Here is a 1,153,433-nt window from a genome sequence, read left to right as displayed (position 1 = left end):
GCCAGGGCGGACAATCTCCGTTGTCAATGCCTAGTGGATCAGGAGTGGTGTCTCCTCCTGGAGGAGGGGCAAGGTCTCTGAGCAGTAGGGAGAACTTTGTTTGGATCTGTTTCCCTCTACTGAGAACATGCAAAGTCAGCAGTTTTTGCACGCAAGGCGACTCTTGCTCAGAGACACTTTTTGTCTTGAGTGGAGTTCAGGCCTTCTGTGCGCCTTTCCGCACATACCACTCCTGCTCAGAGTATTCACAAAGATCAGAAACAACCAAACCCAAGTCAACCTTGTGGCTCAGGTCAGGGATAGGGAGAGTCTGGTATCCCAACCTCTTGAACATGAGTGTTTGATCCTCCAATCAGGCTGCCCCTTCAGGAGGATCTTCTGTCTCAGCAGCAGTGTAGGGTCCTTCACCAGAACCTATCATCTCGCCACCTTTTTGCGTGGAGATTGAACGGCAGCAGTTGATAGCTTTCGACCTTCCTTCTGAAGTCTACAATATTATCTGCCATCCAGGCATCCCTTCACCAAGACGGTATATGTCTGCCTTTGGAAGCAGTTTGTATCATTTTGTACAGAAAAGTCAATTGTCTCACTTTCTGCCTCTCTTTCTGATATTTTGCTTTTTGTCCTGACCTTTGGCCTGCAGGGTCTGCTTTGGGCACTCTGAAGGATTATCGTTCTGCTCTGTCTGTCTGCCTTCCTGCGGCTTCCTGACCAGCCCTCTTTCTTTAAGTCCCCTATTGACATAGATTTCTGAAGTGCCTTGTACATATGTTTCCCCATTCTTTTATTATGCTTCAGTGGCACCTTAATTTGGTCCTCACATTCTTGATGCATGCTTTTTTAGAGCCTCTTCACAATTGTCCCCTTCGACTGCTTACAATTAAAACAGCCTTCCTCGCGGCCATTACATCTGCTCGGAGGGTGAGGGAGCTGCAGGCTTTATCTTCAAAGCCTCCATTCTTCTCAGTTTATCCGGCCAAACTGGTGCTTAGCTTTAGGGCCTCTTTTCTGAAGAAGAGCAATTCCAATGCCTAGACCCAAAAAGAGCGTTGTCGTTCTATCTTGACCTCACACGAACAGTGGGGTATGTTGAGGCAAAGAAAAGTCAGGCATTACAGAAACAGACCATCTCCCAAAGGGTCGTTCTCTATATCAAGATCTGCTACACACTGGTGAAAAAGCAGCCTCCTGATGGTTCATGGGCTCATTCCATCAGAGCTAAATCTGCAACCACTGTGTTAGCACATGAAATACCAGTCCTGGACTTCCGCCAGGCAGCATTGTGGGCCTCCCGGCACATATTTACCAAGCATTACTTCTGGGGCAGTCAGGTCTGTAGGGATGGGTATTTAGCCCTTTCTATCCTACAGGACTTCCTAGTTTAAATTTGTTCGCAGACCCACCTCTGTAGATGGTATTGCTGGGTATCTATTCAAAGGTAAGGAATCTGCAGCTAGAAGTCTCTATCAGAAGATCAAGTTACCTTCGGTAACGCCTTATCTGGTAGAGACAAAATCTAGCTGTAGATTCCTTACTGACCCACCCATCATCCCCGCTCTGCAGACAGATTTCTAGGGTCAGGGCTGATCCCTTTCATGGCCCTACTTTGGACGTGCCAGTGCACTTCATGGCTCCTCACTTTTGGCATGGAAAGTTGTGAAAAGTAACTGGCATCAGCATGCCAAGGTGGCATTATATAGGTGACGCAGATGACACTGCACAGAGCTGATCAACACCATCTACCAGCACGCAGGGGTACTGCTCACGAAAAATCTACCCAATCGAGTCTGATACCAGAGGAAATTCAAAGGTAAGGAATCTGCGGATAGGTATTGTCTCTACCAGATAAGGCTTTATGAAGGTAAGTAACTTGTCTATCAGCTATACACGTTTAAGTGAGGGTTCTTCACTACAATACAGCCACAGGCTTTGCAGAAACTCGTAGTAACCAACATAGATTAGGTGCCCATGTGGACAGCAGGTTTTGCAGCGTGAATCTTTTCTGGCTTCACATGCTGTGCATTATTCCGCCATCTAGTTGGTGGGACCAGAATTCTCCAAAGTAGTAGTAATTTTTGTCTACTTTTTTTTTTTTTTTTTGTGCTTCAAGGACCTTCACCATTTGGTGCCTGGATCCTCCTCCTGTGCCTTCCCTGAGTCTTACTCTTGGTCCCCATCTTCAGATTCTTTTTTTCTGCCATTGGGAATGGAAGCATCACCAAAGGCTCTACGACCTGCAAATTAAAGAAGTTGGAAAAGTCAATTTTCGATGAAAAAGAAGAAAGATAACTGCCAATAAGAAGTACTGGAGAAAGAATGTTGAACAGGTACATCGAAATCGTGTGGCGAATGTCCAGAAAAGGGGCTCCTTGTTCCGGTTCATATGGAGAAGACGCCATTTCAATTTTGCCCAAAGTGTCATCATAGGTTTGCAGAAAAGGATAAGCATCGGTAATGCAACCTGTGTTTACCGCTCGACCACACCATCGTTGGTCTGCGTGTACTTTAAACCTAAAACCTTAGGAACGAGAGACAAACAAAGACAGGCACACTATGCCATACAGGGGCAAAAGGCATCACCGTCCCTAAAAGACTTAGGACTATCAAGCAGCAAGGAAGACAATGTCGCTGATGGAGCTAAAGGAGGAGGATCAGACATTGAGCTACCTGTCGTCGACGTTAAAAAGGAAGTAAAAAAACAAAAGGTAACCCCCAAAAATTGGAGGGGAGTCAAAAACACCTGACTCAAAAAGCCAAAATGGGGCCTCTGTGTCGAAACAAAATAGACTGAGAGCAAGACAAAATTGAAAGTACCTTTCGGGTCCCAGGCATGGGATACCGCAGGTGGTCGAACTCCCGAGAAGATGTCGAATGATTATTGGAGTTGAGGAGAAAAGAAAAGAGATCAAAGCTGAGAAGCTTTTACGTCCAGAGAAGAAAAGAGGGGAAAAAACGCCCAAAAAGAAGTTGAAAGAAACTCCATCAAAAGAGGTTTAAACGTTGAAAAAAAAATCATCCTCGGTTCTCAACGTCGAGGAACAAGCTGCTGAAATAGAAAGTAGCGGCGATCGGAATCCTAAATGGCAGCTGTTTTACAGAAAAAAGGGATTTTGACAAATCCCTTCAGGAATTTCGATTTCCACACAAGCCACTAAAACAGGAATATAGTGGTATAGGGGAAACTGAAGAGCTAGAACCTCCAACAACACCATAGTCACAAGAAGAAGAACTAGAACAGGAGGGCTTCTTTTAAGATGACGATCCAGAAAAAGTAGCAATGGAAATATTACAGGAAGGGTCAGAATACACTGCATGCCAATGGCACGACACAGAGACAAATTCCCCTGAAGAGGGAATTGACACCTATCCATCAAGAGCTTCACCCCCTGTTGACATTGCTATATACAATCAGCGTATTAGAAAAGCAGCTGAAAAATATGGTGTTGAACTGCAGGAAGAGAATGACCAACCCTGCTTCGTACTAACACTAATGCCATTGCAAACAAAAAATCAGTTTCTGCCAATGCGCCCCAGCAGTCTAGATGAAGGCAAAGAGGCATTTAAAGTACCCACTAATTGCAGAGTTGTTATCCTAGTGCTGAATAGAAGTATAGACACTCCTCAAAAGACCCTCTATACATTAAAGGGTCAATTCAAGCTGATTCTGTCATTGCAACCACTGCAAGAAAAAGGGCCAGTATTTCCACAGCTTCTGGTGCACCCCCAGATAAGGAAAGCAGGAAAATTGATCTGGTGGGAGAAAAATTCGAGAGTGGGGCAGCAAATCAATGGAGGATTACAAGCTCCAGTACTTTATTATATTGGTACGCCTATCAGCAGTGGGACGAAATGGCAGAGCTCATGAGACCTCTACCAGAGTAATACAAGGGCTGTGGCATTGGCTGAAGTAGGCAAGAACATTGACAATACTTTTCTCCAAATCAGCTCTGGATGCGGCAGACACAGCTAGCCGTCAGATGATGCCTGGAACAACATTACAACACCATACATGCTTGGCTAATGGTGTCAGGATTGAAACCTGAAGTACATGCAAGTATCATCAGTGCCCCATTTGATGGACAGCATCTCTTTGGGCCTGTTGTTAGACAACACTTTTCAGCAACTAAAGAAAGACCGCGAGACCGCGAAGTCCATGGGTGCTCTACTGTTTAGAGGGAACCTAAGAAGAGGTACAACGTCTGTCAGAAAACCAATAGGAAGGGGGAGCTTTTCTAGTACATCCTCTCATCAGGAATTTCAAGGGACAGGTCCGTCACAGACAACACCTCAATCTTGGCAACTTCATTCACAAAGGCGACAATTCTTTCGGGGATGTGCAAGGGGAAGAGCACAGCCTCAAAAAGGAGGAACAACATCCTCCAATAATTTACTCTACCAGACAACAAAACCTCTCACATTCAACACCTGTGGGAGGAAGAATAAAAAAAACTTCCTCCAGGAGTTTAGGGAGATAACCTCAAACCGTTGGAACATAAACATAAAAAATATAGGTATTTCATAGAACTAATAAAAACACCACCAGCAAGGGGACCAAAGAAAAAGTTCCCCGCGAAAGAAGAGGCATTACGACTAAATAAGGAAGTAAACAAGTTGCTAGAGAAAAATTCAATAAAAATAGTACACAAAAAGAAATAAATCAGTGGAACTACTCAACATATTTTCTAATACCAAAACCAGATAGATAATTGCACCCAATTCTAGAATGAAGGTTCATAAGCAAGTACATAAAAAAACAAAAATTTGAAGTGATCACTACAGGAAGTCATCTCACAAATACAGAAAGGAGACTCTATGGCAACTACAGACCTCAAAGATGCTTACATACACATCCCTATGAATCAAAAAGACAAAAATATTTTAAATTTGTGGTCAACAAAAAACATTACCAATTCAAAGTGCTATATTTTGGAATAAAGTCAGTTCCAAGGATAGTTACAAGATGCTTTGCAGCAGCTCATCTAAGAAGACAAGACATTCTTGTATACTCTTACTTAAACAATTGGTTAATAAGAGCAAGTTCTTTAAACAAATGTAAAAAAGATATTTAAACAGTCATGTCAACACTGTTCAATCTAGGATTGTCAATAAATATCGAAAAATCATCAACAAGGACAGAGTGGGAAATAATCTTTCTAGGAGCAAGATGAAACACAATAGAGCAAACAGCTTATTCCTGCGAAAAAAGGATAAACTCAACACTTGAAACTCTCCTTTACCAGAAGGGTCAGCCTCTGACAGTGAGAACTGTGGGGAAAATCTTGTAGAAGATGCTTTCATGTATCTCCTCATCTCATATGCAAGGCTTCATATGAGACCCATTCAGAATGACTAGAAAACCAATAGTCACAAGTGACAGTGTGTTGGGAAGATCTAGTGGTTGTCACGCATACAATACAGGAAGAGATGGCATGGTGGAACAGAACGCAGTTAGCAGCAGGAAGACCTTTTACACACCAACTCCTACTGGGACCATTAGAAAGGTTGGGAGCTCATATGGGATCACTCAATGTAAGAGGTGTATGGACAGCAAAGGAAGCAGTTCAACATGTCAATATCCTGGAATTTTGAACAGTGTTCCTAGCCTTAAAGGCATTTCAGAAGGAGCTTTGACGAAAATCAATATTAATACAAACAGACAATACAACAACAATGTTTTATATCAACTAACAAGGGAGAACACAATCATTTGTCCTATCAAAAGTAGCACAGCAGATTTGGAAATGGGCAATTCAAAGGCAGATTTACCGTTCAGTAATCCATCTTCCTGAGAAGGACAATGTCCATACAACTGAGCAGAGACTCATCAACTACCCATGAGTTGGAGCTCAATCAATCGGTACTCAAACAGATATTCAGATGATGGGGCGGACCAAAATGAGATCTTTTTGCAATAAAAGAAAACACAAAATGCTAAAACTTCAGGTCCAGACATCCACATCACCGATCATTAGGCAACTCCCTGTAGATAAACTGGTTAGGGATATTTGCATACGCCTTTCCTCTCTGATACACAGGGTACTCAACAAATGCAAACAGGACAAAATTACTCTAATTCTCATTACACCACAGTGGGCAAGACAGACTTGGCATTCAGAACTAATAGAAATAGCCTAAGGAAAAATTCAGAAATTACCAAAATGACATGACTTACTGTCAACAAAGAAGGGCAGTTTTCTTCATCTAGAGACATTAAGTGTATCAGCATGGCCTCCGAAGAATTAGAATTCGCCAATAACAAGAAAATGTTATATGGCAAAAAGGTAAAAATACACTCATTGGTGTATAAGATGAGATCTTCTTAACCAGAACACAAAGGAGACTTCAATACTAAGGTATCTCACTCGTCTTTTAGATTGCAAACTTACATATGCTTCCTTAAAGGTACTTTTAGCAGCTATTGTGGCCAACTCAAGGGGACACTTAGAGAAAAGTCTCTTTACCTCTCCTGTAATTGAAAGATTCTTAGAAGGAGCAAAAAGAATAGTACCACCCAGAAGTGTACCTCCTCAAACATAGAACTTAAATATGGTTTTAACACAACTGATGGGGAAACCCGTTGAACCTCTTCACAACATATCTTTAAAAATTACTAATGCTAAAAGCAGCTTTTCTGGTAGCAATGACATTCTTGCTTAGAGTACGTGAGTCACAGTTCCAGAACCCTATTTGCAAATTCACAAGGACAGAGCGGTCATGAGAACAGACACTCAATTTCTGCTTACAATAATATCAAATGTTCACAATAATCAGTCAATTCAATTTTAAAGTTTTCTTTTTTTTTCAAGAATCATAAACACAACACTGCAAGAGCATTACACATGTTGGATGCTAGAAGGACAATTATCTAATATATAGAAAGACCAAAAACACTCAGAAAAACAAAACAATTGTTTGTATCCTTTGCAGAAAATAATAAAGGAAATCCAGTCTTGAAAGGAACTATTGCAAAATGGATTTCTCAAACTATAAAATTGTGTCATGCAAGCGCAGGAGCACCATTAAGTTTATCCCTAGAGCACATTCAACACATTGAAAAAGGAGCTACCATAGCATTTCTAGCAAACATTCCATTACAGGATATTTGTAGGCGGTTACATGGTCATCTGTTAATACTTTCACAAAACATTATTGCGTGGACATTCAAATGAATAAAGAAGCTAAAGTTGGACAAAAAGTACTGAAACACGTTGTAGGAAGCTGGCTCTGTACATACGGTATCAAAATGAGATATGGTGTGCACAGAGTCCAGGGTCCCCCAGGGATTTAACGGAGGCTAAAGAAGAAAAGTTAGTACAGTTTTTGAGTTAAGTACCAGATTTACAGTTCCAGTCCCAGGGGTTAGGATGTCCACAGGGTGGGGTGCAATTTAACCCCAAACACCCACCATCAGCAACACTGGGTTGGCCGGGTGCAAAAGTCAAAGTTGCTGTCTGATTTAAACTGGGATACTGTGGAGACTGGGGGCATTCGGAATCAGGACTGCTTACAGGTAAATCCCCCTGTCTTCAGAGGACAGACCTAGGTGGTTTAGAAGAGCGCCGGGGGGAGCCACAGGTTACCACCAAACACACACCCTCAGCGGCACAGGGGCAGTTGGGTGAAGGGTGCAAACACAGCGTCTGGTTCCCAATGCGTTTCAATAGGGGGGGCCCAGGAGTCACAGAGATGCTGCAGGCTAGGTTCTCAGGGGGTTGGTTCCGGAAAACCACAGGCTGGACAAGGAGGAGGGCTGCCTGCTGAATGTTGCTGGACCAGTGGTCAGATTACCCAAAGCCAGGGGGCTGTGGGTGCAGGGGTGCCGTTGGACGTCAGGAATCTTGTTCTGGTTTTTCGTGGACAGGGTTCCCAGCACACTCTCGATCAAGTTAGCTAACTTGACCGAGTGTGTGCTGGAATTCTGCTAACCAGGCCCCAGCACCTGTGTTCTTTCACAATTTATTTTACCATTGTTTCCACAATTGGCACAACCCTGGCACACAGATACGTCCCTTGTAAAAGGTACCAGTGGTACCAAGGGCCTTGTGACCAGGGAAGGTCTCTAAGAGCTGCCGCATGTGTTGTGCCACCCTAAGGGACCCCTCACCTAACACATGCACACTGCCATTGCAGATTGTGTGTGTTGGTGGGAAGAAAAAGGCAAAGTAGACATGGAATCCCCCCCCAGGATGCCATGCACACAAAATACTGCCTGTGGCATAGATAAGTCACCCCTCTAGCAGGCCTTTAAGCCCCAAGGCAGGGTGCACAGTACCACAGGTGAGGACATAGCTGCATGTGCAATACAATCCTACAGTGGTATCAAACTTCCCAGAATAATAAACCCACACTGATGCCAGTGCTGGATTTATTAAAACATGCACACATCTTAGAGATGCCCCCTGTATTTTACCCAATCCTTCAGTGCTGGACTGACTGGTCTGTGCCAGCCTGCCACTGAGAGACAAGTTTCTGACCCCCATGTGGTGAGAGCCGTTGTGCTCTCTGAGGCCAGAAACAAAGCCTGCACTGAGTGGAGGGGCTTCACACCTCCCTCTTGCAGGAACTGTAACACCTAGCAGTGAACCTCTAAGGCTCAGGCTTTGTGTTCCAAAGGCCTGCAGAGAAGACGGGGACGACAACAGACCTGGCCCCAGCCCTACCGGCCTATCTCCAGACTCAAAGAACCTGGAACAGCAACGCATCCAGCTGGACCAGTGACCTCTGCCGACTCAGAGGACTGCCCTGCAACCCAAAGGACCAAGGAACTCCTGTGGACAGCGGCTCTGTCCAAACAACAAAGAAGAAACCAACTTTAAACGGACTCCAGCCTCACTCCTGAAGCGTGAGTCCCAACACTCTGCACCCGACGCCCCCAGCTCGTGTCCAGAGGAACCAACACTGCAGTGAGGACCCCCAGACGACTCCCATGATGTGGCCACCCTGAGGCGACCTCTTTGCACCTCCACTATCAACCTCTAAGGGGAACCCTTGGACTCTGTGCTCACTATCTCTCACTTTGCGATAGTATACACAGAGCCAGCTTCCTACACTAGCCCTTCACCAGCAAAAATATTTAAACACAAGGAGAAGCCAAAGACAGTGCATCAGCCTTCTCCACCGCAGTCTCCGTTCCTTTTCACTTCTCCACCACCACCACCTTCACCCACACAGATTTAAGCACAATCTCCTGTCTCCTCACACGGGGATTATATGGGTGATAATCCTTATATTATGGACCCATGGGATATGTATGATTCTGATCAAATTCCATCTAACGGCCCTGATCTGTATCCCACAAGGCCATCTCCACCTGAAGACACCATGGCCTATAATCAGGTCGTTGCCAGAGCAGCCACATACCATGATGTGCAGATGCATTCTGCACCCATAGAGGATGATTTCCTATTCAACTCCCTTTCCTCTACTCATAAGCAGTACCAATGTTACCAGGCTTGTTAAACCACGCTGATGACATTTTTAAAGAGCCGGCAAAGGCTAGCGTACTAACACCTAGGGTGGATAAAAAATCTAAAGCTGCTCCATCAGATCCAAATTTTATATCACAACAATTATGTAAGGAAATGCCTCCTTGGCATGGTTACCCCCTGACTTTTTGCCTTTGCTGATGCCAAGTTATGATTTGAAAGTGTGCTGAGGCCTGCTAACGAGGCCCCAGCACCAGTGTTCTTTCCCTAAACTGTACCTTTGTCTCCATAATTGGCCACCCTGGCATCCAGATAAGTCCTTTGTAACTGGTACCCCTGGTACCAAGGGCCCTGATGCCAGGCAAGGTCTCTAAGGGCTGCAGCATGTCTTATGCACCATGGGGACCCCTCACTCAGCACATGCACACTGCTTGCCAGCTTGTGTGTGCTGGTGGGGAGAAAATGACTAAGTCGACATGGCACTCCCCCCAGAGTGCCATGCCAACCTCACACTGCCTATGGCATAGATAAGTCACCCCTCTAGCAGGCCTTACAGCCCCAAGGCAGGGTGCACTATACCACAGTGAGGGCATAGGTGCATGGGCACTATGCCCCTACAGTGTCTAACCAAAACCTTAGACACTGTAAGTGCAGGGTAGCCATAAGAGTTTATGGTCTGGGAGTCTGTCATACACGAACTCCACAGCACCATAATGGCTACACTGAAAACTGGGAAGTTTGGTACCAAACTTCTCAGCACAATAAATGCACACTGATGCCAGTGTACACTTTATTGTGAAATACACCCAGAGGGCATCTTAGAGATGCCCCCTGAAAACATACCCGACTTCCAGTGTGGGCTGACTAGTTTTTGCCTGCCTGCCACCCACCAGACATGTTGCTGGCCACATGAGGAGAGTGCCTTTGTCACTCTGAGGCCAGTAACAAAGCCTGTACTGGGTGGAGTTGCTTCACACCTCCCCCTGCAGGAACTGTAACACCTGGCGGTGAGCCTCAAATGCTCACCCCCTTTGTTACAGCGCCACAGGGCATCCCAGCTAGGGAGATGCCCACCCCTCCGGCCACTGCCCACACTTTTGGCGGCAAGGCTGGAGGAGATAATGAGAAAAACAAGGAGGAGTCACTGGCCAGTCAGGGCAACCCCTAAGGTGTTCTGAGCAGAGGTGGCTCTGCCTTTTAGAAATCCTCCATCTTTCAGATGGAGGATTCCCCCAATAGGATTAGGGATGTGACCCCCTCCACACCAGGAGGAGGCACAAAGAGGGTGTAGCCACCCTCAGGGCTAGTAGCCATTGGCTACAAACCTCCCAGACCTAAACACACCCCTAAATTGAGTATTTAGGGGCCCCCAGAACCTAGGAACATAGATTCCTGCAACCTGAAGACGAAGGACTGCTGACCTGAAGCCCTGCAGAGAAGACTGAGACACCAACTGCTTTGGCCCCAGCCCTAACGGCCTGTCTCCCCACTTCAAGAAAAACTGTAACAGCAACGCATCCCCCCAGGGTCCAGCGACCTCTGAAGCCTCAGAGGACTGCCCTGCATCTAAAAGGACCAAGAAACTCGCGAGGACAGCGGCCCTGTTCCACAAAACTGCAACTTTGCAACAAAGAAGCAACTTTTAAAGACCACACGTTTCCGGCTGCAAGCGTGAGACTTTGCACTCTGCATCCAACGCCCCCGGCTCGACCTGCGGAAAACTAACACTACAGGGAGGACTCCCCGGCGACTGCGAGCCCGTGAGTAGCCAGAGTTGACCCCCCTGAGCCCCCACAGCGCTGCCTGCAGAGGGAATCCAGAGGCTCCCCCTGACTGCGACTGCCTGCTTCTAAGAACCCAACGCCTGGTAAAGACACTGCACCCGCAGCCCCCAGGACCTGAAGGATTCGACCTCCAGTGCAGAAGCGACCCCCGGGTGGCCCTCTCCCTTGCCCAGGTGGTGGCTACCCCGAGGAGCCCCCCCCCCTTTACCTGCCTGCATCGCTGAAGAGACCCCTGGGTCTCCCCATTGAAACCTATTGCAAACCTGACGCCTGTTTGCACTCTGCAACGGGCCGCCCCTGTGCCGCTGAGGGTGTACTTTTTGTGCCTGCCTGTGTCCCCCCCGGTGCCCTACAAAGCCCCCCTGGTCTGCCCTCCAAAGTTGTGGGTACTTACCTGCTGGCAGACTGGAACCGGGGCGCCCCTATTTCCATTGAAGCCTATGTGTTTTGGGCACCACTTTGACCTCTACACCTGACCGGCCCTGAGCTGCTGGTGTGGTAACTTTGGGGTTGCCTTGAACCCCCAACGGTGGGCTACCTTGGACCCAACATTGAACCCTGTAAGTGCTTTACTTACCTGTGAACTTAATTACTTACCTCCCCCAGGAACTGTTGATTTTTGCACTATGTCCATTTTTAAAATAGCTTATTGCCATTTTTGCCAAAACTGTACATGCTATTGTGATGATTCAAAGTTCCTAAGATACCTGAGTGAAATACCTTTCATTTAAAGTATTTTGTAAATCTTGAACCTGTGGTTCTTAAAATAAACTAAGAAAATATATTTTTCTATATAAAAACCTATTGGCCTGGAATTGTCTTTGAGTGTGTGTTCCTCATTTATTGCCTGTATGTGTACAACATATGCTTAACACTACCCTCCGATAAGCCTACTGCTCGACCACACTACCACAAAATAAGAGCATTAGAATTATCTCTTTTTGCCACTATCTTACCTCTAAGGGGAACCCTTGGACTCTGTGCATGCTATTTCTTACTTTGAAATAGAACATACAGAGCCAACTTCCTACAAATTGCCACCTGATTCCATCGTGGTCAGTGCAGCTAGGAAAAGGGCCAACAGTCAGTCCACAGGGGATGCTCCTCCGCCTGATAAAAGAAAACCGCATATTCGATGCAGCAGACAAGAGTGGCAACTCAAGCTGCCAATCAGTGGAGGATTGCCAACTCCCAAGCTCTTTTAGCCAGGTATGACAAGCCTATTGGGACAAATTGCAAGAGTTCCTTCAATATCTCCCTACAGAACACCAAAAAAGGGCCCAGCAGGTAGTGGCAGAACCTCTCAATCAGTATATTCTCACAGAGCATTTCCACATGGTCACTCTTCAGGATGTCATCCATTTGTTACAAAAACAAGATTACATGGCAGCATTTGATCAAAAATATGCTTACTTCCATATTCCTATAAATCCAGCACACCGTAAGTACATAAGGTTTGTAATAGCAGGCAAGCACTACCAGTTTGAAGCGCAACCCTTTAAAGTAACAACAGCACCAAGAGTATTTACCAAATGCCTAGCAGTGGTTGCAGCATACCTCAGAAGACAGTGCATATATGTATTTCCCTATCTAGATGACTGCCTAATAAAAGTCAGTACCATTCAAACTTGTCAACGACACACACATTACAAGATCAAAACCCTACTCAGTCTAGGGTTCACAATCAATTACCAGAAGTCTCACCTTCAACCAGCGCAAATACAAGTGTATCTGGGAGCAATTCTGAACACTCAGTTAGCATTAGCTTATCCAAACCCACAAAGAATTCAAGCGTTCCACAGTCTCATATAGCAACTCCAATACAATCAAACTTACACAGCAAGATTTATCATGAAACTCTTGGGAATGATGGCATCCTGCATATCAATAGTACCCAATGCATGTCTAAACATGAGACCCCTGCATTAATATCTCTCACAGCAGTGGTCTCATGCACAGGGTCAACTTCACAATCTAGTGTTGTTGGACCGCAAGACGTACAATTCTCTGCAATGTTGGATTCACACCAACTTATCAAAGTGGCGCCCATTTCAAGACCCTGTGCCACAGACCATAATCACCACAGATACATCAATGTCAGTTTGTGGAGCCTATCTCGAGCCTGCCAGGGTGCCATGCCCTCAAACCAGTGCCTGTGGCATAGGTAAGTCACCACTTTAGCAGGCTTTACAGCCCTAAGGCAGGGTGCACTATACCACAGGTGAGGGCATAGCTGCATGAGCAATATGACCCTACAGTGCCTAAGTCCATTCTTGGACATTGTAAGTGCAGTTTGGCATATAAAGTGCATGGGCTGGGAGTTGGTCATTACAAGCTCCACAGATCCATGATGTCTTCACGGAAGGCTGGGAAGTTTAATATCAAACTTCTCAGCACAGTAAACCTAAACTGATGCCAGTGTTGGATTTATTGTAAAATGAACACAGAGGACATCTTAGAGAATGCCCCCTGTATTTTACCAAACCCTTTAGTGCAGGACTGACCAGTCTGTGCCAGCCTGCCACTAACAGACAACTTTCTGACATCATGGGGTAAGAGCCTCTGTGCTCTCTGGGGTCAGAAACAAAGCTTGCTCTGGATGGAGGTGCTTCACAACTCCCCCCTGCAGGAACTGCAACACTTTGGCAGTGAGCCTCAAAGGCTCAGGCCTCCTGTTAAAGTGCCTGAGGGCACCCTAGCTAGTGGAGATGCCCACTCCCCGAACCAAGCCCCACTTTCGGCGGCAGGTCTGACGGGAACATTTAATGAAACAGGGAGGAGTGACCACTGCAGCTAGGTCCACTCCTAAGGTTGTTAGAGCTGAAGTGCCCCCTCCTGGCAGAATCCTCCATCTTGCTTTGGAGGAGAGTAGCCAGTAGAGATGGGAATGTGCCCCCCTCCCCAAAGGGAGCGGGCGGAGAAAGGGTGTAGCCACCCTCAGGGACAGTAGCCATTGGCTACTGCCCTCTGACCTCTTTATTGACCCTAAATCTAGTATTTAGGGGCCCCCTGGATCTTGCTTTTCAGATTCCTGGTGACCTCAAGAAGTAGAAGGAAGGGCTGCAGAACCTACCCCAGCAGTGAAGACTCCAGACGAGAACTGACTCGGCCCAAGCCCTACCGGCCTGTCTGCAGCTTCAAGACTCCTGCTACAAAAAGGCGACCAATCCTGCAGGACCAATGACCTCTACAAACCCATAGAGGACAGCGGCCCTGTCCACAAAGAAAGCTCCAAGGAGGACTCCAGAACCGCCCCGGATCCGCGAGCCCTGCCCATTCTGCACCCGACGCCGACGGCCCAAGTCCAGGTTGCCCACCGGTCCAGACAAGGTCCATTGGGTCAACCCTGGATTGACCCCTCCTGGCCAACAAGACGAAGATAGCAGCCTAAATCCAGAGGACCCCCCTGACCACAACTGGATCCAACGAAGATTCCTGATTTCCAAAGGTACCCCTCCATCCTCTGCCCCCAGACCTTGGGGAATCCGACCGACAGTCCAGCAACATCTTGCGGGCTCATCTCCTACCAATCCAGCCTGCAGCATCTTTGTGACCCCCCGGGTTCTTCCTTTAAAAAGCATTGGGTGCCCGATGCTGTTTTTGCACCTGCAGCCCTTGTGCATAATTCCTTCCCTAAAACCCCCTGCCCCCCTCCTCCCCCCCACCCCTCAAGAAGTGGTCCTCTAAACCTGCAGGTCTGGCCCTGAAGTTGTGGGTACTTAACTGAATTCTTTCCAGGTCCCCCTAGTCTCCATAGGATTCCATTAAGAACCCAACACCAACTTTGACCTCTGCACCTGGCTGGCCCTGTGTTGCTGGTGGTGCACTTTTGGTGTCAACTTTAACCTTGACCTGGGGCATAATCACCCCGAAGACTGGGATCGTAAGTCAAGTACTTAACTGTAAATTGTGTTAACACTTTTCCTCCCCTTGAACTGCATTGGTTCCTAAGAGAAATTGCACTAAGTGCCTACTTTTGAAATTGAAAAGTGTTACTTGTAAACTGTTTTATCTGCAAAACGTAAAGTACGTTTGATATATAAGCTTGATACAAACTTACAACTGTACTTAACTGCAACAAAGATCCTTTTGGCTCTAGAAATAAAGTAACAAAGTATATTTTTGCTATATAAGAACATTGGCCTGGAGTTACTCATGGAGTGTGTGCCTCATTTCTTGACTGTGTGTGCATAACAAATGCTTTGCACTACCCTCTGATAAGCCTAACTGCTCGACCACACTACCAAAAACGAGAGCATTAGTTCTATCTACTTTAGCCTCAGTTAAGCCTCTGGTAATCCCCTGGACTCTGGGCACACTATATCTCATTTTGGTACAGTATATACGGACCCAGCTTACTACAGTTACTACTCCTACAAAGGTACAACTTTCTTTTGAAGATGCTCTGGAAAAATCTACACCTCCAGTCAAAGGAGAATGGAGAAAGACTTGGCAGAGATCCACCCACCTCTACTTACATCTCCACCTCCAACCACTAAACCACCACCACATACTCTTTCTTCTCCACCATCTCAAGGTGACCCCCTTGACATCTCCCCCAGGGCTCACCTCAGTCATTTCATGACACCCAGGAGACGGGGTGACAATATGCCCTACACTCAGACACAGACCTTTGGTCTCAATATGATGTGGACACACATATATGGACACTGACACAGAGGTGTACCCAGCTAGACCATCCTCACCGGACGATACAACTTCTTTTCAAGAACTCATTGGAAGGGCAGCCACATACCATCAGGTGCCTCTTCACAAAGAGCCCATTGAAGATGATTTTCTTTTTGAAACACAACTCCTCCTAAGTCCACTCAGTATCTACCCATGCTTAAAAGCATGTTGAGGCATGTAGACGTTATTTTCCAAGAACCTGCTAAAGCATGCATTATCACTCCACGGTTGGACAAAAAATATAAGGCCTGCCCATCTGACCCAGTTTTTGTTAAAGGTCACATACCTGCTGACTCTTTAGTGGTATCTAATGCCACAAAAAAAGAGCTAATTCACAAGCTGCTCATGATGCACTGCCTCCTGATAAGGAGAGCAAGCTCAGTAAGGCTTTTGACAAGCGTGTTGCTGCTCAGGTGACCAATCACTGACATATCGCCGAAACTCAAGGTCTACTTGCCAGATATGATCGTGCCCACTGGGACGAAATGGAGGAACCTCTCCAGTACCTCCCATGGGAGCACTGGAAAAGAGGTTAGGAAATTGTTACTGATGTGAAATTAATATCCAATAGTTCCAAGCTTTAGACTCAACAGCGAGAGGAATAAACACCAGTGTCCTTTTACGCTGACATGCGTGGCTCCGCATTTCAGGTTTTAAGCAGGAGGTACAACAGACAATTCTAAATGTACCATTTGATAAAGATCACCATTTCGGGCCACAAGTAGATCAGGCGCGATGAAGAGGGGCACTGAAGTGGCAGAATTCACGGGGCGCTCCAACTCCCTGCCTTGTGTTGTACTTTTTGCAAGCATCAGTTTAAAACAGCCTCCAAGCCTTCCACATCTGAAACCTCACTGTCATGAAGGAAAGGTCAACCCCACACATCCTCCCAAAGAGGAGTTTGCAAAGGCTCCTATGGGGGGAATAACTACAAAGGTTGGAGAAAAACACCGTCCCCTCGAACATCTTCCACTACCACCAAGCACTGACTCACTACAACTCCCCTCTGATTACCAAACACCTGTAGGAGGACACCTTCAGTATTTTTTTCAAAATTGGCAACAAATCTCTACAGATCAATGGGTGTTGGATATTATCCAACATGGTTATTGTCTGGAGGTCAAGTACACCCACCCCCAAACATTCCCACTCACAAGCTTTTACAGGACCATCTTGGTCTTCTCAAACAGCAGCAATAGAACCAGTTCCTTTGCAACATCAAGGGATATATTCTCTATCATTTCTCATACCCCAAAACAACGGCTCCTTAAGACGTATCCTAGATCTCAAAACTTTAAATCAGTACATCATGTCAGAACACTTTCACAAGGTCCACACTTCAGGATATGAGCCCATTGCTGCTACAGGGCGACTGTTTTTCTGCACTATGTTTAAAAGAAACCTACTTTCACATTACCATACATCTGGTACATCGCAAATATCTCAGATTTGTGATGGGACAACACTACCAATTCAAAGTGCTCCCTTCGCGGTCACAGAAGCTCCAAAGGTGTTTACAAAATACCTCACAGCCATAGCTGCTCACTTACACAGGCAGGAAATTCATGTATACCCATACCTAGACGGCTGGCTCATCAAAGCCAGCAATCTCAAACCTAGTTTGCACCATACTCAACCCACAATAAATCTTATCAATTAGGCTTCATCATCAATTTTCAAAAGTCACATCTAAATCCACTTCAGATACAGCTCTATCTAGGGGCCATTCTCCACACACAGGTTGGAATAGCCTACCCTAATGCAGCAAGGCTACAACATTTTCAAACACAGTTTTCTCACTTTGGTCCCAATCACAGTAAAATCAGTGATGAAACTCTTAAGAATGATGGCTTCTTGCATTGTAATTGTATCACATTCCCACCGTCACATGTGCCCCTTGGAAGAGTGTCTATCACACCAATGCTCTGAACCAAAGGGTCGCTTAGAGAATCTAGTGTTGGTAGACAGCCGCACCGTTCGCTCTTTGCAGTGGTGGAACAAAACCAGCCCTTTAAAGGGGTGGCCATTCCTGGGTCCTGTTCCCCAGATTATTTGGACAACTGACGCCTCTCAGACAGGGTGAAGTGCTCATCTCTAGGATCTCACAGTTCAGGGTCTTTGGGATACACACATCTAACTCTACATATCAACTATTTGGAGTTGCTATCTGTTCCCTTAGCATTCAGAGCCTTTGTAATTCATCTCACCAACAAGGTAGTTCTGATACGCACAGACAACATGACAACTATGTATTATATGCAAAAATGGAGGGGCAGGGGACAATTCTCTACAAGTGGCTGGCCTTGCACAGACAATTTGGCTTTGGGCCATCCATCACAGTTACCAGTTAGTGGAACACCTCCAAGAAACACAAAGCAATTTTGCAGACCCACTCAGTAGGATGCTGCAGCAAGACCATTAGTGGTAACTCCACCTCCAAGTCCTTTACTCTACTTTCAAAAGGGGGGCTTTCCAGTCATAGACCTTTAAGCAACAAAAGAAGGCACAAAATGCCAAAACTCTCGCTTCCAGGTACCCACACCCTCAGTCCAAGGGCAATGCTATATGGATTAATTGGTCATTAATTGGTCAGGGATATTTGCCTATGCTTTTCCACCTCCCTCTCTCCTTCCGCATCTGGTTCAGGAGCTCAGGCAAACTTCTCTCACTCATTCTAGTGGCACCCACATGTGCCAGACAACCATGGTTCACCACTCTGAGGCCTATCAGTAGTCCCACATGAGAAGCTTCCCCTCAGCCCGGACCTTATCACAGTCAAATCAGACACCCAAATCCCAAGAAGTTGAATCTTGCAATTTGGCTCCTGTGGTCCTAGAATTTGGTTAGCTAAACTTACCCCAAGAATGTATGGCTATTGTTAACAAAGTACGTAGACCGACTACTAGAGCATGCTATGCAGCAAAATGGAAATGTTTTGTGCACTATTGCGTTGCTTAAATTTGGGACCCCTTCCAATTAGTACAAAATATAATTATTTAACTTCTTTGCTTACAGAAGGCAAACCTAACATACAATTCATGTTATTTAAGCTTTTATGGAAGGGCTTCAAATAATACTTCCGCCAAGACGACTCCCAGTCCCTGCTTGGAATCTTATAGTGGTCCTCACTAGACTAGTGGCCCCACCATTTGAGCCACTACATTCATGTCCTATGCAGTTTCTCTTGTGGAAATTGGCATTCTTAGTGGCAATAACCTCCCTCATACGTGTCAGTGAGCTCCAGGCATTAACCGTGCAAGAAACCTTTTTCCAAATACATAAGGATAAACTAGTTCTTCATACTAATCCAAACATTTTACCAAAAGTGGAATCTCAATTTCATCTTAATCAAACAATTGAATTGCCAGTCTTTTTCCCCCAACCTGATTCTGTTGCTGAAAGAGCCCTACATACATTAGATGTTAAAAGAGCGCTTATGTTCTATATTTGTGGTACTAAAACCTTTGTATTGCCTTTTGTCCACCTCACAAAGGCAACCCTGTTACTAAATCCACTATAACAAGATGGATTGTCAAATGTATCCAAACTTGCTATGCAAAAGCAAAAAGGCCATTGGCTATTCCCCATAGAGTACATTCAGCTCGTAAAAAAGGTGCATCTATGGCCTTTTAAGGTAACATTCCCATAGCTGACATATGTTAAGCAGCTATCAAGGCTACACCACACACCTTCACCAAACATTACTATGTGGATGTTTTAGCACGCCAATAAGCCATTGTAAATCAGGCAGTGCTACGTACTCAGTTCCAAAATACTACAACACTCACAGGTTAACCACTGCTTTTTGGGAGGCACTGCTTTACAGTCCATGCAGAGCATGTGTATCTAAAGCTACACATGCCTACAAACCGAAAAAGTTACTTACCCAGTAAGCATCTATTAGTGGCATGTAGTGCTGAAGATTCACATATGCCACCAGCCTCCCTGGACATCTGTGGCTGTAGTCGTTCTATCCTAAACATGTATATGCATGGGCATTTCATTTACATTATCTTACACTACACCCATAAATCGCCTGCAGAAAAGCAATCTGATGATGCAATGATGGAGTTGATGCCCATGCGCGTTACCAGCAAGAGGAAGAGTCACTGTACCTTCTTGTACTTATAATCTTCCGGACCAAACACTAGGTGGCAGAAGTATGCAGAGCATGTGAATCTACAGCACTACATGCCACAAACAGATGCTTACTTTGTAGGTGACATTTTCATTTTCTCCTGTTTGCAGCACTCCCTGAGAGTGCATGTGTTTAGCTGGCTAGTGTGCTTCTCTCCCACCCTCCATGCTGGGTATCCCTCTCTTGCCCTTGTGCTTCTATCCAATACTGTCTGTGATGCAGAGTTCCTTGTGTGCTTCTACACCCAGTGTTGATTTCTCACCATTTGGGTCTCCCCCCCAGCTCTGCATTTCACGCTCTCTACTGTTTACCCCTGTGCATTGATCTCTCTTGTCCGTTTGCTTTTCCCCACCGGCTCCCCCTTATTGCTTCCCCCTCCTGCCCCCTTTGTGTTGCTTCCCTCCATCCCTGGACCATGTGTTGTAGTTTCCCACCTAGTTCCGTGATGCCTCCGCCCTGTTACTTCCACCCCACCTATTTTGCTTCCCTGCACACCTTGAGAGAGGAGGTTGGTAAAGAAGCAATGGGAAAGCCAATAGTTCTCGCCTTTTGAACTTACCGCCTTTGGCAGTGCTGTTTGCTGATGTTGTGTGGCATTGGAAAAAAGTAATTAATTAACATGCATAGCCCTCATAAAGGGTTTAAATAAAAAAGGACCTGGGAGGAGCCACGGCTATGGAGGAGAAAGTGAAATAAGCAACAAGAATTGCCTGGGGGGTAGGAGGGAAAAAGCAGCACATGAGCAAATAAGAGATCAACATGGGGACTGGTGGAGAATATACGAAGGAGAGAAGAACACAGAGTGCCTGGTGGCAGGGATATTTGGTGGTGCGAGAAGCATTTGAGAGAGGAACAGTGGATGGGCATAAGATGTGGAGAAAGGAGCACACGAGAGAGAGCTAAAAAGAATTAATGTCCTCTCATGGAGTGTTTACCCAAAAGAAGAAAAAGTTGTGCCTTAAAATTTGTACAAGTCAGCCAGGATGGTGAAGAGGCTATGCTCTAGGGGAGGATCTACACACAAAAAGAGGAAGGCAAATGAGTGATTGTAGGAAGTTGGCTCTGTATATACTATTTCAAAGTAAGAAATAGTGTGCACAGGGTCCAAGGGTTCCCCTTAGAGGTAAGATAGTGGCAAAAGTAGATAATTCTAATGCTCTATTTTGTGGCAGTGTGGTCAAGCAGTAGGCTTATCAGAGGGTAGTGTTAAGCATTTGTTGTACACACACAGGCAATAAATGCAGAACACACACTCAAAGACTTACTCCAGGCCAATAGGTTTTTATGTTGAAAAATATCTTTTCTTAGTTTATTTTAAGAACCACAGGTTCAAGATTTACAGTTAATACGTTAAATGTAAGGTACTTCACTTAGATACTTTAGGAACTTTGAATGAAAACAATATCATGGACAGTCTTTGTAAAAATGGAAATAAGCTATTTTCAAAGTGGACACTGTGCAAAAATCAACAGTTCCTGGGGGAGGTAAGTAAAGGTTAGTTTTGAAGGTAAGTAAAACACTTACAAGTCTCAAGTTTGGGGCATAGGCAACCCACCGTTGGGGAATCAAGGCAACCCCAAAGTTACCACACCAGCAGCTCAGGACCGGTCAGGTGCAGAGGTCAAAGAGGTGCCCAAAACAAAGGCGCCTATGGGGAACAGGGGTGCTCCGGTTCCAGTCTGCCAGCAGGTGAGTACTTGCGTCCTCGAGGGGTGGGGGGCAGACCAGGAGGGTTTTGTAGAGCACGGGGGGAGACACGAGAAGGCACAGAAAGTACACCCTCAGCGGCACAGGGGCAGCCGGGTGCAGTGATCAAAGCAGGTGTCGGGTTTTAGATTGAAAACAATGGAGGAGACCCGGGGGTCATTCTAGCATTGCAGGCAGGCACGGGGGGCATCTCGGGACAGACACCACCCAGGCGTCGGGTCCCTTGTTACAGGCAGTCGCGGTCAGGGGGAGCCTCTGGATTCTTTCTGCAGGCGTTGCTGTGGGGGCTCAGGGAGGTCGTCTCTGATAACTCACAGGCTCGCAGTCGCTGGGGAGTCCTCCCTGAGGTGGTGGTTTTTTGCAGGTCGAGCCGGGGGCATCGGGTGCAGAGTGTGAAGTCTCATGCTTCCGGCGGAAACCATGAAGTCTTTGGAAGTTGCTTCTTTGTTGCAAAGAAGTTGCAGGTTTTGAACAGGGCCGCTGTTCACGGGAGTTTCTTGGTCCTGTAGTCCAGGGCAGTCCTCAGGCTTCAGAGGACACTGGTCCCTGTCGGATGCGTCGCTGGAGCAGGTTTTCGAAGTTGGAGACAGGCCGGTAGGGCTGGGGCCAAAGCAGTTGTCGTCTTCCTCCTTCTCTGCAGGCTTGTAGGTCAGCAGTCCTTCGTTTCTTCAGGTTGCATGAATCAGATTTCCTGGGATCTGGGGAGTCCCTAATTACTGAATTTAGGGGTGTGTTTAGGTCTGGGAGGGCCACAGCCAATGGCTACTGTCCTTGAGGGTGGCTACACCCCCTTTGTGCCTCCTCCCTGTGGGGGGGGGGAGGGGGGCAAATCCCTAATCCTATTGGGGGAATCCTCCAAACTCATGATGGAGGATTTCTAAAGGCAGGGGTCACCTCAGCGCAGGACACCTCATTATCTCCTCCAGCCTTGCCGCCAAAAGTGGGGGCAGTGGCCGGAGGGGCGGGCATCTCCACTAGCTGGGATGCCCTGGGGCGCTGTAACAAAAGGGGTGAGCCTTTGAGGCTCACCGCCAGGTGTTAAAGTTCCTGCAGAGGGGGGTGAGAAGCACCTCCACCCAGTACAGGCTTTGTTCCTGGCCACAGAGTGACAAAGGCACTCGCCCCATGTGGCCAGCAACATGTCTGGTGTGTGGCAGGCTGACAGGAACTGGTCAGCCTACACTAGAAGTAGGGTATGTTTTCAGGGGGCATCTCTAAGATGCCCTCTGGGTATATTTTACAATAAATTGCACACTGGCATCAGTTGACAAACTCCCAGACCATATACTCTTATGGCTACCCTGCACTTACAATGTCTAAGGTTTTGCTTAGACAGTGTAGGGGCACAGTGCTCATGCACATATGCCCTCACCTGTGGTATAGTGCACCCTGCCTTAGGGCTGTAAGGCCTGCTAGAGGGATGACATACCTATGCCATAGGCAGTGTGAGGGTGACATGGCACTCTGAGGGGAGTGCCATGTCGACTTAGTCATTTTCCCACCAGCACACACAAGCTGTGAAGCAGTGTGCATGTGCTGAGTGAGGGGTTCCTAGGGTGGCATAAGACATGCTGCAGCCCTTACAGACCTTCCCTGGCATCAGGGCCCTTGGTACCAAGGATACCAGTTAAAAGGGACTTACCTGAGTGCCAGGGTTGTTGCAGTTGTGGAGACAAAGGTACAGTTTAGGGAAAATACACTGGTGCTGGGGCCTGGTTAGCAGGGTCCCAGCACACTTTCAAATCATAACTTAGCATCAGCAAAGGCAAACATGTAGGGGGTAACCATGCCAAGGAGGCATTTCCTTACACAAGCCACCCCCCCCTCCCAAACGAAAGAGGATGAGACTAACCTCTCCCAAGAGAGTCTTCATTTTTTAAGTGGAAGAACCTGGAAAGGCCATCTGCATTGGCATGGGCAGTCCCAGGTCTGTGTTCCACTATAAAGTCCATTCCCTGTAGGGATATGGACCACCTCAACAGTTTAGGGTTTTCTCCTTTCAGTTGCATGAGCCATCTGAGAGGTCTGTGGTCAGTTTGAACTATTAAATGAGTTACAAAAAGGTATGGTCTCAACATCTTCAGGGACCAGACCACAGCAAAGGCCTCCCTCTCAATGGCACTCCAACGCTGCTCCCTGGGGAGGAACCTCCTGCTAATAAAAGCAACAGGCTGGTCAAGGCCATCATCATTTGTTTGGGACAGGACTGCTCCTATCCCATGTTCAGAGGCATCTGTCTGCACTATGAACTGCTTAGAGTAATGTGGAGCTTTCAAAACTGGTGCTGTGCACATTGTTTGTTTCAGGGTGTCAAAGGCCTTTTGACAGTCCAAGGTCCAGTTAACTTTCTTGGGCATTTTCTTCGAGGTACGTTCTGTGAGGGGGGTCACTATAGAACCATAATCCTTCACAAACCTCCTATATTAACCAGTCAAGCCAAGGAATGCCCTGACCTGAGTCTGGGGTTTTGGAGCTACCCAGTCCAGAATAGTCTGGATCTTGGGTTGGAGTGGCTGAACTTGGCCTCTACCTACAAGGTGTCCCAAGTAAACCACAGTACCCTGCCATATCTGACATTTAGATGCCTTGATAGAGAGGCCTGCTGCTCGCAGGGCCTGCAAAACCTTCTTCAGGTGGACCAGGTGATCCTGCCAGCTGGAGCTAAAGACAGCAATATCATAAAGATAAGCTGCACTAAAGGACTCCAAGCCAGCAAGGACTTGATTCACCAACCTTTGGAAGGTGGCAGGGACATTCTTTAAGCCAAAGGGCGTCACAGTCAACTGGTAGTGCCCATCAGGTGTAGAGAATGCTGTTTTCTCTTTTTCTCCTGGTGCCATTATTTGCCAGTACCCTGCTAAGTCAAGTCAAAGGTACTCATGTATTTGGCAGCACCCAATTTATCAATCAGCTCGTCTGCCCTTGGAATGGGGTGAGCATCTGTCTTGGTGACGGAATTAAGCCCTCTGTAGTCAACACAGAACCTCATCTCTCTCTTGCCATCTTTTGTGTGAGGTTTGGGGACCAAGACCACTGGGCTAGCCCAGGGACTGTCGGAGTGCTCAATCACTCCCAACTCCAGCATCTTGTGGACTTCCACCTTGATGCTTTCCTTAACTTGGTCAGACTGTCTGAATACATTGTTTTTGACAGGCAGGCTGTCTCCTGTGTCCACATCATGGGTACACAGGTGTGTCTGACCAGGGGTTAGGGAAAAGAGCTCCGCAAACTGCTGGAGGACTTGCCTGCAGTCAGCTTGCTGTTGGCCAGAGAGGGTGTCTGAGTAGATCACACCATCTACTGTGCCATCTTTAGGGTCAGTGGAGAGGAGATCAGGGAGAGGATCACTCTCTGCTTCCTGGTCCTCATCTGTAACCATCAACATGTTTACATCTGCCCTGTCATGAAAGAGTTTTAGGCGGTTAACATGGATCACCCTCTTGGGGGTCCTGCTAGTGCCTAGGTCCACCAGGTAGGTGACCTCACTCTTTTTCTCTAGCACTGGGTAAGGGCCACTCCATTTGTCCTGAAGTGCCTTGGGAGCCACAGGCTCCAGAACCCAGACTTTCTGCCCTGGCTGAAACTCAACCATATCAGCCTTTTGATCATACCACATCTTCTGGAGTTGTTGGCTGGCCTCAAGGTTTTTACTTGACTTTTCCATGTACTCTGCCATCCTGGAACGTAGGCCTAGTACATAGTCCACTATATCTTGCTTAGGCTCATGGAGAGGTCTCTCCCAGCCTTCTTCCACAAGAGCTAGTGGTCCCCTAACCGGATGGCCAAACAGAAGTTCAAAGGGGGAAAACCCTACTCTCTTCTGAGGCACCTCTCTGTAGGCGAAAAGCAGGCATGGCAAGAGGACATCCCATCTCCTTTTGAGTTTTTCAGGGAGCCCCATGATCATGCCCTTCAATGTCTTGTTAAAGCTCTCAACAAGACCATTGGTTTGTGGATGGTATGGTGTGGTGAATTTGTAAGTCACCCCATACTCATTCCACATATGTTTCAGGTAAGCTGAGATGAAGTTGGTACCTCTATCAGAAACCACCTCCTTAGGAAATCCCGCTCTGGTAAAAATACCAATGAGTGCTTTGGCTACTGCAGGGGCAGTAGTGGACCTAAGGGGAATTGCTTCAGGGTACCTAGTAGCATGATCCACTACTACTAGGATATACTGATTCCCTGTGGCTGTGGGAGGTTCAAGTGGACCCACTATATCCAATCCCACTCTTTCAAAGGGGACCCCCACCACTGGAAGTGGAATGAGGGGGGCCTTTGGATGGCCACCTGTCTTACCACTGGCTTGACAGGAGGCTGGGGGTCGCTCTTGCACTGAAGTTCGGTTCCTTCAGGTCCTGGGGGCTGCGGGTGCAGTGTTGGTTCCAGGCGTCGGGTCCGTTGTTTACAGGCAGTCGCGGTCTCTGGTTACTCACGGGCTCGCAGTCGTAGGGGAGTCCTCCCTGAGGTGTTGGTTTTCTCCAGGTCGAGCCGGGGGAATCGAGTGCAGAGTGTAGAGTCTCATGCTTCCGGCGGGAAGAATGAAGTCCTTAGAAGTTGCAAGAAAGTTGCAATATTCTTGCTGTTCTTGAGCAGAGCTGCTGCTCACGGGAGTTTCTTGGTCCTTAGGTTCAGGGCAGTCCTCTGAGGCTTCAGAGGTCGCTGGTCCCTGTCTGAAGCGTCGCTGTTGCAGGTCTTCGAGTCAGGAGACAGGTCGGTAGGGCTAGGTCCAAAGCAGTTGTCTCCGTTGTCTATGCAGGGCTTTCAGTTCAGCAGGCCTTCTTCTTGTTAAGGTTGCAGGGATCTGATTCCCTGGTTTCTGGGGTGCCCCTAAATACTGAATTTAGGGGTGTGTTTGGGTCAGGAGGGCAGTAGCCAATGGCTGCTGTCCTGGAGGGTGGCTAACACCCTCTTTGAGCCTCCTCCCTGAGGGGAGGGGGGCACATCCCTAATCCTATTGGGGGAATCTTCCAAAACCAAGATGGAGGATTTCTAAAGGCATGGGTCACCTCAGCTCAGGGCACCTTAGGGCCTGTCCTGACTGGTGGGTGACTCCTCCTTGTTTTTCTCATTATCTCTTCTGAACTTGTCGCCAAAAGTGGGGGCTGTGTCCAGAGCGGCTGGCATCTCCACCAGCTGGGATGCCCTGGGGTGCTGTAACAAAAGGCATGAGCCTTTGAGGCTCACCGCCAGGTGTTACAGTTCCTGCTGGGGGAGGTGAGAAGCACCTTCACCCAGTGCAGGCTTTTGTTTCTGTCCTCAGAGAGCACAAAAGCTCTCACCCCGGGGGGGGGGGGGGGGGCGCATAAACATGTCTCAGTGGCAGGCTGGCACTGACCAGTCAGTCCTGCACTGAAGGATTGGGTAAATTACGGGGGGCATCTTCTAAGATGCCCTCTGTGTGCATTTTGTAATAGATCCAACAGTGGCATCAGTGTGGGTTTATTATTCTGAGAAGTTTGATACCAAACGTCCCAGTATTCAGTGTAGCCATTATGGAGCTGTGGAGTGCGTTTTGACAGACTCCCAGACCATATACTTAATATGGCCACAGTGTACTTACAATGTCTAAGAATAGACTTAAACACTGTAGGGGCATATTGCTCATGCAGCTATGCCCTCACCTGTGGTATAGTGCACCCTGCCACAGGCAGTATTTTGTGGGCATAGCATCCTGAGGGGGATGCCATGTCGACTTTGCCTTTTTCTCCCCACCAACACACACAATCTACAATGGCAGTGTGCATGTGTTAGGTGAGGGGTCCCTTTGGGTGGCACAACATATGCTGCAGCCCTTAGGGACCTTTCCTGGTCACAGGGCCCTTGGTACCACTGGTACTTTTTACAAGGGACTTATCTGTGTGCCGGGGTGTGCCAATTGTGGAAACAATGTTACATTTTAAGTGAAAGAACACTGGTGCTAGGGCCTGGTTAGCAGGGTCCCAGCATACTTCTCAGTCAAGTCAGCATCAATATCAGGCAAAAAGTGGGGGGTAACTGCAACAGGGAGCCATTTTCCTACACCCTCTTAGAAAAGGCTGCTAAAAAGTTTGATGTGTCACTATCTGTTCAAAAAACAGACTGCTTCCTATATGTTTTCAAAGAAACAACAAGGAAATCTGTAGGATATATGCCCTTAGTGGAGTATATTTAGGTAGAAGCAGTGCTTAATTTGTAAATTAAGAGGTGCTGGTGACCAAAGCCCTCCTCTTAAACACATGGCTGCTGCAATTAACTGTGCGAACACGGAATACTGAGGCAGCATAATCCTGAAGCCATCTCGGGCCTCTTCAATCCATATAACGTCACTACCTGCCCCTTCAGCTCACTCTTGCAGCTTTCTGCTTTCTTCCTTTGTGACGCTTTTTCGTTTTTCACTTCATTCGTCTTTCCCATATGTGTCTCTTGCTCGCAGCAAATCCTTGAGGCAGAAGACCAAGCCCCGGCTCTCAAAAATAAGTGCCGGTGCTCAGCACCGGAAACAACAAGCACAAATTAAGAACTGGGTAGAAGGCCTTAAGGTCATGAAAAATCCTGCTACAGTGACAGCCATAATACCTAGACTTGACAAGAAATGTTATGTTGATTTGTATTATTCACCCAAGACTGAATCCAGGTGATTGGGCAAGGTGTGTAGGTGTATGGTCCCAAGGTGCTTATATAAAGAGCCAGGTCATCAGCTTCTTGCGGAACTCAGTAAGCAAGGAAATTGTTCTATGTTGTCTTGGGTGTGATGTAGGAGAATGAGCGACCTCCAGTTTTGCTTTTGCGGATACAGGGCATGTGTGCGAGAGAGTGCGAGGCAGAACATGTGTCTGGTGGTTTGGTTAAAGTGTATGCAGCTATTCAGGTATTCTGGCCCTTTGTTGTGTAGGGCTTTGTATGTATGCATGAGAAGTTTGAATTGGCTGTGCTTGTGATTGGTGAGCCATTGAAGCTTCCTGAGGTGCAGTGTGATGTGAGTGTGGTGTGGGAGGTCGAGTGTGGGTCTTAAGGCTGCGTTCTGGTTGGTTTGGAATCTGTGTAGGAATTGTTTGGAGATTTCGGCATAGAGTGTTACTGTACTCCAGCCTGCTAGTGATGAATGTATGTGTGACAGTCTCTCTGATGTTCTGAGGCAACCATTTGAAGATCTTTTGCTGCAAGTGTAAGGTGTTGAAGCAGGAGGTCAATCTGCGTTGACTGAAGCCATTATTGTTGAGCTTGTCATCTAGGATAATCCCTAGATTGTTTTTGTGTGGTCTGTAGGTGTTGGTCCTCACTTTGGCCCCCACCAGGTGGAATCCCATGGGGAGGACTTCGTGCTGAAGACCGGTACCTAAGTTTTGTCAGAGTTGAGCTTCAGGCAATTGGTTTCATCCAGTCTGCTACTATGGGCATGCAATTGATGAAGTTGGTTCTGGTGGTGTTTGACTTGTCTGTCAGGGAGAGGATGAGTTGGATGTAATTGGCATAGGAGATCACGGTGATGTCCTGTGTCAGATGATGTTGGCGAGCAGGGTTATGTATATGTGGGAAAGAGTGGGGCTGGGGGACAATACCTGTCGGACACCACATATCTGTTTCTTGGTCTCTGATGAGAAGGGTTGACCCCCTGACCCTTTGGGTTCTTCTTGTGAGGAAGTACAGATCCATTTAAGAGACGGTTCCTTGTATGCTAATCTTATGGAGTTATCTGATGAGGGTGTTGTTGGAGACTGTTTTGAAGGCCACAGAGAGGTCAAGCAAGATGAGGGCCGCTGTTTCTCCTCGATCCAGGATGTTTGAAATGTCGTCGGTGGCCGCAATGAGTGCTGTTTTCATTCTGGGATCGTTTCTGATTCCTGAGTTTGTGTTGTCTAGAAGATCTTGAAGGTCAAAGGTGGGTTGTGAGTTGCTTGTTAATGGCCTTCTCAATCACTTAAGGAGCAGGGAGATAAGTCGGAACTTGGTTGGTTGATTCAGGTTGGCTGTGGGCTTTTTGAGAGGGGCTTTGATTTCTGCAAGTTTCCATTCATCCGGAAAAGTGATGGATGTGATGGGTGTGTTGATGTGGGTCAGGGTGGTGCTGATTGGTGATATTCCCAGATTGATGATGTGGTGGGGGCATTGGTGTATTGGGGCCCCTGAGTGGATAGTCCGCATTATTGCCACTGTGTCGCTTCTGGTGAGTGTTGTCCATTCAGTCAGGTGGTCGCCTTGATTGGTAGTGGGTAGGTTAATGAAGAGTTCTTTGAGGTTGTGTTGTTTTGTGAAGTTGCTGTAGTTGTTTGTAATTTTACTGTGGAAGAAATTGTATAGGTTTTTTGGAGACTTGTTGGGAGGCAGCAATGTTGTTAACAGTGGCTGAGGGCAAGGTGAAATCCTTGGTCGATACAGAAGATCTCCTTGAAGCTGTTGGAGCTTCCTTTAATGCTGTCCACCATTGCTTTTTTCCTGGTGTCTAATTTGCTGGTGGTAGCGTCTGAGTGCATCCGTGTAGCTAGTTCAGTCAGTGATATCGTGGCTGGCTTTCCATTTCCTTTCTGTCTGTTTACAGAGTTGTTTGGTGTCTCAGAGGTCTTCTGTGTACCAGCTGACCTGCTTGTTTGATCTGCTATACTTGTTGGGTCTGATGGGTGTGTGGAGGAGTCAGCGCAGTTCTTGATCCAGTTGTTGAAGCTGTTGATGTCCTTGTTGAGGTGGTCTGTGGGTCTAGGATGATCAGGGCTGAGGGTGTTTAGCCAGTCTGCTTTGTGATTTTGCTCCAGCTGTGACTTGGAATGCTCATCCTGGTATGGGTGTTAACGTGAGGAGTGTTGGATGATGGAGTAGATGGTCCATGTGAGCTGTGTGGTGGAGTTGTATTTGATTCTGTCACTTGTGGTGAAGATGGGGTACAATGTGTGTCTTGCGTTGTGTGTTGGTTCTGTGACAAGCTGGGCGAGTCCATTGTTGCTGCTCAGGTTTTCGAGGAGTGGTGGGGAGCAGGAAGTGTTTTGGTCTCCCAGGTGAAACTCTCCAACTTGTCTAACAGGTAATCTGAAGCCAGATTCTAGGCGACACGGTGGCAGTCAGAAAAGCCATGTTCTCTTCCTCCTGAAAAGGAAGGTAGGAGGTTGGATAACATCGGGAAGCGTTTTTCTGCTATGGCCATAAGGGCATCCAGTGCATTAGCCATACTAGGCAGGTATGATTGTCATGAGGTGGTCAGATCTACCACATTTTGACCATCTGTCGGAGGAGAAAAAACAAGAAGCAAAATCTATTCTTCAGGGAGAGAAAACATCCTCAAATTATTGATATGGCAATAAATATATTGATGACACTTCAGGCAAATGGCTGGAGCAGCAATCTTAAGACAGCAAGGCTGGCTGAAAGCAACATTGTTTAGACGTGAGGTGCAGTCAACATTTTTGGTTATGCCTTATAGTGGAGAAGTTCTTTTTGGATGCTATGTTGATGTGCTTCAATCAATAAATACTTACATGGAAACAACAGGATCACTAGGAGTACTCTGACAACACCAGTTTCAGTAATTTTGTTGTGCTAGGGATATAATTGATTACTCCTTCAGAGGAGGTTATCAGTCTAACAAATATCAGCCTTATCTTCACCGACCGGGATATCAGCAGCAATTTACTGAGCAATATCGACCTCAACCAACTGCGGCTTTCGCCAAACAGCTCCAAAAAAGGAAATCAGCTGGTAAAGGGAGGGGACAGGAGTCCTCCAGAAGAGAGTGACATAGTCATGACACTGATTGCCTCTCTTCAGGTAGCTCCCTTGAATGTAATAAACACTGTCTACTACATTTACGAAAACTGGAGCTCCATTTCTTTAGACTGCAGGGTGCATTATCCAGGTTGGTCACACCCTAGCATTTACTCAGAAACCTCCTCGAAAATCCACCTTGCAGGAAGTCACATCAACACCTTGGTCTGTTAAGAGGAAATACAGTTGCTTAAGCTCAAAGGAGCAATCGAAGAGGTCCCACAAGCACACAGAAGCACAGGTTTCTAAATCAACTAATTTCTACTGAAGAAGAAAAATGGAAAAAAAACATGTATTAGATCTGAGAAAGACAAACAACTACCTCAACAGCAATAATTCAGAATAGTTGCACTGCAGGATATCATTCAGCTGTTAAACCTATGGGATAATTTGGCTTTGTTAGATTTACAAGATGCCTACTCCCATATTACCATCCATGTCAAACACAGGAGTTATCGCAGATTCAAGGTGGCTAGATGTCACCACGAATTCAGTGTCCTCCCTTTTGGATTAAAGTCTGCCCTAGGAATTCTCACCAAGTGCATGGCACCAGTAGCAGCCTACTTGAGAACTGGACATCAGATATTCCCATACCTGGATGACTGGCTAATAAAATTGTCAATATTGGCCCATTGGTATTAGCAAGAAGAGATCTCACTCCCATCCCACCCACAGGACTTTTTGGAGACGAAAAGAGGTTTACTGTGACTCTTGCCTTGAACTGTCCTGGGCCCATGATTAATTGCTCTTTTTCTTACAGGGTGCCTGCTTGTGATAGGACTTTGATCATGGTGCCCTGTAATGTTTTTTATATTGCTCACTGTAGGACTGTAGTGGTATCTGGTGTGGTTGGTATCTGTAGGCTTGATAACCGCCTCCGTAGGAGTACTGACCCCTTGAGTTAGCCCTCCGAAAGGTTTTGAGCCGTCTCTGCTTAAGAACTCACAGCAAATGTGCAGTGTCTGTATCTGTCGCCATTGGCTGAAAAGCTTCATCCACATACTGTCCAAATTGGGATTGTTCATCACATGGCATATCCTAAATCCTACTTTGTACCTCCGGTCAAAAGGAGGTCGACCAGAGCTATCCTTACCTGCATCAAACAGTTGTCCCTGCAAGTTGCCTGAAAGCGATTGTTGCAGTGTCCATTGCAGTGGCAATTATTGCAGACTATGGGGCTGATTCAGACTTTGACGGAGTTCCCTCTCCATCAAAGCGGAGTTCTGCATTCCTCATTTAGACTCAGGCGGAACTTAAGTATAAAGATGACGGAGACTACTCAGTCTACGTACACTGTTGGTTGTTTCATTCTGTGTCCACTTGCTCTGGCAGTAATGGGCAGTGAAAACTGCAAAATGACCCCTACATCATGTGAGAAATTTCTCGTGCCGAAGGGGTTCATTGTTTTTATTAATTTTGTAAAGGAAATACCACTTTAGTGCTTTGATGGAGCCACTGTAAAACTTTCAATACATTTACAGGAATCACTGTGTTTCAGCCTCTATCCTGGTGAGACTGATTCTGAGGCTGCTGGCCGTCATGGCATCCTGCATACTGACACATGCCCGTAGGCATATATGGGCTCTGCAGTGGGACCTGAAGTTCCAGTGGGCGCAGCATTGTGGAATCTCACTCATCTAGTCCACATCTTGGAGGGAACTGCAAAATACCTATAGTGGTGGTTAACTAACTGTGATTGGGTCGGCGGTAGACCCATCTCCTTTCCGTAACCAGAGCTGACTGTAGTGACAGATGCGTCACTCCCTGGGGTGACACTCTTGGCATGTAAAGTGGGCTCTAGACAGCACCGGGAGTGAGCACTTAGCCTTGGCATGGCAGGTTTGAGTACAGTTAATCCACCTGTCAATGCCAGTCCCTGTGGCATAGTCCTTGTGTGGTTTGGTGAAGGCCACAAAATGTTGAGTAGACTAAAAGGCGTAGTTCTAGCAATGTAGCAAATAAGCACTCTCTTAACATCCAGAGTGTGAATGTCCAGTTTCCCCACAGATTGTTTGTGGAAAAAACAGGCAGCTCAATTGTTTGATTCATGTGCAAGGGTAAACCTTAGGCAGAAATTTGGGATTGGTCTGGTGAACAGCCATGTCTTTCTGGAAAAAAAGTTCTTGATCTGTGAGAGCTTGAAGCTCACTAATAAGTCTGAATGCGGACCAACCCTCCAAGGCCAGAACTGTAGTTATAGCATGAGTGTACAGGTTTGACTAGGGGGACCAATGAGTTGTGTAAAGAACTACATTAAGGTTCCAGGCTGATGTCATAGGCGTCTTTGAAGGTATTACCTGCTATAGGCCCTCCATGGAGGCTTTATTGAATGGTATTCCAAACAGGGAAAAGTGCTGTTTTTAGAGGCATGCTGTGACTGCTGTTAAGTGGAGACATATAGGAGTGTAATAAAGACATGCTTTCTACAACTGTAGAAGGTAGGATGCAATTTGTTGTACGAAAACTTTAGCAGGACCTAACTATTTCGAAATACAATAATGAATACACAGTATTAAATTTTCAGCACAGCAGGCATAAGTAGCAGGTTTGTGTGCTTTGTGCAGGATAGACTTCCATTTCTCTGAAGGCTTAGATAACCAAACTCTAACAGCGTAGGTGACAAACTGCAAGGTCCACATGTTTGAGGTCTGGGTATCTGAACTGACTCTGATCTTGAGTGGGAAGGTCTGGTCTGTGTGAGAGCTTCTTGTGAGGATTGACTAACATCTCCAGGAACATGTAATTCCAGGGTTGTCTAGCCCAGATAGGTGCCCACTAGAATAAGCTGCCTGATCTTTCGCACCATGTAGGGGATGAGGAAGATAGATGGAAAGTTGTAGGCAAATACCCCTGACCATTTCATCCATAGATCAACTGACCTGCACACTCTTGTCATCCATTGTTGGCCACGTGCGTTATAAGTTTTTTTCTTCGAAGAAAAGGTTTCGGAGTATCTCGTGATCCCTCTCCCAGCCACCCAGTTTGCAGCCTGTGCTGTTGTATATCACATGGGTTACATATGCTAAAATTTTAGTCCCTTTCTCACTTATGCAGTGGCTTGCAAGCAATAGTGGAAGATGACTGGTAGAAAGTTTTAAGGAGAGTTTGCCCAGCTGGTGCCTCTTGGCCGGCATAACTATTCATACAATAAAACCATGTCTAAGTGTGGATGTTAGGCCATTTTGCAGCTTTTAAAAAGTCTCCAAGTGGGATATTGTCAAGGGAATCTATAGTGGCTCCTTTGTTGTGGACTGAATGAACCCCAGGCACAGCATGCAGTGATTAATTGGCTTTCTGTAGTACATACATGGATGTGCTGACTATTCATCTTGCAAGGTCAGACTTGTAAAGATTATGCTACTTACTCTGTAGGAATCATTTCATCACATGTAGTTCTCTGTAGATGTACATGCTCTGCATGCTCCTGCCATCTATCTTAACGCACACTTGAGATAGGTTAAGGATTCCCAGATAGCTAGATTGAACTGCTTGGGGTTTGGATGTTTGACTCTGCCTCAGTTCTGCATCAGAATGTCCGGCATTTTGGGAAGCTTCTTGTTTTGGGAAATGAATATCTCAAAAAGGGTTGAGGCCCATGGTAGTCTGGCCCTTGTGGAAGCTGCGAGGATGAGAGATGTTTGACACAGTTTCTTCACTACTTACAGTAGAAGAGGAGAAGAAGCACGTGAAAAAGATCCCTGACCAGTTCATCAACAGAGTACTTGCAATTTTCTGGGGTTGTGGAAACCTGGAGGTGTAGTTTAGGCATTTTGAATTTTCACAACTGGCAAAGAGGTCTATGTCTGGGACCCACTCTGTGCCAGAAGTTTGGGAGCAAGACTTGAGGGTATTGTTTCCAGCCACTGACGTTTTAGTGCGTCCTGCTGAGCAGGTCTGCAAAGTCATTGTTCATTCCTGGGAGGTACTCTGCTAGATGATGCACTTGGTGGTGGATAGCCTAGTGCCATATCCCCTGTGACAGGTACGGGGTGCGTGTGCCCACTTGCTTGTGAAGACAAAACATGGTGGTCAAGCTGTCTGTTCGCACCTGGATTACTTTGCCCCCTTCAGAACACACACACTAACACAGAAACTAACACACACACCTGTACGTTGGGGTTGACATGTGTTTTGGAGAATGCACTACAATTTTTTTTTAATTGTTAGTAAAAGTTGTCATAAGCATGGATGCTTCTCAATGTCAGCCAATTATACTCTGCACTGTTATATTTGTTACTAAATTACTGTAGTGGTTGGTTAATACCATATTTTCTTGTAATTTACTTTGCTTCCTGATGCATCAATATATCTTAGTTGAAATCTTGTAGTACTACATTTTGATATATCTGCCTTTGATTTTTCACAGCTGAGCCGGCTCAGCCACATTCTGCTTGTAACAGTGGTAACTCTGATGATGCTATTCGATCAATCTTGAAGCAAGCAAGACGTGAAATGGAGGCTCAACAGGCTGCCTTTGAACCTGTCCTGAAATCAGAATCTCTGTCACCTGCAGATATTTCCATTCTATCTCCCAAACTAATCTCCACCTCTGCAGTATCTTCTGGGTCCAGTTATGCCCCATTGGTGTTGTCATTGAAAAAGCACTCAAGTGTCCTGGCATCCAACATCTCTTCACTGCAGAACTACACAGGGATCAAAAGAGAACCACGTGATAACCCTACTTTAGAAATGCATGGGATTGCGGAATCCCACCAAAACATAAGACATGTGAAAAGTGAATTGATCCGAGGAGGGGTATGGAAGGACAGTTGGTGGAGTACTGTTCAGCATGATAGAAGAAGCACAGCTCCTTTGGAAGATATTAAAACAGAGGAAGCAAACAGCATAAAAGAAAAGTTCACAAGTCACAACAGGGTAGATCACTGCCAGCAGCAAGGGACCACCTCTTCTGAATATTGGAAAGAATGGCCAAAAGCTGAATCTCCATACTCACAAAATTCTGAGTTGAGCATGACTGGGGCAAGTCGTAGTGAAACTCCGCAAAATAGCCCGCTTCCATCCTCCCCCATTTTATCTTTGTCTAAACCAACCAAACCTATTGTACCTCCATTGACTCCAGAACAGTACGAGGTCTACATGTATCAGGAAGTGGACACAATTGAGCTAACACGTCAAGTTAAAGAAAAGCTAGCAAAGAATGGAATTTGTCAAAGGATATTTGGAGAAAAGGTAATGGCTTGTACACTTTTATACTCATATACTAATAAATCATGTGAAATGGCATCATTACTAGTACATGTACAGTAAACTAGTGTCATATATTTGTGTGTTTTTGTGTTGTTTAAGCATTGCTTTTAACATAGATTACCTCTCTGGTTGAATACTGTGGTATTTCTAATCACATGTGTCATGAATAACGTCCATCTGTACACACTGGTCACGTAACATATGCCATACTTTTGAGTATCATCACACTCACAGCAGCACTGCCCACCAAGAAACTACACAAAATACATGTGCCATTAACTGTCCGTTACTGTACACACTATATTTGCTACTGTCTGCTTTCTTCCACATATATACTTCTCTCAGGTAATTGGCACCTTTTCTGACTGTGGATGTGCTTAAGCGATTTGGCATGGCCCTCTGGTTTCCCCTAAAACAGACCAATAACCTTGACACAAAACTCATCACAGGTGACAAGGTCACCTTATTCACTTTACTGATGGCAGAACTTGTTAAAAAACTCAAACCATTGGAAAGGGACTGCCGTACTACTGAATGGGCTGCAATGCCATGCACATGGCAGACTGTGCGATATACAAATGCCAGTAACATAAGAGTTCACAAAATTATGATTGTTTCTTTGAATATCCTCTTTTTAGGTTGTGAAAATCAGGTGCTTTCATTCCCTACAGGGCAGTCCTTTCAACATGACACTTATCCCAGAGCATTCTGTGTGTCCTAATTGGAAGATCGTAGAGTGTTAGCCTGACAGCAGATGGCATAGATTCAGTGAGGCTATTGTGCTGTTGTTATGGAGCTATAAAGAGAATTACTATTGTTATTGCTTAAATAACTTTCTTCTATCATATTCCTGTGACATGAAAAGTGAATTCAGGCTACCTCAATAGAATACTATGAAGCATAAAATGAAGGGAGGAATGCTTGTATCTTTGAGTCCTTACTGACACAGTCTGTGAATATGTGGTCACTTTTCAGTTCTTAGTGATCCGTAGCTTTGTTTCTGGTGGATACGTCTAACTGCAGATCCCTCACCTTAAAAATATCCCATACACTAGACTCTGGTATTAAGTAGCACCATGTGTCTCTGTGGTGACATTCTGACTTGAAAGTGATTGAGCAGAGCTGCATATAAGCACCACCGTTGTGCTGATTGAAGTCCATTCCTTTCTATTCTTCCCTTATCTGGAGCTCTGCTCACAACTTTATCAGTTTTAGAATGACTTTCAAAAACTTACAGGAAGTGTGCCAGGACCAACGCTTCCTCCAAAATGACGGGATTTAAGCAGTGCCATGACTACAGGAACCAGGTATGTGTGACGGACACGCATTACATGTTCCTTTGATGCTTGAACTCCGATCTTGACTCAGAGTTGTAGGGTAAGTGTCCCCTCATACACCTAAAGGTGATTCAGAAGAGGGAGGGGAAAGTCTCAGTCACTAAAAATAAGGAGGGACTGCAATAGATCCCTCTCCAAGTTGTGATCCTGTTCAAGGGGTCAGTCCTATGTGAACTCCAGTTCCCGATCAGTCTTCCAGTAATTTGAAAACATGCCATAAGCGCAAGGAGGCCAAGCTAAATTCAACACCATCCTGCCACTCACAGTTGCGCAAGAAAGCTGAAGGGCTTCTGTCTAAAGGTCATATCCCACAAGCACAGGGATGCTGTAGCCAGGAGTATCTGCTTTGTGGAGCACGTCCACCACTGATGGCAACATAAGAGGTCCAGGCCTCCAGTGTGGGAGGTAAGGGGGATGGTTATTTATTTCCCTAAACCATTTGTAAGTAATGCTTCAATAAAATGCATTTTCTATTGTATTTTTGATTATGGTTTTAGTCTTTCCTGAGGAGTATGTGAGACAGATGATCCATTTAAAGTGTGATGAGTGAAATTCAAATGGAATTTTATATATTTTTACAGGGTGCATTTGAGGTTTCCCCAAGGAATTGCTGTGAAAATAAATGTGAATCTAAAACCTATTTAAATGAAGTTCATGTGAGGTTTACCCCTATAAAGTTCAGATGACAGCGTATGACAAATAGTACATGCTAAAGACCATTAAACCCAAAACATTGCTAACAAGTTACAAAGGTTGAAAGACTATTGAGGGGATTCTCTCTCATAAGGAACTGATAGAAAGTTAGCGGTAAATTGTGTATATAAAAGAACATTAGCCTTTGTTTCACAGGTGAAAAATTAACACTATTTAAATATTTTTATGGGGGGATGCAGTTCTCCTGTAAATAATTAATGGAAATAATAGTGGCAAGCTTTACATCTTCAAATGTATTTGGTCTGTTATATTTGTGAAAACTGAACAGCATTCACATAAAAGTTTAGAGCATGGCTGCGGAATTTGTTAAATTTTGTAAAGAAAATTAAGTGAAGATAAATTGAGTTGAGAGAAAAGAATGGGCTTTCCTCTAAATTCTACTCAGCTGGTTGTTAGTCTCATTGATTCACACACCTTCCTACACTCCCTTGATGCTCATTTGCACTTTTTTGACACTCCCTAATGAAATAAGTAACAACTTGCATTTTCCATGTTGTTTGCCAGATTATTGCTTTTCCTTGTTCATGGCCAGGTAGATATTGTGGTCAGATAACTTAATGGTACCCGTGTTACTGACTTCAGAAGTAGGAAAATGTGAGGTAGCCATGAAGGGATTTAAAATCTGGACTGCCAGGTTCGATGGCATCTGTCGCTGTAGATACACATGTTGTGCATAGCCCGCCATCTGGTGTTGGGTCGGAGTGTTACAAGTTGTTTTTCTTCGAAGAAGTCTTTCGAGTCACGGGACCGAGTGACTCCTCCTTTTTGTCTCCATTGCGCATGGGCGTCGACTCCATCTTCGATTGTTTTCTTTCCGCCATCGGGTTCGGACGTGTTCCTGTCGCTCCGAGTTTCGGAACGGAAAGTTAGCTAGGTATCGGAAGATTTTGTCGGTATTGTTGCGTTCGGGATCGGCTTAGATAGTATCAACACCGCATCGAAGTTCGAAGCGCTCCGGTGCCCTTCGGGGTAGTTTTCGATCCCCCGTCGGGGGCTGGTCGGCCCGACCGCGTGTAGAACAACGCTGATGGAACAGACCCCGTTCCGTTTCTGTCCCAAATGCCACAACAAATACCCGTATACAGACCAACATTTGGTCTGTAACCTGTGCCTATCGCCTGAGCACAGTGAAGAGACTTGTGAGGCCTGTCGCGCGTTCCGGTCCCGAAAGACACTCCGTGACCGTCGAGCCAGGAGACTTCAGATGGCGTCCACGCCGACAGCTCACCGTGAGTTTGAGGAACAAGAGGAAAAAGAAACCTTCTCGATCCACGAATCGGACTCCGAGGAATTCGACGATCAAAGAACTGTGAGTAAGACGTCGAAAGAAACACATAAGAAAAGTGACAAGGCCCATCAGGCCATGGCTCGACCCATAAATTCGGTGACCGACCATCGGCACCGAAAAAGGCCCAAACAGTGCCGAAATCGTCCGACTCCGGTCGAGACACCGGCACGCAGCCTTCTCGGGATCGAGAAAGTGCTGCAGAAAAACATCGACACCGAGATAGTGGTGCCGAAACGGCTCGACGCCGAGACAGCGGCACCGACGAAGATAGACGCAGAGAGGTTTCGACTCCAAAGAAGAAAAAAGTCACCTCGGAGCCGAAAAAACATACAGACAGGGTTTCGGTGCCGAAAAGACCCGCAACCGACCCAGTTTCAGGATCCTATTCAGAGGAGCACTCACTGTCCTCTCAGATGCGAAAGCATAGATTTGAGGAGGAGCTGCAATCCACCGAAGTGGACCATACGCAAAAACGTATTTTCATACAGGAAGGAACGGGGAAAATAAGCACCCTTCCACCTATTAGGAGAAAGAGGAGACTGGAGTTTCAAACAGACCAAGCACCACTAACAAAAGTGGCAAAAAAGGTTACTCCGCCACCCTCTCCTCCACCTGTGGCTAACATTTCACCAGCACAAACTCCTCCACATTCCCCGGCTCACACCACCGTGAGCCAAGGTGACCAGGACCAAGACGCTTGGGACTTATACGACGCCCCAGTGTCGGACAACAGTCCGGAAGCGTATCCTACGAAGCCCTCACCACCAGAAGATAGCACAGCATATTCTCAAGTGGTGGCTAGAGCGGCAGAATACCACAACGTAAACCTCCACTCAGAACAAGTCGAGGATGACTTCTTATTCAACACCCTCTCCTCCACCCACAGCTCCTACCAAAGCCTGCCTATGCTCCCAGGAATGCTTCGTCACGCTAAAGACATCTTCAAGGAGCCGGTCAAGAGTAGGGCAATAACACCAAGGGTGGAAAAGAAATATAAGGCACCTCCCACAGACCCTGTTTTCATCACCACACAGCTGCCACCAGATTCCGTCGTAGTAGGAGCAGCTCGTAAGAGAGCCAACTCCCACACATCTGGGGATGCTCCGCCCCCAGATAAAGAGAGCCGCAAGTTCGATGCAGCCGGAAAGAGAGTCGCAGTACAAGCTGCAAACCAATGGCGCATCGCTAACTCTCAAGCACTGCTTGCGCGCTATGACAGAGCCCATTGGGATGAGATGCAACACCTCATTGAGCATCTACCCAAGGAACTACAAAAGAGGGCAAAGCAGGTAGTTGAAGAAGGACAGAACATATCGAACAATCAGATACGCTCCTCTATGGACGCAGCGGACACAGCTGCGAGGACAATTAACACAGCTGTAACTATAAGAAGGCACGCATGGCTACGAACGTCTGGGTTTAAACCAGAGATACAGCAGGCAGTGCTCAATATGCCATTCAACGAGAAACAATTGTTCGGACCAGAAGTGGACACGGCAATTGAGAAACTTAAAAAGGACACTGACACTGCTAAAGCCATGGGCGCACTCTACTCCCCGCAGAGCAGAGGCACTTACAGCACCTTTCGCAAGACAACCTTTAGAGGGGGGTTTCGGGGTCAGGCCACACAAGCCAGCACCTCACAAGCCACACCGTCCAGCTACCAGGGACAGTACAGGGGAGGCTTTCGGGGCCAATACAGAGGAGGGCAATTCCCTACGAATAGGGGAAAATTTCAAGGCCCCAAAACCCCTACAACCAAGCAGTGACTCACATGTCACTCATCCCCTCCACACAACACCAGTGGGGGGAAGAATAGGTCAGTATTACCAAGCATGGGAGGAAATAACTACAGACACTTGGGTCTTAGCAATTATCCAACATGGTTATTGCATAGAATTTCTACAACTCCCTCCAAACATTCCACCAAAAGCACAGAATTTATCAAAACAACATTCAGACCTTCTGGAAATAGAAGTTCAAGCATTATTGCAAAAGAACGCAATAGAACTAGTACCAAAGACACAAATAAACACAGGAGTTTATTCGCTGTACTTCCTAATACCAAAAAAGGACAAAACACTGAGACCAATCCTAGACCTCAGAACACTAAACACCTACATCAAATCAGAACACTTTCACATGGTCACACTACAAGAAGTGTTACCATTGCTGAAGCAACAGGACTACATGACAATCTTAGATCTAAAAGACGCGTATTTCCACATACCAATACATCCGTCACACAGGAAATACCTAAGGTTCGTATTCAAAGGAATACATTACCAATTCAAAGTATTGCCCTTCGGTTTAACAATTGCACCAAGAGTCTTCACAAAGTGCCTAGCAGTAGTGGCTGCACACATCAGAAGGCAGCAAATACACGTATTCCCGTATCTAGACGACTGGCTAATCAAGACCGACTCACTGACAAGGTGCTCGCACCACACAGATCAGGTCATGCAAACCCTCTACAAACTCGGTTTCACCATCAACTATGCAAAATCACACATTCTGCCGTGCAAGGTACAACAATACCTAGGAGCCACAATAGATGCAACAAAGGGAATAGCCACTCCAAGTCCACAAAGGGTTCAAAATTTCCAAAAGATTATACAACGCATGTATCCAACACAAAGAGTACAGGCGAAGATGATATTACAACTCCTAGGCATGATGTCCTCATGCATAGCCATTTCCCCACACGCAAGGTTGCACATGCGGCCCTTACAACAGTGCCTAGCATCACAATGGTCTCAAGCACAGGGTCAGCTTCTAGATCTGGTGTTGATAGACCGCCTAACATACCTCTCGCTTCTTTGGTGGAACAACATAAATTTAAACAAAGGGCGGCCTTTCCAAGACCCAGTGCCACAATACGTGATAACAACAGATGCTTCCATGACAGGGTGGGGAGCACACCTCAATCAACACAGCATACAAGGACAATGGGATGTACATCAAAGAAAGCTGCATATAAATCACCTCGAACTACTAGCAGTTTTCCAAGCATTAAAAGCATTTCAACCAATCATAACTCACAAATACATTCTTGTCAAAACGGACAACATGACAACAATGTATTATCTAAACAAACAGGGGGGGACACACTCAACACAGCTGTGCCTTCTGGCACAAAAAATATGGCAATGGGCAACTCACAACCACATTCGCCTAATAGCACAGTTTATTCCAGGGATCCAGAATCAACTTGCAGACAATCTCTCTCGAGATCACCAACAGGTCCACGAATGGGAAATTCACCCCCAAATTCTAAACACTTACTTCAACCGTTGGGGAACACCTCAAATAGACTTATTTGCAACAAAGGAGAACGCAAAATGCCAAAACTTCGCATCCAGATACCCACACAGGCAGTCTCAAGGCAATGCCCTATGGATGAACTGGTCAGGGATATTTGCGTACGCTTTTCCCCCTCTCCCTCTCCTTCCATTTCTAGTAAACAAATTGAGTCAAAACAAACTCACTCATACTGATAGCACCAACATGGGCAAGGCAACCATGGTACACAACACTGCTAGACCTATCAGTAGTACCCCACGTCAAGTTGCCCAACAGGCCAGATCTGTTAACACAACACAAACAACAGATCAGGCATCCAAACCCAGCATCGCTGAATCTAGCAATCTGGCTCCTGAAATCCTAGAATTCGGACACTTAAACCTCACACAAGAATGTATGGAAGTCATAAAGCAAGCTAGAAGACCATCCACTAGACACTGCTATGCAAGCAAATGGAAAAGGTTTGCTTGCTACTGCCATCATAATCAAATTCAACCATTACACGCATCTCCAAAGGATGTAGTGGGTTACTTACTACACTTACAAAAATCGAACCTGGCCTTCTCTTCCATTAAAATACACCTCGCAGCAATATCTGCATACCTGCAGATTACCCATTCAACTTCACTATTTAGGATACCTGTCATTAAAGCATTTATGGAAGGCCTCAAAAGAATTATACCACCAAGGACACCACCTGTTCCTTCATGGAACCTCAACATCGTCTTAACAAGACTCATGGGTCCACCTTTTGAACCTATGCATTCTTGCGAAATACAATTCCTAACCTGGAAAGTTGCATTTCTCATCGCCATCACATCTCTAAGAAGAGTTAGTGAAATTCAGGCGTTTACAATACCAGAACCTTTTATCCAACTACACAAAAATAAAGTAGTCCTAAGGACCAATCCTAAATTTTTGCCAAAGGTTATTTCACCGTTCCACCTAAATCAAACTGTAGAGCTACCAGTGTTCTTCCCACAGCCAGATTCCATAGCTGAAAGGGCACTACATACATTAGACGTCAAAATAGCACTAATGTACTACATCGACAGAACTAAAAACATCAGAAAAACTAAACAACTGTTTATTGCATTTTAAAAACCTCACGCAGGAAACCCAATATCCAAACAGGGTATAGCCAGATGGATAGTTAAGTGCATCCAAATCTGCTACCTTAAAGCAAAAAGACAACTGCCCATTACACCAAGGGCACACTCCACCAGAAAGAAAGGCGCTACCATGGCCTTCCTAGGGAATATTCCAATGCACGAAATATGTAAGGCAGCCACATGGTCTACGCCTCACACATTTACAAAGCACTACTGTGTAGACGTGCTATCCGCACAACAAGCCACAGTAGGTCAAGCCGTCCTAAGAACCTTATTTCAGACTACTTCCACTCCTACAGGCTGAGCCACCGCTTTTGGGGAGATAACTGCTTACTAGTCTATGCACAACATGTGTATCTACAGCGGCAGATGCCATCGAACTGAAAATGTCACTTACCCAGTGTACATCTGTTCGTGGCATCAGTCGCTGAAGATTCACATGTGCCCACCCGCCTCCCCGGGAGCCTGTAGCAGTTCGGAAGTTAGCTTCAGTCTTACACATCTGTATATATATTAGTAAACCTTAAATTGGTACATTCTTACTCACTCCATTGCATGGGCACTATTACTACAACACAACTTCTACCTCACCCTCTGCGGGGAAAACAATCGAAGATGGGGTCGACGCCCATGCGCAATGGAGACAAAAAGGAGGAGTCACTTGGTCCCGTGACTCGAAAGACTTCTTCGAAGAAAAACAACTTGTAACACTCCGACCCAACACCAGATGGCGGGCTATGCACAACATGTGAATCTTCAGTGACTGATGCCACGAACAGATGTACACTGGGTAAGTGACATTTTCATTACATATCGTCTGCTCCAGGCCCACCAATGACCTATCTTACTGGGTCACCAAGAATACTTTACCGTAAAACACATTGTGTATCAGTCATAGAAAAATATGATGTTTTCCAGTGTTTAAAGAACTGTATCATTTCGTTCTTGAAAAGTAATCCGAGGAGGTTCCTGTATTTAGTGTTCCCAGAATGTCAACACTTTGTGATGCTCAAAATCAGTCTTTTAAGGCATCCCTGGCTTTTTTCAAGGAGCCAGTCTGTATGTTTACTGATGCAGACTGTTTTCAGCTTGAAGGAACCACAGATTGAAGAATTTATGTATACGCAAGAAAGCAGATATATGAAACTATAATATTTCTCAAAACCAGTTTGTAATCCTCATTCTGATGGATACAACTACCTGTGGATTCCTCACCTCATGAATACTCCCATGGCGCCAGCATTCTACGGAAATCTTCTTACTAGTTTCTGCACGTCGACGAGGACGTCACTCTAGCCCACGCGACGCCGTCTGACGTCATACAGGCAATAAGAGGTCCTCGACGACGTGCGGACGTCAGTTCCCTTTTTTCCGTGCATTCGAAACGGTTATCTTCGAGGGAGCAACTGTTACTCTTAGCGGTTACAGTGTATATCTTGCTGCGTAGTCTTTCACTGTGGAAATAATGTCGCAGAGGAAGTCTGGATTTAAGCCTTGTCGTGAGTGTGGAGGCAAGATGTCGGTGACGGATCCTCATTCCGATTGCCTTTGGTGTTTGAGCTCCGACCACGACGTCTCGACTTGTGATTCATGTCAGCACATGAATCCAAAGGCCCTCAAGGAACGTGAGGCGAAGCTGTTTATGGCCAAGTCAAAGGGGAAACATCACAAGAAGTCTTCTTCCCCAAGACATCGGCGTCATCAAGACTCCCGGCGCCGTAGAGAATCTCGGCGTCATTCAAAGGAGACTCGCTCCAGGTCTCCGGATCGGCGCCGAAGGACATGGGAGGTCAGTCCCACGTTTACGCCGCATCCTTCGACGCCGTTGCCCTCTCCGGCGTCTCCAACTTCACCTGGACAGGCGTCGGTGATTGAGGTATTGGAGCCTCAAGTGTTTTCTCCGGCGCAGACGCCGAGGCCGGCGTCGGGGTCGCCTCCGAGACAGGCACCCCAGTATCCGGCTTTTCCCACCCCTGGAGCCGATAGTTCCGCATTCTTGAATGCGATGTATGCCATCTTCCAACAGATGGCTCCAGGGGGTGCTCCGGCTGGGCCTTTGGCCTTTTCTTTGGGTGATCCTGCGCCTCTTCGGCCGGCACCCTTTATGCCCTTTCTCCCGTTTGGGAACGTGGGCTCGGCGCCACTGTCGGCGCCGGTGGCCGCTCCGGTGGCTTCAGAAGGATTGGCCCCGGGGATTTCCATCCCGTCGACGTCGGGATTTCGGCCTGTGACTCCGGTGGGTCCATCTGCGGCAGTTGCTCTTCCGTCGGCGCCGAAGTTACCTGTGGCGCCGGATGCGGCGTCGGTGGCTTCTGAAGATCGGCGCCGATCTTCGACTTCGGCGGAGGCATTGTCGACTCCGCGTATTGAGCAACGACTTCATTCAAGGAGACGTGCTCTCCGTGTATTAGAAGAGCAGGAGTACCAACGAGCCCTAGAGGAAGGAGAGCTAGAGGACTCGGGTGATGGGCTGTGTGGACTGGAGTCGGCCAGTGGGCTGGACACTTCCCCTGAGTGGGACCTTTCGTCCCCGGGGGAATATACTGAGGAGGCTGCTTCCTTTCATGCAGTGGTACGGAAGGCAGCTAGTTTTTTGGACCTGCCTTTGCCGGTGGTGGAGGCAAAACAAAACCTTTTGACAGAGGTGTTACATCCGGCCTCAGCCGCGGCGGAGCCTCTGTTACCATTTAATGACGCTCTGCTGGATCCGGTGTTAGAGGTGTGGAAGAGGCCGGCATCTTCCCCAGCAGCTCACAGAGCCGTGGCCAGGAGGTATCGGGCGGCTCCAACTGACCCTGGTTTCCTATCTAGGCACCCTACGCCGGAGAGCTTGGTGGTGCAGGCCTCCTGTTCGTCCAAGTCAGCGCCTGGTTCTTTTCCGACGGTGCCTGGGGACAGAGATTCAAAGAAGCTAGAGGCGCAGTCGAAGAAGATTTTTTCATCCTGCAATCTGGCGTTAAAAGCCACCAATGCAACCTGTATCCTGGGGAGGTATATTCATGCTCTGATGGATGACATTTCCTCTTCGTTTACAGAGCTTCCCCAGGGTCTTTTGGATCTTGTCTCAAATGCCCAGGCTGCTGCGACCCAAATTATCCAGACGGGACTGGATACCACCGACTCGGTAGCCAGGGCAATGGGCACAACTGTGGTGGCAAGGAGACAGGCCTGGCTCCGTAACTCGGGCTTTTCGGCAGATGTACAGTCCACATTGTTGGATCTCCCGTTTGATGGGGACAAACTGTTTGGAGCTAAGGCTGATTCGGCCTTGGAACGTTTTAAAGAAAGCAGGGCCACGGCTAAGTCGTTAGGGCTCCAAGCTCCTTCTTCCACGGCCTCTTCCAGATTCTTCAGGAGGTTTCGTGGATTTGGGCGTGGCTCTTCCTCCTCTTCCTTTCGGGGGAGATATCAGCAACCTGCTTCTTCCCATCCCTATAGATCTTTCAGGGGGAGAGGTAGGGTCCGCACCAGGGGAGCCTCTCAGCAGCACTCTGCCTCTTCCTCATCCTCTGGCGGGGTGCAGCAGGGGAAGCAGCCTTAGGCTTCCACCATTTCCCACTCACTCCTCTCCTGTAGGGGGAAGATTACAGCATTTTCTCACCAAATGGAAGACTGTTACATCGGACACTTGGGTTCTCAGTGTTGTGGGAAAAGGCTACACCCTTCCCTTTCGGGAGTTCCCGCCCCTCATCCCGCCCCGCCCTTCGTATTGTTCAGAAGAACACCTCCTGTTGCTAGAACAGGAGGTGCAAGTCCTCCTTTCAAAGGGCGCGGTGGAGTTGGTCCCGGAGCAGGAAAGGGGTCGAGGAGTTTACTCAAGGTATTTCCTGATTCCCAAGAAGGATGGTCGTTTGAGACCAATTCTGGACCTGAGGATCTTGAATTGGTTCCTCAAGCAGGAAAAGTTCAAGATGCTGACCCTAGCACAGGTGCTTTTGGCGTTGAACATGGAAGACTGGATGGTGTCTGTCGACTTGCAGGATGCTTACTTTCATATCCCGATACTCAAGTCACACAGGAAGTATCTCCGGTTTGTGGTGGGATCGCAACACTATCAGTTTGCGGTCCTTCCGTTTGGTCTTACTTCAGCACCTCGAGTCTTCACGAAGGTGATGTCAGTGGTTGCGGCAGAACTCAGAAGGAAGGGGATAGCAGTATTCCCTTACTTGGACGACTGGTTGATCAAAGCCAAGTCCCCGGAGCTTGTGTCGCATCATCTGCAGTCAACAACCCAGTTGTTGTTCGACCTGGGTTTTTCGGTGAACGAGCCCAAATCTCACCTAGAGCCCTCTCAGCGCCTCCTGTTCATAGGGGCAGTACTGGATACAACATTGGGTCGGGCCTTTCCTCCGCCTCAGCGGATTCAAGATATTCAGGATTTGGTTCCAATGTTTCGAAATGGAGCGGTAGTTCCAGTCCTCAAGGTCCTTCGTCTGCTCGGTCTTTTTGCCTCCTGCATTCTGTTGGTCACGCATGCTCGCTGGCACATGAGGGCTCTTCAGTGGTGCCTCCGAAGGCAGTGGTCTCAACTCAGAGGGGATCTAGAGGGTACTGTCAAGATCTCCAGAGATGCTGCTGTGGATTTGAAGTGGTGGATTGCAAGCAACAATCTTTCACAAGGAAAGCCGTTCCAGCAGTCGCCACCAGTGACCACAGTCATAACGGATGCTTCCACTCTAGGGTGGGGAGCTCATCTGGGGGATCTGGAGATCAAAGGTCTTTGGTCTCCAGAGGAACAGATGTTTCACATCAATCTGTTAGAGTTACGGGCTGTACGTCTGGCTCTCAAGGCCTTCCTCCCTTCCCTTCGTGGTCAGTCGGTACAGGTCCTAACGGACAATACTGCCACGATGTGGTACATAAACAAGCAGGGAGGAGTGGGGTCGTACCTTCTCTGCAGAGAAGCTCTTCGACTATGGTCCTGGGCAAAGGACCATCGGATTTGCTTGATAGCCATCTGGCCGGAGTTTTGAACGTGCGTGCGGACAGTCTCAGTCGCCACTTCTCGGCAGACCACGAGTGGCGTCTCCATCCAGATCAAGTCCGTTTAATCTTCCAGAGGTGGGGGTTTCCTCGGGTAGATCTGTTCGCCACTCGAGAGAACGCGCATTGTCCGTTGTTCTGCAGCCTTCAGTATCCGATGCAGGGAGCGTTGGGGGACGCGTTTCAAATAACCTGGTGCGGCCAGTTGCTTTACGCGTTTCCTCCCATACCCTTGATTCCTCGAGTATTGAGGAAGATTCGCCAAGACCGGGCTCTAGTAATCTTAATAGCTCCGGATTGGCCAAGGAGGGTGTGGTACTCCGACCTTCTCCAACTCTCAATGTGCCCGCCGCTCCGTCTCCCTTTCAGGGCAGACCTCCTCTCGCAGTCGTAGGGGCAGGTTCTACACCCCAACCTCCAGAGTCTGCACCTACATGCCTGGAGATTGAACGGGGCAACCTGAGTTCCTTCTCTCTCCCGCCTGAGGTAGTGGATGTTATATTAGCGGCCAGGCGACACTCCACTAAATCTATCTACGCTAATAGGTGGTCTAAATTTGTTGCGTGGTGTGGAGAGAGGCAGATTGATCCTTTGCATGCTCATCTATCGGACGTTTTGTCTTTTGCTCTATCTCTGGCGCAGAAAGGTTGTGCAGTGGCTACCATTAAGGGTTATTTATCGGCCTTGTCAGCCTTCATATGTCTTCCAGACCAACCATCTTTATTTAAATCCCCTATTGTTATCAGATTCTTGAAAGGTCTTCTAAATCAATATCCTCCAAAGCCATTCATTATGCCGCAATGGGATTTGTCCTTGGTCCTGACTTTCCTTATGGGGTCCCCTTTTGAACCTATGCATTCTTGCCCCTTGAGGTATTTGGTTTTAAAAACAGTCTTCCTGATAGCTATAACATCAGCAAGGAGAGTGAGTGAGTTGCAGGCCTTATCAGTAAAGCCCCCTTATAAAACTTTTTATGGGGATAAGGTGGTGTTGAGGACCAAGGCTGCTTTCCTCCCGAAGGTTGTTTCACCCTTCCATTTGGCTCAGGCAATTACTTTGTCCACGTTCTATCCTCCGCCTCATCCTTCCAAAGAGGAAGAAAGACTGCACCGTCTGGATCCAAAGAGAGCGTTGAGCTTCTTTATTGATAGAACAAAGGATTTCAGGCTGGAGGATCAGCTGTTTATTGGATACGTGGGCAAGAGGAGAGGAAAGGCAGTCCACAAGAGAACACTATCCAGGTGGGTTGTTCTTTGCATTAAAATATGTTACTCTTTGGCAAAGAAGGATCCTCCTGAGGGCATTAGAGCTCATTCCACCAGAGCTAAGTCGGCCACTTCGGCCTTGGCCAGGGGTGTTCCTGTGGTCGACATCTGCAAGGCCGCAACTTGGTCGTCCCTTCACACTTTTGCAAAACATTACTGTTTGGATTCTGAGGTTAGAAGGGACGGCCATTTTGCACGGTCAGTGCTGCAGGATTTCTTGGTTTGACCATTTAGGCACCCACCGCCGGGCGTGGTACTGCTTTGGGACTCTATTCATGAGGTGAGGAATCCACAGGTAGTTGTATCCATCAGAAGAACGAGTTACTTACCTTCGGTAACGACTTTTCTGGTGGATACATTAGCTACCTGTGGATTCCTCACGGTCCCACCCGCCTCCCCGTTGCCTTTCTGGTCTTAACAAGTAATCCTTGAGTGCGCTCCTCTTGGTCTTTGAGGGTGCAATAGATGTGTATATAATATATTTATATATATGTATATATGTATATATCTTTGTGTATATACTTGGTGTGTGTATATATTTTAAAAGAGAAAGTTTTATATATATATATTTATATAAAAAGATTTACAGTTATTCATACAATGTTGTGTGTTTTTACAATATAATGGGATGTTGCCTTGCTCTTTCATTGCATTTCCTGGTTGTTCTCATGCACGTAAAAAAATGATTGGTACTGACGTCCGCACGTCGTCGAGGACCTCTTATTGCCTGTATGACGTCAGACGGCGTCGCGTGGGCTAGAGTGACGTCCTCGTCGACGTGCAGAGACTAGTAAGAAGATTTCCGTCGAATGCTGGCGCCATGGGAGTATTCATGAGGTGAGGAATCCACAGGTAGCTAATGTATCCACCAGAAAAGTCGTTACCGAAGGTAAGTAACTCGTTCTTCTCTCACAAATGACCACTGACACTTTTGTCAGTGAGTCTAAAAGAGATGCCAAGGGAAAGGCAGTCCTGATGTCTAATAAGACACAGGCCCATCAACATCAGTAACTTCATACACAAGACTTAGACTCAAAGACATACCCAGACCTCCAGAGGTGGAAGAGAACAGGCAAAGATGTTGTTTGACTGCAAGCGTATTGGCAGCCCTGCTTGTTCTGCATTGACAGATTTGAAAGTCAACCAGAAAAATGTCCCGAGCTCTGCAGTTCTGACATTAGCACAACCACCCATCATGTTGAGCTCCAGGATAGCTGACTCTAAACCAGATGGTACTAGATCTTGGAATCGTGACTGTTCAGTGCAGTTTTAAAAAGTTCCAAACACCACGGCGCAGGCAGAAAGATTAACTCATCCTTAGTTTCCCCACATGAAACAAGCACCTTCAGGTAGTGATCTCCCTTGAAAGACAAAAGCAATCTGAACTTGCATGCAGTGCTGGTGTCTATTCTTGCACAACCCGCAGTATGCTCGAGGTGGATCCAGAAATACCTCGTTGATGACATGTGTAGCTGTAGATACACGATTTGCATCAGTCCGCCATCTAATGTTGGGCTCGGAGTGTTACAAGTTGTTTTTCTTCTAAGAATATTTTTGACTCACAAGATCGAGTGACTCCTCACTCGGTGATAGTGCGCATGGGCATCGAGTCCTCTGTTAGGTTCTTTTCTTTCCGCAGTTGGGTTCGGATGTGTTTTCTCTCGCTCCGGTGAATCTCGATTCTTCTGAACTTTATTTCCACCTTTCTGTCAAAGTCGGTATAGTTTTCGATTGAGTATTCTATACTTTTAATAGTCAATATGAATTTTATTGTTTGGGTCGATTTAACGCCCTCAGGGGCCGCCTACTTTGACAACTGTAGTCAAGAATGATAGGCAGATGAAACGTACTCAGTTTCGGTTCTGTTTTAGGTGTAACTTCAAGTTTCCTTACATAGATCAACACTTGGTGTGTAATTTAGTCTGTCCCCGGAACACAAAGAGGAGACCGGTGACGCCTGTAGGTCTTTTCAATCAAAGAAGACCCTCCGGGACCGAAGAGCACATATGCTAGAAATGGTGTGGAAAGCATCAGACGACAATCCTGACATCTTTGGAGAAGACTATGTGCAAGAAGAAATTGGACACCCGACAGCCTTCTCCATTTCAGACTCCGAGTCAGATCAAGATTCAGCCATTGAAAGTCAGTCCATCCCTGCGCGCTGTACGTGATTACACCATCACTCCAAAGAAAGACTTATAAAAATACTTCTAAATTGGCTGTCGGTCCTCCACTGCCCTCGGACCATGGTAGGAGCCAAAAAATACATTTGGATGCCCCACCTTCCGGTTCGGCACCAAACTTAACAAAGACCAAAATGCCTTCGGCATCAACCAAACAGGGATCTTCATCCCTATCTGTTTTTGGATTGAGCCGAAAATCGGACACATTTACTTTGGAGCTGAAGAAAATACTATCCACTTTGGAGCCAACATTTTTGGTTTGAAGTCTCAAAGGGTCAGGAGCTGAAAACTGTAGTGAGCAAACATTCTACAGTTCCCTCAGTTCTATAGAGCCTATCCTTGAAGTAATGGACACTAAACAGCACAAAATTCATATACAAAAAGGAACAGAAAGAATTATATCTTCTCCTCCTACTCCAGATAAAAGACGTACGTTCCAAGAGACATCGGACACTGTGTCTCCTCATAAAAAAGTCTCCAAAGAAATGGACAAGGCTCCAGAACAACCTCCGCCTTCACCTCATTCTCCTTTACTTCCTTCTACTCCACAAAGACCATCATCACCTCTAGATTCTATTCACCCACAATTTTCTCCACAAGCATCATCATCACCTCATAGGGATGATTTAAGTGATGTTTCGCAAGATACAGACCCATCGTATCTATATGATCCAGATCCCATTCTACCCAGTGACCCTGACCTATATCCAGTAAGGCCTTTTCCCCCGAGGATACCACTGCATATAACCAAGTTATAGCTAGAGCAGCAGCGTATCATAAGTGCAACTGCATACTGACCCAATAGAAGAAGACTTTCTATTCATCACATTAATAAGTACACACACAGAGTCCCAATTTCTACCCATGCTTCCAGGCATGCTTAGACATGCTTAATGACCTATTTAAAGAACCTATTAAGGCAAGGATTATTACACCAGGGGTAGACAAGAAAAAATAAAGCTGCACCCTCAGTTCCAACTTTTATAAAGACACAACTACCACCAGACTATATAGTGGTAAGCGCGGCATGAAAGCCAATCCACAGGGGATGCTCCTCCCCCCAGATAAGGAGAGCAAAAAACTAGATGTAGCGGGCAAAAGAGTGGCTGCTCAAGCTGCTAATTATTGGAGAATTGCAAATTCTCAAGCACTCCTGGCAAGGTATTACAATGTTCAGTGGCATGTGTAGCTGCAGATACACATGCTATGCATATCGATTCCGACATCTAATGTTGGGCTCGGAGTGTTACAAGTTGTTTTTCTTCGACGAAGTCTTTTAGAGTCACGGCATCAAGTGACTCCTCCTCTTCGGTTCCATTGCGCATGGGCATCGACCCCTTTGTTATATTGTTTTCTATCCACCATAGGGTTCGGACGTGTTTTCTCTCGCTCCGAGATTTCAATTCGGAAAACTTTTTTTAAACCTTCCTTTTCGTCGGTATTGTATTGATTGTGTTCTTCATCTTCCATCGAAACAGCAGTACTGTTGGAAAACAACTTAGTTCGCCATTCGGGGCGCACATGCAGAACTCTGGCCTATTCGGGCCGACCGCGTGGAGAGCCTCATGGATCGGACTCCGTTCCGATTCTGCCCTCGGTGCCATGCTAAGTACCGATACACAGACCAACATCTGGTTTGCAACCTCTGCCTTTCTGCAGACCATCAGGAGGAAAACTGTGAGGCCTGTCGATCGTTCCGATCGAAAAAGTCTCTGAGGGACCGAAGAGCAAGAAGACTGGAAAGGGCGTCGAAGAGCAGAGAACATTTCGACGTTACAGAAGAGGAACAAATGCAGACAGCAGTCTCTATCCGAGACACAGAGACAGAGCAGGAATCCGAGGAAGACAGACCCGTCACAACCGTCCAGCATGTGAGTAGGTCTGCCCCTGCACCCCCACATAAGAAACAACAAAAGGCCTTGGGTACGCCACTGCCGGAAGGCCATGGCTCGGCCCGAAAAAAGACTATCCGTGACCGACCCTCGGGTTCGGCACCAAAAAAGGCCACGCCTCAGACGACTTCTTAGTCGACAAAGATTACTAAAAGCTCCATTTCAGACTTCAGTAGACAACAACCGTTTTCAGAGTCGAAAATCAGAAAAACTGTTTCGGAGCTGAGACCTTCCTCATCATTTTCAATCCTGAAAAAACATCACACTGAAAAAGTCAGGTTACACAGAGGAACAAGGACTTTCTAAAAGACTGAGAGAAAGCCATAAAACCTCTGAGGAAGAGACCGAGATTGAACCAATCCTTCAAATTATGGATGAGAGACAGTCCAGGATACACATCCATAAAGAAACGGGGAGAATCATCACAGCACCTCCTTTACAAACAGAGAAGGCTGGCATTTCAGGAGGAATTGGACACTGTGCAGCCCCCAGCTAAAGTGCCAAAACAAAAAGAGAAGCCAGCACCTCCTCAGTCTTCTCCTCCTCATTCTCCACTCCTACCTACCTCTCCTCAGATAAGTCCTACACCAATGCATTCTCCAACGCATTCTTTTGACTCACAAGACACTGTTGATCCATGGGACCTTTACGACCGTGATCCCATCCCAAGCAACGACCCAGACACCTACCCCTCTAAACCATCTCCACCTGAAGATACTACAGTATATAATCAGGTGATAGCCAGGGCTGCAGCCTATCATGGGGTTACAATGCACACAGAACCACTAGAGGAAGATTTTTTTGTTCAATACATTATCCTCAACCCATTCTAGGTACCAATGCCTACCAATGCTACCAGGCATGGTAAAGCACGCAGACCAAATTTTTAATGAGCCTTGAAAGCAAGAATAATAACACCTAGAATAGAAACAAAGTATAAACCCGCACCTTCTGACCCTGATTACATCACCCATCAGGTGCCAACTGATTCAGTAGTGGTTAGTGCTGCAAGAAAAAAGGCGAATAGTCAATCCTCAGGAGATGCACTCCCTCCTGGTAAGGAAAGCAGAAAACCTTATGCCGCAGGCCATAGAGTTGCGTTCCAAGCAGCAAACGAATAGAGGATAGCGAATTCCCAGGCACTGCTAGCTCGTTTTGATAGAGCCCATTGGTATGAGATGCACGATATCATACAGCATCTCCCAAAAGAGCACCAGAAAAGGGCGCAACAGGTAGTAGAGGAAGGGCAAGCTATTAGTAATAACCAAATAAGATCTGCCCTTGATGCAGCTGATACCTCTGCAAGGAGTGTGAACACAGCAGTCGCTATTCATACACATGCGTGGCTGCGCTCCTCTGGTTTTAAACAAGAAATACAACAGGCTGTGTTAAACATGACCTTTGATAAGAAACATCTTTTTGGGCCGGAGGTAGACACATCAATAGAAAAACTACAAAAAGACTCAGACACAGCCAAGGCAATGGGTGCACTCTATTCTACACCATAGTGAGGGTCATTTCGTAAGCCTCAGTTTTGAGGAGGTTTCAGACCACAACTTTCAGAGGCATCAACTTCCCAAACAAAACCAACTTACCAAACCCAGTACCAGCGAGGTGGAGTGAGGAAATGCCTCCTTGGCATGGTTACCCCCTGACTTTTTGCCTTTGATGATGCTAAGTTATGATTTGAAAGTGTGCTGGGACCCTGCTAACCAGACCCCAGCACCAGTGTTCTTTCCCCTAAACTGTACGTTTGTCTCCACAATTGGCAAAACCCTGGCACTCAGGTAAGTCCCTTGTAAATGGTACCCCTGGTACCAAGGGCCCTGATGCCGGGGAAGGTCTCTAAAGGGCTGCAGCATGTCTTATGCCACCCTAGGAACATCTCATGCAGCACATGCACACTGCCTCTCAGCTTGTGTGTGCTGGTGGGGAGAAAATGACCAAGTCGACATGGCACTCCCCTCAGAGTGCCATGCCAACCTCACATTGCCTGTGGCATAGGTAAGTCACCCCTCTAGCAGGCCTTACAGCCCTAAGGCAGGGTGCACTATACCACAGGTGAGGGCATATATGCATGAGCACTATGCCCCTACAGTGTCTCAGCAAAACCTTAGACATTGTAAGTGCATGGTAGCCATAAGAGTATATGGTCTGGGAGTTTGTCAAACACGAACTTCACAGTTCCATAATGGCTACACTGAAAACTGGGAAGTTTGGTATCAAACTTCTCAGCACAATAAATGCACACTGATGCCAGTGTGCAATTTATTGTAAAAATACACCCAGAGGGCATCTTAGAGATGCCCCCTGAAAACATACCCGACTTCCAGTGTAGGCTGACCAGTTCCTGCCACACAACAGACATGTTGCTGGCCACATGGGGAGGAGAGTGCCTTTGTCACTGTGGCCAGGAACAAAGCCTGTACTGGGTGGAGGTGCTTCTCACCTCCCCCTGCAAGAACTGTAACACCTGGCGGTGAGCCTCAAAGGCTCACCCCTTTACTGTCACGTCCCCTGTCATGGTAGTTCTGGCATCGTATAGGTCAGAGTAGAAGTTTACAAATGTGGACGTTGTGCTGACTGTATCAAAGTATTCATTCTGATGGCCTTTCTTAATATTCCAAATATAGGTGTGCGTTAACGGAGCCTTAAATATGGTCAGTAAGTCTCTGCCTGGTCTGTCGCCCCCCTCATATGCTCTTGCAGGAATCTTTCGGGTCATTACTTCCCTTTCTGCCTCGTCATTATAATCAGTACCTTTTCCTTTATGCACTCCAATACCTGTGATTCCTGTTGTACCTCGTAGTCTTGCTTCAGTCACTATATTTCCCTTTCAAGTGCTCCTGAATATTTGCAGGGTATTGTCAAAATTCTGTTTTTTTCTTTACATGTTCCTCTGACTACCACTTTGAATGCCTTCCAAACAGTGTGTATATTGTCCACCAATCCTATAGTGTTTTGGAAGTATTAATTGATAATAGTATTTTTGAGTTTGGCTTGAAATATGTCAGACAGTGCTGTGGGGGGGGGGGGGAGTTTCCTGATGAAAGGAGGACGGGAGCCAGATGGTAGTTGCAGCATCAATAACACAGGTGCATGGTCAGACAGTGTGCGTGGTAGATACAAAATATGTTTTGCCCTGACATGCATATACTTTGATCCTAGCCAATAGTCCATCTATGGCCAGCTGCAATGCACCATGTACACAAAAGTACCTTCCTGCTTAAGTGGTTCTCTCAATCTCCTGAGATCGATGAGGCCATGATCTAAGGCTGGGTCCAAGTATGTGTTACAGTCCCCACCCTTTAGGATAGATTGAGGGAATAGTGTTACCAGTGTGTTCAGCGCCTCTTGGTAGAAGTGCAGATCTTCCGTGTTAGGACCATAAGTATTGACCAATGTGATGTGTACCATACAGAACACCCTGCACTATAACAAAGCTGCTATTTGTGTCCTTATAGGTGCAAAGGTGTCGAAATTGCACACATTTCTTAATTAGGATTATGAATCCTCCTGAATATTTAGAGTATGAAGAAGCGTATTTCTTGGAAGCCCATTTGTCGGCAACACTGTCTTCCTGAGCGACATTCAGATGTATCTTCAGAAGATTTGCTGTTTCAATATTATGGTGGTCTAAGTACGATAGGCCCATTCGGGTCTTCCGCCGGCCATTAGGCCTCTATCAGTCCAAGAAACCATGGACCGTGTTGTGGCCCTATGTCGGTCCCTCGAGACAGTCTCCACATGCATATTATCTTCTTTTGTGTCAAGCTTTTTGCGTGTATGTTGCAGCCACACAGCACTTACAATGCCTAAGAATGGACTTAGACACTCTAGGGGCATAATGCCCATGCAGCTATGCCCTCACCTGTGGTATACTGCACCCTGCCTTAGGACCGTAAGGCCTGCTTGCGGGGTGACTTAACTATGCCACAGGCAGTGGTTTGTGGGCATGGCACCCTGGAAGGGGTGCTATGTCGACTTTGCCTTTTTCTCCCCACCAGCGCACACAATCTGCAACCACAGTGTGCATGTGCTTGGTGAGGGGTCCCTTAGTTCGGCACCATACATGCTGCAGCCCTTAGGGACCCTCCCTGGTCACAGATTTTAGTAACCTAATTATAAGTGCCTCCCATAGGGAGGGGGGTGCAGAAGCCCTCCTTGCCTCTTTGTACATCGCCAGGTAGTGCGTTGTTAGAATGGGATCACATCCCTACAGAATCAGTTTACTGAGCCGTCAGGACCAGGAGCTTTTTTATTAAGCAGGGTGCAGATAAAAGCACTTAATCCGTATTCATGTTGTTATGGAAAAGAAGATTGCATGTGATTCTATAAAATATATTAATGCTATGTAACTAAACTTACAAATAATTATTCTCCAGAACTGGATCATTTTAGACTTATATGTATGTTTCTAGTGTGAGTTGTGATCCATGAGGCCGCTAAAGAGGTTGCATACTAAATTGAAATAATAAGTTTTGCCCTTCAACACCCCAATTGCGATTCTGTCTTCACATACAGCAAAAGAAAAATTAACTTAAGTGCTTTTAGTCTCATGGAAATGCTGGAAACGGTGAGAGTTGAAGTGCCTACATACTAGGGGAGTGTTGGTAAAAAAGTTATTTTGACCATAGAAAAAGGCCCTGATGGAGTACGTAGGGAAATTAGCATGTCATTTTAATCTGTTTCACATAAGACTCCTCGTCTGACTACAGTCTTATTGTAAACAATTGGATGACTCTATAAAAGATACCGATGAAGGACAAAAACACTCACAGGTAAGTAATCTATTCTTGCTGAATGTGTTGAAAGACACCTAGAAAATAGAAAATGTTCATTGTTTTGAACCACAATATTGAGGTATTGTTTGTATCAATTTTTTTGTTAAAATTACTAGATATAAACAAGCCCATATATACGTACATAATAATACTGCATATGTATGTAGTAAAGTTTTGGTTCTGCATTCTTAAGGTGCTGGGTCTATCGCAGGGAAGTGTCAGTGATATGCTGTCAAGGCCTAAACCATGGAGCAAATTGACTCAAAAAGGGCGAGAACCCTTTATTCGAATGCAACTTTGGTTGAATGGTGATCTTGGACAGAGTGTCCTGCCTTTGCAAGGACAACAAGAGCAAGGTAATTACTTAGCCCGTGTTGTAATAAAAACAAAGTTGTATACTGTTATAACCACCAGTGCTGCCCATGCTGCAAATTCTTCTCCCATGTTTAATGATTTTGCACAGTCCATCCAATCTAATTATTTTGTTGCCTATTGCAATATGTAGAATCATCACTTCAACCAATTTAAACATTTCTTCTGCAACACAACCAGACCACACTACAGGCTGTTTTCCAGTCATCTACTTGTTATAATACATCCAAGTTTATTTGTGCACCACTAGATGGCGTTGTCTTTCTGTCTACTCCATCCTGCCCTGGAGTTGATGCCGGAGTCACATATAACCACCAAATCTTCGCGCTGACGTCAGTTCCTTTCTTTTTGTGCCTTCCAACATGGAATCGGAGCTCACTCCCTCATTTTTCTGTCTTTGACAGAACTTATTTTGCAAAAAATTTTGTGTGCAAGGGACATCTCTCTTCTTAAAAACTACAGGCTTTAAACCCTATAGGGACAGTCCTAAGTAGATGTCAGTGACAGACCCCATTAGGTAGGTCTCTGGTATCTGGGTCCTCATTCCACTCAGTCATGTGACGAATTTGCCAGGACGAACCCAAAGACTATCCAAGACCACGAGGCAAAGCTCTATGTTGCTGAACACTGTTGGAAGTATTTTAAACAAAAATGGGGCAGACCCTGTCACCCGTGGACCTGGGAATTTAAGTATATAATCCAAAAATAGTCTCTGCAAAGGCAGTGTAAGCCTCGACTTCCACTGCACTAGTACAGTAAACCCTCCCAGAAGGTAAGGTTTTGTTGATTAACTTTATTTAAATAATGTTTCTTTTTTTTATGAAATTCAAATTCCTTTGTAAATAATTTGCAAGATAGAGCATTCATATATCAATCAATATAAATCAAAAGTCACACAGTATCAAAAAATCTAAAATATCAATAAAAACATCAATAAAAAAGAGGTGTTCCTACTAAGTGATGGCACAGTGAAAGTGAATCAGTGAAGTTAAAGTGCACCAGTGTTATTTACAAGTATATACATCAACATGGAATTTGTGATTTTATGTGCGGCACCCATATCTTGAGTGCCACAAATCCTCAATTAAGAATTTGCAAACAGTCCATTTAATTCTGTCGACGTTTCGACCCCAACAGTAAATTAATTACCAACGAGTCATCATCAGGACCAAGAATATGTGTAGGAGGCACCTAAGAAAAGTCTGTATAGGCATTGAAAACAATCCAAAGGCCCTGTTGTACCTAGAGGCTTCAAATCACCCTATGTTGCTAAGCAGGTTAAACAAGCCACAAACCTTCTGGTAGGGTTTACTGTACTAGTGCGATAGAAGTCGAGGCTTATACTTCCCCTGCAGGGATCATCTTTTTTTAACACTGTTGAAAAGTGCCTGACGGCTGGTCTCACTTGAAGTAGAGGACGCAGATGTATTCTCTCTCACTCATCTGTTCTCCAGAGAGGTCCTCTTTCCACTCAAGATCATCAGGTAAATTAAAGTCTAAGACGATTAAATGTGACTCCCCTTCTTCCCAACACTCTTGTCGAGTGAAGTTGAGTGAATGTCTGGGCCCCTCCCAATATCAGTCCTGGTCCTATGCTGCAGAGCCAATTCCTCAGCTTCTCCCAATCCAACCCTGAATTCCCAGGTCCTTCGGAAACACTGTAGTACAAGCAGGCCATGTTGCGTATGTTCAGCACACTACTGGCCCTCCCTTGTGTGCTTAAGGGCCCCAACGATCTGAGGAGGCCTCTGGTCAAACTACCACCAGCAGACCTGTCCCCAACGGTAACTGTGCCTATTGACAATTCCTTTGGCACACTTCTGAGATAGATGCCATTTTGGCAGCTAGGCACCCATCTACCAAATCCATCTATGCTGTACACTGGGAACGATTTGTTATTTACTGTACTTCTCAGCACATCCAAACTTTACAAGGCTCATTATTTTATTTGTTGTTGTTTTTTACTGTCTCTCACTTGCTGTGACCATTGTCGGTCCTTTCAGCCTTTCTTTCTGTTACCTGTGCTCTTAGTTACCTGTTCAACCAACACTATTCAGATCACCTGTTGTGATGCAGTTTTTGAACGGTCTAACCCACGTATTTCCACTCAACATGTAATATTGGAGCCTAAATTTGGTCCTAACATTCTTGATGTGTACCCCTTTGAGCCAATGCATAGCTAATTCTCTGTGTCTCCTAACTTTGAAGATAGCTTTCCTCTTAGTATTAAGTTCGATTTATCTCCCTGTATTTCCACCAATGATATACCACTTATTCCTCATGCAAACTGGTGCACAAAACTAGGGCAACATTTCTACCAAAAGTCCTGATGGCGTGTTATGTCTGACAGTGTATCACCCTTCTAATGTTCTTTGCTTTACCTTATCCAGCCAAAGAGGAAGAGAATCTACTTCACATGGATCCCAAAAGAGCCTTAAGTTTCTGCGTTGATCGTACCAGAGAATAGTGAGTGAACAATCTGCTCTTTCTGCGGTTTGCAGGAGCTAAGAAGGACAAAGCATTGAAGATAAGAATAATCTCTAGATGGATAGAGCTCTGTATAAAGATATATAACACACTAGTATGCCAGAAGCAACCTCTGGGTGGTTTGAGAACCCATTGCATCTAGTCCAAGGTTGCCAACACTACATTGGTGCGTGGACTGGACAGCCTGTCTTGAACATTTGTCAGGCTGCTAAGTGGACATCAATGCACACATTCACAAACCACCACTTCCTTGATAGCCAGGTCTGTCGGAAGGGACATTTTGCTTGTTGAGTGTTGCAGGACTTTCTAGTTAAGCCATTCCACAGATCCCTCAACTTGAAGGGTACAGCTTTGGTATCTAGGCACAATGTTAGGAATCAGCAGTTAGAAGTATCCATCAGAAGAATAAGTTACTTACCTTTGGTAACACTCATTCTGGTGGAGATGTTATCTAACACCAAGTTCTTCTCAAACCCACCTATCTCCCTGTTCTGTGGAAGAACTCTTGGTCTACCTAATAAGTTTCCCCTTTAGAGAGATGCATACTGTTAACTCTGATCTCTGTTATCTGCTGCAAATCAGTAGAGAATTGCCAGCTCTCAAGCTCTTTTAGCCAGGTACAACAGGGCCCATTGGGATGAGATGCAAGAGTCCCTCGAATATCTCCCACCAGAACACCATAAAAAGGACACAGCTGGTAGTTGCAGAAGGACAGGCTATCTCCAACAACCAAATTAGATCCACCCTAGATGCAGCAGACACCGCAGCTAAGGGTATAAATACTAGTGTCATGATCAGAAGACATGTTTGGTTGCGGTCCTCAGGATTCAAACCTGAGATACAGCTAGCAGTCCTTAATATGCTGTTTAACAAACAGCAGCTATTTGGAGCTGAGTTGGATACCACCATCGAAAAATTAAAAAAGGACCAGACACAGCAAAGGCCATGTGTGCCCTTAACGCAACACCTGTTTGGGGTACTTTTTGCAGGCACCAATTCAGAGGTGGTTTTAAACCCCAAAGATCAAAGATCTCTACGTCCCAACAAAAGCAGGGACAACAGTATTACTCTGTTACCACTGCCACAAGAGGTGCCTCCACTTCATCAAAGCAGTGACTTTCTCTGCATCAGCACACATCTCCTGTGGGAGGAAGACTGCAACATTTCTACCATCAATGGCACACCATTACATCAGATCAATGGGTACTGTCAATTATCCACAATGGTTATTGCCTAGAACTCATCTCCACTCCACCAAATACTCCCCCTCGTTCACACAGGTTTACTCCAGAACACCTCGTTCTGCTAAAACAAGAGGTACAGTCACTTCTACTGCGAGGTGCAATAGAAGAAGTTCCTATAACTCAACAAGGGACCAGAATATATTCTCTATGCTTCCTCATACCAAAAAAGGATGGCGCTCTCAGGCCAGTCCTCAATCTCAGACCTCTCAATCAATTCATTATCTCTGAGCATTTCCAAATGGTCACTCTTCAGGATGTCATTCCTTTGCTACAAAAACAAGACTTCATGACAGCATTAGATCTAAAGGATGCTTACTTCCATATTCCCAAACATCCAGCACACCGCAAATACTTAAGGTTTGTGATAGCAGGCAAGCACTACCAATTCAAAGTGCTACCCTTTGGAGTAACAACAGCACCAAGGATATTAACCAAATACCTAGCAGTGGTTGCAGCATACCTCAGTAGACGGTATATACATGTCTTTCCCTATCCGGATGACTGGCTCATAAAAGCCAGCACAATTCCGACCTGTCAACAACACACACAATACACAATCGATATCCTATACAGGCTAGGGTTCACAATCAATTACCCGAAATCATGCCTTCAACCAGTGCAAATACAGCTATATCTTGGAGCAATTCTGAACATTCAGTCAGCATTGGCTACCCAAACCTACAAATAATTCAAGCGTTCCACAGTCTCATATCTCAGCTACATTACAATCAAACTTACACAGTAAGATTTGTAATGGAACTATTGGGAATGATGGCATCGTGCATATGAATAATGCCCAGTGCACGTCTAAACATGAAACCCCCTACAACAGTGTCTTTCACAACAACGGTCTCAGGCACAGGGTTAACTTCACAATCTAGTGTTATTGGACCACCAAACATACAACTCTCTGCAATGGTGAAATCACACCAACTTATCAAAAGGGCGGCAATTTTAGGACCCATTGCCACAGACTATTATCACCACAGATGCATCAATGACAGGTTGGGGAGCCCATCTCAACAATCTTACTATACAAGAAGAATGGGGCGCAATTCAGCAGACTTATCACATAAACCACTTGGAATTGCTAGCAGTGTTCTTAACAATCAAAGCATTCCAGCCACAGATCATATTCAAGACAGTGTTAATAAGGACAGACAACATGACAACAATGTATTATCTGCAAAAGCAGAGGGGTGGACACTCATCCCAATTGTCCCTTCTAGCACAAACAATTTGGAGCTGGCAATTCACAATCGCATTCACCTACTAGCAGAGAATATCACAGGAATACACAACCAATTAGCGGACCTTATAAGCAGGACGCAGCAACAAATACATGAATGGGGGATTCAACAGTATTTTCACATGTAGGGAACGCCAAACATAGACCTTTTTCCAACAAGCGAAAATGCAAAATGCCAAAACTTCGCATCCAGGTACCCACACCCTTGATCTAAGGGAAATGCTCTATGGATCAATTGGTCAGCAATATTTGCTTATGATTTTCTCCCTCTCCCACTACTTCCGTTTCTGGTCAGCAAGATCCATCACACATCCCTCACTATGATACTCATAGCTCCCATGTGGGCACGTCAACACTGGTACACAACACTTTTGGATCTATCTGTAGTACCACATCACAAACTCCCAAACAGATCACACCTATTGACTCAAAACAAGAGTCAGATCAGGCACCCAATCCCAACATGCTCAACCTGGAAACTTGGCTCCTGAGGTCATAGTGTGGATATCTACAGCTTCCATCTGAATGTATAGACATCCTAAAGGAAGCACATAAACCTTTAATCAGGCAGTGCTGTGCAGCTAAATGGAAACGTTTTGTATATTACTGCCAACCTAAAAACATTGACTCACTTACAGCGTCAGTACAGGATATTGTATGTTATTTGCTTTACTTACAAAAAACAAGTATTGCATATTAATCTATTAAAATTAATTTTACAGAAATATCACCCTGCCTCCAAAACAGACAGCATACTTCTCTATTTAGAATTCCTGTCATAAAAAGCTTTTATGACCGGCCTTAAAATTGGTATCTTCCCTAGAGCTCCACCAGCTCCTGCCTGGAATCTTAACATTGTGCTCACAAGGCTTATGGGTTCACCATTTGAACCCATGCATTCTTGTGCTCTCCAATTTCTCTCACGGAAAGTTCATTTCCTAGTAGCAATTACTTCCTTGAGAAGAGTTAGCAAAATTCAAGTGTTCACTTTAGAAGACCCTTTCTTCTAAATTCACAAACACAAAATAGTTCTTAGGACAAACACAAAATTCCTACCCAAAGTTGTTTCACCATTTCACATCAATCAGTCAGTGGAATTGCCAATCTTCTTGCTGAAAGAGCTCTCCACACTCTTGATCTTAAAAGAGCTCTCATGTACTATATAGACAGAACAAAAGATTTCAGAAAAACTAAACAACTTTTTGTGGCATTTCAACAGCCTCATAAGGGTAATCCTATTTCAAAACAAGGATTGGCGAGATGGATAGTAAAGTGTATTCAAACTTGCTATCTCAAAGCTAAAAGACAACTATTAGTAACTCCCACAGCACATTCTATTAGAAAGAAAGCAGCTTCAATGGTGTTCTTAGGAAATATGCCTATGGCAGACATATGTAAAGGAGCCACATGGTCTACACCACACACGTTTACTAAACACTACTGTGTGGATGTGCTCTTTCGCCAACAAGCAAATGTTGGTCAAGCAGTGCTTAGAACACTATTTCAAACTACTCCAACTCCTGCAGGCTAGCCACTGCGGATTTTAGGAGAGAACTGCTTTCAGTCTATGTAAAGCATGTGTATCTGCAGCTGCACATGCCATCGATCGGAAAATGTCTCTTACCCAGTATACATCTGTTCGTGGCATGTAGTGCTGCAGATTCACATGCAGAAAGGATTGAGGGATCGGCTGGATCTCCTAAAGTAGTATACCAGATATTAAAATAGATTATTCAAGTACCTGGTGAGGAGAATCCCATTAAAGCCTCAGTAGAACACAGTAACAAACTAGCAGGATTCTTCCATCAAAAGATCCTGGATATTTATTCCAACTTTCCAGAATCTCCCTCTAGGCTAGAAGATCAGGCCTCTCCTTGTATAAAGGACGGGGCCTCTCTCTTAGTTTACCCCTATTTCTCCAGAGGAAGTATCCTCATTCTTAACTAATCTCAAGTCCGGCTCCCCTGTAGATCCTGGCCCTCCGCAAATACTTGCACAAGGTGCCAGGGTGATCGTTCCTGAAATAACTAATATAATGAATAATTCCATATCTACTGGTGAAGTTCCCGGATTATGGAAACATGCCATAGTGAAGCCCCTACTTAAGAAACCTAATCTAGATCCTACAGAATTGAAGAACTACAGACCTATTTCCCTTCTACCTAGTCCTGCAAAAATTCTAGATAAACATATCAACAAGCAACTATCCTCCTTTCTGGAATCAAACAATTGTCTTCACCCCACTCAGACAGCTTTCAGGCCACAGCACAGCACGGAAACTGCGCTCATTGCTGTCCTGGAAGAAGCCAGGAAGAGCATGGATCAAGGAAAGTTTACAGCAATCATACTATTAGATCTGAGCGCAGCTTTCGACACTGTGGACCATGAGGTGATGAGGAATGAGAAATTTGGGTATAGAAGGATTGGCGCTGGCCTGGCTGAGATCTTTTTTGAAAGACAGAACCTTTCAGGTCTTAGATCCCACCTCTCAGCCAAATTCCATAACATCTGCGGGGTACCGCAAGGCTCATCACTCAGCCCCACGCTTTTTAAAATATACATGGTTCCCCTGGCTGAGTTGGTGGAATCATGGGGATTATCACTTGTCACATATGCTGATGACACGCAACCGGTGGTTTCGCTAAACTCCAACTCTAGGGAAAACATGGCCTCGCTATCCTCCTGCCTGCAAGCGGATGCAGGATGGATGACGAATAGCAGAATGCGCTTAAATAATGATAAAACTGAGTTGCTGATCCTGGGACATGTCTGGCCCTCCTCAGACTTTGGAGATTGATGGTTCCAGAGGAGTGATACCGGCCCCTAGTGAGAATATCAAAAGCCTAGGGATATGGCTTGACCCATCTCTCTCGATGGATCAACACGCCAAGTATATATCCGGTATCTGCTTTGGACTCTTAAGAATTCTTAGAAAGGTTTTGCATATTCTTCCGCCGGTAGCCAAAAGGCTTATTGTCCAAGCTCTTATTATTTCCAGATTAGACTATGGAAATATTCTCTTTGCCGGATCTCCTTTATATGTTAAGAGTAAACTACAAAGAGTTCAAAATGCGGCAGCACGTCTTTTGTTAGAAATACCCAGAAGGAATTCTGTAAAGGCAGGACTAAATCTACTTCACTGGCTCCCCGTAGACCATCGTATTAGGTTTAAGGTTTTATGCTATATACACAGATCCCATATTCTAAGAACTATCTCTTTGCCTTACAAACCTAAGAGAGAGTTGAGGTCAGCCTCAGGGTTCCTTGCTAACCTCCCCAGAATTAAGAAATCCACATGGGGAGGTGCAACTCTTGCTTACCAGGGGGCCAAACTTTGGAACTCTCTTGCCATTGGCCTTCGTATGACGACCAATGAACTTAAATTTCGGAAATCTTTAAAAACGTTACTATTCAAGGTTTAAGTTTCCTTCTTCCCCCCCCTGCACTGGTCCAGAGTCCTCTAACGCTGGTAAGCCGGTCGGTAGCCACGCGCTCTATAAATAATATAACATAGCACACCCTCCCTCCTCCCCGGAGGCCTGTAGCTGTTGTAGTATTTTCTGTATGTAAATATGCATATACACTGCATGGACATCTTTTCTTACTTCACCCTTCTGCGGGGCAACAATCTAATAAAGGATTCAATGCCTATGTGCACTTTCACCGAGAGGAGTCACTCGATCTCGTGACTCGAAAAAGCTTCTTCAAAGAAAAACAACTTGTAACACTCCGAGCCCAACCCTAGATGGTGGACTCATGCTAAGCATGTTAAACTGCAGCACTACATGGCACGAACAGACGTACACTGGGTAAATGACATTTTCCATATATATCAGCAATAATATATATATAGGAAATGCCTCCTTGGCATGGTTACCCCCTAACGTTTTGCCTTTGCTGATGCTAAGTTTTGATTGAAAGTGCGCTGGGACCCTGCTAACCAGGCCCCAGCACCAGTGTTCTTTCCCCAAACTGTACCTTTGCTTCCACAATTGGCACTCAGATAAGTCCCTTGTAACTGGTACCCCTTGTACCAAGGGCCCTGATGCCAGGGAAGGTCTCTAAGGGCTGCAGCATGTCTTATGCCACCCTAGGGACCCCCTCACTCAGCACATGCACACTGCCTCACAGCTTGTGTGTGCTGGTGGGGAGAAAATGACTAAGTCGACATAGCTCTCCCCTCAGAGTGCCATGCCATCCTCACACTGCCTGTGGCATAGGCAAGACACCCCTCTAGCAGGCTTTACAGCCCTAAGGCAGGGTGCACTATACCACAGGTGAGGGCATATGTGCATGAGCACTATGCCTCTACAGTGTCTAAGCAAAACCTTAGACATTGTAAGTGCAGGGTAGCCATAAGAGTATATGGTCTGGGAGTTTGTCAAACACAAACTCCACAGTTCCATAATGGCTACACTGAAATCTGAGAAGCTTGGTATCAAACTTCTCAGCACAATAAATGACCACTGATGCCAGTGCACAATTTATTGTAACATGCACCCGGAGGGCATCTTAGAGATGCCCCCTGAATACCAATCCGACTTCTAGTATAGGCTGACCAGTTCCTGCCAGCCTGCCACAAACCAGACAAGTTGCTGGCCACATGGGGAGAGTGCCTTTGTCACTCTGTGGCCAGGAACAAAGCCTATACTGGGTGGAGGTTCTTCACACCTCCCCCTGCAGGAACTGTAACACCTGGCGGGGAGCCTCAAAGGCTCACCCCTTGTGTTACAGCGCCCCAGGGCATCCCAGCTAGTGGAGATGCCTGCCCCTCCGGCCACTGCCCCCACTTTTGGCGCCAAGGCTGGAGGAGATAATGAGAAAAACAAGGAGTCGTCACCCACCAGTCAGAACAGCCCCTAAGGTGTCCTGAGCTGAGGTGACCCCTGCCTTTAGAAATCCTCCATCTTAGTTTTGGTGGATTCCCCCAATAGGATTAGGGATGTGCCCCCCTCCCCACATCTTCTCTGCAAGTCCTCTTCTACCCAGATTTGCTTTTGCCAAGGCTTGTTGGTTGTCCTCCTGACAACTGACCCGACTGCAACCCGGCGACCAACGTTGGACAGCTTCTGCATGACTTCAGGGAATCCTCTTCAGCTCCTAGTCTCTACAGTTGGCCTTCATTATCCACCGTTGACCCGGATTTCATCCACAGAAGGGTGGGTAGTGGCTCCTGCTCCACCTGCACACTCCTGCATGGACTGGACTCTGACCTCTTCTTGTTGCAGGTCTTCTACTGGAATCCACTGTTGGGTTCCACTGGACTGGGCCTGTTCTTGCAAAGTTCCCTTTCCAAGTCCCCTTGTTAGTCTTTGGGAAGACCAGGTAACTTACCTCTGCTCTCCTGGTCGCTGGGGGTCATCTAGGTACTCAACTCTTGGGGCCAACTCTTGGGGTCCTGAGTTCTCCCAGCTCCCTTTTAACTATTCCACATCCTTGAGTGGGGGACCTAGCTTAGCATTCTACTATTTTAATTTATGGTTCAAGCATGTCAACTCCAGAGCGACTTTGGAACCAGTGCTGCTGTCTGCACCGGAGCCGTGGTGCCCGCTGATTAAAACGACTACAACTGACTCCGCAGCCCCGCTGCTGCCACAGGGCCTCCGAAGTTCCGCCACAGCGCGAGTCCCCAGTGCCATGTCACGATGTCACTGACACCCGATTCTGCTGCAGCACCTGTGGCCCTGTGGTGTGATCACAGCACCAAAAAGTCAGCACTTATGTCTTGACCTGTTGGATTCATCAGCTCCTTTGGATCATAAGGAACTGACGCCGCATCATCTCCCCTGCAACCATACTGAACGAACACCTCACCTCCCCTGCCTCACAATAAGGAAACAATGCTTCAACTCCCCGGTTGTAGTAAGGAACCGAAGCTGCACTGGCTCCACAATGCCTTACCTCCCTGACTCTGTGCGACATTGTTTTCCAAGGTCCTGTACCTGGGGTCCGCTCAAGTCTGTGACCGGCCAGCACTCACTCGCGAGTGGCATTGGTCTGTTGGATCCATTGTGTTTCTAAGCACTATATTAAGATTAAATCTTTGAAAATGTGTATCTTTGCTTGTGTATGTATGATTTTTGTCATGTTGGTCTTGTTTTACTCAAATATTGGCTGTTTTCTAAACTGGTGTGGAGTACTTTTGTGGTGTGTTTACTATGTTACTGTGTGTGTGTGTGTACACAAATGCTTTACACATTTACTCTGAGATAAGCCTGACTGTTTGTGCCAAGCTACCAAGTGGGGGAGCAGGGGCTGTCTTAGCTTTGTGACTCCCTTACCCTGACTAGAGTGACGGTTCCCACTTGGACAGTGTGCAAACCACTGGCAACTAGAGACCCCATTTCTAAAAGTTGCCCAGTAACCATTTGTTTGTAGCATTTAGTGCTGTAGATTCACATGCACCTAGTTTGTTCCCCGGAAGCCACCGATGATCACAGATGTTTCTGTGTCCTTTTCACTCCCTTTACTATGCCCAGCACACTCTGTTTTCAACACTTCTCTCCACTTAAAATTACTCACCTGCTAAGCGGAAAACAGTCTGAAGTGGAGCCAGTGTGTTGGTGCTTAGTGGACCAAGAATGAAGTAAAAAAGAAAAACAAGTTGCTAATGTCCAGGCCCAACACTAGATAACAATGAGCATGCACAGCATGTGAGTCTACATCACTACAACCTAGGAGTATCCATGCCTCTTAAACTTTTCCTTAGGGCCTTTTCATCGTGGTATCTTTTTGTAGTCTCGTCCTATCCAAGTCTTTGCGTCATTCCATGAGATTGTTTGAATCTTCCTCTTTTTTTCCTATTTTAACTTAGTTGCTGTAACACAGAAGTATGATAATCATTGGTTTAAGGTGTTTAGAAGTACCAGTTGGTCTAGATTGAATTATGTGGGCCGTCTGTATATTAAAGTCTTTGCTAAAAGTTACTGATATACCAGTGGGTCCAAGTTTTCAGGAGGTAAGTGTAGGAAGATGGCTGTGTATACACTATACCAAAATGAGGTATATTGTGCACAGTCTCCAGGGGTTCCCCAGAGGCTTAACAGAGGCCAAATAAAGTAGATAATATTAATGCTTTCTTTTGTGGTAATGTAGTCAAGCGGTTAGGCCTGTTAGAGGGAAGTGCAAAGCATTTGTTGTGCACACAGTCAAGAAATGAGGCCCACACTCAATGACTAACTCTTGGCCAATTGTTGTATATAGCAGAAATATATTTTGTTACTTTATTACTAGAACTAGAAGGTCTTCGTTCCAGGTAAGTACAGATGTCAATAGAAATCAAGCAGCTGAATCAAATGCACTTTGTTTTTTGCAGGTAAAGCAGTTTATAAATAAATAACACTTTTCTATTTCAAAAATGTACAGTGTTATTTTTGATAGGAGTCATTAGAGTCCTTGGGGAGAAGGTGGGGGGAAGGAGTATTACCACAGTTAACAGGTAAGTAAATGACTTACGATTCCAGTCTTCAGGGGTTAGGATGCCCATAAGTCAAAGTTTAGGCTGACCCCAAAAGTGCACCACCAGCAACACAGGGCCTGCTGGGTGCAGAGGTCAAAGTTGGTGTCAGGTTTAAAATGCATTCCTTTGAGGACTGTGGGTGTTCCGTAAAAAGCAAATTGCAGGTAAGTGTCCACTGTTCCAGGACACAGGCCTGTGGAGTTTAGGTCAGCACCGGGGGTACCAGAGGTTCACACCACACACACACCCTCAGAGGCGGCGATGTGCAGGGTGCAAACACAGAGCTGGATGCCCAATGCTTTTCAATAGGTGAACCCCAGGGGTCACAAAAGATGCTGTAGGCTGTGTCCAGAGGATCGGTTCCGGGAAACCTAAAGCTGGACAGGTAAGGGAGGCGCCCGCTGGACGTTGCTGGACCGTCGGTCAGATTCCCCAAGGCCAGGGGGCTGCAGCTACAGGGTTCTCCTTGGGCGTCGGGTATCTTCGTTGGATCCATTCGTGGTCTGTATTCAGACTGCAGGCGTTGTTGGGGTGGCCAGGAGGGGTCAACCCAAGGTGGACTTGAGGTCAGAATCGTCTGTGGACCTTCTCTGAACTGGTGGGCCACCTGGGCTTGTGCCGTGGGCGTCTAGTGCAGGGTGGGCAGGGCTATTTTGGATGGTTTCTTCTGGATGGAAACAGACGGGTTTCTGACACCATGGGGTTGAAAGCCTTTGGGCTTTCTGGGGCCAGGAACGAAGCCTGCTCTGGTTAGAGGTGTTCCACACCTCTCCCCTGCAGGAACTGTAACACTTGGCGGTGCGCCTCAAAAGCTCGGGCCTCCTGTTACAGTGCCCTAGGGCACTCTAGCTAAAGGAGATGCCTGCCCCCCTGGACCAGGTCCCACTTTTTGCTGCAAGTCTGGCGAGAAAATTGGGGAAAAAAGGGAGGAGTGACCACTTCAGCTGGGATCCTCCCTACTGTGTCCAGAGCTGAAGTGGCCTCCCTCCTTATGGAATCCTCCATCTTGTTTTGAAGGATAGGGACCATTAGGGTTAGGAATGTGCCCCCCTCGCCAAAGGGAGTGGGCACAGGAAGGGTGTAGCCACCCTCATTGACAGTAGCCATTGACTACTGCCTTCTGACCTTAAAGGCTAAAGCGTAAAAGTGCTGCAGCATCAAAAATAATTGATTCACAGTGAAGGGGGAAAATCCTCAGCAGCTTCGGGAATAATAAGAAAATCCAGAAATTTCTTACAAAAGTCATGTCTCCCTTTCACACGAATCAGATAAGAGACTAACGCTGAAAGGGTTTTAAACCCACTTGATGTCTAGAGTTCTACTTATGAAAACTAAATCTATAAGCGGGCAAAGCATCTCTGCCACTTTTACAAAACCTTGTATAGACAATCCTATTTCTAAGGGTGGTTTCACTAAATGGATTGGTAGATGTGTACAAACATGCTGTGTTAAAGCTTAAACATACATGTATGTAATGCTTCACCCACATTCTATAGGCAGCTACTTTGGCGTTTTCTGTGAATATTTCCATGGCACACATATTGGAAGAGTGCTTCCTGGTCAGTCCAGTACACTGTTAGGCCCGCCAAGAGGCTTCAGTTTGCCAGTTTAAAAACTATTCCTCCAAAATTTGCGTTGTCCGCTCTCTAGCCACCCTTACAGGAGATATTTCTAGACAGCCTAATCAAAGCATGTGTATCTACAGTAACAAAGGTGATAAGTAGAAAATGTTACTAACTGTTTGTTCGTAACATGGAAATATTTCACGTGCCCCTATGAAATGAGTGTTTATACTTATGCATTTTGTGCCGTAAGGGCAACCAAGCATGTTTGTTTATAGATGTGTGTACACAACAAATTCCTTATCAATAGCATTGTTTGCCCTAACACATTTGGCAGATGTTAAATTCGAGAAGGGTGAGTTACTGTTAAGTCTATTCAACTGCAATTTGTCTGAGAAGACATTGAATGGATTACAAGAAGTGGGCAGTCTGTCCCATAACTCCACAATAGCTTCGGTTTGGCTGAATGTCTGCATTAAAGCCATGCAGGAACAATTGGCATCTGTGTACAATACTTGAAATGTTGCCAATTACTAATTGGACATGTTTTTAGTTATGTGTTTTTTAACATTAGAAAACATTTTAAAAAATAATGTTTCAGGATCCCACATTTGCGTGAATGTATTCTTCTTTTGTGAATGACCAGTAAGTAGATATGATTGAGAAATAGCATTACAAGTAGTGTTTTCATTTTGCTGAAACTGCCAACCAAGAACATCCTGTCAATTGACAGGCTTGTGTTCCCTGTTATACAACTGTCCCTTAGGTATTGCTCTTTAGTTGTCACTAAATGTTTAGGCAACCATAAAAACACTTCTACACCCATAGATTCCCCTAACCTGCTCAATCTATGAATTGTGTCAAATCGAAAAACAGGACAATTTTTAAAAAATGTTAAATTAGCTTTAAATTTCCTATTAATAAACCTATTTGAAAGACATCTGATGCTAGCCTCCATTTCTGTAAATAACTACTGGGTGATCAGCAACCTGTTTTGATGTCTAAAAATGTTGATTACCTAGCAAGTCATGACATATCAGTTACAATCCTAGTCCGTCATGGCTCTGACATAACTCTTATTAAATCTGTGTGTTTGAAATGTAATTTAGTGCTGTTTTGCGGCTGTCAGATCTTGAGTCGTGAAAAGTTAAGTGCAACTGAAGTATATCAAGGTATAGACCGCATACTCTGCCCCATGTCTGAAGAATCTACCTAACTACTATGCTACTCTTTAATCTTTCCCTACCTTTTACATTCTTGACAGAAACCCAGACATGTTTCCTTCAAGAAATTGTTTAAAGAACATTTGTTGACTTGATGTTTGTCACCTTCCCAGTTTATGAACACATCCGTAATGGATGCTGCACAAATGACCACAGTCGTTCTCTAAGCAAAGGTGGCACTTTTGGAATTACCCATAATTAAACAAGGTCATCCTTGGCGTTCAGTAAATCCAGTGACCAGGATGGGGATTGTTTCTGTATGGTTAAAGGAGATTATTCTAATAAAAGCAAGGCTTTCACTGCAGCTGTTCTCAACATATGTCTCTTGTATCTTTCATAGACTTCCAAAAGTACTTCTTGCCAATTGTAGGAAACTGGCCTGGTGTGTGGTAAGCACCTATGGTGTTATCACCTTATACCAGATCTGGGTATCCCCTATTAGGGAGGTGTAGACAGTGTCTAGGAAACCAGGGCTCTCTAGAGGTAGCTGAGGATGAGAATCCAAGGCTTAGCTTATGCAGTACCACTGATAGTCACACAGCACTCACACACATGAAAGGACCACACAATGTTACAAAAATAAAGGTACTTTAATATAGTAACACAATTGCTAAAATACTGTATAGGCAATACTCCACTCGCAGGTGAGTAAACACACTATTATATACCCATTAGAAGTCATGAATTGGCATAGAAAGCAATAGAAAACAGTGAAATAACAGAAAATAATGGAGACCCTAGGGGGAGACCAAAACATATACTAAGTAAGTGGAATGTGAAAGTCAGTCCCCCCCACCCAAGGAAGCGGAATCTGTAGAGGGGAGTTGGAGGAACTAGCAACCCCAAAAGGTAAGTACCAGGGTGCCCCCAGCGACCAGGAGAGACAGAGGTAAGTACCTGGTTTTTCCCTTAAACCCACAGGAAAACCTTGGAAAAGGACTGTGCAAGACCCAAGCAAAACTGGAAGAAACAAAAGGTGAAACCTGACAGAGGATGACCTGCAAATGAAGGATACCAAGTCCGTTTTGAGTTGGAGTGTCCAGTTGGGGCAGGAGCCACTACCCAACCTTCTGGAGATGCAGGACCAGATCGACTGTGAAGACCAGGAGTCGGCTATGTAGCACAGGAGCAGGAGAAGAGTCCCAGCAGGGATGCAGTCGATGTCCCACGTAGCAAGAAGAGTTGCAGTCCGTCAGTGGTGTGGAAAAACCACCAACAAGCCTTGGCAAAGACAGTAGTTGCAGAAGAAGATTTGCAGAGCTGCTGGGGACCAGGATAGTCTAGGAGGACTGAACCCATGGAGGGGAGTCCCAGGTGACCCTCAGCAGTGAGTAGAGCCAGAAGTCGAGGATGCAGCCCCCACAGGCGACTCGTAGGCACAGGAGTTGCAGTGAGGCCCACTCAGCATGCCTGGAGAGGAGTCGCTGGAGCAGCAGGCAGGAGACTGCTTTGCAGGGAAGAGTGCTAGAAGTCGCAGCTACATGGAGCCTGAAGATCCTTTGGAAGAAGAGTCAACAAGCCTTGGTAGCTGCAAGAGTTGCGGTGCACAGGGGCACTGTCCTGCAAGGAGAGGCAAGGGCTTACCGTCTCCCAAGTTGGACAGCCAGTAGAGCGGACCAAGGGGACCACTCCAGGTCACCACCTGTGAGGCAGGATCCATGCAGTTCCAGAGGAGAGAGGATCCACGCAGCAGGTCGTCGTTGCAGTTGGTGCCTATGGATGCCTTCACTCCAAGGGAGATTCCTTCTTGCTGCTTCTGCAGGCTGAAGACTCGTCTCCATCAGATGATGTACAGCCACGGAAATGTTGCAGTTGCTGGAAGGAGAAACACGGAGCCGGAGAAACAATGTTACAAGGCAGAGTCATCACTGGAGTTGCAGGTTGTCGGTTCCTGGAGGGTCCAGTTGCAGTCGCAGTGGCCAGATGTTGAAGTAAAAGATGCAGAGGAGTCCTGTCTGAATCTTGCACGTCGAATCTGATGACCTACCCAAGAGGGAGACCCTGAATAGCCCAGGACTAGCAGGGTGACCACCTTTCAGGAGGGGGCTTTGACGTCACCTGCCTGATCTAGCCACTCAGATGCTCCAAGGGGCTTCTGCCCACCTTGGATTCAAGATGGCAGAATCAAGTAGCCACCTGGAGGAGCTCTGGGCACCACCCCTGGGGTGATGATGGACAGGGTAGTGGTCACTCCCCTTTCCATTGTCCAGTTTTGTGCCAGAGCAGGGACCGGGGGACCCTGGACTGGTGCAAACCAGTTTATGCAAGTAGGGCACCAAATATGCCCTTCAAAGCATATCAGTGGCTTGCGGAGGCTACCCCTACCAAGCCATGTAACTCCTATTTCCCAAGGGAAGAGGCTGTTGCCTCCCACTCCCAAAGGAAATCCCTTGTTTGGCGTTCCTGGGCTTGAGCTGGTCAAGCAGCAGGAGGGCAGAAACCTGTCTGTAGGATGGCAGCATCGTGGGCTGCCTGGGAAACCCTGCAAACTGGTAGGAACAAAGTTGGGGTCCTCTAAGGAGCCCCCAGAGTGCATGTAATCATACAACCAATACTGGCAACAGTATTGCGGTATGATTCCGACATGCTTGATAGCAAGCATGCCCAGGTTAGAAGTTACCATTATGTAGCTGGACATAGGTAGTGACCTGAGTCCAGTACATGGGTAAAATGGCTTCCCTGCACTTACAAAGTCCAGAAAAATGGAGTTCGTAGGTGCACCTCTGCTCATGTAGGGGCATCTCTGCTGATGCAGGGGTGCAGTTACACACAGGCACTTGAACCTTCCCCTCTGGGCTAGGAGGGCCTGACATAGGGGTGACTTATAGTGACCTGTAGTGAAAGGGTGCATGCATCTTTTCACACAGGCTGCAATAGCGGGCCTGGAGACACATTTAGTTTTTGCTCCCATGGGTGGCAAAATACATGCTGCAGCCCATGGGAACCCCCAGTGCCCCAGTGCCTGGGTACATAGGTACCATATACCAGGGACTTAGATGGGGGCACCAGTATGCCAATTTGTGGGGTGTACTAAGTCGGGAACAACCAAATTTAGAGGGAGAGAGCACAGTCACTGGGCAGGCAAAAAGTGGGGATAACCATGCCAAAAAGAGGGTACTTTCCTACATCAAGCATGAACAGTCTTTATTGGGCCACTGCCAAGTGAAGACTCTGTTGAATTCCAATTATGAGTCCTGCAATTGCTGACATTTACAAAGACTTGAACATTATTTAAAAGATAAACAGTTCATGTAAAAGATAAACAGTTCATGCATATATCCAGACTCTGGCTTCAAGCATTTCTATTTTATGTAGTAAGTTAATACTTCTTCCATAATTACCACAACCCGATCAGTTTGAAGACACTTATGGTCATTAGAAGGATTCTGAATTCAGTGTCTGGTTCAAATTATGTAGCTGTTTACTCCACAAGAAAATCAATGGATTTAAGTTCAGGTCTCATGAGTACTCTCAAGATTGAATTCAAATTCCAAAGCACAATAATGTTGCTTGTGTGGTCCTTTGTTTTTGTGTCTATAATTGTTTCTCAATTTTTTTATCCACTATTTTTGTAGCATTGCAGTCTATGACGCCACCCCTGGATTCTTTGCAGGATGGATGTGAAAGTTCAGGTGATTACATTTGTTGCTTTGAAGATGCGTTATTTGTGGCTTGATGTGTTATAACAAAGTAACTCTATTATTAGAAGCAAGCATTGCCTTATTTACATATTTATCCAGGTACAAGGCTGTCTACACATCTTAAACATTAACTTCTCTGTTCCATTCACACTGTAAATGTCTGTTTGTGTTTGGTAGTGTTTGTTCAGGAAACATTTTGCCAAAGCTCTATTGTATTTTTCTACCGAATACTTTATCAGTAGCTCTTTCAATTCTGAAATCCCTCTACTACCAGGATGGAACAACCACCACACACGAGAGTCTGAGCCCTTAGTTACCGAGTCATTTTTTTTGTTTTATTATTTCTTTTAGTTGAACTGATAGCCACAGTGTAATATCCCAGAGTAGGTAAAGATAGAGAGTCTGGGGTGTGAAGAATCTGCAAAGGCATTAGTATCCATCAGCAGCCAAGTTACTTAAGGCAGGATTTACTTCTGATGAATAGCCTCTTTACAAAGTCTTTAATCTGGACCATCTGATTTAGCCCCTGAAGCCAGAGAGGGATCTGTTTGCCAGATACAAAGGGTGTGGACACATAGCAGAATGTAGCAGAAGTCTGACAGTAGTGACAGATGCATTACTCCTGGGATGGGGCGGCCACCTGGGAGAGGCGGAGATCAGAGGCATCTGGTCTCCACCAGAATCCGGACTCCACATCAACCTGTTGGAGCTCTAGGCGATCAGACTAGCATTGAAAGCATTTTTTCCCCTCTCTCAAAGGGAAGGTAGTGGAGGTGTTCACGGACAACACCACCGCCATGTGGTACTGAAACAAGCAGGGTGGGGTAGGATCGTGGACCCTTTGTCAAGAGGTTCTGCACCTCTGGACGTGACTGGAACATCAGGGCATTTTCCTGGTGGTTCAACATCTGGCAGGCTCTCTTAGCGTCAGAGCGGACCTACTCTGCTGACAATGTTGATCATGAATAGCGTCTCCATGGTGGCGAGAGCCTTGGTTCAATCTGTTCACTTCCGCAGAGAACGGACAATATCAGCAGTATTGTGCGTTGGAGTTTCCAAGGTGGGATTCGCTTTGCAGCGCTTTTCATCTTGAGTGGAACTCAAGCCTCCTATACCTCATTTCGCCCATACCACTTCTGCCCAGAGTTCTCAAGAAGATCAAGAACGACCTGGCCCAAGTAACCCTTGTGATGCCGGACTGGGCACAAAGAGTCTGGCATCCCGAACCATTGAGCGTGGCCATTAATCCTCCGATCAGACTGGCCCTTCGGGAGGATCTTCTGTCGCAGCAGCAGGGGAGGGCTCTCCACCTGAACCTGTCCAATCTCCGCTTTCTTGCGTGGGGATTGAGCAGGGCAATTGACAGTTTTTGACCTTCTGCCCAAAATCTGTAATGTAATCTTGGCAGCTAGGTGTCCCTCCACCAAAACGGTGTTCGTCTGTCGTTGGAAGAAATTTGTGGCCTGGTGTACAGGCAAGTCTGTTGACTTCCTTACTGGCCCTCTTTCTGAGGTTTTGTTGTCTACCCTTTCTCTGGCCCAACAGGGCTCTGCTATGGGCACTCTCAAAGTTATCTGGCTGCCGTTTCTGCTTTTTCGCAGTTGCCTGATCAACCTTCCTTGGTTAAGTCTCCAGTTGTAAATAGGTTACTTAAAGGCCTTACTCATATGTTTCCGCCATCCCCATTCATAATACCCCAATGGAATTTGAATTTAGTTTTGAAAATTTTGATCCTCTCAGGTTTCCTCTTTGAAAACAGCCTTCTTTGTATCCATTACATCTGCGTGCAGGGACAGTGAGCTGCAGGCATTGTCATCTAAGCTGTTCTACATTTCTATCTATCCTGACAGAGTGGAACGTTGCACAAGGACCTCCATTCTGCCAAAAGTGGTTATGGCCTTCCACCCCTGCAGAACTCCACCACCTGGATCCAAAAAGAGCGTTGCCGTTCTACCTTGATCGTACCAAAGAGTTCTGGGTGGATGATCAACTCTTTGTTGGTTATGTGGATGCAAAGAAAGGTTGGACAGTGCAGAAGAGAATCCTCTCCTGATGGGTCGTATTCTGCATTAAAATGTGCTATGCATTGGCTAGGAAGCATTCCACTGGGGGTTTGCATGCTCATTCTACCAGAGCTAAAGCTGCAATCACTGCATTAGCATGCAGAGTTTCAGTGCTTGACTTCTGTCAGGCGACGTGGTCATCTATGCACACATTTAACAAACACTACTGCTTGGACAATCATGTACGTAGGGACAGGCACTTTGCCCATTTGGTGCTGCAGCACTTTCAATACATTTATTGAAATGATTGCAATCTAGCATAAAGCGAATAGGCCGTGAAAATTAGGCAGATTAAACTAAGCACAGTAATCCGCATTATAAACATGGTAAAGAAGATAAAGAATCCAACCAATGTGAATGTGATTCTAGATGGTCTAGAGGGTCTAGAAGTCCCTACCTAACCCTAAGACCATGCTCGAGAGCATAACGGGCATACTTTTCTGCTTGGCCCAACCTAAAGGATTAGGCCCAGCCCCATGCCTGACCACCGTGTCAGGAGTCAGCCTGCGGTGTAAATGGCAATGCTTTCAGGGGCTGGTAGGTTAGCACCAACTGAACAGCATGTCAAACAGCATTTGTCCAAGGACAGTCATGGCTGAAATGCCCTCTGCCGCTCCCGGGTCAGTGCATCACTTAAATAATAAAACCATACTGTATTGGAAGCACAGTCCTAATGTAATGCTCTGTATAGATGTTAAAAGCTGTCGCCTGAGTGGGCAACACAAACTAACATAGCTTTTACAGTGTTCCTACTCTTGGACAGAAAGTACTGATTACATGTTGTGCAAAAACTAACTAGACAAGCAGTTCGTTCTCTATATTTCAAGAATAAAAGCCAGCTGATAAAATATGTAAAAAGTCTTTGCTAAAGGCAGCCTAACTAAAACGAATAAATATAAAATAGAACTTAAGGAGACTAAAACAGGGGTAACCAACACTGGTCCAAGAGGTCCTCAGAGCAGCTGTGGCCTGATAGCCACGACATCTGCCTCTGGTGCCTAAGCACCTTGCACGATACGAAGTCATACTTGTGCTTTGCTAAGATGAACCACAAAGCGATCTGAGACCGAAAAGCCAAGCTCGCCATCGCCAAACACCAAAGGAAGTCGCAGAAGCAGTCTTCATCCCTGTCAAAGTCAAATATTTAGTCGTGTTTTTGCTCCTGAGGTCGTTCTCGAAACCACTCCACGTCTAGATCCATGATTTCAGGTAAGTCACATACATCCCATAAACAAAATGCCTCTCAGGCGTCACGCTACTTGTACCATACAAAGTAGTGCAACGCCCCGGATACCCTTAGACCTCAGAGTCGCTCCATGGAATGGACTTTAGCAGTGGTTCCACTCTGTCTTTCTGTCAAATGGGCTGCTACAGCAGACAAATGCCACCAGCTGAGGAAAGCTGCAAAGAGAATTTTTTGTATTTTTAGTACCCAACCGGATCCCGGTGGAGCACCCTTGGACCCACAGGATCCAAAGTGGCAGTCTGTTAGACGCCCGTGTATGTATTCTTTCTCAATACCGACTGCAACATTTGTCCACTGCTGTCCAGTGCCACAGGCCAGAGCTTTGACGCCAGCACAAACACCACACCTGAATTCAATAGTTTTATCGAATTCAGAGGCTCAACTCTTCTCAGAACCACAAGTACAGCTTTTTTTTTAACATGACCTACAGTACTATGATGATAATAAGGATTTGTATGAGGAACCCAATATGTTTGAGGCTTACTGGATGCCAGTGAGTTGGACACCTCTTCTGACATTGGACTCAATTCTCCAAACACTGTTGTCACTTAGGAATGTGGACCTTTTGCCACTGTCATTCACAGGACAGCAGAAGTGCTTGATTTGACTCTGCCCTTGCAGGAAGTTTAAACCAACTTCTTAACCAAAGTCCCCAAGCCAGTAACCACTTCCTATTAACCTCTGCTACCTTTTAACGAGGCTGTTACAGAGATACTATGGGCACCTAAGCAAAGCCATAATCTTGTCCCCAGTTACAGGTTGACAAGTAGTAAGCCGGCAGAGGCCTCCTTCCGGAGACCCAGACTTCTCTGGGTAACATCTTACCCTAAAGAGCCTAGTAATTCAGGCATTGTCTAGTCACCTCAACCCCAACTTCTTCCCTACCTCCCCTCCTAATAGGGAATCCAAATGGATGGAGAACTTGGTACAACACGTTTTCTCCAGTGCTAGCTTTGGCTTACGATCTGTCAATGCTACCTGCTTCGTGGGACAGTATTCGCACATGTTTTGGAACAGAGTGGTGGACACCTTGCCAGCAGTCCCAGAGGTTGTCAGGCTTGCACTTCAGCATCTGATCCTCAATGGCCAATGTAGGAAGCTGGCTCTGTATGTACTATATCAAAGTGAGATATAGTGTTCACAGAGTCCAGGGGTTCAACAGAGGCTAAAGTAGATAATACTAATGATCTCTTTTGTGGTAGTGTGGTCGAGCAGTTTGGCTTTTCAGACGGTAGTGCAAAGCATTTGTTGTGCGCACACAGAAAATAGAAGAGGCACACACTAATGACTACTCCAGATCAATGGTTTTTATATATCAAACATTATATTTTCTTAATTTATTTTCAGAACCACAAGATTCAATTTGCAGGTAAGTACCTCAAAGTTCATATTTCACACAGGTATCAACAGTACTTTGTTTGAAATAGGTAAATAATACAGTGTTCGATGGCATCTGTCGCTGTAGATACACATGTTGTGCATAGCCCGCCATCTGGTGTTGGGTCGGAGTGTTACAAGTTGTTTTTCTTCGAAGAAGTCTTTCGAGTCACGGGACCTCCTTTTTGTCTCCATTGCGCATGGGCGTCGACTCCATCTTCGATTGTTTTCTTTCCGCCATCGGGTTCGGACGTGTTCCTGTCGCTCCGAGTTTCGGAACGGAAAGTTAGCTAGTTATCGGAAGATTTCATCGGTATTGTTGCGTTCGGGATCGGCTTAGATAGTATCAACACCGCATCGAAGTTCGAAGCGCTCCGGTGCCCTTCGGGGTAGTTTTCGATCCCCCGTCGGGGCCTGGTCGGCCCGACCGCGTGTAGAACAACGCTGATGGAACGGACCCCGTTCCGTTTCTGTCCCAAATGCCACAACAAATACCCGTATACAGACCAACATTTGGTCTGTAACCTGTGCCTATCGCCTGAGCACAGTGAAGAGACTTGTGAGGCCTGTCGCGCGTTCCGGTCCCGAAAGACACTCCGTGACCGTCGAGCCAGGAGACTTCAGATGGCGTCCACGCCGACAGCTCACCGTGAGTTTGAGGAACAAGAGGAAGAAGAAACCTTCTCGATCCACGAATCGGACTCCGAGGAATTCGACGATCAAAGAACTGTGAGTAAGACGTCGAAAGAAACACATAAGAAAAGTGACAAGGCCCAGGGGACGCCACTGCCATCAGGCCATGGCTCGACCCATAAATTCGGTGACCGACCATCGGCACCGAAAAAGGCCCAAACAGTGCCGAAATCGTCCGACTCCGGTCGAGACACCGGCACGCAGCCTTCTCGGGATCGAGAAAGTGCTGCAGAAAAACATCGACACCGAGATAGTGGTGCCGAAACGGCTCGACGCCGAGACAGCGGCACCGACGAAGATCGACGCCGAGAGGTTTCGACTCCAAAGAAGAAAAAAGTCACCTCGGAGCCGAAAAAACATACAGACAGGGTTTCGGTGCCGAAAAGACCCGCAATCGACCCAGTTTCAGGATCCTTTTCAGAGGAGCACTCACTGTCCTCTCAGATGCGAAAGCATAGATTTGAGGAGGAGCTGCAATCCACCGAAGTGGACCATACGCAAAAACGTATTTTCATACAGGAAGGAACGGGGAAAATAAGCACCCTTCCCCCTATTAGGAGAAAGAGGAGACTGGAGTTTCAAACAGACCAAGCACCACTAACAAAAGTGGCAAAAAAGGTTACTCCGCCACCCTCTCCTCCACCTGTGGCTAACATTTCACCAGCACAAACTCCTCCACATTCCCCGGCTCACACCACCGTGAGCCAAGGTGACCAGGACCAAGACGCTTGGGACTTATACGACGCCCCAGTGTCGGACAACAGTCCGGAAGCGTATCCTACGAAGCCCTCACCACCAGAAGATAGCACAGCATATTCTCAAGTGGTGGCTAGAGCGGCAGAATACCACAACGTAAACCTCCACTCAGAACAAGTCGAGGATGACTTCTTATTCAACACCCTCTCCTCCACCCACAGCTCCTACCAAAGCCTGCCTATGCTCCCAGGAATGCTTCGTCACGCTAAAGACATCTTCAAGGAGCCGGTCAAGAGTAGGGCAATAACACTAAGGGTGGAAAAGAAATATAAGGCACCTCCCACAGACCCTGTTTTTATCACCACACAGCTGCCACCAGATTCCGTCGTAGTAGGAGCAGCTCGTAAGAGAGCCAACTCCCACACATCTGGGGATGCTCCGCCCCCAGATAAAGAGAGCCGCAAGTTCGATGCAGCCGGAAAGAGAGTCGCAGTACAAGCTGCAAACCAATGGCGCATCGCTAACTCTCAAGCACTGCTTGCGCGCTATGACAGAGCCCATTGGGATGAGATGCAACACCTCATTGAGCATCTACCCAAGGAACTACAAAAGAGGGCAAAGCAGGTAGTTGAAGAAGGACAGAACATATCGAACAATCAGATACGCTCCTCTATGGACGCAGCGGACACAGCTGCGAGGACAATTAACACAGCTGTAACTATAAGAAGGCACGCATGGCTACGAACGTCTGGGTTTAAACCAGAGATACAGCCGGCAGTGCTCAATATGCCATTCAACGAGAAACAATTGTTCGGACCAGAAGTGGACACGGCAATTGAGAAACTTAAAAAGGACACTGACACTGCTAAAGCCATGGGCGCACTCTACTCCCCGCAGAGCAGAGGCACTTACAGCACCTTTCGCAAGACAACCTTTAGAGGGGGGTTTCGGGGTCAGGCCACACAAGCCAGCCCCTCACAAGCCACAGCGTCCAGCTACCAGGGACAATACAGGGGACGCTTTCGGGGCCAATACAGAGGAGGTCAATTCCCTAGGAATAGGGGAAAATTTCAAGGCCCCAAAACCCCTACAACCAAGCAGTGACTCACATGTCACTCATCCCCTCCACACAACACCAGTGGGGGGAAGAATAGGTCAGTATTACCAAGCATGGGAGGAAATAACTACAGACACTTGGGTCTTAGCAATTATCCAACATGGTTATTGCATAGAATTTCTACAACTCCCTCCAAACATACCACCAAAAGCACAAAATTTATCAAAACAACATTCAGACCTTCTGGAAATAGAAGTTCAAGCATTATTGCAAAATAACGCAATAGAACTAGTACCAAAGACACAAATAAACACAGGAGTTTATTCGCTGTACTTCCTAATACCAAAAAAGGACAAAACACTGAGACCAATCCTAGACCTCAGAACACTAAACACCTACATCAAATCAGAACACTTTCACATGGTCACGCTACAAGAAGTGTTACCATTGCTGAAGCAACAGGACTACATGACAACCTTAGATCTCAAAGACGCGTATTTCCACATACCAATACATCCGTCGCACAGGAAATACCTAAGGTTCGTATTCAAAGGAATACATTACCAATTCAAAGTATTGCCCTTCGGTTTAACAACTGCACCAAGAGTCTTCACAAAGTGCCTAGCAGTAGTGGCTGCACACATCAGAAGGCAGCAAATACACGTATTCCCGTATCTAGACGACTGGCTAATCAAGACCGACTCACTGACAAGGTGCTCGCACCACACAGATCAGGTCATGCAAACCCTCTACAAACTCGGTTTCACCATCAACTATGCAAAATCACACATTCTGCCGTGCAAGGTACAACAATACCTAGGAGCCACAATAGATACAACAAAGGGAATAGCCACTCCAAGTCCACAAAGGGTTAAAAAATTCCAAAAGATTATACAATGCATGTATCCAACACAAAGAGTACAGGCGAAGATGATGTTACAACTCCTAGGCATGATGTCCTCATGCATAGCCATTGTCCCACACGCAAGGTTGCACATGCGGCCCTTACAACAGTGCCTAGCATCACAATGGTCTCAAGCACAGGGTCAGCTTCTAGATCTGGTGTTGATAGACCGCCTAACATACCTCTCGCTTCTTTGGTGGAACAACATAAATTTAAACAAAGGGCGGCCTTTCCAAGACCCAGTGCCACAATACGTGATAACAACAGATGCTTCCATGACAGGGTGGGGAGCACACCTCAGTCAACACAGCATACAAGGACAATGGGATGTACATCAAGAAAGCTGCATATAAATCACCTCGAACTACTAGCAGTTTTCCAAGCATTAAAAGCATTTCAACCAATCATAACTCACAAATACATTCTTGTCAAAACGGACAACATGACAACAATGTATTATCTAAACAAACAGGGGGGGACACACTCAACACAGCCTTCTGGCACAAAAAATATGGCAATGGCAATTCACAACCACATTCGCCTAATAGCACTGTTTTTTCCAGGGATCCAGAATCAACTTGCAGACAATCTCTCTCGAGATCACCAACAGGTCCACGAATGGGAAATTCACCCCCAAATTCTAAACACTTACTTCAACCGTTGGGGAACACCTCAAATAGACTTATTTGCAACAAAGGAGAACGCAAAATGCCAAAACTGTTTGTGGCATCAGTCGCTGAAGATTCACATGTGCCCACCCGCCTCCCCGGGAGCCTGTAGCAGTTCGGAAGTTAGCTTCAGTCTTACACATCTGTATATATATTAGTAAACCTTAAATTGGTACATTCTTACTCACTCCATTGCATGGGCACTATTACTACAACACAACTCCTACCTCACCCTCTGCGGGGAAAACAATCGAAGATGGAGTCGACGCCCATGCGCAATGGAGACAAAAAGGAGTCACTCGGTCCCGTGACTCGAAAGACTTCTTCGAAGAAAAACAACTTGTAACACTCCGACCCAACACCAGATGGCGGGCTATGCACAACATGTGAATCTTCAGCGACTGATGCCACGAACAGATGTACACTGGGTAAGTGACATTTTCATTTTGAATTATTGGCAATAATCTGTTTTAAAAATGGACACCATACAATTTTCAGAAACTGTTCCTGGGGGAACAAATGTTAGGTCGTTGAACAGGTAAGTACAACACTTAAAGTTTCAGTCTCCGGGTTTTAGGAAATCCATCAGCTCTGGTTCAAGTTAACGCCAAACCCCCACCACCAGCAACATGGGGCCGGTTGGGTGCAGAGGTCAAAGTTGACCAAATTTAACGTGGGCTCCAATGGAGACAGGGGGTACTCGGAATCAGGACTGCCTGCAGGTAAGTACACGCAGCTCAGAGGGCAGACCGGGGGGATTAGAAGAGCACTGAAGGGCCCACAAGTAGACAGCAAACACACACCCTCAGCTGCACAGGGGCGGCCGGGTGCACACAAGACGCCGGGTTTTGAATGCTGGTCTATGAGTAGACACTGGGGGTCACTCAGAGGCCGCAGGAGAGGTCCAAGGGGGTGGCTCGGGCACACCACCAGTCAGACAGGGAAGAGGGCTGCCTGCTGAACATAGAGGCACCGGTGGTCGGTTTCTCCAAGGCCTGGGGGCTGCGGGTGCAGTGTGTCTTTAGGTGTCGGATATCTTCATCCGAAGTTTTGCGGTCAGGGGGGTCCTCTGGATTCCCTCTGCAGGCGTCATCGTGGAGGGGTGGAGAGGTCAACCCAGGGTGGGCACTTGCTCGCAATTGCCTAGGGAACCCTCTCTTGCTGGGTGGACCACCTCAGGTGCACAGGTGTCAAGACTCACGCATCCAGAGAGAGGTGGGAGTCCTTGGTTGTTGGTTTTCTTTAGACAGAGCCCCTGTCTTCAGGAGGATTTGGTCCTTTTCAGTGCGGGGCAGTCCTCTGGAGTTGGGTAGAGGTTGCTGGTCTGGCTGGGCGCGTTGCTGGTTCCGCTGGACGCGTCGCTGGTCTTTTGCAGGTTCTTGAAGCAGGAGACAGGCTGGTAAGGCTGGGGCCAAAGCAGTTGTCGTCTTTATTCTTCTCTGCTGGGGGTTTCAGCTTGGCAGTCCTCCTTCTTCTTGTTAGGTCGGCAGGAATCTGGTGAGCTGCGTTCAGGGAGGCCCTTAAATCCTAGATTTAGGGGCGCTTTAGGGGTCAGAGGGCAGTAGCCAATGGCTACTGTCCCTGAGGGTGGCTACACCCTCCTTGTGCCCACTCCCTTTGGGGAGGGGGCACAAACCTAATCCTATTGGTCCCTGTCCTCCAAACCAAGATGGAGGATTCTGCAGGGAGGGGGGTCACCTCAGCGCTGTACACCTTAGGGGTGGCCTTGGCTGGGGTGGTCACTCCTCCCTGTTTTCCTTAATTTTCCTGCCGGAGTTACCGCCAAAAGAGGGTCTCTGTCCGGGGGGGCCAGCATCTCCACTAGCTGGAGTGCCCTGGGGCAATGTAACCCGAGGCTGGAGCCTTTGTGGCTCACCGCCAGGTGTCACAGTTCCTGTAGGGAGGAGGTATGAAGCACCTCCACCCAAGACAGGCTTTGTTTCTGGCCACAGAGTGCACAAAGGCACTCACCCCATGTGGTCAGAAATGGGTCTGAAAGTGGCAGGCTGGCACAGACTGGTCAGTCCTACAGTGGCAGTTTGGCTAACATACAGGGGGGCACCTCTAAGATTCCCTCTGTGTGCATTTTTCAATAAATCCCACACTGGCATCAGTGTGGGTTTATTGTGCTGAGAAGTTTGATACCAAACTTCCTGTATTCAATGAAGCCATTATGGAGCTGTGGAGTTCGTAATGACAAACTCCCAGACCATATACTCAATATGGCTGCACTGCACTTACAATGTCTAAGAATGGACTTAGACACTGTAGGGGCATATTATTCATGCAGCTATGCCCTCGCCTGTGGTATAGTGCACCCTGCCTTAGGGCTGTAAGGCCTGCTAGAGGGGTGACTTACCTATGCCACTGGCAGTGGTTTGTGGGCATGGCACTCTGAGAAGAGGTGTCATATCCACTTTCTTTTCCTCCTCACCAGCACACACAAGCTGCAACGCAGTGTGCATGCGCTGAGTGAGGGATCCCCTAGGGTGGCATAATACATGCTGCACCCCTTAGAGACCTTCCCTGGCCACAGGGCCTTTGGTACCATGGGTACCTTTTACGAGGGACTTGACTGTGTGCAAGGGCTGTGCCAATTGTGGAAGCAAAGGTACAGTTTTAGGGAAAGAACACTGGTGCTGGGGCCTTGTTAGCAGGGTCCCAGCACACTTTCAATCAAAGTTTACATCAACACTAGGCAAAAAGTGGGGGGTAACCATGCCAACAGTGGCACTTTCCTACAGCCAAGATGCTGTGAAATATACCATCATGTATGGCCCAGACCCAAGTGACGTCTTTCGCAGGGCATTCGGGACCAGGGTGGCGCTTAGGTGCCATGCTTGGATTCGCCCAGTTGGCTTTTTGTCAAACATACAGCAATCTCTGATGGACATGCCGTTCAATGGCTCAAAACTTTTCAGAGCAAAAACTGACTTGGCACTTGAAAAATTAAAGGAGAGCAAGTCTACCCGTTTGGCAATTCCCCCACAGCAACATCATTTTCGAAACTACAGAAGGGGGCATCAGCAGAAACAACACCAATATTCCCCTTAGCAGCAACAGGCCTCTCTGCCCTTTCTAGGGTGAGGTCTGTAGGAAAGTCACTCATTTTGACGTGGTTACCCCTACTTTTTGCCTGTCATCAGTATGCTTAGAATCTGGTTGTCTAGGACTTTGCACTCCCCCACAATTGGCATACGCCTGCCCCCATATACGTTCCTAGTATATGGTACTTAGGTACCCAGGGCATTGGGGCAACAGGGGTTTCCCATGGGCTGCAGCATGTATTGTGCACCCATGGGAGACCATGCAAAATGTGTCTGCAGGCCTGCCATTACAGCCTGCGTAAAAATGTGTGTGCACCCTTTCACCACAGGTCACTGCACCAGGTCACTGTAAGTCCACCCCTATGGTAGGCCCTCCTAGCCCAGAGGGAAGGGTGCAGGTCCCTGTGTGTGAGGGCACCCCTGCATGATGATGGGTGCCCCTATGAACTCCGGTTCCATTGCACTGGACCTTGTGGGTGCAGGGAAGCCATTTTACTCCTTTTCTGGACACAGGTGACTACCTGTCTCCAGCTACATAATGGTAGCTCCGGACCTGGGCATGTTTGGTATAAAGGATGTCGGAATCATACCCCAATACTGTTGTCAGTATTGATTGTATTATTCTGTTCACTTTGGGGGCTCCTTAAAGGACCCCCAGTATTGCTCCTACCAGTCTTCTGGGGTTTTCCGGACAGCTGGGCTGCTGCCAAACCTCAGACAGGTTTCTGCTTTCCTTCTGCTTGACCAGCTCAGGCAGGGGAAGGTAGAACAAAGGATTTCCTGTGGGAGAGGGAGGTAACACCCTCTCCCTTGAAAATAGCCTCCCCAAGCCACCGGTATGCTTTGAAGGGCACACATGGTGCCCTCCTTGCATAAACCGGTTTGCACCAGCCCAGGGACTCCCGGTCCCTGCTGTGGCGTGAAACTGGACAAAGGAAAGGTGAATGACCAATCCCCTGTCCATCACCAACCCAGGGGTGGTGCCCAGAGCTCCTCAGGTGGCCACTTGATTCTGCCATCTTGAAACCAAGATGTGCAGAGGCCCCTGGGGATATCTGAGTGGCCTGGTCAGGCAGGCAACATCAAAAACCCCCTCCTGATATTTGGTCTCCTTAGTAGGTGACCAAACCCCCTTTTAGGGCTAGTTAGGGACTCCCTTAAGGGTGGGTCCCCATATTCGAAGTGCAAGACTCCACCAGGACTCCTCTGCGTAGTTTACTTCATCTTCTGGCCACTGGAACCGCAACTGGACTGTTCAGGAAATGACAATCTTCAACTTCAGCGATGACTCCGCTTTGCAACATTGTGTTCGATGGCATGTGTATCTGTAGATACCCATGCTTTGCATAAGTCCACCATCTAGTGTTGGGCTCGGAGTGTTACAAGTTGGTTTTCTTCTAAGAATATTTTCAAGTCACTAGATCGAGTGACTCCTCCTCTCAGTGATACTGCGCCTGGGTTTCGAGTCCTTTGTTAGATTGTTTTCTTTCTGCCGTTGGGTTCGGACATGTTTCCTCTCGCTCCAGTGAATTTCGGTTTGGTATCTTACTCCAGTATTGGAACTTTCATAGATTCACATACTTGAATCATTCCCCGTCGTCGAGATGGGAGCCCCTGGTACAAATTACACAAGTAGTGTTGAAATATATTAAGAAAAGGGCCCTACGCCTCTTCAATTTAACAGTCTATCAGAGTCATTTTAGGAAAAGGACCGAACTTGAGCATCCACCAATCAGACGACACCACCCTCTAGAATCCTCCTGAGAGAAGCTCCAGCACCTCAGATTTTCCAAGCACAAGTGCGTTAAAGAGAGGAAAAAGAGAGAGGAAGGTGAAAGTGAGCTTCTCTGGGGAGGTGGGTGGGTCGCATGTGAATCTATGAAAGATTCCAATACTGGAGAACTACAGTTACAGGTAAGTAACTAATTTTCTTACTCCATTATTGGAACTTTCATAGATTCACATGCTTGAATCAGAGTAGTGAGCAGTACTTATGCACATTGTACCATTGTAACCATGTATGTCACAAAATACCTGCATATATAAAACATATGTATATATATATATGTTCGGTGGCATGTGTAGCTGCAGATAAACATACTGTGCATTATCCTGCCATCTAGTGTTGGGCTCGGAGTGTTACAAGTTGTTTTTGTTCGAAGAAGTCTATTCGAGTCACGGGACCGAGTGACTCCTCCCTTTTGGCTCCATTGCGCATGGCCGTCGACTCCATCTTAGATTGTTTTCTTTCCACCATCGGGTTCGGACGTGTACCTCTTCGCTCCGTATTTCGAATCGGGAAAGTTAGCTAAAGTATCGAAAATTCGACGGTATTGTTATCGCTCGGGTTAGTGTTAGTGTATTGCCACCGACATCAAAACCGCTTCAACAGCTCTTTGGGGCTTCCACTCTTCACCGAGGCCTGGTCGGGCCGACCACACCCATCGTCCCAGACTAATGGACCGGACCCCCTTCCGTTTCTGTCCTAAGTGTCACGCAAAGTATCCTTATACAGACCAGCACCAGGTCTGTAATCTTTGTTTTTCACCTGAACACAGAGAGGATACTTGCGAAGCTTGCCGAGCGTTCCGATCGGAAAAGACCTTGAGGGATCGACGCGCAAGAATACTACAAATGGCGTCGAAAGCGAAAGAAAAGCTCGATGTCGGAGAGGAGGAAAGCATCTCCATCCAAGAAACGGACTCGGATGATTCCGAAGGTGAACGACCTTCGATGGTGCAACGAACTGTGAGTAAACCTGCCCCATCCAAAACTCAGGGTCACACCAAAACATTTAAGGCCATGGGGACGCCACCGCCAGCAGGCCATGGCTCAACCCACCAAAAGGAAGGTGACCAAACATCGGCACTGAAAAAGGCCAAAGAATTGCCGAAGACTTCCGACTCCAGTCGAGAATCCGGCACCGAACGGTCTCGACACCAAGAGTTCGAATCCACCAAACCACGGAAAATCTCCTCGGAATCGAAAAAGACTGTAACAGAAACCTCGGTACCGAAAAAAACTGCCTCTGAGCCGAAAAGAAGCTCTTATACAGAAGAGCAAGGACTTTCCAGTCAACTCAAGGAAAGACATCGATTCGAGCAAGAGTTAGGTATAGAAGAACCTGACCATACACAAAGGAGGTTACATATCCAAAAAGAGACTGGAAAAATACAAACTTTACCTCCACTCAGTTAAAAAAGGAAGCTTGCATTTCAGGAGACAGAAATGCAACCTAAGGCAAAAGTGGTTAGAGACAAATCTCCACCACCAATGTTCTCACCACAACCGTCCCCACCGTACTCACCACAACTGTCACCAGTGGGAACACCTATAATGCAGTCACCCACACATACTGGGATGACACAGGATGATGCTGATGCATGGGACTTATATGATGCGCCAGTATCGGATAACAGTCCAGAATGTTATCCAACAAAGCCGTCACCACCAGAAGACAGTACTGCATTTATGCAGGTACTATCCAGGGCAGCTACGTTCCACAATGTAGCAACGCACACAGAGCCAGTGGAGAATGATTTCCTTTTTAACACTCTGGCATCCACCCACGCTTCCTATCAGAGTCTGCCGATGCTCCCGGGTATGCTCAAGCATGCGTAACAGGTCTTCCAAGAGCCTGTAAAGGGAAGAGCTATCATGCCTAGAGTTGAGAAAAAGTACAAACCTCCCCCAACAGATCCTCTGTTCATAACACAACTCACACCGGACTCAGTGGTTGTGGGGGCGGCAAGAAAGAGAGCAAACTCGCAATCGTCAGGAGACGCTCCACCACCTGACAAAGAAAGTAGAAAATTTGACGCAGCGGGCAAACGAGTGGCAGCACAAGCAGCCAATCAATGGCGAATAGCAAATTCACAAGCCCTACTTGCATGCTACGACAGGGCACACTGGGACGAGATGCAAGACATCATACAGCACTTGCCCAAAGAACATCAAAAACGTGCCCAGCAAGTAGTGGAAGAGGGACAGGCCATATCTAATAACCAGGTAAGGTCCGCAATAAACTAGGCAGACACGGCAGCAGGGACTGTCAACACGGCTGTGACCATTCGCAGACCTGCATGGCTGAGAAGTTCTGGATTCAAGCCAGAGATTCAACAAGCGGTGTTAAATATGCCGTTTAATCAACAACAGTTGTTTGGGCCGGAAGTCGATACAGCCAATGAAAAAAGACACGGACACGGCCAAAGCCATGGGCGCACGCTATTCCCCACAAGTCAGAGGCACCTTTAGAAAACCACAATTCAGAGGAGGTTTTCGACAACAAACATCTGACGCTTCCACCTCTCAAACCAGACCCACCTATCAGGCACAATACCAAAGGGGAGGGTTTCGTGGGTCATATAGAGGACAATTCACAAGAGGAAGGGAAAAATTCCAAACAACCAAACCAAGCCCCAGACCAAGCAGTGACTTCAATGTCACAACACCCTAACACTTGTCACCAGTGGGGCGAAGGCCAACCACATACTACCAAAAATGGACACATTACCACAGACGCATGGGTTCTATCAATTATCCAACATGGTTATTGCATAGAATTCACAAGATTCCTGCCAGATATGCCACCCAAAACGCACAGACTGTCCCAACAACACTTAGACCTATTACAAATAGAGGTCCAAGCACACCTACAAAAACAAGCGATAGAGCTCGTACCCAAACATCAAAAAGGAACAGGCGTCTACTCACTATATTTCCTGATTCCAAAAAAGGACAAAACCTTAAGACCTATCTTAGATCTCAGAACACTGAATCTCTTCACCAAATCAGACCACTTCCACATGGTAACACTTCAAGACGTAGTTCCCTTATTAAAAAAGGAGGAATACATGACAACATTGGATCTCAAGGATGCGTATTTCCACATACCCATCCATCCTTCTCACAGAAAATACTTAAGGTTTGTAATGCATGGCATACACTATCAATTCAAAATGCTACCGTTTGGAATAACAACAGCCCCAAGGGTATTCACAAAATGCCTTGCAGTAGTAGCCGCTCACATAAGGAGACAGCACATGCACGTATTCCCATATTTAGACGACTGGTTAATAAAAACCAACACTTAACAACAGTGTCTTCTTCACATGCAATACATCATAGAAACTCTACACAAACTAGGGTTATCTATAAATTACCAGAAATCACATTGGCAACCATCCCAAATACAACAATACTTGGGAGTAACACTCAACACACAAAGGGCAATTGCCACTCCAAGTCCACAGAGTCCAATCGTTCCAAAATGTAAGATCAAGCATACAACCAAACCAACACTACACGGTAAGGTTTGTAATGAAACTACTAGGCATGATGTCCTCATGCATAGCCATTGTCCCAAATGCAAGATTACACATGCGGCCCTTACAACAGTGCCTACCAAAACTATGGACACAAGCACAGGGCCAAATTCAAGATCTAGGTTTGATAGACCGCCAAACACACACCTCGCTTCAATGGTGGAACCCTATAAATTTAAACAAAGGGCGGCCATTCCAAGACCCAGTGCCTCAAGCTGTTATCACAACAGACGCTTCATTGCTGGGTTGGGGAGCACACCTCAACAATCACAGCATACAGGGTCAATGGGACAATCAACAAAAACAACTTCACATAAATTATTTGGTACTGCTAGCGGTTTTTCTAGCATTAAAAGCGTTTCAACCACTAGTAGCCCACAAACACATTCTTGTCAAGACAGACAACATGACAACAATGTACTATCTCAACAAACAAGGGGGGACACACTCGTCTCAACTGTGTCTCTTAGCACAAAAGATTTGGCATTGGGCAATTCACAACCACATTTGCCTAATAGCACAATACATAGCAGGCGTTCAGAATCAGCCGACAATCTCAGTCGAGATCACCAGCAAACTCACGAATGGGAAATACATCCCCTGATCCTACAGGACCACTTCCACAGCTGGGGAACACCGAACAGAGACCTATTCGCAACAAAAGAAAACGCAAAATGCCAGAACTTCGCGTCCAGGTACCCACACCCTCAGTCTGAGGGCATTGCACTATGGAGCAGTTGGTCAGGGATATTTGCTTACGCTTTCCCCCCTCTCCCACTCATTCCTTATCTGGTCAACAGACTAAGTCAAAACAAACTCAAACTAATACTCATAACACCAACCTGGGCTCGCCAACCGTGGTACACAACACTGTTGGACTTATCAGTAGTACCCCACATCAAACTACCAAACAGACCAGATCTGTTAACACAACAGATCAGACACCCCAATCCAGCATCGCTCAATCTGGCAATCTGGCTCCTGAAGTCTTAGAATTCGGACATTTAAATCTTACACAAGAGTGTATGGAGGTCATTAAACAAGCCAGAAAACCTACAACAAGACATTGTTATGCAAACAAATGGAATAGATTTGTTTGCTACTGCCACACTAATCAAATGCAACCACTACATGCCTCCACAAAGGGCATTGTAAGCTATTTATTACACTTACAAAAGTCTAATCTAGCATTCTCTTCCATTAAGATCTATCTCACTGCAATATCTGCCTATCTGCAGATTACACATACAACATCACTTTTTCGAATCCCAGTCATTAAAGCATTTATGGAGGGACTAAAAAGAATTATACCCCCAAGGACACCACCAGTACCTTTGTGGAACCTTAATATTGTATTGGCACGACTCATGGCCCACCATTCGAACCCATGCATTCTTGTCAAATTCAATATCTGACTTGGAAAATAGCCTTTCTAATAGCTATCACATCACTTAGAAGAGTGAGTAAAATACAAGCATTTACTATTCAAGAACCCATTATACAAATACATAAACATAAAGTGGTTCTCCGTACAAATCCAAAATGTTTGCCAAAGGTCATATCACCATTCCATCTAAACCAAACTGTGGAACTCCCAGTCTTCTTTCCACAACCAGACTCAGTAGCTGAAAGGGCCTTGCATACATTAGACATAAAAAGAGCACTAATATATTACATCGACAGAACAAAACAATTTCGTAAAACAAAGCAATTGTTTGTAGCTTTCCAAAAACCTCATGCAGGTAAACCTATATCCAAACATGGCATTGCCAGATGGATAGTTAAATGTATTCAAACTTGCTACATTAAAGCAAAAAGAGAATTACCTATTACACCAAGGGCACATTCCACTAGAAAGAAAGGCGCCACAATGGCTTTTCTTGGGAATATACCAATGACAGAAATTTGTAAGGCAGCCACATGGTCTACCCCTCATACATTTACTAAGCATTACTGTGTAGACGTGTTAGCAACACAACAAGCCACAGTAGGACAGGCTGTATTAAGAACATTTTTTCAAACAACTTCAACTCCTACAGGCTAAACCACCGCTTTTTGGGGAGATAACTGCTTAGTAGTCTATGCACAGCATGTGTATCTGCAGCTACACATGCCACCGAACTGAAAATGTCACTTACCCAGTGTACATCTTTTCGTGGCATGAGACGCTGCAGATTCACATGCGCCCTCCCACCTCCCCGGTAGCCTGTAGCTGTTTTTAGTTGAATGAGAATTGTAAATATGTAAATAAATATTAGTTTAATACACATTAGATACATACATTACTACTCCATTGCATGGGCACCTCTAGTATACTCACAACTCCTACCTCACCCTCTGTGGGGAAAACAATCTAAGATGGAGTCGACGCCCATGCACAATGGAGCCGAAAGGGAGGAGTCACTCGGTCCTGTGACTCGAAAAGACTTCTTCGAACAAAAACAACTTGTAACACTCCGAGCCCAACACTAGATGGCAGGATAACGAACAGCATGTGAATCTGCAGCATCTCATGCCACAAATAGATGTACACTGGGTAAGTGAAATTTTTCATATATATATATATATATATATATATATATATATATGTTCGATGGCATGTGTAGCTGCAGATACACATGCTGTGCATTATCCTGCCATTTAGTGTTGGGCTCGGAGTGTTACAAGTTGTTTTTCTTCGAAGAAGTCTTTTAGAGTCACGAGACCGAGGGATTCCTCCCATTCGGCTCGATTGCGCATGGGCGTCGACTCCATCTTAGATTGTTTTCTTTCCGCCATCGGGTTCGGACGTGTTCCTCTTCGCTCCGTGTTTCGATTCGGAAAAGTTACTTAGTTATCGGAAAATTCAACGGTATTTTTCGCGCTCGGTACCGGGTTAATTTTATCACATCGACACCGAACAAAGAAGCGCTTCAGCGGTCCTCCGGGGCTTCCACTCTCCACTGGGGCCAGGTCGGGCTGACCGCATCCTTCTTCAAACCTCTTGGACCGGACCCCCTTCCGCTTCTGCCACGCAAAGTATCCTTATACAGACCAACACTTGGGGGGTCATTCCGACCCCGGCGGGCACCGCCCGCCGGGCGGAAACCGCCCAAACACCGCACCGCGGTCAAATGACCGCCGCGGTGATTCTAACTTTCCCGCTGGGCCGGCGGGTGATCTCAAGAAGATCGCCCGCCGGCCCAGCGGGAAAGCCCCTGCAAAGAGGAAGCCAGCTCCGAATGGAGCCGGCGGATTTGCAGGGGTGCGACGGGTGCAGTTGCACCCGTCGCGATTTTCAGTGTCTGCAAAGCAGACACTGAAAATCATTATGGGGCCCTGTTAGGGGGCCCCTGCACTGCCCATGCCAGTGGCATGGGCAGTGCAGGGGCCCCCAGGGGCCACACGACACCGTTCCCGCCAGCCTCTTCCTGGCGTAAACCGCCAGGAACAGGCTGGCGGGAAGGGGGTCGGAATCCCCATGGTGGCGCTGCTTTACCGCCGCGGTCAGAATTGCCCATGAAGCACCGCCAGCCTGTTGGCGGTGCTTCGCGGCCCTCTGCCCTGGCGTTTCAAACCGCCAGGGTCAGAATGAGGGCCTTGGTCTGTAATCTGTGTTTGTCTCCTGAACACAGGGAGGATACTTGCGAGGCCTGTTGGGCATTTCGATCCAAGAAAACACTACGAGATCGAAGAGCTCGAAGACTCCAAGTGGCGTCAACAACGGCCGAGCACATCGACGTCGAGGAAGAGGAGAGATTCTCCATTCGAGATTCGGACTCGGACGAGTCCGAAAGTGAGCAGCCGAAGACGCAGCAAACCGCGAATAAACCAGCCCCAGCAAAAACTCACTCAAAGATAATAAAGGCCAAGGGGATGCCATCGCCAACAGGCCATGGCTTAACCCGAAAACACGGTGACCAAACATCGGCACCGAAAAAGGCTTCCCAGCAGCCGAAGACATCAGACTCCAGTCGAGATACCGGCTCAGAACAAACTCGGCACCGAGAGTTCGGCACCCCGAAAGTCAAGAAGGTTTCCTCGGAGCCGAAAAAGACTGTACAAAAAGCTTTGGTGCCGAAACATGCAGCCTCAGAGCCGAAACCAGGCTCCTATACAGAAGAACAAGGCTTTTCAACTCAATTACAAGGGCATAGATTTGAACAAGAACTGGGCATGGGAGAGCCAGACCATACCCAGAGGAGGTTGCACATACAAAAGGACACAGGGAGAATCCAAACTCTTCCTCCAATAAAGATCAAGCGCAAGCTTGCATTCCAAGAAACGGAAATGCAGCCAAAAGCGAAAGTGGCTAAGGAGAAGACACCACCAAGGTTCTCGCCACAGCAATCTACAACACATTAGCCACATCTGTCCCCGGTAGCAGCACCCCCAATGATGCAGTCGCTGACGCACACGGGGATGACCCAAGATGACCCGGATGCATGGGATTTGTATGATGCACCGGTCTCAGACAATAGTCCTGATTGCTACCCGGCAAGGCCTTCACCACCTGAGGACAGCACTGCATACATGCAGGTGGTTTCAAGGGCAGCTACATTCCATAATGTAGAGATGCATGCAGAGCCCATAGAGGATGACTTTCTGTTTAACACCCTGTCATCTACTCACAGCTCATACCAAAGCTTGCCAATGCTGCCAGGCATGTTAAAACACGCCAAACAAGTGTCCCAGGACCCAGTAAAAGGCAGAGCCATCACGCCTAGGGTGGAGAAGAAATATAAACCTCCCCCAACTGACCCTGTGTTTATCACACAACAATTAACTCCTGATTTGGTGGTAGTGGGAGCGCCCGAAAAAGGGCAAACTCCCAATCCTCAGGAGACGCACCATCGCCCGACAAGGAAAGTCGGAAATTCGGTGCAGCAGGCAAGAGGGTGGCAGCACAGGCAGCCAATCAATGGCGGATTGCCAATTCTCAGGCTCTACTGGCTCGATACGACAGGGCACATTGGAATGAAATGCAACATCTCATTCAGCACCTTCCCAAAGAGTACCAGAAACGTGCCCAACAGGTTGTTGAGGAAGGTCAAACTATTTCTAACAACCAAATAAGGTCGGCTATGGACTCGGCGGCAAGGACAGTGAACACGGCAGTAACCATTTGTAGGCACGCATGGTTACGGAGCTCCGGATTTAAGCCAGAAATCCAGCAGGCTGTGCTGAATATGCCGTTCAACCAACAACAATTGTTTGGGCCGGAAGTGGATACAGCAATAGAAAAACTGAAAAAAGACACGGCCAAAGCCATGGGCGCGCTCTACTCCCCACAGAGCAGAGGCACTTTTAGGAAGCCGCACTTTAGAGTGGGGTTTCGTTCAGAAACCACAGAGCCTTCCACCTCACAAGTCAGACCCACATATTCGGGCCAGTATCAGAGAGGAGGTTTTCGAGGACAATATAGGGGTGGACAATTCCCTAAAGCAAGAGGGAAATTCCAGAGCCCAAAAACCCCACAAACCAAACAGTGACTTCAATGTCACAAACCCCCACCACGCAACACCAGTGGGGGGGGAGGCTTACCGCATAGTACCACAACTGGGAATACATAACTACGGACGCATGGATCCTAGCCATTATCCAATATGGTTATTGCATAGAATTCCTACAATTGCCACCAGATGTGCCTCCAAGAGCACACAATATGCCCAAACAACACTTAGACCTGTTACAACTAGAAGTCCAAGCATTGTTACAAAAACAAGCAATAGAACTAGTACCCAACCATCAAAAAGGAACAGGTGTCTACTCCCTGTATTTCATAATTCCAAAAAAGGACAAAACACTGAGACCCATATTAGACCTCAGAACACTGAATCTTTACATCAAATCAGATCACTTCCACATGGTAACACTTCAAGACGTGATTCCCTTGCTCAAACAACAGGATTACATGTCAACATTAGATCTCAAGGATGCTTATTTCCACATACCCATACATCCTTCCCACAGGAAATACTTAAGGTTTGTAAGCCAAGGCGTGCATTACCAATTCAAAGTGTTACCATTCGGGATAACAGCCCCGAGGGTATTCACAAAATGCCTTGCAGTAGTAGCCGCTCACATCAGGAGACGGCACATGCACTTATTCCCTTACTTGGACGATTGGTTAATAAAAACCAGCACTCCGCAACAGTGTCTTCTACACACACAATACGTCATAGAAACCCTACACAAACTAGGGTTCTCTCTAAACTACCAAAAATCACATCTACAACCGTGCCAAATACAACAATACTTAGGAGCAACAATCGACACACAAAAAGGGATTGCCACTCCAAGTCCACAAAGGGTACAAGCCTTCCAAAATATAATATTAAACATGTACCCAAACCAGCACTATCAAGTGAGGTTTGTAATGAAACTTCTAGGCATGATGTCTTCATGCATAGCCATTGTCCCAAACGCAAGACTACACATGCGGCCCTTACAACAGTGCCTAGCAACACAATGGACACAAGCACAGGGTCAACTTCAGGATCTAGTGTTGATAGACCGCCAGACACACTTCTTGCTTCAATGGTGGAATTCTTTAAATTTAAACCAAGGGCGGCCATTCCAAGACCCAGTGCCTCAATACGTGATCACAACACATGCTTCCATAATGGGGTGGGGAGCACACCTCAACCAGCACAGTATACAGGGACAATGGGACGTTCATCAAAAACAACTGCATATAAATCATTTATAACTGTTAGTGTTTCTAGCATTGAAAGCATTTCAACCACTAATAGCCCACAAACACATTCTTGTCAAAACAGACAACATGACAACAATGTATTACCTAAACAAACAAGGGGGGAAACACTCATCACAACTGTGTTTCTTAGCACAAAAGATTTGGCATTGGGCGATTCACATTCGCCTAATAGCACAGTACATCCCAGGGATTCAGAACCAGTTGGCCGACAATCTCAGTCGAGATCACCAACAAACACATGAATGGGAAATACATCCCCAGATACTACAAACTTACTTTCTACGCTGGGGAACACCAGAAGTAGACCTATTCGCAAAAAAAAAGGAAACGCAAAATGCCAAAACTTTGCGTCCAGGTATCCACACCCTCAGTCCAAGGGCAATGCGTTATGGATCAGTTGGTCAGGGATATTTGCTTACGCTTTTCCCCATCTCCCACTCCTTCCTTATCTGGTAAACAAATTGAGTCAAAACAAACTCAATCTAATACTAATAGCACCAACCTGGGCTCGCCAACCGTGGTATACAACACTACTGGACCTGTCAGTAGTACCTCATATCAAACTACCAAACAGACCAGATCTGTTAACCCAACACAAACAACAGATCAGACACCCAAATCCAGCATCGCTCAATCTAGCAATCTGACTCCTGAAGTCTTAGAATTTGGACATTTAGACCTTACACAAGAATGTATGGAGGTCATTAAACAAGCTAGAAAACCTACTACAAGACATTGTTATGCAAACAAATGGAAAAGATTTGTTTATTACTGCCATGATAATCACATTCCACCACTACATGCTTCCGCCAAAAACATTGTAAGCTACTTATTACACTTACAAAAATCTAAACTAGCATTTTCTTCTATTAAAATACATCTCACAGCAATATCTGCCTATCTGCAGATTACACATTCAACATCACTTTTTAGAATCCCAGTCATCAAAGCATTTATGGAGGGTTTGAAAAGAATCATACCCCCGAGAACGCCACCAGTCCCCTCGTGGAACCTCAATATCGTATTGACACGCCTCATGGGTCCACCATTTGAACCCATGCACTCCTGTGAGATGCAATACTTAACCTGGAAAGTAGCCTTCCTAATAGCTATCACATCCCTTAGAAGAGTAAGTGAAATACAAGCATTTACTATACAAGAACCCTTTATACAAATACCTAAACATAAAGTGGTTCTCTGTACAAATCCAAAATTCTTACCAAAAGTTATATCACCGTTCCACCTAAACCAAACAGTAGAACTCCCAGTCTTTTTTCCACAACCAGACTCAGTAGCCGAAAGAGCCTTACATACGTTAGACATTAAAAGAGCACTAATGTATTACATTGATAGAAAAAAACAGTTCCGCAAAACAAAACAATTGTTTGTAGCCTTCCAAAAACCTCATGCAGGGAATCCAATATCCAAACAAGGCATTGCCAGATGGATAGTGAAATGTATTCAGACCTGCTATATTAAAGCAAAAAGAGATCTACCTATTACGCCAAAGGCGCACTCCACTAAGAAAAAAGGCGCCACAATGGACTTTCTAGGAAATATACCTATGACAGAAATCTGTAAGGCAGCCACATGGTCTACGCCTCATACATTCACCCAACATTACTGTGTAGATGTGTTAACAACACAACAAGCCACAGTAGGACAGGCTGTATTACAAACATTATTTCAGACAACTTCAACTCCTACAGGCTAAGCCACCGCTTTTGGGGAGATAACTTCTTACTAGTCTATGCACAGCATGTGTATCTGCAGCTACACATGCCATCGAACTGAAAATGTCACTTACCCAGTGTACATCTGTTTGTGGCATGAGACGCTGCAGATTCACATGCGCCCTCCCGCCTCCCCGGGAGCCTGTAGCCGTTTAAGTTGATTAAAACCTATAAATTTGTAAATTTTGTAAATACTTACTTGTTTTATACAATTTATGTACATACATATTTACTCCATTGCATGGGCACCTTTACTATATACACAACTCCTACCTCACCCCCTGCGGGGAAAACAATCTAAGATGGAGTCGACGCCCATGCGCAATGGAGCCGAAAGGGAGGAGTCCCTCGGTTTCGTGACTCGAAAAGACTTCTTCGAAGAAAAACAACTTGTAACACTCCGAGCCCAACACTAGATGGCAGGATAATGCACAGCGTGTGAATCTGCAGCGTCTCACGCCACGAACAGATGTACACTGGGTAAGTGACATTTTCCATATATAAAGTAATACTTCAAACAAAATACCGTATGTGAATCCCATCTTTACTTCTCTTGACTTTTCTCTGTTTCCCTTTTTCTTTTTCTTTTTTTTATCATGAAAATCTTTGAATCTGTAGCCAAACATAAGGGACATAAACAATGTGCATACCTGATCTAGGATGGAGGGATGAAAGAGATGGCTCACCTTCACCTGAAGAGGTTCCTGAGGACTGCTTGGCCCACTGATACCTCTCCTTGAGATAGTGATTCCAAGCAGTAATGTCTTGTAGTGTATGACAGCTCTTCCATGTTGCTGCTCTGCAAATGCCTTGCAGGGAAACCCCCACAAACAGCGCTGCTGAGGAAGAAACTGCCCTCGTAGAATGAGCGCGTACTGATGAATGCAGAGGTTTACCCACTGCTTAATGGCAGAATCGAATGGCTGAGGCGATCCATCTGGATATACTTTGTTTGGAGAGTGGTTGGCCTTGTCTGGGTGCACTGTAGGCTGCGAACAATTGATTAGAGCGGCAAAAGGACTTAGTTCTGTCCAAGTAGAATTGAACACATCTAAGGAGTGTAATGCTCTTTCCGCAGGAGTAGAAGGATGTGGAAAAAAGGTTTTGAAAACTAAGGGCTCATTGATGTGAAAGTCCGAAGGGACCTTCGGGATGAAATGCGGGTTTGTGCACAGCAGTAGTCTGTCTTGTTTAATCTGTAAGAACGGCGCTTGTATGGAGAGGGCCTGTACCTCACTGACACGTCTGGCTGATGTGTGAGCCACCAGTAAAGCAACCTTCCAAGAAAGGAATTTCAGAGAGGCTCGATGAATCGGTTCAAACGGATGCTTCATCAACTGTGCTAAAACAATATTCAGGTTCCACAAGGGAGGAGGAGGTCTGAATGGAGGAGAGACTCTGAAAAGTCCTTTCATAAACCGTTTGCTTAAATGAGAGGAATACAGCGAGGGTGATGAGTCTGAGCACCTGTATGATGCTATTGCCGCCAGATGTACCTTTATGGAGGAATGTGCCAGGCCTGCTTGCACTAAGTGCAATAAATACAGCAGTATTTGTTCCGGCAGTGAGGATAGTGGATCAATTTGCCGCTGATGACACCAGAACCAAAATTGTTTCCATTTGCAAGAGTAAGCCTTATTAGTGCTATCCGCTCTAGCTCTGGACAAAATGTCCCTACATTCCTGTGGGATATTCAGATGTGCAAACTCCCTTTGCCCAGGAGCCATGCTGACAATCGCATCGACTGAGGATCCGGGTGCGATATTTGTCCTTTGTTCATCGTTAGTAAGTGTGGAGACGGTTTCAGTGGAATGTGAGGCTTCATTGATAGAAGAAGCTCTGCAAACCAGTGTTGGCGAGGCCAGTACGGAGCTATCAATATCAGGATGCACGGTTCTGCCTTCATCTTCGTGAGGACTCTTGGGATCAATGGAATTGGAGAAAAGGCGTAAGCAAAGATGTCTGACGAAACTATGGAAAACGCATTCCCCCAAGATCCCTTTTGGAGATGCCAGCTTGCGAAGTACTGGCATATGGCGTTCCACTTGTTGGCAAACAGGTCTATTGTTGGCGTTCCCCACTGGGAAAAGATGTAGTCCACTGTTGACTGGTCCAGCTCCCACTCGTGGCAGCTCGATCTTTGCCTGCTGAGCGAGTCTGCTATCTTGTTCTCTATCCCCGGCAAATGCACAGCTGTGAGTGTGATGCCTTGCTGCAAGGCCCGATTCCAAATTCTTTGGGCTTCCTTGGAGAGGGTGAGAGATCTCGTGCCTTCTTGTTTGTTGAGGTAATGCATCGTAGTGGTGTTGTGTGTTCTTATTACTATGTCTGATCCTGCTATTTTCGGAAGAAAAGCCTGCAAACTGAGATACACTGCTCTGAGCTCTAGCAGATTGATGTGCATCACTCTCAACTCTAGTGGCCACTTGCCACTTACTTGAAGATCCTTCAGCGCGGCTCCCCAGCCCTCCAGAGATGCGTCCGTAGTGATGGTCCATGGAGCTGGACGATGTAAAAAGGAAAGGCCGACGGACAGATGATGCTTTTGAGACCACCATGTCAGGGCTTTGGCTATTGCTGGGGTTATGTCTATTCGATCTTCGAAGCTTCCCGAAACCTGGAGCCATTGACGGTTGAGTTGCTCCTGTAGAGGTCGCATTTTTAGTCTGCAGAGAGGAACCAGAGGTTTGCATGATGACATCATGCCTAACAGGGATTTGAACAGGCGAACAGAAACGCAGCTTCTTCCCTGTATTGACTTTGCTAGTGTCAGTAACTTTTGTTGCCTCTCTACTGTGGGACACGCCATGGTGGATTGCGTGTCCAGGTTTGCCCCTAAAAAGGTGATACTGCGTGCTGGCAGAGGTTTGGACTTCTCCCAGTTGATGGTGAGGCCTAAACTGCTTAGGAAGGAAACGCACCTTCTTGTTGATCTGCGCATTCCTGCGTAGGTGCTTGCTTTTATCAGCCAATCGTCGAGATATGGAAATATTTGGTGTTTCCGCCTCCTGAAGAAGGCTGCGATTGGCGCTAGGCATTTGGTGAATATCCTGGGAGCTGATTTTAGGCCAAAAGGGAGGACACGAAATTGAAAATGCCTTCCGGCTACTATGAATCTCAGGTATTGTCTGTGGGTAGGGTGGATTGGAATGTGGAAATATGTGTCCTTTAGGTCTAGTGTAGACATGAAATCTCCCTGGTTCAGACGCAGGAGGACATCCTGCAGGCTTATCATGCGGAACAACTGCTTTTTTAAGTAGATGTTTAGTTCCCGTAGGTCGAGGATCGGCCTCCAATCTTTCCACTTCTTGCGAATGAGAAAGAACCTGGAATAAAACCCTCTTCCTCGCTGTGGCTGAGGTATAGCTCCTTTGAGGAGCATCTTGTTGATCTCCCTCTTGAGTTGTGCTGGGTACTTTAAAGGAGTCCTGCAAGGAGGATTGGAGGGAGGCAGTTGGATAAACTCCAGAGTGTGGCACTGTTTTACTAATTGGAGGACCCACTTGTCTGATGTGATGATTTGCCATTGCTTGAGGAACATTGAGGAACATTGAGGAACATTTTTTGACTACGTCGACACTTTTGTCGAATTCTTTTGACGAGTTTGTGGATGCGTCGAGGGATGTCCCACAAGACTGGGTTGAAGCCCTGCGACTCCTGTCACCGAACAATGTCGGTGATGGATCCGCACCTCGTGTGTCTTGGGTGTCTAAAGCGCGAACACAATCTGAAGTCGTGCTCTGAGTGTTGGGCCATGAACCCGAAAGCTTTGAGGGAGCGGTCCCTAAAGCTCATGGCAGCCTGACACTCGACTCCGTGGCACTCACGGTCTCATTCGAGAGGAAGGTCTTGAGTCCGGCCGCAGAGTCACCACCACTCTTTGTCCTCAGAGTAATTGGGACATTCGGGTCACAAAAAGAAGTCAAAGAAGGGCAAGCGTTCTTGAACTTTGCCCCGTCACTCAGACGATACAGCGCAGGAAGAGCGTTGACGCTGTAGGCCTCCGTCCTCAGAGCCTCCATCTGGGTCAGGTCCTTGCTTCCCCGACTTCCCAGGAGCCGGAGCCATCCGTGCCCAGCTCAAAGAATTTTATGAGGCAATGTGCCTCCTTTTTGGGAAGACAACCCACCTTTGGTGCCCTCGCTCGGGCACAGGTGAGTTTGTGGGGGCCCCTTCTGGTTCGAAGTCATCTGCTGAGGCCACGGCTCCAGAGGGCTCCTCCGGATCCAATGGCTGATCTGTCCCGACACTGGTCGTGCCACAGCGACCTTCCCTGGTGTTGGGTCAGACGTAGACGTTCCAGACGTTGGTGGGCCCACAATCGACTTCGATCCCATACTCATACCCGACGACCCAGAGCCTGAACGTCATTGCTCAACGCCAATTCCCTTCTCTATGTGCTCTCCTGGGCCCAGGGTTGATCCAGACCCTTAGGCTTATGGGTATGGATACGGGGAGAGTATGGAGGGAACTCTGGACCCTTTAGAATACCAGCTTAACCCCCAAATGGACTGGGTGCAGGATATGGGTGATGCCAGTGGTCTAGACACCTCCCCTAACACTAGTATGCTCTCTCTTCCTCTATGGGTGCTCCTGTTCCAGTCTGCTAGCAGGTAAGTATCTGCGTCCTCTGGAGCAGACCATGGGGGGGGGAGTTATGTAGAGCACTGTGGGGGGCCCAAATAGGTACACAAAATACACCCTCAGCGGCACAGGGACGGCCTGGTGCAGTGTGCAAACGAGGCATCAGGTTTTGTATTGAAATAAATGGAGGCACCCAGGGGTCACTCTGACGATGCAGACAGGGCACAGGGGGGCTTCTCAGGCCAGCCACCGACTGGGCAAGGGTGAGGGCCGCCTGCTGGTCACTGCTGCACCGGTAGTTGTTTCTTCACGGGCTTGGTGGCTGTGGGTGCAGTGCTTCTTCCAGGCATCGGGTTCTTTGTTACCAGGCAGTCGCGGTCAGGGGGGGTTCTCTGGATTCCCTCTGGAGGCGTCGTCGGGGGGTGCAGGGATTTCATCTCAGGGTGGACACGTCGTTGGAGTCACCTGGGGGTCCTCTCTGCAGTGTTGGTTTATCTGGACACGGGCTGGAACCGTCTAATGCAGAGTGGTGGGGACTTGTGCTTCAGTAGTGAGGTGGGAGTCCCTTTAAAGATGGTTTCTTCTTTTTGCTTTGGACAGAGCTGCTGTCCACAGGAGTTTCTTGGTCCTTTGGAGTTGAAGGGCAGTATTCTGAGTCGGCAGATGTCACTGGGCCCGCAGGATGCCTTGCTGTTGCAGGTTCTTTGAATCATGAGACAGGCAGGTAGGGCTGGGGCCAAAGCAGTTGTCGTCTTCCTTCTTTGCGGGGTTTTCAGGTCAGCAGTCCTTCTTCTTGTTAGGTCGTAGAGAATCTGATTTCCTGGGTACAGGGTCGCCCCTAAATACTAGATTTAGGGGTGTGTTTAGGGCTGGAGGGCAGTAGCCAATGGCTACTGTCCCTGAGGGTGGCTACACCCTCCTTGTGCCTTCTCCCTTTGGGAGGTGTGGAGGGCACATCCCTAATCCTATTGGGCTAAATCCTTCATGCCAAGATAGAGTATTTTCTAAGGAAGGGTCACCTCAGCTCTGGAGACCTTAGGGGCTGTCCTGGCTGGAGGGTGACTCCTCCTTGTTTTTCTCATTATCTCCTCCGGACTTGCCACGAAAAGCGTGGGGGGGGGGGGGGGGGGGACTGACGGGGGGTCAGTCATCTCCACTAGGTAGAGTGCCCTGGGGCATTGTAGCACCAGGCGTGAGCCTTTGAGGCTCACCGCCAAATGTTACTGTTCCTGCAGGGGGAGGTGTGAAGCACCTCCACCCAGGACAGGCTTTGTTCCTGGTCACAGAGTGCACAAAGGCACTCACCCCATGTGGCCAGAATCTAGTTTGGAAGTGGCAGGCCGACAGAGACCGGTCAGCCTAGCACTAGCAGTTGGACTGGCATGCAGGGGGCATCTCTAAGATGCCCTCTGTGTGCATTTCTCAATAAATCCCACACTGGCATCGGTGTGGATTTATTGTGCTGAGAAGTTTGATACCAAACTTCCCAGTATTCAGTGTAGCCATTATGGAACTGTGGAGTCCGTGTTTGACAATCTCCCAGACCATATACTCTTTATGGCTACCCTGTACTTCCAATGTCTAAGAATTTGCTTAGACGCTGTAGGGGCATAGTGCTCATGCAGCTATCCCCTCACCTGTGGTATCGTGCACCCTGCCTTAGGGCTGTAAGGCCTGCTAGAGGGGTGACTTACCTATGCCACAGACAGTGGGTTGTGGGCATGGCACTCTGAGGGGAGTGCCATGTCGACTTAGTCTTTTTCTCCCCACCAGCACAGACAAGCTGTGAGGCTTCCCTGGCCACAGGGCCCTTGGTACCAGGGTACCTTTTACCAGGGACTTATCTGTGTGCCAGGGCTGTGCCAATTGTGGAGACAAACTTACAGTTTTAGGGAAGGAACACTGGTGCTGAGGCCTGGTTTCAGTCATAACTAGCATCAACAAAAGGCAAAAAAGGTAGGGGGTAACCATGCCAACAGTGGCATTTTCCTACACCACCTGACTCTATAGTTGTCAGTGCAGCAAGGAAAAGGGCAAATGGCCAATCCACAGGGGATGCTCCTCCCCCAGACAAGGACAGTTGTAACTTTGATGCAGCGGGGAAAAGAATAGCAACTCAAGCTGCTAATCACTGGAGGATTTCAAATTCTCAAGGTCTGTTAGCCAGATACGATAGAGCTCATTGGAATGAAATGGAGGAGTTCTTACCATACCTTCCATCAGAATACCAGAAAAGGGCACAGCAGATAGTTACTGAGGGCCAGGCTATCTCTAATAACCAAATTAGATCCGTCTTAGATGCAGCGGAACACAGCAGCAGTGGGTATCAACACAAGTGTGATTATTAGAAGGCCCGCATGGTTAAGAACTTCAGGGTTCAAACCTGAAATATAACAGGCAGTACTCCATATGCCTTTTGATAAGCAACACTTATTTGGCCCAGAAGTAGATTCCACCATAGAAAAACTAAAGAAAGACTCTGACACAGCTAAGGCTATGGGTGCCCTTTACACTACCCTTAGAGAACCTTTCGTAGGCCCCAGTTCAGAGGTGGTTTTAAACCATCAGCCTCAGAGCCATCCACATCCCAACAGAAACGAGGACAACAGTTTTACCCCAAAGGTTCTTTCAGAGACTTTTAGAAAGGAAATAACTTTAGAGGTAGAGGTAAAACCACCACTACAAGAAGTTCCTCCACCTCATCCAAACAGTGACTTTCTGCACATCCCCACGCGGCATACATCTCCTGTGGGAGGAAGACTGGGAAATTTCTACCAACAATGGCACAACATTACAACAGATCAATGGGTGCATTACAACAGATCATTGGGTGCTGTCAATTATCCAGAATGGTTATTGCCTACAACTCATTTCTACTCCACCAAACATTCCTCCCCGCTCGCAGAGGCGTTCTCTGGAACACCTACATTTGTTAAAACAAGAGGTACAATAATTTCTACTCACGGGTGCAATGGTACCTATATCCCAAGAAGGGGCAGGAGTATATTCTCTAAACTTCCTAATAACAAAAGAAGGATGGTACTCTCAGACCAATTCTAGATCTCAGACCCCTTAATCAGTTCATCCTGTCAGAGCATTTCAACATGGTCACTCTTCAAAACGTCATTCCCCTGCTACAAAAACAAGACTGCATGTCAGCATTAGATCTAAAAGATGCTTACTTCCACATTCCCTTACATCCAGCGCATCGCAAATTTCTAAGGTTTGTGATAGCAGGAAAGCACTACCAGTTCTAAGTACTACCCTTTGGAGTAACCACTGCACCAAGGATATTCACCAAATGCCTCGCAGTGGTTGCAGCATACCTCCAAAGGTAACATATAGATGCCCTTCTTTATCTGGACGACTGGCTTATAAAAGCCAGCACCATTCAAACCCGTCAACAGCACACACAATACTTAGTGGATACTCTGCACAATCTAGGGTTCACAATCAATTACCAATCTCATCTGCAACCAAAGGAAATACAACCGTTTCTAAGAGCAATTCTGAACACTCAATCAGCATTACTGTACCTAAACCCACTGAGAATTCAAGCTTTCCACAATCTCATATCTCAACTACAATACAATCACACTTCTACAGTAAGGTTTATCATGAAACCTTTGGGAAAGATGGCATTGTGCATAGCAATAGTATCCAATGCACGTCTAAACATGAGAAACCTACAACAGTGTCTTTCGCAACAACTGTCTCAGGCACAGGGTCAACTTCACTATCTAGTGTTATTGGACCGCCAAAGTTACAACTCTCTGCAATGGTGGAATCATACCAACTTATCAAAAGGACGGCCATTTCAGGACCGTGTTCCACAGACTATAATCACAATGGATGCATCAATGATAGGTTGGGGGGGCCCATCTCAACAACCTTACCATACAAGGGGAATGGGACTTAATTTAACAAACGTATCACATAAACCATTTCGAATTGCTAGCAGTGTTGGTAGCACTCAATGCTTTCCAACCACAGATCACATACAAAACAGTGTTCATAAGGACAGACAACATGACCACAATGTATTATCTGCAAAAACAGGGGGACAAACACTCATCTCAATTTTCCCTTCTAGCACACGCAATTTGGAAATGGCCAATTCACGTTCCCATTCAGCTTCTAGCAGAGAATATTCCAGAGATACACAACCAACTGTCTGACCTCTTAAGCAGGACGCAGCAACAAATATACAAAGGGGAGATTCACCCACAAGTGATTCAACAATTCTTCCACATGTGGGGAACCCAAGACATAGACCTCCTCGCAACAAGCAAAAACACAAAATGCCCAAACTTCGCAACCATGTACCCACACCCGCGGTCCAAGGGCAATGCTCTATGGAGCAGTTGGAAAGGGATATTTGCTTAGGCTTTTCCTCCTCTCCCACTAATTCCATTCTGGTCTACCAGATCAGTCACACCTCCCTCACTATAATACTCAGAGCTCCCACGTGGGCACGTCAACACTGGTACACAACACTGTTGGGTCTGTCTGTAGTTCCAGATCACAAGCTTCCAAACAGACCAGACCTATTGACTCAAAGCAAAGGTCAAATCAGGCATCCCAATCCCAGTATGCTCATCCTGGCGATGTGGCTCCTGAGGTCATAGAATTTTGACATCTGCAGCTTCCAAAAGCATGTATGGACATTCCAAAAGAAGCAGCAAACCTACAACCAGACAGTGCAATGCAGCTAAATGGAAACATTTTGTATATTACTGTCAACTCAAAAACATTGATATATTTAAAGCATCAATACAGGATATTGTCTGTTATTTGCTACATTTACAAAAAGCAAATCTTGCATACTCATCTATTAAAATTCATTTAACTGCAATAGCTGCCTACCTCCAAAACAGACAGCATACTTTTCTATTTAGGATCCCTGTCATAAAAGGTTAATAGAAGGCCTTAACGGAATTATTCCATCTACAGCTCCACCAGCTCCTGCCTGGAATCCTAACATCATGTTCATAAGGCTTATGGTTGCACCATTTGAACCCATGCATTCTTGCACTCTTCAATTTCTCTCATGGAAGGTTGCTTTCCTAGTAGCAATTACTTCCTTAAGAAAAGTTAGCGAAATTCAGGCGTTCACTTTAGAAGGACCTTTCTTCCAGATTCACAAGAATAAAATAGTACTTAGGACAAACCCAAAATTCCTACCCAAAGTAATTTCACCATTTTACATCAACCAGTCAGTGGAATTGCCAGTCTTCTTCCCACAGCCAGATTCAGTTGCTGAAAGAAAGCTCTTCACACTCTTGATGTTAAGAGCTCTCATGTATTATGTAAATAGAACAAACGATTTCAGAAAATCTAAACAACTTTTTGTGGCTTTTCAACAACCACATAAGGGTAATTCCATTTCAAAACAAGAATTAGCCAGATGGATAGTAAATTGTATTCAGACTTGCTATCTTAAAGCTAACAGACAGCTTTTAGTAACTTCTAAAGCACATTCTTCTAGAAAGAAAGGAGCTTCAATGGCATTCTTAGAAAATATACCAGTGGCAGATTATGAAAGCAGCCATATGTTCCACACCACACACATTTTCTAAACACCATGGGGGATGTGTTATCTCGCCAAAAATCTTTGGTCAAGCAGCGCTTAAAACACTATTTCAAACTACTCCAACTCCTATAGGCTAGCCACCGCTTATTTTGGGAGGGGACTGCTTTTCAGTGTATGCAATGCATGCCATGTGTATCTGCAGCTACCCCATTAGGCATCTATTCGTGGCATGTAGTGCTGCAGATTCCCCTGCGCCTTCCCTCCTCCCTGGAAGCCTGTTGACATTGTAATACTTTCTTTATGTAAATATGTATATACACTGCATGGACATCTTCTTTTCTGCAGCTTACCATGGGGTAACAATGCACACTGAACCATTGGAGGAAGATTTTTTGTTTAACACGTTATCCTCAACACATTCTAGGTACCAATGCCTCCCAATGTTACCAGGCATGGTAAAACACGCAGACCAAATTTTTTATGAGCCTGTGATATCCAGAATATTCACACCTAGAATAGAAAAGAAATATAAGCCTGCACCCTATGACCCTGATTATATTACCCATCAGGTGCCTCCTGATTCAGTGGTGGTTAGTGCTGCACGAAAGAGGGCAAATAGCCAGTCTTCAGGAGATGCACCCCCTCCTGATACAGAGAGCAGGAAATTTGACGCTGCAGGGAAAAGAGTTGCGTTCCATGCAGCAAATCAATGGCGGATAGCTAATTCTCAGGGACTACTAGCACATGATGATAGAGCTCATTGGGATGAGATGCAGGATATCATACAGCATCTCCCAAAAGAACACCAAAAGCGGGCACACAAGTAGTAGAGGAAGGGCAAGCTATCAGTAACAACCAGATAAGGTCTGCCCTTGATGTGGCTGATACAGCTGCAAGGAGCGTGAACACAGCACTTACCATTAGAAGACATGCGTGCCTGCGCTCCTCTGGTTTTAAACCAGAAAGCCAACAGGCTGTGTTAAACATGCCTTTTGATAAGAAACACCTCTTTGTCCAGAAGTGGACACTATAATAGAAAAATTGCGAAGAGACCCCGATACAGCAAAGGCAATGGGCGCTCTGTATACTACACCATATAGGGGGTCATTTCCTAAGCCTCAGTTTCAAGGAGGTTTTAGACTACAATCCTCCGAGGCATCAACTTCACAAACATATCAAACCCAGTACCAGCGAGGTGGTTTTACAGGAACATACAGAGGACAATACTCTAGAAATAGAGGTAAATTCCAAACCTCTAAACAACCTGCAACACAATGAAAACAGTGACTTCCTTCACTCCCTTCCACTCTACACATCTCCTGTGGGGGGAAGACTACAGCAGTTCCACGCACATTGGCAAAATATCACTACAGAAAACTGGGTGTTATCAATTATCCGCAATGGCTATTGCCTAGAATTGATAAACACTCCTCCAAATATTCCACCAAGATATCACAAGTTATCCACAGAACAAAAGGTTCAATCTCTACTACTCAAACAAGCAATAGAATTAGTTCCACAGTCTCAACTGGAAACAGGAGTATACTCACTATACTTTTTAATTCCCCAAAAAGATGGCAACCTCAGGCCAATATCGGACCTCATGCACCTCAAATTTTACATCCTATCAGAACATTTTCACATGGTAACTCTGCAAGATGTTATCCCAGTGCTACAAACACAAGATTTTATGACAGCCCTAGACCTCAAAGATGGGTATTTCCACTTACCCATCCACCTGCCTCACAGAATATACCTCAGGTTTGTCATACAAGGAAAACGCTACCAGTTCAAAGTGTTACCTTTCGGCATAACAGCAGCTCCAAGTGTGTTCACAAAGTGCTTAGAAGTAGTAGCAGCATACCTAAGAAGACAACATATCCATGTCTTTCCATATCTGGATGATTGGCTAATCAAGCAGTCATACACAAAGCCATAACCATAAACTTTACGTGATAGAAACTCTGCACACACTAGGAATTTCTATAAACTACCAAAAGTCACATCTTCTACCAGCACAAGTACAACAGTATTTAGTTGCTCTGCTAAATACACAACTAGCTCTAGCTTATCCGAATACACAAAGGATACAAGCTTTTCAAAATCTAATTCCACTTAAACCTCAAAATCAACAATACACTGTAAGATTTGTCATGAAAATCTTAGGAATGATGGCATTTGCATAGCAATAGTCCCACATGCAAGATTAAACATGAGGCCCTTACAACAGTGCCTTGCACAACAATGGTTACAGGCACACGGTCAACTTCAAGATCTAGTGTTGATAGACCGCCAAACACATATGTCTCTTCAATGGTGGAATCGTAGCAATTTAATAAAGCAGCTGTCATTTCAAGACCCTGTGCCTCAGACCATAATCACAACAGATGCATCAATGATTGGTTGGGGAGCTCACCTAAATAATCACAATATTCAAGGGCAATGGGATGTCAAACAGAAACAGCTACACATAAACGATTTAGAATTATTAGCTGTGTTCCTTGCCCTAAAAGCATTTCAACCTCTTCTCAAACAGAAGAATGTTCTTTTAAAGACAGACAATATGACAACCATGTATTATCTCAACAAACAGGGGGGATATCTCAACTGTCCCTTCTAGCCCAAACAGTTTGGAAATGGGCAATTCACAATCAAATTCACCTATTAGCACAGTACATTCGAGGGATAGACAATCAGTTGGAAGATGTCCTCAGCAGAAATCACCAACAAACACACAAATGGAGAATCACCCCCAAGTACTTCAGAAGTACTTTTAAAAGTGGGGAACACCAGACATAGATCTATTCGCAACAAGCAAAAATACAAAATGCCAAAACTTCGCATCCAGACACCCACATCCCCTATCCAGGGGCAATGCTCTATGGATCAATTGGTCAGGGATATTTGCTTACGCTTTTCCCCCTCTCCTTCCATTTCTAGTCAACAAGTTGCGTCAAACTTCATTCAACATGATACTCATAGCACCAACGCGGGCAAGTCAGCCATAGTACACAACACTTCTAGATCTGTCTATAGAACCTCACTCCAAACTCCCATGCAGACCAGATTTGTTCAAACAAAACAAAGGTCAAATCAGGCATCCAGACCCGATGCTCTCAATCTAGCGATTTGGCTCCTGAAGTCATAGAATTTGGACTCCCATTAGAATGTATAAAAGTCATGGAACAAGCACGAAAACCCACTACTAGACAGTGCTACGCAAACAAATGGAAACGATTTGTCTATTTTGTCAATCTAAAAAGCTTTCTTGGAAAGGTCAAAACGCATCATTCCACCCAGAACACCACCAGTTCCATTTTGGAATTTAAATATAGTACTTACAAGACTACCTTTTGAACCCATGCACTCTTGCCAAATTCAGTTTCTAACATGGAAGGTTGCCTTCCTTGTGGCAATTACATCTTTAAGAAGAGTAAGTGAAATACAAGCTTTCACTCTTGAAGAACCTTTTTTCCAAGTACACAAACACAAGGTTGTACTAAGAACAAATCCAAAATTTCAACCAAAAGTAGTGTCACCTTTTCACATCAATCAAACAGTGGAATTGCCAGTCTTCTTTCCACAGCCAGATTCTGTGGCAGAAAGAGCTCTGCATACAGTAGATCTCAAAAGAGCTCTAATGTATTACATAGACAGAACTAAACAGTTTAGGAAAACAAAACAATTTTTTGTAGCTTTCCAACAACCACATACAGGCAATCCTTTATCAAAACAAGGTTTAGCAAGATGGATTGTTAGATGTATACAGACATGTTATATCAAAGCAAAAAGACAACTTTTAGTCACTCCTAAAGCACATTCTACAAGAAAGAAAGGTGCAGCAATGGCTTTTTTAGGAAACATACGAATGGCTGATAAATGTAAAGCAGCTACTTGGTCAACACCTCATACATTTACTAAACACTACTGTGTTGATGTTTTCTCACAGCAACAAGCCACTGTAGGACAAGCTGTCCTAACAACATTATTTCAAACAACTTCAACTCCTACAGGCAAGCCACCGCCCTTTTGGGAGGACTAACTGCTTTGTAGTCTATGCATAGCATGTGTATCTATGGCAGCTACACATACCATTGAACGGAAAATGTCACTTACCCAGTGTACATCTGTTCGTGGCATGTTCTGCTGCAGATTCACATGCACCCTCCCTCCTCCCCGGAAGCCTGTAGACATTTAAGTTAACACATTTGTACATATGTATATACATTTACATTTGCATGGACATCTCTTTTCTCTTATATACTTAATCACTCCTTTCTTCACCCTCTGCGGGAAAACAATCTAACAATGGAGTCGATGACCATGCGCAATGGAACCGAGAGGAGGAGTCACTCGATTCCGTGACTCTAAAAGACTTCTTTGAAGAAAAACAACTTGTGACACTCCGAGCCCAACACTAGATGCCGGAATCGATATGCATAGCTTGTGAATCTGCAGCACAATATGCCACAAACAGATGTACACTGTAAGTGACATTTTCCATATATATCTATATATATGTACATATACATTTCTTTACTCTTTACTTCACCCTCCTGCGGGGGGAAAAAATCTAACAAAGGACTCGATTCCCATGCGCACTATCACCAAGTGGAGGAGCCACTCGATTTTCGTGCTTCGAAAAAGCTTCTTCGAAGATAAATCAACTTGTAACACTCCGAGCACAACATTAGATGGCAGACTTATGCAAAGCATGTGAATCTGCAGCACTACATGCCACGCACAGATGTCTACTGGGTGAGTAACGTTTTCCATATATAACTCTGTTACCCACCATCCTCAATGGGTACTTGTATTACAAAATGTGTAACTACAGCAACTGCTTGCTATTCTGATTCAAGCGTGTGACTCTATGGAAGATCCTATGCTGGAGAAGAAAATTAGTTGGTATCTTCCATAGATTCACATGCGACCCACTCTCCTCCTCATAGAGAAGCTCTCCTTAGACTTTCTCTGTATATATCTCACTTGTGCTAGAAAATATGAGAGACTGGTGCTTCTGTGATGATGGTTCCAAAGGGTGCTTTTGCCCGATGGGCTGGACTTCAGGTCTTTTCTACTGATGTGAATAAGCTGTGAAAGCCCTTTGATATTGACAAACCTGCGATTTGATTGTACTGTGGGACTCCCGCTTCAGGGACTGGCAATGATTCAAGCATGTGAATCTATGAAAGATACCAATACTGGAGAACTGCACTTACAAGTAAGTAACTCATTTTCTTTTGCACCCTAACAAGTACAGACAGTACCTGGTTTAGTTGGACAGTAATTGATGACAGCCGACGACCGCTATGCACATCACCCTTTAAGTGCTAGAATAAAACTTTGTCTCCAATATATTTTTTCTGCCTCAGAAATTGTAAAACATTTCCTCTTTATTGCATTTCGCTGTTTTCCTGCTCGAAAGTCAGTGTCTGCATTGTGCTGAAAGTTCAGAATAATAAAGTGAGCTACGAATGCTTTTCAGTAAATACACTATTTCTTATTGTTGCATTTACTCTAGCTCTTAGCATATCAGTAAATCAAAGAAAATTATTTAGTTTTTTACTGAGTTTTTACATCGGAGAAATGTGGCAAAGCAGTTAATTATATGTCTTGCTTTCAGAATGCACTCCAAAGACATCTACTAGTTGCAGTCCTGCACCTGACTCTCCAATGAGCTCAAGTGAATCTGTAAAAAGTCTCACCGAACTGGTGCAACAACCCTGCCCTGCCATAGAGGCAAGCAAGGATTCAAAAGCACAGGAGTGCAGCGATCCACCTAGCTGTGATTCCCAGCCTACAACACCACTGCCACTCTCTGGACATTCTGCGCTCAGCATTCAAGAACTGGTTGCCATGTCACCCGAACTGGACACCTATGGCATTACAAAAAGAGTTAAGGAGGTGTTAACAGACAACAATCTGGGTAATGAAAATTGTGTTAACCAACAATGTTAATTCCACATAAAAGTGCACTTTTATATTTTTAGTCTAAATGCTTTACTGATTCTGATATAATTTCAACTGAACTATAGTGGAATTAGATATTATTACAAAACAGCGTTTAGGAAGGGTGTCATTAGATTACAACAAGCACACAAAGGAATTGAATGTAGAAGACCAGCCCTTCATGCAGTTTGCAAGTGTAAAGCAGGGAAAGACTGTGCAGAAAAGGACCATGTCCAGGTGGATCAACCTGTGCATAAAGACATGCATTGTCTGACCAAGAAGGAATCCCCTTTTAATTTGTTATGGTGTTTGCCAGTGCTCAGCACCAGTACTTATTTCTAAACACTAGCACGTGTAAGAGTCCATCACATTGTGGCACTATGTTAATGTTCTACGAGAGTAGCTCACTGGAGTATTTAACTATTTGAAAATAAATCATAAAACTACCACTTTCAGGCCATTTCTACAGTGAGCGAAGACCTGGATTAGTCCACAATGTCAACATCTGTTTGAATGGGTAATTAGTATGTAATGGTGGCACTGACATTTTGCAGCAGTGGCAGATGCTGTGGATGGTGCCACCAGCAGAGGACTCTGGTGGAAAATTGTGAGTGGTGTTGCTGTCCTAGACAGCTGCCAGTGAGCTACGTGGTCATCCATTCACCAAACGCTACTGCCTTGACATTCAAGTGCAGAAAGAGCCACTTTGTACATTCGGTCCTGCTGAGCTCTTTTGCTATGAGTACACTCCCCAGACAATCCACAAGTTAGGCGGTAATGACTGGATATGTGTTGTAAAGGTGATGAGTCTGTGGTTAGGAGTATCTACCAGAAAACCATTTTAACTACATTTAGTAACACTTTTTCTGGTAGTTACTATGCCTAATGGAGGTTCCTCACTACGGGTGGAATTGCTTTGAAAATCCGGATCTCGTCTAGCACCTTGGTTTATTCTAACAATGAGAACTGAGGAGTTAGATTCTCCACCAGAAAGAGCGTTATCAAAGGTAATTAACTTGTTCTTTTTAGAACATGGATACTTGCAAACATTTTCCCAGGGGCCAAAAAGTTTGGCCTGTGTTGTGAGGGCCACATTGATTCCAGCGTGGGTGGTGGACGATCGAGGGAGTTGCAGAAATTAGCGGTAAGGTAGGTGTAGGCGAAGGGATATATATCTAGTGGCTGAATTGAACAAGGTGAAACCAGGAAACCTGACAAATATCCCGGCTTCTGCACTTTTCCAAATTGTGTGATCCTAGGCAGTTGTTTAATTTCCCTTCCCTTCTTTTTCTTCATTATCACTTAAAAGAGGACCTCAAAATACATGATTTCAGGGTGTACGCTGTACAAAACCTGCTCCTGTGTTTGATTTATAAACTACAATAATATTGTTCATGTATAATAGGAACCAAGGCCACCCAAAAAGTGCTTGTAACACCTGACTTGCATCTTTAATTCACTATTGGCATTGTAGCCAGAGTAGGAGGAAGAATTACTATTTCTAAATTCATGTTTGAAAACTATCACTTTTACATTAATGCTTCTCAGTGCACTGATATAATACATTATACTTAGTTAATAAGCTCCTGCATGTTAACTAAATACACTTTGTAAATTTTGAAGCAACTGTCCTCTTATTACACTTTTGCCACAAGATCGTGTTTCTAACGTGAAGCGCAGAGCTCCTTAGCTACTTCCTTTCTTTAACGCCAATCAACCTTGAAATAAATGATTGCCTGTCTATTTAATATCTTTTCATTGTTAAAACAGAATTGAGTAAACATCAGCCCAGTGCCCCTGTTGCCTAGGGAGCCATATGTAAAGGTCAGGTAACCATGATTTAGAGTTTCCATTTTTTGTTGTCTGATATTTGTGATATTTGTTTATATATCATCTTAGAGGGCCCTCCATTTCATACACTGAAAAGAATCAAGCTTATTGTTTAGCCCTACAACCTGTGATTTTGTAGGTATACTGTGCACTCTGCGGTTTTTGTATTTAGAACATTAATATTTGTATTTCTTTGGAACTCTTATAGTTTCTTTTTTGGGAGTGCATCATGCGAGTTATGTTCAGGTTTGTTGGTTCCCACAATACCCAAGGACACAAACTCCCCTTTATATGAAATTTTTCCAACATCAAGTTTTCCCTGGAGCCATGGCGGAGGACTTGCAGGGCTTGTAAGGCTTTTCAGTGTAGGGGAAAAAAACGAGAGACATTATGTTGTTAGGACAACACTGACTCTGTGCACCCTCAAGGGCATTTGAAAGAAGATTTAACAAAGACTGTGAAAGGCACTGGAACGATTTGTATGGAAAACCAATATAATATGGACGAAGACAAGCTAGGAAACCCTGCATTATGGTATAGTGATTCTGAAGTCTACATGTTTAAAAAGGTTCCTTGAAAGCAGGTTGGTGCCTTGCACGGAGACTTCACTTAAAACACGCTCACCCACAAAGCAAAAGACAGTTTCAGAATCACCCATGTGGAGGTGTGCTTTACGTTCAGCACCTTTAATATCAATGCACATTTTTCAAAGTCTAAAGTAGGGACCTGAAAAGAGAATTAATCTTAGCAGAAAGGAGGTTTGAGTCTCAACAGAAGCCTGGACAAGAGAATCAACCCGCAAACCAGGATCAACCTTGAGAAGAGGTTCAATCCCAAGACTTTGATCATCCTTAATAAGCTGTTTAGCTAATGTCGGCCAGACCACATTAGAAAGATGACTGCTCAGCAATATGAATTCAAGCTTGGTAGACTAAAAAAGGCTACACAGTCGGCACAGAAGACCATGATACAGGAATATCGCACAGAGCAGACACTATGTCATGCAGAACACAGAACGCATGTGAGACCATTCATATTTTTCCAAGAACAAACCAGGGTTTAAGGCAATCAACCAAATATAATCCTTTAGAAATGTGCTCAGCAGACCAACCAACAAAGGAAAAAGGAAGCTCAATTTTAGGGAAGTGTTTACTTATGAACTGATTATTTTATCCATTCTTAAAAAAAAAATCAGAGTGCTTCTGTCAAGCTTACTGCAAGTGTTCCAAATCAGTTGAGTTCAAGGACAGACATAAGGGAGTAATAAATGGTGCTTAGGACAACTATCACCTGAATTATCCAGCATAATTTGCATGCTTGTCCTGCCAGTGCATCAGCCCTAAAAGGGACAACAATTCTACAGCAAGCAGCTTTCCACCGAGAGGTGACAGTGCAAATGGAATGGGGTGACAGGGACTTCCTCTTTCTACAAACATTTCTTGAAGCCTACTGCTCAAAAGTTCAATCAACATTAGGTCAGTGTCTCCACATCTAGAGAAGTTAAAAATCAAAATTACATGAGGTCATGAGCATCCGTATTTTATGGTGGAGCATATTTGGACACACATTCCCTGTCAATCAAGGTTCAAGAGATACAAAGAGAAACAGGGTTTGACGAAGCTGACTTAGGGTTGATTCCTGGGAGGTAATGAAATGGCATACAAGAGTGTTCTCCTTACTTTTCTGCATGTGAAAAGCATTTAAAAGTAGAGCATCCATTCTGCAAACAGAAATTTACCTGTAACCAGCATTATGATGAATACTTCCAGCTGCAGATTCCTCACCTTTTGACTATCCCCAGACTAGCACTGGCAAATAAAAAAGCAGTGCTTTTGCACACCAGTCAGTTGCGTTGTGTGACTGTGCGCCATCTTCATTCTGCTCCAAAAGTAACGAGTGGAGCTGCATATAAGCTCCACCAGTAGGCACTGTTGTCAGTACCTTTCTTTCAGCTTCGTCTGGCACTGATCCAGAGCTCTGCTGCTTTTCTTCAAACCTGAAGAAATGTTTTCTCAGTGATATTTATCTTAATTATTCAAGTGTGCAAATGACATATCCTCCCCTAAGACTACAGGTATTAAAGCTTATATGACTTATTGGTAAATGATGTCTGTGACAAATACCCACTAAATGTGCCCCAAGAGTATGAGTGTGCACACAGCTCCAAGGCCTCTGACTAAAAGCCACCGAGAACACAAAGAGAAGCTATACATGGCAAAACACTGCAAGACTCCACTCAGGGCCTGCTCTTGATTAAAGTCAAGAGTGCAGATCCATGCTTGCTTCCAAAGTCAGTTGATGTCTTCAAGTAAGTCCAAAAAGAACCATTCAAATCCAAGCCCCTTCCCACTGCTCTCTATCTTCGGAGAAGTGAAGTTGTCACTGTGCCTCTAGGTCTGCCTCCCATTTCACTAAGGATCTGATACCAACATTTGGTCTTGATGCACACCAAATTTCCAGGCTTGTCGGCGACATTCCAGCTCAGCTAATTGAAGTCTTTAAGGAGGCCGTGCTGCTCATCTTTGGCATGGTTCCGACTCCCTCTGGTGCGCATTTAGGTAACAAGAATCCACAGGGCTCTCCAGTTGGGTTACCACCAACATTCTCTGTGCCTTCTGTTCCCCTCCATTTGACTTTGGGTTTCACACCAGCATTGGTGCCAGCTTTGCTACCGGCGCCAAAGTCTGCAATGGCCCCTTTGATGCGGACGATAGAGGATGAGCCACAACCTATTCTGGTGTCTGGCAGAATCGAATTCATCTCCGCTCTGACCCTGCGTGGCTCAGCCAATACTCAACCCCTGCGCTTCAGACGCAATACCATTAAAACACATATGTGTAAGAGACACTTTTGTCTCAGACTCCAACGAGAGTCAACTATATAGAGGCAGTAACGGGGGTGAAGGAGACGAGTTTGCCCTACTCTATGATGAGAAAAGGTACACCCTTTGCCACAGTAATTCAGAGTGTTGCTGAAGTCCTTGACTTCCACTTATCCACTATAGAAGTATAAATGAATGTCCTCACTGTAAGCGCAGACCTAACCTTTCTGCCCTTAATGAGGCCCTCACTGATGTTCACTATGGTTAAAGCATGTTCTGGCCCGCTGGTCAATCTGCAAGTCATGTGTTGAGATAGGAAAGCCCCAGGCAACCCATCAGGGAGAACATAAGTCTCAGTCCTTTGCCCCTCCGGCAAAAACCTCAAACACCTTTGGCAGCCCTTAGGAGCACACAACAACCCTGTTTGAGGCAGGATCTGCCACTTCCTTCAGGGGTGGAAGAGCATCATGTCATCCAATGAGGTCACTCTGTGCTATTCCTTTCAGAACCACCACACCTCCTACCTGCATCAGAGCAGCTTTCAGTTGACCATCACATCAGGGGCTGTAGGCTGTTTTGGACTAAGGAGCTATATAGGGCGTACTGCCCCTGGAAATGGGGACTAGATGTTATTCTGGCTTCTCCCTTTTGCGGAAGGACGGAAGCATCTAATTCCTTGCGCCAAAGAAGGATTGAGGCCTTTGCCCTATTTTGGCTCTTCACTCTCTCAACACCTGCCGGTTGATCTCCTTTGATCTCCGTTCTGAAGTCATTGTGATCTTGGCTGCCAGGTGCCATGCCACAACGTCCGTGTTCTCTGTGCAATTGGATAAGTTTGTGGCTTGGCGCTGCACCTACCAGACTGTCTTGTTTTTAGTGTTGACCTAGCACTGTTAAAGGTCACTTGCCATCTTTTTGCTGAACCAGCTGTCGTTGGTCAAATCACCTGTTGTGATAAGATTTCTGGTAGGTTTGCAGCATATGTTTCTGACAAAGCCCTTTGTGATACTGTAGTGGGAGTTATTTTTTGTTCTCCCTTTTCTAATGTATACCCCTATCTGATAGAGACTTCTAGTTTCAGATTCCTTACCATAGAATTTCCCCCCCAGGCGTCAGACTGGATCCAGAGATTTTTTCTTCAAGCAATACCCTTGGCATCGGTTGACTTGGCTTGGCTGTCTCCTCCTACCGTGGCTAATGCGAAGGGAGCAACTTATCCCATGGTGGTCAGTAGGGATGCTGAGGTCCTTGGCCTTGAGCTGCCTACTGTTCAGGTCAGGTCTAATCTCCTGACGGAGGTACTTCAACCAGGGACTTCCACATCTGAGCCTCTTCTTCCATTCAATGAAGCCCTCACTGATATCCTTTTGGGAACTTGGTCCAGACCCAACACAGGGGCTCCTGTGAACAGGACTATTGCACGCCGCCATCAGCCTGCCCCTAACGACCCTAAATTCCTCTCCCAACACCCCACACCTGAGAGCCTTGTCATTCAGGCATCCTCATCCTCGGGTGCATTCCCTTCTGCACCCCCGGATAGGGAATCAAAAAGGCTGGAACAATTTGGGGAAAAGATGGTTCGATGGCATCTGTCGCTGTAGATACACATGGTCTGCATAGCTCGCCATCTGGTGTTGGGTCGGAGTGTTACAAGTTGTTTTTCTTCGAAGAAGTGTTTTCGAGTCACTGGACCGAGTGACTCCTCCTTCTGTGCTCATTGCGCATGGGCGTCGACTCCATCTTCGATTGTTTTCTTTCCGCCATCGGGTTCGGACGTGTTCCTGTCGCTCCGAGTTTCGGAACGGAAAGATAGCTGAAAACGGAAGATTTTCGACGGTATCGTTGCGATCCGGTTCGAGATAAACACATACGACAACGCATTGAACATCGAAGCGCTTCGGTGCCCTTCGGGGTAGATTTCGGCACACCGTCGGGGCCTAGTCGGCCCGACCGCGTGGAGAACAACGCCGATGGAACGGACCCCGTTTCGATTCTGCCCTGAATGCCACAACAAATATCCCTATACGGACCAACACTCGGTCTGTAACCTGTGCCTGTCACCCGAGCACAGCGAAGAATCCTGTGAGGCCTGTCGGGCGTTCCGGTCCCGAAAAACTCTGCGCGACCGTCGAGCGAGAAGACTGCAGATGGCGTCCACGCCAAAGGAGCATCGACAGTTCGAGACAGAAGAGGAACAGGAGGAATCCTTTTCCATCCAGTATTCAGACTCCGACGAACTCGATAATACAAAAACTGTGAGTAAGACGTCGAGATCAGAAATTAAAAAAGGAAAAAAGGCCCAGGGGACGCCACTGCCAACCGGCCATGGCTCAACCCAAATTCACGGTGACCAACAATCGGCACCGAAAAAGGCCCATTCAGTGTCGAGATCGTCCGACTCCGGTCGAGACACCGGCACGCAGCCTCCTCGGGACCGAGAGAGTGCTAAAGAGAAGCATCGACACCGAGAGTTCGGTGCCGAGACAGTGGCGCCGAAGACCATAGAGGCCAAGATTTTTCGGCACAAAAGAAGAGGAAGGTTACCTCGGAGCCGAAAAAACAAACAACAGGGTTTTCGGAGCCGAAAAAAGCACCAACAGACCCAGTTTCAGGCTCCTATACTGAAGAACTTTCTATGTCTTCACAAATGAAAAGATACAGATTCGAACAGGAACTGCAATCCACTGAAGTGGATCACACGCAAAAGCGTATCTTTATTCAGCAGGGGACAGGGAAGATCAGTACCCTTCCACCTGTCAAAAGAAAGAGAACACTTCAGTTTGTAGCACGAGAGGCTCCTCAGCAACAAACAGCAAAGACGGTAACACCTCCTCCCTCGCCTCCACCTGTAACTCCGGCTTCGCCAACTTACACCCCGTCACATTCGCCAGCTCACACCGCCATGAGCCACGACGACCAAGATCAAGACGCGTGGGACTTGTACGATGCACCAGTGTCTGATAACAGCCCAGACACGTACCCAACTAGGCCATCATTCACAAGTGGTGGCTAGAGCAGCTCAGTTCCATAATGTGGAACTACACTCTGAACAAGTAGAGGATGACTTTTTATTTAACACCCTCTCCTCCACCCACAGCTCCTACCAAAGCCTGCCTATGCTCCCAGGCATGCTACGCCATGCAAAGGAGATCTTCAAGGAGCCAGTTAAAAGTAGGGCAGTAACGCCTAGAGTGGACAAAAAGTATAAGGCGCCTCCTACGGACCCTGTATTCATCACCTCTCAGCTGCCACCAGATTCTGTGGTGGTAGGGGCTGCCAGAAAACGGGCAAATTCACACACTTCTGGGGATGCACCTCCCCCAGATAAAGAAAGCAGAAAGTTCGATGCAGCCGGGAAGAGGGTCGCTGTCCAGGCAGCAAACCAGTGGCGCATCGCAAACTCACAAGCGCTGCTAGCGCGATACGACAGAGCCCACTGGGATGAGATGCAGCATCTCATTGAACATCTCCCAAAAGATCTGCAAAAAAGAGCAAAACAGGTTGTTGAAGAGGGTCAAAACATTTCCAACAATCAAATACGCTCCTCTATGGATGCAGCAGACACAGCCGCAAGAACCATTAATACGTCGGTTACCATCCGTAGGCACGCATGGCTCAGAACGTCTGGATTCAAGCCAGAAATTCAGCAGGCAGTACTTAACATGCCAGTAAACGAAAAACTTCTGTTCGGTCCGGAGGTCGACACAGCCATAGAAAAGCTCAAAAAGGACACTGACACTGCCAAGGCCATGGGCGCACTCTACTCCCCGCAGAGCAGAGGATCTTTTACCACCTTCCGCAAAACACCTTTTAGAGGAGGGTTTCGGGGTCAGGCCACACAAGCCAGTACCTCACAGTCCGCACCGTCCACCTACCAGGGACAGTACAGGGGAGGCTTTCGGGGCCAGTATAGAGGAGGGCAATTCCCTAGGAATAGAGGAAGATTTCAAAGCCCCAAAACCACTACCAACAAGCAGTGACTCACACGTCACTCACCCCCCCCCCACACAACACCAGTGGGGGGAAGGATAGGTCAATATTACGAAGCATGGGAGGAAATAACTACAGACACATGGGTCCTAGCAATTATCCAACATGGTTATTGCATAGAATTCCTGCAATTCCCTCCAGACATACCACCAAAATCACAAAATTTATCAAAACACCATTCACAGCTTCTAGAGATAGAAGTCCAAGCACTACTGCAAAAAAATGCAATAGAATTAGTACCAAGCACACAAATAAACACAGGAGTTTATTCACTGTACTTCTTGATACCAAAAAAGGACAAAACACTGAGACCAATTCTAGACCTCAGGGTAGTAAACACATTCATCAAATCAGACCATTTTCACATGGTCACACTACAAGAAGTGTTACCATTGCTCAAAAAACACAACTACATGACAACCCTAGACCTCAAAGACGCATATTTCCATATACCAATACATCAATCACACAGAAAATATCTAAGGTTTGTATTCAAAGGAATACATTACCAATTCAAAGTATTGCCTTTCGGTTTAACAACCGCTCCAAGGGTATTCACAAAGTGCCTAGCAGTAGTCGCTGCACACATCAGAAGGCAGCAAATACATGTATTCCCGTATCTAGACGACTGGCTAATCAAAACCAGTTCGCTCACACGATGCTCAAACCACACAAATCAAGTCATACAAACCCTCTACAAACTAGGGTTTACCGTCAACTTTGCAAAATCCAACATTCAGCCAAGCAAAGTACAGCAATATCTAGGAGCCATAATAGACACGACAAAAGGAGTAGCAACGCCAACTCCACAAAGAATTCACAATTTCAACAGAGTCATTCAACACATGTCTCCAAATCAAACAATACAAGCAAGAACAATACTACAGCTCCTAGGCATGATGTCATCATGCATAGCCATTGTCCCAAACGCAAGACTGCACATGAGGCCCTTACAACAGTGCCTAGCCTCACAGTGGTCTCAAGCACAGGGTCACCTTCTAGATCTGGTGTTAATAGACCGCCAAACTTACCTCTCACTTCTATGGTGGAACAGTATAAATTTAAACAAAGGGCGGCCTTTCCAAGACCCAGTGCCACAGTACGTAATAACAACAGATGCTTCCATGACAGGGTGGGGAGCACATCTCAATCAACACAACATAAGAGGACAATGGAACATACATCAAACAAAACTGCATATAAATCATCTAGAATTATTAGCAGTTTTTCAAGCACTAAAAGCTTTCCAACCAATCATAACCCACAAATACATCCTTGTCAAAACAGACAACATGACAACGATGTATTATCTAAACAAACAAGGAGGAACACATTCAACGCAGTTAAGCTTATTAGCTCAAAACATATGGAAGTGGGCAATCCACCATCAAATTCGCCTCATAGCACAGTTTATTCCAGGGATCCAGAATCAACTGGCAGACAATCTCTCTCGAGATCACCAGCAAGTCCACGAATGGGAAATCCACCCACAAATTCTGAACACCTACTTCACACTCTGGGGAACACCTCAAATAGACTTATTTGCAACAAAAGAGAACGCAAAATGCCAAAACTTCGCGTCCAGATACCCACACAAGCAATCCCAAGGCAATGCCCTATGGATGAACTGGTCAGGAATATTTGCTTACGCTTTTCCTCCTCTCCCTCTCCTCCCTTATCTAGTAAACAAATTGAGTCAAAACAAACTCAAACTCATTTTAATAGCACCAACGTGGGCAAGACAACCCTGGTACACAACACTGCTAGATCTTTCTGTAGTACCCCACATCAAACTGCCGAACAAACCAGATCTGTTAACGCAACACAACCAACAGATCAGACACCCAGATCCAGCATCGCTGAATCTAGCAATCTGGCTCCTGAAATCCTAGAATTCGGACACTTACAACTTAGCCAAGAGTGTATGGAGGTCATAAAGCAGGCCAGAAGGCCATCCACTAGACACTGCTACGCAAGTAAGTGGAAAAGATTTGTTTGTTACTGCCATCATAATCAGATACAACCACTAGACGCAACTCCAAAACATATAGTAAATTACTTGCTCCATTTACAAAAAGCAAAGCTAGCCTTCTCTTCTATTAAAATACACCTTGCAGCAATATCTGCATACCTGCAGACTACCTATTCAACTTCCTTGTATAGGATACCAGTCATCAAAGCATTCATAGAAGGTCTTAAAAGAATTATACCGCCAAGAACACCACCTGTTCCTTCATGGAACCTAAACGTGGTCCTAACAAGACTCATGGGCCCACCTTTCGAACCCATGCACTCTTGCGGAATACAATTCCTAACCTGGAAAGTTGCCTTTCTCATCGCCATTACATCTCTGAGAAGAGTAAGTGAAATTCAAGCGTTCACAACACAGGAACCTTTTATACAAATACATAAAAATAAGGTCGTCCTACGACCTAATCCAAAATTTTTACCAAAAGTTATTTCACCGTTCCATCTAAATCAAACGGTAGAACTACCAGTTTTTTTCCCACAGCCAGATTCTGTGGCTGAAAGAGCACTACATACATTAGATGTCAAAAGAGCATTAATGTACTACATTGACAGAACAAAGAACATCAGAAAGACTAAACAGCTATTTATTGCATTCCAAAAACCTCATGCAGGTAACCCAATATCAAAACAAGGTATAGCCAGATGGATTGTTAAATGCATCCAAATCTGCTACCTTAAAGCAAAAAGACAACTGCCCATTACTCCCAGGGCACATTCAACAAGGAAAAAAGGTGCTTCAATGGCCTTTTTAGGAAACATCCCAATGCATGAAATATGTAAGGCAGCCACATGGTCTACGCCTCACACATTCACCAAACACTACTGTATAGATGTGCTATCCGCACAACAAGCTGCAGTAGGTCAAGCTGTATTAAGAACTCTATTTCAGACAACTTCTACTCCTACAGGCTAAACCACCGCTTATGGGGAAATAACTGCTTACTAGTCTATGCAGACCATGTGTATCTACAGCGACAGATGCCATCGAACTGAAAATGTCACTTACCCAGTGTACATCTGTTCGTGGCATCAGTCGCTGAGATTCACATGGGCCCACCCACCTCCCCGGAAGCCTGTAGCAGTTCAGAAGTTACCTTCAATTTTGTACATTTGTATATATATTATTTAAACCTTTAATAGGTACATACTTACACATTTCATTGCGCGGGCACTATTACTATAGTACAACTCCTACCTCACCCTCTGCGGGGAAAACAATCGAAGATGGAGTCGACGCCCATGCGCAATGAGCACAGAAGGAGGAGTCACTCGGTCCAGTGACTCGAAAACACTTCTTCGAAGAAAAACAACTTGTAACACTCCGACCCAACACCAGATGGCGAGCTATGCAGACCATGTGAATCTCAGCGACTGATGCCACGAACAGATGTACACTGGGTAAGTGACATTTTCATTTTCTTCCTCCAGTCTCTGGCTGCGGTCAGTGAACACTGCATGCCTTTTGGGCCGCTATAACCACTTTCTGTGGGATACGGTCCTGCAAGTTCTGCCACAGATACCAGAGGAGGCCCGTGCTATTGTCTCCCAAGCTGTCACAGATGGGAGAGACGCAGCAAAGTTCACTATCAGATGTAGGCTGGGTACGAACAACTCCATAGGTAGATCGGTTCCGACGACGGTGGGCTGGAGGCGCCACGTCTGGTTACATACATCTAGTTTCTCAGAGGATGTCCAACAGACTCTTATGGACATGCCCTTTGAGGGCTCCCGTCTCTTTAGAGACAAGGCAGACTCGGCTTTGGAGAGGTTCAAGGGCTCCTGGGCTACAGCTCGGTCCCTCGGCCTTTCCACTGCCCCGCGTCCCAAACAGCCTTCTTTTCGCCCCTTTCGTAGCCATAGAAGGGGCTCCCTTTGGCCTCCATTTCCCAGCCACTGTGATAGCCATGCTGTTCAGCCGCTGCATGGCCGGGGATGTGGAATCCCATGTGGTCGTGGGACAGGAAACCAAAGGTCTCCCCAGTCCACCTCTTCCCCTGCTGCAGCCTCCAAACCCTCCTAGTCAGTCCCCTCACTCTGGTCCAGTTGGTGGCTGGATTCGCCATCACCTACTTCACTGGGAATCCATCACTACGGACAGGTGGGTTTTGCAGATCGTTCGAAGGGGCTACTGCCTCCCCTTCGAATCTGCCCCACCGCCATGCCTCTATCAGTCAGCCGTATTCCGGAGGATAATTTGGCACTTCTCCACCAGGATGTTGCGGCTCTCTTGGCCAAGGCAGCCATAGAGAGGGTCCCTGCACCAGAAGTAGTTTGTGGTTGTTTTTCCCGCTACTTTCTGGTGCCCAAAAAAGACAAGAGCTTACGTCCTATCCTAGACCTTCGGGAGTTCAATCTCTTCCTCAAGAAGGAGAAATTTAAAAATGCTCTGCTCAATCCGGCTCAGGTCCTGTTTGCCATGGACCCAGAAGACTGGACTTGAAGGACGCTTATTTCCATATTCTCATCCTGCCTGCCCACAGACGTTACCTACGATTCGTGGTAGGTCCTGAGCACTTTCAATTTACTGTGCTCCTCTTCGGCCTTACCAGCGCCCCTTGGGTGTTCACAAAAGTGATGGCGGTGGTTACAGTTCATCTGCTCAGGTTGGGGGTTTCAGTCTTCCCCTACCTCGACGACTGGCTGTTGAAGGTGAACTCTTACCAGAAAGTCATCTCCCACCTTCAGAATACGGCGAACCTCCTGCACACTATAAACTTGCTGAAGTCACACCTGACTCCCTCTCAAACGCTTCCTTTCAATCGGAGCTGTTCTGGACACAGTGCAGTTTCGGGCCCATCCTCCAGAAAAGCAAGTTCAGGATATTCAGGCTATGAATCCGATCTTTTAGCATCTGTCTTGGGTTTCGGTGAGACTGACGCTGAGGCTGCTGGGCCTCATGCCCTCCTGCGTTCTTCTAGTGACACATGCTAGATGACATATGTGGGCTCTGCAGTGGGACTTGAAGTTCCAGTGGGCGCAGGATCAAGGGAATCTCTCCGACATGGTCCAGATCTCAGAGGGAACTGCGAAAGACCTGCAGTGGTGGTTCTTTAATCAGCATTGGGTCCACTGCAGATCCCTCTCCCTTCCTCAACCAGATCTATCCATAGTGATGGGCGCGTCACTTCTGGGATGGGGAGGTCACATGGGAGAGATCAGAAGCTTCTGGTCTTTGGTGTAGTCTGGGCTCCATATCAGTCTTCTGGAGCTCCAGGCTTGCATTGAAAGCATTTCTTCCCTCTCTCAAAGGGAAAGTAGTGCAAGTGTTCACGGACAACACTGCCGCCATGTGGTACTCCAACAAACAGGGCAGAGTAGGGTCCTGGACCCTTTGTCAGGAGGCACTGCACCTCTGGACATGGGTGGCACATCTGGACATTACCTTGGCGGTTCAACCTCTGGCAGGCTCTCTTGAATGCCAGACAAACTCAGCCGTCGATGCATAGCCGATCACGAATGGTGTCTCCATCTGGAGGTGGCACAAGGTCTCTCTCAGCAGTGGGGAGAGCCTTGGTTAGATCTGTTCGCCACCACAGAGAACGCGCAATGTCAGCTGTTTTGCACGTTTCCAAGGCAGCACTAGCTCGGAGACGCTTTTTGTTTCGAGTGGAACTCCAGCCTCCTTTACGCCCTTTCGCCTATACCACTTCTGCCCAGAGTTCTCAAGAAGATCAGAAATTACTGGGGTCAAGTCATCTTGGTGGCTCCTGACTGTGCACGGAGAGTATGGTATCCACAGCTATTGAGCATGGCCATCGATCCTCCACTCAGACTGCCTCTTCATGAGAATCTTCTGTCACAGCAGCAGGGGACGGTTCTCCACCCGAACCTGTCCAATCTCCGCCTTCATGCGTGGAGCTTGAGCGGCAGCAGTTGACGGCTTTTGACCTTCCACCCAAAGTCTGTGATGTTATCTTGGCAGCCAGGCGGCCCTCCACCAAAACGGTATATGCCTGTCAATGGCATAAATTTGTGGCATGGTGTACCAACAAATCTGTTTATCCTCTCTCTGCTCCTCTTTCTGAGGTTCTTTTGTTCATTCTTTCTTTGGCACAGCAGGGCTCTGCTTTGGGCACCCTTACAGGTTATTTATCGGCTATTTCAGCCTTTCTTAGGTTGCCTGATCAGCCTTCACTCTTTAAGCCTCCTATTGTTAGTCGATTCCTTAAGGGTCTCCCCCATTTGTTTCCAACCACTCCATTTATGATGCCTCAGTGGGACCACAATCTTGTGCTTACTTAATGTGTACTCCCTTTGAGCCGATGTACAATTGTTCCATTAGGGCTCCTTACTTTCAAGACTGTTTTTCTCATTGCCATTTCTCGCAGAGTGAGTGAGTTTCAGGCTGACAAAGTGGTGCTTCCTTACTTCCCAAAGTCTTTACACCTTTTCATGTAGGCAGGTCCATCACCTTGCCTACTTTTTACACACCTCCACATCCTTCTCATGAGGAGGAGAGACTCCACCATCTGGATTCAAAAACAGCGTTGGCGTTCTATCTCAATCGTACTAAAGTTTTCCGGGTGGATGATCAACTCTATGTTGGCTATGTGGGTGTGAAAAAAGGAAGGCGGTGCAAAAACATACCATCTCTCGATGGGTACTTCTTTGCATCAAGTTGTGCTACGCATTGGCTAAGAAGCAACCCCCTGAATGCTTGCGCGCTCATTCCACCAGAACAACTACTGCTTCCACTGCGTTAGCACGCGGAGTTCCTGTTCTGGATCTCTGCTTGGCAGCTACATGGGCATCCTTGAACATGTTCATTAAACTTGACAGTCAGGTCCGTCGGGACGGCTACTTTGGTTGTTAGGTCCTGCAGGACTTTCTAGTATGATCTTGGTTCGCAGCCCACCTACGAGGATGGCATTGCTTGGGTACCTATTCTAAGGTAAGGAATCTGAAACTAGAAGTCTCTATCAGATGTACAATTTACTTACCTTCGGTAACAATAGATCTGGCAGAGACACAGTATAGTTGCAGATCCCTTACCGACCCACCCATCCTCCCCGTCTGCAAACAGATTTCTAGGGACAGGGCTACCCCATTCAGGGCCTTAGCTCTGGCGCACCAACTTGTGGCTCTGCGCTTTGGCGTGGAAAGTCGTGAAAAGAAACTGACGTCACTGCGCTGAGGCAGCGTCTATGTATTACTCCTGACGTCATCAAGGTGACTACGATGCCTGCAGACTCGACAGATGCCACCTACTGATGCACAAGTGTATTGCTCGAAGAAAATATCTCTGGATCTTTTCCTGGATTAGGAAAATTCTAATGTAAGGAGTCTGCAACTAGAATATATCTCTACCAGATATATTGTTACTGAAGGTAAGTAACTTGTACTTCAAGCACTGCACAGTTGTCCATCACTCTTCATCTCGAAAATGGTATTTTTGTTTGCGATAACTTCAACATTTTGAGTAAGCTTCAGGCCCTCTCCGTCCAGCTGCCTTATGCCAATTTTTTTCTAGAAAAACTGGTGTTAGGAACTTAAGCTGCATCCCTGCCAAAGATAATCACGCCTTTTCATGTTGGACAAGCTATCACTCTTTGGACATTGTTTGCTCCACCTCATCGAAAGAAGGGAGACTCCATTGCTTGGACCCCAAAAAAGGGCTGAGCTTTTACATCCATCATGCCAGCGATCATCGGGCAGGCAATCTGCTCTTTGAGGTGCTTTGGAGCAAAGAAAGGCAAGGCAGTGCAGAAGTGAACCATAATTTGAGGGAAAGCCCTCTGTATTCAGATCTGCTACACACCAGCTAAGAAACAGCCTCCAGAAGGTCTAGGGGCTCATTCCACCTGAGCCAAACCAGTCCTGGATATACGTCAGGCTGCTACGTGGACATCAGTGCACACATTTATGAAGCACTATTGTATCAACAGTCCGTTTGCCAGGATGGGCATTTCGCCCATTTGGTCCTGCAGGACTTTTCAATCTGAAAAATTCCACACCCTGGAAGGTACCACTTAGGCATTTTGTCACAAGGTTAGAAATATCCTTGTTTAGACGTGTCTGTCAGAAGAACAAGTTACTTACCTTCTATAATTATTTTCCTGTAAGAATAACCGCAGATCCCTCCCCACCTCCCACCTGGGGAATGGTCTCCTTTTCCATCTAAAACAACTTCCAGGTTAGGACTCTGCTCATCAGTCTTTCGTGTTTGTGGATAGGCTTTGCGTCTAAGAAGCTTATGAAAGAAGCTGGCGTTAACAATCATGGATTGTGCTTACTTGCATCTCTGCATGCCTTTTCCAGAGCAGAACAAAGTTAGTGCAGAGTTGCATAATGTCACCTTTCAGCTGCAGGAACACTGATTTTCAGTTCAGTCTGGATCCTAAGCGATAGTGACTAGGTAAGAAATCTGCAGATACACAGATTATCCACCAAAAAGAGTGTTACTGAAGATACATAATTTATTTGCATTATGATGTAAGTTAACTTGTGACATTCGTTGTGATACATAAGTAGTAAAATAGCGAAACACATTACACTATTTAAATAGACACACTCACATGCAGCTTTGACATTTGGAAAAATTGTACATGCAATAAAAAGTCATTTGGCACGGTCTCGGTATGTGAATCTATAGTATAACATGGTGCAAACCAGTGTTCACCAGGGGTTTAGCTGTCAATGTCAGTCAGGTCACCACTCTGAGCTTTGTGCAAATTATCAATATAGAGCATTAATATAATAAATTCCTACTAAAGCATACAACCAAAATGGAAAATTATTCTAACTCTGAGTCCCCTTGCAAGGGGCCTCAGAAATTTTAAAGCCATCTTTGGCTTCTCAATAACTTTTAAGTAACATTTTCTGAGTGGCATTTACAGCAAAGTCTCCTGTAATTTGTATTGTTTTTCAGGAGTCCTGGTGAAATCCACAGGGAGGCAGAGGAAATCGTGAAACAACAAGTGTGAAATCCTTCAGGGAATAGGAATAAGGACTGAAGCAACAGGAGAAGTGTCAGAGACTAGGAGAAGTGGGAAGCAGCCACAGATGGCAAGTGGGATAGTCGAAAAGCAGGGACTAAGGGCTAGATGTACCAAAACTTGGGTTTGCAACTCGCAAATTGCGAGTCGCAAACCCATATGCAGGATAGTGTCCCAGACACCATCTGCAAATCGCAAGGGGGTCGCAAAGACCCACCTCATTAATATTAATAATGAGGCTGGTCGCAATTTGCGACCCCCTTGCGATTCGCTGCGCTCACAGGGATGGTGGCCTGCTAGAGACAGCAGACCACCATGTCTGTGACTGCTTTTTAATAAAGCAGTTTTTTAAATTTTTATTGCAGCCCCTTTTCCTCAAAGGAAAACGAGTTGCAATACACTCGAGAAAATGAAACTTTTTTGTTTCATTTTTTCAGAGCCATTCACAAAGGGGAAGGGGGTCCCATAGGGACCCCTTCCCTTTTGCGAATGGGTTAGCACCCATTTGTAATGGGTGCTAACGGTGAATTTCACAAAGCAGTTCTGCATCGCGATGCGAATCGCAAATAGGAAGGGGAACTCCCCTTCCTATTTGCAAGTCGCATTCCCATTTTGCGAGTCGGTAACCAGGTTAGCGACTCGCAAAATGGAAATGAGCATCGCGATGCGCGTTTTGCATGGTGCAAACCGCAAAATTCACTGTTTGCACCATGCAAAACGCTTTGTACATCTGGCTCTAAGTGCTTGAATGAGAGCGGGGGCATTTTAGTAGAAAGCAGGAGGAGTGATTACACAGTCATAGAACAAAAGGCAGACAGTCATAGAAAAAAAGACAGGCAGATCTGGTAGCCTCACAAGGAAGAAGAGCGAAAACTTGAAGATAGGCAGGGAATGTGAGGACAAAGCAAAAGCTAAAAATACTGGCAGGTAAATGGAAACCCTCCATAGCAGAGGATACCTTTAGATTTTGCAACATTAGTTAAACAGCAAGCAGTAGTTGGGAGTTAAATTGATCAGCCTTGAATAGAGAGAAGACCAAGTTGTTTGGTAAACAAGAGGGTATCAATAGGGAGAAGGAGAATCTTTTGGGAGTCGTTTAGGAAAGCCACAGGAAAGCAAGAGGAAAGGAGCTTCAAGAAGAAGAAGCTATACTCAACGGGAATGAAGGAGAAAATCCCAGTGATAGCTTTTCTACATCGCTGTGACCTATTGTCGCCTTTGTACTGTCAGTAGAATGCTGAAATACTCGCCTCTGGTTATACTCACAAGGAAAATACATTTTTGAGTTCTGACTTTGAGTGCTGGATACTAAAATCATTTTAGAGATAGTAAAGGAATAGGGACTTAAACTGTAGTGCACATCACATTTATAGCTTTGAGTGTGTGAAATAAGAAAGAAATTCATACATAACCCTGGCAATTCAGGCTGGATTGTCTTTTTGGGGATAGCACTAAAAATACTGCATCTGTTTAGTATCAGTTTCGAATGGCATCATGGGTGACAAATGACTGGAGTGCAGCAAGGATTAATTCCCAATGCCAGAGGTTAATTCATGCATGCCTTCCATCACTTTATAGTTAGTGCAGAGAAACATATAGGAGTACAAGCTTTTATGAAATGTTTAAAAACCCACGCGTATCTAAAAAATTGACAACATATTTTTGCTTTCTTGCAAAACACCAAGGAACATGTTCCTTTGAAATACGCAGAAGAAAAATGCAAACTGTCAAAAGCAATAATTGTGCAGTTCATGCAGCTGCCCTTTTGCCCAAAACTTCGTTTCATTCTGTTACTTATAGTTCTAATTTTACCATTACAGTTGTAACAACATTTATTGATGCATAGCTTGATTGGTATTGTATAAAATGTATTTCTTAAATATGAACCTCATACAAAGCACAATAATGTATACATTATTTACAGAGGGTAGCGGAAGAATCATACTTCACGCCAAATCCTCGAGCGGTCCTTCCCAGTGCTGTTGCTCTTAAAATAGGCTTTAACCATGTGAGTCAGACCGATACTTTAAAAAAAATATATCTTTATTGAACGCAATCTCAAGAGTAACTTGGTTCTTCGTGCTTCTTTGCACCAATCTATTTTGAAAATGTCGAGTTCAGAAGCATTTATTCCAAAAAATGGCAGAATTTTCATCAGCGGTATCCCAATGTCAGACAGATGTAGCTCAAATCCAAATTAATGTTTGTATTGAAAGAAATCCAATGCCTATATACACTCAGTGGTGAAACAAACAAGTCTTTCTGTGCTTTATTTATTCTTAACATATCCGGTTACCGCTCACTCCAGACTTTTCACATGGTACAACAGCCCATATTTCCCTTAAAGTGTACTGGAAAACAAATCTGCCTTTCTTTTGTCCCTTGACCTCAACCTAAACATAAGCTACTGATCTATCCTTGTTCCTCAGGTGGCATCACACTTAGTGCACCCTAAAACAGTATTGCAGGCCTTGATTTTGTATAGTCCAACACCTTTGCTGCACCTATTTCCAAAGAATGATATAGTTTAATGGCCTCCTTTACTTCCACATCCCACGTTTTGTACTAAAGGAAATTTTCCCCAGCCCCCCTCGCCCAATGGTGGCGATAATAGCATGCCTTATTGTACCATGTGCTGGACTCAAAACCAGAGTCAGTAAACCTATTCTTTCGATAGTGATAGGTTACCACTCTTGCCAATTTTGGCCAAGACATGGTAGATATCCAGGATCATTTCCTCTCTGCAGAGACCCTCACCTTTGCTTTTACTTTGACTTCAGATGTTTTATTCTAGAATAACCTTCCAAAGTCAACAACATCTTGAGAGTTCATAGCCCGGTTACAAGTACTACATTGCATGCATAGGGCATCAACCCCTACCATTCGCCTAATTTCTCAGGTAATCTCACACAATGGCACAACCAAATCATTTCGATGTAATTAAATAGCCGGAGTGCCAGCACACACCCCGGCCACTTGAAAAGTTACCATAAGCTGATTTTCCCTGCCCCCATTATTGCTATAAAGCCTCTCCTCACACAGAGGCTCTTTATTCATTTTTCAAGTGAATTTTTGCCTGATGTGTATAAGCCATAACTTCACTGAGCCTTTTTCAGCTAAAGTTTTTGCATCACTGTTTCATAGTCTTCCTTTTCTTCTTCCTCCACTAATTTCGGAGTTAAATGTTTTCATGCACCGCAACATTCTGCTGCTAGGCAGTGTTTTAGCATAGCTAATTTTCTTTGCACTGACACAACCAGTGGCTTGCACATACACTTCAAATTATTTCTTTCATTGTTCCCATTCCAAGCTGGTGTCAGCAAGCCTTGAAAAAAATGCTTTTGGTGCCACTGTTCCTTCATTAGCTAACATGCACAGCTTATAAGAGTCTTATTAATCAATCTTCTGAACACACTGGTAATTATCAGTGTCTAGTCTCTCATGAAAATCAGTGATACTCATTCAGGGAAATAGTCCTGTACGTCTGGCAAATTGTGATTACAATGTTGTGTCCAACCGTGTGTTCTATAGTTACGTTATATTAATTTTTTTATGCGCGTTCTTTGTTGAACATCTCCGTAAGCAATATATTATTCCTGTGGTGCTTTTTCTTCTGGGTTAGTTCTCATCACAAGATGCAGAATGGACATGTAAAACAGCAGGTGGCAGTGCTCGATGTCCTAATAGTATAGAGTGCACCAGAATTCCTGCATGAAAACTTGGTTTCCTTAAGTGCCAGGCAATTAGATAGGCACAGTAACTAGACAATGCTCCAAGTGCTCATGCTGACATCACTCTTCCCTTGTTGCTAGTGAAATGAGGCGGCACTAAACAGCATAAAGGCAAATAAACAGTTTATTTACTCACAGGAAAGTTACAGCTGGTAGAGGAGACAAATGGCTGGCAACTGCTACTCTTGGAATGTTTTTGCCTTTTCCCTTCACTCGAGTCTTACTACTATCTAAATTTTAGTCATCATAACACACGTATTGAGAACCCCTACATTTTTGCTTCTTAATTGACAAGATACTGGAGGTACTATTGCTCGTTGTTTTTTCATTACTAGAATACATGGATAATAGCAAGCCCTTTTTGTGAACTAAATGCTACCTTTTCTCCAGACAAACTATTTTTGTAAATTAGACCATCCTTGCATGTTTTGACAAATTCAGTCTTGAACAAAATAGATCCTTGTAATATTTCTATGGTACCTCACTTTTAAAGTAAAGGAAAATACAGGATTTAGAACACCCTGCTTAATGGTTACTTTGGTACTTTAAAAAACCTGTCAGGGATAAGTTAGCTATGTCTTGTTTGGCCATGCTTTATATTCAGATGCACTACAAAGCAGTTCACAAAGAGTCTTAAAAGATTCTAAGAGTTTCTTCTGTTCGGGGCTGGTCTCTGACTTCTGGGATTTTGTTTGAAGTGAATGTAATGGAAATTTGTCAAGCTACAATTTCGTCTTCTCTTCATAGTTTTCAAAACGCTACTGTATTGTGTCCAAAGCAAAGGGGTGAGGCTGAGTCTTATGGGGGAATTCTGAAAACATCGTCAGTGTGAGAAATTAATACAATAATCCGTATATGCCCCTTTTTTTTTTAGGTTGCGCCTACCATGGTTGCAAAAGACCTATTGTGAGCTTACCAAGAACTTACAGGGCTTTATAGCCTGCCCATTGCTTCCCATTAGTTGACTTCATCGTCACTCACACCTTTCTTCTCTTTGATGGCTTTCCGTGTCCATCTTGTTAAACCTTTTCATTTCTTCCCTTCCCTGGAGCATAGTCTTTACCATCCGCGACAAACTGACTGGTGCCCTTCCACTGCTCACTTTGGGGGACTTTTTTCCCATTGAGTTTTGCCACAGTCTTATGTGAATATGACTTATTTTCTTTGGGAACTCTTTTTGAGTGGATGATGATTTAGATGTCTGATCTTAAAAGTAACCGTTTTGATGGCCGATATTTGTTTTAACAGCCTAAATGTTTGTGTTATTTTGCCATGAAAATGGATGATGTGTTATTCGGTCTGTCTTCCAAAAAATACCACTATGCCCGCTAACTATTCATCAAAATAAACAGCATATCGTTTTCATGCATGGAGGTGAAATAGAAACATATTTAACAAATAGTAAATGCAAAAATAACTGAAATGACCCACTCCAATCATGCCTGACCCCTGTGTGAAGATTTTGGCCATCGGTTTAGACTGCTTTAAAACATTTTTTAATTCAGAACCATTATAAAGCAAGATTGAGAGCGCCATTCAATGTTTTTCAAAATGGTTTTACGTTTTCTTGTGTCTAACATGAGTATCTCTTTTCTTTGCTTTCTTGTGTGATATTAGCTAACATAGCTGGCATAGACAACTTGAGACGTCTGGCATTTCTGTGTACCACTTACTGCGCTTCAGACTATGATGTCTCTTGCACACTGGCTGAGCACCCCACTACTGATCTCTCTGTTCCTCCTGCACATCAACATTCCCTGCCGTCTATTGCAAACTGTTCATCTGCTTCTGTTGCTTGGGTTACTTTGATTCCCAAATCTAATGCTCCTTTGAAGTCCCATATAGGTAGACTTTTTTGGGCTCGAACAACATTGCATCAGATGGATTGCCAAGTCACTTTCTTTGTATAGTTGACTCTCAACGACTAGCCAGTTTGAGCAGTACTTTTTAAAGTAAGGGACACTAGATTTAAAACTTGAACACAACTTCACCCAGTAATCATACTCTAGAAACTCACTGTGCAATAAAAAGTTCTTACTTTTAAAAATGATAATTCTTTATTTTCAGGTAGGGTAAAAGGTGTAGATAAAATTAAGCACAACACAAAGCATTTGTAGTGCTGTACGTTGTCTTGGTTACAACCCTCACCAGCTGCATGGAGCTGTTCTAACCAAAATAAAATTGTAGCCTAAGGGCATTGTAAGCCTATGTACCAGAGACTGTGACTCTTCTGCCAGTACGGAAATCTTCGGGTCTCTGTTCTGTACTTTGGCTAATGTTCTTGAATGACTCTAAGTGTCAGACAGAATGTTACAGATATATCAAGGATGCTATGATATGTCTTTCATCTGAGTGTCTCAGCTGAAAAGATTTTCCACACTTTCCAAAAACTCACTAACCTGATCTGAACTGGAATAATGTTCCTCTCGCCAGCAGTTTCCACAGAAGAGGTTAACATAGAGGAGATGGTCCCTCCTGCCGTATGAAAAGGCAGGGATGGCGAGCCCGATTTGGTGGCTATGATAGTTGCCTTAGTTTTGGTCGTGGAAGCAGGCTTGAATTTAGAGACTTCCTTGTTAAATATGTGGAGTTTAATTTTCTTACGAATATTTTTTTTTCTTCATATTTTAACTTATCCAGACTGTATATTGTTGTTGCATAGCCCTAGTGTTTGGTAGATACTTTATAGAAGGAGTGTTTCTCTAAAAACCTGCTTTATTCTGTTGGGGACTAGTGTATTGTGAGTGCATAATGAAAAGGTTGGTTGTACGTGGTGCTGGAAACAAATGTACTTGAGGGAACCGTTTCCCAATATGCCAGTTCCTTGATAGTAAATGTCTTTCATGTTGAGAAAAAAATAATCCAGACCTTTTTTTCCCCAAGATTACATAGAACACGTTTCCCTTTGACAGGGAAAACCCACCTGCACCACCCTTTTGCTATACTTTTGTCTATCCTCTTGGTCTTGGTTATGATTGGTCCCTATTCTCTCTATCCGTTTTTCTGCACCAAGCCAGCCCTTTCCCCATGCATCATCAACTGGTTTCACTTTAAATCTTTGTATAAAAACCACTACTTTTACCCCACTACCTCATTCGCTTGTACCCCAGTAGTTGTATTCATACCAGTATCATAATACCTCTGCACAACCAACACTGAGTTTGTTTTTAGTTTATGATTGATAAAAACCAGCAATGTAAATTGTGGTAAGTGTCTAAAACTATTTAAGTACCAATTCAATTAAAAACATTCAATACAATTTAAAGTGTGTAAATACATACGAATCGGTGCCCTAGTTTGGCTAAGTTATATATCATACACTTATGTAGCCTCACATAAATGTGTATCCCTACCAATAATGTTGTACCTCTGCATGACCTATATGGTGTTATCTCTCCACTGCCTGTAGCCTAGTATTGATATCCCTACCTTGGAAACCTAACCTCTGCCTTTTCCCTACTACTGTACCACAATTAATGTATAGTTCTGCCTTCTTTCACTGCTATCTGTACCATAGTATTCCTACCCCAATCTCTTCCCTAGTGCCTCTTCTCCTATCTGTGTTCTAGTACTTCTGCTCCTTACCTATATCCTGGTACCTCATCACCCAGTCTCCATTTTCCTCCTGCCTCCTGCTCCATTTCCCCTCACTTGTTTTCCTATGTGTGTGTTTCTTTTCTTGTCCCTCTTGTAGGAAAGTGCTCCTTTTGGCCCCCACGCGCACACACACACACTTTTTGCCGGATCGCTGATGCTAACTTAAATACTGTGTGCTGGGATCCTGCAAACCAGGCCACAGCACCTGTGTTCTTTCCCTAAACTGTACCATTGCTTCCTCAATTGGCACACAGCTAGCTCCCTTGTAAAAGTTACCAGTTGTACCAAGGGCCCTGTGGCCAGAGAGGGTCTCCTAGGGCTGCAGCATGTATTATGCCACCTTAAGGGACCCTTCTCCAAACACATGCACACTGCCATTACAGATTGTGTGTGTTGGTGTACAGAAAAAGGGAAAGTTGACATGGCACCCCTCCCTGGGAGACATGCCTACAAAACACTGCCTGTGATGTAGGTAAGTCACCCCTCCAGCAACCCTTACAGTCCTAACACGGGGTGCACTATACCACAGGTGAGGGCCCAGCTGCATGAACAATGTGCCCCTACAGAGTCCAAGTCCATTCTTAGACATTGTAAGTGCAGTGAAGCCATATTGAGTACATGGGCTGGGAGTCTGTCACTACGAACTCCACAGCTCCATGATGGCTTTACTGAATGCTAAGAAGTTTGGTATCAAAAGTCTCAGCTCAATAAACCCACACTGATGCCAGTGTTGGATTTTTGAAAAATGCATGCAGAGGGCATCTTAAAGATGCCCCTGAAATTGAAACAACTCTCTGGCCTGTGGCTGACCAGTCTCTGCCAGCCTGCCACCACCAGACAAGTTTCTGAACCTATGAGGTGAGAGCCTTTGTGCTCTCAGGAGTCGGAGACAAAGCCTGCTCTGGGTGGAGGTGCTTCACACCTCCCTCCTGCAGGAACAGCAACACTGTGAGCTTCTGCCTTTTGTTATGGTGACCCGGGGCTCTCCAGCCAGTGGAGATGCCCACCCCTAGACCAAGCCCCACTTTATGGTGGCAGGTCTGGCGGGAACGTTAGTAAACACCATGGGAAGTGTCCACCCTAGCCGGGACCACCCCTAAGGTGACCACAGCTAAGGTGTGTAGGAGGCTGGCTCAGTTTATGGTGTACACCTATGGAATGGCACACTATACTGAGTCCTAGCAACCCTTAGTGATAGTGTTTAGGTGTCCAGATAGCAAAAGCTCTCTAGGGGTAGCAGAGGTTAGCAGCTGAAGCTTTTCCAGTAAGAATGTAAATCATTTGCTGTCAGAAGCTGGCCTGGTGTGTGGTCAGCAGCTATGGTGTTATCACCTTATACCTGGTCCAAGTATCCCCTATTCGTGAAGTGTAGGCAGTGTCTAGGAAGCCAGGGCTCCTTAGAGGTAGCTGTGGATGAGCAGCCAAGACTTATCTAGGAGATATGCAAAACCACTATAGTCACACAGCACTATCATACATGAAAGAACCAAACAGTGTTACAAAAATAAAGGTACTTTATTATGGTAACACAGACATTAAAATACCATTAGACAGTCCTTCCAACTGGAGGTAAGTAAACACACTAATTATATACACAGTAGTAATCAGTAAGAAGCATATAAACAACAAGCATTGGCAAAAGTATTAGAAAACAGTGTATGCCCTCTGGGAGGGCCAAACCGTTTACTAAATAAGTGGGATGTGAGACACAGTCCCCCACCCAAGGATGTGGAATCGTTAGAGGGGATGGAGGAACTAGGAACCCCAAGAGGTAAGTGCCTGGTTTTCCCCAAAACCCAACAGGAGGACTTAGGGAAAGGATTGTGCAAGTCCCAGACCAGATTGGAAGAACCCAAAGGTGGAGTCTGGCAAAAGAGGACCTGCAAAGGAAGGGGACCAAATCCAGTTTGTGATGGAGTGTCCGGTTGTGGCAGAAGCCACTACCCACAGTTCTGTGGATGCAGTATCAGGTCAACAGGGGAAGAAGATGTGGTCAAAAACAAAGCCTGTCCTGGTGGTGAGCCTCAAAGGCTCAAGCCTTGGATTACAGTGCACCAGGGCACTCCAGCTAGTGGAGTTGCCTGCCCCCCCCAAAGACAAAGCCCCACTTTTGGCAGCAAACCCTGCAGAATCCTCCATCTTGGTTTGAAGGACAGGGACCAATAGGATTAGGTTTGTGCCCCTCTCCCCAAAGGGAGTTGGCACAAGGAGGATGTAGCCACGCTCAGACAGTAGCCATTGACTACTGCCCTCTGACCCCTGTAATGCCCTTAAATCCAGGATTTAAGGGCCTCCCTGAACCCAGCTCACCAGATTGCTGGTGACCTTACAAGAAGAAGAAGGACTGCATAGCTGAAACCCCGAGCAGAGAAGAAGGAAGACAACTGATTTGGTCCCAGCCCTACCGGCCTGTCTCCTGCTTCAAATAACCTGTAAAAGAACAGCGATGCATCCTGCAGGACCAGCAACCTCTGGCAAGCTCCAGAGGACTGCCCTGCACTCGAAAGTACCAAGAACTCCTGTGGACAGCGGCCCTGTCCCAGAAGAAGCCAACAACTAAGGACTCCAGCCTCACTCAGAATGCGTGAGTCCTGACCACTCTGCACCCAACGGCCATGGCCTGTGTCCAGGTGACCCAACCAGCTAGAGAGGATTCCCAGGCAATTCCCAGCGAATGGCCACCCTGGGTTGATCTCTCCACCATGACGACGCCTGCAGAGGGAATCCCAAGTAGCCCACCCCGGGCCTCGCCTGCAGCCTCTGAGTGCTCCCTGGGGTCCCCTCTTAGAGAATCATTGGCGACTCGACATCTTGTTTGCACCCTGCACCTGGTCTGGCCAGCACCGCTGAGGGTGTATGTTTGGTGCCTACTAGTGCCGCCCCCCAGCGCTTCTCTAACCCCCAAGGTCTGCCCTGCGAAGACACAGGTACTTACCTGCTTGCAAATCTGAAACTGAGTGCCCCATTCTCCATAGGAGCCCATGTTAATTTTGCCTACACTTTGACCTCTTCACCCAGCCGCCCCGTGTTGCTGGTGGTTGGTGTTTGGGGTTAACCTGAACCCCAACCTGTGGACTTCCTAACCCCTGATGACTGGAACTGTAAGTGCTGTAGTTACGTGTAAAACGATCTAACTTTTCTTCCCCCCAGGAACTGTTTCTGAAAATTGCACTGTCAACTTTTAAAACCGATTATTGCCGATATTTCAAAAACTATATAACGCATTGATTTCAAACAAAGTACTGTTGATGGATGCGTGAAATACAAATCTATTGAAGTGCTTACCTGCAACTTGAATCTTGTGGTTCTAAAAATAAATTAAGACAAGATATTTTTGCTATATTAAAACTATTGGTCTGGAGTTAAGTCAGTGAGTGTGTGCTTCTTCTGTTGTCTGTGTGTGTGTACAACAAATGCTTTGCACTACCCTCTGATAAGCCTAACTACTCGACCACGCTACCACGAAAGAGAGCATTAGTATTATCTACTCTAGCCTCTGATTAGCCTCTAAGGAAACCCTGGACTCTTTGCACACTATACCTCACTTTGATATAGTTTATGGAGAGCCAGCTTCCTACACCTGTCCTTTGTGCAGTTTCGTTCCAGAGCAGGAACCAAGGGTACTTGAACTGGTATAAACTGGATTATGCAAGGAGTGCACCAAATGTGCCCTTTGAAGCTGTCTGATGGCACTTAGAGGCCGTCCTACCCCAGCCCTTAGACACCCAATACACAGGGGGAGGTAGTCACATCTCTCCCTTGCAGGAAATTCTTTTTTCTACCTCCTCCGCTTGAGCCAGGCTCACCATCAGGAGGGCAGAACAGTGTCTGGGGCCGGCAGCAGCGTGGGCTGGCAGCCTTGCCCTGTAAGGCTGCAAAGGCAGAACTGAGGGATCCTTTAAGGAACACCCAGAGTACAGGGGATCATGGGACTAGCACTGGAATTGGTGTAGTTGCATGATTCCAACATGTTTGATGCCAAACATGCCTAGCTTCGGAGAAGCTGTTATGTAGTTAAACCACTCATGTTAACCAGTGTCCACCTTTAAATGACTTCCCCGCACTTAAAAAAGCCCACTGAATGGTGTTGGGGTTTGTAGGGGTGCCCTGCTCATGTAGGGGTACCTCACACTTAGGGACATGCACCCTGCCCTTGTGCTGAAGGGACTAACAGAGGCGTGACTTAGTATCCGAGTGCAGTGACTGTGATGTAAGGCAAGCCTTATATCTAAGGTGGAAGGGGCATGCACCATTTCACGCAGGACGCAGTGGCAGGCCTGCAGACAGTTTGCATGGGCTCCCATAGGTGGCATAATACATGCTGCAGTCCATGGAAGTCCCCTGATACACCAATGCCCTGGGTACCAAAGTTCCACATTCTAGGGACTTATAGGTGTGCACTGGTACACCAATTGTGGGTGTAAATGTTTACCAGGAACCAAATTGAGAGGAGAGAGCACAGACACTGGGGTCCTAGTTGGCAGGATGCCAGTGTGCTACAGTCAAAACATACACACCAGGCAAAAAGTGGGTGTAACTGTGTCAGAAAGATGCTACCTTCCTACAAGGACTAACCAAGGGTGCCTCAACTTGGAGCTTCATCCTCTGAACCCCTGCTGCCCTTCAATAAAGCCCTTACAGATAAGCTACTTGGTACCTGGTCCAAACCCAGCACAGTGGCTCCTGTAAATAAGGCAATTGCCCACCGCCATCGCCCTACTCTGGGCGACCCAAGTTTCCTTACGCAGCACCACACCCCTGAGAGCTCCAAGCCTCTACCTCCCATGGATCGTTCCCTTCCGCACCCCCGGTTAGGGAATCAAAGAGGCTGGACACACTTGGGAACATGTTTTCTTCCACCATCCTGGCATTGGGGTCCGTGAACACCACATGTCTTTTGGGCCGTTATTCCCATACGCTGTGGGATACAGTTGCGCAAGTGCTGCCACAGGTCTCGGAGGACACTCAGGCTGTACTTTTCAAGCAGTTGCTGATGAGACAGACGCAGGAAAGTTCACAATCCAATGTGGACTGGACATAATCGACTCACTGGGCAGAGCGGTTGCATTGACAGTGGCTGTAAGGTGTCACGCCTGGTTGAGGATTTCTGGCTTTTGTCACTGAGTGTCAAAGCCAACCTTGTGGACATGATCTTTGATGGCAACCATCTCTTCGGAGACAAAGAAGGTTCAGCCCTGACCCACATCAAGGATTCTTGTACTATGGCCAGGTCCTTGGGCCTCGCAGCGACCTCTCGCCCCCTCAGTCTGCACCCCCACCCCCTTTTCGTTGCTTCGGAAGGGGCACCCAGCCACGTCCATTCCCGTCCAGCCACTGTGCTACGCATGCTGCCGAATCTGGCCAGTCTACTTACCCCACAACTGCCTACAAACCTTCCTTGTCTGACTCTTCCCTACCAGAGACCAGTAGGAAACAGGATCCGCCATCACCTGCTCTGATCGTAGTCCATCACGTCAGACTGGTGGGTTTTGCAGAATAGTCCTAAGGGGCTACTCCCTCCCCTTCAAGACTACTGTTCCATCCATGCCACCGTCCTAGGATCGGATGACCGAGGATCACGTGGCACTTCTTCAACAGAAAGTTATGGCTCTCTTAGCCATAGACAGACTGTTCCTGTGCCAGAAGTAGGTCGTGGTTGCTATTCCCGCTACTTTGTGGTACCCAAAAAGGACAAGGGCCTCCGCCCTATCCTAGATCTCCGGTCCCTAATCTCTTCCTCAGGAAGACATCTTCCACCTAGCCTACACTCTAAATACAGTTTGAGTGGATGACTTGCCATCATTTAAAGCTAAATCCATCCAAAAATAAATTCCTCCTCATTTCCACATCTCAAACACTACAAGTGATGTAGTCATGGTTGGCTCAATTAGCATCCTCAAGTACAAGCCCACCATTGTCAACAGTGCAAAATAACTTGGGTATGTTATATACAAGAAACCCAGTCTGCATCCAAAACACAGCATGGCTACAACTGCTCACTTTCAATTGTGTGTTCTCTGGAGAGTGAGCCACCTCAATCTGGGACCAAATCTCAACATGCTAACTCAAGCACTGGTATTGTGTGGAAGACTACTGCAAATCTCTCCTTCCTGAAATTCATCTCACTCCACTGAAAGCAGTTTTATATGCAGTAGCACGTTTTGTCTCTGGGGCCCAAAGAAACTACCATATCACACTGGCACTGTTATCACCTCACTTGCTTCTGATTGTGGCCAGAGGTATGCACAAAACACCTTGCATCACACACAAAGCCCTTCATACACCAAATCCACTGTACTGCTACCTCCTAACACTGCACAATCTTTCATTCTGACATGTAACTTAAAGCATAACCCTACAAGGGTACAATGAACATTTCCAGCATTCCTAAAACATCACAAAAAAAATACTATCTAGAACCTAGCACCTTATTTGCCTATACATTTGGGATATTCCCTGAGCGCATGAAAGGCAAAGAAACTTGCAATCTTGAGTTTCTTAGGTAGAAGAGACTCACTGCAAAAGCTGTCTTTACCAGTGGAGGCATGAAGACAATGTTCCCTGAGAAGGGCAACCACCCACTGTGGTAGCAGTCAGTCGGTGTTCCTCCAGAACTGGGCTCTTTTGGCTTTAGGCAAGATGTACCATCTGCGAATTGTGAAGTGTCCTGGCAGTAGGTGAGATCTTCTGTCAAACTCTTGGATGTTAATCTTGGCGAAGGACCTCTTTACTAAGTGGGCAAATGACAGTCCTTATATCCTAAATTGTATCAGTGATTGGAATGTCTGACCTAGATTATTGACATCAAAGAATACATTTCTGACTTTATCTAAATGGACATCTTGGGGAGAAAGACATACATTTAGACTACAATTCTTTGTTTAATTATCTATGTTGGCTGTTATTTATCCTTGACATAATAGGGAATCAACATTTGACACAAATGAATGTCTTCTTAGATGATGTGTGTACGTCTTTCATCAAAGAACTGGACAATATAAAATTTCTTAGAAAGAGAAGGTCTGCAAACAACGGTGTTAGCATACAGGCATAACAATGATTCTGCAAAAATATGGAACATTGCGATGTCAAGTGTACGAGACCGAGAAGATTGAGACATCCATGAACTAAGATGGAGTCAGGGCCTGGCTAAGAGGGAGACTGACCTTGGGGACTTTTACATCAGACACTCAATAATCCTGACTGTCCAGTGTTATGCTCAAGATGTAATACTCTATAACAGAAAGCGCTTGAACACCTGGGAAAGTCTGTAATTATCCTCCATGCCCTGGGACCTTCCTTTGTACCGCAGTATTATATGGTACCATCCCAGCCTTGCACATGTGCTCTCTCTGCTGCTCATTATTTACATCTATGTATTATATGTGCCTTAACTAATGTTAAAGTGCTATTATAAAGAGGTCTAACACCATTGCATAAGGCCACCTCTATAAAAAACTGCATTAATAAATAAAGACCTGGACAACTAGCTTCTAAAGGCCAACACGCTGCAGAAAGTAACACAACACTTCAAAGCAACTTGTATCCTGTTGCACAAACTAGGGCTTCAGATCAGTCTTAAGAATTCAATATTTTGTCCAGTACAGTGACTATCCTAACTAGAAGCAGCTAAAGACACCGTAAGAGGAAAAGTGAGTTCGATGGCATGTGTTGGTGTTGGGTTTGGAATGTTACAAGTTGTTTTTCTTCGAAGAAGCATTTCTGAGTCACAGGATCGAGTGACTCCTCCTTCTCAGTGATACTGCACACCTCAGATAGACCTTTTTGACACAGCACAAAATGAAAAATGCCCAAGCTTTGCATCCGGGTACCTACACACACTATCCAACGGCAATGCTCTATGGATGAACTGGTCAGGGATATTTGCTTATGCTTTTTCACCTCTACCTCTCATTCCATTCCAAGTTCAGAAGATGAGTTAAACATACCTCACGGTGATCCTTGTAGCCCCCACCTGGGCACGACAACCATTGTTCACTACACTTCTTGACCTCATGCTGGTCCCCCACGAGAAGCTCCCCAACAGGCCAGATCTTCTCACACAGGAAAAAGAACAGATCAGACATCCAGACCCCAAGTCACTCAACCTTGTGTTATGATGATGAGACTCCTACAAAAGTGCCCAGAGGAACAGTGGTGTCAAAAGATGAACAATTTGAAGGACCATCTGTTACCGACCACTGCAACTCAGTCTCGAGCATGACAGTGCATCAGTCAGAATCTTCTTCAAAGGATTGCTTTTTAGAAACAGTCTTGACCTACAAACAATAGTGATGTCTCTGTCAGGGTCGGATGCTCTTTTGAATCATTTATCTGTTCAAGGTCAGAGAAGGTGAAAACGTGTCACCTTAACCCCCTCGAGCTGAGGGCAGTTCATCTTTCCCTCAAAGTCTCTGTGCTTAATCAGACAGACACCACACATCTCTACCAGGCACTATATAAAAAAGCAGGGGGGCACCAGATCTTGAGCATTTTGCATAGAAGATTTCAATTTGGCATTGAACCCTAGCAAGCAATCTTTTCATAATAGGGATCCACATTCCAGGGATTAGGAGAATCATGAATTGGTCCTGGGGGATGGGGTTTTAGAAGACATCTTTGAAGTATGAAGAACACCCTCTTTAGATCTCTTCTCACTGCCAAAAAACAGAAAATGCAGAGACTGAACATTCAGGCAACCACAACAGGGATCAAGAGGCTGTATCATTTGGATGATCTGATCATTAGATTTTATGATTTTTCACCCAATAGCATTGATTCTTACTGTAATAGTGAAACTGAGAGTGTCTATAGGAAAGGTAATTTTTAATAGCTCTGCATTGGTGGAGTCAGTGGTGGTATCCAGACCTGCTGCAAATGCCTATCAAGCCACAGATGAGGCTACCAGCCAAACCCAATCTTCTAATTAGACATCAGGGGCAAGTTCAACATCCACAAATAGCTTTGTTAAATTTGCCAGAATGGCTCCTTTTCGTGTGACCTCATGGGAATCCAGACTTAAAATATTTCACTCCAACGGCTTGCAAGATGGATTTCATGAAAGGCTAAATGTCCCTCCACAAGATTTTGTTACTCCATGAAGTGAAACAGTTCTGTTTGTGGTGCCAGAACAATTGTCACAGCCCTATTGCCTGTCAAGGCGACATTACAATACCTTACCTATCACACCGTACTAGAGATTTAAGGTTCTAGTAATTATAGACTTTTTGGAGGAACTCAAAAGTATTATTGACCAGCCAAAGACCATCTCTGTGGGAACTAGTTCTTGTTCAATCCAAATTAATCAGCCCTCCTTTTGAGCCTTTTCATAAGTCTGCGTTGCAGCACCTTTTCAAGGAATGTAGTCTTTATAGTAACTGTCACTTCTGCTCTGAAAGAGATGCAGGCTCTTTTTCCATCGAGCCTTACACTGTATTCCATTCAAACAGGGTAATGATTAGGTCACATCCTTCATTCTTTCCAAAGGCTGTTTCTGAGTATCATTTCAATCAAACCATTACACTACCCATCATCTTCTGAAACCCAAGAGGTGTACTTCAATTCTAGTTTGACAGTTCTAAAGCATTGAGAAAATGCAGTCTGCGCTTCATAAATTATGCATCTTACACAGGGTTTAGCAGCTTCTAAACAGGCTATTGCTAGGTAGATACTTGCTTGCACTACTATGTGCTTCTATGCAGCGGGCAAACCTAAAGCGCAATCCACAAGAACTAAATTAACTACTACAGTATGACTCAGGAATGTTCCAGATGCTGACTTTTTTAAAACAGCAGTGTAGAAAGCAGTACAGACATTTACCACACATTTTTGCTTAGACTAAGACACACAGGCTGATGCTAGCTTGCGTCAGGAAACTCTTCAAACTCTATTCAAGAGATCCATAGACTTACATCTATGGACAGTGTTGAGGTTTCTATTGTCATAGTTTTTTCTGCTGCTAGTGGAAGCTACTGGAAACTTAAAGGGACAGGGTGCCTTTTTCAAAGCTTTCATTGTGGGCCTATCAGACTGCATCTGATAGAGACTTCTAGTTGCAGATTCCTTACCTTTGATTTTCCCAGGCATCAGACTGTATCCAGAAACTTGCTGAGTAATACCCCATTGGGTGGCTCCATTAGGCTCTGCGTCGCGTTGTTGGCGCCGGAACTGACATTGCGGCCACCTATTTAGGTGCCACCCAGGCACACGGGTTTCATTTATTTTCTTTATGTGCCAGTTAGCACAGATCCGGAGAGAGCTACCCCGCTGTTGCTTTTTGACAGGCCTTTTTTCTACATTTTGTTGAGAATGTTTGGTGTGTGTTGAGGATGTCTTTGAAGAAGGTTGGGTTCAAACCGTGTGGCGCCTGTCATCAAGCCATGTCTGTCACTGACCCCCATCTTGTTTGCCTGTGGTGCCATGAGCGCAACCACGACTCCAAGTCACGCTTGGACTGCCAGGCCATGGCGCCGAAAACTTGGAGGAAGTGATCATTAAAGCTGCTTGCGGTCCGGCAGTCAGCAACACTGGCGCACACGAGTCTGAGAAGGTCTGGGTTCCGGTCGAGTAGGAGGTTGCAGGACCAGCCTCAGAGCCCCAAATCCTCCTCTTCCCATTCAAGGTCCTCGGGAAAGAGGCACAAGAAGTAAAAGAAGTCCAAGAGGATTTCGATTTCACCTCGTCCTTGAGCCAACGAGATGAGTGGGTGGGCATTGGCGTTCCCGGCGAGGTTCTGCGGAGCGGTTAGCCAGTTCGACTCCAGGCCTCCCACTTTTCCTGGGCACTGTGTCGACACCCGCTCAAAAAAGGGAAATTTACAAGGCCGTGCGCCGCGTATGTGTGTGGGCCAATCCCTCTGGCGCGCCTTCGGGCCTTGCGGTGTTGGGTGAGACTCCGGTGGTTTCGGTCTCGGCACGGGTGGAGTTTTGTGGATCCGAGTCTGGATCCGCACCGGTCATACTTAAGCGACCTTCCCCAGTGCCGGTTCAGACGCTGATGCTCCTGGCGCCGCCAGCTCCATTCTGATCTAAAATGAGCCGAAACGGTGTCGTACAACGCCAATTACGTCGCCCACAGGTGCCTGGTCATTGCCTCACGTTTATTTTTCCTTTTCAGGCATGGGAGTAGAGTGGGAAGGTCGCTGGACTCTCTAAAACACCAGCTGGAACAATCCATGGACTGGTATGAGGAGCTAGGAGAGGCCAGTTGTCTGGACACCTCTCCAGACACTGGGTTACTCTCTCCCCCTACTGTGGCTACAGAGGAGGGAGCATCCTATGCAGTGGTGGTGCGTCGAGCAGTGGAGGTCCTCAACCTCAAATTGACCTCAGTGGCTGTCAAAACAAACATCTTGACGGAAGTGCTTCAGTCTGGGGCTTACACATCTGAACCCCTTTTGCCCTTCAATGAGGCACTTACAGATGTCCTGCTGAGAACTTGGTCCAAGCCCAGCGCGGGGCCTCCTGTTAATACAATGATTGCCCGCCACCATCGACCCACTCTAGGTGACCCTAGCTTTCTCAGCCAACACCTCACCCCTGAGAGCTTGGTTGTCCAAGCCTCCATGTCCCATGGCGCATTTCCTTCCACTCCCACAGGATAGAGAATCCAAGAGGCTAAACCTCCTTGGGAACGAGTTGTTTTCTTCCACCAGCCTGGCACTGAGGTCGGTGAACACCTCATGCTTATTGGGCAGTTTCTCCTATACCTTTTAGGACATTGTTGCGCAAGTGCTGCCTCAGGTCCTGGAGGAGGCCCGAGCCATACTCTCCATAGAGGTGCAAGACAGGAGAAAGTAAGCTAAGTTCACCATACGGTGTACACTACACACAACTGACTCGCTGGGCAGAGTGGTTGCATCGACAGTGGCCTTAAGACGCCACACCTGGCTGAGGACATCTGGCTTTTCGGGAGATGTCCAAGCAAATTTAATACACATGCCTTTTGATGGCACTCGCTTGTTTGGTGAGAAGGCAGACTCGGTGCTAGAGCACTTTAAGAACTCTCGTGCTACGGCCAAGTCCTTGGGCCTCTCGGCGACCCCTCGTCAACGACCTGCCTTTTGCCCCTTTCACCATGCCAGCCAGTGTCCCACGCAACTAACCCAGGATATGTGCGGACGTGGATGCAGTGTCTTCAGATCTAAAGGATCTGCAGGCCAGAAGTCGTCTACCGTATAGCCCCCGGCAGCTGCAGCCTGGAGGCCTTCCTAGTTTACATCTGCAGGGCCATGCTTGCCCAGTTGGAGGGAGGATATACCATTATCTTCTCCAATGGAAGTCAATAACAACAGACACATGGGTACTGCATATTTATCAGTGTGAGAAACTGGGGCTGATTGCAGAGGCCCCATAACTTTTTGCCCCCATTTTCCACTTTATGCTGGTGTTTTCCTGACTCTGATGGTGCCCTGGGTACTGCTAACCAGTCCCAGGGCCTGTGCTCTGTGTAAAATGGATATGCAAATTAGGCTAATTATAATTGGCTAAGTTAACCTACCTATAAGTCCCTAGTATATGGTAGGGCATGTAGGTTTAGAGACCACAGCATAGGTGGTGCACACCTAGGTGCATTGCTGAGGTGCCCAGTGTCATTTTGAAAGCAAGCCTGCCTTGCTGGCTGCTTTTAAATTAAAGTTATATGCAAATTCGACTTTGGAATGAAAGGTACTTCCAAAGTCTTAAACTACCTTATTTTTACATATAAGTCACCCCTAAGGTGTGCCCTATGTGCCCCTAGGGCTGGGTGCCATGTAACTATAAGCAGGGACTTTATAAAAATAGATTTATAAGCCCTGGTGAGGTAAAAACAGCCAAATTCGTTTTTCTCTCATTGAAGTAAATGGCCTTCATAGGCTAGAATGGGCAGACTTTATTTTAAATTTTAAAGTCTCCTTAAATGTTACATACCAAGAATTTGGTATCAAATTGATTGTTATAATAAATCCCACAACTTCCAGTTGTTGGATTTAATATAACTAGTTTAGGTAAAAAGTTTAGACTTTACCTAAAAAGTTGCCAATTTCAGCTCTGCATAGTTTTTGCTGCTGTGCTCTGATTGGCCAGCCTGCAGCAGCTTCTGCCAGGCTACTTTAATGAGGTGTGAAGTGGCCTGACTTCACACAAAGGAATGTGCTTGGGGGAGAGAATCTCCCCTCAGCAGATGGTGAGGCAGGAAGGGGGAGGGCTGCCAAACTGGTCTTCAAAGGCAGAGAAGGACATCTGGAGCACCCAGCAACACCCCCACATCCTGCAACCCCAGACAGCTAGGGGCCCCCTTGATTAGATTAGGAGAGGGCAGGAGAGGGGTGTGTTTATGATTTTTAGCCACACCAGTGGGTGGGCTCAGCCAGATGTAACCTCCAAAAATCAGATTCAGCCATGTTGGATTTTTAGAGACTGTTGCCTTTTGGGATGGATTTTTGCCACACTTCCCAGGAAGTGGTCATCACAGGGGGACGACCCTGTACCTGATTGGAGGACCAGGACCCCCCTGCTTTTCACCCAGGAGCAAGGATAAAACTGGCAGACCTGCCCCCACACCTCAGATCCCCTCCAGAATTCAACAAGAAAGGAACTAAAGAAGAAGAAGGACTGCCCTGCTGGACCCCTGGCCTGCACCTGGACCCTGCACTCAGAAGGACTGCACCAGCTGCACACTTGGGCTTCACCACAAGAAGGACTTTGCCTGGCTTCAACTGGTTCAAGGAGGGACTCCCTGTTTGCTACAGGTGAAAAATTGCTAAACCAGAGTCCCCTGCACCAACTCCTGAAGAAAGCGACCAGCTGACCACTGTCCAGTGGCCAAAAAGGAGTTTGCGCCAGGTGCATTCTGGGAGTTGAAGTCCGCACCCCCCAAGGACCATCACAGAACTTCTGGACCCTTGGGGTGAGCTGTGGACCCGAAAAGAACCTTAAAAGAACATCTGGGTGAAGCCCTAGAAGTTTGGAAAAGATTGGAGAATTTTTGAAAAAAAGCTCCATAAAGTGACCGAACCGATGCGGAAATTCTAGCCGGCTTGCCTCAACCGCGACCCGGCCTGACTTCGTGGTTTGTCCCGGTAAAGAAAAACATCCAAAAAAGAGACTAAGTCCGAACGTAAAAAGTTGACCGGGACCTCCCAGCCATCGTATCCGAGAAGGGCTCCATGGACGTCAGATCAAGATCCAGGTTTACCCCGGTCGAAGGATTTTCATCTCGAAAAAACGACTAAGTCCGAAGGTAAAAATCACCACCGAGGAAACCGACTTTGCGTATCCGGACAAGGGCTCCAGGAGGTCGGATTCAACTGGCAGGTTCGTCCCGGGGAAGAAAAACATCAAAAAAGAGACTAAGTCAGAAGGTAACTTTTTAACCGAGGCCTCCCGCGACCTGTAGCCGAGCAGGGCTCCATTGCGGTCGGCCTTAAAGTTTGACTTTGCCCCGGTCGAGGTGCAACCAGATGACCCGATTGGCGCTTTTTGTTTCTAAGCGCTAGAAAAGTAATAATTCTTTAAAAATTCATATCTCCGGTTCCCCTGAACCGATTTTAATCGTTTTTGTGTCATTTTAAAGATAAAAATATAAACTATTTTTATAAATTGGTTTTGGATTTTTAAACTGTTTCCAGTGTTTTATTTAATTACTGTTTTGTGATATTTGAATGCTTTACACTTTGTCTCCTAAGTTAAGCCTTGACGCTCGTTGCCAAGCTACCAAGGGTTGAGCTGGGATTAATTTACTGAGACCTAACTGTACCTATGTGGAGGTTAGTGGCTTGTTGCTAGGTGTAGGTACCTACCTGCCCTACCAATAACCCATTTTCCAACAATCAGGAAGGGCTATGCCATGCCTTTTAAGTCCTTTCTTCCTCCTATCCCCCTATAATGAATGGATGACGGGGGATCATTTAAATCTACTCTGAGAGGAAGTTTTGTCTCTCTTGATCAGGAGAGCCATAGAAAAGGTCCCGATGTCAGAAGTAGGCAGTGGTTGTTATTCCCTTTACTTTCTGATACCCCAAAAAAACAAGGGTCTTCGCCCTATTCTAGACCTACAGACCGTGAATCTCTTCTTCAAGGAGGAAAAATTCAAGATGCTCACATTGGCTCAGGTCTTGTCTTCCCTAGACCCAGAAGACTAGTTGGTAGCGTCAGACTTTCAGGATGCGTACTTCCATCCGGCCCACAGGCACTACCTGCAGTTCAAGGTAGGACACAAACACTTTCAGTTTCCGCACTGCCATTTGGCCTCACTATTGCCCCTCGGGTGTTCACCAAAGTGATGGTGGTGGCAGCTCATCTGTGCAGGTTAGGGGTTTCAGTCTTCCCCCAACCTTGACGACTGGCTGTTGAAGGCGGACTTGCCCCAGAAAGTCGTCTCCCACCTTCAGACTACAGCGAACCTCCTGGACATGCTGGGGTTCATTATAAACGTGCCGAAGTCACACCTGACTCCTTCTCAGACGCTTCCTTTCATCGGGGTGGTTCTGGACACAGTGCAGTTTCGGGCTTATCCTCCCAAAAAACGAGTCCAAGACATTCAGGCTATGATTCCGATATTTACGGCATCGGTCTTGGGTTTCAGTGAGATTGACTCTGAGGATGCTGGGCCTCATGGCCTCCTGCATCCTGCTAATAACACATGCCAGATGGCTTATGTGGGCTCTGAAGTGGGACCTGAAGTTCCAGTGGGCGCAGCATCAGGGGAATCTCTTCGACCTGGTCCGGATCTCGGAGGGGACTGTGAAAGACCTGCAGTGGTGGCTTTCGAATCCGCATTGGGTCCACAGCAGATCCCTCTCCCTTCCCCAACCAGATCTCTCTATAGTGACAGATGTGTTACTTCTCGGTTGGGGTGGCCACATGGGAGAGGCGGAGATCAGAACTCTGGTCTCCAGCAGAGTCGGGGCTCCATATCAATCTTCTGGAGCTCTGGGTGATCAGGCTTGTGTTGCAAGCATTCCTTCCCTCTCTCAAAGGGAAAGTGGTGCAGGTGTTCACGGACAATTCTACCGCCATGTGGTATTGCAACAAACAGGGCGGAGTAGGGTCCTGGACCCTTTGTCAGGAGGCACTACACCTCTGGACATGGCTGGAACATCAGGGCGTTACCCTGATGGTTCAACATCTGGCGGGTTCCCTCAACGCCAGAGCGGACGAACTCAGCCGTCTATGCACAGCCGATCACTAATGGTGTCTCCATCCAGAGTTGGCTCAAGGTCTCTTTCAGTAGTGGGGAGAGCCTTGGTTAGATTTGTTCGCATCCGCAGAGAACGCGCAATGTCCGCTGTTTTGCGCGTTGGATTTTCCAAGGCGGCACTCGCTCGGAGATGCTTTTCGTCTTGAGTGGAACACCGGCCTCCTTTACACCTTTCCGCCTATACCTCTTTTGGCCAGAGTTCTCAAGAAAATCAGGAACGACCGGGCCCAAGTCATCTTGGTGGCTCCGGACTGGACACGGAGAGTATGGTATCCAGAGCTATTGAGCATGTCCATTGATCATCCACTCAGACTGCCTCTTCGGGTGGATCTTCTGTCGCAGCAACAGGGGACGGTTCTTCACCCAAACCTGTCCAACCTCCGCCTTCATGCATAGAGATTGAGCGGCAACAGTTGACTGCTTTTGCCCTTTCACCCGAAGTCTGCAATGTTATCTTGGCTGCCAGGCGTCCATCAACTAAAACTGTATATTCCTGTCGTTGGAATAAATTTGTGGCATGGTGTACCAACAAATCTGTTGATCCCCCTTTCTGCCCCTCTAGCCGAGGTTCTTCAGTTCATTCTTTCTTTAGCCCAGCAGGGCTCTGCTTTAGGCACCCTTAAAGGGCCATTTCGGCCTTTCTTAGGCTACCTGATCAGCCCTCACTCTTTAATTCTCCTACTGTGGGTTGGTTCCTAAAAGGGCTCACCCATTTATTTCTTCCCACTCCATTTATCATGCCTCAGTGGGACCTTAATCTTGTACTTACTTATTTGATGTGTATCCCTTTGAGCCAATGCATAATTGTCCCTTGTGGCTCCTCACCTTCAAAGCTGTCTTTCTGGTCGCTATCACCTCTGCTCGCAGGGTGAGTGAGCTACAGGCCCTTTCCTCAAAGCCTCCATACTTGTCTGTGCACCCAGACAAAGTTGTGTTGCGCACTAGGGCTTCCTTCCTTCCTAAGGTGGTTACATCCTTTCATGTAGGCCAGTCCATCACTTTGCCTACTTTCTACGCACCCCCACACCCTTCCCATGAGGAGGAGAGACTCCGTCGTCTGGACCCAAAAAGAGCGTTGGCGTTCTACCTCAATCGTACTAAAGATTTCCGGGTGGACGATCAACTCTTCGTTGGGTATGTGGGTGCGAAAAAAGGGAAGGAGGTGCAAAAATGTACCATCTCTCGCTTGGTGCTTCTTTGCATCAAAATGTGCTACGCTTTGGCCAAAAAGCAACCTCCTGATGGCTTGTGTGCTCATTCCACCAGAGCAACTGCTGCTTCCACTGCGTTAGCACGCGAAGTTCCTGTCCTGGATATCTGCCAGGCGGCTACGTGGGTGTCCTTGCACACGTTTGCTAAGCACTACTGCCTGGACAGTCAAGTCCGTCGAGACGGCTATTTTGGTTGTTCTGTCCTACAGGACTTTCTAGTATGACCTTGGTTCGCAGCCCACCACCGAGGATGGCACTGCTTGGGTACCTATCCTAAGGTAAGGAATCTGCAACTAGAAGTCTCTATCAGATGTACAAGTTACTTACCATCGCAACAATATATCTGGTAGAGACATATTCTAGTTGCAGATTCCTTAACACCCACCCACCCTCCCCGCTTGCGAACTGATTTCTAGGGACAGGGATTCCCCCTCCCAGGTCCTTCGCTCTGGCGCACCAATCTCAGTGTTCTTAGCGGCTCTGCGCTTTGGCGTGCAATATCGTTAAAAGAAACTGACGTCATTGCGTGAGGTCGGTGTCTATATGCTACACCCGACGTCATCACGGCAACCACAACGCCTACAACGCCCGCAGAGTCGACCGACGCCACCTACCGACGCACAAGGGTATTGCTCGAAGAAAAATCTCCGGATCCAGTCTGACGCCTGGGGGAAATTTCTAAGGTAAGGAATCTGCAACTAGAATATGTCTCTACCAAATATATTGTTACCGAAGGTAAGTAACTTGTACTTCTACTCCAGTAGGAATAGTACAGACTGAGATGCCAGGCCAGGTCTCCGCTAGACAGGAACACAATCAACAACTGACCTGTGTCAGCCTATTTAGACCTCACAAGTGAGGTTTAGCTTAAACCATGACTAAGGCCACTATGGCAGCTGCTTGCAGGAATATTCGAATATTTGCCTTGGTAGTTATAACTGTTCCTCCCCTGAGAACCTATCAAAAACATATGACTTCAGGTTCTCAGACAGACTCAGAAGTTTCTGAAGAAGCCTATCACTAAGCCTGACATTCCAAAGTCACTGAGTACCAAGTATCTGACAAATAAGGAGTATGTTCTGTTTGTGGTGTTCCGACTTAATGCTGAAGGCCCTGGATAATGTCATGGATCGCCTCCTCCTCAGTCTGTCCCATCACATGCAAGTCTGCCCTGGTACAAGTCTAGCACTGTTATGTCGAAATCATCAGTGCCATCCAAGCTGTACTGAGCAGTCCTCCTCCTGTTAGCCATCTGGAGAAGAAATTTCAGTGTGGCAAGGCTAGAGCAACAGTCTCCCTTAAGCAAAGCTAGCAGGTCTTTTCTCCCAAGAGTGCATTTTGTCTGGGAGGCAAAAGGGATGGTTTTCCTCAAGCACAACAATCAGACTAAGACAACCAAAGCCTTGTGGGCCTCTAGTGGTGAAGAATGGCTATGACAACACGTGCCAGAGTCTGCAAAGCAATGACTTAATTGGCCTTTTGGCTTCCTCAAAACTTTTGTTTGAGGTGATGTGGCCACATTACCTCCTTGCTGGTATTCTCTTTAAGAGCAGTCAAAATGGTTGAGTATCCCATAAGGGGTCAGGGACTGTTATGTTGTTGTCAGGAAAAAATGAAGGAGAGCTCTGCTCCATGTTGAATCTTTAGGACTTAAACCAAACCCCCTCCCCCTTCCATAGCAGCCTCCTGCCACTCTAATCCCCTTCCTGCTTAGTGTTAACTTTGCCTACACAAAGTTATGACTAGATGTCCTCAGCTGGCCTTCAAGATGCCCTCTTTCATTTGTCTGTCTAGAATGTACTAAAGGAGTTCCTTAGGTACGCAATGGGAAGCCAACACAGTCATTACAGAACATGTGCAGTACTGCCTTTCTGGATTTTGCATAAATCTTTGTCTTGGTAGTGGCCTTCCTGAATTAGCTGGCAGTTACTCTTCCCATGCCTGTTTCTTTGAGCATTGTCAGGGCACTAGTAAACGTATACGAGCTTGGGTTCTAAGGGAATTATGTAAACATTCTCGTCCTGGTCAAAAGGATTCTGCATTGAAGAGCTACATTGCACTACAGCCTGGCACGTCTCTTCTCCAGAGGGTAAAAGCCATCAGCCAAGAAGAGGGTCATTTTTGACTGACCAGTCTGTGGCAAACTAGATTCTGCATAGTGATGAATCCCAGTGCTAAACTTCACAAGCTCTCAATTAGATCAGTCAGAGCTTTGGGATAAACTGCAAGAAGACCAGTTGGAATTTATGGCCGCTTAACGATCCTTATTTACTACCTTGAAACGGTTTGTCCATGCTCACATTCCTTTGGTGTTATCCCCCATCTGCCTTCCCTATGTGCTGTTTATAGCATCCACTGAATCCAGAGATTACTAGTCAGAAGGCCTATTGAGAGGATCTCTTCATCATTGTTTTGTGGGAGAAATGCAATCTGTATGGATACGTAAAGTTGTTGAAGCTATCTTCTAGAGGAAGGCTGTAAGGAAATGCCTCCTTGGCATGGTTGCCCCATAACTTTTTGCCTTTGCTGATGCTAAGCTTTGAGTGAAAGTATGCTGGGACCCTGCTAACCAGGCCCCAGCACCAGTGTTCTTTCCCTAAACTGTACCTTTGCTTCCACAATTGGCACAGCCCTGGCATTCAGATAAGTCCCTTGTAACTGGTACCCCTGGTACCAAGGGCCCTGATGCCAGGGAAGGTCTCTAAGGGCTGCAGCATGTCTTATGCCACCCTGGGGACCCCTCACTCAGCACAGGCACTCTGCCCCACAGCTTGTGTGTGCTGGGGGGGACAAAATGACTAAGTCGACATGGCACTCCCCTCAGAGTGCCTTGCCAACCTCACACTGCCTGTTGCAGGCCTTTCAGCCCTAAGGCAGGGTGCACTATACCACAGGTGAGGGCATATGTGCATGAGCACTATGCCTCTACAGTGTCTAAGCAAAACCTTAGACATTGTAAGTGCAGGGTAGCCATAAGAGTATATGGTCTGGGAGTTTGTCAAACACGAACTCCACAGTTCCATAATGGCTACACTGAAAACTGGGAAGTTTGGTATCAAACTTCTCAGCACAATAAATGCACACTGATGCCAGTGTACAATGTATTATAACATGCACCCAGAAGGCATCTTAGAGATGCCCCCTGAATACCAATCCGACTTCTAGTGTAGGCTAACCAGTTCCTGCCAGCCTGCCACAAACCAGACAAGTTGCTAGCCACATGGGGAGAGTGCCTTTGTCACTCTGTGGCCAGTAACAAAGCCTGTACTGGGTGGAGGTGCTAATCACACCTCCCCCTGCAGGAACTGTAACACCTGGTGGTGAGCCTCAAAGGCTCACCCCTTTTGTTACAGCGCCTCAGGGCATCCCAGCTAGTGGATATGCCCGCCCCTCCGGCCACTACCCCCACTTTTGGCGGCAAGGCTGGAGGAGATAATGAGAAAAACAAGGAGGAGTCTCCCACCAGTCAGGACAGCCCCTAAGGTGTCCTGAGCTGAGGTGAGCCCTGCCTTTAGAAATCCTCCATCTTAGTTTTGGAGGATTCCCCCAATAGGATTAGGGATGTCCCCCCCCCCCCCCTTCCCACAGGGAGGAGGCACAAAGAGGGTGTAGCCACCCTCCAGGACAGTAGCCATTGGCTACTGCCCTCCCAGACCTAAACACACACCTAAATTTAGTATTTTGGGGCACCCCAGAACCCAGGAAATCAGATTCCTACAACCTGAATAAACAAGGACTGCTGACCTACAAGCCCTGCAGAGAAGACTAAAAACAACTACTTTGGCCCTAGCCCTACCGGCCTGTCTCCTGACTCTAAAATCTGCAACCAGGGACGCATCCGACAGGGACCAGCCACCTCTGAAGCCTCAGAGGACTGCCCTAGACTAAAGGACCAAGAAACTCCCGTGAGCAGCGGCTCTGCTCAACAACAGCAACTTCTTTGCAACAAGGAAGCAACTTTTAAAGAACTCACTCTTCCCGCCGGAAGCGTGAGACTTCACACTCTGCACCCGACGCCTCCAGTTCGAGATTCAGAGAACAAACACCACAGGGAGGACTCCCCGGCGACTGCGACCTCGTGAGTAGCCAGAGACGACCCCCCTGGACTCCCACATTGACGCCTGCAGAGAGAATCCAGAGGCTCCCCCTGACCGTGACTGTCTGTAACAAGGGACCCGACGCCTAGAACCAGCACTGCACTCGCAGCCCCCAGGACCTGAAGGAACCGAACCTCAGTGCAGGACTTACCCCCAGCGACCCTCTGCCTAGCCCAGGTGGTGGCTGTCCCGAGAAGTCGTCCACAACCCCCCTCCCCCCCCTGTGCCTGCCCCCTGGGTCCCTCCATTGTTTCCTATCTGAAACCCGACGCCTGCTTTGCACACTGCACCCGGCCGCCCCTGTTCCGCTGAGGGTGTGTTTTGTGTGCCTACTTGTGCCCCCCCAGTGTGCTTCAATACCCCCCTGGTCTGCCCCCGAGGACACGGGTACTTACCTGCTGGCAGACTGGAACCAGAGCTCCCCTGTTCTCCATAGGCGCCTATGTGTTTTGGCAACCTCTTTGACCTCTGCACCTGATCAGCCCTGAGATGCTGGTGTGGTAACTTTGGGGTTGCCTTGAACCCCCAACGGTGGGCTGCCTATGCCCAGGAACTGAGACTTGTAAGTGTTTTACTTACCTCACAATCTAACCTTTACTTACCTCCCCCAGGAACTGTTGATTTTTGCAGTGTCCACTTTTAAAATAGCTTATTGCCATTTTAACAAAGACTGTATATGATATTGTTTTTATTCAAAGTTGCTTACTTACCTGTGTGGAGTACCTTGCATTTTATGTATTTACTTCAAATCTTGAACCTGTGGTTCTTAAAATAAACTAAGAAAATCTATTTTTCTATATAAAAACTGTGAGAAAGTAGCCTCTTTCTAGCCTTGTTACCCCCACTTTTGGCCTGTTTGTGAGTGTATGTCGGGTTTTTTCACTGTCTCACTGGGATCCTGCTAGCCAGGGCCCAGTGCTCATAGTGAAAACCCTATGTTTTCAGTATGTTTGTTATGTGTCACTGGGACCCTGCTAGCCAGGACCCCAGTGCTCATAAGTTTGTGACCTATATGTATGTGTTCCCTGTGTGATGCCTAACTGTCTCACTGAGGCTCTGCTAATCAGAACCTCAGTGGTTATGCTCTCTCATTTCTTTCCAAATTGTCACTAACAGGCTAGTGACCAATTTTACCAATTTACATTGACATACTGGAACACCCTTATAATTCCCTAGTATATGGTACTGAGGTACCCAGGGTATTGGGGTTCCAGGAGATCCCTATGGGCTGCAGCATTTCTTTTGCCACCCATAAGGAGCTCTGACAATTCTTACACAGGCCTGCCACTGCAGCCTGAGTGAAATAACGTCCACGTTATTTCACAGCCATTTTACACTGCACTTAAGTAACTTATAAGTCACCTATATGTCTAACCTTTACCTGGTAAAGGTTGGGTGCTAAGTTACTTAGTGTGTGGGCACCCTGGCACTAGCCAAGGTGCCCCCACATGGTTCAGGGCCAATTCCCTGGACTTTGTGAGTGCGGGGACACCATTACACGCGTGCACTATACATAGGTCACTACCTATGTATAGCTTCACAATGGTAACTCAGAATATGGCCATGTAACATGTCTAAGATCATGGAATTGCCCCACCAATGCCATCCTGGTATTGGGGAGACAATCCCATGATTCCCCGGGTCTCTAGCACAGACCCGGGTACTGCCAAACTGCCTTTCCCGGGGTTTCACTGCAGCTGCTGCTGCTGCCAATCCCTCAGACAGGTTTCTGCCCTACTGGGGTCCAGCCAGGCTTGGCCCAGGAAGGCAGAACAAAGGACTTCCTCAGAGAGAGGGTGTTACACCCTCTCCCTTTGGAATAAGGTGTCAGGGCTGGGGAGGAGTAGCCTCCCCCAGCCTCTGGAAATGCTTTGATGGGCACAGATGGTGCCCATCTCTGCATAAGCCAGTCTACACCGGTTCAGGTATCCCTCAGCCCTGCTATGGTGCGAAACTGGACAAAGGAAAGGGGAGTGACCACTCCCCTGACCTGCACCTCCCCTGGGAGGTGCCCAGACCTCCTCCAGTGTGCTCCAGACCTCTGCCATCTTGGAAACAGAGGTGCTGCTGGCACACTGGACTGCTCTGAGTAGCCAGGGCCAGCAGGTGACGTCCGAGACTCCTTCTGATAGGCTCCTTCAGGTGTTGCTAGCCTATCCTCTCTCCTAAGTATCCAAACCTCCTTTTCTGGCTATTTAGGGTCTCTGCTTTGGGGAATTCCTTAGATAACGAATGCAAGAGCTCATCAGAGTTCCTCTGCATCTCTCTCTTCACCTTCTGCCAAGGAATCGACTGCTGACTGCGCTGGAAGCCTGCAAAACTGCAACAAAGTAGCAAAGACGACTACTGCGACACTGTAACGCTGATCCTGCCGCCTTCTCGACTGTTTTCCTGGTGGTGCATGCTGTGGGGGTAGTCTGCCTCCTCTCTGCACTAGAAGCTCCGAAGAAATCTCCTGTGGGTCGACGGAATCTTCCCCCTGCAACCGCAGGCACCAAAGAACTACATCACCGGTCCTCTGGGTCTCCTCTCAGCACGACGATCGAGGTCCCTTGAACTCAGCAACTCTGTCCAAGTGACTCCCACAGTCCAGTGACTCTTCAGTCCAAGTTTGGTGGAGGTAAGTCCTTGCCTCCCCACGCCAGACTGCATTGCTGGGAACCGCGTGTTTTTGCAGCTACTCCGGCTCCTGTGCACTCACCGAGGATTTCCTTCGTGCACAGCCAAGCCTGGGTCCCCGGCACTCTAACCTGCATTGCACGACCTCCTGAGTTGTCCTCCGGCGGCGTGGGACTCTCTTATGCAACTTCGGGTGAGCACTGATTCACTCCACTTCGTAGTGCCTGTTCTGGCACTTCTGCAGGTGCTGCTTGCTTCTGATTGGGCTCCTTCTCTTGCTGGGTGCCCCCTCTGTCTCCTCACGCAATTGGCGACATCCTGGTCCCTCCTGGGCCACAGCAGCATCCAAAAACCCTAACCGCGACCCTTGCAGCTAGCAAAGCTTGTTTGCGGTCTTTCTGCGGGAAAACACTTCTGCACGACTCTTCATGACGTGGGACATCCATCCTCCAAAGGGGAAGTTTCTAGCCCTTGTCGTTCGTGCAGAATCCTCAGCTTCTACCATCCGGTGGCAGCTTCTTTGCATCCACAGCTGGCATTTCCTGGGCATCTGCCCACTCCCGACTTGATCGTGACTTTTGGACTTGGTCCCCTTGTTCCACAGGTACTCTCGTCTGGAAATCCATCGTTGTTGCATTGCTGGTGTTGGTCTTTCCTGCAGAATTCCCCTATCACGACTTCTGTGCTCTTTGGGGAACTTAGGTGCACTTGGCACCCACTTTTCAGGGTCTTGGGGTGGGCCATTTTTGTAACCCTCACTGTTTTCTTACAGTCCCAGCGACCCTCTACGAGGTCACATAGGTTTGGGGTCCATTCGTGGTTCGCATTCCACTTCTAGAGTATATGGTTTGTGTTGCCCCTATCCCTATGTGCCCCCATTGCATTCTATTGTGACTATACATTGTTTGCACTGTTTTCTATTGCTATTACTGCATATTTTGGTATTGTGTACATATATCTTGTGTATATTTGCTATCCTCATACTGAGGGTACTCACTGAGATACTTTGGCATATTGTCATAAAAATAAAGTACCTTTATTTTTAGTATATCTGTGTATTGTGTTTTCTTATGATATTGTGCATATGACACTAGTGGTACTGTAGGAGCTTCACTCGTCTCCTAGTTCAGCCTAAGCTGCTCTGCTAAGCTACCTTTTCTATCAGCCTAAGCTGCTAGACACCCCTCTACACTAATAAGGGATACCTGGGCCTGGTGCAAGGTGTAAGTACCCCTTGGTACTCACTACAAGCCAGTCCAGCCTCCTACAAAAACCTATTGACCTGGAGTAAGTCTTTGAGTGTGTGTTCCTCACTTATTGCCTGTGTGTGTACAACAGTTGCTCAACACTACCCTCTGATAAGCCTACTGCTCGACCACACTACCACAAAATAGACCATTGGAATTTTCTAATTTTGCCACTATCTTACCTCAAAGGGGAACCCTTGGACTCTGTGCACACTATTTCTTACTTTGAAATAGTATATACATAGCCAACTTCCTACAAAGGCTTTTCAATCAGTGCAGCGGTCTAAGGTGTTTATAGTCAACATAAACACCACTGTGGCCTTTTTTTTACATGCCGTTCCAAAGAGGACCTACTCCCATATATCTGCCTGCTGTTTGTAGCTCTTTGGGAGTACACACTGCAACAGGGTTTGTTCCTGCCTTTCCCCCACATTGCAGGGAGTGACAAGACCAGAGCCAGGCATATTTACTCATCACTGGGGCGAGGATCATCAAATAGTTCTTCATTCCTTCTTTGAGGCTTATGCTCAACCTTGTTCAAATGGATCTTTGACTAGGCCCAGGTGAAATTTAAATTTCACTGGCAATTTTTTTTAAATTTCTTGGTATGGTTATTACATAGGAATTATGCGTACGTCATTATGCCGCTGTTTGTGAAAAAATTATAAAGCATAAGCTCGGAAACATAGCGTCCGGAACGCAAGTTAACGGCACTTGTGTTTTTCATACTATTTTTTTTTTTATATAAAACATGTCCTTGTGTCATTCTCATTTTTGGCGGTAGTTGAGGAATCCCAATGATATTTTTAGTAAACGTATCAATCTACAAAATGAGCCTTGCAGTGGCAGTTTAGGTACATTACAAACTACCCAGTTTGCTTGCTGGCAGCCCACTAAAAACTGTCCTGGCATATTTCAGTTTGATGTTAATCAGATTTCTGACCACTCCAGGTTACTAAAGGGGAGTTTCAGTTGCCTAAACAGAAAAGTTTTGGGTGACTACTACAATGTGGGAATTGAAACTAAGTTTAGCTTCCCAGTTGAGTTTTGACACTCAGATATTTTTTCAGAATATGAGGATCTAAATTCACACTAATTAGGTTATGCTAGGATCACTTTTTTGATTAGTAACTGCTTTGGGGCTAGTATCATGTTAGTTTTAGATGTCTGACTCATACTGGCCACATCGTTCAAACAATGTGAAAAACCTATTCTGTAGAACACTGACACAATCATATGTCGTCTGTAGAAGGAGTTAAAGTGAAGTCTTGGTGTAATTAGTATAAATTAAGACTCAGAAAGATGGTTAACTGGGAGCCCTGAATTGTAAGTAAAAATGTAAATATCAGTTTGGCTCATTGACTCTTTTTTTTTTTTTTTTTCTAACACGAAAGGAGCAGAATCATTGTAGTGCTGACTCAGATTAGGTCCACAGTAGTAGTTTTTCAACAACGTATCATAGTCTGTGGTGTTAAATGTTGCTAACAGATGGAGGAAAATTAGGAAAAAGAAATGTTCTACATTGTGCCGCAGGCCCGACCAGTTTGTATTTGTTTGTTAAGTATCATATACAAGTTACATTGATTGTACGACCCGGCACAGTGGTCTTCTGTGAGGTTGTGGAACCCTTTTGTGGCTGGATAAAATCTAATAGCATACGTGTATTTTTTGTGTTTTTACATACATGTTTGCATACACAGTTAACGGTCATGCAGGATTGATCAGAGTTATCATTCTTCCATGTGTGTGTTGGCTTTAAGGTTATTTCACAAATACGTATCTATGCTCACACCTCAGAAAGGAGGGGTTGAGAAGATTTCATATGTTTGGGTTATTGAGTAATGTCAAAATGGACATGTGACCTGAAATATCTTGCTAGTTACGACCCTTTTATATCCCTGTTGTTAAGGGTTTGGTTCCCTATCCTTTTGAAGCAAAGGGCCCCAGATCGGCTTTCTTCAGGGTAGCATGTGCCATGGAGATTTTCAGCGCTTTGATCTGGTCTACTTCGTGGAATTGTTTTGGGTACGGTTTCCTTAACCTTTGATTTGAGCAGTGTTCAAGGCAGCTAGACTGCTCCACCCTTAATAATGTTTTGTTCATCAAGATCATGTTCGGATAGTTTTCGAAGCATGGCAAGATTACTAGGGGAGAAAATAGTTAATCTTGGATGTTTTATTGGTTAAGTCACATGGGTGTTGGTACCTTAATTCAGTCCTTTCTGGCAGTTGTTTAAAAGCATTGATTGACCAGAAATGGCGGTGTAAATCTATTGCTGTGGTTAGAGAAGACACTGGTTTGCACTCCTTGCTGTAGTTGTTTTCTATATTTATTTACAAACGATAAATTCCCCATAGTAATACTAGTTAAGAGAATGAACCAAAATGAGAATTAACATTACAGGCAAGTATAATGTTCTCACTCTTAAGTTGGGAAACTGGGTCACGCAAGAAATGCAGCTGGCCTCATTAGTGGGTTCAACAGGCACTGGGATGGTGAATTGGCAGTCTTTAAAATTCATATGGACTGTGAGGATAAATTATATTTTTTTTATGAACAAGCCTTCACATTTTTGTAATTTCTAGACTGTTAAGTAAAATTTAAGACACATCTTTTAAAGCCTCAAAGTTTCTCCCAAATCTTCCCTTAAAATAGTCTTACAAACTAGGTGGACTTTGTCTTTTGCCAACCATGTGTTTAACCTTAAATAGAATTCCCTTATCCCCTGTGCATTCTTTTGCCCACTTTCTTCTCACTAGCCGTATAATTTTTTCACAGGTCAGCGTTTGTTTGGGGAGACAATCCTGGGTCTAACACAAGGCTCCGTCTCAGACCTTCTAGCTCGCCCCAAGCCCTGGCACAAACTGAGCTTGAAAGGAAGGGAGCCCTTTGTCCGCATGCAGCTTTGGCTGAACGATCCAAATAATGTAGATAAGCTGATGGATATGAAACGAATGGAGAAAAAAGGTAACTGCTGTTAACCCACAAATACTACATTATTTTTTACGTTTATAAAGACTTCTTTTAATTACCTTTGAAGAATACATAGTCTGTAAAGCAAAGACCATGTTACATTTTTCTTGAGCTTTAGCATAAAAAAGTAAAAAAAAAAAACGGTGTATTCTTTTGGAGAGTTCATAAGCAGACTGAATGGAGGACATCTATCCACCGCACCAAAGAGAGGAAAAAACACATGGTACGCCCTCTTGTCTCACTGCGGCAGTATTTTGATGATCAGTGGGTTCTTGTGTGGCGGAGTGCTAGGTTCATCATCAAACTGCCTAACCTGCTTACCTTGATGCTGTCCTTGGTGCTCTGCGTAAAGTAATATCCATGCCAGAAATAGCTTTGTGTATGCATGAGCGTTCACTTTTAGTGTTTGCTCCAAGTCACCATATAAAGAGTCTTACGCACGTAAGATGCTGAATGCTTTGCCACATGACTCATAGTGGACGTATCGGACTATTACATCCTATTATTGCATAGTTTTTATTTAGAATACATTTCTCTCTCTTGCCCTGCTATTTTATGCACTTCTCCTTAAAGAGCTCTATGAAAAGGTTTAAAAAGAGGGAGATACCGTCCTAGTGGAGTGTGTGGGCCCTATCCATTCTGGTGTTCTTAAATGCACTTCAACATAGTACACTTTCAGAATGCATTGTCGTTCTCACTGATGTACAACGCATTTAAGAAGCACAACCCTTTTTCTTTATTTGACACCGGTAGGCCTTAATTTGAGAACAAACAAATCAAGTTAGGTGTATTGCTGGATAGACCTATATTTAAACAGCTAATTGTTAACAGCTCTAACTCCTCAGTCATGCAACTTGAACGAAGTCTTAATTTGAGAATAATCACAAAGTGAAATGTACGCCTGATAACTTCTAGTGGTTAAAAAATCTGGAGATTTAGAACAAACTGCAAGAGACTATGCAATATAGCTGCCACTCGTATTAGTGTAATAATCTCTATTATATAGTATGTAATATTTATTTGTAAGTAATTTCACTTTTTGAATTGTTTTTCAACACTTTTCTTGTCGGACGAATGGATACATTGTATTTGTACTCAGTTTCCTAAAAAAGTTAGAATTTCTGAGAACATTTGATCTGAGACTGAATGCTTTTGGATTTAGGGTATTCTGTTATTGTTAATCCCAAATTGCTTGTATTGATTTAAATGTAATGGTGTACATTGCAGGTGCTATAAATCCCTTTTATTTAGCTCTTACAATAGTCAGCTCAAACTATCTGGGTTCCTGGCCACGTGAGGCCCCATGCTTGCTAATATTACAGGAAGAATATATATGTAGCACAAACCGAGACATTTATAATAATTTGGCATTTATATGAAAAAGGTTTTTCAAAGCTTCACTAACACAAAAAAGTATCAGTTCAAGCTCTCCTAACACATGGGTGATATCACATAGAATACAAATAGCAGCAGCACACACCCAGGAAATACAGCATGTGCAGACTTCTCATGGAGGCGGCAGCAGTACAGATAAAGCTTCCTTTTTGTCTGATGCGAATTTCTTACTTCAGAGTTTAGAATGTACCCTTGTCTTGGGATGGTGAGAATGTTGATGCGGGATGGTTCTGACTTTGCTAGCTGGCTGGGGGTTCGCTCCCTGTACAATAATGTTCACGGTTTCTTTGCTACCTACTTTTTCGTCATCTTTTCATTAGTGATAGGGAACCATTTAGGTAGAGCACACGTAGCTGCGTGGGATCAACTAGTGCGAGGCCAGCAACCATCACTGAAGCGAGAGATGTACTTAGTCTTTGTCCATGTTAGTGGATAGTTTAAGGAAGTGTTTTGCTGCAGCCTGACCGGTAGCAGGCCTTGAGGTTTTTAGACCTGAAGCAGTGCGATATCCCTGCGTCTCTTCGGCCTGAAACGGAAGATGCTACCCGTCCTCTGTCAGTGTGTGACTGGTGCGCACATTACACACTGAGGGGTGGGGTGGGAACGTAGCTGCTGCGTTGCGTTGCCTTCCCTGAAGGAAACTCAAATGCCTGGAGTGACACTGCCGTCGGTAAGCTTTGAATGCGTCTACTTCCTCGGGCCGTCTGAGCTGACATGTGACCACTCGTGAGTGGCTGTGGGACAAGATGAGCGATGTCACCGCAAGAGACCAAATACTGGTGAGCACCTCATCGCACATTATAATAAGAGATTTGTTTTATTTCCTGTGTATTTCGTATTTAAATCCACTGTATTCCTTTGCCAAGTTTTATGGAAAGTTCCCTTGGTACCATTAGCAACAAACAAACTTGTGCATTAGTGGTGTTTTTGATCATCTTTTACCTCCTTTGTCCAAATTTAAAGGGGCGGTTGAACCTTAGCCAAGGACTCAAATTAGAAAATGTTATGAACATTTTCTGGTGAGTATTTGTCTAGTCCTTTCTTTCCAGTTGGCACATTCTTCATTGTTGGTTACAGCCTTCCTTCTTTTTTAAGATGTCTTCCTTGGAAGGAATAGCAGCTCCTGTTATGTTTTAAAATAGTCCAGTTGAGCCATCCAAAGCGTTAAAGCAATAGAGAAAAGGGTTCAATGCATTTCACAGATGAGAGAAAATAAGTAATGCTCAAACATTATTTGAGCAACTAATATTATCCTGTGTTAAAACATGTTCCCCTTTTAGGTGAAGCTGCTTTAAGGACATTTACAGTCACATTTAGTTTAAAACATTTAACGATGAAATGTTAAGTGCACTTAATACCAAGACCAAAAAAAACAGGGCAAATTGTATCTTTAAAACGGTAATGCTGCAAAAAGCTATAGAGAAATTACGATGCACGATTTGAGGGAAACTTCTCTTGATACACCAGTTGATGCATGCGAGTGGCTTTATGCCAGCATGTGCAAGAGAAACTAGTGTGGCTCAAGGAGATTTGAACATTGTAACTGAAGAGAAAGGTGAGGGTGTGGTACAATATATTCTTCAAATCAGTGAGGTGGGAAGAGAAAAGAAAGATATTCAAAATAGATGAGAGAGAGGTGCAGTTGCTTGCAGCTTCTTGGGCACGATGCCTTGATGACAATTTGTAAAGATTGTTTAAAGTTTTGATGTTAACGCAACCAGTTATAAAATTAGTGGCACATAGTAATTAAACTATTGAGGTAATATGGTACTTTAAAGCCGAGCTGGAGTTCAAATGCATACAGAGTACAAAGCTGTTTGTTGCCAAGGAAGGGTCTTGTTTGTTTGTGTGTTTGTTTAGCCTCAGCAGCGTTTACAAATAAAGCCCGACCATATCCAGCCAGATCCATTGTCGGAAAATCACGTGACAGAGTAAGTCAGTGGATAACCTATCAATTGAGAAGCAAAGTATCCTGATGTATTGAAGAGCTAGGAGCGTTGAAGGGCTTTGGTCAAAAGATTATGATGAGGAATTGGAAAGTCCATGTAATGAGGATGTAATATAGAGCACTGAAGCGTTAAGCATTAGCAAAAAATACTAATGGGGATTGGAGACAGTAGATTTACTTAATTTAAAAACTGTAATTTTGGTGGACAGGGACTCATTGCCCAATATAAATGAGATTTTGATTACACTTTAAGGAGCAGAAGTAACTTGGTCGAGTTTTATCATAAGCCAATCATCAGGTCATGTTGCCCAGGTCACATTGCACTCTGAATGAGCTTATTTAACACATGGCAGCTGCTCTATTCCAAAGGGAAATGCATCAGTTTGTAGGTCCATGCCAGCTCCCTTTGTAGAGCCTTTGGGTTCCATTGAGCTGCAGGGGACCCCAGTCAGATGTCCACTGGCAGGTCAGGTCCGACCCAGCGCTGACTGAGCACGTCAGCTCATGCCCCCACTCCTGCCCTGGAGGCCTAATCATTTCCATCCGTCCTGGTGCCAGCCCAGACTCCAGCGACACCCACACCCAGTTCAACTCCTGCCTGTTTTCAATTTGGAAAAAGCACAAGTGATGGACAGAATGCTGAACAATGTCAAACATTCACTCCAGTACAGAGATCTGGGCCTAAATCCATCGGTTTTATTTTGCTACCCTTGCTATTCCAGTTTGGACCCAATCATATGCAAATCAGTCTTGACCCTTCTCCCTGTGGTAACAGCCCAGCCTGAACTGCCATATCAGGTCCCTGGACTGGAAACAAGCATCCTGGGACCGGTTTCAGGGTATCAACCCTCATCAGCCAGGCTGACTTGACTCCAGTGGCATGGGAAGCCCGAGGCCCACGTTTGGGCATTCCTGTCTCACTTAATGCGACAAATGCAAAAAGAACAAATGATGGGTGGAATGCTGAACAATGTCAAACATTCATCCCAGTACAGAGATCTGGGCCTAAATCCATTGCTTTTTTTTGCTACCCATGCATGTTTGGGCCCAGCCATATCCAAATCAGTCTTGACCCTCCTCCCCATGGGAACAGTCCAGCCCGAACTGCTTCAGTTTTGAGCAGACATCGACACATGGCAGTTGTGTGTCTTCCTATGAGATTACTAAGGTGCTTGGAATTGACCCAATCCTCTCCCTCAACACCAGTGTTGCTGAATGTTTCAAGCAGGCACAGCTCCTCCGTTAGGGCGGAGGACCGTCGCTCCCACCAACAGCACTAGCTGCAAAACGTTTTACAAAAAAAACATAATAAACTGTTATTTTTTTTGTAAAGGGGGAGGTGCCACAGGCTTGATGAACACTGAGGGGGAGTGCACAGCACTCCCCCTCACTGCACATGTATGTTTGGCCGGCCATCTCGGACCGGCCACACACACATGTGCAGTAGGCTCTCTCCAGCCCAGCAACACAGTTGCCAGGCTAGAAAAAGCATGCATAGGCTCCCAGTCTGCCTGGGAGCATTTTGGCTGGGTGCTCCCAGACAATCCTAATGCTGCTCTGAGCAGCATCAGGATTGGCCGCAGAGCAGGCTGGGAGCCTGTGCCTGCAGCCTGCATTAGATGAGCGCCGTGGTGGTGACGGCGGTAACGATGAAGGTAGGTTTATTTATTTATTTTTTTCAATTAATTTCATCACAGAATGTCAGTAGCCAACCTACTGCCCCGAAGATGAGTTTAACTCCCTCCCTCGCGGCCCCCCAAACACCCCCCCAAGTAGATTGCGTCTTTTACTGTAGTTGCCCTCAGCGCTTTCTGCTATAGGGGCTATGGTAAACTTAGTGATAGAACTCTTGCAGCCAGAGCCTGCTTATTTAAACTAAGCCCTAGCAGAACCTTGTCAGCAGCTTGGCCTAAGTTGCAGTCAGCTCCCCCAATAAGTCACTCCACTCCTGAATCCTGAGAGCTTGGTAGCTCCAAGTTCTACCAACACAGTGAACCCCAGTGCCTCCCTTCAACACCGCTGGACAGAGAAACTTAATCTTTATGCATTTGAAAAGGTCCTCTCTCCTGCTAACAATCCTTTTCTTCCTCCTCTCCTGCTGCAGCTTAGCCTCTTTGATTTTTCTTCCTATGGTCATGCCTCTCCAGCTGGTATACTATGACTTCGAAGCAGTGGGTGCTGCAGACCACTCAACAAGATCTGATGGAAACTTCTAACCGTAGATTTTGTTACCTTAGAATAATCCCCAGGTGACAGACCCGCTCTGGAACATTTTGATGAGCAGTACCTCTGTGCCCCAATATATGGCGATGTCCAGCTCCGCGTGGCGTCTTTGACATCTGCACCAGATGTAGTGATGTGCGTGGTGCCTATATGGGCACCACTCCAGCATGCTGTGAGTTCTTTTCTTTCTGTGCCACTCAGCACAGTTCTAGAAAAGAGCTACCCCCAATTACTTTTTAACTGACTTTTTTTACTTCCTGTGACAGGGAAGTCCACAAGAGCGGGCGGCCTCAAGCCCTGTGGCTCCTGTCACCGACAAATGTCAGTGTCGGATCAACACCTCGTCTGCCTTTGGTGCCACGAGCATGACCATGACGCCAAGACCTGCGTCAAGTGTCGCGCCATGCACCCCAGGGCTTTGAGGGAGTGGTCCTTCAAGCCCCTTGCTGCTCGACGTGCGATACTGTGACGGTCTTGATCCCAGTCAAGAGGAAGGTCCTGTGATTGGTCACGGAGCCACTCTTAAGCACTCATCGTTGAAGTTGTCCTGGTGTTTGGGTAAGTACCACAAGTAAAAGAAGAGCAAGAAATTAAAGAGTTCCTCGAGTTCGCCCCTTCCGTCGAAGTCATCCAACCAGATAAGGGAGCGTCAGCATTTGAGGCCTGGCTTGGCAGTTGAACCCGCACCTGGGTTGTCTCTGCGCCTCCCCTAGTTTCCAATAGCCATAGAGACCCCCGCCCAATGTTGTAAATTTATGAAGCCATGCATCTCATATTTGGGCGGTCCATCCCAACCAGGTTGCCTTCGGGCCCTGCAGGCTTGGGAGGGATCCCTATTGGTCTTCCACTGGCGGATTCGCACACAGTGCCAGTTGGCCCTCTTGGAGCCATGAATCTGGACTGGTGCCGGTCAAGCCATCTTGATCTTCCCTAGCGCTGCTCCTCTGCCGACGTCCCAAGTGCCGCCGGCTGCTCAGTCCCCCATACTCATCCCCAGCTCTGATACCGAGCTAGACAGGCAATGTCTGATGCCAACTCCAGCGCTGACTTTGGGGCAGACCACCAAGGTCGGAGCATGTGGCTAATTCCTTTGGGCTAGGACCTGGACGATTGTGAGGGGCGACTGGACCCTGATGCATACCAGCCCCTAGATGTCACTTAGGACACCTGGTGTGAGGATCTGGTGGATGCCAGTGGACTGGATACTTTTCTAGATAACTGGCTTGGTTTGTACTGCTACTTTGGCTACAGAGGAAGGAGCCTTCTTTGCTATGGTGATGAGGGCAGCTGTGGTCCTAGACCGTCAGCTACCAACTGTGGCTGTCAATAGGAATGTCTTGACTATGGTGCCTCAGCCAAGAGTCACCACGTCCAAACCACTTCTCTTATTTAATAAAGCTCTCACCAATGGACTACTCGGGCTCTGGTCCACGCCCTCCACAGGAGCTCCTGTGAATAGGTCAATTGCCCTCTGCCATCAGCCCAAACCAGGTGACCCCCCAGTTTCCTCACAACACAACCCCGGAGAGCTTGGTGGTCCAGGCCTCCACTTCCAAGTTAAATCCTGACGCACTGCCTTCCCCTCCCCAAGACAGGTAACCCGAGAGGCTGGATACCTTGAGGAGCTGTTCAGGCCGCACTCATGGACATGCCCTTTGATGACTCTTGTCTCTTCGGAGATGAGGCCAGTTCAGTGCAGGAGCGCTTCAAGGACAGTGGAGCTACAGCCAGGTCCTTAGGCCTTTGCATAGCCCTTCGCCAACTACTGGCCAACTACGCTCCTTTTGTGGCCTTAGAATAGGTTTCTAGCTGTGTCCCCAATTGCCCAGCCACCACAGCCAGGAGACTTCTTAGTCCTTGCGTCACCGAGAACACAGCACCCATAGGCCTTGTGACTCAGGTAGCCAGAGGTTAGATCAGTCCATCCCCCCTCCTCCCACCCCCAACCCAGCAGCTGCAGCCACAAGCCCCTTTATTTTGCCCTCTGACCATCATGGGCACCTAGTGGCAGGCAGGATATACCATCACCTGCACCAGTGGTGGTCGATAACATCTGATCGCTGGGTTCTCCAAATTGTCCAAAGGGGCTAAACCCTTCCCTTTGTGACTACCCCTCCACCCATGCCACCTACTTGTTACAGGCTGATGGAGGACCAAATCTCTTTACTCCTCCAGAAAGTGCAAGCTCTCTTGGCCGAGGTATCCATAGAGAGGGTGCTGGCATCAGATGTCATTCATGGTTATTACCACTACTTTCTGGTTCCCAAAAAGGACTGAGGCCCTATCCTACACATGTGCCCTCTTAATTTCTTCCTAAAAAAGGAGAAATTCAAAATGTTCACACTTGCTCAAGTCCTATCTCCCCTGGACCTGGGAGACTGGAAGGTAGTGTTAGACTTGCAGGACGTATACTTCCACATTCCAGTCCTCTCTGCCCACAGATGTTACCTGTGGTTGACGGTCGGCCAGTAGCATTTTCAGTTTGCCATTATCCCTTTTGGCCTTACCAGCGCCTCTCTGGTGTTCACCAAGGTGATGGCAGTGGTTGCAGATTATCTGAGCAGATCAGAAGTTCCTATCTTCCCCTAGCTCGACAACCGGTTTTTAAAGGGGGGCCTAACCCCAGGTGGTCGACACCCACCTCCAGACTGTTAGCAGACCTCCTGCACTTGCTGGGGTTTTCTATCAATGTGTCAAAGTCACACCTGATCCCTTCTCAGATGCTCCCTTTCATTAGAGCTGCTCTGGACACTGCAGTTTCGGAGTTAACCTCCTGAGCGGTGAGTCTAGGATTTTCAGGCTATGATACCAATGTTTCAGCCTCAATCCTGGATTTTGGTGAGACTACCTCATGCACCGTTCTTGTGGCGCTGCCTGTTGGCATGTGAGGGCTCTGCAGTGGGATCTGAAGTTCCAGAGGGTGCAGTATCAGAGGAATCTCTCTGACATGGTCCAGATTTGGAGGGCACTGCAAAAGGTCTGCAGTCATGGCTGACAAACCGCGATTGGGAGAGCAGCAGACCCCTCTCCCTACACCAACCATATCAGTCGGTAGTGCAGATGCTTCACTCCTGGGCTGGGTTAGCCATGTGGGAGAGGTGGTGACCAGAGGGCTGTGGTCTCGGACAGAATCCGGACTCCACATCAGCCTGTTACAGCTCAGTGATCCGGCTGGCACTGAAAGCCTTTTTGCCCTCCATCAAATGAAGGCTATTTAATACAGGTGTTCACGGACAACACTGCCATGTGGTACTGCAACAAACATGGCGGGATTGGGCCGCAGACCCTCAGCCAATAGGCCCTGTGTCTCTGGACATGGCTGGAACATCAAAGCATCAGAGCTCTGGCCTCCTGTACACCTTTCAGTCAGTCCCACTCCTGGCCAGTGTTCTCAAGAAGATCAACGGCAGGGTCCAAGTCATCCTTAACTCTCTAAACTAGGATTGGAGAGTCTGGCATCCCGAGTTGTTGAGCCAGCCATTGGTCCCCCGATCAGGCTGCCCCTTCTGGAGGATCTCTTGTGGTAGCAGCAGGGGATGGTTCTCCACACAAACTTGTCACCACTCTGCTTTAATGCGTAGTGATTTAGCAGTGACAGTTGACAGCTTTTGACCTTCAGCCCGAAGTCTGCAATGTTATCTTGGCAGCTCGATGTCCCTTCACCAAGACCTATCTGCTGGCCTTTAGAGTACGTTTGTGGCATGATGTACAGACAAACAGGTTGACCCTTTCTCTGTGCTCCTTGCCCAAGTTCTTTTGCTTATCTTTACCCTGCAGTGATATGCATTGGGCAAGCTGACAGGTTATTGCTCAGCTTTTCTCCGTTTATATACGGCTGCTAGATCAGCCTTCCTGTTTCAAATCCCCTATTGTAAATAGGTTCCTTAAAGGTTTTCAACACATATTTCCTCCAGCTCCCTTCATTATGCTCAATGGGAACTCAGTTTGGTTCTTATTTTTCTGATGTGTTCTCCCTTTGAGCCACTTCATAACAGTCCTCTTTTGCTCCTCACCCTGAAGACCGCCTTTCTGGTGGCAATTAGATCTCACTATTGTGGGTCAGTGAACTGCAGGTGCTGTCATCTCCCCCTCCAGACAAACTGCTCCTTCAGACTTGAGCATCCTTCTTGCCAGTCCATCACCTTGCCTATTTTATACGCTCCGCCTCATCCCTCTAAGGAAGAGGAGGGACTCCACTGGCTGGACCCAAAAAGAGCATTTTGTTTCTATCTTGACCGCAGGCGGCCGTTCCAGGTGGACATGCGATATGTTGGAGCCAAGAAAGGGCAGACGGTGCAGAAATTAACTGTCACCCGATGGATTGTGCACTGCTTTAAGATCTGCTACACTTTGGCCTAGTAGCAACCCCCGGAGGGCTTGCGTGCTCATTCCACCAAAGCAAAGGCTGCGACCACTGCATTAGCATGTGGAGTCCCAGTCCTGTACATCTGTGAGGCTGCAATGTGGGCTTAGTTTCACATGTTCACAAACACTGCTGCCTGAACAGTCAGGTCCGTCGGGATGAGCACTTTGCCCTTTCGGTCCTGCAGGACTTTCTAGATTAAATTTGGTTCACTGACACACCTCTGGAGAGGTATTTGCTTGGGTATCTATTCTAAGGGAAGAAATCTGCGGCTAGAAGTCTCTGTCACATGAACAAGTTACTTACCTTTGGAACGCCTTATCAGGTCGAGACTCAATTGAGCTGCAGATTCCTTACCAACCCACCCATCCTCCTCTCTCTGCAAACAGATTTTTAGGTACAGGGCTTTTCCCTTTTCAGGGCACTAGTTTAAGACACACCAGTGATCAGTGTTCTTTGTGACTTTGTGCTTCTGACGTAGAAAGTCACAAAAAGAAACTGACATCTGTGCACTGGGGTGAGGCCTACATAGGCACCATGCACATCGCTTTCACTGCGAACAACACCCTGGATGCCATGAGAGCCAAACGACGCCACCTATCGGCACGCAGGGAGTACTAATGAACATTTTCCAGACCCAGTCTGATGCCTGGGGATTATTCTAAACTAAGGAATACACATTTATGAAATAATTGTAATGCCCAAGTTGAAAGGACCCACAGTTAATGCCCATTTTGTTAGGAATGTTGGCCTTGGTCAATTTGTGTCATTATTTAAAATGATGTCCTTATAGTTTCACCCTGGTTTCCGTTGTCAGTTTAATCACATGAATGTTCTTTTTGGATACTTTTTGCATTTACAAGATGCACTTTATTGTGTGTACCTTGAATATGAATGTATTAGTTCTGAAGTTGATTGTGATAGAAATCAGTTCACATGATCCATTATCCCAGTTCAAAATATTTCACATTTACAAGGGTCAATTACCGTTCTGGTAGAGCCATACACAAAAGTGAGATCTTCTCTCGGAACCCCTTTGGACACCCTTTGAAGTGTACTTAATGCTGTGGAGCACAAATAAAGCAATATCAGTATCTTTAAACTCGGAAGGGCAAGTATAACATTTTAAATCTGTTGTCCCTTCTACAACTGGGCCTACCTACTTCCTTCCCTGTGAATAGGGTTGCTTTGATATCCATTTAAAGTGACAGCATTGTGTACCAGTAAACCTTAACACGTTGATTGTCTCATTTCCTCATTAAGGGCTGCTGATTCCTTGTGCTATATATATATATATATATATATATATATATATATATATATATATCTATAACGTTTAGCACACAAGGGTATGGACATCAACAAAGGTGACTGGGGTGCAATGTGGCAGAAAGTGGCTAAGACCTCTGTGTTTATCCAATACAAAGATAGTGCCTTTAGATTGCTCTTGCGCTAGTATCTCACCATGGCTTCCCTGCCCCACATGATGGGGACGGGCAACAGCTGTTGGCGAGGTGTGGGACTCTGGGCACATATATCCGTATGTGGTGGGAATGCCCGGTGGTCGCTGATTTTTGAAAGCAGATGTTCAATCAAATTTCTGAGACCCTACATGTTACAATCAATCCCCACCCCCTTCAGACGCTCCTGGTGGTGCCAGATGAGGAGGGACTCTACCTGGTCAATCCCCCCTCCACCTCCAACCCCACCCCCCCTCCCCCGCCCTCCTCCTCCTACCCCACCCCCTTCCCCCGCCCTCCTCCTCCTACCCCACCCCCCTTCCCCTGCCCTCCTCCTCCTGGCCTCCTCCCCCTCGGGGTAAACTGATCACACACTGTTTTCTTGCTGCAAGACTGGTGACTGTCTTCAGGTGAAAGGGTCCAGACATCCCTACAATGACTTTGTGATGGTTCAGAATCTGGGATTTATATGCTCTGGGGAGTTTGACAGCCACGGTACGAGAGACGAAGCTGCGCTTTGACAAATATTGACCCCCCTCTTGACATGCGTAAGATAACTGCACGACAGGCGTTAACGCGCCCCCCAGGGTCTGCTAGCTACTGCATGCCTTGCAGGCCATGATAGGGTGGAATTGATTTGAGAGGGGGTGTTGCTGGAGTGATCATTCATGTTGGGAATATGCTTGTCCAGATTAATTTTTATACCTGTTTCCTTTGCGTGGTTTACTCTGGAATCATCAGCCGTACCCAACAAGTGTAATAATATTTTCGTGGCTACTTCTGTATCGCATTGCTCGCTTCTGGTGGAGAAACATATTATTCGTATGTGTGGTTTTGTTTACTTTTTACTCTTATTAAAGAGGGAAAAAAATTGTTACAAAAAAGTTTAGAACATAAAAATCCAGTATTACACATAATGCTGTTGATTGCAGATTTATAAACCACTGTGCGCAAGCCACGAAGTTCAATGTTCTTGAAAGAAATTCTCATCTTGTAAGCAGCTTTCAAGAAAACTGAGAATCTTTTGAAAATTAGTTTTTGTGTTCATTTTTCTCAGCACATTTTGTTTAACAGAAAAGTAAAATGAATATATGATATCCATAATATTGAGAATGTAGAGACAAGATTCACAAATAGTATAGAAATGGAAGCATCACAGTGACAAGTGGGACATCATCTACATACCATTCCCAAGCAGAGTAGCTTGTTACGATTTCTGGCAGTATGTGTATCTGAGTGTGTGTGTATGTATACCTATATATGTATGAGGCACATAGAAATATGTAGTAATAAGGATGAGGTTATGAACACCTGAACTGTTAGCAACATAGGAGGGGGGAGGGTACAGTTTCGTCTACCTGGGATCAGTGTTGCATCATTCAGGTTGGCATTTTGGAAAGGGAAGTGGGGCAGCTAATGAGGGGAGGTCTCATTCCACCAACATGTGTAGTCTAGATGCATTGTGAACATGTGTGAAGAGAGCCATCTCCAGATGGGTTGTACGCTGCATTAAAATGTGCTATGCACTGGCTAAGAAGAAACCCCCGAGGGTTTGCATGCTCATTCCTCCAGAGCTAAAGCTGCGACCACTGTGTTAGCACGTGGAGTTCCAGTCCTTGACATCTGTCAGGCGACAACGTGGGCATCCCTGCACACGTTTACCAAACACTACTGCCTGGATTGTCAGGTCCGTAGAGACGGGCACTTTGCTCATTCGGTCTTGCAGGACTTTCTAGTATGATCTTAGTTCGCCAGACCCACCTCCAGGGATGGTATTGCTCGGATATCCTAAGGTAAGGAATTTGCAACTAGATGTCTATCAGATGGACAAGTTACTTACCTTCGGTAACGCCTTATTTGGTAAAGACAGTATCTAGTTGCAGATTCCTTACCAACTCGCCCATACTCCCTGCTCTGCGAACTGATTTCTAGGGACAGGTACTGCTTTTCAGGGCCCTAGTTTTAACGCACCAGCGGTCAGTGTTCTTCATGGCTGTGCACTTCTGGCGTGGAAAGTCATGAAAAGAAACTGACGTCAGCGCAGCGCCTATATAAGCCCCATGACTTTGTATCCGGTGTGGCCGATGATTGACACAGAGCAGATCAACCCCGCCCAAAGGCGTGCAAGGGTGTACTGCTTGAGAAAAATCTCCGGATCCAGATTGACGTTTAGGAATCTGCAATTAGATATTGTCTGTACTAGATAAGGCGTTCTGGTCTCCGGGACTGGACTCGAAGTTTTGTGGGTAGTGTACCAAGATGAATAAAAAAGGCCATCTGTGAATGTGAGGCAAAGCTAACCATCGCAGAGCGATTGAAGTCCAAGCTCCGCTCTTGGTCAATTCCAGTTGAGTGTGTGGCAATCCCGGTTGACGGAATGGGCAGTCCAGGTCGAGGGCAAGGGCTTGTGCTCATTCTGGAGGTCGTTGGCATGATCGGACTTACTCCAATTCAAATAAATCGAAAAGGAGCCATAGGAAACATAAGAAGTCGGAACATGGCTCATCTGGTTCACACCATGTGCACCAATCAGTTGCGCAACATTCCTGCCACTTCAAAGACATGAAGCCGTTCTCCCTTTGCTGGGCCAGATCCAGGGCCATTCCCATTACAGGTTCCTTCGGATCAGCAGTCAATGCAGGATCGAGTCCAACACCTCAAGGTATCTATGAAAAAAATCTTTGGAGTCATTTTGAATCCATCTGGCGTATTTTTGAGCCCAATGTATCCGAAGGGGCCTCTAGAATCTTCAGGACTACCGTCAACAGATCCATCCTCGACTTCAGTTGTACCTCACAATTCTGTTTCAAGATAGATACCGATACTGGGTACCTAAGGTACGTAACCATATACCAGGGCCAGGTATCCCCCTACTAGTGTAGCGTAGGCAGTGTCTAGAAGCCAGGCTCTCTAGAGGCAGCTGTGGATGAGCAGCCAAGTCTCATCTAGGAGACATGTAAAGCTCATGGAATACCACTGTAGTCACACAGCACTTACATACATGAAAGAAAACACTCAGTGTTAGAAAAATAAAGGTACTTTATTTTAGTGACACAATTACCAAAAGTATTAGATAGGCAACCCTCCAAACGAGGTAAGAAAACACACTAAATATGTACACTAGTAACCAGAAATAGCAGTAGAAAACAGTGCAATAGCAATAGACAATAATGACCATAGCGGGAGCCCAAACCATACACTAAAAAAAATGGAATGCAAATGCAGGACCCCCACCCAGTTAAGTGGAATCTGTAGAGGGGAGCTGGGGGAACTAGGACACCCGAAAGGTAAGTACCACAGTGCCCCCCATCGACAAGTAGGAAAGGAGTTAGTTACTGGATTTTCCCCCAAACCACCAAAAGGACTGAAAATAAAGATAGTGCAACACCCAGACAAAACTGCAAGAAACCAGTGGTGGAGTCCTAAAGAGGAAGACATGAAAAGGAGACCAAGTCCAGACGTTGCAGAAGTGTCCGGTTGTGGCAGGAGCCACTGCCCACCTGTCTGTGGTTGCAGGAGTTGGTTCACAGTAGGACGAAGATGGTCCGCAATGCAGCACTGGAGTTGGTGAAGAGGTCCTGGAGGATGCCGTCGATGTCCCATGCCGGATGGAAGATTGCAGTCTGGTGTGGAGAAGCCACCAACAAGCTTTGGCAAAGGCAAGAGTAGCGGTAGAGGAAAAAAGGAGCTGCCGTGACCAGCAAGGTCAGGGAGGACTCAACCCACGGGGAGTCTCAGGGGACCCTCAGCAAGGTAGAGAGTCCACAGAAGAAAAGGCAGCCCCCACAGGAGACCCAGTGGAAGAGGACCCAGGAGTCGCAGAGGAGCCCTCGCAGCACAAAGGGTCCTACACCACAGGAGAAGCATGCAGAAGGCTGTGCATTGCATGTAAGAGTGCTGGGGGCTGGGTATACACAGATCCTGAAGATCCCTTGGGGGAGATGCCAACAAGCCTTGGTAGCTGCAAGAGACGCAGTGTGTACTGTCTTGCGTAGGAAGGCAAGGCTTACCTTCACCAAAGTTGGACAGCTGGAAGAGAGGACCAAGGGGACCACTCCAGACCACCACCTGTGATGGGGGATCCACGCAGCTCAGGATGAGAGGAGATGCACACAGTCGATTGTCGTTGCAGTTGGTGCCTGCAGATGCAGGGGAGTGACTCCTTCACTCCAAGGGAGATTCCTTCTTCCTACTCGTGCAGACTGAAGACTTGCTGCCCTCAGAGGATGTGCAACCAAGGAAATGTTGCAGAAGCTGGAAGGAGACGTGGAAACAATGTTGCAAGCATTATTCGTCGTAGTTGCAGATTGTCGGTTCCTGAAGGATCCAGTCACAGTTCCAGTGGCCAGAAGTCAAAGTAGAGGTTGCAGAGGAGTCCTGCTGTAATCTTGCAAACCTAATCTGAGGACCCACCTAAGAGTGAGACCCAAAATAGCTCTGGAAGGGGGATTGGTCACCTAGCTAGGTGACCACCTATCAGGAGGGGGCTCTGACGTCACCTGCTTGACCTGGCTACTCAGATGCTCCCAGAGGCCTCTGCCCACCTTGGATTCAAGATGGCAGAATCAAGGGACTCTCTGTAGGAGCTCTAGGCTCCACCCCAGGGGTGCTGATGGACAGCGGAGTGGTCACTTCCCTTTCCATTGTCCATTTCGCACCATAGCAGGGACTGGAGGTCCCTGAACTGTTGCAGATTGGTTTATGCAAGAAGGGCACTAAATGATCCCTTTAAAGGATATCACTGGCTTGGGGAGGCTACACCTCCCAAGCCATGTAACACGTATTTCCAAAGGGAGAGGGTGTTACTCCCTTTCTCAGAGAAAATCCTTTGTTCTGCCTTCCTGGGCTTGAGCTGATCAAGCAGCAGGAGGGCAGAAACATGCCTGGGGGATGGCAGCAGCTTGGGCTGCCAAGAAAACCACAGAAGGCTGGTAGGAGCAATGCTGGGGGCCCTCTAAGGAGCCCCCAGAGTGCATGGAATCATACTTCCAATGCTGGCAACAGTATTGGAGTATGATTCCGACATGTTTGATATCAAACATGCCTAGGTTCGGAGTCACCATTATGTAGATGTACATAGGTAGTGACCTATGTCCAGTACACCCATAAAATGGCATCCCCGCACTCGCAAAGTCCATGGAAATGGAGCTAGAGTTTGTAGGGGCACCTCTGCTCATTCAGGGGTGCCCTCACACACTGGTCCTGCACCCTGCCCTCTGGGCTAGGAGGGCCTACTATAGGGGTGACATACAGTGACCTGTAGTGAAAGGGGTGCATTGTCAGGCCTGCAGATACACTTTTCATGGGCTCCCCATGGGTGGCATAATACATGCTGCAGCCCAATTTGGACCCCTGGCACCTCAATAGTACCATATACTAGGGACTTATATGGGGGCACCAGTATGCCAAATGAGAGGCGTGTGTGGTCCAAGCAACCAAGTTTAAAGGGAGAGAGCATAGTTACTGGGGTCCTGGTTAGCAGGAACCCAGTGAACACAGTCAAAACATACTGACAACAGGCAAAAGGTGGGGGTAATAATGCCAGAAAGAGGGTACTTTCCTACACTTTCCCCAGCACTTCTCCTGATAGTGAGTAGAAGAGGATAGAGGCATATGAACAGAAAGGTGTTTTCTTAAGCCAGTTCGTGCCTTAGGTCTGTATATACATTGTGCTTTTTGGGGAAATACTCCCATGCTTTGTGGGACAATGTGGTTGGCATGTTACCTGTGTTCCATTTGAGACTTGCACGATCTTGCGCTTAGTTGCTGATGGTCATGTTATGGCTACATTTTCTATTAAATCGGATCTGGACACAACTGACTACTTGGGAAAGTCACTTGGCACCAGCATGGTGATTAGGCGCCATGCTTGGATATGCTCTACAGGCTTTTCTACAGATGTGCAGCAATCACTGATGGAAATGCCTGTTGATGGCTGTAGGCTGTTTAGGGAAGAGGTGGACTCTGCCCTTGAAAGATTCAAAGAGAGCAAGACTCTGTGGATCTGACTATATCAACTCGTCAGGATCCCCAGAAGCATCACCTTTTTGAGGTTTTGGAAGGGGCCATCTTCAAAGACAGAGACAGTGTTCGCCTCAGTTACAGCATACCATCCAGTTCTTTAGAGGCTGTGCTGAGACAGAAGAACCACAGTGTTCAGGTCCCCAAGGGCAGCATTCCGCCCCACCCCCTTCTGCATTAAAACTACTTTAATTTAACATTTTCATCCCACTGCGGGCACAACTGGGAACTGTAACCACAGAAGGGGCAAAAGGAGGAGTACTGGTGCAAAACGAGGGAAGAACCCAAAGATCTGGTGGTAGTCCAACTCTCTTTAAAGAGCTCAAGCCCTAAATTGGCTTTATCACAGGACAGACGAGATCCATCAAAGCGCATGTCCATCAAAGCCGACTGGACATCCTCTGAGAAGCCAGGCGATCGGAGCCAGGCATGGCAGTGTAGTGCTGCCGTGGAGGCAATAACCCTGCAGAGAGAATCAGTGGTGTCCAACCCACACAAGATGGATAACTTTGCTGCCTCCTTGTCAAAAATAATGACCTGGTTCCATATGGCTCAGTCCTCTTCCTAGATCACGGGTAGCACGTGCATGACGATGTACCACAAAGTGTGGTAGTATCGGCGGAAGAGGCATGAGGTATTCACTGACTGAAATGCTTGGCTGGTGGAAGTGAAGATTCTCTTTCTGAAGGTGCCCAGCCTCTTGGATTTCCTATCCAGAAGAGTGGTAGAGAATGTGCAGGGATGAAGTTTGGTAGTCGATGCCTGCACCACCAGGCTCTCTGGCGTTGGGTGCTGAGTGAGGAAGCCTAGGTCCCCAGGAGCAAGGTGGTGGCAACGGGCAATCATTCTGTGCATTCGAACACCTTAGCAGGGCTCGGCCAAGGCCCCCAGGAGAGGCTCCCAAAGGGCGTGGTTGAAGTGAAGCAGGGGCTTCAAAGGAGATAGCCCTGGCTGAATGACCTCTGTTAAGACGTTGGTCCTCACCCAGATGGAGGGAAGCTGCAGGTTAAGGACTCCTCACCACCATTGTGAAAGGATGTGCTTTTGTCCGTGGCAGGTCGTGGAGATGAGACCAGGCCAGCAAAAGGAGATGTGTCCAGTCTACTGCCATCTTCCAGCTCCTTGTACCAGTTGTCTTGGTAGGAATGGGCTATCTAGTCAGAGGGGTCAAAAAACTGGTAGGCATCAACGCTTCACCAAACTCTAGTCAGAAGGAATCACCATGCGTGGAGGTTGTTTAGGTTTGGGTGTAAGACTAACCTTGCCACAGGCAACAGGATATGTTCCTTAAGTGGCAGGTGGATTTGAAGATGTGTTCATGGCAAGATGTTTCGGGTACTACACTCTCTTTGTCCAGCCCAGAACCACTATGATGACTTCGTCCCGGTTTCTCTTGATTTACTGGAGAACTGCAGGAGAGGCAGCAGTCGAAAGGTACACAGGAGTCCCGAGCCCCAATGTAGGCAAAATTCATTTCCTAAAGAAGACTGTCTTAGGAACTCCAACATGCAAAAAGCTTTGGCACTGAGCATTCTCTGTGGTGGCAAATAGATCGATACATGGTTCTCCTCATTGTTGGGAGACGCCCCACATCACCTCCAAATATAAATGCAATTCAATATCCACATCATCTGGAGGTGGTTCACCCTGTTTGAGGAGAATCCACTTTCAGTAACCAGTCACTGAGATATGGAAAGACTGGTATTCCCAACAGCCATCACCTTAGTGAACATCTGAGGTGCACTGGTAAGGCAAAAGGGGAGCAGGGAAACTGAAATTACTTGTGACCCACCTAAAACCACAAGTAACATCTGTCAGATGCCTGGACAGCAATTTGGAATTGTCGCTTAAGTCAATACTAACATCTGCTCTCCTGGATCAAGGCCAGATAGAACTTCGCCTGGGTGAACATCTTGAACTTGTCTTTCCTTAGAAAGAAGATCGAGGGCGAAGCTCTGAGATAGCACAAAGGCCTCTGTCCATTCTCTGTATCAGAAAGTGACGAGAATATCAACCAGTCCTGATTTTTGAAACTGGCACCCTTTCTAGTGGTCCTTTGGCTAACAGAGCTAAAATGTCTCATTTAAGCACGAACAACTGATCCTCCCAGGAGATACTGTGTTGTGGGTGGTATGTCAGGAGAGAAGGGTAGTGAATAACCTTGTTCCACGAAATGGAACACCCACTGATCTGGGGTGATGCTTCTCTGAATCTCCAGCTGTGCCAGCAGTACCAGCCATACCCCCAAGGTCACCAGGCCTCCCAGCCTTTTTGTGGCTGTGGAAGCAGCTCCCACAGAGGATGTGGGAACTAAAGCTAGTGTGTTTAATCCCCGCTCCTCCAGCTGCTGCAGCCTCTAAGCCCATTTAGCACATTCTCCACACAGCACAACCATGCTGTTCGTGGCAGAATCAAGCACCATCTGCACCAAGGCCAAGCAATAACATGAGACAAGTAGGTGCTTTAAATTATCCAGCAGGGTTACAGCCTTCCCTTCGTGGAAATGCCTCTGCCACCATCTCCAGAATGGCTGTTGGAGAACCATCTCTTCTTGCCTTGTCAAGAAGTGCAGGCTCTGTTGGCTAAATGAGCCAGCACCAGTAGTTGCTGAAAGGAAATGCCCCTTTTGTATGGTCACCCCTAAGGTTTTTAACTGATGCGGCTGGCTTTTAAAGTCAGAGTGTACTGAGGGCTGCTAACCAGATTTCAGTGCCTGTACCAGGGAAAATTCTAGGGTAAGGAATCTTCAACTAGAATATGACTCTGAAAGCAGAAAATACCAGGGCACTCCAAATGATAAGTCCAGAATATGCAAGAATCCAAAAGGTTTTAATTCCTTGTGTTGAAAAAAAGGGTAAGCACATAAATTTTGAGAGACAGCCAAGTATGCACATCAATTTTGAGAGACAGCCAACACGTGTTTCGTCCAACCGGACTTTTTCAAGGCATATAGCTTGATGAGATACTGCGTCCAAAAGTAAATCTCCAATTGAGAGAAAGTCGTAGGTCCTGTATGCTGCAACAGCTGTGTAAGCCAAACGTCCGAAATAGTGAGAAATATTCGTAGCAGGGCCCTGATAAGCCCAAAAATGTTCTTTCCTCTCGACCGTCCCGAGAGGCAGGAAAAACGGAGAATATGACTCTACTAGATATTTCATTACCGAAGATAAGTAACTTGTACATCAAATTGGCTTTCACCCTAAAAGCGGTTTTAACTACTAGCCGACTTTGCCATTTAAAGTAATGGTAAAGGTAGACTTCCTCTTGGTAAATGTGCAAGGCAGCCATATGGCAGGCCTATCGAGTCCTTTGGCAGGGTGCCACATATTCCAATGGCAGAACATGTAGCTCTACTTGTTTTAATAGTAAAAACACAAAACTGTAATTTTTTTCTGTGGAAAAGCTTGGTTGCCCAATGGGCAAGTACAGAGTTTACACGCTGGTCCCTCCGCTGTGCTAACTCTGGAGTGGTGCAACCAAAGTGGGTCATCCAGGGTATTAAACAACTCTTCAGATTAAGCCCGACTTGATTCTCAGTTCAAAATTGATGTAACAAGCTACAGTGTGGAACTTTAGCAAAGTTTCAACTTTGTTGCCTTTAGTCCCCTACGCCCATACTGGTTCCACATGGGGTCCTGTCACCAAGACTGCTTTATGCCCTCCTGGAGAGATGTGCTAATGACTCCCAGAAAATTATACAATGTGGGCCTGCTCTAGAAGGGGGCGTCACCTCCCTCTTGGAGGAAGCCATACAGGTTTTGGCCCAAAACGTGAGCTTCAATGGACAACCCGCCTTTGAAGGACAAATAGGTAAGACTTGGGAGAGGGGCTGCTCCATTATTCAAGCAGACAGGGTGGCACATGGGACAGGGGAGGGAAAACCAGTTGCCAAACTGGTGTTCCGGGGGTAGGGGGGAGCCCTTTTGGTAACCACACCTGGAGCAGGCTAGAGAGATCCACATGCCGGGAGAGTGGTCCTGCCATATTGGAAATGGGCAGAATGGTGCATCCTGAGATGCTCAGATGCAATACTTTGCAAAAAATGGTCATCAGGTGGGAAGGAACCTGGTAGCCCATTCGCTACAAACCGCCTCCTGCCCTGAGGGCATTTTAGGAGCATAAGTAGGGCATTCCGAAATCAGATCCTGCCTGGACTGGAAGAGGGACCAAGGAGGACAGCCCTGCTGCACCGTGGAACCAGCAAAGAGAAGCGGCACCGGCGTGAACTGCATTTGCTTAACCTTGTGGCTATCAAAGGAGAGAATCTGTGCCTTTTGTGTTCTGCTTGATTAGACGTCGTCTCCAGAGCCTAGCCAAAGCAAAGAGACAGCAAGGGTCAGTGAGCTGGCCTCCTGTTCACAGCACAGCGACACAACAGCTGAGAAGGCTGTTGGGGCAAGTTGGTAGCCCAGAATCCTCAGCCCTCCGGCAGTCACGTCCGTGCAGCACCAGGGGCTAGTACCTGATGCACAAAGTTAGAGTTGCTGAATCTGGGAGTATTGTCGGAATGCACCTGGGTCCTCCAGAGAACGAGTTATCAACCCAGGAAGGATTGGCCCTTGACTGCGATACTGGGCGACTCGTAGACCAGTGGCAACTGGACTCCTGCCAACACGGAGGGGACGTCGACCCTGTGACCAGTACTGCCTCATCCCCTCCATGGACTGAGTAGTCGAAGGAAAACCTGCGTCGACCACATTGCATCCTTTGAGTATCTTCAGCATTCTTCATCCCTTGCATCAGGACCACTTCCATAGAAAAGCCTGGAAAAAGATAAAATTCCATGGAGCTGACTGAAGACTGCTTCACCTGTTGAGGTAACTCTTTCTGGGGGTCTTACTGGCTCCCTGCTGGAGTTGGTTACGTACAGTTATTCCAACCGATCACATTACAACTAGCCCAAACTTTTTAGTGAAAAACTTTCTATGTGTAAAATTTGCCTATTCTTGTTCGTGGTTGAGTGAAGATACCTTGATTTACTATACCTTCTAAATTCTATATCTCCATTACCCTCTGATAAATCTTTTTCGTTGTGGTGTCTAAAAAATACACACATATACAGTCCATTTTTATAAATTAGTGTTGGATTTGTTTGGTGTCATGTTGATTTCTTCAGTTATTTTGGTGCTGTGTAAATGCTTTAAACTTGTTCCTTTGTATGAGCCTTGCTGCTCAGAGCCGTCCAGGGTTGAGTTGAAGGTTTGACAAACGAAACCTAAGAGTCCTAAAAGGGTTGGTAAAAGTATTACAAGCGAGGTTGCGCAATCACACCATATAATATACCCCATTTCCTCACAGTTGCTATTTCTGCTACATTCTCCTGCTGAAAAAGAAAGGAGGCCTCTGACCCATAATAGATCTGCACCTGCTCAATGCCTTCCTTAAGTAATTGAAATTCATGATGCTTACCTTGGCTCAGGTCTTGACTGCCCTGAACCCTGGTGACTGGATGCTAGAATTGGACGTGCGGGACGCTTATTTTCACATCCCCGCCCTGCAGGCCCACTGGTACTTCCTGTAGCTCACAGTAGGCCACAAGCATTTCCAGTTTGCTGTGCTCCCCTTCAACTTCATCATTCCCCCAAAGGTGTTTACAAAAGTGATGGCACTGGTTTTAGTTCATTTTGATGTCGGGGTCCTAGTATTCCCTTCCCTTGACGTCTGACTGCTAAAGGTGGCCGCACTTCAGGCAGTGATCACCCATTTCCACACTATGGCAAAAACCTGCATTTGCTGAGGTTTACTGTCAGCATGCCGGTTTCACACCTCACTCCGTCTCAAAACGCTCCCTTTCAATGGAGCTATTCTGGACACATTGCAGTTCTGCCCCTAACCTTGTAGCTGAGAGTCGGATTTTGATGAGACTGACTTCACTCTGAGGCTACTGGGTTTGATGGCATTGTGCATCCTGCCAGTGAACCACGCCCGATGGCACATGTGGGCTCTGCAGTAGAACCTGAAGTCCCAGTGGGTGCAGTATCGAGAACCTGGTCCAGGTTTAGCAGTGGTAGCTAACGAACCACAATTGGCCAGCTGCAAACCCCTCTCCCTTCCCCACCCGGAGGTGAACGTCTGACTGATGCATCACATCTAGGTTGGGGCAGCCACTTGAGAGAGGTGAGATCAGAGGATTCTGGTCCACGGTGGAGTCCCAGCTCCACATCAGTCTTCTGGACCTGAGGGCAATTCACTTGGCATTGAAAGCCTTCCTCCATCCATCAAAGGAAGGCTGGGTAAGGTTTCCACAGACAACTCTACTGCTTTGTGGTACAGCAACAAACAGGACAGATTGTTGTGGACCCTGTGTCAAGAGGCCCTGCATCTCTGGACATGGCCTGAGTGACAGTACATCTTTCTGGTTGTGGAGCACTTGGTGGGATCTCGGAACGCAGGGCGGACAAACACTGACGCAAATGCCTTATGGATCACAAATGATGTCTGCACCCAGAGGTGGCTCAAGGTCTCTTCAGAGAATGCGGAGAACCTTGTCACAATCTATTCGCCACCACTAAGAACCTGGAAAGTCAGCACTTTTTGTTGAAGTTTTAGAAGTGAGTCATTCCATTTAGACTGGAACCTGGGAGTCCTGTATGCCAAGACTGCTCCTGCCCCAAGTTCTCAAGAAGATCAGGCCTGACCAAGCCCGTCATCCTTGTGGCTTCGGACTAAGCAAGGAGAGTTTAGTATCCTTAAATCCTGAGTATGAGCATTTGTCCTCTGATTAGGCTGCACCTTTGGGAGGACCTTCTGTCACTGCAGCATGGCAACGTTCTACACCAGAACCTCCGCACACGCCACCTTGTGTGGAGATTGAGCGCCAATGGTTGAATGCCTTTGATCTGCATTCTGAGATCTGTGATGTCATCTTTGCGGCCCTCAACAAAGACTGTATACGCCTACTGTTGTGACAAATTTGTTACTTGTTGCTCCTCTTGTCATGTTGATCCGCTTTCAGACCCATTATTGGAGATTTTACTGTTTGTTCTATCTTTAGCCTGGCAAGGCACTGTTAAAGGGTATACAGTATAGCAGCTGTTTTGTGGTTTTCCGTTCAGCCCTCACTGTTTAAGTCACCTGATTTGACTTGTTTTCATAAAGGCTTGTAGTATTTGTTCCCTTCTACCCATTCCACCATGGGATCACCATTAGAGCCGCTGCGTAAATTTGCCTGGTCAGGGTTCTAACTCTCAAGGTGACCACTTTGGTGGCTGTTACATCAGACAGGAAGGTCTTTGAGCTTCAAGATCTCTCTTAACCTTCTAAATAGCAGCTTTTACCCAGATAAACTGGTTCTTTTGACACATGCCTCCTATTTGCTGAAAACAGTCACTTCCGTTCATGTTGGCCAGAGCATCCCGCTGCCCACGGTTATCACCACACCTCATCCTTCTATGGAGAAGGAGAGACTTCACCTTCTGGACCCAAAAAGAGATCCCTCTTTCTACATCGATCACACCAGAGACCATCAGGTGTATGACCAACTCTTCATTGGGTTCACTGGGGTGAAAAAGGGTAAGGTGGTGCAGACACAGGCCATCTCTTGATAGATTGTACTCTTCATCAAGATCTGCTACAACTTCGCTAATAAGCAGCCTCCTGAGTGCTTGCAGACCCATTCCACCAGGCCACTACTACTGCAGTTCTTTCATGTTCATTGATTCCCCTTACATCCACAGTTCCTACTGTCACTTTCCAGGGCTGGATTGTAATAGTTTCTAACCAAGTGGCTAGATTGTCTGTGCTGTAGGCAAGGTGTGCAGCAACCACTTGGGAGGCCTCCCACAATCATGTGATTGGGATGCAACCAAGTGGTGAAATAGCCTTGCAAGTGTTATTGTTGTGTACACAACTTCTAAGATGAATTAGCTAATAGATTTGGTTTCATATATCTCCATGAAACTTGCATCTTCCTTTATTTCACAGTGCACCATTGAACTAATTGTTATACAGCAGTTAAGAAGTAAATTATACAGTGCATATTAATGTACAGAAAATCATGTTTTATAAAATTGATGCCTGTAATGAGATGGATGTCAAAACTGTATCTTAAAATAATTGTGTCCTCAAAACAACAGGTGAAATACATTGTTTTGAGGTAGTTGTTAGCTGTCAGTCAAACAAGGTACACATTATCACAGAATACTTTATAATCTTATAGGAAAACAATTTTTGTAACATTGAATTTATTGTCTCTCTGTGCTGCAATAAAGAACTAATCACTTGTTATGTCTCATCATTGTAAATGTTACAGAGAAGAACAGTGGGTACTGTAGAAAGCTAGCTCCATATATACTATATCAAAATGAGATAAAGTGTGCATAGAGTCCAGGGGTTCACCTAGAGTCTTAACAGAGGCTTAAGTAGATAATACTAATGCTCTCTTTTATGGTAGTGTGGTCGAGCAGTTAGGCTTATCAGAGGGTAGTGCAAAGCATTTGTTGTACACACACAGGCAATATAGGAAGCACACACTCAGTGGCTAACTCCAGGCCAATGGTTTTTATATAGCAAAAATATATTTTGTTACTTTATTTCTAGAACCACAAGATTCAGTTTCCAGGTATGTACATTTGCAAATACGTATCGACCATATGTATCAACACCACTTAGTTTCAATTTGTTTCAAACGGTTTTCAAGAAAATAGCAAATATCTGTTTTTAAAGTTAACGGTGCAATTTTCAGGGACAGTTCTGGGGGGAAACAAAAATGAGTACAGTTCTGAGGTAAGTACAAGACATACAGTTTCAGTCTCCAGGGGTTAGGATGTCCACAGTTGGGGGTTAAACTAACCCCAAATACCCCCCACCAGCAACAAAGGGCCGGCCGGGTGCAGAGGTCAAAGATGAGGCAAGATTTAAAATGGATTCCTATGGAGACTGGGGACACTCGGAATCAGACCTGCTGGCAGGTAAGTACACGCGTCTTCACAGGGCAGACTTGGGGGGTTTAGGAGAGCACTGGGTGGGGACCACAGGTCAGCACCAAACACACACCCTCAGTGGCACAGGGGCGGCCGGGTGCAGGGTGCAAACTTAGCGTCGGGCTTCCAGTGCTTTCCAGTAGTAGGACCCCGGTGTCACAAGTAGGCTGCAGGCTGGGTCCAGGGGATTGGCTCAAAGAAACCATAGGCTGGACAGTGAGGAGGGTCGCCTGCTGCACGTTGCTGCACCAGATGTCCGGTTCCCCAAGACCAGGGGGCTGCGGGTGCAAGGTACCTTTTGGCATCAGTTATCTTCGTCTGGATCCTTCACAGACAGGGGATCTTCTGGATTTAGGTGCAGGGTGGGCCTGGACTCGCGGATTTGGGGCGGTTCTGGAGTCCTTTGTTGGAGTTTCTTTCGGGACAGGGCCACTGTCAGTGGGAGATCTTGGTCCTCTGGTGTGCAGGCAGTCCTCTTGAGGCTTTTAAGAGGTCGCTGGTGCTGCAGGATGTCGCCTTTTTGTAGCAGGGGCTTCAGAAGCTGGAGACAGGCCGGTAGGGCTGGGGCCAAAGCAGTTGGTGTCTTTAGTCTTCTCTGCTGGGGGTCAGCTTAGCAGTCCATCTTCTTTCTTCTTGTTGTCTTCTTCAGGTCACCAGGAATCTGGTGAGCTAGGTTCAGGGGAGCCATTAAATCCTGAATTTAGGAGCGTTACACAGATGTAGTCAGAAACCTGTCTGGAAGTGGCAGGCTGGCACAGACCCGACAGTCCTACACTAGATGTTCGGCTAAAATATAGGGGGCATCTCTATAAATCCAGCACTGGCATCAGTGTGGGTTTATTGTGTTGAGAAGTTTGATAACGAACTTCCCAGTCTTCAGTGGAGCCATCATGGAGCTGTGGAGTTCATAATACAATGTCTAAGAATGGAATTAGACACTGTAGGGGCATATTGCTCATGCAGCTATGCCCTCACCTGTGGTATAGTGCACCCTGCCTTAGAGCTTAAAGGCCTGCTAGAGGGGTGACTTACCTATGCCACGGGCAGTGGTTTGTGGGCATGGCACCCTGAGAGGGGTGCCATGTCGACTTTGTCTTTTTTCCCCACCAACACACACAAGCTGCAGTGACAGTGTGCATGTGCTTGGTGAGGGATTCCCCAGGGTGGCATAATACATGCTGCAGCCATTGGGAACCTTCCCTGGCCACAGGGCCCTTGGTACCATGGGTACCTTGTACAAGGGACTTAACTGTGTTCCAGGGGTGTGCCAATTGTGTGAACAATGGTGCAGTTTTGGGGAAAGAACACTGGTGCTGGGGCCTTGTTAGCAGGATCCCAGCACACACTGTCAAGTCAGCATCAATATCAGGCAAAAAGTGTGTCGGGAGGAGGTATGGGGGTAACCATGCCAAAGTGGCACTTTTCTACAGGTACTTTGTATTCTGGAGAGTTTCTACAAGTTAATAATAATGGTTGTACTATAACTGTAACACTGTACTAGTGAAATTAATTATTTAAAATGTTTTCCAGCCTACATGAAACGACGGCACAGCTCTGTAAGTGAAAGCCAGCCTTGTGAACCTCCCTCAGTTGGAATTGAGTACAGCCAAAGCTGCAGCCCACAGCCACAACATCAACTAAAGAAACCAAGAGTTGTGTTGGCACCAGAAGAGAAAGAAGCTCTAAAAAGAGCCTACCAGCAGAAGCCATACCCATCACCAAAAACCATAGAAGAGCTGGCGGGCCAATTGAACTTGAAAACCAGTACTGTAATAAACTGGTTTCATAATTACAGGTACATTTTAAACATGTTGTGGAGCTGTCATAATTATTTTCAGTTCAGTACATTTATAGATTTTCTCACCTTAGCATACTCCTGTACTTATGAGTGACGACATTTCAAAGATGCAATATGTGTTATTTTCGTAGTTCTGTTTGATTTTCAAAATTATGTTTATCTCCCCCTGTAGTAAAGCAGCCTTTTTGGCATGGTTAGCCCCCACTTTCTGCCTTGTACCTGATGTAATTTCAAGTGAAAGTGCACTGGGTTCTTGCTAACTAGGTCCCCAGTGCCAGATCTCTTTGCCCAAAACTGCACAGTCGCATCCCCCAGTTGGAAAAACATTTAGTAAGTTCCTAGTAAATGGTACCCCTGGTACCTAGGGCCTGGGTGGGGTCCCTAAAGGCTGCAGCATGAATTGTGCAACCCTAAGTGACACCTCACCAAGCACATGACAGGCTGTTATTGCATGCTGCATGTCTTGGTGCAGACAAAAGTGAAAACACGACATGGCACACAGCCTGTGTGCCATGTCCCTTAACACTGCTTGTAATATGCGTACGTCACCCCTTTAGCAGGCCTTACAGCCCCAAGGCAGGGTGCATTATATTACATGTGAGAGCATATCTGCACACGCAGAAATGCCGCTGCTATGTCTGTCAATTCTCAGACATAGTAAGTGACCAGGGAAGCCATTTCAAATACATGTGCTGGGCACTGGCCACTATGAGTTTCCCAGCTACATGATGACTTCACTAAAGATAGGGATGTTTGGTATTGGTGATTTCACCCTGATGCCAGTGGAAAACCGACCACGTTGTAGTGACTGACTGGTCCTGACCAGTTCAGCCACCTAGCCACGTTTCAGACCCCCTAAGGCGAGAGCGAGCACTCTCAGGGTCCAGAGTCAAAAGCCTGCACTGGGCAGGGGTGTTGATCCCAGCTACAAGCAGGATGGACATTCCAGGACGGTTAGCTTCAGAGGCCTAGCCACCTTTGTAGTGTGACTCCGGTCTCTCCAAATGGCAGAGATGACTAACCCCTCTATCCTCTGTCCTGACCCCACTTTTGGCAGCAAGACAGGCGGGAAAATTTGTCCGATTAGGAGGTGTGCCCACTTCATGCTAGTCCCACCCCTAAGGTGGACAAGCTGAAGTGGACACCACTTTTTACATTCTTCTGTCTTGTTGTGGACGGAATTAGACCTCTAGGGTCAGGGTTATTCCCACTTCCCAATGGAAGTGGTCATAAAAAGAGTGTAGTCACCCTAAAGGTGGACGACCCATGGGCTGCCACCTGGCACTCCCTGCAACATCCCTAAACTGAGTATTTACGTGGCACCCCTGAACACTGATCCTGACGACCTAAGACGACAAAGGACATACAAGAGATGCATCCCCAGAGGAGGAGAATAAGTGGCAGCTGATCTGATACCAACTCCTCCGCCCTCTCTGCACTCCTCAAAGGACTCCGCACCAGAAGACGGCTCGTTCTGCTGCTGAGTCTCCAGAAACCCAGGAGGACTGCCTGCCTTCGGCAAGGACTCAAGACTCCCGTGAGCACCGGACCTGCTCCCCAACCATCTCTAAAGAAAGGACCTTGCCATCTCCGGAACTGCAGAGACCTGACACCTGAAGTTACCACTGCACCCGCTGACACTAACACGAGTGGGAGTGGACCTCCGGTGCAAACAAGGTTCCCCAGAGTCTGAGTCCATTGTGTTTTCAGGCCTCCTGGACTCCCTGAAGTCACATGCAGCCTCTGGACGCAGACCCCCTCTCCTGCGGCTTCTGTGGTGAGAGAAACCGGACTTCTCAACTGGACCCATCGCCGCTGGCCTTAGTTGAAGTGGTCCCCTGGTGTCAGCAACATCCCCCAGCTTTCCTGAGCTGGAGACCACTCTGGTTTCACCCATCCTGGGCTCCAGCATGCCACCTGCAGCCTCAGACCACAGGACCCGCCAACTGTGAGTGCTCCTGGACAAGGAAATGCTATGCCAAAGGACACCCCTGCATCCGTGGTCTTGGGTCCTGGTGAAGAGGACCAAAGGTGCACCTGCGTCCCTGAGCACCCCATGTTTGCAACCTAACTGTTGGTTGTATTTCAGATTTATTCTTTGAGTATGTATCTCAATCTGATAGAGACGTCTAGCTGCAGATTACTTACCTTTGATTTCCCCAGGTGTAGGAAGTTGGCTCTGTATATACTATCTCAAAGGGAGAGAGAGTGTGCACAGAGTCCAAGGCTTCCTCTTAGAGGTTGATAGTGGCAAAATTAGATAATACTAATGCTCTATTTTGTTGTAGTGTGGTCGAGCAGTAGGCTTATCAGAGGGTAGTGTTAAGCATTTGTTGTACACACACGGGCAATAAATGAGGAATACACACTCAAAGACAATTCCATGCCAATAGGTTTTTGTATAGAAAAATATAGTTTCTTAATTTATTTTAGAATCACAAGATTCAAGATTTGAGGTAAGTACAAAAAATGCAAGGTACTTCACACAGGTAAGTATAGAACTTTGATTTAAACCAGTAGTACACACAGTTTTGGTTAAAATGGTATTAAGCTATTTTACAAGTGGACACTGCAAAAATCAACAGTTCCTGGGTGAGGTAAGTTTGGCTAAGTTTCTCAGGTAAGTAAAGCACTTACACAGTCAGTCTCCTGGGCATAGGCGGACGACCGTTGGGGGTTCAAGGCAACCCGAAAGCCACTGCACTAGCAACACAGGGCCGGTCAGGTGCAGAGGTCAAAGAAGAGCCCAAAACACGCGCCTGTGAAGAACAGGGGTGCTCCGTTTCCAGTCTACTAGCAGGTAAGTACCTGCGTCCTCAGGGAGCAGACCAGGGGGGTTTTGTAGAGTACTGGGGGGGTACACACAAGCCCACAAAACACACCCTCAGCGGCACAGGGGCGGCTGGGTGCAGTAGGCAAAGTAGGCGTTGGGTTTGCTATTGAATGCAGTGGAGGGACCCGGGGATCACTTAGGCAATGTAGGCAGGGCACAGGGGGGCATCTCGGGCCAACCACAGAGTGGGCTAGGATAAGGGCCGCCTGCTTGTCACTCCTGCACTGGTAGGTGGTTCCTCTCGGTCCGGGGGGCTGCGGGTGCAGTGCTTGGTCCAGGCGTCGGTTCCTTTGTTACCAGGCAGTCGCGGTCAGGAGGAGCCTCTGGTTCCTCTCTGCAGGCTTCGGTGTGGAGGTGCAGGGGGGGTTGACTCCGGGTGCCCACGTCGTCATTGTCGCCTGGGAGTCCTCTCTGCGGTGTTGGTTCTCCTGAACTCGAGCCGAGGGTGTCAGGTGCAGAGTGTGAAGTCTCAACCTTCCGGCGGGAAGAGAGAGTTCTTTGAAAGTTGTTTCTTTGTTGCAAAGTTGTTGCAGGTTTTGAACAGTGCAGCTGTTTTTGGGAGTTTCTTGGTCCTTCGGTTTCAGGGCAGTCCTCTGAGTCCTCAGAGGTCGCTGGTCCCTGTCGGATGCGTCGCTGTGCAAGTTCTTTGAGTCTGGAGACAGGCCGGTAGGGCTGAGGCCAAGTCAGTTGTCGTCTCCGTCGTCTCTGCAGGGCTTTCAGGTCATCAGTCCTTCTTCTTCTTGTAGGTTTCAGGAATCTGATTTCCTGGGTTCGGGGTCACCACTAAATACTGAATTTACAGGTGTGTTTAGGTCTGGGGGGCAGTAGCCAATGGCTACTGTCCTTGACGGTGGCTACACCCTCTTTTTGCCTCCTCCCAGAGGGGAGGTGGGGCACATCCCTATTCCTATTGGGGGAATACTCCAAACTCAAGATGGGTGATTTCTAAAGGCAGGGGTCACCTCAGCTCAAGGCACCTTAGGGGCTGTCCTGACTGGTGACTCCTCCTTGTTTTTCTCATTATCTCCTCCAGCCTTGCCTCCAAAAGTGGGGGCAGTGGCCGGAGGGGCGGGCATCTCCACTAGCTGAGATGCCCTGGGATGTTGTAACAAAAAGCATGAGCCTTTGAGGCTCACCACCAGGTGTTACATTTCCTGCAGGGGGAGGTGAGAAGCACCTCCACCCAGTACAGGCTTTGTTCCTGGCCACAGAGTGACAAAGGCACTCATGTGGCCAGAAACTCGTCTGGTTGTGGCAGGCTGGCAGAAACTGGTCAGCCTAGCACTAGGAGTCGGACTGGTATTCAGGGGGCATCTCTAAGATGCCCTCTGGGTGTATTTTACAATAAATCCCACACTGGCATCAGTGTGCATTTATTGTGCTGAGAAGTTTGATACCAAACTTCCCAGATTTCAGTGTAGCCATTATGGAACTGTGGAGTTCGCGTTTGACAAACTCCCAGACCATATACTCTTTATGGCTACCCTGCACTTACAATGTCTAAGGTTTTGCTTAGACACTGTAGGGGCATAGTGCTCTTGCAACTATGCCCTCACCTGTGGTATAGTGCACCCTGCCTTAGTGCTGTAATGCCTGCTAGAGGGGTGACTTACCTATGCCACAGGCAGTGGTATGTGGGCATGGCACCCTGAGGGGAGTGCCATGTCGACTTAGTCATTTTGTCCCCATCACCACACAAGCTGTAAGGCAGTGTGCATGTGCTGAGTGAGGGGTCCCCAGGGTGGAATAATACATACTGCAGCCCTTAGGGACCTTCCCTGGCCACAGGGCCCTTGGTACCAGTGGCACCATTTACAAGGGACTTATCTGTGTGCCAGGGCTGTGCCAATTGTGGGAACAAAGGTACAGTTTAGGGAAAGAACACTGGTGCTTGGGCCTGGTTAGCAGGGTCCTAGCACACTTACAATCATAACTGGCATCAACAAAAGGCAAAACGTCCGGGGGTAACCATGCCAAGGAAGGCATTTCCTTACACCAGGTGTCATACTGGATCCGGAAACCTTTGCTTGAAAAATAACCCACCGCGCACTGTCGGGTGGCTCCATTTGGCTCCACCGTGGCGGCAGAAGTGACATTGCGGACACCTATATAGGGGCCACCCAGGCATGCATCAGTTTTCTTTCCATGCTAGTTAGCGCAGATCTGGCTAGAGCTACCCCTCTGTCGGTTTTGACAGGCCTTTTTTCGACGTTCTATTGAGTTGTCCTTCAAGTGTGTCGAGGAAGGCTGGCTTCAAACCATGTGGCGCCTGTCACCGTGCCATGTTGGTTACAGACCCCCCATCTTGTTTGCCTCTTGATCGGAATGCCTGCCAGTCAATGGCACCAGCACGTGTGATTCCTCTGAGGTCTTGGTCCCAGTCGAAAAGGAGGTTGCAGGACTGCTCCATGAGCCCCAAGTCCTCTTCGTCCTATTCGAGGTCCTTGAGACACTCATCAAAGAGGCACAGAAAGTATAAGTCCAAGACGACTTCGACTTCACCGATGAGCAGGGAACATCTGCGTTCCTAGCACAGTCCTGTGGAGCCATGCCCAGTTCCACTCTGCACCTCCCCCCATTTCCAGAAGCAGGATCGATAGTCGCTCAGATTAAGGAATTTTACAAGGCCATGCACCACATATTCGAGTGGGCCAACCCCTCTGGTACGCCTTGGGGCCCAGTGGGGTCGGAGTAGGCCCCATCTGGTTTCACGCTGGGAGTTTCCGCCTCAGCTCCGATGGTCTCATGAATCTGATTCTTGATCCGGACCAGTACCGGTCATACCCAGGTGACCTTTGCTGGGGTGTTTCTGATGTCTATGCTCTCGGCGCCAGCCCCATCTGATTCCCGATGATCTGGAATGCCAATTCCGGCGCTGATGGCGCCTAGAGGTGCCAGATCGTTGCCTGAGCCTTATTGCACACAGCCAGGCATGGGAGAATATTGGGAGGGATCACTGAACCCTTTAGAACACTAGCTGGAGAGTAGTTTGGACTGGTATGAGGAGCTAGAAGAGGCCAGTGGTCTGGACACCTCTCCAGAAGGAAGATTCCTATGCAATGGTGGTGCATAGGGTCCTCGACTTCGAATTGCCCTCATTGGCTATCAAGATGAACATCTTAACGGAAGTGCTTCAGCCTGGGGCTTCTACATCCAAACCCCCTCTCCCCAAAGCACACTACAGATGTCCTGCTGGAAACTTGGTCCAAGCGTAGGCACAGGGGCTCTTGTAAATAGGACGATCACCCACCACCACCCTGCACCGGGTGACCCTATCTTCCTCAGTCAACACCCCACCCCTCAGAGCTTGGTAGTCCAAGCCTCCAGGTCCTATGGCGCATTCCCTTCCGCTCACCCAGATAGGGAATGTAGCAAGCTGACTCTGCATATACTATACCAAAGTAAGGTATGGTGTACACAGAGTCCAGTGGATCCCCAGAGGCTTTACAGAGGCTAAAGTAGATAATACTTATGCTCTCTTTTGTTGTAGTATGTTCAAGCAGTTAGGCTTATCGGAGGGTAGTGCTAAGAATTTGTTGTACACACACAGTCCAGAAAAGAGGCACACATTCAGTGACTAACTCCAGGCCATTGTTTTTATGTATCAAAAATATACGTTGTTACTTTATAGCTAGAACCAAAACGATCTTTGTTGCAGGTAAGTACAGTTTCAAGAATGTATCACTTTCAGGTATCAAATTCACAGATACAACAGTTCACAAGTAAGTAATGCTTCTCAGTTTCTAAAGTGGACTCTTCTCATAGGACGCAATGCAATCCTACCAGAGCAAAAGTAACAATACAATTTGCAGGTAAGTACTCAACTTAAGATCCCAGTCTTCGCTAAGGTGTCCACAGGGCAAAGTTTGGCATAACACCAAGAGTGCACCAACATTAACACGGGGCCGGCGGGGTGCAGAGGTCAAAGTTAGTGTCAAGCACCCAATGAAATCCTATGGAGACAGGGGGCACTCCAAAAGAAACCGCTTGCAGGAAAGTACCCATGACTTCAGGGCACGGACCTAGGGGGTTTAGATCAGCAATGGGGGTGGGGGGCAATGACACGGGGAGACAGGTCGGCACCAAACACACACCCTCAGTGGCACAAGCACGGCACGGTGCAAGGTTGTAAACAGAGCGTCGTGAAATCTTCGCCGGTTGCGGTCAGGGGCGTCCTCTGGATTTAGGCTGCAGGCATCATCGTGTAGGTCAGGAGGGGTCAACCCAGGGTGGACTCGAGGTCAGAATCACCTGGGGACCTTCTCTGGACCGGTGGCCCACATGGACACAGGCCCTGGGTGTTGGGTGCAGAGGAGGCATGACTCGTGTATCCGGGGAGGTTTTGGAGCCCTTTTGGAGGTTTCTTTGTAAACAGGGCATCTGTCCTCTGAAGATCTTGGTCCTTGGGTAGGCAGGCACACTGAACTTACAATGTCTTAGAATGGAATTAGACACTGTAGGGGTGTATTGCTCATTCAGCTATGCCCTCACCTGTGGTATGGTGCACCCTGCCTTAGGGCTGTATGGCCTGCTACAGTGGTGACGTACCTATGCCACAGGCAGTGGTTTGTGGGCATGGCAGTCAGCGAGAGATGCCATGTTGACTTTACCTTTTTCTGCACACCAGCACACAAGCTGCGATGTCAGTGTGCATGTGTTTGGTGAGGGGTCGCTTAGGGTGGCATAATACGTGCCGCAGCCCTAGGAACCGTCCTTGGCCACAGCGCCCTTGGTACCGCTGGTACCTTTTACAAGAGACTTGGCTGTGTGCCAGGGGTATGCCAGTTGTGAAAGCAATGCTACAGTTTAGGGAAAGAACACTGGTGCTGGGGCCTGCTTAGCAGGATCTGAGCACACACTCACTCAAGTTAGCATCAGGCAAAAAGTGGGGAGTAACCATGCAAAAAGGGGCACTTTCCTACAGGGAATCCAAGAGGCTAGACCATCTTGGGAAGATGTTTTCTTCCACCAGCTTGGCACTGAGGTCGATGAACACCTCCTGCTTATTGAGCTGTTTCTCACACATAGTTTGGGATAGGGTTCCGCAAGTGCTGCCTCAGGCCCCAGAGGAGGTCCATGCCATACTCTCCCAAGCAGTGAAAGATGGGTGGGACGCGGCGAAGTTCACCATTCAGTGTGGCTTAGCTACAACTGACTCGCTAGGCAGATCGGTTGGGTCGAAAGTGGCCTTACGGCGTCACACCTGACTGAGGACATATGGTTTTTTGGGGGATGTCAAAGCAAACCACTTTAATGAATCTCAGACTAGTCCATGCCTCCCTGCTCTGCGGATATGTCTAGTACGGTTACGGTTTATTCCTTTCAGGGCCCTAGTTTTGCACAGACAAACTGTTAGTTCTATCAGCGCTTCTGGCATGGAAGTTTGTTGGTGAAAGAACTGACGTACGCACGCCAGGATGGTGCCTTTATAGGGGACGGCGCACGCAGGATATTGCTCCGCAAACAAATCTGGATTCGAAACGGACGCCAAGGAATTCAAAAGTAAGGAATCTGCAGCTAGATAGTCTCTACCAGATAATGTGTTACCAAAGGCAAATAACTTGTTCATTATTTTGCTATATTGGTCTCAAATTTGTTCTTTGAGTGTGTCTCATTTATTGCCTCTGTGAGTACAATAAATGCTTAGCACTACTCTCTGATAAGCCTAATTGCTCGCCCACACTACCACAAAATAGAGCGTTTGTCCTACATACTTTTGCCTCTGCAGCACAATTGGGGATCCATTGGAGACTCTGCATGGTGTATGTAGGAAGCTGGTTCTGTATATACTATCTCAAAATGAGAGATAGTGTGCACAGAGTCCAGTGGTTCCCCAAGAGGCTTGACAGAGGCAATAATAGATAATACTAATGCTCTATTTGTGGTAGTGTGGTCGAGCAGTTAGGCTTATCCGAGGGTAGTGTTAAGCATTAGTTGTACACACACAGGCAATAAATGAGAACACACACTCAATGACTTAACTCCAGGCCAATAAGTTTTTATATAGAAAAATATGATTTTCTTAATTTATTTTAGAACGACATGAGTTAAATTGCAGGTAAGTACATTAAATGTAAGGTACTTTGCATAGGTATAGATAGAACTTTGAATCAAAACAGTAATGTACACAGTTTGGCATAAAATGGCAATAAGCTATTTTAAAAGTGAACACTGCAAAATTCAACAGTTCCTGGGGGAGGTAAATACAGGTTAGTTTTTGAGGTAAGTAAAGCACAAGTTCAGTCTCAGGGGCATAGGCAGCCCACCGTTGGGGGTACAAGTCAACCCCAAACACCCAGCACCAGCAACACAGGGCCGGTCAGGTGCAGAGGTCAAAGAGAGGCCCAAATAACATAGGCGCCTATGGTGACTGGGGTGCTCCGGTTCCAGTCTGCTAGCAGGTAAGTACCTGGGTCCTCGGGAAGCAGACCAGGGGGGTTTTGTAGAACACAGGGGGTCCGAAGTAGACACACAAAGCACACCCTCAGCGGCACTGAAATGGCCGGGTGCAGTGGGCAAACTGGGCAAACAGGGCGTCGGGTTTGTAATAGATTTCAGTGGAGGGGCCCGGTGGTCACTCAGACGTTGCAGGCAGGGCACAAGGGGGCTTCTCGGGCCAGCCACTGACTGGGCAAGGGTGAGGACCGCCTGCTGGTCACTGCTGCACCTGTGGTTGGTTCCTCACGGGCCTGGGGGCTGCGGGTGCAGTGCTTCTTACAGGCATCGGGTTCTTTGCTTCAAGCTCCCTCTGGCGTGCCTTCAGGTCCCAGGGTTCTGCATGGGTTTCGAGTCTTGTTACTGCTGGCTGATCAGCACTTGGTACTGTCTGTACCCTTGAACTCTATTCTGGTTCTTCATCAGGAAGGATGGTGACTTTAGATTCAGCACCAACGTTGGTGCTGGTTCCATGGCCATTGCCAGAAGAGGAACACCAACTCTCATACTCAGACACTATTCCTGTACCCCACAGTTGCTCAAAGAAAACTTTTTTCCAACCATAGCCAGCCATATGGCGAAAACAATGAAGAGGATGTGGAAGAGTGTGCCCTCTTCCAACCTCTTTATGATGAAGGCAAGTAGTACGTGCACCTGCAGAGTGCCAGTGGGTTGTAGACATTACCTGACGCTGAGTTGGTGTCTCCTCACCAAACTTTGTCCTCTCCCCCACATAACCCCTCCCCTGACCAGCCACAGAAGCAAGTACATCTTTTGCCATTGTGATTCAGAGGGCTGCTGAAGCCTTTGACATTTTTACTGTAAGAGCGACTGGTAGCCCCATTGACGAGTACAGAGTTACATGCTGACAACTCAGCTGTGCTAAGTAGCCACTCTGTTGCCCAACTTTTCCAGTAGCAATTTGCTGAAACTGGGCACGAGACACCCTTCTGCCCTCTTGGGGAGACGTGTGAACAACAAGCAAGGTAACAATAGAGGCCTGCCACTAGATGAGGTGAAGTCACACAGGGTGTTGGCCCAAAACGTGAACCTTAAAGAGCAAGCTGTCTTTGAAGGGCTACATGTGAGAGGGCTGCTCTATTGAGTAAATAGACAGCCTGGCAGCGGGGACAGGAAGGGAAAACAGTTGCTAAACCGGTTTTCCCCTGGGACTGTATCCCACAGTTACCCACACCTCTAGGGTTGCCCATTGAGCTCCCCACACCGAGAGGGGTCCTGACTCCTTGGGAGTGGCATAATAGAACACTCTTGGATAGCTAGAAGCCTAGTTGCTCATTGGCTAGTGACCGCAACCTTCCCTGAGAGCACTTTCTGGGCATAGAAGGGGCACCAGGATCTTGGATCTCACTTGACTGGAGAAGAGTACAGAAGATGCACTGCTGTACTGACCCTGAAACCGGCAAAGTACAGGCTGCTCCAAAGTTGGGCTCCACCTACTGCTCCTTAGGATAGTGAAGGAAAGACTGTACGTACTGTGTCCTGCTCATGGGGAATTTATCATCTGATCCCAGCTAGAAACAGACTCCAAAAGTTAGTTGGCTGACTTCCTTGTCTGCAGCTCAGGGCCACAAAAGGTGAAGTAGATTGCCTGGCAAGTTGGAAGCCGAGATCACCACCTCACTACCATGAAGCCTAAGAGACTAGAAGTCAACATTCAAAAGTTGCACTGAGTGTGGTAGACCCTGGAGAGTCACCGGAGTACAGTTTAGTCACCTAAAAGAAGAGTTTTTGCCCAAAAGAAGAAAACGTCTAATTCTGCTATGCCAGGTGACTGGTAGCCCAGTGATGCCTGGACTAATTTTGACCCAAAGAGGACTTCAGGTGGCATTGACCCCTGTAGCCAGAATCACCTTCCCAGGACCATGGACAGAGGAGTAGCCACAGGAATCCTCCTCCCTCCCCCCCGGACTGCACAGCATCTTTGAGCATCTTAAGCATCCTGTATCCCTTGCATCAGGACCATTCCATAGAAATCAGTCGAAAGGAGTCACTGACACTGGAACTAGACATTCAGTTGTCATCTGTAAGGTCCTCCTCCAAAGATTCCCTCACGTCAGACCCCTAACTGTGAGGTCTCATAAATTCTGCAGTGGATCTCACATCCAAACTCACCACCTCTTCCTCTTGGTGACAGGCCTTCCTTGCTGTGCATTTAATGACTTCCCCTGCTGTGAATCTAATGATCTCTCTTGTGATCGTGACCCTGAAGGACTTCCAGAGTTTTTCGGGTGACTCAGCACTGAAGATTACCTCTCCACCTCCTTCACTGTGTATGTTCTTTAGTCAAGGACAGCTAGCCACCTCAAGTTTAGTCGCCACCTGGCTTGGGACCCAGCAACAAAGTCAACTTCACCAGAGAGTGATCAGACAGTCCTCTGGCCAGTATACTTGCACTGAACACTTTCCTCGTCTCTGCATTTGGTAGTGAAAAATAATCCAGTCTCGAAAAGGACCAGTTACTCCAGAGTGAAATGTGTAGCACCATTCCTCTGGGTGTAACATACACCACACGTCTCTCAATCCCAATCCATAAAGCGTTGGTGTCAGGTGAGTGGAGGGGGCCATAACAGACCAAACTAGGCTCCAGTCTGCCACTACAATAATTTGTGCATGCAGTTAGCCCAGGCTTTTCAGGAAAATCAATTGTAGTGGTAGGTGGGGAGCATTAACACCACCAAGTACAGAGGTTTCTCATACAGTGGCCTCCCTTTAATTAATATAGCTGGAGGAGGGCCCGAACCATGTCAGAGGCCACACCCTTGATCTAGTTTTTAGAAATGTTCATAATTTGGAGACTCAGTCCCCCCTATTTTAACTTGGTTGGATCACTTCCTTGTTCCTTACCATGCCCTCTTTACCTCTCCCACCTCCCTCGGCCAGAAGGATGGAATGACCTTGACCTAAAATTAATTTGGAAAACTGGCTAGTTACCCTGGAAGCATCAAAATGCGATCTCTCTGATCAAGTTGTCTAAGCCAATCACCAGTTCACTGAGTGGATAACCAAATCATTGTATTCAGTCCTCCCAGTAAGGTGAAAAAAAGACATTCGGCAGGCCAATAAATCTCCCTGGTTCAATGCCCACTTAATGTCTTTGAAGAAGGTGTTCAAACGCTTAGAGAGGGAATGGAGAAAGACCTAAAATGAGACCAGCTATTTGATTATAGGAAATCTATTAGGCTTTACCTTGCAGAAATAAAATTGTCACAAGCCACATTCTTCTCCCAAAAAAAACAGTTGACTCCTCCAACTTGCCTAAAGAGATCTTTAAGATTCTCAAGGGTTTAGTCGAGGCCTCTGGCGAGCATAGTGGCAAACTCGCATGTTTTTTTCTAGAACAAAATTATGGATATTTATTCCTTTTTTTCCTGACAAGTCTAATATAGAGGATTCATTTGGTAGCATCTCCCGTTGAGACCAGCAAGAGAGTCTTCCCACTGTAATTTCGAACCTTACAGTGTCTCAGGTAAAGGATCTTCTGAATACAGTTAAATCAGGCTCTCTCCTGGACCCTGCCCCTCTCCATATCTTTCGTCAAGGGTCCGCTTGTATTGCTACCGTATTGACAGAGCTGTTAAATCTCTTCCTGTGCTAAGGACAGGTCTCCCATCAATGGAAGCATGCTATAGTCAATCCACTCTTACAGAAGCCCAATTTAACCCCCTTTGCATGAGTAATTGCAGACCAATCTCCCTGTTATCTGGAGTTTCCAAACTATTAGTAAAACATGTTAATAAAGAGCTTTCCGCCTTCCTCAGATCTAAGCAACTTCTCCATCCCACCCAAATGGGTGTCCGACTGCAATACAGGACTGAAACATCCTTGCTGGCAGTGGTTGAGAAACTTAGGCGTCTGCTGAATCAAGGAGGTTCAGCAGCCATCATTCTTTTAGATTTCTGTACCGCTTTTGATACCGTAGACCATCCTACTCTTATTCAGAGAATCCCAAAGGTCAGTATCAATGATAGAGCACTAGAATGGCTCTCCTCCTTCTTGGAAAATTGTACCTTCCTGATTCTGGATCAGACTTGCTACTGCTAGCCTGTCCCTCAGTTTTGGGGTTCCTCAGGCCTCTTCCTTGAGCCCCACCCTTTTTTAACCTTTACATGCTTCCCCTCGCCGATATTGTGCGCTCGTTTGGGTTATCATTGGTGTCCTACATTGATGACACCCAGTTGGTTATGTCAATTTTCTCTGAACCCACCGATCGTTGACCCCCGGTCTTCAGGAAGTAGCAAAATGAATGGGGCCGGTTGTAAACTGAACAAAAACAAAACTGAAGTAATGCTGCTCAGCAACAATCCTTGCAGCAATGTCCCGAGCCTTCTACCAGACTGTTTGAGCAAGTTGTCCATCCCGAAAAAATCAATAAAGAGCCTTGGGATGTGGCTGGACTCCAGTCTTACAATGGATTGGCAAGCCAAAAAACTTGCTGCCAGCTTTTACGGCATTCTGAGATTACTGAGGAAGGTTCTCAACCTCCTCCCTTTTACAACCAGAAGAGTAATCATGCAGGCCCTTGTGCTTTCACATCTTGATTACGGGAATGCCCTGTATCTTGGCTTGCCTCGCTGTGTGGTCAGAAGGCTGCAGACTTTGCAGAATGCTGCTGCCCAACTCTTGATGAACAACCCTTAGCATCAATCCACCACCAGGGCTCTTAAGAGACCTCCACTGGCTTGTTGTGGAGCTCTGAGTACAGTGAAAGGCCCTATGCATCACGCACAGGGCACTAAACAATAAAGGCATTAAAACCAACTGTATAACAACCAAAGAAATTCCCGACCTCTAACCCCCCCACCCACCCCATTCCCATAATGCACTTGAATTTGAAGGGTCTGTTGTCATAACAAGGATGGCCAACATGGCACAAAGCCTCCTCCTTATCCTAACACCGCTCCCCATGAACCCTATCAATCAATCTGAATACAAAAAAGGAACACAAAGAAGAATAAGGAGGAATAAGAGACTCCATGCAAGCTACTCCTTGTCCATACCCACAATACCACCTCCTTTGTGGGGTAATTTGCTTAGACTATCAAAGGACATCTGCTGCAACCACCAATAGATTACAGTACCTGGCAGTGGAATCACCTCAAAACATGTTTTCTGCATGACCAGTTTAGCCTCATTTAAGGCTGAGAAGAGAGCACCAGCCATCCCTTGTCAACTGCATTTTACAAGATTTCAACATACAACACCTGCTGCATCTGGGGAGACCTACATGACCTGCTGCCTTGTCTGGTTGTGTCCAATGTCAGATCAGTAAGAGAGCCTCTCCTTTGTTTTCTTGTCTGTTCTCCTTTTGATCTCGATTGTTGGTGTCTATGGCCTCATTTTCAGTTTGTGAAAGTCAACTTCTTTGGTTATTCTGCTTGTCCATTGTTCTTGTTTTCATTTTTAATGTACATTCTCAGTGATTCGTTCTCAGTCACCCAGTTCACACCACCTCTGGGGACTGAATTGAAAGAGGACCTTGAGCTTAGCCAGGAGCATCAATCTGTATTCAGGATTCATGGGACCCAGTTTTTAGGTCTCAAATGTATTTTCGATGTTGCCTGAATAGCCTTATTTAATTTGAGAATATACCTCATGCCTTGTATGAGCTGAGCTGTACATGACATCATATCATGGTTTTTATGATTCAGAATGAGTGCTATAAAAGTTCTCGGTGGTGCCTGGGGGGAGTCCTTTGCAGCAGGACAAGATAAGCCCTGTCTCCAGTGAAACAGATCAATGGTTCTGGATCCAGGAACCATGAGCAAAACCAGTCCTAGAGAATTTTTCAGGATTGCTACATTCCACTTCTTCATAACCCATTAACCACATATTGTTACGTCACGCTCTCCTTTGAGCATCTGCCATCCTTGCAAGCAGGAGTCTGGTTTAACTTGACATTTGTTTCAGCTCATCCTTCATTTCGCGGACCATGTCTTCCTGTTTGCTGATTTCTCCCTGTGCTAAGGTGACAGGCACTACCACATTTCTAAGGCCCTGTCTACGAAGGATCACATCAGACCTCCCTCAATCCAGGTCTCTAGGGCTTTCCGGGTGCCCTCAATCACCTGTAGGATAGCTACTTTATCCAATGTGTGTGGGGCTGTAGCTCAAGGGCGCTGATCCCCTGTGCTCCCACGAGATTGATGTTGGTCTGATGATTGGGCTGGGTTAGCAAATTAATTGATTTTGGGTGGTGTGGCTTATTAGGGTAGCTTATCATTAACCATATTAATGGGTCATGGAGGCATTCACCAGGTGGTCACACAGCATTTAATAACTCAGCATCCAGTGTACAGAATGTTGTAGGAATCCCTTTTTTGAGGATAAAGGAAGAGAATCTATGTGTAGGACCAAAACACAGTCCTCTGCACTAGAGCATTAACGTAGTGTGGCAGAACGGCACCAGCACCACGGCGGTAGGAGAGAGACAGTCTTCTACTTCCCTGGTTAGTTCTTTCAGAGTTCTAGCAGCTGCTCTCCATCCCACCTGCATGGACCTTCTCCTTGGCCACCACAGCATGGATCAGCAGTATAGTTTGCAGCCGAGAAACAACCCACCTCACCCCACTAGTCACATCTGGCCCATCCCCTTCCATAATGTTCTTGTTTGTGAGCTGAGGAAGAGGGGATGGGCCAATGACAGGAAGGGCACAAGCAGTTTGCTTTTCTTCTAGGGATCCTCATCCAGTAGTCATAAGCAGCGAATGGTCCCATTCACGCACGGGGATCTAGGAGCAGTTTAAAAAAATTATCCATACATATATATCTAACTTTTTATAATGTACAATACATACATAGTTTCAGCCTATACAACAAGGCTAAAAACGGCCAAATTTCATTTTATTTTCATTTTAAAAGAGAAGCCAGCTACATTAAATGTTGACACTGATGGTGTGCTTGAAAGCTAGAATTCAGTTGTGAGCCGTGATAAAGAATAGGTTCATGGCAGACTTTGCTGTAAACTTTGAAGCCATTGCAGCAAGATGTTTAAAGTAGACTGAGATATAGCTCTGGATGTGGAGTGAGGTCTCGATTCTATAGTAGATGGTTTGTTTGTAGTGACGAGTTGAAATATGCTTAGACCTAGAGTACTTCAACAGAAAACATGGTGTCTTTTGACTTCAAGTGGTTTTAACAAGGGTCGATGGGCATTCAACGGTGACTTTGATGTTGAGTGGTTATTATAGCATTGACTGTGGTTTGACGTCAAGTGGTGTCTTGATGGCATTTTTGACTGTGTATCTGTCGACAAGAACACACCATCAGCTTTTTCATTCTCGATGTCCTGCTTCTCAATGTCGATCCGGAGAATCTCCTCTTCCTCTGGTAGTTTTTCTCTCTGGTTCTCCCCCTGTGGGAGCCTTTAAACAGGAGTAAGGTGCTAAGGAACGATGAACTTCCCCAATTCCTCTTAACCCTGTTGTATGTTTCTTGCTTTCTCCCTTGGAGACCGTGCAGCCTGGTCTTTTCTCTGCACTTTAGAACGCTTTCGAGAGTTTCTGACAGTGTGTACAGGTCTCTTGGCGATGGTCTTCTGGAAAGCAAACAATACAGAGTGTGGATCTGACTGGGCCTTCTTTTTCCACCAGAAGAGCACTTCATGAAAAGTGAAGGCATGTTGACAAGAAATTATTTTATTTTCTATCAAAACAAGGTGTAAGTACACTCTAGGTCTGAAAGACATGAAGCGAAGAAAGGTTTTTGGAAATAATTCTGAATAAATTTAAGCCAGAAAGGCACAGCTGAGGGCCCTAGGATCCTGTCTCCACGAGAAGGAAAAATTGAACCACCTGTCACCTGTGAGGACTGATGGAATGCAGGGTGCATTGTGAGGTTCTTAAAGGCATAGTTACAGTTTTTCTGTACTATGCTTTGCATTGCAGCTTATGGGCTGACAATATCACACATTCCCTTTTCTTTTTGTAAGAAAGCACCCTTTTTGACATGATTAGACCCCAATTTTTGCCTGGTTTCTGATGTGACTTTGACTGTTAGTGCACTGTGTCCCTGGTAATCAGGTCCCCAGTCCCAAATCTCTTTCTCCAAAACTGCACAGTTGTTTTTGTACAATTTGCAAACTCTTTAGCTACCACTGTAAGTCCCTAGTAAATGGCACGCCTGGTAGCTAGAGCCTGGGTACTAAGGAAGCTGTCTGAGGGCTGCAGCACCAGTTGTGCCACCCTCAGGGACCCCTCACAAAACTCACAACAGTGCTGCAATTGCAGGCTGCGTGTGTTGGTGCAGGCAAAATTGAAAACATGACCTGCCACACACTCCTGTGTGCCAGGCCCCATATCCCTGCATGTGCCAGGTGTAAGTCACCCCTAAAGATGGGTGTATATGAGGGCATATATGCATGAGCAGATATACCCCTGCTATGTCTGTCAATTATGAGATATAGTAAGTGCACAAGGAGGACATTTTAAAAGCATGTAATGGACAATGGTCATTACAAGTTCTGCAGCTACATGATGGCTTCTCTTAATTCTGGGATGTTTGGTGTCAAACATCTCAGAATAATAAACCCTCACCGAATCCAGTGATGGATTTATTAATACATGCAGACAGAGAGCACCTCAGAGGTGTCCCCTGAAAACCTACCAGCTTCTAGTGTGCTGACTGACTGGTCCTGACAAGTTCAGCCACCACAGACACAGTTTTGGCCCTCCAAGGTAAGAGCCAGTGCTTTAAAGGGCCTGACACAAGGGCCTGCTCTGGGCAGAGGTGTGTCCTTCTCTCCCAGGCAGGATGGACATTCCAGGGTGGGGAACTTCAAAGGCCTTGCCCCCTCCGCAATGCAACCCAGGTCTCTCCAGATGGAGATGACCAACCCCCCTGTCCTGATACCACTTTTGGCAGCAGCACAAGCAGGAAAATGAGTTAAATTAGAAGGATTACCCACTACATGCCAGTACCACATCTAAGGTGGACGAGCTGAAGTAGACACTACTTCTTGAATTCCTCCATCAAGTTTGGAAGATATTAGGCCACTTGGATTAGGGTTATGCCTACTTCTCAGTGGAAGTGGTCATAAGAACGGTGTAGTCACACCCTCAAGGTGGTCAGCCCATTTGGCTATCGCCTGGCGCTCCCTCATACTTCCCTAAATTGAGTATTTAGGTGGCACCCCTGTATCCTAGAACTCAGATTTTAACAACCTAAGAACACCCGGAAAAAGAAGAGTTGCGTCCACAGAAGAGGAAAAGAAGCAGCAGCTGACTAGATCCAGTCCCTCCAGCCTGCCTGCTGACCTTGAAGGATCCTGCACAAGAAGCCAACTCATCCAGCCTTCAATAAAGACTCAAGTCTCGCCTGGCCCCTGGACCTACCCTGCAGTAAGAAACTCCAAAGAAAAGACTCTCCAGCTGCTGGTCCCTGGAAACCCGACACCAGAAATTACCACTGCACCCGACGTCCACAACCCGAGGTGAAGCCAACCGATGGTGCCAATGTGGGTCCCCAGCTGCCCAGAGACCGAGTCCAGTGTGGTCCCACCCAACTTGGACTTTCCAGAGACTCCTGCAGCCTCTACACACAGACCCCCTCTCCCACAGGCTTATGGAGAGAGAAAATCTAACAGCTACAGCAACCACTGCACCCATAACCCCTTACCCTTGCTGAGGTGGGTCACCAATTCCATTGACATCCCGCAGCTCCTAAGAGCTCGAGTCTACCCTCGGCCTACCCCTGCCGGACTACCCCATGACACCTGCAGCCTCAACACAAAGAACCTCCTGACAGTGAGTGCTCCCAGACGTGAAAACCTGACACCTAAAGACGCACCTGCATCCGTTGCCCCTGGGCACAGGAGAAGAGGACCAAAGGTGCAACTACGTCCCCGAGAACCCTAAGTCTACTGTTCGTTGTCCCCGACTGGCTTCCCAGCTAGAGCCTGCAGCCAGTTTGTCATGGGGTCTATCTCCCCTAGGAAACCTCTGGGCACCCAATGCTTTACAGCACCTCTGCACCCAGCCACCCTAGTGCTGCCTGGTGTGACATGTTGGTGTGGTTTGATCAGTAGCCATTACTTACCTTAACTCCCTAAGATTGACTTTGTAAGTCGTCATTAACCCTGTGTTGCTGAACATTGTTTTTCCCCCATAGGATAACATTGAGAGAACTCTACAAATATTGTATTTTTGAAACTGCTAAGTATTTATGCTTAAAATCTACTTACCTGATTACGAAGTTCTTGGGTTTGGAGCATTTATAAAAATAATTATTTTTCTAAATTGGTATTGGATTTATTCCTTAAGTGTGTCTCATTTATTGCCTCTGTGAGTACAACAAATGCTTAGCATTACCCTTTGATAAGCCTAACTGCTCGCCCACACTACCACAAATAGAGCATTAGTCCTATCTACTTTTGCCTCTGCAAACAAATTGGAGTTTTTTCTTCCTTTTAAAAAAAAAAAAAAAAAAAAAACTTTTTTTAAAATGAAAATTAAATGAAATGTAGCCATTTTTAGCCTTGTTTTGTATGCTGCAAACGTATGTACAGTACTATTGTACAAAGTTAGATATACGTAATATTTTATAAAGTGTTCCGGTCCCCAAGCTTGGGCAGGACTGTTCAATGCTTTTGACTTTGATGAGAATGCTCCCAGAAGAGAACTAAGATTTTAGGTGAGTAACCTTTCCTTCCTCACTATTTGGCAGTCACTGCTTGAGACCTCATATGTCATGCTGTTGTTGCCACTCCATTATACTTCGTCATTGTCCAGTGCCTTTGTTTGTTTTTTGGTCTAAATTAGATTTTTGATTATTTTGCAGAGTGTACTTTAATGCTTTATGTTCTCCAGCATTTATTTGCGTTAAGTGTTTTGTGGTTTAAAAGTGTCCATTTGTGGTTCAACAATATAACATTCTAATGATTCACCTTTTGAACAGCTGTTTCATTGCACATGTTGCCCTTTTCTGTGAGCTGTGGACATCAGCATCTTGGGCTGTCTTCCTTCATTCCTTCACTTTGCACTGCGCTCCTCCTTTCTTGAGTGGGGGTGGCAGAGTAACATAGGATTTATTGTTTTACTTCTGCCCTCTGGGGGGATTGGCACTTTAGGACATCTTCTGGAGACAGTGCAGTTTTTAGCAGGTTGGAGTAGGCCTTTGCTAAAATGTCTGATCCATGAAAGTATAGTGCAAGTTTGGATGGCAGGTGCTATAGGTACTTATATATGGTCTGTGGTTATTCATAAGCCTAGCATTTTCTTTAGTCTCACTGTTGATTTGTGTGCCTTTCTTCCTTTTGGAACAGGACATTGACTTGTTTTGGCGAATTGTGCATGTCGCTCTTCATAGTCTCTCTCTCACCACAAGGTGGTATATAAAATTACTAGGTTGATCTTTAGGGCACCTAGAGGGAGGTATTTATCAAAAGTACGTAGTTAGGTAACTTCCTTGTGGCCCTGGCCCTTGCCTTCATGTTCCTGAGGAGTATTTTAATTTTGAAATTTATCTTATTAGACTTATCTTACTGAGGCCGGTTTCACCATACTATAGATTAGATGTATGATTCAGTGTGCAGTTGTCTTGTGGCTTTTCTGTTTTGTGTCATTTTGGTTATGTATTTGTCTGGTGTTTCTTTTGTGGACCCAGAGTGGCCACAGGGGAAGTTCATTAGGTGAAGAATCTACAGGTAGCTAGAGTATCCACGCAAAACATTATGACCGAAGGTAACTTATTCTTTAGTTAGGACACTGTACTTCAAACCTAACTAAATTCAAGTACATAGACCCCATATTATTTATTGCAAGACATCACTCGTGGCTGGGTGTTTTAGACCAAAGCTCAATTTGCTTGCACCATTAATAGCAATTCTGAATCCCATTTCTGAAATCTATCTCCCAGCTGGGCTGTGAACCATTTGGTATGTACAAAGTGTCTGAAAAGCAGTAGATTTAATAAGCATGTTTTTTAAATTTAATAATAGATATACAAGGGCATTATTAGCCAGATCAACATGCATTACAATTTAACCTGTCCACCCAGAAAAACAATTACAGTTCCATCAGCTAAAAAGAAATGTAAACCATTCTTGTACATTTTATATTCAGTTATACATCAGATAGATCTCGCACACGCTGATACTTCATATTCTTGAAACGTATCACTTTTTCACAATTTCATTAATAAATAAATTGCTGTGACCTCTGACCATAATTCAAATAAATATGTGCACTCTGATGTTATTGTCCAGAACCCTGATTTATTTAACAACGGTTTAAGAAACTTGTTCCACTCAGTCAACCCACTTGGACAGAGGAGCACAATGTGAACTAATTTGAAAGGTGTTTTTTATCAGTTAAACCTCAAGAAAGCTAGAGCGCTCTTTAGGGCATAATGCTGAAGTAACTGCCCCATCTAAGATTTATATTTAAGGCACTTGGCAATAAAGCTGCTGCACCAAATAATCCCTTAAACAAGGAATAAAAAGCTAAAAACTTCTTTGTATTTAAGCAATGAAAGTCATATTTTTTTTTTTTAAACTCCAATATGTTTTGTTTCGTAATAAAGGCTTTATTCCACTAAGTTGCTCTCCCTACCAAACAACAACTGAATTGAAACCCAAACCCTATTTTGTTCAACACAGTCGGTTTCTGCTTTTTTCTTATGGCAAAGTGTGACTTCCAGGCACAAACATCTTTCTGCCCTTTTGCCATCTATAGGTAATGTTTTCAGAACTTTTACATTTTACGCTTCTATCTGACACTTCAGTAATGAAAGGTATAATTCCATTCTTAAACCTTCTACGCCTATACATTGTGGCAGACAGAATATTTCTCATAATTCTTGTCTCCCAGTAATCAAGTTTGACAGTTTCTTCCATCAAAATTCGCAAAGTAGCATAAGGAACTACAAAGATAACCCTTTGCCAATAGAATTCCAGTAGCAGGGATACTATATGGCCACTATAGTGTCTATTAAATCTACAAATTCCTGATACTAATGCTAATTGCATAGCACAGGCAACTTGTACATGTAGTTTAAAAGTAAATTTGTCATCAAAGATCGCACTACGATACCAGAATGACACTATTCTCAGCAACCTTACACTTTATAATGACCAAACAAAGAAGTACTTCTCCTTGCCCAACTCCATTTCTCGGATTTTTCATCTATTGTTAACCTATTTATTATCCAGTGTTGATTTAGGGTAGCGGTTCTTGCCCACCCCCCACTTAATTACTACCGGAAGTTGGGGACCTCAGCCTAAGGAATTTCCACTTTGTCTATTTTGCACTTAATGCATGCTTTCTTTTTGTCACTCTATTACAGTGTTTAATTGAGGCCGCCAGTCTTCAATAGATTGTGTTTGCTGTAACTATGCCGCAAATCATGCTACAATATATATATGTTCGATGGCATGTGTAGCTGCAGATACACATGCTATGCACAGGTCCTGCCATCTATTGTTGGGCTCGGAGTGTTACAAGTTGTTTTTCTTCGAAGAAGTCTTTTTCGAGTCACGGGACCGAGTGACTCCTCCTTTTCGGCTCCATTGCGCATGGGCATTGACTCCATCTTAGATCGTTTTCTTTCCGCCATCGGGTTCGGACGTGTTCCTCTTCACTCCGCTTGTTCGAGTCGGAAAATCTTACAAACACTCAAAATTTGTCAGTATTGTTTTAGATCGCGTCTCATCCAGCATCAACACCTCGGTACCGGCGGATACACATCTTTGATTGCCCTTCGGGGCACCCGCGCCCAACTTGGGCCTGGTCGGCCCGACCAAAAGTATAGTCGAAGCCCCCTTGACCGGACCCCGTTTAGATTCTGCCCTCGGTGCCACGCCAAGTATCCCTACACAGATCAACATCTGGTTTCTAACCTGTGTTTATCTCCGGATCATCGAGAGGATACCTGTGAAGCCTGTAAATCCTTCCGTTCGAAAAAGACTTTAAGAGACCGAAGAGTGCGAAGGTTAGAGGTGGCGTCCAAAAGCACCGAATGCCTCGACGCAGAAGAGGAGGAGATGATTCACACTGCCGTCTCTGTTCGGGGATCCGATTCCGAACAAGAGTCCGACATCGACTGACCACTAACAGCGGGCCAGTATGTGAGTACGCTTGCCCCGACCCAAACCAAGCCCAAACACAAGGCCTCGGGGACACCACTGTCGGAAGGCCATGGCTCTACCCATAAAAAAGCTACCGGTGACCAAGTAACCTCTTTGGCAGCGAAAAAGGCCACGCCGGTAACAAAGCCTTCGGACTCGAGCCGAGGCACAGGCTCCGAAATCATACGACACCGACCCATCGAGTCGAAACCCAGAAAGTCACTTTCGGAACCGAGGCCAACAACTACTCCAGGCCCATCGGTGCCGAAAAAAACAGCTTCGGAGCCGAAAAAACATAGCTACACAGAGGAGCATGGACTTTCGAAACAACTAAAAGAAAGCCATAGATTTGATGAGGAATTGCAACAAATGGAGGATTTCGATGAAAAACAGGCCAGGATACAAATCCACAAGGATACTGGCAAGATCCTCACAGCACCTCCTCTGAGAACAAAAAGAAAACTGGCCTTCCATGGACATTTGGACACTGATCAGCCAATGGCTAAAGTGCCAAGAGAGAAATCTCTGCCTTCCCAGTTTTTTCCTCACCAGTCTCCTCCTCAACTAACTGTCTCCCCGCCTGCTACCCCCACTGCACAGTCTCCATCACACACTATGCAGTCACAACATGACACAGATCCATGGGATCTCTATGATGACCCAGTCTCAGACAACAGTCTAGAGTGCTACCCATCTAAGCCATCGCCACCTGAGGATAGCACCTCATATACACAGGTTCTAGCTAGGGCAGCGGCTTTTCACAACGTCACCATGCACACGGAACCTCTAGAGGAAGACTTCTTGTTCAATACATTGTCCTCAACTCATGCCACATACCAAAGCCTACCCATGCTCCCCGGTATGCTCAAACATGCGCAGCAAATATTCCAAGAACCGGTTAAAGGAAGGGCTATTACCCCAAGGGTAGAGAAAAAGTACAAGCCACAACCCTCGGACCCCATTTTTATCACACAACAGCTGCCCCCAGATTCAGTAGTGGTCAGCGCAGCAAGGCAAAAGGGCTAACTCACAGTCCTCTGGAGATGCACCCCCTCCCGATAAAGAAAGCAAGAAATTCGATGCTGTAGGGAAAAGGGTAGCGTCACAGGCAGCTAATCAGTGGCGCATAGCTAATTCGCAGGCCCTACTGACTGGGTACGATAGGGCTCACTGGGATGAGATGAAGGACATTATTCAGTATCTCCCCAAGGACCAACAGAAGAGAGCCTGGCAGGTAGTAGAAGAGGGACAGGCAATTACGAATAATCAAAAAAGATCGGCGCTAGACTCCGCAGATACAGCCGCAAGGAATATAAATACGGCTGTCACCATTAGGCGACATGCATGGCTCAGGTCATCAGGTTTTAAACCTGAAATCCAACAAGCCGCCCTCAACATGCCTTTTAATCAGCAACAATTATTTGGCACACAGGTTGACACAGCCATAGACAAGAGGAAAAAAAGACGCCGACACTGGCAAAGCGATGGGAGTGCTTTATTCATCCCAATACAGAGGCTCATTTCGAAAGCCTCAATATAGGGGAGCCTTCAGGCCACAACCTTCCAAGCCATCCACCTCACAAGCCAAGCCCTCCTACCAGACACAATATCAGAGAGGGGGATTTCGGGGATCCTACAGAGGACAATTCCCCAAATCTAGAGGAAAATACCAATCCTCAAAACAAGCCACTAATAACAAACAGTGACTTGACCACCACCTTCCCTCACCACACTTCCCCTGTGGGAGGAAGACTACAAAAGTTCCACGATCAATGGTTAAACATCACAACAGACACATGGGTACTATCCATTATCCAACATGGTTACTGCATAGAGTTCACACAAATTCCTCCAGACATTCCCCCAAAAGCGCACAAACTTTCATAGCAACATCTTGCAATGTTGCAAACAGAAGTTCAGGCACTATTACTCAAACAAGCTATAGAACTTGTGCCGCATCATCAAAAAGGAACAGGGGTTTACTCTCTGTACTTCCTTATTCCCAAAAAGGCCAAAACATTAAGACCAATATTAGATCTCAGGATTCTCAACCTCTACATCCGATCAGAACACTTTCACATGGTAACGCTACAAGATGTAGTCTCACTGCTACAACAGGAAGAATTTATGCAACACTGGATCTAAAAGATGCGTATTTTCATATACCCATCCATCCAGCTCACAGAAAATATCTCAGATTTGTTATACAAGGAAAACATTACCAGTTCAAAGCATTACCCTTCGGGATAACAACAGTTCCCAGAGTCTTTACAAAATGCCTTGCCGTAGTCGCAGCATACATAAGGAGACAACATGTGCATGTATTCCCATATCTCGACGATTGGCTAATAAAAGCCAACACTCAAAAACAGTGCCCACATCACACACGTTATGTAATAAACACCCTACACACACTAGGGTTCTCAATATATTACCAAACGTCACACCTGCAACCATCACAAATGCAGCAGTACTTAGGGGCTACATTAAACACCCAAAAAGCGCTTGCAAGCCGACAAAGAGTGCATTCGTTCCACACCATATTGCCAAAAATTCAACCAAACCAACACTACACTGTCCGCTTTGTCATGAAACTGTTGGGTATGATGGCATCATGCATCAACATTGTCCCAAACGCAAGGTTACACATGCGGCCCTTACAACGGTGCCTCGCAAAACAATGGTCGCAGGCACATGGTCATCTCCAAGATCTAGTGTTGATAGACCGCTAAACACACATTTCGCTTCAGTGGTGGAATCCCACAAATTTAAACAAAAGGCGCCCATTTCAAGACCCTGTGCCTCACGCCATTCTCACAACAGATGCATCAATGACTGGATGGGGGGCACACCTCCACAATCATAATATTCAGGGACAATGGGACAACAAACAGAAACAATTTCACATAAATCACTTAGAACTGCTAGCAGTGTCCCTAGCACCAAGAGCCTTTCAGCCTCTTCTTGCTCACAAACACATTCTTGTCAGAACAGACAATATGACAACAATGTACTACCTAAACAAACAGGGAGGAACCCACTCTTCACAACTTTACCTTCTAGCACAAAAGATTTGGCATTGGGCAATTCACAACAACATACACCTGGTAGCTCAATACATTCCAGGAATTCTCAATCAATTGGCAGATGACCTCAGTCGAGATCACCAACAAACCCATGAGTGGGAAATTCAACCCCAAGTACTTCACAAATACTTTCGTCAATGGGGGTCACCAGACATAGATCTGTTCGCCACCAATCACATTGCAAAATCCCGAAACTTCACGTCCAGGTACCCACACCCTCTATCCAAGTGCAATGCTCTATTGATCAACTGGTCAGGGATATTTGCTTACGCTTTTCCCCCTCTCCCGCTCATTCCATTTTTGGTCAACAAACTGTGTCAAAACAAACTCTAACTCATACATACAGCACCAACGTGGGCACGTCAACCATGGTACCCCACATTGCTAGACCTGTCAGTAGTACCACACATCAAACTCCCAAACAGACCAGACCTGTTGACACAAAACAAACAACAGATCAGACACCCCAATCCAGTGATGCTCAATCTGGCAATCTGGCTCCTGAAATCTTAGAGTTTGGATATTTAAATCTTCCACCAGAATGTATGGAAGTGATTAAACGGGCAAGAAAACCTACCACCAGGCAGTGTTATGCTAACAAATGGAAAAGATTTGTTTTCTACTGTCAAGCAAAACACATAACACCCTTAGACGCAACCATACAAGACATTGTAAGTTATTTACTCCACCTACAAAAAGCAAATTTAGCTTTTTCATCCATCAAGATACATCTCACAACAATTTCTGCTTATTTGCAAAATAAACAAACCAAATCTTTATTTAGGGTGCCAGTCATCAAAGCTTTCATGGAGGGCCTAAAACGAATCATACCTCCAAGAACGTCACCAGTACCCCTTAATGGAATCTTAACATTGTACTCACACGACTCATGGGTCCACCCTTTGAACCCATGCACTCATGTCAGATTCAATTCCTAACTTGGAAAGTAGCATTTCTAGTGGCAATCACTTCATTACGGAGAGTTAGTGAAATACAAGCATTCACTATTGAACAACCGTTTATACAAGTACACAAACATAAGGTTGTACTTTGCACAAACGCTAAATTTCTACCAAAAGTCATCTCACTGTTTCATTTAAATCAAACAGTGGAACTTCCAGTCTTCTTTCCACAGCCAGACGCAGTGGCAGAAAGAGCACTACATACATTAGATATTAGGAGAGCTTTGATGTATTACATTGACAGAACAAAATCATTTAGGAAAACTAAACAGTTGTTCGTCGCATTCCAAAAACCCCATACTGGTAATCCTATATCAAAACAAGGCGTAGCCAGATGGATAGTGAAATGTATCCAAACTTGCTACCTAAAGGCTAAAAGACAGCTGTTTATTACACCAAAAGCGCATTCCACTAGGAAAAAAGGAGCAACAATGGCATTTCTAGGAAATATACCAATGACAGAAATCTGCAAAGCAGCCACTTGGTCAACACCTCATACATTTACCAAGCATTACTGTGTAGATGTGTTAGCAACCCAACAGGCCACAGTAGGACAGGCTGTACTAAGAATACTGTTTCAAACAACTTCAACTCCTACAGGCTGACCACCGCTTAGGGGAGGAGAACTGCTTTGTAGTCTATGCATAGCATGTGTATCTGCAGCTACACATGCCATTGAACGGAAAATGTCACTTACCCAGTGTACATCTGTTCGTGGCATGTTCCGCTGCAGATTCACATGCGCCCTCCCTCCTCCCCGGGAGTCTGTAGCCGTTTAAGTTACATTTAAAATTTGTACATATGTATATACATCTTTATTCCATTGCATGGACTTCTCTTTCTTTATACTCTATCACTCCTACCTTACCCTCTGCGGGAAAACAATCTAAGATGGAGTCGATGCCCATGCGCAATGGAGCCGAAAAGGAGGAGTCACTCGGTCCCGTGACTCGAAAAAGACTTCTTCGAAGAAAAACAACTTGTAACACTCCGAGCCTAACACTGGATGGCAGGACCTGTGCATAGCATGTGAATCTGCAGCGGAACATGCCACGAACAGATGTACACTGGGTAAGTGACATTTTCCATATCTTCGGTTATTAATTTTGTAAGTAGTCGCAGACCGCCTGAGTAGGTGTCAGCGACCCCCCCAGGGGTTCGTGGACCACAGGTTAAGAAACACAGATTTAGCGCATTAACCCCTTCGCAGCCAAGGACGTAACCGTTACGTCCTTGGTCTGACTCATGGGGGAGCGCAAGCACTCCCCCCATTAGCCACGCCTGGGCGCCCCCACTGCAGGGATGGAAGAGGAATCACTTCCCCTTCTACACCTGCCCTCCGTGGTGTCTGATGATGTCAGTGCGTGATCGCGCGCTAACCTCATCAGAGGCCTGCTCCTCTGTGCTGGAAGCTCAGCTTCCAGCGCCGATCGGAAGAAAAATGCTTTTGCCTTTCTCCTCCAATCACGTGGAGGGGCTGAGAAAGGTATCAAAGGAAAGGAAAGGCCTTTCATTTGATGTCTTCCTCAGCGATCGGGCAGCAGAAATGCCCACTACACACCAAGGATTTTTTTTTTTTTGGTTATTGACATAAGGGGAGCGGCTCCTTGGGCAAGGGCCGCTCTCCAGGGGGCTAAAATATTTTTAGACCCCCTAGACACCAGGGATATATATTTTTATTTAATATGTGGGGAGCGACCTCTTAGGCAAGGGTCACTCCCAGTATGGGCCTGGTTATGCCCCACCCCAACTGAAGGGGGTAACAGTCTTTCAGCTCTCCCCGTACACTAAAACATCTTATCCCGTGGCAAGCAAGAGGACATTTGATTATTTGGGGTTTTTGTTTTACATTTGGGCCATGAGAGCTTGGCTAACACTCAAAATCGTCCAACTTGAAATGGTGAGGGCTGCACTTTTTGGATTTTGGGGCGCTGCCATGTAGAAAATGTCACAAGACCTAGATGCCCTGCAAACCTCCAGCTTTGCTGGAAATCACAAGTTTTTGTCACATTTTTGTGATGGAACCTTCTGGAATCTGCAGGAATCCCAAAAATTCCTAATACCCAGCATTGTCTCATCTATACCGATAAAAATTCTGCCCCACTTGTCAGCCTAAAATGTTTTTTTTCCAACTGCCCTTCTGGACCCACTTTGGTTCCGACATGTTTTTGACTCTTACAGGCATTTGGCCCACCTACACAAGTGAGGTATCGTTTTTACCAGGAGACTGAGGGGAACGTTGGGTGTTAGGAAATTTGTCCCGGTGCGGTGATCACACACAGAAATGTGGGGAAAATGTTTTCTTTTTTAGCTAAATTTGAGCTTTGCTGAGGATTCTGGGTAAGAAAACACTGGGGGATCCACGCAAGTCACACCTCCCTGGACTCCCTTGGGTGTTTAGTTTTCAGAAATGTCTGGGTTGGTTTGGTAGGTTTCCCTGTATGGCTGCTGAGCCAAGGACCAAAAACGCAGGTGCCCCACTCCCCTATTACCCCCCCTTTTTGTATTTGATCATTGTAATGTGTCCAGATAGTGTTTTCAGACATTTCCTTTCACGGGCACTAGGCCTACCCACACAAGTGAGGTACCATTTTTATCGGGAGACTTGGGGGAATGCTGGATGAAAGGGAATTTGTGGCTCCTCTCAGATTCCAGAACTTTCTGTCACCGTAATGTGAGGAAAAAGTGTTTTTTGGCCACATTTTGAGGTTTGCAAAGGATTCTGGGTAACAGAACCTGGTGAGAGTCCCTCAAGTCACCCCATCCTGGATTCCGCTAGATGTCTAGTTTTCAAAAATGCACAGGTTTGGTAGGTTTCCCTAGGTGCTGGCTGAGCTAGAGGCCAAAATCTAGAGCTCAGGACTTTGCAAAAAACACATCAGATTTCAATGTAATAATGTGATGTGTCAATGTTGCATTTCCTGTCACGAGCATTAGGCCTACTCATGCAAGTGAGGTACCATTTTTATCGGGAGACTTGGGGGGAACACAGAATAGCAAAACAAGTGTTATTGTACCTTGTCTTTCTCCACATTTTTCCTTCCAAATGTAAGACCATTTGTAAAAAAGACATCTATTTGAGAAATACCCTGTTATTCACATGCTAGTATAGGCACCTTGGAATTCAGAGATGTGCAAATGACCACTGCTTATCAACACCTTATCTTGTGCCCATTTTGGAACTACAAAGGTTTTCTTGATACCTATGTTTCAATCTTTATATTTCAGCAAATGAATTGCTGTATACCCGGTATAGAATGAAAACCCATTGCAAGGTGCAGCTCATTTATTGGCTCTGGGTACCTAGGGTTCTTGATGAACCTACAAGCCCTATATATACCCGCAACCAGAAGAGTCCAGCAGACATAACGGTATATTGCTTTAAAAAATCTGACATCGCAGGAAAAAGTTAGAGTAAAACGTGGAGAAACATAGCTGTTTTTTTACACCTTAATTTCAATATATTTTTATTTCAGCCGTTATTTTCTGTAGGAAACCCTTGTAGGATCTACACAAATTACCCCTTGCTGAATTCAGAATTTTGTCTACTTTTCAGAAATGTTTTGCTTTCTGGGATCCAGTATTGGTTTCACACCCATTTCTGTCACTAACTGGAAGGAGGCTGAAAGCACAAAAAATAGTAAAAATGGGGTATGTCCCAGTAAAATGCCAAAATTGTGTTGAAAAATTGGGTTTTCTGATTCAGGTCTGCCTTTTCCTGAAAGCTGGGAAGATGGTATTTTTAGCACCGCAAACCCTTTGTTGATGCCATTTTCAGGGGGAAAAAACCACAAGCCCTTTTTCCCATTTAAATTTTTTTTAATTAAAAATTCTTCGCTGTATTTTGGCTAATTTATTGGTGGTCTTCAGGGGAACCCACAAAGTCTGGGTTCCTCTAGAATCACTAGGATGTTGGAAAAAAAGGACGCAAATTTGGCATGGGTAGCTTATGTGGACAAAAAGTTATGAGGGCCTAAGGGCGAACTGCCCCAAACAGCCAAAAAAAGGCTTGGCACCTGAGGGGGAAAAGGCCTGACAGCGAAGGGGTTAAGGCGTCTCTGTTGCTCTGTTGTAAGACCACTAGGTCATTAGCATAAAGGAGTAAATTAACGTGTCTGCTTGTAACACTTGGAGGGTCACTCCTTGCTTTATTTAGCGTCTCTGAGAGATCACTATGAAAGCGGTAGAATGGTAGCTGCCTAAGTACAAAACGTTGCTTTAGCCAGTTCACTTTAGGAATCAATATTGAGCTCTTCCCCGCACACAGCAGAATTCCTCAGAATACGTAATTTCATAATTATTTCCACACTGGAGGTTCTGGGTCATTAGGTCAAATGATTTAAAGTCTACGAAACAGACACTTGAATTAGAGGTACTAGTTGTGCGCAGAGTATAATAAAAAACTAAGGCCTGATGAAGCGTCAGTTGCACTCCGCAGAACGACTCTAGTTCTGTCGGCAGTAGCTGGTTATCACCAGTCCACTCCTCAATCCCTCTTGACAGTAAGTGTGCAGATATTTGGGAAGACGCATGCAGCAATTGCTGTATGCAGGAGGATCTTCAACTTGTTCTATTTGAAAAATGGGTTTAATTATAAGCCCTTCCTGCACCTAAGAATTTCAGCAGAATTGCATATTAAAGTAAAATATGGAGGTAAAAGGGAGGCCCAGACCGCAGGATATCTTATATAGATATCATTAGGTAAGCTGTCTGGCTGTAATGTTCTGCTAGTTTTTCATTCTTTAAACACTCAACTGCAGTGGATGACCCATTGTCATCCACTGCAGTGCCTCAACAGTGCAGTGGACTTCAGCGAGTCACCCACCACAGCGCTTAAGAAATGTGGGAGCAAAGTCAGGACACAAGAAAAAAGCTTTGTTTGTGTCCCAAGTTTATTTTTATTTTTTTGTTTTGCGCATTGACGTCATAGTAAACAAAGTTGAAGGTCTGCTTTCAGTTTGATCAGTGCTCTAGGGGTATACTCTTTCCAGTATTACCCCCAAGTTGATCCCTGCTTGGGGTTTGCTCCAGGGCCATGATCCCAAAGAAGGGATCAACTTACTGGATACCAGGGAATATGTTATTTGGGAGCACGGTGGAGTGGACAAGTGCTGCATTGAGGGCACAACAGTTTTCCCACTCCAGGATGGCAAGGCAGAAAGACCACTAGACACCTGAGATTTCTTTGGTCCCCCAAAAAAAGGGGCAGATGGCCCACTCTTACCCACAAAGGGGTAACTGTTTGTAGCATGTGTGACTGTATATACACATACTTTGCATACTCCTGTCATCTTGTGTTGAGCTCAGACGTTGCAAGTTGTTTTTCTTTTATGAAGTCTTTTGAGTCACAAGGTCTTGATGACTCTTCCTCTGGTCGTAATAGCACATGGTCACCATTGCCATCAGGGCCAGACGTGATCCAGCATGCTCCCGGTCTTGACGAGTTCATTGGTTTCCATAATGCCTTGAGTCTCTTAGGATAACCAGATGCCACATGTCCTAGGAAATGGTCATCAGGAGGCATGGAACCTGGTAGCCCATTGGCTACCAACCTCATCCTACCCTGAGGGCAGTTTCTGAACATAAATAGGGCACCCCTGGCACCCAGAACTCAGACCTTGACAGGACTGGAAGAAGGACTGCACTGCTGCACCATGGAACTTGCAGAGAGATGCTGCCATGGTGTAAACTGCACCTGTTGAACCTGGTGGCTAGCAAAGGAGAAGAACTATGCCTTTGGTTGTTTGCTCATGGGATATTTGTCTCTGGAATCCAGCAAAAGCAAAGGGACTCCAAAGGTTAGTTGGCTGACCTCCTGTTCACAGCACAGGGCCACACCTGCTGAGGACTTCTGGGGCACTTTGGTAGCCTAGAATCTTAAGATTGCCACCAACAGCCACTGTGCAGCACCAGGACCAACACTCAAAGTTGCACCTGAGTTCGATGAGCCTGGGAGAGTCATCCGAGTTCAGCCTTGTCTCCCAGAAGCCATGCTATCGCCTAGCAAAGGATTTGGCAGTGACCTCAGCAGCGGGCGACTGGTACCCCCATGGTGACTAGACTTATAGCAGCACCAAGAGGACTTTGAGGAACGCCGACCCCGTGACCAGGACCTCCTCACCCCTTTTGTGGACTGTGTAGCCACAGGAAGACCACATCGCACCCACAGCCTCTTTGGGCATCTTCAGCATCCTTCATCCCTTGCATCTGGACCGCTTCCTTAAGACTCCGTAAAAGGGGATAAAGTGCCTGAAGCTCCCTGCAGACTACTTCAGCAGACTACTTCATCTGTGGAGGTAACTGATTGTGAGGACTTTGCTGGTACCCCTGACCTGCTTCCTACCTGGACTTGGTCAGGTAAAGTGACTCTAAGTGACCACAATACAACTGGCCAGATTTTTGGGTGAAAAGGTTTCTAAGTGTTACATTTGTTGAATTTGTCAGTGCTCATTTGTGGTTGAGTGAAATGCTTTGATTTACTATACCTTGTAAATTTTATATCTCCATAACCCTCTGGAGGATCTTTTTCATTATGGCATCTGAAAATATATACAAATACAGTCTATTTTTATAAATTGGTGTCGGATTTCTTGATTTTCTTGTAGATTTCTTCTTCAGTTGTCTTGGTGCTGTTTAAATGCTTTACACATGTTCCTTTGTGTTAGTCTGACTTCTCAGAGCTACAGCTACCCAGGGTTGAGCTAAGGTTTAACAAACGAATCCTGACTGGTCCTAAAAGGATTGGCAAGTATTTTACACAAGTGAGGTCACACAACCACACCATGTAATACACCCAATTTTCTCACAAGGAAGTTAAAACAACTGTGCATCAAAATGACAAGTTTTGAGTTTACATCATTTTCATAAATAGGAATAGTTAGTTCATGTTCCCCACCATCCAGGCCAGGTTTTCACAACACAGCATGGGAAAGCTCCGCAATTTTTGTGTTAACATCTCCCCCAATTACAATCATAGCCTCTAGGAAATTATTGTGCAGGAACTCAGCTTGATGTTTGGCAGTATTTAAAAATAAATTAATGCAATCATTTAGATACATATATACATTGATATATATCACTTAAGAAAAATGCTTTAATAATTAATGGATCCGCATTATTATATTTTGATGCATTGTTTCCAGTTTGATGCACATGTATTTGATGTGATAATATACAAATATCACCAAACCCTAGTGTCTCTCTTCACACAGAGGTAGCTGGTGTAAAAAAAAAAAAAAAGCTATAATAGTAAAGTTCACACACCAAGTCTTCTGGAGCAAATGTACATTATTATGTGCAATAGGAATACCATCTCTGAAAACCAAGAATTTTCCAAGACGTTACTTTATGGACGGTTCCATCTGACTCCATGTCTGGAAGAACAATAATGCATCTTTGACCATGTTTGGCCAAGATGAGCTGAAAGGTCTTTGTTTTTTGGACCGCTTTCGGAATTAGAAGCTACATAATATATATACCTTCAGTTTGTTCTTAGGAAACTTATCAGCTTTACTCTTAACACAATACCACTCAACATCCTTAGATTACTAATTGTATCTACTTGTTGCCCCAAATCAATATAATGTTCACTGCTCTGCATTTGTAGATTATTTGCCTAATTGATCCAGATGATCATACATCTTCAGTTAAACAAATATTACTGTTAGTTTTATCAATACAACGAACCTCATTATGAGATGCTATTTTCTCTATGGATTTCAATCTTGACCATATCAGAAAACAGTCTTAATTGAAACACAGTTCAATTTCATTTCAAAACCATTAGCATCCACAACAAACCTTACGTTGTTTATATCTTGTGAATGTACATCACGTAGAAGTGGAATACTATCCAACATAAACAGAGCTTTACCCTAGTGCAGTGGTTCCCATACTTTTTCGATCCCCGGCTCCTTTGACCTATTGGCCGTGTTGGCCACGGCTCCCCATTTTGTTACTTTTTTTTTGCGGGTGGGGGAACGTAATCCCAGCCTCGGGAGTACTGCCATTTTTAGCCTGGAAAATAATTGGGATGAAACTGATGAGGGCATTAGAGAGCTTTAGAAGAGCACCAAATGACACTACATAGGGTCAGGCTTTATTTTTAAATAGGCACTGATGAGATTAAGTAATTTGCACAGAATCAAAGGATGGTAGCTGACGCCAGGACTCCAGCCTGGTTCCCAAGTTCTAAAGTCAACAGCTCTAACTGCTAGGCTACATCTCCTCCTTTGACAAAACTGGTGAAAGGATGTAACCCATCTGGCGGCTGCTTCTGACATCTCCTTCCTGTGCTAGAATGGGTCAGTTATTATTTTTCAGTTTTTCTTGGATATTCTCTTTTCTTCTCAGACACCTTCATACATTATGTCTTTCTGGTATCTGTCTTGCTTTGTCAGAGAAATGAACTCTGGTTTCATTATTCCCACATTCAGATTTGTCACAGAGGCTGGGCGCTCTGGAGTCTCATGTCTGTCTCTATTTACCTGTACCTACACTATTTACAGTTTGTCTTCTTTATTCTCTCGTTCAGGTTGCTGAAAATCAATTATTGGAAACTATTTTTGTTCTTTTGTCATAGGGATATTATTAATGGTACTTTGGCGCCCTCCGCTGGTCAAAATAATTAATGCAAGGTGTTTTGTTTCCAATACCACGATGAAAAGCTACCGATTCAAAGCACCTCTGAGTGGTTTCCAGACTGTATGCGGCGCCCCTGGCTAGTTTTGAAGGCGCACCAGGGAGCCGCGGCGCACAGATTGGGAACCACTGCCCTAGTGCACAGGTCTCCCCCACCCATAGGACAGTTTACCTGGCACCCAAATTGTGATGGGATGACAAGAGGCTGAGTTGCTACCTCTGCGTAACTTTCAGGGTGCTGCTACGTCCTCCAGCCCTAGAACTCTCAAGAGGGTTAAATTAAAGAGGTTAGTCTTCAACTCCTTCATACATTGTAGTAGCGTTGGGACATTCCTGATGGCTGTGTCAGTGGTGTTCTAGATACTAGGTACATAGATGGAAAAGGCCTGCTGCCTTGTTTTTCTTTTTATACATTTTTTTGTCTGCTGTCTGGTGGTATCCTGACTATGCTTGTATATGGGACCAGTAGATCTGGTGAGCTTGTCTGCAAGATAGGCAGCAGTGTTGGTTGTGATGGCTTTGTAATTAATGCAGCTGTTTTTGAAGATATTGCCTAATGCAAGGGGAGCCAATGGAGTTCCCTCAGGATGTAGGTGATATGCTCTGATTTCTTCAGGCCCTTGATGAGATGTGCTGTGGCATGAAGAATGCCCTTAAGTGGTGCAGGTGTAGAGTTTGGGATGACTTGGAGCAGGACATTACCACCATCCAGTTGCAAGAGTATGAGGGCTGCAGTAGCAGTTTTGAAGTCACTTTCTGGAAGAAACTGTTTCACTTTCTTTTTATAAGGGAGAGCTGGTTCTAGGTCATCTTTGTTTTTTAAGAATGTGTTCATTGATGGTGAGTTTGGGGTCTAGGTCAGGTGACTTGGCACTCAGTAAAAGTTGGAGTCCAAAGCCATCAAAGTTCATGTCATTGAGCTAGGTTTGTTGTTCTCGACAAATAACATGAATTCTGTCTTTGTTGGGTTCAGCTTCAGGTAGGCACTGGACAACCAGGTCTGATTAATATGCAGGCAGTATTTGAGGAGCTGGATGTCTGAAGCAGAGGAGACTTTAAAGTATGTGTGTATCATCAGCATGTTGTTGAATCATGATGCTGTTATCTGTGAGTAGAGCACCAAGCTACTCCATGTGGAGGTTTAATATGACAGGAGACAGTATGGAACCCTGGGGAACTCTGCAGTTGATGGGAATGTTTTGGGACCTTGAGGTGCCTCTGTGAACAAATTGGTGACAGTTGGAAAGGGAGGAGGAAAACCTATCTGATAGATTTTTAAAACTACAGATTCCCCATCTTGTGAATTCCCCCCAGTCACCAGACTGGATCAGGAAACTTGAAAGCAGTGCTCCGGTGTGCGCTAAGTAGCGCATGTCAACACCATTTCGCTCCAGAAGTGACGGTGCCACATATAAGCATCCCTCGTGTTCGCTGATGGCAGTTTCCTTGAGGCTCTTCAGCATGCTCACATGCGAAGCTCATTGGCAAACTGAACGAGACAGTGTGAGAATGCCTAGATTTGGTTCTTTTTAAGTAGAAGAGGCAGTACCACAGAATGGTGCGGTAGGAGGGCAGGGAGGAATATGCGGTTAAGTGGAGTATCGACCAGAAAGAGCATTACCAAAGGTAAGTAACTTGTTATTCTGACAAATGCTTCTAAACGCTGATTCCTCACCTTTTAAATGTACACCAAACAGTAACTCCAAAGGGTGGTAGGTCTGTGGAATGGCTCATACCAATAAGTCTTGCAGGACAGAGGGGACACAATTTCCATCTTGACTGGTCGAGGCAGTGGTGCTTCATGAACTTGTCTACTGATGCCCATGTAGAAAGAGCGTTACCGGAGGTGAATAACTTGCTAAAGACATTGTCAATTAATCTTTCAGGGTGCATGTGGGCATTGGATCGTTGTCTGTTGAAGTTAGCAGAGAAATCCTGTCAATTTCAGGAGGTAGGGGTCAGTCATCTTCATCTCTAGTCAAGAGGGCATCATCTACTATGTTTAAGGTACCAGTCATCATACTGCAGCACGATCTGTTGCCAGACTGGTGAGTGACGAGCCAGTAGTTGGTGAGGGAGGCATTGAAAATGGGGGTAGAGACCAGGAAGATTTCCCAGAGAGAGCTTTGATAATGAAAAGGGTAAGAAGTGGCTTTAGGGAGTTGAGTATGTGTGCGAGAGCTGCAAGAGATAGGGCTTTTAAGGCTGACTATAGCAGGATTCTACTGGATGCTTCTCAAAGCCTCAAGTCTGCCTTCCCTGTTCCACTGCACTTGAAGTAAATCTCTACAAATGTTAGAACTGTTGTCTACATAAGTAGAAGCATTTCAATAACCTATTTACTACAAAACCTTTATGATCTGTCGGAAAATGGATGGAAGAACTTTCATCCGAGCTTTTTAGTACAGAGCTTTAATGAAGCAAGATTTCATAGTGTTTTTGAGCAAGAGAACTGGTTGCATGCACACTTCCTGCTTGAGGGTCCAACAAATTTAAAATTGTCTTTTAAAATTTCATTTGGATTTAAAGGATCTTCACCACAACTTAAAGGATAAGTAGATCATTTTTTTTCAATATGTGACCTTTTAGTTTTTGTTTTTCTAATATTATTCTCCCTTTCTTTGCTTAAGTGTAAGTTAAAAGGCACTGATTTGTACATAAGATTCCCAGTTTTCCTAAGAACATCAATATTGGAAGGGTATTTTTAAGTACCTTACTTTTAGAAGATTCATTGGAAATGAAATATCTGTGCTAGAATGCTTGGTTTAGAATACGACACTGGCAAAGTAATGAACAAACTATCTCGTATTGAAATGATCTTTGGCCAGGTGTTAATAGCTCTTGCTTGATTGGCTTGAGAAACATTGTAACTAAAAAAAATACTAGGAGTTAAATATGTTTTCCCGCAGATTAAATATATATGTAAAAATTCAATAATATTTTAACCATTTGTTTAACTTTATTAGAATATTGTGCTATTAAAGAAATTATGAAATAATGGCTCCGTGCAATCATTCTGAATGGGAATAAACTTCAGGACTAACGAGGTGTGATAATCTATGTATTTAGAAGAGAGAGGCAGGCTTGGATATAACTGTCATTCATATTTGTGAAGGGAAAAATGCAGTGCCTTTTGCTAAAACTATTCTTGGCAAGAGTATCACTAGAATATCCACAATACTCAATTGGAAAATGGAATGCAGATTTAAAGTAAAAAAAAATGTTTTTTAATAAAAGGGTGTAAACGCATATAACAACTTTGAGAAGATGTGTGGCACGAGTGGTTGTTCTGGAGCCCGTTTATTTCAGTCGGGAGGAAGTGGGCTGATGGGTTGGGATTCACTGTAAGCAGGTTCTGTCACATAATGTTGTGAGAATAGAAGAACTTTGCCATGCATCCTGTAGGAACGTGTACGTGCCATGAACTAACAAAATGTTGCTGACGTGTTACAGCAATCCATATGTTTATATTGCACAAACTTTTAAATAACAGGCATGCTGACTACGTGCTTTAATGTGTTTTATAGATCTCGCATCCGCCGAGAGTTGTTCATTGAAGAAATTCAAGCTGGTCAGTCTGGAGCAGGTGATTCGCCTTCAACCAGAAGTATCAGGGCAGTCAACAGCTCTGAAGGTGACAGTTGTGACGGGATAGACACAGAAGGCACTTCTGAAGGAAAACCAGGATGTTCGGAAACTGAGGAGTGCCTAGGTGCAAAAACTCGTCCTCAGGGGGGTGCAACTGATTCTGCTTTCGAAGATGGAGAACCATTTCCCGATGGCAGATCAGAGAAATCGGAGTCTTTACACCTGGCAAGGGAGTGCTTAGAAAAAGATGAAGATGGAAGGTTGAAATTACAATGTCGAAGTTCACTTTCAGGGTCCCAATCTTCAAGAGATCTTCCGGACACTATGCCTAGCTGTGCTAGAGAGGGGGATGCTTCTACCTCATCATCTGCTCTCCCTGGAGAGAGCGTGCATAAATCTAAAGAATATTCAGAGAAACTGTGCAGTGTGCCAAGTACCAGCTCCACATCTTCCCATATTTTGCAAAAAGGCAATTCTATTCAAAGTTTCTTCAGTTTTTCCGAAGCAACTAGTTTAAAAAACACACCGGACAACACCCTGAGGAAAAAGAAAGCAGCAAATTTGAACAACATAATACACCGCTTAGAAAAAGTTGCTAGTCGAGAGGAGCCTAATGAATGGGAGTTTTGAGATTAAACCAACCCAGCTTTTTGGAGCTGGGGAAAGTTAGACTGGACCCTTACTGGTTCTATTGTGTTGCGCACTTATCGCCCTGCAGGCCACAGGGCAAAATGCCATAGGCCATGGTGCATATAGAAAACAGAAGGAGCATTTATTAGCCCATTTTATGTTTGTGTTTTCGAGGAAGAAAACTGAAATGTGTAGTCAAGCTTTTTGTACCCAGAAGTGTTCTACTTATTGCCCTAAGTGATTTCCACAGTTTCTGGAATAACTCTTACAGCTTTGCCTTGTGCCCTCCTCTGCGTGTGGGCTAAAAAGAAAGCAAATCAAATGAAACCCACATGTTAAAAGGGGGCTTTTTATCTGCCATGTAATGGCAACAGAGCGATGATCCACTGTTGTCTTCTTCAGCCAGGAAAAGAGGGGAGAATTTTTCAGGAAAATTGAGTTTTGTAGCTGTTAAGTTGCCACTAAGAGATTGCACAGTCAACTGACTCTAAACACACTTGTTTGGAATCCTATTTTGAAGAAAAAAATCTTTGTTGTTGGAAACTTTGGATTTAAAGAAAAATACGCATTTACTCCACATATTTTGTAACAAAAAATTACATCAGGAAAATACCTTAAAGTGTGTTAGCTGATAGTGTTTTCATGAAAGTTAAATAGAATATCGAGGAGCGTTTGTTTCATAGCTTTAACTGATTCTGGTCTTTTTCAGACCAGAATTTGTTTAATACACTCCATTTTAGGCCACATCAGGACAAAACACAAAAAAACTGAAATGAGGAATTTTTATAATCTGCTTTTTAACCTCTAACCACAGAGCACGCTGATCAGACCTCATATCCAGGATGTGTAGGATACTAGTTGGAACAATAGCAAGTACTTGTTCAGTGTTTGAGTTGTACATGTACTATCATCTCAGTTTTCAAATATATATTTACTTATGTTGTGAAAGACTTTATTTGTAAGACACTCCACCAAAGCTTGCCACAGGAGAATCATTAAGCGATAGCTTTGTTACCTACCTTGATGACACTACAATCTTGGGACATACTATTTTTTTTAGTTAGCCAAATAATTTCTCTTTTGGCAATTTGTGGCAATTGTATGTGTCTTTACTGAATTGTAAATAGTCCAAACATGAAACCAAAATGTCTGTGCTGCATAATTGCACCTCACAGTTCCCTTTTTCCAACTTTCCAAATCTTTTAATGCACAATAACCATTGTACAAGTACAGATCAAATTCCAACTTTTATCTGACTATTCCTGTTGTCTTTGTGTGTGTGTGTGTGTGTGTGTGTGTGTGTGTGTGGCTGAGAGGATAGGAATGTTTGTCCTGCTTTACGTTTGTACATTTTCTTATGTACATGTGCACACAGTGCATTACTGCCACCTTTTCTTAATAGCTGTTCTTGTGCTTTGGCTTCTACAGATTTGCTTATTTAAGCACCTTCGTTGCATATCTGGCTGTAGAAAAGATTGTGTCTGTGTATGTAAATACATACATATACACACACCCACAGTTACACATAAATGTCTGTGTGTGTGTATATATATATACTATGTACACATATGTGTATCTCTGTGCACACAAACGTACATATAAATATATTTTTACTGCTTATTTATAGGTGCTTTATTTTATTTTCTGATTGATAGGGGGATAGACTGCCGGCAGTATTGGGTATAATTGTCAAGATGGTCATTCTTTATATTGGTTGAACACTTTATTTGCCCATGTTGTATATCAGTGAACTTTTGTCTTAGGTCAGCATTTTTGATGTTATTTGAATGATGCATTATTTTTTTCATAAGTTAAAATAATATGACTGTTTTTTTGAGGAGGAAGAGGCAAGTAGAAATTAACATATTTAAGGTATGCTCCTGGTTTTACACTTTGCTGTGCTTTAAATAACTTAACTGAGGACTTCTCACTGTAAGACTTTGGGGCCACATTTCTTGCATGCATTTAAGAAAGTACTTTTCAGCACCATCGTACATATGTGTAACTTTAGCAGCTTAATTCAAGTTTTTGATACACAAGTCCGGACACTATTGCAAATTTATGTCCTTAATAACCCATTGTCGAAAGGCTCTAGGAGACTGAAAAGCAGGAGTACGTTTGTTGTCCAATGTTACACAAAACTAGGGTCTCCATTTAAGTTATTTTCAATATGTAGCAAATGGACGGTCTTTTGCAGTCTAGATTGCTGTATATTTGTTTGTGTGATTGAATATTTTCTAACTTATATGACAATACATTAGTAACTAAAACATACTGAAGATCTAGCAATATTTTAATACTAAAAAGGTGTGATACTGTAATCTGGATGAAAGCTGTTTGAATCGAGCAGTCTTTCTGTATCAATTGCCCGATTCTGAATCCCCTAACTTCAAAGTACACTCTTTGCCGCCCCATCCAAAGAAAACATAGGAGATTTGGCCAGTTGCAAAGTAAGAACTTGGTCATTTTGAAATTGCTTACCAGCGAGTTACTTTTCCCAGCTTCAGGATTCAAACTTGTTTTCCAAAATGAGCGTTAGTGTTGCTTATAACATTGTGTGCCCATCAACTGTTAATTGCTAAATAACATCTCCAGTAGAAATGGATGATAAATTCCCAAATATTCCGAAAAACTGAATGAAATTGTATTTCTTATTTAAAGGCTATTGGCCTGATGTACGTGCAGACATATCGCAAATACTGGCTGCTTATTGTGCACTATTTGTGACCTGCCTGTCATTTTATGATGCACCCTATGTACTAATAGGTGTGTCTGTAAAATGCCCATTTGGGAAGGGGACCAAACGACCACATAATGAACATTCATTATATGGGATGCTTTTTGCAACCCCCAGTGATTGGCTACAAATACAATCATGGTGGCGTACAAGGGACCGCAGACCTTTATCCCTCCATTCACTACAGTCACATTCCCAAGTGGAAAACATTTTGTTTTCCTTTTAAAAGGAGCCCGTGCCCCTAAAAGGGACAGGTCCTGCTTTAAGAAATTCCCTTTTGGGATAGCTTGCGAGTTATTCCCTATTCTACTGTCTCATCCCCCTACGGCTGCCTGACATGATTCTTAGAGGGGAAGTTCTCCACTCGGATCAACTTCCCCTTTGCAACTTAGATACCACCCAGCTTGGGAGCTGGTATCTCATAAATAGATAGCGACTACAGTTTTGCCCACAAATTATTGCTACATGTCATTGCAATTCGCAGTTAGAAGGGAAGACCCCATTCTGCACCCCCTCGTAATTGTGATTTGTAATCCATCGCAGAGCCCCTTATGCAAAAGGAATTTAGAAAGAAGTGAAACAAGTTCTTTTGTGGTCGCAAATCGTGTCAATTTGCAAATTACAGCATTTCTTACCAAAAAAAAGGCATTGCACATCAGGCGTTATTTATGGCAGAAGTCCCCAACATGTACAATGCACAGAATTCAGAGAAAATACCATTTTCATTCGGTTCCCAATCCGGTAATCTTGGCAGGTAGCAATAAAGTTAATTTTTGCAACAGATTTGTGTGGGTTTTCAGTTTGAGTGATAAATACTCTCATCAATTTCGTTTACCAGACAAGAGATTAAATTTGTTAACATTTGAGTTTGGAAAGGAAAGATGTGTTTTTTTTGGGTTTTTTTTTCAGATTTCATGTCGAGGTATGTCTTCTGTTGAAGATCAGTCCTCCAGACAATCTCAAAACAGCATATTGCTAATTTTGTTAAAATAATATATTAGATTTTTATGTACGATTAGTACATGCATACTCTTTACCTATCGTGTTTCAAAGAGTTTTATTATGCTTAGCTGCATTTGTTGTAAGTGTTAAAAATCCGGGTAGACTATGCAAATTATTGGAATAAGTTAGAATTGTGGTAGAAGATCATTTTTTTGCTCGATGTTGTCAGTTGCCTACATTGACAGCCGTTTGCCCGTGTGTGCTTTTTTCAGTTCACTTAAATACACCTAATACGTTCACTCTGAAATCCAATTGAATTGAGATTTCTGCATTTAAAGATTTTGTCAGATCCAAACCAATATTCAATTTGTTGACTTTTATCTTGGTAGGCAGTCTTTCTACTTCTGTGCTCTGTACCCCTTCCCTAAATCAACTGGATTTGCCCAACCTCTTTCAAGCTGCTCTGAGTATCAAGGCAATGAAGGAATAGACCTTCCAGATGTGTGACATTCAGGCGGCTAGAAAGCAGGTTAGGGGGGCTGTGAAACATCTTTAAAAAAACTCTCCTTTATTTCCCTTTGAAAATATTTTTTTCTGTAAGATTCCCAACATCTGCTTGTCAGTCCTACATTTTTATAGGCCCTTTAACTCTTTTCAGAAATTAAATGACATGACTGAATAACTATTTTCTTTAGGGATCTGAGCGATATTACGAGAATCCCAGTGATGCTTCTCCTAAAAGACATTGCTGAGCGTTGTTCCAAATGGTATTTCCGGCACTGATCATATTTTCTCATAAATTGAGAGTAACGTCAGGCAGCCCAGATCGTGCCTGCAGATTCTTCCTACTCTGTGTTATACTAGTACACTTCCTTTGACATACTTATCCCAATGACAGCCTTTGACACTGCAAGTATTTTTTGTTTTCTCCTCCAGGACATGCTTAATGGGCACTTACTCCATAAGTTTACAGGACACAGTCTATTCACTTTGACAGCAGTTCGTCTTTTAGAAATAAGAATCTTTCTTCAGAAGTCTGTGGTTTTGCAATGGTGATTGTGTGTGCAAGACTCCTCTAGTGTTGAATATTAAGGAATCAACTTACCCAGGAACCCATATCTACTGACCTTCAGTCTACTCTTACATTTAAGACAGTAAAACCACTTTTATTTTCGTTTTTCTATGTGTTGAAATACACAAGTTACTAGTAACAAAATTAGAATTAGTTTATTAACCTTACGTTAAGGTGTCTCAGAATTCTAATATTTCATGCTTTTTACGCTCGACTGCTCCTTTTAGTTTTGACCGTTATGGTATTGAAAGGCCATTTGAGCCTGACCCTCGAGGGTAAATAACACTTTGGCTGCTTTGTTTAGGCCTAAGGCAGAAGCCACGTGCATTATGCAGCATGTTGTAAAATAAAATAAATTGTCTCCCAACATCATTCCAGCATTCATGACTCCATGGCCTAAATGCGTATAGAATAAATCTATAAATGGAATGGTACTCATTAATTTACATAGACATTGGGTATCATAGAAAATTAATATGGTATTTCTTTACGAAATTGCGATAAGCCAGAGGATGAGGTTATCAGCCACCAGTCTTTGCCTTGCTCCTTTCCCAGCACCACCTCTCCTGCGAAAACGCTTGCTGTAACGTACCTTAGGAGTTGAGTGCATAGTATTTTTTTCAATGCAATAAATACATTAGAACAAACTGCCAGTGAGTTATGGAAAAGGATATTGACATGAAAATGCTAAAAAAAGACAAAGCAATAGTATTCTTAAGGCCAAGGGTCCCTTTACATACTTTGCTCTGCCCAGATCAAATAGCAAAACATGAATAGCCATTGACTTCAGGCGGTGTTTTCTGTAATTTTATGTTATCTTCCACTCTTAGTAACTTACACTAACCAAAGAGGCATTTATTAGCCTTTCACTACGTAATTTTGCTGAGGAGGGTGAAAACGAGGTTTTCACACATAGTGGACCTTATGCCCTCATTGCACCCTACCTGGAACTCCCGCCCAAAAACTGATGTTCAGGTTAGTCCGACATCTGTAAAGAATGAATCCTCTACTTAGGTGTTTTCCAGCAGTGAAGGACATCCTTATCCTCTAGCGAGTGTGCAGAAACAACTGCACAGCTAGTTTTTTTTTTTTTTTGTGAACCCATTTTGTAGGTGAACCTGGTCTAATATTTCACGTGGAAAACGCTCAAAAAGTGGAAATTGCTCCTCGTTTTGCCTCATTCTGGACTGCTGGTCCCTGAATAGGTTGAGAATAGTGCACAGGTTGAAATACAATTCTTTGGGGGTATTAGTATTTACCGGGTGCAATAATTATCACCCCTTTTCTGTAATATTTGCAGTGAGCCTCCGAGTGATTTCTTCAGACCCCACCTCTTCCCTGTTGCTGTAAAGTTTGGCTCGTGTGTAATATAAGCTGAAAGGAAGCGGAGTGTAACTCTCTTGATTCGCAGGCCACAGAAAAAAGACGTTGCTGTGAAGTGACGGCCATTTCAGTTAAAGTTTTCATACAAAGAATCTACCTTCTAAAGGTTTCGAAATCTTCCTTCGGTCGAAAAGCATTAAAAAATGTAGAAAATCTTTGAGATTAAATATTCAGTGGAAACAGGTAGTGTAATACAGTTTCTGCTGAAGCATAAAATGCAACTTTTGTACCAGTGAAAATGCAGTTTCAATCTGAAACGTTTACATTGTTCATTTCCACCCAAAAAGTATATTGTATAACTTAATTATTGAGGTACCTATATTATATTTAGCTATTATAACTTCAGTGTTTCATGAGGACATCTGAGCGGAGCGGATGTTGCTGTTGTAAAATGTTGTCTCTATACCGGTTATAACAGAAAATGCAGGTGTCCTTATTTCCTTCACATTTATTTTCTTACGTAACTAATAGTATTCAATCTTCAGTTTTATTACCTCTCCCAAAGCATCATCATAACTATATGAGGTGCAAACTAATGTAGATTTTGGGACTTGCATCTCAGTTAAGTAAGTGGTTTCTGGCTAAATAATGCACACTGTGCATTAGCACAGTTACTGCTAGGGTCGGCTAACGACTGAGTCCAGATTTACTAAATCTTATCTACACTGAGTGAGTGAGCCGACATTGCTTTTGATGAAGTTGGTATTTCAGTCACAATTTATCTATTATTAACTGAAACCTACTATTAATTTGACTGTGTGCCCTGTCTGTATAAGCAAAATATCTGCTGGATGTTTTTCTGGGTGCTTGGGTGATACAGCTAATGTAAGAGTGCTTCTATAGTCGACACACAAAATGGACTGTGCAAGGCACAACGTCTGTAGCATCTCAAATGAGGATGGTTTGTATTAAAAAGTTAAAACCAAATTTGGCGAAGAATAAAGAAATAAAATATTTATAGATACTCCTGTTTCCAGTGCCTCCTAGAGCCTTTCGCCAAGCACTTAATTTTGTAATAGACATTGCATTCTTCTATTGAATTATTTGAGTAAATACTGTCTTTTATTTTTTGAAAGAAGCTTTTTACGGAACACCTACTCTGGTGGGTTGGAAGTATGAAGATTCTGAAGATTTTGAACATGAATTCATAGTTTGCAGTATTCTGAAATGATTGTTCTGTGAGCAAAGAAGAGATTCTGATAGCTTCAGAGAAACCAACATGTTTTAGCAAATTAGCTTAAGTAGAAATGCAAGCGCATAGTTTGGGGCTGGTTGGGAATGATCAGGTAGTAACTAAAGCCTGCACATTTCGTTAGCAGCAGGAGATCTGCAGACTATTCTAGGTTAGGATGCTTCCACAAAGGCAAGGTGTTTGCTTGCTGATCGCGTCTCTTTCAGTGGAATGCAATCTCACTTTCCCCCTTTGCAGGCTCGGAACTGGCGTCATGCTTGTAGTATTATATATTTATTTGTTGTACTCGTGGTTCATATAAGTACTAGATAACAAAATGATCGAAAGTCTGCAAGGCTCTTCTATTGGCTTCATACTATTGTTTGGTAAAACGGGCACTGTGTGCATTTGGGTTCTTAGAAAATCTCATGTACATGAATGCAAATATTTTTGGGGATGTATCCCCCAAGTAAATAGACTATCTTTTGTAGCAAGGTACATGGTTTTCTTCATGCCCCTTCGATTTATTAAAATAACTTAGTATTTGTGCAATAACTACTTGCCATGAAAATGGACAGCGCTTTTGGCTGCCCTGACTACTAATCACAGCACAAGGTGAACTCAAAACGAAAAGTGATGTACTATTTTGAACTTTTTTTTTAATAAGCTCAGTTTACCCCCAATGTACTGTGGTGTCTTACATTTTTAGCAGTATTTTATATTTTTGCTGTAACGCACTAAGTCTTAGACTTTTTAGGGCTTGTTTGTTATATTAAAATCACAGTTTTAAAAATCTTCACAACGACCCAATTGACCAAAAAGTGTCATTTTTGTACAAGTAGGTTTGAGAAGCCCATTGTTGTGTTGCTGTGACTCATCTTTTGTAACATTTATTTTTCTTGGTATTTGTTCAGCATAAAGTAAATGTTATATAGCTGGCAGTATTGGGAACGTGGTCCTTTGGTCAGCAAAATGGCATTGTTTATTATGTCCTTGTTTGGTTACCCATATAATGTTTGTTCTCAGCACTGTACATCAGTCCCTATATGATATGGAGAAGCAATATCACTGTATGAAACTCACACAATGTATTATTATTCACTAGCACCCTAGGTGTGATAATTGAAGTAAATATCTTTTATACAAACAATAAGGTGTGGAAAGTCATTGTTAAGATAAGCTTTCTTGAACCATTACAGCAAACATTTACAATTGATAATAACAAAGATTTGGAAATCATTATTTCTGATAGGATATTATTAACTATGAATTTTCTTCCCTGTAGGTTGGATTGTACAGCAATTTCATGATTTCTGGTTTGTTTTGTCATACTTGTTTCATTTGAATCACAAGCGCAAATTGTGAATTTCCTTCATGTTTTTCCTCACAGAGGATCATTTTCTTAAAATGTGTTTAAAGTGTGATGATTTTAAACTACTGGTCAAGCAAAAACAATTTGGAGTGTTCCTAATATAATCCCCACCTTGCAAACAGATCTCTGTTGTGAAGTCTGCCTAAATTCCGCAAATCATGGGAAATTTTGCATAGACTTTTGGGTGGTATTTTGCATCCCTTGTAAAATTCCCCCCTTGCCAATATTCAAGAGCATTTCAGCACTTACGTTTTGTAGTGTCTCCATCTTTAGAAACAGGTTTCCAGCCTCCTTTATGACATCATAAGACCACATCCTCTCTTGGACACGATTTGAGTTTACTGCCCATATTAGAGAATCCCGCAGAATATTGCCGTGATTTTTAGCATTATTTCTGGGGTTTATTGTTTGTAAAGCTGGTATTGTGAAAGCCAGCATCTGGCTTATAACCTTTTGATGTATTAACTTGATTGTTTTAAATGTGTATATGCACTTATGCTTCTGTGGTCAAAGATCACTTTTATTTGTGCAATTCTAGCTTTTAAAAGGATTGTGAGGCCAGGCTCTGTGCCCTTTCATTTTGACAGTAAGGTGTGATGTGCAGTGCAAAGAGCATATACACTTTTCAGCAGTATTTCAATCTCATTTTTGTACTCTGAATTGTCACTAGTGCTGCATTATGTTTCCTTATAAATCCAGATAAGAAGCTGAAACTCCGTGAAATGATAAGATTGTTTATTTTAACAAAAGAGGGAGTTCATTTTTCGTCCTTAATTAGATGTGAAACGTGATAATGTAGAGGAAGTCAATTCAGTTCAGTAATGCCGTTCTGAGCTCCCCATGTTTCTAGTAGAACCTCACTTAATCAGTTGCTTTTTTCATCATAATGTTACGTTTCACACCCGTTTTGGCTGCCTTAGTGATCTCCCCGCCAAAGGTGTTTTCTGTCTAATACGTTATGGGAAAAACGACGCCTTGGACAAGTCAGCACTGTAATACCCCGTCATTTGACTCCTACCCCGTTCTACAGCTGGAGCCAGTGCCCTCCACAAATTTCCCAGCCACCCTCGACTCTTCAGCAGACAGAGGCCTTCAGTGGGGCAGTGTTGCAGCTTTTCAACCGTCGGGCCTTATGGATCCTTTTTGGCCCCCGGTGGGATCCTGCTATTTGGTTTTGCCCCAGCAAAGACTAACCGAGTTAGACCTACACCCGGGACCGGGACACACCTCTGCTGCATTGCCATAGGTCGTGCCGGTTCTGTGTGTGAGGGCTGTCCTGCGGAACCCCTGCCTCAGCACCATTATCTTCTACACCTTCGAGCCCTTCTCCAACTCAGACTTGGATCCTTACAGCATTTGTAAAATATTCCACATGACTGTGATGATGAGTAGGTGGCCAATGTTTTGCCCCTTCGCTACACTGATGATAGATTGTTTTAGACCTCCAAAATGCTAGCAATCAGGACACTTCACCAGATATGAAATTGCACTCACCATGTGGGCCCCTTCCTGAGGAAAGTGGCTCCTTGCTGCGGTAGGTTGTAGAGCAGCAGAGGTATTGTCGTAGTACTGTTGTTCAGGGCTGCAAGTAAATCATCCCAGCACAAGGTGCCATCTGCGTGCTGGTCGTGACCCAGCATTTTTAACTTTGCACCCAACGTCAGCAAGTGCCTCAGAGTAGGCTTTAGTCAGCAAAGTCAACATGAATGCCTTGCTTTCTGCTCCTCTTGAGAGGGAATCGAAGCATACTGATGTGCTTGACAAGATGTGTTTCTCTTCTCCGAGTCTGGAATTTAGTTCTCTGAATTAGGTCTTGCTTCTGTGCAGATACAGTCATGCCCTTTGGGAAACGCATCAGTGACCCAGGTGAAATTGTTGAACAATTCCATTAGAATGTGCAATGTCAGCATAGAGCAAATTTACATTTTTTTTTCTTGGAGTTCTTTAAACTGCCCTTCAGACCATTGGTACTGCAAATTGTAAAAAAAAAAAAAAAAAAGGGTGGTACGAAGGAGTATTCAACTTCCATTCACAAAAAACACGTGGAGGCGGACTTAGATATGTTGCAATGGCAGACTCAAGAAGAGGCGTTGCTGAAAGAATGGAATACTTGGATTTACTCCACATTTGTTCTGATCACCAAAAAAGAATCAGAGAAGTTTATGGCCCTGGTTCCCATTGAGACCACAGCCAATGGCCAAATGGTCTTGCTACTTTTTGCAGGGAAATGGTTTTGCTGAATTTCTCCAGAACATTGCAGCTGACTTTGCACTTTGTGCTCTCCCCTCTGCCCAGCATTAGCAAAAGTTGATATGGAGTAGTAAGCAAACTGGGATCGTCTCTCTACTTTTGATCAAGAGGCTGTCTTTTCTCCAGACAGTCAGGAATTCTAACATCCCACTTATCTTCTGCTTTTCTCTGTTCTGTAAGCTCACTTTATATATTTTAGCCCAGTACTTATTGACAAATTTCTCTAAATTTGTCCTAGGGAAATTCCCATGCAGTTCTCTCCTATCTTTCTCATCGTTTCCTATCCTTTATTGCTAACTAAATCTCCAAAAGCTCCATGTCCCGATTTTCTGAGCTGGCCAAAGAGAAGCTAAATCCCTTTTTGTGTGCTACTCTAGCTTCGTTCCTCCCATGCCAGTTCTTCCTTTATGAAAAAAAAACACACACACACCTCTCTCCCAAAGGCCCGCTTGGCATGAAAAAAATTGGACTTCCATCTGTTGTACATGGTCCTTGGGCTTCCTGACGATAATCCTTCTGGAAAAGCAAACCTATCATGGTATCAGTCTAGGGGTGATGCTTGTTTGCTGCCTTAACCAGCCAGGATCCCTCTCTGCTACTTGATAATACCCCGTCTTCTGATGATCTTTATAAGTGAAGATTTGTCATCTTCATAATAATTTAGGCACCAGACTGGATCCAGATTTTTCATCAACAATTACTCCAGTTCTTCGGGAGATGTGCTGTCTGCCTCTGCCCTGTTAGTGACAGTTCAGGACAGTATACAAGCTCAACACTGATGCCAGCGCCATTCTTTCCACATCCTTCAAGGCAGATCTTGTGCTCTTCTGCCAACTTACTCAGCTGTATCAGTATCTACGGTCATAAATGGCAGTGTCTCAGGGAAAATATTTCCACCTAGTACACAGACTCATGCAACAAGTGCTTCCTGATGCATCCTTCAGGAGAGGCAAGCAAAACTCTGTCAAGGAACACAAAAGGAGGTCATGCTTGAAGCAAGGATTTCAGTCCTGTTCCAAATCATGGCACCGCTTCTGTGCCGAATCTTGATCAGTACAAGTTGCGGAACAAGGGCAAGCATCCCAAGCTTTATTTGTCCCCTTCTTGCTACTCTACATCAGCTAGAAGCTGCAGCCGACGGAGTAGGGACTCGAAGGTCCTGACTTCATCTGTATCTTTGGACTCCCAGCAAGCCCAAGTTTTCCAGGCCGTCATCAACCCTACAGCACATAGAGGTCTTTGAATTGTGCAGTAATAAAAATCCTCAAGGTGATACCCTAAGCATCTTCAGGCCCATTAAGCCGCAAGTCAAATTTCCGCAAATGATTTTTTCAGTGCCAATTGATCCTGCAGGACCTTCTTGCGGTTCTTCCACAGCCCATAGCTCTGTTCCACCCAAGCTCCAGCAGTGCCCATGCCAGATCCAGTCCGGACACCGATCTCCGGATTGGAGCCAACTTTGGCAAGCGCCAGACCTGTGCCGTGCTGTGAGATTACCAAAATACAGCCCCTGCTTTAGAAAGCTATGTTAATGGGTTGGACACTTCTCATTAGACCAAGTTAGAATCTCTACCAGGTCCACACACCGAATAAATGCCTCTTTTATAGTGGCTGCCCTCAGGGCAGCAGAGGTTCTTGAATTACTGTTGGCTACAACGGACCTGAAAGCTAATTTGTTAACAGAAATATTAAAGCCTGGGCCCTCCACGTCGGAGTCATTCGTGCAGTTCATTGAGGCTCTGACATCTTAATGACGACCTCGATGAAACCATGCTCAGCTCCTCTAGTCACTCAGTGGCTAGACAATATAGTCCAGCCTTCATCAGCGGGCATCCGATCACTGGATACAAGTGGTACAAGCGTCTACGAGCAAGGTCAATCCAAACGCATTCCCTTCTGCAGCGCCATATAGGGAGGTGAACTGCACTGATGCATTCGTCAACAGAGTATTTTCATCCACCAATTTGGCGCTGTGGGTCCTGAATGGTCAGCTATTAGGACTTTATGCACGCTCTTTGGAACGAAGCCAACAAGATCTTGCTAGCTGGTCCTGACAAACTCAGAGCCTCTTTTAAAGAAACTATTGAGGACAGACGACACTGCTAGATACATATTATGGGTCAACCTTGACACAACAGACTGTATGGCTGTGCCATGCGCCAGGGCCGACTCAGCTCTAGAAAGCTTTAAAGATAGGCACATTACATCCCATTTCCTAATCTTGCTTTCACCTGCTAGTCTGGCCTGTCAACAGCAACAGTTCTTACAACCAGTTCAGCAGTAGGCCCTTTTCACAGCTCCATAGGGCTCAGTGGTGGCCATGGCCATTGGCCCTCCTAAGGGCAGCAGTCTTTCATATTCTCCTCTTCTGTCTTACGAAATTCCAAACTACTTCGATTTCCTTTTGCATGCCCAAGCACAGCCCATGCTTGGCAGATAGGAACACAATTACATTTTTCCTATCTAACTGGGAATACATCACTTCAGATCAGTGTGTGTTGCAGATTGTTCAGAAAGGGGGTGACCTGCCATTCATGTAATCGCTGCCCATGTATGCCACCCATTCCTACACAAGTGTCGGCAGATTATGCCTCCGTTTTTCTGCAGGAATCCACATTGCTTTTGGCCAAACGGGGCCATGGAGAGGGTATCCTGGCTCAGAAACGACCTGGAATGTTACTCAGGCTGATTTGGGGTGTTTTCCCAATGAATGCCCTCTAACAGAAGTTCAAATCGAATATGCTCACTCTAGCCCAGGCTCTTACGAACATGAATCTGAGGGATTTGATAGTACCCTTGGACTTGCATGATGCATTCTTTCATGTGCCCATCGTGCGGTTTCTCGGATGCTAGGTTCATAGTGTGGTCAGAGCATTTTCAATTTGCTGTTCTACCATACTGTCTCACTTCTGCCCTCGGGTGCTTGCAAAGGTGATGGTAGTTGGTGCGGCGCATCTTCACGTCAGGGATACATGTATTCCCGTATCTCAAGGGAAACTGGCTCCATTCAGTTGTGGACAACCTCTAAACAACAATCACTCTTATTTCATCCCTGGGGTATTGCATCAGTGAATCGAAGTCTCATCTGACAGGGACAGAGAAGATTCCCTTCATAAGGGTCATCCTGGACATGGTGGCATTTGGGGCCTTCCCACCTTCACAGCTAGCCCAGGACATTCAGCCTTTGATCCCGATGTTTCGGGCTCAGTCTTGGGTATTTGCTATGTCAGTTCTGGTGGTTCCTGGAATGCTGGCCTCATACATCCTCTCGATCCCTTGTGCTTGTTGGATCATGCGGGGCTTGCAGTAAAACCTACCTTTCCAGTGGACACAACACCAAGGCTGTCTGTTGGATAATGCCTGCATCTCGGTGGCAGGCAAACGTTTTCTTCCAACGTGCACTGCCCGTGCACTGGTTACCAGACAATGTGCGAAGAGGTTGTACTCTCACCTCCAGTTTGTCATGATTGATCGGCGTCTCTAAGCACGGAAGAGTGAATGACAAAACTGATGCCCCTGTGCAGGGAGGGTGTCTATATTGGCTCTGCGCTATCACTTATGGAACAGGGCGAGGTCCTTACATTGTCCAACGGCGCCACCTACTGGTGGATAGGAGCAATTGGTTTTGGGATCTACCCCGGTACCTGGGACTGATCAAAGAAGTGAGAAATCAGCGTTTAGATAAAATGTTCACTAGAAAAAACATTACCAAAGGTCACACCCTGTGCACTCAGTGCTTTAGCCCTTCGCCAAACTGTTAGAGTGATTGCGAATTGATACACTTTGCTTCGTTTTTCCAACCTTCGCCCCTCAGTATGTAATACTAACACGCCTGATGTTTAGGGAGCCTGAAACAAGTCAAGTCCTGTATTGTATTATTGATTGGATTATTCTAATATTTTGTACATGGGCCTGCCTGCTCAAGAAGCTACAGATTGTACAGAATGACGCAGCTTGCCTAATATTCTAGATTCTGTTTAGGTCGTTGAACTCTCCCTGTTTTAAGGAGCTCCTCTGGCTGCCAGTTAAAGAGAGGGATGCTTTTTAAAACCCTAATTCTGGCACACACAGCTTTTATACCTCTCAAACCGACTAACCCATTATCGTTCTGTTAGGAGTCTTCGATCCTCTGACAGACGGCTGCTCTATCTTAAAAAAGCAAGAAGTGGAGCGGTTCTTCCTTTTATTTTTTAGGAACACACGCCCGGAATCGCCTCCCGTTACAGCTCCGTAGATTAGAACTGAATGCCAGTTTAGAAAGTCCCTTAAAACTTGGTTGCTTGGGATAGCTCATTGAAGATGGCTGCTCGGGCGGTATTTGGGTGATGTGGGAGCTGCTCTCGCGGCGCCGGGATAATCTTTGGATAGCTGTGCGCTTTAGAAATCAGTTGATTGATTGTGCCAACGTTTTGTGCCAACTTCCTCCCCTCCGGTTTCCAAATACTTGCTTCGAGACATGGCCTTTTCTGGCATCCACGGCCGGAAGCGACTTAGCACCATGGTCCTGGTGGTGACTGCGTTTAGATATGAGTAGGTGCCTGTCTTCCTAATCAGGACTGCTCTCCTTCTGTGTGCTTTCTTTGTCCCTATCCTCCTTGCGGATCTCTGCTCCGCTTCTCCCCTATGCTCTTCAGACCTGCTCGATGCCGTCTGCACCTCAGTACCACACTTTATACTAATTGTTTTCCTCTGCCCCACATTTCACACAGCCTCAAGGCCTCCTCTCCTCTGCGCCACACCTCTTCCTTCATTCATGTTTTCCACTCTGTCAACTCAAACTCTGCTTTCCTCTCTCACTCTCTCTAACCTCATAGGGATGAATGTTCCTATTGGACGAAACCTGATGTTCTAGTCTACCTCTTATACTTCTTGGTACTGGATAGACTGCTTCCTGTGTACCCACAAGTATTTTTATGCTTGAAATAAGTAAATGATCTCACCACCCTTTCTATGCTGCATGCTGTCTAAATCACCTGTTAACACTCCTTTGAACTGGAAACCGGGGGAATGTCTTTGAACTCTGGTTTGGGTGACGGTATCTGTGAGGATACTGGTGTATTATTATATAGTATGGTTGTGCGACCTTACCATGTAATACTCACAAAACTGTCTTGAGCCCAGTTCAGTCTCATTTGTAAAACCTTTAGCTCAACCTTGGGTAGCTGTGTCTTCGAGCACCAATGCTTAAACAAAGGAACTAGTGGAAAGCATTTAGAAGCACCAGAAAATGAAATAAAAGTCACACAACACAAAAGAAATTCGACACCAATCTATAAAAATAAACTATATTTTTATGAATTTTTAGACTTCAAGATGAGCAAGTCTACCAGGGGTTTCCGGAGATATAGATTTTAAGTAAAACTTAAATCTCAGCTTTTTAGTTCAAAGCGGAAACATGCATTGATAACCATAAAGTTTAGAAACTTTTGAAAAAATTGAGGAGCTGTATCTGATTGAGACTTCTACCTGCAGATTACCTTTGAATTTCCCCAGGCCTCAGAGTGGATCCGGAGATTTTTGCTTAAACAGTACCGCTTGCTCGCATCAGGTGGCTTTGTTCGGTTCCGCATGGCATCGTCGACGCCAGATGTGACTTCGTGGTCACCTACATAGGCTCCACCAAGGCCCGCTGACATCCAGTTTTTTTCTTTCCGAGCCAGTTAGCACTGATCCGGAGAAAGCTACCCCGCTGTCTTTTTTTGACAGGCTTTTTTCTGCATTTTTATTGAGTATTTTTGAAAATGTGCTGAGGATGCCTTCCAGAAAGGTAGGATTCCAGCCGTGTGGCGCCTGTCTCCGTGTCATGTCAGTTACGGACGCTCACCTTTTCTGCCTATGATTGAAGTTGTGCTCGGACTGCTGGGCCATGGGGCCAAAGGCTTTGAGGGAGCGGTCCCTAAAGCTCCTGGCGGCCCGATAGTCGACGCCATCAAGTGCGGCTCCTCTGAGGTCACGGTCCTGGTTGAGGAGAAGGTCGTGGGACCACTCCAGGAGCCGTTTCCGGGAGCCAGAATGATCCTTGCTCAGATAAGACTTCTACAAGGCCATGCACCATGTATTTGAGTGGGCTGACCCCTCCGAAGCTCCTTCAGATCGTGCGGGGTCAGAGAAGCTCCCATCAGGTTCTGCACCAGCAGCTTCAGCCTCGGCTCTGATGGAGTCTCATGTATTTGAGCCGGGATCGGTGCCAGTCTTACCAGCATGAACGTATATGGCACCGATCCTGGTGCCCACTGGTGACGCCAGCCCCATTGTGATTTCCAAAGATCTGAAACAGCACCGACTGTGCCCACGGGTGCCACATCAGTGTCTGAGCATTATTTTCAACAGCCAGGCATGGAAGAAGATTGGGAGGGGTCACTGGACCCTTTAGAACACCAGTTACAGCAGTCATTGGAATGGTATGAGGAACTGAGAGGCCAGTGAACTGGACACATCTCCAGATTCTGGCTCGCTCTCTCGGTAGGAAAGTGCCCCTTTTGGCATGGCTACCCCCACTTTCTGCCTGATGTAGAAGCTAACTTGACTGAGTGCATGCTGGGATCCTGCTAACCAGGCCCCAGCACCAATGTTCTTTCCCTAAATTGTACAGTTTCTTCCACAATTGGCACACTCCTGGCACACATCTAAGTCCCTTGTAAAGGGTACCAGTGGACGGCCCTGTGGCCAGGGAGGGTCTCTGAAGGCTGCAACATGTATTGTGCCACCCTAAGGGACCCCCCCCATCAAACACATGCACACTGCCATTGCAGATTGTGTGCGTTGGTGGGGAGAAAAAGATAGTCGACACGGCATCCCTCTCTGGGTGCCATGCCCACAAGCCACTGCCTGTGGCATAGGTAAGTCACCCCTCTAGCAGGCCTTACAGCCCTAAGGCAGAGTGCACTATACCACAGGTGAGGGCATAGCTGCATGGGCAATATGGCCCTACAGTCTCTAAGTCCATTCTTAGGAATTGTAAGTGCAGTATGGCTATATTAAGTACATGGGATGGGAGTTTTTCATCACAAACTCCACAGCTTCCTGAAGGCTTCACTGAAGACTGGGAAGTTTTGGTATCAAATGTCTCAGCACTATAAACCCACATTAATGCCAGTGTTGGATATATTGTGGAATATACACACAGAGGGCATCTTGGAAATGCCCCCTATATTTTACCCAACCCTCTAATGTAGAGCTGACAGGTATTTGCCAGCCTGCCACTAACAGACAAGTTTCTGACCCCATGGGGTGAGAGCCTTTGTGCTCTCCTAGGTCAGGAACAAAGCCTGCTCTGGTTGGAGGTGCTACACACCTCACCCCTGCAGGAACTGCAACATTTGTCCGTGAGCCTCAAAGGCTCAAGCCTTCTGTTACAGTGCCCCAGGGCACTAAGCTAGTGGAGATGCCTGCCCCCCTGACCACCTTTGGCTACAGGTCCAGGGGGATAATTAAGAAAAACAAGGAGTGACTATTTCAGCTGGGACCACCCCTAGGGTGTCCAGAGCTGAAGTGGCCCCCTCCTTGTAGAATCCTTGTTTTGGGGAGAAGGACCAATAGGGATAGGAATTTGCCCAACTCCCCAAAGGGAGTGGGCACAGGAAGGGTGTAGCCACCTTCAGGGACAGTAGCCATTGGCTACTGCTCTCTGACTCCTGTAAGTGCCCCTAAATCTAGTATTTAGGGGCCCCCTTGAACCTTGCTCTTCAGATTCCTGGCGACCTCAAGAAAAAGGAAGGATTGAAGAGCCGACCCCAGCAGTGAAGACTCCAGATGACTACTTGGCCCAGCCCTACCGGCCTTGTCTGCAGCTTCAAAACTCCTTCTACAAGAAGGCAATGCATCCTCCAAGACCAGCGACCTCTACAAACCCCCAGAGGACTGCCTGCCAAGCAGAGGACCAAGAACTCCAGAGGACAGCGGCCCTATCAACAAAGAAACATCCAAGAAGGACTCCAGAACTGTCCCTGATCCTCGAGCCATGCCCACTCTGCGCCAAAACGTCCACAGCCCGTGTCCAGGTGCCCCACTGGTCCAGAGAAGGTCCCCAGGTGATTCCAGCCTCAAGTCCACCCTGGGTTTGACCCCTTCTGGCCATCATGACAATACCTGCAGCCTGAATCCATAGGGAACCCTCTGACCGGATCCAACAAACATTCCTGACGCCCAAAGGTACCCCTGTACTGGCAGCCTTGAGGAATCCGACCGATGGTCCAGCAAAGTCCAGTGGGTGCCTCTCCTACTTGTTCAGCCATTGGTTTTCTGCGACCGACCACCTGGACCCAGCCTTGTGTCCCCCGGGGTTCCCCCCATTAAAAAGCATTGGGCACCCTATGGTGTGTTTGCACCCTGCACCTGACTGCCCTGTGCCGTTGAGGGTGTGTTTGGTGCTGACCTGTGCCTCCCCCCCCACTCCCTGGTGCTCACCAACGCACGCTCTTACCCACCCCCCACTCCCCACCCCCCCCCCCCCCCCCCCCCCTGAAGTCGCGGGTATTTTTCAGCAACCTGTTTCATTCTGAATGGTCCCCATTCCACATAGTATTCCATTAAAAACCCAACATCAACTTTCCAACTTTGACCTCTGCACCCGGCCGGCCCTGTGTTGCTAGTGGTGCACCTTTGGGTCAACTTAAACTTTCACCTGTGGACATCCTAACCCCGAGGACTCCGATTGTAAGTTGAGTACTTAACTGTTAACTGGGCTACCACTTTTCCTCCCCTAGGACTGCATTGGTTCGTATGAGAAATTGCACTGTCAACTTTTGCAATTGAAAAGTGGTGTTTATTTGTAAACTGTTTTATCTGCAAAACCTTAACAAAACGCTTTTGATATATAAGCTTGATAAAACTTACAACTGTACTTACCTGTAACAAAGATCCTTTTGATTCTAGAAATAAAGTAACAAAATATATTTTTACTATATAAAAACATTGGCCTGGATTTGGTCATTGAGTGTGTGCTGTGCCTCATTTCTTGACTGTGTGTGTGTGTACAACAAATGCTTTGCACTACCCTCTGATAAACCTAACTGCTCGACCACACTACCACAAAAAGAGAACATTAATATTATCTACTTTAGCCCCTAGTAAGTCTCTGGGGATCCACTGGACTCTATGCACACTGTACCTCATTTTGGTGTAGTATGTACAGAGCCAGCTTCCTACACTCTCCCCTCACTGTGGCTACGGAGGAAGGAGCTTCCTATGCAGTGGTGGTGTGTAGTACAGCGGAAGTTCCTGACCTCGAACTGCCCTCAGTGGCTGTCGACTGATCTCTTGACGGAAGTGCTCCAGCCTGGGGTTTCCACTTCTGAACCACTTTTGCCCCTTAGTGAGGCACTTACTGACGTCCTGCTGGGAACCTGGTCAAAGCCCAGCACAGGGGTTCCTGTAAACCAGACAACTGCCCTCCGCCATCGCCTTGCACCAGATGACCCTAGTTTCTTCAGCCAACACCCTCCCCCTGAGAGCTTGATAGTCCAAGCCTCAACTTCCCATGGCTCGTTCCCTTCCACTCCCCGGACAGAGAATCCAAGAGGCTAGCCCATTCTTGTCTTTTGCATCTCTGGGATGCCCTTATTCTTCAGGTCAGTAGGGATCTGAGTTCTGGGGTAAATACTCAATTTAGGGTTATCACAGGGAGTGTCAGGTGGCAGCCAATGGGTTGCCCACTTTTAGGGTGACTACACTCTATCTATGAACACTTCCATTAGGAAGTGGCCAAAACCCTGACCCAAGTGGCCTAATTCCTTTCAAACCAAGATGTAGGAATTTAAAAAGTGGTGTCCACTTCAGCTCGTCCTCCTTAGGGTGGGACTGGCATAAAGTGGGCAAACCTCCTAATCGGACTAGTATTCCTGCCTGTCTTGCCACCAAAGGTGGGGTCAGTACAGGGGGGTTGGTCATCTTTGCCTTTTGGAGAGACCTGGGTGGCATTGCAGAGGTGGCTAAGCCTTTGGAGCTTCCCACCCTAGAATGTCCATCCTGCCTGGGGGAGGCGTCAGCACCCCAGCCCAGTGCAGGCTTTTGCCTCAGGACCCCAAGAACTCTGGCTGTCACCTTAGCTGGTCAGAAACATGGCAATAATAGATAATACTAATGCTGTATTTGTGGTAGTGTGGTCGAGCAGTTAGGCTTATCGGAGGGTAGTGTTAAGCATTTGTTGTACACACACAAGCAATAAGTGAAAACACACACTCAATGACTTAACTCCAGACCAATATATATTCTTTTGTTGATGTATTTTTAGAACCATAAGATTCATTTAGCAGGTAATTACATTAAATTAAAGGTACTTTACACAGTAATACTTGGGACTTTGAATGGAATCAGTAATGTACACAGTTTTCTTTAAAATGGCAAAAAGCTATTTTAAAAGTGGACACTGCAATTTTCAACAGTTCCTGGGGAGGTAAATAAGGTACAGTTTTTGAGGTAAGTAACAAACCTACGAGCTCAATCTCTGGGGCACAGGTAGCCCACCATTGGGAGTGCAAGATAACCCTAAACACCCAGCACCAGCAACACAGGGCCGGTGTGGTGCAGAGGTCAAACAGGAGCCAAAATAACATAGGCCCCCTATGGAGACGGGGTGTTTGGAGGAGTACTGGAGGGGCCCCAAGTAGGCACAAAAACCACACCCTCAGCGGCACGGGGCGGCAGGGCGCAGTAGTGTGCAAACGGCTTCGGGTTCTCAATAGAACTCTATGGAGGGACCGGGGGGGGTCACTTAGGCGCTGCAGGCAGGGCACAGGGGGGCCTCTTGGTCAAAAAACAGACTGGGCAAGGGTGAGGGTCGCCTCCTGGTCGTTGATGCACCTGTGGTTGGTTTCTCTCAGGCATGGGGGCTGTGGGTGCAGTGCTTCTCCAGGCAACGTATAGCTTCGTCCCGGGCAGTCACGGTCAGGGGGGGTCCTCTGGATTCCCTCTGCAGGCGTCGTCATGGCGGTGTAGAGAGGTCAGCCCAGGGTGTACACGTCGTCGGGTCGCCATCGGGATCCTCTCTGGCTAGGTGGTTTCTCTGGACATGGGTCGGGTGCAGAGTAATTGAACTCCCGCTTCTGGAGTGAGGTGAGAGTCCCTTTAAAGATGGTTTCCTTGTCTTCTTTTTGGACAGGTCCGCTGCCCTCAGGAGTTTCTTGGTCCTCGGTAATGCAGGCAGTCCCCTGGAGGATTTTCAGGGGTTGCTGGTCCTGCAGAACTCGTTGCTTCTTTTCTTGCAGCCTTTTGAAGCAGGAGACGGGCATGTAGGGCTGGGGCCGAGTCAGTTGGTGCCTCTTTCTCTTCTCTGCAGGGTTTTCAGCTCAGCAGTCCTTCTTTCTTGAGGTTGTCGGAAATCTGAAGAGCTGGGTTCAGGGTCACCCCTAAATACTAAATTTAGGGGTGTGTTAGGGTCAAGGGGCAGAAGCCAATGGCTACTGACTCTGAGGGGGGCTCATTCCTATCCCTATTGGTCCTAATCCTCCAACGCAAGATGGAGGATTTCTCAAGGAGGTGGTCACTTCAGCTCTGGACACCTTAGTGGTGGTCCTGGCTGAGGGGTGACTCCTTTTTTTCCCCATTATCCCTCTGGACTTGCCGCCAGAAGTGGGGGCTCGTCCGGGGTGGCATGCTTCTCCACTGGCTGGAGGGCTCGAGGGCACTGTAACACCAGGCTTGAGCCTTTGAGGCTCACCGCCAGGTGTTACAGTTCCTGCAGGGGGAGGTGTGAAGCACCTCCACACAGGACATGATTTGTTTCTGACGAAAGAGTGCACAAAGGCATTCACCCCATTAGGTCAGAAACTCGTCTGGAAGTGACAGGCTGGCATAGACCGGCAGCCTTACACTAGCAGTTGGGCTAACATACAGGGGGCGTCTCTATGATGCCCTTTGTGTGCATTTTTCAATAAATCCCCCAATGGCATCAGTATGGGTTTATTGTGCTGAGAAGTTTGATACCAAACTTCCCAGTACTCAGTGTAGCCATTATGGTGCTGTGGAGTTCGTAATGACAAACTCCCAGACCATATACTCAGTATGGCTACCCTGCACTTACAATGTGTAAGAATTGACTTAGACACTGTAGGGACATAGTGCTCATGCAGCTCATAGTGCAACCTGCCTTAGGGTTGTAAGGCCTGCTAGATGGGAGACTTACCTATGCCACAGGCAGTGGTTGGTGAGCATGGCACTGTGCGGGGAATGCCATGTTGACTGTCTTTTCTCCCCACTAGTACACACAAGCTGCAAAGCAGTGTGCATGTACTGAGTGAGGGGTCCCTGAGGGTGGCATAATACACGCTGCAGCCCATAGGGACCTTCCCTGGCCACAGGGCCCTTGGTACCAGGAGTACCATTTACAAGGGACGTAACTGTGCCAGGGCTGTGCCAATTGTGGAAACAAAGGTACAGTTTTAAGGAAAGAACGCTGGTGCTGGGGCCTGATTAGCGGTGGCCAAATTCCCCAAGGCCAGGGGGCTGCGGGTGCAGGGGTACCTTTGGGCATCTGGAATCTTCGTCCGGTTCTCTTGCGGTCAGGTGGGTCCTCCAGATTTAGGCTGCAGGCGTTGTTGTGTTGGCCAGGAGGGCTCAACCCAGGGTGTAAACAAGATCCGAATCACCTTGGGACCTGCAGTGGACCAGTGGGGCACCTGGACACGGGCCGTGGGCATTGGGTACAGAGTAGGCAGGACTCGCCGATCCGGGGCCATTCTGGAGTTCCTTGGGGGCATGTTTTCCAAAGGCAGCTGTCCTTTGGAGTTTTTGGTCCTGGGGGGGACAGGCAGTCCTCTAGGGGTTTCAAGAGGTAGCTGGTCCTGCAGGATGTGTTGCCTTTTGGTAGCAGAGTCCTTGAAGCTGCACACAGGCTGGTTGTCGTCTGATATCTTCACTGCTGGGAGTTCAGCTTAGCAGTCCTTCTTTCTTCTTCTTGTTGAGGTCACCAGGAATCTGGTGAGCTAGGTTGAGGGGAGCCCTTAAATCCTATATTTAGGGGCATTGCAGGGGTCAGAGGGCAGTAGCCAATGGCTACTGTCCCTGACGGTGCATACACCCTTCCTGTGCCCCTCTCCCTTTGGGTAGGGGGACACACTTCTAAACCCTATTGGTCTCTGTAATCCAAACCAAGATGGAGGATTCTGTAGGGAGGGCATCACTTTAGCTGTGGCCACTTTAGGGGTGGTCCTAGCTGGAGTGGTCACTCCTCCCTGTTTTACCTAATTTTCCCCCTGACTTGCCGTCAAAAGTGGGGGTTGTCTGGGGGGGGGGAGCACATCCACTAGCTCGAGTGCCCTGGGGCACTATAACAGGAGCCCTGAGCCTTTGAGACTCACCACCAAGTGTTACAGTTCCTGCAGGGGGGAGATGTAAAACACCTCCACCCAGAGCTGGCTTTTTTTCTGGCCTCAGAGATCACAAAGCTCTAACCCCATGCAGTCAGAAACCTGTCTTTTAGTGGCAGGCTGGCACAGACTGGTCAACCTTACACTAAAGGGTTGGTTAAAATACAGTGGGAATATCTAAGATGTCCTCAGGGTGCATTGTACAATAAATCCAACATTGGCATCAGTGTGGGTTTATTGTGCTGAGAAGTTTGATACCAAACTTCCTAGCCTTCAGTGAAGCCATCATGGAGCTGTGGAGTTTGTGATGACAAACTCCCAACCCATGTACTTAACATGGCCCCACTGCACTTACAATGTTTAAGAATGGAGTTAGACACTGTGGGGGGATATTGCACATGCAGCTTTGCCCTCACCTGTGGTAGAGTGCACCCTGCCTTAGGGCTGTAAGGCCTGCTAGAAGGGTGGCTGGCAGATTTTGGTGGGCATGGCACCCTTAGAGGGATGCCATGTCGACTTTACTTTTTCTCCCCACCCGCACACAAGTTGCAGTGGCATTGTGCATGTGGTTGGTGAGGGGTCTCTAAGGGTGGCACGATACATGCTGCAGCCCTTAGGGACCTTCCCTTGTCACAGTACCCTTGGTACCACTGGTACCTTTTACTAGGGTCTTATCTGTGTGCCAGGGGTGTGCCAATTGTGGAAACAATGGTACAATTTTAAAGAAAGAACACTGGTGCTGGTGCCTGGTTAGCAGGATCCCAGCACACTCAGTCAAGTCAGCATCAGTGTCAGCAAAAAGTGTGAGGGGTAACCATGCCAAAAGAGGCACTTTCCTACTGTGTGTGTATTGGTAAATGCAACACTGTCATTAGTGTAAGTTCACCAATGTGAGATGTTTGATACCAAACATCCCTATCTTCAGTGAAGCCATCATGTAGCTGGGGATCTTGTAGTGGACAGTGTCCAGCACATGTTTAAAATGGCTTCTCTGGTCGCTTACTATGTCTGAGAATCAACAAAGGCATAGCAGGGGCATATCTGTTCGTGCAGATATGCCCTCACATGAAATATAATGCACCCTGCCTTAGGGCTGTAAGGCATGCTGAAGGATTGACTCACATATATTATATGCAATGTTATGGAACATGGTACACCCTGTGTGCAGTGTTGTGTTTTCACTTTTATCTGCACCAAGGCACGCAGCCTACAATGGCAAACTGTCATGTGCTTGGTGAGTTGTCCCTTAGGGTGGCACAATTTGTGCTGCAGCCCCTACGGGACCCTCTTTAACACCCCAGATCCTACGTACCAGGGGTACCATTTACTGTGGACTTACAGAGGGTGCTAAAAGTTTTGTCAATTAGGGAAACCACTGTGCAGGTTTAGGGGAAGGGGATCTAGCACTGGGGACTCGGTTAGCAGGAGCGAAGTGCACTTTTAGTCTAAATTACATCAGATACCAGGCAAAAATTGGGGGATAACCATGCCAAAAAGGATGCTTTCCTACATACCCAAAACAAACAAGGTCCTTTGCCCTATTCTAAACCTGCGGACCGTCAATCTCTTCCTCAAGAAGGAGAAATTCAAGATGCTCACTTTGGCTCAGGCCTGGTCTGCCCTAGACCAAGGAGACCTGCTGGTAGCATTGGACTTGAAAGATGTGTATTTCCACATTCCCACCTTGCCTGCCCCCAGGCGTTACCTGCGGTTCAAGGCAGACCACGAGCACTTTCAGTTCACTCTGTGCGATCCAACTAGCATTGAAAGCAGTTAGTGCAGGTGTTCACGGACCACACCACCGCCATGTGGTACTGTAATAGGCAGGGCGAGATGGTCTCGTTGATACTTTGTCAAGAGGCCCTCTGTCTCTGGACATGGCTTGAACAGCAGGGCATAACCTTGGTGGTTCAACACCTGGCAGGTTCTCTGAACGCCAAGGCAGACAAACTCAGCCATCAATGCCTAGCGGATCATAAGTGACTTCTCCATTCAGAGGTGACGCAAAGACTCTTTCAGCGGGAGGGAGCTTCGGATCTGTTAGACTCTGAAGAGAACGCGCAATGTCAGTATTGCGTGTTGAAGTTTCCAAAGCGGCAATTGCTTGGCAGCGCTTTTCATTGTAAGTGGGGTTCAGGCCTCCTTTAGGCCCTTCCTCCCATACCACTTCTCTTTAGAGTTCTCAAGAAGATCCAGAATGACCAGGCACAAGTAATCCTTGTGGCTGCGGACTGGACAAGGAAAGTCTGGTATCCTGAGCTTCTGAAAATGAACATCGATCCTCTGATCAGGCTGCCCCTTCAGCAGGATCTTCTGACGCGGCAGCAAGGGAGGGTTTTCCTCCCAGACCTGTCAACTCTACGCCTTCATGCGTGGAGATTGCTTGACAACAGTTGACAGCCTTTAACCTTCCTCCCGAAGTCTGTAATATTATTCTGGCAGCCAGGCGTTCCGCCACCAAAACAGTATACATCTGCCATTGGCAAAAAAAATGTATTGACAGAGAAGTCTATAAACCCTTTTTCTGCTTCTCATGCTCTTCTTATCATTCTGTACCTTGCCCAGCAGGTCTCTGCTACGGGCACTCTTAAGGGTTATCATTCTGCTCTGTCCGCTTTTCTGCGGCTGCCTGACCAACCCTCTTTATATAATTCCCCTATTGTGAATAGGTCTCTTAAATGGCCTATACATATGTTTACTCCTTCGCCCTTCATTATGCCTCAGTGGGGCCTGAACCTGGTTCTTACATTTCTAATGTGTGATCTCTTTGAGCTACTTCATAATTGACACCTCAGTCTGCTCACCATGAAAACGGCCTTTCTCGCGGCCATTACATCTGACCGGAGGGTGAGTGAGCTGTAGGCTTTGTCACTCAAGACTCCATACATCACAGTGTTTCTTGATAAAGTGGTGCTTCGCACCCGTGCCTCTTGCATCCCAAATGTGGTGACCCTATTTAATTTGGAACAGACTGTCACCCTGCCACCCTATTTGGTCCCCATTTTCCCTCTGAGGAAGAGGAGTGACTTCACTGATTGGACCCCAAAATAGCTTCATCGTGCTACTTTCATCACACAAAAGGGTTAAGGGTGAATGACCAACTCTTTGTGGGATATGTGGGAGCAAAGAAAGGTTGGGCAGTACAGAAACAAACCATTTAGCACTTGGTTATTCTCTAAATTAAAATCTGCTGCACACTGGCCAAAAAGCAGCCAACCGACGGGTTGAGGCCCCATTCTGCCAGGGGTAAAGCTGGGACCATGGCATTGGCATGTAGTGTTCCAGTCTTGAACATTTGTCAGGCAGCAACGTGGGCATCTCTGCACATGTTTGCAAGACATTACTGCCTAGATAGTCAAGTTCACTGAGACAAGCATTTAGCTTTTTTAGTCCTGCAGGACTTCCTAGTGCAGCACACCGCCAGGATGGTATGGCTTGGGTATCTAATCAAAGGTAAGGAATCTGCAGGTAGAAGTCTCTATCAGAAGAACAAGTTACGTACCTTTGGTAATGCACTATCTGGTAGAGACTTTATCTAGATGCAGATTCCTTACAACCCACCCATGCCTTCCCGCTCTGCAGAATCATTTACTAGGGTTAGGGTGATCCCTTTCAGGGCCCTAGTTTGGACATGCAATCGTCAGTTCATTTCATGGCTCTGCATTCCTGGCGTGGAAAGTTGTGAAAAAAGTAATTGAAGTCCGTGCGCCTGGGTGGCTCCTATTTAGGTGACCGTGACATCACATCCGCGCCAACGCCGACGACAAAGCCACCTGACTGCGCACACAGGGGTACTCCTCAAGCAAAAGTTTCTGGATCCAGCCCGCGTGTCAGTAGGGGGCGTTGGAAGAGTCCGTATCAATGTCATCCTTTGAATATGACTTAGAGTCCATATAGTCCCTCCCATAATGCGCTGATGTCAGTTTATTCTTTTCCGTGCAGCAGTGCGAATCCAGAGAAGCGGTTACCTCTGCCCATTTTGTTGGCCTTCCCTTTTGGTGGTTTTCATTGTTGGAACAGTGTTTATGCATTCTGGCTTTAAGCCTTGTGGGTCCTGTGCTAGACAAATCACGGTCACAGACACACACTCTGTATGTGGTGCTTCGGCACCCACCACGATACCGACGACTGACACCTGTCAACAGTTGAGGCCAAAGGTGTTGTGGGAACAGCGGAAGAAGCTCCTGGCGGTGCAAGTGTCGCAGTCTTTACAGGATTCTCATTGTAGTCTTTCTTCTACGATTCATCCTAGCGACAGTTTCAGGAATCGCTCGCATATGGCTCCTTAGAAATCTCCAGATCCTGCGACAACTCAAGGTAAGAATAATCCTAGGTTGAATTCACGTTTTCCTCCAGCTTCACTGCCCCCACGCAGCTCCTCCCTTTCGCCTGAGGACGAGCCTGTGCAGGAGTCCACCCCATGCCTCCCGCTTGATTCCGGCGCCAGGGCGACTTTGGCCCAGATGTGGGACTATTACTCGTCCTTGCATGCTGTTTTGGGGCCTACCCCTCCCTCTGGAGCGCCTTCTGGCCCTAAGGAGGTGGCATGTGCCCTGACGAAGTCCTCAAGGGGCTGCTTCTTCCTCGGTGCCTGTTTGGCCCCTCGACTCCGGAGTCAGATCGGTGCCGATGCACAGCCTCCCATGGTTTCCATCTTCTGCACCTGTCTCCTCTCTTCCAGCTCTGATATTGGCATCCTTTTCTACCTTACCGACTTAGGTGGTTGTGGCGCCTGTGGCTTTGCTCGATGCCTCGGTTTATTGTATCCCCGGAGTTGGGTTATGCCCCTTCCGATGTCGAGGTGTCTCCTTCCCGACAGGGATCAACTCCGACGCAAGGAGCAGCACAGTTAGAGTCTGTTATTCTTCTGTCTTCTGAGGCTCCCCCTCCAGTTTTTCCATCAGAGGGGCCCAGTTTCCATTCTCAGCCTCCCATTTCAAAGAACATTCCACTTCCTCAGTCAAATTGGTTATCTGGCTTAGCCAATGCTACCTGTCAGGATCCTCACCAGCTTCCAGCCTCCTATCATCCCCTTGGTTGGCTTCAGAGGCTGGTTCTGCTTTTACAGCCATGTTAAAACATGTGTCGGAAGTGTTACATTTACAGCTTCCTACTGTGCAATTGTCCATGGACCCTTCTGTGGAATGGGTCCTTCCTTATTGTGAGGTTCTTTATAATATCCTTTTGGGTGTTTGGACCCAGCCAATATCTGGTCCCCCTGTGAAGCGGTCTATCTTGCCTAGGCACAGGCCAGCCCCGGAGGATCCGTCATGCCTCCAGTGGCATCCAACTACTCAAAGTTTTGTGGTACAAACTGCTCTGGCTGCACACAGATTCCTCCTGTCCTGCCAGAGCGAGCAGCCAGACAGCTGGACACTTCTGGTAGGTGGATTTTTGCTTCATGTAGTTCTGCCTTGCGTTCAACCAATACGTCCTATATCCTTGCTTGCTTCTCCCACGTTTTGTGGGGCTCAGTGGATTGCATTTTGCCTTCTCTGTCTGACGAGGCTAGACAAGCTCTAATACCTTTTGTACAGAATGGTCAGCAGGCTGCCAAGCTTAGTGTTGAATGTGGTGTGGATACCACAGATTCTGTTGGAAGGATTATGACTTTTTCGGTAACGCTATAACGAAGGCCATGGTTACGTTCTTCCAGTTTCTCAGAAGCAGTGCAAGCATCTTTACTTGATATACCTTTTGATGGCAGCTCCCTTTTTGGCATGCATGCCGACTATGCCTTATATTGCTTTAGAGATGCTGATGGTGGGACTCAGTTTTAAGTCCTCTTTGTTTTCCAGAGTCATCTTCTGGTTTGGTCCCATGTTCAGAGGCAGTTGCATTTTTCTCCAGTTGCACTTTTTTTCCTACTGCCATTGCGGTGCTGTGCTTCTTGATTATAATGTGATACCCAGTGTGGTGATCCTGCCCTTCGCATGTGCTTTCTTCTTATTATGTTTTAGCTCTCAGGATGGTGCTTCTGCATTGCAGGTGATCTGTTTATTAACCCCACTATGGTGGACAGGTTTCATTATTATTTTCTGACCCTATCTGGGTCTTATACCTCTTAAAAGGGGGTTTTCTGTTGTACAGTCCCCTAAGAGATTGTGCTCTCTACGAGGTTCTGCCTTGCATCAGTCATTTCCAGTCCCTGGTCTTCGGAGCAATTGGGGTAGGCCTTATAATTATGTGTTTCCTACTGGGAATTTGCAGAGTGCTCATTCTGGGAGTGGTATGATAACCCTTGTATCACTCAGGGTTGTACTGCTGTTTTTTTTTACCAGTGTCCTTTTACATTCCTTTAGTGGGACGTGGTTTTCTGCCTCTATTCCATTGTCTGCATCTGTTGAGGATGTTGGTACCTCTTCATTTCCACCTACCCCCTCTTCGGGCTACTATGTGCTACAAATGGGAAGCATACTTTGTCACCCTTATGGGCCACTACTTGTTCGCCTTTGAGTTGTTTTTATTTCTTCTCTTGTCTGACCTTACACTACACTCAATCTTTTTCCTGGATGTTTTCGTCCTCCTTCTGACCTTTCAGTCCAGTCATGGAGGCGGCCCCCTTTGTGTGTGTGTGTGTGTGTGTGTGTGTGTGTGTATATATGTTCAGTGGCATGTGTAGCTGCAGATACACATGCTGTGCATTATACTTCTGCCATCTAGTGTTGGGCTCAGAGTGTTACAAGTTGTTTTTCTTCGAAGAAGCTTTTTCGAGTCACAGGATCGAGTGACTTCTCCTCTCCGGTTCCATTGCGCATGGGCATTGACTTCATGTTAGATTGTTTCCTTTCCGCTGTCAGGTTTGGACGTGTTTCTTTTCGCTCCGAAAGTTCAATTCGGAAAACTTAGAAAATGCCTTATTTTCATCGGTATTGGATTGATCAGATTTACTTCTTCCATCGACACATCAGTACCGTCGGAGAAGACAACTTTACTCACCCTTCAGGGCAAGCGTGCCCAACTCGGGCCTAGTCGGGCCAACCGCGTGAAAGCCTCATGGATCAGACTCCATTCCGATTCTGTCCTCGGTGCCACGCAAAATTCCCTTATACAGACCAACATCTCGTCTGTAATCTTTGCCTTTCACCAGATCATCGGGAAGAAAATTGTGAGGCCTGTCCATCCTTCCGGTCCAAAAAGACGCTTCGAGACAGGAGGGCATGAAGATTCGAGATGGCGTCCAAAAGCTCAGAACATCTTGACGTGGAGGAGGAAGAGATCATGCAGACAGCAGTCTCCGTCCGAGGTTCCGACTCCGACCAAGAAGCTGAGGAGGACAGACCGGTCACGGCAGGACAGCATGTGAGTACGCCTGCCCCTGTACCATCACAAAGACACAAGCATAAGGCCTTGGGTACACCACTGCTGGAAGGCCATGGCTTGGCCCGAAAAAAGACATCCAGTGACCAAACTGCCAGTTCGGCACCGAAAAAGGCCATTCCCCCGAAACCATCGGAGTCAATAAAAGGCTCTGTGTCAGACTCCAGTAAACATCATTTTTTGGAGTCAAAAATCCCTTTCGGAGCCGAGAACATCCACTACACCATCTTTTTCGATACAGAAAAAGCAGGCTTCGGAACCGAAAAGAGCAGGATACACAAAGGAACATGGACTTTCAAAAAGACTAAAAGAAAGCTACAAAACCTCTGAAGAGGAGGCTCAAGTACAGCCAATACTTCAAGTAATGGATGAGAGGCAAGCCAGGATTCATATCCACAAAGAAACCGGCAGAATACTAACAGCACCTCCTCTAAAACCTAAGAAGAAATTAGCTTTTCAGGAGGAATTGGACACTACGCAGCCTCCAGCTAAAGTGGCAAAGCCAAAGGAGAGACCACCACCTCCTCAATTTTTTCCTCCTTATTCTCCTCCTCACTCTCCACGCCTGTATACTTCTCCTCCTACCAGTCCTACACCAATGGAATCACCATCACGTTTGCTTGACTCACAACAGGACAATGTAGATTCATGGGATCTTTATGATCCTGATCCCAATCCCAACAACAACCCGGACTGCTATCCCTCTAAGCCTTCACCACCTGAGGATAGTACAGTGTCCGATCAGGTTTTAGCTGGGGCTGCAGCATACTATGGTGTCACCATGCACACTGAACCGTTGGAGGACGATTTTTTGTTTAATACACTCTCCTCCACACATTCAGAATACCAGTCGCTCCCCATGCTCCCCGGCATGCTAAAACACGCTGGTCAAATATTTAATGAGCCAGTTAAAGCAAGGATAATTACTCCCAGGATAGAGAAAAAATAGAAACTACCTCCCTCTCATTACATAACTCAACAAATCCCTCCAGATTCTGTAGTAAGCGCTGCCAGAAAAAGGGCAAACTCAGTCATCAGGTGATGCACCCTCACCAGACAAAGAAAGCAGGAAGTTTGATGCTGCAGGGAAGAGAGTTGCATCCCAGGCAGCGAATCAATGGAGGATAGCCAACTCTCAGGTGTTGTTGGCTAGATACAACAGGGCCCGTTGGGATGAGATGCAAGACATAATTCAGCATCTCCCCAAGGAACATCAAAAGTGGGCACAGCAAATAGTGGAGGAATGGCAAGCCATCACCAATAATCAGATTAAGTCTGCCCTAGACGTAGCAGACACAGCTGCCAGGAGTATCAACACTCCTGTGACAATAAGGAGGCATGCATGGCTCAGGTCCTCTGGTTTTAAACCCGAAATCCAGCAAGCGGTGTTAAATATGCCGTTCAATAAAAAACAACTTTTCGGGCCAGAAGTTGACACTGCAATTGAGAAATTGCGCAAAAATTCAGACACCGCAAAAGCTATTGGTGCACTATACACCACACCATACAGGGGATCCTTTTGGAAACCTCAGTTTAGAGGTGGATTTAGAGCTCAAACAGCAGAGGCATCCACATCGCAGGCAAAACCAACAACAATACCAACAGGGTGGTTTTAGTGGCACATATAGGGGGCAGTATCCCAAAAGTAGAGGGAAGTTTCAAACTTCTAAACAAACTCCACAGCACCCTAAGCAGTGACTTGGCTTATCCCCTTCCACTCCACACCTCTCCTGTGGGGGGAAGACTGCAACAGTTCCACACCAATTGGCAAAACATTACCACAGACAATTGGGTACTGTCAATTATCTGCAATGGTTATTGCCTAGAATTGATACAAACTCCCCCAAACATTCCACCAAAACAACACAAACTATCCACAGAACACATTCATCTGTTACAGGAAGAAGTCAAATCTCTATTACTCAAACAAGCAATAGAAGCCGTCCCACAAGATCAAGTAGGGACAGGAGTTTATTCTCTATACTTCCTAATTCCCAAAAAACATGGCACCCTCAGACCAATATTACATCTCAGGACCCTCAATCTTTACTTCCTGTCAGAACATTTTCACATGGTAACTCTTCAAGATGTTATCCCACTACTCCAAAAACACAATTTCATGGCAATATTAGACCTCAAGGATGCGTATTTTCATATACCCATCCATCCTGCGCACAGAAAATATATCAGGTTTGTCATTCAAGGAAAGCACTATCAGTTCAAAGTGTTGCCCTTCGGAATAACAACAGCACCAAGCGTATTCACAAAGTGCCTAGCGGTAGTCGCAGCCTACCTAAGAAAACAAAATATACATGTCTTTCCATATCTAGACGATTGGGTAATAAAATCAAACAGTCATACGTAGTGTCACAACCATACGCATTACGTTATAGAAACCATGCACACGCTAGGGTTCTCAATAAACTACCAAAAATTGCATCTACAACCTGCACAAATACAACAGTATCTGGGTGCAATACTAAACACTCACAAAGCGCAAGCATGTCCAAATACGCAAAGAATACAATCATTCCAAAACATAATCAAACACATACAGACAAATCAACAGAACACTGTCAGATTTGTCATGAAAATTTTAGGGATGATGGCATCATGTATTGCAATTGTTCCACACGCAAGACTAAACATGCGGCCCTTACAACAGTGCCTTGCACAACAATGGTCACAAGCACATGGTCAACTTCAAGATCTAGTATTGATAGACAGCCAAACATGCATGTCCCTTCAGTGGTGGAATTCCACAAATCTAAACAAAGGGCGGCCATTTCACGACCCTGTGCCTCAGACCATAATTACAACAGATGCATCGATGACTGGTTGGGGAGCTCACCTCAACAATCACAACATTCAAGGACAATGGAATGCAACACACAAACAGCTACACATAAATCCCTTGGAGTTGTTAGCTGTCTTCCTAGTACTCAAAGCTTTTCAGCCTCTTCCCACACAGAATAATGTCCTTATCAAAACAGACAACATGACAACCATGTATTACCTAAACAAACAAGGAGGGACACATTCGTCCCAACTGTCCTTTCTAGCCCAGAAAAGTTTGGAAATGGGCAATCCACAACCAAATTCACCTGGTAGCACAATACATTCCAGGGATACACAACCAATTGGCAGATGTTCTCAGCAGAAGTCATCTACAAAAACACAAGTGGGAAATTCACCCTCACGTACTTCAAAATACTTTCAACAATGGGGAACCCCAAACATAGATCTGTTCGCCACAAGGGAAAACGCAAAATGCCAAAACCTTGCATCCAGACACCCACATCCCCTATCCAAGGGCAATGCTCTGTGGATCAGTTGGTCAGGGATATTTGCTTACGCTTTTCCCCATCTCCCACTCATACCGTTTGTAGTCAACAAATTGATTTAAAACACACTCAATATGATACTCATAGCACCAACATGGGCCCGTCAACCGTGGTACACAACATTGTTAGACCTGTCAGTAGTACCACACTCCAAACAGACCAGACCTGTTGACACAAGACAAAGGACAAATCAGACACCCAAATCCCAACAAACTCAATCTAGCTATTTGGCTCCTGAGGTCATAGAGTTTGGATATTTACAACTACCATCAGAATGTATGGAAGTTATCAAGCAAGCAAGAAAACCCACTGCTAGACAGTGCTATGCTAACAAATTGAAAAGATTTGTATATTACTGTCAATCTAAACAGATTGACCCTCTTACAGCATCAATACAAAATATTGTATGCTATTTACTTCATTTACAAAAATCAAACTTCGCATTCTCATCCATAAAAATACATTTTACTGCAATTTCAGCATATTTACAAAATGTACAGCACAGTTCCTTATTTAGAATTCCTGTAATTAAAGCTTTCATGAAAGGCTTAAAATGCATTATTCCACCCAGGACACCGCCAGTTCCCTCTTGGAATTTGAACGTAGTGCTTAGGCAACTTATGGGTCCACCATTTGAACCTATGCACTCATGCCAAATGCAATTCTTAACATGGAAGGTTTCCTTCCCAGTTGCAATTATGTCATTACGAAGAGTCAGTGAAATTCAAGCATTCACTATTGAAGAACCGTTCATACAAGTACACAAGCATAAAGTTGTATTAAGAACAAACCCCAAATTTCTTCCAAAGGTAGTATCGCCTTTTCATATAAATCAAACAGTGGAACTACCAGTCTTCTTCCCACAGCCAGATTCTGTGGCAGAAAGAGCTCTACATACATTAGACATTAAAGGAGCACTAATGTACTATATAGACAGAACAAAACCATTCAGAAAAACCAAACAACTGTTTGTACCTTTTCAAAAGCCTCATACAGGTAACCCCATTTCAAAACAAGGATTAGCAAGATGAATTGTAAGATGCATCCAAACATGCTTCATTAAAGCCAAAAGACAACTTTTAGTTACTCCTAAAGCACACTCTTCAAGGAAAAAAGGTGCTACAATGGCTTTTTTAGGAAATATACCAATGGCTGAAATATGTAAAGCAGCTACTAGGTCAACACCACATGCACTCACTGAACACTACTGTGTAGATGTTTTAGCAACACAACAAGCCACAGTAGGCCAAGCTGTCCTCAGAACATTGTTTCAAACAACCTCAACTCCTACAGGCTAACCACCACTTTTATGGGAGGACAAACTGCTTTGTAGTCTATGCACAGCATGTGTATCTGCAGCCACACATGCCAATGGAACCGAATAGGAGGAGTCACTCGATCCCGTGACTCGAAAACGCTTCTTCGAAGAAAAACAACTTGTAACACTCCGAGCCTAACAGTAGATGGGAGAAGTATAATGCACAGCATGTAAATCTGCAGCGGAACATGCCACGAACAGATGTACACTGGGTAAGTGACATTTTCCATATATATATATATATAAATACCTCCATCTCTAGAAGTAGCTGTGAATAAGCCGCCAAGACATATCTAAGAGACATACCACTGTAGTCACTCAGCTCTATCACACATGAAAGAACCACACAGTGTTGCAAAAATAAAGGTCCTTTATTGTAGTAACACAAATACTAGAATACTGAATAGGAAATCCCCTGTCTGGAGGTAAGCAAACACAATATTTCATGCACATTAGCAATCAGTAAGGAGCATAAAAAGCAACAAGTATTGGCAAAAGTATGCGTAAACAGTGAGGGCCCTAGGGGAGGGCCAAACCATATACTAACAAAGTGAAATTGAAAAGCAGTCCCCTACCCAAGGATGTAAAATCAGTAGAGGAGAGCTGGAGGAACTAGGGACCCCAAGAGGTGAGTACCAGAATGGCCCACAGCTACCAGGAGAGTAGAGGAAAGTACCTAGTTTTCCCCAAACCCAACAGGAGGACTTTAGAAAAGGATTATGCAAGACCCAACCAAGACTGGAAGAACCCAAAGGTGGATCCTAACAGAAGAGTACCTGTAAAGGAAGGGTACCAAGTCCAGTTCGCGTTGAAGTGTCCGGTGGTGGCAGAAGCCACTACTCACTCTTCTGTGGATGCAGGACCAGGTTGACTGTTAACAAAGAAAGCCAGCAGTGCAGCACTAGAGATGAAGGGATGTCCCAGAAGTGATGCAAGTGGTGTCCCACATCAGCAGTCAAGATGCAGTTGGTTAGTGGTGCTGGAAAACCACCAACAAGCCTTGGCAAATGCAAGAGACAGAGAAGATTTTTGAGAGGCTGAAGAGGACCTGCAAGATCCAGGGGACTCAACCTAAGGAGGAGAGACCGAGGTGACCCTCAGCAGTCGGGGTAGTCGCAAGAAGAGAAGCAATGGCAGGCCTGCAGACACATTTTGCATGGGCTCCCGTGGGTGGCACAGTACATGCTGCAGCCCATGGGGAACCTCTGGTGCCCCAATGCCCTGGGAACCTAAGTACCATATACTAGGTACTTATATGGGGGCACCAGTATACCAATTGGGTGTGCAAAGTCCTAAGCAACCAAATGTAGAGGGAGAGAGCACCATCACTGGGGTCCTGGTTAGTAGGATCCCATTGAAATTAGTTAAAACATACTGATAGCAGGCAAAACGTAGGGGTAATAATGCTAAAAAGAGTGACTTTCCAATATTCTGTTCTCAAAGGACAAGTCCATTTTTGGATCCAATCCCAAATTTATTACAAAAAAATGAACTGTGCTTAATCTGAATGAACCATTCCTTCTAAAAACATGTTTTCTAGAATTCAACAACTCTGGCTGAAATTACTCTCCACTCGCTGAATGTCAAGAAGTGCCTAAAATGTTATCTGGGTAGAACTAAAGACATAAGAAAATCAAATGTCAGTTTATTTCTCAGCACCACGTAAAGATTGCCCTGTAACAAAACTTGGTATTTCAAGATAGATGGCTGCTACCAAAACTTTGTCATGCAAGAGCTGGAAGACCTTTGACACAGACATTAAAGAACAAGTTACTTAACTTAACCCTTAACCCTGGCGTCAGCGTCGAATCCAGAATTTTTCTGCTGAGCAGTCCCCAGCGTGTGCCGTCGGTTGGCGTTGTTTGGATCCACATGCGTTGTCCGGCTCTGCGTGGCATCGTCAGCGTCATTGGAGCCGTCTGTGAAATCACGGTTGTCTATATAGATGCCACCTCGGCGTGTGTACTTCAGTTCTTTTTCCACAACTTCCTACGCCAGAAGTGCAGAGTCATGTATCCGCAGAGCGGGGAGGCTTGGGTGGATGTAAGGAATCTGCAGCTAGATAGAGTCTCTACCAGATAATTCGTTACCGAAGGTAAGTAACTTGTTCATCTGATAGAGACTTCTAGCTGCAGATTCCTTATCTTAGAATAGTTACCCAAGCTATAACTCCTGGTGGTGGGTCCTGAGGATATATTTCACACCAGGAAGTCCTGCAGGACCGAGCTGGCAAAATGCCCCTCTCGTCTCGCCTGGCTATCCAGGCAGTAGTGTCTTGCAAACATGTAAAAGGAAGCCCACATTGCTGCTTGGCAGATGTCAAGTACTGGTACGCCACAAGCTAACACAGTGGTAGCAGCTTTTCCTCTGGTAAAGTGAACCCTCAAGCCCTCTGGAGGCTGCTTCTTGGCCAAAGCATAGCAAATCTTTACAGAGAATGACCCAGCACGAAATGGATCGTTTCTGTACTGCCCGACCCATCTTTGCCCCAACGTATCCCACAAAGAGTTGGTCGTCCACCCGGAACTTTTTTGTGCGGTCAAGGTAGAACGATAACGCTGTTTTTGGGTCCAGCCAATGGAGACGCTCCTCTTCCTTAGAGGGATGTAGTGGCGCAAAGAAGGTGGGCAGGGTGATATTTTGACCCAGATGGAAAGGGGTCACCTCCTTGGGGAGGAAAGAGACACGAGTTCTGAAGACTACTTTATCAGGATATATATCGTGAGATACGGCGGTTTCGATGATATAGCCTGCAGCTCATTCACTCTCCTGGCAGGTGTAATTGCCACCAAAAAGGCTGTTTTGATAGTGAGCAGCTGGAGAGGACAGTTATGTAAAGGCTCAAAAGGAGCACACATTAGAAAAGTACAAGATTAAGATCCCACTGGGGCATGACAAAAGGCACAGGTGGAAACATATGCACGAGCCCTTTAAAAAATCTTTTTACGATGGGAGGCTTGAACAAAGATGGGTGGTCAGGCAAGTGTAGAAAAGCCGATAAGGCAGCAAGATAGCCCTTGAGAGTCAATAAGGAGGAACCCTGTTGGGCGAGAGAATAAACAAAAGGACATTAGATAGAGAAGAAGAAAGAGGATCAATAGACCTCTCTGTACAATATGAAACAAAACGTTTCCACCGGCAGGCGTAAATCGACTTAGTAGTCACTCAACCGCCACACATGAAGCCGCAAGATTAACAGGTTCAGGTGCAGAACCTTCCCCTGCTGCTGCGACAGAAGATCCCCCCCCCCCCCGCCCCAAAGAGGCAACCTGATTGGAGGACTGATGCTCAATTTGAGAAGCTCTGGATACCAGACTCTCCATGCCCAATCCGGAGCCACTATGATTACTTGGACCCCGTCGTTCCTGATTTTCTTGAGAACTATGGGCAGACGCGGTATGGGCAGAAAGGCGTACAGGAGGCCTGAACTCCACTCGCGATGAAAAGCGTAGCCTAGTGATAGCCACCTTGGAAACTCCAACATGCCAAACTGCTGACATTGCGTGTTCTCTGCGGAAGCGAACAGATCTAACCAAGCCTCTCCCCACTGCTGAAAGAGTCCTTGCGCGACCTCCGAATGGAGATACCATTTGTGATCCACTAAGCATCGCCGGCTGAGTTTGTCCACTCGGGCCTTCAGAGAACCTGCCAGGTGTTGAACAACCAGCGATAAGCACTGCTGTTCCAGCCATGTCCAGAGACACAGAGCCTCGACAAAGGGTCCAAGGCCCCTCACTGCCCTGCTTGTTGCAGTACCACATTGCGGTAGTGTTGTCCATGAACACCTGCGCTACCTTCCCTTTCACAACAGGAAGAAATGCTTTCAATGCTGGCTGGATCACCCGAAGCTCCAACAAGTTGATAATGGAGCCCGGATTCTGCCACAGACCAGCGACCCCTGATCTCCACCTCTCCCAGATGGCCACCCCATCCCAGAAGTGATGCATCCGTCACTACTGTGAGATCTGGTTAAGGAAGGGAGAGGAGTCCTCCTCTGACCCATTCGCAGTTCACTAACCACCACTGCAGATCCTTTGCAGTTCCCTCTGAGATCTGAACCACGTCAATACGATTTCCCTGATTCTGTGCTCATTGGAACTTCAGGTCCCACTGCAGAGCCCTCATGTGTCATCTGGCATGCTTGACCTATAGGATGCAGGAAGCCATGAGTCCCAACAGCCTCAGAGTCGTTCTCACTGAAACCCAGGATCGAGGCCGAAACATCAGTATCATAACCTGAATATCCTGGACTCGCTGCTCGGGAGGATAAGCCTGCTCTGAGAGGGAGTCAGGTGTGACTTCAGCACATTTACAGTGAACCCCAGCGAATGGAGGAGGTCCGCCATCATCTGGAGATGAGTGACGAGAGCCTGAGGCGTCGGAACCTTCAACAGCCAATCGTCTAGGTAGGGGAAGACTGAAATCCCTAACCTGCGCAGATGAGCTGCCACCACTGCCATCACTTTGGTGAACACCCGTGGGGCACTGGCGAGACCGAATGGGAGTAAAGTAAACTGAAAGTGCTTGTGGCCCACCTTGAAACGCAAGTAACGCGTGTGGGCAGGCAGAATGGGGATGTGAAAATAAGCATCCTGCAAGTCCAACGCTACCATCCAGTCTCCTTGATCTAGGGTAGACAAGACCTGAGCAAGAGTGAGCCTCTTGAATTTCTTCTTCTTGAGGAAGAGATTGACGTCCCTTGAATCCAGGATAGGTCGAAGGCCCTTGTTCTTTTTGGGAATCAGAAAGTAGCAGGAATAACAACCACTGCCTACTTCTGACATTGGGACCCTTAGCCAAGAGGGCCATAACTTCCTTGTGGAGCAAAACCAAATGGTCCTCCATCAGCTGTTCTTTTGCTGGAGGGATAGAAGGAGGGAAAACCGGAAAGGGGAGGGAATAGCCCTTCCGTAGTATGATCTGCAAGACCCATTTTTCCGTTGTGATGGAATGCCAGTGAGGGAGATGAAACTGAATCCTCCCTCCAAGTAAATGGACATGGTCCTGCAGAACCACGCTAGGAGGGCTTGGGCGCAGTGGAGGGGGGCTTTGTGGTGGCCAACCGCTGGCCAGACCCTCTGGGTCTGATGGGACCACGTCCTCTCCTGTGATGGTGTGAAGCCTGAGGATGGTGGCTGAGTTGTGGCTGGCATGGTACCGCGCCCCTTCTGAAGCCTCGAAAGGGACGGAAGACAGACTACTGGCGAGTTGGTGCTGAGAGGCCCAAGGATCTGGCCGTAGCTCGAGAATCCTTGAACCTCAAGTGCGGAGTGTGTCTTCTCACCAAAAAGACAAGAGCCATGAAAGGGCATGTCCATCAAACTAGACTGGATATCCCCTGAAAAGCCAGTCAAACATAGCCAGGCATGGCAACGTAGGGCCACTGTCGAAGCAATCCCTTTACCCAGCGAGTCAGTCGTGTCCAATCCACACCTGATTGTCAACTTGGCTGCATGTCTCCCATCCTTGACAGCCTGGATGTGAGTGTCCCGTACGCCCTCCAGGACCTGGGGCAGCACCTGTGCCACCGTATCCCATAAAGTATGGGAGAAATGGCCCAACAGGCAAGAGGTGTTTACTGACCTCAATGCCAGGCTGGAGGAAGAAAACATTTTTTTTCCAAGCTGATCGAGCCTCTTGGATTCTCTATCCGGGGGAGCGGAAGGGAAGGCACCACGGGAAGTGGAGGCTTGGACCACCAAGCTCTCCAGGGTGGGGTGTTGGGTAAGGAAACTAGGGTCGTTTGGAGCAGGTCTATGGTGGTTGCCGACCGTCCTATTCACAAGAGCCCCTGGCTGGGTTTGGACCATGTTCCCAGAAGGACGTCCGTTAGTGCCTCATTGAAGGGCAACATCAGCTCTGATGTAGTCACCCCTGGCTGAAGCACCTGTCAGGAGATTCGTCCTGACTGGCACCGTAGGCAAGTCTAGGTCCAAGACCTCAGCTGCCCTACGCACCACCACAGCATAAGAAGCTCCCTCCTCCATAGCCACATTAGGAGGAGAGGGCATGCCAGTATCTGGAGACATGTCCAGTCCACTGGCTTCCCTTAGCTCCTCATACCAGTCCTGCTCATGCTCCAGTTCACACTCCAAAGGGTCCTCAGTCCCCTCCAACTCCTCTCCTGTGCCTGGCTGTTCAAAATAAGGCTCAGGCAGTGATCTGGGCCTAATCAGTGCAGTCGGAGTCTTACGATGTCGCTCCGGATCATCCGGAATGAGGATGGGGCTACCACCAGTGGGTGCCGGTGGTGGAGGAAGGGTCGAGGTCAGACCCGGCGCCGGAGAAGGTTGACTGTGTGGGTCTGGCGCCGCTCCAGATCCGCTATCGGATTCTGGGGTCCCCAATGGTGCTGAAGCCGCCGATGTCGAACCTGATGGGGCCCCTGCTGACCCCACAGGGCCCAAAGACCCGTCCAAGGGTGCAGCCCACTCAAAAACAAGGTGCATGGCCTCTTAAAATTCCTTTATTTGAGCGGGGTCGCTCCGGTCCCCGGAAAAGGGGGAAGACGCGAAGTCGGCCCTGGTGACGGCTCCGCGGAGCTGTGCTCGGAACGTCGACGTTCCCTAGACGCCTCGTCAGCCGACGGACGTGGCAAAGTCAAAGTCCGTTTGAACTTCTTCTTCTTCGTGTGCCTCTTATCTGAATGATCAGATGACCTTGAATGCGAGGAAGAGGACCTGGGGCTCCGGAAGCGGTGCCGTGACCACCTCCTACTGCAGGACCGTGACCTCCTCGGAGTCGTGCCGACTGAAGACGGCTGTGGGGCCGTAAGAAGTTTGAGGCCCGACAGTCAGAACACGAAGTCGAGTCGTGATCCTTTTCCAAACACCAGAGACACACTGTGTGTATATCCGTGACCGACATGGTGCGATGACATGCACCACACGGTTTGAATCCAGTCTTTCTTGAAGACATGTTCAAACAATGAAGCTGTGATTTTCCAACACTGGTATCTTTCATAGATGCACATGCAACCCACCCTCTTCCCCGAAAAGAGGGTTATCTCAGTCATTTCATTTATAGTTTGGAGTTCATAACTCCTCTGAAAGAGATGAGTCACTGAGCACTTCCACCTCATTGGCAGAATTGTAGGCCTTATAAAATGAAGTGGATGTGCTAATAAGGTAAGCACTGTCTGTGGCTGTAATAGCTGTCAGTGCTTTCTTTTGCTTTTTCAAAGTTAACCAGAGACTCCCACTTTGACGATGGGAAATTATTCAAACATGTGAATCCATGAAAGATGCCTGGCCTGGAGAACCACAGTTACAGGTAAGTGCCTTGATTTTTGACCTTATGGGATATTACACAAAAAAGGAGCAAAATAAGAAAGCAGCTGGAGCCACAAGATATTCTTACTAAAGGTGTTCCTCTTAAATCTGCTTCTGCTTCATAAAAGTAGCTCATCTCACTTGATGCAAGTGAAAAAATATAACAAAATTGGCTGTCAGATGTCCTGTCTAATTTCCTGCCTAAACCAGTACTGTAAGCAACACAGTGAACAGGGAAGAAGGGCAAGTCATCCGTTTCTTTGCCATGGTCAACCGGCTTTCTGACTATAGCTTCTCCATTTATGGTCATTTTGTCTTTGACAACCTCATTGAGGGTCACCTTGTCATTGGTGGTCCCCTCGTAGTCTATGGTACCCATCTCACTGAAAAAGGTCACTTTATGCTAGCTATCTGTAGGAAGTTGGCTCTGTATATACTATCTCAAAGTAAGAGATAGTGTGCACAGAGTCCAAGGGTTCCCCTTAGAGGTAAGATAGTGGCAAAATTAGATAACTCTAATGCTCTATTTTGGGGTAGTGTGGTCCAACAGTAGGCATATCAGAGGGTAGTGTTAAGCATTTTTTGTAGACACACAGGCAATAAATGAGGAACACACACTCAAAGACTTAACTCCAGGCCAATAGTTTTTATATAGAAAAATATATTTTCTTAATTTATTTTTAGAACCACAAGTTCACAATTTGAAGTAAATACATAAAATGCAAGGTACTCCACACAGGTAAGTTAGGAACTTTGAATTAGAGCAATAGCATACACAGTGTTAGTAAAAAATGGCAATAAGCTATTTTAAAAGTGGACACTGCAAAAATCAACAGTTCCTGGGGGAGTTTAGTAATGCTTAGTTTGTCAGGTAAGTAAGACACTTACAAATCTAAGTTCCTGGGCATAGGCAGCCCACCGTTGGGGGTTCAAGGCAACTCCAAAGTTACCACACCAGCAGCATAGGGCCGGTTAGGTGCAGAGGTCAAAGAGGTGCCCAAAACACATAGGCGCCTATGAAGTACAGGGGTGTTCCGGTTCCAGTCTGCCAGCAGGTAAGTACCCGCATCCTCGGAGATTAGACCAGGGGGGTTTTGTAGAGCACTGGGGGAGACACAAGTAGGCACACAAAACACACCCTCAGTGGCACAGGGGCGGCCGGGTGCAGTGTGCAAAGCAGGCGTCGGGTTTTGTAATAGAATCAATGGAGGGACCCGGGGGTCACTCTAGCGGTGCAGGCAGGGCACAGGGGGGCTTCTCGGGCCAGCCACCAACTGGGCTAGGGTCGCCTGATGGTCACTCCTGCACTGAGGTTCAGTTCCTTCTGGTCCTGGGGGCTGCAGGTGCAGTGCTTGGTCCAGGCGTCTGGTTTCTTGTTACAGGCATGGGGAGCCTCTGGATTCTCTCTGCATGCGTCTGTGGGATTCCAGGGGCGTCGTCTCGGGTTACTCACATCGTCGCAGTCACCTGGGAGTCCTCCCTGTAGTGGTGGTTCTCTGGAGCTGGAACCGGGGGTGTCGGGTGCAGAGGGTGAACTCTCACGCTTTCAGCGGGAAGAGTGAGGTCTTTGAAAGTTGCAAAGTTGTTGCTGTTGTTGAACAGATCCGCTGTTTACTGGAGTTTCCTGGTCCTTTGGTTCAGGGCAGTCCTCTGAGGCTTCAGAGATCGCTGGTCCCTGTCAGATGCGTCGCTTGCAGTTTTCTTCGAGTCAGGAGACAGGCCGGTAGGGCTGGGGCCAAAGCATTTGTCGTCTTTGTCGTCTCTGCAGGGCTTTCAGGTCAGCAGTTCTTCTTGTTTCAGGTTGCAGAATCTGATTTCCTGGGTTCTGGGGTGCCCCTAAATACTGAATATTTAGGTCAGGAGGGCTGTAGCCAATGGCTACTGTCCTGGAGGGTGGCTACACCCTCTTTGTGCCTCCTCCCTGAGGGCAGGGAGGCACATCCCTAATCCTATTGGGGGAATCCTCAAATCTCAAGATGGAGGATTTCTAAAGGCAGGGGTCACCTCAGCTCAGGACACCTTAGGGGCTGTCCTGGTTGGTGGGTGACCCCTCCTTGTTTTTCTCATTATCTCCTCTAGCCTTGCTGCCAAAAGTGTGGGCAGTGGCCGGAGGGGTGGGCATCTCTACTAGCTGGGATGCCCTGGGGTGCTGTAACAAAAGACATGAGCCTTTGAGGCTCACCACCAGGTGTTACAGTTCCTGCAGGGGGAGGTGAGAAGCACCTCCACCCAGTACAGGCTTTGTTCCTGGCCACAGAGTGACAAAGGCACTCTTCCCCATGTGGCCAGCAACTCGTCTGGTTGTGGCAGGCTGGCAGAAACTGGTCAGCCTAGCTCTAGGAGTCGGACTGGTATTCAGGTGGCATCTATAAGATGCCCTCTCAGTGCATTTTACCATTGATTCCACACTGGCATCAGTGTGCATTTATTGTGCTGAGACGTTTGATACCAAACTTACCAGATTTCAGTGTAGCCATTATGGAACTGTAGAGTTTGTGTTTGACAAACTCCCAGACCATATACTCTTTATGGCTACCCTGCACTTACAATGTCTAAGGCTTTGCTTAGACACTGTAGAAGCATAGTGCTCATGCCCATATGCCCTCACCTGTGGTATAGTGCACCCTGCCTTTGGGCTTTAAGGCCTGCTAGAGGGGTGACTTACCTATGCCACAGGCAGTTTGAGGTTGGCATGGCACTCTGAGGGGAGTGCCATGACGACTTAGTCATTTTCTCCTCACCAGCACACACAAGCTGTGAGACAGTGTGCATGTGCTGAGTGAGGGGTCCCCATGGTGGCATAAGACATGCTGCAGCCCTTAGAGACCTTCCCTGGCATCAGGGCCCTTGGTACCAGGGGTACCATTTACAAGGGACTTATCTGGGTGCCAGGGCTGAGCCAATTGTGGAAGCAAAGGTACAGTTTAGGGAAAGAACACGTGCTGGGGCCTGGTTAGCAGGGTTCCAGCACACATTCAATCATAACTGGCATCAGCAAAAGGCAAAAATCCGGGCGTAACCATGCCAAGGAGGCATTTCCTTACGCTATCCTTATCATGTTGGCAATCTTCCATGCTGGAAGCATGGGTTTTGGGGATATTTCTATTATGCCATCACTGGAAGTACCTGTGAACTTCATATGTCAGCCCTCCCCTGTGAAGATAGTAGACAGTCCACCAACCCACATTATGGAAACAGATGAGATAGATGAGTCATTAGATTGATTCGAATTAGGAGCAGACTCAGACCGTGTACAATCCACAAAAAGTGAAGTTCAGTATGTTCCAGAGTATGATCAGGCTGATGCGCATCGTCATTTTGAAGATCTCTGCGAAGACTGTGGGCATTCCAATAAATAGGAGCCTTTCCATCAAAGCGACTGTGCTTTACATTTACATTTGAACCGCAAACGGTACAGGTTCCACAATTTGTCAAGGCGTTTGAAACAGTGATAAAGAATATTTGTACAAGACTAAGAAATCCAGTTTAACCTCCGTGGCCATCATCTTACAATCATCCATCCCACTCCACCTATGCCACACCTGTTACCTCATCCACCTACACCCCAGCAGGTGTTAGGTCACCAATTCTAGATGATAGGGATGACCAAAGTGCAGTCTAGAATGTGGATGAAACCCAGAACGCGGGTGACGGTTCAGAAGACTGCTATGTGGTTCCCAGATGCTGATGATGGCACTGACATTTAGGTTTACAATGACCAAGACAATTTCCTCATACCAGACAATGGCCAAGAAAAGGCGTCTCGGTTGAATTTTACATCAGATGACGGTTCTAAGGTTCCTGCTCTTCTAGTAAGAGCAGTAAAGAAATTCAGCCTTCCCGTAACAATGACAGAGTAACGTTCCCTCTGATTTTTTTCTCCTCACATTGTTTTTATTATTTTAATGGGCTTACAAAAATCATGATGACAAGACATCTTAGAAACCACATTCAGTAACATTGTCAGAGTACAGAACAGTATTGCACATAATGGTTATTTCCTTAAACCATTTCGTAAGTGACATTCAATCCATGTTCTCTTATTGCTCGATACAAAGGGAAAATGAACACAGTACAACAGAACTTCTCACTTTTAACTTCCCTAAAACTGGGAGAAAAGTCAAAATTAAAAAGAAAGAAAGAAAGAATAGAACGTGCATATATAAAGCACCCATAATATATATAAGTAGGTTCTTGGTAGGATCAGAAGCAATAACTGTGCAAAGCTCAAACTATGGGGGAGGGAATGTAACTGAGGGGGGAAAGGGTTCAAATCTGAAACAAGTGGAGTGCCTGTGTGTGCGGGTGGCAGGAGAACAGAGGCAGACCCACGGAAAGAAACCTCACCAGTGGTCCCCATATATAGTCAAAGCCTTTTCAGGAGTCCATGCATTTGTCTGTCAGGTGTGCCATGGTGAGGCCTTGTCATAGGCATGCATGCCACTGGTACACGGATGGGGCTGTCTGCTTCTTCCAGGCGACTGGCAGTGCCATTTTGCCTGCTCCCAGACAAAGCCCCAGGATGGATCTATCCCCGAATGTTTGGTGTTTAAGAGTGTTCGCACAACCTCAGCAGAGTGCAACCAGGCGTTTTTGGCAAGGGATATCCCAATATTTCTTTCATCTGGGCTAAAAGCTCATCCCAGTAGGGTCTAATCAAGGACCATCCAACCATATGTCGCAGAAGTCACCCAATAAACCAAAGCCCCTCCAACATCTTTCTGAGGTGTCCAGATATATCTTATGGAGTTTACCAGGGTAGAGATACCAGTCGTAGAGGACCTTGTCATGTGCGTCTCTTACCAGCAATCGGTTGAGCCTTGGAATATCGCTACATAGTTTCTGTCCCTGCTCTGTGGTTACTGCTGTCCCTAACATCTGGTTCCCTAGACCCTTATGTCCTGGCACCTGAATACTAACCAATGAAGTCAGAAGGGAGTATAGAAAATAAATAGTCCCTCTGGAACTCCACAGAGTGAGTACAACTTTTTATGTGGGTAACAAGTCTCTCGTGGCAGCCTGTCTGATCTCGGGCTGTGTGACTCAGTGCTTGAGTTGAGTGTAATGGAATATCTCTCTACTAGGTAGATTAAAGTCCCTGCTGCAACTATCAAATGTGAATATGTCCCGTCTGTGAAACAAATCCAAGACGGTGAGGCAGCCCCCTTCTCTACATGTGTCAGAGAACATATGGACAGCTAGAGGGAAAGCCCTATTGAAATGAATGAGGGTATATGATGAAGGAAAGGTCTTTAGAGCATGCCGGCGTGTCACCTCATCCCATGCTTTCAAAGTCGTTCTGGTAGGTGTACTTCAATAAGAGTTGGGGGGGTGATATTCTTTAGGCTTCCGTAGAACATCCCAAATTGTTTTCCAACAATCGCCATGTCGAGCCAATGTTTGTCCAACTCGGTCATTGACCACTCGGTAATCACCCTGAGCTGTGCTGTATTGTAGTAGTGAAAGAAATTCGTAAGTGCCAAGCCTCCTTCAGTTTTAGGGAGAGTTAAGAGTTATTTGGAATGCAGGCTCTGCGATCCTCCCATATGAAGGTTGTAAGCATGAAGCATAGGGAGATGAAGAAGTTTCTAGCCTCTTCCACAGATAGGCCCAGAAAGATATATAGCACTTGTGGCAGAACCGTCACCTTAATGACCTTGATTCTCCCAAGCCAAGTCAGGTAGAGTGGGGTCCATTTCTTTAGGTCTTGTTGCAGTTGTCAGAGAAGTGAGAGAGATAGTTTGCTGTGTATAAATCCTCTACCCGAGGAGTAATTTGGATAAGTAGGTATGTAATCTCCATGTGTGATAACCTGAAGGGCGTAGTGGAGGCTAGATCCTCCATCTCTGTCAGTACTGTCAGCTTGAGACGAAAGGATTTGGCCAGGTTGACCTAAAATCCTGTCAGGGGCTCAAACTCCCAAAGTTTTTTTTGTTGAGCAGACAATGAAGCTTGCGGGGTGGCAAGTGTCGGGAGGACGTTGTCAGCAAATAAAGAAATATTGTGGTTGACTGGGCCTAAAGGAATCCCTTGTATATGTGGCAAGTCTCACATTCTAGCTGCCAGGGGTTCAGTGCTTACGGCAAACAGCAGGGGAGAAAGAGGACACCCCTGCCATGTACCTCGTTCTAACGCAAAGTAGTCACAAACCGTCCCATTGATCAGAACTCTCGAACGAGGGTGGGCATAGTTAGCTTGAATCCATGTAATGATTTTGTCCCCAAAACCTAATTGCCGCAAGGAGGAAAAGCACAAGGACCAGTTTACCCAGTCAAGCGCCTTTTCAGCGTCTAAGGCCAGTAATACTGCGGGTATTTTTTTGTTGGTGACTTTTTCTATTAGGTGGACTGTACGTTGCAGATTATCACAGGTTTGCCTCCCTTTAATAAATCCAGACCGATCAGGATATATCAGATCAGTCATGATGTCCTCCAGACAGTTTGCTAGTATTTTAGTGTATAGCTTTGCATCCAAATTCAGCAAAGTGATCAGCAGATATGAAGAACATTGCTGGGATCTTTCCCTGGCTTTGAGATTACTGTTATGAGTGCTTCTCCCATGGAGGGGGTGACTGTGCGCGTTTCTGCAAAGGAGTTAGAGAGTGGTCAGATGAGGAGTGAAGTCTGAACTAAATGTTTTGTAGAACTGGGCTGTGAGTCCATCGCGCCTGGGGATTTGTGCAGTTTTAGGGAATTGATTGCTCCTGGACCTCCTCTACTTGGATGGGCTCTTCTAGGAGCTGTTGTTGGGCTAGTGGAATTCTAGGGATTGTGGATTCTGATAGATAGTCCATTTGAGAACGAGTGTACTCCTTGTCTCTAGCATATAAAGCTTTATAAAAAACCCTTAAATGCCTCTGTTCCCTCCTCAGTATAGGTCAAACCCCCACCTGGTTCCCGAATCAGGCCAATGTAATCTTTTCCCTTTTTCGGCCTTCAGCTGCCTGGCCAAATGGGTGCCCACCTTGTTTCCCTGTTCGTACTTGGTTTGTTTGAGGTGTAAAAGCAGGAGTTCTGCTGTGCTGGAGTATACAGTTGTAAGTTTACCCCTCAGTGCTGTCATTTTCCGCTGAATAACAACAGTGGTTTATTCCTTGTGGGCAGGTGCGGCCCATCCTTTAGGGAGGAGGGGCCACGCCCCCCCACCTTTTGCACCTCATGAAGTGTGTCTGTCAGGCTGAGCAAAGGTCAGCCTGACAGACACTCTTCATGTTCAGGTCAGGCAGCCAGGAGCAGAAATGCACGATTTGCGCAGACTCCTGGCTGCCTGAGCTGAACTTTGCTGGACTGAGGAGGTCACAGCTCCTATGGGCGTGACCTCCTCAGTCCAGCAAAGGTGCCCGAGGCCCTCCCCTGGGTGAGGAGGTAAGCGTCACCCATTGACTTCGACCTGGGCACATCAGGTTTAAGCCCTGAAGCGCCCAGGGCGAGTGTCAATCAGTGACACTTTGTCACAGAGTGGGGTGGGGTCAGCAGTCTCACTGACCCCATTCCACTCTGTGATGAGGCTGGGACTGCTGCCTCCTAAGGTCAGCCAATGAGGGAAGGCCGCAATCCCAAACCTCCTGGGACCTCGAGGCTGAAGGTATGTGTGTGTGTGTGTGTGATATTTAAAAATGAATGTTTGGTGCGTGTGTGCATGTTTGAATGTTATGAGTGGTGTTAATGGATCTGCGTGTGTGTGTGTGTGTGTGTTTGATGTTTTAAAATGAATGTTTGGTGCGTGTGTGCATGTTTGAATGTTATGAGTGGTGTTAATGGATCTGCGTGTGTGTGTGATGTTTTAAAATGAATGTTTGGTGCGTGCATATTTGAATGTTATGAGTGTTAATGGATGTGTGTGTGTGTGTGTGTGTAAGAATGAGTCTGTGTGAACTTTTTAAATGAATGTTTGGTGCGTGTGTGCATGTTTGAATGTTATGAGTGGTGTTAATGGATCTGCGTGTGTGTGTGTGTGTGTTTGATGTTTTAAAATGAATGTTTGGTGCGTGTGTGCATGTTTGAATGTTATGAGTGGTGTTAATGGATCTGCGTGTGTGTGTGTGTGTGATGTTTTAAAATGAATGTTTGGTGCGTGCATATTTGAATGTTATGAGTGTTAATGGATGTGTGTGTGTGTGTGTGTGTAAGAATGAGTCTGTGTGAACTTTTTAAATGAATGTTTGGTGCGTGTGTGCATGTTTGAATGTTATGAGTGTTAATGGATGTGCGTGCATGTGTGAAAGAATGAGTGTGATGTTTTAAAATGTATGTTTGATGCGTGCATGTTTGAATGTTGAGTGTTGATAATGGATGTGCGTGTGTGAAAGAATGAGTGTGTGTGTGCGCTTCCCGCCCGCCCCCCTCCCTCCTAAAGCTGCCGGCCGCCACTGCCTGTGGGTCCTTTCCACTTGGAGCAATTCCTCCTTTAGAGCCAGGCATTCCTTGGTCTTCTGCCTCATGAGAATGATCATAAGCAATGTGCATTTTCCCCTTAGCACTACCTTAAAGGCGACCCAAATTGTAGCATACTCAGTGTCTTGAGGTTTGTTTGAAAACACTCTGATCATTGTCAGTAGCTCGTCACGAAAAAAGGTGATATTGTGTCAAGGGATTTGGGAAGAACCACCTATTGAAGGATGACTTCAGGTCCGGCCAATTCAGAGTGAGCTCTAGCATGGCATGGGTCAGAGATCGTTGTGGGGTGTAGCTTAGTGGACACAATGGCCGGTTGTAAAGTTTGGCTTACAAAGATATGGTCTATTCAGGAGTATGTTTTTTGTGTCTGGGAGAAAAAGGTGTAGTCCTTGGTAGTGGGGTTAAATGTTCTCTAGGCATCTAGCAACCCTAATGGTGTTATTTCTTGCTTCGTGGGTTAGGAGAAAGTGCCCACTTGTGCCCTCTGGGGGTGAGTACTATCTGTGCCCAGGTACCAGATGAGATTAAAATCTCCCATAACTACAATCTCCCCATTTACAAAGCCCCCTGTTGACTGAGGAAGGAGAGGAGGAAAGCCATGTGAATCAAATTCGGGGCATATATCGTAGCTATAGTTAATTTATGGCCATGTAGGAATCACTTGACTATCAGCATCCTGCGCTCTTTATGCAATTTTACATCCGTTGTTTGAAATTTGAGGGACGAGTGAAATAACAGGGCTTATGTTTGCAAGTTGTGGATGATCAGTGGGTAGGATTTGTGTTTTATAATCTATGTTCCTCAGTGCATTTCAAGTGAGTTTCTTGTAGGGCCACTATCCCAAGCCATCTATCCAGCATGTATTTCCATAATTTGCATAATTTGTATGGGGAATTGAAGCCTTTAAGATTCCAGGTACCTAGTGTGACCTCCATAGGTCTCTATAGACTGTGACCATTTGATAAGTTTAGGGTTCCCCAGTGCGAAAGAACCACTCTTCACGACATCCCCTGCCCATGTCATCCTGGCTCCCCTCTTCCCCCCCATTCCCACCCCTCTTCCCCCAGGCCGCATCTTCCAGCCCTGTGAAATGGTATGATTTGTTTGTCATTTTGAAGGCAATGACAAATGGTTATGTGCATCTGTATTTAACACGTTTCAACCTGAGGTAATTGGTAACTGGTTTCAGCTGAAGACATCTTGCCAGGGTAGCAGGAGTCACGTCCTGAAGCAGGGTGCAGGAGGTTCCCTGAAACGATATTGGCTCCTGTTTTAGGACCTACAGAAGGATCCTCTTCTTAACCTTAAAGGAATGCAGCTTGGCCAGAATTTCTCTAGCACAGGAATTTTCTCCCGATCTCTGCGGTCCCACGCTATGTACCCTCTCTAGTCGTACCTCTGGATGGTCATCGCCTAAGATGTTTGAGAACATGCCCACTATAAATGCCTTTAGGTTGAGGCCTTCCGCTCCTTCCTCTAGACCTTGTATTTGGATGTTATTACGTCTGACACCATTCTCAAAATCTTTGGATTTGAGGGTTGTGTTCCTCAGTTGGGAGTGTAGTTGTCAGTCTCTAGCAGGCCCATCCTCTGTTCCAGTTTGAGGCATTTCGTTTCAAGGTCTAAAGTTCTTGCCTCCACAGAGTCTACATCAGCCTGAAGGGCAGTCAGCAGGGTGCTGACACTAGCATTAGTGTCATGCTGATGACACTCAAAATTATCATGGCACCCCAACTACTAGCCGTACTTCCACCCAGCTCTATTCCTGCCACAGTGAGGTGACAGAATGGATGTCAAGGAGCTGTCTCAAACTTGGTGATAAAACTGAGGTCCTGGTGTTTGGGAATAACAAACCAAGATGGTGGCAACTATGATGGCCCAAACATCTGGGAGAACCTCCCAAGCCCGCCCCAGTAATTAGAATTTATGGGCTTTGGATTGATGAGAAATGAACCGTAGAAACTCAAGCCAAAAAACTTGCCGGCTCCTGTTTTGGGATCCTTAGATCCCTTAGCAAATTTCTTCACATGCTACCACTCCCTACAAGGATAATCGTGGTCCAAGGTGTCAAATGCTTTTTCTAAGTCAAACACCATGCAGGCGGTGTATGGCCACTGGGCGGGAGTGGTCTCCATCACTCTGTGTGGATGCTGGATATTAAGGGTGGTGGACCTGCTTGGGATGAAGCGGTTCTGGTTTGGGTGGACCAGCGTAGGCATATGTGTAAGGAGCTGGGCTGCTATAACTTTACTCAGTATCTTGTGAGCGGAACCCAGCATGGAAAGTGGACAATATGAAGTCATTTCCAAGGGGTCCTTCCCTGGTTTGAACAGTGACACCAAGAGAGATTCTCGGAGCAACAGGGAAGCCACCCCTCTTCTACACAGCTTGGAAAAGTGGCAACAGCTTAGGAGCCAGACAGTGTTCATAGGCTTTATAAAATTCTATAGGTTGACCGTCCAGCCGAGGAGTCTTGCTAGTACCCGCATCTCTAATCGCACCCTGAATTGTGTTAGGTGCGTTGAGTTCCTCCCTGGTCAGGGGCTCAATGATGGGCAGTGTAATGTCCCCAAGGAAAGCATGAATATGTTGTGTCCTATGAATGGAGGGGGCTCATATAAGGTTTGTTATTAGAAGGTAAATGCTTCATGTATGTCTACATGGTTAGGGAGTAGTAGCATCATAATCTGTCTAATCATAGTAATTGGTGTCCTGGGGAGGGCACTGCGTAGTATTCATACCAGTATTCGACCAGCATTCATTCGTGCTGAATATGCTCTGAATTCTAGGCAATGCAGCTGCTCCACCAATCGGGTGTGAGTCTCTGATGCCATGGCCAACGCACAACGTCGCTCTGGGTTGCTGAGAGCAGCAACCTCAAGCATCCTAAGTGTGGGTTCCACATTCATCAGCTCCCTATGCAGTTGCGCTCTCCCCAACCATTGTGCTGATACAGTGGCCCCATGGCACAGCCTTTAAAGCTTTCCATTCAGTGGCAAGGGAAGTTGCTGTGCCCCAGTTCTTAGCTAGGTAACATGTTAATGTTTCAAGCGTAGTTTCCCCAAACACTTGGTCCTCCAGCATGGAGGGCTGTAAACGCCATGTGGGGATGGGTGTCTGCACTCCACACCCCCTCGCCCCAATCAAATTGTATCACAAGTGGTTTGTAGTCAGAAAATGTTTTCCCTAAATATTTAGAAGTAATGACCCGCAGCTGTAAGGAAGGGTGACAGAGTGTATAGTCTTGCATGTAAGTCGTGTGGGGTTGAAAAAAGGAGTATTCTTGGGTATCTGGGTGGAGCATATGCCAGCTATCCTGCAATGACATATGTACTAACCAGTGCATGAAATGTGCTGCATTGGTTAATATAGGGGAGGTCGGCAGTTGGGGTTGTGAGTGGTGTAGTTGTGGGGTGAGTACACTCTTGAAGTCTCATCCAAACATCCACTGTGGCCACCTTGTCAGCATAGTCGGGAGATGTGTTAAAAAAAAAAAAAAAAAGCCAACTGTGCGACCTTGGGGCCATGTATACTTCCCAACAGAACATGCCTGCCGTCTAGCAGTCCCTCCGTCAGCACATAACTCCCTTCTGGGTCAACCTTCACTGCAGTGCTGCGAAAGAGAACTCCAGGATGGAACCAGATAAGGGCTTCCCGCACAAAGACAGAATATTGACCCCTCCAGCTTCACTGCATTTTATCATTCTCCCCTCCCGCTATATGCGTTTTCTGTAGTAACACCACCTAAAGCGCCCCGTGCCTACTGCTATATGCTTTTCCTGTAGTAACGTCACCTGAGCACCCCTATGCTGTCTTACAGAATGTCGTTTACGTGCTGAACCCAGCCCTGGGACATTCCATATCAAGACTTTAAAACGAGCCATTGGACCTTTGGAGAAGAATATGGGATACGAAAGGGGAGGTGCACCATGGGTGAGCATCTGGAATGCAGGGCATGCTTTACCGATCGAGAAGACAAAGTCTGATGTACGACGTCTGCAATCAAAAGAACAATAAACCACAACTCTATCCCAGGGCGGCCACTGGCCACCGGTAGAGTGGCTGCAAAACAGTAAACCAACAGTCCCAATTATGGGGTTCTCCTATGTTCTCTTCAGTAGAGATTTTGACTGCCCAGAAGTAAGGCGGGGGGCAGCTCGGAGGTGTACATTAGAGGAGCTGATCGGCCCATGTCTGCACTATCGTTGTGTTCTGTGTGCTAAATACATGACCAATGGCCACCAGCGGTCCGTGCCGGCCTCCGTAGGTACAGTGCGGGTTCCATCACCCAAACAAATCTGGAGGCAAGTTACAGTAAAGTGTCAGCTGTTTCGGGGGTCATGTCCGGGAGGTTCCCACTGGCAGCCTTGTCTTATTCAGACTCCGAGAGCATGTATTCAGGGGTTTGCGAGGGCAGTGAGCAACTGTCCGTCCACAACGAAGTGGCAGCTGAGAGCCCTTTCATCTGTTCCGCCTTAGACTGCGCCGGAGTAGGAGCTCCCTGCATTCTATTATTCTTCCCACATTGTTTTTTCTTTTCCTAATTTGGGGGGGGGGGGGGGGGGGGGAGAATGATGAGGCCCAGGTCTCATACTGGCCCTGTTCCACCCAGTCCCAGGCTTCAGTTGGTTCAGTGAAGAAATAGCTGGTTCTTTGAACATGACCTTAAGTTTGGCCAGGAATAGTACTGAATACTTTACACCGGCCTGTCGGAGGCACTTCACTCCTAAGAAGGATACCCTACGGCACTGTTCCGCTAGAGTGTAGAACGGGAATAAATATGTGCGGGTTTTTTCATACATGAGTGATTACGCACTACAGTTCGCATGCAGTATGCTCTCCTTATCGCTGAAATAGAGCCAGACCACCAGTGATCTGGGGGGCACTCCTTCTGGAGGCCTCCTTGCCAGTACTCGATGTCCTCATTCCACTAGGTACTGAGGGAGAGAGACTGTCTGAGCCTGCCACCTGCACCAGTCATGTTGAAAAAAGGCACCAAGCCTCACCCTACCTCTCTATCCTGCCAAAGTGGTACTTTGCAGTAGGGCCTCTTTTCTGCTAAAAGTGGTCACGTATTTTCATGTAAGCCAGTCTTCTCACATTGCCTACTGTAGGAAACCAGGCTGGTTGCAGGTTGTACCCCCTTTTTTGTCCCTATGTGGACTACTAGCTGCTGGTTTGTGACTCTGGTAATACACTGGATCCCTGCTAACCAGGCTGCCAGGGTCAGAGCTCTTTCCCTAAAACAAGGCAAAGCTCAATTGTAACCCAATCAGGAAGGACTTTAGCACCCCTGTAAGTCCCCGACAAATGGTAGCCAGGGCATGGGTACTAAAAAGAGTCCCTAAGGGCTGCAGCATGTATTATGCCACCCTAAGGGACCCATACACAAATTGCATGCACATTGCCATCACAGAATGCGTGAAAACACGACACTGCACAACCCTGTGTGCAATGCCCATAACCACTGCATGTAATATATGTAAGTCAACCCTGCAGCAGGCATTAGAGCCCTGAGGCAGGGTGCATTATATCACATGAAAGGGCACATCAGCATGATCAGATGTGCCTAGTACAATTGCTAGACATTGCATGTTCAGCAAGCCATGTTGGGGACATATACTTGGCACTGGTCAGTACGAGTTACCCTGCTACATGATGGCTGCACTGAAAATGCATTATAACACACACCCACAGGGTGCCTTAGAGGTGCCCCCTGAAAACATACTAGTCTCATCACTTAGGCTGACTGCTGTTGACTAGCCTGCCACAACAGACAACTTTCGGACCCCCTGTAGGTGAGAGCCCATTCTCTGAGGCCAGAAACGATGCCAGCTCCGGAGGCAAATGTTATCACCTCCTCAAGCAGCATGGCTAGCAAGTTAGCATATCTGGGCTGGAGGCTTTAAAGCCTCTGCCGCCCTTTAATATGCTACCCTGGCTTCCTCGAGACCTGGGTAATGCCACCCTCTGCCCTGGGGGCCATCAGGCACCAGAGCAGGTGGGAAATTAGTTATTTAGGAGGCATGTTTCATTTCTATGTAAGTCACAACTGTAGTGAACATTCGAGGAAGTGTTCTGCCATCTTGGTTTGAGTGGAACAAGGAATTATGGGTCAGTAAAATGCCCACTCCCCCAGGGAAGTGGTCATCTAGGGTGTGTAGTCGCCCCACGAGTAAGTAGCCCATTGGCTACTACCCCATACTCCCCTAAACACCCCTAAATTCAGTATTTAGGGGTCCCTCTGACACCAGGATGTCATATCCGACTACTGGGAACCGAAGATGGACATTTGGAGGAGCAGTCACTGCAAGAAATGAGGACTTCACCAACACTTGGTGCATTGCTGCTGGAACCTCAACACTTGTACCGACCCGACTTGTTCAAAAGCTGTGCGTCCTTCCAAAGCTATCCAGTGGTTCAACAACCAAGTGGCATTTCCCTTGGGGTGGAAGATCCATCCCCCACCCTGCATCTGCAGGCACTGAGCGCATCTGACCGGGACACCATGTTGTTGGCCATCAGGCCCACTGTGGGAGCAGCATGTCAGGAGGAGGTTTTAAGGCTCCAGGAGGTCAGCCCAGTCTCTCTGCCGAGTTTCGAGACTCCAGACCTTCCAGTAGGTCGCCTGCAACCATACCCTGACTATTGGAGCACTTGCGCTCACCATGGATTGTTTGTGTCTATTTCAGACACCACTGCCGTCAAGACCTACCTGCAAGTCGAGGGACTTCATGACAGGTGAGCTCCACATACAGAGTGGTCCTGCTGTGTTGTTTTCTGTCCTCTGGAGGTTGCCCGATAACTATGGGAGCCTCCAGCGCTAAGTGGCCAGCCAGCCATCACCTCTACACCCGAGCCCCTAGCCTGGGTACATGACTTCTGCCTGCATCTCCTTACTCAGGGAGCCTCCACGAGCTGAACCCCATGTTGAGTTTTGCTGTACTTGTCCCCAAGTGCCCTCTTGCAGACTCTTATTTGACAGGTCCCTTTAAACTTTCCCCGCTGTAGCTCTTGAGGCTACCAATGCGACCAGCGCCTCTGCACCTGGACCCACCAGGGCAGGTAAACTCGGACTGCTGGTGGTACTTGTAGGAAGCTGGCCTGGTGTGTTGTGGGTACCTATGGTACTTACACCTTACACCTTATACCAGGTCCAGGGCTCCCCTATTAGTGAAGTGTAGGCAGTATCTAAAAGCCAGACTCTCTAGAGGTAGCTGTGGATGAGCATCTAGGAGACATGCAAAGCTCATGCAATACCACTGTAGTCACACAGCACTTACACACATGTAAGAAATCACTCAGTGTTACAAAAATAAAGTTACTGTATTTTAGTGACACAATTACCAAAAATGCTAGATAGGCAATATCCCAACAGAAGGTATGTAAACACACTACATATGTGCACTAGTAATCAGAAATAGGCATAAAAAGCAATAGAAAACAGTGCAGTAGCAATAGACAATAGTGACCCTGGGGGGAGCCCTAACAATATAATTAAAAAATGGAATGCGAATGCAAGACCCCCACGCAGGTAAGTGGAATCTGTAGAGGGGAGCTGGAGGAACTAGGAAGCCCAAAAGGTAAGTACCACAGTGCCCTGCTGTAAGGAAATGCCTCCTTGGCATGGTTACCCCCTACCTTTTTGCCTTTGCTGATGCTGAGTTTTGATTGAAAGTGTGCTGGGACCCTGCTAACCAGGCCCCAGTTTTCTTTCCCTAAATTGTACCTTTGTCTCCACAATTGGCACAGCCCTGGCACTCGGACAAGTCCCTGGTACCAAGGGCCCTGATGCCAGGGAAGGTCTCTAAGGGCTGCAGCATGTCTTATGCCACCCTGGGGGACCTCTCACTCTGCACATGCACACTGCCTCACAGCTTGTGTATGCTGGTGGGGAGAAAAAGACTAAGTCGACATGGCACTCCCCTCAGAGCGCCATTCCAACCTCACACTGCCTGTGGCATAGGTAAGTCACCCCTCTTGCAGGCCTTAAAGCCCTAAGGCAGGGTGCACTATACCACAGGTGAGGGCATAGTTGCATGAGCACTATGCCCCCAGTGTCTAAGCTAAATCTTATACATTGTAAGTGCAGGGTAGCCATAAAGAGTATATGGTCTGGGAGTTTGTCAAACACAAACTTCACCGTTCCATAATGGCTAAACTGAATTCTGGGAAGTTTGGTATCAAACTTCTTAGCGCAATAAACCCACACTGATGTCATTGTGGGATTTATTGAAAAATACACAGAGGGCATCTTAGAGATGCCCCCTGTGTACCAGTCCAACTACTAGTGTTAGGCTGACCAGTTTCTGCCAGCCTGCCACATCCAGACAGGTTTCTGGCCACATGGGGTGAGTATGTTTGTCACTCTGTGGCCAGGAACAAAGCCTGTCCTGGGTGGAGGTGTTTCACACCTCGCCCTGCAGGATCTGTAACACCTGTCGGTGAGCCTCAAAGGCTCAAGACTGGTGTTACAGCACCCCAGAGCACTCCAGCTAGTGGAGATGCCCGACCCTCCGGACACAGACCCTACTTTTGGTGGCAAGTCCGGACGAGATAATGAAAAAAACAAGGAGTCGTCACCCACCAGTCAAGACAGCCCCTAAGGTGTCCTGAGTTGAGGTGACCCTGCCTTAGGAAATACTCCATGTTAGTTTTGGAGGATTCCCCAAAACAGGATTAGGGATGTGCCCCTCTCCCCACAGGGAGGAGGAAGAAAGAGGGTGTAGCCACCCTCAAGGACAGTAGCTATTGGCTACTGTCCCCCAGACCTAAACACACCCCTAAATTCAGTATTTAGGGGCACCCCAGATCCCAGGAATTCAGATTCCTGCAGCCTGAAGCAAGAAGAAGGACTTCTGACCTACAAGCCTGCAGAGAAGAAGGAAGACGACAACTGTTTGGGCCCCAGCCCTACCGGCCTGCCTCCAACTTCGAAGACCTGCAACCAGTGACGCATCCGACAGGGACCAGCGACCTCTGAAGCCTCAGAGGACTGCCCTGGACTAAAGGACCAAGAAACTCCAGAGGACAGCTGCTCTGTCCAAAACTACAACTAAGAAACCATCTTCAAAGAGATTCCAGCCTCACTCCGGAAGCGTGAGTCTTCACAATCTGCACCCAACGCCCCGGCTCGTGTCCAGAAGAACCAACACTGCAGAGAGGACCCCCAGGTGACTCCAACAACGTGGACTCCCTGAGTTGACCCACCTGCGCCCCCACAGTGACGCCTGCAGAGAGGATCCAGAGGCTCCTCCTGACCGCATCCGCCCGGTGACAAAGGACCCCGTCACCTAGAAGAAGCACTGCACCCGCAGCCCCCAGGACTGAGAGGAACCAACTACCGGTGCAGAAGTGACCAGCAGGGCGACCCTCATCCTCGCCCACTAAGTGGCTGGCCTGAGAAGCCCCCCTGTGCCCTGCCTGCATCGCCACAGGAGTCTCTCCATTGATTCCTATTTGAATCCCGACACCTACTTCCCACACTGCACCCGGCCACCCCTGTGCTGCTGAGGGTGTATTTTGTGTGCCTGTTGGTGGACCGCCCCCCCCCCCCCCAGTGCTCTACAAACCCCCCATGGTCTGCTCCCCGAGGACGCAGGTACGTACCTGCTTGCAGACCGGACCCGGAGCACCCCTGTTCTCCATACGCGCCTATGCTATTTGGGCCCACCTCTGCCCATGACCAGCCCTGTGTTGGGTGATGGGTGTTTGGGATTAACTTGAACCCCCAACGGTGGGCTGCCTATGCCCAGGAGACTGAACTTGTAAGTACTTTATTTACCTGAGAAACTAATTATTACTTACCTCCCACAGGAACTGTTGATTTTTGCACTGTGCCCATATTAAAATAGCTATTTGACATTCTTGCCAAAACTGTGTACATTACCCTTTTAATTCAAAGTTCCATACTTACCTGTGTCAAGTACCTTACAATTTATGCATTACCTAAATTCTGAATCTTGTGGTTCTAAAATAAATTAAGAAATAATATTTTTCTATATAAAAATCTATTGGCCTGGATTCAAGTCTTTGAGTTTGTGTTCTCATTTATTGCCTGTGTGTGTACAACAAATAATTAACATTACCCTCTGATAATCCTACTGCTTGACCACACTACCACAAAATAAAGCATTAGTATTATCTAATTTGCCACTATCAACCTCTAAGGGGAACTCTTGGACTCTGTGCACACTATCTCTCACTTTGAGATAGTATTTACAGAGCCAACTTCCTACAGTCGTGCCCTGCATCAAGAGCTGCTACGCATTGGCCAAAAAGTAACCCTCTGAGGGCTTGTACTCCGCTTGTAGCTAAAGCTGCTACCACTGCGTTAGTGCTCAGAGTTACAGTCCTGGACATCTGCCAGGCAGCAGCGTGAGCATCCATGCACATGTTTACCAAACACTACTGCCTTGACAGTCAGGTCTGTAGGGACAGGCACTTCGGCCATTCGGTCATGCAGGACCTTCTCATTTGAAATTGGTTCACAGACCTACCTCCGGGGATGAAACTGCTTGGGTATCTATTCACAGTTAAGGAATCTGTAGCTAGAAGCCTCTATCGGATGGACAAGTTACTTGCCTTTGGTAACACCTTATATGGTTGAGACTACAACTAGCTGCAGATTCCTTACTGACACACCCATCCTCCCCACTCTGCGAACAGATTTCAGGGACCTAGTTTTGATACACCAGTGATCAGTGCTCTTCATGGCTCTGAAAAGAAACATTTCTACACATGGGTGGAGCCTATATAGAACTGCAATGTTCTTTCTGGTGGGGATGATGCCAACGACCGGTGCAGAGCTGATCAACACCACCTACCGACGTGCAGGGGTACTGTTTACACAAAAAATTTCAGATCCAGTCTGATGCCTGGGGAGAATTCACAGGTAAGGAATCAGCAACTAGATATAGGTTCTCTTTACAACCCTGGCGGTCAAAGATCTTGCCTATTTCGCCGCCGGGACTGGTGGTTTTCCTCCACTGTGGTCCTGGCGGTTTTACTCCGCCAGGGCAGCGCTGCCCAGGGGATTACGAATCCCCTTCCCACCAGCCTTTCCATGGCGGTAGGAACCGCCATGGAAAGGCTGACGGGAAGGGTAGTCGCGGGGCCCCTGCACCGCCCATGCACTTGGCATGGGCAGTGCAGGGGCCCCCAGGCACAGCCCCACACAGCAGACAGTGAAAAGCGCGACAGGTGCAGCTGCACCCGTCGCACAGCTGCAACACCGCCGGCTCCCATGTTGCGGCCCACATCCCCGCTGGCCCAGCAGGGATGTCATAATGGGCACAGCAGTTACAACTTCCGCCCGCCAATGTTGTAATGAGGCCCATAGTGTCCACCAGATAAAGAGTAAACAAATATGAATTAGCGTGAAACAATATTCCTAGCCCCAGTATTCTGTAGCATAATCCTATCGCTGGAATCACAACAGGTCACTAAGGCCCTCATTCTGACCCTGGCGGTCTTTGACCGCCAGGGCGGAGGACCGCGGGAGCACCGCCGACAAGCCGGCGGTGCTTCAATGGGGATTCCGACCGCGGCGGTAAAGCCGCGGTCGGACCGGCACCACTGGCGGGGTCCCGCCAGTGTACCGCGGCCCCATTGAATCCTCCGCGGCGGCGCAGCTTGCTGCACCGCCGCGGGGATTCTGACCCCCCCTACCGCCATCCAGATCCCGGCGGTCGGACCGCCGAGATCCGGATGGCGGTAGGGGGGGTCGCGGGGCCCCTGGGGGCCCCTGCAGTGCCCATGCCACTGGCATGGGCATTGCAGGGGCCCCCGTAAGAGGGCCCCTAAATGTATTTCACTGTCTGCTGCGCAGACAGTGAAATACGCGACGGGTGCAACTGCACCCGTCGCACAGCTTCCACTCCGCCGGCTCGATTCCGAGCCGGCTTCATCGTGGAAGCCTCTTTCCCGCTGGGCTGGCTGGCGGTCTGAAGGAGACCGCCCGCCAGCCCAGCGGGAAAGTCAGAATTACCGCCGCGGTCTTTCGACCGCGGAACGGTAACCTGACGGCGGGACTTTGGCGGGCGGCCTCCGCCGCCCGCCAAGGTCAGAATGAGGGCCTAAGTCTATTGCCATTTCCTGGAAGAAGTCAGTTTTTGCCTGATCTCAGGTCTTTGTAGATTGGAGTCTTTTTGAACAACTAGGTTAATACTAGTCTTCATGTCAAGTTTTGCTTTCCTATGCTTAGAGCAAAGGCACTGATATTAACAGATGATAATTATGTAATAACACTGAAGACCTCAAAGGGCATACCAAGAGAAGGATAGTGAACAAACTGAATGGATCCATGAGTGGGTTAGGCTGCATCTACATTCAGTACTCCATAGAAATACATCGCTGGAGGGTAGAGTAATGCTGATGAAGCCAAAAGAACTCACAACAGGCCGAACCAAAGAGGTAGCATTTGAGGAGCTTTTGGAATTTGTGGTACTCTTGGTGTAAACTAATGATTAGAGCATTGAAGAATCGGGTCATTTTATTGCAAACCATTGGTTACTTTCATATTAAGGTGGGTGTGTTGTATTACCCAAAGACAAGATCTAACTGGCCCATTGTAAGGATATATATTCAGAAAGAAGTTACAATAGGGAGCCTCTCAAGTAGAAGACTTAAGCAGCTTCCAATACCAAGGCTACCTTCACGAGGTGCATGTCAGAAAACTCAGCCCCATGGTTTCCCCTCAACTGCTACTCTTTCCACTAAAAAGAAAAGAGAACAGTTTCACTTTATACAGCAGTAATATGTATTATTTAGTCAGGTGCCGGTTTAGGGGTTTTGTAAAACACTAAGGTGGTCATTATGCATTTGGCGGTCACCTGACTGCCATGGCGGCGGTCAGTCCACTGCCATGCTATGACTTCAGCGGTTTGGCTATGCCACCCATACCGCCAGGGCAGTCGGACCACCGAGCCGGAAGTAAGCACCTCTGGCTCGGCGGCAGCTGAGAGACCACCAGCGGTATAATGACCCGGCAAACAGTCAGGCTTTCCATGGTGGTCGCCCTGCCAAGAAAACCCTGGTGGTAATGCACCCGGTGACAGGAATCTCCTTTCCTGTCGCCGGCACCCTCCCCCTCAAGTCCACACACATGCACGCACCCTCTCACCCACTTCCACGCACATGCAAACACCATCCCCCCACTTCCATGCACGTATCCTTCCTACCCAACCACACACAACCATACACACACCCCGACTCACACATATGCACCCACCTCCGCAATCATGCACACCCCCACTGCATCCATTCACGCACTCCTCCCACCGCATCCATGCACGCACTCCTTCCACTGCATAAATTCACGCACTCCTCCCACCGCATCCATTCATGCACTCCCTCTCCACATTCATGCACTCGCACACCCCCCTCTGCATTGATGCACACTCCCAGACACCGCATCCATTCATGCACCCAAACACCCCCCATTCACACACATACACCTACAGCCCTCAACCACCCTCACCCCTTACAGACGATCAACTTACCTTTTCCGGCATGGTGGTCGTCCAGGAGGGGATGGGTCATGGCGTTTTCCACTGCCATCACCACACCGCAGACAAGACTCCGCCACGCCATATTATGTATCGTAATACATCAGGCGGAGTCTTGTTGGCATGGCGGTGCTGGTGGTGGAACTGCCTCGCTTCCTCCGTCAGCCAGGCAAACGAGGTCAGATTTCCACCCATAAAAGGGCAGAAATCCTACCTAAATCAAAATATGGCGGTCTTTGGACTGCCAGCACTAGCAGTCTGTTGGCAGCGGCAGCTTCGGCGGTCTTGGAAAAAGACCGCTGAAGTCATAATGACCACCTAAGTGTGGCCATTAACTCACTGCAGAGTGCTGAAAGTGAAAAACATTTTCAGCTGCAATAGTTAGTGAAAGTGCAAAGAAATGCCTCTTTTTGTATGGTCATCCCCAAGTTTTTCAACTGATACTTCTGGCTTTTCAACTCTGAGAATGCACTGAGCCGGCTAATCAGACCTCAGTGCCTGTGCGCTGACCCTAAAGTTTACGTTGAATTGGCTGTGCCCAATTGGAAATGGCTAACTTACCAGTAAGTCTCTTTTAAGTCAAGATGAAGTTAAAGGAGCACCCTAGCGCTTGCAGCACCGATTGTGCCAACCTGTAGGTCCTCCAAGTAAAACTAGCTCCCCCCAGTCTGTCACTGCAGACTGGTAGAGCAGTCCTGCGCTGCTAGACAGACTTTACCATTAAAGGCAATTGCAAAGCCACCGCTTCCCCTGTGCATGTGTGTAGGTGACCCATCTGGCAGGCTTACCAAGCCTTAAAGGCAGGGTGCAATATACCACGGGCAGAACATGTACTTTATAGGGGTGGGCAGAATGGTGCATTGTGAGATAGCCAGATACACTCTACCGGAAGTGGTCACTAGGCGGGAGGGAACCTGGTAGCCCATTGGCTACCAACCGCAATCTGCCCTGAGAGCATTTTCCAAGCATAAAAGGGGCACCTAGATCTCAGATTCGACTGACTTGAAAAAAGGACTGCCCTGCTGCACCAAGGGACCAGCAAAGACAGGCTGCACCGACGAGGACTGAACCTGCTGCTCCGATGATGACTGCACCTGATGGCTAGCGAAGAGAGGGGCTGTGCATGCCAAGTCCTGCTCAGGTAGAAGCTGTCTCCAGAGCTCACTTAAGCTAAGAGATCTCCAAGAGCCAGCTGACTGGCAGCACATGAACACAACAGCTCAAGAAGCCTGCTGGGGGCAAGCTGGTAGTCCAAAGTCTTGAAGCCACTACCACTGCAGCTGTAAAGCACAGAGAACCAGGACCCAACACACAGAGTTGCACCCGAGTTCGCTGAGTCCGGGAGTGCTGACGAAGAGTTGCCAGGACTCTTAGAAGGAAAGTTATTAACCCAGGATGGATTGGTCTTTGAAGGCGACAACGAGCGACCCGTAGACCAGTGGCGACTTGACTTCGGCCAGATGGGAAAGACTTTGTGAGACATTGACCCTGCAACCAGGACTCCCTCAGCATCTTCATGGACCAAGGGATCCCTGCAGGAAACCCCTGTCAACATAATTACATCCACAGCATCCTTAGAGCATCTTCAGCATCCTTCATGCCTTGCATCAGGACCACTCTGATGGAATCCATTGCAATGCGGATAAAGTGCCTGGAACTGTTAAAGGACTGCTTCTTCTGTGAAGGTAACTGATCTTGAGGACTTGCAGGTCCCCCTGACTAGGTCCCTGCCAAAGTTGGTCCCCCAAACGACTTCTAACTGACTGCAGTGACACCCAGGTTTTCTTTGGAAAAGTTTCCAGGTATCCAACTTGTTGACTGCAAAAGCTTGTTCATGGTTGAATAAAATTGCGTTGATATACTTTTGCTTGCACAATTTGTATCCCTGGAATCCTCCGGTGGATCTTTATAATTCTAGTGTCTAAATTCTTACAAAAACACAGTCTGTTTTCATAAACTGGTGTCGAAATTCTTGAGGGTCGTGTCAATTTTCTGTTTTGGTTCTGTTTAAATGCTTAACACTGTGTAAGGGTTGATGAGGTTGCACTACCACATCATATAATACACCCCATTTTCTCAGAGAAAGAAATAACAAAAACTGCATAACTAATAGGCACACTGTATGTCCAGAGCTTCAGACACCCACTCCAGGATCATTGACCCATTAATGAAGCCTCAGCTTCTACGTCCCCACCCGCCTCCTCCGCTCCTCTGGCCTCGCACTCGCTGCTGTCCCTCGCATCCGCCGCTCCACGGCGGGTGGGAGATCTTTCTCCTTCCTGGCGGCCAAGACCTGGAACTCCCTCCCCACCAGCCTCAGGACCACCCAGGACCACTCCGCTTTCCGGAGACTCCTAAAGACCTGGCTGTTCGAACAGCGATAACCCCCCCTTTTTCCCCTAGCGCCTTGAGACCCGCACGGGTGAGTAGCGCGCTTTATAAATGTTAATGATTTGATTTGATTTGATTTGATTTGATTAAGAAACCATGAAATTGGAACCTTTATTTGCAGAGAGTACACCAGACCACACTTGTGCATACACCTGCAGCCATTGCCCAAAGATCCTGCTCTTGCTCTGCTGTCAATGTCACTGTTAGAAATGGGGTCTTTGGTAGGCAGTCAGGTTACCCCCGTCCAAGCAAGGACCCTCCCTCTAGTCAAGGTAAGTCACACACAATCCAAATTATCCTGTGCCTACCCTCTGGTAGCTTGGCACTGAGCAGTCAGGCTTAACTTAGAAGGCAATGTGTAAAGTATTTGTGCAATAAATCATACAATAACACAATATAGCACCACAAAAATACACAATCAGTGTTTAGAAAAATATTTAATATTTATCTGGATATTTGCAGGTCAAAACGATCAAAGATGCAATAAGTAGATGTAGAGATATCACTGAAAAGCTCCTGGGCCAACTGTAGGAAGACGAAGAGAGTGCACTTGATCAAAACAACAATGGCATTACGACTTTTTGCCAAAAGGCTTGGGGGGATTACTCCACCAAACATGATAAAGATCTACAAAGCTAAGTGTATCCCGGCCGTCACGTATGGGGCAGGAATTTGGGGACATACAAATTGTGATTTAGTGCAGATAGTGGAAAATGATTTTTTAAGTCATCTGCTGAGGGTACCAAATGGCACTTCATCGTATGTCACTCATTCGGAACTCGGGGTTCCCTTCATTGCAGACTTGATAAAGATCCAGCCACTGTTATTATGGCATAAAGTCTGGACCTCGGAACATACCGGTTTTAATAAGGCCATCCTGACCGATTGTACGAAGTCATTATATACATCAAGGGTAGCATGGTTAAAGTACATTATGACCTTTTTCGAAAAAATGGGCAATAAAGACTACTATACAAACCCAGTTTCGCTGGGGAAGATATCTAGGGAAGGACCTGAGTATTTTGGCATTAAAGTATCTAGAAGACATACGTTGGGGGGCTGAATCCAAAAAAACCTCAGTCATTCATAACCAAATAATTTTGACGGGTGAGGGCATGCAGCCGTATTTGGCAAACGTGGTACACCCTCGCCATCGTTATGTTCTCACTAGATTCAGGCTAGATACCTTTCATCGCCTAGTTTCATTTCCAATTATGAACGACTGGTCCACCTCGTTAAACTCGTTAAAACCATGCCCCTGTGATGCAAAGACACCTCAATCCACAATTCATGTGGTTTTATTCTGCAATTTTTATGCCCACCAGAGGAAGTGCCTAGTAGTTCCACTTTTAAGGTCAATCAATCTCCCCCAGTGCCGCACAGCTTACGCCTGCCTCCAGTCACTATCTTCTTTAGAGATGTGCGGAACTTTAGCTAACGTTTTATGTTCTGTATTAAAGATAAGGAAATCTATGGGGGTGGTGATCTAATTATAATTTAATGTGATAGGGTTTTTTATCGATACACTAGACAGTTTATTGTTGTGTGTTTTTTACTCTTTTTACTATTTTATTTACTCAACTTTTTATTATATATTGAAATGTGTCATAATGGGAGATCTTTTTATGACTTTTATGACTTGTTGAAAGTCGAATAACATTTTTTTTTATTTGATTTGATTTGATATAAAGTGTCTTAAGTATTTATAGAGTAAACAAAGGCCATCATTATGAACACGGCGGTCGAAACCGCCGTGTTCATGCTGGCGGTCAAACTACTGACCACCAGAGCCCCGGGATCCCCGCCGGCCGTATTAGGAACATTCCTCTGTTTCCACCCGCCGCCCAGGGGAATGCCTAGCCGGGACATTGACAGTGGCTCCACATGGAGCCGCCGCCAATGCCTCTGTGCGGCGGGTGCAGCTGCACCCGTCCCGCAGATCACTGCCCGAAAATTGGGCTGTGACCTGCGCGATGGGGCACTGCACAAGGGCCCCTGCACTGCCCATGCAAACTGCATGGGCAGTGCAGGGGCACCCCCTCTGCCAGCCTTTCCCTGGCTGGTTTCCCCACCATGGAAAGGCTGGAGGATTAGGGATCATTATCCGAGGGACAGAACCGCTGCCCTGTCGGATAATGATTCTGACCACCGCCAAGCTGCCTGACGGAGACAGCCTGGCGGTGAGTGAGGGCTGCCGATGGCGGCCCTCATGGTGTTGTTTATGTGGCGGTGTGGCCCGCCATGCCGGCTGGCGGGTTTTCCCGCCACCGCCGGCATGGCGGCCACACCACCATATACATAATAACCACCAAAGTCTCTTTCAAGCACAAAGTACCTGGTTCACGTGAAAAATCTCTGCAAAGGGCCGCAGTGGAGGAGAAGCGTGGAAACAAGGGGGTGTGCGTCGATATCTCGGGCCGCACACAGTGATGCGTCGTTTTGTTTCCACGCAGGGACGGCTGTGCATCGATTTCCGGCGCTCGGTCGTAGAGCCTCTTCGGGTTGCAGGGTTTTCAGACACCCCGGGGTCTGCGTGGAATCCTGGGCTTGCGGAGCTAAGTCACAAGCGCTGCGTCGATCTTGTGGGTGTTGCGTGGAATTTTCTCCCACACAGTAGGCGCTGCATCAATTTCCCCTCTGGAAGTCAGGCTGTGTCATCCCAGGTCGGCTGTGCGTCGATCCGGTGGGCTGCGCGTCAAAGTTCCGGTCACAACGCAGGCGCCACGTCGATCTTCTCCTTATGAAGTCGTGCTGGTTCGACGTGCAGTGAATTTCTCACTGCGGGGCAGGCTGTGCGTCGGGTTTAGCAAGCTGTGCATCGGATTTTTGCCGCACAAGGAGTCCAGTTGCAAGTGAGCAGTCTTTTTGGTCCTGAGACTTCAGGGAGCAGGAGGAAAGCTCTATCCAAGCCCTTGGAGAGCACTTCTTCACCACAGCCAGAGAGCAGCAAGGCAGCAGGCCAATAGCAAGGCAGCAGTCCTTCACAAAGCAGTCAGGTGAGTCCTTTGGGCAGCCAGGCAGTTCTTCTTGGCAGGTTCTGGTTCCAGTTATCTTCTCCAACGAGTTTGAGTTGGAAGGGGCAGAGGCCCTGTTTATATACCCAAAAGTGCCTTTGAAGTGGGGGAGACTTCAAAGAGTGGCTTAGAAGTGCACCAGGTCCCCTTTCAGTTCAATCCTGTCTGCCAGGGTCCCTGTAGGGGGTGTGGCAGTCCTTTGTGTGAGAGCAGGCCCTCCACCCTCCCAGCCCAGGAAGACCTATTCAAAATGAGGATGTATGCACGTGAGGCTGAGTATCTTCTGCTTGGGGTATGTCTGAGTGAATGCACAAGGAGCTGTCAACTAACCCCAGCCAGACATGGATTGTAAGGCACAGAAAGATTTAAGTGCAGAGAAATGCTCACTTTCTAAAAGTGGCTTTTCTAAAATAGTAATATTAAATCCAACTTCACCAGTCAGCAGGATTTTATATTACATTCTGGCCTTACTAAATATGACCTTCCTATCCCTTTCAGATCAGCAGCCACCACTCAAACAATGCATGAGGGCAGCCCCAATGTTAGCCTGTGAAGGGAGCAGGCCTCACATCAGTGTAAAACAGAACTTGTGAGTTTTACACTACCAGGACATGTAAACTACATAGGTACATGTCCTGCCTTTTGCCTACATAGCACCCTGCCCTATGGGTTACCTAGGGCATACCTCAGGGGTGACTTATAGGTAGAAAAAGGGGAGATTTAGGCTTGGCAAGTACTTTTCAATTCCAAGTCGAATTGGCAGTGAAACTGTACACACAGGCCTTGCAATGGCAGGCCCGAGACAAGGTTAAGGGGCTACTGAAGTGGGTGGCACAATCAGTGCTGCAGGCCCACTAGTAGCATTTAATCTACAGGCCCTGGGCACATATAGTGCACTCTAATAGGGACTTATAAGTAAATTAAATAGTCCCTTTTGGTATAAGTAAATTAAATAGTCCCTTTTGGTATGATCCAATGTTACCATGTTTAAAGGGAGAGAGCATATACACTTTAGCACTGGTTAGCAGTGGTAAAGTGCGCAGAGTCTAAAAACCAGCAAAACCGTGTCCAAATAGTGGAGGGGGGCAGGCAAAAAGTTAGGGGTGACCATCCTAAGGCTGTCAGGTCTAACAGTCACACATACAGTGTGGCAGAAATTGTGCCTCCTTATAGCAAAATAAGAGTGAGCAACAATATGGTCATGTTGGTGGAAAGTGCCCTTTTTAGGCTGATGTCTTTTGCAAGGCACATTTTTAGCGGGCAGCGGGCTTAGAGTCCACCCATGGTGTACCATTGGTTTCCTTCATTATTACTCTCTTTTGCTTGCTTCTAATTTGTTAGTTTCCATAGCCTTTCCTTCCCTTTCTTGTGTTTGTCCTTCCCTTGAAACATGGATACATTACTTGGGTCCTTCCACTGCTTATTTTTCAGGTGTTACTTTTTTTCCTTTAGGTTTAAGCAAGATTACATGCGTTTTCCAGCTGTCTCCATAGTGTGCTTCTTTTCCCTCCTAGCGTTGTGCTCTCTGTTTCTCTTGTCTGTGTGCTTCTCCACTGCCAGCTCCTGTTGTTTTGTCATCAGTTTACCAAGTGAACCATCCAATTTATTAAAGCTGCAAAATAAAGATTATACACAGAACTATTCCAAAATTAGCATTATCCTCCTGAGTTATCTCACACCATAGGGCAGAAAGCTATTCATGCAGAAATTGAGAATCAGTCTGTGGACTTCATAAAAGAATTACTGTTAATATGCAGATTAAAAATGTACCTATCTCGGGCTCAATGCTGCCCCTAGTTTAAGTGTCCCTGGCACCCCACAAAAGCTCACCACACCGCCTGAATCACTCAATGCAGATGAAGTGCAGGAGAGCTCAAGAAAGGCAGTTACCATGCAAGGACTGTGTTCAGTACAAGCCAGTCACTAAAAATATGTGGCATATAAATCCGAAGTTGGAAAATGTAAATAGACTGGTGGCCTCAAAGAAGAATCAAGCATTTGCAATGCAATAGGTTTTGCATTTACTTGAGTTGGAGCTATTGGCATTGTAAATACATAACTGGGCTTTTTGCCACATTAATTGGTCAACCCTGCAGCATATTTTGGTCCTTTTTGCCACATAATTCCAGTGGCACTGCATGTAACTAGAAGGCTAGTAGGCCTACTGGAATCTTTTTTAAACAAGGGCTTTAGGATACAAGCTACTCCCAGGTGCAAAATATATTTACTTGGCAATTGGTACAGGCAACGTTGCCCGCGGGGCAATGATAAATAATTGTACTCCAAGAATGCATGCTTATTGGATCAATGTCCTATTACTGCAGTCTAGGAAGTCGAACAAAACATCCATGATTTTTCACACGCATGAGGCAAGCCACCTCACATGATATTAATGATCATCAGTCTTGAACTGAAATATTAGTTTTAAAATATTGACCATTGTACAACATAATCAACTGTAAGCTCGCCTCTAGGTTATTTTTATAAATACACGCACACAGCTCAAGTTTCACAGACTCAAATGTGTGTAGTTTATCTAGTCAGGTTTCTGCTTTGTATTCGCAGCTTTCATCATGTTATAAAAATAGAACGACAAGTCCCAGAATGCAAAGCTGAAACACAAATTAAATGAGCGAATCACGTATCGAACTAGGAAGCTGGACAACTATAGAAATACTACTCCAAGAGCTGGTTTATATCATGTCATAAAAATAAAACTACAAGTTCCAGAATGAATATGTTTGCTGCAAAGAACTTGTACTAAGCAGATCAGAGTGCATATAATGTAAAAATGTCAAAATGACTCTGTTAATGTTCTTTTTGGAGAGAGAACGTACTTTTGTGTAGTGGAAGTTGGACTCATTATAAGGTAGCGCAGAGGGTAAATGTTCTTTCTGGAGAGAGAACCTACTACTTTTGTGTAGTGGAAGTTTGGACTCATTATAAGGTAGCGCAGAGGGTTAATGTGTCTGCTGCAAAGAACGTGTGCTAGGCAAATCACAAAGTGCATATAATGTAAAAATAACTGGTGATTTATGTTCTTTGTGGAAAGAGAACGTACTTTTGTCTAGTGGAAGTTTGGGATCATCATAAGGTAGTGCACAGGGTTAATATGCCTGCTGCAAAGAACATGTACTAAGCAGATCAGAGTGCATATAATGTAAAAACCATACCGCCGATCGAGTTAGCGCTGTGAGTGCCATGGCAGCCTAGAGAACATATTTATTTCTGATGCATACAGCTACCTGTGGATTCCTCACCTAATGAATTCTCCCCATGCATAGCATTCGATGTAAACTTCTCTCTAGCTCTGCACGTCGGCGAGGACGTCACAATTGCCAGACTCCACACGGCTCCGCCTGACGTCATCGTGGCAATAAGAGGCCCTCGCCGGCGGGCCGACGTCAGTTCCCTTTTTTCCATGCCTTCGATAACGGTTACTTTTCTAGCTACCTGTATCGTTCGCTCTTCGGAAGGGATACTTTGTGTTTTTCTCGAGATGTCGGCTCCAAAGAAGTCCGGCTTTAAGCCCTGCAGAGAGTGCGGAGGTCGGATGTCGGTGACTGATCCCCACAACGGCTGCCTTTGGTGCCTCACAAATCACAAAGTGCATGCAGTGTGAAAATGTCAAAATAATTCGGGCGATTTATGTTCTTTCTGGAAAGAGAGTTTAGTTGTGTCTAGTGGAAGCTTGGAGTCATCATAAGGTAGCGCACAGGATTAAAATGTCTGTTGCAAAGAATGTCTACTAAGCAGATTAGAGTGCAAATAGTGTAAAAACCATACCTCTGATCGAGTTTGCGCTGTAAGCACCATGGCAGCCACGAAGAGCAGAAAAAAGTAGTTTGCCCACTCTGAAGTATATCGGCAGTCATGCAATTATCCCTGTTACAGGGTCGGTGTCCAAGGTGGTAACCAAACCGCCCCAAAGCATGACAAACATAGAACATTTACTAATAACATCAAGTGATTTTTAAAAGGCTAGCTCACGAACAATTGAAAGTGAGGGGCATGGTTAAAAGCTGACAATACTTACAACAGGTCAAAGCGCATGCACTCTTGACCGAAAAATGGCGCTGCTCCTGGGAATCCAAATCCGAATAAGTCCAGCTCTGAGGTCTTTTCTTGTGTGTGGGGCTACTGGGGTCACCCCTTCCTGCACTAACAACCAGATCTGACATTCAAGGATGTGTGACCTGACTGAACAATTACTAGGTAGCTGTTCCACCTGAAACACCCCCTTGAAGATATGCTCCTGCACTTAGAAATGGTTCGCAACTCCTTTTGAGGGAGCCGGCAAGGCCCAGCATGCCATTACAGCAGACAGCCAACACAGAAGGAAGCATGCTGGCAGGAACCAAGATAATGTTCAGCAGCTATGGAAGCGAGTAGCGCCCCCTACCAGGGGTAGCAACAGAGGGGCAGAGGTGGAATCACTGCCCCCCCAAAAATGGCAGATTATTGTTGATCGGCAGCTAGGCCAGGAGCTCAATTAAAATGAGGCCAACATGATGTGTGGTTAGTCAAGCCACTTCCCCATGACATCGTGTTTTGGTAGGTTTTGGGAGTTCTTTGGTTCAGGCTTGGATCCTATTAAAATGCTTTAGGTGGTCTATCACGATGGCAGTGACGTTAGTGAGGAGGAAATCCTCCCCCTTTTAATATTGTACTAATGAAGCCGCTGGTGCGCACTGAGTGGAACCTCATAATGTATGTTGGGGGTGTTTAGATATTACCCACAGCGCAGGTGTTTTGGTGTGGTCCTGCTATCACGTTGACTAGACCCAATAAATAACGGGCTGGACAGGCGGGTTTAGACGCTCACCTGCATCAGAACCTGAAACCAACACACATTTGTCTCTGCATCTTAATTGTATAGGCCCAGCAACGTGCAGACATAACCTACCCCCGTATACCATTGTCTGACTCCCATTGCCCGTGAATCAGCAACATTACATTGGCGACGAGGGTGTGTCGCTTGTCGCTGCTGGTGCCATCTGCGTGCCCCCAGTGCTGAGAGCCTCTGTGCAGCAGCCGCGCGCACCCTCAGTGAGAGCATGGTGGTCGTGTTGTATGTGCTGGAGTGCAATCGCATGCTTGCTACCACAGACCTCTAGTGAGCCTGTGCTCCTGCTGGCCATCACACTGCCACGTGGCCTTCCAAGGCGCCAATTGCCCCACTCTACTGCTGCAACCCTGATTCTGCCTCGCAGCCACTTGTGCAAGCTGTGCTCAGCGTCAGAGGTGTAGAGTCCGCCTAAACTCATACTAGTGTTTCTAAAATGATGTGTTTCCACCAGCCAACCCTTGAGGGCTGGCTTTCACATTCACCCTACACCCATCCATCACAGGTGTGACCAGTCAGGTGACCCTGCAAATAAAAGGGGCTGGCGCACATGCCTTGGGTCAGTTACCAGTAAGTAACCATGTGTCTGTGTGGTCATTTCAGTAGCATGAGGGCGTAGGGCCCCCAACACTACAAGAGTTGCACGGAGGTCTGAGTGCTCCCTCTTCAGCTTATCCAGGTGGGTGGCACATACGCTACTGTAAAAGCTGCACTTATGGGGGAAAGAAAGACAGAGCATCCCTCTGACCATTACATGTGCTGCACTGTGTACAACGTGACATCTTCTGTAACAACCTGCACATCCTTAGCTCTGCTTCAAAGAGTGCAATTGCCCACCCCCTTAGTGCAATAACAGTCACAACAGTGTGTACACACACTTTTCATACTTGCCCACTTCAAGGAGTGCGACTGTCCAACCACTCCAGTGCAACGTTGGTGACCACCACTTATACACACTTCTCTATACTTACCTGCTTGAGTGGCCACCTGGGTTACACTACCATTATGGCTAATATCCCGGCAATAGAACCCTTCATAATAAAAGGGGCACCCACCTCACAAGCACCCAGATGGAGGGATTTGGTGAAAGAGTGGAACTTTATCTTGAGGCCACCTAAGCTTCTGATGAATGAAAAAGGGTCATGATCCTTTATCTAGGGGGCAAGACTATCCACAAAATTTCAAAGACAATCACATCTTACAGGAATCAGGCAAATCACTGGCAGATATCCTAACCATGGGCAGGACAAAAGAGCTGTTGAAATTCTGCATTTCACATATGGAAGTAGCCCTACAAGGAGCAGTGAAGATGGAAAGTGCCAATGTGGTAGTGCCTCAACGAGCCCATTGAAGCCCAAAAAACCCACAGGAATGACTAGGCTAGTCGATACGCCAGATGGCTCTCTCCTACGAGGACATAGTCTTGTCATCTCCGCCAAATATCATCGATCAAGTTGTATAGCTTGCCCATGCAGGGCATCAAGGGATGGTGAAGACCAAGACTATCATCGCACAAAGGTGTGGTTCCCGGTCATGGATGAGCAAGTTGAGACAATGGTGCGGTTCTGCTTGTGGTGACAAGTTGCAGGGGTGCCAAACCTTCCAGCTCCTGTGTGAACAGAAAGAGGACACCAACAGCCGTGGGTGTGTGCTTGCCTAGACTTTGGAAGCCTTCCTGATGGGAGAAATTACATGGTCATCATTAGCAATAATTCCAAGTATCTCAAAGTGGAAACTATCACATCTCTAGGAGCGTACGAAGTGCTCCACAAGGTGGGAAAAATAATGGCCATGCGTGGACTGCTCAAAGAATTGAGAACCAACAATGGCCTGCCGTTTCGAGGGCAAGAGGTTGTGGCGTATCTATAATCCCTGAACATTACCCACAGGAAAGTCGCTCTTCATTGGCCACAAACCCATGGAGAGGTGGCACATTTCATGCGGACCTTAAATAGTCATCAGGGTTGCACATGCCAACCAGCAATCATTTGAGTGGGACATTTACTCATTTCTAAGTGAAATGAGCATTAAAGGCCTGAGCAGAAGGCCAGGCCTTTAACAAGGGAGTGGGGCTTTAATGGCCGGTATAGTCCAGCTACGGCAGGCTATAGGGCTATTAAACATTCTGCCATTAGAGGGCAGGCTGTTCTAATAAATAAAACAAAGGCCTCATGGGAAGGGATTAAAAGCTGTTGCTGTGAACAAAGAGAATATTGGAATGTTGGCTCCGGGCTTTTACTGGCTAGTAAAAGCCTTTGAGCACTCCATTGTCTGCAATGGAGATCCGAACATTCCAATGTTCTAATTGGATTTACAGAATACCAGTGACCTGAAAGCCTGTCTGTCGGTGAAACGGGAGTTCCCTTGGGGTCATGTACTGCTGAAATTACTTCTGTCATGGCGGTCCTCTCTAAAGTCGCAAACATCTACCATTAACTGTATAAGACAACAAGGCCAACTTGCTCACGGAGATTTGATAGCCTGCCTCTTCAATGGCTGAGCCACTGCACCGCTTGAATGAGGCATTGATTCACGCTAGCCTAGTAGCATGGGACAAGCCAGCTTTTGCCCCATCGGTAAACATTAGGTTGCCTGAAGTCATGGTCTAGCGCCTGGAGACCTGAAATAATCATCAAATCTTCTGTGACTCAAAACTATCAGTGGCAGGGAACGAATTCCCTGGCATTAATAGTGCATACCGCCATGGTTTTCGTGGCAGTAAAAAAGCCACGGAAACCATGGTGGTGGGTGGGGTCATATTACCGTGGGCGGCCTAGTGACGGCTGCCGAGACTGTAGTCTACAGCCTGGCGGTTGTTACCGCCGTGGTGGTCATGTGGTACATTGGCGGTTTGACTTTTGCCAGACCGCCAATGTCATACTATGGCAGTATGTACCGCCAGCCTGTTGGCAATACAATTGCCACTATAACACCGACCGCCGGGGTCATAATGACCCCCATAGTGTCTTTTCTTCTCAAATCTAAGCAGGGGGGCTGTATATTTGGCTCTGTAGAATAAAATAATGCAGGAATGCTTGTCTCATTTCATGTTCCAAGAATGACGGAGGCCTCTGGGTCCTTTATGCATTCCTTCACAAGGAGAAGTTCAAAATGTCATCTCTGGTCCAGGTTCCCTTTGATCGGGAGCTTGAAGACTGGTCGGCATCCCCCGAATGGCAGGACATATATTTTTACATTCTGATCTTGATTGATCTTGCAGTCGTAAAGGAGGTACCTGCACTTTGAGATGGGGTTCACCTTATCATTTTGCAATCCTACTATTTGGATTAACATTTGCATCTCGGGTCTTCATAAAAGTGATGTTGGTGGTTTTGACACATCTTCCCAAGGCAGGGATCTCTGTGTTTCTGTACATTAACGACTGCTTGCTGAAGATGGGCTTGCAGCAACTAGATTCAGACCATCTGCAGCCCGTGATCTCCCTGCTTTTGAACCTGGGGCTTTCCCTTAACCTTCCCATTTCACTTCTCTAGCCCTCCCAACGTATCTTCTTTGGAGCAGAGCTGAATACTGTCTCCCTTGGTTGGCACCATCATACCAACTACGAGTGGCATCTTTATCCTGTGGTGGTCCAATCCATCTTCATCCTTTGGGACACTTCTCTGGTAGACCTTTTTGCCACTGATGAGAACAAGTTCAGTGCCCTTCAGTTTCTGCTGCAAAAAGCCCTCAGAGAAGAATTATAGCAAAATTGTGGCTTTCATCTCCAATAAGCACTTCCTCCCATCCCTCTGATTCCTCCATCTCTGGGCAAACTGTGTCAGGGCCTGCACAGATGATCTTCATTACAGAGGACTGTCCACTGAATATGTGGTACTCTGATCTCTTCGACATGTCCGTGTGCTACCGCCTTCTGCTCAGGACAAACGTCCTCTTGTGTTAGTACGGGCAGGTTCTGCATCTGAACCTCCAGATCCTCCATCTTCATGCCTGGAGATTGAGAGGGGCAATCTGATTCATTCAGTCTGACTGCAGAGATGGAAGAAGTGATTTTGTCCACTCGTCATCTCTTTACCAATTTATTCTATACAGTGTTTCTGTTTTGTTTCTTGGTGTGTCAAGCTGGAAGTTAAGACCCTCAGGGACGGTTGTCTAATGTGCTGTGTTTTTCACTTTCCTTGGCCCGTCAATGCTTTGCTGTGGGCACTGTTAAGGACTATTTGTCAGTCCTTTTGACTTTGTTTTGGTCTATCAGATCAGCCACCATTGTTAGTATGCTATAGTTGTGTGTTTTCCAAAGGGGTTGATTCATTTGTTCCCCCTTTTTCCTTTGATAGGCCAAAGTGGGACATTAACTTGGGACTAACGTTCTTGATGAGGTCCCTCTTCCTGCCAGTTGTTCTTTACAGCTGCTCGCTTTAAAAACTGTTATTGACCTCCATCGCCCTTACCTTGGCTTGGCATTTTAACAAGCTGCAGACTTTTTCTCTTCATCCTTCTTTCACCACATTTTTTTCCAGACAAGCTTGTTCTTAGAACCAAGGCTCCTGTTTTTGCCAACTGTTTTGAACAGGGCAACATTCTGTATGCCATTCCACCAAAGAGGAGGAGAGCCTGCACTGCCTAGTCCCTCAAAGGCCCCTCATTTTTTTTATATGGGAGAATCCGTAAGTCCCAAAAAGATGGTTATCTCTTCCTGGGCTGCATTGGCTCTATTTAAAAAAGGCAATTCATAAACAAATGATTTCCCACTGGATCATACTGTACATTAAGATCTGCTATAGTCATCCCAAGAAGGACCCTCCTGAGTCCATCAGAGTCCATTCCACCAGGGCAAAGGCTGCTTATTGTGGCTTTGTCCAGGGGTGCCCAAGACTTGGACATTATCCAGAAGGTAATGTGAGCTTCAGCCCATATCTTCACTAGGCATTGTTCCTTGACTCTGGAAATCCATAAGGATGGCCATTTCGGCAAATCTGTGTTGCAAGACGTCTTAGTTTGTTCTTCTCCTCAGACCCCTCAAGCTTTGGGGTACTACTTCGGTATTGATTAAAGAGACTAGGAACTTACAGGTTAAAGTCTGTCAGAAGAACAAGTTCGCTTTGGTAGCAAGCTTGGTGGGCACAAGCAGATTCCTCACCATTACCACCTGCCTGCACGTTCTGGTGGAGGACATATGGATGTAATAATTAGATCCCGAGTTATTTATTTTTGCATTCTATTTATTGAATGTTCATCTTTACAGTACCAAAGGGCACAGTGGTGGTGGGTGCTTACATGCATGTCTGGTTTATTCTCAACCTTTTTGCTGGATACTTCTAACCTTAGAATTCTCACCTTGTGACTGGGAGATCATTTCACAACAATATGACATCCCTGATGACAATGACAGCCGACTATATGACAAAGAGAATGTATTCTTTGCCCTTCAGGACCCCAGTGGGCTAGACATATCCCCTGACACTGTCCTCCACTCACCGGCTACAGCTACTGAGGGAACTGCCTCCTTTACCACAGTCATAAGGAGGGCAGCAGAGGTTCTGGACCTTGTATTACAGACCACTGAGGTCACAAGAGCCTCTTCTTCCATTCATTAAGGCCCTTACTGACATACTGCTGGGCACCTGGGCCAAGCCAGGATCATGCCCCCAACTAATAGGTTTCAAAACAGCTTAGTCTTGCACCTGGGGACCCTGTCTTCCTCCTGCAACATCCTTTACCAGAGAGCCTGGTAGTACAGATCTCCTCAGGCAGTTTCAATCCATATCCGTTCCCGACCACCCCTTCAGATAGTCAAAAAGCATGAGGACATATGCTCGATGTAGGTTCTCCTCGGCCAGACTGCCCTTAGATCTGTGAAAGCCAGCTGCATCCTGGGGAGATTCTTGCATACGCTATGGTGCAGAGTAGCAGCCATCTTGCCAGCTGTCCTAGAAAACACTAGCTCTACCCTTGTATACCTCGTCCAGGATGGCCAGGATGCAGCAAAGTACTGCAGCAGCTTAGGCGCCACGCTTGGATCGGATCAACTGGATTTTTGAGCAACATCCATCAATACGTTATGGACAGGCCATTCAATGGCAAAAGTCTCTACGGAAACTGGCATACTCGGGCCTGGACCGCTTGCAAAAAAGCAAGGCAACAACCACGCTCCTTGGATTGCCACTGCCTGTGTGGCAGTTTCTCCAACAATTTTGCTTCTTTGGAGGCTTCGTTGGGCATTTACACAAGTGTTTGAAAGAATGCCTTTGTAAGTTGGATGGAAATGTTCACAAAACAGTGCAATAGCTTTGGGATTAGTACCATTTTCATAAGTGCAGTGCTTCCTGCCAGCAAGAGCGAAAGGGCAATCCCCAACACCTCATTCTCATTTCCAACCCAGAAACAGCTATATAGTTGTTTTCATGGATAACCAAGCCAAAGTCCCTCGAGGTTCATATTTTCAAGTATTTTACAGCGTCCTAGCATCACTCAAGGAGAAAGTTGGGCTGAAAAAACCTCCTGTGATCTGTTAATTGAAATATTTGTGACTTCCCCAGTTGACATTTACCCTTGATATGCCGGCGAATTTAATGAATGTCGGCACCATTAGTTTGAGCCTAACTCTGGGGGTCTCTAATTTACAATCCAATATCTTCCATATACAAAGATCAACAGTCGGTAACTAGTGTACTGGATCGCATGTTCTCAGTAATGTCGCAGGTTGGTTGTCAGGGATTCCACTGCCAACATAAAAAGTGTGGGTGAACGGAGGCACCCCTGCTTTCTTCTAAGGACAGTTGCAATTGGGAGGACATAGACAGTTATACAGAAGCTGGATCCAACTGATAGATCCTTTGGACATACCTATCCTCCAAAGTACAGTGAACAGGTACTGCCAGTCGAGAGAGTCAGATGCTTTGGTGGTATCAAGGAATACTGCTGCAGCTTCCAGATTCTGCTCTGCAGTGTGTGATACTGCAAACACCGTCTGTAAATTATGGCCAGTCAGTCTCCCAGGCATACACTCAACTTGATCTGGCAAAATTAGGTTAGTAAATGGGAGGAGACAGTATGAAAGCGGTTTGGACAATATGTTTGTGTCACAGTTTTAGGGACCGGGCGGTACGAGTCCCGCCTATTTACTGGTTTCCCTTTCTTCAGCAGCTTTGCCGCTATTGCCTCTCACAATGTTGAAGGCAGAGCTTGCTTTTCCTTGGCCTCCTTCTACAGAGCTAGCAGACCGGGGGCCAGTATTTCTTCGTACTCTTAATAGAAGTCAGACAACTCAGCTTATCTTGGGTCCCTGGCCGACAGCATCCCCATATCAACCCCTTGAGCTTCTCGACTGTTAGCGGCTGGCCAAGAATCCTCGAGGTGGATCCCAGTCAGTGCAAGCTTGAGTATTAGTCCCTGAAAACGGATTAAAAGCTAGTATCCTCATGCAGTTGGCTTCCATCTGGAGCTCTTCAATTACATTCGCTCAGATCAAAGCTGCTTTAATAAGTTGACCAAAGCCTTTCCTCCACTTACCCTCTCCGTATATTCTCAATGAGTTGCGTTTGCCTCTGTGCTTTCTTTATATGCCAAGGTTTTACCTCGAACAGTCTCTCAGCAGATCGGGCCATTTGTATCTAACAGGGTGGATTCTAAATTCAGCCTCAGCACATCCTAGGTGGGGGTGCAATATTTTAACACCACATCCTTTTGAGAAATGCAACATCCTCTTATAACACTCTTGAAGGTCTCCCATAGCATTCTCACTTTATCTGCTGGGCCCTCATTTAGCTCAAACTGTTCCTCAATTTCCGCTTGAGCTCACCGTGGAACATTCTGTCTAATTGTGACTGTACTTTCCACTGGCCTGCAGATGCGTCAGGCCCAATATTCTCAACCGGAGCAATACTGGGCCATGGTCAGAGAACGTTTTGGTTAAATGGCGTGTCTCAGTTGCCTAGGCCGAAGGTCCTGCATCACCAGCCAATAGTTCAGTATTGACCAGATTTTAATGCACGGTTGAAATAAGGGTCCCATCCCTCGTGGAGGGATGGCTATTGCGCCATATGTCGCTCGGGTCGTGTTTGGAAGTCACTTGTGTACGTCTGCACAGAGGGGAACGGTCCATCCATCCACACTGAATGAATGCAGGCAATCGCAGCAGTCTTTGAGCGGTCGAGCATTGCCCATTTTACTGAATCTCATGGAGTTTGGAAGAGGTCACGTTATCGTCCTTCGTGTCCTTGGGGCCTCGTGCTCTCCCAGTGCATTTTTTCCCCATAAAGTCTATTGCCTGTAATGGATTCTGGAAGGCCGCCTGCTTTTCCTTAGTGTGTGACTTTTAAGCGAGCCGGGTCCAAAATTCCACGCTGAATGCCGCCTTCTCTTTGGCTAGCTGCAATTTGCTCCTCACTTCTAGAATTGTTATAGTTCATATTGTGTTTTTCCGGCTTCAGTCTGATGGTTACATCGCTAGCTCAGCACCCTAGCGATGATTAGGCAAGCGGAACCCCTTGGGAGAGATCAGGGCGAGGGACCTTGAAAAAGGACTCACCCCCAAATAGAGCTATCGACATCCTTTCAGAGTAGTCCGAATCCCCTGTGTTCGTTGTTTCCGGTACCCCAAGAATCAGCAGATTATTCCGTCCGGACCATCCATCACTTCCTGCTCCTTCTTTATGGAGGCAGACGTGCCAGCCGTTTTCTATTTCGGGCATCTTTTCGCTGTCATCTCCCACCTCCGGGACTCAGTGTTCCGCTGTGGTTCGCCTCGGGCCGCGCTTTTCCAGTTCCACTGTAACACGGTGTGGATTCTGAGGCTCGGCATGCGCCTCTTTCAAGTGATTGAGGCGAGAGACTTCTGCATGGCTGTTGGCAGTGGTCGCACTGCCTCCTCCCCTGTGCCCTGCCCACCGGCCCTCGACGTAGCACCGCCCATTCACCTGCTACTTGACCCCAGCTCTACTTTAGTTTGGCTTGCTTGCTATCTCTCTTACCGACGGCCTGCTAGCGTTTTTTTATAGAAACTTTTTATTAACTTTTCTCCTTCAGCTACATCGGGGCTCCCTGGCCCTTCACAGCCAAAGCAAACAGCAATAGACATATCAGCACTGGCAGTCAACATCAGTGCATAGCGTGTCTCAGAACAGGCAATGATATGAGCAACACATGCAGGACTGGAGTATTCCCCCTCCCTCCCTCCTACTCAGTAAGCAGCACCTCTCGATTTTTTCAATATCCATTTGAACCCCTCCTTCATTGTTAGGTGTCCATGGTTTATCTGGAATTGGTTCCAGGTGTATCCCTCGTGCCCCGCCCAACCAGTCCATATTTTGTAATACTTTTTGGGGCACCCCCCTCGCTACATATATGGGCCTTTCCAATCCTATGCAGAAATCCATACCTTGAGCCCACCCCTCGATCGAGGGAGCATGTACCTCCTTCCATTCCTTTGCGATTTCCCTCTTAGGGAGCACCACACCCAGCCACAAGAGCATTTTGTGATCTTGTGTGCCTCCAAGCCCATTGTGATGTGTAGGAGGATCGATTTGGGATCCCTTGGAATTTTCCAGCCTAATACCTCCTCCAACTGTCCAAGGACACCCTCCCAGAAACAGGCGAGGGCCGAGCAGCACCATAAAGTATGTGTTAAGTTTTCTGGTGTGTCCCCACAACGCAAACAAGCATTGTTGGCCAGAAAGCCCATGCAATGGAGTCGTGCCCTGGTGTAATAAGTGTGATGAAGTAAGTTCAATTGAATGTGCTTGAATTGTCGGGCTATGGCTGTGGCTTTGGGTGCCTCCAATGCCTCCCTCCAGTCCTCATCGTCTAGGTCTCATAAGTCCCTCTCCCAGGCCCTATGCACCTTCTCCAAGAGATCCAGTATGTTCCTAAGGAGCATTTTATATGTCTGTGATAGGTAATGTTCCGTCATGTTAATAGAAGCTTAGCCTCCAGAGGCAAGAACTCTGGTATCTCCGGGAGCGCCCGAAGTGTGGATGTCAGTGCATGTCGAAATTGTAGGTATCTAAAAAAAACTGTGTGCGATGAAGTGCATATTCTCCCTGCAAGTCTTGGGAGGATTTCAATATTCCATTGCACAGTATAGTGTCGAGATCCCCACAAGGTCCCAAGTTGCAAAGACCTGCAGAGCCATGACCCGTGGGAGGTAGTTCTCTTGCCATGGTGGTGTTTCTAGGGTCAATCTTTTACTCTAGCCTATCTTTGCCTCCTCCCACGTCTCCAGCACCACCCGAGTTGCCGAAGGCAATTCCCCTCTTAGGGCTCCTCCATATAACATATGTGGGAGACCCCATATTCATATTACTGTTCCTTCGTGGGCATAAGCCTGGTCTGTGAACCCTCGAACCACCAATCGTTGATTATAAGAAGATGTGACGCCCACTAATATAGCCAAGTATCCGGCATCGCTATGTCTCCCTCAAACACCAGTTGACAACACTTATCTAAGGAGATGCGCAGAGACCCACTCTCCCAGAGCATTGTACGCAATTGGGTGCTCCCTCTCTGGAAAAAGGATAGGTATGGGAAACGGATGGTCCTGTAAATGATATAAAAGGCATGGTAGTGCCACCATTTTGAATATGGCCGAGCGCCCCTGTAGGGATAGTGGGAGAGCCTTCCAGAACAAAATGGCTTTAGACAGTCTCTCTAGCTGCAGTGCCAAGTTCTTCTCAAAGGAGCTATTTGCACTCTGATGTGAGTAGAATAAATGTCCTTCGCAGAACGAGATTCAAATGCAAGTTTATTCAATAAAGCGACCTAGCATCCAGCCACACTGGAGAGGAAACGGTAACTGTCTTCTCCAGAATGTCGAGACACCTAGGTTCTTAAGAACGTAACTAAGAACCAAAACACAACATATCCTCCTGTCTTCACATTAACTAGCTAATAAAGAATAGAAAACAAGAACATCAAGCAAAAGGAAAACTAGTTGCAAATAAGAATACAGGTTACTTATAACATAGTTCTCCAAATAATTAGAACGTTGAATAGAAAACAATAACATCAGGCAAAAGAAAAAGAAATAAATTGCAATTAAGGATACAGGTTACTTCATAACATAGTCCTTCAGATAATTAGGACATTTGTGTACCCTCATCGGTTGTTTACGTAAAGCTGTGTCTGCTTTAATTGCAGGCGCATTTTGTATCTCAACCTCCCCAGCTTCTTCATGAGTTTCACAATCCGCACCAAAGGTAGACGCTTCAGAAGCGACCTCCACCTTACTCTCATCACCCAAAAAAAAGGAACTAGAGCAACCTTCCACCTCTTGACTTCGGGCACACTCACCACTTCTCTGATACAGAGCCACATTTCTCACATTCCACTTCTCCCCTCCTTCAATCTCAGTTTGAAACTTTCCCACCTTCTTCACACGAAAATGTCCTCTAAATCTCGAAACGCCCCCTTGACTCTACCTGACTTAACCTTGACCCAATCTCCCACATTCAATTTATGAGTATGATGCGGGATCACAACCTTGTCACCACTTGAGACCTTGACACCACCTGAAACAACCCACTCTTGAAGCCACGGGGGAATCAATTTCGACACTATCAATCGCCCCCTCATCACTTGAAAAGGAGACTTTCCTGTGATACTGTGGGTTGTGGAACGATAGGCTCGCACCACATCAACCATCATTTTCCGCACACAACAATGATTGGCAAGAGCTAACTGTACTGTCCCTTTGATTAATCTGTTGATTCTTTCTACAATTCCATTACCCTGAGGATAATACAGAGACGTTCTGGAATGACGCACCTCACAATTCTTTAAAAACGAACACATCTCATTTGAAGTTAACTGAGTGCCATTGTCAGTAATCAGAACCATAGGAATACCCTCCTCCATAAAAATGTCCTCCAAAACCTTTATGGTCGTGGTTGTGGTCACAACACGCACAAATCTAACCACCAACCATCTTGAATATACATCCAGTACAACTACCGCAAAGCGCATCTGAAGTGGAAGTTCTAATAGTGGGCCAAAAAAAATAAACAAATAGTGTGCCAGGGCTTCCCAGGATCTTCAATGTGTCCTTCCACCTTGCCAACTCCAACTTTCAGCCTCTTCTCACTCCCCTTACACAGTCTACACTGTTCCACCCAACGCTGGACCTGACCATCTAAATAAGGCCACCAAAAAAACTCTTTCAACCTCCTGCTCATCATCCCTTGACCCACATGGCCCTCATGTGCCAGTGAAAATCATTTAAATCTTAACCCAACAGGTGGAACAAAACGCACCCCTCCCATCAATACACTGTCCCCACAACAAGACAATTTGTCCAACACACCAAGAAACTGTCTTACCGACAATGGAAGAGAACTCTCTCTTCTAGCCCCCAAAGATACTATTCTGAAGACATGCTTAAGACAATCATCTGCAGCCACCTCACTCTTCCATTCATCCTGCGTAAACGTACCCAAACCCCACACAACCACATCACAAATGGAGGCCACAGCATCATCCATATCGCTACTCTTTACCGATTGAGCATCAAGCTTCTCCCAGTCAAGAGACAATCTGGACAGGCAGTCCGCCTGGATATTTTTCCAACCTTTGACATACTCAACGCGATACAAGTACTCCTGTAACCTCGCAGAAAGTCTGGCCAACCTCACTGACCCCTTCCCCGCACCATCAGCAGACAATATCCTTAACAAAGGCTTGCAATCACTCCTCAAAGTAAACTCCAATCCCCACAAATACGTTCTGAAATATTCTGTACCCCAGACAGCAGCTGAGGCCTCGCGTTCTATAACTGAATAGTTGCGTTCCGTCTGGGTCGAAGTTCGAGACGCAAATGCAACCGCCTTCTCCTGACTCCCATGCATTTGTCATAACACCGCTCCTAAACCAGTCCTGCTGGCATCTACCTTCAAGATAGACCGCAGATTAATGTCAAAAGCTGATAGAATACCTGCACCACAAATTTCATTTTTGATTTTGTCAAAGCAACTCATTTGCTCACTGGCCCAACAAAACTTACTTCCTTTCCTCAACAATTTACGTAAATCTTCAGTCTTACTTGCAAATGTATTCACAAATTTGGAGTAGTATTCCACAAGTCCCAGAAAATACCTTAATTGTTATTTATCAGCTGGTGCCAGTGCCAACCTAATGGCCTCTAATAGACTTTTTTTTTTTGTTTGATACTCCCTTTAGAAATAGAGTACCCTAAGTAGTCGATTTCCTCCACCAGAAAAGGGCATTTCTCTCTATTTAGACTTAAGCCTGCCTCACCAATGATCTTAAGAATTTTCCTGAGTGTGATATTATGCTCATCAACCATTTCACCCGTAACAATTATATCATCCTGAAAGAATAACTTGATACCCACCCGGGGATATGTCCTTAGGCAACAATTTCTCATTCCTCCAATGGCATCTAAAAAGACTCTCAGGGATTCTGGTGTACAATGAACCCGAGTCCACCATGAGATTTACCTCAACTTCTCCAATAGAGAAAAGAGCCGATGGCCTAGAGCATCTACGGTCACTCTCATTCTCTCTCATGGTCACATAACTCAACTACAAGTATCCTGTCTTCACAAGAAGATTCACAGCATTCTTCCACTATGTTTATACTCGATTTAGGTTCTTTAGCAAATCAGCTACTTTCCCTGCACAAACGAGCTTAATGTCCCTTACGGCCACACTTGCAACACTCCTTATTAACAGCAAAACATTTCCTGGAGTCCCCAGAATGATAAGCACTCCCACACCGAGAGCACTCTTTCCCCTTGCTCCTGGTATACACCCCTTTCTTTGGTACACCTCCAGTTTCCTGTTGAGACCCTGTAGAATTGCTTGACAAAGCCATAACATTCACAGTTTTCTCTTTCCTTTCTAATTCTTTTATACAACGTCGTGATTCGTCCATCACTTTTGCCAAGTCAATTGCTTCTTGTAATGTGGGATCCTTTGCCGCCCATAGCCTCTCCTGAATTTTTTTTATTGCAGCACTGGACAATGAGTTGATCCCGTATTAGTTCATCTATCATGGTCCCAAACCGGCACTTGACAGACAACTCTCTCAACCGTGACACAAAATCATCACTAGATTCATGATGATCCTGGGGTTGGGTATAACATTTATACCTAGCTAGTACAAGATTAGTCTCCTTAGCGAACCTGTTCTCCAACCTCTTAATGGCTTCTTTAAATACGTCATCCATAGGCTGACCAATGGGTCCCATGGAAGGAGGAAGGTATTTAAAAATTTTGTTGGCCTTCACACCCCAAAGTACTCAAAAGAATAGCTTTTTTTCTTTGTGGCGAAAAGCATTGTCCATCCAAAGCAACAATATAATTATCAAGCATTTCTATCCAATCCTCCCAAGGAAGAGTTGGAGTACCTGAAAGTGGTAAAAATAATGGTGGTGGGGAAATATTGGTCTGAGTAGCCATTGCAACTATGCACTGTCAAACAATAAGTGTGCAACTTGAATACAACACAATAAGTACTAATACAACACAATAAGTACTAAAATAGAATTTTCAGATGAACAGAATAGTATAGTACTTCCTTCTCTCTTCGAGACTCTCACTGTGCACCGCTTTCTAGACACTCTCCTTGCACCACTTCCTCTTCAGCACTCCGAGGGTGCCAGCTCCTCCCCACAGTCTCGTGCCTCCAATAGGAGCGCTGTGTCTCGAAGAAACTCTTACTGTGCACCGCTTTCTAGACACTCTCCGTGCACCACTTCCTCTTCAACACTCTGAGGGTGCCACCCCCAAGGTCTCGTGCCTCCAATAGGAGCGCTGTGACATGAGCCACCTGCTCCTCCTCTCTTCTGAGCACCTCTAGTGCTTCCGGGGTCCTCCTCAGCGCGAGAAACGTTCGCCGGTCAATGCCGGCAATTGAAATACGAGCCTGGCGACCGCTCGTCAATGCCAGCAGCTCAGAACAGGGCCCCGGTCAACGCCAGCAGATGCTCGTCAATGCCGGATGAGTGCCGGTAGTTCAGAAGAGGTCGACGCAGGCAATTAAAATGCGAGCCAGCCATTCATCAACGCCGGACCAGCGCCGACAACCAAAACCGGCCGACGCTCGGTGCCACTCCTACCAGTCAAGAAGAGTCGAGGAGAGTACACCCGTGTTCCACTGCCAGGAGGGTGGACTCGGACCAGCAAGAAGGGGAAGAGACGAGCCGGCAACGGCCCGAACCCGGTTGTCAACGGGGTCCGCTCCGAACCAAACAATGCACTGGGCTGACCTAGGTCGCGTCTCCACGTTCCTGGATCCTCGTCGCCAAAATTGATGTGAGTAGAATAAATGTCCTTCGCAGAACGAGATTCAAATGCAAGTTTATACGATAAAGCGACCTAGCGTCCAGCCACACTGGAGAGGAAACGGTAACTGCCTTCTCTAGAATGTCGAGACACCTACGTTCTTAAGAACGTAACTAAGAACCAAAACACATAACAAACACCCCCAAGTACTTAAACCCTTCGGGCTGAATCAGTAGGCCAGTCGCCCATGTCATTTTAGTCGGACACGGTGTTATAGGATAAATTACAGACTTCTGCAGGTTGATACAGAGTCCTCAGTACTTGCCAAAAATCTAGGATGTGTAATGCCCTCAGTCCAGATACCTCAGCTTCTCCCAAGTACAGGAGTACATCATCGTCACATATCGATATTCAGTCACTTACCGCGTCCTCCCATTGGAAGCCCCTATTTACTGGATCCACTTTCACCCAGGCGGCCAGCAGCTCTATTACTACCACGAACAGCAAAGGAGACAGGATTCCCCTTTGTGAATGTCAGTAAAAAAAAAAAAAATTCAGAGCAGGTAGTGGCCCGAAAAAATGAAACAAAAACATTTCATTTTTTGTTTTTGAAATGCATCTAGTTTTCCTTTAAGGAAAACGGGCTGCATTTAAAAAAAAAAAAAACTGCTTTATTTAAAAGCAGTCACAGACATGGTGGTCTGCTGTCTCCAGCAGGCCACCATCCCTGTGAGGGCGGCCATTCCCAAGGGGGTCACAAATTGCGACCTACCTCTGAATATTCATGAGGTGGGTATTTGCGACCCGCTTGAGAATCGCAAATAGTGTGATTGACACTATGCAACATAAGGTTTTGCGACTCGCAAATTGCGAGTCACAAAACCAAACTTTGGTACATGTAGCCCTAGGTCTGGTATTAGCGAATTCCTTTTAATTTTAGTACCTATCGGGTTTTCTGGCAGGCCTTATCATCCGCCCACTACACCACACAGACTGGGGCAGTGGGTCAGGTCACATCAGCCATTGGCTAGGTTAACTTCACTGTGAGCGGTGGCATTCTGCTTTTTTTTTTTTTTTTTTTACACACAAAGTAGCTCCCTTCAGTGCCAGGGATGACTAAGGCAATGTGCTCTTTAAAAAACAAAAAAGCATTTTTGCCTTTTATTTTTTTGTAAAAAGAGATTGGCAAGAGTCTGGTAGTTCCCACAACAATGCTAAATTTAAAAAAAGAAAAAAAAAAACCTTGGCACAACAAAACGTGAAATGAGAAAGCCACAAAGCTGGCATCCAATTCCAACCGACTGACTTTGCCAATGCTTGCTTACAATTCTTGCAAATGCTTTGCCATATAAATCTCAGCAGGCTAGTCTTGTTCCCTAAGGATGTGCAGGGTAATAATTAAGGTTTCTGTGAAGTAGTTGATCAAAGTTGTTTTAGTTGCTGCATTTTAGTTATATCCATTATGCTCAGATGTAATGGATACTTTTTCCCCGTGAACATGTGATCTGTTGTTGGTTTTTTGCCAAGATATTACAGCTTTTATCTTAAAAATGCCCAAAGTCGCCAACATCTCTGGACGTGATAAAACCAAGGCAGACTCAGATCTCTAGCAAAGACAGATTCACTCGGATTACCTCGATCACGCAGATTTTACACAGAACATGATTCGCCTCAGATGTATTCAGTCTGAGCCCTGGTCTTTCAGATACCCACACTGATTCAGAGCACTGCTTGTTCATCCTAGCATCTCCCGGGGCTCTGCCATGACAGTGCCTGGACTCAATAGAAGCTCAGTAGTTATCAGTCAGACCCACTTTACCAAAACTGGTCATCTTAATAAAACCTAAGGTCACTCAGAGCTCTGCTCTTGTTAGCATCCAGAGTTGTTCATTTCATAATGAAGGCTCCATTAAACTTCTTTGCTAAAGCTAGAGTACTCAATGATTGTTTTTTGATAGTACACAGTCACCTGCTCGTCATTATTCCCAGAGACCCTGTGGGTAGAGAGACAGACCAGTGCCAGTTATGGAGAATGAGCGCCTCTTACATCTATACACGCCCAGATGTCTCCAGATCCTATGCCAGATGGAAGCTTCTTAGAGCACTCAGCAAGCAGCGCTCTTGCAAGCCTGAGCTCTTTCACGTAAGGGAACCTACCATTTTAAAAGTGAGTGGGGAGCACATGCCAGGCCTTCTGCCCTGGGAACAGATGAACACAACTTCTCGCTTACCAACCAAGGTGGTCTCCATTCTCTCCCACTCACTTAACAAAATGTAACACGGTCGATTATGCTACATTTATGCTAAGTGCAGTATGTTATCGTATCCTTTAACTTAGATTTGTCTATATGTGATGAGGGACAATTTGTAGGCACCTAATATGTGTTGCTTGACCTAGCTCCATCTGAAAGAGTATACTTTTCAAAAGGTTGTCTTAAACCTTCCTGCTCACGTTTTACATTACAGCTCCTAATGATGTTTGGTGACTGTTTTGGTCCTAACGACCCCTAACCAATATAAGGACCCTTTTTGGCAGTCTGCACTCAGCCTGCGTTGCCTGGATGAGAGAACCAGGAGCGGACTGAAACTGCAGTGGAGTGGCGTTTACTGGCATGGTAGTTCAGGGGGCTCGTGTGCTTGCTGCACAGGTATCGCACATAAGCAGGCTTGCGATTAGGAGCTGAGTGCCAAATTATGACAAGGGAGATTACAGGGTGGCTGTGCCTGCTGTGCAGGCTCGAGAGTGCCTCAGAGTAAAAGATTCAGTACACTTGAAAATCTGCTAACCCTGCATTACATACCAGTAGACACTACTGTGATGTAATAAAATGATCCGACTGCAAAGTCTGCAAATACGTCACTGAAAAGCACATATGTAAATAGAAAAACAATAATAAATGAGCACTGGCAAAGCCAGAAGGTCTAGACTTAGCAAGTGGATGCAATGATTATTTATTTCATTGCAAACATATGCCTAAAAAATGAAACCCGTAGTCATCTAATTGTGGCAGCCTTATGGTTGCCATAAAAATGTAAATTGAAAGAAAATGAACCATTACACATAATTTTAATAAAACATTATGGATTCTTCCTGGCAGGGAGGTGTAGTTAGAATAGGCATAGAATCACTAATTTAATGAACGTCACTGGAAAGAAAAGTTACTATTGGCTTTGAATGATTTTTAAGTGATGATAGTTTATGCACGCAAGGGTGACTTAAATAAAAGAAAAGGACAAATGTATAAAAGCACTGGGAAAGTATTGACCCACCAGCCCAGGCACTTGAAGTGCACTCCTTTAAAATAGTTCCTTGTAACAGGCTGTCATTTACGAACCATTATCATGCTCACTCTCTTCGGAAAATCTTTATTTTCGTTCAGTGAAGCTGCAGCACTTGTCCTACCTGAACCTGCTGTGCCCCTGCCTTCAGCCATCCAAGGAATGGACGGAGGAACAGCTGGCACTGGGTTTAGGGGCACCCCGGGAAGGCTTGAGCTTCAATAGAAATGTCCCTTTAATTCAGAAATTACCAAGGAAAGCCAAAGTACAGGTTAAAACAGCCTCCAAATGAATTACTCATCCAACCTCCACGTGCGGGAACAGCAGCTCCTTAAACAAGATATCGAGGGGAGGGGGGATATTGGGGCTACACAGAAAAGTGTTGGACAATGAAATACCTGCAAGTGGACCTGCTGTGGCCAGCTGTCAATGGTGATCTAGCACGTGACCAGGGCGGACTTTAGGGCGGTGCGGCTGCACGGGGCGCTGACCTCAGGGAGCGCCGTGTTTAACAATAACTTACTGAAGTTGCGATTTAAAAGCACCTGCTGAAAAGTTCCTTGTGTCTCCACCCTTCAAGAAGCAATTAAAATGTCAAGATACCTCTTGTGAGTAATGTTCCTGCTAGGGAGAGAGATGGTAGTTTCGTCTATTGGCAGCTTCGACTCGCCATAAAGTAGCGCTGAGGCTTAACATGCCTGCTGCAAAGATCAATACTATATTTTATGTGGATAGCTGAGTGGATTAGTAAAGCCAGCCTTTACAAGCGCTTTGAAACGAATGGATGTGAAAGGAGGGCTTTGGCAGTGGCATAACTAAACTGAAGTGGAGCCTCCCTGAAAAGCACCTGTGGGGGCCCCTCCTCCCTGGACCCAGTCAGTGGCCTGCTGCCCTTGCACTGTGTACTTTGCTGGGGTGGGGGGAGCTGGAGCTGGGGGTCCTCTGCACCGCAGAGGCTGCAGGGCCCTTTGTTACGCCAATGGGCTATGGAGAGATGAGGGGCACATTTGCCTGGTGGTAGTGAGTGAATCCGAGGAGCTGGTCATGGGGTAGGGGTGCCAAAAAAAATACTGTTGCACAGGGCGCCACCAGCGCTAAAGCCGGCCCTGCACGTGACCACTAGGGAATGGAGCAAGACCAGTGGTTCGTAACCTTTAAACTTCTATGGGCCCTCACTGAATTACCTTTGGAAGTCGGGGGCCACGTACACAATTTCTATGATTTGAACCTCAAAACAAGTCTCACAAGAGCATAAACTATGATCCACTTCAACCAACTGTGGATCTCCATCAGCTCTGGAGATAGGTAAGTGGTAACCAGTCTCACCAGCGGTGTCTCGCATAAGAGTACTGCCCTCTTCACCGGCTCATCTGCCAGTTTTAAATCACCAGTTTAGGACTGCCAGGACATTGTCTCATGAAAACTCCTGTCGGTTGCCCAGTGCATCACATCTTCCTCCACGAGATCTGAAAATACTTCCATGCAAATATGTGTTGGGATTAATGGGTGGAAGTTGGCTGCTGTCCATAGTTCTTGAGAGACCTGTGCCCCATTTCCATCACTCTTAGTCCTGAAGAGCAGCTTGTCATCAGAACGTTAAAGTGAGGGTTTCAGAGTTTCTTAGTCCAAGGTTCAAACTTCATGTGATGGTCACATCTGGATTACCCACGCAGGGCGAGGAGCAGCGGGATTTCTTATAATACTGTGAGCTTTCTTGTAACGTGGGCAGCACATAGAGGAGTAGCTCCCAGTGTGCGCGCTGTGTGACACGAGACGCTGTGACGTGTTCCTTCTCAGGAGCCCGTACTCCTGCTCTGGCGCTCTCCCACCTTCCAGCTCTGGTTCAGCTCTTGCCGTGAATTCCTTCTTAAAACACAGGCCGGGGTGCTGAAGTGAGGTGCGTGAGCTGAAAGGATCCCTCAGGACTCTGCTCTGCTGGTTTCCAGCTGAGGAGACTGACTGCCTGGCCCCATCAGCCGGCTGTGTTAGGCCGATAAGGTGTAAAGGAATACAAGTGCAGTTTGTTCACTTCAAATCTCAGTCACTGGCAAGTAATCCTTCCGGGCCCTGTGTTTGTTGTGTTTGCAGAGCGTGATTCGGGCGGACGCCCTTTCATTTCATAGGCCGCACGTTCACAGGGAAACCACTGCAAGGAAAAGACGCCACCCCAGAGGCAGCTAGACATTGCTTTCTCCCGGCAGCCGGCCGTCTCTTTCCTCGCTCGTGATGCCATCGGTACAGCACACAGCCTTCCTCTCTATGGGATCCCAGCGCTTTCCGCAGGAACCTTTTCCAAAGACTCTGAATGTTCAATCCTTCCTGGTACATTTGAATTAACTGGGACATAGGAGCCTAACAAAGGCCAAGAAGGGTTAATCCAGGGCACATTCACTGATATCCGCGTTAATCAAAACTGCAGACAATGCGGGCGAATTCAGTTCCTTAACACGGCCATTTCTTATCCTGATAATCTGGCCTGGCTCCCCCCTCCTGGTTTTTCAGTTTCTGCTAGGAAGGAAGGTTACTTGCACGTGTACTGTGTAATTGCCTGTGTGTGTTTTTTTGGTTCTGTGTTTCCCTTGTTTTTTCTGAACCACACTAAACCTCTTTTAACAGTAGACTTTGATTAGGGTCTGCTGTAAAGCAGTATACAGCAGAGCCACCACCCCAATTTTATATTCATGTCAAAATCATAGAAGTGTTGTCATGGACAAAAAAAAAGGCCAAAGTTCAACCTCGTTTTTAGGTTGAGCGCGCACGCGCTTCTGACCTGTTGTAAGTATTGTGGGCTTTTAACCACACCCATGTCACGCCCATCACTTTCACGCCTTTCAAAAATGCCTTGATGACATTGGCAAATGCTTCACATTTGTCCCGTTTTGTCACCGCCTTACAGACTGACCCTGTTACATGGATTACTGCACGAGTGTCGATATGTATTACTGCGAGCAAACTACCTTTCTTTTTTTGTGTCTCTCCTTCGCGCCCATGCTCATGGCGGCCATGGCGCTTAAGATGGCTAGCAGTGCAGTCACCCAGCACCTTTCCTGTTCATGTCTCCCCATCCCCACCACCCCTCCAAAGTTGTTGTTTGATATACTTCAAAAACTATTTACTGCTTATCGATAATTAACAAAATTATTTGTAAATGTCACTTTCTTCCAAGTTTATTTCAACAGTTTTGACAATATCATGCCCTAGAACAAAATGGCATTTTTCGTTTGGTGTCTCTTCCATGCATGTTGATTTGAAGTCCATTTTCTTTTTCCAAAGAACTCCTCCTCCATGGTGTGTCGTGTTAATTAGCAACTTATCAGAGTGGTTGTTCGTAACCATTTGTTGCCGGCTGTCAGAGCGAGGCTTGGTGCGCTTAGTTCATTGGTGTCCTTAATAGCAGCTATGGCGGTACTGGTGCGTGGGGGAGCTCAGGTGAGCCACTTTGGTGTAAGGAGCGTGCATTAATGATCCCCGCTGCTGGACCCAGACGACGTGAGCGACAACAAATGCATGTCCCCTCACACGCTCTCTGGCTATTCACAGGAGCTGCTTAAGGATTTAATTTGAAATTTGCCAGACATATCTTGGCACACGATAGTCTTTGGTAAACAATTATAATATATGTCAGCGATCTAAAACGTTTTAAGTTTTCCAAAGCATTCTCCACTCCAGTTCAAGATCTGGTGAAACTAAAATCCTTGTTTTTCTCACCAGATTTTAGAATGTATTTGTTATAGCAAAGGATAAAGGGACCCTTTATCTGGTTTCAGATTGCATCGAAATGTGGATCAAATAATTTGTATGTCTTTCGCCCACATACAGCCTATTGTGTATAGTAGAAACACTTGGAGTGGGCTTTGAGTCAGTCCTTTGCTTTGAAAATGGTGGGGTGGTGAAAGTGGTATTCTATTGGAATTAGCATGGCAGATTTAAATTAGGATTTTAAAAGGCAACCTTTTATTTTTTGGCTGCAGATAGAAGAAGAAGGTAAATGAAAGTACTTTAGTCATATGCAGGCGCACTGGAATAAAGTGGCAGGAAAAGACCAAATTATGAGGCAGGGTTGACTAATTTATGTGGCAAGAAAAGTCCAGTTATGAATTTACAACGCCAATAACTCTAACTCCAGCAAATGCGAGACCCATTGCATTGCAAATGCTTGTTGACCTTGCCTCTGTCCAAGACAATTTCTGCATTACTTATGAATAAGTGTTTATGAACAATACATTTATTAAAGAAAATAAAGCAGTCCCTCCTAAAGTCTTGTTGAATCCCTCTTAAAGACTTGTTGGATCTTGTTTTCGGTGTGTTTTTTGCGCTATTGATTTTGCACTTGACTAAGTCTAAAGCTAGCAATCAATGTTGGTAATTAAAAATTATCCAAGTACGTAACCACTGTTAAGAATTAAAAGGATGCTGGCTGGATCATCAGTGTCTTGTTTTTATTTCCTAGTTCGCTGTGCGGAGTTGCAGATCCAGTTTACTGAAACTTTCGCAAAAGTTAATAACCAAAAGGATTTGATAACCAAACTGGAACATGATCTTAGCACCATACAGTCCTTGTCTTCAGTCCAGCGCCCCGATGCTGAGGTAACAACTGCTAGTGGCTTCCGCCAAGACTTGTTTAGGCATTACTAAACCATATTGACAAGCATGATGTACTGATTGGTTGTCGGTTTAATGTATCATTGAGCTCTGCCTTCTCTGAGGTTTTCACTACATGAATAGCTACATGTTTCCAAAAAATATCATATTAACAAAATGCAAGCACACACACACATACAAGGATGTTCAGTCAGGCCTCTTCGGTCATTGCCTGGCCTCTTCATCCATTGTTATTTTCAATTGAAATTCACATTTTGCTTCTGCCCACCAGTGCATACAACATGGGACAGTGAGTCAGCCAACTTCTTCCGTTGGCTGACTTGCACTGTGAGTGACAGCATCTACCCTGATCATGTGCAGAGCTGCCTTGAAATGAGTGCACTTCAGTGCCTTAGATGATTTATCTTTATATTTTATTGTATTTTTTGAATGTTTGCAATTTCATACCTGTTGGCTTTGCCAATGCTTGTGTAGTATTCAAAGGGTTTTTGGGAGACGAGCTGATGGTGAGGACAGGGAATTATTATGCCCCTTTCAACTGCATTGTGTGCATTTATTCTATATTATTATTAGCAAATGCAAGTAATCTCTTACTTTGCCCTACCTAGTTTGCTTCAAGGACTGAGAAATGTAGTGGGCCTAACAATTGGGTGGCAAGACTTTGCATGACCAATTCCAGCATTATTGGCTTTGCAAGTGCCATGTGTCAATGTGCCAAATTGGTGAGGTGCTCTATTGTTATGATGGCCAAGAAACTGACAATTGAAAAGCTGTGGCACATATGCTGAGACCTGGGCTGCAGCCACTTTAATAGCTTTCCATATTTTCATTGGACAAGCATTGGTGGAGATCAGGATCAGACCAGTGTACCTGGAGGTCAAAGGTTTGTTACCTACTGGTATTACACGTTGAACCCGCTCTGTTGAGTTTTAATGCATCCCTTATCTGATAGAGATTTCTAGTTGCAGATTCTTTACCTTAGAATTTTCCCCAGGCGTCAGACTAGAGCCAGAGAATTTTTCTTCAAGCAGTACCCCTGCGCGCCGTTAGGTGGCGTTGGTCGACTCCGCAGGCGCCATGGTTGCCGTGATGATGTTGCAGTCGTATATAGGCGCCACCACAGCACACTGACGTCAGTTCTTTTCTTTCCGTGCCTGCCTGCGTGCAGATCCCGAGAAGAGCTACCCCAGTCATTTTTTGACTGACTACGACATTTTTGTCTAATTCGTTTTTGAGGAGTTTTGCTTTGCGTTGAGGGATGTCCTGTAAGACTGGATTTAAACCCTGAGACTCCTGTCACCGCATGATGTCAGTGACGGATCCGCACCTCGTGTGCCTCTGGTGTTTGGAGCACAACCATGACCCGAAGTCGTGCTTCGAGTGTCGGGCCATGAACCCGAAAGCTTTGAGGGAGCGGTCCCTGAGGCTCATGGCGGCCCTACACTCAATTCCGATCGTTCCTGGTCCTATTTGAGAGGAAGGTCAGGAGACCGGTCGCAGAGTCACCACCATTCATCTTTGTCCAAGTCATCTGGACATTGGGATAAGAAGAAGTAGTCTTGGACTTCGCCCCGTTGCTCACCCGACGCAACACAGGAAGAGCTTTGACGCTCTATGCGTCCGTCTATGAAGCCGCAGTCTGGGTCTGCTCTGCGCCTTCCCGAATTTCCAGGAGCCGGTGCTTCCCCAGCCCAACTTTGAGAGTTCTATGCGCCTCATATTTAGGCTGTCCGACCCACACTCTGCGTCTTTGGGCCCAGGGGAGTGGTGAGGGCCCCCTTAGGTTCCAAATCGGCTTTGGTCCCGACTCTGGAGGGCACCTCAGGATCCGCTTCCGGATCCGTCCCGACAACGGTTGTGCCAACGTGACCTTCCCCGGTGTTGGGTCAGACGTCAATGTTCCCGGCGCCGATTGGGCCCACAATTGACGTTGACCCTATACCTATTCCAGACGACTTGGAGCCAGAACCACGTCGCTCGACACCAATTCTGTTTTCCATGGGCTCTGCTGTGCCCAGGGTTGATCCTGAACCCTATTACTATTGGTATGGATACGGGGGTAGTGTAGAGGGGTCGCTGGACCCTTTAGAAGACCAGCTTCAGTCTGAACTGTACTGGGTACAGGATTTGGGTGATGCCAGTGGGTTGGACACCTCCTTTGACACTGGCATGTTTTCTCCCAGTACGGTGGCTACGGAGGAGGGAGCATCATATTCTATGATGTTGAGAAGGGCTGCTGAGGTTTTGAACCTCGAGCTTCCTTATGTGGAAGTCAGGCCTAACCTCCTGACTGAAGTGCTTCAGGCTGGGGCCTCCAACGAAGAACCCCTTCTTCCCTTCAACAAAGCACTTATGGATGTCCTACTGGGAACCTGGTCCAAATCCAGCACAGGGGCTCCTGTGAATAGGACGACTGCCCACCACCATTGGCCTTCGCCGAATGACCCAAATTTCCTTACCCAAGACCCTATCCCTGAGAGCCTTGTCATCCAGGCTTCATCATCCTCTGGTGCATTCCCTACTGCTCCCCTGGACAGGGAATCAAAAAGATTGGACAATTTAGGGAAGAAGTTGTTTTCTTCTGCCAGTCTAGCACTGCGGTCCGTGAACACCGCATGCCTTTTGGGCCGCTATTCCCATACTCTGGGATACGCAAGTGCTGCCCCAAGTTCCGGAAGTGGCCCGGAATGTTCTCTCCCAAGCCATAACAGATGGGCGAGACACAGCCAAGTTCATGATTCATTGTGGACTGAATACGACCAAATCACTGGGCAGATCGGTTGGATCGACGGTGGTATTGAGACGCCACGGCTGGTTGAGGACGTCTGGCTTTCCGGGGGATGTCCAGCAATCTTTGATGGACATGCCCTTTGATGGCACTCGTCTCTTCGGAGACAAGGCGGACTCGGCGCTCTAGTGCTTTAAGGATTCCCAGGCTACGGCTCGGTCCCTTGGCATCGCAGCCGCTCCTCGCCTCCCTCAGTCTGCCTCTCGCTCCTTTCGTGGCTACAGAAGGGGCACCCAACCGTGTTCATTTCCACTGGGCCACCAACCCACGCATGCTGTACAGCCCCTACGCGGATGCAGGATCCAACAACCTCGTGGATAAGGTAGTCAGGGGACCTCCCAGCCCACCCCGCCCCCTCCTATGTCTCTAAACCTTCATAGTCCGTTGGGGCATCCGGAACCAGTTGGTGCAGGATTCGCCATCACCTGCCCCACTGGGAAACCATTACCACGGACAGGTGGGTTGTACAGATCGTCCGAAGGGGCTACTCCCGCCACCTTTGAGACTTCTCCTCCAGCCATGTCACCATCATTTGATCATCTATCGGAGGATCATTTGGCACTTCTCCACGAGGAAGTCAAGGCTCTCCTGGCCAAGGGAGCCATAGAAAGAGGGTCCCTGTGCTAGAAGTAGGTTGTGGTTGCTATTCCCGCTACTTTCTAGTGCCCAAAAACGACAAGGGCCTTTGCCCTATCCTGGACCTCCGGTCCCTCAATCTCTTCCCAATGAAGGAGAAGTTCAAGATGTTAACCCTAGCTCAGGTCCTTTCTGCCCTGGAGACTGGATGGTAGCGTTGGACTTGCAGGATGCCTATTTCCATATTCCCATCCTGCTGGCCCTCAGACGTTACCTACGATTCGTGGTAGGTCACGAGCACTTTCAGTTCACTGTGTTCCCCTTTCGCCTTACCAGTGCCCCTCGGGTGTTCACGAAAGTGATGGTAGTAGTTGCAGCTCATCTGTGCAGGTTAGGGGTTCCAGTCTTCCCCTACCTTGACAACTGGCTATTGAAGGCGGACACGCCCCTGAAAGTCATCGCCCACCTCCAGACTACGGTGAACCTCCTTCATTCGCTGGGGTTCACTATAAACGTGCAGAAGTCACACCTGACTTCCTATCAGATGCTCCCTTTCATCTGAGCTGTTCTCGACACAGTGCAGTTTCGGGCTTATCCTCCGGAAAAGCAAGTCGAGGATATTCAGGCTATGATACTGATGTTTCAGCCTCTATCCTGGATATCGGTGAGAATGACTCTGAGGCTGCTGGGCCTCTTGGCCTCCTGCATCCTGCTGGTCCAACATGCCAGATGGCATAAGCGGGCCCGTGGGACTTGAATTTCCAGTGGGTGCAGCATCAGAGGAATCTCTCCAACGTGGTTCAGATCTCGGAGGGAACTGCGAAAGACCTGCAATGGTGGTTGTCGAATCCGGATTGGGTCAACAGCAGATCTCTCTCCCTTCCCCAACCAGATCTCACGGTAGTGACAGATGCATCACTCCTAGGATGGGGCGGCAACATGGGAGAGGCGGAGATCAGAGGCCTCTGGTCTCCGGTGGAGTCCGGACTCCACATCAACCTTTTGGAGCTCCGGGCGATACGACTTGCATTGAAAGCATTACTTCCCTCTCTCAAAGGGAAAGTGGTACTGGGGTTCACTGACAACACCACCACCATGTGGTATTGCAACAAGCAGGGCGGAGTGAGGTCGTGGACACTTTGTCAAGAGGCTCTTCCCCTCTGGACATGGCGGGAACACCAGGGCATTTCCCTGGTGGTTCAACATCTTGCAGGCTCTCTGGACGCCAGAGCAGACGAACTCAGCCGTCGATGCATAGTCGATCACAAATGGCGTCTCCATCCTGAGATAGCGCAATGTCTCGTTCAGCAGTGGGGAGAGCCTTGGTTAGATCTGTTCACCTCCGCAGAGAACGCGTAACGACAGCTGTTTTGCACTTTGGAGTTTCCAAGGCCGCACTCGCTTGGTGACGCTTTTCGGCACAAGTGGAACTCTGGCCTCCTGCACGCCTTTCTCCCAGTACCAGTTCTGCCCAGGGTTGTGAAGAAGATCAGGCAAGACCGGGTCCAAGTAATCTTGGTGGCTCCGGACTGGGCACGAAGAGTCTGGTATCACGAGCTACTGAGCATGACCATTGATCCTCCGATCAGACTGCCCCTTCGGGAGGACCTTCTGTTGCAGCAGCAGGGGACGGTTATCCACCCGAACCTGTCCAGTGTGCCTCCATGTGTGGAGATTGAGCGGCAACAGTTGATGGCTTTTGACCTTCCACCTAAAGTCTGTAATGTCATTTTGGCAGCCAGGCGTCCCTCCACCAAAACGATATAGGCCTGTTGTTGGAATAAATTTGTGGCATGGTGTATCAACAAATCTGTTGATCCCCTCTCTGCACCTCTCTCAGAAGTTCTCCTCTTTATTCTCTCTCTTGCCCAGTAATGCTCTGCTCTGGGCACCCTCAAGGGATATTTGTCTGCCATCTCTGCCTTCTTAAGGCTACCAGACCAACCTTATCTTTTCAAATCCCCCATTGTTAGGAGGTTTCTTAAACCTCTCGCGATGGGTAGTCCTCTGCATCAAGATGTGCTACCCTTTGGTGAAAAAGCAACCCCCTGAGGGTTTGCGCGCTCATTCAACCAGCGCAACAGCTGCTACCACAGCTTTAGCACGTGGAGTTCCTGTCCTGGATATCTGCCAGGCCACAACGTGGGCATCCTTACATACGTTCACCAAGCATTACTGCCTGGACAGTCAGGTCCGCAGCAATGGCTATTTTGGCTGTTCGGTCCTGCAGGACTTTTTGGTGTGATCTTAGTTTGCAGCCCACCACCGGGGATGGTATTGCTCAGGTATCTATTCTAAGGAAAGGAATCTGCAACTAGAAGTCTCTATCAGATGTACAAGGTACTTACCTTTGGAAACGATATATCTGGTAGAGACATATTCTAGTTGCAGATTCCTTACCGACCAGCCCATCCTCCCTGCACTGCAAACTGATTTCTAGGGACAGGTACTTCCCTCTAAGGGCCTTAGTTTTGGCACACCATTCTAGGTGTTCTTCATGGCTCCACGCTACTGGTGTGGAAAGTTGTGAAAAGAAATTGATGTCAGCGCACCGGGGTGGCGCCTATATACGACCGTGACGTTATCACAGCGAAGACGACGCCAACAACGTTGACCGATGCCACCTAATGGCACACAGGGGTACTGCTCGAAGAAAAATTCTCCAGATCCAGTCTGATGCCTGGAGGAAATTCTAAGGTAAGGAATCTGCAACTAGAATCTGTCTCTGCCAGATATATTGGTACCAAAGGGAAGTAACTTGTACTTTAATGTGGGTGTGTACTGTTACTTCATGTGTCTCCTCTTCTGGTTTCTGATTCAGGGTGCTGCTGAGAGCGGTCTGGAGAAGATTCCTGAGCCCATCAAAGAAGCCACTGCTCTCTTTTATGGTAAGTTTGGACAAGGTCGGAGGTATTGGTGGGGTAGCAGGTGCAGTTGCACCTGGGCTGAAGAATGTGTGAGACCAACTTTATCCCATTTATGGTTGCCCTTAATTTTTATCCAACCTGGGGTAAGGGGAACCATTTTGCTTCTACGGATTAGGACCCACTAGACCCTTGCTACAACACTGAGTTTGGAAGCTGAACACTTAAATCTCTTCCCCTTTGCTTAAGTGCTCATAGAATCTGCATAGGCTTTCAAGTCCAGGTATCGGCCTGGAATGTGAACAAACACAAGTCAAGGGCCATGGCTAGCAAAGCGTTCTACAAATTCTAACAAGGAGAAACAAGTTTGCCATCTGTTCCCAGATCCAGCCAAGAATATTTGGACTATTTATGTGTCTGCTTTAGACAATGAATTTCACTTCCAGTGCAAACCGTAGAGCTTGTTCCCATTGGCAAATCTCAGCGATGTGAGAGATAGCCTTGGTGCCCACACTTACTAGTTTCAGCATCCAAGATGCATTGTCCGCTGTGCTTGTCTCCTTTAGTGTTTTTGTCTCACTGGCTGCAAAGCCTCGCCTCTGCAGATTTGTCCTTCCTGTCACTCTGCTGCAAAGCCTGGCCCTATTGGGGCGTCTCCTTCTTAGGGTGACTGCAGAGACTGACTTCTGTATCACTCTCAAGGACTGGTTTTATTGTCGAAAGACTGGGCTGGTAAATGTTTCAATGTCAGCTACACATTGCCTTTCAAGGACATTTATTAATGAAAATGGCCTAAAGAAATTCATTTGCAGCAGTTGTCCAAATATATCTGCTGTATACCCGTAGGTTTTACAGGCAGATCTAAGGAGAATCTCATCAAATATGTCAATACTTTACGGTGTGGCGCCACATCTAGGAGCGTTCTATCTCAGCAGCAGAGCAGCCACTGATCTATATGCCTTTAGGAATGCTGTGTGCAGCAGTCTCAGTGCTGGATAGGCTAACATCGATGTACCCCATCTTGGCTTGTGGGCACTCCTCTTGTCCCAAGCTATCAATGGAGAAAGGTGGGCCTTTTGTCCTCCGTTGCCAAGGTAGCCATGACACTGGATAGCTGGACTTTCTAAGTTTTACTCATGCTGCTCTGCCTTCAGAACTGTGTTTGTTTAGGCATCTCTCATTTCACACTGTCTGTAGAGATTGGTTTGTTTGGGTCTCTGTGTTGAGAATGACTGGCTGGGATTATTGGCTGTTGTACTGACTCTTTAGGTCTTCCCCTTTTCACTTCGGCTAATGAGCCTTGCTCCCCTGGGTCTTTTGTCCAATTCACAGCAGATCGTGGCCTCTCTGGGTTAATCCAAATTCACTCAGACTGAATTGCATGATCTCTCTTTAGGTATCACTTTGCTCATACATTGATATATAGTTTGGATTGTGCCCATTATACAAAGGACAGCAATCTTTCTTCTTTGAGTCTTTTTCAGTCACACTGACGGCAGACAATTTAAATCTCTGTATCGCACACTGGCTGCAGAGCCTGGACACTCTTGGCCTCGCACACTGGCTGCAGAGCCTGGACACTCCTAGCCCACCCACTCACACTGGCTGGAGAGCCTGGACACTCTTGTCCTACCCTCTCAAACTGGCTGCAGAGCCTGGACACTCTTGGCCTCTCACATTGGCTGCAGAGCCTGGACACTCTTTCGGCCTCTCACACTGGCTGCAGAGCCTGGACACTCTTGTCCCACCCTCTTACACTGGCTGCAGAGCCTGGACACTCTTGTCCTACCCTCTCAAACTGGCTGCAGAGCCTGGACACCCTTAGCCTCTCACACTGGCTGCAGAGCCTGGACACTCTTGGCCTACCCTCTCACACTGGCTGCAGAGCCTGGACACTCTTGGCCCACCCTCTCACACTGGCTGCAGAGCCTGGACACTCTTGGCCCACCCTCGCACACTGGCTGCAGAGCCTGGACACTCTTGGCCTCTCACTCTGGCTGCAGAGCCTAGACACTCCTAGCCCACCCGCTCACACTGGCTGAAGAGCCTGGACACTTTTGTCCTACCCTCTCAAACTGGCTGCAGAGCCAAGGCACTCTTGGCCCACCCTCTCACACTGGCTGCAGAGCCTGGACACTCTTGTCCTACCCTCCAAAACTGGCTGCAGAGCCTGGACACTCTTTCGGCCTCTCACACTGGCTGCAGAGCCTGGACACTCTTGGCCCACCCTCTCACACTGGCTGCAGAGCCTAGACAGTCTTGACCTACCCTCTCACACTGGCTGCAGAGCCTGGACACTCTTGGCTCACCCTCTCACACTGGCTGCAGAGCCTGGACACTCCTAGCCCACCCGCTCACACTGGCTGGAGAGCCTGGACAGTCTTGTCCTACCCTCTCAAACTGGCTGCAGAGCCTGGACACTCTTGGCCTCTCACACTGGCTGCAGAGCCTGGACACTCTTGGCCCACCCTCTCACACTGGCTGCAGAGCCTGGACACTCTTGGCCCACCCTCTCACACTGTCTGCAGAGCCTAGACACTCTTGGCCTACCCTCTCACACTGGCTGCAGAGCCTGGACACTCTTGGCCCACCCTCTCACACTGGCTGCAGAGCCTGGACACTCTTGGCCTACCCTCTCACACTGGTTGCAAAGCCTGGACACTCTTGGCCTACCCTCTCACACTGGCTGCAGAGTCTGGACACTCTTGGCCTACCCTCTGACACTGGTTGCAAAGCCTGGACACTCTTGGCCCACCCTCTCACACTGGCTGCAGAGCCTGGACACTCTTGTCCTACCGCCCCAAACTGGCTGCAGAGCCTGGACACTCTTTCGGCCTCTCACACTGGCTGCAGAGCCTGGACACTCTTTCGGCCTCTCACACTGGCTGCAGAGCCTGGACACTCTTGGCCCACCCTCTCACACTGGCTGCAGAGCCTGGACACTCTTGGCCCACCCTCTCACACTGGCTGCAGAGCCTGGACACTCTTGGCCCACCCTCTCACACTGGCTGCAGAGCCTGGACACTCTTGGCCTCTCACACTGGCTGCAGAGCCTGGACACTCCTAGCCCACCCGCTCACACTGGCTGGAGAGCCTGGACACTCTTGTCCTACCCTCTCAAACTGGCTGCAGAGCCTGGACACTCTTGGCCTCTCACACTGGCTGCAGAGCCTGGACACTCTTGGCCCACCCTCTCACACTGGCTGCAGAGCCTGGACACTCTTGTCCAACCCTCCCAAACTGGCTGCAGAGCCTGGACACTCTTTCAGCCTCTCACACTGGCTGCAGAGCCTGGACACTCTTGGCCCACCCTCTCACGCTGGCTGCAGAGCCTAGACACTCTTGGCCTACCCTCTCACACTGGCTGCAGAGCCTGGACACTCTTGGCCCACCCTCTCACACTGGCTGCAGAGCCTGGACACTCTTGGCCTACCCTCTCACACTGGTTGCAGAGCCTGGACACTCTTGGCCCACCCTCTCACACTGGCTGCAGAGCCTGGACACTCTTGGCCTACCCTCGCACACTGGCTGCAGAGCCTGGACACTCTTGGCCTCTCACACTGGCTGCAGAGCCTGGACACTCCTAGCCCACCCGCTCACACTGGCTGGAGAGCCTGGACACTCTTGTCCTACCCTCTCAAACTGGCTGCAGAGCCTGGACACTCTTGGCCTCTCACACTGGCTGCAGAGCCTGGACACTCTTGGCCCACCCTCTCACACTGGCTGCAGAGCCTGGACACTCTTATCCTACCCTCCCAAACTGGCTGCAGAGCCTGGACACTCTTGTCCTACCCTCCCAAACTGGCTGCAGAGCCTGTACACTCTTGGCCCACCCTCTCACACTGTCTGCAGAGCCTAGACACTCTTGGCCTACCCTCTCACACTGGCTGCAGAGCCTGGACACTCTTGGCCCACCCTCTCACACTGGCTGCAGAGCCTGGACACTCTTGGCCCACCCTCTCACACTGGCTGCAGAGTCTGGACACTCTTGGCCTACCCTCTGACACTGGTTGCAAAGCCTGGACACTCTTGGCCCACCCTCTTACACTGTCACACTGGCTGCAGAGCCTGGACACTCTTGTCCTACCGCCCCAAACTGGCTGCAGAGCCTGGACACTCTTTCGGCCTCTCACACTGGCTGCAGAGCCTGGACACTCTTGGCCCACCCTCTCACACTGGCTGCAGAGCCTAGACACTCTTGGCCTACCCTCTCACACTGGCTGCAGAGCCTGGACACTCTTGGCCCACCCTCTCACACTGGCTGCAGAGCCTGGACACTCTTGGCCCACCCTCTCACACTGGCTGCAGAGCCTGGACACTCTTGGCCTCTCACACTGGCTGCAGAGCCTGGACACTCCTAGCCCACCTGCTCACACTGGCTGGAGAGCCTGGACACTTTTGTCCTACCCTCTCAAACTGGCTGCAGAGCCTGGACACTCTTGGCCTCTCACACTGGCTGCAGAGCCTGGACACTCTTGGCCCACCCTCTCACACTGGCTGCAGAGCCTGGACACTCTTGTCCAACCCTCCCAAACTGGCTGCAGAGCCTGGACACTCTTTCAGCCTCTCACACTGGCTGCAGAGCCTGGACACTCTTGGCCCACCCTCTCACGCTGGCTGCAGAGCCTAGACACTCTTGGCCTACCCTCTCACACTGGTTGCAGAGCCTGGACACTCTTGGCCCACCCTCTCACACTGGCTGCAGAGCCTGGACACTCTTGGCCTACCCTCTCACACTGGTTGCAGAGCCTGGACACTCTTGGCCCACCCTCTCACACTGGCTGCAGAGCCTGGACACTCTTGGCCTACCCTCGCACACTGGCTGCAGAGCCTGGACACTCTTGGCCTCTCACACTGGCTGCAGAGCCTGGACACTCCTAGCCCACCCGCTCACACTGGCTGGAGAGCCTGGACACTTTTGTCCTACCCTCTCAAACTGGCTGCAGAGCCTGGACACTCTTGGCCTCTCACACTGGCTGCAGAGCCTGGACACTCTTGGACCACCGTCTCACACTGGCTGCAGAGCCTGGACACTCTTATCCTACCCTCCCAAACTGGCTGCAGAGCCTGGACACTCTATCGGCCTCTCACACTGGCTGCAGAGCCTGGACACTCTTGGCCCATCCTCTCACACTGGCTGCAGAGCCTAGACACTCTTGGCCTACCCTCTCACACTGGCTGCAGAGCCTGGACACTCTTGGCCCACCCTCTCACACTGGCTGCAGAGCCTGGACACTCTTGGCCTACCCTCTCACACTGGTTGCAAAGCCCAGACACTCTTGGCCTACCCTCTCACACTGGTTGCAGAGCCTGGACACTCTTGGCCTACCCTCTCACACTGGCTGCAGAGCCTGGACACTCTTGGCCCACCCTCTCACTCTGGCAGCAGAGCCTGGACACTCTTGGCCTCTCATGCTGGCTGCAGAGCCTAGACACTCTTGGCCTGCGCTCTCACACTGGCTGCGGAATAAGACCTCTCTGGGTTCCTTACTTGCATTTGCTGCAGATCCCAACTATCCCTCTTGCACTGATTGCAAAGCTTGCACTCATTTTGCCTCAACACCATTGTTCAAACTAATTAAGAAAGTGGCCTCACTGGCATTCTTAACTGCTTTATCGTGTTGGGCCTCCCCCCTCACAGCTGGCTGCAAGCCAAGCATCTCTGGTTCCTTCCTCGCTGTTTGCAGAGCTCTAGCCTCTTTGAGCTAAGCGCTCATAGGTGCCGAGTAGCTGGGCCGCCTGGCCTCTCTGAGACTCTTCCCCTCACAGTGCCTGCCAAGGTGGGCCCCTCAAGACTACAGAGCCTGGCCTCTCTGGTTGTTATGTAGCGTTGCATGTTGCAGATCTCCCCAAGGTCTCTCGCAGACACTGACCTTTCTGGGCCAGTTGTTCTGTTCAAGAAGAGAAAAGATGTCAGGCTTGCTCTGGGGTGTGGCCATTCTGCTACATAAGCTGTTCCCACTCACCGTGGCAAAACAAGATCTGGCCCACTGCGCCACTACATTGTAGTAGGTCGAACTGGAGGGTCACCACTGGATGCTGCAGTGTACCTCTCCCTCTGGACTTCAATACCACCTTACATACTGTTACTGGCGCTCTTTTAATTGATCCTCCTGGTATGACGCAGGTGGGGGTGACTTTAACCAAGTGATGTACCCCCTTTTGAAGGTCCACAGTTCGTCCACCCTGGCCAGGCCGCTGGGGTGGTCCAGATGTGCCGCTGGCATGGTGACCATTAATGGACTGTACTCCAAAGGAGATCGCTCCCACTCACAAATTAACTTCCTCTTTGTCCCGGCAGCAGGATGGGCAGGGTGTCTGGGATGAATGTGCTGCCCGGGGGAATGTCAGAGCACTCCCCGGCAGAACTGTGCTTCCAGGGTACAGAGAACTGACCGCGGAGGCGGTTGGTGCTTAAACCCCTGGTGGCTCATAGACCAGCTCCTTTCGGACCTCCTAAAGGACGTAGTGACAGAATTCTTTGAACTTAATGTTGGCTCGGTCTCCAGGCCTTTAAGATAGTGACAGAGGCAGCGCCATGACATACTGTAGGGGGCTTGAACTTGACAAAGTGAGGGATATGGGTGTGCTGGGGAGGCAGATTATAATACAGGAGGGATTGCCGATGCAGGAGAGTGGGGGATTTATGATGTGGGCCTGGAGATCCAAGCAGGCCTTCAGGGACTAACTGTTAAACACAGCCAGATATGCTTGACTAAATACCAAAAATAATGTGTAGGGTGGGGCGGCAAAACTGGAAAACCTCTTACTGGTTCCCCAACCAGGACGCGGAAACCCGACTGATTACAACAATTTTGGATGAAGCCTGACAGTCGGTCCCCAGCTGCACAGAGGTCTCTGATGCCTGTGCCCGATACTATGTCACCCTCTATGCCGCGATGTGCCACCCGTGCTTAGAGGAGGGGCGCCCAATAGTCCCAAACCTGCCGGTGGCCAGAGTGCCCGCCGAGGACCCAGTCACTCTTGAGGCCTCCATCACATTCGAACTTTCACAAGTCATAACAGCAGTGCCTTGGGGGAAGGCGGCGGACCCAAGGGCAGCCCTCGTGAATTCCTCCTGGATTAAGCCACCCTCCTCGCCTGGTATGAGGAGGCTTTTGACAAGGATCTGCTTCCACCAGATGTGTGGGTGGCTCTGACTATGGCTATAGCTAAGGTGAGAAAATCAGACCTACCATGCTCCTCCTACCGCCCTGGCTATTTAAAGCAGTGCTTTAAATGGGCAGGTACTGTCCAGTACGGAGTACCTGCACTTTTTTGCAATTTTGCAATACCTTTAATAGGAGAGTACCGGCACTTCTCAGGAGCAAACAGGTACTCTGAATAGTGAGTACCTGCCCTCTTATATTTCCATTTAAAGCACTGCAAAAACGTGTTTGTGCCGGGGAGGGTGTAAGGCACTGTCCGTGACAATCACTGACTGCCCTAGTACGCTCCTAGGACCCAGCCTCCGATACAGCCCATTGCCCTTGCATGCGGAGGAGGGAATCTGGCCCACTTATTACGTTTTCTTGTCCTACGCTACTCTGAGCCCCTGGACGCAGGTCTGGGTTAATGGAGGTGAAATGATCCTCTGCACGCTGTGAGTAGTTGTAAAGAGTTTAATGGAAGTGCGACCGGGAGGGAGACTCTCTGCAACTGCTGAGGTCTGCCGTCCGAATCTCTCTCTGACATTCGACCGCGCGAGGCTGCCGTCAAATAACATATACATTCTGCAGCGCGCAGCTGTAGAATAAATAACAATATAACTACAGGCAACAACACACCCCCTCTTCTCATAATAATGTAAAATTTAAAGAAAAGGAAAAAGAACATGCTAATTGTACAACAAAGTCATCACATTTCTTGGACAATTTCAACATTGACTTGTCCCACACTCTTACTCTAGGATAATCCCTCTTATTGGACAAAGATTCGGTAACCCCTGATTTGGTGTCCACATCAGATACATTTTTCCATCTAACGCAAACCGGAACCTTCGCAATCTTCCCACAATTCCATACATTGCCATTACTCAACAACAAGGAATATTTATATACTTTCATCCTCTCCAGAGGCTCGGAAAACTTCGACTCACCCTTAGTGGTTTTTCCGCCCTTCACAACTTGGGACATATCACCAACCGTATAATCACCAAGCACCACTCCGCCTGCTACCTTCTTCCTCTCCACCCCTTTAGAAAACAACGCCCTAGGTTTCCTACCTCTCATAAACTCAAAAGGTGATTTCCCAGTCACACCATGGGGGGTTGTGCGGTAAGACCAAATCAAATCCTTTACTGCCTTCCGCCAATTTATGCCATTACTTATTGCCATTTGCAAACTGTAGGAAGTTGGCTCTGTATATACTATAGAAATAGTGAGCACAGAGTCCAAGGGTTCCCCTTAGAGGTAAGATAGTGGCAAAAGTAGATAATTCTAATGCTCTATTTTGTGGTAGTGTGGTCGAGCAGTAGGCTTATCAGAGGGTAGTGTTAAGCATTTGTTGTACACACACAGGCAATAAATGAGGAACACACACTCAAAGACTTACTCCAGGCCAATAGGTTTTTATATTGAAAAATATATTTTCTTAGTTTTTTTTAAGAACCACAGGTTCAAGGTTAACAGTAAACACTTTAAATGTAAGGTACTTCACTTAGATACTTTATGAACTTTGAATGGAAACAATATCATGTACAGTCTTTGTAAAAATGGCAATAAGCTATTTTCAAAGTGGACACAGTGCAAAAATCAACAGTCCCTGGGGGAGTTAAGTAAAGGTTAGATTGTGAGGTAAGTAAAACACTTACAAGTCTCAGTCCTGGGGCATGGGCAGCCCACCGTTGGGGGGTCAAGGCAACCCCAAAGTAACCATACCAGCAGCTCAGGGCCGGTCAGTTGCAGAGGTCAAAGAGGTGCCCAAAACACATAGGCGCCCTTTGGAGAACAGGGGTGCTCCTGTTCCAGCCTGCCAGCAGGTAAGTACCTGCCTCCTCGGGGGGCAGACCAGGGGGGTTTTGTAGAGCTTTGGGGGGGACACAAGTAGGCACACAAAACACACCCTGAGCGGCACAGGGGCGGCCGGGTGCAGTGTGCAAAGCAGGCATCGGGTTTCAGGTAGGAAACAATGGAGGGACCCGAGGGTCACTCTAGCGGTGTAGACAGGCACAGGGGAGGGCTTCTTGGGACAGCCACCACCTGGGCTAGGCACAGGGTCGCCTGGGGGTCACTCCTGCATCAAGGTTCGGTTCCTTCAGGTCCTGGGGGCTGCGGGTGCAGTGTTGGTTCCAGGCGTCGGGTCCCTTGTTACAGGCAGTCGTGGTCAGGGGGATCCTCTGGATTCTCTCTGCAGGCGTCGCTGTGGGGGCTCAGGGGGGGTCATCTCTGGTTACTCACAGGCTCGCAGTCGCCAGGGACTCCTCCCTGAGGTGTTGGTTCTCTGGACCTCGAGCCAGGGGCGTCGGGTGCAGAGTGGGAAGTCTCACGCTTCCGGCGGGAAACGTGAAGTCTTTGGAAGTTGCTTCTTTGTTGCAAAGAAGTAGCTGGTTTTGAACAGGGCCGCTGTTCACCGGAGTTTCTTGGTCCTTTAGTCCAGGGCAGTCCTCTGAGGCTTCAGAGGTCGCTGGTCCCTGTCGGATGCATCCCTGGAGCAGGTTTTCGAAGTTGGAGACAGGCCGGTATGGCTGGGGCCAAAGCAGTTGTCGTCTTCTTCCTTCTCTGCAGGCTTGTAGGTCAGCAGTCCTTCTTGTTTCTTCAGGTTGCAGGAATCTGATTTCCTGGAATCTGGGGAGCCCCTAAATACTGAATTTAGTGGTGTGTTTAGGTCTGGGAGGGCAGTAGCCAATGGCTACTGTCCTTGAGGGTGGCTACACCCTCTTTGAGCCTCCTCCCTGTGGGGAGGGAGGCACATCCCTAATCCTATTGGGGGAATCCTCTAAACTAAAGATGGAGGATTTCTCAAGGTAGGGGTCACCTCAGCTCAGGACACCTTAGGGGCTGTGTTGACTGGTGGGTGACTCCTCCTTGTTTTTCTCATTATCTCCTCCAGCCTTGCCGCTGCAGAATGTACATGTTATTTGAAGGCAGCCTCACGAGGTCGAATGTCAGAGACACATTCGGAAGGCAGACCTCGGCAGTTGCAGAGAGTCTACCTCCCGGTCTCACGTCCATTAAACTCTTTACAACTACTCACAGCGTGCAGAGGATAATTTCACTGGAAACGAGGATGGGATTCGAACCCACGCGCACATTGCAACTGATGTGTGTTGTCCTGCTATTGGCCAGGTTTGCAAGAAATGTAAATCCAAGGGACATTTTGCTAGAGTATGCAAGGGAAGACAAGTGGGTGTGAAGAAAAGTAAAGGGGTGATCAATTCAGTGGGGAGTGACAATGAGGATGGGGCTGGTCAACAATTTATATTGCAAGTGGTAGATGTTGGAAGTGTAAGTACTGGTGGTCCTCATTGTGTCATGTGGATTGATGGTGTGGATATGTTGGTGATGGCTGATTCAGGGGCGAGGTACACTCTGATTGGGAAGGAAAATATGTCAACATTTCCGAAGCATGAAATCAAACCGCCGGATGTGCGTTTAGTGGCTTATGGAAACAAGCCTATTGAGCTAGTGGGGTACATGGAGGCCTTACTGGAGTTTCAAAGAACAGCAGTAACTTCTAAGGTGTATTTTGTGAAGGAAGGTACCAATCTTTTGGGCTGGCCACAGCAGAAGGATCCTGGTCTCATTCTTGATCCAAATCATCCCGATCAAGTGTTGGGGACATGTTCTAATGTACACAATGTTCAAAATGCCAATTTTATGGAAGAATTTCCGCAAGTGTTTAGGAAGGGTTTAGGAAAACTGAAGGGATTTATGCATAGAATTGTGTTGAAACAGAACGCTGTTCCTAAAGCTCATTAACAACGCCCTGTTCCAATGGTGATAAGGGAACAGTTGTGGCAAGAGTTATCTAGGTTGTGTGAGCAGGATGTGAAGAAAGCTAATGGGGATATACGTTTGTGTGTAGACCTTCGTGATCTGAATGCTGTAATCTGGGTTGACAGACATCCATTACCTAATATTGGAGAAATGTTATCAACGGTTAGAGGGGCTAGTGTATTTTCCACGTTGGATTTGTCATCTGCTTATCACCATATAGAGCTACATCCAGAGTTGCGTGCGTTGACATGATTTATCACACCCGAGGGGGCTTACAGGTTCAAGCATATGCTTTTTGGTTTGGCATCAGCGTCAGCTGTGTTCCAAAGAGCAATGCATCACTTGTTGAAAGATGTTCCTCGTGTCACTTACTTTCAGGACGACATTTTGGTGTTTGGAGCAGATCAAGCAGAGCATGATAGTACGAAGAGAACGGTTCTGTTTTGAGGGAGAGTGGCTTGACAATCAAATTGGAAAAATGTAAGATGAGTGTGCCAGGAGTAGAGTACTTGGGTCATTGGATAAATAAAGATGGAATCTCTCCTAAATCTAATTTGGTGGCTGCCATAGAAAATGCTTCTTCTCCTGTCAACAAGGATCAACTTAGATCTTTTTTGGGTTTGGTGGAGTCTTACTCGAAGTTTATTCCCATGTTTGCAGACAAGACTAAACACATGAGGAAGTTGATGTGTTTGAAAGAACGGTTTGTGTGGAGCGATGTATGTGAATCAGAGTTTAGTTTGTTGAAAAAACAAATAGCCTCGGTGCCAGCTCTTAAACCTTTTGACACCAGGGATAGCATCATCATTAATACTGATGCCAGTTCTGTGGGACTGGGTGCGGTGTTGTTGCAGATTAGAGATGGTAGAGAAGGGACTGTTGTCTATGCTTCCAGACCTTTGAGTCTAGCAGAAAATAATTATTCTACTATTCAAAAGGAAGCTTTGGCTTGTTGGTGGGGTGTAAACCACTTTCACAGGTATGTGTGGGGAACGCATTTTGTAATCAGGACAGACCATCAACCAATGATTGGGGTAATTTTGACTAAAGGTGCAGGTAGGGCTACACCTAGGACTGCTCGATGGGTGGCAAGAATGTTGGAGTACAATTATGGACTGGAATATCTTCCATTAAAGAAGACTGTATTGGTGGATTGTTTATCTAGACTTTCTGTTCAGACAAATCAGAAAGAAAATGATGAACCTGATGAGCTCATAGCGATAGTTGAAATTGATGTGGGAAATGTAACAGAGGGTAGAATTTCTCATGATGAGTGGGTGAAGGAAATACAGAATTATGTGGTTTTACAGGAAGTGATGAATTATTGTCAACATGGTTGGCCATCAAAAGGTGGTGCTTCCTGTGATGCTGAGTGTTTTTCGAGATGTTAACGTGAGCGTAAATGAGTGTTGAAGTTGGCTCACGAGGGTCATTTGGGAATGAGTGCGATGAAAAAATGGATCAGATCAGAATATTGGTGGCCTGGTTCGGATAGAGATGTGGAGCATCACATTAGGGAATGCGTGTTGTGTGCGTAGAGTGACAAGTCTCAAAATGTGGTAAGGAACTCTCCTGTGGCATCTGATAAGTCTGACGGTCCTTGGAAAAAAAATAGCCATTAACATCAAGGGTCCATTATATGTGTTGGGGAAGATTCAAAAGTATGCTTTAGTTGTTGTGGATTATTTTTCTAGGTGGCCTGTTGTGATATTTTTGGAGAATGTCAACACCGCAAGTGTGGTTTTGATAGATTTGTTTGATTTGGAAGGGGTTCCCGAAACGATTGTTTCTGACAACGAAGTGCCGTTCGTGTCAAACAATATGATTGACTTTTTGAGAAGGTATGACATTGAGCTCATAATAGAATCTGTTTACCACCCACAAAGCAATGGTTTGGTGCAAAGGTGGAACAGAACTTTGAAGGATGGTTTGTGTAAGAAAATGCCTCCTTGGCATGGTTACCCCCTAACCTTTTGCCTTTGCTGATGCTAAGTTATGATTTGAAAGTGTGCTGGGACCCTGCTAACCAGGCCCCAGCACCAGTGTTCTTTCCCTAAACTGTACCTTTGTCTCCACAATTGGCACAACCCTGGCACTCAGGTAAGTCCCTTGTAACTGGTACCCCTGGTACCAAGGGCCCTGATGCCAGGGAAGGTCTCTAAGGGCTGCAGCATGTCTTATGCCACCCTGGGGACCCCTCACTCAGCACATGCACACTGCCTCACAGCTTGTGTGTGCTGGTGGGGAGAAAATGACTAAGTCGACATGACACTCCCCTCAGAGTGCCATGCCAACCTCACACTGCCTGTGGCATAGGTAAGTCACCCCTCTAGCAGGCCTTACAGCCCTAAGGCAGGGTGCACTATACCACAGGTGAGGGCATATGTGCACGAGCACTATGCCCCTACAGTGTCTAAGCAAAACCTTAGACATTGTAAGTGCAGGGTAGCCATAAGAGTATATGGTCTGGGAGTTTGTCAAACACAAACTCCACAGTTCCATAATGGCTACACTGAAAACTGGGAAGTTTGATATCAAACTTCTCAGCACAATAAATGCACACTGATGCCAGTGTGCAATTTATTGTAACATACACCCAGAGGGCATCTTAGAGATGCCCCCTGAATACCTACCCGACTTCTAGTATAGGCTGACCAGTTCCTGCCAGCCGGCCACACACCAGACATGTTGCTGGCCACATGGGGAGAGTGCCTTTGTCACTCTGTGGTCAGGAACAAAGCCTGTTCTGGGTGGAGGTGCTTCTCACCTCCCCCTGCAGGAACTGTAACACTGTAACTGGACACCTGGCGATGTGCGGCTGTAGAATAAATAACAACATAACTACAGGACACAACACAGGCGCTGTCTGATCCTTTCCTGGTGGCGCGAGAAACAAGACGGGGGTGCCCTGTCACTGGTCTGGTTTACTTTAGTGACCGAATGCCCTGCAAACTGGATCCGCTGTGATGCCCAACAGGCCGGCTTCCGATGGCCGGAGGCGCAGAGGATTGAGTCTCCCCATATCCTGATGATCTCCTGATATACGTGCAACGTCCTTTCCACTCACTGCCATGTTTGATGCACATGCTTGGGGTGGGGTCAGTGGGGGGGAAGGGTATACGGGGACACCTCCCGGCTTCGTACAAATTGGACCAAACAAATCCATCACCCGGTCCAGGGAAGGATCCCTGAGGTGGTGGCGACCACTGGACACCCCCGCTACCCTGGTGTGATAACCTCACAAAGATGTAGAGCTCGGATGTTAAGTTTGAGCCCTTCCTGTCAAGAGCACGGCGTGACGTGCTCGGTCGGGCAGCCTTGTCCCTGTCTATTATGGGCCGCAGAGCGTTGTTTAAAATCATTACGCCCCCCTGTAAGTCCTCCAGAATTACCCAACTCAATCCCACAAACCTTTTTTCCATACATTGCTAGCAATACTAACTTGATTTATTTGGGCAGGGGCTGTGCCCCGAGTTGGGTCTGACAAATGCACTCGAAACACACTTACGACTGCCTGGGTATACATGACATCAGGAAATACTACTGGGACCTCGCAACTGATTTCTATCAGTAACTGGGCCTTGTGTGAGGGCTCTGCTGCTGCGCTCAACAATGATTTAAAAAGCATTTAGTGGCACAAAAAACCTCTGCAGTGTGGTGCAAAGCTGACGCGGGTCACTGCCCTGTGCAGTTTCCGCACCTGGGAACTGATCAGCATCTCCATGCTTGGAGAGGTCGGGCTGCTGGGCACATTACGTCCTGTGATCCAATCTCCTAATTATACCTGTATATTGCTCGGACATGCTGTAGATCCCTACAAGGACCAGCTGAGGGCATGGCCTGATTTTAACCCCCAGGAAATCTGCATAATATGCATGTCATTTCTACTTAGTATCCCAGACCCCCTCCGAGCACTCTGGGCCCCCTAGAGGATGAGTAGTGGATGAAGGTTAAAATGGCCCCTCATACTTTGCCCACCTCTGCACAACTATGACTTATACGATTCAAATACCTACACGGACTATACTATAATCTTCAACTATTATGGCGCATGGGCAGGGTACCCGGAGGGTGCGTTCCTCCTCGTTATCTGGGACTACCCGGGTATAAAGACTTACTGGCAGTCGATTTAGAGAGGGCTGGCTACAGTAGTGGGCCATCAGGAGTTACTTGACCCCACAGTTGCGATTTTTGATCTAATGGATGAATAGAACTGAAACAATAGCACCAAGGCCATGGTTAGCATAGGTTTTATGTGAGCTATATTAGTTAAACGTGACATTGCCAGGCAGTAGAGGAGCAATGACCCCCTGGCCCCCTGCACTGGTGGAGAGGTTAGGGGTTTGAACATTTGTGCATCGGCAGAGCAGAAGATCTACCGGGCACGGGGTGCTGTAATGATGAAGCTGGGTCCAGGGCGTCGTTAAAACGTTGATTTATTTCTGGACTAAATACTTTGACGACGGGGATCTTCCACCACCCGTGAGCCTCTCCTGCAACTGAATAATATTGCCGAAAGCCGTGCAGATGACGTCCGCCCCACGAACATGAAACACCACTTAAATAACAACAATATACAGCATTGGCATGCACAGCCTCGAGAGACCGCACCACCGACCTTTATGTCTCGTGGCTACATAGACCAACCACTACAGGTGCCCACAGAACTCCTACAAAATACAGGATGCATGGTCCGGGCCGAAGGGTTTCCTCACAGGGTCGGGGCAAAGGCTAATCATTTTCATAATGGTGTGTTACTGCTGCGCCTCGACAGCTAGTGCGGGTGGGACCTCTTGTAATATGGAAATGAGGATAGTTCCATGTTTTCTGAGATGCTGTCTGTATTAATGTTGATGTTTCCTTTGCTTTTGAAAACATAATAAAAATATCTCTTTAAAAAAATGAAAAAAAGTGGAGAAAAGATATGTTAAGACATAGATAGCAATGTAATGATACTGTTGGTGTTCAGTGAGTGACTAGTAGTGTCAGGAATATACATAAGTACTAACTGTTGCTGTTCTTACTCTAGGTTACCCTGCACCTACAAACGCTCCGCTGCCTGATGGTCAGATGGATTCTCTGTTGTCCATCATCTCAAGTCAAAGAGAGCGCTTCAGAGCGAGAAATCAGGAGCTAGAAGCGGTATGTTATCAAATGCCAGGTAGTGTTCTTTGAACACCGCAGCCTAACTAACATCCGCCATCATTTGTGGCATTGGTTCTACCAGGAATTCCTATAGTAGGCTTTCTCCTCTAATCTCTTGCTCTCCCTCTACCCACACCTTTTAATCTCATTGACCATTTAAATGCTTCCAGTTGTTCACGGCTACAAGCTCAGCACCTTTCACCTTCATCCAACACCGCATTGCTTCACATGCTGCTGTAGTAACACAATGGACTATGTAGGCCAAACCTAGCACATTTGTTCTAAAAGAAATCAACTTTTGACTTCAGTAGCACTCAAAGAACCATCTTTAAGTATGGATGACCAGCTTAAGCCTGCTCCGGGTGGTGACCTTGTTTCTCATCACCCTCCTCACCCTTTCATAGTACTAAAAAGCATATATTATTTTGTCAATATACACACATGGATGGGGCCCTATTCACAAATGTAAATATACAGATGTATATTTACCCTTGTGCACGTTTACTTCTACACATAGTTGTAACCCTCCACTGATTTGCTATTGACCGTTTCCAAGTGGAGGGTTACATTGTGGTATAGAATTAAATAAGGGCGGGCGAGGAGTCTCCTTCAACATAATTTGCAGTTGTAAGGTTACTACTGTTAACTTTCCACTTGTTGATGGTGATTTCCCTATGAGGGATGTGTGTGGAAATATAATAAAGTTTATTTAAAGGAAGTATATATGTGATGTTTGTGTGTGTGTGTAGATATATATATATATATATATATATATATATATATATATATATATATACACATATCTGTGTGTGTGTGTAAAATATTTATTAACCTAGAAATAATAAAATACAGCTTTACAACATAGTAAGTCGACAAATGATGTGTGTTCCTAAAATGATGAAAATATATTTAATTTAGAAATATTGTTTTAAGCAGTTCATATAAAAATACTCACCCTCACTAGAATGTTCTTTTTGTAATGTCTAGTAAACCTGGTTAAACATTATATATATTTACTTAGTTTCATTTAAAAGTTTGTATAATTTTTTTTCTTTTAAACAATGTATCAATTACATAAAATGTTGTTATCACTTAAGTGTATATACAAGTATATGCTTTTAAAGGTCAAATTATTTTAATTGATTTAACATTAGTTCCTATGATGTGTTATTTTAGTTCCCTGCCTCAACTGTTTTTAATGGAAGTGTATTGCAGTGCCAGGGTGGTGCTTGCCTTACTCTAAGACTGTGCTGGGGTACATTTACACCTACTGTGACACACTTAGGGCTATAATAACTTTGGAAGTGTTTTTTGTGAATTGCAATTGTCTAACTTTTTGTGTTTTGTTTTTTTGTATTAGCATACCATTCCTTAAATTTCCCTAAATCCCTCCCATTTTCAAGTAAATATTCACTATTTTCCCACCACTCCCCCTGGTCCCTCCCACATTTGCTCTTACTTTGTATTCCTATGTGTGGGGAGATCTCCGCCCCTGTGCTGGTGATCTCTGCTCAGAAACGATAGAAGAGGTGGAGATGGACGTCTCCGGCCGTAAGATTGTGACGTGAATGTTGTGCTATGTAATATAGTACTTCTGAGGTACTACTGTATGTACTACAATATGCAGTTTGTCAATCCGCGCCATACTGTTCTAACTATTTGCCCTTTAACTTGTGGCGTCGAGCTTGAAGATCTTCGGTAGTCTGCATGTCTTTCCAAAAGAACTGAAAGCATCCCGTTTTTCACCAGCTGTTTCTGAAATACATTAATGTAGTTTTATTTTGTGCCCCTCAGTTTTGCTGTTCAGTTTCACTCACAACTGTACTTTAGTGAAAAAAGTTCTTTGAAAACCAATGTATTTGGTGTAGTCTCAAATGTAAACAATGCTATGTGGTTAGCCCTGATCTGCTGTATCTCTTGAACCACTACACTGCCTCACTCTCGAAACTAAATCCTGCCCTCCTGGTGCAAGACACTCTCCAAACATTCTTCATTACTTAGGGCGTCATGGTTTATGGCCCATCATATTAGGACCAACATCCAGATACTGTAGTGTAACAAGAAGGCGGTAGCATGTATGTGTGTGTCCGAGTTTTCTTAAAAGCTGTTTAGAAAACTGCGCTGACTCAGCATTGTTTCATTTGACGTTGCTGAATTGATTACTGTTGATTGAGTCTTGGCCTGGAAGAGGTGTTTGTTCAAACACAGTACTGCATAAGAATAAGCGGTAATGTAGATTTTCCTAGTCTATGAAGGAAAGTCTTAATTTTATTAAAGACACGGAGGCGAGTATTATGCGTTTCTTTTCTTGCTTTAATTAATGAGCAGCAGTCAAGAAACTACAAATCCCATAAGGCTTAACATCTGTAGCCAATGGGATTAAAAACGTAGTTCAAAACACACATAACCAATAGTAATTACGATATGCCATTATGACGTCACTTGACTGCAAGCAGCCCTCTTTTCTTGCAAATGAAGTCAGTTAACTGTGAACAAAGGGAGTAATAAACAAAGAATAAACAGAGCCATGAGGAAAGCAAAGACATCAGAGAAAAAGTCCAGGAGCTTGCAGAGGCAAGGGTAGTCCGGCCAAACCGACAGGGATGATCCAAATCCTGAAGGAAACGAATTGATTGGATGATCTGACGGGATCTGATTAGGACGTTGTCTGAGTGGTTGAAGCCGAAACTAGAGAAAGGGAGGGATAAACAAAGTTATACAAGAGGTGGGATAATACTCGCCTCCGTGTCTTTAATAAAATTAAGACTTTCCGTTATAGATTAGGAAAATCTACAATTTATGGCAAGACCGGAGGCTCCTATTATGCGAGTTTAAAGCATATTAATCACATTCAAAGAAGCATTATCAATCGGTTTGCAATAAAATACTCTAAAAGTATTGTCATTTGACCAATCCGCAGATTTTAGAATATCCTCCAAACGGGATCCCGCCCAGAAAGCTTTGGAAGCCATAGCCCCCCTAGAGGAATGAGCTCCAAACTTGGAAACATCAATACCAGCCAAGGACATAATCAGTCTTACCCAACGGGCTAATGTAGCAGAAGAAACAGGGTTATGGGGTTTCCTGAAAGATATGAGAAGTTGGGAGGAGGATGTTCTCAAATCTGCGGTCCTATGCTCATAAACTTTGAGACATTGTCCTACACACAATTTTGGTTGAAGCGGAAAATAGGGATAAAAGACTGACGACAAATTGGTCTTGGTACGTCTTACAACCGAAAACAGCACACCCGACGGGGTGAATTGACGGTTGGAGACATCCAAAGCCTTAACATCTGATAAACGTTTAATAGAAACTAAACATAATAACATTGTTAATTTAGCAGATAAAAGCTTTAATGATAAACTTGAATTATCTGGTAATGCAATCAAGTATTTCAAAACAATATTAACATCCCACAAATGATTGTATTTTGGTAACGGAGGTTTAGAAAATTTTACTCCCTTTAATAATTTACATACCAACGGGTGCTCGCCTACTGGTTTCCCGTGAACATGAATATGGTTGGAAGAGATAGCAGATCTGTAAAGATTGATAGTGCGAAAAGCTTTACCTTTGCTGGCTTCCGAGGCAAAAAAATTTACGACAAAAATTACATCTGCTGAAAAGGGATTAATTTGTCTTCCCACACACCAGCAATCCCATAGAGACCAGGCTGCCTTGTAGGCTTTTTTGGTGCCTGGGGCCCAGGAGTTTGAGATATAATGGGAAGCTTCTGCCGAAATGACAGGGAAAGATTGGGAATCCCTGAGATTTTCCAAGCGGATAGGGTTAGGATGTTGTTCAGAATAAGGGGATGAGAACGGTGAAGAGGGTCTAGTAGCAGATCCGGAAAGGATGGAATTAACAAGGGAAAATCTATTGACAGTTCTAAAAGAGTGGGGAACCAAATTTGGGATTGCCAAAACGGGACGATAAGAGAGAGAGAAGCGTGTTGACGTCTGGCCTGAGCCAGAACCCTGTTGATCATTATGAAAGGGGGAAAGGCATAGTTGTGGGAAAACGACCAATCTTGTGAGAAAGCATCTGATGCTAAGGCTAAGGGATCTGGGCGCCAGCTGTAAAATTGGGGAAGTTGAGTGTTGAGGCGAGAAGCAAAAAGGTCTATGGAGAAGGGGCCTCATAAGGATTGGATGTTGTGAAACACGGAAGGATGAAGTCTCCAATCGCTGGAATCTCGAAGGTGACGAGAATGCCAATCTGCCACTGTGTTGAGAGCCCCCGGAAGATACTCTGCATGTGCCGAAAGATGGTTTGAGAGGCAAAACTCCCAAAAGCTCTTGGCTAGATCTGCCAAAGGTTTGGATCGTGTACCCCCAAGATGGTTTATATATCTGACCGCAGATATATTGTCCATCCTGAGCAGGATTGCACAATGTACTTTGTTCTTTGCCAGACTTCTGATTGCAAAGGAGCCTGCAAGCATCTCTAAACAATTGATGTGCAATTTGGACTCCTCGCTTGACCATGTACCCCCAGTCGAGATGGGTGCACAACGGGCTCCCCAGCCTTGATGGCTTGCATCGGATTCTAACACAAGATCTGGGGCTGATGGAAAGATACTTTTCCCGTTCCAAGCATCTAAATGGTCTATCCACCATTGAAGCTCTGTGCGAGACTCTATGTCTAAAGGAACGAGATCGGAATACGAAAGCCCCTTTCTTAGGTGTTGAATCTTTAATCTTTGAAGAGCACGATAGTGAAGGGGACCCGGAAAGATTGCCTGGATGGAGGAGGAGAGAAGACCCACAACTCGGGCTAGACTTCGGAGGGAAATGAGGGAATTTCGGAGAATTTGCAAAATTTCAGATTTTATGGATTTTATTTTTGACGAAGGTAGAAGAAGGGTCGCTGAGAGGGAATTGATTTGAAATCCCAGAAATTGTACGATTTGGGAGGGTATAAGAAGGGATTTTTCCCTGTTTATTATGAAACCCAATTGTTCCAACAGAGAGCAAGTCGTTTGTAGGTGAAGTAGGAGAGTCTGAGACGATTGACTTAGGATGAGGATATCGTCTAGATAAATTAATAATCTTATCCCTTGAGCTCTTAGAAAAGCTACCACGGGTTTCATGAGTTTTGTAAAACACCATGGGGCTGACGAGAGACCGAAGGGCAGAGAGGTAAAGTGATACATTTTTTTTTTAACCACTGGAATTGAAGAAATTTTCTGCATTCTGGATGAACAGGAACGACTAAGTAAGGGTCCTGTAGATCCAATCTGACCATCCAGTCGTTCTGGAGGAGAATGTCTCTGAGATGGAGAATTGTTTCCATTTTGAAATGCCGGTATACAACAAATCGGTTGAAATGTTTTAGATTGATGACTGGACGCATCTTTTTGTTTTTCTTTTGAACAAGAAAAATTGGGCTGATAAAACCCGAAGAAAGGGGAAGAGTGGGCGCAATCGCTTGTTTGCGTAACAATGTGTCTACCTCTAGGGAAATTAGATGAACCATTTCTGTGGAAAAATGGGGAGGAGGTTGGAAAGAAGTTTGCACCGGAGTAGAATAAAGTTCTATTTTGTAGCCTAGAACTGTGTTTAACACCCAAGCATCTGTTGTTATTGCATGCCAATTTGACAGAAAATGGGAAATACGACCTCCTGTCGGGAAAGAATCGACAAGGAGGCTTACCTGTTGGGTTGGCGGCTCTGGAATGTCTGGCTGACCTGGCACGGTATCCTCTGCCGCGTTGGGGGTAGAACTGAGGCCTGAAGTCCTGCTGATAGGAAGAGTAATAGCCTCTGGAGCCTTGATTGCTGAATCCACGGCCGGTAAAGCGACCCCTACCTCTACCGGCCCTGGCAAAAACCCGCTGGTGGAACATTTTTCTCATGGACTGTTGGGCTTTGGTTAATGAGGTGAAAGTAGCAACATATTTGCCGAGGTCCTTTATAAAGGAATCTCCAAAAAGCTGTCCATCTGATTGGAGCTGAGGTTGAACGGTTGCCAAATTTACGAGTTTGGGATCAAGTTTGATCAGTAGGCCTTTACGCCTCTCGTGAATGAAGGAAGAATTTGCATTTCCCAACAGGCAGAAACAACGTTGAACCCATAAAGATAACTCTTCTGGGTCGAGGAAGGAACCGTCTAGTCTGGCTGATTCGACAAGATCAAAAATCATAGTAAGAGGCCCTGTAATGTCTAAGAGTTTGTCTTGACAGGAGGACCAAGCTTTATCCACGCCCTTGCGCGGGTCCTTTCCTTGTTTGGTGAAGAAAGTCAACATTTGTTCATCAATAGTAGGGGTAATAGTGGCTTTATTAGAGAGTACGGGACGAGGACATTCGGATTTTAATTTAGATCTCGTTTGTTTGTCTAGGGGTGAAAAAAGTTTTTGTGCCACAAAACGACCCACATGGTCAGCTGGAAACCACTCGGTAGAATTGGGATGATGAATTTGAGAGGGATCGAACATAGGAAACCCTTCTGAGTCGAAAAGAGAAGGGGTAGCAGAAGTTATTTTTGCTTTCTTTGGAGGAGGAATGGAAAAGGACTCATAATCGTCTTTGTCAGATAAATATTAATCTGAATCTACATCAGGCATATCTTCGTCTGTATCCTGAATAACTGGAGAGATAACAGGGAGAACATTGCGTTCTTTAGATTTTCGTTTTAACAATGATTTTGGAGCCATATTGTTATACTCCTTGGCAGGAGCCTTGTGAGGAACCGCGTCCTCTGGCGTACGTGAGATGGACTCACCTTCCATTTGCGTCCCCATACCTGGCTTCACTGGCGGACGCGTACTGCTTTCCCCCGCAGTCTGGGCCGATTTGGAAATTAAGTTAGAAAGGTTATTCTCCAGATTTTTTGATAATTTTTGTAATGAGGAAGATACTGCCTGATGAACAGAACTTCTAATGAAATCACAAAGTTCATGTCTCATCTCTTCCAATTCAGTGGAAACACCCTGTTCCATAGAGGAAGTGCCAGGTTCCATTATGTTTTAATTTCAATAAAATATATTTAAACTAGAAATAGGTTTGTATGTTTAATTTTGGAATTTAAGGAGACCGAAACTGAGAGGAAACGGAGTCTTTTGTAAAAACAGGGAATAGAAGGGGTTAATAATATGGCCCAGGTCTAAATAAAGCGACTAAAGTTGCTCTAGGAAAGAATAAATAATGCTGTGAGAAGCGCTCTGTCATACGACGTCTCTGCCTCAGGAGCAAACCGAATGACGGTTGCTGCCTGAGGCAAAGGAATGCCTGGAATTTGGAGCGCGCGCGACGCGCGTGTAAAATAAACAAGACCGACGTCAGAGCTGAAACGCTCAGCTCGGAACCTCTCAGAAGGGAGGTCGGAGCGAAATGAACACACGGCAGCTTGACGTCAACTATAAATTAGAAAGAATGCCTATAAACTCACGCGACGCGCGCTAACACACAAAAAATAAAGACAGAGCTGACGAACTCAGCAATAAATAACAGAAATGCAGTGGACGAGTTGCCGGAGACACAAATAAACATGCGGCAACTTGCCGTCTAACATAACAAAGGCAAAAAAGCGGAATATATGTAAAAACCAACAATATTGAACTTATTGAATAATGTAATTAACGTGGGTGTAAGAAAATGCGACTTATCTTGACTGCAGCAGCAAGAAAAGAGGGCTGCTTGCAGTCAAGTGACGTCATAATGGCATATCGTAATTACTATTGGTTATGTGTGTTTTGAACTACGTTTTTAATCCCATTGGCTACAGATGTTAAGCCTTATGGGATTTGTAGTTTCTTGACTGCTGCTCATTAATTAAAGCAAGAAAAGAAACGCATAATAGGAGCCTCCGGTCTTGCCATAAAATTTGCACACAGATAAAGAGGCTGTGCTAAAGTGAACCGAGTTGTAGAATAGAATATTGATGACTGTTGGATGCAGTATGTATGTATATCCAGTGCAGTGCTGTACCAGAGACACACTGATGCCATCTGCTTTGTAGCTGTACCTTACAGGACGTCCTCTGCATCCAGGACACTACAGAGATCATCCGCATGATAGGGGAATGGCTGGTGAATCTGAGGTTCTGGACCACACGGCTGGCAAGGGCCCCTGCTTCACAACCAGGATGTTTGTGGAAGTTTGCCTCTGGCACCGGAGTCCATTCTGCTGTGGGTCTGCAGAGGGGGCCATATATTCCCTTTGAAACCTTGACTCTCAGGGTAGCAAAGGGAAACAAATAAAATGCTTCTTGGAGAAGGAATTTGGAGGGCAAAGACTCAAAACGCAACAAAAAACAACACAATATTTCACTTTCAAGCCCAGTGCTACTATTTATAAATAAATAAGTACTTGAATGTGACTCTAAAACGTAATATTGCATACACTAATGGGGATTCGGTAGAGGGTTCGATGATCCCGTCTTTGGGTTCTAGCTAAGTATCTCAACTCTTCTTCCCATGGTGCCACCTGTACTACAAAATGCAATTTGTAAATCAGGGCCATACTGTTTTAACCTTTTACCTTTTAACTTAGAGTGTTCGAGCATGAAGATCTTAGGTAGTTTACATGTCTTTCCAAAATAATTGAAACCATCCAGTGTTTCACAGGCTGTTTCTAAAATGTATTAACATACAAACATATGTGTGGGCCATTGAATGCAGTTTTACTTTGTGATCCTCGGTTTCATTGCTCATTGGTTAGTTGCACTCATGAGTATAGTTAGTAAATGAAATTCTTTGAAGATCATCATATTTAGTGTATCCTGAAATTTAAACAATGCTATGTGGTTAGCCCTGATCTGCAGTACCTCTTGCATTCCAAAACTGATCCCTTATCTGGCGGGAATAACAGGGTCATAGGCAACAACAGTCACAGGTGCTATTACACTATGTGACCACCATGTTCAGCAGAGTTCATACTTGCAAACGCCACACCTCCAGTGGCGGGTTTACCTTTACAGTTCACCATGCAGTCTCTTGACTCCACACACACTCTTACTTGATCGCAGGGAACGCAGCTCAGTTCTGTGCTGGACATTGCCGGTATTGGATTGGTGCTCAGGACATCTCCAGAGAAGCACAAGACTGCTGGTGGCAGCCTCCCTCCTCACTCCGGCTGCTGGGATTAATCAGGGCTGCTGGCTGGGTTGGTCCACTTTTTCTTGGTGCCCCACACACGGGAAATGTTAGGTTTCTGTAGGACCAGGTTCTGTCCTAGCCTCTCTCAGCAGGCAGGAAGCAAGTTGTTAAGCAGAGCTACAGCCATTCTAACAGGTTGTGCAGACTTAAGGTGACATTCCCTCACCTCCGGTAGACTAGCTGTCATGCAGACACCAGCTTGTGGAGTACTCTGCAGAGCATCCCCATCCTTGGCTAATGAAGCAGCTGGGAACTGAAACAAAGTGGGACGCTTTGAATCCCACCTTTAACCTCATTTTCCAAACTGAGGGTGTGGATCTACTGTCTCAGGTCTTGGGACCAACTTGGGATGGTTCCCTTTCAAATTTCTGACTGTAGTGCAAACACAGCCTTTATGCTTTCACATCAGATACTGATAATGCTGGGACCAAGAGGTATTATCCAAAAGATAAGCACAATGAAGTGTGAAAGCTCTTCACCTGGCTGCCATCAAGAAGTAGCATTTGGGGAAGACAAAGGTGAAGGTCCTGCATAGAAACCACACCACCCCTGCCAATAAAATGCTAACTAAACTGAAGTGCTCAGAAAGATGCTAATCAGTAATTTCTTTCTAAAAGGTCCTTGTTGAATTTCTAAGGAACGTTCTGTCCCCATTCCCCCTTCTTTTCGAAGTCTGGTTCTCACCTTTCAGCACCTCAGTGTCTGCGTCTCAACGTCTAGCTTCAGGAATGCAGGCAATACACTTACAGCCCCTGGGGAACTTGTATCCCATCTTACATCTTGTGCATTGCTAAAGCAGGAGCCATCCAAATTGGATAACACTATCCCCAACACTCAGTCTCACCACAGACATTCTTTCGACCATACCCATACCCATACCCGTGTCACATATCCACCAGTCATACCCACACTCGACACATATAAAGAATATCAGCATAAAAGATTTAAGTGTTACATTCAGTACAACTTTTATATGAGTGAGAACGGTTGCCACATTTCCCGCTTAGGACAGAAAAAGTGCTGACTATAACTGTACAAAAATCTGTATTTTGCCACCACTGCCTTATGTCAAAAACTCAGGACGTGAACGGTAGCGCCCTGTCATTAAAGAGGGCACGTTTCCATAGATAGGCCTAGGTCTCAGCACGTGTGCTAGATTAGTCTACTAGGTATGTCACTAACAAGTCTGGATACCAGTTCCACATTCAGTTGGGTCACTCATGGCAGAGGTACATGGCCCTATACCAGGCAAGGCGCATTCCAGTCTTAACCAATGGCATGTTCCATGTTCCCGGGAGTCTTGATGTGCAGACATGCCTGGATATGCTCTGCTTGATGTGTTCTACAAAAGGGTGCCATAGGGGGATGATCAGGCTTCTCCTCTTACGTTATGGTCCCCCATAAAGATGGAGAGCTGTGACCAATTCCAGACTCTGAATCTTTTCATCATGCAGAAAAAATTCAAAATGTGGTCATAAGCCAACTCCTTCTGGCCCTCAACTGGCAGAATCAGATTGTGTTAATTTATTTACACATGCCAATTTATACATCTCAGTCCTGCAGGCTCATAGGTGGTTTTCTTGGCGCTACACAGTTGGCTCCCAACACTACCACCGCAGAGTTCTCTGGGAGATGTAAACCATCTGCATTGGAACCAAAACCTCCTTTATGCTTTCTTTCTGATTCCATTCCACATGTCTTCAAGAGAGTCTGTTGGGATGGGGCACAGGTGAACCTCTTTGCTGCAGCAATAAGGCTATCTTATGCCAATCTATTAGATCTCCATCACAGAGGAGATGGTCAGGCTCTGCGTTCTAATTCTCTGGTGTAGAGGCTCCAAGCATTGCGAATGAGTAGAGTCAACTGAACAAGTTTACCCTTCATTCAAGATCTGATGTTATCTTGGCTGCTAGGAAGCAGCCAATCCATTTCATTCGCATTGGTTGCTGAGCGACATTTCTCTCCTGTTGTTCTCCAAAGGGACGGCCACTTTAGGGCTCAGATGGCTTTTTTTTTGTTGCCACCAGTGATTGATGAGCTCAACTGTGAAAGGTTACCTGATCATATTATCTGCTTTTCTGTGCCTTTCTGACCGGCTTGCTGTATCCATGACACCTTTGGTGGCCAGTTCTATTAAGTTTAATGCAGGTTTTTTTCTATGTCATTTGTTGTCCACACAGGTCCCTGAATTTGGTTATGACATTCCAGATCACTTTAACATTTGAGCCACTTCATAGTTTCCCCATGAGAATAGTCAGGCTAAAGGCTGTGTTCCTGATGGTCATTACTTTGGGCTTAGGGTGAATGAGCTACAGGTTGTTTCAATTTATCCTCATTATGGGTGTTGTTACTCAGACAAATTGGTACCGCGTACCTGTCCTGCATTTGTGCCAGTAGTGGTGTAGCCTTCCACATGGGCCAGTCAGTCATGGTGCTGTCCTATGTCCCTCCTCCTCACCCTACTAATGAGAAGGCCAGGGTGCACCATGACAAAACTAGGGGAGATAAGGCTTGCTGGTGATTGCTTGTGGATTTTACCGGTGGCCAAGAAGACCAAGGTTATGACAAGGAAACCATTTCTCACTGGGTTGTTCTCTGCATTAAAAATCTTCTTTGCTCAGGTAAGAAAAAGCGACCCAAACGTTTATGGGCTAATTTCTACAGGACTATGGTTGTATGATTGTTTTTTTTTTTTTTACTTTTTTTTTCAAATCTTGAACAATTTGAACTCAAATAACAAACAAACTGGAAGATGTCTCTTATACTTGGCAATATTATCACAGACAGGCACATTTCTCTCTTAAAATTAAAGCAGAGGGAGGAAACAGTACACAGTATCAACATAGCAGTTTCTGGAACCTCAGCCTTGTCAGATTACGACGACAGATTAGTCCCCACCAACATTCCTACTGTGTTGTAACATTATGTGGTTCTAGTATGTATATGTCTGGGGGTGTAGGGCGCGGGCCAGAATCTTTACTAAAACACCCCGTATGTCATTTATCGTAAATGTTAGGGTGCGATCATTAGAGCTGCATTTGTTCTCTATACCCCTCCAGCTTCTGCATGCATATGTCCCATTCGTTAGCGATTGGTATTTTACGTCGCCCTCTGGCTTCCTCGTGTCTAAGCACAACTGCTTCAGCCTTACCCCACTTTAGCAATGCAGCGCGCACCATTGGGGGAGTGTCGGGAGCTGGGGTGATTTCCAGTTCATAGCTATGGCTCTTCTACCTATTATTAGTGCGAGGTCAATAAAGCGGCTCGCTGCAGTTGCCCGCTTGGAACGGCGAAACAGTCCCAAAAGGACACACTCTACTGTATATAGAGTTGTACGCTGGGTCAGTTCCGCAAGGGTCTCCGCTATTTGTTGCCATTTGCGACCCGGTTCCGGACAAGGCTTTTTCCAGACTTATTCAAGTAACTGTGATGTGCTGTTCTGCCACTTGGGCCCTGATTTAGATTTGGTGGACAGGCTACTCCATCACAACGGTGACGGATATCCCATCTGCAGAAATATTAATCGCATTATTTACTATGTGGTTTATATTTCGGCAGGTTGGATAGCTGTCACCGTTGTGATGACATAACATGTCCGCTGAAATCTAAATGAGGCCATTGGTCTTTACTTCACACTTTTGCAAATATTATTGTCTGTTTGCCCACGCTTGGCATGATGGCTACTTTTTCACTGCAATTCTGAGATTTTCAGGTTTGAACAGCACTATTCAGTCCTGCTGCCTGTGTGTGTATTCATTTGGGGTTCTTTCATAATAGAAGGAATCTGAAGGAAGAGGTATACATTAGAAGATCAAGTTGCTCACTTTTGGTAACGCCTTTTCTGGGTACTTTCGTAAAATCTTCATCACTCTTCCTCATCTCCATCTGTGGTAGTACTGATGTATTCTGTCGTGTGTTTTACCCTGTCATTACCCAGTTCTACCTCCGTGAGCCTTGGTGTGATGTGGGAAACCTGTAGAAACTGAATTGACACTGTAATAGAATAGTGTTATGTCCATAGCTGTCTAAGCTGTCACAGGAACTGCATTGTGCATCTGGAGAGCTACTGGGTTCAAGAATCTCCAGATCCAGTCTGGAATCTGGATTATTAATTATTCATAGCACGAGGAACATGTGGGCAGATAGGATATCCACCAGAAAATGCACTATCCTTTTCATAGAATGATCTGTACTGGCTTGTAAATCATTAATTCTTTTATGCACTTTTACATTCTTCAACAAAATTTCTGTCTTTGCAAATGCACTGTATTGATTCTGGTTTTACGTCCTTACTACATGCTTATTTGTCGAGTTCAATCAAATCAACAACCCTTATGATTTACTGTTGGACGCACAAAAGAATGGCCCTGAAGAATCTGACCCTACTTTATGCAGAGATCTGTCTTGCTAACAAGATTATCAGTGATGCAAATGATCCTGTAGCAAAATACCAAGCATCAAACTAACGCTGGGTGATTGAGAAGAGGCACAAACAACGATGATCACATCAACAACACAGAATAGAAATAAAATCTCTTTTTTTTCTCATGAATACCCAAGCTGGAAATGGTGGACAACGACATAGATTTACATATCTCTTTTAACAACATATTGTCTTGGAAACCTGGTGTCAATGTAAAGCTCTTTAGAGATTGAAATCTTTGGACCTTCTGGGAGAAGTTTCTCAGTTTCCCAGATTCTAGTTCTATTGCCACTTTAAAAGCAGATATGGGGTACACCTCAATTGTAGACAAAATGGAACTCCATAGCACCTTCAGTGCCTGGAGACAAAAGCTGTTGGTGTGCATATATAGTTGATATCAGTAAAACAATATTCATATTCATTCAACTTTAAACAGCCCTTTGTGCAAGCAAGCAACACATGAGTGTAGATAAAGATAACTTAATTGATATCTTCCATAGTGATTAGTTAGATGGTACTGTTCGTAACTAACGTAAAGTTGGGATGGACCTGCTAAACGTTTTCCAACCTTCTCACATGATGTCCACCTCAAGAACAAGCCTGTTCTACAAAGTTAAATTGATTAGGAAAATCAACAAAAGAGATAAAGGACAAAGAGCATTAGACAAGATAAATTCCACCTCATGGATCAAGACGTCTGCATTTCACTACCACTGACAATTTTACATCTAAATTCTTACCTCAGCAGACGATAGTTATGTATGCACGATAGCCAGGATCAACATACTTCTATTGGCCTAAGAAAAAAGTCATGAGCTATCCTTACAGATGAAGAGCCTCAAGTCAGTTGATGGCCACAGAAATGGTTGAACAGTTCTGCTTCTGTATTCTCTGTATGAAGAACAAAAGGACACATTGATTGTTCAGTGAGGCAAAGAAGGATAAGAAGAAGTAAAATGCTGCTGTTTCGGTACAGCAACAAACGTGAGGACATTTATAGATGGATGGCTAGGTTTCCAAAATCAGTTTGGCCACTGAGGATTTTGCACTGCTGCACAACCCCAATACTTGCACTTCCATTAGAGGGCTCACATAATAGTGTAAATTCCCATCTTCTCTTAGACTAACCAAAACAAAAAGGCACTTGGGAGTACCAAATAATAGAAGGCAACACTTAGTAAGCCCACAGAGAGAAACAGATCTGGGGAGAGCCTAAAAAGTGACAGTATCCTATTTGAAACACCAGTTTGCCACGATAACTGCAGCCAATGGTGGCTTTCTCAGTGAAGCATGGAGGGAGACAGTAAAGACAAAACCAGGCCTAGAAAGGCCAGTAGCGAAACAAAGACGGGCTCATCTGAACTAGTACAAAGACATCTACAAGAGCTGGGACATGTATTACTAGCAGGGAAGTTCTTCTCTATATGTTAATCCTACAGCTACTATTGGCTGAAATGTATGCCGCTAATCTGCACTGGAAATCAATTACATAAGGCACGGTTTGAAACAAGTGCCTCAGAGTATGATCCCTGCTTCATTAGGAGATCCATGGAAGTACAGTTGGACCCAAATAATGAACCATATAAGTCTGCATATTAATTGCTAATTACCTGAAAAAAGATAAAAAGTTCCTTCCTCCCTTTTATCAATAAAGCTTATTCTGATGAATACTTCTTCCCACAGATCATCACATTATGAATAACATTTAGGTGCTGGACTGTATCTGAAAACCTTTTCCCCTATAATAGCTTTCCAGCACCGCCGTATTTCAACTGCAGCATCTCCCACACAGCATGTGACTACAGTTTGACATACAAAGTGTCGACTGGTGAGCTGGTATCAGTTTCTGTTTTTCTGTGCCTCTTTGACGCTTATCCCTAGCTCTTTAGGTGCTTAACAGGCAAAAATCCTCCGCTTTCAACAGTGATTAGATTAGATGTCTCCTCCTAGGTTTTAGGGTTTAAAACATGTTGTAGATGTTGTAAACATATGGCTTTGTCAGATCTGCATGAAATCTGCGTGTCATAGTTTGGTTCTTTCAGTGATTTATTGACCTGAAACTCCTGTGCCTCAATTCATCCGAGAATGGAAAGGCAAGTTCTTTTTGACCATGGCCCATTTGGACACCTCAAACTAGACTTGTCTCCTTTCAGTTAAGTCTCCTGATAGTGAATGATCTCTCAAAAGGGCTTCCTATAAAAAACACAAAAGTCTCTATAAGAGAGGTTGCCTTCTTCCTCAGGAAATCATTGCACTCCCAAGACTGTTCCATGTCTCAAAGCTGTTCCACGATGCCACTCTCTTCCTAATCATCGAAGCCAGTTACAGTATTAAAGAATATGAAGCATCTGCCAGACAGCCCCACTACCGTCTTGGATACACCCCAAGAGTAGGCCAGTTCCTTTAGGTTTGGTGATTCTAATGGCCTGGCCAATGCAATAGGCACCAACGTCATCACCGATGGACCCAGATCCGTCAGAACCACCTCTTCTTATGAAATCAGAAATAATTATCCAAGTGCTGAGAAAAGATTCATTAATGTTTTGATGATTAAAGCTCAACAAGAAAGCAAGATGGCCATCCGGACGCATAATCAGAGTGTTCTGCTGTCCCCATTAACTAATCCCACAGCATCCTGCTCTCGCTTCTAGGCGTCACCACATTACTTACCAGAGCTTCACTCCCTCATCACCTGTGGTGCCCAATTGGGACATTTTGGAACCTGTGTAGGCTGACGAGGACCTGGGAGCAGCAATCTGGAAGGCAAAGCCTACCTTCCCTCAGGCCCATAGAGCTGTGACGTGGGAGCGGACCGGCTCAGCTGGGGAACGGCAGTGGCTGGTGCTGGTTGATGGTGGAGGGAGGCTCCTGGAGACCGCACTGGCTGTACTAGTGTTGCCAGATTCCCTTCTGGGGACCAGGATTGGACTCGCTGAGCCTGAGAGTCAGGCACTGACATTGGAGACCTGCCCTTGGTTGCAGCCTTCACACTTCCTGGTGAAGGCAAGGGAGGGCCTCCATTGAGGTGAGAAGTCATCTTGTGGTGCTACAATGGTGCAGCTGTGCTCCTGGGTCACTATTGCATTCCACCCAATGTACTACTTCGCAGAGCAGTGCCAGGACCTCGGAGGATCCATGGGACACGGCTGACGAACCCTTGAGAGTGGAATTACTAGCAGCCATACATGCCTTGTGGACTGCATTGGAAGGAAAAAATCAATTCTGTCTTGATTAAAGTCAGTCTCCTTCAGACAGACCTGTGTAACGTGGCTGTAAAGGTCCGGACTGCTGAGCATTCAGTTGGTGACCTCCAAGTGGAGATGAAAATGCTTAAGGACCAGCTGTCCAAGATAATAGTGGTGACTAGGACAGTGAAGACCAAGTAGAGGATACCAGAGGGCGATCACATCGTAGCAGTCTATGCCTGTTGGGCTTTCCCGGAATGGTGGAACGCTCATCTCCGACAAACTTTCTTGAGGACTGGATTTTCACTATCATCAAACTGCAGGGCTTGTCAAAAATGTAGAGGATACCAGAGGGCGATGACATCGTAGCAGTCTATGCCTGTTGGGCTTTCCCGGAATGGTGGAACGCTCATCTCCGGCAAACTTTCTTGAGGACTGGATTTTCACCATCATCAAACTGCAGGGCTTGTCAAAAATGTTCCCTGTAGAGCAGGCTCATAGGGCCTTTACTGCCACGCTGCCCCCCGGGGCCTCACCCGTGGCAGCCATAGTGAGGATTTTCAATTATAAAGATTGTGACATCATTCTTAAGGTGGCCAGGGAAGCTAATTTCTTTGAACAGTCAAAGGAAGTTTGGTAATGGCTGGAACTATGGGACAAGGTGCCTCAACCTGACCGAGGGAGGACCCTAATCACCTCAAACAGAAATAGGGGAAGGGAAGTCGGAGAGATACCCATAGTTCACCTGGATCACAGAGCCTGCAAGGTCGAGAACACCGAGGGTGCTGGTTCAGGAGGATGGTACCTTGATTGCTGAGGAGTGGGCCTATGTGCCTAGGGGATCTGATTTCTGGTCTCTCACCAGCGGCGCAGACGGTGATTCTGGAGACTAACACGTACACTCTAAACAATTGATAGGGTACTGGCCGCTGTAGAGTGGAGGAACGTGGAGTGAGAGCTGCATGCTATGCGACGGGGGTAGGGTGGATCATAATGTTTTTCGAGGAGCAAATGACTCACTTAGTGCAAGATGTGGTGGAGACCACCTCCTGACCTGAGACACAACAGGCACACGTTGTGGCCTTGTCATGTTTATCGATGACTACATACGGAGGGCACTTTCCATGCAGTGGAATAGGGCAGCTGGGAGAGTCCTCTTTGTGGTACCTTGATTTCAGAAGTGGTTTGGAAGCCTATGAGATCTCTCAGCACTCAGTATTGTTTGGTTTAACAGTGAAGGAAACTTTTTGTTCACACTTTTTTGGATGGGACTTTTGGGCATGCACGTCCTTATGCTCTTAACATGTATTTACCCTGGGTAGGGTCATGAGGGGTGGAGTTAGTTAGTTGTTTGTTTTGAATGGCTGTGTCCTGGTCCTCTTCTGTTCTCTGACAGGATGGTAGGTGAGTGACTGGGGTAATGACCCCGATCAGAGAAGTGGTTTTAAGGGGCCTCATGTCCCAATAAATATTTATATAGCACTCGCTATATACTCGCTATACCCCTATGGTATAATTTGATCACGTGGAATTATCGGTTGGTTGGGTCGTTATGTAAAATGGTATAGAGACCTAACTTACCTTAGGCACAGTAAGCTACATATTGCATGCCTGCAAGAATTCACTTGACAGACACAGAGGAAGCGAAACTAAAAAGGAAATGGCGAGGACAACTATACTCCTCCGAATACTCAGCATATGCCAGGGCGTGTCGGGCTGGGTGGCCCCTGAGGTGCCATTCATGCTTACATACTCTGACTTAGACTTCGGGGGAGGGTGCATCCTCCTATAAGGGATGGGTGGGATCTCACCCTTCTTTATCCTTATGCCCCTCACAGTGACAGTAAGGACTTCTTCTACAGAATACAGGGCCTGTTGATGCGATGCATAGATGTCCAATGGTGTAAGCAGAGATTTTAATTGTATACTGGATGGGAAACTGGACAGATGCTCACCAAAACATCATACGATGCCTAACGTGGTCTCTGTGCTCCGTGTGGTGATGCTTAATATGGGTAGCAGGGATGTCTGGCGAGAACTGCACTTCACTACACGGGAGTGCCATTACCACAGTCTGATGCATCCAGACTGGACCAAATGTTGGAAACTGAAGTGTTTCTCTCCCTGGTGGGGAAGAAGAAATAGCCTGTTAGGTTTTAGTTGCACCCCCCACCCCTTCCTCTTGTACAATTTGAGGGGGTGAGCAGATGGAGCGGGCATTCTTCCAGGAGCTGAGAGAGTAGGGAAGATTTGCTTGATTGGTTATCCACTTACTTAGACTTCAATTGGAATTGAGTGGGAGGCACTGAAATTTAGTGTCCCGAGTTGTATGCTTGGTCAAGGTATAAAGAGTTAGACAGTGTGCCCAGAGAGATCTAGTACTGCAGGAAGAAAAACTGTCTGACCTGCAGAGAGTGGAGAATGAGCGGTGGGTGTTTGGGACTGAATTGTTGGACCCCCGTAAGTCAGTGGGAGAGATGAGATGAGATAAGATTGACAAACAGACTTTGCAAGGCCGCTGCCAGCGCCTGCACAGGGTACGGGAATAAACCTGGTAAATTGTTTGCTTGGATCCTAAAAAGGGAGGTGGCGATCCTTTCGGTTAGACTTTTTTGTCATACCGATGGAACATTGACCACAACAATGGCTGAGATTAATTGTACGTTTCTTGAAAATCTGAGGGATATGTATGAAATTGAGGATAGGCTTCCCCTGATTTCATAACATCTTTCCGAGCAGGGATTTTGATCCCGCTGGTGCCCAAGATGCTCCACGAAGAACTAGATGAAGATATCACATTGGAGCAATTGCGAGCAGCTTTTGGGGAGTTGCCCACAAATAGGGTTTCCTCAGAGAGTGTGATTTACAAGGGTAGGGGATGCCCTAAAAAGTTGGAGAAGATATGGGGGTCGTGGATGGTACACAAAGGCTCTGATCAGTTAGGCCTATGAGTGGGGGGGAGAGATATAGAGAGAAGGGGAGTGTGGTGCGGGGACTTGCAAGAGTTTTTAATGATCAATGTTTTGGACATACAAGCGCCACGGTTGCTGATTGGTAAGATTATATATCTCCGTTTAAGGCTACTGTCTGGTGACATTGTAATGAATGCAGTGTACTGTGGTGCTATGACTTTGTAACACATTTGTTTAATAAAAAGAAGTTTAAAAAAACAAATAGGGTTTCCTGTAGAGTTTTTACCAAAAGTCACATCTTTATTGTCTGAAAAATTATTGGCGGTCTTTCGGGAGGCCCGAACCGTGGGTGTACTCCCTCCCACTATGTGAGAGGGTATCATTTACATGATGCAGAAGCCAGGGGTGCGATCCCTCGGAACCCTCCTCTTATAGACCATTGATCATGATTAACTCAGACACCAAGGTCCTATGTAAAATCTTGGTAACACGCTTGAGATTTGTGGTAGGATTTCTGTTGTATGAGGGACAGTTTTGCTTTATACCAGGCCACAGCACGGCCATGAGCAAACATACATTAGCCCACATATTTTTGTCTCTGCAGGGGTGGGATATAGAGATGTCGGTGGTTTCGGTTGATATTGCCAAGGCTTTCTACACCCTATGAGGGCTTAATGGAGGTTCTTGAACAGATGGACTTTGGACCGAACTTCTGTACTTGGATCAAACTGTTGTACACAGACCCCATGGCCAGGGTTAGGAGCAGAGGTATCATATTGGAGGATTGGGGGTGAAGCAGGGCACTAAGCAGAGATGCTCCCTCTCCTTACTTCTCTTTGCCATAGCCCTGGAACCCCTCGCATTGAATCTTCGGGGCGCTTAGGGGTTGAGGACCAAGATTGGAAGACGTGAATCATGTGCTCTCCCTCTATGCAGATAAAGTTCTGTTCTGTTTAACTGAGACTAGGCTACCTGTACCGGAGTAGCTGTTGTACCTAGCACAACACAAGGTTGGTGCTGTGGCGTGACTAAAGATCAACAAAGTGAAACCCATATTCTTCCCTCTGGGAACCTTGGTGGATGCACCTAAGATCGCTTGCCCGACCTCAGGCTGTTTTGGAGGTGGACAGGTTTAGGTACATAGCAATAAGGGTGGCAGGAATGGCTGAGAAGCAATACCACTATAACAGAGGGAAAGCGATAGAAAGGTTGAGATCGTATATTTAATTCTGGACCACATTGCCCTCATCCACGATCCGGAGGGTGGCTATTGCGAAGAAGGTGTCCCTCACCAGATTTCCCTGCACTGTGCTGAACTCGCTACGTCCTCTTCCACAGGACACTTTTAAAAAACAGTACTGTCTACTGGTTATGCTGGAATGGGCAGGCAAAAGAAGTTGTGTGGTGCTGGACACCCTTAAGCTGTATGGGAATGAATAGTCCATAGAGTCCTTTGATGCCCTTCCTTCTTTAGGGACCTAGGGTGGGTGTTACAGAAATTCTGAGACACTATATACAGACATTAGCAAGACTATGTTGATCGCAATTTGGCAGACGGGAGATGTCAACTACTGGGGGACCTGTACTTCAGGGAACAATTCATCTCCTTTCAAGAGGCACGGGAGACATTTTCTGTGGGGGAGGGCCAATACCTAAAATCTGAAAAACTTGCACGTACTGCCAGTGGCATCATGACTGAGTTTCCGGAGGCTCACCACCCCCGGACCGAGATGCTTCAGGTGGTTCTTAATACTTGGTGTCCTGGGTGTGCACCCGAGGCTGGTAAACCTAGGAAGGAGCTCATGCTAGCGCTGCATGGTGTAAAGATCTGCGTGAGCAGCTCACAGACGGCGACTGGAAGGGGACCTGCACCTTGACAAGGGGAGTTTCTGGCAATGCAAGATTTAAACTCATTAATTTCAATTATGTACAAGGTTATTATCTCATCCTGATAAAATTAAGTATAATATAAGTTGGTTGCTTGGCGTCTTGCCCGCGATGTGGACAGGAAGGTGCAACTGTTGTTCACCTGGCCGGGTATGGCGTTGTGGTGTTAGATTCTTGGAGTGAGGTGGTGATGCGAACCTGAAGAGTGCACAGGATTACCCTTGATCTTGCCCTGCAACAGTGTCTCCTGGGAACTGTGAGAAAACCAAAGCATAGGAAAATGCAGTTTAAATCTCTCCAATTAGTCTGGCTATGAGCAACAAGGCCCATAGTCATGGGGTGGCTGGGACCTAGGAGCCCAATAACGTTGTTGTGGGTGAGAGGACCCATTTAATTGGCATTGGCAGTGGAAACACATAGGAGAATGCACTGAAAAGAGGAAAAAGTGACTGATGATCTGGTATTATGGGGAGACACACTGACGGCCTTTGATGAGGTGGAAAGGGGAGAGGATATGGTTCCACCCCATCCAGGCACGAGGAAAAGGGCGATTAGGAATGCTTGGACTTTATCGATCGATTAGATAGGAGGGCAAGAAGATGTATATAAGACTACTGGTGGATCCATGGATAAAGGAAAGAATGTGTGCTATGTTGTATAACGGGGTAGGTTTTGGGATTGATATCCATGATAAAGAAGGGAGAGGACACATCACTTTATATGATATGTGATATGGAGGGAGGAGAATTCTTTTGCACAGTCATTTGTGTTGTATGTGCAGACTTGTAACCAATGCTGTTTGCAAATCTGAGAAAAAATAAAATAAAGAAATGTGTTAAAAAAGCCCTAATAGAGCAGCTTCCTAGACCCCAAGGATTCACTCAGGATTTAGAACTTTTCAGATTGGCCTTTCTGTATTGCACAAAGAATATGACTGCAGAGAGTATGATGCTATGGAGGCTGATAACCTCCTTGCCTTTTTCGTGTATTTACAAAGTTCTAATGGCCTCGATACTTTTCCAGAAGGGGCAATCGCGCCCCCTTCCAGCCTTCTTTCCAAGGAAGTCTGTTTGTTTACGTCAGTGGTACAAAAAGCAGCAGAGGATTTGGAATTATCCTTGCCCACCACTGACATCAAACCTAACATTTTGACCGAAAGCTCAGAACTGCTGCTACATTTCAATGAGTCTCCCTTGGGGCTATTGATGCATGATTGTGAGAAACCCTTCTCTGCCCACCAGTCCGCCCACGAATTACAAGACAACACACACTGTTGAGCTCGTGACATAGCTAATTCCAACATGCCTTCTTGGCTGCTGGGTCCATGCCCTATAGGAACTGGCAAAAATGTCTGTGAGCAGCCTTCCCAACATTGTGAAAAAATCATTGTTGGATCTGGTTAACGATGGAATAGATGCTTCCAAACAAATTTTGAAGAGTGGTTTGGACTATGTTGATATGAAGACTGGTCCATGTCATGGCTGTTAGCTGGCACCCCACTCTTGGATATGCTCAACAGGCATCTCAGATGTCCAAGCAAACTTAATGGACATGCCCTTTGATGGCAAATGGGTCTTTGAAGTGAAAGTTGATTTGTACCTGGAGTGATTCAAAACCAGGTGCACTATGTCATGCTTGCTGGGCTCGTTGCCCCAGCAAAGTAGTCCCACCAGACGTCTCCATAGCACAGCAGTCTTGTCAGTGACAGATGGTCCAAACACCCCAGTAGATGTAATGCTCCTGTCGGGGCAGGGATGTGTATAAGGGATACCACCAGCTGCCCCAGCTTAGTCTGCACCATCGTCCGCTGGCTCTGCTGCCTCAGTCCGTATTGATCCCCTTCTTTATGTTGCCTGCTTCTGGTGGGGGAATGGATTCGTCCATTTATTTACCTATTGGGAGACGACCATCACAACATTTCTCTTGATGATCCAGCTTATTTGTAAGAGCTACCCCTATGTTGTAAATGAAGATACCACTCTTGTAGGCAGGAAGTCAGGTAGCCAGTAATGTTGGTTAGGATGTATATTTATTAAGTTAAAGTCTCTTAGGTTACAAGTTATAGGGAATTAAGTAAATGGATAAATGTCCCACCAAGAGAAACATCCTACTGCTCAGCCCACTCTCACCAACTGACTGCTCTCTCCACTCAAGCACTCATCTACATTCCATTACATCAGCAAGCAACTCTATAACCATGGAAAGGATGCATCACAACATCAGATTACAACACCCTACTCTTCCTGTCTTCCCCTCAGGGCCACCCTTCTTACACCTGAGTTCACTGTGGTGTCTTGGCACTATAAATTTGCAGTTTTACCTTGTGGTCTGATGACTGCACCACAAGTGTTCTCTAAGGTGGAGGTGGTTTCTCTAAGGAGGTTAGGAGTCCACTTATTTCTACTGACTGGTGAAGGCAGTGTCCCTTGCACTTGTCACTGAAGGCCACGAAGCTTTTGCACACCACAGGCTTTACTCTCAATGCCCAGAAATCTCACATAATCCTCACACAGAGGTTGACTTTCATAGGTGCAATGCTTAACATGACCTGTAGGAAGTCAAATCAAATTTAGTTTATTTGATTATTTAATTACAAACATTACAATACAAATAGCCCTCAACACGGTAAAATACATCAATTACAATGTTAAAACATCTGCAATGTATCATTTTCCCATTGCTAAGCTATAAAACATTCATCAATAAGACTGTGGCCAAATCATTGGATAAAGGATTCTAAGTAAAACAAAATGCTTAGCCCAAATCTCTGCACTGAGTAAATACCGAGTAAAACTTTCAATTATTATAACATGGCTTCCTGACCATTCTACTACAAACCTGAGTGCAGAGACACAAGGGGGTACGTCATGTGTGGCTACTAAAATTAGAAAAATGGTGGGAAAAATTGCTAGCACTCTCGACCTAAAACGGAGCCATGCTGTGCGGAGGGGGGTTAGTTCGAAGTGCATTAGTCCCCATTCACAGAAGGACGTTTTTTTTTTTTTATTCTGTGCATTGTGCTCTAGCAGTCTTCTAGCTAAAGTTGAGCCATTAAGAGATCTCAAAATAAAAGTGCAAATGTGCCTAAGCATTATAGCGTCCCTGCATACCTCGCCTTAAGCTACGCCAGAAGGACCCCGTAGCTAGAACGAAGGTGGCTAGTTTAAAGTGCATTAGTGCCAATCTACAGAAGGGAGTTTCCATTTCTGTCAGTGTGCTCTACCAGTCTTCTAGCTGGTGTTGAACCATTTGGAGATCGCAAAATAAAAGATGCCCTTATGCCTGGGTATTGTGGCGCCCCTGCATGTCTCCACTTAAATTATGCCAGAAGGCCCCGTAGCTAAAATAGCCCCCTACTCGTTAGGCCTCATCTGCTTCTTTGTGTTGTATGGCCAATACCCTTTTCTCCACTATCCTGGGAAGGTTTACCAGCGTACAGTTCAGTCTTCTGTCCTAGGGTTGAAACACACAACAACTGCCTCTCTACATGATCTTATCCCTCCTTGAAGTCTTTGCGCAGGAGTTTCCGGTGAGATCCAGAGTGGCTTTGCAAAGACACAGCACATTAATGATATCCTCTGGTACTTGTCCACAAAGCCTACAAAGTTCCTCACCTTCCTTTCTTCTCCAGGGCGGGTAATGTTTTAATACAGGAAGTCTCCCCCGTATGTACTTTAAAAACGGTTCCTTATGTAATTACTGATACTGTAAGGTGTTGCCAAATAGCCTTGAGGTCATAACTTGTATAGTTTGAGTGTTAGGCACCCATCACTTCTCTTTGCCAGCGACTGCTTGCCTCCCAAAAGGGACAGTGCTTCATTTTGTTATTCTTTTCAGCTCGCTACGACTCGAGATTGAGGCCCAAGCAGATGAGAGCCCGAGCGTGACGAGTGATCTTTGTAGGAAAGCTCTCATGGGTGAACAATCCCTACCCTTTAGATGGTGCCCCAGAGAGCCCTTGTTTGCGTGTTTAAGATTTGGGTTGCAGTTCACTAAAGCTGCCTGCCTACCCAACATTTGTTTCACCAAGCCTAACTCCAGTCTAATTTATGCATGCGAGGTATGCGCCGGGAGGTGGAAAATGGACTTGAATATTTCTGAAACTGTGTTTTCCAGCACAGTGCTGTCTTGGCCCCTAAGAGCCTCTTTCCCATAAGCCTAAGTGGGGAGGACTTTGGTTTGTGCCACCTGCAAGACTGAACAAAGCGAAGAACCCTTAATCTTCTTGTTCAGCAAACCTAGACCAGCTGCAAGCGCTTTGCCTTTCCTTTTGGATACTTCAGTTTGGCCTGCAAACATTCCACAGGGATAAAATAGTACTCCAAGGTATTTAAACACATTGACTGATTCCACCTTTTCACTTTCCAGATGCCAATTATGGTTGTTCATTTTTTTTCCTTTGAATGTTAAGGTTTGAGTCTTTTTCATGTTTACGGTCAAACCATTTCTATTGGAATATTGCAAGTTTGCGCCCAAGAGTCGTTGCAGCCACCACTTTTGTTCTACTAGCCAGCACTAAATCATCTGCCTACAACAGGTTATATAGCAACAGTCCTCCCAATTGTTGAGCATGACTGCTGACTTTGTTTAATAGGGGAGAGAGATCAGAGAGGAACAGATGAAAAAGAGTTGGCGTCAGCACACAGCCCTGTTTTAAACCTTCAGTTGTTGGTGGTATAATCCTGAACAGTCGGGAGCCATCCTCCAGTTTGATCCTAATCCATGTGTTTGCATTCAGCATCTGTAATGACCTTAGAAGACCACCAAGCACATTGCAAACAGCGAGTTATGGACATAGTTTGCTATGGCTTACCCTATCAAATGCAGATTTCTAATTTATAAAACATAGGTGGACAGGCTGTTTATAAGACACTGGGAAGTCACCCAGCAAGGAAAGGGCCATGATGTTAGTTGTTGTCCCTGTTTGTTTGGTGAAGCCAGTCTGGGGCAGTGGGATTGTGGGATTTTCCTCAGCCCAAGTCTGTAGTTCCTCCAGAATGGTTCCAGTGAAGTATTTTGCTTTCTTGTCTATAAGTGCCACTAGGCAGTAATTCCCGGCTTGGCTTTGTCTCCCCCCTGAAAAATTGGTGGGATAACTGAGCCATTCCATGAGGCAGGGACTCTGCCGTTGTCTAAGACAGAATTAAAGAGTGGTTCCAGCTGACTTGGCCAGTAAGATGGCTATTCCTTGAAGACTTCCGTGCAATCCCATTTGGACCCTAGGCCCCTTCTTGGTGCCTTTTGGAAATTTACTTCTGAATGTTGTATGTACAAATTGATAATTTGAGTTTTAACTCTCTTTTTTTGAGCTATTAAACGGTTGAGTTTTCAAGGTGCCATTTGTTAACTTGTTGATATGGTTGTGCTTGGGCCTGCTATGTTGTTTACCCATATATGTTGTTCCTCATCCCCGTTTGGCCATTTGCATCCTTTGTCCCAATCAGTAGTATGTAAATGAGGTGCCAACTGGGACTATAGGTGACTATGAGTTTCTCTTTAAGTATGCTGTGCCCATCGGATTAAAATCTTCAGTTAGGAAGTGGACCCAGGTGGCTTCCGAGATGTTGGAACTTGCTACCCTGGGTAGAGAGTTGTTGAAGCTATTTACTGTCCACCAAAAACTGTCCACGGTATTTCTTTTTATATCGCATAGCAATTTTGCCCAGAAAGCATCACTTCTGGCTCTCAAGAGCTCCCAGTTCATCTTTTTTAGATCTTTTTCGCTTTCCTTAATTCATGCCATTGGTCCAGATCACTTGGAGCACTCCTCAGTGCCGTCCAAAGTGAGTTTACTTGCCTTGTTATCTGCCAGATGGCGTAAGTTCCTCCTCAAGGTGCTTAGTGCGGGATCCTCACGCCCCTGGCAATTCCGTTGAGCGGCTACTGATGTAGCAAAGAGACCAGCGAATTTAGTTGTAAAGCATTCCCAGTTTATCAGAGGGTCCTGCATTACATTTGCCATATGAAGTATTTCCTTGGTGCTATGGATAAGGTGTGTCAGAGAGGCAGGCCTGCATTTGATCCTCTTGTTGCTGATTGTACATGATATTGCCTTCTGCTCGACTAAGGGCTCATGTTCTCCTGGAGAAATTGCTAAGATTATTTCCTGAGGACGGTGGTCGCTGTCAATCTTCTCGCCAAGGCCTAAGAAGATTATGGCCCTCATTATGACTTTGGCGGTCTTGCAAAAAGACCGCCAAAGCCGCGGGCGCCACAATGCTGCCAGTGCTGGCGGTATTGGTGGCACCCTATTTTGACATTTCCTCTGGCCCCGCGGAAAAGTCACATCAATATTGAAGCCGGCGGCAATGTTGATGTGCAGCAGCACCCGTCGCACATTTCACTGCCCGAAATTCGGGCAGTGAAATGCGCAATGGGGCTGTCCCTGGGGGCCCCTGCACTGCCCATGCCAAGTGCATGGGCAGTGCAGGGGCCCCCAGGGGCACCACGAGTCCCCCTTACCGCCAGCCTTTCCATGGCAGTGTTTAGCATCATGGACAGGCTGGCGGTTGGGGATTATGACCGCCTGGCAGTATAGTGGAGGGGCCGGCGCTATGACCGTGGCTAATGCGCCACGGTCATAATACACTGGCGGAACACCGCCAGCCTGTTGGCAGTGTTACCGCCAGTGTTCCGCTGGCCGCCAGGGTCGTAATGACCCCCTATGTGTTGCGTTAGAGGTAAGCACAGCAAGGTATAGTCTATTAAGAATGCTCCTGCTTTGGAGTGATATGAGAGCCCTGGAGGTTTATCACCGGTAAAACGACTATTCAAGACCCGAAGTCTGAGGTGTTCCAGGTTCCCTAATAACAGCCGCCCTTTCTTGTCATTTTTGTGCCGTGTCAGTCTCTTTTGGTGCTGACCTGTATAAAGGCTTTTCCTCTTCAAACACACCAAAAAAGGTGACCGGAGGAATGCTTGCAAACCATCTAAACCAGTGGCAATCTCTTTGGATAGCATTCTAAACCCTCATTTCATTTTTCACTTACTGTGGATAAGCAATACAGAGACCTGCCTTATGCAAATCAGCACTCAGTCTCTTCCTCATGATAACAGTCTGTGTGCTTAATCTGACCCCCCAAGTGGCCAAAAGTATGCCCAGATGCAAATTCTTTCCACGCCGTGCCCCAGGTTCCAAGCCATACTTCATTGATGAAGCCTGTCAAGGCCAAACCTGGTCTCAAGTTACCTGTATTCCTTTCTAGAAGGGGCCTCACCTAGCAATTCAGGGTGAACTGCAGGCCTGATTGGTCCAGCTATCCTTCATCTTCTTCATCTGAAATAGATTGATACTTTGCACCTCCCCTTAATTCCTGTCAGTGTCTGTAGTGTCAGTCTTTCACACATGCCAGTCATCACACTTCCCTGCTCCTCGCCTCACCAAAGAGGAGGTGTGGTTACATAAGCTGGAGCCCAGGCTTGTTCAGTCTTTATATTTTGACCAAACATAAAAGGATCTTGGAACAGATTAGAAGGACATGATCCTGATGATGGGGGATTTTAATCACAGATTAAACCAGAGAAATACTGAAACCGGTTTAAAGAAATAAGGAGCGCATTTCATATCAGCTCTGCTACTTTTCCTACATATGTGACTACACCATGTGATGTAGCCCTTATAAATGACTTGCATTTGGAAATTGGGATAGGGGCTGTTACAGACAGAAGAATGGTCATTCCAGCAGAGGATCGAATAGTCCAGTCTCAGAGTGCCATCTGGAACTGGTGAAATTCCAACAAAACCAAGATATGGCACTAACATTGGCCAATAATATGGGCTGGTATGACAGAACTGTATCCTAAGTAGTACAATGTTTAAAGGTGGAGCTAAAGGTAAAAAAAAAAAAAGAGGGTAAGCAGAAAAAGGCCACCCAGGAAGTTGCATGGATAGGGGTGTCTGGTTTGATAAAGAATGCAGACACCTAAAAATATTAATTAGAGAAGCAAGGAGGAACTTCAGAGTAAAATGAGTACGATAGGAATACAAACCACTATAACCTAAATAGGAAAATAAAAAATTAGTAAATGATAAAAAGACAGCCTTCTGGCAACTCGTGCAACACGATTGCAGGAGGGAGAGAAGTTCATTAGGATGTGTAATGGGAGAAGAAGCCTGGATCGATTATATAAAGGAACTTTATGGAGCAGGTCATGAAGAAGAGAGTAGAATAGCTTGGCCTGGCAGAGTTGAGAAGATTAAAGGACAGTTTTCCCTACAAAATATCGAAGATACCACAGGGGCCTTGAATTTAACCAGAGCAGCTGGCTCAGACAACCTACACACTTTTATAATTAAAGCTAATATCGATTAGTGGGCAGAATTCTTCCACTTTGCCTTTCAGGGCTTTCTGTCTACAGGCAGGCTCCCAGGAACCTCTGGAAGGGCCCAATCATCTGATCCAAACATAAGAAACATGAGACAAAAAACCCTTAAAATGATAGCCTGATAAACCTACTTGATGTGGGTAAAAAAATGTATAATAAGATCATTCTAGGAAGCCTCAAGGATTGGGTGGAAGTTTATAAGATTGCTCCCCCAGAACAAGGAGTGGGGGGTGTTCAAGAAAGGCCATTCAAGCCATTCAACGACTGACCACTGTTTCAGCTTGTGGGCATGCGCAAGGAAGGCAGTGGAACAAGGGGCAATTTGTTCTGCTGTTTTGTCGACTTCTGCACTGCCTTTGACTCAGCCAATAAGGCATGTCTTTGGGAAACGCTAATTAAATTAAAAATCCCCTCATGCCTCCTAACTATCATATGGGGTTTGCATTCAACTGGTCCCAGGTCATTACAGACATAGATCGTAGATTGTCCCGTAAAATTCCAATAAGAATGGACTAAGCCAGGGTTGCGTCTTGACCCCTTGCTCTTATCACTGTTTATCGCTGAGTTACCAACTGTAGTAGCCGAAGCAATTAGTACAAAAATGAACGGTACCCATAATACATACCTCCTATATGCCGATGACCTGGTCATAATGGATATGATGGAAACAGGCTAACAAAATAAATTGGATACATTATTGGAGTACTGAAAAAGGAAAAAGCTTGTGGTAAATATGGATAAGACCAAGGTGCTGCCATTTGGGGAAAAATCTGCTAAAACTGCATGGAACTTGGAGTCTAACAAATTAGAAACAGTGAATAAGTATAAGTACCTAGGGATCTGGTTCAATAAGAATCTGACATGGAAAAAATATACAGAGATTCTCCAAGGGAGAGCGCTAGCATCAATAAGCAGCCGAAAAAGGTTTAACAAATATTATGGAGACATCTTTACGACTAGTGATAACCGCTTACCAGGCCATGGTTCCCTCTCAATTTCACTGTGGTGTTGAAGTATTATTCATCAGTGGCAAAATGAACTGGGAGTATGCAGAAGGTAAATGCCTGAAATGATTCAGGCGATTAGAGTTTAAACAAATAATTTCCTGGAGCTATCTAGCATATGACGGTGCAGTAAGATTCTGGCAACGACTGGAGGTAGAAGAAGGGCAAAAGAGCTGAAATGGCCACACGTGCCAAAAGAAACCTGGGCAAAATATGTAGGATCCTGGGTTTAGAGTCTCCCAATGAGAAACTCCAAATAGGGATCACAAAGGGCGCTCTGCACACCTTGGTAGAGATTAAAGCCAGAGAACAGGATATGCAGTGTCTCCAGGGGAAACCCTCTGTTCAATTTATGTTAACGTCTTGGTAAATTGAGGAGTAGTTTTCGTATATTGATGCCTTACCAATCTTAAAACTAAGAATTGGTATAAACCTGTGTCTCATTAGTAGCAAAGTGAAGGCAGTGACCTTGGATAAGCAGGGAAAACAGGACAGTGCAGAGGATATCTCTTTGTAGGCTTCTTTGGATCCTAGATGGTAAAAGCATTATACAAACACACATTCTCACTTTGGATTACCCTTTGCAGTAAGATGTACTATGTCTTGTTTAAAATCATATGGCTCTCATTTATGCCATTCCAGAAGGGGTTAGATGGCTTCTATTGTTCAATGCACTGAGGATCCCTGGTGGCTGATTTCTGCCCAGCAGCCACACAGTCTTCTTTACATACTTTTGCTAAGCATTATAGTCTCTCTTTTGAGGCTCACAATGGTGGAAATTTTGTCAGGGACTCTGTTGCATGGCTTCCTTCGTTATTCTTCACTATTCAATCCCACCTTCTGCAGAGTATTGCTTTGGTACTCACTCATGTGGTCAGGCATCTACCGGAAGAAGATTCCATAAAAAGAAAATGCTACTTACCTTTGGTGACAATATTTCTGATGGATACTATATCTTCTAACCAATTCCCTGCTGCTCTCTCTCCTTACTCGTAGGTTAGCACTACTATTAAATTTCAAGGTATGCATTATGTTGTCTATTACTGTCACTTATACTCTCTTGTCACATACTCTCTTGTTTCCTCTCTGCATGCTTCAATGGGATGTAGAAAAAGTACCAGGAATTGATGCTAGCACGCCATTCACTGGCTAATATGTCCCAGTGATGTCACATTCTGGTGGGAAAAGCTGAATAGTGCCACCTGTAGGTCCTGGAGAACTACTGTTGGGTGGGGAGAGGAGGAAAGATTCCTTAGCATGTCTGGTTTACTATGACGGCATTACATGCCAGATAGTCATACTTTACGCAAGTACAGTTCTCCCAATGCCGGGATTGGTTGCCCCAGACCAGGGATAGTTAACATCTGCCAGTTATGAGCCTTGTGTCAGGCAATGGTACTACATGCCAAAAATGTCCACCATGTCATGTATGGGCAATACATTTCAAGAATACACATGCGTCTATGTGCAGGATTGACGCTACACACCAGGAGTTCCCTCACATCAGAGATACTCTTAAAATATTAGGCATGGTTTTGATATGCTGATTTCTTATAAAACTGACTCTAGGCCTGCTGGACCATCACGTTGTAATGTGTTCTTTTAAAGTAAATGTCTTTCTTTTACAGATTAGTTGGCTTATGCCTCAACAGTCTGCTTTTAAATCTGATCTAATCCATTGTATGCAGCTTTCCTTTGCTGATCCGCATTGCCTCCATAGATGCTAAAACCCATTTTCTCAAAAAACGCTACTACTGGGGAGTGGAGCATCTAACATGCTCCTCTACTGCAAGATTGTTCAAACAAAAAACCTTGAATAAGAAACTATTATAGGTTACTATTTAAAATTGTTCTAAATATTTAAACTTGCTGAGAATTATCTGCTTGTATATCTGTCACTCTTACATCCGCCTCTCTGGCCTCTTCTGAAAGAGTCTGGAAAGAACATTTAAAGACTCTTCATTTTTTAAATCTAAATAAAATAAATGTGCCATAGACCAAAAGCTTTGGACACCCATCACAGCACATGCATACCTCTACATGTGTGTGCAAGTACTCCCAGTTCACTGCACAGGTGTACACCCACCACAATTACCTGATCTCCTTAAAGGGATCTAAATTGATAATCATACGCACTGAATGGTCCTACCCACATGTGGGATCCCAAAGCTCTTCTTTCCAATTTATCTTCCTTTCTTCAGGAAGGCCAATTCTTTCCATATAGCATTAAATATTTTTGCAGCCTATAAAATAGTCTACATTGGCTACTTCCTTTAATTTACTTTTAAAAAGGCCAACATAATATTAAAGAATAAGAACATGACCCCACTCCCCTTTTTAAATTGTCATTTCCCTTTCGAGATCAGTCTTGTGACAAGGTCTACTATGTTTCATTTCAGATACAAGCATTTCTTGTTGGTTAGGCATTCTGTTGAATCTGCTCTGCATGTTTCTTTTCACTTCCCTGTGCCACCAATTGTCATGTGCTATATTCAGATCATCTTCAGTAACCACTGCCTTTTACTGATCATTTTTCCATTGTCATGCATTCCTGCTTTTTGCCATCCTAAGGATTTGCTAATTTCCTACTTTTCTTCAATCAAATGACTTTGTTTTCTTATCTTGCCTCTTGTTCTCATGCACACCACACAGCTCCCCTTTGCAACTTTATTTAAAACTCTGATCTGTGTACAGTGTCTCTAATTATATTCTGCAAACTTGTCTGCATGCTGTGAGTTTATCATCCCTGAAGATTTATATAGGGATGACTAAAAACCAAATTGCCTCTTTGCCTTGTTCATCTATTAACTGGATGTTGCAACCATCAGTGTTGTCCGTCACATCACAATCGGCTTCTGGGGTGCCTGCAGTTGTGAGGAAGAGGCAGAATTAGAAGACTCAGTCTGAGTCAGTGAACTGACTGACCTCCCTGCTTTTATGTTCAATAGTTATCATTGAACATATGTGTATGTCTGTTGATTAAACTGCTGTTTGTCAAGGTGTGTGTAATGCCCTGTTTGAACAGTATGAATGCAGAATTATATATCCTCTTAATTTGTCAGTAGCTGCTCTTAGGTGGTTGATGCAAAGTTGCCAAGCCATTGTGTAAGTAGATTATAGCCAGCAATCTATCTATTGTATTCCTTAATTTTAGTACTGATAATCTGACGCAGCTCAAACTAACTTACCTTTGTGAATACATTCACTTGACGCATAACCTTTCAATTAGGGGCAAAGAGTGTGCTTAATATTTACTGAGCTGACTTCATAATGCATTTACTTCACAACGCCTTATAAGGGAAGGCAGTGGTACGTTTTTTAAACTTGGGGAGAAATTGGGAGAATTTAAAAGCTGGACCTCTGTTTTCCTTAGATTAACGTGAAGCAATCACATCCATGTCTAACGTTTTATGTTAAGGAAATAATACTTGCATTTGGCTAATGGGGTGAATGATCTAGTGATCCTGAGATGCGCCTGGGTTTCAACAGTATGCTGCACCCCTCTAACATAATCTACTAACGTACATCTTAATCTCATTAGCTCTGATTTATGTGCATTATTTAATTGTTTATATATTTCTGCTTTTCAAGTCAACAGCACAACATACGAATTCCTGTATGTCTTCTTTTAAAAATGTACAGGTTTATTTCAGGATCCCAGGTAAATTGTTTCTCTTTCAAGTGCTTTCCAAGCGAACTCTTTTTTTCTGTTGTAATTATTTGTATTTTCATATTGTCTTGAAATCTTTTTGAGTTTGGGAGAAAGGCATCCTGAACATGTTCAATTATACAGTCTAAGTCTATGTGTCTCTTTTTATGCAGGAAAACCGCATGACCCAGCACACGATGCAAGCGCTACAGAGCGAGCTGGATAACCTCCGGGCGGACAACATCAAGCTATACGAGAAGATCAAATTTCTCCAAAGCTACCCAGGCAAAGTGAGTTGGGGATAGTTATCCTCAATTGAAATTTAGGAAGGAAGATGTACGGTATCCAATCTTCTTTGTGAGATCCTATAGGAGACATAGAACATTTAGTTGATGGATAGCAAAGAGCGTCTAAAATCAGAGGCACTGCAGGCGTGTCAATGCTGGAATTCATCGTTGAAGCGAAGGTGCCTTTGTTTAGGATATTGACAGCATATTCATTCCTTATTCATGGAGCGACTACTTATAGCTTTGTCATAGGTCTATTGATTGAGTCTTTTATTAAAACACTCATGCTTTATGCTTTAGCAAAGAAAGCTTTAAATTTCATAAAAACAAATCCGTTTTTAGGTAATACAATTATAATACTGCATACTCATCATTTTGCACTTGTATTTCCCGACCTAACTTGCACAGTGATTGTAATTTATTACAAATGATTCGTGCATTTTAAAAATATTAGTGTAGGCTTCTGCGCCTCTATTCTTTATCCCTTAGTATACACACCTGTAGTAAAATTGGCAGGAAGGTTTTATGCTTGGTTATCTACACCCTGCAGACTGAGGATTCCATACAATTACTTGCTGCTGTAATGGCTGCATACTACTTGGGAGTAATGACTTTTTAGACTATCACTTTATTTGGTGAGGAATGTACTGTTCCTTTATACTGTGGTGATACCTTTGCAGTGTTCCCTCTTTGGAGTAATGGCTTCATAATGGTCATTTATTGGTGCAACGTCTGTGTACTGTTCACTCTCCTTTTTGTAATGAATACCTGGAGATCCTTCACTGAGCTAATGATTGATGATAGTTCCTCCTAGTTGGTGGTTATAACTTCACACTGTTCCCTCGCTGGAGTGAGTAGTGCATACTGTGCTATGACTGCATGCGTTCACCCTTATTATAGTAAATTGTGCGTAACGGAGTGTCATCTGGGTAATGGATGCATACTGTTCCTCATGAGACGACTGTCTGTGATTCACACACATTGGGGTAATGGCTGCATGCTGTTTGAACTTTAGGGTGATTATCTCTTACTGGGCTCTCACTGGGGTATATCACGTGTGCCCTCACTCGGGTAAGTAGGCAACACTGTTCCTAGTTTTACAGTTCTTCCTAAGTACTGTGGGGTAATTATTTCACACCGGTCTCTTATTACCACAGTGTTCTTTTAATAGGATTAACGACTGCAAACCCTTCGCTCATTGATATTATTAAATAATGTGAAATATTCCCCCATTAGGATATACTCTCGTTGAGTTAATGAGGGCGACCTGTTCCCTCGTTGATGATTGCATAAGGTTCTCGCTCAGTGTGGGAATTCCCTCTTAATGATAGTTGGGGAGGAGGATTCATGGCTCTGGATTCTTTGGACTTCTCATTCGCCTGGTCCTCTGATGCAAACATGGCTTTCCTGGAAGGCTCCACTATGAACACGCGCAGGGCGGTAGCACAGACTATTCCACAGTATCCCTTCTTTGGGGCAGGTAAACAGAGGGGAGGCTGTTATAAATGGAGCTGGTTATGTCCCAGGGCGCGAAATGCAGGAGAAGCTGAAAGTCCTCTGACTCGGAGTGCAGCCCGAATGGATGAAGCTGGAACGCTAAGTGTCCAGCTAGATCTTGAAAACTCTCCTAGCCCATAAAGCAGGCGGGCTGGTACTTTCTGAGGCTCCTTCTGCCGGACACCAAGCAGCTGGACGGATGGGGACAGACTGATCACCTTTTCAGGAATCCTAAGTGGAGTGTTTGATTCAAGGCTGTCCAGGAAAGCCATGTGACTTTTTAGCAGATATCATACAGGTATATTTTATATTTAATTGTTGTTCAGCCCATACAAAGGTTATCTAGCTTTTTTTAAAGCATACCACAACACCAAAGGAAAAGTTTCTTTGTCAAACATACTAAATCTCTCGTGTCCTCTTTACTCAATAAACGCAAAAGGCATTCAGTGCAAAGGTACACCGTGCTTCCTCTGCTTATTAGAAGTCCAGTTCAACGCAACACCCAATGCGCTAGACATCGCTATACCATCAAGGTTTACTTAGTCCCCTAAGGCTGGCCTTTGCCGCATTGTGCTCCCATAGTTGTACCCAAGACTTTTCTATCTGCACTGAATACTGCAAGGACCTTTATTCCCCTTCACGGATTCCATTCTGGCACAGTGATCAAACCTGTGGCTCAGCTATACTGTCCCAAAGCATTACTCCTTGCCCTCAAATCGTTTTGGTGCAGAAGGCATGAACAAGGAGGGTTTCCCCAAATCCCATAATAGTTAGAATTGAGGTACAATGGGAATGAGAAAGGCCGTCGTGAATTAGGAAGAACTGATTCTTCACACTTGCATCTGAATTTAGTCGATGTGGATTTAATGACAACCATAGGATAGCAGCCGGATTTCAGGTAAACGTGTAACTTCTGAATTAATGGTCCATGGCAAAACAGGGGCGGCAAAAGGGGAGGGAGGGAAGCCGCCACATTTCTTCTATAACCAAAGGAACTTCAAACCAAACAATGCCAAGCCATTAAGGGCCTTATTAAGACCTTGGCAGACGGGATACTCTGTCACAAACGTGACAGATATCCCGCCCGCCGTTTTACAAGTTCCATAGCATACAATGGAACATGTATTAGGGCGGGCGGGATATCCCATCCGCCAAGATCGTAATCAGGCCCCAAGTGCTGGAAAGGTCAGGTCCAGAGAGTAGATTTTGCCAAAAAAGGTATTTATTTGCCCTATTTATTTTATATAGATGGTCAGGATTAAAATTGACAGTCAAAAAAGCATTCTTGATGAAAGTTGTGGGAATAAAATACTTAAGAATTTAATTTATTGAACTTCACAATCAGAGCATCGACAGCATAACTCTTGCAGATTCCCGGGGGTTCGTACAGATACTGCTCACCTGAGAGCCTAGTACTCCAGGCATCCTCTACCTATCCTGCAGTGCAACCCTTTCTCCTCCCTATAGGGAGTCCAAGATCAGCACATCTGCCTTGAGCGACAAATGCCAACCGTCCATTGGCACAAAACTGGCTTTATTGCAGCTGGCCTGTTTGACTGTAATCAGTCTGCCAGAGTTCATGCGTGGTAATTTCGCCCCCTTTGCCAGTATGGCATTGATGCAGCAAAGAAGTGAACACTACAAATGTAGTGGGTCGCTACAGGTTCTATTATAAGGCGTTATGCTTGAATGAGGTCAACTGGATTTTCAGGGGATATCAAGGCACAGTTGCTGGACATGCGTTTAATGGGCAGCAACTTCTCACAAAAAGGTGCAAGGCTCTATAGACCGCTTTGAACATAGACTGACTAGGGCCTGGGCTCTGTGGCTTACTTACCAAGCCATAAACATGTATCTAAAGCTACCAGTAGTTTTAGGGCTTCAGTCACCAGTGCACATGGTGGGCCAGGCACCTTAATCAACCCAACATTCATTTTGTTACTAACACGGTGGCAAAGACTGTGGCAGAGGATTAAAGGCTCAGACTACCTAATTTTTGTCCTAAAATTCCAAACACTTGTAAACCGCTCTGAGCATTTGCCAGTACCTGAGTTCCAGTGTTGGGTACGGTCCGTGTGATGCACTTTTGATAGTAATGCAGAGAAATACCCAGTGAGTCTTTCAGCTCATATATTTTCTAGAGTCTGCCACTCATCCCCACAACATCTTCTCACCACACACACATCTTCTATGCAAGCAGGTATTGTGCCCATTGACTGACTGGAGAAGGGGGAGATACAAAAAGTGCATCCTCAACAAAGCTGTCATGGTTGCTATATAGGTACTTCATTGTTTCCAGGGAAGTGGGGCAGCTTATGGCCCATTCTGGATTTACAATTTCTAAACAAATAACTCACAAAAGACGAGTTCAAGATGGCATTCTGCCATCTCTGCAAGGGCAGGAATGGATGGTTTTTCTAGACCGCTAGGATGCAGATTTTCACACCACACTTGCGAGCACACTTTAGCAATTTCTGAAATTTGTGGTGAGGGAGGAACACCACGCGTCTGCTGCCTCGACTATCTGCCTATTGTTGGTTTCCAGAGTGTTGACAAAGGTCATGGCAGTGGTGGTGCCCCGTCAGCACTTCAAGGTGATTCATCTTTAGGCCTACGTAGATGACTGGATGCTGAAGACTTCTTACCTGGATTTGGCAAGTGTACACCTAGACCTTAGTGACTCATTTGCAAGTGTCAGAGTTATCAATCAATGAGGAAAGCATCTCAAAGATCTTTCATCGCAGCTGATCTGGACTTGTGAAGCATTTGGTACTGCCAGCGCGGGCTAGATCTCAAGACCTCAGTCAGATGGAGATATTCTGAACTCCCCCATTCAAAAAGCCAGATAACTACTGTCACTGTTGGTAATCATTTTTCTACTGATGGTCCCGCAGGGATAATTCAGGATGCAGAGGCTGCATTTACTGTTGAGAGCGCAGTGGAATCAGTTCTCTGGCAGCCTGAAAAAGGGCTTTCATCTACCTTTAGTTCTTATCCAGACCTTTCAGAGGCCGGGCTTTCCAAAGAACCTAAGAGGCGAACCCTCGGTTCTGCCAGGGCAACAAATGCCTTCCTTTTTCGCTCCCAATGGGAGCGGCTAATAAACATCCAAATGCTGGGATGGAGGGACATCCCTAGCCCAAATGTTTCGGGGTTCAGCAGTTAACAGGCAACCCTGCTGGAATGTTTTTACATGAAGAGGCAAAAAGCTGCAGGGCTGAAATCCTTTTGCAAAGACATGACCCTTCTTTGGACTTTTTGATTCAGTTACCAAATTGGGGTTTCAGGAGTTCATCTAGTGGGCTGTCCGAATCAAGAGGCAGATGTCCCCCAGAAGGCTGTCCTCTGTATCTCATAAACGGGATCCGCAGCAGAGTGTGATGTACTCATTTATCAGATGGGGCACAACACGTGTTCCTATTTGTGAATCAGCAACAAGAAATCACACCTGTATTGCTCCCTATAGGGAAATTCCCCCAGCTCTATGGGGGCACCTTAAGCCGGAATTGCTAATTTACTATTCGTTATGCTTTTTCTCTAACTCCAGTGCAGAGAAATCTAAATGTAAGAACTCTGCAAGGCTAGGTGGTACTCATTTCTCTCCTGACCAAGTATTGCTTTTTAGCTGCCGGTGGTGGCACAGTTCCCGAAGTGCTTATAAAACATTTGACCAATGATGCCCTTCAGAGTTCATCAGGGGAACCTTAATCTTGTCTGGGTATTTTGGGTCTCTTTCCAGCCTTTCCCTAGTTGTCCTTTGAAATTTCTCATACGAAAAGTAATTTTTCCGATTGTAGTCACTCATCTAGAAGAGTGGAACTGGAGATCCTCTCGGTCTCCCCTCTTTATATTTTATTTCTAAAGATGAATGAGCATATGCATTAAACCATCCTTTCTTCTCAAGATGGTAACAAAGTCTGATCTTTCACAATTTATTGTGAGAGCATTCCAGCATTCTTTCCAGCTTCTCACCCATATGGAGAGGAGGAAATACTTCAATGACTTGGTCCAACAAGGGCTCTGTCTCACTATATTCATAGGACTCCTGATTTAAGTATCAACAGTAACACCATGACAACAATCACCTTATGGGTAAACTGTGAAGCTTTCTCAACCTTTCTTGGAGGAGAAAATAATGACAATCGGAAAATCATTTGCACCCAACAGAGAAACAATATGGGATTTGAGACTCAACAAACACCTCTCCCAGCTGCAAATGTCAATCATTGAGAATACTCAAACTTTCAACCTTCTCAAAAGGACCAAGAATAAGGCAACTTGGAGTGACTTTGAAATATTCAGTAATGAGGAGAGCCTAAGTTCATAACGTCAATGAAACCAGCCTCAGATTCCAGTGATTCCCTTTGAAATCATAAAGAACGTCAGTCAAATTTTCCGCCCATCTAGGCAAAGATCATTAACTTTTCATTAACTCAAGGCACAGTCCCATACTGCTTGAAGATTGGGCAAGTGACACCTACCCTGAAAACCAGGCGCTGACCCAACAGATCTAAGCAATTTTTGGGCGGTCTTACACATCCCCTTTGTTGCTAAACGGTTGGAAAATGTGCACAAAACCAACTTTGTCAGCACATTGAACAGTTCAACTTGCTAGACAAGTTCCAATCTGGTTTAGACAAAGCCACATTACCGAAACATCATTACGCCAAACGGAGAGTAGGGGAGAACTTGGCTCAGGGAAAGAACCAGGCCCCCATACTGCCTCCCCAAAGTCAGAACCATATACACAAGAAGTATGGGGTGTGATTTGGGAACCAATGGCAAAGAAATCGTCCTGGACCCTTCAATCTCAGACTTTGAGACTTGTTAGTGTGCCAAATGTAGCTGTGCGGGGGGAAAGGAATTTTCCTTTACGTACTAGGTGGTCTCACACACTATATAGTGTTTTGCTTCATCATATGACCACCTAGCCCCATCCGGGTAGGATAATGCCACCTGGACGGACTCAACCTCACCGTTAAAAGAACTCAGAGGGAGTGCTGAGATTAAAGTTATCTGGATAAACAAGGGATCCAGTTGTGCTACAGAACAGACATTACTGAAAAGCCATCCTGCTCAGCATGGATGAGGCACTCAAAATCCTGGACCAAAAGAACTCCTTCCTATTCATCCTTCTAGACCTTTCTTCAGCATTCAACGCAGTCAATCAAAGCAGCCTGTTAGTGCTACTGGAGCACAGAATGGGATTGCCAGGTAACTCTCTAAAATAGTTCACCTCTTTTCTACAAATCGCTCCCAGCTAATTAAATTGGGTGGCTCTCTGTCCATTCCTCCTCCAGTCTTCGATTACAATTCAATCCATAATTGTTTCCAGACTAGACTATGGCAGTGCAACTCCAACAGGATTACCTAACTCACGAACAATACCACTCAAGGCGATCCTTGATGCCATAGCAAGACCTGATAACTGGATCGAAACATTTTGAATATATCACACAATCTCTCAAGTCGTTCCACAGGCTCCCCTGTGAACCCAGGACCCAAGTGAAAATAGCAGGCCTGAAGCAAAACAGGCCTGCACTTTGATAAACCTATGTACCTAACACAAAAGCTCACGATCTCAAGAGGCAGCCTCAACCCTTGATGCTAACTCCCTTCGTCTGGAATCGCCCAGATTCAGAAACAGGAAGACCTACTCTCACTCTGTTCGGAGAATCTGGAAATCTCTCCCACCGGGGATTCAAACTAACACATAAACCATTGCTTTCAAGCAACTTGTTGAAAGGTTTCTACTAATCAGATGTGTAATGTAACAATCTGGTCCAGGTGTGAGTCTGCGACCACCTGACACCCTCTCACCACGATGTAGCTTTCTCCTTAACTTCACTACCGCGCATCCAGAGAGGTACCATGGACAACAAACCTTTTTTGTTTTAGACCCTTTTGATGTTTAACATATGCTTTGTGACACATTATGGCAGTTCTCTGTACACTCTGATACACTTGTGTCATGTTTGCACTTTATAAACTCTCTAAATAAATAAACAAAATATTTCCTTTTATGGTCCCTCAATGGGGTAATATTTTGGTTAAACAAACATAGATTTGTTTCCTCATCAAGCTTTAGTTGGTAAAGAAAGAACCCTTAAAATGATTTCACAAACACACTGCAAGGATAGTTTATTTTCTTCCACTTTGTTACAAGGTGCTCCTAATAATGGAATTGTGACTGAAAAGAAAGGAAAGTAAGAGAGCATAAGTGGACACATCTAAAAGGATGAGAAACAGTGTTTAAATACTGTCTTCAAAAATGAGTTAAGAAAAGCAATTTGCAAAATATCAAACAGTTTATAAAAAGTCCCACAAAAAGATCTGAAGATGGACTTGAAGCTAGAAGTTTTGGAGTTTCTTCTTACTTCTTTCAAAATAGATGAGGGCACGGGCAGGAGCATAGACAGAGGCCGTTAGTTATAAATCAGTCCCTTTTGGCTGTTCAGGGCAAGCGGAAGGATACTTCAGAAACAGCCATAAGCTTTTGGTGTGAGATGGACACTCCCTGGCCTGAACCAAGGTGTGATTGACAACCAATGGCTGAAATAAGCTTGTGGAAGAAAACCAGTGGTTAAAGGGTGAGTACCTAAAGCCTACTCTTGCTATACAGCTAGCAACAGGTCTGTTTGACAGGTGTTAGGCTTCAAACATGACAACAATGCTCTATTAGCTGCTCGTCTCGCTTAGTATTAATATTACTGTAGCAATGGTGCTCAACATGCTACAACACACCTGTTGCCCAGATGTGTATGTTTTGAACAGAGAGAGCCATGTGAAGATCAATATATATAGAAAGTAGCAAAGCACTCCTAATTGTAATAAAGCATATTTCATATATAATGGTCCAGGAACATGTAGCAACATAATCAAAATCAAAAGCATATGAAGCGAATAGTCGAAAAATTAAGACAGAAGAGCATCTTTTACTTGAGTTCCCAATGCACAATCAGTAAAATTTGTATGGTACATAAAATCTTTAATGCATTGATGATCTTGGTCAAATGAAAAGTTCAGCTGACACTTGTTTCGTCCCTAGCCATGGACTTCTTCAAGGCTGGTAACAATAAGAAATTTAGAACTTATGTAAACTTATATTAAAATGGAATGTTAAGACCATAGAACCTATATGTTAGCATGCTTCATGAGAAACAGTGAAATAACCACCACCTGAACCCAAACGCAAAGTGTGCAAATTTATATAAAGAAAAAACTATCTAGAAACTCTAAAAAGTCACAGTCCAAGCAATGATAAAGAAAGTGCATGCCCTGTAATTACCTGCATGCCCCCTAATAGGACAGAATTAGAAATCCAGTGATCCATAGAAAAGATATAGATGTGCTCAGGAAAAATTTAATGTAAAGAAAGTCTGATGAATTACCACCGCACGAACCAAATGGTATTAAACATGAGTCACTATGCGAACCGGATATCAACCATGAGTGCATATAGAACATCAATCTAAGTTTCAAATCGGAACAGCTGGAAGGACAGTATATAGCGTATACCCTCAGTCCCGGAGATCAGAGAAAAGTGTGCCCCATATCAAATACCAAACCGGAATGAAGGACATTCATAACACTAACCTTCGAAGTCCAGTGCTTATTGTCCTAATAATGCCTTCCACGGGCGAGCCCCACATTACATTGGAAGATCCATGTAGGATCTGATACCAGTGTCCCTTATTCTAGCTGTGCAGGACAGCAGAGACCAAACTACCAATGTCCTGAAAATGGTAACATTCGCAATATGATCTGTAACAGGCATTAGACATTGATCAGTCTTCTGAGAAGTCAGTCTGTAAGCAGCAATATATTAAATAACGTGTCACCAGTCTGTCATGGAGATGGCATACTGTGTCAGTTTTGTGTTGCGTCCATTCGGGACCAACAGACATTACGTATTTGATGATAGCTTCTGCACTTGTAAAATTATTATTTTTTAAACTCACACTATGTGTATTTTGTCTCTCATATTGGTCATGGATGAATTATAAAACAATTACAACAACCCTTCCATAACTATCACCTTGTGCGTGCTCCTAACTGACGTCCCCTTACTGTCAGGCGCCAGCTATCCACATGGAAGGTGACCAACATCATCTAGTTATTTATATTGGTTAGTTTAGCCCATCTCACCACCTCAGTAAGCATTACACCTACATATGCGGACGCACAAACCTGAATTGTCCTTCAAAATATGGACCAGCGTAGAGCAAACCCTCAAAAAGCTGTAGTAATTTGGTGTGAATAATATTCTCTCCTCCTTTCAAGTCGGCGAACCTCCAGAAAAACGAAAATAATGCTTGTCTACTCTGCCCTTCAATATAATGCCCGACCTACTCGTAGGGTGACCACCTGGCATTGAGGCAAATTCTGGACAGGACTATAAAAAATTCAGGACAAAGGGTCAAAATTCGGGACAAAAATTCAGGACAAAGGGTCAAAATTCAGGACAAAAATTCAAGAACAAACGTCAGTTTTACAGACACACGCAAGAGAGGCCATGCCTCACTATGTTGTCAGTGCATTTATTTACTCTTTTTTAACATAGCACTATTTATTCACTGTGGTTTTTTTGTGATTGCTTCCTGGTATGCTACATTCAGGTGTCGCATTACGTCCTTGTTCAGTAGTAAATTAATGCCCTTCAGTACGGCGGCAAGGCCATCACCCCTACCCAAATCTACCCGATCTTTCCTGAAGAGAAAGTAACAGCAAAATTTTGATTATGTTTCTGAACATTTTAAAACCCCTGGCAAACAGTTTGGGAAACATTAAGGTAATTAACCTTATGCTAGTTTAAACAAATTGAACAAAAACATCTGGCTTACCCCAACCGCCCATGGACTTTCAACTTAACGAGGCAGGGCAGATGGTGTGGGCGACAGTCTCACAATCACAAAAAAGGGGAGTACGGGGTTGTTTATAAAGTAGGGGGGTCAGTAGTGTACTAATTGTGATGCTAGACCACTCGTAGTCCTCAACTAGAGGTGAAAATTGGGTGGGCTGTGTAGTGGTGTTCGGTCTGGGGGGAAGGAGAGGAGCTGGGGAAAAAACAAAGAAAGGAAAGTTTCCTTTACGGACTAGGTGGTCTCACACACTATATAGTGTCATGCTTCATCATATGACCACCTAGCCCCACCCAGGTAGGACAGTGCCACCTGGGCGGACTCGACATCACTGTTAAAAGAACAGGAGGGAGTGCGTAAATTACTCTTATTCCTGGAAATAGGGATCCAGCTATACTAGGGAAATAAAAACACCTACTCAGGTACCCGGGTAACTTTAATGGGGGTCCTGTGTGGTGTGGTTAAAAAGGATGGGGAACCAAGCGGTCCTGAACGAGAGGTCGGTATAGGCGCACAGAGAGCGCCCACCTTTGATGCAAGTCTGACTATAAGGGGACGCTCCCTCTCCAGGATACCAGAGGCTAGTAGCCTCAACTGTGAGGGTCCTCCCCAGATATTTTCTTGGTTAAGGTAGGCCCTCCCTTCCCTATGTGATTATTTTCGCAGTGTTTAAGTAGGAATCACTACAGGGATCCAATGCCCTGATGAATGCCCAGAGACTCTCCATAGCTCCACCATAAGGGCAGAAACATGTCGGCTACCCCATTTTAGACAGGTGACCTTGTGAGTCATTGCTCTCACACTGGTTCCCCATCCTTTTTAACCACACCACACAGGACCCCCATTAAAGTAACCCGGGTACCTGAGTAGGTGTTTTTATTTCCCTAGTATAGCTGGATCCCTATTTCCAGGAATAAGAGTAATTTACGCACTCCCTCCTGTTCTTTTAACAGTGAGGTCGAGTCCGCCCAGGTGGCACTGTCCTACCTGGGTGGGGCTAGGTGGTCATATGATGAAGCATGACACTATATAGTGTGTGAGACCACCTAGTCCGTAAAGGAAACTTTCCTTTCTTTGTTTTTTCCCCAGCTCCTCTCCTTCCCCCCAGACCGAACACCACTACACAGCCCACCCAATTTTCACCTCTAGTTGAGGACTACGAGTGGTCTAGCGTCACAATTAGTACACTACTGACCCCCCTACTTTATAAACAACCCCGTACTCCCCTTTTTTGTGATTGTGTTTATGTGGGAGTCGAGTACGGTTTGGTTTTTTCCCCTTGCTCCCATCCGCTCTCCCTTGTGTAATGTGAAAGGCGACAGTCTCACACCTAATGTCAGGATGTGATGTACCCATAACTTGTCTGTGGTCTCACAGCACTAGAGTCTATGTCTGGGACTCTATATTTATCTCAGAAATGGGAGCCCGGACTACCAATCAAAGATAATAAAAGAGGAGGATGAAATCGAGAGCAAATGGGAGATCCACAGCAAGTAATTCAAAGGGTTGTTGCCAAGAACTGGTTAAATAAGGAAGAGAAGTACAAGGTGGGACAATTCCTAAAATCAGACAAGATGTGTCCACCAGGACTATCGGAAGGTATTGGGAACCTGGGGAGTTGTCTCTGCACACAGGAGCGAAACAGAAGGGGCACTGTCAAGTGGTTGAACAAGCAACACCCATCCACCTTGGCAAACTCTTCTGGTGCAATGGTCCGCTGTTAGTGCTTTTGAAGGGTGAGCAGGGGCCAGACCCCTTGCAAGGTTGTGCAAGGCAATTGCCCGCTTTGTCCATGTCTTTATATGGTTTTGAAATTGAGCAAAAGGCAAACTAGAGATCTGGGTTATCCCTAAGTGTCAAGTACACATAGAATCTTCAAAATATTTGGGATGCAAATTGTACAAACACAATATACAAATGTTAAATTTTAATTAGTGTTTCTTTGACATATGGCACTGTTTTTGCCTTTATATACATTTAGATCTCAGATTGAACTGGGAACCAGTTACCTTTTGATACCTAATGATTAATATCTACCATTCTTACACTGATTTCCAGGAAGAAAATCTCGGCAGAGCGAACGGTCCCTCCAAGTCCAGTTTGCTTTTTGGTCTTCTCTTCTGCTTTTTGTAGAGGCCATGTGGCACTAGTGAAGATGGTGTGCTACCCCAATGATAGTATTATTTTGCAAACCTTCCTCTGCTCGTCCTTCATTCCTTCTTCAGACAGGCCACACATCTGATTTGGTCACTGCTGCACCATCAGGAGCTCTTTCCACTCTAAAGCTAACTGTGACTGCGGGTGGATTAGGTCTTCTGGACTTAGATGCTATTATTCAGCTGCACAGGTCCAATGGGTGGCTGGCTTTCTGCCCACCTCCCTGCATGAGATGGGGTTTACCAGTAAAGACTTTTAAGAAAGGCTTAATGCATTGCTCATTGTTTCCTACTGACCATTCAGGGTTATCATGCACAGCTTTCTCTTGCCTTGCCAGAACCTGTACACCACTGCACTGACACTCTACTCTGCACTCTACACCACTCTACTCTATGCCACTGCACTCTAGGCACTATACTCTACTCTACACCACTCTACAATACTCCAATCTGCACCACTCTACACCACTGCACTCTATGCCACATGAGTCTACTCTGCACTCTGACACTGCACCACTCTGCATTACTGCACTCTCTGCTACTCTATTGTATGCCACACTACTCCACTGCACTCTATGTAACTCTACCCCATGCCACTCTATGCCACTGCACTCTGCGCCAATGCACTCTAAACAACTGCACTGTACGCCACTGCCCTCTACTCTGTACCACTGTACTCTACACCACTGCTCTCTGTGCCACTCTACATCACTGCACTGACACTCTACTCTGCAGCGTTCCACTCTCCACCACTGTACTATACACCAATGTACTACTGCATTCTATGCCACTGGACTCTATGCCACTCTACATCACTCCACTCTACAGCACTTTGCTCTACTCTGCACCACTCTACACTACGCCACTGCACTCCCTGCAACACCAGTCTACTCTGCAATCTATGCCACTGCACCACTCTACACTACTGCTCTCTCTGCTACTCCATTGTATGCCACTTTACCCCATGCCACTCTATGCCACTGCACTCTGCGCCAATGCACTCTAAACAACTGCACTGTACGCCACTGCCCTCTACTCTGTACCACTGTACTCTACGCCACTGCTCTCTGTGCCACTCTACATCACTGCACTGACACTCTACTCTGCAGCGTTCCACTCTCCACCACTGTACTATACACCAATGTACTACTGCATTCTATGCCACTGGACTCTATGCCACTCTACATCACTCCACTCTACAGCACTTTGCTCTACTCTGCACCACTCTACACTACGCCACTGTACTCCCTGCAACGCCAGTCTACTCTGCAATCTATGCCACTGCACCACTCTACACTACTGCTCTCTCTGCTACTCCATTGTATGCCACTCTACTCCACTGCACTCTATGCCACTCTACTCTGTCCCACGCCACTCCATGCCACTGCAATCTAAACCACTGTACTCTATGCTAACACACTCTAAACAACTGCACTGTACCCCACTGCACTATACTTTGCACCACAGGGTTCTACACCACTGCTCCTATGCCACTCTACTCCACTCAACTATGCCACTAACTTTAAGCCATGCTGAACAGCAGCTACTCTGGTGTACAACATTGCTAATGGCTAAAACACATTAGCAGGGCCAATAACTCTTTCGTAGATGAGGCCTATTGGCTTTTCCAATGTTTGTTAGTACTACGAGGTACCGAGGTACCTGAAAGAACTGTGAAAAATACAATTACATCATAATAAAGGCTGCTACAAAATGCGCAAACACATTTCGGTTAAATTAAAAAAAAGTGCTTTTCAAATACAGATTTGAATAATATACAGTTTATACCTAGTACTAAAAAAATGTTATAACACTCCATTAAAACCACACACCCCACAGCTCACTTTGGAACACCATTACAATACCTCTCTAAAAGAAATATCTTTGCCACCAGAAAACTTCAATGACTCCTTTTAGTAAAGTCAATGGAGGTTTTCAAGCCCCTTTGTATTTGCAGATTAACCAGTTGGGCACATTTGCATGTCTTTAGGGAAGGAGACCCCCTGGCAAGAAGGTCTGATTCTTATCTGTCTGCCCCTCCCTCAGAACACAGGAGACTCCCTGCCTTCCAGCCCAGCTGGGGAGACTGATCTGCCCATAATTTCGCCCTGCCTCCGTTGTCCTTTAGGTGAATGGCTAAAATTACGGACAAATGCTGTCCGTGAAGACTTTCATCACGGACAACGGACGGCAGGGCGAAATTACGGACAGTCCGTGAAATTTACGGACGGGTGGTCACCCTACCTACTCGTCCCGGAGCAAGCTCCGCTGTCTAAACTCAGAAACACTAGGTGAGAGTTTTATAAAACTATTCCTTGATCGTCCAGCAGATGGCAGAAGATGCAAACGTGAATCTGTGAAAGGTTCCACGTCGGAAAAAAAGACAAAAAGTCAAAGGAGTTAGCGTGAAAGTGCGCAGGCGGCCAGAAGGAGGTCATCATTCAGAAACCAGCGACCATAATATTGTCTCGAGTGCAGCACATTTCAAAAAGCGTTGATTGTGAACTGAACGCTTTGTTGCCCACTGTTTACTTCCTGTTTAACTAGTTCCAAGTTCTGGCCTATGGCAGGGTGACCACCGAGCACCTGACGGTGATGTACACGGACCGTCCGTAATTTATACCGAAAGTCCGCATGAAACTTGCAGCGACACCATTTGCCGTGAGGCCTAATCAGCCATCCGCCGCCCGTGACTCGGCCAGATGTGTTTCTGTATTTCTAATTGTGTAACTTGTATTGTTTGCAGCTGGAGTTGCGGTTTAACCCCAGGAGCAGGCTCTCTCCCCGCTCCATAGCTCCTCCTAGCGCCTCTCTGCCTCTCTTTGGTTTGCGCCTTTTCACCTCTCATTGCGCATCTCTCTGTATTCTGCGCATTTCTCTTTTCTTATTGTGGACGTCTTTCTCTCGTGTGTTGTCTCTCTCGGTATTGAGCCTCCCTCTCTGTGAGCTTCCATACGCCTTCCCTACGCTGCAAATACTGAACTATTTCCCGCAGTGAGCCGTCTATATGAAGGCGCCCAACTGTTAGCAAATGCACAAATAAATCAAATGCATATCAAGTAAACATAGCTGCCAAGGTTTCATATTGCTTATGTGTGACATTTTCATATTTTCACTGTAATTATGAGTGACATTTCAACGACTATGAGTGACACTTTCTAACAAGCAAAATCAAGCGATGAAGACGAGGGAACCATATAAATATCGTAATATATAATGATCCTATACCTTCCGTTATACACCAGCTCCATCTTGTGGCCTTTGATAAACACTACTAGGAGCTTACTTAGCAAAGTGAGAAACTGGAACAAGGTTTTACCACACTTCAGGACTTGCGTGACAATCTCAGACATCGCAGCAATGCGGGAAAATTACCAGAAATGCGTTATTCTAAACCGAGATGTGTGACACTTGGCAGGGCTAGTAACACTCCTGCGAAGGCGCCTCTGCTTACTTCTTTTAATCTTCATTACCTGCAGATGGAGTTAAATGGTGTTTAGTCGGAGGCACACTGACCACAAGTAGTGTTATTATCCCTGGGTTTTAAAATGAGTGCTAACAAAGATATCTCACTGCTACATTCTGTGGTGGGAAACGAGAAAGAAAAGGGTATGTACATGCTTGAAGCAGGTTCACACTAAAATTAAGTATTTCATAACTTTCTAATAGTGCACACTTGGAGCTTCGACATTAGCGGCCTGTACAAAGTAAAAAGAGCGAAACATGACTGAAACAAACAAGCACTGGCAAAGCCAATAACCTTCACCTTTGGGACCTACTTGCTTTGCTAATGGTTTTTAGCTTTGCTATACAGCGGAAGCATGGCTAAAATAAAAGTAAAAATAAAAGGCACTATGACACATCAGTCACATAATTTTTAAAGAGCACACACCATGCATGCACGCCTACAAAATGACTCAAGCGTTTTTTTAAATTTACTGATTTGGATCAGCCAATTGAAAAAAAAATAAGTACCACAAATATATATATTTTTTTTTTTGTTAAATGTGAATGGGAGTCATATGGAGGGCCGTAGTGGGCAGAAAGGAGGGAACGGGTGGGGGAATGGGGGAAGCAACAGAGAATGAGTGAGGTGGAGAAGCAGTGGGTGAGAGAGAAGGAGAGCACTGGTGGTGAAAGCAAGACAGGGTAGGGAGGTGAAGTAACATGCAAGACAGCAACGTAGAGTGGGTGGGGAGAAGCACACAGGTGAGAAAGAAATGGGGTAAATACATGAGTGTGCGCACACCATTGAGGGTGCGAGGAGAAGCACCCATGTGACAGACAGCAACACTGAGTGCAGAGGGAGAGAAGTACATGCGGGAGAGCTGGAAAACACATGCACTCCCATGGAGTGCTTAATCCAAAAGAAAAAAGTAGTGCTTTAAAAGCAAACGGTGGAAGTATAGAAGCCAGCCAATCACAAGAGATGTTAGGGAGGCTATGCTCCATGGATTCATAAGCTAGGACACAAATAAGCAGGAAAATGAGTGACATGGCGTCTATTTACTTGTATAAAATTGTGTGTCCTCCTTAGATGTGTCCATAAAATTGACCTTTTGCCCTGAATTCTAACCCTTTGTCCTGAATTGTTATACTTAGTCCCCAGAATGTGCCTGCATTCCAGGTAGTCACTCTACATAGTGGTGAATTGGTGAATATTGCAGTGGTGTTACAAGAGTATGGGCTCTGACAGTAAGAAACACACATCTTCACATTTGCTGCCTTCTCTCAAAAATGTCATTAGGCTGGGTATGTGGCTTTAAGCCTTCCTGGAAGCATGTTGAATGGAGGAGTTTGAGTTATTTTATTTATATGTTTGTGTGTATACCATGCATTAAAACATGATCCATTTGTGTAAGAGAGGCACTGCCACATACATCCATGGCCCACAAATGGCACCTTTGTCAATTTCTGGTTGAAAAGTCCACAGATTTATTTTCTGACACCCTTTTCCGTGTTATTTGACAAGCACTACATCATGAATGAAGTATTGCACTGTTCTGGCACCAGCATCTGTATGTGATTATGTCTATTTAACTGCTAGAAAGTTCATCTTCAGCAGTGTACTAATCTGTTTAATGTACTGGAAACTCCTGCCTGCACCTTTTAACTTGATACAGCACAGTTACCATGACACCAGAATCCAAATCTTCCAAAATACATTGCCCTAATGTATGGTGGATAGCTATGTTCGGCTGGCCAGGGCTAGCATTTCTATTGGATTTAAGGCTTGGGATTTGAAAAGTTGATAGGACTAGGGTTCTGATTGGTTTCCCAGGCGAGGGTTTCATTAGATGATTTGGAGCTTGGGCTCTGATTGGTTGATAGGGATAGGTTTCTGATTGGCACCCATTAATATTATTATTACATTAATAATATTATTAATATATCTACCTATCCCTCTTACCAAATCTGATTAAATCATACAACATCACCTGTTAAAACTATGCAGATGCCACCCAAATCATTTTAAAGAAATGAACATCTCTACAGTTCTCTACTAGATCACTGCCTTTGTGCCATAAACACATGGATGATGAATAACTCTCTTATGCTAAATATCACAAAGACAGGGATTACGTCCTGCAGACAATGGCAAAAGTACCAGCCTAACTCTGTAGGGCCTAAGGAACTTGGAGCCTCTCCAGCAACATCAAGAGACGTTAGAAACCAGGAGTAACCATGGATTCACACCTATCCTTGATACGTCATGCTATCTAAGTCACAAAGAGTGTCTTCTACACATTGAAAATACTGTTGCCTCTTCCCATACCTTGCGCACCTACATAAACTGCAAGAAATCCTCACACTCATAATCTCCAAGCTTGACTATGCCAACAGCCTGCACAACATACACATTATACAACTCATCAAAATACTGCAGCAAGGCTTCCTCTTTGTCTTCACCCAAGAGGAAGCATGACTCCAGCCCTGCAATTACTCCACTTGCTACCTATAGCTAGAAGGGCAGTGTCCAAGGCAATCTGCATTGTCCACAGAGCCTATTAAATAAACCGCCTCAATTTACAAGTTAAATTGAAGCAATACAAACTAAATGAACACTGCACTCCAGGCATGCATCTTACCATAGGAAATCAGAGGACACACTTCTTTATTCAGTACAAGGCGCTAAACTCTGGAACTGTTTACCAGCCAGCATCAAAAGCACCAGGAGCTTATATACTTCAGAAGACAGTTGAAAACATGGCTATTTGCCAGATAACTCCACCTCCCACATCCTGGCGACAGGGCCCAGAAAACAGTCACACCCTCAAGCGCAGTCCTCAGCTTAAATCCATAAATTGCAAACTCAACCAGCAAACTGCTTTCGATATGCAGGTAAGCTAAGAAGGGCTGGCCTATTTTTTCCCATGCCGTTCTATAGTTAGGTACTTCCATATGTAACAGTTATGGCCCACAATAGTACTAAAACCATAATACACAGTGTTCAGCAACAGATTATAAGCTATACCTCTTAAAGTCAAATAAGACGTACCTGCTATGAGGGTTTACTATCATTGTACGGGTTAAAAAACAGCCATCACCAAATGAACAGACATGGAATGACTGAAGAGATCTAGCACACATTACTGTACAACTTGAAGGACTTTAATATAGTCCACCACTGTGGGTTCCAAATATCTATACAATCTGACCACTGCTTTACCTGGGGTAGTATGCGCTATATAAATGCGGCAATACAATTCAGTATATCCTTTGCCCTGTCATAGTTACAGAATGAATAGACTTTCAAAAAAAGGTCTGATTGTGCATCTTTTTATCATTCTGCTCTGCGTTTGTGAAAGCAACATTAGAAAACACAAATTTTGAGATGCAGCAGCATGACTATATCATTTTCTATTATGCAACCTGTGGCCCAGGCTTCTAAAGGATAATATCTCCCTCACTTCAAGAGTTTGCACACCCTTCTCCCTTGCACCTTCACAACACAGAGTTTGGAAATGTACATAATGGCCAAGTCTACTTTAGCTGCTGCATACTGATTTTCTGCCTATGGCACCTCCTCCCTCCCAGGTCCTACTTAATGGCGGCTGCAGTGGGGCATGCAAAAGGCAAGCCTGTCTGCACGTTCCTATGCCTGAACCACGCCTAGCACCAGGAACCCTGTTTCTTCCCCTATTCACCTTTAACGTACCATGTCACGCTCCTCTGTACCCGCAACTCTGGCTGCTGCTCACCACACTGCTACCAACACAGCATGAGTATTCACATGCGCTTCCTGCAAGCACGTATGCACTCTCCCACTCCCTACACCCACCACTCCCACACTAACAGCACCCAGCACCCCACTCGCTCACATGTATAGAAACCAGCCTACCATTCATACGGACTAAACATACTCTTCAACACCTGCTCTCTCATCAAACACACAATGGAGAACTTAGACCTACTGCATGACCACTCTCTGGAACTGCTCTTTCTCATGGATCATTGCTAACCCCAATCTCTCCACTGGACAAACCTACAGCCATTCCCACAAACAGGATCGCCAGGCAAGACCAACAGCACAATCCCGGAGGTGGAGTCCCTATCGTATTCAAAGGCACTATCAGCTTACATGGACACATCTACCAGCTCAATGAACACCTTCTGTTTAAGATTTACATCACAGCCAACTTCTCTCTGGATGGAATCCTCATATACAGACCACCAGGAGCCTGCATCAATTTCTCCAGTGACATCATATACTTTATTGCACCTCTCATCATCAATGACAGTACCTTCATCGTCTTTGGAGACCTTAACTTTCACCTAGAAGACCACACCAGCCCAAACTCTACGGCCCTTCTAAAAAAAACTCAGAAACCTTGACCTCATCTAGCACATTACCAAACTCACCCACCACACTGGACACCTCTTTGACCCAATGTTCTTCTCAATCAGCAATATCACAGTTGACAAACAAGCAACTATAATATGGACAGACTATGCCCTCATCAGTTTCAGCATACCTACTCTCTACCACCACCGGAACCACCCGACACAGCTGGAAAAGCATCACAGAAGAGGAGTGGGATCCACCCTCTGCGCACTGGATCGAGCACACCAGCAACTTGTTGAAAGCCCCCAGGAACCTCAGCAGGTGATTCACTACAAGCATCAATATCCTGGCTCCCCTTAAGGGCAACCCAATGGCATGAGCCCAACAACAGACCAGCTGGTACACAGAGGAACTCGGGCTGACAATTCCACTGCATGCAACTGGACACAAATGGAAAGCAAGTTGAGACACCACAGATGAAGACATCTCCAAATCAGCCCTAAGATACTACTACCAGCAGATACAAAACACCTAACGAACAGCTCTTGCAGATCTCATTGACGCAGGCACTAACAGTACCCAGGAAATCTTTGCCATCAAAGATTTCACTGCACCTCCTGACTCCTGCAGCAACATCACCCCATCACAGGGCCTTTACAACAAGCTCTTGGAAATTGTAACAAAATTACCTCCATATATGGCAAATGTGACCCTCAGCTGGACACAGTCATAGTCGCAACTCAACTTCCCATCACAGCCGAAGAGTGAACCACCTAGTGGCCTGCTGTCGCTACCATCAAAATTGCAGCTCCCATGAAGACCATCCACTGCGGGAGTGGGGGGGCATTTGAACTTCCGCCCACCACGCTTTTATTGAGGTAATTCTACTGATAAGTGAAGCACTAAACCCATCCTTAATGCCACTATCAATGCAGTCACATTCCTAGACACCTGGAAAAATTCCACCACCATGCCCCCGCACAACAAACCACCCACTGACCCTGCCACTTACAAGCCCATCTCCCTCCTACTATACCCAACAAAGGTCTTAGAGAAACTAATCAACCAATGCCTCACAGACTACCTCAGAAACCACCAGCTTCTCATCTCCACACAGTCCGGATTCAGGCCCAACCACAATACAGAAACAGCACTCATTGCTGCCAAAGATTACATCCGTACGATCCTTGACAGAGGAGGCATGGCAGCACTCATTCTCCTAGAATTCTCTCAAGCATTTGACAACATCCTGCACCCTATCCCCATCAGGCACCTACACAAGATTGGCACCCAAGTACCTAGTCTCCACTTTTCCTTCTTAACAGATAGAACACCCCTCAGTCTGGTACCGTACTCTTCGGAAGCACGCAAAGTCATCTTTGGAGTGCCTCAAGGTTCATTGTTCAGCCCCACCCTCTTCAGCAGTCCCTCTGGCCAAAATCATCCGCACACATGACATCACCATTCTCTGCTGTGCCAATGACACAGAAGTCATACTCTCCCTCTCAAACAAGAACCCCAACACAAGTTCATAGTCCACCTGACCGAAGTCGCTAACTGGACAAAAGCCAACCATCTCAAGCTCAACACTGACAAATCAGAAGTAGTGATCTTTAGCAGGAACATGTCACTGTGGGACTCCAACTGGTAGCCGGCCGAACTTGGTCCCATGCCACAAACCTCTTAATAGCAAACTAGATATAACCGCACAAGTCAACACTGTCACAGCATCCTGCTTTCACACCCTGAAGATGCCGAGGAAGATCTTCTAATGATGCCCAAGCAAAAATTGTCACTCATGCCCTAATCACCTGCAAGTTGTTGACAACTGAAACACCCACTACGCAGGGACCTCGTAGCATCTGACTAGAGGACTACAAACCATCCAGAACGTGATAGCCAGGCTCATCCTCAACCTCCCACACAGAACTCACATCACACCTCGGAGAGATCCACTGGCTCACGATACACAAATGCACTCTTTTAAAACTCCTCACACATACATTCAAGGCACCTCCGCTGTGCTGGACTCCACTTGCACTCTTACCACATACCAGCAGACCTAGATCAGGACAGGGATTCTCTTACATCGCTCCTAAAGCATGGGAATGTGTAAAAATACTGTTGATGAAAAAGTGTTGATACCATTATTAACAACAGGATTGGGAGTCTCATTGCTGATCACTACATTACCAAGGCTGCCTGCGTCTGTGAAGAAGGCGCTCCACAAAATGCTCCAGGACAGACCATCCTGGGTTTAAATCCTGTCAAATTGCGCAACGTGTGGGAATTGAAGGTCAACCAATGTGCAAGCAATAACAGCAGCTCCAATTCTAACTTTCTGGTTAACAAACGCCAAGGTAAGTACTGGCAAACCAGCATCCACAAAGTTTGTTAACATTGGCCTTTTTTTCGGGCCTGCTGCCCATGCTGGTCACCGCTTGTCGAGTCTCAGCTTCACTCGAGCCTGCTTGCCATCTCTAAACTTACAGTAGGTTGAAATTGGACAGTTTATCTGTTTCGTGAGAAAAGTATGTTAATTGTCACGAAGTAGAAAGCACATTAAATGGGGGTCTTGGTTTTTGAGGTGTGGAGAATTAACAGGATTAAAAAGATTTATTTGTTCGATGCAATCCAGCTGTGGTGATCCTTCATTTGTCATTTGGTAATATGAGGTCTATTGATGATGTTGTCTAAGCTCCTGGGATCGGATTGGTGATATCTGTGTGTGGCCAATTCACTTTTTATTCGGAGCTACGTATATGCTACATGTTTTTTCGGCTCAAGGAGAGCTATTTAATGAAAGGTGTTTTTGTGACTTGTAGTACTTTGGCCCTCATTATGAGTCTGGCAGTCCATGGACAGATTTACGGATGTCGGGTGGCCTGCCACGGTAGTGGTGGTCTGCCTGCCATATTATGACCCTTGCGGAGTCACCACGGTGAAAACACTGCCAGGCTGCCGCCACCATGCAGCCTGGCGGTCTTGGCATTTCAAATCCGACAGGGATTATGAGTCCCATTTCACCAAATGTTTCTTGGCAGTTTACATCGCCAGGGAAAGGCTGGAGGAATAAGTTACTCGGGGCTCCCCTGGGGGCCCCTGCACTGCCCTGTTGTGCATTTACTGCCCGAATTAAAGGCAGTGAAATATGCGACGGGTGCTGCTGCACCTGTCACACCGCCACATTGGCGCCGGCTCCATTAGGAGCCGGCATCAATGTAAAGGCCCTGTTTCCCGCTGGCCCAGCGGACGGAAACAGCGGGCCCAGTGGGAAAATCATAATAGAGCCGGTGGGGGCTTTACTGCACTGACAGTGAAGTGAGGAGAATGAGTTCCGCCGAACTCATAATGACCGCCTTAGTTCTTTGCATTTGTGGTTGAGTCTTAATTTCCAGATTCTCTCTTTTCACGTTTCACTCAAAAAGATTGTCTTGCTCTGTCCAACTTTCCTGTCTTTGTTAGTCTAATTTTTGGCTTAAAAAAACTTTTGCACTCCTTAAGTATTTTTTTGGCCTACCAAATAAAATTGCGTAGATGACCACTGCTCTGAAAGCAAAGCATTGTGAATATAGTACCTGTTGGACAACTGTCCTTGGTTTTTAACTAAGCACACCGGCCATGAGGGTATGGAGCAAAGCTTGTCGGTGTGATTAGGTGTGCATTGCTCTTTGTTTTACTTTATCTTAAGGGTTACTGTAGTCAAAAAGAAGCTGCCATGATTGCTCACTGGAGAGATGTTCTCACCCACTGATGTGTGCATCACTCTATGTATGTTGTTTCAACCTCCTTGGTGCTTGTTATCTGGTTTCTTGTGGCAAAAATGTATTACTGCCCTCGAAGTACCCTCCAGCTTTAGTATCTAGGGGCACTGGACACTCTATGTTAATATGTCTAAAGGTTGAGACAGAAGGTACCCATAATTGAGAAGAAACGCCCCCTGGGCGTTAGGGGTGCGCTTACTGCTTGGATCTCCGTACTCCAGTGGCTTTCATGGGTTGGAAATCTCTGCCTCTGTCCCTGACCCAAGGTGGACCTGTGGATAGCACTGTTGTGCCTCCTCAGTATTCCTGAGGGAACATCCCAGGAATGTAGTGAGTGTTTCCATGAGAGGGCGCTACAAGTTCAGTTGTTAAAGAAAATAGAAATCCTCAGATCTTCTGTCGTTTAAGAAAAAAATATGGAAGATGTCATTCTGTTTAAAATTAACCTGGACGTTAGCTCCATTGCCTGGTAAAAACCGAGATGGCATTCATGCAAAGCACATTTTATAAACATAAATAAAGCTTATTTTTAACATTATAGATGAAAAACATATAGAATAGAAGTAAGGGGTATATGGCAGAGTGTTTTTATTCACTGACAAATATATGTTTTTGAAAAACGATTAAATGAATAGCTTTTTATTTTACCGTGTAAAAGGATATTGTTGAGAGGAATGATTAATCCACTGGCAACGGTGTCATTTGAAAAATTCCTCCAGCTGTCTGCAGTGTTAAAACATATTTCCAGGTAACTCTAATGGGAGGCATCAAACCGTGTAGGTGGGATCCTAGAACTGTCTCCCAAGAAGCAGAAAGTAATAGAGCGATGAGTGTCAGAGGCCTAGTGATAGATACTTTGAGTTTCTTGATACTTTGAGTTTCTTGATATTTTGAGTTTCTTTGTTGACTTAGTGATTGTTTCCTTCTGTCTGCTTTGTAGGGCGGAAGCAGTGATGACACAGAGCTCCGGTACTCCTCACAGTACGAAGAACGTCTTGACCCGTTCACGTCCTTCAGCAGGAAGGTAAGACTATCTTTAGGGTACCTTGCTTGGATCCCCTTAACCTCTTACGCACAGACCAGAACTTTGCATGTCCTTTTAGGTGATCTGTGTTTGTCAATTTCGAGGTACTTCAGTGGAGGTCAGTCCTGAAATTCAGTGGTAATGCAGAATGCAAACATGCAAAGAGGGCATGGATTCATTGTCCAGTGTTTTGATGCATGCAGAGCTTGGATACACCTTGCTATAGTGTCACTGCCTCTGGGTGGCACAATATCTGTCAATGTGGGAGTCGAAATGCTGCTAGTTTGGGAATCTTCTTTCAAGTTATAGTGCCTTATAAGTATAGAAAAAAGTTCAATAATTCTGTAAATTAATGTAGGAAATCTATAGTATGATCACAGAGGCTCAACATAGGAAATTAGAAATCTGGAGAACGATAGATTAGCAATAGAATAATTTCTTGTGCATGGCTCCATTGATATCTTTTCATTGTCCTCACACACTGTCTTTGCCCCCTGCAAGGTTCCACCACAGAGCTGGCTGCAGGTTTTACAGCTGCCTCACTACCTAAGTATCTTGTAAAATGCCTGCCACTTCCGTTCTCGCTGTCCTTGCTCCCTGTAGGCTGTAGATCGCACTTTCGGAGTCTCAATGATGCTCTTGCTCAAGCCTCATAGCTGTATTTTAATGCTGCCTCAACAATCAACCACATGATAAAGATAATGAACATGGCAGTCACTAGAAATTGGCTCCCCTTCCACTCTTTCCACTGTCCTCTAGCACACACTGCGCGCGCTCCCTGCAGGCTTTAGGACTCAGGCTAACAATCTGAAGTACGCTGTTGTGCAAGCCTCGGGGCTGCCTGCGGCTTTTTAAACGGGTTCACCAGTCAACCACATGGTAAATCCAACACATGGCAGTCACTAGAAAGTGTCTTCACCCTTAACCGTTCAGATTGAGATTTTCCTGTGTGGTGGCGGCGAGAGAGTAATTCTGTAGTTGGGATGAACCCTCAAGGTCTGTGAAGAGTCTTGAGGGGAAGTACCGAGAAACCTCCTTATGTGCATTGCATCAGTTGAAAGCTCCAAGTGAACGGTTGTGGTTGTGGAGATGGCAGTGTGAGCCCGTGAAGGTGTATCACTAGGAGAGGGACTACCAGGCACAATCCAGTGCCATTTTCACTCCCTGTGGGTTGTATAACGCCATCAGTCCTCCAATCAGTTATTAAATATTTAGATATTTGAGATCAACTTTGGTGGTGGTTTAGATGGGAAGAACTGGAGAAGGATCAATTGCTTCAACCAATCAGGCAAAAAGTGAGCACGCAATTTTTCCTCTAAATCTTTATATTGGAAATATGAAAAATGGACCAACACGTTTTTGAGACAGTTCAGCCTTCTTCTGACATTTTAAGAAAAGGCATTTTCTGTTCCAAACTGTGGCAAATGGGCGTAATTACCCCATCCCTCTGCCTGCACCCCTCAACACACACAGGAGACTTCTTCCACGCGGTTGGACCTACACTGGCCTTACCCCATTTTGGTCGGGAGTCCTGGCCTGTCTGAGCAGAATCCTGGGGTGGCTGCTGCCCTACAACCCTAAACACACCTTGCTGCATCCCAGACATTGAGGGCAATAGGTACAAAAGGACCCTACTATGGATTGGGCCAACGGTGGCATTGCCAGATACTGGAAATCAGCAGATGTCCCTCCACCCTCAGAAGTGGCAGATCGGATTGGACAGGTGTATGGCACTTGAATATCCATATACACTGCCAGAGGCTGCCTCCAGAAGCATGGGAGGGTCTGGGGGATCATACTTAATCCCCACAATGACCACCCCCAAACCTTAGATGCAGAGGTGCGGGCATACGGAGTGTGGGGCAGGATAACCCAGGGAGACGTAGCAGGAGGGCAGGGGACACTGGAGGCACCTCGGCCCAAAGGGAGGGGAGCGGATAGCATTGTTGAGACACCATGTCTTGCAGCATCGCTCTGAGACACGCTGAGTGACCACTAGCTAGCTCGGTGGGGTTACTGAACTGTGCTATGTTTCATTTGCTGGTTATTGCAGTGGAAATGCCAACAAAATGTATTGGAAAAAAGAAAAGGCATTTTCGATCGTCCCACTTTCTGTATGCTTGCAGTGTGGCCAAAGTAATTCCTTCGGTGTTAGTGATGTGGCTGATTTTCTGTGGCCCTTTGAGGAGTCAGACCGTGACCCAGAGGCCTCTGCGTTGGGACCAGATGGCTGTTGTGGATGCTAGAGATCACGCTTCGCTGCTGTCTAAGTAGGAAAAGGTACAGACCTTGGGTAGTGCTGTGAAGTCTGGTTAATGGGGAGTTGCTGCCAGGCTACGTCCATATTCTTAGTAAAGTGGGTTTGAAGCAGAGGTTGCTCTTTATGACGAGGTGTAGAGATTTTACTTTGGGGTTGAGCTGAGGAGGGAAGTCTTCAATCCTGGGAGAGCCAGTTGTGGCTATGGGTTTCTTTCAAGCTGTTAGAAATTATACGTTTGGGTTTGGTACTGGACATATATGAATGTCTTAAGATGAAAAAAACGTCTTGCGTTGCAGATGACACGATTTTTAGATTGTTGTCGTTGGTGTATTGGCGGGCTTGATTCTAGGAGGACTAATGGATTCTTGTGGCTTTCTGCAGGTCGCCGCTCACATCTGGATCGTGCAAACTGAATGAATTCCTCAGAGAGAATTGAGAATAACTACTGCATTAGAGAATCAGTGAGTCCCATGTGGGTCGAGAGATGTGTACCAGGCTTCGATGGGTGACTTTGTCCAAGGCTGCAGGGAGTTAAAGCAGAACCAGAAGGCAGGGGTCGCTGTTGCGCGTCATGAGAAGGGCTTTGTCTACAACTTGGAGAGTTACTGTTGCAATGCTTTGGCTTAACTTGAAGCCCGCGTTAGCTGTGAAGCGGGAAGTGGTCAGCTGCTCTATCGACGACCATTCACAGAAAGGGAAGGTGAACGTTTAGCCTGTGGATGTTAGGGTGGCTAGGTCGAGGTTGGCTTCGGCCTCATTCCTCTATATGGTCCTGGCCACTCCTCCGTGACTTGCAGTAGCCTTATAATGTTCAGTGGAAGGTACTTTTTCGCATATATGTTTATACTTCTTCCTGATGGATATACAAGATGTCTTCCTGTGCTTATACAAGGACTTTAGCGTGATCAGTCAAACTTTCGTGTTCAGGCAATAAAAGATCAATTATTAGCCCCACTTCCCCATAACATAAATTATGTGAAGGATCATTATTTTGATGATAACAGTGCTCTAAGACCTCTTTGACGCCACCTGTTGGCGTGCAGGGGTACTGCTCATGAAAAATCTTCCGGATCCAGTTTGACGCTTGGGAAATTCAAAGGTAAGGAATCTGCGGCTAGTCTGCGTCTCTACCAGATAAAGCGTTACTGAAGGTAAGAAACTTGTTCATCGGGGGCCCTTATTGTGCATTCTCAGTGCGGTTCTGAACTATTGCCACTATGGGGGAGACTGCTGAGAGCCCTGGGCCCATCAGAAAGCAGTGGTTACCGGAGTACCTATTACACCACACAGCAGGAGGGAGTGGTGATCAAAGTGAGTTGATAAAACGTGCCAGGAGAGAATTAAGGAGAAAGTATGCATCAACTCTGGAAAACAAATGTCATAAACTAAGGCAACAAACTAGCTGCGGCATTACAGGCGTGTCAGTAGAGGATCACTGACAGTGTTCTACAAGAGAAGGGTCGAAGGCTTGCAAACAAATTAATTTTATGATTAGTCCGCATGACACTTCCAGGGGGTGGGCCGTTCAGATGAAGGGTTCGGTGTATGAAGACTGAGGGATGAGTGCATAGCGCCCCGCCGTTTACTGCGCTGAGACAGAAATGAGCCGCCTTTGCAACCTGTCTGTGAGACGCGATGGGGGTCTCTGATGTGACTATGGGGGGGGTGCAGTCCTCCTGTTCATCTTACGCACGTGTCCTCCTTCCGCTGGGGGGTCTCCCTCAGAGTCTTGTGCCATCCGGTTATGTGCTACCTTTCATTGGCTAAACACTGTGTTACTAATGAGACGGAAAGGCTGACCTGGCTGATCGCAGAGATCCAACCACCTGAGCAAGAGATGGAAGCAGGAGCATGAACGGGGAGTGGGGCCAGGGTTAACCAGATGCACAAACGCACTCATGGTGCTTCCAAAATAATCCTTGTGCTTTCACAGGATAACGATGCTCCCCCACTCCCCCATGGCCAAACTATAAAGTGCATCCTGAGCTTGTGTTTCCTGGTATGATGTCTGGACACGCACACAGCTTTCATTTTATTTTCCTGCGTTTCACTTTCTGTCGCCATAATTTATTTCTTAGTTGTGAATCAGAAAGTTCCGTTTGTCATTACAGTGAAGGGTGCATGTAAATTGTCTAATGCAGGCAACAGTTGTCATATTCTGTTTATTTCTCTGCCTACTTTTCAGTGTGCACTGTCCTGTTACCTAACCAGTTATGAGACGCCCTGGTTAAATAACTGTGCAATGTTGTGCAAGCGCCATTCATCACAGTCCATACAATGCTTGTGCGTCACGTGACTCAGGGCTGCATCACGTGTTCGTATGATATTTTTTCTTTCCCTGAGTTGCTAGACTCACTGCCGTTATTTTAAAGGCAATTTCCCTGCCTAATTGAAGATGGTGGTTGCCGGTGGGGGGCACAGGAAATCAGTCTGAGGACCGGCGCTTGATTTTCTGCATCAGACATTTCCCACGATCAGGAGACAGATGAACAGAGAGATCAGAAGATTGGAGAGAGAGAAAGATGGAAAAACCATCACAAAGGCAGACAACAGGCACTTGCAAAAGTGAGCTAAAGGGACAGGGGGTCTCTGATAGTGGATTCAAGTGGCACTGATATTCCGCGCCAATATTGAGTTGTTTCCCAGAAGAGCTTTGGCACCGGCACTCATTCGTTCACAAATAAAGCACTGGCCAATTACAAAAGTTAAAGAATATGCATGTTTTGTTTATTGCTTAGTATTTTAGTGGGAGTGGCACGTTTGTTGTTCTTTCTTCTAAAGTGACACCCTCAGCGCTTTATTTTATCAGTTCACTAAAAATGACTTTTTATGTTTCAGGAACGCCAGCGAAAGTACGTGAATCTCAGCCCTTGGGATAAAGTCACTCTCGGCATGGTAAGCACTCAGATGAGACATTACGTGTGCAGCAGCCGTGGCTGCGTGTTCCAAAGCGTCTCATCCCATTGGTTGTCAGCTTTTATTTTGATTCTTAACACTTGAGGTGAAGAGAGTTGTCGGGTCTCCTCCTGAATCTGGTGCTTGGGTCTTGACATCACCCCAGGCATCAACAACGTGGGTCCCACAGCTGTACCATACCCAGGGCAAAGGGAGGCTAGTCGACCACTCAGGGGATTTTCTCTGTGGCCGATTTCAAGCACTGAAAATAAGTGTTTTAATCCATGTCTGCTCTCTCAAGGCAGTGATCTCTTATTAGGATGTATGGCCCAATGATGGAGTTCTTTATAACTCAATATAATTCAACGAAGTGAATCTCACGTCCACACCGTGAAAAGGATTTAGTGACACCGTCAGTTGTCATTAGCACAATTTTGGAAGAATCTGCAGTGTATTCATGGAGTGAATTTCAGACAAGGAAATTGTGGCGCCTGGTTTCACATGACTTGTTGAATAGAAATAAGGCGGTGTCAGACTCCTTACGGCTTTGGTCACATTACCGAGATATAGATTGCAGTGCACCTTTATGGAAGGTTGCCAGCTGTGTGTTCTGATGTTTCCTGCCGGTAAGGTGACTTCTCCTTTATCACATACGAACGGCAGATTCAGTTCACAGTGACTCTCACACTTTCATTTCCTAAGCGAGTCCTGCAAAGCATTCCACACTGCCTGGTTATGAGTGTGTGAAACCTACCTTACGCCCTTAACTTTTGACAATTGCTTTCGAGAGGCAGACTAATTTCACAGTGACTTGCACACTTTAATTTCTTTTGCGAGTCCTGCAATCAGTGCTTAATTTGTGCTTGTTGTTTCCGGTGCTGAGCACCGGCTCTTATTTGTGAGGGCCGGGGCTTATTCTTATGCCTCAAGCATTTGCTGCGAGCAAAAGACACATATGGGAAAGACGGAAAAAGGAAAAAACTAAAAAGTGTCATAAAGGGAGAAAGTTGCAGGATGAGCTAAGGGGGCAGGGGTGGCCGTAAATGGATTGAAGAGGCCCGAGATGGCTTCATGATTATGCTGCCTCAGTATTCAGTGCTGGCAGATTTAATTACAGTAGCCTCGTGTTTAAGAGAAGGGCTTTGAGCACCGGCACCTCTTTATTTACAAATTAAGCACTGCCTGCAATTCAGTCGACATTACACTCTTGACTTTCATTACAGCCGCTCTCACTGGGCCGTTATTTGTCTTTCTTTACTCTGTGGAGGATATCCTTCGCAAGCAGCAATGCCGTGGCGACGCTCGCGTGCTTGATAGTTTATTTAGCCCGACTGGGAAACACCGCTACGCTGTTACACGTTAAATCGTCAGAACGGTGTTGCCATAGCAACAGTGACTCGCATGTTTGTTCTTGATTTAGCGAGTTGATTAGAGAAGGTTGGAGAAGCTTACAGTGACTCGCACACTTTAACATTTTCAGCAAGTTTATGGCATGGAGCTGGCACATTAACATTTGACTTTCTCCTTTCAAATAAAACAGTGGTCTATTATTAGCGAATTGATTCTACGGCGATTCGCACACCTTCAAGTCTCACTTTAAAGTGTTTAGGATTCGTAATAGTTCTTTTCAGCAATTCACATATTATCTCTATTGTATAATTAGATAATACTTTGTAATGCAAACTGCAAATTTACCAGTGGCGTTTCTGCCGGAACCATGTATCCCTACGGTCAAATGGCACCATTGGTACGAGCCATTTGAAAGCTATTTATTAGCTATTGATGGCTTGAATTTTTCAGCCATTAGAAAGAAAGCAATTCTGGATAATTGCCTTGGAACGGAAGGACAAAGGATCTTTGATCACCAACCTCAAGCACAACCGCTTTCAGCTGATCAATGTGATGTCTTTACAGAGGCGGTCAATAGAATAGAAAATCATTTCAAGGACGATCTTAGTATAATTGTTGAAAAGCACAAATGTTTCACTCGAAAATAATTTCAACATGAGTCAATTGACAACTTCATAGCGGAGCTCAGGGTTTTGGCTTCTACTTGTGAATTTTTAGAGCCATTGGACCAATATCTCAGGGATCAATTAGTAGTGAATTGTTATGACACAAGAATTCAAGAAAAAAATGTTATGTTGTAGAAACCGGACTTTGAATGAAACATTGGAGATAGCCAGAGGCATCGAACGGTCCTTAATAGCATCTAAAGAATTGAGCAAAACAAAAAATGTCTCAAGTTGTGAATGAGAACATGATATTGCCAAAAAGTAAAGCATCTATGTCTACACTGAATCATACAAGAAAAAATAATATAAAGAGTGTAGTCTATTTTAGGTGTGGCTCTAAGTCACGTGTTTTTAATGCAACAAATTGTCCTGCAATTGCAATGCACCTTTATGGAAGGTTGCTAGCTGTGTGTTCCGATGTTTCCTGCCGGTAAGGTGACTATCGATGAAGTTGACTTTATGAAAAGGTGTGTTTTGGTTGACACCTCTTCTATATCTTCAAAAGATCCGGTTTGTAAAATCAAAATTGGGGATGTCATGTTGGATGTTGCAGTGGATTCTGGTTTACCTATAACTATAATAATAATATCAGATGAGAATTATTATCTGAACTGGAAGATGTTTACCCTACTACCGCCTCACCGCCTCATATAAAAACAGTTGCTTTTGGTGGTCAGGAAATAGACATGATGGGTTATTTTCATGAGAAAATCAGATATCAACACAAAACCATCAATACAAAAATATATGTGGCTAAGAGAGGTTACAATATTTTGGGGTGGAGAGACCGAGGGCAATTTGGAATGGTACTTAGGCCAGGCACGGACCACCCAATTACTTTAGTTGAGAAGATTGAGATAACATTGGATTCTTTACAAAATGTTCTAGACAAGCACGAAACCATCTTCAGAGACTAATTGGGTTTGATAAAAGGGTATGAACACAGAATTGTACTCAAACCGGACGCTGTCCTGGTGGTGCATAAGGTACGTAATGTGCCGTTAAGCATTAGGGGGAAACTTAAAGAAAATCTATGTGAATTATGTTGTGATAGGGTCATTGAGCCAGTTGATTAATCTTAGTGGGTTTCACCAATTGTTGTGGCAATTAAGAAGCCTGGAGATTTGAGATTGTGTGGATTTGAGGTCCTTGATTGAGAACATTTTGGTGGACTCTTTCCTTTTGCCAAAAATTCAGGACATGCTGGCACAGTTGGGGGGAAATGAAAGTATTTTCTTCAATTGATCTCAAATCGGCCTATCATCAGGTTGAGCTGAGTAGAGAATCCCGTTATCTCACGACTTTTGTTATGCCATTTGGAGCTTTCCGTTTCTTACGAATGCCATTTGGGTTAGCTTCAGCGGCATACGTTTTCCAAAAGCTCATGTATCAACTTCTTGGGGATGAATGCAGGGTGTTGGCTTATCAAGACGATATTCTAATTGGTTCTGAGTCAGTTCAAGAGCATTTGCACAAGCTTGATAAGATGATAGGAAAAACTTTTCCCTAGCCAGAGAAAAAAGCAAATGAAAACTACAGTGGCTTGATAATAATCTCTGAAGTCGACCTGCAAACTAGGCATTTGCGAGGTCCCTCCTGTGTAGGACGGATTGTCATAGTGAAAATGACAGCCCTGCGTGGATTTCTATACATTGCGCATAATTCAGCCGACCCAGATTTAGTGAATAATAAACAATTTTGTGTGGGGAGGGAAGAAATCCAAGCTTGCCATGTGGACCGTTTGATGACATTGCAGGGAGGGGGTGTTTGGTATCTACCATAGATTAAATTATTATCACGCAATGCAGCTGCTTCACATGGTTGAATGGAGCGGGGGGCAAGAAATATTGGTGTTTCACAGACAAATTATTAGTAGGTGACCATATTTGAAAAACAGCCTTGCTGTTCAAAAAACAAGTCATGGAGATTGTAATCCTCACCTGTCACAAGTGCCACGTGGCCTTGTGATGCTTATGCCCATTATAAGTATTCCAGACTTTACCCCGTCCATGGATCTTAGATAGTACTTAATATGGCGAGAAGACCACTGAGCCAATACTCCTCTCAGGCTAACAGCAAACACATACTGTCTGAGGTTTAAAGGTTCCTTATGGTGGACACTCATGTTAATGAAACAGCAGACAAGAAGTGGTGGAAGTTGGGAGGCTGAGACACTTCACTGTCAAAGAATTGAGGATTATTTTCCAGACTAAGAATGAGTGTGTCCAACTCGGCAAACAGAGACACTAACAAATATAGCCACATACTGAGTAGGTCACAGAACTGAGTTACATCCAAGAGGGAGGATGGCTGGACCAGTATATGGTCATTCCATTTTACATTTTCTCTCTCATTGCCCAAAACTTAAAAGATGTTAGGGGGAAGACCTAGATGATATAGATTTGATGTAGTATTTAAACTGCATTCTCCCCGGAGTCGCATCATTACTCTGATTTGTGCATTGTTGAGTAGGTGCTACTGGGGCAAGGAAGATATACCGAGTCATAAGACTTGGCTCTATCAGGTTTTGGGAATGGGGAAGATAGCAATCGTTGTTTAGGAGAGGAACAAACAGTTCACAACACTGTAGAAACCATGCCTGTCCCAGTTAGCAATATAATGCAGGGAGATCTTCTGTCCCTTGCTCAGTGTGCCACTGGATTCAAGCTAGCCTGTCTGATGAGGGGTGATGCCCCTAAACTAGTCCCAGGATGCTTGTTTCTAGTCCAGGGAGGACCTGGCCTGGCAGCTCGGGCTGAACTGCTCCCTTGGGGAGCAGGGTCAAGACTGAATTACATATTGCTGGGTCCAAATGGGGTGGCATGATGAGCCAAAGAACAATGGATTTAACCAAGATCTGTGACTGGGGGGTGAGTGTTTGAAAGGTTTCAGCACTCCGTTCAGCATCCTTTTGTGTTGTCCTTTCGTAATAAACATTCCTTGTTGCAAAAATGTATATAGAAGGAAATGAGTGCCTCAAACAATCCCTGCTTGTACATTATGCATGCTTAGAAAGATGTATTTAGTTTCAAGGAAAGCAAAGATTATGCTTTCTTAATATGAAATTAAATATGAATGATGCATTTTGTAAAATAAAGAAATAAAAAGGTGTGCACATGGCCCTGTGCCATCCACAGAGCCTTAATTGTTCATTTACAGGTGTAAGGTGGTAGTCTGAATGCATGTTACCTTTGCCATCAATTTCATGCCCGATGCTGACCACGGTCCGCAACCTCATTGAGGTCTTGCTAAAGATGCCCACCATAACTACACTCATTGTACTAGAGACACTCAATTGGGCGCCTCCTGGGGAGGTCATGACCATGTCCTTAGGTGTCAATTCAATTATCTCTGTCTCATACACAGCTTACTGTTTGGAACTTTAAGGATGAACCCTTTAAAGAGGAGTGAATTGGTGTGCCAACATAATGCTGCTACATAAACAGCATACAATTGAAAGCTCCTCATGCTTTCAGGACTTGATTCTCTAGAGTCTACTTGTGTCTCTCATGCTTTATGGATATGAGTTTCTGGATACAAGCCCTAGAGCTGATGGGCACACCTTGCTAAACCATTTTTGTCAATCTGTTAGCTGCAAACCTGAGGCGTTCAAGTATTGCTGCCATCTCTAAATGTGAATTTCTCTGAAGCAGGGAATTAAAGAATAAGCTGTGTTCTTCACTAAAGTAGCAAATGTTTTCTTGGACACAGGATTCTCAATTGTGCTAACAATATCCTTTCCTCTGCTCCCAGTCTGGGTTTTTTTCAGTCATGTTCGTTGAAGAGACCCCCATTTCCTCTCATGAGAATTTACCCAGTAGTTAGCAATATAAAGGATCTTGTGAACGCTGTCTTCTGTCCACTATGGCTGCATCACAGAGGAGACAAGCATCTTCAGTGCCTATTCCCACAGACTCCCTGACTGAGGAGCTTGGATATGCCACTTGTTCCAATAGAGAGAAAGATGGAGAGCATAGATGTCCTATTCGCACATAAACCATCAAAAAAGGATATTGGAATCCCTTTCTCCTGCCTCCACAGACTCCACCACAGCAGAGACCAAAGCATGTATCACCTGCCCCCACCAGCTCCGTTAAAGAAGAAACTGGAGCAGGAATTTCCTCTTCCCACAGGCTATATCATTGCGTAGCTTGTATTTGCCCCACTGGTTTCATCAGAAAACAGAAAATATCCTGAATGTCCTATCCTTGCAGGCTTCATCACAGAGGGGACTCTAGCCTCTATCACCAGCTCCAACACAGAGGCAACTGAAACATAGACCTTCTGTTTTCAGAGGAGACTGGTGCCTGAATTCCCCATCTGTACGTTCTTTGTCATAGAGGAGTACAGCTATTCTGATAGAGACTTCTAATTACAGATTCCTCACCTTGTTTTATTTCCAAGGTGTGAGACTGTATAGGGAAAACCTTAAGCAGTACCTTTGCATACGGTTAGGTGGATCAGCTCCTCATAGGATGTGACGTGCACAATGCCTTTACAGGCTGACTAGTTCTTTTTTTTCATGCCAACAGTGCAGATTCGGAGAGCTACCTTGGTCACTTATTAACCATATTTCTCTAGTTTCTGTCTACTCTTTTTCAGCAATTTGTCCCCACTACTAAGGACATGTCCCCTAACAAACCTACAGGTCTTAAGCCTTGTGGGGAATGTCACAGACAGAGGTATGTCCCTGATCCCCATTTGGTCTGTCTCTGGTGCCTGAGGTCGGGCCACAACGCCAAAGCCTACGCTGAGTGCCAGTCGATGCACCTCAGCAGGATGGCCTTTGCAGGCGATGAAGCTCCTGGTGGCGCAACAGAAGAAAGCTCCATGTCATTCCTGGTCCTGCTCCCAAGGGAGATCTTGGGGCCACTCCCAAAGTCATTCCCACGGGCTGTAGTCTTCCCACTTCAAAACATCTTCCTCGAAGTTGGATAAGTCCAAGAAGTCAAAGCGTTCTTTGGCTGCCCTATCCAAACATCATGCTTTTAGGCCCGCTCCCGCACTCCATCTGTGGAGCCGGCAGCTGGCCCTACTCCGCGCTTCCCTGAGTTACCCGAAGCGACCCCCGCCCAATTGAAAGAATATTACAATGCCATGCATGTCATCTTTGGTCCACTGACTCCCTTTCGAGCACCTTTGGGCCCCACAGAGCCAAGTGATGCCCCTGCTGGATTACCACTGATAGATTCGCCCTCATCGCCCCCAGGCCGCCTGTATCCATCCGGTCAAATGCTGGCATGCATGCCTCCATCCACTGTCCTCCCGATGCAGTCCCTGCTGTTGGACGATGAGCGTATTGACATTTCTGACTCTGAGACAGCACCGCCCGACACCACTCAATGTTGCCTTTGGCCCCGTTCAGGCCTTACCTACCTCAAGACTTGCTGTCCTTAGATATTGAAGGGAGGATGATGAAGAGGGGTATGAACCCTTTAAGGAGGTCTCCAACCAAGCATACAACTGGTATGCGAAGCTGGGAGATGCCAGTAGTCTGGATACCTCCCCTGATATTGGCATGCTTTTCCCTCTGGGCCCTGTTTCTGAGGAAGGCCCATCCTTTGCAACAGTGATGCATAGGACAGCAAAGGTCCTTGACTTGCAACTGCCAGCCATCAAGGTCAAGATCATTGTCTTGACAGAGATGTTTCACCCAAGGGTGGGCTCTGTTGAGCCCTTTAGTGAGGCCCTTACATGCGTTCTTCTGAGAGCCAGGGTAAAACCGTGCACAGGGGATCCTGTGCACCGCATGATTGTCCGTCACAATCGTCCTACCCCAGAAGACCCAGCCTTCCTCTCCCAGTATCCCTCCCCTGAAAGCCTGATTGTGCAGGCCGCCACATTCAAGGTCAACCCAAACGCATTCCTTTCCACCCCACCGAACAGGGAATCCAAGAGACTGGAAACCTTTGGGAAGAGAATCTTCTTCACCAGCTTATCCTTGCGGTCGGTGAACATCGCATGCATCTTGGACCAATATTCCAATACTCCTTGAGACTCTGTGCACATCTGTTGCCCCATCCTCCTTGAAGGAGGGCTAGGCTACCCTGAAGCAAGCACTGGTGGACAGTCAGAACTCAGCTAAGTTCGCCATGAGGTGCAGACTGGACACCACAGAGTCTCTAGGCAGAGCCATCACCTGTATGACGTAACTTTGCTGTTATGCTTGGTTGCTGTCCTCTGGCTTTTCAGGTGATGTCCAAGCATCTTTGATCGACATGTCCTTTGTTGACTCCCGCCTGTTTGACGACAAGGCTGACACGGCGCTTGAGGGGTATCGTGAAAGCCGGGTCACCAGCAGATCCTTGGGCCTCTCTCTGGCGGTCAGACCACAGCAACTGTTTTTTCACCCTGTACGAGGTTGCAGCCTGGCCCCCTTTGAATGTCTGCAATACAAGCCCTACCCGCCTGCCCAGCAGGCTTTCGCAGCCCTTCTGTAGCTGGGGTCACAGATCCCACAGAGGGTGCATGTTCCAGACCCAATGTGCTGCCCAGTCCCCTACTCCTCCAGCTACCTCAGCCTCCAAGCCGCTTTAGTGAGCCCTTAAGCCAGCATGAACATCCAATTGGCAGGATTGGGCACCACCTGCCCCAGTGTACTTAAAACACTTCAGACAAGTGGGTGCTACAAATTGTGCAGATGGGTTATCCACCTCCCTTTGTGGAAAACCCTCCGCCTTTGCCACATCCCCAGAATGGCTGACGGAGGACCATCATTTCTTGCTCCATCAGGAGGAGCTGCGGGCTCTATTGGCCACAGGAGCTATCGAGAGGGTGCCAGTGGCAGATGTATGACGTGACTGCTATTCCCCCTACTTTCTGCCCCATTGTAGATCTACACCCCTCAATGCCTTCCTGAAGAAAGAGAAATTCAAGATGCTCATATTCGCTCAGGTCTTGCCTCCCCTGGAGACTCGATGGTAGCGTTGGACTTGCAGGACTCTTATTTACCCATCCCCATCCTACAAGCCCACAAGTGTTACTTGTGGTTCACAGTAGGCCACAAGCATTTCTAATTTGCTGTGCTCCCCTTCGGCCTCCTCAGTGCCCCCCGGGTATTCACAAAAGCGCAGCACACCTTGAGAGGTCAGGGTATCCAGTGTTTCCCAACCTCGGCGACTGGATGTTGAAGGCAGGCTCGGCCCAGGCAGTCTTCACCCATCTTCAGACTACGGCAGACCTCATGCATTCACTATCAACATGCTGAAGTCGCATCTGACTCCTTCTCAGATGCTCCTTTTCATTGGAACTATTCTGAACACGGGGCAGGGCTGTGCCTACCCTCCGAGGCAGAGAGTCCTGGACATTTGGGCTTTGATTGAGATGTTTCAACCCCTGTCCCAGATTTTGGTGAGACTGATTCTGAGGCTCTTGGGACTGATGGCCTCCTGCATCCTACTGTTGAAGCATAACCAGTGGCGTAACAAAGGCCCTGACCTCAAGGGGGCCCCCTCAGCACAGTACCCTGGCATGAGAGCTCCCAAGTGAGTTTGGAGGGGGGTCCCTCTATGTACTTTGTGGGGGGCCTCCCGTATCCTTACACCATTGAGCATGCCCGTTGGCACATGCAAGGTCTGCAGTGCAATGTAAACTGTTACTGGGTGCAGCATCAGGGCAATCTCTCCATCTTGGTCCAGATTTCAAAGGAGTCTGCAGTGGTGGCTAATGGACCACGATTGGACCAGTAGACCCCTCTCTCCTCCCCATCTGGAGCTGACAGTAGTGACCGATGCAATGCTTCTGGGTTGGGACAGCAACCTGGGAGATGTGGAGGACTCCAGTGGAGTCCCAGCTCCACATCAGTCTGGAGCTGAGGGCAATTTGCTTGGCCTTTGTCCCATCCTCCAGAGAAAGGCTAGTTCAGGGGTTCACAGACAACACTACTGCCATGTGGTAGTGCAACAAGCAGGCCACAGTGGGTTTGTGGACTTTGTGCCAGGAGACCCTCTGGCCCTGCCTGTGGCGACAGGACATCTTCCTGGTTGTGCAGCACTTGGCTAGCTCTCTGAACACCAGGGCAGGCAAACTCAGCCTCCGATGCCTTACGGAGCATGAACGACATCTACACTTGAAGGTGGCACAATGATACTTCCGAGAATGGGAAGAACCTTGGCTCAATCTTTCTACCACTGCCAAGACAACACAATTTCAGTTATTTTACATGCTGTTGTTTCCAGAGTGAGACTCATGACAAATAAACTGGAACCCTGGACTCCTGTACGCCTTTCTGACAATACCTCTCCTGCCCAGAGTTCTCAAGCAGGTCGGGCCCAACTGGGCCCCAAGTCATTCTAGTGGATCCGGATTGGGCATGGAGAGTATGGTATCCAGAACATGAGCATCTATCCTCCAATCAGGCTGTCTCTTTGGGAGGATCTTCTGTCGCAGCAGAGTCCTACACCCGAACCTATGGATGTTCTAGCTTCATGTATGGCGAGTGAGTGGCGATAGTTGAATACCTTTGATCTGCCTCGTGTGATCTGCAATGTTGTCTTGGCAGCCACAAGTCACTCAACAAATCGTGGTAGCCAGGCGCCCCTCCACAAAGACTGTATACGCTATATGGGCTTGCCAGATCAGCCTTCACTGTTCAAGTAACCCATTGTGACAATTTCTTAAGGGCTTGCAATATTTGTTTTCTCCTACCTCATTCATAGTGCCCCAGTGGCACCTTACTTTGGTCCTAAATTCACCATTCGAACCCCTGCTTGGTTGTACATTCAGACTCCTAACTCTCAAGACCGTCTTCTTGGTGGCCATTGCATCGGCCAGGTGGGTGAGCGAGCTTCAAGTTCTTTCAGTTAACCTTCTGTTCACCAGCTTTTACCCAGCCAAACTGTTTCTTCAGACACATGCCTCTTTTCTGCCGAAGGTAGTCACTCCCATTCATGTCGGCCACTACACGCTGTCAACATTCTTTGCTTCACATCAGCCTTAAAAGGAAGAGAAGAGATTCCACAGCCTGGGGCTTAAGAGCGCTCTCTTTCAATATCAATAGTACCATATAACATCGGGTGGACGATCAGCTCTTTATTGTGTTCACTGGAGAGAAAATGTGCAAGGCAGTGCAGAGACAGACCATTTCTCCATGGCATGTATTCTGCATCAAAATCAGCTACACTTTAGTTAAAAAGCAGCTTTCTGAGCACCTGCAGACCCATTCCATCAGGTCCAAGGCCACTACCACTGCCTTAGCATACAAGGGATCGGTCCTGGACATCTGCCATGCTGCTACATGGGCATCCCTCCACACATTCTTGAAGCACTACTACTTGGACAGTGAGATCCATCGGGAAGGGCACTCTGCCTGTTCGGTCCTCCAGAATTTCCTGGTTTGAGCTGTTCACATACCCACTTCCAGGCAGGTATTGCTTGGGTATCTATTCTGAAATGATAAATCTGCAGTTAGAAGTCTCTAACAGAAGAAAAGTTATTTACCTTTGGTAACACTTTTTCTGATAGAGATTCTATCTAACAGCAGATTCCTCTCTGACTCTCCCATCCTCCCTGTTGTGTGAATGGGTTTTTCACCCTAGCATCCTGATTAGATTCTGCACACTAGTCAAACACTCAGTCTCCTTGTTTTTGGCACAGATATAGTAACAAAAGAAACGGATGGCAGTATGCCTGGGTGGCACCTACAGACACTGCGCACATCACTTTCGAAGCAGAGGACATGGATGTGGAGCCAATCTACGCCGCCTACCGGTGAGTCAAGGTAATGCTCAAGACTTTCCAGATTCAATCTGATGCCTGGGGAATATTCTGAGGTGAAAAATCTACGGTTAGAGTCTACCAGAAAATGCATTACCAAAGGTAAGTAACTTGTTCTCCTATACCTTCCGGCTCCATTATAAAATACTGGAGTCTGGATATAATACTTCAATTTCTTCATTACAAGGTGACAAGTGCCTATACCCCCTGCCCCACTACAAATGAGACTGGAATCTGGATCTCCTTGTTCTCATGGGTTCAATCAGAGGTGAAACTGGAACCTAGATATCCTGTCCCCATTGGCTCAGTCAGTTATGTGAAGACTGGACCTCCTGTTCTCATCGTCTCCATCTCAGATGAGACTGGAGCCTTGATCTCCTGTCCCCATTGACTCTATCACAGATGAGATTGTGGCCTCCATCTCCTTACAGCAGAAACTGACGCCTGAATCTGTCATTCCTGTTGACTCAATGATACAGAAGAGAGGCGTGTGGATGCAAGATTTCTGGGCTCCCGTCTCAAAGAAGACTGGAACCAGAACCTCGACTATTGCCTAGTTCATCACAAGGGGAGCTGGAGTTGAGACCTGCTGCTTGGCCACACACGCCACTAGCAGTTCCAGACCCAGCACTGATTTTAAACGACTTTTCTTACAGTATTTTTGGACTTTAATTCATCTGACTGACCTATCACAATTCAGTTTAAGGTGCGTCATGAATTTTAATTTTGTTAACACTATTTTTCTTGTCAATTTCTCTTAGGGACGGCTCATTCTTTCAAGTAAAACAGCCAGAACAATCACGTTCTTCTATACAGTGTTTTTGCATTGTCTGATATTCCTGGTGAGTATGTGTGACTGTATCCTTTATCATGTATCTTTGAGTGTTATATATGTTAATGCAAATAATCAGTAAACAAAAGTTTGTGAGGGCTTAAATCAAGTAACTTAAATACTTCTTGACAACAACTAACATTAAGGTAAGCTTTCAATCACCATACTGCCTAATACTCCTGTCTGTAACTCACTATTTGTCTAGCAGCACCGAAACCTTTTGTTGGTACTAAGGAAACTCCTGGTCTGTTTTGAAATTCTTTTTTTCGTCTCCTCACCTACCCCCTTGCTTACAGCATCCTTTGGACCATGTGGTTTTGTGCCCTTACAGAGGAAACCTAATTGTATGCTTCTTCAGGGCAAAGCATTGAGGCCAGTAGATACTGAGATACGTAAGAAGGGGTAAATGATGGGAAAGTAAAATTTGATTTGTTTAGAAAGTATTAAATATAATATTCTTCAAGGTCAAAACGGGTTGCCTGAACCAAAGGTAATCTTGTGAATTAGCAAATGTTTGCTGATTTGAGACGCCCTTGTAACTTGTAAGATTTGCAGACATTCACTTTTAGATTGTGCCCCAAAACACATTTGTTGCGCGTGTGTGTGTGTACACCCGAAATATTTTCTTTTTCATCATATACCTAGTATGTTTACGTCAAAGTTATGGTGATGCCCCTACATTGTCAATCATTATCTGCCTATAACATTGCTAACTGTTCTAATCTTGACCTCCTATGAATGATTCTTCACCAAATATTTTGACCGAAATGGATTACATGCTTGGTGACTAATTATCATTGGGCTGTGGCCCTCTCTGGCAAAGAGCCCATCTGTGGAGCCCGTCTGGCATTGCAGCGCCAGCAGGCGAGAAGCACAGGCCAGTGATGAAGCATGCCATCAATTGGTGAGTGAGGGCTAATGCTTCGTTATAGAGTTGCCGCTGATGACCTCAGTTAGTCTAATCAACCATAGTAGATGAACTGAACAAGCACCATGAAACTGCACACACTTTAATGTAGTTATAGCCTTTCCCATGAGAAATTCTCTTACAGAATGTCATGGTTGCATTAACATGTTTCATGTTTTAATGGAATTCACCACGCAGGCCATTATTGTATCACTCTTCGTCATGAACATTACCAATTATGGTTGCATTGAAACATTGCCTATCATGGTTTGTACAGGAACATAATCAGAGTGCAAATCTCCTACCTTCACTGCACTGCCAGTAATGTCACACTACTCAAAGGTTCGGGGAAGGAACCAGAGATACTTCAATTGGTTTCACTGTTACCGACCTTCATCCAGTGGCTGTTGTCCCCAGTTCGATAGCAGGCCACTTATGCCTGATGATTTCTCTCCCCACTTCTGCATATCCAGGGCCTCTCGCTCTCACCATCCGAGCCCCTTGGAGGGATCACAGATGGACTCTCTTCTCACGTTTTCCTCTAGGCCTCTCTAAAGATGGAACCTGTAGCTCGATAGCCGCAGCAAGGCTGTAGACTATTACAACAGTATTACATGAGAAGAGCAGTGGTTAGGCACTGGTAAAACTGTTTGTCGTCAGTGATCTGCAGAAAAGTCCCTGTATTGAAGTGTATTGTGCTGTGGGCACGTCTGTGTAAGCATGGCGCTCTGATCCTGTTCTATGCACATTGATTCTTTACCATGATGGACTGGAGTTATTTGTTTCTCACAACAAAAGATAAAGAAACAGCCTAATTTTTGTCCCTTTTAATGTTGTTGACGCTCTAGTTCCATGCCGACCCCTGGCTTTCACTTAGACAGTGAGGGACTCTTAAGTTATCCAAATAACAGGCGAGCTGGAAGCAGAAGGCAAGCGATGAATCTTGCAGAAATCTGGCAGCCAGTGTCATCGTTCAGCTACAGAGTTCATCAGCAGTAGCCATGGGATGTTTTCGTCATCTGATGCAGCAAATAGACCCTTTGAACTGGTGGTTCAACAACTCGGACTTCTGTTGCAAATTCACTATATCGTTTTTTTTAACACAATTTTTTTAATTTTTCACATGTAGAGACATATACCTTACATTATAATAAGAATGATAAAATGTAAATTCACTCTGTCCTTAATCTCGTGCTTGCTGACTGTAGTGACACATTGCCGCTAAGGGATGCGCAGGAATGGCATGGCCCTGACAGCCATGGTGGACCACTGAAAGCCCTGGGCTTAAATACCTCTGCACTATACTTAGAAAGTGACTGACATTATAACAGAAGCCCTCTTAAAATACTTGAGTAGGGAATAGTCAAAGGCACAAGTTGAGGAACAGGATGGTGCAGCTGGCATCAGATCACACCATAAGGAAGACATTATGTTAGTGTGTTCGAGGGTGATGAAGCCATCCTCCTTTTTACACCTGTAAGATAAGTAAGAATCATAAGTCATTCAGATAAATCTTTTGTCTGCACTAGAGAGAACCAGGGCAAATGCCTCGCGATCACAAAATAAGCAAAGGATAACAAGCCCTCACTGATTTGCAATGTTATTTGTTTGGATGCAGTAACAGGAAATTCACAGAGAGACCCCCAAATACCGTTCAGCGGGCAAGCTGTGTGAAGCACAGGAGTTAAGTTTACGTTTGAAGACATGGCCTCATTATATTGGGCACGCCTTTTAAAAACGATTCCTGGTTACACTTCTTTAGCCATGTCTTTTCTAGAGATCCCCCACCCTTAAAGCCTGGCGTCAGCGACTGTATAAATGTATTCGCCCATTCCCCCCTTTTGTTGTGTGTCAGACAAGTGGGCAGTTTGCATAAAAAGGCCAAAGAAATCCCTGGGGCTCACTGGTCACCTTTTCACCAGCTCATGCAAAAGTATACCACTGGGCTCAGCAATGCCAACTATTGCAATAACTATTGTTATCATTTTGTAGTGCATGGGGAGAGGCCATTTGAATGATTTTCCTAGTAGAAAGTATATATTTGCTGACAATAATTGCATAAACATTCAGAAACCCTTTTATGTATAAATCCGCTTTTAACCATGTGCTTGGGAGTTTGAGTTTCAAATAATATACCACCAGAATACCCCGTTAACATTAGCCTTCCTTCGTTTACAGGTTCTGTACAAAACCGCTTGGAGCGAGAGTGTGGAGAGAGACTGCTCTGCTTACTGTGCCAAGAAGTAAGTAGAAATTTAACTACGGCACTATGAACATCTGTCTATGGCATATTTTGTCAACTGATTCTGTGATTATAATTTGTTTTAAAGAAATCCACAGAGCGGTTCTTCATGTATCCCATCGCAGTACGGGTGGTGCACACACAGGCGTGCCTCCAAATCGCCCTAGCGCTGGTTGTGTTACCAATAGCATGTGAAACAGTGGACTCCCTTCAGCCCTCATGAATAAGTGGTGATAAGTGAGACATGCTTCCGATAAAAGACATTGGCAAAATCCACCTCTTAAAAAAAACCAATCCCCTACATGGTTGACTGTAGACAAGCACTGGAAAGCCAGTAGGTCTGGCTTGTATTTTGAGTCCCGCCTAAATAATTTAAGAAACTGCTACTGTGTCAAATAAAAGAAGCTAGAGGTGGGCATCCCAACAAATTTACAGAGGGTAGAGGGTGAGCCAGAGGTCTGGCTTTGCTTTAGGAGCCAGTGCCCGACACAAGCTTTGAAAATATTTGGCATGAAAATCGTGCTTCATACATCAAGTGAAAATATATATAATATCTTCAAAAGTGTATTTCTTTAACACCTGGAAGTATTTTACTTTAGGACAAGTTTTAGTTTTTAAACGGGAACTTAGAAACATTCCTGCCCCACTCCTAAGGACGGCAATCACATTAGTGAACTAAGACAAATCAGTTGTCATACGAACCCTACCACGAGGCCTAGATTTTTATAGGACATGGAGCAATGTTTTAGTCTGTTAAGTCAAATACAGTTTTTTTGTACAACACATCTTAAACTTACATATTTGAAGGCAATCTCATATGTGATAATGAAGAAAAAGGAGTTTTGATAAAATATTTGCCTAGGTTTACACAATTTGATGAAGCCTGAAAGCCGGCATGATACCAAGTTTTCAGGTTTCACTTTGTGCAATTTAGCCACTAAAATGCATCTCTCTTTATCTCTCCTTTTCACATCAAATGTTAATGCTTTGTCATTAAGTCTAATATATAAGATACATAGCTGACCCCATAACTTTACAGCACCTGAGGTAATATAAACTGTGAATAGGAAGAATGGTTCTGATCCCAAATGTTTGGAGTAAGTTGTGCTCCACTGACTTAAGGTGTACATTTTAAATTCAAACCAGGCAAGTACAAAATCAAACAGAGGACCAAAATGTTCATCTTCAATGACATTGATGAAGTAAGTGGTATCTTTGACATATGTGGTAGTCGTGGGAACCATTCCTCATAAAAAGAAATCAATGTATCTGCCAAGCGGCTCTAAAATAGAGTCGGATCCGAAGAATATGGGCCTGAAAGGAGAGGAAACAAGGCTTCTGTGGATTCTTGGTAAAGCGTAGTGAATTGGAGTGCGTGGATTATGGTTATTCAAAAATAAGTATTCATTATGACTAATGAAGCCTTCTTCTTTTGCCTTCTCTGTGATGGTTTTTATTCTAGCGTGTATTTCAGAAAGAGAAGTTGGAGCTAGGAGTTTGTAATGATTGCCATTACTTAGTTGGCGGAGAATCTCAGTATCATCTATTTTGTCTTGGATAACAATGCCATGTCCTTTGTCACAAGGCTTGATTACAATGCCATCATTTGCTTTAAGTTCATTTAGGGTTTCTCCTGGAGACTGAAAACTCTAGTGTTCTTGAGAGTCTCAAAATCTGTCAAAACTATCTTCTTGAAGGTAGAGATTTCAGCTGGCATTAGATTAGAACGGGGATGGAAAGAGGATTTAGGGCATAAACCTGTAGTGTCATGTCTCCGGTATTTTCTTTGTTCAAGAAAAAGTATCTGAGCCTAATCTTCCTGAAAAACTGTAAGGTTTCAGTATAGATGGTAAACCATTCTGGTTTAGTTAGTAATGACAAATGAGAGACCTTTAGTCAGCAAAGAAATTTCTGTTGTAAACAGACGGGTATCTGAGAGTGTGAAAATAGGTATCTCAGTTGGGCAGTTTCCTCAATTGATTGGATATTTAATGGTGGGGATCCCACTAGTAAAACTTCCTTCGTAATTGTCGTTCTCCTGGAGGGAAGGTAATCTTGTTTCTGCCCCGCTTGCTGCCTCTCCCCCTGTACTCCTGCTGACCTGTTGCTAAAAAATGAGTTGCTTGTTGGACTGGTGCAGTCATACTCAGACTATCCTTATGGTCGAAATTGTCTGACTCTGCTGAGGAATGTAAAAAGATGATTCTTTGCTGGTTTCTGAATATGCCCCATGATCCTGTGTAGTTTCTCCGTGGTCCTTGTGGTACAGTGGTAAAATATTCATCAGCTAAGTAAGAATAGGTCTTCTCTTTACTGTATTTTTTAATATCTCAAGAGATTTTGGTTGACTTTTTCTGGTGGTCAAGTGTTTGGAAATCTGATATTGTTTACTCAAGCTTTCCAGAGCATTTTTGGCATCTACCACGGTATCTGATTCTAAAATAGCTGTTTCAGGCTCTAGAATTTCTGCCAGTTCTTTCCTTTTATGTTCTAGAACCCTGTCTATTTCTAGAACCATCCATCTCATTGTAGATGAACATTTTTATATTCTATTTGGTTTTGTATTTGCCTGGGTTGAATTTAAAATTTAAACATTTTGGGGATGATTAGAAGTTTGGCAGACAGCACACCCTTCCACCAAACTCCTGACGGGGTGGTTACCGCCATGCTGGGTTTCCTTGGAGTCCGCATGGTGGAAGCTTTTTGGTGGTGTACAGCAAGGCTTAGTCTGCGAAATAGTGAAAGACGGGCCTTGGTGGCTTGGGATGCTTTTTGCAGAAATGAGGCTTTCAGCAGCCAATCATCTAGGTAAGGAAATACCTGAGGACCTTGTTTGCAAAGTGTTGCTGCCACTGGAGTAAGACATTTTGTGAAAATTTGGGGGCTGACTTTAGCCCGAAAGGAAGAACTTTGAACTGATAATGGGTACCGTCTACAGTGAAGCAGAGGTATTTGCAATGCATGGGATGAATGGGAATGTGGAAGTAAGCATCTTGTAAATCCAATGATGTCATGTAATCTCCGCTGACCAGAAGATGAAGTATGTCAAACAAAGTAGTCATACGGAAAAATGTTTGTGCAGAAATTTGTTCAATTTTGTGAGGTCCAGTGTGGGCCTCCATTCCCCTGGATTCTTTTTCACCAGGAAAAAATGAGAGCAAAATCATAATCCTCATTATTGAGCGGGAACTGAGCTATTGCGCGCTTGGAAAGCATAAGAAATGCCTTCTTCCTCAGTAAGTGAAGACTGGGTGGTTCCCTCCTTTCAGAGGATGGTTTGGTGGTCTCTGCACAAAACTCCAGTGTATAACCGCAGTATACTAAGTCCAACAAACATTTGTCTGATGTCATCTCCTTTCATTGTTAGAGGTAGTGGAAGATGTTCGCACCCACCTGGGTTGAAGGAGTGGATGTAGCTGGTATCTGGTCCAGGTCATTGTTTGCAGCCTGTATCACAACCCTGCTTCCGGAGTGCACCTTTCTTGCTGTAGGCCACTGTGGGAGGCTGGCGATAGTCCTGATTAGTAGGAGGGCCTGTATTGGGATTTGGTTGGAAATTGTTAAGGGGGCTGGTAGCCATCTATGTAAGGGGAGACGCCTACCTTGAAGGGGCAACTTTTTGAATTGCAAAGTGCTGCGAGACCTGGCAGTGTCCGTGTCTGTTTTTATTGCCAATAAGGTGTAGTCATTGTGCTTCCCAAACAAGGTTTCACCATTGTAGGCCATGTCCAAGACTTTAGATTGGTCCCCTGGTCTAAAGGATGTGGTCTTTAGCCGTCCTAGGTGTAGTAACACTGCTGCTCCAGCTAATTGGTGGAAACCTGTGGAAGCAATGTCAAGGGCACAATCAATAATCTCCACAGAATTACGCTCACCATCTTGCAGTATCTTTTTCACCTCAGATCTTTTATCCTCTGCGATGAAATCGAGCAAACTGCTGACATCTCACCACATCTGGCAGGCATAGCGTCCTAGGATTGCTTGAGTCTGGGCTGCAGGACAGTATTGGCAGACATAAGGGAGAGCCTCTTCCCCACGTTGCGAAGATGTCTGCCTTCCTTATCTGGTGAAGCAGAAATGGGAATGGAAGAGTTTTTGGAACGCCTTTGAGCTGCTTGAGAGACAACAGAATCAGGCTTGGGAGGGCCAATAAGACAAGCAGGGGAATCCTCTGTGGCCTTATATTTCTTATCCAGGTGAGATCGGAGTGGAGGGACCACAGTCGGATTTTTTATAATTTTAAGTCCCTCATTCCAGATGTAATCTGTGATGAGAATGGCTCTCACTGACTTTCTACTCTGCTCTTTAAAGTCATGGAGAAAACAATCTGACTGTGTAACCGAGGTTGGTAGATGGCGTAGCTTGGTCCATTAGGTTATGGGAACCCCCCATGTCCTCAGGGGGGAGGGTCTGGGGGGTGAAGAGGCAAAGGAGATGGAGTGGGGACCAGGTAATTATCCCATTCGTCTTGCGGCTGTTGTGTGAGCAATGATTTTTCCATATTCTCTGTTTTCTTCTGAAGAAGTATCATCCTCCCTAGGAGGTGCTGCAGTGGTTGAGGCTGGTGTAAATCTAGGTGGCAGAGAAGGAGGGATGTTTTTCGGTGTAGAAGGTAAAATAGCCCGGGGTTGCTTTGACTGTTGTTCCTGATTACAGTCTGAAAACCTATAATCTTGAAACATGGCGTGCAAATCCTGAAACAGTGATGAGGGCATCTGTACACATCTTATCTATGTTGGGGATAGTTGTAATGTTCATAATGTTTCCTATGTGGGGTGAAATAAGACTCCTAGGCTTGTTGGTCATCTTCATTTTATTCCTTGTCTTAATATTTCAAATGAAGTTATGAGGGACTGTGAGCATCCCTAAAACATCCCTCATCATCAGACTCCTCACAGTCTAACAGATGGCTTGGAAGCAAAGCTGAAACTTTGCTGGAGAAGTCACCTCAGGACTCAAGGCAGTCTTTGATATTTTGGTGACCTTAATAGTAGTAGTGGTATCTGTCAACGACATGATAGAAGTAAAGTATGATGTTGCAGGCAAAATTCCTCCTGTCGCTGCTGTCGACAGTGGTGTCGATGATGGTGCTGGTGATGAAGCTGGGACCGTTGATTGGGGGGGGACTGCCAGCGGTGATGCAGACGTCGTCGATGGTGCTTTTTTTTAAAACCACCTTCATCTATGCTATCTTCTTCGATGGTGGTGATGTCAAATCCACCATCAACAGTGACCTAGAGGCCAATATCTTCATGAACGAGATGAGCCCAGTAATTTCTGTCATCAACAATGTTCCTGACAACAATGGCCTATCGATGAGACAATAGTGATGGTGGCTGTAGTGTGTGACATTTATGTCGATGGTGTCATCATTGACAGTTCTAAGAGGAGTTTCTGACATTGAGGGTCTTGATGAGAGAGCAGTGATGCTCCCTTTTCTTCAAGGATGAAGTGGATGGTTGTGAGTAGGCCAACCATGCAGAGACAAGAGGAATTTTCTCCTTTTTGTGAGGGCCCTCGTGGTGAGATTTTAAGGCCTTCCTGCTCTCCTCAGAAACCCCCTGGTCAGAGGATCTTGACCTTTTATTGGGCCTTATAGATGTGTTACTGTCCTCACCTGAAGAGCTGGATCTTTGGGATCTAGACTTCTGTAGCCATAGAAGTAATCGTCTGTCTCTGTCTGTCATTGTTTTTGAGGAGAAGATACAGCATATTTTACACTCCTTCACCTGATCTGTGGATAAAGGCAATATAGGCAGTCTCAATGTGGGTAATCCGGAGCTTTTTCTTCCCACAAGGCTTTGCAGGAATGAAGGAGATCTTTTTTGGAAGACTCAGACATTGTAGATGCTGAAGAACTGGGTTTTCAAGGAAAAAACTGAGCTGAGCTGAGCAGAGCTCAGGTAGACTCCCTTCACACGCTGTGCGGTAGAAAATCTGAGGGAAGCAGCCTCTCTTAGGAGAATTCTAGAGGGTGCTGGCACCTGATTTGTTGAGGGGGAAGGATTTAAGCATGTGAATCTAGGAAAGATACAATACTAGATGAGACTTAACACCTGAAGGGATTAGTGTTTAATGTGGCACTTACACAGCTTGTGACTAATACTAATCTACGAGCATAAACTTCTCGGTACCTCCCCCAAATATTCTAATTCACTCATAGCTAGCTCGATCACTCTAGTGGCAAGTTGTTGATGATGGGAATGGCGGTAGTAGCATGTGTCAGCAGGGGGTGATAGGGAAATGGGAAGAGAAGGAAGGGGGTTACTGGGGTGTAAAACGGCACCTGTACCATGTAAAAAGAATTTTAATCAGTTCATTCTCAATCACTGGAGTCAAGTAAGAGGGATGCTGCTGTTTGCAGGACTTTAATGCCCACAGTTCCATACGCCCCTCTGAAAATTGGCATCCTGGGCCTGTGCCCAGGTCGCCCACGGCAAAGCGGCAATACGCTCACAGGAGAAAGCCACAGGCCAACAGTCCCGATTCAGGTGGGAGATTTCCGATTTTTAAAGCAAAAAAAAAAAAAAGGTTTTATTTTAGTTGCCTCTCACCTAAAAGTGCCTCTGTTTCAGTGTTAGTCTATTAGAAAAATACATTTCTCCTGATCATTTTTCCCCCCACTATATTCCTTCTTTTAGGTCGAGCATAAGCAGTCAACCTTGTGTATACTTTTAGTATACTTCGTATGGCTTAAAGCGATTTCATTTGTTGGTTGCAATGTCCTTTAAAAATTCTTGCTCCCAAGTGGTCAGTTCAGCCTTTTTCTATTTCAGATCAGTGACCAACTACTGTATAATTCCACTTTGGTTTCTTTATCTGTTGCTGTGACAGACTTTATTTCTTATTTCTTTGTTCCTGCCTTTTCACTGTGGGTGTTTTAGGCTGGTAGCTGCCTGCGTTTTATTGCAGCATTCTGTTCCTCCCACCTCCTCCAATGTCACTGACACTTGTTTTGGCTTTATTGCAGTGCGGTCCTCCTTTACCTCTGGCTCCTAAAATAAGCTTACTTTTCAAAAGAAACACAGTCGTTTAGCTCACTGCTCAGGAAAGCCACAATATGCCTTTTCTAGTAGAATGTAGCTAAACCTAGAAGCAGTGATGTAGAGTCTCTCTCTCCAGGGCCCCTCCCTGCCAGCACGCAGGACATCCCACACAGGGCATTGCTTATTTCCTTTATTGGGGCCATAAATCTTCTCAGGCTGCTCTGCTATTGTTAACTTCATTAGAGCTTTGTTGAAATGGAAGGCAAAAACTCCTGCAAGACTTTACATTCTGTTAAAATTAAAATAAAATATTTTTCCAGCCGTATTTTCCAATTTCTGTTCAGACGTATCTGATGTCAGTAGCCGCCAGTGACCACGAAAACATGGCAGGAAAAGATGAAATTATGAGACAGGATTGACCAATTTATGTGGCAAGAAATGTCCAGTTCTGAATTTACAAAGCCAATAGCTCTAACACAAGAAAATGTGAGACCTATTCAATTGCAAATGCTTGTTTTTGTTTCGAAACATTGCCATGTATGACTGAATACAAAATCTTACCAATGCCAAGGCCATCTGTCTTTCCCATGCTGCCACCGAGAGAGCCATGTAGCTTTTCTAATGGACCGACCGGCTTAAAATTTAGTCTGGAATTACATGTCATAGACTTAGCCCTCTCATGACAATTCTGTTGATGATCAGTCCTTGAATGTGATATTTATTTATGCAGCATGGCGCATTCAGTTGGTCGTTTGTCTTGTGTTATTCTGCCACCCTGCAGTAGGAAGCAAAACAGCCACTTAAACATTTGAAGCAACTGTTCTGCATCCTGCAGCAAAGTAGGATTTTAAGACAGTCTGTAATGTTGATCATAGGCATGTACGTCATGTAGGGGTTGTTAGGGGTCGCAGGTGCGCCCCCTCGCTTGCTCCTTGTGACCCTTAAATCTGCCTTTGCAACCCCTGGCCTCAGAGTTGCCAGTCAGTGCCTGAAACACAGTGGCAGCTCATATTTAAAAAATGCATGTTGTGTGTGTGCTGGCACGTGGGTGTCTGTATTTACGTGAGAGGGTGTGTGTGTGAGAGGGAAATTTAAGGACAAAGGGCGTGTGATGACCGTGCGATGTCACTTCCGCTACCCCTGGCATTTTGGTGAATTGACGTTAATGATCATAGGGTGTCTGCGAATACACTGGCCTTAGTTCTGTCTTCAGATTCTTTAAGGCAGTGTTAACAAGCCAACAGCATTCCCAATGGGACTAGCACAGTGGTTGTTATAGAAGCCGTTCTAGGCTGACAGTCAAGTTCTCGTCCTCATGCAGTGTCGTAGATGATTTTTTAAAGCAGTTGCTTTCACTGCCTTGCACTTAATCGCTTTGTCAGTCTTAGGTGTCTGATCGACGGGCTATAGACCAAGTCGTATATACAGTCACAGGGAGGAAGTTATTACCCAAATGTCATCATGAAAATGTGGGTCTTTGAAGATTTTCTGAATTTAGAGTGTTCCAGTTCCAATTTAAGGTGGTTAGGCAAGGGGTTCCAAAGGCAGGTGGCATGGTGAAATTGTGAGGTGTCGAAAGGCATTTGTTGGCAGACCTGAGACTCCAGGTAGGTTGATAGGGACCAAAAAGACTTGGGTGCTCATTACGACTTTGGCAGTCTTTTTGAAAGACCGCCGAAGCCTCGGGTGCCAAAAGACCGTTAGTGTTGCGGCCCGAAGACCGCCATATTACAACATTGTGCCGATTTCCGCCTGACACCGTTGGCCTGGCCGACGTCATAATAGAGGCGCTTACCACCGCCGGCACCACCATGCCAACAGAACGCCACCCAACATATTAAGATGTGATTTCCTGCACAGCGGTGCAGTGCCAGTGGCAAAAAGCGCCGGAACCCATCCCCTCCCGGGCGGCCACCTCGCCGAAGCAGGTCAGTTAATCATCTGGAAAACAGGGGGGCGGGTGTTGTGTGAATATGTGTGGTGTCTGTGTGTGTGTGTGTGTGTAAGAATGAGGGGGGGTCTGTGTGTGCGTTTGTGAGTGCATGCATGCCGAGTGAGGATATGGGGTGTTGTGTGTGTGAGTGCATGTTTGTTTGTGTGAATGCAAAGGGGGGAAGAGGGTGTCAGTTTGAGTGCATGCATGCGAGTGTATGTGTCTGAGTGTGTGTGTGTGTGTGTGTGTGTGTGCGAATGAATGGATGTATCTGAGTGCGTGTTTGGGTGCGAGTGTGTGGGGGTGTATGTAAGGGAATCCGTGGGTGTGTGGGGGTGCGTGAATGTAGGTATATGGTTGTGTGGGGTGTCTCTCTGCCGGCGACAGGAATGGATATTCCTGTCGCCAGATGCATGAACGCCAGCATTTTCGTGTTGGTGTGACTGCCACGAAAATGCTGGTGGTCTGCTGAGTCGTAATACCGATGGAAGTATTACGGCTACCACCCCTCTCTTCCGGCCCTGCGGTCCGACCACCCTGGCGGTACGGGCGGCGTTTCCAAACCGCCAAAGTCGTAATATGGCAGTCTTTACTGCCACAGCGAGTCTGGCAGTCCAAGGACCGCCAGACACGTAAGGAGGGCCTTGGAGTGTACATTAGGGCCGTGTGGACACTTTATCTATCCTGCAAAGGGAGCCAATAGAGAGATTTAAAAGCAAGTGTTACGTGAGATACTGGCAAGGAGGAGGAGTTTTGAAAACAAAGGATATGTTTTGCTCGAACTAGTCTATCGCACTTGAGAATTATGTAACATTTTGCAGCACAGAATTTTATAAATTGAATGTAACACATTTTGCAAGTATGAGAAACAATTTGCCTAGGGCTGCCATCTATGGAATGCTGAAATTGCCTCCTTCGAGCAGAATGCTTCAGATGTTGGCAGAAGCGACTGTTGTTTGCATTCTGTGTTGCATCTCAGAGCCATGCAGGTTTCAGAGAGAGCTGGCATATTTATTTTCCCGGACTACATGAGAGTACATAGATGGGTCCAATATCCATTGGACAAGTTTTATAAACCACCGGTAATTACCGTTCACCTCGTTATCCGTCCTCACGTTTGGCACGAGCCCATAGCGACAAGTGAGCTATTTAACCTCGGTGAGCACCCTCCGCAGAGAGAATACACCACTGTGGGCGGGAATAAGGCACTCTGTTGTTTTAATTGGAGACCTGAACGGGCTACTTGTCTAGCTGTGGTAGCTTGAGAACAGACTCACACTCGAGTGGACCCCAAAAGGACAACCGCTCACCATCAAAGCAAAACAGCGAGCGAGAAGTCCCCTAGAGTGGTACAGAAACAGCAACGAAAAGAGACGAGGAACTAATCAATATATTGACCTCTTATCCTCCTACGAGTATGATCCCTCTTTTCCAAAATAAAAGACCCCTACTGCTGCTGAGAACATATTCCCCAGCAGCAATTTCAAAGAATATCCTCTGGGGTTTGAAATAGTAAAGCTGGAATAATTTTTAATAATGGTAATGGTTTTACGACATTGTGACTCCAGCAGTAGCAAATGCATTAATTCAGGACCAGGTAAATTGTAGGTCCCTCTGTGTCAACAAACCGCAAAGCCATGCTGTTTTGTTTCTTAATCTAATCAGAGTGGCACATGTTGGTTCCAGAGCACCAGCCTTTCTTCCCAGGTTGCCATCTGACTGTGATCTAGAATAAAAGGTGAAGCACAAATCTGTTGGCTAAGAAGCAACTTTCAAAGTATGGGCCTACCAGGAGAAACGCCTCTTCTCACGTGGATGATCATTGGGTTAGTTTCAGGCCTTGGCAGAGCTAGTAATTGATTTACCATCAATGAAAGTTCTGGCTGTCTAGTATGCTGCCTAGAAATACCCTAAGCAACAGCTTGGCAGCCTGACTTGTCAGGAATGTCTTCTACTTATTTTCTATTTGCTCATCTTGTCTAGATTTAGGGATTTAAATATACTATAATCCAGATGTATAATGAACGAGTTCACCACATCTGGGTCTTAAATCCATAAATCTAGTGTATTGCTAAGACAGGATATGCAACATCATAATCAGTGACCCCAGTAGGGGAAGTGTATTCTTCCTAAAATCCTAAAATGTTTAAAACAACCATATCGCTACTGCATCAAAAAGGTATCTGCATTCTTTACAGAGAACACAGGGCAGTGCCTTCAAAAGGGAATGTTGGATACATTTACAAGTAAATCAAACCAGCTGACATAAATCGGACACACATTTATTTCAAGACACACCAAAGAAAAGCATAAACATCAGATTCCGTTTTAATGACTGCCAAAAAGATAGGTATTGCTGCTCCTTTGAAAGACTCATTTCTAGCTTGCCAAGTATTAAATCTCGTTTTTAATTGGGGGAGAATCTCTTGCTTCTGAGGTCACGAAGGCCACCTGAACTGTTTAGCAACTAGGTTGACTAGCATCATCTCAAACCATGCCCATACTGTGCCCTTGGATGGCCATTTTGTCGGGAAACATAACCTTCTTCTTTGATAAACATGTTGGTTCACTACTTTCCTCCGCACCACTCATTTTTGGTGGCTGTGGCCTCAAAACAATCACCAGTGCCACCCGTGCTTGCCCACTGTGATCCCAGCCTAACCAGAATGAGATTCGTAAATCGAGGCCGAAGCGTTCCAGTCAAAAACGTCCTCTGGAAATTACTCCCAAAGGAAATTGTACACTGTAATTTCTGTGGTCTCTAAAACTAATGTTTCATTCTCTGTACGTTTGTTTTTCTCTTTCAGATATTCTGATCATCTGCACAAATTTCATGAGAATGGGGACAACGGAGCCATGTGGCAGTGAAGACCAAATACCACATCTACAGCGTGCAGTCTTGACATGATAGAAGAACGAACCTCCTTCATAGACTGTCTCTTTGCTCAGATCCTTTCCATGTGGAACCCCTTTTGTGTGGCTTTGCTACAATCTTGACATAAATGGTTCCATGTGTCTTTGAGGCAGTCAGTTACAATGTCTCGCTCCAGGCTCTTGGAGCTTTAATCGTTTGTTTCTTTCACGATGGAGTGAATCTTTAAGGGTGTTTGTTTGATTGGGGCTGATATGAAGGTATAAAGAGATGTTGATTTATCCACATAAATTTAGTCTTCAGAAAAGTTCAAACGTATTTTTCTTCTGTTCCATTGCTCCGTATAGTTTACTCGTGCTTATTCGTTTTACAGTTTTCAAATAGTAAGTGGATCTAGAATCAGGAAGTTGCTGCAAAAAGATTATTTCCAAAACATTAATAGTTGCTTTTCTCACATCTGGGGTACATCTGAAGAGCAGTCTGATCTGTACAGTCCACTGTGACCGGCATGTAAAACTGAGATGGTAACCTTTTAAAAGCAGGCTGTTTTGGTCAGAATGAGATGAACATTTATGCATTAAGGATTGTCAGAAGGAGGGAGAGCATGTCCTGAACTTGTTAAATGTGCGCAAGAGGCAAGCATGATTTCACACTGGTGAGCGCTCGCAGCAGTGCTCTGAACATTGCCGGATGTCTCTCGAGCACCAGCGGCCCCTTGCCCTTGTTAAGATATATTCGGACCAGATTTTGCAGTCCAACAAGTTGCATTCAGAAGCTTGCATGGTCTTTGGAGAAGACAGTTGCATGCTTACAGACTGGACATCTGGATTGATTTCCATATTGTAAGCAAACCTGTGATTGCTTCTAACTGCAATCATATAAAGATCCTGTTTTCTTAATGGCAGCCACATCTTGAAACCTACTACATTCCACATGGGCTTTTCTAACTCGGCCAGAAATGACCAAGGCCTTGTTTTTGAAAACTGCCTGTGTCTAGGGAGATGGTTCCATGTTAGTTAAATACCTGTATTCTCTACCCAGTAGACATGTCATCCCTAAGTCAGTTTCCTGTAGAATAGCGGAAGTGAATAGAATGCTTTTTCTCTTGAAGAACCTTATGAGATCAGCTTATTAGCATGAGGGCACGATCAGGCGCAGTAATTCCACACAGTCTGCTAGGGTTGAGTTTAATAGCGCTTGGGATTGCTTCACTGTGGGGCACTTCCCTCAGCTGCTTCAGCAGAGTTATAATTGGATGGTCCTCTTGCTCACTTCTCTATTTGTCATCCTATAGCACACTCAGAAGCACACTTACACTTAAAAGATATTGTTTCAAGCACACATTTGTTTCATCCTGAAACAATAACACTATGTGCCTCATATCTGGCTAGCAGAAAAAAACAGGCTCTTAGCATATGTCAAGATATAAAAATCTGTTCTTGCATGCTTGCCTTGAATTCCGGTTTACTATGTAGGATCTAGTTCTGGCATGTGTTGATGATTCCTGTAAAAAATCTACAGATGTGCAGCATGGGCATAACCTGCCTCGGGCTTTAGAATTCGAGCTTGCCACGTAGGTAGCAGATTCACACTGTGTGCTGCGTTTTCTGAATCCTACCCTTCCAACCCTGGGCCTAATAACAGAAAAAAGTCCAAGTTCACTGCCTTTATGCCAGCCAAGCCTTTTCAACCAGCTTTGTTTACAAATCTTGTAGTTTGTTTCCCTTTGGCTCGTACTGGATCCCTTCACTGAGACTGTCAGAGGCAGGTCCAGTGGACCTCAGGAACTTTAGCTAAACCAATGCTGTTACTGGACAGCAGAGGACCCTGCTATGCTAGTATGTGTCTACCGCTTCCCGTAATACTGAACCTTCTGCTGGTGGATCTCCAGTCTCACGTGTGATTGGACACTAAACGCATAAGTGGGCCATGGAGATGTGCACAACAGTGAGCTGTAGCGCTAGCCCATAGAGTCAGAGAAGGTGGAAACCCATCATATCAAGCATAAAGCCCTCGATATAGTGCCCTGGCATACATTTAATGACTGGACTTCATCCACAGTTGTTGAGTTTTTATTCCTTTATCACAATGAGAACATGAAAGAAGTCACACACTTTCCTCCTTTGTGGAGGAGGTATATTAGATTTCCATGGTGATCCTGTACTTGGGTTCTTTGACGTGCTTCCTTTTTTCTGGCTGTGCACAAAAGACAGAGCTTCACCCACCAACGAGTCCCACCTGACACAGCGCACCCATGAGCATGTTTTACCAGCATCCCACTGAAACTTCTTCAAATTCCCAAAAAGCAGCCACAGGAGCTTCTCCTCAAGCTGCAGCTTTGTATATTGCTTACAGGAAAATTTGGTAATTGAGTACCACTTACGAATGGCGGAAAGCCAGCACTAAGAGTGTCCTTTTTCAGCAGCCATCAACAAGAATAGCTAGTTATCAGCTAGACATTGGAGAGCAGCCTTTGGTATGTTTGACCAGCTGGTAGAGAGTGATGCTTTAAGACATTCTTCCAGCTGCCCACAAGGACAGTCTTTAGCACCTTTTGTCAACACAAACAACTGGAAAATCTTCTCATCAAGCTACAGGGATCTCCTACACTCACTGCTATTGGATGTTTTTTGCTCCTTCAACAAGAAGCCCATACAAGCAGCACTCGGTACCTCTAATAAGCTTCAGATACAAGCGGCATTGAGTGTTCCACTGTAACAGCCACTCTAACAAATTGTCGTGTCATCAGATGCTCTTGAAACCAAACTTGAGCACCTCCCACCAGCTGGCAATAAGCAACACTTTAAAACATTTTACCATGTTGCCACCTCAGTGCTCACGAGAACGTCCTGCCAGCTGTTAGTGAAATAAGCTTTACTTACCAAATTACCAGAAAAATGGTGTTGAGTTTGTAGTTATCCTAATCAGAAGGATGCCTTCAAATGACCAAGGCCTTGTTTTTGAAAACTCCCTTCTAGTTCCTCTTGACCACAATTTCCCCTACTAGCTACCCACAGCAGCAGCCTTAATGCCTTTTTGCCATTTGCCCACAACAGTAGCTTTCATGCCCTCTACCACTAGCAGTGACTTGAAGACATTGGGCCTGATTACAATCTTGGCGGATGGAATACTCCGCCACAAAGGTGACGGATAGTCCATCCACCATATTACAATTTCCATAGGAAATAATGGAATCATAATACAGCGGATGGAATATCCGTCAAGTTTGTGATGGAGTAACCTCGTCCGCTAAGATCGTAATCTAGCCCTAATTCCAAATCGCCATTGAAGTAGTAGCTCACGCTTCAACGATGGCCTCTCAGGTTTATCAGGCAAAACAGGTGGGCAGGCTCTGATAGAAATTATTTTTTTGAAATCTTATACATGTAAGTTGCTTTGGGTAAACCACCTTCGGAGACTCAAGAAATATTTGCATTTTCATCTATCTGCAAGCCAATTTTTTCCATACTTTTATGATTTTAAGCTTAAGAAATATATTGTTAAATGAAATAATAAATTTGTTTTATTTTAGATGAATCTTTAAATGGAAGAATTACAAAATTAGTGCGTTACATTGGAGATTATTTTGAAGTAAAGGTGTCTTATAAAATATTTGAGATGACAAATAATGAACAGTTTCGATGGTGGCAAAAAAAGATCTCCACCAACAGCGTGTTACCTTTACAGCTTGATTTGTGTAATGTGAACGTTTTGGTAAACAATATAAAATAAAGCGGGTGTGCAACAAAGGTGTTCTTTCGTTATAATGTATGAATTACTACCCAGTCACCTTATTTACTTAAGCTCTCTTTCACTGGTCCCAGACCTTATTTAGAACGTGATTTGAACAGTCACCTTCCAGACAAGTGTCCCCCTAATACTGCAAAAATAATATAAAATATTCTGTAACTTTAACTCCCAAGTCCCTTTTACTAGAAGGATCCACTAAGATGGAGCACGTCACTTCCATTTACTGGATATCTTTCCAGGTATTCAATCAAACCAGAATCTTGAGGTTGAGAAGACTGCTGGTATTGGCTCTATTGAGGAACAGAAATTTGGAGCAACAGAGATTATTGATAAGTAACCAGAGCATTGCATCCTCATTCACTTTCTCGTCCCTAGATCTTCCTTATTGAGGATAAACCAAAGCAGACCATGACTGGCTGATCTAATCCCACCCAGCATGATGCAAATGTTCGCATGCTTAGGAAATGAAACAATTATCTGAATAGTATAGCAAGGAGTTCAAGCTTTAAGAAAGAAGAGTACTGTTTTCCTAGGTCCAACATGATGTTGAGAGAGACTTACATCTCACAACACTGCAAACTAAATAAAGTCTGAGAGATTACTGAACGATGAGCTGTCTGGCGGTGTTGATCAAAAAATGAATCTTGAAGCAGTAAGCCCATTGTAAGTGCAGGAATTGCAGTCTCTCCTGATTATGGATTCTGCGCTACTATCCGAGTCCTCAACATGACCAGTAAGATGTCTGCCAGGCTCCTGAACCTGATCAATGAATGAGTGGCATTACTTCTTGTTTACCCACAATTAAAAATAGATTTTGTCTGCAACTGGGATCCTGTAAAGCAAAAGGAGCAAAAGCCATGCACCAATTGCCTTCTGGATCCACCCCAGGCCTTGAAACTCACCGTATTACTCCACTTTACTAAAAGTGTTTACAATGCATCTGTTCTAGTCTTTCATGCAAAATTAATTATACTAAATTATATATTTTTAGCAAAGTCTGCCATTCTCAGTTGTATGACGTCTCACCCTTCTCTCTCCTTCATGTATATAATATATTTTCCGAGGGATACTTATACCTGTGTATTCCTTACCTTTAGAATATCTCTAGGCATGAGCCTGGATCCAGAACATTTCTCAGCTTAGCTTCTACACACCAGTAGGTGGTGCTGTGTGACTCCCCTTTGAACCAGTTCTGCCTCAGAAGTGACGATTAGAGCCGCACATAAGCATCACCTAAGCACGTTGATGTCAGTTCCTTCTTTCCGTGCCTTTCTATGCAGATTTGGAGCTAGTGCCTAACCTTTTCTTATCAGTTTACTACAAGTTTTTTTCCTCAATATTTTTTTCCAGTGTGCAAGGGAACATATACCTTCTTAAAACCATGGGATTTAAACCTTGCAGGACATGTGGTAAGAGGTTGTCTGTAAAAGATCTGCAGAAGGTGTGTTTCTGGTGTTTGGGTTCGGGCCAAGAATCCAAGTCATGTGAGGAGTGCACTCTTATGCGTCTGAAGGTATCCTGGGATCTTGAAGCCCAGCCGTCCATCACCGAACACTTTGGGAGATCACGTAAGCCCCACTCCTGCTCAAAGTCGAGCGTGCAGACCAATTCTCACTCTTGGGGCTGCTCCTGTGACCGGCCTTCGTCACAGTCCAAATCTTTGACCAAGCCGAAGTCTAAGAAGATACGCATGAAGGACAAGTGGGACTCCTTCCAGTCTTGCTACTTTCTCTCTAAGAAGTCACAAGGCTGTCAATGTGCCCCTGAATCTTGTTCCTAGTGTCATACTAAGGTGCCAGTTCCACAGCTGATCCTGATGTACCCCGAATTTCAGGGACTGCCAGCAGAGCTGCTTTCAAGGAAGCCATGGTGCATGTTTTTGGCACCCTATTTGCACCCTCTGTATAGCGATATAAAAAAATAGAGTCACAGCGAACTCCTTTGGTTTCTCCCCACCCGCAAGGCAATGATTTTGCAGTTTTTGAGGAAGGGGTTTTGCATACAGTCAATGCCAAGGCCCACCACCTCAACAACAAGCATCCTTGTCCTTTTAGGATCATGGTAGGGGATCCAGCAGATGGTGTCCAGGCTCCCAGAGACAGTGAACCTCCCAAATTCCCACCCCCCCCCCAGCAGCAATCTCCAAGCCTCTTTAGTTTGTCACACAACTGCCCTGTGGGAGGCAGAATCGATCATTTTCTCCATGGAGACACTCTAGAACATCCCACAGGTGGGTGGGCCATGCCCTGCCATTCCCATTCTTTTCTGACCTCCTTTTTGACCTGCTGCATGACAGCGGCTTTCAGATGAGTCATAGAGAGAGTCTTGGCCTCAGAAATTGGAAATGGATGCTACTCCCAGTATTCCTAGTCCTGAAAAGGGCAGAGGCTTTTGTCCTATTTTAGATGTGTGGCCTAGCTATTTCTTTATGCGGAAGCACACATTCAAGATGCTCATGCTGGCCCAGGCTTTGGAACTGCAGGATGTAAGTCCATGTACCCATCCTACAGGCTCACATACACCACTTGCAGTTAAAGGTGGGCCACGAACATTTTCAGTTTGCAGTGCTCCCTTTCTGCCTTACCAGTTGCCTTTGAAGATGATGGTGGTGTGCGCAGCATACCTTCAAAGGTCAGGTGAAACAGCCTTCCCCTACCTCAACGACTGGCTGTTGAAACAGGCCCATCAAAATAGGTTGCTGACCACCTCCAGAGAGCAAACCTCCTGACATCGTTGGGGTTTACTATGAACATGCTGAGGTCGCACCACACCAGGCTCCTTCGCAGATGCTCCCTTCCAACTGTCCCATCCTGGATACGGTGCGTTATCAGGCCTCCCCTCTGGATCAGAGCATCTAGGACATTTGGGCTATGATCCCGTAGTTTCAGCCTCGGTCCTGGGTCTTGATGAGGGTGGTTCTGAGGCTTCTTGGACTACTAGCCTCCTGTAACCTGCTCACTGACCATGCCAGGTGGCATATGCGGGCTCTGCAGTGAGACCTGGAGTCTCAGTGGGCCCATCACTAAGGGAACCTGTCAGATTCCATCCAGGTTTTAGAAGAGACTGCAAAAGATCTGCAGTGGTGGCTGATTGACTGCAATTGGACCAGCAGCAGACAGCTGTTCTTACTACCCCCAGAGCTGACACTGGCGACAGACACATCACTGGTGGGTTGGGGAGTCATTCTGGGAGAGCTGGAGATCAGAGGACTCTGGTCTCCGGCAGAGACCCTTATCTACATTAGCCTGTTGGGGTTGCTAGCCATTAGCTTGGTTTTCAAAGCCTTGTTGCCCACCATCAAGGTGAGGCTGGCTTAGGCCCTCGTGGACAACACCACCTCCTTGTGGTATTCTACCAAGCAGGGCAGGGTGGTGTCCAAGGCCCTGTGCCAGGTGACCACCTTACATCTCTGGATATGGCTGCCTTCTCATCATACCATACCTGACAGGATCTTTAAATGCCAGGGCAGATGAACTCAGTCACTGCTATTTAATAGATCAGGAATGGCAGTTCCACCCAGAGGTGGCATAGGGTGTCTTCCAGCAATTGGTAGAACCCTGGCTTGATCTTTTCACCACCAGAAAAGAACGCACAATGTCAGCACTTTTGAATTTCCCAAGAAGGCTTTCTTGCATGGATGCTTACACTAGAGTATAAGACTCCTGTATGCCATCCTGCTGCTACCTCTCCTGCTGTGAATACTGTAGATGAGAATGACTGAGCCCAAGTCATCCTAGTAACTCGAGATTGGGTCGGGAGAGTGTGGTACCCAGAACGTCTGGGCATGAGCAAATATAGTCCAATCACGTTGCTGCACCAGAAGGATCTTCTGCCACAGCAGCAGTGCAGGCTCCTGCATACTCTGTACCTCCAATACGTGAGCCTGAGTGGTGGCAATTGACTTAATTCGATCTCATCCTGAAGTAGTGGATGTCATCCATGCAGCCTGGCATTCTTGAAAAAAGTCTGTTGATGCCTGACGCTGGAAAATGTTTATGGCTTGGTGTGGCACCTGTAATATGGACCCTTTGCAGGCCTAACCGTCGGATGTATTATTGTTTGTTCTGTCTTTGGCCCAGTGAGAAGTTGCAGTGGGTACTGTTAAAGGCTATTTATTTCATGTTCACAGGGACAACCATTCTTGTTCAAATCGCCTGTTGTGATGTGATTTCTCAAAGGATTAGTCCATGCTTCCTCCTAAATCCTTTGTGATGCCACTGTGGGACCATAATCTGGTCAACTTTTCTTATGTGCAACCCTTTTGAGCTGTTGCTGTCCTCTACATCTCCTGAACCCGAAGATAATCTTTCTTATTTCAATAACTTCATCTCTTCACATGAGTGAACTTTAAACTGTTTCAATCAAGACACCCTACGTCACCTTCTTTCAGGGCAAAATGTTGCTGAAGACTAGTACGGTCCTTCTACCAAAGGTTGTGACTCCCTTTCACGTTGGACATTCCATCACACTTTTGACGTTCTTTGCTGCACCTCACCCCTCAAAAGAGGAGGTGAGACTCCATTGTTTGGAACCTAAAAGACTGCTATGCTTTTATATCAATTGTAACAAAGACCACTGGGTGAACAATCAGCTCTTTGTGGGGTTCGGACACGGACAGGCAAGGCAGTGCAGAAAAGAACAGATGGGTAGTCCTCTACATTAGGATCTGGGATACAGTGGCCCAGAGAAGGATTCCAGAAGGATTCATAGCCCATTCAATGCTGCTACTGAGTGTCTGTCCTGGATATTCGTCAGGCTAAACCATTGGTACTAGTGCAAACGTTCATAAAGCATTACTGCCTTGACAGCCAGGTCTGATAGGAAAGGAATTTTGGCTGTTCGATCCTGCAGGACTTTTAGGTCTGAGTTATTCCACAGGCCCACCACTGGGGGAGGTATTGCTTTGGTATCTATTCTAAAGATCAGTGATCTGTGGTTAGAAGTATCCATCAAAAGAACAAATTACTTACCTTCGATAAAGCTATTTCTGGTGAATACTCTTTCCAACCACAGATTCCTCACCACCCTCGTGCCTCCCCCATCCAGTTCCAAAATTAGAGATCAGCACACTGGTGTAGACAATTGGTTTTTGGGCTTTGTGTTTTGAGGATGCAGACAGTGTCAAGAAAGTAACCGTACGGGCTGCAGCCATCACGTCTCCGGCAGAAAGCGGTCAGCACAAAGCTGCACCATGCCCCCTACTGCCGCACAGGGACATGATTAAAAATCTTCTGGACACAGTTTGCTGCCGGGGGATATTTCCAAGGTGAGGAATCTGAGGATAGATCTAGTATCCACCAGAAAGTGTGTTACTGAAGGTAAGTTACTTGTTCATTATCATTAAATGCTGCACCTAGAGACCCATTTTCGATGACTCAAGACCACAAGCTCATTTCAGTGGTCTTTGCACATTAATCACAAATATATTTGTTTTGAATGGGTCGATTTGGGTTGATTTATGTTATTAGTTTGCAATGCAGATTACCTTACTGTAAGGAAATTTCTCCTTGGCATGGTTACCCCCTGACTTTTTGCCTTTTGTTGATGCCAGTTATGATTGAAAGTGTGCTGGGACCCTGCTAACCAGGCCCCAGCACCAGTGTTCTTTCCCTAAACTGTACCTGTGTTCCCACATTTGGCACAGCCCTGGCACCCAGATAAGTTCCTTGTAAATGGCACCCCTGATACCAAGGGCCCCAATGCTAGGGAAGGTCTCTAAGGGCTGCAGGATGTCTTATGCCACCCTGGGGACCCTTCAATCATCACATGCACACTGCCTCATAGCTTGTGTGTGCTGGTGGGGAGAAAATGACTAAGTCGACATGGCACTCCCCTCAGAGTGCCATGCCCACCTCACACTGCCTGTGGCATAAGTAAGTCACTCCTCTAGCAGGCCTTACAGCCCTAAGGCAGGGTGCACTATACTACAGGTGAGGGCATATGTGCAGGGGCACTATGCCCCTACAGTGTCTAAGCAAACCCTTAGACATTGTAAGTGCAGGGTAGCCATAAAGAGTATATGGTCTGGGAGTTTGTCAAACATGAACGTCACAGTTCCATAATGGCTACACTGAAATCTGGGAAATTTGGTATCAAACTTCTCAGCACAATAAATGCACTCTGACGCCAGTGTGGGATTTATTGTAAAATGCACCCAGAGGGCATCTTAAAGATGCCCCCTGAATACCAGTCCGACTCCTAGTGCTAGGCTGACCAGTTTCTGCCAGCCTGCCACAACCATGCGAGACATGTCACTCTGTGGCCAGGCACAAAGCCTTTACTGGGTGGAGGTGCTCCTCCCCCTGCAGGAACTGTAACACCTGGAGGTGAGCCTCAAAGGCTCATGCCTTTTGTTACAGCACCCAGGGCATCCCAGCTAGTGGAGATGCCCGCCCCTCCGGCCACTGCCCCCACTTTTGGCGGCAAGGCAGGAGAGGATCATGAGAAAAACAAGGAGGAGTCACCCACCAGTCAGGACAGCCCCTAAGGTATCTTGAAGTGAGGTGACCCCTGCCTTCAGAAATCCTCCATCTTGAGATTGGGGGATTCCCCCAATAGGATTAGGGAAGTGCCCTCTTCCACTCAGGGAGTAGGCACAAAGAGGGTGTAGCCACCCTCCAGGACAGTAGCCATTGGCTACTGCCCCCCTGACCTAAACACACCCCTAAATTCAGTATTTAGGGGCAACCCAGAACCCAGGAAATCAGATTCCTGCAACCTACACAAAAAAGAAGGACTGCTTACCTGAAAGATCTGCAGAGGCGACAGAGACGACAACTGACTTGGCCCCCACCCTACCGGCCTGTCTCCAGGCTCAAAGAACCTGCACAGTGACGCATCCGACAGGGACCAGTGACCTCTTAAGCCTCAGAAGACTGCCCTGAACCCGAAGGACCAAGAAACTCCCAAGAGCAGCGGCACTGTTCAAAAACAGCAACAACTTTGCAACTTTTAAAGAACTCACTCTTCCCGCCGGAAGCGTGAGACTTCACACTCTGCACCCGACGCCCCGGCTCAAGCTCCAGAGAACCAACACTGCAGAGAGGACTCCTAGGCAACTGCGACCTCGTGAGTAACCTGAGACAACCCCTGTGGATCCCCACAGCGACGCATGCAGAGATGATCCAGAGGCTACCCCTGACCTCGACTGCCTGGAACAAAGAACCCAACACCAGGACCAAGCACTGCACCCGCAGCCCCCAGGATCAACAGGAACCGAACTCCAGTGCCGGAGTGACCATCAGGCGACCTTCTACCTAGCCCAGTTGGTGACCGGCCCGAGAAGCCCCCCTGTCCCCTGCCTGCACCGCTTGAGTGAACCCCGGGTCCCTCCATTGATTTCTGTTGAAAACCCAACACCTGCTAAGCACACTGCATCCGGCCGCCCCTGTGCCGCTGAGGGTATGTTTCGTGTGCTTACCTGTGTTCCCCCCAGTGCTCTACAAAACCCCCCTGGTCTGTCCTCCAAAGATGCAGTTACTTACCTGTTTGCAGACCGGAACCGGAGCACCCTTGTTCTCCATAGGCACCTATGTGTTTTGTGCCCTCCTTTGACCTCTGCTCCTGTCCGTCCCTCTGTTGCTGGTGCGGCGAATTTGGGGTCGCCTTGAACCCCCAACGGTGGGCTGCCTATGCCCAGGAAACTGAACTTGTAAGTGCCTTACTTACCTGAAAAACTAACCAATACTTACCTCTCCCAGGAACTGTTGATTTTTGCACAGTGTCCACTTTTAAAATAGCTTATTGCCATTTTAAGTAAAACTGTGTATGTTACTGCTCTAATTCAAAGTTCCTTACTTACGTATATGGAGTACCTTGCATTTTATGTATTTACTTCAAATCTTGAATCTAGTGGTTCTAAAATAAATTAAGAAAATACATTTTTCTATATAAAAGTTATTGGCCTGGAGTTAAGTCTTTGAGTGTGTGTTCTTCATTTATTGCCTGTGTGTACAACAAATGCTTAACACTACCTTCTGATAAGCCTACTGCTCGACCACACTACCAGAAAATAGTTCATTAGAATTATCTAATTTTGCCACTATCAACCTCTGAGGGGAACCCTTGGACTCTGTGCACACTATCTCTCACTTTGAGATAGTATATACAGAGCCAACTTCCTACACTTACAAATCCATACAGCTTAATCAAATCCGATACAGAATTTGAAAGTTCGTCAAACATAGACTCCAAGAAAAGAAACACTTGTTATTAGATTATAACCTTTCTGCATACAGTGTATAATTTATTTTAACTTACTAGTGGCACTATTCCCATCCTTTTGTAGTAATATTTTGGGAGATATGTAGTATTTGGCATGTAGCTGCTTTTATTTTTTTTTTAAAGGTGGACTCTTAGATGAGTCATAACTTGCTCAAAAAAGAACGGCTATAAACAGAAACTCTTCTTATTAACAACGTATATGTAGGACTTTACATGAAATCTTCAGACAATGCATCACAGTGTCTAATAAGTATACACCTTTGGCAAACGACGCCAAACAGCTCTGTGGTGGACTGACACTTAAAAATGTGTTTCATGAAGGTCATTTGTGCATTGTAAACTAGTATAACAAGACTACTTTTTGTGACAAACCTTGGTTGGAATATGGTCCCACGTTGTCACAATTTCAGGAACATACTGTTGAGTGCACCCAAAGCGTGAAGATTCCCTGACAACTCAGCACTGGGCGGCGAAACCACAGCTACGAGGCCAGGCAAGATCTTTAATGGCTTCTCTTAAAAGCTAAATTAAAATTTACATCCATGTGCATGTTCATCAGGTTAGCAGCCCTTCATTTTCAAAATAAGATAATTAGCCATCACTCAACTAGAACTGAACCATTTATTCACAAGGAAAAACACATGTTGACTCTGGTGAAGGTTAAGTCTGAATTCACTTTGGTCTCATATCAAGAACTCGCTCCATAGGCAACTAAAGATGGAGTCTTCTTCATCAGTCTTCCAATCTAGGCTCGAGACATATTTTAATCCATCCTTCCACCGTGGCAATTCTTAGTAAGAATATTATCTACCACTAACCTAGTCGTAAAGAATGGTATATCAATTCCCTTTTTTTGTTCCTCTCCCACTTTGCTCTTAGAAGGAGCGCATTACCGTGTTCACTGTGTATTATTTGAACCACTAAACAGCATTTAAATACAGGAGATAATCATCCAGGACATTCACTCCCCGGTTTTCAGAAGTGCTTGCCAGTGAATTCAGCCTTATTTAAATGTGCCTTAACCTACGTAAGCAGGACCACATCACACCAGCCTTAAATCAGCCACTGGCTCCTAGTCGAAGCCAGGGTCTCATGTGAAGTTCCTTGCACCATTTACAATGGGAAAGACAGAGAATCCTCGCAAAAAACATATTACAGGCCCAATAAAAACCTCTGGTCATCGCATGCTAACTATCAAGTTACAACTGGTCAGGTGGACTAGAATGTGGTAGGTCCCTACGAGTACGAGGCCCAAGACTGTGGAACACCCTCTGCAAAACCAATCACCTGTGCATCAGCACCTGAAACTATGCTATTCGGACTGGACTTTCTGGACTCCTAGGGGCCGCAACCACGGGACATCAGCTGGGGGCACATGCCTTACCCCACTGGACCTATTCTCGACCTACAACGCCTAATCTTCAGATTGGAAATTACTTCTGTTCCCTTTGCTTTCTGAAGTGACTGGAAGGTTACACACAGAGCACTATAAAACTCCCAAAATAAAAATATACAATAAAATGTAAGGAAACTAACTGGCTGACTCAGGATCTTGCAATGCTTCCTAAGTTTTACAACCAGAGGATTGCCAGTACTGGGGAAATATTTGTAGTCGGTGATAATGGAAACTAAAACATTAATATGTAATATATCGTCTGGGCTTAGACTATTATGACAAATATTTGTAAAGTATGATGCATGGAAAATGTAGGATGTGCTGTTGTTGTACAAACATTCTTGTAGCCCTGTCCTACAACCTGAGCAGGTATATACATCTAGTATGTTGATTTGTGCCCAAATCGCACAAGCTCACAACGCAGCCATTGAATGAGTAGTGCCCAAAGCATCCTGCGTGATGTATCTCCTCTGCCCTTTGTATATGTTTACTAAAGGGGCCCACAGCCCTTGTGATGTACCTACTCTGCCTATTCTGCTCGCTCACATGAGCAGTTGGTGTCCCCAGCTCCGTAAGTGATGTACCTACTCGATTATCCCTCTTATGTTTGATTGAAAAGTATCCCTAATACCCCACTGTGTCCTTTTGCTACTTTCTGATTGCATTCCTCAGCACCAGGGAAAGATGCAGAAAGACACCCATTCCATCTCTTCCGTCATGCTCCCCCACCACCACCAGGGAAAGACCCGAAAAGACACCCATTCAATCTCTTCCGTCATGCTCCCCCACCACCACCAGGGAAAGACCCGAAAAGACACCTATTCCGTTATGCTCCCCACTACAACTCTCCTCCACAGGTTTCTTGACTAACATCTTATTCTGGATTCTTTAGACCTTATTTGTTCGTCAGCCAACACCAGCACACTTCTTCCTCCTTTCACTCTTCACAGACACCCACAAAGGCTCCCACACTGTGATCTCCCCAACTAGACTCCCCATACAGCAATTAAATTTCAACACAACAGCAGCCCCTGCCTTGTTATTTGCATGTTGGGATTGGAACTCCAGATCCCCCACCACCTCCCGTTGACAGATATCTGGCTCTGGTTCTAAGCGTGGTACCAATTACCTTGATTCTGCCCCCATCCCTCCTCCCTGAACAGAGCAGAGGCTTACACAATTCTTGATAATTGTTGTTTCGCTAACAAGAATGTCAAATCTATGACCTTGCATTCAACCTTGGCTCTTTTGGTGCTAGGCATTTCGCCCGTAGGGAGGTAGAATCTGGTCTAACCTCAACCAGTGTTTTCATAACAGTGCAGCGCATGACCATACTATATCGTAGTAGGCCACTCCACGTCATTACAGCTGGAGCACCTACTAGATATTGCTTGGTTACCCCTCATGGGGGTAATATAAGTCTGGCGGAGGTAGATGAATTATATGTATTTAAGCGTTGCATTCCCAAACACCTTCTTCTAGAAGCGTTTGGTCCTATCCCACTCCTCATCAGTTAATGATCTACCTATCTCCTCCGATTTCAGCCTGGCACTCCCATTATGAGTTACTGCTTTCGGTCTTAACACCCCCCCCTCCCCTCAGTAGGTTCAACACTTATTATATTTGCAGTGCGTATCCATGGGAGGATCCTCATTCATTACCCCCAACAGCTGCCTCAGTGCATGGGTGATTCTTTTATATAAACTGAATTGCCCCTCAGTTAGTCCACAATGTACCTCATCAAGCTTCCTCAATAATCCAAGGGAAAACATATCTCCACTGCTGAGTATTGACATTGCATTCCAAGCTAATCTTTTGAGGACACTACCCATTCCTCCTAACTGCACATCACCCCAGAGGTGGATCTCTGGTGAGTAGGCCATTGTGCATTTCTGATTATGAGCGTGCGTCTGGAGTTTGGGCCACATTGTGTGCAGAAAGCACAGGGCATGGCACTGGGGGCATATACTTCCACTAATTGATCCATATATCAAAGTTTACCAGTTAATAAGGCACAGAGGGCAACACCACCCCTCACCCCCAGCATTTCTGCAGTTTCTCTCATCTGTTATAGTTTGATTTTTTTATTTTTTTTTATAGTGTGGCTTTGTGTACACCTCTGTGTTCCGAAATGCCATGCTCCTTCCAATGTTACTAACAGGTATTTCGTCTCTCGTCCCACGGTCCTTGACATATAAGCTGAAGTGTAGTCATTAACACATTTGTAGCAGACCATGCTTTTGTATGACTGGATGCATGTGTGATGTATGGTGTCACATTGTTTCCTCCCCTTCCCCTCCACCCCCCGAGCAGAGCACCACAAACCCTCGCCCAGTAAACCCCAACCTACTAATACATCAGCAACTTCACCAAAGTGCAGGTCAGCCGCAGAATCTAGGTTCACAGTCCCACCCAGTGCTCTCACTCCTGGGGGTTTATTACCCCCCTCCTTGTCCACGATCTCACTGTGAAGCTGTAGGAAGAGTGAGAGGGTATCAATTAATGCCTCGGCTTCCCCAAGCCCCAGTTAATGAGTCAAAAAGATCTATGTAGCTTCTACCAACTGGTCCTCTGACCTCCCAACAAAGGATAGGATGGACTACCAGGACACACCCACCAATCCCTCTCCCACCCACAACACCATGCCACTGTTCACCATAGCGCGAGCACGTAGCCAGACATCGCAACCCTCATTTTGCACTTTGGGCCAGAATATTGGCAGTCATGGGCATCACCATCAGCCCCTTTCATATACTGCTGTCCAAGGATTCTGTACCAGAGTTTGCTTCCCTCATTCTGTTGGGAGTGTTGCTCCCCTTATCCTCATCTCAGTCCTCAATGGTGATGCTGAAGGTCTCCAACCACTATTTTATCCACAGCCACCTGGGTTCCCGTGGTTTTCAGAATTCACATTTGAAGGATCATCTCTATGCTTTTTTCCCTCTCTCTGGTTCTCCTTGGGCTCTTCATTCACTCTGATATTGTTACAAGTACAGTTGCCAGCCATCATGGTGTCTAAAAAAAATGTGATTTGGTGTTAGCTTGTAATCAATCAATCAATGAATCAGTGAATTTATAAAGCGCGCTATGTACCCGTCAGGGTTTCGAGGCGCTGTGGGGGGTGGGGGGGGGGGTGCTGCTAGCGTTCGAAGAGCCATGTCTTGAGGAGTCTTCTGAAGGTGAGGAGGACCTGGGTCTGGCATAGTGAGGTGGGGAGAGAGTTCCAGGTCTTGGCGGCGAGGAAGGAGAAGGATCTGCCGCCAGAGGTCTTGCGCTGGATTCGGGGGACGATGGCGAGGGCGAGGTTGGCAGAGCGAAGTTGACGTGTGGGGACGTAGAAGTTGAGTCTGGTGTTCAGGTAGGTGGGTCCGGTGTTGTGTAGAGCCTTGTGTGCGTGGGTGAGGAGTTTGAAGGTGATCCTTTTTTCCACAGGGAGCCAGTGGAGGTCCTTCAGGTGGGGGGAGATGTGACATTGGCGGGGTATGTCTTTAAGGTACTTTAAGTTTTGCTGGGAAAGGCAGCATATTTCACCTCTGAGGCCCTCAGCCATCTGAGAAATCTTGATGCAGTTTTCACAAGGGTGCAGTCCAGAAATGTATGAATAGTAGAGTTGTAGTGTGTGATGGGGCCAACCTGCTGTGTTGTCCGTATCACCACATCGCATTCCCACAAAATTGACAACAGTGCTATGAGTGGGCACACCAGGGCAAAGAAAGGGCACTGGGTTTCTGTGCGCTTTCAACAACATATTGCTTCAAGCCTCTGTTGGGACAGGATGTCCCTTGGATTTTATATGGGTGTGTTTCCCTGCCTGAAGTGGCCAGCTTTCTTTATGTGGCATCCTGACTTTTATTTGGCCCCAGTATCACATTTCTCTAAGTGGGTGCACAGAGCCCTAGGCCTGCACCTGACTATGCAAGGCCCCAGACCTCTCTTGTGACAAGGAAGGGTGTACCAAGCGTGCATTAATAGTGCACAGAGAAGTATGGGCCAGGGTACAGTACATAAGCAGTGGTGGCAGCATACTGTGTTTTTAGAGGCTGACCTGATAGCGTTCCAATACCAGTTTATGTGGGTCACTAAGACTGGCCTACAGCCGTCTCTTGTGTAAAGGTCTGCTGTTATGTGCTATGCATGTTTTTACTCCACATGCCTCTTCCATGGGGATTTTACATGTGCATTTTCCACACAAATATATGTATTCCCATTGAAATTTAGTTCACCATATCAGTCTATATCTCACTTGTTTTTTCTCCACATTTTTAATTTCCATATTTTTTAACCTCTTTTTTTTAATAGTACTATTACATTGAATTTGTTTATAAAATAAGTGCTCAACACATTGAATAAAAACAATGGCCACTCCAAGATGGCACCCTAAATATATTCCTGAGGAAGGTTAATCCATTAAAAAAAAAAAATGTGACACAAAAATAAACCTTCAGGTCATGTAACATTTCCTTTTCAAATGTATTTTTCAGGGTTTGTAGTTTTTGAATTTAGTAAACTTAACTTTGTATATAAATGTCCACTGTTTTGCAGTTATGTGAGTGACTGTCTCGGGCAACATTTCACAAGGCACACGACATTCCATTTTCACAGAACCCTTATGTGACATGTAAACTAGGTAGGAATACCTTCATATCTTATATGAAAATTAGCCATATTGTATTAAAATTATGGATGGGACATTTAAAACTACACCCCATTCATTCACCCAAATTTACACTATTCGTTCTGTATCCATTACTGTTAGTTAAGAAATGTTCAATATACTGTGACTTTTTAACAATTTTTAAATGAGAAACAATAAATACAAAACCTGTGAAAATTATAATTGACTTCAAAATTGCAGTGATTTCCATAAATGAGCTATATTCGTGCATACAATTTCAAGGATTTTTTTCACTTAGCACAGGCTATATGGCATAAAATATAAAACAAACATTCTTAGCTAGAGATTACATGTCTTACACTAAACTACAATTCAAACTCAAAATATTAACATCCTTAGCCTGTTACCCCTACACATGTAGATGAGTTCTACACTATAATATTATAATCTGCATATGTCTGATTAAACTAAGAAAAATTGACATCCTTACTAAATTATTATTTTAAACACATTGCATTAGCTATCTAGACAGGTAAAGTCCAGAAAGGCTTCTACTTTGTAAAATTGAGCGGTGGAACTGGTACTCAACCTTTTTACAAAGCGAGGTGAAAACTAACACTGCCACTGAGTAATAGCAGAACTTTTTGTTTTCCATCATACAAGGAAAGCCCACCCCACATTTGACACTTTCCTGGAAATTTTGAAAAAGAGCAACGTTTCCTGGAAATGAGAGAAGCACTATATTTTTTAGGTTGCCTGCAGACCAGTTTAACAAAGAAAAATAAAGACTCCTTAATAAAATTTGACAATTTGGAATTTTGGGGGAACAGAATGCTTGGAAAATATTGCGTACATTTTAAATTACTAACTTCATAAGGAAGTTTATAAACTAAAAAGTCTTAACTAACTTGACAGTAACCTATAAATTAAATAATTAGCAACCCCTTTAAAAAATGTGATTCTCGTCAATCTACTTTCACACCTTCACAGCATTTAGAAACATCTTGGTTGTCATACTCGTCTAACGAGCAATCCATATAGAATCTGCAGTGTAATTTATGATCTACAAAGTAGCTATACAAAAAAAGCAGAACCTGAAAACATTTCTTTAAAAAAATCCTTTTTCCAAACAAACAAACTCTTTCATAGGAGTGTAAATACGTTCAGTAGTGAACCCAACCCTCCCTACATACTACCAATCCCTGCACCTCCCCACATGCAATAACACATGCATGTACTGGGCCCACGATAGTAATCCAAATACACAAAACCTGTTAAAAACCCAATTAAAAATAAAGATTGAAATACAAATCTTTATAAAACAAATATAAAAAACATCCATTAAAAAAAGAAAAATGGGCTGCTGACCATCTGTTTTTGGTAGCCTGCAGAATCTACAAAACACAACTTTTCTGGCCATAATTTTCCTTGCTAATCTCCCTTAATCTATACTTAGAATAAATTAACCTGTGATTCTACTTGTTAATTGAAAATAGTATGTACTTACCCATGTAATTCAGCCATGTGCGTCCATCCTTCAAAAGGCCCTTCCACTGACTAACAAAAAATGACGCTGAAATATGTTTTTTTTTTAAATTGTCCTATAAATAAAAAAAGGACTATATCGTCTGTATAACATAATGGAAAAGCGTAGGAATGTTATTTGTGTTATTTGTAAATTGTAAATAAATGATTAAAAAAATTATAAATGTGTATTATTAATTTGAAAATTGATATACAATTGTTTAATACTATGAGCCCGATTTTGAGTTTGGCGGACAGAAAACTCAGTCTGCCAAACACCGACAAGGCAGCGGCCGCCTATGTGGCGACCTCCACGTCGGAGTTATTAAGATTTTCCCACTAGCTGGTCTAGTGGCAAACAGTGTCTCCAGCACGTAATCGAGCCAGCAGCAATGCTGTATCTTGCAGGGTGCACCAAAGCAGACAGTGAACATTGCGATGGGCCTGGCAAGGGGACCCCTGCATTGCCATGCCAAGTGCATGGGCAGTAGAGGTCCCCCCTCCCCCAAAACCCCCTGCACCCATTCTCCACCAGCTTTTTCATGGCGGTGCTACAGCCATGAGAAGGCTGTCAGAGAACTAGATCTTACAGCGCTGCCCTGGTGGATTAGGACCGCCACCTACCTCCAGACCTCTGGGATCTTTGATCCTGGTGGAGCTGGCGGCCTGACCGACAGGGTTGCAATGTGGCAGTCTGACTGCTACTGCGAGAGTAGCGGTCTAGTTACCGTCAGACTCGTAATGAGGCCCTTGCTTAAGATTATTGTAATTGGAAACTGTATTTAAAATGTACAATACTACTATTCAATACTATAGTTTAAAGATTTTTGTATCATTAAAATGTGTTTATTTTTTTAAACTATTATGTATTCAGTTTGATTTGTATTTGTTACAGCATTTTAGTTTCCGAACATAATGAATTTAATACGAATGTTATTGTTAGGTTATTACAAGGACTGCTTAGTAATATTTAATCATTTTAAATATTATAACATCTAGTTTCAAACTACCACGTAAAAAAAAAAATGAATACCCCACTCTATGTGCAACATATACACACACACACACACACACACACATATATATATATATATATATATATATATATATATATAATATATCTGGAAACAGTAGAACAGAAGGAATGGCAACATAAATTGAGAACTGAACTCATGGGTAGGTGCCAGCTCCCAGTTGACAGTCTCACCCCTGGCCAACAACATTATTTGGTCATGAGCGAGTAGGTCACCTGCCACCTACTTTTTTTTTTTTTTACTGAGTAAGAATGTGCTAGGACAAGGTGACCCGGGGCATGAGGTATACTCTACCTCCACCCTTGGGAAAAGCAGGGAAAGGTAATTTGTGAAAGTCGCCAATGGGGGCAGTGGGTAAGGGGCACAGAGTATCCATGCCCTTGGTCAAGGCAAGAGTAGTAGTTAGTAAACAATCCTGGTATCCTAGGACAAGACTGACGAATAGAGGACTGTGATGACACACTTACCCTTCCTGGCAGCTTTTATGGATTTACCTCTCAGTACTATTTTTTTTTAATGTCTCCCGATGTTCACAAACATTAGAGAGATTTACAAATATTGACTCCTCAGATTGGGTGTTGCTCTAGCACAACCCCACCAATCCCTTGGATATTTTCTTTTTTAATGGCATTGGAAAAGCCAGTAGCGCGGCTTATGTTTTTAATTACAATTCAGACCTATTGACTTTGTTAATGTTATAGGATAGGGTACAGGGCTGCAAGAACAGGACAGAGTGGCATGGAGGGTCTACAAGTTGGAAAGGAGTTGGAGGGGGCATGGTGGCACATATAGGGTTCTGCAAGGGAAAGGTTAAGTAGTACAAAGAGGGCCTGCAGGTGTGAGGGTAGGGAAGTACACAGGGGTTGCATCTGGGTAGGAGCCCAAAAAGACCCTGCATGGCTCAAGGCTCACAGAGAGAGGAAGCAGGTGAGACATAGGGCACACTTAGGGACAGTATTGGCGAGGAAGAGTGATTCATAGCCTCTAGGGTTGTTTGGGGACACAGTGGCACTGCAGGGGATTTGAAAGGCACAGATGGTCACCGGGGGCAGGACAGGAAAGTACACAGACTGTCTTGTTGCATGGCACAATGAGTAGCTGCAGGTTGAAGGGCACAAGGAGGGAATGTAGTGAAGGTAGAGGGCAAACACAGGAGCTACAGGAGGTGTGGTGGGCACATATGGGGACTACAAGCATGTGGTAGGTTTCCACACAGGGGGACTGCTTGATGGCCGCGGGGAACACCCAGCATAGTAGGCCAAAATACCAGCTATCACACTGCCTCACAACCAACATCCTACAGTAAACAATATCAAATGTCCACACAACCAACATCATACACCAACACATCCATTGTCATACATCAACACAAGCATCATAGTACAACCACTCATCTACCTCATATATGCACGCAGCCACTATCGTACACAAGTACAAACACCATTGTACATCCACACAACTAATATCATACGTCACCCCACATACAAGTGCATCTCCACTCAACCTACATCATATACAAACACATCCATTGCCATGCACCAACAAACCTATTGATGCAAGCAAACACATGTATTTTTATTATACTTCCACACAACCAGCATTGTGCACCGATACATCCAAAATCAGACTTCAATGGAAGCAACATCAAAAATCCACACATTCCCATCATACGCTAACATCATATATCCAACAAATATCACTTGACAACACACACACACAAAACTAATAAAGGAAACTAAAGTTGAAATTACTATTGACTAATATGTTAACAGTGGGCTCACAATACAAACTAAAGAGTCATGAAATTCACAAGTTAAGGTGCTATATTCTATATTCAGCTTTCATCAAAACCCTGGCATACTAAATGAGCCTTAATTCCATCTATTGTTATTTGGTGACAAAGCTTAATATGAGATGTGTTTGAGAAAATCATTGATTATGTTTACATGTTTTCTAAACAGTGCATGGTGGTATGACTGAGTTCTAAGAATGACAATGTAGAGCTTTGGTAATAATGCTGATTGTGGGTGTATGTTGTTCATGTTGGCACATTATGGTGGCCAGCTGGGTGTATTATGGTGGCTATGTGTTTCAGGGTGTGAGCCAATGAACATGGCTTTGCGATTCTCTCATAAGGTGGTGTGGGCCTATATTGTTGGTTGTGTAGACATGTAATGATGTATGACCAGTGGTTGGTATGGACGTTTGATGGTGAATATATGGACATAGGTTCATGAGTGTGGGTTTATAAATGTGGAAATGTGATTGAGTGATTAGGGTGTCTTATATGTGCATATGTAGCCTCAAGTAACTATAACTTGTGCCCTAAGGTAACTATAACTTGCACCCCTGCCATGCACAGTTTTTTCGTCAGACTTTTACTACAAATATTATATTGATATTATCAATAATGTTATCAAAGATGTTGTGAGTGCCGTAATTTGTGGGGTAATTAGCAGTGCATGACGAGGGTGCTAGTTATAGCTACCTTAGGGCACAAGTTATAGTTACTTGAGGTTTTGTAAGTTTAAAATGTGAGCCTAACTATAACATCCCTGAAACCTTTGTTTTTTAAGTGAATTTCTAAGTTTTTTTATTCTAATTCCTAACTATAACGTCCCTGTAACCTTTATTTTTTCTCAGTGAATTTCTATGCTTTTTTTTTTTTTACATCAGTATTTGCATGTTCTATGACAACATTGATAATATCATTGCAACATTTGCAGTACAATTATTGATCTGAAAACTGTGCATGGTGGGGGAGCCAGCTATAGTTACCTTAGGGCACGGACTTTTAATAGACGGTAGAGCCCGCTACGGCGGGTTCTAAGGTAAAGCCCGCCTGACCAGGATATTATGTTTGACATCATATATTTGATTGCATTTATAAAACAGTGACAGAACTTAACTGCAATGTTTATAGAAGGTAAGCCATATTAAAACATTGGCAATTTAATATAAAAATTCTGTAAAAATTGGAGGGGTGCCCGATTATTATTTTTTTCACTGGGGGAATTGGGTGGGGGCGGGTTTACAACACTAACAAAATTGAAGACCACAGCGCTCTAGAATGTTCCACCACATCCTATAGCAGAAAATGGTAATGAGGAAGAGGGCAAGTCATTTTTTTTTTTTTTTTTTTTTACACAGACTACCTAGTTGGTCTAATCATCTGATTTCATGAAGAATTTTGCCCAACTGCGTGAGCTAAAAATGAGCTTTGTTGTGGGTATCAGTCTACTTTATATTTGTTATTGCAGATTTGAAACTTCCTGGTTCAAAACAGAAAGAGGAAGTACATGTTTTAGACCCTTATTGATTCATTGCCTAAAGATAATGAGATTTACTCTGCTGACCAACATCCCCTTTTCCTTTTGTGCTTCCTCAAAATAGCCATCTGTTCGATTGCCTCACACCTCCTGGATGTCACAAGCTTAAACAGGAACATTTTGGAAGAGAAAATAATGCCTGACATTTTAAGGCATTGAATCATACATTTATAGTAGTGACTCAAATAATTTCAGGATCAGTTGAGCAGCTGCTATTGTTCAATCTGTTGGGCAGAGCATCTCAACGTTGAACCGCAAAGCTTTCAGATAAACTCCAGGACTAATGGGTGCAAATGCTAAGATCAGGGGAATCTGTACTAAATCATTTCCATTGCCTTTAACACCCATTGGAACACAGACAAGAACATTATTAAGTGTTGGAAGGTGCACAGCACCCCCAAGAACCTATGTAGATCATGCTGTCCAACCAGTATGGATGAATGGTCAATAAGAGAACCTATTAGAGAGGCTACCAAATGGTGAATGCAGTAAATTTTCACTTCAGATCCAGAAATATATCCTCTGTAAAAAACAGAAACTAAGTTATGGTTCTGGATCAAAAGCGGCAAACCATTGAAATTCGCCCGCTTTGGTACACAACACAATTCATAACTCGTCGTAGCTCCTTGTGCTAGTCTGACATTGCACATGATACCATGAATGACATCAGTATGCTGTTCGTAATACTTGGTGGCAAAGATTGCAGGGTGTTTTGTGGGCATTGTATTTCTTTTTCTCTTTTTAGATGTATGGAAAATTGCCATGCCAATGAGTCCTTTTGTGGCTGCTCATTGTCTCAGAGTTGTGAACACTTCAATAACTTTGTTTCCTTCCTCAGGATGCTGGTCTAAAGCTCCCAGGCTTTGTGTAAAGTCTGTTGTTTCTTGGCTCTGCTGCCTCTGATGCTAGGACGTCCCTTTTTAGGGTCAAGCCTGCGAGTGCATGCACTAGTGCATGCATCTCACTTGCAAGCCTCTGTTGTGTACATTAAAGGGATTGGAACCTGCCTGCTGCTCACCATTTGTTGGCTGCTTGGCACTTTTCTTTACAGTCTTGTATGTGTCCATTTAAGGCCTGGCATCATTTCCGTTCCTCTCTGTGGTGTAGGGACAAGCACTGACCGATTCGACAATCAGTGCCAGTCTGCTGCTCCCGACGTGATAGAGGTACTATTTTGTTATTTTTAACTTCTAGTGCCCTGCAAACAGAAGGCTTGTGACTGGTAAACGTGTCCAGCAGGACAGTAAAAAAATTGCTAAGTTTTAATTTTTATAACTAACTTTCTTTTATTTTTCAAAGTCGTCTTCTTTCACTTTCCACTCATGTTTTATTTTGTTTTTGCTTGTGGGCACTCTTCTCAAAAGATGATGATTATCTTTTTTTGTATTTTGAAATGCATTTTATTGTACAGAAAAAGTTCGTACAGCAGGAATACAATAGCATAGGCTCATTAGACCTAACTAATCTAGTGGTTTGTTGTAATACAGAATGGAATGTCACCAGTGAAGTACAATCAGCGCTTTTATGGTCAGCATGCGATTTGAATGTTCTGTCATGGAATCCCAGTCATTTTATACATCCTCAAAACCCCTTTCCAAAACTAAGCCCCTGTATTCCCATGCTCCCCACACTTTCTTCAATTTACTAGGGCAACCCTCACCTGCATATACCACTCGATCAGCCCTCTGGCACCAGTCCAGGTCCGATCCCCAATCTGTTAATGTCAGAGCCACTGATTTGCTCCATGCTATGGTTTGTTTGCAACTCCCCCGGCCAATCATAGTCAAATCCCTATATATTTAGGCCATGTTGATTCCCCTGAAACACCCAAGATCATTCACTTGGCATCAAGAGGGTCCTCTAACTTAGAAACCAGGGATATCACCAGAAAGGAAAAAAGCATGGGGGTAGGTGGGGATCCCTGGCAGGTTCCCCTCCGTAGTTCAAAGTCGCCAGAGACTGACCCATTGACCTTCATCAGTGCCCTGGGGGAACTACAAAGCAGTCCAACCCAGGCACAGAACAGTGGCCCGAAACCAAGCTTCTCTAGGATAGTGAATATATAAGGCCATTCTATGCAGTCAAATGACAGCCTAGCGTGCAGGGGCATTAAGACAACCTGTTCCTCCAAGGAGCCGTCATCATATGAAGTACTCATAGAGGCATCTGAGGTTGAGTCTAGTGCGCCTGTTGGGCATAAAGCCCGATTGATCCAGATGTATGAGTGAGGTAATCAGCCTTCAGAGCCTAGTTGCTAGGATTTTTGCAAGCACCTTCACCTCCACATTTAGTAAGGAGATTGGCATATATGAACTGCAGTCCATCGGAGGTTTACCCTCCTCATGGAGGACCACTGTTGAGGCTGTTCTTTTGTCTACCAGCAGGCAGCCCTGCACACAGGCCTCCCAAAATATGGCCAGCATCGGTTTAGCCACTATGCTTGCCATCCCATGTCCATTTCCACTGGCAAACCATTGGGGCCTGGAGCCTTGCCCGATTGTAGGTCCCGTAGGGCTCGTACTAGTTCCTCCTCCGTTATGTCTGTTTCCAGTTTTTCTCAATCCTCCAGAGTGAGTCTCTGTAGGGGGATGTCCTTTAGGAAGTTGGCACAGTCTGCAGTAGTCATTTTCGTCCAGGAGGCATAGAGACCTTTATAGTAAATGGCAAAGGCCTCTGCTATGGCCTCACCGTGGCTGCGGCTCGCCTGCTTCATAGTCCACCTGAAGCACCCAAGAATGTTCTTTATCCCTCTTTTCCAACCAGGCCAAGTGCTTGCTGGCCTTCTCACCCACCTCATATAACCTGTGTTGAGTTGCTATGGCATACTCTCTAGACTGGTTTTCTACCTGGGCTCTCAAATCTTGCTGCCGCATTTGTAATTTGTGGCAGTCTTCCGCTGCATTTATGGCTTGGGCTGTCTCTGCCAACCGAGCTAAATCTTTTTCTGTGGTGTTGCATGCAAGCCTTGTTTCTTTTTTCTTATCAGGGTTTGGGCTTGACCTCATATCACTGCTTTGAATGCCTTCCAGATGGTGCCCGCCGAATAAACCAACCCCAAATTTTCTATAAAATAGAGATTGTTTCCATTTCTCAATTTGCCCTGTATTTCACTGTCCTGCAGGCTCAAGGGATCTAGCCTGGCTGGTAAAATGACATTTCTTGTAGGGCCCTTGAAGAGGACTTCTACTGGAGAGTGGTCGGCTATCCCCCTCGCCTGATGGATGGCCACCCCAAAACTGGCCACATGTGTGTGTGTAATGTAAAGATCTAATCTATACAGGAAAAGTGCTTGTGTGCCTCCGAGTAATAGGTGGAAATTTGTGTCTGTGGATTATGTGCTCTCCATAGGTTGACCAGACCAAGCACTGTCATAAACTGGGAAAGTAGTCCACCTCACTTGCATGCATCTATACTTCAAGCGCTATCTATTTCAGCGCTCATGGTTGAGTTCATGTCTTCTCCCCTTATCAGCGACCCGCATGGCAGCCTCAGTCGTAAATCACCTGCTTCTGGAAAGGTCATATTGTGAAAACACGGTCAGACATACAGTGAGCAGAGGTTTAATGTGCCCTCCTACGTTCCATTCGTTGCCATTTAGCACCCATTTGTTTCGTGCCACACCTGATGGGGGGGGAGGGCCATTGATTTTTTAATAAGGATCCCACTCCTCTAGAGTTGGTAGTATAGCCTGCATGCAACCTTTTTAATACATATCCAAAGTGATCCAGTGCTTCAGAATAGTTACTCTTGAAGTGTGTCTCCTGTAACAAAACAAGGTCTGGTGCCTGGCGTTTCAGGTGTTGCAAGACCAATGTACGCTTTATTTCACTACCTATGCAAATGGTCAGGTTCCTAGTTGTATCGTGTGTCAAGTTTGCCAGAGAATTCTAGTACACTATGTTGAGCCCTCATATTGCCCGTCCCCGTGTCTTTCTGTATCAGACCCCATACTGAACCCATACTTTGAGACCTCAGAGGGAACCCACCCTGTCAAGAAGCAAAACCAACAGAATATTGCCTACCAACTCCCCCCTCCCAGCAACCTGGCATTGTTAGTTCTGAACTACCCACCACCTCAACTTGCAGAGCACCTGTCACCCCAAATGTAACATCTAGTGATTAGGGTAGGCCACCGCCGCCTATATGGTGAGAATGCAGAAATGTATACATTCAATTACATGTCTAGTCCCCTATAATTGCGTGTGAAACACCTCTCCCATGCTCACCATTCATCTCACCATTTTCGAAGCCCCAAGCCGCACAGACACCCAGAGGCCTTCCCCCCGTATTTTACAAATTAAAGAGAAAAATCTCTAATAACAGTTCCCTTTAGAACCAAAGGACTATCTGATGGCGAACTCAAGGGACCAAGCTCACATGTCCAACGAGGAGTGCTGTGGCCGCTGTTTTCCGTGTGGTGCGTCAGTTCTTATGTCCACCTTTTCAGAAGGCCGTGCGCTTTTTGGTCTCTAGGCGATTTCTTACCTACTACTTCTCCAGGGGAGTCCTCTGTTCACTTTCCTCAAGTGGGGCCCGTCCACCTCCGCCTCATGTCTCACTGGTCCTCCCCAGGCAGGCCCAGTCAGTCAATGTGTGGCAGCATATGAACAGCTGGGAAGGTGCACGTACCACTCAAGAGGCTTACAACCAGTTTTATCGACCTTCTCAAGAGGCCTCATCAGCCTCTCCAAGGTACTCCTGTCCTTTCACAACCCCCAGCTCTGAGTTCTCTGAATCGGGTACAAATAGAGGCAAAGAGCAAGCCCCGCCCGCTCAGAGATGCCAACCTGAGAGGGAAACACGATCTCTCCGCCCTCTGGGCCTGTAGCACTTCCACAGATCGCACCTGTCCATCCCTCCAGGCGTGGCGCTCTTCCATTGCCTCCTGGCTAGGTTTGGGCACTGCTTCCACTGGGCCCAGAGGGCCACCTCAGCTTCGCCCTCCCTCCTCCTCACCTGGTGTCGTTGAAGCGGGTCTCTATCGCCGCTCCTGCCAGGTCTAACCAAGGCGAGAAGGAGTGGACAATTGGGCGCGCTCGGTGACTCAGTCTCAACTCACCATCTCCTGTGCACCGTCACTGCCTCTGGGCTCCGTCTGCATTTTCTGAGGAGTCTTACGAGAGAGCCGAAGTCTTTCCTCTTTGTAATCTGCTAATCCACTGAATTTTAAAGCCTGCCTTTGTGTCTTAGAGCCCCCAGCACTCAGTCTCTGTCCTGGACAGCGGGCTCGGGGAGGATGTTGGGCGGATTAAAGGGGATTATACATGGGCGATGGTGAAGGTCTCGTAGCCTGTGGCCATTTTTAATGGTGGCTAGTCACGCCCCCCAATGACGATTAACTTGTTCGAAATATTGCAATGCGATTTTGTTTCTCTATTATGTGTAATTTATTAAGTGATGCTTTAACACATAATCGTGCAGTACACTCTAAACCACCCCACATTACCACACACCAATCCACCCCACTCCAATCCAAACCACTCACCCCAATCCAGCCCAATCTACTCCACTCCAATCCTCTCAACCCACTCCAATCTAATCTGCTCCATTCCAGTTCGCCCCACTCTAATCCAAAACAATCTGCACCACTACAAAACAATCTGCCCCACTCCAATCTAAAACAACATGCCCCACTCCATTCCAAAACAATCTGCCCTAATCCAAAACAGTTTGCCCCACTGCAATCTGCTGCACTCCAATCCAAAACAATCTGCCTCACTCCCCACTACAATACTAAACAACCTGCCCCACTGTAATCAATCAATCAATCTTCTTAAGCAAACTACTCACCTGGTAGGGTCTCACGGTGCTGGGGGGGTGGTTACTGCTCAAAAAGCCATGTTTTGAGGTGCTTTCTGAAGGTTAGGAGGTCCTGGGTCTTGCATAGGTTGGTGGGGAGGGAGTTCCAGGTTTTGGCGGCAAGGTGGGAGAAGGATCTGCCGCCGGAGGTAGTGCGTTGGATGTGGGGGTCTGTAGCGAGGACGAGGTCGGCAGAGCGGAGCTGTCGAGTTGGTTTGTGTAAGTTGATTAGTTCGTTGAGGTAGGCTGGTCCGGTGTCGTGCAGGGCTTTGTGAGCGTGGACCAGGATTTTGAAGATGATCCTTTTGTTGATGGGCAGCCAGTGTAGGGATCTGAGGTAGGCGGAGATGTGTTCGTGGTGGGGGAGGTTGAGGATTAGACATGCGGCTGCGTTCTGGATTCGCTGGAGTTTTCTCTGAAGCTTGGCTGTGGTCCCTGCGTAGAGGGCATTGCCGTAGTCTAGTCAGCCGATTATGAGGGCATGAGTGACATTCTTCTTGTTTCTAAAGGAATCCATTTCAAAGTCTTGCGTAGCATGCAAAGGGTGTTGAAGCAGGAGGATGATATGGCGTTGATTTGCTGAGTCATGGAGAGAGATCAGTCCAGTATGATGCCCAGATTGCGTGCGTGGGTGATGGTTGTTGGGGGTGGTCCAAGGGTGGTTGGCCACCAAGAGTCATTCCATGCTGTCTTGTTGGGGCCGATGTTGATGATCTCGGTTTTATCCGAGTTCAATTTGAGGTGGCTTGCTGTCATCCAGTTGGCGATGGCGAGGAGTCCGGCAAGTAGGTTATTCTTGGCGGTAGATGGGTTACTCATGAGGGAGATGAGGAGCTGGGTGTCGTCAGCATATGAAGTGATGGTGAGGCCGTTGGGGCAGATGATGTTGGCGAGAGGAGCCATGTATATATTGAAAACCTGACTTGCACATTTTTTTGACACACAACCCCCATTCTTCCCTACGCCTGCGCTGCCTGGTTAGTCTTTTTTTTTTTTTTACTCGAACCAGCCTGCAGCCCCGGCTACCGTCAATCCATAAATAAGGCGCCTGCCTGGTGCGTTGGAATGGCGTTAGCCGGCTGTACATTTTTTGACGTAAATCAGCCCTGCGCTGGTTTGCGTCAAAAGGTATAAATATGGCCCTAGGTCTATAATTTTAAATATATTTGAGACACAGTTAATTGTCCACTTTGTGTTGTACCCTGTTGTGGTGGCTCAATCTCTGCCAGACTGAACACTATAGTTGGATATACTCCGCTATTCCCATGGGTTTCTCATATGCTACTCCTCGGTAAATTCATCAGACCATAAAGCACACAGCATTGTTGGTTGTACACTTCCCATTCCTATTGGTTGCTCTTTTGCCTATCCTGATTGGACTACTCAGACAGTACAGTCAGTAGCATGGCTGGCTGTATAATGCTCCTCTGCTGCTCCAAGTTGTACCATCAGAGCATATAGCGTGGCCTGATAGGTTTAGCCCATTCTTATGTGCTTCTGCTTTGCAGCTCCTGTGTGCAACATTTGTACCATAGAGTCTGGCTGCTTTTTTAATGTCCAGTCCCCCATGTTGCTCCTCTGCCACTGGCGTGAGGGCTCCAAGGAGAACATACTGTGCTGGGTTTGAAGTACCCAGAAATTAATCTTGCCCTAGCTTATCAATACCACTGTAGGATCCGCAAATGCAAGAACATTAAAGAACACATTCCTGGCTAATGGGCAAGCTGGATGGTCTTAGTCCTATGCTTAATGGGTTGGCCAACTGTAGCAAGTTGGTTGCAGAACCAAACATCTGGCGAGGCCCTGCAGCAAACCCCTAATGTAGTGCATTAAGATGCTTGTGTATCACAGCAAAAATCAGTCTCCTTTCCTGAAGAGCTCTCCTACGGCAAGGAGTAAAATGATTTGTGGAAGAAGATCATGAACTATTTGAACGTGGAGCAATACATTCCCAGGAACCGAGCAAACTTCTGCAATGGTCCGCCAGGATCCGCGGTTGTTAGAGAATAGTCATGCGTGGACACCAGGATGACTGGGCTTGTGGGTCTTGTTTGAAATGTTCCACTACAGTTGTTCCTTTTTTGTTGAACTTAGATAACACCCGGCCTCAAACAATAGATTTTGTTTTCGTTCCATTTGTTTCAGTCAACTTTTGAAAAATGTACGGGTGCAATGTACTTGTTTCTTAATTCACTAAAAGGATGTCCTGCCTCTGCGATTGTGCAAAAGGACCTGTATGAGGTGTTACGGTAGTGTAGTAATGTTTCTATTGGATCAACCACAGAGAGTCTGCAAATCCTTGAACACAAAAAAAAAAAAGGTAAGAAGCATCTGATTCGTTACAGACTCCACACATTAAAAAAACAAGTCCATAACCTCTAGAAGAAAAGGAGCCCGCCATTTGGATGACAGTTTTGCAGCTGACTTAGCAGAGATGAGATTCAGAGCAGTGAAGCTCTAGTTCTTTTAAACAAGCATTGGCAAAGCTAATAGGTCTCGCCTATACAAGCTATTGGCTTTCGCAATGTATTTTGCCATGTTATACATAAGTGTGACTGCTGTTCAGCATGGAGTGTCAGAGTGGAGTGGGGGAGTAGAGTGGATTTGTTGGAATGTTGTAAAGTGGAGTAGGAGGAGTTGAGTGTTGTAGAGTTGAGGGGAGTAGAATTCAGTGGTTCAGTGGCAGAGAGTGTTGTGGGGTGGAATAGGGTGGAGTGGATTGAGGTAGTGAGGTGGATTGGACTGGAGTAGAGTGGGGTGGATTGGTTTGGGGTTGAGTGGGGTGAGTTAATGTAGGGTTGATTGGATCAGAGTGGGATGGGGTGAATTGAAATGGGATAAGGTAGATGGGATTGGGTTGGATTCGAGGGAGGTGGATTAGACTGGATGAGGTGGGTGGTTTGGATTGTAGTGATATGGGTGGATTGGAGTGGGATGGATTCGATTCATTGGAGTGGGGTGGATAGGATTGAGTTAGGTGGATAGGATTGAGTTGGATGGGTTGGGGTAGATTGGAGTGGGGTGGATTGAAGTGGAAATGGGTGGATTGGTTTGGGTCAGAGTGGGTGGACTAGAGTAGAGTGTGGTGCATTGGAGTGAGTGGGGTAGATTGGAATGGGATGGGGTGGATTGGAGTGTAGTGGATTGAAGTAGGGTGAGGAAGATTGGATTTGAGTGTGTTGGATTGGATTGTGGTGGATTGGAGTGGGGTGGATTGCACTGAGGTGCGGTGGCATGGAGTGTGGTGGGGTAGATAAATTAGAGTGCGGTGGACTGAACTGGGATGAGGTGGGGTGCATTGTAGTGGAGGGGATTAGGGTGGAGTAGTCTGGCTGGATTGGCGTGTGGTGGACTGAACTGGGTTGTGGTGTGGTAGATTAGGGTACAGTGGGTGGACTAGATTAGAGTGGGTGGATTGGAGTGGGTGGATCAGACTGATATGGGGTGGGTCAGAGTGGACTGAATGGGTAGATTGCGGTGGGTTGGACTGGATTGGGTGGGGTGGAATGGACTGGGGTGAGATGGATTGGATTGGGGTGGACTGGATTGGGGTATATTTAATTTGGGTGGTGTAGAGTGGATTGTAGTGAGGTGAATTGATTGAGTTGGATGAATTAGAGTGGAGTGGATTAGGGTGGTGTGGATTAGATTGAGTGTAGTACAGTGGAATCGATTGGGGTGAGGGGAATTGGAGTGGAGTGGATTGTGGTGGATTGGACTGGAGTGGGATAGATTGGAGTGGGGTGGATTGGATTGGATTAGATTGGGGTGGATTGGATTGAACTGGTGTAGGGTGGATTGATTGGAAAGGGGTGGACTGGATCAAAGTGGGGTAGATTAAGTTGGTTTGGAGTGGGTGGATTGGACAGCAGTGGACTGGATAATATGGATTGTATTGGAATGGGATTGACTGGGTTGGAGCAGGGTGGGTTTGACTGGAGCGAGATGAGATGGACTAGAGTAGGGTGGGTTGGATTGGGGTGGTTTGGGTTGTGGTGGGATGGATTTGATAGGGTGGGATAGATTGTAGTAGGATGGGATGGATTGTAGTAGGGTGGGATGGTTTGGAGTGCGGTAGGATGGATTTGAGTGGGATGGACTGATGTGGGGTAGATTGGTTTGTAGTGGATTGGATTGGGGTGGATTGGACTATAGTGGGGTTGATCAGATTGGAGTAAATTTTGGGGGGATTTGGTTGTATTGGATTGAAGTGTGATGAACTGGACTGCAGTAGGGTGGATTGTTAAGGATTGGAGAAGGGTGAATTGGGATTGATCTGGGTGGACTGGATTGGGGTGAGGTGTGGTGGATTGGATTGGAGTGGGGCAGATTGTTTGATTGGAGTGGGTTGTTTGGGATTCGAGTTAGGGTAGAGTGGTGCAGGCTCTTTTGAATGAAAGAGGGGCAGATTGAATTGGATTGGAGTGAGGAAGGTTGTTTTGGAGTGAAGTAGGGCATATTGTTTTGGTTTGGAGTTGGGCGGATTGTTTTGAATTGTAGAGGGCAGATTTTTTTGAGTTAGAGTGGGCATATTGGTTTGGACTGGAATGTGGCAGATTGGAGTGGGACGGATTGGAGAGGAACAGACTGCTTTGAATTGAAGTAGGCAGACTGGAGTGGAGAAGATTGTTTTGGATTGGAGTGTGCAGATTGTAGTGGGCGAATTGGAGTGTGTCCGATTGTATTAGGGTGGACTGGATTGGAGTGCGGTGGATTGGATGGACGTGGGGTGGAGTGGGTTGGATTGGATTGGGGTGGGGTGGATTGGATTGGAGTGGGGACGTATTGCTTGGATTGGAGTGGGGCAGATTGAGAGGGGTGGATTGGAGTAGGACAAATTGTTTTAGATTGGAGTGGTGCAGATTGGTTTGAATTGGAGTGGGGCAGATGGAAGTGGATTGGAGTGGGGCAGATTGTTTTGTATTGCAATGGGGCAGAAGGGAGTGGGGGACACTGTTTTGGATTGGAGAGCAGCAGATTGCAGTGGGGCAGACTGTTTTAAATTGGAACAGACTGGACTGGGACAGATTGTTTTGGATTAAAATTGGGCAGATTGGAGTGAGATGTACTGGAGTGGGGCACATTGTTTAGGATTAACAACCGCCCTCAACCTCACAAGATTGCAGACTCCCTCGCCCCATTCAAAATAAAAAACAGCACTTGCATCATCAAGACTGCCCCCTGGTTCACCACAGAACTTCAGTCTTCCAAACAAGAATGCCAAAAAATTGACAAAGCCTGGCACCAAGAACCCTCGGTGAGCAACTTCTCCGGCCTCAAATCAGCCATGCGCAAACATCACCAACTCATCCGGACCTCCAAACGATCCTTCTCCTAGGTATGGCCATTGGGCACAGTGGCATGTAGGGGAGCCCAAGTTAGGCCCCCCTATGCCACATAAAACAAAAACATACCTCTACTTACCTGGGATGGGTCCCCCCATCCATGGGTGTTCTCCAGGGGTGGGCAAGGGTGGCAGGGGGTGTCACTGGGGGCAGGGAAGGGCACCTGTGGACTGCTTCCATGATCAGAGACCATGGAAATGAGCCCACAGGTCCCTTAACGCCTGCCTTCGAGGTGTTAAAAAATGGTGCAAATCAGGCTGGGTGCCATTTTTTTTAAGGGCTGCCCCCTCCTGTGCATCAAAATGACGCAGGAGTATAAATAAGGCGCACAGGCCTTAAATTCATTTTTTGGAAGGGAACGCCTACCTTGCATGTCATTAACGCAAGGCGGTTTCACATATCCAGAAAATGACGCACACTGCTGAATTGTGGCGTTCGTGGGGTCGGGCGTCAAAGTATAAATATGGTGTTAGGTTTGCGCAGAATTTGCGGCAAATATTTTGACACAAATTTGGCGCAAACAGTGTATAAATATGCCCCTCAGTTTTTTAAGGCAGCATTGTTTCTGACACAACTAGTCTCCTATTTAAAGTGCTAAAAGGCAATATAACAATCCTTCTCTCCTTGTACTTGATGTCCTGGGCTCAGGAATACACAGGTCTGAACTGTGGTGCACAGTTTTCTGTAAACTTTGAAAATTGATTTACCCAGGTTCGGGTTTGTGGAATTTCACACCATATCTACGTGTCCAATGGACATGATACTTCAGACTCCAACTGGTCCTAAAAAGAAAACCAGTTGTCCCTTTTGATGCCAAAAAGTGAGGTGACAAAATACGACAGCATTCTCATTTTATCAGATCTTCGATAATGGCCTCTCTGGTTATGCAAGTGCTTATATTATATTAGGGTTTGTATTCTAGCAAGGCTCTGAGTTTGCCACCTTTCCACAAATCAGAATATATGATTCTAAGCTGAAAGGAAATGGGAAGTGATAGTTCCAGAGTAGAAATGCCCTGTGAGTGTCTGCACACCTATATACTTACATGTTTAAGGGTATACATCAAACCTTCTCCAAATTCTTCCACATTGGAAAAAAGTTGGAAATGTACTCCTGACAAGGGCAGGAGAAAACCCTTTACCGGGTGAGAATAAAGGGAGCAGTGGGAAAGTAAATCTGCAATTGCTCAGCAAATGTTCACATGAGCAAATAAATATACGTGTTATATTTGCCTATGAGAAAGTGAAAATAACAGTTTCCTGGCCTTATTCTGCAAACTCTTGTGAATTCCTGATTGTTCCATCAATACAAGGACAAATATACATAAGTACACTTTTGCTACTTTATTTAAGAATTTGCCACCTGTTGTCTTTTAAAGTGGCCTATATTGTGCCTGTGATGTTTTGACCAGATTCTCCATTATTAATCATTTTTTTAACAAATATTGACGTTTTATTAAACGATGCATAGTGGAAAGGTATTTAAAGATGCACAGCAGTGTAGCAATGCTTTTTTTCAAGTTGTACCTTTTTTTGTACATTTTATTTTAAAAGCAAACCATCACCAATCTTGCTTTCATGCTTCTGCATGTATCTGCATGTAATTGGGGAGCGTTGTAAGTAGCCTCCAATTGCTAACTTTGCAAACATGTACGTTTTAATATTGCGGCTTCTTTCGAACTACTTAATCAAATATACAAGTTCAAACAACTTATACACATGGAGACAAGTTTTACTTTAGTTGCAGATAATCTTCTTTCACAGATCCATAGTGTGGGACTGTAACTTCAACAAGTAGTTTGTGAAACACACTTGAAACAGTTTTCTAACTCAGGTGTTTTCGGATGTTCAAGTTTATCAGTGAATTAATCTTTAGGTTTTCTTGTCCAAACTATGTTGTCCACCTCTAGACTTTTGAGTGTGATTCACTAATTGTGAAAACCTTTTGGGGTCAGTAGCAACCCTTTCACAAAAGTCAACCTTTTGGCAGCACCGACATGACAGAGGAGAGGCGGAGGGGGTTCAGGGAAATGTCTGCTGGGATGGAGAGCTGGAAAACAAGAGGGGACTTGTTTATTGTGTTAACAAGCTGTGGCAAAACTTCATAATTTACACCTGTTTGTACCTTTGTTAGTTCCAGCAACACTTGAAGGATTCACACAATTGAAGGGGGAAGGGGCTGGATAACAGACTGCAAAATGGAGACAACAGAATCAGACACAATCTTGTTGTCTACTATATTGTGTTCATTTTTTACACCAAACACTATTAGCTACAGGTGGAAATGTGTGATTCTTTGTCATTGGTACAATATGGGTTTGGAAAACAATAAACGTTGTGTTGAGAAAGTCCAGAGCAAAACATGTTGCACAATATTGATGACCCAATAAGAGCTTCCCACGCTTTACCTGTGCACATAACAATTTCTTGTAATAATTCAATAGATCCAGAAACCACAACAATCTTCAACTGTCCATAAACCACGATTGCTCATTTTGAACCATGAACAATTAAATCAGCAGCCGTACAGATGTTCCAAGGCCACATATAAGTGCAGGGATACCTGCTGCTCCTCTGAAAAATAGAGTAGTGACATCAGACAGCAGGAGGTGGTCTGTATGTCTGGACCTGTAGTGCTGTATACATTTTATTGGTATTTTGGCCAGCAAGCCCATTGCTTGTACACCTAAGCCACCCAAAGCGATAGGTCTTATGACAGCACCTCATGCAGTACCATCATGGGGTACCAGGCATTGGACAAGAGAAGCATCATGGTGAAAACAGTGCTGTGTCATTAGTGAAAAAACAGAGAGGCTCAGTACTGGGCCATTAATAACATCATTGGTCACTCAATGTTACTGGCTGGGAGTAGAAGCCAAAGGGGGTGAGGTCTCCAAATAACCCCCAAAGTAACTCCCTCCATTTGTGATAAAGAATCACTCTATGGATACTTTTACATGTCAAGGAGGCCAGGCTGCCCATAGCATGTTAGCAATCATGTATTTGATTTCATTTTTAAAAGGGATAATTCAGCATCAGCACAATGTTTGTATTGTTAAGTAGGTTTAGAGCTGCCGACTTTATGGAATAATTCTGAAAGAAATATATTTGTCCTTCTGAAACATTTTTATACGGAGGAGTGCGCAATTAAAAAGTTTGTAGACCACTACCTTAAGACAACACTTTGTTTCTAGCAAGCAATTTCTAAGCAGAATTCTTCATGGTGCATTGTCTCTTTATGAATCAAGGCTTGATTAGAAAAGTCAAGTAATTCTATATAGGGACATTTCATTTTCTAAAAGGAACAGATGGCCTTGTAGCACTACCAGGAATTTTCAACTTACGACAAGTCTTCAACAGATCTGTAGGGCAGCGTCATGGAAATCCATCTGACCATTCTCAGATCAGACAGGAAACATTTCATTACAACACATTTCAACATCCATCTTCTGCTTTTGAGTTTTGTTCTAAATTTGGATATATAGGGAAGAAAAAGTAGTTAATTCCAGTGATGTAGGCAATTTAGCAAATGTTCTGTCTCAGCATGGTTTGGATAGGAGACAACAAGGTTCTGCTTCCTTTTAAGTTTACCCTATTAAGTGTTTTCTCGTTTATGGCATACAGTGCCTTACAGGCTGTTAAATGAGTATGTTCTTGCAAGCTGGCATTGGTTATTCTTTTTTCCAGCAAAGCTGAGTGAATTTGTCAAGCATAGGGTTCTAGAGCAGAGTGTTTCTGTTGGATACTTCTAAATGCAGACTCCTCACCTTTAGAATATTGTAAGGTGCCAGTTGTGGAAGTTTAAAGAGCAGTGCTCTTGTGTGCCAGTAGTGGCATCTTGTGGTTCTGCATCAACCTCATTCTGCCCCATAAATGGCAAACAAAGCTGCATACAGGCACCACCTCTGCAGTCAACGTCAGGACCTTTCTTTCTGCACCATCATATGCGGATCTGGAGCTCTGATCTCACCTTCTTCTCGTCTATTGTTGAGTCTTTTTCTTCAAACTTTTTTCCTACTACGAGTGTCCAGGGAACTAGATCGCCTCCAAGGACTAAAGGGTTTGAAAGAAGTTAGGACTGTTGCAAACAAATGTCTGCGACAGAGTCACACAATGTATGTGTCTAGTGTATGGCATGAAGGCATGACTCCAAATCTTGTGGGTAGTGTGCTTGCATGAGCCCAAAGACAATCCAGGATCATGAAGCAAAGCTGTACATTACCGAACATCAGCGGAAAAAGCTGCGCAAGTTCTGCTCCCATTCGAAGTTGAGGATGCAGACGTATTCCCACTTTCATGGCTGTTCCTGAGATAGGTCCTTTTCACGTTGAAGTCTTTAGGAAAGTCCAAGTCAAAGTGGAAGCTCAAGAATTCATTCCAAGTGGGACTCCTCCCCATCCTGTGACTCTCCATCAGAGAAATCACAAGGATGTCCTTGGCAACATCTGTGCTTCCCAAATCTGTCTTTCCCTACCAGCTTCAGGGCCAACTTCCACTCCAGCTTTCAAAACTATACCAGTTCCTTTGATATAGACACTGATCACAAATGTACCGGCGCTTGGGGAGGACTTGTTATTGATTCCGCTTTGAGTTAAAATCATTCCAACTTCAACTGTGGTTGCATTCAGACTTCATTCCAAAGCACCCTGTCCTTGTACAATCAGATTCAGACAAGCCATTGCCTCTAACACGGGCAGCCCTCCAGTGCTCCACCACCTTTTTTGCTCTGACTCTGATAAGCCCTTTCCAATCAATCCACCCTACACCAGTTCAATCCAATCCACCCCAATCTAATCCAATATACCCCACTCCAATCCAATCTACCCCACTCCAATCTAATCCACCACAATCCACTCCACTCCAATTCACCTCACCCCAATCCAATCCACTCCACCACACTCAATCTAATCCACACCACCCTAATCCAATCCACTCTAATTCATCCAACTCAATCAATTCACCTCACTCCAATCCACTCCACACCACCCAAATTAGATATACCCCAATCCAGTCCACCCCAATCCAATCCATCTCACCCCAGTCCAATCCACCCCACCCAATCCAGTCCAACCCACCCCAATCCACCCATTTAGTCCACTCCACCCACCCCATATTAGTCTGATCCACCCACTCTAATCCAATCCACCCACTGTACCCTAATCTACCTCACCACAACCCAGTTCAGTCCACCACACGCTAATCCAGCCAGACTACTCCACTCCAATCCCCTCCACTACAATCCACCCCATCTCATCCCAGTTCAGTCCACCACACTCCAATCTAATCTGTCTACCCCACCACACTCCAAGCCACCGCACCTCAGTGCAATCCACCCCACTCCAATCCACCACAATCCAATCTAACATACTCAAATCCAATCTCCCCACCCTACTCCAATCCACTACACTCCAATCCACCCCATTCCAATCGACCCCACTCACTCCAATGTACCACACTCTACTCTAGCTCACCCACTCTGACCCAAACCAATCCACCCATTTCCACTTCAATCCACCCCACTCCAACCTACCCCAACCCATTCAACTCAATCCTATCCACCCACTCCAGTCCTATCCATCCCACTCCAATGAATCCAATCCATCCCACTCCACTCCAATCCACCCACTCCAGTCCAATCCACCCCACCCATATCACTCCAATCCAAACCATGCACCCCACCCCATCCAGTCTAATCCACCTCCCTCGAATCCAACCAAATCCCATCAACCTTATCCTATTTCAATTCACCCCATCCCACTCTAATCCAATCAACCCTACATTAACCCACCCCACTCAACCCCAATCCAATCCACCCCACTCTACTCCAGTCCAATCCACCTCATTACCTCAAACCACTCCACCCTATTCCACCCCACAACACTCTCTGCCACTGAACCACTGAATTCTACTCCCCTCTGCTCAACTCTACAACACCCAACTCCTCCTACTCCACTTTACAAAATTAAAACAAATCCACTCTACGACACTCTACTCCCCCACTCCACTCTGACACTCCATGCACTAACATTTAGCCATGCTGAACAGCAGTCACACTTATGTACAATAAGGCAAAATACATTGTGAAAGCCAATAGCTATTGTATAGGCGAGACCAATTAGCTTTCCGAATGCTTGTTTAAAAGAACTTGAGCTTCACTGCTCTGAATCTCATATCTGCTAAGTCAGCTGCAAAATTGTATCATCCAAATGGCGGGCTCCTTTTCTTCTAGAGGTTATGGACTTGTTTTTTAATGTGTGGAGTCTGTAACGAATCAGATGCCTCTTACTTTTTTGTTTGTTTGTGTTCAAGGATTTGCAGACTCTCTGTGGTTAATCCAATAGAAACATTAGTACATTGGCGTAAGACCTCAGCCAGGTACTTTTGCATGATCGCAGAGGCAGGACATCCTTTTAGTGAATTAAGAAACAAGTACATCGCACCCCGTACATTTTTCAAAAGTTGACCGAAACAAATGGAACGAAAACAAAATATATTGTTTGAGGCCAGGTGTTATCTAAGTTCAACAAAAAAGGAACAACTCTAGTGGAACATTTCAAACAAGACCCACAAGCCCAGGCATTCCGTATCCATGCATGACTATTCCCTAACAGCGGATCCTGGTGGACCAATACAGAAGTTTGCTCGGTTCCTGGGAATGTATTGCTCCACGTTCATATAGTTCATGATCTTCTTCCACAAATCATTTTACTCCTTGCCGTAGGAGAGCTCTTCAGGAAAGGAGACAGATTTTTGCTGTGATACACAAGCATCTTAATGCACTAAATTAGGGGTTTGCTGCAGGGCCTCGCCAGATGTTTGGTTCTGCAACCAACTTGCTACAGGTGGCCAACCCATTACGCATAGGACTTAGATCATCCAGCTTGCCCATTAGCCAGGAATGTGTTCATTAATGTTCTTGCACTTGCGGATCCTACATTGGTATTGATAATCCAGGGCAAGATTAATTACTGGGTACTTCAAACCCAGCACAGTATGTTCTCCTCGGAGCCCTCACGCAAGTGGCAAAGGAGCAACATGGGGGACTGGACATTAAAAAAGCAGCCAGACTCTATGGTACAAATGGTGCACAGAGGAGCTGCAAAAGAGAAACACATAAGAATGGGCTAAACCTATCAGGCCATGCTATATGATCTGATGGTACAACTTGGAGCAGCAGAGGAGCATTATACAGCCAGCCATGCTACTGAATGTACTGTCTGAGTAGTCCAATCAGGATAGGCAAAAGAGCAACCAATAGGAATGGGAAGTGTACAACCAACAATGCTGTGTGCTTTATGGTCTGATGAATCTACAGAGGAGTAGCATATGAGAAACCCATGGGAATAGCGGAGTATATCCAACTATAGTGTTCAGTCTGACAGAGGTTGAGCCACCAGAACAGGGTACAACACAAAGTGGACAATTAACTGTGTCTCAAATATATTTAAAATGATAGACCTATGGCCATATTTATACTTTTTGGTGCAAACCAGCGCCAGCACTGGTTTGCGTCAAAAAATGTACCACCGGCTAACGCCAGTCCAACGCACCAGGTGGGTGCCATATTTATGGATTGACGGTAGCCGGCGCTGCGGGATGGTTCGAGTAAAAAAAAAAAACGACTCTAACCGGGCAGCGCAGGCGTAGGGAAGAATGGGGGTTGTGCGTCAAAAAATGGTGCAAGTCAGGTTAGAGTCAAAATCATGGCTCTAACCGGACTTGCATCACTTTTTGACACACAACCCCCATTAAAATGACTCCTGTCTTAGCAAAGACAGGATTCAGGCCCCCCTGCCCAAGGGTCATGCCCAGGGGACTTCTGTTTCCTGGGCATGGCCACTGGGCACAGTGGCATGTAGGGGGGCCCAAGTTAGGCCCCCGTATGCCACATAAAAAAAACAAATACTTACTTTTACTTACCTGGGATGGGTCCCCCCCATACATGGGTGTCCTCCACGGGTGGGCGAGGGTGGCAGGGGGTGTCCCTGAGGGCAAGGAAGGGCCCCTGTGGACTGCTTCCATGGTCATAGACCACGGATATGAACTCACAGGTCCCTTAACGCCTGCCCTCACCCAGGCATTAAAAAATGGCACAAATCATGCTGGGTGCCATTTTTTAAGGCCCGCCCCCTCCTGTGCGTCAAAATGACGCAGGAGTATAAATAAGGCGCACAGGCCTTAGTCATTTTTTGGGCGGGAACGCCTACCTTGCATGTCATTAACGCAAGGCGGTTTCACGTATCCAGAAAACGACGCACACTGCTGATTTTTGACGTTCGCGGGGTCGGGCGTCAAAGTATAAACATGGTGTTAGGTTTGCGCCGAATTTGCATCAAAAATTTTGACACAAATTTGGCGCAAACAGAGTATAAATATGCCCCTCAGTTTTTTAAGGCAGCATTGTTTCTGACACAACTAGTCTCTTATTTAAAGTGCTAAAAGGCAATATAATAATCCTTCTCTCCTTGTACTTGATGTCCTGGGCTCAGGAGTACACAGGTCTGAACTGTGGTGCACGGTTTTCTGTAAACTTTGAGATTTGGTGTGGAATTTCACACCATATCTACTTGTCCAATGGACATGATACTTCAGACTCCTACTGGTCCTGAAAAGAAATCCAGTTGTCCCTTTTGATGCCAAAAAGTGAAGTAACAAAATACGACAGCATTCTCATTTTATCAGAGCTTCGATAATGGCCTCTCTGGTTATGCAAGTGCTTATATTATATCAGGGTTTGTATTCTAGCAAGGCTCTGAGTTTGCAACCTTTCCACAAATCAGAACATATGATTCTAAGCTGAAAGTAAATGGGAAGTGATAGTTCCAGAGTAGAAATGCCCTGTAAGTGTCTGCACACCTATATACTTACATGTTTAAGGGTATACATCAAACCTTCTCCAAATTCTTCCACATTGGAAAAAAGTTGGAAATGTACTCCTGACAATGGCAGGAGAAAACCCTTTACCGGGTGAGAATAAAGGGAGCAGTGGGAAAGTAAATCTGCAATTGCTCAACAAATGTTCACATGAGCAAATAAATATACGTGTTATATTTGCCTATGAGAAAGTGAAAATAACAAACGTTTGCTAGGAGCACAGTTTCCTGGCCTTATTCTGTAAACTCTTGTAAATGCCTGAATGTTCCATCAATACAAGGACAAGTATACATAAGTACACTTTTGCTACTTTCTTTAAGAATGTGCCACCTGTTTTCTTTTCAAGTGGCCTATACTGTGCCTGTGACGTTTTGACCAGATTCTCCATTATTAATCATTTTTTTTAACAAATATTCACGTTTTACTAAATGATGCCTAGTAGAATGGTATTTAAAGATGCACAAAAGTTTAGCAATACTTTTTTTTCAAGTTGTACAATCACCAATCTTGCTTTCATGCTTCTGCGTGTATTTGCATATAAGTGGGGAGCATTGTAAGTAGCCTCCAATTGCTGAACTTTGCAAACGTGTACGTTTTAATATTGCGGCTTCTTTCAAATTACTTAATCAAATATACAAGTTCAAACAACTTATACACATGGAGACAAGTTTTACTTTAGTTGCAGATAATCTTCTTTCACAGATCCATACAAGTTTATCAGTGAGTTAATCTTTGTGTTTCTTGTCCAAACTGTGTTGTCCACCTCTAGACTTTGGCGTGTGATCCACTAATTGTGAAAACCCAGCTGGGGACAATAGCAACCCTTTCACAAAAGTCAACCTTTTGGCAGCACCGACATGTCAGAGGAGATGGAGAGCTGGAAAACAGAAGGGGACTTGTTTATTGTGTTAACAACAAGCTGTGCAAAAATCCATAATTTACACCCGTTAGTACCTTTGTTAGTTCCAGCACCACTTGAAGGATTCACACAAATGGAGGGAGAGGGGGCTGGAGAACAGACTGCAAAATGGAGACAACAGAATCATACACAATCTTATTATCTATTACAATGTGTCCATTTTTGACACCAGACACTATGAGCTATACGTGGAAATGTGTGATTCTTTGTCATTGGTACAATATGGGTTTGGAAAACAATAAAAGTTGTGTTGCGAAAGTCCAGAGCACAACATTTTACACAATATTGATGACCCAATAAGAGCTTCCCACTCTTTACCTGTGCACATAACAATTTCTTGTAATAATTCAATAGATCCAGAAACCACAACAATCTTCAACTGTCCACAAACCACGATTGTTCAATTGTGCATGGTTCAAAATGAGCAAATCAGCAGCCGTACAGATGTTCCTAGGCCACATATAAGTGCAGGGATACCTGCTGCTGCTCTGAAAAATAGATTAGTGACATCAGACAGCCGGAGGTGGTCTGTATTTCTGGACCTGTAGTGCTGTATACATTTTCTTGGTATTTTGGCCAGCAAGCCCATTGCTGCGTTCAGGCTGATGCATGCCCTTTGCTGAATTGTACATCTAAGACACCCAAAGCGATTGGTCTTATGACAGCACCTCCTGCAGTCAGCTGTGGCAGAATCACAGCCTAGTAGATGGCTCGAGCCCTGACTCTAAGAATGTAATAGGATTAAATAAATTGTGGTCTTAAGGCAGGGGAACTGAATTGATTTCAGAGGGCTTTGGGGGTGGGGTACCAGGCATTGGACAAGAGAAGCATCATGGTGAAAACAGTGCTGTGTCATTAGTGAAAAAACAGTGAGGCTCAGTACTGGGCCATTAATAACATCATTGGTCACTCAATGTTACTGGCTGGGATTAGAAGCCAAAGGGGGTGAGGTCTCCAAATAACCCCAAAAGTACCTCCCTCCATTTGTGATAAAGGATCACTCTATGGATACTTTTACATGTCAAGGAGGCCAGGCTGCCCATAGCATGTTAGCAATCATGTATTTGATTTAATTTAAAAAAAGGATAATTCAGCATCAGCACAATGTTTGTATTGTTAAGTAGGTTTAGAGCTGCCGACTTTATGGAATAATTCTGAAAGAAATATATTTGTCCTTCTGAAACATTTTTATACGGGGGAGTGCGGCATTAAGAAGTTTGAAGACCAGTACCTTAAGCCAACACTTTTGTTTCTAGCAAGCAATTTCTAAGCAGAATTCTTCATGATGCATTGTCTCTTTATGAATCAAGGCTTGCTTCGAAAAGTCAAGTAATTCTAAGTAGGGACACTTTTTCTACATGGAACTGATGGGTGTGTAGCACTACCAGGAATTTTCAACTTACAGATCTGTAGGGCAGCGTCATGGAAATCCATCTGACCATTCTCAGATCAGACAGGAAACATTTCATTACAAAACATTTCAACATCTATCTTCTGCTTTTGCATTTTGTTCTAAATTTGGATATCTGTGGGAAGAAAAATTTGTTAATTTCAGTGATGCAGACAATTTAGCAAACGACCTGTCTCAGCATGGTTTGGATAGGGAACAGCAAGGTTCTGCTTCCTTTTAAGTTTACCCTATCAAGTGTTTTCTTGTTTATGGCATAAAGTGCCTTACAGACTGTTAAATGAATATGTTCTTGCAAGCTGGTGTTGGTTATTCTTTTTCCAGCAAAGCTGAGTGAAGTTGTCAAGCATAGGGTTCTAGAGCATAGTGTTTCTGTTGGATACTTCTAAATACAGACTCCTCACCCTTAGAATATTGCAAGGTGCCAGTTGTGGAAGTTTAAAGAGCAGTGCTCTTGTGTACCAGTAGTGGCATCTTGAGGGTATTGCATCAACCTCATTCTGCCCCATAAATGACAAACAAAGCTTCATACAAGCACCACCTCTGCAGTCCACGTCATGACATTTCTTTCTGCACCATCATATACGGATCTGGAGCCCTGCTCTCACCTTCTTCTCGTCTACAGATGAGTCTTTTTCTTCAAACCTTTTTCTTACTACCAGTGTGCAAGGGAACTACATCTTCTCCAAGGACTGCAGGGTTTAAAACAAGTCAGGAGTGTTGCAAACAAATGTCTGTGACAGAGTCACACAATGTATGTGTCTAGTGTATGGCGTGAAGGCATGACTCCCAATCTTATGGGTAGTGTGCTTACATGAGCCCAAAGACAATCCAGGATCATGAAGCAAAGCTGTACATTACCAAACATTAGCAGAAAAAGCTGCACAAGTTCTGCTCCCATTTGAAGTTGAGGGTGCAGACATATTCCCACTCTCAAGGCTGTTCCTGAGATAGGTCTTTTTCCCGTTGAAGTCTTTAGGAAAGTCCAAATCAAAGTGGAAGCTCAAGAATTCATTCCAAGTGGGACTCCTCCCCATCCTGTTACTCTCAATTGGAGAAATCACAAGGATGTCCCTGGCAACATCTGTGCTTCCCAAACCTGTCTTTCCATACCGGCTTCAGGGCCAACTTCCACTTCAGCTTTAAAAACTATACTGGTTCCTTTGATATTGACACTGGTCACAAGGCTACCAGCGCTGGGTGATCACTTGTTACTCATCTGGCTTTGAGTCAAAATAATTTCAACTTCAACCATGGTTGCATCCAGACTTCATTCCAAAGCACCCTGTCCTTGAACAATCAGATTCAGACAAGACATTGCCTCTACCACGGGGCAGCACTCTGGTGCTCCACCACCTCTTTTGCTCTGACTCTGATAAGAGTCAGCCAACCTTTGAAGATGACCAAGGATATGACGGGGATGCCTTACCCCAACATTATGATGATGAAAATCTTTACATGGATTTACAAGAGCTCAGTGGTTTGGACATTTACCTTATTATTGAGTTATTTCCCCCTTGGACCATGAACGGAAGACGCCTGCACTCTGGTGATATGACTGCAGCAGATGTACTGGACCTAAAACTTCCTTCTGTGGAAGTTAAGAAAAATGTGCTTACAGATGTTTTGCAGCCTTGACAAGCTTCTTTTAAATGTTTACTACAATTTGAGGCCCTAACAGACAGCTTAATAGACACCTAGTCTAAGCCTTGTTCTTGCCCACCATTGAACAGACAAGTAGTCAGATGCCACAGGCCAGCACCAGGTGACCCTGATTTTTAGACGCAAAAGCCTGCGTTAGAAAGTCTGGTGGTACAAGCTTCCACCAGCAAGGTGAATCTCCAATTCATTCCCTACGACCCCCCCAAATAGAGAGTCAAAGAAAATTAAGACATTTAGAAAACTGATGGCCCATATTTATGAAAAGATTGTGCCCCCTTTGCGTTATTCTTTGTGACGCAAAAGCGGCACTAACTTATATTTTGACGCCAGACCTGTCTAGCGTCAAAATATGAGTTAGCTTCATTTTTGGGAGCGCCAACCCACCTTGCGTCATATTGCGACAATGATACGCAAGGTAGGTGTTCCCTTCCAAAAAATGATGCTAGCCCTCCAGCGCCATATTTACATCCCAATGCAAAAATGTCGCACACTAAGGAAGTACACCCAAAAAATGACGCAAAGGTCGATTGGCGTCAAAATTTTACGCTTGGTCAGTCCAAGTGTTAAAAAGAGGCCCACACACTTCCACTTAAGTAAAACACACAGAAGGAGCATTTGCAACCCTCAGGACAACATAGAGGTGTTACTGCTCCAGCTTGCACAAGCCGCAGACATCAGCGATGACAACAGGTCACTCCACCACCACCGAAGCCACAGAGGCAGCGCAGAAGGCAGGAGAGGATCTTTCAACAGCGTACAACCATCCTTTGGCTCAGGGAACAAGATGTCATCAGGACTTACCGTCTGAACCAGGAGTCAATTGTACGCCTGCTGCACCACATTGCGCCAGACATCACTGCAAGGGTTGCAACTCCAACAAACATACCACCCATGACCAAACTCCTCACTGTCCTCCATATGCTGGTGTCAGGATCTTTTCAGACAATGGGAGCACAAGTGGCCGGTATCGCCCAGCCATCCTTCTCGGTCTTCCTTCCAAAGGTTCTGGACGCAATCATGCGCCTCACACCCCATCACATGTGCTTTCCAAACACCCAGCAACTGCAGCAGGAGACCAAGCAAGGTTTCTATCTAATTGCTGGGTTCCCGCATGTGCCGGGTGCAATGGACTGCACCAATGTCCAACTTGTGCCAACTGCAGCAACCGAACACCTATACAGGAACTGCAAGCACACCCATTCAATAAATGTACAGGCCATTGTGGACCACCGTAGGCTTTTCACAAACATCCTTGTAAAATACCCTGGCAGCATACATGATGCCTACTTATTCTGGCATTCCACCATCAACCAGCATTCCAGGATGCCAATATGGCAATGGCCTACTCGTAGGTAAGCCACCATACCAAACAGTACATAGACATCACACCTACCATGTAGGAAAAACAAGCCATACACCACATAGGCAGGGGAAAACAGATTTACAGAAAACACATATGCCACACTACACCACAATCATTGCACATCACATACGCATATACATCCACATGTACATAGTACAGCCACAACCTGACTGGCACACAACATGAGGACAGGTGGAGCTATGTCCCCATTGCATTCAGAAGCTGGGAACAAACCACAACAACTGTCCTCTGGTTGACAACTAAATACAGATCCCACACACATTACACCTAACAATGTTTAGCTAGCAATGTGAATTGCATAGGCCATGTCAATGTAAACTAAGTCACACATAGCCACAGCCCCACATCACTAAATATCACCTACACATACCTGACATACCTGTAGTGTGCACATTCACCTGTATGCTGCATTGTGATGCACACATAGGAATACAACATTACCTGCCATTAAAGACCATGGGGCAGAATGATGAGAAGTTGTGCAGCACCTAGTCCAGTGTCACCTCACTTGTGCCCCTTAGCACCCCGTAACGCCACTGTGTGTGTGCCGTATTCAAGAAACGGTCCACCACAAAAATGTCAAGATCATGGATGCTATTGTAGGACTATAGTGGACATTCCTGACCTTTCATGCACCGTGCACCCATGTAAAAGAATGGTGTGCCCCCTCCCAATGCCTGCACTATGCATGTTTTGAAAGTGTCTGTGATAAATTATGTATAGGAATTTTGGAGATTCCAAGGTACCAAATTTTGATCATCCTACGAATGTGTGATTCACACCCTAGTACACCTGATGGCTGGCACACCCATCACCTGCCTCAAAGTGTCACAATGTGTTGCACTCCATGCCTAGTGCTACAGTTTGGCTTCGTAGGGCTACCATGGTGTCTCTACATATGACATCACTGTGGTGCAAGGAGGTGGAAGGATCCACCAATAATAGGACACTGGCACAATTATGGACAACTCAACACATATTTGCAAGGGCAGACCCATCTGTTTGGATAGAATATTACAATCCCCAGGTCCCTGCGCCACAACCCAAGATTGTTGTCATGTCCTTCAAGACAGACCTATTAAACCATTTCACAAAACAGGAACATACACAATAACAGAAGCAAGTCTGACTCACCGCCCCACCTAAAATTAACAACTGCCATGGCATATACCAACCCACTATCAAGCTTTACAAACCCATCTTCTCTCATTCCTTTGCAGCCGACCAAGGTTACGGCATACAGCCTTGGGGCATGACTCCATTTCTCAATCCCACAACGGTGGAAGAACGTGCATATAATGAAGGGCACAGAAGAACATGCAATGTGGTGGGGAGGACATTTGGGCTTCTGAAGTCAAGGTTCAGGTGACTGGCCCTGACAGGAGGAGGCCTGTTGTATGCTCCACCACTGGTATGTAAGATCATACTGGTATGTGCAATCCTGCACAATATATGTATACGGACCAATGTTCCCTGGGATGAACAGGTAGATGGCCCCAACGAGGAGGAGGATGACAATGGTGCAGCACATTTGGCGGGGGACCTACACAACACTGCTGCAGGAATTCACAGGAGACTACAAATTTCACAGAACTTTTACACGTAGTCACTGTACAATTATTATCACTTTGTAAATATCACCAGTAAAACACTTGAATCTATTTGGTCTAATTGTTCTCCAATACATATACCATTGGAATGTAACTCTAACCTCAGAGAGCAGGTATGAAACACAACAGTATGGAAGTAACATGGTTTGTGATGTAAGAGGGTGTAGTGCCTCGATGTCACACATCAGTCTCACATAACTCACGGGCATATGACTCTTGAAGGTCTAGATCCATGCACCACAACATACAACGTGCCGTCAAGTGGGCAATGTGCTAATTCCTAGCCCTTTCAGCACATCATCACAACGCTTGTCAGGATGTATGCAAGGGGGGCATGCATAAGGTGTAGTGGCTGTTATCAAATGGTGTTTGAGTAATGTAGGAACAGAACAGTGACACATCTCAGGGGACTGCTGCTTCACCAGCACTGTGCATGTGTGACAAGTGGGGGACATCATTGGTAACTATGGACCTTCAGTAACTGTACAGGGTTTGTAACTAATGTTAGAGGCAAAGCCTGTACTGTGTATCCATGGGCTTATGTCCTGGCACTGCCATTGGGTACAGCCGGACACATGGTGCGCTGTACCTTTCTTATGGCACACCCAGGTTGGCCTTGGAGGGCGCTATGGGTTGCCAGACAAATGAAGCAGCAATGGGTGCTGAATCACTATCCAAACATATGATTCATTGTCTGGATCTAAGAATAAACTGGGACAATGCACCACCAAATTATTGTATGGGTGGATTGTAGGCAGAGGTTGTTCCACTCCCTATGTACATTATATACAGACTTGTCACCCAAATCTGCTGTCTTGACACATGCCTACAGCAATTCCAGATATAAATGTGAAGACTGATGTACAGGTTTATGCCTAGGTAGCAAAGGGTTTTGCAAGTACCACCCATGGTTGACATGTGTCAACATGGTAACTTAGTATGCTCTGTATAACAACATCACATAGCAATACACACCACTCATAGTTACTCATATGCCAGACCAAGAGCAAGGTATCAACAGTGACAAATTTCCCAAATATGTTTTTGTCCAGTAATGTCCAAACATGTTAGAGACCCATTCAGAAAATGAATAGGAGTAGAAGTAGACAGATATGTTGCATTTGGCTAATGAAAAAAGCAGCACTGAGATGATTTCACATATCAACATCATACAGGCATGGTAAGAGTTACATAGATTGTGGAATGTAGCAATAAATGCATACCCATGTTCAACGGAGGATGTGGATGCACAGCTAAGAGATACCCACAGATACTTGGAAATACAACATGGGAGGTCACATGGAGATGACACAAGTGCTGTGGCAGGTGTAATGTGTGTGTGGCACTCCTTAAATTAGCAAAGCCCGTCAATGGGATGGTAACTATCATGTAGCCAGTAGTAGAAGATGTGTTAATTTCCAATTTACACAAGTCACACATTGCATCCTGTCCATGTATGACCAGACAATGTTGCTGTAGAAGACGTGTACAAAGTGTAAGCAGCCTAATGAATGGCAGCAATGTAGGACACAAAATATTCCTTACAAGTCATGCAGTAAAACATGGAGAAGGAACACACATAGACAATACTGACTGTGCACCACATCAATGTCTACATGTGATCACCCAGAATATGTACAGAGAGGATGGCTAGGTCAACACATAACCAAGCCATGTTTGCCACTACTATAACCTGGTAGTTGCCCATAGCATGCCAACATGAAAAGAGGCAGTGACAGATAACATCATCTGTCACCTGGCACATTCCCAAAATAGAAGTCACAACAGAGATTCAACCCCCTAACCAAGCTGCCCATGGGAATTTCTAAGGACATCAAATGATGAGACATGTCCTACATGTGCAAGTAGCCAGTCCTCAATACATGATAGGGGAAGGCTGGCATCAAGTACCTCAGAGGAAAGATTTATATCCCAGTCCATTTGATCACAATTGTGCATGTGTGTTTCTGCAGAGGACTGTGCATTGCTCTGTTGATTAGCAATCATGAAGAGGCTATATCCCCGCCTAAAACACCCTAACACAACTGCTCTGGCTACATGGACTTTTGACATTGCCAGGGGCCTGATGCATGTGCACAGTGGACTGAGTAGTCTGGAGCTCCGTAAACCTGCGCCTTCACATTCAACCATGGGTTTGTGTTGGCATAGAAACTCCCACAGTAGTGATGAAGAGTAGGCTGCCATCTTTGCCAGACTGCAACACTGTTACACAGTGGTATGCCATTGTGTGTGATAGTCATAGCAAACATGATGTGGACGATTTTGAGTGCCTAGTTGGTGGCATGCACACATATACCAGATAACTCAGCTCACGTACTACATAAAATGGCACTGTCCTGGTAATGTTTATGGGAGTCTGAACAAAAGGCACCTTACCACAAGTGCATATGTATCACAAGATCACTGACAGAAATAAATGACCTTCACATGTGTTCCAACATACGGAAACATAAATGGCATTGATATGACTACGCAGGCATTTGTCAAAGTCCAACATGTGTCCACGCAGGAAGATAGATATAATAGATATGTGAGGTTTCATATCCCATGAACATACCACTGTGACCATATGTTACTGAAATGATACTACACATATCTTTACACACACTCTGCATATAACAATCTTCATTCACACGTGTACACCATCTCCTGCAACTAAGATGCATGGGGAACTATATGTCACACATGTAGCAGAGCATCATGAAGGCTAAAACAACACAGCACAGAGTGGATACACATGCACATGCAAATTGCCAGGGGTAACGTGATTTCATCCCAGCCGTAGTCCACTGCATCCTCTGAGTACAAACTGACATGGCTGTCACAAGCCTTACCATGTACTGACATACCCCATTATATCTATTGTGTTGTTGGTATGTGTGCATTTGTATATCCGACATAACAATTTGGTACACCCACAAATATGTGTTAGAACACATATGTACACTCATAGTACATATGTGCTAACATGTATGTGGACACATGCACAAGGTACATGTCATTGCATGCATCACACACACAAACAAACATATAGGTTGCACATACCAATGTCACCATCAAGATGTGAATTGATAGGCACACACATGTAGGCATTCCATAATGACAATATTATTGCATAGCCCCTGAGACATGGTATGTGAACCTGGGTGCACTCTAGGCCTACATAGCAAATTTCCACGCATTTGCGTCATATGTCAAACTTTTTTGACTCAAACAGCTCAATTCCATACTCTGCTACACCAGAGAAATGATGCCTGGCCCCTGAGCGGCTGCTGCAAGTCCACAGGCCTTTTCATGCATAATGGGACAAAATCGACACATGACTGTCATGTGTCAAAAATGTAGACGCGAACGCCTAAACTTCATACTTTCCTATGCAGCAAAAAGCCACCTGGCCCCTGAGCGTCTATCGCAAGCCCACAGGTCTTGTCACGCACAATGGGACAAAATTGACGCATGACCGTCATGTGTAAAAAAAAAACCTATGCATAACTGAAAATGTGACGCACAGCCCCAGGAAGTGATGAAACATCCTGCCTGCATACATGGTACAGTGAGTTCACTTTTAATTTCACCTCTAAGACTTATTGTCTGTGACTGTGTGAGGGTGTGCAGAGCTGGTGTTGGTGGATTGGAGTTTTTGGAGTGTTTTTGTGCTGTGTCCTGTAGCTGTTGTGGGTTTTTTGTCTTTTAATCAGCCTTTTGTCGTGTATTTGTACTGTATCTGTTAGAAATTGGGTCTTTGGTTGGCAGGCAGGTTGCTGGTAGCTTAGCACTAGCAGGCAGGCTTAACTTTAGAAGCAGTGTGTAAAGTAGTTGTACCAACACAAACAGTAATTCAGTGAAAACACTACAAAATGGCACAACACAGGTTAAGAAAAATTTAGAATATTTATCTAAACAAAACAAGACTAAAACGGCACAAACTCAACATACACAAGTCAAGTTATGAATTTTAAAATCAAGAGAGTCTTAAATCCTTTAGAAAACAGTGCGAACGTTGTTAGCATACAAAAGTACCTGGGTAGCGTCAAAATAACACCACACAGGCAAGTGTGCGTCAGAAAAGGCCAGCAATGCGTCTATTTCTTACACTCAAGCAAGACTGTGCGTCGTTCCTCCTTCGGTCGAGTCAGTGTGCATCGTTTCTTCTCTCCCGCAAAAGAGCAATGCATCAATCCGGATGGGCACCTCGGGTCCGGGCAGGCTTTACATTGTTTTTCCGCACCCAGCGATGTTGCGTTGAAAATCTAGTCGCACAGTATCACAAAACCGCGTTGCGTGGTGTGTGCGTCGTTATCAGCCTCCGTTAGCAGGTGTTGCACATTGTTTTTCAAGCCACGTTGCGTCGATCTTCCAGCCGCAATGCAGGTGGAGCATTGGTTCCAGCCGCAAACCCGGGGGCGCGTCGTTTATCAGCCGTGTCAAGGAAGGGGCGTCAAAAATTTCCCAGCACGCCGGTCTGAGCGTGGATTTTCAGTCTTGGTTTGCCAGCTTCACCTTTCAAGGGCCCAGGAACTGGATAGGGCACCACTGGCAGGGCAGGAGACTCAGCAGAGAGTCCAGGTGCTGGCAGGGGAAGTCTTTGATGGTCCTGAGATGTCAACAACAGGAGGCAAGCTCAGTTCAAGCCCTTGGAGATTCTTCACAAGCAGGAATGCACAACAAAGTCCAGTCTTTGTCCCCTTTCACAAGCAGAAACAGCAACTGCAGGATGGCTCCACAAAGCACAGTCACAGGCAGGGCAGCACTTCTCAGCTCTTTTCCTTGGCAGATGTCCCTCTTGATTCCAGAAGTAATCTAATTTTCAGGGGTTTGGGTGCTCTTCTTATACCCCTTTCTGCCTTTGAAGTAGGCCTACTTCAAATGAAAGTCTCTCTTGTTTGTGAGATCCTGCCTTGCCCAGGCCAGGCCCCAGACAACCCACCAGGGGGTTGAAGACTGCATTGTATGAGGGTAGGTAAAGCCCTTTCAGGTGTAAGTGACCACTTCTCCCCTCCCTCCTAGCACAGATGGCTCTTCAGGATATGCAGGCGACACCCCAGCTCCCATTGTGTCACTGTCTAGAGAGAGATGCAAACAGCCCAACTGTCAAACTAACCCAGACAGGGAATCCGCAGACAGGCAGAGTCACAGAATGGTTTAAGCAAGAAAATGCCTATTTTCTAAAAGTGTAATTTTCAAACACACAATCTCAAAACCAACTTCACTAAAAGATGTATTTTTAAATTGTGAGTTCAGAAACTCCAAACTCCATATGTCCATCTACTCCCAAAGGGAACCTGCACTTTAATAATATTTAAAGGCAGCCCCTATGTTAATCTATGAGAGAGATAAGCCTTGCACAGTGAAAAACGAATTTGGCAGTATTTCACTGTCAGGACATATAAAATACATTAGTATATGTCCTACCTTAAACATACACTGCACCCTACCCATGGTGCTACCTAGGTCCTACCCTAGGGGTGCCTTACATGTAAGAAAAGGGAAGGTTTAGGCTTGGCAAGTGGGTACACTTGCCAAGTCGAATTGGCAGGTTAGAACTGCACACACAGACACTGCAGTGGCAGGTCTGAGCTATGTTTACAGGGCAACTAATGTGGATGGCACAACCAGTGCTGCAGGCCCACTAGTAGCATTTGATTTACAGGCCCTGGGCACCTCTAGTGCACTGTACTAGAGACGTACCAGTAAATCAAATATGCCAATCATGGAAATCCCATTACACATACACTTTACATAGGAGCATTTGCACTTTAGCACTGGATAGCAGTGGTAAAGTGCCCAGAGTAACAAAAACAGTAAAAACAGAGTCCACCACACATCAACAACCTGGGAAACAGAGGCAAAATGTTACGGGAGACAACGCCAAAGATACCAAGTCTAACAGTATCTGTCACTGTATTGTGGGGTGTATGTCTAGGGGTAGGATAGTTTGTTGGGTAGCTGGGGTAGTTTCAAATTTTATTTTTTTTCCCTTCATTTGCACTTGCAGTATATATACACTGCATGATGTCAGGGAAAGGGAGGATGTGCAAGATGTTGGCAGATGAGCTGGGGGACTTTATTTGGCTTGTGCAGCATTACCCGCCATTGAAGTTTGTACTGGGTGGCCGCATTTTCCAGGGCTACCCCACAGAGGCCAGGAAGCTGCGGTGGGGAAGGTGCTCCACCACCTGACTCAAATATTTGCTACCGAACGCAATGACCACCAATCCAAACACCATTGTGGTGACCTGATCTCAAGGGAGCAAGATCTACTGGTTCACCTGGGCATTGAGATGGGAGGAGCAGTTTGTAAGTATCCCATTTCCATAGCAACACCATTATTTGCATGTGCATGACAGGTGCTGATAAGGCTGAGTTCAGCATGTTTTTTCAAAGGATCTGGACATGTAGTATTGTGCCTTATTAAGAGCCCCAGCGCCACCTTAGGACTGCCATTGTAATAAACAATTATGAAGCATTGACAGGGCAGAAGTGCCAACTTCCCTGTGCAATCATAACATAGGTGGTCATTACAACCTCGGCGGTCTTTTTACAAGACCGCCGAGGGACCGCCTTGCGGAAGACCGCCAGTAGTGGTGCTTTGCCGCTCGGCGTATTATGACTGTTGGCTGCTCTCCATCCTTTTTCTGACAGAGAGCCGCCAACAGCCATACTGGCATGCGGCGGGGAAGTGGAGGTTGCTCCACCTTCACCGCCACGCCAACAAAACACCGCCCACCGAATCACGTCCTGTGATTCGGCGTGGCGGTGTTCTGTTGGCGGTCTGGTGTCGGCAGAGCAGCCCCCATGGCTCCCGTCCCCTCCCGGAGGATCAACGGAACAGGTAAGTCGATCGTCCGTTAGGGGAGGGGGGTGGGCGGGAGGTGTTGTGTGGGTGCATGTGGGTGTGCGTCTGTGTATGTAGATGGGGGTGTGAGTGCGTTTATGCTTGCGGGGGTGTTGCGTGTTTTGGGAATGAGTACGTGTATGTCTGTGGGTATGTTGTATGGATGTGTGCGTGTATGTTTGAATGTGGGTGTGCGTGTCTGACTGTGTGTGTGGATGTAGGCATGTATGTCGGTGTGTGTGCGTGTGTGTGTTGGTGGTGCCTGCATGCGTGGTATGTGTGTGTGAGTTCTGTGATGTTAGGGGTCGGGGTGGGGACGGGGGCCCTGCCACCTTTAGGGGGTGGCAGGGTTGGTGGGGGGCGTAGGGGGGGAGGGAGTCGGGGTGGGGGGTGGTGGAGACCCCTATCAGTGCCAGGGAAGGAATTCCCTGGCACTGATAGTGCTTACCGCCAGGGATTTCATGGCGGTTCCAACCGCAGGAAATCCACGGCGGTAAGCCGGGTCAAAATACCGCTGGCGGTATAGTGACGGCCGCCGCGCTGGAGACCCAGGTCTCCAGCCCGGCGGTCGTCTCCGCCCTGGCAGGCAGAACGGAGAACCGGCGGATGACCATGGGGGTAACCGCCATGGTCATAATACAAAAAAAAAGACCGCCAGCCTGTTGGCGGTCTTACCGCCGATTCTCCGCCTTCCGCCAGGGTCATAATGACCCCCAAAGTGTTGTGATGCATGCATAGCCCCACTCCGTTTATACCATCACAATATGAGGCCTGCGCCAGGCATCATGTATGGGACAGGGGCCCATCACCTGTTTGGGGGGCTAAAGTACATGCCTTTGGGAAATATGAGAAATTGCCTAATGCAATATTTCCTGCACTTTGAATGGCTGCTCAGAGCAGGCGTTATAAAGGGGCATATAATTGTATATGATGGGCCCCTAGGTACTCAGCAGAAGTCGTGATAATCTGTTTTGTTGCCACTCCCGCTGAGTACATCATTTGCCTCCATATAAATAGATGCATTTGGACCCTACCTGCACCATGCTGTGCCTTATTCCTCATAAGGTGCATACATGGCAGGGGAAAGGGATGCATTAAGGGCCACAAGGACTGTAGTGATGCACTTGGTGCAGCACAACGTTCCTTCAATCTGCCCCTTTGTGTCATTGGCCAATGCCATTTAAGGAAGCTATGCACTGGGTCCAGACCACTAGCACTTTCCTCTTCCTGTACATTGTGTATCACATACAGCCTAAACTTTGTCTATTACCCTACACACATGTGCTGATTTTGTACCACAGGCCTGCCACATCTTACTGACAGTATGGGGCTGCCCTGCATCTGCATCTGCACTAGCATGGCACATTACTCAGAAACCTGCACCAACACATGCATCCTTGGACCACAGAGCAAGTGTGTCTGTGTTGAGGCAAATGTCTATGCGCATGTTCCTATCCCTTCCATGGAATACCATGCCAACAATGGTTAGCCACACAGTATTGGCAAGACATCCTTAATTTCAATCAGTTAACGTGCAGATAGGAACAACTAAATGAACTTAAGTAAACTGCCATGGCATTATAGCTCAGGTGTGTGTGTGTGTGTGTGTGTGCGCGCCTTGTAGTGGCACACACATATTAGTAACTACAAACAAGGATGTATCAAAGCATTCCTCAACACTTTGGAATACTCACACAACCCCTGGGCAGTTGTGCGTCAGTTCGCGGTGACAATGAGGTAGATGTCTTCAACATTTAGGGCAGGCTCAAAAGCTATAGGTGTCACAATGGGATGGCCACTGCAACAACCATTGCATGCCCTTCAGATGCAGAATACAGTGTCATGCAGTCCCATATGGTCATGGAAGTGTAAAGCTACAAGACACATGCATTACAATTCAATGTACCTATGGTGCAGTGAAAAGCACTACAGGAGTGTCGGGGAAACTGATGGTTTGTAGGTGCCAGGATCTCCATTATCTGAGACTATGTGTGATTGACTGATCATAGATGTTTGACAGTTGGTCTGATCTACCACTAGGTTGACTTGCTCACTCAGCCTAACAAGTTGATTTTTAACAGTGTCATCCATTCACAGAAATGTCCAAATATCACAAAGCTATGTTTTCCTTCCATTTATTGCAGGTGAACCTCCACCATACACAGTTGGAGAGGTGGCCATATTTGAAGACCCCAATGCTGCCAGTGCGTCGTGTGGCAATCCAGGGTTTGGTGTGAGACAGTCTGATATGTGCAATGCAATGAATAAATGTTTTGCATGACCGATGCTATGATATCATTAGAGTTAGGATGGTGACATCATGTCTGTTGCAATGTTGAGTATTGAGAATGGCTTGATTGTTGCACAAGTGGCAACGTGTGCTGGTATGGAATTGTGGGCATTGGGAAATGGAATGCATGGCCACATATACATTGATGTCCGTCATGATAGGTGTCAGAGCAGCTGTTCATGTAATTAGCATGCCTGTTGACAACACTTTGTCACAGCACTTTTGACAGCACTGTGTGTCACACATAGCTTACACTTACTCATGAAACTGTACAGATTAAGGAAATGTATAGAGGTCTCTAGGGGGCTTATGTAGGAGAAACTTGCACAACTGGTTCCTCAGTACCCTTCAGATATAAATTGAGGATGCAGTAGTGCCAGGGGCCATATTGTGATGGACAACAGTCAGTAGAGTACACAATTAGTATACAACGCAGCTCCACATGATTGTGGGAAATGTCTATGGATTGTCCCAAAATAGATCTCAGCAGAATTACCAACATGGTCCTGCCAGCATGATATTTGTGAGTGATCTTGGTCACATCACATGTGCATAAGATGTGAACGCTGAGTGCGTACCTGGTACTTTGATGATGTCTGACATGGATGTGCTCATAATGTTCAATATATAAGAATACTGTAGTAGCAGCCAGTAGAGTTCCAAACGTACTGTGGCCCTAAGGGCACCCATACGGCCACCATGTGTGTGTGTTGCATTACACATTTTGCACAACATATCACAGGGTAGAGGACATTAGTTATGTAATCTGTAGACAACTTCGATGTGCTGATCAGGCTTTGGCCAAACGTTATGAGGACATTGCAGTATATGTACATGTGGGCACGTCATGAGCAATGGTGTGCCCCCTTGTAATGTATGCTTAGACCTGGTCTTAAACCAGGACACATAATTGAAGCTTTATCAAACCTTAGAATAGCCGGTGGGAAGTTTCCATCCCCCCTATCAGACGACCCCCCACCTTGCATCCATGATGCCTGGGCAACCCTTGATGTAGCACAAAGGGTGTCAAAGCGGTGGATTACATACAAAGCCCCCCATATTGACAAGGACACAGGGAATCTAGACTTGTTGGGCCACGTGATCCTCACAAGTTTGTTAACACAAATGTTGAGGAAGGACACATTAGTCCACTCACCTCTGGGCCCCGATGGTCAACAATGGATATCCATCATCCCAGTGACGTGTACATGATACCATAGATGGCTGGTAGGAAATATTAATAGATTAGGAGTAAGTCATTGTTGAGGAATGTGTGGTGGGCTGCATGTGTCATCTGCGAATACAGTGTACATTATATGTCTGTTCTACCTCCACCCATTGCTGTATTTAATGCTTTATTCTCCTCATTTTTCGGCTGCCAGTATGACACCTGAAGAACAACATGCATTCCACAAAATGGCAGACAGATACCGTCACATTTTGGATGTGAATGACGGGTACCAGAGAATGGAAAGGAGGTTCCGGAAAGAAAATGCCACAATGGCATGGCGTGCTTTCCCACATGGGGGACCCCCACAGCAGCCAAAAAAAAAAGCAGTCAACATTAGGGAAAACATCAGGGGCCAAGGGGAGATCTGCGGGTCCAACCCCCTCCACATCTGCTTCACCTATTACAAGCCAGGCACCCGTGCAGCCACCTGCTGCAGTCTTCAGCCCAAACTTTGAAAATGACATGATATGGGACATGGCCGCCATGATGGCCAGATCGGACAGGTTGGAGCAGGAAAGTGCCAAAAATCGCAAATTACTTAAGTACTGAAAAAGAAAATTGAAGAAATTGTGATGTGTCAGTCCCGCGACCTCTTGCCTCCTTCCCTCTCCCTTTTACTGTTGTTAATTATTTTAGATTGGGTTTTAGATGGGTAGTGTTAGGTTAGTGAAATAGTGTAGGCATGGGTTAGAGTAAGTATAGTTGGGGTGGGTTTTAGTAAATAAAATTAATTGTGGTGGGTTGGTTGGGGGGTTATGTTGGGGTATATGTGCAAACAATATGAAAAAAAAAATACAAAATACAAACAATTTACATATTTGTTTAGGCCATAGGTTAAGTAAGTACATGTGTAGCCTTAGTTTATGTTGGCCTACTTGTATCTTGTCTCTTAAAGTGGGTGGGGGGAGACAATGTTTAGAGTGTGGGGTTACATGTGTAAGATTAGTTTAGAATAGGTTAGATAGGTGTAGCTGTAAGTTAAGTTAGTTTAGGTTAACTTAGTGTAGGGTAGTTTTTAGGATAGATTTAGGTATGTAGCTTTAATTATTTTAAAATAAATCCTGTTTGTTTAAGACTATTTTTTTGCCATGTTGATTGAGTGTCTGGGCGTTCTCATGTGTGCACTGGCCAAGTTGGAGGAATGGCTTAGGGAATGCTTACTGTCTTGATTTCCATGGATTACCATGTGCATCCCCAATGATCAAGGAGCTGTCAGACTGGCTGCTAAATAACATCACCTAGTCCATACATTTGCAATCAACTGTTCTATCCATTCATATTCTGAATGTATACGTTATTTTGGATAGGTAAGTATGGAACTTCAAATGTCATTGGTGAGGTCTTGCAGTATCATTGTTGGCAAGTGTGGCACATATGACAACAGGCAAATTTGAAACTGTATCCTGCAACACTGACTGTTGGCCATCACTGATAAGGTTAACTTCTTCTGTACCACACGTATTAATTGTACTGGTACTCCCATCTGGGTAAATTACCATTGACTTGGTTCTGAGCCATACATGCCGTATGTCAACTTCCAAGGATTTCTGCTCAATACATCTATAGAATACTTTGTAAGTTGGTTGTACCCCACAACACCATCATTCACCTTTCTCATGTTAGGATCCTCGTCTGTGGCTTTGTGTCTGACAGTAATGCACTCATGTAATTATGTTCTGTACACATTGACATGGATTCACACAATGCTATCATTTAGCTGAGTAGATGGATCACAGTAAATGTAGAAATGTTACATGTATACAAGGTGCTTTATTTACAGGTACAAGTGTAATTTCAAATGCTATACAATGTCCAGTTCACATACCCCATGAGAGAACCTTAGCCATTTGTAGTACAATCATAGTCCAGGGGTGAGGGACATGTCATGAGACATGGTTATGAAAAGTGTGCATTAGTGAGGTCGTTTTAAAATTGCCAATAGGTAAGAATGGAGACAATGACAGTATGTAGCAGACAAGTCAACAGTGGTTGAGTGAAGAGAGCACATTTCTTGCTGTCACAACACTGACATGATCTTAAGCCCACAACTAAGGAGATACTGTCCATGTGGCACAGACAGTTACTACTGAGTGTTTTTTTTTGTGAATGTTGTTCCTTCCACCTCTTCATCCTCTGATGTGTGTGCTACCTCCTGTGCCATAGGTGGTGCTGTTGTTGAGGTTGAGGGGGCCACACACACATCAGGGGATGGAGCTGTAGAGTCAAAGATCCCAGCAGCTGCCATTTGTGGGAACACATAAGGCATCACTGCAGCAAGGAGGAACTGCTGATTTCTGAACACTGCAGCAACATCACAATGGTAGGCAGCCATATTTTCTCTGAGGGAGGCCACTTCCCACTGTATGTACTCCAGGGTATTCTGTATAGCCCCCAGCCTGTTGTCTACCATGCTGCTCCCACTGTGGGAGGGCAATTGTTGAAGCCTCTGCCTCATGACAGCAGCTATGTCAGCCAAGGACTGCTGGAGTCCACGTAGCGGGGAGGTCGGGAGGAAGCAGGCAGGACTTACTGCATCAAAGGAAGCATCCTCCAAAAGAATCTAATTGGGTCCCTTCCCCAGCCGCTTTTGATTCACAACCAGAGCAGTGAGTATGCCGATATAGCACGTCACTGAGACGATTGACCAGTGCGTCAAGTGAAGCGACTAGCGCGTTCTGTGGGCACGTGCCAGACACGTCACCACGGTGCTGGAACAGACCGATACAATTGAACATCACGTCGAATGATGCAACTCACGCGCTCCATGGGCATGTGCAAAACACCTCACCACGGTGCTGAGACTCATGGGAGTTGAAGTCCCATGAGTCTCCCATCCAACGCCGGATCAGGATCGGGAGCTGGAGTAATAATTGTCCCATTATTAAACGGAACAACGGAGGGAAGGGAATATGGCTAAAGTGAATGGGGGTGACAGGGTGGGGGGAGAAAAAAAAGGGGGGGCGAGGCGTTGGGAGAGGTTATTGTGGTTCAACTCGACACAATGTTTAGTTGTATCGGTCTGTTCCAGCACCGTGGTGACGTGTCTGGCACACGACCACAGAACGCGCAAGTTCTTTTGCAGGATGTCTCCTTTGATGCAATAAGTCCTGCCTGCTTCCTCCCAAAGGGGGCCACATCAAGCTGACATTCCGGAACCTTTCACCACAGATAAGATGATTGTTCTATATGTTGTCCGTCATTTGGTTTACATTTACTTGGACCATATATTCTTGGTTTTCTTTGATGTTTGGTTATGTATCATGTATGGTGATTTTGGATATTAGCAAACCTTTAATACTCTTATGGGAGTGACACTAGTAGTCTGCCTCATTGTTTTACATGTTCCATTCCCTTATTAACCTTTTAAGCACTGTGTTCACCACGTACGGGCCCTATTTACACCCCTACAGGACACTTAGTAATTCTCCTTGTGCTATCATTATTTAAGTTGACTTTGATCCTTTGGACACTACGGTATATGCCTTATATTTACTACTCCTTGCATTCGGACACCCCCCCCCGATTCGGTCCTTTATCCTCTCACAGAGTGTGACTACAAGGGGCATCCTAACCTCCCCAGACCAGAGGCAACTTGCCTTTTTCCTGTAGGGTAAGAGAATGAGCCAAACGTTTTTTTTTTTTTGTTGAGGTGTCAAAACTAGTATTGTTTGAGATTTGCATGTTTGTGTGTTCACCTTCAGCATGTTTTCTTCAGACATAGAGTGCCATGGCTTGCAGTGCCTACTTACATGCACTGTGTGTCAGTTGTGTCTGTAATTTAAATTCAATCCACTTTCCGTTATAGGCTATCCCATACCGAGCTACCTCTCCGGTAGGCCCAGTTTGCATTTTAGCGGTGCCATTCACTCTTAGAGTAGGAAAGGCACTGCCCTGTATATAGGAGAGATCCCAGGCCCTGACGAATGCCCCAGACCAGTTCCGGTAGACAAGCGGGCAAAAACATGTTGGCCATTAGGACTATGGTGACACAATGAATCATTATACTCAATAGTGTCCTAATTGTGTTTTTAACCTTACCAGCAAACATCACTGTTAAAGGTGTACGATACACTGGTGATTTGTTAGGTAATTTTAACTTATATTTTCATTCAACTGGATCCCCACTTTATCCAGAAAGATATCATTTCAGTACTCCCTCAGAGTTCCTTTAACAACGAAGTTGAGTCCACCCAGGTGGTATCATCCTACCTGGGGGGGGGATAGGTGGTGAAATGATGAAGCTTGACACTATAATGTGTGTGAGACCACCTATTCCATAAGGTGAAATCCCCCTCCCACAAAACACAGCTACCACTACCACACCTCATACCTAAATTAGACCACTACGACGGTGATCTGATCACCAGATGAATAGGCCAGACCGGCCTGTCCACCAAATTCCCCATATTTTTGTGTTGTTACATGTTGCAGGGACGTAGTATGGAGAACTGACCCTCCCCTATCCCTCCATATGTGTTTGACGGCTGTTGACATGGCACATCATTTACTTGCTACTGGAGGCTCTGTGACATGTTACAGACCCAAGGTTGTAGTTGTATATTATCTGAAGCATTGTGCACCACAAATGGGTCAAGCTCTAAAGGTATTTTGGGGTATATTTAGGTGACCCTAGTGCCACCTGAGTGTTTCTTTTTGAGACGCGCAGGTGGTGCAATGCCCCTGTGATGGTTTTACAATGTGGCGCTAAGTGACTTATTGTTGCTTAGGACCATCTTGTAAGAAGGGCCCCTTCACATGCAGCACTTTGCGTGGTAGGTGCGTGCAATGGGTGTTGCTGTGGACGTGCCAAAGCAACACCTATTGCTTTTTGACAGTGCCTCCGATTGGACGACGTTCTGTAAACCGGAGTCCTTGCCAAAATATCACACCACCCCAGGGGTGGCATTGGCATGGTGCAATGATGTTAAATGCCATATTTGCTCCTCATTTTGAACATGTTCCATGGGTGCTGCATTTAGCTACACATATAGACAGAGCTAATGACCTTTTAAGAATGCTTTTGTGCAGAAAGGTGCTCCTTCCTGCACATAAAACAAACTTCCCCTCAACACAGCCATCCTTGCACTATGGTGCAAGGCTTGCTGCGTTGGCCCACGTCAGCTAATTTAGCCCCGGCACAGGGAGTGACACAGGATGCCCCATATTTTGGTGAATACTGGCCATCAGTGAGTTTTGAGAATGACTGTGCGCAACGCTCCGAAATTTGGGGTAACGTGGAACACCATTGTTACCTATTACATCTGGGCCTTTGTGATTTTAACCCACACCACCTACTTCCTTGCAGGCTCCTTGTCCCTGCCACTGACACAATGGTGGCATGTAATTAACCTTCTTATTAACCATGATTGACATTGCCACAGTAGTATAATGTGCGCTGTCACTCTTTTTGTGCAATGATGCATTCGCACCATGAATGATTAGTGCAGCATATCACAGGTAGGTCCATTGCATTCAATGCTTTTGTTACATTCTCATTTGCTTGGAGCAGGCCCCACACATGTGCTAATTGGAAGGGACAGTGCAAACATTATTGATTGTCTACCCATTAGATTGTCCCTTCCAAAATGTGAAACATTTCCTTGCACACAATACATCAGCAACATGCATGTGTTGGTGTAGGGATGTTAAATGTGGATCAATGCAAGCATTTTGTGACTTTGTAGATGTGGCACAAGGGGAATGTGCAGTTTGGTTCTTGGCATCATGTGCTATTATTTGAATGATGATACAGCAGCATTACAGGCTAGTGACATTGTGCCAGTAGTGCAACATTGATGACACTTGTGCCAATTCTCACGCATGTTGATCACACCAATAGGCAGTAGGCCAACCTTTCACACAAGACTCTCTATCTTGTCGGATGGTGAGATTGCAGCTACTTGTACAGCTACACACATGATGTTCACAGACATGTTGTATGTGCTGTATTTTATAGGCATTCCAATATGCTCATGGAGTTGTGTGTGAGTTCTGTGTTCACCCTGTGTGGTTTGCGTTCTACAGGTTGCATACTTTATGCCTGATTTTTTCTCAAGTGGCACAGCTCAGTGCAGCAGCAATATGTGTTTCACAACACGGCACCTGTTTAGAAACGCAGGGATGTGCTATGTTTATTGAAATATGGTACACACCTGCATTTCCCCCTGCAACTGCACAGATTTGTTCTCCCTGCACCAACACAGGCATTGTTGCAGCATGATGAAGGGGTGCGTGCCTTGAGGGGATAATTTGTTTGTGTGAAGGGAGGTATCCCTTCCTGCACATGTACTGGCTATTTTTGCTAAGGTGTCATTTCAATGTGTGCTGCAAGATGCAGCTCACATGAAAAGGACAATGAGACAAGGAGGAAGGGACGGTATTCTGGCCTGTTACACCACCCTGACACCACCCATGGGGTGGTATTGACTTCAGTCCTAGTCTCTGATGTACAGGTTGTGTAGGATCAGGGGCTTTGACAATATGTAATGGGTGCTGTTGTGGGATAGCCACACTATTTTCACATCCCTTTCACGCTATGTGCTGCACATTTACGTGGTGGAGTATAGCCACAGTGAGTGGCTTATGTCCACATTGTGTATATGTTGGAGTACATTGCACAACCAAAGCGTCAGTACATGTGTGGCTTGGCTGGAGATGGCGCGTCTTCATTCAGGGCTTGTGTACCAATGCAACCCTTTAGCATGCATTGAGTGTGTCCTATGAGCCTCCCCCTTCTGCCATTTGTGAGATTCCAGATATTCCACTGCAACTTACCCTGAATTTGTGGTAGTTCGCTGTCCTGTCCTGAGCTTTCAGTGACCGGCTCCTCCAGCTCATTCAGGTCCTCCTGTGGTGCGGGACTTCCACTTCCAGTCTGCAGTCCTGCCTTTTGGTTCCTGGCTAGTTTCTCTTTAGTCCTGCGCTTGCAATCATGCCAGCGCTTCTTGCAGTCGGTGATGGTCCTCTTCACCTCTGCCACGCTGTTGACTTTGTCTACTATTGCCTGCCATATTGCATCTCTCCTTCCTACTGGCAATTTTGGGGTGACGAAGAGCTGGTGTTGGTGCTCCGTCACCTCTCTGACCAGGATTTCATGCTCCTCCTCACTAAAGCGACAGTTGCGCTTCCTCTTCTCCTTCTCCTGGGACTTTGCCGGACCCTCCTGGCTGGTACTTGGGTGATTGGAGTCTCCCTGGGGGCTCTCCTGGCCTGCAATCTCCATCTTGTCTTTCAATTTGTATTTTTCTTGCTTGTGCGTTGTTTTATTACGCTAATGAGGTTAAAAATTGAGCTATCTTGTTTTGCGTGATAAATATGTGCTGCAAAACATTCTAGGGCCACTTTTGAAGCATTAGCGTAATTTTTCGTTACGGCATGTCACAATGGTTAGTGTCATTTTTTTTACGCTAAGCATTCCTTAGCGCCATCGTGCATCATTTTTTAAATATGCCTCGCAGATGGTGCTAGGGAATGATGTTAACCGCATTAAATATTTTGACGCACAACTGCGCTAGCACAGTTGTACGTCATTTTTCATAAATATGTGCCTGATGTTTTAATCAGTAAGACTAGCCCTGAGGTCGGTCAGTGCCAGCCTAGGAAATATTCACTTGCTCTTCAGGACATGGTCAGTTGGTATTCTATTAAGAATTTCGGGTCTTTCTGGCCCAAACCACCCAAGATGGTCAGGATGCAGCCAAATATGCAATTCGATCTGGCCTGGATACCACTGGTTGCTTGGGCCGAGCGGTTGGCACTAGTGTGGTGCTTCATCCCCATGCATGGATAAGATCCACAGGATTTTTAGGGAATGTTCAGGCATGCTTTAAGGTTATGTCTTTTTTTATGGTGCTCGCCTATTTGGCAAGAAGGCTGATTCTGTCCTGGAAAGCTTCAAAAAGAGCTTGGCCATGGTGCAATCCTTGGGCCTCTCACCCCCTGCTAGACAGTTTCGTCCCTTTTGGGGGTATTCCAAAGCCATGACATACACGCAATGCCAGGGCCCCTCCACCCCACAGCGGACATGTAAGTCATTTCAGTGTCAGTAACAAGGATCAAGCAGAGACTATATAGGCTATCAGGGGCAGTGACCTTCCCAATTCCCTACCCATGTGGCCTATGCCTCAAAACTGCTTTTTTGCCATTAGTTGTGCATGACCACCTTGTGGGAAGCAGGATCAGACATTCCATCCAATAGTGGCAAAGTATAAAATCCAATAGAAGTGTCCTTCAGATCATGCAAAGGAGGTATGGCCTGCCATTCTTTTCCAACCCACTGCATCTTCTGCCCATATCAGAATGGCCGTCCGGGGAGCACCTGTCCATTTTGTTGTAAGAAGTGTAAAGTCTCCTGTCCAAAGGGGCCTTAGAGAGGGTTTTGACATAGGAAGTGAAACGAATTGTTACTTACTCTATTTCCTGGTGCTGAAAAAGGACAGATGACTTTGTCCTATTTTAGATCTCTTCCCTCTGAACACCTTTCTGCAGAACAACAGTTTCAAGATGCTCATACTGGCCCAGATCGTGTATGCCCTGGATCCAGACCAGCAGCAAACCCCTATCCCTATTCCCAACCAAAGCTGACTTTGGTGACAGGTGCCTCATAGCTGAGTTGGGGATCTGGGAGAGGTGAAGATCAGGGGACTCTGGTTTCTGGTAAGGTAAAAAAAACCTGACTCCACATCAATCTGTTGGAGTTTTTGACTCTTTGCCTGGTGCTGAAGGCCTTACTACACTCCATCAAGGGGATGCTACTATAGGTTCTCATGGACATCACCACCACCATGTGGTACTCCAACAAGCAGGGCTGAGTAGAATCCTGTATCCTGGGCCATGAGTTCCCATGCCTCCGGATTTGGCTGGAGTGAGAGGGAATTTCCCTGATCGTGAACCACCTGACAGGATCTTTTAACAGCAGGGTGTACATGCTCAGTTGGCCCCACCTGCCTGATCATGAATGGTGGTTAGACCACGAGGTGGCATACGGCATCTTCCAACTGTGGGGGGGATGTATCTTTTCACCACTGTTGAGAATGCACAGTCAAAACATTTGCACACTGGAGTTTCCAAAGCAGCTCTCACTTCGAGATGCCTTCCGTCTAGAGTGGAGTTCAAGACGTTTGTATGCCTTTATGCCACTGCCTCTCCTGCCCAGAGTTCTGTAGAACATCAGGAATGACTTAGTCCAGTTATCCTAGTGGCAGCGTACTAGGCCAGGAGAGTGTGATGCCAGAAATTTCTGGGCATGAGTCTGTCTTTGGAATACGCTACCTCATCGGGAGGATCTTCTATTGCAGTAGCACAGCAGAGTTCTGCACTCAGGCCTGCACAAAGTACACCTCCATACATGGATATTGGTTGGGGGTAGTTAATCTACCACTCAAAGTTGCAGGTGTCATCCTTGCTGCCTAGCGTTGTTCTATAAAGTCTATCTACGCCAGGCATTGGGACAGATTTGTGGCCTGGACTGGAGTATGCAATATGGACCCTTTACAAGCCAAACAGTTGAATACCTTATTATTTATTTAGGTCTTCGGCCCAGCAAGACTTTGCACTGGGCATCACTAAAGGTTATTTGTGAGCACTTTCTGCTTCTTTACATTTTCCGAATCATCCGTCCTTGTTTAAATCACCTGTTGTAATGAGGTATTTAAAAGGTTTAACACAGGTTTCCCATAATCCCTTTATGGAGCCTCAGTGGGATCTCAATTTGGTCCTGACTTTCCTCATGCGTACTCCCTTTGAGCCAATGCACAGCTGCTCCTTTCATCTTCATACTCTGAAGACCCGTGTTCCTTATTGCAATCACTTCAGCTTGTCATGTGTGAGTGAGCTTCACACTTTCTTAGTGCTGCCGCCCATCATCACCTTTTTGGCAGACATACTGGAATTGAGAACCAGGGCAACCTTTTGCCAAAAGTTGTGACTGGTTTTCACGTTGGACAGTCCTTCACCATCCCAATGTTCCATGATCCACCTCACCCCTCGAAAGAGGAGGAGACACTCCATCAGATAGACCCCAAGAGACCCTTGAGCTTTTACAGCGATCGCGCCAAAGACCGTCAGGTGGATGATTAGCAATTTTTAGGGTTTCCTGGGGCAAGAAAACATAAGGCAGTGCAGAAAAGGAATTTGTCAGGGTGGCTAGTACTCTTCATTAAGATCAGCATTAGCAAAAAAGCAGCCCCTGGAAGGACTGACGGCTCTTTCCACCAGGGCCGAAGCTGCCACCACTGCGTTGGCACATTGAGTGGCTGTTCTAGACATTTGTCAGGCTCTGATGTGGGCATCAATGCACATGTTCACAAAGTACTATTGCCTTGACAGGAGGGGGTTGGAACAAATATGTGTTGCCTAGAGTGGAGTCTGCAATATGGACCTCTTACAAGTCAAACTGTTGAATACTTTATTATTTGTTTAGGTCTTTGGGCCAGCAAGACCTTGAAATGTGCACCATCAAAAGTAATTGATCAGCCCCTTTGGCCTTTTTTTTTGCATTTGCTGGCCGCACTTGTTGGTACGTAGAGTACCTATGCTGGACATTTGTCAGGCTGTGACATCGGTATCAGTGCACACGTTCATAAAGCACTACTGCCCTGATAGCCTGGGCGGAAGGAAAGGATGTTTTGCCTGTTGGTCATGCAGGACATTTTGGTCTGAGCCCATTCGCTGACCCTCCACCTTGGGAGGTACTGCTTTGGTATCTATTCTAAAGGTGAGGAATCTGCAGTTAGAAGTATCCAACAGAAGAAAATGTTACTTACCTTTGGTAAAGCTCTTTCTTGTGCATTTTCTATCTAACCACAGACAACGGCACAGATAGAGTCCAGAAAGAAACTGGCATCAACGTGCATGGGCGTCATTTTAGTGTGGCATGGCTCATCACCTCCGAGGTGGAACGAAGCTGATGAGGAGCCTACCTACTTGTGCACGGGAGCAATTCTATTTAAAGCTTCTGGGTCCATTCTGGTGCCTGGGGATAGTCTGAAGATGACAAATCTGTGGTTAGTGTGTCCACCAGAAAAAGTGATACAGAAGATAAGTAATTTGTTCATTAGGGTGGCATTGAGCATTCCATAACAGTCTGCATTTGTGATTTCATTAATGACTGTTATTTCATGGTCGCTCGTCTGTTCCTCTTGTTGTATCGAAGTCTTTGTTTCCTGCCAAATATATCTACTAACTTTATCAGGAATCTCTCCCTTCAACCAGGTTGGGAGGGACCTCCAAGTATGGCGAACAGCGTTGCGCCAGGTGGGAGGAAGTATCAGTCGCAACTGCAGATGCGTGGACCACCCACCATGCTCTAAATGACTGTTACATTGCAGGAGGGTGGACAGCTCAACCTGGGTGTTGCTGATAAAAGGAGAAACCCCTACCTCTTGCTCAAGAAATCTGAATATTATCTGTTATCTCTCACCTCTGCATTGGTCATATAGTCTTGGTAATTTAAATTATCCTAGTTAAATAACCTTTTCCTGCGTGCAACTGTCTACTACAATATAAATCTGCAAATATTTACTACAGAGCTACACAACTACCTCCTCTGCTTTTAAATATCCCTTGCCTTCATTGAATCATGCGAGGATTCTGTACGAAATGGGATAATTAATCTCATTAAGTCTTATGAGCACCTTCTTATTACGGTTTCACCTCTCTGCACAAAGGCCTCGTTCTGCAGGCTGAATGGAGATTACATTACCCTGAGTTCTGTGGGAGTCTGGTTTACCTCAAGATCTGCATCTTGAAGTCAGGGTGGGGGCTGGCACCGGTGGATTGGGATAATGGGGGCTGAAGGAAAGGTTAGGGATAATTGGATTTGTGGTCTTTTTGCATTTAGTTGATATGATTGTAGGCAGCCAATGTTGACTGTGTTTCAAGGCCTAATTGATGTTTGTCCTTTCAGTATGAAATGAAAATCTTAATTAAAAATGTATTACTCTTTTGAGGCACTATTCCAACACGATCATGTTTCACTCTAATGTCTCTTATCTCTTTCGGTTTTATCTTTCTGTGTTTCCCAGTTTTTGGGAGATTTGTTTCGTTGACGTTTCACCAGAAGCCTATTCGCAGCACTTGACGTTTGATAGCCTGGGCACATTTCTTCATTTTTATGCAAGGGTGAATATAAAGAGGATCTAATTACAAGTACGTAGGTGTTCAATAGCTTAATTAACTAATTTGTGGAAAGGCTTTTGCTTCGTTGAATTCAGCCTAACAGGTGCAGGCGTCGACTTTGTAATTCATTCACAGAACAGCGAATGATTTGTTTCGTGGCCTGAGCCTGGCTGGACTATAACTTGCACAGCAAGAATTGCAAGCGTTAATCAGCTGGGAGTGTGCAGGCCACGCGCCCCCGCCCCCGCCCCCAGCTGACTCGGAAACCCCGGGACTTTTATTTCACCTGACGCGATCGAATGTGGCTCCGGTGTGAAGGTCTCTAATAGATGTTTTGCCCGCTTGGGTGGAGTCCCTTGACTTCCCGATGTCTGGGCCTCTTGTTGTGAACGTTTGCCTGCGTGGGATCTTCGGGCAGAGCCGCAGCAGCCCCGGAAATAAGCTGGAGTACGAGACTGGCAGACTTATTTGCTGCTCTACCACTTGTGGGATTTGGTAATGAAAGCGCGCGCGCTCTCTCTCTCTCTCTCTCTGGATTTTGGTGGCAGGAGCAGGGTTTTGTTGATTAAAATTGTTGTATTGTAGTAGAATGTGGGAACTAGCTGTTGCCTAGTGATGTGATGAAGGAGTCAGAATGTTGGGAGCGGTTGGCAGGCAGTTGGTGGAAGAGCCTGCCAGGGTTGGATGTATTACTTGAACTTGGAAATAAAAGCATATCTTATGAAAATGAGCAATGACACTGGAGTGTCTTTTCAGTGGCAACGAGGATGGCTCAATTAACCAACCCTGGTGGTGCTGATAAGCTTGCTGCAGAAGCGTCATAGTGTATGTATGTGGACGACCAATTTGGATTTTGTTTGTGCAGTGACCCAACGTGAACCGACCGTGTTAAAGGACAATCTTTCATCTGTCCAAACACCTTCTTAAGGTGGTATATGCGATCCTTTGAAGGTACAGTGAAGAGAAGGGCTCGTTTATGAAGGAGGGCGGAGCGGTTTGGAATAACAGAGAAGTGCCAAATTGATGTTTACGGAATTCAGAGACGTGCAAGCAGAAAAAAAGGAAGGAAAGAGAGTACATTTTTCTACCTTTTGTTTGACCGTTGGCTGGGTTGCGCGGTCGTGCGGTTATGCTATCCCTGCGAGAGTGCGCGCGGTGACGTAGGCACATGAGCGCTCTCATCCAGCGTCTTCACAGCGTATCTCGTCTCCAGGGCAACAAGGATACAAGACAGAAAAAACACTTGCGTAGCAACACGCAAGCGGATTACGAGTCGTGGGAAAAGAAGGAAGTCAAGAAGGCACATCAAGTTTTACCCGTAAACTGTATATGGACAATCCGACGGGTTGGTAGAAATGTAAACCCATGTACTGTTGAGCTAAAGTAACCTGAAGTGAGTGACTTTTCTTTAAACGCAGCAGAAGAAGAAAGGATTGGTATATAACCATATACCGTGCTATATATATATAGTTATATGTTAGAGACACTGAACAGTATGTGTAAGGAAATGCCTCCTTGGCATGGTTACCCCCTGACTTTTTGCCTTTGCTGATGCTATGTTTTGAATTGAAAGTGTGCTGAGGCCTGCTAACCAGGCCCCAGCACCAGTGTTCTTTCCCTAACCTGTACTTTTGTTTTACACAATTGGCACCCTGGCATCCAGGTAAGTCCATTGTAACTGGTACCCCTGGTACCAAGGGCCCTGATGCCAGGGAAGGTCTCTAAGGGCTGCAGCCTATCTATGCCACCCTGGGGACCCCTCACTCAGCACAGACACACTGCTGGCCAGCTTGTGTGTGCTGGTGAGGACAAAACGAGTAAGTCGACATGGCACTCCCCTCAGGGTGCCATGCCAACCTCACACTGCCTATGCAGTATAGATAAGTCACCCCTCTAGCAGGCCTTACAGCCCTAAGGCAGGGTGCACTATACCATAGGTGAGGGCACCAGTGCATGAGCACTGTGCCCCTACAGTGTCTAAGCCAAACCTTAGACATTGTAAGTGCAGGGTAGCCATAAGAGTATATGGTCTGGGAGTCTGTCAAACACGAACTCCACAGCACCATAATGGCTACACTGAAAACTGGGAAGTTTGGTATCAAACTTCTCAGCACAATAAATGCACACTGATGCCAGTGTACATTTTATTGTGAAATACACCCCAGAGGGCACCTTAGAGGTGCCCCCTGAAACCTTAACCAACTACCCGTGTAGGCTGACTGGTTTTAGCAGCCTGCCACATTCGAGACATGTTGCTGGCCACATGGGGAGAGTGCCTTTGTCACTCTGTGGCCAGTAACAAAGCCTGCACTGGGTGGAGATGCTATCACCTCCCCCAGGCAGGAGCTGTAACACCTGGCGGTGAGCCTCAAAGGCTCACCCCCTTTGTTCCAGCACTGCAGGGCACTCCAGCTAGTGGAGTTGCCCGCCCCCTCCGGCCACGGCCCCACTTTTGGCGGCAAGGCCAGAGGAGATAATGAGAATAACAAGGAGGAGTCACTGGCCAGTCAGGACAGCCCCTAAGGTGTCCTGAGCTGAAGTGACTCTAACTTTTAGAAATCCTCCATCTTGCAGATGGAGGATTCCCCCAATAGGGATAGGAATGTGACCCCCTCCCCTTGGGAGGAGGCACAAAGAGGGTGTACCCACCCTCAGGGCTAGTAGCCATTGGCTACTAACCCCCCAGACCTAAACACGCCCTTAAATTTAGTATTTAAGGGCTTCCCTGAACCTAAGAATTTAGACTCCTGCAACTTACAGAAGAAGAGGACTGCTGAGCTGAAAACCCCTGCAGAAGAAGAAAGAAGACACCAACTGCTTTGGCCCCAGTCCTACCGGCCTGTCTCCTGCCTTCCAAAGAAACCTGCTCCAGCGACGCTTTCCCTGGGACCAGCGACCTCTGAATCCTCAGAGGACTGCCCTGCTTCCAAGAGACCAAGAAACTCCCGAGAACAGCGGCCCTGTTCAACAAAGACTGCAACTTTGTATCCAGAGGAGCAGATTTAAAGACCCCTGCAATCCCCGCAAGAAGCGTGAGACTTGCAACACTGCACCCGGCGACCCCGACTCGACTGGTGGAGAACCAACACCTCAGGGAGGACCCTCCGGCGACTCCGAGACTGTGAGTAACCAAAGTTGTCCCCCCTGAGCCCCCACAGCGACGCCTGCAGAGAGAATCCCGAGGCTCCCCCTGACCGCGACTGCCTGACTCTAAAATCCCGACGGCTGGAAAAGACCCTGCACCCGCAGCCCCCAGCAACTGAAGGATCGTAACTTCAGTGCAGGAGTGACCCCCAGGAGGCCCTCTCCCTTGCCCAGGTGGTGGCTACCCCGAGGAGCCCCCCCCTTGCCTGCCTGCACCGCTGAAGAGACCCCTTGGTCTCCCATTGAATCCTATTGAGAACCCGACGCTTGTTTGCACACTGCAACCGGCCGCCCCCGCGCTGCTGAGGGTGTACTTTCTGTGTGGACTTGTGTCCCCCCCGGTGCCCTACAAAACCCCCCTGGTCTGCCCTCCGAAGACGCGGGTACTTACCTGCTGGCAGACTGGAACCGGGGCACCCCCTTACCTCCATTGAAGCCTATGCGTTTTGGGCACCACTTTGAACTCTGCACCTGACCGGCCCTGAGCTGCTGGTGTGGTGACTTTGGGGTTGCTCTGAACCCCCAACGGTGGGCTACCTTGGACCCCAATTTGAACCCCGTAGGTGGTTTACTTACCTGCAAGAACTAACATTACTTTACCTCCCCCAGGAACTGTGAAAATTGCAGTGTCCACTTTTAAAACAGCTAAATGTGTTTTATGTAAAAAGTATATATGCTATTGTGATTATTCAAAGTTCCTAAAGTACTTACCTGCAATACCTTTCAAATGAGATATTACATGTAGAATTTGAACCTGTGGTTCTTAAAATAAACTAAGAAAATATATTTTTCTATAACAAAACCTATTGGCCTGGATTTGTCTCTGAGTGTGTGTTCCTCATTTATTGCCTGTGTGTATGTACAACAAATGCTTAACACTACTCCTTTGATAAGCCTACTGCTCGACCACACTACCACAAAAGAGAGCATTAGTATTATCTCTTTTTGCCACTATCTTACCTCTAAGGGGAACCCTTGGACTCTGTGCATACTATTCCTTACTTAACTTCCTACAGTATATAACTTTATTTCTTTATTATTTTTTTTCCATGGTAGACAAGGACTCAGTTTGAACGTGTTATAATAAGAAAAACTAAGCAGTGTGGAGAGAAACATGCAGTCAATAATGCCACCTCCAACATTTTTGAGTATGCCGGGTGAACCAAGTATGCCTTGGGAGGATTGACGTGAAGCATTCGAAACGTACTTGGAAGCGCTGGGTGGGGCCATTTTTACTGCTAAAAGAAAATTAGCTTTACTTAAACATAATTTAAGTATTGAGGGGAGGAAAGTATTGAAAGCACTACCCAGTAATGAGGTGTTGGAGGTAAATGGTGATGGGATGGCTCGGATGAAGAGGATGAGAATAATGACATATATGTAAGAACTATGACGGCATTAGAAGAGCATTATTGCAGAAAGTTGAGTATAGTTGTAGAACGGCATAGATTTTTCTCGAGAACTCAATCGCCAATTGAAACGATTGATCAGTATGTATGTGCACTGCGATCTCTGGCCAACACTTGTAGATTTAAGGATTTACACGAAGAGATAATACGTGATCAGTTAATAAGCCATACTAAGGATAGAAAAATACAGGAAAAGTTATTATCTCTAAGGGATCCATCATTAGATGAGGCTTTGTCTGCAGCAAGACGTATAGAAGCAACGTCTAAATACATCAGGGAATTGGAGAAAAGAAATAGTGTGGATGAAACCGGAAGGAGCTGTACCCAAGGTGCATAAAGTAAGAGCTGTTCCTGTAGTGTTAAAGGAAGCGTTGAGGAGTGAGTTAAAAAGATTGCTGGGAATGAGAGTAATAGAAGAAGTAGAGTCTTCAGAATGGCTGAGTCCAGTGGTTTTGGCGCGCAAACCGAATGGCAAAATTCGTATGTGTGTGGACTTAAGGGATCTTAATGAAAACATTTGGATAGACAGGCACCCAATACCAAACATTAATGAATTGCGGGCTAGTATCCAGGATTTTTTCCACCCTTGATCTATCAAATGCTTACCATCAGATCATGTTACATCCAGATTCAAGACATCTAACATCTTTCATAACTCCGGAAGGGGCGTTCAGATTCATACGCATGCCATTTGGATTGGCATCGGCTTCACCGGTGTTCCAGAGAATCATGCAAAATTTATTAGGAGATATTGGTAATGTAAAATTCTTCCAAGATGATGTATTGGTGTGGGCAGAAAACGTGGAGGAACATAATGTGGTAATGAGGAAGGTGTGTTCCGTGTTAGAGGAGGCAGGTTTAACAGTAGAAATGAAGAAGTGTAAATTTGAATGTAGAAGTGTTGAGTATTTAGGTCATATGGTATCGGGGATGGTATAAAACCAAAAACGAACTTACTGGAAGCGATCGAAAAAGCACCAAACCCATCGAACAAAGACCAGCTAAGATCCTTCTAGGTTTAGCGGAATATTATGCAAAATTTGTGAAAAACTTTGCAGATGTTGCTCAACCATTGCATCATATGATGAAAAAAAATGTAACATTTTAGTGGTCTAAGGGAGTGTCAACAAGCGTATTCTGCTTTAAAGCTGTGTATCATCAATGCAGTAGAACTGAAACCTTTTGTAGCAGGTGATCATACTATTGTATCTACTGATGCGAGTATGCGCGGTCTGGGAGCAGTGCTGATACAGTCACACAAAGGAAAAGAACGTGTAGTCGCATTTGCTTCAAGGACACTGAAGGGAGCCGAAGCGACATATTCTGCTATTGAAAAAGAAGCCCTTGCCTGTTGGTGGGGTGTTAGGTACTTAAGGAACTATGGGGGTGATTCTAAGTCTGGCGGGCGGCGGAGGCCGCCCGCCAGACTTCCCCCTCCAAAATACCCCTCCGCGGTCGGAAGACCGCTGAGGGTATTCTGGGTTTTGCACTGGGCTGGCGGGCGACCGCCAAAAGGCCGCCCGCCAGCCCAGTGCAAAACTACCTTCCCACGAGGACGCCGGCTCCGAATGGGAAGGTGCGACGGGTGCAGTGGTACCCGTCGCGAATTTCACTGTCTGCAATGCAGACAGTGAAATTCTTTGTGGGGCCCTCTTACGGGGGCCCCACGACAACCCATACCGCCATCCTGTTCCTGGCGGGCGAACTGCCAGGAACAGGATGGCGGTATGGGCTGTCAGAATCCCCATGGCGGCGCAGCGAGCTGCGCCGCCATGGAGGATTCAAATGGGCAGCGGAAAACCGGCGGGAGACCGCCGGTTTTCCACTTCTGACCGCGGTCAAACCGCCGCGGTCAGAATGCCCAGCGGGGCACCGCCAGCCTGTCGGCGGTGCCCCCGTCATTTTAGCCCTGGCGGTCTTGGACCGCCAGGGTTAGAATGACCCCCTATGTATGGGGAAGGAAATTTGAACTGAGAACAGACCATAAACCGTTGATCGACGTGTTTACAACGAAAGGTGCATGTCGAGCATCTTCCAGAATAGCGAGATGGGTATACAGTCTGCAGGAGTATGATTTTACGATGTTTTATGTGCCGGGGGGTGAAGAACGTGAACGCAGATTGCTTATCCAGATTACCAATTGAGAGTCATGTGGACGAAAATGAAGAAGAATGGTTGATTGCAAGCATCCACGTTGTAGGGACTGGTGCGATTAATGAGGAACTATGGCGAAAGTCAATTGATGAGGAAATGGAGTTGCAAGCGTTGAAGGAAAATTTGGGAGTGCATTGGTCCGAGTTGGAAGGTCATACTAATCAGATAGCGAACTTCAAGTGTGTGTGTGGTCAGAATTGTCTAACCTTGATGGTTTGTTGAGGTGTGGTAACAGATTGATTGTTCCGCACAAGTTGAGAGGAAGATTACTGGGAATTTTGAATGAGGGTCACGGTGGCATGTCGGGGATGAAGAGAAAGGTGAGGGAAGATTTTTGGTGGCCGGGGATGGACCGAGATGTAGAGAGATTTGTCAGGAACTGTGTGGAATGTGCATGCAGTGATAAATCCCATGTGGGGGAAAAGACACCAGTGGTTCCATTTCCATTCCCGGACAAACCGTGGCAGAAGGTGGGGATGGACATATGTGGTCCTTTTGTGTTAGGCATGGAAGGCAAGGTTTTTGTCGTAGTAATGGTAGATTATCATTCCAAGTGGCCTGAGGTAAGTGTGGTGAAGGACGTAAGGTCAAGTGTGATAATAGAGTTTTGCGTAGAGGTGTGGAGAAGAGAAGGTTATCCAGAGGTGGTTGTGACGGACAATGGTCCACAGTTTACATCTAGTGAGTTTGGTGATTATGTAGAAAGGTGTGGGGTAAGACACATTAGAACAGCTGTAGCACATCCCAGGGAGAATGGATTGGTTGAAAGATTCAATAGGGTGCTGAGCGAGAATATACAATTGTCTGTGCAAAATGGTCTGAACTGGAGGAAGGAAATAAAGAATCTTTTGTGGAATTATCGCACTACCCCGCATTCCCTCACATTGAAGACCCCATTTATTTTGTTAAAAGGTAGTAAGCCGTGTACCAAAGCTGTGCCTGGGTGGATGGGCAAAGCGGGAAGAGGTAAAGTGGATGAGGAAGAAGTGTTGAGGCGAGTGAGGGAAAAGCAGGAAGCGTATGATGAGAGGAACAAGGAAGGTTGGAGGAGAGGAAAGTTGGAGATCGGGGATTGGGTGAGGACGAGGGTGTGGGACAAAACAAAAAAGGGTTTGTCCAAATGGTCGACACCTAAGCGTGTGGTGAAGGTGATAGATTATAGTGTGGAGTTGGAGGACGGAAGGAAGATGGAATGCAAGTAAGATAACGAAGTGTAATGAAGCAGAGTTGCGGAAGTGGTGTGTGATGAGGAATGGTACTACGTGTGGAGAAGTGAATAAAGAGGAAGGTAGGAAAAGAAGATTAGTGAGAAGACCTATGCGTTTGAATGACTATGTAACATGAGTTGTCTTATAATAAATAAAGATAAAGGGGTGTATGAAATAGAGGATAAATGTAGAGGATGATACATAGTTATAATCTAGTAGGTTTAATTTATTTATTTGTAGGTTATCAGTCTGATAGTTTGTATTTTGTTTTATAGTGCATTGTACTGTAGTTCATTTAGGCTACATGTTATTTTGTTTATGGGAAAAGGGGGAGATGACTGAAAAGACACTCCGGTGTCGTTGCTCATTTTCATAAGATATGCTTTTATTTCCAAGTTCAAGTAATACATCCAACCCTGGCAGGCTCTTCCACCAACTGCCTGCCAACCGCTCCCAACATTCTGACTCCTTCATCACATCACTAGGCAACAGCTAGTTGCCACATTCTACTACAATACAACAAAAATGACAACGTTTTAATTGAGGGAGTGGTGCTGAAAGACAAAGTCCGTATTTTACATCAGAACGCTTGTATTTTAACAAAGTAACAAGTTTATATTAGGGGACAAAAAATGTGCATTTCAGAAATATATTTAACAAGCATTTGCAATGCAATGGGTCTCGCGTTCGCTCGAGTTAGAGCCATTAGCGTTGTAAATTCCTAACTGGACTTTTCTTGCCACATACATTCAAAATGAAAAGTAACACAGTTGACATAAGCAAGCCGATTCAAAGCCCCATGGCTGCCTTGAGAATGAGCGTGAAGGAGAGACAGAAAAAGAAAAAAAGTTTGCTCACAGTCAAACGGCAATCGTGCAATTATCCATGTAACGGTCGCCGTTCAAGGCGGTGACAAAACCGCCTGAAGGAGGGGCAAACGTAAAGTATTTACCAGTGATGACAAAGGATTAGTGAAAGGCAAGCCCATGAACGAGTGATAGTGATGGGTGTGAGGTGGGTGTGGTTAAAAGCCCACAGACAGATTACAACAGGCAGGAGCAGTTGCGCACGCAACCTAAAAATTATATTTAAGTAATAGTTCATGATTGGTTGAGACGGCTTATTGCTGATCTTGGTTCTTTGGTACAAGTAAGCACTTACTATCATAACTTATTTATTTAACCCCTTCACTGCCAGGCCTTTTCCCCCTCCTGTGCCAGGCCTTTTTTTGCCTATTTGGGGCAGTTCGTGCTTAGGCCCTCATAACATTTTGTCCACATAAGCTAGCCAAGCCACATTTGCGTCCTTTTTTTCCAACATCCTCGGGATTCTAGAGGTACCCAGACTTTGTGGGTTCCCCTGAAGGAGGCCAAGAAATTAGCCAAAATACAGTGAAAATTTCGTTTTTTTAAAAAAAAATTTGAAAAAGTGGCTGCAGAAGAAGGCTTGTGGTTTTTCCCCTGAAAATTGCATCAACAAAGGGTTTGCGGTGATAAACTCACCAGCTTCCCAGCTTTTAGGAACAGGCAGACTTGAATCAGAAAACCCAATTTTTCAACACAAATTTGGCATTTTACTGGGACATACCCCATTTTTACAATTGTTTGTGCTTTCAGCCTCCTTCCAGTCAGTGACAGAAATGGGCATGAAACCAATGCTGGATCCCAGAAACCTAAACATTTCTGAAAAGTAGACAAAATTCTGAATTCAGCAAGGGGTCATTTGTGTAGATCCTACAAGGGTTTCCTACAGAAAATAACAACTGAAAAAGAAAGATATTGAAATTGAGGTGAAAAAAACATCAATTTTTCTCTACGTTTTACTCTGTAACTTTCCCCTGAAATGTCAGATTTTCGAAAGCAATATACCGTTACGTCTGCTGGACTCCTCTGGTTGCAGGGATATATAGGGCTTGTAGGTTCATCAAGAACCCTAGGTACCCAGAGCCAATAAATGAGCTGCACCCTGCAGTGCGTTTTCATTCTATACCGGGTATACAGCAATTCATTTGCTGAAATATAAAGAGTAAAAAATAGCTATCAAGAAAACCTTTGTATTTCCAAAAAGGGCACAAGATAAGGTGTTGAGGAGCAGTGGTTATTTGCACATCTCTGAAATCCGGGGTGACCATACTAGCATGTGAATTACAGGGCATTTCTCAAATAGATTTCTTTTTTACACACTCTCCTATATTTGGAAGGAAAAAATGTAGAGAAAGACAGGGGGCAATAACACTTGTTTTGCTAATCTATGTTCCCCCAAGTCTCCCGATAAAAATGATACCTCACTTGTGTGGGTAGGCCTAGCGCCCGCGACAGGAAACGCCCCAAAACGCAACGTGGACACATCCCATTTTTTTTAAGGAAAACAGAGGTGTTTTTTGCAAAGTGCCTACCTGTAGATTTTGGCCTCTAGCTCAGCCGGCACCTAGGGAAACCTACCAAACCTGTGCATTTCTGAAAACTAGAGACCTAGGGGAATCCAAGATGGGGTGACTTGTGGGGCTCTGACAAGGTTCTGTTACCCAGAATCCTTTGCAAACCTCAAAATCTGGCTAAAGAAACACATTTTCCTCACATTTTGGTGACAGAAAGTTCTGGAATCAGAGAGGAGCCACAAATTTCCTTCCACCCAGTGTTCCCCCAAGTCTCCCGATACAAATGATACCTCACTTGTGTGGGTAGGCCTAGCGCCCGCGACAGGAAACGCCCCAAAACGCAACGTGGACACATCCCATTTTTTTGAAGGAAAACAGAGGTGTTTTTTGCAAAGTGCCTACCTGTCGATTATGGGCTCTAGCTCAGCCGGCACCTAGGGAAACCTACCAAACCTGTGCATTTTTGAAAACTAGAGATCTAGGGGAATCCAAGATGGGGTGACTTGTGGGGCTCTGACCAGGTTCTGTTACCCAGAATCCTTTGCAAACCTCAAAATCTGGCTAAAAAAACACATATTCCTCACATTTTGGTGACAGAAAGTTCTGGAATCTGAGAGGAGCCACAAATTTCCATCCACCCAGCGTTCCCCCAAGTCTCCCGATAAAAATGATACCTCACTTGTGTGGGTAGGCCTAGCACCCGCGACAGGAAATGCCCCAAAACGCAACGTGGACACATCACATTTTTTTAAAGAAAATAGAGGTGTTTTTTGCAAAGTGCCTACCTGTAGGTTTTGGCCTCTAGCTCAGCCGGCACCAAGGGAAACCTATCAAACCTATGCATTTATGAAAACTAGAGACCCAGGGGAATGCAAGATGGGGTGACTTGTGGGGCTCTGACCAGGTTTTGTTACCCAGAATCCTTTGCAAACCTCAAGATTTGGCTAAAAAAACACATTTTCCTCACATTTTGGTGACAGAAAGTTCTGGAATCAGAGAGGAGCCACAAATTTCCTTCCACCCAGCATTCCCCCAAGTCTCCCGGTAAAAATGATACCTCACTTGTGTGGGTAGGACTAGCGCCCACGAAAGGAAATGGCCCAAAACACAACGTGGACACATCACATTTTTTCATAGAAAACAGTGCCTACCTGTGGATTTTGGCCTGAAGCTCAGCCGGCACCTGGGGAAACCTAGCAAACCAGCGCATTTTTGAAAACTAGAAACACAGGGGAATCCAAGATGGGGTGACTTGTGGGGCTCTGACCAGGTTCTGTTACCCAGAATCCTTTGCAAACCTCAAAATCTGGCTAAAAAAACACATTTTCCTCACATTTTGGTGATAGAAAGTTCTGGAATCAGAGAGGAGCCACAAATTTCCTTCCACCCAGAATTCCCCCAAGTCTCCCGGTAAAAATGATACCTCACTTGTGTGGGTAGGACTAGCGCCCACGAAAGGAAATGGCCCAAAACACAACGTGGACACATCACATTTTTTCATAGAAAACAGTGCCTACCTGTGGATTTTGGCCTGAAGTTCAGCCGGCACCTGGGGAAACCTAGCAAACCAGCGCATTTTTGAAAACTAGAAACACAGGGGAATCCAAGATGGGGTGACTTGTGGGGCTCTGACCAGGTTCTGTTACCCAGAATCCTTTGCAAACCTCAAAATCTGGCTAAAGAAACACATTTTCCTCACATTTTGGTGACAGAAAGTTCTGGAATCAGAGAGGAGCCACGAACTTCCTTCCACCCAGCGTTCCCCCAAGTCTCCCGATACAAATGATACCTCACTTGTGTGGGTAGGCCTAGCGCCCGCGACAGGAAACGCCCCAAAACGCAACGTGGACACATCCCTTTTTTTTGAAGGAAAACAGAGGTGTTTTTTGCAAAGTGCCTACCTGTCGATTATGGGCTCTAGCTCAGCCGGCACCTAGGGAAACCTACCAAACCTGTGCATTTTTGAAAACTAGAGATCTAGGGGAATCCAAGATGGGGTGACTTGTGGGGCTCTGACCAGGTTCTGTTACCCAGAATCCTTTGCAAACCTCAAAATCTGGCTAAAAAAACACATATTCCTCACATTTTGGTGACAGAAAGTTCTGGAATCTGAGAGGAGCCACAAATTTCCTTCCACCCAGCGTTCCCCCAAGTCTCCCGATAAAAATGATACCTCACTTGTGTGGGTAGGCCTAGCACCCGCGACAGGAAATGCCCCAAAACGCAACGTGGACACATCACATTTTTTTAAAGAAAATAGAGGTGTTTTTTGCAAAGTGCCTACCTGTAGGTTTTGGCCTCTAGCTCAGCCGGCACCAAGGGAAACCTATCAAACCTATGCATTTATGAAAACTAGAGACCCAGGGGAATGCAAGATGGGGTGACTTGTGGGGCTCTGACCAGGTTTTGTTACCCAGAATCCTTTGCAAACCTCAAGATTTGGCTAAAAAAACACATTTTCCTCACATTTTGGTGACAGAAAGTTCTGGAATCAGAGAGGAGCCACAAATTTCCTTCCACCCAGCATTCCCCCAAGTCTCCCGGTAAAAATGATACCTCACTTGTGTGGGTAGGACTAGCGCCCACGAAAGGAAATGGCCCAAAACACAACGTGGACACATCACATTTTTTCATAGAAAACAGTGCCTACCTGTGGATTTTGGCCTGAAGCTCAGCCGGCACCTGGGGAAACCTAGCAAACCAGCGCATTTTTGAAAACTAGAAACACAGGGGAATCCAAGATGGGGTGACTTGTGGGGCTCTGACCAGGTTCTGTTACCTAGAATCCTTTGCAAACCTCAAAATCTGGCTAAAAAAACACATTTTCCTCACATTTTGGTGACAGAAAGTTCTGGAATCAGAGAGGAGCCACAAATTTCCTTCCACCCAGCGTTCCCCCAAGTCTCCCGATAAAAATGATACCTCACTTGTGTGGGTAGGCCTAGCGCCCGCGACAGGAAACGCCCGAAAAAAGCAACGTGGACACATCCCATTTTTTTGAAGGAAAACAGAGGTGTTTTTTGCAAAGTGCCTACCTGTAGATTTTGGCCTCTAGCTCAGCCGGCACCTAGGGAAACCTACCAAACCTGTGCATTTTTTAAAACTAGAGAACTAGGGGAATCCAGGATGGGGTGACTTGTGGGGCTCTGACCAGGTTCTGTTACCCAGAATCCTTTGCAAACCTCATAATTTGGCTAAAAAAACACGTCCCTCACATTTCTGTGACAGAAAGTTCTGGAATCAGAGAGGAGCCACAAATTTCCTTCCACCCAGCGTTCCCCCAAGTCTCCCGATAAAAATTATACCTCACTTGTGTGGGTAGGCCTAGCGCCCGCAACAGGAAATGCCCCAAAACGCAACGTGCACACATCACATTTTTTAAAGAAAACAGAGGTGTTTTTTGCAAAGTGCCTACCTGTAGATTTTGGCCTCTAGCTCAGCCGGCACCTAGGGAAACCTACCAAACCTGTGCATTTCTGAAAACTAGAGACCTAGGGGAATCCAAGATGGGGTGACTTGTGGGGCTCTGACCAGGTTCTGTTACCCAGAATCCTTTGCAAACCTCAAAATTTGGCTAAAAAAACACATTTTCCTCACATTTTGGTGACAGAAAGTTCTGGAATCAGAGAGGAGCCACAAATTTCCTTCCACCCAGCGTTCCCCCAAGTCTCCCGATAAAAATGATACCTCACTTGTGTGGGTAGGCCTAGCACCCGCGACAGGAAATGGCCCAAAACGCAACATGGACACATCACATTTTTTTAAAGAAAACAGAGGTGTTTTTTGCAAAGTGCCTACCTATAGATTTTGGCCTCTAGCTCATCCGGCACCTAGGGAAACCTACCAAACCTATGCATTTTTGAAAACTAGAGACCCAGGGGAATGCAAGATGGGGTGACTTGTGGGGCTCTGACCAGGTTTTGTTACCCAGAATCCTTTGCAAACCTCAAAATTTGGCTAAAAAAACACATTTTACTCACATTTTAGTGACAGAAAGTTCTGGAATCAGAGAGGAGCCACAAATTTCCTTCCACCCAGCGTTCCCCCAAGTCTCCCGGTAAAAATGATACCTCACTTGTGTGGGTAGGACTAGCGCCCACGAAAGGAAATGGCCCAAAACACAACGTGGACACATCACATTTTTTCATAGAAAACAGTGCCTACCTGTGGATTTTGGCCCGTAGCTCAGCCGGCACCTGGAGAAACCTAGCAATCCAGCGCATTTTTGAAAACTAGAAACCCAGGGGAATCCAAGATGGGGTGACTTGCGGGGCTCTGACCAGGTTCTGTTACCCAGAATCCTTTGCAAACCTCAAAATTTGGCTAAAAAAACACATTTTACTCACATTTTAGTGACAGAAAGTTCTGGAATCAGAGAGGAGCCACAAATTTCCTTCCACCCAGCGTTCCCCCAAGTCTCCCGGTAAAAATGATACCTCACTTGTGTGGGTAGGACTAGCGCCCACGAAAGGAAATGGCCCAAAACACAACGTGGACACATCACATTTTTTCATAGAAAACAGTGCCTACCTGTGGATTTTGGCCCGTAGCTCAGCCGGCACCTGGAGAAACCTAGCAATCCAGCGCATTTTTGAAAACTAGAAACCCAGGGGAATCCAAGATGGGGTGACTTGCGGGGCTCTGACCAGGTTCTGTTACCCAGAATCCTTTGCAAACCTCAAAATTTGGCTAAAAAAACACATTTTCCTCACATTTTGGTGACAGAAAGTTCTGGAATCAGAGAGGAGCCACAAATTTCCTTCCACCCAGCGTTCCCCCAAGTCTCCCGATAGAAATGATACCTCACTTGTGTGGGTAGGCCTAGCGCCCGTGACAGGAAATGCCCCAAAACGCAACGTGGACACATCACATTTTTTTAAAGAAAACAGAGGTGTTTTTTGCAAAGTGCCTACCTGTAGATTTTGGCCTCTAGCTCAGCCGGCACCAAGGGAAACCTATCAAACCTATGCATTTTTGAAAACTAGAGACCCAGGGGAATGCAAGATGGGGTGACTTGTGGGGCTCTGACCAGGTTTTGTTACCCAGAATCCTTTGCAAACCTCAAAATTTGGCTAGAAAAACACATTTTCCTCACATTTTGGTGACAGAAAGTTCTGGAATCAGAGAGGAGCCACAAATTTCCTTCCACCCAGAATTCCCCCAAGTCTCCCGGTAAAAATGATACCTCACTTGTGTGGGTAGGACTAGCGCCCACGAAAGGAAATGGCCCAAAACACAACGTGGACACATCACATTTTTTCATAGAAAACAGTGCCTACCTGTGGATTTTGGCCTGAAGCTCAGCCGGCACCTGGGGAAACCTAGCAAACCAGCGCATTTTTGAAAACTAGAAACACAGGGGAATCCAAGAGGGGGTGACTTGTGGGGCTCTGACAAGGTTCTGTTACCCAGAATCCTTTGCAAACCTCAAAATCTGGCTAAAGAAACACATTTTCCTCACATTTTGGTGACAGAAAGTTCTGGAATCAGAGAGGAGCCACAAATTTCCTTCCACCCAGCGTTCCCCCAAGTCTTCCGATACAAATGATACCTCACTTGTGTGGGTAGGCCTAGCGCCCGCGACAGGAAACGCCCCAAAACGCAACGTGGACACATCCCATTTTTTTGAAGGAAAACAGAGGTGTTTTTTGCAAAGTGCCTACCTGTCGATTATGGGCTCTAGCTCAGCCGGCACCTAGGGAAACCTACCAAACCTGTGCATTTTTGAAAACTAGAGATCTAGGGGAATCCAAGATGGGGTGACTTGTGGGGCTCTGACCAGGTTCTGTTACCCAGAATCCTTTGCAAACCTCAAAATCTGGCTAAAAAAACACATATTCCTCACATTTTGGTGACAGAAAGTTCTGGAATCTGAGAGGAGCCACAAATTTCCTTCCACCCAGCGTTCCCCCAAGTCTCCCGATAAAAATGATACCTCACTTGTGTGTGTAGGCCTAGCACCCGCGACAGGAAATGCCCCAAAACGCAACGTGGACACATCACATTTTTTTAAAGAAAACAGAGGTGTTTTTTGCAAAGTGCCTACCTGTAGATTTTGGCCTCTAGCTCAGCCGGCACCAAGGGAAACCTATCAAACCTATGCATTTTTGAAAACTAGAGACCCAGGGGAATGCAAGATGGGGTGACTTGTGGGGCTCTGACCAGGTTTTGTTACCCAGAATCCTTTGCAAACCTCAAAATTTGGCTAGAAAAACACATTTTCCTCACATTTTGGTGACAGAAAGTTCTGGAATCAGAGAGGAGCCACAAATTTCCTTCCACCCAGAATTCCCCCAAGTCTCCCGGTAAAAATGATACCTCACTTGTGTGGGTAGGACTATCGCCCACGAAAGGAAATGGCCCAAAACACAACGTGGACACATCACATTTTTTCATAGAAAACAGTGCCTACCTGTGGATTTTGGCCTGAAGCTCAGCCGGCACCTGGGGAAACCTAGCAAACCAGCGCATTTTTGAAAACTAGAAACACAGGGGAATCCAAGATGGGGTGACTTGTGGGGCTCTGACCAGGTTCTGTTACCCAGAATCCTTTGCAAACCTCAAAATCTGGCTAAAGAAACACATTTTCCTCACATTTTGGTGACAGAAAGTTCTGGAATCAGAGAGGAGCCACAAATTTCCTTCCACCCAGCGTTCCCCCAAGTCTCCCGATACAAATGATACCTCACTTGTGTGGGTAGGCCTAGCGCCCGCGACAGGAAACGCCCCAAAACGCAACGTGGACACATCCCATTTTTTTGAAGGAAAACAGAGGTTTTTTTTGCAAAGTGCCTACCTGTCGATTATGGGCTCTAGCTCAGCCGGCACCTAGGGAAACCTACCAAACCTGTGCATTTTTTAAAACTAGAGATCTAGGGGAATCCAAGATGGGGTGACTTGTGGGGCTCTGACCAGGTTCTGTTACCCAGAATCCTTTGCAAACCTCAAAATTTGGCTAAAAAAACACATTTTCCTCACATTTTGGTGACAGAAAGTTCTGGAATCAGAGAGGAGCCACAAATTTCCTTCCACCCAGCGTTCCCCCAAGTCTCCCGATAAAAATGATACCTCACTTGTGTGGGTAGGCCTAGCACCCGCGACAGGAAATGGCCCAAAACGCAACATGGACACATCACATTTTTTTAAAGAAAACAGAGGTGTTTTTTGCAAAGTGCCTACCTATAGATTTTGGCCTCTAGCTCATCCGGCACCTAGGGAAACCTACCAAACCTATGCATTTTTGAAAACTAGAGACCCAGGGGAATGCAAGATGGGGTGACTTGTGGGGCTCTGACCAGGTTTTGTTACCCAGAATCCTTTGCAAACCTCAAAATTTGGCTAAAAAAACACATTTTACTCACATTTTAGTGACAGAAAGTTCTGGAATCAGAGAGGAGCCACAAATTTCCTTCCACCCAGCGTTCCCCCAAGTCTCCCGGTAAAAATGATACCTCACTTGTGTGGGTAAGACTAGCGCCCACGAAAGGAAATGGCCCAAAACACAACGTGGACACATCACATTTTTTCATAGAAAACAGTGCCTACCTGTGGATTTTGGCCCGTAGCTCAGCCGGCACCTGGAGAAACCTAGCAATCCAGCGCATTTTTGAAAACTAGAAACCCAGGGGAATCCAAGATGGGGTGACTTGCGGGGCTCTGACCAGGTTCTGTTACCCAGAATCCTTTGCAAACCTCAAAATTTGGCTAAAAAAACACATTTTCCTCACATTTTGGTGACAGAAAGTTCTGGAATCAGAGAGGAGCCACAAATTTCCTTCCACCCAGCGTTCCCCCAAGTCTCCCGATAGAAATGATACCTCACTTGTGTGGGTAGGCCTAGCGCCCGTGACAGGAAATGCCCCAAAACGCAACGTGGACACATCACATTTTTTTAAAGAAAACAGAGGTGTTTTTTGCAAAGTGCCTACCTGTAGATTTTGGCCTCTAGCTCAGCCGGCACCAAGGGAAACCTATCAAACCTATGCATTTTTGAAAACTAGAGACCCAGGGGAATGCAAGATGGGGTGACTTGTGGGGCTCTGACCAGGTTTTGTTACCCAGAATCCTTTGCAAACCTCAAAATTTGGCTAGAAAAACACATTTTCCTCACATTTTGGTGACAGAAAGTTCTGGAATCAGAGAGGAGCCACAAATTTCCTTCCACCCAGAATTCCCCCAAGTCTCCCGGTAAAAATGATACCTCACTTGTGTGGGTAGGACTAGCGCCCACGAAAGGAAATGGCCCAAAACACAACGTGGACACATCACATTTTTTCATAGAAAACAGTGCCTACCTGTGGATTTTGGCCTGAAGCTCAGCCGGCACCTGGGGAAACCTAGCAAACCAGCGCATTTTTGAAAACTAGAAACACAGGGGAATCCAAGAGGGGGTGACTTGTGGGGCTCTGACAAGGTTCTGTTACCCAGAATCCTTTGCAAACCTCAAAATCTGGCTAAAGAAACACATTTTCCTCACATTTTGGTGACAGAAAGTTCTGGAATCAGAGAGGAGCCACAAATTTCCTTCCACCCAGCGTTCCCCCAAGTCTTCCGATACAAATGATACCTCACTTGTGTGGGTAGGCCTAGCGCCCGCGACAGGAAACGCCCCAAAACGCAACGTGGACACATCCCATTTTTTTGAAGGAAAACAGAGGTGTTTTTTGCAAAGTGCCTACCTGTCGATTATGGGCTCTAGCTCAGCCGGCACCTAGGGAAACCTACCAAACCTGTGCATTTTTGAAAACTAGAGATCTAGGGGAATCCAAGATGGGGTGACTTGTGGGGCTCTGACCAGGTTCTGTTACCCAGAATCCTTTGCAAACCTCAAAATCTGGCTAAAAAAACACATATTCCTCACATTTTGGTGACAGAAAGTTCTGGAATCTGAGAGGAGCCACAAATTTCCTTCCACCCAGCGTTCCCCCAAGTCTCCCGATAAAAATGATACCTCACTTGTGTGTGTAGGCCTAGCACCCGCGACAGGAAATGCCCCAAAACGCAACGTGGACACATCACATTTTTTTAAAGAAAACAGAGGTGTTTTTTGCAAAGTGCCTACCTGTAGATTTTGGCCTCTAGCTCAGCCGGCACCAAGGGAAACCTATCAAACCTATGCATTTTTGAAAACTAGAGACCCAGGGGAATGCAAGATGGGGTGACTTGTGGGGCTCTGACCAGGTTTTGTTACCCAGAATCCTTTGCAAACCTCAAAATTTGGCTAGAAAAACACATTTTCCTCACATTTTGGTGACAGAAAGTTCTGGAATCAGAGAGGAGCCACAAATTTCCTTCCACCCAGAATTCCCCCAAGTCTCCCGGTAAAAATGATACCTCACTTGTGTGGGTAGGACTATCGCCCACGAAAGGAAATGGCCCAAAACACAACGTGGACACATCACATTTTTTCATAGAAAACAGTGCCTACCTGTGGATTTTGGCCTGAAGCTCAGCCGGCACCTGGGGAAACCTAGCAAACCAGCGCATTTTTGAAAACTAGAAACACAGGGGAATCCAAGATGGGGTGACTTGTGGGGCTCTGACCAGGTTCTGTTACCTAGAATCCTTTGCAAACCTCAAAATCTGGCTAAAAAAACACATTTTCCTCACATTTTGGTGACAGAAAGTTCTGGAATCAGAGAGGAGCCACAAATTTCCTTCCACCCAGCGTTCCCCCAAGTCTCCCGATAAAAATGATACCTCACTTGTGTGGGTAGGCCTAGCGCCCGCGACAGGAAACGCCCGAAAAAAGCAACGTGGACACATCCCATTTTTTTGAAGGAAAACAGAGGTGTTTTTTGCAAAGTGCCTACCTGTAGATTTTGGCCTCTAGCTCAGCCGGCACCTAGGGAAACCTACCAAACCTGTGCATTTTTTAAAACTAGAGAACTAGGGGAATCCAGGATGGGGTGACTTGTGGGGCTCTGACCAGGTTCTGTTACCCAGAATCCTTTGCAAACCTCATAATTTGGCTAAAAAAACACGTCCCTCACATTTCTGTGACAGAAAGTTCTGGAATCAGAGAGGAGCCACAAATTTCCTTCCACCCAGCGTTCCCCCAAGTCTCCCGATAAAAATTATACCTCACTTGTGTGGGTAGGCCTAGCGCCCGCAACAGGAAATGCCCCAAAACGCAACGTGCACACATCACATTTTTTAAAGAAAACAGAGGTGTTTTTTGCAAAGTGCCTACCTGTAGATTTTGGCCTCTAGCTCAGCCGGCACCTAGGGAAACCTACCAAACCTGTGCATTTCTGAAAACTAGAGACCTAGGGGAATCCAAGATGGGGTGACTTGTGGGGCTCTGACCAGGTTCTGTTACCCAGAATCCTTTGCAAACCTCAAAATTTGGCTAAAAAAACACATTTTCCTCACATTTTGGTGACAGAAAGTTCTGGAATCAGAGAGGAGCCACAAATTTCCTTCCACCCAGCGTTCCCCCAAGTCTCCCGATAAAAATGATACCTCACTTGTGTGGGTAGGCCTAGCACCCGCGACAGGAAATGGCCCAAAACGCAACATGGACACATCACATTTTTTTAAAGAAAACAGAGGTGTTTTTTGCAAAGTGCCTACCTATAGATTTTGGCCTCTAGCTCATCCGGCACCTAGGGAAACCTACCAAACCTATGCATTTTTGAAAACTAGAGACCCAGGGGAATGCAAGATGGGGTGACTTGTGGGGCTCTGACCAGGTTTTGTTACCCAGAATCCTTTGCAAACCTCAAAATTTGGCTAAAAAAACACATTTTACTCACATTTTAGTGACAGAAAGTTCTGGAATCAGAGAGGAGCCACAAATTTCCTTCCACCCAGCGTTCCCCCAAGTCTCCCGGTAAAAATGATACCTCACTTGTGTGGGTAGGACTAGCGCCCACGAAAGGAAATGGCCCAAAACACAACGTGGACACATCACATTTTTTCATAGAAAACAGTGCCTACCTGTGGATTTTGGCCCGTAGCTCAGCCGGCACCTGGAGAAACCTAGCAATCCAGCGCATTTTTGAAAACTAGAAACCCAGGGGAATCCAAGATGGGGTGACTTGCGGGGCTCTGACCAGGTTCTGTTACCCAGAATCCTTTGCAAACCTCAAAATTTGGCTAAAAAAACACATTTTACTCACATTTTAGTGACAGAAAGTTCTGGAATCAGAGAGGAGCCACAAATTTCCTTCCACCCAGCGTTCCCCCAAGTCTCCCGGTAAAAATGATACCTCACTTGTGTGGGTAGGACTAGCGCCCACGAAAGGAAATGGCCCAAAACACAACGTGGACACATCACATTTTTTCATAGAAAACAGTGCCTACCTGTGGATTTTGGCCCGTAGCTCAGCCGGCACCTGGAGAAACCTAGCAATCCAGCGCATTTTTGAAAACTAGAAACCCAGGGGAATCCAAGATGGGGTGACTTGCGGGGCTCTGACCAGGTTCTGTTACCCAGAATCCTTTGCAAACCTCAAAATTTGGCTAAAAAAACACATTTTCCTCACATTTTGGTGACAGAAAGTTCTGGAATCAGAGAGGAGCCACAAATTTCCTTCCACCCAGCGTTCCCCCAAGTCTCCCGATAGAAATGATACCTCACTTGTGTGGGTAGGCCTAGCGCCCGTGACAGGAAATGCCCCAAAACGCAACGTGGACACATCACATTTTTTTAAAGAAAACAGAGGTGTTTTTTGCAAAGTGCCTACCTGTAGATTTTGGCCTCTAGCTCAGCCGGCACCAAGGGAAACCTATCAAACCTATGCATTTTTGAAAACTAGAGACCCAGGGGAATGCAAGATGGGGTGACTTGTGGGGCTCTGACCAGGTTTTGTTACCCAGAATCCTTTGCAAACCTCAAAATTTGGCTAGAAAAACACATTTTCCTCACATTTTGGTGACAGAAAGTTCTGGAATCAGAGAGGAGCCACAAATTTCCTTCCACCCAGAATTCCCCCAAGTCTCCCGGTAAAAATGATACCTCACTTGTGTGGGTAGGACTAGCGCCCACGAAAGGAAATGGCCCAAAACACAACGTGGACACATCACATTTTTTCATAGAAAACAGTGCCTACCTGTGGATTTTGGCCTGAAGCTCAGCCGGCACCTGGGGAAACCTAGCAAACCAGCGCATTTTTGAAAACTAGAAACACAGGGGAATCCAAGAGGGGGTGACTTGTGGGGCTCTGACAAGGTTCTGTTACCCAGAATCCTTTGCAAACCTCAAAATCTGGCTAAAGAAACACATTTTCCTCACATTTTGGTGACAGAAAGTTCTGGAATCAGAGAGGAGCCACAAATTTCCTTCCACCCAGCGTTCCCCCAAGTCTTCCGATACAAATGATACCTCACTTGTGTGGGTAGGCCTAGCGCCCGCGACAGGAAACGCCCCAAAACGCAACGTGGACACATCCCATTTTTTTGAAGGAAAACAGAGGTGTTTTTTGCAAAGTGCCTACCTGTCGATTATGGGCTCTAGCTCAGCCGGCACCTAGGGAAACCTACCAAACCTGTGCATTTTTGAAAACTAGAGATCTAGGGGAATCCAAGATGGGGTGACTTGTGGGGCTCTGACCAGGTTCTGTTACCCAGAATCCTTTGCAAACCTCAAAATCTGGCTAAAAAAACACATATTCCTCACATTTTGGTGACAGAAAGTTCTGGAATCTGAGAGGAGCCACAAATTTCCTTCCACCCAGCGTTCCCCCAAGTCTCCCGATAAAAATGATACCTCACTTGTGTGTGTAGGCCTAGCACCCGCGACAGGAAATGCCCCAAAACGCAACGTGGACACATCACATTTTTTTAAAGAAAACAGAGGTGTTTTTTGCAAAGTGCCTACCTGTAGATTTTGGCCTCTAGCTCAGCCGGCACCAAGGGAAACCTATCAAACCTATGCATTTTTGAAAACTAGAGACCCAGGGGAATGCAAGATGGGGTGACTTGTGGGGCTCTGACCAGGTTTTGTTACCCAGAATCCTTTGCAAACCTCAAAATTTGGCTAGAAAAACACATTTTCCTCACATTTTGGTGACAGAAAGTTCTGGAATCAGAGAGGAGCCACAAATTTCCTTCCACCCAGAATTCCCCCAAGTCTCCCGGTAAAAATGATACCTCACTTGTGTGGGTAGGACTATCGCCCACGAAAGGAAATGGCCCAAAACACAACGTGGACACATCACATTTTTTCATAGAAAACAGTGCCTACCTGTGGATTTTGGCCTGAAGCTCAGCCGGCACCTGGGGAAACCTAGCAAACCAGCGCATTTTTGAAAACTAGAAACACAGGGGAATCCAAGATGGGGTGACTTGTGGGGCTCTGACCAGGTTCTGTTACCCAGAATCCTTTGCAAACCTCAAAATCTGGCTAAAGAAACACATTTTCCTCACATTTTGGTGACAGAAAGTTCTGGAATCAGAGAGGAGCCACAAATTTCCTTCCACCCAGCGTTCCCCCAAGTCTCCCGATACAAATGATACCTCACTTGTGTGGGTAGGCCTAGCGCCCGCGACAGGAAACGCCCCAAAACGCAACGTGGACACATCCCATTTTTTTGAAGGAAAACAGAGGTTTTTTTTGCAAAGTGCCTACCTGTCGATTATGGGCTCTAGCTCAGCCGGCACCTAGGGAAACCTACCAAACCTGTGCATTTTTTAAAACTAGAGATCTAGGGGAATCCAAGATGGGGTGACTTGTGGGGCTCTGACCAGGTTCTGTTACCCAGAATCCTTTGCAAACCTCAAAATTTGGCTAAAAAAACACATTTTCCTCACATTTTGGTGACAGAAAGTTCTGGAATCAGAGAGGAGCCACAAATTTCCTTCCACCCAGCGTTCCCCCAAGTCTCCCGATAAAAATGATACCTCACTTGTGTGGGTAGGCCTAGCACCCGCGACAGGAAATGGCCCAAAACGCAACATGGACACATCACATTTTTTTAAAGAAAACAGAGGTGTTTTTTGCAAAGTGCCTACCTATAGATTTTGGCCTCTAGCTCATCCGGCACCTAGGGAAACCTACCAAACCTATGCATTTTTGAAAACTAGAGACCCAGGGGAATGCAAGATGGGGTGACTTGTGGGGCTCTGACCAGGTTTTGTTACCCAGAATCCTTTGCAAACCTCAAAATTTGGCTAAAAAAACACATTTTACTCACATTTTAGTGACAGAAAGTTCTGGAATCAGAGAGGAGCCACAAATTTCCTTCCACCCAGCGTTCCCCCAAGTCTCCCGGTAAAAATGATACCTCACTTGTGTGGGTAAGACTAGCGCCCACGAAAGGAAATGGCCCAAAACACAACGTGGACACATCACATTTTTTCATAGAAAACAGTGCCTACCTGTGGATTTTGGCCCGTAGCTCAGCCGGCACCTGGAGAAACCTAGCAAACCAGCGCATTTTTGAAAACTAGAAACCCAGGGGAATCCAAGATGGGGTGACTTGCGGGGCTCTGACCAGGTTATGTTACCCAGAATCCTTTGCAAACATCAAAATTTGGCCCAAAAAACACTTTTTCCTCTCATTTCAGTGACAGTAAGTTCTGGAATCTGAGAGGAGCCACAAATTTTCTTCCACCCAGCGTTCCCCTAAGTCTCTCGATAAAAATGGTACCTCACTTCTGTGGGTAGGCCTAGCGCCCACGAAAGGAAATGGCCCAAAACACAACGTGGGCACAACATATTTTCTCACAGAAAACAGAGGTGTTTTTTGCAAAGTGCCTACCTGTGGATTTTGGCCTCTAGCTCAGCCGGCCCGGGGGGGGCAGAAATGGCCTAAAATAAATTTGACCCAACACCCCCCCCCCCAAATTCCCCCAGCCCGGGAGCGACCCTTGCCTACGGGGTCGCTTCCCCTGCGTGACATTGGCGGCAACAAAAAAAATCCCCGGTGCCTAGTGGTTTCTGCCCCCTTGGGGGCAGATTGACCTAAAATCGGCCAATCTGCCCCCAAGGGGGGCAGAAATGGTCTAAATACAATTTGCCCCCCCAGAGGAGCGACCCTTGCCTAATGGGTCGCTCCCCATCTCTAAAAAAACAAACAAACAAAAAAAAAACACAAAAAAGTTAATTTACCCTGACGCCTAGAGGTTGGCAGAAATGACAGAAATGACCTAAAATAAATTTGCCCCCCCCCCCAACCACCACCACCCCCCCTCCCCCCCCCCCCCCGGAGCGACCCTTGCCTACGGGGTCGCTCCCCCTGCGTGACATTGGCGCCAAAAAACAAATCCCCGGTGCCTAGTGGTTTCTCCCCCCTTGGGGGCAGATTGACCTAAAATCGGCCAATCTGCCCCCAAGGGGGCAGAAATGGTCTAAATACAATTTGCCCCCCAGGGCAGCGACCCTTGCCTAATGGGTCGCTCCCCATCTCTAAAAAAACAAACAAACAAAAAAAAAAACACCCAAAAAAATTTGCCCTGGCGCCTAGAGGTTTCTGACCCTCCTGGGGGCAGATCGGCCTAAAATACATTTCCTTCCCTTTGAAGCCTCTCCGGGCCTCCCCCACGTGATTGAAAGAGAAATGCTGAGCATTTCTCTTTCAATCGCGCTGGAAGCAGAGCTTCCAGCGCGATGGGGGAGACTGACGTCACAGGGGGGGTGGGGGGAGTCGGGGTGGAAGGGGAAGGGCTTCCCCTTCCATCCCCGCCTTGGGGGGGCAGAGGGGTGCACAGGAGGTGTTCAGAAGAAATGCCAATTCAAGCTGATGACCCACGCACACAATGCTGTACACAACCAAGGACCTGCGCACATTAACCACCGCCTGAACTTCCACCAACCGTCGATAAGACTATGCTCTGCCTCCCTTTCACTTGCCCATACTCCCCGCATCTACCGAAGCAGAAGTGGAGGATGCTCCTTCTCTCACGCTGCAGCAAAAACCTGGAACACTCCCTACACACCTCCGGACATCACCTCACTTACGGAATTCCAAAGGGCCCTTAAGACCTGGCTGTCCTAATAAGCCTCCGGGACCTACAAGCGCCTGGAAACCCTATTGGGTGATTAGCCGCACTTTATAAATCCTGATTGATTCAATGAAAGTAACTTGCCTATAACATAAACTACTATGAAGTAAAGGCACTGAAACATGTCATGACCCCTGATGTAATTCCTACAGTATAATGGTTCCTGATTTATGTATGGTTGTGAAGTAATAGAAGTATGCTGAAGAATATGGGTCAAAAAAGGGCAAAGATAAGGCCATGATATGAGGAGTATTAGATATAGGCCGGTCACTGCCGTGGGTGGCTCCCACGAGGCCACTGGCTGAGAGTCATACCCACAGTGTATTACCTATTCTGTGAATGTTCCTATTCCCTTGCTCAGGCATCCCACTCAAGGATCGATGGGAATCAGGGCAAACCGGGAACTCAAGCAAGTAGCACAAGCTGGCCATTTTGATAGGTGATAATGTCATGGCAGCCTTAGAAATTCTGGTAAGCATGTTTAAAATACGTAGTAAAGTTATGCACTGTTTCCACAGGTAGGAAGGCAATCTACCCTTCATGAAAAAGAAAGAATAGGATGTGAAGTTAAAACAGTTAATACAGTAAACCCTTATCAGGATCCTCCAGGTTTCATTTTGGGCTTCCATCAGTTTCTGACCGGCTGACCCACCTTCGTTTCTGCCTCTCCAGTCTCCACAGGCTGGCTCTTCACTTTTTCCGTTCCCTCACTCCTGATTTTCTTCTTTTTTTTCTAACAAGTCTTTCTCTTAAGTTTTGCACACCAGGTAGCATCGAAAGGTAAAGAAAGAAGACAAGGCTTTAGAGTTTGGAGGAGAGAGAGGGTTACTCTCTTTCAAAATAAAAGGTTTGCGGCGCAAGTCTTACGACTCCAGAGCTGTTGTCTAAATGAAATTTGTAAAATGTTTCTGCCTGATATAAAAAGCAATCTTTTCACAACCACAATGTTGTTGGGATGTTCTTTACTTTCCTCCCCAATGTCACTGGGCCAGAATGACTTGCAGAGCCAGATACCCAAGATAGGAGGTGCTAGAGTATCAGTAGTATTTTTGCATATCGGTGTATGAGGTTCGGTACTGTAGAAGGAGTTGACACTGGGATGTTGTTATTGGTATAAACTCAACTAAATAAAGAGACTGTTTTTAGTGGTGTGGCAAAAATACAGTGGGCCTTAATGTAAGCAAGTAAAAGGGAACTCAATACTCGCAGGTAGGTATTAAAGGACAGTCCTAACGGGCGCAGTAGACCCCTCTCACCCTTGGTGCCACTCGGCCTGATCCACAAATGACAGCTGTGACTCTGCTGACAGGTCTCCCATTCCCTCGTTTTTGCTCCCTCCTCCCATGTCTGAATTCCTCATTATGCCCGTCTTTCCTCTCTCATCCCGTCTCCATAACCTCTTGTTTCATTGCCTTCGTTCCTTTCACTTATTTCCTCTCATCTCTTCCTTATACTCGCATCTCTGTTCCAGCTACATTCTATCTGCTGTCCTCTCTCTCCCCTTTCACATCTGTCTTTTATCTGCTTACCTCTCTCTTCTGAATCTAGTTCTGTCTGACATCCATATTTATGACCCCTTTCTTTCTACTCCATACCCTCTTTTGCTTGTTCTTGTTGCCTTTTTGGCTTTGTTCGTGCTCCTTTCTCCTCTCATTTTTCATCGCTTTTCTATATTTAATCTTCTTCTTTTTCTGCGCTCCATTTCTTCCTTATCCTCTCCTCACCTTTTCTTCCTCTTTCCTAGCACTTTTACTCACTTCCTCATTTTACCTCCTTTTTTTCTCTCTGATCTCACCATTTCTGCACTACCTTTGTTCATCTGGATTTCATCTCTCCTTTCCTTTTCTCTTTCTCCGCCATGCCTTGTTCCTATTAATCATATTGTTCCTATGTTTTTCATTTCATCACTCATATCTTTTCTATCTTTTCATTGTCTGTTCTGTCTATCTTAGTTTAATTATCTCTCCTGATCACTTTTTCTATTCGTCGTCATTCCTGACTTATTTTTTTCCTTTTTTAATGGTCTCTCCTACCTATGTCTTCTATCCATTTTCACTCCTGCTTACCATTTCCCTCTTACTTTTATATCTCCCCTTTTCTCTATTGCCGCTGTAGTTTCCATCCACTTTTTTTTTCTTGGCTCGTGACCTTTTCAGTTCTCCACTATACTTTTCCACCCCTGCCAATGATATATTTCTTCTCTCGACTGCCCGCCTATTTTTTCTCTCCCTTCTATTGTTTTTTTCCTTCCCTTTTGTTATCTTCCTACTTTGCTCCTCCTTCCCTTCTCTCTCGAGTTTCTCTTAACATTCTCTCTCCTCCTCCTCCTCCTCCTCCTACTCTGTAGGAAGCTGACTCTCTATATGGTGTACTAAGAAGAAGTACAACGCGCAGATCCCGGTGGATCCCCAATTGGTTTACAGAGTCAAAAGTAGATAATATTAACACTCTTTTTTGTAGTAGTGTGCCTGAGCAGTTGGGCTTAACAGAGGGCAGTGCTAAGCATTTGTTGAACTCACAGAGGCAATAAATCAGACACACAGTCAAAGAATAGATCTGAGACCAAATTGGAAAAAAAGCACTTCTTTTTAATTATCTTTTGAAGCCAAGAATTTCGTTCAGAAGTAAATACTGCTTTTGTTATGAATTTTCACAGGTAAATAAAACGTCAACTTGTGCACCTTTACACACAATGCAATCCTAGGAAGGAAAAGTCAGAAATGCATAAAGATACATACAGTTGGTTTCAGGGGTTCATCTTCAGGGTTAGGAGTTGTAGTGGGCCAAGGACCAGTACATTACCAGCAGTTCTTCAGGAGGCACCTGGGTTTCACCAGGATCTGATGAGATTGTAGCTTGGTGCTACGGTGAAGTGGGACCACCTGTAATCAGGCTGCAGAGGGGGACTTGGGGAAAATCCGAAAGCTCCCAAATGAGGAATTGGGTTGCAAGGGGTCTTGGAGGAAGGGGGCACAGCCAATTGTTCGGAACTCAGGCTAGGCGGCAAGGAAGCAGAGTGGTTAGGATGGCTGGGCTGGTGCACAAAGATGCTCCTCGCAGTTAGGGGTCAACAGATAGCAGGGGCAAAATCAAGACTGCTGGGCCACTCACAAAGTTAGTCTAATTGGTGCTGACATCCCTCAACGGCTGCTTGGTCCTGATGCAGTGGAAATCGAGGAATAGACTCTCACTGTTGGTGCTTGGTGCAGGGCATCCGGTACCACGGGGTTGGTGCTGCGTGGCTTTGGTTGGCCCTGGTGTCTTCACACTTGGTGGGGAGACATATTTTGTCCTACGGAGCACAAGTTCCTTCTTCTGGTCAATTGCGGCGTTGGTTGGGCTGGGAAGCTGCGAGGTTGTGGCCCAGCCTCTGCTTCTCGGTGGCTGCAGTCTGCAGGCAAGTAGCTCCTCTACTCCAAGGGAGACTGCCTGTGATTTTCGAAGTGTTGGCAGTCTACCTAAGGCTTTGGTAGTTCTCCAGCTTGCAGGACGAGTCACTCTGTTGCAATTGCAAGAGAGTTGCGAGCAGGTAGGGTTTCATGCCAAAAGTTCTCAGCTCTTATGTTGTTCTCACCAGGCAGTGACTATTCTTTGTCTTTCTTCTCTTGATCCGTTGAATGTGAGTTTTTGTGTTCAGGGGTGCCACTTAAATACTCAATTTAGGGGCAGTGCCAGGTAGCAGCCAATGGGTTGCCTACCTTTAGGGTGACTACACCCTCTATATGACCTCTTACAGTGGGACATGGGCATAACCCTGACCTTAGAATGCTAATTCTGTCCAAAACAAGACGGAGGAGCTTGAAAAGTGGTGTCCACATCAGCTGGTCCAGCTCAGGGGTGGGACTGGTATGATGTGGGCACACCTCCTAATCTTACTAATTTCCCCACCTGTCTTGCTGCCAAGAAGTGGGGTCAGGACAGGCGGGTGGTTATCTCCGCCATCTGGAGAGACCTGGGTCACCTGACAAAGGCGGCCTGGCCTTTGAAGCTTCCTCTTCCCGGAATGCACATCCTGCATGGAGAAGGTGTCAACACCTCCACCCAGAGCAGGCTTTGTTCCTGGTGTCCGAGAGGGTAGGCCTCACCCCAGGAGGTCAGAAACATGTCTGTGGTGGTTGGACTGGTTAAGATCAGTCAACACACTAGCAGTTGGCAGGTTTTTCAGGGGCAGCTCTAAAATGCCCTCAGGGAGCATGTATTAATAAATCCTTCTCTGGAATCAGTGACGGTTTATTAATATGAGATATTTGATACCAAACATTCATATGTTCAGAGAAGCCATCATGTAGCTGGGGAACTAGAATTGACCAGTGCCCAGCACATGTATTTAAAATGGCTTTCCTGTCCACTTACTATGTCTAAGAATCAACACAGACATAGCAGGGGCATATCTGCTCATCCACATATGTCCTCACATGTGCAATAAATCACCCTGCATTATGGCTGGAAGGCCTTTTCAAGGGGTGACTTACAAATATTGTATACAGTGGTAGGGGACTGTAATGGTATTTGTCTTTTGACCACTAACTCCACGTGCACTTAGCCTAGCAGCACACCATCACATTAGTGACCACCAACTTCATTTTTCTTATTGACTTTATTTTAGCATTAGCCACCGCCACATTAAAAGCTGCAAGTATTTTTCCACGTTATACAATGTGCTCATGTTTTTATTCTGCATTTTCTTTCTCACCAATGGCTTAGGCTGATAAGAATGTACTAAGACAGCAGGAAACGGTTTTGTTTTGATAGAGGACACCTTGGGATTTTGGCCAATTCCCGACGTGTTCTTTTCAAAGCTGACCTAAAGTAACCAGCATTTTTTGAATAATAAACTTATGTAGTGGGAGGGAGTTTCTAGAATTCTCCTCTCTTGTTTGTTCAAAGTATAAGAGACCAAGACCAGATAGACCGGGAAGTGGCTCAGATCTCGGACATGCTCAGGACGCTGAGGTGTGTCATCCTTCCCATGAGGATAATTGATCTCTCTCCACACGATCGATTCTGGGATATGACCATCTGATGCTGATTAGGAGGGAGAGGAAGCAGATTTACCCTTGCCTCATGGTGATGCATTTTTTTAATTCATTGTTTGCTTTGCCTTGTAATATAGATATATATTTGCTGTGTATATTGCAGTGGAGAATCATTTGTGCATGTTTTCATTTCATTGCTGTGGTCATTTTTAAACGTGTGCTTTCAGCATGCTAATCTCCTTCACGAACCTTGTGAAGTGAATTAATAAATGTCTTCTTTAGACTAAGAAGTGCATACCAGATATTTTTGTCACTGCATACCAGATATTTTTGTCAGTGCATGAGTGTTTCAGCTCGGTCATTAATGAAGCAAAACATTTTGGCGCAGTCAGACAGTCTAAAAGGAGGTTGAAAGTGTACGATTTAAAAGTGAAAATAAGTGTGGCAGAGTGTCAAAGGAAGCACTGCAAATCTTTTCTGAAAATGCATGTGAAATTTAAAATGCTTTATGATGTTTGGAAAATGTGTTTTCTTGTTTATCAGGACTTTCAAAATTTTGGGATGGGTGCTTGGATAAAACAGAATTAATAACTGTCCTTACATGTTTTAAAAAGGTGCTTTTTGAACAGAATTGTTGGACCTGGCTTTTTGACAGGGACATCCCCAAACTTTTTGCCTCCTTCCTCCTATTTTTTCTGACCTGTTGTTGTTGGCTTTTGACCTCTGAGCACTTTACCACTGCTAATCAGTGCTAAAGTGCATATGCTCTCTGTGTAAATTGTACTATTGATTGGTTTATCCATGATTGACTATTTAATTTACCTATAAGTCCCTATTAGAGTGCACTACATGTGCCTAGGGCATGTAGATTAAATGCTACTAGTGGGCCTGCAGCACTGGTTGTGCCACCCACCTCAGTAGCCCCTTAACCTTGTCTCAGGCCTGCCATTGCCAGGCCTGTGTGTGCAGTTTCACTGCCACTTCGACTTGGCATTTAAAAGTACTTGCCAAGCCTAGAAATCCCCTTTTTCTACATATAAGTCATCCCTAATGTGTGCCCTAGGTAACCCCTAGAGCAGGGTGCTGTGTAGGTAAAAGGCAGGACATGTACCTGTGTAGTTATATGTCCTGGTAGTGTAAAACTCCTAAATTCGTTTTTACACTACTGTGAGGCCTGCTCCCTTCATAGGCTAACATTGGGGCTGCCCTCATACACTGTTAAAGTGGCAGCTGCTGATCTGAAAGGAGCAGGAAGGTCATATTTAGTATGGCCAGAATGGTAATACAAAATCCTGCTGACTGGTGAAGTCGGATTTAATATTACTATTCTAGAAATGCCACTTTTAGAAAGTGAGCATTTCTTTGCCCTAAAATCTTGTTGTGCCCTTCAATCCACGTCTGGCTAGGTTTAGTTGACAGCTCCTTGTGCATTCACTCAGACACACCCCAAACACAGGGTACTCAGCCTCACTTGCATACATCTGCATTTTGAATGGGTCTTCCTGGGCTGGGAGGGTGGAGGGCCTGCCCTCACACAAAGGACTGCCACACCCCCTACTGGGACTCTGGCAGACAGGATTGAGCTGAAAGGGAACTTGGTGCATTTCTTAGAGACTCTTTGAAGTCACCCCCACTTCAAAGGCACAACTTAGTATAAAACAGGGCCTCTGCCCTACCTCATCAGACACTTGCTGGAGAAGAAACCTGAACCAGAAACTACATCCTGCCAAGAAGAACTGCCTGGCTGCTCAAAGGACTCACCTGTCTGCTTTCTCCAAAGGACTGCTGTCTTGCTGTTGCCCTACTGCCTTGCTGAACTCTTGTCTGGCTGTGAAAGTGCTCTCCAAGGGCTTGGATAGAGCTTGCCTCCTGTTCCTTGAAGTCTCAGGACCAAAAAGACTTCTTCCTTTCACGTGGACGCTCCGTGCGCTGAAAATTTCGACGCACAGCTTGTTTCGCGGCGAGAAAAACGCCGCACACCGACGCTGATCAACGCGACGCCCTCGGGACGATCGAGACTTCGACGCACAACCTCGCAAGGACAAAGCCGCCTGACTTCCAAGGAGAAATCGACGCGACGCCTACCGTGAGTGCGAATCTTTGACGCACGGCCTCGCAAGGACAACGCCGCCCGACTTCCAAGGAGAAATCGACGCGACGCCTGCCGTGAGACCAAAATTTCGACGCACGGCCTCGCAAGGTCAACGCCGCCCGACTTCCAAGGAGAAATCGACGCGACGCCTACCGTGAGATCGAAACTTCGACGCGCAGCCCCGCAGAACGACGCGCAGCCGGAAAATAAGCAGGAGAATCCACGCACAGACCCGGGACATCTGGTAATCCCCGCGATCCACAAAAAGAGACTGTCTGCGCGCCGGAAAACGACGCCCGACTTCCCCGCGTGGAAAAGAACGACGCAAGTCTGTGTGTGCTGAGGAGAAATCGACGCACACACCCCTTTTTCCACGCATCTCTTCTCCTGTGGCCCTCTGAGGAGATTTCCCACCAGAAACCAGGTACTCTGTGCTTGAAAGACACTTTATTGCTTTTTAAAAGACTTAAAGACACTTAATATCACTTTTCAGTGATATCTTTACAAATTCGTATTGCAACTTTGATCGTTTTGACCTACAAGTACCCAGATAAATATTCTATATTTTTCTAAACACTGTGTGGTGTATTTTTGTGGTGTTATACTATGGTGTTGTATGATTTATTGCACAAATGCTTTACACATTGCCTTCTAAGTTAAGCCTGACTGCTCGTGCCAAGCTACCGGAGGGTGAGCACAGGCTGATTTTGGATTGTGTGTGACTTACCCTGACTAGAGTGAGGGTTCTTGCTTGGACAGAGGGCAACCTAACTGCCAACCAAAAACCCCGTTTCTAACATTGGTGATCAGCGGTGAGGATAGGACTTGTGTTTGTGCAGTGACATACAGTAGCTAAGTATTTCACTACCTACCCACAGTTGAAGGTCAACTTGATTTTTTATCTCTTTTTTGACTTTTGGTCTCTGATGTCCTCCTGGATATACTATTGATATTTTGGACTTTGGATTTTGGTTTTTGCTGATAAGATCCTATCAGAATGGGATCGCTTACCTACTTATTCTTTTTGCCTACTGACCACCTCACTAAGGCTGACCTAAGGAAGCTTTGCAGAGAATGTGGCCTTCCTGTAGCAAAGAGATCTACTAAAGCAGAGATGCTACATGCCTACATAGTCTGGGAGGAAGACAGATGGGCAGAGAGAGAGGCAGCAAGAAACCAAATGACTAAGTACCCCTCAGAAGAGGAGGAGGACGACTCAGATGAGGAAAGAGACCCAGTGAAAAAAGAATGGCTCATGGCTCAAGCACGGTGGATGGAAGAGCTAGATGAGTTTATTGAAAGGGCTGAGGCAGCAAGTCTCTTAGCCCTGGAAGAAGAAAAGATTGCAGCTCAAGAGCTGAGCTGTAAAGAGCTGAAACTGGAGGCCGGAAGGGCTGAGTCCAGTTCAGATGGTGGCAGCAAAAATCTTGCATCTAGTACTGCTGAAGAAGGGCACAAGCCCAGAGATGTGGTACCCAACTTGAAGAAGAGAGTTGACACACCCCAGGCGGTTCAAGGGTATGAGGTAGTTCCCGTTATGCACAGGGTCCCTGAGAAGGATTGGGGAACTGGCACAGGGAGTCATATTCCTACTGGGGGGAGGGACACTTTACTGACTCTAGCAGAGAGTGACAGAGAAAAGGGTTCCCCCCTGGTGGACGTCCTGGATATAGAGTGTAGAGACATCCCAGAAGAGTTTGGGTTGAGTGTCAGGGACAGACAGAAACTGTCTCACCAGTCTCAAGAGGGTGATGTAGAGTGCTTTTCCAAGGCTGAGTTACTAGGTGGTTGGGTGAAGGGTACTGTGGTTAATACATGTGAAGGGCAGAGTGATGTAATTGCTGGAGAGCATATGTCTGGTCCTTATTTTCCAGAGCTACGCCAACACCAGGTGGAGTGTGAGTTCTCTGACCCCAGGGAACTTACAGTGGAGGCAGACTTTTGGGTGAGTACCAGAGAGTCTGAAGAGGCATTTGGGGGTGCTCCTGAAGGGAGTGGTCTAGGTGGTTCCCGACCAAGTGAGGTGGGAGAGGATTGTAGTGTCCCAGGTAGGTCTCAGAGCCTAACCTGTACCGTAGGGCCACCTTTTGAGGGAAGCCCCGCAGTGTCAGAAGAACTTGGGGGGATGACTGTAGACAGCATCCCAACAGTTCTGGTGTCTGGCAGTACCACTCCTAGTGAGGGGGTGCAGAAGTCCAGACATAGGGTTGAGAGGGGGTGGCAGACCCCAGTGGAGGATCTTGAAAGTCAGGGGTCAGCTCTGAGAGCAGAGCCCCCCAGGAATGACCCAGGTGAGACCGTTTCTGGTTGGGGGGAAACCCAGACTCTGCCGGATGGGCAGAGGTCGGGAGACCTGCGCCAACCAGACTCTTGTGTGGCCCTTGGGGACGGCGTGTCCCTTGTGGGGGGTGAGAGTGCCCCCCAGGAAGTCCTGGCATGCCAGGCAAAGATTCAACCTCAGGGTGGTGACTCTGGGTTGGATAACCGGGTTCAGAGGTTAAACTTTGACCTGGTGGGGGGTAGATGTGCCCCCCAGAAAGTCCTGGAATGCCAGGCAATGGCTCAACCTCAGGGTGGTGACTCTGGGTTGGCTTACCAGGTGAAGAGGTCAAACTCTGACCTGGTGGGGGGTAGGTGTGCCCCCCAGAAAGTCCTGGCGTGCCAGGCAGTTGTCCAACCTCAGGGTGTCGACTCTGGGTTGGATGGCCAGGTTCAGAGGTTAAACTCTGACCTGGTGGGAGGTAGGTGTGCCTCCCAGAAAGTCCTGGGGTGCCAGGCAATTGCCCAACCTCAGGGTGGTGACTCTGGGTTGGCTAACCCGGTTCAGAGGTCAAACTCTGACCTGGTGGGGGGTAGGTGTGCCCCCCAGAAAGTCCTGGTATACCAGGCAATGGTTCAACCTCAGGGTGGTGACCCTGGGTTGGAGAACCAGGCTCAGAGGTTAAACTCTGACCTGGTGGGAGGTAGGTGTGCCTCCCTGAAAGTCCTGGCCTGCCAGGCAATGGTTCAACCTCAGGGTGGTGACTCTGGGTTGGATATCCAGGTTCAGAGGTTAACCTCTGACCTGGTGGGGGGTAGGTGTGCCCCCCAGAAAGCCCTGGTGTACCAGGCAGTTGTCCAACCTCAGGATGGTGACCCTAGGTTGGAGAACCAGGTTCAGAGGTTAAACTCTGACCTGGTGGAGGGTCCGTGTGCCCTCCAGGAAGTCCTGGCGTGCCAGGCGATTGTTCTACTTCAGGGTGGTAACTCTGAGTTGAATGGCCCAGTTCAGAGGTTAAACTCTGACCTGGTGGAGGGTCAGTGTGCCCTCCAGGAAGTCCTGGCGTGCCAGGCAATTGTTCAACCTCAGAGTGCTGACTCTGGGTTGGATACCCAGGTTCAGAGGTTAAACTCTGACCTGGTGGGAGGTAGGTGTGCCTTCCAAGAAGCCCTGCTGTGCCAGGCAATTGTCCAACCTCAGGGTGTTGACTCTGGGTTGGATGACCAGGTTCAGAGGTTAAACTCTGACCTGGTGGGGGGTAGGTGTGCCCCCCAGAAAGTCCTGGCGTGCCAGGCAATTGCCCAACCTCAGGGTGGTGACCCTGGGTTGGGGAACCAGGCTCAGAGGTTAAACTCTGACCTGGTGGGAGGTAGGTGTGCCTCCCAGAAAGTCCTGGTGCGCCAGGCAACTGTTCAACTTCAGGGTGGTGACTCTGAGTTTAATGGTCAGGTGCAGAGGTTAAACTCTGACCTGGTGGAGGGTCAGTGTGCCCTCCAGGAAGTCCTGGTGTGCCAGGCAATTGTTCAACTTCAGGGTGGTGACTCTGAGTTGAATGGTCAGGTGCAGAGGTTAAACTCTGACCTGGTGGAGGGTCAGTGTGCCCTCCAGGAAGTCCTGGCGTGCCAGGCAATTGTTCAACTTCAGGGTGGTAACTCTGAGTTGAATGGGCAGGTGCAGAGGTTAAACTCTGACCTGGTGGGGGGTAGGTGTGCCTCCCAGGAAGTCCTGGTTTGCCAGGCGGTGATCCAGTCTGAGGGTACAGACCCTGGGCTGGAAGACCAGGTTCAGGGTGTCCCCCCGGCCCTGGAGGGAGGGGCTACTGATAACAGTGCCCCTACCATGTTGTCTTCTGAGGAGGCCACTCCTAGTTGGAGGGTGCTGGACCCCAGAAGGGAGGGCAGGGGGAGGGAAGCCTCACCCCGGGCCCTAGTCCAACCTGAAGGTACAGACCCCAGGTTGGAGGGCCAGTGGCAGGTTAACAGCCCTGCACTGGTGGAGGAATGGTACAGGGCGACTTCTGTAAGCCCCCTGGCCATGTTGGACTCTGGGGGTACCGCTCCGGGAGGGAGGGTACAAAGCCCCAGAGGGGAGGACCAGGTTCAGGCTGTCATCCCTGACCTGGTGGAAGGGAGAGTGGTTAAAGGGTGCCCAGCACCTGGGGCTACCGCCCCCCACTCTCCACAGCCACAGTGGTTGGAGAGCTTTGAGAGGCCTGGGGCCTGGCTCTCATCCCTGGCAGCTGTCAGTAATCACTGTGGCTTGCTGTCCGGGTGGACAGAGTTATCCCTGGGGAGGGGACAAGTGTCACACCCCAGGGGTAGAGTGGGCAACACCACTATGTTGGTCATGGGGGTACTATCCTGCTCCTGGGATACATCTGTGAGCAAAGTAAGGTTAGGTGCTGCACAGATGGGATCCGCAGGAAAGGAGAAAGGTTCCCCATGGATGGGCTTAATGGGCCCTGAGAGTATGGACAGAGGGATCCAATGGGAGTCAAGAAGGCGAAGAACTGGAGCATGCCCCTGCTGTTGTGGGCCTGGGTCCTTGTTCTGTCGCCTCAAACAGGGAAGTACATCAGGATAGTGATTGTTCTCCCCTGGCTTTAGGCTGGTGGGGGGTCATGTTGGACCTGGCTTTTTGACAGGGACATCCCCAAACTTTTTGCCTCCTTCCTCCTATTTTTTCTGACCTGTTGTTGTTGGCTTTTGACCTCTGAGCACTTTACCACTGCTAACCAGTGCTAAAGTGCATATGCTCTCTGTGTAAATTGTACTATTGATTGGTTTATCCATGATTGACTATTTAATTTACCTATAAGTCCCTATTAGAGTGCACTACATGTGCCTAGGGCATGTAGATTAAATGCTACTAGTGGGCCTGCAGCACTGGTTGTGCCACCCACCTCAGTAGCCCCTTAACCTTGTCTCAGGCCTGCCATTGCCAGGCCTGTGTGTGCAGTTTCACTGCCACTTCGACTTGGCATTTAAAAGTACTTGCCAAGCCTAGAAATCCCCTTTTTCTACATATAAGTCATCCCTAATGTGTGCCCTAGGTAACCCCTAGAGCAGGGTGCTGTGTAGGTAAAAGGCAGGACATGTACCTGTGTAGTTATATGTCCTGGTAGTGTAAAACTCCTAAATTCGTTTTTACACTACTGTGAGGCCTGCTCCCTTCATAGGCTAACATTGGGGCTGCCCTCATACACTGTTAAAGTGGCAGCTGCTGATCTGAAAGGAGCAGGAAGGTCATATTTAGTATGGCCAGAATGGTAATACAAAATCCTGCTGACTGGTGAAGTCGGATTTAATATTACTATTCTAGAAATGCCACTTTTAGAAAGTGAGCATTTCTTTGCCCTAAAATCTTGTTGTGCCCTTCAATCCACGTCTGGCTAGGTTTAGTTGACAGCTCCTTGTGCATTCACTCAGACACACCCCAAACACAGGGTACTCAGCCTCACTTGCATACATCTGCATTTTGAATGGGTCTTCCTGGGCTGGGAGGGTGGAGGGCCTGCCCTCACACAAAGGACTGCCACACCCCCTACTGGGACTCTGGCAGACAGGATTGAGCTGAAAGGGAACTTGGTGCATTTCTTAGAGACTCTTTGAAGTCACCCCCACTTCAAAGGCACAACTTAGTATAAAACAGGGCCTCTGCCCTACCTCATCAGACACTTGCTGGAGAAGAAACCTGAACCAGAAACTACATCCTGCCAAGAAGAACTGCCTGGCTGCTCAAAGGACTCACCTGTCTGCTTTCTCCAAAGGACTGCTGTCTTGCTGTTGCCCTACTGCCTTGCTGAACTCTTGTCTGGCTGTGAAAGTGCTCTCCAAGGGCTTGGATAGAGCTTGCCTCCAGTTCCTTGAAGTCTCAGGACCAAAAAGACTTCTTCCTTTCACGTGGACGCTCCGTGCGCCGAAAATTTCGACGCACAGCTTGTTTCGCGGCGAGAAAAACGCCGCACACCGACGCTGATCAACGCGACGCCCTCGGGACGATCGAGACTTCGACGCACAACCTCGCAAGGACAAAGCCGCCCGACTTCCAAGGAGAAATCGACGCGACGCCTACCGTGAGTGCGAATCTTTGACGCACGGCCTCGCAAGGACAACGCCGCCCGACTTCCAAGGAGAAATCGACGCGACGCCTGCCGTGAGACCAAAATTTCGACGCACGGCCTCGCAAGGTCAACGCCGCCCGACTTCCAAGGAGAAATCGACGCGACGCCTACCGTGAGATCGAAACTTCGACGCGCAGCCCCGCAGAACGACGCGCAGCCGGAAAATAAGCAGGAGAATCCACGCACAGACCCGGGACATCTGGTAATCCCCGCGATCCACAAAAAGAGACTGTCTGCGCGCCGGAAAACGACGCCCGACTTCCCCGCGTGGAAAAGAACGACGCAAGTCTGTGTGTGCTGAGGAGAAATCGACGCACACACCCCTTTTTCCACGCATCTCTTCTCCTGTGGCCCTCTGAGGAGATTTCCCACCAGAAACCAGGTACTCTGTGCTTGAAAGACACTTTATTGCTTTTTAAAAGACTTAAAGACACTTAATATCACTTTTCAGTGATATCTTTACAAATTCGTATTGCAACTTTGATCGTTTTGACCTACAAGTACCCAGATAAATATTCTATATTTTTCTAAACACTGTGTGGTGTATTTTTGTGGTGTTATACTATGGTGTTGTATGATTTATTGCACAAATGCTTTACACATTGCCTTCTAAGTTAAGCCTGACTGCTCGTGCCAAGCTACCGGAGGGTGAGCACAGGCTGATTTTGGATTGTGTGTGACTTACCCTGACTAGAGTGAGGGTTCTTGCTTGGACAGAGGGCAACCTAACTGCCAACCAAAAACCCCGTTTCTAACAAGAATGATGTCCCTTTTGTCCTTGACAGGAGGGTTTGGATACTTTTGTCTGCTTACAGTAAAATGCATGAGAGATGTAAGCAGTTAGAATATGAAAATAAGAAATTATAGAAACAACTTGATGACAACAAATACTGCAACTATGCTGTCTTGTCAGAATGAGGCATTACACGATAAGGCTGATATCTGCCAAGCCGTTGCAGGGAAGGCTGATTTTTCACATTACAGTAATGATGAAGTTGAAAAAGGTGGTGGCCAGTGTGAGCCATATGAGCAGAACGTAGTTCGTGCTCAGCCAATATTTAGACAGAGTAGCCCACAGAAATTGGCAAGAGTTGAAATGCATTCTTTAAAGGATTACACCCAGCAAGAAGTTAAGGATGTTAACAATATATTCACTGAGCTTTTGCAGAGTAAAATATGGCCAGGACATAGAGAGATGTTGCTACAGGTAAAACAAAAGATTTTGGAGTTTGCTACTCCTCGCACTAAGCAAGAGACACAGCGATTCATGGGATTGTTTGATTTTTGGAGACAGCATGACACTCATCTGATTAAAATCTTAACCCTTTGGTAGTACAAAGTGACAAGAACAAAAACATGAGTTTGAATGGTGTGAAGAGCAGCAGTGTGCTTTTGATTTGGCAAAATAAATAACTCAACAGGCTTTATACTTGTGGACAGTGCAGGAAGGAGACATTGTGTTGCATGTAACTATCCAGGGACACTATGTAGATTGGAGCAGGTGGCAAAAGCAGAGAAGAACAGGAGTGTCCCTGGGGTTCTGGACTAAACAATTATCTGATGGGACTCTGAAAAACTGGAGAGAGCATTTAAATGAAGCCCTCCAGATGCTGAATAACGGACAATTACAAAATGTTGAAACTCTCCTGATACAACCATATGTGGCCACCAACACCACTGTGTACTGGGAAATAAAACCTAGAGCTTCAGCTCCTTACAGAGCCACACCAGAATCTGCAGGTCTTGACCTACATGCTTACAAAATCGCCCAACTTGTCATAAGTCCAGTGTATGGAGGATTGGTGAGGAAGGGAACTGCCCCAGCCCTTCTGACAGTACAAGAGTACAAGAAAAGGGAGGTTTTAGTTCAACTGACAAAAACCCTGATGCTAAGGGGTGGATGGAATCCCCAAATGGCCCTCCAGAGCCTGCAGGAATTATAGCCAAGGGCCCTAATAATGTCCTGCTGATCATAAAACTAGGAAAGGAAAATGGGAACACATATCAGCTGACAAATGTTATTTGCAAGAAAGATCATACTTGTTTCTTTTGCAGATCATACTACGACTTTCCTCTGACCATGAGTGTGCTGTGTGGTTTCCCTTCGGACGTGTGCGTGTGGGGTCGGCAGAGACAGCACCCCTAACCTAAACCTGATTGATCGATTACATTGCTCAGCACCCCTGCTGCTTTTGAAGGGCAATACCTATGGATCCATTTGTCGCAAGTTGTGCTTCACAGATCAAAGTTCTGCATGGGAATAGTGCAGAGTACCATGGATATCCTATCAACCTGTTTGATTGCAATTCTAATGGAACCAACCACATGCCTTGTTATCACCTGGTGATGGCTGCCAGTCACATTAAGCATTTTTGAAGTTGCCAGTTGGCAGACTATTCTCATAGGGGAACCCCACTTTTACCTACATTCCAGCAAACATTACAGCTGGACTGTTTACCTTTACATGAGTAGGACTCATGATGTTTCCATCTAACTCTATACATACTTGTTATCCTAGAGGCACTATTCAATTAAGTGAAGACTGTGATTCAATTACTATCCCAGTCGGAATATGTACACTTAAGTCTTTCTACTGTAGGTGTGCCTGATTTAGACATTCATAACATCTGAACGATCAATAAGTTATCATGTCTAATGGTTAAAAAATATTATTTACACTTCTATTGCTTTAGAGTGATTTCTCTTATAAATTCATTACCTTGCTCTGTACAATACATACTTAATTTGCTTGTTTCGATTTTTTTTTTTTAAAGAAGTTGATTTTAGGACTATAGGGTATATGAGTCATTGGTCAAAAGGGTGGAGTGTAATGATATTTGTGTTTTGACCACTGACTCCACGTTGCACACCATCACATTAGTGACCACCAACTTCATTTTTCCTATTGACTTTAGTTTAACATTAGCCACTGCCATGTTAAAAGCTGCAAGTATTTTCCATGTTATACAATGTGCTCATGTTTTTATTCTGCATGTTCTTTCTCACCAAGGGCTTAGGCTGATAAGAATGTACTAGGACGGCAGGAAACGGTTTTGTTTTGATAGAGGGCACCTTGGGATTTTGGCTAATTCCCAAAGTGTTCTTTTCAAAGCTGACCTGAAGTAACCAGCATTTTTTTAATAATAAATCTATGTAGTAGGAGGGAGTTTCTAGCATTCTCCTATCTTGTTTGTTCAAAGTACAAGAGGCTGAGACCAGATAGACTGGGGAGTAACTCAGATCTAAGACATGCTCAGGACACTGAGGTGTGTCATCCTTCCCGTGGGGATAATTGATCTCTCTCTCCACGATCGATTCTGGGATCTGGCGATCTGATGCTGATTAGGAGGGAGATGAAGCAGATTCGCTCTTGCCTCATGGTGATGCATTTTTAATTCATTATTTGCTTTGCATTGTAATATAGATACATATATTTGCTGTGTATATTGCAGTGGAGAATCATTTGTACACATTTGTACATGAACCCTGCCCTCACCATCTATTCAACAAAGCCAGCCAAATCATCGCCCCTCCAACTGCATACTATCATCAACAGCTCCTTCAAGACCACCACCTGCCCGGAGAGCTGGAAACACGCCGAAGTCAACGCCCTGCTCAAAAAACCTAAGGCAGACCCGAAGACCTCAGTAATTACCGGCCCATCTCCCTTCTCCCCTTCCCAGCGAAGGTCATCGAGAAGATAGTCAACAGCCAACTATCACGCTTCCTGGAGGACAACAGCTTGCTCGACAGCTCCCAATCCGGCTTCCGCAAGAACCAAAGCACCGAGACCGCTCTCATCGCCGCTACCGACGACATCAGGATCATGCTCGACAAAGGTGAAACCGTTGCCCTCATCCTCCTTGACCTCTCAGCAGCCTTCGATACAGTCTGTCACCACACACATTGCACACGCCTCCACGACACCGGAATCCGTCATCAGCCCCTGGACTGGATCACATCCTTCCTCTCCGGCAGAACTCAGAGTCCACCTCCCTCCGTTCCTGCCGAAAGACACCAAGACCATCTGCAGAGACCCCCAAGGATCCTCTCTCAGCCCCACCCTTTTTAACGTCTACATGGCCCGCTCGCCAACATCGTCCGATCCCACGGCCTCAACATCGTCTCCTACGCAGGCAACACCAACTGATCCTCTCACTCACGAAAGACCCCGCCACTGCCAATACCAATCTCCAAAATGGACTTCATGCCATCGCCAACTGGATGGAGATAAGCCGCCTCAAACTGAACTCGAATAAGACTGAGATCCTCATCATCGGCTCCAACCGATCAGCATGGGACGACTCCTGGTGGCCTGCCACACTAGGAGCCGCTCCAATTCCCACCACCCACGCACACAACCTTGGCTTCATACTAGATTCATCGCTCACCATGACCCAGCAAGTCAACCCCATCTCATCCTCATGTTTCAACACCCTCCGCATGCTTCGCAAGACCTTCAGATGGATCCCCATCGAAACCATAAGAACGGTCACCCTCACCCTCGTCAGCTGCAGACTGGACTATGGCAACGCACTCTACGCGGGAACAACGCCAAGCTCCAGAGGAAACTGTAGCGCATTCAGAATGCCTCTGCACGACTCATCCTTAACCTCCCATACCCCGAACACATTTCAGCCCACCTCAGAGACCTTCACTGGCTACCCGTCAGCAAGAGGATCATCTTTAAACTCCTGATCCACGCTCACAAGGCTCTCCACGACGCAGGCCCTGCCTACCTCAACGAGCGTCTCAGCTTCCACGTTCCCACCCGCCAGCTACACTCCGCCAACCTCGCCCTCGCCACCGTCCCCTGCATCCACCGTACCACAACTGTGGCAGATCCTTCTCCCACCTCGCCGCCAAAACCTGGAACTCCCTTCCCGTCAACCTACATCTGACCCAGGACGCCCTGACCTTCAGGAAATGTCTGAAGACCTAGCTATTCGAGCAGTAGCAACCCCCAAGCGCCTTGAGACCCTATCCGGTTAGTAGCGCGGTTAACAAGTGATTGATTGATTTCTGTGATCATTTTCAAATGTATGGTTTCAGCATGCTAATCTGCTTTACAAACCTTATAAAGTGAATTAATAAATGTATTCTTTAGACTAAGAAGCGCATTTCAGAGATTTTTGTCAGTGCATGAGTCTTTCAGCTTGGTCATTAGTGAAGCAAAACCGGGACCTGGCACACAGGGATGTGTAACAGGTCATGTTTTCACTTTTGTCTACACCAAGACACGCAGCCTGCGATGACCAGGCCCTAGGTACCAGGGGTAACACTTACTAGGGGCTTACTGAGGGTGCTAAAGTTTGTGCCAATTGTGGGGAACAACAATACAATTTTGGGAAGGACATCAGGCACTGTGGACCTGGTTAGCAGGAACCCAGTGCACTTTCAGTCGAAATCACATAATGTATCAGGCTAAAAGTGGGGGTAACCATGCCAAAAAGAGGTGCTTTCCTACACCCTCCATTGCTGCAACCATTTTCCAATCTCTCCTAGTCCCCACCCAAGGCACTTCTCTGTCTCTCTTTCTCTCCAGCTAGTATCTGCTTTTTAGGTCAAAACCTGCTGGACAGCACAGCTGTCTGATTTTCCAACCACATCTTGGGGACATTTGGAAAGCTCCCCTGGGAATGCATTGCTTATCACTGGCTTTATGGTTTGTAACTCACATTTTCTTGTTCTTTATTTGCTGGCTCTTTTTGTTTTAAGCTGTCCACCTTGAGCCTATTTACTGTATTCTTCCACCAGTGCTTGATTTCTGTAAACAGGCCTTTAAAACTTGTTCTTGTCCCATTTGCTGTAAATTCAAAAGACAGAGGTCAAATGACAGGATCTGTGTTCCAAGTAGATTGGTGTTTACTTTTCCTACTCTGACTTCAAAGTAAGAGGATTTATGTGATAATCATGCTGGTTACTGGGGGTGTGCTTGAGGAAGGTGTATTCCCAGTACAGAACCTCAGCATGGCTTCTATTCACACATTCATGGCTGTTTAACAGTAGGTGGCCACATTCTGTAGTTTCATCTCTGAAGCTGAATTTACTCAAAGCTACATTGTGCAGGAGGGGGGCGTCGTTTGGAGGGCACGGTGAATATCGTGCAAACTGCCGCAACCAAGGTCTGCAGACCGCCCTATGTGCCACAAAAGAAGGAGCAGATATGGGAAACATCAGGGCTTCCAGAAAACCTGCCCATTGCTGGGATTAAACGAGCTAACTAGTGAAATATGCGCCTTAACACCATACTCTCCAATGCGACCATGCGTCGATAACAAAATGGCAGACAGACCGAATTGGTCACGAATGAGCCCTAAACAACAAGTAAGGCTTTTTCCTGTGGCAGTCCTCCCCCAACTGTTGACAACCTGAAGTTTTCCTTACAACAATGCATGCTGACGTTTTTGGGGCATTACACTGCGTTGAAATCTTCATTGTACTGCTTTACGTTTTGCCTGACTTTAAGATGGCGCCTCACCTTTGTGTTTCTCTGGGTGATCTACCTGATAACATTTACACATGTGCACAATGATCACCCACGCTAATCTTTGAATCCCTGCATCTGATTTGTGCTCGTGTCTGTGCTGCTACTAAGTAAGATCTGTGCTTCAAACTCATTATTAATTCCTGCTTGTGTGGGTTCCCGGATCTATAATATAGTGCCACACACAGAAACCCCAGTCTTCTCTCTGGACTTCAATGCCAAATTTTCTTCGCTCTTCTGATCCTACTATTACCAAACAATTAGGGTACTGTACTCAACTCCTCAATTCCTCAGCTCAGCACTGGTGTTTCCTCACTCTACAAACAGACAAGTGCGGTTCCTGAATCACACACATTAACATCTTGCACAGAACTGGGGATTGATGCCTCGTTCTGAACCCATACCTTGCGGCAGTCTGGTGTGTACTTCAAACCGTCTCCCCTCTGACAAAACCATGGCTGTAAAAGAAACTAAAACAAGTCTTTAATGCACCAAAGCAGAACTGCCGCTATCCAACACCCCGGTAATGGGAAATCAGACATAATCAAAGCCATGGATATGATCCTTAAAAAACTTGCTGAAGTACGTGATCAAGCTAAGTCCACCAAGGCCAACACAGATGTGATGGAACAAGAACTATATACAATCAGATCTGACATTAACACTATTATCGCCAAATTGACTGATGTTGAGACACGAATCATCTTCTTGGAGGATAATCCACGCTTTTAAATAAGGATGTCCAGCAACGGTAAAACACTACTAAGACCCTGCAAAGAGATATGGTGGGGATCAGCATTTCTTTAGAGTGCCTGAAGGCTCGGATGACTCAACAAATCTTTGCATAACCTTCTTAGGCTATCAGCCCGCTGTTGTCTCCCTCACATTCAGTATTATGGGTGGAATACATAGGCAGGTGGGATGGGTAGGGGTTCAGGATGTGGGTTTCTTTTTCATGTTGTTTGTATTCAGTTGTATGTTTTTATTTCCTGTTCTCTGACAAGTACTTTGATTCACCATTCCGCTTCCTTTCCTTAATGATGTCTACCCTTTAGCATCGGTTCGTCACCACCGAAGCCCTTATTGAGACAAAATTAACTAGACTACACTCCAGTAAACTTCTCTTACAGACACTGGGATTGCCCTTTAGGAACTTCATCCAATACACTCATACACAGTGTCACTCTGACTTGCTTCCTGGGCTCATGCATTCTATAATCATAGAAATACTCTTGCATTATGGCTAACAACCCTCTTGATGTAAACTTAAAAAATAATCTCCTTAAGTGTTAAAGGGCTCACCCATCCAGTTAAGCGTAAATAAATTGAGAGCTATATAAACTCAAAGCGGATATAATCCTTTTACAAGAATCCAGGATTACCTGTAAAGAGTTATCAATATTTGGATGGAGCTGGATTAGCAATGCCACGTGCTCCCCAGCCGTCAACACTAATCACCCAAAATTCAGGCCTATCCTTAGATTCTCACATAACAGACGATGATGGAAGATGGATCTTGACTAAACTATCCAAAAATTCAAACTCCTTCCATGTCCTAAAAGTGTACGGTCCAAACACCAATGAGTCGGACTTCTGGGACTCCCTCACTACTCCCCTGGGCCAAGTTCCTACAGATGGACTAATTGTCATTGGCGGTGATCTTAATCTCTGCATGGACCTCACCCTTGATAGGCAGTCCAAATCCTTATTGCAACCCTCTAAATCCCACAAATTTCCGCAAAAACTGTGCTCTAGATTAAATATTTATGATTCTTGAAGACTACATCATACTGACACCAGGGACTACACCTTTTTCTCCAACCCAAACAAGTCATATTCCAGAATAAATTACCTCTTAATATCTAAGACAGTGGTTCCCAACCTGTGGTCCAGGGACCCCTGTGGGTCCGTGACTGCTTAGAAATTAAATAATATTAACAGATTAGGTCCCCAGCTTTCAGTAATGACTCAGTAGTGGGGTCCCCGGATTGCAATTATGATTCAGTGGGGGGTCCCCGGGTTCCAGTAATGATAAAGTGGGGGTGCAAAGAAGTCAAAAGGTTGGGAACCACTGATCTAAGACACACTCACACACCTGATCGACCAAACAGACATACTCATGAGGCTAGTATCTGATCACTCAACCGTTACTTTATGGCTTTTAGGCACTAATGTGAGACCATCATGTCAAATCTGGAGATTCAATGATGGATCAATCAGAGATGCGTCATCCAGAGCTATGATTGAAAAAAACATATTAAACTACATTCAAGACAATTCGCCCTGTCATACCACACCCACTACCTTTTGGAATGCACTTAGGGCTACTGTCAGAGGCTCTTTAATTTAACTACAATCTAAACTGAGTAAGGCCAACAACAAGTCTCCAGGAACTTGAAAAAGAGATCAAGGCTCTAGAGGAGTCCCACGTTTCCTATTCGAACACCCAAACACTTCTTACCCTTGACAAAAAAAAATACGAGTAGAATAGAATTCTAAGGTTTTGATTAACAAATACAAAACTCTAAAACTCTGCGAGGCAAACAAGGCCGAATTTGTAACTCAATGGTCCCTCACAAAAAACTCCTTCTGTATCCCAAACAAAACACTGGCCCCTACATGGGACATTCTGGACTTCGTCCCGCCTCCATGAGATGTCCCCTAGATCTCTGCAATAAAACCACCAGCAACCTCCCACACCTACTCTTTTACCGTGCTCTGTCTCCCACTTTTGGGACTTTCTACGAACCCTGTTTGGGTTCCAACTCAAACGAGATTTTCTCTCACTCATTCAAGGTATCCTTGATCTACGACTCAAGACACATGATGATAATCTCCTGTTACACATTCTATTATCTGCAGCCTGTAAGTCCGTCCTCAACAAATGGAAAAACTCTGCTGTTACATCTTCCAAATCCTGGTTGATGTGGATTTCTTACTTTGGGGTGCCGACTACGTATCCCTTCAGAGATCACAATCTAGATCTGTATAGAAGACACTAGAAAACTTTTTGCTACTACTAAACCTCACCATGAGTTCTCAAGCCCACAGCCACAAAGTCTTATAACTATTACTCCCTTGACATTAGTCAGGTGACTGCCTTCCACAAACAAATTTGTTACCCCTTTCACCTAAAGGACTGCAATGCCTGTTGCTGTATTTGTTGAATTGGCTTCTTACTCTTATGTTTTTATTGCACATACAAGATTTGGTTTACTTTAAGCTACATTTTTCCTGTTTGCTTTTGTTTAGTGTGCTAATGCATTTCTGTACAAGATATACAATATCTTAATATCTTTACCTGTACTTTCCAACATGTGACTGACATTGATGTATCATGGCATCTTTTCCTTTTTTGTTCTATTCTCTTAAAAACAAAACAAAAAATAATTTGAAATTAAAATAAAAGCTACATTATGCAGCTCTTCCCTCTGAGCCAGACATTCATCTCTTTTACAACTAAAACAGAGCTGAAGGTGTGAGGGTTGGACACCCTTCCATGCCACTCAACACTGTGGGGCACCGAGGATGTGCCACTGGCCCTAAAGCAAGCAAGGACAATGGACCTCACTGCCCCAGTTAGGTAGCGAAGCACAAATGTAATTCGGAAGCCCTTGGGCTCAGGTGCTCCGGCACCAACTGCATCATTGATAGCTAGGCTTCCGGCGCTCAAGATATGCCACCTAGAGGTTACAATCATTCTCTCTTGCTTGTCCTGTGAGTGGCAGAAAGCAAAATGTTTGGTGTCCCACAGCAGCTCATTATGGGCTGTGGCACAGATGACTCAGAAGCAGGACTATGGAACAGTTGTTCTACCTCCAGGTATTTTCTCGAGCCCCTCAGTCACTGAGGTATCGCCGCATTCCTCAGCTTGCAGCACTGTGCAGTAGTCTGTCCACGGTTCTGTGTGCACACCTGCCCCTAACTAACCTCATGCAATCAATGTCCTACCCCTTGAGAGTGAGCTTACAGGAGAGTGCGGGGTGGGCGATTGCAGGGTCAATGTGATTAAGCTGGGCCGAGGCAAAAGGCATATTTTCTACCACAGAGGTATGACGATACCAGAAAAACACAGGCCCTATTTATACGTTTTTTAGTGCCACAATTGCGCCGCTTTTTGACGCAGAAGCGGCGCAAACTTACAAAAAACAACTGCATTTTGGAGGTATGCGCCGCTTTTGCGTCAAAAAGCGGCGCAAATGTGGCGCTAAAAAAGTATAATTATGGGCCCCAGTTCCAGGGAGGGGGAAACACAGATTGAGGACCCTGGCAGTCACTTAAAAAAAAAAAATGAACAGGTGGCCTCTTAATTAAATTGCATCCAACGGAAGGCACCCTGGAGAGGCACCCTTGAGCTCCTCAGACTTTAGGTCTCAGTGCCACATCACTGACTGTACCACTGATAGCTGCAACCCTTCTTAGGTCTCGTCTGTAGATGGCACGCATGCGCTGTCTCAAAGCGAGACATGCAGTATCCACATCGTGGGTTTCAGTCCGCCCATATCCTTCCATCCCCTATTTCTGGCACCATCGTCGCTCCATTTTGCAGTATCCCCATTCATCAAGGGCATGCATACTTCATGCTGTTTCCGGTGTTTAGTTCTCCCTGACACCACCAGCCAATTACTGTTAATGTATGCAGCTGCCATTTTTTGCTATTGTTTCGGACTACTTTCTTATTTGTTTTTCAATGGGTGACTGGTCCTGCATGCACATTAGGAGAGCTATTGTTCCTGTTGCTTGGTTTGTTTCATATGGTTGCTTTCTTTTCCGTGCCTCTCTGTCCATTTTCTGCTTGTTTCTTGCCCTCTGTTTGTGCCTTTCTGCTCATTTCCTGCCCTGTGTTTGGGCCTTTCTACTCGTTTCTTGCCCTCTGTGCCTTTCTGCTCATTTTCTTGCCCTGTTTCTGCCTTTCTGCTCATTGCTTGCCCTCTACTTCTGCCTTTCTGCCCGTTTCTTGCCCTCTGTTTGTGCCTTTCTGCTTGTTTCATGTTATGTTGTGAGCCATATACCTGTCCTCTGCCGCATCCATGCTCCGCCCTCAGCACTGCAGCAGTGAAGGACGTGGTCTGCCAGTTTATCACACCCCCACACGCCCTCCCATTCACCACCCCACCGCTTTGTCAAAAGCAATAGGTCTCCCATTGCTGAGACTTATTGGATTTGCCAATGCTTGTTTTCACAGCTAAGGCTGTGTCAGATGCAGTGTAGCAGGTCAGGGCCAAAAACACAGCAAGTGCCTGTTAATGCAGAGTTTATTTTTATGACATGAAAATGTACATTTATATTGTTGTTTTATCAGATAGTTATGGTTCGCTCTGAGATTTCCTGTTTTAGCCTGGAGAAAAGCATTGCTCAGTACGTTTACACGTCCTCTCTTCAGAACCTAAAGCAGCCCTGGCAAAAATGCTCAAACCCAACTCACTCTTTTTCATTTCTAGCTGTCTGTCTCTTTTCATCCATCCATTCTCTCTCCTTCTCTTCTACCTCTTTGATCACTTGTTCTCTCTCCATCCATCCCTCCCTGTCTTGAAGCCTCCTGTGCCTGCTGCTATGAGTCAAAGGCAGATGTGGAACGTCCACCAGCAGCAGCCTCCAGGACTCCCAGCCCACTGGAGAAATGCCCGGTGGAATATAGGGCCAGTCCGGCCCTGCCTCCCCTTAGGGCAGAGGTCTTCAAACTGGGGGGGCCTCACGTGATCCCGGGGGGGCGCCAAACTCTGGCCAAAATAAATATTATACAGATAATATGCCTTTGTTTTAAGCAGAGTCATGTTATTGCAGTTTTAAAAAGGTAACAGTACTTAACTGCAATGTTTAAATAGGTTTAGACATATTTAAACATTGCCATCTTCCTAAAATAATTGTGAAAAATTCTGGGGGGCCCAAAGATTTTTATTTTTCAACTGGGGGGGGCGTGTCATTAAAAACTTTGAAGACCACTGCCTTAGGGGTACAATACCAGACATCTGATCATGGGGGGGGGATGCTGAATCACAGCAGAGCTGAGCGCCTGGTGTACATGATTGCGCTGTCTGAAATGGATGCAGCAAATTTCCGAGTTAGAACGTGAGCTACGACAACACCGCTCGGAAACGGCGAGCAGTGGTTTCCTGTTGGTTGCAGCCCACGCACTATCTCGGAGAAATGCTGAGGTACATGCATCCCGGATTTCACCCCTCGCGACTCCTTGTAAGATTGACTGCCCAGCACTTCTTGCATGACTGAAGTTCTTTGAACAGGCCACACCCGCTTTCAGAAAGAGATGCAAGAGCCCTGACGTGTCCACCCCTCTGGGCTAAATGTGGACTGATAAACTCTGGGCAAAGCAAGGTGCCGAAGAAGCAACAAGGCGGAGACACCAGATGTGAAGCGTCTCTCCCTCTCCCCTGTATATTCCAATATTGACAGCTGCTTTCAGGGTCCTGGAAGACGGCACCATCAGTGATCAATGTTTTTAGGGTGTGGATTTCGATAAGTGCCTTTTGTTTGACTAGGTTCGGTATGACCCTTTTAAATGGCAGTATGCATGGATGACACCCGGCACGCCTCGATAAGCGGCTCGATACATGATGTTATATAACGGAAGCTACATTAAAAATTGAAAAATATATTTCTTGTGCCCGGGTGCAGAAAATCTTTAGACTTTGGTGTGTGAGATCCAGTAAAACCGTGCACCGCTGAAACCCTCAGTGCTGGGATGGACATCTGTTCGCAGTTCGCTCAAGACACGCGAAGAGATATATATACTGACACCTGGAGGCAGCCTGCCCTGGGCAAAGGCACGAACGACGTGCACTTAGCAAGGGCGGAGACAGACAAGAACTGCCCTGTGAGACAGATTATACCGTCCTGAGCAAGGACAGATTCTGGCATCGGCTGTCTGCAGCAACATTTAGGCATGAGCTTCCTAGGACAATAAATAACTGTCCGGGGCAGTGGTGGATTTAGTCATGCACATCCCGGGCAGGGGCGAATTTAGCTATGAACTGCCCCAGGCACGTACACACTACGATATGCCCCCAGGCAAGAGGGCATTGGAGCTTGCCCCCCTCTCGGCATAGGAAACTTAGACATGATCTGCACAAGTGAAGAATGATTTGAGTTTGGTCTGTCACAGGAAGGGCTTGTCTTGGACACGGACTGTGCCGAGCAAGGAGCCTTTTAGATTGGTTTTAATCTAAATGACTGCTCACTCCGGTTATCAGGAAGTGACGTATTCTGAATGCGCAGAACAGAGACACGGACTTGTAATATTCTGAACTCCAGAAGCACATTTGCATAGTTTAGAATCCCAGAGACATGGAGGTGTCCTGTCTTAAAGGTGCTCGTGCGCAGTTCTTTACTTATGTCAAAATACCAAAAGTATGCATGAAAATGGCTACGTACCACTTGAGGAGGCAGGTAGGGGCCTACTTACCAGGAGATGGTGCAGGGCAGCGCTGCAAGCCTTTCTGCTGAGATGCCACATGCCAATTAGAAAGGGCAGACTGCAATGTATTTACAAGATATGGTGCTTTTCTGTCCTTTCCCCCTGCACTGGAGCACAAATTGCTGCCTAGCGCCAACGCAGGCACCCCTGCAGCAAGGTGCAAGGGTGTCTGCATTGTTGGCTGGTTTGTTTTTGTGCAGGAAGGGACGACTTTCTGCACAGAAACAATCCAGAGAGGCATTTTTGTCTTTTTATGTGTGCTGCACAATGCAGCACACATAGAAAGAGAAAACAACTACGAGAAATAAAAATATTTCTCCTCGTGCCTGCCCTGGGGAGGCGCACAGTTTTGATGCATTCACAGGTTTACAGATGCTTGTAAATCTGGGAATGCGTCAAAACCCATGGGTGTTGCCTGGGTAACACTCACGGTAGGCCTCACTGACTCAGTGTAAGGCAACGCAGCGATTTGCACTTGGTTGCCTTACACCATATCTATGAGTCCATGAAAAGCCACGCAAAATGTCTTTGCGTGGCCTTGTAGATATGGGTCTGCACGATGTGGCGCCGGTGCGTCACAAAAAGTGACGCACCAGCAGCTCATGGAGCTTGTAAATATGCCTCTTAGTCTTTCATCTTGTTAATTGGGCCTGGACACCGTTTTTATATCGGGTGGTATCAAAATGGCCACCCAAGTCTAATGAGATTATTGAATCTCATTTGTGATCCTGCCAGAGCAGTAAATGTAAACTTCACAAAGTCATGCACTTTTCTTAAGAAGAAAGCATCATAATCAGATGACATACATTTGGGTAAAGATTGTGTAATAATTTCAAGACGTATTTTGCTATGCTTGGCCTTAAGTCTTTATTTCTGCTTTTTATGCTTCAAGAGGTTTCCTTTCCCACAATGATTCACAAATAAAATGTTAGCTATTTGAATAAATATTAACTTCATTTGAGATGGAGATATGAACAAGATTATTGTGAAGACAAAACTGGTGTATAAATGTTATTATATCACAGACCAAAAAAGCTTGTGGATGGATTTTTACAGACCATATTCCCAAATAAGCTAATTGAAAAACATGATTTTTCATGCTTTTAACAATGTGTTGTATTTGAGAGTATTGCTGAAATATTGTAAATATTGTTTTACTGTTAAAGAGATGGAAACAGTAGAAAGACTGTGAGAACATAAGATAGCATATTTGTTTTAGTTTCTTGCAATAGTCTAATCATGTTCTCTAAAAACATCCTTGTTACAAATGGGTGGGTATTCTGTTACGATTTACTGAGATAGACAGGCTCCGACTCAAAATATCTCTGCTCACCCAACTTGCTCTCTGGTGAAATAGAGAACGTTTTCATTCATGGTATTCCCTCTCCTTCTGGTGGTCTGCCGTATAATACCTTGAAGACAAATGTATGTACATGGCCAAGTGAGTAAAAAACGTTGTCATCAAATTGGAGAAAAATTGTGATTGCTGATCGGGTACTCTTAAAGTAGGAAGATGTTTACTTATGTTTTGAGAAGAAACATCTTGGTGTTTCTCCTGAATACAGTCTCTTGGGGCATCCATGGGTCTCAATGGGTGGACTGAAATTCCTGAGCCAATTTAAATAATCAGAGTCCAAATTAATTAAACTATTTTATGGGTGCAAAGAATATGATTTGCAAAATACCAGGCTTGGTAAACACAAAACGCCAAGTTGCAATGTAATGTACCAAAGGTCGTAAATGACATTCCCACTCACAATGTACACTTTGCCACCCATTATAAATAGATAGTAGAGAGATGTCAAAGAGGCATCCACAAAGGGGAGTGGTATCCTTTGCACAGTGGAGGCTCACTAGATGGACAATTTACACAATATAAATAAGGATGCTCTGTATTGAGGGGGAGCAGGCAGTAGTCCAGGGGACTTTAGTGCTACTCACAGAATGACACATTTTTATTTTTGAATTTTGTCCTTGTCCTATTCAAAAATGAAAAATTGGCAGCCTGTGAAGGCTAGTGTCATTCTGGAGATCTGTGCCTCTCAATTCGCTGTCTATACATATGGGGCCCATTCATTGAAGTTTTCAAAATAATCGTACCTCGTTTATGTTAAAGGAGCAGGATTTTAGCACTGTGACAGTCTTACATTTGTTGCAGTGTAAAAGTAAGGTTGTGTCGCAAAGCAGTCAAAAATACAGACTGCTTTTCAGCACATCCTTTAGCACAAGGGTACTCGCAAACATTTTCACAAGGGCCACAAAGTCTGATCCGTGATGTGACGAGGTCTGCATTGATGGCAGCAGGGTGGCGGACAGTAGTTGGTTGCAAGGTGGACATAGGGGAAGGGAAGCATATACATTTTGTGTCTGTGAAACCAGAAAAGGGGGATTAATTCCATCTTCTCCACTTAACCAAATTGTGTGATCCTAGACAATTGTTTTATTTCACTTTGCTTCCTTTTTCTTCATTATCACATGTGAGGGTTTCGAAATACATGACTTCAGGTTGTGTGTGTGACAAAACCTTCTCCGTTGTTTGATTTAAGAAAATGTATTGTGGTGGCACACAGCTTAATTATCTCTTCATTTAGGAGTGGCAGTGCTATCAGGGTGGAGCGCACAATGAATGTTTCTAAATTCATGTTTGAAAACTATCACCTTAAAAAATTACTTTGCAATACACTGATATAATCTGATGTTCTAGGGTGAATTGGTTCTGCATGTTAATAAACCAAACTTTTAGAATTTTGAATAGACTTTGTCATACTTTTATCCTTGGGCTGCAAGATGGCTTTGAAAATGAAGATAGTTCTAAGGTTAAGCGGCCAGGACACCCTAGTTACGTACGTTCTTTAACTTCAATAACCATTTAAATAAATGCTTCCTGTTTATTTAACATATTTTAATGTTAATGGTGAGTTTAGTAAACAGCAGGCCAGTGTCGCTGTTGACGAGGGAACCACATACAAAGAGCGGGAGGGCCCCATGCGGCTTCAGGGCCATACTTTGAGCATCACTACTTTAGTACATCAGGTTCAAGATCCGTTACCTGAGCATGTTTTTATACTGGTGGTCTAAGAAAGTCCACATTCAAAGCTATGGACTTTTCTGAAGAAGCAACACAATTCAATGGTTGGTGCTTACAAGGGTACATGTTTAAGAACTTATCGGACTGTGGGACAAACATATTAAGTTTAGACACACCAGCCTGTCCCATGAATATATGTCTATTTAAAACTGGGGATGTTGCGGTTGAAGTGTCTAAGATTGTGTTTTTCTAGGGTCCTCTCATTGAATGAGGACAATTGCTAGTTTGATATTTTCGTTAGAGGTTTCTCATTTGTTTGTGATAACCTTCTCTTAGTTCTGTCTTTCACTTCTCTTTCTGGGTGTGGAACTTCCTCAAAAACAGACACTCTTGGTGCCTGGTTGCATTTGTTCATTTCCCTCTAATGTGTTTCTGTGGGCATATATGTTTTCATTACAACTGCAGTTTGGACACTTAACCTACTGAGATATTGTGTCATTAATCTGATGGTATAACAGAGATTTAACATGAACTGAACGTTTTTTCTATTTATTCTGATTTACAAGTGATTATACAAATCAAAAATCTAAAGATTTTCTCCTACAAATATGAAAATTAGGCAGGCAATGCATTGATAAATGCATGTTTTCCTTCACTGGTTTAAGATATTCCAGAATGTTTTCGTAAGAACACAGTTTTTATTTTGAATCTCCGTTAGCCTACAAATGCATCTGGATCCCACAGACGTGTGCATGACACACACGCAGAGTTAGTGAAAATGCACGGTGACAGTTCACATTGTTACAGCTCTGAGGCCAGTGCAGCAATGTCCTAGCACAAGGGGCAGGTGTGAACCTCAAATGTCCCAATTAAAAAAGCAGTGGGACGCAGGGTGGAGGAGCGAAATGACGGAGGTTCAGGATGGACAGTTTTCATGAGGTGCAGACCCGTACTAATAGACAGCTACTAGAGATTTAACAGTTATTGAAGCTTTAGTAAAAGACAAGCTACACAAAATGAATAATTAAGGGGCAGATTAATGCACCTAGTGGACACCAGAGACTGGTGCAGCTTTCTAAGCCTAATACTGCCAATGTTTGCGAATTCCAAAAAGCAATACATTTTCACACATTCAAGGAGTCCTTCTATGGGTGCAGATTTACTATTGTTTGGTAAACCACACCGTATAAATATTTAAGTATCCACTCCAAAAAAATGTACAAGTCAAAAGCTCTTAGTGAAATGGAAATGACAAGAAAAACCATTGCAGATATAGCAGACCCGACCTATGACCACTATACTCAACTACCAAGCCAAGAATACATATGGGGGGTGTCGCACCCCAAACACCCCTCAGAAACTATTCCCTGGCTCATGCTATCTGGGCCTGGTAGTTCTACCTAGGAACTCATGACTGTGGTCACGTACAACACAACAGCTTGGAGTCCCTGCCCGGAGATTACTTAAATGTCTTTCCACAGCACACATTCTTCTTTGTCTGTACTACAAACAGACTTGGTGGTAGAGTTGTCAAATCTGTGCTGGTAGGCAGGGCCCCATGTTTCCATCCTCGCTTCTTAGAAATCATTTTATCACATGACTCATAGCCCAAGGTGCAAATAGAGAGGGAAATTAACAGGGCGCGCCGAGCCATCCATCTGGCTTGGTTATAAGAGTCCATACATAAGCCAAGCCATGAAAACGTTCCAGACTAATGGCGCGGATCAATTTTGCATCCAATTTTTGTTTAAAGGCGACAACTCCAGGAAATTACAGAATGATCGCTTGCTAGATGTTGAAGCCGAATTGTATGCCAGCGCAATACTTCAGGCCCTGGAAAGCTGGGTCTGGGATGAAGGCACTCTGCCATTTTTCCAGTCTGGTTTCAGGAAAGAAGCATCAATCACCAAAAATATTCTCGCACTGGCTTAATTGGTGGATCAGGCCCCCCAACCCAGGAGCTCCCCGCTCCTTGCTTGCTTTGTCAACTACGCTGCAGCATTTAACGGGGTCGACAGGCAAATATTCTAGAAATAAACTAACCAACTGGGGAATCTCAAATAAATTGCAGCAGGCAATAATTTCTCTCTATTCAAAAACATGGCTACAAGTCAAGCTGATACACAACACAGTAACACCTAATGTCCACACCTTTAGGTCTAAATGTCTAAAGCAAGGATGCATCCTGGGGCACATGCTCTTTAACTTGTACACAGCAGACTTTGGGCTAAGATTGAAATCTGCAAACCTGTCTGTACCAAAAAACGCCAAGAAACGCCTATTCTTCATGCAATATTCAGATGATATGGTCATCATGGACCACACCAAGAGGGGGATGTAAAAATCACTGGACACCCTTAATATCTATAACACTGAAAATAAATCGGTTGCAAATTGCACTAAAACAAAGGTTGTCACTTTTGGATGACACCCAAACAAGAACAAATTACAATGGGCTCTAGGCAAATTAAAAAATAACAAGTGATACAAAATATAACTATTCCGGCATCTAGTTCAGCGCTAATGCAGGGTCAAGGCTGCACGCCACCGAATGGGTGAAATAGGAAAAACAGTGACCTACGCTCTATTTTAGCTCAATTAAAATCTGCACAGTCCTACAACAGAAGCCACCCGGATTGTAAAACGAGCCAAATTTCTTCCAACTATTAGTTATGGCCATTTAGCCTTCCTTGGGGCTTTAACACTAGCTATGGAAGGGGCGCAGTGAGGAGCCTATAAATGCATTTTTGGTATTGCATTCCATGTTATAAAATTCCTTAATCTAGAGTTCGACCTCTGTAAATAATCTCTATAGAACATGGCAGCCTTTGTACGATACAATCATAAAGTCCATATCTCATCTGCACCTACAGTGAAAGAGGCCCTGAATAGAAATATTTGTTTCCGGGAAGAACCCATGGATGGAGTTTTTGATAGCTTCATGTGACAAGCTGACTCTGGCCTGGGAAAGATGGGGAGAAATCCCAATCTCACCAGCACTATTACAAATTAAATTGATTTAAAACACAGGTAGTGCTCCTCTCTAGGTAGGAAGACACCAATAGTATTCAAGAGTCTGAATACAATTTAAGATCATCATAAGTTCTTACAGAAAGTGCTCAAACCAGCCCTATTTGAACAGTGCACTGAAGAAGGCAATGCTAAAGCACATTCTTTATGAAAGACTAAAGGGCCTACCTATTAAAGAGCTTCATGGAAGCTGGAAACCACACACGGGATCAGGGCCAAGCACACTTTGCCAACTAGGATAAAACCCCGGAACATCCTATATGCATCTGCCCAGCTCTTTTGAATGCACATCACACTTTAACAAGTTTGACTGGCACATGAGGTATCTACCTGTATTAAAACTAAAGAGCTGCTCTACCGACTTGAGACCATAGTAGATCTGGCACAATTTAGAAAATTCATGTCAGTAGCTAAGTCACTGTTGAAAGGTCTCTTGCAATAGCAGTAGTGGCATTGTGTTAAATAAACATTTCTGTTTTAGAACATTGGAATGTTGGGAACTCCATTGAAAACAACAGAATGCTCCGGGCTTCTAGAAACCCGGAGCTCCAACATTCCAAAGTTCACAGCTGTTGCTGTGAATAAATGTCTCACAGAGCCGAAGGAATTTCAATCCCCTCGGGCTCCGTGAGACCTTTGTGTTATTTATTAGAACATTCTGCACTCTAGTGGTGGAATGTTCTAATAGCCTTATAGCCCTCCCCAGCTGGGCTATACCGGCATAAAATCCCGCTCCCTTGTTACACTAGAGTGGGCCTTTAATGGTCGTATAGCCTGCTATAGCAGGCTATAAGGCTATAGCAGTATCACCCCCTCTTAAGTATTGCGTAGTCTGACTGTGCTCTTGCAACTTTGGAATCCAGAATAGAGTTCTGCTAATTAGCATTAATAGCACTTTCTATCCGGGAGGCGCTATTGCAGGCAGCTAAGGGGCAAGAAGGGCAAACAATGGATTAAAAAAGGACAGTGGATGTATAGGCGATACGAAGTCCAGCATATGAATGGCCACCGCACACTAATGAATCGTTTGAGCTTGAGGGAAGGTTCTTGTGCATGGTGGCTTCTGGTGATAGGTCCGCCCGTACGTGCGCTGGTCATGCGGTTCTTCGGGCTGGGGCCCAGGTGCACTTAGAATGACTCAATTGCACTATATGACATTGCTGCTAGTACTTAACAGTTCATCTTTTTCAATTACTGTTTGTTAGACCTGACAGCCTTAGAATGGTCATCCCCCAACTTTTTGCCTGCCTCCCTCCATTTTTCTGACCCTGTTTTTGCTGGTTTTAGGACTCTGCGCACTAGCACTGCTGACCATTGGTAAAGTGCATGTGCTCTCTACCCTAAACATGGTAACATTGGTTCCTACCCAATTTGCATATTTAATTTACCTGTGCCCAGGGCCTGTAAATTAAATGCTATCAGTGGGCCTGCAGCACTGATTGTGCCACCCACATAAGTAGCCCTTTAACCATGTCTCAGGCCTGCCATCGTAATTTCTGTGGGTGCAGTTTCACTGCCACTTCGACTTGGCATTTAAAACTACTTGCCAAGCCTTAAAACTTCCCTTTTTCTACATATGCGTCACCACTAAGGTAGGCCCTAGGTAACCCATAGGGTAGGGTGCTACGTAGGTATAAGGCAGGACATTTACCTATGTGTTTGAACAGTCCTGGTAATGAAAAACTCATAAATTAATTTTCCCCTACTGTGAGGTCTGCTTCTCTCACAGAGTAGCATTGTAACTGCCCTCATAAGCTATTAAGTGCCAGATTCTGATATGGAAGGAGTACCCCTGTCATGTTTAGTATTGCCAGAATGGTAATGGAAAATCCTGCTTACTGGTGAAGTTAGATTTAATATTACTATTTTAGAAATGCCACTTTTAGAAAGTGGGCATTTCTCTGCACTTACTAGCACCTGGGCCTTACAGCCTGTCTCCATTCAACGTCTGGTCTGTGCTGGTTAACAACCCCCCTTGTGCATTCAATCCAGAAGGCCATAAACACAGGACACTCAGTCACATCTGCATTCATCTGCATACTGAATGGGTTTCCCTTGGCAGGAAGGGTGGAGGGGCTCTCTCTTACATTTCAAAGGCCAGTGGCCTTCCCTCACACAAAGGACTGATAACCTCCCATAGGGATCCTGGCAGACAGGACTGAGCTGAAAGGGGAACTTCAAAACCACTCTTTGAAGTTTCCCTCACTTCAAAAGCATTTTTGGGTATATAAACTGGGTCTCTGACCTCACAAAATCAGACACTTCTGGACCCAAACCTGGACTCTGGCAGAGAGACTACCTGGCTGCACAAAGGACTCATCTGGACTGCTTTGCTGAAGGACTGCTTCCCTGCTTGTTGCCCTGCTGCCTGGTACTCCTAACGCTACTGGAAGGACTCTGCCTTACTCCTAAAGTGCTCTTCAAGAGCTTGGATTGACCTTGCCGACTGTTTCTGAAGTCTCAGGGCCAACAAAGACTTCACCTTTTCATGAAATCCTTGTGTGTTGGAAAATCGACGCAACGTCTGCAGAAATTGATGCAACACCTGCATCGAGGCTGGAAAATCAGCACACTGCCAACCAGAATGACTCAGTGCCGGCTTCACAACATGAAATCCGACGCAGTGCCTGCCTTGCAGCTGAAACTTCACCGCATCGCTGACCGGATAGACGCAGCGTCTGCTCCTTCTCCCAGCACATCAAGGCTTTTCAACACATCGTTCCTGGGCGTCAAAATATCCCCACAATTGACGCATCACCTTGCAGTATGGAAAGAAACAATGCATCGTCTGTCATGACAGAAAATCCGACGCAACACCTTATTTTTCCATGCGTCTCCTCTGCGGTCCTCGTGCATCATTATTTTTAATGCATCCCAGGTACTGTGTGTTACAAAGAAACAACAACGAATTCCTAAGGATTGAGGCTCTTTTAAACCTTTAAAAAGTGATATTTCAACTTGTACTTACTGGATTTTTGTCGTTTTGACCTTATTTTATTCAGATAAATATTATATATTATTCTAAACCTGTGGGGTGTATTTGTGTGGTGTTTTCACTATGTTACTGTATGAGTTATTGCACAAATACTTTACACATTGCTTTCTAAGTTAAGCTTGCCTGCTCTGTGCGAAGCTAGTAGAGGGTGAGCACAGAATAATGTAGGTTGTGTTGTGACTTACCCTGACTAAGATTGTGGTTCCTACTTGGACAAGGGTGTATACCTCTGCCAACTAGAGACCACAATTTCTAACACTGTTTTAGTGCTTTTACTGTCTAAATGTTGGATAAGTGGATCATTAGGGGGGAAATGTATCAAAGGCTTTTACCCATTTTGTGTCTATGGGAAGTTGTGTTCGTACATATGGACCTAGATGTCTGCATTTTAAATGGGGATCAGTCATGTACAGCTGACTGTGCTCATATATGCAGTATCATTCATAGTTTGTGTAAGAATAATTTTTTGTAACAGTTTTAGTTAATTGAACAAATACATTTATTACTTACTTACTATGGAAACTTTTGGGATGTATATTCTGTAATAAATATAATATAAAAACTAACAGCCTCTGTAAAAAAAATTTATTTTTTATTTATGCAAAAGTGTTTCCCTTTTTTTAAAAACACATTTTATTGATGTATATGTAAAGGTTACAAAACGGCCAAGGTGGTCCATAGTATGAATAAGCAAGTACATCCAGTATATTATATGCATAAAAACAACTCCCCTGGCGTTCTCCTCCACCCCCAACCCTATCTATTGATACATTTAGAGAGAAAGAATCAAAAAGAAACTCCTTCTCAAATTCCTAATCCATGACATTACTCAGTTCAATGCGGGCTGTCTCTTTTCAGCCGTGGAATGTCTTAATTTCTTCATCTCCCGCGCAGTACATAAGGCTCAGAATGTATCTGGTTGGTTAGGTATAAAGGTCTGGTAAATCCTGGCAATTTTATGATCGCCCAAGTCCCTCATGAGAAGTCTGGAAGGTCTAAAAATGCCCTTAACTGAGGGATCAGTGCATGATGGAGCTGCAGGAACTTGTGAAACTGGCTGCAGTGTAGCTGGAACTCGGCTTGGAGTGCCTGATACGACTTGCATGACATCTCCCAACATGGAGATCCTTATAAGATCCCATTCCCGGAATCCCTCCAACACGGTCACTGGTGGGAGCATGGCTCCACACCACAATGGCGTCTGTTTTGTCAGTCTGCCCCACCATTTCATCCAAGGGTCGACCGCCACAAACTCAGGACCAACCTTGTTGCTGGTGGGAGTGTAGCATTCCTTCCTCCCTATAAATAGGCTTGCAGTGGAATTGTGCACATCACCATTTTATCAAGTGTGTATGCGGAGTCCCCCCGTGTATCGTACCACCAATCATTTATGATCTGGAGGTGGGCTAGTAGGTAAAATGGCTCAATATCTGCTGCTGCAATGCACCCATAGTATGTTGACTGAAAGCATTTACTGAGTGCTACGGGGATTACCCCTGTCCCAAAGAAAGACAGTTCGAGTGGAATTAAGAAAATGGAACCACTGTTGCGGAATATCAAACAGGAACCTTTGCAGTTGGTAAAGGAACTGACAGTCCAGTGAGGGACAGCAGGAGACTCAAAGTGTTTCACTTTAGTACATCAGATTATATCACTGCATAAACAGACTGTTATTAAAAGCAAAAGTTTTGAAACATGAACTTGAAAACATTGATGGCTTACCCCCACTGACAATGACATTAGTGAACCACAAAGCAAGTCAGTAGTAATGTAACCTTAAATGTGGTCTAGATTCTTATTATAGACTGAGCAATATTATAGTCTATTAAATCAAACATGAAATATGTTTGTACAGCGCACAACTAGAACTCAAGTATTTAAAAGTGCATATAATTTCAACAAGCAAGGAAGACATCTGGTTCACATTGATGAAATTCAGCTACCTGATGGGTATCTCTGTCTCTATTACATAAAAGTTCAATGTTTTGTTTTTTATTCTTGGCAAAAATACAAGTAAAACCTGTAGCAGACCTGATTCTGGGCGACCAGACCCAACTACTAAGCCATGAATGCATTTATTTGGGGGGTGTAACAACCCCAAACAACCTCCCATCCCCCCGAAGCTATGCCACTGCCTAGAACCAATAAAGATCATAAAAGGTGGTTGAGCTTCAGTGTGGCTTTATCTTCTAGGGCCCCTCCCCCAACCGATGACCATGAACACTGGACGGATTTCTGTCCCTGAGGTTAACCTGGAAAACTGGACTTCTGAGCTTGAGGTCATAGGAAGAAAAGAGAAGCACCTACCCCTACCTTGAAATGTCACATCTAAAGATAGTGACTATTCAATCCTTGGAACGCGAGGGAGGTAAGAGCTCTGGGTTGGAACGGACACTAAGAAGAGGACCTCTATGTTTGAGTAGCGTAGAAACAGAGACCAGGGAAAAGTTCTGCCTGTAGAGCATTGACTTCCCCACTCGGGGTTAACGGAGCAATTGATGTAAACCAAATGATGTAGCCAAATTATACCTATGATGCTGCAGGCTGTAAGGGCTACTGGTGTCCGATGTCCTGGGGCAAGATGCTCCAAAAAGAGGATTAAGGGAAAAACAAGAAGGGCAAGCAATCTTAGGTTCTCACCACCTTCGATCCAGCGAGTGAACCTCCAAGGAAACCTAGAGCCATAGAGGCAAGCAAAAAGCTGATCTTAGCTGCTCTGCAGGACTCGCAACAAACATCCTTGTAAAAAGGAGTCCACCACAGAGAAGATACTGGAGGCAATGGACGAATGCCTAGCTGCAAACGAACGTGAAGTGGAGAGGGTGAAAATGATGATGAGACCTCTGAATGACCAATATGAAAGATGAAAATAATTCATTGATGTACAATAGCTACAAATGTGCACATAAGAACCCATGTTAGAAGCCAGATGACACAGCTTGAGCAGCAGACAATCATTATTAGTGATCCCTAGGTTCCCAGTCAATATGTGTCTCATAAACAAATAACTGAAAAGTGTTTTGAAGGGGAGATACTCTTTGTGGATTCCCCTTCCTGGATGATGGCAGAGAGAGACTAAGCAAACAAAGTGAACATGAGTAGAGAGGAATTGTGATCCCTGAGGAAGATAGTGCCATGGAAAGGAACCAAATCCTAGAAGAAGTGAACCAGTGGTGCAAGATAGAGCTAGGCAGGAACAACACCCTGGTTATTCCATATTACAGTAAATCCATTATTCAGGAAAGACATCAACTGCAGCAGATTAAAACGAACCTTCCGATGGATACTTCTAGCCACAGATTCCTCACCTTGTGAATAATCCTCAGGAGCCAGACTACATCTGAAAACAAACCTCAATCTCTGTCTTAGCCTCTGCCGAGGAGGACGGATCCTTGTCAGACTTTCTAATTACTTTCAATTTCTGATGCTTGGAGCCCAGATCTTTATGTAACCCATTCATGCCCGAGGGAAAAAGTGAGTCTGAACATGTATGCACGTTTCTGTTCAGGAAAGAGTCAGGACCTCTGCAGGGATGCAAAGGGCAGAACTTCTTTTTTATGTGAATTTTGTGTGCCCCTGCCCGCTGACTATTGACCTTCAAACTACATCCTGTCCAAAGCTCTTCCTGTTCACCTTTCCTTTCTTCACCCCTCGTGCATACCTGTTATTGGGATGGAAAAGTCTCCTGCATGGTAAGAGATGTGTACCCTGCCCTGAGTGCCCAACTGTACTGTTGTCTGGATCCCTAAATCTGTAATTTTTGTCATAGGTGAACACAGATCATGTGTGTGCACTATGACATAGGCCTGTTGTTGTATCCAAAAGAAAGGAAAAACGGAGAAGGAATATTCCTGAACACAAAGTTTATTTCCACATCAACACCAACGTCCTCACAGCTCCGAGTACAGCAACTGATTACGGGAGCCGATGAAATCATCAGAACTCCACGCACCCAGCCTTCCATAAAGGTACACTGCCCACACCAAACAACTAATCACAATAGCATATTTTAAAACACAACACATCTTCCCCCTTAACAAATAGAACAAATACAAACACACATGCTACACATTCCCTACTATGCTACAATAAAATATACAAAAGATACATTGGAAATGAAAAATCCCAATAAACATTCCATTCATAGACTAAGAAATTAAAAACAAGTTATACATAGGCAATAAAGGCAAGTTGTACATAAGCAATAAAGGCAATATCCCACTGCCTCCCTAAATACCTAATACGTCACAAACTGATTTAAATATTTGGGTCTAATAGCATTTCTTTTGGGCCTACCCATCACAACCTCCAGATTAACACCTTCCTCCAACCTTTCAACTTCACCTTCACCCATCACCCCAGCAGTATTTCCTATGCCAAAATTTCCACGACCGTCATGCATGTTATTGTCCTGTATGTCTTCTCCTGACCGTCTTCCTAGATCACTGAATTGCCCAGAAAACACACTTCCTCTTTCATGTGGAGAACTACCACACCCCACATTCTCACCTGATCCACTACCTAAGGCACCGCCATCATGACCACTATCTTTCAGCTCAACTTCAGCCCAAACACCTGAATGTTTTACCCCAGGGGCTACATCTGTCACTTTTGCCACATTCCTCTTATTCCACCATTTGCCACCCTCAACCATAACAGAATGTTTGGATACTCTGACCACCTTGGTAGTGGGAAAAAAACTCGACAATCCCTTTCCCTTCCCCTGAGTTTTTTTTTACTCTAACTACATCACCCATACCAAATTGAACCTCCTTAACTCTTTTCAGATCGTCATATCTCAATTTGCTCTTGACTTGTTGTTTAATCACCTTGTCTTTCACCTGATTGATATCAGAAGCAACAACACCCCCTAAAGTTTCCTGTACAACCCACTCTGGAGACAGTTCATTGCAAGAATGTCTACCCTTCAAAAGTACAAAAGGAGCAACACCAGTAGAAGAATGTGGCGTGTTGTGATAACACCATATCCTTTCTGCCACCATCTCCTGTATACTCTTCCCTGACCTGATGGCCAATTGAATAGTTTCCTTGAGTAATCTATTTACTCTCTCAACAAGCCCATTACCCTGCGGACTATACAATGCAGTAGTAAGATGCTTAATATTAAGTCTTTTCAGAAATTCAACCATCTGGTGCGATACAAATTGCACCCCGTTATCTGTGACCAAAAACCTGGGAATACCCTCCCAATGAAAGATCTCTTTTAAAAATCCAATCACATTGGTGGTATTAGGTTCTCTTAAAAACTTGTACGAAACCCATTTGGAATGATAATCTACTGCAACCAACACATATTTCTTTCCGTCATTGTAACCCCCAACTGGACCAATGAAATCCAATCCCAATTTCTGCCAAGGTTTAACAGGAAACGGTACAGGACACAAACGCACTTATCTAGTATGCAAACCTTTATCTGCCCCCCTGCAAATGCTACAATTCTTAACTGCAAATTCCACCTCTGTGTCCATACCCGGCCACCAATAATATAAACGCAACCTCTTCCTTGTGCCAGTGATTCCAACATGCCCTTCATGAGCCAGCTGTATCAATTTGTGTCTTAATTTATTAGGAGGTACCAAACGTTCCCCCCTCATGACAAGGTCGTCCTCCACGTTCAATTCCTCTCTAACCTTACAAAAAAGTTTTATTACTTCTAAAACACCATTCCCTGCCGGCCAACCCTCACAAATATATTTTTTAAGAAGCAATAGAGAATTGTCCTCGTTCATAGCTTCCGCCCAAACCTGCCTGGAAATGACCTCCCCAGAAACAAACACTCCGTCTGTCATTCCCACCATGACATCCTCATCCTCCGTTTGCTTCCCCTCAATTGGATTGTGAACCGGACACCTGGAAAGAAAATCTTCTCTACCATTGTTCTACCCAGGAATATGTTTGATTTTCATATTAAACTCGTACAGTTTAGCCAACAACCTGGTCAATCTAGGACTAGTCTTATTGAAAATGTTGTCATTCCACAGATAAAACAAAGGCTTGTGATCTGTTACCAAAGTAAATTCTCTCCCCCAAACATACATTGAAAAATGGTTGACACCCCAAACACAAGCTAGTGCCTCCCTCTCAATTGTGGTATAATTCACCTCGGCCTCAGAAAGTCGTCTGGACGCAAAAGCAATGGTAAATTCCTTGCCTCCTATCATTTGACTTAAAACAGCTCCTAGGCCAATCCCACTCGCATCCACAGTAATGACAGAAGGTACGTCTTCATTGAAAGGATGAAGAGCAGGAGCCTCAATTATGAGAGTCTTAAGAGTTAAGAAGGCTTGAGTCTGCTCATCCTGCCACTGAAATTTCTCACCCTTCCTCAACAACTTCCTAAATGGCTCTGTCAGATAAGCAAAATTGTGAACAAATCGCGAGTAGTACTCACAAAGACCCAAAAAGGATCTCAACTGGTCTTTGTCATTAGGAGATGGAGCATTTCCAATAGCCCCTAATAAGTCCTTCTTGGGTAGGATTCCCCGTGCACAAGTTGTGTGACCTAAATAATCAACCGTCTCAACCATGAATTTACATTTCTCTTATCTCACTGTAATCCTGTGATCTTCCAGAATTTCTAGGACTTTATCAAGTTTGTGTATATGTTCCTGAATAGACTCTGAGCCTATCAGAATATCGTCCTGATATGCCAACACTCCGTGTACTTCACCAAACATTTGATACATTAGCTTCTGAAACACAGATGCTGCGGAAGCTAAACCAAAAGGCATCCGCAAAAATCTGTAAGCCCCAAATGGAGTGACAAATGTTGTAAGAGAACGAGACTCCCTACTCAACTCAACTTGATGATAGGCGGACCTGAGGTCAATCGTGGAGAACACTTTCATACCCCCCAATCGTGCCAATAACTCATGTATTTGGGGCAACGGGAAACAATCAACTAGAATATTTTTGTTCAAAGACCTCAAGTCCACACATAATCTCAAATCCCCCGTTTTCTTAACTGCAACCACAATTGGAGAAACCCATTGGGACGAATTAGTCGATTCAATGACTCCATCAGCACATAGCTCACGTAGGTGCTCCTTTAACTTCCCTCTGATGCTCAAAGGCACATTACTCACCTTGTGTACCACAGGTATCGCATCAGGTTTGAGAATTATTTTATGCTCATAACCTTTTACAGAACCTAACATATCTCTGAAAATCACAGTATGCTTGTCTAGGACATCTTTAAGAGTATCAAGTTTTATGTCCACTTTCTCAATCAAGGTGATAGGTCGTTCAGTACCCGGTCTTAGAACCATCCCAAATTGTCCTTGATCTTTCCACCCCAGAATACTGTACCCTCTCTTGGCTACATATATTTTTGTACTAACAGTCTTCTGCTGATAACAAATCCTTTCAAAGAAATACCCCATCATATCAATTTCTTGACCATCAAAAGCTACTTTTTTTATGTCAGGAGCTGACAAGGGAAGGTTACGCCAATGTGAATGATAATTTGTATTAGATACAGTTGATATAGGTGAGCCTGAATCCACAGTAACACTTAGCTTGACTTCCCCAATTTTAACTTCACATACTGGATCCTTAGAAAATTTGCAATCCGAATTAATATCATCAACAATCAAAACACATCTTTTTGAAAAGTCCACCTCCCCTCCATCTGTCACCTTGTCAAAGGCTTGCTGATGCTCAACTAACATTACTTTTTGCGATTGCTTGCAAACAGGAGCAAAATGACCAGACTTCCTGCATTTCGTGCACACTTTCTCCAGTGCAGGACAATTTGAGGAATTGGCAACATGTGACTTAGAACCACATCTGAAGCATAGTGAACTTTTATTATTATTTTTTTTTAAATCTGGAGTGCCCGACATAACTGCCTTAGACTTCTGTAAAACTATGTTCACATTTTCTGCCTGACTTACTTTAATTTTGCTTAACTCTTTGGAAGCTGTTACTGAACGCTCAATGCCTCTAGCAATTTCTAGTGTTTCACACAAAGTTGGATTTCTACAACATAAATGTTTTGCTTGGATTCTAAAATCATAACAGTTCACCACTAACTGATCTGTTAGGTACTGATCCAGGGGTCCTAAAAATTCACAAGTGGCTGCTAATACCCTAAGCTCAGCTACAAAATTATCAATTGATTTGTGATGGAATTGTTTTCGAGTAAAACATTTGTGTCTTTCAACTATTATACTAAGGTCATCCTTAAAGTGATTTTCTAACCTCTTTACAGCTTCAGTAAAAACATCCCAACCATCACTGGATGAAGGTTACATTTGGGGTTGATGATCAAAAATTCTCTGACATTCTGTACCAAGGCAATTATACAAAATCGCCTTCTTTCGAACCGCAGAAAAATGTACCCCATCTATCGCCACTAAGTAACTTTCAAAAGACTTGAACCAGTGTTGCCATTTTATCGTGGGAATACCGGGTTCAGGCAAAAATGCCAGCGGTAAATTTGCTGTTTGCATAACGAGGAAAAGACACTATATGAACGTGTATATAACCAATAAGACACCACTAAAGATAAAAATGGAATAAGTCTGCGAATCACTGTACAAATCCGCAACCGCCTTCAATGTTGAGTAGTCGTGATACGTGCGTGAAATATTGCAAACAGATTCACAGGTCTGCAGATCCAGAAATGCAGTTGAGTGTGCGAATCACTGTGCGCATAACATTTTAGGTTCACATGTCCATACAATTTGTACTTTCACTGTAAATTCACAGTCAGAATAGAAGTGTGCGAATCACTGAAAAGATCCGCAATTGCGTAGAAATATCCTCCATTCAATAGCAACAGTGAGATAAATACCAGAATATGTACGAATCCGCAAAGTGCACTTAAAATGAAGAGTGTGCGAATTACTGTGCACCTGTCCGCGTGATAGTGGATTATTATTTTCTGGTGCAGAAAGTCCTGCACATGTTCTCTTTGTTTATGTGAATAGACACAGTAGAGGCACACAGAATTCCTCCGTCGATTTGCGGATTTATATATCACTGTTTGTAAACCAAAACTTAGAACATGCCCAGAACATAAACTACAGGAACCAGAATTTGCTCCACGTTGTTTAAAAATATGTAGATTTCAATCTCTGTAAAGAAAATATTCTTGCATGTCTTAACCCAATGTCGCATTAACCACAGCAATAAGGAAGAGTTAAACCAGGAACTGAAACCAGAGGACTGTGCCGGGCGAGCGCAGCCAAAGGCCCTTAACGAAATACCGGAACGAAAAAGGATGAGGAACACAAACAGATTGTAATCTGCTTCAAAATAGATTTAAAAACACCGGCAAACTCTGTCAGCTGAAAGATTTCCGCTTAGTATAACAAAGAAGTAAACCAGTGTGAGGACATGAAATTAATATCAGAACAGTTACGTGGGTCCGGATGGTGTTGATAGAAGCTCGTCGCCAATTTATGTTGTATCCAAAAGAAAGGAAAAAGGGAGAAGGAATATTCCTGAACACGAAGTTTATTTCCACATCAACACCAACGTCCTCACAGCTCCGAGTACAGCAACTGACTACGGGAGCTGATGAAGTAATCAGAACTCCACGCACCCAGCCTTCCATAAAGGTACACTACCCACACCAAACAACTAATCACAATAGCATATTTTAAAACACAACACCTGTGTCACAGATTGCCGTCTTGTTGGACCGAGAAGGGCGCCTGAAGCACTGCCCTCACCAGGAGTAAAGCAGCTCAAGCATAGTGGTGGCAGCATACTATGTAGTGATTAGCAGTGAACAGCTCCTTTTTTACCGTGTGTCAGGAGAGTGAGGCCTACAGGCTCACTCCCCTTTTGAAAAATGCCGCTGCTGTGTACTTCACTCACCACTGGCCTACAACAGGTAGATGTGCAGGGGCATGCGTGATGGAACCATGTGCTGAGTGCAAATGTGCTCAGAAGTAGTACACTACACAGGGGGTGAAGTGTGGTAAAGTGTTCACACAGTAAATGTGTGTATGCTGGCAGTGTGTGTTTTTAAAATAAAACACTATGGTACAATACAGAAATGCTGACGTACTAAACTGTGTGCACAGTGTGTTTGCTTCATATAGTTATGCTAGTGGTGAAATCATACATGAGGATAACAGGGTTGTGCAGTAAGTGTGCTGTGGATGTACACTGAGTGCATGTATGCCTGCACCAGTACATTACAGGGAGGACCTTGGGTTCCATTTTGGGAAGCCCAGGCCTGCCTGCTGAAAACTTGAGGAGCAGAGAAATAACCCCTGACAGATTTGTGCATTGCTCTAAGTTGGGAGAGACATGCACTAGAGGACAGGAGAGCCTGGCTCTCTCTGTGCATTTCAAAGGGCTCTTTGATTCAATGATAGATCTCAAGAAAGGGGCCTGGAAGATGTGGCTAATAAGGGAATCATAAATAGTAGGGCTCGGAGCCAACGATTAACATTTTGAGGCACGTTTCACAGTGGCTGACATCCAGGTGTGAACTTTAGTCACTCCATTGAATCTTGTGGGTTAATCAGCTTCAAAGTCCCGTCTGCTGTGACAAACATCCTACAGGAGGAACACAAAAGGGGAAAGATGTCCATTTCAAAGACGCAGAATCCCAACATAAAACTTCAAAGACTCAGAAACTAAAATACATTTTGTGTCAGGAAAAGGACTATAAGTAGGGGAGTTTGAGGTCCCAGACTTTGTTATCTGCCAAGCAGCAAGACGGGCTGTGTGAGGAAAGGAAGTTCTGCAAGCCTTCTGCCTGTGACTATGACTGGGGGCCCAGATCTGCTAGTCTTCCTTCTGGATGAAGAGCCATCACCCAGGGAAACCAAGACCACCTGCCCTGGAGCCTGTAGCACCAGTGCCTGCCTGCTCGCCAAGACCAGTGTGCCCGGTAAAGAAGTGGAAAGGAGCAAGGTCCGGAGGAGCTCTATTGTGAAGACTCTCTGTACAAGGTGTGAGGAATCCGTTCTTGCACTGACTGGGCTGTAGCCTGTGTGCTGGATTGATTCAGCGACCCCTGTGTGCTGGGTAGGGCCATCATGGACTACGCTGATGAGCGAGGTGTGAGGAATCTGCTCTTGCACTGATCAGGCCATAGCTCGTATGCTCGATTGTTTTGGCGACCCCCTTGTGTCAAAAGGGGACAGCAAGGTTTGTGTGAAGGGCGTTGAGCCTGCACGACCTTGTGGTGGTTGGCCCCACCTGCCAAAGAGGGAGTCACCATAAACATCAATGCCAGGTCCTTGTGACCAGAATTGTGAGTGCTGTGGCAGCAACCCCGTATGCCAGGAGTGGCCATCAGAGATGCTGAAGCCAAGGGTTCGGGCCATTGTCTTGAACAGGATATCGCTGGAGCTTTGTGTGACTTAGCATGCAATCACCGGAGCGGAAACAACACTGATCGCTAGAACCTGCCAGTAGCATAGCTTAGAGGAGAGAGCCTGCAGCTTGTGACTGCGTACAGCCCAGCTTTGCCAATCCAGAGCAGGACTTTGCTGAGCCACTGTGGGGTTCCATACCGCCAGAGTGGTTAAGCCATTCACGGGGCCCTGAGGGCCCCGGGGGACATACTGTGATCGGTACTGCAACCCCATAGACTCCTGTGACTGAACGTCTGAAAGGAGTCAGAGGAAAGAACGCTAGAGAACGGCCTAATAGTTTACATTCCCTGAATGTGACCATCAGTGAAAGGGAAATAACATTGAACTTGTTGCACGAATATCAACACCTCCATCACGTCCAACACTTTTCTGGATAAATGGAAACGTGCAGAAATCAAAGCCCTCCTCAAGAAGACCACAGCTAACCTAAATCAACTGAGCAACTTCTGACCCATTTCCCTGCTCCCCTATCCAGCCAAAGTGATTCAGAGGGCCATCAACAAGCAACTCCCAACCCACTTCAAACTTCACCATCTTCTAGACAACACACAATCAGGATTCCAAAAGAACCACAGCACCAACACAGCACTTATCGCTGCCAACAACGACATGTGAAACATCCTGGACCAAGAAAAAAAACAGCCCCCCTCATCCTGCTTGACCTTTCTGCTGCTTTCAATACAGTTTTTCACAACACCCCCATCAGAGGGCTCCACGAGATGGGCACACAAGCATCCGCTCTCAAATGGATCTGTTCATTTCTTACAGAAAGAACCCCAGGGTCAGGCTGCCACCCTTAACATCAGTGGAGCAGAGGGGCAAAGAGTGAAGGGGGTAGAGTGGAGGAGTGTAGAGTGGACTAAAGTGTTGTGGAATGGAGTGGCGTAGAGTGGAGTGTCATAGAGTGGACTATTGTAGAGTAGAGCAGAGGGTCACAGACTGTCATGGAGTAGAATGGAGCATGGTAGGGTGGCATAGAGTGGAGTAGAGTGGCACAGAGTGGAGTATTGTAGAGCAGAGTATCGTAAAGTGGAATGTCATACAGTGTGATAAAGAAGTGTAGGGTGGAGGGGCTTAGAATGGAGGGTCATAAAGTGGAGTAGAGGGTTGTAGAATGGAGTGGCATAGAGTGCAGTGTTGTAGAATAGAGTGGAGTGTTGTAGAGTGGAGTGTTGTGGCATAGAGAGGAGTGTAGTAGAGTGGACTGCCGTAGTGTAGAGTGGAGGGTTGTAGAGTGTCATGGAGTAGAGTGGTGTAGAGTGGCATAGAGTGGAGTATCGTAGAATGAAGTGTCATAGAGTGGAATGTCAGAGTGGAGGGATGTAGAGTAGAGGGGCACAGAGTGGAGGGGCGTAGAGTGTCATAGAGTGTCCTGGAGTAGCGTGTCATAGAGTGAAGTGGCGTGAAGTAACATGAAGTAGCATAGAGAGGAGTGGAGTAGAGTGGTGTATAGTAGAGTAGAGTGGTGTAGAAAAGAGTAATTATAGTGGCGTAGAGTGGAGCATAGTAGAAGCACAGTGGTGCAGCGTGCAGTAAAGTGGAGTAGAGTGGTTTTGAGTGCCATAGGGTGTAATAAAGTGGCACAGAGTTGAGTGGCTTAGAATGTAGCAAAGTGGCATGGAGTGGAGTGGTGTAGAGTACCGTGGAGTGTTGTGGAGAGATGTGGAGTGGCATAGAGTGGAGGAGCATGGAGGAGAGTGGAGTAAAGTGTTGTAGAGTGGAGAGGGTAGAGCGGAGGGGGCATAGAGTGGCGGATCGAAGAGAGGAGGGTTGAAGACTAGAAGGGTGTAGATGGTGTAGAGCAGAGGGGCACAGACTTGAGGGGCATAAAGTGGAGGAGTGTAGAGTTCAGTGACATGTCGTAGAGTGGAGTGACATAGTGTAGAGTGGAGTAAAGTTTTGTAGAGTGGCATGGATTGTCGTAGAGTGGCAGAGTGTCATAGAGTGGAATGCATTGAGTGGAGTGTCGCACAGTATTATAGAGTGGAGTGGCATAGAGTGGACTACAGTTAAGTAGTGTAGAGTGCTATAAAGTGTCACAGAGTGGAGTGACGTAGAACGAGGGGCATAAAGTTGAGTAATATAGAGTGGCAAGGCGTAGAGTGGGGTGGAGTAAAGTGACTTAGAGTGGAGAAAAAGTGTAATAGAGCAAAGTGGCGTAGAGTGAAGTGTTGTAGAGAGGCATACACTGTGGCGGAATGAAGCGTTGAAGAGAGGAGGAGAGTGGCCTGAGTGAACTTGTGTAGAGTGTTGTAAAGTAGTCTAGTGGTATGGAGTACAGTGGCATAGCGTGTCATAGAGCGAAGTGGGATAGAGTGGAGTGTCATATACCAGAGTAGAGTGGCCAACAGTGGTACATAGTGGAGTGGCACAGAATGTAGTAGAGTGTCATAGAGTGAAGTGGAGTAGAGTAGAATGGTGTAGAGTAGAGTGGAGTAGAAGGTGGGGCAGAGTGGAGTAGAGTGGTACAGAGTGGAGAGGTGTAGAGTGGAGTATGCATGGTGTGGTAGAGCACTGCTATTTCAGACAAACATTTTCAACTGATAAAACTATACAGCGTCCAAACAATAATGTGTGGAAATGGCATCACCTAGTGTATTGATTTGTTTTGAATGTATTCAAATATTTGTTTCCTGCACACTTACAAAATTTTAAAAAATGTGCTTCATTTGTGCTTTCCTAATTCTGATATATTCTGAAATACCTGTACAGTTCATTTACGGACATTTCAAATTTGTTGTGTACTAGGAAAAAGCATTTAATGAATACAATTAATTTGAAGAGAGCACCGTACCCAAAGGTGTCATTGTGCCAGCAAAGCCCAAAAGTTGCTACTGAGTTAAAGAGAGCAAATGAAAAAGATGAGAAATCCCTACACAGAATCAAAAAAGAAAAAAAGCCACCCCTCTTCCCACCCCCAGATTGTCAGATAAAGTAAACACCACGATCCCATATAAGACAGAGCCTGACATTTGACCTCTGTCTTTGAATGCACAGCAAATATGACAAGATAACAACAACATTTAAAGGCTTTTTTACAGAAAGCAAGCACAGTGGAAGAATACGGTAAAGAGGGTATGCTCTACAGGATGGAATAACTCAAGATAGACACCTAAAACAAATAAAGCCCACCAAATAGAAAGCAAGCAAATGTGAGTTACAAACCACAAAGCCACTGATAAGCTATGGGTGTAATACATTCTTAGGTCAGCTTTCTGAATGTCCCCAAGATGGCTTTAGCATACCAGGCAGCTGCGCTGTCCGGTAGGTTTTGACCTAAAGAGAGATGTAAAACAAAACAAAAAACGAATATGTCGTAGTTTGTCTCTCTGGATTTGTGTATGTGTTCTCAAGTAACTATAACTTGTGCTCTAAATTACCCGTAACCCATGCCCTTGTCATGCACTGCTAGTTACCTCACTTATTACATCTGAAATTACATAATTGATAACAACGCTGTGCACAGTGGGGGTGCGATTTATAGTTACTTCAGGGCCCGAGTGAGTTATAGTTACTTGGGATTACTATAACTGATGAATTTCAGTGGTTTTGTTAGTTTAAAATGGTATGTTTTGAATGACATTTCACCTAACTGTAATGTCCTTTTAACCTTTAGTGTTTTCAGTAAATTTCCAAGCTTCTTTTAGCGCGAATGCGTTAAAGTAACATTCCCTTTGCTGTGTGCTGCGTGAGGTAGGCACACAACCCATGTCGCACATGGCTTTGATAGTGTGTGGGGGTTGGGCCCAACCCTTGCTGCCGCACACAGCTGAGTGTCTTGTAACAATATAAAGGGTGTCCCTTTAAGTAAGGCAGATCTACTGACTTTGTCAAAGGGACAGAACACCAAAATATAAAAAGCGGTCCATTGGCTTTATCAAGGGATCAGCACATCAACATAAATAAAGCAGACCTGTTGTGTTTGTCAAAAAAGTCACCAATAATTATAATTTAATATCTATTTTATAAATTGTAATGCTTTATATTAGTGATTGTCACAAAATATTTTCAATAAAGCATTTAATAAACTTCACATGTCTGAGTATTTTTTTAACTTTTTTAAGGCCTCAAAATGCAGCCTTAGAACCAACCACAAGAGGTCTCTGTACTCCAGCTGAAGAGGAAACAGTTTCAGCTCGCAGTGCTTTAAAAAAAATGGTAAGCTCTTTTAGGGTCATGGATCCAATGACCCGGAGACTTAGGGGCTCATTATGAACCCGGCGGTTCAGATCGCCATGCCGGCAGCGGCAGAAAAGACCGCCACTGGCATGGCGGTCTGAATCGCCATATTACAAACACAGGGCCACCGCCAGGCTACCGTCAACAGGTAGCCTGACGATGGCGGATTGCATTATCCGACAGGGCAGCGCTGTAAGCAGCGCCACCCTCCGGATAATGAACTCTGTTTCCCCCAGCCTTTCCCTAGTGGGCTGGTGAAAAGGGTGCTCCGGGGCCCCTCTGGGGGCCCCTACATTGCCCATGCACTTGGCAGGTCACTGCCCGATTTACGGACAATGATCTGCACGACAGGTGCTACACCCGCCGCACTGAGGCATTGACGACGGCTCCATGTGGAACCATCTGCAATGTACTGGCCCTGCATTCTGCTGGCCCGGCGGGTGGAAACACTGAATGTTCGTAATGCGGCCGGCGGGGTCTCAAGGTCTATGGAAAGACCGCCAGCAATGACCCCCTAACTAGTTGCTAGGGACAGAACTATCTCCCTGCAGACCCCCCATAAACTTTTTAAAAACTGATGGTGCACCTAACCCCTTCTTTTAAAAAAAAACATTGCTGGCATCATGGGGTGCTCCCTAGCTAGAGCAGTGAATGTGAAATCAGTGGCTATTCAGCTCATTGCACACTGAGTGTTATTTTTTATTTTATTTTTAATTTGGGGAGGGTGGTGTGCAGCGCTCCAATCTGAGCCTTTTCAATGCCCAGTAACCCTATAGAGTACGGTACGGGTATAGTACACTCTGGGTAGTAAGTTCAGTTGGATCAGTGGGAAGCTGGCTTTAATGGCTACTCCAGCCGGTTGCGCCAGTGCCTCCTGCTATTCCTCCTCCTCCAGCTCTCCTAGGTCCCAACTCTATTTTGCTTTTAAAGACAAAAGAGGTTTTTGCGTGTTTCTCATGAGGGTGCCGTATGTCAGCGAAATAACGGCCTGATTTATGAAAAATACAATTATATTTTGTAAATTTGCGCCGCTTTTATGTCAAAAAATGATGTGTAGGCATCGCAAACTTTTCATAAATCAGGCCCTAAGTTTCCTGTTGATTTCCCCATTAAAGGGTCTGGTTTCTAGAGGGGATTCTTCCTGGGTTTCAGTGTCCAGTGATATGCATGCCTTGAGTGTGTGACAGAGTGCTGCGTACTGTAACACTGTTACCGTCCGCTGGCCCAGCAGAAAAGTCATAATAGGGAGCCAGAAATACCGCCAGCACTGGCTGTATTCTGGCTCCCGCAGCATCGGCAGTCTTTTCAAAAGACCGCCAAGGTTGTAATGAGGGGCAAAGTCTCCTGCAGCCGGCCTCACCTCCCTAATCATCATGTGTTCTCTTTCCTTACTGGCCAGCCACGCTAATAGTTTCCCAGTTATGTTGCCCCTTCAAAAATATGTTTTTGTTTTGCTAGGTATGCCATCTTCACCTCATCTCTGGCTACTGTCTGGTATTCTGCTGTCTTATATTCCATGGCATCTTTCCGCAAGAGTAATAAGCTGTGCATGTATTCTCTTTCTAGGCTTTTTAGTTCCTCTTCTAAGCTAGTCAGCCATTCTCGTCCTCTCCGTCTGTCCCCTATTTCCCTGCTAATAATAACCCCTTGTATCGTTGCTTTATAGGCCTCCCATGTTGTCATTGGACATTATACAGAGAACTGGTTTTCTGCAAAAAAATGTTTGGTTTCTGTGTCGAGGTGCTGGACCTCCTTACTATTAGCGAGGTGCCACGTTTCCATTCGCCATTGCCCTCTCGGTTTTGGGGTCTTGTTGTCAATTGTCACCACCATCGGAGAATGGTCACTAATACCTCTTGCCCAATATTCCAGTGACCGGCACCTAGAAGACGTATCCCCCATGGTGAAAATGTAGTCTATCCTAGAATGCATGTTATGTGCCCCTGAATAATAGGAGTAAACTCTCTCACGGGGATGTAAAGATCTCCATGTGTCGCATAGGCCCAATGCGTGGGTAAAACCAGCTAGTTTCCCTCTCGTGGAGTCCCCCTCCTTTTTCTCGCTTCCCTGGTCCAAGGTAGTGTCCATTACCAAATTGAAGTCTCTCCCCAACAGAACTAAATCTGGGCCGGCTTCGATCAGCACTCCGCCCACCTTTCTTAGTGTCTCTAGTTGTAACCCCAGAGGGGCATATACATTAACCAGCAGGATTTATTCCCCCTCCATCTCACCTAGGAGTGCACTGTAGCAGCCAGTTGTATCTTTCCACGTGTGTGTTAGGTGGAATGGGAGTTTTTTTTCAACAGGATCATAACCCTGCATGAGCCCAATGTGTATTGAGCAAAATCAGCCACTTTGAATCTACCATGTCCCATGCTTAAGCAAATACACATTTAAATGTCCTTTGCGGGCTGCTCTTCAGACACAGCCTTTGTGCAGTGATGCCTGTCACAGTAGGGTATTCTCCAGTCTGTAGCACCCACAACAGAGGTGCAAAGAGGTGTGAGGTTTCTGCACTATAAGTGCGATGAAGAAAGACAAAAGGCTTTACTCACCTAAAAGATGCCTTTCTACCTACAAAACAGAATCTGCAGTCTGGTCCCTAATCTCTACCAAAAGGAAATGCTTTAGGAAGTCTAAAAAGCAGCCCTTTACTAATAAAAGTATTCACTATAATTGAAAAGGAAGTCCTGTCACTGTCCTCCACAAACCTCTGTCTGCATTCCACCCTCTAGCTACTGAAATGCAAGCAAAATACTTCCACTGTCTGCGTAGCTGTCCTTGCCTTCCATCTTGAGCAAATACACACAAATAGCATCAAAATGGATCCCACTCTGCTTTCTGATTAGTACTGTGAGACAAACTGGAGACTGAACTTCAGAAGACATTCACTCCTGCATCTGCAGAATCGCGTACATTACTTACCCCTGTATTTTCGCACACAGCTATAATATTTAGGTTACTGCTTCCTTGAGTGCTGCCTAATGCTCAGTATCTTCCTGAATATGCATCCTGCCATTGCTTTTCATTTCCAACCCTTGAGCTGATCAACTAATCTGCCTGAAGCGGTGGTCTGGAGTAGGAGCGGACATATTGTTAGCTTGATTTAGTGCTAGCACTACCTTCATTTGCAAATGATGTTATTTCTTTCTACAGTCTTGCATCCTCAAATTACATGCTATCTCAAAAATATCCTAAAATCTGGCATTAAAAGACTAAACTTAAAGTGTTTAATTTTCACTTTTTTCTTTCAAATGGACCTCTCCTTCCCTTTCATCCTCTGAATGCCTCCTCTATCTGAGCACAATCTACTCTGTCACATGCATATTTGCTATTATAAAATTTCTGCAAATTGCCCACAACTCATTTACAAGATCACAAACATTGTCCTTCCTCTGAAAATCAGACCCCTCAATCTAACAATAAGAAATGTCCTTGCACCGATCTATTAATACCCACGAACCATGTTTCACATATCACCTCCCCCAACTAGTGATCACAAATATCTCCTAATGGTTTAATCCCTACAAAGAAACTGGAGTGATTGCATGGAATGGTTTGCTTAGGCACACAAGATTAATCCCAATAGCCAACAATAACCAAATATACTGGACTAACCACTAATCTTGTATTCTGGAGCACCATGGCTCAAAGTGCTTTAACATTATGTCAGGTGTAGTAAGCTCTCTATAAATGCAATTACAATTACAATTTTAGAGAAGTTCTCCTGTGTGCCGCCATATTAGCACCACCCATGCATGGTGACGTCAGTTCCTTTCTTTCCATGGTTCCAAGTGTGGATTCAGAGCTTCACCGTGGCATTTGATTACACTTTTTGGGAGAAATGTATAGAGTGTGCAAGGGAAATGTTAGCTCCTAAAGTTGCAGGGTTCAAACCCTGCAAGAACTGTCGCAAACAGATATCTGGGATGGACCCTGGTCTGCTTGTGGTATCTGGGGCTGTACAACGATTCCCAGGCCCATGGAGACTATTCTCAGATTAGTCCAAAGGCCAAGCTGGAACTAAACACCAACTCTTTGTCGTAAAGCACAAGAATGTTCCATGCTGGATCAGTCAAGTCAAAAGGAAGGTTCAGTTTCTGTTCCTGAAGTTGTCCTGAGTCAAGTTGCCTCTGAGTATGATACCTTGCCCTTATCACATGAGAACCCAGAGTTTACATAATCTTTTAGGCACAGATTTTGAAAACAATAACTATGATGATGGGGACGATTATGTTTCCCATTATGATGAAAAAAACAGGTATGAAGAGCTTCAGGATTCTAATGGGCTTACCACTTCCCCCAATAGTGGTATTTGCCTCCCCAGGGTCCTTCTAAGGAGGAAACTCCATTTTACACTGTTATGATGTGAAGAGCAGCCAAGTTGTTAGATTTGCACTTGCACACCATGGAAGTGAAAACTGATGCCTTCCCTAACACTCTTCCTAATCATGAATCAAAGAATAGGAGCCTTTGGCAATTCAATGTTCTCCTCCACAAGCCTCGCTCTGAGATCAGTCAGTGCCAGTTGTCTCCTCGGCTGTTACTACCATTCCCTTTGGGATACAGTGGCTCATGTTTTGACGGCTGTTCCGGAAGACCTTCAGACATCAATGTGGCAAAATTTGTGATACTGAGGACTGGATACAACAGATTGTCCAGGATGTGCCGTGGATTCCAGTGTGGGCCTGCTGTACCATTACTGGATGAGGTCCACTGACTTCTTCAGGGATGTCCAAGTATCTTTAAGGGACAAGCATTTTGACTGATCCCTTTTTTTGGTGATAAAGCAGGCTCGGCCATGGAGTATTTTAAGGAGAGCAGAGCCACAGCATGTTCCTAGGGCCTTTCTGCTTCCACAAGTCAATTCCACCAACAATTTTGATCTCCATCAATGCCAGACTCCTCCTTCAGGACAACAGGCTTTTCAACCCTTTCCTGGTTGGGTCCATGGCTCCTAAAGACAATGAGTACAGCAGGGATTATGTGCAGCCCAGCCTCTTGCCCCTCTAGCAGCTGCAACCGCAAAACTGATTTAGTGTGTCCTTCCCAGCAGACAGCCACCCTGTTAGAGGAAGGATCTGATATTTCCTCCAAGAGTCACAAGCCATAATGACAGACAAGTTGGGCCTCCAAGTTGTCGATCAGGGCTATGCCTTTCCATTCCTTTCTACCCCACCACACCTTCCACCGACTTCTGGGTGGCTGTGCAGGACCATCTAATCGTTTTACAGCTGGAAATGCAGGGCCTTTTGACCAAAGGAGCCATAGAAATAGTTCATGCCTTGGAAGTGAGAAGTGGGTCTTACTCCTGCTACTTCCTTGTGGTGAAGAAGGACGGGGGCCTAACGAATCACGAATAGCAACTGCACACAGAAGTAGCACAGGCTGTCTTCAAGCAATTGGGAGAGTCTAGATTGGCGTTCTGGACTTCTATATACCTTTCCGTCACTGCCTCTCCTGCCCCAAGTCCTAAAGAAGATAACAAACCATTGAGCCCAAGTCATCCTAGTGGCACCACACTGGGTCTGGAGATTGTGATATCCAGAACTCATGGGCATGAGTATCTGTCCTCAGATTGAGCTACTACTTCAGGAGGATCTTTTGGCCTTTTGGTTGTTTCTGGATCAGCCTTCATTATTAGAACTATCTGTTAGGGTGAGGTTTTATTTGTTGCCACCAAAACCAGTTGTGATGCCCCAGTGGGACTTGAATTTAATCCTCACTTTCTTGATGTGTATCCCTATTGAACTGCTGCATAGTTGTCTTTTTTGACTTCTGTCCTTAAAGATAGCCTTTTTAATTGCCATAACATCAGCTAGACCTATGAGTGAACTTCAGGCTCTCTGTGTAAATCTACCTGACAAGCTGGTTCTCAAGACCTGGGCTTTATTTCTGCCCAAAGTAGTCACTCCTTTTTATGTTGGATCTGCTATCACCCTTCATCCCATCCCTCTTTTTTTTTAATTTCTTTTTATTGAATTTCAAACCAAAAAAGGAAAAAGTACAAAAATAACGGGCTGTGCACCTAGCAGGGACAAACACACGTACCTTCTGTTGTGCTCTACAATTGCAGTTTGGGACATATACACATATTGAGCTCCTACAAGAAGTGTAGCAAATAAAGGGCAGTAGCATATAGGTTATAGGAGGATGACCTATATTTTGCACTATTTTCACTGAGAGGTCAAAGAGTCAATCATGTGCGATGTGTCAGTTCCAGACATCTGCACACCATGGGCTGCAGGGTGCTCAGGGGCAGGATCGCTGTGCATCCCGGAGTCATCCGGGGTTGAAAATTAGTCCCTCAAAGGCTGCCAGATGTCTTTTGGGCATGAAGTCAGGGGTTGTAAAGAGGCATATATCTTGCTGGTTGTGTCAAAGTATATGAGGCTCCGGAGTCACGCCTGCACCATGGGCAGGGCCCCGGACCCCCAATGTAAAGCTATCTCCCGCCTTGGCAGGAGGAGAGTTATGGCTGTGAAGCGTCAGAGCGGTTTAGCAATGTTCTCAACATATCCCATCAATGTTGTCAGGGGATCTGGGGCAACAACGGTACCCATCACAGACGACAGAATAGAAAAAAAAATCTCCAATATTCCTCCACCCGCCACATGTCCATGTTAGATTAGCAAAGTCTGCATTTTCTGTTTAAATCTTCAGGCATACCGAGGATCGGGAGGGGTCTAGTTTTGCCAAGGCACTGGGGGTCACAAAGATTCTACGAAGAAATGTATAATGTACTAGTTTATGCCTATGATTTAAAGACACCATGCGTGTCTGAGAACAACAATCATATGGGGGTGATTCTCACCCTGGCGGGCGGCGGAGGCCGCCCGCCAGAGTTCCCCCCTCCAAAATACCGCTCCGCGGTCGCAAGACCGCTGAGAGTATTTTGGATTTTGCACTGGGCTGGCGGGCGACCGCCAAAAGGCCGCCCGCCAGCCCAGTGCAAAACGGCCTTCCCACTAGGACGCCGGCTCAGAATTGAGCTGGCGGAGTGTGAAGGTGCGACGGGTGCAGTGGCACCCGTCGCGTATTTCAGTGTCTGCATAGCAGACACTGAAATACAAAGTGGGGCCCTCTTACGGGGGCCCCTGCAGTGCCCATGCCATTGGCATGGGCACTGCAGGGGCCCCCAGGGGCCCCGCGGCACCCCCTACCGCCATCCTGTTCCTGGCGGGAGACCCGCCAGGAACAGGATGGCGGTAGGGGGTGTCAGAATCCCCATGGCGGCGGAGCGCGCTCCGCCGCCATGGAGGATTCACAAGGGCAGCGGAAAACCGGCGGGAGACCGCCGGTTTTCCGCATCTGACCGCGGCCGAACCGCCGCGGTCAGAATGCCCTGCGGGGCACCACCGGTCTGTCTGCGGTGCACCCGCCGACCCTGGCCCCGGCGGTCTCTGACCGCCGGGGTCAGAATGACCCCCATAATTTCTTATCGGACAGCTGATGTCCCAGGTCCGCCTCCCAGGTCTGCCGCACCCTCTCGTCCTGAAAAGGGAGAAGCTCAAGGGATGCACGGTACAGTTTGGAAACCAAGCCAGCGCTGGAGTATGCTGTTATGATTAATATGAGAAGTGAGAAATCCGGGGGTGCTACTGTGTAAGTAGGTAAAAGCGTCTGCAGTGTACTCTGCAAATGTCAGAGAACAAAGGGGGTCATTCTGACCTCGGCGGTAAAAGGCGCTTACCGCCGGTCAGAAGACTGCCATAACACCGCCGCGGCCGCGGTAAACCACCACGGTCATTCTGACCTGCAACTGCCAAACCGCCGAAAACCCGACATCCTCAATAATCCGCCACACCAAAGGTCAGCGAAAAAATGGCGCTGACCAAACCTCCACCGTCACGCCAACAGAAATACGCCCATACCATTCCGACCCACAAATCCACGCGGCGGTCTTTCAAACGCGGTATTCCATTGGCGGTACACAACGCCGCGGTCAAAATACACACACCCATAGAAAACTCAGCCACATTGGTCACTTCGAAATACACACACCTGATACACATACTAACACCACTCCCACACACCCAACACAATATAAAACACACACCCACATCACCCACAAGCCCCTACCACCCGAAATCATTGACGAAGGCTAGAGACAGAGCACAGAATAGAGAATCCCACAACACAGAGGCACACAACACCATCACCCACACAGAATCCACGCACCAAACACCACACACCACCACACGCACCACACTCATCACCACAAACGCCACCCCACACCTCAACCACACCACCCCATGGCACCCCAAAGACACCCCAGGTTCAGTGACGCCGAACTCAGGGTCATGGTGGAGGAAATAGTCTGTGTAGAGCCCCAGCTCTTCGGGCACAGGTGCAGCACACCACAATTGCCAGGAAGATGGAGCTATGGCAAAGGATAGTGGACAGGGTCAACGCGGTGGGACAGCATCCACGCAATCGGGAGGACATCAGGAAGAGATGGAACGACCTACGGGGGAAGGTGCGTTCCATGGTATCAAGGCACAACATAGCGGTGCAGAAGACTGGCGGCGGACCCCCACCTACTCCCCCAGAATTTACCGCGTGGAAGGAGGAAGTCTTGCACATCCTGCATCCTGAGGGCCTCGCTGGAGTAGGCGGAGGGATGGACTCTGGTAAGGCAAATCTTCACTACTGCTTCCCACCCCCACCCCACCTGAATGCCAAATCATACCCCCACCCTCACCCCCTCCCCCATCACACCAACCCCTAGCAAAAGCCTCACCATCACAACCCACCCATCCCAACACCAAGCCCTGCATGCGACCCCAAAGCATGGACACCCATCACCAAAGCATGCCCACTGCACACACACATCACCCCCACAAGCCACCCTCACAAAAGCCCCCACAAGGAAATGCCTGCACATGGGTACACGGACACCCACCCATCACACGAAATCCCACACACAGAAGCAATAACCATACCTTTATACCCCTGCAGGACCCGAACGCCACCACACCGCCACGGAGGGTCCAGAGATGTCCATCCCACCCCCAGAAGAGGCCCCCAGCGATGACAGCAGCTCTGTCTCCCTGGAGCCAGACGACCAGCCCGGCCCATCGGGGACCTCTGGACAGTCGGTTCCCCACAGACAGCCACAGGCTACACCAGACCCAACCCCCTCTGGGAACACCAGCACAGCTCCCACCCAGCGGGCCCATGCCTCTGTCTCCAGGGCACGTCAATCAGCGGTGTGTCCACCACTACAGGGCACCCAGGTTGACCCACCACCCCAACAACAACAGGGACCTGGGGGCAGTGGTAGTGGGCACACCGGCCAGGGGACAGAGGCCCAGGGACACAGGGGAACTGGGAGGGCTGCTGTGCGACAGGGGGGGGACAGGCCCGGGGAACCGACTCTCCAAGAGGCCCTCTCCACCATTATGGGAGCATACCACCGCTCCCAGGAGACGATGGCGACGGTACTGGCCCGGTTCCAGGAGATCCAGGAACTGCAGGAGGAACGGTACATGGGGTTCAGGGAGGAACTGAGGAACATCGGTTCCGCAATGGGGACCATCGTCCTGGCCCTTACCCAGATCGTCACCACATTGCGGGACCATGTGGCACCCCAAAGGGCCTCTGTCACTACCCCAGGCCAGGAACAGCCTACCACCTCCGCCGGCGCCAGTGGACAGGAGGCCCCCACACAACGACAGGCCACCAGAACCCCACCTCCTGCAGAAGAAGAACCACCCCGCAAGCGGAACCTGAGATCTCACAAGAAGACAGAGTAGGATTGCAAGACCCCCGCCAGCCTAAGATACCCCCTGATGTCATCCCACTGTCCCACATTGTCACCCTGTCCAACCTCGAACTGCCCCTGCTCCATCCTTCCACAGGCATATGGACAATGCACCTGTGCGACTGAGAACTGGACTCTGCCATGGACATTACTCCACCCCCACCCATCCCCGCTTCCCAATCATTTACCTATATCTAGCACTTTAAATAAATCACTTATTCCACTTAAATAAACAGGAGTCTGCTTGTATTCTTAACAAATGTATTACACATAACGGTTCAATAATGTCCAGTTACTTTGTGATGACAACATACCAATTTCAATAAGCTTTAGTCCATGGGCAAACAAAGCTGAAGTCAGGCAGTGGGTCATACAGCTCTGAAAAGGGAAGGGAAAATCACAAATCAGTTAACAGGAACTGGGGGAACACAGACAGTGGAGACGCATGAGGCCTCAAGTAAATGTAAATTGGGGTGGCTGTTTCTTACCTGTGTGCTACTGAAAGTATTGTTGTATGACTGTATCCCTGTTGTCCGTGTCGTCCCCGTCGTCTTCCTCTTCTTCACTCTCCACAGGCTCCACAGCTGCAACAACACCACCATCTGGACCATCCTCCTGCAGAAAAGGCACCTGGCGTCGCAATGCAAGATTGTGAAGCATACAGCAGGCCACGATGATCTGGCACACCTTCTTTGGTGAGTACATGAGGGATCCCCCTGTCATATGCAGGCACCTAAACCTGGCCTTCAGGACCCCGAAGGTCCTTTCTATGATCCTTCTAGTTCGCCCATGGGCCTCATTGTAGCGTTCCTCTGCCCTTGTCCTGGGATTCCTCACTGGGGTCAGTAGCCACGACAGGTTGGGGTAACCAGAGTCACCAATTAGCCACACACGGTGTCTCTGTAGCTGTTCCATCACATAAGGGATGCTGCTATTTCGCATGACATACGCGTCATGCACTGACCCAGGGAACTTGGCATTTACATGGGAGATGTACTGGTCAGCCAAACAGACCACCTGTTTCATCTGTATCATCGAATGATAACTTTTTCTGTTTCGGTACACCTGCTCACTGTCTTTGGGGGGAACCAAAGCCACATGGGTCCTATCAATGGCCCCAATGATGTTGGGGATATGTCCAAGGGCATAGAAATCACCCTTCACTGTAGCCAATTCACCCACCTCAGGGAAAATAATGTATCTCCGCATGTATTTCATCAGGGCAGACAACACTCTGGACAAAACCTTTGAAAACATAGGCTGAGACATCCCAGATGATATGGCCACTGTTGTCTAAAACGACCCACTTGCCAAAAAATGGAGAACCTGCACCAGAGGGGGAATCCCTGTGGGTTGGCGAATGGGGGACATCAGGTCTGGCTCCAGCTGGGCACATAGTTCATGTATAGTTGCTCTGTCAAGCCGGTATGTAAGTATGATATGTCGTTCTTCCATTGTCGACAGGTCCACCAGCGGTCGGTACACAGGAGGATTCATCCTTCTCCCCCCAAGTCCCAGCGGACAGTGCCTAGGAAGGACAACATGGAGCACAGAGTCAAGCAACCCACAGGTTTGTTCACACAGCTTGCACAGTACACGAATCGCTATGCATGGAACGGCTTGTATGAGTGGCAATGCAAGGCCTAGGCCTGTGTGACGCAGTAGAAATCATGTCATGTGGGCCCTTGAAATGGCGGCTACCTGACCTGTGAAGTGTGACAGTGGGATGTGAGGTCACTGCGTTGGCGTGGCACACCGTGGCGGTAGGCGGTCGAAGACCGCGGCGCAAAGCAGCATTGGTTAACATTGAACCCTATGGGTCTCAGGAGCCAATGACGATGTGCGCCGGCGGTCGCGGTACGCACCGCCGCGGTACGCACCGCCGCGGGCGTGACCGCCATTTTCTATCTGATTAATCACTCGAGACCTGATCATCCACAGGAGAGGACCTATACTGCAAGTGCTGCTGTGACCTCGGTCTGGGAGATACAATGGCTGCTGCGACTGGGGAAAGGGCCCCTGCCTTCACTTCCGAAGAATTGGAGAAACTTGTTGATGGGGTCCTCCCCCAGTATGCGCTACTCTACGGTCCTCCAGACCAACAGGTTAGTACACAGGGTGCACGCTGAATGGGCTATGCCTGTGTTGAGTGGGGTGTATGTAAGATGGTGGGGAGGGGAGCGAATGAGGAGTGCAACGCACGACAGATGGGAACATGTGCCACATGGCAAGGTTGGGGAGGGGGGGCCACTCACATCTACCATGCTGAAAAGTGATGATATTTCCTTTCCCACCCTGTACATGTCAAATAGGTCAGCGCCCACCAGAAGGTCGACATTTGGCGTCCGGGCCCTGGGGGTCCACAACAGACGGAGCACCCACTGCCGAAAGAGGTGGGAGGACATCCGCCGCGGGACCAGAAAGACCGCCGAGTCTCTGCTGGGGATGGCCTCCCAACGTAGGAGGGGTGCCAGCCGCCAATTGACCCCCCTGATGTCCCGGATCCTGGCGGTGGCCTACCCCAATTTGGATGGGCGCGTGAGGACATCACAGCAGACACAAGCGGGTGATTATCAGCACATTCTGCTATCTTTGCGCGCAGTGGAGGTGTCTGGGTGGGGGAGGAGGGCTGTGGGTAACTCAAGGCCAGGGCGCTTTCTGTAGGCTAGTCCCCTCCGTTAGCCATGGCCCTGTACCCCCGCCCCCCACCTCTGTAGGATGCCAAGTACAGCTATCCATGGTCCTGCATCACCCATGTGTGCATTTGTCGTCCATAGACCTGTAGGCCTAGTCACAAGAACGGAGTAGTGTACCCCGATTGCGCAGCGTAGTTCAGGGGGCTTCTGTGTCTGTCCTCTCCGCCAACGGTGTTGCCAATGCATGCACTCAACCTGTCTTCATTTTTCCCCCCCACCCATTTTCTTTTTCTTCCTGTGCATGTGTGCATTACCATCATCAGGCGGAGGAGAAGTGGCATCGGCGCACGAGGGAGCAGCATCTCACATGGCCCCGGAGGGCCATGCAACGGACTCCGAGTTCAGCAGTGAGGGGAGCTCCACAACGGGGACCCGTGGAGACGTCAGCGACACCGACACGTCCTCGGAAGGGAGCTCCCTTGCGGTGGCGGCAACATCCGTGCCCACCGCAACTACAGGTACAGCCGCCACCCAGCGCACCAGCTCCGCCCTCCAAGCAGCCCCTCAGCGTTCGCCCCGTGCCCGCTCGCACACCAAGGCGGGCATCTCCTTCGCCCCAGGCACCTCAGGCCCTGCCCCAGTTACCCCTGCTGCCCTCAGTGAGGAGGTCATTGACCTCCTCCGGACGCTCATTGTTGGGCAGTCTTCCCTTTTGAATGCCATCCAGGGGGTGGAAAGGGAGGTGCATCTGAGCAATGCATACCTGGAGGGCATTCATTCGGGTCAGGCTGCCCATCAGCGATCGTTCAACGCTCCGGCCTCAGCACTGACGGCAGCCATTGTCCCTGTCTCCAGCCACCCTCTTCTAACTCCCTCCACCCAGTCCCAGTCTCCTGTTCCTCAGCCTATCCCATCCACACCATCAGACCAGCCTGCACACACCTCAACACCCAAGGGCAACTCATCTAGACATAAGCACCACAGATCCCACAAGCATTCACACAAACAACATCCAGATGCAGACATGCCAACAGTCACTACCACCTCTGTGTCCCCCTCCTCCTCGTCTCCCTCCTCCCTCCCTGTGACGTCTCCACTCACACCTGCATGCACACCACCATCAGCCAGTACTTCCATCACCAGCACACCCTCCATTACAGTCAGCACACGTGCAGTCACCACCCCCACTGACATTTACACGTCCCCTGTGTCCTCTCCCACTGTGTCTGTCACCCCCTCTTCCAAACCACACTAACGCAGGCAGACACCCACCCAACACCCATCCACCTCACGACAGCCTCCAGCCCAAGCACCTGCACCCAAAGACAGCACACTTGACTCTCCTACAACCACATCCTCTTCCTCCACTCCCATACCCACTGCACCTACCGTTCCCATTGCTCCTAAAAAACTTTTCCTCTCCAAAATTAACCTCTTTGCATCACCTGACCCACCCCCTCCATCTGGTAAGAGTCCAAAGAGCACCTCAGCCACCACCAGCCCTGCATCTAGTATCACCATAGTGCAGGGCTACTGGAGTCCACCAGCTCCTAGGGAAGGAACATCGGCCAGCAGCAAGGGGACAGCCAGCCCACCCCCTGGGAAGAGGACAAGAAAACTTAAGGGCCGGCGCGAAAAGCCTGAGACGGCTGCCACCACGGAGAGTGGCCTTGCCATGTCACCTGCCACATCATCTAAGGGAGGCAAGGGCCTGAGAGCTGCAGTGAAGGAGGGCAAGGGCAGCAGGGCGGAGAAGACATGCAGCAGCCGAGCGCACCAGGAGGGCCCCACCAGCCCCATACCGGGTGTGACGGACGACACCCACGGTCACAAGACTCCATCACAGGAGGGCCCCGCTACCACAAGGTCGGAGGGCGACTAAGCGGGGAGTCTTGGCCAGGTCTGGCTCCCTTGAAAGACAGGACAAGCACCGCTGAAGAGGGCCCCGCCAAGACAGGCACCGCTGAACAGGGCCCCGCCGTGAGAAGCACCGCTGAAGAGGGCCCCGCCAAGACAGGCACCGCTGAACAGGGCCCCGCCGTGAAGAGCACCGCTGAACAGGGCCCCGCCGTGAGGAGCACCGCTGAACAGGGCCCCGCCGTGAGGAGCACCGCTGAACAGGGCCCCGCCAAGACAGGCACCGCTGAACAGGGCCCCGCCGTGAAGAGCACCGCTGAACAGGGCCCCGCCGTCTCAAGAACCGCTCCGCTGGGCCCTTCCTGTTAAGCACCGCTCCGCTGGGCCCTTCCTGTCAAGCACCGCTCCGCTGGGCCCTTCATCTCAAGCACCGCTCCGCTGGGCCCTTCCTGTGAAGCACCGCTCCGCTGGGCCCTTCATCTCAAGCACCGCTCCGCTGGGCCCTTCATCTCAAGCACCGCTCCGCTGGGCCCTTCATCTCAAGCACCGCTCCGCTGGGCCCTTCCTGTCAAGCACCGCTCTGCTGGGCCCTTCATCTCAAGCACCGCTCCGCTGGGCCCTTCATCTCAAGCACCGCTCCGCTGGGCCCTTCATCTCAAGCACCGCTCCGCTGGGCCCTTCATCTCAAGCACCGCTCCGCTGGGCCCTTCATCTCAAGCACCGCTCCGCTGGGCCCTTCCTGTCAAGCACCGCTCCGCTGGGCCCTTCATCTCAAGCACCGCTCCGCTGGGCCCTTCATCTCAAGCACCGCTCCGCTGGGCCCTTCCTGTCAAGCACCGCTCCGCTGGGCCCTTCATCTCAAGCACCGCTCCGCTGGGCCCTTCATCTCAAGCACCGCTCCGCTGGGCACCGCCGTCTCAAGCACCGCTGGTCCATTGACAGTGCTGGTTCTGTGTCGAGCAGGTGTTCACAAAGCACTCTGGGCACCATGCCTCCTCCAATACCAGTGGAGTCGGTTATCCATCTGATGGACTGTGGCTTTGCACTCCCCAGGATGGTACAGTGGGCATGGAGGCCCCTCGTGGATCTGGCGTCGTGGACTCATGTGGCTGAGGTGCCCCCCTTTCCCTTCCCCCTGAGGTGCCTGTTGTTTTCTCATCTGATGCCCCAGCAGTGTTATCTCCAATGGTTTCCGGTCTCCTGTGTGGGCTTTGCCCATGTGTTTGTACACATTGGCCCACGGACTATGGATATTGAACGGACTGTGCAGGACTTATTGACTATGTTTATACTTTGCACTATGTTCATTATTTCTTTTGTATATTTCATATGGCATATTTACCATGACTTAAATGAACCTATTTTATACATACATTTTAAACTTCATTTGAATTATGTCTTTGCATTCTGCCGGGGGGTTTGGGGGGTGTCACTCTGACTTGTTGCTCTGCATTGGTGTGTAGGTATTGGGGGGGTGGGTTGGGGGGGTGGGTGTATTGCGTATGTGTGTGCCCGTAAGTTTTCCTCCTCCCCCCTCCCCTGTGTCGTAGGTGCAGTACTCACCGTTGTCGTCTGCGCCGGCGTTCGTACTCCTGGTAGATGAGCAGGTAGACAATAGCCGGTAGGATGTGTAATTCGGGCTCCATGCTGTCCTCCTTCCTCGTGGAGTGTGTATAGGTAAGCGTTTTCCCGTTCGTAGTCTGTTTCCGCCGTGTTTTTATCGGCGTGGCTCCCGCCCCGGAAAAGGTGGCGGATTGGTGAGTTGTGATAGGGTGGGCGGTACATTGTCTGCCGCCTGCCTGTTGGCGGTGACCGCCGCGCTGTTTGTCGGTCCCGCCGTGGAGGTCGGAGTGTTAATGTGGCGGGCTGTGTTGGCGGTTCCCGCCAGGGTCAGAATTCCATTTTTTGGACCGCCTACCTGTTGGCGGGTTGGCCGCCGCTTTATCACCAACCGCCAGGGTTAGAATGACCCCCAAAATGATCCATGTATGTGGCAGATTCAAAACGACTGTCCTCCAATGCGCGTGAATATATGATCTTGAGGGAAGACGTCATTCATAGTAGTAAGCTGAAGAGAGCAAAGCGTTTGCTGCACCAGCTTCTCCGTCGTAAAGGGGAGCCATGGATTATTGCCTAGGGGGAGCGCAGCTGAATATAGCAAGTTACAGCACAGAAGGCGAGCCATTGGACGCCATGCCCAGCACGTTGTGGACAGCGGCTGGATGTCCGTGTGGTTGAATGGATGGCCAAGCGATAACAGTGACTGTGGTTGAATAGGGATTACAGAGTCCTATTCTGGTATTGTATATGGTAGCCGGGCATCCGGGTGGTACCAACAGTATGTGTAGTGGCATTGGGCGGCTAGACAGTATAACTGAAAATGGGGGATCCCAAAACCCCCCACTCATAAGGAAGTGTCAGTACCTCCAAACGCACATGGGGGTGCCTCCCAGCCCAGATCAACCATGTCAATGAGGCCTATAGTGTAGTAAAGAATGTGTTGGTTAGGGGGATTGGTATGTTAATAAAGAGATATAAAAACAGCAGGGGTACCACCATTTTAATTAATGCAATGTGACTGGCCATTGACAAGGGGAGGCGGATCCAGCGGTCCATGTGCATGTTTAGTCTTTCCACTGCTGGTCCATAATTTAATCTAAATATATGCTCCTTCTCCTGATGTATATGGATGCCCAGATACTTAAGCTGGTCCTCACGCCAGGAGAGGCGGAACTCGCAGCGCACTGAGGTAGTCACCTTCATGAGGGGAAACAGCTCGAACATATGCCAATTAATTCGCAAGCCGGAGAAATCACCAAATTGAGCTATCTCGCCATCACCGGGCTCAAACTGGTGACGTAGAAACAAGAGGATATCATCCTCATATAAGGAGAATAACAAAGGTCCAGTCTTGAATTGCAATGGGTGACGTACCAAAGGGTCTATCGCAATTGTGAAAAGAAGGGGCGAGAGAAAGCACCCCTGCCGAGTTCCCCTGGGGAAGGCCTGTCACAGTGTACCGTTTACCCAGATCTGCACATTAGGAGAGGAATACAGCACCATTATCAAGCCGCGGGACATACCGAGCTTTCGGAGAGTGTCCTCTATAAAGGGCAACATTGAAGAATCAAGGCCCGTATTTATACTTTTTTTAGCGCCGCATTTGCGCCGCTTTTTTACGCAAAACGGCGCAAACCCTCAAAATACAATGGCAATTTGCAAGTTTGCGCCGTTTTTGCGTAAAAAAACGACGCAAATGCGGCGCAAAAAAAGTATAAATACGGGTCCAAAAGTCTTCTCTGCATCTAATAAGGCAACCGCAGCAAGTATCTTGAGGGAGCCTCTATGAAGGGATGTAAACACTGTATGCAAGTTCAGTGATGTGGGCCTATGGGACACGAATCCACATTGAGCTGGTGAGAATATCTCTCCAGCAATAGGGACAGTCGGATAGCCACCATCTTCGCCAGAAATGTTGTTGTCAAAATTCGGGAGGGACAACAGGCAGTATGAACCACAGAGGGTAGGGTCCTTGTCCGGTTTTAACAGCAACGTGGCCACAGCCTCCCGTAACGTAGGTGGGAGTACTCCCACGTCTATGGCCTTCTGGTACATATCCATAAGATGGGGGGCCAGGAGGTACTCATATGCTTTATAAAAGATACCCTTAAATCCGTCCGTGCCTGGCGCCTTAGAACCATTCAATGAGTCAATGGCCAGCATAATCTCCTCGGACGTGAAAGGCTTGCTTAGATACTGCTGTTGTGGCGTGCTCAGCCACACCAAGGCCACCTCCTCCAGATACTGCTGCATCTCAGGGGAGTGTTTCTGTACGCGAGTGGTGTAAAGTTGCTTATAGTAATCAAATAGTATTGTCTGTACTCCAGATGGAACGGAGGTCTTCGTGCCACATGGCCCCTGTAACTCAGTGATACAAGAGGGTGATCTACGGGGGTGCAAGAGGTATGCCAGTGTGCGGCCATGCCTCTCACCCTCGCTGTATCGACACGCCCTAGCATATTTACCCAAGAAGTTGGCCTCATGTTCCGCCAATTCCCGAAATGTGCCCAGAAATTTAGCTTGGGCAAGCAGATCCGCCCCGTGTGCTGTGAGGCCGTCCTACTGTCCGCCTCTGCCAGTGCAGCTTCGGTACGGCTAAGTTCCCAGTAGATAGTTTGCAAAACACCTGAGTGCTTATCGAGGATGATCGCCCTTATGTAGGCCTTAAACGCCTCCCATAGCGTAGCTTTAGATGTGACAGAGGCCGCGTTATGGTAAAATATTCTATAATAGTAGTGCGGAGGTCCGAACAAAACACTTTATCCAGTAGGGCCATAGCGGGGCACCGCCATGGGCGCCCAAAACAGTCCGTCAAGGAATGCATAGACCAAGTCGAACTGGGGAGTTGTCAGAAAGAGTATGAGCAAGATGGGTGACAGAATGAAGCCAGGACATGGTCTGTGGTGACAAAAGCCAGAAATCTTTGCAGGACCAGGTGTCATGAGGTGCAGAGTAGAATGTATAGGTTAATGTGGCACAGGGCGAAATCTGCTAAGGGTCCCGCAAGGAGTGTGTATGGCATATACCGCATAGCACTTCCAAAGATTGGGATTTATTCGCTGGATGTAAGGAGGTGGTGTCCAAGCCTCTATCCTGAAGTAGTTTAAAGTTGCCTCCCAGTATCAGGTGGCCTGTAGGCTCCCAGCCCATGTGCGTCAGGAGTGAAGAGAAAAACTCTGGGTTGTCTACATTGGGAGCATATGTATTGAGTAGGGTGATCCTGCAACCGGCCAACATGCCACACACCAAAATATATCTGGCCTGCGGGTCAGTAATAGTGTGTTGGTGATGGGATGGTAAAGTTTTATGGATTAATATGCAGACCCCTCAGGAGTAGGAACTGTAATTAGAGGAACATCTGTGAGGGCCCCATTGTTTAGCAAATGTAGCGCTAGAAGTGAGTGTTAAATGAGTTTCTTGCAGAATGACTATCTGTGTGCCATGTCTGGTTAAATATTATAAGACTTGCTTCCCTTTGCATGGATTATTTAAACCTCTAATATTCCAGGACAGAAATGTTATATTTAAAATCGGTCGCCCTATAGACTGTGTAGCAGTCATTGATTTGAGGTAATTGGGTGCGCATCTCTCCCCGGGCGCACACAGTAAAACAAACTAACAGTGGCAACATTACTTACATCCCAACCGACCCTCGACCTCCCCCCCTGCCCTCACCTGGCAGACGTTGCCAAGCAACCCCCTTAGTGAAATATAAACAAAACAACCCCATTACCACAAACAATGTGGTATCAACCATGGAGGGGGTGACAACGCTTCCGAGGGTGGACCCCCTATTGCAAAGGTATGTCAAGCACTGCAAGCATTATTAAGGAGTCCAAGGCTCCGGCCGGTCTTCACGGTGCCCCCAAAGACTGGGGAGGATGCGGGAGAGAGACCGGCAAGCACAGGCTCATAACACACACTGTACCAGCGGGCCCCACCACCGTCCAAGCAGCAGCCCCACCAAGAGCAGACAGCATTCAAGTCTCTAAGAACAGATCCTGACTGGACGCCCCCAGGGTACGGTTCAGGGACTGCTGAGACGATGAGTGAGCCGATCACAGGCTCTTCTTGGAGTATGTTTACAGAATTCAAGAACCTCCGCTGGCTTATCAAAGAAACGCGTCTTGCCCTGGACATCGACATGGAGTCTGGCCGGATATAGCATCCTGTATCAGAGACCCAGGTCACAAAGAGACGTCTTAGCATCTTGAAACTTCTGCCTGGCCTCCTGTACCGCTATTGTAAAGTCTGGATAGAGATTGTGGCTCCTTGATATTGCAGGGGAGACTTTTCGTGAGCTAAGCGGAGTGCTGTGTCACGATCTCTGTAGTTTAGAAGGTGTGCCACAAATCGCACGCGCAGGGACTCCAGGCAGATTATTGCGTCTGCCCTGCACGTCCAAATCCTAATTTTTTATGGCGACTGAGTGTGGTCGGGTCTTCAGTACTTCCAACCTCTTGGTCATTTTGGCGGTGGAGTCCTCCGTCTTGGAGATTCGTTCCTCTGTCAAGACGCTCCCCCAACTGATTAAAGCAGCTGGCTATGGTGTCAAACCTAGCGCTGATGGCCCTGAAGACGGCGCGCAACTCCATCAGTATTGCATTAGTGCTGGGTGTCTCCGTCAGAGCAAGCCCCCATCTCAGACATGGTGGGCACAGTAAGTTGAGGCGTCTGTTTCTGCTTGTCCGCTTGTCAAACGCAAGCTTCCGCTGCTTGGGATCTCCTTTGCTCATTATCTATATAGGGTGTAAGGAGGCTTCACCAGCCAACACTCTAGCACCGGGCCCGTTGCTCAAGAGCCAAGTATCTCATTCCCACCTTGCCAGTCACAGCCACAAAGTTGCAGAGTGTCCACAGGGTCTCCTCCTCGTAGAGCCGCCTCCTCAGTCTGCCCCCAGGTATCCAGTGTCAAAGGACAGCGGACAGGGGAGGGGGAGGCAGCCAGCAGTAGGTATTGGGCCACGCCCCATGTCTGCCCACAGCCCCTACCACTGCGAGGCCTCAGGAGCGCGAGGCTGTTGTACAGGGCACTGCAGGTCCTGAGCCAGCGCAGGCCCCTGTTCTCACCTTAATGTCGTCTGCGTCCCACAGCAGGATCTGCAGGCCAACAGTGGAGCCCGGCCAGCCCCCAGTAGGTCATCACCACAGAAGAATAGGGGCGGGCGGCTGGCAAGCTTTGTTATTCGAGCCGCATCGCGTGGCTCGGCCTGCCTGTGCCTTAGACCCACCCGCAGCACCTGTCGCTGCTGGGTCTCCAAGGCACGAAGCTGGGGTGCGTCATGGGTTCAAAGCTCCACGGGCCCCAGCATCCACTCCAATGGTGCCGCCACCCCTCCAGACTTTGCCGCTACCACACCAGTCACACTGCTGGCATACAGCGGCCGTGATTCTCCGACTCCGGGCTTGTGGGATCCTATCCATCGGAGCTCTAATGCCACGCGGCCATCTTGGTCGCCAGCTTAGCCACGCCTCCCCATCCCTTTCAGAAGGAAGAGAGGAATGGAGACTACCTCAATTAGACCTTAAAAGAGCACTGAATTAATACATCGATCATACCATGAATCATCGAGTGGATGATCAGCTCCTTGTAGAGTTTTCCAGATCAAAGAAGGGAAAAGCAGTGCAAAAGTGGAACGATTGTTCTTGGCATAAAAAGTCTGCTATACACTGGCAAAAAAGCAACTCTCAGAAAGCTTGCAGGCTCATTCCACCAGGGCCAAAGCTGCTACCACTTTATTAGCACGTGTAGTGCCTGTCCTGGATATCTGTTTCGCGGCTACATGGACTTCGCTGCTCAGCTTCAATACTGCCTCCTCTGTCAGGTCTGTCGAAAGGGGCATTTTGCTCGCTCTTTCCTGCAGAACTGTTTTTTACTATAAGACAGTTCTCAACCCATCACTTGAGAACTGGATACACTATAAGGATATTGCAAGTCACCTAGGAGTTCTATGACCATATATAGGAGTGAGGCCAAAGGCCAAGTTCCTTTAGTGTGCAGCAGAGGATATTTTACTCCTTGTGATACATGGTCACACCACCACTGTTCCCCTAAACTACTTAAACTTCTTGATGTCTTACTTATTCATATGGAAGAGATATTTTGGTTGCATCCATGAAGAATAAAAGGGAAATATGCGGAGAAACAAATAAAGACACCAAAAACAGTTAGAAAATTGTTTAAAAAAAATAATAGAATCAGTTTAATGTAATGAGATTGAAAACTGCAGAGATGCTATCTTTGCTCAAATTACTTCTCATGTGCAAAAAATAAACATGTTGCAACAAATAGCTCCTTTCTGCTGATCACTGTTCATTTTAGAAAAATAGATAATTCCATATACAAATTGATAAGTTATTGTGGGTTTGCATGACCGGTTTGTTTGAAACTGTTTGATGTTTTGGGAGGAATATAATGCCCCAATGGTCTGATTCTCGTGACGTCATGTCCTCTGTGTTACATCATGAGGAATAGACCACTGGTGCCAGAGGGGCAACAACTTTTCTACAGAGGAGCACCGAAGGGAATAGGGGATTGGGACAATATAACAAATAACAGCCAATTGAGGTTCAAATGGTAGTTGAGTTGCGGCTCAACCTCACTGTGCCTTCTCTTTACTGCGGAAGTGGGTGGTCTTGTGAATCTGCATAAAAAGGGACAGCTTAAAACATGTACAAAGGACCTCAGAAGGTTATTCAACAGTACAGTGCTTGCTTAGTTACCCCGTCTCATAACTTGCATTTACTCCTGGTAAATGAACGCCTTGTCCAAGAGCTCATTGCTCACCAAGTCTCATGCAGTCTTTATGGATACACCTAGGGGCTTCTTATTTACAAGCCCCCTGCGCCGCTGGTGCATCAAATAAGCAGTCTAGTTCCTTGGAGAGTGACAGGTTGGCACAAGTGTGTGATTCACCTGTGCTGGTTTTCTGTGGGGCCTTTCTGGTGATTACCTCAGTTCAGAGCCTTAAAGGCAATCAACAGTTTTAAGTAAATCGTCTTCCTTGGTCCGCTGTGCGTTAGAGCCCCAACGCGATGTTGGGTTACTTGTGGTTAGTTTGCCATTACCTTAACTAAATGCAATTGCAGACTTGAGGTACTATGAAATATTGAAACTTAGCGTAACATCAAATGTGCCTTTGGTTTTAAGTCTAATTTTGTTATTTTAGTCATGCACGCATGCTAGGAATTGTGGTAAGTATAAATAGCACTTAACTCCTTTCTTCTCTCCTTCAGGTTGTTTTATCCAGTCGGAAGAGAAGCTCTGAAGTGGTTGTCGAACCGTGAAGAGCCGCTGGGGAGTTGTCGCTGGCTTTACTTAATCCAGGTAAGCTGAGGCATTTTCAGTGTTTGAGCATTCGATTGCCTAGCAAAGTGTGGTACAGTTTTCTCTTCTCTGGCTGTCAGATTCCTTCTGACAGCTGTGTGTTTTGGATATCTAGGCAGTAGCCTCATTACTCCATACACATTCTGGACTTGTTAAATCGCTGTGCTTATTGATCGGTGACTCTTTGTCACAGTTGAAGTTGGCTCACATGGTCAGTGCTGTGATGGGCCACGGACAGCGGTAAAAAAGGGTTTGCAGAAATGTCAGCAAGTTTCTTGATCAGCAAAGCGTGGTGCTCTAGTGAATGGTATTTATACCATCCTTCGTTAAGATGGCCGCCGAGATTTCTAAATCTCGTGTGACCATTTCTAGAACATTCCACGTGGGTGTGACAGGGCTGTTAAATGTCTTAACAAATGTAGTTCATCACTGGGAGTTTTTGAAGTAAACACACTGTTTATACAATTATGGAGCAGCCCTTTGGATATCGGCAACAGAGAACATTTGATAATATGGGAACAACCCATTGGGAGCTGGGAACACTGCTTTTGCACCTCCATGAGTTCACTTAGAGGACCACCCTCCCAACTTGGTGTTTCTCCAAGTGATATTTGTGGGTTGATGGGCAATCTTTGGCCCGTACTTTAGGTAACCATGATACCAGGTGAATTCTGGGTCTTTTATAGCAAACAGCGGTGCCTGGAGTGTGTGGGACTTCTCCAGGATGAGCACGACTCCTCGGTCCCCTGCACCACACCGTGAGATATTGAATTGTGATAAAATTTTGTATACCTGTGCTAGCCAGCCATTACGAAAGGGGAGATCAGATACCATAATCAGTTTCCTACTTTATTTTTAATCCCTGCAAAATAGCTTCCCAGTAGGAGTACCTGAAGGCCCCCCAGGGCCCTATTCAACATTTGTCCAGTAGTTCTGAATGTCCACAATTGATACAGGTTCTTTTTTTAATTTACCTAATGACAACGCATGGCACACTGGGTTGCAGAAAAACACGTGTCCTAAAATAGAAGCAACAATGTGTTTTTCTAATTCCCTGCAATGCCTAGATTAGACGGCAGGCTGGAAACCAACGTGTACTCAGGGGGTGGAGAGACACTCAAGGTATAGCACCCTGCAGCGATCACTCTGATATGTAGAGAACATGCGTGAACACAGCACTTATAAATCATAGACATTACTCTACATTACTTAAACAACTTTGCTATCGTTTTTGGAGAGAAGAGATCCAGGGTGGATATTGGATAGGTGAGAGCTTATGGTGAATCTCAAAAAGGTGCTGCACTTCTCAAGTAGTTGTTGACAGCCAGGAGACACCAAGCATGATTACTATCCTATACTTCTTCTGCAGGAAGCAAGGGGAGAACATCATAAAAGGCTAAAGCTAATTGGCAGACCGGCCTGAATATAGAAAGCACAAACAAGCACAGCCTTGCAATGTATAAACACACAATGTAGTCCAAAATACATAATAAAGTAAAGTGACCAAATGGCACCTGCACCGATGGGGAATGTATACACTTAGGCCCTCATTCTGACCTTGGCGGGCGGCGGAGGCCGCCCGCCAAAGTCCCGCCGTCAGGTTACCGTTCCGCGGTCGAAAGACCGCGGCGGTAATTCTGACTTTCCCGCTGGGCTGGCGGGCGGTCTCGTTCAGACCGCCAGCCAGCCCAGCGGGAAAGAGGCTTCCACGATGAAGCCGGCTCGGAATCGAGCCGGCGGAGTGGAAGCTGTGCGACGGGTGCAGTTGCACCCGTCGCGTATTTCACTGTCTGCGCAGCAGACAGTGAAATACATGTAGGGGCCCTCTTACGGGGGCCCCTGCAATGCCCATGCCAGTGGCATGGGCACTGCAGGGGCCCCCAGGGGCCCCGCGACCCCCCCTACCGCCATCCGGATCTCGGCGGTCCGACCGCCGGGATCTGGATGGCGGTAGGGGTGGTCAGAATCCCCGCGGCGGTGCAGCAAGCTGCGCCGCCGCGGAGGATTCAATGGGGCCGCGGTACACTGGCGGGACCCCGCCAGTGGTGCCGGTCCGACCGCGGCTTTACCGCCGCGGTCGGAATCCCCATTGAAGCACCGCCGGCTTGTCGGCGGTGCTCCCGCGGTCCTCCGCCCTGGCGGTCAAAGACCGCCAGGGTCAGAATGAGGGCCTTAATGATGAGAGTCCCACTTGTAGCATTATTTTGGAATAAAGTAGTGCAGAAGACTTTGGGCGAATGTAGGTCAAGCAGCATCCGTTGATAATTTGAAGATGTGTCCAGCATTCACCGAGATTTTAATCCTACTTAAACAGTGAATGAAACATAGAATAGTGATGAGCTAGGTTAGGAAGGTGATCCCACATGTGGCATCACAGATCAAAGATTTTGCCCAATATAATATTTACAAAGAGAGCTACCAGACACTGCCACATCCCAAGCAGCATAAAGATATTTGGGTTGATTACATTAAATAAATGCCAAGAAACAACATGCTGGATGCAATGAGGAGGTATACCATAACAAAGTAAATGTACAGTCTGTGATGGTAGTAAAGAGGTGATACAAAATATACAGAGTCTTTTTAAATAGTTACACAGCAATTAATGAGAATCTCAGAAATGGCACTTGTGATGCATTTGTGGATTAGGGTGTTTCATTTATATTACCTGGATGGAATCTGAATGTCAGTGATAAATAAAACATGTAAACAAGATACTAGTGTAACCTATTACAATAAAGGCTAGACACTGAGGAATAATAGTTGACAGTGGAGACTGGACCAAATGAGGTTACTCAGCAAACGTCTACATGGATTGATGAAGTGGGCTGTCACAAGAATAGCAGGACATACCTTTGTGTTGGTGGACTACGAGAAAAAAGGGTTTATACATTTCAGAAATTGGTTATTTATTTGAGTTGGTGGTGACCCCTACCAATGTAATAAAAATCTGGTTAGGTCAGAGCATAGTTCTGTGAAAATCTGTGTAACACTTGGTAGATATAGCACAAGTAACAGGCAATACTCAATTTAAATTTAATTGAATTTCAAGCAGTGGCAACCGTATTGAAGTAAAAAACTAGCTGTAACCGGACGTCTCCGGACGCCGGTTTCCAGGACATTGTGCGGGACGGACGCGAGCCTGTGACGTCAGACGCCTTCGGCGTCTGGACGACAACCGAAAGAAAAGACGGACCAAAAGAGGATGAAGAGAAGGAGGAGACGGAAGTGGGAGCTCGACGTGCGCGGCCGGAGGAGAAGGAGACCGGGACGCCGAGGACAGAGAGACAGGAACCCGTCGAAGGAACCGAGACCCCGAGAGAGAGAGGAGAGCCCCGGGGCTCTCCCGCCCCCATCGGAGAGAAGCCGGGAGGCTGCCAAAGTGCCGGCCACGTCCCAGGAGGGGCGTGGCCACCTCAGGTACGTTCGTACCGCAGCTGGGGGTTTGCGAGAGGGTGGTTGTTAGGAAAAAGGGGAGACCAGGGGAAGGAAGGGAGGTCCTGCCGGGAAGGGGAGGCCATATAACAAAGACCCCTAAAGTAAACCTAACCTCAGAAGGGAACCAACCGCCAGAGGATTTCTACAAAGAGGAGAAGGTCTGAGAACACCCATAGGGGGGAACCACAAACCAAAGGACAGTTAAACCCTCACTTCCCTTCACTTATACCTATTCCCCCCACCGCCCTACTAACCCTATATACTTACCTTATATATATATATCTCACTTACCTGTTTTGTTATCCTCCTTTCTATTTCTTTGGAGAGCCTGGCCCACTGACGAAGAGGAGGACCGGAGACCTTCCCAAAGCTGGACCGGGTTACTTATGGACTACCACCAAAACCCTGAAAGAGAAGAAAAGGGAACTTTTGTTAATTATTTCTGGATTGCAAGTGCGTTATCCTTGTGAACAAAAACAAGGGATAAAAAGCCATCCTTAAAACCAAAACACGAATAAACTAACTAAACCCTACCTTCTGCGCCTGTTATCTTATTCCAATATCCCTTTTATTTGCTTCAGGGATAAAGAACCCATTACAGTGGTGTCAGAAGTGGGATATTGGAATAACTACAGGTAACCAAAGACGATGGAGGGCACACCCACCCTATCAGAGATGATGCAGCAGCTAGCCGCAGGGCAGAGGCATCTGCAAGTAGTGTGGGAAGAGCAACAGAAGGAGGCTAAAGTGGAAAGGGAGGCCCTACAAAGCGCTCTGAAAAGTCAGGCCACTATCATGGCCAACAATCAGTTGGTCCATGAGACTGCAATCAAAAACCTCACGGACACTATTGCCGCTACCCGGGTACATCCGAACGTACCCAGTTCGGTCCTGCAGCGATATCAGGAAGGCGAAGACCCGGATGCCTTTTTCACGAATTTCGAGCGGGTTGCTACTTCCGCCACCTGGCCCCAGGATAGGTGGGGCCAATACATCGCCCCGTTATTGACAGGAACTCTCCAAGCGGCTTATCAAGCGGTAAACCCAGGCGGAACGACACCCTATCAGGATATTAAGAAGAGTATCCTGGAGCGGGTGGGGTTTGATACAGAACATTATAGGGTCCGGTTTAGGAAAGCCAAATGGGGACCCTCCGAGAATCCCCGGGCCCTTTATTTTCGAATTAAGGACTTAGGACTCAAATGGCTAGGTCCCATTGGGACCAATAGGGAGGATATCATTGAGGTTGTTCTCCTAGAACAATATCTAGATGCCCTACCTACCAATACCCGTAATTGGATCAAGCAACACCCAAGTCCAGATACTAACACCACTATTGAATTAGCCTGTGCCTTTCACCGCTCCCTCGAGTTCAAAATCCCTCCCGTACGGCCAACACTTAACCCCATCCGACAGAACCTCGGACCCTCCCCATCCCTAGGGCGAAAACCAACCGAGGATCCGGGAAAATTACGAGGTCCAGAAAGACCCTATATGCAACAACCACAGTGTTTTAGCTGTGGAGAGTGGGGACATATCGCCCGGGTTTGCCCACTGAAATCAGAAAAGTCAGAGCCGATGGAAATAGGAGTCACCAGGGGGAGAGTCTTCTATACAGGGGGAAAGGAAACCCGATACAAGAAGAGACTTGTTATCAATGGAAGAACCACAGTAGCACTCATCGACTCAGGGTGCAGCCAATCTGTAATTCGTGCTGATTTATTGGAAAACCCCCTTTTTGCTTCAGGGCTTACAGTATCCATATGTTGTATTCATGGAGATACAAGAGAATACCCCCTAATCTGGACAACCTTGTCCTGGGATGGAAAAGAAGTCCCCATAAGGATGGGGGTGGTGGAACGATTAGTCGAAGAAGCTATCATAGGAACCGACTTCCCTGACTTTTCGGAACTTCTTGACAGTACAAAAGACTCTGAAAACATGAGCACATGGTGGAAAAGAGCTCCTTTTTCTAGTACGCCAATAACACCACCGGTGGTTAGATACCGACCCTCCCGAAAAGAAAAGAGAGAAACCCGAAGAGTCTTTGCCCAAGGAAACATGAGTCCAGATAGGGTAATTACAAAGGTCCTTACTCTTACTGACCTTCCCCCATTCCGTAGTTGTCAAAGGGAAGATCCGAGTTTGATCCATGCCTGGAAAAATGCCCGACCCCGGGAACCCCAAGACAAAAGCCCCTCTTTTACCATAATCAGAAATCTGTTGTACCGTGTCACTGGTAATAACCGAGAAGAAAAGAAGCAGCTATTAGTCCCCGAACCTTATAGACCACAAGTCCTACACCTAGCCCATAGCCAGCCGGGGGGGGGTCACTATGGCAGGGAGAAAACGGAAGAATATCTGTTGAGGAAGTTTTACTGGCCGGGGGTCTTTTCACAGATTAGGAGGTTTTGTCAGCAATGTCCCAAATGCCAAATGATTGATCCTGGTCCCAAAAGAAGAGCTCCCTTACAACCGTTGCCCATTATAGACATCCCTTTTTCAAGAATAGGAATGGACATTGTAGGTCCTCTCCTACCTTCTTCTAGAGGATACCGTTATATACTGGTATTGGTGGATTATGCCACCAGATACCCAGAAGCCATCCCACTCAGCAGTATTAACTCCAAGAGCGTAGCTCATGCAATGATAGGGTTCTTCTCCCGAATAGCCTTTCCCAGAGACATTTTAACAGACCAAGGTACCCAGTTCATGTCCAACTTGATGTCACAAATATGTCAACTTCTAGGGATCAAACAGTTACGGACAGCGGTTTATCATCCTCAAACGGATGGTTTGGTAGAAAGGTATAACCGCACTCTGAAAACTCTACTAAAGAAATCTATTTCAGAGACAGGCAAGGACTGGGATAGAAAACTCCCCTTAGTGTTATACGCTATCAGGACCCATGAACAAGCATCCACGGGCCATAGTCCATTTGAATTATTGTTCGGATGACAGCCCAGGACCTTGTTAGATATGGCTGCCGAGTTATGGGAGGAGGAGGACGGAGAAAAATCCCTCTTAGAATATACCCAGGAGTTAAAAACCAACATCCAAAATGTGTGGGAAAATGTAAGGGAACATATGGAGAAGGCTCAAGAAAAGCAGAAAAGATATTACGACAGGAATACCCAATTAAGGACCTTTACCATAGGTGATAAGGTGTTAGTGCTTCTCCCCAGCTCAGACAACAAGTTGCTAGCAAAGTGGCAGGGACCTTATAAAGTGATAGGGGTAATAACCCCCGTGACCTATAAGGTCCAGCTCACAGATAGTTCCAACCGGTCACAGATCTTTCATGTCAATCTATTGAAAAAGTGGGAAGAGCCACAGGGAGAACCAACCAGGGGATGCCTAGTTAACACCGTTAAGGGGTTGGAGATAGGGTGGTGTCCCACTGAGCATCCTAGCGGAAACGAGGTGCCTCCCATAAATAGCTAAATCTCGATCCAACAGAGTGAGCAATTAAATCAGCTCCTCCATGATCATGCCCATGTGTTCTCCTCAATACCAGGCAAGACCAAGCTGGTGCATCATCAAATCATAACCCCACCTGGCAAGGTCATACGCTTACGGCCATATCGTATCCCAGAAGCTAGAAAGATCCTGGTAGAAAACGAAATAGAAAAGATGTTAGACCTAGGCGTTATAGAGCCTTCCCAGAGTCCCTGGTGTTCACCGGTGGTATTAGTGCCAAAGCCAGATGGGTCCATACGTTTCTGTATTGACTTTAGACAAGTCAATTCTATATCCCAGTTTGACACATATCCCCTTCCAAGGGTAGACGAACTCTTAGAGAAGTTGGGAAAAGCTAAGTACATGTCTACACTCGACTTGACCAAAGGCTATTGGCAGATTCCTTTGACGCCAGAAGATAAAGAGAAAACGGCCTTCTCTACCCCCTCTGGGTTATACCATTTTAAGGTTCTCCCTTTCGGGTTACATGGGGCACCCGCCACCTTCCAGCGTCTCATCGACACCATTCTACGACCTCATACCAGATACGCTGCTGCGTATCTGGATGATATCGTTATCCACAGCGAGACTTGGGAGGACCACTTGACACATTTAACCAAAATCTTTACAGCGTTACGAGGGGCTGGATTAACAGCCAATGCCTCCAAAAGCCGGTTGGCGTTCAATGAGATCTCTTATCTAGGATATCATATAGGGAAAGGTATACTTAGACCACAAATGAGTAAAGTTGAAGCCATCCTACGGATAGAGACACCCACAACGAAAAAGGAGGTCCGCTCATTCTTAGGCTTGGTAGGCTACTACCGAAGATTTATACCCCATTATTCCACCGTGGCCGCTCCCCTAACCGATCTCCTGAGGAAAGGACAGCAAAAAAATATCACGAATTTAAACCCCGTACAGTCCCATAGTTACCATACCCTACAAAGATACCTCACTACCCAACCGATTTTAAAATGTCCTGACTTCACTGTCCCCTTTCACCTCCAAACGGATGCCTCAGACGTGGGTCTGGGGGCCGTGCTTTTTCAGAAAGATGAAAAAGGTATTAGTCACCCCGTGGTCTTTATTAGCCGTAAACTGTTTCCCAGGGAGCGAAACTATCCCATTATTGAGCGAGAATGTCTCGCCATCAAGTGGGCACTTGAGAGCCTCCAATATTACCTCCTAGGAAGATCCTTTCTATTATATACGGACCACGCTCCCCTCACCTGGCTATCGAGGTATAAAGATACTAACAGTCGCATATTGAGATGGTTTATGGAGCTTCAACCTTTCTCCTTCCAGGTTTGCCATCTCCCTGGTGATCTTATGGGACAGGCTGGCTATTTATCCCGGTTCCCGGGACCTTTGGGTCTCGAACAGCCCCATTCAAGGGAGGGGATGTGTAACCGGACGTCTCCGGACGCCGGTTTCCAGGACATTGTGCGGGACGGACGCGAGCCTGGGACGTCAGACGCCTTCGGCGTCTGGACGACAACCGAAAGAAAAGACGGACCAAAAGAGGATGAAGAGAAGGAGGAGACGGAAGTGGGAGCTCGACGTGCGCGGCCGGAGGAGAAGGAGACCGGGACGCCGAGGACAGAGAGACAGGAACCCGTCGAAGGAACCGAGACCCCAAGAGAGAGAGGAGAGCCCCGGGGCTCTCCCGCCCCCGTCGGAGAGAAGCCGGGAGGCTGCCAAAGTGCCGGCCACGTCCCAGGAGGGGCGTGGCCACCTCAGGTACGTTCGTACCGCAGCTGGGGGTTTGCGAGAGGGTGGTTGTTAGGAAAAAGGGGAGACCAGGGGAAGGAAGGGAGGTCCTGCCGGGAAGGGGAGGCCATATAACAAAGATCCCTAAAGTAAACCTAACCTCACAAGGGAACCAACCGCCAGAGGATTTCTACAAAGAGGAGAAGGTCTGAGAACACCCATAGGGGGGAACCACAAACCAAAGGACAGTTAAACCCTCACTTCCCTTCACTTATACCTATTCCCCCCACCGCCCTACTAACCCTATATACTTACCTTATATATATATATCCCACTTACCTGTTTTGTTATCCTCCTTTCTATTTCTTTGGAGAGCCTGGCCCACTGACGAAGAGGAGGACCGGAGACCTTCCCAAAGCTGGACCGGGTTACTTATGGACTACCACCAAAACCCTGAAAGAGAAGAAAAGGGAACTTTTGTTAATTATTTCTGGATTGCAAGTGCGTTATCCTTGTGAACAAAAACAAGGGATAAAAAGCCATCCTTAAAACCAAAACACGAATAAACTAACTAAACCCTACCTTCTGCGCCTGTTATCTTATTCCAATATCCCTTTTATTTGCTTCAGGGATAAAGAACCAATTACACTAGCATAATAGAATTCACAAACCAGTTTAGAAAAGACAGAAAAGGGTAATGAACAAAACAACAGAAAGATTATTAAAATAAAGGGGAACCAGACCCGTTTTTGTTTACGTTTGAAGGCAAAAAAAGCACCTAGAATAAGTAAATTGCCATTGAAAACCAACAATTTACAGAGGCCTGGGACCTAAGAACAATGTCAAACCCATGGCGATGAGGAGGACGTCAGATACACCACTTGGTTGTCCCAGTCAAAGATTTTACCTTCAGGATTAGTCTCCAGCTGCTTCCATCTGCTCAGTCCTGCAGCCCCTAGCACCACAGACCACGCTTCTGGGCAGCAGGCCTCTCTCTCTGTCTCTCTCTCTCCAGCCAGGTATCCTACAGGGTCCTGTCCTCTATGGACAGCTAGGTCACCTTGGAGTAGGAGGCGTTTATGTCTCTGAAGTAGGTAAGCAGGAGGCAAAGCAATTGACCTTTAGAGAGCAGTTCAAGAACCTGGGTGCCATCAAGATCCAACAGTCCTTGAGTGAGTCTTCTTCTTCCAGAAGGAACCAGGAGTCTTCTTTCAGCAGGGGGGGGGGGTCTTCTTCAGATGGAGTCTGGTCCAGGAACATTCAGAGGAGGTAGTGCTTGAGCTACCAGATTTGTCCTGTGCACTACCCAGCGATTGGAGAAAATCTTTCACCCAATCCTAACTATCAAGTCCATTCAGCCAGGCGCGGCCCATCCTTTACGGCGGAGGGGCCACCCCCCCCCCACCTTTTGCCCCCCATGAAGAGTGGCTGTCAGGCTGAACAAAGGTCAGCCTGACAGACACTCTTCGTGTTCAGGTCAGGCAGCCAGGAGCAGACATGCGTGATTTGCGCAGACTCCTGGCTGCCTGAGCTGAACTTTGCTGGGCTGAAGTGGTCACAGCTCCTGTGGGCGTGACCTCCTCAGCTCAGCAAAGGTGCCTCACGGCCCTCCCCCGGGTGACGAGGGAAGCGTCACCCATTGACTTTGACCTGGGCGCTTCAGGTTTAAGCCCTGAAGCGCCCAGGGCGAGTGTCAATCAGTGACACCTCGTCACAGAGTAGGATGGGGTCAGCAGTCTCACTGACCCCATCCCACTCTGTGACGAAGTTGGGACTGCTGCCTTCCCTCACTAAGGCAGCAGTCCCAACCCTCCTGGGACCTCCGAGGCTAAAGGTAAGTGTGTGTGATCTTTTTAAATGAATGTTTGGTGTGTGCGTGCATGTTTGAATGTTGATGAGTGTTGTTAATGGATGTGCGTGCGTGTGTGTGTGAAAGTGTGAGTGTGCTTCCCGCCCGCCCTCCTCCCTCCTAAAACTGCCAGCCGCCACTGCCTTCAGCTCTATTTGCAGCACTTCATGTTTGCATTCTTGTAAAACTGTCCAGGAGCCCCTGTTTCAAAATGGAAGTGCCCAGCTGCCACCGGCATGGCTGTCCTATTGAGATGAACTCTCCTCCTATCTGATAATCCCTGCTAATTGATCAGCATGGAACACCCATTCCCTATTTCTGGGCTCAGAAGCAGGCTATTGTCCTCTGAGCCAGGGGCATAACTCTCCGAGCCATGGATGTGTGATCCATCGCTGGAGGTATGATGAATGGCAGAACTAGTTTTAGATTAGTTCAGGAAGCCTACAGTTTTCTAGCATTTTTACCAAAGGAGATAGAAAATAAAGATTTAGGGGCATATTTATACTCTGTTTGCGCCGAATGTGCGTCAAAAATTTTGACGCACAATCGGCGCAAACCCTGCCCCATATGTGCGTCATTTTTTGGAAGGGGGAACCAGCCTTGCGTTAATTATATGCAAGGTAGGCGTTCCCTTCCAAAAAATGACTTTAAGGCCTGTGCCCCTTATTTATACTCTGGCGTCATTTTGACGCACAGGAGGGGGTGGGCCTTAAAAAACGGCGCACAGCCTGATGTGCGCCGTTTTTTAACGCCTGGGTCAGGGCAGGCGTTAAGGGACCTGTGGGCTCGGAAGGAGCCCAGAGGTGCCCTCCCCTGCCCCCAGGGACACCCCCTGCCACCCTTGCCCACCCCAGGAGGACATCCAAGGATGGAGGGACCCATCCCAGGGAAGTAAAGGTAAGTTCGGGTAAGTATTTTTTTCAGATTTTTTTTGCGGCATAGGGGGGCCTGATTTGGGCCCCCCTACATGCCACTATGCCCAATGACCATGGCCAGGGGACATAAGTCCCCAGGGCATGGCTATTGGGCAAGGGGGCATGACTCCTGTCTTTGCTAAGACAGGAGTCATGTCAATGGACGTTGGGCGTAAAAAAAAATGGGGCAAATCCGGTTTGAGGCCTGAATTTTGCCTCAGACCTGACTTGCACCATTTTTTGACGCACAACCCCCATTTTCCCATACGCCGGCGCTGCCTGGTGTGAGTCATTTTTTTTTACGCACACCAGTCCGCAGCGCCGGCTAACGTCATTCCATTAATAAAGCGCCCGCATGGCGCGTTAGAATGGCGTTAGCCGGCGGTAAAATGTTTGACGAACAGCTGCATTGGCGCAGTTGTGCGTCAAAAAGTATAAATATGGGCCTTAATCCCATCTAGTCCTCTTCAGGAAAGTTAAGCAAGGCTTTTGCAGTGAAATAGCTATTGCTTTTTTTTTTTTTACTGTAGGGGCACATTAATCAAATATGTAATCTGCACTATATATATATATATATGTATATACGCATCTTTCTCTGTGTGCTTACATGGCACACATTTGGTGTAGACGCATGATTATTTAAAAAAGATTTTTCTTACATGGAAAATGGACATTTCCATTCCATGTGTCACTGCAGTGCTTTTTAACTGCAGCCCAGCCAGAGTAGTAATACTCCATGCAGACATAGTTTGCCATATATATGGGTAGTGTTAATACATACTGGAGGCCAAATATGATATTTAACTTCCACGGCACAGGTGCATGTTCTGCGCCAACTACAATGGTCTTACAGGACCGTTAACTAGAACAATTGGGGAAAACCAATTCTACAGATACTATTTCAGGGCCATAGCACCCACAAAGGGCTCTTTTTACCCATTAGTTTGTTTTTTAATTAACAAACAAATCTGATTACAGTTGCAGCTTGCACTCTCAATACAATTTTAAAAGATTTATACAATATCATACTAGGAATAGTAATTAGATTAATTTCCTTCATCACACTGAATACATTAATTACTATCTAACCATTCCCACATCAATTCACATCTCTTGTCGAAGTTCCTCTGCAATCCAACTATTTTGTAATATATTTCTTCTAATGAAATAGTCTTTTTCGATTTTCTTGACCATTCTTTAAGTGTGGGACACAATGAGCTTTGCATTTCTTTTTTGCTAGTATTGATCTAGCTATTAATGAATAAATGATATAAAGACATTCCCAGTCTGCTTCTGTTTTTTGCCTTGGCATTCCGCCATCCACCAGGCACTGGTCTGGGTCAGGCAGGGTTAGGGTCAGGTCAGGCATGGTTAGAGGTCAGGCATGGTTAGGGGTCAGCCAGGGTTAGGGTCAGGTTTGAGAACACATCCCTAGGCACTAATCTTGCTGCAGGCCTAGTTCATATGCTTCCAATTTCTGATTTCAGATTCACATTTAGTGCATTTTGCAGAGAAATATTTTACTAAACTTATGTATTTGTTTTGGAGTAAAGTATAATTGATGTACACAAAAATGGTGGTTTAGGCTTATAGTAGTACTTAAACGTGCATTAATCTTTTTGATAATATTCTCTGATTCTCTCCTGTATTTGAAAACTCAAACCCATCTCCCAAGCAGCCTTTAATTTGTTCTCATTTGTGGGATCCTGCAGGAGTAGTTTTATGTAAACCTTAGTGATGCAGCCCTTGCTAAGCAAGTGATTGAATGTTTCTTTAAATATTACAGTACCTATATAACTCTGCCTCTGTAAGGCATAGCTTCGTAGATGAAATATTTATAGTAGCTGCCTCTAAATTGGACCTTAAGGCCCTCATTACAGCCCTGGCGGTCATGAGACAGCCAGGGTCGCGGTGGAGGTCAGTCTCACCGCCATGCAAATGGTGGCGGGTACAAGGTGCCGGGGCCTCCATGGGATCCCTGCACTGCCCATATACTTGGCATGGGCAGTGCAGGGGCCCCTTGGGCAGCCCCTTTGCGCTTTTCACTGCCCGAATTATGGGCAGTGAAAAGCGCTACGGGTGCTGCTGCACCTGACACACCGCAACATTGCCGCCAGCTCGATTACAAACCAACTTCAATGTTGTGGTGAGTATTGGGCCAGCGGCCGGAAACGCTGTTTTTGCCAGCACTTTTATTTTTTATGAGGTTTTAATTTTTATTTTAAAAGATTACAACAGCATATAGACAGCATGTCCAGGTAAAGACATCTTTTGAATAACCAGTGAGGACACTGATGTTCTGTCGCCCTAGAAAGAGTGTAGGTACACTCTCAGGTGGCACCAGCACAACAAAGTATATGTACATGCAGCTCAAATACAGCAGTTTTCATAACTTTGTATCTCAGTCTTTGTATGTGTGAGTGGCCATGTACAGTCTGCATTGGAACATGGGATAGGTAGTTTTGTAAGGGTCCCCAAATATCTTTGGTCACAATTGTGGTACTTACTGGCCAGCTTAGTCCCTAGTTGTCTCACCACTAAAGGTGGAATCTTTGCCAGTACTTCTGTGTAAAGAAATGGCTCCCTGTTGCAGTTACCCCCCACTTTTTGCCTGATACTGATGCTGACTTGACTGAGAAGTGTGCTGGGACCCTGCTAACCAGGCCCCAGCACCAGTGTTCTTTCACCTAAAATGTACCATTGTTTCCACAATTGGCACAACCCTGGCACCTAGGTAAGTCCCTTGTAACTGGTACCCCTGGTACCAAGGGCCCTGATGCCAGGGAAGGTCTCTAAGGGCTGCAGCATGTCTTATGCCACCCTAGGGACCCCTCACTCAGCACAGACACACTGCTTGCCAGCTTGTGTGTGCTGATGGGGAGAAAATGACTAAGTCGACATGGCACTCCCCTCAGGGTGCCATGCCAACCTCCCACTGCCTGTGGCATAGGTAAGTCACCCCTCTAGTAGGCCTTACAGCCCTAAGGCAGGGTGCACTATACCACAGGTGAGGGCATATGTGCATGAGCACTATGCCCCTACAGTGTCTAAGCAAAACCTTAGACATTGTAAGTGCAGGGTAGCCATAAGAGTATATGGGCTGGGAGTCTGTCAAAAACGAACTCCACAGCTCCATAATGGCTACACTGAATACTGGGAAGTTTAGTATCAAACTTCTCAGAATAATAAACCCACACTGATGCCAGTGTTGGATTTATTAAAAAATGCACACAGAGGGCATCTTAGAGATACCCCCTGTATTTTACCCAATTGTTCAGTGCAGGACTGACTGGTCTGTGCCAGCCTGCTGCTGAGAGACGAGTGTCTGACCTCATGCGGTGAGAGCCTTTGTGCTCTCTGAGGACAGAAACAAAGCCTGCTCTGGGTGGAGGTGCTTCACACCTCCCCCCTGCAGGAACTGTAACACCTAGCAGTGAGCTTCAAAGGCTCAAGCTTCGTGTTACAATGCCCCAGGGCACTCCAGCTAGTGGAGATGCCCGCCTCCTGGACCCAGCCCCCACTTTTGGCGGCAAGTCCAGGAGAGATAATGAGAAAAACAAGGAGGAGTCACTGGCCAGTCAGGACAGCCCCTAAGGTGTCCTGAGCTGAGGTGACTCTGACTTTTAGAAATCCTCCATCTTGTAGAAGGAGGATTCCCCCAATAGGGATAGGAATGTGACCCCCTCCCCTTGGGAGGAGGCACAAAGAGGGTGTACCCACCCTCAGGGCTAGTAGCCATTGGCTACTAACCCCCCAGACCTAAACACGCCCTTAAATTTAGTATTTAAGGGCTTCCCTGAACCTAAGAATGTAGATTCCTGCAACAACAAGAAGAAGGACTGCCTAGCTGAAAACCCCTGCAGAGGAAGACCAGAAGACAACAACTGCCTTGGCTCCAGAAACTCACCGGCCTGTCTCCTGCCTTCCAAAGAACTCTGCTCCAGCGACGCCTTCCAAAGGGACCAGCGACCTCTGAATCCTCTGAGGACTGCCCTGCTTCGACGACGACAAGAAACTCCCGAGGACAGCGGACCTGCTCCAAAAAGACTGCAACTTTATCCAAAGGAGCAGCTTTAAAGAACCCTGCAATCTCCCCGCAAGAAGCGTGAGACTTGTAACACTGCACCCGGCGACCCCGACTCGGCTGGTGGAGAACCAACACCTCAGGGAGGACCCCCGGACTACTCTACGACTGTGAGTACCCAAACCTGTCCCCCCTGAGCCCCCACAGCGCCGCCTGCAGAGGGAATCCCGAGGCTTCCCCTGACCGCAACTCTCTGAAACCTAAGTCCCGACGCCTGGAAAAGACCCTGCACCCGCAGCCCCCAGGACCTGAAGGACCGGACTTTCACTGCAGAAGTGACCCCCAGGAGTCCCTCTCCCTTGCCCAAGTGGAGGTTTCCCCGAGGAAGCCCCCCCTTGCCTGCCTGCAGCGCTGAAGAGATCCCTTGATCTCTCATTGACTTCCATTGCGAACCCGACGCTTGTTCTAACACTGCACCCGGCCGCCCCCGCGCCGCTGAGGGTGAAATTTCTGTGTGGGCTTGTGTCCCCCCCGGTGCCCTACAAAACCCCCCTGGTCTGCCCCCCGAAGACGCGGGTACTTACCTGCTGGCAGACTGGAACCGGGGCACCCCCTTCTCTCCATTGAAGCCTATGCGTTTTGGGCACCACTTTGAACTCTGCACCTGACCGGCCCTGAGCTGCTGGTGTGGTAACTTTGGGGTTGCCCTGAACCCCCAACGGTGGGCTACCTTGGACCAAGAACTGAACCCTGTAAGTGTCTTACTTACGTGGTAAAACTAACAAAAACTTACCTCCCCCAGGAACTGTGAAAATTGCACTGTGTCCACTTTTAAAATAGCTATTTGTGAATAACTTGAAAAGTATACATGCAATTGAAATGATTCAAAGTTCCTAATGTACTTACCTGCAATACCTTTCAAACAAGATATTACATGTTAAATTTGAACCTGTGGTTCTTAAAATAAACTAAGAAAATATATTTTTCTATACAAAACCTATTGGCTGGATTTGTCTCTGAGTGTGTGTACCTCATTTATTGTCTATGTGTATGTACAACAAATGCTTAACACTACTCCTTGGATAAGCCTACTGCTCGACCACACTACCACATAATAGAGCATTAGTATTATCTATTTTTACCACTATTTTACCTCTAAGGGGAACCCTTGGACTCTGTGCATGCTATTCCTTACTTTGAAATAGCACATACAGAGCCAACTTCCTACATTGGTGGCAGCGGTGGGATACAAGACTTTGCATTTGCTGGACTACTCAGCCAATACCTGATCACACGACAAATTCCAAAATTGTCATTAGAAATTGATTTTTGCAATTTGAAAAGTTTTCTAAATTCTTTAAAGTCCTGCTAGGGCCTTGTGTTAGTCCCTGTTAGCATTCCTTTTAGAGTTTAAAAGTTTGTAAAAGTTTGAATTAGATTCTAGAACTAGTTTTAGTTTCTTAAAAAGTATTCCAACTTTTAGAAGCATAATGTCTAATACAGATGTGAATGTGGTGGAACTCGACACCACACCTTACCTCCATCTACAGATGAGAGAGCTAAGGTCACTCTGTAAACTAAAGAAAATAGCAATGGGCTCCAAACCTACCAAACTACAGCTCCAGGAGCTGTTGGCAGAGTATGACAGAGCCAACCCCTCTGTGGATGGCAACACAGATGAAGATGATAGTGACTTGGAGGGTGATTCCCCCCCACCAGTCCTATCTAGGGAGAACAGGGCTTCTCAAGCCCTGACTCCAAAAATAATAGTCAGAGATGCTGGTTCCCTCACAGGAGAGACCAACACCTCTGAAATCACTGAGGATAACTCCAGTGAAGAGGACATCCAGTTAGCCAGGATGGCCAAAAGATTGGCTTTGGAAAGACAGATCCTAGCCATAGAAAGGGAAAGACAAGAGATGGGCCTAGGACCCATCAATGGTGGCAGCAACATAACTAGGTTCAGAGATTCTCCTGACATGTTGAAAATCCCCAAAGGGATTGTAACTAAATATGAAGATGGTGATGACATCACCAAATGGTTCACAGCTTTTGAGAGGGCTTGTGAAACCAGAAAAGTGAACAAATCTCACTGGGGTGCTCTCCTTTGGGAAATGTTCACAGGAAAGTGTAGGGATAGACTCCTCACACTCTCTAAAAAAGATGCAGAATCTTATGACCTCATGAAGGGTACCCTGATTGAGGGCTTTAGATTCTCCACTGAGGAGTATAGGATTAGATTCAGGGGGGCTCAAAAATCCTCGAGCCAGACCTGGGTTGACTTTGTAGACTACACATTAAAAACACTGGATGGTTGGGTAACTGGAAATGAAGTGCATGACTATGTTGGGCTTTATAATTTGTTTATGAAAGAACACATTTTAAGTAACTGCTTCAATGAAAAGTTGCATCAGTATCTGGTAGACCTAGGTCCAATTTCTCCCCAAGAATTGGGAAAGAAGGCAGACCACTGGGTCAAGACTAGGGTAACCAAAACTTCCACTGGGGGGTGACCAAAAGAAAGGGGTTACAAAGCCTCCCCAGGAGAAAGTGGGTGACACTAGAAACAAAGAAAAAGAGTCCTCTGTAGGCCCCCAAAAACCAGAACAGGTGGGTGGGTCCCGAGACACAACCCAAAACAAAGGTGGGTACCAGGGTAAGACCTGGGATGCCACTAAGGCATGGTGCCATAACTGTAAACAGACAGGGCACCACACCGAGGACACTTCTTGTCCCAACAACAAACCCCCTAGCAAAATCCCAGGGGTGACCAGTGTAGCCATTGGGGATGACTCCTCAGATGAGGAGGTCTTCATAGCCTTCAACTGGAAAAAGGGCCCAACAGGTGAGTTGGAGATTCCAGAGGTAAGTAGACACTTCCACCACCTACTGGTGAATGGAATCCCAGCCACTGCCCTGAGAGACACTTGTGCCAGTCACACTATTGTGCATGACAGGCTGGTGTTCTCAAACCAGTACATCCCAGGTGAGATGGCCAGAGTAAGAGTTAGCCCAGACAGGGTCACTGATAGGCCTGTGGCTTTTGTGCCCATAGAAGTGGGTGGGACTTTTAGCTGGAGAAGGGTGGTAGTCAGTACAGACCTCCCCCTTGATTGTCTCCTTGGAAATGACTACCCAGAGGTTAGTCAGAGCCCAAGAGAGGAACTGGTCCAGTGCCAGTCCTCTCCCAAGGATTCTGGAGTGCCTGCCTCTGCAGTAAATGCAAGTAGGCCCCAGAAGAAAAAGAAAAGGAAACAGAGTAGGAAAGGTGGACAACCTTTAGCCAAGGTTCCAGCAAGCCAAGGAGATTCTGCTCCTGTAGGGGAGAACTCCAAAAGTGGCTCTGATAAAGTCCAACCTGACCCACAAGAAGTCCTGGCTAGTCAGGCAACTGTTAAGCCTGAGTGGGTGGCTCCTCAGCTAACAGAAGAAAGAGTGGAAGAAGGGTGTTTACTACAAGATGTGGTAACCCCCCACTCTAATACAGCAGACAGGTACCCTGAACCCAAAGAAGCCTGTAACTTAGCCCCTTCCCTTGTAGGTGAAGAGCTAAAGGTGTGGTTCTGGGCACTGACAGCTGTCAGTGGCCTCTGCTGGGTGTTAGCCTTTATGGCTGCACTATCCTTGGCATGGTGGTCTGACCCCATGCCAAATAGCAAGTTAGGCCCCCTGACCCTGTTGGTCATGGTGGGGTTACTCCAGCTCTGGGTAACCTCTTTGGGTAAGCTAGGGGTGACCCTGGCTAAGATAAGATTAGCAGAGGTGGATACCTCTAACCCCAAAATAGAGAGAATGGGTGAAGACATAAAAAGCACAGACAAGAGGCAGTTCAGACTAGGTCCTATCACTGTGGAAGTGGGTCAGTTCCCCAGAGGGAATGACCTGAACAGGAGGATGTAAGGCAGAGTAGGCCCTGCAACAAACCAGCCTATTTCCTCTACTCTTCCTCGCCTGACAGACTAGGAAGACTCTCCCAGCTTTGGCTGAGTCTCCTGGCCTGTGGGCTGGGGGGGGCTTGTGTAAAGAAATGGCTCCCTGTTGCAGTTACCCCCCAATTTTTGCCTGATACTGATGCTGACTTGACTGAGAAGTGTGCTGGGACCCTGCTAACCAGGCCCCAGCACCAGTGTTCTTTCACCTAAAATGTACCATTGTTTCCACAATTGGCACAACCCTGGCACCTAGGTAAGTCCCTTGTAACTGGTACCCCTGGTACCAAGGGCCCTGATGCCAGGGAAGGTCTCTAAGGGCTGCAGCATGTCTTATGCCACCCTAGGGACCCCTCACTCAGCACAGACACACTGCTTGCCAGCTTGTGTGTGCTGATGGGGAGAAAATGACTAAGTCGACATGGCACTCCCCTCAGGGTGCCATGCCAACCTCCCACTGCCTGTGGCATAGGTAAGTCACCCCTCTAGTAGGCCTTACAGCCCTAAGGCAGGGTGCACTATACCACAGGTGAGGGCATATGTGCATGAGCACTATGCCCCTACAGTGTCTAAGCAAAACCTTAGACATTGTAAGTGCAGGGTAGCCATAAGAGTATATGGGCTGGGAGTCTGTCAAAAACGAACTCCACAGCTCCATAATGGCTACACTGAATACTGGGAAGTTTAGTATCAAACTTCTCAGAATAATAAACCCACACTGATGCCAGTGTTGGATTTATTAAAAAATGCACACAGAGGGCATCTTAGAGATACCCCCTGTATTTTACCCAATTGTTCAGTGCAGGACTGACTGGTCTGTGCCAGCCTGCTGCTGAGAGACGAGTGTCTGACCTCATGCGGTGAGAGCCTTTGTGCTCTCTGAGGACAGAAACAAAGCCTGCTCTGGGTGGAGGTGCTTCACACCTCCCCCTGCAGGAACTGTAACACCTAGCAGTGAGCTTCAAATGCTCAAGCTTCGTGTTACAATGCCCCAGGGCACTCCAGCTAGTGGAGATGCCCGCCTCCTGGACCCAGCCCCCACTTTTGGCGGCAAGTCCAGGAGAGATAATGAGAAAAACAAGGAGGAGTCACTGGCCAGTCAGGACAGCCCCTAAGGTGTCCTGAGCTGAGGTGACTCTGACTTTTAGAAATCCTCCATCTTGTAGAAGGAGGATTCCCCCAATAGGGATAGGAATGTGACCCCCTCCCCTTGGGAGGAGGCACAAAGAGGGTGTACCCACCCTCAGGGCTAGTAGCCATTGGCTACTAACCCCCCAGACCTAAACACGCCCTTAAATTTAGTATTTAAGGGCTTCCCTGAACCTAAGAATGTAGATTCCTGCAACAACAAGAAGAAGGACTGCCTAGCTGAAAACCCCTGCAGAGGAAGACCAGAAGACAACAACTGCCTTGGCTCCAGAAACACACCGGCCTGTCTCCTGCCTTCCAAAGAACTCTGCTCCAGCGACGCCTTCCAAAGGGACCAGCGACCTCTGAATCCTCTGAGGACTGCCCTGCTTCGACGACGACAAGAAACTCCCGAGGACAGCGGACCTGCTCCAAAAAGACTGCAACTTTATCCAAAGGAGCAGCTTTAAAGAACCCTGCAATCTCCCCGCAAGAAGCGTGAGACTTGTAACACTGCACCCGGCGACCCCGACTCGGCTGGTGGAGAACCAACACCTCAGGGAGGACCCCCGGACTACTCTACGACTGTGAGTACCCAAACCTGTCCCCCCTGAGCCCCCACAGCGCCGCCTGCAGAGGGAATCCCGAGGCTTCCCCTGACCGCGACTCTCTGAAACCTAAGTCCCGACGCCTGGAAAAGACCCTGCACCCGCAGCCCCCAGGACCTGAAGGACCGGACTTTCACTGCAGAAGTGACCCCCAGGAGTCCCTCTCCCTTGCCCAAGTGGAGGTTTCCCCGAGGAAGCCCCCCCTTGCCTGCCTGCAGCGCTGAAGAGATCCCTTGATCTCTCATTGACTTCCATTGCGAACCCGACGCTTGTTCTAACACTGCACCCGGCCGCCCCCGCGCCGCTGAGGGTGAAATTTCTGTGTGGGCTTGTGTCCCCCCCGGTGCCCTACAAAACCCCCCTGGTCTGCCCCCCGAAGACGCGGGTACTTACCTGCTGGCAGACTGGAACCGGGGCACCCCCTTCTCTCCATTGAAGCCTATGCGTTTTGGGCACCACTTTGAACTCTGCACCTGACCGGCCCTGAGCTGCTGGTGTGGTAACTTTGGGGTTGCCCTGAACCCCCAACGGTGGGCTACCTTGGACCAAGAACTGAACCCTGTAAGTGTCTTACTTACCTGGTAAAACTAACAAAAACTTACCTCCCCCAGGAACTGTGAAAATTGCACTAAGTGTCCACTTTTAAAATAGCTATTTGTGAATAACTTGAAAAGTATACATGCAATTGAAATGATTCAAAGTTCCTAATGTACTTACCTGCAATACCTTTCAAACAAGATATTACATGTTAAATTTGAACCTGTGGTTCTTAAAATAAACTAAGAAAATATATTTTTCTATACAAAACCTATTGGCTGGATTTGTCTCTGAGTGTGTGTACCTCATTTATTGTCTATGTGTATGTACAACAAATGCTTAACACTACTCCTTGGATAAGCCTACTGCTCGACCACACTACCACAAAATAGAGCATTAGTATTATCTATTTTTACCACTATTTTACCTCTGGACTCTGTGCATGCTATTCCTTACTTTGAAATAGCACATACAGAGCCAACTTCCTACATTCTGTAAATTTGATAAACTTGCAAGAGTATCCATCATACACTGCTGTGTGGTACTGACAACCATAACTAGAGCCCACACTAAGCTGTCCTTTTTCTTTGCACAGAGGTTTGAGACAATGGGGAGGCCCAAGACACTACAGGATGTAAACATTTATCCTTTTGTTTTTTTAGAGTACTACGTGATACAATAACAGGAAGCTTGAAGCACAATATAAAAGTATCTGGTTCTTGTTTTGACATATTCTTTAGTACTCATTTCCTAGGTTCGGTCAACCCAGGATAAATCGTTAAAATGATGACCAATGATTGGTATTTAGTACCAGGCACTTCAAGTCTGAAGCCTGAAGCGCCCAAGCTAACTTTGCTAATGGAAAACAGAGGCTATAGGGAACAAATCCCATAAATTAAATTTATGTTTTTTCAGTATTCCAAAACGAAAGAAAATAGCACTACTGTGGAAAAGGTCGTGACAAAACTAGTTACAGAGGCATCGCTGGTAGGTCCTGAAAATGCTCAAGATAGTTTGTCAAATGCACCAGCACGTAGGGTGCCCTTCCAGAGAAACAACAGAACAGACCACCCAGGACCATCTTGGCATACTTTCAAAGCTTAAGAATAAAAGAAACAAAAATGCAAAAACAACTTAGAAATTGAAGGTATGGATTGAGTACATTTTTAAGATATTTCCGGACTTGTCCTTTGAATGAGCACAACATAGTAAAAAATGCACAGTTTGATATAATCAAAGAGGTTGTTATTCACGCTCCAGTTGGGCAGCAAAGCATGCTCAGGATCCTCTGGAATAAGAAATTATGGTTGTAGAGGAGGCAAATGACGCAGAAGAATCTCTGAAGAAAATACAAGCTGATGGGAAAAGATTATACTTAACGTGATTTTTTTTTGTTACAAGAATAATTTGAGGTAAAAAAAATCTTAAAGGTTTTCAAACCAGGGTAAGATATTTGACCAATAGATGTCAAAGATGGTGGGAAAGACATATGAACATTACCAATATCAGTACTAGGGATACAATTGTAGCTGAACATTGGAGCAATATCTCCATTGAGGTTCCTTTGCTCCCCCCATCTTCCGGGAATGCTAGCTAGCATTCAAGACAGTGAGAGAGACATTGGTTCCTCACATCTGAGAGAGGCACTCAGAGTCAGTCATTAGAAGAGATGTTGAAAAGGGGAGATAGGAGGGAACTGGGTAGGTAATGGGAGAAAAAATAGTAAAGAACATGGAATACAAAAGGTAGAGGAAAATAAATACACACCATCAATTAGAAGGTTTAAAATACTAAATTAAAAAATGCTATTAGGGAGTTCCAGATCAATCTAGAGCTGATATATTTTTATTACAAGAGACTCATGCAATGAGAAGTAACTGCAAAACACTAAATACATTTTGTTGAGTATGAACAAGTAGACAGTTGGCTAGCAGTGTAATAGTGCACAGAGTCCTAAATACTAGAAAAAAGGAGTTCAAGAAAAGGTAAAAACACTCAGGGGTGACCATGAAGAAGATACAAATTTGCTACAATAAGTAATGGAAGGAACATCTGACAGAGGACATGTACAGACTCTGGTGGCTAGAGGTAGTGTAGCTCTTGTTGGTTTTATGGTCTATTAATTTGTTCGCAGACTGATTTGGCAATTATTGAAGTGTTTCTAGCAGTAGGAGTCAGGTGACTTCAGAGAAGAGTGCGTGCGCACAATGTAATAATGTACAGTGGGTGCAAGGAATCTCAGGCATAGTAAAGTGAATGGACTACTCATATTTTTGGAGGACCTTCCGATAAAAAAGTTTATGGTTCTACATAGTCTATTCATGAGGAGTCCATGTTCGCAGTGTGATGTACTTTGTCTGAAGTATTTGTTGTTTCTGTTTTTTCTACTTCTTGTTTTGATGGAAAAGAGAATTTATATGTGAAAGGTATTACATGGTGTACAGGTGAGGACTGTATGCTAGAGTGTAATGATCTGCTACTAAAGTGATATGGAAATATGGAATGCATAAGTACTGTCCAGGTATTTTAAGGCCTGACCTCACTACAGACTGAAGCCCGTTCAAACCACACTGTACTTGCAGCATATTATTGGAAGTACATATTTTTTTTCAATTGCTCCTCAAAGCAGTCTAAAATATCATTTCAAATGAACCCCTCCTTCTATTTAGGATGGACTGATTAGTGTGCTTTTGAAATTAATCATTTTTAATTGAAGTCCCAAATGTTTCAGGGTGACCACCAAATTCTCTTTGAAAGAACATTCTTTAATTCCTATTACTTTTGAGAAATGTTACTGGCCATCGTACACAAATCTACCCTGCACCTGACAACCAACGCAGAAGAACACTCCCCCCTCATGGAGCACCTCCATTTCCAGATCCACGTCACCCCTAAGTCCACCTTCCGTGGCACCGTCATCTACCGGCCACCCGGCCCCCCCACCGTCGACATCATATCACCCCATGCACTTGCCTCCACTAACTACTTTCTCCTCTGCGACCTCAACTACCACATCGACAACTGCAACAACCACAACACTGCTTTCCTGCTCAAGAACCTCACCACAATGGACTTCAAGCAACGGGTCACCTCGCCAACATACATCGTTGGACACACAGTCAACCCCATTTTTTCTGCCAGCAACAACGTCACCATCGACAACACCTATACGCTACACTGGACGACCACCACTGCATTATTTTCTCTACCATCACACCTACCGTCCACCTCTGCACCCTTCGCTCCCCACGTAGGAAATGGAACCAGATCACTGAGGAACAGCTCATCAAAACCCTCAGCAAGTCACCTCCTCCCCTCGCCACAGATGGAAACTCTCAGCATGGAACTTCCACATGAGTCTCCGAATGTGCCAACACCCTAGGTGTCGCTCCGAACAACCAGAGCCAGGCACAACCTCAAGAAAACCAGCTGGTTCTCTCCCGCACTCCAGGCGCACCTGCAGACGGCTAGAAAAAAGATGGAGAAATAGCAAGTCTCCGTAAAACCTCGAGCCTTCAAATCCGCCATCAAATCCCACCACCACCTCATCAGATGCACTAGGAAAGCAGCTCTGCAGGACCTTATCAGCGCCACCGCACACAACACCAAAGAGCTGTTTGCCGAGGTGAAAGAGTTCGCCAAACCCCAATCAGAAACTGCTAACATCCCTTCATCTCAGGACCTCTGAAACACACTAGCCACCTTCTTTCATTGAAAAATCAAGGACATTTTTGATAGCTTCTGACCCTAAGACCCTCCGAGCCCACCTATAACCCTCCAGCTGGGATGCTCCGAACCTTCAAAGATCCTGCACTGCTGGACCACCCTCACCATGGATGAGACCTGTTCCATTATGAGCAGCATCCACTCCGGAGCCCCTAGTGATGCCTGTCCTCACCACATTTTCAACAAAGCCAACACCTCCATCACACTCTAGCTCTGTCCCACTCTTAACTGCTCCATGGAGACGGCTACCGTCCCCGAGGACTGGAAGCTCGCCGAGATCCGCCCACTCCTGAAGAAACCCACAGCCGACCCCCTGGACCTCAAGAACAACTACCCCATCTCTCTGCTGCCTTTCCTGGCCAAGGTCATCGAAAAAGCCATCATTGCACAGCTCCACAAACACATTGAGGATAACAACATCCTGGACATCTCCCAATCAGGCTTCAGGAGCAACCACAGCACAGAGACCACCCTCCTCACCGCTACAGATGACATCCGCTCGCTCCTCGACTGCAGCCAAAGAGCAGCCCTCATCAAACTGGACCTATCCCATCACACCCTCTGCTCCAGACTCCACACAGATGGCATCCACGGAAAGGCCCTACAGTGGTTACACTCCTTTCTGATCAGCAGAACACAGAGAGTCAGACTCCTGTCTTACCTGTTAGAACCTACGGAGTACCCCAGGGCTCTGCCCTGAGCCATACACTCTTCAAGATTTACATGGCCCCCACGTGTCCATTGTCAGGAACGACAGACTGAACATCGTCTCCTATGCCGACGACACCCAGCTGCTCATCTCACTGACTGAAAACCCTACAACTGCCAAGAAGAATTTCCACAACCGGATGGGAGCCGTTGCTGTCTGGATGAAGGAGAACTGTCTCAAGCTCAACCCTGACAAGACCGAGATCCCCATCCTGCGACCCTCTACATGAGCCTGGGATGACTCCTGGTGGCCCGCTACTCTCAACAACACCCCACCCCAACAAACCATGCACGCAACCTCCACCTCATCCTGGATTCATCGCTCACCATGTCCCGCCAAGTCAACTCTGTCGCATCCTCCTGTTTTCACACACTCTGACTTCTCAGGAAGATCTTCAAATGGATCCCAAACGACTGCCGCAAGATGGTAACGCAGGCCGTGGTCACCAGCAGACTCAACTATGGCAACTCCCTCTACGCTGGCACCACTCAGAAGAACCTGAAGAAACTACAGCACATCCAAAATGCCTCTGCCAGAATCATCCTGGATGTCCCCCGCCGCGAACACATCACCAGACACCTAAGAGACCTCCACTGGCTCCCCGTCAAGATAAGGACCAACTGCGAACTCCTCGTCCATGCATACAAGGCTCTCCACGACCTAGGACCCACCTCCCTCAACCACAGCATCACCTTCCACTCCCCCCCCCAGACCTCTCCACTAGGCTCAATAGGCACTAGCCACCGTACCCTGCATACGGAAGACCTCCGCTGGGGTAAAGTCCTTCACCTACCTCGCGGCAAAGAGCTGGAACACATTGCCTCTTCACCTCAGTCAGTCATCATCGTTACTTCAATTCAGGGAGGGCGTTAAGACCTGGCTCTTCGACTGAAGCTCAGAGGACCAAACCCCCCTCCCCCCCAGAGTCCTGAGACACTTACAGGTAGAGTAATGTGCTCAACAAATTCTGATTGATTGGTTGACCAGGTAATCCCCATAAGGCACATACTGGCAGTTTTTAGTGCTTGGTTGTTAGTAAATGTTACTGCAGGCTAAATTCTATAATGAGATTGGAGCCACATTTGGAGTATAATTACCTCCAGGACATTTCACAACTCACCAATTTCATCTGTACTATTCTTTATGAATATAGCTAATTATTTTACTTTCTTGTTGCAAATGGATAATGTTGTCATTAGATAAGCACTCTATTTCTCTTTTCAAACTTCCACAAAGCTGAACTTTTCTAAGTAAGATACAAAAGTAGGAACACCTGAATCCCCGTTATCCATTGCCTTGATGTTGTTATCCAAAGGTACCACATGTCATTGTGTTTACTTCTTACAACATATTGATACCACCACTAAACAGGCCAAATGTTAAGATGGCCAAAACAAGCCTGTACACGATTACTCTGTAACATGGAATCATGTTGCATAGAATTCTATACTTAAAATGTAATTAAATATTATATAGCATGAAAATATTAATACACACAGTAGGTATTTGTCTATGAATCATGTACATATGCCTATCTGTTTGACTACAAGGCAATGAATGTTTAATGAACATGTGCCTATGTTTAAAGGTAATATTTCCATTCCTAAAGCAGCATTAATCAGACCAACCTACAATAATGATCAGGAGCACATTTTCTGTGCAACAGAAATTAAGGAATGCAGAGACTTTTTAAGAAGGTAAGAACTAGGTTTTATTTCCAAAGTGGCATGCACATTGAAAATAGTGTTCATTACTAAATACTCATTGTTTATCATTATTTCTATAATCATTACAAATAGGTTGAAATAGATGGACGTGTATTTTTTTTGTTTACACAACATCAGAATGAAGATACAAAAGAGTAACTGCTTGTTCTTTCTAGCTGTTGTTAACATTTACAGGTTTTACTCCCGAAGTTTATTTCCCGAATGGCACATGAAATCCAAAACAATTATTTGTATAACTATTAAAAAAAGCCTGATACCAGACACAACTATTGTTGGAGGTGGGTAGCAGATTTCTGATCATGGTATACCAAGATCACATGTAAAAATATGCAGAGCACAGAATTACAAAAAATACGACAAGTGCTACACTCCACATTGTTATCAATATTGCCTGATAATTAACCTTAATAATGATAGAACATCATGAAATAAAAAAGATTGGTAAGCTTACTTAGCACATTTTTAACTTCAGATGTTATCCACAACACAGGACCAAATCATTACAAACTTAGCAATATTATTTGTAAATAGGTGATATAGAAGGAAAGGTAGCTGAAGTGTCTAGTCTCACAACAATATGAACAATAAATTGTTTCCTGAAAGGCTTAATATTGCAATGTTTCACTTTCTTCATTCTCCCCTAATATTTCTGTCTTTTGTGGCTGATGCAACTTCAGAATGAGGTCACAAAGAAGTAACTGTGCTTCCTCTTCTAGCTTTTTCAGATCAGATGATATTTTGTCAATGTTTTTAATTATGACATCAAGACGTTGCTGGTGGCTATCAGGAGAATTTTTATACATATCTGATACTGCTTCCAATATGTTCTTCTCACTCATTTTACACAGGATAGATCTGTAGTTGCCTTTTATCACTTTTTATACCTGAAACAGTTGCAATATTATTGACATACGATGACATAGAATGTGATACATGAACAACCTCACAATACAGTGTTGATTTAAAAATAAAAATTGTAAATCAACATTGCACATAATTTATGATTGCACTAATATATTGATAAACGCTCAATGAAAATAAAAGGTGTTGTCTAAAAATATACATATATTAATCTATATGTGTGTGTGTATGTGTAGCCCTTAAAACACACACACAAACATGTGTATATATATATATATATATATATATATATATATATATATATATATATATATATATATATGCATATATATATATATATATATAAAATTTGGTCCGTACAACACTCCAGCACTCTCCAAGTGCCGGTGTTCTCATAAGGTCAGACCTCTTCCATCAATTTTGCAAACAAAAACAACAGAGTAGCACTTCTAAGCAGATTAATGACTGTTTATTGTTCCTTCACAATACAACCAAAATGTTTCGACCAACAAGGTCTTCATCATGGCTTTTAGTCCCTTTTTAGTCTTTACCTTTTATAGTTCCTTTACCACACCAATGCATTCTGTTACCTACAGTTTTAACTGATCAAATTACAGATTAGTGCCTCCCTGGCCTTTCCCAATGTTTGCGGTAAATCAGATGACATGCACACAAAAACTTACGTTTGACATGGTACACATATTCCCAATTTCATATCAATATTCATGTAGCATATTCATTGTTTCAAGTATACAGCTCTATTTCCCTCTAAGTGAGGTAATGGAACCCTATTTCATGTTGAATTCACATGTTCCTTCAGTGGTTATAAGGCCTACATTGTCCCCAAATTCCATAATACAAACGTGTGCCAATGTCAAAAAAAGTGTATCAACCTGGTTGAACACAATAATCTTAAATCCTTATTTTATATATATATATATATATATATATATATATATATACACACACATATATATATATATACATATATATATATACGTATATATATATATTCACACACCAAAAGTTCTTCATCATAATTAATGCCATTCTGGCTTTCAGTTTTGAGTCTAATGATATATTTGGATTCTTTCTGTCTCAGTAATCGTGTTCTATCTCCTCCTCTAAGTAATTTAGGCACTGCATCTATACCATAGTATGACAAAACTTTACAGGTGGCCAGCGAGTACCTTGTTTATGCGCTTAGCCACTGCGTATTAGGTGTTCATGTTCTCTACTGCTCTGATGTGTTCCAAAATCCTTTTTCTCAAAGGACATATTGAGCTGCCAACGTATATATATATATTTAAGCCAAATTTGCATTCTAAAATATAGACAGCATACATAGTTCACCACTGAACCTTTAGTTGATAATTATTTCTATTCCATTTCAGTCTTTTATTGATCTAGTGTTCTTACCAATGGTGCAGGATTTACAATGGAAGCATTTTGTAAAACCTTTATTGGTAGCATGTAACCAGGTGTCTTCTTGCCTGCCAGTTTGTCTCTGATTGAAGGGGCCTTCCTGAATGCAATTGATACTGAGGATTTCAGAATATTTTTCATATGTCAGAATCCTCCCTAATTAAGTTCCAATACTTCTGAAGAATCTTTCTAATAAGCAAACTCTCTTTAATGTATGTCAAGATTACTCTTAATTCCTGTTCTCCAGTCTCATTTTGCTAGACATTCTTCTGTTCATTTGTAACTAACATGTTAAGTACATTATTTAATTTAAAAGTTGTTTCAGTAATGAAGCACCCTTGAATTAGTTTTCTTCTTGGCCCTTCCTTCTTAAAACCTTTTCTGAATTCTTCACACATTTTTTCCCAACATTGGACCAAGCAATAAGCAAACTTGCATTATATGGGATGGGTGACTCGATAAGTCTGTTTTTTTTACATTTCTTTGCACATGTACCATTATCACTGAAGAACAACAAATTATGTTTTGGGAGCACTGCTGAAATTAAAAACAAATATTTAAGGGTTGAATGGGTGGCATACTTACTGAGTGACGCAGAATCAGAAGTATAACAGGATATTTCCATTTCAGACTGAGGCAGCTTTGAGAACTAATACTGTAGAAGGGAGGGGAGTGTTTTATGTATAGGAATGATACAGTACTAAATAACTGGTTCAAAATCACAGGGGTTTTTCATCCCAAGTGCCCAGCCGTACTGGCATAAATTCAATTCAATTGTAAGAGATGTGAACACTTCCGGAGTTACCAGAGAGTGCAACAGGCAATGCTTTTTATACAAAATAAGCTTATGTACCTATTCAGTACTCTAGGGTCAATTAAAGTACCTCCGAGTATTATTGTTCCCTGCTGCAAATAGAATGATGTACCCAACAGGAAACCGTGTCCCTGTTAAAAAACATGTATGTGCAGAAGACAAATAGTGGATACATGTAGTATAGTGAGTGGCCTGGTGTACTAAATCTCACAATTACTCCTGTGCGAAGAGAGACACCACCAGACATTATTCACAGGGAAGACACAACCTCATCAATTAGCACTTTTCAAATAGTTCTGCTCAAATTTGCAGAGCTTCTTTGGGAATAACTTTGGATCATTTGCATAACTTGTGTCTAAATCTAGTACATTTAACTAGTTATTCGGAAAGAAGTGCTCAAAATGCACTATTGTCTTCTAACATTTGGAGAGATACTTTGAACTATCAGTCCTGTAAGTGTTTACGGTCTCTTTATGAATCCAATTATGTTTTATCAGTGAATCAGTGTCAACATTATTTACATTTGCATCACCTAACTCTGTTTTTAAAAAGTATTCGGAGGACATTGTCCAAACTTTTGAATTCAATGTGGTCTCAAAAATCTAATCTGACTTACCAACCAGTAAGGTCAGAAATACTTTAAAATGCCACCGTTTAGTTCCTTCTCTACAAAAATGATTAAAGAAAAAAAATGCAGTAACAGGGCAAAGATCTAAGAGAGTAAATGAATCACACTGGTAGTGTCAGATAGTAAAGAACAGAGCCTTCTGAGTATGGTCAAAGATCGTATCCACATATTAGGAAAGTGTACATGCATGGAAGGACTGGGAAGCCTTGAGCGACCAGTGTTTGCTCCAGGAGCAAACCTGCACACTGTGAACATGGGCTCTGCAGATGTACTTCTAATTGCCCGCTGCTTGTTTATCAGGTGTCTGGGAGAAAGAAGCAACAGCACACAAGGTTTCCTGCTAATCACAACGTTCGGAATTCATTTTAAACTTAAAGAAACAAACAAAACCACTATGAACATAAGCAGGGAAGTGGTTGTTAACCAGCAGAGGAATGACACTAAAATCTTTAATGCAGCTGGTCCACTCATTGATTGCCCTTTTGAGTTAATGGTAAATCTGGCCCCAAATAATATATTCCAGGTGGTCACCGCCTTGACTGGTTGATACTCCATCTTTGCGCTTTACACCCACAATAAAGGATGTGTACAAACCTGGTTTAATCTAATTATTTGGTGTACCATATTCTAATTTTATTTATATGACACTTTCTATCCATGACAAGGCATTAAAGCACTTTTATCACAGTCACAGGTTTTCTAAGCCCAAGTATGAGCTTACTGAACTATCAATTACCAGGCAAAAAAAGTGATGCAGCTGAATCTAAGTAATCAGTACCTCTTGTCTCATTTGCAATTACACAAAAAATGCTTTCTGCAAGGGCACACTTTCACTCCCAATTCTTTGCAAATGAGTACAATTTGATACCTTAGCTAGTGTTAATATGGCATTTGTTTTATGGTTTGAAGACAAAGCATGCCTACTGTACACCGAGACGAAGCTAACAGCCAGCCAATGAGAAATATAAAAAGTCAGAGCATTAAATCTGCCAGAAACCAGAGGAAAGCATTGGACTATCTTGTGAGTCATCCGATCAGACGATCACTGCACGGGCAGGCCACTCACACAAAATGGACACAACGCTGTCATGAAGATATGTACATAGTCTGCGTGTTGATGCATGGACGAGGGAACTGAAAGCAGCCTGCCAAAAATGTTCAAACAAACCCTTTATTTAATTTTGTTTACAGGTGTGAACTGTATTGTGATTGGCTGATTGGATGTGATGCTGTTACATACTTAGTGAGAGATAGGTTAATTGAAAATGGATTTTACTTTGAAAAAGTCTACAATCCCTCTTTGTGAAAGACACAAGATTCCACCTGAAGGTTCCCATGCACACAAGAGGTTGCTAAACTCAGGACTTCATACTTGTTTGAGACTCAAAGACTGGAATAGGATTACATCTGATCACAAACATAAAATGTCCTTTAAATAATGTGAAAAAGTTCAAATATTTGAGGCATGCTATTTATGAGGCAAAGCAACAGTCTAGACCTGCGCAGTTCGAAGCTTTGGATGAGTGGGATCATATAGCAAATGAAAATGATCTTGAGAAAATGATGAAAGGTCATATTAGAATGCAGTAAACCATTGGTTATAAGTGAGATGATGTATGTAAAAGAAAGTGTGAAGAGAAGACATGATAGAGGAAAGAAAAAGAAAATAAATAATGACAAAGATGAAATCAAAAGTGAGAATAAGAAAAGATAGAAATGATTCTGATAAGGAGGATAGATTTTAGGATGGTTTGTTAAATTTGGGACCACCTCTGTCTAATGATGATGCAAGACTAGAAGAAAGGTGGTAGACAGCAAAGTCTGCTGGAAAGTAAAGCAGGACCTACTGTGCCTGCTAATGAGCCAGCACAGAGTGAGCCAATAACAAAAGAAATTGACATTTGTAGACTCAAATTTGAATATGGAGATATTGTTAACCCCTTCTGTGCTCAGGACGTAATGGTTACGTCCTGCGGCACAGTGCTCGTGTGCCCAGGACGCCTGGGCACAGAGCCCAGAGGAAGCGCTAGCGTTCCCTCTTTGGGGTTTCCCCCCACCCCTCCAAGGCAGGGATGGAAGAAGAAGCCCTTCCTCTTCCACCTCCGACCCCCCCCAGCACTCCCTGTGACGTCAGCATCACAGAGGCCTCCTCCCATCACGCTGGAAGCTCAGCTTCCAGTGCGATCGGAAGAGAAATGCTCAGCATTTCTCTTCCGATGACGTGGAGGAGGCATGAGAGGCTTCACAGGGAAGGAAAGGAATTTCCTTCCCTTTGAAGTCTCTCAGAACATTTCAAAAGCCGGATTGAAGCCGGATTGTAAAGCAATCCGGCTTTTGAAATGCCCACTAGACACCAGGGATTTATTTATTACAGAAAATTGGCATAAGGGGAGCGACCCCTTGGGCAAGGGTCGCTCCCCAGGGGGGCATTTTTTTTAAAGGCCTTTTCTGCCCCCAGCGGGGGAGAAACCTCTAGGCACCAGGGATCATTTTTTATTTTTTTATTTAGAGGTGGGGAGCGACCCCTTAGGCAAGGGTCGCTCCCCTAGGGGGCAAATTGTATTTAGGCCATTTCTGCCCCCTTTGGGGGCAGATCGGCCAAGTTTAGGTCAATCTGCCACCAAGGGGGCCTGAAACCACTAGGCACCGGGGATCTTTTTTTTTTTGCGCCAATGTCACGCAAGGGGAGCGACCCCCTAGGCGCAAGGGTCTCTCCCCAGGGTGCGGGTGTGGGGGGGGGCAGGGGGCAAATTTATTTTAGGCCATTTCTGCCCCCCTGGGGGCAGATCAGCCTATTGTTATTAGGCCGATCTGCCCCCAGGGGGCAGAGACCTCTAGGCCTCAGGGCTAATTTTTTTTGTGTGTTTTTTTTTGTTTGTTTGTTTTTTTTTAGAGATGGGGAGCGACCCATTAGGCAAGGGTCGCTCCCCTGGGTGGCAAATTGTATTTAGACCATTTTTGACCCTTAGGCAAGGGTCGCTCCCCTAGGGGGCAAATTATATTTAGGCAATTTCTGCCCCCCCTTCGGGGCAGATTAGCCTATTTTTATGAGGCCAATCTGCCCCAAAGGGGGACAGAAACTACTAGACACCAGGGAGTTTTTTTTTCTTTGTGAATTTCACGCAAGGGGAGCGATCCCTTAGGCAAGGGTCGTTCCCCTGGGGGGCACATTTATTTTAGGCCAATTCTGCCCCCCTGGGGGGCAGGTCAGCCTATTTTAATTAGGCCGATCTGCCCCCAAGGGGGGCAGAAACCACTAGGCACTGGGGATTTTTTTTTTGTAGTTGTTTTACAGATGGGGAGCGACCCCTTCGGCAAGGGTCGCTCCCCTCGGGGGGCAAATTGTATTTAGGCCATTTCTGCCCCCTTTGGGGGCAGATCGGCCAAGTTTAGGTCAATCTGCCTCCAAGGGGGGCAGAAACCACTAGGCACCGGGGATCTTTTTTTTTTTGCGCCAATGTCTGTCACGCAAGGGGAGCGACCCCCTAGTCAAGGGTCTCTCCCCAGGGTGGGGGTGTGGGGGGGGGGGGGCAGGGGGCAAATTTATTTTAGGCCATTTCTGCCCCCCTGGGGGCAGATCAGACTATTGTTATTAGGCCGATCTGCCCCCGGGGGGGGCAGAAACCTCTAGGCGCCAGGGCTAATTTTTTTGTGTTTTTTTTTGTTTGTTTGTTTTTTTAGAGATGGGGAGCGACCCATTAGGCAAGGGTCGCTCCCCTGGGGGGCAAATTGTATTTGGACCATTTCTGCCCCTTAGGCAAGGGTCGCTCCCCTAGGGGGCAAATTATATTTAGGCAATTTCTGCCCCCCTTCGGGGCAGATTAGCCTATTTTTATGAGGCCAATCTGCCCCAAAGGGGGACAGAAACTACTAGACACCAGGGAGTTTTTTTTTCTTTTGAATTTCACGCAAGGGGAGCAATCCCTTAGGCAAGGGTCGTTTCCCGGGGGGGGCAAATTTATTTTAGGCCATTTCTGCCCCCCTGGGGGGCAGGTCAGCCTATTTTAATTAGGCCGATCTGCCCCCAAGGGGGGCAGAAACCACTAGGCACTGGGGATTTTTTTTTTGTCGTTGTTTTACAGATGGGGAGCGACCCCTTCGGCAAGGGTCGCTCCCCTTGGTGGGCAAATTGTATTTAGGCCATTTCTGCCCCCTTCGGGGGCAGATCGGCCAAGTTTCGGTCAATCTGTCCCCAAGGGGGGCAGAAACCACTAGGCACCGGGGATCTTTTTTTTTTTGCACCAATGTCTGTCACGCAAGGGGAGCGACCCCCTAGGCAAGGGTCTCTCCCCAGGGTGGGGGTGTGGGGGGGGGCAGGGGGCAAATTTATTTTAGGCCATTTCTGCCCCCCTAGGGGCAGATCAGACTATTGTTATTAGGCCGATCTGCCCCCGGGGGGGCAGAAACCTCTAGGCGCCAGGGCTAATTTTTTTTGTGTTTTTTTTTTTTTTTTTTTTTTTTTTTTAGAGATGGGGAGCGACCCATTAGGCAAGGGTCGCTCCCCTGGGGGGCAAATTGTATTTGGACCATTTCTGCCCCTTAGGCAAGGTTCGCTCCCCTAGGGGGCAAATTATATTTAGGCAATTTCTGCCCCCCTTCGGGGCAGATTAGCCTATTTTTATGAGGCCAATCTGCCCCAAAGGGGGACAGAAACTACTAGACACCAGGGAGTTTTTTTTTCTTTTGAATTTCACGCAAGGGGAGCAATCCCTTAGGCAAGGGTCGTTTCCCGGGGGGGCAAATTTATTTTAGGCCATGTCTGCCCCCCTGGGGGGCAGGTCAGCCTATTTTAATTAGGCCGATCTGCCCCCAAGGGGGGCAGAAACCACTACACACTGGGGATTTTTTTTTTGTCGTTGTTTTACAGATGGGGAGCGACCCCTTCGGCAAGGGTCGCTCCCCTGGGGGGGGGCAAATTGTATTTAGGCCATTTCTGCCCTCTTTGGGGGCAGATCGGCCAAGTTTAGGTCAATCTGCCCCCAAGGGGGGCTGTAACCACTAGGCACCAGGGATTTTTTTTTTGCGCCAATGTCACGAAAGGGGAGCGACCCCCTAGGCAAGGGTCTCTCCCCAAGGAGTGGTGTGGGGGGGCAGGGGGCAAATTTATTTTAGGCCATTTCTGCCCCGCTGGGGGCAGATCAGCCTATTGTTAATAGGCTGATCTGCCCCCAGGGGGGGCAGAAACCTCTAGGCGCCAGGGCTAATTTTTTTTGTGTGTTTTTTTTTGTTTGTTTGTTTTTTTAGAGATGGGGAGCGACCCATTAGGCAAGGGTCGCTCCCCTGGGGGACAAATTGTATTTAGATCATTTCTGCCCCCCTCGGGAGCATATCGGCCGATTTTAGGTCAATCTGCCCCCAAGGGGGACAGAAACCACTAGACACCAGGGAGTTTTTTTTTAGTGAATTTCATGCAAGGGGAGCGACCACTTAGGCAAGGGTCTTTCCCCTGGGGGGCAAATTTATTTTAGGCCATTTCAGCCTATTTTAATTAGGCCGATCTGCCCCCAAGGGGGGCAGAAACCACTAGGCACCGGGGATTTTTTTGTTGTTGTTTTACAGATGGGGAGCGACCCCTTAGGCAAGGGTCGCTCCCCTGGGGGGGTGGGGGGGGGGGGGTGGAAATTGTATTTAGGCCATTTCTGCCCCCTTTGGGGGCAGATCGGCCAAGTTTAGGTCAATCTTCCCCCAAGGGGGGCAGAAACCACTAGGCACCGGGGATCTTTTTTTTGCGCCAATGTCACGCAAGGGGAGCGACCCCGTAGGCAAGGGTCTCTCCCTGGGGGGGGTGGGGTGTGGGGGGGGCAGGGGGCAAATTTATTTTAGGCCATTTCTGCCCCCCTGGGGGCAGATCGGCCTATTGTTATTAGGCCGATCTGCCCCAGGGGGGGCAGAAACCTCTAGGCGCCAGGGCAAATTGTTTTTTTGTGTTTTTTTTTTTTGTTTGTTTGTTTTTTTTTAGAGATGGGGAGCGACCCATTAGGCAAGGGTCGCTCCCCTGGGGGGCAAATTGTATATAGACCATTTCTGCCCCCCTCAAGGGCAGATCGGCCAATTTTAGGTCAAGAAACCACTAGGCACCGGGGATCTTTTTTTTTTTGCGCCAATGTCACGCAAGGGGAGCAACCCCGTAGGCAAGGGTCGCTCCCCGGTGGGTGGGGAGGGGGGAAAATTTATTTTAGGCCATTTCTGCCCCCCCGGGGGCAGATCGGCCTATTGTTATTAGGCCGATCTGCCCCCGGGGGGGCAGAAACCTCTAGGCGCCAGGGCTAATTTCTTTTTGTGTTTTTTTTTTTTTTTTTTTTTTTTAGAGATGGGGAGCGACCCATTAGGCAAGGGTCACTCCCCTGGGGGTCAAATAGTATTTAGACCATTTCTGCCCACCTCAGGGAAGTTTTTTTTTTCAAAAATAAGAGGGTGGGGGTATGTACCCCCACCCCAAATAAATGGGACCAAAGTTGTCCTGCCCACCAGTGGGCAGATGGGGCAATTACACCTGATGCACATCCTGGGGGGGGCAGAAAGTCTACTAGATGCCAGGGAATTTTAAAAAGACAAAAAATATTGGGGTGGTGGCTACCAACCAGTATGGGCCTGGTTACGCCCCCACCTCAACTGAAGGGGGTAACAGTCTTTCAGCTCTCCCCCGCACTCTAAAACATCTTATCTCACAGCAAGCAAGAAGACATTGGATTATTTTGGGTTTTAGTTTTACATTTGGGCCATGAGGGCTTGGCTTACTCTCAAAATCGTCCCACTTGGAATGGTGAGGGCTGCACTTTATGGACTTTGGGACGCTGCCATGTAGAAAAATCCACAAGACCTAGACACATCTGAAAACTAAACATCTGGTTGATTCCAGGGTGGTGTGTTTCACATGCACCTGCACCATTTTTGTACCCACAATCCCCTGCAAACCTCCAACTTTGCTGGAAATCACACATTTTTCCCACGTTTTTGTGATGGAACCTTCCGGAATCTGCAGGAATCCACAAAATTCCTACCACCCAGCATTGTCTCATCTATACCGATAAAGATTCTGCTGCACTTGTCAGCCTAAAAATGTTTTTTTGCAAACTTTCCTTTTGGACCCCCTTTGTTCCCCCTCAATATCGACATGTTTTTGGCTCTTCTCTTTCACAAGCACTTGGCCCACCTACACAAATGAGGTATCATGTTTACCGCGAGACTGAGGGGAACATTGGGTCATATGAAATGTGTCCCAGTGCGGAGATCCCAAACAGAAATGTGGGAACATTTTGATTTTTTTGCTAAATTTGAGGTTTGCTGAGGATTCTGGGTAAGAAAACTTGGGGGAATCCACGCAAGTCACACCTCACTGGACTCCCTTGGGTGTCTAGTTTTCAGAAATGTCTGGGTTTGGTAGGTTTCCCTAAAAGGCTGCTGAGCCCAGGACCAAAAACGCAGGTGCCCCCCTGCAAAAACAGGTCGTTTTGTATTTGATAATTTTGATGTGTCCAGATAGTGTTTTGGGGCATTTTCTTTGGCGGGCAGTAGGCCCACCCACAAAAGTGAGGTACCATTTTTATCGGGAGACTTGGGGGAACGCTGGGTGGAATTTGTGTCTCCTCTCAGATTCCAGAACTTTCTGTCACCGGAATGAGAGGAAAAAGTGTTTTTTTGCCCAAATTTTGAGGTTTGCAAAGGATTCTGGGTAACAGAACCTGGTCAGAGCCCCACAAGTCACCCCATCTTGGATTCCCCTAGGTGTCTAGTATTAAAAACTGCGCAGGTTTGCTAGGTTTCCCTAGGTGCCGGCTGAGCTAGAGGCCAAAATCCACAGCTAGGCACTTAGCAAAAAACACCTCTGTTTTCTTTGTGAAAATGTCATGTGTCCACGTTGTGTTTTGGGGCACTTCATGTCACGGGTGCTAGGCCTATCTACGCAAGTGAGGTACCATTTTTATCGGGAGACGTGGGGGAACACAGAATAGCAAAACAAGTGTTATTGCCCCTTGTCTTTCTCTACATTTTTTCCTTCCAAATGTAAGACAGTGTGTAAAAAAGACGTCTATTTGAGAAATGCCCTGTAATTCACTTGCTAGTATGGGCACCCCGGAATTCAGAGATATGCAAATAACCACTGCTTCTCAACACCTTATCTTCTGGCCATTTTGGAAATATAAAGGTTTTCTTGATTCCTATTTTCCACTTTTTATATTTCAGCAAATGAATTGCTGTATACCCGGTATAGAATAAAAACCCATTGCAAGGTGCAGCTCATTTATTGGCTCTGGGTACCTAGGGTTCTTGATGAACCTACAAGCCCTATATATCCCCGCAACCAGAAGAGTCCAGCGGACGTAACGGTATATTGCTATCAAAAATCTGACATCGCAGGATAAAGTTAGAGTAAAACGTGGAGAAAAATGGCTGTTTTTTTCACCTCAATTTCAATATTTTCAATTTGTTTTATTTCAGCTGTTATTTTCTGTAGGAAACACTTGTAGGATCTACACAAATGACCCCTTGCTGAATTCAGATGTTTGTCTACTTTTCAGAAATGTTTAACTTTCTGGGATCCAGCATTGGTTTCTCACCCATTTCGGTCACTAACAGGAAGGAGGCTGAAAGCATAAAAAATGGGGTATGTCCCAGTAAAATGTCAAAATTGTATTGAAAAATTGGGTTTTCTAATTCAAGTCTGCATGTTCCTGAAAGCTGGGAAGATGGTGATCCTGCCACCGCAAACCCTTTGTTGATGCCATTTTCAGGGAAAAAACCACGAGCCGCCTTCTGAAGCCCTTTTTTCCCATTAAAAAAGAAAAAAAAAGAAAATCACTATATTTTGGCTAATTTCTTGGTCTCCTTCAGGGGAACCCACAAAGTCTGGGTACCTCTAGAATCCCTAGGATGTTGGAAAAAAAGGATGCAAATTTGGTGTGGGTAGCTTATGTGAACAAAAAGTTATGAGGGCCTAAGCACGAACTGCCCCAAATAGCCAAAAAAAAGGCTCGGCACAGGAGGGGAAAAGGCCTGGCAGCGAAGGAGTTAATAGTACTAGTTTTGAAGAATAACATTGTATAATGAGAAAGAACTGAAACATGTAAAAAAGCAAGCAAAAGGCATGCATGTGATTCATACCCCAAGCTTTAAAATTTGGAGAATTACTTTAAAGTGGATTTGTATAAAAAGAGATTACGCAAAAATTATAGAATGGACGTGAGGGAAGATGAAATACAATAAATGGGACTTGTGAGCATGTTAAAAAATATTTTAAAAAGCATAAATGAGAAGAAGATGTTCAAGGGATTCTGAGATAACTGGTTGAAGGAAGGGGGAAAGATACACAAGCAAAAGAAACACGCGTGAGTGATTCTGAATGTAAAGTTATTGTGGTATTATCCGTTGAGAGAGTGCATGGAGGAGCATATGAGCATGGATAAAAGCAGATATTCTTACATTTATAAAAAATGTCCAAAGCTCGTAGAATGAATGAATGATAAGTTTTAGAAAGCGAATTGTCACTCCCCAAGGAGCATCCTAGCACTGTGGGTGACAGACGTAAGGCTCAAGACGGCACGAGGATCCCTAGTTTACATAATCAGTGAATAGCATACTGCTCCCGGAATTCCAAAAATCCAGGTTTTCAATTGCTTTCGAAAGATATTTCCAGAATTAAGAGATCGTAGGGCGATAGGAAGATTATTCCATGCCTTTGCCCCCTAGACTGCAAAAGACTTTCCTCCCTTTGATTTAAGTCTAAAAACCAGAATCTTAATAAGATTAGTCGATGAGGACCTCAGCCGGCTGGAGGTAGTGTAATTAGTGACTCTTGTAGTTAGATATTTTGATGCCAAATTTCGGTATGCTCTGAACATTATTAGAAGGATTTTAAACAGAATCCTTTTATGGATCGGAAGCCAGTGCAAGGCTCTCAGGGCTGTAGATGCTGATAAGCAGCGAGGCAGGTTCAAAACCAATCTAGATGCCTCATGTTGACCAGCCTGTAGTTTTTGAATGGTTTGTTTTGGTGAACCTGCATACAGACTGTTGCAATAATCTAATCTCCAAGTTATTAGCGCCAATGTAACCTTTTTCCTAAGCTCAAGAGAAAGAAGATCAGAAATGTTGTTCAGGGATTTGATGAGGCTTAAATATGTGCCTGCTACTGCAGATGCTTGAGGGTGGACTGCGCTACTGCAGATGCTTGTGGGTAGAATTTGACTCCGAGGCTCCTGGCAACCTGAACTGCAGGTGGGAGTGGAGATAGGCCACCATACCAAGTGATCAAAAGTAGGTGAATTCCCAAACAGCATAACATCTGTTTTATCGGTGTTGCACTTGAGGTGATTAGCTTTCATCCACTGAATAGTTTAAAATAGACAAGAGCCAAGAGAGTCTTTACCAGGGATCAGAAAAACCAGATAAATAGCTTACTGATCTAGACAAGATTGTCACAATTTTGAAAGTAATTTGGATATATTTAAATACATTATTTCAGATAATTATTTCTAAAACCCTATTGAGTGTAAAGAAATTGTTGATTGGCCAAATGCATGCAGAGCTTACGAGAGTGGCTCCCCATAATAGTACATTTTCTGTTGTAATGGATAAATATAAATTGGTGATTGGAAATCTGAAGACTAAGGTTTCAGAAAAAGAAATAAAGTGGTCTAAATTATGAGGGTAACAAAGGATCCTAAAGTGTTAGTGCATGCATACTATAAAAAATTGATGCAGACTTACAAACAGTATAGCGGAGTTGAAGACCCCAAAAAGGAGGGTATCAGTGGATCCTTTCAGGTTTGGTGTTGTGTTTGCGTCTGGAAATGAGTTTCCATATTTAGCAAACCGTGATCTGTTGGCGATCAAAGTTTTTGGACAAAATTCTTAAGTAGGCACGGTATTGTAGTGATTGATTTGATGCTAAACTGAGAAAAATAAAGAACAATATGATGGTAGTTCAGACAAAGTTTCCATAAGGTTGGTAAGAAAGGTTCTCACATGCCAGATCCTGGCTTTGATTCTAGTTCTGCTGCAAGTATAAATTAGGGCATGCAAGCAATTAGTGTGCACAGTAATGATTTTCAATTTATGCAAACTAGAAATGTTGTTTTACAGGGTAGAGGAAGAGGATTTACCAATAAATCGAACATGGGCAATGCTAAATTGAAAATGCTAACATTTACATGCAAAATAAAAATCTACCTTGCCATTATCTGTGGAAATCTTGCACACTGGAAACAAAAGTGTACATATATTCCAGAAATAGCACAAAATTAGTCACAAATGATTCCTCAAATGCAATGGAACATCAATCAGATGGCACAGAATGGGATGACACAGTCAATAGCCCCAGACCAACTTGCCCCTGTGCAGAACGTGCAGAATCAGAGGCAGTTCAATGGAAACATGCCTTTAGCCCTGAAGAATCATCTTAATATGCAGAATAAAATGCTGAATTTTCAACAAAATATTTGGTTCTTAATAAAATTCTTCTGTTATGAGTACCAATTTTCTTCAAATCGCTGTGACTTTCATAGTTCCTACTGAACTGAGTCAGGAACAATGATGGTGCCTGAGTGTGGGAGGAGAGCTGCATTATTGGTGCAGTCCTAGAGGTAGAACAAAGTGCCCCATATGTAGATGGTGATGTGAATGGTCACCCAGTATAATGGAGCTATTGCGAAGGAAAGTTTCAATTCTATTAATTCTATTTACTTTCTTCATTTCATTAGCTCAACAGCCTTATTAACAATACCAAATAACGTTCAGTCAAAGGACTACAACTCCCATGAATCCAAGCTAAGTAGATCAACATACACCAAGTTGATGCACCGGTCACTGCGTAAGAATATCCTCAGGGAACAGCACTTCCTCTTTCTCCACGTGACCATCCCACTGCCAACAATTCATCACTGATATTCTTGTTTCTGGTCAGAGCCTACAAAACCAAAAATGTAATTATCATTCTATGGTCAAACCATGCTCTATTCTAAATAGACAATTTATTAAATGTAAACTTACATTCAACACTAGTCATTACATACATTCAGAAGTAAATAGTACTAAAACTAATTAGAATTGGTATTCAAAAGATATTAGAAAAGGTATACTCATCCTAGTCATACAGATCACTGTAGGGATGCTCCTGGGGGCGGAAGACAACAGTGTCGGGATAACAGTGGCGGGATAATCCTCACCTCTGTGTCCTTAATTGAATGGAAACTTTCCTTTACAATAGCTAGGAAACTTTCATTCTATGTCAGCACCAAAGGGTCATGACTGGAGAAGGTTTTGAAAGTGGAATCTAATGACAAGTCTGTCATCCTCACGATGTCCTCCAAACAACTTCCAACTGCAAAAGCTCTAGAGGCCCTGCCCCTCTTGGGGAATGAGCTCCAAACACTGAAGTGTCTGTACCTGCTACTGTCAACACCCAACAAACCCATCTGGCAATCGTAGAAGGGGACAATGCCTTGAAAGTTTCTTGAAGGAAAGCATTAGTTGTTTGGCGCCAGCAGGTCTGAACTCCTCTGTTAATGCCTCATAGGCTTTTATGCATCGCACCACACTCAGTTTCGGATGGTTGGAAAGGTTGGGTAAAGAACCGTCTTAATATTAGTCTTGGTACTCCGAAACACCACAGATGTCACACCCGCCGGGGTGAAAATCCTGAAAGAGGTATCAAAGGCTCTCACATCAGAAAGGTGTTTGAAAGAAATCAAGCACAGAAGCATTGCCAGCTTACCTTTTAATTCCTTCTTTGACAAGAACCTATTATCGTGCCAGGATTCTAGCAGAGGAACCAACCACGACTGAAGCTCCAACCTAGCCTCCTTTGCAAGATGAACCTTTGTTGTGTAGGAGCAAACCTTGTGTAATTGAGCAGTTTTCAGTCACTGAAGGGCCCGCTAGTATAGGAGCTAGGGAAAAAAGCCTGCATTGATGAAGCCAGGAGCTCCACTATCCTGGCCAGATACCTGAGTGACATGGACTCCTTTGTCAGAGAGTGTCTCAGTTCCTTCCTGATTATTGTCAAATTCCTGTGGGGAAGTTTGAACGCCTGCTCCATTGAGTTCATAAGAAATCCCAGGAAACGAGTTGACTGTGATGGATTGACCTCAGACTTCTGTTTGTTGCTAAGAAACCTGAGGTTCTCCAGCAGGGGCAAGCCATTTCCTGGCATTTCTGCAGACAGGATGCCTCCTTGTGAGGGAATAGAAGATCGTCCAGGTACACTATGAATCTGATTACTCTGGGCCACAGCAGCTCCATCACTAGCTTTAACACCTTGTTGATGCACCAAGGAGCAGAAGAGAGGCCAAAGAGAAGTTCAGCGAATATGTAAACCTGGCCTGCCCACTGAAACTGCAGGAATCTTTAGATGGGTGGAAAAACTGATACTGTAAGATAGGCGTCCTTCAAGTCTAACCTGGCAATCCAGTCGCCGGTAGTAGTAGGTAGAGGCCCTCCGTGTTGAAATGCTGATAAACCATCCACTTGAACTCTGTCTGGTTTATAACTGGACAAAAACCTTTGTCTCTCTTTACAACTAGAAAAACGTTGCTTAGGAATCTGTGATAGTGCAGATGTGCCAGAACAACGGCCCTCTGAGCAGAAGGGATTCTATCTCCTGGGTGATCAAGATGCTGTCCACCTCTGATAAGACAATTGGTGTTGGCCTTTTTTTGTATCAGCATTCTATAAAACTTTATCCGAAACCCAGAGACGGTTTGTAAAACCCAGGCGTCGCTTGACCACCCCTCCACTTGTGAAGGAACTGCCCCCAAACGCCCCCTTCCTTTTGGTTGGGAAGAATGTGCAGTCCTTACCTGAGCTGCCACTCGGGGCGTTCGTGGCACCACAGAAACTTCCCCTGCCTCCTTCTCCTCGACCTCTGATTGGGAAGCAACCTCCAAAAGTTTTTCAGGTCTTGGTACTGGTACTGTCTGTTACTCTGGTATCTCTGGGAGGCTGAAGCTTCAGGGTGGCTGAAAGAGTGCCCTGTCTCTAGCGGCAGGCTAACAACTTGTTTCCAAAAACCCTCTTCATGGATTGCCGGGCTTTGTCCAGCAAGGAGAAGGTAGTGAGAGCTTCAATAATTCCTTTTAAAGAGACCTACGTCTGCCATAGCACCCCCTCAGATGTGGCTAGTTTGCCCAGTTTAGGGTCTATCTTTATTAACAAGGAACACCTTCTCTCTGTTGAGAGGGTGAAATTAGCATTGCCCAAGAAAAAGACGGCCCTTTTGGTCCATCCTGAGGGGTGAAATGAGCTTTACAGATTCTGTTGCCTCCTTGGCCGTATCGCAATGTTTTGCAGGTGGTCTTAGGATGTCTGAAAGTATGTTTGCCAAACTTTCCAAGATTGATCAATCCCCTTCTTGGGGTCTTTGATAACCTTGGCCTTGAAAGTGACCATGTTGCCATTGATTTTTGGACCAATGCCACTTTGGACTCTAACAATGGCTTGGGGTACTCTGCCAGTAGGCGGCCTCTGAACTCTTCGTCCATGAGTTTGTTAATGATGCTACCCAAGTATTGCGCCACTTTGGCTGCAGGAACCCAGATTGCTGATCTAGGGTACTAGATATTTTCTGGGTCTAGCATGCTTCTGGATTCTACTATCCCTGTATCTTCAGAGGTGGGAGAAGAGTCCAGTCTGGGATGTCTGGGTCCACCCTTCTGCCTCCATGGTCTACTGGGCCCTGGCTCAGCCGAGTCATGATCAGGGCCACTAAAATACTCCTCTTCGTCTATATTGTTTGAGGGGCGTGAGTTGCCTCCTTGGGGTCGGCCCAGGCACATTGGGGGTTTGATGAATGAGCAGTGCAGCGTTTTAAGAACGCCTGCTGCACTCGTTCAAAGGTGTTGGAAGCAGACAGTGATGCTTTCTAGCCTTCTAAGTGACCTCCTGAGATTCTAGTGACCCCTATGGGCCCAGATCTTTCCCTATCGGAAGGCTGCAGCTTTGTTAAGATGCCAGGAACAGTATTTGCCTGCTCAGGGGTTCCGAGGCTGCAGACATGGCCTGTTGCAAGGATGCATCTGCAAATAGCTCATCCAGTGGGAAGGGTATAGCCTCCTCCTCCGCTTTGTTGTTAAAATATTCCCTCCTTGCTCCTGGCATGATTCGCTCAGGAGCAATATTATTTATATACTGGCAAATGGGGCTGGACAGGTTGTACTTGCAAAGTAACCGGCACAGTGAGATCTCTAATGCCACTCAAAAGGTAGACCTGTACGGTGGTAAATCACCCTTGGATACACAGGGTGGCAGATACCTGTATGAGCCTCAGGCCAAGCGCTACTAATATGTTCAATGCAGTGTTTACCTAGAAAAATAACAGGCCTAGTGCGTAGCCCGAAATGCTGCAATTAACTTGAGCGCTAACAGCTCAAAAATATCTCCCCAAAGTCTCTATGAGATACCAGCACCACAGTGAAACACTCTGGAGACGTTCTCAAAATCACCCCACTCGCCCTCTGTCCCCATTGGGATGTTTAGAGGTGAGTGATATGTGAGGAGTGAGTGTCTCGCAGCGCTGCCGTAGAACCACGCACTTTGGTTTCACTGAGAGAAAGCCCACCCGCGTGGTAACTGTTCTCTTTTCATTTGTTAGCGTGGCGGGCAGTCAAAGTACAGGAAAACAGGTTTTAATTGGGAAAAAATAAGGTAACGAAAAATGTCCTGGTGGGAAAACCTAGTCAACAGATTGTGGGCCTCGCTCCCACCAGCATAGGAAAAAACACTCTAAAGGTAATCCTCAATGTTACATAGAAACCAAATACAAATATATAGCAATCAAATGTCACAGGACACATGAGCATAAAAGTATTCATAAGGAAAGGCACTTATCTGGCTGCTGAGATGCAAAGAAAGAGGAAGAGTTGTTCCATAAGGATACTCTTATGCAGTGATCTGTGCATATGACTGACAGATGTTGATCTTAGCTTGGACTAATGGGAGTTGCAATCCTTCGCTTGAATGTTTTTTGTTATTGTGTTAAGGCTGCTCAGCTAATTACATTAAGAAAGTAAAGCATAATCTGAGCCTTCGGTCCTGACACAGAATTTTTGATTGATGCAGGTGCCACCCACTCCACAGTTAGACCAATGGAGATCCTCAATCTACCCTTCTCAGGAAAAGAAGTCCAGGTTACAGGTATATAAAACAAATTGCTAATCCGCTGTCAGCAAAAGTCCCTGTAAAATATATTTTTTTTTTAAATGATCATCAATACATAATATGTGACACAGGTCCTGTTAATTTGTTGGATTGTGACATACTTTGTAGAATGAACTGTGTAAGCTATTTACACAGGTATAGCAACTGAAACACAGGATGAGGAATTGGAATTCAAATTAAAATAACAAGAGTTAAGAGTGAATTTGTTCCCGGTTCTCACAAAAGGGGACTTATCTCCTGATTTAAAGCACACAGTGAATGGTTTGGGATTTTACAGGAAAAGAAACTGTAATACAAATTGCAGAACCAGTGCTGATCAAAGTGAAACCAAAGGTGGTGTATCCTCATGCTCCTCAGTACAAGCTTACTGATAAAGCACAGGAAGGGTTGACACCTGTCATTGCGAAAATGATTAAGCACGGCATCTTAAATGAAGTGCTGCAGAGCCTGCGTAACGTAAGGGACTAATGGAAAATGTTGCATCGTACACAACCTGCACAAAATTAATACTATTGTAGTTCCAGGTTGTCCCATGATACCAAATCCTGCTGTTATTTTGTCCCAAATTGCTGTAGTGCAGAGTTGTTTACCATTATTAATTTGTATCAAGCATTTTTTCCAGTACTTTGTGTTCATTTGCATTTGCATTTACACAGAATAATGGTCTGGTGTATGATCCCACACGGATACAGAGAGTTCAGCAATTTTATACCATATTCTGCTGAAAGATTTCAAGAGTTTTCAACTGCCCTGTAATAAGGCGCTGATGCAATATATAGGTGACCTGGTGGTTGCAGCCGAGAAGAAAGAAGCTTGTAAGCTAGATAGAATTGCTAAAACATTTAGCAAGAAATGGCTATAAAATGTCCCCGACAAAGCTGCAGTATTGCCAAAGAGAGGTGTTAGAGCTGGAATCCTTAGGGTGGTCTTCCGCAGACTTTTTGCCTTTTACCTCCTGTCACGTTGCAGTATCTTTTTGTTGTCCTTAGGGCTCTGAGCACGTTACCACTGCTACCCGGTGCTAAAGTGCATGTACATCTCCCTTAAACATGGTAACATTGGTGTATCCCCAATTGGCATATTCAATTTACCTGTAAGCCCCTTGTAAAATGGCATACTATATACCTAGGGCCTGGAAAATAAATGCTACTATTAGGCCTGAAGCACTGATTGTGCCACCTTCCTAAGTAGCCCTGTAAACATATCTCAAGCCTGCCACTGCAGAACGTGTTTGTGCAATTTCACTGCCACTCAAACTTGGCACTTAAAACCTCTTGCCAAGCCTTAAACTCTTCTTTTCTTACATATACTTCACCCCTAAGGTAGGATCTTGTGGGCCTGAAGCACTGATTGTGCCACCTTCCTAAGTAGCCCTGTAAACATATCTTAAGCCTGCCACTGCAGAACCTGTTTGTGCAATTTCACTGCCACTCAAACTTGGCACTTAAAACAGCTTGCCAAGCCTTAAACTCTACTTTTCTTACATATACTTCACCCCTAAGGTAGGCTCTTGCCAACTCATAGAGCAGGATGCCATGCAAGTAAAAGGCAGACAGAATTTTCATTTTCATGTATTTTTAAGCCTTAGATGGCCTAGTAATGAAAAACTCCCAAAGTCATTTTTTATTATTGTGAGGTCAGCCCCTCACATAGGCCAACATTGGGAATTCTTTAAAATACTTTAAAGCTGTAATTCTTGATCAGAGAGGAGTAGCTGCATCATGTTTAGTATTATTGGAATGGTAGTGATAAATCCTCTTTACTGGTAAAGTCAAATTTTTTATTACTATTCTAGAAATGCCACTTTTAGAATTGGTAATTTCTCTACCCTAACTGCCTTGCATGCCTACAGTCTGTCCCAATATACGTCTGGCCTGGGCTAGGTGACAGCTACACTTGAGCATTCCGTTCAGACATTCACAACACAGGATACTCAACTGCATCTGAATTCACCTGCATACTGATGGGTCTTCCTGGGGAGGAGGTTTAGAAGGCCTCACACTTACACTTCAGAGCCCACACACAGAGGGTAATTACCTCCCACAGATAGTCTGGAGTTGGGGCTGGGCAGAAAGGGGAATCTGTGCACTCCAGAGAAACCTTTTGAAGTCATCCCCCACATCAAAGGCACTTTTTGGTATAAGTAGTGGGTCTCTGCCCCCCTAAAATTAGTACACTTCTGGATCTAAGACAGAACCCTGCTGGAGTGAAGGCTTTTGTGCTGGAGGATCGCCACTTTGCTGTGCCTGACAGTTTCAAGGAACTGCTGTCCTACTTTGCTGAGCTGCCCTTCTGCTTCCTGACCTCTGCCCTGCAATAACTGCTTCCGGAGTGACTCTAGGGGCTTGATGACTTGCCCCCGGTTCTACTAAAGGTCTCCAGGATATCAAAGACCTCACAGCAGCTTCATTGCAGCCTGCCGCCCGCTCTGCAAGTACTTCAAACCGGTTTAATTTCAGCCTACTGCCCCTTTTGCCAAGACTTCAATTCAACCTACTCCCTGTTTTTCCAAGATTTTGGAGCGTCTTCATTGCAGCCTACCGCCGCTTTGCCAAGACGTCGGAGCAGCTTTGTTGCAGCTCACCGCCCGGTTTGCAAGGACTTCGGTGCGGTTTCCTTTTTAGCCGGCTGCCGGTGTTGCCAGAAAAGGGAGACGAGCTGCACTTGTTTGCACTTCACTGGCTGGCAAGCCGCACTCAAGTGCAACCCTGCTCCTTGCCACAGTGCCGCCCCGCAGCGATACTGCCTCACCTTTAACCTGCAGCTGCAGTGGTGTATTCACTGGCAATGGAAGCCCGACCGGCCTTAAAGCTTTTGCTGCACTCTCTGCAGCAAAAAGACAAACACCTCTTGGGATTTGAATTCCATACTCAGGCCGGTCCTGCACAGCCCTGACAAGTCTTTGCTGCTCTCTTCGCAGAAGGACAGTTTTTGCTGTGCTCTTTGCAGAAGGACGCCGTACAAAGTACACTTATTCTTGAAAATTTTTTAAAGTGAATGTTCATTGGATTTTTGTTGTTTTGGTCTTGATCTACTCAGATTTTAAAAAAATCATACGCTTGTGTGGAGTCTTTTTGTGGTGTTTTTTTATTGTGATTGTTGTATGTGGGTTGCACAAATACTTTATTGCCTTCTAATTTAAGCCTTCCTGCTCTGTGCCAAGCTACAAGAGGGTGAGCACAGATTAAATTGGATTGTGTATTTGACTTACCCTGACTAGGATTGTGGTCCCTACTTGGCCATGGTGCATACCATTACCACCAACTAGAGACCCAATTTCTAATAAGAGGTTATTTATTTGGGTTAGAAAACCGAAAAAGGAGTGAGGAAGGCATCCAACGAATGCATTCCTGAGATTCTGAAAATGAATCCACTAACTCAAAAAGAAGTGAGGATGTTTTTGGGAATGGTAGGCTACTGTCATCAGTGGATTCCAGAATTTTCCCTTATTGCAAAGCTGTTACTGCCTTTACAGATACTTACTCACGGTGATATAGGTGATCCGTTGCCATGGAACAATGAATGCATGAATGCTTTCCAAGAGCACAGACATAGGTCCTCATTATGAGTGCGGCGATCCGAGGACCAATATTGGATGGTCAGGCTGGACCACAAAGATGCGTACCTAGTAATTTCTATCTTTCCCATGCACAGATGCTTTCTACAGTTCAAATGGAGGGGTTGGATTTTTGAGTTTACCTCCCTGCCTTTCGGTCTGTCCTCCACTCTGTGGTGGTTTACCAAGGTGATGAGGCCTGTGGTGGAACACTTCACGGGCATTAGGTGTAAGATTAATCATCTATCTGAATGACATCTTGATTCTGAACCAGTGTCCAATTCGCCTGTCCTTTCATTTGCAGATGACCATTGAGTTGTTAGAATCTTTGGGATTTGTGGTCAACGAATTGAAGTCGGAGCTGTTCCCGTCTCAAACTATTCAGTTTCTGGATTTGATGGTGGATTCATCCAGAGCCACCTTGAGCCTCCCCTTGCGCAAGCTTTCCAGGATCAAACATGAGCTCAGATGCGTGTTGGCCAAATCCATGATCTACTTGCGCCAGCTCACCAGAATAGTAGTCCTCCTGTCTTCTTCAATACAGGCCATCTTCCCGAGCCCGTTGCACTACTGGGCTGTGCAGCAACTCAAGACGTCTCATCTACACAAGGGACTTTTGTACTCTCAATTTGTCCATTTTTCAGAGGTAGCAAAAGTGGAGATTTAATGTTGGATATCCCACATCGAGCGTGGAATAGTTGAGCCATTTTCGGCTCCTAACCCGACCTCGTGATAGAGTCAGACACCAACGGTTTGGGTTGGCGAGCTCGCTGCCGGGGCATTCTCCACAGGAGGAAAATGGTCTTCCGCAGAACAAGCTCTGCGCATTTGTCTGGTGCTGATGGCAGGGTCCTTTGCAGTAAAGTGCTGGACCAAAGGCAAGGTTCAATGCTGCGTTTTACTCAAAATGGACAATGTGGTAGGGGTACTTTATGTCAACCATCTGGGTGGAACAAAATTAAAAGCTTTATCAGACCTGGCTCGAGACCTTCGGGAATACTGCCTGGCCAACAAAATTTAGCTGACGGCCGTTGTTCATGTCTTGAATTTTTTGGCTTCCTTGGCTTCTGAGGCTCTAGCTTATTGAACAAGCAACACCTTTAGGTCCGCAATTTCAGCTGGTCACTCTCCAGTAGGTGGTCCTCCAATAGGTGAACATCCTTTGGTATGCAAACTCCTTAGGGGCATTCGTTTGTCTACACCGCCAGAGTCTTGTTACTCTTCTCTATGGGAATAAGGTCTTGAATCTCTTTAAGTCCAAGCCATCCAGTAAATGCCTTTCTAGCAAACAAATCTCCCCCACTTTGGCCACTCTATTATGCATGATATCTTGCCGTATCGGATGTGAGATCGCTAGATTTTACAGGTAGAGTACTTACTCCGGAAGGAGTCACCTTTCATATCTATAGAAGGACAAAAACAAACTCAAGGTCAGTATCATATCCGTTGTTTAAAGACGTGCCTAAATTGTGTGTGATTAGGGCTCTAAAGGCCTATTAGGCGATGATGGAGGATATCCATCTTCACGGGGAAAGACAACTTTTCATCGCTCTCACAAAACCACACAATGTGGTTTCTTCACCTCCTATTGCTTGATGGGTTTGCTGGGCCGTGCAGGAAGCAGGGATTGATACTTCCTGTTTCGGAGCCCATTCGGTGCATTGGGCTATTGTATCTAAAGCTTTTTCTCTACAGCATTTTCGTTCAAATCTGGCTACTTTGGTAGTGGACAAGCTTTGAGCCAGCCTAATCCTGGCATTCGGTCCTGACTGAATGAAAAATATCCTAGGAATAGTAATGGGAAGTTTCAATTCTATTAAGGTCACGGAGGCAAGAATTAGCCCACCCTGAGATGTAGGTGTTTTCCCCTCCTGATGTTTCTACGTTTCTTATGTAAGTAATCTATTTTAGATTTGATGGTCACAATAACTTGGGGATATTTGATTTGTTTGAAATACTGTAAATGCTAATTGTATTTGAAAGAATATCTTTCTTTAAAGTCGTTCTTAGAGAGTTTTATTGAAATGACTCTGCTTACTTTATAGGATCAGATCTGAATAAACAATAAGGAATTTGAACTTTACTGGCTGTGTTAGCAGGAAGAAAGATAAGAATAGAGCTTCCTCTGGAGCAGTTGAAGGGATGGACGCAACCCGGTTGGACATGTTGATGTTTCTGTTTTCCCTGGTGATTTTGGGACATGTAGTTTGTGTTTTCAATCTTTCAATGGCTGCTGGACATAATAAAGTGGATAAAGTGAAGGCCTAATCCTCACCTTTGTGTTCTTAATAGAATTGAAGCTTTCTGTTACAATAGCTAGGACATTTTCCAGAATGAAAAAAAGAAGAATAAGCACAACAACAAATCCAAACTCAAGAATGTAAAAAGTTTGAATTTCAAAAGACTCCAGAGCAAATCAAGCTAGTGAAAAACTGCACAGATCAAGTGGCAAGTGAAGGTGAAAATGCAGGAGTTGTCATAAGTGGATGTGAAAATGAAAACTGGATCCAAGATGGATGGCATGAGACTATCAGTTTGTTTGTGAAGAACCTCCAAGAACTTGATGTGAAGGAAACTGGAGAAAATCAATGTTGAATAATTTTTGATAGAATGCTAAAATTGAATTCAAATTTTTTTTTTAAAGTGTCCACATTACTATCCTTAGCATCTGATTCCTTACATCGAAAGAAGATTAGTTTTTTACTGTAGGTATCCAGTCGAAGATAGTAGGTTTATCACAAAGCTTCCTTTCAAACTCAAATTATTATTGGTGACATATTAACTCGGAGATTTTGAAGTTTTCGATTTTTGTACCATGATTTGTAGTACAGATTTTTGTTTTTCACAAGATTTTTTAGAAAGAGTATTGACAAAATTAAGCAGGTCTGTTATTTAGCATTATGAATAATATTAATCATTTTAATTTTTATAATCATCATAATCAGTTTATTTTATATAAAAATCCATGAATCCACAATAACACAGCCAATATATTCCCAGCATATGCTGGCACAGCAAATAAAGAGGGAATAAACTAAAGAAAAGTGGATAACATTAAAATACAATACATAAGATATGTGCACAAGATAAAAGTAAACAGTCATCACATTACATGTCAAAACTGGAGCTATATAGTGAGAATGATAAACAAATACCAGTTACAGATCATAAGAATTTTCATTTTACTAATTTTGATTTTGGTTTTGTGGTAAACCTTCACACTTCAGTTGGAAATGTTTCACTTAAATCTGAAACTGAATTGCTTAATAACAATGTTTTTTGGGATAAAAGATCGGAACGTAGAAATACTTATAAGAGTAATTTCAGTATGAATACATACCCTACCTTGTTAAATTAATATTTTAGTATAATGCATGTGACTAATTATGTATGTTCATACTTGCCATCTTCTGTCTCAGAGAGGATGACCTACAATCAACTTCAACTGTCTTATGGTGTGTAGTACAGTGTCTTCATATCTATTCTTTGTGGTCAAGATTTCTTGCAGATAAGTTATGTAAATGTTGTTCTTCCATTGGAGAATAATATTTGAATTTGGTGAGTTAGATTCCATTGCTAAGGATGGTGGACAAATTTGACGTAATAATATAAAAACTAAGATCAAAAACGAGAAGTGTGTGTCTGTAGACTGACTGATGTAGAACAAACTTTATTAAATAATTTAATCAAAGAAGAGTGAAAATTAGTAGGACTATAGATAAATGAGAAGAGGCTGATATGCAAGAAGAAGCAGGAAAGAGATTCAGAAATTCAAAGATACATGCTAGAGTTAGAGTTGAACAGGGGAAGAAAGGAGTTGTGTGTCTGATGAGTGAGAAATCTAAACATCTAGAAATGTTTGAAATGAGTAGTGAGAATAAATGTAGTTAGAACTTTGCGGTTGATAATGAACAGATGAAAGATGAATAGCTTAAATACTGTGAAATTTGTAATGTTTGTGGAAAGATACCTTATTTTATTCTCCCACACAATTGGGTGAGCAACTGGTATTTGGCTTTAGTTTTCCTTAGAGTGTATCACGTCAAATTAAATGAGTGAAACTGGTCTTAGAAGAGTGAGATGTGGATTTGGGCAAGTGCTTATCGATATTTTTGCTGTGTTGATTCCTCATATTGGTGTGCTTTGAATGATGAGAAGATTAAGACGTTTACCACTTTGGAGGATCATTTAGAAACTAATTTTTCTCGTGCACTAACAATATGAATGAAGAGGTGATTTCCATACGTGCTATGGTTTTACATAACAAGCTTGCTTTGGATAGTCTTTTCACAAAAGTGTTGTGTGCTATGTTTTAAAAGTACAGCAGTGTTATACTTTAATGTCATTTAATAGAAAACTAATTAGTCAATATATTAGTAATATTACTAATATTTTGTGGAAGGTAAAGGCTCTTGAAGAGATAGCTGTGTCGGAGACTGTAGGCTCATGGTTTAATGCAATTGGAAATCAAATTACAAAGGCTGATAAATATTATGACACTGTGGGTGGAGGAATGATGCATAAAATACTAACACCTACAATTATTATTTTATTGTGCATTATTGGTCTAATGTTTATATTTAAGTTCTAAGCAATAATGTTTCAGAAATTGGTTAAATTGTGGGTGTCAGAAAGAAGAGATGACCACAAGCATAAAAAAGAAGAGATTGAAATGGAAAGCTTTAAAGCTAAGGTTTTTGATGAGATAAGAGTATTAGATAATTCAAATCTAAAGAAACAGAAAATGAATAATACATTGTTTTAAGTAGTGTGGTTTGATGATTTATATCATCAGAGGAAGGGTCAAAGGGTACATTCAGAATTAATAAATAGTGTGTATTTAACATGAATGTGTCACAAATATTGTAATTGAGGTGTATTTCACATAACAATACTTTTAAAGGGGACATAACTAGGCCTCAGATTCATTTGCCGTTTTTGCACATTGAACAATTTCTCATTTTCCTCTAAGTGCAGCCCGAATTAAAGATGTGTCATTGGGCATTTTGTAAAATACTCTTAATTCACACAGCTTTACAGTTGTGTTTTTCACTGTACGTTAAAATGTATTCTTCTTTGTGTTTCTAATATTCCTGGAGGAAGGAGCAGAGCTCAAATATATATTTATAAGGTATTTGATCTGGCTAGCAGGAGGCTGTGCATGGAATTTTGAATGTGCTTTTGTTTTCTTTTGTTTAGTATAAAAAAGTATTAGTCATTAGTATTAGAGCAAAAGTAATTTTTTCATTTGATGTGTTTTCTGTTTTACCGTGGATATTGTGGTGTATTATTTATTTCACACCATGGTGACAGTGTGATTCCTGTGCTCGAAAAGCTATGTAGCAAGCAGGTTTTGGAATGTTTCTCTTTTATTTACAGAGCAGACTTCCCACTAGTCTGTTCAATGACTCAATACTTGGAGATTTTACAGATTTTCCCTTGCCTTTGAAAAATTAGCAGTCCATATGACAATTTGCTCTTTGACTCATTACATGCCTTGTTCTTGACTATATTTGGTTCTAGCTATTAACTTCAATAGGGCTCAGTCTCTATCACCCTATGCTAATTCCCATTAATTTGTATTTTGAAAATTATTTGCAGTTTGATTTGAACAGACTATTTTTGCCTTCTGTAATGATTCTTGAACTTTAAATAAATCTTTATGGTTTTGACTTTGAACTTTGTCTAGTGTAAGTGATTTGACTTGGTTTATCTCTATTACGTGGTCATTGTCTTTTAAGGCTCACAAAAGGCCTGATTTTAAAAAATGAGCACTTGAAAAATAATAATGTAGTGTCATTAGAATTAGAGAGAACAGAAATAGCACTCACAATTATCAGACCACATACACACCAAAACATCACTACTCCAAAAATTGTTTAAAAGATTTGCTTTACTCATTGCAATGAGATCTTTTATAGCTATAGTGGCAGATCCCTTTTGAAAGACCTCATCACATCAGTGCTTCAGAAAATAACAGGAAATAATACACAGACGTATGCTGCTCTTTGCTACTATTACCAGTCTCTTGTGATGCTGCTGTCGGGGGGGGTACTCATAAAATATGCTAGGACGTTTATTAAGTTTGCACACCCAAAGGCTATTGTGCTGCTACTGGCAGGTCACGGGTCACATTTACCATGTCCAGCAGTTCTTGTGATGTTGCAGCATCTCATGCAGCTTTTGTGATCTTGCCTTTGGACTGCCGATCACAGTCAACTTGCTAACTGCCAGCCCAATAACACTACTTACAGTGTTGCTAATGTATATCTGTTCTTTACGTGTGGATCAAATTTCTATTAGTGCTGCACGTGCTGTGTCTATTTGAGGGTAAGCAGGAGGAATGCTTGTGCTTTTGGTGTCTGATTAGAAATGTCAGTGTGTGCTAGGCCAGAGACAGTCCTGTTGCCCATACTCAAAATGTAGGGTGTATCCATGAGAGAAGCCTGCCCTGTTACCCTCTGCAAGAAAAAGCAGAGGATGGTGTGATAATGAGCACTAAGTGAGCAGAGCAGAACTAGTTTTGATCAAAGGCTCTGCACCTTCTCCTTTTCCATAGACATGTTCATGGCTTTTCTGGTACTACCTGTGGAGCACCCCAATTTACAACCTGTGCACCTGCTTACTTCTCTACCAGTGGACAGGTGCGTCTTTTATCCCTGGTCAGACAGAACCAGGGCTTTAAGTGTGACTGAAAAAGTGAAGCAGGGTCTCTAAAAGTGGTGAGGCCTAAGATACGTAATGAGGAATGCATGCCAAGGGCAGTGTCTCATATAATAAAGGGCGAGGCTTAACAAATGCACTTAAAATCCTATATTTACCTTAGTACCACCTAACCAGTATTTTGGTGCCTCTATGTGATCATTTATCAAAGACATCACACAGTAATGGACATAAACTTAAAACAAGTCAAATCTATTGGCTTTGCCTAAGCTTGTTACTAGTATCAGATAAATGAGTAACAACATTGATTTATGAGCGAATTAAAGATTAGAAGGACTGTGGAAGGGGCAGGTTATAATCTGCTATGCTTGTAATGAACTCTGTGCACTCCGCCGTTTTTCTCTGCTCTGCTCTGCTCAGCCAGTGTGTGATGTCATGGAATGCTGGTGAGTGACTGGAGGAGTGGGACAGTGGTGGGGTTTCCTTCTTAAGTAACTTGTAATTTATCCTGTAACCTTTTAAATACATCTAGAACCTCTATCCTACGGTAACTGGCTACCTGATTCCTACTTCCCAAGAAGAAATAATTGATTACAACAGAGTTCTAGACTTTGAAGTGTCTTAACCGCTTCAGTGCGGGCGTTGACCACTGGCCGATGCCCACACTACCTCCCTGGTGCGGGTCACGACCAGTGGCCAACACCAGGGAGTGAGGGGGATTAAAAAATCCTCGGGTGCAATTCTTTTTATTTAAATAAAACCCCGGGAGACACGGAAGACCTTCCATGTCTCCCCCCGCCCCTTTGTGTGTCAGCACGCCGAGAGGTGAGCTGACGTCACTGTCTGTTTTCCCCACCAGAGCAGGTTGCGTCCGCTTCCTGCTCCAGTGGGGAATATGGGCCCAAACAAGTTCTTCCAGAACTGTTTTCCTGGCCCTTGATCACAGCACAGCTGTGATTGAGGGCCAGGAAACACCACTAGACACCAGGGATTTCACTTGGGGGGGTTGGCCACCTCTGAAAACTGGCCACTCCTGCATTAATAATAGTTGGAAGGGTTCCCTGGGGGCCACTATGGCCCCCAAGGACACCATACAGCTATTAAAAATATCTAGCTATAGATAGATGCACATATCTTTGTAGATATATCTATCTATATAGATTTGATGCCATAAAGTAGCACAGAAGGTTTATATGGCTACTGCAAAGATCAAATCTGTACTTTAAGTAAATAGTTGAGTAGATTAGTAATGTCAGCCATTACCTGCGCTATAATACAAATGAAATGTATGTGTGGGGGGGCTATGGAGAGATGAAGGACACTTTTGCTGGGTGGTAGTGGGGGAATCTGAGGAGGAAGTCATGGGAGTGGGAGCACCAATAATGATTGTTGGACTGGGCGCTAAAGACTGTGATGATTGGTATGTGACAAGGTGAAGTAATAGTGTGTCTTTTTTTAGTGTCTTGAAAGAACGTGCTGATTGAAGGAAGAAGCAAAGGTAAGGTGACCTCTACTGTTGCACATATCACACACACACACCCACCAGCAATTTTGTGACTGTCTACGTAGGCTAGTGATTTAGAGCAACCGTTTAGCCAGTAGCAAAGATGGCATCTCGTTGGATGACTGCTGCTCAAGCCCTCACTTGGGTTATAGAGGGCAGCTCTGACGTGGGATCAGAGACTTAGACAGCATCTGAGGGATAGGAAAATGGCGCAGACTCTGCTAGGGATTTTTCAGTCGGAAGAGTCCCATTCAATAACTCCTCTTCCATTGATTATGAGGGAGGTGATGAGGACAGTCCTGCTGTCCCTTCGCAAGCACAGTCTGTGCTGCGGGACAATTGCGGGTTAGCTCAACCCAGAGAGCAGGTGCGAGCTCTCTTGGGAGCTCCCCAATTTAGTTCAGCCCCAAATTCCACTGCCCAAATCGTATTGTGGAGACATCAAAATTATCTATCACAAAACAACCTGGCTTTGTAAGGCAGCCACCTGCGTTTTTGGTCCTGGGCTCAGCGGCCATATAGGGAACCCTACCAAACCCAGACATTTCTGGAAACTAGATATCCGGGGGAGTCCACAGAGGTGTGGCTTGTGTGGATTCCCCAAAGTTTTCTTACCCAGAATACCCTGCAAAGGTGAAATGTTGAATAAAAACTCAATTTGTTTCTTGCATTTCTGTCACACAAACTACAGGAATATGCTGGGATCCCCAAAAATCCTACCACCCAGTATTTCCCCCTGTCCTGATAAAAAAGCTACCCCCCTTGAGTGCCTGTACCTAGTGCCTGCGTCAGGAATGGATCACCCCAGGGTCAACAGCTGCCCTCATGTAAGGACCAATATTGACCGTTGTGTGATCTATTCCTGTCGCGGGCACTAGGCCTACCCTCACAAGTGAGGTACCATTTTTATTGGGAGTCCTAGGGGAGTGCTGGGTGGAAGGACATTTGTGGCTCCTTTCAGATTCCAGAACTTTCTATCACCGAAATGTGAGGAAAAGGTGTTTTTTTGCCAAATATTGAGGTTTGCAGAGGATTCTGGGTAACAGAACCTGGTGAGAGAACCACAAGTTACCCCATCCTGGGTTCCCCTAGGTGTCTATTTTGCAAAACTATACATGTTTGGTAGGTTTTCCTAGGTACCGGCTGAGCTAAAGACCAAAATCCACAGCTGGACATTTCCCAAAAAACACGTCAGTTTTCAATGTAAAGGTTTGATGTGTCCATGTTGCGTTTTGAGGCATTTCCTGTCGTAGGCACTAGGCCTACCCACACAAGTGAGGTACCATTGTTATCTGGAGACTTGGGGAAATGATGGGTGGAAGGAAGTTTGTGGCTCCTCTCAGAGTACAGAGCTTTCCATCACCGAAATGTGAAGAAAAAGTTTTTATTTTGCCACATTGTGAGGTTTGCAAAGGATTCTGGGTAACAGAACCTGGTGAGAGCCCCACAAGTCACCCCAGTCTGAATTCCCCTAGATGTCTAGTTTTTAAAAATGTATAGGTTTGCTAGGCTTCCCTAGGTGCCGGCTGAGGTAGAGGCCAAAGACCACAGCTAGGCACTTTGCAAAAAACAGGTTAGTTTTCTTTGGTAAAATGTGATGTGTCCACGTTGTGTTTTGGGGCATTTCCTATGGCTGGCACTAGGCCTACCCACACAAGTGAGGTACCATTTTTATCTGGAGACTTGGGGGAATGCTGGGTGGAAGGAAGTTTGTGGCTCCTCTCAGATTCCAGAACTTTGCAGCACCAAAATCTGAGGGAAAAGTGTTTTTTTGCCAAATCTTGAGGTTTGCAAAAGATTCTGGGTAACAGAACCTGGTGAGAGCTCCACAAGTCACCCCATCCTGGATTCCCTGAGGTGTCTAGTTTTCAAACAAGCACAGGTTTGGTAGGTTTCCCTGGGTGCTGGCTGAGCTAAAGGCCAAAATCCCAAGCTAGGCACTTGCCAAAAAACAAGTCGGATTTCAATGTAAAAATGTGATGTGTCCATGTTGTGTTTCCTGCCGCGGGCATTAGGCCTACCCACGCAAGTGAGGTACCATTTGTATCGGGAGACTTGGGGGAACACACAATAGCAGAACAAGTGTTATTGCCCTTGTCTTTCTCTACATTTGTTCCTTCCAAATATAAGACAGTGTGTAAAAAAGACGTCTATTTGAAAAATGGCCAGTAATTCACATGCTATTATGGGCACCCCAGAATTCAGAGATGTGCAAATAACCACTGCTTCTCAACAACTTACCTTGTGCCCATTTTGGAAATACAAAGGTTTCCTTGATATCTATTTTTCACTCTTTATATTTCATCAAATGAATTGCTTTACACACGGTATACAATGAAAACACATTGCAAGGTTCAGCTCCTTTATCGGCTCTGGCTACCTATGGTTCTTTATGAACCTACAAGCCCTATATATTCCCACAACCAGATGAGTCCAGCAGACATAACGGTATATTACTTTTGAAAATATGACATTGCAGGAAAATGTTACAGAATAAAACAGCTGGTTTTTTCACCTCAATTTCAATATTTCCTTATTTCAGCTGTTATTTTCTGTAGGAATACCTTGTAGGATCTACACAAATGAACCATTGCTGAATTTAGAATTTTATCTACTTTTCAGAAATGTTTAGCTGTCCAGAATCCAGCATTGGTTTCACACCCATTTCTGTCACTAACTGGAAGGAGGCTAAAAGCACAAAAAATAGTAAAAATGGGGCATGTCCCAGTAAAATGCCAAAATTGTGTTGAAAAATGTGACCTTCCGATTCAAGTCTGCCTGTTCCTGAAAGCTGGGAAGATGGTGATTTTCGCACCACAAACTCTTTGTTGATGCCGTTTTCAGGAGAAAAAAAACACAAGTCTTCTTCTGCAGCCCTCTTTTCCCATTTTTTTTAAAAAAAACGAACTTTTTGCTGTATTTTGGGTAATTTCTTGATGTCCTCCACGGGAAACCCACAAACTCTGGGTACCTCTAGAATCCCTAGGGTGTTGGACAAAAGGACGCAAATGTGGCGTTGATAGCTTATGTGGACAAAAAGTTATGAAAGCCTAATCAGCTAAGGGGTTAAGCACTCTGTTTGTCCTATCACACCACTTTCGTCTGTAGTATAGAAATATACTACATACTATATACCTATGTTCCTCTTCTTCCCACATATTTCAGAGATCCTCCATTGCACATCTCACAGTTCATCTCTCTTTCCTCTTCAGTACCCTCTTTTCAATCTCTCCTGTATTTACTCTTCTGCATGCATCTCCTTCACTTCACTTACACACACAATTCACCCTCTCACCTGTAAGCACTGCATTTTCTTTTACTTTCACACTGTCAATATTTCAACAACTGTGTACCTCCTTCACATGATTTTGCATAGAATCACAATTCCAAATGCTACACATGACCCCTGCCACGTGCGATCTCCAGATAAGCCAAGGATTGGATGGACATGTATTCATAACCCTTTTATGAGCAACCAACAGGCTGTGAGAAGCTCACACTGCTTTTAGCCTCTAAGTACATCTTGGTTCACATTAAGCACTATACAACAATAATAGCTGCACAACAAAAACTATATGGGTGAAACAACAAACACTCTTAGAGAATGCAAGAGTAAGTAAAAAGTGTGAAATGTAAACACGAACTACAATGTTGATTTTTACATTGTTCACCTAATCAGTGTTTTTGCCTATAAAGTGAAGGATATCATTGTAGGGCCTCATAACTACCTGTTTCAATATCCGTTTTTAATTACTGCCAGGTCTAGACCCGGATGGCCCAGCCCACTTAAAGTCCTGGAACACATCATGTATAAATGTGAAAGTTAACTGTACTGGGTGTGTTACCTCAACTGTGGCAGAGCATCTCTCAGACACTCCTTGCTGCAAGATTATTGCATCTCAAGCTATGCTTCTGCCCCTCCTTCATAGACAGTATCTTTTTAGACTCCCTTGCTGATCCACATGGGGTCCAGTGCAAATCTCAACCAAATGGCTCAAGGCAAAGCCAACAGGGCCGTCATATATGAAAATACGAGTCAGAACTATTGACTTTCTCAATTAGTGTACCAACCTGCCTTTCCTCTCCATTATTTTGAAACGTAGTCACTATGGACTTGATTAGAGGTACCTGAATAAACTCCAGCTCTTCACGGTCCTTCTGGAATTGAGTGCTACACTCATTACTCAATACTAAATCCCCACATTTTTCCCCAGCCTTTCTAAACCTGCCTAAATGTATCTGGGGATAACTGTCAGTAAATTCATATACATGCAAACTTTGGTGCAAAAAGCCCAAACTCTCTGTGTAATTCCTGATTTTCCTTGCAGAATCTCTGAACAGGAGGTGCGTTCCCTACCCAGTAAATACTTCATCCAGTGGTGCCACTATTTAATGTGTTCAGCGAATACGTCGGCACATGGGTACTTTGTTTTGTTTTCAAATTTTTGTGTGATGATATCTAGTTTTTTAGTTGATTTGCAGAGCACTCAGAGAATGCAGGAGGCAGCTCAGCGCACTAATAAAAACAGCACATGATCACTAACTTCTGAGATCCTTAGAAGGAAAAGTCCACTCTTATTTCTACACATTCATGCAGTGATACAACATCACTGATATTCATTTGATGAGATCTATAGATATAAATAGGATAGAAACAAAAGAGTGCATAGCTTGTTAAAGCAACCCTTCAATTCCTTAATGTCAGTTTTACTGCACTGCATGAATGATTGAATACTCTTAAAAACATGCATTTTTAAATGGAGACAATGGAGTACGTTAAATATTCATGCCGGCTTTTCAGTGACAGACAAGCAAACAGACATGAATGAGTTATGGATGATTTATGTTCTATACTCCACATAGGTTTACATTCACATATATCAAAGCTTGCACTACAGATTCCACTGCAGAATTACCAGTTGCCATTAAAGTGAGGCACACAATAAAGGTGTGAGATCTCTTTCTTTGACTTATATCGATGCACACTGTCTGTGTTAAGTAGTCCCCTAACTATATTTTCTGGGGCTGTTCCCTGCTGAGCTCAAGAGAGGGCAGCTTGTGTGTCAACGCTGGTTGGTCAGTGATATACAATGTTAATACATAAAGGGGTAACGGATGGTCCAGGAGTCTGCAAGAAGTGTGGTAATTTCCCATCTGTGGGTCGTACAAGACACCAGGCCCCAACAGATTTGAAGCAAGTGCAAAGTGGGCAGTTGCCCATGGCCTTTCTACTTTTCAAGGGGGGCTCTTGTAAAGAGATTGTGACTGTCACTCCCAATAAATGTGTGCATAAAAAGCAGTTTTTTTAAACATTTAACAGCTGGGCATGTGCTTCACAAAAGATGAGTATGCATATCCGATCTGTCCAACCTGAACACTCTCGCTCTCATGTAGTTCATGGCAAATAAAATAAAAAATATTCTGTTTTATATTTCTCTCCTTACTTCATAACTTGACTTTTAACTCACTTCTCGTTTCCTCTTTCTCCATGTTTCTCTACATCTGTGTACTCTGATCATCTTCCTTTCTCCACATTGCGTTCTTCTTGTCTCTAGTTCTCTTTAGCTTTTTTACCTCACTCTAAAGCTTTACCTATCTCTTTCACTACCTAGTTCTTTGTTTTGTTCTTTTTTTCTGGCTACCTCACCTTTATTTAATTGTACATGTTCTACAGTTTTCAAGCTACACCATTCTCATGAACTATCTTTCTTTCTCCTGTACCCCACACCTCCCACTCCTCTTACTCAATGGGGATGGAGGTCACTGACTAGCAATACGAGTGTACACACAGAAATGAAGAGTCGAGATAAGGCAGAGAAGGAAAATTAAGGGGCTGGTTAGAAAGTGAATACCAAGTAAAACACTGATATGAAAAGGTAAAAAAAATCTAGATTGATGTGCAAAAAGAAGTGGCGTTGTCAATACTTGTGGGTGCTATCTTCTGGTACTATAGACTATAGACAGTGCGAGCTTTTAGCTGTTCTTATGTGGTATGGTTCTGAAAGTTTAATGTATAAATACATTTTGTTTGGAATCCCTTGGGCTTGAATTGGCTGAAAAATATGTTTTGACCTCAGGCACCTCAGGAAAATATGTTTTGATCTCAGGCACCTAAGGCAACTCCACTGGCTCCCTGCACAGAAGAAACGCCAATTCAAGCTGCTGACCCACGCAAACAAGGTTGTACACAACCAAGGACCCACATACATTAACTACTGCCTGAACTTCCACCAACTGCCAAGAAGAATATTTTCTGCCTCTCTTTCACTTGCCCATACTCCCCGCATCTACTGAAGCAGAAGTGGAGGACGCTCCTTCTCTCACATCGCAGCAAAATTCTGGAACAGCCACCCCTCTCACCTCTGGACCATCACCTCACTTCCGGAATTCCGAAAGGCCCTCAAGACCTGGCTGTTCGAATAAGTCTCCAGGACCTGCAAGCCCCTGGATACCCAATCGGGTGTTTAGTTGCGCTTTATAAATCCTGATTGATCCCAAAATATGTCTTGTCTGGAGCACCTGCTCCGGAAACTAGGTAGGGACCCGGCACACAATCTGTTGAACTGTTCTTTCATGTATGGAACAGAGCAGAATTAATTCCATCTTTTTGTCTTGAGAGCTGAGATTAAAATAGAAATTACTCATATTGGTGCCATTTTTAGACAAATGAGAACTTAAAATGCCATTAGTATAACTGTTGAACAATGTTAAAGTTAAACGTGCTGGTGAGAAAATAAATAGGGCAGAAAATGACTATTTTCATGTGAAGAAAATATTATTATAGGAACCACAAAGATAAGTTGGAGAAATAATATGAAAGATGGACCTATGCAGGCAAACTTCTTCTCAACACCAGCAACATCTAGCCCCACAGGTGTGTAGTGGGAGCAATTTTAAGGAACAGTCACTGTGGGCAATCGCCGAGTGCCTTTCTGCTAAAGTGACTAAGACAGTCAGAAGATTCTCTGTTTTGTTTGGTGCCTCTGATTCTCTCTGCCTACTGTTATCTCTCTGTTCCTAGCCCCAAATGTCTTTATTTCTCCACCTCACTAGTCCCTCGCTCTACCATATCTCTGTGTACCTTTCTTGCCAATCTTTACCTCTTGATATACTTCTATCTACCACCCTCTAGCTTACCTCTTTGTAACATGCCGTCTCTTTACTTATCCCTCTTTTTTACCTCACATTCCTCTACTTCATCTGTCTTGTACTCATCACTACCAATGAATACTTTCCCACACTTATTTACCTTCCTACTGTATCTCCTTTCTCTACCTGTCACATCCCTATACCACCCTATACCTCTCTGCCTTTGCCACACCTATCTTTCCTTCTCATGCCTCTCATTACTTAACCTCATCATTACCTCCTTACTTCTCTTCAGATAGCCTAGCTTTACATCAAAATGTACCTATCCCATATCTCCATTTTCTCTCTATACTCCACCTCTCCTTACCATTCCCCCAAGATTTCATTATTGTCTCTACGGCTCTCTGGGCCTGCCTCTAAATCTCTATCACTCAAGCGTAATTTCTATTTCAACTTGCTTTATCTCACCCTTCTCAACACCTCGCTACTATTTCCAACTGATCTCAGTATTATCCTCCATGTACTGGACCTCATCTCTCTTTATCTCGCCTATCTCACCATCTTACTATATCTCACCTCTCATTTGTCTACCTCACCACTCTCAATCTTTCTCTACCCTACTTCTCTCTTTACTGCACCTCTCCCACCATTTCATCCTCTCATGTTTCCTAACCTCCAAATTTACCTCATCATTCATTTACTACCTCACCTGTTCCTCACTTTCTAAATCTATTCTCTTTACCCTGCCTCTATCACCACCTCAGTTCCTTCTTGCTGCCTCTTTCTCCAAGTCAACCTCTGTTTTTCTGGCATTACCTTCTTACAGTTTCCTATATCGCTCTCAAGTTCAACTCACCCTTATGTCTCTGTCTTTATAAATATCTCAACATCCCCACTCTCTCACTACCACTAGATCAACCTATCATCTGTCACTACCTCATCCGTCTTTCCATTTCACCTGTTTTCTCTCCACACTGCCTTTCTCTTTCTAGCCTTCACAAGTAGAGACCAGTCTCATTGGCTTACTAATCGCTTTACTTGAACTGTATTTCTATACCTCATTTCTTATTGTGTACCCCTCTACCTCATGAATCTCTCTCTTGTTACCTTGCATCTCTCTACACTTCTCTCACTCCCTCCCTTATCTAGCCGTCGACCTCAGCCTCTAAAGAAAGGCTACTGCCTCTCAACTTTTCCTACCCTACCTCAGCTTATCTTAATCTCTACCTCCCTTCTCTCTGTACGGTACCTCTCTCGCTGTACTGAGCTCTTTACCGCTCATTGTCTTGCCCTCTGAAATCACAGCAGAGCAAGAAGTTGCTGGTTAGCTAAGTGTGCAAATGTAAAGAGGAGAGGAAAAACAAGGCAGAGGAAGAAAATTAAGGAAACAAATTACATTTCACCAGATGGAATGGTGAAAACTTTTGGAGCTTTACTTTGATTTTCCCTGTAGCAATGAAAAGGCCAGCTGTGAATAGGGATTTATTTAAGATTGGGACAATCTTGCAATTAAAGCGGAAATTTTAAATGCATGTGCTTCAATTTAATATTGCATGAAAGTGATGGGCGAAGCTCCTGCATTAATCTCTGCCACTGGCAATCATCTGGGGCTGCTTTTCGGTCCAGGGGCATACAGGGCCAAAAAATGACAGACCCGAAGGCAGCCTGAGTAATTACCAGTGGAGCAGATATATTCAAGCATTCCTCCCATCCCTTTATGTCTAAGTAGGATGCTCTACGTTTGATGGTTATGACAGGACATGGGTCAAATCACTGATGATGCTGACATTCCAAAAACGGTCTATAGGTAGTTAAGTTCCAGTCTGGAGGAGACCTGGCCTAGCGATTTGGGCTAGACTCAACTTATTGGTGCAGGACCATAACTGATTTGTATATAGTGACCTCTGAGTACAGTGGAATACCAGCCAAAAGGAGATGGACTGAAATATGGCCATGAGTAATTACTAGTGGCTGAGATCAATTCAAGAATTCTACCCTGAACCCCCCACATTTTTTGCCTTTGTATTCTGTAAAGTGTGCTGGGTGCACTCAGAAGTGGGTTCCTTGTTCACTGTATCATTTGACTCACCCTGCATTGCACCTATGAGGCCCAAAAGGCAAAAAAATGTTTAAGGTTACTTATATTTCCATCTGGAGGAAACTTAAGAAGGCAGTTAGAGCTGGACTGTTCCAATTGCTCCAGGACCCAGACAAATTTGCATATGGTTAGTCCTTTAGAGTGGTCCAGGGTGGGTTTAAAAAATGGACAGGTATGTAGAGCCCATTAATTACCATTTGCTGGGATTCATTCAAGCATTAGATCAATCATGCCATACAGCAAAAGTTTTATCTAAGTGCCAAAACAAATGGCTTTAATGAGGCTTGTTCAAGCTTTTCTTTAGTACTGTTTGGGTGGCGGGAGGTGACAGCATGAGCTTTCAGCTGTTTTCATGTGTCCCATTTCTGAATGGTTAAGGTATATATCAACATGTTTGCCATTTTGAGAGCTTGAATTCGCTGAAAATATACACAGCCTTCTGGTGGCTCAATTGCATAATGAGAAATCAGAAAGTCTGGAATCAAATTCTGGTTTCCACGCTTGACCAAAGTCTATGATCCTAGGCAAATATTTTATTTCACTAAGCCTTCTTTTCCTTCGTTATCACATATGAGAGCACCTTAAAATACCTGAATTCAGGAAGTTTGCTGTAAAAATAACCTCTTGTGTTTTAATTAATAGACTATGTTTGTTGGGCTGCTAGAGAGTCCACAGCAAGATGGCCACACCCTGCTAAAGCTCTGCCAGCTGGGACTCACAATCCTCCTGTTATCCTGGCAACTGGCATGCACCTGCATCTGGAAAGGGAGAAATAAGGGGCAAAGGGGGTCCTGTAGTGCAATACCACCCAAAAACCCGCATTGCAGAGCGTTTAGCAACATATACAACAGGCAACTGGGTGGCAGGCGAACACTGAACAAGATGGTGGAACAGTGTTTCAGAGCAGCTTTCAGCCATAACGGGACTAAAACATGGCCTGCGGGCTGGTGAATGATGTGAGGTGAGGCGCTGGGGGCCTGTGCTGGTGCGGCTGGTGCTGAAGGGAGCCTCTGCGAGTTCCCGGGCAGAGGCAGTGAGGCAGGGCCGCGTACTGCAGCGGCAGTCTCCTGATGCAGTTTCAAGTGCAGAAGCCGTGGTGGAGGACAGTTGGCTGTATCGCCTGCCTCCGTTGTGGAGGAAACTGGAGGTGCTGTGGGGAACTTGTTAGCTCACGCTACGCGTAGGGTGACCGCCTGGCACTGAGGCAAATTCTGGACAGGACTGTAAAAAATTCAGGACAAAGGGTCAAAATTCAGGACAAAAATTCAGGACAAAGGGTCAAAATTCAGGACAAAATTTCAAGAACAAACGTCAGTTTTACAGAGACATGCAAGAGAGGCCATGCCTCACTATGTTGTCAGTGCATTTATTTACTCTTTTTTAACATAGCACTAGTTATTCACTGTGGACCTTTTGTGATTGCCTCCTGGTGTGCTACATTCAGGTGTCACATTACGTCCTTGTTCAGTAGTAAATGAATGCCCTTCACGGCAAGGCCATCACCCCTAACCAAATCTACCCGATCTTTCCTGAAGAGAAAGTAACAGCAAAATTTTGATTATGTTTCTGAACATTTCAAAACCCCTGCCAAACAGTTTCGGAAACATTAAGGTAATTAACATTATGCTAGTTTAAACAAATTGAACAAAAACATCTGGCTTACCCCAACCGCCCATGGACTTTCAACCTAATTTTTTTTAAAGAGGCAGGGCAGATGGTGTGGGCGACACTCACACCTAATTTCAGGAGGTGATGTACCCATAACTTGTCTGTAGTCTCACTGCACTAGAGTGTATGTTTGGGACTCTACATTTATCTCAGAGCTGGGAGCCCGGACTACCAATCAAAGATAATAAAAGAGTAGGATGAAATCGAGATCAAATGGGAGATCCACGGCAAGTAATTCAAAGGATTGTTGCTAACAACTGGATAAATAAAGAAGAGAAGAACAAGGTGGGACAATTCCTAAAATCAGACAAGATGGGGCCACCAACACTATTTGAAGGTATTGGGTACCTGGGGAGTTGTCTGCGCACAGGAGCGAAACAGAAGGGGCACTGTCAAGTGGTTGAACAATCAACACCCATCCACCTTGGCAAACTCTTCTGGTGCAATGGTTCGCATGTTAGTGCTTGTGAAGGGTGAGCAGGGGCCAGACCCCTTGCAAGGTTGTGCAAGGAAATTGCCCGCTTAGTCCATGTCTTTATATGGTTTTGAAATTGAGCAAAAGCCAAACTAGAGATCTGGGTTATCCCTAAGTGTCAAGTACACATAGAATCTTCAAAATATTTGGGATGTAAATTGCACAAACAAAATTTAAAAATTTTAAAATGTAATTAGTGTTTCTTTAACATGTGGCACTGTTTTCGCCTTCATACACAATTAGATCTCAGATTGAACTGGGAAACCAGTTACCTTTCGATACCTAATGATTAATATCTACCATTCTTACACTGATTTCCAGGATGAAAATCTTGGCAGAGCGAACGGTCCCTCCAAGCCCAGTTTGCGTTTGGTCTTCTCTTCTGCTTTCTGTAGAGGCCATGTGGCACTAGTGAAGATGGTGTGCTACCCCAATGATAGTATTATTTTGCAAACCTTCCCCTGCTCGTCCTTCATTCCTTCTTCAGACAGGCCACACATCTGGTTTGGTCACTGCGGCGCCATCGGGAGCTCTTTCCACTCTAAAGCTATCTGTGACTGCGGGTAGATTAGATCTTCTGGACTTAGAATGCTTTTATTCAGCTGCAGATGTCCAATGGGTGGCTCACTGGCTTTCTGCCCACCTCCCTGCATGAGATGGGGTTTACCAGTAAAGACTTTTAAGGAAGGCTTAATGCACTGCTCATCGTTTCCTACTGACCATTCTATGGATCACCATCCGGGGTTATCATGCATGGCTTTCTCTTGCCTTGCCAGAACCTGTAAACTCACTGACACAAAGAAACCCTATGCTCCTGCACTACCTTTGCTAAGCCTTCCCACGCGCACAGGATGGCTGTGCTCAGAGCAACTCCATCAGTGGCATGTTGCAGGTGTCTTAAAATTGGGGACTTTGTTTCTGAACAGTGAGCTACTAAATTTCCAAACCCTTGTGGCAGACTACCATCTTCACCCCGGTCAACTTCTTACTTACAACCACCTTAAATAATCATTAAATGCCCTATTTCATGTCTGCTACCTAGCACTAACCCTACAAGAGGTGTGCCAGAAGCTCTCTACCATAGGAAATGGTGGCAAACTGATGGAATGGGTGTACAGACCTATCCTGCAACATGGAAACCACTCCAGGTCTTCTTGTCATACTGCCTGGGTGATTGATGTACCAAACCTCTGCAAGATATGGACTAAAATACTGGACTTTCCCCACAAAGTATCCCACAGCTGTCACTTTAAGTAAATTCATAGTGCTTCCTTGTGAATGCATTCTGCCCGTTGCTTGCCATTGGCCTTGTGGTTTGTAACTCACAATTTGTTGCTTTCAATTTGCTGGCTTTATTTGTTTTAGGCTATGCAGCTTGAATTCCTCCCTTCCCTTGCCAAAACCTTATTTACAGTATCCTGCCGAGTGCTCTCTTTCTGTAAACAGGCCTGTAAATCTTGTTCTTATCTTATCATGTTTGCTGTGCATTCAAAGAACAAAGTCAAATGTCAGGCTCTGTCTTCGGTGGGAACTTAGGGCCGTATTGATACTTTTTGGTGCACAACTGCGCCAACGCAGTTGTGTGTCAAAAAATTTAACGCCGGCTAACGCCATTCCAAAGTGCCATGCGGGCGCCTTATTTATGGAATGACGTTAGCCGGCGGAGCTGACTGGTGTGCGTCAAAAAAAATGACCCACACCAGGCAGCGCCGGCGTAGGGGAAAATGGAGCTTGGGCGTCAAAAAATGGGGCAAGTCGGTCTGAGGCAAAAAATCTGCCTCAACCCGATTTGCGCAATTTTTTTTTACTCCCACCCTCCATTGACATGACTCCTGTCTTAGCAAAGACAGGAGTCATGCCCCCTTGCCCAATGGCCATGCCCAGGGGACTTCTGTCCCCTGGGCATGGTCATTGGGCATAGTGGCATGTAGGGGGGCACAAATCAGGCCCACCTATGCCACAAAATAAATTAAAAAAAATACTTACCTGAACTTACCTTAAGTTCCCTGGGATGGGTCCCTCCATCCTTGGGCGTCCTCCTGGGGTGGGCAAGGATGGCAGGGGGTGTCCCTGGGGGCATGGGAGGGCACCTCTGGGCTCCTTCCGAGCCCACAGGTCCCTTAACGCCTGCCCTGACCAGGCGCTAAAAAATGACGCTAAAGCGGCTGAACGTCATTTTTTTTGACCCGCCCACTCCCGGGCGTCATTTTTGCCCGGGAGTATAAATACGGCGCACATGCCTCGGAGTCATTTTTTAGACGGGAACGCCTACCTTGCATATCATTAACGCAAGGAAGGTGTCCACGCTAAAAAATGACGCAAACTCCAAAATCTTTGGCGCTAGACGGGTCTAACGCCAAAGTATAAATATGGCGTTAGTTTTGCGTTGGATTTGCGTAAAAAAAAACGACGCAAATCCGGCGCAAACAGAGTATAAATATGCCCCTTAGTGTTTGCTTTCCTTTCTCTGACTTCAAAGTGAGAGGATTTATGCGACAATCTTGCTGGATACTGGGGATAGGAAAGAGTTTTTTCTATCACATGACAACATTTAAATAGACTTCAGAATATATCAGAATTCGAAGTACAAATCAAGCACATTTTTGTTAATTCTGAACTGTGCTGGAAACAAATACCTTTACATGATTAAAACAAATCATTGCATTAGGTGATGCAATTTCCACACATCATCGTCTCTGCACAATATAGTTTGATTTGAAAAACTGTATATCTGTGCAAATGTAATGGTCATTTCAATCAAAAATGTGTTGTCTGTAATGGCAATGTGTTGCCACACCATGCATGCTCCACTCCACTCTGCTCTACACCACTTCACACCACTGCACCCTACTCTGTATCACTCCACTTTACGCCACTCCATGCCACTGCACTCTTCTCCATTCGGAACCACTCCACATTATGCCACTGATCTCTATGCTACTTCACACTATGCCTCTCTACTCTACTCTGTACTACTCTACTCTAAGCCACTGCGCTCTGCTCGTCTGCACGCCATACCACTCCAGTCTAGGCAACACCAATCTAATCCACACAACTCCACTCTCTGCCACTCTGCAACGCTGCACTGTACGCCACTGCACTCTAAGCTAATACACTCTATGCTAATGCACTTTACTCTGTAACACTCAACTCTATGCCCCTGCACTCTACATCAATACACTGTACATCATTCTAATCTACTCTGCACCTCTGCACTCTATGCCACGGAACTCTACACTACTTTACTCTATGCCATCACACTCTATGCCACTTTATGCACCTCCACTCTAACCTGCACTTCTCCACTCTAAGCCACCTCACTCTACTGTGAAATAATCTACTTTATGCCACTGCACTCTGTGCCACTGCATTCTATGCCACTGCACTCTACCCTGCACCTCTCCACTCTATGCAACTGCACTCTACTCTGAAACAATCTATTCTACGCCACTGTACTCTATACCACTCTGACCACTGCACTCTAGTTCAATGCACTCTACATACACCACTGCAAGCTGACACTCTGCAACACTGCTCTGGCCGCCACTATACTCTACACCACTCTGCTCTGTACTACTGCATTTTGCACCAATATACTCTATTCCACTGCATTCTATGCCACTCTACTCTGCCCAATGCCACTCTATGCAACTGCACTCTACACCAGTGTACTCTAAACAACTGCCCTTTACTCTGCACCACTGTACTCTATGCCACTGTTCTCTGTACCACTGTACACCACTGCACTGACACTCTACTCTGCAACTCTGCACTCTACACCACTCTACTCTATGCCACTGCATTCTAGGCACTATACTCTACTTTACACCACTCTACAATACTCCACTCTGCACCACTCTACACCACTGCACTCTATGCCACATGAGTCTACTCTGCACTCTGACACTGCACCACTCTGCATTACTGCACTCTCTGCTACTCTATTGTATGCCACTCTACTCCACTGCACTCTATGTAACTCTACCCCATGCCACTGCACTCTGCGCCAATGCACTCTAAACAACTGCACGCCACTGCCCTCTACTCTGTACCACTGTACTCTACGCCACTGCTCTGTGCCAATCTACTCCACAAAACATCACTGCACTGACACTCTACTCTGCAGTGTTGCATTCTCCACCACCGTACTATAACCAATGTACTATGTACTACTGCATTCTATGCCACTGCACTCTATGCCACTCTACTCTGCATCACTCCACTCTACAGCACTTTGCCCTACTCTGCACCACTCTACACTACGCCACTGCACTCCCTGCAACGTGAGTCTACTCTGCAATCTATGAGGTGGGCTTCCTTCCCTTGTGAGTGGCCGCCCTGTAAGCATTTTGGCCAGGCACACGCAACGTCTACAGACCCTGTACATGGAACCCCTGCTGCTTACAGTTTACGCAATACATTAACTAAAGTAGGAGGGACAAGCATAGAGCCTACGGTCAATATGTTCTTTACTGTGTGCAGCTTCTGGCCCCGGCGGAACGGGCAAATATGACACTGGTAATACATGGTCCGACCCAGCCACCTCCGCTCACTGGGAGGTTGAGTGGTGTTCCTAGATACTCCCCTTGAATGGTGCACCCCACATGACTCTTTATACCAGTGTAGCACTGTCTGTTGCGCAGTATTGTGTAATGTTTGTATATGTAGGTTGTTTACTGTTGTTGAACCAGGGTGATGTATTTGGCATGACTGGGATGCTGAAGTGGTTGAGGGGGGTTGTTTGTTCTTACTGTTGACACATCACATTTGCACTGCTATACACGGTCTGTGTTATCATAATTGAGGAACACATGGGGAGAGGCAAACAGCTTTTAGATATGGATGATTTATGGTGACTCACAATGGAGAGAAAATAACACTGGCAACCTGGAATATCCATGTGCTCAACAACCCCAGGAAAACGCACCAGTTGCTGGCATACCTGGACAGACACCGGGTTCAAGTTGCTATCCTACAGGAGACGCACCTCACCAAAACCACTGAAGGTGCCATAGGGGCCCATTGGGTGCAAGTCCCAGTGGCATCATCTTATTCCCCCCACTCTCGTGGAGTCTTACTGCTGATTAAAAAATGGCTCCCCTTCAAGCTAGGTCATTGTGAAACGACGACCAGGGGCACTTTGTAAATGTGAAGGGCAGTCTTTGTGGTACCTGGATCAATATAGTGGCCTCCTATGGGCCGAACATAGGTGACCCAGAGTTTTATGTCTGTATATGGCGGCGTCCGCATGCACTGCAGTCAACAGCCATCGTACTGAGGGGGGAACCTCAATACATACCTTGACCCGCTGCAAGATCCGTCTGCTGCTGGGGAATGGCAAGGCAAGCACTCAGCTCGAGCTCTTTGGGAGGGGATGACAGAGAGCGGGTTGGTAGATATTTGGAGATTGCGCAACCCCAATGGCGGGGAGAGCACCTTCACCTCATCTGTACATGGTACGTGGTCTAGGCTAGATTGGTTGTTGACCCGTGACGTTAGCACCTGGTTGATAGAGGTACAACACTCGCCACGTACACAGTCAGCTCACATGCTCATGAAGCTTGTATTGGAACTGCCCACACATACACCTATGCTATTTAATTGGTGGTTTCAGCCTACGGACTTGCTAGACCCAGTGTTCAGAGAAAACCTATGTGCAGCCATCATTGAATATTTTGCCAATAATCTAGACTCCGTAGAAGGGAAAGACAATCTTTGGGAGGCGTTTAAGGTTACAATCAGGGACATCTGTATAGGCTCCCAGGTGGGGGTGCTGAAGCCCCTGAGCACACAATTACAGGATATCAAACAGAATATTCAGGCCTTGGAAGCAGATTACACTTCTGCACAAAGGCCCCCAGCTACTGGCCGCCATTAGGGAGCAGAACACTGAATATAAAGAGGTGGAGGAACAGGAAGTACGCTATCTCTTGAAACATCAGGTGGCGAGGTCCTACGGAAAGGGAGACAGGCTGGGCCGTAGATTGGAGGCTAAGTTATAGCATCCCTGGGCCCACACACATATCACCTCCTTGACCGCCGAAACTGGTGACACACATGATGATAATCAAGCTATCCTGCATGCTTTTAAGGACTTCTACACGCATCTATATGAATCGAGTACCTCTGCCTCCGCGACAGACGTTGCAGCATATCTAGATGATGTGGAATTTACTTCGTAGTCCCGGGTGGGGGGGCACAGCCTGAATACCTCACTCAACCTATCACGGTAAAGGAGGTGAAGGAGGCTATTCGCACCCTGCCTGACGGTGATTCCTCTGGAATGGATGGGCTCTTGGGCGAGTTTTGTAGTGAGTTTGCAGACGTATTAGCCAAACACCTGCATGCAATATGTGAGGAGGCATAAGGGAAACAGACACTACCCCCTTGAGAAGCCATCATAATTACTCTACTCATGCCTGATAAACCGCCAGATAACTGCTAGTCCTACCCAGATTGTCTCAAATTACACAGATGACAACACACTGGCAAAAATCCCAACTACCAGGATTCAGCCTCAACTAACCAACATGGTATTACTGGTCCAGTCGTGCTTTATTCCCATCCGATCCATGGTGCACAATTTAAGCACTGTCTTCGCACTGCTCCATCACTTAGAACCTGCTGTCCAGGAAGCCGCAGTGCTCCTTGATGCGGCCAAAGCACTTGATTCTCTAGAGTGGACTGCGCTTTTGGAAACAGCCCCTCCCTATTTCGTTATATGCGGATGATATGGTGCTCTATGTTCGAGACCCACATGTTCACCTGGCACAGGTGGTTTGGGAGTGCATCCGGTACTAACGCTATTCTGGCCTAAGAATTAACTGGGCGAAATCCGCAGTGTTCCCCCTAACGTCATTTACTCTACCATTTCAACTGGCTTTCCCACTGGAATGGAGCACAAACCCAGCTAAGTACCTTGGGATCTGGGTGCATAGGGCCCCTGATTTGGTAGTCCACTACAGTTATGACAGGGCGATTAGGAAGCTTGAGGAACAGGTAGTACGCTGGTTGCATCTCCCCTTGTCCCTAGCACATCCTATAGTCATAACGAAAATGATAGTCCTACCTAGATTTCTGGATCTCCTCATTAATATACCTATTGCCCTGACACAGCACGTTGTTAAAACACTCCGTACCCATAGGATAACATTAGCCTGGGCCAAAAAACAATCCAGGGTTAACTGGGACAATGTAAAGTTCACTCCACAGAACTCCTCTTCGTTTCACAGTTTTTTCTTTATTATAGTTGAAAGATCATAACACCTTCAGCAATCATAGGCACATCCTTTTCTCTCTCCTCTTAAGATCCTTCTCCCCCCATCATTCCATTCCTGACCTCAGCTTGCTACCTCATCGCATTCTAAAGTTCTTAAAGGAGATACTACATTGAATACTAAGATCTCCACACACCTCCCCCCTTTCATTGAAACACAACCAATCAATATGAACACAATGTAATTAACTATATACAATAATGAGAATACCATACAAAAATATTTCAACGATTAAGTTTGCAAACATTCCCCATGTCCCATGTGGATCCATTTTCTAAAACCACCACATTTTTTTTTACATTCGACACACGTTGAGGAGGAAAATATTTGCTTTCTCCCTTAAGAACTATACCCTTCTTCCTTACCGCCACCCAATCTCCTTTTTGTATTGTACAAGATTTCACACCCATCCTCCTATTGTAATGCGTGGCACATTTTTCCTGCATCTTTTCAACTCTTGCCCTTATTGACTCTCTATCAACCATCACTCTGTTTTTATTGGTCTTCAACCACACCGGGCACTCCAACACACCAGGTTCCCTTCCCTTTAATGATACAAAAGGTGATACTCCCGTTGTAGAATGGGGAGATGTTCGATAAGTCCATATCATTTTACTCAACTCTTTTCTCCATGGAAGTCGATGCGCCAGAGATAACTGTATATTTTCCATTATTAATCTGTTTACCCTCTCCACCAGACCATTGGCTTGCGGATGGAAAAGAGCTACCCTCTCATGTTTGATTCCAACTCTTCGTATATAATCAGTCATTTCTGATGATATAAATTGCACCCCATTATCGGATACAATACATTTTGGAAAACCTTCCTCCATGAATACCTCCTCAAAGAATTCTATCACTACTGAAGTTTTCACGTGCCCAACTACCTTGGTAGTGAACCATTTAGAATGATAATCTACTAACACCAATATATATTTACACCCCACTCCCAAACTAGACATAGGACCAATGAAATCAATAGCCAATTTTTCCCACGGACCATTAGGAAATTTCACAGGAGCCAGGGGTACATGCCTCAACACCTTGGTCTTATCGCTATTGGCACACGCCACACAGTTTTTTACTGCTTCTTCCACCTGCTTGTCCATCTCAGGCCACCAAAATATCTGTCTCACCTTCCTTTTCATTGTTCCCCTGCCCAGATGTCCTCAATGGGTAATTTCAATAATATGTTTACGTATATTAACAGGTGGAACAAGTTGATCTCTTCTTAATAATCTTCCATTAACTATACTTAGTTGATCCTTGATTCTAAAGTACCTTACCAAATCACAATCCTGTTCATCACCATTCTTCCAACCATTAATTACTCTTTCCTTCACGACTTGCAAAGTTACATCACTAACTTCTGCCTGTTCCCACTCTTGTGCTGTTATAGCCATTTCTCCTAAAATAGTGCTCACTACATCTTTCGACTCCATTTCCTGAAACTCACCATCATCCACTGGCGCTCTAGACAAGTAGTCCGCCACAACATTCTTATTACCCTTCACAAATTCCACCGTAAAGTTGTAACCCAATACCGACAATAACCACTTGGAAATTCGCGGAGTAATACCACCTTCTAAACCCCGCCCCCCTTTAAAAATATAGGTAAGTGGCTTGTGGTCAGTCTTCAACTTAAAGGGTAGACCCCACAAATAAAATTTAAAATGGTTTATTCCCCAACAACAAGCCAGGGCCTCCCTCTCTATCACAGAATATGAAACTTCGGCGCCCTGCAACCTCCTAGATGCAAAACCAATGATGCGTTCTTCACCATCCTTAACTTGAGTTAACACAGCTCCAATACCTACATTACTAGCATCAGTTGTTAAAAAGGTTTTTGCACGTGAATCAAATATTCCTAAAGTTGGAACCTTCGAAATCTGATCTTTTAGTTCTTGAAAAGAACATTCGCAACTATCACTCCATACATACGCTACTCCCTTCTTCATAAGTTTCCTTAATGGTTCAACTATTTCTGTAAAGTTCTTAACAAATTTGGAACAATATTCTGCAAGACCCAGAAATGACCTCAACTCTTCTTTTGACGCTGGTTCTGGAGCATGCTCGATTGCCGAGACAATGCTCTTCTTTGGCCTAATTCCATCTTTATTTATTGTGTGTCCCAAATATGTCACTTCCCTTTTACGAATTTGACACTTCTCCCTCTTAATTGTTAGGCCATTTCTCTTTAACCTTTGCATTACTTCATGAAATAAAAGATCGTGATCAGATTCATTCTCCCCTACGATTAGTATATCATCTTGAAAACATAATACACGAGTCATGTCACCAAAAATTCGTTCCATTATCCTTTGGAACACCGCAGACGCAGAGGCAAGCCCAAAGGGCATTCTCTTATATCTAAAAGCTCCTAGCGGTGTTACAAAAGATGTTAAATGTCGCGAATCAACATGCAGGTTTATTTGATGGTACGCCGAAGACATGTCCAAAACACTGAATATGTTACCCTTCGCTTTCACTGATAACATTTCTGTAATATTTGGAAGAGGTTGACGATCGACCCATATACATTTGTTGAGGTCTCTAAGGTCAATGCATAGGCGAATTTTTCCATCTTCCTTTGGTGCAACGACCACCGGAGCCAACCATTCTGAGGATTCTATCGGTTCGATGATGTCTTCTCTCAACAATTTTTCCAATTCTTGTTTTAATGGCTCCCTCATTAAATTTGGGACATTTCTTACCTTGTGTACAATAGGTGCAGTGTTCATTTTCACTATAATCTTATGCGCAAATCCTTTCAAAAGACCCAATTTAGAAGAGAAAACTTCAGGATATCTTGCAACCAGATCATGTTCTACTGGTTCCCTCACAACATCAATACTTATCTCCTCAGTAAGTGACACAGGTTCCTTTGCATTCGGATTTAAAATTATTCCAAGGTCCTTCTGATGGCGCCAACCAAGGAGATTTGTACCAAAGTCTGTAATGTACACTTTCCCTTGAATGATTCTTCCCTTAAAGGAAATAGTCATGCAGCACATTCCTATAATCTCTATTTTTCTCCCTGCATATCCCACAGCTCTTATATCAGGAATTATTAGATTTTTACGTGAGGATTCTGCCCATCCAGAATCAAATACTTCCTTTGAGATGAGGGTGAATAGGCTTCCCGAATCCACCAACAACTTCACCAGAAAACCATCTAACATGGCCTGGATATGTGGCTTGTCTAGTGCTTCGGTGCTCTCCTTCTTGACCCCTTGAAGTGAAATTACCTCACAGTTGTGAGAGACCAATTGTCCATGAACCGTTAGGATTATATCTTCCATGGTCTCACACACGTCTTCTACCTCCTGAATCATCTTGTTATCCATGCCACATTTAAATCTGCAAACTTTGGCAAAGTGCCCCCTTTTCCCACAGTTGCGACAAATAGCATTCCTGGCAGCACATGTTTTACTGGAAGCTATATGCCCTGGGGCGCCACATCGATAACATTTTATAACTCTCCATTCCTGTGTTTTACGCCTTTCCTCTTTACTGATTTTTACGTCATCACCATTCTTATCACCTCTATTCCATCGTGTTGCACCGCGAGGTTCCTCTTTTTTATTAACTTCTGCCATAACTCCTTGTTCAACCTGTATAGATTTTACATCCATTTCTTGCAGCCATACAGCTGCATGCTCCATTCTCTTAGCAATCAGTATTGCTTCTTCCAAGTTTGGATCCTTCATCAATAATTTTTCACGTATTCTTTTGTCACTTGCACACCTCACAAGCTGGTCCCTTATTAGGGAATCCAGTAAATGATCGAATTCGCAAGACAGCCCCAGACCTCTTAGACTCGCTACATAGGATGCAATATCTTCATCTCTTTGTTGTACTCTGGAAAAAAACTTATGACGTTGTAACACAAGATTCGTCTTCGGAATGAACTGTATGTCTAACATCTGTATAGACATCTCAAAGACGTTAGAAGGCTGACCGTCTCCCATTCCTAGTGATACCTCTGGTAAATTCTCATATATTCTTCTGCCCTCAATTCCAAGATGATGTAACAATATGGCTTGGCGCCTCGGAGGGGCATATCGATCACTCCCAATAGCTAACATATAAGTGTTAAATATCTTCTTCCATTGTTTCCAGGGTATGGATGGATCACCTGGAGTTGCTAGGAACGGTGGTGGCGCTGATATACCTTGATCACCCATTATTTATACATATCACTTTTTCCAGTTGGATATGTATGTTATTTTCACTTGTGTAAATTATGTATTCATTTTCCAGATTTTCATATATTTAGTTTACAAATAAAATAAATAATAGAAATAGTGTCACTTCAGTTTTTCCTTTATTATTCTCTCTTCATCATTCCAGTAATGAAATAGTCTTTTTTCTATTTCTCTTTCATTTATTTCACTTCCTCTTTCCTTAGGTCCTACTTCCTTTTTCTCCTCCTCGATAGAAGACGCAGGTAAGATTTCCTTTATTTTATTTGTGTTCCCCTTTTCCTTAAATTAGCGCGCTAGAGAAATGCGAGTTAGACACGCTTCCCTGTACGCGTGTTGAAAGTCATTGAAGTTATTGTTGAAGCTCGCGTTGTAATAGCGCGTGTTGAAAGCTGCTTCAGTCGCGCTAGACAAATGCGAGTTAGACACGCTTCTCTGTGCGCGTGTTGAAAATCATTGAAGTTATTGTTGAGGCTCGCGCTAACGCGTTGTAATAGCGCGTGTTGAAAGCTGCTTCAGTCGCGTCTTTTAAACGGTGCGCGCGAGCAGTCTTAACGGCACAGTTTCAGAAAAGGATTTCTATAAAGTAAAAGTATCGCGTATTAACGCGATTCCAGTATAAGAATTGCTGATTTAAAAGCAATTTTAGGGCAGGAAATAATATTACAAATTTTGTAGTTTTAAGTACCTTTTTCCTTGTACACGTTTCCTCGAAGGCCAAAATGAATAGCTGTTCATTATAATCCAGGAGTGAAGGTGTTGTTTAGCCTGTCTCCTGCACAGGTCCTCGTCGCCAATGTAAAGTTCACTCCACAGAACTCCTCTTCGTTTCACAGTTTTTTCTTTATTATAGTTGAAAGATCATAACACCTTCAGCAATCATAGGCACATCCTTTTCTCTCTCCTCTTAAGATCCTTCTCCCCCCATCATTCCATTCCTGACCTCAGCTTGCTACCTCATCGCATTCTAAAGTTCTTAAAGGAGATACTACATTGAATACTAAGATCTCCACAGACACACTTACACTACCCTATGAATAGGGAGGGTTTGGTGCGCCAGACTTCCAACTTTACTATCTCTGTGCTCAAGCACATTTCACCCATTATTGGTACCACCTGCCTCCCTTAATGCCACATCTGGTGATAAAAAGTGATGATCCGCACCTGTCTCCCTTACGGTCATTTCCCCCCAAAGCAGAACATGAACACATGATGACACTAATACTGTTAGCTGCACGTGGGGGCGTGGAGGATATTGGGTGCACGAGCGGCCCAGCTCCCACTGAGATATCACCCTCTCAGTCACCCAGGAGAGGCTGACACTTAACCCTCTGGAAGGGAGCAAGCTGAAGACGATGGGGGACGTATACCCCGGAGAGACGTTTAATGAGCTATTCGACCTTCTGCAGGCTCAGTGCGCGACGTCCCTCTTGACATTTGAATCCTGCAGACTACGAGCTGCAGTGCAGGAACTGTACCCCCAAATATTTTCTGCGTCCCCGGCCCTTTGAGCGCTCCAAACCTTACTCGCCAGCAGTACACCTAGGCAATTAGTCACCAAGCTTTATAGTGCCCCACAGAGGGATGGGAGGGCAACACCACATGTTGCTACGGAGAAGTGGAATTCAGTACTAGACACAACTTTGAGCTCGGCGGACTGGGGCTTCCGTTGTGCACTAAAGGCAATGCCCACTTCCAACTCAATTTTAAAATCATTCATTTAAATGTTTTGCAACAAATGCATTACACCCCCCCCCCCACCATGATCGTTCAAATATGGGCTGCATCAGGATTCTAAATGTGTATGGTTAGAGTTGAGGAGGCAGACTTTTTGCACCTAGCCTGGCAATGTCCCTTGATTCGACAATATTGGGGAAGGGTGGTGGCTGCTTTATCAGACATGGTACTGGAGGAGGTGACGGAGTCCCAGCAACTATGCTTATTGAGCTTGATAAAACCTCTACAACCAGCTAACCACAAGCTGATGCCGGGCGCGTTCCTGTTTGCTAAGCGAAGAGTTGCGATACACTGGGGGGAAGAAATCAGTGCCCACTGTGATAGACTGACTCAAAGACATGACATACTGCTAAACTCAACTCTAGCTTTAAGCGGAGGAGCTTCCAAAAGGCCCAAAGATATCCGAGGACCGTTCACAGCCTACTTGGTATACAGGTCAGATATGGACTAAGAGGCAATTCAGAGTTGTTGCTGTTCTATGTAACTGTGATGCTATACATGGTAACCACATGGGTGTTCTATTACGTTCTTGTTATATGTTTACCGTACACCGTATGTATTGGCATCTTCTTCATGCAGTGTGATGTGGTTGTTAAAACTCAGTAAAAATAAATTTTACAAAATTAGACCATGTTTGTCTGTTATATTGAGTGCACATGACATCTGACTTGCCTCTTAGTTGAATAATGGCACTCAGGTGGGGGTCTCTAAGTTCATTTTTAAAACGGTCGCTTTTAATAATTGCTTTCAATGCAGGTATATAATCTGATGTACTACAGTGAAAATCGTCCACAAATAGTAAAGAAATACACTTTTTTTAAATTTCGAAGAGTCTGTGTCATATTTTACATGATTTGTGTTGGAGGATTTACATGCCAACTTTTCCCTGGGCTCGGATCATGCATGGGCTCTTAAAGCCAGGCCCCTAGCTTGGCTCTCCCAGTAAATCTGTCGGCTCGCCGACTCTACCGGCGGCCCTTAACAATTGGAAAATTTGTTTTCAATAGATGTTAACCACTTGCGTGCGTCAGACGTTCGGGAGCAGTCCGACACCGCTGTGCATGTCATGTGAGTCGAACGGCTCCCGCCCATCCACACACACAGCACAGGAAATCGCTCTGGTGCAGGAACCAGAGGGATTTTCTTCTGCCAAAAAACTGCCTCAGGAGCTGGGGAATAGTTTCCCCGGCTCCCGAGGCTGTTTTTAGTTTTCAGTGAAATGACCATCTGCGTGCTGACGTAATTTCACTGAAAACAAAATTGAAATGAGCCAAACAGCTGATTTCACTTTCACTGCCTAGGCGCTTGGGGCCTATGTCAGCCCCCTGAGCACCTAGGGAGATGGCAGGAGTATCATTGGAAAGTGGAAAATCTCTCCTTTCCAATGGTACCCTTCCCTAGTGGATCGCTGTATGGGGATCACCGCAGGAGGACGATCCCCAAGCAGGGATCCAATCCACTAGGCACCAGGGAGGTGGGAGTGGCCCCTTGGGCAAGGGCTTTTGCCATCCCCCCATATTATTTGGGCCAGTTTAGTCTTTCTGCACCCCTGGGGGGCAAGTGGGGGCAATAGCCCCTGATACCAGGGATTTTTTTTTTTTCCTTCCGACCTAGGGGTGGGGGCTTCCCAAAATGGGCATGCCGATGTCCCACCCACCCCAAACACATACAACAGTCTTACTGTCTCCCCTGGGGGCAGATGGGGGCAATAGCCCCCTGATCTGCCCCTGGGGAGGCAGAAAGCACGCTAGCACCAGGGATGATTTTTGTTCATACCTAGGGGTGGTGGACTGCCCAAAATGGGCATGCCAATGCCCCACCTGCCTCAAACACAAATGTAAATAGTATTTCTGCCCCCCGAAGGGGGGGGGGGTGAAGCGAGCCCACTAGGTCGCAACAAATTTTTTTTTTTCATACCTAGGGTGGAGGCTGCCAAAAATGGGCATGCCAATGCCCCCCCCTGCCCCAAAACACAAATATAACCAGTCTTTCTACCTCTCTGGGGGGCAGATCTGGGTTATTACCAGTGATCTGCCCCCTGGGGAGGGCACTAGACACCAGGGAAGATTAGGCCCAGCCACACAAGTGGTGCAGCGGGTTTATGGGCAGAGGTGGAGCAATGCTGGGTGGTAGGAACTTTGTGGATTCCTGAATTCTCCATCACAGAAGTGTAAGGAAATGCATAATTTCAGGCAAAGTTTGCAAGGCATTGTGGGTAAAACAAAAACCTAATTGTATCCACGCATGTCACGCCATCCTGGGTTTCCCTAAGTGTCTAGTTTACAAAAATTTACAGGTTGGCTAGGTTTCTCTAGGTGCTGGCTGTGTTAGGGTCCAAAATCCAGAACTACCCACATCAGAAAAAGAGGGTCAGTTTTCGCTGGAAAAATGTGCTGAGTCCATGTTGCGTTTTGGGCCGCTTCCTGTCGCGGGCACTAGGTCTACCCAAAGAAGTGAAGTACCATTTTTATCAGAAGACTTGGGGGAATACCGGGTGGAAAGAAGTGTGTGGCTCCTGGCAGATTCCAGAACTTTCTGTCACAGAAATGAGAGGAAAAAGTGTTTGTTAGTCAAAGTTTGAGGTTTGCGAGGGATTCTGGGTAAATAAATGTGGTGAGAGACACGCAAGTCAGCCCACCCTGGATTCTCCTAGGTGTCTAGTTTTCTAAAATGTATAGGTAGGCTAAGTTTCTCAAGGTGCTAGCTGAGCTAGGGTCCAAAATTTAGAGCTACCCATAGCAGCAAAAACAGGGTTCGTTGTTCTTGGAAAAATGTGCTACATCCATGTTGCATTTTGGGCTGTTTCCTGTTGTGGACACTAGGTCTACCCACACAAGTGAGGTACCATTTTTATCGTGAGACTTTTGGGAGCATAGACTACAGGGATGTGGAATTCCTATCGCCCGACGCCCGGGACATCTTGTTTGGGGTCAAGGGCAACAAGTTATTATGTTTACTTTGTCCTTGGGACAAGTAGGCCCAACCCTCTGCAGCACAAACCCTTTGGCTGCCTGTTTACAGAGAGTGGAACTCTCTACAGTTGAGGTAATGTGTTTCCAAAAGATAATGCTGTTTGAACTTGTATTTATGGTTCATTATTTGAAAACCTTCATTATTAGGGTGAGTGCTGTAAATAAATGTTTTAAGGTCACACTTCACTACTGACGTTGGTTCCAGTACAAATAAAAAAAACGTGTATACACATGTTTGAACAGTTTAGGCTATGAGGCTAAGTATAATGCTCCCAGAATGCTCTCTGATTAGATGCAAATGAGGTGTCATTTAGTAAAATGTTTTGATGCATGCTAGTATTTCCCAAAAATATTTCTAATGGAAAATCAGTGTAACCATTTTCAACACGATTATGGGAAGCATGAAAATAAACAAACACTGACAAAGCCAACTGATCTGACATATTTTTATAAGTCTTTTAGTTTCATCAATGCGTGTCTTGTTTTGACATGGCTTTTGTAACACTTTATTGTTGTGGGAGCTACCAGGCCCTCAACATTGTAACAAACACTGGCAAAAAAAAAAAAAAACATTTTTGAACTCTAAAAGCACACGTTGCCACCAGTGGCATAACAAAGGCCCCGCAGCCGCCCTCCAGGGGGTCCCTTCAGCACAGCACCTGCCCTGAGTGAGTCTGGAGAGGGGGCTCCTCCATGTTCTTTGCAAAGGGGCACCCTCCAGTTTCGTTACGTCCCTGATTGCCACTGTAGTTCCTGACACTGAACACAACTACTTTGTGTGCCAATATGCTCCTTGTGGAAGAGAAGAATGCGATCACTCACAGTAAAGCCAGCCGAAAGAGAGAGAAATAGAAGTTTAATAAAAACAAAATGTCTTTAACACCAGACCTAATTAGGGACCAAGACCCACATGTAGGTAGCTTTTTGCATGTCGCAAACAGCGACTTTCGCTGTTTGCGACGTGCAAAAAGCAAATTGCGATGCACAAACCCAGTTTTGCGATTCGGTAACCTGGTTACCGAATCGCAAAACGGGTTTGCGACTCGCAATTAGGAAGGGGTGTTCCCTTCCTAATTGCGACTCGCAGTGCAATGTAGGATTGTTTTGCAAACGCGGGCGCAAACCAATGGCAGTTTGCACCCATTTCAAATGGGTGCTAACACTTTCACAAAAGGGAAGGGGTCCCCATGGGACCCCTTCCCCATTGTGAATGTCACTGTAAACATTTTTTCAGAGCAGGCAGTGGTCCACAGGACCACTGCCTGCTCTGAAAAAATGAAACGAAAACGTTTAATTTTTCGTTTTTGTAATGCATCTCGTTTTCCTTTAAGGAAAACGGGCTGCATTACAAAAAAAAAAAATGCTTTATTGAAAAGCAGTCACAGACATGGTGGTCTGCTGTCTCCAGCAGGCCACCATCCCTGTGAGGCCGCCATTCGCAAGGGGGTCGCAAATTGCGACCCACCTCATGATTATTCATGAGGTGTGCATTTGCAAAGCCCTTGCGAATCACAGATTGTGTCAGGGACACCATCCTACATTCGGATTTGCGACTCGCAATTTGCGGGTCGCAAATATGAACCTACCTACATGTGGCCCCAAATTCTTAAAGAAAGTCACAAAAGTGCACCCATGGTATATGTCGTACCCCTATAAAATATTTGTGAACTGTATTTTAGCATGGGTAAATACGCATGTGTAGATTTGCTCATGTGAAAATCTATTGAGCATTTGCAAGTTCATTTTCCCTCCAGCCACTTTCTTCCCAAGCCTGGAAGAAGTTCTAATTCTGCCATTGTCAGGAGTAAATGTCCAACCTTTCTTATTATGGGAAAATATTATAGAGAAGCTGGTGAAGATCTTTAAAACATGCAGGTTAGTAGGTATGCAGACTCAAAGGCATTCCAGCCCTGGAACTATTGCTTACTGCTTCCTCCAGCCCCAGTATACAGATCTGTACAAAGGTGGAAAAATAAGGAAATTGCTACAGTAGGGATTGAAATTGCAAGTATTCAAGCCCTACTATGGTAGTAGCCCTGGCATAATCAGAGAGGCTATTATCAGAGCTCTTACATAATGATATTGCTGCCATAATTTGGCGCCACACTACATGGCACCAAAGGGACAAGTAGATCTTTTTACAGGACAAGTAGATTTGAGAAGCAACCTGTCCCGTGGACAAGTAGATATTTTAATAAATTCCACACCCCTGGACTAGTAGAACATTTGTTATTTCCAATTGGATTTCACTGCATTTGCACCTTTCAAATGTAAGCCAGTGCATAAAATGCCATTTTGAATAATACCCTCCAAATCATAGGCTGGTATGGGTACTCAGAATTTCAGAGATGTAGAAATAATCACTCCTCGTAAACTCCATATCTTGTGCCAATTTCAGAAATACATGTTTCCTTGATACCCATTTTTCACTCTACCTATTTAGCTATGAAAATGGCTCTATACTTGGTACTAATTGAATAACCATTGTACGGTACAGCTTGGTTGTTTGCTCAGGGTACCTTGGGTTTTTGTAGGACGTACAAACCCTATATATCCCCGTAACAAGAAGGGTCTAACGGATGTAATGGTGTATTGCTTTTGTCACTCTGTCATTGTGACAAAAAGTTACAGTTGAAAAAGTTGTCACAAATGCACGTTTATTTACCTACTCATTTTCAATATTTCTTTTTTCCAACAGTTATTTTCCTTGGGAAAACCTTGAGGGATATATACATATGACCCCTTGCTGAATTCAGAATTGTGTCTATGTTTCAGAATCAGCCATGGGTTTCCCACTGGTTTCCACCTCAAACTGAAAGTACGTTGAGAGTACAGAAAATAAAGGAAATAGATTACTTCCTAGAAAAATGCTAAAACTGTGGTACAAAATTAGTTTTTGGGATTCAGCTCTCTGCATGTTTCTGAAAGTTGGGAAGATGGTGACTTTAGTACAGCAAACCTTTCACAGATGTCATTTTGGGGGGGAAAACAGACGCTTATTTCTGGAGCACTTTTCCCCTATTTTTCTCAAAAAAATCAACATTTTGTTATATCTTGCTTATGGTTCTTGGTGCCCCACAGGGGAAGACATAAACCCTGGACACATTTAGAATCCCCAGGATGTTGGAAAAAGAATTAAATACCGCTCAGTGTCGCCGGCCTCGGCTGTGTCAGGTAACTGACCTGGTCTGGGTGAGGGCCATAAATGTGTTCAGCACAAAAACAGCCGCCAAGGCGTGTCCTGGTACCCGGGTCAGGGTCAGCCACTCTCCACATCTAGCATCGTCCTGTTAGCCTCAACTCTCCCTCCCGATAGCCGCAGTCTGAGGCATCAGCAGGGATTGCCCGGGCCGAGACAAGCTAACACCGGTCGGCTCACATTCAGTGACAGGTGCCTGAGCGACTTACCGTAAGTCATTCGCCAGCCACAGACTGACCGTCGGATCCAAACCGCAAGGCGCCCGCCAGCTGGTGAATGACAGATCAGACCGTGTTTACACACTGAAGAGGCACGTGCGGACCCCACAGCGAATGAGCACTTTGGAATTATGTGCAGTGTGCAAGGATTGGCTGAGTTGCCCCCCTACACTGCAATCCTGGGTCACCTTACACATCACGAGTCCCTCCCTCTACCAGGCGACCCCCATAATATGTTCAGCCGTGGGATTGGCTCCCGTGCGAACCGGAAGTACTGAAATTACGGGCTAATGTCATCCGTACAAAGATGAATAACGGACCCCGAAAGGAGTGAATTCTCGGACGATCCGCGTGAGTAGTGGACAGGTGCTTATTTTAACATTCTGCAGACTTGAGCAGGGGTGTTTTGCATAGACTAGCGGAAAGGCTTGTGGGGAGATTAGTGGTGTGTCAGTTTAGTGACCGAGAGCGCATTTGTGTAGACTTGGGGGAGGGGCGCTTCATATCAAGACCGGTGAATATATATCATCGGGAAGCGAAAAGGGCGCTGCTGCAACCAGGGTCTATTTTTTTTATAAAGGCATGTTAATTGCAAGTTTATGAGGCATGCAGAGCTGTTGAATGATTATTCAGTACTGCAAATTCAGCAGGAAGAGTTAAATCAGTGCAGCGATATAAATTCTGACTATTCAAAATATGCACGGGTTATTTAAAATAGGCTCAGTGTCTAACTACAGAGCCAGTTAGGTCTTTTGAAATGTGTGATGAAGTGTGGGTGAAGAGAAAACTGTTAGTGTGTGCGCGTGGGGCGCATAAAGTATGGGTGTGGATAAATGTAGCCTTGGAGAATGGAGCCGGTGTGGGTAACAGATGCTATGGAAAGTGGGACTAGAGCGCGTGCACTGCACAACGTGTGGATGTAGGCAGTGCTGGAGTGCCCAGTATCGGATGCTCAAGGAAAATGGTTTGTAGGATTCATTGTGAAGCAGTACCTATCTGGTGGACGTTAGAAGAAGCTGCAAGTGTGAACGCGGAGTCTGCAGGAATAGTTTTTGGGGCGTGTGGCCCTAAGAACTGCCTGCATTTTGGGGGTGGATGGTTTTATGGTGTGGAGTAGAGCTGAGCGATCCACTGAAAGTGTCTCGGTGCTGGCTCAACATGCAGTGATTCTTGGCAAATCATTTAATGTTCCCATCACTATAAACAATGATTTAAAGATATTGTGTAATGTAACCAGTACCTTCGGATCCAGTTCGCTTTATATAAAAATTGTAGAAAAATGCACAAAGAGGTATGAACTAGGCTTTAACATAAGGAACGGCAAATAGATACCAATTTACTGGCTGGTTTGTACAAAGAGAAACCAGAAAACCTGGTTGAATTGTGGCTTCGCTTCTTCAGTTGTGTGACATTAGTCAAATTATTTATTTCACCATAGAGTATGAAAGCACTTTCGATCGTGAGATCAGAATACTATTTGTACAAAAAACTATTGTGCTTGATTTATTAGACTATAATTTTGCTAAATAGTATTGGAGCCACTTACAGGGTTTACATAGCAACTGTCTTGCCTCTTAGTTCATTAATGGCTCATCTAAAAACTATCAGTTTTAATAAGTACTTCTCAGTGAAGTGCCTTAGTGTGACGTATTAATGTCAAAGCTTCCATGTTAAAGAAATACCTTTTTTTTTTTTTTTTTTTTTTTTTTTTAATTTTGAAGAGACTTTTATCATATTTTACGTGTTGTTTCTTGTTTGATTTTCATAAAAAAACATTTTCAGAGCTTGGCTCGTGCACAGGCTCTATGGTCTGATCCAGACCCTTGACTTGGCTTTCTCTGTTAATTTGTTGGCTTGCTTACATCTAGGACAGGTTTTTGTACAGTAAGTGGGGCTGGCCTGGCCAAGGGGCGTGGGGCTCGGAATAATGGGAATGAGCACTGCTAAGACTGGGTGCAGAAGATGGTGTTTGTGAGGGTTCTGTTCAGAGTAATTAAATAGCAAATGTAATATGTGTGGACACAGAGGATACAGGAGTCTAGTTGCAAAGCAGGCTGGAAGAGTGAGCATAACTAATTCTGGGAATATGGACACTGATAGATAATGCCTAAAGTATAGGCTCATAGGAATGACTGGAGTGTGGATGTATGATTTGTAGACCGTGTTTGAGATGGGAATTCTGGAAGTGTGTGTGATACTCGAGTTTCCATACACCCAGAAGAATAAATACACAGGCTTCTGGACCTAAAGGATATATACAGTGTAAATGTAGAGGATTCGAGAAATGTGGGTCCTGCAAATGCTTTGGAGTGGTGGACACAAGATGTTGGAGTTTTGAGTGTAGCTGGAAGTATGGTCACAGAGACAGCCGGAAGTATGGTTGATGCTTGACATAGAATATTGGAAGTGAGCGTGGGCATGGTGATTGCTGGGAATGCTTTGAATTTGGGGGAAGCTACGCTGGAAGTTAGGGTGCACAGGGCAATGAAAATGGCATTTGGGTGCTGTTCGGGTGATCTTTAGGGTGCTGTTAAAAATACATTGGAGACTCATGATGTGCAGAGTCTGAGACTTTGGTAGATAGTCTCAATAAAGAGTTCCCCGTTATGTTCGAGTGCTATTTTTAGCATGGTATCATTTGAAGCAAACTGAGCGTCAACCATGCTGCACACTGCTAGACATATATTTTCCCGCATATTTCTGTTTGTGTTACGATATATCTGTATGAAACGACACCGTTTCTAATCACTATTTTCTGTGTCGGGCTCCGAATTCTGTTCTGCAGGACATTTATCCAGTTGTCCAAGTTTATCTGGCTATAAAAAGAAGAACCCACCCAAGAATGATCGGCAATAATTATTTTATGCATGGAGCACAGCTCTGTGTGTACATTGGATTAACTTTAAATGAAGTTCGATAGTTCTTTGGAAGGCGGTACTTTTTTTTTTTTTTTTTTTTTTGGTGGCTTAATGAGCTTTTCCCACCTTTCGCTCTATACTTTGTCTTCTCACACTTTTCACAAATGGGTGGCTTACCAAAGATTGCCAGCATGCAGGAGAAAGGCAAATCGTGCTTTAGCATTTTAGACACTACGTCTGTAGTTTTCCTGGTGTTAGCCACACTTACTCACTGAATGCACTGATCTTTACGGTTCTAGTGGCCTTTAATAGTTCAGAATGACTGATCCTTTGTTGTCTCCTTGTATTTTGGTTTATGTTTTTTTTTTTTTTCTCTTGTCAAGTAAATGTTGCTATATGTTCAACTTACATAGACACAATTTTGTTTAACTTAAGAAACTTATTCACTGTATGGAAACGCTTTTGATAACATTATTTCCCACATAATTCTAATTGGATCATATTATATGCATATGTTCCTGCAGTGGTGAAAAAATCAGACATAGTATTTTTACTAGTTTTCTCTCAAATGTAAAGCATCGTTATTTTATAAAGTCATCTGTCTAAATCAGGATTCCATTTTGAGTTTTTCACCTTTTGTGAAGTTGTTTAAAATTATGATGTTCCTTGATATTCACTCTTTAATTTTGTGACTCAAAAAATCACATAGTTTGTAAATTGTCTCAAAATTGCCTTTTGTACATATTTTCTCTATCTTTTATATATACATAATCAGGAAAGGGAATCTTATGTGTGTTTACTTTTTATATTTTCACTCTATGAAATATGGATTGCTTTTGATGCTTGGACAATTCCTTGCTAAGAATTTTTAAAAAAGAACAAAGAGTCAGCATTCAGGTTTCCCCCCTCTACATTTAATTTTTCTGATATTTGTCGATTTTATGTGATTTGGACATCTTCTTAAAAGGCTTCCCAAATTCCAACCTTTTCATAATGTTCGTCTGCTGCTGCTAAATGAATTATTCAGTACCTTTTGGCTTCAGAAATCAGAATGACTAATGTGATATATATTTTTTTTTCTTCGTTTTGGTTTTCCGGGATGTTCACTGTATAGTGTTCTACATGTGGCAGTTGCTATTCCAACAGCAAGGAACTTTCATAAATGGGACTTCGTCAATTGCTGATTACTTTCCAAATTTGAAAGCGTGTACTGTATTTGTCGTATGGCATCTGTGCTTTTTATTTTAATTTTAATTTTAAATTGGTTGGTAGCTTTTTTGCTTGACTCCCCTTGATATGTTCCCATGTTTATTTGTTCTGTTTCCTTACTCTTTCACTTGGGTGTTTTACAGTTCATTAATTTTTCCATTTTAAGTATATGCTACTTGCGCAGTGGCAGTTTAAATTGTTTCCTACCCTTCTTATCCAGTTTGCTACTTATTTTACCTTTTGAATTATTTTTTTCTTAATAGTATGTGATAAAAGGTTGTTTGCATCTTTGTCACAATAATTTGGTTTGAATTAAGGTATAATGACCTAACTGTCTGTAGCGTATTATAGAGACAAAAAGAGGATAAGGAGGAATTAGACGGTTCTGTGTACACCCTCCTCGGAACTATAACAAATAACTACTCAAAGTACACAGTTCCGAGAAGAAAGACATCACTCTACTAATTAGGAGGGATGTCCACAGGTCAACAAACATATCAGAGAGTCAGAAGCAAGTGCCCTCCCTCACACGTTGGTGACATGCTTCGTCATAGGGCAATGCTGCTCGTCAGGCTGGCACTGCAATGTCTGAAGTGCCCCTAAAAAGGGGTGCTTTGCCGAAGATCTTTTGGTCAAAATTGCCGGAGTGGGTGCAGATTGAAGAGGACTAGAAGGAGTGCAAATAAAATTGACTATAGGCTTCAAAGTAAACCATTCTAATGAGGACATACAGCTGGGGCCCTATGTCAAGATTAAAAACCAAGCACACATTAGGGTAGCGGTCGATTAGACGGGGTCTAATCAATGCATAATTCAACTGAAGGGGAGTAGCAGCATCCATGTATTCCTAAGGTGCCCGTTCCTGAAGCTGGGAGAGTCAAGCGCCATCACGGGGGGTAACTCCTTTTTCAATCCATGAGTGTAGGAAAGTACCATCTTGCCTGGCATGTTACCCCCATTTTCACTGTATGTATGTTTGTTTTTGCCCATGTGTCACTGGGATCCTGCCAGGCAGGACCCCAGTGCTCATAATGTATGTCCTGTATGTGTTCCCTGTGTGGTGCCTAATTGTATCACTGAGGCTCTGCTAACCAGAACCTCAGTGTTTATGCTCTCTCTGCTTTTCACAATTGTCACTGCAGGCTAGTGACTATCTTCACCAATTCTCATTGGCACACTGGAACACCCTTATAATTCCCTTGTATATGGTACCCAGGGTATTGGGGTTCCAGGAGATACCTATGGGCTGCAGCATTTCTTTGGCCACCCATAAGGAGCTCAGACAATTCTTACACAGGACTGCCGCTGCAGCCTGAGTGAAATAACATCCACGTAATTACACAGCCATTTTTCATTGCACATCAGTAACTTATAAGTCACCTATATGTCTAACCCTCACTTGGTGAAGGTTAGGTGCCAAGTTACTTAGTGTGTGGGCACCCTGGCACTAGCCAAGATGCCCCCACATTGTTCAGGGCAAATTCCCCAGACTTTGTGAGTGTGGGGACACCATTACACGCGTGCACTACACATGTCACTACCTATGTGTAGCGTCACAATGGTAACTCCGAACATGGCCATGTTACGTGTCTAGGATCATGGATTTGTCATTGTCATGTCATTGACAATTCCATGCATCCCCGGGTCTCTAGCACAGAACCCAGGTACTGCCAAGCTGCCATTCCGGGCTCTCCGCTTCTGCTGCTGCCGCCAACCCCTCAGACAGGTTTCTGCCCCCCTGGGGTCTGGGCAGCCCAGTCCCAGGAAGGCAGAACAAAGGATTTCCTCTGAGAGAGGGTGTTAGACCCTCTCCCTTTGGAAATAGATGTGAGGGCTGGGGAGGAGTAGCCTCCCCCAGCCTCTGGAAATGCTTTGATGGGCACAGATGGTGCCCATCTCTGCAGAAGCCAGTCTACACTGGTTCAGGGATCCCCCAACCCTGCTCTGGCGCGAAACTGGACAAAGGAATGGGGAGTGACCACTCCCCTGACCTGCACCTGGGCAGGGGAGGTGCCCAGAGCTCCCCCAGTGTGTCCCAGACCTCTGCCATCTTGGATTAAGAGGTGCTGGGGCCCAATGGACTGCTCTGAGTGGCCAGTGCTAGTAGGTGACGTCAGAGACCCCTCCTGATAGGTGCTTACCTCTTTCAGTAGCCAAGCCTCCTTTCTTAGTAGCCAAACCTCCTTTTCTGGCTATTAGGGGTCTCTCCTCTGGGGAATTCCTCAGATAACAAATGCAAGAGCTCACCAGAGTTCCTCTGCACTTCCCTCTTCGACTTCTGCCAAGGATTGACTGCTAACTGCTCCAGGACGCCTGCAAAACCGCAACAAAGTAGCAAGACGACTACTAGCAACATTGTAGTGCCTCATCCTGCCGGCTTTCTCTACTGTTTCCTGGTGGTGCATGCTCTGAGGGCTGTCTGCCTTCATCCTGCACTGGAAGCCAAGAAGAAATATCCTGTGGGTCGACGGAATCTTCCACCTGCCAACTCAGGCACCAAACTTCTGCATCACCGCTCCTCTGGATCCCCTCTCATCCTGACGAGCGTGGTCCCTGGAACACAGGAGCTGGGTCCAAGTGTCTCCCACAGTCCAGTGGCCCTTCTGTCCAAAGTTGGTGGATGTAAGTCCTTGCCTCCCCACGCCAGACAGCAAACCTGTGTACTGCGTGATTTGCAGCTGCTCCGGCTTCTGTGCACTTCTCTAAGGATTCCTTTGTGCACAGCCTAGCCTGGGTCCCCAGCACTCCGTCCTGCATTGCCCAACTCGCTGAGTTGGACTCCGACGTCGTGGGACCCTCCTTTGTGACTGAGTTGACTGCTGTCCTCAGATCTTCTAAGTGCCTGTTCTGGTACTTCTGCGGGTGCTGCCTGCTTCTGTGGGGGCTCTCTGAGTTGCAGAGCGCCCCCTCTGTCTCCTCCTCCAAGGGGCGACATCCTGGTCCTTCCTGGTCCCCAGCAGCACCCAAAATCCTCAACCGCGACTCTTGCAGCTAGCAAGGCTTGTTTGCAGTATTTCTGCCTGGAAACACTTCTGCAACATCCAGTACGCCATGGGACATCGTCCCTCCAAAGGAGAAGTTCCTAGCCCTTTTCGTTGTTGCAGAATCTTTGGCGGCTTCCACCCGGAGGCAGCCCTTTTGCACCTTCATCCGCGGTTTAGTGGGCTCCTGCCCCCCCTGGACACTTTTGTGACTCTTGGACTTGGTCCCCTTCCTTTACAGGTCCTCAGGTCCAGGAATCCATCTTCAGTGCTTTGCTGGTGCTTGTGGTTCTTGCAGAATCCCCTATCACGACTATTCTCTCTTTCTGGGGTAGTAGGGTAACTTTACTCCTACTTTTCAGGGTCTTGGGCTGGGGTATTTTGGACACCCTTACTGTTTTTTCACAGTCCCAGCGACCCTCTTCAGTCTCCCATATGTCTGGGGTCCATTCGTGATTCGCATTCCACTTAGTGTATATGGTTTGTGTTGCCCCTAGACCTATGTCTACCTATTGCATCCTATTGGGATTCTACATTGTTTGCACTACTTTTCTTACTGTTACTTACCCGTTTAGGGTTTGTGTACATATAGTTTGTGTATATTACTTACCTCTTAAGTGAGGGTATCCTCTGAGATATTTTTTGCATATTGTCCCTAAAATAAAGTACCTTTATTTCTAGTAACTCTGAGTATTGTGTTTTCTTATGATATTGTGCTATATGATATGTGGTATAGTAGGAGCTTTGCATGTTTCCTAGTTCAGCCTAAGATGCTTTGCCATAGCTACCTTCTATCATCCTAAGCTGCTAGAAACACCTCTATTCTACTAATAAGGGATAACTGGACCTGGCACAAGGTGTAAGTACCACACGGTACCCACTATAAGCCAGGCCAGCCTCCTACAATGCGTAGAACTATTTTCCTGAGGACTCTCACCTTCTTCGTGACTACTAGTATTCTTAGGTCATGAAGAATCGCCACATCCATAGGGACTAATAGGGCGTGAAACATGTTGACCATGATCCCTGTAGTGTTGATTCTGAGTGTCGCACAGGTTTGGGTTTCCACTTCCTAAGACCTATTAGTTGGGGTACCCTGAGTATTCCTTTTTTTTCCACTTCACCGAGGAAAATTTGGACATTATACTATATACTTTTCCCTCATAGTTTTTAATCTTAACATAGCTGTTAGTCCTAGGTAAAATTGTTCTTTTAGGAGATTAGTCAATTTTAATTGCACTCCTTCTAGTCCTCTTCACTCTGCACTCACTCCGGCAATCCTGACCAAAAGATATAGGCAAGAAGCCCCTTTTTAGGGGCCCAGAAGGCATTGCAGTGCCATCCTGACGAGGAACGTCCTTGTGAGTCGCCAAGCAAGCTCACCCATTACATAATGTAATGCACTGCAAATCGTCGTCCATCAGATTTGTAGTGATTGTCTACAGAAATGCATTAATAAGTAATAGGAGAGCGTGTTCAAAGTACTTAATGCACACAAGGATTGCAGGTTTTGGAATGTGTTTTAGCAGAAGTCTTTCTGTGGGTGCATTTACCCTTCCTTTTTGAAATATGTAGACTCATTCTTGGTGTGAACCCGTATGTGTGTGTGTATGTATGTATGTGTGTGTGTGTGTGTGTGTGTATATATATATATATATATATCCACCGCTCCACTTAAAAAGGAGAAACACCAAAAAATCCTCACAGGTGTTTTTCAAGTCCTTTACTTTTCCTTAAGATGGTAACATGGACGCCCACTGGAGATAGTGGGTGGCGGAGGGTAGCAGATGCTACCCCTGACTCTCTGTTCCTGTGCCTGCCACTGCCCATGTTACTCCTGAGTCAAGGTGATTCAAGATCCCGGAGTACTTTGCCTATTTAAGATTTTTACCCTTCCCTCTCACGAGGAAATAGAACGGTGTTGCTGAACTTGTGATGTAATTGGAGGAAAGGGCTGCATAATGTAACTCTGCTACCTGTAGCATTTTACTGAATTGATGTCCATGCACAGTTCATCAGTTTTATCCATAAATGGGATTTTATGGGGATCATTATATTTCAGGGGTGTTTGGGCTGCTGACTTTTGTCCTGACAACTGCAAGTGGTAGGACGCTCCTAGTTTGATTGAGGGTGTGACCCTGATTTTCTTTAAAAAAAAAAAAAAAAACACGTGAAGTATGAAAACCTGTTGCCTCAAATGAGAGGCAAGGGATATGTTGCAATTGTGTAATATGTCTGTTGTTCTAGACTTTATTAAAAGGAAAGTACCCAGAGTGCCAAGGGTCCAGATGAGAAATTGTCATAATAAATTCTAGGTAGTTTGTCTTCTTCAAAGCACTTCTCTCATATTCACACTCGTTGAATATGTGGGGGAAAATATATTCTATGGGGAACATGTTTAATGTTGACTCTTTGAGCAGTACTAAAAGTCCAGTCTCTTTCAGCGGAGATCTGTGTTTGCTAACACCGTCTCTCATGAGAGTAGAACAGAAGACTTCAAAGGTTTGGTCTTTTTTCCTTACATTTGATTGGTGTGCGATACTGCTTTGTTCTTAGCGAGTCCTCCCATTAGCTCGGCATCACAATAACTGATATTGGTCCTGACTGCACTGGCAAGTTGCATTAAAATAAAGCTATTGATTTATCTAGTAAACTAAGCAAGCTCGCTTGGCGCACCTCGGACTGAACCACTTGATGCTCCGCAGAGTGACTGAGCTGGTGCTCAGAGTTCTTCCACCACATCCATCCGCAGTCCGAGCGCCAGTATGCATGTCTTTGATATTTGGCAAGCTGTGTGACGTAGAACAATTGTGTTGTGTACCTTTTTGGTATAGCACAGCGGTTACTACAGAGATGGCCTCTTGGTGCTGCTGAGGAGTCTGACACCAGCACAACAGGAGTCGACTCTCTTAGGCTGGAGGAAACATATGTTTTTAAAACGGAAATGACGGGCAGCACTTGTTCTTAACTTCCTCATTCGTAGTGGCATAGTGCGCCACAGAAATGTTGTGAGCGCAGTAAAAGCAGTCTCCACGTCAATTTTCCCAAACTCTGGTGTCAGTAGGGTCCTGCGTGTTTGCTTTCCCGCTGAACTCTCAGGCCTCCTATTTTTCAGTTGCTGCGCAACCTAGTTTTCATGTTGGATGGGAGAGGGCATCTAGGCCATGGCAGTGCTCTGCCCACGCCCTGTGTGTAATCGCAAGGTACATCAGTTTACTTTTGTGGTCTTCAGGAAGAATAGCTCTGTATGATGTAAAATCCTTGACGCACAAAGTAAAACTGGCTCGACGTTAGTTTCTTCGTCGTGCTGAGAAACATTTTCATTTCACGTTACCTTTCTGTTCTCGCGTGATTCTTTGGTTTACTTCCCTATTCTTATTAGCTTTTTTCTTATAAAATGCAGCGGTGTCCATACGGGTAACTCCTGTATTTTAATTTTAAACTTATTTATTAAAATTATAAACAGTACTACTAAATTCGGTCTATCAAATGTGTGTTCACAAACATTGAAGTATTGGCCCACATTTTCCCCATTATTCTCTTTTTATTAGTGATCGCTACAGTCGGGAAATGTTTAAACCTAGTTCACCCCTCGCCTGTCTGTTCGAGTGTCATCTACATTCTGCTTCCCGCCAGCCTACTGCCATTACTTGTATTTCCATGTAAATAACTGCATTTTGTCCGATCACGTGCACACCTGCCCAAAATGAGTCTGCTTCTGACCTCTGACCTTCTTGCTTGTTTACTCTGACTTTGCTCCTTGGATTTCGTTTTTACTGTGGAGTTTTCTTCAGGGCTCTTAGGCCTTCTTGTCCGCTTTGCTGAATTTGCTTGCTGGACTCTGTTTTTTTGCTTTGTTGTCTTGGAGTGTTTTCCCCGTTTCCCTTTACCTGCATAGACCTACTCTGAATCCTCCAAGTGTGGGGCTTATCTGCTTGGCTTAGGCTGACTGTGGCTGTCGTTTCGAAGCTGGTGATTATACACGCTTATTACATGTTTATTCTGAATATAATTTATCTTTGATTAATCCTAAAATGCTGTATGCACCTTTTTGTGATTAGTGAGTCACTATCTCCTGACAATCTCAATGCATACCCTTACTGTGACCAGAAAGCAACACCAAAGAGTGTACATACACATGTGTATTTATTTATATATATATATATATATATATATATATATATATTTTTTTTTTTTTTAAGGTTCTTCAGTGGACTTAGTTTCATCCATTATCAGGTCTGCTTGGAGCAGTTATGCTCATTCCAACCCTATCTTTCTCAGAAAGAACAGATCATGTGCTGGTGATACTGCCACAGCTGTCCACATAACACTGCTTAGCTACTCTGTTTTCATCTAGCTAGAGAAACGCACTTAGTGTTAGGGCAATTTTGCATTGATCTAACATTTCGTTTTCACCATACTCTCATATCTTTGACATATTGAAATTTAATAATATATGTATTCACTGATAAAACAAAGGTTAAAATAATTTTATAGTTAGGTTAACATTTCAGTGACATTGAAATGTTTTATACAAAAAACATTGAAATTGACCACTTACAGATATCCCAAGTAACTTCAACTCGTGACACAAGGTAACTGTAACTCCCACCCACACCAATCACACTTTTCTCACCAACTGTTTCATTGCAAATGTTGCAGTAATATTATTAGTGATGTAATAAATGATGCAGTTTGTGGTAGTTAGCAGTGCATGGGGAAGACACAAGTGATAGTTACCTTGGGGCACAAGTTAGTTACTTCAGATAACTATAACTGATAAATTTCATTTTTTTTCCCTTAGTTAAAAATGTTACGTTGTCACTGAAATTTTCACCTAACCTTTACGTTACTGTAAACTTTTTTTTAAAGTTAATTTCTAGGGCTTCTTTTTATTTATTTATTACTTAAAGTAATATTTTATTACCATATGTAAAGACAACCCCTCTGGCTACATAACAACCTTGCGTCCAACTTGCCGCAGGCAGTCAACTTCACGCCAAAGCCTATACGTGGCCTGGGGTACAGCGAAGGCCCTGTGCCCAAGCCGCATGGGCAGCCAACCCATCCATTGGAGCAGCCTCCCTCCTCAAGTCACTTCTGGCCCTGGCGACTTAAACAAAAAAAACAAAAAAGAAAACATGTGGGGTGCGGGTGCTCATGGACCTCCCCCACCCCCGTTCACTGAGCCAGTAGTTATCCTAGGGACCCCATCCCTTGGGGCTGAATTCCATTAATAAGGGAAGGAGTTGCATGGCCCCCTACCTCGAGCCTTAATAGATGCTGGGGCAGAATTCCATCAGGAAGGGGGCAGCGCAGACCAGTTTCTAGAGACTTAATAGTCCCTGAAGATACCATTCCCCAGAGCTGATATACTTTTACTAAGTAGAGGTGTGATTGCAGCCCCCCTCGCTTAGCCTTCATGGGCCCCAGGGACACCATCCATCAAGGGATCTGCACATTCTGGGTGGGCGGTCCGGTGCCCACTCGAGGCACCCACCAAACAATATGTTGGAGGCAGTAGAAGGAGCCCCAGGACCCCTGTGGCTTACCCCCATGCTACGGGAGCCAGCATTGCTGTGTATGCTTGCTCCTGCCGGGTGGGAGCAATGTGTGTTTCTCTGCCTGTAGGAGCACGAATAGGGAAACAGAAGGCCGCTCACACTCCTTCAGTCAGGGAAAGAATGTCTGCTCATACCCAACAGTAGCAGAAATATGTTTTCCTGCCTGTGCTTATGCGGCAAGGAAACTACTTTGTCCCTTGAGTGAGCTCCCGGGACACAATATGTGAGCTAATCCCGAGGAATGCGGTCCCAGAGGCCTTTATATACCCAGGCAGAGTGCACCTACCCTGCCCATTTATTTAATATATCTATATATATATCTCTCTTTATTTATTTATTTATTTATTTATTTATTTATTTATTTATATATACATATATATATATATATATAGAGAGAAATAGATATAGGTTTTTTATTTTATTTTATTTTTTTAGGGCTCAGGATTCGTTGATGTGGTGGCAGAAAATCAGATCTCACCATGAGATATGTCAGCTGTGAGATATGAAAGATACAAAGGCTTTTTGGTCTGCTTCAAAACTACTGAACAGATTTACACCAAATACATTTTTTTTTTTTTTTAAAAGCACACTTTCTGAACCAAGATCTAGGTTTCTCCCAAATTTGGTGTCAATCTGTTCAGCCATTTGGGCTGTAGCTGTGACTAAATTTCTTATGAAAAATGAATGGAGACAACATCTTTTGGTGACCAACCCCCCCTCCTCTTTTCTTTAACTGAGCACCCTCATGGTGGATCACACAAAACCTTCCATGAAGCAGTTTCTTTTTTTCTCATGAAGATTCGGCAAACATTGACAAAGATATAAGCAAATCAAAAATGCACTTCCTATGGAAATACCATTCTAACTATAACTAAGGGAGGGAGAGAGAGAAAGAGGGGAAAAAAAACCACCCACAACACACTGCACTCCCGGAGGATTCAGTACATAATCTTCGTTTATTTATCATGAAAGCTTTCCACCAGACACCATGACGCGTTTCTTGTAGTCTTTCAGGTTGTTTTGTCTGCTGTTCCCCATTCTTTTCTGCCGTCACAGTTTATATACAGCATTCTGGGATTGATAGTTTTCAACTTTTCACACTTGAGCAGTATTTCTCATTAATTATGTACTTTCAGCACGATTCTTTCACCTCAAATTTAGATTGTAGTGTGCAGTTTGAATTGATCATTTCATAAACCATAACGCTTTTAGCAGTTTGTGCCTTCTGAAATGCAAACCACAAAGTCTCTTCATTCACATACATGATTTTTGTTTATATCCTTCCCAATCCATTTTCTGTGCTTGACGTGATTTCATCCAAATAAACAAAAAATTAATAAACACAGCATCCAGACCATTCGTATTTCAGTAACTGGGCCGCATCAGCATCACAGCATACTTGGGGGCCATATGCTCACCATATCTTAACTCGCGCCTTAAGATAACTAACTTGTGCCTTCGCCTTGCATAGCTAGATACTCCACATATGTCATTGATGAGATCTTGTATGGGATCTTTGACATCACTGCAACTTTTGCAATAACAAGATTGATAAGAAAACAGTTCATGGCAAAGGCGCAAGTTATAGTTACTTGAAAGAACTCTAACTTTAAGTGTTGAATTTCTATATACACACGCACAAATTTATTTATATATTTATATATATATATATATATATATATATATATATATACATTGAAATTGAGTTTCACATGTGTTGTTTAAATCGGAGACCTAATTATTAGACTTAACTTTTTTCATAGAAGTTTCTTTTGCTGAAATTGGATTAAAATATCACTGTGCCACTAAGTAGTCACATGTCCAAGGAGTTAAAACATTCACTCATTATGTCGGACCATGTTTTTATGTTGAAACATTTAAAAAAGGTATTTCAAATTGTGAGTGCTTTTCCGCATGACCTTTACAGAAGCAAAGTACATGAGGCAGAGATTCTTGTATGAACAAAAACTGCATCTTTGGTGGGCCGGGCAACGTCGTGGCAGTAAAATGTCAATGGTCCAACATATCCTAGAAGGGCCAGAAGTAAACGGGATCAAAGGTCTGTTCTGTCGTAGGAGAAATCAAGGCACATATAGCCTCCCAATATACATGAATAACAGTGCAATTCCAAATTAAGTGTCTAAAGTCAGCATTATCAGCTGCACATTTGCGGTAGTGATGTGAGTGTGGAGTCAAAACGCTCTAGAGCCCTGGGAGTGGTGTATGTTCGAAGAAGGTACATATAGTGAAGCAGTTTGTGCCTGAGTTTGGTGGATACTAATTTGGTCTGTGTGGAGCAGTAATGCCAGGTTTTGTCGAGGATAGGGTCTCCCAAATCACACTCCCACGCCGCCTGTGTTGTGAGTGCATATGTTGGTTTGTGATCTAAGTAGGAGTGATCAGTTTGGTATTTTCGGTGGTCGATATCCCTAAAGTTAGGGGAGGAAATTCAGGCAGTTTTTCGGGGTAGGAAGACAGATTTGTTCATGTAAGTCCCCAGTGGTCTCGAATGTCGTTTTTGTGGCCACTTTGCCATTTGTGGATTGGTCTCAAACTAGGCAGAGCTGGTTTTTCTCGAGAGTGCGCATTGTATCAGTGTCTCCTGGGTCATTGGTAACTATTGATTGTTAATGAGAAGAATGCCTGTGGAGTATAGGAGGTCATTGTCCCGGTACCTACCAAGTTTGGACCACACCCAGCATGTCGTATAGAGTGTAGATATACCTGAGGGTTTGCGAGGCAGTCCCTCGGAAGAAAGAAGGATAGATAGCGGAAGCTGCTCCGCCTGGTCCTGCATTAGTTCCAAGAAGGAAATCTGGTGTCTCAGTAATGCCAGTAACAGGAAAAGTGGCATTGTGCTGCCAAATAATACAATCGAAAATCTGCTTCACCAAAACCACCCTTGGAATACGGGAGTGCCAGCATCTCTGATTTTATTCTAGGATGTCATCCCGCCCATAGGAGACAGATCAGAAGGCAACACAGTGTAATAAAGGAGTTGGTCAATGCAATCTGGATGTTTAAAAATAGATAGAAGCACGGGAGCTCTATCATCTTAATGATGTCAATACACCCCGCAATGGATAGTGGTAACCGGATCCATCTGTCAGTCGGAGTAGTGATTCTGTCAACTGTATGGCCATAGTTTTGGCATATTACCTCGCCCTTCTGACTGCGTATTTTAATACTGAGTTATGCGGGGGGAGGTGATTGACACACCAGTGTATAGGTTACTTCAGTTGCCTTAGTAATTTACTCACGTGTGATGGGGGATGCCAGAAATTGTTGCTGTCCATCCATTACCCATACCAATGCTATCTCAGCTACGTACTGCCAATGGCCTCGGTGTTTTCCGACAACATTGTGGTATATAATTGCTGGTAGTAAAATTAGGAACGTCTGGGCTATACTGGTTCTGTCTGCAACAGTCATGCCTCCCTCAGTAAGGAGACTCACTATATAGGTGCTTTGGTAGTTGGTGCGTAGGAGCTGTGTAAGGATGCAGCCTGGTTGTTCACCCTCTCCATAGTGGCGTGCACGGGCATATTCACCCAGATATGCCTGTTCCCGGTACACCAGGTCTTGAAAGTCCTGTAGTAGAATCAAGCGCCTATGCAATAGGGAGGCCTGAGCACTCTGTTGTGGTGGACTCAGTGGCTCATAGTCCCTCTTCCCTTGGGACAGGTCACCACAGATACTCTTCAGAACTCCTGCATGTTTAGATCTGTAGGCACCTTTTATATAGGGCTTGAGGGCCTCCCATAATGTAGCATTCTTGGAGAACGTGCCCAAATGTAATTTATTTTATTCAATTATAGCATCTGAGAGTTCAGATTTTAATAAGGCGTCATGCAGTGCCTTTTCTGGGAAGCTCCACTGCTGGGGCGCACAATCTGGAGATGGGATGTTCAGTGTTGACCATACAGCGGTGTGGTTGGATAGGATGCCGTGCACATGTGCCACATCCGCGAACCAGAGTAGGGTGCTCCGAGGCACGAACCAGTTATCTATACGGGTCCAAGTATTATGTGAAGTCAAATAGAACATATACCCATTACCTTGCGGATGTTGGTTGTGCCAGGCATCAGAGTTGGTACGTATTGATAATGTTTTGAAGTGCGCGCATTGAGGAAGGTTTTGTGATAGTGGAAGGGCCGGTGGAGTCCATGGATGGATGACGAGCTACATTGAAATCGCACCCCATCAAAACCAGGTTTGCCTGTATTTGTCCCAGCAGGGTGGAAATGGTGTGGTAGGTTTGGGGGAGTCCATGTTAGACGCATATACGTTTAGGAGCAACACTGCCTTGCCAGCCAGGGTAGCAGAGATGAGTATATATCTACAAGCACTGTCGGCTACATTTTCGTGGTATGTGAATGGGAGAGTTTTATGGATAAGGATACACACCCCTTAAAAGTAGGAGATATAATAAGAAAATTTTTTATTAGTACCCCAGGTGAATGCAAATCTGCTATCGTCTTGAGGAGAGGTGGGTTTACCTCAGTTCAGTGGGTCGTGAAGGGATGCAGAGGTGGATGCAGTAGGCGAGTGATCTGGAAGCCGTTCCAGTTAGTTTGGAGGTGGGGGACACAGTCTATTGCTGTAGAGACTGGGGTCCATATCAGCTACATAGAGATTGTGGAGCGAGAATGTAACCCTGTTTTAGACCTCTTATTGTATAGATATTGCTTGTTACGGAAGAGCTATCACCCATTTTAACACAGAACCATTTATCTTTATTAACACTTCAGTGGCTCTGATTAGGGCTGTTTTGATGCCCCTGCCTGCCAGCTGAAGCTATAGTTTATTACGGTTTATTGTACTGAACGCAGCTCTAGCTTTTCTGATGCCAGTGGCCTTAGTTTTCATCGTACACCATGAGGGGGGCACCAGATGCTCCTGCTGGACTATTTTTAGAACGGCATGCGTTTAACCACTCAAGTGTATAGCTTCTATTTTCTGGTCTTGTCTATATAGCTCTGCAACGTGTTCCCCAGCAGTTTCTTGGATACTGTTAACTTCTTTTGGCTAGTAGCCGTCTTCTTCTGGGTTTATAAATCCCAAAACTGCCTTGGGTCATTCAGCTAACATCTTGTGAAGTGCAAGCCATTCTTTCTCCCATTGTTGATGCTTGGCCACCCATACTTGCTTCTTATAAAGTCTGTTGCTGTTTTTAAACAATTCTTTGGCTTGGTTGTGTTCATTGGTATTAGAGCCAATTTGTCGTAGCTGGTTAAATCCCTTTTTTGACATCTCATCTCTGATATTCTGATTCACTGGGGCCCTACTTTGCTAGAGCAAGAGCCCCGTTTTATAGGTTATTAGATATGAAGTAACCACCCTCCAAGTGGTGGTGTGGATGTTGCTCCCTTCTATGGCCATGGGTGCACATGGGGATGCTACCTTACAAGGCTATGACTAGGAGTGCCATTGCTACACTATTGGCTCCTGGCACCCATGTGCAAATGTCTCTAGTCCTCCCATGTTCCATTTTAAATTCTTAAGTCTTTGTGTAACAGAGTATTCGCTGTGGTTGGTGATCATGGCATTGCAGTCAGTCATTTTCATTGACTGTGCTTTGTGCCAAGCGATTACTCTTATTCGTCCCAATGATTTTGAAATTTTTGCCTGAATAGGGTGCAGTCTCTAAATGTGTAACCTATCTGAGGAAAATTGTCCGTTTAGGCCAAGTAATCCTAATGAAGAACAAGTTAAGAATGTTATGCCCAATGTGATAGTGGCCTTTTATTTTTATTTTTTTTATTTTTTTTTGTTCCGTGGGACTCATTCTCATAGTGAGTTTTGAATGGCTTATGTCACTTTTAGCTGATAGCTTTAGGCCAAGTTCATGTTCTCTAGTGTTTGTTTGTCTGGTTGCCATGCCTTTAAGCTTTCAGTTTAGTTGATTCCTTATAATTATTGTTGTAGTTACTTGATTTTTGTCTCTGGATTGATGTAGATATTTAGTATAATTAGGTTAGCGGGATTAGGATTACAGTGCCTCTGCGAATAGCCTGGAATGCAGTGGTGACTGATTGCAATTTCAGCTCTGGATATATCAAAGAAAGCATATATATAATGTTAGCTAGTGGTGTTCGCCAGTAGGTAGTTTTTGTTAGGACCTAGTTTTCATAGGAAGAACATTTTTTGCTGATAACTTTGGTGCCGCTTGAAAAGTTTTCAAAATGTATACTTTGCTCAGGTCAGCTTCTATCTTGAAAGTTCTGGGGTGATCCATCAAGCGGGGGCTGAGAAAAAGGGGGCGGGCCCAAAACTCATTTCACCATAGGGTCTTTAGACACGCCTACAGCCCGATTCGCTGAACGGAATTACATCAAATATGGCAGGAAGCTAGATCTTGGTACATAGATTGTGTTTTTTGTGATTTGTTGTATACCCGTTCAGTAGTTTCTGAGATATTAGTTTAAAAAGCATAGATATCAAAGGCTGCAGAGCCAGATTTAAAAAAAAAAAAAATTGGGGGGATTTGGATCTGCGGATCCAGAGGAAAAGCAAGGCCCTGATTGGCTGGGCACAACCAGGACAGAAAAGTTGTGGCTGCCATTTTTCCTTTTCATCGGTTGGGAGGTGGGAACGTAAGAGTGCAAAACACATCATTTGGGGGGTGGGGGGAAGGGGTCAGGATACAGGAATTCTGACCCCATAGGACACACAGAGGGATAGGGACTCGTAGGCAAAAAGTGCCCCCTTTTTTTTTTTTTTTGTTTTTTCTTTGCTTGATTTGCACATGCAGAGAAACTGCGGGGGGGGGGAAACCCCACCTACTGCATCCAACCTCATGCAACCGTGCGCAGCTTGGTTTGTGGGCATGCAGGAAGGTTGGCTGCTGGGCCCGGTTATTGCCCAGACTATATGCAGTGCTGGTTATATTTACGTATTTGTGTGCTAAAAAAAAAGCCCATAGAAACTCACTGAAAAAACCACAGGTCGCATGGATGTTAGTTAGATTCTGAATTTACTCCCACAAAACCATTGAAATTCAATTATAGGTATGGTTATCTCAAGTAACTATAACTCGTGCCTTCGCCATGCACATCTAAATATTCCACATAGTATATCATAGATAACACCATCTATGGCATCTTGATATTATCATTGCAACTTCTGCAATAACATTATTGATGAGAACTGTGCATGGCAGGGGCGCAAGTTATAGTTACCTTTGGGAGCGCGTTAACCATAACTGTAACTGCCAAGTTTCAAATATTTTGTGCGAGTAAACTCAGAACCTACCTATAACTTCCCTGAAACATTGTTTTTTTTCAGTAAAAATATAAATATATATACATATATCTGTGTGTGTGTGTATATATATTCTGGAAATTCCCAAACCCTACCCTGGAGCACCCTTCTGCTGGCTGGCCCCATTTATTTTTGGCTTAGATTGTGGTAAACTAGTTACAGAAACATGCTCCTCCTGGCAGCTTAAAATTTCATGACTTTTAATTTGATTGAGAGCAGTTTTGCAGTGGACTAGTTGTGGTAGGGCTGCAACATTCCATGTTCCTATTCTAATAGTTGCCTCTCCGTTTTGTGGCTATAAAGTGAAGTTTTAGGGAGACTGCACTAAGAGTGAAAAGGAAATGGAGGTAATGCTCTGGTCATTTGTTTAGGGCAGTGGTTCCCAACCTTTTGACTTCTGTGGACCCCCACTTTATCATTAAAGAGAGACCCTCACTGAATCATCTTTGGAATCCGGGGACCCCCACTGAGTCATTTCTGGAAGCATGGGCCCTACTTTTTCAATATTTGTTAATATTTTTTAATTTTCTAAGCCGTCGCGGACCCACTGAGAAGGCTTCGCGGACCCCTGGGGTCCCCGGACCACAGGTTGGGAACCACTGGTTTAGGGGGTTTGTTCTGCTGAAGGGAAGCATGATCGAAGTCCTCTAATGTTCCTTGCTTTCAAATGCCTACAAACATATATCCCCAAAACTCCTCCACTGTAGTAATGTGAAGACGTTTTACTGTCAATTTGTGCTTCTTTTGACTTTAGAATTTTGTGCCTTAAATAAAAGCAGGTTGATTATTTAACCCCTTAGCTGCTGGGCCTTTCCCCCCCACAGTGGTGAGCCCTTTTTTGGCTATTTGGGGTAGTTCGCGCTTAGGCCTTCATAACTTTTTGTCCACATAAGCTAACCACGCCAAATTTGCGTCCTTTTTTTCCAACATCCTATGGATTCTAATGGTACCCAGCGTTTGTGGTTTCCCCTAGAGGAGACCAAGAAAATAGCCAAAATACAGTGAAAATTTCGTTTTTTCCAAAATAAATTGGAAAAAAGGGCTGCAGAAGAAGGCTTGTGGTTTTTTTCCCTGAAAATGCCATTAACAAAGGGTTTCTGGTGCTGAAATCACTATCTTCCCACCTTTCAGGAACGGGCAGACTTGAATCAGAAAACCAAATTTTTCAACACAAATTTGGCATTTTACTGGGACATACCCAATTTTACTATTTTTGGTGCTTTCAGCCTCCTTCCAGTTAGTGACAGGAATGGGTGTGAAACCAATTCTGGATCCAGGAATGCTAAACATTTCTGAAAACTAGACAAAATTCTGAATTCAGCAAGGGGTCATTTGTGTAGATCCTACAAGGTTTTCCTACAGAAAATAACAGCTGAAATAAAAAAATATTGAAATTGAGCTGAAAACAGCCATTTTTCTTTTTGTTTTACTCTGTAACTTTTTCCTGCGATGTCAGATTTCCGAAAGCAATATACCGTTTTGTCTGCTGGACTCTTCTGGTTGCGGGGATATAAAGGGCTTGTAGGTTCATCAAGAACCCTAGGTACCCAGAGCCAATAAATGAGCTGCACCCTGCAGTTGGTTTTCATTCTATACTGGGTATACAGCAATTCATTTGCTGAAATATGAAGAGTGAAAAAGAGGTATCAAGAAAACCTTTGCATTTCCAAAATGGGCTCAAGATAAGGTTTTGAGGAGCAGTGGTTATTTGCACATCTCTGAAATCCGGGGTGCCCATACTAGCATGTGAATTGCAGGGCATTTCTCAAATAGACGTCTTTTTTACACACTCTCTTATATTTGGAAGGTAAAAATGTAGAGAAAGATAAGGGGCAATAACACTTGTTTTGCTATTCTATGTTCCCCCAAGTCTCCCGATACAAATGGTACCTCACTTGTGTGGGTAGGCCTAGCGCCCATGACAGGAAATGCCCCAAAACACAACGTGGACACATCACATTTTTTGACAGAATACAGAGCTGTTTTTTGCAAAGTGCCTACCTGTAGATTTTGGCATCTAGCTGAGCCGGCACATAGGGAAACCTACCAAACCTGTGCATTTTTTAAAACTAGAGACCAAGGGGAATCCAAGATGAGGTGACTTGTGGGGCTCTGACCAGGTTCTGTTACCCAGAATCCTTTGCAAACCTCAAAATGTGGCTAAAATAACACATTTTCCTCACATTTCGGTGACCGAAAGTTCTGGAATCTGAGAGGAGCCACAAATTTCCTTCCACCCAGCGTTCCCCCAAGTCTCCTGATAAATATGATACCTCACTTGTGTGGGTATGCCTGGTGCCCGCGACAGGAATAGATCACACAACGGTCAATGTTGGTCCTTTTGTGAGGCAGCTGTTGACCCTGGGGTGATCCATTCCTGACGCAGGCACTAGGTGTAGGCACTAGTGTTTTTATCAGGACAGGTGAGGAGTCACTGGGTGGTAGGAATTTTGTGGATCCCAGCATATTCCTGTAGTTTGTGTGACAGAAATGCGAGAAAAATAGAGTTTTTATTCAACATTTCAGCTTTGCAGGGTATTCTGGGTAAGAAAACTTTGGGGAATCCACACATGTCACACCTCTGTAGACTCCCCCGAATGTCTAGTTTCCAGAAATGTTTGGGTTTAGTGTGTTTCTCTATATGGCCGCCGAATCCAGGACCAAAAAGACAGGTGCCTGCCTTCCAAAACCAGTTTGTTTTGCCATAGATAATTTTGATGTCTCCACAATACGATTTGGGTGGTGGAATTTGGGGCTGAACTAAATTGGGGAGCTCCCAAGAGAGCACTCTCTCTCTCTCTCTCTCTCTCTCTCTCTCTCTCTGCTTGCCGCCGCATTCACCTGCTCTCTGGGTTGGGCTAACCCACTATTACCCAGTTGCACAAACAGCTTGCGAAGGGAAAGCAGGACTGTCCTCATCACCTCCTTCATAATGTACTGGAAGAGGAGTTATCGAATGGGACTCCTCTGACTGAAAAATCACTCCCAGAGTCTGCGCCATTGTCCTATCCCTCAGATGCTGTCTCAGTATCTGATGTCTCAGTCTCTGATCCTATGTCAGAGCGGTCCTCTATAACCCAAGTGCAGGCAGCAGTCATCCATCAAGATGCCATCTCTGCTATTGGCTAAACTGTTGCTCTAAAACACTAGCCTACGTAGACAGTCACAAAATCAATGGTGTGTGTGAGATACGTGCAACAGTAGAGGCCACCTTACCTGCGCTTCTTCCCTCAATCAGCACGTTCTTTCAAGACACTCAAAAAACACCTTGTCACATACCATTCGTCACAGTCTTTAGCACCTCCTGCGCCCAGTCCAACAATCATTATTGGTGCTCCCACTCCTTCCTCCTCGGATTCCCTCATTACCACCCAGCAAAAGTGCCCTTCATCTCTCCATAGCCGCCCTCCACCCCGCACATACATTTCATTGGTATTCTAGCGCTGGTAATGGCTGACTTTACTAATGTACTCAGCTATTTACATAAAATACAGATTTGCTCTTTGCAGTAGGCATATAAACCTTCTGCGCTTCTTTATGGCACTAAAACTGCCACTAGACAAGTCTGACCCTTTTCCCCCCAGGGAAACCACACACATATTGACAAAAGTGATATATATATGACAGCCAACCACCTGAAACTCAACTCAAGCAAAACCGAAATAATCCTCTTTGTCCCACACAAAAACACCTGGGGCCCCTCATGGTGGCCCACCACGCTAGGCCCTGCACCCAACCACGCACGCAACCTCGGCATCATCCTAGACTCCTCCCTCTCGATGACCCAACAAATCACGCTCTCACCTCCTCATGCTTCAACACACTCCGTGTACTGAAAAAAAAACATTCAAATGGATCCCCACAGAGACCAGAAAAACTGTCACTCACACTCGTCAGCAGCAGACTTGATTACGGAAACGCCCTCTACGCCGGCACCACTCTAAAACTCAAGCGCAAACTACACTGCATCCAGAACTCAGCAGCACGACTCATCCTCGACCTCCCCGGACACGAACACATCTCTCCACACCTCAAATCCCTCCACTGGCTCCCCATTGACAAAAGGATCACCTTCAAGATCCTCATCCTCGCACACAAATCACTCCACAACACAGGCCCTGCCTACCTCAACGAGAGTCACCTTCCACACTGGCCGACGCCCGCAGTAAAAAGGTTACTTAACATAATGATTTTTGCATTCAAAGTCCTTATACTTCCCTTGTCCCCTTTTATGATCTAAACATCTACCCCATGCATTGGTGAAGGTCATTGTTCCTGGGTGAAAATGTTATAGGCCAGTGATTTTTAACCTGTGGTCTGGGTATCCCTTGGGGGGCTGCAAAGCCTACTGGGGGGTGGGTCCGTGGCTGCATAGGAAATGATAATAACAGATGAATAATGTGTGTATATATACATAAAGAAGCAAAATGTAAAATTGAATTTTTTTTTATGTTCTGTAAATGTAAAGGTATTTGAAGGCTAAGGCTAAAAATGAAGTGCCTTATTATAAGTTTGGTGGTCCGACCACCGGGCTGCCAATAAGCCGGCCTCCCCACGTCATATTACAAACTCCCCACCGGGCCGGCCTGCGACATGGTGCGGCAGCATTGGCTTCGGATCTCCGGGAGAGCTGAGGGCAATGCCGCCATATTGTGTGCGGCAGCAGCATACTCTGAATGAGAACTGTCTGCCAAGGCAGACAGTACTCATTTTGAGTTTGCTGACCGGGGATCCCCTCTGCTGCCCCTACAATCGTCATGGGCAGTGCAGATGCCCTCCTGTGGCCTGTCCCTGCTTTTTTGCCAGCTTTTCCATGGCGGGGTCCCCATGGTTGACCACGACTTGCACCGCCTCCAACCTGTCGGGATCCATGATCGTGGCAGTGTGGCGGTCGGACTGCCAAGGTTGCTGTGGTCTAACCGCCACTGAAGGTACGACGGTCCGCGTACTCCTAATTAGGCCCTAAGTTATTATCTTCAGATTGATTTGTGGGAGCAGTGCAAATGTATCAGATAGAATATAGTATAGATGGTGGATGCCGGCAATTGAATATAGAAAAGTTCAAACCTTCCCATTAAAGTTTTTTAAAAAAATATATATATAACCACAAAGCTGCATCGTCGTGGCCGCCGCGCGGTAACGTTACCTGTGAAAAAGGAAATTCTTAATTTCCAAAATGCGTTGGGTTTTTCACCAATAAAATACCTGCATTACGAATCTCTCTAGTGATGGAGACTTGTCTTTGACGTACGGAGCATTGCTACATTTCGGCTCCAGGCGCTGTGGACTTTTTTGTTTGAAATATAATTAAATATTTTTTTTGGGGGGGGGGAATTTGTGAATTGAATAAATATTTAATCATTTGTATAACTGTTTGATGAATGCTTGTTTCCATATTTTTTGGCCATTGTTTAGCGGTTCAAATAATTGAAAATGCTTAGGTTGAAGGCCTTAGCTTCCAGTAATGACTCAGAAGAGTTCCCTTGATTCAGTAATGATTCAGTGGGGGTCACTGGGTTCCAGTAATGATTAAGTATTGGCCCACACAAGTCCAAAGGTTAAGAACCACTTTTCTAGGCGGTAGTTGAACTATAGAAATTTGGTAACATACTTGTGGGCAGTATGGAGGTAGGATGGAGTATAAGATCTAATTTTTGGACCAAGAGGTAAGCGTATGTGCAAGCAAAGGCATAAATGTAGTCTGTGCTCAAGCCCTAGTTTGTTAATGTTAGAGATAGTGCAAATTGCATTTGTACCTTTTACTGCTAGAGCTCAAGTTTAAATCTGTCTGAAAATGGTAATTCATGTTTTCTATAATCAGATATCAAGTATTGCATGAGTAATTAGTTGCACGGATATGATCTAAACAATTGGCCCATTAGAGCAAAATCATGTTTTTTTAAGTGGGCAACATAGAAGAATCTATCCTTTGTACCAAAACATTGAAGCCAAAAGATGTTTTTCTTTTTTTAAAGAAAAGTTAAGATGTTGCCACTAACACTGGATGTGGGTAAAGATAATAAAAATGGTAATGGTGTGAAGAAGGAAGCCACACACAGAGAGAGGAAGGAGGCAGGAAAACATATGCACTTTCATGGAGAACAAAAAGAAAAACGTTGTTTTCAGCATGAAATAAGTGGATGGATGCATAGACAAAAAAAGCTCCAGCACTATGATATAAAGACAAGTGTGAATATTGGTCATACACACCTATATATCTTGAAGATGCAGTAGCCCCAGTGTGGTGATGCATTTGCCTTTAGCACTATTTTTTCCTTCAGCATTCCCTTATGCTAGTAGGGAAGGTCTTCATTTTAGATTTGTTTTGTAAGGTGGTTTCTTAATTTTCACATAATACTTCCAGGAGTCTGTCCTTCTAGGAATAGTAAGGAGCCAACAGAATTGATTGGGAAGGCATGATATTAAGTTGCTTTAAGAGCTGACCTTGAGTGGTGGCCTGGAGAATGAATTTTAGAGGCTTGCTGTATTCTAATGAGAAGTTCTTTGGTATAATGAGGATTCTATCAATAAGGTGCCAAAGGTATTCTAAAAGGTGCTGCTGGGATATCTGTTATAGTCTGGTGTATATCTGTGATTGAACTGGTATTCTTGACTTCACTTTACCTACTCTCAACTACTGGAAAATATGCTTTTGTGCAAATTTTCTGCACTTATGCTGTTTACATCCCTTTTTGAGATGTCCAATCCTTTTTAACGGTGGTGAAAGTCACATAATACCAGAGACCTAGCAGATCATGCATAATCTGTTTCTCATAATTGTTCTCTTGAAATGCCTCAATTTACTGCCAGATGACCAACGGGTAGCCTTGAGGGCTCTTTGTTTTTTGCTGCTAACCCATACAGAAGTGTGTTGCAGCATGAGCCCTAGGTTAGAATGTTGGAACTGTTCACAAGGTCACGGCAAGGCTGTTAGCCTTGCCCTGCTGGTGGCCATTAGAATCTTGAGATGCTCAGCCATTTCTCTGGTAAGGATGACTGTTAGGGGCTTGTTATGTATATTTGTAAAGTGCACTAACCCCTAACCCTGACGGTATTGTGGCATTGAGTATGTGTTTGTATGAGTGCACGCGCGTAGCCCTGCTTCTTGCGGTATTCAAGAAGAGAGGAGGCTCTGATGTGGAATGGGAGGCCGTTCCACACATTAGAATCGAAGTAAGGGGACGCCCGTCCTCCTTATCTGGTTCTGTGTTTTCATGGGATATGTGCAAGTAGGTTTCAAGCGGATGTGACTGGGCAGTTGGTGGAACGATTTGTAACTCTTCAGGTAAGCGGGCCCCAGTTGTGCAGTGCCTTTAGAGTGTGTGTGTGTGTGTGTGTCTAATTCTGGCTGCTCTGTTCTGGATCGATTTGTTGCCTTCTAGTGGTTGCTTGGTGATCCTGGCGTAGAGCGTGTTATCGCAGACCATCTTCCTCTTGACTAGGGCATGAGTGTTACTTTTTTTTTTATTGTTACTTTGGAGCCATTTGAAGATCTTACTTGGCATCTTCAGGTTGTGGACACAGGATGGAGTGACAGTGTTGACTTTGGCAGTCATGTCTAGTTTTCTGTTGATGATGATTCTGAGGTTCTTGTCGTGGGTGCTGGATGTAGGTTTGGGCATTAGTTTGGCTGGCCAGCATTGGTCGGGTTGAGTTTGACACAGTTGACGACAACTTTGGTCATGCAGCTATGAACTTGTTTCTTGTTTTGGGGGTCTTGTCCAAGAGTATATGTTGCTTGCTGCGTAGGAGATGATGTTGTCTTGTGCACGGGTGGCATTGGCCAGAGGGATCATGTATGAGTTAAAGAGGCTGAGTGAAGAACCTTGAGGTTATCTGTAAATGAATTTGCATGTTTCATAGGGGGTGAACTTTTGTCCTATTTGTTAAGAAGGAGTAGAACCCGCTTAGAGCGGGTCCTTGGATGCCAATCTCATGAAGGCACCAGGGTAGTATTGGGTGTGAGACTGTGTTGAATGCTGCAGAAAGGTCCAGGAAAATGAGGGCTGCCGTGTCTCCTCTGTCTGTGATCATGCAGACATCATCTCTGGCAGTGCAAGTGTTGTTTCTGTGTTGTGTTTAGGTATGAATCTGGACTGTGGACCTTCAAGGAGCTGGTGGCTGCTGAGGTGGCCGATGAGGCATTGGTTGATGTGGTTTCCCTGAGACCATTACTGGGAATGGTAGGAGGGAGATGGGTCTGTAGTTGGAAAGCGTGAGTGGGTCAGCGGGTGATTTCTTGAGCAGGTGCATGACAGTGGCATGTTTCTAGGTGTCTGAGAACGTGAGTTGATCGAGGCATTGATGATTGGTGTTAGTGCTTCGCTGATAGTTATGAGTCTTTTTGAAGGTATGGAGGGCACAAGGGTTAGATGGGGCCCTCCGAGTAAATTGTTTTCTTGGAAGCAGCAGTTTCAACAGTAGTGATAATGGGCCATAAGCCCAGGGTTCGTTCTTCAGCCCTGATGGGAAGTTGAGTTGCGGTTGTGACTGGGTCTACTAAAAGGTCAAATTTGACATATATGAGATGTTTTTGTTACAAAAGGATTATTACAAAGGTCTTATGAGGGGGTGATGTTGCTAGAGGCGAAGTAAAATCTTTGGCAAATATTTCCTTGTTGCCTGTAGTGCCGGTCTGTAAGAGTTTTGCACTCTGTGTTCCATATCTGCTGGTGGTAGTGTCTTAGAGCGGATGAAGATGTCTTTATCTGTGGGGTCTTGACTTGATCTCCATTTGTACTCCAGTTGCTTGCAGTGAGGCTTTGTCCGAGTTCCTCTGTGTACCATCTGCCCTGTGGTTGGGCTCTAGCCATGGGGTTGTTCTTGAGGAGAGCTTGGGTATATGTGCATCGGGTGATCCTGCTTTTGAGGTTCTTGATTGCTTTCTGCAGATTGCTGGTGTGCTGAGGCCAGTGGACAGATGAGGTGGAAGTCCACTCATCTTCACTGATGCTTTTCCAGCTGTGGCAGATGGGTCCGATGGTGGTTGTTCTGTAACAGTGCAGGATGAGTATGCTGAAACTGACAAGGACCTGGTCATGGTCCGTCCAGGTCCTAGTAGTTAGTTTGCAGTCTGTGATATTGTGATTGAGGAGAACATTGTGCCCAAAAGGTGTTGGTGGGTTGGTAATGTTCTTGGTGATGCCAAGGGTTTCTAGAAGGGCCATGGAATTGTGGGCTGTTGTCTTTTAGGTGAAAGATAAGGTCACCGGGAAGGATAAAGGTGCTGGCGTTGAGGATGAGGGGTGCAAAAAATGTCTGTGATGTCGCTGGCGAAATTTATGGGGGATCCTGGTGGTCTGTATGCATGAGCTAGACCCAGGGGGATATGTATCTTGAACGTGAGGTGTTCTAAGCACGTGGGGGGGGGGGTGTCCTTGTAGATGGTGCAGCTGATGGTATCTTTGAATATGATGGCAACTCCACCTCCGTGCCTGTGCTGATGATCTTGCCTGGCGATCTTCTAGACAGCGGGGATGCCTGTAGTGATGTCTGCTGCAGAGGTGGTCTTTAACCATGCTTTACCATGCTTTAGTGAGGCAGAGCGTGTCCAGAGCATGGAGAGAATGTATGCGAGTGCAGCGTGCTGTGTGGGTAGTGGTGGGTCTTTGTGAGCATCAGCGGGTGGCTGGTTTGTGTGAGCAATTGTGGGGTGTAAGTGCATGAGAACTTGCAGGAGGTGCATTTGAACACTTTTTCTGTGTTGTGTGGCATCAGTGTGGTAAGCAGCACTCTGAGTTAAGAGCGTGCAAGAGCGAGGTAGGTTAGCTGTGAGTAGGGGAGGGCCAGGGTTCCTGGCTCTGGGCACAGTCCTGCCGCAGGTCTACTTGCTTTCAGAGGTCCAGCTGCCAGTATGTAGATCCTGGAAGAAGGAAGGAGTGCAGGGGGCAGTATGTGGTAAAAACGTATTTTCCTGTTCGGATGGATGATTAAGTCCTTGCTTCGATTCTTCAGTTAAAAACGATTTTGGTGGGATTCCCGCACTTCTCACAATAAACTAAGTTCTAATCAGAATCGTGTTTTATTTTCACCTGTAATCTTTATTCTGGCAATGAGTGCTCAGTTCCATGCACTTTAAACCTGCTTTCCTATTCTGATCTAGTCCAGGTGAAATTTGAAAAGTGTTGAGCATGCGAGTTTACTGAGGAGTTGACGCAGCTGTCGACATTCCATATTACCTGTGATTGATGAATCCTGTCCAAAGTGTGACTTTCACTCAAGTAAAGCCTCTCTTGGTGTCTCAAATATCCTGTCTTCCTGCTATGGATGTTACCGCGCTTGTGCCCTTTTTTTCCTACTGGGGGCATTGCAGAGCTGAACTTGTGGTGAGCGTTGTGTACGCCTTAGGAGTTGCAAGCCCAGTTCTACATCTTCATTCCTGCCTATGTGCTCCTCTCACACTTTTATGAAAGACAACTGTGGGTGTTTCAGAGGTGGGCCTTGAAGTTTGACACCTGTAACTTTTCTTCGCTCACTCCCCATGCACCATTTTATTCTCCGATTGCCTAGCTGCACTTTTTTAACAGCAGTGTTCGATCAAACTTTTGAAGTACAGCCATTGCACTGACGTTGTGGTGAGTCCTAAATCTGTAAAACTTTACATTTCTCTTTAAACTTTTCATTAAAAAAAAAAAAGTCTACCTTTACATCCGTATGTATACTCCTGTTCTTATAAGATTCTTATTCTCCACTACATTATATTATAGATTAAAATATAGCTATACTGTTGGGAAGTATTTCCCTTTTACTCTGCCACGCTTGTTAGTTGGTGGAAAGGCAGCCTTCCATTTGTTTTACCTTTTTTTTTTTTTTACCTACATATACCTTTCCCCAAAGAAGAAACGCTACATAGAATTCTTAATCCTCATCTTTCCTTTTTAGCAGAATTTGGAGACTCTATACAGTAAAATAGAACATGCTTACAAGCTTTTCGTAACTATTTGGATGAAGTTGAATGTCTAAAAGGTCAATAGGAAAGAAAAAGGGTTTTGCATTATTTGGGCTTTAAATGGCAAGCCACTTTGAACGCATGTTTCAGTGGCTTCAGAAGGAGGAGGTTGAGTGATGAGGCTCTTGAAGAATTTTAGGATGCTATCAAATACCTCAAGATCCACTATAAGATGTAATCCAGTCCTGTAGTCCATGGATGCACGTTCTTTTATAGAGAACTGCAACACAATGAGCCTATTGATACTTACATTGCTGCCCTTCTTCTACTGCAGCACCGTGTGAGTTTCAAACAATTTCAGATTAGCTCATTAGAGAGCATCTCACAACAAGAGTGTAGAAATCTGTCTCTGCATATACTATATCAAAATGAGATATAGTGTGCACAGAGTCCAGGGGTTCCCCAGAGGCTTAACTGAGACTAAAGTAGATAATACTAATGCTCTTTTTTGTGGTAGTGTGGTCGAGCAGTTAGGCTTGTCAGATGGTAGTGCAAAGCATTTGTTGTACACACACAGACAATAAAAGAAGCACACACTCAATGACTTAACTCCTGAGCAATGGTTTTTGTATATCAAAAATATATGTTCTTAATTTATTTTTAGAACCACAAGATTCAAGTTGCAGGTAAGTACTTCAATAGATTCGTATTTCACACATGCATCAACAGTACTTTGTTAGAAATCGATAAGTTATACAGTTTTTGACATATTGGCAATTATCGTTTTTAAAAATGGACAGAGTACAATTTTCAGAACAGTTCCTGAGGGGAAGAAATGTTAACTCGATTTGTAGATAAGAACAACACTTACAGTTTCAGTTTCCGTCTCTGGGTTTTAGGAAGTCCACCAGTTGGGGTTCAAGTTAACCCTGAACACCAACCACCAGCAACACTGGGCCGGCCTGGTGCAGAGGTCAAAGATGAGCAATTTTAACGTGGGCTCCTATGGAGACTGTGGGGGACTCTGCCTGCAGATAAGTTCCCGCGGCTCAGAGGGCAGACCAGGGGGGGATTAGAGGAGCACTGAAGGGGTCACAAGTAGGCACCAAACACACACCCTCAGCAGCACTGGGGTGGCCGGGTGCAGGGTGCAAACAGGACGTCTGGCTTCCAATGCTGGTCTATGAGGGGTGCCCGGGGGTCTCTTTGAGGCTGCAGGTGAGGTCCAGGGGAGCGTCTTGGGCACACAACCGGTGGGCCACCTGCTGAACGCAGCTGCACTGGGTGTTGGTTTCTCCAAGGCCTGGGGGCTGCGGGTGCAGTGGGTCCTTTGGCGTTGGATATCTTCATCCAGAGCTTTCGCAGTCTGGGGGGGTCCTCTGGATTCCCTCTGTAGGAGTCATCGGGGAGGGGTGGAGAGGTCAACCCAGGGTGGGCACTTGCTCAGAATTGCCTGAGGATCCTCTCTAGCAGGATGGACCACCTGGACACAGGCCGTTGGCGTAGGGTGCAGAGAGGTTAGGACTCACGCATTGAGAGTGAGATGGGAGTCCTTAGTTGTTTGGCTTCTTGGACAGGGCCGCTGTCCACAGGACTTCTTGGTCCTTTTAGGTGCAGGACCGTCCTCTGGAGCTTGGCAGAGGTCGCTGGTCCCGCTGGATGCGTCACTGTTCTTTTGCAGGTTCATTGAAGCCGGAGACAGGCCGGTAGGGCTGGGGCCAAATCATCTGTCTTCCTTCTCTGCTGGGGGTTTCAGCTTAGCAGTCTTTCTTCTTCTTGTTAGGTCGTCAGGAATCTGACGACTTGGGTTCAGGGAGGCCCTTAAATCCAAGATTTAGGGGCGTTTTAGGGGTCAGAGGACAGTAGCCAATGGCTACTGTCCCTGAGGGTGGCTACACCCTCCTTGTGCCCACTCTCTTAGGGGAGGTGGGCACAGACCTAATCCTCTAAACCAAGGTGGAGGATTTTGCAGGGAGGGGGTGGGGGGTCACCTCAGCTCTGGACACGTTAGGGGTGGTCCTGGCTGGGGTGGTCACTCCTCCCTGTTTTTCCCTAATTTCCCCCCCGGACTGGCTGCCAAAAATGGGGCATTGTCAGGGGGCAGGCAACTCCACTAGCTGGAGTGCCCTGGGGCACTGTAATTAGAGGCTTGAGCCTTTGAGGCTCACCGCCAGGTGTTAAAGTTCCTGTAGGGGGAAGGTGTGAAGCACCTCCACCCAGGACAGGCTTGGTTTCTGACCACCGAGAGCACAAAGGCTCTCAACCCATGTGGTCAGAAACTTGTCTGAAAGTGGCAGGCTGGCACAGACCGGTCAGTCGTACACTAGCAGTTTGGCTAACATACAGGGGCCATCTCTAAGATGCCCTCTATATGCATTTTTCAGTAAATCCCACACTGGCATCAATGTGGGTTTATTGTGCTGAGAAGTTTGATACCAACCTTCCTAGTATTCAGAGAAGCCATTATGAAGCGGTGGAGTTCGTTATGACAAACTGCCAGACCATATACTCAGTATGGCTACACTGCACCTACAATGTCTTGAATGGACTTAGACACTGTTGGGGCATATTGCTCATGCAGCTACACCCTGCCTTAGGGCGTTAAGGCCTGCTAGAGGGGTGACTTACCTATGCCACGGGCATTGGTTTGTGGGCATGGCACCCTGAGAGGGGTGCCATGTCGAAGTTACCTTTTTCTCCCCAACCAGCACACACAAGCTGCAAGGCATTGTACATGTGCTTGGTGAGGGGTCCCATAGGGTGGCATAATACATGCTGTAGCCCTTGGGGACCTTCCGTTGCCAGAGGGCCCTTGGTACCATGGGTTCCTTTTACAAGGAACTTAACTGTGTGCCAGGGGTGTGGCAATTGTGGAAACAAAGGTACAGTTTTTGGGAAGAACACTGGTGCTGGGGTATGGTTAGCAGGATCTCAGGACACTTCCAATCAAAGTTGGCATCAACACTAGGCAAAACGTGGGGGGGGGGGTAACCATGCCAACATTGGCACTTTCCTACAAAGAGATTTTGATTTAAAAAAACAATTAAAAAAACACAGATTCGACATCAAACTATCAAATGTTTTTATAATCTAACGACGTTCCTGAAGATCCATACTACGGTCTTTAAGTTTGTTTGGCAGCAGTCTTGGGTGAAGTTGTGGTCTGGCGTGTTCTGAACATTCAACCTCTACTCTGTACGTTTTGTGCATCTTTTGAGTACTACAAGCCTTCGCCCTGTGGTGTTTCATCATTCGGACTGCATACCTAGATGCTTTGCAATGATGTTGACTTTCACTATAATTGGTCTTTACTACTCTCTTGTAATAGAAAGTAATGTTTATAGCAGAAGTATTTTAATTGTGTGTAAGATGCACCTACTTCTAAAGTGAACCCTACATGTCATCTAAGTATTGGCACTGTTTAACATCTATAAGTTCTTGCTTGGTTGGATAATGCTTCTGCTATGTGATACTCTGCTAAATGACTTCATAGGTTATGTGCATACTTTAACTCGGAAGTGAACTTGCCTACTACTGACTATTCTGCAGCGCTAAGGCAAGTGCCTTATGTTGGTTGCTTTATTAGGAATATTAAAGTTCTCGATTTTGCATATTTATTTTTATGGAAAAACATAACTAATGTTTGGGAGTAACATCTAGTTTTTAGATCTCCTAAGAGTGTTACTTTGTATCAATATATGTTTGAGTATGAAAAAACTTGGTATACTTTGTTAGTTTTGTTATAGTACTGCTGTTTTATTTTTATATCGAATGCTCTTGTTTGGTTGCTGTGTTCTGAGAAGATAGGACTTCATTATAAAAGTAAGTCATTTGGGGAAGTTGACATGTTCCTACTTGTGGGTGTTGCTTAATGGTACCTAGTATTCGGATATACCAAGAAGTGAAACGTGTTGGCCAGAGAGGTGATTCACTTAAGCCAGATCTGGTGGCTTAGTGGGCTAATGAGTCAATTCCAGGAATCTATGTTTTATCATGACAACTAGTTTGAATGCTGTGGGTCCTCTCAACGCTTAAGCTGTTCATCTTTCCACGGTTGATTACAATGAATCCATTAACCGTCAAGTGGCGAGAAGCCCCACATGATGAACTTGTGCTTTACACTGATACTTCAGACGACAGAGATACAACTTTTTGATCAAAATAGAAAATGACCAGGAAAAATACAGTAAAAATCAACTGCTGTGCAACTTTGTTGAAAATGGAAGATGCACCAAAAATATTTTTCCTAAAAGAAAATCTCATTGTCAAACCAATAGCATTAAAACATACCTTTTTAGCTTGCCGTGACTGTACTCCGCGGTTTCCAGAGTTGCAGAGCCTGTCCACTTGTTTCTAATGGAGTTAGAAGGATGCCTCTACCATGTGCCCAAGGATTGAAGGAGATGCCTAGAGGGCAAACAAAGTATTATGAGAGGCTGGGCACAGAGTCAGAACCTGCATTTACCAGTGCTTACTTTAGAAATGCTGCTCTGTTCTCATCAGTTCCTTGAATTAGATGTGCTGTCGTGCTGGATACAGTCATAAATATTTAAGGTACTTGGGCAGACTGGACAGTGTAGATGGCCTTGGCCAGACAAGCTCAAATGTGACACTGGCGTCTGCAGTGATAACCTTTATCGACTACCGCACTAATACCTACGGCTCTAAAGGATAATGCTTTTTTTCTGACCAGGCCATACGATGCGTTCTTGAGATGTATGTAAATGTTGCAGGGTGCTTTGGACAGGACATTGAGACTCATACAGTGAAAGTCTGCACGTGTCACCTGATTTAGTTGCTCACCTAAAGCAACAGGTTATAACAGCCTCTTCTACAAGGAGACTTGAAACACTTATCCATCCCCCTCATCCTTCACCCCCAAGTTCCCGGCACCCATATCTTTTTCCAAAAACACACTGGAATGCCTACTATGAACCTGCATTATTATAGCTTGGACTATTCCTTGTGGCCAGAAGAGCTTTTCTGTCTTCTTGTACCTAGAGTACACATTCTTTGTTTATTTAAATGTCCACAGACTGAGACATATGTTTCTTTTATTACTTTTTAACCTTATCCAGGTAGGGTGCACACCCTGGATTTTAGTGTAATGCTTTCAGGGTGTACATTGAGATACTGCTATCAGAATATCATTTGTGGCTGTTTCTCAATTTGAACTCGGACTATCGGACCTTTTCACTTTAACCCCTTCGCTTCCAGGCCTTTTCCCCTCTCCTGGACCAAGCCCTTTTTTTGGCTATTTGGGGTAATTTATGCTTAGGCACCCACAGTTTTCTTTTTTTCTCCACATAAGCTATCCTTCCCAAATTTGGATCTTTTTTAGGTCTAGCATAGCAGGGCAGAAGTGCTATTTTTTCCGAGGTGTTGGTATGTATCTGGGCTTTTAACCATGCCCACCGTACGCCCATCACTATCATTCGTTTGTGGACTTGCCTTTCAAAAATCCTTTGTTTTAGTTGGTAACTGCTTTGTTTGTCCCTCCTTGGGGCAGTTTTGTTACCGCCCTGGGGACCAACCCTGTTACACGGATAATTGCACTTTTGCCTATAAGTTTGACTGCGAGCGAACTTCATTTTCCTTTTGTCTCTTTGCGCTCAAGGCAGCACTTTGAATCGGCTCGCTTATGCCAACGGTTTTACTTTTTCAGTTTGTGTGGCAAGAAAAGTTCAGTTTGGAATTTACAACGCTAATAGCTCTACCTTGAGCAAATGCTTTTTTTCTTTGTTTTTTTTTCTCCCGTATTGTGAACCTTGGTTTTGTTTACATAGTAGGTGGGTTGGTTCTTTTATAGTATGCTGTCTGGAAACGTTATTTCCGCTAGGCAGCACTTTTATTGACGGCAATAAATATGGCTTGTTGGCTTTTTCCTAGTTATGCGCTCCTGCCTGGGCTGAATTTTATTTTTTATTTTTTTGGTCCCGCCTCATTTATCAAATTCAGACAACATCAGGAACGAGCTGACTCTTGTGCTTTTTAAATTTTGAGCCAAGGCTTAATAGAGGAACTGGCATATTGATAAGTTTAAGTTTTTCACTTGTGGGCGCAGTTGAACGTTTGTAGATAATGAACCTTTCCATGAGAGTGTTTGATTTGGTGCAGCCAGGAAACCGTTCCAGTTTTAGTTGGAATGGCCGACAGGAGCAGCGAGCTGAACAGCCATTAGCTCCCTGTTCCTCAGTTGTGTAACTGTCACATGTGTACATTCATTTTTCTCCCTACTGACATTTGTATACGTTTGCACTTGCTTATAGGTGAGCACAACCACGTTAGTAAAACTAATTGCTGAAAGGAATATCTTTTTCTAGACGCGAAACTGTGAACGGAAGTAAAATGCATTGAGTTACTGATCCAATTTACTGTTCTGTCTAAAAATGTTGATCACAAATTTATGTAAAGAGACTGAACTCTGCCTAAAATAAAGATGCAATAAGGCCTCGATTGGTCACGCATACCAAATTTACTCACAATTAATCTCACATTGTAATAGATGCACATTTTCTTGTCATTTTAGAGTTGGGTGCTCACTTTTGCGAGGTATCTGAGCTTTTCTGTCGCTCCATCTAAAATTAAAAGCTGAGACTGCAACAAATTGGCAGCATTTGAAAACGAGCATTTGCAATGCAACGGGTGTCGCGTTTGCTCATGTTAAGTGCAATTAACTATGTAAAGTGCTCGACTTCTGCCAAGTGGAATCGCACTAGTAAATTAGAGAAAAAGTAGTCCACGAGCCGGACAGAAAACAGCGAGCCACGCATGTTTTCTGTACTTGGTCGATGCGCTCGAGGAGGGCTCGCCACCGGAAAAGGCATGAAGTATGCATGCCTTCGACTAATGAAAACAAGCAGATTTTATTAGGCAGGCCCACGAACCAATGAAAAACACTGACGTGACGTCGAAAGGGCTCCGAGCCCTTTTCTAAACACTAAAGCATCTCGCTGCGATACGCATGCGCGAGCGCATGCAACGCAGGCTCAACCCTAAAAAGGTCCTCTGTGAGTATGCAGTTCCACCAAACTAACCATGTCTACTCATCTTGCTCTCACTTACTGCATATGATCTTTTATGAAGGATGAGAAGCCCCTTTCTCACAATCTTTCATGCTTGTCATTTCGTTTCATAAGCTTGCAAGATGCCTTAACTCATTGTATGTCAAGTTATCACTGAGGGACAAAGTTTCTGTGTATTCAGTTTTGCCTTCAAAGTGTCATGGGTGCCCTCTTTCAGGCTGTCATAGCAGTGCATGTCCTTAGCCCTAAGAAACACATGCATAAACCACTGCAGAAGAAATGAAACCAGAAAGGTTCTTTCCATGCAGTTGCCTTTTGCTTTTCTCATAGAGATGTAAGAGGAGGGGTTTGAAATAGACAGTCTTACCAGAGAAATGTTTCACACTATGCAAATTACTAACCGTATCCGTAACCCATCAAATCAGCACATGCATACTTGTGTATTTCAGTGTCTATTATGAACTAATGTGGAATATATTTTTGTATTCGTATTGGCACCATAATATTGGACAACTCCACACCATTATTAGAATGAATAAAATTTTTAAAATTATGAACGTTGTATGTCATACATCACTCATCAGTTAATTTTAGAGCTCTATATGCCTTCCAGCATATTACGGTTTTGCTGTCGACTAATGTAATTCCCCTTCTTACCAGCTGTAGACTCGATAGTCTTAGGCTTAGAGACCTGGGAAGCATCATGCCCTACAGCATTTGGTCTTTCTTGCCCTTGCCTTATTCAAAGGGAGCTTATCTAACCTTTTTCTCATGGCAGCTCCATAGTATTGGTGAGGACACCCGTCATTTGGAAACCTGTGTTTGGCAAGTAGCAACACTTAACTAACTCCAATGCTTTTGTTTGAATCATGAATATGGGTTAGATGCAAAACTTTTAAGTGCAGCGACAAAGCTAAAATTATTATATTTCTTCATAAAACATGCAAAAGTGGGAGGAGTGCTTCCATAAGTCTAACCACTGGCTATCGCTGGTGATGACATTCCAACCCATCACTCATTTGCTTCGGTTCAGGGAGAACCTGGCAAGAAAGTTCATGCTGGACTGTTCCCATGAGGACCAGAGTCAAGACTGGTTTGTATATGTCTGGGTCCAAACAGTTGTCACAGTGGGGAAAAAACAATGGATTAGGATGCGCCCCCCAGCAATCGCCTGTGGCTGAGATTAATTCAAGCCACAACCTTGTCGTTTTAGGTCAAGCGCACAGTCGCTTTGACCTGTTGTAAGTATTGTGGGCTTTAAACCACACTCATCACTTTCACTCATTTGTGGGCTTGCCTTTTAAAAACCACTTGGTCTCATTGGTAAATGCTTTACGTTTGTCTCGCCTTGAGGCTGTTTTTGACACGTCTTGCAGACTACCCCTGTTACATGGATTATTGCACGATTTCCAATAGACTTCAGCGTGGGCAAACTATTTATTTTGTCTCTCCCCTTCGTGCTGCACGGTGGCCATGGCGCTCAGTGTGAACAAGCACAACACTGTGAACTCGATCAGCGGCATTGGAGCGCTACAGTTACCTAATCAGAGTCATTTCTTGTGGTTCTCCCCTTAAAACACTTGACATTGAGGATTTTTGTTGTACGGAAAGAGTTTACCAATCAAAAGCGTCTCTCTCTGCACAGCGTGAGAGCTGATACTACACTATTCACTGCACTTGGGAAAATCGACCCATAATGCTTTGCATGGCGATTTTTAGAAATAATTTTTGCTCATAACTCAACCTGTGGTGGTCTTAGGGCAATGGGACCACCACCCAAACGTTCAAAATAATGCGCTCTTTCCGTCTACATCATCTTTGGGTCCCGACATTAGGTTAGTGGGGACCTCAAAATTATAACCTCACCCACCATTCAATGTCTTTTTTTTTTTTTTTTTTTTTTTTTTTTTTTAAGGTCTCTCATGACTGGAACTTTTGTTTTACAGCTGGCAATAGCTTGAGTTTTAAGAAATATCATTGTTTTAGGCCTGCTACCCCTGGATATATGTATTGCATTTTGCCCTTTAAGGGCTAAACACATGGTTATGTTGTATTATTTATTGCCATTTTCTTTTTGTATGGTTATGCTTTCTAGGGGCTAACTATATAGTTACAAGACAATGTTTCTTACAAATGCTATTTTCATTGTGGTGCCTTTTAGGGGCTGTTCTGAGCATTGCAGTCAACATACTATATTATTTACAGGCACGAAAACTCGCCCCATGATGCTTTGCTGGGCATTACATTTATAAAACATGTTTGCTGTAGTGGTCCTAGGGCAATGGGACCACCTTCAAATGCTCTTTCTGTCTACATCACCTCTGGGTCCCACACTAGATTAGTGGGGGCCCCAAAATAATAATCCCTCCCATCATTCAGTGTCTTAAGCTTTCTCTTTGGTACAACTTTTGTTTCACAGCAGGGAGAAGTTTTATTTTAATGGCCTTGTTTGTAATACCCTTGCTGTAGGCCTGCTAGCCCTAAAAACTCCCTCTAGGTGGTAAGTATGTGGTTACGCTGCATTACTATTTCCTGTTTTTTTCATGGGGTTAACAATATGATTACATGACCATGTTTCTTACAAATGATATTTTTGTTATCGTGCCCTCTATGGGCTGTTTTGAGTGTTATGGTCTAATGCCAAAAGTTTATTTCTCATAAAGGTTTATATGATGATTGCATATGTTTTAATAATCTCTCATTCTTAGTTATGACCATAATTCAGGCCATCTTAACACTATGACTGTTTGAACACTCTGGATATGTTTGGGTGACCTTTCTAGTTTATTCGTCCTCTGCGGCTGTCTTTTTTTTTTTTTTTTTGTTAGAAATCGTGTTAGCAAGCCAGCAACTCTGATAGTGGGGTGGCGAAAGTGTTATTCTATTAGAGTTAGCATGGCAGATTTAAATTAGGATGCTAAATGGCAACATTATAGTTTTTTGCTGCAGATAGAGGAAGAAGGTAAACGGAAGTACTTCATTTATATGCAGGGCCCCTGTGATTATATGGCAGGAAAAGACGAAAATGAGGCAGGGTTGACCAATTAATGTGGCAAGAAAAGTAGAGTTATGCATTTACAATGCCAATAGCTCGAAGTCAAGCAAATACGAGACCTATTGCATTGCAAAAGCTTGTTTCTAACATCCTGGGGATTCTAGAGGTACCCAGAGTTTGTGGGTTCCCCTGGAGGAGACTGAGAAATCAGCCAAAATACAGCTACAATTTGTTTTTTGGGGGAAAAATGGTAAGAAAATGCTGCAGAAGAAAGCATCCGTTTTTTCCCACTGCAAATTGCATCAACAAAGGGTTTGTGGTGCTAAAATCACCATCTTCCCAGCTTCCAGGAACAGACCGACTTGAATCGGAAAACCAAATTTTTCAACACAGTTTTGGCATTTACTGGGACTTTTACTATTTTGTGTGCTTTCAGACTCCTTCCAGTTAGTGACAGAAATGGATGTGAAACCAGCAATGGATCCCGGACAGCTAAACATTTCTGAAAAGTAGACAAAATTCTGAATTTAGCAAGCGGTCATTTGTGTAGATCATTGAAGGTTTCCTATAGAAAGTAACAATTGAAATTAAAAAAATATTGACATTGAGTTGAAAAAAGCAGCCATTTCTGTCTACGTTTTCTTCTGTAACTTTTTCTAGCTATGGCAGATTTTTTAAAGCAACATACCATTACGTCTGCTGCACGTGGGATGTATAGAGCTTTTAGGTTCATCAAGAACCAAAGGTACCCAGAGACAATAAATAAGCTGCACCTTGCAATGGGTTTTCATTGAGTACCGGGTATACAGCAGTTCATTTGGTAAAATATAAAGAATGAAGAAATGGGTATCAAGGAAACTTAGGTATTTCCAAAATGGGCACAAGGTATGTTTAAAAGTCGTGGTTATTTGTACATCTCTAAATTTGGGGGTACCCACACTAGCATATGAATTACAGGGCATTTCTCAATCACTTCTTTCTTACACATTGTCTTACATTTAGAAGACGCAAATGTAGTGAAAGACAATAGGCACTAACACTTGTTCTGCTATTCATTGTTCCCCCAAGTCTCCCAATGAAAATAGGACTTAATTTGTGTGGATAGGCCTAGTGCCCGAGTCAGGAAACACCCCAAAACGCAACGTGAACACATCACAGTTTTACACTGAAAACTTGCATGTTTTTTGCAAAGTGCCTAGCTGTGAAATTTGGCCTCTAGCTCAGCCGGCACCTAGGGAATCGTAGCAAACCTATACATTTTTTAAAAATAGACACATAGGAGAATCCAGAATGATGACTTGTGGGGTTCTATCCCCTAGAATCCTTTGCAAACCTCAAAATCTGGCTACAAAACACTGTCACATCACATTTCAGTGATGCAAAGTTCTGGAATCTGAGGGGAGCCACAAACTTCCTTCCACCCAGCATTCCCCCAAGTCTCTCAATAAAAATGGTACCACACTTGTGTGGGTGGGCCAAGTGACCGCGACAGGTAAGGGCCCAAAACACAACATAGACACATCAAAATTTTCTATTACAAAACGACCTGTTTTTGCAAGGGGGTGGGGGTGGGTGGGGCGGGGGGTACGCCTGCATTTTTGGTTCCAGATTCAGCAGTCACCTAGGGAAACCTACCAAACCCAGACATTTTTGAAAATTAGACACCCAGGGGAGTCCAATGAGGGATGGCTTGCGTAGATCCTCCAATGTTTTCTTCTAGCTACAAATGGTGACCTTTGTTAAATAGTTGTCTACCAAGTTCCCTCACACTTTCCTCACTAACTCCAAAACTGGACGGACCACCGGGGGGGGGAGGGATGAATACTGGACTCCCTACCAGTGTAGACCTGGAAATTATAGACATATCCTGTACTACTGTGTTGCAAGGAAAGTAGTGCCTAAAAAACAAACGGCCTTTGAACAGGACCAAAGACTCGTCCACAGCTATTTTTTTTCTTGGAACATAGATCTTTGAAAACCTATCTACAAAGTGATCAAGGTCAAGCTGAATCTTAAAGACTGTGATCTTGTGGCAGCGATAAAGCATCATAAACAAAATGCAGCATCTGAAGAAGAAGCAAATACTGATTAGGACTCATGGTTGCAGTAAATATAGCTGTTGCCATCAAGGGACTAGTAGACCAATATGAAGACAGTGATGGCTTCCTTATCGGCCCCATCAAAAACGTTAAACCCAAGAACTTCAACTCTTCTAGATTTGTGGGAGTCCACCGGGTAGCTCTAGGGTGGGGCCCACGTCTGGCACTGTTGTCCTCAAATACTGTTTAGCATACAAATTAGCCTGCTTAACAATCTCACCCAAAAATATATCGTCCATAAACAATTCAAAAAAATGTATAGACAAAAAGTTTTCTGTATTCTCTACACCGTGGGAGAGCAGTAAAGGCAACCAGTGCCTGCTACATTGTTTGGGGGCAACCCAGTGTTCAGGTCTTCCAATGGGAGGCCTTTCAGCACCAGGCTGCTGCACTATTGGCACATCAGTGTCCTTCACTAAAACAGGCACTTTATCCGCACTGACAGTGTGTAGGAGGCTGGCCTGGCTTATAGTTGGTAAATTGTGGCACTTACACCTTGTGCCAGGTCCAGTTATCCCTTATTAGTAGATTAGAGGTGTTCTAGCAACTTAGGCTGATAGAGGTAGCTTTAGCAGAGCAGCTTAGGCTGAACTAGGAGACATGCAAAGCTCCTACTATACCACTTATATCACTCAGCACTATAATCATAAGAAAACACAATACTCAGTTACCAAAAATAAAGATAGTTTATTTTAGTGACAATATGCCAGAAGTATCTCAGAGGATATACTCCCTTAGGAGGTAAGTAATATACACAAAATATATACACACAAACCATAATCGGGTAAGTAATAGTTAGAAAAGTAGTGCAAACAATGTAGAACACAATAGAATGCAACAGGGAGAAATGGGCCTAGGGGCATCACAAACCATATACTCCAAAAGTGGAATGCAAACCACGAATGGACCCCAGGCCTAGTGTAGTGTGTAGAGGGTCGCTGGGAGTGTAAGAAAACACTAAGGGTGTCCAAGATACTCCACCCCAAGACCCTGAAAAGTAGGAGTAAAGTTACCCTACTACCCCAGAAAGACAGAATAGTTGTGATAGGAGATTCTGCAAGAAGCACAAGCACCAGAAAAACACTGAAGACAGATTCTTGGACCTGAGGACCTGTAAAGGAAGGGGACCAAGTCTAAGAGTCACGCAAGTGTCCGGGCGGGGGGGGGGGTACTAAACTCCGGATGAAGGTGCAAAAGGGCTGCCTCCGGGTGGAAGAAGCCGAAGATTCTGCAACTACTGAAGGTACCAGGAACTTCTCCTTTGGTCAGAAGATGTCCAACGGTGTGCTGGAGGAGGCAGAGTTGTTTCCACGCAGAAAGACCGCAAACAAGCCGTGCTAGCTGCAAGAGTCACGTTTGAGGATTTTGGGTGCTGCCAGGGCCCAGTAAGGACCAGGAGGTCGCCCCTTGGAGGAGGAGACAGAGGGGGCGCTCAGCAACATAGAGAGCCCACGTAGAAGCAGGCAGCACCCGCCGAAGCACCTGAACAGGCACTTAAAAGATCTGATGACGACTGTCGACTCAGAGCAACAAAAGAGGGTCCTACGACGTCGGAGTCCAACTCAGCGAGTTGGGCAATGCAGGACGGAGTACTGGGGACCTGGGCTAAGCTGTGCACAAAGGAAGTCTTGCAAAAGTGCACAGAAGCCCGAGCAGCTGCAGTTCATGCAGTACACAGGATTACTGGTGTGGGAGGCAAGGACTTACCGCCACCAAATTTGGACTGAAGGGCCACTGGACTGTCGAAGACACTTGGACCCAGCTCCTGTGTTCCAGGGACCACGCTCGTCAGGATGAGAGGGTACCCAGAGGACCAGTGATGCTGAAGTTTGGTGCCTGCGTTAGCAGGGGAAGATTCCGTCGACCCACAGGAGATTTCTTCTTGGCTTCCAGTGCAGGGTGAAGGCAGACAGCTCTCAGAGCATACACCACCAGGAAACAGTCGAGAAAGCCGGCAGGATGAGGCGCTACAATGTTGCTGGTAGTCTTCTTGCTACTTTGTTGCGGTTATGCAGGCGTCCTGGAGCAGTCAGTGGTCGATCCTTGGCAGAAGTCGAAGAGGGAAGTGCAGAGGAACTCTGGTGAGCTCTTGCATTCGTTATCTGATGAGATACCCACAGGAGAGACCCTAAATAGCCTGCAGAGGAGGATTGGCTACAGAGAAAGGTAAGCACCTATCAGGAGGGGTCTCTGTTACCTGCTGACACTGGCCACTCAGAGCTGTCCATTGTGCCCTCACACCTCTGCATCCAAGATGGCAGAGGTCTGGTACACACTGGAGGAGCTCTGGGCACCTACCCTTGGAGGTGCTGGTCAGGGGAGTGGTCACTCCCCTTTCCTTTGTCCAGTTTCGCGCCAGAGCAGGGCTGAGGGGGGAATCCCTGAACCGGAATAGACTGGCTTATGCAAGGAGGGCACCATCTGTGCCCTTCAAACATTTCCAGAGGCCAGGAGAGGCTACTCCTCCCAGGCCCTTCACACCTATTTCCAAAGGGAGAGGGTGTAACACCCTCTCTCAGAGGAAATCCTTTGTTCTGCCTTCCTGGGACTGGGGTGCCCAGGCCCCAGGGGGGGCCGAAACCTGTCTGAGGGGTTGGCAGCAGCAGTAGCTGCAGAGGAGACCCCGGAAAGTTAGTTTGGCAGTACCCGGGCTCTATGCTGGAGACCCGGGGATGCATGTAATTGTCCCCCCAATATCAGAAAGGTATTGGGGTGACAATTCCATGATCCTAGACATGTTACATGGCCATGTTCGGAGTTACCATTGTGACGCTACATATAGGTATTGACCTATATGTAATGCACGCGTGTAATGGTGTCCCCGCACTCACAAAGTCCGGGGAATTTGCCCTGAACAATGTGGGGGCACCTCTGCTAGTGCCAGGGTGCCCACACACTAAGTAACTTTGCACCTAACCTTCACCAAGTGAGGGTTGGCCATATAGGTGATGTATAGTTTACTTAAGTGCAGTGTGAAATGGCTGTGAAATAACATGGACGTTATTTCACTCAGGCTGCAGTGGCAGTCCTGTGAAAGTATTGTCTGAGCTCCCTATGGGTGGCAAAAGAAATGCTGCAGCTCATCGGGATCTCCTGGAACCCCAATACCCTGGGTACCTAGGTACCATATACAAGGGAATTATAAGGGTATTCCAGTGTGCCAATGAGAATTGGTGAAGATAGTCACTAGCCTGCAGTGACAATTGTGAAAAGCAGAGAGCATAAACACTGAGGTTCTGGTTAGCAGAGCCTCAGTGATACAGTTAGGCACCACACAGGGAACGCATACAGGGCATACTTTATGAGCACTGGGGCCTTGGCTAGCAGGATCCTAGTGACACATAGGCAAAAACAAACATACATACAGTGAAAATTGGGGTAACATGCCAGGCAAGATGGTACTTTCCTACACAGTGGCTTTATTGTCAGATGATTCCACTCAGATGAAAAATTCACTGCTACAATCTTGGACTTCCTTCTCTGCCTCAGATGCAGTGTCATGGTCAGAAAAAAGACTCCAAGCATACCAACAACCTGCTGAACGGTCACCCTGCGGCTAGCCATGATCTTTCTTAATAAAACTAACTTGACAAATACGTCAACAACAACCAACACTACTTAAAATAAGTAATAAAGTGTGGCTTTATCACAAAGATCTATATACTCAAAAACCATAGCACTCACTTACCTGGGACAGCTAGACTCACCAGCACCTACTCTGCACAGACACAGCAAGCTCCAATGATATCCCACTAAAGGGGAAAAGCTAAATAAAATTACACATAAGACAACCCAATTCTCATCATGCACAAATCTAAGGAGAATTTCACATACAATAAAACTATATATACTGCTATATTTCCACCATTTACAAAAAAGTCATTCATGCATGGCAACAATACTCATTCGGAGTGAATAGTGCAAAAACTTTTCTTACCAAACACATAGAACTATACAAACTGCAGGTCTACCAGTGCCAAAACTGCAAGAGTTAACGGCAAAGGAATCAAAAGCTTTGAACTAGAACAAAAAGGAGAAATAAAACATTATTTTCACAGATGCACATACTTCGCCAGTCAACCCTGCCACTAAACATTTATAAATTTTCCCTGATGTCTTGTGGTATCTGCCCCCATGGGTGGCAGAAACAACTAATATAATTGCCCCCTAAAGGGGAGTGATCCTTGCCCAAGTGGCTGCTCACCAGCATCGCAAAAAAAATCAACCCCGTGACCTAGTGGTTTCAGCCCATGGACCAAAGAAAAAGGCTGATCTGCCCCTAAGGGGGGCAGAAATGTCCAAAACAAATAACCCCAAATGGGAGTGACCCTTGCCCAAGGGGCCACGCCCCAAGCAAACAAATACCATGGCCAAAAAACAAAAACCCTGGTGGCCTATTGGTTTCTGCCCCCCACCCCCCTTTTGGGGGCAGCTGGGCTTAATAAAGGGGTGATCTGTCCCTAAGGGGGGCAGTAATAACCTACTAAAATTGCACCCAAAGGGGAGCAACCCTTGCCCAAGGGTCCGCTCCCCAAATACAAATTAGCCTTACTATACAAATCCCTATTGTCTAGTGATTTCGGGGAGGTTGGCATAATAAAATAGTTGATCTGCCCCCAAGGGGAGGCAGAAACGTCCACCATAATGCTCCCCAAAGGGAAGCGACCCTTTCCCAAGGGGTTGCTCCTCAAATTATGGCTCAAATCAAAATAAAAAACATGCCTGGTGTCTAGTGGGCATTCTTCCTGCACGGTTGCGGTGCTATTGTGTAGCAGGAATGCTCAGACTCATCTGAGGAAAGAAAAGCTCTTTCCTTTCCTCTGACTCTTTTTTTGAAGAATTTCCCCCACCCCAATCAGGGGAGAAACCTACCTTCTATTCTGCTGCACTGGAAACCAAGGGCTTCCAACGTGGTGCGGGCAAATTATAATGTCAGCGCGTGGTGTACGCTAATGTCATTAGATGATGCGGGGGCAGAGGTGGCAGTGGAAGTGCTTCCACAGCCATCCCTCCCGGGGGGAGGGGAGGAGGGGAAAGGCCCACTGGGATCGCTAGCGCTTCCCCTATGGGTCAGTCATGGGATGTAATGGTTACGCCCTCGGCACAGTAGCGCTATAGCAGAGGACATAACAAGCACGCCTTCGCCACCCTAGGGGTAAAGGACACCATTTGACTACAACCAATCAAATAAAAAAATGTTACCTAATGTTTTTTTGTCTTTCTATAAAGACTTTTGACTGGAACTGCAAGTGCCCTTGGATCTGGCGAGTACCCTCATGTAGTGGTTCATTGACTACCCCTAGAAGTGAAAAGCAGTGTTTTAGAAATGTTACGTTTTTGGAATAAAAAGCCGGGATTTAGGAAGATTTTGCAAAAATCATACCCCCAGTTCCCTCAGTCTGATTTTGTCTTTTTGTTGTCTATTTAAATATAAAAATACATACTATTTTTCTAAATTGTAGTAGGATTTTCATATTGTCGTCTCTTACTGACTGGTTTGATACTAATACATGCCTTACATTTGTTTTCCTTTGTATTAAGCCTAACTGCTCGCTGCCAAAGCTGCCCAGGTCTGAGCTAACATTTGCTGTAAAGAAACCTGACTGGACCTGATGCAAAATAGTGTCATTAATACTTGGTGAGGCCTCACATCGACCCCAGCCAATAATCCACTTTAGCATATTGGTGTTTCAGTGGTGCGAACCGGAACTAGTGTTTAGTAGCGCCACACAACTAAGAAATGAAAAATCCCTTGCATTGTCACCCGGCAATTTTTCTTTTTGTTTTTTCATTTGGTCCAAGTCTTTGTAGTCATTTTAGATTTTTTTTTTTTTTTTTTTTTGTCAAGAAATGTTTCCATTCCAGTTTTAGCCCCTTTTTTAAATGTTAAAGGAACAATGGAGCTATAGTTGGCTAAACTGCACATCCTATCCCTGTGGGACCTGGAAACCCTGTGCAAGGAGAGGAATCTCAGGATAGGTAACGGATACTGAAGCCCATTTCCTAACACCCTATATGGGGTTTGAAGAAGCCAGGTTAGTCAAAACCACTGCAAACAGAAGAAGCCCCAGAGGAGGAAGATAACATCCCTCCATTGCATGAGGTTTATAAAGAGAACAATCCCTTCTCTTATCCAGCATAGATAGTTATAATATGGTTCAGGTACATATCCTGATATCCCAAAAAAAACGGACCACCACCTTGGAACAGTGGAAAGGTTTACAAATAAACGCCAGCAGAGATGAGCAGATGTTTGCTATGCATGCCAATCTGCTAAACACCTAAGAACAGCCATTGTCTTCTCTACCAGCTAGTCTTGTGTTGGCTTTCCCATTGCTTTAACATCTCTACTTCATACTCATGAATGTATGTTTTTCCCAGATGTTCCTCTCCCTGTGTAGGGCTAAGAGGCCAGCTCTTCTATCAATAGGACTACAATGCTTTTCTTTATTAATATACCCTGGCCCCAAGTCTTGCCGAGGCTACTAAATGGTGACATGCAGCACCTTACAAACCACTCGGATAAATAAATTGAGCTAACTGAACTTGTGCCATTTGAGATCTATCTTCTAAAATTGTTTGTTGTCCAAAGCATATTGGGTGAAATAGATCAAGGAAAACATAGATTTGTTTCCCCTACTACCTGGGAGAAATCACAGATTATCTTCTATGCAAATGGTAAAAACTTTATGCAAACCTGATAAGGCAAGCAGGAGAAAATGTACCAAATGCTGACAATCATTTTTTATTCAACATGATAGCTAACTGAACTTAATTAATGCATGCAAAATGGTTTAAGGCCTGTACATTGTAAAGTCATAGGCACTTTATTGACCCTCCATACTGTCTTACCCAGCCTGTCTACCTGACCCTTTGAAGCTTTACATTTTTTGTAGATTATACTTAGTGTTAGTAATATTCCATTTCAACTCTGGAATCCTTTCATCATTCCTAATGACTTGAGTAGCTGATAAAAGTAGAGTGTTATTACACATAGACTAATGTTTAAGTGTTTGATCACAAAACACAGTACCTGCAATGAGATAATTTCATGTAAATGCACACCCATATGATCGAAATCCATTTACAACTAGCTAACCGCTGACCAACCTAGAGAACCATCACTGCATAGTTAGACGTTGGGATGGAGAAAGATCACCTTCAGGACTCTGCAGAGCATTTGTCTCTGCCTTGAGTCACCCAAAGAACTCTGTAGAGTTTTCTTTTCTCTTCTTTACAGCCTCGTAATTCGTCAAGGCACGCCTGGCATCACTTCCGTTTCTCTGTGTCACGCAGGGACTAAGCACTAATTAGTACAGCTTATTTAGTGCCCGTCGGTTGCTCCGGAAGGAATGGAGGTGCTATGTGCTGTTTTTAACTTTGAGTGCCCTGCAAACAGAAGGCTTGTGACTGGCAAAAACGTGCCCAGCAGGCACAAAATTGCAAGGTTACTCTATTTTATTTTGCCAAGTCGTCTTTTCTCAGTTTCTTCTCATGTTTTCTTTTTGTTTTTGCTTGTTGGTGCTGTTGTCAAAAGGTGATAATTGTTCGAAATATGCAAGGCCTATTACATTACAAATGCTTGTTAATTCTTTGTTCCCTGGAAGGCCCACTACAGGTTCCGAGGTAGCTCAGTAGGATGCCTACGTATCTTCTGTTCCCTTCTTTTGGGTGTCCTCTGACACAAGACTCACAACTCCACCACACCTTGTGCTTCACACTAGACAAAGGCCATTGCTGGACCAGTCTACCTGTTAATAACAACAGTGCGGAATTGCTGAGAACTGGTCACAGAACTGAACTGCTCGAATACAGAAAGGCTTTCTTCAATTAAAGCAGAAGTATGGGTAGAACCTTCCAGCCACTGTGCCTCCCTTTCTTTTCTGCAATCAAAGTCCCCACACCACCGGAATCAAGAAATTCTTTGAGCTCTACGGTTGTGGTACCCATCGCCGCCTTTCCTTACCAGGTTTGGGAACAGAGCCTGGGGAACTCCACTTTGAACTTTCAGAAGAGTAGGAGAGCCGATCAACTGCTTAACAGAGACACAGGCGGTGTTCTTGTATGAGGGAGATGCTGCTTCAGGAAAGTGAGTCTGTGAAGGAGCTGAGATGGTAGAAGCCAGAGAAGTCAGCTGATTGCCAAGGTGAGATTTGTGCCACTCCATGAAGGTAAAATCTGGGAATCCCTGAGGTGCCTCTATGCCACCAATGTTGAAGAGTACCCGGAAACATGTCTCTGTGCAACTTCCCCATTAACTCCGTACTGCTAAGAAAGCAGGTGCTACAAGAAAGCACCTGAGTGCCACGAGTCTGTGACACCCTATAATGGTTCGGAGTGCCGTCTTCGTTCGATATCCCAAAGAAACAAACTTTCTGTGACACTGTCATTAGCACTAAAAGCGCAAGGGCTCGTCTGTGTTGATTTAGCGGTTTGTGTCTCATGAAGAACATCCAAAGCTCCAGAACTATCACAACAGTAGGACTCCATTGTATCCCCCCCCCCCCTTCCTTGGATGATGCCACAATGTCTCACCTTTTTGATTTGCGTGGTAAAGCAGATCCTAGTGTACCCTACCCGATTGAGCTGAGGAAAGGACCATTGCTCTAGCCTCATCGGAGGCTGTGCAACCCTCTCCTCACTAGCAGTGCAGATCACAGCACGTGGCCCAAGCATGGCCCATATCTGGATTATAGATAACATTGAAGGGACTGTGAACTACAAGGCAACCTGCAGGTGAGGTAATAGTGTAAGACTCGACCCGCTTGATAACGTGGGCAAGATTCCAAGCATACCTGAACAATTCCATGAGTGCACTTGCTTGACAAAGAGTCCCGGAGACTGTGCTGGGGTACAAAAGCACCCAGCAAAGCTGTCCCCTACAATGGTAGTGCATACCACTCCCATAATGAAATCTCTTTTCTAGGGTAGCCTTTAGTAATTTGTTGCTCTTTTATGTAGAATTGTGCATTCTGGTTGATTTAGTACCTCTTTAAAAAAAACCTAAAAAAAACACTGACTGGTAAATAAGTTATTGATCTGTATGTTTAGCGTGTTATGTTGAGAAATTACAGCCTCCCATCACTTCGCTGAGTACATCTTGGACTGCATAACTCTGCTACTCAAAGTCAGTGCTGAAAGGGTGTACTTGATTCGTTTTGGGTCCAGTAGTAGTGTTACACCCTTGGACACGAAGTGTAAATGGCTCTAGTTGGCGCAGTCTGAGCCCAGTCACCTCTAGGTCCCCGGAGGCTGTTGGAAAAACTTCCCACAGACCACATTTTCATTGCGTGATAAAGAACTCCCTCTGTTTGAGTAGAATCAAGACTGAGATTGTGGTCCACATGTGTTATATGCTTATAACCTCGAACCCCCGTTGCAGCGTTTGCACACTGAAACACCTTGCCTTTCTCCTTGACAGGAAGGGTGGCCCTCTTCAAAATGCTAGCCCTACCATGATTCCTGTATGCACTTCAAAACACACCCTACTCTGTGAGACAGTCCCACTTCTGGGCCATAGCTAATGAGGCATGTACACTTCTTTGGGACCCCCCTCGCATAGCGCGCCAGAAATTGAAAAGGGGTTGGCATGATGGGGGAATAGCCTTCCCTGACATACGGAAATACTACTGGGCGTGCCAGCTAATTATTGTCAACCACTGGATGCACCTTCGTTTAGGGCACAACGCTGTGCCTACTTTACCAACTTTCAGTAGCATTATAGCTGCACATTAACTTCTGTGAAGGATCTTAAGATGTATAAAACAGAAGAGTGTGTGTATGGCCACCTCACACGTGGAAGCCAGGGCTTCAGGCCACTCGTCCTCCTCCATACCACCCAGGTCCCTCTCTCAGGCCTCCCTCAATCAAGTCAGTGTCAGGGGAGTTACTTAACCATTTTTGGTATGTGAGGGAGTTTGACATTTTGGATACGTAGTCATCAAGCATTTTTTTGAGGTTCTCTCTCCTAGAGATCACGGTGTATAAAGCGTGATGGACCTGCAAGTAACCTTACACCTCTGTTGGCACCAACTGCTAATCAGTTTGCAGCTATGGGAATGGTAGCACATTGCCTTTCTTCCACAGATGACTCACTTTGAGACAGGCCTGTTATGTCCCACTTTTCAAATCCCTGTTGGAGAGCCAGATTGCCCAAACGTGCTGTGTCCCACAGGGGAGTAGGCTGCGTCATTTTTCTCTCCGAGTCCATGGCTGCCATGGCTTACAAGGTAATAGTGACAGCTGTAGGGTCAAAAAGAGGTGGACTGTTATTCCTGCCGTCCACCTGTACCAAAGTAATCTTTGCCTAGTGGTGTTGCTTACGTCTGTGAAAAACACACTGTGGCCCCTGGGGTTGTCTGCACTAGGTAAATGGCCCTTCAAAAATGTAACAACAATCAAAATTAGCTGTGTTTTTCTCTAAACGACTTTATCTGTGAACTCTCCAAATACTGGTTTTATGTAGCCAGGGCAAGTAGGCCATGGCAGGTACCTTCCCACCCTTTGAATCCGTACCAAAAATGCAGCTCCCCAAGATACTGTGCTCAGTATTAAAATACATATTTTGGGACCTGACAATAGGATGAGATTTGGTCATGGTTATGCATCATTGCATAAATGTGATTGCCTCCTTATTTATTGCCAACGTGCTGAATTATTTGAGCCACTTTGCTGCTTAATGCTTTTATGTTTAGCCGTATTTATTTAATATTTATGTGGCATAGACTTAGCAATGAAGGAAGTGCAGCACTTTGCATGCCTGGCCAAGATGTAACAATTTACCCACCGCAACATTAAACCAATAAACACACAATAAAATGTGCAAAATATAGTCCAAAGATATACGCCAGTGCATTAATGGGAAGCCAGCCCATGATCCAGAGGTATGCTGAGTAGCAGGGTTCTCAGAAGGGATAGGACAGAAAGGAGTAAACCAGTTATGAGAATTAACAGCAGTGAGCAAATGTTGGCTCGTCTACACCGGAACTGACGTACTGAAGGAGCTCCAGTGAATTTAAAGCATGGCGGATGTGCTTGTGTGATAACTGAGGTCTAAAATCCATCCAGCAGTGCAAGTATTGTTAGATCAGGACCATGCATGGCAATTTTTTTTTTTTTTAGCTAGGTGAAAGTAGGTGTACAGCGGGTGGAGATTTGTATTTTAACAGTTGAATTCCACAAAGTGCCTCTTACCTTGTTCCAAGCAGGGTTTCGCATGTAATGAGTCTCGCTCTAAATGAGCCTAAGCATCCCCATAAACCAGGATTTAGATCTAGGAAAAGTACAGACCTGCAACACCGATGTTAATAACCCTGTATGCACGCCACAAGGCCATGCTTTCTGCCTTGAATTCTGGAGGCATAGCTGTAGGTCATGCCCTGCTCCTAGATGTGGTGCACAGCTGAAGACTTAATTGTTTATCAGATTAAAATAATGACATTTATGTAATCAAAGCTGCAAGTCAACAGCCTGATAAAAACGCATGGACATAGCCTCAAAAGAAAACACACAGTGTAAACCCGTCAATAATAGTAATTCCTGCTAAAATCAAGTTTAAATTCCGAAGGTAGCTTGCAGCTCTCAAGCATGTCAGGCTGCCCATAAGTAGGAAGCGATAGAACTAAAAACGTATTCATCATCTGTTTGAGGCAAAACGCCAACACTAGTTTAACACATTTAATCTGATATAATATAAAGGGGGCAGAAACCATCTCCTCCGTTGTATTTTGTGCAAAAGAACTAAAAGTGCAATAGGTTATCCTTCCCTCCCGAACTTACAATCGCAATATTCATCACCCTTTTATTCTGTACTTGTACAAAATCACACATAGTCGCTCTGCTTGATCAATAGTACCGACTCATGCTCTGAAGCCAGCTTGGGCTTCTGGTAAAATAGTCTAGCTAACCATCCAGCCTTGTAACCTATTTACAAAGGCTTTCCCAAGAATCAAACCTGATACGTCATGGAGGGAAATTGGGTGGTAGCTGGAGGGGTGCCTCAGTCGCTCTTCTTAACAAGCATTGCCAAGGCCAAAAGGTCTCACCTATACAAGAGCTATTGGCTTTGACAATGTTTTGTTATGTTGTACACAAGTGTGGCTGCTGTTCAGCATGGCTAAAAGTTAGTTGCGTCGAGTGGGGGAGTAGTGTGGTAGAGTGGATTTGTGGGAATGTTGGAGAGAAGGAGGAGTAGTCCTAGTGTTCAGTGGTTTAGTGGCAGACAATGTTGTAGAGTGGAATGTGGTGGAATAAGGTGGAGTGGACCGAGGTAGTGGGGTGGATTGGATTGAGCTAGAGTGGGGTGGATAGGATTGGTGTGGGATTGATTGTGGGGTGGATTGAAATGGGGTTAGGTGGATGGGAGTGGGGTGGATTGGGTGAATTTAATTGGAGTGGGGCAGGCTGGATAGATTGGAGTGGGTTAGACAACTGGGATGGGGTGGATTGAAATGTGGGGTGGATTGGAATGGGGAGGGTTGGAGTGTGGTGTGTTGGATTGGGGTGGGTGGATTGGGGTGGGGTGGATTGGATTGGATTAGAGTGGGGTGGATTGGCATAGGCTGGATGGATTGGAATGCTGTAAACTGCACTGGGATGGGGTGGATTGGAGTTGAGTTGATTGGAGTGGGGTGGATTGAAATAGGGTGGGGTGGATTGGGTGGCGTGGACTGGAGGGGTAGATTGGATTGGTGTGGGGTAGATTGGATTGGTTTGGATTGGTTTGGGGTGGGGTGAGTTGGGGTGGATTGGACGGGAGTGGATTGCATTGAGGTGAGGTGGATTGGATTGGCTTGGCTTGGGCTGGATTGGGGTGAGTGGATTGGATTGTGGTGGAGTGGAGTGGATTGGACTGGGTGGGGTGGGGTGGATTGGATTGGCCTGAGTGGGGTGGATTGGCCTGTGTAGGGTTAAAGTGGATTGGGATGGATTAGAGTGGGGCGGATTGGATTGGATTGCAGTGGGTTGGGTTGGATTGGATTGGATTGGTGTTGGGTGTACTGGATTGCAGTGGGGTAGATTAGGGTGGTTTGGACTGGAGTAGGGTGGATTAATTTGGAGTGGGGTGGATTAATGTGAACTGGGTTGGACTGGAGTGGGGTTGAGTGGGGTGGGCTGGACTAGAGAATGGGTGGATTGGACAAGTGGGGTGATTAAAATAAAGTTTGTTTTAAAAAATAAAGCTTTGCAATTTTGTTTGTCCTGCTGTGCAGGTTTTTGCCAGTAACAAGCCCTCTATTTGCAGGGCATAAGTAGTTAAAAAAACAAAATAGTACCTCAATCACGTCAGGAGCAGTGGACGGGCACTTGACTTAATCAGTGTTTGGTCCCTGCTCCACACAGAGGAACAGAAATTATGCCAGGCCTGCCTTGACGAATTACAAGGCTGTAAAGAACAGTGCCATGCAAACCAACAAATGGTGAGCGACAGTTGGCTCCAAGCCCTGTACTGTACACCACAGAGTCTTGCAACTGAGATGCATACACTCAACAGGCTTGACCCTAAAAACAGGTAACAGAATAGCTGAATACCAACAGGGTGGAACATTATTAGTGGCTAGGGATAAGTTGAATACTTTCGCGAGAACTCTGGCCCACATATAGGGATCCTTCTTTTAGATATCAGTAGGTGCTAGGTGGAGATCTGGTGCTTTGTGTTTCTTCATGCTTCTCAATACTCGTCCCACTTTAGGTAGCAGAATACTAATTACAGGATGCTCGTTATAAAGGTCCACTCTAGCTGGCTGGGGGTCAGAAGCTCCATTGGGCTTGGCTATGTACAAAGCACTGAAGTGCTTTAGCCAAGCCTCTGGGGTAATATGGCACAATAGAATGTTTGCTGGCCCTTTCCCCACCTGAGTGACAACCCAAGTACCTCAGGTTTTGGGACATAAGGGCTGGGAAAAATGTGGTCGGATGTGCCCATTCAGAAATGCTGCTCGTGTCCAAAGGCCGTGCACAACACTGAATTGCTTTAGCCAGGTGCAAAGTATGAAATTACAAAATTTAAAAAATAATAAAACCAGAGCTTATGGTAAAAATAATACAGTGACACTTTGAGCCCCATTAATCAAGAAGCTTCAGCTAAGATGGCAGCTTAAGACAGCAGGGCAATGCTGGGTCCTTATAGTACAGCACTAGTTGGTGAACCCACATACAGCTGTTTGGATGCAACACCCTTACTCTGAAGTAGTGTTTGGAAGGCAAAGCCAGAAGTGAGTGGGGCTGCCATTTTTGATGCAACACATTACTCAGTAATCCTAAAACTTTAAAATATTTGAATTGTGTGAAAATACAAATATTTGGATTGTGTAAAATTGTAAAAATATGAGACTTGAGTACATTATAGACTTACAGTGGTTAGGCACACCTGTGTAGTTCCTAGCATATTTCAGTCATTTGCGCTTCACTCTACATTTGTGATGTATTTCTGGTTGTAGGAAACTAGGTTCTTTCCCACTCGAGTTGGAAACCTCCTAGATTAGACCACTCCTCAAAAATAAATACTTCAAGCCAACAAGCACGGTAAAATATTTGAAATAGCAGTTTGTCTTCCACTTTATGCAGCTTTCTAAGTTTGTCCGCCATCTTGGATTAAGAGGTAGTAGAAGTTTCCAAGATGGCACCCGCCAACTCAGAATGCAGAGGAAACCTGCAGGAAGGAGGCAGGACACATGCTGGATCTTGTCGCGGACCCCTTCCACTCCCACTGCAGCCACCAGCCCACAAGAACCTCTGTAGAGCCTCATATCCTGACCTGGGTAGGTGCTGTGCCCAGCTGTGCATCCCATGCGTAGCTAGAAATTGGGAAGCGGCACACATGGAGCTCCTGTCACCATATGGCCCAGGACTTTAAGGCTCCGCTAAAGACATCAAGTGAGGTAAACTCCATAGGAAGCACCACTTTTACAGTACAGACTGACAACCTTTGGAAGTCACTGCCAGTCAAAATTGAAGCATTCAGGAGCATGTACACTTCAGAAGTGAAAACACGGTTATCTCCAAGACAATATCAACATCCAGTAACGGTGGGATAGAACCCCAAATCGCTTCTTTCAGTATAACAGTCCAACCAGTGCTCAACTTTTTTTTATTTTTTTTATGTCCAAGTATGTTATGAAGGGCTGACCTCTGCCTATAATGGGTATTATATAATAACATCTGTTTATGTATAAACCTCCTGGCCCTCACTAATACCAATACTAGAACACTCAGTGGTCAGGCACCTGATTGTGGTTTAAACAGACTGCTTATCGCTCTTACACTCATGTAGGACAGGCCCCCTATAGGTCATGTCTATCACCCAGTACCGCACCATTCCACAACAGTAAGCCACCCATCCCCACCTGGACAGGCAAACGTGTCTGATCTCCTCATTTGAGTTAAACCAACATGTCCAAGAACCCACTCATCAGGAGGGACGTCTACCTGATCCTATTTGTGCAAAGCTCGATCAGGTAAAAATTAATTCCATAATGGCGCTCCCTTGGACAGACCATGAGATTATCTTCTTCCAACTGTCTGTGGAAGAGCAGAACCCCACTAATACACCAGTGACTTTAAAACCCACCTAAAGGGCATGGTCAAAACTAGACATTGATAAAATACTCAGTTGGATGTACAGTGGAGTGTGGTATCAATTTCTCTATAGACCACTTTAACAACTGGATTACTAGGGCTCTGGATGAGGTTCTACCTCTTTATTTCTGGTTTCTGGCAACTTCTTCTGCTCCATGGTGCTCACCTGACCTAGCACTAGCCAGAAAGTACAAAACATTAAAACAATCTTGATGGCTCACCTATATCCAAGTAGAAAAGAGGCCTACAGAACCGAATTGAAGGTCTTATAAAACACTGATTTTAGACCATTCGGTCAAAATATGATTTTATCGGTTAACAACCCAAAAAAGAACTTTTTCGGTCTACAAATTCTTAGCAATTGGTGTTTCTTATGACTTCAAAATTCCCTTCAAAATGTATGTTTAGACCTAACTAACTTTTTTCGGAATAAAATTTCTCTTCTGTTCGCTTCATTGACCCTCCTCTCCATGGCCTCCCCCGGATCCAGACACCAAACCTACATCATCCTGCTGTAACATCCCTCATTTCACAGGATATCAACTTAGCTAAAGTGAAGACCATTAACTCCGGATCCTTGTCCAGCACAATTCTACAAATAGGGGGTAGCGTCAAGGGGGTGATTGGGCCGTTACACTCCCCAAATAAATATATTTTCTACTAAATAGTTGGGTAAATGTGCTTTATGTGTCTGGTATGGTGATGTCTGTGGGATTTCACCAGGAATTTTTGACATGTACACAGTCAAAAACGTGCACACACACACTGTTTTGAAAGTGTTACAAAATGTTGGTTAGTTTACAAAATATATATTTTTTTTCCCCTACTGTCCTGCCAGTGTGCATCCCTCTTCCTTTCCATTGCTACTTGAGCCCCTCTCATGCACCCTGCTTGTCATACAATGTATTTTACACTATATGCCTGTGTGATTGTTGAAAACCTGAAGCTCACACCTACCCCAGTCTTACTGACTACGCCCCTGCAAATGAATTGCTTCAACGTAGCTTCACTTTTGGCTTTCAGTTCTACGCATATGCAGGTGATTCTGATCATTCTGCGCGTGGAGGGAACCACAGTTCTCTGCAGGAGTGCTTTAATTGTTGTCTAGTAGAGGGGGCTAGTTGGATTAATGCCAACTCACTCCAACATAATTCAGACAAAACTGAGATTCTCTTTTTCAGGGACCCCTTCTCTCACCGGCCTCCATCTTGGTGGCCTGAATCATTATGCACTTGTTTCATCCCAGCGACCAGTTGCCATCAATCTGGGTGTCCTAAGATGTCCTTTGAGCCCCACATCACAAAACTTATGACAGATTTTTTTTTTCTTCTGTGGGGGTGCTAGGCAAAATACTTCCTTTCATGCTACAAATATTGAGGTAACTGTTATATAATCGGTGATTGTTATGGGCTAGATTACTGTATGCAGACCTCCCGGCTTACTCAATGCACAGATTACAGTTAATTCAGAACGCTCCAGCAAGGCTTATAGGGTATCCATAAATACAACCATGTTGCTGTCTGTCTTAAAAGCCTTCACTGGATTCCTGTGTAGAAAAGAAGCCTCTTCAAGGCCCTCTGTCCTTCCCCGCACAACATCCTAACTATATATCTACAGTGTTTAAAGTTAAACAACTACCAGATTGCTGTGCTCGTCGTCTTCCAACCTGGTGGATGTGCTCCGATTCTGCAAGGCCAGAATTGGTGGACATGCTTTTTCAGTGATCACCAACAACAGGTGATGGATGGAATGCTTGAATTAATCTCAGTCACTGACAATCACTTGGGCCACATTATAGTCCATTGTTTTTGCACACAATAATCCTCTAGGCAAAGTCTTGACTTGAACAAAACAGTACCAGCCTGCTGCTCATGGGTGTACAGTCTGCCTTAACATGCTAGCTCAGGCCCCCTCCACAAGAGACCTCAAGCAACCCCATACCTACTTAGAATGGTAAGATATAACTTGAGTTCTGTGGCACAGCATGGAATTCACATCTTAGGATGTCAACTGCAACAACAAGAAGGTGATGGATGGAATACGTGAATTAATCTCAGCCACTGACAGTCACTCAGGATGCATTCCAGTCCCTCTTAGCGGTCATTCCTCCCATTATTTTTGTACCCTTGGTATACCTCTAAGTGGCAAGGGAATGCCCATATGTGAGCCCTGTGCAATGCGTGCCTCTAGAACCAAACTATACCCAGCTGACTAGCGCCAATTGCGGCAAAACTTTTCTTGGGTTGCTTGTGTTTCGGTTCAGGGAGTGCCTGGCAGTTTGAGCTGGACTGGCTCTGTTCGAGCAGGGTCAAAACTAAGTTGCATTTGGTTGGGCCCAAACTGAGGTGGCATGTTGGGCAAAAGAAGGATGTGTTAGAATGCTACCCTGAGCGATTGCCAGTGGTTAGACTTATTTTAAGCATTCTTCCCATCACCAGTTATGTTTGATTTTCAGTGATCACGGCACATGCTTGGGACAATCTTCTTCCTGTGATTCATGCCAAACCCAATCTCCTAAATTTTGCAAGTCTTTACACACTTTTATATTTCCATATGGTTAAAGTCTGCCCCAAGTTCCTTGATATTGATGAGCATTCTATCAGCCCTTCGTGTATTAGTTTTAACTTCAGCAAAAGACACCTAAAGGTAACCACGTGCTTTACAAATTAAATTAAATAAAGAAATACATTGAATACCTGAAGAGATCTGCCAATACCACTGGAGGTCTCTAATTTAGTCCACCACTGTACGTCCATACTAGCTATATGCTGTGACCCCTTCTTGACATCCCACAATGACAGTGACACATCTTGTTCTGACCTATGCCTACCCAGGATTGTTAACTTTAAACATGCCTTTTCTGAAAGGGCAACTCAGTTTGGTTACCAGTTTACTGGATTATGGCTTTCCTGTTTTCAGTTTCTGTTTGTTGTGATTCTGAAAGGGCTTTCCAGTGTTGTTTTTTTTTTTTTTTCTAATGTTTTCAAATACTTGTAAAAATCTGTGTTTCATCTTTTTTTGCGCTGCAAAAAATGGGCATTGTGTTTTTCCAGGGCTTATAAAGAATTTGACTTTTATTTCTTCCTTTCCGACCTGCATTCCTATTAATTCTTAATTCCTTCTTTCCCATTGCTAATTCTATTCTCTGTTCCCTTTTCCTTGTATTTGCTCTCCCAAGTAACTTTTCAATCTTTCGCTCACCTCCCTGCCTCTTTCGTTTGCCAGCACTTAAATTCCACTTTCCTACATTTCAGTCCCACCCCATTTCCAAGATGCACACAGATAGGGATATGTCTACACCCATTAAGATAAAAGGATAATGGTGAGCATTTAAAATAATTTATTGGTACTCTGCTCTCCAGACAACGATCGGCTGAATGAAGCATTCTACTTGCGACATGAGATATAAACTGTGGGGTACTCCGTGCTCTGTTGCTGACTGCTGTCAGTGTCCCTTCCTTTGTTTTGAGATAGCCAGGAAAGACTGGGTAAATAAATGTGGTAGTACTATCTGATAATAGCACATTACTGCTCTACGTGGCCATAGCAGAGAAATCTGCTAAGGAGTTAGTATGCGGACTGTTAGCTATATGGTCTTTGGTGGTAGCAAACTCTGCTGCTGTGCAGCTTAGGTAGTAAAGAAACTTCATGACCTGTGGGAAGCCTTGGGTTGTTTACCTGTGCAGTTCTCACCATGAATCCATTTTGTTTTACATTGTTGACTGCTAGGAATTGATTTTTACCTAGCATGGGGGTGTTTGTTTATTTGAAAGCAGCGTGAGTACTGTGGTGTTCCAAGTAAGGTGTTCTATGCATCATTCCCAATTCTAGTACATTTTTTGTCTTTGGGTGGGGGGAAAGGACTAGCACAGCTCAATATAATTCCATTAAATACATCACTGCCATTTGTACTGGTGATTTCGTCAAGCATTCAGTATTCATTCTGCACCATAGGTCCACATTTCATTTTGACACGGTAAGAGAAGGAATGAAAATTGGACTTGGGTATCCTGGGGCTGTATTATGAACATGTTCTACTTCAGTATGTGTGCTTGGAACTGGTGCATGCACCTATGTTTGCTGAAATTGTGCTGTCTGCAGCATATACTTGGAAACAGAAAGCTGTTCCTGCCTGTTCAGTTTCTAAGCTGCACTGTGTGCAATTTATCCACTAACTCGTAGGTTTTCTGATTTGATGAATGCACTATTGGAATCCGTTTCAGCAAAACTGGCACATGCGTGGAACAACCTTCCTCCTTTGATTCAATGTGAACCCAGCCCACTAGGTTTCTGTAAGTCTTTTCAAACTTCTATTTTCATAAGTTTTAAATCCTTCACCACGTTCTTAAATATTGATTTACATTCCATCAGCCCTTCGTGTATTAGTTCTCACTCCAGCACCAGACACCTTAGGGGTAACGGTGTAGTTTAGAAATTAAATAAAAAAATTAAATAACCGGAATAACTGAAGAGATCTGCCAATACCACTGGGCTATGGAGGGCTGTAATGTAGACTACCACTGTGGGTTCCTACTAGCTACACACTATGACCCCTTCTTGACATCTCACAATGACAGTCATAAATGGGAAGGTAGCAACAAAGTCCATCTCAGTAGATCTCCCTGCAATCTCTTGTTCTGACTTCTCTGTCCAGGACCCTAAACGTTGAAGATATTAATTAAATGATCCTTGTTCTTTATGGGAGATGCAGATTCTGTAAGATTTGTTCAGGCCATCACCATGTAAATTTAACAGCAGGAGCGTTTGGTACAGTCTTTAATGGTAGGATGTTGATTCTAGATGCTTTGTATACACAGCGATCTGTGTTGCCACAATCTTGATACCATGCTCATAGCTGTGAACCTGCTTGCCTACATAGCAAAGTTCAATGAGGTTAAGCCATATGAAGCATGCTGTACTCTAAAAGTGGGTCTGTAAATGGGTCCAGGGAATCGAGGGACCTTGTAGATGGTCAATGGGCATATTCTTTAGCTAACCATGGCCCAAAATGGTCATTATGGGAGAATCCATCGCAGAAAAAGTGTTTTGCGATAGAGCCTGCACATCTACTGCTTAGATATGAGAGGGCAGCAAAGCATTAAAAATCCAGTGTTTTCTGGCTTCTACTCAAAAAAAAATATTCCTTTTGGTGGTGGTTTATAGGTTTAAATTGGTTTTAACTGGAAACCCGATCAGTGATTATAAGGAATATTAAAAAAGGACCTGCACTGCTGTTCATGCTATCAGCTTACTGAAAACATCTTTCACTTACATTGATCAACCTACTAAGCATTGCTTCCCATAACATGGTAACCGCACCTCGGTGGTCATCATGCACTGCATGGAAACAGCCCCCACATAGGATCTAAGCAAAGATGACTCTCTTCCAACAGGCCCTACATAGTGTAGCATACTACTCATGCGGACAGGTGCTCCACATAGGGGTAGTAAAGCGCCATACAAACATTACGATGCAATGTGACTTTGCCATGCTAGACTCCCTTCCAAGTTGGCCACCAAACACCACACTCGACGGGCTCGGTTGAGGGCTGCATTTGAGCCGGGCAGCGAGGAGAGCGAAACACTGCTTCGTGTGACCCCCCCCCCCCCCCCCCCCCCCCCCCCCCCTCAGGGAGGTCCTCGTTATACACCGATGCCATCCGAAAGCACAAGCGGGAAAATGTCGGTCTGCTGCGCTAACAAAAGCTCATCGCAATGTCAGTCATCTGCTCTGGCGGGAAGGCCGGCTGTAACCGACGCCGGCCTGGCGTGTGAGCACGGAAATGCCCGTCACTTAGAAAAGTTTGTTTAAAATGTTAATGACTCGCTGTAGGCTGCGCCGGACTGCCCAGGATTGCAAGGGTCGTGTCCCGGTGGGCTGGAGCCTTGAGAGGGCAGAGGGCTCCGGGCACCTCTGCTGAGCACGTGCTTGAGACCCGCGTGGGGGGTGCAGGCAGTGAGCGGGGCTGCTTTGAACACTTCTGCTAGGGCTAGCTGTGGTTCCCTGCCTGGCCTGACTTAGTGCTCGGGGGAGGCAGCTGGGGCGCACTCTGGAGCTCCCACAGTCGTTTCAAACGGACTGAAACCGCCGGATTTCAGCCTTTGCGCCTCTGTTAAGGGCTCTTTCCTGCGAATATAAGTCGGTAATTACCTTTTAAAGCCCGAATCTCTGTGTCAAGTATTCTTGTCAAGTCACGCGTTGTTTTTACCATAGAAAGTCTGTCTCATTTATTGAGCTGCAAGGAGCATCGGTCTTGAATGAGCACTTGTTGAGTATTACCACCCCTTAGAAGGCTGCTGTGTATTTTTTAAATAAATGGATGTTTTAGTAAGTATATTCTTTTGATAGCTAACCAGTGTTTAGTTTATCATGTTGATTTAATACTGAGCGCTATTGCCAGCCATGCATTTTCCTGCGGAAGTTGTGTGACTATTCAACAGGATAAAGAACACGTGGTTTGCAACTCTTGCCCCACTGGCGAAAGTTAAATGCCTAATAAAACGCAGTGTAAAGGACCACAACTTCCTTATGAAATGGCCAGCATTGTTTTGTTTCTCATTTGTTCCACATTTTCTTGCATCTGAGCGGATCCATTATGTATTTTCCAGTTTAGCATGACTCACCCAAAGGTGACTTGTGAATGCTTGATTTGCCGGGCTCTGCAGGAGTGCCTAGAAGCCGACAGCCCATTTCCACTCTGGTGCATTGAGAGTAGAGCAGCAAACACGGAGTATGCTGAATACATAAGAGAGGGGTTAGAAGGGAAGAGAACCACACCGAAGTGGAGCTGTGCTCACTAGGGAACGATAATGAAATGCTGATGGAAATGTCGGACTAGATTACAGCAGTGTTAGAGTGCGAGAAGGCATGGCTGAGGGCACCCCCTTCATTTAATTTATCACAGTACTTGGCCGTCTTCAACTTTGGAGAAAGGAATGCAGTGAACGAGAGGGCACTCTAAAATGCGCCTGCTTACATAGACTCACGCGCCCCTGCACAGACACCATCAGTGCCACATTGGTGCAACCACAGAGCATCACTACCACACATATCCCATCACTGCCTCACATACTTGGGGGGCGGGAGGAGGCTGTAGCACAGAGCCCCATGTACACTCATTACAACAAAGGCCACATACATCTAAATAGCTAGATCTGTTGCCTTTTCCAGTGCTTGTTGTGGTTTGTGATTTATTGTAAGTGGTACTTGAGATATTTGTGTTACTAAGAAGTGTTATGCAGACTTCAAAGTATCGATCTTGTATATAGTTTTCAAATTAAGGTTGGACCCAAATTTGAATTGTAAAACAAATTTGATAGGCTAAAGCAATTGAGTTTTTTTTTTTTTTTTTTTTAAATCCTTTGGTAACAGCCACATTGATTTACCACCACCAGTGAAAAATCTTGCTCAAGTCACAATAATACCATGTGAGCAGTTTGAAAACTGTGCCTAGAACTAGCTGTGCACAGCCAGAAGACCTAACCCAGTGGGCTCTGGGGGAGAATGGTGGTTGGGCCAAGGTTGTGGCCAGACGGCAAACTGTGGTAAGATCCACATAGGTATGGCTTTTACATTTCACAGCGAGTCCTGACTTTGGCCAGTTGTCAGATTTACAGGAAAAACGTAAAGGGATAGTCTGGCTCTTTATTCAGAAGAGAATAAATAATTTGTTTTGGAAGAACCCAGAAATCATATACAACTTCAGTTGAAAGGATGTTAATATTTCAATGCGAATCCTAAAATCAATAAAATTCATAATTGACGTGCAACACAACCATAATGCCACCCTCCCACTGCTCATGACCACACACGTCACAGATGATATCAAAATTTACATCATGGATCATGATCGTGTAGGGTCTGGCTGAAAGAAACTGCAAGAGCATCATTTATTGCTCATAGCCAAAGGACAACAATCATTTGCAATGCAATAGGTCTTGCATTTATAAGAGTTAGAGCTATTGGTGTTGTCAATGTGTAATTGGACTTTATTTTGCCACATAAATCGGTCAACTCTGCCTCATAATTTTGCCTTTTCCTGCCACATAATTCCACTAAGCAAACAACTCTGCAGGACCATGTGTGACAAAAGGGAACTTTTAATGAGAAACCGTGAAACAAGAATTGTCAAGGATAGGAATTTCACAGCACTATACAATGATAAAGAAAATGAGTGCTTAACTATAATTAAACAAGCTTTGTGCTGCCATTTTGTAAGCTATGCACAAACGGGATGCACTGTCCTCTCCATAACTGTGACATGAGGTTACTAAGAAACAATACAAAGTTACTGGTAGTCATGCAAAGCGCTCCAGTAATGCCCATTGCGCAGAGGTAGTGCTGCGTTGGGTGATGGGAACTGTGTTGGTGCATCACTTGTCCAGGTTGCCATATCTGAAACCAGGGCCGTGCAAGAAGGTGCACTTGGCGAGCGTGGTATGGAGATCCCCAGTCAGTGTGTGGGAGGCAATGCACCTTCTGCCAAGAAGCATTGGTTCTACAGCCTTGCTGTGTGACTTTAAAGGAGTGTAATCCTAGGTCTATGAAGTGTGAAAGCAGTGCGAGTAGATGTGATGAGTGGAGTATGGTTCTAGTTTTTGGCGCATGATGACCAATCTACATGTTAGTATTGGAGTACAGAGAAAAGACACAGGCAGGTGTGCCAGAATAGGAGTCCAGGATGCCTGTGCCAGTGTCTCACTTTTGCCTGAGAAGACAGAGTGTCACTTCAAAAGTTGGAGAAGCAGTGCACAGGAGAAAGCAGGTTATAATAAAGCATATCTAGAGATGTCCTCTTGTCTGGCAGAGATCTCAGTGCTTTGGGAGGAGCCAGCACTGCCACAACAGTGCAAACGTTTTGCTTATAATGAATTTGTAAATTCATCGTTTGACATTTACATAGTTTTTGTTATGGGTGAATTTCATGGGTGCAGCATTCCATGTGTTCAGCTGTCAGTGGTGCCTTGCAGGTTGTGTGGAGCAATGGCTTTTGGGTTAATGTTTTAGACCTTGTAACAGACTGAGTGTGCCATAGGGAACGGTGCTGTGGTTTCATTGTTGTTGCATGCATTAAGCATGTACATAGTTGGTGAAAGACAGTTTGGGAAGCATCCTTTTCTCACAATAAAGTGCTGTGGTGTCAAAATCTTGAATGGAAAATATTTTGTCAGGCATATTTGTCATACTTCTGGGGGTTGAGGGTGTTAGCATTAGGGTGTGAATGCCAATGCGTTCAAGCTTTTTTTTTTTTTAAACAAATAATTGAAACTAGAATGTGTGGTAGCTTATGTAGTTGTTTTTTGTTTTTTAGATATTGGGTTACATTCAAATTTTCTGGTGACTTGTCTGTTCTACTCTACGTTTTTAGGATGCTGTGTGTGGGGGATCAGCTACAGAAATCCAGTTCGAACAGCTTGAATGTTTTTTCCTTCGAACTCTCTGGTTTGGAAGTTAAAAATTCCAAGCTGGGCATGGCTGCCGGCTATCAGAGGTGGGTCCACATTGTCGGCGATGGGGTCTCAGCGAAATAGCTGACCTTTGGCAGGAAAAGTTTCAAGCTGGTGAAATTTGAATTTAGTGCCCGGATAATGTCCCTCATTTGCTGGATATTTGCCTGGGGAAGACTTTTAGTCACTTTTATGGAGCTCATATTCCTCCAAAGGGACAAGGCTGTAGCTGAAGAGGCATTCACAAGGCTGGATATCTTCTCTGCGAGGTCCCACTGGATCAGATTTGCTGCTGCGGAGCAGCACTGAGCAGGGCAAACCTGCATCTTCACTCCAGTGACAACACTTCTTCGTCGGATTTGCGTGGGATTTTTGTGCTACTCTTCTGAGGACTTTGGAGGCAAAATGTTTCTAAGTTCCAGCTTTCTCAGAATGCTAGGAGGAGTACACGTTGACCCAGTCCTCCAACCTTAAGTCCAAGGTTTCAGGACCTCCGGAACAGTACTTTTTCAAGACTCACTCAAGCTTGGCAGTTGAAGGAAAAGGCCTCTTATAGTTTGTTCTGACCTTGTAGCTTAACCAGGAGGTTACCCATTTGATCGTTAGACTCCACTTCTCAGGTCTAAGACAGAAGTTTTAATCATCTTGTGATCTTCCACAGGTCTAGTAGTGGTCTGAGGAGGGTACTGTGGATGTCATATTTATGCCTGACACCACCCCCTGTGTGTGGGTGAATCCTGGCCCCTCCTAAACCAATAGATACGTTTTCCGTAATAACCCTATCCACTTTTACAGTACTTCCTTTGGCCGTACAGTAAGCAATCCCACAGTGCCCCTCTCTGCCCAAAACCAATATGGTAGCACCATTCTTCCTCCTGTGCAGTATCTGTGTGTTTACAACAACGGGATGGTCAGGGAAATGAGCAACTCCTCTCTGTGGTCATTCTAACTGTGATAGGAGCCTGCCTTGGACGGTAGCACAAGGAAGGACCCTGTTCAGGTGTCAGATAATATTTGCCTGTGACAGGCTAGGCCTTCTTTGAAATTAATCATGTTCCTGGGTTCAGCCTAGATTGTCACTCAGCCAGAGGAACAAACACCTTCCCACACCCAAGCCCATGTCTTCTGGTCTGGAAGCAGTTTTCACACCTCATTTAGGGTTAAGCACTCAGAGGGTCACAACTGAAGACTAAATGCAAATTAGCCTGTAGCAGTTTTATGCGAGGAAAAGATACCTTTCTAAAAGTATCTTTCCCATAAAATTCATACTTCACAATTGAATTGGGCTTTTTCATAAATATTGCCGAGAGTCCAAGGATAAAATTTGCAGCTATTTCTAGGCGGAGTTAACATTACATTTAATATTTCAGCCCAGTACTTTCCTATGAAACAGCAACCCCTACTACAGCTTCAGAAGCTATGTTCACTGTAAGGACATGTGTAACATTAAATTTCGACATGTCCTACTTTTTAAATACCATGTGCTATGCATTGTGGATAGTAAGGCCTACTGAGGGGTGACTTATTAATATTTAAAAGTACATTTTTGACCTGCAAAAGGGATTATTTTGATGATATCAGTTGCAGTTTATAAGCAGCTTTAGTCAGGTTACAGTTTTACGTAAATTTCTACTGCTGGCAAATATAGTCAATGCAAAAATCAGGGGGTACAGCATGCAAAGGATTGTCCTTTACTACATAGGGGAAAATGTCATCAACTGCAGTCCTCCTCCTGGTCAAACTCTGCTGCCACTAAGCTAATTTAGTTTCCCCTCATCAGTCAGTTGGAGCCAGTAGTGGCCTGAATCCAGCGCGGTCTGTCTTCACCGTTGGTGCTTTATTACGTCAGAATAAAGGGGCCTTTAATGTGTCCAGCAAGATTATGACCTTCCCTTTTTGTATGCCCCTCCTCTTGTTCCTTCGTTTTTTGCTCAGACTTCAGCAGATCATGTTGCTGTTTTCTCCCAAGAGTGATGTTGCTTGCCAGCAGAGCGATCAAAATCATGTCTTGGGCAGAGTGATGCCTGGGTTGCTATTCCAGTTACTTTGTGGCCTGCAAGAAGAACCCTGGGCTGAGAGATTTGGGGCATCCAGTCTTGATCTTGCTCCTCAAGAAGGAGAAATTCAGAATGACACTCACTGAGGTCCAGTGGCCCTGGGTCCTGAGAGATGGATGTAATCCCAAGACCTGCAGGACACATACCTTTTGTGCACCAATCCTGCAGACCCACCAGCAGTAGTTCTGATTTGTAGTGAGGTTAGAGTGCTTCCAATTTACTGTCCTATCCTTTGGCCGGACATTGGCCCGCTTGTTTTTTTTACAAAGGCCATACCGGTGGATCCAGTTTGGCAGATCTTCTATCTCTGTGACTAACAGTTGAAAATGAGTTTGGAAAAGCTAGTTTCTGATGCCCTCCAGTCACCAGTGTTGTTACTATCCACTCTAGAATTTTCTGTCATCAAACCCATGTTCTACCAATTACCTCATCATACGATGCCCTTTATCAGGACCATTCTAGAAACCGTTGTCATGAGGGCTTTCGCACAGACTCAGAGTTCAGGACATTCATGCTATGAACCTAATGTTTCAGGTAAGAGCTTCTGTCTCGGCTGTGATGGTTCTAAGACTGCTTGGCCTCCCAGTGTCTTGGATCCTCCTGGTGCCCCCATGCAAAGCAGTGTGTTGGGGCAGGGGTGGGGAGGGGACTCGTGCCCTCTGTTTGGACTTTCACCAAGTTTCTCCGACAGCGAGTCACCTGTTATGATACCTCAACATCAGGAAAGATGAGTTTAAAAGGTGTATTGTAGCATATCGGTGTAGCATCTGTGTCCACAGGTGGCACAGGGTATCTCCTTCTGTTTGGCGTGCCCTCAAATCTGTTTGCTATCACATAACTGTATCGTAACTTTTGTTGTCATAGGGACACGTTATGCATTTGATAGGATACCGACCTCCCACATGCATTTTAATTTCTGCTGCTGATCACGCCAGTTCTGAAAAAAATCGGACATGCTAGAGTCCAGCTGATTCTGGAGGTCTGGATTGGGCCAAGAGGATCTGGTACTCGGAGCAGATGAATTTCAGCATTTGCCAGCCTTTGTAGGATGATATGCTGTCCCATTAACAGAGCAGGATGTTAAACCCAAAGAAGTGCACTCTACACCCTTGCAGATGAAGATTGAGCAGAGCCACCTGAGACGTTTACTCTTAGAGATGTTGGATGTCATTTTTGCTGTATTAACACTCCCCCTCCCCCACCCTTACCCCCCCTCCCCAAATTAATGTACTCAGACCATTGATCCACATTTGCCTCCTGCTGCAAGAAGAAGCAGAATGATCCTCTACAGTCTATGTTTTATGATGTATGCATTAAACTTAGTGTGAAGTTCTGTGCATAAAGTGGTTCCACAAAGCAAGATTCTACCAACTAGGCTGCTAGGGGTATCCTTTTCAGGATGCACTGACCCTCGACCACCAAAGTGGTATGCTTCATCATCGGATCATGCTCCAAGTTAGGTGGGCGGTGCAATACCCCAAGGGCCTTGCTAACTAGACGGTGATTATTTTACCAGAGAATTGTCAAACGACGTATGCCCAAAATGGGACATTTGTACTCTCCATGGTGGCCACTGACCCGGTGACTTGCAATTGGGTAAAATTCCAAGTCTCTTTCTGGTACTCAGTTTACCCACGTGGACGGATAGGAAGCTGAGTTCCTCTTGCTGGCATTTGGTCTCCTGCCCGTCACGTTACTGGGTTGTTAGTGGAGAGCTGTCCGGTGATTATTTAAGTGTGGAGGGACGCCTAGGTGGATGCCTGTAAAATGAGGTTTGCGGAGGTAGTAATTGAAGATGTATACAATCAATCGGAGCACCAGAAAGGTGGTGTGGGACCTTTAAATATATAGATCTTACTATTAACTTGAGGTATTAAATGTGGGAATAACACATATTTAAAAGCATGATCATTTATAGTGAACGGAATTCTGGTTAGTCAGAATGGTGCCGATGAGGAACTGATATTAGTAGCAGGGCCATCGGTCAGGAGGTTGTCCCCCCACCTGATCTCGTCCTTGATACTTCATATATCATTGCTCTCCGTAAATAGCCTTCTGCAAGCTGTGCTTTGCAAAGCTCTCCGGGCTGGGTCCCTGCCAGTGCCGCTGTCCAGCAGTATTGCTTCCTGTGCAGGCGAGGGCTCCTGCTGACTTCCTTCCCTGCCTGCCATTCATTCATCTGAAGGCCCCGCTCGCGCCCTCGCCTCGGCCTCTTCTGTCAGCACCGGGCACAAAAGGTCACCAACTGCTTCCGACGGCAGCCGTGGGCCTGGGAGGGGCGTCCGTCTCCCGCAGGCTGGGCCTTCGCCAATATGTCACCGAGGCCAGGAGATTTATAGCTCCGTGTGCGCACGCGGACAGCGTGGACATCCGCAGGCAGGCGCGCGCCCCCTTCACCACGACTGAACCTCCTATTGTAATGTTCCTTCTATAATGTGTCACTTGTGGCGTCATGTGTGCCATTCCCAGGTGATGCAGATGATACGTCTCTCTGGAGCAAGAAGGCTGCATGACTAGAAGGTGCAGCAGGGTGAATTTTATGACGCCTGTTGGAGCTGTGTGTCCTTTTCCTCTGGCACGGCGTGTGTGTGTCTAAAATGTCCTAGCATACCAGACACAACTTGCAGGTAGCACTGGGCAGAGCTGCGATGAAAGACTAGGAAAAGATTGTCAAACACTGATGTATCTAGTATAAAGGTAAGAATTTTGCAAGCGATTGTATTTCCCGTGCCACTGTACGAATGTAAAAGTGGGACTGTAAAAACAGGACAGAAAAAGCATAGATTCATTCATACTGTCATGTTGGACGGTACTTCGAAGACTACAAGGCACAGCCAGAAAAAAACAAACAGCAACTGGAACCAGAACGCTAACTCCGAGCTTAGATGGCGAGCTCCAAGCTCTCATACTTTGGACACATAATGTGGAAACCCAGCACTCTGGGTAAAAAAACGTTAGTGCTTTGAAAAGTCAAATGAAAAAGTGGGAGTGAACGACCATCAGCAAGGTGAATTGATTCAATCACAGTAGCAATCAAAGTGCAAGTGGGAAGTCGGAAAACTCAAACAGAAGACGGGGCAGTCCGGAAACAGCGCGTCTACGTGATTTTATGGCGTCATCATGGAATTGATGGTATATTTTCAATAATATTGTAAGTTTGTTCCTCCCTATCAAAGTGTGAAATTGGGCTTAAACAATTATTTCTTTAGCAATATTGTACAGTACTGCAAATATAGTTTGCACATGTGAGCAATCTAAATTTCTGATGGATACAACTACCTGTGGATTCCTCACCTCATGAATACTCCCATGGCGCCAGCATTCTACGGAAATCTTCTTACTAGTCTCTGCACGTCGACGAGGACGTCACTGTCTCGCACGCGACGCCGTCTGACGTCATACAGGCAATAAGAGGTCCTCGACGACGTGCGGACGTCAGTTCCCTTTTTTCCGTGCATTCGAAACGGTTATCTTCGAGGGAGCAACTGTTACTCTTGCGGTTACAGTGTATATCTTGCTGCGTACTCTTTCTCTGTGGAAATAATGTCGCAGAGAAAGTCTGGATTTAAGCCTTGTCTTGAGTGTGGAGGCAAGATGTCGGTGACGGATCCTCATTCCGATTGCCTTTGGTGTTTGAGCTCCGACCACGACGTCTCGACTTGTGATTCGTGTCAGCACATGAATCCGAAGGCCATTAAAGAACGCGAGGCGAAGCTGTTTATGGCCAAGTCAAAGGAGAAGCATCACAAGAAAAAGTCTTCTCCAAGACATCGGCGTCATCGAGACTCCCGGCGCCGTAGAGAATCTCGGCGTCATTCAAGGGAGGCTCGTTCCAGGTCTCCGGATCGGCGCCGGAGGACATGGGAGGTCAGCCCCACGGTGACGCCGCATCCTTCGACGCCGTTGCTCTCTCCGACGTCTCCAACTTCGCCTGGACAGGCGTCGGTGATTGAGGTATTGGAGCCTCAGGTGTTTTCTCCGGCGCAGACGCCGAGGCCGGCGTCGGGGTCGCCTCCGAGTCAGGCACCCCAGTATCCGGCTTTTCCCACCCCTGGAGCCGATAGTTCCGCATTCTTGAATGCGATGTATGCCATCTTCCAACAGATGGCTCCAGGGGGTGCTCCGGCTGGGCCTTTGGCCTTTTCTTTGGGTGATCCTGCGCCTCTTCGGCCGGCACCCTTTATGCCCTTTCTCCCGTTTGGGAACGTGGGCTCGGCGCCAGTGTCGGCGCCGGTGGCCGCTCCGATGGCTTCGGAGGGATTGGCCCCAGGGATTTCCATCCCGTCGAAGTCGAGATTTCGGCCTGTGACTCCGGTGGGTCCATCCGTTTCATCTGCTCTTCAGTCGGCGCCGAAGTTACCTGTGGCGCCGGATGCGGCGTCGGTGGCTTCGGAAGATCGGCGCCGATCTCCGACTTCGGCGGAGGTGTTGTCGACTCCGCGGATTGAGCAACGACTGCATTCAAGGAGGCGTGCTCTCCGGGTACTAGAGGAGCAGGAGTACCAACGAGCCCTAGAGGAAGGAGAGCTAGAGGACTCGGGTGATGGGCTGCGTGGACTGGAGTCGGCCAGTGGGCTGGACACTTCCCCTGAGTGGGACCTTTCGTCCCCGGGGGAATATACCGAGGAAGCTGCTTCCTTTCATACAGTGGTACGGAAGGCAGCTAGTTTTTTGGACCTGCCTTTGCCGGTGGTGGAGGCGAAACAAAACCTTTTGACAGAGGTGTTGCATCCGGCCTCAGCCGCGGCGGAGCCTCTATTACCTTTTAATGACGCTCTGCTGGATCCGGTTTTAGAAGTGTGGAAGAAGCCGGCATCTTCCCCAGCAGTTCACAGAGCCGTGGCCAGGAGGTATCGGACGGCTCCAACTGATCCTGGTTTCCTATCTAGGCACCCTACGCCGGAGAGCTTGGTTGTGCAGGCCTCCTGTTCGTCCAAATCAGCGCCTGGTTCTTTCCCGACGGTGCCTGGGGACAGAGACTCAAAAAAGCTAGAGGCGCAGTCGAAGAAGATTTTTTCGTCCTGCAGTCTGGCGTTAAAAGCCACTAATGCGACCTGTATCCTGGGGAGGTATATTCATGCTCTGATGGATGACATCTCCTCTTCGTTTACAGAGCTTCCCCAGGGTCTTTTGGATCTTGTCTCTGATGCCCAGGCTGCTGCGACCCAAATTATCCAGACGGGACTGGATACCACCGACTCGGTAGCCAGAGCAATGGGCACAACTGTGGTGGAAAGGAGACAGGCCTGGCTACGTAACTCGGGCTTTTCGGCAGATGTACAGTCCACATTGTTGGATCTCCCGTTTGATGGGGACAAACTGTTTGGGGCTAAGGCTGATTCGGCCTTGGAACGTTTTAAGGAGAGCAGGGCCACGGCTAAGTCGTTGGGACTCCAAGCTCCTTCTTCCACGGCCTCTTCCAGATTCTTCAGGAGGTTTCGTGGATTTGGGCGTGGCTCTTCCTCCTCTTCCTTTCGGGGAAGATATCAGCAACCTGCCTCTTCCCATCCCTATAGATCTTTTAGGGGGAGGGGTAGGGTCCGCACCAGGGGAGCCTCTCAGCAGCACTCTGCCTCTTCCTCATCCTCTGGCGGGGTGCAGCAGGGGAAGCAGCCTTAGGCTTCCACCATTTCCCACTCACTCCTCTCCTGTAGGGGGAAGATTACAGCATTTTCTCACCAAATGGGAGACTGTTACGTCGGACACTTGGGTTCTCAGTGTTGTGGGAAAAGGCTACACCCTTCCCTTTCGGGAGTTTCCGCCCCTCATCCGCCCCGCCCTTCGTATTGTTCACAAGAACACCTCCTGTTGCTAGAACAGGAGGTAGAAGTCCTCCTTTTAAAGGGCGCGGTGGAGTTGGTCCCGGAGCAGGAAAGGGGTCAAGGAGTTTACTCAAGGTATTTCCTGATTCCCAAGAAGGATGGTCGTTTGAGACCAATTCTGGACCTGAGGATCTTGAATTGGTTCCTCAAGCAGGAAAAGTTCAAGATGCTGACCCTAGCACAGGTGCTTTTGGCGTTGAACATGGAAGACTGGATGGTGTCTGTCGACTTGCAGGATGCTTACTTTCATATCCCGATACTCAAGTCACACAGGAAGTATCTCCGGTTTGTGGTGGGATCGCAACACTACCAGTTTGCGGTCCTTCCGTTTGGTCTTACTTCAGCACCTCGAGTCTTCACGAAGGTGATGTCGGTGGTTGCGGCAGAGCTCAGAAGGAAGGGGATAGCAGTATTCCCTTACTTGGACGATTGGTTGATCAAAGCCAAGTCCCCGGAGCTTGTGTTGCGTCATCTGCAGTCAACAACCCAGTTGTTGTTCGACCTGGGCTTTTCGGTGAACGAGCCCAAATCTCACCTGGAGCCCTCTCAGCGCCTCCTGTTCATAGGGGCAGTACTGGATACGACATTGGGTCGGGCCTTTCCTCCGCCTCAGCGGATTCAAGATATTCAGGATTTGGTTCCAATGTTTCGAAATGGAGCGGTAGTTCCAGTCCTCAAGGTCCTTCGTCTGCTCGGTCTTTTTGCCTCCTGCATTCTGTTGGTCACGCATGCTCGCTGGCACATGAGGGCTCTTCAGTGGTGCCTCCGAAGGCAGTGGTCTCAACACAGAGGGGATCTAGAGGGTACTGTCAAGATCTCCAGAGATGCTGCTGTGGATTTGAAGTGGTGGATTGCAAGCAACAATCTTTCACAAGGAAAACCGTTCCAGCAGTCGCCACCAGTGGCCACAGTCATAACGGATGCTTCCACTCTAGGGTGGGGAGCTCATCTGGGGGATCTGGAGATCAAAGGTCTTTGGTCTCCAGAGGAACAGATTTTTCACATCAATCTGTTAGAGTTACGGGCTGTACGTCTGGCTCTCAAGGCCTTCCTCCCTTCCCTTCGTGGTCAGTCGGTACAGGTCCTAACGGACAATACTACCACGATGTGGTACATAAACAAGCAGGGAGGAGTGGGGTCGTACCTTCTCTGCAGAGAAGCTCTTCGACTATGGTCCTGGGCAAAGGACCATCGGATTTGCTTGATAGCAAACCATCTGGCCGGAGTCTTGAACGTGCGTGCGGACAGTCTCAGTCGCCACTTCTCGGCAGACCACGAGTGGCGTCTCCATCCAGATCAAGTCCGTTTAATCTTCCAGAAGTGGGGGTTTCCTCGGGTAGATCTGTTCGCCACTCGAGAGAACGCGCATTGTCCGTTGTTCTGCAGCCTTCAGTATCCGATGCAGGAAGCATTGGGGGACGCGTTTCAAATGACCTGGTGCGGCCAGTTGCTTTACGCGTTTCCTCCCATACCCTTGATTCCTCGAGTATTGAGGAAGATTCGCCAAGACCGGGCTCTAGTAATCGTAATAGCTCCGGATTGGCCAAGGAGGGTGTGGTACTCCGACCTTCTCCAACTCTCAACGTGCCCGCCGCTCCGTCTCCCTTTCAGGGCAGACCTCCTCTCGCAGTCGCAGGGGCAGGTTCTACACCCCAACCTCCAGAGTCTGCACCTACATGCCTGGAGATTGAACGGGGCAACCTGAGTTCCTTCTCTCTCCCGCCTGAGGTAGTGGATGTTATATTAGCGGCCAGGCGACACTCCACTAAATCTATCTACGCTAATAGGTGGTCTAAATTTGTTGCGTGGTGTGGAGAGAGGCAGATTGATCCTTTACAAGCTCATCTATCGGACGTTTTGTCTTTTGCTCTATCTCTGGCGCAGAAAGGTTGTGCAGTGGCTACCATTAAAGGTTATTTATCGGCCTTGTCAGCCTTCATATGTCTTCCAGACCAACCATCTTTATTTAAATCCCCTATTGTTATCAGATTCTTGAAAGGTCTTCTAAATCAATATCCTCCAAAGCCATTCGTTATGCCGCAATGGGATTTGTCCTTAGTCCTGACTTTCCTTATGGGGTCCCCTTTTGAACCTATGCATTCTTGCCCCTTGAGGTATTTGTTTTTAAAAACAGTCTTCCTGATAGCTATAACATCAGCAAGGAGAGTGAGTGAGTTGCAGGCCTTATCAGTAAAACCCCCTTATACAACTTTTTATGGGGATAAGGTGGTGTTGAGGACCAAGGCTGCTTTCCTCCCGAAGGTTGTTTCACCCTTCCATTTGGCTCAGGCAATTACTTTGTCCACGTTCTATCCTCCGCCTCATCCTTCCAAAGAGGAAGAAAGACTGCACCGTCTGGATCCAAAGAGAGCGTTGAGCTTCTTTATCGATAGAACAAAGGATTTCAGGCTGGAGGATCAGCTGTTTATTGGATACGTGGGCAAGAGGAGAGGAAAGGCAGTCCACAAGAGAACACTATCCAGGTGGGTTGTTCTTTGCATTAAAATATGTTACTCTTTGGCAAAGAAGGATCCTCCTGAGGGCATTAGAGCTCATTCCACCAGAGCTAAGTCGGCCACTTCGGCCTTAGCCAGAGGTGTTCCTGTGGTCGACATCTGCAAGGCCGCAACTTGGTCGTCCCTTCACACTTTTGCAAAACATTACTGTTTAGATTCTGAGGTTAGAAGGGACGGCCATTTTGCACGGTCAGTGCTGCAGGATTTCTTGGTTTGACCATTTAGGCACCCACCGCCGGGCGTGGTACTGCTTTGGGACTCTATTCATGAGGTGAGGAATCCACAGGTAGTTGTATCCATCAGAAGAACGAGTTACTTACCTTCGGTAACGACTTTTCTGGTGGATACATTAGCTACCTGTGGATTCCTCACGGTCCCACCCGCCTCCCCGTTGCCTTTATGGTCTTGCCAAGTAATCCTTGAGTGCGCTCCTCTTGATCTTTGAGGGTGCAATAGATGTATATATATAATATATTTATATATATATATAGGTATATGTGTATATATCTTTATGTATATACTTGGTGTGTGTATATATTTTTAAAAGAAAGAGTTTTATATATATATATATATATGTACATAAAAAAGATTTACAGTTATTCATACAATGTGGTGTATTTTTACAATATAATGGATGTTGCTTTGTTCTTTCATTGCATTGCCTGGTTGTTCTCATGCACGTAAAAAATGATTGGTACTGACGTCCGCACGTCGTCGAGGACCTCTTATTGCCTGTATGACGTCAGACGGCGTCGCGTGCGAGACAGTGACGTCCTCGTCGACGTGCAGAGACTAGTAAGAAGATTTCCGTAGAATGCTGGCGCCATGGGAGTATTCATGAGGTGAGGAATCCACAGGTAGCTAATGTATCCACCAGAAAAGTCGTTACCGAAGGTAAGTAACTCGTTCATCTGGTACATATCCAACAAAAACAACCAGTAAATACATTTCTTGATGTAAAAAGATGCTTCTAAGACAAGCACACAAGTCTTTCGTGCCTTAAGGTGAGACCCTGGTAAGCCTTTTTCTTTTTTAATGGCACTCTGCCCGTCTCCCTTTGCCATTTCATAGCATCAGAATGCTCGGCACCCTCCCTTATCCTTCTGTATTCCAAATCTGTGCACTGTAACATCTGCCTCTTTTCCTCTCGCAATCTCCATTGCTCCATATTAGCAAAATAAGCATTGGCAATGCAAATAGATCAGTTTACTTTTATGCATACCTATTTATAAAGTAAATCAGCCCCATGGTTTCAGCACACTGTACATTAAAAGTTATGTAAGTATGCTTTAATATTACCTGCAACCAGAAACCTTTGAAAAGCTACTATAAACAGTGATGTACAAGAGATTCAAAAGACTGCAAGTGGAATTGGATAGTGTTAGACCTGACAGCCTTAGGGTGGTCACCCCTAACTTTTTGCCTGCCTCCCTCCACTTTTTGCACACTGTTTTTGCTGGCTTTTAGACTCTGCGCACTTTACCACTGCTAACCAGTGTTAAAGGGCATATGCTCTCTCCCTTTAAACATGGTTATCTTGGATCATACCTGATTGGACTATTTAATTTACTTATAAGTCCCTAGTAATGTGCACTATATGTGCCTAGGGCCGGTAGACTAAATGCTACTAGTGGGCCTGCAGCACTGGTTGTGCCACCCACTTAAGTAGCCCCTTTTCCTTGTCTCAGGCCTGCCATTGCATGGCCTGTGTGTGCAGTTTCACTGACACCTCGACTTGGCATTTAAAAGTACTTGCCAAGCCTAAACCTCCCCTATCTCCACATATGTCACCTCTAATGTGTGCCCTAGGTAACCCCTAGAGCAGGGTGCTGTGTGGGGGAAAGGTAGGACATGTACCTGTGTAGTTTACATGTCCTGGTAGTGTAAAACCCCTAAATTCGTTTTGCACTACTGTGAGGCCTGCTCCCTTCATAGGCTAACATTGGGGCTGCCCTCATACAGTATTGAAGTGGTAGCTGCTGATCTGAAAGGAGTAGGAAGGTCATATTTAGTACGGCCAGAATAGTGATACCAAATCCTGCTGACTGGTGAAGTTGGATTTAATATTACTATTCTAGAAATGCCACTTTTAGAAAGTGAGTATTTCTTTGCACTTAAATCTTTCTGTGCCTTACAATCTACGTCTGGCTGGGCTTGGTTGACAGCTCCTTCTGCATTCACTCAGACACACCCCAAACACAGGGTACTCCGCCTCACTTGCATACATCTGCATTTTGAATGGGTCTTCCTGTGCTGGGAGGGTGGAGGGCCTGCTCTCACACAAAGGACTGCCACACCCCCTACTGGGACCCTGGCAGACAGGATTGGACTGAAAGGGGACCTGGTGCACTTCTTAGCCACTCTTTGAAGTCTCCCCCACTTCAAAGGCACATTTGGGAATAAAACAGGGCCTCTGCCCTACCTCATCAGACACTTGCTGGAGAAGAAACCTGAACCAGAACCTGCATCCTGCCAAGAAGAACTGCCTGGCTGCCTAAAGGACTCACCTGACTGCTTTCTACAAAGGACTGCTTTCTTGCTGTTGCCCTGCTGCCTTGCTGAACTCTTGTCTGGCTGTGAAAGTGTTCTCCAAGGGCTTGGATAGAGCTTGCCTCCTGTTCCCTGAAGTCTCAGGACCAAAAAGACTTCTCTTTTTCACTTGGATGCTTCGTGCGCCGAAATTTTTGACGCACAGCTTGTTCCGCGGCGAGAATAACAACGCACACAGACGCTGATCGACGCAACGCCTTCTGGACGACCGGAACTTCGACGCACGGCCTCGCAAGGACAACGGCGCCCGACTTCCAGAGGAGAAATCGACGCAACGCCTGCCGTGAGAGCAAAACTTCGACGCGCAGCCCCGCAGAATGACGCGCAGCCGGAAAACAAGCAGGAGAATCCACGCACAGACCCGGGACATCTGGTAATCCCCACGATCCACAGAAAGAGACTGTCCGCGCGCCGGAAAACGACGCACGACTTCCCCGCGTGAAAAATAACGACGCAAGTCCGTGTGTGTTGGGAAGAAATCGATGCACACACCATTTTTCCACGTATCTCTTCTTCTGTGGCCCTCTGAGAAGATTTTCCACTCTAAACCAGGTACTTTGTGCTTGAAAGAGACTTTGTTTACTTTCTAAAGACTTCAGACACTTCATATCACTTTTCAGTGATGTCTCTACAAATTCACATTGCAACTTTATTTGTTTTGACCTACAATTATCCTGATAAATATTATATATTTTTCTAAACACTGTGTGGTGTATTTTTGTGGTGCTATATGGTGGTATTGTATGCTTTATTGCACAGATACTTTACACATTGCCTTCTAAGTTAAGCCTGACTGCTGGTGCCAAGCTACCAGAGGGTGGGCACAGGATAATCTTGGATTGTGTGTGACTTACCCTGACTAGAGTGAGGGTTTTTGCTTGGATAGAGGGTAACCTGACTGCCAACCAAAAAACCCATTTCTAACAGATAGGCAAATTATTTACTGGGTAAATTAGGGAATAAATGACCAGAAAAAGGGATTAGGCAGAAAAGAGGTGTAATTGGGGTGTAGAGGCTAATTGTACATGATTTCAAGGACATTTCCCTATTATGATTGAACTACTTCAAGAAAAAAATTTATCCTGAACCAGAGCCTGGCGTGATTGCCTTTCACACAGAGGATTTATTACATCACCATACTCTTAAAACTTTACTCTTGTGAGTGCTCTGACAGCTGTTTGTTGTTACTGTCAGTTTCCTTTGAAACATTGGAGGAGTTAGGAAGATCCTCCTGTCATGAGCACCATGACATAAATAATCTGTGAACTCGACTGCATGGACTTACTGTGAGCGCCCGTTACCTATGTCCTTCTTCCTAGCGGCTTTTTTCTAATTTTGTGTAATTGGGGTGTAGCTTAGACAGTAGGTGGTCTTGTAAATGGGGACAGTAGCCAACTAAAACACAGTATGCAGAAAGTTGCGAGAAGGAGACTAAATACGCTCAAGGAAAAAGATAGAGTTAGAAACAGTTAGGTAGGTGAGGTAGGAGGAGGCATCAAGCAGAAAGAAGCTAGATTGGTCAAAGGCTCTGAAGATCCAGTAATTAATTATTGGAGCATATCAGTGACAGTTGTTTAGGTGGCAGCTGCAAAGGAAGCTTTTTTTTTTTTACGTTTAAAAAAAAAAAAAAAAAAAAAAAGGTAATCAGGATTGTAGTCGTATGATTCCCACTGAAAGTGAGCTCCAAATCTAGGCGCAGTGCACCCAGGAAAGGGTTATGTAGCCCCATATAGATCTGGCTCTAAGGTGGCAATGCAATATTTTACAATTATATCCCATCATGGGGCAAATAGTAACGCAGTTTGGGAACTGCAGCTCATCCTGTAGAGGATCATCAGCCGCATTTTGATGTCCAAGGGTGGAATGGTCGTGCTCTACTATAAAATACAAGAGGCCGAAATCGGCCTGGGGTTCCTTGTTTCCCCTTTAGAGGGGGCCTAACCTGGCAGTTCAGGCTGGACAGTTCTTATTGGATCAGTACCAAGCCTGATTTAGGTATGACTGGTCTCCGTCTAGAGTGGCATAGAGCGAAAAAACAATGGACTGGAATGCAGCCCGAGTAATTCTCAGTAGCTTAGATTAATTCAGCCATTCCACCCACCACCTTTCTTTTCCTTATCCACATCTACCTGAGGGGAGTTAGATTGAAAATGCAGTAAATTTAAGCTGTCATCAGCATTCCATATTTAAGAGTAATGTGTACAAAGATTTGGAACTTGCTAACGCAGCCTTTCCATTTCGTAGCACTACACCAGGAGTTAATGCTGCTTAATTTGATGCTAGTGAATCGGTCGACTTTTAAAGGGTGACTGACTGGGCTATGTAAAGGTTCGAAAAGTTCATCTGCAATTTACAAATGACGTTTGCAACAATGATCAGTTCACACAGCTATCTAAGTCTGTGTAATAGGGAAATACTGAAGACCAAGAGTGTGTTTTGCTGAGTGATATTTTACCGTGTTTCAACGTCACCTACAGAAGCAGGGAGAGGACACCTAGTCCTATACTAAAGCAACAGAAGACTGTGTGGAGTAGCATAAGCTTTAGTCTTCAGGGAGGACTGAGTGTAGGAAAGTACCATCTTGCCTGGCATGTTACCCCCATATTTCACTGTATATATGTTGTTTTAGTTGTATGTGTCACTGGGACCCTGCCAGCCAGGGCCGCATAAGTGTGCCCTGTATGTGTTCCCTGTGTGATGACTAACTGTCTCACTGAGGCTCTGCTAACCAGAACCTCAGTGGTTATGCTCTCTCTTTGCTTTCCAAATTGTCACCAACAGGCTAGTGACCAATTTCACCAATTTACATTGGCATACTGGAACACCCTTATAATGCCCTAGTATATGGTACTGAGGTACCCAGGGTATTGGGGTTCCAGGAGATCCCTATGGGCTGCAGCATTTCTTTTGCCACCCATAGGAGCTCTGACAATTCTTACTCAGGCCTGCCATTGCAGCCTGAGTGAAATAACATCCACGTTATTTCACAGCCATTTACCACTGCACTTAAGTAACTTATAAGTCACCTATATGTCTAACCTTTACCTGGTAAAGGTTGGGTGCTAAGTTACTTAGTGTGTGGGCACCCTGGCACTAGCCAAGGTGCTCCCACATTGTTCAGGGCAAATTCCCTGGACTTTGTGAGTGCGGGGACACCATTACACGCGTGCACTAGACATATGTCACTACATATGTATAGCGTCACAATGGTAACTCCGAACATGGCCATGTAACATGTCTAAGATCATGGAATTGTCACCCCAATGCCATTCTGGCATTGGGGAGACAATTTCATGATCCCCCGAGTCTCTAGCACAGACCTGGGTACTGCCAAACTACCTTTCCCGGGGTGTCACTGCAGCTGCTGCTGCTGCCAACCCCTCAGACAGGTTTCTGCCCTCCTGGGGTCCAGCCAGGCTTGGCCCAGGAAGGCAGAACAAAGGACTTCCTCACAGAGAGAGGGTGTTACACCCTCTCCCTTTGGAAAAAGGTGTCAGGGCTGGGGAGGAGTAGCCTCCCCCAGCATCTGGAAATGCTTTGATGGGCACAGATGGTGCCCATCTCTGCATAAGCCAGTCTACACCGGTTCAGGGATCCCCCAGCCCTGCTCTGGTGCGAAACTGGACAAAGGAAAGGGGAGTGACCACTCCCCTGACCTGCACCTCCCCTGGGAGGTGCCCAGAGCTCCTCCAGTGTGCTCCGGACCTCTGCCATCTTGGAAACAGAGGTGCTGCTGGCACACTGGACTGCTCTGAGTGGCCAGGGCCAGCAGGTGATGTCAGAGACTCCTTCTGATAGGCTCTTACCTGTGTTGCTAGCCTATCCTCCTTCCTAAGTAGCCAAACCTCCTTCTCTGGCTATTTAGGGTCTCTGCTTTGGGGAATTCTTTAGATAACGAATGCAAGAGCTCATCAGAGTTCCTCTGCATCTCTCTCTTCACCTTCTGCCAAGGAATCTACCGCTGACTTCTCTGGACGCCTGCAAAACCGCAACAAAGTAGCAAAGACGACTACTGCAACCTTGTATCGCTGATCCAGCCGCCTTCTCGACTGTTTTCCTGGTGGTGCATGCTGTGGGGGTAGTCTGCCTCCTCTCTGCACTAGAAGCTCCGAAGAAATCTCCTGTGGGTCGACGGAATCTTCCCCCTGCAACGGCAGGCAACAAAAGACTGCATCACCGGTCCTCTGGGTCCCCTCTCAGCACGACGAGCGTGGTCCCTGGAACTCAGCAACTCTGTCCGAGTGACTCCCACAGTCCAGTGACTCTTCAGTCCAAGTTTGGTGGAGGTAAGTCCTTGCCTCCCCACGCTAGACTGCATTGCTGGGTACCATGTGATTTGCAGCTGCTCCGGCTCCTGTGCACTCTTCCAGGATTTCCTTTGTGCACAGCCAAGCCTGGGTCCCCGACACTCTAACCTTCAGTGCACAACCTCCTGAGTTGTCCTCCGGCGTCGTGGGATCTTCTTTTGTGACTTCGGGTGAGCTCCGGTTCACTCTTCTTCGTAGTGCCTGTTCCGGCACTTCTGCGGGTGCTGCTTGCTCCTGAGTGGGCTCCTTGTCTTGCTGGATGCCCCCTCTGTCTCCTCACGCAATTGGTGACATCCTGGTCCCTCCTGGGCCACAGCAGCATCAAAAACCCTAACCGCAACCCTTACAGCTAGCAAGGCTTGTTTGCGGTCTTTCTGCACGGAAACACCTCTGCAAGCTTCTTCACGACATGGGACATCCATCCACCAAAGGGGAAGTTCCTAGTCCTCTTCGTTCTTGCAGAATCCACAGCTTCTACCATCCGGTGGCAGCTTCTTTGCACCCTCAGCTGGCATTTCTTGGGCATCTGCCCACTCACTCTTGGACTTGGTCCCCTTGTTCCACAGGTACTCTCGTCTGGAAATCCATCGTTGTTGCATTGCTGGGGTTGGTCTTCCTTGCAGAATTCCCTTATCACGACTTCTGTGCTCTCTGGGGAACTTAGGTGCACTTTGCACCCACTTTTCAGGGTCTTGGGGTGGGCTATTTTTCTAACCCTCACTGTTTTCTTACAGTCCCAACGACCCTCTACAAGCTCACATAGGTTTGGGGTCCATTCGTGGTTCGCATTCCACTTCTAGAGTATATGGTTTGTGTTGCCCCTATACCTATGTGCTCTCATTGCAATCTATTGTGACTGTACATTGCTTGCACTGTTTTCTATTGCTATTATTGCATAATTTCGGTATTGTGTACATATATCTTGTGTATATTTGCTATCCTCATACTGAGGGTACTCACTGAGATACTTTTGGCATATTGTCATAAAAATAAAGTACCTTTATTTTTAGTTTATCTGTGTATTGTGTTTTCTTATGATATTGTGCATATGACACCAGTGGTATAGTGGGAGCTTTGCATGTCTCCTAGTTCAGCCTAAGCTGCTCTGCTAAGCTACCTTTTCTATCAGCCTAAGCTGCTAGACACCTCTTCTACACTAATAAGGGATAACTGGACCTGGTACAGAGTGTAAGTACCCCTTGGTACCCACTACAAGCCAGTCCAGCCTCCTACACTGAGGCAATTGGATTTAGAGCCAAGACTGGGTAAGTCCTGCTTGAGGGGAGGAGTCTTGCAGCCTGAACACCCTGGTGTTTCCTCTGCCCCAGGATCGGGGATCCTTTTGTTCCGTGGAAAATCATGCCACTTGCATTTCCCAAGCCCGATAGTTCTTCCAATCCAGTATTTACATTACATTCTGGTACTTTAAGTCTCGAATGCATGTTGGGATTACAAAAGTAGCCGATTTAGAATGTAAATTTAAATATACATTTAGAACTTCAAACCCTTGGTTGGAGGATTTACTCCTGTATGGACCTGATAAACTGAAGAGCTGTAAAGTAACTATTTGTATTGAGTTTAGGTATTTTGTCATTCCTCTAGGTCTGGGGCATTGGGTCTCCCTCGAGTTGTTGGCCACAGTTGTAGCTACAAATAGAAATGCTTTGTTCCTGGCATCTATGTTATTATCCTAAATATTGCTGGTGGGATATCTGGGGCACCATTGTGCGCATCTCAGAGTTTAAAGGCGGTAAGTGCTAGTCTACTAGTTGTCTTTTAAAAAAATGTAGGTAGCTTTGCATTTTCACTCTGGGTCACTTTATCCTTCTCTTTAAAACATAGGTACTCGCAAATATTTTCCCAGGGGCCAAAACGTTTGGTCTGTGATGTGCTCAAGAGCTGCACTGATGCCAGTAGGGCTGCAGTCGGGGGTATTGAGAGGCAGGGTGACGATAAGGTGGGTATATAGGGGAAGTGAAGCATATACGTCTAGTGGCTGAATTGCACAGTGTGAAATTAATAAACCTGTGATTAATCCCGGATTTCCCACTTATCCAGATTGATTGATCTTAAGCAATTGCTTTAGTTCACGTTCCATCATTTTTCTTCACTATCTCATATAAGAGGACTTTGCCAAACATGACTTCAGGATATGTACTATACAAAACATTCTCCTGTGTTTGATTTAATAAACTGCAATGCTGTTCCTGTATAAGAAAAATCCTGGCCACCCAAAGAGTGCACATAGCAGCTGACATACCTCTTAGTTCACTATTGGCATTGTGGTCAGGGTTGAGGGAAGAGTGAATATTTCTACTTTCATGTTTAAAACTATCACTAAAAAAATACTTCTCAGTGTATAATCTGATGTATTAAAGTGAAACGGTTCTGCATGCTAATGAAAAACACTTTTTGAATTCTGAAAAGACTTTCATATTTTTATGTGCTTCAAGATATCTTTAAAAATGATGGTGTTCCTAAAGTTAAGCAGTGCAGGACACCCTAGTTACTTCCTTCTTTAACTTCAATTAACTTTTTTAAATAAATAATTGGCTGTTTATTTAACATCTTTTTGATGTTAGTGCTGCTCTTGACCAGGGAGCTGCATGTGAAGGTCAGAAGGGCCGTACTTTGAGTATAACTGCTTTTAAATCATTTATATCTCCCATCTTCTGCTGGAAACGGCTACAAAAGTATTGTTCTAGTTAAAGTTGTTTGGAATCCTATGTTATCAAATGTTTGATATCAAAGAAACACTCCTGGTTTATCTGGTAGTGTGTCTAGACTTTTGTGGTATATGCAAGTGTTTTTGCTCTATGGCGATGCGCTGTTCTGTCTGTTCACTCCAGTACTTATGTATTTTTTGGTATGTTCTTTTACATGTACTCTCCCACGCTGTCAAGGCAGTCCATTTCATCCAAGAACCTTGTTTTCTTGCACACGATATCACATATCTACACTATGTTTTACTCGTCAAAAGTAACCCAAGCATCTGTTGAATAATTTGTGCACCGGGCTTCCAGCTGCCAGGCACAAAGGCTGTAGGGGATTGTGTGCTGGTAACATACACAATCTTCTACCTCACTGAAAGGCCTTTGGAGCAAGTGAGTAGGGCAGGACCAGCTAGTAGCAAGAGTGAATCTAAAGATCCTGTTTCGAGCACTAATTAAGCGGTTAGTTCACACGTGTCCGTGCCTGTAGCCAAAGCATGAGGGACTCAAGGGGTCTTATGATGGGTTAGCATCCCTCATTATTACTCGCTTCAGATCCCGACATCAGCACGGCTGGCGCCTACTGGGCTGGAGACCCACAAGATTGTAACCAGTAATCACCCAGTGTTGTCTATGGCCACCCATCTACTGCTATAGTAATGGAGTACAATCAGCTGGAATATGGCCCTCCCTAGCAGCTGAGGAGACTACAATGTTGTGCGCATGCTTGCAGGTGAGCAAGTGTTTATGCAAGAGAGAGTGTGGAGTCAAAGGACGCGTGATGTCACTTCCGCCACCCATGCCGTTTTGGTGAATTGACATGGGCGTACAAAAGGAGTCAATACAGTTACCTAGATGCGTAGTTAAAGAGGGCATTAATCGATATGTGGAAGACTTTAAATTTGGAATTTGGCAGGTGGTTTGGATCAGCAGGCTTATTTGGTGGACTATTTTCTGTATTTTGTTGCTATCAGGAATTTACCCTAACGGCACAGGCGCACGGGCCAGTCTGTTAACAGCAATTTTCAAGGGAAAACGTAGAGAATACTGTGCCCACTCCCTCTGCTTGCAACCTGAACCTGCGCTGTGCAAGACCTTGCAAGCTTCAAAGACATCTGTGTGCGCGCTGCAGGGAACCTGGATGGCGCTTCTTGGCACATGATGAGCGGCACTTAAGAAAGGACCATAAGGCACGGCAAGCCAGCAAAGGATCGGCTCCATACAGCGCTGTCATAAAAAAACAAAATAGACCGGTGTCGACAGCAATATAACGTTTGAATCCACACAATATTGTGTTTCTCGGATCTGTGACACGCACATCAACACACCATCGGGAAATTACAGGAAGAGGTAACCCATACTGTGTACATTTGAGCACTGATGCGCACACCACTGCAATAAACTCCTTACAGAAAATGTTAACACTTGTTAAATTGCACATCTTAATCGTTACAAACACCGGAGATCAGAAAGATTCTACTCCAGGAACACCACGGAAGGTGTGGCAGCTCCGCTTGTTGTTCTGCAAACACCTGGACAGTCAATCCAGGAACTGGGGATTGGACGGAAGGCTCTGAGCACTATTTCGAGGGAGACCTAATTATGGACAAAAGGAAACTGTCTTTAATTAAGCATTGTGTTGGTGCTGAAGGAAGAGAGCCATTGAAATATAATCTGCCTCCTGTTGTGGGTGAGGAGGAAGAGGAATTACTGGAGTATGAAATGGCCATAAAGAAATTGGATAACAAATATTGTATGAAAGCGAGCATGAGTGCCCTCCTCCCATCTGTGACGCTGCCAGGGAACAAAAAATCAATTATCTAGGTAGCTAAGACACTGTGCCCCTGAAAGGTCAAGCTCAGGCAGCTGGACCAATAAACACAATGCTGACAAGTGCGGGGAGGGCAAGTGCTTTTTTTGTGGAAGCACACAGCTTCTGCCCAGTCAGAACATGTACTCCTGGCTCCCAACATGTGGGCACAGCCACAGCCCCTCTCCTGGTGAATCTTGCACAATCTTCTGGCAGTAGCTGTGCCATCAAGCCAGATAGCAATCCTTAAATTCAACGCTGGCATCATAGCATCCTGCCAACTCTATTCACTCCCATCAGAAGCCATTAACATCTGAAGGTACAGGTGTGTTATGCTTACAAACCTGCACAATACCCACACTATCAAAGTACAGCATGCCCCTGAATCCACCATGACTCTTAACAGCTTTTCCACTAGTCCTCACTTCACGAAAAACACTTTCTGGTCGAGGGCAGTTAACAGGGGAATTTGTGGATGACCTTGTGGTTTAACTGAGGGGCGTTTATCTGCAAAGTTTAACTATAGGCAGGGCCACTGGAATAATGCAACCTTGCAGTTGCGGTGTTCTCGACAAAATGATTGACTTGCCACAAAATCAATTATCTAATGCATATTCAGCAAATGTTAACAAAAAAAATAATTTCTAGCTCAAACGGTTCAAAGGTTACGAACATGTGTTGGCGTGCAGTGGAAGGCCCTTTGCCCTTGACTGGCCACCTTTTTGGAGCTTGAGGGTAGTAGTGGTGTAGAGTACCTCACCTCCTGGAGGTAGCTAAATTAGTAAATACAGAGTTCCCAAATTTGTGTAAGGTGCAGGTGGTGAGATGCCTTACTACCCGTAGGCACAGAGAATGTGTATGGATATACACAAATAGCAATGAACAGATATGACCACAGCATGCAAAACAGTAATACAAAAAAAGCAGTGAATCCAAAGTATGAAGAATCCACCGACAAGTAAAGCGCATCAATATTTCACATTTCTCAAAGGAAACATCTTTTATTTTGAACAGCAGTTTAGTATGTAGAAAGATACGTCCATCAGGCACAGCCAACACGTGTTTCGTCACACAAGTGACTTTTTCAAGGCTGCAAGAAATATATATACACAATATTGTTTCATGTATTAAGAACTGGTCATAAGTAAATAAAAAGTGACTGGGTACATAAAAACGGGTAAGTTATCCCAGAAAGTAGTCCAAAGAGAATGGTTAGACATGGCACCGGAAGTGGTAGAGATAATAGAGTAGACATCCAAGTGAGAAAACTAAGTAGTCAAAATGTTGAGAGAGATCCAGAATTGCTGCCAAACAAAACCATATATAACTTGGGAAAGAGACACCTAAAAAGTATATTAAAAAAAGTGTGCATGTGGTATGCCGACGTGAAGTGGATGCGCAGTTGCCCAAAGTTAAAATTGAAACCGTAGCAAGTGAAGGAAAAGAAAAAAAAGGATGGGTGTATGTGCAAAGGAAGAAGGAGAAAAAGGACTCCAACATACCTAGAGGAAGGGCAGCTTGGAAAAATTTGGAGTAGGGAAATAGTACTAAAAGTACTGCTGGAAAGGAGAAGCGAGAAGACAAAGTCGTCAAAATAGTGTTTGGCAAAAGGCTGTATGAAGGGTAAGTAATGAAGATAGAAAAGGGGTTGCCAAATGAGTGGTCACAAAAATAGAGGAAGGTCGCGGATGACGGTTGTAGGAAGCAGTCAGCCACACTATTGGAAACTCAGAAAGAATTAGAGGAAAGAGACGGCGGCCATGTTGGAAGAGGAAGGGGAAAGTGAAGAGTAATAAAAAATCTATGAAAACAAATGGAAATAAGTAAATATAAAGAAAAAAAGGGGGGTAAAAGTCATGCATGCAAAGGGGATAATAAGTAACGGGGGTAAGGTGAATCATGCCCCAAGTAAGTGTGAAACAAAATGGTAGGAAAATTAATAAGTCAAATAACAGGTAGCACCAGTATGACATGTATGCCAATGTAGAAACATTGGAAACCTTACTAGTCAGGCAAGATACGCAATTATTTGGCGCGGTATGAAAATAATAATGTGAGAAAGGGATGATTGCACATGCATTGCATATCCTCGCATTAACGGCAAGTACGTGCATAGGATAATGTAACTATATACCAGTCAAAAAGAGTTTATATATATATATGGTCCATGAGTAAGGCTGTTGCCGAAACGCGTTGGATTTTGTGCTGAAATAAACTGAATTTTCATATTGGAGGTGTCCTGGTTCTCCTGATATTGGAAGGAGTGTTTTAGGTTATATTAGGGTCTCTCGGAACCCATCCAGGACCGCTGTGTGGAGCACCTGCATTCCGGGACTTGGTTACGAAATATATATATATATATATATATATATATATATATATGTATATATAGTTAAACCAATTAACATTGTTTAGGTCGAAACACAAGGGCGGCCATATTGTCAAGTAAATGTTTCAAATACATATTTGGATGTGATATGAAAGTAAAAAACATGTATAAAGTAGGTACAAAGGCGGGTATTAATGCTTGGATGGTATACACGAATGATCAGTAAACATGTAGGTGTTTCAACCATTAACTAGTGCATGACGGTACCACGTACGGTATTAAAGTATATATAAGAGAAAATGAAAAGGTGTGTGAGCAATTAGAGATCCCTGTAAGAGGGGTGGTCAAAGATCAGTAAACAGAGAAACTCATTAGGTTTGAAACACACGCAATTCCCTGGCAACATTCAGACCTTTTTATACGGCTTATAATTTGAGTATCCATTTGGCCTCACACTTGCGTAGTTCCTTAGTTCTATCACCCAGTCTGGGTGATGTGGATACATGGGTGATGCCATGGAATCTAATGTTGAGAATGTTGGTTTCTTCATGTTGTGAGTTAAAGTGTGTTGCAAGGGGATAGATGGCTTTGTAGTTTCTGATTGCTCTAATGTGTTCTTGTATGCGTTCTTTGAGAGGGCGAATTGTGCTACCCACATACATGAGTCCGCATACACAGATAATACAGTAAACCGTGAATCTAGTGTTAGTTGATAAACTGTCTAACATGGTAGATAACCCCTGTGTTATAAGTGAATGTCAAAGTTTTGTTGAGAGCCAATTGACATGAGACACAGCAACCACATTTGTGGAAACCAACAGGTTTGTTGGGTAGCCTTGTTGTAGGGTGGGTCTGTGTGAGAGGTGAGAGAAAACTAGGGCAGAGGATGTTCCTCAACGTCCGACCCCTGCTGTGTGTAATTGAAGGTGTTTTGTCAATAACAGTAACAGTACCTAGCCCGGGATCTAGAAGTAGCAGATGCCAAAGTTTTTGGTGCTTATTGCTGTATTTGTGTTTCAAACTGATACTAATGATGTGAAACGTTTGCCTAGATAGTGCTAACCTGTAAAAGCAACAAAGTAATGAGACAATACCATCACAAAATATGGAGTCTTATGCCGCATAATTTGCCTTTCTTGCATAATTTAGTCAACCCTGATGCTTAATGTGGTCCTTCCTGCTGCATAGTTTGTTGTACTGACTATAGGCCCTTCCACAGTGAGATGTTATGAGATCATATTGTGCAGACTAATGCCAGTAAAGGAACCCAGGAGACGCTGTTATTTTGTTACAGGACAAGGGGATTTATTAAGCAACCTGTCCCATGAACAAGTAGATGTTTATTAAATTCCACACATTTGTCCTGTAACAAAATCCACTTGCCCCTTCTGTGCCATGTAGTGCAGCCACAAACCATGGCAGCAATCTCATTATAAAAGGGTTCCGATAATAGCCTCTCTGATAGTGCCAGGGCTCATACTCTAGTAGGGCTTGAATACAAGCAAATCCCTTATTTTGCCACCTTTCCACAGATGAACATCCTGAGGCCGCAGGTAGCAGTAAGCAATAGTTCCAAGTTTGGAATGCCCTTTTGATTCTGTGCAAGCCTACGGACGTGCATGTTTTAGGGTTTTTTGACCAGCCGTTCTTTAATTGCTTTCCATGCTGAAAAAGATTGGACATTTTTTCCTGACAGTTGGAGAAAAACGTAATTGGAGGGAAAGTGAAATTGTAAATGCTCAACAGATTCTCATGAGCAATTCAAGGCCTACATATTTACTTGAGCTAAAATGTAGTTCATAAATATTTTCTAGGAATACCATTTCCTGGCCTACTTCTGTAAATTCTTGGTAATCCAGGAGTTGTAATTCTGCATCAATGCAAAGATATATTCCATGGGTGCACTTTTATGGCTTCCTTTAAGAATTGGGCCCCAAATTTAGTCTGGTATTAACCCAGACCTTTTGTTTTTATTGCGATACTGTCTCTTTCTCTATTTGCTGGCTTCAGTATGAGTGACAGCATTGTGCTGTATCAGCACATGACGTAGCTTTGTTCATTACCAGGAAATACTGTGGCATTGTGTGCTTTTTGAGAACAAAACATGTTTTTTCTTTTGTTGATGTTTGTTGTAATAGTGAGCTACCGGCAGCAATAACGTTTTACGAAAACCATTTCAAGACACGCATTGACCAAACTAAAAGACTGACTACCAATGTCAAACCTACTGACTTTGACAATGCTTGTTTATTTTCATGTTTTCCATAATCTTGTTGAAACTGGATACACCGAAATGTTTTTTTCCCCCCATTACTGATATATATATATATATTTATATATATATATATATTTTTTTTTTTTAGAAATACTAGCGTGCATTAACACTTTATACTAAATGATGCTTCAAAGAAATGGTGCCTAAAAGTTCACAGAAGTTTACCAAAACATTTTGTTCCTCATTGCATTTTTTTTAATGAAGGTTTTGATTTTGAAATCAAAGGATCCTCTTTATTGGTTTCAAGCTTCTGCAAATATTTGCATCTAATCGGAGTGCATTCTTGGAGCATTATACATAGCCTCATATTGTTCAACTTTGCAAACGTGTACACATTTTTATACTGGAACTACTATCAGTAGTGTTGTCTGAGCTTACTACATTTCCTTAGTGCGCACCCACCCTAGTAATAAAGGTTTTGCATTAATAAACCATAAATACAAGTTCAAACAGCATTAATATATGGACACAAATGTTACCTTTACTGCAGACTATTGCCCTTTCCTGATCCATAATGTGCTACAGTAAACTCACAGCCAAAAGATTTGTGCTGCAGGTGGTTGGGCCTATTTGTCCCAAGGACAAAATAAATATGAAAACTTGTTGCCCTTGACCCCAAACAATATGTCCTGTGCGTAGGGCTATAGGAATTCCTCAACGCTGGACTTAAAAATCAAACATTGGCGCAACTGGTGGTTTTGGCCAGTCTGGCTATGAGGTAAGTGACATTAGTTGTTTGAGGTTCTGTGGTCTGGGTGATTCTCAGCAGGAGCATGCCTGATGGTGCAGGGAAGCCCCTCCTGGTGTTTTGTGCCCCGTGTGGCTCCGCAGCAAGCTGGCACCTCCTGGGCATTACAGGTAGTCACTGGACCTGCAGTGAGTCCCTCTGTTGCACACTGGAAACTAGAGGTCACCAGCCTCTCATCTCTGGCGCCCATCCTGGGTGGGAGGTTGTGGTGTGCAACGTGTTGTTAATGAGTCGTTCATTACCACAGGGGCTGTCGCTAGGGACCCAGAATTCAAAGTAGAGTGGAGGCCCATGTTGCAATGCCAGTTTCCTCCTTCTGGGTGCCTACACCCAGCAAGTTACAGTAGTTGTGTATGGACAGATGGAACGGGGGGCCGCAGGGACTTCTGATTAAATCCTGCATGGCTTGGCACAGTCTCTGGCTGTCAGAAAAGTGATCAGTGCTTCATGGGCCTATGGCTGAAGCCCTAGACATCAATGATGTAAATAACACCAAATGTAATCTAACTAGAGTTCCATCCACTTCTGTCCACAGCTACAGTTCTTCCCTGTGTCTCTCTCTAAACCTCACTCTCACCTGAATCATGCCATTCACTCATGCCCTTATGACATACTACCATTCCTTGTTGACCGAGTGGACACATTAATCATTAAAGCTAGATAAGTATAACACACCTTCCATCACATAAGACCGTTCTGGTCTTACTAGACTAAGCCTCTGTCATGAGAAGTAAAGCCCTTTGGTTCCTGTCACAAATCTAATTTATTTTAAGTTCCAAGGAAGTAATTGAGAAATGAATATTCTGCCTTGGAGCTGTCCATAAATATATAGATAGTTGTAAGTATTGAACTTCTCTCATGGGTGTTGCAGTGACATGGAGCAGAAAACTACATTCTAAAAATCTTCCTAAAAGAAAGACACCGCTCCGATTGCGCTTGCTGGGAATCCCTGTCTTGGTTGTCTTTGCATGTGTACATGTTTCTTGTGGTTTTGATTTCTGTTGTGGGTCCTTCCTTCCAGTGCAGTGGAAGCAGCTGCTGTCTTCTGTCCTTCCTCACATTGCAGTTTGCCCGGATGACGGAAACATGAGAACATTCTTAACCCTCAGTCCTGCCAATGCACCTGTAAGTTCCACTGCCTAGCTAACCGACCCAGCACTGAAATGTGTTCAACTCAAACTAAAGAGCTGAGACCAAATTCCCATTGCTGTTAGCCTTTTTTTGCTAGTCATTGAACGCTCATTAATTCAGACAATCAAACAAAACTGTAATAAGTTTCAAGTACCATGTGGGCAGATTGTTGGCCCCTTAAGTAATTCCTTTTAAGATTGAATCCCACCAGACCGTGCAGCTGCCTGGTTTGCTAACAATTTCTTAGGGACCTGCCGTAAGCTTCCCTAGTAATGCATTCCACCTATTGCTTACCACTGGCTTTGCGGTTTGTAATGCTATTTGTTGACTTTATTTGTTTTAAGCTGTCCAGGTAGAGTTTGTCTCTCCCAAAGAGCAAAGCCATTTCACTCTAATCTCTTCTTGTATTCTTCCCCAAGTGCTCCTTTCTGTAAATAGGCCTGTAAATTTTGAAGTGTGCTGGAAACAAATATTGTAATACGTTCAAAACAAAATCAATACACTAGGTAATGCCATTTACACACATTGTGTGCTGTATACTGTTGTCAATAAAACTGTAAATCTGTGCACATGTAATGGACGTTTCAGTTGAAAATGTGTTCTCTGTAATGGCAGTGCGCTACCCCACCATGCATATGCTATAGAACTCCACTCTTTTATTGCCCATTCTGAACCCCAAGGGAAAAATTAGTCCCCTTTGAACCACAACACCTGTGGTGCATCACATTGGCTGAGTCTAGAGATTACAAACTCCTAACCGTTAGGTACATCATCTTAACCAATGAAGAGTCTGGTTTTGTCAGGATTCCATGACCCAGGAGAAGCTTCCACTAAGCATTGATCCTTGCAAGTTTTCATTAATTTTCAGAGTGCCCTGTTTAAATTTTCCACATGCAGTCTTGGAGTATGCATGTGCCTACAGTCCTTTTCCTTTACCCCACGCCCTCTGCTGTTTTTAACCAACCCCACCCTCCTCTTGCTCTGTTGTTTTTAACACTCTTTCCTGCTTTCCATTGTTTCTGAACCCCCCTACCTCTCACTCTCCATTACGTTTTCTGTCCTCCCCTCTTGTGTCCTTGTTTTGCCTCAAGGTGCAATGTTTTTTATAGTTTTTTTACATGTTGCACAGCAGCGCTGGCTGCTGTGCAGCATGACTTAAAGTTGAAAAAAAAGCCCCATGACGCTTGTCAATGCTAGCCTTATCATAGTGGTTTTATTTATTTTTTAAGCCATGTTGCTCGCTGCATGTAAAAATAAAATAAAATAAAATGTAAAAATAAAAAAAGACAAAGCCAATAGATTTTGCCAATGCTTGCATTTTGTTCTAGCGACATACCTCTTTGACTTTCTGGCAGATCTTTAGTGGTGACTTTTCTTGAACTATAGGGAGGCTTTGGGACCGCCCCCTGGAGTATTGGTCTCTCACATTCATATAATTGACTATTAGGTATACTCTTCTGCCTCCCACAGGGTGCTCCCATTGCAGTGAGGATATGCATTGTTCTCAGTAGTAGTAGCAGCAGCTAGCAGAGACTCTTTGTGGAATGAAGACTTCATATTGAAAAGAATACTGTCCCCTGAAAACGCAGCTGCTGTCACTAACAAACACTTAGTTGAAGTATGATGTTAATAAAATGAAAACGCATTAGAACGTTTCTCTGCATTTCTTTCAAATAAAACCTAGTATGCAAAAACAAAACAAAAGAAATTAAGCCTTTTCCGTTCCAAAAACAACAGACAACAGACAACGATAATGGTATCTTGTTTGTAATGTGGAATACATACGTCAAATATAGATTCTCTGACCCAAGAATGCTTCTGGGAGCATGTAGTCATTTGAAGATAACCTTGGAAAGCAAGGGGCTCGGTCATCTTTAAATGACAACTAGCAGTGCACATGGTTTTTGATCATTTTATCTTCAACCTCTTAAAAGTGGTGGATGAGCTGTTGACATCCATCACAGTGTCTCTGCAGTGTGGTGGACGCCAAACATTCAAGAAAAAAAAAATACAAGTGCAGTGCTCTGACATCACCGTGAACTAAAGTGAAAGCAAACGGCGCCATTAGATGCTGTCTCCTTTCACTTTGATTGGTGTTCGGGCAGAAGTATGCCCTCTGAGCACCGATCGGTGTAGGAGAGGTACTGCCAGGGGTTTAAGCTGTGGCAGAAACCCCACTTAACACCAGGGTAAATCCAAGTTTCCTCTCGCTTGGCATGGTGAATGCCATACTATTTGGGCTAAATGTCAGCTGGCAACCAGAGAAACCTACAAACCCTGGGCATTTCCAACACCTAGAGACACAGACAAAATCCAAGGTGATGTGGCCTACATAAACCTTAGAACTTTTTATTACGCAGAAAGTACTTCCACACTTCTCCCAATACAAACGGTACCCCCCTTGTTTGACTGGGACTGTCGCTCACAACAGGAACTTACCAAGTCCACATTGACTTCACATGGTTACAGTTTGCATCCATTCTTGTCACAGGTGCTAGGTCAGCCACACAAGTGTTGTAGTTTTTATTGAGAGAAGTGTGGAAATGCTTGGTGGTAGAAGTTTGTAGATTCCCTAACTTTCTGTCACAGAAATGTGAAACAATATGCGATTGTAGCCAAAGTTAAACATTTGCATGGCATTGTGGGTTAGGAAACATAGCGTGATCCATGCAGGTCACTCCATCCCGGACATCCTTCAGTGTCTAGGTTTCAGAAATGTCTGGATGTACTTGGTTTCTCTTTGTGGCAGGGGAACTGTGGCCCAAAAAAGTGCTGTGACCTATACACCCAAATGGATCGATTGTGAAAATGTGACATGTGTTTTGGGGCCTCTGGTATCGTGGGTGCTATACAAAGCCAAACAAGTGGGATGTCATTTTTATCAGGATAAGTATGTGAACATTGGGTCATAAGGTTTTTGTGACTGCCCACAGATTCTGGATCTTCCCTCACAGACTTTTGAGAAAAATGCTTGATTTTAGCTGGAGTTTGACATTTGCAGGACATTCTGGGTAAGAAAATCTATTTGGATCTATGCATGTCACACCACCCTGGACTCGGCTGGCTGCCTGTCTTTGGAAATACAGCGATTTAGGAGGTTTTCTTGCATGGTGGCCAAGAGCAGACTCTCTATGTTGCGTTTTCATGGCCTTTCATGTTATAGGGAACGAGGCAAAGCCACATAAGTGGAGAGAAGTGTTAGACTACAGAGTAGTAGAACATTTGTTATTATCAGTTGAATTTTGGTGCGTCATTGGCTTACAAATGTAAGTCAGTGGGAAAGAAAGAACACCCAAATACCCTCTGAATCACGTGATAGTATGTATTACCCCAAATTCAGAGTTGCACAAATAACTATTCCTAAACTCAGTATCTTGGGCGCATATCACAAAAATCAAACATTTCCTTCATACTGATTTTTCATTCATTAGACTTTACCATATAAACTGAAGCTGTCAGCACACAATAAAAAAAAACATTAAAAACTTCAGCTCCAGTGTTGGCTCAGGGTGTCATGAGTTTTTGGATAATCACCAAATTACTGCAAATGATTTACACCAAGGACTGAGGCTCCTATCTGTTGCACCTGTCACTGTAGTGTCTTGTTTTCACCTCTCTGGTGCCCAGAGCTCAGGGGTCAGCCCTTCTCACCCACCCTTTGGGCAACAAGGTCCAAATACCAATTTAAAAATATTGTGTCCCAGCACCCATTTATACCCCTCAATTGAGATGCTCTTGTTTCTCAATTCCACTCAATAACTGTAACATAGGACTAATGTCCATATAAAAAAAATCATCAACATATAAATGGAATCCAAGTTCAGCCACATGAAGCAAAAGACTTCTTCTAATGTCCATTTAAAATGTGTCCTTTTATTTATATTCAAGTTTTCAAAATAATTCATCCCTCCAAGTAGCCAACGTGTTTTGTCCCCCTCAGGACTACAAGAAACACTATTACTACTCTAATTTTATCCAGCATAAAACCAAACACGTACATGTTAAAAACATTTACATATTTATATTGAATACTATGTAAAGTACATGATTAAAAGTAACCCATTCCTCAGCATTGTAATCTTCTGAACGAAGAAACAACTTTAGAGAGGGTGCTACTTAGTATGATGAAGAACTAGTATTATTAATAACTAACTACTACAAATTGGATTTCTTTAAGTGATCACCACTGCTCACTTAGTTATTGTTTACCTCACTAGGTTATGGGGTGAGATGCTAATGTATAGGAGTGACAGATGCTTCTGGGGGGAAGCATGGGGAGGGGCGGGAGTTGGGGGGGATGGGGAGTTCAAGTCCTTTATTAAGGTATTCATTATTGTTCAATATCAAGTTGACATGTTTGTTTGTGTTAGTCGGCGTACGTGACAGAGGGTACAGAGAACTAATTGACAGAGCAAAGTTTTTCTCCTGCACATAAGGGGCAGAACAGGGGGAACCTCCGACCCAAAAATGGCTACACCCAGGGGGTAGTGCTGTGACATCTTCCAACAACTATTTCGATGAGTCTGATACAGGCTATCTTGTGGCATGTTAATGGTCTTTATCTAAAAGACAAACGTACTGCAATATTTACCTTCATACATAGATATCGACCCGATGTGCTTCTGCTGCAGGAAACGCACCTCTCTGGGGAGTGCTGCCCCTTCCTAGCATGAAGGGGCTTTGATAGGGTGTACCAAGCAGGGTTCACGGGGAGTTGCAATTCTATTACACTGCTCCTTTCCTCTGATGGTGGTCCAAGTTTGGAATGACAGTCATGGCTGTTTTGTGGCCATTACTGGGAGGGTCGAGGGGGTAACGGGTAATGTAGTCAGTGTGTACGTCCCTCCAGCGCTGGTGCGCGGGACTCTCAAAGACCTAACCCAGTTTCTCATAGACCTGCCCTCGGGGCTCACTATTCTGGGAGGAGATTTCAATGCGGCTGCAGATCCCACCTTGGATGTGGTCGATCCATTATCAGCCCACAGGTGCGCTATGGTCGGCGAGTCTCACGGATTGGCTCTCGGCTGTGGGGCTCTGCGCCGCGTGGCGAATGTGGCACCCGAGACAGAGGCAATTCACTCATACCTCGGCAGCCCATGGCTCACAGTCCCTAATTGACCTAATATTGCTGCCCAGCACGGACTGTGGTACACTCTCCCATACTGAGATTTTAGCGCGGGGTATCTCCGACCATACACCCCTTCGCTTTGTGATGGGCCAAGCCCGATCGCTGAACCGGCCTATGTGGAGACTGAATGCTTGGTATCTGCAGGATGAATCGTTTGTGGGGCAGCTGTGACAGGCACAGAGTGAATACTTTGCCCTTAATGATGGTTCTGTGTCCTCTCCTGGTACCCTGTGGGCTGCTGGTGAGGCTGTGCCGCAGGGTTCGGCCAGAGGCTTGATACAAGAGCTAGAACGCTCAAGAACCCAATGTACTGAGCTATTGGAATTGCGGGCGTCACGTCTCGAAAGTTCACAAGGAGTAGAGCCCAACGAAGTGGTGTCGGGACAGCTTTCATTAATACATGAGGAAATTTGAGATTTAGCTCTAGGGCAGCGAAGGCTTTATGGCAAGCGAGCACCGCGAGAATCTATGGTTGGGAGGACAAGACTGGAAAGTTGCTGTATTGGTTGGTTTCCCACCATCGGTCTTCTAGTATTATTCCTGAAATTTGGGACAGGGAGGCAGGCAGAGTTGCAGGGCACCAAGAAATAGCTGAGATCTTCGCCCGCTACTATAGGGTGCTATATAGGGTTTTGGCCTCTGTAGACTTGACCCATGCCTGCCGGCTACTAGACGACGTTTCTTTGCCGCTGTTGCCCCCGAATGAAGTGCAAATCCTAGATGAACCTCTCAGTGTAGAAAAGGTCAGAGAAGCCATCTCTGAGTTGAGAACAGGGAAAACTCCTGGTCCTGACGGTTTCCCGTCAGAATACTACAAGACGTATAAGGATGATTTGGTACCCCGTTTGGTGTCTCTTTGTGGCGGCGGAACGACCGTGGTCCTTTCCGGAGGGACTGGGCGCTGCCACTATTGTAGTGCTCCCTAAAACCCAAACCCCATCGCTACACTGTGCGGACTATAGGCCGATATCCCTGATTAACTGTGAGGTTAAAATCTACTCTACTGTCCTTGCAACGCGCCTCAAAAGAGTCTTGCCGCAATTAATGAATCCTGATCAATGTGGGTTTATGGCAACTCTGAGTACTCGCCATTGTATCCGCCGGCTACAAGAGGCCCTTGCTGAGCGTCACCGACTGCCCCGAGACCTAGCTTTTTTATTAATCGACTTTGAGAAGGCTTTTGATTCAGTGGACTGGGGATTTCTCTTTTTGGTGCTCCAGCGGGCAGGTATCGGACCGAGGTTTTGTCGCCTGGTCCGGGCGCTATACGCTGATCCCTCTGGCCGTGTGCAGGTCAACGGGACCCTGTCATCGATCTTTAAAGTCCAACAGGGTACGAGGCAGGGTTGCCCGCTGCCCCCCTTCTCTTTACCCTAGTTGTTGAACCACTGGCTCAGATGTTCAGGACGGATCCAATATACTGTGGCTGGAAGTGGGGGCGCGCTCAGGAGGACAGAATAGCCCTATACGCTGATGATGTCCTGCTGTACATGGGCACTCCAAGTGAGTCGGGTCCGCGCAGCCTTCGTCTTTTAAGATGCTATGAACTGGCGTCCGGTTTAAAAATAAACCCTACAAAGTCAGTGCTGGTCCCCTTGGTGAACACCCGTGATTGTTTCGACTGGCAAGATACGATACCCCTCCGTAGACTTAGCTTTTAAATATCTCTGTATTTGGGTGACTCTCCTACCAGAGCTAACTTGGGCGACGAATCTAGATCCGCTCCTGGCACGTGTTAGGACGGACTTGCAGTGATGGCAGGCACTGCCGTTGAATGTAATGGGCCGTGTTGCCATATACAAGATGATGGTCTTGCCTATGCTTCTGTATGTTTTCCAGAACCTTCCCCTCCCGATCCCACGTTCATGGTTCTGGGCTTTGGAGGTAGCCACAGTGCTGTTCCTCTGGAAGGGGGCCAGACATCGAGTGGCGGCGCAGTGCTGCCGAAGAAGAATATATGAAGGCGGCCTAGGTGCCTTTGACCCATATCTATACTACCTGGCGACCTAGTTGCTGGTGATTCATGATTGGTTCACTGGAGGATGGTCAGATCCGGCATATCAGGTAGAATTGTAAATCCTGGGCTTCCCACGTATCCTCAATATGTTGTATGGCACACCCCTCCCCCAAAGCATGGAAGCGATTACCAGGGTGGTTTTCTTGGCATGGCGGGCTGTTCTGCGACACACCCATTGGAATGCTGCTGTTACTCTTCAGACGCCGCTATCGAGGGGAAAATGGATGAGCGCAACTGCAGCACTAGAGGTGTTTGCGGAATGGGACCTGCTGGGCATCTCATTGGTAGGAGATGTATGGAGAGGTGAGACATTTAAAGACATTTCAGCAACTGCAGATAGACTTTCAGTTATCCCGAACACAATTCTTTACATAGCTCCAGATTAGACATGCCCTGGAAATGCACCTCCCGAGAGCACGCCCTCTACCGGAATTCAGCCCACTCGAAGCCAAATTACTCATGGGGAATATAGGCGGGAAAGGGATTTCACAGGTCTATAAAATGTTAATCAATAATACACCGGACGGCCTGGCCTTGACTAGAGCAAAATGGGAGGCGTTTGGTGGGGACCCTTGACGACTTGGAATGGTCGGAGGCACTAAGGGCTCCCAGGACCCTGGCTGTGTCGGCGAGACTGCGCACAGTGCAATTGTATTATCTACATAGAGCATATCTAACACCTGTCGGGCTCTGCCGGGTTGCGTCCCAGTGTCCAAGATGTGCGGGGGATTCTGCTGATTTTTTTTTTTTTCATATGATATGGTCCTGTCCAATACTGCAGATATACTGGGGTAAGGTGTTAAATGACTTAAATATGATACTGGAGATGGAGCTACAGCTCTCTGCTAGATTAGTTTTACTAGGGGGTGATGGAGGATGTGATCAGATCCCAAGCGAGCTGCACTCTTGTGGCACGGCCCTGCTGATCGCAAAGAGAGACATCGCCGCCGCCTGGAGCTTGCCCTCCTGTCCATCCTTACAAAAATGGAGAAGAGGAATGAACTGGTGCGCAAACCAGGAGAAGTTGGTGTATGAGTCGAGGGGATGTCCCCGGAAACACGAGAAAATATGGGGTGGATGGTTGGGGTCGTTGTCATAGGTTAAAGTGGGTGACAATTCCCTCATTGTTGAATTTAGCTAAGGAAATGCGCATGCCTCCTGAAATGCCATATGGTTAAAGGCCAATGATACTTGGAGTTGAAACCTGTCGTGCTGTCTGTACCAAATGTTTGATTTTCATTTTGGAAACAATAAAATGTGTTTATTTAAAAAAAAAAAAAGTAACACATTCATGTGACTCCCTTTTATATAATCCATATTCCCCAAATCACAGTACATTCTCCATATTGTATTGATTACACCTATTTAACCACACTACTTAACTTCAGTGTGTGATTGCTCCCCAAGGTGTCTCACATTTTCAAGTATGACACCTTCATCTCACTTCCCATGTCTCATATGCCATTCAACCATGATTGGAGGAAAATGAAAAATGCAGAGGACTAAGCATTTATAACCAATTGTATTCCCCCAATATTTACCAGAGCTCATTAGAAACTGTATAATCCAGATTGCTTGTTAGCATTCACCTGCATGATTGCATAATCCGAAATCATCCCAATCTTATTAAATTTCAGGTGTCCCATGCTACTATTACAACACCTATTTGAGTATTAATGTATTTCTAAATCATCACAGATTAACAATTAATAACATTTCTGATGTCCCAACTGAGATTAAATACTCTACCATTGTGCCTAACCATTCCAACGAATATCTTGGTATTTGTATGTGTCTTGTGCCACTAGTCATGAACACATGACCCACCAACTGCCCAAGGAATAAAAGTATTTTCTTTTCTGCCTTTTATATGGTAATATGTACCTTCATTATGTTGAAGTGAATCCCCACTCATCAAATATGGAATAAATGTCAGTACTTATTCCCCATCCCTTTTTCTCCTTTACAACATACCATCACTACAAGTCCAGAACACTCCAGTTTCTGTCAACATTGTATCCTTAAACACTCATGTTTATACAGAGTTCCTCTCTTAAAGTTAAGACACTGACTCACTTCCAACGTTACAATGTTGTCAATGGGAAGTCCTCCTCATTTTAAATAGTCTATCATCCCCTGTATCGTTGTATCATCAGTCAAACCCAGCTGTTATTCTAGTTCCAAAAGCCCTCTTCAGGCCGAAGAGGGTTTTTGGACCTAGAATAACGGCTGGGTTTGATTGATGGTATTTTCTTTTTTTTTTTTTTTTTTTTTTTTTTTTCCTCATCTCACTGACCCATGCCAATAACGAGAGGCTCCATTTCTGTTTACCCCAGGTATTAAGCCCCCTAATATCAACCGGCCATTCCACCTGGCGCTCTTTTCTATGGATCCCCTTATAACCTTGGCAAATCCTTCCCACCTCCGCCCAAAATCCTGAATGGGCAGTAGGGCTAGATGTACCGAGGGGGGGATCAGATATAATCATCGGACTTCGTGACCTAACTAACAAATCAAGTAAGATTTTGACAAATATTTTCCCATCCCACCCACAAAACATCTCTTTTACTAATCGGTCCGGCTCTGTCCAGTTTATATAATCTATCTATCGAGTTCAGCCACTCCTGCACTGTAGGAGGTTGTGAACCTATCCAGTTATGGCAAATTTGCCGCCGGGCAATAAGCATCAAAACAAACAAAAGTCGTTGCTGTGATTGGTCTCTCAACTCACAAACCCCAAATAACACTAAAGCAGAATTCAATGTTATTTCTTCCCCAAATATCCTATTTAAGACATTCTGCACATCTACCCAATAATTAGCTAAGCCAGGACAATCCCAGAACATATGAATATCGTCCGCATCAGTACCTTCACATCGTGGACATTTCTTCTGGATTCTACTTATACGGGATAACCTTGCTGGAGTCCAATACACTCTGTGCAGTGTAAACAAATGGTTCCTCCTCATTGCCGCTGATTTAACTGTGTTCCAAAGAATAGAGCATGATTTTTGCCACATCGATGTTATGTCCATATTTGGGAACACCTCTCCCAATTTCTGGAGCGGGAGGGGGGGATCCTCCTCAACTGCCTCCAACAAGGCTTGATACCAGACCACAATTTCCTTAGGTAGAGGTCTCTGAATTAATTTCTCTTCCCAACAAGATCTACCAATTTCTCCTTCTTGTAAGGATTTAATCCAGCTGGCCAACTGATAGTACTTAAATTTAGAGATGGACCCTCCCACTCTCTCCAGAAATGTGGCCCATGGTATCAAGTTTGCTTCCTCTATGATCTGTCCCCATCGTAGTACCCCACTCGCTTTCAGTGGATTTGATAGTTGATCATGAAGACATACCGGGGTACCAGGTGAGTCCCATATTGGAGCTAAACCAGAATAATAAGATATCCTCAATAGGTTGCGAATCTGTAGCCAGATTTTACAGGCCTGCCGTAAAATCTTAAGTCTAACTTTTTTGAAAAACCTTGGGTGGCCAAATTTATACAAAAAAAACTCAGCCCCTTCCTCCGCATATGCAGTCAACGCTGCCCACATTGGGGTATATTCTGACTTTTGATTTAAAATAATTCTACTATTCTTAAATTTAAAAGCCAAATAATACTTATAAAAATCAGGTGTTGCTAGCCCCCCCGTTCCTTTCTCTTCCATAACTTTTTCAAAGATATCCTTATTCCTTTTTGTGCCCAGACAAACAAGGACATGTCTCCCTGCAATTTTGTAAACCACTTGTTCTTAAATTCCAACGGGATAGTATTAATTAAAAATTTAATTTTGGCAGAATTATCATTCTCAAAATGTTGTATCTGCCTATTAAAGACAGTGGGAGAGCCGCCCATGTCCTAAGGAGTTTCTTGGCCTCAAAATGTATTTTCTCAAAATTTATCCTTGCCAAATCCCCCAAATCTTTTGTGATCTGGACTCCTAAATATCTAATTTCCTGTTTAACTAGCAGGGATTCATATGACATGTTCCAACACATAATCTCTGTCTTCTCAGCAGTGACATTATAACCTGTCATTCTACCAAAACCTTCTATTGCCAATTTTATTGAGGGAAGTGAAAAAGAAGAACGAGTTACTTACCTTCGGTAACGACTTTTCTGGTGGATACATTAGCTACCTGTGGATTCCTCACCTCATGAATACTCCCATGGCGCCAGCATTCGACGGAAATCTTCTTACTAGTCTCTGCACGTCGACGAGGACGTCACTGTCGCCCACGCGACGCCGTCTGACGTCATACAGGCAATAAGAGGTCCTCGACGACGTGCGGACGTCAGTACCAATCATTTTTTTACGTGCATGAGAACAACCAGGCAATGCAATGAAAGAGCAAGGCAACATCCATTATATTGTAAAAATACACCACATTGTATGAATAACTGTAAATCTTTTTATGTACATATATATATATATATAAAACTCTCTCTTTTAAAATATATACACACACCAAGTATATACATAAAGATATATACATATATACATATATATATATTATATATACATCTATTGCACCCTCAAAGACCAAGAGGAGCGCACTCAAGGATTACTTGGTAAGACCAGAAAGGCAACGGGGAGGCGGGTGGGACCGTGAGGAATCCACAGGTAGCTAATGTATCCACCAGAAAAGTCGTTACCGAAGGTAAGTAACTCGTTCTTCTGATGGATACAACTACCTGTGGATTCCTCACCTCATGAATAGAGTCCCAAAGCAGTACCACGCCCGGCGGTGGGTGCCTAAATGGTCAAACCAAGAAATCCTGCAGCACTGACCGTGCAAAATGGCCGTCCCTTCTAACCTCAGAATCCAAACAGTAATGTTTTGCAAAAGTGTGAAGGGACGACCAAGTTGCGGCCTTGCAGATGTCGACCACAGGAACACCTCTGGCCAAGGCCGAAGTGGCCGACTTAGCTCTGGTGGAATGAGCTCTAATGCCCTCAGGAGGATCCTTCTTTGCCAAAGAGTAACATATTTTAATGCAAAGAACAACCCACCTGGATAGTGTTCTCTTGTGGACTGCCTTTCCTCTCCTCTTGCCCACGTATCCAATAAACAGCTGATCCTCCAGCCTGAAATCCTTTGTTCTATCGATAAAGAAGCTCAACGCTCTCTTTGGGTCCAGACGGTGCAGTCTTTCTTCCTCTTTGGAAGGATGAGGCGGAGGATAGAACGTGGACAAAGTAATTGCCTGAGCCAAATGGAAGGGTGAAACAACCTTCGGGAGGAAAGCAGCCTTGGTCCTCAACACCACCTTATCCCCATAAAAAGTTGTATAAGGGGGTTTTACTGATAAGGCCTGCAACTCACTCACTCTCCTTGCTGATGTTATAGCTATCAGGAAGACTGTTTTTAAAACCAAATACCTCAAGGGGCAAGAATGCATAGGTTCAAAAGGGGACCCCATAAGGAAAGTCAGGACTAAGGACAAATCCCATTGCGGCATAACGAATGGCTTTGGAGGATATTGATTTAGAAGACCTTTCAAGAATCTGATAACAATAGGGGATTTAAATAAAGATGGTTGGTCTGGAAGACATAAGAAGGCTGACAAGGCCGATAAATAACCTTTAATGGTAGCCACTGCACAACCTTTCTGCGCCAGAGATAGAGCAAAAGACAAAACGTCCGATAGATGAGCATGCAAAGGATCAATCTGCCTCTCTCCACACCACGCAACAAATTTAGACCACCTATTAGCGTAGATAGATTTAGTGGAGTGTCGCCTGGCCGCTAATATAACATCCACTACCTCAGGCGGGAGAGAGAAGGAACTCAGGTTGCCCCGTTCAATCTCCAGGCATGTAGGTGCAGACTCTGGAGGTTGGGGTGTAGAACCTGCCCCTGCGACTGCGAGAGGAGGTCTGCCCTGAAAGGGAGACGGAGCGGCGGGCACATTGAGAGTTGGAGAAGGTCGGAGTACCACACCCTCCTTGGCCAATCCGGAGCTATTAAGATTACTAGAGCCCGGTCTTGGCGAATCTTCCTCAATACTCGAGGAATCAAGGGTATGGGAGGAAACGCGTAAAGCAACTGGCCGCACCAGGTCATTTGAAACGCGTCCTCCAACGCTTCCTGCATCGGATAGTGAAGGCTGCAGAACAACGGACAATGCGCGTTCTCTCGAGTGGCGAACAGATCTACCCGAGGAAACCCCCACCTCTGGAAGATTAAACGGACTTGATCTGGATGGAGACGCCACTCGTGGTCTGCCGAGAAGCGGCGACTGAGACTGTCCGCACGCACGTTCAAAACTCCGGCCAGATGGTTTGCTATCAAGCAAATCCGATGGTCCTTTGCCCAGGACCATAGTCGAAGAGCTTCTCTGCAGAGAAGGTACGACCCCACTCCTCCCTGCTTGTTTATGTACCACATCGTGGTAGTATTGTCCGTTAGGACCTGTACCGACTGACCACGAAGGGAAGGGAGGAAGGCCTTGAGAGCCAGACGTACAGCCCGTAATTCTAACAGATTGATGTGAAAAATCTGTTCCTCTGGAGACCAAAGACCTTTGATCTCCAGATCCCCCAGATGAGCTCCCCACCCTAGAGTGGAAGCATCCGTTATGACTGTGGCCACTGGTGGCGACTGCTGGAACGGCTTTCCTTGCGAAAGATTGTTGCTTACAATCCACCACTTCAAATCCACAGCAGCATCTCTGGAGATCTTGACAGTACCCTCTAGATCCCCTCTGTGTTGAGACCACTGCCTTCGGAGGCACCACTGAAGAGCCCTCATGTGCCAGCGAGCATGCGTGACCAACAGAATGCAGGAGGCAAAAAGACCGAGCAGACGAAGGACCTTGAGGACTGGAACTACCGCTCCATTTCGAAACATTGGAACCAAATCCTGAATATCTTGAATCCGCTGAGGCGGAGGAAAGGCCCGACCCAATGTTGTATCCAGTACTGCCCCTATGAACAGGAGGCGCTGAGAGGGCTCTAGGTGAGATTTGGGCTCGTTCACCGAAAAACCCAGGTCGAACAACAACTGGGTTGTTGACTGCAGATGACGCAACACAAGCTCCGGGGACTTGGCTTTGATCAACCAGTCGTCCAAGTAAGGGAATACTGCTATCCCCTTCCTTCTGAGCTCTGCCGCAACCACCGACATCACCTTCGTGAAGACTCGAGGTGCTGAAGTAAGACCAAACGGAAGGACCGCAAACTGATAGTGTTGCGATCCCACCACAAACCGGAGATACTTCCTGTGTGACTTGAGTATCGGGATATGAAAGTAAGCATCCTGCAAGTCGACAGACACCATCCAGTCTTCCATGTTCAACGCCAAAAGCACCTGTGCTAGGGTCAGCATCTTGAACTTTTCCTGCTTGAGGAACCAATTCAAGATCCTCAGGTCCAGAATTGGTCTCAAACGACCATCCTTCTTGGGAATCAGGAAATACCTTGAGTAAACTCCTTGACCCCTTTCCTGCTCCGGGACCAACTCCACCGCGCCCTTTAAAAGGAGGACTTCTACCTCCTGTTCTAGCAACAGGAGGTGTTCTTGTGAACAATACGAAGGGCGGGGCGGGATGAGGGGCGGAAACTCCCGAAAAGGAAGGGTGTAGCCTTTTCCCACAACACTGAGAACCCAATTGTCCGACGTAACAGTCTCCCATTTGGTGAGAAAATGCTGTAATCTTCCCCCTACAGGAGAGGCGTGAGTTGGAAATGGTGGAAGCCTAAGGCTGCTTCCCCTGCTGCACCCCGCCAGAGGATGAGGAAGAGGCAGAGTGCTGCTGAGAGGCTCCTCTGGTGCGGACCCTACCTCTCCCCCTAAAAGATCTATAGGGATGGGAAGAGGCAGGTTGCTGATATCTTCCCCGAAAGGAAGAGGAGGAAGAGCCACGCCCAAATCCACGAAACCTCCTGAAAAATCTGGAAGAGGCCGTGGAAGAAGGAGCTTGGAGCCCTAACGACTTAGCCGTGGCCCTGCTTTCCTTAAAACGTTCCAAGGCCGAATCAGCCTTAGCCCCAAACAGTTTGTCCCCATCAAACGGGAGATCCAACAATGTGGACTGTACATCAGCCGAAAAGCCCGAGTTACGGAGCCAGGCCTGTCTCCTTGCCACCACAGTTGTGCCCATTGCTCTGGCTACCGAGTCGGTGGTATCCAGTCCCGTCTGGATAATTTGGGTCGCAGCAGCCTGGGCATTTGAGACAAGATCCAAAAGACCCTGGGGAAGCTCTGTAAACGAAGAGGAGATGTCATCCATCAGAGCATGAATATACCTCCCCAGGATACAGGTTGCATTGGTGGCTTTTAACGCCAGACTGCAGGACGAAAAAATCTTCTTCGACTGCGCCTCTAGCTTCTTTGAATCTCTGTCCCCAGGCACCGTCGGAAAAGAACCAGGCGCTGACTTGGACGAACAGGAGGCCTGCACCACCAAGCTCTCCGGCGTAGGGTGCCTGGACAGAAAACTAGGGTCAGTTGGAGCCGCCCGATACCTCCTGGCCGCGGCTCTGTGAACTGCTGGGGAAGATGCCGGCCTCTTCCACACCTCTAAAACCGGATCCAGCAGAGCGTCATCAAAAGGTAACAGAGGCTCCGCCGCGGCTGAGGCCGGATGTAACACCTCTGTCAAAAGGTTTTGTTTCGCCTCCACCACCGGCAAAGGCAGGTCCAAAAAACTAGCTGCCTTCTGTACCACTGCATGAAAGGAAGCAGCCTCCTCAGTATATTCCCCCGGGGACGAAAGGTCCCACTCAGGGGAAGTGTCCAGCCCACTGGCCGACTCCAGTCCACGCAGCCCATCACCCGAGTCCTCTAGCTCTCCTTCCTCTAGGGCTCGTTGGTACTCCTGCTCTTCTAGTACCCGGAGAGCACGTCTCCTTGAATGCAGTCGTTGCTCAATCCGCGGAGTCGACAATGCCTCCGCCGAAGTCGGAGATCGGCGCCGATCTTCCGAAGCCACCGACGCCGCATCCGGCGCCACAGGTAACTTCGGCGCCGACTGAAGAGCAGTTGAAACGGATGGACCCACCGGAGTCACAGGCCGAAATCTCGACGTCGACGGGATGGAAATCCCTGGGGCCAATCCTTCCGAAGCCACCGGAGCGGCCACCGGCGCCGACACTGGCGCCAAGCCCACGTTCCCAAACGGGAGAAAGGGCATAAAGGGTGCCGGCCGAAGAGGCGCAGGATCACCCAAAGAAAAGGCCAAAGGCCCAGCCGGAGCACCCCCTGGAGCCATCTGTTGGAAGATGGCATACATCGCATTCAAGAATGCGGAACTATCGGCTCCAGGGGTGGGAAAAGCCGGATACTGGGGTGCCTGTCTCGGAGGCGACCCCGACGCCGGCCTCGGCGTCTGCGCCGGAGAAAACGAGGCTCCAATACCTCAATCACCGACGCCTGTCCAGGTGAAGTTGGAGACGCCGGAGAAGGCAACGGCGTCGAAGGATGCGGCGTAACCGTGGGGCTGACCTCCCATGTTCTTCGGCGCCGATCCGGAGACCTGGAACGAGCCTCCCTTGAATGACGCCGAGATTCTCTACGGCGCCGGGAGTCTCGATGACGCCGATGTCTTGGAGAAGACTTCTTGTGATGCTTCTCCTTTGACTTGGCCATAAACAGCTTCGCCTCACGTTCTTTAAGAGCCTTTGGATTCATGTGCTGACATGAATCACAAGTCGAGACGTCGTGGTCGGAGCTCAAACACCAAAGGCAATCGGAATGAGGATCCGTCACCGACATCTTGCCTCCACACTCACGACAAGGCTTAAATCCAGACTTTCTCTGCGACATTATTTCCACAGCGAAAGACTACGCAGCAAGATATACACTGTAACCGCAAGAGTAACAGTTGCTCCCTCGAAGATAACCGTTTCGAATGCACGGAAAAAAGGGAACTGACGTCCGCACGTCGTCGAGGACCTCTTATTGCCTGTATGACGTCAGACGGCGTCGCGTGGGCGACAGTGACGTCCTCGTCGACGTGCAGAGACTAGTAAGAAGATTTCCGTCGAATGCTGGCGCCATGGGAGTATTCATGAGGTGAGGAATCCACAGGTAGTTGTATCCATCAGAAAGATCCCTAGTGTAAATCATAAGATCGTCCGCGTATAATGCAACCTTCTTCTCCCAGCTCCTACTCTGAAAGGGAAGAATTTCCCTGTTGTTTCTAAGCAGTGTTGCTAGCGGCTCAATATATAAATCAAATAACAAAGGGGACAAGGTACAGCCCTGACGCGTCCCTCTGAGAATGGCTACTTCTTGTGAGCACATCATTAATCAGAATTCTCGCTGTTGCTGACCTATATAGTTCATTAACTGCTCTGATAAAAGTAGTCCCTAATCCAAACCTTTCCATAACCACCTGCAAAAATAGCCAGTTTACCTGATCAAATGCCGTGGCTGCGTCAAAAGTTATTATTGCTAGAGGAAGCCTCTCTGCTAAAGCCGAGTCCATTGCCGCCAATAAATCGTGAACTAATTCCTGTAGCTGTCTACCTTTAATGAACCCTTTCTGATCTGGATGGACTAGTCCCGGCATAACCTTCCCCAGCCTTTTGGATAACAAACTTGTATACATTTTATAGTCTGAATTCAGTAGTGAAATAGGCAGATAAGAAGAGCACTGTGTTGGGTCCTTATGGGGCTTCAGAATCAAACAGATTACCGCCTCCGTCCAAGAGCTCGGTGCATGCCCCCCTTCCAAGAGCATATGATTAAACAATTTCAATAAAACCGGAATTAATTCTTCCCTCAGTACCAAATATAACTCATTCGGGAGCTCGTCTGGGCCCGAAGCTTTTCCTCTCTTCAAACCCTTCAAAATGTCAATTAATTCAGACCCGGTTACCTCTCCTTCTAAAAAATGTAGCGCTGAGCTCTCCAGACATGGCAGCCTAACCGTAGCCAAGAAATCCCTAACCTGCTCCTCAGAGTTCCGCAACTCATCTGAATACAGGTCTTGAAAAAAAGAAACAAAAGCGGCTTCTATTTCTGATCTTTCTACACAAATCTGCCCGGTAGCCTTAGACCTAATTGAAGAAATATGTTTCTTTGAATGGTCAGATTTTACCTTCCAAGCTAGTAATTTACTGCACCCTTCCCCATATTCATAATGCGCGTACTGACTAGCTTCCCATTTCTTTCTTTCTCGAGCTTCTAATAGACACTCTAATTTCAAGTAGGCTTCCTCATGTTGTCGTTCAAGTAACATTAATTGATCCCTATTCCCCGTTTCCTGTGCGGCTTGTATAGAATCCTGCAAAATCGCTATTCTGGTCTCGAGATTACATAGTTTCTCTCTCTCCTCCCTGCGCCTAAATACAGCCAAATTAATCAACCTCCCCTTATATAGGCTTTATATCCATCCCAAACTATTTGCAAACTAGCAGACCCCTGATTCACTTAAAAAAACTCTATTGTATCTTTTCTTAATGTCTCAATCAGGTCATCAAATAATAATGAACGACTTATTGTACATCGGAGCCTATGAACTTGCGCCGTGAAGGAGAGATACAACTTAACGGCCGCATGATCTGATAGATGTGCCGGGGCATGTACTATTGAGGAAACATTTCCTATCAAGCTATTCTGCAATAGAAAAAAATCTATTCTGGACTTATGCCCATATTTCTTGTTATGAAAAGTAAATCTGGGTCCTTCACCCCCCCTTAACCTGCCACACATCCACCAACCCCAGGTCGGTTATCGCCTGTTTAACCAATAACCTACATCTAGGGGAATTAGCTGTCCCCCGGGTAGTGGATTTGTCCAAGACCAAATTCAACAGTATATTAAAATCCCCGCCTAACACAACCGGGTGTTTAGTTTTCAGAAGAAGGTTTTACAGTTCTACAAATGAAGTAGAATCATCCGTATTGGGACCATAATAACCTGCGATCGTAAGCCATAAACCAAAAAAACAAACCTCAGCCACCACCCATCTACCCTTTAAGTCAACATGCACCACCCCTAGGCATAATCCCTTTGCTATTTTTTCTTTAAAAAGAATAGCAACGCCTTTAATCGGGCACGACTGATTGGTCATTATCCCTCGCGATTTCCACTGTGTATTTTTAAACACATTTTCCCATTCTTCTCGTGAGAGATACGTCTCTTGTAATATAATCACATCCTCCTCCGCCTGCCTAAGAAATTCCAAAATCTTCCTTCTACGCTTAACCCTGAGCCCATTGATATTCCATGAGCTTATTTTTAATAATAAGCCCTCCTTCTTACCCATCCTCTAAAAAGGAAAATAAAAATAAAAATCTTGGATCCTCCCCTTCTAAATTCATGAAAAACCCATTTTGAGGACATTTATATTTTTTAACTTTTTTCCCCTTATGCTCCCACACCCAAAACAACACATTCCCCAAACCCCCTTATACCCCTACCCCAACCACCCATGGGAACCCTCCCTACTTTTAATAGGACAACCATTGTTCTCCCATAGAGCCCTCCGCACACCGGGCAATCTTCAATCATACCAATACAATTACATTATTGCGACGACTTTATCTGTTCTATAAAGGCCCTAACCTCCTCTGGCTCTCTTATATTAGGAGTTTTATTCTGCCACATAATCCGCAGGGCCGCCGGAAACCTTAACTGCACCGTTGATCCCAAAGAGCGAAGCTCTTGCATTAATTTCCCCAGCTCCCACTGTCTGTCCAAAGTCGCTCTGGAGACATCTGACCGAATTCTGAAGGGCCAATCATCCTTAACAAAGTTTCCCACCTTCAAAGCCTCAGACAAAATCTTCTCTTTTATTGAGTAGGTGGAAAAGTTCACTAGGATTCTTCTAGGGGATTTCCTTCCCGCGTTCTTTTTGAACAGGTCTCGGTGTATCCTTTGAATGTCGTCCTCCAGTTTCAGGTGCGCTAAACCCGGCATTGTATCTTTTTTATCAATGAAACCAAATAACCCTTGAGGTCTGCTCCTTCCGCCCCCTCCGGTACTCCAAGAACTCTAATATTGTTTCTTCTCATGTTGTTCTCCAAAAACTCTAGTTTATCCTGTAGAGCCTTCTCCCCATGCTTAAGATACAAAATATCTTGAGAGTTGGCCAGCACCTGGCTTTTCTGCTGCTCCATGGCCTCCTCCACCTTGCCAACCCGATCTGTTAACTGATTGATCTTCGTCTCCAAAATCATGCACGCTTCTTGTATCTTAGCCTGATTGTTTTCAGAGATCTCAAACTTCTCCCGAATCTCCTTTGTAAGGGAAAGTAAAAGCTCATATACTCCCCCATCACTGGACTCCAGGAGGGCTGAGGCGTTAGACTCCGCGAGGGGGCCCTGTACGGACAAGGAATCTTCCTTGCCCCTTAGAGCTACCCCCTATTGTAGTTAACTGGGCCATCTGTGCCTCCCACTGCACCAGGGAATCCCGCTCCAATACCGCTGAGCCCTCGAGGCCGGTTGTGATTCCATAGGGGCCGGAGAAATCTCACTTATTTCCTCCACGCCTGACTGGAAGTATTTAGTTATTGACCCTGGGGTAACACTTTTTCCCCCTGAGCCTCCTCCTGTATTGTTCTCCAACTCCCCCAGACTCCCCTTTGCTCTAGATTGACCTCTCCTTTTGGTTGAACATATATTGTCCGTAGTTATATTGCACTCCGGCCCTCGAGATCCCGGCTTCCCTTTCCGTATTGTGCCCAGCTTACCAGTACCAACCTGAGGACCTTTCAAATAATGCTTAACCAGTGACATTAATGCTGGAGCAGTTGTCTCTCCTCCTTGCTTCTTTACTTCTGTTAAGTCCGCTCTCGAAAGTGTTCTTGGACCTCGAAGACTGCACCTAGCGGTGTAGCGTCTCCCCTGACGCACGCCCCTTATCGCCTCACTCCACACATCTGAAGTTGAGCAAAACCTCCTACGCCTCTCTCCGCATAAGCCATCATTTGCGCCTTTTCCTGCCCCGTCCGCGGCCCGAACAAAGATATGTGCCAGATTTAAATATGGTGAGTACACCCTCTCACTGTCTATCTAGCAAGCAGGGAGGGAAGGAGAAAAGGCTTTCCAGAACCACCCCCCCTGCAGAAGCCAGGCTCACCTTGGGTCTTCCACTTGCTTAGAGAGACGATAATTTCCCAGTCTGTCTCCTGAGAAGAAGTCTTACCTCCAGGATGTCAGGTACTGCCCAGAGAAATAAACCGTCTGTGAAGCTCCAAACTCAGTAGAAAAAACAACCCCTCTGATGGGCTTAAAAAGAAGAATATCCAGAGGCTGGGATTTAACAGAAAAATACCCGTAAAGCAGAAAAGCGCGTTTACAGCGCTCACAAACGATTTTCTCTGTGCTCCGGAGCCGCCGGCACTAGCGCTGCCTCAGCGTGTCCGGCGAGCCCCTCCTCTTCCTCCTGCGTCGTGTCAGCTCTCCCGGTGTGGAGGACTTGCGGCTCAGCTACCTAGCTGGCCGCCATGTTCCCCGTGCTCCACCTTCGATGGTATTTTCTTTTTTACTGCTTGCCCAGTGGCACCAGCTGAGTGAGAAGGACGTGGGTGCAGAAGGGCAGCATTGATTATTTATTTTTATATATATATATATATATATACACACACACCATTTTTATGATCGTTATTCATTTCTATTGCACTCAATTACAAATTTCTATGTATATTTGAATCAGGTGGTTTCAAAATAGGTGTTTGTGACAGAACACATTCAGACATTGTAGGAAGCTGGCTCTGTGTATAGTATGTCAAAATGAGATAGTGTGCACAGAGTCCAGGGGTCCCAAGAGGCTTAACAGAGGCTAAAGTAGATAATACTAATGCTCTCTCTTGTGGCAGTGTGGTCGAGCAGGCTTATCAGAGGGTAGTGCAAAGCATTTGTTGTACACACACTGACCATAAATCAAGCACACACTCCATGACTAACTCCAGGCCAATTGTTTTTATATGGCAAAAATATATTGTGTTACTTTATTTTTAGAACCATGAGATTCAGTTTGCAGGTAAGTACATTTGCAAGTAAGTATCAAGCAAATGTATCATCACCACTTTGTTTCAAATTGGCAAGTTGAATGGTTTTTAGGAAAATAGGAAATATCTGTTATCAAACTTGATAATGCAATTTTCAGAAACCGTTCTGGGGGGAGGGGGGAGGGGGGGGGAGAAGAGTTAGAACAGTTTTGAGGTAAGTACAAGACTTAAAGTTCCAGTCTCTGGTGGGTTAGGATATCCACAGGTTAGGGTTCAAGTTAACCCCAAACACCTACCACTAGCAAGATGGGGCCGGCTGGGTGCAGAGGTCAATGATGATGCAGTTTTTAAAATTGAGTCCTATGAAGACTGGGGGCACTCTGAATCAGGCCTGCTTGCCGGTAAGTACCCACGTCTTCGGCGGGCAGACCTGAGGGGTTTAGGTGAGCACTGAGGGAGCCCCAGGTCAGCACCAAACACACCCCTTCAGTGGCACAGGGGTGGCCAGGTGCAGGGTGCAAACAGAGCATCTGGCTCCCAATGCTTTTCAATAGTGAAACCGTGGAGGTCACAAAGATGCTGCAGGCTAGGTCCAGGGGCTGGGTTCTGGAAAACCACAGGCTGGACAAGGAGGGCCGCCTGCTGGACCTCGCTGGACCGGTGGTCGGATTCCCCAAGGCCAGGGGGCTGCGGGTGCAGGGGTACCTTTTGGGTGTTGGGAATCTTCACCCGGTTTTCTCACGGTCAGGGGTACTCCGGATATAGGCTGCAGGCGTTGTCGTGTTGGACAGGAGGGGTCAACCCAGGATGGACACTAGGTCAGAATCACCTGGGGACCAGCTCTAGTTGGGTGGGCCACCTGGACATGGGCCATGGGTGTCGGATGGGCAGATCCGGAGCAGTTATGGAGTCCTTTGCTTGTGTTTCCTTCTGGACAGGGCCGCTGTCCAAGGGAGATCTTGGTCCTCTGGGTGCAGACAGTCCTCTTGAGGCTTTTATGAGATCGCTGGTCCTGCAGGATACGTCGCCTTTTTGTAGCAAGGCTTCAGAAGCTGGAGACAGGCCTCTAGGGCTGGGGCCAAGTCAGTTGATCTTCTTGATGTCGGTCACTTCAGCTCCGGACACATTAGCGGGGGTCCCAGCTGAAGTGGTCACTCCTTGTTTTTTCTAAGTTTCCCACCGAACATGCTGCCAAAAGTGGGGCTTTGTCCAGGGGGGGTGGTCATCTCCACTAGCTGGAGTGCCCTGGGGCACTTTAACAGGAGGCCAGAGTCTTTGCTCACTGGCAAGTGTTAGTTTCTGCAGGGAGGGGAGGTGTGAAGCACTGCAACCCATGCAGGCTTTGTTTCTGGCCTCAGAGCACAAAGGCTCTCACCCCAGGAGGTCTGAAACCTGCATCTTCATGGCAGACCGGCATAGACTGGTCAGTCCTGCACTAAAGGATTGGGTAAAATACAGTGGGCATCTCCAAGATGCCCTGTGTGCATTTTACAGTAATTCCAACGCTGGCATCAGTGTGGGTTTATTGTGCTGAGAAGTTGGATACCAAACTTCCCAGACTTCAGTGTAGCCAACATGGAGCTATGGAGTTTATGACAAAAAAAAAAAACAGCCCATGCACTTAATATGGTCACACTCCACTTAGAAAGTCTAAGAATTGATTTAGACACTGTAGGGGCATATTGCTCATGCAGCTATGCCCTCACCTGTGGTATAGTGCTCCCTGCCTTAGGGCTTTAAGGCCTGCTAGAGGGGTGACTTAACTGCCACAGGCAGTATTTTGTGTGCATGGCATCCTGAGGGGGGATGCCATGTCCACTTTGCCTTTTTCTCCCCATCAACACACAAAAGCTGCATTGGCAGTGTGCATGTGTTCGGTGAGGGGTCCCTTAGGGTTGCACAATATATGCTGCAACCCTTAGGGACCCTCCCTGGTCACAGGGCCCTTGGTACCACTGGTAGCTTTTACAAGGGACTTCGCTGTGGGCCAGGGGTGTGCCAGTTGTGGAACAATGGTACAGTTTTAGGGAAATAACACAGGTGATGGGGCCTGGTTAACAGTCAGATTAGCATCAGATATCAGGCACAAAATGTAGGGGGGGTGGGGACTGCAAACAAGGGGCCAGTTTCCTACAGACATAGACTACGGACTCTCGCCTCCTTAATTTCTGCTTCATTTAAAATGTTCTTGCTGACAGCCATTTGGTCTGAACTTTTTCTTCTGAGTTGTGATCTTGGTTCTCATGTGAGGAAGACTGTGGGTTGTTTGACTATCTAAACTACATTGGATAAGGGGTATTTCCAGATTAGCTGTCACCTACCGCTAGATGCTTGCAGGATCTGAAAAACATGGTCACTTGGGTAGGAGTCCATCTTTGCTCTATGACACTCCCATAGTATTGCAAGTTGGACATATAATGATGGCCATGTTTTTGAGTGCTATTCTATTATTTATTTAACTATGGGTGCTGTTCAGCATGAGCACCTCGCTCACTTCAGCGAGCGCTCTGCATTGTCCGAACCCATTCAGGGAGTTTGGGGAGGTTTTGAAAGTAGACAGGGGCAAATGAGCCCCAGCCGTAGTGCTTGATGTTGTTTGGCATAGGTGACCTGAGGTCTGTCCTACTGTGACTCTGGAATCTGGACCAAGTATACCCTTGTTGCACGTGACTCTCAGGGCAATGTGAGGATGAGCAGTCAAAAACTTTTTCATGAAGATTGTGTAGAGGCCATGACCTCAGAACTAAAATGTCAACCAGCAGACAAATAATAGGATTGTCCAGCCAAGTGCATATATTTTGTTAAAAGAAATTACTTAAATCCCACAGCAAAACAAAATATTATATAGCCCAATAATCCTGTTGTAATCCTGTTTGCAATCTTTATGAAGGCTGTTCATACCCTAAATACCTCCTCCTGCTTCTGAAGTTACCTAGTATGTGCTACCCGATATGTGTAGCATGAGTCTAGGTATTGAGTGGACTCAGGTGCAGTGCACTAAAAAGTGCTGCAGAGTTTAGTTGTGCACAACAGTTCAGTTTGCTTTTACCAGTTCACTTCAATTCAAGTTCACCAGATAAACGTCTGCTTTCTCACTCTCGTTTCACTCAATTAGACCCTGTGGTTAGCTGAGTTAAAGTCCACTCTAATGGTACATGTAGTGCCCATCCTGGTTAAAGGACAGACTGTGGACTTTGCATTGTCATGGATAGGGCAGAGATACCTGCTGACATACCAGACATGAGACGTTCCCTTTCCCACAGAAATTCATTTTTATCATGTGACACCTTGTTAGTCTTATTCTAGTGCTCATCAAAATAATTAATATAGCTTAATCTCACGTGTAAATAATGCTTTTTTTGTTTTTTTTTTACCATTTTTTTTTTCTACCGTTTTACATTCTCAGACTGCATGCTATCTCAGAAAGGCTCCTCCCACTATATTTGAAATCCCTGCTTGAAAACCTGACCTTAAAACTATAAATTTTCCCTCTTGTTTATTTTTATTTTCTATTGGGCCCCCCTTCCTTACATTAATCTACTGCATGCCTCCTCTCTGAGCATAGCCTACTCTATATAGCATGTTGGTTTACCTTAATCATTATTGTATTTCTTGCAAATTGCCTACACTACATCTCATTTCATAGACCACAACTTCCCCTTCTTTAAAACCACATCTAAGCACACTTAACATTTCTTAACCGCCTCCAGCTAGCTATTTATCCCGTCAACTATGTGCAAGAACCCACATTGTCCTTACTAATAGTCACACCTAACCCTTAACAATCTAATCCACCACAGAGAGGCTGTAGCAAATGCATGGAATTATTTCCTTGGGCCCACAAGATTGATTCCAATAAGTAAGAGTAATCAATAACCATTAGATTAACCACCAACCTTGCGATCTGGAGTAGCATGTCACTCACCTTAAAGTGGTTCAGACTGTCACCATGGATAGTAAGCACTATATAACACACTTACAATACAGTATAACCTGCAGTACGATGCATCTAGTGAAGCCACTGTTTCAAAACCAAGCATTCATCTTGAATGGTATTGTTCATATTGTTTGATAGTTTTACCATTCTAGGTGAGATGCCTGCCATCTTAGATAGGTACAGTCATGAACCATTTTATGCAGTACTATTCGAAGATGGGTTCCCGGTGCGATTTACTGAAGGGTCATCTTGGAATTGTATTGTGCATAATGTATGGTTGTTCTACTGTTCCAAGATGAAGGACAAGTTGCTTTTAAATGTGACAACCAGTTGGAACTTTAAATTAATGATGCAGTATTTGTAATAGAATTCCACGATGGCCACCCACAGCTATGTTTAACCTTTTCCTTTCTTTATTACAAGTGAATGCTCACCATGTTTAGGCTATATCATATTTACTGTTTTCTCCTTTTATTCATTTAATCTATCTTGCATTTTCTTAATGAGTTTGTACTTTTTATGGTTTGGCTTGACAGCACAGCTGTCGCCAGACAACAATGTGAGAATCGCCAGGAGAGAGGCTTTTTCTCCGCCCACATGCTTGGGAGCCACAGTAATACATGATTTGTTTGGGCAGATGCTGTGTGCTTCCAAAGAGAAGGGCTTGACCGCCACACAGCTGTGATCATTTAGTTTATCCAGCTGCCTGAGCTTGAACTTTCAGGAGTACACACAGGACATGGTGATGCTAATAGCATGTCTGACATAACTAGATCATATATTGTGTTTTCTCTGGCAGCATTACAGATCAGATAAAGAGGTCAGTCATTAATCTACTTGGATTTTTAGGTGTGGCTTGACAATGCAACTTTTACCCTGTTCCAATATCATTCTACAATTCCTTGCTTCTACATAAATACATATCCGTTCTCATGATATCTACTTGTAATGCTTCACATGACCATAAAACATTCCTTTAAATAGGTGGATGAATCGGCCGGTGGGTGGGTGGATGGATGGATGGATGGATGGATGGATGGACGGACGGATGGACGGATGTAGAAGTCTAAGGAGAAGAGCGTGTAGGAGTCATCGAGTGTCTAAATTCACCAATGGCAGAGGAGGCACGATCAGTTCTATGCTGGACCTGTTGGTATTGTTAGTGCTAGTTAACAGTGAGGATATGCTTCTTCAGCACGGTGACAGCCTGGAGTGGTCAGCTTTGACGCCCAACACAAGGTGGTGCTTTGACAGAGCCTTAGACTATCCCAGCTGGAGAAGCGCACTAACCTCTTTGCAGTCAGGGTGCTTCAGGCACATGTCCTGTGGGTGCTCCTCTCGCGGTTATGGTTGCAGCAGCAGCCTGACCTAGCCTGAGCTCGCAGTTGTTTCCACTGTAAAATTGGCTCCAATTTAGCCTGGTAGCAGAGGAGAGTGTTTTTGTCGAATCAAATCTCAAGGATACATTTTTGCAGCTCAGTTGCGATCATTACTCGGAGTGGTGTGGAACTGCACATAACCAACTCGCCTCAGCCTTTTATTGTATCTATGATCCTTATAATCCTGGTTTCTTTGTCAGTGACGTCTGACTCTTTACTAATTGTGTTTCCACTGGAATATTCGTTCACCATCTGATGCTGGTGATGAGCCTCATGTTTCTACAGAATTATTTATGCAGATGTCAATATCTGTGCAATTGGTAAATATTATGGGATTTGACGTTATGTGAACCTGCGTCTAAAAGATGTTCTAGATGTGTCTGCTTTAAAACTGGTGTTTTCCATTTCTCGTCACGGTGGTGACTCAAGCGAAGGAGGCGGTGTTATTGCTGGTTGCACATGTGGATAAAAACCGAACCTTCCTCCGCCCAGGCCCCGCCAGTTGTCTTCACCAGGCAGTGTCTCTTTTTTTGTTTTATTTACCACTGAACATTCACCTGCGAACAGCTCCCCCTTGAGGCAGCGGGGTCCATGGAAGGCAGTGCGAAGGAGAGAGTCACTGCCACAGGCACCGCGTCTGCACCTGTAAGCTTTTTTCCGAGTATTAAGGCCTAGGTTGAGTCTATCCCTGATCATAATTTGAAGTGGATCAAGTAGAAGGTCATAACTGCCAGTCCCAGGCCTCATTGGATCTTGCATTATCTGCTGCTGCGACGGTAGACTGATTATAAACAAAAGCAAACCTATGTATATCCTTTTATGGAGAGCAATTGTTTGCATTCATTTTTTTTTTTAACAGCAAAGTACTGTAATCAATAAATGTATAATCGAAACTTATAGGTTCTAGTCGCGAGTTAGGACTTATTACAACATGAATCAAAAGTTTGTGAGAACTTCTGTGCTCATGTAAGTGGAAAAAGTGACCCCACCAGCAGGAAAAGCGCTAGAGGAACTGGTGACTAAAAGTAAGTGAGAAACAATTGTGTGTTAAAGTCGAAACAACTTGAAACTTTTGTTTCATCCATTGCAACAGGCTCACTTTACCTGCATTCCGGCTCAATCCTCAATGGAAGAAATGTATGTACACCAAAACCAGACACACACTTCCATTCTGGATTTGAATGAATACAGGTTAAAGTGGGCCTGTTGCACTGGATGAAATAAAGGTTTTACGTTGTTTGTACCTTAACACACACTTGTTCTCTTTATCTCAAGTCACTTTTTCTATACCTTTTAATTATACATATATTGATAACAGTAATTTTGCTGTTAAAAAAATGGAAAACGACTGAATGAGGTCCATGCGACCTCTTATCCATTATATGGGAAAGGCAGGCTGGTCCTTTCACCAATCTTTCTAACAAAAGTTATTGTTCGAACAATGGAGTGAAGCATAAAGGGTTTATAATAATCAGAAGATGACCCTCGCGCGTAAACTTTCCCTAGACTCTGCTTTGTAAAGCTAGGCTACATTTTCAATGCCCAGGGTCAAGTTTCATGTACAGAGTTGCTCCATCAAAGGTCGAACCAATCCATGGTCAGCCACCCTCGGCGCAGACTCGCTCCTTTGTCACCATCTAAGACGGGACATAGCTCTTCTACCTCCTTAATGCTATAGAGTAACAGGGTATAAGCCACAGCATGTCTTCTACTGCAGCACAATAAGATACAGCCATAGACTAAATCTATCTAATAGGGAAACCGCACAAGCACCTAAAAATAAAACAATCGAGTGTACCTCCTAACACCCAATGGTGCCGGAACCATTTTTAGAGCGTGCGTGCTGCTGTCAGTGTTACGTCATTGAAGTTCTAGGGAAAGTGGAAACTCTAACAAGTGAGCCGTGCCCGTCCAGCAGGAGAGCGGTGGGAGCAGTGCGTGTTCTGCGGTGCAGTGCTGTAGGGCAGTACCATTCTCAATAAGCATCTTTACCCTTGAAATAGCCACTTAACCTGCAATAGCCAGTTTTACTGCTAAACATTTATGGCACACTAGCTGTTGAAATCGAGTTTCTGCACATATTTGTCATCCTCGCATTGACTAAAGTGTATTGCTTTGTTTTTATCATATTAAAATATTTGTTTCCATTACACATCAGAACTACAAAAAAATGCCCAAATTGTTCTTTCCTTGCTGCTAATATATTTTGAAATATTTGCATAGTTCATTTACAACAATTTAAATATTGTATTCTAGAAAACATTTGACATCCTGTAGCCTTTCTTTTTACGCTGCTAATACCCAAGTAAGATTGTCACTTGGTTCCTGTTTTAAAATTCCTTCACATAGCAGTTACAGAAAGGAAAAGTAAGTTTCCAACTCAATGTTAAAAGAATGGACAGACATTTGTCCAGATATTTTGCTTGACATTTGACTTCTCTTTCAACACACAGCAAATGCAATAACCTAGCAAACCTTGTCAATGCCAATGGCTCTTGCCCATGCAAGCTTGGCTGCTCTTCTACATGGCTAAATGTTAGTGGGGCAGAGGAAAGTGATGTAGATGGTTGTAGACTGCAATTGAGAAGAATGGAGTATAGTGTTGTGGAGTGGCAGAGAGTGTTGTGTATTCGAGTGGCATCATTTGGAGTCATATAGAGTGGGATACACGGAGTTGAGTGGACTAGTGTATAGTGCATTGGCGTAGAGGGTTGCCAAGTATATTGGCGTAGAGTGCAGTGGCATTGAATTCAGTGACAGAGTGGTGCATAGTAGAGTGGAGTGGCACGGAGTGAAGTAGCGTAGAGTAATGGTGAGTAGAGCGGTGTAGAGTTTTTAGTGATGGAGAGTGCAGTGTTGCAGAGTAGAGTCAGAGTGCAGACGTGTAAAGTGAGGTAGAGACCAGTGGCATAGAATACAGGTACATAGAGTGCAGTTGTTTAGAGTGCAGTGGCGTAGTGTGGATTGTTTCAGAGTACAGTGAAGTGGTGTAGAATGGAGTGGTGCAGGGTAGAGTGTCATAGGGTATAATGGTGTCGAGTGCAGTGGCATAGAGTACAGTTGTGCAGAGTAGATGGGTGTTTCCTAAGCTGGAGTGGTGTAAAGTGCAGTGGTGAAGAGTGCATTGGCATAGAGTACAGTGGTACAGGGTAGAGTAGAGTGCAGTAGCATAGAGTAGAGTGGTGCAGAGTGTAGTGGCGTGAAGTGATTTAAAGTGGAGTGGTGCAGAGTAGAATGCAGTGGTGTAGAGTGGCATAGTGTGGAGTATTCATAGTGTGGTAGCACACTTCCATTACTGACACAACATATTTTCAATTGAAAGACCATAATATTTGCACAGACATACATTTTTACTAATACAAACTATACAGTGCACAGATGAAAATGTGTGGAAATTGCATGATCTTGTGTAATGATTTTTTTTTATCATATTGAAGTATTTGTTTCCAATACTCCAGAAATAACACAAAAAAAGGTGCTTCATTTGTGTTCTTAAATCTGATATATTCTGAAATACTTACCCAGTTCATTGAAATGTTGTGTGCTAGAAAAAAACTATTTCCTACACCCAGTATCAAGCAAGACTGTCACATAAATCCTCCTACTTTTTAGTCAGAGAAAGAAAAGTAAAGAAGTGCCCTTGGAAGACCGTGCCTGATATTTGACCTCAGTCTTTGAATGCACAGCAAATGTGACGAGATACAAACAAGATTTACAGGCCTGTTTACAGAAATGGAGCACTCGGAAGGATATTTTAAATAAGGTTTGGGCAAGGGAAGGTATGAACTCAAGCTTAACAGCCTAAACAGAGCAGGAAAATGTGAGTTACATAACCCACTGGTCTAACTTGGTAACAAAATGATGAGAGATCTTACTACTTGTTCTAATAATTTCCAAAGAATATTTGGAACCCAAAAAAATGACATGATTTTTAATACAAACAAGAAATGCTTCAACAAGGAAAGAAAAAGTCTTCCGTTTCTCTGTTAGGTTTAAGCATGGTTTAGAACTGAATAGGCTTTTCATCATTCCTTTACAAAGTGGTAACAGAAATACTGAGGCGATAAAAAAACACCAACTGAAATTGAGCTTCATATTCAGATAAATTATGAATAGTGTCATTATTAGTAAACTTATGTTAAGAAATTCATCATCAACCTGAAAACTCTCGAACAACACAAGTTACCTTTTTTATCTCATTGAATGCTGTTGAAAATAGAAAAAGCACGGAGTTCTGCCAAAACCCCGCCAACTGCCGCGTGGTGGAGTTTTCTCTCTCTCTGGTGTGGCTTGACAACGCTAAGTTGGCAAGCGAGAATTTGCATCCCTTAGAGTGATTTTCAGGTGCTAGAATGCCTCTCAGCAAGATTTCTCAATGCAGGCAGTCACAACAGGTTGCGACCATTCACATTGAGAAAGCTGCAGTTCGAGTAGAAAGTCTACATGAGTGCTAGAAAGAAGCAGCACCCTTTGATGTACCGTGTGGTGCCATTCACACTGATTTTACAGCGCAGAAGAAGCTCTCAGTGCTAAAAATCGGTGCGATGTGCCTTATTCCATCCGTTCGCAGAACTCCATTGAATCTTGCTGGGTGTTTTTTGTAACTCTGCAGAATTCCGCAGACAAACTCTGCGAGTTCCGCCCAGGCCTACTGCAAATGATGGTTCGATTCTCATGGTTGTGGCGTGTGAAAGGATTAAAGTATGCTGGGAGGTAATAGCTTACAGCTTTTTTGGAAAAAGTAGTAGAAACGCTTATTCATACAGGCAATTTTATGTAATCACTCATCTTGCCATTCAGTTTCACTCTCGCGTGAAACTGATTTGAAGAGCACAAAAAAGATTGTTTTCAGGAAGTAGAAGTGCGCCTCCTAGTTTGCAATAGAGAAAAGCCGGAAAGAATAGTTTAGCCTTTTGTGAATTAGTGTGCAATCTTGAACATGGTGTGGAGCTCATTCTAGCCTTTATTGTCTCTTTGCAGATCTTTTGTTGACTGTGTTATACCATCTCTTCTTATCCATCATCTTCTATAGGTCTGATTATGTTTTTGGAATCCTTCTTGGTCAAAACTTTTAAACTATTAGAAAGTTCTTATGTTCTACTTGTATATCTGTTACTTGATTGTTTTAGGTATTGTAAAATGACGTACTCCTGTGATAGTAAATATAAATGTGAACTCATGCAATAAATATATTTTAAGCAATAAAACGCTTTCTACATGAATGTATGTGCGTGCACAGTCCTAGATGTAGGCATTATACAAACGCAGTCGGGGTAGCTAGAATTATGACAACAAACTTCCTTGAAAGAGTCCTAATTTGAGATAATAGTGGTAATCGTGATAATGTTTTTATTACAGAGCTTCATCCTACCCTTATGAGGCTTCTGCACTCTATAAATAGCATGTTACTTTCACCCACTTATTGACACTGGGTTTTGTGACCGCAAAAGGATGGAATGACGAGTCTGCTTGTTAATTCAAACTCATAACCTTGAGAAAACTACATTTGTCAGGGGACCTGTGCTAAGCTCCCTGAGCCATTCAGCCAGCTAATGTACAAATTCAGTCACTTGCCTGGGCAAACTAACTAAAGAACTCTTGGGCCGATCACTTCTGGTCCCACTCTACAGTTACACAAAGACACATCTTCAAGAGAGGCCAATAGCGTGCGAGCTATCCCTTCCCTTGTCCATTAGTGGCAGTAGAAGCAGACATAACAGCATTGTAACACTCTTGTTTACGGGGCCCCACAAAAGTTACAAGCATTTTCAATGTCTCGCATTTGTTCGAGTTAGAGCTATTAGCGTTGTAAAGCAAAAAAAAAAACACAGTGCGATCGTGCTATGTAAAATGCTGCGCGATTGCGCTGTGTGGAAAATAAACAGATAAAGTAGTCCATACTCCAGGCTGAAAACATCGAGCCTCGTATGTTTTTGGTACTTTACCGGTGCTGTGTAGGTGGGCTAAACACCGGAAAAGGCATGACGTATGCATGCCTTTCACAAATAAAAGCAAGCGGATCTTAAAAGGCAAGCCCATAAACCAATGTAAGTGAGTGATGTGGCATGGGTGTGGTTTCAAGCCCAAAGAGATTACAGAATGGACGGGGCACTTTGTGCTCACCCATAACAAACACGTAAGGACCAACTGCAGGGTGCATCTGGATCGCTCGCTGGTAAAAGCTCTTCAGCAGTTCTCCTCTTGCCACAGGCAAGCTGAAGCATTGCGCCAGCATGGCTCTCGTTTTCTCCAGCAATCCTCCTGCCAGTAGGGTGACCACCCGCCTGTAATTTTCAGGGACTGCCCGTAATTTCGCCCTGCCGTCCGTTGTCCCTGTTGAAAGAGTTATTGGACAGCATTTGTCAGTAATTTCAGGCTTTCACCTAAAGTACAGAATGTAATTAGGACTGATCAGTTTTCCCAGCTGGATTGAAAGGCATGGAGTCTCCTGTGCTCTGAGAAGAGGGAGGGGCAGAGAGATTAGAAACAGGCCTTCTTGCCAGGGTGTCTCCTTCCCTAAAGAAATGCAAATGTATGCAACTGGTAAATCTGCAAATGTAAAGGGGCTTGGACACCTGCATTGACTTTTTATTGTAAGGAGTCAATTGAAGCTTTATGATGACAAAGATAGTTTCTTTTAGAGAGGTACTGTAAGGGTGTTCCAAAGTGAGCTGTGGAGTGTGTGGCTTTATTGGACTGTTACAAAAAAAATGTTAGTACTAGGTATAAACTGTATATTATTCAAACCTGTATTTTAGAAGGACATATATATATATTTTTTTTTTATTTAACCGAAATGTATTTGTGCATTTTGTAGCAGCCTATATTATGATGTATGTAATGCATGTTAAAAATAAGGACTTACACATTTGCAGTTCTTTCAGGGACCTCTTACCTCATAGTACTAACAAGCATGGCAAAGCCAATAGGTCTTGTCTACACAAGTTATTGGCTTTGCCAATGTGTTTTAGCCATAGTAATCACCAGAGTGGCTACTGTTCTGCATGACTAAAAGTTGGTGGCATAGTGGTGTAGAGTGGCGTAGAGCACAGTGGTGCAGAGTAGAGTGCAGTGGGGTACAGTGAGTGCAGTTGTTTAGAGTGCATTGGCGTAGAGTGCAGTGGCATGGAGGGGCGTGGGGCAGAGTAGTGGCATAGAGTGCAGTGGAGGAGAGTGGCATACAATAGAGTGGCAGAGAGTGCAGTGGAGTAGAGTGGTGTAGAGTAGAATGGTGCAGTGCAGAATAGAGTATGGTGCTGTAGAGTGCAGTGGAATAGAGTGCAGTGGTACAAGGTAGAGTGGTGTAGAGTACAGTGGCAGAGTGTGCAATGTTGCAGAGTGTCAGTGCAGTGGTGTAGAGTGGCACAGAGAGCAGTGGCATAGAGTACAGTGATGCAGAGTGGAATAGAGTGGCATACAATAGTGTGGCAGAGTGCAGTAGTGCAGAGTGGTGCAGTGGCATAGCGTGCAGAGTAGACTTGCGTGGCATAGTGCAGTGGCATAAAGTGGTGCAGAGTGGAGTAGTGTAGAGTGGTGCAGAGTAGTAGTACAGAGAGTAGTGGCGTAGAGTACAGTGGGGAAGAGTAAAGGGTAGTGGCATAGAGTGCAGTGGCATGGAGCAGAGCAGAGTAGAGTGGCATGGAGCAGAGTAGAGTGGCATGGAGCAGAGTAGAGTGTCATACATTAAAGTGGCAGAGTGCAGTAGTGTAGAGTGGTGCGGTGGCGCAGAGTAGACTCAAGTGGCATAGAGTGCAGTGGCGTGGAGTGGTGCAGATTGAAGTAGTGTAGCGTGGTGCAGAGTATAATGCTGTAAAGTGCAGTGACGTTGAGTAGAGTGGTATAGAGTGCAGTGGAATAGACTGTATTGCTGCAGAATGAAGTAGTACAGAGTAAAGTGGTTTAGAGTGTAGTGGCCGCTAGTGCAGTGTTGCAGAGTAGAGTGTCAGAGTGCAGTGGCATGTAGTGCAGTTGTTTAGAGTGCATTGAAGTTGAGTGCAGTGGGGCAGAGTGATGTAGAGTGCAATGGCGTAGAATAGATTGTTCCAGAATAAAGTGCAGTGGCATAGAGTGGAGAGGTGTAGGGTAGAGTACAGTGACACAGAATGCAGTGGTGTAAAGTAGATTGTTTCATAGTAGAGTGGAGAGGTGCAGGGTAGAGTAGAGTTGCATAGAGTGTGATGGCACAGAGTAAAGTGGTGTAGAGTGCCATGGAATAGAGTGCAGTTGTGCAGAGTAGAGTAACGCACAGTGTATTGATGTAAAGTTCAGGGGCATAGAGTTGAGTGTTTCAGAGTAAAGTGCACTAGCATAGAGTGTATTAGCATAGAGTGCAGTGATGTACAGTGCAGAGTGGCATAGAGTTGAGCTGTGTGGACTAGATTGGTGTTGCCTAAACTGGAGTGGTATAGCGCGCAGAAGGCGTAAAGTGCATTGGCATAGAGTAGAGTGGTACAGAGTAGAGTAGAGAGGCGTAGTGTGAAGTAGCATAGAGTTAAGTGGTTCAGAGTGGAAAAGAGTGCAATGTCCCACAGTGCAGTGGCATGCAGTGGTGTAAAGTGGAGTGATGCAGCGTAGGGTGCAGTGGTGTGGAATGGTGCAGAGTGGAGTATGCATGGTGTGGTAACACACTGCCATTACTGACAACACGTTTTTGATTGAAATAACCATTACATTGCAGAGAAATTCATTTTTTCAAATAAAACTATACATTGCACAGATGATGGTGTGGAATTTGCATCACCTAATGCAATGATTTGTTTTAATCACATAAAAGTATTTGTTTCCAGCCCAGTTCAGAATTAACAAAAACCTGCTTAATTTGCACTCCTAATCCTGATATGTTCTGAAGCTTATTTAAATGTTGTCATGTGATAGAAAAAACTCTTTCCTAACCCCAATATCCAGCAAGATTGTCGCATAAATCCTCTCACTCTGAAGTCCGAGAATGAAAGGTAAACACTAAGGGCCTCATTATGAGTTTGGCAGAGGGGATTACTCCGTTCCAAAAGTGACGGATATCCCGTCTGCCGTTTTACAAGTTCCATAGGATATAACGGAACCTGCAATATGGCGGGCGGGATATCTGTCACTTTTTGGACTGAGTAATCCCCTCCGCCAAACTGTTAATGAAGCCATAAGTTCCCATCGAAGACAGAGCCTGACATTTGACCTTGTTCTTTGAATGCACTGCAAATGTGATGAGAGAAGGGCAAGATTTACAGGCCTGTTTACAGAAAGGGAGCACTCTGAAGGGTACTGCAAGTAAGGTTTGGGCAAGGCAAGGGGTGAACGCAAGCTGCATAGCTTAAAACAAATAAAGCCAGCAAATTGAAAGCAACGAAATGTGAGTTACAAACCACAAAGCCAATGGCAAGCAACGGGCAGAATGCATTCCCAAGGAAGCTCTATGAATGTACTTAAAAAAACTGCCGTGGGATACTTTGTGGGGAAAGTCCAGTATTTTAGTTCAGTCCATATCTTGCAGTGGTTTGGACACATCAGTCCCCCAGGTAGTATGACGAGAAGACCTGGAGTGGTCTCAGTGTTGCAGGAAAGGTCTGTATACCCTTTCTATCAGTTTGCCACCAGTCCCAGTGGTGTAGAGATTTTGGCACACATCATGTATGGTTACTACTAGGTGGCAGACATGAAATAGGACATTTAATGATTGTTTACAGTGGTTATAAGTAAGGAGTTGACCGGGGTGAAGATGGTAATCTGCCACAAGGTTGGAAATTTATTAGCTCGCTGTCCAGAAACAAATCCCCCTATTTTAAGACACCTACAGCATGCCACTGATGGAGTTGCTCTGAGCACAGCTGTCCTGTGTGAGTGGGAAGGCTTAGCAAAGGAAGTGCAGGAGCACAGAGTTTCTTCATGTCAGTGAGTTTACAGGTTCCAGCAAGACCAGAGAAAGCTGTGCATGATAACCCCAGATGGTAATCTGTATAATGGTCAGTAGGAAACAATGAGCAGTGCAGTAAGCCCTCCTTAAACTTCTTTACAGATAAACCCAACTTCATGCAGAGGGGTGGGCAGAAAGCCAGCGACCCACGCATTGGACCTGTGCAGCTGAATAATAGCGTTCTAAGTCCAGAAGGCCTAATCCACCCACAGTCACTGGTAGCATTAGAGTGGAAAGAGCTACCCAACAGCTCCCCAGCGACCAAATCAGATGTGTGGCATGTCTGAGGAAGGGATGAAGGACCAGCAGGGAAAGGTTTGCAAAATAATACTATCATCAGGGTAACACACCATCTTCACTAGTGCCACGTGGCCCACTTCAGAAAGCAGAAGAGAAGACCAAAAAGCAAACTAGGCTCGGAGGGACTGTGGCACTCTGCAAAGATTTCCATCCTGCAAATGCACACAGGTTTGCGCACTTCAGCAACCTGGCCCCAAACAGTCACGGGGGAAGGACTCTCATCATGGATGGTGCATAGCATGTAGACATCCCTCTTTTCTGAATTTCAAAGCTAGCAGCTCATCATTCCGCAAGGCACTGCACTGTCCCCTCAAGTTTTTTACAGACAAGCTCCCTTGGCTAGCCTTTACGGTTACAAAAATTGTGCCACAAGTAACAGTGTCCACGCTAAACAATTCCTTGAACAACTGCACTCCAGTGTAGAAGTTATCTACATACAAATGGTGACCTTTGTTGAACAGTTGTCTACCAAGTTCCCACACAATTTTCTCAGTAACTCCAAAAGTGGGAAGACAACCAGGGGGGGTCAATATTGGAATCCTTACCAGTGTAGACACAGAAACTATACACACATCCTGTACTACTTTCGGACAGCATATACAATTTCATTCCTTATCGTGCCTTCTTGCTAGGAATGTACTGCCTAAAAACCAAACAACCCTTGAAGAGGACCAAAGACTCGTCCACAGCTATTTCTTTGCCTGGAACATAGACCTCTGAAAACCGATCTACAAAATGATCAAGTACAGGCCTAATCTTAAAAAGACTGTCAGAATCAGGGTGATCTCATGGCAAGGCTAATGCATTGTCAACAAAATGTAGCATTCTAAGAAGAAGCAAATACCGATTACCACTCATGGTTGCAGGAAATACAGCTGTTGCCATCAAGGGACTAGTAGACCAATAAGAAGCCAGTGACGGCTTCCTTATCAACCCCATCAAAAGAGTCCAACCCAAAAACCTTTTCATCTCCTCCAAATTTGTGGGAATCCGCTGGGTAGCTCTAGAGTGTGGCCTAAGTCTAGTAGCATTGTCCCTCAAATTCTGCTCCGCATACAAATTAGTCTGCTCAACCATCTCTTCCAAAAACACATCATCCACAAATAAATCAAAGAAATTGACAGGCAAAAAGTTCTCTGTATTGACTCTACACCCCGGGAGACCAGTAAAGGTAGGCAACACTGGCTGCTCCATGTTTAGGGCAACGCAGAGTTCAGGTCTTCTAACGGGAAACTTTTCAGCCCCAGGTTGCTGCACTAATGGCACATCAGTGTCCTCCTCTAAAACAGGTCCTTCATCTGCACTGAGAGTGGCTTCCTCATCAGAAGATTCCCCTCCGACAGAAACTTCACTGCCAGAATCTCTCACTTCCTCCTCTGCCTCAGATGCAGAGTCCGTCTCATAATCATGATCAGACAATGACTCAAAAAGCATACCAACCACCTGCTGAGCGGTCATCCTGCGGCTAGCCATGATCTTTCCTACAAAAAGTAACTGGACAAATGCACCACCAACAACCAGCACTGTGTAAGATAAGTAATAAAGTGTAGCTTTATCAGTAAGAGTTATAAACTCAAACTATACCACTCACTTGCCTGAAAAAGCTTGACTCACCAGCAACTATTCTGTACAGACACAGCAATCACCAAATGATATCCCACTAAAAAGAAAGAAAAGCAAATTGGAAACAAGACAACACAAATATTTCACACACAATCCTGCATTTTGTACACCACTTACAAACATGTAATTCATTCATGGCAACAATACTCCTTTGGAGTCAATTGTTTTTACTTACCTAAAACATGCAACTATGAAACCGCAGGTCAACCACCGCCAAAATCGCAAGGATCCACAGCAAAGAAAGCAAAAGCTTTGAACTAGAACAAAAAGGAAAACACATACACACTATCCCTGGTGCCTAAGTGGCTTCTGCCCCCCCCCCCCCCTCTTGGGGGCAATGGGTCTAAAAGAAATAGGCCCATCTGCCTCCAAGGGGGGCAGAAATGGTCAACAGTTCAGTGCCCCCCTTGGGGGGTGCCCCTTGCCCAAGGGGATGCTCCCCCACATATAAAAAAAAAATCCCTGGTTTTCTAATAGGCCAATCTAACCCCAAGGGGGGCAGAAATGGCTACAACAAACATGCCCCCAAAGGGGAGCGACCCTTGCCCAAGGGGCCGCTCCCTGACACAAAAAAACATTACAAATAAACAAAAAAAAATCCCTGGTGTCCAGTGGGCATTCCTGCTGTGGAATGCTCAAAGAGACATTGGGGGGGAAAAGGAAAACCCTTTCCTTCCCCCCCCCCCCCCCCACCCCCCCGGTGCCTCTTTATTTGCAACCCCCCCACCCACCGGAGGGGAAACTCAGCTTTTTCTCCTCGATTGCACTGGAAGCAAATGGCTTCCAGTGCGACCGGCACCCTGTAATGATGTCAGCGCGCGATCGTGCGCTGACGTCATTAGGGGACGTAGAGGGGTGGGGGAAGGGCTTCCCCTTCCATCCCTGCCTTGGGGAGGTAGGAGGGAAGCCTACAACTCTGAGCTCAGTGCGGAGGACGTAATGGTTACGTCAGCACATAAGCACTGTGCTGTTGGATGTAACCATTACGTTCACAGCACAGAAGGAGTTAAACTGTCATAAGGTTAATTACCTTAGTGTTTCCGAAACTGTTTGCCAGGAGTTTTAAAATGTTCAGAAACATAATCAAAATGTTGTTGTTACTTTCTTGAAAGATTGGGTAGGGGCGGTGGCCTTGACACAGTGCTGAAGGGCATTAATTTACTACTGAGCAACGACACAATGTGACACCTGAATATAGTAAATAAATAGTGCTATGTTAAATAGTAAATAAATACACTAACAGTGAGGCATGGCCACTCTGGTGTGTCTGTAAAACTGATGTTTGTTCTCGAATTTTTGTCCTGAATTATGACCCTTTGTCCTGAATGTTTTTTTTTTTTTTGTTTTTTTTTACAGTCCTGTCCAGAACTTGCCTCAATGCCAGGTGGCCTTCCTACCTGCCTGGTTACTTGCTGTCAGTACGCTGCTTCTTCCAAAGAGGCACTGCCTCGCACCCTGGGGTTTTTTGCCTCTCACTGCAGCTCACAGCAGGCTTCTCCGGGCTCTAAACACCATGCTTCTGAATGTTCCCCTAACGGGACCACGTTCTGCCCAGCAGGCAGCTGCCTGTTTTCAGAAGGTCCCACTCCACTTGGACATGGCCTGCAGCTGTGCCACTCCCCGAGATCAAAGCACTGTAAACGCAGACCAGGTCTCCCTGGCTGGCTAATCCTGGTATTCTGCAGCCGCCCTATAACGAAGACACTGGTGGGGCATCCCAGTAACCAGTGTAATAACCAGGAGAGCCTCTGTGGGTGAGGCACATATCTGAGGTAGCCTGGGCCAGGACCAGACGAGCTGCTGGCTGTGCCACCCTCCACAACACCCCTGTCTATCACACTCGCACAACGTGCCACGTGTGTCTCATGCCCGAGCAGAGAAACCTGGACAGGAGGAGACCGGATGTCACACTAAGATTGCCTTTGTTGACCCTGTCACCCTAGTTCCGGGTGAGGTTAATGCTGGTAGCGGTACAATATTTCGCTACCGGTAATACTCGAGGATTTACGAAAATTACTTTTGTTTATCCTGCGGGGTTGAAAACCGCCGTTTTCAAAGTGCTAATAGTAAATGTCATATTGATCTGCGTGAATCTTTTATGAGCGGCCCAGCCCACTCTTTTGCATGGTAGTACTTCCCCATTTTAAGACTAAAAATCAAATGATGTATTTTTCCCTGAAAGGGTCAAAATGTTGTCAGTGGACCCTTTTAAAAACTGCAGTAATGCAGCCCCCTGTTCCGATCATGGTCTCTCCCTGCCTTTCTGCATGCCCGTGCTCCTCTCGGTAAAAGCAGTTTAATGCCTAGTTTTGCTGCAGCTTTTGTGCAGTGGGGATGCTTTATCTCCGAACTAGCTCAGTTTTATTTCTCTCAGTTCCAGAAATCTTAAAAAATGCTCCAGAAAGTTGTTTACGTCATGTCTAATCCTTGATAATGATACATATACATTAAAAGTGATCTCTTGGGGTTGACCCACCACATACACTTCAGGCTTGTAATGCCCCTGGTCACCTGGCAGTTGGTGCTACAAAAACGCCTTCCAATATAATACTGTTTGGTGTGCTCATATTACAATGCTCCTCTTCATATGTTGTGGGGGTGTATCTTTTAAGTCTCACACATCTGTGTAAAAAGCATTGGCAAAGCTAAAAGGTCTGGTCTTGGGGAGGGGGGCCTTTTGGGTGGGGGTGCGGCATGGAGTGGTGTACAGATATAGTGTTAGCCAATATTATATACCGCTTGACGAATCTTCAAGAAAGGTTCCCAAAAAAATGTGCAAATGATTCTTGTTGTGGACTGAAAGTTTCGGGGTGATCCGTCAAGCAGGGGCCAGGATTAAGGGGGGGGGGGGGAGGGGGGGACGGTAAAAAAAAAAGTGTTTCCCATGACAGGACCTTTGAACATGACTACTGCCTGAACCACTGGACGTAATTCTACCAAATTTGGCAGAAAGCTAGTTTTCGGTATGCAGATTGTGCTTTCTCTTATTTGGTGTAAATCTGTTCATTAGGTTTTGAGGTATTAAAGAGGAACTAAATTTGTATATCTAGAGCCGTAGCTCCGTCATGACGTTTTCACAATTATCGCAGCTAATTCGCGACAGCAGGAATGTTGTGATTGGCTGCCCCCAATATGACCAGAAAGTTATGACCTTCATTTTGCGTAACGGAACACGGTCCCTGGGGGCTGAAAAATAAAATTAAAAGTGACATAAGGGATCAGGGTGGTCTGACCTCAGGGATGTGATATAGGGGTGTTTCAGGGTCAAGTTATGGGTTTAAAATGTTTTTGTTTCACCACATGCGATATCTGCGAAGATTAGATAGTATTCGCAAACCTGCTCAAATAGTAGAATATCCTTGAATATTCGAGGGTTTTCAAGAACATGCAAAAAAAAAAAAAAAAAAATCAGACTCATTCATACACTAATTAATTCACTAATACATGCACTCCGACTCATGCTCACACAGCCACTAAGACCCTTGTTCCCCCACTCAGAGACACACACACACACACAGACACACACACACTCTCACCCTTTCAGACCACTCAGACACTCACACACCCACTAACAGAGACCGGCCCTGTGGCTAACCCCTGCTGCGTACGGGCAAAGGCTGGGAGTGGCGCGGGGTTGGGTGGGAATAAGGGCTTGGCTGCAGGCCCTGCGACCAACCCCTGCCGGGCATGGCCTTTGGCGGTGGTTGGGTTAACGTATAGTAATTAAAATTACTTTGTTGGAAAACCATAGAAATTCACTGAAAAAACAAAGGTTACAGGGAAGTTATAGTTAGGTTCTGAATTTACTCGTGCAAAACCATAGAAATTCATCAGTTATAGTTAGTTATTTCAAGTAACTATAAATTGCACCCCAAAGTAACTATAACTTGCACCTTATACATATCTCAAACCACTAGCTCCCAGAGTCCCTCGATCCTCTTGTGACGGTAGTACGTTTGCGGAAGAAAAGCCAGTTTAAATCCAATGCAAACTTTCCTTCTGTTTGAAGAAAAACTCGTACACACCGAAGTCTGGTGAACATTGATGTAATTTATTGGCAGCACAGCACACAACGTGTTTCAGCAAAACACTTGCCTTGATCACGAGTACACACACACATGTATGAGTTGAACTATACAAGAGCAGCATGGCCAAAATTCTATAATATCATGGTGTGAAAAAAGTAGGTGGTAGAGCTGCCTCCAAAACAGTAGCCGAACTACAACCTAAATCATAGGGTTGGCAAGTATGCTCCTTAATAACTGGGAGTGGAAGGGTTATTCATATAGAAGCCTGCCTGTACAAAATTAAGGCACACCTTTTGGAAATGAAAGACAACTTTGTTTAAAGAAATACAAAATGGTGGTGGACACAAAGAATGAGCCATGAGATTGCAAAATCTGATTTCCTAAAAGTATACTTTGAGTACTTTCTAGTGGAATTTCAGAGCTCACCATGAGCCAACATCAAATGCAGGACCTTGTAAAGGGGAAGTTTAATGTCGCGTTTATTGTGAAATATTTAACCAATGCACTTCATGGTTTAACCTGTAGGAAATTGTGTTCCAAAATGACCATGTAGCTATTCTACTCACATGCTTGTTGCTGCTCCTACACATACGGTTCCAGATCCGATTGTCTCCTCTTTCCAGAGTGCCCTACAAGGTACAGCGTGCCTACACTGCTTAGTGTCTTAAACACATAAGAGCAGAGGTGCTAAGTTTTTCTTAGAAGTTCAAGGGGCTGTTGAATGCCTGAATCACTAAATATCAAGGCCACCTTTTTTTGATTCCACCTCATGCCCCTTTCTTCCTCGACCATGCACCTCCTGCTGCTTCATCTTACTCTTGCAGACTTTAGTTCATCCTTCCTTTCTCTCTGCTACTGTTTTCCTATCCTACCATTTATTTTTATTTATCCTTATTCTGACATTCTCTCAGTTGCTGAACGTCTGATATCAAAACAAAACTTAAGCCCTGGTCCCACAAAAACGACTTCTGGTGTCCTAGACTTGCAAACACAACCACAAATAAAGTACATAGCTCCCAGTTCAAAAATCTTATTTTACATATGTAGTTGAGATTCCTCGATCTCCAGATTCTAGAGCTGCAGATTTTTGGCTCCGAGATATCATTGATCTCTTCCTGGCTACATTCTGCCACCCTTGCTGATTGTTGATATGCTTTCTAACCACAGGGTGAGAAGTGAGGGGGGTAAAGGGAAAGGTATTACTGTGCAGTTGCACAGAAAAATGTCGTGAACCCTCTCAAACCTGTGTGCTTTTGGTTATTCACATTTTGTATGTCATTTCTTACCCTGGAAAGTTACTTCTGTGTTGAGCATGTGGCCCTTGATGAAATTCTGCTTATGACTTTCCTACTGGATGGGCTTTTGCTGTAGCCACCCGAAAAGAGACATTGTTATTTGTATTGTTTCTGCTGTAATATTTGCAGTTTTATTAGTGCTAAATGTTTTCTGATTCAGTCTAGTTTGGTGGGCACTTAGGTCTTAGCTGTTGTTTGTACAGCAGGTGTAGTCTGCAGTCCTGCCGGGCATTATTACGCATCCAGTATCATCAGTTTCACCTGACCTCTTTTTCCAATAAACACAGTGTCATCAGAATCATCATCATCAACACAGGTTGGTGGAAAGAGTTTCAGGCTGGACATCCTGGCACCGCCCTCCGCTTCCCCATCCTCGTCGCCCAGGCTTCTGCGTATGGCACTCTCCCTTTACAATTGCCTCTGTTTCTCACAGGCTTACCTGGAGTTAAGGGGCGATATTCCAGGATCCTTCTCGGATTCCTGCTCAAGTTCTTGTTTAATACATAAATGTTTTTTTTGTGTGCTAGTGCTCCCTTGTCCCTCTTTGATTTCCCCCCTGTTCCATACATGTTGAAAGATCGTGAAGTTTTTGAGGGTTCTTTGCGTCCATTGGAAAAAGAGGTCAGGGTGAAATTGATGATACTGGATGCGTAATAATGCCCAGGAGAAAATCAGAGGGAAGCAATAAGTCCGGGCTACCTCACAAATGTATCAAACCGACAACAACAGGATATAAAGGTGCGTCTGGAGCTGGAAGGAAGGAAGGAGACGAGAAAAATGAATCAAGCACTGCATAATCAGCGGTTAAAGACTTATCTGCCCCCTACAGACAAACACACTTTCCGGGCAAACACCATAACAAACTATTATACCTATCTTTACTTGAGTATTGATCGGTTGCAGGTGCAGCATAGCATGGCTTGCATAGCCCCCAAGCAGTTGCAGGGGAAAAATGGGGACGTTAAGTCGGACGGGGTCGAACTAGAGCAATTAGAGGCCGTCAGCTAGAAATATCCTCACCGCAATCATTTCAATCAATGCATAACTTCCCAATTAAGGATCGCATCCCAGAAGTAAAATCAGCAACCCCACAGGAAGTGGGAGCCTTAGGGGATCTATTACTAGGAGAACAATTTAAGAGCCAGGAACAACACAGGAGCCATCCCTGGGCTCAACCAGGACTACAAGAACTCGAGGAAACTTTCCAAACTACTCAATCAGAAATTACACAAATTAAGAAAGTAGCAATTTCAAATATAAATGCGAAGGGGCTTGAACTAGATTAATCAATAATCATGCAGTCTTCAAAACCTCCAAAGTCACAGTCCTCTCCCACAGTCCGAGTAGGAAAAGATAATCCCGCATTGGGTAGACAGGACTTTGGATCATGCAGTTTGGAGCTCTCCTCATTTGACAACTTTGCCATTGATAATGTTGATCTCCAACTGGATAGTATTACATCAAATGAATTAAACTTCTTGGATTGTAACACTTTAAAGGACACCAGGGATGAGGAGTAGAAGCAATCAGAAGGCTACATAAACAACGATCAGAATGGGCAAAGTGAAACGAAGAAGACCTTCCCCCTAAACCAACCTATACTCAGTATCATGAAGATCATGTGCGTAACATTGAACTCAATTGCAAGCGCGCTCGTGGCCCAAACTTGATAGCCAACTCGAGCTGACTAGGCAATTCACGGCATCCATAATGACCATAAATCAGAGAATGAAATTGGTGGAGGGTGCCGTAAGGGAAAACTTAATTCTACAGTCCATCGCCGAACCTGAAGATAGGCAAACATGCGCCCCACTGTTGGAAAAATTATTGGCAGTCCCGAATGATAATTCATGATATAATGATATAATCAAGGACTGTAGACTTAGGGCATCATTATGAACATGGTGGTCCAGACGGCCATGCTGCCGGCGGCGGCAATTACCGCCACCGGAATGGCACTCTGGACCGCCATATAATGAACAAGTGAAGACCGCCACAGGCGGCCCTCAGCCACCGACCGGCTTCTGACGACAGGCAGCCTAACGATGGCATATTTCTCTATCCGACAGGGCGGCGCTGCAAGCAGCGTCACCCTCTGGATAAAGAACCCTTTTTTCTCCAGCCTTTCCCTGGCGGTTTCCCTCGCCAGGGAAGGGCTTGCGGAAGGGGTGCTCCAGGGCCCCCGTGCACAGCCCTGTCGCGCAGGTGATCTGCGCGATGGGTGCTGCTGCACCTGCGGCACTGCTACATTGCCGACGGATCCATGTGGAGCCGTTGGCAATATACAGGCCCTGCATTCCACTGGGCCGGCCGGTGGAAACACTGTTTCCGCCCGCCAGCCCAGTGGAATGTATATTATAGGGCCGGTGGTCTATGTTTAAACCGCCAGCATGAACACGGCGGGGATTCCCGACAATGTTCATAATGAGCCCCTTAGTCTTAAAAATCTGCCCATGCCTCGCACTGAGTTCCAAGAAAAAGTGCAGAGAAAGCTAATGAACAGCCCAGCTCCACCATCTCTGGGACGTGCAGACTGCCCAGAAATCGTCAGTTGTACTGAGGACACAATAGAGAAGCTGAGTGGGATTTTTACACTAGCAACTGAAGTTCCAGGTGTTGATGGAAAGAAGGCCCAGAGAAAAAGGTTCAATTAAAGGGGAAAGCCAAAATCAAGGGGGGAAAAAAAGCTAAGGGGAGTTAAAAGGCTTAGCAAAAAGAATAAAAAAAAAAACTTGACATGGCAGTCAAGAGCAGCAGGGCAACGTAAAAAAACTGAACAGTCTCGAAAGGAATATGTCGCTTGTCAACAGAATGCAGGTCAAAATACCTTGGCAGATAGTCCAGGAAAAATAGTTGAAAAAGATAGTGACTTTCTGAATAAACATCCAGGTTTGCTGTGCGATAAAAGCTGCCCCCTTCACTCTCATATAAATCATGTACCCACTGGATACAGGGGAAGCCTAGCATCCAATTTAGAAATTACAAACAAGAGGATAGAAACCGATCTGGCTACGAACCTGGTAATAACCTAGGCAAGTGAGGAGCCACCAAATGGAAAGACTGAACAGGGTTCAGATATAATAAAACCAACACAACATCATAACAAAGATAAACATTCTGAAGGTGGGACTGTCACTACAATACCCAGCGCAAGTACATTATTTGAGTGTAGCGGGAAATTGCAATGAAATCCAGCAACAAAAACCTTATATCACTATTGAGCGAACACCACAAACAAATGATAACATAAAAACTAGGATATCTAGTGTATTGAACTTGAGAACATGGAGCAAAGCATAAAAACGGCCATCCACGGGGAAATTGATGATGATCTTATTTCCCCGGCTCCCGCTCTTTCCACAAAATATCATCACCAGGTCTGGCCAGATGAACACTGCACCCAGACGAGACCTCTCCAGCAACTGAATGATTATGCTCGGCATGCACTGCTACGGCCAGCACTTGATATTAAAAGTAAAATACCAGATGAACCCCAGCTCCAAAGATTCCAGATACAAGAAGGCTGTAAGTATACTGAGATGCACCCCGGAAGGAACAAAGACCAAGAAGTCGTGATGATGTACACCCCTGAGTACTGTTCTAGAGGGAGTCAAGATATATTAAATAGGAGTAACATCTTATGCCTTGGTAAGATTTATACAAAGGGAAGAGTTGAACAACGGAGAATCTTCCGAAACAGTGTGGGCCTCCCCACGGATAGCTAACAAGATCATAAACCAGTCTAATTTGATGAAGACTTGGGGCATAACAATCAACACCCTTAAAAAGGAATTGTATACATCTATATTTCTTGAAAAAACACAAATACAAAATCTGCAAAGTAAGCACGAGGCTAATGATAACTTTGGCTCTGTATTGCAGGGAGTAATTAGTTCCAATCGACAACTTCCTAGACAGTCAAATTTGAGTAATATGAGGTACTACCTATCAGTCAATATCCCAAGGAACAATTCCTGTTCGGTACCTAAGCCGCTGTAACTGGCAGAACAGAATAGAAGTTTATAGCACAAAGACTGCCACTAAAAATCTTAAATTGGAATATTGCAGGCCTAAAGTCCAAGACTGAGGATAAGGAATGGATAGAATTTATTAAACAACAAAGATGTTAGTTGCTTCCAGGAAACATGGTCTGTTAATACCATCGACTTACATGGGTATTCTACCTTTTCCCCTACCAGCAATCAAACAACACAAAGGGAGACCAGTAGGGGGTTTGACCATTTGGGCACACTGTACTAAGTAATGACATTCACACAATAGCAGTGAAACATGATGCGTGGTCACTTGAAATAGTGAATGTGTATTTTCCACCTATTAGCTGGGTTCAAGTTAAGTCAAGAGTCCGGACACTCAAAGAGCATATTTTAAAAAGAACTTAAGATCATTGGAAATCATCGACTGGATCCATGGGTGGGCACCCTTCTCAGTTTTGTAACAAATTCCTATTAATATGTGGCGATTTCAACGCCAATCTGCATCCTATATTAGGGGATGAGTTATTACTGGAAGAAGATAGCATCTTTAATATTCCCCCTTAAAAAAACTATTGAGCGATGCAGAGATTCAAAGAAGTGAGAACTAATCTTTGAAACCTTAATTGAAGGCGGAATTCGCACTTTAAATTGAAGAACTAAATCAGATAAAGTATCGAAATGTAACTTCCAAACTGGAAATAGGCAAAGTATTATTGATTACATGGCGATAAACATTGAAGCTTGGCATTATATCATAGACATGAAAGTTGTAGATAGGATCGAAAGGGATCATGATCCACTCTTAATGGAGATGGTCCATCCTGATACAGGCACCTGGGAACCTGCTCCTTCGCATAAAGGAAATTGCCCAACAATCACCTTGAGACCAAATAGAAAAACATCATAATGTCAGTTGAGTGCAAACCTTACAACTACACCCCTAGCGAAACCTGGATGGCATCATTTTCCACAATTTTAGATCTATCAGGCTATGAGGTTTCCCTTTTGTTGCAAACAATTAACAATCTTAGTACAAACATCAATGGAAAGAGCTAATCATGTCAAAAACATTCCACCGGACCATGAAGGGTGGTTTGATGACGAATGCTTAAAACTAAAAAAGGCATTATCACAAGCTTTTAAAAATTGGCACTCGAACAATATCAACAAGCAAACATTCTTAGACTGTAGGGAACAAAACAAGGAATTATTAAAATATAAAAAGAAGATATTCCCACATAAACTTTGGGGAGACCTCCTTGATGCAATCTCTGCGGGAAATTCGAAGAAATTTTGGGAAATAATCAGGTGGGGAGGTCCCCCAAAAAATGTGGAATTGAACATTAATCCACAACTCTGGGTAGATCGTTTCAGTACTCTGTGTATCAAGGAGAAGCCAAGATCACATCAGAAAGTATTACTGACCTAATATGTTACAAGCAAGTTTTGGAAGGAAGTAATCACAACCCAAGCAAGACAATGTCGCTACTAAAGAACTGTGCGATAATGACTCAGTGGTCCAAGGCACCTGAACATGAAGCAACTGATCAGACATTTTCTAATAACATACTCCAGATTAAGTCTGGATATGCGGCTCATGTTACGCCCCGAGTTATGGTATTAGTGCACAAATATAGCGAGAAAGAAGTTGCACAAGCCATTCTTTGACAACAAACTGCATAAGGCAGCAAGCCCAGTTAGAATCCCATCAGACGTCTATCACAACCACTTAGCTTTATGGCTACCAGTTTTAACTCGCCTATACAACTGTTTGTTGCTTTGAAGAAATTCCACCATCATGGATAAAATCACAAATTGTTCCAATACATAAAAAGGACCACAGGACATGGTGTATAATAACGGGCCAATATCACTGCTTGACAGTGCCGGAAAAATATTTGCCAAATTGATCCAATCTCGTCTAGACCAGTGGATAGAAGGAGATTTACTATCGTCATACCAAGCTGGTTTTAGAATGGGCCAAAGCACAATAGATCAATTCTTCAAGATGAACTTGATATGTTCCAAACATGTCTCCTTAAAAAAATTCCTCGCTGTATCTGGTATTTGTTGATTTTCAAACGGCATTCGACAGTGTGGATGGCCCAATACTATGGCAACTTCTGATGGAAATGGGTATCCCAGGAAAGATCCTAAGGCTGCTAATTTTATTACACACAGGAAACATCACAAGGGTCAGATACAGTACGAGAAATGAATACACAGCAGAAATTCCAATCCAGCGAGGTGTTAAACAAGGGTGTTTCATTGCTCCAATTCTGTTCAACTGCTACATAAATGAAGTGGGTCAAAAACTGAGGAATTTAAACCTCAACGTGCCGATACCAACTAATGAATGTATACTTATATTGCTTTTCGCAGATGATGCTGTGTGATTGGCAAGAACAGAGATATCGATGCATTGTTTGTTAAAGGGTTTCGAGTCCTTTTGTGCATTAAGGAACTTGACGATAAATGCAAGCAAAACAAAGTTCATGATTCTTAACCAAAAACAGAAGCTGCAAGCAACCTTCATGGCTACTAATAGGCTGCTGAACCGAGTAAAGACTTATGATTACTTAGGGTGTCGAGTGGATGACAAATTGGCCTAGAACCCCTAGATATCCAAAAGCAATATCTCTTTGTCCCAACAAGCTGGTGCTGTATTAAGATTTGCAAAATCCACGGGGAACCATTCTGTGAGATCTGCACTGTTGGTGTATAAAATGAAAGCAAGGGCTGCTACTATGTATGGTGCAGAGATCTGGGGATTTAAAAAGATCCCAGCAATACAAATAACCGAAAATACATTTAGAAGATGCTTGCTCCTTCTGGGACATGGTATACCTATTGATGCAATAAGAACAGACTTGCAATGGGACAAAAATCAAAGATTATACAGCATTGGCTCCAATAAGATACTGGTTTTGCATTTGGTCCAAGGAGGAATTGAAACCATACAAAGCTGCAATGACTGACATCATGAACCTACAAAATCATCAAAAGCTGCCTTGGTTCAATCATGTTTCAACTACTTTGGCTTAGAAGAACTTTGGTCGCACCTGGAAAAAAATCATGAAACTCAGTCTTGCTGCAGTCATAAAGGCATATTGCTATTACAAGACTTTGAGGACTTATAACTAATCTGGCCCATTGTTAAAGCGCTACCCTTTATTTAACCGAGAACTTAAACCAGTTACTACTATTGACCGTATTTACCCTGAGGAAAAAAGATCTCTTTACTTATGATTTTGTGTGGGTACCTTACCGGTGATCTCAGTGACCAAAAAGTGGCACCCTGCTCTGACTGGGAGGTTTGACTGTTGTCCCTGCCCCTTTGGTGGCCAAGAAACACTAGCTCATTTTCTTTTATTATGTCACTTTACGATTCAACTTCGTAAACTTTGCTTACGGCCACTTTTTAAAAAGCATGGTGTTAGGAATTGCAATGAAGCCGAAACCTTGTGCATGTGCCCTGGTGATAAAGACATTGTGATGACTGTTTCAGCATGTATTTTTGAGGCATGAAAATTAAGATCATTAATTAATCTACAGCTCTCGGCATCTTAATAACTGTAATGCTAACACATTGTTAGTATTATTGTACGAATATATTTTTTGAATATCTGTGCCTCATAGGTGCTTATCTTTTCAGGCAAGTGGTGCAGGATGAGGCATATTTTAGTAGTACTATTCCGAGCTTGACCTAACAGGTGATTTTGTGGTCTTTTCATCTATGAAGTAATTTCTGTAGGCAAGGTTGAAGTAGATCGGATAGGGAAATTATTGCAGGACGCTAGAACTTTTGGGGCTTAATCACATGGTCTTACCTGATCAATTTTAGGACAATTACATCCAATTGAGGTTTTATTAAATTTGTATTGAGCTGATCAGTGCACTTTGTGATAAAGTAATGGTGTAATTAGTATTAGCCATAATTTGCAAAGTATATACATTACTATTTTAGGTGTTCTTAGCTTTGTGACATGGTGCGCGAATGAACTGATTGTTAACTATAGTTTTATTGATAAGACCATATCTTCTGTGACTTTTAGTGTATTATGAAGTGATGTTTTTTTGTAATTATGAATTTGTTATGGACGGATAGGCTGACAACAATAAAGAAAAAAAGAAGGCAGGTGTAGCCAGTGCTTTGAGGTGGGGCCCACCAGCACTCATTTTTGGGGACCGGCACTTAATTTTCTTCATCAGACTTTGACCTTCAACAAGAGACTGAAAAAAACAGAAGGGGTAAAGAAGTTGGAAGAGAAAGTCAGGAAAACCTCGACAAATGGAGAAAGCAGGGTGAGATAAAGGAGTAGGGAGTATTTGCTGATAGATTAAAAGAGGCTTGAGGTGGAATCAAGACTACCCAACATTGTATTGGGCATTCCAACATTCAGTAGTGCCGGCCGGGGGTTTCTGAGTAAAACTTTGTGCCCAGCACTTATTCTTCTAAAAATTAAGCACTGCGTGTAGTAGCGCCTGTGTCCATTGCTGTAAGGGGCCCACTGCATTCCAATTATAGCTGACTTTTCCTACCCAACTGAGGGCAGGAGGACTAATGTTCCATGCTTATATTAGGGCCCAAGTCACCCTTAATGCACCACTGCTTACTTACCTACACAATGATGTATTATTTGCCAGTGCTTCCAGTTCCTCCATGATAATCGGCATTTGGTTCCCTACACTGTCTGTGAACTGCAGAGCTGACAAACATAGGAGCCCTCCAACCTGGCCATGCTTGTCTTTCACGGTAAACTGGTACGAGCTCGAAGGATGTATTTCCCTGCTACTGTACCTTAGAAATTGATAGCATTGGAGGGTTTAGCAAGTATCAAAGGACCCAAGATCGAAAGTTGCAGAAAATCAAAAGTCAGGACCAGCAGAAATCATGGGGCACAAGAGGGATCTGTGGGCACTATTGCCACTGAGGGGCAGTGCTGCAAGAACAGGCATCAACCACAACTTGGCCTGGTGTTCAAAGCTTCCTCAGGAGCAGAAGTCGGAGGAGCACAATGTGTAGTTACTTTTTAAATTCTGTGAAAAGACAACCGTCCCTGTACTGTTAACTCTGGGAGTTGAAATGCTTCAGCTGAAGTGTAAGTCAGGGAGACTTATGTGCTGTGAAACCAAGAGACGCAGGGGAGGTGATGCGGCATCAGTATAGTAGGCACAGTTCCTTACGATCCTGAAAGAAATGTAAATGTGCACAACAGGTAGAGAGTGCTTGGAAGCAGGTATTAATTTTAATTAATTGAATCACTTGAAGCTTCCTGATGAATAGATTTATTCCTTTTGGGTGGTATTGCAAGGTAGTTACCAGCTGAGCTGTGAAGTGTGTGATTTTAAAGGTCAGTTATATAAAAACAATTGCACTACGTACCGTCTGGGTATTACTAAAATCTCTATTTTGAAAGTACCATTTTATCTTAAACATGTTTGCACATTTTGTAGCAGCCTATCTTATACTGTGTATAATGCAAGTTTAAAATAATGACTTACATATACATAGTTTCTTGTAGCACTACAAATACACAAGTCACTCTTCTCCACTGCACCAACTAAGATTCAGTTATGTGGCTCTCTAGTTGTACATACAGACCTATGCAGTGCATTTACTAATACAGGTTTCATAATGTACTGTTAGACCTGTGAGCTCTTGGCGTGGTTTCCCCTGTCTTTTTGGCTTCTGTCCTGTTTTGATCCTGTGCTGAATTTCGTTTTTCCTGGCTTTTAGGACTCCAGGCACTTTACCACTGCTGACCGGTACTAAAGTGCAAGTGCAAGTGCTCTCTGTCTAAATTGTATGGGTGATTGGTTTCTCCATGATTGGTTTATCTGATTTACTAGTAAGTCCCTAGTAAACTGCAACAGAGGTGCCCAGGGCCTGTAAATCAAATGCTACTACTGGGCCTGCTGCACTGATGTGCCACCCACATAAATAGCCCTGTAATCTTATCTCAGACCTGCCATTGCAGTGTCTGTGTTGCTAGTTTGGAACTGTCAGTTCGACCTGACAAGAGTACCCACTTGCCAGGCCCAAACCTTCCCTTTTACTACATATAAGTCACCCATAAGGTATGCACAAGGCAGCTCCATGAGCAGGGTGCAGTGTATTTAAAAGTTACGACATGTACTGGTGCATTTTACATGTCCTGAGAGTGAAATACTGCTAAATTCGTTTTTCACTATTGCAAGGCCTATCTCTCCTATAGGGAGATCACCTTAAAATATCTTAAGTGTAACTTCCCATTGGGAGCAGATCGAGATATGGAGTTTGCGGTCTTTGAACTCTCAATTTAAAAGTACATCTTTTGGTGAAGTTGGTTTTTAGGTTGTAAGTTTGAAAATGGCACTTTTAGAAAGTAGACATTTTCTTGCTTAACCATTTTGTGCCTCTGCCTGACTGTGGAATACACGTCTGGGTCAGGATGGCAGTTGGGCTGTTTGTGAATTCACTCTAGACAATCGCACAAGGGGAGCTGAAGTGTGCCCTGCATATCCTGATGGGTCTTCCTGGGCTAGGGTGGTGGGAGAAGTTTACACCTGAATAGGGCTGTGCCTGTCCTTACACAAAGCAGTCTCCGACCCCCTGGAGTGCGTCTGGGGCCAGGGCAGGAAAGGCAGGGTCCTGTGCACTACAAAGCCTTCCCTTTGAAGTATGCCTACTTCAAAGGCAGAAATGAGCATAAGTATTGGGCCTCTGAGACCACAGCTTCAGAACACTTCTGGACTGAGGACATTCTGCCAGGAAGAAGAGCTGGATACTGTAGGAGGGACTGCCACTCTGCCTGTTGCTTAGCTGTGCTGGCCCGCTGCTTGCTGCTTCTGTCCTTGGAGTGAAAGAACTGGACCTTGCTTTCTACTTCCTGCTTTCCAAGGTTCTCCAAGGGCTTGAACTGAGCTTTCCTCCTGTTAGAAGTCCCAGGGACATCAAATACTTCATCTGCCAGCACCTGGACTTTCTTGCTTAGAGTCCTGCTTGCCAAGTGGTGCCAAATCCAGTTGATGGGCTCTTGGAGGTGAGTTCTGGTGAAACCAAGAAGACACCAAGTGCATTGACTCCAGAGCGACTTCAGGACCGGCGCCGCTGTCTGACTCCGTGCCGCTTCCTGCACCAGGAGTCGTGGTGCCCGCTGAGTGCAACGACTGTGACCGATGTTGCTGCAGCCCCTCCAAACTCCTGCCACAGCATGAGTCCTGATTGCCATCTCCCTGATGCCTAGGACACCTGACTCCGACCCTGCCACAGCACCCGTGGTCCCGTGGTGTGATTGTGACACTACGAAGTCGACACTGCACGTCTTGACCTGCTGGATTTATCAACCCCCGCCGGATCGTAAGGAACCGACATCTCACCACTGACTCCGCATCACCTCCACTGCAACTGTAAGGAACCGACGCCTCACTGCTCCACCTACCCCCCTCGCAGTAAGGAACCAACCCCTCACCTCACCTATAGTAAGGAACAGACATTGCACTGGCTCCTCACCTCCTTGACTCCGTGCAACGTCTTTCCTTCCTCATCGCTTTCCAAGGTACTGTACCTGGGGGTCCGTGCGACTCCGTGACCGGTCTGTACTCCCTTGCGAGTGGCGTCGGACTGTTGAGAAGGTCATCCTGATAGCCCCAGTTGGAGCTATTGTGTTTCTAAGCGCTTTACTGAGATTGAATCTTTAAAAATTTGTATCTTTGCTTGTGTACCTTGGATTTTTGCTTTTTGGTCTTTTTTTATTTAGATAAATATTTGCTATTTTTCTAAATTGGTGTGGAGTACTTTTGTGGTGTTTACACTGTGTGTGTATACAAATAATTCACACATTGCCTCTGAGATAAGCCTGAGTGCTCGTGCCAAGCTACCAAGGGAGTGAGCAAAGAGTTATCTTAGATGTGTGACTCCCTTACCCTGACTAGAGTGAGGGTCCCTACTTGGAGAGGGTGCAAACCTCTGCCAACTAGATACCCCATTTCTAGCGTGTTCGATTGGACATCTTCCACTGATTAACTTAACTTATATTTTTTTTTCATTGAAGCTGCACGTTACTTCATATTTAGTTACCTGAAGGTGACAGACTGGAAAAAAAACGTGCAGAATATTATTCTTTTTTTAGCCACAACTTTGACCTTGCCCCCACGCTACCTGACCCCACCACACACCATGTAGCATCACAGTTCCCATACCTTTTTTTTAATGCACTTCGACCCTGTTCTTAAGGATGTGCGCTCCAACCCCACGGGCAAGCACTTCTTTCTTTCTGGGTTATAAAAAGTGTGGTGGCCTCAGAATGGCCGGGGAATTACACCAACAAATCCCAAGCCAAAGGCCACCACGATTCTCCGATCATTACTAGACAAGGTTTCAAGAAAAGTCTCTAGTACCACAGTTTTATTATAAAATCCTGAAGTTACGGACAAATGGTGCCTGTCAGAAAAGCAGTTGACAAAAATGTTTTCAGGGTGTATTGTGAACTGAGGTGAAGATCCGGGCACGTCGTCACTCTGTCCTGTAGTCTCTTACGAATCGGCAAGATGCCTAAAACTATGAAACTCCTAAGCATAACCCCCCCCCCCCCCCCCCCTGTGTAGCTTTACACATCACAGACATGTGCTTACTGGAAATAAAACCTATAAGGACCCCTCATACCTAATACCCAGCCCGTGAATTCATTGCCTGTAAACATTTGTCAGTTGTGCAAGTATGTCCTGCGCTCTTATCCACCATACTTTATTTTATTTATGATTCCAACATTTTTTCCGGGCAGTGGAATTAATTCCTTAACAATGTCCAGAGCAAAGCTTATCGCTTTGTATTTAAACTGCCTCAACATACTTCACCTGCCCAAATCCGGTTAGAATTCGGACTTCTCGATCAAAAAGTAACACAACAAGGGGCACTCCTGAAATATCGGGCATCCACCCGAGCGAGCCCATCCAATACCCTGAAATCTCTCAACGTGAAAGAGATCTGGGATCACAGCCACTGAAATCACTGGGCCAAGGCGAGCGAAGAAGCCCGGAAAACACCGTCTGCGCAGCACGTGCGGGACCTGCCAATATTCCAGGCTTTCAGATCAGCAATGAACAAACCAGTAAAGCTCTTGTCCTGGAAGCAAGATAAGGAACGCTTCCATACACGCAGTCATGCATGGCTGTAGATTAACGCTTACAAAAACCTAAATCCTCCGAGCTATTTGTTTGAAACTATTAGCGGGCATCTTAAGTCTAAATGGGTGGCATTACGATTTGGCCTGTTTCCAACAAAGGACGCAAGGTCCCTCCATGGGACCCAAAGCCTGCCATCCTGTCATGCAGGGTATGCCTCGGACCACATGAATCCTTTATGCACTTAATATGCATCTGCCCTACACTGCTAGCAGCACGCAGGAAGGTTCTGCGGAACCTGTTTATCGTAAATTGAATTGGAACATGTCGCCAAGCCATGTTATTCTGTTTGCAGGGACAAAAACCCTAAGCGATGGCATTCCTGCTTATCATCTTTGCTTAACAATAGTACAAGGCAACTGCACTCCCAAAAAAAGGAAAAAAAGACTGCATATCACGTATGCTTGCACAGCACTTAAAACTCAAACTGTCTCAGGGAACGCACCATCTGCACTATTTCGTATCCTCTTGTTTTAATATCTTAATTGCTTAAACGCAGAGGTATAAGCACTTTAGATATTTTAAATATTTGTATTTTTAGTATTGACATATTGTGTATATATATATTTCTTTTGTTTTTCTTTTTTCTTTACTTTTACCACATCATGAACGGTTTTAAGTAACTAAATTATGATTAGGAAAATTCAAATTTATTTATTTACATAATTTTACATAGCACGGGCCAGGACTTGTAGTCGACGAGCGAAGTACAATAGGTTGGTACAACCTTCCTTTGGTATGATATTCATCCAGAAACATTTTAAGGCGGGGCTCTGGCCCAGGACCCCAACCTTTCAGAGGGCCTTCTGATAGAGCCAGCTCTGTTCTGAAGAAAGTCTTGCTCTGATGACCTTGGATAATTCTTAAGTAGATATGTGTGTAACGCGTCTGAGACTATTACAAACATTTTGCAGAGAAATGTTGTGTTTCATGCAACATCCATAAAATGTTCTTTTAAATCAAAACAGGACCTCACATATGAGAAATAGGAGGGCATCACAGAGATTATTGCACTAATATTGAGTTGTTGCTGTGTTACAATATTGAAAACACACATCACTGCTCCTCAGTATTAGATATAAACACATTTAGAATTTGGACAAGTGCGCGTGTATGTTGTCAGTGACCTGTCAAAGAGGGCATGAAAGAGCTGAAACTGTATCATAAATTCAAAGCTGTTCGAACACAAGCCCTTAAACACGTTTGGCCCAGGCCCCAAAATCCTTAAGATGGTCCTTTATTCACCTAGGCATCCCGTTTTTATCTCCCCTTCCTCTGACAAGCAATGCTGTTTGTTGCCACGCAGCGCAGGAAGTGAAAATACTCTTATTGTGGTAGATCTCAAGAGAAAGACGGAGAAGTGTGGTAAAGGTGAAACAGCACACTATAGTCTAAAGTAGTGGACTAATAGAGTCAAAAACATGCTAGACCCTTTATAAGGAAAGTTAAGAGCATGTGCAGTGTAGTGGGGTGAACTGCCGGTGGCTTGATTCGTGGACTCCTGTGCCAAGATATTGGGAAAGAGGGGTCTGCAGTGTGCCTCCCCTCGTGGCCCAAGGCGGCAGCTGCTGTGGCACATTCACTGAAGGTCCCGACTGTAAGGCCTCTTTTGCCTTGAATGCTTTCAGTGATTAGCAAATGTCTGGTTGTGTTTTGCCGTTTTATTCAATTAAAATCGACCCTGAGCCCAAGTCAGTGGACGTGCACACTTGACCAGCTGTCTCCCATGGAAATCAATAGAGTTAAAAGCAGTGAACGGAAGAGGGCTTTTCGACAGCTGCTTCCCATAAAAGGCCATACAAGTCGATCGATAAGGAATGTGAAGAAGTGCTTCCTCTTCAGCATGTAGACCTCCCCTTTGTACAGTGTACGGTGTCTGACGCCCATCGTCTGTGCTGGACCTCAGTAGCTGGCGTGGGCCAGTGCTAGAGGATGTTGTATTTTGGTACCTGCAGCAAGAACAAGAGGACAGTGTGTGTAAGGGACAAGGCAGGTAGGGCTCGAAGCAGCAGGCATTGGTGTAACCTGTCTCTGTGACCAGGCGGAAGAAGAATCCAGTCTATCTAAAGCTAGATGACTTGCTAGAGAGCAGTAGGTGGAGATGCTGGGGGGGGGGGGGGGGGGGAAGAGGGGGGGGGGGGAGGGAGAGAGTCTGGAAAGAACTGGTCAGAAAGAGCCCAGAAGGCTTTCTGGAGATGAGAGGCGCGAAATTGTAATCGTCAGTGAGGGCAGAACAAAGGATGGCGGTCAGTGGGGATATGAGGGACGTGGAGAGGGCAGAACAATATTGGGGGGAAAAGTGCAGAGTGAAGAACAACTCGACTAAAGACTGGAGAGCAAAACGAAAGGGAGAAAGACAGAAAACAGGACGGATGAGAAGTACATAAGTGAAGAAAACCTGTTGCCATATTTTATTTTGTTTTGTGTGTGGGGGGGGGGGGGGTGGAGGAACCTAGAAACATTGAATGAAGAAGAGCAGTTATTTACATTATAGCATCTCTAGTTGGAGCAGCATCTCCACCTGATGCAGGGAGGTAAAAGCCACTGCTTATTACTCGTAAAATAGGAGTATACTTGGCAGCAAGCAATACTGCTGTACGGCCTTATTTGCCTGGCACCCTAGCCCATATTCACGGCAGTCATCCTTTTCAAAGGTGGAATGATAGTGAGATAGTCATTTAATCTGTTTTTTTTAATGTAATTGTGAATAAATATAAAAATAAAGGAGATGCCAAGCAGCTTAGGCGCACAAGCCTGCCTCTGAAGAGCACTATTTTCTGCTTTGTACATGCTGTAAAGGAAAAAGTGTGTGCTTATAGCGCAACAGAGCGATTCGATGCAGTATGTTCTGTTGTGGGGCTAACATTATTTCTCAGATTGCACCACCGCGTCAGAAAAGCCATGTCATTATTTATAATTTGCAGTTTGTTTTGCACTTTAATCTTGTGACAGGAGTACATTTTACCTGATGGGTTTTGTACAACTTCATTTACAGCAGAGTTCTTATCCCTAAAAACAGTCTATCTTATATTGTGCTAAGGTGACTAAAAACAGGAAGAAACTGAAGCATTCGAGTTGTAAATGGTGTTATGTATTCATTTTCTTTTATAGAACGCACTGATAGGCTCAAAGGGCATCCTCGCGCTTTTAACCACTTGGCTGCTAAGCCTTGTACTCCTAGATTGCTGAGCCCTGTTTTTTGACATGCAGCGCACTTTGCTCTTAAGCCTTAGTAAGGTTTTTTCACATAAGGTAAATAGGTTTTTTTTCTGCGCATCTCGGGGATTCTAAAATTACTCGAGGTTTATGGATTCCTTTAGAGGGAACCAAGAAAATAGCCTATATATATATATAGGCCCTTTGAGCCTATCAGTGCGTTCTATAAAAGAAAATAAATACATAACAACACAATTTACAACTCGAAAGTTTCAGTTTCTTCCTGTTTTTAGTCACCTTAGCACAATATAAGATAGACTGATATATATATATATAGGCTATTTTCTTGGTTCCCTCTAAAGGAATCCATAAACCTCGAGTAATTTTAGAATTATATATATATACTCAGGGGTGTACAATAAAGCATGACTTTTTTTTTTTCTCCCTAAAAAGACATGAACAAAAAGTTTGCTGTGCTGGCATCACCATCTTCCCAGCTTTCAGGAACAAGCAGAGTGGTATAAAAGGAACAAGAAACAATTTTGTTACCGCAGATTTTCCATTTTTATAAGAGGTAGTCAATTTTTCCTAATATTTGTGGCATCAGCGTGCATACAGCTTGTGCTGGAAACAGGTGTGCATACAGCTTGTGCTGGAAACAGGTGTGAAAAGTAGACAACATTCTGAATTCATCAATTACTTTGTGAAGATTTCTCAAGGGTTACCCAAAAAAAACTGGTGATTGAAATCAAAAATATTGAAAATAAGTAGGGAAAAATAGCCACTTTGGTCAACATTTTGATCTCTAATTGTTTGTCACAATGCTACCTTTACAAAAGCAATACACGGTTACGTCAGATAGATCCTACTGGTAATGGGGATATGTAGGATTTTAGATTCTCCCAAAAAACATGCAATACCCAGAGCCAACAACTGCAGAGCTGTAGCTTTTGATTTTCCATTGTGTGCCGACCATACAGCAATTCATATGGCAAAATATAATGAATGAAAAACAGGTCTGATGGAAAGCTAGGTATTTCTGAAATGTAGCCAAGAAACTGAGTTTAGGAACAGTGGTTATTTGTACACCTCTGAATTTTGGGTAACCCATACATGTGATTTAGAGGGCATTTTGGAAAATGCATTTTTTTTACACACAGGCTTGCATTTGAAAGCCAGAAATACTGGCTTTCAAATGTTGTACTATTATGTGTTCCCACAAGTCTCCCAATTAAAAATAGTACCCCATTTTTATGGTTCGGCTTAGCAGTTGAGATTCAAAACACCCTAAGCGCAACCTGGAGACATCACATTTCTCCCAGCAAAATCAATGTGTTTTTTTAGATTATTTTTTTTAATTTATTTTTACAATGTTGGTGGTATCTGCGAAAGTTGGTCCCTACCTCAGATGTGATTCCTATGAAGTTTGTTTACCAGAAGGTCTTGCAAACCTCAAACTTTGCCTAAAAACACCCATTTTCCCCACATTTCTGTGAGAGAAAGTTCCGGAAGCTGGGGGATCTATAGAACTCGTACATCTGTGTTCCCACACTTTGATAAAATTGGTACCTCACTGTGTCACTAGGCCTTCACCTATGACCTAAAACGCTCCAAAACATGTAGTGATATCAAATAATCTGAGAGGAAAATTGTCCTGTTTGGTGATGTTCGTAATTGCCATTTTGGGGCCCAGGGTCACTAGCTACCCAGAAAAACCTACCCAGGGGTGTGGAATTGTTTTAAAAGATCTACTTGTCTAAGGGACAACATTATACAGAAATCTACTTGTCCTGTAAAGAAATCTACTTGCCTTACCTCTTCACTAAATCAATTAGATGGATAGATGAAAGTGTAGATTAGGTTTTAGACGGTGCATTTTAGATATTCAAATGCTTGATACATTGAAGCTTCCATTTGGGAGAACAATGACAACAAAGAGGTTGCATATAGGAATCAGCAAATACTCATTAACACGGTAACACAAGAGTTGAGAACCCACTTAGATCATGTTTGAGATTATAATGGAATAACAAATTGCAAGCAGGCAATAATCCATCAGATTCTCATACTAGATTCAAATGTATTTATTGATTCCAAGCATTGGAATTGTTCTGCAGATAGCAAGAAGAAACAGCCGACACGTGTTTTGCCTCATGTGGTGTGTTCGCCTAGGGCTTTTTCAAGGCTGCATATGATAAAAGATAATCAATTTTGGTTTTGATCTTTCGATCTCATTTTTGAATGAAACTTTTCTATTTTCAACACTTCTTATATTTGATACGTATATTTTGTAACTTATTGCTATATTTTCTTATCTTTCACAACTTATGGAACAGGTTATGAGACTATCACTTATTCGAGCTCACTACCCATCACCTCTCTCCCTCTTTTTTTTTTTTCTCCCTTACCATACTTATAACGTTGCATCAATGGGTTGCACCTCTGCATGGTTCTTATCTCTATTTTAGCTTACGAATCCCGACAACCCTTTTTTTTCCTGATCTACCATCTTTTATCATCTGCAGCATTAAAAAAGCCCTAGGCGAACACAACACATGAGGCGAAACATGTGTCGGCTGTTTCTTCTTGCTATCTGCAGAACAATTCCTATGCTTGGAATCAATAAATAAATTTGAATTTAATATGAGAATCTGATGGATTATTGTCTGCTTGCAACTTGTTATTCCATTACAACCTCAAACATGATCTAAGTGGGTTCTCAACTCTTGTGTTTCCTGAGGATTATTCTTTTGGGGAAAACTGGTCCAAGCCCCCATTTGATTACCCACTGTTTAAATCTACAAATCTGGGCAATAGTAATGGAAGGGAGAATTGGACCTTGATTACCTGTACTTGGACTCATTACATTGTACTGGCAAATTAATACTACATGTTTACAAGATAAAAATTTTGCATAAGGTATTCACAAAGAATCGAAAAGGCAGTCACATATCTGCTTGAACCAAGGTGGTATCCACAAAGCATTTGAGCCCCTGGCAATAGTCGGGGATGGGTATCAATGTGATCTGTTATTATGTCTAGATTAGAATGTCCTGCTCAGGAAAGCATGACTTTTTGAGCTGTCCTGGCATGAGACCGTATTTTTCCATAAGGGATAGGTCTGCAGAATTAAGCTCCAATTTGATCAAAGTATCATCTCAGAGTGTGTAAGGTTTTTATTTAGTTGAATCAAATCTGTGACATTCAGATACCTGACAGCAGGATTGAAAACCCCTGCAGCCCGTCTGAGGGGGCGGGCATACTTCGTCCAATGGCAGTTCTAGAAACATTATTGGGTAATGAAGAGCCCTTTGGAGCATGTGAAAAAATCGCTAAGCTTGAATCCTTGCTACACCAGAGACATCTATCTAAGCACCTCAGAGAAACAGTTTGCAGCAGCTTGAAAGGAAGACCTATCATTATGAGTCAACTGCGATACTGGTTGGCTGGTCAATAATATCTTCAACAAGCCCAAGACTCAATTTATGTTATATAGGCTCATACAACAGTGTCAAGCACTCTTGAAGGGGACCACAAACTGACCGTCCAGCAGGCAAATCGAGGTCAGGAGTGAATTACCCTGCCTCTGCTTGCCATGTGGAACTGATAAAAGGACAGGCCATGTAGTGAATTGCTCAAGATCTAAAATAACATGTCAATGGATGATACTGAGGCCAGGGAAGTACCATTGCTTTTCTTGTGGATATTATTATTCGTATCAACAGGCTCCCGACACATCAAGGTGCAAACTGCAGGAATTCGTGTCTGAAAGTGAATTAGCATGCTGTGCCAGTGGTTGACCTCAATAATTGAAACTTGAATGTTACCATTGGATGGTGGCAGGCTTTTGCCGCCAATTTAAGACAGAAATGTCACCTCTGGGAGACCAGTGGTGTTACACATTTCATGTACAACTCGGGGCTGCTTTTGGTAGGCTAGTTATGGAAGTGGTCAACACCTGCTGCAACAGCTATTCTCCCGTCAGGCAGTCTATCTTGAAAGAAATAGTTGTATATCCGAGTATCGGTAACAAAAATACTGTGTTCTAAATATTGTTTACGCAAATATTGCTCCATTGGATCTACAGTATTTTGGTATAACTAAAACATATAGATCATTCTATCTGGGGCTAGAGAGTAGAAGTTTGTTTCACTTTGGCTTTTGTATGGCGAAGTCCTGGAACTCCCACGTCAGAAATGTTTGTCTACCAATAAAGTTGATTCGGGCTTGAGCTACTTCTAAGAATCATGTATACAGTGTGATCTGGTTCCAAACACTATGATTTAACCTGGGACGGTTGGCTTTTAATATGTTGGACCCCAAACACTTTGTGTGTGTGTGTGTGTATATATATATATATATATATATATATATATATATATATATTTTATAATAATGAACTACACTGTGGTGTAAGAGGAAACCTGGGAAAAAACATGAGAAATGGAGGGCACTTTTAGGACAAATCTCCTAGCAAAAAGACCCAGAGGCTTGTTGAAAAAAACCAGAAGTAAAGACCTATCTCCTCAGCTGGAAATTAGAGACTCCTCTAGCAATTTGTGGAGTCATTTGTGAGGGCCTGGGTGCAGACATGGGGGACGTTGACAATCCACAACAGCTTGTAAATAGTTTTTGCTTTACGGTCTGCAGATGTGTTCCTGCCTCATTTTGTCCCAGAAAAACATCTCACAAATCCACAGGTAGAGAGACTTGGAGAAGGGCGAGGTTATGGGATAGGCTAAAGAAAAAGTGACAACACTGAGGGTTTGGAAGACAACAGAGAGAGAGAGAGATGGGAAGAGAAGAAATGTTTACAAGAGAAGACAAGCATTTGCAATGCAACGGGTCTCGCGTTTGCTCATGTTAGAGCTGATCGCGTTGTAAACTCCTAACCCGTCTTTTCACTTATCGGGCAAAAGTGCATTTATGTACATAACCCGAAAAAGTGAAAATAATTATGTAAAGCGCTCTACTTCTGCCAAGCGAGATCGCGCTCGTAAATGAGAGAAAAAGAAGTCCACGAGCCCGATGGAAAACAGCGAGCCTCGCATGTTTTCTGTACTTGGTCGCTGCGCTGGAGGAGGGCTAGCCACCGGAAAAGGTATGACGTGTGCGTGCCTTTGACTAATGAAAGCAAGCAGATTTTTTTTAGGCAAGCCCACGAACCAATAAAAAACACTGACGTGACGTTGACAGGGCTCCGAGCCCTTTTCTAAACACTAAAGCGTCTCGCTGCGATACGCATGCGCGAGCTCATGCAACGCAGGCTCGACCCTAAAAAAGGGATGGAAAAGCTGATAGGATGAAAAAAGAGACGTTACAGTAAACCCTATAGTGATTGGTGATTCACAAACCCTGGTATGTGTCTCCTTCAGGACAGCAGCCAGAGCACAAATCCAGGAGACTACTGTGGCAAGTGTACCTGTTCGCCAAACACAGTAAGTTTAAATGGAAGCATCAGTGTTAGAAATGGGGTTTTTGGTTGGCAGTCCGGTTACCCTCTGTCCAAGCAAGAACCCTCACTCTAGTCAGGGTAAGTCGCACACAATCCAAAATCAGCCTGTGCCCACCCTCTGGTAGCTTGGCATGAGCAGTCAGGCTTAACTTAGAAGGCAATGTGTAAAGTATTTGTGCAATAAATCATACAATAACACAATATAGCACCACAAAAATACACCACACGGTGTTTAGAAAAATATATAATATTTATCAGGATGATTGTAGGTCAAAACGAATGAAGATGCAATGTGAAATTGTAGAGATATCACTGGAAAGTGATATAAAGTGTCTTAAGTCTTTAAAAAGCAAACTGTCTCTTTCAAGCACAAAGCACCTGGTTTGGAGTGGAAAATCTCTGCAAAGGGCCGCAGAAGAAGAGATATGTGGAAAAATGGTGTGTGCGTCGATTTCTCCCCAGCACACACGGACTTGCGTCGGTATTTTTCACGCGGGGAAGTCGGGCGTCGTTTTCCGGCGCGCGGACAGTCTCTTTCTGTGGGTCGCGGGATAACCAGATGTCCCGGGGTCTGTGCATGGATTCTTCTGCTTGTTTTCCGGCTGCGCGTCGTTCCGCGGGGCTGTGCGTCGAAGTTTTGCTCTCACGGCAGGCTTCGCATCGATTTCCCCTCTGGGAGTCGGGCGGCGTTGTCCTTGCGAGGCCGTGCGTCGAAGTTCCGATCGCGTCGATCAGTGTCAGTGTGTGGCGTTTTTCTCGCCGCGGGGCAAGCTGTGCGTTGACATGTTCGGCGCACAAAGAGTCCAAATGAAAAAGAGAAGTCTTTTTGGTCCTTAGACTTCAGGGAACAGGAGGCAAGCTCTATCCAAGCCCTTGGAGAGCACTTTTGCTGCCAGACGAGTTCAGCAAGGCAGCAGTCCTTTGTAGAAAGCAGTCAGGTGAGTCCTTTGAGCAGCCAGGCAGTTCTTCTTGGCAGGCCCTGTTTTATACCCAAATGTGCCTTTGAAGTGGGGGAGACTTCAAAGAGTGCCTAAGAAGTGCACCAGGTCCCCTTTCAGTTCAATTCTGTCTGCCAGGGTCCCAGTAGGGGGTGTGGCAGTCCTTTGTGTGAGAGCAGGCCCTCCACCCTTCCAGCCCAGGAAGACCCATTCAAAATGCAGATTTAAGCAAGTGAGGCTGAGTACCCTGTGTTTGGGGTGTGTCTGAGTGAATGCACAAGGAGCTGTCAACCAAGCCCAGCCAGACGTGGATTGTAAGGCACAGAAAGATTTAAGTGCAAAGAAATGCTCCCTTTCTAAAAGTGGTATTTCTAGAATACTAATATCAAATCCAACCTCACCAGTCAGCAGGACTTGGTATTACCATTCTGGCCATACTAAATATGACCTTCCTACTCCTTTCAGATCAGCAGCTACCACTTCAGTACTGTATGAGGGCAGCCCCAATGTTAGCCTATGAAGGGAGAAGGCCTCACAGTAGTGCAAAAACGAATTTAGGAGTTTTACACTACCAGGACATGTAAACTACACAGGTACATGTGCTGCCTTTTACCCACACAGCACCCTGCTCTAGGGGTTACCTAGGGCACACATTAGAGGTGACTTACATGTGGAGAAAGGGGAGGTTTAGGCTTGGCAAGTACTTTTAAATGCCAAGTTGAGGTGACAGTGAACCTGCACATACAGGCCTTGCAATGGCAGGCCTGGGACAAGGTAAAGGGGCTACTTAAGTGGGTGGCACAACCAGTGCTGCAGGCCCACTAGTAGCATTTAATCTACAGGCCCTAGGCACATATAGTGCACATTACTAGGGACTTATAAGTAAATGAAATAGTCCAAGGTTACCATGTTTAAAAGGGAGAGAGCATATGCACTTTGCGCACTTTACCACTGCTAACCAGTGCTAGAGTCTAAAAGCCAGCAAAACAGAGTCCAAAAAGTGGAGGGAGGCAGGCAAAAATAAGGGGTGACCACCCTAAGGCATGTCAGGTCTAACAAACAGTCAGTGTCTTCCAGTGTGTAACATAATCCCAACATGCCCTGACACACGAACATAGAACACCCCTGACACCACTTGCATGACAGAGATGAACACTCTTTGAGACCTTCACAGTAGCCTTACCATGGAAAAGTTGTTACAAAGGAAGCCAGTGAAGACCAAGAGGCTACAGTTGGAGACAGTGATTTTGGGGGGGCAGGATGGGGGGGGGGGGGTGGCAGTCGGGGTGGTGCTTAGGTAGGGAGAGTTACAGAGGAAGGCAGTATTGTCCTGAGGGAGACTTACATAGTTTACTGCTAGAGCTGGGAGAGGTGTTGAAGTAAACGCTGATGGCTTGAGGGGAGGGAATGGAATAGAGCTAGAGATAGGCTGATTTATTTCAGAAGTATGGGAGATGGGGGGGAAGGGGCACTGGAAAGAGAAGGCCAACCCAAATAAAAGGACAAACTTACAGGCCCAGAGAGGCATTTACGGCCTGAAAGTTATAGTCTTGCTGTTGTAAAGCAATAGGGGAGCTCACCGACCTATCTACTCTATGCAGGATTTCTCTGGACACATTACATTACATATTCGCTTTCCTATGTCCACTTTTAAGAAGCCCATTTATGTGCATTGCATAAACACACTAACCAGTCATACCTGCTCCTCTTACTCCTCCCAGTACATTTGAAGTAACCATTCCTCATAGCTGCCTTATCTCGGCATACGGTGCACCAGGCTGTTGTGAGAATGTGGCTTATCAGCTGCCAAATACGAGCGCCGAGCTTCTAACCTTGATTTACCACCACTTAACCACGTTCGGTGATCCTGGACAAGTGTTTTAATTTTCTGGCCCACAATTTCTCAGTCTTACAAAATTGGTAGTGCTTAGATAAAGATTAACTCCTTTTAATTTGTAAGTGCTACCTTAAACAGTAGGTTGCTAAAAAGGGACGGGAGCACTGTGTTTATTTAACCAGAGCTGTGATAGTGTTTGCAGGGGGAACGAAAAGAGCTTTGAGAGACTTGCTTGTTATTACTTTAAATTTGATAAAATGTGGATTATTGGGTCGCCTGTGGGAACGCCTCTTTTTAGTAAGACCAGAGCTGTAAGCCCTGTGATGGCCTGAGGTTGCATCACGTAGCTGATGTTAATGGATGCCTTTTTTCTTGGCGATTGAAGAAATCGCCTTCAGTCTAGCACCCCAGTGCTGCTTCAAAGTCATGCTTGGCTCTGCACAGGACAACATATAAAGCCCGTCAGGGTTTCAAGTGCAAGGTTCTGGTGACATCGTATCACAATAAAGGCTTGGGCTTTTAGTCTGTGGTAAATATATCACTGCAAACCTGTCTGCAAACTCTGCCTTTCCCCTTCTGTTTTCTTTTTCTGGCCTTACGTTTGTGGGTGCTAGTGAAAGGGACAAGTGCAGAGCACCGAGTGCTCTGGATAGAAGGCACTAGTAAACAGCACCACCCAGTGAGCCACAGGCGGAAGAAAAAAAGCATAGTGCGGACATTAGGGGCTCATGGAAAGAAAAGCACGGGGTGGGCCCGTAGGCTGCATGAGATCCCCACAGGGAAAGTAAGGCGGTCCAGTGTAGACTTGAATGAGACAAAAGAGGCCGAGGGGAGCGGTACAGAGGCAGCATGAGAGGCCCAGAAGGGTGAATGAGATATTAAGTACAGGGGAAAAGCAAAGTGCGGCTAGTGGCCCAAGATGTGAATGACACAAGAAATCAAAATCATTTCACTGTAAGCCTTGGATGCGAGAGGGCGGGAGCAACCTGGGTTCACAGAGGCCCAAGGGTGGAGCAAAGAACAAAGGGCAGGAATCTGAAGGGTAATCAAGAGATCTGGGTGGACGCAGGATTCACCAAGTGGCAGAGAAGCCAGCCTCTTTCCTGCCAGTGTGTAATATGTGGAAGAGAATTTCTTATGTAAGTAGGGGCATAAGTGTTATTTAATGTTTGTTGCTTTAAGGAATGTAGAGTATAGAATTCTGACTAGGTCATGAGGGAATGTTTGGGTTTGATTTGACAACAGACTGGTGCGCTGGAAGAAGAAGGTCGTGGGTCTTCTCATGAATAAACTACAACTTTCTTCAAAGAGATAATTCTCCTTATTTATTTGGATGCGCGATTACTACAATTTATGGCGACGATCTTAAACTTAGACCCACCGACAGTGAAGATTTAAACCTCGTCAAGAGTGCTGATCGCCGTTCGTGCATGTGTTTTGGGACCTGTGTGTCGGATTGAAGACACTGAGCACTGCGTGGTGTGATTTTTTTCAGCTGGGGGGCAGCATACGTGTTGGACTCGTGCTGGAACTACATAGGGAAGAATCGGAATAATATACTAGTCAAGGTGACGAATTCAGTTTGGAAGCGTGCAAGGCTTCCAACGGTTGCACCATCAACGAAGGGAGCGGCATTGTTCGAAGTGGGCGCAGAGTTCCAGGCAGCAACACGCTCTGTGTGAGGATCACAGCGCGCTGAATGACACATGCAATCTCGCTCTGGTGCATAGCGTGGTACGCCATCACGGTGGTTGACGTTGCGTGTCTCCATTTTGGATGTGTTGGTGCAGGTTGCCTAGCAACAAGTTAAAGTGAGTGAGACACGGAGATCGTACACGGAAAGTGACTGTGTTTTCATTATTTTGCATCGCGCATGCATCCAAGACGATAGAAAGCACACAAGTGAGGAGGAGATTTAAAACATTTCATATTATTTGTTCAAGAAATATTAAAGGATGGCCAATAATAGTATTTCAAATGCCATGCAACCACCTCCTTTTTTGGAACTTCCTGGAAAACCTAGTAAACCGTGGCATAAATGGCTAAGAATTTTTGAGAATTATCTGGAAGCCATTGATGGTTTAAAATATTCACCAGCTCGCAAAAAAGCCATTCTATTTAATCTTTTGGGCAATGCTGGACAAGATGTATACGATAATTTACCTGTGGTTTCTGCACCTACGCGAGATGACTCTTGGGATGTTTATAAGGAAGCACTGGCACGTATGGGAAGGCAATACGTGGATGAACCTTCAGTAATGGTGGAAAGACACACATTTTTTAAACGCAAACAATCTGCGGATGAATCTATTGAAGATTATTTGGCTGTTTTGCGTGTATTAGCATCTAAATGTGTTTTTGGGAATTATCTTGACACTGCCTTACGCGATCAATTAGTTTTTAACTGCTTTAACAAAAAGATTCAAGAACGCATCTTAACGTGTAAGAATCCATCGTTAGATGAGGTTATGGATATAGCAAGAAGTATAGAACGTTCTGTGGTTTCATCAAATTTTATCGGAGTCTAGTATCAGTGTGTCCTCTGACATTGCTAAAGTTTCCGCTGTCGAGGTCACACCTGTTAGTAATGAGGCTAATATACATTTGGTTACACATAAGGGTAGTGTGAGAAGGAATGTTGACAAGAGGGTGAGTGGAGCATGCTACAGATGTGGGTCGAGATTCCATTTAGGGAATTTTCAAAATTGTCCAGCTCAAGGCAAGAGATGCAATAATTGCAAGAAAATTGGACATTTCTATAATGTATGTCATGCTAGTAAAACAAGAGTCAAGGTTAGTCAACTTGATGTTGAGAATGACATATTGGCTGAAGCGATTAACAATGTATCGGTGTCATCACTAGAAATTAGTGCATTAGGTGAATGTGGAAAAAGATGTAAAGCTCCTTTATGTGACGTTAAATTTGGAGCAATTGACTTAAATGTGATGGCGGATTCTGGATCTCCAATTACAATTTTAGCGGAGAACACATTTCACAAATTCTGGTCTGAAAAATTACTGAAATCTACAACTATTAATCCCAAGGCTTTTGGGGAGTATGACATAATCATGAGGGGATACTTTGAGGATAGTGTTTTGTTTAAGGGGAGGAACATTTTTACTAAAATTTATGTAGCTGTTAACGGACGGGATATTCTAGGTTGGCAGGACCAAGCTAAGTTGGGCATTATATTACGACCAGGTCATGAGGAGCCAGTCACTTTAGGTGACATGCCCATTTTAATGATTCAAGAAAAAAACATATGTGACAATTTCACTAAGATGCTACACGATAAATTTCCTCAAGTATTTTCTAGCGAGATAGGAGTTATTAAAAATTTTGAACATGAGATTGTACTCAAGAGTAATGCGGTTCCAGTGATACAAAAAGTAAGACCTGTTCCTTTGTCAGCCAGAGATGATCTTAAGAAATTACTTAATGATATGTGTAATCAAGGCATTATTAAACGTGTGGAATCATCAGAATGGGTTTCTGCGGCAGTGGTCGCACGAAAATGTAACGGGGATATACGCCTGTGTGCTGATCTAAGAGGTCTTAATAGAAATATCCTTGTTGATTGTCATTCCCTCCCACGTATTCATGAAATGCTTGCCAGATTAGGTGGTAGTAAATATTTTTCTACAATTGATTTACGCTCAGCGTACCATCAGATTCCATTGGCTAAAAATTCACAACATTTGACTACGTTTGTGACACCTTTTGGTGTATATATGTACAGGCGCATGCCATTTGGCTTGGCGTCTGCTGCCAGCGTTTTTCAACGATTGATGGATCAAATGTTTGGAGATCTTGGGGGTGTACAAACTTTCCAAGATTATATTTTAGTTCACACTGTAAGCCTAGATGAACACATTGTACTTTTAGAAGAGGTCTTAGGTAGATTGGGTGCGTGGGGTATGACAGTAAATTTTGAAAAATTAAAATTTTTAGCACAACAGGTTAATTATTTAGGACACAACATTTCCGGTGATGGTATCAGACCCAAAGAATCATTGTTAAAAGGTATACATGAAGCGGCAGTTCCGGGTGACAAAGATTCCCTTAGAGCGTTTTTAGGCTTGAGTGAGTACTACGCACGTTTTGTGCAAGGTTATGCAGTAGTTGTGCAGCCGTTAAGGAATCTCTTGAAAAAAAATGAGAAATTCATATGGTCCAAGGATTGTCAGGAGGCGTTTGTGGCTGTAAAAAAATTAATCCCGTCTGCTTCTGCAATTAAGCCATTCATATATGGGGCGAAGTGCATAATTACAGTTGATGCCAGTGGAAGAGGTTTAGGGGCAGTCCTCAGTCAAATGGTTAATGGTCAGGAATGTATCATTGCATTTGCCTCACGTACCTTGAATGTGGCTGAGAAAAACTATAGTACGATTGAAAGGGAAGCACTAGCGTGCTCTTGGGCCGCTGAAAAGTTTAAAATGTATATTTGGGGGAACAGATTTGAATTGCATACGGATCATAAACCCTTAATATACATGTTGGGAGATAGTTGTTCGAATAAAGCTTCATCTAGACTGATTAGATTGTTGGCTAGGTTACAGGAATTCAACTTTGACATAAAATACATTCCCGGTGGGAAAAATGTTAGAGTGGACTGTTTATCACGCCTACCTGTTGAATGTGATGAGGTGGTGGATGTCAAGAATAAAAAATGGGAAGGATTGGAGTACGTGTTTACTATTGGTGATGTAAATGAACAATTTCGGATTTCTGAGAAAGAATGGGTTGAGAATTGTGACAAAGATGAGTGTATGACTCAAGTGAAGAAATTTTTAATTGATGGTTGGCCCAATGAAAGATCTATGTCAATGGAGTTGAGATGTTTTCATCTGGTGGCTTCAGAAATGTCGATTGTTAATGATATCTTGGTTCGACAAGATTTGTTTGTCCCTCCCAGTGTTTTACGTCCAAAAATTATTGCTTTGGCACATGAGGGACATTTAGGTATTTCGGCAACGTCAAAGAAAATAAAACAAATCTATTGGTGGCCAGGTATTGATGGGCAAGTTAGAAGATTTGTTGATTCTTGCACGGAATGCTTGTGTTCAGACAAGCATTGGAAGACTTCTACGGTTCCTTTATGTCCGGTTACTTGGCCCAACAATGCTTGGGAAAAAATTGGGTTCGATTTTTCGGGCCCTATTAACATGCTGGGTTGTGATAAAAAGTTTTTGATTGTGGCTATTGATTATTTTTCAAAATGGTTGTACTTTTCTTTTGTTAAGTCTGCTGATTCTGCGTCTGTCATAACATTTTTGAAACATCTGTTTTATATAGAGGGGAGAGTTAAGGAGATTGTGACGGATAATGGCTCCCATTTTATTTCTGAGTTGTTCACCAGTTTTCTGGTTAAAAATGATGTAAAACACATAAGGGTACCTTTATATAGTCCCTCTTCCAATGGTTTAGTTGAAAGGGCAAATAGATTAATTAAGGATGGTGTTCAAATGGCAATTGCTAATAACCTTGATGTCAGAGATTACTTACAGTTCAAGGTGTGGAATTATAATATTACACCACAGAGTACAACAGATGTTGCTCCTTTCATTTTTTTGAGAGGAAGGAAACCTATTACGGCCATTAGTCCAAATTGGTTATTGGATAAAGTGGAACGTTATCAAAAAGTAGACTTACAAAGTCTCAGAGAACATGTCCGTGAAAAACAAGATGGTTATAAAAAAAAAAACTATGATTACAGGATGCATGTTAAGGAGGGAACGTTGTGTGTGGGAGATTGGGTCCTTAGCAAAAAAAACCATAGGGTTAGTAAGGGGCAGTCAAAATTCTCTGAACCTGTAAAAGTTGTAAGGGTGAACAGGACAGCAGTTCTATTGCAAGATAGGGGGTGGTGGAATTGTAATGTTTTAGTAAAAATTACTCCTAAGCAAGCTGGCATCATTTTTGAAAGGGTGAAGGCACATGGTAGCAAGGAAAGACAGGATTGGTTTGATTTAGATGCTCATACATGTGCTGGCCGCAGTGGGGAGTTGCATGATAATTTGAATCAAGGAGATGGTATGGGGAGCAGTGACAATACAGTTGTTCATTTTCCGCCATCTAGTTTCCAGTGTACAGGTGGTGGAGATGCTTCAATCAGGAGTAGTTCTAGAATGAGATCTGCTCCTACTCATTCAAGGGACTTTGTATATCAGGGGTGTGGAATTTATTAAAATATCTACTTGTCCAGGGGACAGGTTGCTTCTCAAATCTACTTGTCCTGTAAAAAGATCTACGTGTCCCTTTGGTGCCATGTAGTTTGGCGACAAATGATGGCAGCAATCTCATTATGTCGCTGATTATGCCAGGGCTACTACCATAGTAGGGCTTGAATACTTGCAGCTTCAATCCCTACTGTAGCAATTTCCTTATTTTGCCAACTTTCTGCAGATCTGCATACTGGGGCTGGAGGAAGCAGTAAGAAATAGTTCCAGGGCTGGAATGCCTTTGAGTCTGCAAACCTACTAACATGCATGTTTTAAAGATTTTTACCAGCTTCTCCCTAATATTTTCCCATAATAAGAAAGGTTGGACATTTACTCCTGACAATGGCAGAATTAGAACTTCTTCCAGGGTTGGGAAGAAAGTGGCTGGAGGGAAGATGAACTTGCAAATGCTCAATAGATTTTCACATGAGCAAATCTACACATCGTATTTACCCATGCTAAAATACAGTTCACAAATATTTTATAGGGGTACGACATATACCATGGGTGCACTTTTGTGACTTTCTTTAAGAATTTGGGGCCACATGTAGGTAGGTTCAGATTTGTGACCTGCAAATTGCGAGTCGCAAATCCGAATGTAGGACACGGACACCATCTGTGATTCGCAAGGGCTTCGCAAATGCCCACCTCATGAATAATCATGAGGTGGGTCGCAATTTGCGCCCCCCTCGCGAATGGCGGCCCTCACAGGGATGGTGGCCTGCTGGAGACAGCAGACCACCATGTCTGTGACTGCTTTTCAATAAAGCAGTTTTTTTTTTTTGTAATGCAGCCCGTTTTCTTTAAAGGAAAACAAGATGCATAACAAAAACGAAAAATGAAACGTTTTTGTTTCATTTTTTCAGAGCAGGCCGTGGTCCGCAGTGACATTCACAATGGGGAAGGGGTCCCATGGGGATCCCTTCCCTTTTGCGAACGTGTTGGCACCCATTTGAAATGGGTGCAAACTGCGATTGGTTTGCGCCTGCGTTCGCGGTCACAAAACAACCCTACATTGCACTGCGAGTCGCAATTAGGAAGGGAATACCCCTTACTAATTGCGAGTCGCAAACCCGTTTTGCGATTCGGTAACCAGGTTACCGAATCACAAAACTGGGTTTGTGCATCGCAATGTGCTTTTTGCACGTCGCAAACAGCGAAAGTCGCTGTTTGCGACATGCAAAAAGCTACCTACATGTGGGTCTTGGTCCCTAATTAGGTCTGGTGTTAACAAAGACATTTTGTTTTTATTAAACTTCTATTTCTCTCTCTTTCGGCTGGCTTTACTGTGAGTGATCGCATTCTGCTCTTCCACAAGGAGCATATTGGCACACAAAGTAGTTTTGTTCAGTGTCAGGAACTACAGTGGCAATCAGTGACGTAACGAAACTGGAGGGTGCCCCTTTGCAAAGAACATGGAGGAGCCCCCTCTCCAGACTCACTCAGGGAAGGTGCTGTGCTGAAGGGGCCCCTTGGAGGGCGGCTGCAGGGCCTTTGTTATGCCGCTGGTGGCAACGTGTGCTTTTAGAGTTCAAAAACGTTTTGGTTTTTTTTTGCCAGTGTCTGTTACAATGTTGAGGGCCTGGTAGCTCCCACAACAATAAAGTGTTACAAAAGCCATGTCAAAACAAGACACGGATTGATGAAACTAAAAGACTTATAAAAATATGTCAGATCAGTTGGCTTTGTCAGTGTTTGTTTATTTTCATGCTTCCCATAATCGTGTTGAAAATGGTTACACTGATTTTCCATTAGAAATATTTTTGCGAAAAAAATAACATGCATCAACACATTTTACTAAATGACACTTCATTTGCATCTAATCAGAGAGCATTCTGGGAGCATTATACTTAGCCTCATAGCCTAAACTTTTCAAACATGTGTATACACGTTTTTTTTTTTTGTACTGGAACCAACGTCAGTAGTGAAGTGTGACCTTAAAACATTTATTTACAGCACTCACCCTAATAATGAAGGCTTTCAAATAATGAACCATAAATACAAGTTCGAACAGCATTATCTTTTGGAAACACATTACCTCAACTGCAGAGAGTTCCACTCTCTGTAAACAGGCAGCCAAAGTGTTTGTGCTGCAGAGGGTTGGGCCTACTTGTCCCAAGGACAAAGTAAACATAAAAACTTGTTGCCCTTGACCCCAAACAAGATGTCCCGGGCGTTGGGCGATAGGAATTCCACATCTCTGTATATTATTAATGATTTGTAAATATGTATATTACCTCTGTTTGATTTTCCTTTATCAATTTTAGAGTCGATGTATTTTGTGTGCATTTTTATTGTATATTTGTATATATATTTTATGTTATTGCTTCAATTTCTTATTTGATTTATGGAAAGGGGGATGTGTAATATGTGGAAGAGAATTTCTTATGTAAGTAGGGGCATAAGTGTTATTTAATGTTTGTTGCTTTAAGGAGTGTAGAGTATAGAATTCTGACTAGGTCATGAGGGAATGTTTGGGTTTGATTTGACAACAGACTGGTGCGCTGGAAGAAGAAGGTCGTGGGTCTTCTCATGAATAAACTACAACTTTGTTCAAAGAGATAATTCTCCTTATTTATTTGGATGCGCGATTACTACACAGTGCTGTGGGTGTTCTGGAAATAACAGAAGCACCATGTTCGCCTCATGCCTTCAGAAAATGAAACGGTCAAAACAAGAACCCGGTAGCCACAATGAGACCCCCATGGAGGCAAGCAAAAACCTTTTACCTGACAGTGCTGTGGTGTTCTGTAGGAAACACCAAATTCAAGATCATTCTCATATTCAGTTCTGGGGCAATGAAAGAGCAGACCCCTTCTTCCATCAGGCCAACAAATGCCCAGATCCCACCTCTGAGCTGGGTTCAACAAAAGGAAGAAAAGATGCAAAAGGGGGCGGCTAAAGATTCCCCCCCCCCCCCATCCAATCCCAGTCATGTCTGCATTGATGGCCATCAGACCAACCACAGGCCACTATACATTTTAAATTTGTGGTGGTATCTCCTTCATACTTGCTGATTGGCGGTGGGCAACAGATTTGGATTGTTTGGTCTTGTTTACCGTAATTTACTGTCTACTTGTCCTTCAGACAAAACAAACATGAAAACTTCTTGCCCTTGCAAGAAATCTTGATGTCTAGTGTGTCGGGCGATATGAATTACCCATCCCTGCCTACCAAACCCCGACATTTCTGAACACCAGGCATCCACTGGAATTGAGGATGGTATGGCTTGCGTTGATCCTATGACATTTTGTTACCCAGAAGGCCTTGCAAATGTTAATCTCTGGCTGAAAACACACATTGTCCTCTCATTTCTGTAATGTAAAGTTATAGGAACTCTGGTTATCCCCAGAACTCCTACCATCCAGCGTTCCCACACCTTTGGAGGAAAAAAGGGTGCCCCATTTGTGTGGCTGGGCCTAGCGCCTGCAATATGAAACACCCCAAAATGAAACGTGGCGACATTCCACTTCACCAACAGAAGACTACAATTGTTTTGCAATGTGGACACCTGTGGAACCTGAACCCTGGATCTGCCGCCACCAGGGAGGCCTACAAAACCAAGACATTTCTGTAAACTAGCCTCAACTGAAGTCCATGGTGGTGTGATTTGCATGGATCTCATGACGTTTTGTTACCGAGAAGCTCTTTCAAACTTAGGCAAAAATATGCATTTCTTCATATCTCTGTGAGGAATTTCCAAAATTTCATGAACCCACAAATATCCTGCCACCTACCGTTTGCACACTTCTCCCGCTAAAAACTGTACCCCATTTGTGTTGGTGCAGTCATTGCCCATGACAGGAAAGACTCCAAAGTGCAACATGGACAGACTAAATTTTTCCATTCATAACCAACCCTTTTTGGGGGAAGTTGTGGATTTTGGACCTGGTTTCAGCCGCCACAAAGGGAATCTACCAAACCCAGACATTTCTGAAAACTAGATACCCATGGGAATTCAAGGTTGTCTGCCTTACATGGATCCCGCTACATGTTCTTACCTACCGTGCCATACAAAACTCAAACTGTGACAAAACACACATTTTCTTCAAATTTCTCTGAAAGGTCCAGAATTTACAGGGATCCACACATTTATCAACCAGCTTTCCTACACTTGTCCCGATAAAAATGCTAATCCACTTGTGTAGATGGGCTCAACACCCGCCACAAAAAAGGCTCCAAATGCAACATAGACAGATCTTTTTTTTTTCTGTTGAAAACCACTTTATTTTTTATTTTTTTGCATTTGGTAGGTTTCCGGATATGGTAGTTGAGCCCAGACCCAAAATTCACAGTTACACATATAGCAGACCTTTATGAAAACTAGACACCCAGAGGAACTGGTGGTGTGGCTTGTGTGTATCTCTTCTTACCCACAATGCCCTTCAGATCTTAAAGTTGGGCAAAAAACATGCATTTTCTTCACAATTCTGTGAATGCCAAAATCTGCGGGGATCCACAAATTTCCTGCCACCTAGCGCTTCCACGATTGTTCCAATAAAAACAGTTCTCAGCACCTGTGACTGGAAAGACCCCAAAGCATGGACAGATCATCTTTTCCACTCAAAACCAAACTTTTTTTTTTGGCAATGTGGGTAGCTGTGGTATTAGGGCCTGGGCTCGACCATCACCCAAGAATGCCTCAGACTCAGATTTTTCCAAAGACTACACCCAGTGGAGTTGAGGGTGGTCCTGCTTGCTTGGATACCTCTGCCTTTTCTTTTCCACAATGCCCTTAAAACCTTTACATTTTGGCAAAAGACTTGCATTTCCTTCACATTCCTATGAGAGTGAGGGCCCCATGTATGATTGCAACATTTTGCAAGTTCTTAATTGCGGCTTTTTGCGACTCGCATTTAAGAACTTACTGAATGCAATGTACAACAGTGTCTCAGACACTGTTTGCGATTCCCAAATGAGTTTTTTGTAAAGGACCTGCCTCAGTATTAATGAGGCTGGTCGCAATTTGCCACCCATTGGGAATGGCCTGCACTCACAAAGATGGAGGCCTGCTGGGCTCAGCAGACCACTGTCTCGGATTGTTTTTTTAAATAAAGCAGTTTTTAAAATGTGAAATGCATCCCATTTTTCTTAAAGGAAAACGGGATACTTTTCAAAATTAAAAATAAAAAGTGTTCTTTAATTTTTTTAAGATGGCCCTAAATAAAAGTTGGCACCCACACTTCCATAAACCAAGGGGTCCCTTCCTGTTTGAGAATGGGTTACTACCTCCTTCACAGAGTCGGTTAAGTATGAATATTTTGCGGCCACATTCCAGTTTTAAAACATTCCTACATGCCCCTCCGACTTGCTATTAGGAAGGGACGCCCTTTACACACCCTTTCCCGGTACTGAATCGCAAACCCTATTTTGCTAGTGGGTAGTATGTTACTGAGTCGCAAAATAGGGTTAGTACATGTAAAAAGGCTTTTTAGCAGTTACAAATAGCCCAATTCGCCGTTTGCATCTGCTAAAACCTTTCGTGCATGTAGCCCTTCATTGTGAAATCTGCGGAAACTAACAAATTTCCTGCCATCCAGAGTTCCCACACTTCCCGATTTAAAAACACGAACCAGGAAAGGCCCCATTGTAGACCCAGGGATGTTTATTTTGGCACCTAAAAAGGGGTGGCATCGACTCTGTGGTGATTCCTGAGTAGGAATCTACTAGGGAGAGATACCATCGGAAAGGGTGGAATTTTCCCCTTTTCAATGTTACCTCCCCCATCTAAATCAGTGCTTGGGGGGGCTGATATATGCTGTCAGGCATCACACTGTGACTACCCTTGGGATGCTAGGGAAGTGCTTGCCCAGCAGCCTGACCTCAAAGATAATAAAGGAATCCCTCTGGTGCAAGCATAGGGATTTCCTTCCTTTAGTTCAATGATATGCTGGACACGTTCATAGCACCGGAAAGGTGGCACCCTGCAGTCTGTTTTGCTTTCTTGCTTGTGTGCTTCTCCCCTTTTCCCTGTAGTGCTTTACCTTGTATGCTAATTTGCACCTCCTTGTTATTCCTCCTTCTGCTCCTCCTGGTTTCCTTTCTATTTTCTCCTCTGTTGCCCACTTTATTTATTTATTTTAAATATGTAATATATTTATATGTATAATATTTTTTATTTGTAATTGTTGGAAGGACTAGGCTCCAAACTGCTTTCGGACCTCCAACAAACACACAATGAGCGCCATAGTAGGATCTGTTGTTTTCAAACGCAGTATCAGCATGCAGGGATGGAAGTGCAACGAGAATAGGGTCTGGAAGTGCAGAGTGAAGGTGGCGTTGAAGTTCAGTGTGAGGTGTGATATGGATATGCAGTGTGTGGAGGAGGTAGCCGTGCAGTGTCAGCATGAAATGAATGTGCAGTGTGAGTGGGAGAAGGTGATAAAAGGTGTGCCAAGAACATTGGCGTGTAGGCGATATAAGGGCAGCATACGGGAAGATTGACAGGGGAGTACAGGTGTGTATCTTGGAAGGTCACCGAAGGTCACACTGTGCAGCCAAGGCAGAGTTCCTTTTTTTCTGATGTTTTTCTTGCTGTCTCTGCTTGCCTTGCAGTTTGCTGCTGTTGAAATGGCCCAGTCATGAATGGTGATGCGGACAGTCAGGAGACTTCCTCCCAGCTCCCTGACTGGAAGGAGTTCTGCGAGCTTCACGCCCAGTCTGCCGCCGTGGACTTCGCGCAGAAGTTCTGCCAGTTCCTGAAGGAGAACCCGCACTACGACACCCCTGGGGCCGAGACCTCCTTCTCGCACCACTTCGCTGCCAACTTCTTGGATTTCTTCAGCTTCGAGGTCTGCCGGGTCTATGTGTCGGACTCCCCAACCAAGTACAACATTGTCCCTTTCGTCGGCCTGCAGAACTGCCAGGTGCCCTTCGGGAGGGACATCGTGCAGAGGCGCGAGGAGACCTCCAGCGAGTCCCTGGACAGCATGGAGCAGGCGGGCGGCTCGCGCCGCTACTGCAGCCAGACGCAGGCGCGCGCGCACCGGGTCTCCTCCTACGGCCACTCGCGCAGCTCCGAGGACGTCTCCGTGCACGAGGCCTCCAAGTCCAAGTTCAAGAAGGGCTTCTCCCTGCGCAACATGAGCCTGTGCGTGGTGGACGGCATGAAGGAGATGTGGCACCGCCGCTCCTCCCCGGAGCCCGGCCTCGAGCCCGCCGGCGCCAGGGAGCCCCCGGAGCCGCGCGAGAAGTGGTCCCGAAAGCTGCGGCTGACCAGAACCCCGTCGGCGAAGGTGGAGCTGCTGGACATCCAGCGGGAGGGCACGGTGCGCTACATGGTGGCGGACGACACCAACTGCGTGGGCAGCTCGCAGTGGCAGAAGTGCCGCCTCCTGCTGCGGAAGGCCGCGCGCGTGGAGGGCGAGCGCTTCCTGCTGGAGTTCTACGCACCCCCGAAGGTAAGCGCGCCGGCCCTGTGCCACCTCGTTCAGAATTGTGCTAAAGAATTACTAACATGCAAATCCAAGTCTCTGTTAATTATATGTGATGTGAACAGTATTAGCTGTTATTTTTTCAATTCGTATTGCTTTCGTCATACTGTGGCCCCTACAATCTAAACATGTAACTTGCTTCCAACTACAGTCCAGTTTGCTGTTAAAGATAAAAGGAGAACATATTTTAGTTTGCTGTAACTACTTTAACTTGTGCAAACATGATGTAGAAAGCATCTTCTCCATTCATGCTGGTTCCAAACCTTTCAACCCAGGAAACTTACTTTGGACTTCTTTTTTCTGTTTTGCAAACGTCTTTGGCAGAATAAGCCTATGCCATCTCGAAGAATAAAGCTGACTTTGTGGTGTCTTCCAGAGCAATGCTGGCCACCTTTTTGATATCGATGAACAAAGAGCAAATGAGGAACACATATTCAGAGCCCTTAGTAACCACAACATATCACAATTACAAAAGCCATGCTCCCTGAAGAATCTTTAGCCAAGCATTTCCCACTAATTTGGTTGGAAGTGGGCCAAATTTGAACTTCATTGTCCTTAAATCGCATTTGTGCTTTTTTTTTCTTCTCATGGCTGGATAATGGTTCCAGACAGGTTCAGTTTTATGCTGTAAATAATCCAACACCTACAGTTTCTTCGGTTCTGCATCTGTGAACTATTCTTTCCTAATTTACTCACGGTACAATGCTTTTGTCAGTTGTTTCAGTTATTTACTGTTACCTTGACATACTCCTAGAATGAACTCCACCCGCCCAGGGAATTTGCTGTTCTGTGTACTATCATTATTTGTATTGATCCAACTAGAAATGCAACATCAAAAAGAAGGCATTCTAAATCACCATCTTAATACAAATTACTGCCATTAGCCACTATCAAAAAATACTCCTTTTCAGGTTTTTTTACAGGACTCAAAAGGGGAAACCTTTTTATATCAGTCAACGTGAAAAAATAATTTGAACGATACCTCATACCTTGGAGATTCGAATCAAATTGCTGTGATCTTAAGGAGTTTACCAAATGATTGTCCCCATAATTGTATGTGCTGGTCATTTTCTAACCTTGCTTGCTTAGGTTCACTTTATAGGTTTCGAAAATGGGTAATCTTTTGAGGCATAATCTGTTTTAGTTTGTAATGTTAATTGGCTTCATCACGAATTTGTTGGAGAAGCCCTGCTGTGTTCCCCTTTAATGTTGTTGGTTTCCACTAATGTTCTATAATGTGAGGTAGTGGCTAAGACGGTGACCTTGGAATCTGTAGATCCGGTTTCCAGTCGAGTGTGGCATTTACCACACATTGCGTGATCATATAAAGCCCCCTTTGTCTCCCTGTACGTGAAACTGCAATATATGTAATAAAAAAAGTGTCAAACATATGCAACGTAATTTACATGTAAAATGTCAATCTGATGTTCTGTTGAGTCCCAGTTACTTTTGCAGCTGATTTATATAACATTTGCAGTAACTACGGGCCAGTGATACTATGCAGAGTGTTTCTGGTAGCAACGTTTCCTTTATAAACAGACATTTTTAAATGGCCTGTCCGATGGGTGCGAGGGGGCCTTTAAAGCAGGCTGTTGCTGCTAGCTCCACCTCTACGCGTGCCTGCAGTCACCGCTCATTCCAAAATCTGCTTCAGAGCAGACCTGCGAGGAGTGACCTACTTTCCTATTTTACATGATTACGAGTTACTTGTAATCTTATTGTGTTGAACGATCTGTTGGACCTGACAAAATTCTACTGTTCAGAGTTACCAGACTACTTACTACATGTCACCTAGTCCCGGGCATTGCTTTTACAAATCATTCCTTTCATGTGTAATAAATCAGTTGATGTGAACGAGGACTCAAAATCCCGGAATGCTTTAGATTTATAATATGGAGTAATCTAGTAAATGTATGTTTGAGACACTTGACTAACATTTTGATTACAAAGGCTTACGTTTGGCATGCACAAGCATTTCCTGAAGGGGGATCTACTGTAAATAAGGGAATGGCAGGGCAGTGCAGTGGATCTGACTTCTAAGTAGATCACACATTCGCTGGCTCTTGAGTTACATTTGGGGTGACTTTCTGTAATGTATTCCAAAGAAGCGAGTTACTTTGTTATTTTTAAAATTATTAGTCTGGTCTGAAAGAAAGAAAGAAGGGTCACCCACATGAGCTCATTCACTGTTACATTCAGGCTAAACGTGGTGGCAATGTTGTTACGTATTTGCAGTGTTGCATTTGTATCCTTTTATTTTTGTAGCATTGTGCTGTTGTATTAGTGTTGCAGAGTTGGAGTGATCGTAGTGGTACTATTTCAGTGTTGATGTTTTGCAGATAGTATTATGGGTATCGTTATAATATTGTTTTGTAGCTGTAGTGGTGCAGCAGTAGTATTGGTTTAGTTGCAATCTTGTTAGTATTGTAGTTTTGTAGTTGCCGTGTTTAGGTGCTGTGGAGTAATTCTGCTGTAATTTAGTGTTGTCGTTTTTTGGTGGTGGTATTCGTGTAGGGCTCTTGTTGCAATGTTGTTTATGAGTTGTGTTCTAGCTTTAAAGTTGTAGTTGCAGTGGTGTTGTAATCTAGTCATTGAACCACTTTATGATCGGGTCTATTTGTTGTTTTTTAAATTTCAGAAACCAGGCAGTAGCAATACACGAGCTGCAAAGTATCAGGAATCATGTTCATTAAGGTTACAGAACGTTCCCCCGGGAACATTTCTCCAAAGGTACCCATTAACATGCCCTGTGCAGGTGAAGCAGAAAGTAGGAACAGTAGGGTCTGATGGACAGCGAGTGTCCCCAATAGTCAGGCACACTTAACAAGCACATTTCAAGGATACTTGACCTACTCAACAGCTGGTGAACTACTCTCTCCACATATATTTACCAATTGCAACACATTTGACCCTGGTGGCACTAACGTACACTTAGTTCTGAAACTAAAACTGCCTGTAAGTAGGCAACCTGTATCCGGAGGCCCTACCAGAAAAACTGTTAATTTCATTCAGACTGTAATGAACTCACTTTAATGCCTAGGTACTATTAATGTTTGCATATTATAATTACAAATCACAGTTTACTTTTCAGGAGTGATGCTGCAAAGGTCAGAAATATACTCTGCAGTGCCCCAGTAACGTCTCCCAACATCTGCGCCCTTTTTGCCTTGACTGATTGCGCAGACCAGTGTCTTTTCCTTATTACAAATATAGTAATACTGAATTGTTTTTATATAGTGCTGCAGACCACACATCTACCGTTTCTGAGCACTGTAAATAACTGGTGTTAATTTTACCCAATTTAATGGTGCTCACCTTGCCGACCTCGTAAGGGTGGAACCTAAGTCTAACGATGATCCAACTTGTGATTTACAGATCACAAAGCATCTGAGAAGCAGTCGTTCAACTCACTGCCAGGTTATGGTAAATGCAGGTCTGAATAGTACCTGAGTGGAGTGTGGTGTGAGCGTTACCTGTCCTGACTGCCTGTGGTGCGCTGTTCAGGGTCAAAGGCAAGCATAGATTCATCGAGTAATAATAGTTGCAGGGTTCTGGGGAGCATAAGTGTACTGTGACTGCATTTTGAGGTTGTATTCCTTAAAGATGTGTGTCATCAACTCTTTCCTAAATTGGAGCAGTGGTAAGGTGCTCCTGATGGATACAGGGATGTGGTGTGTGTGTGTGTGTGTGTGTGTGTGTGTGTGTGTGTGTGTGTGTGTATATATATGTATGTATATATATATATATATATATATATATATATATAATAGGGTACCTCGATTTTTTTTTTTTTTCCTTCAACACTTTTTAGTTGCCAGTCTGATGTTGTCTTCTATATGGCCATGCCGAGAGCCTCCAGAGATGGTGAGCATGCCTGCAAGATGAGCAGGGATGCTGGTTGTGATGACTTTATAGATGATGCATCTGGTTTTGAAGATGGTGTCAGCTGGCAGGGAACGCCAATGGAGTTCTATCAGGATGCAAGTGATCTGATAATATTTCTTCATGTCCTGGATGAGATGTGCTGCAGCGTCTAGGATGCCCTTTAGGTGGAGGCCAGTGTGAAGTCTGGGAGCCTCTGGAGTGGAGCATTACCATCCTAAAGATGCAAGAGTACAAGGCCTTTAAGCCTTTAACAGCAGTTCCGAAGTCAATTTCTTAAAAAACAATTTCACTTTCTTCATAAACTTTTTTTATTCTGCAATCTGTTCCTTAAGGATGAGGTTAGGTCCAAGGAGAATCCAATTGAGTTGGCATTCTGAGAAAGTTGGGGTTCAAAACCATCAAAGTTCATGTCTTTGAGAGAGGCATTTACGATTTTCTATTTTTTTTTTTTGCTTGTTGGCAAATTACAGGAATTGTAGCACCCCATTAGAGGTGAGCCACAGATACTTGCTGGACATCCATCTCTGGAGTGGAGGAGACTTTCATGTAGAGTAGCTTAATTGGCGTATTAATTAATTTTTATACTGTGATCTGTGCGTAGAACCTCAAAGGGCCAGGAACAATGTGGAACCCTGGACGATTCCACCATTGATAGCGATCGTTAGGAACTTGAAGGTGTCCAGATGAACAAACTGGTGTTCTAAATAAAGGAGGAGAGCCAGTGAAGGACATTGTCCTGGAAGTCCATTCTAGACATCTAGGTTTGGATGAGGGTGTGGTGTTCAGCACTGTAGATGGAAGCAAAGAGATCCAGTGAAATCAGGAGCAGGGATCTTCTTCATTTGTGGTCAGAATGGCATCATTTACAATGTGTTATGGTACCCAAGCTGCAGTTTGATCCGTAGATTGGTTGTTCTGCAGGATATGGTTGGATGCGATCTTGGAGCTGAACATAGACTGCTTTTTCCATGATCTTGAGGATGAATGGTTGGTGAGTGATGGTCTTCTGAGGTCACCTTGGTTTGTTGGTAGAACACTCAGCAAGGTGACTGGGGTGGCAAGGTAGTAAATTCAGGGGCAGTGAAGAAATAGCACAAAAGAGACTAACTTTTTAGGGTCGCGCATGCGTATTGTTGGTGAGATGCTTTAGTAGTTAGAAAAGGGCTCGGGGGGCCCCGTCCATGTCACGTCAGTGTCTTTCGGTTCGTGGGCTTGCCTTTTAAAATCTGCTTGCTTTTATTAGTGGAAGGCATGCATACGTCCTGCCTTTTCCGGTGGTTAGCCCTCCTCGAGCGCAGCGACGAAGTACTGAAAACATACTTGGCTTGCTGTTTTCCGTCCGGTTTGTGGACTACTTTTTATCTTTTTTCGCAGCGTGATCGCGCTTGGCAGAAGTCAAGCGCTTTGCATGACATCGACCCTGTTACATAGTTGATTGCACTTTTGCCGGTTATGTAGATAATTGCACTTTTGCCGATAGGTTTCACTACGAGTGAACTGTAGCAGAGCGATTGCGCTTTTTTTTTTTCTCCATTTAATGTGGCAAGAAAAATCCTGTTGGGAGTTTACAACTGCTAATAGCTCTAACTTGGAGAAATGCGAGACCCGTTGCATTGCAAATGCTTGCTTGTTCCGACTGCCATCTGAATGACCATAGTGAAGCTGTACCCCTAAACTCATAATGTCATGGTTATCAAATGACATTTCACATACCCTCTGCCCCATGCCACCGCCTTGCAATGACTTGAGTTGCATTAGGCTGAGTTCCATAATAGTGACTCAGTGAAGAGGTAGCTTTTTAACTGGTCCATACCTCCTGCTTAAGGACTTCCATCTTCACTCTCAGCGTGGTATCCCTTGGACCGTTGGTCCACTGCTTGCATAATTTATTCTCACTTTGTTACCTTCTTAAGTTGATTGGCCTTTCAGAAAATTCATTGTTAAATGTTGTCTCGTTCTGCTTTAATTGTAATGAATTGCTATTTACCTCCATTTAAACAGATTTAGAAACAAAAGACCTATGTTTGTAAATATTTCATTTGACGCAAGTCTGTAGTGATTGAGCTTAATCATTTTTTTCACTCCATCACATGTAGTGGAGATAAGCCTTTGATCACGGATAATAATGTTGGTGAGTGGTGTGAGCACTCAATCCTGGTGAAATTAAATAATTTATTGGTCCAGCAGTAAGATCGCAGATAACTAGTGGGCGAGATACTTGTCAGACATCAGCAATGGAACTTGGCACTACAAGGTAGCACATCCCTGCCTTAATATACAAAATCACCTAATTACATTCTACTTGGGTATGACTACAACACCTTCCCCATAGTCAGCAATACTACTCGTAAAACAAACATTTTCAGATTTACTAAAAGGTAAATGAAATATGAAAGTCATATTAAACAAACATTTGCAACGCAATGGGTCTCGCGTTTGCTCGAGTTAGAGCAATTGGTGTTGTAAATTCCTAACTAGACAATTCTTGCCACATAAATTGAAAATGAAAAGTAAAATATTAGTTGACATAAGCAAGCTGATTCAAAGCGCCATGGCCGCCATGAGCATGAGTGCAAAGGAGAGACACAAACGAAAAAGAACTTTGCTTGCAGTCAAACATATCGGCAATCGTGCAATAATCCATGTAACTGGGTCGATGGCCAAGGCAGTCACAAAACTGCCACAAGGAGAGACCAACGTAAAGTATTTACTAATGATAACAAAAGATTTTGAAAAGCAAGCCTATGAACGAGTCAGTATTATGTGCATGCAGTGGGCATGGTTAAAAGCCCACACTACTTACAACAGGTCAGAGTGCTTACGTGCTCAATCTAAAAATTGCACACAAAGATTACAGACAATCTAGGTCCCTTATATACACACAGGCTACAGCAGTATAGGTCTGTACATACTAATTGGTGTAATGAGCCTTCATTTAGGCTCTGATGTACACACACAGGCTGCAACAATACACAAATGTACATGCCCTTAAGAGTAAAAACCCACTACCCTCATAATTGTTTCCGAGTAAATCCTGAACCTGAAGTTCCATTATATGTTGCATCAGTTTTCCCCAGTTCTACTTGCACTTTTTTGCACAAGTCATCTTCTGACACACCCATGGGAAAATAGACTAAGGGGGTGATTCTAACCAGGGTCGGCGGGAGCACCGCCGACAGACCGGCGGTGCCCCGCAGGGCATTCTGACCGCGGCGCTTTGGCCGCGGTCAGTGCAGGAAAACCGGCGGTCTCCCGCCGGTTTTCCGCTGCCCGTTGGAATCCTCCAAGGCTGCGCCGCCGAGGATATTCTGACCCCCCCCTACCGCCATCCAGTTCCCGGCAGTCCGCCCGCCGGGAACCGGATGGCGGTAGGGGGGGTCGCGGGGCCCCTGGGGCCCCTGCAGGGGCCCCCGTAAGAGGGCCCCTAAATGTATTTCACTGTCTGCTGCGCAGACAGTGAAATACGCGACGGGTGCAACTGCACCCGTCGCACAGCTTCCACTCCACCGGCTCGATTCCGAGCCGGCTTCATCGTGGAAGCCTCTTTCCCGCTGGGCTGGCGGGCCGCCTGAAGGCGGCCGCCCGCCAGCCCAGCGGGAATGTCAGAATTACCGCCGCGGTCTTTCGACCGCGGAACGGTAACCTGACGGCGGGACTTTGGCGGGCGGCCTCCGCCGCCCGCCAAGGTCAGGATGAGGGCCTAAGTTACTTGTTCCCTACATCCCTACCATTCAACTCAACAACACTGTGTCCAACACGCTCAACACACAAAGTGTACCAATTGGTTAGAACCTCATTTTCACCCACTCTCCCTTCTTGAATCATCATCCAATCTACAATATTTCTTCATCTTTCTTTTATTCATCATCCACTCTTTTTTAAGTACCACATAAGGTTTCCCCTCACCTTGTTTTGAATGGTATTATTATTTGTCACCCTGTTGAGGCGATAAGCCATTGCCAAACTCCACACAGCATCTTTCAAGCTAAATCCTTCACACACAGCTAACTGTAAACCCTCCTTTAGACTTTTCTTCTAGTGCTCCACGACTCTGATTTTGGGGGAAAATTATCATAAGTGGATATAAGATATGAAATTATTTTTTCATATCTTCTGACTGCAGTTGAACACCATTATCTGCTAAAAAGTCTTTTGAACATTCTTGACTTCAAACTAGTGTAAACTGTGTTTTTTACGTTCAAGTTCAACCTCCGTATAAACTTGAAAGATAGTTAAAACTGTTGTCAGTTAAAAGCTTCTGTTAGACCTAGAGTTAATACTGGGCAAATTAAGGCCCCTAGAAAGTTAGTTGATATTTTAAGTTCCACTAAGTGTCACTAGCCTACAGATTGATACTAGATTTACGATACCCACAAGGTATATGATTGTCCGATCCATTTCAGAAGGCCATAAGGCAAGCAAGGGTTACAGGGCCAAACTGTGGGGATTGAGGCCTTTTACTTCTGATGTCCCAGGGCCCAACTTACTATGGATTCTGAGTAACTGGGCCAAGTGCCTCTTTCGCACTTGACTCTGTGTAAATGTGGTTGTAGCCGCCCAAGGCTCCCTTGGGAGAGGTGCTGAATACAGTATAGTGAACACAGGATTCTTACTCAAAATGCACATAGCAGGAGTAATGCATCATTGTCTAGGCAAATGCTCACTTTTATGAAGCAAAAAAGTATTTTATTTATAATGCTAAACAACACAAAGGAAAAATACGACATTCACAAACAATAATACAATTACCCCTGAAGTCAGGGCTCTAGTGTTTCTTTGACAGTTCCCTGTCACATGCTCTCATTGTATTAGTGATAGTGGTTACTCCGCATTTACTATTGATAACATCCAGGGTATGCCCCACTAGCAATCAATCTCAAAAGTAAATTTTGACTAAGTTAAAGTCAACAGTGCTCCAGCACTACTAGCAGCAAGTTCCCTTTGGGCCGACGGGCGTTAATGTCTGAAGTTCCCGAGTGCTCCCCCTTCATGGGCGATCACTTTGGCTGCAGCTGAATTTCAGATGAGTTGGGTGCACGCGTCCCAGGCGGCCACAATCCGCAGATACAGAGTATCTCACTCGCGATTACCCTTCTTAAGCAACCATAGGTGTTCTGTGGCCCTTCCTGTGGGGTAAGTGACTGGTTGCTCTCCCGGCAGGGCTGGTTGTGACAGTACTGTTTTGGGTCCCTCGCCTGGTTGATGATGCCCAGGTGTTCCCGTGGCATCTTCACTTCTCTGGCGGGAGATGGCAGATCAGGTTGCAGTACTTAAAACTCCCAGTGATCCTCACATACTGGATCATCATATCTCACAGCACACAGGCTCCTGTCCGATCGGCACAGTGAAATCCTTCACGGCAGCCACTCCTGGCATATAAAGTCACCACCCACTAGATGAAAAGGTTACAGCTCTTATTGCATGGCAGTCCTCTTTCACTGTAGCCCCTCCTGACATCCAGGGTCACCAGCTCAGCACTACACACGGGCTCTGGCCTGATCAGCACAGCATAACACACAGCCCAATTCATGGGGGCCCTCTCCTGGCATATGGGGTTCAGCGACATTGTCCTGCACATGTACAATGACCCAATCAATGCAGCACCGTTTCCTCACACCCTGCACAGGAAATCCACTTGACGGGGCACCCCACTGGACCAGGCAACACCCCCCCCAACATGCATCTAGCACATGCCATTACTCCCAACCTTTCTCTCTTAATGTAGGAGTAGTGCATAATATACAGTGGCTGTTGACTGAGCAGTTATGATTCAGGTTTACTTTCCATTGAAAATATGTTGATTGGTTTGCCTATAACTTTTGACCCTGTGGACAGATAGCAGGACATTTGGCAGTCCACTACCTTAGTCAGCCATGCTTCGGCATACCAAGTTGTCTGATGATATACACTGGGGGTAAAAAGTTAAGAAGAGAAAGGATGAAAAAATGTTTCCCAAGTTGGCTCCCATGAAAGTAGAAATTAACTCACAAAGTATGCTTTTTTTTAATTGCTTTTTATTGGTTTGCAAAGACAACGTGCAATGATACAAGCAATTGATGTTACATATTAATTACCATTAGCAGCATTATTTTTGATTTGAGTATAATCAGATGTGGACTGGCAAGTCATGCCTTTCACTGACCTATCACAGTTTATTTCAGATATTGTATGCAGCCACCCCAGAGCAATCCACCAATTTGCATCCATGCTACTAAGCAACCTGAAGCTGTTCACATCAATATCTCGTAGTGCACCAGTTTGAAAATCAGCTATACTACTGAGAGACTGTCTAGTTCTTTTACAGATCTTCCTAGCTTTACAGTATGAGGTCTCCTCCCACCCATCGTACCTTTCACAGCAGCAGTTTTGTACTTTCTATGGGGGCTGAACGCTGGTCATCAGTAGGATTGAGGAGTCATCTGAGTGTGCTGTCAGATATTGGTGTAATGGCCTCCAAATATATTGCGGCCTGGAACTCGCAGGCAGGGTTTCTGCATACGTCGATAACTGTTCATCACAACAAATGAGATCTGCCAGCCACTTCTTGAATTTTGGGGCACGCCCCCTCCACTAGCTACAAGCAGGTCTACGCTTAGCCAGCAATAGCGCCAGGGCTGTAAATCTCCTGTACTGTGGCTTAATTTGCTGTGTGTACCCTAGAAGGGCTGTCAATGGTATAAACTGAAACAATGGTTCTAGCATTTCTTTTAACGCCTGTTCTACATCATGCCAGTATTCGCCTATGCAGCCACATTCCCAAGCTAAATGCAGAAAGTCCGCTCCGGCCATGTTGCACCTCACAGATCTATCGTCCTTCCCTCAACCCATATCTGTACACTCTACGCGGCGTGTAATAGACTCTTTGTAGAAATTTGTAATGGACGATGCGAAGGTGACTGCGGAACGAAACCAGTCCAGTAAGATCACAACACTCCCTCCACATGCCATCCGTCGGGTCCATCCCCAGCTCGCCCTGCCATCGCTGACGAACCTCAAGGTTTCCAACAGATATTTCCCTTTGTACAGTGTAGTATTGTGTGGAGATCAGTCGCCGCCGTGCCTGCATTTGCATCAGTGTATGTAAAGCATTCAGCTTAGGGGGCTCGTCAGGGAACCCCGAGTTAGCTGCCTTCATTTTGAGTCGAAGTCTGGTATAGAGGAATACATCTAGGGCAGAGGGAGTGGATTCTGCGAAAAACCTCCCTAGTTCTGAATGTGCCATTTAGATGAAGATCACCCCATGTGTTGTAGTTTAACCTATCTAATTATCGTCTACATGCTATTTCTCACATGACTGGAAGTAGAGGAGTATGCGAGAGTGAGCACAGGGAAGAATACAGCACAGACTTGTCTGCATACCGCTTCAGGGCTTTCCATGCAGCTGTGGTGCATGCCAATGTGGAACCCCTAGAACTTACAAATTGAAGCAGCGCCCCCAGATATGATGTTGTAGGGAGCAGCAGGGCCATATATCCGTCCATTACCGCTAAGTGTGGCAGATATGGGTCAGGCTTAAACCAATATATTGCGTAGTGAGCTTGAGCACTATATATATATAAATATAATCTAGTATAACTCAGTTCAGCGCTTCAAAGCCTACCTTTGAAAAGGGTAAAGTGAGAGTTTCCCAGCTTATACAGGGCTGCTTTCCCGCCCACGCCAACCTAATCATCTGTGTGCGTAGTGCGCTGAAAAAATCCCGCCTAGGTCTATATGGTATGTTAAGGAATAAATACAACAATTTATGGTGTGTAATCCTCATTATTAGTCGTATGCGGCCAGTCAGAGACTGAGGCAGAGATATCCATCTTGTTACCTTGTCTGTTATTTCTGTTATAATCTTACTATAATTTTCTCTGAGTGTTTCATTTTTCTCCGTTGTTACCTTAATTCCTAGGTATTTAACCTCCGCAGGACACCGCTGTGGTGGATAGGTCAGCTAATAGGGCATCGCCTGCAATGTCAATGGAAATATAAATTACTTCCCCCAATTAATCTGCACACCCGATAACCCTCCATAATAGACAAGCTCCCATAGTATGGGATTCAGACTATGCTTTGGTTCCTTCAGGTATAATGTAATGCCATCCACGTACATGGGTATTAACAAATGGCACGAAGGGTATCGGAGAGCATATTCCCGATGCCGTGTCTTAGCTTAGCCACCAACGGTTCAACAGCCAGAGCAAATAGAAGTGGCTACAGCAGCCACCCTGTCTTGTGCCCCTAGATATGGTGATTGGGTCTGTGCGCAGTCCATGATGCGCACCCCAGCCACGAGCTGGGAGCATAAAAGGCTACCCAACTTAAGAATCCTTTCAGGAGCACTGCTGTCAAGTAGTCCCATTCAAGATAATCAAATGCCTTAGTGGCGTTAAGGAATATGGCAACAGCATCTAGTGTTGGATCAATATAGTTTCTCACTGCAAAAAACGTACGCAAATTGTGCAAGGTTCATCTCTCTGGAATGAACCCAGATTGGTCCGGTTGAACCAGGAAGGGGCAAAGTAGGGAGAGGCGATTTGCCAGTACTTTGGCAAAACGTTTAACATTGCAGTTTATAAGTGATAAAGGCCTATAAGAGTCACATTCTTGTGGTTTTCCCGGCTTCAGCAAGGCAAGTATCTGCGCTTTCCTCATGGTCGGCAGGAGTACTCCTGCTTCCCTGTATTCATCATACACCTTAACCAGCCCTAGGATCAGCAAGTCAACATAAGCCTTATGAAATTCTGCTGGGAGGCCATCGGGCCCAGGGGCCTTTCCAAACTGTAACTACATGATCGCCTCTCTAATTTCATCTTCACTCAGATCCGCAGCCAGGAATTCTGCTGGGCATTACTTATCCAGTCTAGCCTAGCAATACCCCATCCAGCCATTTGCCAAATTCTGCACATTGCTGCCTGTGCGTGCCATAAAGGTCTTCATAGTAACATGCAAAAGTGCACTGTATGTGCGTGGTGTTGCAGTAAATATGCCCCTCTAGTGACTTTATCTCTATAATAGTGTGTGACATAGATGATTGGTGCGTCATTGTAGCTAGCGTTCTCCCTGGTCTCTCCCCTTCACCATATGCACAAGCCTTTGCATGTTTACCTCTACGTAGCTGCTCCCTCTCCGCCACCTCTTTGTATTCAGACAATTTGTCTCACATGTCGGCTAGTACATCAGTATGGGCTGTGGTCGCCAGTTGTGCCTCAAGCTGAGTCAGCTCAGACTCCATTTTCTGAAGATCTGCGCCGAGCGTTCGCAGTACTCTGCCACCTTTTGAGATAAACACTCCTCTTATTGTGACGTTGAAGGCCTCCCATACCACACCAACAAAGGAAACTCAGCCAGGCTAAAGAAGTCTTCAATTTCCCTCTTCAGTTCCCCACGGAACAGTGCATGTAGAAAAACCTCTGGATTCAGCCGCCAAGAGATCCTACAGCCAGCGTCTGTAGGCCGTTTCAAGACCAACAGCACTAGAGCAGAATGTTCTTGCAAGATGATGTGCCTGTTTCACCCATGGCCCCATCGTCTTGGATATAAGCTGGTAATCTATGCGGGACCAGCTATTGTGTATCCCTCCTGAGTAGAACGTAACCGCTCAAGCTTTGTGGTTGAGCATCTTCCACGGGTCAATTAGGGAGTGTTCCGTTATTGTATCTATGAGGTGTTTGGCAGCGGTACTGTGAGTGGTGGGGGAAGAACCTGATCTGTCTTGCGCAGCATTTAATGCCTCTTTAAAATCTCCACCCCAGATCACTAAGCACGGTCCAGTGTCCGCTATGAGACCCTAAACTTTGTCAAAAAGACATGATCATCTGTATTCGGCCCATAACAATTGGCTGTAATTACAGGGTGGGATCTAAGATTGCCCCAAATTATAGAAAGGGAACCCCCCTGCACGTAACTGTGATGGTGCCCCGAGCGTAGGACGAGTAGGCGGAATTTTGCCTTCATGCAGCCCACTTCATTGCAAATGTTGGCGTCTGAGATGGCAGGAAATGCGTCTCTTGCAATAGTGTTGTGTATATTATGGCACTCATTACAACATTAGTGGTAACTACCGCCTACCGCCATGGCGACGGCCACCAACATACCGCCGCTGTGGCTACCAGCCGTCTACGCGTATCATGACCGCCGACGGTATACCGCCAGAATGCTGGCCGAACACCGCCAACGGTCTTGGTGGCGGACGGCAGTAAGGCGGCGCTGCTGACAGCAGCACAACCACGCCAGCAAAACACTGCTGACCGTATCATGACCAATGATACCGCCTGGCGGTGTTTTGCTGGCAGACGCTGCTGCTGACAGCAGTGCTGCGGACTGTCTCCAGCTGGAGGACCCCCTGCAAGCAGGTAAGTAACAGGAGAGGGGGGATGTTGTGTGTATGCGGGGTGTGTATGGTTTGGAATGCGTGCATGCAGCTGTGAGTCGCATTGAATGCATGCGTGAATGAGTGATTGTGAGTGTTGTGAATGCATGTGTGTGACAAGGTATGTTGGTGTGTGTTGCGGTGTGCGGGTATGTATGTTTTTATGCGTGGGTGGTGGTGGGTTTGCGTGTGTGCATGTGTGGGTATATGGGTGCGCGGGTGTGTATATGTGCGGGGGCAGGAGTGGGAGGGCGAGGCTCTGGGGAAGGGGTAGGGGAGACCCCTATCAGTGCCAGGGAAGGGATTCCCTGGCACTGATAGTGCCTACCGCCATGGTGTTCGAGGCAGTAAGTTTGGCAAGAAAACCATGGATGTAGGCTGGGTCGTAATCCCTCGGGTGGGATTGTGATGGCCGCCGGGCTGGAGACCGAAGTCTCCAGCCCAGCGGCCGTTACCACCCTGGCAGTCGGTGTGTTAAAGTGGCGGTCTTTGATGGCGGTTACCGCCAGGGACAAAATCCCTTTTTTTTTTTACCGCCGGCCTGTTGGTATTAACGCCACTTTACTACCTACCGCCAGCGTTGTAATCTGGGCCTATGTCTTTCAATAGCGATCTGTGTGCCCTCTCTACCACAGATACTTTAGAGAAGGATCCAGAGTCAAAGAGGGCAAACAGGAGCCTCTCCACCTAGTCCTCTACTGTTCTTGTATTTGTTGACTTGGGTACTCCTATGATGTGCAGGGTATTGCGCCCTGAGCGCGCTTCCAGATCTTCATTTTTTGCGGCAGTGAACTTCAGTATTTTGTCTATATTTAAGAGCTGTGCTTTGTGTGAGTTTCCAGTGTCTTCAACCTGCAATATCCACTGTTCTTCTTGCAGCCGCCCATCATGTTTCTCAAGTTTTTGCGCCAGTGCATTCAACCTAGATCACATACTGTCCATTGTGGAGTCAATCGAAGCAAGGCTACCCTTCATCGCAGCCTGCAACGTTTTCATGTCTAGCTCTTCCTGAGGGCTGTCTGAGGCCCGGTCTTCACTGTCCGGCATGTTTTTAGATGCGTCTCTTACTGTCCTTCGCTGCTCAAATTGCAACTTGGCTTGCCTCCCCTCAGCTTTTCCCATGTTTGCGATGTTCAGTTTTTGCACCCTCAGTAACACCTTTTTTTTTCTCCCCCCGTCGCCCGCGCCTTGTGAAGGTTCGCCTGCACTTGGGTATAATGGGGCCTCGGCTGGTGAGTGTAGGTGGGCTTATTCTTCTATAACACAGTTCATTTAGGTAGCTCAATTTCTGGGTCGCACCTTTGTCATCAGTAGTGATGACGCCGTTGCCTGCCCCTTTCTTCTTGCAGGCAGTTTAGATCAGGCACAATGCTGGTACTATTTTGCGGGGTCCATGCTGCTCAACAGCTACTCACCAGTCATGCTTGCGCCAGGCTTCTATTTTTGTTCAGATTATAGTCTTGTGCTCTTACAATCACGCAAAGGGGACATCTCCCATTCTTCTACTCCAAGTCATTCAAGGCTGTGTTATGTTTAGGTCGCCTTAGGTTAGGTTACTCTCTCACATACACTCATGCGCTTTGCTTGCTGCTGTTTTGTCTTCACCTTTCATTGGGACAGCTTTAGAGGGAGCCCAACGCGGTCCGACAGTGCAAGACTCAGCCTGCGCTGCGTCACTTCAGCTACAGAGGTATTTCCACGTTATTTAGTTGTTTTCCATGACTCTTGTTTTTTTCCCCCTCAGATGCTCCCCACCTCTCCGACTCATCCATGCACTACCAACGTGATCTGGGAGGTAGCCGCGACTCCGTATTCAGTCTGATCGCTCCGTGTCAGCAAGTGCTCACCGGCTTCGGCCCAAACTACTTGTGTCTGCCATTTTAGGGGCCTGGCGATTTCGCCCTTTTCCTGGCCGTTGCAGCCACACAATGTCGTTCTGCTTGTCACATCTGACTGCAGGGTCTCAGCAGGACATGTTGTGCCGTTCTGCAATTGAATTAAGTGCAGACTTTTGCGGATTATATCATATTTCGCTCCCAGATCGTAAGAGCCTCACAAGTGTGCAGCCATCTTGCATGGGCACACTGGTGCCCCCACAAAGTATGCTTTAGTAGGTTTGATGTAAATCTGTTCAGTAATTTTTTAGTTAGTAGCACTAAAAAAAAGAATCCTGAACAGGGTTTTAAAAGGTTAACAATTTGGTGTACTTCTACAGTTTTAGCTCAGGAGTAAATGACTTGCGACTCCTGTCAATCACATTTTGAGGTTTTTTTTCCATGAATGTGATTGGCTGGAGAAATCCACAGCCAAAGGAGGGTGATCACCCTTAAAGATGCTAAACTCCAGGGAGGTGTTGAGAAGATCCTAGAGATGTGAAAAAGTTTAAAATAATGAAACGGCAAAAAAACTACATAGCTCGCAAGTGAAAAGGAGATTGCGTTCACATAATCTGCCACTTTAGATAGTGGATTCAATTGCCATTTTGTGAAAACTGTGATCTGCATGTGACTTGCAAGCATCAGAGAGGGTGAAAAAACATGCAAGGCAGAGAGATAGGGATGTGTGCAGCAGGGTATAGCCTCCAAGAGCAGGTGGGGTGTAAACAGCCTTTTGCAGTAGTGGTTGAACTTCTGTCGGGGTTCAGCAGGGGCCTGGCCTCTTTGCACCTAGACCCCACTGCACACGAGCAGAGGGAGATGCTCATCCGCAGTGCGTTGGGCGCAGGGCCTGACCACAGCCCAGGCCCTGCCTCCAACCCCTGCTGCTCACACCTCTTAAAAATTCAGTACATTATTTCAACAACAACAACAAAAAAAAAAAAGCAATGGAATTCACTGAAACGCCATAGCTCACACTGTCTGCCATAGTAAAATCACCAGTTTGCCTGCAACACAGGAAAAAATAGCTGTCAAGGAACAACATAGTGAGTGTTGCAGGTTGTGTTGTATATTGGTAACCATCATAGGGTAATTTCACTGGTTCTCATGTTTGAGCCAGAACCATAATTCAGTTTTTAAACTGTATTTAAAAAAAAAAAAAAATGTTGTCCACTGAATTAGAATCTATAACTACATGTGTGTTTGTATGTACAACTCGATGTGCATATTTGCTAGTTTACTTAATTTGGGTAGCAGTGAGTTTACTGTATCGTACTGAGACAACATATAGCTATTGTGTGTTTTCTGGATTCCAATGCTGTGCAATATCTTGCCATCTAGTGGTTGGGCTTGGAATTGTCTTTTTTTTCCCCTGTTGTGGGCATCGTTTCCCCCAATTTGGTGGTTTGTCTGTCTCCTGTGTGACATCGGACAACACCCCGGATTTTCCTGTGCGTAGTGGCCATCTTCAGATTCTTTTTTCTGCCGTTCGGTCTGGAAGCAACGGAGGAGCTCCAGAAAAATGTTTGAAAAATTCTGATAAGTACTGAGAAGAAATGAGTCATTAAACCAGGAGAAGACAAAAGAGTAGAGGACTCTTCACTCCCCCATCCTCCTCCCCTCCCCTTCCCCCCCCCACCCTCTCCAACAGGGGACCCTGTGAGTCAACACGTGGACAAGAACTTAGGCAGGGTAGGTGGTCATGTAAAAACACCCTTTAAGTTCTGCCCAAACTGCCATCACAAATTTGCGCAGCAAACCCCCCTACAAAATTGCAACCTCTCTCCAAAAGACAACTAAAGGCCAAAATCCCCGAATTTACATCAAAAACAAAGACTAGAACACTACACCAGTGGCCAGAGGTCACAAATGTTGCTAAGAAATCTAGGATTGTCCAGCGATGATGAGAATGTCAAAGAGGCAGAGAGAGCACACGGAGATTCGGATGCTGAAATTCTCAAAGCCGGCGTTGAGAAGAGACAAGCAGAGAGGATGGCAGCGACGGATGAAAGAAAGTCTCAAAAGGTAACCAAAATGCCAAAAGACTAAGGCTAAGATCTCTGAGAAGAAAGCACACAAAGCAGCCTCGACATAAAAAAAAATCAACAATCGAAAGTAAGCCACAAACAAAAGAAGGCCACGGATCCCAGCCATGGGATACGGATAATGGCAAAGCGGTAAAAACGCTGAAAGGACCCCCTGGTTAAGAGACCTCGAAGAGAAAGCTAAAACATTCGGAGACCAAACCGTCGATGACAAAGAAAAGACCATCCCTGACATCGAAAAAGTGCAAGAGGCCAAAAGGAAGAAGCGAAGCCAGAAATGGTGGCCCTTCTCTAATGCAAGGAGGAGTTCAAGGCAGTTTAGGATCCCAAGTAAGACTTTGACAACCCTTGATGCCGAAGAAGAGGAATTGGCCTTAGACGCTCCAGCAACTCTGGAACCTCAGGAAGAGGAGGCGGAAGAGGAGTTCTGTGATGCCGAAGGGGAAGAAGGAGCAGGAGGATTTGATGAGGAGTCATGGAATAACCTTAAAACGGAATCCACAGAAGAAGAGGTAGGCACCTACCCATCTACTCCATCTCCACCTGTCGACCTCACGATGTAAAATAGTCTGGTAATAAAGGCTTCAGACACATATATGGAGTTCCATAGGAGGAGGAGGAGACAGGAGATTCCGGTTTTTACCTGGACACATTTATACCTGCCAATAAGGGAAACCTGTACCTCCCAATGCATCTTAGGATCTTGGACCAAGGCAAAGTGGTATTTAAAAAAACCTGCTACAGCCAAAACAGTCACCCCTCTGGTGGAAAAGATCCCAAATACATTCTGGGGAATGCCCCAGCAGACTCCATTTCTACCGCCAGAAGGAAGAGCAACACACACACACAAGTCAACAGGCACCCCACCTGAAAGGAAAAGCAAGAGGATAGTCATGGTGGGCAGAAAGATGGAGAGCGAGGCGGCAACACAATGGTGAATTGCCAATTCCACTGTGCTGCTAAACAGATAAAGTCACCAACAATGGGACAAAATTGAAGCTCTCATGCAGAAACTTCCTGAAGAGGACAGAAAGAGAGCCAGGGCAATAGTCCAAGAAGGCAAGAACATTGCTAACCCTTACCTAATATCGTCCCTAGATGCAGCAGACACTGCCAGCAGGCAGATGTGCACATGCACAACATTAAGAATGCATGCTTGGCTCAGAATATCAGGTTTCAAGCAGGAAATACAAGCTTCCATCAACAAACCCTTCACAGGGGATGAGCTATTTGGGCAGATGGGTGATGAGCCCTTGCAACAAATACAAAAGGACAACAAGACAGCTAAGGCAATGGGGGCCATACAATACAGAGGCGCATTCAGGAGAGGTCAGAAGCACACTCAGCAGACCCACAGGCAGGGGATTCTTCCCATCGGATCAACATCTGCACCAAGCCCAAAGCACCGCACAACACACCACATACCAACAGTGGTAACATCCTGCAAGGCAGCTCCTTTTGTGCAAGAGGAAGGGGAAGAGGACAAATCTCCCAATGTGGAGGAGCTACCAGTAAGTGACAACCACCAAAACAAGCCTCCACAAAACACCGGTGGGAGGCAGAATATGAAACTACCCACATCAGTGGGCAGAAATCACCAAAATCACCACGGACAATTGGATTTTAAACGTAATATGGCATGGATATTGCATAGAACTAATCAGAAACTCACCATACTTCATAGTCCAAAGCAAGACCTCACTCCAAGACCAACAGTGGACCTTAGGTTCAAAAACAAGTTCACCCACACACAATATTTTAAGATGACAACACTTCAAGGAGCAATCTCACTCCTACAAAAAGGGGACTATATGGCAACATTAGATCTAAAAGACACCTATCTGCACGTACCCAAGAACCAAGCACACACAAAGTGCCTGTGACTCGTACTTGAGAAGGTACACAAACAATTCAAAGTTTTGCCCTTTGGCATAAAATCAGCACTAAGGGTTTTTCTCTTAGCAGTGGGTATTTCTAGGAAGGAAAAGAATAGATGTATACCCCTCCATAGATGACTGACTGGTAAAGGCAAACAAAGACATAGATGCCAAAGGGATATTCACAAAATAATCGCCACCTTTGAATGTCTAGGGTTTTCCATAAACCACAAAAAGTCATCCCCACAGCCAAAACAACAAAAGGGTTTACTAGTGGAAACATTGAACTACCAAACAGCATGAGCATACCCAACTCAAAAGAGCAGGGATGTGGAATTCCTATCGCCCACACGCCCGGGACATCTTGTTTGGGGTCAAGGGCAACAAGTTTTTATGTTTACTTTGTCCTTGGGACAAGTAGGCCCAACCCCCTGCAGCACAAACCCTTTGGCTGCCTGTTTACAGAGCGTTGAACTCTCTGCAGTTGAGGTAATGTGTTTCAGAAAGATAATGCTGTTCGAACTTGTATTTATGGTTAATTATTTGAAAGCCTTCATTATTAGGGTGCGTGCTGTAAATAAATGTTTTAAGGTCACACTTCACTACTGACGTTGGTTCCAGTACAAAAAAAAAAAACGTGTACACACATGTTTGAAAAGTTTAGGCTAAGAGGCTAAGTATAATGCTCCCAGAATGCTCTCTGATTATATGCAAATGAAGTGTCATTTAGTAAAATGTGTTGATGCATGCTAGTATTTCCCAAAAATATTTCTAATGGAAAATCAGTGTAACCATTTTCAACGCGATTATGGGAAGCATGAAAATAAAAAAACACTGACAAAGCCAACTAATCTGACATATTGTTATAAGTTAGTTTCATCAATGCGTGTCTTGTTTTGACATGGCTTTTGTAACACTTTATTGTTGTGGGAGCTACCAGGCCCTCAACATTGTAACAAACATTGGCAAAACCCCCCCAAAAAGTTTTTGAACTCTTAAAGCACACGTTGCCACCAGCGGCATAACAAAGGCCCCGCAGCCGCCCTCCAGGGGGCCCCGTCAGCACAGCACCTGCCCTGAGTGAGTCAGGAGAGTGGGCTCCTCCATGTTCTTTGCAAAGGGGCACCCTCCAGTTTCGTTATGTCACTGATTGCCACTGTAGTTCCTGACACTGAACAAAACTACTTTGTGTGGCAATATGCTCCTTGTGGAAGAGCAGAATGCGATCACTCACAGCAAAGCCAGCCGAAAGAGAGAGAAATAGAAGTTTAATAAAAACAAAATGTCTTTGTTAACACCAGACCTAATTAGGGACCAAGACCCACATGTAGGTAGCTTTTTGCATGTCGCAAACAGCGACTTTCGCTGTTTGCGACGTGCAAAAAGCACACTGCGATGCACAAACCCAGTTTTGCGATTCAGTAACCTGGTTACCGAATCACAAAACGTGTTTGCGACTCGCAATTAGTAAGGGGTGTTCCCTTCCTAATTGCAACTCGCAGTGCCATGTAGGATTGTTTTGTGACCGCGAACGCGGGCGCAAACCAATCGCAGTTTGCACCCATTTCAAATGGGTGCTAACACTTTCGCAAAAGGGAAGGGATCCCCATGGGACCCCTTTCCCATTGTGAATGTCACTGTAAACATTTTTTCAGAGCAAGCAGTGGTCCCGTGGACCACTGCCTGCTCTGAAAAAATGAAACGAAAACGTTTCATTTTTCGTTCTTGTTATGCATCTCGTTTTCCGTTAAGGAAAACTGGCTGCATTACAAAAAAAACTGCTTTATTGAAAAGCAGTCACAGACATGGTGGTCTGCTGTCTCCAGCAGGCCACCATTCGTGAGGGGGTCGCAAATTGCGACCCACCTCATGATTATTCATGATGTGGGCATTTGCGAAGCCCTTGCGAATCACAGATGGTGTCAAGGACACCATCCTACATTCGGATTTGCGACTCGCAATTTGCAGGTCACAAATCTGAACCTACCTACTTGTGGCCCCAAATTCTTAAAGAAAGTCACAAAAGTGCACCCATGGTATATGTCGTACCCCTATAAAATATTTGTGAACTGTATTTTAGCGTGGGTAAATACGATGTGTAGATTTGCTCATGTGAAAATCTATTGAGCATTTGCAAGTTCATTTTCCCTCCAGCCACTTTCTTCCCAACCCTGGAAGAAGTTCTAATTCTGCCATTGTCAGGAGTAAATGTCCAACCTTTCTTATTATGGGAAAATATTAGAGAGAAGCTGGTAAAAATCTTTAAAACATGCAGGTTAGTAGGTTTGCAGACTCAAAGGCATTCCAGCCCTGGAACTATTGCTTACTGCTTCCTCCAGCCCCAGTATGCAGATCTGCAGAAAGGTGGCAAAATAAGGAAATTATAACAGTAGGGATTGAAACTCCAAGTATTCAAGCCCTACTATGGTAGTAGCCCTGGCATAATCAGAGAGGCTATTAATTGCTGCCATAATTTGTCGCCACACTACATGGTACCAAAGGGACAAGTAGATCTTTTTACAGGACAAGTAGATTTGAGAAGCAACCTGTCCCCTGGATAAGTAGATATTTTAATAAATTCCACACCCCTGAAGAGGGTGAAAGCTATAATAGAGCAAGCTCACAGATACCAGAAGGGTCAGTCTCTGACAGTGAGAACAGTCATAAACGTAATGGTCACGGTGGCATCATTCATCCCATTTATAACCCATTCAAGACTGCATATGCACCCATTCCAGGAATCGTTATGCAACAACTGGTCACAAGCCACAGGGATTTGGGATGATGGGTTGTTAAAGCAAAATATAAAAGGAGATACAATGGTGGACATCAAAGAACACAACCCTAGGGAGACCATTCAAAACCCCAACTGTGATCATCACAGCAGATGTATTCCATAAGGAGTGAGGAGCACATACGGACAACCTGAAAATACGAGGGCAATGGAACAAGACAGATGCAATAAAACACTTCAACTTCTTGGAAGTTCGTGTTCCTAGCTCTGAATTCCTTTCAGGCGCAGTTAACAGGGACGACTGTTGATACTAACTGACAACACAACATTTTTATTTTTTTTACAAGAAACGAATAGGAAAGCACAAAATCATTCACCTTGAGCAAGCTAGCCCAGGAAAATGGAACTGGGCGATTCCCAAGGAGGATCAGTTTACCAGGAAAGGAGAGCACAAAGGCGGACAGATTAAGGAGACATCAAAGCACCTCACATGAGTGGTAATTAAAACAGGAAAGGGTTTTCAGGGACTGGGGCAAACCAGCAATCAACTTGTTTGCAGCACCAGAGAACAAACGAGCACTGGCATAGCCGTTAGGTCTTGCCTTTGGGACCTTATCAGTGTTTAGCCATGCAGCACATTATTCCGATTGCTGTAATGCCAGGGATTGAAGAGCTATACAATTACTACACACTGGGTCATGCAGTCTGATTCAGGAATACATGCTTGCCTTAGGAAACATTTATAGACACATTCTAAGGAATTTTAACACACAGACAAAGACAAGTGCCTCAATGCAAGTGAGCAGCACCGTAACATTCTGTATACAACTTCACAGTACTGTCAAGTAACATTATAGAAACCATGTACCTTCCCCCTTCTGCATCTCTTTGGATCGTTGAAGCAACAGAAAGGCAGTAAAAGTGCTGCCCAAGCTCCAACACTATGCCCACAGGAGAATTACTATGTTGTCAGCTTATCATGGACCAAGATGCAGTTTTATGGCATCTACCGTTTATGGCTAAATTGGTAACAAATCCAGCTTTGAAGATGGGGTTTGTTCGCCAAACTGCATATTACACGCATTGTTGCAATTCTCGTGTCAAAGCTGAAAACCGTGCTTCCCCTTGAGTAAAATGTGCATATGATGTAACCAAAGTAGGCAGAAAGATAAGTGAATTTGAAAAGCAGTAAACATTTATCCACCCCCCCACCCCAAAAATTTTTTGGAAAACAAGCAGAGTTTTACCACTTTGCGAAGCCGCAGTTGCATAGCGGCAGCCATGTGTTGGAAAAATTGTAACAGAGACTAAAATCAGTTTTGAAAATGTTGCGGTGTGGATTGAGCATTTTAAGAGGGGATCAAAAATGTGTGTGAAATCATGTTAGGTGAACAAAGCTAAATAAAACAAAAAACGATGCAGTGCCCTAAATAAATCGTGCATGTATTGGAAGGAAGCAGATGTTAGTTATTCCTAAATATCAATCTGATAAACCCCATCTGCAGCTAGTTTATTGCTTGTTCCTGGCGGGTAGGGAATGCGGTCACCAGTAATGAAAATGTACCCAAAGATCAAAACCGTCTTTTAACACCATCCACGTCTTCCTGAAAATGTGCACACATGTTGAATTTACTGCTAAGCATTTAAGTGGCTGGGCGTTTTAAAAAATAGTAAAGACCATACAAGGTTGACAAATGTTAAAGCAAATGTATTCAAACACATATATTTTGAAATGCACACAATCATAGCATTAATAAGTAAAACATGCCACATAACATTGTCGACTGGAGACCTGGATACAAGTTCTATTTATCGTAGAGGTGTGGGGAAGTGCAAAAATAGTTTCAGGGTACTCTCCCAATAAAAAACAGAACAAAATAAAAGTCTGCGACATACGCTGACTAAAATATACTGCTTTCTAAATAAAAAGCACACAAACGCAATATTTGGAAAACACAAGAAGAGACACCAACAGATAGCCCGACATTAAGTTACGGTGTGTCTTCCCAGTGAAAACAAAACAGTAGTACAGCACAGAGACATGATGTGCCTAAAACATGCAATAAATATCATATGTGCTTTAGCAACGAGACTGGGTCAACCACCTGCTGCTTCCTGAGGCGCAGCGGCAAAAGAAAAAAATAGTGTTCAAATTTAAGACAAATGGGCAGAAGTGAAACGGTACAAGTATAAGGGCCAGTTTTCACGGGCGTGTGCAACACACCAAAAGGAGGGACAAATGTAAGTGATTGCCCACAGAAAAGCAAGGAGTTTCAAAGGGCACAAAAAGGAACGAATTACAAGACATGGGCTTGCTCTGAGCCCACAGATGAGATACAACATGCCTCGAAGAGGCATTGCATGCGCTGCCTAAGCAAGACTTAAAAAAGCCAACACTTCACATCCAGGTTTCAACACCACCAGTCAGAAGGGAATGCCCAGTCACTAAATTGGTCAGGGAGATTTGCTCATGCCTTTCTGCTTATTCCCCCAATTCCCAAGGTCATGGAAAAGGCCAGACAACCAACGACAAGTCTCTTCCTAGTAGCCCCACAATGGGCCAGACAGACCTGGTCCTCAGATCTACTATAATTGTCCATGGGACAAATGTACAAGATCAGGACAGAACAGGACTGCCTTACAATGCAGGAGGGGGAAGGTGTATCACCGGGAACCAGCAGCATTCAGACTAGCAGCCTAGCACCTGAATATATATAATTCAGACACTAACACCTACCAACTAGAACTATGGAAATACTGAAGGAAGCAAGAAAGCCTACCACAAGACAATGCAATGCAGCAAAATGGAGAAGATATCTCAACTGGTGCACAGAAAACAATACAATGAAAACAAGTCAGGAAACTGTACTAACATACCTCACTCACCTGCTGGACAACAGGATAAACTATTCAGCACTTAAAGTACATCTGGCAGCCATAGTAGCATACATGTACACCAGGTAACAATCTCTCCACCTTACCAGTGATCAAAAAATTCCTCTAGGGTTCAAAGAGAATTGCACCACTGAGAACAGCACAGGCACCTATATTGAGCCTAAAGATGGTCCTGTCACTATTGAGGGCAAAAGCTTTCGAACCTATGCACCTATGCTTTGTGCATACGCAGAGTAGGTGAATTTGAAGAGTTAAAAATACATGCAAATACACAAAGACTAAGTGGTTCTCAGAACAAACCCATAGTTTTTAATGAAGGTAGTGAGCAACTTTCACATCAAACAAAGCATTTAGCTACCAGAATTTGTCAAAAAAACACAAACATAGATATAGCCCTGTACACCCTGGATGTAGGAAAGGCTTTAATATACTATTTGCAAGAAACTAAACAGTTTCACAAAGGAAATCAGTTGTTTGTCCCATACGCAGAATCAACCAAAAGTTCTCCAGTAACAAAGGGAACAATTACACAATGGATAGTAGAAACAATACAAATCTGCTACAGGAAAGACACCTATGTCATGCCCGAAAGCGCACTCCACAAGAAAGAAGGGCGCAGGCATAACATTCCTAGCAATTGTGCCCATAGACACAATCTGCGCTGCAGCAACATGGGCCTCTTCTCATACATTTGCAAAGCATTACTGTGTAGACATACAAATGAATAAGGATCCGCAAGTGGGACAAAAAGTACTGTAACACCTAATTTCCTCCTAACCATCCCAAAAGAGGGGATACCACTACATAATCTAATGCACAGCATATGAATCCGGAAAAGGATTCATGCTGCAAAACAAAATCGTTACTTCCCAGTAGGAGTAATTCTTGCAGCCTGAAGACTTTTCTGGACTCACATGCAACCATAAATGGGGAAACAATTGCAATTAGGTGGGGAAGGAAAAATACAGACTAAGAGCAAAGAACTAGAAACTCTACACCAGAAAAAATAATCTGAAGTTTGCAACTACGCACAGGAACATCCGAGGCACCTTCTAACATCACATAGGGGCTGGACGTACCACCAAATGGCAGAGCAGAGCAGCAAAAAAAAAAAAGACAATTCCAGACACTAGATAGCAGAATAATGCACAGCATGTCAAAATAGAAAACTCTTCAGGCTGCAAATCTACTCCTACTGGTAAGTAACCATTTCATTTTTCACTTAAGATCATGGAATAAAGAAGTGCTTTATGGTTCATGGGTTCTAGGGTTTGTATGGTGCAGAAAAGAAGTGATAAGTATTGACAGCATTGTGCTCATATCTCCTAAAGAAGATACCCACCTATGTCCACCCTATCCTTGCCCCACTGCAATTCTAACTCTGAGGCGAGGCACACTGTCCGTACTCTCTCACAATGCACACATCCACAATTACCTGTTAGGTTTTCTTCTCACAACACAAATACCAAATATGCACACATATCAATTACCATGGTGGGCCACGCTGGACTTATCTCCTCTGGTACTTTTTGTGATTTTTTTTTTTTTCCCTACTCCCTGGCTAGTGACCCCAAACTCTAATGGGTCAATCATGTCTCGCAGTTAAAAGGTCAAGAGTTCTAAAGTTTTCCAGAAGGTGATTTTATATTATTTTGTGGAGGTGAGAACAGTATCAACTTTTTATCCATTAGCTTGATTGAGAATGCAGTATCAGCATGCTGGGTATTCTTCATTTCCCCTTTTTATCTCTTGTTCTAGAACTACAGTTATTTTGTCGCTTTTGTGATGAACCTACTTCAAATCCATTTCCCATTGTTTAGGATCACAGCAGTGTGACACTGTCACTGTGCTGTGTGTATTTGGTGTACCAAGTGAAATAACAGGAGACACTGTGGTAGGAAAACGAGAAAGAAACATAAAAACAAATGCTTGCAGAATCAGACCTAAAAAAATCCATTTGTAGATGGGACTTCAAAGTTCTGGTTTGACTTTTGTTTCATATAAAGTTTGGTTCAGACCTTAACTTGTACTTTAGGCATTTCGCAGCCTAGACCCTTGGATCCCAGTGGTTTTCACTCCATGTTTCATCTACAAAACACTCTTGGAATGATCAGGCACGCAACTATCAATCTTAGTGTTCTGTGTGGTTCATAGTGGGGAGCGAAATCCTGTAAATGCTCTGGGGCAAAGCCCCAGGTGGTCATTAGGAGCATTATTCTTTATTATAAAGTGCTCCCATACCTTGAGATAAGCAGCACTTTAAAACAGAAGTTACACCCCTCAAAATTATGAATTGGATACATTGCTTTTTACAAAGAGAACAATGTGTGCATAATGTCTTAAATATGCCATTCAACATATACATAAGATCGTAAACAAAACTGTGTTAACTTTGTCCTGATACCTTTGTAGCAGTTTCACGTATCCCATGGCTTTCTTCACATAACTGGTTACTAGCTGACATTCCGCATGGCGATGATTATTTTCCAGCACCTCATAGACTACATGCCTACTTTTCCTCGACTAATAAGCTCATAGTAGTTCAAGATGAAATGAATGAGGACAGTTCTATGTCTTGACAAGGCACAAAAAATGTGACAATATCGTAGGTTGGCTTCACTGCCTCCAATGAAGATAATGGAGCCGTCTCCACTGGCCAAACCAAGCCAGAACACAGTGCTCTTAAGCCATTAAGAATTCCTAGGAGAAAACATATGTACGCCTGGTTGAAGTTCTCTGCTCCATTTTATGATACGGCTGGATCTCTATAAAATGTCCTTGAACTGGAAAGTGTTTTGGGCTCTTTATAGAGAAAAAGATCTACAGACATCTCTGAATCTGAAGTAATTTATCTTGGTTCCACTCAAGACCGATAGCTGGTTAGGCAATTCAGCACAGACAGTTGACATCTCTTGTATAGACTGGAAGGGCACAGGTCTCTTTCAGGCAGGCCCCAAACAGAACTCTTTTCAAGTTGCAGAGAGCAGCAGGGAAGACCTCAGCATGGCAGTCAGGTTCAAAGGCCGACTGTCACTGCTGGTAAGATCTTGGAGGTGGGTCATGCTTACTGTACCCTGGAATGCTGCCACTGCTTTGCTGGATCGTTATGGGCGAGTGGGGTGCTGTGAGCTCTTTCACTCAAATACTTTGCCTGGTTGCATCATGAAAAATCTCCAGATGAAGTAGCCCCGACATGTTGTGTTCCAGCTTAACGTATAATTTGTATGGGGCTGTTTATGGTCCAGACAGGGTGATAACAATGATGTGTGTTCTTGCAGGATTACTGCCCTCTCATTAATACTACGAATATATGGTTCCTAATTTTCTTTCAGATTGCTGTCTCTTATACCAATCTTCAAGACTGACAGAAATAGAGCTGCTTTCTACATTAACAAATGCATTCACCTTAATAACCCCATAGAAATCTGATCAGCTGTTCCAGGCAATACATATTCAGACTTCCTTCAATGTTTGGCCGCAGTACATAGATTCGAGATTGTTGACCTGATTTTCTTAAGAAATTTCACTCTTATTCCTTACTGAAACATGACTGGATAAATCGACCCAGCCAGTGCTGGACTTCTTTGTAGCTCCAGCTTTGTATCATCCAACTCAGTAGCACAGTGATGCTCAATGGTGGGGTAGCTAGTATTCACACAGAATCCATTATTGTAAGAACCTAAAGAATGACCATTTGAAATCCTTCCATTGTCTCTCGGTAGACGTCCGAACAATTAACCCATTCCTGACTAATCTGCATCTCTTTTACCACTGGCCAACATTGTGTATGAAGCAGTTCAGGGAATTAATAACATAGAGATCGTCTCAAAGTAATATCATCCTTGAAGACTTCAACATGCATTGGGGAGATCAAAAGCAGTCACTATGTCACAACTATCTGCAGTGCCGGACTGGGACAAAAAAGGGCTGAGCTTCAAGATAAATGTGTCCCCCATTAGTGAACCAGTTAGCTTAAAATGTGGCCCACCTTTGCAAATCAGTCCAGTTCTGACCTTGTAAAGACACCATATGGGTATTTTGCAAGGTATGGGAGATTGCATGCATTTGTGTTTGCTGAATACAATCCTTTTGGTAATATCAGGGAAATCAGCAGTAACAAAACGGCCCACCTGGTCATACAACAGGCCCATAAACTGCAAAAAAAAAAAAGCTGGTTCAAACACTGAACTGTCAGATCAGCCCATTGGACACTGCCCGATTGCACTATAGACCAGCCCAACACGAACTATCTGTATTCTTATTAAAAAAATAATAATAATAACTCCACTTAAGTCTGTTGTACTCCTACCAGCTCCAAAGACCAACCTTCTAATTGCTAAAACACAAGACATACATGGGTATTCATGGAGACTGATTGGACCTTTCCCTTATCCCTTTCAAATGCATCTCCTCCCAAGTTGTCACTTCAGATCAGCCAGAAAGACCAAGAAAATTGGTCCTTTAGTGTAGCCTCTTCTGTAAAGGCTTTTCAGTGGAATCAAGAAATCAACAGGCTGACACAACTATATTCTATAGTCCTTTAGTAGAATATTAGGTAAAGCAGTTTCAAGTAGAGGTAAAAGAATCACCCATAAAAATAAATCTACACGTCTTTCGATGTTGTGGATGGATCACTTGTATGTCATAGCTGATGTAATCCACAAGATTTCAGTGACCCTTTGTTACCGTTTGGAGTTGGTCTGCTTGGATTTTGCCTCTGTACAGCTGTGCCACATTAAATACTACTACAGATCAGTTACGTGATAGCATGTTCACTTCATAAAATCAGGCCGTTGACACTGCTAATATCAGCTACCCTATGAAGGTAGTCTTTAGCGGTTCTCGGGGCCAGCTCATTTCCTCATGGAGGTCTGAAGGCTAGTTGGGCCTCATCTAAGATGGTATTTTTTGTGCTAGACATGAAGTGTGATAGGAACTTGTAGCTCATGTACTTTGCAAACAGCAGGTAGCAGTATGTTGGGCTAGTATTTAGTTGGAGAGGTAGGATCCAAGCCAGAATTATTTAACAATGTTCTCAGCGTGCCTTCCTTAAAGGAGGAGAGAGTAAGAGAAAAAAAGTGTATTGACTACAACTTTATACATTACTTCATACATTTTAATAGGCATGGGAACAAGAAGGGAACCTCATTTAGAATATATTAGAGCATCCTGCTCTTGGTGGGAGAATTCAAAACAACCCCAAATAGTGTTTGATGTAACCTACTCTGGTTCAGAGAGCGTAGGAAAGGTACATTATTTAGCTGTTTTGTGCAAAACAGGTCTAGCAACAATGATTTTAAGATAATGTTGATGTATTTATATAAAATGGTGGTCGATGTGTTGAGTTTTAGTCAGAATATAATCAAGAGCCTTTGATGCCCTGATTTCCAAATGTAGCATATAGAAATTTGAAATGTTTTGGTTTGTGCTTGGTTTCTTATTCAGTTTCATTGCACTCTTCAGTGAGGTTGTTGCAGAGTTCCAGGTAGAAATTTCTTTGCTTTTATATTCCTCTGTGTCTATGACTACGAGGGCATCTCCATGTTGGATATTTTTATTATGCTTACCTTTATTGTTTGCAGCACTTTTATTGCCCTTCCCTCGCTGTAAGTAATGTCTGGTTTGGAAATGAGCAGCATAGCCAGGCTTAATCAGAAACAGTCACTGTAGGTTTACACATTCGGTTTCCAACCATAGGAAATATTAATTGATGCTCACACACTTCTTATATAATTTTCTTTTTACCTATATAGATTAATTTTATTTAGTTACCTGACTGAATGTATCTCCTGATTTGAGATTGAACATTGGTTTAGCAATGTTGGTTCATAAACCTTTTGGATCACAAGGGACACTTTTGAATTTTAAAAAGGTAATTATTTGGACGGTTCTAATAAAGGTGCTCTTTAAGGTTAAGCAGCCCTTTGAACTAAAACACCAGAGATATACAAAACTGTTTTTCTGCTGAGAGCTGAAGAGTAATGGTGAAACAATCCCAGGGATGCCCCATACCTTGCCACCAAGATGATGTATCTGCAACACATGACCAAATTGACTTTGCTATGCAGCCTGGAGTGAGACGCACAGTATTCTTGGCACCCTCCAAATGTGTTGCTGGTTGCCATTATCCTTAAATGAGAACATGGTTTCTTTGTAGGCAGACCCAACTGTAAGCTCAGCTACAGTCTTTGCAGTAACTCCTTGAAAGTTGGAAAATTGCTAAAAAGATATGATTAACACTTTGTTTATTCCAGGCGTCCTGTCATGTCCACTAATATGGTATCTAAAGCAGCAGAGTTGTCAGTGTGTGTTGTTGGGATGTGGAATGGCCAGGACCTCATAAGGCATGGCTTTACAAGGCTCCTGATAGAGCTCTGCTCCATGGCCAATCTCTTCAGCTGTGAAGTACATAGAGTTTGTGGTAACTGAGAACTTTGGAGCAAGAGGACTGCAAAGCCCATGACATGGAAGGAAAGCTGGGAAAATGGCCCCTAGGAATGAACTGAATACGTTCCTGATCTGCGCATTGTAAAGTGCAGTCACACCATTTTCCTGGTTAAAAATAAGATTAACGTTCTCACAGGGAGCTTTTTTACAGGCACAAGTTGCCAGAGCTTTCTTAGAAGACTCATGGACAGAGGAGGTTTAAAACTTTGATTGCAATGGCTGAGTGTATTCTGAGGGGGTGTTCTTTGGAGATGAAAGGTAAAGTACAGGCTTTTATTGACTGGACCTACGTGTGGAACTCCTCTGGAGGAAGAGACAGTACAAGTTGATTTGGCGAGACGTGGAATGTTGCAATGTGGCATGGCTTTATTCATCACTTTGTATGTCTGTTTTCCCAGTTTGTTCCCTCTTGTGGCCTCTTCTGAGTAGTGTTCTGACTGTTATTTAAGACTGAAAGGAATTCAGGTTGGAAAATAAATTTGTGTTTTAAATACAAGTTGGTGGTTAAAAACACCAAGGGCCATTCAGAAATAAATGAAACTTTATGTAATCAAGAGAATGTTACATTTATTTGTCAAGGGCCCTTTCCGAGTAGCCAAATTGGTTTAAAAGATTGCTGTTGTGGGGTAGAGGTGCATGGACTGTGTTGCACAAAATGTAAAGGGCGGCCCCAGACATAATCCAGGATCAGAACATTCTTGAAATACTACTATACACCATTTTGGATAACGTCACATGGCCACTCATGGATCTTCTGGAATAAAAGTTGGTAATTTGAGGGTGAGATCTAATAAAGGGTTACTATCTCCATGGCCCAAAATAGAGGAAGAGGATTGGTGCTCCTCCACAAATTGCTTGCAGTGTTCAAAACTCAGGAGGAATGCCACAATAACATGCTTATAGTTCCTGAAATCAACAGTGGAACTGTTTTTGTGCTGTTTACTTTTTACAAAACCAAAGTGATAGATTATAAAATTAATTTCACAACAAAATAGCCTGTGTAGGGTAGGCGGTATATATTCAGTAAATAAATTAGAAATGTCACTTAAGTCATTTTTGACTGTTTGCCAAATTATTGCTGATAATGAGATATAAGCATATAAAGTGCAGGAGAAAGGCAATAGAAATGGTCCCTTAAGTGCACACTTTCGGTGGAAATGTTGCCAAAGGGCCTGACTTAGAGTTTTGCAGGCAGGTGTTAATTCACTTAAAATAAGATGGGTGGTATATCCATCAGGTTTGCAAAGGAGTACCCATCTGCCAAACTTTAAATCAGGCTCTTACATTAACAACAGCGTTTCTGTTTTTTAGTTACCACAAAAATGTGTAATATCAGTTTCCCTTGCTACTGATTGTGGTTATATCCATATTAATGAAATATAGTTTGTCACTCAGAAGCATTTGGTAATAATGAATTAAATTTCCCTGTTATTTAGTTAGGGACTGTTTCATTTGTCAGGATGAGAAAGGAAGGTAAGGGGTTCCAAGTGGCTGATGGACATTGTGTAAAGCTGAACCTGGTAGAACCTGTGGCTCTTTCTCAAAGGCATCTACTCAAAACCAGTTTTTGTGGGGGAGCTGTGTACAATCTGATCCTTGAGGAGAACAAGCCTTCTACAAGGATCTTGAGTTCACCAGTACAAAGACAGAAAATCACTCAGTTAAAAGTTCTGAATTTGGAAATAGTCCCAACCTCCTGAGAATTGTTGGCATGCAACGTATTGAGCCCAGATGAAAACCTCTTAGATAAGATCAATAGAGACAGTTCTTGCACTTGTAATGAGCAACAAAATTTGTTTTAATGCTTTTACACACAACGTGCTGTGCTGGTTAGTTCTAGTGTGCCTGATAGTGAATGTATCCTCTAATAATTGTAGTTATTGCAAATACCTCTGAACCCAAGAGTTTGCATAGCAAATATAGGTATGGTTGTATGTAGATAAAGTGATAGTGTAGACTGATGGGTATTGGTATGCATATACACTGCAGTACATGGACAAAATACAGCTAGAATTTACGGTGCATTGACATGTAAATATTTTAAGTGTCCATAGCTGTGCTTTGAGTATCTGCAACAAGCCTAACGACTTCGAGTTGCCCAACCTGAAGTAGACTACCTATTGCCTCAACCTCACAATCAAATGCAAACTCCAACATCCATTGACAGTGGTGTTTAGTCCCAGAATGCTCCGGGATGTGGAATATAATAAAGTATCTTCTTGTTCATGGGACTGGTTACTTTATAAATCTGCGTGTCCTGTAAAAAAAAAAAAAAAAAAAATCTACCTGTCCATTTGGTGCCATGTAGTGCAGCAACCAGTGATGCCAGCAATCTCATTATGTAAGAACTCTCACAATAGCGCCTCTGATTATGCCAGAACTAATATAGTAGGGCTTGAGGACTAGCAATTTAAGCCCTAGTATATAATTTTCCTTATTTTGCCACCCTTCTGCAGATCTACACACCGGGGCTTGTAGGAAGTAGCAGGCAATAGTTCCAGGGTTGGAATGCCTTTGAATCTGTGCAAACCTATAAAATGCATGTTTTAAGGATTTTCACCAGCTCTTCTTTAATCTTTTCCTATTCTGACAAAGGTGGGAAATGTATTCCTTCTTTAATATTTTCCTATTCTCACAAAGGTGGGAAATTTACTCCTGACAAGAGCAGAAGTGGAAGTTTGGCGGACCCATCAGAACTAAAGAATTTCCGGCCCATCTCGCTGCTACTCTACCCCGCCAAAGTATTGGAGAAAGCAATCAACGCACAACTATGGAATTTCATCGAGGCCAACAACTCCTTGGACAGCTCCCAGTCTGGCTTCCGCAGCAACCACAGGACGGAAGCAGCCCTCCTGGCAGCCACCGATGCCATCCGATTACTCCTGAACCGCTGCCACACCGCAGCACTCATACTCCGCGACCTCTCAGCAGCATTCGACACGGTCTCCCACAGCACTCTGCGCACCAGTCTCCACGACATAGGAATCTGCGGAAGAGCCCTGGAATGGATCCACTCCTTCCTCTCCTGGAGGACGCAGAGGGTCAGATTCCCGCCCTACACTTCCAGACCCACAGGAGTCAACTCCGGAGTCCCCCAAGGATCCTCACTGAATCCCACACTGTTCAACGTATACATGTCCCCTCATGCCATCGTCAGAAGCCACATTATGAACATCGTGTCATATGCCGATGACACACAACAAATCATTTCACTCACGGAGACCCAGACGCGGCCAAAAGGAACTTCCACTTACATCGCTACCTGGATGAGAGAAAGCTGCCTCAAGCTAAACTCTGACAAGAAAACACTACCTCAGCTTGGGATGACTCCTGGTGGCCCACATCCCTCAGCCTCCACCCCCCCACTCCCCCTCCCCCCACCATTACCAACTGAGAATGCCCACTACTTGGGAATCATCCTCGACTCCTCCCTATCTGTGTCCCACCAGATAAACTCTGTCACCTCCTCTTATTGGTACACATTCCGCAAACTTCAGAAGATCTTCAGATGCATCCCAGCAGATTGTAGCAAGACAGTCACCAACGCCCTAGCAAGCTCGACTACTGCAACGCCTGCTATGTCGGCACCTCAACTAGGAACATAAAAAAATTCAACTCATCCAGACTGCCGTCGCCACACTCATTCTGGGTCACCCTCGCAGAGAACACATCTCCCTACACCTGAGGACCCTCTACTGGCTACCGGTCGAGAAGAGAATCACCTTCAAGCTTCTCACCCACACGTCCAAGGCCATACACAACACAGGACCAGCCTACCTGAACCACTGCGTCTCCTTCCACACCCCTTCCACCTCCCCCCCCCCCCGCTCTGCTCAGATGGCCCTGGCCACCGTCCCTCGCATCTGCAAAACCACCGCCAGAAGACTATCTTCACCTACACTCCAGCAAAGAGCTGGAACAACCTCCCCCTGCACCTCAGACAAAGCCTGTCGCTCACCATCGTCAGGAAGAACCTCAAGACGTGGCTCTTCTGATTAGGTACCTTCCTCCTCCCAGCGCCTTGAGACCGTCAGGGGTGAGTAGCCGTGCTTTACAAATACTGATTTGAATGATTGATTGAAGTTTTTCCAGGGTTGGGGGAAAAATGGTTGGAGTGAACGTAAACTTGTAAATGCACAATAGATTTTCACACGAGCAAGTCTACACATGCATATTTGCTTGTGCTCCAATATAGGTCACAAACATTTTCTAGGAATATGATTTCCTGGTCTACTTCTGTAAATTCTTGTGAATTCATGAAATACACTAATGCAAGAACATATACCATCGGTGCTCTTTTGTGACTTTCTTTAAGAACTGGGACCTAATTAGGTCTGGCGTTAACAAAGGCATTTTTTTTTTCTTAAAATTCTGTTTCTCTCTAGCCATCTATCTACTGGCTTTACTGTGAGTGATAGCATTCTGCTCTTTGGCAAGGAGCATACAAAGTAGTTTTGTTCAGTGCCAAGTACTACTGTGAAAATATGTGCTTTTTTGAGACCAACACTTTTTTTTTTTTTTTTTTGTTGCTTTTTGACAATGCTTCTTACAATGGTGAGGCCCTGGCAGCTCCCACAACAATAAAGTGTTACAAAAGCCATGTCAAAACAAGACACACATTGACACAACCAAAAGACTGACCACCAACGTCAGATCGGTTAGCTTTGCCAGTGCTTGTTTATTTTCTTGTTTCCCATGATCTTATTGAAAACGGTTACACTGATTTTTCGTTACGAATTTTTTTTGAGGAAATACTAGCGTGCATCAACACAGTTTACTAAGTGATGCTTCAAAGAAATAGTACCTAACATTTTCCAGTAATTTAGCAAAACATTTTTTCCCAAATTGCATTTTTTTCTGAACATTTTATTTTGAAAGCAAAGTATCCTCAGTCTTTCTCACAAGCTTCTGCAAACATTTGCATCTAATCAGAGCATTTGGGGAGCATTAAACATATCATTGTATTGTTAAACCTTTCAAACCTGCGTACAGGCAATTTTTTAACTGAATCCGAATAGCATTTACATATGGTCACAAATATTACCTCAACTGCAGACAGTTCCCTTCCCTGTAAGATGGAAGCCAAAGGTTTTGTGCTGCAGGGAGTTGGGCCTACTTGTTTGAACGACAAAATAAACATGAAAACTTGTCCTTGACCCTAGGCAACATGTCCTGGGAGTCGGGCTATAGAAATTCCACGCCCCGTCCCAGAATGCTGGTGCATCACCCATTCAAAGACTTGGCAGAAGAATGCACAAACAGTGTAACCTAGCCTAAACTCATACACACACACACACGTAGATGGTGCCTGGCCATTGAAAATAAGGACGTTTTTGTTTACTATTGTAGCTACAAGTTTACCTTAATATTGGGAAGGTTATACAGTGAACAAAAGTAAATATATCTGTATTGTTTCGTTTTCTGAAACACTCAGAAGTTCCTAAACACACTGTGACCGATCCTCCGAATTGCCACGGTCTTCATCACTGATGCTGTTTGTCTGACTTTTATGAGCACAGTGAGGACTAATCTGGTACCCACTTTGTGGGGTAAAACACACCCTCGTGCTGTCACTGTATGACACTCCTTTCTTCTTGGAATGATTCCAGTGCACAACTACAGAAAATGTAATTTCAAAGTACTATGCTTCAAGAAACGGACAAAAGCGAATGACGAACCAGAATTCGACCCAGCACTAGTTATCTGGTTATTTGTATCCACAGAGAGGGATACATTGAATTAGGGGCCGGGAAGTCTCCAGTTAATCTGATTCCCATGACTTGGCCATGGTACTGACTGATACTGGCATCAATAATATTAGTGCTGGGGACCAGAAGGATCTGCAATTTCCTCAAGCTTCTCCTCCAAGAGGCATTGGCACTGCTGCTGGAGAATGAGGGCACCTTTGTACTGGGGTCAACCACAGCTCCTACATAGAGTCCGCTTTAGATATTGAGCCCCTAATTTTCAAGCAGGCCAACAAGTCTTAGTTAAGTTGCACTCCCAGATTGAGCCATCTCTCTCCCATTCTTTGGATATTAAATATGACACTTAATCACAGTCTGGTGTTTGTGCCTGGTTTAGATTTTTTAAGCAGAGGGGAATATTCGGTCACAAACGTGACTGATATCCTGTCCACCATATTATGATCCCATTATATCTTCTGGAGATCGTAATACAGCGGATGGGATATCTGTCATGTTTGTGACAGAGTATTCCATTCTCCAAGATCTAAATCAGGCCCTTTGTCTCTAAGAACTCTCGAGATGGATGTGTAATTGTGACATTAACATCCCTAAAAGGCAAAGTTTTATCTTCTAATGTGGACAAGGAGAGAACATGTTTGGAGTCCTACAGGCTAGGGGTCTCTTCAGCCAGGCTAACGTTAATGCCATCTTTTTGAGCTCTGGGCAGCACATACTTTTAAAAGCGTACCTCCTTGTTTCCAGATTATGCTTATGAGAAATCCTAAATTTATGCTGAACCTAGGCAAACAAGCATTAGCAAAACCCACAGGTGTTGCTTATTTGAGATTCATTGGCATTCTTGAAGTGGAGTGGCATGGCGCGGGGAGTGTCTTTGTGCTGCATGTGGATTGGCAATTGGTGGTGTGGAGTTGAGGGACACTGAAACGCAATCAGTTGAGGAGTATACACTAGATCACAGGTTTTTTAACTGGGTGTCTCGTCGATTGGTAACGGGGGGTGGGGCAGGCTCTGACTTCAAAAAGCTCATAACATGCCCCTTGTGAGCTCCGACAAACATGCTGAAACACAGCACAGTAATTTTATTGAACGAGAATAGTAGCGATTAACTACTTTGTAATGGTAATCAGTAACTCATGCCAGCCATCTCCAGGCTGGGAGTAGATGTCAACATGAGGTCCTCAAATAACCCGATCACATAATTTCTGGTAAAGGTTCACAGTATAAACACTGTGTGACAACTGCCAAAAGCTTGTAAAAGGGATAGTTGAAAAAAATAAGTAATCTTGAATTGCTTAATGGGTCCGAGCTGGCTAGTGGCCCCTAAAACATCTTCGGCCAGTCCTCATAGTTTAGTCAACTGCACATTGTTGACATGTAGTTTCTTAATTAGCGTTTAAGGATGAGCTCATGCATTTCAGATTACACAGTGCTTTTCACTGAAAAGCCGGAACCAGATAGATGTGTCACCAATTCAGTGGGACCAATTGACAGCGTGGTATTGTGGTATTGTGCAGCGCCTTGAGACCCTCACGAGTGAGTAGCCCGCTCTATACATTTTTTTGATTGATTGATTGCCCTAATGAAAAGCAAAAATAAAAATCAATTTCTTTGACGCCATTTAAGTCACTTTTAACTTGCTTGCAGTATTTCACATTTTATAAATTGATTGTTCAAACGTAATGGTCATTCTGGGGGACGTCAGTGAAATTAAAGCAAAATGTTTCCAGTTCTCTGTCTTAGACACACATAGCCATTTAATTCAATAAATATACAGAAAGCTCTCAAGTTTCCCGGGTACGTGCCCAAGTATTTTATTTGTATTTTGGGATGTTTTCGACCTTTTTTTTAACCCAATTATGTAATCAAAGTTCCAGAATACAAACTAGGAATGGGTGGGCAACTTGTGAAAGGACCTGGAAACTTTCGAGCTTTCCCTAGATCATTTGAAATAACATTGCACACACTGTAGTGGATCCCTCTGCCACCAGCCCACCCTAGCCAGATCGTAACTGAGCATTCTCGTAGATCACTTAGCCAGGTCAAATTAACGATCCCCGAACAATCCCTCCTTCCTGGATCAAATATGGTGCAATATCAAGTGTAAGTCTACTTGCAGTTATGTCAGCACTCCTGGATTTAGTTAGAAGTGGTTGGTGTTAGTTTAGAAAGTGATTGCTTAAAACTCATCCCATTTGAATCTAAATTAACTGAGAAATGTAAACCCCTCCTCTTTTAGCAAATCTCCTTATTACAATTAGTCATCCCCACTTATGTTGTCATCTCATCATTGTCATATACAAGCAGTGGGGTGTTGAGACTGATCAACTTGGCTCGGCCCCGCAACTCCTTGTGAAGCGTCCCCACTTGCTCCAGAAGGTGCACTCGTTCTGTTGATACCCATGCAAGCAGAGCATGCAAAGCAAAGCCATGTCTGCAGCTGCTTTGCATACCGGTTATGACTGCAACCCAAAAGTATACAGAGAAGGGCAAAATGATGCAGCATGCTTCCTGAAGTAGGTGAAAAATCGTCCACATCGATGCTTCTTCAACTAGATGAAACATCGTCCACATTGAGGCTTGGTATGCAAAAGAACACTAGAAATGTGTTTGCATAGAAAACAGATTAAACAAGAATCAAAACCCATCTTCTTTCAGGTGTCACTACTCACAACCTTATTACGAAGCTCAGAACATCCCTTAGAAAACCAAAGGCAAGAAACTAAATACAGAGCCAATGAAAGACATAGTACCTCAATCAGATCAGGAACAGTGGACGAGCACTAGATGAGTTGAATCCATCTGTGTTTGGTCCAAGCTCGACAGAAAGGAATAGAAGCAACGCTTGGCCTCCACTGAATGACAATGAAGCCAATAAATGGTAAGCAATAGAGGTGAGTCTCAAACCCATTAGTGAACACAAAGGTCTTGCAAGCGAGAGAGAATTCGCTAGTGCATGCTCACGCAGGCTCCTCCTAAAAAAAGGAGGCTGTTTATGTAATATAGGACAATGACCACCATTGTTTCCAATCACATGCATCAATGGGTGGATCTTTGTGCACTGTCTTCATTCGTTAGGACTTGATACAGCAAGCATTGGCCAAGCCTTTTGGTGTGGCTTTCATATGCTAAGACATGAAAACATAGGTGTGTCAATGCTAGATGTCCTTAGAGTGAGCACAGGCTGCAGCATCAGAAGCTGTTATAAGGTGTCCCTAGAATGAGTAACACAAGCTTACTGTGCCGCAGGCTGTTACCAATTTCCAGAGATTAAGAAATAATAGCAAAGCCAATAGGTCGAGCTTTCACGTACCAACTAATGTAAACACAGACATTAAAAAATGATTTTTGCATGCATTAAATGCACAAATGTATTTTATCTCATACTGGCCCTGACTTTACCAGTGCTGTAAAAAGTTGCAAATATATTGCTTTCTGTGTAGAATGCATATTGGAGAAAAAAATGGAATGTTGCAAACAGCATAGTTGAGTTTATATTTCAGACTTAGAACTGTTCCTTATACATTCTAATATATGCACATCCTGGAAGGCGGAATGTTATATCTCCTATTGAGAGCATGACATGAAAAAGTAATACTCCTCTGCTTGGAGCCTACCTAAAGCCTATTCTGTGCATATTTTACATAATTAGTAAAATGTCATTTATAAAGCTGTGCTGTCTAGCCATACCTAAAAAAGAGTAGTTTCCCTTACAGTTATAAGCCATTGTTGCAAAAAATGTAAAATATGAATGCACTGATGTGTAATTGGGTTGTTTGGTGACTAGGGTGTGAAACCTGGTCAACCAACAGCCACAATCCCTTGCAGTATGAACAACAAAAAGTCACTTAATTATTCTGTGGTTAACACTGGGTAACTTGGCACAAAAAGCAGTCAGGCTTAACTTCGAGGCAATGTGTAAAGTATTTATGCAGCATAAAACAGTAATAAGGTGAAAACACAACACAAGAAAAATCCCAAACCAATTTACAAAAATAGAGTACGTTTTAATAAATTGTCACCAAAACAACAAAAATACAGTCAGTAGAAATGGAGTTATGAATTTTCAAAGTTTATAGTGAAAACTAAAGGCTCAAAGCACCAACCACAGCCATCTAGCTGCGCACGACCGTGTCAAAGTTGAAAAATATGGCTCACTGCGTTAGAGCGCTGTTCAGATACAAGAAGTGGATTGGGATTGAGAATTTTTCTGAGAAGGTAGGGCTGCAGAAAGTGTCCGAGAAGGGAGCATTGTTGTCCGATAGCTGTGGTTTGAAGCCACAGTGAAGATTTCTACATTCATCCTGTAGCCGATGACAGTTCCACAAGGCCAGATACCCCTTTGGCGAAAGATGGCTGAAAAGGATCCGCTGCTGTGGAGAAGAACATAGCGGGAGAAGCCACAAAGTCAGTCCAACTGGCAATGCACCTTGGGCGGTTAGGCAAGCAGGTTGGTCCTACTCTCCTGGTTCTCAGGGCAGTCAGTATTAGCCAATATTTTTTTGTGTCCTTACTTTTGAATTTTGGCTATCTAGGTACGTTTAGCACCACTTCCAAAGGTCCAGGACTAAAGAGGTACCACTTGGAGGGCCAGTACTCACTCAGGTTGGGTCTAGGTGCGGGTTCAAGATGGAGTAAGCCGTTTGTGTCCCGGTGACTCTGAACAGGAGGCTATCAAACTAGCTTGTGAGTCACTCTGGAGGTCCTGGGACAGTTGAAGATCCAGTTCTTGTCCCCAGGGGGAAGGTAGCAGAGCAGCAATCCAGCAGGGCAGCAGTCCTTCGGAGCAGCAGTCCAGCTAGGTGGCAGACCTTCCAGCAGCACAGCAGTCCTTCCTGGCAGATCCAGAAGTTAAAAGTAGGACCTCCAAGACCAACTCTTCAGTTATCTCCTGGTACCCTGGTTCTGGAAGATGGAAGAAGCTTCTAGAGAGTGGCTTTGAAGTGCATGGAAGTTCTTGTTTCCCTTGCCAACTCCAAGCTGGCTGCAGTGACAATGTAAGGTTGTTAGGTCCTTTTGTGTTAAGGCAGAGGACAGGCTATGCAGTTGCAAATAGGGCTGTGCTCAGCTCTGCCCCCACCAGCATCCTTACCATCAGATTGCTCATTTAGGAACACCTAATCCCTCTATTGTGTGACTGTCTGGGAGAAATTCACAATCTGTCAGTTACACCTAGTCCAGAGTGCAGGCACAAAAGGGCTAAAGGCAGACAAATGCCAACTTTGTACAAGTGCCATTTTTAAGTCGAATGCGCAAGTGCTTTGACCTGTTGAAAGACTTGTGGGGTTTTAATCACACCCCCCTCACGCCCAGCACTTTCACTTGTTCATGGGCTTGCCTATAAAAAATCACTTGCAGACTGACTCTGTTACATGGATAATTGCACAATAGCCGATACGTTTGACTGTGAGCAAACTTCTTTTTCCTTTTGTGTCTCTCCGTGCGCTCATGCTTATAACGACTGTGGCACTTTGAATCAGCTCGCTAATGTCAACTAATATTTTACACTTCATTTTCAGTTTGTGGCAAGAAAAGTCCAGTTAGAAATTTACAACGCCAATAGCTCTAACTAGAGCAAATGCGAGACCCATTGCATTGCACATGCTTGTTCAAAATTCTGATGAAAACAAAAGACAGCCATTAACCCCTTCGCTGCCAGGCCTTTTCCCCCTCCTGTGCCGAGCCTTTTTTTGGCTATTTGGAGCAGTTCGCGCTTAGGCCCTCATAACTTTTTGTTCACGTAAGCTACCCACGCCAAATTTGCGTCCTTTTTTTCCAACATCCTAGGGATTCTAGAGGTACCCAGACTTTGTGGGTTCCCCAGAAGGAGGCCAAGAAATTTGCCAAAAAACAGTGAAAATTTCATTTTTTTAAAAAAAATTGGAAAAATGGGCTGCAGAAGAAGGCTTGTGGTTTTTCCCCTGAAAAGGGCATCAACAAAGGGTTTGCGGTGATAAAATCACCAGCTTCCCAGCTTTCAGGAACAGGCAGACTTGAATCAGAAAACCCAATTTTTCAACCCAATTTTGGCATTTTACTGGGACATACCCCATTTTTACGATTTTTTGTGCTTTCAGCCTCCTTCCAGTCAGTGACAGAAATGGGCATGAAACCAACGCTGGATCCCATAAACCGCAACATTTCTGAAAAGTAGACAAAATTCTGAATTCAGCAAGGGGTAATTTGTGTAGATCCTACAAGGGTTTCCTACAGAAAATAACAACTGAAAAATAAAAATATTGAAATTGAGGTGAAAAAAACATCAATTTTTCTCTAAGTTTTACTCTGTAACTTTTTCCTGCAATGTCAGATTTTCGAAAGCAATATACCGTTGTGTCTGCTGGACTCTTCTGGTTGCGGGGATATATAGGGCTTGTAGGTTCATCAAGAACTCTAGGTACCCAGAGCCAATAAATGACCTGCACCCTGCAGTGGGTTTTCATTCTATGCCGGGTATACAGCAATTCATTTGCTGAAATATAAAGAGTAAAAAATAGCTATCAAGAAAACCTTTGTATTTCCAAAATGGGCACAAGATAAGGTGTTGAGAAGCAGTGGTTATTTGCACATCTCTGAATTCCGGGGTGCCCATACTAGCATGTGAATTACAGGGCATTTCTCAAATAGACGTCTCTTTTACACACTGTCTTACATTTGGAAGGGAAAAATGTAGAGAAAGACAAGGGGCAATAACACTTGTTTAGCTATTCTATGTTCCCCCAAGTCTCCCGATAAAAATGATACCTCACTTGTGTGGGTAGGCCTAGCGCCCGCGACAGGAAACGCCCCAAAGCGCAATGTGGACACATCACAGAAAACAGACCTGTTTTTAGCAAAGTGCCTACCTGTAGATTTTGGCCTCTAACTCAGCCGCCACCTAGGGAAACCTACCAAAGCTGTGCATTTCTGAAAACTAAAGACCTAGGGGAATCCAAGATGGGGTGATTTGTGTTGCTCGGACCAGGTTCTGTTACCCAGAATCCTTTGCAAACCTCAAAATTTGGCTAAAAAAACACATGTTCCTCACATTTCTGTGGCAGAAAGTTCTGGAATCTGAGAGGAGCCACAAATTTCCTTCCACCCAGTGTTCCCCCACGTCTCCCGATAAAAATGATACCTCACTTGTGTGGGTAGGCCTAGCGCCCGCGACAGGAAACGCCCCAAAGCGCAACGTGGACACATCACAGAAAACAGACCTGTTTTTAGCAAAGTGCCTACCTGTAGATTTTGGCCTCTAGCTCAGCCGCCACCTAGGGAAACCTACCAAACCTGTGCATTTCTGTAAACTAGAGACCTAGGGGAATCCAAGATGGGGTGATTTGTGTGGCTCGGACCAGGTTCTGTTACCCAGAATCCTTTGCAAACCTCAAAATTTGGCTAAAAATCACATGTTCCTCACATTTCTGTGGCAGAAAGTTCTGGAATCTGAGAGGAGCCACAAATTTCCTTCCACCCAGTGTTCCCCCACGTCTCCCGATAAAAATGATACCTCACTTGTGTGGGTAGGCCTAGCGCCCGCGACAGGAAACGCCCCAAAGCGCAACGTGGACACCACCAAAATTTTGGAAGAAAACAGAGGTGTTTTTTGCGAAGTGACTACCTGTAGATTTTGGCCTCTAGCTCAGCCGGCACCTAGGGAAACCTACCAAACCTGTACATTTCTGAAAACTAGAGACCTAGGGGAATCCAAGGAGGGGTGACTGGCGGGGCTCGGACCAGGTTCTGTTACCCAGAATCCTTTGCAAAGCTCAAAAATTGGCTAAAAAAAACACATGTTCCTCACATTTCTGTGGCAGAAAGTTCTGGAATCTGGGAGGAGCCACAAATTTCCTTGCACCCAGCGTTCCCCCAAGTCTCCCGATAAAAATGATACCTCACTTGCGTGGGTAGGCCTAGCGCCCGCGACAGGAAACGCCCCAAAGCGCAACGTGGACACCACCAAAATTTTGGAAGAAAACAGAGGTGTTTTTTGCGAAGTGACTACCTGTAGATTTTGGCCTCTAGCTCAGCCGGCACCTAGGGAAACCTACCAAACCTGTACATTTCTGAAAACTAGAGACCTAGGGGAATCCAAGGAGGGGTGACTGGCGGGGCTCGGACCAGGTTCTGTTACCCAGAATCCTTTGCAAAGCTCAAAAATTGGCTAAACAAAACACATGTTCCTCACATTTCTGTGGCAGAAAGTTCTGGAATCTGGGAGGAGCCACGAATTTCCTTCCACCCAGCGTTCCCCCAAGTCTCCCGATAAAAATGATACCTCACTTGCGTGGGTAGGACTAGCGCCCGCGACAGGAAACGCCCCAAAGCGCAACGTGGAGACCACCAAAATTTTGGAAGAAAACAGAGGTGTTTTTTGCGAAGTGACTACCTGTAGATTTTGGCCTCTAGCTCAGCCGGCACCTAGGGAAACCTACCAAACCTGTACATTTCTGAAAACTAGAGACCTAGGGGAATCCAAGGAGGGGTGACTGGCGGGGCTCGGACCAGGTTCTGTTACCCAGAATCCTTTGCAAAGCTCAAAATTTGGCTAAAAAAACACATGTTCCTCACATTTCTGTGGCAGAAAGTTCTGGAATCTGAGAGGAGCCACAAATTTCCTTCCACCCAGCGTTCCCCCACGTCTCCCGATAAAAATGCTACCTCACTTGTGTGGGTAGGCCTAGCGCCCGCGACAGGAAACGCCCCAAAGCGCAACGTGGACACATCACAGAAAATAGACCTGTTTTTAGCAAAGTGCCTACCTGTAGATTTTGGCCTCTAGCTCAGCCGCCACCTAGGGAAACCTACCAAACCTGTGCATTTCTGAAAACTAGAGACCTAGGGGAGTCCAAGATGGGGTGATTTGTGTGGCTCGGACCAGGTTCTGTTACCCAGAATCCTTTGCAAACCTCAAAATTTGGCTAAAAAAACACATGTTCCTCACATTTCTGTGGCAGAAAGTTCTGGAATCTGAGAGGGGCCACAAATTTCCTTCCACCCAGCGTTCCCCCACGTCTCCCGATAAAAATGATACCTCACTTGTGTGGGTAGGCCTAGAGCCCGCGACAGGAAACGCCCCAAAGCGCAGCGTGGACACATCACAGAAAATAGACCTGTTTTTAGCAAAGTGCCTACCTGTAGATTTTGGCCTCTAGCTCAGCCGCCACCTAGGGAAACCTACCAAACCTGTGCATTTCTGAAAACTAGAGACCTAGGGGAATCCAAGATGGGGTGATTTGTGTGGCTCGGACCAGGTTCTGTTACCCAGAATCCTTTGCAAACCTCAAAATTTGGCTAAAAAAACACATGTTCCTCACATTTCTGTGGCAGAAAGTTCTGGAATCTGAGTGGAGCCACAAATTTCCTTCCACCCAGCGTTCCCCCAAGTCTCCCGATAAAAATGATACCTCACTTGTGTGGGTGGGCCAGGTGCCTCCAACAGAATAAGGCCCAAAACTTGTAGAGATACAGGGGATAGTACTGCGAGTTTATAAGGACATATTCTTTTATACATCTTTAGACTGACTCTGCTTTGGGGACCCACATACGTGAGGTGTCATTTTATTTGGGAGACTGAGGGGAACACTGGGGAGTAGGAATTTTGTGCTGGAGTGGTGATCGTACGAAGAAAAGTCAGGAAAATATGCTTTTTTTTAAGCACATTTTGAGGTTTACAGAGGAGTCTGGGTAAGAAAATGTTGGGGGATCCACGCAAGCCACTCCTCCCTGGACTCCTTGGGGTGTCTAGTTTAAAAAAAATGTCTGGGTTTGGGAGGTTTCCCTAGATGAAGGCCGCACACAGGACCAAAAACATAGGTGCCCTCTCCCCCCCCAAACACAGGTAGTTTTGTAATATATCGTTTTGATGTGCCCACATACGTCCGTGATGTGCCAAACACTAACATTTTGAAAAGAAACACACTTAGGTTATGTGAAAAAGACCCCTCACCCACCAACCAAGTTGGTGGCATGCTTCATCATCGGGGTCCCACCTGAGGCACCTAGCGTGTCATAGGTGTGCTGCGACGCCTGATTACAGCGGAGCAGGTTTGGTCATTTTTACCACACATACTGGTTGGATTTGTCACGAGGGTGAGTGATGGTTCAGTGGATCAAATTTTACTAACAAGAGCTTTCACAAAAATGAAAAGCACTGTTAGTAACTGAAAGGCAAAAAACTGAACCAATGACTCACAGCTCGTGAGCTGTAAAGCCGCGACAAGGCACCAACCGCTTTACAGTCCATTCACACAACTTTCATACATGACACACACAAGGCCATTCACACCGCCAGCCACGGGCCCAGCACATTACAACACTCACATCGACAGACAGCGCCACTCAAGGGCCCATCACTTACATACGCCCACATGCCTGATACAACAATCACACCAGCTGATGGGAGTGTGTGGACTGGTGTTTGGCTGGCAGTGTGTTGCAGTAGCCAACATCAAGTCAATATGTACAGTCTCAGCCAAGCCCCACTCCACACACAATGGCATCATATATTTTTTTTTTTTTAAACAGAGGAACCCCTAACTAAGTAGAAAGAATTACAAAACAACAAACACAAAAGCTCTAACTAAGAACATGACAGAAATGCTAACCATGAAACTAAACACATGAAAATACAAAACAGACATGAGTTTACACTCATGGTTGTTCCCAGAAATTCTTCTGGGTGTGGTAATTCTTAAAACAAGCACCGACACACAGCCCAGGCTTTGAAGGACAATCTGGGCAGTACATTCGAGACTCCCTCCGGATACCTCTTCGAAAACACACTCTACATTTCTTAGCCGGAAAGTCTTTTTTGGGTGTGGGAGGAATGTGCTCAGCAAAGTGGCGATCTTTCAATCTAGCCACATCCTCCACCACTGCTTCTCTAGGAACTCTGGCCTGTTCCACCACAATAAGGCTCTCTATCACTGACTCCTGAAATTTCACAAATGTCATCTTTGAGTCTGGAGACCTATCCCTAAACACAATAAAAGCATTGAAGGTTGCTAAGTGGAAGAGGTGAAGTGCTAACTTCTTATACCAAACATAAGACTTACGAATAGCAGTATAAGGTTCCAACCTCTGGTCAACTCTATCTACACCTCCCATGTGCTTATTATAATCTAAAATGCACACAGGTTTGCGCACTTCAGCAACCTGGCCCCAAACAGTCACAGGGGAAGTACTCTCATCATGCATGGTACTTAGCATGTAGACATCCCTCTTGTCTGAAAATTTCAAAGCTAGCAGCTCCTCGTTCCGCAAGGCACAGCACTGTCCCCTCTCAAGTTTTTTACAGAGAAGCTCCCTTGGATAGCCTTTCCGGTTAGAACGGATTGTGCCACAAGCAACTGTGTCCACTCTAAACAATTCCTTGAACAACTGCACACCAGTGTAGAAGTTATCTACATACAAATGGTGACCTTTGTTGAACAGTCGTCTACCAAGATCCCACACAATTTTCTCAGTAACTCCAAAAGTGGGAGGACAACCAGGGGGGTCAATATTGGAATCCCTACCAGTGTACACACGGAAACTATACACATATCCTGTCCTACTTTCAGACAGCATATACAATTTAATTCCATATCGTGCCCTTTTGCTAGGAATGTACTGCCTAAAAACCAAACGACCCTTGAAGAGGACCAAAGACTCGTCCACACTTATCTCTTTGCCTGGAACATAGACCTCCGAAAACCGATCTACAAAATGATCAAGGACAGGCCTAATCTTAAAAAGACGGTCAGAATCTGGGTGATCTCGTGGCAAGGCTAATGCATTGTCAACAAAATGCAGCATCCTAAGAAGAAGCAAATACCGATTACGACTCATGGTAGCTGGAAATATAGCTGTTGCCATCAAGGGACTAGTAGACCAATAAGAAGCCAGTGACGGCTTCCTTATCAACCCCATCAAAAAAGTCAAACCCAAAAACTTTTTTATCTCCTCCAAATTTGTGGGAATCCACTGGGCAGCTCTAGAGTGTGGCCTAAGTCTAGCAGCGTTGTCCCTCAAATGCTGCTCCGCATACAAATTAGTCTGCTCAACAATCTCTTCCAAAAACACATCATCCATGAATAACTCAAAGAAATTGATAGGCATAAAGTTCTCTGTATTGGCGTTACACCCCGGGAGACCAGTAAAGGCAGGCAACTCTGCCTGCTCCATGTTTGGGGCAACCCAGACATCAGGTCTTCTAACGGGAAACCTTTCAGCCCCAGGTTGCTGCACTATTGTCACATCAATGTCCTCCTCTAAAACAGAACCTTCATCTGCACTGAGTGTGGCTTCATCATCAGAAGATTCCCCTCCAACAGAAACATCACTGCCAGAATCTCTGACTTCCTCCTCTGCCTCAGATGCAGAGTCCGTCTCATAGTCATGATCAGACTGTGACTCAAAAAGCATACCAACCACCTGCTGAGCGGTCATCCTGCGGCTAGCCATGATCTCTCCTGCTAAAATTAACTGGACAAATTCACCACCAACAACCAGCACTGTGTAAGACAAGTAACAAAGTGTAGCTTTGTTAGTAAGAGTTACAAACTCAAAAACTATACCGCTCACTTGCCTGAAAAAGCTTGATTCACCAGCAACTACACAGCAATCACCAATGATATCCCACTAAAAAGAAAGAAAGAAAGGCAAATTAGAAATAAGACAAAACAAATATCATTGTGCACAAACCTAAGGACAATTTCACACACAATCCTGCATTTAGTACACCCCCTACAAACATGTCATTCATGCATGGCAACAATACTCCTTTGGAGTAAATTGTTTTTACTTACCTAAAACATGCAACTGTGCAAACTGCAGGTCAACCACCGCCAAAACCGCAAGGAGCCACAGCAAATAAAGCAAAAGCTTTGAACTAGAACAAAAAGGAGGAAAACATTTTTTATCACAAATGCAAAGACTTCTTCAGTTGACAAACACCCCACCATCAAACATTTTAGAAATTGGTGCCTAAGTGGATTCTGCCATAGGGGCAGATGGGCCTACTAAAAAAATAGGCCTGTCTGCCCCAAGGAAGCCAAAAAATACCTTTAGTACTGTGTCCCCATGGAGAGCGACCCTTGCCAAAGGGGACAGCCCTCAAACAAAAAAAAACAAAAAAAACACACACAACACTATCCCTGGTGCCTAAGTGGCTTCTGCCCCCTTGGGGGCAGGTGGGCCTAAGAAAATAGGCCCATCTGCCCCCAGGGGGTGTAGAAATGGCCAACAGGTCAATGCCCCCCTTGGGGGGGCGCCCCGTGACCAAGGGGACGCCCCCCCACAAAAATAAACAAATAAAAAAAAATCCCTGGCGTTCTAGTGGTTTCTGCCCCCCTTGGGGGCAGATCAGCCTAAAAATAATAGGCTGATCTGTCTCCAAGGGGTGCAGAAATGGCCTGGGTACATGTGCCCCCAAAGTTGGGGGCGACCCTTGCCCAAGCCCCCCCCCATCCACTAACACACACACACACACACACACTATCCCTGGTGTCTACGTGGCTTCTGCCCCCCTTGGGGGCAGGTGGGTCTAGAAAAATAGGCCCATCTGCCCCCAGGGGGGGCAGAAATGGCCAACAGGTCAATGCCCCCCTTGGGGGGGGCGCCCCGTGCCCAAGGGGACGCCCCCCCACAAAAATAAACACATTAAAAAAAATCCCTGGCGTTCTAGTGGTTTCTGCCCCCCTTGGGAGCAGATCAGCCTAAAAATAATAGGCTGATCTGCCCTCAAGGGGGGCAGAAATGCCCCTAAAAGACATGCCCCCCAAAGGGGAGCGACCCTTGCCCAAGGGGGCGCCCCCCCATCCACTACACACACAATCCCTGGTGCCTAAGTGGCTTCTGCCCCCCTTGGGGGCAGATGGACCTAAAAAAAATAGGCCGATTTGCCCCCAAGGGGGGCAGAAAAGGCCAACAGTTCTCTGCCCTCTTGGGGGGGGGGGGGGGGGGGCGCCCCTTGCGCAAGGGGGCACCCCCCCCCACATAAATACACATAAAAATAAAAAACCCTGGTGATCTAGTGTTTTCTGCCCCCCTTGGGGGCAGATCTGGCTAAAAAGTAGCCAATCTGCCCTCAAGGGGGGCAGAAATGGCCCTAAAGGACATGCCCCCCACAGGGGAGCGACCCTTGCCCAAGGGGGCGCCCCCCCCATTCACTACACACACAATCCCTGGTGCCTAAGTGGCTTCTGCCCCCCTTGGGGGCAGATGGACCTAAAAAAAATAGGCCGATCTGCCCCCAAGGGGGGCAGAAAAGGCCAACAGTTCTCTGCCCCCTTGGGGGGGGCCCCCTTGCCCAAGGGGGCACCCCCCCCCAACATAAATGCACAGAAAATATAAATCCCTGGTGATCCAGTGGTTTCTGCCCCCCTTGGGGGCAGATCCGCCTAAAAAGTAGGCCAATCTGCCCCCAAGGGGGGCAGAAATGGCCGTAACTAATTGCCCCCACAAGGGGAGCGACCCTTGCCCAAGGGGCCGCTCCCCGCAAACAAGAAACAGTGAAGAAAAACAAAAACAAAAAAATCCCTGGTGTCTAGTGGGCATTCCTGCTGCCCGATCGCAATGCGATCGGGCAGCAGGAATGCTCAAAGAGACACCGGGGGAAAGGAAAAGCCTTTCCTTTCCCCCGGTGCCTCTTTAGCCCAAACCCCCCACCCACCGGGAAGAGGAACTCACCTCTTCTCCGTTCGCCGCACAGGAAGCAAATGGCTTCCTGTGCGGCGAAATCCCCATAATGAAGTCAGTGCGCGATCCCTTCCATCCCTGACTTTGGGGGGGTGGGGGGAAGCACACAGAGGGAGCGAGAGCGCTCCCTCTGGGCTGTGTGCCGAGGACGTAGTGGTTACGTCCTCGGCACAGCAGCACTGTGCCGCAGGACGTAACCACTACGTCTGCGGCACAGAAGGGGTTAAGTTGCCCCCACTTGGAAATTACATCTTATTAAATATAGTAAGGAACCCCCCAGTGTTATCCAATTGAAGGGGTTAGCCTTGCAGTAGTGAAAAATGAATTTGTGAGTTTTGCACCACCAGGATATGTAAAACGTAAAAATATTTGTCCAACCGTCTAATTAGCACAGCAGCTTCTCTTTTGGGCTACCTAGGGCCTACCTTAGGAATGACTCATATGTTATACAAGTGAAGTTTAACGCTTGGCAAGGGGGTTCAATTGCCAAGTCAACATGGCAGTTTAACACTGCTTTCAGGCTGCAACAGCAGGCCTGGGACATATTAAAAAATTTTACTTAAGTGGATGGCGCAATAAGTGCTGCAGGCCAACTAGTAGAATTTATTTTACATGCCATAGGTATAGACTGTACCACTCTACAAGGGACTTTTATTTATATACATATAAAAATATATGTGTGTGTGTACACATTACAAATGCCAATTGGGTTTAAGCCATTTTAACCACATTTTGGGGAGATAGCACAAGCACTTTAGCACTGGATAAGCGCACAAAGTCCTAAGGCCAACATAAGAGTTCAGCAAAAGGTGAAGGGTAAAAGGCAAAAAGGTTGGGGGTGACCTTGGAGAGAGGGCCAGATCCATCAACTAATATTTGGTGTATTATTGCCATTTGAAGACCTACTACTTTTAGGGTAATTTAGAGTCTGTGTGAAACTGTAAGGAGTATGGTAGTTTGTAAAATGTAGCTTTAAGTGTTTTTTTTTTTTTTTTTTTTTATAAACCGCTTCTATTACATTTTCAGTAAAAAAGGACAGTAATGGCACACAAAACACTTGGAATCACCTTTACAACTAGTTAAATCAATCATTTCACAATTATAACCATATAACCAGCGTGAAATGCTCATTACTCACCATTCTTGAATCGAAAGATTTTGGATTCTAGTGATGTCCTAGGGGAGCTGTCGTAGGCATTTCCCCCACACACAGTCGTGTTTACGAGGACAGCCCCTGGTCTCATAGACCGGTCGCTCCTGGCACGCACACCAGTTCACTCCTCAACGCCAGCCAGAGAGGGTGAGAGGCACAGGTGCTTTCCAGTGCATTGCGATGTCGCATTTGGCCACCATCAAGGCAGTTTCTAGACAAGGTGCGATCTGCTCTTGTGCCCCCACTGGGTCCAGGAACCGAAGCAGAATCACCAAAGGGGACAATGGGATTTCCCAACCCAATACCTCAGAGATTTTGCCCACGGAATCTGAGGGGATAGCCAAATCATATGGCAGAAATCGGTTAGGGAGCCCTCGCAGCAAGGACAGGTTGGGTCCGGGTGTAGCCCTGCATGGCATAACCTTGCTGGGTAGAGGGAGGTTCCATATCAATAGTATGTTTGTATCATACGCAGTTGAGAGGATATGGTTATAGTTATGGGCGCCATCAAGGCATCTCTCCAGCCCTCGTCTTTGATAGGGCACACCCAGTGCTCCCAGCAACTTCTAAGATGGTTCAAGCTTCCGGGAGCATTGATGGTCAGTGTTTTTTACATCTGAGAGATGCCCCCATTCCCAATGCCCCCATAAGGAATTTTGTCTCTCGCAGGCTGAACTCTGGGAGTGGATCTGTGTTAGAGGTGTATGGGTGAAGGGCGTGTCAACTGGAGTTACTTGTAAAATTTGGTATGTGTCCGCTTGGAGGTGGTTTGGAGTTCTTGAAAAGAGTGCATATGCGTCCCTGTCTAGACATCCCCCAGTTGGGATATACAGATTAAGTCCCGTCTGTAAAATCCCTTCAGCATCACCACCTCACGTAGCCAGGTGCCAAGCCAAAGGGGTGTTTGTTGGGTGAGGTTGTTGGCCCATCTGGTGTGGCGCAAGGCTGCCTCCAAGCAAGAAAGACCGTCTTAGTCTCACAGGAGGTGCGGTAGGAATTGGAAGCCATAAAGTAGGCCTAGTATTGGAGGAAAGGTAAGTTGGACGAGTTCAAGGTGACAGACAGGGTCTGACCATCCCCCGTTGAACCAGCCATGTGCTATAAGAAGGCAGGAGGCCAGGTAATGAAGATAAAGATTGGTCATTGAAACATAAAAAGAGAGTATTGGGAGTATTTCAACCCCACACTAACTCCCGAACCCAACGAATTAGCACACAAGGTGTGTGGGGGATGGCAAGGACAGGCCTCCTATAGCCTATTTAGGCTACGATTACGCCAATTAGGCGATCGCCTTCACAGACAGAGTGGCAGTTAGGTGTGTAAGGGAGTTCCCTTTACGGACTAGGTGGTCTCACACACAATATAGTGTCATGCTTCATCATATGACCACCTAGCCCCACCCCAATAAGATAGTATTACCCGAGCGGACTCAACCTCGTTGTTAAATGAACTCTGAGGGAGTGCTGAAATTTTATCTTCCTGGATAAAACCAGGGATCCAGTTGAAAGGTGGAAAATATAATATAAAATTACCTTACAAATCACCAATGAGGTATAGTATTTTAATGGAGGTGTTTGTGGGTAAGATTAAAAAAACAGTAGGGACACATTTGAATATGATGATTCAAAGTGTCTGAAAGAAATGGGGACCAGCATGTTTCTGCCCTCTCTAAGACCCTAAACAGTCTGGGGCATTCTTCAGGGTCACGGATCCCTAATATATGAGGGGCTAGATAAATATACTAGCCAGTGAGCAGATTAATATAAAATGCTCACTGGGCCTACCTGAATACATATTAAAGGTATGGCCCTATGAAGACAGGTGGTGGTTTGCCTCAAGTCTGGGAACATGCAGAGGGAAGTTGCCCCTTATAGTCACACTTACTCCAAAGGCGGCATCTCGTCTTTAAACCTAAGCGTTCCGCATCCCATGGCTATAAGAGGCCTGTCATTGCCATCCCCCACACACCTTGTGTGATAGATAAAGATAGTTCATTCATAGTCCTCCATCATGTGGGCCACGCTGGCAGTGTTGGAGTGCAGTGCGCTGTAGAGGTCCGTGCCATAGGAATGAGGATGGTGTTTTGTCCATGGTTTGCAACCAGGTATGCGGGAGGAGAATTGCTGTGTTATGAAAAACATATTAAAACCACTGTAGGATCATCATTTTATATAGAGTGATACGGCCCATGACGTTCGGTTGGGGAGTTTGACACCTGACCAGGTCAGCATTGGCTTTCCATGTCAGTGGTGTGATATTTAATGACCAAGCAAGGTCATGGAGGAGTGCCACCCAGATGCCTATGTATTTAAAATTCTGTCGGCGAATGGGCACAACTTCTTGCCAGTCAAAGCAGTCCCGGTATTGTGCAAGAGGAACCAAGACCAACTTGGAGAGGTTCATCGGAGGCCAGCGACTTCCTCAAAATATCAGAGAAGTTGAAAACAGCGGGGGCATTTGTGGCAGGGTCTGTTAAGTAGCGGAGGACATCATCCACATATAAAGCTATGCAGTCCTCACAGCCCCATCTCCTCCCACACATTAGAGAAACGCTTCTGATCAATTGTGCTAATGGCTCAATTGCCAAAGCAAAAAATGGGGGAGAGGAGACAGCCCTGACTGGGTCCCCTCCGAATGGGAAACATGGGAGAGCGAGCTCCGTTAACCTGGACTCGTGCTGTGGGGTTGGTGTACAGGGCCTGAACCATCCTACAGAAATGGGGACCAGCTCCCACCCAGCACAACACCAGTTGTAGATACCCCCAATCCACTGTGTCAAACACTTTCTCAAAGTTGGTTAAAAAACAGCCAGGTCGAAAGGCAGTCGATGACGGTGGGCCAGGGCCACATGAAGGCGACATATGCCACCTGCATCAGAGATAGTCTTCCGGGTTTCGCGCTAAGGTGTCCTCCAACCAGAGTGCATGAGCCTCGAGCTGAGTGATATGAGGTGAGCGAGCTCGTACTTTTGAGACCTTAGGTATCCTTTAGCAAAACCACAAATTGTTGCATTAATGGCCTCCCAAAGAGTGCCCACAGAGGGAACCAAGCCATCATTACTATCAAAGTAAGCCTGTAGCTCCGTTAGTAAGAAGAGAGTACAGGATTTATCTTGCAGATACCACATGTTTAGGTGCTGCATGGGTCATTCGCCCATTCCATGGGGGCAAAGGCGAAAGAGAATGGGAGCACGGTCCGATAATCCTTGTGGCAGGATCTCAACATGGGTAATCGCTCAACAGTCTGGAGGTGGGCATGAAGACAAGGTCAGTATGGATATGCGTGTGATGCGCTACCGATGTGAGTGTATTGCCTTTGTCATGGGCACCAGGTAATCCATATATCACATAAACCCAGGGAAGCAAGCCAGTCAGGTGATGCGACCTAGTGTGTTGGGAGGCGGATCGGGGCCAGATATGTAAATGCAGGTGTGGGGACCCCATTGAAGTCCCTGTCTATTAGGGTTGTACCTTGCGGGTTGTCTACCAAGATTTTGGATATATTACCAAGTAAGGTGTGCAGGGCTTCTGGGGGAGCGTAATGGTCAGCAAGTTAATCGTGCGCCCTTCAAGCATTCCAGTTAGTGCCGGAAAGCGGGCATGTGGATTTTTCATCATTCAAGAGACCTCTATAGGCAAGGAGCATCGGAAGAGTATAGCAACCCCTGTAGATCCTCAGGGAAATGTTGCGTGGAAAACTGTCATACCCCTTGCACGCTAGAAAGGGGCAGCAGTCACCTAGAAGATGAGTCTCCTGGAGCAGCAGGACCTCTGGAAGGTGTCGTTGAGCAAAGGTGAGCACTGCAGTGCATCAACACCCTGTCCAAGAGACCATTAACGTTCCAGGACAAGGCACATATAGTTGCCATCATAGGGTTCGATAGGAACACCCAGGTGCTGTAAGGTGAAACTTTCCTCCCGCCCCATCCAGCACCTGTTTGGTGACAATTGCCAGTGGTGCGGGTAAAGGCCAAAGAGTTACATCCCCTGTGAAGGTATGTGTCTACATTTGGAAAAGGTTCAGCTAGAAGAGTAAATGCATAAATCCATGTCAACAACAGCATATACATAACTAAAACCCCATAACTTCCCATCCCCCCCCCCCCCAACTCACCCCACCCCATACTTCCTCCCAAAAAGCATCTGTTGCCCTGCAAAGAAAGTGCAAACAATAAAGCATAATCCAAAATCGATGGGCAGTGGTGGCCCCCCTCCATTATGTAGGATGTTGTATAGCCCTTGAGACAAAGTAATAATGTTCAGGTGTGATCATCTCCAGACCCCATAGACCGATCACCAGTGCAATATCCAGTGTGGGGCTCTGGGAGAGGTCCGTATCGCGGTGGACCTCATCCCAAAGGGGTGAGGTTTGATCTGGGGGTATCGCCCTAACTGAGGTGGAAATGTCAATGACCGCAACCCCTTCAGCAGATGTGGCGTTGGTGAATTCCACTAAGGCCTTCCTGGGGGCATTGATAACTGTAGGGAGATAAGTGGTGATAAAAATAACAGTGATCATAAGTGGGAACCAAAGGGTCCACTTAGAAATTACCAATTCCTGTGGGTATCAGCATTAAGGGGTAGTAAGGCATGTGTAGGTTTCAGAAAAGGGTGACATTAATGGTAGTAGAGGGGTTTTAGGGTTTAGGGACATACAACATTAAATGGCAATAAGGAGGTTTTAGGTTTCAGGGAAGGGGCAAGTTTAGAGGGTAGTAACAGTTTTCTTGTTCAGAGACAAGTTGTGTTAAGGTGAGTAAGCAGTTTTTAGGGATTAAGGAAGGGTAGTATTATGGGGTAAAGTAAGTGGTTTTTAGGGTTCAGAGAAAGGTAGCATTAATGGGTAGTGAGGATTTTTCTGTTCAGGGAAGAGTAGCCTTAACGGTTACTAAGGTTTTTGGGTCTTCCCTCATTCAGTGGGTTAGCAAGGGTACCATTGGTCCTAATGCAAGCAAGGAAAATGGGCCTTTTCAACAGAACTGGTTGGGTAGTAAAATGTAGGTACAATGTGTTTGAAGTGGGCCTTCCACACCTCATCAACCTCCATGCCACTGCACCCACTACAATAAAGCTAGTAATGCATCTCTTTCCATACACTGCTGGGGTGTTTGTTTGCACCTTTCCTTTTCTGGTACCAATCTTACTGTTCACCTTGTCATTGTCTTTGATTACTTTCTTCCACTTCCTCCCAGCACCGAGTATTTCATTCCAGAGCTACATATGTTTTATGCTCAAATTGGTGACCAGATTAGTTAGATCCCGAGTGCACTTGGTTTCCCTCTTGCTGCAATTTGTAGAGGATAATCTACCTATGAGAGAGGTCTACCACCAAGCTCTGTGTGAACAAAACTGTAACAAGCTGTTTTATTTCTCTTTTGGCCTGAGACAGCATTTCACCAGCTCAAAGCATGCTTTACTGTCCCATTATAGCAGAGTCATTAAATTATTTCCTTGATAGCACAAAAAAGCTTAGGAAAGGCCCTTAGATTTTGAGAGTGATCATTCCTCCCTCCACTGCTGGAGGGTGTTTTATACCCCAGAGCACCATACAGTTCAGTTTCACAATGTGAAATGGCAATGAGCATTAACAGGTAAATTAAGAGATACATGAATATAACCAAGCACGATAGAGCTATAGATGGTACTAAAAGTGAGAAGGTACTAGGCCTAGGCGACTTGCTTGAAGCAGTGGAATGGTTGTGGAAGATTCTGTCAGTGGCCAAATTGGCTTGCCTCCATAAAATATCATCTGGGTTCCTGAGTGTAAGGATCCTACTTAAAGAACTATCATTTATGTGATTTTCAGTGGTTTCAGACATTCGTGCTCTTCAGGAGATAGTGTCTTAAAGGGGTTGGAGAGAGGAGCTTCAAGGCAGGCATTTTTCTTCTGGTCTCTCCCTTCATGGGTCAGGTGCTCAGCCTTGTGCCCCTGGAGATCTCCTAAACTTAAAAAGCACCTGTAGCTCCAGTTGCCTCAAGATAATTTGTTTCTTCAAGTAGCTCACATGTACGTGTGTCTCCCTCAGTATATCGATCCACAACTTAGCCCTGCATCACTGTATGTCATCAGTGGGTTTTTCCTCAGCAGCCTGACGAAATGGGGTGTATATCCCTCGGTTACTTCTCTTCTGCTGCAGGGGCCAGTTGTTTGTGGGGTAGGTTAGCTAATCATGATCTGAAGCTGCTTGTCTTAGGTGCAGTGACAGTCTCATACCAACCAGTGCCTCTTCTACTTTCCTTTCCCATCTGAAGACCTTCACCTCCCTACTGCTAATCAAGACCCTCCAGTAGTTGGCTCTGAATAGTGAAATGTTAACTTTTGGTGGCTAGCATGGAGGTTTCTGTCTCGATCTTACATAGCAAATGCCAGAAGGGATCCTTTTTATGCGTTCTGCTTTATGTGCAGTATTACCTCTGCTGTGCTCATGTCACTCACTTCTCTTTTTTGAAGTTCCTGCAAAGCTCTTAGATATTGGTTAAGAACTTCAGGACTCGTCGCACCTCTTTAGCTCCATAACTCCTCTGCACCGGCCCCTTTCAATGTTGTCCTGTGGCTCACTGTTTCAATCCTCTGATTACTCTTTCCAGTCCCACCCATCTCTTTCTTCCAGCTTTTGTGTCACTCTTGTTTAATGCAAGAGAAAGGCTGTAGCCTGGTTCCTTCTACTGGACCTTTGAGTCCCTGATTGCTCCTGCAGCCAGAAAGTAGTCTGAGCACCTCTGTTATGCTGTCTGCCCTACAGTTGTGGGTCTACCATTTTAAGCATGCTGCAAAGTGTGAAGGCAGGAGGGAGTCCGCTCCATTTGGAATTTTCAACGCTCTCCAAATATCGTATCCTCAAAACAGAGCATAAAATACATTCTGCATCGTCTGCTGGATGTGCTTTGGAACCCTCAGTTCAAAAGAATATTTTTTCCGGTCCCAGCTGCTGTATCATATTAACAGCAGTTCTCCCAATTGTCCACAGTGTTGGATGCTTGGCCAGTTCATCAATGGAATATACTTTATTTAACCTAATGTCAGGATACCACATTTCTTCATTATGGTCTGGCTTGACCGTGCAGCGGTCGCCAGACAATTATGTGATCATCCACCCACATGTTGAAAGTCAGGAGTATGTTTTAATGGATCAGAAGCTGTGCACTTCCACAAAAAAGTGCTTGCTCCCCCACACAGCTGTGACCATTTATTTTGTCTGTTTATCCAGCTGCCTGAGTATGAAATTTCAGGGCCACACATGACATTGTAACACAATTAAAGTGTCTTGGGTAACAAGATCATTTATGATGTTTTTTTCAGGCCGGAGCAGAGAAAGGAAGAGGGCAGTTACTAACTTAAATGGATGTCACTTGAACTTTTAACCTACACCATACCAATGTTGTTCCACATTTCTTTGCTTCCACACAAATACATGTCCATTCCCATGCTATTTTCTTGTCATGATTTCCATTACCATACATTTCTTTGAAGCCAGATCTATTGGCGTTGCCAGTACGTGTTTTACTTTTCCTATACATTTGCAGATTAAGAATGCCTTTGCAGATTAAAAACATGTATATTCTAATTGTATACACGTTTTAATATTCCTTTTCTTCGGAATACAATCCTTTGCAGATAATTTCTATCCATCTGTTTCGGCTTCCTAATTACATTGTGATTGTATTGTCTGTTATTTGTTGTTGAAATATTACAGGATGAAGTTTTGTTTGTTGCCTTTGTCTCTGTTCCCAGACAATTTTATGTAGCTCAAGTTATCCATGGTTAGGATGCAAGGAAAAGTGATTAGGCAGAGAGCAGGCAGCACACTAATGGGAGTTGCGAGTTACCATCACCAAGCTTTGTTTATGGTGTCTTTCTTAAGACCACGTTGGCAACTATGAAAGACTTCCATTATCCAGCTGCATTTACAGTGTCTTTATCATACCATGCCTCGAAGCCCATCCATTATTAGGACAATGTGCACGTTGTCTTTGCTTAGACTACACTTGAGGGCTGCCATGGTTTGGAGTGGGCTTACTGTGCCCATGATCTGACCAACATGGTGTAAAAGCAAGCTGGTGATATCTGAGTTACGTTCATTCTGTCTACTGTGCAGTACTGAAATACCGTTGTTCGATTATTGCTTGATAGAAATATTGTGCCCTAAATATCGTCTACAAAATTATAGCCCATTGATATTAAGCAAAGAAAAGTTAACACTCAGGCAACACTTTTGTTAACAATATTTAGGGTGATATTTATGTTGGACGATATTTCTCTATATGATATTCTGACACACAACCTTGAATGCAAGACAGGATTTGCTGGTGTGAGGAACAGCTGCTTTTCACCAGGTTGTGAGTATTGTATGTATGATCAAATGGGTTAATGGGTATGGAAAAAAAAAGTTGCCGTCCTTTGTGCGCTGTGATGAAGTCACTCCACAACTCCGGAATGGTGAACATTGAGGGTTGTTTTCGACAGAACTTGGGTTATATGCCAACCCTTCAGGACACTGCCCAGCTCCAAGCACCACCAAATTGAATCCTTCCTATCCCCACTCCAAAACCTCCTTCCCCTGTTCTGTAGTGCATTACCACACATCCTCTGTGCAACAAAGGTAACTCTATCTTCATAATACTAAGGATGAATGATTCTCTTTGGTAGACATTTCATGCAAATGCTATTACAGCAAACCGAAGTACTTCCTGCTTCCCTGAATGCAGCATGAGTACTTCCTGCTTAACCATCCGTAGCAACCTTTGCTTCTGAGGTCTCAGCAACACCCATGGATCGGTTTCCTGCCATCTGAAAATTATCTTGAACAACACAATCGCTCACATGCTGAGCAGCTTCATGAACCATCAGTGCACATCTGATGGTTCCCGTTATTACCCACATCAAAGCAAGCATTTCCTCCATCCTCCTTCATACATACAAAACTAATGCCCACCTCCTTTAAGGAGCAACCCTGCCAAGATCCCACACTTTTCCACTCATAACCCTAACTGTCCTCTAAAACACCTGGACCACTTGCCCATACCAACCTGATTTCTCACACATATCCATTGACCAATCCAGAAACCTCCCTTCAATAACTTGTTTCTTCTAGCATCAAACCTTTGCTTCATAGCCACATTGGCCTCCAACATATGCTCATGTGCCTTGCTCTGCTCCTCTGTACCTCTGGAATCGTTCCTCCTTACCATTTACATTTGCTCTCTGACTTCTGCCAGCCAGTAATTAGCATTTGATTAGGTGTGAATGGGTGTGAAAAGCCTCCCAGGAGCAAACAAAAGGTTGACCTCAACCTGACAGAATATTCAGGGTGGGGCTATAAGCATTCTTTATGACATTACAATGTCAAATCCTGCCTAGATGTCAAATCCTGCCTGGCAAGTCTGCTGGGTTTTACACACTTGGGGCACACTTCAAAGAGACCTCGCCAGTCACAGGCCAGTGCTAGCCGTCTTGTGGAAGGACCAGTGGACTAACACAAGAAGACTGAACCTGCTACCTGTGACCTAAGAAGAGCCTAGAAGACTAGACCTGTTCTTCACTTGTACCTAAGGCAAAGAAGTGGACTCTAAGCTTTCATGGCCATAAGGCTCACCTCCTGCTACACCTACAGCGATTAAAGCAAGCTACAAAAGGCCTTTCCTGCAACTGCCTAGCTGACCAGTGGCACTAGACCCTGCTGTGTGGCCTGTGCCTTTCACCCTGTGAGTCTCCAAGTGCCGTCCCTTGGGAGTTTGGGGGGGGGGGGGGGGAGACCTTCAGGAGTGTACTCCTCTGGTAGTTTGGGACTTAAACAACTAATATCAGAAGGTAAAATATTTGACCAGGACAAACCTGGTTGGTGTCTCTGACTCTTGATCCATCAGTCTTGACGTCAAATTGTACCCGAGTTCCGTGACCATTGACTACCATTGGCACTTTATACCAAGCTGAGGTGGTATGGTGTGCAAAATAGCAATCCATTGGGTTACAGCCCAGAATATTTTCTAGTGATTGAGATTAATTGTGACATTACAACCATCGCTTTTTTTATATGCTTCACTGCAACTCCTTAGGTGGGCCTGGAAAGCTGTGACATGTTTGGTGCCCAATGTGTCACTGGACCCAAAAAATACCCAACTCATGAGCCCTTATAAGGGCAAAGCCAGTCTTGGGTTGCTGGTGTTCCGGGTCAGGGAGCAACTGCCCTGTCATTTCAGGCTGGATTGCTCCTATTGAGCAGCGTCAAGATTGATTTGCATATAGTTGGATACATACTCACGTGGCATGATGTGCAAATAACAATGGGTTGGGATGTGTCCTTGAGTAATTACCAGTGGGTCAGAGTAAATCAAGCATTCCATCTATTACTTTTTGTATGCTTTACGCTTCTTGGCGTTATTCCTACTTTAGACTTTAAAAGTTCATCTCTGATCAGCAGTATTGGAGTTTTATCATTTTGGTGTCATTTTGTTTAGTAAATGTTTCTGATTTGTTTTGGGATTTTCTTTATTGTGTAACATTTCTACCTTATTACTGTTTTGTTCTGCATAAATACTGTACACATTGCTGTAAGGTAAGCATGTCTGCTCTGTGCCATAACTATTGGGAGGTAAGTTCAAGATAATTTAAGAACTTTTAGGGTTCACACAGCAAAGGGCTTTGATTGTTACTTGAGGTGGTTAGTCACTCATCCCAAAAAATAATCAAATTTCTTAGAAACACGCTTGCTGAATTTAACTGAGAATACAGCACCACCAGCCAACATGAAAACAGGTTCATGGATATTAGGCAATGGGTGCTGATCAACCCATATAGCCTCCTTTAAGCTGTGAAGGTAGATGCAAAGTCAGAGCTCTCTGTTAGTTTTAAGTGATATCAGTACTGGGGATACCCTTGGTGGAGGTTCTACACGAACTCGGACTCGTCCTTTATTACACAAAACTTGCAGAATTTCTTTCAATTTACTTCTGTAGTTGAAGGGAAGGTTTCAGCCTTCTGCTATGCTATTGGAATGTCATAACTTTTTAGTATGATCCTGTTTGAATCCTTTATTCTCTCCGAGGTTCCTACCAAACCCTTTAAGAAAACTCTCCTTTAAATAAATCAAATATGTATCCGCCTTCTGTTCTGCCTCCTTTTCAGACATTGAATACACATGTGGTACTGCCCTTGGATCTGATTTTATCCGTAGACGCTCTTGTTAAGGCCAGCCAAGAAAAGATTCACCCTTTTCGGCAATAATTAATTTCCCTTTGAACTCTAAGTGTATACCCCGAACTTTGTTTCTATGCCCAGCATAAACTCCAGGGCTAACTCTCATAGCAAGCAATTCCTTCCTGGCAATAGTCTCTTAAATAGTTCATGTGCTGCTGTTGAGTACCAAGCACATGAGTTCACCATCATGCTAATCATCTTATTGTCCACTGTGATTATATTGGAAAGCAAATTGTCGTGTAATCTCGCTTGCAAGAGATATTGTGTTCAACAAGGGGCTTGAAGCCCGCCCTTAGCTTACCATTTATGGGCTTCAGTGTCACTCTCATTTGCTGCCTTCTAATTGGTCAGCGTGAGCTGGCTCCACTTTCAGTCCTTTCAGCTCAAGCAAGTACCAAATACTGATTGCTTCCTCTGGATTAGTGTCGACCTGCTGGTGGCGCTGTGATTTAGGTACTATTTTTTTATTTTTATTTATTTTCTTTCTTCTTCCCCTGTTGTCCTTGTTGCTTCTGCTCCTTCCAACTCTCGTCCGTATTGCTTCTTTTCCTTCTATTGCCTGTACATGTTGCTTATTCTTATCCCACCCTCCTTCGCCCAGCTATGTTACTTATCTCCCTCTGATTCTCCCTGGCCTTGTTGCTTATTCCTCTCCCACCCCCTAGATTGCATTGCCCTTCTTGCTTATTCCCTTCATCATCCCCCCTAACTGCCATAAAGAAAAAACAAGTGCGGTGATGCGGCCAGCCCTGTCCACTTCATAGTGCTTTGTGTTTTTTAACCATCCTGTTTCCTCCTACCACCCGCCCTCCCATTTTCCACCCCATCATATTGGCAAAGCCAATAACTTACCCATAGATGAGACTTATTAACTTTTCCAGTGCAAGCTTTCCTTGTCCCCATTCCTTTTAACACCACTGCTTACACCTCATTTGCTTTGCCTCTACTTTTGTGTACAATTTTTTCAGAATTGTCCACTCCCTTTGCTGTATGATAATTACACTCCGTGCTAGATTAGAACAAACATATATGGTCTTATTATGACCCTGGTGGTCATGAGACTGCCACGGCTGTGGTGGAGGGCAGCGGTCCGGCCTCCGCATTACGACCGTGCAGAGCCGCCACGGTCGGACCGCGACACCGCCAGGTACCGACGGTCTCAATCTACCAGGGCAGAGCTGCTTGCAGCGCTGCCCTGGGGAATTACAAGTCCCCTTTCCGCCAGCCTTTGCATGGCGGCAGCCCCGCCATGCAAAGGCTGGCGGAAAGGAGGTGTCAGGGGCATGGACGGTCCAGTCTTTCTTTTCACTGCTCGAATTACGGGCAGTTAAAAGTGCGACATGTGCTGTTGCACCCGACGCACCACCACATTGCCGCTGGCTCAATTATGACCCTGCGTCAATGTTAAGGTCCTGTTCCCCGCTGGGTCGGTGGGCAACTCTTAATCGGGCCGGCGGGCGGAAGATCGGCATGGCGGTCTTCTGTGCGATTGAGTTTGGCAGGCAGCCTCCGCCGCCCACCAAACTCATAATGTGATGGCCTTAGTCTCTCTCGCACCTTCTTGCTTTTGCCCTTCATTAAGATCTGGTCTCATAGTACATATTTGTGGGTTATATGTTCAAAGTCCCAAGAAGCTGCCAGCAACATCAAAGTAGCAACATACTCTTCAATAGACTTGTTTTCATTCTATCTCCTCAAATTCAGTTTATACCTTTACAGTACTGCCTTGATGTTCTTAGCGGAGTTTATACCCTCCTGACGGATGGAATGCTCAAATTCATCCAGCCCTATTGTTAATTTTGTTCCAAAGCCGGTAAATTTCTAAACTCATTTAACTCTGCTCCCCTTAACAATGTTTAAAAAGAGCCAGCTTCAGTGTTGGAGAACAGCCTTCCATTTCAAGAACCTCTACATATGCAATGAATACTTCATATCAATCTTTCTATGTCATAAATATTTCCCGTGCATGCTATGGTAAGGTACGTGATTGCGCAACAGAAGCCAAAACTCGTTTGTTACAGCAGCAATCAAAAATAATCACCACATTCTGCAACAAAATAAGTTGGTTTTATTAATGAGCTTATGTTCTTTTAATAAGCGTGTCAAAATTACTAATCTTCCTTGCCAGAATAGGTGTTGTTTTAGGGGTCTAATAATTGTACCTTTCCCACAAAAATAAAATTTTGAATGCTGCTGCTCTACATCCACTGCACAGTTAATGCAATACCCCCTACAACTGAAGAATCTGTATTTCCATTCCATCTAGTTTCATTGTCGCCATATCCTTGCACACTTAAATTCTCCCTTGAAACTCACAAGTACAAATACTCAGTTCATTACTTTTGTTGTCCATGGTCTCATCCCTTTTTCTGCGGATGTGCCACCTGTGGCTGCCTAGAACAAAGATGGCCACCACACAAGCTCATGGTGCTAGACTGTGACATCACAACGGCTCCTCTCATGTAAGAGACTTATGCAGGCCCTCCCTATGCTGAATTCTGTATGTGCACTGCTCCCAGATTTCTAATTGTGGCTGTAATCTATTCCGAGGGCTTTAAGACCTCATCGGCAACACTGCATGCAGCCTGAACACCGGGCGAAAACTCCGACTTTGACCACAGTGGCCAGCGGGAGGTCCTCTGCAACTCCACTCCTGTTATGCTGATCTGTCATCGGTAATCCTCCCTCCAGGCTCTATCCTTGTCACCAGTGATGAAAAGTCACCCACCAACTCAGGAACAGTGAACATTAAGTTTTATTTGCAGTGGAGCACAAGTTACAGGTAAGAAAGGAAGACTCCAACCATTCAGGACACTGCCCAACTCCAAACCTCCACCCGACCAAATCTTTCCTTCCGACATTCCACATTTTTTACCGCCCACGAACTGTAGCACATTACCACTCATTGTGCTGTGTGTCCATTGTTTCACTGAATGGTTGGATAGAAGAAAGATCTTCTGTTCTCAAGGCTGGGAGTACTATGTCCATGAGTGAATAGGATGAGAAACAGATTTTAGCATCTTGGTTCTGTGCTTGTGTCTACAGTTAGCCAATAAACAGTGATTACAGTTATTACAGTGAGCGGATATGGGCCAGATTGTATTCCCTGTAACACTGTATAAAACACGGATAGAACTGCGATAATTCCAGTGAATAAATCTTAGCCCATTTCTTGACTGTGCCTTTGGGTACAGGAGGAAGCTGCTATTTTCCAAACTTTATAGTATCTGCCCACGGTCATGTCTGGTTAGCAGGTATGAGAGATGTGAGTAAATAAAACACAATGGGGTCATTATGACATTGGCGGTATTCTTTGAATACCCCCGATGCCACTGGCGCCAGCATACCGCTGCGGATGTGACCATTCGTCGGCCAGATTATGGACACTGACGGACTTCCGCCACACCTACGGCAGAAATCCGGCAGTAGCCATGCTGGCGAACGGTGGTGTCCTGGCGGTGCTACCACCTGCACTGCCCCGCCAGTAGGATGCCGTCAGCCATATTAAGACCTTTAATACTGCCTGGCAGTGTCCTGCTGGCGGGACACTGCTGGCGGTAGCAGAGCCTCTTCCCGTTCCCTGCCGGGCGACCTTCTCCCTGGAACAGTTAAGGTGATTGTCCGACAGAGAAGGGGAGTGGGAGGTTGTGTGGTGGGGTGTGTGTGATGTTGGCATGTGTGTATGAGTGTGTGTGTGAATGTGAGTGTTGTGTTGTATGCGTGTGAGTCAATGCATGTATGAATGTTGGAGTGAGTGCGTGTCTGCATGCCAGTGTTTATGCGTGAGTATGCATGTTTGGATTCTGTGTGTATGCGTGCCTGAATGCGTGTGAGTATGTATGAGTGAATGCTTGTATGATGAGTGTGAGTGTATGCATATCCACGAGTGCGTGAATAAGGGTGCGAGGGCGTGTGTGAATGGATCGGAGAGAGTGGGGGCGTGTGTGAATGGATCGGAGAGGGTGGGGGCGTGTGTGAATGGATCGGAGGGGGTGGGGGTCTGTGAATGGATCTGAGGGTGTGTGGGTGTGTCTGTTTGCATCGGGGGGGGTAAGTTCGTATGGGTGGGGGCCATGGCAGTATGAGTGGTAATGTGGCGGTTTGGTAGCGGCCAACCCGCCACACTCATAATGTGGTGGTATACACCGCCAGCCTGTTGGCGGTGATACCGCCACATTAACCCTGGCGGTCAAAAGACCGCCAGGGTCAAAATGAGGGCCAATGTTATTTACATCGGACATAAACTATTTACACATGCCTCAATTCCACATAAGAAAGGTCTTGTGAATGTACAATGAATTCTACTATAGCGAAGAAACATAAGCAAATAAGGTACTTAGGAGACACAATGCTTTATTATAACTCTTTAAAATTTAACAACTGAACAACTTAAAAAGCTCTAAAGATAGCTAAATGTAATCAATGAGAGAATACAGTTAATATGAATATTGTGCAACCTGCAGTACACTGGAACAACATCCAAGAAATCTGAAAGGTATTCCAGTAAAATCCCCAAGATAAAGAAAACGACCACAAGGATATGATTTGCTACTTGCAAATATGGATCTGAGTTGAATACTTCAGATGTATTGCTGATCAGGAGCAGCAAATTCACTGTACGTAATAAGGGAGTGACTTTTAAAAATATGTCTGCTATTGTTATATAATAGGATTGTGCAGTGTATATTAACTTCAACCTAACCAGACATACTTTAAGTTGCTCAAGGTGGCTTCTGCTCTTCCACACATGGGTTCACATATTAAATAACAATCAATAAGACAGACCGCATTTACCTTGAACTTGGATAAGAGTTGATACAGGGGAAGAGGCTACTGTAGGCCATTACAGTTACACTAAAACAGAGTAATGCATTTAAGCCATTCATATCTTCACCTCCAAAGCTATGGTGTGGAGTATCTGAACAGAAACTGGTTGAAGCTCTCAGAACACACTGCAGAAAATAATAGCTGTTTTTGTATAATGCTCCCCACCCATCCATCAGCCAAATTAATGGGGACTCTCCAACCCTATGTTTCTGTAAACCTCTTGTCTCTCATGTTATCAATGATCTCATGACACTGAAATGTGTTTTCTGTGTACTTAATGTTTACACTATGCCTCCTGAATGCTTAGCTGGATCCAGGGTGGATTCTGTTTTCTTTGGGATCTGCACACTGTTACCCGGTATGCCTCGTTATCTTCCATCTCACAGCTTCACCCACCGTTTGCTCCTGATTGAGCTGGTATCATCATTGCTGTTTATATTCTGTCTGTAGTGGGAGAAACTTTCTACAGTTGTTGACCAGCTCAGAGCTGCTTCTTGGAGAGTAGTGTGCGTATTCTGGCCAAGATGTCTTGATCTGTGGTAAGATATCTTCAAACGTGTATGTATGTATGTGTATATATATATATATATATATATATATATATATATATATATATATATATATATATAACAGATTTCATATGCATACACGTACATATACTGCTTACAGATGTGACCTGTTTCATTTCTGAATACCTTTATTATGTAATGATGTTTGATCACCATTATGGGATTGTTGGGAAATGTAAAACAGAATGAGTTTGTATATGATATGTGTGGAGTCTGATTAGTTAGTGCGAGTAAGTTTGCTGGTGACTCCCATTCCACATACTTATTGACAAGATTATAAACTGTTTTTGCGGTGATTGCACTTTGGGTGGGATTCACACAAGAAGTGTTGTGCACATATGTACATGTATGTTTACACCATCGCAGTGTAAATAAATGTGAACGAAAAACATGTTATTTAGAGAACTATATTAATAAACTCACCTTTACACATTTATTACTACAGTGCAAATGCCAAATTCCAGTTTGTAGTCTCTGTAGAGAGAACCTGATATTAACAGTTTGATGCCTCACAATGTGGTTAGAAGACATGTGCAATGTGATTTTATATTACCGTGCAAATGAAACCCCTAGCATCCTGATTTTGGTTACATATATTTTCTTAAAACAAAACAGAGAAATGACATATACAGGTCAGCAAAATATATTGTTTAGTTGTTGCTATTGTAGCGAGAGGAGTAGCATCATGATGTTCTTCGTAGCACCCCCAACACACTCAACAATGATAAGTAGCATTTTACACTATACACATCTGCATATATACTGTATCTGTGCAGTAGGATTTGCTGTTTCTAACACTACTAGCTGTTCCGTTTTTCTGTCTCTAAAAGCCTTTTTAAAGTCCAACACATAAAGGAATTTTATGCTAGTTGAGCGTTTCTCTTATACAGGACTCAAGAAGCAACACAGGGGCCAGCTCTGCAACAATCTAGTCTCAATCAAGAAGAATTCTGCTGTTCTTTTCTTTTTCTGTACTTCTTTGTCAGTAAAAGGATTTGATATGAAAAAATAAAAATAAGGAACTTCGTAGAGTTATTAGTGTGTCAAGTATCTTGCAGTGGGCCTGCATCCGTTTTTATTAGAAATCTGAAGCGGCATGACCAATCCACTTTATTTCCTACAGCATTTAGTGACAGCTGTTTTACTTACTGTAATATGTATTTACAAGACAAAATACAGTATCTTAAAATGTGAATCTTTGTTTCAGTCTTCGAAGCCCAAGGTGAGCATACCACTCTCTGCAATCATTGAGGTCCGGACCACAATGCCTCTTGAAATGCCAGATAAGGACAACACGTTTGTATTGAAGGTAAGATTCCATCAGCTAAGATTTAAGTCACATGTTGAGAGAGGGGAAGATAGGCAAGAGGCTACTGGAGGCCATTACTTAGGAGCGAGATCTGGAAGCTGTCAGAGTGGCTCACATAATCCAAACAATGTGGAGAGGGTCCATACAGAGTCGAATGAGAGTAAAATAAGCTGAAAAGAGCGAGTTGCAATAACGTATAAATCACTGATGATGCTTTGTCCAAAACAGTGTTTCCTGATGAGAGACAACCGGAGACGTTTCAAAAGGAGCATAGCCATTTATTCCAGTATTCATGTGAAGTGGAGTCTTTTCCTCTGTTTGTGGAACACAAATAGAAACTTTTCTTTTGTTGCCACATTTTGTGCCATTTGAGTTTAGACCAGTTCTGTGAAAACAACTTTCCCCATAGCTGACACATGTATTGAAAGGCATAGGGACATTCAGAGACAGAAAAACAGATGTACAGTAACCTAGTCATTGCCATTGCTGGCTTCCAGTGTTGAACAGATTCAGAGATCGATTTCTGAGAGGGATGAAGCAGGGTCATTATATGGCAACCTTCAGCAGTGGGGTCCTGTGACTCTCGGACAGAGCAAGGTCCACATTGTCAGGAGCTCTGTTGCTGTTTGAATCCCACGCTAATGGAAAACCTATGACCAAATACCCTTTAAACTGGATCTCGACAATCAAGCTGAATCCTTTTCACAGTTTGTTTACACCCACGCATCTCAACAGAAAATCACTTTCTAATCACATCAGCAGCAAACAATGTGGTTTCATTCTCACTCCTACACTTCTCGCTCATTCAACACCGAACATTAACACATTACTTAGAGAACACTAATCTACATACAACTGTCCCCACCACCCACTTACATGAGCCCACTAAAAGGCATCCTATCTCTTACTAAAAGATCACCCCCTAAAGGTCCGCCTTTATGTCATGACCAGCTCCACAACAACCTTGAACCCCTACTTCGTTCAACTTTCATCAGTCATTGCAAGGAGACTGCGAAAAACATCCAACTCATGGTATTCAATACAAATGCTCCCCCAATGAAAACAACAATAATGTGCTTGTCTGCAAAATGGCATAAATTAGAATTCACCAAAGACATAGATAAATACTAAATAGCTATGCGCTTGTATACTGCTCCACTAAATGTCACAAAGTCAAACCAACTCTTAGAACTGATCACCTCACTACACTCCCAGGCTAAAAACACTAATTTGCACAAGCAAGCGTCTTCTCTCCTAACCTTCCCTCTGTTTCCCATCTCAGTGCTAAACTTTTCCCACTTAATTTTACTCTGAGATCACAAAAATTTGAATCCTCATTATTTCTATATTAGCTGCTCATGCTACCTCCGTAGGTTTTACCACCTTTGCTCAACTCTGCATCTAGACTAGCTATATTTTTATTGATCTTGCCAACTGTGATCATACTTATTATTAAAAAGGCAAACCGCTCTTGTGCACCCCTGACCCTTTCACACCTCAAGTTATCATACCCTTTGCCCTTTTGTGACATGTTCTATCTGCAAGACATCACTTATTAATCAATGTCTCAACCCTGATACCTACTCTCAGTACTTCAAATTTGCAATTATAATATCTTTACACAAAGCACTAACCACTGATTATGTATTCCAACTAACTATTGTCCTGTCTGTCCATTCATGTTTAAAATCTTGGAACAGCTCCATTCAACCATCTTGCTAACTTCTTCAACACTTGCTGCCTAATCAATCCTTTTTACCTTGACTTTCAGTCTCTCCACGCCAGTGAAATAGTATTGTGATTAGTAGCAAATTTCAACACATTTGGTCATCACAATAAACTCTCATCCATACTTATACTCATTGGTCCTTCTGAAGCATTTCATGCCATTGACCATTGTACTCTTTTCTACTCTTACCACTCTGGGTACCTTGTCCCAGCTCTCCAAGAAGGGGTGCACACCTACTTCTTGCACCAGTGTTTAGGTACGCAGAGTATGTGACCGATGAGAATCACTGGCCTGTAATTTCCTGTAAAGTAGAAAATGTAGCATCTACCAACATCTCAGGGAAAGAAAAAATGTTATACAGTGCAAAGATTTGGGTGCAAACTTCAACAACAACTGGGCATTTCACATGTTCCTTCACTCACATAAAATTGAACAGTGGCAATGAAGATTGTCAAAATGTGCTGTCTCCTATGGCAAGAAGTAGATTAACAGGATTAACTCATATTACATGAACAACTTGTTTCCTCTCCTGAATTACATACAATAAAGCTGTGGTGTGTAGTTTTTGTTAATTTAGTTTTAACTAGTTGGACTAGCAAACCCCAATGAACAGTTGTACTCCACTGACGTGGAAATCTTTGATAAAGCTGTCTGGAAAGGAAGCCATGTTTTAGACCATTACAAAAGATGCAGAGATCAGAAAGACCCACAATCAGAAGGAAAAGATGAATTGGATAAATAAAGGTCACAAAGTGATACTGAACAGCACAACTCATCAACAGAGCTGGGAACAATAACCAAAATGTGCGTGCCTGTATCAGGTAAACCTTCTTCAGTAAAAGCACTCCAGCGCAGACGGGTGGTGCTGTGTGATTCCATTTGTGGCTCTGTCTGCCCAGGATGTAACCACATCGGTTTATACATTGCACCATGTTGCCAGTTCCCTGTCAGTTTACTGAATTCCTCATGTTTACTTCTACATCAGATTAAGACATGTGTCACCTCCTAAAGACCTGCTCAATGTCAAAGGAAGATGTCTTTGTCAGATTCTTACGGGTTCAGGTGTGATGTCTGTCTCCTGACTTCGATCATTTGACTTGAGACTCCTGCACCTCTGTGGACCGAAAGGCCATCAAGGAGAAGAACACTAAATTGTTTCTGCCTTAGGCCAATAGGAACACCTGTTAACAGTCTCTCACCCCTTTGCCAGGAAAGTTCCTTGAAAGGTAGTAATCCCCAAAGAGGTCTGACTACAAAAAGCGAAGTAAACTCCTGTGGAGGAAGAAGTCCTCTTTTTACTTTAGAAAATGATCTCAGTCCTGCTACTATTCAGATTAGAGGTTCCTTTTGCCACTCTTCTTCATCCTCCTCCAATCTGATCCCAGTTCTTAAGCAACTTAAACCAGAGGTTCTAGCTGCATCTACTGACTCCTAACGGGTCAAGGCTTTTGACAGGCCTAGTTGCATATCTCCAGGACTTCCCCTCATCCTTCTGGGCTTGTTCCCATGGGTAGGCCAGATCCTGAAGTCCTCAGCAATTCCAGTAGCTTCAAACCCAATGCCACCAAACTCATTGCCCTCATAGGTTCCAGTCTTTGTGCGAATTCCATTTTAGCCAGCTATCTCAGTCACAGTGCAAAGAGATCACCCGCCTCTTTGTCAAGAAAGTGTCTGACAACAAACTCCATTTGGCAAAGGGTCAAAAGATAGAATGGCAGACTGCTGATTTTGCTCCCAACATCAGCACATAGGAACATGTTCTGATAGGTGAAAATAATACCTTGAACACGTCTCTTACAACTCCTAAAAATAAGTTGTTGTCTCTGGACACCCCTCGTTTTAATTCAAGTTCTCCACTAGATCCCCGTTCATTGACTAAGCTCTGTCTCCTTGACCCTGATTTACTACAGCTGGTGGTAAATCTTCTCAATTCCTCACTACAAGAGTGTTATGTTCTACAGACATGGAAGCATGCCATGATCTTATCGCTTTTAAAAAAGCCTAATCTTGACCCTTCCACTTGGTCGAACTTTAGACCAATTTCTACGCTACCTATTTTCTCCAAAGTTTTTGAAAAAAACGTGAACTTGCTGCTTACTACCTTTGTGGAACCCCTAAACTTCCTACACCCCTCAGAATCGGGTTTTAGGGCTAGGTACAGCATCAAATTTGTTAAGGAGTCACGCAACACCTAAGACAATTCCTGGATGAGGATCTAATTTTATTAGATCTAAATGCGGCCTGTGACACTGTGTCCCATTCCATTCTTCTAAAAAGATTTGTGAAAATGGGTCTTAAGGGAACAGCCTTAGCCTGGATGACCTCATTCATGAAATATCATACCTTTCTGTTGTTCTTGGCCAGTGCTAGATCAGAGGTGTGTGGTCTGACTTCTAGAGTTCCCCAGGGCTCAGCCCCAAGCTCGTTTAATGTCTATGTATGCCCACTGGCAAATGTGGTGGAAAGCTGTGGCCTAACTCTATTCTCTTATGCTGATGGCACAGAAATTATTTTTGCTTTATCTGCACAAGGACACAACAACCCTGGGACCCTTAACTCACGTCCGAGTCGGATTTCCACTTGGATGAACAGCAATTAATTCAAACTCAATGGTGATAAGACCGAGGTAATGGTCTTGGGCAAGAATCCACAGCTCTGGGGTCCACAACATTGTCTGGAGTCCCCCAGGGCATTCCCCTAGTTGTCTCCTAAGATAAAGAACCTTGACTGCTGGCTGGACGAGAGTCTCTCCATGAAACCTCAGGTGGATAAGGTGGCCTTCAGTGCTTGGGTAAAAAAATTATCTGGATGATTCCAAAGCCAGGCCAAAGGACAGTGATCCACGCTCTAATACTGTCAAGAATAGACTATAGCAACATTTTGTATCTAGAAGTAGATAAGGCATCCATCCGACCAGCTGTCCGATGCCTACAAGTTGTTCAGAACTCTGCAGCCAGACTCTGATATTGCCTTCTCAAACATGCCTCTGTATCAAACCTCCTCTTAAAGCTTCACTGGCTCGCTGTGGATAAGCAAATACAATTTAAAGGCTTGAGCTACGTGCACAGGGCTAGATCTGGCACAGGCCCTCAATATGTTCAAGACGTGGTGGTGCCTTATCAGCCCACACACATGTTGCGATCATCTAACCGGGCCCTGTATTTAGTGCCCAGAATCATACTGACTCTTATGGGAGGCCGCTCATCTTTGGGCCCTAAGTTGTGGAACACCCTTTCTGAATCCTTGGGAAGCTGCACCTCACTGTCTATGTTCTGTTATAACTTGAAGACCTGCATGTTTTAACCTAATGGTTTGGGCTGCCTTACCTTTTTTGCCTAGCGCCGGAAAACCCTTTTTGGGTAGCTAAGTACTATATAAGACCCTACTACAATAATAATATCCAGTGACTTTGCTGCTTCTCCGGGCCATCTTGGAGCTGGCAGCTACATAAGATCGACCCCTTGAAAAGAAAGGTGTATCACCGCTGTCAGGAACCCACGACCACCTTTCTGAACTTGGCCTGGTGTTGTCCTTCAGTCCAAGGGTACTGGGAGGAAGTCCTACATTAGGAAGAAAACTGTGGGATACATATTAAGCCTACTCCAACTGCCTGTGTATTGGGGGAACATACAGTTCCACAAGGCACACAAGATGGAATACAAATTTACTCATCTGACACTTCTATTGGCCAGGGGCAGGGTGGCTATTACCAGGCTGGGCCAACAGAGATCACAGGTAAATGGCTGGAAAACAGAAGTTATAGAATGGGTGCTGGCAGAGGAAATATGGCAACAGAAGACTCCACCGAGGAGGAGGTATAAATAAGCAGGGCATTGTTCTTTATTCTGTTGCATGGGAAACATAACACTGACTTTGATACTTTACAGTACGACGAATGACAACAATTGTGGTCAAATTGGAAAACCCTTTACACTGTCTAAGTAAACTGATTAAATGTGGTATTGATCATGTGTATTATTGATGTTGTTTAATGTTTGGCGTGATGTATTTGTCAGACAATTGCAAACAAAAAACTAATAAAACAGATTCGTAATAAAAAAAAATAATAATAATAGCCAGTGCTGTCCAGAACACTGGTGCAATAGTTCTTGCCACTGATTCTGTCGCCATCCCAAATGATTCTCTTAGAGCGGTTTTCATACTTTACCTCAGCCTTTAAAATATTCAGTAATTATTCAGTAACTAGAGAAGTTGTAACATCTTCCTTCGAGGCGCAGCCTCTTGTCCCTCTTTGAGTCCAGATGTTCACACAGATGGGAGAACTGTCTTGGATTCAAAGACTGGCTTTGCCTAACCTGGATTTGGAGGTAGTTGATTCAGGGGCTTACAATCTCCTACCTTTGTACCATACAGGTGCTGGACATTGCTTGTACCATCATCATGCTAGTTGCCTTGACACTGTTGAAGTGATATATTCCCTATTCTTTTTTAGTCCCTCCTTCTGAAGTGTCTGTAATGCACAAAGTTTCACTTGTGTATGAGTTGCCAACACCCTTATACAAATCCTATAGCCGTTTTCATTGGGACAAGAGCCTTTACTACCAATAAACAAGGTATTACAGGAACTAGTGCTGGCTGCCTGTGAAAAATCCTTTTCCAGCCTTGCAGATCACAGGCATGTCACTCAGCACCATAGGCTTCTGCAGTTTCATCTCAAATTCTTATAGCCAAATCCTTCTCCAGAGAGCTTGGTGATACAGGTGTTTTCTTCTAAACGTAGCCCAAGAGCTTATCTTACTGCGTTACAGACAGAGAGTCAAAAAATGGCTTGACTCCATTGACCATAAAGTCTTTGCCTGGCTTTACGCAGTGTGGGCACCATGTGACCCATCAGAAGATGAGTTTGCACGTTGTGGTCAATGGCAAACTGAATGTGATTTGCTCATGTGAAGAAATCATGTTCTGAGTGAAGGTCTGGAACCTTCTAACCAAGCTCTTACATGTGGTCTAGACTCTGCTGGCACTATTGCTTGTTTTATGGCTACGGTGGTTACCCACCACAGGCACACATGAATGCTTTCCACAGGCTCATCTGTATGTCCAGTCTGCCTCGATGGACATGAGTCTCGATGGTAAAAAGCATTTTGGCAAAAAATGGTTATTCCTCCCCAGAGTGGTTCAAAACAGTTGTGCTACAGTACTCTCAGTAGTACTAGCTTCCTAGTTTACAAGTTCCACCAGCATTATTGTCAGGTTGCTGTTTTTGTTGCGGACAATTCCCCTAGCAGCATTAACTTTCCCAGTGAGTTCAGCCTTTGGAACAGTTTTACAACACTTTTTGGTGGTGGTGGACCTGCAGAACACCGGTAGCATTTCGGTATTTTCCTTCATTGTAGTGGAAGGGTGATAAGGGGGACCCTGTCTAGACCTCAAACTACAGTTCTCCAATATTTCTGGATGAACAAATAGGAGTCAGAAAGATGATTAAGATATTCATAGCAAGTGGCCCCCTAAAAGAGTAAAAATAAGTAAAAAGAATAAGCAACATGTTCAAACCCTCAAACAAAAGGATATAAACAAGATATATATAAAATAAACAAAGAGTAATAATAAATTCCAAAAAACTACTGGGTAGATGTTAAACAAAGACTTGTGAATAGAAATATGAGATTGAGGTGAAAGAGGGCATAGAATGCGACAAAGGCAGAACCATGAGTGCTACAACACAAGATGCTAATTATCAATCCCTTTTTTATACTACCAGTATAAAAGCCCTTCATAAATAGTAGTAATTCCTTTAATGATTCCTGCATATCGCATGATCCAATCAATCAGTCGAATTGTAGATCGCGACTTGTCACCCTTAAGGGTATCCAGGTGCTAGCAGGGTCAAGGTCTCAGTCGAAGAGCCAGGTTTTCAGCATTCTGAAGAACTCCTGTAGAGTGGGTTAGGTCCTGAGGTGCATGGGGAGCCGTTCCAGACTTTGGCTGTGAGGTAGGAAGAGGAGCAGAAATGTCTAGAGGCATTGTGGAATCTCAGCTGGTGATTGATGTATGCAGGTCCAGAGTCATGTAGGGCCTTAAACGCATGGGTGAGAAGCTTGAACTGGCATCTCTTGTGAACCAGGAGCCAGTGGACTTTATTGAGGTGGGGTAATGTGGTGAAGGAGATTTAGAATGAGAATTTAGAATGAGTCTTACTGTGGTATTCTAGATGGTCTGTAGGCTTTGGACTAGATGGGCCTCGAATCCTACGTAGAGGGTGTTTCTGTAGTCCAGTGGTCTGGTGGCGAGGGACTGGGCGATGGTGCTCTTGCGTTTGGGGTAAGCCTCTTGAAACTGTTAGGTAACATGCGCAGGATGACGAATCAGGAAGATGACACTGTGTTGACTTTGGACCTGATGGTGCGTTTGCTGTTCAAGATGATACTAGGATTCCTGATGTGCTCATCTTGGTTTTGAGTGGGCATCCGATCTGAGGGCCACCCGGAGGCGTCCCAGGGGGAGTTGTCACTGCTGAAGATCAAGACTTCCATCTTTTCTGTGCTGAACTTGAAGCACTTATTCCTCATCCAATTGGGGATGCTGGTCATTCATTGGTGGAAGTTGATTCTGACGGCAGTTGAGTTTTTGGAGAAGATGAGTTGCGTGTCGTTGGCATGGGATATAATGTTGAGTCCGTTGGCATGAGGGGACATCTAGATGTTGAAGAGGGTGTGACTGAGTGATGTCCTTGAGGGACTCTGCAGGTGATTTGTTTGGTTTTGGAGATGAACTCATGTTCTGTTGGTGAGGAAGGAGGCAGTCCATTTCAGGTCAGCTCCTTGGATGCCTTTATCTTAAATCTGCTGATGAACATGTGGTGGAACACGGTGTCAAAGGCTCGTGAGAAATCAAGGAGGATGAGGGCAGCTATCTCTCCTTTGTCGTGGAGAGCACAGATGTCATCTGTGACCGCGATCAGGGCTGTATCGGTGCTGTGGTTGCTGCAGAATACAGATTGGGGGCCGTCCCGGAGGTGATTGTGTTCCAGGTAGATGATAAGTTGTTGGTTGATGGCTTTTTCGATGACTTTGGCCGGGAAAGGGAGCAGGGAGATGGATCTGTAGTTGCTGAATTTGTTTGAGTCCGCTAAAGGTTTTTTCTGAAAAGGTTTGATTTTTGCATGCTTCCAGCCTTCTGGGAAGGTGGCTGAATCTAGTAAGGTGTTGTGTAGGGTAGAAACTTTGAGGTCGATCCTGCATGCTCGTAGGTTAAAGATGTGGTGGGGGCATTGGTCAGATTGGACCTCTGAGCGGATGAATTTCATGATGGTGTCCTGAGTCGTGAGGTGGTACTAAGAAGTTATCTTTGGGATGATCACGTGTGTGGGGAGAGATCAACTCAAACCTGAAGCCTTTCAATGGCGATGATGACGTTTCTGTAGATTTGAGCGATTTTCGTGGAAGAAATCTGCAAGGCTGTCATTTAGGCCCAGTGGGTCGTTTTGATGAAGTAGACTATTGAGTGGTTGGTCCATGTGAGTTTGGTGGTGTGGTTGTATTTGATGCGGGCCTGGAGGTGAAAATGGAGTCATGCATGTGTCTTGCGATGCAATTCGTATCTTGTATGAGTTGGGTGAGACAGATGTTGTTCAGGCTGTCAAGGAGGTTTGGGGAGATAGGGTCGGTTATGTCGTCGAGGTGGAAGTTGAGGTTGCCCAAGAACATGTAATTCTTCAAGACAATGGCGATGGGGGGTGAAGAAATCCGTGATGAGGTTGCAGAAGGTGGTTTGCAGTCCTGGTGGATGGTACGTGAAGATTCCGCTAATGGTTGATTTTTCACCCATTTGGATAGCGAAGTTGAGGTGTTCCAGTGCTGGGATGGTGGTGGTGCATTTGATGGTGCCTCTGTGGATGACTGCGATTGCTCCAATTGGCATGTTGATGTGGTCCTGGTGGGTGATTCTGTCTCCTCGTGGTATGGTGGTGGTGATATCAGGAGCTAATATGGGATTGAACCAGGTCTCAGTTAGGAAGACTGTCAGGCACAAGATTGTCAATAAGGTCCCAGAACTTGGTGGCATGTTTTATGAGTGAACAAATGAGAATGGTGCATGCAAGTTGGTGGCGGGTAGCTGGTGTTACGCGTCGAGTGGGCTGGGTCTTGCTGAGAGGAGTGGGGGTGTCTGTGTTGTGGCAGGTGAAATGGCAAGAGGTGCAGGTTAAAGGTCCCACCATGGAGCATGGTGCAGCATGGGAGCAGTGTTCGTGGCGGTCGGGGGCATGGAGGATGGTAGCAGTGTAGCTGTGGATGGGCTTGGAACAGGGTTCCTGGCTCAGCACGGATGGGTGCAGAAAGGCTTACCTTTGGCGCACATTTGGTGCGCCAGCATCACACCCGCTGCACATGGCTGCCATTAAGTAGGTCCTGGGAGGTGGGAGTGGCACTGGGAGGCAGTGGGAGTGGCTTGTAAAAAGGCAGGAAGGAGAGGGGGAAGAGGTAGGAGAAAGGAGCGGGAAAAGGGCAAAATGCGACCGTAGCAAAAGTAGACTAAAATTGCCCAAAGAGGGCAGAAAAAGGCACAAAAAAAGACAGCAAAAAAAGGACTGAAAAAGATGAGAACAAAGCAATAGGCAAAAGGCTGAAGTAGGGAGTAAGAAACTGGTGAGAAACCGGTGGGAGCACCAGCAAAAAGGATGGGAAAGAGAGCAGGCCTAGCAAAAAAGGCAGGAAAGAGAGCAGGAAAAGGCTTGAGAAGAGTCTGGCACAGGACGAGGGAGAAGAATGCAGCAGAGGAGAGAAGGCCTGGAAGAACGCGGATCCTGCAGCTGTCCTAGGATCAAAAGAGTTAGGTGGAGAGCTGGGCCTGGGCACCTGCTCCTTTATCCAGCAGATGTTACTAAAAAGCAAGTTATCTCGTCGTCAACCTCCGGTGCCCAAAAATCCTCAGCATAGAAGGAAGGAAGGGCTCTTGCTCCAATTCCTTTAAGATGTCCAGGTTCCATGCAGTGTGATGAGATGGTGGGACTGTAGTAAGAAGCAGCTGAATGCTGTGGAGTAAGGACACCTTGGCACCCTCTCCCTTGAGGCTGTATTGTAACAGCTTTTTCAACATACATGTCCTGTCCCACCTTGTCCCTGCTCAGAGACTGGCAGGTTGTGTTCAGGATCACTCCAATGAAAGAGAGCTTTCCACATCCTTAGTGGATCTTAGATATTCAGGATATGATTCCATTGTTTCAGGATTCAAATCTGAAGGTTCTTCGCTTATTGGTCTTGATGTCCTTGTTTCCTGTTGGTACACCATGCCAGGTGGTGGAAGAGGCCCCTTTTGTGGTTACTCACTAGTCACTGGCATTAGGAAGGTCTTATTCATCACATGATCTCCATTGACGTACTTCTCTAACCTCAAGTGAGACATGTATTCAGTCCTCTGCAGTCATTTTTTTAAACCTAGTTTATTAACTTTTAAAACATATTTGGCCATTGTACAGTATTTCAAGGAGCATATAATTACTGCTATGTGGAGTGACTGTTAGATATATGAGCACATGTTTACACGTTAACTCCAAAATATGCAGTTCAGTCAAGCAACGTGGATATTTGCATTGTATAACTATGTATAAGTAATCTATGATGAGAGAAGGAGAAAAGAAAAAAAAGGGGAAGAGGAATATTTCCCACCGCCCCACCCCATCCCAGTTAAACAGTCTAGATGTCAACCTAGTCCATATATATCAATATGAGTATGCCATATTGTAGAAGAGCGTCCCAGCAAATGTTAGACTACCAATATTTGCAGCCAGAAAAAATTCACATTCATAGCGGGGGGGGGAAACAGGGGACAGGCACATTGGGACATGAGGACTAACAAGAATTATCCAAGTCATCTTGGGGAGGCTAGGAAGTGTCTTGTTCTTCCACACAGAACTGTTCCAGCAAATTATCCCATAAATGAGCTATAGGATGTTTACGCAAACCTCTCTATTCCTCCTTTCTTAGGGCCATAGCTTCAGCTGACCCCCAGTGGCAGACCTGTTCTCGCCAGTTCCAAACTGAGGGTAGAGCAGGTGATTTCCAATGGCACATTATCTGCCTTTTGGCCCATAAAAGTGACAGATCGATGAAGCAGGATTGTGTCTTGTAAGATGTGGTCCGGGGATATAACCCCAATATACAGTGTTCCATGGTGTCCCAATGTATGCATTCAGTGAGAGTTCGGAGTGTATCACTTATGCCCCTCCAGTAACTAGATATTCGGGGACACCCCCTTTTCATATGCAAAATATCAGCATCTTCTGCGTGGCATCTTGGACAATTCAATGAAGCAGAGGGAAATATCTTATGTAGTGTGGATGGTGTCAGGTATGCCCTATGAAAGAGTGTATACTTTATAAATGTAAATCTATTATTCTGAGATACCTTACTAGAGTATGCTAGCATAAACTGTCATTCTTTATCATTGAGGGGATGGTCTAGGTCCTCTTCCCAGTGTTCTCAAGGTGGATTCAGGTTTATATGCAAATGGGATCTTACCCCTTTGTATAACCACTTAATTAAATGCCTCCCCATGCCCATCTCAGGGACTGCTTGTAGAAGTGCATGTATCTTCGGTTCAGTGTCCTGTGGGGACCAATGGTGATGTATAAACCGTAGTATGGAGGCATGTGGGAGGAATAGAGTTCCTGGTATGTCATGGGATTGAATAAAATCACAGTGTGGGACTAGTGCCACATCGGTGAAGAGATCACCTACCATAGAAACACAAACCGCTTCCCAAGGAGCCAGCTTAACCAGGGAAAGAATCCCTGTAGAAGAGGGAAAGTTGCATAATGGAATTTTCGGATTGTAGGCAGGCGTAGCCCTTGTAATACGAAGTGCAAAATAGCAGGAGCTGATGGCATTATGGAGAAGCAAGGATGAAGTATGTGGGAGAGGTTTACTTTCCAGCAGGGGCAAAGATTGTAGTTTCTCGGATTGCAATTTGGGAAGCGTGTAATTTATTTCCTGTAGGCTTAGACCCACCAGCCAGTTAAAAAGTCACTGCAGTTGGGCAGCAAGGCAGTATGATGGGAAATCTTAGGCCCCAAGGCCTCCGTCATCCATTGGCATTGGTAACATACAGAGTCCAAAGCGGTGGCTGCCTGAGCCCCATATAACGTCCACCACAAGGGTGTCCAAGGATTTAAAAACTTTCTGTGGAAATTCCACTGGAAAGTTGCCAAAGTAATATAATAGTTTCGGGTGCACCACCATTTTGGCAAGTGCTAGCTTGCCCACTACCCATAAAGGTAGTGTGGTCCAGAACTTAACCTGGGCTCTCAGTCCAGAGATGGCCCTTAGAAAGTTGCCCTTGAGGAAATCTGTTTGCGCTAATTGGGGATCCATGTTTACTGAACACAAAGTGTGATGTGCCTTTGGAATCTTGTTGTGCCCAAGAATAATACTATCTCCATTAGTGTCCCCTGAAAGGGAAGGGCATAGGACTTAGCATGGTTTACAGACAGGCCAGACAGATCGGCAAAGAGCTGGATGATATTAGAAATGGGGCTAAGGTCTCTTTCTATATCGCAGATATACACAAGCATATCATAAGTATATAGAAAGATCAAATGTAAAAGAGGGCCATATGGTATGTGTCAGGTTCCTGTATCTTGGAGGAGCCTCTGTGCTAAAAGTTCCATTGCTAACACGAATAATAATGGCGATAGAGGGCATCCTTAGCGCGTGACTCAGGAGACAGTGTATAGCTCTGGTATATGGGCTCCTGTTCTGGCCAGGGCTGTTGGTTCAGTGTACAGTACCTTAACCCATGTTACGAATGCTGTAGAAAAGCCAAACCTCTGCATCACTGCAAATAAATATTCCCAGTCAAGGTAATCAAATGCTTGCTGTAGGTCAAGCGATAAGCAGCCTATGTTCAGGAAGGTGTCTTGTGCCACCTCCATGACTTGATAAAGACGTCTGATATTCAGTGAGGTACTCCTACGGGGAACAAAGTCACATTGGTCTACATGGACCAGTTTCAGGAGTAGCGGTAAGAGCCTTAAAGCCAAGACCTTACTAAGAATCTTACAATCGGTAGTCAGGAGAGAGAGAGGAGTCTATATAAGACTAGATCTTCTGGGTCCCCTCCTGGTTTAAGCAGGGAGACAACCAGAGGTTGGCTAGTTGTAGGGGGCAGAGTCCCGGCCTCCAAGGAAGCTTTGTAAAGCTTCTCTAGTTGGGGCACTAAGTGTAAAGAGAAGGTAGAGTAAAACTCAGTAGTCAGGCCATACAAACCTGGTGATTTATTACGGGCCATTTCACGAATGGCAGTGCAGAGTTCATCAGAGGTAAGGGGTGCTGTAAATGACTTGAAAGCCTCTCTCTTTTGAGACGCGCTGGAGATGTAAAGAGTTAAAAAAAAAACTCTTTCGCCTTCGGGAGCGGTGGGAGATGAGCCTTACATAAGTGTGCATAGTAGGAGCGAAAGGCCTCATTAATGGCTATTTGTGTACCATCAGATGTGTGTATGGATAATATTGGCGTGGGTGAATGATGTGGGCAAATCATGTGGGTAAGAACGGTACCGGCTCTGTCTCCCTCTGAATGCAGCTTTAGTGTATATGTTTTGTAGTCCAGCAGTCGAAGTTGATCAACGAGCTCTGCATGCTGTATCTTAAACCATAGTGCTGCATGTCGTGCAGCGTCAAGAATGGAATCTTGTTCAGGTCTGCCTAATTGATGTTCCACGACATGCAATTCCCTCAGGAGCTGTTTCCGCACTCCGGTAGCTTGTAAAGTCCCTCTAATGACTACCTTGCTGGCCTCCCATTCCAACAACAATGTGGAGGCCGTGCTCTCGTTCTCACTATAGTAGTTATCAATTGCAGACCCAAGTGTATCTCTGTAGACGGGATCATCTAACAGTGCTGGTGACATGCGCCATGTGAGGATTGGTGTAGGGATCCTTCCCCATGTAAGTATCACCTCAAGTGGGTTATGATCGGAGACTGTCTTCCCTGGATAAGTGACTTCAGAAAAAGACCCAACCGTACGGGCTCAGCACAGAATATGGTCTAGTCAGGCATCTGTGTGGTGGGGAGAAGAAAGAGTGCTCCTGTATGCCTGTGCTGTGTGTTCTCCAGTTATCAGATAAAGACCAGCACGACAACCAGCTTGAAAGAGACTTGGCCAGCCTAGTCGAGTCAGTATTGGGCAAAGGAGGGTGGGACTGGTCTAGGGCATTATTGAGAACTGCGTTAGTCACCACCCAAGGACCATGGAAGATGTGACCACTCAGACAATGCGGCACATTTGGTGCATATATACTGCCCAGGACCGCCATCACGCCATCCATAACCCCTGGACGTAATGTCCACTATCCTCAATTTTTGTAGTTAGTGCTTGAACTGGGACTCCAGCCCTCACCAATATTGCTGTCCCCAGGGCAAAATCAAAGTAAGTAATCGCAGATAATTGTCCCCTTCATTTCATGCGTAAATTCTTGACCTCTGGAGCTGATAAGTGTGACTCCTGTAAATATACTATGTTGGCTGTTCTATAGTGCAACTGTGCCAGTACCCTATGTCGTTTGTGTACTGACCCCAACCCCCTGACATTCTTTGTCAGTATTTTATAATGTATTGTAGACATCGTATCATTACAATACTAGTCACATTGGAGGGAACAATTGCATGATAAATGTCACAGGTTATGTGATCTGATGGGATAACAAACAATTTCCCAATAGTAGGTCACAGTGAGCCCATAGTCCACTAAAAAAAGAAAACCCCAATAGCAGGGGGGAGGGTTTGGAGGTACAGAGAGCCTGTGGCGGCTATTGAAACGATAATAATGAACATAAATGAGTATTACTATGTCTGCGGTGTAGCAGAAAGTAACAAGACTACACTGGTATTAGTCAGTCAGAATTTGTGCTTGCTAAGGAGATTGTCAGAGAAGACTAAAGTGTTTGTGTACCCAATGATGCCATCGTGGACAGCACCGCCATCCTCTCCATAGCCTGCTGTGGGGAGGGTACAGCCTTGAAAACAAACTGCTTCCGCCATTGCTGGTTACGAGGTAAGTCAAACTCCATCCTACATGACTTTTGCTGGGGGAGTGGACGACGTGGGTTTGGGTATTGCTGTTCCAACCAGTCCCAAGCCATCTCTACCTCATCAAAGAAGGTCACCTCTGGACCGCCAGTGTGTAGTCTGGGTATAGTGAGACTGTGGCATTATCTAACCTTATAGGAGCTACTTCCCTTGCTTTCTATAGAAGGTGGTCTTGCTCCCTGTAGTTGAGTTTCCGGGTTACAATTGGCCTTGTGGTGCTCCTGGGTGGGGACGGCGAGCGGGCCCTCTGTTGGTGCGTTCCACAACAAACAAAGATAATAGGCCTTGAGGGGCAACCGGTTTAGAAGCCACTTACTTGGTCAGTTTCACAGGGTAACTCTTAAGCTCACTGGTGAATGACAAAGGTAATCATAGAGGCGGAGGCGGGGAGCAACCTAAGTTACTTAATAGAAAATGTCACTGTTTAGCAAGTCATGGCACCCTTATTTGCAAGGCTACACAGCTGTGTGAAGAAAGTTTTACCCCAAGTATGTCAAGTTGAGCATTGTTGATAATAGGGATATTTACTCCTCACGGATGCCTCCACGTTCTCGGCAGATCAGAAAATCGATTCATCATGTAAGGGCCACAGCATTGTTTGAGATAAGAGGCGCTGTCCCTAAAACAACATAACAGTTCCACACATCCAGTCTCAATTCACAAGCACATAGGAACTTGTAGAGTATGTAAGTACACAATTTAGCAGCCTTACACAAAGAAATACTCTTGACTCCACAGCTAATAGGCTATTCAAAGAGATTGGTTTGGAAAGAGGTCTCTCCACGTGAATGTATCCAGTTTATATGTCCACGTGTGGGGGAAGGCAGCAGTACTTGCAGCTTCAGAAAAGGACAATTTAATGAGCCTACGTGTTGTCCCACAAACTCCTCTACTGTAAATTATCCCTAACCTAGGCAGGAAATAGTGCTTCTTATACACCTGAGTGGCCAGTCCTCACTGATAGCTACTGCTGCGTGAAACACTGATTCCAAGTCAGGCAGCCTCTGGCATGTCTGCAAACTCTGCATGAAGAGCGGGCCACTGAGCATCCACAGCAGGTGCATCCAGTCATCCGCCCCCCTCCCAACCCTGTTTCAGCTTCTCACAAAGAGGGCACTTAGTGTGTCTTCTCCAGTGGGCCCGTCCATCTTTTATTTATTCGGTGCTGCTGTCTCCCGAGAACCATCGGGGAAGGCCAGAATCGCCTTGCTGCAGCATCTCTCTTACCTTGGTCAGGCCACTTCAGGTTCTCCACATAGCTCTGATAATCTGTCAATAGGGAGGGGGCAGGGACTGCAGCTCGTGGTCCTGCTGCTCAACTCGATCTCCCTGGAGGCCACGTCTCCTTCCGCACTGGAACAGCTCAGATGTCTAACTGTAGGCACTGGGTCCCCCGCCAGGCTTGCAATGCATGCAGCCTCACAGCATATGCCCTCAGTTAGCGGCTCGGGCTAGGCCAGGTGGGTCAGCATTGTGTACCTTGCAGCAACATGGGCAGAGCCGCAATCCAATGAAATTCCGACCTGCTTTCCAGTCGGATTATTGATGGGCAGTGGGGGATTCTCTAGCGCTCAGCCAGAGCCTCAGAAGTACACAGCCACCATCTTCCACGGTTAACTACGCCCCCTTCCTCTGCAGTCATAGACCACAGTGATAAACGGATGTCTCCCTGTTGGGCTGCAGCGGTCATCTGGTGGAGATAATGGTCCAAAGCCTTCTGTCCCTGTCGGAACAACGCATGCATCAGGGAGCTACAGTTGACAGCAGCCACCTGGCCCTGAATGTGTTTCTTCCTATCATCTTGGGTTGTGTTGTGCAGATTTGTTTTCGGATAGCACAACTAATGTACGTTACTGACATGGAAGAGTGACGTCCTGTATGCTATTCTGGGAAGGTTTGAGCTTGTAGGCTTTCCATTGGGGTGTTTTCCAGAGGTGCTTCATCTGTTGGACACTCTGAATGTCTTGAGCTGCCTCTCAATGTAGGATAGCAAATGAGGGCTTCATCCTGACACGGCAAACATGATCTTCTCCCAACTGGAGTTTCCATGCATGGACCTCTTTGCTACAGTTCTGAACAGATAATATCATTTGTTCTATGTCCTGCTCTTCTAGCATTGTGGTTCCCTGGGGGATGCCTTCCAGTTCGCCTTGTGGAGGGCCTTTTAAATGTGTTCCTTTACGTTTAAGGATCATGCAGAAAGTGCTAGAGTATTGAGCGCAACTGATTCTCAACACAATGGATGGAGCGAGGAGGAATTAGTATACTAATCTGTTGGAACTCAGCGTTTGGCCGCTCCTTCCCATTTCATACAGATTACATCTGGTGTCGCAGCAGAATGGCTGAGTCCTCTACCCCAATTATTAGACAATTTGTTTACTTGTGGAGATTGAACTATGTCAATTAGAGGCCTTCTACCATGAGATAATGGCTGCCATCTTAGCTGCCCAGAACACAGCTACCAATTTGATCTATGTGATCGCTCATCAACTGGATCCCAGACTGCGCCAACACCTTAGCACCCATCAACAAACCCTCCAACGGACGCTCAGCAACGAAAGCCTACTGGGTCACCCCCAGCCCTCAAGGAGTCCAAACAAAACTGCAGACACCTTGAAAGGAAATGGCACACCGACAAGACCCCCAGCAAACACAAAGCCTTCAAAGAAGCCTTAAACACACACCACCAACTCATCAGGACCACCAAAAGAAACACCTTCCAGGAATGCATCAACCACGTACACAACTGCAAAGAGCTCTTCGTGATCATCAGCTAACTGACCAACCCAAGAGCGAACTCCACGGACATCCTCCCCTCACAAGATCTCTGCAACAACCTCTCCACCTACTTCCACCGTAAGATAGCAGAGTAGCAGACATCTACAACAGCTTTTCGACCCAGGACCATCCCATGCCCAACACAGTCATAGCCACCACCAAAGCTCCTCCAAACCCCCACCACCTACTCTGCTGGGCCATCAACTCTGACGAGGAAACCCTCAACATCATGAACTCCATCCACTCCGGCTCTCCCTCTGATACCTGCCCCCACCACATCTTCAACAAAGCAAGCAGCACCATCACACCCAAACTCCAGCACAACATCAACTGTTCCTTGGAAACCGCCACCTTCCCAGAAATCTGGAAACATGCCGAAATCAAGCCCTTACTGAAGAAACCCACCGCAGACGACCTCAAGAATTTCCGACCCATCTCTCTACTCCCCTTCCCAGCCAAGGTCATCGAAAAGGCTGTCAACAGACAACTCACCAAACACATCATACTCTACAACATCCTTGACCCCTCTCAGTCAGGTTTCCGGCGTAACCACAGCACTGTGACCGCCCTCCTCGCTGCCACAGATGACATTTGCATCTTCGTAGATAGGGGTGAGATCGCGGCTCTCATCCTTCTTGACCTGTGCCCCGCCTTCGACACATCTCCCACCGCACTCTACAGACTCGTCTCCATGACGCTGGCATCTGAGAAAAGGCAATAGAATGGATCACCTCCTTCCTCTCTGATAGGACCCAAAAAGTCTGTCCCCTCTCGCGCCCCCCCCCCCCTTCTACTTAGAGGCCACCAAGATCATCTGCAGCATCCCACGATGCTCCTATCTAAGCCCCACTCTCTTCAACGTCTACATGGCCCCCCTAGCCACCCTCGCCAGACAGCACGCACTTAACATCGTCTCATACGCCGACGACACTCAGCTAATCATCTCCCTCACCAACAACCCGCTCACAGCCAAAGCCAACTTCAGCGGAATGAGGGCAGTCCCAGCCTGGATGAAGGAGAGTTGTCTCAAGCTAAATACCGAAAAAACAGAAGTCCTCGTCATTGTCAACAACCCCTCAGCCTGGGACATCTCCTGGTGGCCCACTGCCCTCAAAAGTACTCTGGCCCCCACCGACCACGCCCACAATCTCGGTTTCATCCTGGACTTTTCAGTCTTGATGAACCGTCAAGTCAGTGCAGTCTCCTCCGCCTGTTTCAATACCAAGTGGATCCCAACCGAATCCCAAAGAACAGTCACCCAGGCCCTCGTCAGCAGCCGCTTGGACTACGGCAACGCACTCTACACTGTAACCACCATCAAGGTACAGAATAGACTAGAACGCATCCAGAACGCCTCCACCCGTCTCATCAAGAATGCCCCCAAACACAGCCGCACCTCTGCCCTACTGAGAGAACTACACTGGCTCCCAATAGACAAGAGAATCACATTCAAACTTCTCACCCATGCATACAAAGCTCTCCACAACGCTGGACCAGAATACCTCAACCAAAGACTCCACTTCTACACGCCCACCAGGCAACTCCGCTCCACCGACCTCACCCTCGCTGCCGTCCCACGCATCCAGAAGGCCACAGCCAGAGGAAGGTACGTCTCCCACCACGCCATCAAGACCTGGAACTCCCTTCGTATCCACCTCAGAAGGTCTCCCACTCTCACTAATCAGATAGGACCTCAAAACTTGCCTCTTCACCTGATCCCCTCTGGCCTTCACTTCTAATCCCCACCCCCACCCCCACCCCAACCACCCCCAGCGCCTTGAGACCCTAACTGGTGAATAGCCCTATTATATAAATTGATTGATTGATCTCTGGGTTTTGTTTTTTTGTTGGTGGGAGTTAGAAATGGAATCTCTGGTTGGCAGTCAGTTTGCACTCTGTCCAAGCAGGGACCCTCACTCTAGTCCGGCTAAAGGAGATACACACTTGGATAACCCCTGCTCACCCCCTTGGTAGCTTGAAACAAACAGTCAGGCTTATCCCAAAGGCAATGTGTAAAGTATTTCTACCTACACACACAGTAATACAGTGTAAACACTACAAAATGGACACCACGCCAGTTTAGAAAAATAAGCAATATTTATCTAAATCAAGCAAGACAAAAATCCAACATTCAAAATTAAAGTTATGAATTTTTAAAATAATAGATTCTTCCCATAGACAACAATGTAAACGTTGTAGTTACACAGAGTACCTGGTTTGCGTCCAAAATAAAGTTGCACGGGCTAGCATGCATCAAAGTCAACAATGCATCGATTCCACATTGATTTTGACACCCAGCGATGATGGGTGAGAAATCCGGTCACATGGTGGTGGAAAACCGCACTGCGTGTGGTTTGCGTCGTTTTCAGCAGCTGCAAGCGGGTGTTGTCGTTGCTCCAGCCGCAACGCAGATGATACGTTGATTTCCCTGCCGCAATGCAGGTGGTGCGTCGATTTCCGCTGTGAGGCTGGTGGAGCGTCGTTTTTAAAGCCACGTTGCAGGTGAATGCGTCACAATGTTCCCCACATGGCTTCCTGTCTGTCGATTTCAGTCCTTGTTCTTCCAGCTTCACCTTTCAAGGGCCCAGGGACTTGGCAGGAATTTCAGCAGTGAGTCCAGGTGCTGCAGGTGAAATCTTTGATGTCCCTGAGGCTTCAAAACAAGAGACAAGCTCAGCCAGAGCCCTTGGAGATACCTCTCAAACAGCAATGCACAACAGAGTCCAGTCTTTGTCCCCTTTCAAGAGCCAACAAAGCACATGCAGGGGCAGCACTCCTCAGCTCTTCAGCTCTTCTCCTGGCAGAGGTTCCTCTTGAATCCTTGAAGTAATCTAAAAATCTGGGGGTTTGGGTTCGCTACTTATACCCTTTTCTGTCTTTGAAGTAGGCAAACGTCAAAGGAAAGTCTCTGTTGCTCACAAGATCCTGCCCTGCCCAGGCCTGGTTCCAGACTCACACCATGGGGTTGGAGACTGCATTGTGTGAGGCCAGGCACATCCCTTTCAGGTGTAAGTGACCGCTCCTTCCTCCACTGTATGGCCCATCCGGGTATGCAGGGTACACCCCAGCTCCCTTTGTGTCACTGTCTTGTGGAGATTCACAAACAGTCCAACTGTCAGTCTGACCCATACAGGGAGTACACAAGGAGGCAGAGTCAACGAATGGTTTAAGCAAGAAAATTCCTACTTTCTAAAAGTGGCATTTTCAAACTAGCAATCTAAAAACCAATTTCACCTAAAGATTTATTTTTAAATTGTTTGTTTTTTCAGAGGCCCCAAATTCCATATTTCTATCTGCTCTCAAAGGGAAACTACACTTTAAGGATATTTAAAGGCTGTCCCCATGTTAACCTATGAGAGAGATAGGCCTTGCAACATTGAAAACCGAATTTGGCAGAACTTCAATGTTAGGACGTGTAGGATGTGTAAAACCCAGTACATGTCCAACCTTTAACATACACTCCCTTAAGGGTGCTTTAAATGTATAAAAAGAGAAGGTTTAGGCCTGGCAAGTGGGCACACTTGTCAGGTCGAATTGGCAATGTAAAAACTGCACACACAGACACTACACAATTTCACATAGGGAGCACTTGCACTTTAGCAGCAGTCATCAGTGGTAACGTGCCCAGAGTAACCAAAACAGCAAAAACAGAGTCCGGCACACAACAACAACAACAACCTGGGAAGTAGAGGCAAATGTTAGGGGAGACCACTCCAAGGATGCCAGGTCTAACAGGAGTCTGCATGCTGAAATCCCTTATACCTCTCATTTCTGACATTCTACACTTTGTGCTTTGCCTTGCTCAGCAAGGCTTCGCGGTCTCTACCATGAATTGATATTTGACTGCTCTCTCTGCATTATTAAGTCTTTTTGACCATCCTTCTTCATTCAGCTCGCCTCCAGTGGCTCTCTTCTTGAAAACACCACTTGAAAGCTCTTTTGTAGAAGGTCAGTTGAATATGTTTACATACACAACCTTTCTTGTTTCACAGTGAAATATAAACCTAGTATTGACTTTTCTCATGGCATCACCACTGAAACCAATATACGGTTGTGTTATTTGTCTTCGAATAACACTTGTTCTTGTTTTTTTGTAGTAAGTATTTTAACTGTAGGGTCTAAGATTTTTAGGCTCTACCAGTCTGGCTGCATTTACTGTCTTCTGCCCAGACAAGGAGGAACTTCGTACATGTCCATGCTTCTTACGCAAAGTTGTCCTTTTTCCACATCAGTTAGCATTCCATCCATCCTTTTTTATTTTCCCCCTCGTCCTTCCAGGGAAGAGTAATAGCTTCATAGACTCATGGCAAACAGTTATCTGTGATGACCATATGAGGTGAGGGTGGGTGAATGAGTAGCTCTTCATACGGTTTTCTGGGTTTAAGAAAGGCAAATGGCATCAACAAAGGGTTTGCGGTGCTAAAATCACCATCTTCCCAGCTTTCAGGAAGAGGCCGACTTGAATCCGAAAACCAATTTTTTTCAGCACAATTTTGGCATTTTACTGGGACATACCCATTTGCACTATTTTTTTGTGCTTTTAGCCTCCTTCCATTTAGTGACAGAAATGGGTGAGAAACTGTAGGAGGCTGGCCTGGCTTGTAGTGGGTACTAGAGGTACTTACACCTTGTGCCAGGTCCAGTTATCCCTTATTAGTGTAGAAGAGGTGTTTCTAGCAGCTTAGGCTGATAGAAGGTAGCTATGGCAAAGCAGCTTAGGCTGAACTAGGAGACATGTAAAGCTCCTACTATACCACTGGTGTCATATGCACAATATCATAAGAAAACCCAATACACAGATATACTAAAAATAAAGGTACTTTATTTTTATGACAATATGCCAAAAGTATCTCAGTGAGTACCCTCAGTAAGAGGATGCCAAATATACACAAGATATATGTACACAATACCAAAAATATGCAGTAATAGGAAAAGGAAGTAATGCAAGCAGTGTAAAGTTACAATAGATTGCAATAGGAGCACATAGGTATAGGGGCAACACGAACCATATACTCCAAAAGTGGAATGCGAACCACGAATGGACCCCAAACCTATGTGAGCTTGTAGAGGGTCGCTGGGACTGTAAGAAAACAGTGAGGGTTAGAAAAATAGCCCACCCCAAGACCCTGTAAGGTAGGTGTAAAGTGCACCTACAACCCCCAGAGAGCACAGAAGTCGTGATAGGGGGATTCTGCAAGGAAAACCAACACCAGCAAAGCAACAGCAGTGGATTTCCGGACCTGAGTACCTGTGAAACAAGGGGACCAAGTCCAAGAGTCGCGACAGTGTCGAGAGTGGGCAGATGCCCAGGAAATGCCAGCTGAGGGTGCAAGGAAGCTGCCACCGGATGGAAGAAGCTTGGTGTTTTGCAAGAACGAAGAGGACTAGGAACTTCCCCTTTGGAGGATGGATGTCACATGTCGTGAAGAAGCTTGCAGAGGTGTTCCCATGCAGAAAGACCGCAAACAAGCCTTGCTAGCTGCAAGGGTCGCGGTTAGGGTTTTTGGATGCTGCTGTGGCCCAGGAGGGACCAGGATGTCGCCACTTGGATGAGGAGACAGAGGGGGCGCCCAGCAACATAGGGAGCCCTCACAGAAGCAGGCAGCACCCGCAGAAGTATCTGAACAGGCACTTAGAAGAAAAGTGAACCGGAGTCCACCCGAAGTCACAAAAGGGAGTCCCACGACGCCGGAGGACAACTCAGAAGGTTGTGCACTGCAGGTTAGAGTGTCGGGGACCCAGGCTTGGCTGTGCACGAAGGAAATCCTGGAAGAGTGCACAGGAGCCGGAGCAGCTGCAAATCACGCGGTACCCAGCAATGCAGTCTAGCGTGGGGAGGCAAGGACTTAACCTCACCAGACTTGGACTGAAGAGTCACTGGACTGTGGGAGACACTTGGACAGAGTTGCTGAGTTCCAGGGACCACGCTCGTCGTGCTGAGAGGGGACCCAGAGGACCGGTGATGCAGTCTTTTGTTGCCTGCGGTTGCAGGGGGAAGATTCCGTCGACCCACGGGAGATTTCTTCAGAGCTCCTGGTCCAGAAAGGAGGCAGGCTACCCCCAGAGCATGCACCACCTGGAAACAGTTGAGGAAGCCGGCAGGATGAAGCGATACAAGGTTGCTAGTAGTCGTCTTGCTACTTTGTTGCGGTTTTGCAGACGTCCTGAGCAGTCAGCAGTCGATCCTTTGGCAGAAGGTGAAGAGGGAGATGCAGAGGAACTCTGGTGAGCTCTTGCATTCGTTATCTGGTGAGATCCCCAAAGCAGAGACCCTAAATAGCCAGAAAAGGAGGTTTGGCGACCTAGGAAGGAGGATTGGCTACCAAGAGAGGAAAGAGCCTATCAGAAGGAGCCTCTGACGTCACCTGCTGGCACTGGCCACTCAGAGCAGTCCAGTGTGCCACAGACACCTCTGTTTCCAAGATGGCAGAGGTCTGGGACACACTGGAGGAGCTCTGAGCACCTTCCCTGGGAGGTGCAGGTCAGGGGAGTGGTCACTCCCCTTTCCTTTGTCCAGTTTCGCGCAAGAGCAGGGCTGGGGGATCCCTGAACCGGTGTAGACTGGCTTATGCAGAGATGGCATCATCTGTGCCCATCAAAGCAGTTCCAGAGGCTGGGGGAGGCTACTCCTCCCCAGCCTTCACACCTATTTCCAAAGGGAGAGGGTGTTCCACCCTCTCTCAGAGGAAGTCCTTTGTTCTGCCTTCCTGGGCCAGGGCTGCCTGGACCCCAGGAGGGCAGAAACCTGTCTGAGGGGTTGGCAGCAGCTGCAGTGGAGACCCCGGAAAGGCAGTTTGGCAGTACCCGGGTTCTGTGCTAGAGACCCGGGGGATCATGGAATTGTCACCCCAATGCCAGAATGGCATTGGGGTGACAATTCCATGATCTTAGACATGTTACATGGCCATGTTCGGAGTTACCATTGTGACGCTGTACATAGGTAGCGACCTATGTACAGTGCACGCGTGTAATGGTGTCCTCGCACTCACAAAGTCTGGGGAATTTGCCCTGAACGATGTGGGGGCACCTTGGCTAGTGCCAGGGTGCCCTCACACTAAGTAACTTTGCACCCAACCTTCACCAGGTGAAGGTTAGACATATCGGTGACTTATAAGTTACTTAAGTGCAGTGGTAAATGGCTGTGAAATAACGTGGACGTTATTTCACTCAGGCTGCACTGGCAGGCCTGTGTAAGAATTGTCAGAGCTCCCTATGGGTGGCAAAAGAAATGCTGCAGCCCATAGGGATCTCCTGGAACCCCAATACCCTGGGTACCTCAGTACCATATAATAGGGACTTATATGGGTGTACCAGTATGCCAATGTGAATTGATAAATGTAGTCACTAGCCTGTTAGTGACAAATTTGGAAAGCAGAGAGAGCATAACCACTGAGGTTCTGGTTAGCAGAGCCTCAGTGAGACAGTTAGGCATCACACAGGGAACACATACAGACAGGCCACAACCTTATGAGCACTGGGGTCCTGGCTAGCAGGGTTCCTGTGACACATAGCAAACATACTGACAACATAGGGTTTTCACTATGAGCACTGGGCCCTGGCTAGCAGGATCCCAGTGAGACAGTGAAAACACCCTGACATATACTCACAAACGTGGGGGTAACAAGGCTAGAAGGAGGCTACTTTCTCACAGAAACCAATGATGGATCCCGGAAAGCTAAACATTTCCGAAAAGTAGACAAAATTCTGAATTCAGCAAGGGGTCATTTGTGTAGATCTTACAAGGTTTTCCTATAGAAAATAACAGCTGAAATAAAAAAAAAAATTGAAGTTGCGGTGAAAAAACCCCAGCCATTTTTCTCCATGTTTTCCTCTAACTTTTTCCTGCAATGTCAGATTTTTGAAAGCAATATACCATTACGTCTGCTGGACTCTTCTGGTTGTGGGGATATCATCAAGAACCCTAGGTACCCAGAGCCATTAAATGAGCTGCACCTTGCAATGGGTTTTCATTCTGTACCGGGTATACAGCAATTCATTTGCTGAAATATAAAGACGGAAAAATAGGTATCAAGGGAACCTTTGGATTTCCAAAATGGGCACAAGATAAGGTGTTGAGAAGCAGAGGTTATTTGCACATCTCTGAATTCCGGGGTCCCCGTATTAGCATGTGAATTACAGTGCATTTCTCAAATATACGTCTTTTTTACACACTTTCTTACATTTGGAAGGGAAAATGTAAAGAAAGACGAAAGGCAATAACACTTGTTCTTCTATTCTGTGTTCCCCAAAAATCTCCCGATAAAAATGGTACCTCACTTGTGTGGGTATACCTAGTGCCCGCAACAGGAAATGCCCCAAAACACAATGTGGACACATCACATTTTCCCAAAGAAAACAGCTGTTTTTTGCAAAGTGCCTAGCTGTGGCTTTTGGCCTCTAGCTCAGCCGGCACCTAGGGAAACCTACCAAACATGTGCATTTTTTAAAACTAGAGACCTAGGGGAATCAAAGATGGGGTGACTTGTGGGGCTCTCACCGGGTTCTGTTACCTAGAATCCTTTGCAAACCTCAAAATATGGCAACAAAAAACACTTTCCACACATTTCGGTGGTAAAGTTCTGGAGTCTAAGAGGAGCCCCACATTTCCTTCCACCCAGCACTCCAAGTCCCCAGATAAAAATGGTACCTCACTTGTGTGGGTAGGCCTAGTGTCCACGAAAGAAAATGCCCCAAACCACTACGTGGACACATCAAAATTATCAAATACAAAACTATCTGTGTTTGCGGGGGGCACCTGCGTTTTTGGTCCTGGGCTCAGCAGCCATATAGGGAAACCTACCAAACCCAAACATTTCTGAAAACTAGACGCCTGAGGGAGTCCATGGAGGTGTGACTTGCATGGATCCCCCATTTTTTTCTTACCCAGAATACTCAGCCAGCCTCAAATTTAGCTAAAAAATAACACATTTTCCCCACATTTCTGTGTGGGATCACCGCACCAGGACAAATTTTCCTACCACCCAAGGTTCCTCTCAGTCTCCCGGTAAAAATGATACCTCACTTGTGTAGGTGGGCCAAGTGCCTGTGACAGGGAAAAGCCAAAAACATGTCAAAAGTAAGGGGGAGGGGGGACCAAAGCGGGTCCAAAAGGACAGTTTGAAGGAAAAAAATAATAAATTAGGCTGACAAGTGGGGCAGAATTTTTATTGGTATAGATGCGACAATGGTGGGTGGTTCCAGAAGGTTCCATCACAAAAATGTGGGAAAAATTTGTAATTTCAAGGGGCCTTCCAAAAATAGGCCGAACAGTAATGTGCCCCCATGGAGAGTGAAACCTTGCCCTAGGGGCTGCCCCCCCCCCCCCCCCCCCAAATCAAAACACACACACCAATCGCTGGTGCCTAAAGTTTTCTGCGTAATAGAAAATAGAAATGGCCTAAAGTTAATTTTGCCCCCAGGGAAGCAACCCTTGCTTGAGAGGTCGCTCCCCATGGGCAGATCGGCCTAATTAGAAAAGGCCTAAAAATAATTTGCACCCTTGGGGAGTGGGCCTTGACCAAGAGGCCACTCCCCTTATGCATAAACAAAAAACTCCCTGGTATCTAGTGGGCATTTCTGCAGAGATGCAGAGAGACATCAAAGGCCTTTCCTTCCTTTGATGCCTCTCTCGCCCCTCCACATGATTGGAGGGAAAATGCTAAAGCAGGAGTGGGCAGCCTCTGTTGGGGTTGGGGGGGGGGAGGCAGGGGTGGAAGAGGAAGCGATTCCCCTCCCATCCCTGCCCAGGAGAGGGGGGTGCCAGGCCCTCTGGGGGAGCACTAGCACTACCCCCCCACCCCCCCCCCCAAGGGACCATAGCAGGACGAGCTGGTCTTGTCCTCGCCACACAGTGACCGTGGCTGAGGGCGAGACCAGCTCATCCAGGGCACCCGAGGGGGTTAAGTCATGTTTCACAAAAGCTCAACTGCTGTGCAACATGTAAATAAACATTGACAAAGCCAATACATTTTTCATTGGCAAAAGCTACTGGCAATGCCATTGCTGTATGTAAAAACACTTCCTAAATCATGTTCCTGAATGTGTGCATTTGAGGCAGCGTATGGACAGATGGCCTAGAGAAGTGTTGTCACCCTGTGCTGTTCATTTTTTCTGGTCTGCCTTACTTTTTATCCAGTGAAACAGAGGATATGTAGGTCCACCAGAGTTGCTCCACATTTTGACAGATGTTCAACAAAAGCTTACACTCTACTTGCATGGCACAGAGCCAGTGTGGGATTTAGATTTGTTTAGGACAGAGCATAAATAGAAAGCAGATGTGGCTCCAGTTGCAACACCAAGTGAAGAGTGAGTAAAATGCACACGGCCTAAGTTCCTCACATTAGTGCAAATCCCGCTGATTGGCAAGAGTCTTAGAACTTGAAGCCTAGTCTGAATCACCTCACAGCCCATAAAAGTCAATGCGTGTCTATATCTATGCACAGTCTTAAGATGTGCATCACTCATGAAGTACCATTCCAAGCATTGTGGAAGCGTCAAGTCTTTAACAACAGCCTTGCTGATTAAGTGGAAGGCAAATATTGGAACTTTATTATCTGCATAAAGAGGAACTGTGAGGGAAATGTGCTTGTGTCTACTGATGTGTGAATGGTGTGTTAATACATGCATGATTGGGGTTCTTTGTGAAGTCACTGAAAAATACTGAAGGAAACACTTTGAGATGTTTTTTATATGGACATAAAGTACTATTTTTTTCCAATGCCTAAATCAGTCAGCGTGATTTCCCTTTAATGGATTCAATTTATTGAACTGTAGTAGCCACTTCATAAATGCAATTTAAACTCGCAGCTTGAAGTGTTTTCTTGTCCCTGTGGTGTGTGCTTAGACATCACGGTGTGCCAGTCTCGAGCACACATATCTTGCCCTGATGCACCCGCTCTTCCCCTGCACATAACCTCCGCAATTAATGTTGGTTCAGAGTTAGAAACGACTTGAAGCACAACATAAACCCAGCCTGGGAAAAACAAAGCAGTGTTCCAGCAGAATCAGATATGGTCCCAGGCCCAGCTCTCCCCGTGCTGCTGCATCGCTCTTGCTCCTAGCTTTTCCTTGCTTTTCCCCCTGTTTTTTATATGCCTTCTCCTGGCGTTTCCCTCATTTTCACTGCTTTTGATGCAAATCCAAATGTACAAAGCTTGTAGACCTAGATTTGCTCCAAAATACTACTCCTTCCTGAGGCTGTTGTAATTTCTTTTTGTTTTTTCCTCTTTGTATATGTGCTGGGGTCTGCATCACATGTACAGAGATGAAATTGCCTTACATCATAGGTTTTGTGCATGAAGCATTGTCTTCCTGCACAAAAACTTTCCTAACCATAACGCACACACCCTTGCATTGTGGCGCAGTGGTGCCTACTTTGTTGCATGGCTGCAGAAAGTGTGCCAGCACACGCAAAGAACAGAATTGTACATTTGGCACAGATGTGCTCTCTCGTTCTTGCAACCCAATGCAGTGATTACTTGCTGCCTTGTGTTGCATCAACTCTTTGTAAATGTGTGCTTTGTACTTTAACAATTACATTAGCACGCTACAGCAAACTATGAATATACAAGTACATCCTTTTATATGACAACAGTATGTACTTACATATCCTTGTATTCTAATATAGTAGAGTTGATTAACCATCAAAGGCCCTCTCTTTCTCTGGCTTATAAAATTATTTGAAAAAAACTTTTAAGAAATATTTTTGTACTATGGTACTCCCCCTGTCGGTACTGGGTAAATAACCAATTTTTGCGGATATTTAATGAGTACTACAGGAGTACCACTGGAACAATCTAACTTTTTTTTATTATTATTATTTGTTTATTTTTAAATCATTCTACCCCAACCTCTACCTAACAAGGGCGTGTGAGAAAGGATAAGAAAATGCATAGTGACGGTTTCACACCTAAGGGAGCCACAGTGAGCTTCGGTGACTAAAGAGACTGGGCCGACTCTTAACGACTGTAAGAGATTATATACAGAGAAAAGACCAGCAGCAACAAGGGCTTCCTACCCATGTCTGGTTGTTTGCCCACAAGAGATTGGCTAGCTGTAAAGGGCAAAGGTTGTGTGTACTAGGGGCTTGGCCACCTAAGAGGCTTGGTAGTATGGAGGGAGTGGGCTCTCAGTGAAAAGTTGCGTACAGGAGAAAGGCTGTGCTTGGTAGGGGCTTTTGTGTCTGGCTAGAGTGGACTCTCAGTGAATACTGCGGTACAAGGCAAAGGCAGTGCGTTGTATGGGCTTGACCACCCGTGTCTCATTGGTTGCAAAAGAGAGGTCGTTGACGAATTAAACCCAGATCTGTGACTGAGGGTGAGTGTTTGAAAAGTTTGAAAACACTCCATCCATCATTTTATTTTGTGGTGTTGCTGTGTTCGCCCTAAGTGGCCAGGGTATGCCCAGACTTTGGTCCTTTGCTCACTGTCACTGGATTGAAGCTAGCCTGGTTGATGAGGGGTGATATCCCGAAATCGGTCCCAGGATGCTTGTTTCTGGTCCAGGAAGGGCCTGGCCTGCCAGTTCAGACTGGACTGTTCCCCTGGGGAACAGAGTCAAGACTGATTTGCATCTGGCTGGGTCCAAACTGAGATGGCATGGTGAGCAAAAGAACGATGGATTTAACGCAGATCTGTGACTGGGGTTGAGTGTTTGAAAAGTTTCAGCACTCAGTACATGATCTTTGTTTGTTGCTTTGTCAAAAAGTCACCACAGTAAGTTATCAATTGCCATACTATATTATATAATAATAAATGAGGCTCTTGCCACTCCACTACTGAATCGGCGAGGCAGCAACTAACACTTTTTTTTTTTTTTTCCTATACCTGTGACATGGGTTATTGAATGTTTGATGATACGTTTGACTGCGAGCAAACTTCTTTCTCTTGTTGTGTCTCTCCTTCATGTTTACGGCAGCCGTGGCGCTTTGAATTGGCTTGCTTATGCCAACTGTTCTACTTTTCATTTTCAATTTGTGGCAATAAAGTAGGAGTTTACAGCGCTAATAGCTCTAACTCGAGCAAACGCGAGACCCATTGCATTACAAATGCTTGTTTTAATTAGTAGCAGTGCATGGAGCCCACTCCTGCAGAGCTGGCTTCCCCCCTGCCAGTATACTCAGTGCTGTCTCATGAGCTGACACATTTCTGCTCTTTGCTCACCCCATTTGGGGAGGGAGTGTATCAGGAGGGTACAGCGCAATGGGGGGACAGCACACCCCTCCCTAACATCTAAGTGCTTCAGAAACTCAGGAATTGGGGTCCTTGGACCCCATTGATAATGTGGCAGCCCGCAGGGAGATACAGCCCCAGTGGAACTTTACCCTTCAGGGAAAGGGCCCAATGCACGCCTCCTCCAATTTTTTATTTTTTAATATGTGGTGACCACCCCGGTCACTGGCTCATCCCACAGCAAGGGATTGGGAGCTACTGAATTCAAAGGCTTTTTCATCATACTACAGCAGGCTGTATTAGCTATACATTTTAAACCATAATTTCTCACAAACAACTCAATGGATTTACACCATATTTCAAAAGACTTTCTGTGTAAATAATTTTCTGCTAGATTTGGTATAATTCCATTCAGCTGTTTTGGCTAAAGTGCTGTTCAAAATTACTCAAATGGCACCAAGCTTATTAGCAAAATCGATTTCCTATGGAAACCCGGTCCGAACTACAGGGAGTGCAGAATTATTAGGCAAGTTGTATTTTTGAGGATTAATTTTATTATTGAACAACAACCATGTTCTCAATGAACCCAAAAAACTCATTAATATCAAAGCTGAATATTTTTGGAAGTAGTTTTTAGTTTGTTTTTAGTTTTAGCTATGTTAGGGGGATATCTGTGTGTGCAGGTGACTATTACTGTGCATAATTATTAGGCAACTTAACAAAAAAAAATATATACCCATTTCAATTATTTATTATTACCAGTGAAACCAATATAACATCTCAACATTCACAAATATACATTTCTGACATTCAAAAACAAAACAAAAACAAATTCGTGACCAATATAGCCACCTTTCTTTGCAAGGACACTCAAAAGCCTGCCATCCATGGATTCTGTCAGTGTTTTGATCTGTTCACCATCAACATTGCGTGCAGCAGCAACCACAGCCTCCCAGACACTGGTCAGAGAGGTGTACTGTTTTCCCTCCTTGTAAATCTCACATTTGATGATGGACCACAGGGTCTCAATGGGGTTCAGATCAGGTGAACAAGGAGGCCATGTCATTAGATTTCCTTCTTTTATACCCTTTCTTGCCAGCCACGCTGTGGAGTACTTGGACGCGTGTGATGGAGCATTGTCCTGCATGAAAATCATGTTTTTCTTGAAGGATGCAGACTTCTTCCTGTACCACTGCTTGAAGAAGGTGTCTTCCAGGAACTGGCAGTAGGACTGGGAGTTGAGCTTGACTCCATCCTCAACCCGAAAAGGCCCCACAAGCTCATCTTTGATGATACCAGCCCAAACCAGTACTCCACCTCCACCTTGCTGGCGTCTGAGTCGGACTGGAGCTCTCTGCCCTTTACCAATCCAGCCACGGGCCCATCCATCTGGCCCATCAAGACTCACTCTCATTTCATCAGTCCATAAAACCTTAGAAAAATCAGTCTTGAGATATTTCTTGGCCCAGTCTTGACGTTTCAGCTTGTGTGTCTTGTTCAGTGGTGGTCGTCTTTCAGCCTTTCTTACCTTGGCCATGTCTCTGAGTATTGCACACCTTGTGCTTTTGGGCACTCCAGTGATGTTGCAGCTCTGAAATATGGCCAAACTGGTGGCAAGTGGCATCGTGGCAGCTGCACGCTTGACTTTTCTCAGTTCATGGGCAGTTATTTTGCGCCTTGGTTTTTCCACACGCTTCTTGCGACCCTGTTGACTATTTTGAATGAAACGCTTGATTGTTCGATGATCACGCTTCAGAAGCTTTGCAATTTTAAGAGTGCTGCATCCCTCTGCAAGATATCTCACTATTTGTGACTTTTCTGAGCCTGTCAAGTCCTTCTTTTGACCCATTTTGCCAAAGGAAAGGAAGTTGCCTAATAATTATGCACACCTGATATAGGGTGTTGATGTCATTAGGCCACACCCCTTCTCATTACAGAGATGCACATCACCTAATATGCTTAATTGGTAGTAGGCTTTCGAGCCTATACAGCTTGGAGTCAGACAACATGCATAAAGAGGATGATGTGGTCAAAATACTCATTTGCCTAATAATTCTGCACTCCCTGTATAACTACATGGTGATGACCGTCACTATATGTAACAACGAAATTAGTGACGGATGTTTAGCACATTAATCGTCAAATGGTATTTAAATACATTCCCGCTGCTAAGGAAGCTGAAAATTATTCTTTTGTACATACAGCGACACAGCTTCACTCTCAAATCTGGTAAAATCGTGTAGGCACATGATTTTAAGCTGCAGTTTCACACCTATTTCAAGACGAGCAACGATTATTCAGAACTCAAGAATGTGCAGCAAATGATGTTTAAGATCATACTTTCCCACCCTGCAAAGAAAACCATGCAATATTTGTGATGTGCATTTGTTGCATTTGTTGCCCAGATCTCTCTTTCCAGAATTTTGAAAGCATTTGCAGGTTAAGTGCTTTTTGCACAAGTAATGAATACCTACAAAAATGTGATAATTGTCTTTTTACAGGTAGAAAACAGTGCAGAGTATATTCTGGAAACTATTGACTCCCTTCAGAAGCATTCCTGGGTAGCAGACATACAGGACTGCATAGACCCTGGGTAAGTTTGAATGATGAACAGTATTAGATCTGCTGTGAGCCAAAATGAAACTGGTTGCTTTGATATCAGTACGACCGGATCTTGAAGGATCGGTTGATAGTTTGACAGAGGTCTGGTACTATGGTGTGCTGGCGAAGTTGAAGATGTGATGTGGGCACGGATCTAAGGGTGCTCCAGAGTGGATGGAGATCATGAGTTTCTGAGTTTCCGGGTTTCCTCTGTGGTGATGGGGGCCCAAGAGTTCAAGATCTGGTGTGGCGTGGAGTGGTGTTTGTGGGTGCTGCTGGCAGGTTTTGGTTCTTGAGGCCTTCGTAAATGTTCTGACTTTCCAATGGAAGAAGGTAGCGAGGTTGCTGAGGTCTTGAGAGGGAGGAATGGCTGAGGTGTCTGTTCCGGAGTTCGTGAATTCTTTGACAGTGGTGAAGAGTTCCTTACTGTTATGAGCGTTGGTGCAGAGGCGTTATTGGATGGTGGCTTTGTTAGCAGCTCTGATGTTCTGGTGGTACGCAGTGACTGCATTCTTGTAGGCTATGTGGTCTTCGGGAGATTTGCTGCTCCAACATTTCAGTCCGGACGCCTGCAGAAGCGTTTGGACTATTGAAGGTTTCTCATGAACCATCTAGGTGTTTTGTTGGGTTCCTGCGGATTTCCTGATGGGAGCTACACTGTTAGCTGATTCCGCGATCCAGCGGTGTAGATTACGTGCAGATTTATTCACGTTTGCTATGTCCGGTGGGGAGAAGGCTTCTGTGACTTTTCCCCAATGTCTGTCGGGGAAGGGGGGGCCAGGCCCGGCTGTGTTGGTAGGGACGTTGACAAGTTGTTTGAGGCCCAGTGATGCAAGGTTGTCCAAGAGGCTTGTGGTGTTGGGGTCATCGTGGATATCAAGGTGGAAGTGGAGGTCGCCGAGTAGGATGTTGGTGGAGGCGAGCATGCATTCAGACAGAGGCATGACAATATCAAATATCAGTGGCAGAGAAGATAGTCTTGAAAGGTTGGAGATAACTAGTGACTACATAAGACTATGGGGACGCCTTTGAAGTGTGGGGGAACGGGAGAGTGTGTGTTGCCAAGTTGGCTGAGAGTTAGGACGCAGATTCTACCCTCTCCCCCATGCTCCCCTATGCAACGTTGCCTCTTCTCCACCCCCCCCCCCCCCCCACACACACACACACACATATGACCGATCTACATGGCTCAGGGGGCTCCCTTTAGGTGGCGCCCTCCATGTGTATGCATTCAGAGTCGATAGAGGTGTATATCAGCCTTGCGGCACCAGCAAATAATCCACCCGTCTGCTGAAGATGGCCGCAGATGGGGGTTGACCGCGGGCCTCTCCTCACTGGACATTACGGTGCTCTAGATGAAAACCCAGACACAGACCGTGAGCTACATTTAGGACACCTAGGGGGCAACTGCAACCGCACTCCTGCATCGACTACAGGAGCAGAGAATGGATGTCAGCACTGGCTGAGCATGCCCCTCCGGGGGGGAAATTAAAGTGGACACCGGGCCCGACCTGGACCAAGACCCTCAAGACCTGTTGCCGCAGAGTGAACTACCTCTATGCGAACAGCCAAGACACCAACCACACCACCTGAACATGACTCTGGGCCCACAGGTACTGCAGCAAATGTGCGGAGCAGCTAGCCCCTTCAGCGTAAAATAGCTGGAGCTGACTGGCCTCTCTTGGGATCGGACCCATGCCAGGGGGCCCCTACCGCTCTACCTGACACCCACACGAGCCCCCATTACCCAATCGCAGGCCTAGCGCTGGGCTTTTAGGCCCCGTTTTAAACTGGGCCCCCACCGCATGGAGACCCAGATGCACGGGGGAGGGTGGGAAGCCTTTCCCTTCCGGTCCAAGAGCCGGATGGTGAACATGTAGCATGGCCCATAGTGGTGCTAGGCGACCAGACCAGTCCTATCTGACACCAACTCTGAGCACAAGGTTGCCAATCCATGGAAACTGGGCCCAGGCCCTAGGATGCACATTGCACCAGCACATTGCACCACATCATGGGGAAACGCCTGGCCATTTCTTTACGGCACCGCCAAATCTTCATGACCTCACACAGCACTGCCCCTCTACAAGTGCTGCCCTTTGAGGGGCTAATCATGGCACCACTGACCCCACCACGGTATAACCCTCACAACAACACTGAACTCCTTGGGATAAACGCAGTACAAGTGCTGCAGCAAAAAATAATGAGGTCCCATCTCTGAAGACTAGGACAGAATGCTACAATGGCAGGGGCACAGAACAAGAAGAATCACATCCTTAGACCTGCTACTGCAGCTGGCTGAGAACCAGGACGGCAGCTCTCAAACGCCAGCGCCAGGAGATGAAGGAGTCAAAGCCCCCGTTAACTACTATTTTTTTGGAAGCGCTCTTCACATCCCTCAAAGAAAATCTCCAGACTGTTAAACAAGATCTCTCCCAAGTTAGGAAAGCAATACGAGAGGACCTTTCTGAATTGGGGGACAGTTGAAATTGGAAGACAGAGAAACACCCTGGGATTACGCCATGTCGATCTGCAGGCCCATACTGAGGATCTGGAGAACAGATCGGGGCTCTACCTGGAGACGGAAGATGGAGATATGGAGTCGTGCGTAGAGGCCCTGTTTGCCCAGATCCTGAAGTCACTTGGCGATAAGCAGATTCAGAGAGACAGAGCAGATCCGCGAGACCCTCCGGCGTACTGGTATGCATCCATGACTTCCCCTTAAAGGAGCAACTCCGAGAACACTCCTTGATGTTATACCAAGACCTGTCTGCCCACACCCCCTGCAGAAACGCAGAGATTTTTGCCCAGTGACCTCCTACCTCAGGGAGCAAGGTATCTCATACTCATGGGGACACCCGTTTCGTCTTATTTTAAGTGAGAAGAAACACTATCAGCCATGTTCACTAAAAGCAGCACAAGCAGCATATACTTTGTTGGGACTTGATCTGGAGCCTGATGGGCTGGGACCCTTGAACCCATGGACCCGGAGAACCAAGGCTGAAACCGAATGGCGGAGGCAGACAACAGCCCCCAGTGACATACACCCGGACCCAAACGCCATTGCTCAGGAGCAGAAAGCAATCTTGGAAACATTGCAGAGAGAGACTGACAACTAATCAAGACTGAAATTAAACTGAGCCCTAGACTTAGCAAGACATAGCATTGGGAAAGGAGTTAGGTGATTAGTGGCTTAACGGACCGACTCCAGTTTAATCAGAATTTATTCTTGGGAGTACTTTTTCTTGGACAGCCGTCTCCAGCAGCGCAACTCACTCCTTTGTAGCATTACTGCACACATGATTCATCAGTACTCTCCACAAGTGATAATACAGTTTCTCTCAACACTACGTCCTGGTATCCCTAAAGGATATATTACGAATCTTATCCCTAAATGTGAAAAGGCGGAACACTCCCGTTAAGTGGCGGGCAGTGCTCTCATTCCTAGAGAGATCTGAGGCCAATATATGTCTCTTACAAGAAACACATTTGATGCCCAGGGACTAGCACCGCATATGCTCTAAATTCCACCCCTAACAATTCCATTCCTCGCCAGTAAAAAAGCGGGAGTAGCTATTTTGGTAGCACGCTCCTTTCAAGGGAAGATTGGGCCTAAAGTAGCAGAAATAAAGGGCCGTCTGTTGACCTACTGGATCCACACATGGGGCTACTCGCTGGCATTGGGCTCCCTGTGCGCACCTAATGACGGGCAAGAACCTTTTCTCCGTCCGGGATATGGAAATAACTGCCACGCAGGATGGTTAATATTGAGGCGCAGTGGTCTCAACATAGGTCTTTAGCAACAACATGGACTGATCAGCCCTTCGAAAAGGAGGAAGGGTGGTTGGGGGACTAACCAAAGAGAGCAATGTATGGTTGCTGGAGGTGAGACTAAAGGACCTACGGCGGGAAACCCATCTGAACACATGCAACTTCACTTTTTATTTCCACGGCCATAAAACATATGCCCCACTAGACCACTTTTTATGGATAAAGATATCATAGATTTGACATCCAACTTAGAAATAGGCACAAGGTCTCGATCATACCACACTGACATCATAGCTGATTTGGTATTCCCACCGACGTGCACGTACCAACCATGGCATCTTCTCAAAGCACTCCTGCACAGACCTGAAGTTGTCCAATAGATATCTACTGCTGTGCAAAACCACCTTGCCTCCAACAATACATCCAACACTCCCATTTCCCTCCTTTGGGATTCTATGAATGCAGTGATCAGAGGGGAGTTTATCACTATCTCAGCTGCAGACAACATGGCATGAAAAGACCAACGCGTAGCGCTGCAGGAGTAGGTGGGGACAAGTGTGGCTGACTTTTCGCAAACAGATTGAGAGCTTAAAGACAGGTGGCATGAGTGGAGGTATTGAAGGGGGAGGGCGGGATGGAGTTTAAGGAAGATCGTTACATAGCTGACCTGTTTCGCAACTTCTATGCTGCTCTGTATTTGACCCAATCTTTTTCACCAGTACAGACTAGTCAGTACCTAAAGGACGTCAGCTTTACCAAACTCACTACAGAACAAGCACACAACCTAGACACACCCATCCACATAGACAAAGTTACAGCGGCTATTTCAAGAGAAAAGTCCCACACGTCACCAGGCCCAAAAGGGTACCCGGTCTTGTTCTTCAAAACCTTTTGCACAACCCTGGCTCCACTGCTCACTAGACTCTTTAATTTCTTTGCGGGCCCCGGCACCATCCACCCCACCCCCCTATGATGGAAGCTTCAATCAGCGTTATCCCTAAACTGGGGCAGGATAGACTCCTTTGTGGGTCGCACTGCCCTATCTCTCTTTTAAACATAGTTGTTAAACTCTTTACGAATATCCTGGCGACCTGCCTTAACGTGTTAAGGTCAGGTTTCATTGGCCCCACCCGGGACGGTATACCATCCAGGCAGTACAATGAAAATACTAAGCGGCAGTAGGGAAATGCCTCCCTTGGCATGGTTACCCCCTAACATTTGCCTTTTGTTGAAGCTATTTATAATTGAAAGTGTGCTGGGATCCTGCTAACCAGGCCCCAGCACCAATGTTCTTTCCCTAAATTGTACCTTTGTTCCCACAATTGGCACACCCCTGGCACACTGATAAGTCTATTGTAACTGGTACCAAGGGCCCTGTGGCCAGGGAAGGTCTCTAAGGGCTGCAGCATGTATTATGCCACCCTGGGGACCCCTCACTCAGCACATGCACAATGCCTCACAGCTTTTGTGTGCCGGTGGGGAGAAAATGACTAAGTCGACATGGCACTGCCCCCAGAGTGCCATGCCCTCAACCCACTGCCTGTGGCATAGGTAAGTCACCCCTCTGTCAGGCCTTACAGACCTAAGGGAGGGTGCACTATACCACAGGTGAGGACATAAGTGCATGAGCACTATGCCCCTACAGTGTCTAAGCCAAACCTTAGACATTGTAAGTGCAGGGTAGCCATTAAGAGTATATGGTCTGGGAGTCTGTCAGTTACGAACTCCACAGTTCCATAATGGCTACACTGAATTCTGGGAACTTTGGTATCAAACTTCTCAGCACAATAAATCCACACTGATGACAGTGTGGGTTTCATTGAAAAATGCACACAAAGGGCGTCTTAGAGATGCCCCCTGTATACCAGTCCGACTCCTAGTGTTATGCTGACAAGTTCCTGCCAGCCTGCCACAACCAGGTGAGTTTCTGGCCACATGGGGTGAGTGCCTTTGTCACTCTGTGGCCAGGAACAAAGCCTGCACTGGGCTCATGCCTGTTGTTACAGCGCCCCAGGGCATCCCAGCTAGCGGAGATGCCCGCCCCTCCGGCCACTGCCCCCACTTTTGGCGACAAGTTCGGAGGACATAATGAGAAAAACAAGGAGGAGTCACCCACCAGTCAGGACAGCCCCTAAGGTGTCCTGAGCGGAGGTGACCCCTGCCTTAAGAAATCCTCCATCTTGGTTTTGGAGGATTCCCCCATTAGGAATAGGGATGTTCCTCCCTCCCCTCAGGGAGGAGGCACAAAGAGGGTGTAGCCACCCTCCAGGACAGTAGCCATTGGCTACTGTCCCCAGACCTAAACACACCCCTAAATTCAGTATTTAGGGGCGACCCTGGACCTAGGAAATTAGATTCCTGCAACGTACAACAAGGAATGCTGACCTGAAAGCCCCACAGAGACGACAACTGACTTGGCCCCAGCCCTACCGGCCTGTCTCCAGACTCAAAGAACCTACACAGTGACGCCTCCAACGCGACCAGCGACCTCTGAGGACTCAGAGGACTGACCTGCACCTAAAAGACCAAGAACTCCAGGGGACAGCGGCTCTGTCCAGAAACGGCAACAAAACACCAACTTTAAAGACTCTCACTTCCCGCCAGAAGCGTGAGTCTTCACACTCTGCACCCAGCTCAAGTTTGGCTAAACCAACACTGCAGAGAGGACTTCAAGGCAACTCCAGTGACGTGGACACCCTGAGTCGACCTGCTGCACCCCCACAGCGATGCCTGCAGAGAGGATGCAGAGGCTCCCCCTGACTGCGACTGTCTGGTAACAAAGGAACCCGACACCTGGACCAAAAACTGCACCAGCAGCCCCCAGGACCGAGAGGAACCACCTACCAGTGCAGGAGTGACCAGCAGGTGGCCCTCATCCTAGCCCAGTCAGTGGCTGGCCCGAGAAGCCCCCCTGTGCCCTGCCTGTATTGCCAGAGTGACACCTGGGTCCCTCCATTGTTTTCAATACAAAACCCGACACCTACTTTGCACACTGCACCCGGCCGCCCCTGTGCTGCTGAGGATGTGTTTTGTGTGCTGGTGTGTTATTGCCTATGTGTGTACAACAAATGCTTAACACTGCCCTCTGATAAGCCTACTGCTCGACCACACTACCACAAAATAGAGCATTAGTATTATCTAATTGTGCCACTATCAACCACTAAGGGGAACCCTTGGACTCTGTGCACACTATCTTTCACTTTACAGAGCCAACTTCCTGCAGGGCTGCTCATATTATCGTCAAGGCCGATCATGCTTCTTTCTGTTGAAGCCAAAAAGGCCTTTGACCGGGTGCACTGGCCCTACCTAGAACAAGTACTGACCTGCTTCGGAGAACAATTCCATTCCTGGATCTTAAACAATTATGGCCAACCCAGGGCGACAGTCCACGTCACAGGCATAACATCTGCCCCTTTTTCTATCGGTAGAGGGACTCAACACGGCTGCCCTCTCTCATCCATATTGTTTACGTTGTATATGGAGCCTGTTGCACAAAGAATTTGTGACAGCCCCAACATTACAGGAGTTAGCTTTGGTGGGGAGGAACATTCGTTTAGTCTATATGCGGACGATGTAATTGTAGCTATTGATAACCCACTACTAGCCCCAACGGTGGTCCTTGCTGAAGTAGAGAAATGTGGAGTATCGTCGGGCTTTTTGGTGAATGTGGATAATTCGCAGGCCCTGATTCTCACAGTGCCGCCTGCCACAGAGCTACACCTGACCAAGAGCTTTCTAATACAATGGGTGAAATAGTGTATTGTATACCTCTGCCTTCAGTTGACCACCGCGGCATGGACCACTCCAGTCCTTAAATACACCAAAGTACTCAAACAAGTATCTAGGGTCGTAGCCACATGGTAACGGTATCATCTTTCCTGGTTAGGCAGAATTGCTGTTGTTGAGATCACAATACTCCTGAAGATACTCTATCTGTTTCAGACGTTCCCGATTGAGCCTGCACTGGGGATCCTTAAGTCACTGCAATCTGCTATTCATGGCTTCATATGGGCTGGAAAGTGCCCTCGAATGAGCAGCTATAGGAGCCCCACTGAGGGAAGATTGGGAACCCCTCATTTATAGAGCTACTTCCAAACGGCACAACTCTGCTGCCTGATAGTGGTCCCAACCCGAGTCAGAGAAACCCTGGCTATTTATGGATCGGACCATAGCGGGCGCCCATTTATGGAAAGTTCAGTTTCTTAAACGATCACTGGGACCTTACTCCTCCCTGATCACAAGAGCGAGATTGAAGGTTTGGGACTCAGTCGCTGTTTGTAAAACACCAGACGTCCTTTAGTCACCCTTGACTCCACTCCTGGGGAACTGAGACTTTACCCCCGGCCTAGACCAGGACGCATTCCGCCGTTAGCAAAGGTCTGAATGTCACTCCAAAGGGCTTCTCTTCAGTGAAGATCGCCCCATCCTGATTGATCAACTGAAGCGCATATACGAACCCCCAGAGCCAGAAAGACTCTGCTACCTCCAATTTAGACATTGGCTCTCCCATCACCCAATGCGGGAAGGAGCAAGTCACCCTCTGACGGGGTTTGAGAAATGGCTTGTGACGAAAACTGGGGACCGTCACTCGATATCCAAACTTTACTGTTTCCTATTACTGGCCCTCCCACTAGACAGGGCCCTTAGCCAACTGCGTTGGGAACGAGAACTCGGTTGACCACTTTCTTTAGAAGAATGGGGGGCTGGGGGCATTTACTTCAGAGCTAAGCATGTAGCCACTTGCACAGTAGGTATTGAAATGGCCACAAAGCTCGTCATATACTGGTACCTGATCCCACCCAGGCTCCGCAGAGGCAACCCAGTCCGTTGTGCTGGTGACACTGTGGCCAACAGGGGACACTGCTGCACATACTATGGGACTGCCCCAAAGTAACCTCATTCTGTATGGCAGTCCCGAATGACATAGATGATTGCCTAGATAAGACCTTCCTTCAATTTCCAACGTATAAACTTGTGGGCCTCCCTAATCAGCTTACTTACCCACTTGAATTCCTCAAAGGACGGCAGAGAAGACTTGCTGTAGGAGCTGCCCATCAGACAGTCCTCACTCACTGGGGCACATACTGGGAATGAAGAAGCTAACCCTAGTACTATTGGCGCAAGGGCACTGTGAGAGACAGTTTATAACATTACTCTCCAAAGACTTCCGGGAACTAACCTGCCCTAAATACTTGTACACTCTTTGCCTTATAGATCCAGCATCAGCGACCTAAATAGCTGCATTACTTTATTGTACCTTGAGCAGGCTGAGTACATACATAAAACTTTTGACAGAGTACTCTTGAAGAGGGGAGGGAGTTGGGAGTTTGGGGATCTAGTTGTTGGTTGATGTCTCAGATATATGGACACTGCTTCTCAACCACCCACCGGCCGTTGGTTGTATGTGTGTCTATGTGTTAAACGGAACATTAATAAACAGAGTTGAACCATAAAGTATGGTGGGCACACCTCAAATTCTACTGGGTCAATGAAGGTCTGTCCTATTTCCCACCATACTGGTGTTGCAGATGCAATTAAGCCACACATTAAATGCTGAGCAGACAGCCATGGTCTCTTATGAGCACTGTGGTAACCTTTACTTAAACCTCTTACATTTCTGCTCCTTTCTGTTGCAGAGACAGTGGGGATGACATCGAACTTTCCTCTTGTGATCCAGGACCTTGTTTGCTGGGAGCCGTGCCATCATGTAGCTGTGAATTTCTGGCTGACGGTAAGACTACATGTCTTGCAGTTATTAAGTCTGTTCTGAATTATTGCTTTTTAATTAAAGGTGAGCATGGTTTCTCCATCCTGGTGAATTGTGATTGCAAAGGTGGGTACTGGCATGGTAACCCAAAAATAGTGGTACATTGCCAATGCTCACATTATCCCGTATCTGTAAGTTAAACACTTATTCGAAATACCTCTATCCTCTCCTACATCCCCTATCCCTGACCTTAAAGGAAAAGCCTCTTGGATGTAAAATTATGCCATACAATGACAGAAGCTGCATTCAATACTTGATGGCTGACAGTGGATAATCATTCAAATGTCCGTGTTTTAGATCCTTTTGCGCACAATAACACAATGCTTTTTCAGTTAAAATCTGTTAAGTTTGTTATATTGGCATGAGCTTGAGAAACGTATGATAATCGTTAACCTAGTTACCCACATTTGTAGAGGAAAGGGGTATGACAGAATAACAGCATCTTCGTTGAGATGCCCCTTTCCTCAGCTTGCGCACAGTGTGGTGTGTGCCTAGCAGTAATCAATGTAATGTCAAAAGGTGTTCTGCCAGGAATTCCTCAGATGAGAAACATTTTTTATGCTATGGTAGTGGATAGCACATCAAACTCAATTAATCGATGATTCAAACAAATTCAAATACACAATTCTGAAACTTAGTGATATACAGTTGTATTTTCTTTATATTTGAAAGAATGGTGAGACTGATTCAGTGACATAGGTGCTTCAAAGTGATGGCACAGTGAAAGGATGCTATTGGCCCAAATTTCTTCAACAGTATAATCAAGACCACATTTCGGGAGGGGGGGCATTCTTTCAACAAACAGCCAGGTGCTCAGGAGTCCAGAGGGAAGCTCTCAACCAATAATACCTCAAAATATAGGACAAGAAAAGCAGAAGTGACACTTGTGCCTTATGAGGTAAAGGGGAAATATTGGGGTGGGTGATAGTATAGTAAAGGGAGCCTTGCAAAAAGGCAGCAAATTATGACCAATTAAAGTAGTGACCTACTATTACCATTTTGGCCCAGTGGAAACTGCTCAAGCTGTTTGAGCCTGGGCATGGCCACACTTTCCCCCATGCCTCCCCGGTACTCTGGACCATTCTTCCCACAGTGCCTTTATAGCATCCTAATGGGCATGTGATGACATGGAGTTTGGTGGTCATCCTGCACATTGTCTTACTCCAGGCCAACATCAAGGGGATAAGTAGAGGGCTTGACACACTACACATAACATGTGGAAATGAACTCTGGCCACATCACACGGTTAAAAGAAAAGCAGACAGACTTTTGCCAGCGGCAGTACCTCTATCACAGTAGCAACACCTGCTTAGGCATTATAGGGACAGAGGAAAAGACGGAACCTGCACCATCCAGCAGGCCTCCTTGTTCCCTGTCCCAACTGGGAAGCAGCGCTAGTTCAACCTTGGTGTATATGAGAGCAGTTTGAGGCTGGGTGTCCTCCTTGAAGGCCATAAATTTGGACCAGTGGCTCCTTCAAATTGTAGAAAGGGAGTATGCCCTACCCTTCCAGCAGATCCCTCCCACCCATTCCTATCAAAGAGAAAAATATCTCCAGCAGGAGGTGGCAGCTCTACTGCAGATAAGAACAGTGGAGTTCATGCCAGAGCAGGAAATTGAGCATGGGTTTTATATTTGACACTTCCTCGTTGCCTAGAATGAAGACTTCGTCCAATACTAAACTTCAAAAACGTATATCTCTTCTGCCACAAGGAAAAAATTCTAGATCTCTAACTCAGGTCCTTTTGGTGCTGGAAGCAGGAGAACTGATGGTGCCCCTCATCTTGTTGGATGCGAATTTCCACTTATTGATCCTGCAGTCACAAAAGAGGCACCTGGCGCTTTGTTGTAAGATCTACCTTCTCACTACCAGTTCACAATCCTACCCTTTGGTTTGATATCATCACCTTTGATCTTCACAAAGGCAATGGCAGTGGTAGTGGCTCATTTCATAAGGTCAGAAATGGCAATATTTCCATCTCCGGACAAATGAAAAACTGGGTCTCCGCAGATATCTCACCGCTTGCTGTTGACAGCATCCCTCCTGTTCAATCTGGGCTTTTCTGTTGTTACACAGCTTCTCCAAATTTAGTAGGACTGTGTATCAGGTCAACATCAACTTCAGGATATAGGGACTTGGTCTTTCAGTACCATCAGGAAATATTGGCACAATTCCTGGCTAACTCACAGTGCCCCATCTGAACCCCTAAACGTACCTAAGTACCTTATGGTATTGGCAACCTCAAAGATTCTCAAGGAAATCATAGAGACAGATCTACCGTTTTGTTGTTACTTTGCATCACCAAGATAAGACACCAAAAAGATTCAACAAATGTTTGAAAACATATTTTTTTGTAACAATCCTATTCCTGTATAGAAAGCATGAGCTGCGATTATTAGGCACATGAAAGAAAGCATGCTAACCAGCATTATACGAATGGTAAAAAAGATAAACTGTTTATTTTTTACCATTCGTATAATGCTGGTTACATGATAATGTCACTGTATTGGAACACTCCTATTTGTTACTACCTTTCAAGAGCATAGTGGGATTACCCTTTGCCAGATCAATTGGGATAGTATAGCCCCCCTCAAATACCTGGGTAAGATGTACCATGAAGCCAGTCTGATATAGTGCAGGATATCGTCCTATGCATGATGGAGGACTGCATCAGGGCTGCATCTCGGTCGGTGTACTATGTTCAAGGATAATCCCAGCAGGAGTGCTTCTCTGCCAAATGTAGCACAGAGACTGTTTTTATCATGAAAAAGCACTGTTCATATCTCACTGTTAGAGGTGCAGAGCTGATGCAATGATTTGTATGCAGCTTCTGAGCCCTCTCCAGCGGGCAATCATGATACAAGGGCATCGCATTCTTTGTGCCTATCCTTGGATGGTGTGTACAGACTGTATGGCAGGAACACTTACAAGGAGTAGACATTACAGTGTCTTCTCAGTACGTTATTGCATAAGGGTAAAACCATAAAGTCACCATCAGAAAAAGATGGCAAGCTAAAATGTGTAATCTAAAATGCTGACCCTTTGCAAGTTCTAACATGTGTCATAGTTTGACTCTTGCTCTAGGCAAGACTGCTGGTTTAAGGATGACAGTACTTATGTATGTAGGTTACTATACCAGCCCTATAACAAGTCGCAACTGTCCTCCAAACCCTTCTGGCTCACAAGCAGCAACTCACCAAAACCCAAACAGTGGAAGGTGATTTGTGGCAGCCTTTACGCATGGACTCAAGAGTGCAATATCTCGGGAGTCTAGTGATTAAACAGAGATTACCCCTTTCTCACATGAACAACATGCCTCAGTCAAATACACAGGCAAGAAGGAGATGCAGTAAAATTTTCAATAGGTTTTATTAACAAGACTGCAAACTATGATAAGTTTCATGGGCTGCAATGATTAGGATAATGAACAGTGCAAGAAACAGAGTTGTGAACACGAGAGTCATTAATACAAAGACCCACACCATCTTGCAAAAACATAAAATGACATGAGAGATTAAATATGTCCTAATACCCTAGCATGATGAACCTAATCTCCAACCTAAAGAGAGCTAGGTGTGTTAAACCTAATCTGCCAGTACCATGTCCATGAGAAAAGCTCCTCAACCCTCGTTATCTTGGAATGAGGGCTCTAAATCAGACTGGGTCAGCGTCAAGGAGACGTGTAGCATGGATAGCGTTGATGGCATCTGGTAGGAATCCCTCTAACTATCTGTCTGTATAAGGTGCATTAATTCCACTAAGGAAGACTTTAGTTTCCCCACTCACAGATTTGTAATCAAAAGGTAAAACCCAGGTCGTGTGAACAAAGCTCTCCCCCATAGCTTCATACCTGCCTCCTTGGAAATGTTTCAGACAAGATGTAAACTGAAAGGTGGAGATTGGTAAGGATTTAAATCTGTGGATCAGCCACACATCTGTGTTTCAGCTACCAAAAAGCTCAATTTTTCTAAAAACTCAGTTTTGAACATAGTATAAGTTGCATATTTTTTCATCCTCGGTCTTTGTATACATGTAAAATTATATGGCAAAAACAACTGCATTGCGTTCAGATATTTCCATGGCACCCGTTTTGATTTTAAACTCTGTAATGTCCAAGCTAGTTGCATAATCAATCTCAACTGGCTTTTTCCATGCTGTAGGAGAGACATGTACTTCTGTATGATATTGAATGCAGATGTAACAATATTATTCAGCAAGTAATTCAAGTGGACAATATCGTCATGCCATTAGCCACAGCAGCCACTGTTTTTTCCCCAATATTCCCTGTCAGTTTGTCTTAAATGTTTAGCAGCATCTTGATCAGAAGTTCTACAAATCTCATTGTAAATGGCATATGAAACGTTTTGGTCGTGGTGATCTAGGACCTAACAAGAAATCATGCATCAGAGAGGAGTGAGAAGCGTTCCTCGACTGCAGTTAACATGAAATTCTGTAACCATTGCTGGCATAACTTCCCTACGCTATAGGTGGTAACTACCCCTGAATATTGTGACTACAGATACTGAGGATGTGGTCTGCTTGCTTGAAAACCTACAGAGTAGTTAAAATAAAATGTACGTGTTAACGATTTGTGTCAATTGGCCACATTAACCACTATTCTGGACCTGAAATTGAAGAATTATATGCACGTTCTGAATCCTGTGGCCTGTTGTAAATTTGTAAAACTTTGCCAATTGTATAACATGCAATGAAGGGAATGCTAGGTGAGTTAATGTATTTAATTATAGCCAGACCCATGCAAGTTGATATTTGCAGTGTGGTGTTAAAGAAAAATCATTTGTCTAGGGATGAGACAGGGTCTAAATAAAGTATCAATACCCTGGACTTGCCATTGACTGTTTCCCTTACTTTATTTTAAATCCATGTTTTCTTTCCAATACTATTAACCCTCTAGTGTCAACTGGAAATTAAATGAGTTGCAATAAATTTGTTTAGTTTGGTCCGCATCTTTTAATTAGCTGATTTTAAATGAAAATCTTCAGTTTCAAATATAGTATATCTTTCCAATTCAGAAAGCATGCTTCTTACAGTTTCCGCATTCCCATTCATCAGAAATGGTGCTAAAAGTAATGATATAATCTAGCAATTTTAAACTTGTATGGAATTTGTAATGTTTCTCTGGGACCAAAAATATCAAATGGGACTTTATCCCAAACAATTCCATCAGAGATGAGAAATACAGAAATGTTTGTAAAGGACAGGTCTCTTTGCACCCTCTGTGAAGAAGAATGAGGCTTTAGCACCTCTGCTGCCATTTCAGGAGCAGAGCTTTCTGGACGGTAATGTCCATTCAGAATCAAGAAGAAAACTGTAACAAATCCGGTCCAAATGAAAAGGAAGAACAATTAAATGGCAATCTAGATAGAGGATCACATAGCAATTGGATAAGTCTGTTTCAGCCAGAGAAGAAATGCATGTGCTCCATTCATTTAAAGTGTGTGAGGAATTTGAAGAGAAATCATCAATATTGACAAAGTAACTAGAGGCAGTCGGTGCAAAAACAGGAACCTCACGTGGTAAAGGAAAACTGGAAGGCTCTTTCAGAGTTGGTTAGTAATAAACAACGTAATTATTAGAAGCACTGTAAAAATGTGTAGACTCATGTCTGATGTGTATCTTGTGTTAGGAGTAGCACCAGGAATTAATGGAAATTCAGCATATGAGGTACCCAGCCGGGTAGAAGCAATGTTTGTATCATTTAATACTTGCAGAGGGATTTCCTGCAGGGTAGAGAGAGGGGGCAGGGAATGACCCAGTAGCCCTCGTGGCCTACTGTGTAGAACTGGCCACATGATGTAGCTTAAACAGATCAATTGAAAGAGATCTTTTGTTTCTAGAATAAACAAGCGGAGGCAAAGTCACAGTTCTGGTACCTTGAATGCGGATGACTGGCACCGGCCCTCTGTATGATCGACTAAACTCCTTCAGGTCCGTAATCTTCCCTCAAACTAAATCCCCATCTTTAGGAATCCAGCCAGAAGATACTCATTGCTCCTTCACTTCATCAGTGGCTGAATGTTTGCCCATTTCATTTAAGCGCTCATCTCAGAAGTCTTGTAATTCCTGTAGTACCGTGAAACGTTCACTTATGTCAAAAGGCACGTCTGCCACCACTGTGCCAGCATTATTGAGATCTTGGACGTACATTAGGACTCCATACAGGACCTCTTAGTGGGTCAGCCCACTCAAAGATCTTTTGGGGAAATTATTTAAAGCTCTTGGGACTCCATACAGATGATGGATCCAACTACGACCTGAGGCTAAAACCTTGCTGTTAAGGACTGCTGTAAGCCATTCTTCATTTTCACTATCAAATTTCCCTTTGGATGATAGGGAGGAGATTAATGCACAGCAACATCCAGAGTTTCCATGGTATTCTGGTAAGCCTTGGAGGCAAAGGCTGGTCCCTGGTCTGAGAGGAATGCTGCTACTGTGAATGTCCTGATAAAGACTTGCAAATCTTTAATAACAGTTTGCGCTTCAGCCGATCACTTTGTCCACACCCATAGAAATCTAGGAAATGAATCTATGGCCAGTAGAATCAATTTTAAGGCACCATCTGAATTCAGAGGTCCCCAGTGATTTAAATACACTCTTCCCAGAGGTTTGTTGGACACTTAGATAGGTTTTTGTGTTGAGCAAGCTGTGGAAGAACATTTCATTTGCTGACAAATGTCACAACTTATGACATGTGTTTTTGTCTGCTTGTACAGACCATGCCACCAATAGTTTCTGTAGTAATGAAACTGTAGCCACTACACAAGCATGGACAGATGCCAATCCCTCATGTGCAGCAATAATGAATTCTAGCCTGTGGTTGGGTATCACGCAATCACCCACCCCTTAAATGCGTGCAAAAGGAATGTTTTGGGCACTCAACAGATATTTCGCTGAATATTTTGTAGGTAAGGGAGCACCACCGCACAAAGCAATGACAGCAGCCATGATGTCATCACCCACCCCTGTGTGAGCGAAGTGGGGTCAAAGACATAGTCTGGTTCAGTAGCTGTTTAGGAAGTGGCCCACTGTATCAATCTTGGATGTGAGGCTTCCGTGTTAAGAACACTGGCTTTGACCAGCTTGCAGGTAGGTCGCTCCCCGCCTAGCCCTCCACGCCACCTCCTTCTCCCGTCCTCTCTCTCTCTCTCTCTGTCTCTCTCTCTGTCTCTCTCTCTCTCTCTCTCTCTCTCCAAACCCCGCTGCTGCGTCCCATGCGGCCCCTCCCACCTCCCCCCTCCATTCTCTCACTGTTCCTCTTTCCGTTCTTCTCTCACCTTTCTTCTCTCTCCAAAACCCCACCTCTGTGTCCCCTGCAGCCCCTCCCCCCTCCTCTCACCTTTATTCTCTCTCCGAAACCCCGCCCCTGCGGCCCCACCCACCTTCCCCTCCTTTCTCTCACCGTTCTTCTCTCACCTTTCTTCTCGCTCCAAAACCCCGCCGCTGCGTCCCTTGCGGCCCCTCCCACCTCCCCCTCCTTTCTCCCACCGTTCTTCTCTCTCCGTTCTTCTCTCACCTTTCTTCTCTCTCCAAAACCCGCTGCTGCGTCCCCTGCGCCCCCAGCCCTCTCATAGGACAGGCCCTCCCGCCTCCCAGCTGCCACTCCCACCCTCCTCTCCTCTTATGGCAGTGGACGCGCGCCGCTGGCAAGCCAAAGGCAAGCCCGTCTGCGCCTGGACCGCGCCCAGCGCCAGAACCCCTGGTCCTCCCAGACACACCTACTCCCCCCTCACCCTCCACTCCCTCAACCCAGGCCCCCACCCCACATGCACCACATCTAGCCCCACACACACACTCATGGCCCCTTCGCCTGCTACACCTGCCACTTCTCCTGCTCGTCATCCCTCACACCACACACCAACCATAGCAACCCCACCCTCAACAAACACAACACCCCAACACAAAACTCATCCACCCTGCCCCACCAACCAATCCCGCAGCACACCAGCCCACAACCAGAACACACTCCGCAACAACACCCTCACGCACCACACCAACGCCACCCACCACAACCACCTGAACTGCCTGCTACTCAACATCCGCTCCCTTCACAAACATGCCATAGAACTCTGTGACCTCATCACTACACACTCACCTGACATTGCCTTCCTCACAGAAATCTGGACCAACCTCTCCTCAGAACCCGACATAGCCATAGCCACCCCCAGGGGATACAAACTCCAACGCAAAGACCCCCTAAACAAGCCAGGCGGAGGTATCGCCATCCTACACAGAGACACCATCAAAGTCACCACCAGCTCCCAAGACACTATCGGCAACACTGAACACATGCACTTCCTCGTCCACATCAACAACAACTCCACCCTCAGAGGTACACTAGTCTACAGACCACCCGGACCACGCCCCGCCTTCTGCGACACCATCACAGACCGCATCAGCCCGTACGCCCTCACCTCCACAGACTACATCATCCTCAGTGATTTCAACTTTCACTTAGAAAACCCACAAGACCACAACACTACCTCCCTCATAGACAACCTCAACAACCTCGGACTCAAACAACTGGTCACCGCAACCCACCCACTCAGCAGGACACACGCTGGACGCAATCTTCACCTCAAGCCAACACATAGCCTACACCCACACCACCGAACTCCCCTGGACAGACCACCGCTGCGTCTACTTCTCCTTCACCAAACCCCCCACACACTACCATCAACACACCATACCTTACCGCATGTGGGACAAGATCCCCACAGAACGTCTAAACTCCCAACTGGCCCATAACCCCTCCCCCCCACACCAATGACCCCAACAAAGGAGCACACGACCTCTCTAAATGGAGCACTACCTGCGCAGACACACTAGCACCCCTCAGAAGACACATCACCACCCGCTACATCAAGAATGCCCCATGGTTCACCCCTGAACTCCAAGACTCCAAGCACAAATGCCGCCAAGCTGAGAAAATATGGAGAATAGAACCCTCCTCAACCAACTTCTCCACACTCAAAACCAACATTCGCACCCATCACCAACTCATACGCACTGCTAAAAGAGTTCACTACAAGACACGCCTTGACAACAACTCCTAAAACAGCAAAGAACTCTTCACCATCATCAACGAACTTGCCAAACCCAAAGCCAGCAACTTAAACCCCACACACACACACAGCCCCTATGATGCCCTTTCCAACCACTTCCCCCACAAAATCCTAGACATCCACAACAGCTTCACATCACACACACCCACCACACATACCCCTCTCCCACCCAACTCAACCCCCCCTCAAGACCCCACCACACTATCCACATGGACCCCTACCACACACGAAGAAATGGAAAAAACCATGAACTCCATCCACTCCGGTTTCCCCTCCGACCCTTGTCCACACCGCATCTACAACAAAGCTAGCCCTACCATTGCCCCCATACTCTACAACATAATCAACTCCTCTTTTGACTCCGCCACCTACCCAGACCCCTGGAAGCATGCAGAAATTACCGCTCTCCTAAAAAACAAACAAAAAAGCCGACCCGGAGATCCTCTCCAACTACCGCCCCATCTCCCTCCTCCCGTTCCCCGCCAAGGTTGCAGAGACATTAGTCAACACTCACCTATCCCAGTTCCTCGAAGAAACCAACACCCTTGACCCCTCACAATCTGGGTTCCGCAAGAACCACAGCACAGAAACCGCCCTGATCGCATGCACTGACGACATCAGGACCAAAGTCGACAAAGGCGAGACCGTCGCACTCATCCTCCTAGACCTCTCCGCAGCTTTTGACACCGTCTGCCACCACACACGCCTCCACAACATAGGAATCCGCCACAAAGCCTTAGACTGGCTCTCCTCCTTTCTCACCGACCAAACCCAGAAAGTCCGCCTCCCGCCCTTCCACACCAACACTACCAAGATCACCTGCGGAGTCCCCCAACGGTCCTCTCTCAGCCCCACACTCTTCAACATCTACATGATCACCGTAGCCAACATTCTCCGAGCACACGGAATCACCATCCTCTCATATGCAGATGACACCCAACTCATCCTCTCCCTTACCCGCAACCCCACCACCGCCAAAACCAACCTACACGCCGCTCTCCTAGACACCGCCAACTGGATGACCACTAACCATCTCAAGCTCAACTCAAACAAAACTGAAGTCATCATCTTCGGCCCCAACAAAACCACATGGGACGCCTCCTGGTGGCCCACCGCCCTAGGCCCCGCACCCACCCCCGCAACCTCGGCATCATCCTCGACCCCGCCCTCTCCATGACACAGCAAATCCATGCTCTAACCTCCACCTGCTTCCACACACTCCGCACCCTAAAAAAATCCTTCAAATGGATCCCCCCCAGAGACCAGAAAGACAGTCACCCACGCTCTCATCAGCAGCAGACTGGACTATGGCAACGCCCTCTACGCCGGCACCACACTCAAACGCAAATTCCAAAGAATCCAGAACACAGCCACGCGCCTCGTCCTTGGCTTCCCCCGAAACGAACGAATCTCACCACACCTCCAATCCCTACACTGGCTCCCCATAGACAAGAGAATCACATTCAAGATCCTCATCCACGCACACAAATCCCTCCACAACACCGGCCCAACCTACCTCAATGAAAGAGTAAACTTCCACGCTCCCACACGCAACCTCCGATCAGCTGACCTCACCCTAGCCACAGTCCCCCGCATCCTGCACACCACCACAGGAGGCAGGTCTTTCTCCTACCTCGTCCCCAAAACCTGGAACTCCCTCCCCACCGACCTTCGCAAAACCAAAGACCTACTAGCCTTCCGAAAGAACCTCAAGACTTGGCTGTTCGACCAGTGACCTTCCCTGACGCCTCCCTCCCCCCCCGCCCTTCCCCCTGAAGCACCTTGAGACCCTCACAGGTGAGTAGCGCGCTCTACAAATTTCTTTGATTGATTAATTGATTTGATGACAGCCTTGAAGACTGGAATGGGAGTTACAACAATTATGCGAGTCACCTGAGTCAGTCTTTCCTTTATAACAGCTGTCTGTCAACATAAGACAATGCATCTGAGTCAATTTCTTGTAAAACTGATATTACTCTGGCAAGGAGCAATCTTGGACTGTCCCTATACCCTTATGGGAGTTGACAGAATTTTCTCTAAATTCTCAAGGCTCTGAATGTGGTTAGATCGCTGCATTCAGGTGCTATGTTTTGGCAGAAAAATCCATTGGAAATGTCCAATGTTTTATAGTGCAAATTCATTAAAGCCATACTGTGTGAATTTTGAATTGCAAAGGTGCATATATGACTGTTTAAATGGCTGTAGTCTAAGACTATGCAGTAGGAATGATCTGGTTTCATTATAGGAAAAAGAGGATTATTCATCAGAGATACACAGAGCTCAGTTATGCCGAGGTACTCTTGTTGTGAGAATTTTTTCTCACAGGAGCTTTTGCTTCATGTTTATTTGGGTATTGTGGCTGCACTGATGGGCTAGAGCATATAGGTATTACATTGGAAGGGGAACTCTTAACCCAACCTACATGATTGCAGTATGATGTCAGGGCTTGTGCAAGTACCCAATCTTCAGCGTACGCTTGTTTAACTGCTTCAGGGACAATAACAGAGAAGTAAGGTATAATTAAATTTCCTTGTGGCACTTTTCAAACACTCAGGTGGCCAACCTCAGTGAAGGGAATGTCATAGGTTGTTGTAACATTTTCCCTGAAAATTACTTTAATAGTGGGTGCTATGTCACATTCAATTTGGATGTCCAAATCATAATCCGTCGGTAGGGCTCACCCACTGATCTGGTGTTTCAACCTGAATGAATTCACTTGTCTTGAAACCAGAAACTCTTCAAGATTCCTGTGAACTATTGTGACCTCTACTACGTTGTCATGCAGTGTCAATGTCCAGGTCTTGTTCTGAAGGAGCGTTCTCGATATGTGTGGCAACTTAGCTGAAATACCTGCCACTTTACTCTTTTTAAACTGGGGGTCTTTCTTATGGAAGTTTCTCTTCCTTTTTTATGATGATGTCAGACAAGTGTTGTGGATCTGTTTTCAGTTTCACATACTCTTCATCCCTGCATTCAGGTCGTCCCCCTCTCTCCGAGGATTTGTGGTTTGGATCCCGAAAGGAATGATGACATATATTGGTGTACTGCTACCTATCCGGGCTGTTTGTGACTCACCCCGTTACGAAAATGATTACACTTTTCTGTGAGATCCACCCTGTATTTTTGTTTTATCCTTATTTGTTTGTTTGTCCCAGCATTTGCTTAGAAGACTCAGGTGCCTGCTTGGAGTTACCAGTTTCAGATTTGCCTTTAAGCCGGTGGCTTATTAGGCGGGGCTCTCAAATTATCTTGACCTTTAGATATATGTGTCTGAAATAATTTTTGGGAATTTGTGCGCTTGGTCCACAGCAGGAATCTGCGTGAGGCTTTGGTGTACTGCTGCCCCCTCTTTAATATTACTTGAAAATAATTGGGGAAACTGTGGTTAAGTTGCCAATTAATGTAATCCCCAAATCCAGGGGCAGTCCTGTATTCGTTTTGAATCTGCTTTAGCATTTTAGGCAAAACAGCAATAAACAGTGTACCATGTGTTATGGTATGTATAGCAGTAAAGACAGTGCCCCAGGTGGCACAAACTTCTATAGGGGGAACCATAAGAAAGTGGTAGACACATTGTGAGAATTGTACGTTTAACTTGGGGGCCCGTATAGTGAAACACTGCTTCAAGCTTTTTTTTTTTTTTTTTGTGCAATCCAAACCTTAGCCATAATTGTGTTAATAGTGACAGGAATAATTGCATGAACAGCTAAACATGGCGGCACAGCTTCAATAGGCCTTTGCTGGTCAGTTGTTATTGTACACATACCAAACTGTTAAACATTCTAGATAGTCTACCCAGACCTTTGTACAAGTTATGGAGTTCACCAACATTTAAGGGTCCTATGTTTGGTTATGTTGTGTAGCAGGCTATAACTGGCCAGGTTCCCCCATCGTTGTTGAGGGGATCTGTCTTACATTTTGAAGTGAATGTGGGGTGGCACCTTGGAACCAGTTGTGATTTTCCTGAAAAGTTATTGGTATTTCTAATTGATGAAGAGGCCTAAATTGATTATGTATTGTGGCTTCATTGTATTATGAAATGTCTGGGTTGTGGTTTCTGCTGCAGGAAAATTGACCCAGTAATAAAAAAAACTATTATATGCTTTGTTTGCCTCAGCCATGAAGGTAACATCGCCACCTGTAACAGGGAGTCCCTTTGCCAATAAAGGTACTGTAACAGCATGTCTACAAGTAACAGGAATGTTAATTGTGTTCACCATTTTAAAGAATAAAGTTCAGAGAGTAAATGCTGTAGTGGGGTGTTCCTTTGAAAGGTCAACCTACAGCAAAAAATCGGGTTTTCCTATTAAGCTGAGGAGGTTTAATCCCTAACGCCACAAATATTTCTGTATAAATGTGAAAAGGGATCTTGGGCACATGTAAGAACTACTCAGGAGACCCATTAAATAAGTACCTGGTATAGAGCTTTGGTGGTGCAATGTTACACGGTTCCTACAAAATAAGTAGATGTGTGTATAGGGGTAACATAAGCTTGAAGCTTTAGGGACTTGGTCCACCTATACCATCAGGAAATGTTGACACAATTCCTAGCTAGCTCACGGTGCCCCCTCTAAACTCCTAAACTTACCAGAGTACCATATGGTATTGGCACCTTCGAACACTTCTACTCAGATTTGCAAGGAAATCATGGAAACAAATCCAGCGTTTTGTTATTACTCTGCGTACCCAAGATAAGGCACAAGAAAGATTGAACAAATGTTTGAAAATGCATTTTTGTAACAATCCAATTCTTGTATAGAAAGCATGAACTGCGATTATTAGGCAGATAAACAAAGCATGGTAACCAGCATTATAAGAATGGTTAAAAAAAAAAAAAAAATTCAACCATGATAATGTTACTGTGTTGATAAACTCCTGTCTGTTACTACCTACACGATTGAGAGCATAGTGGGAGTACCCTCTGCCAGATCAGTTGGGATATCTTAACCCCCCCCATACCTGGGTGAGATGTACCAGGAAGCCAGTCAGCTAGTCTGATGTAGTGCAGGATATCATCCTCTGCAGGGCTGCATCCCTCTCAATTTGTACAGTGTTCCTGGATAATGTCAGCAGAAGTGCTGGACTACCAAATGTAACACAGAGGTAGTTTATATAATGAAAAGCACTGTTCATATCGCACTGTCAGAGGTGCAGAGCTGATGCAATGATTTGTCTGGAACTTCCGAGCTGTCTCCAGCGGACAATCCCAATGCAAGGGCATCATGTTCTGTGTGCCTAGCCTTGGGCGGAATATACAGACTACATGGTAACAACGCTTATAAGGAGTAGGCTGACTGTACATGTCTTCTCAGTACATTATGGTATATTAAAAACCACAGAAAAAAAACTCCATCAGAAATAAGATGCCAAGCTAAAATGTGTAATCTAAGATGGAGACCCTGCGCTGGCCCTAACATGGTTCACCATACTATCTCACCTGGAGCCCTCATCATCTCCCAGGTCTCAAAAAATCATAAACATTTTAGTAGTCCTGCAGGTCGAGGTAACTTGAAAAGTTTTCTTGCTCTCACTGTAATGAACTTGACCCGTAAACGGGTCTCAAATTGTGTAATCCTAGGCAAATAATTTAGTTTACAGAGTCACTTTTTTCCTCGTTCTCACTTGAGTGCACCTTCACATAAGCCCAGCATTTCTGCTGTACAAAAAAACTTTTTTTTTTTATTAACTGGACTAATTGTTTGCTCCATGTATAATAAAAAAATCTAGCCCACATCCATGACTTGCCTCTTAGTTTACTAATAGCTTTGCCATCAGGGCTGGAGTGTTTCTTGTTTAAACACTCACTTATAATAAATATATCACTAAAGCATGATGTGGTAGAACACTGTTATTTACACAAAATCGTAGCCTTACTGATAAAACTCTATAGGTATCAACGATAATTTGTGAAATTTGGGTTTCCGTAAACATATTTATCCTTTGCACATCACCAAGTAAAGTGTTCCCACTAGTTTTCTTCCTATCAAAATATTTTCCATCACACAAAAGTACAAAAAAATGGAATTTCACAACTAATGAAATATATTTTGAAATTTATGTACAGTTGACTTGGTTATTTACATGTTGCGTGGTGGGAAAAACCTGACACCTTATAGCCTTTCATTTCACACTCTTTGCACAGCAGGTCAGACAGTTCACCTCACAAAATCCTGGAACTTTGCAATCAGAAAGAAAATTAATTGTAAGAAGACAAACTGACTTCTGACCTCTATCTGAACACAGAACAAGTGTGACAAGATAAAAACATAATTTAAAGGCGTCTTTATTGTTATTTCACTTTCTGAGTGAACATCTGTCTGTCAACTAGCCAGAAGGGATGAGTAGGTCCAAAAAATAGCTCGACCTGATAAATATGACTCACCATAACAAGTGGGAGAGTACATTTTTTTAGGCCTGCCTCCTGTTCAAGGGGCAGTTCTGGATACTACCTCACACTGAGCCTTATTCCTACCTCAGAGGAGCTGGAACATCCAGAATATGATTCTGATGTTTCAGGAAGGAGTTCAGTTTCCAGTCCATATGGTCTTAGCCTTCTAGGTTGGTTGGCTTCTTGAATCCTCGTGGACAAGTTTGTCTAGTAGCACATGAGGGCTGTCTAGTGGTGTATCTGCAGACAGGCAGTTCTAACATGGAGGAGTCTGTTGAACACCATTGTGATCTTCAGGGGCAGTGCAATGGATCTGGCTTGGTAGGGCATGGAGGAGAACCATGTTGCAAGGATGTCCTTCAGCCCCTGTTAGATGTCTGTGCAGGGTAACTGATGCCTCCATTTAATGGTGGGGTTCTAATCTACAGGCACTTGGAGACTAGAGGCCTCAGATTTCTAATAAACTGTACACATCCGTTTGTTCAAACTGAAGGTGATTCAGTTGCCAGTCAAGGTTTTCTTCCGTTCCTTTCTTTGTCTGTCCATTTAGATCTACTTACAGAATGCCTATGATGTGGTATGTCAGCAGGGAGGGAGGATTGGGGTCTTAGCTTCCCTGCCGGGATGTTTTGCAACTCTCGTCTTGGGCACACCACCTTGGTGTTTGTTTGGTAGTGAACCATCTGGTAGCCACTTTGAACATGAGGGCTGACAGCCATATTCAGCATTGTCACAAGATGACATACATCTTTGCCAGTGGGGTAGCCCTCAGGAGGATCTGTTTGCCACTCACAGCAATATGCAGTTGTATGCCCTCCAGTATTAGTTACTTGGAGTCCTGCGGTTCTGTTTCAGTTGAAGTGGACTTTTCTTCTTTACTGCATGTTTCCTCCTGTATGCTTGATTCCCAGGGTTCTGAGTAAGGTTTGCTAAAACAGGGCCCAATCCATCCTCATCACCCTGGACTAGCAAAGAAGGGTGTGGTAAACAGACCTCCTGCACCTCTTTCTGTGTCCCCTGCTTCATCTTTGCCTCAGGGCGGATCTTCTGCCCCAGCTGGAAGGCATGTTCTGCTCCCCAACTTCCAGAGCCTCCACTTTCATACATGAAGATTGAATAGTGAAATAGGAGTTTGTTACGATATCCAGGGGAGGGTTTCCTGTCTGTTTGCTGTGATTCCACCAAGATGGTGTACTCCAGAAGGAGGAATAGGTTTGTCACTTTGGGTGCTGAGAACAATCTGGATCACTGGAAGGCCGGTTTGTCAAACATACTGAAGTTTGCACTCTTGCTATCTTGGCTGTGCTGTATGGACTGTCGAGGAATACCTTGTTGGCTTTTGTCTGTCTTATGGAGAAACCATCCTTGTTTAAGACCCCCAGTTTTTTTTTTTGTTTTTTTTTAAATAGGTTGAATAATATGTTCCCTACCACTCTCTATCATGCTGCAGTAGGACCATAATCTGTTTTTGGCATGTTGTGATGGGGTCTCCATTTGAATCATTTCATAGTATCCAATTGAGGTATTTAACATGCAAAGCTTTTTTCTATTTGACATTACCTGTCCGTGAGTTGGAAACATTCAGCGTACATCCACCTTTTGTTCTTACCCTAACAATTTAGCCACTAAGCAAGATCTGCTTTCCTACATAAGGTGGTGACCCCATTCCATCTGAGTCAGTGCATTATCCTCCTACCTCCTCCACATCTCACCAAGGCAAGGATAGTCTACACAGGATGGATCCAAAGAGGGTGTTTAGTTTTACATTTACTGCACCAAGGATTTCTGGATTGAGCTCTTCCTAGGTATGCAGGCAACTGGAAGGGAGACTTTTTTTTTTATTTTATTTTTTATAAGAAAATCTTATTGAGGTAGATCATCTTCTGTATTGAGATGTGTTATGCCCTAGCACATGAAGAACCACATTACGACCTAGGACCCATTCCACTGTGGCCAGGGTTTCTATCTAGGTGTTTCCAAGGGGATTTCCTGTGGCAGAAATACGCAACATGGGCATTTCTTCATTCTTTTGCTAAGAATTACTGCTTGCATTGGGAAGTGCAACAGAATGGCCATTTTGCCAGTTCTATTCTCCAGGACTTGCTCCACCATCAATTCAAGTACCCCCTTCAAGGGGGTACTGCTCAGTAACCTATTCAAAAGATGAGGAATCTACAGATATCCATCAGAAGAAAATGTTATTAGCCTTCGGTAACTTTATGTTCGATGGCATCCGTCGCTGTAGATACGCATGTTTTGCAATAGCTCGCCATCTGGTGTTGGGCCGGAGTGTTACAAGTTGTTTTTCTTCGAAGAAGTCTTTCGAGTCACGGGACCGAGTGACTCCTCCTTTTGTCTCCATTGCGCATGGGCGTCGACTCCATCTTCGATTGTTTTTTTTCCGCCATCGGGTTCGGACGTGTTCCTGTCGCTCCGAGTTTCGGAACGGAAAGATAGCTAATTTCGGAAGATTTTCGTCGGTATTGTTGCGTTCGGGATCGGCATAGTTAGATTCAACACCGCATCGAAGATCGAAGAGCTCCGGTGCCCTTCGGGGTAGTTTTTCGATCCCCCGTCGGGGCCTGGACGGCCCGACCGCGTGCTGAAGAACGCCGATGGAACGGACCCCGTTCCGTTTCTGCCCCAAATGCCACAATAAATACCCCTATACAGACCAACACTTGGTCTGTAACCTGTGCCTGTCACCTGAGCACAGCGAAGACACCTGCGAGGCCTGTCGTGCGTTCCGGTCCCGAAAAACTCTCCGAGACCGTCGAGCCAGAAGACTTCAGATGGCGTCCGCGCCGACAGCCCACCGGGAGTTCGAGGAACAAGAAGAGGAGGGATCCTTTTCGATCCAAGAATCGGACTCCGAAGGATTCGACGATACACAAACCGTGAGTAAGACGTCGAAAACCACACAGAAGAAGATTTACAAGGCCCAGGGGACGCCACTGCCATCAGGCCATGGCTCCACCCATAAATTCGGTGACCGACCGTCGGCACCGAGAAAGGCCCAAACAGTGCCGAGATCGTCCGACTCCGGTCGAGACACCGGCACGCAGCCTTCTCGGGACCGAGAAAGTGCTGGAGACAAGCCTCGACACCGAGATGCCGGTGTGGACACGGCTCGACGCCGAGACAGCGGCACCGAAGAAGATCGACGCCGAGAGGTTTCGGCCCCGAAAAAGAAAAAAGTCACCTCGGAGCCGAAAAAACACGCAGACAGGGTTTCGGTCCCGAAACAAACTGCAAGCGACCCAGCTTCAGGCTCTTATACAGAAGAGCACACACTAACCTCCCAAATGCAAAAGCATAGGTTCGAGGAAGAGCTACAATCAACTGATGTGAACCATACGCAAAAGCGTATTTTCATACAGCAGGGGACAGGAAAAATAAGCACCCTTCCCCCCCATTAGAAGAAAGAGAAGGTTGGAGTTCCAAACTGAACAGACACCACAACCAAAAGTGGTGAAAAGAGTTACCCCACCACCCTCTCCTCCGCCCGTGATTAACGTCTCACCAGCACAAACTCCATCACACTCCCCAGCTCACACCACCATAAGCCAGGGTGACCAAGATCAAGACGCATGGGACCTATACGACGCCCCAGTGTCAGATAACAGTCCGGAGGCATACCCTACGAAGCCATCTCCACCAGAAGACAGCACCACGTATTCTCAAGTGGTGGCTATAGCAGCACAATTTCACAACGTAAGCCTCCACTCAGAACAGGTCGAGGATGATTTTTTATTCAACACACTCTCCTCCACCCACAGCTCATACCAAAGCCTGCCTATGCTCCCTGGTATGCTCCGGCACGCAAAAGAAATCTTTAAGGAGCCAGTCAAAAGTAGGGCAATCACACCAAGGGTGGAAAAAAAGTATAAGGCGCCTCCTACAGACCCGGTTTTCATCACTACACAGCTGCCACCAGACTCTGTCGTTGTAGGAGCAGCTAGGAAAAGGGCCAACTCCCACACATCTGGAGATGCAACACCCCCAGATAAAGAAAGCCGCAAGTTCGATGCAGCTGGTAAGAGAGTCGCAGCACAAGCTGCAAACCAGTGGCGCATCGCGAACTCCCAGGCACTACTTGCGCGCTATGACAGAGCCCACTGGGACGAGATGCAACACCTCATTGAACATCTGCCCAAGGACTTACAAAATAGGGCAAAACAAGTGGTTGAGGAGGGACAGACCATTTCCAACAACCAGATCCGCTCCTCCATGGACGCTGCAGATACAGCTGCACGGACAATTAATACATCTGTAACTATCAGAAGGCATGCATGGCTCCGAACGTCTGGATTTAAACCAGAGATTCAACAAGCAGTTCTCAATATGCCTTTTAACGAAAAAGAACTGTTCGGTCCAGAAGTGGACACAGCGATTGAGAAACTCAAAAAAGATACGGACACTGCCAAAGTCATGGGCGCACTCTACTCCCCGCAGAGCAGAGGGAATTACAGCACATTCCGTAAAACACCCTTTCGAGGGGGGTTTCGGGGTCAGAGCACACAAGCCAGCACCTCACAAGCAACACCGTCCAGTTACCAGGGACAGTATAGAGGAGGTTTTCGGGGACAATATAGAGGAGGGCAATTCCCTAGGAATAGAGGAAGGTTTCAGAGCCCCAAAACCCCTACTACTAAACAGTGACTCACATGTTACTCACCCCCTCCACACAACACCAGTGGGGGGAAGAATAAGTCATTTTTACAAAGCATGGGAGAAAATCACTACAGACACTTGGGTTCTAGCAATTATCCAACATGGTTATTGCATAGAATTTCTACAATTCCCTCCAAACATACCACCAAAAGCACAAAATTTGACAACCCACCATTCCAATCTCCTGGAGATAGAAGTGCAGGCACTATTGCAAAAGAATGCAATCGAATTAGTGCCAAACACACAAATAAACACAGGAGTTTACTCACTGTACTTTCTGATACCAAAGAAGGACAAAACGCTGAGACCAATCCTAGACCTCAGAGTAGTGAACACTTTCATCAAATCAGACCACTTTCACATGGTCACACTACAAGAAGTATTGCCATTGCTAAAACTACACGACTACATGGCAACTTTAGACCTCAAGGATGCTTATTTCCATATACCAATACACCCATCGCACAGGAAATACCTAAGGTTTGTATTCAAGGGAATACATTACCAATTCAAGGTACTGCCTTTCGGATTAACAACCGCACCAAGAGTCTTTACCAAATGTCTAGCGGTAGTCGCTGCACACATAAGAAGGCAGCAAATACATGTGTTCCCATATCTAGACGACTGGCTAATCAAGGCCCATTCGTTAATAGAGTGCTCAAATCACACAAATCCTATCATACAAACCCTCTTCAAACTAGGGTTCACCGTCAATTTCACAAAATCAAAAATTCTGCCGCGCAAGGTACAAAAATACCTGGGAGCCATAATAGACCCATCAAAAGGAGTAGCCACTCCAAGTCCACAAAGAATTCAAAATTTCAACACCATCATACAACGTACGTATCCAACACAAAGGATACAAGCAAAGATGGTACTACAACTCCTAGGCATGATGTCTTCATGCATAGCCATTGTCCCAAACGCAAGACTGCACATGAGGCCCTTACAACAGTGCCTAGCATCACAATGGTCACAAGCACAGGGTCACCTTCTAGATCTGGTGTTAATAGACCGCCAAACTTACCTCTCGCTTCTGTGGTGGAACAACATAAATTTAAACAAAGGGCGGCCTTTCCAAGACCCAGTGCCACAATACGTAATAACAACAGATGCTTCCATGACAGGGTGGGGAGCACACCTCGATCAACACAGCATACAAGGACAATGGAACGTACATCAAACAAAACTGCATATAAATCACCTAGAACTTCTAGCAGTTTTTCAAGCACTAAAAGCTTTCCAACCAATAATAGTTCACAAATACATTCTCGTCAAAACAGACAACATGACAACAATGTATTATCTAAACAAGCAAGGGGGGACGCACTCCACGCAGTTAAGCCTGCTAGCACAAAAGATTTGGCGTTGGGCAATTCACAACCAAATTCGCCTAATAGCACAATTTATACCAGGGATCCAAAATCAACTCGCAGACAATCTCTCTCGAGATCACCAACAGGTCCACGAATGGGAAATTCACCCCCAAATTCTGAACACTTATTTCAAACTCTGGGGAACACCTCAAATAGACTTGTTTGCGACAAAGGAGAACGCAAAATGCCAAAACTTCGCATCCAGATACCCACACAAACAGTCCCAAGGCAATGCCCTATGGATGAACTGGTCAGGGATATTTGCTTACGCTTTTCCTCCTCTCCCTCTCCTTCCTTACCTGGTAAACAAACTCAGTCAAAACAAACTCAAACTCATATTAATAGCACCAACTTGGGCAAGACAACCCTGGTACACAACGCTGCTAGACCTCTCAGTAGTACCCTGCATCAAATTGCCCAACAGGCCAGATCTGTTGACACAACACAACCAAAAGATCAGACACCCAGATCCAGCATCGCTGAATCTAGCAATCTGGCTCCTGAAATCCTAGAATTCGGGCACTTACAACTTACCCAAGAATGTATGGAAGTCATAAAACAAGCCAGAAGGCCATCCACCAGGCACTGCTATGCAAGTAAATGGAAGAGGTTTGTTTGCTACTGCCATATTAATCAAATACAACCATTACACACAACTCCAGAACATGTAGTGGGTTACTTGCTTCACTTACAAAAATCTAACCTGGCTTTCTCTTCCATTAAAATACACCTTGCAGCAATATCTGCATACCTGCAGACTACCTATTCAACTTCCCTATATAAGATACCAGTCATTAAAGCATTCATGGAGGGCCTTAGGAGAATTATACCACCAAGAACACCACCTGTTCCTTCATGGAACCTAAATGTTGTCCTAACTAGACTTATGGGTCCACCTTTTGAACCCATGCACTCCTGCGAAATACAGTTCCTAACCTGGAAGGTGGCATTTCTCATCGCCATTACTTCCCTAAGAAGAGTAAGCGAGATTCAGGCGTTTACAATACAGGAACCTTTTATACAACTACACAAGAATAAGGTCGTCCTAAGGACCAATCCTAAATTTTTGCCAAAGGTTATTTCACCGTTCCATCTAAATCAAACAGTGGAACTTCCAGTGTTCTTTCCACAGCCAGATACCGTAGCTGAAAGGGCACTACATACATTAGATGTCAAAAGAGCATTGATGTATTACATTGACAGAACAAAAAACATCAGAAAGACTAAACAACTATTTATTGCATTTCAAAAACCTCATGCAGGAAACCCAATATCAAAACAAGGTATAGCCAGATGGATAGTTAAATGCATCCAAATCTGCTACCTTAAAGCTAAACGACAGCTGCCCATTACACCAAGGGCACACTCAACCAGGAAGAAAGGTGCTACCATGGCCTTTCTAGGAAACATCCCAATGCAAGAAATATGTAAGGCAGCCACATGGTCTACGCCTCACACATTCACCAAGCACTACTGTGTAGACGTGTTATCCGCACAACAAGCCACAGTAGGTCAAGCCGTACTAAGAACATTATTTCAGACTACTTCCACTCCTACAGGCTGATCCACCGCTTTTGGGGAGATAACTGCTTACTAGTCTATGCAAAACATGCGTATCTACAGCGACGGATGCCATCGAACTGAAAATGTCACTTACCCAGTGTACATCTGTTCGTGGCATCAGTCGCAGTAGATTCGCATGTGCCCACCCGCCTCCCCGGGAGCCTGTAGCAGTTTGGAAGTTACCTTCAACTATTTATATATATATCATCTCAACCTTAAATAGGTGCATACTTAGTCACTCATTGCATGGGCACTATTACTACAATTCAACTCCTACCTCACCCTCTGCGGGGAAAAACAATCGAAGATGGAGTCGACGCCCATGCGCAATGGAGACAAAAGGAGGAGTCACTCGGTCCCGTGACTCGAAAGACTTCTTCGAAGAAAAACAACTTGTAACACTCCGGCCCAACACCAGATGGCGAGCTATTGCAAAACATGCGAATCTACTGCGACTGATGCCACGAACAGATGTACACTGGGTAAGTGACATTTTCATTTTGTGGATACTCTTGTCTTCAATCCCACTCTTCTCCCTGTCTTGAAGGATGAATATGGACAATGTTAGCAAAGTTCTATATCATTCCATTGTACTACACCTCTACAGAATTGATGTTGTTCTCAATCTTCCATCTCGTTAGCATGCAAAAAAATAGATAAGAAATTGATGTTTGATGTCAGGGTGCTGGGACCGGCGCTTTATGGCTCCAGTGATATCATAATGGCATCACTTCTGGCACATATGTGGAGCCAGCACACCCTACTGGTGCGGAAGAGCTATAGAAAAGTTTTCATATCCAGTTCAGCACCTGGGATATGTAAAAGGTAAAGACATTTTCGACTGTAAAGATTATTACAAAAGGCAAGCAACTTATTATTTTTTTTTTTTTCTTTCAGTTTGGGTGGGGGAGGTTCATTCCACAGCATATGTTTTCCATCTGTGTAACACACTGACATACCGTACATCCATAAATCACTGATACATATTTAACTGGGACTATATGGTTGGGTGAAGCTCGCCAAATAGATCTTTTATGCAGCATCCTCCAGTCACTCATTTCAGCTGTCCTGTAGTTGGGCATGTTTTGTGGTTGTCGTACAGTGCACACAATCTCTCCATAGACAACAGCAGAAGGACCCTGGCTTGAAGTCACCATTCAGACATTTTAACCTATTGAAGCCGCTTGCAGCTTGGTGCAAATTAGAGTTCTGCCTCACATACACTCCTAGTACTTTTAACTCCTCCCCTTGCACACAGTGACCTGTTAGATCATTAGTTACATAACCACACATTCTGCAATCTCTTTTCCTTGTCTAGAAATTCAGCAACAGTATATGAAGAACATTTAACAAGTCTGAGGTCCCGATTCATGCCAGTTTTTTGGGCTAGTCATACATTCAATAATTCTAAATAGACCTTTTTTTACATGTCATGTCATCCTGAAAGTCTGACATGGATCTAGCTCTCTGGAGCTTCGTTGAATACCCTGATATTAATACTGTTGAAGCCTTTGTTCCCTGATTAGAAGAACGGGACAGTAAATCCAGTAATAGGAGCACATTAGTAATAAATTGTCAAAAGGTATTGGTGATACAAGACCATGTGAGGATAATCTATAGGCTTTCAGATCTTGGACTGCTACCAACCCTTAGGCAGTCCACTAGCATCCTAAGGTCTTCCCAGTAGGATGTCCAGTGTTACAAGACATCTGCTAACTGAGCTCCAAACGTTTAATTTAACCAACCTTTTGAGACTGTGAGGCAATGCCTTGAATTTGCATGCTAGTCTCTGTGCCTTGGTGATTTCTGAAATACTGATCTCCCTCTAACTCTTATGGTAAACCATGGTTTGGTGCCGAAGCTTCCTAAAGGCTAACCAGCTCTGCAGTTGACAGACGAGGGTCCCGGAGTACATTCTTGGCCTCCTCAAGAGGGGTTGACTATTGTAGAGCCATAACCTGTGTGCTGCGAATTAATTTATTGTGAGTAGGTCCTTTTAATTTAGTTTCTATATTTTTCTCTTTGCTGTCATGAATATGTGCCTTATGTCCCTATAGGGCGAGAATGGCACATACATCTCTTATATGTGCGCCTTTGTAATTTCCCAAAATGTAGTGTAGTTCCTGTATTCACGCCTGGTAGAAGGTACCTGCTGTGGATAAAGTGATATTAATAAGGGTTGATTCAAGCCATGTGAGAGGTGATCTTTTGTAATGCAGTGTAATGTCACTGGAGAGAGTATGGCTGTAATTAATTTTTTATTTAGCAGGCTCCCACCGCCCTCCGGAGCAGTATGTCTCATCCATGGCTCCTGAGGTGCTACCCTCCACTGCTGCCATGGTGACCTCACCTCCTCCTCCGCTTCCATCAGTTCCAGTGCCACAGCCCAGAAGCAGAGAATCTTCGTTAATAGAACATCTCACCCACGTCCCACTGGAGAACTTTCTTCAGACGTTGGAGTCACCTGTCACTTCTCATCTAACAGGTACCAGGAGAACACACCTGTGAATTAGTACATTGCAAGCAGTGGTATTTACATAGATAGCTCAACATATGTCATAGTTCAGAGCATGTTTCACCTTAAGGAACCGTCATGTATAATGTATCCACATATGGTTTTGTCACTATCCTGGACTTGCGCACCCCTGTGACCTCTCAGGACATCACAATGTGTGAATCTGGATCTTTTATATTCCCAATCTGTGATCAACAAAGTGACCTTGGGAGTGCAAGCAGCCCTTTCACAGGTTTGTGTTGCCTAGTGCCATCTTGTAATGCCAACATGTCAGTGATTTATAATGCCCCTTCTGGATTTGTTAGTTGGACTGCAGGCCAGCACTGACTCACTACACTTCACAGGGAAGGTCTAAATGCCCATAGCTGTCTATCTTGTAATAATCTTTTTCCTGTTACCTCTATTTTCAGGGACCAGAAATTGCCTCTCAAAACTATTAAATCAAAGCTTTGCACAGAGTATTGTGCTATCATAACTTTTGTGTGTCACAAAGGTCTTGTAAGAAAAGTGCACATGTTCATAACTTTTTAAAATATTTTTATTTCCTGTTATAAAACCTTTAAAAAGAAAACATTAGTTCTCAAACACAAGTGAGTCCACAGAGTTAGACAATTTTGTCCATACAGGTCATTCTCAATGGGTGCTGCCACAAAGTATGGAGGATGTTACTCTCCATTCTGCATCACCTAAATCATAGACTATCAGGGATTTTCCCAAACTCGGCTGTGTGCAAGTGTAGTAGATTTGGTGAAGAATCTTTAGCTATACCAGTTGGAACTCAGTTCAGATTAATTCCTCCTGTCTGGTGATCTGCAATTGGCAATCAAACCCTGAATTGCAGCACCAATTTGTGAGGGAATTGGGTCGTATTTGACCAGTTGATTTAAAATTCCGAAATGGAGACTGTACACCTAAAATTAAAAAGCAGCCTACATGTAGAGAGTTTGATATGGGTGGTAGGGAATCAGATAATCAGTGATAAGATATTAGAACAATCTGTCATGGGTCTCATCGAATTTCCTGTATTAAACTATTTTGCCTCATCCATGCCGACAAAGCTTCTAGAATGAGGACAAAGAGCAGAATGAAAATTTGGCATTCCTAGCTGGTATCTGTACCTAAATGAAACTACAATGATGTGGCGCCATTTCACCATTACCTTAACCCTGCATTTAATATATAGCGACCAGGCTCACAACAATTGCTTTGCAAGATGGGGGACAGTAATGGTCATTCAGTTGAGACTAATGCGTTCTCAGTTTCATTTAATAGAACTACAGTCAGCTTAATAGTGCCCCAGTGGAGGCGTCTAAGGTTCATTTGCTTAGTGCGGTGGGCATAAAGCCAGAGTGGTCCAGATGAGTCCATTTACTCATTGCCCCATACAGTTAGTTGGCCAGAATCTTGGCCAGAGTTCTAGTATCAATAATTAACAGAGTGATGGTCTTGTAAGTGGTATAAATGGCACAATGCTTAATAGACCTGCCTGAGTAATGAATCATAATTACTTTAATGAACCACAACTCTGTCAGCAGGGAACCTTCCTCTACGTCTCCCTGTACATACTGAGGCGATGGGACATTCCTTTATACGGTTCAGCAGGCAATAATTTACTCTCCCTCTCTTCAGTTGAGTAATCACAGTGGAAACTTCCTACCCATTTAATTTAATTTTTGGTCCAGAAAGGCCCTAGTATCTGAATCTTATCTTCAGGATCCGGAACTCTTTTGTGACACACCTAAGGTGATCTCCATGGTCATCAGCTCTAGCTTTATAAACAGATTATCGAACAGAGGTTTGAGCAGTTGTTATATCCCCTAATACTATTGTGCCCCCTACTTCAGGCAACTAATTAACTCATTGAAAACCCCTCTCCCCTCAGCTAAGCCACACTAAGGGTTTTATGGGCTTTGATCCTGATATCATACAGGCGATATTGTCCAGTTAGAAATTGAAATTTTGCATGATTTTTTTCCATCTTACTGTGTTCTACGTTTATAACCGACAGAACCAGTTACATTTCAGGTGTCCAGGACAAGATATAATGTCTCTTTTGGTTCAAATGAACTTCCTCAATCAGCAAAGCAATTAAATGTTGGAGATGGTTTCTACCCTCAGCATAGTTTTACACACTTTTCACAGTATGGCAGCTGATTCCACAGAGCCAGTGTTTTCCTCAAAATAATGGTCAGTAGTAAGGGCTAGATGCATTGTGTTATTGTTGTCCTTGACTTCTCAGCCACCTAGCTTACTGTTAATTTTAATATTCGGATCAAGCATTTTGTATCTCTAAATCTGGGTTAGTGAGTCTGCAGGGTTGGGGTCAGTAGCTAAATGTTTCTTGTAAAAGAACTGGGCATATGTGAATAGAAAGAGAATATGTCAACCCCCACCCATCAGTCAGCTGCCTTTTGTCTACCAGTCAGTAACAGCAGCAAAGCAGTTCAGCCTAAACAGATTTCTACTCTTGCAGCAGCTGTGGTTGCTCTGTCTAGTTTAATATCATTGACAAGATTTGAATCACACCCCAGGATGGAGCTGTTCTCAGGTGAAAGTAATTTTGCACCTTGTCTGGATTTACGTGGTGTGCATTTTTAGGCTTTGTAGAGATTGGGTCAGAGAGCTGTCCTTATGTTTTATTTTCTTTCTGATTTACATTTCTAGTCGCAAATTCCTCACCGTTACAATAGTCCCTAGCTCCAGACTGGATCCTGAGAATTCTTTCAGCATGGTTCCCACACAGCATTAGGTGACTTTACCTGGCTCCACAGTCACTCACTACCATCCGAAAGTGAGAGCAGAGCCCCAGATAAGCACCTGCTCTATGCATTGACGCCAGTTCTTTTATTCCCTCATCCTTCGAGCTGATCCACAGCTCTGCTCCAAACTTGTCAACCTTCCAAGAAGTCCAAACAAACTTTCACAATTTACTACGGATTGATGCCCTTACTGAAACTGAAAGGATTCTAGCGATACCAAAACTACAGAAAGCAGATGTTGGTCACAGACCTGCATGAGGTATGACTGTGATGCCTGGGCTCTGGCTACGACTCAGTTGTGTGACAAGTGTGGTCTCATGCACGCTACGGCAATTGGGGACCGAGAAGCGAAACCCCGTTTAACCCTGTTGCTTAACATAAGAAGAGGTTATGACTGAAGCAAAGGATCTGCTTCCATTCTAGGTCATGGGCCTGATCAGGGTTCCAGTTACCAGGGCACTCTCTGAAAAGTCAATTTCTCACTTGAAGTCTTCTGCTAAGTTGAAGTCAGAGTCTAGGCATAAACATGAGGTAGGCCAAAAGGAACTCGACCATACCCCACCAATTGAAGTCTGAGGATGAGAAAGGGGAACTATTGCTGCCCTCTCGATATACATATGATGCATGGTATCTAGAGTTAAATAATGCCAATGAGCTCTCCTGAAACAGAACTTGACACTATAGTTCGGATGCTAATGGAGGAAAGGGCTTCATTTCCTGTGGTCGTGGGAGAGCAGCTGAAAGTACTAGAGTTGCCAAATATTGATAATGAAACCAGTGTGTTAACTGAGGTTCTGCAGCCTGGGCCAGCTTCCACTTAGTCATTATTGGTATTCAGTGAAGCCATCATTAATGCTTTGCTGCATATTTGGTCCAAACCTTGCTTATGGCTGCCAGTCAGTCAGCTGCCAGTCAGTCACCCTGTGGACATGAACTTGTTCCTGGTGACCCAGACTTCATGACGAAGCATCTTACTCCTGAGAGCGAGAAGGCCAGTGGCCTTGATACTTTGCCTGACACTGGCCTGAATTCTCCTCCTGGCCCCTTCATGGTGAAATCTACCTCATTCGCAATCGTCATAAGAAGGGCAGCAAAAGTTCTTCATCTTCATCTACCCTCAGTAGGTGTTAAAACAGAGGTTCTGCAGCCAGGGCAGACCTCTTCAGAACCACTTCTGCCATATGATGAGGCACTTGCAGGCACCCTTTTAGGCATCATGGATGGAACCAGGATCTTGCCTTTCTGTCAAAAGACAGATAGCCAATGACACAGGCCAGCTCAGGGCAACCTGACTTTCCTTCACCAGCACACAAGACTAGATAGACTAGTGGTTCATGTCTCCATGAGTAGACTTAACCCAAACGGATTGCTGACCACTCGGCCAGACAGAATCAAAGTGCATGGAAGTGTTAGGGAAGGGAATGTTCTCCTCTGCCAGCCTTACCTTCAGTTGCATAAATTAAAGTTGCCTCCTGGGGCTATACTCTCACGTGTTGTTGAACATAAGCAGAGTCTTGGAACAAAGACATCTTTGTCAGCCTTCATAACCTCCGACAGTGAGGACTGTAATGAAGATTCTGGGTATGATCGCAATAAATCTTATTGCACATATTCCTTACCTTAGGATTATACCCAGGTGTCAGACTGGATGTGCAGTTTTTTCAGGAACAGTACCCCTACACACTGGTAAATGGCATAGTTTGGCACTGCATGGTGTCGGCGTCATCTGCACCAGAAGTGATGTTTGTGGTGCCTATAGAGATGCCACCCAGGCATGCTGACGTCAGTTCTTTTCTTTCTGCGCCAGTCAGTGCAGATTCGAAGAAGAGCCTCGACTTTCTCTTGAACACTTTTTGAGGTTTTTCCTCCTTGTGTGGCAGGGATGTCTTCTGGTAAGGCCGGCTTCAAACCCTGTAGCACCTGTCACCACTTGATGTCAGTGACGGACCAGTACCTTGTGTGCCTCTCATGCCTCAAGTGTGACCACAACCCGAGAGCCTCTGCCAGGCCGCCATGCCATGAACCCGAAGACCTTGAGGAATCGATCCTTCAAGCTCCTGGCAGCTCGATGTGCAACACCATGACAATCAAGATCTCTGTTGAGAGGAAGGTCCTGGGAGCAGTCACGGAGCCCTAGATCTTCGTCACACTTGAAGTCCAAAGGTCACTTGGGTAAGCCCTACCACCAGAATAAGTCAAAAAGGTCCTTGACTTCACCTCTTCAGTCGGCTGACAAAACAAGGGTACTTGGCTCATCGAGGCCTGGTGCAGTTGTAGACCCAATGCTTGGGCCATCTCTGCACCTCCCTGAGTTTCCGGGAGCCAGAGCAACCCCCCACTCAACTCCATGCACCTCATATTTGGGTGGCCCGTTCCCTGCGGTGCACCTTTGGGCCCTGAGGTTCTGCACCAGTGACTTCGGCATCAGTGCCAGTTGGAGCCCTAGTATCCATTCTCGGATCAGGACTGATGTGGGTCCAGCCATGTCAACCTTCCATGATGACTCTCTCAATATCAGCTCTCCTGGTCCCGCTCTTATTCTGATCCTCTCACTCAGATACGAAGTCAGAAGGGCATTGACCGACGCCGATTCGGGTGCAGACTGGAGCCATGCCTGCCAGGTCGGAGTCGGAGCCCTATTCATATGGGTTAGGATGTGGGAAGTAATGGGAGGGGTCACTGGCCTGTGAAGAGTACCAGTATTATGAGACCACGGACCGAGGTGAGGATCTGATTGAGCCCAGTGAACTGTACATGTCTCCAGATACTGGCATGCTTTTTCCCCTTACCATGGCTATGGAGGAGGGAGTGTCATTTGCCACGGTAGTGAGGAGGGCAGTTAAAGTCCTTGACTTTCAGTGGCAGTCAAGACTAATGTGTTGAAAGAGGTGCTGCTACCCGGCGTGTCCCCGTCAGAATCATTACTCCTATTAAACGAAGCCTGCACAGACATTCTGCTTGTGATCTGGTTCAAGCCCAGCACAGGGGCTCCTGTGTACAGGACGTTTGCCAGCTGCTGCCGCCACCACCCCACCCCAGGGGACCCAAACGTCCTCACCCAACACCCTAACCCAGAAAACATGGTGGTCCAAGCCTGTAATTCCAATGTAAATTCTAGTGCATTTCCTTCCACTTCCCTGGCTAGGGAATCCAAGAGGCTGGACACCCTAGGGAAGAAGATGTTTTCTTCCACCAGCCTGCAAGTGTGGTCCATGAACACTGAGTGCCTTTTGGGCTGCAATTCCCAAACTCTGTGGGATACGGTTGCACAGGTGCAGCCAACAGTTCTGGAGGAGGCCCCGGGCCATACTCTCCCAGGCTTCTGTGGATGGTAAAGTTGCAGCTAAGTTCACAAAACAATGTGGACTAAAATTGGCAGTGGCCTTGCAGCGCCATCCATGGTTGAGGACGACTGGCTTTTCTGGGGGATGTCCAAGTATCGCTCATGGACATGCCCTTTGATGGCTGCTGTCTCTTCAGAGACGAGGCGGATTCTTCGCTAGGGCACTTTGAGGACAGCATGGCTTTGCCCAGTTCCTTCGGTCTTCCCTTGGCCCTTTGCCACCCACAATCTGCCTTTTGCTTCTTTCGTGGCTATGGAAGGGGCTACCAACTGTGTTTGTACCCTCCCAGCCACCGAGCGGCACATGCTCCCCAGCCCCTGCATGGATCCTGAGGGTCTGGCCGCAAACTGTCCGGCCAGTCCACTCCCTCCTACTTCTGCATCCCTCTCCCTCACAGACTCCAAACCCTCCTAATCTGCCCTGGTATCCTCATGGGCACCCAGTAGGCGGCACCTACCCCACTGGCGGTCCATAATGTTGAGCAGGTGGGTTTTGCAGAATGTCCGAGGGGTTGCTACCTCCCCTTCGTGAGGACCTGCACCCCTGTGCCACCAACTAGGACAGGCTGACAGAGGTTCCCTTGTCTCTACTTCACCAAAAAGTATAGCTCTCTTGGCCAAGGGAGCCATAGAGAGTTCTCACGCTAGAAGAAACAAGTTGTGATTGCTATTCCCGCTACTCTCTGGTGCCCCAAAAAGACAGAGGCCATCATCATATCCTCCATCTGTGCCCTCTACGTTTCTTCCTTAAGGAGAAGTTCAACATGCTCACGCTAGCTCAGGTCTTGTCTGCCCACAACCCGTTAAACTGGATGGTAGCGTTGGATTTGCACATAATTTCATATTCCCGTCCTGCCAGTCCACAGGCATTACCTGCTGTTCACGGTGGGCCATGCACACTTTCAGTTCACTGTGCTCCCCTTTGGCCTTCCCAGCTCTCCTTAAGTGTTCATCAAGATGATGGCGATGGTTGCAGCTCATCTGCCGAGATACCAGTCTTCCCTGTCTGGACGACTGGCAGTTGAAGGCAGGATCGCCTCATGCAGTAGTCTCTCAACTCTAGGCTATGGCAGGCCTCCTGTATACACTGGGGTATTCCACTGGAGCCAAAGTTTGATCACTTGTTCCGATCATGGACATTCGCCAGGCAGCAACATGGGTGTTATAAGTGGAAGGACCCATAGACAATAGATAAGGTTTTCAAAGGATTTCATTGAGTTTGGCTTCAGATAAGCAACCAAGAGACAACGAAAATACAAAGAGAGTCACTCTCGCAGAGGCTATTCCCTGTCCTTGGCGTCCCTCTTTAGTCTTCAGACTCTAAGGGGAGCCTTGTCCCCCTATTGCAGCTGCATACGAAGAGTAGATACCCTCGGGATAAATCCACAATTACAGGATTAGTAGGATATTCCTTTCATAGAAAAGGACTTTTGTGCCACCACCATTAACTCAGTGACCGCATTTGTTTTGCTTTCCTCTCCCCATGTTGTTTTCCTTCTCCATGCAGTATTATCTCTCAGTTATTTAAGTTTTTTGTTTTTTTACCCCTTCACCCTCCTTACTTGTAAACCTCCACTGGTGTTAAAACGCAACTCCTGGGACTTGCCTGTGCCCATGACCCATCTCTACGGTCATGGCTGTGGTACCCGGGGCGTCCTTATCTCTCTCCAGGCCGCTGGGCTTACTCGCCATTGTTTGTGTCTCTCAGAGCCTTCTGATGCTGCCGTCAGGACCCCCACTGGCGTCGCACTCCACAACCTCATCCTCCTGGCAGCTTTCTTGTCTTCTTCCACTTGAGCTGACGTTCCCCTGTGTCCTGCTGACTTCTTCCCACCACTCCTCTCCTTTGCGGTCGCTCTGGTTGTCGGCTCTCTCCCTTTCGCTGCTTTCCATTTTCTTGCTGTGGCTGGATGGCGTCTCTTCATGGTCTGCCTCCACCACGACTAGTATATTGGGTGCCTAAGTCTGCGGAGTCTCTCTGACAACCATACATCAAATGAACAAGTTACTTACCTTTGGTAAGCCGTTATCCGAGACTATATCTAACCGCAGATTCCCTACCAATCTTCACATCCTTCCTTCTCTGCAAATGTATTTCTAGGGACAGGGCTTCTTCCCTTTCAGGCCTGTAATTTTTTATAGCAGAGGTCGGTGTTCTTTGTAGTTTTGCGCTCCTGGCACGGAAGTCGCAAAAAGAAACTGACGTCAGCGCAACTGGGTGAAGCCTATATAAGCTGTCGTGAATGACGCCGACAACACCACATGGAGCCAAACGACGGCATCTCCCGGCGCTCAGGGGTACTGCTCAAGAAAAAAATGTGGAGATAAAGTCTGAGCTTGGGGATAATTCTAAGGTTAAGAATCTGCAGCTAGATATAGGGGGTTATTCTAACTTTGGAGGAGGTGTTAATCCGTCCCAAAAGTGACGGAAAAGTGACGGATTTACCACCAGCCGTATTACGAGTCCATTATATCCTATGGAACTCGTAATACGGCTGGTGGTATATCCGTCACTTTACCGTCACTTTTGGGACGGATTAACACTCCTCCAAAGTTAGAATAACCCCCATAGTCTCTACAAGATGAGGCATTAGCAAAGGTAACTAACTTATTGAACTACACAAATACCTATAGTGGTTGCCATTAGAAAACATAACAAAAAAGCAGACAAACCAGGGATCCCCATAGTGGCCATCATCAGAAATGTATTCCACACATGGGGACCACATAGTCATAGCAATGTGGCCTCCATAGGAGGCAGTCAAAATCATAAATTCCTATTCCTAACTCTGAAAACTTTCCAGTGGCAAGTTAGTGCAGATTCAAACAGACTATACCACAACAGTGGTTTACCAGAATAAACATGGGGCAGAAAATCACATTCTGTATCTAAGCTAGTCAAGGACATCTGAGGATGGGCAATCCAAAGAAAAAGCTATAGCAATATGTCTTTGAGGACAGCAAAACATAGAGGCACAGGCTAAGCAGAGAATAAAGAATCTCATGATTTGGAGCTAGACCAAGGGCTGATAAACAGACTGTTCTAAACTTGACGAAAAAAAACGCAAATAGACCTATTCGCAACATATTCAAATTAGGGAGCACAGTTAGGCCAGAAGGTTCTAGGACACGTTTTAGCTACCAAATACACTTCACAACCATCTTAAGCAATACTGCTGCATAATCAATGCGCAGCATATGAATCCAGAAAAAAATCATGTTACAAAAGGAAAAATAATCGCACATGTAGCAATAGTATTCCAGCTTAAAGCTCTTCTGGATTCACATACAAGTCCTTTAAGGGGATTGTGGTGAACCAAAAGGTAAAAGGCTGAACACAAGCAGGACTATACAGCATGTTGTCACAATAGGAAAATGTTGAGGTCATGTTGGGCTTCCTATGACTCCTTTGGTTGATGCACAAAGGAAAAGAAGAAAGTATAGGGACGGTTAACTGACCCAACCGCTTCATGGTGGAAAAATGCATGCAAATTAGCTTAACTGTTCCAGTACTACTGTGCAGAGTTGGTTTCTGTAGCCTTTGTGGAAAATGCACTGATAATGCAATAATTGACAACCCATCCAAGACACCCAGTGTGCTCTCTCGACTGAGAATTTAAAGCACTGACCCTTGGGCCTAGTAGTTCCAGCTCTGTCCTTCAGTCCTCTCAAGGACCCCCAGTTGTGTATACATTATTGTATCATGAATGTCCTTTGTTGTCCTCGTTTGGAGGAATATAGATTGCAGTTTAGTAACTATGTTTGAGGGTTTTAAACTAAATTGAGTTTGGAGTAAGTGTTTTCTAAACTCTGATTTACATTTTTAAGATCCTGGTGAAGTCCACCCATACAAGGTTCAGATTAAACTCAGCTGTGTCAACCTGCCATTCCAGCATGACCAGTTGGAGGCAGGATACGCCATCATCTGCCCCACTGGGAATCCATCACAACCGGCAGGTGGGTTTTGCAGATCATCCGAAGGGGCTACTTCCTCCCCTTTGAGACTGCCCCTCCAGCCATACCTCTATCCTATGGCCACTTACCAGAGGATCATCTGGCATTTCTCCGCAAGGAAGTCACGGCTCTCTTGGCTAACGGAGCAATAGAGAGGGTCCCTGTGCCAGAAGTAGGTTGTGGTTGTTATTCTCGCTACTTTCTGTTGCCCAAAAAGGACAAGAGCTTAAGTCCTATCCTAGACCTTCGGGCCCTCAATCTCTTCATCAAGAAGTTCAAAATGCTCACTCTGGCTCAGGTCCTGTCTGCCTTGGACCTAGGAGACTGGATGGTAGCGTTGGTCTTGCTGGATGCTTACTTCCATATAACAGTCTTTCCTGCCCACAGACACTACTTGCGATTCGTGGAAAGTCATGAGGACTTTCAATTTTCGGTGATCCCTTTCAGCCTTACCAGCGCCCTTAGGGTGTTCATGAAAGTGATGGAGGTGGTTGCAGCTCATCTGCTCAGATTAGGAGTTTATCTTCCCCTAACTTGACGACCGTCTGTTGAAGACGGACACACCCCAGAGTTTTCTCCCACCTTCAGACTACGGCGAACCTTCTGCACATATTGGGGTTTACTATAAACATGCCGAAGTCACACCTGACTCCCTCTCAGACGCTCCCCTTCATCTGAGCTGTTCTGGACGCAGTGCAGTTACGGGCCTATCCGCCTGTCCTGCTGGTGACACATGCCAGATGGCATAGGTGAGCTCTGTCTGCAGTGGGACTTGAAGTTCCAGTGGGCGCAGCCTCAGGGGAATCTCTCTGACATGGTCCAGACCTCGAAGGGGACAGCAAAATATCTGCAGTGGTGTCTTTCAAATCAGGATTGGGTCAACGGCAGATCCCTCTCCCTTCCGCAGACAGATCTTACAGTAGTGACAGGCGCATCACTCCTGGGATGGAGCCGCCACGTGGGTGAGGCAGAGATCAGAGGTGTCTGGTCACCGGCAGAGTCTGGACTCCACAACAGTCTTCTGAAGCTCCAGGCGATCAGGCTTCCAATGAAAGCATTCCTTCCCTCGCTCAAAGGGAAAGTGGTGCAAGTGTTCACGGACAACACTGCTGCCGTGTGGTACTGCAACAAACAGGGCGGAGTTGAGTCCTGGACCCTTTGTCAAGAGGCTCTACGCCTCTGGACATGGGTGGCACATCAGGGCATTACCCTGGTGGTTCAACATCTGGCAGCCTGTCTCAACCCCAGAGCAGACGAACTCAGGAGTCTGTGCATAGTCAGTCACGAATGGCGTCTCCATCCGGAGGTGGTGCAAGGTCTCTTTCAGCAGTGTGGTGAGCCTTGGTTAGATCTATTCGCCTCTGCAGAGAACGGACATTGTCAGCTCTTTTTTTGCGTTGGAGTTTCCAAGGTGGCACTCGCTCGCCGATGCTTTTCGCCACAAGAGGAACTCCGGCCTCCTTTACGCCTTCCTGCCAATACCCCTTCTGTCCAGAGTTCTGAAAAAGATCAAGAACGAATGGCCCCAAGTGATCCTTGTGGCTCCAGACTGGGCACGGAGAGTATGGTATCCAGAGCTACTGAGCATGGCCATAGATCCTCCTGTCAGACTGCCCCTTTGGGAGCATCTTCTGTCGCAGCAACAGGGGACAGTCCTTCACCCGAACTTGTCCAAGCTTCGCCTTCATGCGTGGAGATTGATCGGCAGCAGTTGACAGCTTTTGACCTTCCACCTGAAGTCTGTGATGTTATCTTGGCAGCCAGGCGTCTCTCCACCAAAACGGTATAAGCCTGTTGTTGACATAAATTTGTGGCATGGTTTACCAACAAGTCTGTTGATCCCCTCTATGAGGTTCTTTTGGTCATCCTTCCTTTAGACCAGCAAGGCTCTCCTTTGGGCACTCTTAAAGATTACTTGTCTGCTATCTCAGCCTTTCTTAGATTGCCAGACCAACCTTTTCAAATCTCCTGTTGTTGGTAGAATCCTTAAGAGTCTCACTCATTTGTTTCCTCCCACTCTGTTTATTATGCCCCAGTGGGACCTCAGTCTGGTCCTCACTTAATGTGTGCCCCTTTTGAGCTGTTACACAATTGCCCCTTGCGGCCCCTTACTCTCAAAACTGCATTTCTTTTTGCCATCACCTCTGCTCGCAGAGTGAGTGAGCTTCAGTTTCTTTCTTCTGAACTTCCATTTTTGTCTGTTCACCCTAACAAAATGGTGCTTCGTAGGAAGGCCTCTTTCCTTCCCAATGATGTTATGCCTTTTTATGTAGGCCAGCCCATCATTTAGCCTACTTTTTACACACACTCACATCCTTCTCATGAGGAGGAGAGGCTCTACCATCTAGATCCGAAAAGAGCATTGGTGTTCTTCCTCTATTGTACTAAAGATTTCCGGGTAGAAGATCAACTCTGGGTATGTGGGTGCGAAGAAAGGGAAGGCGGTGCAGAAGCATTACATCTCACGATTGGTACTACTTTGCATCAAACCGTGCTATGCTTTGGCAAAGAAGCATCCCCCGGAGGTTTTGTGCGCTCACTCCACAAGAGCAACTGCTGTTTCCACAGCATTGGCATGCAGAGTTCCTGTCCTGGGCATCTGCCAGGCAGCAGCGTTGGCATCCCTGCACATGTTCCCAAAATATTACTGCCTGGACATACAGGTCCAGAGAGACGGCTACTTTAGTCATTCGGTCCTGCAGGACTTTTTAGTATGATCTTAGTTCCCAGCCCACCACTGAGTATGGTATTGCTTGGGTATCTATTCTAAGGTAAGCAATCTGCAAGTACAAGTCTCTATCAGATGAACAAGTGACTTACTTTAGGTAAGGATTTATCTGGTACAGACCTGTTTTTGTTGCATATTCCTTACCGACCCACCTATCCTTGTTTGCGAACTGCTTTATGGGGACAGGGATTCCCTTTTCAGGGCCTAAGCTCTGGTGCACCATTTTCAGTGTTCTTCATGGCTCCGTGCTTTGGCGTGGAGCGAAACTGACCTCAGTGTGCAGAGGCGGCGCCTATGTACGACCCTGACATCATCACGGCAACGACGAACGCGGAGTCGACCCACTCCACCTGACTGCACGCAAGGAAACTGCTAGAAGAAAATTCTCTGGATCCGGTCTGCCTCCTGGGGAAATTCTAAGGTAAGGAATTTGCAACTAAAACGTCTCTACAATGTAAATCGTTACCGAAGGTAACTAAAAGCAGATTGTAGTGTTAAAGAAAGTCAGGTGTATAGAATTTCCAGAACATGGACTAGGCTTGGAAGACTGTGGTTGTACCCTTTATGGAACAAAAAAACCTTCAAGTCCACAGTGCGTTTGTTTTAATTTCAGTACTTTTATTATGGGAGTCATAACTTTCTGCTTGGATGCCGGTCTTTGACCAGTACAAGTTCTCCACTGGAGACTCATATTCTTTGACGGAGACTGACTATGTGGTTGTCTTTTCCTTCACTCAGTGGTGGCATCATCGCCAACTGGGATGGCTTCCTAGGTCAAGTGATGCAGAATCACATCTGTCACCACATACCCCATGCAGAGCTGACTAGATGCACTTCTGGTGATGGTGTGAAGAGTTTGTCTTTACTCTTAGAGAGAAGCATAGATTCCCCAGTTATGGTTTTCTCTCTGGGCAATCCTGATGAGTATACTGGGAGTCCTCCTAGAGTGCTCCTTTTCTCCATTAGCCTGTGGCCAGCGGGGAGTCACTTTCTGGTCTTGGACATGAAATACATGGTAGTATTCCATGATTTCTTGTAGCTGGAAGGGGGAATTTGATATTGATAATCCCCACTTCCGGGTATTTGGAATAATTGTCAGAGACTAACAGGGAATGTGTGCGCCATCCTGCAGACTCTGGACTAGAACTGGCTCCGACCCAGCTCAAAGCCTTTTTGCAAAGCTGATTATTTTTGTCTTAAATATTCCCTGATGCCCTGCATGGGCTGTGGTACTGCCTGAAAAGCCAAGCAAGCACTGTGAAGGCACCAGGTGGTTTTCCTTCTGAAGGCATCCTTCTGGCCATGAGCCCATTTCATACTGGATGCTGTGGTGATGTTGATACTTGACCTGGAGGGCAAGTTGCAGGCGGTCATCCATGTCCATGGCTCTTTTCATCTCTTCTAGTGACATTTGGGGTTGAACATGACTTCACCATTATTTGCACATTTTCTTCTGTAATGGGCTTGCATGTCTTAAAGAGTGGCCATCAGGGAATGTCACGAGAGATAATTGGCTGGATGTTTAGGTCATGACTGATAAACCACTCAGAATGACTGCACGAGTTACCATACTTGATGAAGATAGATCACGATTCAAGCGTGTGGAACATTGGGAACAGAATACTTGGTTTGAAAATATCCAAAGCTGTTTATAAGAACTCTGTGAATGATGGGACAACACTTTTGAAGAAACAGCAGATTGTGTAGCTCACAGGACATGCAAAGATGAAAGAGCCACTGAACAATGTTATATCGATGTCTATTCAATGAGCCTTGAAGAAGTCCTTTTGGATGAAGCGTTAGCTGCGTCTAATTGGCTATCTTAGAAAAGAAGAATAAATAATTGTTTTAAATGGAAGAAAATATGAAATAAAGGAATTGAAGTATTGAAAAATTATGTTGGAAGTCTGTGCATTAGTTGTTTGTTCACTAATTCCAATACTATTAGGTTGTGGGTGCTGAGTTACATTTTCATGATTGAATGGGGTTCTCCTCTGGATTGAAGACTAAGAAGGCTGGTCTTTTGAGCTCGAGCACCGCAACAGCTTAAGTAATCATAACCAACAAATGTGATGTGTGCGGTATTTGTATGTTTCAGCTTTCTCTTTGTAAACCACTGAGAATGAGTATTCCTGCAACTTAATTTCCTCTATTCTCAGGGCAGTTTAGAGGCTGACTGTTGGAAGACAGGGTTCAGGGGCTTGTGGCCCATGCGGACTACAAATGGATGTCCATACAGATAAATGTAGAAATGCAGTAGCCTCCTTCTCAGTTTGTGAATATTGCTGTTTTGCTTGCATGGAGGACTGGTGCCTAATCTTCACATGGCTGTCATTGTGATGGTAACACCTCCAGTCTGGTAGGGCTGGTGTTGAGTGTTAACTCAGAGTCATTGGCATAGCCAAAGTAGGGTAGAGTTATCTCAGCCAACAGCACAAATTTTATGGCTTGGAATGCGGCCTGATTGTTTTCATCCCAAGCCCAGGGTATTTCCGCTTTTTAGCGCTCTCTCAACGGCCTTAAAAGGGAAGTCCACTTTCTCATGAACTGTCCACAGTAGGTGACCATACTAAAGAAGGTTCTCACTGTGGCGATCAGTGATGGAGGGGGAGCTGAGTTTTGTCTTTTGCCTATAGTGGATTAGGACCAGCAGCTTCTTTGAAGAATCAATAGCCGAAGAAGATAATGGTGTGCTTCATGAATCTGCATGTCCCCTAATGGAGTGGAAGGCCACAGTCTTGCAGTCTCTGCAGTACCTTCCTTAGCCATATGGTTCAAGCAAAGACCAGGATGTTATCACTGATGGTCGGGACTCCTGTGAGCCCTGAGTACTGACCAGATAGTTTTCTGGAAGACCTAAGCTGCATTTAAGAGGGCAACAATGGTCCAACTGAGTGGGTAAAGTTGTGATACCACTCGACTCAGGGTCAAGCAATATCTGATGCTAACTGGACTTGAGGTCCATTTTCGACAACCAACAAACTCATTTGATCTTGCTCACTAGGTTGTCTACAGTCGATGTGTGGTATCCCTACTTCTTAATTGCCAGGTTAGGACAAGGCTTGCCTACACACATGCATACCTCCTCTGGTTACTTGGGCTTGTGCTGACCATAATGGATAACTACCACGGAATGGGCCCTTCTAGCCACTTGACGATGTCAGCATTTTATAACTTGCACAGCTCAAATTAAATTTTTGACCTAGGTGGAATGCTGCTTGGTGATGCCAGGGAGTTTTGGGTTGGATTGGCAAGTCAATGTGGAGTCTCACCATCTTCCTTTTCAAAGAGCTTCTGCTTAGTAAAGTCCTGCAAATTCTTCGGGGAAGTCTTCCAGCTCTTTCTTATACATATAGTGTACGAAATGAGAGGCATAGTCTTTCTGCTGTATTGCATTCAGGTGCCACATAGGGTGACATGGACTCTGGCTTGTATCGTGGAGTCTTCAGAATAGAGTTCATTTTTGAACATCTCCATTGGTGTTGAGTGAGTTTATTACACCCGGGGAGCTTACAGCTGCAATACCAGGTCTGTCTGCATCCTCCTGGCAACTCCCATAAGTCCTGCTCTGGATTCCATTCCACATTCCATCATGACAAACCCAAAACACATCCCCCGTCTTCATAGACATGAACTGATCAACAGTATGAAATATAAATAAACAATAAAGGAATAATTATTAGATAATGTGAATCAAAATAATTAAAAACATTTCAACGTATACATGGAATACTATATCCAAATGTTTATTTGAACAACATGTATGTTTGATACTTGATAATGCCCTACAATTGGAGACAGGAATCATGTCTTGTAGTGTCCGAATGTTTTTTCCCTTCATATTAGGAACGCCTCAGATGGGTCATAAAATATTGGTGATGTAATAATATTCACCCTACTAATCCAAAGCTTCATTGGAATCCAAGAAATATACTGTTCTTTAATAATCTAATTGCCACTTCTGATAGCACTCCAATGGAATCTTTAGCTGCTGATCCAATTGCTCTTTTTGAATTAGTTAGATCTGACTTGGCGCAATATATGAAGAATAAATTAAAGGAAAAGTCGGTTTTCAAAAGCAAAAAAAGAGAAGAGCATGTTCTACTAATTTATCAAATAAATTGACATGTAAACAGTTTCTAAAATTTTCGCCAGATCACTTGCAAATGATTAGGACTCATGTGTGAAAGGTTTTTGCTTTTCTTAACGGGCTGAATCACAATTTTGGCCGTTTAAGAAATGCAAACTGCCTTTTCAAGTGTACAAGGGGTTCTGTGGCATCGCAAACTTCAAATTCTACTCAGTAGAAATTGCAATTTGCTAGCCTTAAAATAGGAAATCGGAAATAGTGATTTCCTATTTGCGATTTCCTAAGCACATGTACACAGCATTTCCTATATGCAAAATGGCCATTTAGGAAATGCTATTCCTATCAAATTCAATTTGATGGTAACTATGTGCAAAATGAGATAATGCACCCAAAATGCAGTTTTTGTAGTGCTTGAAGAGTGCACTCTCCCAGGGGGCATAAGAGCACTTTTCAGGAGCACCACTTTTTTCCTCTTAGATTTAAGGTAGGGCTTAGGCCCACAGTTAGCAATGCTTTTGCATTTCCTAAATACTGATTTCGTTATAGCGATGGTGACTGTAGGAATCGCTATTTGGAAATTTGAATTTTCCTATATTCCATTTTGTATTTTCTAAATAGCAATTTCCTGGAAATGCAAAACTGAACTTTCGTACATCTGGCCCTAGAGTTTCAAGGAGGAAGCATAATAGGATAAGGGCAGCCCAGAAGAACAGACAGTGGGATAAAAATTGGTATGATTTACAATGTGCTGCACAAGATAATAGTATGCAATCCTTTTAGCACATAGTGGCAACAAAATTGCAGCTTGAGAGTGAAAGCATCAGTAAATCCAACTGCGGCACAGGATTGGGCTCCTTTCATCACAAATCTCTATAAATAAATCACTGGTGCTCATCTTACTAAAGTCAGTTTTTCCTGGTTGTTTTTAAACAGAACCCAGAAGCTTGGGCAAAAATCTTGAAGCCATTATGAGACTATTGCTTTTCATCAAGCCAGATTCAGAAATCATGGTAAGTTAGCGTAATTCTGCTGCTACATAAAAAGAGCAGCAAAAGTATACCCAGGATTGATAGGCAAATTTCCCCTTTAGATGGAGTAGGGGGGGGTGGTCACGAAGAGGAAGAGCTCCGGCCCAGCGTACAGTACAGCGATCCTCCTGCACAGATGAGCGGGGGCTGGCAGCAGGGGATCAAGCCCCCCCCCGCCCCCCACTTCCCGGCCCACAAACACCCTCACCCCCCAAGCTGTGCAGAGGGTGAGGGCCCTCTGGGGAGCGAGCAATGCATCGCTGGCGCTCCCGCTTGCCATGTAAACGGCAGGTGGATGGGCAGGACCGGTGCCGGTGAGAAAGTAAGATGGTGGCCGCGCGGAAGTGAAGACACCACGAGGAGGATGAGCCGGTTGGGCTAGCAGTACCGGGACCGCTCTGCCGGCAGTAATTGAGGTCGGGGGCAGCCCGCAACAGGAGGGAGTGAGGTAACGAGTGGCGCGAGCCGATGGGGGCCCCGAGCAGGCTGCACTGGGATGAGAGACTGTGGAGCAATGACGTCTGACCCCTCTCCTGGCGGTGACGGCTTTCGTAGGAGACCCAATGTCTGGAAGACCCGGGAGGCCCTGATGACAAGGTGAGGAGTGGGGGTCTGGCATAGATTGGTGCCCTGCCTGACAGCGCTGAGTGGCCGGAAGGCAGGCAAATCCCCCAAAGGAGAAACGGAACTCGGGAGGTCCTGCAGCGGTGGCACCCAGACGGCGTGGATGCTGGGGGGAGCGGCGATGCCCTGCAGAGGCCCAGAGGAGCTACTGTCGGGGACCTGTAAGTGGTGATTGTTGGCCCCTCGACGATCTCTTTTATGTGCCTGGGAACAGAGCGGCCCCCATAGCTGCAAAGGGGTGGAAGAGGAAGGGCCCCTCCATGAACCTGCTGCAAATCCACATACTTTAAGGGGGTGGAGGCACATTTGCAGAAGGCGGCTGGGGCAGGTCCGGACGAGGGGGCTAGCGTTGGTGGCAAAAGGTCCGCTCTCCGACCGAGATATTTTGTTACGGAGAGCATGGGAGGGAGGCCCTTTTACTGTGGAGAACAGCAAAGTCAATGTTTCCAGACTACACAGCTGCAGTGCAGTCGAAGCGGGCTTTCTACTTATCTGTGAAGAAGGCATTGCAAGAGGAAGGGGTCCGCTACGCGCTGCTCTTCTCCTCTAAGCTGAAGATAATGGGGGACGGCAAGATGCACTTTTCCCAGACACCAGAAGAAGCATGGGACTGGCTAGAATCCTACAAAGGTGGCAAAGTTGATTGTGCCGGGGACGTGCATGGTGCAGCTGGCCTTCAGTGGAAGAGGCACCGCTCTAAGGATAGACCTACCACTGACCGCTTGAGGCGACCAACGCAACTTCAAGTAACCCAGGAACAGCGCAAGGCAATCCAGACTGCTGTATCACTGACAAAGTCGGCGCCCTCAGACAGGGATAGGATATACTCATCTGACATCTGTGACACGGAGGACACATCTGACATCTGTTGTCAGTGTGAACGAGGAGCTCCCCCACATGAGGCCCCAGATGGCGGAAGACATAATCTGACACTTTTTTGGGGAGTTCTCCCTTGGTCCGCTGGCAGCCCCTGGCAGCCCCTGGCTGGAGAGGCGGCATGTAACTGGATAGGGTCAGCTCGGTCAAGCTCGAAGTACTATGAAAAGGCATCTGGACATCTTCCCCCTTATTCGCCCTTGTACTGCTCCAGAAGGGCTAGAATGAGAGACTGTAGAAGTTCGGTTCCACCGGTTTGAGCGGTTGGCTGTTGTAGGACTGCTCTTGGGTCGGGGAGTTGGGTGTTGCATTTAGTTTTTTTTAAATCTTTTTTTCTCTATGGCCCAGATATACAATAAGTGTGGGGCTTGCGGTTTTGGGGGGGCTGGGCGGTTGGGCAGGGGGATCCAGGGGGAATGGACCTGAGGACATTGCAACTCACAAAACAGAATGTTGAATACTGATACACCTATTAAATTGATATCTTGGAACATTCGAGGGATAGGGGCCACTTTAAAGCAGTACAACATACTGACCTACATGAAGAGGAGGGGGGTCCAGGTGGCACTCCTACAGGAGACCCACCTCATAAAGTCAGAGGCTGATAGCCTCCACAGGCGTTGGCAGCTACTCCAAATATGCACAAGGTACTTTTCTGCCGGTGCAGGCGGGTGCCCTCTGAGCCTACCACATTAGACGTGGACAAAGAGTGGCGGGATACCCTAGTGGAGGGACGCATTAATGGGAGGCCCATAGAACTGGGGAGAATATACTCCCCTAACCAAGACTAGAACCATTTCTGGCAGACTCTGTGAACCCGACTGGTGCGTTTCCCTGATGTACCCTACTTGCTGTGGGGAATTACAATAGTGTCATTAATCCAGACAGGGACTACTCTTCACCGCTATCGGGAGCTTCAGCACTCCGAGTAGCGAAAGGCTTGGCACAATGGCTAGACCAGTGGTACATGGCAGATGCATGGTGGACCCAGCACCCCCTCAGTAGGGAATACGCGCACTACTCTTCCCTCCACCATGTCCACACGAGGATAGATCACATGTTCTGCTCCACGACACTCATGAGCAACGTTCTACATACTGAATACCTGGGCAGGACGTTTTCTGACCATAACCCATTGCTGCTGACACTTCAAACACTGAGGGGCACGCCCCGATCCCAACATGGCGATTGTACTCCAGGGCCCTTTAGGATGAGGTCTTCCATACTGCACTAGCCGCTAAACTGAAGGACTATTTTTCCCTGAACAAGGGGACTGCCTCCTCTAGGGGAAAAAAATAGGAAGCCCTGAAAGTGGTTATAAGGGGCCACTGTTTTGGACATACAGTGGGGATCAGGAAGGAGCTAGAGTTAGAACTTACCTGCTTAGAGACAGAATTGCGTTGGTGGGAGTCAGGGCTGGGGACAGATGCAAGGACCGCTTGACAGCTGGTAGAGGCGTGTGAAGCTCACACTGAAGCCTTAGAGCGCCTCTGTTGTCACGACTACAGGACGTACCTGGGCAGTCTGCATGCAGAAGAAGGCAGGACTGGGAGATTACTCTCCTGGCTGGTCAGACCAGAGTGCAGGGGCACGCCGATTACTCACTTGGCGTCCAGAACGGGACTCCACTTTACTTTCTGACAGACATCAACAAAGAATTTAAGTTTTAATATACAAGTCTGTATAGTGCACTGAAGGGGGTGGACCTGGACTCTCTCCGGACCTACCTGGCGGGCATGCATGTGGTGACGGTCTCGGAACAGGGCGGGGAGGAGTCGGGGGCACAGATGGACGACCAGGAAGTGGGAACTGCCATCACAGCTCTGGCGATGGAGAAAATCCTGGGTACTGGTGTACTCCTGCCAGAACTCTACCAGAGGTTTGTCAGAACACTGATACCCCGGCTTGTGGAGCTGTACACTGAGGCTTATGAGATGGGCAAACTACCGCCATCGCTTAGGGAGGCGCTGGTGATCCCGATTCCCAAGGGTAAGCGGAAGGATATGACGGTGGCTGACTACCACCCCCTCTCCATGCTAAATACCGACATCAAGGTGCTGAGCAAGAACCTCGCGACTAGGTTGCTCCCTGACATGCAGACCCTCATTCATACAGACCAGAATGGGTTTATACCCACGCGTAGTACATCACATAACTTACGGAGATTCTACTCTTTTCCTTATGAAGACCCACACCCCTCAGGGTTGGCGGCTACAATAGCGTCGGTAGACCCGGAAAAGGCCCTCGGCTATCTGGAGGCTGTGATGTTGTGGATGGGGCTGGGACAGCGATGGTTTAATCTGCTTTATAGTCAGACGAGGGTGAAGACAGGTTGCACATTCTCAAGCAGCTATGAGATTTGCAGATCTCGCCCCTATTATTCTCCCTTGTGATTGAGCCCCTAGTGGGGAGTTTCCATGAGAGGCTGGAGAATGGGGAGTGATTAAACGGGGAACACCGCACATTATCTCCCTCTACGCGGACGACCTATTCATTTATTTACGTGATGGGAACACTGCGCTTCCACTGGCGCTGCGGATGTTGGAGTACTTTGACAACCTCTCAGGCCTGCGCCTTAACCGGCGCAAGACATGTGTCTTCCCTATGGTGACGGGGGCGCCACGTCAGCTCTCCTGCCCGAGGATGTCCAGTGGGCTCCACTTACTTATAAATATCTGGGTATTCAGATCTATCATGACCTGAAAGACAAGCGCGAGGGCAACTTGTTAGGAGCATACAGGGCACTGAAGGCGGCAGTAGCCTTTTGGCGATTGTTAAAACTCCCCGTTATGGCTCGGATTGCCCTGTCCAAAATCGTGATACTCCCAAGGCTTCTTAACTACTTTGCCAACCTGCAGCTGCTTATCCAGGCGGCCTGGTTTCGCACCCTGGACGGGCTTCTGCAGGAGTTAGTGTAGGATGGGGGTGCCAGCAAGTGGCACTGGCGCTGCTCCCCTTACCGCTGGAGGGCAGGGTTGGGGGTGGGGGGGGGGGGGGGGGCCTTGGAGTGCCTGATTTTTAACTGTATCATGTGGTGGTTCAACTCAAGTCGCTGGCGAGATGGCTCCACGGACTGGACCCATCTGTGGTCTACCTAGACGAAACACACACTCAAGAGGCAGTTCTGCTGGCCGTCGTACTACGGGGGGAGACGTAACGTGGTTCTACCGAGCCCTGAACTGGATGGTGGTCTGCTCCTTGGGAGGACTGAGGGGTAGGTGGGACAGAGACCTAGGGACACAGTGGACAGATGCTGAGTGGACTCGAACCATACAAAATCTGTCAAAACACCCTCTTGAAATATATACAGTATAATTACGTCCATAGGACATACCTTACCCCGCATAGAATTAATCGGATATACAGCACAACATATGGCGGCACTGACTTTTGCCATATGACTAGGGGATCCCTGGAACTTCAAGGCTTTTGGAGGGAGGTCATAGATCTCCTTAACAGCACACCAGACAGGTAGATGGACTACGGCCTGGCTGTCTGCTTACTGGGCCTCTCTGACAGGCCTCCTTCAAAAAAGGTGGGGAATAAATTCATTGACCTTGCGCTTGGACTGGCACGCAGGAGGCTGGCGATTGGCTGGAAGTCTAGCACGGGACCCAGATTGAGCACATGGGTGTGAGATGTTACACGCTGGGCTAGGGCGGAAGAGTGGGCCCTCCAGAGGGAAGAAGTAAGAGGGATGAGTAACAGACCAATAGCCCCCTTGTGGGCGGAAGTGGTAGGAACATGGGAAACACCTGAGGCCACCATGGACTACCTGTCAAATGGACTACCTGAACAGGGAAACTAGGATTGCAACTGTGCCAGACACCTGGGACCCCCAGACGAAAGCGCAAGCGGCCTATTGTCCGTCCGTCAAATGACAACAGTGTATGTTGATTATGTAATGATTGTCATGAACATGTGACTTATGAGACTATGACAGTAGAGATGATCCTGCGACCAAGATAATGTACCTACCAAAATACCAATAAATACAATTTTTAGATGGAGTAGGAATGATTTTTGCTTGAGGAATACTGGAACATCTGGAAACATGGGAAGAGAAGGCAAGTGTAATCCTGTTGGTACAGTCCGGCTTCAGAGCCAGTCGCTTGGTGAAGGACAACATAACAGTACTTCATTCTGTGCTTGACATATATGTGGAAATAAACACCAGGGGCTATAAACTTCATTTATTAACTTCTCAACGGCATTCGTCTTAGTGGACAGACAAACATTATTGCATAAATTGTCATCCTTGGCGTTACCATCTAACCTGCCCAGATCAATCATTGCCCTTCAATCATCAACACGGTGTGACGTGTAACTGGGGGTTATCAAAGGCCTGTGTCCTATGATCACTACTTGCATTTGGATAAGGCAGGGGGTGCTTGTTAGCCCCTCTGCTGGTTTCCCCCAACAATTTTTACATATTAATAATTTTCCTCCTAGACTGGGGACTTTTCCATTGCATACCGTTATGCATGTGCATGGCATTATCTTGTATGATTTGACCCCACTAGGTTTGCAAAGAAATCTGCGGGAATTAAAGATGTATGCAAACATTTTTTGAAAATAAGTTGTAAAAACAAAAGTAGTACCCTTTTGGGGTTCTAAAAGTAGGGGAACATTTAGCTGGCATGTGGGTCAAGAAAATAGAGGTTGTAGACAGCTATATTTACTCGTGTAGAACCGTTTCTTCAGATCTCTCCCACAAATTGCAGTGTAACAGTTTAGGAAAAAGAAGCCTTTGCAAACTGTTGGGCCTACAAAATTTTAAGTTTCGTGGGGAAAAAACATTGTAACCATTTGGTAAATACTTATAAATTAAAACAAATCCAGTAACTCTTGTGTGCTCTGGAATAATACATTGCAATATTCTGCTGATCGTTCCTAGAGTAATTGTTTTTAGTTTGAGTGCAGCGATACCTGTTCAGGTTCTAAGATTTGAGTTTGGTCTACCAAATGCTTTTGTGTGTGCCCATACTAATGTAGTCTGATGGGGTTACAACTATTACAGGCGCCAGATGTTTCACGGAGGGCTTTGCTCCGGTCTTATTTTCAAATGGGACTGGCAAAAGTAATGACTTTTTGTAGAAATTTTGAATTTTCTCTGGAGATTTTTAATTGCAGCAAGGCTCTTATGAAACACTGGTCCCCAGGTCAGTTATGTCATCTTTTCAAAGTTCTAAGTGTGAAATTGAGTCTCACTCACGACATAAGGCACTGCGCCAATTCAAAAATGTATGGAAATTATATTACGGAGAATAGTTTTGGGTGTGCACAACCTTATTGTTTTAGCATATGTCCCATAGAGTGAAGCGAGTAGTTCTGCTTTTAGAGTAGTAATCATTCCCTTAGTATTTTGGAAGTAGACTAGAGAGTTGATTCACTGAAGTCCGGGATATGCAACCTATATAATTTAGGTCCCCTAAAGTTGTTCCATATATTACATCTTTGTCCAGCTTTAAGTGATGTTACAAATATTTGTATTTGTCCTTTGGTAGTGAAATTCAAAGAATTGCTGCACTTCATCTCGCACCCTCCTTCCCCACAGTTGTTATATGATAATTAATTTAAGGGTTTTTATATGTGTTTTTAAACCTTTGTATTTTTTATGCACCTAGATGCATCAGAAAGTGTTGTTATGTATAGATTATCAATATATTTTTTTATATTATTATAATACATGTATTGTTGTTGATCTCAACAGAGGTCTGTATCAATTGCCAATAAACTTGAACTTGTCATTTTGTACAATTGTTTTTTTTTTTTTTTGTTGTTGCAAAAGTTGGAATATACTTGGCATTAAATTTTGCCATGCCTAAATAATATTGAACATCATCCTCATGTGTAAGTGTAGTTGCTATCTCAATCGCACTCACCAGTATAGGTTTAGGTCTAACCCAGTGCTCATCAATGTTATGACCCAGGTAAGTAACATTTTCCTCTGTAAATGTGCATTTAGAGAACTCCACTGTAAGTCCATTCACCTCTAAAATCCTTAAAATGCTGTTAAAGCTGTGCATGATTCCAGAGTAATCTCCCCCAAAGATGAAAATGTCATCCTGAAAAAATGTTACACCAGTATCTTTGCTGAACAGATTGAACATAAGACACTGAAAAACAGCTGCTGACAATGCAAGTCCAAATAACATGCTCTTGAATTGGAAACAACCAAATGGAGTAAAAGTATGTCACTTTCATTAATTCAGGTGACAGAAAAATCTGATGGTATGCTAGAGAAAAGTCAGCAGTTGAAATCCACTTTCCTGGAGATAAGTGACCATAGCATTTATCTTTGGCAAAGGAAATCTGTCAATACTTATGTTATTAATTACTTTGCATAAATCGACACACAGCTTGATCTTCCTATTGCTGCGTCATGCCATGAGCAGAGGAGAAATCCAGTTTGAAGGCTCAGTAGGTTTGATAACCTGTAAAGCTGACAATCTGTCAAGTTCTTTTGATACCTCCTCTCTAATCATGATAGGAATGGTACAGAACTTTTATAATTTGGGAATAGCATCCTCTTTAAAGATTTTGTGCTCAAAACCTTCGAGATTGCCTAAACATTTTGTTAAACATGGTTGGGAATTTTGTTAACATTGTGTTACCAACAGTTGTCCCTTTGTCAACTACCAACACTTTCTGAATGTTATTGGGATCTGGAACAATGTGTACCTTCTATTTATCAAATTACCACAACGCTGGTTGTTTTCTCTCCGTTCCCCCACATCCCCCCTTTGCCACATATAATTTACCTCAGGAATGCCTGTTTTTGAAACGTAAACCACATAAAACCCAACATAGCAGTTCTCTCAGCAGTGTAACCTTCACATTGTATGTCAGGTTCTATCAATTCATTTCCTACTTTCTCCACAAACGGATGACTCCCACATTTCTACATTGATGACCGTGTATGGTGACCCGGAATCCGCAAATGTCTTCACACCATTGATGGTCATCCAACAAAGAAATTAATGTTCAAAACAAGGTTATTATGGATATTCATCACAAAATTGTTTTTAGTTGCATTTGCCTCCAAATCATACTACGAATCATTACCATTCACACAAAAATTATTTTTCCTACAAACATTTGCCGAAGCCCTCTGATACCACAACTACTGCATTTTTGTTTACCTACAGGACAACTATTACTATTTACTAAATTATCCCTACTGTCACAGCGATAACACCTAGACTGTTCCTTCAACTTTGATATGTCTTTGTTAAACTTAGGATTTTTTTATTTTTTTTTATCAACACTAACTTTAACTTTACCCACCACCTTGGTATCCTTTACATCCTGTTTAAGGGCAAGGGTGGGGAGGGAACACACTGCTTCTCATCCCAGCACAGTTCACCCCATTGCATTCTGGTAAATGCCATATGCTTACTCCAAAGTCGCTGTAGTTTTTCACTAAAGTTGTTGCAGGAAGTGCTGTTATCTCTAGGCACATGTTTCTGGGTTTAGCCCTTCATCAGTAGAGAGCAGAAGTAGTAGATGTAGGAAAGTACCTTCTTTTTGGCATGGTTACCCCCACTTTGTGCCTGCTGTCAGTGTGTTTTGACTGTTCACTGGGATCCTGCTAACCAGGACCCCAGTGACTGTGCCCTCTCCCTCTAAGTTTGGTTGCTTAGGGCTTAGCACACCCCACAATTGACATATTGGTGCCCCCATATAAGTCCCTAGTGTATGGTCCTTAGGTAACCAGGGCATTGGGGCACCAGCAGGTATTGTGCCACCCATGGGAGTCCATGCAAAATGTGTCTGCAAGCCTGCCATTACAGCCTGTGTGAAAAGGTGCATGCACCCTTTCCCTACAGGTCACTGCACAAGGTCACTGTAAGTCAACCCTTTGGTAGGCCCTCCTAGCCTTGAGGGCAGGGTGCAGGTACCTGTGTGTTAGGGCACCCCTGCATGAGAGGAGGAACTCCAGCTCCATTACACTGGACTTTGTAAGTGCAGGGAAGCCATTTTACCCGTGTACTGTACACAGGTCATTAATTAGCTGTGTCCAGATACATATTGGTAACTCCAAACCTGGGTATGTTTGGTGTCAAAAATGTCGGAATCATACCTCAATACTGTTGTCCGTATGGTTGTATAATTCCATGCATTCTGGGGGCTCCTTAGAAGACCTGCAGCATTACTCCTGCTAGTCTTCTGGGGTTTTCCAGGCAGCCAGCGCTGCTGCCCCCGCTCAGACAGGTTTCTGCCCTCCTGCTGCTTGGCCAGCTCAGGAAGCTCAGGAAGAGGAAGGCAGAACAAAGGATTTCCTGTGGGAGAGGGAGGTAACACCCTGTCCCTTGGAAATAGGTCGTACATGGCTTGGGTGTGGTAGCCTCCCCAAGCCACCGGTATACTTTGAAGGGCACATTTGGTGCCCTCCCTGCATAAACTGATTTGCACCTGCCCTGGGACCCCCTGTCCCTGCTCTGACGTGAAACTGAACAATGGAAAGGGGAGTGACCACTCCCCTGTCCCAGGGGTTGTGCCCAGAGCTCCTCCAGGTGGCCACTTGATTCTGCTATCTTGAATCCAAGGTGGGCAGAGGCTCCTGGAAGCATCTGAGTAGCCAGATCAGGCAGGCGATGTCACAGCCCCCTTCTGATAGGTGGTCACCATGCTATGTGACCAAACCCCCTTCCTGAGCTATTTAGGGACACTCTCTCTGGTGGGTCCTCAGATTCGATGTGCACAATTCCAACAGGACTCCTCTGCATCGTTTACTTCATCTTCTGGCCACCAGGACTACAGTTGAACCTTCTAGGAAGTGACAATTTGCAACTCCAGTGATGACTCTGCTTTGCAACATTGTTTCCGCCTTTCACCGCTACTGCCTGCTATCCATTTGCCCAGCCTGCGACGCTCTGGGTGCCTGATGTTAGGTGTGGGTGGGTCGGTGTCGTCTTATCTTCTGTTGCCCGGTCTCCTGCAATCTTTGTGCGTCCTTTGAGCCGGGCACCCTTTTTATCCCCCATTTCTGCCCTCCAGGCATTCGGGCGCGATTCAAATGATGCCTGTGCACCCCATTGGGTTACATGTCCATTTCCTGCCCCCCCCTTTCCGTTTCCGCCAAAACGTCCTGTTTGCGATCTGGCCGGAAAGGGTGGGATGCTTGTTTTTGTTTTTCCGAGGGCACTTCCGGCCCCCCCTTCTTTCTTTGATTTTTGTGCGCCGTATTCGGCGCGTTTCTTGCTTGGTGCCGCGGTGTGGTTTCCGTTCCGGCCCTCCCGAGCTCCCTACGGTCGCGGGCCTTCGCCCAGATAAGGCACAATGGTACCATCCACAGCCTGCTGGGGTCCCGGACGTTTCAACTTTGACGACATAGCGAGTCAAATCGCCAGTCCCCAGACCGCAGGGAGAAACCGCGTAGGTCACTTCCAGCTGCCACCACAGTGGTGCGTAGACGCCACTCTCCACAGAGCTCAGAGTGTCTCCACCATGCCTCGCCTGTATGGTAACATTTCTTACACCTTGACATTTCAAAACTGCTTTTTTTGTATTTGGTGATTGTAGGATTTAGTGGGGGCTTGCGTAAAACAAGGAGCGTGTAATGTAATTCCCACTGCACCAGTCCAAGTGCATGCACACTTGTTTTATTTGGCCAGGTCAGAGCAGAAATCTAATGTAGCAGACATAAATCAGGGAAGTGCTCTGTTTTCTGATTCCTTCCTGGCAGAGATAGTAATGGAAAGCTAATTAATTACGGACCAGGCAGCTTATACCAACAACAGAAGATGAACAAACTGGTCATCATTGGGGAGCCGGGTCCTTAATTCGTAAAACTGCAGACTTCCATACAAACGCCTTAAACGTTTGCTTAGACTTCCTCCCTGGTAATACATTATTTAATCAAAGTCCTAGAGGGCAGGAGTGCCACAGGGAGTCTGCGGTCTGCCCGGTGCGTGGGCCTCCCCTTAATCGGATTTCTCCTGTCAGATCCAGCTGTACTTAAACTGAGCAAACGCTAAGAACATCACGTGTAATACACGTGTAAATGCTGCTTATAGGGTACAAACGAAGAGGCGAGGCACTGGCATCTTCAGTAGTCGGCCAGAGATCGCGCGCACCATTTCAACATGCATTAAGGACCTCTTCGCTTAAGAGGCTTTTACCGTCCCCAATGCCAAACCATTTTTTTGGTGTTTAGGGTAATTTGTGCTCAACCGTCATAAGTTTTTTCCCATAACAGGTATTTGGGCCAGATTTGCGTTCTTTTTTTTTTTCTCACAGATTGAGAGGTACTCAAGTGGCACAGTAGGAAATCAAGAAAATAACCAAAATTGAGCCATTGTTTTAAACGTGGGGGAAAAATGCTGTGCAGCTGTGCAAGAAAGTATATTTTTGACATACAAAAGGTTTGCCAGCTATCTGGAACAAGTAGAGCTGTTAGAAAAACTGTGTTTTTTTTTTTTTTTCTTTTTCTAAGTGCTAGCCGATTTTTCCCTTTTTTGTGGTGTCTACCTACTCGCAGTTTGTGGTGGAAACGGGTATGAAATTCATTGGTGAACCCGGATAAACATTTCTGAAAATTAGACAAAATTCCAAATTTAGCAAGCACTCATTTGTGTAGAAGACTTATGGTTTTCCCACAGAAAGTAATTGTTGAGAAAAAAAAAAAATAACCAGAATAAGTCTCAAACAACAAAAAATAGGAGACAACGTTTTCATCTGTAATTCGTTTGCCCCACTGGTCAGTTTACAAAAGTAATATGCTTTTACATCCATCACATTATATACTGTTAGATCCGTCAGATCACTCTAGTTGCAGGCAAACGTAGTGTTTGTTGGTTGTTAAAAACATGTGACTCTCAGTCAACAATCTAGCTGCAGCTTATATTTCATGGTGTACTAATCATGAAGCAATCCATATGGTAAAATCTAACATATGAAAAATGAGGATGCAGGAAACCTATGTGTTTTCGAAACATTTCCAAGATACTGCAGTTATAGATAATGGTTGTGTACAATTTTGAAATTGGGGTTACCCATACTGTCATGTGATTTAGGGCATATTTGGCAAAAATGTGTTCCTTCTTCCCTCCCGTCTTACATTTAAAAGCCAAAAATGAAAAGAAAGTAAATTGATAATAACAAGGGTTCTACTGTTTAGTATTTCCACTCTGAGCCTTATAAAACAGTACCTCACTTGTATGGTGAGGCCTATCACCAGCGGCACAATAGGCTCCATATTATAACAATGAGTGATTAAGTTCAACATTTTGCCTTGAAAATTGCCCCATTTTGGAATTGTGGGTAATTGTGGTATTTGGGCCTGGGCATGGCTGCTACCCAGGCAAACTACTAAACCTGGACATTTCTGACCCTACACAGTTAGGAGAGAGGGTGATGTGATACCTAGGATGAGCTGCAAACCTCACACGTTATCTAAAATTACTACTTTTCTAAGAGGGATGGTTCTGAAATCTGTGGGGATCTAGAGATTTCCTACCACCCAGCGTTCCAAAACTTCTTCCTATAAAAACAATACACCACTTGAGGGATTGGGCCTATCGCCTGCGACAGGAATGGATGAAAACTGCAACCACATAAAGTCAGAGTTATATTCACTTTGCTGATTTGGGGGGTTATTCTAACTTTGGAGGAGTGTTAATCCGTCCCAAAAGTGACGGTAAAGTGACGGATATACCACCAGCCGTATTACGAGTTCCATAGGATATAATGGACTCGTAATACGGCTGGTGGTAAATCCGTCACTTTTCCGTCACTTTTGGGACGGATTAACACCTCCTCCAAAGTTAGAATAACCCCCTTGGTCTGTTAGACAATAATTAAAATAGACGCTTCTGCAAGTCAGTGGAGTGCTTGCAACTATGACACATTATACAAAAAGTTATCATAATACAAGCAAATTAGAGGTCAAAGACAATAATTTAAATCTACTACACCTCACCAGAAACAAACATACTAGCTTTGGCTGACTCAGCAGTACAGTTGCATAACTTGGCTATACCAAATCTAACAACACAACAGTCCTGAAGAAAGAAGTGCCACCACCAGCAAGCAGAGACTCTTTCCACTTGCCCCCGACCACACAATACCTTTCGAGAGGTGATTATGGTTTTTCTCAACCAAATGGAGGGAAATGACCTTAGTGCAGTGGGTATTTCCCACACTACAGAGCAGGTATTGGACCAAGCTCAGCAGTATACAAATAAATCACCTGCCAAGTAGGCACAAGATCAGCAAAAGTGACATACCACTCTTGCTGTAGGATGTAATTTCCATATTGTTCAAGAAGGTGCACATGGAATTACCTCTCCCTGAAATCTGAAAGTGCGTGTATTCCATAAGCTTCCTCGTAACAAAGGAGGGCAGGTCTCCTCCGATCCTTCCTAGGCATTAGGTGCCTGATTAAGAAGACACAGCTTTACTGTTCTTGAAGCGAACTTTACAAGAGTTAATTTTGTTGTCGCTGAAAGAATATTTTGTAGCTCAATTAAATCTAAAGGATGCCTATTTCGATATTCTGTAGAAACCAGTTCATCAACGATACCTGAGATCTATGGTAAATAACAATCATTACTAGTTTAGAGTTCTGCTTTTTGGCATAAGGTTGGCACACAGGGGATCATTACGAGTCTGGCAGTGTGGCGGCAACCTCCCCGTCGGAAGTTTGGCGGACGGTAAAAACCGTCCGCCTAACTTGTAATGACCCCCACAGTCTTTACCAAAGATCATGCTGATGAAGGAGCACATCTTCATAACCACGTTGTTCATACCTGGACGACTAGCTGGTGAAAGGTAGATCAGGGCAGAAATGTAATCCCACAATCCGAGTATAATTTCATTGTTGCACACCCTAGAATTCAATAACTTTGTGTTTTAACGTTTTAGTAATTGATTGCTCTTTATCAAGCAACTCAACATCTGAAAGTGAGAAAGGTGAAGAAGCTGTTAAGGATGAAGGCGTTTTCCAGTGTTAGGTTATAAATGTTTGCTCTTCAGGAATGTTTAATGATTCAGTGGTCTCCTGACAGGTTCCTGGAAATATCTTGGGGTGTTGTCTCCAGAGGAGCGTGCCAGATATGCTGATGGAACAAACAATGTTAACATGATCTTCTGCAGAACATAAGTCACAAGTGACCATCACCACAGGAGTATCCACACAAGGGGAGGGTTCACAGTTCAGGATCCTTTCAGTAGGTATTGTTCTAGTTCAGACAGACAACATAGCAATCATTTACTATTTTCTGAAACTGGTTACTCATTTGCTCCTGTCGCCCCAGGAAGCCCCAGCAGAATTGGTACAGGGCTCATGCTCACCACATATGCTTGTTATTAAAAGAGCGGCTAGGGGTGGAAAACATCTGTGCAGATCTTCAGAAGAAGTCACCTGGGAACCCACAAATGAAAAATCAAGACTGTTGTTGTTCAACAGAAATGTGGGGGCTTCACAAATAGACCTGATCGCAGTATAAACAAAAAAGTACCCATACTCTCAGTGGTATTAATTGTGAATTAATTGGTCATGAACATTTACTAATGTATTTATCCCTAGTTCCCTACTGCAATAGGTCATGCACAAGATGCAGCAAGCTCCCTGACACTGACCCTTGTTGCTTCAGCTTGGGTGCAACCACCGTGATACTCCTGCCTGTTTGAAATGTCTGCAGCCATGTCACAAGCATCCAATCTTATCTGGTTTGTTGAGTCAACAGGAAGGAAAGCTGCTACTTTCAAATCCACAAACTTTGAATTTAGCAATCTGTCACCTAAGGGCTTTGGTCCTGATGCACACAGGGAAGTAGTAAGTCTGCACCCATACTGGTACTCCTACAGATGGGTGCAGGTTTACTACTAATGGGAATTCACAAACGTATTCAGTATAACGCCTGGAATTCTGCACCAGGTGCAAGTTTGCAGGCGTACTACTGGTAATTTTGTGTGGCATTCCTCGGCCCCCATTACTTAATTGTACATAGTTTAAAGTTATGCTCTGGAGAAAAGGGAGCTCAATATGCAAATGGACATTTTGATATGCTTTTTTTTTTTTTTCCTTCACTAGTTCCTCTTTGTCCCACTCCCCCGTGCAAAGCCCCTTACCTTACATCCCCTCCTAACTTGTGGTCCAGCTCTTTGGTAGAGTAAAACTTCAGCAATTTTTTGAGTGGGAAAAGGGGCCGACATATAGGTTTGTGGCTATTCATGATTAAATATCTATTGTAGATTCAAAAGGCAGGGGTGGCTTATGTCAGTAAGGGTACATTTGGCTGCTTTAGCAGATTTCCTCCAAAACGGACAACACCTGTCCTGTTAAATATACCAATCATGAAAGCATTTATCAAAGGCCTTAGAAATAATTAATCCTGTCAAGATTCACTCCAGCTTATTTTTGGAATTTGAACATTGTCATTAGTCGGCTCTGGGTCATTACTTAATCCTTTACTCTCATTCACAGTGCCTTATCAGTCTTCGTAGTTGCTTCGTAGCAACAATTACATCAGTAAATGAGTCTGTGATTTACGAACCTCGTCAGTGGGAGGATATTATTTACAAGTGCATAAGTACAGGGTTGCGTTACTTGCACATCCACGGTTTTTACCAAAGTTGGTGTCACCATTTTGCACTAATCAAGCAAGGTCCCCCCATTCTTTTGCACAGCCTGGTCTAAACAGCCTGTCCCTTTCACACTACCACATCACAGGCAGTCTCATTTCAAAGTAGGCATTGTTGAATGGATTTTAGAGGTATACCGATACAGTATGCATAAAACCTGCATCTGCATACGCCTCACATGGATTCGATTCGTACAAAGTGAGCTACGCGGGAGATCTGGTGTAACATAAAGGCCTCTGACATTTGCTAGGCAGCCACATGAACGTCAGCCCACACATTTTTGCTTCTGCTAGTGCTGTTTTCAGCAAACATCTTTTAGTAGGAAACGGAACTGGTGTCCAGTCAACACAGCGAATATTATCTTCAACAACACATGCTACAAATGTTACTCATAATACTCAATATGTAGATTGTGTGGGCGTGTCCAGCCTTAATATCTTTTTATATTTAATTTATAGGGTGACACATATAGGGTAATCATTAATTACCCTTAGAGGTTGACACAAATCTTTGGACTCAGGAGTGTGATACCCTTCTAAACAAGATAAAACAACAACCAAACCAAATTTAAGTAAATAACATTTGAATATGGAGACATTAATTGTTCACACACCATGACCAATGTGGCCATTATTCACTACACCAGTTTAGTGGAGTTCAAACATTTATATCCCTAGATTAACAATGCTAAAGTCACGTAAATCATACAAACAACCAAATGATTCAAATACAAAAATAACACTAGCTGACCAAAGCGAACGAAAAACCTTATTCTACCAAGTAATTGTATTTTAAGCCATTCAAGAAGAACAACACAGAATAACAAGAGGATATAATATATAGAAACTAAATACATTGAGTTAACACAGATGAATCAATAACAATTAATTTCAGATAGCCCGATTAGAAATATGTCATCCTTAACTATCATGGTAATCAGAAGTGCATGTTGGCACATATATGTAAAAATAAAAAGAACACAAATTAATTTGGAAAACATCTAGCTAGGGTGCTAATCAAAATAGCGGTTGGGTTTCTGAAAGAGAGAAAACATAAAAACCTGCAAAGAACAAATGCACATTTTATACTTCTCCTTAATGGAACTCTTTCAAGCAGTGAAGTCTTCATCAATAGAGCATCCTTAGTCTTCATTCGAACAGGACATGAATAAGGGAAACAGTTCAGTAATGTTCGGTCTTATTGTAACTAAACCATTAATAGTAGCATAAGCAACAGAGTGGGACATAAACCGTAGTCACTGAATTTAAAAAAAAAAACAAATATATATGTGCTTACATCATCTAACCATTGCTATATTAAAATCCTAGAAAGCAACTAACTATAATTCTATTAGTCAGTCTATGGGGTGGTTTAGGTCAGAACCAATTAGCTTCACTCCACGTTTCATAAGTATCTTCTTCATCTTCTCCATTCACGATTGGATCATCTTCTCTCACTGCAGTCCCCAGTTTCTGCAATAGAATACAATTGTTGCAGGTTACACATGAGCCCTGAAAACCATTGTTCAGGGTACACATTATCTTATCCCAGTAAGGACAGGACTAAATTTACAAGAGAGGAACACAACTTTTCCACAATATGCGATCTACAAAGGATATTGAAAATCTATTTCACTAAATATATGAAATATTATGTGAGGACAGCAAGTGTGAACAATGAACATAGAGCTTCTAGGAACTGCTGAAACAGAAAACATCGCACAAGCTTTTTAAAACCTAGAATTCGCTTTAGGAAGTTCGTGTAGGCCCACATTTAATAAAACATTTAAGCCAATTACTCATTTTATCCATTTACATTAGTGTTCATATTAATCCATATTAATATATTATAAAACATTTCTACATTAATCACCATTAATCATTATTAAACATGTACTGTTTATGGTGTTCACCATATTTGCTACTTTATACGTTGCACATTTTAAACACACATTTATTTCAAAACTGACTTTAATACACACTTTACTCTTTGAATTAGTACTTTAGTTCTTCAAAATGTTATCAACTTTCTCTCTAACAGTTGTAATGTTATAAATTCACATGCCACCCTTTCAAACCGAGGATATCAAAAACCTTTCAATTTTTTTTCTCGTTTTAACAATTAATTATACTTTTCCTATTTTTTTTAAAGAAACGTATGATGGTTTTTGTATTTTTTCCCTATCGTTCACCGCTAGAATTGAAAGTCCGTTGATTTTTAATTTGCAATTAGCCCCTTTTTTAATTACAAGTTGACTGTTCATCATATTGTGATAGTCACGTTAGTGTTCTTTGGGTTTTAATTTCGTCAGACTGTCCCAGTCTTAGCAGGATATCCATCCCTTGGAGTGTTTGGCCTTTGGCACACTTTCTACTCAGCTTCTTCCAAATGAAAATGACATTTTTTTCCCCCGGTTTGTATCTCCAGGTGAAGAAAGTGATGCAGGGACGCAGCTCATCCTCTCAGATTTCCCTTGGTTCCATGGGACGCTGTCCCGTATAAAAGCTGCCCAGCTGGTGCTGTCCGGTGGAACGCGCAGTCACGGTTTGTTCGTCATAAGACAGAGCGAAACGCGGCCTGGAGAATATGTGCTGACTTTTAACTTTCAAGGGAAGGCAAAGGTGAGTGTTGTTTTATACTGACTCTCTTCCTCCAGTAGAGTTCACGGGTCTTGAGTATTTTCTCTCACAGCCTTCTCAGACTATTCCACTGACACCTGCTAGGCCCGCAATGACCATTGGGCTGGGAAGGCTTTGGACCCCCGCTGTCGGGTCCCCTGGGCTTGCAGGGGCTGCTGGCCTGAACTTCAGCCCAGCAAAATTATTCCTGCAAGGGCAGGTACAGCCCTGGAAACCCTCTGTGTGACATTGTCTTTGCTTTTCACAATCACTCCTGCCTTCCTGTCTCAGCAGATAGAATCCCATGTTATCATGATATAACGTCTCTTGCTCATAAGAAAGAGTTGTGACTCTGCTGTCTAATGTGGCATAGGTCAACGCTGCCATTATCACATCCCACACCCAGCAAATTACAGCAGGGGTCCCTAGCAACACTTTCACTCCAACCAAAGAGGTAGAGTAAATATGCATCACATGGTAATTAATCATTTTCTGGTCCAAAAAAGTCTAAAAGAAAAAATAATAATAGCCAGAGTATTAAACATACATTTTAATAGTGTTTCGTCTTCTGTTTTCTTGGTGCTTTGAAGCCATTGATATTGTGTAAAACTATTTAAACATAAAGCACAGCAACAAAGTATTGCATTTCGACATCGGAGAAAAAAGGATGCTGCATTCTGTTTAATACACATTATAGACAACTGGATGTATGTAGTAATATGTAACATTATTGTGCCAAATACAGACATCTAACCACACCCTGCAGAAATGTTGAATTTCAGTAGGAGTGTCTCAACCTTTCATCTTTCCGAGATTGATGAAGTGGGTATAACTGAGTAAGGGACAGCACACATGGCATTTACAATGATGCAGGACCAAGGCTGATTTGCCTATCGCTGGCTCCTGTCTAAGGTTGCATGGTGGGCAAAAAAAATGATTGACTGGAATTCCTCTCTGAGCAATTATTAGTAGTTGAGATTATTAAATCATTCTACCTATCACTTTTTTGCTTTCTTCAGTGTGATGCCCAAAGAGTAACAGGTACGCCCACACCTGGATCCTGTGCTCTCTATGCTTTAAGACTATAGCTAAACCCTACTGATGAGACCCAAATAGGCCGAAACTGGTTTCCCTTGCCTAAGGTTCCTGACCCGGCTGTGTGGGCTGGTCTGTTCCAATCTGAGCTGGAACAATACTGATTTTCATATTTCTCATACCTGTGTGACGATGCATGGCGGTCAGAAAAAGAACTGGAATATGGTCCCAGCTAATTACGAGTGGCTGATATAATTCAAGTATTCCACCTGTCACATTTTTGCTGTCTGCAAAGTCTGCAGTAGTAAGTGCTATGTAGAACACAATACTACATACTTGTTAAATTGAGTGGGAAAAAAAAGGTTCCATGAATTTCGTTCGAGTTTGTACCGTGGTCTGCCTGGTGCTTTTGGGAGTGCTGTGACAACTCAGCCTTTTACATGTTTAGCATCTATCCCTCTCCTCACACATGGTGAGAAAATTGCCTGTGTGGCTTAGCTTCTAACTTGTTGCTTTATCCAAGCTCTGCAAACTTCATGCTTTGACTCCCTTTACCACACTGTGTACCATCTGACAATCTTTCCTAGTTTTTATCTGTTGGAATTTCATACCTCACTTGTCCTCTGGCGAGGAGAGATGGAGACACACTTCTTGTGAATTTATTTTTTCAAACTAATAGTGGTGTGGTTAATTGTGTTCACTGTATGTTGCTCTGTGGTTGTGATGCATCATTTATCTGAGTTTCCTTGTCTTTGTCCCTATTTGTTACCCATAATTTCTGATAGAGACCTCTAAACGCAGATTCCTCACCTTGTCAATTTTCCCAGGCATCAGACTGGACCCGGAAACTTTTGAAGCAGTTCACCTGCTCGTTGATCTGTCAGCTTGCACATCCATGTCTGATCGGTTGTGCCGTGAATGTAACATCTGGTCCCTATATCTGCACCCCTATGCATGCTGACATCATTTCTTTTCTTTCTTTGCGCCTAGTGCGGATTCGGAGCTTCTCAATCCCGTCAGTTGATAGACTTTTTCCCCTCACAGTCCTGTGGTGCCCCGGGTAGTTCTATATCTCAGTCGTTCACCTACTTCGGAGACAATTCCACTCCTGCTCTCGATCCATTCCAACCACTGGAGATCAGAGACTCTCCAACAGGTCTAAGAGCTGAAAGATGCCTTTGGTAAAGTCTTTGGTACCCCACAGGATCCTTCTGGAGTGCCTTCCAGCCCTAAGGATCCGAGGTGGCCTCCATTCAGGCTACCACCCGCAAATCTGTCCCCAACTGTGCCATTCAACCCAAGACCGGCTCCCTCCCTGAGCTCAGCTGTACTGACCCTGGCTCCGGGCAACATCCAACTCCACCCTTTGTGCCACCACCGATGACACCAGCTCTTTCCTAGAGTCCTGCACAGACACCAGCGTCACTAATGCCATACGTGGAGCAGGTAGTTTTATGGAAATCTGAGACCCACCCTGTCCCAACACTGAGGTCTTAAACACCATGCGAGTGTGCTTTGCAGATCCTGAGACATACCCTATATGTTATGATTGCGATGACAATGCCCCTTATTGAGAGAACATGTTTGATGATTTACAGGATGGCAGTAGACTTGACTGTACCCCTCCCACACTTTGGTTTGTCTTGTGCACACCCGGCTGTGGAGACTGATGAGTCCACCTCCTTCGCTACACTGATAAGGGTCGCCTTAAGCTTACTACTTTCTTGATGACCCCAACTGTCGGGGAATGAAAACAAATGGAAACATTCACGAAGCAGATGTTTTCCTCCACCAGCTTTGCATTGGATCCATCAATACATCATGCCTTTTGGGCAGGTACTCGCATGTGTTTGAGACAGAGTGCTGGATATCTTGCTTGCTGACTCAGATGACATCCGTCCAACCTTTCAGTGCCCTGTTGTCGGAATACAGCGAAGTTCTCCATTTGATCAGGCTGGGACACAACCAACTGTCAGGATAGGGCAGTAGGGACCAGCCAGTACTTCGGCACCACACATGGATTTTTTCCACGGGTTTTCGTCAGATGTCCTCCTTTCCTCCTTGTCTAGACTGTTTGGAGTGAAGGTGTTTTACCCTTAGAAACATTGAAAGAGCAAAACCACTGCTCGCCCACCAGGTCTAGCCCTGCTGGTTTGGCAAACAGTCCCCCCACCCCGACAAATATGCTCCTTTCAAGGCTTCAGTAGGGAATACCAGCGGAGGCAGTACAAGTACAGGCCTCAGAAGTAACAGACCTCTCAGTTCTTTCGAAGAAGAGGTTGGGGATGAGGTTGACTGCATCCAGCCCCTAAGGAGAACGATCTACCCAAACCCCAGCCCCTCTCCTGCAGCTGCCAAAAAAAAAAACTTTAATTTGCTCTTGGCAACTCACGTTTGCTCAGTTGGAAGATGTATCACCTTTCACCTCCCCTGGGTGGGGAAGCATCACAACCAACCAATGGGTGCTCCAGATAATGAACACAGTTACTCCCTGCCCTTTCTGTCCTGACCCCCAGACATTCTACCAGTATGACACCACCTTTCAGAGCAGAGGACCACTTGTCCACATGTTTGGCCAAGGGAGCAATATATAGGGTTCCGGCATCAGAGATTGGGACTGGGTAGTAGTCTTGTTATTTTCCAGTGCTGAAGGACAGAGGCCTTCATCCTAATCTAGTTCTCTGCTCTCTGACCTTTTTCCTTTGGAAGGACAAGTTCAAAAATCTTACTCTGCCCCAAGTTCTTTCTACCCTGGATCCAGGAGATTCAATGGTGGGGTTGGATTTGTAGGATGCCTCTGTTCACATCACATCCTGCAATCCCACAGACAGCACCCGAGGTTTCAGGTAGGCCAAGAGCACTTTCAATTCTCTGTGCTACCCTTTGGCAATACCAGTGCAACTCCGGTGTTCACAAAAGTGATGGTGGTTAGCCGATCAGCAGAGGTCTGGAATACCAGTATTTCTATACCCTGACTACTGAATGTCTGCTCAGTCAAAAGCCTCCTCCAGATGATGGCTGACCTGTTGCCAACTTTGGGTTTTTCCATGAACGTGCCAAAGTTGCACCTTAGTCCTTTAAAGGCTCCCCTTCATCTGCGCCATCCTGGACATAGTGCTTTCCTCTGGCTCGATGAGTCCAGGACATTTGGGTTATGATCCCAATGTTTCAGCCCCTAACCTGGATCTCAGTGAGAGTGGCTCTGAGGCTTATGGGCCTCATGGCTACTGCTTATGGACCACACCAGGTGGCACATGCAGGGTTTCTGAGGTGAAATTTGAAGTCTCAGTACCAAGAAGAACTGTCAGAATACATCCAGGTGTCAAAGGAGACTGTCCAAGAACTGCAGTGGTGGCTGCTCAACTGCAGTCGTACTGGAAGTAGATCCCTTTCCACAGCTTTTGCACATTGGAGTTCCTGAAGCGGGTCTCCCTTGGAGACACTTTCCGTCTGTTCTGTGGCTCGGGACTCCTATATACCTCCCCGCCCCTACCTGTCCTGCCCAGGATACTGTAAGATATCAACAAAGAATGGGCCTGGTCATCCTAGCGGCACCAGACTGAGCGAAGAGAGGACCTAGAATTTCTGGCCATGAGCATTTGCCCTCTGAACCTGTTGCCATGCGGGGAGGACTGCCTCTCAACAGCAAGGCCAGGTCCTGCACCTGAGCCTGCACAACCTACACCTCCATGTTGACGGCCAGAGATGGTTGTCATTATCTTGGCAGCCAGATATCCATCTGCTAAAGTTGTTTACGCAGGAGGCTGCGAGAAGTTTGTGGGTTGGTGTTCATCGCGTAACATCCAACCCTTGACCACATAGTTGGCTGATATTCTTCTGTTTCGTCCGTCTTTAACTCCGTAGGACCTTGCTGTGGCAACAGTTAAGGGTTAACTTTCGCTCTTCATCCCTTCTTACAGTTGCAGGATCAGCCATCTCTCTTCAAGTCACCTATTATGATGCTTTTTTTGATGAGGCTGATCCACATGCTGCTGCAAAAACATTTCATGATGCCACGGTGGGAGCTTAATTTGGTTCTCACTTACCTGATGTGCACTCTGATGCATAGCTGTCCCCTCCATCTACTGATCATCAAGACTGCATTCCTCATTGGAATTACGTTGGCCAGACAAGTGATTGAACTCTAGGCATTCAGTCCTGCAGCCACACATCTCTTTCTTCTCTTTCTGTTCCTTTGGACGAATGCAGCATTCTTACTGAGACTTTTCATGCTCTTCCACATTTGCAAAATATTTTTATTGGGTTTTATGTTGTAAACAGCACATGCAGCAAGGCAGATGATTCAAGGATACTGTAAGAATGATAAAGAAAAGAAAATATGGTGATACATTGAAAACATATATAATAGTACACACATTTCACCAGATTTAACTGAGAAGTGAACTGGGAGGAAATTGGTGGTGTAAACTAAGGGGGTGCTGAATGTACCTCGCTGCAGTCGCACTAAAAGGGGGTTTCAACAAAAAATATGGAGAGAAAAGGGGTATGTGGAGATGACGGTGATGGCAGAAAAAGGTATGGAATGTTCGCTTAGGAGACCGCAATAGACATGGTTGGCCAGAGTCTGAGGGATGGGCGACCAAGTGGGAGAGAGATAGGGTTAGAGGAAGGGGATATCCCCCAGGGTCCTTTCTGCCTCCGGTCACTGAGAGGGTTTCTAGTAGCATAGTGGCCTAGGGTACTAAATGGAAGTCCCCATGCCCAGCGAGCACATTTAGCAGGTGGTGATTATAGGGCTAGTTTGTGTATTTGACAGGGGATTCATCCTGTTCCCTGTAGGAACTGTGGGTGAAGTGTAGCCCACAGTGAAGGATATTGGTTGTTTGTGGAGATGACAAACCTCCATGTAGCAAAGTGCTTACTTCTTTGTCCTTCCCCACTTGCACATCACCCAATGCCAGGCCATCACTGTCAGGACTGTCGGCGATTGCTACTGAAGGGTGTGTGTGCTTGGCTAGAAGGACTGCCAGCGCCACAAATTGGATGCATACTTTAAATTGCTTCCAGTCCTTAAAGATACCCAAGGCAGTTGCTTCCCACGTAAGGAGATTAGTGCTGTTATCTCCCATATGGTATCGTGTACTGACTACCAATAGCTCTGTAAGGCAGGGCATGACAATAGCATGGGTGTGAGATCCGCGCAAGAGTGTGACACCGGGGACAGCCAACCTGTGCATTTTGGAAGTAAAGATTCAGTTGGGAGAGTGAAAGGTACACTCTGTGAAACCAAGAATTGGATATTTTTGAATCTGGAGTTACAGAATACCTGTTGGACATACTCTAGGGCTTCTTCATGTCCTTGTCATGATTAGTCTTTAGATGTCATTCTCCCATTTATGTTGGTGTGTTGCGAGTGGGATATCCTTGAGCTTAGGAACAGCTTTATGCAATCATGTTATCTGATGACTACCGTCACCCATAGTAAGTATGGTTTATAACACTGAGTGGGTAGGAGGTTTGGTCTAGGATGTGCCCCAGAGGATGCGAAAGATGACGTGGAGTTGGTGGGGGCCAAGGAGGACAATCCATCACCTTGGCGGATACTATGCACTAACCCCTTCTCTCCAAGTTGGAAAAATGGCTCCATCGTCTAGACTCTAAGGCCCATATTTATACTTTTTTAGCGCCGCATTTGTGCCATTTTTTGACGCAAAAGCGGCGCAAACTTGCAAAATACAATTGTGTTTTGTAAGTTTGCGCCATTTTTGTGTCAAAAAAGGACGCAAAAATAGTATAAATATGGGCCTAAGAGTTTACTTACTTTCTGCATTGATTGGACTAAAGAGTATTGACAGGATAACTAACTCTGTCAGTTTCTCTGAAGCGAAAAAGGGTAGAGCATTGCAAAAGAGAACCATCTCCTGGTGGATTGTGCTATGTATAAAGATCTGCTATAAGTTGGCCAAGAAGCATCCCCCAGAAGGTTTGCACGGTTATTCCATCAGAACAAAGGCTGCCACCACTGCACAAGTCCTCTTGCTCTACTGTGCAGGATTTGCCACGTATCGCAATTCTGCGTTGTCAATTGAAACAAAGTGTTTGTCTTTAGAACCAGGCAGCGGTGGTAGGATGACTATTCTGGTACCATGTATTCCCAGGACTGGAGCCGGTGCTCTGTGTTGGGCCAAACTCCTTCACAGAAATCTTTTCACGAACTAGATCACCAACTTCAGGATTCCAGCCCGTGGATGTTGGCAAATCCTTTATTTCCAAGATTGTGGCATGTGCAGATGAATTGTCATCACAGAACGATTGTAATTTCTGAAAGATGAGTACATGTTCATTTATGTCAAAAGGTGTTTCTGCCACCATTGAGCCAGGCCCATCTAGATCAGGGACATACATAAGTGCCCCAAACAGGATCTCATAAGGGGTATGCCCTCCCAAAGACCTTCTGGGCAGATTTAGTGCTCTCTGGACTCCATACTGGTGTTGAAGCCAACTACGACCGGACCCTAATTTATCTAGCTGTTAAGAAATGCTTTACGTCTCGGTTTTTCCGCTTCACAATCGTGTTTCCCTCAGGATGATATGGAAACGAGAATTGCAGTGCAACACCCATCCTTGCCATGGTGTCCCATAATGCAATATCAAGGTCCTGGTCTGAGTGGAATGCCACAACTGCATATGGGCTCTTATGTGGTAGGAATATTTTTCAGGATATGCTTTTGGTAAGGACTTGCCGTTAGCTGAAGTTTAAATAGCAGTCAATGTTTCATCGTTCAGCTTAATCTGGGAACAGATGCCAGAGCAACTGCAGAATTGGAAGTTTCTTCAGCCAAATAATTTCCTACAACATGTATTCCAACATGTTGGTGACCCAGTGTATCTACTACATGAGCCCACAGCAGCTTCTTCTTGAGATCAGCCATCTTCTCCCACAAAAAAATTGTTTAATGGTGTTTCCATTGGAGACTCGGAACCCATTAAGGCGCCAATAGTGTAAGTATTTGTGTATGGTTGAACACAGCAATATGAATCCCAGGCAATCATTGTGGAAAGTTCTGGGTCCATGTGTTCCAATGACAGAATTAAGGCTTTAAGCTCTGCAAGTTGTTCTGTGTAGTCCCCTAGGATCTGCGTGTAAGTTTGTTGAGGTTGGAATTCACCATCCCTCATCACTAAATAAACGGCTGTGCAAGCCACGGAGTATTGGTGTTTGGTACCTATATCTGGTTAAGCTGAACCATCATTGTAAATGATGATTCAGTATCGGTCAAGAGGCAAGGTGTTAGTGGTCACCGGATTTTCTAGTTCAAATAAAAAAAAATCTTGGGTCTGAAGAGTGGCATCAAAAACATAATCAAAATCAGGAACAGCAAGGGAGTCACCCATTGAATCCAACGTGGATGTAATGCTTTAGCGTTGGGAATGCTTGCTTTGACAGCCTCGAGGGCTGGCATTGGGGTAACGGCAATGATGCTTTTTCCCTGCGCTACTGATCTTTCCTTTATAACCGCCATCTGAACTGCAGTCAGTATTTTTTCAGTGGGAGAAAAACGCTGTTCTGCAGTGGAGTATAAATGTGATTTTTATGCTATGGGTATCATACTACTTTCATTGAATTTGACATAGGTGAACCCGATGGCACCAGGATTACCAAGTTTGTTTTGTTGTCACATGTGTAAATGTTTTGCTTCAAGCATGTCAGTGGTTTTATGCGTTCTGCATATTCTGGGGTGTAGGTTCTGCCAAAATTAAAGAAACCAAGCAGTGACTATAGTTTCTTAAGGGTATTTGGAGGTTGTAACTGCGCGCGCTTTTCTGAAAAGTATGGTGCCAGCCTTTTTCCCTCGTTTAAAAGTTTACATCCTACAATTAGGACATTAAGGTAAGCAGTTTTTGTTTCCTGAAATTCATCTTGTAGCCCAAAGCAGAAAATCTCAAAACAATGCGATCCACCCAGGCTACATGTGTGTGAGATTGTCATCTGTCAAATAGATGCCATCAACATAGGACAATACCTCAGGATCCATATCATGTAACATTGATGTCACACGAGCAGCGAACAATCCTGGGCTTTTCTTGTACCCTTGAGGGACTCTACAAAAGTTTCTTTGAGACCCTAGCTCTGTGAAGGTGCTTAAATTCCAGCTTTGAGGCACTAGAATTTAACAGAAAAAACACTGGAAATATCCAAGGTTGTGTTGCATTTTTTGCACACTGTTTATCAGTGCTGTGCTGTGTGAATTTTGTATGACATATGCACATGTATCACTGTTTAGGTGTCTGTAATCTAAGACTGTTCGATGGCATGTGTAGCTGCAGATACACATGCTGTGCACAGTCCGCCGTCTGGTGTTGGGCTCGGAGTGTTACAAGTTGTTCTCCAGTATTGGATCTTTCATAGATTCACATGCTTGAATCATCCCCGTCGTCGAGGTGGGAGCCTCACGGTAAATTTAAATATATAAAAAGCAGTAAGTCAGTAAAAATAAAACCAGTAGGCCCAAGTAGGCCTCATAAGGTATTTTACAGTCTATCCACTTTGTTTTGTGAAAAGACCCAAACTTGAGTATCAACCAATCAGGATTCAGCCCCTCCCAAACACTCCCAACAGAGGCTGAATTCCCTCAGATTTTCTACCGCACGTCGTGTGAAGGGAGTCTCCCTGAGCTCTGCTCAGTTTTTTTCCTATTTTCTGACTGAAGATTGTTTTTTCTCTCAGGAAACTAGTTACAACTTTACTATGTCTGAAAAGGCAAAGAAGGGTCTGTTCAGAGACTGTGACAACTGTGGGAAGAAGAGACTACATATTGATGACCCCCACAAGAAGTGTATTTACTGCCTTCATCCAGACCATAAGGTGAGAGACTGCAAAATCTGTCGCACCTTTAGTCAAAAAACCCTCAAAGACCGAGAGGGTAGACTTCTCTTATGGCTGCAAAAACAAAAAGCCTTAGAGCATCCTTCATCAGACAGCGAAGAGTCACCACAAACTTCTCGCCCTCAGAAGAGAACAGGTGAGAGAGAGAGAGGTGCGGATGAACCACCAAGAAAAATACACAAAAAGACTAAACAAGTCTTAACTGAAGAGGCAGTTAAACATGGACCAAAAAAGGTTCATTCAGAACCTACTACGCCGTTACACCGGAAAAGCACCTCAAAGAAACCATCCCTGTCTCTGTCACCACAAAAAGAGTCAGAAAAACTCTTTTTGGTGAAAAAACAACCGTCGACGACCGCCCCGTCGACGACAGTGTCGACGGTAACAGCGACCACGGTATCGTCGACGTTCACAACACCATCCTCACCGATGATTATGACGTCGTCACCTTTGTCATCGACGACGATTATTACTGCAAAAATCTTCAAAAGAGCTTCGTCGGCAAACACATCGTCGACAGCGGAGGCTTCCTGGGTTCACAAATCATCCAGGGCACTCCCATCTACGCAAACTACGTCAGCGAAGCGACCGTCGTCGCTAAAATACCCGTCGACGAAGGGACCGTCGACTAAGGAAAAGACGCAGTCATGGACGGAAGCGTCGACGAGAGACCCGTCGACGAGAGACCCGTCGACGACAGTACAGTTGACGACAGTACCGTCGACGAGGGAGCCGTCGACGAGGGAGCCGTCGACGAGGGAACCGTCGACGAGGGAACCGTCGACGAGGGAACCGTCGACGATGGATCCGACGATTACCACAGCATTAACAGTTTACAAACCTTTGGACATTTCACCAGCTCATTCCTCATACCATCATGAGGACTCCACCAGATTCTTACCCCTTTCCCTTATTAATATAGGAGACAAGCCATCTGACATTTTGCCGATGCATACATCACCAAGTAAGGTGCTGCCATACCCACCGCAACATCTTTTAGACGATGAGGATGATGACGTTCAAGGCATGTTTGGGGCAGCTAGTAGCCCGTCCCAACTAAATGTCAAATGTCAAGAGTTTGATGAAGAAGAGGATCAACATTACCAGCATAGTTATGCTTCAACATCTTATCCACAGACAAACCAACCATCGCCTCTAGCTATGCCTAGCACATTAGTGACAGATTTACAACATATGTTGAAGGACTACTATAAAAGGTTCCCACCGTCAACTCAGTCCACGCCACCTAGACCTCAGAGTTACCAGCAAGCTCAAACTACTAATGTTTCCGAAACGCCTCAGGCTAGTAGACCTGTAACTAGCCAAGCTCCGGAAGCTTACCTCTCGTCGGACGACGAAAGGGAAGAGGGCGAGTTAGCAGATTCAGCTGCTAGTGAATGGGACGACTATCTCGTTCCCACACCATCTCCACCTCCAGCAGCTCCAGTGGATTCTCCTCCAGAAGACATAGGAGGTTTCCATAATATCATAGAGAGAGCGGCGAAACGTTTTGGCCTGGAAATTGTTTCCCATGAAACTGAGTGTTTTTTGTATGACTTTATAGAGCCATCAAAGAGATCTGTAAGAGCCATACCTATTGTGGATTTTTTGTGGCAGGAGGGTTTGAAGGCAATGAAAAACCCGGCAACAGTGCCTTCACAAATGCCAAGGCTAGAGAAAAAATACAAGGCCCCAGATGATTCTCCGGCCTGTTTAGTCTCACAACCGAAACCTGACTCGGTTATATCACAGGCGGCTCAACGACGATCCAAAAACCCCTCTACACCTATTGCGTCTCCCCCAGACAAAGAGGGAAGGAGACTAGACAATATTGGTAAGAAATTCTCCTCGGTTGCTGCAGTAACGGTCAAAGCGGCAAATTCCCTCGCCATCCTGGGAAGATACGATCGGCAGATGTGGGCAGACATGTCCGTTTTTGTAGATTCACTGCCAGAAGATCTCAAGGTGGAGGCTAAAAAGGTCTTGCAGGAGGGAGAAAGGGTTTCCGCAGAGATAATAGACAGTGCAATAGATATTTCCCTCACTGGCTTTCGACAATTAGCTGGAGCAGCAGTCCTGCGCAGACAAGGGTGGCTTAAAGCTACTTCATTCAGACCAGAAGTCCAGACTCGTGTTCTCGACATGCCCTTCGATGGAGAGAGTTTGTTTGGCAAACATGTCGATGATATGCTGCAGGCTATCAAGACGGATACCGATACGGCAAAATCCCTAGGTACCCTGCAATATAAAAAACTACCTTTTCGTGGAGCAAGGGGTAGAGGTAATTACTCCTTTCGAGGTGGATACCAACAATACAGGTCACAATATACATCTTCCTCCACAGGACCAGGACATCAGCACCATCAACAACAGCAGCATTATCGATTACCACCAGCCGCAGCTTACAAACATCCGGCTAGAGGAAGAGGAGCTGCCCGAGCAAGAGATACAGGCAGAAAGCAATGACCAGCGGATAATCTCATCACCTCCCCAATCAATATTGAAGGTCGGAGGTCGCATCAATTCTTATTTCCCCAAGTGGAAGGCTATAACATCGGACAGATGGGTACTAGATGTGGTGACCAGAGGTCATACTCTGGAATTCATCCAAACACCACCGAGTGTCCCACCATCGGGTACACCGCCTCTGAGGTTGAGCCAACTTCTCAGGGAAGTAAGGATAATGCTAACAAAAGGAGCAATAGAACCAGTCCCTTTATCTCAAAGGAACAAGGGATTCTATTCCCGGTTTTTCCTTCTCAAGAAACCCTCAGGAGACTGGCGCCCCATCCTGGACTTGAGAGCACTAAACAAGTTTCTAAAGAAACAATCGTTCAGGATGGTAACGTTGCAGGATGTCCTGCGTCTCTTAAACACGGGCGATTGGATGGCATCCCTAGACCTCCAGGATGCTTATTTTCATATCCCCATATATCGCAACCATCGCAAATTTTTAAGGTTCAGGGTAGGAAGTATGCACCTCCAATTCCGGGTTCTACCATTCGGTCTCAAATCAGCCCCCAGAATCTTCACAAAAATGCTAGCTCCAGTAGCAGCACATCTTCGCCAGGCAGGTATCCAGGTCTTCCCTTACCTGGACGACTGGCTTATAAAGGCACCCTCAAAATTCCAAGTAACAAATCATATTTCCTATTGCCTTCATTTGTTACACAGCCTGGGGTTTGTAGTCAACTACCAGAAATCTCAGATATACCCCAAACAAGAATTGAGTTTCTTGGGAGCAATTTTGGACACAGTACGCAGCAAAGCGTACCCATCACACGAGAGGAAACAAAAGTTAACCTCGTTGGCAAACAACCTATCCAGAAAAAAGTTCGTTTCAGTCCGCATCTACAAATCATTGCTCGGAATGATATCATCGTGCATTCCGCTAGTCCCAGATTGCAGACTCCATATGCGACCCCTGCAAGAGCAATTGGACATACAATGGACACAGGTCCTCGGCTCCTTCGAAGACAAGATTCGCATAACGCCTCTAATGAAGAACACTATGAGGTGGTGGGCGACTCCAACCAATTTCTCAAAAGGGCTGTCTTTTCTTCTTCAAACAACAAGTTACATAGTAACAACGGATGCCTCTCTCGAAGGATGGGGTGCACATTGCCAGGACCTGCAAATCAGCGGAATCTGGAATCAGCAAGAGAGCCAGCTCCACATCAATTATCTAGAACTCAAAGCAATACACTTAGCTCTAAAAGCTTTCTTGCCAAAGATACAATGTTCAAGCGTCTTAATCCGGACGGACAACATGACCAGCATGTTTTATCTAAACAAGCAAGGAGGCACAAGGTCCCTACAACTCTCGCAGCTAGCCCAACAAATTTGGACATGGGCCATCAAACACAATATTTCACTAAAAGCAGAGCATGTGCCAGGACAGATCAATGTTCTAGCAGACACCTTGAGCAGGACAGTAATTCCTTATCACGAGTGGGAGCTAGACCAGAAAACTCTCAATGGCCTGTTTCTATTATGGGGCAAACCGAACTTAGACCTATTTGCCACTCTCGAGAACAAGAAATGCCAGTTCTACGCAAGTTGGCTTCCCCAAAAAGATTCGTGGGGGAATGCGTTTTCGATGAGATGGTCAGGAGTTTATGCCTACGCTTTTCCTCCGATCCCGCTCATTCCGAGAGTCATCAGAAAAATGAAGACGGAGGGGTGTCGACTTCTACTCATAGCTCCCAGATGGCCCAGACAAATATGGTATACGGAGCTCCTCATGCTCTCCGAACGACCACATCTACCACTCAGACAGAGTCCGACTCTTTTAACGATGCACCAGGGACAAGTCACACACCCACATCCGTTGTCTCTTCATTTGTCGGCTTGGCTCCTGAACACAATGAATACTTAAATCTCTAAATCTCCCCAGAGTGTAGAGACATCTTAGCAAAAGCTAGAGCTGACACTACCAACAAAACCTATAGACTTAAATGGAAACGGTTTTGTGTTTGGTGTGCAGCGGAAAATATACATCCTTTATCTTCTACTCCGGAACAGATACTTCCATATCTCCTGCTCCTGGCAAAATCAGGACTTGCATATTCTTCCATACGGGTACATCTGGCGGCAATCTCCAGATACCGCAGATCACCAGATAAACTCTCTTTGTGTTCCACAAGAATTGTCAAACAATTTATGAAGGGCCTTTTTCGGGTCTTCCCGCCAATTAGGAAACCCCCGCCTCTATGGTCATTGAATGTTGTGTTGATGCAACTCATGAAAGCTCCTTTTGAGCCGATCCACAAAGCTGACCTAAAATTCCTCGCATGGAAAACAGCGTTACTGTTAGCTCTTACTTCGGCAAAAAGAGTCAGTGACATTCAGGCGTTCACCATCAAACAGCCGTTCCTCCAGTTTACAAACTCAGGTGTCATCCTGCGGACAAATCCTAAATTCATTCCGAAAGTTCCCTCAACATTTCATTTAAATGAATCAGTCATCTTAAAAACCTTTTTTCCAAATCCGCAAACAGTGGCGGAAAAAACATTACATTCTCTCGATATTAAAAGATGTTTAAAGTTTTATCTACAGAAAACTCAGGCCATCCGCCAGTCGGATCAATTATTTGTAGCGTTCGGCGGAACAAAGAAGGGACACGCGGTGTCCAAACAGACTTTAGCAAGATGGATTGGCCTGGCGATTCAATTCTGCCATTCAAAAGCAGGAAAGCCGCTCCACACCAAGGTGAGAGCCCACTCTACAAGATCGGTAGCCACTTCAGCGGCACTCTTTGCAGGTGTACCACTACATAGCATCTGTAGAGCAGCAACATGGTCCAGCCAACACACATTTACAAGACATTACTGTCTAGAGGAGACAAACCAGGTCGATACAGCAGTGGGACAAGCAGTGCTGAGGCATCTATTTCGTTAAGGTGAGCCTCTTACACATCCCACCACCACACTCGAGGTATGGTCATTAATGGTTCATTTTCTTCTACTGTTTAACGTGTCGTATTCTCCATAATAATAGCATAAACTGTGTCAGGATTTCTGGCCACACACATTTTATTGCTTTTATATTCGTATGTTTGTGAATATAAATATAATTATATGTAAGTGCATATTTAAAACTGAACTAATGTGAATCACATCACGTATAGAATTACGATGGAATTACAGTCAATGTAATTCAGTAAGTAAGAAAACATTACTGCTCGTTACTCGGATTCAAGCATGTGAATCTATGAAAGATCCAATACTGGAGAAGAAAATTAGTTACTTACCTGTAACTGCAGTTCTCCAGTATTGGTATCTTTCATAGATTCACATGCGACCCACCCTCCTCCCCTCAGAGGCTCCCCTATTATACAGATATTAAACTTCACACTCCTAATAGAAAATCTGAGGGAATTCAGCCTCTGTTGGGAGTGTTTGGGAGGGGCTGAATCCTGATTGGTTGATACTCAAGTTTGGGTCTTTTCACAAAACAAAGTGGATAGACTGTAAAATACCTTATGAGGCCTACTTGGGCCTACTGGTTTTATTTTTACTGACTTACTGCTTTTTATATATTTAAATTTACCGTGAGGCTCCCACCTCGACGACGGGGATGATTCAAGCATGTGAATCTATGAAAGATACCAATACTGGAGAACTGCAGTTACAGGTAAGTAACTAATTTTCTTTTTCTTCGAAGAAGTCTTTTCGAGTCACAAGACCGAGGGACTCCTCCCCTTTCGATTCCATTGCGCATGGGCGTCGACTCCATCTTAGATTGTTTTTTTTCCGCCATCGGGTTCGGACGTGGTCCTTTTCGCTCCGTGTTTCGGGTCGGAAAGTTAGTTAGAATCTCGGAAAAAAACGTCGGTATTGTTGCGTTCGGTATCGGGTTAGTTAGAACAAATCGACACCGAATTTTGAAGAGCTCCGGTGGCCCTTCGGGGTAATTTCGATCCCCCGGCGGGGCCTGGTCGGCCCGACCGCATGCGACTTCAAGACTGATGGAACGGACCCCATTCCGCTTCTGTCCAAAATGCCATAACAAATATCCGTATACGGATCAGCATCTGGTTTGTAACTTGTGCTTGTCCCCCGAGCACAAGGAGGGTACGTGTGAAGCCTGTCGAGCGTTTCGGTCGAGGAAGACGCTGAGAGACCGAAGAGCCAGGAGATTACAAATGGCATCCACGCCGACGGGTCAACAACGGTTCGAGGAGGAAGAAGAAACTTTCTCCATCCACGAGTCGGATTCGGAAGAACTCGACGCCGAAGAAACAACAACCGTGAGTAAGACGTCGAAAATAAGGACTCACGAAAAGTCCACAAAAGCCCAGGGGACGCCACCGCCAACAGGCCATGGCTCAACCCAAAGACTAGGTGACCGATCCAAGGCACCAAAAAAGGGCATGCTGGTGTCGAAGTCATCCGACTCCGGTCGTGATACCGCCACTCAGCAACCTCGGAGCCGAGAAAGCGGCTCCGAGAAAATTCGGCACAGAGACAGCGGCACCGAAGAGATTCGGCACCGAGACACCGCGCCGAAACCTAAGAAAATTTCTTCGGAGCCCAAAAAGAGTTCCGGAAAGATTTCGGTGCCGAAACATCCAACCTCAGAGCCGAAAACCAGTTCCTATACAGAGGAACAAGGGTTAACCACTCAATTACACAGATTTGGAGAAGAGCTTCAAGCTGGAGAGCCTGACTACACTCAAAGAAGGCTTCATATTCATGAGGATACAGGGAAGATAACCACTCTTCCCCCAATCAAGGTTAAAAGGAAGCTTTCTTTTCAACAAGGGGACAAGCAACCACAGGCAAAGGTGCCAAAGAAAACAACCCCGCCACCTTCTCCACCACCATCACCACATGCATCACCAGAGGCAACTCCACCACTAATGCACTCACCAGCTCATACCACAATAAGTCAGGATGATCCCGATGCATGGGACCTCTACGATGCTCCAGTGTCTGACAATAGCCCAGACTCTTATCCTACAAAACCGTCACCACCTGAGGACAGTACATCCTATACACAGGTGGTCGCAAGGGCAGCCGAGTTTCACAATGTCTCCTTACATTCGGAACCAATTGAGGATGACTTTCTCTTTAACACCCTATCCTCCACCCATAGCCAGTATCAAAGCCTTCCTATGCTCCCAGGAATGCTAAAATATTCAAAGCAAATATTTCAGGATCCAGTTAAAGGCAGAGCCATAACTCCAAGGGTGGAGAAAAAATATAAGCCACCGCCCACGGATCCAATATATATTACAACACAACTAACACCAGACTCCGTAGTTGTGGGGGCAGCTCGTAAGAGAGCCAACTCTCATACCTCAGGCGACGCACCTCCTCCAGACAAGGAGAGCCGCAAATTTGATGCTGCGGGAAAAAGGGTTGCTGCACAAGCAGCAAATCAGTGGCGTATTGCCAATTCACAAGCACTTTTGGCAAGATACGACAGGGCTCATTGGGATGAAATGCAACATTTCATCGAACATTTACCCAAGGAGTTCCAAAAAAGAGCGCAACAGGTGGTGGAAGAGGGACAAAGTATCTCAAATAATCAGATACGGTCTTCCATGGATGCAGCAGATACAGCTGCAAGGACAATAAACACTGCAGTCACAATACGAAGACACGCATGGCTGCGCACTTCGGGGTTCAAACCGGAAATCCAGCAGGCTGTGCTCAATATGCCGTTTAATGAACAGCAATTGTTTGGGCCAGAGGTAGACACTGCCATCGAAAAACTCAAGAAGGACACCGATACAGCCAAAGCCATGGGCGCACTCTACTCCCCACAGAGCAGAGGCACATTTCGGAAAACACCTTTTAGGGGAGGGTTTCGAGGTCAACCCACAGAAACTACAACCTCACAAACAAGGCCTACCTACCAGGGTCAATATCAGAGGGGAGGTTTTCGGGGGCAATTTAGAGGGGGCCAATTCCCAAAAAATCGAGGGAAATTCCAAGGCCCCAAAACCCCTCAAAATAAGCAGTGACTCACAAGTCACACACCCCCTTCACATAACACCTGTGGGGGGAAGACTAAGCCAATTTTACAAACTTTGGGAGGAAATAACAACAGACACTTGGGTCTTAGCAATTATCCAGCATGGTTATTGCATAGAATTTCGCCAATTCCCTCCAAACATCCCACTGAAAACACACAATATGTCAAAACAACATATAGATCTTCTAGGACTAGAAGTTCAAGCATTGTTACAAAAGGACGCGATAGAATTAGTACCAATTCAACAAAAAAACACAGGAGTTTACTCACTGTACTTTCTAATACCCAAAAAGGACAAAACTCTGAGACCAATACTAGATCTCAGAACACTAAATACCTACATAAAATCAGACCACTTTCACATGGTCACGTTACAAGACGTAATCCCACTGCTCAAACAGCAAGACTACATGACAACATTAGATCTAAAAGATGCGTACTTCCATATACCAATACATCCTTCACACAGGAAATACCTAAGGTTCGTATTCCAAGGAATACATTACCAATTCAAAGTGTTGCCATTCGGAATAACAACTGCGCCAAGAGTTTTTACAAAATGCCTGGCAGTAGTAGCTGCACATATCAGAAGGCAGCAAATACATGTGTTCCCGTACTTAGACGACTGGTTAATCAAAACCAACACGCTAAAACAGTGTTCACAGCACACAAAATATGTCATACAAACCCTTCACAGGCTAGGTTTCTCCATCAACTACGCGAAGTCACACCTTTTGCCGTGTCAAACGCAGCAATACTTAGGAGCGACAATCAACACAGCAAAAGGGATTGCCACTCCAAGTCCACAACGGGTTCAAACATTTCACAAAGTAATACAGACCATGTATCCAACACAAAAGATACAAGTCAGAATAGTAATGAAACTACTAGGCATGATGTCTTCATGCATAGCCATTGTCCCAAACGCAAGATTGCACATGCGGCCCTTACAACAGTGCCTAGCATCACAATGGTCACAAGCACAGGGTCAACTTCTAGATCTGGTGTTGATAGACCGCCAAACATACATCTCGCTTCTATGGTGGAACAGTACAAACTTAAACCGAGGGCGGCCTTTCCAAGACCCAGTGCCACAATACGTCATAACAACAGATGCTTCCATGACAGGGTGGGGAGCACACCTCAATCAACACAGCATCCAAGGACAATGGGACATACATCAGAGACAGTTTCACATAAATCACTTGGAAATGTTAGCAGTATTTCTAGCGCTAAAAGCATTTCAACCCATAATAACCAAAACATACATTCTTGTCAAAACAGACAACATGACAACAATGTATTATCTAAACAAACAAGGAGGGACACACTCGACACAGTTGTGCCTCCTCACACAAAAAATATGGCATTGGGCGATTCACAACCACATTCACTTAATAGCACAATTTATTCCAGGGATTCAGAACCAGTTGGCAGACAATCTCTCTCGATCACCAACAAACCCACGAATGGGAAATTCACCCCCAAATACTAAACAATTACTTTCAGATTTGGGGGACACCTCAAATAGATCTATTTGCAACAAAGGAAAACTCAAAATGCCAAAACTTCGCATCCAGGTACCCACAAGATCAATCCCAAGGCAATGCTCTATGGATGAACTGGTCAGGGATCTTTGCATACGCTTTTCCCCCTCTCCCTCTCCTTCCATATGTAGTAAACAGGTTGAGTCAAAACAAACTCAAACTCATACTAATAGCACCAACATGGGCAAGGCAACCTTGGTACACGACACTACTAGACCTGTCAGTAGTACCTCATGTCAAACTACCCAACAAACCAGATCTGTTAACACAACACAAACAACAGATCAGACATCCAAATCCAGCATCTTTGAATCTAGCAATTTGGCTCCTGAAATCCTAGAATTCGGACACTTGCACCTCACACAAGAATGTATGGAGGTCATAAAACAAGCTAGGAAACCTACCACTAGACACTGCTACGCAAACAAGTAGAAAAGATTTGTGTATTACTGCCAGAATAATCAAATTCAGCCGTTACACGCATCTCCGAAGGATATAGTAGGATATTTACTACATTTGCAAAAATCAAATCTAGCTTTCTCTTCCATAAAGATACATCTCACCGCAATAGCAGCTTACCTACAAATTACTCATTCAACTTCACTATTTAGAATACCAGTCATTAAAGCGTTTATGGAAGGCTTAAAGAGAATCATACCACCAAGAACACCACCTGTTCCTTCATGGAACCTCAACATTGTCTTAACAAGACTCATGGGTCCACCTTTCGAGCCCATGCATTCTTGTGAAATGCAATACTTAACGTGGAAAGTTGCATTTTTGATTGCCATCACATCTCTCAGAAGGGTGAGCGAGATTCAAGCATTTACCATACAAGAACCATTTATTCAGATACATAAAAATAAAGTAGTTCTAAGAACAAATCCAAAATTTTTACCAAAGGTTATCTCACCGTTCCACTTAAATCAAACGGTAGAATTACCAGTGTTCTTCCCACAACCAGACTCTGTAGCTGAAAGAGCACTACATACATTAGACATCAAAAGAGCACTAATGTACTACATTGACAGAACAAAACTAATTAGAAAAACAAAACAACTATTTATTGCCTTTCAAAAACCTCATACAGGAAATCCAATTTCAAAACAAGGCATTGCTAGGTGGATAGTTAAGTGTATTCAAACCTGCTATCTTAAAGCAAAGAGAGAGCTGCCTATTACACCAAAGGCACACTCAACCAGAAAGAAAGGGGCTACCATGGCTTTTCTAGGAAATATTCCAATGAACGAAATATGTAAGGCAGCAACATGGTCTACGCCTCATACATTTACCAAGCACTACTGTGTAGATGTATTAACTGCACAACAAGCCACAGTAGGTCAGGCTGTACTAAGAACATTATTTCAAACTACTTCAACTCCTACAGGCTGAACCACCGCTTTTGCGGAGATAACTGCTTACTAGTCTATGCACAGCATGCGTATCTGCAGCTACACATGCCATCGAACGGAAAATGTCACTTACCCAGTGTACATCTGTTCGTGGCATGAGTCGCTGCAGATTCACATGCGCCCACCCGCCTCCCCGGGAGCCTGTAGCCGTTTAGAAGTAGATCCTGAACATTTGTACATTTGTAAATATATTACTTTAACCTTTATTATGTACATACGTATTCATTCCATTGCATGGGCACTATTACTAACATACACAACTCCTACCTCACCCTCTGCGGGGAAAACAATCTAAGATGGAGTCGACGCCCATGCGCAATGGAATCGAAAGGGGAGGAGTCCCTCGGTCTCGTGACTCGAAAAGACTTCTTCGAAGAAAAACAACTTGTAACACTCCGAGCCCAACACCAGACGGTGGACTGTGCACAGCATGTGAATCTGCAGCGACTCATGCCACGAACAGATGTACACTGGGTAAGTGACATTTTCCATTCTTTATGAATGGTCTGGTTTCGCTACATGAAACAAGGGATTGCTCGTTGGAGAGACGCAGAGTTTGGTTACTTCCTGGTACTCTAGTTGTGAGAGAATCTCTCTCACTGGTGTTTTAGCCTGATGCTTTATAGGATATTGAGATTGTATTTGTGGAGTGTACCGTATTGGTATGACATGGTAAGGGGAATCTCTATCCCACCCCACATGGTTACGGTACAGCGCTGGAGCTTGTGCCAAAATCCAGTCTGCGACGTAAGCCTCTTTTACTGCGTCAAGGACTGAAAAAGAAGGCAAAATGGCATCTTCACCGCGTGGGACTGTATGGACAAATTCAGGTGGCCAAGCTATTTCTGGCAGGAAGATATCATAACTAAGTGTTAATCATCCCCCCCAAAAAATACTTTACGGGTGCACTTTGTCTCCCTCAATCTGTATGCGTAATTTGTATACCCTGTTGGTTGGGAAGACGCGCCTATCCGCTGTTTCAACTTCAAGAAAGTCATTAGTCAATGTCACATTCAGAAGTTCTACAACATTTTGGCTACATATTTTGACCTCAGTGATGCTGTTTAGCAGAGTCACTGCCCACGTCCTGTTCTTCAGTAGTGTTCTCAATATGTGTAGCATGTTTAGCCGAAATAGCTGCAAACCTTTTCTTTTTAAATTGGGGTTTTTGTTGTGGAGGTTTAGCTTCCTTTTTTGTGAAGATCTTCAGATATCATTGTGACTGCTTTCTCAGTTTCACATACTCGTTTCAGTGCTCTGACCTCCCTCCTTTCTCGCTTCGTTTGTCAGGTGCGTCCTGGAAGGTACGAGATGGGCGAGTAGCAGTATACTGATATTGTGAGGTCTCCAAATGCAGAGATTCTCCTCTTTTACCCCTTTTATCTTTATTAGGTTTTTTTGTTTATTCCTGTGGGTTTTTTTTAGAGTCTTCTTGTGCTTGCTTGGTATTGTCTTTACAAAAATTACCTTGTAATTGTGGTTTGTTTGGTGTGACTCCAAGACTATGCTGACCTATACTAGTATAATTTTCGGAAATAATCTTTGCCAGCTCATGCTCCTGATTTTGTTGAGGAACGTCTCTGAGCCACCGGTGTATTGCCAATGCTGCAGCTTCCCCTTTAATATTACTTAAAATAGTTGATAATATTGTTTCAAGTTACTCATTAACGTCATCCCCAGGGCAAGGGCTACCCTGTGTTATTTTTTTTTTTTTTTAACACTTCTAGAAGATTTTCAAGTGTTTCTGTTCTATGTATAGTAGTATAAATGGCATCAGAGACTGAGCCCTATGTGGCAGTCAGTTTATCGAGCAAACCATCCCAAAAGACAAGCACATTGTGAGAATTCTATGTTTATCTTGGGGTCCTGTATGGGTAAATACTGCTTCCAGCTGATTTGTTTTTTGCGCAATCCAAAATGGAATTTAATCTTGTTTGGTGGGTGGTTTGCCATTACTGTATTGTAGTTTTTAGATTTATTCCTGCAGTAGCTAATAGATGTCCAGCTGGAGCAGCCCTCGCTGAGGTGGTGTTTAATGTCTGCAATACAAATTGTATCAAGTGTCTATATATACCTTTGAGGTCATTATATAATGTACGTACTTCTGCTACCGATAGAGCTTGTATATTAGGTTGTTGTGTATATGTAGCCAATGTTAGCCATGTGGGACCTTCATTGCTTAAGGGACCTAATCTAACATGTTGTACTGCGTGTGAAAGAGTGCCTGCGAACAAATATTGGTGTTCTTGATAAGTTAGAGGTATTTCCAAGTATTGGTATGCTCTCTGCGCCATTGAGGTACATTTGCAACTCTATATGTATGAAATGTTTCTGTATCTACGTTGACTGCAGGAAAAGTGACCTATGAGTAAAATGTTTCTGTTCAGTACACATTGTGTGCCTCTACCACAAATGTTACTTCCCCACCCTACTCTGTAAGACCATTAGCAAGTAAATACTGTGCGAGTGGTATTCTACAGTTTGCTCTTACGTTTACTGGTTGTGGTTCCGCCATGTTAACAGATAGAATTCAGAGTTGGGAACAGCAGAAATGGGGAATCCTTTTAAGGTTCAACCTACAGCCTAAGGTTTAGCTGAGGAGGATTTTCCCTTACACCACGGACGTCTCCGTATAAGGTAATTATGGTACCTTTTAACAAGTCAGAGAGAGATACTCAGAAGATCTGTAAAAGGAGTTCCTGAGCAATGTTGGTGGTGCCATGGAGGTAAGACTGCTGAGTTTAGGGCGTCAGCCCCACCATATGTGAGTGACTGAGTCAGTCTCACATCAGATGGAAGCTGTCGGTCTGACTGCATCAGTTAGCTAACAGCACCTTCTCTAAACCTAGGAAGTAAGGATGATTTCTGGCAGCCTAGAGACATAACGCTTACACTCCTCAGGGAAGTCGTGGTAGACAGGTCATACCCCTTTCTCTCACTTACACAAGGTCTCATACACTTAAAGGCAAACATAGATGCAGGGAAAGTTTCAATACATTTTATTGAAGCAACTGCATCCTAGTTTATAAAACATGAACTGCGATTATTAGGAACATGAAACATATCACATTGATGATTGTGACTATTAGTTTGAAAAATATAAACAGTCGCAACATCCTGTAATAAGCATGGATCTCGTGATTTCTACCTATGCCCCAATCTCTAAACCTGAGAGCATGTTGGTGTGTAGCCCTTCTGCCCGTCCCAGTCTAAAATAAGAGTCCCAACCTCATACCTGACGTGCTGCAGGAGTCAGTCTATTTTACTGTTGGAAATCCTCCTGATAAGCTGGAAGACAAAACCACGGTCAGTGCAGCTTTCAACAAGATGGCAGGCAGCATGCGATGGCTGTGGATGGAGTCCCTTCTAATTTCCTTCGGCCTATGTGATGTTTTTATAACAAAACGTGTTGTGTTCTAAGAACTGGCCTGACGTGATAATATGGTTAGGTTTAGAAGGTTGGCTCTGTACTCTTGGGCCGGCAATACAAGGTAAACTATTGGCACAGAATGAAATGTTGTGCAAAGGAACTCACAACAGTGCTTTCACAGAAGGCAGTTGATTAAAATAAAAATATCCCTGCAAAAGGCAAGCCATGCTGAAATGTAATTAAATGAAGCCAAATGTGTAACTGGGTAAAAGGTCACAGGCGACACTAGAATAAGTGTGCCCAAGCAAGGTGCTAAAATGAACTCTTAACAGGTTGGTGTACCAGTTCTGGACATTTGCCATGCTGCTACATGTGTGTCCCTTCACATGTTCATGAAACATTACTTCCCGGACAGTCAGGTCCGGCAGGGTGGGAGCCTATTCCAGTCTGTCCTGTGGGCTTCCTGGGCTGTGTCTTTGCTCAGACCCAGCACTGGGTTAGGGTCTGCTCTGGTATCTATTCACAAGTTGAATATGCGATTAGAAGTCTCTATCAGAATAACAAGTTACTTAATCTTTGGTAATGAGTTTTGTGGTAGGGACTCTATCTAACTGCAGTTTCCTCACCAACCTCCCCGTTCTATGGAACGGGTTCTTACTGTTTGTTAGTAAGGTCCCCAGACTCAGGTCTGCACACTGCTATTCAGATTTTTATTGGCTCCCCGTCTGACGGCATGGACGAAGATTGTTTTTTAAAAAAAAGAAACTGGTGTCCGTGAACAGAGGTGGTGCCGATATGGAGACCTTTACATCAAATCCATGGTGGGTCTGATCAAATGCGGAGTTACACAGTGCCACTACCCACGTTCAGATTAATTGCTTCAAAAGTGTCTGGATCCAGTCTAGTGCCTTGTTAAATTCACCAGGAAAAGCGTTACCAAAGATGAGTAACTTGTACTTTAACACTACCTGGTAATGTACCTCCTGCATGTAATTTTTTTTAAGTGCTTTGGATAAAGTCCTATTGTAAGTTAACTAAAATAAATAAACATACATAAAAGAAGGAAGGGAAGGGGAGATTGATGCAGATTTCAGAGAAAGCAGAAGAGTGGAAGACAGAAAAGCAAGTCTCCAGTGGGGAAAAAGGAATAGAAGGAGATTAAGAAGAGGATGAGTAAGAGGCTCACCAGGGCCAGCTAAGAGTATGTTGGATCTTATAAGGGCCAGCATAGAGTGACAAATAGTGGGCTTGTAGCAAGTTGAGGCTGTCATTGGAAAGGCGGAGGCCGAGAACAGAGAGGTATGATACACTGAACTCCAGCAAAGTGGGTCTGAAGACTGACAAAGTCGGCCAGAATGTAACCTGAGGGTGGCTGCAGACAGTAAAGGTTGAATGCTAGGCGAGAGTTTTTGATGATCTGTTGGTCCAAGAGCTTGCTGAGGGTGTTTCAGGATCAGCAGAGGGTCTCTGAGGGTGACTGTGAATTTACTGTGATTTGGATAACGTCTATGTTGTGGTCTATAAGCAATGGCTCAGTGTCTCTGAGGGCCAGAAGAGGGTATGTGAGAGCTGGCTAACAACGTAAAGCAAGCTCCAGCTCATGGCCCCTGAAAGGCAGCAACCAGTCTGTGAAGGTAGACTAAGAGCTCTTTTAGCAGTTGTGGGATGGTTTGCTATAAAAGTATAAGGAGCTGGATAACATGCACATCAGCATTGAGGAAAGACAACAGTTCGGGGGGATTCTAGATGTGTCGGCAGAAGGTCACTGACCAAACAGTCTGAGCTGGTGTCTCCATTTATCCTCTGTTCTGCAGACCTCTGCACTTACTCTACCTCCAGACACACACTTCAGTGTGAGCCCCCCCCCTCGAAACCATGCCCTCACACAGTTTTACATACACTGTTGGGGTCAGGAGGACCCCAGAGTCGGCTTTCTACTGCCCCTGCTATAAATGTGAGGTACATGTGTATTGCTGTTGACAATGATGTGCCTGTTTTGTGTGGGAAAAAATAAACATACTTGCTAGAGAGATTAAAGTAACATATCATGTTTGGAGGGTGGAAAAGAGGATTTTTTGTAGCAGACCTGGCAGAGCAGTGTGTTGGAGGACTGGGGGAGAAGGCAGATGCCAAATTAATGAAGAAAGCAATGTGATTTGAGGTGGAGAATAAGGGTGGAGGAAGGTCAGAAGATAGACTAGCAGAAGGGAACAATGTGGAATATGGGAAAATGTGTAAGGATAAAGGTTGTGGTCAGCGAAAGGATGAGAAGGGCTAAGCGGAGAGGGTGGTAGATCTAAAGAGAGAGGAATGAGTAGGCCAGTCTCACTAAGGGAAGATGATTAAGGAGATCGGAAGTCCTATTCGGTTGGAGGATGACAAGCAGAGGAGGGACTCAGAAAGTTGGGGGATGAGGAAGGGCTTGTTAGTGTAGGACAAGGACATGATGTACGTTGTGACAGATACTTCAAGCCTGTTTGGTGGAGAATGGTAAATAGAAGGACAGCAGAGATTCCATATTTATGTTCAAAGTTTCCACAATGACTTGTTTTCCACACTGTTGCTCTGCACAGGCCAACATGGAGTACTTAAGGGAAAGATCAGAAGACAGAGGCACAGAAAGAAAGACAGAGCGACAAACATGCAGACTGAAACAAGCCTAGAAATGTAGAGACTCAGAGAAAGTGACAAAAACCCAGAGAAATTTTAAGCTGGTAAGAGAGCTACTCGGAGGGAGAGAGAGAGAGAAACATATAAGTGGTTTACAGAGTAATGAAACCGTTAACGCAAAGGGACTTCAGTTGTTGTAGTTGTTTGTCTTAAGATGTTATGATGCTTATTTGTATAGCTTTTTAATTAAGCCTTCATAAGATCATCTTAAAGCACAGAGGTAGTGGGAGGGAGAAAACATGAACAATACAGAGATAATGAGAAAGAAGACTTGTGCATGAAGCGGGTATTGCCCAAAACATTGGTGTCTCACCGGATAGACATCAGTGCTTTATGGGTATCCAGCCTTAGGCATCTTACATCAGGTAGGGAGTGAAGAAAGAGAACCCATGGGTGGCTTTAGGGATGAGGAAAGGGAAGGAGGTTTTTGGAGTGACGGTGAGAAGATTCAGATAGCAACTTTGAAATCATGGTATACTATTAAAGCAATGATAAAGTAGGTCAGAGAGTGCTGTCTTGGTGAGAATGCTCAGTAAAAGCAATAATATATTAGTAGCACAATGGAAGAATGGTTTTTAATAGCAGTGATGTGTTAGCCAAACTGCTAGTGCAGGATTGACCGGTCTGTGCCAGCCTTCCACTTCCAGGCAAGTTTCTGACCACAATGGGTGAGAGCCTTTGTGCTCTCTGTGGTCCGAAACAAAGCCTGTCCTTTCACACCTTCACCCTGCAGGAACTGTAACACCTGGCGGTGAGCCTCAGAGGCTCAAGCCTCTTGTTACAGTGCCCCAGGGCACTCTAGCTAGTGGAGTTGCCCCCCCGTACAGAGCCCCACATTTGGCGGCAATTCTGGTGGGAAAATTAGGGTAAACAGAGAGGAACCCCTACCCCAGCTAGGACCACCCCTAAGCCACCCTCAGGGACAGTAGCCCTGAAATGCCCCTAAATCCAGGATTTAAGGGCCTCCCTGAACCCAGCTCACCAGATTCCTGGCGACCTGACAAGAAAAAAGAAGTATTGCTAAGCCGAACCCCCAGCAGAGAAGAAGGAAGATGCAAACGGACTTAGCTCCAGCACTACCAGCCTGTCTCCTGCTTCAAAGAACCTGCAACAAGAAGATGATGCATCCAGTAGGACCAGCGACCTCTGCCAAGCTCCAGAGGACTGCCGTGCCTCACAAATGACCAAGAACTCCAGAGGATAGCGTCCCTGTCCACAACGGAACTACACCAAGGGACTCCAGAGCCTCCCCGGATCTGTGAGTCCTAACCACCCTGCACTCGACACCATGAGCTGGTGACCAGGTGGCCCAAGCAGCTAGAGAGAGTCCCCTGGCAATTGTGAGCAAGTGCCCATCCTGGGTTGACCTCTCCACCCCTCCACGACGAAGCCTGCCGACGAAGAAATCCTGAGGATCCCCCTGACTGCAAAAGCTCTGGACAAAGATATCCGATGCCTAAAAAAAGACCCTTGCACCTGCAGCCCCTGGAGAACATGACCTCTGGTGCAGCTACGTTCAGCAGGCGGCCCTCCTCCTTGTCCAGCCTGTGGTTTGCCCAAGTCGACCCCCCTGGACCTCACCTGTAGCATCCGAGTGACCTCCCGGGGGTACCCTCTTAAACCAGCATTGGAAACACAATCCCTTGTTTGCACCCAGCCGCCCCAGTGCCACTGAGGGTGTGTGTGTTTGGTGTATACTTGTGCAACCCACCCATCCGGCCCCTCCCCGCCCGCTCCTCCCCAGTGCTCCTCTAAACCCCACAGGTCTGCCCGCCAAGTTGCAGGTACTTACCTGCAGGCAGGCCTGATTCAGAGTGTCCTCAATCTCCATAGGAGCCCATGTTAAATTTGCTTCAACTTTGACCTCTGCACCCGACCGGCCCTGTGTTGCTGGTGGTGGGTGTTTGGGGTTAACTTGAACCCCAACCTGTAAGCTTCCTAACCCCGGAGACTGGAACTGTAAGTCAAGTACTTACCTGTAAATCGTCCTAACCCCCTCCCCCCCAGGACTTGTTTCTGAGAATTGCACGATCGAGTAGGTAGTAGGGATGAGGAGAGGGAAGGAGTTTTTTGGAGTGACGGTGAGAAGATTAAGATAGCAACTTTGACTTTTTAAAACAGATAATTGCCAATATTTCAACAACTGTATAACTTATCGATTTCAAAAAAAGTACTATTGACGTGTGTGAAATTCAAATCTATTAAAGTACTTACCTGCAACTTGAATCTTGTGGTTCTAGGAATAAATTAAGAAAATATATTTCTGCTATTTAAAACCCGTTGGCCTGGAGTTAAGTCGTTGTGTGTGCTTCTTCTATTGTCTGTGTGTGTGTACAGCAAATGCTTTGCACTACCCTCCAATAAACCTCACTGCTCGACCAAACTGCCACAAAAGAGAGCATTAGTATTATCTTCTTTAGCCTCTGTTAAGCCTCTGGGGAAGCCCTGGACTCTGTACACACTACATTTCATTTTGATATAGTATATACAGAGCCAGTGCATTTTGGAATGCACTATTTGTCACCTATTGCTCCTGATAATCCACATCCTACTCAGGGGCTCATTTCGACTTCGGTGGTCCTTTCACAGGACCGCTGAAGCTGCTGCAGGCAAAAGACCGCCAGTACTGGAGGTCTTTTGCCCTCCATATTTGGAGTGTTTCGCTAGGCCAGCGGGCAAAAAGAGGGTTTCCGCCCGCTGGCCCAGTGGAACACATCACAATATTGACGCCGGCTCATAGTTGAGCCAGTGGCAATGTTGTGGTGCGTCGGGTGCGACAGCAACCATCGCGCATTTCACTGCCTGTAATTCAGGCAGTGAAATGTGCGATGGGGCTGTGCATGGGGGCCCCTGCACTGCCCATGCCAAGTGCATGGGCAGTGCAGGGACCCACCAAAACACCCATTCTGCCAGCCTTTCCATGGCGGTGTTCAGAGCCATGAAAAGGCTGGCAGATGGGGGCTCAAAATCCAGGACAGCGCTGCTTACAGCGCTGCCTTGGTGGATTACAACCGCCGGAGCGCAGGCTGGCTGCAGCCTGGCAGTGTCGGCGGATGCACCGTAGCAGTTCCGCCACTGTCCGAATGTGGCGGTCGGACCGCCGTCTGCGGCGTCCATACCGCCACTGCGGCACTGGCGGGAGCCCCTCAGTCTACTGGGCCAATGTTCATTAAAAATATTGGAATCATTATTAAGTCTGCTAAAATTAATTGATGGAGAACTCTTAAACCCCACTAAAGGATATTAAATATAGACCAATGTTATTGGACAAATGTGCTTTAAAATCCACCAATGGCCACATACTGTCCAGAGAAATACTCCTCATATAATGCAGCATACAAAAATAGTGAAGGAGCCGCCCCACAACAAGATATTTTGATGTAGGTTCTGAAGATGCCCATCCCCTCAATTGTTTGAAATGTTAGTCCCCATGAGGTTTGAAACTCGTTGGGCCCCTGGCCTCTCTCATTACTCAACGCACTCATAGTGGTAAATACGGTCAGTCAAGGCAACAAACTGGATTGTCTATGCACTTCAATAATAGATCACTTAATTTAATTACCCAACCTAATATTAGTTATTTGTTTAATCAATCAGAGAAGTCTGAAAGGCTTTGTCAGCGCTGCTCGATACCTTTTGTAAGTGTTCAGTCCGATCACCAAGCATTCAGAATAAAACTATTTGCCAAAATAGCTAGCAGTTCCTCTCCAGATAATAACTTAAGACTAGTACCTTCTACCGTTGAAAGACGTGAACAACAGAGCAGTCTCGCCTGTCCTGACTGAACTAGTCTGTGATTTAAATGGACTGGTACTGTCCAGTACGGAGTGCTGGCACTTTTTTATTTTTAGAAGGAGAGTACCTGCACTTCTCAAGAAAAAACGTAATACTTTTGATTGGAGAGTACCGGCACTTCTCATAAATAAGGAGGTTCTCTGGTACAGAGTACCTGCACTTCTATTTTCCAAATCAAGCACCGGGACTAGTTTTGCACTCTTGCCACGGTGTGAATAGAAAACACCGTCCTTCCGCTAGATGGCAGTATTGCCACACATGTTGTGTAAAAGGAATTTGTCTGAGAAAATGCTACAGAGGCAACCATATTTATAGAAGTGCACCACGGCACTATTGCACCAGCTGGTGCCTGGAATCATTGTACCATGTGCAGACTGCGGATGTTCACTCTACTGCACTGGCAGCTGACACAAATTACAAAGAGGTGGAGGGGCGTAGACAGGAGGGGAGAAAATAAACAAAAGAAATTAAACGTACCTTTAGGTACGCCGCAGCTTCGTTCGTCGCTCTTTTTTCGTCGATGTAGGCTCCCCAGCAATCCTGGCATTGCTTGCATGCTAAACATAAAAATCTGTCAGGATTGGTCTGAGCGGCCTCCTGTGGTGAGCCTTTTTTTTAGTTATTTGGGGCAGTTCACACTTAGACCCTCAACTTTTTGTCCACATAAGCTACCCACAGGAAATTTGTGTCCTTTTTTTCCAGCATCCTAGGGATTCAAAAGGTACCCAGAGTTTGAGTTCCCCTGAAGTAGATCAAGAAATTAGCCAAAATACAGCAACATTTAAAAAAAAAAAAAAAAAAAAAAAATGGGGAAAAAAGGGCTACAGAAAAAGGTTTGCGTTTTTTTCCCCTGAAAATGGAATCAATAAAGGGTTTGCGGTGCTAAAATCCCCATCTTCCCAGCTTTCAGGAACAGGCAGACTTGAATCAGAAAACCAAATTTTGTAACACAAATTTTGGCATTTTACTAGAACATACCCCATTTTTACAATTTTTTTGTGCTTTTATCCTCCTTCCACTTAGTGACAGAAATGGGTGTGAAACCAGTGCCGGATCCCGGAAAGCTAAACATTTCTGAAAAGTAGACAGAATTCGGCAAGGGATTGTTTGAGTAGATCCTACAAGGTTTTCCTACAAAAAATAACAGCTAAAATAAAAAATAAAAAAATATTTCAATTGAGGTGGAAAAAAACAGCCATTTCACTCCACGTTTTGCTCTGTAACATTTTCCTATGATTTTTTTAAAGCAAAATACCGTTACGTCTGCTGGACTCTTCTAGTTGCGGGGATATATAGGGCTTGTGGGTTTGTCAGTAACCAGAGCCAGTAAATGAGCTTCACCTTGCAATGGGTTTTCATTATATTCCGGGTATACAGCAATTCATTTGCAGAAATATAAAGAATGAAAAATGGGTATCAAGGAAACCTTTGTATTTCCAAAATGGGCACAAGATAAGGTGTTGAGAAGCAGTGGTTCTCTTCCAGGGGATCCTCATCAATAGTCATAAACATTGAATATTCCCGCCCTTGTGCGGGGACCCCGGAGCATATATAAAATATATACACATTATACATGTGTAACAAACAGTCATGCAGGCTATCATGTTAAAAACAGGCTAAAATGCTTTATTTCTATGAAGTTTTTATTTTTATTTTTATTAAATACTACAATAGAGCCTAAATAAGTACCCAAGCTCCTAAAACTAGGCTTGGGGAAGTAAGCAGTAGCAAACTCTAGTGAAAAAATAGAGAAAACTGCATTGAAAAACAATGAAGCATTCTTAGCCAATAGGCTGCATGTAGGTTAACACAGGAGAACCATAAAAACTTTGGCACTGTGCCTTTAAGACCCTGAGCACCTCCAGTATCCCACCATGCCTCAGGGGTGAAGGAAAGGTGACAGTTGGTTCACAGTTAGGTCAGTTCTTTTTTCCGGCTTCTTCTGAGAGGATCCTGGAGCATTGAGCTCTCAGTTTTTCTGAGTTTTCCTCAGAAAAATTCTTTAAAAAAGCGTTTTTTCACTTTTCACTCGACAAGTTTTGTCTGAGCTAGGAAGGTTTTTTCTGACAGAAAAATGCCTTCTCTTTTTGTCAAATGCCCTGCTTGTGGGAAGAAGAAGGCCCAGTCAGATCCCCACTCTCTGTGCATAGTGTGCCTGCCTCAGAGTCACTGCCCTGACACTTGTAAGTACTGTAAGAACATGTCTAGGAGGACTCTGAAAGACAGAGAGAAGATCCGACTTCATGGGCTTCAGGAGAGGAAAAGAACATCGTCCTCCTCACTCCCCAGGCATCCAGAAGGCCATTCTCAGGAGAGAATGGCCCGGTCGACGTCGACAGGTAGGAAAATACCTGTTTGTTCACCGTCGACGTCGTCGCTACCACCGTCCCACCGGCATAGATCGCCGTCGACGGCGACACACCCGACGTCGAAGGGAACGGCGTTGAGGGAACATCAGAGCAGGGGCAGGTCTCCGTCGACGGCAGCCCGCCGATCGACGTCGAGCCATCGCCGGCATGCCCGGTCGCCGCCAAAGGCTGTGCGCCCCCCCGACGTCAGGACACACGGCGTCGAGATCTCCACGACGGCACGAGAAACATCCGCCGTCAACCTCCCTTCGCTCCACGTCGAGGCACACGACGGCGAGCAGGTCGAGGTCCAAGGAACGCCGTTCGACGTCAAGGCACTCAACGTCGAGGCACTCAACGTCGAGGCAGGACCAACCGACTGGGCGTCCTTCGACGTTGAAACAGCCGTCGACGCAGGTTTTACCTGTCCAACAGGGAGCAGAACATCGCCCCTCGCCAGACAAGGCTCCGTCTCCAGTGGTCTCCATACCGAGCGACTCTTCTCGGTCAAGAGCATCTCCTGGACATGTCTCGCCCATCAACCTATCTCCGAGATGGCTGGAGAGCCTCAACAGACCAGCGGCCTCCCCAGATTCGCAATATTCGCGAATGTATTCACCCACTGCCTCCCCGCCAAGAACGCCATCGCCGACAGCCGGGGCAGAACGGGCTCGTTCAGCTCCTCGACAGCCGACCGCGAGGCCTAGGCGCTCGGCTACAGCGTCCCGCAGCAGATCTCGCTCTCAACGGAGATCCAGGTCGCGCTCAAGAAGATCACCCTCTTGGTCTTCATCAGGTTCTTCTGTCGGGCGTTACTCACCTACTCTTACAGATTCACCACCTGCTAGAGTCTCACCAGTGGATGACATAACCACTTTCAACGAGGTGTTGCTAAGAGGAGCGCAGAAACTCAATATAGAGGTTCCAGAACCGTCTACCTCCTCATCAATCATCTTTGAGACGCTACAACAGAGATCAGCGTCGAAAAAGTTGCTGCCTCTAGTGCCTGCTTTGTTGCAGCCAACCATGGACACTTTTCTGGCCCCAGCCTCGCTTAAGTCTGCCCCGGCTCGGATTCTTAAAAAGTACAAGGCTCCAGAGCAAGACCCTTTATTCCTTAGGAAGGATCCGCCACCAGACTCAGTGATCATAGCTGCCGCCCGAAAGACCCACTCGGTGGCATCTTCATCCACGGTACCCCCGGATAAAGAGAGCAGGCATTTAGACTCTCTGGGAAGAAAGATGTGCGGGACAGCGGCTTCAGCAATGAAGGTCTCTAGTGCGTCTGCGCTCCTGGGCAGGTACGATCGTTCTCTGTGGGATTCCCTCAGTAGAATTACAGAAAAACTGCCCAGAGAAGACAGGCAAGATTTCCAAGAGATTCTACAGGAAGGATGCCTGGTATCTAACCAAGTTATCAGCGCGGCAGCGGATGGGGCGGATTTGGCGGCTCATGGGTACGCACATGGTATCTGTGCGAGGAGATCTTCCTGGCTGAGGCTCACTGGCTTGAAACAGGAGGCACAACAACGTATCCTGAATCTCCCATTTGCCGGGAATTCTCTATTCGGTGCCCATGCAGACGAAGAGATGGCCCGCATGAAGACCGAGGTGGATACCATGAAGGCGGTAGGCCTCGAAAGAAGGAAAGATTTCAGGCGGAGGTACAGACCGTACGATAGACGCCCTTTCCAACAGAGGGTTCAAACCCCTCATTGGTCGCAAAGGTCTCAGCAACGACAGGGACGCCCTCTGTTTCAGCGAAGAAACACAAGGGAGCGAGGGTCAAGCAGACCTCAACAGTCCACTCCAAAAGCACCCACTAAGCAATGAAGTCTCGCTTCCCTCGACACTGTACACCACTCCGGTGGGGGGAAGTATTATTGCTCATCTTCACGAGTGGCACTCTATCACAAGAGACAAATGGGTGCTCAATATTGTCGAACATGGCTATTCTCTTCTTTTCAAACAGCCTCCACCACACTTGCCACCAACCAAACACAATCCGTCTCATCTCACCTTGCTACGCAAGGAGGCTCTCGCCCTCCTAAGAAAGAATGCCATAGAAAGGGTTCCACCTGCCCACAGAGGAAAGGGGGTCTACTCCCGTTACTTTCTAGTAGCAAAGAAGGGTCAAGAGGGCGTTTTCAGGCCAATCCTGGATCTAAGACTGCTGAACAAATACATAAGAATGCAGAAGTTCAGAATGCTAGCGCTTCACCAAATTTTCCCTCAACTGCATCAGGGAGACTGGATGTGCTCCATCGACCTGCAGGATGCGTATTTCCACATCCCAATAGCTCCAAAGCATCGAAAATTCCTGCGCTTTCGAGTAGCGTTACAGCATTACCAGTTCAGGGTTCTACCCTTTGGCCTGAAATCTGCTCCAAGAGTTTTCTCGAAATGTATGGCAGTGGTGGCGGCACATCTACGAAGACAAAGGATATACATATATCCATACCTAGACGACTGGCTACTAAAGGCTTCTTCTCCGGAGCAGGCGAGAAGCCATCGGGACATTGTACTAGGAGTTTGCGAAGCTCTAGATCTTCAGGTCAATTACCAGAAGTCAACCTTGACTCCAACGCAGAGTCTTCACTACCTAGGAGCTATCATAAACACAGAACTACAAAAAGTGTATCCTTCGGAGGAACGACTGTCCTCAATAAACAAGAAGTGCCAGGACCTGTTGAGAGCCAGCGCACCTACGGCACGTCAGGTGACATCACTACTGGGCTCCATGGCATCGTGCATCTTTATTGTCCCAAATGCCAGACTCCACATGAGACCCCTCCAAGAGGCATTGGAGGCCAATTGGAGCCAAAGAACAGGTCACTGGGAAGACACAATGCGGCTACCGGAGGTAGCACATCAGTCATTGAGATGGTGGATGCACAGACCTCACCTGTCAGTGGGCGCTCCGTTTCACCAGGTACTTCCATCCGACACTCTGGTAACGGATGCGTCTCTTCAGGGATGGGGGGCTCATCTGGGTCCTTTTCAAGCTCAGGGTCTGTGGTCAGACAAGGAGAAGCAGTACCACATCAATCTGCTAGAACTCAGAGCGGTCCATCTGGCTCTCAAGTCTTTCACACCGCTAATTCAGGGGAAAACTCTATTGATACAGACGGACAATACAACCACGATGTATTACTTGAACAAACAAGGGGGAACGAGATCCCTACCCCTTTCACGAGAGTCCCAAGCGATATGGCATTGGCTCCTGGCCAGAGGAATGTCAATCACAGCAGTTCACCTGCCAGGTCAGCAGAACGTAGAAGCAGACTTTCTAAGCAGACACCTGGAGGATGTTCACGATTGGGTCCTGCACGACGAAGTCGCAGAATACATCTTCGCGCAATGGGGTCGGCCTCAACTGGACCTCTTCGCAGACGATGTAAACAGGAAATGCCCAGACTTCGCATCCAGGTTCTACCGTCCGGGATCTCGAGGGAATGCCCTGTTGATCGACTGGTCAGGGACATTTCTTTACGCTTTTCCGCCGATTCCCCTCATTCCGGCAGTGATCAGCAAACTTTACGGATCCAGGACCAGAATAATTCTTATAGCGCCACAATGGCCTCGACAATTCTGGTACACGGATCTCCTCAACCTGTCGGAAAAACCTCACAGGAGGCTGCCGTGCAGACCGGATCTTCTGAGCAGAATGGAGGGCAGGATTCTGCATCCCAACCTACCCTCTCTGAGCTTAACAGCATGGCTCCTGAATTCCTGCAGTATGGGCACCTAGGACTCTCGCAGGAGTGCATGAACATCTTGAAAGAGTCCAAACGGCATTCCACGCGGCGTTCCTACGCTTTTAAGTGGAAGAGATTCTACATATGGTGCTGTCAGCAAGGCCATAATCCCATACGGGTGCAGGAGGACGTCATACTGTCCTATTTGCTTCACCTAGCGAAATCCGGTCTGCAGGTATCATCTATTAAGGTACATTTGTCTGCTATTACTGCCTATTACAAGTCACCTTCTCAGGAATCCTTCTTTACGAAACCTGTAGTCAAGGATTTCTCAGAAGGTTTGAAGAAAGTTTTTCCGCCAATTCGGAGGCCTTCTCCTCCATGGGAACTGAACATAGTCCTAGCAAAACTTATGGGCCCTCCTTTCGAGCCTATCCATAAGGCCTCCTTACAACACCTTACGTGGAAAACGGCTTTTCTGGTGGCCATTACTTCAGCGAGGAGGGTCAGTGAGATCCAGGCCTTGTCTACAAAAGAACCGTACACGGTTTTTCATGACAATAGAGTAGTTCTACGAACTCACCCATCTTTCCTTCCGAAGGTGGTGTCAGAATTCCATATTAATCAGACCATAACTTTACCGACGTTCTTTCCCAATCCGGAAACTCCGTCTGAGAAAGCATTGCACTCATTAGACTTGAAAAGAGTGCTGAAATTTTATCTGGACAAGACAAAATCGATTAGACACTCTAACCGCTTGTTTGTGAACTATGGTCATTTAAGGACAGGAGAAGCAGCATCTAAGCGAACAATATCAAGATGGATAGTTTCTTGTATTGTTAATACTTACCAGCTAGCTAATAGACAATTGCTAGAGCGCATTCCACAAGGGGAAAAGCGGCTACTGCTGCTCTCCTTAACAATGTTCCTATATCTGAGATTTGTAAGGCTGCTACATGGAAGTCTGTCCATACTTTTACAAGACATTATTGTTTAGACTCAGATGCAAGAGCGGATGCCCAAGTGGGGCAGGCCTCTCTAAGGAATTTATTTGCGTAAGACATGTCTATTCCTGCACTTCTATCGGACAGTCCGCTGGGTTTAGGGATGGGCTTGCTAATCTATTCAATGTTTATGACTATTGATGAGGATCCCCTGGAAGAGAAGGATAAGTTACTTACCTGTAAATCCTAGTTCTCTTCCAGGGGTATCCTCATCAAAGTCATAAACAACCCACCCTCCTCCCCGGACGCACGTCTACTGGAAGTGCAGGACAGACAGTATTTTGATTCAATTATACAAATTGTCACCGTAAAAAGAACTGACCTAACTGTGAACCAACTGTCACCTTTCCTTCACCCCTGAGGCATGGTGGGATACTGGAGGTGCTCAGGGTCTTAGAGGCACAGTGCCAAAGTTTTTTATGGTTCTCCTGTGTTAACCTACATGCAGCCTATTGGCTAAGAATGCTTCATTGTTTTTCAATGCAGTTTTCTCTATTTTTTCACTAGAGTTTGCTACTGCTTACTTCCCCAAGCCTAGTTTTAGGAGCTTGGGTACTTATTTAGGCTCTATTGTAGTATTTAATAAAAAAAATAAAAAATAAAATAAAAAAATAAAAAACTTCATAGAAATAAAGCATTTTAGCCTATTTTTAACATGATAGCCTGCATGACTGTTTGTTACACATGTATAATGTGTATATATTTTATATATGCTCCGGGGTCCCCGCACAAGGGCGGGAATATTCAATGTTTATGATTTTGATGAGGATACCCCTGGAAGAGAACTAGGATTTACAGGTAAGTAACTTATCCTTATTTGCACATCTCTGAATTCCGTGGTCCCCATACTAGCATGTGAATTACAGTGCATTTCTCAAATAGACGTCTTTTTTACTCACTGTCTTACATTTGGAAGGCAAAAATGTAGAGAAAGGAAAGGGGCAATAACACTTGTTCTTCTATTCTGTGTTCCCCCAAGTCTCCCGATAAAAATGGTACCTCACTTGCACGGGTAGGCCTAATGCCCACGAAAGGAAATGCAATATGGACACATCACATTTTTACTTTGGAAATCTGACGTTTTTTGTTGTTGTTCTTTTTGCAAAGTTCCTAGCTGTGGATTTTGTCCTCTAGCTCAGCAGGCACCTAGGGAAACCTACCAAACCTGTGCTTTTTTTTAAACTAGACACCTAGGGGTATCCAAGATGGGGTGACTTGTGGGGCTCTCACCAAGTTCTGTTACCCAGAATCCTTTGCAAACCTCAACATTTGGCAAAAAAAAACACTTTTTCCTCACATTTTGGTGACAAAGTTCTGGAATCTGAGAGGAGCCACACATTTCCTTCCACCCAGCATTCCCCCAAGTCTCCCGATTAAAATGGTACCTCACTTGTGTGGGTAGGCCTAGTGACCACGAAAGGAAATGCCCCAAAACACTATGTGGACACATAAAAGTTATCAAATACAAAGCTACCTGTTTTTCCGGGGGGCACCTGCGTTTTTGGTCCTGTGCTCAGCAGCCATATAGGGAAATCCAAATATTTCTGAGAACTAGACACCCAAGGAAGTCCAGGGAGGTGTGACTTGCGTGGATCCCCAAGTGTTTTCTTACCCAAAATCCTCAGCAGACCTCAAATTTTGCTACAAAATCAATTTTTTCCCACATTTCTGTGTGGGATCACCGCACCGGCACAGATTTCCTACCACCCAACATTTCACTCAGTCTCCCAGTAAAAATGATGACTCACTTGTATAGGTGGGCCAAGTGCCTGTGACAGGGAAGAGCCAAAAACATGTTGAAAATGAGGGGGAACCAAAGCAGGTCCAAAAGGGCAGTTTATAAAAAAAAAAGAAAAAAAAAAAAATGTTTTTAGGCTGACCAGTGGGGCAGAATTTTTATCGGTATAGATGCAACAGGGCTGGGTGGTAGGTATTATGTGGATTCCGGAAGGTTACATCACAAAAATGTGGGAAAAATGTGTGATTTCCAGAGTTGGAGGTTTGCAGGGCACTGTGGGTAAGAACATGGTGTGGGGTGCCTGTGAAGCACACTGTAATGGTCTCATTTTCCATTATTCCTTGGGACATGTTTCCTTTGGAATATGGAATGTGATGAGGTAATGTTGAGGTCAAGGATGGAATGTGGGAGACGGTGGGAGTACGGAGAGAAGGGAGGTTGGATTGTGACTAAGCTGAAGGTGTCGTGATTCCTAATCTTTTATTGAAAGAAATAAACGTACAAGATGAAAAAGGAATTATAATGAAGTGATTATTACATTGGCGACGAGGGACTGCAGTGTGCAGGCGACCTGTGCAGGAGACAGGTCAGGGAAGACACCTTCACTCCTGGATTTATTGATTAAACGGAAAACCAAAGGTAACAGTTATGTAGGAATCTGTAACAAACTGAACTTCAAATAATAGTAATAATTTATTACATTTTAAAAGCTATTAAATGTTAAGGAGTATTTACGGCGAAAACCTGAGCGTTTTAAAAGTGCGTGGAACCTTGAACATTTTAAACTCAACAGTATTTCATCGCGTGCACCTCTCGTGCCAGGTTTTCTGTGAGTGAAGCATCGCGTGTCTACGCTCGAGTCGAGTGCATTCAGCGCGTTCAATTACATTATTACATCGTTCAACTAAGTCCGTGTTATGAACGAATAAACAATTCTAAAGAAACTTTCCGGAGCTGCCAAATGTGAATACAATTAAAGCGATCCTTTTTGAAATCAGACACAGATAGTGAGGTGTCGCGTGTCTACGCTCGAATCGAGTAAATTCAGCGCGTTTAACTAAGCGCGTGTTATGAACAAGTGAATAAATCGATTTTAAATAAATACCTTATAAAGAAACCTTCCGAAACTCCCAATGGGTACGCAATTAAAGTAATCTTTCCAAAACCGGATGCAAACAGATTGTAGACACTGAAGAAGGACTATATATTTTGCAATATAAGAAACTAACAAAGGACTGCATGATAAGGAATAATGAAGAAGGTTACAATTTTAAGCTGTGGTGAAACATAAGAAAAAGAAAAGAAGTAAACATAAAGACGTGTAAATAAGTAATTACAGTAATATATACTACAGCATAAATTAAATATAAGTTAAAAAAAAAAAAAAAAAAAAAAAAAAAGAATACATAAATAAAATATATATATATTTATTATATATAATAATAGTAGAGAAATGGGAGACCAAGGGATATCTGCACCACCACCGTTTCTGGCAACTCCTGGAGACCCGCCTATTCCCTGGAAGCAGTGGAAGAAGATTTTTAATACTTATATGTTAGCCATAGGTAGTGACCGATATGCTCCCCCAAGGCGACAAGCTATCTTGTTACATCATCTTGGGATTGAGGGCAGAAGAATATATGAAAATTTACCAGAAGTATCTCTGGGAATGGGAGATGGACAACCTACTAATATCTTTGACATGTCTGTACAAATGCTCGATGAACAATTCACACCAAAAACTAATCTTGTATTGCAACGCCATAAATTCTTTTCAAGGGTACAATGGAAGGATGAAGATATTGCATCGTATGTAGCAAGTTTGAGAGGTCTAGCATTGTCTTGCGAATTTCATCAATTATTAGATTCTCTAATACGAGACCAGATAGTGAGGTGTGCATATGATAAAAGGATAAGGGAGAAACTACTAGTAAAAGATCCGAATTTGGAGGAAGCTATACGAATTGCTAAAGGAATGGAACATGCGGCTGTGTGGTTAAAAGAAATGGAGGAGGTTCCTAAAGAAACAGAACCAGGAATCATAACAGAGATCAGAAAGAAAGATGATCCACGGGTTAAAGTGGAGTGGAACAAGCCGACTAAGAATTCTGAAACAATAAAAGCAAATACTGAGGAGAAACGTAAAGCACAGGAATGGAGAGTAATAAAGTGTTACCGTTGTGATGCACCTGGGCACATAGCGTCAAGTAGAACATGTGCAGCTAGGAATGCAATTTGTCGTACATGTGGTAAGAGGGGACACTTTGCCAAAGTTTGTAGGTTAAAGAGCAATGCAGGAAACAAAACCATACAGGAAGTTCAAGATGTGTGTGAGACGTTGGAAGATATCATTTTGACTGTAAATGAAAGAGTGTTGCCTGGCGAATGTAATGGAACATCTGTTCAAGTGGTAAGAAAGGAGAGTACAGATGTACTGGAAAAGCCTCATGCAAAAATATTGTTAGACAATGTATGGGTCAAGCTTCTAGTAGATTCCGGGAGTTTGTTTACTCTCATATCTAAAGAAGTATATGATTCTAAATGGATGGAATCAGCGGATAAAAACCTATCAGTTCCTGACATAAAAGCTGTGGGTTATGCTGGAAAGAGAATAGATATTGTTGGAATGCGCTGGATGTCAATCTCTTTTAAAGGAAGGACCGTTAGTGGAAAAGTATATATCACGGACTATGGAACAAATCTGCTGGGTTGGCGTCATCAAAAAGACCTTGGCATAATTTTAAATCCCAACGCAAAGGAATCGGTATTACTTACCAGGGATGTAGACATTGAAGTGGTATCGGAGTCATTGCAACATAACTTGATTGATAAGTTTCCAGAGGTTTTTTCCGGAAAATTAGGTTTTCTAAAAGGATTTTCTCATAAAATCATATTGAAGAAGTACGTTACACCTGTGGTGCATAAAGTGAGAAATATTCCGAATTTAATGAGGGAACCTTTGAGGCAAGAGTTGGAAAAACTGTTGAGGGAAGATATCATCGAACCCATAGAATCTTCTGAGTGGTTAGCTCCGGTGGTTGTAGCACCGAAGGAGGGCGGAAAAATCCGCTTATGTATAGACCTTAGGGATCTCAACAGATGCATATGGGTCGACCGGCAACCATTGCCTAACATTGCTGAAATGTTGTCAGTAAGAGCAAATGGGAGTGTATTCACTGTTTTAGATATGTCTTCTGCATACCACCAGATAAACCTACATGTAGATTCGCGACATTTAACATCCTTTGTAACTCCGTTGGGGGCCTTTCGGTATAAGAGGATGCCATTTGGGCTTGCCTCTGCTTCCGCGGTATTTCAAAGGATGATGGAGCGAATCTTTGGTAACATGACTCAAATATTATGTTTTCAGGATGACATACTGATTGTGGGTGAAAGTGAATCCCATCATGATCTTTTGTTTATGGAAGTGATGCACAGGTTAAAAGACAATGGATTGACAATCAAGAAAGAAAAATGCCAAATTCGGAAACAAGAGGTGACGTATTTGGGACACATCATAAGTAAGGATGGTATCAGGCCCAAAAAGAGCATAGTATCGGCAATTGAACATGCAACAGAACCAAGTTCAAGAGATGAGTTGAGATCATTCCTGGGACTCGCAGAATATTGTTCAAAATTTGTGAAAAACTTTACTGAGATTGTTGAACCACTAAGAATGCTCATGAAAAAAGGTGTAACATACAAGTGGGATGAGAGTTGTAAAAATTCCTTCCAAGAATTGAAAGATTGTATCTTGAAGGTTCCCACGCTGGGTATATTCGATGTAAATGCCAAGACTTTTCTAACCACTGATGCTAGTAATGTGGGTATTGGAGCTGTATTGTCACAGGTTAAAGAGGGTGAGGAACGTATAATTGGTTTTGCATCTAGAAGGTTACAAGGTGCTGAGATTTCATATTCTGTAATTGAAAGGGAGGCCCTGGCATGTTGTTGGGGAATTAACCATTTCAAATTTTACTTATGGGGCTTACCCTTTAAATTGAGGACAGATCACAAACCATTGACGTATATTTTTAAGGGAGGACGTGGACTTGAAGGTAGCGTTACGCCACGAATTTCAAAATGGTTATTATCTGTGTTGAGTTATAATTTCGTGGTGGAATTTGTGAGAGGATGTAAGAATGTTGTGGCAGATTATCTTTCCAGAGTACCCGAAAATGATGGGGAGCTTGTAGAGGATGGAATGGAAGACATGATAGGAACTGTTTTGGGTGAATTGGCTATAACTGCTCAGGAATGGGAAGATGCTATGACAACTGATCCTGTGCTAAAGATTGTGAAGGAAAGGGTTGTAAATGGATGGAGGGATGACGGTGTGAACAATTGTGGTGACCTGGTTGAATATCTTAAAGTCAAAGATCAGTTAAGTATAGTTAATGGGAGGTTGCAGAGGAGGAATCAGCTTGTTCCTCCTGCTGGTATAAGGAAACACATTATAGAAATCACGCATCAGGGACACCTTGGAAGGGGAATGATGAAGAGAAAGGTAAGACAATCGTTTTGGTGGCCAGAGATGGACAGACAAGTTGAAGAAGTGGTAAAGGATTGTTTTGCATGTGCCAATAGTGATAAGACCAAGGTTCTAAGACAGGCTCCTCTAGCACCTGTAAAGTTTCCAAGTGGACCTTGGGAGAAATTGGCAGTGGATTTCATTGGACCAGTGTTTAAGTTAGGTGTGAAGTATAGGTACATACTTGTGCTAATTGATTACCACTCCAAGTGGTTTGTCACCAAACTGGTAGATCATGTGAGAACTAAGGAGGTTATTGAGTTCTTTGAAGAGGTGTTCTTGGAAGAAGGAATTCCTAAGTCCATAGTGTCTGACAATGGTGTGCAGTTTACATCATCTGAAATGGTTGACTACTTACGAAGAGTTGGAATCAGGCATGAGAAAGTAGCTCTTTTCCATCCACAAGCCAATGGTTTAGTGGAAAGAATAAATCGATTGATCATGGATAACATCCAATTATCCTTGGCCAACCAACTTCCTTGGAAAAGAGAATTAAACAAAATGATGTGGACGTATCGCACCACTCCCCATTCTACAACAGGATTGTCACCTTTTGTATCATTGAAGGGTAGAGAGCCTGGAGTATTGGAATGTCCAATATGGTTAAAAGGAAATCAAAAAGTGATGGTTGACAGGGAATCTATAAAATCCAGGGTTGAGAAATTCCAGGAGAAAAGTGCCTTACAATATAACAAAAGAATGTGTACTAAACGTTGTCATGTACAGAAGGGAGATTGGGTGGCAGTAAGAAAGAGTGGGATTATTGTGAAAGGTGAAAGCAAATATTCTCCTCCGCAACTTGTGAAGGATGTTAGAAAAAATGTTGTGATATTAGAAAATGGCTCTACGTGGAGTATGGGACGCATTTGTAAAGTTAATCGTTAGTAGGCTTATAACGTTGAATGTTATTGCGTAGGATTGTTTAGTTATGTAAAACAAAGTTCAACATTTTGGTTATATTAAAGGGGGGAGGTGTGTAATGGTCTCATTTTCCATTATTCCTTGGGACATGTTTCCTTTGGAATATGGAATGTGATGAGGTAATGTTGAGGTCAAGGATGGAATGTGGGAGACGGTGGGAGTACGGAGAGAAGGGAGGTTGGATTGTGACTAAGCTGAAGGTGTCGTGATTCCTAATCTTTTATTGAAAGAAATAAACGTACAAGATGAAAAAGGAATTATAATGAAGTGATTATTACACACACCACCCTGGACTCACCAAGATGTTTAGTTTTCAGATGTGTCTAGGTCTCGTAGATTTTTCTACAAGACAGCGACCCAAAGTCCAAAAAGTGCAGCCCTCACCATTCCAAGTGGGATGATTTTGAGAGTTAGGCAAGCTCTCATGACCCAAATGTAAAACCAAAACCCAAAATAATCTAACGTCCTCTTGCTTGCCGTGGAATAAGATGTTTTAGTGTGCGGGTTAGAGCTGGGAGACGGTTAGCCCCTTCAGTTGGTATGGGGGCATAACCATTTCCAGAAGTGGATTGGGGGTAATTGCCTCGTCTGCCCACCTGTGGGCAGAACAACCTTGTCCCCATTTGTTTAGGGTGGGGATATTTTTTTAAAAAGAAATTCTTCCTTGGTGCCTGGTGGGGTTTCTGCCCCCTGGGGGAGGCGGGGGTCGGCAGATGAACCTTACAAAAATAGGCCGATCTGCCCCCAAGAGGGGCAGAAATGGCCTAAAATTAATTTGCCCCCCCCCAGGGGAGCGACCCTTGCCTAAGGGGTCGCTCTCCTTGCGAGAAATTGTCACCAAAAAAAATCCCTGATGTCTAGTTTTTCTGCCAGCCTTGGGGGCAGATTGGCCTAATAAAAATAGCCCAATCTGCCCCCAAGGGGGGCAGAAATGGCCTTAAAACTATTCTTCCCTCCTCCCCCCACAGGGGGAGTGGCCGTTGCTTAAGGGGCCGCTCCCCTTATCAATATAAACAAAAAACTCCCTGGTGTCTAGTGGCTTCTGCCCCCCCTGGGGCAGATAGGCCTATTCGGCCTAATTAATATAGGCCAATCTGCCCCCGGGGAGGCAGAAAGGGCCTAATGAAAACAATTGCCCCCTGAGGAGTGACTCCTGCCAAAGGGGTTGCTCCCCTTGTGCCAGTTTCATAAGAGAAAAAAACATATCCCTGGTGTCTAGTAGCTTCTGCCCACGCATGGGGGCAGTTTAGCCTAATCAATATAGGCCGATCTGCCCCTAGGGGGTGGGGGGGGGTCAGAAAAGGCCTAATAAAATTATTGCCCCCTAGAGAGCGACCCTTGCCTAAGGGATCGCTCCTCTTATAAAACAAAACAAACACGGGGGGAAACGGTGTCTAGTGGCTTCCGCATGGGGGGGGGGCAGAAAAGGCCCAATAAAAAAATTAACCCCTGAGGAACGACCCTTGCCAAAGGGGTCGCTCCCCTTATGCCAATTTCTTTAGGGGGAAAAAAAAAATCCCTGATGTCTATTGGCTTCTGTCCCCGCCCCACGCTGGGGGCTAGATCAGACTAATCAATATAAGCCGATCTGCCCCCAGGGTGGGGGGGGGTAGAAAAGGCCTAATAAAATGATTGCCCCCTGGAGAGCGACCCTTGCATTAGAAAACAAAATAAACACCCACAAAAAAAATCCCTGGTGTCTAGTGGCTTTAGCTCCCCCCTGGGGGCAGATCGGCCTACTCAGTATAGGCCGATCTGCCCCCGGGAGGGCAGAAATGGTCTTAGAGAAAATGCCCCCCAGGGAGCAACCCTTGCCCAAGGGGTCGCTCCCCTTCATGCCAATAACCAAACAGTAAAAATTTCCTGGTGTCTAGTGGGCATTTCTGCAGCCCAATCGCTTTACAATCGGGCTGCAGAAATGCTCAGAATGACATCAAAAGAAAGGAAAAGCCTTTCCTTTCTTTTGATTTCTCTGTGCTTGCCCCCTCCTCCCGAGCTGAGGAGAAATGAGGTGACCTCCGTGCTGACGTCATCAGATGTCAGTAGGGGAGGAGGGGGATCGGGCTGGAAGGGGAAGCAATTTCCCTTCCAGCCCTGCCCTGGAGGGCTGGGTGGGAAGCCGACGAGCTCCGGTGCCGGGACGTAGTGGTTACGTCCTCTGCACAGGACCACTGTGTCGCGGGACGTAACCATTACATCCACGGCACAGAACCGGTTAAGAACTTAAGAAAAATATACCAAAAGGTTAAAAAAATATAAAGCCTTAACATAAGGAAATGCTAATAGATGCACATTTACTTGCTGGTTGGTACTAAGTGATTAGAAAACCTGGATAAATTGTGGCTTCCCTGCTTAAATTGTGTGATCCTAGGCAAATATTTCATTTCACCAAAACCCTTTTTGAGTCATTATCGCGTATGAAAGCACTTTCAAATGTGCTCTGTTGGTGACAAGGGTGTTAGTGAACTATGTTGGACACACCAGCTCCCATTTGTCCAAGGAAACGGGAACCTTTGCCCTCTTTGTTCATCAAGAACTCTTCACCTTTGGCCCTGTTGGGACTTTTTAAGGAAAAATGAAACTAAGCTTTACTACTTCAGTGCCAGTTGCAATGTCTCTGGCTAGCTTTTCCTGATTTCTAGGGACTTGGTGCCATCCTGCTGAACCTTAGCTTTTAGAGATTTCCCCTCTACCTGCATTTTTCTTAATTTTTTAAGGTACTGCAGACCACTTCCCACTAGTGACCGTATCCTCTTAATATATGATGGATAAAAATCCTGAGAGTAGCACTGAAAAATCCACCCCCAACTTAATGTGCACTGTACCCTTTGTCTTAGCTATGAAACTGTGAGCCACCTGCTTTGACATTTACTTTTAGGGACACCAGACGTAGAGCACAAATAAATAAAAAAAAAAGTTGCAGCCTGTTTTTTTTTGTTTTTTTACTCTTGTGGATTTTGATGTACAAGCTTCTCTCACTGACTCTCTCTCACGGCTCTGGAAGTTTTTCCTCAGCCAATCCAGGATCCCCCACCAGTCCCACAGCAAGTAGCCATATTTTAACCTACGTAAAAGTCTACTGCCATATGGTAGCTGCAGGTTAAGTCAACAACGGAATAAGTTAAAGCAAGCTGTGAAGTTATGACAAGAAAAGATGAGGTTTTTTTGTTACCTGGATCTTTATATTGGCACAGGCTTAAATAAACTCTTACTTCTTGCTGCTCATTGAGTCTGCCCCCTTTCAGAATTAGAAAAAAGTCACAACTATCATGTAGGCTTTTGGGTAATAGAAGTTGATGATTTTTATCTTGTGCCATTGTTTACAATATTTTGTTTCCATGAAAATGTTCTGTTGTTCGACTCCCCTCACAACCATCTCTTAATGCCTTAAGACTAGTGGGTTTAGTTATTAATGCCAGTTCACAGACACCCAAGTCTAGAATAATCTCCACACATACCTGCAATCTCTCATTTCTGTTTCATGCTGTTTTCTCAATTCTCTTGGTTTTTTTTCATTATTAAATTTGATTAATTGTGTGTTTCACATCATTTGTTGCAGCACCTGCGATTGTCTTTGAATGATAACGGCCAGTGCCATGTGCAGCACCTATGGTTCCAGACCATCTTCGACATGCTGAGGCACTTTCACACCCACCCCATCCCTCTGGAGTCTGGCGGTGCTTCGGACATCACACTTCGCAGTTACGTTGTGGCTCAAAGCTCTCTGCCTGGTACGATGACTTCTAGTTTTTGGTTTGTGTTTTTTAACCATCGTTATTTTAAGATTTAGGCCCTAATTAAGAGTCTGGCGGTCTGGGGACCTCCACATTATGACCATGGCAGTGCTGCTGGTCCCAGTCCGTCAGGGCAGCGCTGCATGCAGCACGGCCCTGGGGATAACGACCCCTCCCTCCGTCAGCGCTTACATGGCAGTTTCACCACCATGTAAAGGCTGGCAGAGACAGGGTCTTCACTGCTGGGGGCACCCCTAGCCAGCCCCGTCGGGCAAATCACTGTGTGCTTTACGCTACGGGCGACCCCTCCCTCCGTCAGCGCTTACATGGCAGTTTCACCACCATGTAAAGGCTGGCAGAGACAGGGTCTTCACTGCTGGGGGCACCCCTAGCCAGCTCCGTCGGGCAAATCACTGTCTGCTTTACGCTACGGGTGCTGGTGCACCCGACACACAGCAGCATTGCCTCCAGCCGTATTACGAGCCGGCATCAATGTTGTTGCGCATTTCCCGCTGGCCCAGAGGGAAACTCGTAATAGGGCTAGTGGGAAGGAGACTGCACTGGCGGTCTCCTGAATGAAGGAGTTTGGCGGGGGCCTTTTCTGCCCTTCCAACTCGTTATGAGGCCCTTAATCTCAGTAAGAGAAAGAAATTGAACTGAAAAGCACTTTGAGAGCTTGGGACTCTCACATCACGTCTCGCTCTTCACCCCCCACAGTACTCAAAGAGGAGCAATTGTAGTCCATGATGTGTCAGGGTCCAGTTGGCAGGCTCCAGTTCACTTTGGTGGATAGCTCAGTCTGTATGCCCCCCTTAGGGAGTCACCAGTTAACCAAAGCCCAACCTGCTTTAACAGAGATCACTGCCGCTACTGGTCAGTTCTTAGGCCAATGTACTTTTGCATCATTATACAATGCCACAGCTCCTCCCCCTCTTCTGGACTCCTCCACTACAGAGTGTGGCAGCCAACACAGAGGACCAGCTCCTGTTACTTTCTCGTCTGGGGCAATGACCCGATAACAGAGTGCCGGCCGCCTTTCATTCAAAACCTTCTACCCTCCATCTGAGGAAATCATGCGTGATCTTGGCCCAGGTCTCTAGGTCCTCCTGTAGATTATCGTCTGATCCTTTTGATATGTAATTCCTCTGCTAGGGCCCATTCCTCTACATCTCTTGTCCATAACTCACAACTAGAGTCCCTTGTTCCCAGAAACGCAGTAGCTATATGTCTTTTTGCTAACACCATGGCCAGCTACAAGAACCTGGAACCAATCTTTGAGTTCCTAGGTTTTTGGACAAAACAAAGTAAGCATTGTTGTGGTGTGGGTTTCCAGGAATATACCAGTGTCCTGGCCCACTTTGTCTAATACTTCTTGTGAAAAGCGACCACCATCAGGCACGACTAGACCATGTTCAAGTAGGATGCCCCCAGGGCCTTACATGTAAGATAATTCGCTGACCTGGCTGTGTAAATTTTGCTCAAGATAATGAGCATGAGGTAAGTGCGTTGGAGGAAGTGGATATGGATCAATTTAAAACGAGAGGTGCATGAGACCCCTTTCACCAGTTCACAGGCCAGCCCGACTGACTATCGGAGAGATGATCCCCGAAGTCCTCCTCCCATGCTGTCCAGATCCCCCTAAATCACACTGCAGGACCAAGTACTAGTGGGTAACCAGGTGTTAACTTGAGCCCAGCTGCAGAATGCTCCCCAGGACAACGGGAAGTGCCGGGGCATCGGGGAAACTCGTTTATATTTCTCTCGCCATTTGTGGAAGGTAGGTGTGTTGCAAAAAGTTCCCTAGTTCCAACCTGAATGTCATGCTAGCATCCGGCAACTCAATAAATGTCCCCCCGGGGTATTAGTCACACGCCATGAGGCAACTCCCATCCCTCCACCATGACTTCTGGTTTAACTTAGTGTTTAATTAGCAGATTATTTAAATACTATTCCACCATGCCACCTCCACTATTTTTAATGTTAAACATATGTGGTGTGATGTGGTTGAAGCAGTGGATACCTGACATCGCTTCTTTACAGTTTTGCTGAAGGACACATTTTGTTTGGTTTTTAAGATTTGATACTCTACATCGAAGGTACCTTCTCCTGGTAAGTACTTATTCACGTGTGCCTCATTGCACGTATCCCATTCCTTAAATACATGCACTTTCTTTTGCCATAGTGTGTGTACATAAAATAGACTGGGGTCCTCTTTTCCAGATAAACTGATCTTGGATTTTCCGCTTCTCATGTTAATGTTTTACTATCAGTCAAATGAAGAAAAAAGGGTTTCAGTTGCCTGCCAACAGATGACAGTTCATACCCTAGACGTTAGGCTGGAAAATGCTGAAGGAAGAAGTGAGGAGTTTGGCATTTAATGATAGCTCATACCCCCAGGAATGGCAGAAGCTATACTTTTGTACCTCTACCATAGTTGAGCTCTGCCCATTTATCAAATCTCCGTTCACCAGCCAGTGAGTTTGCAGAGCTTTCAAGTTGCTGAACGAGTTTTCAGCAGTGACCCCTTTCATTCAGTGGGGCCTGTACTGGTTCCATGAACATGTGCAATGATCGTCCTCAGACACACCCTCTTTCCTTGGATTCCACTCACGTAATAGCTCCTAGTACCCTGGACTTCTCCCCTTTCCTACTAAACCTTTCCAATTGTTTTGCACCGTCTCAGGCGTCTTCATGCCCAGATATTTTAATGTGATGAAAATTATACTAATGTAACCCAATAAATACAAAAGCGGACTCTCATTCAAAGTTGAAATTTTTCTGAACTTATTCAAGCAGAGCTCCGGGATGTCTTGCACCAAATTATGCGACGAAGACTCTCTTATCTTTCGTGCACCTTAGTTTATACATTGAAGGCCTAGTCTAGTCCAACCCCAGCTGCCACTCCTGGTCCAGTCACCACGATTCCTTGTCAATACACCAAGGTTGTTGAACAAACCCCGGAATTCTGCTTTTGTTTGAGTCTGGAATGCATTAATTAAAACCTGTAATCACAGAAAAATGGAGCATGGGATCTTCAGGTATCAACCAAGGAGAAAAGCACCGGGAAAAAAGAAATACGCAAATGTATACCCCCTTTCATCAGATTCTGGAATTAGTAACGTTTTGCTGTTTTAATGAACAGCCGAGGTGTGGAGTTATGGGAGCCAGAGAAACTGAAATCAGATGGACTACAAAAAGTACTAACACATGTACCACGTGTCAGCAAGTACAGCTTTTGTTTTCTTAAAATTCACTCTCTCAGCTGCAAGAACTCTTCTTTGCCTTGGCTGCAAGATGGAAACGCATTATTGTTAGGTTTAAAGATGTCAATACAACATGGCCCTTAAAAGTTTACATTGGGTAAGAGTGAGCAAGTTCTATGAAGCTCCCCTGTGTCATGCCTTTCTTTACTTTTCATTTCACATGGCATATCATTTAGATAACCGTGCAACATAATTTAGTCCTCCATTGCAGCATAATCCTAGTGGCCCTGACAGTGTGAAAGTCTGTAGTATGTGAGCTGTCATTAAAATAATTAAATCATATTTCAAAGGAACTCTTAAAGTGTTTCTCTTATATATTGTGCAAACACCCTTCCCTCACCAAAAAAGCTCAGACTAATAGATTATGGAATGGGCTCAACATTTGAAGCTAGAGCGGTGACACAAACAGAAACATAACATCCTTCTTTCTGTGAATGAGGCGGCCACAGTCTTAATTCTACATTACATCAGCTGGCCTATTTAGACAGGACATTGACATTGATGACAAAAGCTGCTCTGGTCGAGTTTAGTTGTGATTGTCTTGTGTTCCCTTCTGTTTGGGGGCGGGGAGGCACTCCCAGTAACGCCCCTTAACCCCCAAAATAAAATAAAATGTATCATACCCTTTTTGGCGAAAAGGAGAACAGGCAGGTGTCCATCACTGCACACTCTCTTTAGTTTTCCTCTATTAGACAGGATGGAGTGTTAGGAGTTAGACACTCTAGGGGATATCTCATCTGCCAGGGTGTGGTATGCAAAGTTTCATCCTGGTTCCATGAAACAGTTACCACACGTAATTATGGACATTTTACAGTGGTTAGTTATTTATTATGCGTAATTTGTATACAATCGTATGTATCAGAAAAAATATAATTATTACAAAAGAATCATCAGTCATAACTAAAGTTAGGGCAAACCCTAAAAATGCGCCAAAAATATTTCATCACACATGCCTACTTTATTAGTCTAAAACCTACTGAATTTGCATAAGCATTCTACATGTATTATAGATATCTAGCTTTGTTATGCCAAGCCAGTTTCCCTACATACCTTATGTTGCCGCTGGGTCCAGTTGGAAATCTTCCTGCCTCAGTCAGCAGTGAACACATGTATGCTGCCCCTCTCTAATTTTGACTTCCTGTTTTTTGTTTGTTTTTGTTTACCTATTGTTTCATTGTGGCAAAGGTGAGAGGCACTGGGTGCAGCTCTTATGTTGCTGCTTCAGACCACTGCTCCTTTTGCAGAGGTACACGGTAAAGGCAAGTGAGTGTAACCATTTCTCCTTACTTCCAAGTCCATTTTAGTTGTGGCTGTACTCACCACACATAGCTCCATAGCAGTCAGAGAGCCACACACAACATTCTGACCCAGGATTAATTTACCCGACAACTAGTCAACATCTTCAGGCCAGTTCTGTTTCCTTACTGTTAACATATCATTTTCATAGTGTAAGGAACTGGTGAAGTTCAAGGGCCGCGTTTGCCCAGCTTTTCAGACGAAAGATTCTGGATGACTGGAGGATGCACAAACTTAAGTATTTTATATGCTGAGCTTGTCTTTGGTGTTGCAGTCCAACAAGACACCATAAGCTTGGTTATGCTGTTCCTCTTTCAGAAGAAGCAGAGGAAAAATGTTGTTTCCCTTTTGATTTGAATAGTCTTTTTATTCAGTGTGAAACTGAGCCTCCTATTTCTTGGTCATTACCTGACCCTTACAAAAATAATGCAGTGTCAGGGGTATCCTCCTTAATTCATCTACTAAATGATGTTCCATGTGTTCCTACTTGTAAGTATCTATTTAATAAGGGGTTGAATATACTCATAAAATGGGTTTTGTGGCACATAACCAGTGGCAATTTGGAAGGGCTCCCTAGTTCCGATTTAGTATAATATGTTTCAGTGGTTTCAGACCACAATTTTAATCGCAAACCATTGAAGAAGTTACTGACTTCTCAAATGAAATGGTAACTGATTCTCTTTGGGAATCTATTGGAAGCTGACTCCTCAAAGATTTACCAACTCTTCCGGAGTTACCAACTCCTAAAAAGAGGTGGTAAATGATTCTTAAAGGTGGAGAGGTTCTTTTGGGAGAGAATCAGATGGTGGTCTTTGGGTATTAGTTAAATTTCTCTCTCTCTCTCTCTCTCTCTCTCTCTCTATATATATATATATATATATATATATATATATTTCTTTTTTTTTAAACAGCACCACTTGCTTTAAGGAGCATGGGCTACTTCTGTTTATTTTTGTTTTAATTTTCTCTTTTGGAATTCAGTCAAGGGGATGGTGATGTGCAGACCACATCCCATCAGGATGTTACAGGTGGCTGCATATTGCGACCTGCCTAATAAATATTTATTAAACATTTGTTTCCCTTATCCCCTGAATGGAGACTCTTCTAAACCAACTTAATAGTATATAAGTATGGTTGCAAAATCTAATTTAATTCTCAAAAATTGGGGTTCTATTTACCAAAGTTGCTTTCTGATGAATATTTCTACCTGCAGATTCCTCACTTGTAGAACAATCGACAGGCTGGTTCATGACAACTTCGAAGCAACGAGTTCGCCAGTACAGGGCTCTGGAGTTAGCCAGCACCGGAATTGACATCAGGCGATGCCACCAAAGCCATAAAGTGCCTGCCCAAGCGAATCAATGCCAGTTTTCTTTTTCCCACTCCTATGGAGATCCAGAGCTTCGGTCTCTGAGGAAATTTCCTCACCAAATTTAAACTAATCAGTACCATGTCTCCTACCAAAAAAGTCTGGATTTAAACCTTGTAAGACCATGAGGAACAAACTGTGAGTTGAAGATCTGCTCCTCCTGCTTCAGAATGCATCCCAAGGCCATCAAGTAGTGGGAGTCAAATTCAGCTCCCGCTCTTCAGCCAATAGAAAGAGGAAGCACAGGTGGAAGGAGAAGAAGCATTTCAGATTTAAGTACCCTCATTGCTCTCCATCTCCTACGGGACCTTCGTCTTCTGAACCAGAGCTTCTTGACTTGACTGCCTTCTCGCTCGTTACAACCAGCCCTTGGGGGATGTTACCCAAATGATTTTCCCCACATGTGCCTGCTGACATGAAAGATCATTTTAAGGAGACCATCGCGAATGGGTAGAATGCCTACCAGCATGTTATAAAGTCTGGTCTGGACATAGCATACTCCGTAACTAGAACAATGGGACTCCATGATGATATAGCGCTACCCTTGGCTCAGAATGTCCAATTTATCATCAATGTCCAGGCAAATTTGATGGATCTCCCCTTCAAAGGCAGCTGCTTCTTTGTAAATAAGGCTGATTCAGTGCTGGAGCGGCTTAAGGCCAGTAAAGCTGCAGCCAGGTCTTTGGGTCTTTAGTTTTCACCTCTGACCAAGAACTTCCATGGCTTCAGACTATGTGCCTTCATTGGGTCCTGGGAGTACACACCAGCTTTCTTGCAGGAGCAGAACCCTCTCATCTGACAGTACAGAGGTAAAGGCTGTGGACATGCCTTGCAACCCTCCTCTTCTTCCTCTACTTTTGCTTCGCCTTCCACTCAGGCTGGACCTTCTCTCCCAGTTGAGGGCATTGGCTTTGCACCCCAATCTCTGTGACTTTGGAGATTGAGTGGGGAAGCTGAGCTCCTTTCAGCTGCAACCAGATGTGATAGACTTCATTTTCCCTCCGGGTCACCCCTCCACTAATTCTACTCATTCCGTAAGATGGGACAATCAGCTGTAATTTGCACTTTACCTTGCTCAAAGGCAATGTGCAATTGGCTCTCAAAAGGGTTATTTAACTGCCTTGTCTGCTTTGTTCTGTCTGCCAGATCAGCCATACCTGTTTAAGGTCCCCTCTTGTAATGCATTTTCTCAAGGGCCTCGCCAGTCTTTCTCCTCCATCTCCCTTTGTGGTTCCTCAATAGGACTTGAATCTAGTTCTTACCTTTTTGGTGGGGACTCCATTGGAGTCCTGTCTCATTTGTACTCTTTGTATGTTGACCTTCAAAACTGTGTTTTTGGTTGATATCACTTAGGATAGACAATCCATTGAGTTGCAGGCCTCTTTTCACCTCTATCCCTTCAGATAAGTTGGTGTTGCGAACCAGGGTTGCTTTCCACCCTAAGGTCACACATTTCCATCTTGCCCAATTCATCACTCATCGACTTTCTACCCTCTACTGCATCCTGTGAAAGAGAAGAAACAGTTGTATCTGTTAGATCCTCAGCAGGTGGGTAACTACAACCTGGACTGCACCAAAGAATTCTGGTTGGATGACCAGTTCTTTGTTGGCTACCTTGGCAGCCAAAATGGATAAAGCTGTATAGAATAGGACTCTGTCTTGGTGGATCAGCGTCTGCATCAACACCTGCTATGCCTTAGCCAAGAAAGAGCCTCCTGAAAGGAATAGGGTCCAATTCCTCTAGGCTAAGTCAACCACTTCTGCACTTGCTTGAGGTGTTCTTATTGTAGACATCTGTAACATGGCAATGTGGATCTCCTTGCATACGTTTGCAAGGCATTATTGCCTGGATGAGCAGGTGCATAAGAATGGACACTTTGCCAGATCTGTCTTTCAGGATTTTGTTGTCTAACCATCTAATAAATAAGCCTCCTCCTGGCCAGGGTATTGGTGTGAAATCTGTTCTGCAGGAGAGGAATCTGCAGGTAGGAGTATCCATCAGAAAAAAGTTACTTACCTGCGGTAACCATCTTTCTTGTGGATACTCTACCTGCATCCTCACCAAACCTGCTACCTCCGTGTTTGATGGATGAGTTATAAGGAGTTATCAGGAAAGATAATAAGATCTCATTTTGCAATATTTTGGTGTTGCATTTCTTCACCAATGTCAATCTGTCCTCTCACCTCTAAGGCTGGAGAAAAAACCCAGAAAGAAACTGTGCAACCTTGTTGTTTTGAAGTTTTCCGGGTCCAGTCTCACACGTGGGGATTGTTTTCCAGGTAAGGAATCTGCAGATAGAGTAGCCACCTGGATGAAGGAGCTACTTGCCACCCGCCATCTCCCTGGCCTCCTACAGCAGCTGCTGCCTTCCCGATTCCACAGGGCTGGATCCCTTGTGCATCCAGGACTTTGGAGGTGCTCCTGCAATAATCCAGGAGTGTGAGACCAGGATGTGAGGCTCTGCCACCAACACTGAGCGCAAGATGGCAGCCCGCTTTGTTTGCGGAGACCGCTTCACTAACCCCTGCTGCCATGGTGGTGAGACTCTGGGAGGGGGAAGGGGGCTTCTGTAAACACCTGGCAGGGCCCCATGGAGTCAGGAGTCCACCCACTCCACCACCCTACCCCAATACCCCTGCTCTGAAGTCTGTGGCAGCCAGCACATGGAAGTCACCTGTGTTTGGCTCTGGGACATGAACGTACTTGCGGCCCCACCCAGTTAACCGCGGCCGCTTTGAAATACACCTGCAAGGTGCGCAATGCGGGACCAGTGTCTTCTTTCTTAGTTCAATACGTTATGTTGGAGTGAGACGCGACGCGGACTGATGGCGTTTCAAATGTTATTATGCAGGCAGAGGAATAGTCATTAGTGACGTTCTTCTCTAGTCATGGGATATATGTAAACACTTACTGCTGTTGGGACCATTGGAGAGTTTGGTAGTTGACATAACATTTATAATGAGGAGGAAAACGTTCTGTTTGGGACCCATAGTAACAAATGGGCATAAGTGATATTCCTTTCAAGTTTGAGATATCGTTTTGGGATTTAGGAACCTGTGGAGAAAATAAGTCTTGAAGTCCAGTCTTGGACGAAACACGTGTCGGCTGATGCTACATATGGGCTCAACACATATCTGTTAGGCCCAATAACTTCAAGTCTGCATTTGTATATGGAGAATTCATTATGATGTTTGTAATCGTCAATTGTTAGTGTGTGTTCAATGTATTAGTTTGTTATGGGCTATGATTAGCATTATACGTTGTGTTTTTTGTTAATAAATCATAGGTTTTTTCATATGTGCTAAGGAGTTGTTAATTATATGTGAATAAGAGAACTTACACCAGGGTTGCTAATGTATAATAGTATTGTGAGAATATATCTGTTTTCTTGTTTCAAATTCAGGAGTCACTATTGACCCTTTACATTTGTATATTAAGAACATTTTGGTGTGCTCCGTTATATTTTTCTTTTTTTTTTGTCTGTTACCAGTTTTCTTTGGAGAATTCCGGGAGGCACATCATGGCAATGATGTGTTTTAGTGTATGAGCACCCTCTATTCATATTTATTTAGGAATACTATGGGAATGTGCATTGATTTTCTTCTTGTTAGTGTTGCCAAATCAGTTTTATTGTACACTTTAAACTTAAATGAAGAACAGGAAAGCAGGAAACATTGAAAAGGATAGTAGCAATAACCATAGTGGTAGCAGTTTTTACAGCAAGCTAGGTAGTCTAGAACTAGAAAGGTTTGAATGCATGCATGTTGTCAATTAAATTGATGGAGAGAGCACATTAATTTAGGTAGATGCTGAAAAAGCAGTCTGTTTTTTGGATATTCCTGACACATGAAGTTTAGGTCCAGTAGTTTTACTCATAGGTGTTAACAACAAAGGACTATTTCTGAGCAAGTGAGGTTTGAGTTTAATTACTTTGAGTTATAGGGATGTTTGGCTTCTTAGTTCTCTTAGGCTACATGAAATAGATGTTCGGCCAGGTATGAGGGTTTTATTCATTTGTAAGACTTTATAGGTGAGGTAGCATAAATTGAACTTGATTTTAGTTAGTAAGTGTAGGCCATGCATATCTTGCAAATTGTAGTGATGTAGACCTTTTTAGAACTTGTGGCCAGGTTAGCTATGGAGTGCAATATTGCAGAGAGTGGGTTGAGGGATGCTTGTAGATACCCTGTTGGATAGCATTGCCTATGTAGGGCCTTGAGATAAGAAGTTGCACAGCAGTTTTCAGATGGTCTTGGGGGGGATTGTGTTTGTGTTTTTTAGTGGATGAAGAGGTTGGCAGATTGGACTACCTGATTTAGGTGTGGAATGAGACTGAGTTCAGAAGTTAAAGTAAAAACTGTGATTTTACAAGTGATGGTGAGAAACCTTATGTGGTCATGACGTTCAATAAGAAAGGGTCAAACTTGGTTATGTGTTAGGATGTAATCAGGGTGAATTTGGCTTTCTTTGTTTTGAGTGTAAGTAAACGTTCATGAAACCATAAATTGAGGGTTTTTTTTACACATGATTGGAGAGTGTGAATGTCCCTTGGAGTTGAATTTTCTTTTTAGATATATCAGCTTATTCATGAATGGAGACAAATTTTTTCAGTGATCATAATCATAAGCTCCATGTGCAGCTTGAAGAGAGAAGGGGCTAGTATATAAACCAGAGGAAACTGTTGTAGTTTGACTCTTGCTGTAGGCAAGACTGCTGGTTTAAGGATGACAATACTCATGTTTGTAGGCGACTATGCCAATCTTACAACAAGTCGCAACTGTCGTCCCAACCCTCCTGGCTTACAAGCAGCACCTCACCAAAAACCCAAACAGTAAAAGGTGATTTGTGGCAGCCTTTACGCATGGACTCAAGAGTGTGAAATCTCAGGGAGTGTTGTGGTTAACCGAGATTACCCTTTTCTCACATTAACTCAATGTCTCAATCAAAGACAGGCAATGAAGAAGATGCAGTAACGTTTCAATAGGTTTTATTTAGCAAAACCGCAATCTGCGATAAGTCGCATGGGCTGCAATGATTGTATTAATGACTCTTGTCTTTACCATTCTGTTTCTTGCACTGTTCATTATCCTAAAGACCCCCACCATCTTACAATAACATGAGAAGACATGAAATGTGAAATATATCCTAATACCCTAGCATAATGAGCCTAACCTCTAACCTAAAAGAGAGCTAGCTATGTTAAACCCAATCTGCCAATGCCATGTCCATGAGAAGAGGCCCACCCCAACCCTTGTTCCCTTGGAATGAGGTCTCTAGTTCAGACTCCGTAGGGACACAGTTCAGACTCCGTAGGGACACGAAGACTGGGTCAGCGTCAAGGCGATGTGCAGCATCAATAGCAGCGATGGCATCTGGTCGGAATCCCTCTGACTATCTGTTTAAGTGAGGAGTATTTATATAGATCTGCTTGGTCTCCTGACGTAGGTCTATTCCCAAACAATAGATAACAAGACATGCTTGGGACAGTAATTTACATAAACAATTCCCTCGAAAGCGTGAAGAGGGAAAGTACCTAATGTGAACACCTACAGTGTGTTTATCTTTGTCGCTTGATATTGACGCCTTAACACAGTGGCACTGATAACGCAAAACTAAAACATGGGCCTAACTAAAAACAAAGCAGCCATCTTAAAAGATTTAATCAAATAAATGCGCTAAAACAGAGCGAGCTAAATAGGGCAAAAGTCACTAGGTGACGGGGGCACAAGTCTGCAAGCCAAAGGCTTAGCTAACTTCTGTATCCCATTAAAACAAACTAGGATTCACTACAAAACCCACAACACACTTTAATCAAAACTTCTCAATCTAATCTTCAAAATGTGATGACTCAATGAGAAGGGAAGAGAACCAGCTCAAGTCCCTACCATAAAAGTGCATGTGATATTTTAAAGTCTGGATACGAATGTCAATGTCAACCATGTTGTCTGTCATCCACAAGTCCAGAAGAATGAGTAAATGGAGTCACCACTGTCCAACATGTGATAGACATTGTCCAATGTTTGCAGAGTGGTTCCATTATGGGTAGAGCCAGGTTGATAGTCTGCCACCAACTGTTCCCTGACAGTAATGAGGTTATGTGCGTTGTTAGACATATTCCGGGATGTGGAATTCCTATTGCCCGACGCCCGGGACATCTTGTTTGGGGTCAAGGGCAACAAGTTTTTATGTGTACTTTGTCCTTGGGACAAGTAGGCCCAACCCTCTGCAGCACAAACCCTTTGGCTGCCTGTTTACAGAGAGTGGAACTCTCTGCAGTTGAGGTAATGTGTTACCAAAAGATAATGCTGTTCGAACTTGTATTTATGGTTCATTATTTGAAAACCTTCATTATTAGGGTGAGTGCTGTAAGTAAATGTTTTAAGGTCACACTTCACTACTGACGTTGGTTCCAGTACTAAAAAAAAAAAGACGTGTATACACATGTTTGAAAAGTTTAGGCTATGAGGCTAAGTATAATGCTCCCAGAATGCTCTCTGATTATATGCAAATGAAATGTCATTTAGTAAAATGTGTTGATGCATGCTAGTATTTCCCAAAAATACTTCTAATGGAAAATCAGTGTAACCATTTTCAATACGATTATGGGAAGCATGAAAATAAACAAACACTGACAAAGCCAACTGATCTCACGTATTTTTATAAGTCTTTTAGTTTCATCAATGCGTGTCTTGTTTTGACATGGCTTTTGTAACACTTTATTGTTGTGGGAGCGACCAGGCCCTCAACATTGTAACAAACACTGGCAAAAAAAAACCCAAAAAGTTTTTGAAATCTGAAAGCACAATTTGCCACCAGTGGCATAACAACGGCCCGCAGCCGCCCTCCAGGGGGCCCCTTCAGCACAGCACCTGCCCTGAGTGAGTCTGGAGAGGGGGCTCCTCCAAGTTCTTTGCAAAGGGGCACCCTCCAGTTTCGTTACGTCGCTGATTGCCACTGTAGTTCCTGACACTGAACAAAACTACTTTGTGTGCCAATATGCTCCTTGTGGAAGAGCAGAATGCGATCACTCATAGTAAAGCCAGCCGAAAGAGAGAGAAATAGAAGTTTAATAAAAACAAAATGTCTTAGTTCACACCAGACCTAATTAGGGACCAAGACCCACATGTAGGTAGCTTTTTGCATGTCGCAAACAGCGACTTTCGCTGTTTGCGATGTGCAAAAAGCACATTGCGATGCACAAACCCAGTTTTGTGGTTCGGTAACCTGGTTACCGAATCGCAAAACGGGCTTGCGACTCGCAATTTGGAAGGGGTGTTCCCTTCCTAATTGCGACTCGCAGTGCAATGTGGGATTGTTTTGTGACCGCGAACGCGGGCGCAAACCAATCGCAGTTTGCACCCATTTCAAATGGGTGCTAACACTTTCGCAAAAGGGAAGGAGTCCCAATGGAACCCCTTCCCCATTGTGAATGTCACTGTAAACATTTTTTCGGAGTAGGCAAATGAAACGAAAACGTTTCATTTTTCGTTTTCGTAATGCATCTCGTTTTCCTTTAAGGAAAACGGGCTGCATTACAAAAAAAACAACAACAAAAAACTGCTTTATTGAAAAGCAGTCACAGACATGGTGGTCTGCTGTCTCCAGCAGGCCACTATCCCTTTGAGGGCCGCCATTCACAAGGGGGTCGAAAAATGCGACCCAACCTCATGATTATTCATTAGGTGGGCATTTGCGAAGCCCTTGCGAATCACAGATGGTGTCAGGGACACCATCCTACATTCGGATTTGCAAATCTCAAATTGCGAGTCGCTCTGACTCGCAATTTGTGGGTCGCAAATCTGAACCTACCTACATGTGGCCCCAAATTCTTAAAGTCACAAAAGTGCACCCATGGTATATGTCGTACCCCTATCAAATATTGGTGAACTGTATTTTAGCATGGGTAAATACGCATGTGTAGATTTGCTCATGTGAAAATCTATTGAGCATTTGCAAGTTCATTTTCCCTCCAGCCACTTTCTTCCCAACCCTGTAAGAAGTTCTAATTCTGCCATTGTCAGGAGTAAATGTCCAACCTTTCTTATTATGGGAAAATATTAGAGAGAAGCTGGTGAAAATCTTTAAAACATGCAGGTTAGTAGGTTTGCAGACTCAAAGGCATTCCAGCCCTGGAACTATTGCTTACTGCTTCCTCCAGCCCCAGTATGCAGATCTGCAGAAAGGTGGCAAAATAAGGAAATTGCTACAGTAGGGATTGAAACGCAAGTATTCAAGCCCTACTATGGTAGTAGCCCTCGCATAATCAGAGAGGCTATTATCAGAGCTCTTACATAATGAGATTGCTGCCATAATTTGTCGCCACACTACATGGCACCAAAGGGACAAGTAGATCTTTTTACAGGACAAGTAGATTTGAGAAGCAACCTGTCCCCTGGACAAGTAGATATTTTAATAAATTCCACACCCCTGCAAGGCCAATCTGATACTGTCCCAATATTGAGATAATAGTCCTGGCTCAAAATTGGGCTTTTCAAGGCAAGGGGTAATTTGAACATTTTTAATATGTCTCTGAAAAGTCGTGGTATAATGATGCATTTAATAGATTCAAAGTAGAGACAAGGTTGTGGAAGTTGTTCTTTACAATATTAGCAAGAGCGCGGTCTAGAGAGTAATTTCTTGGCTTCAGAGTTTTGATGATGGAAGACTACTCATCCTTGCTGATATAGAAAGAATTTCATTAAAGGTTTGTTGGACCACAAAGACTCTCATGGGAAATGGTAAGGCTGATATTCTGTCTGATTGCCCTAATCTTATCGGAAATCTGGTTAAGGACTACCTTTCGTGTAGAGACAAAGTCAGACTCCCTTTGACACGTGGGAGTGTGTGTCTGACCGAAGTGTGTTGAAGGAGAGATTAGGCAGAATTGAAAGAGTAGGAATTTACACTTGGAGAAATACCTACCTTTACTGAAAAAATTGCTAGTCTAAGATTTGTCGTTGGATATCACGTTTCTGGACATATGATATGATTTGATCTGTAGTTCCCAGTTTAAATTATGTGATAATTTCTAGGTTGGTGTTTTATTTAAAAATATTTGAGATACTTATATATGACAGAGCAAAAGTATACTCTGCGTTGAAATATATTTCTTAAAAGGTTTTGATATACTGAATACGCCACTTTGAAATCTGTTTCTCAAAGGTTTTTGATATGTTTGTCTTGTCAGTTGTCTGGTATGATATTGTCTGTTAGTTTGATTTTATTGTACGACTGTTGATGAATTATTTTGTGACTGAAAGTTACCCTTGACATATTAATACGTTTTAAGGCATGTGATATGCCATTTACCATAGTAATATTTCAAGGTGTACAGCACTGTACCAAATGTTGTGAATTGTGTACCATGCCCAGGTTGAAAAGGGCTCATTGCTTGGACGTTGTTACCCTTGCACAGTAATGGATACGTTGTTGTGCCCTACTTTTTATAAGCAGTCTTTCACATACATCTAACGAGACCTCTTTGCTTGCAGTGGTTGTGGTGGCATTACAGCGACCACCATTACTTCCCCATTCCATTACTTTGAAACAGCCACTTTAACCTGCAGTTACTACAACATCATAGCCATAAACTTTAATGCCCATTATGTCGACCCATAACTTTGAACTTTGATCACTTGGCGCCCGATTTAGAGTTTGCCGCAGGTGGTTACTCCGTCACAAATGTGACGGATATCCCGTCCGCCATTTTACGATACCATAATAGCCTATGGAGATCCTAATACAGCGGATGGATATCGGTCACATTTCTGACTGAGCAATCCGTACGCTAAACCAGGCCTCCCCCCCTCCCCCCCCATCCTAATCCTAATTACAACCTTCACAGTAAGACTAAACTAGACTCTAATCATAAATTAAATTAAATGTAAAAAGTCCACTTGTTTAAACCCTATTGGTAGCTGTGACTTTAAATAAAATAAAAGCAAATGTAATTAATGCTGTCCCTAAACTAATCCCTACCTAACTAATTTTAAATAAAGAAAAGAAATGAGCTTGTGTTAACTGTATTAAGTTTAGTCATAAATGAAATGCTAATAACTTAAATGAAATCAATACTTCTAAATTAAACTAAATTTACTTAAATAAAATATATAATGCTATTCTCATCCTGTTACTTTTATTTTTGAGTATGTTAGTATACATTAAAATATTACTAACCTAACCGTAAACCTAAATGAAAATTTTCAAACACAAGAAACCTTATTCTAACCACAACACTACCCCTAATTGTAACCCATATTTAAATAAAAATAATGGGATAGTACCCTAAACGAAGCAAGTGAAATAAAAAAATAATTAACTTTAGTCTAAACCTTATTCTAAATCAAATTTACCTTGAATGTTGATGCAGTGCTGGTATGTCTCATTAATGGCAATTGAGGTAATAATGAATTTGACATAGTGGTACGGTAGTAATGGGGTTAATATTAACCTTTCTGGTGAATGCCAAGGAACAGTTCTCTGGGTAGGCTGAAGAATATAACTTCGGCTGGGAATTAAATGTGTTTGACTTCCGATGTTTATAGAGAACGGCAAATACTAATTGATTTCTATTGATAAAATAGTAAACTGCTTAGTATAATCTATTTGAGAAGAAAATGCAGACAGATTTCTTGGTTAACCATGCAGTATGTATATGGATTCATTTATTGCATTTACTTCTGTGTTTAAATAATACTCCTTTACTTGTTATCTTACAGATGAGGGACCTTTGCAGACTGTTCCTCCTCCTCTGCCCAGCTGCCGGACTGACCTCCCTTCTCAACACTATTTTGCCAGTTTTGCCCCAGGTAGTGTAATACCTGCATCCCCTTCAGAGGCGGGCGCACCTGCTGTACAGCCCCTCTACCACAGAGTAGATGGGAGCCTGAGCGCGCGCAGCAGCAGTTCAGAGCACCTGCTGGAACCGCCTGTCATCACCACAGAGGACTACCACGAGAGCGAGGGCTCGCGCAACCGGACCCGCGCGGTGGAGAACCAGTACTCATTCTATTGACTAGACCGCCATTTGAACTGATGGAGATCCTCAGCTGACAGACATGCAACTCCAGTGTTGCAGTTCAAGTAGTTAGAAGCAGATTGGCTCCTGCTCACCAAGCCCCCCCTTAGCCCAAAGGGGTTTCTTTTTCATGGTGCCCAAACTGTCCTGAAGTTGTTCTGCTGGGAATCTCTGTAAGATCTCTCAACACGTTGCTCAGTCACCAGTGCCTGTAGAAAGATGCCTACTGCAGGGCGGACATTCAAACTGCACCTTCTTGCTGATAGTGCTGCTCATGCTGTGACCAGAACTAGGTTCCATTCACTCAAAGAAACAATACAAACATTTTCAGGGAGGCCGTAAATATTAGCAGCCTAGTTTGACGTCTGAAGTAAAACGTTTGTTTTTTTGCTCGTTATTTATTATAAACTAAATGGTTTTGAACTTGTAAATTGCCTAATCAGTATTTTTAGACCTTTTTATCATACTGTAGCATTATAGACATGTTTGTTTTTGTGGTGTAGGATTCTTACTGCATGGTTTAGGGTCCTGGTAGGACTTAGAGGCTGTGTTCCGCCAGGACGGTAGGCACCTCTTTGACAGTAGCCGGCAGCCTGTGCTGTAGGACTGGGGAACGGTTAACAATCCGGCATTGTCAGGTGTGTTCCTGTTGGTTAGCTTGTGTTAGTTGATAGCCGCCGGCCCACTCACCAAAAGGCAGATATTTGTGTTCAGTTCTCGTCATTTTCTCAGACTCGGCAGCTGTTCATGCAGCAGTGAGCTAGGCACACTACTGATGCCAGGGATGATGTTCTGCAAACCCTGGTACCATCCCAGCTACAGGAAACGGAGCGCGGCATAGATGTTCTGTTACTACCAAAGATCAGGGAGTCACTACAAACTGTTACTACAAACTGTTGACCCGGGCAGCAAATTACCAAGCGCTCTGGTATTTCATTAAAAAAAAGAAAGGAACACCTTGGTTGACTTTTATTTATTTTTAGAAAGATCAGTGTGTCGTTGAACTGATTTTGATGAACAGTATTAAGAACGTAAATATTGTCTTCGATGTTTTAATTTTGTGCTCGCCATGGAAAAGTTGCGTGCTTTTAAGCAAGCTCCTTGTGTGTTCAAACAAAAGGTGTGGTTTACTTGTGCAGCATACATTCTGGCTACAGCACTTATCGAGCTTACAGGGATGGTTTTGTCGTGTGATATGTGCTGATTCTATACCTTTTCACTTTCACAAAAGTGAATGTAAAACAATCTGACAAAGTGGCACATTTTTACAGTTACAGAACGGACGACTTCTGCATGAGATCCAGTCGACAGTGTTCTTACTGTTGCCTTATTTACTCATTCATGTTCTTCCCATCTTTTTCTGCTCCCCGCCACCACAGATCCTTTATACATGCGCACCCTATTCATTTTCAGTTCTGATGTGATGTTTTGCTGTCAGCATGTATTTAGGCCCTCCAGCCTTTGCCAGTCCCTTGTACACAAAATAGTACTCAGTGCTTCTCCAGGGGTCTACCTACTTGTATGTAGGTATCCGTGTGTCTTCATGGTGCTGCATATAGTTTTCTCTATATTGCTCCTCGTAGGTTCTACATTGCAGACCATGTACGCCGGGTTAAGAGGAAAACAGACTTTATGACAACCCTCCTGGCAACTCTTGCAGACCGCAGTAATGGATGAAGATACCTCCTTGAGGATGAAGTTTGACCAGCTTATGTCGGAGAGCGATACATTTTGAAAGAGCTCAAATGATTGACTACCTCAAGCCTATCTATCGTAATAAGCAGACACCAGCACAAGGCAGGGCAGAAAATGTATTGTATCACTAAAGTTCCACTAATTCAATAAAATAAATTTGCAGGTAGCAATAATGATAAGCAAATATTAGAATTCTCTTTTTCAGTCTTTCTCTTCCCCAGGCACCACAACACTGGGTCATAACTGCAAGGCCCAGGTTAGGGGTCTTTCCCTCCCCCAGGTCTCCAGTGCAAGGTATTATCTGTGTGCTCTCCTCCCTTGGCCCTTCCACCAATACACCTTGGCTGCAACTCCTGGAGAAGTGGGGCCCCCACTGCCCATGACCTTAAAGCACTGGACCATCCTTGTTAGGCTGAGGGGAGAAGACCTTGTCATGCTAAAGGTAGGCTGGAAGGAGGGGGTCTTACTGCGAGGCTTAGGAAATTAGACTCCCAGGTCTGGATCATGGTGGTGAAAGCGTGGGGACCTGGGGCTTCGCAGTGCTAGACAGTGACTGAGAGGCCCAGGGAAGAAGACTAATCTCCCCTCCACCTCAGTGCGTACCTTGGCTATGTTCATGAGTCTGTATCAGAGGCATTGCCATCAGTAGTGCAGCAGCTGAAGTGGCATTGGTCACTGGGGTATTAGGTGTCCAATGCATATAAATTATAGCTGTATATCTGAAAGAGATTTCTAGTTGCAGATTCTTTACTTTAGAATTTCCCCAGGCGTCAGACTGGATTCAGAGATTTTTCTTCAAGTAGGGGGCCTCGGTTGACTCCGTGTCTGTCATTGGCATCGTGGTCGCTGTGATGTCGCAGTCGAATGTAGGTGCCACCCCAGCGCACTGACATCAGTTTTTTTCTTTCTGTGCAGATTTTTGAAGAGCTACCTTTTTGAACATTTTGTCAAACTTTTTTGACATTCTTGGTGCGTCAAGATGTCTTTCCATAAGTCCAGATTCAAGCTGTGTGACTCCTGTCACCGCATTGTCAGTGACTGATCCAGACCTGATGTGTTCGTGTGGTGCGACCGTTACCCAAAGTTGTGCTCTGACTGCCTGGCTATGAAACTGAAGGCTTTGAGGGAGAGGTTCCTAAAGCTCATGGCAGCCCAGCGGTCAGCTCCTTCTCGCTCTTGGTCTCACTCAAGAGGAAGGTCACGAGACTGTTCTCGGAGCCATCACCACTCATCCTCGTCCCACGCCAAGTCCTCTGGACATTTGGTTTAGAAGAAGAAGTCGGAGAAGAACAAGAGTTCTTAGACTTCACCCTGTCGCTCGGCCATAGTGATGTAGGAGGAGCATTGTCCTTCTAGGCCTCTCTCCTCAGAGCCTGCTACTGGGTTGGCTCCGCACCAAAGTTTCTGTGAGTTTTATGAGGCCATGCACCTCGTATTTGGGCAGACCAATTCTCCTGTGATGCCCTCGGGCCCAGTAGGGTCGGCGGGGCCCCCCTCGGGTTCTACTCTAGCAGCTTCAGCCTCGGCTATCGAGGGCACCCCAGGATGTGTTTCTGGATCCCAACCGACACCGGTCTTTTGGGTGAAGCCAGTGGGTTGGACACCTCCTCTGACTCTGGCATGCTTTCTCCACCTACCGTGGCTACAGAGGGGGAGCCTCCTACTCGATGGTGGCGAAGAGCAGCTGAGGTCCTGTGCCTCAAGCTGCCTTCAGTGGCGGTCAGGACTAACCTCCTGACTGATGTTCTTCAGCCCAGGGCTTCCACATCTGAGCCCCTACTGCCCTTCAATGAGGCCCTCACTGATGTCCTCATGGGGAGGTGGTCTAAACCCAGCACAGGGGCTTCTGTCAACAGAACAATCACCCACTGCCCTATGCCTGCGCCTATTGACCCTAAATTCCTGACCCAACACCCTACACCTGATTGCTTAGTCATTCAGGTTTCTTCCCCTTCTGGCTCATTCCCTTCTGCACCCCCAGACGGGGAATCAAAAAGACTGGACCAACTTGGGAAGAAAATGTTCTCTTTCTCCAGTCTGGCATTTTTGTCCGTGTACACTGCATGCCTTTTGGGCCGTTATACCCATACTTAATGGGATACGGTCATGCAGGTGCTGCCACAGGTCCCGGAGGAGGCCCGGGCTGTTCTCTCCCAGGCTGTTGCTGGTAGAAGAGACACAGCCAAGCTCACGATCCAATGTGGATTGGACACCAGTGGCTCACTGGGCAGATCAGTTGTGTCAACAGTGGCCCTTCAGCGCCACACTTGGTTGAGGATGTCTGGCCTTTGGGGGGATGGTCAGCAATCCCTTATGGACATGCCCTTCTATGGCACCCGTCTCTTCGGATACGTAGCAGACTGGCCATCGAGTGCTTTGAGGAGTCCCGGGTTACTGCTCGTCCCTTCACCCCGCAGCTGCTCCTCACCCCCCCTCAGTCTGCTTTTCGCCCCACTGGGAGTCCATCACGATGGACTGGTGGGTTTTACAAATAATCCAAAGGGGCTACTCCCTCCCCTTTGAGACTACCCTTCCCACCATCCTACGGCGGTGCCTATATACGACCATGACGTCAGCAAGACAACACCAACAATGGATGCAGAGTTGACCGACTCCACCTGATGGCATGCAAGGCTCCTGCTCGAAGAAAAATCTCCGGATCCAGTCAGATGCCTAGGGAAATTCTAAGGTGAGGAATCTGCAACTAGAATGTCTCTACCAGATAATTAGTTACCAAAGGTAAGTAACGTCTTCACTGTGCAGCCAGTGGAAAGCGGTGGAAGTATGCTTTTACTTTGTACTAGCGCCCATAGAACCATCTATTTGCCTCTCTTCCATGGGCCTTGTAGCTATGTTCCAGCACAAAGGAGGTGCACTTCCATGGGCTTCACAGCTCTGCTCATTGGCTGTGAGTCCCATTGGACTGGGTCCCTCTCCAGTGTGTAGCTATCAGTAGAGCAGAGGCACCATGGCTGAGGCTTATTCGGGACCCAGTGTACCCGAATTATGGCTGTGTTCTACTGTCCAGGTAGTGGACTAGGGCCAATTTACTTTGCATCAATGACCATGGCGCCATTGCTGTAGCACTAGCCTCTATCCACTGGACTTCCAGCCATGAGGCACAGCTGCAAGGCCCATCCTCTCCCCAACCTTGCAGTCATGGTCCAGTTCTGCTTGACTCAAAGGAGGGAGACTCCTCCATTCACCTCGCAGCACTGGGCCGTGGCTGTGAAGCCTACAGAAGAAGCCCCTTGGAAGGGTGTAGCTATAAATGATTTAGCAAGCACAGTGGCCCTATGCACCCAACTTATTAAAATTATGGCTATGTTTTACTGTCCATCCAGAGCGTGAGGGAATTTACCTTGCTTGCTAGAGTCAATGGCACCAGTGCCATATCACTGCCCCACCCATCTCCTCTGGGCCTTGCAGTGATGGTTCTGCAGTGCAAGGGCTAAGGAAGGACTCCCTTCTCCTGGACCTCGCAACACAGGATCATGGGTGCAGGCTTAGGGGAGCAAGGCCTCTCTCGGGGGGCCTAGCTGTCAGTTCTGCAGCAGGCGCTGCACAAAAATGTTTATGTGAATTAAAGATACATAAGGTATTGCATAAGTTAAATTAGTACTGTTCCAGAGCTACTGATCAGTAATAGTATTTGTAATGCATGTCATCTGAGTGGATATTTGTGTCTGCATTTGTAGGTGAGTGGTGGTGTGAGTGGCTGCATAGTTGGGTGACTGGCTGTGTCAGTAGCTGTTTTACTGAGTGAGTGGGTGCCCTTTGTAGCTGTATGGGTAAACAAGTGGATGGGTGAGTAATTCTATGTGTGAGTGAGTGTCTTTCTCAGTAGTTGTAGTAAGTGAGTGAGTGCTTTTATGGCTGAGTGAGTGGCTGTGTGAGTGGCTCTTTGAGTGAGTTAGAGGCTATTTCAGTATCTGTTAGTGGGTGTGTCAGTGACTGCATGGGTGGGTATGTCAGTGATTGTATGGGTGAATGTGTATCAGTGACTGCATAGGAGAGTGAGTATATGTGTTAGTATCTATACGACTAAGTGAGTGGGGTATGTGTGTAACTAGGTGAGTGAATGGTTGTGTTATTTGTTGTACAGTTGATTGGGTCTACAAGTAGTTATATGGGTGAGTAGCTCATTGTCTAGGTGGCTGTATGTCTGTATGACTAGGTGCCTGTGTGGCTGTATTGCTGTGTAAGTAGGTGTATGGGTGTGTGAGTAGCTCAATCAGTGGCTGGGTACTAGAATAAGTGAAGATTGCATTAGCTGTGTAGGTGATTATGTAGCTGAGTGGCTTTATGGGTGTATAGGTCGGTGTGTGAGTAATTGCATTGCATGGCAAAGTGAGTGGTTGTGTGACTGTCTATATGAGTGAGCAAATGGGTGTGTGTGAGTGCATTTTACGAGTGAGTGTTTTGTGTGTAGTTGTAGGGTTTGGGAGTGGGTATGTGAGTACTTGTGTGAGTGGGTGTATGAGAGGTTTGTATTAGGTGGATGATGTCACTTGCCACATCATCAGTGATGTAATATGTGAGGTCATAAGCAATGCATTGCGGGACATAAGTTATAGTTGGGACTGGTAACTATAACTTCTGAATTTCTATGGTTTTGTGCGAGTAAATTCAATGCCTAACTATAAAGTCCCGGTAACCTTTGGGCTTTTTTCAGTGCATTTGTAAGTGTTTTTTTTTTTTTTTTATTCTATTTCCTAACTATCCATGTAACCTTTGGTTTTTTAAATTAATTTCTAGTTTTAAAAAAAAATTCTATTTTCTAACTATCCATGGAACTTTTGTTCCATTTTAACTGATTTTTCAAGTTTTTTTAAAATTCCATTTCCTAACTATAACGTCCCTGTAACCTTTTGTTTTTTTTTTCAAAGAATTTCAATTTTTTTTTTCTATTTCCTAATTATAACATCCCTGTTACCTTTGGTTTTTCAGTGAATTTGGAAGGTTTTTTTCTATTTTCTAACTATAACGTCCCTGTAACCTTTGGTCTTTTATTGAATTTCTATCCTTTTTTAATTCTATTTCCTAAATATAATGTCCCTGTAACCTTTGGTTTTTCAGTGAATTTCTAGGATCTTTTTAATGCACCGAAGGGGTTTACAGCAGGCCAAGTCAGGCTCCGCGGCCACCCCTCACGTGCATCCAACCCCCATGCTTGCATCCAACCACATACCATGCAGTCTTCGAGGGAAAAGCAAGGAGAAGGCACACAAAAAACATGGGTGTCGCACATGCTTGCTGCTCGCCTTTGGCTTGTTCTCTCTGCTTTCTCCAAGCCCCGTTTTGTGCGTGCCTGCTGCTTGCCTTTCCCTTGTTCTCACTTCTTTGTCCTTGCTCTCAGCCCCGTTTTGTTTGTGCCTGCTGCATGCCTTTCCCTTTTTCTCACTTCTTTATCCTTGCTCTCAGACCAGGTTTGTGCATGCCTACTGCTTGCCTTTCCCTCCTTCTTACTACTTTCCCCTTGCTCTCAGCCCCATTTTGTGTGCCTACTGCTTGTCTTTCCCTCATTCCAACTGTTTTCTCCTTGCTCTCAGCCCTGTTTTGAGTTTGCCTGCTGCTTGCTTTTTCCTCATTCAAAATGCTTTCTCCTTGCTTTGAGCCCTTTTTTGTGTATGCCAGCTGCTTGCCTTTCCCGCCTTCTCAGTGCTTTCTCCTTGCTCCCAGCCCTGTTTTGTGCATGCCTTCTCCTTGCCTTTACCACCTTCTCACTCCTTTCTTCTTCCTCTCGGCCCCGTTTTGTGCAAGCCAGCTGCTTGCCTTTCCTTCCTTCTCACTGCTTTCTCATTGCTCTCAGCCCCGTTTTGTGCGTCTCTGCTCCCTGCCTTTTCCTTCCTTCTCACTGCTTTTACCTCGTCTCAGCCCCTTTTTGTGTGTGCTTGCTCCTTGCCTTTTACTCCTTCTCACTGCTTTCTCCATGCTCTCAGTCCTATTTTGTGTATGCCTACTCCCTGCCTTTCCCTCCTTCTCACTGCTTTCTCCTTGCTCGCAGCCCCATTTTGTGTGTGCCTGCTCCTTGCCTTTTCCTCCTCACTGCTTTCTCCTCGTCTCAGCCCTGTTTGTGTGTGCCTGCTCCTTTTCTTTCCCTCCTTCTCACTGCTTTCTCCTTTCTCTGTCCTGTTTTGTGCGTGCCTGCTCCTTGCCTTTTCCTTTCTTCTCACTGCTTTCTCCTCGTCTCACTCCTTTTTGTACATGCCTGCTGCTTGCCTTTCCCTCCTTCTCACTGCTTTCTCCTTGCTCTCAGCCCTGTTCTGCGAGTGCCTGCTCCTTGCCTTTGCCTTGTTCCAAATGCTTTCTCCTTGCTCTCAGCCTCATTTTGTGCGTGCCTGCTGCTTGCCTTTCCTGCCTTCTCAGTGCTTTCTCCTTGCTCCCAGCCCTGTTTTGTGCATGCCTTCTCCTTGCCTTTACCACCTTCTCACTCCTTTCTTCTTCCTCTCGGCCCCGTTTTGTGCAAGCCAGCTGCTTGCCTTTCCTTCCTTCTCACTGCTTTCTCATTGCTCTCAGCCCCGTTTTGTGCGTCTCTGCTCCCTGCCTTTTCCTTCCTTCTCACTGCTTTTTCCTCGTCTCAGCCCCTTTTTGTGTGTGCTTGCTCCTTGCCTTTTACTCCTTCTCACTGCTTTCTCCATGCTCTGTCCTATTTTGTGTATGCCTACTCCCTGCCTTTCCCTCCTTCTCACTGCTTTCTCCTTGCTCGCAGCCCCATTTAGTGTGTGCCTGCTCCTGGCCTTTTCCTCCTCACTGCTTTCTCCTCGTCTCAGCCCTGTTTGTGTGTGCCTGCTCCTTTTCTTTCCCTCCTTCTCACTGCTTTCTCCTTGCTCTGTCCTGTTTTGTGCGTGCCTGCTCCTTGCCTTTTCCTTTCTTCTCACTGCTTTCTCCTCGTCTCACTCCTTTTTGTAGATGCCTGCTGCTTGCCTTTCCCTCCTTCTCACTGCTTTCTCCTTGCTCTCAGCCCTGTTCTGCGAGTGCCTGCTCCTTGCCTTTGCCTTGTTCCAAATGCTTTCTCCTTGCTCTCAGCCTCATTTTGTGCATGCCTGCTGCTTGCCTTTCCTGCCTTCTCTCTGCTTTCTCCTTGCTCCCAGCCCTGTTTTGTGCGTGCCTGCTGTAAAGATTATTCCACAGAATCCCTCTTCTTTTTCACAGGTTTCCTTTATTGTAGTTAAGCAGTCATAACAACTTCAGCAGTTATCAAACACAGCCTTCCTGATCTCCTCCTAGACCCTTTCTCCCCACACCATTCCATTCCTGACATCAGCTTGCCGCATCATCACATTCTAGATTCCATGAAGGAGATGCTTCCAAAGGTACAATGAATAGTGCAATGAATAGTAACATCTCCACACACCTCCCCCCTTTCATAATAACTTAAAAATAAAAGAACAATGAATATAATATAGTCAACTATGTACAAGAATATAGAGCATCAGGAAGATTTCAACGATTAAGTTTGCAAACACTCCCCATGTTCCATGTGGAACCATTTTCTAAAACCACCACATTCTTTTTTACATTCAGCACACATTGGGGAGGAAAATACTTGCTTTCTCCTTTAAGAACAATACCTTTCTTCCTTACTGCCACCCAATCTCCTCTTTGTATATGCCGAAATTTCACATTCATCCTTCTGTTGTAGTGCGTGGCACACCTTTCCTGCATTTTCTCAACCTTTGCCCTTATTGACTCTGTTAACTATCACTTTCTTATTGGTCCTCAACCACACCGGACACTTCAACACACCAGGTTCCCTCCCCTTTAATGATACAAAAGGTGACACTCCCGTTATTGAATGGGGAGTCGTTCGATAGGTCCATATCATCTTACTCAATTCTTTCTTCCAGGGAAGTTGATTCGCCAAGGATAACTGTATGTTCTCCATAATCAACCGGTTTACCCTCTCCACCAGACCATTTACTTGAGGATGGAAAAGTGCCACCCTCTCGTGTCTAATTCCAACTCTTTGTAAATAGTCAGTCATCTCTGATGATATAAATTGCACCCCATTATCGGACACAATAGATCTAGGTATTCCCTCTTCCATAAATACCTCCTCAAAGAACTCGATCACAAATGAGGTTTTCACATGCTCAACCACCTTAGTAATGAACCACTTGGAATGATAATCTACTAAAACAAGTACATATTTGCACCTCACCCCCAGACTGGATATAGGTCCAATGAAATCTACAGCAAATTGTTCCCATGGACCATTTGGAAATTTCACAGGAGCCAGAGGTACCTGTCTTAACACCTTGGTCTTATCGCTGTTGGCACATGCCACACAATTTTTTAATGCTTCTTCCACCTGTTTGTCCATCTCAGGCCATCAGAATGTCTGCCTCACCTTCCTTTTCCTTATTCCCCTGCCCAGATGTCCCTGATGGGTAATCTCTATAATGTGCTTACGTATACTAACAGGTGGAACAAGCTGGTCCCTCCTTAATAATCTTCCATTAACTATATTTAATTGATCTCTAATTCTGAAATACCTGACCAAATCACAATCACGCTCATCACTATTCTTCCAACCATTGACTACCCTTTCCTTTACAACCTGCATAGTGGGGTCACTGAATTCTGCCTGTTCC

General features: G+C 45.4%; 2 protein-coding genes and 1 long non-coding RNA gene across 12 annotated transcripts in view; 2 read left to right on the top strand and 1 right to left on the bottom strand.

Annotated features, from left to right (window-relative positions):
* The window catches only part of CUX1 (cut like homeobox 1), a 1,145,546-nt gene extending 686,246 nt beyond the window's left edge, over positions 1–459,300 (top strand). The window contains exons 15-23 of one of the 4 annotated variants that reach the window (XM_069226953.1): positions 340,571–340,707; positions 346,908–346,974; positions 362,917–363,029; positions 397,694–397,810; positions 422,812–422,895; positions 427,994–428,050; positions 440,541–440,621; positions 443,697–443,761; positions 455,487–459,300. In XM_069226953.1, coding sequence (XP_069083054.1) covers positions 340,571–340,707; positions 346,908–346,974; positions 362,917–363,029; positions 397,694–397,810; positions 422,812–422,895; positions 427,994–428,050; positions 440,541–440,621; positions 443,697–443,761; positions 455,487–455,547 — 782 coding nt within the window. In that variant the 3' untranslated portion in view covers positions 455,548–459,300. Of the gene's footprint in view, positions 1–35,841; positions 36,666–59,737; positions 59,901–78,715; positions 78,773–120,032; positions 120,336–173,424; positions 173,614–201,480; positions 201,746–241,311; positions 242,154–340,570; positions 340,708–346,907; positions 346,975–362,916; positions 363,030–397,693; positions 397,811–422,811; positions 422,896–427,993; positions 428,051–440,540; positions 440,622–443,696; positions 443,766–455,486 lie in introns of those variants that run through there. The other 3 variants (XM_069226954.1, XM_069226952.1, XM_069226950.1) reach the window with 3 other exon arrangements.
* Positions 459,301–500,014: 40,714 nt separating this feature from the next.
* LOC138286562 (uncharacterized) lies at positions 500,015–720,688 on the bottom strand. Of its 2 annotated transcripts, none has more exons than XR_011202013.1 (6): positions 720,564–720,688; positions 673,544–673,664; positions 639,220–639,333; positions 634,000–634,113; positions 500,394–500,459; positions 500,015–500,316 (listed from the first exon to the last, which is right to left on the bottom strand). It is a non-coding gene; the product is annotated as an uncharacterized lncRNA (long non-coding RNA). The 2 variants fall into 2 exon arrangements; XR_011202014.1 differs by lacking the exon at positions 720,564–720,688 and adding an exon at positions 720,339–720,551.
* Positions 720,689–720,828: 140 nt separating this feature from the next.
* On the top strand, positions 720,829–1,144,095 carry SH2B2 (SH2B adaptor protein 2). 6 transcript variants are annotated; one of them, XM_069226946.1, is made up of 10 exons: positions 720,829–720,923; positions 898,578–899,422; positions 970,888–970,989; positions 1,005,214–1,005,305; positions 1,014,718–1,014,812; positions 1,028,050–1,028,100; positions 1,040,203–1,040,418; positions 1,076,870–1,077,063; positions 1,126,021–1,126,192; positions 1,142,843–1,144,095. In XM_069226946.1, exons 2-10 carry the CDS (start codon positions 898,604–898,606, stop codon positions 1,143,136–1,143,138), a joined length of 2,037 nt encoding a protein of 678 aa, XP_069083047.1. In that variant the 5' UTR covers positions 720,829–720,923; positions 898,578–898,603; the 3' UTR covers positions 1,143,139–1,144,095. The 6 variants fall into 6 exon arrangements, with proteins under 6 accessions (XP_069083047.1, XP_069083045.1, XP_069083049.1 ...); XM_069226944.1 differs by having other exon boundaries at positions 1,040,200–1,040,418; XM_069226945.1 differs by having other exon boundaries at positions 720,833–720,938; positions 1,040,200–1,040,418.
* Positions 1,144,096–1,153,433: the final 9,338 nt, after the last annotated feature.

Source organism: Pleurodeles waltl, chromosome 3_2 (genome assembly GCF_031143425.1).
Source record: "Pleurodeles waltl isolate 20211129_DDA chromosome 3_2, aPleWal1.hap1.20221129, whole genome shotgun sequence".
Classification (NCBI taxonomy): domain Eukaryota; kingdom Metazoa; phylum Chordata; class Amphibia; order Caudata; family Salamandridae; genus Pleurodeles; species Pleurodeles waltl.
The sequence above is the reverse complement of the archived record's forward strand: the minus strand, read 5'-3'. Positions and strand labels throughout refer to the sequence as shown.

Coding starts and splice junctions, on each gene's coding strand:
- SH2B2 (XM_069226944.1), top strand. CDS start 898,604: ATGAATGGTGATGCGGACAGTCAGGAGACTTCCTCCCAGCTCCCTGAC. Junction 970,990..1,005,213: donor ACAACACGTTTGTATTGAAG/GTAAGATTCCAT, acceptor GTCTTTTTACAG/GTAGAAAACAGTGCAGAGTA. Junction 1,126,193..1,142,842: donor GGCTCAAAGCTCTCTGCCTG/GTACGATGACTT, acceptor GTTATCTTACAG/ATGAGGGACCTTTGCAGACT.